General features: G+C 41.6%; 7 protein-coding genes and 5 long non-coding RNA genes across 54 annotated transcripts; 6 read left to right on the top strand and 6 right to left on the bottom strand.

Moving 5' to 3' along the window:
• The first annotated feature begins 9,066 nt into the window (after positions 1-9,066).
• On the top strand, positions 9,067-14,209 carry HRH3 (histamine receptor H3). Its single transcript, XM_039499083.1, has 3 exons — positions 9,067-9,313; positions 11,827-11,993; positions 13,313-14,209. Exons 1-3 carry the CDS (start codon positions 9,067-9,069, stop codon positions 14,207-14,209), a joined length of 1,311 nt encoding a protein of 436 aa, XP_039355017.1.
• Positions 14,210-47,904: 33,695 nt separating this feature from the next.
• MTG2 (mitochondrial ribosome associated GTPase 2) lies at positions 47,905-60,742 on the bottom strand. Of its 2 annotated transcripts, none has more exons than XM_039497882.1 (7): positions 60,610-60,742; positions 59,397-59,609; positions 56,559-56,706; positions 52,419-52,534; positions 50,867-51,085; positions 48,902-49,040; positions 47,905-48,484 (listed from the first exon to the last, which is right to left on the bottom strand). In XM_039497882.1, the coding sequence occupies exons 2-7, from the start codon at positions 59,601-59,603 to the stop codon at positions 48,090-48,092; spliced, it is 1,224 nt and encodes a 407-aa protein (XP_039353816.1). In that variant the 5' UTR covers positions 59,604-59,609; positions 60,610-60,742; the 3' UTR covers positions 47,905-48,089. The 2 variants fall into 2 exon arrangements, with proteins under 2 accessions (XP_039353816.1, XP_039353815.1); XM_039497881.1 differs by lacking the exon at positions 60,610-60,742 and adding an exon at positions 59,792-60,026.
• A 32-nt stretch (positions 60,743-60,774) lies between these two features.
• LOC120380302 lies at positions 60,775-75,201 on the top strand. Of its 4 annotated transcripts, XR_005587699.1 has the most exons (7): positions 60,775-60,935; positions 61,494-61,730; positions 65,979-66,075; positions 69,165-69,239; positions 73,672-73,707; positions 74,344-74,394; positions 75,095-75,201. It is a non-coding gene; the product is annotated as an uncharacterized LOC120380302 (long non-coding RNA). The 4 variants fall into 4 exon arrangements; XR_005587700.1 differs by lacking the exon at positions 74,344-74,394 and having other exon boundaries at positions 75,095-75,200; XR_005587698.1 differs by lacking the exons at positions 74,344-74,394; positions 75,095-75,201 and having other exon boundaries at positions 73,672-74,326.
• SS18L1 (SS18L1 subunit of BAF chromatin remodeling complex) lies at positions 64,175-94,769 on the bottom strand. 5 transcript variants are annotated; one of them, XM_039497884.1, is made up of 11 exons: positions 94,387-94,762; positions 87,772-87,848; positions 85,306-85,390; positions 83,272-83,416; positions 78,504-78,701; positions 77,284-77,448; positions 75,756-75,857; positions 75,084-75,176; positions 69,231-69,350; positions 66,829-66,956; positions 64,176-66,545 (listed from the first exon to the last, which is right to left on the bottom strand). In XM_039497884.1, exons 1-11 carry the CDS (start codon positions 94,453-94,455, stop codon positions 66,519-66,521), a joined length of 1,209 nt encoding a protein of 402 aa, XP_039353818.1. In that variant the 5' UTR covers positions 94,456-94,762; the 3' UTR covers positions 64,176-66,518. The 5 variants fall into 5 exon arrangements, with proteins under 5 accessions (XP_039353820.1, XP_039353822.1, XP_039353818.1 ...); XM_039497885.1 differs by lacking the exon at positions 94,387-94,762 and adding an exon at positions 88,670-88,685; XM_039497886.1 differs by lacking the exon at positions 75,756-75,857 and having other exon boundaries at positions 64,175-66,545; positions 94,387-94,765.
• A 318-nt stretch (positions 94,770-95,087) lies between these two features.
• Positions 95,088-104,010, top strand: PSMA7 (proteasome 20S subunit alpha 7). The gene is made up of 7 exons (XM_039497889.1): positions 95,088-95,282; positions 98,090-98,216; positions 99,712-99,836; positions 101,257-101,379; positions 102,592-102,711; positions 103,395-103,457; positions 103,785-104,010. Exons 1-7 carry the CDS (start codon positions 95,187-95,189, stop codon positions 103,875-103,877), a joined length of 747 nt encoding a protein of 248 aa, XP_039353823.1. The 5' UTR covers positions 95,088-95,186; the 3' UTR covers positions 103,878-104,010.
• An 8,793-nt stretch (positions 104,011-112,803) lies between these two features.
• LSM14B (LSM family member 14B) lies at positions 112,804-127,678 on the bottom strand. 3 transcript variants are annotated; one of them, XM_039499040.1, is made up of 10 exons: positions 127,385-127,678; positions 121,940-122,103; positions 121,370-121,505; positions 120,758-120,874; positions 118,277-118,432; positions 118,003-118,080; positions 116,981-117,142; positions 116,637-116,787; positions 114,702-114,878; positions 112,804-114,306 (listed from the first exon to the last, which is right to left on the bottom strand). In XM_039499040.1, exons 1-9 carry the CDS (start codon positions 127,503-127,505, stop codon positions 114,707-114,709), a joined length of 1,257 nt encoding a protein of 418 aa, XP_039354974.1. In that variant the 5' UTR covers positions 127,506-127,678; the 3' UTR covers positions 112,804-114,306; positions 114,702-114,706. The 3 variants fall into 3 exon arrangements, with proteins under 3 accessions (XP_039354974.1, XP_039354973.1, XP_039354975.1); XM_039499039.1 differs by having other exon boundaries at positions 118,265-118,432; positions 127,385-127,677; XM_039499041.1 differs by lacking the exon at positions 120,758-120,874 and having other exon boundaries at positions 118,265-118,432; positions 127,385-127,677.
• A 1,928-nt stretch (positions 127,679-129,606) lies between these two features.
• On the bottom strand, positions 129,607-142,149 carry LOC120380973. The gene is made up of 4 exons (XR_005587897.1): positions 142,062-142,149; positions 141,378-141,554; positions 133,687-133,779; positions 129,607-130,142 (listed from the first exon to the last, which is right to left on the bottom strand). It is a non-coding gene; the product is annotated as an uncharacterized LOC120380973 (long non-coding RNA).
• Positions 131,032-217,633, top strand: TAF4 (TATA-box binding protein associated factor 4). 13 transcript variants are annotated; one of them, XM_039498929.1, is made up of 18 exons: positions 131,062-131,399; positions 134,597-134,657; positions 149,037-149,172; positions 153,234-154,328; positions 182,258-182,430; positions 182,991-183,110; positions 185,078-185,194; positions 186,246-186,368; positions 187,470-187,559; positions 190,237-190,479; positions 194,336-194,483; positions 196,166-196,280; positions 197,747-197,916; positions 199,309-199,439; positions 201,793-201,918; positions 203,250-203,306; positions 203,407-203,526; positions 216,093-217,633. In XM_039498929.1, the coding sequence occupies exons 4-18, from the start codon at positions 153,413-153,415 to the stop codon at positions 216,258-216,260; spliced, it is 2,817 nt and encodes a 938-aa protein (XP_039354863.1). In that variant the 5' UTR covers positions 131,062-131,399; positions 134,597-134,657; positions 149,037-149,172; positions 153,234-153,412; the 3' UTR covers positions 216,261-217,633. The 13 variants fall into 13 exon arrangements, 12 of the variants coding, with proteins under 12 accessions (XP_039354862.1, XP_039354863.1, XP_039354861.1 ...); XM_039498928.1 differs by lacking the exon at positions 134,597-134,657 and having other exon boundaries at positions 131,032-131,168; XM_039498927.1 differs by lacking the exon at positions 134,597-134,657.
• LOC120380974 lies at positions 148,171-157,948 on the bottom strand. Of its 2 annotated transcripts, XR_005587899.1 has the most exons (3): positions 157,853-157,948; positions 153,503-153,596; positions 148,171-148,329 (listed from the first exon to the last, which is right to left on the bottom strand). It is a non-coding gene; the product is annotated as an uncharacterized LOC120380974 (long non-coding RNA). The 2 variants fall into 2 exon arrangements; XR_005587898.1 differs by lacking the exons at positions 153,503-153,596; positions 157,853-157,948 and adding an exon at positions 149,379-149,553.
• Positions 217,634-298,520: 80,887 nt separating the features above from the next.
• Positions 298,521-1,122,427, bottom strand: CDH4 (cadherin 4). Of its 20 annotated transcripts, none has more exons than XM_039498099.1 (18): positions 1,122,330-1,122,425; positions 1,009,665-1,009,745; positions 1,000,383-1,000,479; positions 912,093-912,204; positions 530,588-530,811; positions 514,800-514,979; positions 433,809-433,964; positions 424,423-424,567; positions 405,924-406,096; positions 364,655-364,792; positions 340,153-340,338; positions 328,159-328,412; positions 323,589-323,731; positions 316,051-316,284; positions 314,286-314,519; positions 306,418-306,557; positions 301,186-301,350; positions 298,521-299,565 (listed from the first exon to the last, which is right to left on the bottom strand). In XM_039498099.1, exons 4-18 carry the CDS (start codon positions 912,115-912,117, stop codon positions 299,359-299,361), a joined length of 2,604 nt encoding a protein of 867 aa, XP_039354033.1. In that variant the 5' UTR covers positions 912,118-912,204; positions 1,000,383-1,000,479; positions 1,009,665-1,009,745; positions 1,122,330-1,122,425; the 3' UTR covers positions 298,521-299,358. The 20 variants fall into 20 exon arrangements, with proteins under 20 accessions (XP_039354033.1, XP_039354034.1, XP_039354032.1 ...); XM_039498100.1 differs by lacking the exon at positions 1,122,330-1,122,425 and adding an exon at positions 1,011,912-1,012,015; XM_039498098.1 differs by lacking the exon at positions 1,009,665-1,009,745 and having other exon boundaries at positions 1,122,330-1,122,427.
• Positions 335,948-344,397, top strand: LOC120380389. Its single transcript, XR_005587753.1, has 4 exons — positions 335,948-336,081; positions 337,908-338,015; positions 338,500-338,576; positions 344,289-344,397. It is a non-coding gene; the product is annotated as an uncharacterized LOC120380389 (long non-coding RNA).
• Positions 913,277-920,196, top strand: LOC120380388. The gene is made up of 3 exons (XR_005587751.1): positions 913,277-914,836; positions 919,071-919,156; positions 919,874-920,196. It is a non-coding gene; the product is annotated as an uncharacterized LOC120380388 (long non-coding RNA).
• Positions 1,122,428-1,153,433: the final 31,006 nt, after the last annotated feature.

Raw genomic sequence — 1,153,433 nt, 5'->3', positions numbered from 1 at the left:
ACTAGAATCTTATTTTTTTTGGGTCTCTCTGGCTTTCACCATTGTTTTCTACAGCAACATCCTACACCTCAACTTCTTCCAGTGTGGCTGCTCAGTGTATCTACTGCTGCAGGAATTCTCCCATTCGAATTCAACTCATACACACTAGTCTGTTGGGGACGGAGAAGTTTAAGTGTCCTGAACTCTTTGGTTCTTCATAGCTAGGATCTCCCCAGTTACCTCTTCTTCAAAACATAGTCACCGTCACCTGATCCTTTTCCCCATGAAACTAACTGGCTGCTATGATTCTAAAATTGCATGTCCTGAAGTGTGCATGCTGGATTTCCAGGTACAATTTCTGTGAGGATTCATACAGCCGTGGTAATGGCTTGTGAACAGTTTACATGTACAGGCAGTTACGAAAATCTGGGCCAGGCTTTGGGCCACTCCTTGGTCAGCCTTGGGCCACAGAAAAAAGACTGTGAAAAGGAAGATAACATCATGGACTTGATCCCCCTGCATCTGAGGGTATGTAGAGGCCTTGCAAGTACTGGAAGACTCAAGCCTTGTGACATTTAATTCTAGACTTGGCAAAACACTAGGAAATAGCAGATAGTGCTAAACTTGCAGTAAGAGAGGGATGGATGAATAATAATACCATATGCACTTACATAAGAATTTCCATCTGTAGCTCTCAAAGTGCTTTACAAAGAAAGCTAAGAAGCATTAGCTCCACAAAGGAAACTGAGGCACAGAGCAGTGAAGTGACTTGCTTGCATTCAGTTCAGTGGCAGACCTGAGAATGGAACCCAGAGCTTCTGGGCCAGTGCTGTATCCACTGGGTCATACTGCCTGGCTTGCCTCCACTACACCTCTACGACTAAATCAGCAGGCCTCATTAGACAATCAGTCCTGTGTGAAGATGTTAAAAATACCACTGATGGGCTTGGATAGGAGACCATACCTCGGCCTGGGTATCTATATTCCTGATTAGGCATATGTGGGTCATACCACTGTGCATTGCTGCCTGTTACATCTGCGGCTCTGGGGAAGGTGCTGATTCGATGCATACTGGTAAATGCTGTTCTTAGACTCACAACGTGGGACATCATAATTTTGAAAACCCACCGAGAAGTTTGTTGTATTTCATGAAGGGCTGCTCTTGTCATTGCCATATTTGTCAAGTGTTAACCTTACTGTATCGAGTACCTTGGAACTTGGCAAGGAAGAAACGCATTCTGACGCTAATAGAAGTTGTTCTGACACCTGGTTGAAGCAGCGAATGAAGCATGTCCAATGGCTGATTTCATTGCGTTCCATCGGTGTTTGAATTGTCATACTATTTCCCTTACAATTTTTCAATCCTAATAAATCTTCAAAGCTCCGTGCTCAGCAGCCATCTTTTTAAAAGGGAAACACATTCAGGAATAGGCATTTCTCTGGCAAAGGCTGTAACATAAAGGAAAGGTCCTATTCTCCGATGCTATATTTAAAAGACTCTTTTTCACATTTTGATTCTCTGTTTGTGCAGGAGCAGAAGCACAATGGCCTGGCAAAGCCACAACTATAGGGGTCCTCTTGGCTTCTCCTTCTGCTGTAGCTCTAGGGGTGCTCCTTAGCATGTGGCTGATAGCTTGTTCAGATGGCTGCCGAGATGTCCGAATTTCTTAGAACCAAATAAGTTCAGACAACGATGAAGGGCAAAATAGCTCTTTGTTTGAAATAGGAAGAAAGAGAAACAAAAAAACAGGTTGGGATTTGTAAGTCCTTGTGCAGGTGCCATTGTAGTTTGAACTCCCACCACTAGCGAAAGAAGAACAGGTGGTTTCTTTTAACCATCTCTTGCTCTAAAGTTTGCTTCACGCACACCCCAACTTCTCAGGAGACAGATAAGGAACAGTAAAACTACAGCTCACTCATCGCAAGGGGAACCCCTCTCTTTTGTTTTGAGCAGAGATGGCTCTGCGCTAAACAAAATGTGCTTTGTGGCTTACCGTCCATGTGGTTTGCACTCAGGACCCAATCCTGCACACCATTAATCACCTGAGTAGTGCCACAGCAGCAAGGGACTCTTCAAATGAGCAAGGATTTGCAGGATCAGACTCGTAGCTAGCGGAAGGGAAGACACTCATCAAAGGGAGTGACTCCAAGAACATCTTTATAGGCCTTTGAAAGTACTAGTAATGCGAACACCCCTTGATGATTCTCGTGTACATTACATTGGTTTCAGGATGCTGTACAGGGCTCCAAGCACATCAGCAGGTGCTCACTGTATAAATGCAATTATTATTATTGGACCAAATCCCACTTCCTGTGAACAGCCCAAATAACAAGGCTATACACACAGGGGAGCTCTGCTGGGCAGGTCGGAATCTTGCCTTCCCCAAGCTACAGAGCTGCAGCAGAGTTGTACAGACACTGCTACTGCAGCCTCAGGGCTGCAATAGCCTCTAAAGCTACTGAGCCAGCAGGACCATCCCTTCCCCTGCCCTATTGCACAGAAGGGGAAAGGTTGGCTGGTGGATCCACTTAGACACAGATCCACTGTCCACACCCTATTCCTTTCCCATCACCCGATGACTCTGTTGCTAGGGTGCATGGCTCCTCCCATGGAGCCCAGCTCTGTAGCAGACAAGAGAGTTGCCCTTCCAGCAAAGACTTCTGAGATCCTCCTCCCACACAGCCAAACGACTGCATTTTCCCTACCTCTTTGGCCGTCTGTGTCTATGGCAGAGAGAGGGTTTCCACTGGTTATTATAATGGTCCCTGCCTTCACCGTGCATTTTCTAGAGGGCTGCTCAACTTTAAATAATGGCAACAAGTTTCTCCCACTCTGAACTGGGGCACACTTTCACTCATTAAAATGTGTCCCATAGTTTTGGTATTGGTTACTCACAACTGCCAAATATTGAGTTTGATTGGCTGTGATCCCATGCTTGTTTGTAACAAGCCAAACACCAGAAACTGGAAACCGTTTTTAAACCGGCAACAAAGCTTAGTTCTATGAACATTTAACAACAGATGAATTTAGAGTGGCAAGCAGTGCTCAAATGAAGTCAACATCATGCTCCTTATTTGCTTCAAGCCCACTTCCGCCTGCTTAATAAATCAACAAGCCAACGTGTGAACTCACTAACGAAAGGAACGCTGAAAGCTGTTCAGAGAGAACTGCTTTACTTTTACCTGTGCTAATTTGGAGCAGCTGCCTTTTTTAGAGCCTTGTTCAGTTTATTTACTGCTCTGGGTTCTGTTACTTCAGGAGTAGGAGGAGTTTCAATCTCTGTTTGAAGGTCTCTCCTATTTATTTATTCATGAAGGGGGAAAAGACACCATCACTAGAGGCTGGACTACATTACACTCGTCTACAGTTTTACTGATATAACTATGTTGGCTAGGGGTGTGATTTTTCCTGACACCGTTATGCCAGTGAAAGTCTTAATGTGGATGCAGTTATATTGGTATAAAGGTGCCTTATACCCACAGAGCTTATTTTGATTCCCTAATTGGAATAAGCTATACCAGAATAAGCACTTTTAAGTGTGGACAAGCCCTCCAAAAATGGAATAAAATACAGGGATGAAGTTAAGCTGCGAAGTTCTGATCCAGTTCCATTACTTCCCCACACTGCAAAGTTTGGATCTAGAATTTTGGTTTAGACCCATTTCTAATTGTTTGGGTTGTGATGGGTATGTGAGTGAGAGGTTTCAGCTTACACATTCTTTAACAAAAGCTGCCTGGAGAATATGCATACTAAGATGAAATCAGAAGTGGTTTTAGTGATCAAAGCAGGGCTATCATATTGTAGGAGAAGCTGTCCATTTAAACAACAATACTTGAGCTGTCAAGATAACAAGAGATGCCTTTCAGCTCTATGATTATTGTGCATAATAGATATCTCAGGGCAAACATGATGCTGTCTGGACTTTAGGAATAGTCTCTTATCTATTCCTCAGAAGGAAAACGGGTCTCCCAATGAATAAAGTCTAAGTAGATTGTATAAATATGATATGATATAAGTTCCACTTGAAGCCAATGAACACCACAAGAATATTTTATTGGATCCTAAAGATGATCACAGCCCAAAACCCTGGATCTAAATTTCTTAGATGGTCCCTATCTTTTTAATGAACCTAACAAAATCTCAGGTGTTTGTCCCTTAATTTGGGATATTGAGATTCTGCAGACAGGTTTCACAGCATGAACCCATCTCTGCATCTGACACCTTGGCACTGGTAAACATCTGCCAGAAGTCTTCATGAATTGCAAATAAATGAAGGCGATAACAAACAGCACTGAGATGCAATAGAGGCATGTATGGTGGGCTCAGAAACCTGGTATGCATGAATGCATAGAGCGTGTAACCTGAATGGCTTCCTCAAGTGATACTATGACAACAATATTATCTAGGTTTCAGAGTGGTAGCCGTGTTAGTCTGTATTAGCAAAAACAACGAGGAGTCCTTGTGGCACCTTAGAGACTAACAAATTTATTTGGGCATAAGCTTTCGTGGGTTTTAGCCCAAATAAAAATATTATCTAGAAGACTCAGCAGAAAACTGGGGATTAAATGGGACTCCAAGATGCTAAACACTGGAAACAGGAAGAATAAGAAGCACTATCAAAGAATCAACCCTGGAGGGGAGAAAAGAGATTTCCACCAGGAAGGCTGGATAAGCAGGATGGATAATCAACACTGCCTCAGAGGATAAAAAAGTGACTGACTGATTATCTGAATGAGAATTGTGTTAAGCACAAGAGCAACTGCAGTGCTTGCCATGCCCAGCACATAAGTCTGTGTGCAAGTCACAGCAGAGACCATGAACATGATTGATGCTGAGCAGAGGAAGCATGTCAAAGGCAACTAAAAATGAGTCCCTGCAGGATGTAGGAATGAATACAGAAAACAATGGAAACAGAGAGGCTGATGGCAATAAGCTACATGCAAAACTATGAGAGTGCCATGTGTGAGGGCATGACTACAGGTTCCCAACCACCAACCCCAAAGGTTAGGGCCAGTTGCTACATTCAATGTTTAACTTCCCTAAAAATCAGTGAAGTTGGGAAGCCGTTTCTCATTTATACTAAGGGCTTGTCTACATGGGTAAATTAACTGCAGTAGCTATTCCTTAATAGCTCCCTAGATGGACCTTCTTATTTCAGAATTCCAGCACTTTAAGTTCATACCCTACCTTAATCCAAAATAACTTTCAAGTGTAACAGGGCTTAGGGGCTTGTCTACATTGCACTTTTAGTGTAAAGCGGTCTTAAAGGGCACACACATTACATTTGCACCCTCTTTAAAAATAGGTGCCAGCTGCAAAGCTCATATCCAGAATGAGAACTGAGCTCAGGAGAGTTGCTATCTGAGTTAGGGCTCATGTCCATCTGACAGGGTAGCAAATTCAAAATGGATAGAAGTATAAAATAATTCTTCAACCTGTGGAACTCACCACCTAGGGAAAATTTATTTAAAGAGGGTTAAATATTTATTGGTGAAATGTACCACTGTGCAGAAGGCCCACACAAGGAAGGCCCTATGCATCCCTTAAATCTCTCTTTGGACCCTTGAGCATACGTGGGACTTAAGTGGTATATAAGCCCCAAAGGCCTAAGTGGCACTTAAATCATGCATAGGACTAGCATGGACCTTCTGAACAGTGTTAAATTTCACCTTATATGTACATGTCTATGATATGCACTAGATGGGCAGGTAGGTCAGAAAGCTAGAAGTTCTATTAGCCCTCATGCATCAGGGTTTAATCTGATCACCTGTGGGGGGCAGGAGGGAATTTTTTTCCTACTGCCAAGGTATTGCACAGTTGTCCCAAGCACATTTTTAGGCATTTCTTGCCTTTCTCTGAAGTAGGAGATAGAGGTCATTGCTAGGGAAAGATACTCAACTACACTGATAGTCTGCTTTACTATGGCAACTGTCATGTCATTAATACTGCAGGGAGAATTAGTCAGGGTTAGCCATAGTCATTAAGAATTTAGGCCATATTTCAATCTGCAGATTGTTTGCAACCATCTTAAAATACCTTAATCACCCGGTACTGTTTCTGCTTCCTGATTGGATGATGGAAACTTTGTGAGCAGGAGAACAACAAGTGATGAATGGTCAATAGTGAATAACTAATAACAGATCATTAATAATGCATTCACAGACCCAGAATCATTAGGAGATCATAAACATTTTCATGACTACCCAGTGGCTGCCTGAATATTTACAAATGACAAATAATATGACCCCCTCAAATGGCAGCAAAGTGAAGCTGGCCTGTTTGTTCATTAAACAGTTTATGATCAAACACTCCCAGGAATCTGAAGATCCACTCACATTAGTGCCAATATAACACCCAGTATTGAAAAGGGGATCACCTGTTCTAAATATAGCAGCAGATCTATTGGAACATACTGATATTCAATCAAACTTATCTTTAAATCTGGTCTCCTCATAGCTTCCCTGTAGTCATGCATGAAGTTATCTGGAGTCTAACTAATGCACAAATAGCCACCTTCATCTGCGGTCCTGGACTATTTCAGGTAGCAATATATTTATCTCACATATGGTGCATTTTCTCTGTATTTTTCCCTCTTTGCTTTTAAACTTATTTAGTTTCTTGTGCTGGTGGTGACAAGCACACAGTGACATCCTCTGACAGGTCTGTGAAATGACTGAGCAGAACCCTTCTGTTCTCAGGCTTTGTGGTACTGAGTTGAATCATTACTTCCTATACATATGGGGAAGCTTCTCTCACTACTGCAGACCCCATGAAGAAACAGAAGCAGAACATTTTGTTCACTCATGAACATTGAAGATGTTTTATCTAATATCCTTGAGCTGCCTTTCCCAATCTGTTCTTCAAATACAATCCACATAGTATGCAGAGTCCAAAGTTTATCCTTCAGTTTGTTTTTTAAATGCAGAAAATAATCCTGTAACATAAACTGTGACCCACCAAAGAATTGAAGCATACACATAGTCCCAGGAATGTTAAAGTGAAACACATAATTAAGTTCTGTTCTGGACTGGGGCCATTACGATCAGCTTGAGCCTTCTTCCTAGGTTGGACTGCTCCAAAGGGTTCCTTCCTCAAGACTGCTCAGCCCACACCCTTGATCTGCTTTCTTCAGAGAGCTACTTCCACCTTCATTATATCCAGGCAAAGCAATGAGTCACCGTGTCAGCAGAATCCTCTTAGTCCTTTCCCAGCAAGATCAACCACTGCTAATAAGGTGGTGGTGTGGGTTCCCAGGTGAACTCTGCCAGACAGTTACACGTCACTATGTGAAAATATGTTTTTGAGTTATGAGAATTCCACAAGTCTCCTACAGCATTAGAATCATGCATGTTTTAGGGTTCATAATGTTTTCTAGTCTTAGTCCTTCATTGCTATTCTCTAACAATTTACATAATATTTCATAGTTAAGAATTCTTCTAGAGAATAAGCGTTTGTCCAGGGCCCTCAGCCAATCATTTCCTGCCTCTGCTGCAGCATATTAGTTGCCTCTCTGGCTGGCATCCTCTCCCCGAGAGGTGGCTGCATTTTAGTGGGCCCAATCCAATTCCCCACTGAAGTAAATGTCAATGGAAAGACTCCTAATGGGAACTGGATCAGGTCCTCTGCAAATAGGTTTTACTGTACTTGGTGATTCTTGTACGATGAAGATACCATATAGTAGACATTAGCAGAGTAAAGATTATTCTTATTATGAAGTGAAAAGTGTAACCTGGAGGAATGATGAAGCATTAAGCTTGTATCTTTCTAATGAAAACTAACCTTCTAAGAATGTTCCAAACTTGTTTTTAGTAAGATTGAGAATAGCCAGCAACAGAGCATCCAGTATCACAGGAATCTCACATGTCTTTCTCTCCTGCTGTGTGGGTAGTGCTTTAGTGCCCAATTCTACTAATTCCAGAGGAGTTACTCCTAATTTACACCTATAAGAGAAGAATCAGGATGGGTGGTTCTCATTGACACTACATGTCATTGTGGCCAAGAGCATGGTGGGATTCAAAACGACATGGGATCTTTCTGTGGCTATTGTGGACATCCACATTCGATTGGATTAAAACATTGGAAGGGTTATAAACCCTTCTGCTTCGGGGCATTAGCGAGCCACTAACTGAGAGGGGCAAGTTATTCCATAATTGTCCAGCCTTCTTGCACCTTCCTTTGAAACAGCTGATAGCCACTGTCAGAAAAAGGATACTGTACTGGAGGGACCATAGGTCTGATCTGGTACAGCAATTCCTATGCATATTGTATACAGAGGATCCCATTAAGGACCTGGGGTTTACTACACCCTGGCAGGTACCTGTCTCCTACTGTTTGCTGGATTCCCCATATTTACAGTGTGGGATCCTGTGGATCCCGCCGCAACTTCACCCACGGTGAGTGGGAAGGGTCAGGTAGGATGTCCAGTGTCACTGATCCTCCAACTTCTTAGTGAATTATTTCTAAGCCTGGATCTGTTCCTTCCTCATGGCAATGGGGCCAGTTGTCTCCTCCGCGCACAGAAGCCAAGCTCCCCCCGTTGTCTCCTGGCGCGGAGCGCTCAGGGCCAGGGACACGGAGTGGGAAAGGGGGGGAACCAGGTGGCCGGAGAGGCTGAACCCTCCAGCCAATGACCGCGCGGCCTCCCGCTGGCTCCTGGGCTCTGCAGAAGCAGCGGAGCGTTTACACTGGGAGCCGCGCGTGGCTAACCCAGAGTGGCGGCGGTGCGATTCCTGCCTCCCACCGCCTGGTCCTCCGCGCTTCGGGACCCGGCAGCCCGCGGGAGCGCACGGGTTTAGGCTGGTCACAGCACCACGAAGCCACTCCGGCGCGGAGAGAGATCGGGGGTGAGCCCCCTTCGCTCCTTCCCCGCCCCTGCCCGCGGACAGAAGCGCTTTGGTTCCTTCTGGCTGGTGCCTCTCAGGGGCTCCGGAGACAGCGGGGACCGAGGCAGCCGCCGCTGCCGCTGGGGCCGCGTGTGACTCTGCCCAAGAATCGGGCCCCGCTGGCAAGCTGGCTCAGCCCCCGCCGCCGCCGGCATGGTGCGGCGCGGCGCTGCCGCCTGAGTGGCGGAGCGGCGTGGTGCTGAAATGGACAGCAGCCTGCAGGACTGGCCTCTCAACGCCTCGGCGGCCGGAGGCACCGGAGCCGGGGACCAGCTGCTGGGCAGGTTCGGGGCCACGTGGACCGTCTCGCTGGCCGTGCTCATGGCGCTGCTGATCGTGGCCACCGTGGCCGGGAACGCGCTGGTCCTGCTGGCTTTCGTGGTGGACTCCAGCCTGCGGACCCAGAACAATTACTTCCTCCTCAACCTGGCCATCTCCGATTTCCTAGTAGGTAAAGTACCACGTCGGTTTCACTTTTCCCACCCAGCTTGGGGCTCCCGGGGCCAGCAGACCCGGGGACAGCAAGTCGGACACAGGTGTCCCCGCCGGGCTGAAAGTTGTGGGTGTTTAAAAGGTAGCGGCAAAGATCCCAGTGGCTGGGCTTTATTTTAGGGGCTGCGTTATCCGCCACTCCAGGGAGAAATAGGGGACTCGGTCAAGCCATTTCCCTGTGGCTCAGGTAAAAATGGTCTTCCAGGCAAGCTTTGCAAATGCCTGAGCTCCTGCTGGTCCCTTGCAAAGGGTTGTCACCCACAGCTAACCGGCTTCAAACAGCAGAACAAATGTCCCTGTAATAACGTGGGCAATATACAACATGGGTTTTTCCCCTTTCTAAGTACTGGACTTCAACTGGAAATTATCTATCACCGCAGCTTCTTTCCACCACGTACTCTGGATACGGCTGTGCACCCCGATAGCTAAGCAGACACCTTTGACACGGCACACGCACTTCCCTCTGCAGCCTATTCTGGAAAGAAGATGCCGTTTGAAGTCCAGTTATTTACACGTTTGGTGATGCCCAGTTAACATGGCAACACTGATCTGAGGCCGGCCACAAGGGCCTGCTATTCGGTGAGACGCGCATTGTTAAAAGAAAAACCAGAGCCCAAGGAGGAGATTTGGTCTGTTAGTTACGTCCGTGGGGGTGGACAGTAAAATGAGCACTACAGGAACTGAGCACTTTTTTTTGGGTCTTGCAAGGGGTTATTTAGTGGTGATGCATGTGCAGTGGGAGTAACCGCGCAGACTTGTAGCTAGCCAGATGTTTGGAGAGCAAGCTGCAGGCCTCACTAAAGGAGAAGGGCGCACCGGCCCATTTCTCATGCTAGGTCAGAGAGCCCGGCTTTGTGAAGCTGGAAGCAAAGGGCTGAGTTCAGATGGGCTCTGAATGCAGCCTTGACCGATCCCCCGAGCCAAAGATTAGTAGCTGCGACAAGCATCTTCGTGGAAGGGGGATTAAGCAGGAGGAACGGTGTGGATTTCTTTATTGATGTTTAGCTCCGAATGGATAATGGTCCCAACTTCCCAGAAGGATTATAGGCCATCAAACTGGTGAGAGATTGCTTTAGCTTCTAGACACACACAGCCAGCCAGCCACCACCCTTCAGACTTACACTTCAGAGACACAAAAACAGTTTTTTTCTGTCATAGTCACACTGATAGGCAAGGACATTATTAATGTATCATATGCAAAAATAGGAAGCCAGAGTTACTGAACTGTACTTCTATGTGGTTCAGAACGTTAGACAAATTAGGTAGTGCCTCTGAACATCCCCTGGTTTAGAGCTAAGCTGCAAAGCCCAGAAAAACCTTGATTCAGTCTTTCCCTGCTGCTTTGATACACAGATGAATCAGAGAAGTATAGGACTGGAAGGGACCTCAAGAGGTCATCTAGTCCAGTCCCCTGTACTCAAGGCAGGACGAAGTATTATCTAGACCGAGTTCAGTGATTGTTTTCAAAATCGATTTGTATTTTGACAGAACTATCAAGCCCTCACTTCTGGCATGTTGCTGGAGAATTTGGGCAAAATCATTGCAGGGTTTGGAGCTGTTAACTGTGATAAGGCAGTAAGTTGAGATTCAGCTTTCCCTGTGTGCCAGTTGCAGGGAGAGGGTACTCATCTTCTCCTCCCCTTCATTTAGGGAGCAGAGAAAACAGCAGCTCAGGTTGTAACCTGAGTACCTCGTTCTGCAAACGCACATGCACTGGAGTCAACTAGCCACGCACGGAAATTCACCTGTGTCAGCTTTTGTAGGATCAGGCCTTCGGATGAGAGCGCTGTTGAGCCCCTCCGAAAGAACGGACCTGGGTCCTCCAGCAAAGAGAAGCTCAGGTGAAAATACAAGCCAAGGAAGCTTTGATTTTGAAAGGAAGAGCTGGGAGTCTCTCCTTAGGCATCGCCATGAGGCAGTAACGGGTAAAAGAAAACAAATTACCTTTCTTTACAGCTTTCCTTTAAAACTCAGATTTCAAGCTTTTCCTGAGGCATTTGGGCACCCAACTCCCATTAATTTTCATAGGAGTCATGCAGCGAAAGCCCAGATCCTCAAAGGTATTTAGGTGCCTATCTCCCACTGAAATCAATGGGAGCTAGGCACCAACGTCTTTGAGAATCTAGGCCCCAAATCCCTTAGGCCTCTTTGAAAATCACAGCCTAGATGTTCATGGGCCAGAATTCTCACCTAGTGGGCTCCTTTCTATCTTTCCAGCCTATGCTGCTGCTGCTGTGTCACAAGATTAGCTTTTGAAGAGACTCTCACTGGGAAATCACTAACTGTGACCCAACCAACACCAGCCACAAGCTGGCCATACACAACATGGCCATCCAAGGCCACTGAGCAGACTTGCAAATGACATCACATACACCAACAGTTATTCTCAGCATTCATTTGAGTGAGTTACTTTTTTCAAGCACCTGCGCATGGTGCAGAAGCCCTTTCAAATATAAACACTTCTCATTGCAGGTGCCTTTTGCATTCCCTTGTATGTGCCCTATGTGCTGACAGGAAGATGGGCCTTTGGGAAAAGCTTCTGCAAGCTCTGGCTGGTAATTGATTATCTGCTCTGCACCTCTTCAGTCTTCAACATTGTACTGATTAGCTATGACAGATTCCTCTCTGTGACAAGAGCGGTAAGTACTGACATGTCAGAGATGAGAAAAGCCTTCCCCCTCACTTTATTGTCTAGAATCATCTGTGCTAAATAAAAGCTGTTTGATTCCTTGGGAAATTATGAATCTTTTAGTCTGGTGATGGGAAAGAAAAATTCCTGGGAAACATACAGTTCACTTGCAAACCTTGACTTCAGGTGTGTGGTTTTTTAAACAATCAAATCCTTTGAGGTTCAGAACCCATGAAGCAGATTGTCCCTCAAATGCCAGTCAATCCAATTGGGGTAAACAGTTTATTACCAACTTGCAATGGTTATTTCCAGATTAAACAAACTGACTTCAGTGGGAGTTACAGTCAGTCTCACTCAGGAACTGGCTCACAGGTTGCAGTGGAATCTTGCAAGGTGCCAAGTGTCCTAGATGCACAATTAGTACAATGGGAATTGAGGGTGCTCAGCACCTTTACAGGAGGTGAACAGCAACTCACAGGCTAGAAGGATTCCAAGTACAGTACAAAGTGACAAAGAGTCCTGTGGCACCTTATAGATTAACAGACGTATTGGAGCATGAGGTTTCGTGGGTGAGTACCCACTTCGTCAGATGCATTTGACGAAGTGGGTATTCACCCACGAAACCTCATGCTCCAATACATCTGTTAGTCTATAAGGTGCCACAGGACTCTTTGTCGCTTTTTACATATCCAGACTAACATGGCTACCCCCTTGACAAGTACAGTACAAAATATCTACAGAGGGGCCCAATGCATAAAGTTCAGCAATCCGGGGCCAAATTGCAACAAAGCTCACATTTGTTGGACACAGGAGTTTGGCGTGGGCCCCTCTAACAATTTCAAAGAGCATTCAGGGAGACCATAGGCATGTGGCTGGGGCAGCGGACTAGACATTGAGGTCCCTGGATTCTATTCCCAGCTCTACCACTGACTCAGGGTGCGGTCTTGGACAAATATCTCTATCTGCCTCATTTTACCCATCTATGAAATGGGGTTAAAAAGCAGATATCAAATTTGGGCTGAGATAGGTATCAAGAATGATCCATTGACATAAAAGGTGAATATCTCTTTGAAATGCACTGACTCAGTTCAGGACTGTTCTAAGCCAATCATGAGCCAAGTATGATTTGGAGTTAAAGGACCAGGTCCTAGCTTTTCTCTGTGGGAGTTGTGATTTATCTAGTGATTGGGTCTGCTGTCTCCAGCACATGGATTTGTTACACTGCAGAAATATTGTATAGCAACTTTGCCAGAAATTTTACAGTTTGTAAAACAGTCTAAGCCAGTTAATGTATTTGGTCATATCTAAGAAAAGATTTTTCCCCTCCAGGTCACATACCGAGCTCAGCAAGGTAATACCAAGCAAGCAGTGCTGAAGATGGTAATGGTGTGGGTCTTAGCTTTCCTGCTCTATGGACCTGCAATTATCAGCTGGGAATACGTAACAGGCCAGAGCATCATACCTGATGGGGAATGCTATGCTGAATTTTTTTACAACTGGTATTTTCTCATGACGGCCTCCACACTAGAGTTTTTCACCCCCTTCATCAGTGTATTGTTTTTCAACTTAAGCATTTACCTGAACATTCAGAAACGCACCAAAATCCGCCTAGATATCTTCCACGAAGTACAGAGCCAGTCGTTCATGGAGGAGATGGAAATGAGCCAGGAAGGAAAGCTTTCCCTGAAATGCTGTAAGTGGGACCAGAAAGAGGCAGCCGAAACCCTAGACCTTCCCAAATGTGAAACACAACAAGCAGCTGCCAATGCCAGTCAGAGTGTGAAAGACTCACAGACATCAGACTCAAAGAGCTCTGGGCCCTATAGTGGGAAATCAAAGTCTTTCAACAAGAGGAGCTATAAACACTCAGCGTCTACAATGTCTTTAGAGAAACGGATGAAGATGGTCTCCCAAAGCATCACACAGCGTTTCAGGCTCTCCAGAGACAAGAAGGTGGCAAAATCACTGGCAGTTATAGTGAGCATTTTTGGGCTTTGCTGGGCACCATACACCCTCCTCATGATCATCCGAGCTGCTTGCCATGGCCACTGCATCCCTGATTACTGGTATGAGACTTCCTTCTGGCTCCTGTGGATCAACTCTGCTGTTAACCCTGTCCTGTATCCCCTCTGCCACTACAGTTTTAGAAGAGCTTTCATTAAACTCCTGTGCCCCAAGAAGCTAAAGATCCAACCTCACAATTCCCTCCAACACTGCTGGAAGTGAGTCAATCCATCCGTGTATTTGAGGAGCTGTCTTATCGCTTTGTCATATTTTGCAAAACCACAGTAGTTCATTTCCCTTGAAGAATGTGATGATAGCACTTTCGGGGGGGTAAGGGTGCTCAGTATTAACTTCTCACGCTCTCTCTGCAGGGACAAAAATGGGCTGAATGGACAGATGTGTGTTAATCCCATGGCACTTATGTCTGTGTTCACTCCCCTACACATGCACAGAAGAGCTCTACTGCCACCTAGCCAGCCAACATGGGATTGGTACTTATTACAAAAAAGAAGCCCAAAATGTAAATCTAATCTTGCTCACTGTAAGTAATATATAGTTTAACCCAGAGGTTCTCAAACTGTGGTCCATGGACCACCAGTGATCCGCAAGCTCCGTTCAGGTGGTCCGCCGATAGTTCCCTCTAAGGTGCATGCCTGGGCAGCCGCACATGAGAGAATAAAGGGCCACCCACCTAATTAGTGGAACCGTGGAGGAGAAGATGCACATATAAGGTGAGGTGGTGGCCTTGCGGGGAATAGGAGGTAGGTGGGAGGGGACAGGGGGGTGAGAAGAGGGGGTGGGGGAATTTGGGATGTGCACGGCTGTGGGGGCCAGAGAAAGAGGTGACTTTCCCCAGCACCAGGGCTGCAGCTGCCAGGGAGCTCTGTAGCTGCTGTGGTGGGGGAGAGAGGGAGAGACACCCCCCTCCATCCCAGCCCCAGCTTAGGGGCTGCAGCGATGGGGGAGAGAGGGAGAGACCCCTCTTCTTCCCAGCCTCAGCTGTCTGCTGTGGCAGAGGAGAAAGGGCACATCCATCCCATTAGAAAGGTAAAACTACTGATATGAAAATATGAGTTGTGTGCTTTTATTTGTAGAACAAAAAAAGTTAATTATTATTAAGTTTTTATATAGCGCTTTTATCCAAAGCGCTTTATGATAGTTAGCTAATGATACAAACAACATTAGGAAAGCTCATTAAGTGGTCTGCTGAGACCCTCAGCAATTTTCAAGTGGCCCGCAGGGAAAAAAAAGTTGAGAACCACTGGCTTAACCATTTACAAACCAGATATTTGCCATGAGGGTGAGGTTCTCTTCTCCTAGCCAGTGTACTCCATGTACTACATGTGCATGAGAAGGAGCAAACATTTCAAACATCTCCCATGTATAATTATGTGTATTGTGATAGCGCCTTGGGAACTGTATCACCGACCAGGACCCCACCGTGCTGGGCATTGTATACACACACACACAAAACAAAAAGACCTTCTCTGTCCCAAAGAGCTTACAATCTAAGTCTCAGACAAGCCAAGACAAAACAGATGTGGGAGCACAAGGAAGCAATGAGACAATATTAGCATGAAAAGCAGTGACCACCGCACTCCAGCTGCCTATTGTAAATAAAAAGTCTCTCTCACACTTAGAATGGTTAACGGACAAAATTAGCCCCACTAAAGTTCACACGAACAGAACAAACTACAGTCACACATCAGTTCACTATTGCCCTGTTAGTCTTGCATGATTCTTGCTGAAAAACTGATAGAATTTCCCCACCTACAGCTATGATTGACTCCATGGACCTAGAGCCTCTCTGCTCTGAGCCCTCCAGCATCCACTGCTCCTTCAAATCCCTCCATAAATCTCACCTCTACAGGAAATCCTTCCTCTCTTTTTCTCCCCCTATACCCACCACTCCTGAAGTGCTGTCCTGTGTCTGTCTTTTCTTATGTAGACTGTAGGCTATTTGGCTATATCACATCTCTGTTTGCAAAGCACCATGTTGATTTACAGGTGCGCTCTATAATAACCGTCATAATAGACTTGCATAACAGTAATGAGAAATACAGCAAGACCCCGGATTTTTATGGGATTGGGGGACTCAGGTCAGACTGGTGGGAACTGGCCAGTACCTCTATACTTTTTCATTGAACTATAGCACGAGTCAGCTACTAACTTCTTCAGACTCACAGCCCCTCCTGTGAGCAGACACTGTTGGGTGAGGCCCAGTGAATGGCCTAAGCCTCTTCTCCAAGTTTTTAGGAACACTTTTTGAAATTGATTTATAGAGTGGTAACCCCTGGAATAAGAGAGTTCCATGGCTGTCCATTTCAGTAAGTCCCAGCTTGTGGTCTTGTGCTTCAGAGCACTAGTTTCAAGAAAGCTGGAGAAATCTATCCCCAGCCTGGTGCATGACCTTCGCCAAGTCACTTTACCTCTGCTTTCCCACCGTATCTGTTGTCATTCTTCCCTGTTTAGATGGTAATATTTTTAGGGATAGGGATTGTCTCTTACTATATGTTTGTTCAATACCTCCTGATCCCAGGCGGGGCCTCATGGTACTATCATAATAGAAATACATAATAATTAATTACCACAGCAAGAGCTCAGATTGAACAGGGCTGTAGAAAGGAACTAGAGTTCAGGACCCTGAAAACTACATTTGCAAATAGGAACCCAAAATGTTGAAAAGTAGCCCTAAAAAACCCTGACATTGTGATTCCCAATTACATTTAGCTGCTGTAAAGATAACTGTGTTTCTTGGCCTTTGCTAGGGATAAAAGAAATGATATAATCCAATCATTCCAGTGACATTTGTTGATTAGATAAATAGTGCCATTTCAAGTCAATTTTTATTGATGATGTTCTGTTTTGTGTCTACGGTATTTGGATCTGTAATAGTCTCGGTTAAGTGACTATTACATACTTGTTAAAAATGTATCTTTCAATCAACATAACAAGTGTACTAAGACCTGTGGGCTTGTGTATTGTGAAGTCTACTTGTAGCTTTCCTTGTGCTGCAGAGAAACTCATTAAAAGTTATTTTTATATAAAGTGTGCTGAATGCGCTATAGAAAACAAGGTGTTAGTAAAAAGTATAGAACATGTTTGAAAAGCAATGAGTGCGCAGTGATCTGCATGAGGAGACAATTAAGCCCAGCTGTATCATAGGAGAGACAGCTCCTGAAACAGCCAGATTTCTTTTGCCATATATTAACAGAAATTGGAGAGCACATAAGGTCCACAGAGTGAGCACACTGTACAATTCTTTTTGAAGTCCAGCTATTTTACAGCACTAGTTTCATGAAATCATGGTCTGAAAAGACTGCATTAACATTATCTCCCCGGGTCAAATCAAAAACTGCATTGGTCTCCTTAGAGTGGAGAGAAAGTACCCGTGCGAACAAAGTTACTAGCCTGCAGCTGTGATTACATTATCCATGATATTTTAGAAGCTCTGTTACAACTTAAGGGAGAAAAGGGGGGTTGTTTTGTTTATACTTCATGGTATCTAAAGATTGCCTCGATTTTCCCCCACTTCCTTCTCCTGCCTCCCAAAAAAGAGTTTTTGTTTTCTTCTTTTTTAATCTTAGAAATATTGGGAGTGTCATGTCTGATCTACCCTGGCTTTGCTGGAGGACTCATTGGGGTTCTCTGCTGCAGAACACAAGATCTCACCTCAGAAAGGATGTCCTTCTCCCCCTGCCCTCACTGTAGCAATTTAGTACATTTGCATTTTCATGTGACTAGGTGGTAGAGTGAAATTCACAAGCATCTTGTTCTCCGTGGGAATTCCAGAGGACGAATCATGAATATATGGTGCCTGCTCACAAGAATCAGACATAACAAGGGCATGTCACACAGCTTCCAGACAAGTATCATCCAAGTGACTGGAAGCCTTCTGCTCAGAAGGCAGCAATGGGACCCAATGCGGGACAGAAAAGCTCAGAAGGGGGCGCTGCTGTTGATCCATTTGAAAAATCATGCGCATTTGGTGGCAAAAGCAGCAAAGGGTCATGACCTGATGTATAGCCTTGTCTCCAGTGTGACACAGATGATGTAGCTAAGGTTGTTCAGAAAGAATGGGCTATAGGCAGCCCCGAATGGCACCAGAAGGCAAAGTATCCTCACCCATGGTGTGGTGATTTTCAGCATAGGAATTCAGCCAGGACAACTGCTTCCTTTCCTTGGGCTGTCTCCTACCTGACTGCTATCATTTCTAGAAGATGACGACGATGCTGACAACGAGGCTGAGCTAGTTCCTTGCTATGATAGGCAGGGTCAAATCAAGGGGAGAATCTAAAACACTGTGATAAAGAATCTCTGATTATGGATCCTTCAGCCCCAGTCCGGAGTTTAGAAACCTGGACTTTTTGGACTAATATGTCAGACCAAGCGACAATTAAAATATTGCTAAACTGGTTATAAAACAGAACTCACAGGCCCTCACTTCGTCTGGCCTTCTCTCAAACAAAAGATGACATTTCCAAGAAGCTTCAGCCAGGATCCTAAAATAGTGCCCACAGCTTTTGGGCCTACATCCCTCATGTTCACAAACACAAAAGGGCATTTTCTTGCACAAGTGGAACAAATAGCCATCTGATGGCCTGATTTCTACACACAAACCCCCATTCCCAAGTGCAAATGTATGTTTCCTGCATGCAAACTATTGTGCACCAAAATGGACAAGTTAGAGGCTATTTATGAAAGCTTGGGCCATGCATTTACTAATAAATAGCTTTTTGCCAATGACATCTAACTCAAAACAGCCATCAGTTACGTAGTTTAACAAAACCTAACACAACTGTAGTGCAAGACATCCCAGGCAGCACTCCTCACTGTCACACCAGCAGGCCTTTCACGATTTCTACATTCAGGAGTGGGTTTGTGAAGAAAGCGTAAGCTGAGCAACATTTTTATTGGCATAGATGTTCCATCTCCCAGATCTTTAAACAGAGAGGAAAACTAGGACAAAGGATATACAAACAAGCTGTCTCATCTGCTTGTGGTCAATAGATAAATCTCCTGCAAATTAATTAGATGCATGAGATTGCTTCCCCCACTGTATTTCTGTTATTGCTAAGTGAGTAACTATAGAACAGAACAGAATCAGGGAACACTGAATAGAGTGCTCCCTGGTCTTTTCATCCTACAAAGCCTCTGAGTCTGAATAAGAGCTGTGGGATCAATGGGACTTTGCCTGAACCAGTGCGGCAGGATTGGGCTCTCTATCTATTAAAAAATCTAAAGAGCCTAGAGAGATTTTTCCTGCACCATATTCCCAGACACATTAAAAGGTTATTAAGCAAGATCCAGGGCATAGCAACAGGGAACATAAATAGGTCACTTAAGGATTCTTCTTCTGTAAAGTGCCCCTTCCTGGGGGGGTTGAATTTATTGAGCTTGTATTGAATCAGATAAAAAGCATTAACGTTCTGAATCCCAGAGCCATTCAGTTACCTACTGTACCTGACAAACTAAGCAACAAGTCAGTTCAATAGAAGCTAAGTCTGTACTTAGGGTAGGAATAAATGGTCAGTTTTCAATGTGCAGAGAGGTAAATAGTGGCGTCCCTCAAGGGTCTGTACTGGGATCTGTGCTGTTCAACATATTCATAAATGATCTGGAAAAGGGGGTGAACAATGAAGTGGCAAAATTTGCAGATCATACAAAATTACTCAGAATAGTGAAATCCAAACCTGACTGCAAAGAGTTACAAAGAGAGCTCACTAAACTGGGCAACAGATGAAATTCAGTGCTGATAAGTGCAAAGTAATGCACTTGGAAAAATAATCCCAACTACACACACAAAATGATGGGGTCTAAATTAGCTGTTACCACTCAAGAAAAAAATCTTGGCATCACCATGGCTAGTTCTCTAAAAACATTTGCTCAATGTACAGCGGCAGTCAAAAAAGTGAACAGTGTTAGGAATCATTAGGAAAAAGATAGATACTATAACAGAAAATATCATAATGCCACTATATAAATCCATGGTACGGCTACACCTTGAATACTGCATGCAGTTCTGGTCACGCCAACTCAAAAAACATCTATTATAATTGGTGTAGAGAAAGGCAACAAAAATAAATAAGGGTATGGAACAGCTTCCACATAAAGAGAGATTAAAAAGACTGAGACTATTCTGCAAAGAGATGACTAAGGGGGATATGACGGAGGTCTGTAAAATCAAGAATGATGTGGTTTGGGGTGGCTAGCCTCTGGCCCCACCTCTTCAGCCTGAGGCCCTGCCCCCACCATGGCCACTGCCTGGGTCGCCTAAATGGTTGCACCGGCCCTGGCCCCATCCACCCCCCACACAATGTCATTTCTGTGAGTGAGGGATGAAGGAAACCCACACAGAAAACCCTGGGATTGACCCGAGAGAGGAAAGGACTCCCCTGTAGAGCCCACTCCGGGAGAGGACGTGGAGGGGTGAACCTGGTGGTTTGAGAACCGGGGGAGATGTGTGACAGAGGGCTGGGCAAAGGGTTGCAGATTCAGCCCTCTGTCATGCCTGCTCCTCATTAGGGGAACCAATTAAAGTGGGTTGGAAATAACCTGGCCCTAATTGGGGAGGCGGAGACAGCTGCTACCTAATTAGCCTGGGGCTGCATAAAAGCCTGAGGGGCAGTAAGCCAGGGAAGAGCAGGAGGAAAGGAAAAAGACAGGGAATGGAAGCAGGGAGCGGTATCTCTCCTCTCGTGCCTGCAGACTGTGAAGGGTTACTTGTACGTGATGAAATGGTGGTGGGAACAAGCCTGAGAATAAAGTGCATCAGTGGTTACAAAACCCAGGGTCTCTGAGTGACCTTGTGAACCTAGCAAGGGGGCCCTGCTACACCGTCCCATCAGAATAGGCAGTGTTTACACTGAAGCACTGCATTGGCTCAGCTGTGCTGCTGTAGTGTTCTGTGTGTAGAGAAGTGCTGAGGCACTGAACTCCAGGGTTAGGGCTTAAGACACATGCTTTCGGTCAGCATCTCTCATTGGCTAGTTTAGGCAGCTCCCTGCCTAGCATGCTGGTATTTGTGGATGGCATTCCCAGGTGCCTATCCTCCCCATTCACTGGAGAGGGAGTCTAAGTGCTTAATTTGATCTTTGTTGATCACAGTTTTGTTCCTGTGATTTTCTAGCCACCTAAAAGTTAGAAACCACGGCACACAGCACTGCAACACCGAAGTTCCTTGTGAGCTCATTTGGTCCTTGGACATACCATCGAGGGTGTGAGAGGCTCTGAATGGAAGCCTCTGGGGAGGTGGAGAATGGCCTGGAGCACATGTTCCCCTGTTCTCCATTTTTACAGCTGCCAGGATGAGTCACCTCTACGAAATTATCCTGTCTGCGTTAGCTGAGTGTTAAATAAAGTTCTGGCCAGAAATTCCAGATATCTGTGTGCATGCTCCTGTTCCATGCCATTCACAAGGACAAATGAAGTAAACATAAGGAAATGCTGCTTCACATAATCTGTTGTCAGCCTTGGGAATTCACTGTCACAAGATGTAATAGACTGTAAATGGAGTTTGAAATGGCTATGATCAGTAATAATTGTAGTTATGCTGGCTAATAGGTCCAGTAAAATATGCTTCAGAGTGTGAGCTGATCACTAGGAAACCATGTCCCCATTACACATACAGAATTGCACAATTAGGCAGGTATATTATAATGTATGGGAAGAGGTTTTTGCATCAGGTTTTGATCATTGCCAGCGGCAAGGTCTCAAACTATATGGTCTGAGCCAGTAAAGTTACCTTGTCCTAGCGAACCTAAGCCTGATCCATCTGCTTCACTTATCCAAACTTTTCAGGAAGCTTCACACTGCATGTAGCCTAGGAAAGTGCGTATGCGCAGGGGAGAATCTCTCCGTAGCATATCTGTTGGAAGGACAAAATGTACAAATGGATTCAAATTGTAATGCACTAACCCTCTGCTTCCTGGTCCCCCTTGTGTGAGCACCAACCAAAAATATGATTCATTAGCGCAACTTGTCTGTGTAACTAGTTCCTGCTGGTTCACTGTGGAACCAGGATGGAGGGTGTTTAAAGAAAACCAAAGCCCTGAAAAGCCCTCCCAAGTAGTCATTCAATCCTGTACGCTAGTGCATAACGGAACATTTTGAAACAATTTTGCTTGCAATCTCCTATAAACCACAGGTATCATTCCTCCTTCCTCCACACTGGTGGAAAGTGGGTTAGGGTCATTTCCAAATAAGCATTGTTGGGGAAATGACCTTTATTTTTATTCATCCATAATAAAACGAAGAGTGAAGACCAGGGACATAAGGTAAAGGAATCCTATAGCTACATTTAAAGAAAAGAATGCAGAGATGCTGCCTTCCTCGTATAGATGGAGGCAACATTTTAATTTTTCATAAGCATTGCTGTACTGTGAATCTTCAGAAAACTTAGTCCCAAATCTAATAGAAATTCTCAAATCCAATATGAGAAAAGTATCATTTCTTTCTAAAGTAGTTTCCAGGGAAACATGATTTTCAGGACTTTTGGCATGCTGCAGCATACCTGCACCCCACTGGGGTATGAGCAAAAAGATTGACGCGTGCGTGCGTGTGTGAATAAACCTGACTTGTATCATTTAATACAATCATGCCACGTTATAAGAAATTAGAAGTTTCAACATATTAAATGCAAAAAGCAGACAAGCGAGTCCATTGGGCTGAGCCTACCATCCCTGATCTCTACGGGGGATGGTATCAAGGCCCAACTTTTGAATCTTATTCCAAACATCCCAAAGCCTGGCGTGTTCTAATCCAGGGGGTTAGTTCACTTGTCAGACAGAAAGGGCCTTGGTCATCTGGAGCTGGGTTTGGATTTTGAGTACCCTAAGGTTCAGGGCAACAAACCGGTAGATAGTAAAGGAAGAATTCCTGAAGAGATCAGATATCAGCTTCTGCATAATGATGCAACACACGGAACGTTCTAAGGTCAAGCACATCAGGAGAGGAACGAGCTTGAAAAAACACACTGTTTAATATTCTGTGGTGTTTGTTTACTAAAAAAATTATCGCTCCGCAATTAAGCTTTTAAACACATGCTTAAGTATATCCCTATTCAACAAGGCATGTGAACAGGTGCTTAAAGCCAAGCACTTGCTTAAGCACGTTATGCATTGGTACCCCCAATTCAGCAAAGAAAATCCTCACCTATTTTGAATGACGGGATTAAAAAAATTATTTCTTGTTCTTAGGTCTAGGCCAGAATTTATAATCATACTATTTAGAACATGAAAACTAACCTCCCCTCTCTCCCCCCACCCCGCCAAATAGAGCATACATAAAATACAAAAGCAGGTACTGCAATCTAAAAGATCAACAGAATCATGTTTTGAATTGGTCTGACTCTTGCATGCCTAATTGGCAGTTGGATGCCTAATTTATACATGCAGTGAGCTGGCAGCCATGTGCGATCACAGAAAATGAACACACAATTCATATAATAGTTGTGGAGGATGGAGTGTACACAGTCAGTGTTAATTCCCCCTCTGACCCATCCCCCCCACATACACACACACACACACAACGCCTATAGACTTCTTCCCAAGAAATTCCGAAATGAGTGTTCCTCATTCTGAAATGTTGTGTTAAAACCAAGGCCGGAGCTAGGCCTCCACGAGCACCCTTTACAACAATGTGAGAGAAAGGAAATTTTAGTTAGCACCTGGGGAAAATTCTCTCTTGCAGAAAATGCCATGAGCTCTTTAATAATAAATATTTGTTTTTAAGGATTTGTCAGAAAGATCCACACACAGTAAACAAGGAATTTAATTCATCTACCTAGCAAGCTGGAAGGAGTGAGTCAACTGTGCTGAGATTTTACCCTGTAATTCCTGGTCATTTCGGTGTTTTATAGCTACTTCTCAGATCAAAGCTACCTCCTCTGGCATCTGAGCTGACTGATAGGAGGAGGACAGGTCAGGTTGGATAATCTAATATTAATGTTCTTGCTTCAGGCTGGAAAGAAAAATACTTTGGGGGAAAAAATACAGCCCTAAACTTTGCCGTTCAGGAAAAACTCCTTTTTTAACAGCATTTCTCACAGTTCTGAGGTCACTTCTGATTGAATTACAGTGGCGAAGGTTGAAAAGCGTTTTCAGTCATTGATGGACTGTGTGGGGAATGTGCTTACACTGCTTCCTGCCTGCAACGCAAGCTGATGAACTGCAGAAATAAAGGAAAAACAGCTCTTCGTGCCTGTATCTGAGGTCAAACTCGAGCCCTGGTTTTCATACCAAACAAGTGTCATGAGACACAGCTGTGCTTGAAGCTTCCTTCAAAGTGGCTGATGACTAATGCAAAAATGCCCTCAAGGGTTACTTACTATTATGCTGGATTTTAGTGTTTAGAAGATACACGTCTGTCTGAGACTGACTGGCAGAAAACACTGAGTGGTAGGAACTTATAGGCAGCAAAGCATATTCATCAATTAGTCTAATAGAATTTTAGGGGCTGATCCTCAATCTTCATTCAGGCAAGTAGCTCTTGCAAACACGATTCATCCTACTGTCTTCTGCAGATTTACTCATATGAACAGGGACAAAAATGGTCTCAGAATTACACCCTGGCACTTTATACACACCAGCTAATCTTTGTCACCCACTCGTGAAAAGGGTATTCCCATTTCTATTTTATAGAGGGGGAAACTGAGGCCCAGAGGGCCTGGTTTTCAAACACCTGTAAAAGGAGTTGCCATGATGGCATGCATAAACCAGATATTTGTGCAAGCACACAGCCTGCTCGCTAAACAACTCTTTTCATGCAGAAGTATCCAGCTTGTGCAGCCAATGTTGGCAAACACACAGACATTTCTGCGACCATGAAATGTGCACATGCATTTTTTCAAAGAATCAGGCCCTAAATGAATTACTCTCAAGGGAAGTAGTAGCAATCCCTTTCTCTAACTACAAACACTATAGGATGTAAAAGCCACAGTAATGAGGTCTCAGTCTGATCCTTTCGCAGAGCAGCGTCTGCATATTAACAAGCTATCAAACAACATTTTTAAAACACAGCTACTCCCCGCCCCCCCGCATAGTGCTGGAATACTTCCTCCCTAATCACAGATAATGAGAGGTCTCTGCTCACAGAGAGAGGAGCTTTGCCCCTGCAGCCCCTCTTTAATGCCCTTCTCTAGTCATGATTCCTTACTTGTGCTTTCCTAACCTGGGGTTATATAAATTGCTCCATTATTCCAAATATATCACTGAGGCTTCATTAGCTCAAGCAGGAGGCAGCAGAAAGGGCAACAAATGAGAAAGCTTTTGTTGAAAAACACCTGTCTGGGATAATTAATGAGACTTGCCAAGCAGGATGTTCTTTGAAATCAGGAAGATGTGATTATATTTTGATTTGTCAGGATGCCGAATGGTTCCCTTCCTTGTTTGCAAATGAACATTGGTTTTACATCACAGAACTAGGGTGGAAGGATGCTAGATTAGAGTCAACGTGTCATTTCTCAGTTATTCTGAGGCTGAAGCTTACAAACCCAAATGTTTTTTTTTAAATCTAGGCTGGATCCTGCACAGGGCCGCCCAGAGGATTCAGGGGGCCTGGGGCAAAGCTGGGGAGCTGCAGTGCTTGTACTCACCTGGTGGCAGTCCGGGTCTTCGGTGGCATGTCAGTGGTGGGGGACCCTTCAGTCGCTCGGCGTCTTCTGCAGCACTGAAGGGCCCCCTGCTGCCGAAATGCCGCCGAAGACCCAGACCGCTGCTGGGCCAGGGCTCGCGGGGGCCAGGGCCTGGGGCAAATTGCCCCACTTGCCCCCACCTCTGGGCAGCCCTGATCCTGCAGCCTTTACTCTGCTCACTTCAATGGGTTTTTCCCCAAGTAAGAACTGAGTGTGGATTGCAGGACTTGTCCTTTAAATGTTAACACACAGCTTATCCCAAGGATACTAAGATCCACTCAGTTTGCTGCATGCAGCTCCTTTTTTACGTTAGTATTTGCATTAGGATAATGCCTAGAGGTCCCACCGGAGCTTGGGACCCCATTATGCTAAGGACTGTACATACACTATACATAGTAAGAGACTGTCCCTGCTGCAAAGATCCTCCCATCTCAATAGACAAGACAGACAAAGGGTAGACAAAAAATAGTAGTATCCCCACTTAAAGATGGGGAGTGGAGGCATGGAACAATTCAATGATTTGCCCAAGGTCACAAAGGAAGACTACAGCAGAGCTGGGGGAAAGGCCCCACCTAGTCCTGAGTCCCAATCCATCATAAACCCATCCATTCTCTCAAAATTTGAGAGGCGGCTTTATGGGCAGTAAGGAGCCCAAGTTTGCCATTGGATTAAATCTCCCTTTTTCCTCTATGCTGTTATACAGCAAATTTATCCACCATCCTCATTCTCAGAAGTGGGTGCATTTCAGTACTGGATTAAGTGATTCCTGCATGTGAAGAAGCTTTTAGGGATCCTCCAAGATGAAAATCTAAAATATATCATAATTAATCCTTTGTATTGTAATACCATATTGAAACTATCATTCCACAGTTGGCTTCAAACAAAGTCTTCTGATGTTAATAGGGGGGACATGTACATACTTGTCCCTTAAATGTGGTTTAATTGAAAGCTCCTTGGGGCAGGGACTGTCTCTTTGTTCTATATTTGTACTGTGTCTAGCACAATGCAGTTCTGGTCCATCACTGGTGCTCCTAGGAACTATGGTAATACAAATATATTCAATAATAATAATACAGGGATTGAAGGCAGAGGTCCTAAATCCAACTGGACTATACTTGGGAGTTTCTCTTCGTGCTGCAAAGTAAGGAATTCATATTGTCCATTAGATCAGCACTTTTATTGCCATAGTTCAGTGTACATCAGTAGTTCCATTGTGGCCTTTTGTTCTCAGGAATTTATGGGCAGACTATATGGTTTTTGCTCTGTAATTTACAAGCCACTTCCAAGGTCTCAGTCCAACAGGGAATTAATATTTTAATCCAATTTATGAATAAATATTATAGGTTTGGCTATGTATGTCCACATTTGTGCAGGTGGGAGGAAAATAGGATAGCATTTTTGTTGCTGGTTGGTTTGCATTTGTAAAATTTTGGAACCTGCTTCAGTTTAAAAATGTGCCTAGTAGTAGTCAAGGCTGTAGTATTAAGAGAGAAAAAAAATCACATCTGGAAAAACTCATCTGAAGTTAATCATACTCTGTAAGTATATAGCACTATTCAGCCACACGTCTTGAAGTGCTCTTCTGAGGTTGGTAAGAATTACTACTCCATTTTGTAGATGGGGTAATTGAGGCATAAAGAGCTGAAGAGATCTGCCTAAGATCACACAGTAAATCAGCAGCAATCAGGAATAGAAGCCAGAGTCACTCATACCAGAGCTGCCCCTCATTAAGGGTTTAAATTACCTGCTGTGCAAATGTGGTTAGGAGAAAATTTTCATCTGTAGACGGAATAGGTGCAACCACACAAATGCATGGACAGCCTTTGCATTCACTAAGCTGCAATTAAATTTTTTTTATTTGTGAAATAGACACTCAACAATCCCTGAGCATATTGCAATAATGTACAATCGTACACCAAAGATAACAGGAAGCGAGATCTGGATGGTAAATGTGGTCCACGTATGTACAAACAATGCACAGGCACTCATTATATGCATGAACATACCCATTTCATGAGCCAATGTGGGAACCTCTTTTGCAAGTACATGTCTGGCTCCCTCACCTGGATATTTGACCTTATTTTAACACATCTCATTTGGATTTTTAACAGACTTTCGACTAATTTTTTAGTGTGATGCCGGAGGATTTAGCTATGTGAATCCCACTGAACAAAATGAAAGGTTTTTATTCAGTGATATTTATACTCAATATATCCCACAGCCTTTCACAAAACAAGCAGCTCTCTGCTAGAAGAGAAGTGGCTGTTCTGGTAAACACTTTAGCCATTAAGAGTAAAGTAAAAGCTCATACCGAGCATTGGGTATTAGAGCTTGTTTACTTAACAATAAATAATAACAGGAATTGCATGCGTAATTCCCTGATCATCAGGTTGCATATGCACCCTGCAGCTTTCATGAATTGACTGAGGATTGACAAAGTGGAGTCATTACTGTCTATTGAGAAAATAATTTACACACCAACAAGCACAAATTTAATAGACCATTACAACTAAAGTGCTATTTTATATGTTTGGTGTAACAGTAGTTTTAAATAGACTGTGATAAAATAATAGTATGTATACTACTGGGTCCTGAAATCTAAATTGTACCTTCTGGAAACATGAACTTTAGCTATTACTCAAGAGATGTTATACAAGTCAAGTCCAGGACACTCCTTCAGTTTTTTTTTGTTTTGGTGATTAATTTTGTATTGATTTTCATAAAGCAACAGAGAATGAAAAGTGCAAACTGGTAAATGACTTGTAGCTTGTATGTGTGTTTCCTAATACAGTACACTTCTTGGGATCATCAAGAAAATTATTCAATTACACAATTTTACAACTTGTCAAAGCTGCAAGACCAGACAATAGCACAGACATGACACGTGAGGTTGGGATTAGCAGTAATAAAATAAAAGACACGACACACATAAAAAGGAAGAGGTGGGAAGGAGGAGACCAGAAAGGGAAAAAAGGAGGTGGGGAGGTGGAATGGAGGTCAGGTATTCTTTGAGCCATTTGAATATTTTTGTAATCAAAACAAAATGTATCTAGAAATGGGGTCCAAATGTCTTAAAATTCATATAATGGCTCTATTCATCGAGAAGCTATTCCTTCTTCGGCTGCGGACTCAGACAGGTCCAAATAGCACAGCTCTCTCTTTGCATAAACCTACTCTTCCATTTTGGAAAATCATGCACTGGATGATCATTGCAGTCCTTAGGAACCGAAGTCTTGATGGTGGAGTTAAAACCCTCCTGGTAGGTACATAACCTAGGATATCATTTTGAGCTGAGGCGCCGTTGCTGAAGCCAATTACTAGTTTCAGTCCTGTGTCCACCTCTTTCCACAGCTGCCTGACTGTTGGACAGTCCCACAACATATGCATCAGGGTTCCTTGTTCTTTGTTACAGCACCAACGAAATGATCATTATGGTCATTAGCCTGAACTCTGTTTCCATCCAAGTCATTTCAGTTCTCTGCCTTATTTTTCCCATCTGTAAATTGGGGATAATATTAATAATAAGCACTCAGAAAGGTGCTCTAATAAGAGATGAGATCATGCATCCTACTGAAAAACTAACTACAACAATCCTCAAAAAACCAAAATGTGAACTTGAATAAGTTACAATTATCCTAATGAAATACATACAACATAACGTGCGAATAGCTGGTGGTGTGCTGATAGATACTACTGAGTTGGCAAGCAAAATGAGTATATTGATGATTTACTAGATTTGAGAGAATTGTGGAAAATATTTTCTGAAAATCTCTTATGTGAAAATGAACGTTACTTCAATTGTGTTTGTAACCCTTTTACATCTACTTTTCACGAGCACATAAACGCTCAAGCTTTACTAGTACAAATACAGGGTAAAGGGTTTTTTTAAGTCTGAATGCTCAATTATTCACTAAAAGCACATTTCAAACCATGCATTCAATTGTAAATTTTGCAATTCAGTTAACTAACAGTTCAGCTCGTAAGTCAGTCATGTGGAATTGTTTCTTCTGCCTGACTGGATAATCAATAGAACTGACACAGTATGAACTGCAAATATTACAATTGAACACAGTTTAAAATTCATGCCATATTGGTCTATTTCATAGATCACTTGAACAGTTTTTTTTATTAAAGTAAGTGCCAATGGCCCCTAGAGATACAGTGAAAAATCTTTTAAAAAACTAAAAATTGAGGTAGTTACATAATTTACATGGGTTAGTGTGACTTGGGTATTAGATTGCAATACTTACAGTTTGATCCACAGGCCAAGAATTATTTATTGAAAAGACTCCTGAACATATCCAAAAAAAAGGGAATGCATTTGCACTGTGTTCTATTCACAGACAGCTCCTGAGCATTTAAAAAAAGAAGTGAAATTCCATGAATAAATTATTCACTCCTCTCTAAAACCTTCACTAGGGTGAAAAGTTCAGGTTTTAGGGAGGCAGCTTTGGTCTGGTGTCCAAGGTACAGAACTGGGAGCCACTTGGACAAGTCACTTCACTTTGCTTGTTTCCTTACCTCTTTGTAAAGCACTTGGACATTGACAGATGTATGGGTTAGTTATTACAATGAATGTCTGTAAAGTGCTTGGAGAGAGGAAGGGTGATTGAAGGGTTACTGCACTAGCCTAGGTCTTGATAGAACTGGGTTCAAGTTCCTGCTCTGCTACAGACTTTCTGTGGGACCTTGGGCATGTAATTTAGTTTCACTGTGCCTCTGTTTCCCCATCTGTAAAATGGGGCTAATAACACTACCCTGTCTCCCAGAGGGTTGTGAGGACAGAGATGTGGCAAAGTAAGGATGAGGTGTTCATTTTGCAGTGGATGTAACAATGCCATTGTCATTATGGCAATGAAGAATAAATGTCTAGTATTTCTATATCACACTTAGATAGATTACGATTATATATTATAAACAGATTACAAATTGTGAGGCACTTAGATACTACAGTAACAGAAGCTAAAGTACCACCTTAGACAGATATGAAAGGTACCACTGGCCCAATATTACAGATTAGCCCTCTTGTGAAAAGGGGCTGCAGGATTAGACCTTCTAGGCAGACAAATTATTGTTAATAAAAGAATGTTTGTGGGCAGAGCTCTCTGTAACAATTATTGTTTTATTTGAACTGATGCCTTAAAACCTGAATGGCATTTTTCTGCTAGGATGTGGGGTTGGTTGGGGTAAAGCAAATCAGGTTGTTATTTAAAAAAATTAGCCAGTAGAATGTCAATTTAATAAAGTGACATTTTACTAGGTTATTTTTTTAAAATGATAAATGTCCTCTATCTGGACAAAGCAAAGTAGCTGGCCAGATTCATCTTTCTGGTTTATAATACAGGAAAACAACAGGAAATGAATAGTCACAAAACAATTATGATTTCATGAATAAGATAATCAAAACATGGATATTTCATCTGTAATATCACAGATGTCTTCTTGACAACTACCGTTTTAGCAATTACATTGCCTCCTGCAAATATTTTTTTTCCTCCACAAGCATTTTCCACATTTAGTGGAAGATTGAATCATCTAGATGTAGACAGTAAATAGCTACAATTCCATGAATAGTTGATTACTATGTATCTATGTGGTGGTGCAGTTTCACATGTCCAGGCAAAGCAGTAATGTTAATCTCAAGGGTAATTAACAATGGCAGGAAGCAAGCATCAAGAGTGAAATAACAATGTTAGTTTTAACGAAATTTTTGAAAATTGTGACTGTCTCAGTTCACAGGCTAGAACTCCACAAAAGCCTACATTTTAAATTTCTAATATTTGTCGTCTATAAAAACCTTCCATTTGTTAGCCAGGAACTTTTATAGTAACAGTTACAATTAAAAAACCCTTAAATTCCAGAGTAACACTGAAAGGTTTCATTAGTTTTGCAAATAGCTTCTACTCCATCTTTTTATCATCATCATCGTCTGTATTACCCTAGCTGGAGCCCAAGTCATGGGCTAGGACCCTGTGGTGCTAGGGCCTGGTGAATATTTACAAACATCTTGCATTTCAAAATGGTGTAAGAGGTAATTTAGTCCTCATAAAATGTTTCCAGCATGCATAAGACCCACATATGTGGAATGTTTTACTTTATGCAATGGCCAAGCTATAAAATGTGATATTGGAGCATATTACAACCCTTTATCAAGGTGGGGGAAAAAAATGGGTCTGATTCACCACTGCATAATTAATACCTGTGTAACGCCACTAAAATTATGGAGTATGGCAATATTGCTCCAGTTCCCAGTGGGCAGCTGTCCACAATAAAACCCCCCAAGATTAGCCCTGCCATAAGAAAACATGCCAAGAAATGAATGAACCATGGAGAGTGAACCTGAGCCCCAAGGTAGTACATACTGAATTAACTGGTTAAACAATTAAAACAAGACCTATTTTTCCCAAATAGATATAAAGACAGGATTCTCATTTCACACATGCGAATGATTTCAGAAGTTTGTACTACTTCCCATTTGTTACTTTGTCCAAAAAGCACCCTACATTTTTACAATATGGAGTTCTGCATTAGTGGCAAAATTAGTGGCGTTATACCAGTATTACACTGGTGTAACACAGTAGCAAATATTACCCATTATTAGGGCCCTACCTAACTCATGGACATGAAAAACGCATCATGGACCATGAAATCTGGTCTCCCCCCATGAAATCTGGTCTTTTGTGTGCTTTTACCCTATACTGGGGAGACCAGCGTTTCTCAAACTGGAGGTCCTGATGCAAAAGGGAGTTGCAGGGAGGTTACACATTTATTTTATGGGGGTCATGATATTGCCTCCCTTACTTCTGCACTGCTTTCACAGCTGGGCGGCCGGTGAGTGGCGGCTGTTAGCTGGCTGCCTACCTCTGAAGGCAGCACCCCGCCAGCAGCAGCGCAGAAGTAAGGGCAGCAATACCATACCATGCCACACCTACTTCAGTGCTGCTGCCTTTAGACTTGGGCAGCCAGAGTAGCGGCTGCTGACTGAGGGCCCAGCTCTGCAGGCATCAGCGCAGAAGTAAGGGTGGCAATACCATACCATACCATCCTTACTCCTGCACTGGTGCTGGTGGCAGCTCTGCCTTCAGAGCTGGGCTCCCAGCCAGCAGTTGCCACTCTCCAGCTGCCCAGCTCTGAAGGCAGTGCCACCAGCAGCGCAGAAGTAAGGGTAGCAGTACCACAACCCGCTCACAACTCCTTTATGGGTCAGGACCCCTACAATTACAACACTGTGAAATTTCAGTTTTAAATAGCTGAAATCATGACATTTATGATGTTTTAAATCTTATGACTGTGAAATTGACCAAAATGGACTGGTGGTAGGGCCCTACCCATTATCTTTTACTTAAACTGAGCAAGTGGGCATGCCTGTGACACCTATGAACCCTAATTACACAGCTTAGCTGCATTGCTAGTCTTGCATCTTCACCTGTACAAGAAAGATCATAAAAGCACTTAGAGCAGTGAAATGAAAACTGAGCCTAACCAGTAATGAATATAGAATCAGGAGGAGTATTCAGAAAAATCAAAATGATGTTTAATTCAAACAAAGCCAAAGAACAGGACTCAGTGGATAAGAAACAATTAGATGCTATTAAGGATGACTTTGACAATTTTCTTTCAAACCAGGAAAATTAGATAAATACAATAATTGCATCTGCATGGGAGAGTGAAGAGAAAGCACCCACTCAACTTGAAGAAAAGAAGGTTGATAGACTACCTGTCCTATGTCATGCCAGCAACGATGCATGGCTCAGAAACATGGGCACTTACGTAACGATACTTGGAATATGTATAAAGTAACTCAGAAATGAAGTGCATCGGGAGAGCCGCTCAGATGGCCAAATCATCCACCATCATCTACATACACAGCCTGCCATTGGAGAATCTTAAGTCTTTATTGCTTCTAAAGCACATTAAGCTATACAATACTCCATAGAGCAGGCATTAGTATCCCTCTATTGAACATAGTGGGGAAAACTAGCCAGGGGTAGACATAACTGTAGTTGCCAGTGATGAAGATAAAGAGAAGACTATGGAGCCTTTCTTTGAGGGACAAGAATATGTGGTAAAACAAGATGTGCCTATTGCATAATGAAAATGTCAACAAAGCCATTTTCATGATGATGAATGTAATTCTTAATGAAAACTCAGAATGTCTCTTTGGTTTCTATATCAGCATATGACAATTACAGACTGAGACTCAGCGTCCTCCCATGTTACAGGCTACAGTCTGCCTATGCCAAAGTCCAGGAGATTCTGATAACCAGTACAAAGCTCATGGAGCATGCAATGACATTCCATTTATTACAGAAAAACAAAGCTGGCGTTATAAAGATTACACCAGTAAGTTAATTCATTTGCTTTGCGTTTCAGAGCTCAGCATTCATCTTAAATAACCCTGGCTTATTCACACCCTATGCTCCCTATTTATTTTTACCTTCTATCTAATTAACAACCCAGTAAGTTGCACACCTGCATTAAATGCATCCTCTGACCCTAGCACTGTAGGCATTAACCCTATTTTAGAGCCATTGGCATCCTATTGAGCTCACTTTACAAAATCGACTGAAGGGCTGATGAAAATAGGACAGCAAAGACAATGATTGAGGCATCACATCCTAGTAGACATAAAGCTATTCCCCACTCCCCACCTACCCCTCAAAGATACCTATCAGAAAGTTCCCCTCTACTGGATTGTCAACTATTAATACCTAGCTCATAAAATTCTTTAAAATACATGTCAAACAAAATGACATCAATTAAACTTAACATCTTCATTTTTTTTTAAACTTCTATTTTTTTTTAAATATAGAATGGTAGGGGAAAAGGAAGTTCTTGGAAACATGTTATCTTTAATGCAGAGATTAATATGGAAATAAGTGTGATTTTAGCATCTCTGGTAGTTTAATTTTTCTTTAAAAACTCTGATGACTCATTTGTGAAAATACACAGGAAAAGTGCTAGGTTCATCAAACTTAGCAGCAGCAGAACTATACAGTACAAAAAAATGCTAACAAGATTTTTCCATTCATATGCCTCATGCTTGATTATCACCACTCTTCCTGGTTTTTGCTCTTTCCATAACCTAACCTTCCCTCTCTCCCACCCTTTTCCCCCACCACTCTCGCTGCTTTTCATCACCAATCACTTTCCTTCTAGCACCCCCGCTGTCCCAAACTGCAACCCTTCACTTTTCCATCTGCCCAATCCCCAACTTGTCCCACACCCACCTGTCCCCACTACACACTCCTACGTTTTGTCTCTAACCTAGCATGAAAATAATGCCACCCCATACCTCCAACCTCGTCCTGCCACCGTGAAAGACAAACCATCACAATGCGTGACCAATGCTCTCAGTGTGGAATACTTGGGTTTTGTTGCAGGTCATGGAAGAACTGAAATGTTATAACAGTTTTTAAGTATAAAAGCTGATTTTAAAAATACTTTCTTACTCTAAATAAGCCAGCTTTGCAATCTGTTATACATGGGGGGGGGGGGGCTGGGGATGTGAGGAAAGGAGAGTGCTCTTGTCTGGGACTTTCACGGGGCACAAGGAGAAGGTGGATTTGTGGATGGAAAGGTGGGTCCCTCCCATACACAATTAATGCTGGGGCTGGCAACTCTCTTCCCTCCCACCACAACTAGTTCAAGCAGATCTCAGAGCCTCTCCTGTCCGGGCTCCTCTGCTTCTGCACCTCTCTCTTTGTGTTCCAAGAAGCAGGACAGGCCTGCGAGAGAGGGAGCCTAGTTTTCCAGGAGGGCAGAAGGAATTTAGAAAATAGAGGCTGAATTTTTCACAGAAGGAGGGCAACATCCCAGCCTGTTAAAAGCTGAAAAACCCGGGGAATGTTCAAACCCCACTCCCATCATATATATATATGAGAGAGGGAACAGGCTGAACCGCTATATATATATATATATATATATATATATATATATATATATATATATATATATATATATATAGCGGTTCAGCCTGTTCCCTCTCTCATGCCTCACCTTCCCCCAAACCAGTCAGCTCTTGGGCTTCCTCCCTCAGAACCACTTTCTGTTGTTTGAGGGGCATGTGCCCCAGACCTGCCTCCGGCTCCTTCCTCTTTAGCTGTTGCTCCCTGTCCGGGGACTGCTACCTGGGTATGTGGTTCATTGAGACAGGGTGCTTGAGACTGAGGAAAGATGGAGCAGACCAGTACCCTTGAAAACCCAGCGCCCAAAAACAAATCACAAAGATAGTGGGATTGCTTGGCATTATAAAACTAACTTGTATTGCTTATTTCTGTTCCTATGTTCTCCCCACTTCTCTCTGTTGTCTGCCCTGGTCACACCTTGTCCTTATTCACAGCCAGTTTGATTTCCTTATCCATGTTAAGCAGCATAGCAGAGTAGCCTTATTGACTCAGTGGGGTCACTCATGGGCAGGGTATCAGACTCTGGCCTTTCGACTGTAAGGCCCAGATGTTCAAAGCTGTTTAGGCATCTAAATCCCATTGAGATCAATAGAGTTAGGTAAACAAATACTCCTCAGGATGTGGGCCTAAGCTCCTTGGGACAGGGATCATCTCTCCCTATCATCTGACAAGTACTTAGTACACAGTTGGAGCATTGTATCAATAAAGATGTAATAATTCTGAAGCGGCTTCTAAAGGATTAACAGTACATGCAGCAAGTGAAGAGACCAGAATATCTGTAAGCTGAACCTGTGCTTTATGATCTGTTTCAGCTCCTAAGAGGAATCTTAGCAATGGATTGTAAAAGATGACGCAGCTGACAACAGCCAGATCTCTTTCAGCGTTGATAATTATGATTGAGCCAACTGTTCTTAAACAGGGAGCATCAGAACAGCTGAAGAGCTTTTCAACTCGGGAGCCAGACAAATAGTTTCCTGTTTAAATTCCTGCTTACACTGAAGAAGGGTCTGTTTGGTCTCTTTCTAGTAGCCACCTGAGGACTAGATTGCAGCTTTTCACTCTGTGGCCCTCGTACCCCGTTAAGTGTAATACAGTGCACAACAGCAGTGTTCCACATGTGGTGTAAGCTACCCGTTGCTTAATAAGGTGCGCCAAATCCGGGCCAGGGGCACACAGGGTCGAATCCTGCTCACATTCAAGTCAATGGCAAAATGTCATGTCATTTCATTGATGTAGGATCAGGCCCATAACTGCTTGTAAAATTAAGCAACCGGGGGATAGTAACCCAATTAATGTCCCCCTCCTTTCTAGATTTTGGCCACCCAAGATGCCCTCTCTTGGGTTTAACAGGCAATTAAGGCTACACTCCAGCAAAATGCTTAAGCACATACTTAAATTTAAACTTTTCTTCAATGGAATTACTCACATGTTTAAAATGCTTTGCTGGATCAGGACCTTAAACTCCACCTTTGGTATTGGTGAGTAAAGTATTTCACCATAAAAATGGAGCCATCCTGATCAAGAAACATCTTTTTCTTTTTTGGAGAGTAACTACTGTATCTACAATACTTGGGCATTTCAGCTTCAGCCTTGAGAACTGGTCTCTGCATTTCCTACACATGCTTAAACATTAGGTTCAGGTAGCACACATTTTGTTTGCGTTCATTCTAAATGGACAAAAAATACTGAGTGATTTTCCATCACAGCTGAGATGTGCTATATAGTATAGGTCAATACAATGTGGACACAGCTCTGAAAAGACCCTGATTGGTGAACACATTAGGAACACTGAAGATTGTTATTATCCTCACTAGCTGAGTCACAGTGGTCTCGCATAAGAGTAACCATCAAGCTTTTTGTTTTCAATTATTCTCATCCCCCAATCATTCATTTTAGCAGTCTGTAGAACAAGTGGAAATAGTCTCTCAGAGGTGAGGCCAATTATGCCTTAGCTACATTCATTCATTCAAAATGAAAAGCTCGATAAAGCTATTATTTTAAAGCTTAGGGTGATCACAGGGAACAATGTACTTGAGAGCAACTTGAGCTGAGATTTGCAGAAACCTCTCAGTATGACCTGTTAGAGAGACTAGACCTCTTTTCCATTATAAATATCACAAAGGGGACCTCATAAAGAGCAATTATATTAATACGTCAACAATCTCTTGAAATGCTCACACATCATGGGCCAACATTTTCAAAGTTGTGCACATGGATTTGCACTTAATTTGTGTGCACAATCAATAACTGCATGCAATAATTACATTTTCACTTTACACGAATGCCTATCAGTTGACTTGCATAAGCAATTACAGCAACTGCATGTACAAATTAGCACACAAATAAGTATGCTTTTTCATAAAGAGGTCTCAAAATCTGGACCCTGTTGTCCAAACTTGGGGAGGCTTCCATTAAGCTTACAGAAATATTTATGTGAAATGAGTTGGTGGCCCCAGCCTGGCTCCTATTCATCAGCTGCCCACATCATCAAAACCATCACCTTTACAACAAAAATTGGCATTAATTCACAGTCTTACCAGCAGGCAGTTAAGAGGAGCCAGGGATGGAACAAACAAACATACTAACTATGGTTGGGTAGTGAAGGGAAACTTTCATGACTTTTGTCTGTTCTATGGATAAAGGAACGCATTTTTCATGGCTGTCAATTCAACAGATGGCAAATGCTTTAAAATATTATGTGAAATGAAGTAAGTTTAGATAGGTATTTTGTTAGTAACACAAGATAAGAAATATGTAGCACTTAAGTACATTAAATACATATATTTTAACAAAGGCACTGCCAGAAATCTGACTTTTCCCTATCTTTATACTTGTAAAGTATCATAATTTTCTGTATTTGTTTTTGAAGTAGTATTTCATGGCTGTTTTCTTTTTCAAACTTTACACCAACCCAACACTCATGAGCAATCTAGAACAACTCAGCGGGTTTGAACAAGGACTAAAGCAAGGAAACCGTCTGTTTCAGGTGCCTAGGGAATTACTGTAAATAGGGCAGGATGTAAAACCATTTTTAAAAATGACAAAAATAGTTTAAATAGTGTACCAGAGGCAAATATCTAACCTAGAGAAGGAATCAAATTAGATGAAAGCTAATGTTCAAGCAGCAGCACTTATTCTCACTGTGGAAAGTCAATTGATAGTAAAAGATTTCAGCTTGGTCTCAAGCCTTATTATAATGAGCTCTGTATTGAATGCCTTTCACAGTCATAAGTTTTACTTTTTTGAAAGGTATCTTATAAAGTTGCATTATTTTACCCACCTATAGTCCCATTAACTTCCACAGAACTATGTACATGAGTAAGGGCTGCAACATCATGATCTACATGCATGCTGGTACTATAACCCTTGCCTTTTACCCTGAAAATGATTTACAAACATCAAGTGATAGTTCCTCCCAGCAATGAGTGACTGCCCCGTTTTTTCAAGCTGGGGAAATGGAAGCAAAGATAAACCTCTCTTCCAAAACCACAGGAATCCATATTAGAACCAGGATTACAACTCAAAAAATCCTGACTCCCTGTTCTCATCATAGTCCAGGCCTCTCTTTACAGCGTGTCTTCACAAAAGGCCAATTGTCCAAGTTTAGAACAGCTTTTGAGACCATGTCGTTCGGCTGCTGAAGACATTCCCCCTTGGGTACATGTGCTACGCATACAGGGATAATTGTGTCCATTCAGAACAGCATTTCATTCGGCAACAGTACAAACAAGTTACTCACAATGCCCATGGAGAAACTAAACAAACCAGAAATTTAAAGCCGGCAAAACAGTAACAAAAATTAAAGAAGTAAATCTGTCTACAGCATTTTTTTTTATTAAAAAGCAGAAATCATTGCCAATCTACTGGATACTGTAAAATCATAGAATATCAGGGTTGGAAGGGAGTTCAGGAGGTCATCTAGTCCAACCCCCTGCTCAAAGCAGGATCAATCCCCAACTAAATCATCCCAGCCCCTATTTTCTTGAAATTATCTCATTTGTAGGAATTCAGCAAACTGCAGCAGTGTTAAATTGCACAGCACTTTAGGAAGCACATTCCTTCAAACAGTACTAAGTATGGCAGAGATTCTGCTAGCTCTCATTAGTTTCATACAAAGAACTAAAAACTCATGCTAAACAGGGCTGGCAGATCATCTAGCTGGAAACTACTATTCTGTGACCTAGTTAAATTAGACAGGAGTAGCGAAATGTAGTTCCCTTGATTAAACGAGGAACCTAACCACTGAGCAAACACAGCAGCAAGGGGGAAGACAGGACTGCAAAAACTGAACAAAAATATGCTTGTAATTAACTGCTCTTGCATTAATTTCTGTAGCCCTTCTGAAAAATTAAAAGGGAGACTAGCCATTAATATAAGTAAAATTGCAGAATGTTGAAACAAAATATATTTAAAGCTTTTCTAATATCTAATACTGCTTTAGTTACGACTTCAATTCACATTAAAATGAGGTTCATTCTCAGAAGATGAAATAAGATCTCCATCTCTTCCATCCAGGTTCCTGTGAACTTGCAACATGGAGATAAAAAGGTAGACTTCAAGGACTTCAGTGGGGAAAACAGTGAGATACAGGAGATCAGATACAGTAACTCCTTGCTTAAGGTTGTAGTTATGTTCCTGAAAAATGCGCCTTTAAGCAAAACGATGTTAAGCAAAGCCAATTTCCCCATAAGAATTAATGTAACTAGGGGGATTAAGTTCCAGGGAATTTTTTTTTCACCAGACCAAAAAAACCTATATATTATATAGATATACACACAGTATATGCTTTAAACAATTTAATACTGTTCACTAAGCTATGATGATTGTGAAGCTTGGTTGAGGTGGTGAAGTTAGAAGGTGGAAGAGGGAGGGATATTTCCCAAGGAATGCCTTGCTGCTAAATGATGAACTAGCACTCGACTGAGCTCTCAAGGGTTAACACATTGTTGTTAATTTTAGCCTCTCACACAAGGCAGCATGAACACGAGGGCAGGGAGACAGCATAGCAGACAGAGAGACACACACCTTGTGTGTAGGGGGGAGGGAGAGAGAGACACTGCCCCTTTAAGTAAGCTGACCCACTCTTAAGTGCATTGTCTTTTTAAGTGGATCAGGAAGTTGAGACAGCAGCTGCTGCCCCAGGCTCTCTCTGTCTCTCTCCATCCCTGTCCCCTCCCTGCTCTATATGGAGAAGGGGTAAGCGGGGTGCAGGAGCAGGGGGGAGGGGAACACCCTGACATTAGCCCCCGCCCTTCCTCCCTGCACAGCAAGCAGGAGTCTCTGGGAGCAGCTCCAAGGCAGAGGGCAGTGGGAGGGAGGGACAGCTGAACTGCCTGGCAATTGATAGCCTGCTGGGTGGCTGCAGCACAGGGAATTTAGGGGGGTGGGGAGCTGATGGGGGGCTGTTGGTCCACCCTGGTTACAAGCCCCCACCAGCTAGTTGCAACGGGCTGCTCTTCCTGCAAGTAGTGGACAAAACAGGCAGCTGCCAAATGACGTTAGAAGGGAGCATTGCACAACTTTAAACGAGCATGTTTCCTAATTGATCAGCAACGTAACAACGTTAACCGGGACGACTTTAAGTGAGAAGTTACTGTAGTAGGAAAAGGGAGCAATGCAAGGACACCATGAAGTGGGACTGGGAGCAGATCTTGCAGTATGTGCCAACTTTGCAGATAGCATATTTTATTTGCAACAGTTCATTTTATTTTTCTTTCACCCGATCAGTTTTCTCCTACATTTCCACTGGTGAGACTAATTTCCTTTGTGAACCTAGTATTTTCAGCTAAAACATATAGATTACAGCACAGGTACCTTGGACATTGACTCTGCTGGAAGTTACTTTCCATCACCAGTTCTTATCCAATATTTACCCTATTAACTCCATCATACTTTGTACACCTTGGGAATACTTTCTGATTTTCATTAGAGATGGGGCAAAGACTTGAAAGTTTTCTAGCCTCCTGCTCACTGTTATACACTGCAAAGCATCACTTGTTCTACAAAGAGTCTAAATAAGTAAAATTTTCCTGACTGAATAAACTATTAGGGGCACCAGTATTTTGAATGCTCAGCTAATTTAGGGACCTATTCTGTCACCCTTAATAATACTTCACTCTACAAGGAGTCCCACTGAAATCAACAAAGCTGTTTGTGAAAAAAGATACTAAAGAAGCAAAGATGAGAGAAAATGGCCCTTAAAAAGTGTAATGTTTCTAGCCCAATGTTTTCAAATACCAACAGATTTAGGGCTATTGAGCACTTTTTTCTACTGGATGAAGGGAAACATGCCCTTATGAAACCGCTCTGAAGTTAATCATATGAATACACAATGAAGAACATCACATTGGCATCTCAGAGCACAATCAGCTACTTGTTATAGACAAAAACTAATTTAGTCAGTATAATACCTTGTTAAACTACTTAGCAACCTTCTAGCACAGAAATAGGTTTCAGAGAAAGAATTTCTCAAAGGTGGGATTGCTCGTTATGCTCTGATTGCATATTACTATGCCGAATATTCATAAGAACTGGTGTTATGGAAAAAGCTCTGATGTACACAGGCCTTAAAGGGTATGTCTCCACTGCAATGTAAGCCCAAGGTTTGAACTCAAGCTCAAGCCTAATCCTCCCAGTCTACACACAAATTGTGCTAACACAGAGCTCAGATATAGGGGCCCAGGACCCCACGGTGGTGGAGGGTCCGATTCTGAGTCAAGCCAGAACCCAGGGTTCAAGCCCTACTACTTTGCACTATAGGCACAGCCTCACTGGACTTGCGCTCTGGGAATCCAACAAAAGTTAACCACAATCCCACAGACTGAACTTCTGTGTCCTCTGGACATTCAAGTTTGCTAGACAGTTTTCCCACACTGCAGCACAAAGTGCTTGAGTGGCCACATTCTGGGAGGGCACTAGGACTTGGGCTGGCATAATGCAGTGCAGATGCTGAAGCCCCAGGTTGGGACCCAGTGTTCGACAATTCCTAACTTGGGGTTACAAATGAGTGTAGATGCTCAAGCACTAGGTTAACAAACCCAGGATTTGCTAACTCCAGTTCTACTACTAACCCTGAGCTTACATTGCAGCACAGAACATACCTTAACAGGGACCCCATCAATTTAAAAGCTAGTCCATTAAAAACCCATCCAGAGCTAAAGTAGTTCCACTGTGCACCCCTGCCAACTTTGGTGGTCTAACAATATTTCCCTGTTTTTCTCGTGTTGCCGTGTGGAAAAACCCACACAAACAAAAGAGACAGTGAAACTATACACAAAGTACTATCAAGTACACAGAGCAAAAAAAACAGAAAATAAAAAAGGGAAAATAGTGTGTCTAATTTTTTTCAGTTACAGAAATATTAGGTGTTACTGAGAATAAATATATTTCAGAGAAATTAGATTCTAAGGTGAACCATATCCCTTCAAAGTGAGTATTACATTTAAACTTGATTCCACTTAAACTAGTTTCTGACACAGCTTACCTGGCCAACATGGACTGGACCAAGCTGTAAGATTAGTATTTTGAAGCCATGTTTCAAGCAGGATCATGATGAAACCAAGTTCAGAAGCGTTCCCAAATTCTGTTTAAAAGCTAGGGCAGAGTAGAACTTCAGGACCCATCTATTCTACAAGTGCAATCGTAGCAGGAGATTCATAGTACAACATGGCTGCCCTTCAATAGGCCATTCAAAGCCTGAGTGTGGTTTGGGAAACAGCTAAAGTGTTTCCTGTAGACCAAAATCCTGATCCGATTGAAGTCAATGGGAGTTTTGCCATTGAGCTGAATGGGACCTGTAAAGTTGTCCCTGTTTGCTTTGCCAGAAACAACTGGGGAGGTACATATACATGTAGCGTCTATACTTAAATTTTAATATCTCTAACTGGAGCACGATGAGAAGGATTGAATGGTACCTTTCTTACCAAGAGACCAAGACAGCACACTAATACATGGGATGAAGTTGGCAGGGACAATTAAACAGTTCTTCCCTAAACAATTACACAAACCACAACCGCCACTACCCCACACTACTCGCTGCTAATGGAAGAATCCATTGAGTGTTCCATCACACGAGATGGACTCTCCTTTTAAGAAAAGAGATGAAAAAGCTAATAGAGCAGGGATACAATTAACCCACCTTTCCCCCCCACCCCCAGATTTCTTAGGCCTTAAATTACAACTGTAGTTCACAAGATATACTGCGCTTTAAAGCACCTAAAAAGAGTTTGCAGAGCACATGTAGCACTGCTAAGTGGCATGGATTTGTACAATACAATGGCAACAGAAAGGGAGGCTTGGAAGTCCCTGTTTTGATATGACCAGAATACTGGTCAGCCAAAATCTGAATACTTAGTTTGCACAGCAGCAGTGACAAGTGGCTTTAAAATGACAGATTTATACTTGATAGTGTCTAAAGCAACGTTTCTCAAATGTGGCCACAAGTGACTTTTCTTGCAGCCACAGCCTCCTGGGCAGTGATTGGGGGCGGGGGGCAGTCAGCAAAGCAGCAGATCCCTGCCCTAGGGCTGCCAGCAATGGTTGGGCCCTGCCCACCTCTGGTGACAGAACGGCTGGAGGAACAGATAGCCAGTGAGTTCCCCACCTTCCCAAGGCTGGCGAGGTCAGGCTCCAGCTCTGGGATGGCGGGTGGCAGGCTCCAGCCATGGGGCTTCAGGCTCCATATCCCAGCCATACAATGGTGGGCTCTGGCCCCAAGGTCATCGCTGCAGTCTGAGGCCACCAAAAAAAAAAAAACTGTTGTGAGAACCCCTGGTCTAAAGTAATGTTAGCATACTGGTTCTTGACAACGTTAATCCCCATCCATTCCCTTCTCCTGAAGATCCCTACTAGCAAAGCCTGAAGTGGCTCCGCATCCAGCTGGGTGAAGTAGTGCCATACAGCTGCGCCCCACATTTAGATTGATGCTAATGTCGTAGTTGGACATGAAGGATGCAGGAAGTGAGAAAAAGTGTAAGGGGCACTTGGAGACATGGTCCACCTCTCTCTCATACGAGGATACATTTTTCACTTACCTTTCTTTGGCCTGTTTTCTTAATTTCACAAAAACATCTGGGTCTGTAATCATATTTAGAATACATATAGGTTCCATGCTTGGATCACTATATAGCCATTAATAATCCTCACAACGTGCATGTGAGGTAGGTAATTAAATGTTCTCCCTATTTTATAAGATAGGAAAACAGGCAGTGAGCTAAACAGACTTCACTGTGTCTCAGAATGAAAGAAAACATGATTGGAGGGAAGATTGAAAAAATTGGGTTTGTTCAGTCTGAAGAAGAGAAGACTGAGAGGGGACATGATATCCTTTTACCTACTTGAAAACTGTTATTACAAGGAGGGAGAAAAATTGTTCTCCTTAACTTCTGAAAATAGGACAAGAAGCAATGGGCTTAAATTGCAGCAAGGGCAGTTTAGGTTGGACAATAGGAAAAACTTCTTAACTATTAGGATGGTTAAGCACTGGAATAAATTGCCCAAGGAGGTTGTGGTATCTCCATCACTGGAGATGTTTAAAAGCAGGTTAGACAAACACCTGTCAGGGACGGCCTAGGTCAGGGTGGGCAAACTTTTGGGTCTGAGGGTCACATTGGGGAATAGAAATTGTATGATGGGCCATGAATGCTCACAAAATTGGGGTGCAGGAGGGGGTGAGGGGTCTGGGGTGAGACTGAGGATGAGGAGTTTGGGGTGTAGGAGGGTGCTCTGGGCTGGGACAGAGGGGTTTGGAGGGGGAAATCAGGGCAGGGGCAAAGGTGCGGGAAGTGGTGCAGGTGCCGGTTGGGGGTGTGGGCTCTGGTGTGGGGCTGGGGATGAGAGGTTTGGGGTGCAGGAGGATGCTCTGTGCTGGGATCGAGGGGTTTGGAGAGCAGGACAGGGATCAGCACTGGGGCAGGGGTTTGGGGAGTGGGGAGAGGCTCAGGGGTGCGGGCTCCAAGCAGCGCTTACCTCTAGTGGCTCCCAGAAGCAGGGGCACGTCCCTTCTCTGGCTCCTAGGCGTGGGGCAGCGCCGGAGTGGGGCCGAGCCGCATGGTGCTGCCCCTGACATGGCGCTTCAGCAGGAGCTCATGGAGTGACTTAAAATGGCTCACAGGCCAGATCCGGCTTGCGGGCTGTAGTTTGCCCACCCCTGGTCTAGGTAATACTTAGTCCTGCCATGAGTGCAGGAGACTGGACTAAATGACCTCTCAAGGTCCCTTCCAGTCCTATGATTCTATAATTGTTTTGGATGAATAATAAGGGGCATAGCTCTTCTTTCACATTACATACATAGATCTTTGCACCGGAGTAACTAGGGACCTGATTCAAATCTGCTCCATACTAAATAGCAAAACAAGACCAGCAATGAAAGTATGTGTAACTGAACCCAGCAACTGCCTCCATCATCAGCACCAATTTGGTTTTGAGAGCTCTCTTTGGTTCAGATTTATTAGGATGGAAGACCAACGAATTACAAAGTGTGTTTACCAAGGAATACCAGTACATGGTTTGCAATCACATGGCTGCTAAGAGCTTCAGTGGCACAAAAAGACCACCAGGGATGGACACCAGTGAACACCCAGCAAGACTGTCTTAAGGGCATAGCTAGAGATTGATCCAGGTGGTACTCAATCTACAAGGAGGCTACATCTCAGATTTGCCTTGATTATTCTTCAAAGCTGATAGCCCCAAACCTTCCTGGTGTTTCCTAAAAAACCATTTGTAAAAACAAAACACAGCTGTTGATTCTGTATTTTGATATTACATTTTCCCCCAAGTGACAGGTGACTGGTTGGGCAGTGTAGAAATGGTAATGGGAGGAAGTGAGTCCATACACAAGATGATGACTGGGCTGAATGAGCCACTCTTGTAAGGATGTGCTCCTCATAAATGTTAGCCATGCTTGGGAATATACATATTATGCAAAATTTGTGTGCATATCAGTTGAGGTTCAGAGAATTGTTACCTTCCCTATAGTGGGGGGAAGTTATTAAAAAAAGAGCACTGCAGCTGATTTTTATCCTCCTCAGTAACTCGCACTATTGCAGTTAGAGGAGAGGTGATGGCTGATGTTAAATTTAAACCTTAAAAATATCCACAGCATGAAATCTTCACTGTCAGCTAAATAAGCTTAGTTAAAAACTAATACTATTTTAGGGAATAAATGTTTCCATTTGGTCTAATAAAATATATTATAATAAACATCCTCTAACTGTCCTTAAGACCTGTCCTTTTAATTCCTTGAAAAGTGAAGCTGTATATTATAAGATGGAATGTTTGCAAGCTCTGATGGTTGTCACTGTATTTTCTTGATATAATAAAAAAATATATAGGGTGTTCACAACTTCAGATTATTGGCCTGGAAGTAAAAATTAATCTGATTCTTTTTATAGTCCATCATCCTTAGAAATAAATGCTGAACCAAGAACGATGGTCTCGCCTAACTTCTCATGTGTGTCTTATTCTCAGTATGCCAATAGCATATTAGAATTCTCTATGGAAAGATCAACACGTGGTCTCCCAGTGTTGGCTTTATAGAGGAACAGCAGCGTCTGCTCATAAAAGGCAACTTATACAAACAATCCATTTGGGGGAAACTGCTTCACCGTTGAGATTAAAGGTCATCATTTTACCTATGATGAACATGAAAGGATAGTACCATTACAGCAACTTCTGTTTCTCCTCTTGAGGCTCAACCATCAGGACAGCAATATTAATAGTCTCACAGACATGCAAAAATATACCTGGGCAAAGAACATGCACAAGAGACTACTTCTGAGGAAGAAATGACTTAATGAGAGGCAAATGAACAGGAACACTGTCCACAAAAGAAAACAGGTGAAAAGAGAACATTTCCTGTCTGTGAGAATATAGCCCTAGCCGACTTTATTACAACCATCAGGCAGATATAGCTCCCAGCACAATTTGTGCAACCCATGATCACTTTAAAAAAGACTAGTTATTACTCCGGGACCAAAAAAATTGTCTAATATAACCTACTGTATACCAGAATTTGTAAGCTAGTTTCCCTAGGTGACAGGCCAATTTGTTACGCACATCACCACTACAAGTCTCAAGCTTTTTCCAACAAAATTTAAAGGCCTCAAAAATAAGAGATGTTTATAGTTCAATTTGTTTGGTGCAGTAATCAAGAACAAATCTACAGCGTGTTGTGTCCTGTGCCCCATGCTTCTCGCACACATACATCATAAGAACAGCCATACTGGGTCAGACCAAAGGTCCATCCAGCCCAGTATCCTGTCTTCCACCAGTGGCCAATGCCAGGTGCCCCAGAGGGAATGAACAGAACAGGTAATCAAGTGATCCATTCCCTGTCTCCCATTCCCAGTTTCTGGCAAACAGAGGCTGAGGATACCATCCCTGCCCATTCTGGCTAAAAGCCATTGATGGACCTATCCTCCATTATCTAGTTATTTTTGAACTCTGTTATAGTCTTGGCCTTCACAACATCCTCTGGCAGAGAGTTCCACAGGTTGAACATCCTGCGATAAACGATGTTGTTTTCCTCCTCCATTCAGCCTAGGGCTCACGGGAGCACCGGTTCCTACCATTTGACTGGGTTTTGTCTACGTGATTGTTCAGTATTTACATAAGCATCATACAAATCTCTTAGGTGCAACAATAATGCCTCCAGATTGTCTCCTGTCAATGCAGATAGTGGGATGACTCTCTGCTCCACTCGCTCCTTAAGAAGTAATAAGTTAGCCTTCGACTGAGGAAGATCAATCTTATTCCCAATTACAGCATGAGGTCTCTTCGACAACCCCTCTTCATACTGCTCCAGTTCATATTTTAAGTCTTGGAGCTGAATCCATGGCTCAGACACAGACAGATCCACCACAAATAAGAGAAAGCGGCAGTGTTCTATGTGCCTCAGAAAGGCCAATCCAAGGCCCCTGTTTAGATGAGCTCCTCTTATTATACCAGGAACATCAGCAACTATAAATGAGAGAGAACCGAATGTGAACACAACATGTTTAACTTAAAAAGAGGTTCTATTTGTCTGTCTGTCAGTCTAGCTATTTATATAGCTCCCTTTCAATGTAGTCTCTAAGAAGGCATTGCATGAGTTTGTCTGTCTCCTGCAGCCCTGAAAAAAAATCAAGTAATTTTACCAGAGACGCTGAATTCAGCTCAGAAGTCTGAGGTCAAAAGTATATACATGAAATATAATACAAGGTTTAAAATCTATTTCACATTTACATCAGGTTTGTAGTTCCCTAGAACTAGTAAGCTCCTAGAGAGTCATTTTTACAGTTTTATTTTACTGTCTCAAGCAGGGACATAAAGGGAGACAATCAGATGTCTCAACTAAAAGTAGTAATTATTATATAAACAAAATCTTGTAACACATACCTGCCACTTGTTCATAGTCCTGGTAGTGAACAATGCCTACATGTGGATTTAAGGTTGTGAACGGGTAGGGAGCCACTGCAGGCTTTGCATTGGAGATTGCTCGCAAAAGTGATGACTTCCCAGCATTGGGGAATCCCACCTGGAACACAAATATTCAACAAGGCCACAATTCCAGATTAACCAAAATAAAGAGAAAGAGAAAGGGGGGGGGGGATTACTTGCAAATATATATCAATGATTCTTTAGTAGTTCTCATAACTCAGAGACCTGTACAGCCATTTATGCACAAATGCATCAGTTTTGCATGCTCACATCTAAAGATATCTGGGTGCCCCATTTTTCTCTATTTTTAAGTTTTCCATTATATCATTAAAATATGAGCTTTCCATACAAGCATGAACAAGTCTTACTCATAACCTGCATTTATTACTTTAAAAGACCCATCTCCGGTGGGTCAACCACTTGTCAGGTATGTATTTATTTTCAAATTCCAAAAAATAGTGACCATACATTATAAAATCTACTTGATTCTGACATAAGGCTTGTCATTTTTAACATGGACAGGATTTTCCACGCCATGGATATTGGTGGACCTATCATACATCTGACTACTAGGAGTAATTATCACCCATGGGCCTTCCCCAGAATCAATCATCTCATTTGGACTGTAAGGTAACAGAACTACAATATGCTCTGTGGGTAAACTAACATTATTCTCTTTATTCTTCTATTGCAGAATCTCTCTGAGGCTAGTTTCCCCCTCACTCCTAAAGCCTACATCTTGAAATACTTTCCTAGGCAGTCTATGCTTGCTGGGAGGAATGGCCTTAGAACAGCTTTAGGATATCCTGTCTGATACAGACAAGTGTGCGCAGAGTCAAAAGCACTTACATGAAACTGAATCACATTTTCCAGCCTGCTGGGGATAATCATTCTGAACAACTGCCATAATAAGTATAGTAGAGATCTGGACACTCATGGATTCACCTTGTCAATTTAAGCCCCGATAATGCTCCTATTAAAAGTCAGTGGCAAAATTCCCATTGGCTTCTATGGGCACAAGCTAGGACTCAAAATGCTGGATTAAGTGCTGCCAATTTAAGACCCAGAGTAGATTGCCCAGGCTAAGATACAGCTAAGTTTATTGAACCAGCCATGCTGGTTCATTTCTTTTTCTTTACAAAGCTCTTCTGGGCCAGACAAATGTTGCAAGATACATGCACTGTATGTACTGTTGTAAAATAAGGGTTTGTTCAACAGCTCCAACTATAAATTGACTTAGCATTAGCATACCATTCAAACATAAATACTAAGGCAAAATTTACATATCTGAACCCTATACAAAGTTTAAAACCAATAACAATGCAAAGTAAAGACAGACTGAAAGGTGATTATGTTTTTGTTAAAAAGGGATGTTATTTAAGAGCCATAAGTGTTCCTTGATGGTTTCTAGTTGTAACATGCTGTCTCAGTGCATGTCATCATGTCTCCCAGAAACTGCTTGTCCAATTACTTTAAAAGCAGCATACAAAAGTTCTCCTTCAGTGGCAGAAGCCCTTAAGTGCCAAAGATTGGGGGTTTGATCCCTGATGATAACTTGGCTGCCTGTATACATTCAAGCCCTCTGTTATGTCGAGACATATTCTAAAGAGACATTTATGGGAGACTGTTTTATTATTGCAATTATTATTGAAGCCTGTACCTTGTTTCCTGTTGATTTGGCATGAAGCCTTTTACCAAATAGATATGGCATCAAGTTATATATAAAGCAGTAGCAAAAAAGTGACAGAAGGGCAAATCACTCAGGATACTCCTCTCCTAAGTAATCATTGACATTCATCTCCCACACAAACTTGCCGAGAGAACAACAAAATATAACAAAGCAACATTCTCTCGTCAGCTAGTCAAGTGACATCCTGGAAGTGTATACCAAAGGTTAATAAAACAAAAAAAGGCAATACCCACCAGCCCTGCATGTGCCATAGTCTTGAGCTCCAGATGGAGGACTCTTTCCTGACCTGATTCTCCTAGAGTAGCTGTCATTGGTGCTCGATTCTCATTGGACAGAAAGAACCGGTTACCCTTCCCTCCAGTTCCTCCATAAGCGGCAACATATTCTTCGCCATGCTGCGCAAGATCAGCCACAATTTTCCCATCCGCCTTAACTAGAGTGCCTAAAGGAACCTTGAAAAGAGAGATAGTCCTAAGCAAAAACAAACTATGGAAGTTCAAATACTTAACAGTACTATTCAGCTGTTCCCAGCGGCTGTGGATGTTTTCAGGGTCTAGCTAACACCACAACCCTCCATCTCCCAAGCTGGATGAAAGTGTGAAAAGAGTCATTAGGACCCAGATCTAGCAGGAGAGGCCAAATAAGCACTCTCACTCTAGACCCAAACAGCACTGACAAACTGTTTAAATGTTGGACATTTAGAACTTTAATGGTACCATATTTTTTTTTTTTGGCCTTTTTGTGTTCCCAGTCCCAGGTATCACAAAGTGGTGGTGAACCAATTCAAGATACTAACATAAGCAGATTAGGGATCATACTGGGTAGCTAAAAAGCAAGGTAAGAATGATTTATATTTTAAAACAAATTAAAAAAAATAAGGAAGCTGCAACAGACATATAAGCAGACAGGGAATTTGTTTAATAAAAAAACCTGAACCAACGTGATGCATTACTATTACCACCTTGCTGGGGTGTGCATGCGCGTGTGTGGTTTGTCTGGGTTTTGTCTTCCTCTCTACTTGAAAAGTGCTTACCTGATTTTGGGCATGACCACAAATAAATTATCATCAATACATAAAGTCACACCCCAACCACTGATAGCTCCAAAACAGACTCTGCTGGTTGACTTTATGGATAACACTAAATACAGGTATAAAGCTTAGGGCCATATCTACCGTAGGCAAAAAAGGTGCTTTTTAATGTGTTAGCTAGTGTATTAAAGTCTTAGTGGAGACAAGGCAAGTTATAGTTTTAAATATAGTAGCTGGTCAACGTAAACCCTAGCTTATTAAAAAGATATATCTTTCTTTCTAGAAAAGACAAGGCTTAGAAGCAAGGAAAGCCTCCCTTAATTTGTGCTAATAAACCATACGATAAAGGGCGAAATCTGTTCTCACATGGGATCTGCAGACAAACTGTCAGAACAAACAACATTGCTAGAATATATAGTCATGAGCTTGGAAAGCATAGTAGGGATTGGCATCAAAATGGACATGTCCCAAGTTGTGTGTGTGATTGCACTGCCTAAATGAATTCTAGAAGCGAGTATTTGTTTTAGCGAGATGCAGCATGCTCTTTCAGAGAGGTTCTGGTGTGTGAACAAGGAGAACAAAGCGGTTTGGTCATGCCTGTGTGTGAACTAGCCCAGATGCTATGAACACTCACTTTGACTAGTCCCACTAGGACTACTCACATGCATAAAGTTACTCACACAGGTAAGCTTTTGCAGGACTGAGGCCTGAATTCTCACATAAAACTTTCTAAGTAGTCAGCAACAGTATCTTACTTTAATATATGTGTATCCACCATTGGCTCCGTAACAGTTTTTGCTTCTCCCTCTTTCTCCATCAAAACCTCGATATAATGGGAGGACTGAAGCCAGTGATTTGATTTGCTGGTCAGCTATAAAGCAAAACACACACTTTAAAAACATTCTTATGTTAAAAGAAAAACAGTAGAATTATCTTTTGACCACTTTATCCTTTTCAGTGTAGCACAGACAGAAGTATTCCATCAGCTAGTGTGAGAGTCCAAGGGAGGTATATTATGTCAATTCTATTAAAGTAAAACTCCACCGTTTTATTTATATGCTTGTTTATAAAGTATAGCAACAATGGAAGTTGCCCATCCAAAGCTCTGTAAACCCACTACAAAACAAATTTCTTAACCAATAAAGAACATTTCACAGTAATCAATCCATTGCTAGTCACTGAGTTCACAATGTGAGGACTAATAAAATCAATTTAAATTTCTCCCTTTGACAAGTTACTGTGTTTTTAAAGGTTTCAGAGTAGTTTTTAAAATGTTTCACAAAGAGTCTGGACTTTTTTTTTTTTTAAATCATGCCACACAAGCTGTGATCTTATCAAGCTGTCTCTTATTCTGTTTATACAGGACCCATCACAATGGAGTCTACTCTAATACAACTAATAATAATCTCACAAGCTATCCTGGATCAGAATTGTTCTGTAGAAGACAAGGAAACTTCCAAGAAACATCCAAACCACTCTCCAAAGTAGTGCTGGCACTATATAGGTGCTATGTATTATTATCCAGTTGAAGGGAATCCCTTCTTAATCAGTAGTGATGAAACAGTAACTCAATAGGATACTAATGTAGAATGTGTAATTGGAATTGTTGCCTTTTGGAGGAGTACTAAAATCAGATCTTGATCACTTGCGGTCATTAGAAAGCACAGTATTAATGTTGGCCAAATTCCAATTTGCAAAATTACATTCTCTCTCATTGTAGTCTTCCTACAGCCCAGCCTCAATGGGATTTGGAATTCCTCACTGCCTGTTTTATGTTGTGTAGTGTTGATGAGTTCTTTAAAAAAAAAAAAAGTTTTATTTCACAACAGAAGTGGAGACGTCTGTGATGGATGAAGTTACTGTTGTCAATGTAGTTTGTAAAACTCTTGAGATGCTTCAGAATGCAACATGCCATAGAAGTGTAAGGATGAAAGGAAGTATTGTAATGTGACTAAACACTAAAAAAAAAGTTTTGTTTTAAAATTGCTAAAAAAGTATTTTTAAGCTTAAATATCAAACTTTAAAAAAACCGATTCTTTACAAGCACCAGAAGGGAACGTCAAAGACTTAATATTTGATTTATTCTACAGCCTTCCAGTGCCAATACTGGTGCACACGGTGGAAACTAGTTTCTTCCATTTCCCTCTGCCATTTGTTGCTGCTTCCATCTGCTTTATGGTGTTAACATTGAGTGTTCTGCCCTCCCTGCCAAGGATTCTTCTTAAGGTTTCTCTTGGGCACTCTCATTTCCTCAAATCAGTTGGTATCCACTTGACAGCTTCGCTTCATAGGGGAATCTGTGTTGGTATCTGGAGTACATGCCCCAAATATATCCAAACACTTCCTTCTGATTCTGGTGGGAACGAGCAGCTGATTAGTGATTTCTCAGATCTCTTTGCTGTGGACGAAGTCTTTTCAACCAACCCCCAGAATCTTTCATAGGCACTTATTTTTAAAGGTGTCCAGTTTTCTATTTAATGTTTGATAGAAAATGTAAGCTCTTCAGCTCCTGGAGCCAAGTTAGTGCTGAGACTGAGAATTTTCAATTCAAATCTAGTTTTCTTCTGATGTTCTAGATCTTTGATTTCTACACATTGTCGAGGTTAGTAAATGCTGTCGAGGCCTTTCCTGGAGGTCACTTCCTTCCTGTGGACTCTATTGGACAATATGCTGCTGCCTAGGTAGGTGAACTATTTTCTACTTTCTTGATGGCTTTTGCCTTCTAATGTGATGTTACTATTTGACTTCTGGTTTCATGGAAGTTTTAGCATAACTAATTTTGAACCCTGGTAGTCTGCTATTTTTCCCAGGTTGTCTATCTTTGTAACTTCTCATGCGTTTCATTCAGTAGCGAAATATTATCAGCAAAGTCTAAGTCTTCTAGACACTTGCCATCTACCCATGCTATATCAGTGTGTGTTGCTAATACACTTCTTCTTTATCCAGTCTCTGGCTATGCCAAACAAGAGAGGTGATAAAATGCAGCCCTGTTTCATGCCATGATGAACGACTCTGTTATCTGGCTATTCAACCTTACAGAGCATTTTGCACAGCTACACATGGCCTTGATGTTGACAGCTTTAGCTGGGACTCCATAGGACTGAGGAATATTCTACAATGTATGCCCCCCCACTCCCCCTCAAGGCTATCAAATGCCTTTTGAAAAAAAATCAAAAACTGATAAGGGGAGAACTTGCCATTCTATTCATTCTTCTAAGAGGATTAGTAGTGAGTATCTGATCAACACAGGATCTCTTGGGCCTTAGTTCTGCCTGTTCTTCTAAACTTTGCATCCACTGCTGCTTCATCCTGGGTAGTGTCACAGCCGCCTTCCCCTACAATAGAGAGTAGCATAACTCCTCTCTAGTTGTTAAAGTCAGTATGATGACACTTTTGGGGGTATTATGACAATGATTCCATGTTTCTGCTGGTCCCAAGGGATCTCTTTTCCCCAAACTTCATTAAATTATTCTGAACTTAACTTTGAATGAAATGCAAATTATTAAGATACAGATTGGAAATTAAGCAGGAAGGTTTGTTTTCCTCTTTCAATCTATGAATAAAAACGAGGTGAGAGAGGATGAGCTCTACTACTTCTAAAATCTTGAAAGACACGGTGACCAAAAACAACCACTTCAACTCACTAACTCCAGATACTTCCTTTTTTAAATAAATCAATTAGTTTTAAATGCAAAACCTGTTTTGATTAACTTCCTTTTTTCCTTATGTATCTAGCAAATTTCAGGTAGTTTTATTTAACTAATCAAAAACAAATGTTCAAATACTGTTTTTGTGCATTTTTAAATGAATTCTAATTTCCATCCAAATGCAATTTGACACAAATCATAAATAAAAAAGGAATCTAGTAAATAAATGTCATTTTCAATTTTTATCATAAAAAGAGTTAAAAATGAATCTTAATAAATGTATGTTAAGCTATATAATTGCTTAAATAAATGTGTATAGATATAGTATATCCTGCTGGTTAGCAAAAAGAAGTACCCAATTTAGTGTCAAGGCTATATTTAGTTACAAATCAATATGTTTAATGTTTAGCAGACAATCAGAATAAACCTTTCTTTAGGAAAATAACTACAAAGTACAAACGCAAAACAAGTTTAAAATCACCGATTTAAATCAACCTAGGGAAATTCTGTTTTGAGTGTTCCACAATGTTATGCCAATTAGTAGTTTCAAGTCTGTTTTAAAGGTCATACACTATATCCATTTTTAAGTGTGTATTTTATTCTTCTCAGATTCTTACACCACTCTTATTCATATTGTAGTACCTGAGAGTCTTCCAGAAGTATATTAAGAAACATGACTAGCATCTGTCATATTTGTTCTTTTTCTCCTCCAAGAGGTTATGTTAGATTTTTTTAGTATTTATCTAGCTTACACTTTTGTAGCATTTTATCTTTGCTGTGCCACACATTTTTATTACTAAAGGCAAGGTCAAAGAAGCGCACCTGGAATGTGTGTGTTTAGTTCTATAAAGAATAAATGTTGGCTTTACTCCCTGCGTCAGGAGCAATCTGTGTCAGTGTGGGAAGATGACAGAGTACTTTAGCATTTTCCGAGGAATATGCTATGAGATATTAAAAAGGCATTAGATTTTCAAATCAGTTTGACCTAAAGTATTTTCTAGCTAGATCATGTAAGAATATCAGTGTCATTCACATCCCCTTTGCAGTGGCTATCCTTGGAAGTATTGCAAAGAACAGATGGAGTGAAGAAAAAGAAAAACGTTTTCCTATCATATATATTTATTAGTTCTATCACTCAAACTCAGTTTGTGGAAAGACATCAAAAATACCTTAAAACAAAAGGACAATATTTAACAAGCCATCCCGTAATCTGTGGTATACAGGACAAAAAGAATATGCAACTTTTACCTTTCAAAATAACATGGCCCCCATCTCCTCCGTTTCCACCATCAGGACCTCCAAACTCTTTTCTAGGCTCACTGTGAAAAGAGTTAATACCCTCTCCTCCGCGGCCTCCAATCACATACACTCTTCGATGATCTACAAAATATCGGGTCTGCAATGGAGAGATGGTTTCATAATATTTCACTAAACTGTAGAGAAATCATATCAGACCTCTGTTTCAACAACCTGAAGGTTTCTACAAAACATAGCTATCTTTAAACGCCAGGAATTCCAATTTCCATTTGAAAATCAAAACCTATAGCATAGCTACAGTTCAGACATCAACCAAAGAAAGCCTATTAACCTAGCAATTATCTTGAAGGATGTACACAGAATCACACATGTTAAGAAACCCTTAAAACACAAACATCTAACATACATCTTTGAGTTTCCACTGGCAAAGAATTCCAGAGAGAAGATGCTCAAAGATCATCCTCCCTAACTACGTATATTAGGAAACTATTAAAATGATAATGAACATCTACTGAAAAAAGAAAAAACGGATGAGGTAATATCTGGACCAACTTCTGAAGGTGAAAGAGACAAGATCTGAAGCTTACACAGACCTCTTCTTCCACTGAAAGAAGGAGAAAACTCAGTAACCTAGGTAGTTGGCAGTACATGGGAAATTTTTAAAAGGCCAGTCTAAGCATATTTAAAAGTCTGTATGCTCCATACTGACTACATTTACAGAATTTCCAGCCTCTGCTCTGACCTGGAATTTGTAAGAACTTTTCCAACAGAGTAGGAAAAACTGAAGGCATTTTGTGCATAGAGTCCAAAAAGAGTGCAGTGAACTATGGATGATACAAGGAAAATATGTGGGTCTCAGCAGCACTAGGATATAAAAATAGCAAGCTGTAATAATATTGTAAAGATGAAACTGTTCTCTGGCACAAGCTAGTGGAGACTGAACCTCAATATTTGGCATTAGACTTCTGCAATAATAAGCAGCTAAACTCCTTACTGCTTATCTGAAATATTTGAACCTCAAGCCTACAAACCTGGGCTGGAAAGTTACATGAGACTCTCTGAAGAGAGCCTCTGGACAGAGACTGAATCTTTCTTATATGATTGTACAGAAGCTAGCACAATCCTGATTTGGAAGTTCTGTGTACTTTTGCAATACAAATAGTATCACCTAGCACTTTAGTTCTACTCATCAGCACAAAATGGAAGGAATGAGGCATTCAAACATTTGAGAAATGAGTAGATTTGGTTCTTATACAGTACATGAGCTAAAGTTTGCATAATGGATGAAGGGGAGGGCTATTTTCTGGTATCAGTTCACTACTCCCTACTCCAATGATGCTATTCTTCATGTAAACTTCAATCTTCATTTAATAAGACAGAACAGTCCGATGTTCCAACACATCAAGAATTTAAGAAAAGGTCTTTCTTGGGAACGAAGCAGGGTGGGGATCACTAAATACTTCCCATAGGCAGTGGTACAATGGTTAAAGCAGGAGACAGTGTGAAGAGTCTTAGATTCTTAGAGTCCAAGTCTGCCACTGATTTATTGCATTACCTTGGGCAAGTCATTTTAACTTCTCTATGTACAATAGGGTTAATTATACTTATCCACCAACCTTTGGAAAATTTTCTGGAGATCCTCAGATGAAAAGTGCTATAAAAGTATTGGCATGTATATAGGTATTTTCTTGTGTGTCAAGACGTAGAGAAAAGTTTACTTACAAATAGTAATACAAGAATCTAGTAACATGTCAAGGGACTTTACAACCAGGTGGAGAATGGCAGATATTTTTTAAAATATTTAAATAGCTTGAGTGGTGAAAAATTGTTACTAGTAAAGTGACACACAAGCACCTGAGAAAAATCCAATTCTTCAATAACCAAAATTCCTTTTGCACAGTCACCAGTACAGCAGAACCTCAGCATTACGAACACCAGAGTTATGAACTGATCGATTAACCACATAGCATACTTCCCGTTCCAAATGAGGTATCAGGCAGCAGCAGACACAAAATAAATAAAATAAAAAGCAAACATAATAAACTAATAACAAAAATACAGGGAAAGTTTAAAAAAAGATTTGTCCAGGAAACTATTTCTCTGCTTGTGTCATTTAAATTAAGATGGTTAAAAGCAGAATTTTTCTTCTGCATAGTAAAGTTTCAAAGCTCTATTAAGTCTATTGTAAACTTTTGAAAGAACAACCAAAATGTTTTGTTCAGAGTTATGAACAACCTCCATTCTTGAGGGGTTTGTAACGCTGAGGTTCTATCATAAAAATGTGACCATTGCTAAAAAGCCTCCTTTTTCAAATGTAGTTAGCACCACCAAATGGCAAAATTGCAAACTGCTGTTTTAAAATTAACCAGATGCAATTATTGCTTATTATAAAAAAAGAATTCATTTCCCTGCAGCTGAAATATAGAACCAAAAGGAAGCACCTGTTGTAAAACTAGGCAAATATCTAGATGAGTTAATGTACCCCCTGGAAGACCTCTGAGCACCCCCAGGGGTACATGTACCCCTGGTTGAGAACCACTGCTCTACAGTGAAGCAACTCCTATAGCTAATACTACCACTGAAGTCATCATGAATAAAGTTCACTGTGAACTGAGATTTTTATTACATGAAATACTTATTTACAACTATTTTTTCCACTATTCAAAAAGTTAATTATATTTAATAAAAATATTTCCTTATAATGTCAATGGTAAGTGGGGGAATATACACAAAACACTCATCTCTGGGAGTGGTGTATTCATTTAGCATACAGCAAGTTCTTTGAACATATAGTAGGTTAGCCATTCTGAATTTTAGTTTAGACTTTACCAGCTTCTTTTCTGATATTGCTCTTTTTTGTTTCAGCCGTTGATTTTTTGCACACTTTGCACAGCTTGTGGAAAGACTCCTCTGCCAGCTCTTAAACTGCTGCTGCAATAAGCAAATCTGTATATGTGGTGAATATGCAGGTCTCCATTGCCGTAAGCGGTCCAACAAAGCCCATGTTCTTGATGACAAGATTTTAGATCCCAGCATATCCACCTAGAAAGTGAAAATTATAGACAAAGGAACACCACTAACTAAAATTTACCTTTGTGGCTCTAGAAACAACTGTTTCACATGCAAATCAAGAGAGCAAAAAATCAGTTTACATAACGAAACACATAATGTGTTAGAAACACAAGGTCCAAGGATTGATAAATATTTAACAAATATTTTCTTACTCAAATCGCTGTAATATCCTTCTGAGAGTCAGACACCAAACACATATACCACCCCTAAACTGATTTCCCATCACTAATGCCTGTGCACATGCATTCATTACTGCACGGCTGTTCAAAAGCATGGACTATATATAATATGCAGACCCTCTAGTGCAGTGGGTCTCAAACTTTTGTACTGGTGACCCCTTTCACAAAAAAGCAGCTGAGTGTGACCCCCCCCACACACACACACATTAAAAACACCTTTAAATATATTTAACACCATTATAAATGCTGGAAGAAAAGCGGGGTTTGGGGTGGAGGCTGACAGCTTGTGACCCCCCCACCATGTAATTACCTCACAACCCCCTGAGGGGTCCCAACCCCAACCCCCAGTTTGAGAACCCCACTCTATTTACTCAGCAGCAGAGAGCCAGCCCCTGCACCCCCTCTGCCGCCCCAGAGCCCCCCCACTGCCCCAGAGCCCCCTCCACCCGAGCCAGCCCCTGCACCCCCACTGCCCCAGAGCCCCTCTGCCCCGAGCCAGCCCCTGCACCCCCGCTACCCCAGAGCCCCTCTGCCCCAGAGCCAGCCCTTACGCCTCCCACCGCCTCCGAGCCAGCCCCTGCTGCCCCCGAGCCAGCCCCTGCACCTCCCACCGCCCCAGAGCCCGCCCCTGCGGCCCCCGAGCCCCCACCCCCCCAGCCCCCCCCAGCGCCCCCTCTGCCGCCCCAGAGCCCCCGCCACCTGAGCCAGCCCCCGCTACCCCAGCGCCCCCGCCGCCCCAGAGCCAGCTCCATCCTCTCTTCCCCAAACCCAAACCCCCCCACAGTACCCACCAACCGCGAGGAACTTTCCTGTGATGGACCCGCCCACTAATATCACGTTTTCTTGGACGCAGAGGTCACGAGCTCACGCAAATTACGCCATCGCCCCTCAGTTTGGCGCACGCGCAGTTCTCTCCCCTTCCTTCCCCTCCCCTAGGTAAGAAAAGCGCGGGGAAAAGGAGTGCGGTCAAATGCGAGCCCCGCCTAACGGCGCCGTGCGGGCTCGAGCCGCGCTGTCCCTTCCCCGCTTGGGTTTCAGCCGGCGGAATGCTCTCCCGCCGACATCGCGCCCGTGAGCACGCAGGAGCCTGGGGCTGGGCGAAGAACCAGCTCATTAGGTGGCCTCCAGTTGCCCAATCCTGGCCCTGCCCACGGAGCTCGGGGTCTGGCCCCAGCCCTGAGGATGAGTAGGGGGGGACTGGCGGCCAAGAAGAGGGAGTCCTGGGGAGAGAGCGGCGGGCATGTTCTCTGCCCGGAGATGCCCTTGTGCGTGTTCAAAAGCAGCTGTACAAAGTCCTTGCTGGGCAGACGCTGATTCTGCGTTAGAAACGACCTAGGGCAGTGGGTCCCAAACGGGGGTTTGCAAAATGTTACAGGGGGTTCTTGGGGCGGGGGGGAATCCCTAATGGCAGACAGAGCTGTCCCTAGGGCCCCCAGGCAGCACGGGGCCAGCAGCCCAGAGCCCCTAGACGTCCAAGAGCCAAGCCGATCAAAGCAAGCGTATCTAGCACGCTGAGGAGATTTAAACTTCAAGACTCCTTATAAGAAATGGAAAGGGAGGTGGATATTTTTTGCTGTTTTTAAATAGGCAGCTAGTATTGTTTTTTAAATTATTATGAAGAACAAGTTTAAGCTTTGTTGTAATGTGTGTGGTTTGCCTGGACTGTTCAATGCAGGGCTGGTGTAACCACTAGGCGGCTGCTAAGGATGCCAAGATTTGGGGGCACCAAAAAGCGGTATCTGGCATCATGGGAGTCAACTGAGTGGGGCAGGGCGGGGAGCGAGGGGCACCACGCAGGATGGTCAGTGGGAGCCTGTGGCGAAGCAAGGAGGAGACAGCTGATTGGGCATGACGACCAGCACGGCCAAGGGACAGAGCTGTTGGGGGAGGCAGGACGCAGTCCTGAGCTCAGGTGAGCTTTGCCCTCCAACGCGCCGTGCCTGGGGCCGGGCGCAGCCACCTCCTGGCACGAGGGAAAGTAAAACTAAACCCTGGAGGGGAAAGGGCTGGTGCAGGTGCCACTTCCAAACACACACCCCCCCTGGTGGCACTGTACCAACGTGGGGAGCCAGCCCTGATCCCCAGGGAGATCCTCACTTGCTCCCTGGGAGAGCCGGGCTCTGCCCTCCTTGCCCCTGGGTCCCCCCCGCCGGAGGGTGAAGTACTCAGAGCCTGGGAACGTTTAGAGACCCTGCAAGCTGGGGGCAGTCTCAGCCTCTCTTGCTCATAGGTTCCCCCAGGCCAGAAGGGACCGTTGTGATCATCTCCTCTGACCCCCTTGTATGAATTCTAATGAACAATGCCACATTATGCAGTATTCATTTTTGAAAGTTTATAATAAGCGATGCTCTGGGAGTAGGGAGGGGGGGCGCAAGGTGGAAGTTTTGCGTAGGGCACAAAATATCCTTGCACCGGCCCTGCCTGAATGCTTCTGTAGGAGGAACTCTGAGGTGGCTTCTTAAATACCTTCATGCTGTTTCACATCTGATACTCCTTGATGAAACATAGGAGTCTTGTCTTATAACAGACTTATTTAAAGTGATACAAGCTATGAAAGTGAGATCTTGGAAGAGTGTTGTCATTTTCATAATATAATAAAAATACTGTAATGATAAATAATAGTGTGTAATAAGCATGTCACAAAAACAAATTTTCTATTTCCAAGATCACTGCTTTTATAATTTAGGCTCAGGTAAAGTAGAAAATCCCTGGAAATACATCTCTACCCTGATATAACGGTGTCCTCGGGAGCCAAAAAATCTTACCACGTTATAGGTGGAATCGTGTTATATTGAACTTGCTTTGATCTGCTGGAGTGTGCAGCCCTGCCCCTCCTCCCCCCTGAGCACTGCTTTACCGCGTTATATCCAAATTTGTGTTATATCGGGTTGCGTTATATTGGGGTAGAGGTGTATTCATTTTTAGAAGGGGGTTCGTGAGACTTGACATTTTAGTGAAAGGGGTTCATAGGTTGTTAAAGTTTGGGAACCACTGATCTAGAGCTTTGTCTGAGGGCCCTGAAATCGTCAGTGCTTTCTCTTGTGTTATCTTATCAGGCTCTTGAAATAGAGCCCTGGCCTGGCAAAGACGGGCTTAACTTCACTCCTGGGATATGATGACACAGCAGCTGGGAGGATGCTTCCCACCACATTAGATGCATGCTGGCTCCCCATAAGGTAGTGCACTTAAAAATAGCAGTGATACCAGGGTGGTTGGAACTAGCCACCTGAATCCAATCTTGCCTGCCCCGCAGGTATGTATTTGGACACAAGCCTGAGCAACTGCCTGTGCTGCCATGGCCACCCTGCTATTTTTAGTGTGCTAGCTAGAGTAGAGCTAGCACGTTTGTCTACCCAGGGTCAGAATTAACCTTTTGGTGCTGTGCAGACCTACCCATTGGAAGGACTGCCATTGACGTCACTAGATGGACTTGCAATGCATAAAGTTAAGCATGTGCATAAATCTTTGCAATATCAGAGCTTTCATCTTTTGGGCCTGAGCCTGCTCCCATTAATATCATTAGGAGTTTTACCTTTGACATCAGTGAAAGCAGGGGACTTATCTGCAACATTAAGTTACAGTCTATCCTCCAGAGACAGCCTGCTTCTTGCTTGCATATATATACCTGCCCCTGGAAATTTCCACTACATGCATCCGACGAAGTGGGTATTCACCCACGAAAGCTCATGCTCCAATACGTCTGTTAGTCTATAAGGTGCCACAGGACTCTTTGCTGCTTTTACAGATCCAGACTAGCACGGCTACCCCTCTGATAGTGGAGGATATAACGCTGTCCTCGGGAGCCAAAAAATCTTACCACGTTATTGGTGAAACCGCGTTATATTGAACTTGCTTTGATCCACCAGAGCATGCAGCCCCATCCCCCTCCTCCCCCCAGGAGCGCTGCTTTACCGCGTTATATCCAAATTTGTGTTATATCTGGTTGCGTTATATCGGGGTAGAGGTGTATAATGCTTGATCTTTGCAGATTGAACAAAATTTAGAAGGGATTCTCAAACGGGGTTGGGAACCCTCAGGGGGTGGTGAAGTTATTACATGGGGGGTTGCGAGCTGTCAGCCTCCACCCCAAACCCTGCTTTGCCTCTAACATTTATAATGGTGTTAAATAAATTAAAAAGTGTTTTTAATTTATAAGGGGGGTCACACTCAGAGGCTTGCTATGTGAAAGGGGGCACCAGTACAAAAGTTTGAGAAACACTGACTTAGAACATCTGAAAACTGTAGTAAGTGTTTTTACATGCATTGAGCTTTACCTGAAGACTATCGGGGGAGGGAGTGTGATGAGGCATTGCTTCCAAAAAGTCTGCAATAAAAACTGAATCTCCCATTGTTATTACACTGGTCCTTTTTTAAAAAGTCTTTGCATCATAGGAAAAGTACCATCAATAGGCTTCATAATCAGTTCATTTTAACCTAAACCAGTTTCAAGCATTCTGTATTACAAAACAGAAAATGATACAATTAATGAAAAAAGTCAAAATGCTGGCATCACTTTTTGTTTCCACATTAATACATAAAAATGGACAACACATTAAATAAACATTTTGTTATTAACAATTAGAAATATTAACACCAAAAATCATGTATAAATTAGGAAATAAATGTACAAACTATTTCCAAAGTGCTCTTTCAAATACAGTATATACACAACATTCAAGAAATTCTTAATGTAAGACATTTCAGATAGAAGTAATGTTGCTGTTTAATTTTTTTTAAATGTTGTTCATATTCTCTCAAAAGGATTATATTAGCACTTTCAAAAACCACATAAAAGGCATATTTCCAAGCTGGCAAGGAACAATATTGCATTCTCCTGGCTATCTGTAACATTAACATAGATAAAAAAAAACAAACCCTCATACTTCTTTTCTGTGCCTTATCTGATATTTAAAAGTACTCAGTTGTATGAAAACACCAGCAGGAAGGAAAAGAGAAATAAAGAATGAATAAAAATGCTAACTCCATTTCACTGATCAGCAATTAGAAGTGTTAATGCTGCAAGGGCAGAGCTTGAACAACATTTAATAATAAACCATTTAGCTATCAAGTATTAAGATTTTCCTTTTCAGGAAAAACAAATCCAAACCTGAAGCGTGATATCTAAATTTTCTGGGTGGTGTTAGTTTTCAGAATATAAAAATTCCACAACTCAAAATATAATCCAATAAACACTTCAAAAGGAGAAAACTCACAGAAGATATATTTAACTCTATACTCTGAAAGTTCCAGTTAACCTTAAGGTAATATTTCACTTTTTAAAAAAATGTATATTAAATAAATTTTAGCCATTTTAACCCTTTAGTCACAGACAATTTAGACATATTTTACTCAGCAGTAAAAATCCCATTTTTTAAAAAAATGTAAAACTGAATATAAACTACTTTTTACTTTTATTGTTCATGTTGGCTTTTAAGTACCACTGTCCCTATATTTCTCATTCTCCCTCTATAGGTTTTCCTTTAATGGTTGAATCCCATTAACAATCACCTTTCCATATGCATAATGAATGTTCATTGTTAAAGCTGAATTACTGATTTTTCCTTTGAAACAAAGATGGATTTTTTACACCAATTCTAAATTACTTCTATCAAGCTACTAGAGAAAAGCAAAAGCGATGAATAACTGCAGAAAAAGTCAATTTGATAACCTGATTTTATTTACAGTTATAATGCTTGCTAGAAAATCTGAACTAGTAGGGCAATGGAAGAACCAGAAATTAAAGAGCAAACAACTGGCTACCTGGGAAATTTGGCATGAATATTTATAAGTTGTGATAAAATTTGGAGTAGCATATTTAAGAATGGAATGTGGTCACATATTTGTCAGCTAAACATGATATGAAGCAATACTGATTTCTAGTAGACTTACAGATTCATTCCCAGAGTTTTCTTTTATTTCTTTTACCCATGACATATACCATACTTAAACCATACTTTCATGGATCTATAAAAGGTGCTTCTGGATATTCATATTTCCTTGAAAACAGGTTTTGATCATCTCTTCACCTTTTACTACAAAAATGTGGAATTGTGCAGATATTACATTAGAAGACATGGGTAATTAGCTATATAAATTTGCTGAGCATAATGTCCTCAGCAAATGAAATATTACTTCAATTGTTTTTATTTTTGTCTTATAGTGTGGAAATTGATTCAACATAAAGAATGCCCCCGTCTCCATACCGTAAAGTAGTACATTTGAGAGCCATGGATTTCAGAGGCTCTCATATACAACAGGTAAACTGCAATGTATCCAGTTAAACATAGGTTCATAACCTACATTAGAATAACTGCCTGGGCAGAGCTGTGACTGAGTGATCTTTGTATTTAGCTGGATTGCAGAATACCCTAGCTGTTTCCCAGATCTGGGCACATCATAACTCTGATCAAATGACCCCTAAGCTATTTAGAAACATCAAGAATGGGAAAAAAAACAAACCTCTGCATTGTATCAACATACATACTATACACAGCACCAAATATATCAAACCATTAAAGCATTGTCTTGTTACCAGTAGTGCACTGCTTCATATCCAGCATGAAATGAACACTGTTCACATACAGACGCTGCTTTGTGCTAAGGGGTAACCAACATATTACAATTAATCAAAACTGCCAGTACATCCAGTTCAAAAGATGGATATACTATTGAAATGAATCAGATACAGGAGCTTCTCCCTTTATTGCTGGTAGTTTCCATATTGACCCTGTTAAAAATTACAAAATACGACACATTAGAAGATAATATCATTTCTGTGTCATGCACTCAGGGGGACTGGATGAAACTATTATCTTTTGGCTTACAAAACTGGATGGGCCCAATAATGCATTGCCAATACTAGGGAATCCAATGTGAGTATATGACAATGGATCTGGGTCTTCAACCTCATAGCTTCTCTTGTGTGCAAGAAAAAGCTGATTTCTTCCAAGGCAGAGCTTCCTGAAAAAGGCTAATCCAGACCCTTTACGGCAGAAATTAAGATAATTTACCTGCTCATAGCCATAAGGCCTCTGTTGTTGGGCAGATGGTCCTGTCTGAGAAGCTCTGTAACTTCCATATTGCTGCCCCTGTCCCTGTTGGTAGCTGGAATACTGTGAAGAGGCTCCTTGTGCGGGACCTGCAAAGGAAAGATAGCAAGAACTGTAAGAGGCCAGTATGGCTCTATCAGAAGCTTTTTAATTACCTAAAAATCAAAAAGGAATCCTACAAAAAGTGGAAACATAGATGAATAGATCAGTACAAAAGAGTAGTACAAGCAGGTATGGACAAAATCAGAAAAGCGAAAGCACAAAATGAGTCACACCTTAAAAGGGACATAAAAGGCAATAAGAAGAGGTTCTTTAAATATATTAGAATCAAAAGAAAAAGGAAAGAAGGAAAGTTCAGGCCCTCTGCTTAACAGGGAAAGAGAGATAATAACTGACCACATCAAGAAGGCTGAGGTGTTTAATACCTATTTTGCTTGCTCCACTAAAAAGATTGATTAATGGTGATCAGATACTCAACCCAATTAATGCTAACAAGATGGAAGGAATGCAAGTCAAAATAGAGAAAGAACAGGTTAAAGAATATTTAGATAAGTTAAATGTATTAAAATAAGAAGGGCCTGATGAAATTCATCCTAGTGTATTTAAGAAACTAGTTGAAGCAATCTCAGAACTGTCACAATTATTTTCGAGATCTCATGGAAGATGGGTGACCTCCCAGAGGGCTGGCGAAGAGCAAACATACTACTTCTCTTTAAGAATTGGAGCAAAGAAGACACAGGGAATTATAGACCAGTCAGCCTAACTTTGATGCCTGGAAAGATACTGGAACAAATTAAACAATCAGTTTGTACTAGCCTAGTGGATGGAAACAATAGATGTGATATATCTTGATTTAAAGAAGACTGTTAACTCAGTCCCACATGCCATTCTAATAAGCAAACTAGAGAAATGTTGTCTAGATGAAATTTCTCTAAGGTGAGTACACAACTGTTGAAAGAATACTTAGGAGAATAGTTATCAATGGTTTGCTATCAAATTGAGAGGACGTATCTAGTGGGATACCATGGGGTCAGTCCTGAGTCCAGTTTTATTTAATAATTTTCATTAATGACTTGGATAATGGAGTGGAGTATATGCTGATAAAATTTGCAGTGGGGCTCGGGCGGCGCTTTCATGTGTCCAGGGCTCCGGCTGCTGTGGGGAGCCCAGAGCCCTTTAGATCCTGATGGAGCCCTGCTGCTGCTACCCTGGGGCTGCGGAAGTGGGGCTCCACCGGCGATTTAAAGGGTCTGGGGCTCCAGCTGCTGTGGGGAGCCCAGGGCCCTTTAGATCCTGCTGGAGCCCTGGGGCTGCGGAAGTGGGGCTCCACCGGCAATTTAAAGGGTCTGGGGCTCCCTGCAGCAGCTGGAGCCTGGAGCTCTTTAAATCACTGCCGGAGCCCTGCCGCCCCTCCCCCGATATAATGGGGTTTCAGCTATAACGTGGTAGGGATTTTTGGCTCCCAAGGACCGTGTTATATTGGGGTAGAGGTGTACCTATAATGCTGCCAAGGTCAGCAAGACCCTGAAGTAATGTACCTTGTAAGTGCCAGTCAGGCAAATCAAAGCTGCTTTTCCCCACAAATGGTCCTTCACGTCCTTTCTCAAACCCTAGGGATATTTCTATTACTTATTGCTTTTTATGCCAATCTCAAAGCCCTGTGACGTGGTCACCATCCTGTGGCTGAGCATGTTCAGACCATTGCTCTTAGAGACCATGAACACCACTACTTGCTGATCAGCAATATGAAATGCTCTCTTCATTTGAGGGACTCAAAGTACTGCTTCTAAAGTACCCTAATCTGAGTAGAGAGACCATGACCAGCTATCAAGCCTGGATTCTTTATATGGTAGTGGAGAGCATCATCATTTTGTGAGCAGAATGGCCCAAAAATTTCTCGTTTAGTGCGCTAGTGCAAGAATATTCAGATCACATTCAATCCTTTTTCCTCAGCAATTGACAGTAAAGCATATATGCTATTACAAGAAATCTATGTGAGGTGGCAGTGATTTTGTGGGATTCCTTCCATTTTACATTATATAAAAATTTCACATTTATGAAGCCTGAGCACTAGTATAATAACCCACCACCCAAACCTGTAAAAAAGGCAATAATGTGGGGAATAAACATGCTGTCTGTCTACCCAGCTTTCCCAGCCCTTGGTGTCAAGGAGTCAGAGATCCTGTATGATGTGTGATAACATCCACTGGGCTGAACCAGATACTACATTTGTTATAAGTTAAAGCTGGTGCCTTGAGCTACAAAGGGAGATAGACAATTTATCTGTTTGTTCCTAGGTACAGAATGGACAAATTTATACCAAGGATTGCAAACACAAGACATGCCAAAGAAGACTTCCTCACCATATCCAGGTTGTTGTCCTGGATAGTTTTGCTGATTTGGGTACTGTTGCTGTGAATATGTTTGCTGTTGCGCAGCTCCCTGTTGGTATCCTGCCTGTGGCTGGCTATACTGGGAATTTCCTAGAAAGGGGAAGATTGATATAGTTTATGTACAGACTCAGCAGTTGTCCCAATATAGTTGCTGTTCACGCTGAAAATAACTGAATGAGGTTTGTTGATATGAAAAGGGTAGTCCTTTAAAAAAGAGCCTGCCTTCCACTATATTTTACTAATCAGTAAAGAGGAGGTTATTCCTCTAGTTATTTTTAGCTCATTTGAAGAGGCTGTGTTTTTGTTTCACGTATGAAAAAAGTTTTCTTTAAGAAGTCTACATGCACATTCTCCCCTCTCCCTCCCACCAGCTGCTCCCTTTTCCTCTTACATTTTAAACATCAGCTCTCTTTTAATCAAAAATTTAAAAATAAAATATACGTTTTAAAAGAGCAGAATAACTTTGTTTCCAACACATTACAAATTAGGAAAAATATACACTCCTAATTATATATTTTTCTTTTGATAACACATAAAGACCAAGTAAAGTCTATTCCAGGGGAGGCCAAACTGTGGCTTGTGAGCCTCATGCGGTTCTTTTACAGTTAAAATGCAGCTCTTGGAGCCTCCCATGTCTCCCCATTCTCTGCCTACCAGACTGATTCGGGGAGCTAGGGGCTTCAGCCCTTTGGCGAGGTGGTGGAGCTAGGGGCTTCTGCCCAGCAGAGAGTGGAGTCTAGGGGTCTCAGCCCCATGGGAGGCACCTGCCAGGGCTTGGGGCTTCAGCAGAAATGGGGCTGAAGTCCCGAGCTTTGGCAGGCAAGCCCTGCGGGGATGAAGCCCTGAGACCCCCCCCAGGCCCCACATGACAGAAGCCTCTAGCCCCACCACCCCGCTGAAAGGCTGCAGCCCCAGGCCCCGGCAGGCACACCCCAGCTCTCAAACTTCTGAAGATTGTAGTATGCAGCTCTGGTCAGTAAGTTTGGCCATCCCTGGTCTATTCAAGTGCACATCCTACAGTTTGTACACAGTCATATTCATGTATTTATTTGGATACTCATAGTATCTAGCATTCTTTAAGAAAACTGACTTTTAAATTTGTGGGTGATCAAAATTTCCCCAATATACCCCAGCCTATTTGAACTGCAAAGGCTTATCCTTAATTCACTAAATTTTATTTTCCATTAAGTTGATATTTTGGCTTTCCTCTAGTTTGTGGTAATCTACAAAAAGCAAGTGGGTTGAAAAGGAAACATTACCACACAAAGCTTCTGTGTGACCAAAACATTGGGCCTGAATCTTCACTCCTTTACAGCTGGTAGTCATTACACTGATGTAAAGTGGGTATCAAATGTTACCCAATCAGAACAGTAGCATTTAATAGCCATTTTATCCAGGTATAAAGAACTACACAAGGTTTGAGGCAAACAAGTATCAGGCATGTTGACTTTTAAGGAAAATAAAACATAATAGAAGTTAAGGCTAAACCATTGTGGTATGAATTAATTACTGCACAATGGAGAAACTCTGATCGCTTAAAATAATAAAGAAATTTACTTCATGTTCTATCTTCCTACGTGTTTTTGTAAGACAGATTTTCAGAAATGACATGTATTTTAGATTGCAGGGATCACTTACCTTCAGTACTGTGTTGAATTCTGACACTGGTTACCAGGTTTATTTTATTTTTATATATATATTAAAATTGTTGTAGCTTGGAAAGTTACAAGATTAATTGACTACTTCAGTTTAAGGTATATTTTATGGCCGTTTTTTGCCACTCTGTTTTTCTCACTGTTTTCTTTTGGAGATTAATATGTCTAATTCACTTAGTAATAACATGATGAATTTACTTTCTGTTTTGCAGCTTTTTCTATCCTTTCCTGAGTGCTGTCAATAGGGGGCAGCTGATAATGAATCACGCACAGGGGAATTCCAACTCTCATAATATAATTAACTCAAAATATGCTGGACATTGGAGAGTTGCCAGAGGCAGTTCCTTGTTCCTCAAAAGGAAGTCCTATACAGAATTGTTCATTACACACAAGCTAATTTTAGAATGTATAATTAATTTAAAAGGGACACTGTAAAATTTGGGTGGCCCAAAATTTGACCTGCCTTTTTATTTTTAAGTTAGAGGGGCTTCACCAACCAATTCTTCACAGGGAAAATCCTGACTCAAAGGTCTACACTGCAGTGTAAGCCCAGGGTTAGTAGAATTCGAATTAGCAGATCCTGGGTTTAATGTAGGGTTTGAGCATCTACACTCATTTGTAACTCATTGTTGAACCCTGGGCCCCAACATGGGGTCTGTCTACATTGTATTATGCAGGCCCGAATGCAACCACCCATATCTGAGACTTCCTAGTGCCCTCACAAAATGTGGCTGATCTAGCCGTTTGTTCATAGTGAAGTGTGGGAAAACATGACCGTGCAGCAAACTTGACTGTCCAGAGGACAAAGGAAGTACGTCAGTGGGATGCTTTTGGTGGACTTCCTGAGATTGCGTATACACTGCAAAGCAATAGGCTCGAACCGTGAGTCCCAGCTTGACTCAGGGTCAGACCCTCCATCCCCGTGGAGTCCTGGGTCCATGCTCTGGATTAGTGTGGTTTGTGTGTAGATGGAAGGAAGGTAGGCTTGAGCCTGAATTCAAACCCTGGTCTTACATTGCAGGATAGACATACCCTAAGTCTCCACAACATAGAGCCCACCAAAACTGTGTGACCTGCCTGCTATGCAGGCAGATGTTAACAATTATATAGATTCTGAAAAGAAAGATCCCACCCTTCCCTGGGGTGGGTCTGTTAGCTAAGGAGCAGAACTAAGAGTGCACTGAAGAATTCCCAAAAACCCCTCACACATGAAAATTTTGGGGATATGGTCCCTCTGTTCTTCCCACTTTTCACCACTGGAGCAGCCCTATTCTAAATAAACACAGTTAACAGTCTTAGGATGGACAGAGAAGGCTGAGAGAACTACAAAGCTCAGCTGTTTTATGTGGCCAACAGGGTTTACATGATGTATATACCAGGAGTCAGGATTTGGCCCTGTATGATTTTGTTTTAAAGCAAATGTGCTTTCTCTTTAAAACAAGAAATTCAGTCACCCAGCATTCATAGGATTAAATACTACCTTATAATGCACACTGTAATTCCTATATGCTTCAATAGGAGTTATACATTAGAATTTTATGGATGAAATTGATCCATAATGAACAACCCTATACTATGCAAATAGTCTAATAATAAAGAAAAATCAGTAAGGAAACACTTCATTTTCAAACTTCCACAGGGTTACTGTAAAACACAGTAGTGGGTTAAAAACTAAAATGATATTTTAGAAAACTCATTTCAGATACCTTGACAGAGTCCTCCTGAAATGACTTTAGAGTAGTTACTATTTTCATTCAGATATTTAATTATATTCATAACTTTCAACCCAGCTCTATAAATAGATTATATTTAAAATCTGTTTTACTCTTTAGAATCAGATTTTGTTTTTCAAAAACATGCAAAGTGCATTGGCTTTAATTTGCAATTTGTTGAATCCTAGATCTGCATAAATCCCATTTCTTGTGGAGCTCACAGTAGGGGCAGATGGGATGTAAGGGGTTGTTTATTCATCTACATCACTGAACATGCAAATAACCAGCCTACCCCGAAATGGATAGTTTTTCTAATCAAAAACTGTCCCAAAGGTAAAAGAAGAGAGTCTCGATGACAAGAGTGCCAGGACACAACAGCTGGCGTCCCAAGAAGCCCTCCCACTGTATTTGCTTTCAGTTCATAAATAATAATATTCTTTATTCATATTTCCAAGGAAAATAAGGCATTTCATTGTTATGGGACCCTGCAATTTTTTATTGGAACTATTAAAACATTTAAAGGGAAATCCAGTTTGCAAATTTGCAAACAACAAAATGAACGAAGTCTCTACATAAAAGTTGGTTTCCTCAGATGAGATGTCGTAGTAATTTAATTTAAGTGATTCTAGTGATTGAGCTTCCAAAAATGTTCAGGCAATGGGGTCATTAAATTGGCTGAAAATTCTACCATTCCTTTCTGGAATAAATATGCTGAATCTTGCTGAAATGACATAGTGATATAGTGTCACTATTATCAAGGAGGAAAATAAACCTCATTATACTGAAATTAAATTATCTCAGCCAATCAGTAGTGCAGGAGGCTGTGGCAGTACTGATGTGTGATATTCAGGTTTTTCTCATGCTTGATTTGCAAAATCACAGTGGTACAGATTTTCAAAGGCATTTAGGTGCCTGACTCCCATTAACTTTCAAGGGAAGTTAGATACCTACTTTAAAATCTTTCCCTATATGATAATTTCTCAATAACTGTACTGTGAATATACAAATCTTTCTACTCTAACTGCTATAATCCCTTTGCTCCAGGTGGTTCCTGTGGTAAAAAATTTGCCTGCAACAAAGGTACCTGCTACCATCTCTTCATCTTAAACAGACTAACTCCAACATTTATATGAAAGAAAAAGCATATTAAAAAGCAAAGGAAATGTGGCTGTCATAGTGGTGACGGTGAAATTGTAAGGTTTCTTTTTAATGTTAAAATCCTTTGATTAATTTCACTCACAACCATTTTTCTCCTCTCTTATCCTCCCTCTTTGTTCCCTGTTGGCCAGCAAGGTGTTTATCCCCAGAATAACTGATATATATTTGTTTATTTGCCGTTTTGAAACATAATGAAACAAAAAATATTAGTTATTCAAAGGAGAAGAGCTTCCTTGACCTGTAAAAAGGGAGTGAGTCAGGGTGGGGAAATGAAATAAGAGAACAGGAGGAGGAAATGAGGAGAGAGAATAATACTTTGGAGCAGTTTGATAGCCTATACCAGTTTTTGTATTTTTTCCCTCTTTCTAATTTTAAGTTTGAATATTTAATTATACATTAAATAGTAATAACTCAAGTGCTTCCTGTTAACTTGATAGGAACAACAGGCCTGATTCCACAGCCTTTACTCATCTCAGTAGTCCCAATTATTTAAGCTGTTGGGTCTTCTTTATATTTACTTCTACTGCGCCTCACTATTTGCTCTGCTTCCAATTTTAGTGCTGTCTGAAAATTAAGAAATACGAGGCCATCATTTCATCTCAGTTACAGGTGTGAAACCCCATTCATTTGTGCTTTTGGCCAGTTGGCTTTTCACAATACCTAAAGACCAATATGCCTTCCCTCAATTTGAAAAAAAGTTTCCATCTATAGCGACTATTTGTTCCCTAATCTTAAGCCATTTTTCTAACTCTCGCACCTTAGTTTACTTCCCCCACAATGATCTCTGACCTTAACAATTAATATATTAAGAGCCACTTATATCTCAATTTAAAGTTAAATGAAAACACCATACAGCATGTTTTTTAAGAAAAGAAATAATTGTGGTATTATAGCTAATATTTCCTCACACATAAAAAACTTGCTAATATCTAACACTATAACTGCAGCTAGTTCAGCTACACATGTTCTGTTGTCAGCAATGTGTTGTTTAGTAGTGCACACAAGGCTTATATGTGAGCTAGTAATCATTAACCTACATAGTCACTAACATTACCTAATGTTGTGCATAGTGTTTTGAGATATATATAATATAAAAGTTGCTATACATAACTAAATTCTATTTTATAGACACTTCTGAGTAACGTTCAATTTAGGAAAATATTTTAGTCTAGCAGCTGAGCAGTGTTTGAATTCTGCAGAAATGCTATAAAACAGTTTTCATATTTTTCCTAAGTAGACTTAGTACTTTATGTAGCTTAGAGCTTTTGTTTGCATAGATTGCAAATATATCTTCTCACCTCCTTCATAGTAATGCTGTGTGGAGTCCTCAAATGACCTGTCATAGCTCTGCTCGGTATAGGATGACTGCTGATATGCATAATCACCATGACCTGCAATCAGACAGTAAGAAAGAGACAAAATGGACAAGGTTAATCAAAAAGGTTCATCTGAGCCATAGTTTGTTTTGGCACATGTATTATATAATTGTTTGTGTTTGTATTACAATGTAGAGAGTACCTATTATGTTTTATACATAATTAAATAATTACACACACACACACAAACACACACAATTTAAAGTCAGATAGCTTCACAGATTAGGCCAAAAGAAAGAAAGAGCTCAAGTGGGCAAATCTGAGGTAGATAGCTTGCTGGTGAAAATGACAATGCATTTGCCAAGTCTGAAGTAGCACTCCTTGCTAAACTGAGTGTGTACCCTAGCCCAGGAATTCTCCTGTAGGCTTTCTGCTCTTTTCAGGATGCAGTTGATAATGGTGCTACGATGAACATGTGTACACAAAATCATATGTATTGGGAACAGGAGTTGCTGGCATTTCAGGTTGGAAACAAATCTTATAGGTTATTTGGTTTCCAATTTTTTAACTCTTGGATGTGGCTGTCGTACAACTCAGTACCACATCAAGCTCTGCTGCATCAATTTTAGAGTTACTATTACTCAGCAAAATTACCATCTGGATAATATTGCTGGTTCATGGGCTCTGATGAGCCTTGTCCATGGCTGTACTGTTCACTGTAATACTCCTCCTGCCCCATGTACTGTTGAGAGGAACCTGTAAACCAAAAGGAAAGAGAGAGAGAGAGAGTTTTAAGTAGCCCATGAACCCAAAGGGAGATTTTTCATTATTTAGATATTCTTGAAGTGAACTGTGTTTTCTTCTGGGAGAAATCACTTGAGTTTTATATGTTCAGAACTGTTTCAAAGATGTTTTTTCTCATTGGAAAGGAAAACTGCTTTTGCTAAATCTGAGAATGAAAGTTTAATTTAATATTAGAATTGTATAGCTGTCATAATAGAGCAAGAAAAACCCTACCAGTTGACATAATTAATCTACTCGCCTGAGTTGCCCAATAGCATAAAACCTAAAGGAATCCTGTGCATAACAATATAGTTAGCATTAAATGTCTATGAGTATCCAATCAGAAAATAAACCAAAATTTCATAATTTAAATTCATTTTACATCAGAATTGGTCTAGCAGTTTCTTCACTTTATATAATGGTTTCCAAGATGTTTTCAGTCACGATTGATAGTGGTGAAATTATCCTTTGGTGCCTATTGGAAATAATTTTCCTAATAATTTTATTAAGGCTTATCACCACTCAGTTTCCATACAAACATTCCTTTATTAATCCAAAGGCCACTTGATGTTGGTTATATCCAAAATATCAATATAAGCATACACACTAATATTCTATACCCTACTAACACTACAGTTATAAGCACTGGCCAAAACACTTACAACAGGTGCAAGCCCAGGAGGTACCTTCCTATCATAGCGTGACACGAGGGGTTAAAGAAAGTTCTGACAAAAACTACTAAAGATCCTTGCTTTTTATACACTATAACAAACAAGTGATGTCATTGCTGGTTATTGGACCTTACCCAAAGACAGAAAAGGGAGTCATAGGACTACACCTTGCACTTGGTTTCCAATTAACCATGCTTCCCTATTTCCAAGCCTTAAATAAGGTAATGCTGGTATTTAGGGTCACTACAAATTTAACCCAAACAATTCTTCTCTTTCTCATGTTTGTATTCTTTGAGATTTTTGCTCATGTTAACATTCAAACTCAAAATCATAATTTACTTAGTTCCAATGTAGGCCCATATACAAAATATAAATCTATATTTATAACTGAAATCTCATTTGCAGAGACCTCTTCCTTATTAAGAACACTTCCACATTGGGACTAATGGCCTGATCCAAAGCCCACTGCAGTAAACTGAAAGAATTTCATTGACTTTGTCGACTCAGTCATTTCTGAACTTTAGAAATGGAAAGCTATGAAAATAAAACTAGAACAAAACCTTATTGACATTCTACTTGCACCTTTCACCCTGTCTGGCATTTCCTGTCTTATCAACTTTCACTAAGGTCCCTCATTTCCAGATCATTATGGCTTCTGTGGCATATTTGTCTGTGACAGCAGGAATGGTGGGGTAGCCATCTTTCTGGAACTGAATAATACACCATACCTTGCTGAGAAGGTCTGTAAGGGCCCATGGGTCGCTGACCCATCATGCTGTTGCCTTGATTGCTCTGACTCATCATGGCAATGGAGGACTGTCCTTGGTAATGTTGGCTCCCTCCTTGTGCCGAGTTGTAGTGGGATGTTGCCGCTTGCTGGTGCATCATGGAGACTACATAGAACATAGGTAAAATTGTTTTCTAAAGGGATATCACAATTCTTTTCCTACTCTTTTTTGAAAATAACTAAAATCAGCCAGTTTAGTTTTAAAGTTGCATTCAAATCATCATTCAGTGAATCCTCCATGAGGGGGACAGGGGGAAAAAAAAAAGACAGAAATTGTTTACTTTTTCCCAGTGTGCATATTTAACTTTTCTACATTCTAATCTGAACCCATATGCTGATAACATAATCAATTCATACCATTATTTTTCTGTCAGGTATTTTAAAATACATCTGATCTCAATAAATAGCAGAAATAATTTCTGCAACATGACTACAGAAAAGGGCCCTGTATGAGGAAACTGAAATATTTATTCTTCTTCACCTGCACCCTTAACTTCAGCTGCATTTTTTCTTTAACCAACTTTCCCTTTCCTCTTCTACCTTATTTATAGGCCTGATGACTACAGAATTTAAGTAAATTGAAGTTATAGTATTTTTTTTTCTGATTTTCACATTACTTCCTTGAAAGAATTCTTTAATATCTGATATGCTATTCATTACTTCGTGGTGAACATTTTTAAGAGACAGGGACAGATTCTCCATTGCCCTCTGGCCCCTTTGTGCCACTCCAGCAATGTGAAAGGCCTGTAAAGGGAGTGGAAATATCCACTGAGGAATATCACCAGCATGGACAACTTCTTTAGCTGGCATAACTATTCTTTAACAGCCCCTCTCACAGCTCAGAACATATGGGCGATATGTGTTGGGTCCGTCACGGTATGACCAGAGTGCTGCTGCACTCTGGATATTCACTCCTTCCACCACACGCTGAGGGCCATGGGAAACAGAATGGAAGTTAGAGTGACACTGAGGCTATTTTGACTTATTGTGAGTCCAGAAAATACTGAACACAAAGGTAGCTTAAAACCACGTCTTCTCCTGCATCTCTGCTCCCGTGCAGGAATAGGGTTACAGAGAGTATTTACAGCACATTTTCACATGTTGTGCATCTTTGAAGCCACTGAAAAGTCCTTTCAATCCCAAAAGGAAAGGGAACCTTACCTGGGTTAGACTGCATGCTGATATTTGTTCGAGAGACGTAATTGCCTATTGACCCCTGGCCTTGCATTGGCACGTTCTGAGATGCAGGCACTGTATGGCTATAACCAGGCCCAGTTCCATGGCTGCTCACCGTCATACTCAGAGAGGTTGTGGGCATTGTATTCTGGCCTGACTGCTGCATAGACACATGATTAGGACCTAATAGATCACAACAAGAAGAGTGATGGTGTTATTGACAACCTACGCTGAGTATAAAAAAAATTAGTGCTTACCTGGATTCTTGTTATGGTACCTAGGAAGGGATATATATATATAAATATTTTATATACCAAAGGCCATAAAATAAAAAAATAATACTACCCCCCCAATCCCCAACATTAAAACCCCTGTTAGTTACAAACAGCCAAACCTACCACCTACTGTCTGTTATAAAGCTATGTTGAACCTTGTCCTAAAGACTACCAAACTTGGCTTTGCTGAATGGCAAGCAGGAACAAATTTCAGAAGTGAAGGCTCTCCAACTAGAAGGCTCTGCCAGCTTTTCCTAAGACAGAGGCAGCTCTAATAGTTGGCCTGGCTGGCAAATGCCAGCTGTGGCTTCAGCCACTAAACTGAAACAAGAACTCTGGGAGTGTCCGAGCCCTTCAATAGCTCAGGTGTTCCCTGACTAGGTTCAACCCCTGCTTCCTGCTTCCCCTGAAGGTTATCAGCTAACCCTCTCTTGTAACGGGTGTTGTTGGGAGGACCCAACAGTGGCTGGCAGCTCCTCTATGCTGCTATTGCATCAAACACAACTGCTCTGTGCCCAGCAGCAGTACCAAACAGACTTTCTCTTCTGCGAGTGTTTAAAAAGATAGAAGAACATACCCAGGGACCCTGATGCCAGATGGGCAGTGGGAGAGAGGAGCTAGCTGGATCGGGAGGGAGGGTGGTGAGGTATCACAAGGCCCCATAAAGGTGGGAGTGGGAAGAGAGGAAATGGAGGAAGAGGTCCCTCAGCAAGCCCACCATATAAGGAGAAAGGGGGCCCCACCAAACCTAATTAGAGTAGAAAGGAAAGAGGGGATGATGGCACTCACCCTGCCTCTGTACTGCCTCTACAGCTATCACATCCTCTTCCTTCTCTCTTCCCCTAGCTTGATTGAAGATACCCAGCAGTTTCAGAGGGAAAATTCTCCAAAACACCATGCTAGCCCCTACTACCATGACCATTCTCTTCCCAGTTCATTTGCTGACTTGACCCCTGCGCTAGGAGTTCAACCTTTGGGATTCATACTAGCAGTATCTTGCTAATTGTGACTGGGACACTGTATGTGGTTGCTTGGTTGATTTTGCTTTTATAGAGGTCTGTAAAAGCCCAATCCAAAGCTCACTGAATTTAACACAGAGACTCCTACTGACTTCAGTGGGTTTTGGATTGGGCCCTAAAGAAAGACAACAAGGTTTCATAGGGGCCTCTGAGCCAACCCATATACTAAATACAAGTTTTCTTCAGTGAACAACCAAAAATGTAGAGCTCTGTATTACCAGGCCTGTCCTTAAGCATAAACAACACAAAGTGATTTCCTGGCACCCACACTTTTTGGGGGTGATCCCACAGTTCTTTCCTGACTTGACAATTTATGAATTCCTGATCTCCTCTCATGATGGTGAGAGGGGTAGAAACTCCCAGTTTTCCTTTGCAGTTGTATGATACAAGAAAGAAACTCATAACTTCATTCAACTCTCCAGCAGCATGGAGCCTCGCTCTTGCTCAGGGTCACCCAGTTGATAAAGCTGACCTTGTTCTTTCATACACATAGCTGTAAGTTGTGGTCAATTATCTGTAGTCTAATAAAAGCCAACAGTCAATAAGAATAGCTATCAATATGCTGTGGTTGTACCCAGGGGCTGTAAGCACTGTCCTACTTACCTTATCATATGTTTAATTATCTTAGCTCTTACTGTTATTGGATAACTAACTTCAATTATGCAGAACCCCGTCCTTATTTCATATCCAGTATTGCTCTTAATTCTTTTAACAACTTTTTGCAAACTTAGTCATATTTATTGTGCACTGTTTCACGTTGTTGCAAGACCATTTAGATGGAGACACATGCAGGATCTCCAGATAAGAAAATGTTTTCATGTTATTTTGATTTAATTGATATTAATTTTATTTACAGTCTGAACGGCATCTTAAAGTTTTTTGAATACCAGTTTTCCTTAGGTATTCTTAAAGTATTTACAAATATTGAAATGAGAAAACTTGCTGGAGAATGTTTTATTTCATCCCTTATAGAGCGACTATGGGCCAGATTCTCAGCAAGAGTAAACTGGTATAGTTCTGTTGAAGTCAGTGGAGCTATTCCAATTTACGGCTGCTGAAGTCTGACCCTGCAGTTATGTATGTCTTATAAAGCTGATACTTGTTCTTCAGCGGAACAGAAGACAACATGGAATCTGAATGAAGCATGGAGTTTGTAATCTCTCTGAATGAAAGTGCTTCTGCTGATGGATCTTACAAATACTGCAGGTTGAATTAACTACAGTATTGATAACTCTTGCAATATTTGTTGGTTTTCTTAAAGCCCAAGATCCCAGAGTTACGTTATTACATGAGAATCTCAGCTTTCATTTAAAAAACAGTGTTTCTGGCACTCATAGTTGCAGATAAAAACTTGAAAACATGACCCAAATGTACATGAAGCTTGAAAAATAGAAGGCAATAAAAAAAAAAGCACCTAACATTTTTTTTTAAATCTTGCGATTTTTGTAAACCAACCTTGTGATTTCTGGGGTCTGAGTCAGGATTTTTGAAGGCATGGGATTAACAATACTGCGATTGACCACGAGTGGTAAGGCTGACAGACTTTACAAACTGCACCATTAGAGCTTGTAGACTGGCTGTTTAAGTTTGGTGGTTTTAGCTGTACATCCAAGGCCTGAGAAATAACTAACTTCCAATTGGTGTATCAGGTGGCCTATCTGAAATGCTAATGGTAGTTTCTGTCCATTTCCTAGTAGACTGTTGTCCCGTCACCAAAATCAGCATCACACTTGGCACGCTTGCTAGCAGTCTTATGAGAGATGTTAAGGACTGAAGAGATGTTGGGAACTGAACTACCTTCTCACTTCTAGAGGGGATCCTTCTAAGACCTGACTGAGGATAATGGAGGGTCAGTGTGCAGAAGCTTGTATTGCTGCCCCCTGGGTTGTACCTGTGATGCTAAGTAAACAGAGAACTTTAGTTCTATATTGCTGCCACTCAAACACTTTCACAAATACTAGAGCTTCCATTTTCAGAATTGCATGTACATTTGTGTACCCAGTTCGCAAACGTTACTATCAGTCAATGGTTGTTCAATGCCCTATATGAAATTAATTTGTCAGTCTCAGTCTAGTTCCCAATGGACTGCTGTTCTCATCACAATATCAACTGGCACTAATCAACTGCTTTGCTGACATTCTCAGCAGAGGCAAAGGATTGACTGGGCATTGAGACTAAACTACCTTCTCACCCCCGGAAGTGAGTCCCCTTAGGTCAGGGTTGACGCACTTTGGTGGGGCAACTCAGGGTAAGCTTACGCTGCTGCTGCCCTTGCTGATACCTGTTCTGTGGATAAATAGAGGACTTCAGTCTCCAGGGCTGTCAGACACACACACAAATGTAAGGAAAAAAACAACAATAATGAAAATGTAGATTCTTAGTGCACAGAACAATCCTCACTGACTGAGGATTTCTGTTGTTACTGAGTACCATGCAGGAAGAACACTGCAATAGGAAGGCCCAGAATAAATTTTAAAAGTCCAGTTCTTTAAACTGCAAAACTATTCTAAGTAGGACTCTCATCCATTAATTTACAGATACACTAGTAAGTTTAACAAAAAAAAAGTTGAGTAGGTTCATGACATACATCTGCCTAATAGTCCTCCTGCCAATGTTTGTGGAACAATCACGTTTTCCTATTTTTAAAAACTGTTCTTTTTCCTTTCTAACACTTTGTGAAAGACCAAAGCAAAGGGAGAAAACTAACTAAATGATTATGAAGTGGAATAGTGAAACTTACCATACATCAAATGTTAAATATATGAAGTAAACAAAATGCAAAATAGAAAAAAAAATCTCTTTTCTTTCAGTTACATTCATTCATGGTGCTTTTGCAACAACATGGGTATAAAAAAATTCATACAAAAGTGCATTTTTTAAGTTTACAGTTTTCCATTAAAAGCTCTATGTAAGCTATTTGGTTATACTATACAACATTTTAAAGGCTACTCTAAAAAAAAAGAGAAGACTAATGTAACTGCATTTTATTTTTGAAAGGGTACTTATCTTAGAAAAACTCTGAAGTCTGAGGACTTTGATCTTGCAGTTTTTACTCATGCAAACAATCCCTGCTCACCCTATCCATCCCTTTGACCTGTATGGGGCTGCTTGCATGAGTGCAAAAGGGTTGCAACATACAACTCAATGTATGTTTATTATTAAAACTATATTTAATTTTGAGATATCTTTTTATTGGTGATTTTCATTGCACGTTTTAAAATATTTTGTTTCATATTTATTTCCCCTACATAAATCAATTAAGTGGGCTGGAGCCCTTGCAGAATCCAAGCAGCAGTATAAACTGTAGCCATTTTGTGAATATTTCAGCATGTGCCTGAAATTCCCATGTGGCTGAAAGGTGAGTTACAGAGCTGTAAAAGACCTCTTCTAAGTATATTCTGCATTAATGATTTTGTTGCTGGGCAACCAAAAAGCAGCACAAAGGGGAACAGAGCTCACCATTGCTAATCTGACTCTGCATGAGGGAGGAAGGAGGAAGGCCTGTCCCAATTGCATCACTGAGATTGCTCTGTGAATGGAGAGATTGGTTGGATGCACTCTGAGTCATTCCTCCTGGGCCCAAATTCATGTTTTGCGTTGGTGGCTGCAAACAACAAGAAGGGGAAGCAGATTTTTGGTTAGGTTTTAATTAGAAAAATAATAACCCTGAAACTAACCTTATTATGAATACAAAGTGACTCATCTGAACGTGTGCTTCCAGATTTTAATCTTACAGATTTGGGGCCTGATCCTTCAAACCTTTATCACATAAGTATTCCTTATAGATTAAATGCAGCCGGGTGCAGAGCTAGGGTGACCAGATGTCCTGATTTTATAGGGACAGTCCGGATTTTGGGGGCTTTTTTCTTATATAGGCACCTATTATCCCTGACCCCCGTCCCGGTTTTTTACACTTGCTATCTGGTCACCCTATGCAGAGCAGACTGCGTAAGGCACATGCCCCCTAGTGCCTAAATGAAGCACGGTCCTTGTGATAGACCCTCTGCACAGAGGTGAATTTCATCCTATGCCAGTAGCATCACTGAAGTCAGTGAAACTACATACATGGGCAAGGACTACTCACATAAGTAAGGGTTTGCAGGAATTAACCTTTATAAAGCACATTTTTAGTTATGGCGCTGTGTATATGATACTTTCTAAATCAATTAGGTTAGCAAGAAATTCACTGCAGAATTAAAACACAAACATAGAGCCTGATCCTGTCAATTTACTCAAACAAAACTCTCATTTAAATCAATGAGAATTTTGCCCGAGTAAGGGCATTAAATCTGACCACGAGTCTACAAAACATCTTCAGAACAATTCTAGTTTTGATCTTTGATTTATGTAAGAAATGTAAGTTATATTAAGGAAAACAGGCTTGATCAGTCTTAAGTATTTACTTACATGGAGAACAAAAATTTTATAAAAGAGAGCTCTTCAGCAGATAAAGGTATAACATGGTCCAGTGTCTGGAAGCTGAATCTAGACAAATTCAGACTCGAAATAAGGAGCAATTTTTAACAGTAAGGGTAATTAGCCACTGGAACAATTTACCAAGGGTTATGGTGGATTTTCCATCATTGGAAATTTTTAAATCAAGATTAGATGCTTTTTCTAAAAGATGTTCTCTAGTTCAAACAGGAATTAACTCAAGGAAATCCTATGGCCTGTGTTATGCAGAAGGTCTACATGATCACAGTGGTCCCTTCTGGCCGCAAAATCTAAGAAAATATGGTCTCAATCCTCCAGTTCCTATGGAGGCAAAAATGCCTTTGAAGTCAGTGGGAGTTTTTCCTGCAAGAGTACTACAGAAACAAACCCCATATCTTTAGATCACAGCTGTCACTCTGGAATAGGCATTTTGCATGATTCTGTCACTGAAGTCAATGACAAAGCTGCTATGGATTTTGGTGGTGCAGGACCAGACCTTTACAGTAGGCTTATCACCATGCATGTGCCTTGCAAAAAACCAGGCTGATAGTACATGAAGAAACATTATGCAACATATAATCATGAACTGGTGGCAGATTTAAGGACCAATGTATTGGTACCTTTCAGGACTAGAAATGGCAGCCTTGTACCACGAGAAAGGGAAGTTTCCAGTGACACACAGCACTTAGTTCAACCCTAAGAAGGTCCTGAGCACATACAATAGTGATATTTAAATACAGAAAACCCATTTTTGCTTATTTAGAGATTTTTACTAGATCCTGTTGAACCCTGTACAATTTGATTCACGGTAATGTAGGCACCTGGCTCTGCAGGTGGCAGGATTAAAAAAATAGTCCCGATAAACTATAAAACATGCATAGAGTAGTTTTTCTATTACTGTCCATTGAAATCCAGAACTTTTTTTTTCCAGTATTTTTTCCTAAAAAGGTTTATTAAAAATGGCTAACTAGTAACAGCTTTTTGTCACGAATCAATACTCAAAATAATTGTCTCCTTGTTATAGTTAACATTGTATTTTATGTTAGTATTGGTACTTACTGCAGGAAGCAGGGACTGCATATTCTGGTTAGAATCTGCTATTGTTGCCAAGTAAACCAGGTTTCTGTGCAAGATTTGTTGGTATCTAAAAGATAAGGAATAGAGCTTACTTTGGGAAGAGTTAGCAATACCAACATATCCCATTTCATGAATTCATTTCAGCCTTGGCTTCTCTGCGCTATCTATAAATCACCAGTAAATGTAAATTAGCCCACTCTCTTCCCATCTTAATAAATAATAATAATGACCATTTCTGTATTGTCCTGCCTCTTTTCAGAAAGTCTCAAAATACTCAACAACCATTTGACAAATAGGTAAATTCTGCAAGTAAAGTTGGTGAGAGAGACAAGCTTTCAAGCTTACACAGAGATCTTCTTCGGGGCTCAAAAAAAGATATTACCTCACCCACCTTGTCTCGCTAATACCTTGGGACCAGCATGTCTACTACAACCCTGCCTACTTTCTTGTTTGAAAACCCCACTGAATGAGTGGCAGAGACAGGAATTGAGCCCAGAGTCTTGATTTCTTGTCCCCTGCTCTAACAACTAGTCAATTTCTTTATGTCAACACAGTCCTCAAGAGTATAAATTCTGGAGCTCCAGAAAACAAAACCTTTTTGCCCTGCAAGCAAGCTCAGGAGAACAACACTCTTTCAAGAGTGCTTTAACTCGCATGCTTACTGCCATCCAATAAAACCATCTGAAACATTCACCCTTCCTCCCAGTCATCAGTGAACTTGAAAAGATCATGATGAGAAAGAAGCAGGAAGGAACCTAGAAACAAAACATTAAAAATTGTGCCACTGACCCAGAAGGAAATTCAAACTTTTGGAAGCTGGAGAGGCACCAAAACAGCTAACTTCTTTTACTGTATGACTTTTCTTTTGGTGGAGGGTAGGGGCAAATGAGGGAGCAAAATGAATCCAGAATGGTGACAAGAATCAAAGTGATGGAAAGGAGGAGAAAAGCATGGTGCAGAGAAGGTACCTGAACTCCTAAGGCTTTGAGTTAATTTTTAGTGTTCAGGGTCTTTTGTGAGTAAATATCAGTGCAGGACGTAAATACACATCTCCCTACAGAAATGAATTCAGATCTCCTGTGATGAAGTCTTGAATCATTAGCACATAACAAGACAAATGCCTCCCTCTCCGTATACACACTTTCCCTTCTGAAAGAATAACCGCTTTCTCATGCCTGTCCTCCCTCAACTTGACCCCTCATTGGGCAGGTTTGGCCTGTTCCTACTGAAATCTAATCCATGTTTACAGTAAAAGTACATTGCTTTCATGATTAAGAACAATAAGCAGTGATGGAAACTAACAAGCCTTTATTCAGTTTATTTTGGCATAGATCACCAAGATCCTAGATCTCTAAAAATTAAATCCCCTTCTGATAAAACTATATTATCAACTTTGTGTATAATAGAAAATAATTACCTACCTGCTGATATTTATCTCCTGAACAAATAGTGCCATAATACTAAATTTACACTTCCTTATAATTACTTTTGTAAGTGTGGAGAATATTCTAAAGACTAATCATTTTCTTTATGAACGTCAGAGCTTACAGATTTATATACAGACTTACAGTCTTATGTTATGTTGTGTCTCCCCTGACTGTACATGCATAACAGGAGTTACCTGTATATGCCTCATAAGAGGAATATACCCTTTAAAGGCAAACCAGATCCTAACTTTCATTTTCATATAGTAAAGACTCTTCTCACACATTAATTGGGCATGTTTTTAAAAACAGCATAAATTTGGTATCATTCAATAATAGTCCAATCCTATAAGTTTTGCCTGCATCATGAGTGCATGATTGGGTCCTAAAAGAAAATACTGTCTTTTCTGGGCAGAACTCCAAATTTCCCACAATTCACTTCTCCTACTCCAGATATAGTCTATGGGGCCAGTCCTGCAGTTGATCCACACTCGATTTCAATGGGAGTTCTGCATGCGAAATAATTCAGGATCAGGTCGACATATAAATTTCAAGTTACTCATCATGTTTTTTAAAAATCAAAACTGCCATGATCCTCATTCCCAGTGTTGCTCTTCCACTGAGGGTAGTGATGTGCAAGTAACAAACTATGGTCAGTTTTAAATTTTTCCTTTGAAAACTGATGAAATATTCAACTTCCTTGCTTATTTTCAGAAGGTGTTCTTCCCTCTTTATCACCAACACCAATACTGTCTTGATTTCTGCACAGTTTTTCCTTTGCTTCGATATATTATTGATCCTGATATTTTGTACAACTACATTGCTCAAAATATCCAAGGTGAAAAAAAAATACTGTGTCCCAAGAATAATTTATACTTATTGACTAATGGTAAATCTTAGAAAATTAGCACTCCAAGTACTCTTGCCAGTGGCAGTTGTGCAACACTATTCGGAGTATTCTTCTTGCACTTTGTGGTAAGAACAGGAATAATATCCAAAATATTCCAAAGTAAATAATACTCACTGAGTACATTCTGCTGTTTTGCCTTTGCTCTGATAGTCCATAATACACTGTATTAAGTGGTGATTTTCATCTAGCATCTGGATAAAAAAAAAGATCAAAATACTTGTTACTATGCGATAAGACTAGAACACACCAAGTTCTGCTATCTGTTTCTTCCTTCTGTGATATTCCACTTTCACTCATTCTTAGCTTGACGGTTCTTTGTGCATGTCTGTTGCCTCCAGGTCATTATGAAGTTCCTAGACTGGCACAGGAATATTATTATGGAATCAAAACTTCCAACTACTCCCAAAAGTCAAATTTATTTATTGAACATTACTAGAAAATAAACTCCGGGGGGGAGGGAGGGGAGGTCCACTTTGTGTTAATCTTAATCTGTAACTATTGTATTATGCCTGAATAGGAATAACAGAACAGAAAAATATGACAAAAAAAACGATACAAAACTTCCTTATTAAAATATTTAGTGCATTGCTCTGGTTTCTGAGGACAATTTTTATGAAAGGTTCACTAAACACAACCCACAAAATTTGAGTTAATTTTAAATGGAGGAAAAGTCAGAAATGAAAGATGATACAACTTATACTACTTAAAACATGCTTCTATAAAATTACAGCTCATAAAAGTTATACTGTAGGCTTACACATCTCATTGGTAGTTAATACTGTAAAGAATAAATATGTCAATAGTATTTCTGTATTTTAGGTAGTGATTATTATTACTTAACATTAATATTGTAGTGGAACTTAGAGGGCTCAAACAGGTGAGGTCCCCATCATGCTAGGTACTGTACAAAGATACAGTAAACAGTCCCTTCCCCAAAAGCTTACAGTATAAAATGTGTTGGATGTTTGATTTAAAAATACACATATGAATGTAAACAAATTTCAACATTAACCTTTTTATGCCATGTCCCTTTTGCATTCCAGGACCATGGCCTCATGACTGCATTTCCGTTATCTCCTAAAGATGAGCAGAACATAGGTTGTACATCCATGTGAGCCCACTAAGACATATTGCTACAGTTTGCCAGAAAGATTCTTGAACAGTAGCAATCCCTGAGGCTAGTCTGGATCCTTCTATAAGATATGGAAAAAGGCAGATATGTAGATACCATGGGAGGAGTCTGGACTCTACGGGTAAAGGGAGCATTGAACCCCCACCCCCGCACATACTGGATTTAGCACCAATCACCAGCTCCAGATCTGAGCTCCAGAGTCCTATATGGGCATATCACAAGAACATATTTAAATTTTACATTTTTTGTTGAATTTGTGAAGTTTCATTTCTTGCATTTAGTAACCATTACAAAATGCAAGAAATGAAACCTGACAGATATGACAGCTATAAAACCTAAACCGCATGGTATTTGCATATAAATCTATGTTTCATAGATGATGGGGACAGGCTAACAAGTTTGCAGGCACCGAAAACCCCCAAGGTGTTTGCCCTGTGCCTCACTGTTCTTTAAATCACAAAGGATCACCAAACAGATACTTCACAAAGGGCTGTGTAATTGGGCCATGGGGCACCCTGTAGCTTTTAAACCAAGCAGACCCACTGACTGATCCCCATCTGATCCCGAGAGCCTGCAGCTGCATACTGTGCAATCCTTCACAATTAGCACAGGAGGCCCCAGTTTAATAAATTAGGGGAGGTCCTTTTATCTGAATATGCAATTCCCCTGATCTGGGATATGAATTTCTCTGTCTCTGTCTCTCTCTCTCTCTCTCACACACACACACACACACGTTTTCAGAGCCCTTTCAAAAGTAACCATCTAAGAGCAGCTACTCCTGGTCTAGAGGAGACATAACTGCTAGATTCCCAAAAGATTGCACATCAGCCAGGGTACAAGTCTAGGCAGCTTGCAGAGTTATCTCTGTATGGTCTCACCTCATTCCGCCCCATCTCCAAAACGCCTTTGCATGCTCCATAGGCCATAGAACAGGCCTGGTGCAATGCAGTGCAGTATGTGAAGTAACTTCTGCTACAATGATAGAAATGGTCTGCAAGATACAATACTTACAGAGCAGCCATAAGAACCTCTGTTTAATATCTGGATCAAGAGTCATCTGAGCTCCCTTTGCCATGCATCACAAATCCATTAGTTCATATGCATGCTTTTTTAATAGACTTACAACATATGTATGAATTGAGCTATGTATTTTCTCCAAGTATTTCTCCTTCAGGAACATATTTCACGCAATGATTCCCAAATTGATCCTTCTACACAAGAACATCAGGAAAACTGTGTAATTCCCCTGCCAGTTATGTACAATTGTTAAAGGTTCTATTCTGAAATATGGATCTTTCCTTTTCCATTTATTGGAAATATGAGCCCTGTCCATCATCACAGCAAAGAGTGGGTTAATAACCATTTTAATGAAATAAATTGATCTCCTTTATCTCAAACCTCTGAACCTGAGTAAAAAGCTCTGATTGGACCAATAATACAGTCTTTATACCGCCTCACTGTGGAGGCTGTTAAAAAATCTTATATGCTAGTAGTTAAAAGTCTGATGGTAGTTGTTTTAAATGGGCATCAAGCCACAGAGGGTTCTGTTCTAATTAAAAGTTATGTGCTGGATTTTAGAGAAGTTTAGCCAAAATACAGCTTTATCCACATGTCTTTGTTGAGCCATTTGCTGTGCATTTTTATAGTACATTTATAGGCAGATGTATTTTGACAGGATTTAGCTAAAGTATACAACACTACAGAATCAATGGGTTTACTTTGTTAGTCCTTAACGCCAGATAGATTGTTGCTGGGCAGAGGCACTTTCTCCACTAAATATCTGCATCTGATTCTAAAATACCTTTAAAAAATATCCATGTAACCTTATCATTGCCAGACAGTAAACATACTTTTACAGAGATTAAGTTCACATAAAATAATTTCAGACTATCCAGCCCTGCAATACAGCAAATTAAGAAGCTAGCATGTGAAGCATATTGCACTTGAAGAAGCACAGTTTGAAATCTGCATCACTGACTAGATTGAAACTGCATTCACAGGAGAATTACATCCCTCAACGTATTTTTGCTCTTTGAAGTAGTTCTGCGATAGAGAAAAATTTTGAGTAACCATGCATCAGTGAGATGATGCATGCCAGTAGAATAGATCAAAAACGTCAATTGACTAGTCTATGCCTTAAGCAAGTTCTAGAGTGGTTAACTTGTTTCCAAAAAATGAGTGTTCCTGGGCAAAATGCAAGAGAGCATTTCATCATACAACTTACATTGCCTAAAATTCACATTTTGCTTATTTTAAAATGGTTTCAAAGACAGAAATATTTTTGTCTCCACCAATTTCTTAGTGAGTTTAAGGTCTGCTATAGCATTTTTTATTATTTCCTTGATAATTTGTGGTGAACTTTCTACAAGTGAAAGAATGGAGAGATAAAAGAGTAAAGAAAGCAATATTTACAAAATTAGGGCCTGATCCAGCAAACAACTTAGGCCAAGATCCTCAAAGTATTTAGTTGCCTAACTCCCATTGAAATCAATGGCAGTTAGGCACCTAAATACCTTTGAGGATCTGCACCTTACTTATCATAGTCTATACTACTGTGAGCAGTCCCATTAAAGTCAATCATGAAGATGTGCATGGTTGTACGTACTACTCCTGATATTAAGTGCTTGCATGATTGTGCCTGTGTTTTTAAATTTACGTTATCATCAGGAAATGTTAAACATTCATTAAATATTTTCCACAAAAAGTTAGTATTAATTCAGCCATATATCTGCTTGTTCTATTTAAGGAATGATTCTTGACAAATTTACATACAGACAAAGGACCAAACATGGAAAAATTGGCAAAAGCTGCATTATCATATTCCTGTATTCTAGCCAACAGCAACCCCACACACAGCTCAAGATTTCTCTTGCTTCTGTATTTGTGCAGACAGAAAGGGTGTGTCATAGGGGTGTGTCATTACCAGGCATGGGGGTGTACTTGCAGACCATATACCCTGCCTGCTAGGGTTCGCAACATCCCTCTGTGACTCCTGTCATGAAGGGTCTGAGGAAAGGAGGTTCTGTTGTATCCTGATGTGGCAGACCTTCAGGGTATACCTACCTCCCGGAAGGTAATGGGAGGAGTCAGAGTCATGGCAGGAGTCAGAATCATGATGATCCACATTTCTCCTTTATGTTTTTTAGTACGTACTTATGCACACATGGGAACCCAGATTTGGCACAGAATCTTTATGAGCAAAATACTCCTGTCCGATTCACAGTGAAGCTCTTTGTTTCATATTCTGCATTCATGATGTCAATGGAAATTCCCAGTGCAGAACTGGTGGAAAATAAAAAACAGAGCTCTGCAGAGCAGAATGCAGAGGGTAACTTTGTTGAAAAATATTATTTATCTTATAGGATACTAGAAAACCTTTTAAAGTATCACTAATAAATGTCTCAGGCGATAGCAAACTCACATCTAGGAAAGCAGGCTTAGAGATCAAGTCTCACCTATGGACATGTGTTCAAATCCAGTACTGGCACTCTGGTGGTACTACAAAAGGTTGCTGCACAAATAAAAGGGCTCTTTGGATGGGATAATGAGAGTGGCAGGTTAGTGAGGGCAAGTATGTATCTCCCATTTTGCTCATTGCAAAAAGAATAGAGAATAGTTCTGGTGTCCTGACAGTTACTATGTTAAAAAAGGACAAAGTTCTAAACTCAGATGCAGGGGAGCACATATAGGGTTAACGTCAATGCCCAGGCCTGCTCATGAGCTAATGTTAAGTACACAATCCCAATTCTGCAATCCTGGTGGTTCAAAAACTCTCACTTTCTTCAAGGAATGTTTTGTGTAAGAAATGCAGTGTTGGCTTAGTAAAGGTTTTGAAGGAGCCATTGAAATTGAGTTAGTAACATGTCTGATGAAAATTAGTTGATTATGTATTTTAAACACAAGTAAAAATTAAGCATTTTTGTGATTTTTTTTTTATTTAACTGGTATACAATTTTGGCTCCTAAAGAGAACACTGGTGTGGATTCCCAAAATTAGTGTCGCACAATTAGTTTTGACCCCAACTTCTGATCAGTGATTATAAAACCCACTGAGTTATTTATGTGCTTGTTTCCAGACAAAAACTTCAGTGATTTTGAAAAAGAAAATTGCTCCATGAACAATTCAACAGCTCAACATACATGAGCAATCCTAAAGTAACAAGTCATTGAGTGTACCTGATAGAGGAAGTATTTTTTATATTTGCAACAAAACAGATTTCAGTTCCAAGATATTAATGCTTTGAAAATTGAGAGAATCGTGAAAATTATTTGATTGTCCTTTTTCATGGAAATTAATCAAAAGTCATTTTATGAATTGTGAAAGTCTATCTTAAATACACAAACATCCAGAGTTAAGGATAAAACTCCATCCTTAACCACTGGTGCCTAAATATTTCAGCATTTAAAAGTAAGTGGGTGTGATCACAATATCACATGTGCGGCAAGACCAAGACACAAGTGGATGAATTTCAGATAGAATCTCCTGGTATTTACAGATGTACACCAGGCTCTTAACTCTCTTTAAGGTAGTTTGTCCTGCTTTCATTCTCCTGTACTTTGATCATATCCTCCACTGAGATGAATTCCCCTATAATACATAAAACTGGCAATAGATGATGGCTTGGATCTGGAAGATATGCTGATGAGCAACTGATTATTCTCTTAGCACTGACACCTTTTGTGCGTGTGTGTGTTCGCCATTATAATTTACAAATGGGCCACAGACCTTTATTCCTTAGTTCCACTTCACTGACTAAACAAACTCCTGCACAGCCAGAATTTCTAAAGCAGAGCAAAGCATGACATAAAATACACAGTGGAGCTAGAAATTACAGGTACTGTTTAAGTAAACCAGATCGAGGACACAGACGTGTTCCTTATTGACATTGCCACACCTCTTCCATTGTTTACAGTTATCTCACAGGTATCTCACCCCAGGAGGGTGGAGGGTTAGTGAGGGCAAGTATGTATCTCCCCACCCTTCTATTATTTTCTTACAAATACCCATCATAACTTCCAGACTCGGTACCCTCAGCTTTTGGCCGCCAGACGAAACCCAGGCTGAGTCTGCAGAGAAAATCCTTTAAAACCTTTGCCTGCTTAACATTATACATGAACAACTGCAATTCCTAATAAAAAAAATTTGGAGGATGGCAATAAGCATCCTTATTGCCACACTTCAGTACCTCCCTCCATATTTAAATTCCAACCATTTAAAAAAAAAACTTGTCAATTCACTGAGACAATTTTTTTTAAGAGCTGATATGCCATCCAAAATGTGCAGATCCCTGCTTGCAATTTATCCCTGGCATTTTTTTTCTTTGCAAGCACGAAAGAGAATATGCAATGAATCTTCTATTCTGCAGATCCTCCTCTGGCTGCTTTCCTTCTCTCTCTCTTTTTGCAGTGATCTGAACACCTTTGCTTTGTTCCACCTCCTCCTCCTACTCCCCCCCTCCAGCTGTCCATCTTACCAACCCTTGCAAATTCACTAGTTTTCGTGATCACTTTAGAATTATGCCTCCTTCCCCAGCCACGGCACCATAGCGGGAATATATAAATAACATTTCTTGTCTGTACAAAAGCATGCTTTTTTACCTTCTGGATAGTTTGCTGGGTGACCTCCCCTTTGCCTCTCGGGCGAGCAGAAGCAAAGGCAACCGACATGGTGGGGTTTTTTAATGTGTCTATAATATATTGCTTCTAGGCTCTAATAATATTGTTATTATCTGGCTGCTATTGCTGTGCAAAGATTCTCCGCAGTGCATGGGGAGGGGAGCCAGCGCAGATGGTACAATCTGTGCCCTGCAATGAGCCAGGGGCACTGCACCACGAGCCTGCATGCACCACCCTCGCCCTGATGCCTCTGATCCCAATGCAAGGTGGGGAGCCAGCTGCTGAGATTTGGGGAGGAGGAGTAAAGTCAACCGCGCCGTCCCCCCCTCTTCCCCTCCTCCCCTTTGATCTGCACATGGTGCATCCCTGCTGCTGGGTTTCCTGTCGCAGGCGAACAGCATCTTTCTGCCTTTGCCAACAGCGGCCAAGTGCGTCAAGTGCGTAGGAAAAGAAGCAGGGTTACGCCAAGCGCGTGGGGGAAACAGACACTATGTGCCTACGTCAAATGCGTACGGGAGGCAGACAGCAACTTGGTACGCCAAAGGCGTAGAGATGCTGCCTGGCCCTTCGGCTTGCGCCTGCGCTCCTCCTGCCGAGTACGTACGCCAGGATGAAGATCCGCCTACGCATTTGGCGCAAGGGCCGCCTTCGGCGTGGCGTGTGCGTGGCGCGGCTCCGGAAGCGGCGCGCGCAGGGCGAGCGAGCGGGCGGGGGGATGAGTGTGCGGTTCTGAGGGAGGCAGGTTGCTGGGCCCGGGCGGTGCAGCTCGGCGGGCCGGAGTCATGAGCTACGATCGGGCCATCACCGTCTTCTCGCCGGACGGCCACCTCTTCCAGGTGGAGTACGCGCAGGAGGCGGTGAAGAAGGGCTCCACCGCGGTGAGTGAGGGAGTGAGGGCCGGGCCGGGCCGCGCCGCGCCGCCGCGGGGAATGGCCGCCGCTCCCAGCGCCGAGGGCAGCGGGGCGAGCGTGGAGGGGGCGCCCGCGGGCAGGGCTCGAGCGGGGCTGTGTGTGTGCAGAGAGGGGGGAACCTGAGGGAGAAGAGGCCGGGGGCAGTAGTGGGGGCCTGAGGAGGGGGCTGGGAGAGGTGGGGGGGGCTGGGGGCAGTAGTGGGGGCTGGGAGGTGGGGGCTGGGGCAGTAGTGGGGGCTGGGAGGTGGGGGCTGGGAGAGGTGGGGAAGGGGCTGGGGGCAGTAGTGGGGGGCCTGAGGGAGGGGGCTGGGAGAGGTGGGGAAGGGGCTGGGGACAATAGTGGGGGCCTGAGGGAGGGGGGGTTGGGGGTGTCTGAGGGAGCTCAGGAGTGTGGGGAGTGGATGCCTGGGAGGTGTGGGGGGAATTGGGGCAGTAGTGGGGAGTAGATGCCCAGCGGTGGTTGCATGGGGTGGGAGCATCTGCGGCAGGGTATGACAGGACAGGAAGCTCCCTTGAGCCAGAGCAGAGCTCGTTGTCTTGGGAAGACCCCGCACCATGACACTTTCCCTGGGACACTGGCCCTTCTGCCATTTGGCCTTTAAGACTCTGCGCCTCCCCATCTCCCCAACCCTAAGTTGGACTGAGCTGGCATCACTGGGGGTGTCTGACCCTGCCATAGCGTGTGTAGTGTGGGCTGGTCTGTGTAGTAAAGCCCACTAGGCAGAGCCGCTGTGGCTGTCTGAAGGAGAGAGCTTTAAAAAAAAATGCTGGAGTTCGAAATATAATAGAAACAAAATTCCTCATCCTGGGAAGATAATTGAATATAACTGAAATGATATACTATCCAATCAGTTAAATATCTCCACTCCAGAGCATAGGGTCCAACCTTGCTCCAATAATAATAAAACTCCTGACATCTAATGAGAGTTTCCCACCATAAAGTCTGCAGGAGCCCATTGTTTATGGCAAGTTACTAGAAGATTGCTCTTGGGAGCTAAGATCTTCTAGAACATAAGAACGGCTGTACTGGGTCAGTCTAAAGGTCCATCTAGCCCAGTATCCTGTCTTCGGACAGTGGCCAATGCCAGGTGCTTCAGAGGGAATGAACAGAGCAGGTAATCCTTGAGTGATCCATCCCTCGGCACCCATTCCCAGCTTCTGGCAAATGGAGGCTAGGGACGCTTCAGAGCATGGTCTGATGAATTCTTCTTTCCGTGCTTCTCACTTGCCATGGGGCCTCGGGCACACAACTTAACATCCCTGACTCTGTTTCCTCACTTGCAAGATGGGGATAATGCCTACTTCACAATGATTAAGTGTCTGTGCTGCTTGAAAACATGAAGTGCTGTGTAAATGCAAATTGATGGTGGTGTCTGTTTGCAAACTGGAAATTATGAAACAGACATTTTTCTAAAACTGTTTTAAAAAATGAATCCCAAATGAGTTTGATTTTGCCAGAGTGTATAATAAAATACTAACCTATACAGTGACATAGGTGTGTTTGGCACTTTACAGGTGCATTATATATAAAGGCTTTTTTGGTAAAGTACATAACCTGTATCTAAAAAATTATTTGATGACAAACGTATTTTAAACACACTAGGGAGCTTATATTTTATTGAATAGTTGTATCTGGCGGTGATACTACTACAAACGTAAGCCCTAAACCAGCAGGTCATTACAAGTCATTGAGGCAAATGGTGCGTGGAGAAATGAGTTCTGACAGTTGCTGCGTGCCTTTTTGGCAACACACTATTTTCTACAAGCATTACCCTGGGCGGGGGAGGGGAGAAAGGGTGTAAAATTGTTCTGGGTGACAGCAATACAAAAAAATTGAAGGCCTGATTCACCAGAGCACTGAACCTTGTATAGCTGTTTACACCAGTGCACAGTGGTTGCAAAACATTATCACTTTATAAAGTTCACAGTTATTGTTTAGAAAAAAGACAATGCTGAAAAACTGTGCATCTCTTTTTAACTCCTCAGTAACAAAATATTTGCATTGGGGCTGAGAATAACAAACTTCAAGCCCAAAGGAGAATTTCAGAAAGCAATGAGAATGTGGAAGTGTCCAATGTAATCTTGGCTATAGCTCTCATTATGTGATAATCTGTAATATGGTAAAGTTGGAAAATCTATTGGATCATCATAAATCAGATTGCCAAGAAAGAACCAAATTTTCCAGTCCCCTGTATGAAAAGCGGTGAGAATATGGCTTTAAAAAACAAACAAACCCCATTTTCCTAATGTTGGGAAAGGGGAGGTGGGGGAAGGAGTGCATAGGATGATCTGAGAGTTTGGTATATAGAGGAAGCAATGTATGGATGGACTGCATTTATGGGAAGGACCATAGACTATGCAACAATCTTAGTATATTTTGGACCTGAGGAGCAATAGCTTGTATTTGGCTCTGACTTACTACCATAACAAGTATTCAATTACAGCAGCAACAGTGTTCTTAATTCAGCTTGGAATTAAGTATAAAGATGCAACTACATTAGTGTTTATAATGTAATTGTACTTTATACCTAATGTATGCTCAGAGAATTATTCTGTGGCATATTCATGATAAAGCCTCATATTTGCTGGTACATGGACCACTTTCTGCTATCTTACATCAGTTAATTTCCAACTTGTTGCAGACTACAACATGAAGGAAAGCATTTGAAGCTTCAAATGGAATTAATACTTTTGTACTCGTTTCAAGAAAAGTCTATACCTATTATAGGTCTGTTGGGTGTATCTTAACTGTCATTGGTTTTGAATGCATTGAAGGTTGGAGTACGAGGAAAAGAGATTGTTGTTCTTGGTGTGGAAAAGAAATCTATGGCAAAACTTCAGGATGAAAGAACTGTGAGGAAGATCTGCGCCCTTGATGACAATGTCTGCATGGCTTTTGCAGGTATGCAGTGTCTGACAATTGGACTATTAAATACTCATCTATTAAGCTGGGAACAGGCACTGGAATTAAAAGCTATTTATTGGGACATTGCGATATTGCAAGGGTTCTCAAACTGGGGGTCGTGACCCCTCAGGAGGTCTCAAGGTTATTGCATGGGGGGGTCGCGAGCTGTCAGCCTCCACCTCAAACCCTGCTTTGCCGCCAGCATTTATAATGGTGTTAAATATATAAACACGTGTTTTTAATTGATAAGGGGGGTCGCACTCAGAGGCTTGCTATGTGAAAGGGGATCACCAGTAGAAAAGTTTGAGAACCATGGTGAAAATAAAATTCCTTTGGACAATTGGTGGAAGGGAGAAGAGGAGGGATTGTATTTAGGTGTTTACTTATTTCCTTTGAATAAGAATGCCTAAAGAGTAATTCTATAGAACCAGCAATTTAATGAGGAAAATGTCCTTATGTTCAGAGCTTGTGTGATGCAATGGATTAAACATGAGGCTGAAAACTGGGAATTCCTGTATTTTAATTCCAGCTTTGGCAGAGGTGTGCATTGTGGCTGAGGGGAGGTGAACAAACAGATACAGATAAAATTATTTGATCGTCCATAAACTGGACAATGTATATGAAAAGGCTAAATTAAAGGAACTCTCCCCGTTTGAATCTGACTTCAAGGTTAAATTTTACAAGCTATTATAAAACCACGGATCAGAAGAAAAAGACTAGTTTTAAATGAATTACTGCCTACAATGATTGAAGCTCTAAGAACTTGAAAGTGACTTCATTGACTTTCATTGTCCGAGCTGAGAGTAATGAAAAATAAGCAGCATGAGTAAATGACAAGTCAAAATTCTTTCACTGTCAATGTAAGTTGTTAGTAACACAACTGTTCTAAAATACTAAACAGTTGTAAGTTATTACTCTTTGTACAGATATCCAAATCAGTAGGTCAAGGTATTCCTCTTTAGATTTAGACACATCTGTCACTCTTGCAAACTAACTTTTACGGTTCTTAATCCTATATACCTATTATCGCAACAGCAGCATCAAGCTTTACCTCTAACCAGGAGGACTGGACAAGATTAATATGGATCCGTCACCTGTGCTCATTATGAGGCAGTACAGTATATAAGCAATATAGCAGAAATCTTTTTGAGGATAGACATTTTGCTAAACTGTTTCTAGTTGGCCTACTGACACTCCGATAACAAATATTCTGGACACTTGTTTGAGCATTTGTCTCTAATTCACAAGCATGAAAGATAAAAACTAAAATTAAAATTTGGTTTAGCTACTTATAAAAAATTACTGTACCTTCATGACAAGCCGAACTAACTACATGATCTTGTCATTGTGACCCATGTCCCCTTTTTGTTACTCATCCCTCTTGTCTGAATTTAGATTCTGAGCCCCCTTTGGGCAGGGACTGTCTATCTTATTTATCTGTCTGGTGCCAAGTACACATTTGAGCACATAGTGAATCATATTATCATTGCAGGGCTCACAGCTGATGCCAGAATAGTGATAAATAGGGCTCGTGTGGAGTGTCAAAGCCATAGACTTACTGTGGAGGATCCTGTCACCGTGGAATACATCACACGTTACATCGCAAGCCTGAAACAGGTATATTAGACAACTCTGTACTGTGTTTCTCCATTCATTGTAAAAATATGGTGCCAGAGAATCAGTGGGTAAATAAAACCTAACTTTGGTCCAAATTCTGCTGTTACACTAGTGAAAAGCCAGGATAACAGAGTAGAATCTCTTGGTTGGATATTATTGCTGTAGCTTCAGACAAAGGGGAGAAACAGGGTATGTCATTGGTTTCTCCCAAAGATGGGCAAATCCAGAAAGTTAATTAATGCTTATTGGGACAGCATTATTGCACTTATTATGTATTAATAGTAGAAACATGCTGATCTGCCATCTTTAATTCACATAGATTGGTTTCTCCAGCTTACCAAGATTTACTAGCAGAACACTGTAGTGCGACCTATTTAGACATGTTTATAAAATGAATTTAATACACTAGAACTTTTATTAATTTAAAATTAAATACGGTATCAAAACGGACAAATAGTACATTCCATGATGCATTTTTATTTAATCTCTTACTAATGCATTAATCTCAGTGATCTCCACTATTTAGTAAGAGTCCAGTTTATGCATAGTCCATCTTTAGTGTGAGCTCTGTTATGTATTGGAAAGGCAAAACATGTTTACATTCTTTCCATGAAAGTTTATTTCAGATTTTTGTTTTATTGCAAGGGAATAATCTCACATGTAATTATTTTTCATTCTGACAGACACACAAATATTTAAAAAACTCGTTTTACAAGCAGCAAATCTGATTCTGTATTTCCTGTGGCCCAAATTCTTGCAAAAATAATTGGACAAGAAATGCAGGATTGGGCCTCTATACTGACAGAGCTGGAATGTGGGTGCTCTTTAACATTGTGAAGCAACACCAGCTGTGGAGTAGCCTACTTCTCATCAGAGTATTTAAATTCTGAGAGACTTGGGATCTTGGCAGCTATTGGACTTATCACAAAAGTTACTGTTCTGTAAGAATTATCATGTTTCACCTTCACTTCCATGTCTTTTTGGGTTTTTTAAATGGTTTTTCTAAGCCTTCATGTCAGTACAGCTTGGTAAAGCTGCTTTTTTGCATTCTTTCTGTGCCCATCACATCTGCTAATCAATTTACACAAGGTTACATTCCTAGATACCTCTGAATGTCTTAACGTGAAACAAGAACAACAATATTTCACTTTTTTTTTAATGTGGTGGTAGTAGTAAATTCAGAAGTATCTAAGAAAGGCTGTTATTTTGGAACCATCCTCTTACATACTTTAGTTTATGGTTAACCTGCAGTACAAGAAATATTATCTTGAAACCACAATAAGGGGAGAAAAGGTCCCAGTAAAAAATTATAAGAAATACGATAAACTTTCTATGTAACTTTTGTACAACTACTACTTTTAGAAATCCATATGTGTTGTAGAGAAGTTTCTGAAATAAGCTCTGTCTTGATTCTCATCAGCGATATACTCAAAGTAATGGCCGCAGACCTTTTGGGATCTCTGCCCTTATTGTGGGATTTGACTTCGATGGAACTCCCAGACTCTATCAGACTGATCCTTCTGGCACTTACCATGCTTGGAAGGTGAGTCGACTCTTTCTACTGGCTGAGATTAAATGAAATGACATTCAGCAGCTAATTTATCCTCTGGGGAGATCATATCTTGCTGGGAGATGGACTTGGTAGTTCTTATACCGGGGTAGGCAACCTATGGCACATGTGCCAAAGGCAGCACACAAACTGATTTTCAGTGGCACTCAGACTGCCCGGTTCCTGGCCATTGAGGGGGAGGGCTCTGCATTTTAATTTAATTTTAAATGAAGCTTTTTAAACATTTTAAAAATCGTATTTACTTTACATACAACAATAGTTCAGTTATATATTATAGACTTATAGAAAGAGACCTTCTAAAAACGTTAAAATGTATTACTGGCACACAAAACCTTAAATTAGAGTGAATACATGAAGACTCGGCACACCACTTCTGAAGGGTTGCTGTCCCCTGTTTTATACTATGTGGTCTGAGAGCCAGTGAAAAGCTGTCTGTTGACATGGTGCTAGCTTGCCAGCTGCAAAAACGTTCTAAGACAGCAACAAATATATTTCTGTGGATGTTAGGTGACTACAAATATGACGGAGGTGGTCTGCCCAACTGTGAATGGGAGCGAAAATGTCCATTAGACAGAAACAATGTCTGTTCAAATGTGGTCAAGGGGCAGAAAAGTTTGAATACCCCATATCTAATAGGTGTCTTTCATCTCTATGATACTATGTGAATTGTATGATTTTATCTTCTGCCTAATAATGTCAGCAAAAATCATCACACTTTGGTAAAATAACAAAATTTAGTACCAACTACATACTGTGCATGTTTATGCCCACTTTTTTAATATGTAAAAAACACTTGATTTTCATATCCTCCCCCCCCCCCCGGTATTAGAGTTGAGACTTAAAAGTAGTGACCAAAGTTTAGTAGGGCTAGCAGCACATAGGATAAAACTTTACTTTGGAAATCTTACCCCATCCTCCTGAAAACACACACGTGCTTGTGTCATTGAAGTATCTTTCAACACTTTTTTAATAGTGATTTGGCTTCACTTGTTTTTTATTGTGGGTGAGTGGCAATGATCTTCTGAATGGTTATTAATCCAGTCTTGGGATCATTATATGCACAACAGGGTATGCAGTCTGTTGGGTATTTGCATCATTTTCTGTTAGTATTTTCTCAGTGAAGTGTACTTTAAAAAGTATTAAATCCCCCCAAACTTGTTCTACCCTTTTCTGCAATTATTCTAGGCTAATGCCATTGGGAGAGGAGCCAAGTCTGTGCGTGAATTCCTGGAGAAAAACTATACTGATGAAGCCATTGAAACAGATGATCTGACCATTAAACTTGTCATCAAGGCTCTTCTTGAAGTAAGTCTGATTCAACAACCCACTGACAGTTTCCTCTGTCTGTGTGCTTGTGTGTGTGTGTGTATATATATATATATATATATATAAATGCTGCTGTTTCTCAAGTATACCCAGTTCATTCACCATAAGTCACCCATGACTTCTAGAATTTATCAGAAATGGTATTTTCCATTATAGTCTGAGGACACTAGATACTGGCTGTAGGATTGAGCTACAAAACACTTCTTAAACAACCGATTTTTACCAGGACTATATGTAACAATCTACCAGTTTCCTTGTGAAGAATAATTTTTAAAAAATCAGACTTAAGCTTTGGATATTGGTGCACACATTCATTCTGAACATACTTAAACAATGTGCACTAGCTTATTCCTTGTGTTCTGTTGTATGCACTTAGAACTTGAGCTAAGTGAATAACCCTACAATTCACAGTGCCTTGGACTTTTAATTGGTGGAAGCGTACATAATCTATGCACTGAGTTGGAGTAGAGTTCATTAGACTGAAGAGGCTTATTATTTTGCAGTGCTAATATTTGTAATGAAATACACAGCTCTCTGAGCGAACGGAAAGAGAAATTTAAAGTTCCCATCAGTGACTCTCTTAGGGAGACTTAATCAGAATTGATATATGGAATAGAATAGAATGTCTCATTCTAAGCCTTTCAACTTTTTGACTACTTCAGGTTGTGCAATCAGGTGGGAAAAACATTGAGCTGGCGGTTATGAGAAGAGATCAGCCACTCAAGGTAACTGTTGTCGTTTTAATAATATTGTTCACCTTCACTACTCCTCTGATGCTTGTTTCTGTACTGCTCTCCATGTAGAATTCCCATTGACTTCTACAGCAGCTCTCCATTCAGGGCAGATGCAGAATTGTATTTCTAACTAATACGAAGGCAAAAGCTTCCAAAACAGCTCGGCCTGTTCAGAGTATGTGTTTGCTTACAGACAGACACTCGCTCCTGCACGATATTACAGTATTGACTTAATTTTCTCATCAGAAGTAGATCTTTCACATTCCAGTAAAGTCTGTTGGTATCTTAAGGGTCACCTATGTTGTTTTTTTTTTAAAGATTTTAAGTCCTGAAGAAATTGAGAAGTATGTTGCTGAAATTGAAAAAGAAAAGGAAGAGAATGAAAAGAAAAAACAGAAGAAAACATCATGATGAATGAAATCCAGTTGCATAGCTGCTTGTTTTTAATTCAAATCATGGGTTATTCTGTATAGAGATGTAGGCATTCCATTTATTCATACTGTGCCCCTCTGAGACCTACAATAAACCTACTGATTTTTTTTAAGCTTTTTATTTTAAATAAATCTACCTGTTCCTTGGATTTTAAACTAGGCTCATGCAGCTGGTTACAAGAGAGTGATAGTAATCTATTAAAGGACACAAAGGTATCTTCACACCTTTCTTATTTATAATCTCTTGAACCTTGCCACTGATGTTCTTGTTCAATAATTATTTCCCACCATCACTCCTGCAAACTGGCTTGCTCATAATCCTAGATTGCTATGTCATGGCATAATTATAAAGCCATAACAGACAGGTCCCAACTTAGTGGTTCTTTTTCTCATTTGACAGTGCTCTTAATTTTATAAAAGTTCCTCATATGTGGTAATATAAACTAGAAGTCGTATTTGACAGTCATTTCTATAATAAAAACAGTCAGCTAGGCTGAATAGATTTAGCTGCTGTATCAGCAGAGCAGGCACTGTCACACTTGAGTGTTGTGAAAGCATGTAACATGCCAGAGCGATCTTCTGTGCTGGATTTGACCCTCATTTTGAGATAATGCAAGTTCTATTTATCTGAATGTGACTTGGAGTAAACAAGCGACTAGCCTGAACTGCCTGTTAGTGGATTTATAGACCACTAATAGCGTTTCTGTATTTAAATAGCTGCAAAAGTTTTTTGCACATGATGCAATAAAAAGCATCAATCATTTTCCAGAGATTGATTCTCAGTTACTTAAGGCCAGTCAGTCTCTACTTCTGAAAGGGAGCTGAGATTTTCCTCTAGTTTCTTACTACTCTTCCCTCCTGTCTATTCCCACTGTAGTTCCAGCAGCGTTCATATAGTCTGCTCAACTTTTCAGGCCAAGTGTCCACTTTTTCCATTCTTGTACAAGCTCAGCTCAGTTGTATCTTCTGCCCTTCTGAAAGCGGTGTCCTTAGAAATGATATAACGTGATATTGAATGTCCATGTGTGCAGCCACTACCCATCAAAACCATGCCATCATTTATGAAAGTAGCTTATTACACAGACTAATGAGCAATCATTGCTGTGTCCCTCAATCCACTAAGTACCTAATGCAGCCCTGGAATGAAACTTGTGTTTAAACAAAGTCTAGGAAAATAGGCACAGGTGACAAGGTGGACTGAATGAAATATATTTAGACACAAAGAAATCTGTGTCTGCTTAACTAATAAAGGGTATTTTATTTCAGAGAGGAGAACAGCTATATTGATATACTTCTATTTATAAAAATCACCTCTAGAAAGAACAGGAAGATGGAACATCACACTAAATAAGATGAACTATCAAGCTACTTTCAGTTCTGTCTCAATAGAGCATGTTTTCATGTTTTTCATAACAATGCACTACACAATTGGGTATAGAAGTAATCTTATTGTTTTAATGGCACATGAACAAATGAGTTCTGAATTAGGAACAATAGCATTTGTATTGTTTGCCCAGTAAATGGAAAATAAAACTCCTCTCCCTCCACAATGCAATAGGGAGTAGCAGTTTAGATGAAGAAAGAGGAAAACAAGTGAGTGCCTCAAAAATGGAGGTGCAGGGACTAGAGAACTGTCTTTTTACATTGATCATAAAATGCAGCTTATCTTAAAACTATTACCTGATCCTGCAAACCATTGTGGAGTCAACTTGTAGAAGTACAGAATGAGAACTTAAGTTCTCTGCAGAACACCTTTAACAGCAATATTTGCTAAGGGAGGGGGGAAGTTAGGCTTGTTTCTTTGACACAAAGGCCTAAAATGCACTTAAAAAAAAAAACTCATTTGTTTTTATTTTCAAGTCAGCCTTCAAGAAGTTATGCACCAGCTGGAAATTCCTGGTGCAAGATAATGCAACCACATCTTGGTGTCACCAACCATCTCTGTGCTTGCTGGGGCAATCCCCACCACAGGGGCTACAGAGCCAGTCTCCACTCCCTGTGCAGTCTAGTAACACAAAGGCAATGGAACAGGTTGAAAATCCTACCCCCGTGACTAACACCAGATAAAGGAAACTTGCATTAAAGATTCAATACCCAACTCATTCAATGGTCTACAAAGTTCCACCAAAATAATGTGACGTGAAACCCATTACATTGTTTTTGTGCAAGACTGTGTGTGAACATTCATCTTGAAGTAAAAAAAGTGATTAAATTTATGTTAGCTAAGGCTGGTTTGTTACTGACCTTAGCTAAATTGACTAGCTCCTTAACACTGAAGGGTCCAAAACTGGATTTACAGCAAAATCTGTTTCAGGACGCTAACTGAGTTAAAGTCTGCAAGTTCGTATGTAAACTACCCCTTACAGCTCACAACAACCATGGTTTAAGAGCTTCTCTGGGGTGGTTCAGAAAACCAGGACAGACCAAACTTGAAATTCTTGATCTGTCTAAGGTAGAAACATGAGCAAAAAATGTTTGGTTCTTAACCCACTTCCCCACACCACTGGCTCCTTCAAAAGAAAAATAAAGAAAAATCCTTTGCAGGGCACCTGTGATTGCTGTTGCCTGCACAAGTGAAAGGGCTACATACTTAAATACAAACCATTTTATGAAAAAAATACCTCTCTCTGTTGCTGAAAGACAATCAGCAGTGAGAGGCTCCAGCTAACCTCTCTTCACTCCCTCAGTTTAGAGGGTGAAGGATGATTAGCTGGTGCCTAGCTTCAACTTCTAGCCATTGGATTGTGTTAGACCGTTCTCTGCTAGACTGAAGAGCCCATTATTAAATAGTTACTCTGCATATAAGCGCTTAGATTGTAATCAAGTCACTCCTTAACCTTCCCTTTGTTAAGCTAGCTGAATAGATCGTGCTCCTTGAGTCTATCCTGGGGGTCCCAAACTTTTTGCCAGCACAACCCCATTTTAATGAAATATTTCCTCCTGGGACCCCAGACAGAATGGAGGATGCCATTTTATAGAGCTAAATGGCATCCTCTGCACAGCATGATCTCACATGCACTGCATGTGTGAGCACGTCCGACTCCAGGCACCAGCCCAGCATGCAACTGCTTGGGGCGGCACGTCCGGCTCTTCAGCGGCGGGTCCCTCTCGGAGCAAAGGACCAGCCGCTGAATTGCTGCTGAAGACTGAAGCGGCAGCGATAGAGCTGCAGGTCGTGATCGTGGCTTTTTTTTTTTTTTTTGCTGCTTGGGGTGGCAAAAACTCTGGAGCCGGCCCTGTGTGTGAGGTCATGCCACATGGAGGATGCCATTTTAGAGAGCAAAATGGAGATCTTCATGCATTGTGATTTTGTACTCTCAGTACATTTGAGGTCACACTGTGCAGAGCAAAAATGGTGTCCTCCACACACTAAGGATCGCTGCAACCCCATCCACTGATGGCATAACCCCAAATGCCACAGTTTGAGAACTGCTAATCAGGGCCGGCTTTAGGCACTGCAGGGCCCGATTTGAAAGAGCTGCTACCAAAGACAGCAGCAGGACTTCGGCAGCAGCCCTACTAGCTGTCGGTGCCTTTGGTGGCACATCGGTGGAGAATCCTTAGGGAGTGCAGGGCCTGATTCAGGGGAATCACCCTAAAGCCGGCCCTGCTGCTAATTATCCCCATAAAGCAGGTTTTCTAATCTTTTGATCACTCTCATAGCTCTTCCCTGGCCCTTCTCCAATTTATCAACATCCTTCTTGAATTATGGACACCAGAACTAGACACAGTACTCCAGCAGTGATCAGACCTGTGCCAAATACAGAGGCAAACTAACCTCTCTGCTCTTAACTCGAGATTCCCCTTTTTAGCATCCTAGGATCGTGGTAGCTCTTTTGGCTGCAGCATCACACCGGCAACTTACTTTCAGCTTATTATCCACCAAATCTCCTTCAGAGTCACTGCTTCCCAGGATAGTCTCCCATCATGCAAGTATGACCTGCATTCTTTGTTCCTAGATTTATACATATCCATTTACCCATATTAAAACACTGTTTGCTGGCACCTTTTTACCAAGCAATCCAGATCGCTCTGAATCAGCGACCTGTCCTCTTCCTTATTTACCACTCCCCCAATTTGGGAGTCATCTGCAAACTATCAGTGATGATTTTTGTTTTCTTCCAAAGTCATTGATAAAAATGTTAAATAACATAGCGCCCAGAACCAATCCCTGCAGGACCTACTGGAAACAGACCTGCTCAGTGACAAATTTCCCATTTACAGTTACATTTTGAGACCTAGCAGTTAGCATTAGGCATCTATACTTCCCCATAGAAGAAGCAGCAATCTCAATATCATCCTCAACTGAAACAGCCTGTCTCTACTCCTTTTTATCATCCTGAAGCAAGAAGGCTGGACTTCTCTAAGAAACAACATACACATGAGAGGAGACCTTCATCAACATCTGCTTTGAATGTTGTTAAGGCTGGCTTTAAGAAGTTGTTTTGATGTATATATCAAGAGCTACCAACCAATGCTGGAGGACACCCCTTCCCTACCCCTTTCGGGGACTGTCTGCATTATTTCCAGGAAACATAGAGCAGTATCACCAGCAAGAGATAGAAACTGGAACTAATCCAAAAATACCATTTTATTCAATTCCAAAATAGTCCCACACCAACCCAACTTCCTCCCATCCCTTTTCAGGAACCTCTCTCATGAGAGTCTCCTTCAACAAGAAGTTCAGTTTCTATTGGCTCCTGGTGCTATAGAGGAGGTTCCACCCCAATATTAGGGAAAGGGTTCTACTGAGATTTTCTAGTCACCAAAAATTGGGAGGCTACAGTCCAATATTGGACCTGAGAGATCTGAATGTCTGTTAGCTAACTGAAATTACAAATGATAACCCTGTCCTCCCTACTTCCTTCCCTAGATCGCTTTGCAGCTCTCAGTCTACAACTACATGTTTCCATCCATCCAACACACAAGAAAAATTTTTGTTCTATAGCGGGCAATACACATTACCAATACAGGGTGCTACCTTTCCGGGGGTCAATGGCCCTGAGAACTTTAACTAAAATGTCTGGCTATGGTCGCGGTACATGTTAGAAAGAGAAATGTATTGTTTTACCCATCTCCTGACAATCGGTTGGTGACAGGATAGTCTCCCAAACAGGTGATAAACTGTGTTCAGTACATAGGCATCTGTTCTCCAGACCGAGACTGAACTTGAAAATGTCATTTAATTCCAAAACAAAATATAGAGCCCCAGTAAATTCTAACAGATCACATAATGGCTCGAGCATACCTGCCACAGACCAGATTTCAGAACATACAAGAGTTGATAAATCAACAGCTAAACAGTCCATGTACTACAGCAAGAACATGTCTCTGTCTTTTAGTGTCATGGCTTCATGTACTCTGGTGATGCCATTTACCAGACTGCATCTTCACGGTCTTCAGGGATGGTTACAGATGGTCTATCACCCTGCTATTCACAAAATAGATACGGGAATACACATCACTCAAGAAGTTTTGAATTCCCACATCAGATCCGCAAGGAGTTCCGTTCTCCTCAGCACTTCCCACCAAGTCAGTAGTAACCGATACTTCATTACTGGATTGGGGAGCCCATCTCGACAAACTTTACAATATAGGATTGGCAGTCTCAAAAAGAGGCTCGGCTCATATAAATATTCTGGAGCTCAGAGTGACGTGGTTTGTCTGCATGACCTTTTACCTCATCTCAAAGATCAGAGTGTATAGATAAGAACTGACAATACCACTGCAATGTTTTATGTAAACAAAGATCAATGCTCTAATGTAAAGAAGCAATCCTGTGAAATTGGTACAACAAAAAAAAACACAACACTAACTGAAGTTCTCCTTCAAAACCTACACAATACACTGGCAGACCATCTAATTATGCATTTTTCTCAGAATCACAAATGGTCCATAAAAAAGATTCAATCCTCAAGTCCATTTTCAATTAGTGGGGTGCTCCCCACATAGATCTCTTTGTGAATGAATAGAAGATGAAATGCAAAATATTTTGTTCCAAGGTAGGACAGAGTCTAGGTACTCAAGCAGATGACTTCCTAATACTCTGAATTCAGGGCCTGTTGTATGCATATCCACCTATTTCCTCTGACCCCATGTATGTTAAAGGAGGTCAAACAGAACAAGGTCTCAATCATCCAAGTAGCCCCAGATAGGCCCAGGCACCACTAGTCCAGAGACATCAGAAATCTTAGTGATACCATCAATATCTCTCTCTCTCTTCTACCAGACTTAATTACTCAGAACAGGACACCATCCAAATTTGTTTCTACCCCTACAGTTTTGGGAGAGAATTTTTTATTAAGGTTCCATGGCAGAATCTCTTACTTGCACCATGCAAGAGCTAGAAGACTGCTTGACTTTCAGAGCATGACAAGTTGCTGCACCATGTGTTAGGAAAATTGAACAAGTCAGGCACTGCAATCAGAAAGTGTGGAATTCCCCATTTATACAGATTCATTTCTCACCATGCAGCTGCACCTTACAGTCACTGAAATATGGGTCAGGACTATTGGCTGACCTAGTTAATTCACTCAACAGAAGGCATCCCCTCTGGAAGCACTGGACACCCTTTTCTTTCAATAGATGTGAGCAAAGGTCATTATGGTATATATATGACTTAGGACCACCCTGACAGGGTTTTGAAAGACGTCTAACAGCGTAAGTTTTATTTTCTCAGGTGGATACTTCAACACCTCAAGCTTTTATACTAGGTAATATGTGTCAAATTACGCTTTAAATCCAGGGGGGGGGGGGGTTTCAAGCTACAGTTAGAGCTAAATGACATCAAATGCCTAGGTAGACATCCTGGTCATCTCAGAGACTGAAGTTGGTGTAAGTTATCAGAAACCCTCCTGATCAGCAAGAACTTAGACTTTCAGAACATATGGTCCTTACTTCTCCCACTTACTCATTACCTTTCTTTAATGCTGAAAACTTGTACTTCACACAGGTTTGACAATCAGGGTCCAGAAAACCCAAGGGAGAACAGCAGGTCTGAACCCCCAGGTGTAAGCAATTGAAGCAACTGGTTGTTTAGAATGGTAGCATGTATATAAATATGCCAGGTTATGTTTTTTTCTGAAAACTTTTAATGAGATATGTATGATTATAGCTATGAATTTATGTATTTAGAATACTATCTTCATAACTTGTATTACAATTTCAAATAGATCTTGCAGCAGGGAGGTGTTTATGCAAACCTAGGCACAAGTAACCATGCATGGCCATACACAGGAGAGGACAAGTGATGGGCCATTACAGTTTAGTTTTGGTGCAAGTTGCATGTGTTTGCTTTTCCTTACTATTTCATCTTTGAAGCTGTGATTTTTCTATTAGATAAACTTAGTTTATTTTTACCCCAAGCAGAGCTCTACTGGGCAAACTCCATGGAGTATGTCCCCCAAAGTGAACTGGTAACAGGGGGTTGTTTTCACACCTTTGAGGGTGATGAGCCAGAGAGGAAAAGTCTGAGTGCCTGGTAGTGAAGGATTAGGAAGACTTGGGACCAGAAGAGCTGCTCTGCAAGGAATAACTAGGCTGGTGGAAGCCAGGGAGGGGACCTTAATGCTTGTGGACTAACTCCTACTGTCAGGACTCAGAGCCATGGGAACATAGCATTAAGGAACCTACAGTTACTCAGCACATGGTACTGGTCTAGATAAGCCTGAGCATGTGTCACTATGTACAATTAATAAGGAACAGAGCTGCTAGCTCATGCTTTTAACCTGTCGAATCCTCCTGAAGCTTGGAAAGGATTCCCAACACTCTTCAGCTTTTTTTTTTTTTTTTTTTTAAGTTTGGTTTTAACATACATACTGCTTTGGGACTATTATGAGTTTAGCTACTCCCAGTGAAGGGGCTAAAGATAGCTAGTGAAGCAATGCTCCTGAAATACATACACTGTAAGTTCTGTATGTTAGCTGTGGAAGAGAGGACAGCCTGTGGGGGTTGGGGAAGCTGTACTAGCACTGTGCCTTAAGTGATATGAAGGATGGTAGGAGCTATTGGCATTATTAGTATGGTGTTGCTTATTGACAACTGGCTTGAGTGGAGAAGGGTAGGGGATGAAATCTAGTCAAATGTGTACATTCAGATCCTTAAGTGAGACAGCTGCAGTTAGTAGAATTCAGTAATTTTAGAAAGGTACAACCCCCCCCACCTCAAAAATGGTTTTAATTCTAGAGGTGGAATGGTGAAGTCATCTAGCCCACTTTTTAATACAAAATGCAAGAAAGCTAGGGCCAGCTGCCTGACATGTAAAAGTTATGCATTTAGATATGCCCCAGAAGAGGGTTTTGCTTTAAGTGCATAGAGTGCAATGAGCAAGTAAGTAAAATAATCCATATGCAATAGTACACAACACTAGCCGATGTTATTTAACATATAACACTAGTCCAACCACAAGGTGAAAGATTTAAATTAGAATAGGACTGACATGTAGATTCCCTCTTTTGAGCTGATGGAGTTTAATGCTAAGAAATAAGTTTAGCAGAAGCCAGTCCAAGACATTCATAGCTAAGCTTAACTGCTACTTTTTTAATCAAAGGAATTCGATCTGGCCTGAGGTTCCCACTCCACAGTATTTGCATAAAGATAAATAAACGTGATAGCTGAACACTTCAGGCTAAGCTCACAGGAAAATGTAAAGGAGAGATCGTAGCTTTGTATGTTAACAGTAATATTTGATCAGTACAGAAAATAAGAGTTCAGCTGCTGCTTCTAATTGTTTCTCCTAAGAGAAGACAAGTGCTGAAATCTTCATTCCCACTGAAGCAAGAGAAGCAGCCATCCAAAATGAAGGAACTGAAGTATGAAGCTGTGGAGGAAGTACAGATTGGTCGAGTTTTTTCTTACAAATGAAAGTTAGACATTTCTGGCTGTGATTAACACCAAGCCCATCCTTCATTAGATACTAGGGCTCTGGCTTATTTGAAATGAGAGGTTTCAGCTATTAAGCCACTGAGTAACACTCCTGCAAACAAGCATTAGCCATTTACAGGAACAAAAATGGGAGACGTGTTAAACATGTACATGTTTATTTATTACAATTTACATTTCTCCATAGCAATGGGGCAGCTGTGTTCTAATTCTTAATGAAGTCCTAACAAAAAGAAAGCCAAGCTTTTACAGTAATTTAGTCAACGCATAAATTAAAATTCTGGCTATGTAATGGGTTCAGTTATCAAAGTGCTTTTTCAACAAAATTTCCCATCAACCATGAAAGGAACACATGCCTAATAACTAAGCTTAACCCACTTATTCATGCAAACAAGTTTATAACCCCTCCTCCCAATTTGCCCCACACCTCTAACAAAAGAACTATGTACAGTTGGGGGGTTAGAGAAAAATTAAGAACACCCATCTGATAAGCTTCATTACATGGGCTGCCCTTTTAGTTTAGGGAAAGCAACATTCTATAGTGTTCCATCACAGAGCCTCTGCGTGTACATAAAGCTGTTTGCAGTGTCTACGGTTCACACAATCTGGTACTGGTAGGGGCAATAAGTCATAAGCCATCTCTCAAATTGCTCCTTTTGAGAGGTTTCTCCATCTTTATTCTTGCTTAGTTTACAGGTAAGCTACTGCAAGAACATTTCATGGAGTATTTCACACCGCATGTAGGAGCTCACTTGCGGTTCTAGCACTGTTTTATGAGTGAGGAAATACAGCATAGCACTCTTCCCTACATAGAACCGGGCTAGTTAGAGGCTTTGGGCTTTTTCCTCCAAACAGGACTTCAGAGACAGCCCCAAGTGACTGATTTTGTGCCATTGCATGGAATCCTGCAGTACCCCTGAAAGAGTAGTGGACCTGCAAATAACTGTACACTTTTACACTATCACATGATCAGCAGCCACCCAGTATTCCCAAGTCACACTATACACAACCCCTTCAGCAGCAGAAATCTGTATTTTCAGACACCACATGCTACTGAAGTTATGCTGCCTTAATGAGAGATCAGCAGCAGCAGCAAAGGGTACATTTGGTTGCTCAGAACAAAGTTAGCTGGTTTACTTCCAGTGAGCTTTGGTTCTGTTTTAAAGAAAGTTAAAATAGCATGATGATCTTCAGGGTACAGAAAGGGAGTTTCACTTTGTTTCAATGACAGTAACTTTATAGAGTCCCAGAAAGAAGAACCATATTTTAAGTTGGCCTGCACTTTGGGGGGGGGAAGAAAAAAAAAGACTCCAAGAAAATAACCCTGAACACATTCCCGCTTCCAAAAATATTCCAGCTCTCAGATGCTGGTTCAAATTAAGCTGAAGCCCAAAATACAAGCCGTAGTACATGAACTTCTGTCATTGACTTTCAGACAGTAAACAAGGACTTCTTAGCCCACATTGGTACAGCAGTTTGTTTCATCCTATATACATAATTTTCATCTTCATGGCAGAAGAATTTAGAGCCTGCAGAGAAAGAGTATTAGGCATCAAATAAAGGAGACCAATCCCACCTCTTTCCCATCCATGCCCACAGAAACACCAATCTGAGATTCGTTCCCCTGGTCAAGCTACTCTTGCTCAACTAAATCACAAATGCAACCTCAAAGTTTTGCATTCTATTATCTTGAGAGGAAGGCAAAGGCCACTTTTATTCAGACTTGGTCAGAATGTCAAGCCCAGCAAAGAATAACCATGAGTGGCACAACAATGACGTTAAGGCTGCTCTATCCTCATACCACCCAATATGAGGAGGATGAAAGGTGAATCCATAAGGAATCACCTTTGGTCTGCTTGCAAAGGTAGCAGCCAAGGTAAAAACTGAACAGCTATTTAGACACAGCATTTGCTACAAAACTTGCCTCCATTACACTCTTCCAGTACCAGCTCTGTGAGTTGTTTGGTTTCGCCGTGCTGCTCCACTACCCCTTCCACCTCGAAATCCACCACGAAAGCTACGTCCACGAAGAAACCTGCCAGACACGCCAAATGTCTCTGTATTAAGCTTCCTTTCTTCAGCCCATGTTGTACGCCTGGAACTGAACAAGACTGCAGTCAGGCTTGAGTCAAGCATGACCATTATTCAGAAGATAGTTTTTGGGAAAGTCTGTCCCACTTGTGCAGGAGTGAAGAAATCATTTGTTTTACAGAGATCTAGAAAGACTGATATGCTGCACCCTGCTTTCTCTGCACCCTTACTGCCTTGGACTTGTCACATATTAAGGGACAGCTCAACAGTCATATCTTGTTAGTTACCATTTCACCCTAACTGGAAGCAGGAACCACAAGTGCCTTAAAGGGACTGAACAGCAGTTTCAATAGTGCTGCAGTACCTGCCACCTGTTTTCCTGAAATGCTATTGGTACCTTTAGAGCAATTAAGTTCTACCAAGTTTCAATCATGACAACCAGGAAAGGAGTTCCTGTTTTAGACTAGCTTTAGTAACTAGAAAGCACTAGATTCCTCCTTCCCCACACAAAGGGCAACTGTATATCACTATACTACTTATAATAACTGTATGGAAGAATTATATTTCCTAGTTCCACTGTCAACAAATGAGACTATCGAAGTTGGGCTTGAGTGCAAAGTCTCATTGTTTAAAGATTCAGAATTACAGCAGCCCCTAGAATCAACCAAGATTAGGGCTTTTGTGCAAGCTGCTGTACAAAAACAGTTCCTGGACTCAAGAGCTTACAGTCTAAATAGGGGAAACGAGTGTGCAAGGAAACCGATGAAGTGAGTTGCCTAAGACCCACACAAATTCAACAGCAGAGCCCGGATTAAAGCATAAGAGGTCTGACTTCTACAACAGAGCTCTACTGTACACCTTTCCCTCTCCCCTCCCCCCGACAGGTAAAGGTGTACATTATGCAAAGTAATCAATTTATATAGGAAGAAAAAGAGTGCAATTAGTGACTTAGAAGGATAAAAATGCAACTGTTAGCCAAGGAAGTGCAGCATACAGTAATGGGAGAGGAGCGGGGTTTAGAACTTCAGAAACAAGTTAAGGGCAATCTAGCCACCATCTGTCTGGTAAGGAGACAGGAATGGATAGGTGATCAGGGGATTAAAAAAGTTCTCTTGGGTTTTAAAATATTAAACAGACATTTAAAGGACACAGTTTAGAGCCAATGTTTTAACTGAAATCCTTAAATTAAGCAATTATCTTTACGAAATTCTAAATCCAAGTTGTTCCATGCTTCCATTAGACTTTCCCCTACAAACACTGCAGCACTTGTGCATGGAAGAACAGCAAGCAACTCTCCATAATCTTAATGGAACGGATTCAGGCTTGGAGGACAAATGGTAAAGACTAAGTGGAAAAAATTGGGTAAAGAAGTTTAAGGATATTTTAAAACAGTTTCTAGAATGTCTAAAAGATATTGTAGTTTATGATATTCCAATAGTTCACCCTTTGGATGTCTTGTGTTCAATCTGATATGCCAAAAGCATAACCTTAAGCACTTGTTCACATCTGAGTTTATGTCAAGTGAATCCCCCCCTCCCCCCCCAAAAAAAGAAACACCCCCCAAGACTGCAATTTGTTGTAAGATCAGATATCACTATTTGTAAGTTTAGTAGTATCGAGTGAGCTGTCAAATTCTAGGGCCACATGCCTTCCAAAAACCTAGTTATTGATCATTCAAAACTTCAGAATAGAAGAAGCCTTTCAAGAGGCAGTATTTCATTTATCTGTGTTCGTATAAATGGCTAGGCATTGCCTAGCATAGAACCTCTCTAATATACTGCCAGCACTAAAGGGTGTAAGACAGACTGAGCTTCAGAAAGATAATTACCTGGATTTTAGTTCTGAAGAGATGTTGTCAAAGAAAGACTTTGATTTATCATAATAGCAATTGGGTCCAAGGAGGTCTTCATCTGCATTGCCATCATTCTGAGTTGCTACTCCAGGATCACTCTTTTCTTCACCTGCCTCAGCTTTGTCATCTGAAGATAGAAGATTAATTACACACTTCCTTGCTGCGTATACTGAAGAGCCATCAATTTCTTGCTCCCTCAAACTAGATCTGAGATTCTTCCCTATTTTAATCAATCACTAATTTCTCAGAGCAAGAGGTGGTCTGGTCTATATACCATCCTTAAAATTAGTAAAGCCACTTATATTTAATAAAAGACAAACCTTTAAAGTTCAGTTTCTTCTTGAATTCTTTATCAAGTTCCTCTCGGTTGAACTGTGCATTTGCACTTTCAAAATCAAAGTCACCTTCAAACTTTATTGTGTTTTCCTTCACAGTGGCTGGTCTATTTTGTCCTCTAGAACGGTTTCTGGTTCTCCTGTTTCCTGAAAGCAGGAGAGTTTAAACACTTGGTAACGCGTAGGAAGGTTAAATGACTTGGTCAAGGCCAGAGAAAACCAGGATTAGAACTCAGGAGTTTCTGGCTTCCAGTCCTGTGATTATGCCACACCTCTTTGAAAGAGACGTCTGAACTTCACTGTAGAAACACATTAGAGCAATACTTTAACTTTTTGGAAAACATTCTTGGCAGTTAAGTCTAACTGTTAAGTTAGATTACTACAGCCAACTTTCCCTGACAGTGTTGCATTCAACTACTATAAAGATAATGCCAAGCAGTTGAGGGGGGGGAATGAAACTTAAATTTTCCAAGGAATTTGAAGGAATTTCCCCCCATAAACCCACACACATTGGGATATGTACAGATTTCAGGAAACTCACACAAGGCTAGAACCAGTTAACATGGTTCTCTACAATACATGAGGAAGACAACTTAGACGAGTTGTAATAACATGGTCTGGCTGGTTATTGCTACCTCAAATCCCTTTTGAAGATCCTTACACAGTATGAGGGGTAGCCCATGTAAAGACAACAATTGATATCAAGTTTACATGAGTATACCGGAGTTTCAGGGGAGACGCAACAAAGCAATTCTCCCCTGGTATGTTCTCTATGGCTCTGCAAGGTTCTTGCAGAGGAACCTCTGGAGCTAAGGAAACATTACTTCTGCATGCCTGAATGCTCTTTTGGCTGTTTTGTTCCATGTACCCTCTTTATTTTATTATTTTTTACTATTAACATGGTGCTGCTTATAAGCATCTTATGTTAGCCAGTAGTCTCAATTATATGGAGCAGAGAATTGGAGTTCCATAAGGCAGTTTGCATATTTAAGGTCAAGTTAGCCTACCCGATCTTCTCCTTTGAGGTCTTCTGTTTTCATCATTCACCTGGCCTTGAGTTTGCACAGGTGGTGGCTGAACTATATCTACAGCAAAGAAACAGGGAAAGGAAGACTGTTTATTCTTATATGCTTGGATTATAAAGTTAACTTTCAACTTCTAAGGTACACTAACTTAGAACAGTCCTTAAGCCTGCTGGATAAGTTACTTCAACATTTTTCTGAAGGAAGCTCTACCAAATACCATTTGAAAACAAGACTTTGGTAATACCATTTGTCTTACTACTTTGTGGAATCTGCCTTCCATTGCGTTGGATCCCGGAAACTACTTTTGCTGGGGGTGGCTTTTTTTGATTCATGTTATCAACTGGACCAGTCTGAACAGCCTGCTCCACCATGGGACTTTTGCGTACCGGGTGAACCAATGGGAAGCCAGTACCTGGAAAAACAAAGGGGGTGATTACAACAACTAGTTTTTTAGTTGCATTCCAGGAAGTACTGCGTGAAAGAATTACACCAACAGTGCTCATGAACCCCAACTACCTCCATGATCAAAACAGATTTCAATACCTGCGCAGAACCTCCTAGGCACGTCCATTATTCTGCTATGGGGGTTTGGTATGCGTCTCACTACACATTTGAGTAAGTGTTGGCATACAAGTTTTTGGCCTATGAGCTCAGGTCCATAAATCAAGTAAACAATTTTACCCTTGAAGAATGCAAGTTAATTACTATAAAGGAGCAAATTGGTAAGGACGAAGTTAGGCATATCAAATTAAGACATCACTATATATGCAATAAGCTTCCAAAATATACAAATTCCCATTTCTCTTCATTAGGTATTCTTGTTTGTGTATGATTTTACAGAATAAATATTTTTTTTAGCTAAAAGATGCTTGCTTCAGACTTTTCTTGAAAGTACTTCATTTTCAAAGCAGTTGTGAGTGTCTCAGTGTGCATAATCTTTACTGCATCAATAGCTTAGTCTTACTGTACACAGCTTTTTGATATGCAGAACCAGATTTATGTGGCATCAGTGTCAGATCTATTGGACCATAACTACTAGAGCCATTAAACATTTATTTTAACGGCTCTAGTAGTTAGGGTCCATCAAGTACAAGTCATGTTTATATGCATTTGGAAGTCCTTCCATAAGGACACTACATCAAGTAGTTTGGTACTGTTAAAAAACCATCAAGAAAACCCAGAAACAAGTTGAAACTAGTCCAGTCTCAATGTTTCCTAGATATTAAAGCACACAGTACAGGAGTTAGAGGGTAACATTTCAACCTTAAAAGTCCAGGAGGTTGGTTGTTTCAAGACTTTTTTTACACTATGACACAGTTGGGCACTTATCTCAATGGTGTGAAGTATAACAAGCCATATTAGAAAGTTAAAATAAACGTTCAGACAAATATTCATTCCCTATGGTTGCAAAGAAGTTAATGTTTGGTACTTTGAGACATCCCACACTTAATTCTTTATACGAACATAAAAATTGATGAACAGAATGTTAGGTAGTTTTGCATAAGTGAGGACAGATATTTGCTTCCATGCAACTGGTTCAGTTTAAGATCAAGAAATGCATTACACCATTACACAAGCCAAGCCATTGCTTATTTTAGTGCATCCTGAATCTGCATTCTATTTCTAGAATTCTCTATTGTGCCACATACTAATCTAGTACACACTTAGGACTTTCACACGAATAAACCAGAAATGCCACCCTTAGAGTATGTCTAGATATTAAGCCTTCCCAGTAGTTACTATCAGCAAGCATCATTTTGAAGCATACTTTAGTTGATCTTTGATATGGTACAGAGAGATAGATATAGGCCAAAAGGGGGGGAAGCTACACACGTTTGCTTTCCAACTTGACCCAAGCATTTTTAAGTGTGGATTATAAGCAGATTCATGACAGCTACCTGCACACGTGGATTGTACCCACACTATTTGCCTTGAACACACTGCAAAGCTCTTCAATCTAGTTTTCCCTTGAACCTACTTTTGAACTGGATTCACTGTAGTGCATAAAATTTAAGATCAACCAACTGTCATGTCTTTGTTCAGATATGATAGTTTCCATGAATGCAGATTGTCAAACAAAAGGGTCAATCAGTAAAGCATGAATACTGCAGTCATGTAACACCTACTGAAGCAGAGAGCTATTTACAGTGGCCCATGTCAAGTGTGGAATGCATTCAAAAATTCCTCTCCAATAACAAATGGGAGAAGGCTCAAGTATTTCTTTAAGGACCTAGCTAAAGCAGTTACTAAGTTCTGGGGTATCATTATAGCCCTACCCAGAAGCAAAATTTGTATTTGCATCTGATCCACAAAAATGATCTGTGGATATCCACAGATATAAAGCAGACATCCATGGATTTGCAGGGCTCTAAGCATCATTCCTTCCTCTACAGAAAGGAAAGGTCCATTTCATGCTATTCTGTAAGCTGGCAATAAATATCTATTGTTATGTCCCAACAAGCAAACATCTTCTGCAGCCAGCCTTCCCTATGAAGACTAACCACTATCCTGTACTTGTTCTCCTTCCCCAGCCCCCCAATCAATTCTTCTAGAGTAGCAGTAAGCCAGAGCTCTAACAAATGGTCAGAAACAAAGCAAGAACTAAGAACGATGTATCAGTTTTGCTATAGTTACACATAAGTACTGTCATTTTGAGAGGGTTAACAAGCAGAATAGAATGTTCTGCAAACACCATGCAGGTTCTTCCAAATATTTGGAGTCCTCAAACTGCTGTTACCCTTGGAAGAGAGCTGATGTGGCTCAGAAGACATGTCAGGCTCTGAAACAGGTTGTGGAGACGGAGAAGAGCTAGGGCTGGAAGCAGCTGCTGATGTTGGAGGGCTTACCAGTTTCTCTAAAGAGACAGAGGGGAGAAGAGAAAGCAAAAAAGGTACACAAATAAGGCAAGGTAGTTGAGACACTGAGGGCTTGGAAAGAGATACAAGAAGTTACCTAGAATAGTATTGAGATGCTACATATTTGGAGTCCTTTCCTAAGGTACTGAGAATTTTATCAGCGTGCAGAATATGCAGGGCATCTTAAACTAGAAACAGACTATGTCCTCATTGAGCCAATAACCAAATGGGTAAGCTTATATGTATAGTACTTTCAAACAGATGCTATTAGACTCATTTACTGTTCTTACTGTCTCTACAGACAAATTTCTTACTTTAACACTTTTTACAATTAAGCCTCATTTCATAAGGCTGGTTGTTTTAACTGCTGACAGAAGATACAGTCAATTAATTCAGAAAATGTAGTTATTAACACTAGGGCACAAACCATTGTGAAACCATGCCTTAAAGATGGGGTACAATTTCAAAGAGCACATCTTCAAGTTTTTACTCACCTAAACCTAATGAAGCTGCATATTGCTGGCTAAGTAAAGAGCTGGCAGCAAGCTGGCTGTAGTGTTGCATGCCTCTAAATGGACTATAAGGCACATGTGGCTGGAAGGATGATGTAGAGGCAGAGCCCAGTGAAGACTGCACAACAAGAGAATAGTGTAAGTACATTTTCACTGACAGTTTCTGAACTCTTGTATTTCCTGTTTCTCCACTATCCTCATAGTTGGGGATTTAGTGTTTAAGGTATTAAAAGTAACAAGACCGTTTAAAATGTCAATTTATGAAAATATTTAAAGATAACCTACACAGCGATTTCACCTGGGTCAATTAAAATCTGGACTGCTTACCAGGTTTTCAATGCTGCAATACTTTGGCCACAAAGACTGAAGGAAGTATTGGGTTGAAAACCAGTGTTTCCACTTGAATGATTAAAGTTCTTGGAACCATTTACACTGACCTTTAGTTTTTTAACACCGCCTTTTAACACAAAGACTTGTGGTTTAGGTCAAGCTTTGAATTGCTAGTATTTTGCCTCAAAACATTCTACCACCATTTCAAATTGAAATTCTTACTTGGACAATGGCAGGATCCTGAGGCAGAGTATGTTGAGCTTTAGGAGGTTCACATACAGTAATGTCTTTGATGTCACTTCCCCGGAAAATTATGTATTCATAAATCTCTTCTCTTGGAGGAGCAGGTCTGTCTGTGGGACGGTCTTCAGTACCAAATGACCGCACTTCAGCATTTAAGAGAGAAAGTAGTAGATATTAGCCTCTATTAGTACTGCAACTTGTTTCTCCAGCACTATATAGTTTCAGGTGAAGTTTAGCTTTATGCCACAGCAAAAGGGCATGTACTCAAGGCTCTAAGGATCCCTGCTATATTTAACATACATATACACACAACCCCCACCCCCAGAAGTCAGGTCACAGTTAGAACGAACAACTCCTGACCCCCCCACACACACCTGATTTTTCCAAAGCCCACCTCAGCAGTAGTCCATGTAAACAGGTGATTCTTAAAAAGTCAATGACTTGCACTATTTTGCATTGATGAAGCCTGTTTCTAACATGCACCGCCACCACCGCTCCCTTACCCGAGACTGCTCTACTGTCAGCCTCTTAAACTGGGGAATCCAGCTTGAGTTCCTCCAACCACAACTGTGGCAGAATAGCACAAGAAGAGGGGCTGTCTCAGGCAGCAAGGTCCCAACTACAGCCGAGTAAATAATGGACTTTTTTGTTTGCTGGCAATGCCAAAAAAATTAAAAAATAGTTTGGGGCCAAACATTCTCATTTGCTGAATCTTTCCAAAGAGAAAAAAACATCTGCTTGATCCCCAGCCACAATTTGGGCAATCTGTCAAAAGCAAAGGAGAACTAGGTTCACAGAACACCTAGGAGCAGCAGCTCCTTTATAACCTTTAGTCCAGTGGTTTGGGTACTCACCTGGGCTGCTCTTACAACTGTCACTGGAATAGGGGAAAAAGCGAGGATGACTCGTCTGGTGATTAATGCCCTCCCCTAGAATGTGAGATATTCAAATTCTAGTTCCTGCTCCAATGACTAGTTTGTTTAGTAAAAAAGTGAAGAGCTGCTACACAAGAGACTGAGAAAGCCTCATATCAGAATCTGTCATGGTCCAGTGGCAAGGCCACTGGCCTGTAATGTGGAAGGCAAGTTAAAATCTCTCCTCCTACCCCTACAAGTATTTTGTTAAGCTAATTTTCCTTTGCTTTTGGCAAAAAATGCCCCTCCCCCCCAAAAAGGCATGTATAGTTGAAACAAAACATTTTGTTTTGACATTATCAAGATGGAGGTTTTTAAAAAAAAATTACTTGGTCAAAACTATTTGATGAACTCAGCACAAATTCACAAATACTTCTGGTCAATCCAAAATTGTTTTTCACAGAATAAGTTAATCACCAAAAAAATTTCACCCAGCTCTAGTCCCACTCCATTTAAAGCTTTAGAGTTCAAACCATGACATTATATTTAAATTTTTCATGGAAGTGCGGCAGGTACAGGTAAAGCACAAGTTAATACACATTATTCACCTCTCTCCACTCCCAGAGTGGAATGCCACTGGTTTCATGATTAATACATATACTGCCTGCCTTACATCTTAAGCAAAGAACTCAAACACAGTTCAACTACATTTTGCAAACACTGAGCTATCAGTTGCATCCGAAGAAGTGAGCTGTAGCTCACGAAAGCTCATGCTTAAATAATTTGTTAGTCTTTAAGGTGCCACAAGTACTCCTGGTTTTTTTTTGCGGATACAGACTAACACGGCTGCTACTCTGAAACCTGAGCTATCACTAAACTGCAAAGTTGCACTGAATGGACTTCTGGATTTCCAGTTTCTTGAAGCTCAGACTAAGATGTTGCTCATATTTGAGCAGGACTAGTGTCATTCTCCTTACAGGTCAATGCAGAGCACTACATGATGTGCCACATCCTTGGACCAGGACTAGGACACTAGTCACTAGTAACTGATTAATGCTCCTCTGTTCCAGCACTGCTAAGTCTGCAAAAGCCTTTTAAGCTACCTCAACACCACAAGCTAGGGGTGCTCTGCGATCTGCAAAGGTTGATCATCATTCTCCAGGTGGAGTTTAACACGTTTTGATGTGTAAAAGCCTAAATGGCCTAGACCAGGATATTTGAGGGACTGCCTCTCCCCATGCCATACTGCCATATCGGCAGTCAGCAAGGGCTACCCAAGCTGGATCCCCTCAGAGAGGTAGCAGCTGGCAGGGTGTTCTATGATAGCCGCAGAACTCTATAGCTTGGTTCTCCCTTGGTCTGAAATAGCCTAAATGTGGTGACCATCCAGGCACGCTACAAAAGAAATGTCAATTTTAGAGAAAATTGAGAGTATACCTCTACCTCAATATAACGCTGTCCTCGGGAGCCAAAAATATCTTACCGCGTTATAGGTGAAACCTCATATCGAGCTTGCTTTGGTCCGGAGTGCTCAGCCTCCCGCCCCAAGCGCTGCTTTACCACATTATATCTGAATTTGTGTTATATCAGGTCATGTTATATTGGGGTAGAGGTGTATATGTACCAAAACGATAAGGGGATGGGAAAGGAGTTTCTATAGATGTTTGGGTTAGTTCCTGCTGACATGATTATTACTGTACTGCTGAGATCTTCCTGTTCTAAAATGTTAGGCCACCTAGGACATTGGACAGAAGTCTGTTATTGCAAGTCTTTTAAATGGACATTGCTAGCTATCTGCAATTTGAGAGATTCTGTCTAGAGTTCAAAATGCTTCTCTACTTCTGCAAACAAATCAAGGTCTTATTTATGAGCGACACTTCTGTTACAATGGCATGGGTCTAAATATGACTGCAGCACTATTATTGAGGTCAGGCATCAGAAAGCACTTGACATAAATCCTGTAATTTAAGAAATCTTAGTCTTAGCAAAAAAAGCAAAATTTGATTTGAAAAACCTATAAAGTAGCATTTTAATAATGGAATATGAATCTGCCAGTAAAGAAATTAAGTTACAACACAGATGGCAATATGCTGCAGGCAGTGCACCAAATTAAAAAAGTGACCAACATCCAAAATATCGTAAGACTTATAGCTTTATTTCTAAGGCAAACAGCATGTATTTTTCCCTACTAATTTAATACATATGAAGACATTCTTCTAGTACAGAGGTCCTGTGAAAGGCACTCCAATTAAGCTCTGAAGTAGTGAGTGCTAGGTGGAAAACGAAGGCTACAGAGGAGACTGCTGTATCCCACTCATTACAAAGGAGGCTCCGAATCAGCAGTGTAGATAAGACATGGGTAAAAAAATTGCATTTGTGTATATATGGATGCAAGGACTTCTGCTTAAAGGAGCAAGCAGCCATAGCCCTGCTGTTTCAGCTGACAGACAGCCATGCTGGGATCCAACTGAATTCCATTCTCTTCTCCTAGCTTCCTTACATACAATCTGTTACTCAGGCTTTGTAAAGGATGTGATGAAGTACATAGCTTTAGACACATGTATGCCTATGTGGAGGTCAATCCCGATCAGCTACATCTCAATATTTGAAATTAGTCAGATATCTGAAATTCAAAATAACTAATTTTAAGTAGGTTTCAAACATCCTAGTTAGATTTTCTTTATCCACAGTTTGGCACATAGGGACTGTGGACCAAGAATGACTGTCTGGATCCCCTGAATACTTCCCAGTATTTAAAGATGAGGTCCTCGAATCTGATGCAGTAAGAGATTGCTAGTGGAAGCATTAAAGTTTGAGAAACAGGCGGAGTTCAATGATTTTAGAAGTAACATTTTCAACAGACTGGAGAGGAAGAAGTGATGAGGAGGAAAGTTAGACATTACGAAGGCACAAAGTCTTCCCCCCTCCCATTAGGAAAGTGAGGAGAGGGTGAAATGTATCTTTAATTTTGTTGCTTTCTCTATCTTCACAAGGAAGAGACGAAGAAAACCCAAGCTTACACTGAGACAAGAGGCTGGAAATACAAGAATAGTGGCAAGATGATTAGAAAAGCAGCATGGAAGAAATCTGGTTTGAGAGACTGTATGAGATGGCAAACAGAACTAAGATTCTAGACAGAAGCAAGTTTGGGAGTCACTTGTGTAGGTGGCAGATGAAAATAAGAGACAGCCAAAGACTAGGAGAGAATCAAGATCAGTATGCACAAGGACAGATAGCAAAAAAGTGAAGAAGCAGTCTGCAAGATAGGAGAACCAGAAAAGCCCAAGTGTCAAACACTCAGGTAAACAGACTGAGGATTAATTATACGTATGATTTAAGGGCACTGCACAAGAGATTACTATTTCAGAGCATTATTCAGTTTGAACTTAGTCCAATTCTTGATCACAAGTATTAAAATGAGGAACCAAGATTTAGGGTTTGTATATTATTTTACACAAAAATGTAACAAATTTAGATTCTTCCATTTCACTCTGATCTGTTATTCACCCAATCCAAACACTGCAGAATTATTTTATCATCCAAGTAATAGAAAGTATATGAAGTAGGACAGTAAAAATCAAGTCAATTGTTAGAACAGAATTATGACTAAATTATTGTGAGAAAAAGAAGTGGGGCAGTTTAAGACTAACAGGTGAACTTAAGATACTAGCAGTGCTTTCACATATTTTCTTCACAAAAAAAAGCTGAATTACTGCACTATGTTTGAGAAATTAAACAGGTGTCCCAAAAAGGCCTTGTAATAGTCCCACCAGCCTCCAAGTAAGGTGCAGTATATCCAGCAGTTAGTTCTCTTGTGAATATTTGACTTGCTTGCATTTGACCATTTGCTCTACAAGCCAGGCTCGCTATACTGTAGGAGGTAGCTCTGGCACTGTAAAGTAATTAATCAAACGCTGAATCATGAAAGAGGCCACAGCTAAATGAACCAACCCCGGCTGTAATTAAAGCTTTGCTCCTCCGTCTGCCTCCGCACTTGAGCTTGGGCAGGTTGGTATTTCAGAGCTGGAGTCAGCCAGCCCCAGACTGAAACAAGATGCGAGGTCCCTGGGGCTTTCGCCAGACCACCCCTGCAGAGCAGCTTAGCTCCAGCTGCTGCCTGTTTACACCTCCCTCGCCAGGCGGCTCGGCTCATTGTTCAGGCGTGTGGGGGGCGAAGGAGCATCCCAGACACGGGGAGAGATTGAACGTGGACTGAAGCCGAGTTCCAGGCAACAGCCTCGGAGCCACGGCAGGGAGGCGCTGTCGGGGCCCACAGTCCCCGAGTCCGGGGGGTGACCAGCCACGGCAGGTTTCCCGGCCCCAGCTCAGCCTTCTCCGCGCCAGTGGGCCCGGGCACGTCGGTCCGCAGAGCCGAGGCGAGCCGACGCCGAGTGTCTCCGCTGTCCCGCCCCCCCCCAACCCAATTCTCCACCGAGCAGCGGGCCGGATGCCTAGGCCCGACTCCCCCGTGCCCCACAGGGCCAGCCCCGCGGTCTGCGCTGTGGGGAGAAGCCGCCGCCTCAGTGCGGAGGATGCCCGGCCCGGCCCGGCCCGGCCGCCCCCCCCTCACCTTTGGCCAGCGCCACGGTGGAGTTCTCGGTGTCGATGGTGTAGAGGATGCCCTCGTAGCGGATCTGCGCCTTGGAGATGAGGCTGATTTTGCTCCCGATGTAGGGGGTGCCCGAGCTCATGGCTCCGCCGGGGCCGGCCGCGCGGCCTGGCGCGGGGCTGAGGAGAAAGCGGCGGGTGGCTCCGCTCGGCGGCGTAGGCCCTGGCTAGACGCGGGGGAGAGGCCGCTCAGGTAGCTGCACCGCCAGCCCAGCCTCGCCCCCTCACACACTGCGGAGTCGGGAGCCCCGCCGCCTCCGGCTGCGCCTTATATAGGGCAGAGAGTGACGGGCGCTGGGGCGAGATTGCGCATGCGCCTCGCTCCATCACTGACCAGACAGGAGAGGCAGGGTCAGACGGCAGTCACGTGATCCTGCTGGCCGTGGGTGGCACGTGCGCCTGCCCCCTGCGTCGCGGGGCAGAGAGCGCGTGCCGGGACCCCCCCGCCTGACCCCGCTCCGGTGCCGGCGCAGGGCAAAGCGTAGGGCTGTGCAGGAGCCCGCTGGCAGCATGCACTCCTGCAGCGGCCACCCGCCGCGCTCCTCCTGTGCTCCAGGGCCGCAGGGTCAGAAGCCCACCCAGCCACCACAAGCATTGAACAATTACTAGTCACCCCCCCCAGATCATGAGATTCTTAAGATGATACGTTTTGGGCTCTCTTTGTTTGCCTTCTGGTGGTTAAGCTTTGAGGTGACACCCTCCAGCTTGTCTGTGCAACCGCAAAGGCTAGACCAGAGGTAGGCAAACTATGGCACGGGTGCCGAAGGCGGCACGCGAGCTGATTTTTGGTGGCACTCACACTGCCCGGGTCCTGGCCACCTGCATTTTAATTTAATTTTAAATTAAGCTTCTTAAACATTTCAAAAGCCTTATTTACTTTACATACAACAATAGTTTAGTTATATATTATAGACTTATAGAAAGAGACCTTCTAAAAATGTTAAAATGTATGACTGGCACGCAAAAGCTTAAGTTAGAGTGAATAAATGAAGATTCGGCACAGCACTTCTGAAAGGTTGCCAATCCCTGGGCTAGACACTTCCTTCTGAACATTTAAATTCTCAGCTTTTGCCATCGCTCTAGAAGCTGCCTCTTTAAGGATGCCACAAGACACGCTATGAGATTACCAGTGATAGCAACATGGACTGTAGGTACCTGGGCCCTGTGGACCCCATGCCAGCAGTGCACTCTGCTGCTGGGAATGCAGAGCACGCCACTTCCCACCCAGGGCCCCACAGTGTCCCCTTCCAGTTCTACAGCACAGCAAGGCCCTGAGAGCTCTGCAGTAGAGACAAAACAGAAGCCTCCCCCAGAGAGCTGCAGGGCCACAATCGGAAGACCCTCCTCGCTTAGTCCTTCAGGATTCCAGTAGGCAAAGATTCCAGGGCTCTATAACAGGGGTTCCCAAAACCTGCTTTGCCTCCAGCATTTGTAATAGTGTTAAATACAAAAAAAGTGTTTTTAATTTATAAGGGGGAGAAGGGGTTACACTCATAGGTTTGCTGTGTGAAAGGGGTCACCAATACAAAAGTTTGAGGAACACTGTTCTATAACAAAGAGAGCATGGACCTCACCTCCCTAGCCAAGGTCTGTAGTGACCCTCATGCTCCCTTCAATGCCACAGTAAGCAGAGACCCACCCAGGGCCCTACAGCAGGAAGAGCTGTCCCCTCACAGACTGTGGTGCCCCCTCCAGTGCCCTGTAATATGGAGTGACCTACAATATAGAGTGCACAGATCCCTCAAAGGTCTATGTGATCCCCTGCCCTCCACAAGCTCTACAACAGGGAAAGGTCCTATTGGACCATATTAAATGGCATGTACAGATTTCTTCCCCTTCCCCAAGGCACTGCAGTGCTGTGCTCCATGGCTTGGAGAACAGTTCTCCCCCTTTACCACAGTGCTTTATGGTTGATGTAGCATGGAGAGCAGAGATCTTTCAGCATGACGAGCACAGACATCTCTTTTCTGAGCCTGGAATACACATGTATGTGTGTGTGTGTACATGTACACACACACACACACACAAACACATTACATTTTCACTGATGAAGCCCTGTAATTAAATGTAAAAATGGACAAAATAAAAAACCTGAATATGATATGTGAATTAAAAAACAACATATTTGAAAATAAAAGTTGCTTTTAATTTTGATCAATGTTTTCTGGTATTAAAAACCTTTCCATTGATGTTTGGATTAGATTCCAATAACCTGGTTCTAAATAGAAGATATAACTGTACTGAAGCACAACAAGGCTGATTTTAAATACCTATATCCTTGAAAGCTACCAATTAGAAACTTTCCTAAATGAGAAAATTCATTTAACTCTCCTATTTAAGGTGCATCTAACTGAGGTCTCTGGAAAAGTTAAAACTGCAAAAATAGGGCAAGCAGAAATAATGAAAATTTAATTATGAAGTCAGTTCAGAGGTATCGGGGGCGGGGCTCATTATTCTGTATGAGATAGTGGAGAAAATGTAGCCAGGTCTGGAGAACCAAGTATTTCCTCTTTCAGTCTGTGTCCCCAGTCTTCACAATACTGTTGATCTAATAGTCCTCATTTCCAATCTTACATATTTGTAGAAATGTGATGATGGTTTATGGGCCTCCAGTTTCTTCAATCCACCTCCTTTTGTTTCTCACGAACATGCAGACACGAGAAGACTCTTGCCATTGTGATTCCAGCCTTCATGGAAACTTGTGATTCCAGTTTTCCATCCTGTACCAGAAAAAGCGATCACAGTAGTTTTAAACTCCCTGTTTTAAAACAATAGAGAGGAAAAGACCATCACTCTCTGTCAGAGCAGGGATTGTCATGTGTGGGCAATAATTAAGGTAAAAAGGAATGGAACAAAGTGGCATAAGCTTCACACTGGAAGGGAAACACACAATAATAAACTCATGCACAATGTGGCCATAAATTTGTGCTATGTAATTACCTCAACAGCTTTTGGATGACAAAAGACAGAGATCATAGGAGATCAGTGAAAAGAAATATGACAGCTTGCACTTGTAATGCCCTTAGGCTTAGTTAAGGCTATGGCTACCTTAGAGAGCTTATGGCGGTGCAGCTGCGCCGCTGTAAGCTCTCTAGTGTAGCGGCTCTAAGCCGACAGGAGAGAGCTCTTCCCCAGCTCTTAAATTGGCATAAGTTATGTCACTCGGGGATCTATAGTGTAGCCATTGGCCCCTTAAGTGTCAGAAGATTGGATGAAGCTCCCTCTCAGTGTGTGTGTTCACTGAATATATCTGTGTGGAAGTTTGTGTCAGTTAACAGGAGTTGCAGGGAAACCCATGATAGTGGCATTAGATGACAGTGGAGGGACAGTTATGGCAGATGTGAGTTTGACAGTATGGCATTTGGGACAGTAGGAGGACAACCAGTGGCAGCTGATGACAGAAGCAGTTGGAGACAGTGGAAGTTGGATATAAGTGGCAGTTGGTGACAGTGTGGCAACTGGTGGCAAAGTTGAAAGGACTCATGGCATTTGGTGACAGGAAGTGGTAGTTGGTGACTGTGTGGGTCACTAACAGTAGTTGGTGACAGCATCAGTTGAAGGAACACTTGTGGTAGCTGATGACAGTTAATGGCAGTTGGAGGGTAATCTGTGGCAGTTGGTGATAGTGGAAGTATGTAGGACATCTATGGCCACTGGTGTTAGTGGCAGTTGGAAGCAACCAGTGGCAGTTGGAGGGACACATGGTAGTTGATGACAATGGCATTTAGGAGGAAGTCTGTGGCAGTGTGAGTTGTTGGGACTTGGGAATTGCTGACAGAATGTCAATTGGAAAGAAATCTGTAACAGTGCCAGCTGGAGGAACACAAGTGGCAGCTGTTGGCTGTCTGCTGGAGAGACACTTGTGGTAGCTGAAGACAGTTGGAGGAAAACATATGGCAACTGGTGACCGTGGAAGCTGGTGATAGCAGAAGCTGAAGGGAAACCTGTGGCAACTGGAGGGAAATCTGTGGCAACTGGTAACAGTTATAGGCAGCTTGGCAGGACAACTGCAATAGAAGGACAATTGTAGCAGTTGGAAGAGAGAGGAAGGCTCTATATCATAGAGCCAGTCTCTTTCCAGTGCTGCAGTATGGGGGTGAGAGAGAGGAGGCCCTAATTTCCTCAGTGCTGCTACATAGTGACTGGGAGGTGGCTGGGAGAAATTGTAGAGGTGGCCCAGGAAAGGCTGGTGGCTCGAGAAGGGATGGGAAAGAAGAGTTGAAAGTGAGAGGAAGAACTTTCTCTAGGGTGGGCGAGGGAAAAAGGGGACAGATAGCATATAAAGGGGTATAAAGGAGTAAAGAGATGGGTGAGCCCAAGAAGTAGAACAGTGGGGGAATTGAGTAATGAGTTGAAAGAAATGAAGGTGCCTGAAGAGAAGGAGAGCAAGGATGGAGAAACAATGTTCAATAATTAGCTATGGATTAGGGAATGGATAACAAAGTATAGGAGTGAGGGAGAGAAGAGAAGGGTGGAGGGTAATGAAGAGAGAAAGGAAAGATGAGAAGAAAAAAAGATGCTGTCAGTCTGTATAAAACTGAGGATTTTTTTTTCAAAAAAGAAATGCAGGGGGTAAAGATAGAATAAATAAAATGTAGATATACAGAGAGAATAGTAGTAACTTGGAAGAAAAAGTGGAGGGAGAAGAAGACAATAGAAGAAGGAGATGAAAGGAAAGAAATAGAAAAGTTAATAAAGAAATGGAAAAAAGGGAAAGAAAAGCCTCAAACCACAGAGGCTATTAATGTCAGAGCCAGGGTCATAACTGAGTGCTCAAACCACTTGGAATAATAATGCATTTAGGAAGGTGAAAACTTTTATTTAATATAGGCTGATAACACAGTAATTGAAGTCATATAGGTACAGTCACCAGGCAGTAGGTTTTCAACACAGGGGATTAGATTTTGCCTCTAGAACAATAATATAGGATTCCAAAATTCTATTGTATTCTATTAGGTTCTTGTCCTGTGCTCATCATTGTAGTATCTGAGCACCTCTAAAGAAAAACAAATCTACAGCAGTTACAATTTGTAATTGTACAAACCCTACCCCTGCTCAAAAATATAATAAAAAAACAGGAGCATTAAACCAGATTACATGACATACTAAGAAAACATGGTAAACAAAAACTGCCTAACTGGGTACATGAAAATATAGCTAACCTTAAATAGCCCCAACACCTTCATCATTTTATTTATACAGCCACGGTTTATATAACATGCTAGCAGTTTTTTCAGTGCAACATTGGGCCCAGAAGAGGCTGGTTTTGCTAAGTTTTACTGAGGTCTTACTGTGTGCATTCTCATTGTCCAGCTTGATTTTATGCAGAAATTCAGGGTGAGTCAAATTTCAGGTTCCTGACAATAGGAGCAAATAAGAGATTCGAGCTAATAAGAGCCCAGTTTCTCACCATAGCTTTCCCTCAACTGTTTTTAAAAAACCTCAAAGGAGTATGAAAACATCCCTCTCTTTCATAGGGGATTGAGAGAACCAATCAGCAAAGAACTACTGGTTCTAGACTAGTTACACCAATAGAAATAATTGGAGATACACCAATCTCCTAGAACTGGAAGGGACCTTGAAAGATCATTGAGTCCAGCCCCCTGCCTTCACTAACAGGACCAATTTTTGCCCCAGATCCCTAAGTGGCCCCCTCAAGGATTGAGCTCACAACCCTGGGTTTAACAGGCCAATGCTCAAACCACTGAGCTATCCCTCCCCATTTGCTTGTAAAGCAGTGAGATAACAGTGATGAGTTTAATACCTAGATTAAAGAAGACAAGATAAATTTAGATAGATAAGAAGATGGTGGAATCTTGTCTGAGAGTATCTATAAATAGGACATCAGTTGCCCCACAAGATAATTTATGTTGAGAGGAGATGGAAATAATGAAAACATGGGCAGGGAATTTTGGGACACGGTCAATTAAAAAAATTATTCCAAATATTATTACAAATAAACCCAGAGATTAGAGAGAAAATATTTTTTATTTTCTAGTTTGTTTAATTTGTGGCTTTGGTGCCAGTGTATATGTGTCTTTCACACACCAAGAGGTGAGAGAAAAAGTTTTATTAAAATAGAAAATGTGATTGTACAACTACGAACATTGGCAGAGGGACGTGATTTTTGATACAGTGATTTTTTTGACTTTGTATTTGTACAGTGCCTAGCACAATGGAGTCTCAATTCCAAACGGGGCCTCTACACGCTATGGTGCTATATATATTAAATAAGAATAGTGTCTGAAAATGGAGGTTACTCACCTGTAATTGGAGGTTTTTGTGATGGACTTTTCACATTCACAGGGTATGCCAATGGTGCATCCTAGACTGGTTCAGGCTGCACTTTTGGTGCATCTTATGAAAAGGAATATACAGAGACCATTCAACTAACGACTTTTAACTTCTTCTTTGAAACTGTTTAGATTTCAAATTAACTATGGACCCCTAATGCAATGGGGAAAGGAGGGACCCTATATTTACTTCATTTAATAAAAATAATACTTTTTAGACATACGTAACTACCTTTTGTCAGATGATCTCACAGTGCTTTACAATAATTAATTAATTCATCCTAACACCACCTCTCTAACGTGTTTATATTTATATTACATACAGGGAGATGAGGTACAGAGTGACATACCCAACTTTAACTCAGTAGCAAAGCCAAGAACAGAACCCAGGAGTTCTGAGTCTCAAGTGTCTAAATAATGAACCATAACTGTTGTTAAAAGTATGCAAGAATATAACAGCCTGAGCATCTTTTATGCTGAAGTTGTTCTGAATCAGGTGAGGCAGGATTGACTAAACTATTTTGGATATTTAGATGATGATTGTTCACAGGACGGAAGGCTGTTAATTTAAAGAGATCCTTTCAAAAGGTGGGTTAATTGGTAAAATGAATGGGATATAAAAGACTGACTCAGCTCAACCTTGCTGTTATAGTGATACAAACTGAAGACAAAGAACCTGAGGCTGGAAATAATTAGGGTACAGTGATAGCTTGTCAAGAACAGTGGGGAGTGCTAAGTCTAGGTCTAAAGCACCTGAGTTCAAGGTGGGAAAACTTGCAATTGTGTGTTTTGCTACATAATTTGCTTTGCTCTGCTCTTATGATCTTGGGCTGCAAAGCACTTGTGGGGTGAGTCTCAGTACACCTATGCTCCTCTCACAGCTTTGCTGACTTAAAAGAAGATAGAATGAAGGCAGGATTTCATGAAGTTTTCAGGCAGAAAGTGAGTAAAGAAACAAGAATGAAAGAGAGATGTGGTACCTAAGGTTGAATGCTGAGAAGTTATAAGATGATAAAATAGAGATGGGATGGCCATAAACTCATCTGTGGGAAATGCAATACTACAGAAGAGGAGTCTGTAAATAAAGTTTCTGAGCTTAAGATCCCCATTAACTGGGATGGAGAGAGTCCATGAATTTTTGCCCTACAGCCAGTTTCCAATAGCTCCACTCTTTAGTTAAGATATCTACAGTTCGTAACAGTGATAACTAATGCTCTAAATCCAATTCCTTGTGTACAAGTGTCCAGATTACAAACCCACTATCACACTGGACCAGCATTTAAATTGTGTGGGGGAGGTAGTGGGGTGTTATAAAGGGTCTCAGGGCTGGCAAAAATGAAAAAGCAAAGTGGGTTGCTGAAGGGCTATCTTACCAAAGCTGCTACATCCTGATTATGAGAGGATGCCCCCCACCACTTTTTTCAGACACCTTTAAACACTGCATTTGATGCTAACTAGTGACCTTATCAAGTAGCCTCAGTATAGAGAATAGGGAATAGAGGGGAGTGGAGAATGAAAACTCACTCCTTATAGATGATTCTACAGAACAAGTCAAAGACATGTTAGTGAGCACATATATATTAATCTCTGTGGAACATCAACAGAATAGAAAGCTTCAGTATTCCATATAAAGAAGCCTACATACCAAATTCTGAAAAACCTATTTATCATTTTATCTGAAAACTCAAAAACCTTTCAAAGAGCTCTAAAAATAATATTGCTACTTCTCTTTCTACATTAGACCAATTTTTTGAGCAGGATCAGTCACAGTTGCATTGAACACTAGTTCACTGGCACCAAGTTTTAAACAGGATGAAGTAGGATCCTGCCACCCATTCCTCTTGTTAGAAGAAAGCACTTCATACAATAAGTGTGAGTAAGGAGGACATAAGGGAAAGAGAGTTCTTTTGTTAAATATTTCAGTGTAGAGACCTGAATAGCATTAATTCTCTACAATAGACTCAGTGCTGGAGCCAGAGCTATTAATCTCTCTCACTTCACCTGCAAGTCACTAGTAGATTCTCTTCCTTTCTATTCAATGGGGGAGCAGACCATCTTATGTGGAACTAGGCATCATGCTCATGCTTTCCACGCATAACACCTGCTGCAAGATCCATAGCTTGATTTTTCTCTACAATAATTCGTGGATGTGTTGTAAAAGGTATGTTTCAAAAACGCCTTTGAGGATGTCAGTAAGTTCTCATTGTTTTTCTGCCACAGTGTTTTGGTTTTTTTTGTATTTTATACTTCCTATAAAAATGCAGCTTATCTCTAAATGGGATGTGGGTTCAAATTGTTTCTCTGTTTCAAGGTGCTGGGAATAGCAATAACTCCCCAGCACAATAACTGTAATAACAGGAGGGTTTTAATGAAGCTTCAGGAGGCAGATTGTTTATTTTATTTAATTGTTATCTTGTAGAAGCCAAACTCTAGATCAGTCTCTGATTAGAATTCAATCCCTGCACTGTCTTTCTGAATTGTCAACTGTGGCTGTTGTTTCTCCCTAATGTAGTGGCACCTTAGAGTTTGCATGTGCATTTGTAAGTTGTGACCTTTACTTCTTCAAAGTGTTTTGTATTATTGCCCTTATTAATACCTCACATTACTCTTACAGCTGGACAAGGGTTTTGTGGTTAATGACCATTAAAGTGCAGTTCTGCCCTGAAAAGTGGCTCTAATAACATATGAGATTTAGTATTCATATTTTCTCACTGCTTTCCACATCAAATTTCCTTAGTTTACAAGTAAAAGGATTTTTTCCCCCTAATTGCCACCCAAACAGACACATCCTGGGTTCTTTCCATCTCACTCATAATCATTAGCAGTAATTTACTATGCCCATAATGCTTCCTGTGCCAACCTACTGAAAGCTCATTTGGATTCACAGTTGTCACTGAGGCATCGGATAAAGACACCTTTGCACAGGTGTAATCAAGGGCATTAATTGGCCTGAATAATCTTAATTACTGATGATGCATGAGCTAGAAAGAACCCAATTTGGCTTTGGCGGTGCACGGTGCTAATGTGAGTTAGACTGAAAAGAAATCAGTGAGAACCAGTGACTTGGAACCCCATAATGATGTATAGAATCACTGGTCAGGCTAGAACTGTCCTGTCACAGAATGGCAGTGTTCCTTACTGATGTCTACAGGTAAAAGGTTATATTGATTCTACTGTCTCATTGAATAGATGGCTCATTACTCCACCCAGGTATAATAGAGGAGGGGGTGTGGCACTACAAAAAAGAGAAGATATGATGCAGGTTGAGTAATCTTGAGATAGAAACCTCAGAAGAAATAGAGCATGGGAAAAAGCCTTGAGATGAACTTTATTTTATTAATTTCTTTAATAGAGCCAAACCTCAGGAAGAGGGTGAGTTTTTGATTCTATACAACTTATGTTTACCTGCCCAGGAACACTGAAAATCTCTGTATTATCAGAAGAAAAGTAATGATGAAGGGAGTTTGATGTAGTCTGTCAAGGTTTTTGTAGAACTAGCGTTCCAGAGTTGATGATGGTATATAGTGACTTCAGTTTCTAGCGGACTTGCGGTCCTCATCATAATTTAGCATAATTGTTGGGAATCTCAGAGGGGGACCAAAGAATGGAGAGAAACTTATTCCCTCACCCTTTAAAGTGGTCCTTCCAGAGCTGTTGTGTTAGGCTGAATAGATAGGGGATAAGTAACAAGAGTAGATTAATTTAAGAAGTTTGTTTTTGTGCCAATCTTCCCAGTGATAAGCAAAATGGCTTACGAGAAAGTGTTTTTTTGTTTGTTTGTTTTTTTAAGTTACCCAGGAGGGGTGTGAAGCTGTTAAAGGTAATTCAGACACTATCTAATACAATAAGTAATTCAAACTAAGTTTAAAATCCCCTTTGTTTACTTGTGTTCTACGTGTTTTGAAAACTTAAGATACTTGTCTTGGAAGCCTCTCTCTGCTTAATATTAAGTTCAAGGAATACTAATGGAACAATAAACTTCTTAGTTCACTGAACTGATTATTGCAGGAGAACTGGATGTTTGTTTTGCTCTGTGGACAATAATTAAGGGAAACAAAAACAATTTGACTTTCTGACAAAAGACTGAGGGTTATACTTACACATTCTTTATTGCTACCTCCATTACTATTCTTTTTAAAACAGTGTTCTATGCAAATTACCGCCTATCTAGTAACACATACATAGACTGTTTACACAAACACATGGGTTGGCTGTCCTCTCTGAAAAATTAACTAACAGTTACTACAGGTATTGTTGTGACTCTGCAGTCATGAAAGGGGTATCGTGAGCAACCTCATGAAGAAAAGCACTACTATAAAGAGACAATTTAGAACATAAGAATCTAAATGGCCACCTGAGTGTATCATCTCCTTTGAATTGGCGTTTGTACCCCATTATGTATTTTGAGGGGTAAAATATTTGTTTGACTCCTTTTTAAACTTACGCTAGTTTCTTCTTTTGCTGCCTATTGTATTTTATTCTATATTTCGATCAGTCAGTCCTTCCTTCTGGAGTTTTGAAAGTGTAGGGTGTGCTAAAGCATGAAAAAAGGGGGAGGGAAACATGGGAAGATCCTCAGACTCCATCAGAAAAGGCGATTTCCTCTTAAAAAGATGGGGTGAAGGAGAGTTGTATGCTTAAATCTGCAAACTAACACATGCCTGTTTCTTCAGTAGGGACCGGCCTAGTGTTCTAAGTCTGACCTGCTTTGTTATAATTTACTTAGGGCCAGATTCAGCCACTGTTATTCTCAGTGAACAGCACCTTACTCTGCAAGTTGGCCCACTGATTATTCTCCAACAGTCAAATTCTACCAGCCTGAAAGCACGAGTTGTTCTGGTTTTTATTTTTTAAGAAAGTTATTCCAACTATTATAAGTTAAGTAAGTCCACAAACATTTTAGACTGTTGCAACATTCATAAAAACACCTGTTTAATAGCCCTCTTATACTATGATGTTTTCATTGTCTGAGCCAGCTCTGTGAAGGAGCTATGGTGCTATTATTTTAATCAATTTCATGTCATCATAACATTTACAAAGAGAAGGAAGGAAAAAAAGGCAGAGTCTCAAGAAAATTGGTATGACTTTGCCATTTACTTTTGGGGTTCCAAATTTAGAAAATTATTAGCTACAATTTAATACATTTCTCTCCCCCTCGCTTGCATCTTCTAGAATTGAGTAAATTGATACACACTACACTCTTTACCTTAGCTATGTGGTTCAACACCTCTTGCATCCACTTCTCTTCATAATGTCACTGAAATCAGTCTGGTGCTGCCATGAAAGATTCTGTAGTGGCCCATAATGTTTGATAAAACCATTTGGTAGGCTTGTAGTTTGGGTCTTGAACATAGTAGATTGATGATTTAACCATCTCCGTCACCATCTAATAAAGGGTGAAAGGCCTGCTCACCCAATTGGCCAGTTCTTCCAGCTCAAAAACTAATGGAGTCTGGATTTTGATCTAAGCATTGTAGACATGCTGAAAGCTTTGACAAAAGCTCTTTGAGCCATTAGATACTATTGAAAGGTTCTGATGAGTAAGCCATAATGTGTATTTTCAGGTACAAGACTGTCCTGCATATACTGCCACCTATTGATCAATTTAATTATAAGATCATAAGGGCAGAGAATCTCTTATTTTATGTTTGTGCAATGTCTCTGTAAGTGTCCTAATCTTGATTAAGGTTCCTAGACACTGCTGTAATACAAAAAATAAAATATCAGGTTCTGCTGAATGAATTTATTCATCTACAGCAACTGTTGGTTGATGCTGTGTCAGTTATGAAGCTATACCTGTTCTTAGACACTCACCTAGGAAAAGCAAGTCAACTCTTTACCTTCAATCTTTCCTAATTTTCCTCTTTTTTTTGGTTGGGAGATATGTGGGTGGGAATGGAGGATGGTAGAAAGCAAATGGAATAAAAGGATGACCATGATCTAGAACTGGCAAAATCAGTCGCTGTAGGAGGGAGGCAGGCAGGCAGGCATGTTGAGTAGAAGCTTTTCTAGAGTGGGAGATTGGTCCAGTGGTTTAGGTACTAGCCTAGGACTTGGGAAACCTACTTTGAATTCGTGCTCTACCACATACTTCCTGTGTGACCTTGTGCCGCTTAGCTTTTCTGGGAATGTCTACATGGCTACTGGGACCTGCAGCCTGGGGTGACAGACTTACTGTAGCAGGCTTAAAAATAGCAATGTGGATGTTCTGGCTCAGGCTGGAGCTTGGGCACTGAAGCCTAGGGGAGGGAGCATGGACTTCCGAGCCTGAGCCCAAACATCAAAGCAAATGCCTCCACAGCTATTTTTGTACACTACCCTGAGCCCCACCAACACCAGTCTGTCCACCTGGGCTGTGAGACTTGCTCCCAGCAGCTATGTGAACATACTCTCTGTATCTCCATTCCCCATCTGTAAAATGGGGATACTTCCCTAATACATTATTCCCTCTCTGTTGTACCTTTGCATCCAAAGTTCAAGCATTTTGTCAATTATTGAAATAGTTTAAAGTTTAAGGACATATTCTGCCCTTTTTAGGGAAGAAATGCAGAAAGGTTAAGATTGAGCTGGGTAAGGTATTGTATTGTTCTGTCCTGAGAACTTTTTTTCTGTGGCATGAGTAGAATCACAGAAGAGACTGTGGGAGGGGACATGCAGAAGCAGTACATAACTGTATGCTTAAGGTTGCTTAAGATGGTGCCTGATGACATCTAGGCAGCCACTTAAACCTTTTTATTTGGGTGCATCAAAGTTTGGATCTCTACCAATAGCAAGATGATGGTATCATTAAAGTTATCAGTTTTAGGTAGTAACTTTGTTTTTTCCAGAGTAACATATGTAGTATTTTATCCTGACAAATCCCACATTTCTGTATTACGCTTTTTGGGAGGGGCAGGGCATAGGAGGGGGAAATTACTGAATTTCTGCACCAAACCACTTTGATCATTTTAATTGGTATGGCATCATGTAGGAAGTTCCAGTTTTTGTGAGAACTTGGAGGCACATTTTCTAATATACTGACACTCTTTAGCACAAAAGTAATAGGAGTGTAGCTATCCTAAGGTTTCATACTGGTGCTCATAACTGAGCTCCTTCCATGTAAAATCGATAGCAATAGTGAAATCCTTAGTGCACTTCATGGAATCTCTAGCAGTCTTCCTTTTTGGTGTAAATACTCTGCTTGGGGGTGGGGTGGAGTGGGAGTGGGATTTCTGTTGTGGACTGATCACTTTGTAATAAAAAGTGACCATGTTCTATCTAGAGTTCACTTTTTTTTGCTGGCAGTCACTTTCTTGACAGTCAGACTTCCAGCAAGGTAGCCATAATGATTAAATGTTGTTCTAACAGAAAATAGGGATCTCTTTTTGGCCCTTATAGTACAGAGTGCAAATTGGATGATACCCTCCAATAATAAAGTGAGACCCAGTTGCGTGGGTGAGTGAATTCACTTCTTGTAAGATGTTATCAGTCAAGACAATATGGTTAAAGGATCACGGTTTGGCAAGACTGATTACTTAAAGTTACCAGAAATTATATGAATTAGCTCAGAGGCAAATATTTTCAGTTTGTCTAATACTGTAACTTGTTATCCACCACCAATATCTGAAATTGTTGAAATCAGTGTTGGTGAGCTTGAGGACTATAAAATGTTGGCATAATTACCTGGATAATATTTTAATCACTTCCATGAAACATCTTGACTTCAGCAAGAATTTTTAGTTGTGGATAGAGGACTTTAAAGTACAATATAAAACTCAAATCTTCAATGACACCACCTGCCTTCCATGGATAGAATGTAGGCTACTAGAAACGCACAACATTCCAGAATTGTTGAGACTTCTGAAACAAACAAAAATCCTAATGGCAGTTTGAATGTGTAGTTGGAATCCTTGGAATCTTCTCAGGCTGGCACTCTGCTTCTTTCATTAATATTCCCAGCTCTTCTCCTCCCGCCCCCTGCAGATGACTCCAGATCTTGATACTTCCTCCCTTGGCAAGCAATAAGAGAGCAGTGTGAGGAGTTAAAGTAAGAGCAGGGCCACCCAGAGGGGGGGCAAGTGAGGTAATTTGCCCTGGGCCCCACAGGAGCCCCCACGAGAATATAGTATTCTATAGTATTGCAACTTTTTTTTTTAATGGAAGGGCCCCCCAAAATTGCTTTGCCCCAGGCCCCCTGAATCCTCTGGGCGGCCCTGATTAAGAGCTGTTAGAAAGGAGAAGACCCTCAGACATTTGTGAGAACTATAAATCCCTGAAAGCATTTAGGAACAGGTTAAAGGTCCGCTCTCTAAATGAATTGCCTTTGTTAGAGAATTTGAGTTTTCTGAAGGAAAAAGGTTCTTATACTTTTAAGAAAAATGATTAGGTTGTTTTGTTAAACCACATCCCATCTTATATCCCTGCAACTAAATAGCCTTAATGTATAAGGAGGATGGTTCTTGTAATGTCATTGCTGGAGTTCCACTGAATCTTCTGTCACTTGTATGTAAGCTCAACTGGCATGAATGAATGATTATGATGTACTTGCTACATCATGGCATTATGCTATATCTGTTGTACCTGATGCATTCAGTTGCAATCTAAGGTGTGGTTCTATAGCTAGTAAAGTAGGCAAGTGTCAAGATAAATGCTCTCTCTAAAGGGCAAATTGGGATTGAGTGGGTGGGGTAAGAGTACAATAGAAAGGGATTGCACAGTTCACTTCCAGGAATCTTCTGTATGTTCATATGCTGTTTATTTCACAAATAAAAATTCAGCACCTCGATGGTTAGGAATGATTTATCATATCCTAAAATATGGCAAAACTGGAAATCTGTCAGACCTAGGACAGTGCATAGAGAAGCATTCACCACACTTGCCTGGATCATATGTAGCTCTAAATATTGCTATTTCTTAATCCATTATTAAGAGTGATAATTTATTTGAATTATTTTCAAAGGGGGTTAAAAAAAACCAGACTAGCCTAAAGACATTGTAAAACAAAAATTCCATACCCAGTTGAATCTACATAAGTTGATACAGAGAAACAAATCTTTAATGGTGGTTGTTTCTTGATTTTGCTATCTAATCAAGCTCTGCTCCCCATGGTTGGAGGTCACCAGAGAGTCTCCAGAGCCATTATATCTTTATAATTAAACAGTTGCTTGTTTGATCGTCATGGGCATATCTGTAGTATGTGCATTTATTCAAAAATTGGAAGTAAAATAACTCTCTTCCTGTAATTTTTTCCTCCTGTGTATCAGTATAGAGTTGTATTTCTAATATATGTATAATAATAATCTTGGTGTTTGCATGGAACTGATCTACATGCACCATACACTTATTTGTACAGAGACTGTCACTTGACTCATGCAGAAAAAATCAGCACGTGGACTTTCAGGTTGGCCAACATGTGGGCATATTGGTGTGCAGCTGCATCATCTTCAACAGGAGCTATATTCTTTTTGTCCCTCTTGTTGGCACAGCACACCTAAATTTGTCACTAGATCCTCTATCATACTTGAAGATGTGAACAAAGTGTTAAGAATAAAGGTGGGAAAAAAGTATTTCTGCAAAAGTAGATCCCTAGTTCTGTAACAGCGGAACAGCATAAAAAAACTGGGACACTGAAATCAATAGGACAGAATATTCTCATACAGTCATGGTCTATTGTTGTTAGGTAAAATACAGAGGCTTTTATAGCACAAACATGCTGAAGTAAAGCAAACATTTATTTTGAAAACAGGAGACCTTAATTTTTTAAATGACTAAAACCCACTTCTGTGCTGCCTGCAACTAGTGAGTTGTCCTCTTTTGTACTTATTTGCTGTAAATTGTGAAATAGTTATACTAGCCCAGTTTAAGAGAATGTTGTTACCTGGACTGATGGGCTGAACTTCTTCACACTAATATATAGCAGTAAATTCCAGCTAGGTTATCAGGAATCCTCTTAGTTGGCACCCATTCCATTTAGTATAATACAGCTTCTAAAGAATTCCATAAACCAATACACACATCAGAGGTGCAACATGTCTCAATCAGTGAGAAGCTGTATAATCTAATAGTCAAACTAGAGGACTGAGGCAGGAGACCCCCGCATTCTGTCTTCAGTTCTGTTGCTATCTCTGTGTGCAACCCTGGCCAAATCACTTGAGTGTGTTTTATGGTACTTATTTATACAGAGCACTTTAAGATAATCAGATTGTAAGTGCAAAGTCTGATTGACTCCATGATGTCAATATTAGTATACAGAGCTCATAATTTTTAAATAGAATATCTTACTAGAATAATTACACGATATATAAAGTGCCTTGGAGTGGCTCAGATCCTTTCCGGTAGATGTCAGTTGGTATTTAATGAGTAACTAGTCATCAGAACCAACAAAGTTTTCCAAGCATTTGGCATATCACCCTTAGTGCTCAGTGTGTGTTTTGTAGCATGGTTTGAGTTGATACACTGATCCAGGTGGGTTACTATGATCTAATTAGGTTGAAATTCTGTCAACTTCAACTGCATTTATGGACTGACTGTGTCAATGGTTAAAACCCAACTTGTATATGTTGGAAGCACCAATGGGTGGGTTTGTACACAACCCATCAGTAGGAGGTTGGCTGTTCCACAACTCACCCATTTATTGATGGGGACTTTTGCTACAGCTATGATTAATCATGTGGGTCATTTTTCACTAGGCATTAACAGATATTCAATATGTTTATGATCAGAAATTACTCCCTCTCCATTGAAACACTTGAAAATTGCATCTTTTGCTCAGAGATGTTCTCTCTCCACTAATTGATCACTGTTATAAGATAGATTGTTGTAGTGAGCTTTAGGCCCTGGTTAAGGATTCTTAAACAACTCCAACACCTTCAGCCTCATATGGTAACACTTATGTGCTATGATCTTTGCAGGCTGTCTGAAGGGAACTTGCTTTTAATATTTAAAGCTTTAAATAATATAGGATCAGTCACTCTGTGCTATAACTGCAATAAAGAGAGGGGAGTACATTATAAAGGTACACTTTTGTGAGCACAAAGCAAGGCTTTCGCTCAAAGATGCAGGACTGATATTCCAGTCCTTCCCATCAACAATTTCCATGGTTCACCTGTATGATTGATCCTTGCAGACTGAGGTGAAGATCTTTCCTTTTTAATTGTGAGGTGGATTGTGTAGTTCTTACTGTATGTAGAATTTTGGACTTTAGGCAGTGGCACCAAAAATTAGTAATGTATTACAAGGAAATTTCCACTATGATACTGATTTTAAAGTCTGTTTATTGTTTTACAGCATCCAAAAGAGCAGTAGGCACATCACAGAACATTAGAGAAGGCATGGTTCCCTACACTGAAGGATGTAATAAATGGCTTCCACTGAAAAATAAACCATGTGGGGAGAGTGAAAGGATAGGAGCTTGTAGGATTGCTTATAGCGTAATATACAAGTTAAATGGGTTTCTATCTAAATTTTGTATTGCTGTTACTTACCCAATAGGGTAGTTATTACCATGTGAGAGGAGCCTTGTCAAGTGTTTAAAACAAGGCTCTGAGAATGAAGACTTCTGGATTTTATTTCTAATTCACTATGGGTGGGATCCACAAAGGGATTTATGGGTTGCAGTACTGAGCATAATGGTGCCTGTTAGGCACTTAGAAAAATCACATGAATACTGCAATCCACAGAGCCTGAGTTTAGGTGCATAGGCACCTAGGAATGTGATCCACAAAAGCCATTCCACTTGGTGGAGAACTGCCTAAGCTAGCCAGCGGGAGACGCTGACCACAGTGGGTATGTGCTAAGCCCGGCTCCTCTCTGAGATAGGCATCTAAGTCTAGACTGCAGGGGAAGCATCTGGCCCTGCCTAGCAATCCACAAATTGGAACCTGCTGGCTGGAATAAAGTGGCTTAGGTTCCTAAGCTGTTTCTTGTGAGGAGTTAGGTGCCAGCCTTACTTTGCATAAAACAGCTGGTGTGTGTGTCCCACCTTAACTTTTAGTTAGAACACTTGCACAGTATGTTGGAGACCCAGGTTCAATTTCTTCCCTTTCTTCCAGAGGGGGTCCAATGCGCTCAATACTGAGCTAAAAGTTAAGGTGAGCAGCACCACCTCCTCTGGTCAGATTTTGAATGGGATCCACTCTGGTAAGCAGTCTCTGAGCATGCCTATTGGATTGGGCCCTGCCTGCAATTTAGGCAGTCATGAATCCTCGTGGGGTTTAGGGAAGAGACAGGCAGCCAGATGCCTAGAGGAAGGTACCTGTGTGTATGTCCAGAGACAAACACAGATGCCTAGGAAACTTTTACTTTGAAAACTTAAGTGCCTACATGATTTGACAGTAGTTTTGTGGAGTCAAAACAGGAACTTAGGCACCTATGTACCTTTTGTGGATCTGGGCCCATGTGACCATAAGCTAGGGGGTCTAATTGCCCTAAAAACACTGGCAGTAGAAGACTGTAGAGTCCTGCTAGCTTGCCATGTCCTTAAATCAGATGTCATCTGCTCCTTCCTATTGCTATTTTAATTCTGCCTCTACTTAAGCTCTTCCCTCTTACCCCAATTCTCCCCTCCATTGCTCACTTTTGCCTTTTTCCATTATGGCTACAACCTGGGGCTCTACTCAGCCCAGGTAGGCAAAGAGGAAGAAAAGATGGCTTTTGGCTACCTTTGTCATCCTGATGTGATCAGGGCTGCTATAGTTTACATCTATCCTCTTATGTCCTTGGAGTCATTCTGGCAGCTGCTGTAAGCTAATAATCACTATCCCATTTCTGGGTTGTACCTGGACCTCTACTCCAGATTTCCCACCCCTTTTTGATTAACGGAATTGGAAAGCGCTTTAATGTGGGTAATGCCTAGATGGAGGTATGCCTACCTAAAGCAGCAGCATGGGAAGGTACCATTCACTTGTAAAAGAGGCGTTTAAAAGGAGAGCAGCCCTGCCACTGCATTGCTGTTGATAAATCCAAAGTAATGCACATTGAAAAACATAATCCCATCTATACATATAAAATGATGGGGTCTAAATTAGCTGTTACCACTTGTAGTAGGGTGAAACCCAATAGATCCTGCCTTGAGGGGTTTAAAAGCAGCCTGGCAGGGCTTGAGAGCTGCTGCTCTAGGCTGGGCTGATTGGGGAAGTGGCTACAGCTGGGGCCATGCCCCAAACTGAGCCAAGGGCCTTATAAGGCGGCCAGGGAAGCTAGAAGGACAGGCAGTCTCTCTCTGCATTCAGAGGGAGAAGGGCCTGGCTGCAGGGAACTGAGATAAGGTACGTAGGGTGAAGCAGGGCTGGGGAAAGGCTGAGGAGCTGGGGAAGCTCCAGCCTAGAAAGCCCCAGGCTGCGGCCTAGCATAGGGCAACAGGTACTGGGGGTTGCAGAGGGCAGCCCAGGAGTAGGCCAAGGCAGCAGGTCCAAACCCAACCTTGCCAGTGATGAGTAGGCTGATACTGCAGTCTGCCTCAGGGCGTAGGGCTAGACAATGACTGGCAGTAGCCATATACTGAGGCAAGGTAGGGATAGAGGGTGGGGGTTCCTTGAGAAGGGGAAGCCCTGAGAGAAAAGGGGTTACTGCCAGGGGGCAGCACCTCCATATAAAAGGGCACCGGGTCCAGGGAGGGACACGGGGGCCTGAAGACAGGCGGATCACCAGCCTGCAGAGGGCGCTCCAGGGCTGGAACAAGCTAATTCCCGGAGTCACCAGCAGGAGACGCTGCAGGGGTGAGTCCGACCTGTCTACACCACTCAAGAAAGATCTTGGAGTCACTGTGGATCGTTCTCTTGAAAACATCCACTCAATGTGCAGCGGTGGTCAAAACAGCAAACAGAATGTTGGGAATCATTAAAAAAGGGATAGATAAGACAGAAAATATCATATTGCCTTTATATAAATCTATGCTGCGTGCAGATGTGGTTGCCCCATCTAAAAAAAGATACATTGGAATTGGAAAAGGTTCAGAAAAAGGCAACAAATTATTAGGGGTCTGGAACGGCTGCCATGTGAGGAGAGATTAATAAAACTGGGACTTTTCAGCTTGTAAAGGGAGAGGATTTGATAGACTATGAAATCATGATTGTTGTGGAGAAAGTAAATAAGGAAGTGTTATTTACTCCTTATAACACAAGAACTAGGGGTCACCAAATGAAATTAGGCAGCAGGTTTAAAACAAAAGGAAGTATTTTTTCACACAATGCAGTGTCAACCTGTGGAACTCCTTGCCAGAGGATGTTGTGAAGGCCAAGACTATAACAGGGTTCAAAAAAAGAACTAGATAAGTTCCTGGGTGGACAGGGATGGTGTCCCTAGCCTCTGTTTGCCAGAAGCTGGTGATGGGGATGGATCACTCAATTACCTGTTCTGTTCATTTCCTCTAGGGCACCTAGCATGGACCATTGTTGGAAGACGAAATACTGGGCTAGATGGACCTTTGGTCTGACCCAGTATGGCTATTATGTTATTGCTGGAATTGAGCAACAAGCCCTAAGATGACACTTATCTTTAGAATACTACAGCTGTTCTTTTCAACCAATATTGATTAGAAATAAAGCTTGGAAGATGTATGAAGAAGAAACAGGTCCTTTCTTTGCTCCTCCTTTCAGGCTGGTGTTGAAATGGTGGATGGCAAGTTTATATCAAATCACTGAAAATAAGGATAGAAAGATACATTATTCATTTTAAAGGCTAGTTAACTGACCTGTTCGGCTAGGGGAATTTAGACATGAATTAATACATTCAAATGTCTGAAGGAGTGAGAAAATCACTTTTAATACTTTTTAAAATTCTCTGTGAAGAGATTAGAATTCTAATAAGGGCTGTTTGGGAGGGAAGAATAAGAACGACAGCATAGAAAGTTCTGCATTATGAATATCTCCAACTATTAACGGGAAAAAATGGTGTCACTAATTCTGGAAGCAGAAGCAGCAAGACTTTACAATCATAAGCCGTGTATTCCTAAGAGATCCAGTACTACTTCAGGCAAATATTAGTTGCAAACATGCTTACTTGGGAGTGACAGTTAATTGTCTGTCTTCCCTTCACATGAATTTGGATAGCTGACTTTACTGTTTTAGACTGGCCAGCTGATTTTAGGGAGGGGCATTTGTGACTAAGATACACAGGAGTTTTCTGTTTTTCCCTTCTTGCCTCCTAACAGCTAAACATTGCTCAAGTGACTCACTTCATGCAAAAGAAGTGCTGGCTACATAGATCACAGGAGATGTATAATGCAGAAAGTAATGATATCCTAACACTGAGGAATTTGTGTTCAATACTGTCTCTATCCTATTTGAAGTAGAGAAGCCTTGGAGAATATTTGAGTATCACTCTGACATGTCTCCATCTTTGCAGCCCATCGTGACTCATTAGGACATGAAGATCCATGCACTGTTAAACAATAATGAACTACACAGGATCTGAGTCCTATTCTACTGCAACAAATTTCAACATTAAGATCTAGCCACTCCAAGTGAACAACAAAACAGAGGTAAGGCAAACCTTGATCTGTAATATTTAAACAAGTTGTTACTACCTTAACTTGCCTACCATATACCTTTTAATGAGCAGTAGCATAAAAGTGACTGGACACTATAGCAGGAATCTTATCTTGCAATTAATATTTGTTACTCTGGACAGTGAAGGTAGTGTTAAGTAAATAACTTATCACAGTTAAAGGACAGTCTGCGTTTTTACCTTAGCTGAGCTTCCTTGCTTATGATGACACACAATAATGTTCAAATGCAACTTCTAGTATCTCTGTAAGATTAGGGATCACTAAGAAGCATAGCTACTACGATTCAGTATTGCTAAAGACTACTGTCCCCTCCAAGCACTTGTGGGAAGGGTTTATAAACTAAATGGGTACTATCCTCTGTAGTACTGTTCAAAATAGAACTTAAGTTCAATGCATTTCTCTGGCTGTAATTTGGAACAGCATTTACAGTGTGTCACAATGGTGCATTCTTTGTTAAACTGTAGCTGCTCTGGATTCAAAGCTTTAGTTTCCTCTGAAAGGCTGAAGTTGTGGAGATGTTTAACAGTTGAGACGTTTGACTAAGCCCGCCCCCACTTCGCTGTGGAGCTTTCAACACAGCCACCTCCCAGTTTCTTTTTCCAGGCTTTAAACCCAGTTACCCCAATCCCTTCCCCCCTGTATACGCATTCGCAGCGCTGATTTAGTCCAGCCTGTCTGGTTGAAGGGACTGCCCACCCCGAGGCCCCCAGGCTGCTGAGTCAGTTTCCTAAATTCACTTTCAGGGAAGCGCGACAGCACCTTGCCTTGCACATAGATTAGTGGCGCCCTCCTTCGCTCCGTCCCACTCCCAGCTCCAGTAGCCGGCAGCGCAGCTGGCCCAGCCAGCGGGGCAGGTAGCTGGGGCCGGGAGCGGAGCGCTCCAGTAGCCCCGAGAGGCGTTTGAAATCCCCGCGGAGCAGCGACACTTACTGAGCGAGGGGAAAAGGCCAGGGGCTGTCGCTTTCCTGTGGCGCCCCGGTGGGAAGCCGCAGCACAGCCCCGCGCCTGCAGCCAGGCTCGCCTTCTCCCCAGGGCCGCTCCGCAGCGCGGGGAGGCAGGCGGCACAGGCGCTGGGAAAGAGCCGGCCCCATCCCCGAGGAGAGGGGCGCAGGGTCGCGGCTACCCGCCCTGCCCCCCAGAGCCCGCCTGGGCGACGCTGCCTCTGCGGGGGCTCTTTGCCCCTGGCCCCCCACCGGCTGGTGCTCGCTGCCCCCTGCCGAGGCTGGGCGTGGGGCCCGAGGCCGCGGCTCCTCCCCCGCCCTCCCGGCGGATCAGTTACACGCAGCTGGCACAGGTGTGGGGCGCCCTTCAGACTCGCTCCAGCGACAAGGGCCAGACGCAGGGAGCAGCAGGGAAACATGCAGCCATCTTGGGCTCAGGCGGACAAAGAGCTGCCGTCTCTACCCTCCGTCCCCTCCCCGCGTGCGGCCCCCGTCCCCCCCCGCCGCTCGAACTAGCCTCGCCCCGCTCCCTGTCCAGCCACCCCCCACCTTCTGTCCCCGCTGCTCCTGCAGCGTCGCGTCCGGGCCGCCGCAGCCCGACTCCCAACTAAGCCTTCGCAGCCATTTGCCCGGGCTTTTATAGGCGGCTGGCGGCCAATCATCAGCGAGCGGAATCCCTCTCCGGCCGCTGATGTGAGCCGAGGCCTGCGCGCTTGCGCAGTGAGAGGGCAGCGTGTGTGGGGCGGTGGGAGGGAGGAGTGAAAGGGGAGGAGGGAGCAGCTCACAGGAACCCTCCAAAAAAAAGATGGCGGCGGGCTCGGATCTGCTGGATGAGGTTTTCCTGAACACGGAGGTGGATGAGAAGGTGGTGAGCGACCTGGTGGGCTCCCTGGAGTCCCAGCTGGCGGCCTCCGGTCATCACCACCAGCACCACAAGGCGCAGGAGCCCCTCAGGGCCGCTGGGGGGCTGCTGGGGAACCATGTTGTGAGCAGCAGTAGCAGCAGCAGCAGCCCTAGCCCTAGCCCTGGAGGAGTAGTAGTAGGAGGCAATGCTAATGTCCAAACAGAGAGCAGCAGCAGCAGCAGCAAGATGGGACTCAGTGCCCCAGAGATCACAAAAGCAGGTAACCTGGGCAGGGGTGGGGGGCTCTCTGGGAAAGGGGCCTCCCCTCCCCCCACTCCCAAGCTCTGACTGCCTCCCTCCCTTAGTGCTTTCCCCCCTTTTCCCTCTCTCCTCCTCCTTGTTGTTGTGACAAGAACTGGAGTGCAAGGGGTGGTATAAATCATATTGGGGAGAGCCCCCCCCACACCAGGCCCTTTAGTATATGTCTGACTGTGCTTCTCCTCCCCCTTCTTGTTCCTGGGGTGTAGGTGAGGTGTTTCTTGTCATGTGGGGGTACTGCCCCCCATGATAGAGCCATAAACAGACACTGATGGGTTATCAGTCTCTCTCTTTTTCTTACCTTGTTGCTGGAGTGTAAAAGGGTGCTATTAATCATAGGGGTCAAGGGGGGGGGGAACTATCCCTTTGATAATGCCTTTCCCCCAGTTTGTTTGAATGTTCCTCTGCCTTCCCTGTTGCTGGTGTACATTGGATGGTGGGGTTTATTGGGGAGATTCCCACTTGATAGTGCCTTCCAATCTCTGTCTGAGTGCTCCTTCCCCTCCCCCTTCTCTGTTGCTGAAGTGCAAAGGGGTGTTATTAATCATGACACCCGTTTCCTGTAGAGGAGGAAGTGAGGAGGGATTTCAAGGGAAAGAAGCCCCTAAAAATGCCTCCCTCCATATCTATCTGGATATTCCCCCTTGCCCCTCTTGTAGCAGGAGCTTGGAGGGGGCATTCAACACCTTTCATTCCTCTTTCTCCCTCAAGGGGGTGTTGTGGCAACACAAGGTCCTGGCATTTGGGAGGGGGGGAATTCAGGGCACAACCCCTATCCTCCTCCTTAGAATGTCTTCTCTATCTGTCTGTGAACGTTTGCCCCCTTGATGGAGGAGCTGGGTTATAAGGGAATGATGTTAATTGTAATATTAGGTCTCACTTTGAGAATAGGTGGGAGGTTTTGTTTTTAGGGAAGGGAAAAATATCCTTATCTGCCCACTATCTATCTATGATTCTGCCCCCCCCCCACCTCCCCACACACATTTCAGCAACAAGAAGCAGAGAAAAGTGTAAGAGGATGCTGACATTAATAATAGCAGGTCTGTAATGAGGATCTTACAGGAGGGTCCTCTTAGCTACTGAGACACACATTATAAGGGTTATCTGTGACAGCTCCCTTCTCATTTCTCGCTCCTTAATTTGGGACCTGGACTGCCAAGGCTGGTGTTAATCATGATACCAGGCCTCATTAAAGTGGGATGAGGAGGTCTCAGGCAGGAGGCCACATTATAGTGTCCTCAGTGTCCAAGTCTGTTTTCTCCCCATATTTTTCTTTATGGTTGTGGGAGCTTGAGGAGCAGAATCACAACAGCAGGCCCTGGTATAGACGAAGTCCTCTTATGGAAACTTTTTCTGTCAGATTGACAGCTCTCACCCCTTACTTTTTACACTGTTGTACTAGTTGAACTCCATGATACTACTAGGTTCTACTATAGGAGATGAAAGGATTGGGGGTAGAGTGTGCAAGGTATAGAGGGCACAGGGAGAACTCTTTATTGATGTCTTTCCCACTCTTTTTCTCCATTTCCCTCTAGTTGCAAGAACTGAAGTGCAAAGGATGTTGTTAAACATAATGTCAGGCCTGGAATGGTGGAGAGAAGAAAGTGTAGGGGAAAAAAAGCCCCCTCAACCCCCTTTATTGTCCAGATCCTATCTTGTTGTGTGTCTGTCTTTCCCTTTTTCTCTTGTTCATGGGGGTGCTATAATTAATATCACTGCTGCCAGGTGTCTGTATGGGGAATAAATGGGCCTCAGGATAACCTCTTTACACAGAGGAAGAGGACTTGTATTTTCAACCCCTTTTTTCTTGTCTCAATGCACACAGCATGGGGGGTGAAGAAGGCTTGGGAGGGTGGAGGAGCACACTTCCTCTCTATTTTTCTCCTCCTGCACATTCTATCCTTTGAACCTTGTTGTTGTTGTTGTTTCAGGAGCTGGAGGAGTGCAAGGGGGCGTTATTAATCATAACACCAGATCCCAGAGTTCAGCTCTGGATGGAGTCACTACAACCAGCACCACCACCGCAGCAGCAGCAGCAGCAGGAGGAGGATCTGAAGCTGCTGCTGCTCCAGGGACCCTCAGTCAGGGCAAATCAGTGGTTATCAGTACCATGGCAACTGCCTTATCCACCAGGAATGGCAAAATTGGGACCACAACGGTGCAAACTTTGAATGGGAGTAATGTGGTGATGAACTCTCACCATTCGGGAAGTGCTGCTTTCTCTGGGACTCCTGCAACTGCTAATCCTGCTGCTGCACCTGCTGTTGCCCCTCTAGTTAACAATGGACCTGGATCTGTGGGGAAAGGAAATACAGTTAATGCTGTTTTGCCATCAGCTTCTAACACTGTCATCCAGACTTCTTTCCTCAGCACTGCTGTGTCCTCCGCCCCATCCTCATCCCCCACAGTAATCTCTTCGCAACCGCCACCAAGCATTGTAGGTGGGGGGCCTACTGTAGCACTGGTGAGGCCACCAATTCACACAGCAGGACCCACGGTTGCTGCAACTGCTGCAGCCACCCAGAATGGGAGCAATACTGTGATCAATTCAGCCATCGGTGTGGGGAGTTTTCCTGCTGTTGCTGCAGTCACTGTGGGTTCTGGAGTTTCCCTCCAAACATCACTTGTGAACAGCCAACCTGGTTCCAGTGTGCCGGCAGCACCCACCACACAGGTCATCAAATCAGAGTCTCCTAAAACTATAGTGCATGCAGTATCCCAGCAACAGACACTAGTTGCTAGTGGCCAGCCCAGTACTACAGGGGGTAACATGATAATTGGGCAAACTATGCAAGCTGGGCTCTCCAATGTGGCCCCCAATCCCGGAGGGATACCTCCTGCAGCTCCTGGTACCCCTACAGGAATGGCTAAGGGCACTGCCAGTACAGTGGCACAAAGTCTGCCAAGGACTCCAACAGCAACTACAAGTGGTATCAGAGCAACTTTGACTCCTACAGTTTTAGCACCTCGTCTGCCTCAGGCACCTCAGAATCCAACTAATATTCAGAACTTTCAGTTACCACCAGGTAAGTAAAGACTAGAGATTTTTATTTTGTGGCTGTATATGTTGTTGAGAGGAAGATGAATATATCTAGATTTAGTTGTAAATCATGGGGAAGCTTTTACTCTCAGATATCACTTGCTTTTGGACAGTGGCATGGGATGTGGCATGATTTTTATGCTGTTTCAGGTGACAAAGGCATGTTGACACAATTATTTTAGAAATCTTACTATTGTTTAGATTTTCCTTTTTACTAAAATGCAAGTGTGAACAAAGCCGCAAGCCAACACGAATGTGATTAAAGTGCTATTTTAATGCACCTTGCTGTTTCGTTTTCACATGATGCATTTTGATTTTAAAGCAGTTTTGTCAGTAATTCATCTAACCTAGCATGCTGCTCTTTTCCCTGTCCCTGTATGCCCCCCTGTACCATACAAGGAGCATTGCTTGGTAGAGCAGCAGCAGGTACAGCATAAGGAGAGAAGCTACCTTCTTTTACCATAAATACATTAAAATAACATTAGAAATCTGAGTTATGCTCTCAAATTTGGAGCTCATGATGATGATCTTTTATCACTGGACCTTCAGTACAAAGGCAATCTTACGCTGTCCTTACCTTACCCTGTTGTGTGTAGGGTTGCAGCGCCTGTAGTAACTAACATCGCGCTTAGTCAGGGAACCAAGCCCGAGACCAGTAGGGAGTGAGTTAAAGGCAGAATAAAAAAAACCTTCTGTTCTGAGAACTGGTCTATGCTCTGTCAAATATCCTTGGTTGGTTTTTTTGTCGTTTTGCTAGGTGATATTACTATACAAAGAACAGCCAATTAAATTTTATTATTACTACCTAATGAAATCAATGGGGTGCATATGCAATTCATTTCAATAGGTCTTAGAGTAGTAAAAATGATATCTGTTGAAACTACTACCCAACCTTAGATTGATGCACTTATTACTAATATACCAGCAACCATATCTTACTGTACACTGTGTTTCGGTATAATACACCTCTACCTCGATATAATGCTGTCCTTGGGAGCCAAAAAATCTTACCGCGTTATAGGTGAAACCGTGTTATATTGAACTTGCTTTGATCCACCGGAGTGCGCAGCCCCGCTCCCCCCGGAGCACTGCTTTACCACGTTGTACCCAAATTCGTGTTATATCGGGTGGTGTTATATCAAGGTAGCAGTGTACTCCATTTATAGTATGTGACACTGCATGGTTCAGTTAAGTCTGTCAAACATTCTGTATATTTAAATCACAATTGGGATATTAAAAATCTACATTTTTCTTGCATAGAAAGATATTGCCTGGCAAGAATATTTCATATGCCGAAGTTTCAAAATTGTTTTTAAATTTGTCAAAAAGTCTTAAACCTTTGGAATCCCTGTTTTTAAGTTGGAGCCTGTTTTAATAATAATAATAAATAATAATAATTAAAAAAAAACCCTAAACTAAAAATGCATCATACTTTTCAGGATTTGAAGATGTTATCCCTTTCTGCAATATTAATAAAATTGCCCTTATGATTTACAGTTGATGTTAGTAACATTTAGGTATATAGCTCCATAGTGGCAATATGGCAGTACTACATAGTATAACTAATTATGGAAAACATCTACTGGACATGATCAGCAGTTTCTAATAAAGTGGTTTTTAAACCACTAACATTTTTATCAACTTACTAAAATGTGCCCCATTTACCAACAAGGGCCCAATCTTTATGGTTGAGCATGCATAAGTTACTCCTGTGCATGGTCCCAGTGAAATCAAAGTAAGACTTTGCAGGATCTAGCCTTTAATTTTTAGGATTAAGTCCTTTTAAATTTAAATTTGACAAAAATCCAAAATCTCAAAAGAACTATATATTTTTGGTCAGCAGCTTCTGTTGAGCACACTGGGAGCTGCTGGATGCTGAGCTGTTTTGAAAATCTGGTCCCAGTTATGGGTGCTGAAAATCTAACCCTAGATGTTTAGGGTTCTCCCTCTCTTCCTCAGTATCCACTTAAGTGCCATTAACTTTAATGGAGTTTACATATATGTATGAGGGGAGAATAGACTAATACAAAAACATAATGAATTAATTGAATTTTGAAGTACAGCACAGTGACCAAATTTTCAAAGGAAGTTTTACCCATCTGTCAAGTTGCACCAGCAAAGTTTGTACATCCAAGTTTTTGCACGTACAAAACCTCAAATTAGTCTCTGCAAGCAACATTTGCATGTAAAAATTGGAGAGCTGTATGCTAATACAGTTTGCTCATGCAAATCTGAGGAGTTTATGCATGATATAACTAGAGAACAAAAGCTGCATGTGCAAACAGTAGTGTGCATAGAGTAACTACAATTTAGCATCCACTTTTGAAAAATTTGCCTGTTGTGTAGCACAGTGGCTCTCAACCTTTCCAGATTACTCTACCCCTTTTAGGAGTCTGATTTATCTTGCATACCTCTTAGTTTCACCTCACTTAAAAAGTATTTGCTTACAGAATCAGACAAAAAAATACAAGTGCGTCACAGCACATTATTACTGAAAAATTGTTACTTTTCTTATTTTTACTGTGTAATTATAAAATCAATTAGAATATAAATATTGTACTTACATTTCAGTGTATACTATATACGGCAATATAAACAAGTCGTATGAAATTTTAGTTTTTACTGACTTCGCTAGTGCTTTTTATGTAGGCTGTTGTAAAACTAGGCAAAAATCAGATGAGTTGATGTACCCCCGGAAGACCTCTGGGGCACATGTACCTCAGTTGAGAACCACTGGTGTAGCGCATATTCTGTATTTATTTTCCAAACAAAAATAAACTAGTTGTTTAATTTCCAGTCCCCACCCCCAAATGTCCAATTACTGTTCCACATAAATGACACTGAATATAAAAATGTCAATATTTTTATTAACCTGGGGCTTTAAAAAAGATTCTTTAAAGAAGTGTTTTTGAGGTGGTCTACCTTTACAAACAGTTTAGTTGATTTACACTTCTTAAAATATATTGCTGCTAGTGTGTCACCTGTATGGTGTATCAGTTTTTAGCTAGATGGAATTTAAAATGGCCAAATTAGAAATGTGTGAAAGCAGGGATATTAATTGTTGTGGTGCTGTTGGGTTCTGCCACATTTATTGTTTTTCCCCTCCCCAAGGAAACAGGCTTATCAACATTAGTTTTGGTTAATAATGGGTTCATTTTTGTTTTACCAAGATCTTAAGAGAGTGGGAGAAGTGTGTGTATAATATATACAATGTGTGTGTGTATATGTGTGTGTGTGTATATATATATATATATGAAAAGCAGTATATCTGCACTTTCTCTTCTCCAGCAGCCCAGATTTGTAACTTGTAGCCTGAACATTTGGAGCACTGCTATACAATTCCAAAAATTGCCTAAAAAACCATCTTTTTGGCTTTAGCAGAGATGCTGAAAATACTCTTGAATTGACTTTAGAAAGGATGATTCTGTCAAGTATGCAACAAGTTTATTTAAAGATAATTTCATAAAATGCACTATGAATCAAAATAAGTCATCTTATGTTTTTAACTACTTGCGTTCTGAAGTAAATAGTGTGAGGAGATCTTTTATGCACTCATCTGGTAATAGCTGGGACAATTGATATTAAAACATCATGGCAGTTGTTTCACATACACAGAAAAGTGTCTTAGTTGCTCATAGATGGAACAGAAGTCTGCAAGTAGAACAGAACTATGCAGCATATATGAGATCATAATTGGCAGGTGCTGCAAATGTTTTTTAATGATTTTCACACTTCTATAAATTCTCCCCCCCCCCTCGAAAAAGTTAGTTTTAGGATTAGCAAAGCAGTATTTTCACTTGCACTGGTATATAACAGGTTCTCAAAACTGGCCACAACTGAAATCTACAATCTTCTTACCATAACTGTATTGTCAGCCCTGGGAATTTAACAAAAAAATTAAACAGGTTTCTCTGATCACAGGTATATTATACTGTTACTCTGTTCTGCTATCTTCTTATGGCATTATAGTCGACACTATGAGCTAGGGGTGTGGTTCCCAGCTCGCAGGTACCTACTCGTAGTAGCTCAGTGACAGCTAGCACCGGTGTAATAAATGAAAGTGTAGCTGTGGTAGCATGGGCAGTAGCAGCGATGGCCCAGCTTAGCCATGCTGAGTGTGTATTCAGAGGGTTCAGACAGGTTTGTACGTAGCACAGCTAAGCCATGCTCCTGCTGCCCATGCTACCATGGCTACACTACTATTTATACTTGAGCTAGCATGAGTATGTCTGTGAGCTGGGGATCACACCCTAGCTTGTAGTGTAGACCGAGCCTAAGAAGCCTGCTAAAAGGTATGCAGCATAGTGGAGAGGGGGAGGGGGGAAGTACTATATGCATGTATTGAATTAAAACAGTACAGAGCTGGTAGATCAGGAGAGTTTTTTTTCCCCCGCCATGTCCTCCTCCCCCCCGCCCCCCAGCCTAGGCAAAAGTGAAATATAGAAACCCCACTTTTTTTCCTTTGAGTGATTTTTAGTACTTATGAAAACTGCTGAAGACTAAAGGTCCTTCTTGTCCACAGAATAGTATAGCAAAATGTAGTAACCATTAAAGCTTCCCTACACACCAATCTGCAGGGATCACCCCTGGGTGATGGGAGTGTGGTAGATCGTTCTCTGTGCCCACTTAATCCTCTGTTCTTTTGGCTGAGACTACCAACAAGGATATCACAGTTGTCCACTAGTCACTGAACTGATGCCACAAATTGATTTTTATATAGGTCATAAAACAACCGTCAGATGGTAATGGTAGAGGGTCTCTACAGCTTTACTCCCCCCCAGTATTTCCTAGCATCTGCTAGTAGTTGGGTGTGGGAAATGGGGACACGCATGTGTATTGTATTCTATCACCTAGCTTCTGGGCTGTTTTTTTTTTTTTTTTTGGGTCCTCGTGCACTATGAATAACTCCAGTGGGCTGCCACCACTGGTAGCTTTCCCAAGCAATATCAGTGTGAAACTGACCTGATTTGAGGAGTTTCATTGTTGTAGGGTTCTGAATAGCACCAATGTTAATTTCACGCTGCTGCTGCTTGGTAGAGCTATAGCTCCAATGCTTCCACTGGCACCTATGTAATCTGTATACTGAAGAGGACATTATCCATTTATATTTGTCTCACATTTGGATGGTTTTCTTCACAACCATAGAGGTTGGATACTTAATTTGTTTTAAATGGAGGTTTAAATTCTACAGCAATATATGGGTTTTGGCTCTGTCACTTGCTGGAGGAAGATTCTTACTTCTCTTGGTTTTGGTTTTTGGTGTTTCTTCCAACCTCTGCTTATTGTGGTCCCATTTAGAAAAGTATTTTATGCCTAACTTTAAGTATATACTCAAGTCTCATTGACTTGAATAGTGATGCTTTCCTGAACTGGAGCCATTAAAAGCAGCTTGCACACCTGTAGTGTGTGTGTATATATATATTTTGGCAAACAGTCTTCTTTGTATTTAAAAATCCAAATGTTTGTCACCAAAAATCAGCTGGGTGCACCACAGTAATTGTCATAAAATTGGCATGAAGGCACAGAGAGAGACTTTGGTCCCAATCCTGTAAACCGTTTTATGTACATGTGATCATACTCGGATGAATGGTCCCACTGACTTCAGTAAAGAGATGTATCTACTAATGTTTTTCCAGGGTTGGTATCCTAGACTAGTAAGCATAAGAGGTTGGAAAGAAAAAAGGCGAAGCTAACAGATTTTGAATAAAATGATCTAAATAGGTTTTTTTTTTTTATTGTAAAACTCTGATACTTGTTATAGCTGAGCACATTGCTTTTTGGGTCCATTCTCCGTCTTCTTTTTTTTTTTTTTTTAAGTAGGCATCTCTGAAATGCTTAATTGTCTCTCAATTTCTGTGAATGTGAATACACATGTGAAAACTTGCTGACTTTCAGATGAAATACACACAAAGTATCTGAAGGAAGAATGCTAAATATTGGAATGTATCTCCAGTTCTAATTCCCACCAACTTGTGAGCAAGTCCAAATGTTCCCACCTGTTTACAGCTTTTGTGTACTATACTATAGCCTACCAGTGTTATGCTGCTAACTGTTAGCATGGCCATATTTTGTGTGGTTTAAAAAAAAAAAAAGGTATCTAACAAGCAAGGATAATAGCAGCTTATTGTAGTACTTTCACTTTCAAAGCATATTACAAATGTTAATCCTCTCATAACCCCTGTGTGGCTGGTAAGTGAATGTATTCTCTCAACTTGAAAGCTGGGGAAACTCAGGGTGAAAAGTTGTGACTTTCCCATGGCCATTAGAGGTGTCAATGTCAAATCCAAAATTAAAACTTGGACGTTCTTTGCTCAGATCACTGGATGATATCTGTTTCCAAGAGAGAAAATTATGGATTTCCTCTGTTCTACATTTAAAAGGGTTGGGGGAAAACTGCTCAAATTATATATCAGCAAAAGGAACATTTTTGCTTGATTTGAAGTGTCTTTTTATACGTAGATCCATCAGGTTTACCATATATTTCAAGACTAAGGGGGGAAAAAGTTTTAGACTTGTTAAAAATTGAAAGCTCTTACCTTATTATGACAACCTTAAATTTTGCCCCAGAAGAATTTAAGGTTGAGAGGGTGATTTTTTCTTTTTATTTTTTTTTAAAACAGCATATCATGAGGCAGAGCAATACATTGTTTTACATTGACCAGTAAAATACAAATTGACACTTTCAGTGATCAGGCTTTAGAGGATGTATAATTGTGATTCTTCAAAACCAATTTGTGGAAGCATTTAGTTATCTTGAGCTGTATATAATACGGTTCCATTTTAGAGTTAGAGTAGTTATGCAAAATTTTGTATTCACACCAGTCTTCATAACAAACTAGGATTCTCTTTTTAAAACATGCTTAATTTCAGTTGAAGTTTGGTGTTTTGGGGATTACTTACCCCTTCAGTTTAAGGGCCATGCAGATGCCAGTGATCAAGGCAGTTGCTGCTTCTGAGGCATTCTGCACACCACTGCTAGCACAGGAACTGTCCAACAGTGTGTGTGCTCAGTGAGTCACCATAATTTTCTATTTCCACAAATCTAAGTGGGCCACTTTTGAAAGGCACTCAAACTCTTCTGGCCTGGGGACCAAAAATTTGGATGCTGCTCTCAACTTGAGTTCACAACTCAACTGCCGTACTCTATTTTAGCTAAGCTGGCAATGGAAAATGTAAATGTGAGCACTTCATATTAATCAGAAAAAATGTGCATTGGTCAATCAACATGGTGATAAGACATATCAATTATTACAAAGTACCCTTGAGATTGTTTTGATCTATTGAATATTTTGATCACTTTCAGTTCTAATTATTGAAAAGTGCTTCTTTCGATGCTTGTAAATAAAAATTTAAAGTTTTTTTTTAATTGCATGAGCTATATATAGAATTCATTTCAGATAAAGACCCAGAATGCCTTATTACACTACTTGAAGTTCTTCTATTAAAAATATTTTAATGTGAAAGGGCTTAGTTTAAAACTCTTGACAGTTTTAGTCACCTGGGGTCAAACTCCGCATTGGTGGGCTGGGCATATCTCTATTTGCCCATTTCTGAACATCCATGTTTGATTTTGAGATACTCGGTTACAAAGTTACTCGTCAGTCATGCTAATTAGTTTATATTTTGTTCTTGAAAAAGTAACTGAAGCGGTAGCATTATAGAAACAGTTGGTCACTTGAGAAATATAGTAAAAACAAAATGTTTACTAGTGATCTTAGGAGTGGAGAAAATATCTTGACAGTCTTAAAGTCAGCTAAAACACCTGATATTATCAACTGTTAAGATTCTGTGTATGGCTAGGTGTACCCCTGCGCCTGGTGGAGCCTCTGTGATGTCCAATGGAGTCTACCTGTGGCCACATGGGTACACTTGTGCCAAGTCAGTTGTGCAGTCAGGACCTCAATGAGCATTAGTGAAATGAGGATCCTGTTAAAATCTCCTCCCTCCTTCTGAATACTTTCCTTCCCTGATGCATGTCTTAAATTTAAAACTAGGAATCCGTTCTGATATTTCACCTAAGTTCCCTCTAAGCTGCATGGCTGTGCAGCTGCCTATTGAGCCCTGCTCAGGGCTGTGGTAGGGAGAGGCACTTCTCCCTCAGCACAGACCAGTCCCGGACTTGCTGTGGCCAGGGGAGAGGAGCTCTTCCCTCGGCTCGGCCAAGAGCAGCCTGGGAGAGGAGCCCCTCCTCTGGCCTAGCTCTGCTGGGACTGCCACAGCAGGAGAGAGGCCTCTACCCCGGCCCTGAGTTACTGCGGTTAGAGAGGGCTGGGAGGAGTCGTCTCTCCCCACTGCAGCAGCAGGGCAGCCTGCACTCCAAACCCTTCATCCCTGGTCCCACCCCAGAGCCTGCACCTCCCACACCCCAACTCTGTGCCCCAGGCAGAGCCCTCATCTCCCCACACCTCAACGCTTTTCCCTAGCCCTGAATCCCCTCCCGAACTCTTCATCCCCAGCCCCACCCTAGAGCCCTCACCCCCCCTGCACTCCAACCCTCTGCCCCAGCCTTGAGCCCCCTTCCACATTCCAAACCCCTGGGCCCCACCACCACTGCATGAATTTTATGTGCACCAACATGGAGGTGATGTGTGACAAATCACCTCCATATTGGTGCACATAACAAAATTCATTCCAAACCTGGATATAAACAATTAGAGGGAACACTGTATCTGACCCCTGTTATGGAACTTCTTGAGTAAAAATAATGCTCTACATGATATGTACACTAGTTTAATTTAAATTATTTTTTTAAACTGCCTTAGATCTTTTCTAAATCCCAAAAGTTGTGCTTTATGCCAGTACAGTTAAAGTAGTACAGCCTCCCTAGTGTGGGGCACTGTAAACCTAATTCCCGTAAGGAACGGGACAGGACTAAGCTGTACTATTTGTAAGGTACTTTTTATGGTATAACTACATCCACAGTAGGGATTGTACCAGTATAACCAGTTGTTTTTTTTTGTTTTTTTTTTTTTTTTTAAATCACACACTTAAATAGTTTGGTTATACCAGTATGAAAACTGTGCAAACCAGGCTTCAGCAAAATCAGTGCAAAATGCTATGTGGACATGCTTATTTTGGTTAAGGCTTAAACTACACTTAAATAAGTTTGATTTAAATTAAAATAACTGTTCAGTCTTTTACACTGGTTTATCTAAATATGTTTAAAATGACACACTGAGCTAAACTGGTAAAACTTTCTCATGTATACAAACCCTTACTTTGACTAGCTCGATATGCTAAATGTCTTTTAAACTAAAGATACTAATTGATTTGAACTCAGATGGGATTGAAACCTATCGGTCCCAATCCTGCAATGAGATTTGCACAGAATGATCCCTGCAGTCTCCCAGATCCCCTCTGAAGGTAGTGTACAAATATAGAGTAAAAGACTGTTCCTGCCTCCTTATCAGTGTTAGATGACTACTAGATTATTAACATTCAAATGTAAAGGGTGACTTTCCTTTTTGTTATTAATTTATTGCATTTTGATCATCTTGGGCAAACAAGTCAGTGTCACTTTTTGTTTCTGGTCTTTCACTTTCTGGTAAGCTGGCACAAGCATAGCGCTGCAATAGGTTAACACTGTAGGGAGGTGTTCAAATAAATTAAAGTTCTTCTGGGCAGAGACTGTCTTTACTCTTTGTGCAGCCTCTAGCACAGTGAGGGTTGGATCCTGATTTGGGTCTTTATGTAGTTCTGAACTACAAATAAATCCAAGCAAATAACCAAAGGTGGGAAATTGTATCAGTGACACTGGGTAATTTTTTCAAATAAAGAACCAAAAATGTAAATTTTGAACCTCCTCTACCTGGCAATCTCCCTTTTAACTTTACAGCATTGCTCCTTGACGAAGTATTGCTGAGAAACATTTTTCAGTGATACATTGTACCTAATATAAACAAAGCTCTCTCTTGAATTTGTATCATTTTAAAACACTGTCATGTGTTGTGTGGAAGAGTTCATATGGATCCATATATAGTACTTGATTCTTCTAGTAAGAGCAATCTATATAACTTTTAAACATTACTATCCTAATATATGCCCTTGTGAGTTGCTGAATTATTAAACTCATAGCATCAGTTTATCATAGAGAATTAAAAGTATGCTAGGTACTGTACAGACAGCTAAAATAATAATATCCTTGTCTCACAGGGCAACGTTTCCTAAATGGTGCGACCTGACCTACCGGTGGGTTGCCATATGCAGGGCTGGATTAACCTATCACTAGGCTCTAGGCAAACATCCACTTCTCCTCACTCAGTGTAGAAGTGAGGCCCGGAAAGGTAACTGGGGGTGGGGGTGGAGAGGTTGGAGAGCAAGCTTACCCCACAGCAGCACCTCCCATGCCATGGGGCACTCTGGGTGTTGAGACCTGTGGCACAGAGTTGCAGAACCAATCAGGTTTGTCCTGGCTGCCCCTCCATCACACACAGACGGATGGCTGGGCCAAGCCTGAGTGGTGCTGTGACCTCATGCCCAGTCATCACACCAGGAGTTGGCAGGAGCCATCGCTGCAAGTTAAGTGCAGGGTGGGCTTCCTCTCTGCCTCCACCCCTCCCTGGGACCTTTCCTTTACACTGGGCTGGGGTTAGGGTTTTGGTTCCTGGGATGAAAGGTGCACATGTGTAATGGTGGGTTGCAAAAAGAGAGAGAATGCAGTTGGTGGGTCGCCTTAGTAAAATGTTTGGGAATCTCAGCCATAGGGCATACCATCTAAATATCAGTGTAGAAAGAGAGGCTAGGTGATGGGACACAAACAAAAAGCAGATGACTGCCCAACAATGTTTAACTTTTGAAAAGTAACTATTAATAATCAAGTGTATATATTTCCATGAAGAAAAGCTAGGTCTAGTAAACCTCTTGAAAGAACTTGAAAGAAACGAGGGTGGGCCATGGTGGACCTGGTCAGGGAGTGGGTTCCAGCCATAAGGAGCAGCATAGAACAAATTGCAATGACAGGGGAGAGGAAAATCTAAAGAGGGTGATTAGTAGACTGTTTTGGAAAAAAGAATGAAGTGATAGAAATAAAGCCCCAGAGGAAGGAGATAAGTTGTGCAGCACATTGTAGAAGTAAAAGGAGCTCAAATTTGGTGTGGTGGTGGTTACTTTCTAATAAAGATATACACTGACACATGCAAAGGTCCTACCACAGGAAACCAAAAAGGGCTCCTATCCATACAATGTGTCATTCACAAATATATCGTCTTGTTCCTCTCTTCCCAGTATGCCAGCTACTTCTCTTTTTCCATGGTCCCTTTTAAAAAAAAGAGAAAAAAATAAGTCTTTTTACTCATTACCCCACATTGTTCCCTTGCTAAATCTAGGTTAAAAAATTTTTTTTACGGTTTCTTAATTGATGAGTTGTTAGAATGAGAAACATATTTACAGATGTGGAGAGAAGATTTTACTTTTTAGTGAGGTTTTTTTTGCTATATTAAAATTAGTTCTATTTGAAAAAGAGATGCAACTGAATAATATTGCTATTATGATAGACATTTATGTATCATGTCCATGTAACAGTTTAATTTTACTTCTAATTGACAGAGGTCTTATTGGTCTCTCTTGTATCTGAACTTCCAGGAGCAGTATAGTGCTGTAAATCCCTAAAATATGAAATTCTGCGCCTGCCTAGGGAACTTGAGGCAGGGAGGGAGACAGTGATGCCACCATTGGTTCAGCTATACATTTATTTGGCACGGTGGTAAAAGTGCTACAAGTCAGAGGAATCTTGTCTACATTATGGCTCCTGCCACTGCAACAGAACAAGTAGCACTAGTGGAAATTTTTCCTAAAATTCTCTAATGTAGACAGGGCTTTAGCATGGAATGAAAACTAGCTGGCTTGCAAAACCACAGGTGCAATTTAACATATTAAAAGACCCACTTGTGAATTAAATTCACCCTTCCTCAGAAGAAATTAGATTCATATACCACTGGGTCATATTCCCTCATGTAACTCTTTTGGAGTTACACCAGGGATAAATTTAATCCACTTTGTTTATTGAGATCAAAATTATTGAAGTAAAAATTGGTTTACCTCTTGATAGTAATTTGCCTTTTAAGTTCTTGCCTTCTTGGACTTTGCTAATAATGTACAACTAGGGCATGTTAAGCATGAACTTGTTACAGAAAAACCTGTTCTGTGAATTTCAGAATAAAACCAAACATGCATCAGTTTGTTTATAGCTTGACAGAAAGATGTGTGGTGTTTTGAAAGAAGACTTGAAAGCATGTTAACACCTTTCCAGGTAACATAGCTTTCTAGAGAGGTGTTAACATAGTTTCAAAGCTGACTGTAGTTGGGGCATTTGTTGAGTAACTGAGACCGCTGACCAAGGAAATAACCCACTTCCTTCCCTGACGCACCAAGGGACGCACCCCATCCATGTACTTATCCGTTACACCAATACTGACTTGGACTCCTTATTCATTCCATGGGTGGCGTACCTGAGCCCACTTATCCACTGACCGTTTAAAAACCTTTGCACCCCAATCTGGGTCTATTCCGGTTATGCGATATGTATGTATCTCTTCATCCTTACAACTGATACCTGTAACCCGCTCCCCCCATAACCCAAGCCTGACCCCAGATGTACAGTACCTTCCCTTTTAACTTGTGTATTTCATTTTAAACATTCCCTTTAATTGCAGTGGCTGGCTACCAACACTGCTCCCTCATCTTGGAAAGCAAAACTTTTCAAATGAGTCCACCATCAAGAGTGGTCATCATTTGGTGCTTTAACATTGACATTTGCTTCAACTGTTAATTCTTAAAATATTTTCATTAGCAGCCCATACTTGATTCATCTATTGAATCGGTAAGCGATATAGTAAATTGAGCTGTATGGATGCAATGAAGTTCTTGTGTAGGATTAGTGGGGAAAAAAAGCCTTTGGCATGAAATTAGTCTACTTTTATACATCGAGCAATTAGGAGAAACAAACTTATGAAAATGACTTTTGCATTATACAAACTTGTCTGTAATTAATTTACAAAAATTAGACTGAGAGTGAACTATAGTTGGGGCCCTATGTAATCTGTGATTCTGTGGCCATGGAACTTGCCGCAGAAGTCATCCTAATGCCACAGAATTGTGCTCCAGAATCTCAGCTTTCATTTTTAAAGAGCTGTGTTTCCAGCCTTCACAGTTGTGAAATCTAAATTAGGGGCTTGTCTACACTGGCACTTTACAGCACTGCAACTTTCTCGCTCAGGGGTGTGAAAAAACACCCCCTTGCGCGCAGCAAGTTTCAGCGCTGTAAAGCGCCAGTTAAGACAGTGCACCATGGCAGCGCTTTAGCATTGTTAGTGAAGACCTGCCCTGAGTGTAAACTGATGTGGTCGTATCTTCCTGGGTTTGCATAGCACCTGAAACAATAGTTCTTAGGGGTGTGAATTGCCCCATTCATTTGTCAGTCACTCCAGTTTGCCTTGGATTTTTTCTTTTTGCTGTAGCCGGACACCTGATATCCTGTTTTTCTATATATTTTTTGGTGTCGCTATCTTTCTGGGACTAGCTTGCAGCTTCCTTTTGCTCTCCAGGTTTCCCCATGAGGGAGAGTTAGATTCTAGTACATGCACCCTGCACTGTTCTATGTAACCAGGAAGAAGGAGGTTAAGGGGGAGCTGGGCTGCCTGGAAAATAGCTGAATAGTCAAGGCTCAGGGAGCTGGGGAGATAAGCTGCAGAAGTCAGCTATGAGTTTCCCCATTCCTTGGGGGATAGGGAGTGAAGCTTGGCTGTTTGGGGAGCATAATGGAAAAACATATCCTCAGAAATCACTGTGGAAAATATTTTTTTATAACAATAAATATTTATTTCAATTATGAGCCACACTTGTGTATGTTTGCATGGATTGGGGGTATTTTGAGCAATACAAAAGATTGATACTGCAGAATAATTTAGGAGGAGTTGCAAAATTTGGTCCTTTGTGCCATACATGGAGTGCCTCGACCTACATAGCGTTTTCAGGTTCTTCCCAAGCTACTTCAACATGCCCAGTGTAGTTCAGTTGCCATTTTATGCCAATGTGATGGCAAACTAGGTCTTGAAGGGTCCTTGAAAGCCTCTCATTGATCTGCTAAGTTAGAAAATTCACATTCTTAGAGAGCAAGACCTTATTTATCCAAGCAATTCAAGAGGAAGTTCAACCACAGAACTGACTGGCTAAGTACAAGACACTCCCAACTGGAGTTTGAGAACTTGACCGGAAAATGTCCTTTCATGTGTCAAAGATGTATGTTTCCTTCCACAATGCTTCCCAGGGTAAAAAAATCCAAATCTTTGGCTTGAGGCTATTGTAGAGCCAGATATACCATGGGTGGTTTTTTTGTTTTTGAAAATGTCTATGTACTTTGCCTTCTAGCAAGAGTAGCTTGGAAAATCAAATTTGCTGATTGTGTCAATCTATGGTCCATGGCACTTGTTCCATGCCTCCAGAATCTCAACTTCTTCCATCCTTCCTGGATTTCAGAAATAGTAGTTCTAGAGTAGTTCTGATGACTTTCAATTCATCTACCTTTATCTAAATATTCTATGTGGTGCAGTAGGGACGAACAAATAATTTTATAGACCTACCTGTCAAATATAGAGCATGCTCTTTTTCATGTTTAGAAAACCATCATGTCTGAGCTGTTTTCAAGTTCCTGTGCACAGTCTTGGACACATCAAATAATTAAGTGACATCTTTGCTGTTTATCCTTGTATTTTCATGAATTCTTTACAAAAGTAGCCAGGCTTTGCTCCTTTCAGTACTCATCAGATGGCTAAGAAAACAAACCAATGGAATCTTAACTTGGTCCTCTGAGACCTGATGAAATCTCCTTTTAAGCCATTTTGCACGGGTGTCAGACCATTTCTGAACTCTGAAAGTAACTTCTGATTTTGACTGGAGCTGGATGAAGTGGGGAAAAGACCCTCCCCATAAAACTTCATGAAAACTTTGTCACTGTTCTTGCACCCCATAGATTTTGGAACACTCCAGTCTTTTTTTGCAGCAAAGCACACAGGACTTTGAAGTCCTTTGCCCAAAATTTCAACCAGGGGAATAGTGTAAGTTCTACAAAAGTCTTAATTTTTTTAAAAGGAGTATTCTCTGTAGAAGACCTATAGCCCTAAAAGAATGATAGGACTGGCACATTAAGTGTATTGTGTATAAATAGTTATTTTAATGTTAAACTGCCCCATTCCATATGACTCCTTAGTAGGACCCTGATCTAATTCCAGGTACTTGTTAGTTTTACTCCGATGTGTGTAGCTGGATAGGTTTGACATCAGGAGAATATGATTTGTGGACTACATGTTTAACTAATTCAGTGATGTGTGTGTGGTGGTGTGTGTTTTTTTGTGTGTGTGTGTGCAGTAACAGTCTAGTGGTCAGATGTTTGTTTTGGGAGGCTTTGGTAATATGGATATAGTTTTGTCATCATTAGTGCTTGAGAGCAAGACTCACTTTTTAATATGAAATTTGTGTGGGTTCTCTACACTATCTTGTCCTTTTGACTTTTTTAATATTGGCTGGAGATGTAGCTTTAAAAACTCCCCCCCCATCTGTTCCTCTGTGAATAGAAATCAAAGGCAGTTATTCATTTAAGCTGTTTAAAAGTCATGATACTCTTCCATTTTAAAATAGAAATGTAGGTCTGGAAGGGATCTCAAAAGGTCAACAAGTCCAGCTCCCTGCACTGAGGCAGGATCAAGTAGACATAAGCTATCCCTGACAGGTGTTTGTCAAACCTGTTCTTAAAGTCCTCCAGTGATGGGGATCTTACAGCCTTGCTTGGAAGCTTATTCCGGAGTTTAACTGCCTTTATAGTTAGAAAGATTTGCTAATATCTAACCTTACTCTCCTTTACAGCAGATTAAGCCCATCACCTCCTTTCCTACCTTCAGTGGACATGGAGAACAATTGATTCCCTGTCCTCTTTAGAACAGCCCTTTACATATTTGAAGACTATTATCAGGTCCCCCACCTCAGTCTTCTTTTCTCAAGACTAAACATGCACAGTTTTTTAACCTTTTTTCATAGGTCAAGTTTTCTAAACCTTTTATCATTTTTGTAGCTCTCCTCTGGACTCACCAATTTCCCCACATCTTTCCTAAAAAGTAGTGCCCACAATTGGACACACTGGTCCAGCTGAGGCCTCACCAGTGCTGAGTTATCTCCTGTGTCTTACAACTCTGCTGTTAATACACCACAGAATTCCATTAGCCTTTTTCACAGCTGCATAACATTATCGGCTCATTCAATTTGTGATCCATTTATAACTCCTAGATCCTCTTCAGCAATACTTTCACATAGGCAGTTATTCCTCTTCTGATAGCTATGCATTTGATTTTTTTTCTTTTACTTCCTAAGTGTAGTACTTTCACTTGTCCCGGTTGAATTTCGTTTTGTTGAATTCAGTCCAATTCTCCTTATTTGTCAAGGTCATTTTGAATTCTAATCTTGCCCTCCAAAGTGCTTGTAACCCCTCCCAGCTTGGTGTTCTCTGCAAATTTTATAAGCATATTCTCCACTCAATTCTCAGTCATTTAATCAAAATATTGAATAGTACCAGACTCAGGACTGACCCATGTGGGATCCCAGCAGATATGCCCTCTCAATTTGACAGCAAGCCATTGATTAACTATTCTTTGCGTGTGGTCTTTCAACCAGTAATGCACCAACCTTATAGTGATTTCATTTAGATTGTTTGAGAATGTCATGTGGGATTGTGTCAAATCTTACTAAAATTCAAGATATGATGTCTGCTGCTTCCCCCACTTTCCATTAGGTCAATAACCATGTCAAGAAGGAAATTAGGTTTACGTGGAATGATTTGTTCTTGGCAAATCTGTGCTGGCTGCCCCTTATAATCCTATGATCCTCAAGGTGCTTACAAATTGATTGTGTAGTAATTTGTTCCAGTATCTTTCCAGGTGTTGAAATTAGGCTGACTGGTCTATAATTCCCTGGGCCCTCTCTATTTCCCTTTTTAAAGATAGGTGCTATATTTTCCCTTCTCCATTCCTCTGGGACCTCACCCATTCGCCAAGAATTCTCACAGGTGACTGCTAACCATTCCAAGATTGTTTCAACTGGCTCTTTAAGTATTCTAGGATGAATTTCATTCGACTGTGATGACTTGAATTCCTCTACCTTAGTTTAACATTCTTTAATTTGTTCTTTCCCTATTGTGGCTTGAGTTCCTTGCCTCTTGTTAATGTTAATTGTATTGAGTATGTGGTCACCATTAACTGGGGGTCGGGACCCCTCGGGGTCATGAGGTTATTACATGGGGGGGTCATGAGCTGTCAGCCTCCACCCCAAACCACACTTTGTCTCCAGCATTTATAATGGTGTTAAATATGTAAAGAAGTGTTTGTAATTTAAAAGGGGAGTCGTACACACAAGCGTGCTATGTGAAAGGGTCACCAGTACAAAAGTTTGAGAACCACTGCCATTAACCTTTTTAGTGAAGACTGAAGCAAAACAGTCAAACTTCTGAGCTTTCTTGATGTCATCAGTTATTAGCTCTTCCCCCCCACTAAATATAGGGACCTACACTTTCCTTTATCTTTCTCTTGTACCTATTTATTTAACGTGTGTTAGTCGTCTAGCCAAGTGATGACAGTTCTTGGCCACCGTTGAACCTAGTCTTGTACCTAATGTATCTAAAGAACCTCTTATTGTCTCTTAGGCTAAGGCACAAAATGAGGTACAGCTAGCAAGGGACCTTTCTGATTTTTGTCAATAATGCTAATAAAAGGTTGTGATTATAATATCAGGATACTAAAAAGTTGACGACATTGCTCCTTAATGTTATGGATTTCAGACTTGGATTGAGTCCGATTAGTATAAATACTATTATAAATGGTTTAGTGCCTCTTGTTGAAAAGAATCTCAAGCACCTTACAAACCGTGGGCTCAATCCTTCTTGGAGAGCCCAAAATACCTATTGACCTTAGTGTGTGTGTGTGTGGGTTCTCTTTTATGGAAATCCACTGCTTTATCAGGAAAACTGTTGGGTTCCAAGTGTTTTGGGCAGAGCAGAAGGCTAGCCTTGTACCTTGTTTGACAGTGCTCTCTGGTAGTGTACCTACTGAACTGCTGTCATATTTCCAATCTTCTGCCTCCATGATCAGAAGCAGAGGTTCCTCTGAACTTACCTCAGGCTTCTTCCTTATGAGGCAGACTTTCATTTTTTTTTTTCTTCCTCCTACTAGCTTGGCTTACCTCTGATAGGAGGACAGTCTTTACACATGCACCTATGACAGGGTTTGGGATTAGGCCCTGATCAATACTGGCAGTGGGTAAATTGTTCCAACAGCAACTTCAAAGGGCACACCTACTGTATACAACTTAGCTTGTTGTACAATATAGGTGCCTGGCTTTTTTGCCAATGTTGAGCCAAGGTCTTGAAGGAAAAAAGTTCAGAGGGGAAAAAGATGTAAACAAACATCATGGACACCAGCACAGGCTGGTCAGTTACAGGACGAAGAAATGAGGGTTCCGTGGGACAACCTGGATTGCCACAGTGGCAGGTCCCTACTGCCCCTGCCGCTGTTTCTCTGGGAAGCACTCTAGTAACTCTGTCCTTTCTCTGATTCACTACATTGAATGTTCATCCATTGTGCAGCTCTGTATCGTGCTGTCAGGTCATGCTGTAGAAGAGACCATAGTGAAACACCTTGGCTTTGCGAGTAAAAATTGGACACTGCTCCATTATTGGCTCAAGTTTATTCAGTCATTCTTCAATCCGTCATTTCTTAACTCACTCTCTGCCCCCTCCCACTCCAAGGTGTGGTGTTTTTTTTTTTTACTTATCTCTAGCCTTCTCCATTCATTTAGGGATGTGTTCATCTCCGTTCCTGAACATTATGGTTTGATGATGACTTTGTTTGTATTCCTTGTGTAATTCAAATGCTGTTATTCCCCACCTCTGCTTTGTTCTCACATGCATGTTGCTGTTAGCCCTTTGTGGTGATTTCTTATAAAGTAGTTTTTTCTTAAACCTGGTCTATACTTAAATTAGACTGAACAGCTATGTCACCCAGGGTGTGAAAAATGTTGTGCCCTAGACGCTGTAGTTAGATCGGCCTCACCTCAAATGTAGATGGCATTCTTTTGTTAACTCTATAACTCTATTCGGTAAAACATATTTTTTTTTAAATTAATTTTTGTAAAATAATTAACATAAACAAGCACAATAAAACACACACGGTCCACAATCCACACGCAACACCGAGAATCGGTGGCTAGCTAGAGCGGCTGTGAGCTAGCACGGATTTCTCCTCATCTCCCCCTCTCCCATTCCCCCCGCCCCCTCCCCGCCTTGAATGCCCTCCTGTTCCAGCCTTTGATTCTCCAGTATCGGGTTTTCATTGTCGATGTCGCTGGTCCTTCTTCTTTCATGAAGCTTTCCTTTGCACCTTTTTTGCCCTTTTTCTTTTTTTTGCCTGGCATGCATGGAGCCTTGCCAGCATGGCAATTTGTGAGCCCTGTGTGCCTTTGTGACTGTCACCGTGACTGGCTTAGCACAGGCGCTAGAGCAGATTCAGCAGCGCAGCACAGCAGCATGCTTTTGCATTGCACATGCACCATGATGGTTATCATTGCAATTGCACCCATACCACCAATTGGTATTAAGACCATTTTTCCATTTGTTCCATTTGCACTGTTCCATTTTGGCTGCTGCTGCTGTCATAAGGGCTCCCTTTAGGGGCTTAGCCAACCTTAAATGACTCTCCTTTTGAGATCTAAAAATAGAATCCTCCCCCTAGAAGAATATGGGCAAGTCCCTAGAATATGGGCAAGTCTGTAGGCAAGAATAGAATATGGGCAGAAGATGGTAAGAACCACTGAGAGAGAGAGAGACTGAGAGAGAGAACCAGACTGTGTCAAGATCCTGCAGAAATTCTCAGCTGTATTCTGTATTCCTTCCTGCATTAATCTACAGCTGTGGATTCACTCCAACCCCCCCTTCCCTTTTCACCTTCTTCCTCTGCCCCCCCCCCCCACTCCTGGGCTACCATTGTGATGTGAATGGAATAATAAGATGATAATAAAAGACACACATATGAGACACAGGATGGCAGCTGCAGCCAGCCAGCAGTCCAGGGAGGACAGAGGTGTCCAAGGAGGGAGAGGAGAGCATCTCTCTCTGCTTACAGGGCACTTGAATCTTTCTTTACATGATGGGGTGGGGGTTTCTGAGCTCAGCCCCCCTGTTCTGTGATGATATGGTTATCAGCCATTGCACCACCTAACACCAAAAAGTGACACCCAGGCACCCTGATCATGTCATCAGATGCAGATCATGGTCATCTTTTACTCCTTTTGCTTGATGATTGCCAATAGGCTGATGAGATGAGTACCAGTTGTATGCCACCATCAGCCACCCCCCATGTGGTGTTGAGTGTTGCATTTTTGGTGTCTGCAGCATATCTCTATCTGCTCAGCATTCAGAGAGTGACATGTGAAAGAAGAGTCAAGAAGGATTGTTTTCCTTTCCTTTCACTTCTGGGGTGGGTAGGGGGTGTGCCCTATGCCCTGACTGACCGACGCCCTGACTGTTTGACCTTAGCATTTGGAAGCATTAGAAGCATTTGCAAGAATGCAAACTGCAGGGAGGACTGGGGGAACTGTGTCCAGTCCTCCTCCAGTCATCCTTTGATTCTTTGGCTTTTTGTTTTTTTTGTCGCAGCAGTGCGCGCAGCAGTGCGCTGAGCTGCGCCTGTCTGTTTTTTTTTTTTTTTTTTAAATTTTTTTAAATTGATTTGGGAGGAGCGATAGAACAGATTTGACTTGCCTCCTTACAGCGTCATCATCCGCATCTGGTCCATTTTTCTTTTTTTTTGATTTTTAACTGCATCTGCCCCAGCGTGGCGATCGGAGCTCTGGGGCTGGGCAAAAAGGAAATAAAAAAAAGTTTCTGGCTTCCTCCTGTCTACCTGGCCACTGCATCTCCTGTGCTGAGTGCGGTCAGGTGCACTGTGTGACTGAGCTCCGGAGGCCAATAATAATATCATCGATCCCTCCACACACCTACCTAATCCGATATGTTAAATACGATATAGCGCGTTACTCCTCTTTAATTAGAGAGTAGAGAAACCGTTTTAAAAGAGCAAATAAATATATAATAGTGTGCCTAGTGGTTGTGTGTGTGTAATCGTTTTTTTTTCGCGTAAAACCGATTTAAACGCCTAGTGTAGACCAGGCCATAGTTACCTCCTGTCGGAGACATGGATTAACTACGTTGATGGGAAAAACCCCTTCCTTTGATGTTGATAAGAAGCACATATGCTGTGGTACTACAGCTGCAGCGATGTAGCATAGACGTGTCCTTAGTTTAGACTAACGGGCTCTGTCTAAACTAGAAAAGGTTGGGTTTTTTTCCAATTAAGTTTGCTCTCTTGAGCCAATTTAACTTGATTGAAAACCACACTCTACACTTATGCAGACACAGTTTTACACCTTCAGCTTGATTTTTAGCAAGTTATAACAACTAGGGTCCTGTTTTGATTAGTTAAGCTGGTTCAATTGAAAATCCCCCCCACACTTTTCTCCTAGTCTAGACTCCATATGAACACCAGGTATGCTAGCGTTGTATTACTACTGATTGACTTTATTTGGTGGCTAAGATTTCCACACTAAATTTTTTCTTTGAAACTACTTTGAATAATTTTGTCCATTTTCATAAATTATCAAAATACTAACAAGCAATTAGTAATTTCAGACACTTAGATTTTAGTATAGGATTGTAGCAAGGTTACAACGTGATTCATCTTACAATATTTTTCTAGTCTTATGTTGATACAGACTGTTTCAGTAATTTGTTAATATTAACATTATTAATTTTTATAGCACCGTAGACGAACAGGACAATTTATAAATAATCCTGTAATAACCCAGATCCAAGGAAGCCTAGCTTGTATCAATAGCACAGTATGTCTTTCTCTGGAGTAACCATCAACCAACTAGATCAACACACTAACTTTAGACCAGTAAGGTTATTTGAATTACTTTAAAAAGATAAACTATATTAAACTAATATAAATTATTTTAATATAGTTTTTGTATTGTTACATAAACAAGCCCTTTGAATGTGCAGTTAAGGATCAAGCTTTCAACAGCCAGGAAGGGTGGACTGTAATAGAAGAGGTAGTGCTTCTCCATTGTTCAGGTTCAAGGTTTTAATTGCCAAATGTGAATTTCTAGCCTTTTATACAAATTGTGCCTAAAATTATTTTTTCCTCCATGATGCCAGAAGTCAAACTTTCTTGGTATGCATTCTATTGCTTGTTTGCGGTATGCTTCACAACTGTTGGTTTCAGGCAGTTAATATAGTTATTCTATATAATGCATATGCATGTTCCAATTCTGCTGCTTGTTAGCTCTCAGAACAAGGAATTATACTTAATGGGCTTGATCTTCAGGTGAACCAGAGCTCCATTTGGTGTCTTTGTCTCTACCTCCCTTCTTTCACCACTTCTAGTCTTGGGAGTGTGAAACAGAGGAGTCTTAAGGCTGTTCTGACATAGGTTGACAGTAGGGCTGTCGATTAATCTCGTTAACTCATGCGATTAACTAAAACAAAATTAATCGTGATAAAAAAATTAATTGCAGTTTTAATCACACTGTTAAACAATAGAATACCAATTGAAATGTATTAAATATTTGAGGATGTTTTTCTACATTTTCAAATGTATGGATTTAAATTACAGCACAGAATACAAAATGTATACTGCTCACTTTATTACTTTTGATTACAAATATTTGCACTGTAAAATGATAATTGAAATAGTGTTTTTCAATTCACCTCATACAAGTACTGTAGTGCAGTGATTCTCAAACTATTGTACTGGTGTGACCCCTCCCCCCATAAATTAAAAACACTTGTTTATATATTTAACACCATTATAAATGCTGGAGGAAAAGTGAGGTTTGGGATTGGAGGCTGACAGCTCGCAATCCCGTATGTAATAACCTCGCGACCCCCTGAGGGGTCCTGACCCCCAGTTTGAGAACTCCTGCTAGTGCAATCTCTTTATCATGAAAGTGCAGTTTACAAATTTATGCATTTTTTGTTACATAATTGTTTTGTTTTTGAGTGCAGTGTAGAACTTTAAAGCCTTCAAGTCCACTCAGTCCTACTTCTTGTTCAGCCAATCACTAAGACAAACAAGTTTGTTTACGTTTGTGGGAGATAACATTGCCCATTTCTTATTTACAATGTCACCAGAAAGTGAGAACAGGTGTTCGCATGACACTTTGGCAAGTAAATACACCTCTACCCTGATATAACACAGATTCGGATATAAAGTGGTAAAGCAGCACTCCGGTGGATCAAAGCAAGTTTGGTATAACGCGGTTTTACCTATAATGCGGTAAGATTTTTTTGGCTCCCGAGGACAGCGTTATATCGAGGTAGAGGTATACCTTGCAATGCTTGCTACAAGATAGTCTAAACATTCATATGCCCCTTCAGCCACCATTCCAGAGGACATGTTGATGACACTTGTTAAAATTATGTGTTAATTAAATTTGTGACTGAACTCCTTGGGGGAGAATTGTGTGTTTTCAGCTCTGTTTTACCCGCATTCTGCCATATATGTCATGTTCTGGTAGTCTTGGAAGATGACTCAGTACATGTTCGTTTTAAGAACACTTTTACTTCAGATTTGACAAAATGCAAAGAAGGTACCAATGTGAGATTTCTAAAGATAGCTACAGCACTCGACCCAAGGTTTAAGAATCTGAAGTGCCTTCCAAAATCTGAGAGGGATGAGGTGTGGAGCATGCTTTTAGAAGTCTTAAAAGAGCAACACTCCAGTGCGGAAACTACAGAACCTGACCCACCAAAAAAGAAAATCAACCTTTTGTTGGTGGCATCTGACTCAGATGATGAGCATGAGCATGCGTCAGTCTGCACTGCTTTGGATTGTTATTGAGCAGAACCCGTCCTCATCATGGATTCATGTCCTCTGTAATGGTGGTTGAAGCATGAAGGGACACATGAACCTTTAGTGCATCTGGCATGTAAATATCTTGCGACGCTGGTTACACCAATTCCTTGCGAATGCCTGTTCTCGCCTTCAGGTGACATTGTGAACCAGAAGCAGGCAGCATTGTCTCCTGCAAATGTAAACAAACTTGTTTATCTGAGCGATGGCTGAACAAGAAGTAGGACTGAGTGGACTTCTAGGCTCTAAAACTTTACATTGTTTTATTTTTGAATGCAGTTATTTTTTTGTATGTAATTCTACATTTGTAAGTTTAACTTTTGTGACAGAGATTGCACTACAGTACTGAGGTAAATTGAAAAATACTATTTTGTTTTTTACAGTGTAAATATTTGTAATAAAAATAAAGTGAGCACTGTACACGTATTCTATGTTGTAATTGAAATCAATATATTTGAAAATGTAGAAAACCAAAAATATTTAATGTTCTAATATTAACAGTGTGATTAATCACACGATTAATTTTTTTAATTGCATGATTAATAGCAATTAATTTTTTTTTAGTCGCTTGACAGCCCTAGTTGACAATAAGGGATAGCTCAGTGGTTTGAGCATTGGCTTGCTAACCCCAGGGTTGTGAGTTCAATCCTTGAGGGGGCCATTTAGGGAACTGGGGTAAAAATCCATCTGGGGATTGGTCCTGCTTTGAGCAGCAGGTTGGACTAGATGACCTTCTGAGGTCCCTTCCAACCCTAATATTCTATGATAATGGTGTCCTAAGTGCAGTTCTGCCAGCCTAGGACCATAAAAGTACAGCACACTCCAGCCATCTAATGAGCATGGCACCTATACTGAGGTGGGGCCTGGAACAAGTTGGATAGAGCTGTCTATGTTGACTTTGTACTGTCTAGGGTAGGGTGACCAGATAGCAAGTGTGAAAAATCGAGACGGGGTGGGGGTCAATAGGCGCCTATATAAGAAAAAACCCCAAATATCAGGACTGTCCCTATAAAACCGGGACATCTGGTCACCCTAGTCTAGAGAGCCCCCCATGCAAGGTGACAATCACCAGCTACCCCTTTAGGACTGTTTTAAACCCTCTTTGTACTAGTAGGGCAATGCCAAGAGGGCCTATTATAGGATGGAATCACTCACGGTTTCTCTTTCTGGGGGAAGGGGAACAGAAGTTAAACTTAATTTTATATTTTTTGGATGAGACAAAAAACCTAGGGAGTTCAAAAGTTGTGAATTTTAAGAACTAAGTCCATCACATGCACTTGCAAGGTAATGGCCTTTGTTACTGGAGGATTTATAGTTTCATCTGGCCTTATCAGTTGATTTAAAAAAAAAATTAAATTTCATAATTTGTCACAAGCCACTGCATTTGTCTTGAACGTGGCACTTGGTTTGTTTATAAAGTACAGCAGGAGTTTGATTATTTTCAGTTTTAATCTTATTCAGCTATACTGATTCAGTGCTTCTTTCCAGATCTGGTTAGTGTAAGATGTGACAAAGCAATGGGTGAAATGGATTTGTTGCCCATTATTTCACATTTACACACTGGAATAAAATTTCAAGTTCAGTTTGTGCAGTGACACTTTAATATATACATAATAATACTCATTGAGGATGTGAACAAGTTTGTATTGTATAATTTTTTACTCATTCAAAAACATTCTGAAGTTGTCCATTTTTGCAGTGATCAGTATTGTACATAAAGGGTGATAGAGAGAAAAAATTAAAGTGTACAGAGAATTTGACTTGGTTGAGAGTTCAAAATTTCCTGTACCGAAGTAGCGTTGCCTTTTTAAGATATTACTTGCATGAAAGTTTAGCAGTTATTTTACCATCTCTCGAAGCTCCACAAACATAAACACGGCAGGATAAAACATGAGTTATGACACAAGTGAAAGGTTTTATGCTGCTTTTAATTAATTAGCTAGAAAATGTTTTTCCTTTGAAATCTCATGTAGAAACTAAATCCAATTAACTCCATGATTTGCAAGATTATAGCCGTGGAAAAAACTAGTAATTTTCCCTCTTCAGAAAAATACACTTAAAATATTCATATTTTGTGGTATAACTTGTGTGCAGTGGTCATAACTGGACACTAGTTGAGGGACGTCATTTAAATTGGCTCCTTGTTGATGTAAACTATCTTCAATTCTTTTTGTGCTGATTTGCTTCTATAAAGAGAGGTAACTACATAACTCTTGGAGATCAGTGTGGTTTTTTTTTGTTTTGTTTTTGTTTTTAAATTTCAGTGTGAGGATATATAGAGGAAAACCAGTCTGAATTCAATGTCATCTTTATCTTTGAAGTCATCTGGTGGAGAAATTAAACAAGTGTGTATAGTTTGAGAGCACTAGATTGGAAACATGCCAAGAAAATGACATGTTTGTCCATATACACGTGTTCAGTTGTTTAGAAAAGCAACCTAGAACATGACCGTTTCAGAGTCTCATCTTCTAAAATTGCCTTAGAACAGATCTTCAGCTATAGATGGAGATCTAGAATGCTCTAACTTATTTGCTGAGTGACACGTAAGGCTGAGTCTACACTACAAAATAAAGTCGACTTAAATTATGTCAATGTACAGCCACCACAGTAATTAAATTGTTTTTGGCATGTCCACACTACACTCCTATTGGCGGTGCGTATCCTCACCGTGAGCGCTTGCACTGATCTCACTGTCAGTGTGAGGTGCTGACAGTCTGAGCCCTGCCATTGTGGGGTGCTGACAGCTAGAACAGTCTGAAAGGGAGCAACATGATGTAAACAATGCGGTGTCTATATGGACACTGCATTGACCTAACTAAATCAACCTAAGCACTTACACCTTTCACAGAGTAGAGTTATTATGTTGGTGTAGTGAGCGATTTATTGGTAGGGAGCTACATTTTAGTTAGGTTGATGTAAGGCAGCTTATGTCAGCCCAACTTTTGTAGTGTAGATGAGGCCTAAGACTTAGTTTTCTGGTCTTAATAACACCTCTGTTTTTTTTGTGTGTGCAAATAAATTGTAGGTGCAGTTTTTCACTTAAGCCAAAACTTTTAGAAATGTTAACTGTTTTGTTGTGTGTGGTTTTTTGCCACTATTTTTGGGTCCCTAACTTGACTCCTTGGGTTTCTTCAGAGGTGCTGAGGACTTACAGCTCCCATTGGCCTGACTGTGGCACACAAAATTAATAAGCACTTGGGAAAAGTTTTGGTTAGATATTCCAGGCCCTGGTTACAAAAACAAACACAACAGCTACCATCTGAAAATCTAACACTTACAATCTGGTTCTCCACAACTATCCAGTTGGGTTAAGTGTTTGGTTATGTGACTGAATAGGGAATGACTGCCTCATTGCCCTCTCTATTTTATTTATCTTTTGGGGTGTAATGCAGCACAGTACCATCTGCTACAGATGCACTTGAGAGAGATTATGATTTTATAACCATTTTCATTGCTAAATTTGTTATGGAAAATTAATTTAGAAGTTAGAGAAATGTGTTACTATTTCTGATAACTTTTTTTAAGCCAGGCTAATGGGAATCTGGTTTAATGGCAGGATTTTCTTTCAATTGAAGCCCTTCATAAAAAGTGAACACCTTAAAGTCAGAAAAGAATAAGTAAGATGTTTTCAGGATTATTAGTTTTAACCCTTAGCCATGTGGAATGTTTATGGTATTGTATATTATGTGCATGTAATATTGTACCATAACTTGATAGACTTACTACAGAAATGTTCTTTACTTTTAATCAAGATTTTATGTTGAGTGTTGGGATATTTAATCTTTCTCTCTCTCAAATTTTATAGACCAATTTTGTGAAAATCAGACTATTCACAGTTGGATATACATTTCAGTGTACATGCTAATTTCAAATTTGTTGGTCTTTTTAATGCTACTTAGAGCTGCTCCCTTTTTGTTCTGTAGCCACTTGCATGTGCAGAATATTTCTTGACCCCTTTCTTTTTTCACAGGCATGGTCCTTGTGCGTAGCGAAAATGGACAGTTACTGATGATCCCTCAACAAGCCTTGGCACAGATGCAGGCACAGGCACAGGCACATGCCCAATCCCAGCCCCAAAATACCATGACGCCTCGTCCTGCAACACCTACCAGTGCACCACCAGTACAGATATCAACAGTGCCGGTGAGTTTATTAATTTACCTAAGTAAGAATCATTTTCCTTAAATATTTGGCTGTGAATTTAGTCATTAGGAAAGTCAGGGACTAATAATGCTGGTTTTAGGCAGTGATAGGTCAAGGCAGTGCTGGGCAAGCTTCACCACACAGCGCCACCACAGCACCCCAACCCTAATGTGTTACACTTTGACTGGTCTTCACTGGAACTGATATTCACTTCAGTTGACTGGCAGTACATTTAAAACTAATTAAAAAAAATACTTAGACCATGCATAGTTAACCCATGGAGCTCATTGCCATAATAAATCATTGAGGCCAAGAGCTTAGTATGAATTTTTTTTTTGTTTCAAGGGTTAGGTATTTCTATATATGAGACCACCATGGTTACATTAAATAGGGTAAAAAAATCCTATTGGCAGGTAGTTCCATAATAGTCCGCTATGGGGTTTTGTGCACCTTCCTCTGAAATATCTTCTTCTGGCTGCTATCAGAGGCAGGGTACCCGACTAGATGAACAATTGCAATTCCTATGTTCAAACTCTAACATAGTTTGGATTCTTTTGTAGGCTCCTGGAACGCCTATAATTGCACGGCAGGTGACACCAACTACTATAATCAAGCAGGTGTCTCAGGCTCAGACAACTGTACAGCCCACAACAACGTTACAGCGTGCTCCTGTAGTGCAGGTGAGTTTGTAGAAACATACATATGAACAATGAAACTGAATTGCTAAAATAACTTGGAGTAAAATACTCTTTGGGAATATCTCTGGGTGAGCACTTAGAGTACACAGGACATTTTCCTCCACTCCCTAAAATGTCTGATAATCGTAAACTATGTCAGATTTTGGACTTCAGCTACTCAGCAACATTCCTTTCAAAGTCAGCTTTCTTTTTGAAAGTTCTGTGTTTGTTTAAAGTACCTCCTATGCTTTTCTCCAGAGGAATAGACACACATTTCTCTTTGGATTTGAAACACTTTGATGCTACAGGACTATAGATCCATTATTGTCTCTGCTTAAGCTTTTTAAAGGGTTCTTATTATAAACTTCCTCCTCCCCTGTAATTCCTCTCTAACATTTTCATACCATTGCTTTATCTTCTCCTGCCTCCAGCTCTTCTGCTTTTGGTTTATATATCCACAGGGATTCAATATGTCTCATGGTGCCTCCTCAACTTGGGTTCGGGGACTCTGTCCTAAGTACAGTTCTGATAAATAGGGTGACCCACACTTTCAAACCACACCACCAAGAAAATCTGGAAGTAGGGATGGAGTGTTTTATATGCAGGACTGATACCATATGATTCCTACATCCTAAACTTCATTTTTTATGCTTTCTTTCCCCTTTAAGCTGACAACAGATGAATCATTGAAGGGTTTTCTTAACTGTTCCCCTTCTTTACACTGAGCACCAAGTGAACAGTTCTTGTTCTCCTTTAACCTAGTTTTAGCCTATACTGAGGGGGAAGACTCTGTAGTGACCTTTCCAGATTTGAGCCTTCTTTTATGCAATAGTGCCTCCCTCATTTTCACTACTCTTGTGCTGGATGTGCAAATTCACTCTGTCTTCATTGCCTTTTGGAGTGAACACACAATGGTTTTCACTTCATTTTTCTAGTCTCCCAACAGCAGTGTAAACTGGGTAATCCTCTCCTTCCCCTCCTCCCAAAAAACACTGAAACATTGCTTTAAAAAGTCTAGAGTGCCTTCTCTTGTGTACCTTGTATAGTACAGAAGAGTAACTTTTTAATAAATGGGCTATTAATGCAAGTGCTGAAAACTAGTCCTAATGTGTAATTATTTTCTTGATGCAAAGGGATTGTCATCAGTAGTTTAGGAATACACCTTGAAAGCCAACAGGCAAGTACTGTACATGAAAGAAGGGTCTAGTTATAACTTTAATTAAAGACATTATTTCTGCATTGTTTGGTGTTTTGTCTGTTTTTTAAAAAAATGCTTGGAACTATTAATTGTTTGAAAGCGCTCTTCTCCCTCTTCTGCATGTTCTCCCCAAACTTCAGAATCCAGCTGAAGGGTTCTACCACAGCAGCCATTTTTTAAAGGAATGTTCAAATTAAAAATATTATACAAAAAAACCTTGCATTTTTCTGTTAGATTAATTTTAGAAGCCTATTCAATGAGTTTTGTTTAACTTTATGAAGAAAATTTATTCTCTCCAGCTATTCAACCAAAAAGTAATAGAAACAACTGAGAGCGAAGTCATTACCCATTATGCCTTGTTTAAAAATAAATAAATAAAAAAATCCTCCTTTTGGGAGGAATAGCAGTTGAGGGAAACAGGTAAACAACTTTGGATGTCTAGGTAGCAGAAATACAGCGCTAGCTTAATAATGCTTTGGGATTTGAGCATGTTTTCTTGCTCAGTGTTATACTTTTATCCTGTAACCAAAAATCATGCATTCTTTAATCAACTTTCAGTATTTTCAATTTTAAATATGTAGTGTGTTCTGCCATCTGGTGGTTCTTTCTCTGAACTGCGACAGATAGTACCAGTTTGGGTTTTTTGTAGCAGCTTTGAAGGATGTTCCATAGTTCAGTGATTCGGTTATTCCTTCTCCTTTGGTTATGTGGTACAAAAAGACAGATTTTTGCACACTCCAAAAGGGATAACCCATGTGTGTGTTCTCTACAGCCTCAGATTGTTCTGGGTGGTACCGCACAAACAACTGCGTTAGGTACAGCAACAGCTGTACAGACTGGAACTCAGAGAACTGTTCAAGGAGCAACAGCAACCTCTACAGCTGCCACAGTAAGATCATGGTTACATATGTTTAAAATCCTGTGCTACTGTTCTCATTGTACACCTGTTGTACATACATGTAAGTAAATTAACATCAAGGCTGAGTTTCCCATGAGTTAGTGGTCTCATAGAAAATAATGAAATTTAGGAGAAAAAATATAATTTAGGGTACATTTAAGCAAGCATGAGCTGAATTTTGATTTGTAACAACCTTTTTTTATGGTTGGTAGTGTAGCATTTATATAGAACTCTTCCTTTTTCAAAGCACTTTGACTGCCCTCTGGGACGTGGGCAAATCACTTGCTGTGACAATTTATTCAATGTCCGAATAGGATTAGAACTCAAGAATTACTGGTTCAAGATATGTAGCCTATATCTTCAAGACAGGCAGTGAGTGATGGCATAAGAGACAGAATCAAGCTGGAGTGCCCTTTGTTCTATAGGGAGATAATCACCAATACCTACTTGTAATACACTATTTAAGCATGAGGTTACATGATATGGTCTTGACTTCCATTCCCCAAATATCTTATGTGCACTCCAATTTCAAACATCATTGTAAATTACTATGTTTTAAGAATAGAAATATAAAATGTTTCATTGCGCCACACCTGCAAACATTCTGTCAATTTTATTCTACACTTCACGCTATCTAGTATGTGAAGTCTTCGCTAATATTCTGTGTGTTGTGGGGTTATAGCAGAAAGATCAGAGGACCTTGCGCCTCAGACCACAACCAGGTCATAAGCCAAAGGAGTTCTTTCTTTGTAAGCAACCATTAGAGCATGCCACCACTTTGGAAGCACCCTGCCTTTGAGAGTATCACCTGCATGGTGCTTTCATATTTCAGGGCAGCAGGAACTGGAAGTCCCCAGGTCGCTTTGAAACCAGTGCTTCCCATATGACAGAACTTTTTAGTAGGAATAAAATATTTTCTGCTTGCTTTTTTTTATTTTGTTTAAACCGTCATGTAAAAGAGCATGTCTGGTAAACTTCCAACTGAAGAGGCACATCTTGCCTTCCTCTTATCTTCCCTAACTTTCTTTTCCCTCCCCAATAGGAAACTATGGAGAATGTGAAGAAATGCAAGAATTTTCTATCCACATTAATAAAACTGGCTTCATCTGGAAAACAGTCTTCAGAGACTACAGCTAACGTGAAAGAGCTAGTACAAAACTTGTTGGTAAGAAAAGCTCATTAAAACTACTGATAAATCAAGAGATGCTGGCTAAATTTAATGAATAAAGTTGTTTTATGAAACAGGGTTTTATAAAACCTAAGATGAATAGATATTCTGCATATGGTTTTTCTTATGAATTAAAATGGACTTTTTTAAACCCAACAGTTTCCTGTAGCATTTGCAATGCAGATGATATACCGTTGTACTAGAACAGGGTTCTCAAACTGGGGGTCGGGACCCCTCGGGGTTGCGAGGTTATTACATGGGGGAGGGGGGTTGCAAGCTGTCAGCCTTCATCCCAAACCCCGCTTTGCATCCAGCATTTATAATGGTGTTAAATAATATATAAAAAAGGGTTTTTAATTATAAGGGGGTGGGGTCACACTCAGAGGCTTGCTATTTGAAAGGGGTCACCAGTACAAAAGTTTGAGAACCACTGTACTAGAATGTGCAACTGATTAGCCTAATGTCATGAGATGAGTGGAATGCAAAAAGAATGCAGTATGAATGGTGAATATTTAAATTAGAGTTTTAAATTCTAAACGCTTTACTGGTCTAAGGTGGTATTAAGTATAAGGATTTTTTAAATTAAAGGCCCATTAGTATGCTGTATTTGAGTATGGAAAATTAACAATTTCTTAATTATAGATGTATTTTTGGACAATAACATTGCATACCAATATTAAAAAAAGATGAAATTTTTAGTATTTATATAGTACCTGGCAAAATTGTATAGCCTATGAATTTTAAAACTGGATGTGCTTTTTGTGGACCAAAAGGAAAGTTTTGTGTTAGTATCTATTTATTATAATAAAACTTTCAAGTAATGTTGCAGTTCTGTTTCAACTCTCTAAATCAGGGCTGTGGCATTTTTGATCTTGCCTAGGTTAATTTAATTGTCTGAGACTGGTGTAACTTGTACTTCACAATTGGATTCTACAAAATGTATATGACCATAATACTTTTTGATAAATAAAAATAGCCAGGCATGATGGAAATGACAACTTCTCTTTAATAAATTAGTGGACCTTTAGAAATAGGTGTGGGCCTTAACGTCCAAAGTTCATTTATTTGGTGAATTTGAATATCTATTTTGTTTCATAGGATGGAAAAATTGAAGCAGAAGATTTTACCAGTAGGCTGTACCGAGAACTTAATTCTTCACCTCAACCTTACCTTGTGCCTTTCCTGAAGGTAATTCATATGCCCCATATTCTTTTACTATCTTTCAGTGCTTACTCATCTGAGCAAGAGCACATCAATTTAATGAGAAAGATGCTCTTCTAGAACAATATGTGGGCATGTTTTAACTGTTACCTGATCAGATTTTTAAAAAGATCCTTTAAAACACACAAATACATATTTTGCTTCCCAGTCTCCTGAGATTTTTTTCTCCCCACAATGTTTTATTAACTGTACTAAATGAGCACAGGTTCCACTGTAATGGCTAAGTTAGTTTTGTGAGAAATCTGGATCATAAATATTCTTTACAATGATCAAAGCCTTTTATCTCTCCACGGTGCAAAACCCTTCAAGCAATTCACCCCTTCGTGTGCAGCCTTGGCAGGTAGACCCAAGGATTGAATAGCATGGAGGCTGATGTATTCTCTCATTCCTAGAAGTGATCTCAGAGGAACAAGCTTGAAGCACTCTGATGGAGCATTATGGGGAAACTTGCACTGTTGGTGCCTCTGCTGTTGTGTTTTATGGACAAACAAGAACATTTACTTTCCAGGGCTGTCTAGCTGGTACTTTTCATAAATACTTACGTAATCATGATTGTCTCCGGAACCGAAAAGCGTGGTAGGCACCTCGCAAAACAAGTTGAACGTCACTATACTTGTCCCCAAGGAACTTGCAATCTAAAATTACACGAAGTGCACCAAGGAAAACTACAAAAAGAGGAGGCTTGGGAAGATCAGGAGCACACAATAACAATGTCTGACTGTGTATAAATGGTTAAGGGGGGACAGAGTTAAGGTTGCATGTGCAACCTTCACTTTGGCATTTCCTGTCTCTTAAGGCTGCATAGCTAAGCACTTAACCTTGTTATTACAGCCTTTTCCTGCCTTTGATATATAAGGAAATCTCTGATCTATGTAGCAAATGGAAAATTGTGGTTTGGGATTCTAAAATCTTCAAGGAGCATCCAGCGACTCAGCCCTCTGGCTGGGTCACCATCTTAAGTTTACCCCTTTTGGGGGTCAGAACTGTCCAAACTAAAAATATCTCAAAAGTCTTAACACAAAACAGATCCTTCTGCCCTCTCTAGGGCGGTTTCTCAGCCTGTCTGAGGTTCAGTCTGCACTCCTTTCACTGGGGTTGGTAGGGGGAACCCGGTTCCAGCCCAGGGCCCTGTACTGAACAGTGACGTCTGCTCCTTTACCTGTGTTGCAGTTTTTCCCGGGCCACTTCCTACCTCGAGGCTTCTTGCTTTCCGTCTGGGTCTCCCAGTCTCTTTCCTGTCTAGTCAGGCTCCCTCCCGGCTAGAGAGCTTTCCTCCCTGTCTGAGCTTCCTATGCTGCTCTGACTTTCTGTCCATCTCTTTCCCTAGCTGTGCTTTATTACTACTTTAAGCCTGGCTCCTTTTTACACAGGAATCACTTCATTCCTCTTGGGTGGGGCCATTCTTCAATCAGATTGGTTTAGCTCCAGGCTCACCAGCTCCTGGGGCAAGTCACCCTGTTAATCCGGGGTTGGCAATACCTTGCTACCACCTGCCCTTAGCACAGACAAGGCTTCATATTGACTCCCCCACCCTCTGGCAACACATGCTCCACCTTCCAGGCCTCGCTATCTTTGTATCAGAAAGTGATTAGGCACACATGGACTCCTAAGTCCTCAGAGCATCCTTTTGGCATGCTCAGCCCCTGTTCCTCTGAATACTCTCAGATCCTCTCCTCCCAAAGGAATAGTACAGACTAGCTTGCAGGATTCAACTCTGGATCTATATAGTGAAAACAAGAATAAACTTTATTATCAAAGAACAGAGATTTAAATGATGAAAAGAATATTGGAAACAAATGGTTACATATAAAACAAAATCATAACAAGCTTTCTGGAACCTAAACTTAACTCATAAGACAATCTCCTGTCTTCTACAAGATACCTAAAGTCCTTTCCCAAGCATTTTCGACCAGGATGGCTGAGATTGCCCCTTTTGTCAGATCAAGCCTGCTTGCACCTTGTCTTCACCAGTGGAAGTGTCTTCTTGCGCCCCCAGATATACTATATTAGCACTTTGATCTTCATCTGAAAAACTAGATTTCCCACACTCCCTATTTTACTCTTCCTGTTAATTTCCTTTTGAAGTTTTTGAAAGCTCTTCGTTAGCATTTGACTCAGTATGCTAATAGGCTTCCATTGTGCGACATACTGTGGTCCACCAAGGACATGTGTCCCACTTCCTATCTGGAGAATTTTGTCACAAGGTAGGCTACTGTTGAATGGTCTGCATTTAACTTCAAGGTCTAGAGTACATAATTTTCAGCATATATACGTAACTTCTCACATTTTCCATATATACATCTTGCAATAATTATGATGACCAGTATGACACAGGCTTTTATTAGACTTTACATTACATTTTCTTGATGAACCCAGAGGATCCTTGTACCTGTGTCTTCTGCTAGATGGTATCCAGAGGTCCTTGGGTCACACATACGATGTTTTAACTGTAAAACCAGACTCACATTTTTGACTGTTTGAGATTAAATGCACTGATTTCTTTTTTTTTCTTTTTAATAATATCTGCATAATTCCCGTTAGAGCTCTATGGTGATCTAGGATTTCTGTACTCAGAAAAAGGTTAACTTAACCAGAATTCACCTTAGTTATGTGAAAGTAAATTCTTTCCTTCTCTTTTCTTCAGAGGAGTTTACCTGCCTTGAGACAGTTAACCCCAGACTCGGCAGCTTTCATTCAGCAAAGTCAACAGCAGCAGCCCACAACGCAAGCAACAACTGCGCTGACGGCAGTGATGCTGAGCAGCTCAGTTCAGCGCACAGCGGGGAAGGCCACCGCCACTGTAACAAGTACTCTCCAACAGCCTGTAATTAGTCTAACTCAGCCTACGCAAGTTGGGGTTGGCAAACAAGGGCAACCTACACCACTGGTACGTAAACTGAAGTGCATCATCTATTGGCTTATGAAGTATAATGACTATTCTTCTTAAATTAACAGTTTAGCTCAGCCAGAGACCTTTCTGTGAACACTTAAAGAAGGTAACTGCTAAGAGGAAAATAATGTATTATTTTAAATACAACAGTGATTAAAGTCCTCTATCATTTCCTAATTATTAAAAAGGAAAGAATTTGCTGATTTTAAATCAATGCATAGCCAGGTTGTAAATTCTTAGAACTGTTTTAAACAAACTGACCCAGATTTTAGGCATGTGTAATAATAAAGTATTGTAGGGTTTTTTGTTTTTGTTTTTTTAAAATCTAGGTTACACAATTTGTGGCTTTTTTAAGAATGTAGATCATTTGGTAACTTGTATTAACCAGCAATAGGAAAGAATATTAATATTCCATTTAACAAAAGCCCATTATAACACAGTAATGATACCATTCTAAGGGACTTGATCAACATATTGCAATAGACCAGTTTGCCACATGTCCATGTTCAACTTTGAATTGTCCATAGAAAATACAAAAGCATTCACATCTATTTTGGGTACTAAAATGGCACTTATCACCATAGTATGTTTACAGTGATTAAAATATTATCCTTACAATACTTCTGTGATGTAGCGAGGTGGTATTATCTCCATTTTGCAGCTGGAGAACTGAGGCACAGAGGGTACATCTACAGAGCCCGTGGGAGCACGCCTCCTCTGGTTTGACAAACTCTGCGCTTGTGGCCCTTGTGTTAGTGCTTTAAAAATAGCTCTGTAGACAGCACTTCGAAGTTGTGGGTTAGGTTGGTTCTCGGGCTCTAAGCTGCAACTTCAAAGTGCTGTCTACATAACTGTTTTTATGGTGCTACCGCGAGCCCCACTAGCCCAAGTCTGTCAAACTGGGCTGGGACGCTTGCTCTCGCAGGCTGTATAAACTTACCCAGAGAGAGGGATTTTGCCTAAGGTCACACAAGAAGTTTTGTGGCAGAGCACACAGACCCAGTCCACATTAACACTAATGACAAGGCCGTGCTTCCTCTTTTTGCTTTGTGCAGTTTATTGGAATGCACACAAAGATAATACTAGTGAAAGCAGGATAGGAAGAAACAAAATCTGATGATGTAGAATCTCTTCTCCTTAAGGCAGCAAAGCATTTTTCTGTATTTATGGTTGCTTTTCCAGTTGCCTTCGCAGATTATTTATATAGATCATTATTGGCCAGTATTGATATTTATTGTGATGTCTGCTTAGAATCTACGTCTGTCTAGAATTTGAGGGATGGGGGGGGGCAGGGCGCAGCATCTTTGTGTAAAGGCATTATTTGTTTATTTCCTTAGACAAATGAATTCATCCTGTCTCAGTGCAGGACACTGGACTTGATGACTTCTCAAGGTCCCTTCCAAGCCTACATTTCTATGATTCGCTATGACCTGTCTGCACAGTCTGAGAAAGCAAAATGGAAATTAAGCATAAGCTGTGAATTATTTTCTTATTTTGTTTAATGGGATACTGACCATATTTGCTAGGATGAAACAATTACTAGTTTACTAGACTATATTTGCATATCTGTTGTGTGGTCTTCACGCCAATATGTAGCAGTGTGGGATAACCTGTGGAGGACTTGAGCACATCTAGCAAAAGAAATGTGAAACTAATTATCTACAGGGGGTGCCTTTGCAGTGTTTCTTAAGATATGATTGAGTTTTTAGAAGCTATTCTGTAGATCAGTGGCAGTAGATTTGATACTTAACCAAAGTCTCTGGAGAGGGCCGTGATAGACCATCATTCTCAAAAATTTTCATTTGATGATGGTGATGCCTTCTGATTTAAAATCCACTTTGCTTTTTGTGCCCTGCGTGGAAGCTATAGCAACTTCATCTTAACCAATAGGAAACTACCTCTTTCAGATGTTAGTTTGAATACCAAAAGCATCTCTTGCTGTGAGCTAGCTACACTCAAAAAAGGGAAAGATTATGAGTGGTTCTGGGAATAGGAAATATCTCCATATGGATGTTTTAGACTCTTACTAATATTTTCATAGACGGGTGGAAAATTAAAGAATAGGCTGGACCTACCATCCTAACCAGGTCATAGACATTCTGTCTTTATCTACTAAGTTGTTGGTGTATTGTCAAAATTAGCAATCCTATATAGTATAACTAAATGTATATCATGAAATAATTTTAGAACCCGTATGTGAATCAAATCCAAAAGGTTTACTCAACACTTCTCACTCCAGAGGAGGTTTTGGACTTTCAAGTTTGATGCAAGAACTGTAATTGTAAAGATTCCTGGTGTAAGTTTAACAGCTAGTATTCATGACAAGAATTTTGGAATGTATAGATAGCTTTCTTGCTGCTTAACTTCGAAGATTACTAAGAGGCAGATTGCAAAATTAGGGTATTGCACTCTCATCAGACCAGTATTTTCAGCAAATATGTCCCTCAAGTAATGATCTGCCTCCAACTCTGTTGGCCTGTAGTTCAAACTTCCTTGCAGGATTAAATGGTAAACTCCTAGAGTTCATCCAGAGGACTATAGATTTATTGTGCGAGAGAAGAATCTTTGATCCTGCTATACTCTCTCCATTTAAATAACTGGTTTTCTTTTGTTCAAAAAAGGTCTGACTTAAAAGTCTGGCACTTCACATTTTCAAAGAGATTTTTTTAAATTAAGTAATCCTCAGAACTGACAAGGAAGTAAATTAGATTATAACTAGTTTTACACACCAGAAAACTGAGGCATAGTGATGTTAAATGACTTGTTGAAGGTAATAGCAAATTTATGGTAGGACTAGGTAAGACTTAGAAGTTCCCAGGTATTAGACCTTCACTTGATACATTATAAGTCTTTGCTATTCAGAATTTTCAATAACAAATCTAAAGGGGAGTTGCTTGTAACCATCCAGTAAAAAATAGTGTTAAGATACCATCTCGAAAGAGATATTTGGTGGCAGATAGGTTCAGTCTGACTAACGTATAACCTGGTGTGTTGACTTTTTATTAAGGCATTTGGAGCCTACAAAAGAGAGTGCTAAATTGATCACTTAGTCCTTAATACTTGTTGCTTGACTTACAAGAAGTCAGACTATATGTCCAGTAACTGTTTAGAAAGGAACATATAGGGGCAAAGCTAAAGCCAGAGTCACAGAATTATGGAAGTTACAATCTTGGGTCTGGAAGGAGTTCGTAAACTATCTTTTTGTGGCAGTTTGGTAGTAAAGGATTGCTGAAAACTGAAGAATTCTAGTTGCGACAAGAAAGCTCGTTCATGCTAAATCACTTTCTTTAGTATAGCATTCTACGGTAGCATTGAATGACAATTTGACAGGTTGCAGTTAGCAGGTGGGCTAAAAAGAGAAGCTTCCTGTTAAATTTGTCTTCAGTTCATGAATCCACCACTTGAAAAATTTTCCCATCTATTTTTGAGGAGGAGACAGTGATTCTGAAAGGTAGACATGAATAACTATCTTAAAGTCAGGTTTTTATCTAAGGGTCAAATTTTCAGCTACTTTAACTCAAATCTGAACATGTACATGGAAATTTAGAGACTTTAGCTGACTATTTGACCCTAAATATCTCTAGAAATTGGCTATTTTTGACTTTTGCCTGTAGAGAAGAAATTTAACCTGCAGCAACCACGCTGTTCATTTTCCATGAAATAGGGTATGTCTAAAGATGGTTTAAAAATAAATACTTTAAGATTGTATCACTTCTAATTTTGCTCTTGCTCAAACACGTCTATTCACCAGTCTAAAGGTTGGCATAAGGATTTGTATATCCATTTGATTAACATCTTCTGTATCGTTGTTCCTCAAATAGTTTAACATTATTTTCTCTCAACTTATTGGCAGGTTATCCAACAGTCTCAAAAAGGAGGGGCATTGATAAGGCCTCCACAGGTAACGTTGACACAAACCCCTATGGTAGCATTGCGGCAACCACATAATCGTATTATGCTTACAGCTCCTCAACAAATTCAACTGAACCAACTTCAGACAGGTAAGAAAAGATTTTTGATACTCTTATGCTCTTTAATAGTATTTTTTTTAAATGACCTTTAATACACTTCTAAAACAGGATTGATACTTTACTTGGGAATGAATATAGCTGAAAAATTGTACTTTTCTTTTAATACTTAGCTATAATGTAGCACTTTGCATCATTAGATCTCAAAGGGTTTGACAAAGGAGGGTTTTAAAGCTGGGGATACTGAGAGAGAGAGAGAGAGAGAGGTGAAAGGACCTTCTGAAGATTACCCGGTAGGCCAGTGTCAGAGTTGGAAGTAGAACCCACGTTTTCTGAGTCCCAGTGCAGAGCCCTATCCACTAGACCAGTGTTTCTCAATGATTGGTCTGTTGATTTGGCACCAGTCCCTGAGATCTCCCTGACATGGTTTAGGAACGCAGCAAGCTGGTTTCTGATCTCAAAAAGGTTGAGAAACACTGCACTAGGCAACACTGCAGGTATTGCTGTGTCTCATTAAATCATTCAGAACCAAATTCTTTCCTTAGATATGTGTGAATCTTTTATCAAGTTCAGAGGAAGCCACTAGATAAATGCATTCAAAGTCAGAATTTGTTTGTTGCTTGTTAAAGCCTTTGTCTAGGTAGAGAATAAAACTAGAAGTCAGCAAAGATCCTGGTTCCTAATATTGCACAAGGCACTGTAGTAAATTCATGTTGCCATAGCTAGTGGTTTGCTTTCGTTTCCAATACATCTCAATCTTTCTTTAAAAAAAAAAAAAAGTGTATTTTTTTTGTAAGAACTTTTCTAGCAGTGTTGCCTGATCTTATTACCCAGGAGGGCCACATAAATCTAAGCACAACCTTGTGTGAGCCAAGCAGATTTTACATAGTTTAATAAGATTTAAAGTCACTGGTATTGATTTTTATGTTTTAAGTTCAGCTTGTTTTGTATGTATTAGACAATACTGTGTGTATAAACAGCCTGTTTACAAACTTGTGTAAACTAAGGCTATGGCTACACTGCGCAGCTTTTAGTGCACGGCTGTGCCACTACAGCCATGTTGCTAAAAGACACGCAGTGTAGCCGCTGTTTGTCGGCAAGAGAGACTCCTGCCGACAAAGCGCTGTTCACACTGGTGCTCGTCTTCGACAAAACTTTTGGGGATGTGTCCGGTTTTTTTAAACACTTCTGAACGACAAAAGTTTTGTCTTTCACTTGCCAGTGTAGACAAACCTGATGACAAAATGCTGATGAATTGGCTGTAGGTATATTGTGTTAAAGCAGGCTTCAGGCCTTTATAAAATGCTCTTTTGGGCCGTGTATGGCTCGCAGGCCATAGGATAGATACCTCTGATGATTTGTAGTATAAATATGGCTTGTGGCAATTAAGTTTTTTGTGTGAACATCAGTTTAAATTCTTTGTGACTGAACTGAAATATCTGTTACTTCTAGACTGTTTCATGCATGATGCTTTAATGCTCGGGGTGGACACGCTTCAGAGGAGGGTTTTTAAATTCAGCAAAAATGGTTGGGAAAGAAGAATAACTAAAAATATCATCATTTTTTTACTTTTGTACTGCTGCCATTTTAAAAAACACCTTTGTGCCAAAGTTGACAATGAACCTACCCAAAAATAATTAAAATGTTGAGCTAAAATGTTTTATCTACAGCACTTGAGATGGAGCTTCACAAATATTGACTTTATTTTCTTGCAGTACCTGTGGTAAAACCAACAGTATTATCTGGAAACAAAGCTCTGTCCACTATTTCACCACAAGCAGCTGCCGCTCAAAAGAATAAACTGAAAGAACCTGGGGGAGGTTCTTTTAGGTAAGAAACCAAAATCCTTGTTTCTGTACACCAGGCCTGAACACTGAAACCACAGGCTTTGCAGTAACTTCAGTGGTGCATTGGGTCAGGGCTATATAAATTTGGAGGTGGCGGTGGGGGGGGGGGGGGAGTATTTTGAGGAGGCCTCTTCTATGTGCTCGTTTGTTTCTTAAAGATTTTTTTTCCCCTCCGAGCTGTTGTTGGCCTCTTAGCTTACTGGTACCTAAAACACCGCTCTCAAATGTTTTGTCTGGGCAGCAAATAGAAAGTATTCCTCCTTCTGTCTGCTATGCTCAGGCTTCCTCCACTCCACTTTATGCTGAACACATCTGCCACCCAGCCTTTTCCATAGTAGTGGCTGCATTCTGTTGCTGTCTTGTGGAAGCAATGTAATCTGAGTTTCTACAAGATGTGAAAACCTCCAGGATGGTGGAAGAGAGGACCTGTGAGAGCAGCAGGGCAAGGCTGTGAAAGCACACTCGGGGTTCTAGTTCTAAGCTGAATGACTATTTAAGGAACAAAAAAAAACATTTTGCAGCCTCTGTTTTTGTATGATCAAGCCAAATTTACTTTATTGACTGCAGATTTGCAATGTTCTTACTTCGGTAAATGTGAAGTGCATATCATTGTATGTACTCGTGGGGAAAAGACGGCTATAACTTTTGACCTATTTGTACATGCATTGAAAGTTATTGCTACAGTGTCGCAATTCAGGCCAACTGCACCTGTATTTCTCCAGTCTATGGTCCTGAGGACACCCACTCCAGGCTCCCCAGCCATATCTGTTTTGGGCAGAGATGTATGCCTCTCTCCCTCTTGACTGGGGGTTTTCCCTGGGGTTCCCTGCCTACATTGTCAGACTGCCAAAACCTGCTGTGCTTTTTCCCCCCCTCAGAGGCTATAAACAGCATAATTGCCCATAGGTATAAGTTACCACACTTGCTTTTCATAAGCAAGCACATTTATTCTTAAAGCGAATGCATTACGGGGAAAACATCTTAAAAACAATAAGAGACTACACACATGCTAATCTTACCAGCGGTCACTCCTCAGCTCCAGAATGGGTTCTGCCAGGTGATCAGTCCTTCAAATCCCACCAAGGGGTTTTTCTGTGATTACAAGTTCATAACCTCCTGGGCCCAGAACAAGCATGCCAATGGATTTGAGAGTTACTCCTTTATGCAGTTTGGGTTTTTGATCTGGGAATAGGTAGAGAGTAATTCTGAAGGATATGTTAATTCTAAGTTTGATTTCATTAAGCAGCAAGAAAATGAAGTCGTCTTCTAAAATTCTAACGTTATTTTGTGGGGTAGTAGAATTGATTGGGCATAGGTATTGACAACTGAAGAGCTTTTAAGTCCGTCTCTTATGCAGCAGCATTGTAGAACTTGTGTTATATACAGTTGCATTGAGCAGCATGTCTATACATGTCCTAAATATGTTGTAACAATTTTTCTCTTTCCAAGGGATGATGATGATATTAATGATGTTGCATCAATGGCTGGAGTCAACCTATCAGAAGAGAGTGCACGGATATTGGCAACAAATTCTGAGTTAGTGGGCACGTTAACAAGGTCCTGTAAAGACGAAACCTTCCTACTTCCAGCATCTTTGCAAAGAAGGATACTAGAAATAGGTATGTTGACACCTGCTAGTTTAATTGTTATAAACACTAGTCTCACTAAATCTGTTTTCTTAAAAATGGATTTAAAAATAATTAAATATGCCTGAATAGTTTTATGCATTAGTTTCTTCTGTTATCTTCTGAATAGTTTTATGCATTGGTAACAAATATTGGGGAAAAACTAGAAAAACATTTTCACCAGCTATATAATAATTCACACTAATTATAAATTGTAAATTACTTTTGTAATTAGTGAGTAAATAGAGCAATGATACTACATCATAAAACTTTATTTATTTTATTTATCTCTAATACTTCATAGCATACTGGTAAATCTTCTATGGCATAGTTTGCAGTGCTTATGAAAATTTAGTAGAGTGAAACCTTCTCTACAGAATCACATGTTAAATCTTGGCTGAGAAATACATAAAGGCCTCTATTTTTTGTTCATGAATTACTTTCAAATTTTTGAAGTTGGGTTAGCTGTACAGTAACGCCTCACTTTAACGTTGTAGTTAATGTTCCTGAAAAATGCAACTTTAAGCGAAACGATGTCCAGTTTTCCCATAAAAATTAATGTAAATGAGGGGGTTAGGTTCCAGGGACATTTTTTTCACCAGACAAGGCTATATTTTACACACACACACACACACACAATAAGTTTTAAACAAACAATTTAATACTGATACACAGTGATGATGATTGTGAAGCTTGGTTTAGGTGGAGGAGTCAGAGGGTGGGATAGTTCCCTTACTGCTAAATGATGAACTAGCAATTGGCTGAGCCCTCAAGGGTTAACTCTCTCGCCCTGCAAGGCAGAGGAATGGAGGGAGATATGTGCATTTCACTTAAGTACACTGCATTGTTAATTAGATCAGCTTGCTGAGACCACAGCTGTTGCAAGCTCCCTCTGTCCTGAGCCCTGCTCTATGGAAAATGGGGTAAGCGTGGTGCAGGAGCAAGGGGGAGGGAGATACCCTGACATTAGCCCTCTTCTTCCCCGCACATCAAGCAGGAGGCTTGGGGAGCAGCTCCAAGGCAGAGGGCAGGAGCAGAACATGGCAGTAGGGGGAGGGACACAGCTGAACTGCAGGCAGCTGCTGCACAGGGAACTTAGCGGAGCAGGGAGCTGATGGGGGGGGGGGGCCTGCTGGTCCACCCTGGTTACAAGCCCCCACCAGCTAGCTGCAAGGGGCTGCTCTTCCTGCAAGCAGTAGACAAAGCAGGCGGCTGCCAAACGACGTTAGAAAGGAGTATTACACAACTTTAAACGAGCATGTTCCCTAATTGATCAGTAACGTAACAATGTTAACCAGGACGACTTTAAGTGAGGAGCTACTGTATTGTAAAATGTGTCTTTGCAATAGAGTGGTACTAAAAGCATCATTTCAATTTTAACCACAGGTAAAAAACATGGGATAACGGAAATCCATCCTGATGTAGTTAGCTATGTATCGCATGCAACACAACAAAGGTTACAGAATCTTGTAGAAAAAGTATCGGAGACTGCCCAACAGAAGAATGTTTCTTATAAGGTAATTAAATTTTAATTGCGCAAATTGGTAGTGTTCTGCAAATTATGCTCTCACCTCTGGGCAAATGCACTCAGATCTGATCATGGACTGCACTGAAACTTGGGGCTGCTTATAAGGAGCTTTTGCAGCCCCCAGAACAAGGGTGGGTCTAGACAAAATCTCTAAGTACACCTCTACCTCGATATAACGCTGTCCTCGGGAGCCAAAAAAATCTTACCGTGTTATAGGTGAAACCGCGTTATATCGAATTTGCTTTGATCTGCTAGAGCGTGCAGCCCTACCCCGGAGCACTGCTTTATCGCGTTATATCGGGTCACGTTACCTCGAGGTACAGGTGTAGTATTATTTTTGAGTGCCCAACCTTGTCTACTACTATTACAGCTTTTGTGGGAACTGACATCACAGGCAGTAAAATGGCAGCTCCCAATACACAAAGGGGACAGAATGGAGGACAGACAGGAGGAAGGTTGCAGTGTGGTGATATTGCAAACTAGCTTGTCTAGGCTTTCATGTTTTTTGAGGACATTGCCTTGAGAATTAGAGGTTTTCTCTTGGCCATATGCCATGGATCATTTGAGTGGACAAGATAGAAAGCTCTGTTGGTTGACTGAAATTTATTACAGAAAAGTTATCTATTGCAGTTCCTTTTGAAAGAATCATATATATATTTTAGTGTACAAAAAGTTTAATTAGACCTGGCTTAATTATGAAAAAATTAGTTTGTGTTCACTGTGTAGACCCTGGTTAATGTACCTGTCCAAAACAATCAAACATACTTATTCCATGCAATAGTCTTTCTATAGAATTTAAAAAGAATGTTCTGCAGTAACTAACTTTTTTTAAAGTAGGAGGTTTAATATGAAGCCTGTCAGAGTTGAGATTTCCTCTTGAGAATCTAAATAAGATAGACTAGATTATGCACATAGTGATATTTTCTATATTTTATAAAAAGATGTTATAAATTTAAGATAATCAACAAAGGAGAATGAAGACCCAAACAAGATATGTGGGTGGATTTAAAGTAGCAGACTGCGACTTTATAAACTTTTTAAATGGATGGGAAACTGTCCCCTTTCCCACCTGTCACACATTAATAGAGTCCAGTGTGGGATTAACTGGCCATAAACCATGCGGCCACAAGGAAAGGAGGGAAGCCTTCCCTCAGCCTAACCCTCCATACCTGGACATGAGATTCAGTCTAGGTGCTGACTCCCAACAACCTCCCAACACAAGGGGGACTTATGGTACGGATGAGGAGCTCTAAACTGTACAAGATTTAAGACCTCACTTCCACCCCACAGGCTAACAAGGTCTATACAGTCATTTCCTAGGTCCCATGCTCAAGTAACGCTAGGAGTTAGCTTCCAGAAGCCTCTTCTCCACATTGGATGTTAGTTGCATGTTGCAAAAATAGCTGAGTTTATCAACTTCTGCCCCTTCTTTTCAAATGCTGATCCTTTATCCTTGCTATTCTAATCAGCCAGGCCCCCAAGATGCTGTGAGGAGTGTTGGGGGGGACACAGTGGACACCTTTCTAATTTTGCCCAGGAGGGAAAACTTCATCTCCTCCCATTGCAGTCTTCCCCCCCCCCCCAAATAAAAAAAAGTAGCAGTCTGGACATACACCCAGCAAACCTGGAAGCCTCGCACTTGCATCTACAACTTCCTCTAGGGCAAGGCAGATGGGGCAGCATCTTGGGGCACTAAAAATGATGGGCCTACTCTGGAAGGACTGTGATGGAGCCATTCTGTTCCTTTGCTTTACCTCAGTTGGCCTCTGAGCAGCCAAGGGAAGTGAATATTCCTGTTTGTTCCCTCCCACCTCTACCCCTACCCACTCATGCTCTAGGAAGGTGCTTGGAGGCTGAATGATCATCATGTTCCTTCCAAGCAAGTGATCATCCCCTGCTGGTCTGATCAACATCCTTCATCTGTCACTGCTGCAGTGGGGTTGGGAGTGGAGATAGCAGTCAGTCTCTTATGGAGAATTACAGACACAGATAAATGTGAATTCCGTATATGATTCATGTAAGAACTGATGGAACACTGTGCCTCACGGAGCACAATTTTTAAAAAAACCACCTCTATGAAACATGTTTAAAAGGCCAAAGTTATGTGATATTACTTAAGTCAAACACTGATGAGATCACAGAACAGTACAGAGTGCTTGGTTTTTTTTTTTTTTTTAATGGATTTTAGCCAGTTTGACTGGTTTAAAGATAAACTTGGTGTTTGAAAAAGACTAAGTGAGCATTTGAGCTTAAAAGCATGGGATCTTCTTAAACTGTACAGGACAAGCTACTAGCTTTGTTTTTAAGATTTGTAATGAAACGCATTTTTACTGCATTTTCAGGACGATGAAAGATATGAGCAAGCAAGTGATGTTCGGGCACAGCTCAAGTTCTTTGAACAACTCGATCAAATAGAAAAACAGAGAAAAGATGAACAAGAAAGGGAAATTTTAATGCGTGCAGCAAAGGCAAGTGCTTCAACTTTACTTAGATTTGCAAAGTCACGTTTGACGTCAAAAGAATAGGGTGCCTTTTATTCTGTAAGACATGCAGTGAAAGAGAGGACTCTGTTTCTAATCTCATCTTAGAGAGCACATACTTTAGCTAGAGCTCTGCTATGCTTTCCACTGTAAATCATGTAATGTAGCCCACTCCCTGCCCCATTTCATTCCCATAAATCAAAAAAAAAATTATATCTAAAATTTAAATCGTGTTCTGAGCAAGAGAGAGACTTCTACAATATTTTTAGTCATTGGTCCTCCATTGTGGACTAATCTCCTTGCTTGCTTTGAGAAAAGAAGAAACCAAGAGAATAAATCTGCGTGAGGCAATATTTGAATTTGAAAATGAATATTTATAGTTAGTGGATAGAGGAAGGGATTTGCTGACTCTTAGACCCTGGTTTTTCTGTTTCTTTAAGCGAGCAGTTATCCAATTTGTGTAAGCAACTATAGTCACTGCTAGTGCAAATGGCCAGTTAGCCATTTTAACTGGTCATTGTTCAAGCAGTTACCTGATTTGCATGGGCAGTTAGGTGGGTAGGTAATTGTATGCCAGAGGGGTAACTTTTCACAAAGGTCAAGGTCCAGTTCCCTTTTTGCAGGTATAGATTTAATCTGTGTTTGTGAATGAAATAAATCACAAGCTCCAGTCTGTGTAGTTTGGGCCCCTACACAGGTAGCTAGAGACATGAATATTCAGATACTTGGGTGCCATTTATGTCCACTAGAAGAGGGATGCTCTTTTTCCTTGCTGCATATTGTTGATGCATGGTTACAGTGAAGTAGAATTTTTATGGAAGCAACTTGTCTACTTAAGTCAAATGCAAAATAGGAACTCTTCTGTATTAATTGGATGCTGATTCTGAATAAAGAAGTGAAAGAACAGTGATTTTTTTCAGGTATCAAAGTGAAATATTGAAACAGTGACTGTAGCAATGACTTTTGGATTACTAAGTGAAATACTGAAATAATGTATATCATCAGTAACTGTACCTTCTGTGATGGGTGCCATAGAAATCCATAGAATCTGGGTGCCATATGTGTAATGATTCATAAAGTCTTAGAGAGACTTGCATTAAGAGAAGAAATTCCAAACTTGGGTACCCTAAGTTACCTAAAAATAACTTTACATATCTATCTACAAAGTGGTCTGATTTTTCAGAAGTGCTGAGCACCCTCTACTCCCATTGAAGCCAATGAAATAATTTAAAGAAACTACATATAGTTTAGTGTCCACTTCTTTTGCAATTTTATTAATTTATGTACTTCTTCCTCCTATACCCTTTACCAATATACAGTCTCGGTCTAGACAAGAAGACCCAGAACAGCTAAGGTTGAAGCAGAAGGCCAAGGAGGTATGTGCTCAGATGAGCATGTCATTTAACAATCTAAATATTCTCAGAAAATCAGAAGGGGGAAAAAAATTGAATTGTAACTTTGTTCTGAAAATCACAGATGCAGCAACAAGAGCTAGCACAAATGAGACAGAGGGATGCCAACTTAACTGCATTAGCTGCGATTGGTCCTAGAAAGAAAAGAAAAGTGGATTCTCCAGGATCTGGATCAGGGACGGAGGTACAGTATAATTATAACTCTTGTATGCAAATATGCTATGGTTTTGTTACCCTGGCCTCCTCAACAGTATTTCCCTTTATTATTTTTTTCCCTTGTTGCTGAAAGTTTCCTGAGCAGCAGAAATGATATTTTAAAGTGCAGAAAGAATCATTTGATCCGAAGACTGGGGCTAATGTTAGCACTGCTTCCATGAGCAGAACATAGAACACAATAGATCAGGCCCAAGAGAGGAAACTTTGGAACTGTTGACCTTGCAGCATGCGTCCCTCCCAATCCCTGCCATGTTCAGCCTCCACAATGTTGGAGGAGTCAAACTGGCAAGAGGAGGTGGTAGTGGTAGCTTTCCGCATGGTAATTTCTCTCTCTACCAAGAGGCGTATGCGTGTTAAATAAATAAAATCCTGTAACTTTATGGCTCTCCCATAGTAGGTTGGAATCCCCTGAAAGGGATTAGGGAAGGGGAATCTTCCAGAACTGAAGTCAGAGGTTAGGTCTCTAGGAGGATACATGTTCCAATGATGCAGAGAAGAGACATGGGGAGACAGTGCAGTCAGTTACCTTGTTAACAGTAGCCAAACTGTAGACTTGCTTTACTGCTCACCTCTTTGAGTATGTCTACACAATAGCTGGAAGTGTGCTTCCCGATGCAGGTAGGTAGGCATGTTAGCTCTGCTTGAATTATGCTAAAATACCAGTGCAGTCCAGGATGTGTATTTGGATGGCTAGCCCAAGGTACCATCCATTCCAGTCCTGTCTACATTGCTACTCTCAGGGTGCTAGCTGGAGCAGAGCTAGTGTGTCTGCCTACCCACATGGGAAAGTGTGCTGTCAGCTACAGCTGATGCACCCCTCTTCTTTGAGTCCCTATGTGTATTCCATTGTGGGTATGCATATGTTCCATGTGCCTGGAGCGGGAGAATTTTGAAAGCAGTGTTCGTTGGTCCACACATGCACCTTGGCTCACCTCATACGTCTGACCGAGGAGATAAAGGAACCAGGCAGGCAGACCAGCCGCCTCTCCATTTCCTTCTCACCACCATAGGGTCCGGGTCAGAACCCCCAGTGTCCAAAGCTTCAGCTTTCTCTTTTATCTGTGACTATTTAGATATCTGTAAATAGTCTTTATAGTTCTAAAGTTTTAAAGATTTTTTTTATCTGATAGTTTGAGTTTTACGGTTAGTCAGTCTCCCCGACCTGGTACCTCTTGGGTACCAGACTATGCCCATAACTCCAGGCTTCAAAATTTGTGCTTCCTGTCCATGATCCTTTTCAGTCAGTGACAACTATTAATGCTGCTCGTACTGCCTCGGGGAAGCCCATGTTGCAGCAAGGTGCAATATCTGCCATTTGTTCCCCACCTGGAAAGGATGGAAACTTTGCCTTAGGAAGCACCTAATGGAAAAGGCCATGAAGCTGCACTCAGACCCAGGCTGGGGTACCCTTCAAAACTCCCCTCCCCCGCATCAGCTTGACTCAGTAAGGAGTGGGCATTTCCTGCCACAAGGTCCAACTCAGGAGAGAGGGAGTCTACCCCCACAGATCCCTCTGTGAGGTTTTACCAGGAGAGCAAGGAGCAGTCTCACAAGCACAAGGCTAAGTCTCCAGATCCACTTTGAAGACATTGGATTAAACCCTGCCTAAACCAATCAAGTCTTTTAAACTCAGCTCAAGAGAACTTAAGATGTACCAAGTCTCGGAGACATGACAAGAAAGCTCACATATCTAGTGCGCCATCAACACCGGATCACAATCCAGTGGCACTGGTGCCTCCAGTACATTGCAAACCCTGGTATCTGTGGGCACCAGTGAAGACCGATTACCAAGAGCCTTGGTTATTTGCAGTACTGGTTTTGTCTTCAGTGGCTGTGGCAGAGACTGTCTCTACTGCATCTCCAGTGGTTCAGGCGAACAGGACCCCTCTCACTCCAGAAAGAGCAGAGACCTATGCTCTTCCTGAGGATGTTTTTGCTTTCCCAGACCTGGAGTTTCCTGCTCCACTGGGTCCCTCCCTGTTGAGAGAGGCTATAACTCCACCAGGGGAGCTGGCCTTTGGGAGGAGTTTGTCTCCAATTCCATCTTTGAGCTGTGATTTTTTTCCCTCCAGTGACACAGTCAGTACTACTGTTGGAACCAGAATTGGTTGTCACCTCACTGGGAGATTGTCTTGCCTGATGAACCATTATTCCCTCCTCCAAGACACACCTTCCCAGTCAGAAGACCTGGCCCAGTTTGGGACCTTCCTCCACCTCATCACTTGCCTCGTAGCCATTGATACCCCATAGTATGAGGAGCTCCTCGATCCCCATTTGATCCATCTTTTTGGCCATACTCAACACAAGCTCCTGGAAGTCCTTCAGTCCTCCGGCTCCAGTCTAATAGCACTCTCTGTTAACAAATCCATCATGGAGCTAGCTAGAGTAGCCTGGCATACCCCAGCTACTGCGCTCCTATTCTAAGATGGCAGGGAAACAGTATTGTGTCCCAGCCAAAGGGATGCAATTTCTGTTCTCTCACTGCTCCTAACTCTTTTTAGTCATCCAGGCTGCTGTGGAGAAATCTAGGCAAGACTGCCCCGATCTACAGTGACTGACAAGGAGGGCAAGAGCCTTGACTTGTTGGGAAGAAAGGTCTTTTCTTGTTCTAGCCTCCAGTTCATGATAGCTATAAGTGCCTCATAGTTGGCTAAGTACGAGTTCCTTAACTATTCCAAATTCATGTATTTTACTGACATTCTCCCACAGCAGGACAGAGCTCATTTCCAGGCTCTCAAAGAGGAAGTCAAAATGGTTGCCAGGACCACTGTACAATCACAATAGATATGGCTGATGCATCGTTCAGGACAATGACTCCTGCAATTGTAATGCTCAGGGAGTCATGGTTCCATATCTTGGGGTTTCCCAAGGAGGTCCAGAACAAGGCTGATGACCTACCCTTCGATGAGACTCATCTATTTAATCACTAATTACACACTTTTAAGGACTCCAGGACTACCCCTCTGCTCCCTAGGAATATTACACTTGCCCCAAAGAGAATTCCACCAGCAATCATACAATCCTAGACTAATGGTTTAACAGTTCTTCCATCAGAGACCTTAAGAGAGCCCATAAGAGACAAAGGGTTCAAAAGACTCACTTCCGCACACCATCTGCAACAGGTTCCTTATCCCAATCCCAGCTCTCAGCTAAATGTTTTTGATGGCAGCTCAAGAGATGCAAACCATTAAGTCCAACACTTCCTGATTCCTATGTACCCTTTGCGGGTAATCTAATACTCTTTCAACATCGGGAGTGCAATAACAATGGATGGGTGCTGAATGTCAGCCATTCTTGCCATATGATAGAGTATACGTTCCTACCCCCTCTAAAGTCCTCATCTCCACCTCCTCTCGGGGCTGTTCTCACAAGGACATTATCAGACAAGAAGTGGAATTGCTCTTATAGCAAGGAGTGATAGAGTGGGTTCCTCTTCAGTACTAAGGGAGTAGTTTTTACTCAACATACTTCCTATTACCCAGAAAGAAGGGTGGTAGCTGGAGACCCATTTCAACCTTTGCCATCTCAGCTACTTTATTTGCAAACTCAAGTTTTGCATGGTCACATTGGCATCTGTAATTTCATCCCTAAAAAAGGACCTGTGGTTTACTGCTCTCAACATGAGGAATACCTAATTTCATATGGTGGAAAGGCCTAATCAGAACCTTTCTGCCTATAAAAAGCCTGTTCCTCAATGGGACTTGAATCTTGTTCTCTCAGTACTCACTTAGCTTCCTTTTGAGCCATTAGTTTTTTGCTCCATGTCTCTCCTGTTGATGAAGGTCTCTTTCCTGGTAGCTGTCACCTCAGCCATGGGGTTGGTGAGCTTGGAGTGTTAATGGCAGATCCTCCTTATGCTATATGCCGTAAGGATAAAGTCTCATAATGTTTTTACACTCTAAATTCACTCACAAAGAAGTCTGAACCCGTTAGTTCACACTTGTGTTCTTTCAAAGACCTCTCTCATCCTCAGAAGAATGGAGGCTCCATTCCCTCAATGTTCAGTGAGTCTTAGCCTTTTACCTGCAGAGAACAAAACTGATCAGGAAGTCTCCTAAACTATTTGTCGCTGTAGCTGAAAGGGTCAGGCTAGATGCTCTCAAGGAATCTCAAAATGCATCTCAAGCTGTATTTTGCTCTATCGACTGTCCTTTGTTGTACTCTGCTATTTACAATCTCACACCCTCCTTCTATTTGAGTACTGCTTGTCAATCACCCACAGTGGAATACATGCAGAGACTAGAACTTGAAGAGAAAGTTATTTACCTTTATAGTAACTGGAGGTTCTTTTGAGATGTGCGATCCCTATTTGTATTCCACTACCTGCTGCCTTTCCTATCTGTTTTGGATCTTCTCTGATTCGTGGTAGAGAAGGAACTGGAGAGGTGGCTGGCCCACCGCATACCTTCATCTACTGAGTCAGAGGCATGAGGTGAGCCAGGGCATATGTGCAGACCGACGGACACTGCTTTCAAAATTCTCCAGCTGTGTGTGCATGTGGTGTGTGCATACAGATAGAGAACTACACATCTTGAAGAACCTCCAGTTACTGCAAGGTGAGTAACTTCCTCTTGGAGCAGTTAATGCCATTGGGAACCACTGCCATGCTAAAATGACTAAGCAAGGTACTTTGAAATCATCACTGAATTAGGCAGCAGGAACATCTATAAAATCGATATGGTTTCTAAATATTTACTAGCCAATTTTTAAAAACAATTTTGGACTAACCCTAGATTTTGCCGACCTTAAGGACAATCAATTCAATCATTTTTTTGTAGTTAAAACTTTAACTGTTCAGTTCCATTTTCTGCCAGGCACAGTTGCACTAGGTTTTGGGGGTGGGGGGAGGGCGGGGAGAAGATGCTGGGGAGAATTGTTTGCCTTTGTCAGCAGTGTACTCCATTTTTGGTAACTTTGTGTGCTCTATGCTCTGATGCATTTGCAGACTTGTTAATAAACAGGAAATAGTCAGTGTTTCCTGTTGAAAGTACAATTTCTGTAATTCTTTTAAGCATTACAACTTCTTGGAGTTGGCACAGTTTTAAGGGTTTGTGCTGTAATTTTTGACTTGTGGATGACAGAGGTTGCTCTCTAACTGATGATTCATGCAAAACTGAGAGCAGCATATAAACAGTTAAATAGATCTTCCTATATATCACTTTCTGTATTAAGCATCCTGTATTCTTTTTTTGGTAAGATAATTTGCATGAAAATAAGACCTTTGTTTAAGAATAGTTCATCTTCTTATATATTTTATTCAGCTCTTGACATAATAATTCTATGACATACTATGTTATAACATGGAATTGGTTATGCAACAAATATGATAGTAGTAAATGACATTTTGACCCATGAAAGCATACAAATAAAAGTTGCCTATCATGTTAAGCACCTTTTGACAGAAGTATATTAGTGTACAGGATTATTAACATACATAAATTAGGGAGAAATGAATTATGTATATAAAAATCTAAACCAATAAAGATATGAGTCAATTATAACAGTATAAACACAACAGTAAAAATTGCAAGATGCTACATTCTTATCTAAAACTATAAAAATTAATGTGCTCTGAGAAAAATGTAATTAAAGCATATGATTGTCATGATGTGCAGGAATAGTCACTGGCACATGCAGTTACAATGTTGGCACTATCCATTTCTGCATGCTTGACTGTGCAACCTTATCTCTTTGTACCATCTAGGTTATGGAATATATTTTACATTCACTGGGAACGCCTGATGTATTCTGACTAAATCTGGCTAATTTAGTTGTCTCAGATTAATCAGCTACTGGTTAACCAATTAGAAACAGGTTCCCTTAGAAATCTAATCTTTTGTCTGATTAATTAAGAACCAGCTGCTTTTGATGTGATAGAGTCACAGCTGTGCCGTTGCTGTGTTTCACGTGACATTTTTAAATTGAGCTCCACTTGTCACCATTTGTATACAGTTTGTAGTTAGGGCATATTACAAGAAATGTGGAAAATAAGGTTTGTCACTACTTAGACACAGATTTGTAAATGTGAGCTTTTGATGCCAAAGGAATTCTGAATCTTAATTACATATAAAGTCAACTCTGCATAGTAATTGTGGTGTTACAGAATTCAGTAATACAGTTTGCATTCGGTTGAGGTATTTCATACCTGACTAGTTCATTTAATTAAAAGTTAGCAAAAAGTTCCATTTAATGCCTTGTATGTCACAACTCAAACATTTGTGGCCACACCTTTTACAGTGTTAACCTCTGTATATTATGTAATACAGGTGTCACTTTCCTTACCTTTTAAAATGTGGTCCTAAGTATTTAAGAGCCTAAAGATGTAGGTAGGCACCTACTAGAACATCAGAAGTGTCTAATCTGCACTAGGTGCCTATCAGCATTTTAAGGCTCCTAAACACCACTGAAAATCTGGCCCTTTAGTCCTGTAATTAGGATAATTACTTATCTGGTGAGCCAATGAACATTGTTAACCTGCTTGAAAAACAAGTCTGATTTCATGATTAGAATTGTATGGAACTGGGAAGAGCTGCACTGAACAGTATAAAGTACCTGCTAGGGAACACTAATCTCAAACACATTAGTTTCTTAATCAATAATGTAGTCTGAGCATGAATATATTGCTTTACAGTCTAGAGGATTGTATTAAAGTCCATTTCTCAGTATCTCATTCACAAGGCTTTAAATTAGTGTAATTTTTCTTGAATCTTTATTGTACTACATTTTCTTCAGAACATACCCTATAGTTTCATTTAAAAAAAAAAAGGTATAGCTGATACTTGAACGCACCAGTGGAACATACTTGAGACCTTTGTGATGTGTCATTTGGTACTATAGTGATCTAGGAAAATATGACTATTTACCTATAAGCATGTTATAAACAGAATATGCTGTTTGCAGTATTACAATAAAACATTGCTGCCTTTCAAATAAAGTAAAATGAAATGGTAACAAAACATATAAAATGAAAATCCACTCTCTGCATTTTTAAAAATAATTCTTCTAAAAGTGTAGTGCATTTCCATCCCACCTGCAAGGTTATTTTGACGTATTTTAGAAGCGTTTATTATAAAGCAGCAGTAGCAGTCAAGACAATAAAGCCTTTTTAAAATTAAGGCACAAGCAGACTACTTGGCCTATGAATGCCATCTGCTGGTCATAGCACTTCCCCACATATATCTGAATGTTTTTAGCCTGTAACAAGGAAACACTTGACATCCATCCATGTGCACCAGCTTGTTTTTCTAGTCCAGTTATTCACACAAGCTCTAGTATTTTATTTCCATAAAACTGGTAATATTCATTTGATAATTTTTTTATTAGTAAGGCATTTTATGGAAAATTGTTTGCTTTTGCTGTTCATATTTGACAGCATAATGTAAATCGAGCTTTAAAATGATGTATTGCATTTTACTGTGGCTTGCTGTAACATTTTAAACACATGACTATTCTGGTCTCAGTATTATATTTAATTATAGCATAACATTTCCCCTAATTTTTTTTCTCTGCTGCTATATTTAATACAATTTTGCCTTTAAAGCCTCTTTACATCATAGCATTGGCACATTCTTTGCCATTTCCAGGCTTTCTCCAATGTGGTCCTTAATTTTTACCTGGCGTCGTCTTGCCCTTTTTTCTATTCTTATTGCTGTATATGTGTCTTCATGTTGTCTTGGGTCGAAGAAACATGCTCTTCCCACTGCAGCCAAACCAGTATTTAATCACACAGAAACTCTCTATTGCGGAGAGTTAGCGCAACAGCCTCTCTTTCCTCTCTGGAGACTTGTCCGTAAAATAAACTGGTGTTTTTCTTTGAATGTGTGTCAGCATGGATCCCAGGGTAGGTGTGCGTGCGCGTCATGCAGGTGAGATTGGATTGTTTTGAATAGCAGTGTCCGGTGGAGCCTGACGTGCATCCGGTGCAGCCTCGTGTTTCCATTCAAGGGCCTAAGGGAAAGGGCGTTTCCCTTTTTCCATTGCACTGCCACAGGTGGTATCTGGTGAGTGTCCAATCGGCTACCTTTCCTTGCTTCAAACGGAATCTAGAAGATGAGGTTGAAGAAATACTACTTGACCCTCCTCTTTGATTTATTCACTAATCTGAATGTTTTCCACACACACAAAAAGTATATCCTCTGATTACTTCCCTCGATTGGAGCGGGGCGGGGGGAAGGCATCTCATGCCAACTGCCAAGGTAGTCTCTGAACCATCAGTATTTAAGCCTGATCTGACGTAGAGTGGACTCATTCCTCTCATTAAAGCATTAGCCAATGCCTTTTCTGTCTGGGAGAGAAACATCTCCATGAGAAGTGCTTGGTGTGTAAATCTTTCTCATTGAGGACTTGCAAGTCAAGGGACATGTGGCTGAAACTACACCTTCTTGATCAATTGATGGATGTCACCTTAGACCCAGTTTCAAGGAACCCAAAGGGTTATCCTCAGCGAGTGCTCCTCCAAGCAGACAGACACCATGGCATGATCTAGCAATGAAAGGAAGGTAGGCAGGACAATTCTGGCAAAACTGATACCAGCCACATCCATGACGATCACACGGGTACCAGGGCTGTCAGCATCAGGCACTGCTGTCTCAAGACTGAAGCAGGCTATCACTTCCACACTCGTACCATCAGAGTTGGCATTGGCCCCTCAGGGACCGATGATGACATCGGATCTGATGCTGGTGCTCAGTATAAGGGTGACACACTGTGCCAAACATTTAAGGAGTGATGCATTGTTTGTTCTCGAAGGTTAGAGCACCTAAGTAATCTGCCAAAGGAGTGGCAGTGAGTAAGCTGGCACTGTAGGCATCAGCACCAATGAAAGCACCAGCAGCTGCAAGGAGTATGAGATTGAAGTTCATCCTTCAAGATCCCCATCCAGAGACATCAATGATATCAATGCAGCGGTGGGCTCACAACTGAAGCTGGACATTACTCCTCAGCACAACTATTTGAGGAATACTATTTCTCATCACCAGACGACTTTCTCCCCAGCGTTGAGCAGGGATGTCTCCCCATTACAGTTTGAGAGCAACCCTAGACCAGGTACCAGAGAGCCTCTCCTAGCACAGCCACAAATGAGACAAATGACTGCGCCAGTGAACAGTGTGAAGTTGCATATGAACATCCTGGAGCTCAGAGCTATTGGACTGGCCTGTGTAGGGCATGCCTGCCAGTCTGCTGAAATTCGTTCATGCCAATCTTCAGACAACACAATAACTATGCTCTACATAAGCAAACAAGGGGACACCTGCGTTTTGTGTCTGGAGGCTATCAGGTTCATCAGAGTGGCTTGATCCATGATTTTTCATATCCCAGGAGTCGGCAACAATCTGGAGGACTTCCTGAGCAGACAATCTTTGACCAACCACAAATGGTTCCTGCACAGATCCCTCATGGAGCCATGTGATGGGATGTACCAGACCCTTGGAGGCCCTCTGGAAGGCCCTGTGGTCCTGCCATACCATGTCCCAGAGAGGAGTAGAAGAGAAGTCCAAATGGCCTAGAGTGGTTGTGGGAAAGCAGTCAATTAGGGAGGACACAGGGAGCAGCAGATCAGGGCCCAGTAGTCTCATCTAAAAGGAGCTGTAGGGCCAGAGTCAGTTGGTTCCTGGCTGGAGCTGGAGGAGTATGGATTGTGTGGCTGGCTGAGGGAGCTACAGGACCTTGGACAGCACAGTGCTGGCAGAGACCGGGGGAAGCGAGAAGGACCTCCAGGCTGGCTGCTGGGACTCATCCAGAACAAGGCTCTGAGCTAAGGGTGAAGAATGTGCTAGGGCTGTGGGGAAATGGCCCAGGGAAGTGTAGCTGCCATGCAGCTTAGTTAAAGGAATGTGGTGGATGGCTGCTGTGTAGAGGGCCCCTGGGCTGGGACCTGGAGTAGATGGTGAGCCTGTGTCCTCTTTTCTTCCCCCGCCCCCCGCTTTGCCACACTAGCCACTGGGAAAGTGGCCTGGACCTTGATGCACCCCAGAAGGGGAACTGAAATCTTCTAGTGGTCCAGTGGGAGAGTTGGAACCCAAGACGCCAATGACATTGCCTCCAGGGGGGAAAGCCCTGGAGTACAGCTCGATACCAGGGCCGAGATAATTTATAGCTGCCAGGATGTAGCCAGACATTCTAAAGGACAAGCCATCTCTTCACAGAATGGCTAACACAATGTATCTTATTGTTACCAGCTGGCTGGTGCACCTTTCCTACTAAAATCAAGACCACTCCACCAGAGCACCAGCAGCATTGTCTGCTTGCTTCTGGAATGTGCCAGTATTGGAGATCTGTAAGGCAATAGCATGGAGTAACCCACTGATTGTTTGTCAAATACTATGCCTTGAATTTAGCCTGTAGGTCAGATGCCAACCTTGAGAGAACAGTACTACAGTCATTGTTCAACTGATGAAGCTGGAGCTCCTCACTTGTACCATCCGTAGGGCACATGTAATGCTCACTCACCACCCACTTCCAGTGGAATCCACCCTGACACCTACTCAAACTGTTACCCTACAGTAACTATGGTTCTTTGAGATGTTGTAGTCAGTGTGGATCCCACAACCTGCCCTCCATCGCCACTTCTTGGAGTCTTTGGCTACCATGGGCTTCTAATTGAAAGGGAACTGGGGGAGGGTCATGGTCACTTTGCTCTTTATGCCCTCAAGTGGGAGCAGGGGTAGTATCAGATGAAGGGGTGCCCTGCTGGATAGTGTTTAAAAAAAAAAAAAAACACAACCCCAATCTCATGCACCTGTGTTGCATGCACTCCAGCAGGGGGAGCCATACTGATTACAGCATCTTGAAGAACTGCAGGTACTGTAGGGTAAGTAACTGTTCTTTAGTTAAATCTGTCTTCTCTTCCCCACTTTTGTGTGTTAAATAAATTCCACCTGACTAATCTGTTCACAGGATACCAAGCAGGTTGTGATACCTGGTGGGAAGAGTTGAAGCTAACCTGACAGTGAACTTTCAAGGAAAGTTAATCTAAAAACCAAAAGCACCTGGGTGACTTGAGCCTAAATCCCATTGAAAGTCCATAGGAATTAATCTCCTAAGGGTGAGATTTTTGTGCTGCCCCTCAGGGGAGGAGGGTGGCAGCAGGAGCAGTGGGCTACGGTGCTTTGCCTTCCTGATCATGGCCTGTTCTGGTGCCCCTGGCATAACATACACAGCCCTGGGGGCCTTTCTAAATTATGCCGCGACGCACCCTGCCTTCAGCACACCCAGGCTTGTGAAAGGGTCCTCAGAAGGCAGCTTTTATGGCAGACTTCTGTAGTCCCTGCATTGGGGGAGTTCTCTCTGCCAGACACAAGTCTTTAGGGACCCTTTACCACAAAGGTCCTTTTACCCTGTGCAAAGGGGTTGGAGTGGGGGTCAGGATCTCATCCTAAGTCAATTTTTAAAATGGGACTGAGGAGCCTAAGTCACTCAGGCACTTCTGAAAACTTTATTTTATAGCTACATCTGTGCAGTACCAGTATCTACTAAAGAGGTGTTTAGGGACATGATTTGAATAGCTTTTCCCAACAGATGATGTGGACAATAAAAGAACTAGATTTTTTTGCAGGTTGTATACTAGAACAATGGGTGCTTCAGTCTGCTAACTGAGCTATGCTGCTGTTTGAGAACAAAATATCTCCCCTGTCTAATTGTTACCCCAAATTTGACGTTCCTGCATGTACCCCAGAATTTGAAAGTACAGCAGTCAGCAACTTTGTATGTTGAGCGACTACCAGCTGAAAACCAAACATCACATAGCTAGGAAAATCTTAGGCCCTGAGAGGCAAGGCCAACTAGCAAAACTGCGAACATGCAGCTATCCGAATGGGAGCATGGGATAAAAAGTGAACGTATTGTGAGAATAGAAGGAATGTTTGGATGGCCAACCTTGGTCTTGAGCGCCTCTGATACGTAAGTTTGTTTTTTTTATTGTTTTGATAAGCGAAGAATAGTTTTGCTGAAATTAGGAGAATTGGTGACTCCATAGGAGTCACTATAGGTTATATGCTTTGTTTGAAGTTAGTTATAAAAGATTAGATGAAAGAATTTGCTTTGGAGCAGTCTGAAGAAGCTTTCTTTGGGCAAGGATCTCACAGCTAAGTTCCCCAGCAGCTAGATGGAAGGAGGGTCCCCCTGAAGCCTGGCTGCTGATCCCTCAAAATCATCTAACTTTAGATAAATACAGATGTTTTGAAATGCTCTATACCTACTGCAAGTGTGTGTGCGCGCGCGTGCTTAAGATCTAATAAAGCAATTTTAGGTAAAAACACTCTGGCTTGTATCAATTGTATATCAGATGGATGAGCTGTGCCCCTGTTGATTTATTCCTGACGACGCCTGGAGAGGAACAGTTACGTTACCACTGTTCTAGATTCTGAAAACCTTGGGTAACATAATGGCACACAGTACTGGATAAATTCCTGTGAGAAGTCCCTTGCTTTATATCACACACGTCTGTTGTTTGTAGAACTGTCACAAGTTCTGGTCACAAAACATTCTCTGTAGATGTTTAAATGTTCTGACTCTAGCTTCTCTTCTCACTTCCAGGGGTCCAGTACAAGTACACCAGTCCCAGGCAGCTCTGGAGTTGGAACAACCAGACCGTTTACGCGACAAAGGATAACGCGGGTGAACCTCAGGGACCTCATATTTTGTTTAGAAAATGAGCGAGAGACAAGCCATTCACTATTGCTATACAAAGCATTCCTTAAGTAAAATGGAAAAGATCAAGGTATTTTTGACAGAGAGACGCCTGAGGACATTTTTTATATATTTGCAGATTACGCCTTTTTGTAACAAGCAAATGGGATATTGTTTCAAAAACAACCACCTCTTTACATGGAACAGTTTTTTATTCTTGTTTATAAAAAAAAAAAAAAACTCTTCAGTACAAGAGAAATACATTTCTTTAACAGTGAGGATACTTACAAGGCCTGTGGATACTATAAATGGACAATTAAACTTAACTCATCTCTTGATTGAGTGGCCTTCTTGCCAAACAAGCCATATATAAAGACTGATGGAATCGTTTAGCAAATAACTAGCTACCCTTTGTCATACCTGTAGCAGTTTCAACATTAATTGTGCATTTTAGTTCAGTTTTACTTAACTAAATTGATTATATAGGTATATGTCTACAGCAGATGACCTCATTTCATTTAGCTTTTTTTAAACAGTCAGTTAGCAAAGCAAACTGATTTTTAAGAATATTTATCTTTCCCCAAAAGGTTCAAATTCTAGAGGGATATACAATTAATTGAAACATAACCTCAATTTTTAATCACATTGCTTATTAGAGGCCCTGAAATCCCATAAAGGAGGGTTACTTCTGAATGTTTTTATCAGCATCTGTAAAAATGCATTTTATTTGCTATAGTTTGTAAAGCTGTAAAGTTTGAAAAAAGAAAAAAGGAAAAAAAAAGAAAAAGAGAAAAACCTTTTCAGCATAAATATATTTTACTTGCACTGTGTTTTTAGCTAAAGTGAAAGCTTAGATTAAATAAAATCAAAGTTGAGAGGAATCATCAAAAAGACTCTTTCTCAGTGTGAATCAAGTGTTGAAAAATGGTTGGTGTATTTTGTCAGTAATTGTACATAATTTTTGGCACATAACATAAAAAATGGCTATGTAAACTATAATTATTTTGCTAAAAGACTGTATGCAAGCTGTGGGCCTACTTTAAAGATGTCCAGAGCAAAGTCCCTTCTTTGTACCTATTTTTTTATTACAAATATACTAATTGGTTCTTTATATTTTCAGAGGTTATTGTATTAAATTGTCTATTGATAGTACTTTTATGACTGTAAATACTTTGGCTTTCTTCGTGTGAACTCTCATGTTAGAATTTAACTCTCTTGCGTGTAAACTGAATGCTGATCAGTATTTTTATCAACACCTGACAACTGTTACACCTTTTTATTTTGTCTTTTAGGAAATCCTGTCTTTCCATTTTTTTTCATGTAAATTTTGCACAGTTACTTGTTCATATGTAAATATTTTACTTTCAAAAATGAAGTTTTTAATTGCTATTGTTTTATATAGGATTGAAAGAAAATTAACTCCTTTATTAAAAACAAATTTATCTGTATTTGCTAATGCATTTTCACTCTCTACATCTTTCCTCCTCTTGGATTTATTTTTCTTAACACAGAAATAAGATCCCTCTATGTGAGGGGGATGCTACCTTCCAATGATGCACTTTATTTCTTTTAAGCTTGCTTGCTTTAACCAATATTTTGAAGGCCTATAACTACCCTTGCTACGAATCCAGAAATTTCACTGTCCGCCTAAGGCGTTCTGTGTAAAGATCGAGGGTAGAATATCTGTAGCAGGGAAGTCTTGTATAGAGACCGTGACATTTTATTTTGACTTAGTATTTTATGAAGAACTTCATTATGTTCACATTGAGGGCCAGACTGCCCTCAGATGCACATGTGCTACGGTCATTGACATCAATGAGAGGCATGTGAAGTATCTCAAAAGAGAACGTGGTGCTAAATTTTAAAGGAACAGTGTCAGGGAATTTATTTTCAAATAGGTAGGTTTCTTTAAGTGTGTTTTCTATGCTGTAGGTTATTAAAATCTATTGTATTTTTCACTATTAATGCTGTCCATTCACTTTTTGAATTTTATTCAGATTGGACAGTGCAAAAAGATTGCTCACATTCCCTTTCGTTTCCATTAGTGAGGCCCATGTTCTGCCATCAAACCGATGCAGAGTCCTGTTCATTTCAGCAGGTATCCTTGCAGGTTGATGGAACTGTCAGTGCAGATATTGCAGGCTACTGTCCCAAACTCTCTATTGGCTAATATCGACTTAGGACACCACACTGCAGTAACTTAAGCTGTGAGAAACTATATGCACGTGAGTGTAGTGCCATTGAACTCGATGGGATGACTCTCAGGGGTAAATTTACTCCCATGAGCAAGTGTCTGGGGCTAAAGCAGTTCCTCTTGGTTCTTGTGCTCTGTTTCAATGCTGAGTTCACAAATACTGGTGGGAAATCAAACAAATCCAGACATCTGCTTTCATTGCAATTTTTTTAAAATTAGATTTTAAAAACTTTGAAACTGTTTTAGAGCCAAAGCAGTATCGTAACATTCCTTTAAACATAAAAACACCTATTTTAAATGTTAGATGCCATTTAGAGTTGCAAGGAAAAACATAGAAGCTGGAATTTAGGTCTTGGCAGGTGAGTGGAGAAGAAACTAATTTAAATATCACCTCCGTTTTCATGTTTAATTCTTAAAGCACAATATGGGATGGTAAGGCTTGGCCCAGAGGTTTTACTGGCAGGGGTTTTACGTACCTAACCCAATGCTGTACCATATTTGTATGTACCATATTTAGCAGCGAAAGTGTTGTAGAAATATTCTGGAAAGACTTAAGTTGTATTGGGGAGGGAAAAGAAATTACTTTATTTCTCTCCATCCATTGGGCTCCCTTAGTAGCGTGAGTCCACTTATACAGACTACTGAAGAGAAATTTTAAAACCCTCTTTAGAAAGGCCCCCAAATCCTTTCTCTATGCATACAAAGTAAATATTTTAGGACTTCTCAGGGCTTGTAAATGTGCTGTTTATCCCGCTGGCAATCTCCCCTTTCCAATAGTGCAAAGTGACCAGTGGGAGCTGTGAACTCTTGAGGTACTGGACCTTAAGGCTATCACGAGTGCAGAACTGAACACTACCTAATCAGGATGTTGGCTTCTTAGTCTTTTTTGGAGGGTGGGAGGGGCGGAAGGAGAAGAGGTTGTGGGCGTTTCCAGAATTGGGAGGAAATGTGTTTTTAGTATGTTGATTATTTAAATAACGGGCAACTATGACGTTGCTTAGAAGTCTGGGATATTAGGGGAAAAGTTCTGGTTGAGAGGGATTAATGGAGAAGCAAGCAGACAAAGTTGTCCGACTTGCCGAATGAATGTGACTTTAGCCCAGGGACCCTCAATTTAGCATATGGCTATCAGCCCATGTATGTGGCACATGTGTGAGTGCATATGTGTATTTTGGGAATCATAAGTGGTTGTTTTTTTAGAAGATTTTCTGCTTCTGTGTGGGGATTCCAGACACAATCTAAATAATGTCGTCTTCGCCCTTATGGATGGCATCTACAATCTCAACAAAGGAATGATGCAAATAATTATATTGCAATTCATCCTTAGGTCTCTAGGTGTCATGTGACTGAGATGTAGGAAAAAATAAACCAGGGAAATCTGTGTTCAAGTGACTGCTATAGAGCAGTGGTTCCCAAATGTGTTCTGCTGCTTGTGCAGGGAAAGCCCCTGGTGGGCTGGGCCTGTTTGTTTACCTGCCATGTCCACAGGTTTGGCCGATCGCAGCTCCCAGTGGCCGTGGTTTGCTGCTCCAGGCCAATGGGAGCTGCTGGAAGTGGCTGCGGTTCGCTGCTCTAGGCCAGTGGGAGCTGCTGGAAGCAGCCGCCACTTCCAGCAGCTCCCATTGGCCTGGAGCAGCAAACCGTGGCCACTGGCAGCCTCAGTCGGCCGAACCTGCAGATGCGGCAGGTAAACAAACCGGCCTGGCCCACCAGGGGCTTTCCCTGCACAAGTGGGGGAACAAGTTTGGGAACCACTGCTATAGAGAGATCTGCAATGCAATAAAGAAATGGGAGAATGACTTTGACTTTATTTTCTTAGCCCAAGCAGCACGGAAGGCAGTATGTAGTTGTAATGGACCTGAACTATTGCTACTATTCATCTGGCATGAAAATTCAGCAAAACAATTAGAATTTAATAAAAGGAGTACTTGTGGCACCTTAGAGACTAACAAATTTATTTCAGCATGAGCTTTCGTGAGCTACAGCTCACTTCATAGATGTCTATGCATCCGAAGAAGTGAGCTGTAGCTCACGAAAGCTCATGCTGAAATAAATTTGTTAGTCTCTAAGGTGCCGCAAGTACTCCTGTTCTTTTTGCGGATACAGACTAAGACGGCTGCTACTCTGAAACCTGTCAGAATTTAATAAGGCGCTCTGAATTCAACCTGTTCTCCTATAATAAAATAGGCATTCAAGCCAGAACAAATTGTAAACAGAAGTGAGTTCAACCTGATCCTGTGGTTTTTGAAAACATAGCACAGCCCTCCATTTTTATAGTTTCTTGTTTTTTAGTGAAGGGAGTCAGTGTGGTTGCATTGATGGAACACTGGAGTGGAACCTAGAAGAGAGGGTAGGCCTGGGCACTCCTCTGGTTGACTGGAAAAGGCAGTGCAGAAACCCTCTCATGCAAGAGGGAGAAAGACTACTGAGTTTGGAGCTAGGCCTCTAGGGAGAAAGCCCTAAGGGGCATAGCTCTGCCCAAAAGGATGACCCTGCAGAGTCTGGGATGGGGTGGAGTGTCTGTGGAGCAGTGAGCCCAGGTAAGGGGTGAAGTTAGGTTTGTTTGTGTTTAGTTTATTGGACTCCTTGTTTACCCCAGAATGGGTGGCAATAAATGTGACCTGGCTGGAGGGCTGCACCATGAGTCTAGGCAGACCAATGCAGGGCCGGAACAGCTGTTGGCACTTGTTGCTAGAGGAGATGTGCCTGCAACACCATGTCTAGCGACAAGGGGATGATCCAGCAGTGAGTCCACTTGACACCCCTCTATGCACTGTACTTTGTAGGAGGAAGTGAGCAATGAGACAGTAAGACCAAATGCTGTGAAAATAAGTTTGTGCTGTTCCATCCAATAGCAAAATAAGCTACTGAGAGCAATCTTAGTTGTAAGTAAATTTTCTCTTACTTATTTCAGCATGCACAGAGCACTATGATTTCTAGGACAAACCAAAACATTGCAGTTGGCTTGTAGGCTAAGCTGCTGAGAACAAATACCGTCAATATTTCAAGATCAACAGTTAGAAGTTTGGCCCCTATCTCTATGGGAGAACACTGTTTTCAAAACAACATATCATCCACGCGCACAACCTGATTCTTTTACTTTAAGGACATTTTACACCACCCTGGCATGGCAAAGGGGACTTAATGTGCATATAATACTCTCAGGCCATTCTGCACCCCAAAAATGGATTCACCAAAGGCAAGTCATGACTGACTAACCTGGTTGCCTCCTATGATATAACTGGCGCTGTGGATATGGGGAGAGCAGTGGACCTTGAGTTTAGCGAAGCATTTGATATGGTCTCCCACAATATTCCTGCCAGCAAGTTAAAGTAGTATGGATTGGCTGAATGGACTATAAAGTGGATAGAAAGTTGGCTAGAACATCAGGCTCAATGGGTAGTGATCAACAGCTTAATGTCTAGTTGGCAGCTGGTATCAAGCAGATTGCCCTAGGGGTCGGTCCTGGGGCCGGTTTTGTTCCAGATCTTCATTAATGATCTGGCTGCTGGGATTGATTGCACCCTCAGGAAGTTTGCAGATGACTCTAAGCTGGGGGGAGAGGTAGATAGGCTGGAGAGTAGGAATAGGGTCCAGAGTGACCTAGACAAATTGGAGGATTGGGCCAAAAGAAATCTGAGGTTCAACAAGGACAAATGCAGTTAGGATGGAAGAATCCCATGTACTGCTACAGATGGGACTGGCTGGCTAAGTGGCAGTGCTGCAGAAACTTCTCAGAATGAGACACGTGTAAAACTTTGATCATGTCTATAAAACTTGACAAAGCCCAGGATGGGATGATTTAGTTGGGGATTGGTCCTGCTTTGAGCAGGGGGTTGGATTAGATGACCTCCCGAGGTCCCTTCCAACCCTGATATTCTATGACCCTGTGGCCAGCAGCTAATGTCTGCTGTCTGACTCCTCATTTCCTCCCTCCACTTCTTCCTATCTTGGCCTTCCTCTCAGCTGTTTGCTGGACTTTTACTGGACAGCTGCCTCTCTCTAGGGGGTATCGTTTCAGAAAAATCCAAGGGAGAGGGATCAGCAGTTTATTATGTGATTATATTATATCCGGCATTGGTGGGAGGGGAGGAGTGGAAGACAGAGTGGATCATACAGACCTATGACATGGCAGGGGGCAACAGCTCCCCTTGCTCCATAGCAACCAATACTGCTGCTCTAGGCTTTTCCTCTACTCTGTCAACCAGCAAGGTACTGCTGAATCCTTCCCTTCTCCCTGTAGCCGCCTTCTCATCTAGGCTTCCTCCCTTTATCCCCAGCTCCACCCCACAACTGGGCTTCATCTTCAGTTGAGTCTAGCCCACCCGCCAGGTGCAACCAGCTGCACTGACTGTTCTCTCTCCCATTAACTCCTTTCCTTACCCACATGGAGTACGTACCGCGTCCCAAAGGAACCAAATGCCGCTCATTAATTCATACACATTGTCCTACTGATGTGTAACCAGGAACGCTCCCAGGGACAAGCCAAACAAGATTTGACCCCAGCTGCTTTGTGGAAAACAGGAAGCAGTAGCAACTCTGCCACTGCAGAAAAAGGAAAGGGAAAATACCCTTTCATGAAGGGAGCTGTTTCTGAAATAGCAGATCATTACGGGTTCAATCCTTGAGGGGGCCATTTGGGGATTGGTCCTGGTTTGAGCAGGGGGTTGGACTAGATGATCTCTTGAGGTCCCTTCCAACCCTAATAATCTATGATTTTATGATTATGTAGAGTCTAGTACCAGCTTAAAAAAAAAAAGTCCCTCCCCTCTCTCTTCCCCATGCCCCCCACCCAAATATTTGCTGTAACATAAGCAACAGCCCACATCTCTCACTAACCAAGAAAGCATACGGCTCAAGACTGGTAATTCCTTAAACAAATTTCACAAATTCCGGAAGTTCTATTAAAGGGATAGGAGTGAAATTTGATAAAGGAATATTGGCTTTCACCTCTAGCTCTCTGGTTCAAATCTAGCCCAAAGCTGGTGGTGAGTGATAAGAGTGATGTGCCGGCTGTTTGGTGGCCTATGTGAAATGAGCTGGTTGTGACCTCTGTTCATTTACGATAGGGCATGAGTTCATAGCGTAGAAAGCCCCAGGGGGACGCTGTCCTGATTTGCACACCTAGGAATGGTCTCAGTAGAACCAGCAAGGAGTGATTGACAGTCACACCCACAGGTAATACCACCAGGGCAAGGATGAGGCAGAGGGACGGGGTAGTACAAGCTGTAATGCTACTGCCCCTGCTTTCCCCACTCTTTGAATAAATAAAATGCTGCCTGCTCCAGGTGTGGCAATTGATTGTCTTTCACAGTCACCAAAGTCACTTACCAGTAATAAGACCTAGCTCTGATATATTGCTTTTCCTCCGTGGTTCTCAAAGCACTTTAAAATGGGAATAGTGACACTGACCGCCTTTTATACAGATGGGGCATCTGAGAGTGTCTACACAGCACCAAAAACCAAAACCAAAACCTGGCAGCGAGTCTCAGAGCCCAGATCAGCACACTCAGACTCACTCAGGAGCAATGGGACAATAATACTTGCCATTCCTGTCTCCCAGGTGCGAGCTTACTTAATGCTGAGGAACCTGCGATGGAAAGTGCTATACAACTTTTTATTATTTTTTTATCCTTTTACCTCCCAGGTAGAAAAACAGAGGTACACAGAACCTATACACAGCTCTGCTTGTTTCACCCACATCTGGTATCCAAATGGCTTAGGAATCCAATATTGGCTGACATGCTGATATGTGATCAGAGGAGAGAACAGAGGCCTGTGAATTTAAACACCAGCATTTCCTGTCAATCCGACAGCTCAGACTATAGTGATGAGCGCATTGTAAGAACCTATATAGACAAGAATGGGACATTTCCTCCTTTGGACAGCAGATGGTGCTGTCAGCCTATGTAAAATAATCATATTCAGTATCAGGGAATGAAGAAATAAACTGTGATTTCACAATCCCTCTAGATCCGTCTTTGGCGAAAAAAAGTCCTTTTGAATTTGCATGCAAGGAAAAAGCTTTTCTACTTTATGCAAGATATAATGTAAATTATTCATCTACCTCACTCTAAATAATAGAAAATGGGAAGGGGAAAAAGGTGTGTGTGTGTGTGTGTGTGGGCAGGGGGAGATTAGTTTAGTTGGCAAAAATCTTCAAATAAATAAAAAGTAGAATGTCCCAAAGTATTTCAGCATGCTGGGATCAAAAGACTATTTATTTATGCATTTAAGTCTTTATGCAGGTTAGACTAGCTGAGTTTAGCAGATGTCTGCGAGTTTACAAGTGAAACCCAATTTCAAAGCGAGGCAGGGAATTGATAAGGGTGCAGAATAAAAGGAGTGCTACAAGAATACAAGCATCCAGCAAACAGGATGCAAACACTGAAAGGGGACACTTGGTGATGTAGAGATGTAAGGAAATCAATGTCATAATGCACAGTACTTACAAGATCAACATTTTAACCTCCACCTTTTAACACCTTGATTCCATTTTCTTTAAACGAATCTAATTTCTTCAAGTTTTGAATCTATCCGGTTGGAGAGAAGAAAATGCAAATTTCCCTTACAACGGTTTTTCAGAGGTTGGGTTTGAGCCAAATGGAGCATTTGTGGCCGTCAGAGATGGAATGTAATTTCTCTTCCAAATACCTCTGGACTATCTTTAATAAAGGCTTTTAAATGTAGAAGCAGACAAAGCCTAGACACCCAGGAAAGACAAACATGCTCCAGACTCAGTGCTACTGAGTGCAGCTTGGGGACTTTGGGGGAGTTTGGTCTTCTTGGAGCAAAGTTGCATTTTTCTTTCTGGTGACTGTTTTCAAGGTTCTTTGCAGGTTTAGATTAGCTGGGAAATACCAGCCACCCTCTGCTTATTTTGAGTTAGTTTAAATGCTTCTGTTTGCACTTACTGTGTAATTTTTGTGTGTGTGTGTGTGTGTGTGTGTGTGAAAGAGAGAGAGAGTCACACAGTGATCTATAGGCTCTTTGCTGTACGTCTTGTTCAGATGAAAACAAAGATCTCTGTTCTCCCCTCTGTGGGAATAAACCCATGTAGGAAAGAAGCAACTCATTGGACTCTCCTCCACAGTTGTGCTGATTTATGTTCTGCAAAACTGACCAGTCTCCATTTTAAATGCCTTTTATGTCTTGGTTTAAATGCCTTTTATGTCTTGGTTTTATGTCTTGGTTTTAATTTTCTTGTGTGTAGCCTAATCAGTAAATTTCCAAACTTTGGCCTGAGTTGTCCAGGGTCTTTGCCATGGGGCTAAGCAGGCTGAGGCGTCTTTACTTGAAAGCTGTGTTGTTAATGTGACCCTGTAGCTGTATGCCCTTGACGCTCTCGGCCCACTTAGTCCATCAGAACTCAGAGGTTCTCTCTGCCCCTTACCCAAGGATTCCCGAGTCCTGCAGAAAACAAGCGGTATCCATAAGTACTCCTGTTGCCTCTGCTCTGCTGCCCATTCCTCCCAGATCCTCCCAGTCCTACAGTTCCTGTAGGAGTCGTGCTTTCAGGGGCTCCCTCTAGCACGGCTATCTCCAAAACCACCTCCCAAAGCTTCCTCAGCACAGGGATGAAACAGCAAGTTACCACAGCATTGTTGCTACCCAGCTGGCTGGTAAGGGGGAGAATTGGGAGGAGCCCAACTGGCTTAATATACCCTGGCATCCCTCTTCCAACAGCTGAGCTGGGACCCTGCAGAAGGGCTTCTGCCGAGAGAGAGCAAGGGGGAGCGGAGCATGCAGCAGAGATGACCCCGCTCCTCCTTCCATGGCTGCAGGATCCCATCCACACACACAGCTGGAGAGGAGCTGAGGCACAAGTGCTCCATCTTCCATCTGCTCATGGGATTCCTGCCCTTCCAACACTGCTGACAACCTTCTGAGCATGCACAGCTCCTGCTGCGCAAGTGTGAATGCAGGTCAAAAAGATGAGAAAATACTGTGATATTACACAACTGCTTTAGGACTCTGGTCCACCTGGAGCTTTCTGACTGGCCGCAAATGCTGTCATGCCTACAGCCCTAATGCTCTGCAGATGCATCAATTCCAGTTCATAATAGCCCCAGGGTCAGTACATCGTCAGGGAATTATTTCATTCCCCAGGTTAAAGTCCATCACCCTTTAGTTCTTTACCATATACATTCCCCCAAGGTGTGTTATAATTACCCCAAAATGCAAGGTCTATTGTGTCCTGTTCCTTTGCAGGTGGGGAAGAACAGAATCAGCGTAAATCACAGTAATCAAGATGTTCTCTAACAAATAAACTCCAGCATCTCTGGCGGTGAGGAGGCAAAGGCACTGTCTGGCTCTCTGTGAAGGGCCGTGTTCAGCAGTAATCTTATTTGTAACGTAATCAATATGTTTACTGAAGGGGAGAATATCATCAAGTATTACTTTAAGATACTTAGGAGATGTGACACAATCCAAAGTGGAACCCACAACTCGAAATGTAAAGGTATTAGCCTGACTGAATTTGCTAATAGAAAAAACCAGCTACAGTTTTATCAAGAGTGACAGAGGAAGAGAGGTTTATTAAGCCCACTGATCACATAGGCTGTTTTAGAGAGGAAGGTAGTCGAGGGAGAAGGAACATCATTGACAGTAAGTGAAAGAGCATTGTCATCTGCATCCATAAATCATTTTCAGCAGGCCCGGAGCCTGCCGTTCCCCGGCCACAGCTTGAATCCTGTATGAGCAGAGCAACATGTGGCTGAGGGGTGTAGAGGCAGATCTTGAGCTGTAAATTTCCATTCTTCCGTGGACTTCAATGGAGCAACACTGATTTACATCAGCTGAGGATACAGTCATTACACCAGGAGCGGGGAACTAATTTCTGAAACTTGTTATCTTTTAACCAAGGAGATCTTGACTTCAGGTTTGGATCACGATTGGACAATTGGCTTCAATGCGATCCTGGAAACACTTATGCGTGTGCTTAGCTTTGATTATGTGTCTTGTCTCATTGAAGTCAATGGGACTGCTCATCTGAGTGAAGGAAACTCATGTGCTTAGGTCGTCATAGGATTTAGGTACATCTTCATAGTCCCCTGGCTCAGATCCCCAGCCAGTGCACAAAGAGACCAGTGTAACGCTTGTCTACAAGGCATTTTCTGCTTTCTCTAGTGCTTTGTCTACAGCTTGCGTGGGAAGAATCCTTTGACTCATGTAAGAGCAAAAGATTTTGAACTGGGAAATTCACCCTAGCCAGCCATTTTCATTGAGCTCTGTTGAGCAAAGAGGACTGCGATTTCTGGGGCACTTGGAAGAGCAAGCTCGTTAGGCGGGAGACCAGAGGCAAAGTGAAGAGGAGGTAGATATCCTATGATGTGGTGGGGACAAATGAGTGGGCATCTGGCGTGATGGACAAAATCTTCACTGGAAGCCAAAGAAAGTGCATGACCAGGGTTGTATGGAAGAGGTGGGTCACCTACATGAGAGGAACTAAGTTTAAATAACTTTCTCTTTTGAAGAAGTAGAATTGTTCCTACCGCTGAGAGGAAGAAGCACTTTTGAATGCGGAAAAAATCCTTAGAAAGTCCCTATGGAGATTTTCCGTAAGTGATTAGAGAGGAGAAATTCCAGTGGTATTTTAAAGTGAACTTTCCTAGTATGTCTGTGTGTAACAGCCACTGCTGTTTAATCTGCTGGACAGCAGGACCAGAATTTTCAGAAAGGCTCAGTGTCCGCAATAAGTGTCACGATGGGAGCTGCTGGGTGCTGAGCTCTTCTGGAAATCTGGCCCTTATTTGGGTGCCTAAATGGGAACTCAGTTTGGAAAATTAGAGGTTTTCTGGAAAATCTGACTTCCACCGGCTTAGCACAGGCAAGGATAGTTGTCTGGGAAAGGCTAAGGTGTCTCTTTATAAAAAGACCGTATTTGTACAGTATGTCACAAATATACCTGAAACTACAAGGAACCTTGGTCAAGTAACTTCTACCAGGCTAAAACTGTTAATCTTAGAAAAGAGACAACTAAGCGGGGCTATGATAGAGGTCTAGACAATGGTGAATGGTGTGGAGAAAGTTATTTACCCCTTCACATAACACAAGAACAAATGAAATTAGTGTTAGTTTTAAACCGGCTGCCTAGGGAAGTATTTCTCAGACAATGCACCATCAAGCTGTGGAACTCATTGCCAGGGGGTGGCTGTGGAGGCCCAAAGTGTAACTGAGCTCACAAAAGACTTAGATCATTCATGGAGGATAAGTCCATCAAAGGCTATTGGACAAGATGGTCAGGGATACCCACCCTGGGCTCTGGCTGTCTCTAAACCTCTGCCAGCTAGAAGCTGGGACTGGATATCACGGGTTGGATCGTTCAGTAATTGCTCAGTTCTGTTAATCTCTCTGAAGCCTCTGGCACTGGCCACTGTCAAAAGACTGATTATTGGGCTAGATGGACTATTGGTCTGACCCAGTATGACCATTCTTATGTTCTTATGCTACGTAAGAGCCATGTAATAATAATAATTAATAAACAATGATGTAAGCCCAAAAGAAACGATGCAAGTTCACTCCACCATTTTCCATCAGACTGACAGCAGGATTCATTTGTTCTGAACATTGAAGTGTACAGTCTGGCAGGTCTGACATATTGACACTGGCATAATTGATAATGGCAGCTGTGTCAAAATGTCAGTCTGGATACGATGGTTTTCAAATATAGATTCTTGCCTACAGGTTGGGCGGGTGCAACAGGGCTGAGGAAAAGGAGGAGGCTGTCTTGAACCTAACTTGCCAGTGCTAGCTCCTTTGAATCACCTGGTGGGGCTATTTGGTTTATAGACATGTGATATGTCCTAACTCTGCTGGAGTATGTTTGGGTTCCAGACTGTGTTTCCATTTGAGCTGTGAAGGTCTGGCCCCAGCTTCTTGTCCTTTCTCGAGTTTCAACTGCCATTCTTCTGCCTGAGTAACAGTGATGACGCTTGCAGCTGTAAGGCTTCTGGATCAGACTAATGATCTTACTGTTAGAGACACGATACTAATAGAAGCAGCTGCTTCAAAGGAAGGTGTAAAACTTCCATAATGGACGAGCGTGCCCATGGAGGAAGTTTCTTCCTGACCCCAGTGAATTAGTAGTTGGCTTGTATCCTGAAGCATGAGAGTTTATATCCCTTATAATTTTTTATCTTATCTAATGCAGTGGTTCTCAAAGCCGGTCCGCCGCTTGTTCAGGGAAAGCCCCTGGTGGGCCGGGCCGGTTTGTTTGCCTGCCGCGTCCGCAGGTTCGGCCGATCGCAGCTCCCACTGGCCGCAGTTCGCTGCTCCAGGCCAATGGGGGCTGCGGGAAGCGGCGTGGGCTGAGGGACGTGCTGGCCGCTCTTCCCACAACCTGATTGGCCTGGAGCAGTGAACCGCGGCCAGCGGGAGCCACGATCAACCAAACCTGTGGACGCAGCAGATAAACAAACCGGCCCGGCCCCCTGGGGCTTTCCCTGAACAAGCGGTGGACCGGCTTTGAGAACCACTGATCTAATGGATCCCAAAGCTCTTTAAAAACTGAAATACAAACTTTGTAAGATTCATTCCAGTGGGTTACCTCCATGGTGAACCAGGCCAACTGTTTAAACACAATAGCTCAGGACAAGAAGTGAGATCCTGTATCCAGCTGAACATGCAGTGACTGAGAGGGCCTGGAAGTAATTGGGCAAGTGGAATTTAACCAGGAAACTGCGGTTAACACTCCGGCTCATGCAGAAAGTGCTCTAGGATTTTTCCTGGTCCAGAGGCCCTTGTGTTCACATCTCAGCTGGAGCACAGCACTTCCAGGAGCACAGAACTCCCAACCGCCATGCTGGGGTACTGAGCACCTTCTGCTTACCCATGCAGTTGGCCTCTGGGGTCACCCCAGAAGGCCGCGGCAGCAGTAGCCAGTACGATCCATGAGCCGAGGCAGGGCTGTGCTCCTGCTCTATGATCCCAGTGCACTGGCTACTTTGGCGTGAAGGGTATGTCTGTGCTACCATAAAGCACCCACAGCTGGCCTGGGTCAGCTGACCGAGGGTGCGGCGTTCAGGCTGTGGGGCTATAAAACTGCAGTGTGGATGCTCAGGCTTGGGACCCTGTGAGAGGAGAGGGTCCTGAGCCTGAACATTTACACTGCAATGTTCTAGCCCTGCGAGCCTGCGTCAGCTGCCCTGAGCCCACCAGGGGCGTTTTATTGCAGCGCAGACAGACCTAAAGTGTCTATAGGGAAACACTGACTCTGGGCCTAAGAGCTCAGGCTGAGCAATCAAAATCTGGTTTTGTCTGTGTCTGGGCAGAGCCTCCTACTACCACCCCCTGCATGCAGCCTGCACCAAGCAACTTAAACCTGGGCTAAACTGACAAGAATGCTGGTAGGAAAATAAAAACAACACACCAAATAAATGGCACTCGTTTAATTATTTAAATTAAGACTTATTTGAAAGACGTGTTTCCAGCAAACACTCCCTCTTTACTTTTTAATGAGCTGCAGTGCATCGAAAGGAAAAAGCCAATACACTTCCCACTGCAGTTTCTTAACATGTTTAATTAAACAGGTGCTGCGGGGGGAACCAGACACTGCTCCCAGAAATAATGGTACCACCATTCCTTCCTGCACAACCCGCTATGCACAACCAGGGGCAACAGTGCCGTAGGGTGTCCCTTGCTCTGTCGAGCAGGGCAGAGCTCCCTCTCTTTATAGCTCCAGCTACCTCCTGTCTCATTGGCATGTTGTACAGTGGTAATTTAATCTGAGACATTTGCAAGCGCAGGGAGATTTGGGTTTTTTATGTATATTTATTTCTATGATTCACTGGCAGCTGAGCCTGGTAGGGGATGCTGGTTGGACTGCAATGGAAGCACTATTTGTACGCATGAGAATACTGCACTTCTATAGCGCCCTTTGAGGTAGGGATGTCTCCGTAAATAGATATAGGCCTCCCGGAGGAAGGAGGGAAAGGGAGCACAGATAAGGGCTTGTTTTCTACACTGAGAAATTAATTCGGATTAAGGTTGTGGTGTGAATTTAAAGTGGAAGAGCCTGTGTGGATGCTCTTATTCTGGAATAAGAATGCCTAATTCCAAATTATCTTAATCCATTTCAGTCAAAGCTGTCTTAATTTCCCTGGGTAGGAAGACAGTGAGCTCTCCTCCTGGGCCACTGAGTCTGGACATGGTGGGTTTTGCACCCCAGTCCTCTGGGGCTAACCCTGTTATATCATATCCCAGAATAACACATCAAAAGTACTGTCTTCCTAGATTCCCACAATCAGAATCCCAGAGCCCAGGTGTCCATATTGACTTAGGCTATTGGCAGAGAGATGGGGTTCATCAGAGGAACTCTTACCTTTTACTCTTATTCTGGCGTAAAAGCGTCCACACAGGATGATAATCAGGAGTAGTTATTCTGGTATAACTCCCTATGTGGACAAGCCCTAAAATCCCTTCACCACTCCTGACATTAAAATCAATGGGACTACTCTCACGTTTAAAGTCAAGCATATTAAGTGCATTACTGGATTGGGCCCTTGGTGGGCAGCTGGTGCTGGGAAGGATTCTTGGAAGAAATGAGCATAAGGAGGGATCAGGAAGAGGAAGGAAGAGAGGGACAACTGGAGGTGGATGGGCCAGTAGAAAGGAGGCACTGGAAGTAGAGGGCTGAAATGCTGTGAGAGGTCTGGCAGCAATGTGTGGTTTAGGGGCAATGGAAAGATTGTGGTGTGGGGCTTAAGGAAGGAGGTGACATGATGGAAAAACTGGGCTTTCCTGAGAGCTCAGAGAAACCCCCCAGGAAAAAAGGCAGATTCAAGCTCAGCTGGTGGGAGTGAATCAGTGACATCTCCTCAGGGAGACTCCAGGTGCAGCCGGTCACGTCGCTCGAGCCATCTTTGAGGCCTTTGAAAGGAGTGTCACTGATAGGGCTCTGAAGGGTTGTGGCTGTGACATGCTGGGGCTGTAAAGCAGAGGAGAGGGCTCTCCAGGCTCCACCAGAGAGACAAAGTCTCTCCCAGGGAAATAAAATACACCAATGGCCTGATTTGGGGCAGCCAGAGGTTTCCCGTCATCCCTGACACCAACACTAGTGAGATGGGCTCATCCTCTGCCTTGACTAGAAAAAAACCCACTGCGGGAAACATATGTCAGCTCAATCCTCCTTTTGTCATTTTAATTGAATTGTGTCACATTGCTTTACTTTGCTAAAAATCATAATGGAGAGTTAATTAGCAGTTCACGTAGTCTGTGGGACGAGAGCAGCTTTCCAGCCGAAACAGGGGGATCTCATGGAGATGACATTAATGCAGTAACTGCAGGCTTCTCTAGCTGTCTAAAATGGGGGAGGAAAACACAATCACAAATAATCCAGGATAATAAAATCCTCCAACGCTGTCATGCACAAGGGAGAGGGAGGTGACACACACGATGGGGAGCCATAACCCTGCATGCTAAAGGTTACCACCAGTGTAACTGTGCAGAAATACCAGGGAGACACTTTTGGGTGCAGATTTGCAAAGGCAGTCAGGGTTGGCCTAGTGTTTGTTCCACTGAAGTCAGCGGTAATGGGAGTTTTACTGGGAGCAGAATATAGCCAATTCCGAGAGCTTTTGAACAATGTCATCCTATGATTTGTGGTTTTCATCCCTTTTTTAAAGCCTTCTGTGGATGGAGAAGAATGGATTGCTGAAGGGACTGTCTCTAACTATGTGTGGCCTGGTCTACAATGGGGTGTGTGGGGGGGTGGGGATTGATCTAAGTTACGCAACTTCAGCTACGTGAATACGTACTTAGATTGACTTACCATGGTGTCTTCACCGTGGTGAGCCGACTGCTGCTGCTCCCCTGTCGACTCCGCCTGCGCCTCTCGCCGAGCTGGAGTATAGGAGTCGACGGGAGCGTGCTTGGGGATTGATTTATCGCATCTAGACTAGAAGTGAGAAATCGATCCCTGCTGGATTGAAGGCTGCCCGCTGATCCGGCCGGTAGTGAAGACATATGAGTGTACAGTGCCTAGCACAAGGAAGCCTTGATTTTGGTTGAGGCTCTAGGCATTAGTGTAATACAAACAATTAAACAGAAAAACTCCCTTGTGGTCTTGCCTTCCACTTTATCAAATGAAGAGGAGCGGTGAGTGGGTGCGGTTCTTTATTGGCCTGTGGACATGAAAAGCAAAGGAACATTCTTTATACCCTACCTGCAAAGAAGCTCTTTATGTGGCACACGGTGGTTTAAAAGCCAGTTGAGAAAGAGTGGTTAAAACCCTGCAATCCACCAGCTTTTCAGCTCTGCTACAGCCCGTCTGCATGAATCTTTCTCTTATCCCAGTTAATCACTGAGCCTTAGGCCTGGGTACTCCGTGTTGTGTGTTTAATTGAACTTGAGAGAAGGGGTATAAAATGTGGCAAAGGGCCAAATTATAAATGAAGTGCAACTCCATGGAGTTAAAGGGAGGTCACTCACTGCTTACACTTTAGGCTGAACGTGGAGCAGAGAGCTCAGCTGATTGGCTTGGAATGCAAACATCAAACGTAGGAGCTGTAAAATGGAAAATGGGCTGAGGGAAGGTCATTTCCTCATGTCAGTCTGAATAGCGAAGACCTAAGGACAGTGCAGCACGGTTGTTGGTGCTGTATGGACAAAGGGACACAGCTGGCCCTAGTAGGATTCCATTAATCCCAGTGGAATTCCACTGGGGTGGATCTGGCCCAATAAGCCAATACAAAGCCTGCCCCTGTCCTTTCTGCACAGCTTCAGTATTGTGGGTTCTGGCTGCAGGTGTTCTGACCTGAGTGCAAGAAAAACCATCAGGTATAAGCGTGTGGCTGGGAGAGCCTTTACCTTAACGTTTCTCTAGCTAACCATGCACAGCAGCACAGTGTGAACTGTGGTGTCCAGCTGTGTTAGACACTCTCATTACTCTCCCAAGTTGCATTGCAGCCATGTGGTTGTGATGGGAGTCAATGTGTGGCCTTGTCTTCACTATGGAGAAAGGAAGGGCTTTTCATCCCATGCTGGTTAAGGTGGGGTGGAATCCGACTGAGAAAGACAGTTTTAGTTTTAACATATGTTAGCAGGTTGAAGTAAACACTAGAATGCTTCATCTAGTTCATTTCCATATTGAAGGTAACAATGTCAACTATCTACTAGCGGGGGCTACACCTTTTCCAAAGGGCTCTCTGCTGCATAACTTTAGCTTCTGTGAGTAAAACTGGGCTCATTGGGACAGGGAGAAGAGTGACCAGCAGTAACTCTGTTGCCATGTGTCCTTGTAATGGAAACTGGAGAGGGTGTAATGTCTCCTCAATAAAAGGAAATGAGAAATAAAAATGAACACACAGGTTTGACCATGTAGGCCAATTCTGCAAACACATAGACAGATGTTTGACTTTACCCAGGTGATTGGTCCCATTAAAGTCCGTGGGATTAGTCATGTAAGTAAAGTTAAGCACATGCTTAAGTATTTGCAGGATAAAGATCTTTCCTGTAGCATCCTGCTCTCTCACTATAATGAACAGAAACTGAAAATAAATCCCTCCCATCTCATCTTTTTTTCCCCATTCAATTTCCAACATTGCTGCAGAAATGGAGACGGGGCCAAATGCCTCATGTTTTCTAGGGCAGAATCTGTGATGTTGCGAAGCCAAACCCAGCAGTTTCCTCGGGAGCATGGGGAGTGGTTTCTAGGAAAGGCTGCTGTATCATGACACATGCTGAGGTCTTTCCCCCTGCTCTGCAGCTCCATCTTGCTAATTGTGGACGAGGGAGCAAAGTGAGCATGATCTGAAGGGGGATTAAGGAAGGATGTGCCTAGGTGCTCTAAGTGTGGAGGTGTGTAGGAGTCATTTCACAGAGAGGACGGAGGCCCAGTGTTTAGGGACTCCATTTCCTATTTTGCCACAGGCTGCTTGTGTGACTTTGGGTAAGTCTCTTAGTCTCTCTGCCTTAGTTCCTCATCTGTAAAGTAGCCCTTACCTACCACCTGGGGATATTGTGAAGAGAAATACAGTACAGATTGTGAATGGCTCCGATGCCAGGGTACTGGGAGCCGTTATAAATACCCAAGATAGATAGCTGTATATCCATTTGCATGCTCTTGAAATGTGTGTGTGTTTAGAAAAACACAGAGGAATAAAAATAAAACCCACTTATTGTGGGTTGCAAAGCAATTTTAAGCTCCATTGTTTCAGCAAAACCGATCTTCCCAGGCAATAGAGAAAGCTGCTCAAAATAGAGTGGGCAGATCAAGTGGGCTGGGTGCCCAGCATGCAAACTGGGCCGCAAAGCCACTCTCTCATGCCAATTTATGGAGAAAGCAAAAAAAAAGAAACCAGGCAGAATTTCTAGCCCCTGGTGTTGGAGATGAAACCCTAGCTGTGTGTGAGGGCTAATGCAGGGATGTCTTCATGTGAAACTCTGCTCATTAGGATGCTGTGTAATGCAGCCAGGGTGGTTCCCAACTCTCCTGCTAAGTCTAGTATCACAGGGTGATTTATGGACAGTTACTCGGGGCGGGCAGTGGTGATATGTGAGAAATGAGAGCTTGCTCGTTCAGTACACAGCGTGTCAAATTAAAGCCGTGTTTGGTGCAGGATTGCATGGCAACCATCTCCTTCAGGCAATGTCCGTGCCACTTCAGGATTACTTGTCCCTGTTCATCACCACTGATCTATTCTGCAGTGTCGTCCCTAGCTGGATTTGCCTGTTGAGTGCGGTGAACAGGTAGAGGGAGCCTGGAAGCCCCCCTAGTGTCTGGATATGGTCATTACGTTGTCAATGGCAAGGCCCTGCTCTGCTTTATTGCTCCTCTGGAGAAGCAGCCAACCAACATCACCAGACAGGCACTGCAGTGACCTTCAGGTTGATAGCAAAAAAATGGGCTATACCTGGAACCAGCTAGAGTGAGTGGCCCAGGATAGAAGACTATGGAGATCTGTGGTTGGCGGCCCATACCCCGGTTGGGGTGACGGGCATGAATGATGAATGAATGATGGAGAATGAACATGAGAGAGCGACCCAGCAGATTTCCCAAGACTAGCCAATCACAGAAGAAAGCTGATGACAGGAATGATCACAGCTGCAGGCCCTCTGTCTGCAAAGGGAGGCAGGCGGAGGCCAGCTGTAGTGAATTATGCCAGCTTTCTAGGCACTGTAAAAGGGTCGGGATGTGTTCTGAGCAACCATTGCATTTGGAATCAGACATCCATAGAGATGTGGGTGAAGTCCCTTTCGAACCCTCAGCTTAAATGCCTGGTCCTGGGATGCTGCTTTCTGTGGGGTCTGGGAAAACCTGACTGTGCCTCATTCAACCCTGCACGTACAGGAATTGACCATGCCCTTTTTAGTAGGGGAGCTAAGTCTCCTGATTGCCCTGCTTTGGGAACATTCCACTGCCTTCTAAGAGGAGAAACCAGGGCAAAGGACAGAGGCACACAGAGCAAAGGAATATCAAGAATGTTCTCCCTACCCTACAGCCAAGCTATAAAGGGATCAAGGAAGCAGCAACCTCTCTGATAAGCCAGTTATTTAAAATAGATATACTAGCACTGGCAGATAGACCGGCAGCACTCTACAGTCTCAGGTGGGAGTCGTGCTATAATTTATTTTATACAGCATGACTTTTCAAGGACGCGGATCTTGAATACTGTGCGTTTCTCTAGATCCTTTCCTCTCAGCCCCTCCAAGGGCTGCACATGCCATAATGACTTATGCCTCCACATACAGAAGTGACTCGTGTGCTGTGGGAGGTAATCGGTTTTGTTATCCCCATTTTATAGAGCGGAAAATCAAGGAAAGGAAGCAACCAGGTTCCAGAGAGAATCTGTGGCAGATCCAGGAGGAGAACCCAGGCAGCCTAGTCCTGTGGTTCCCTCTCTCAGAAACACACTATTGCCAATAATGTCAGTGGGCCCAATAACAGAGAAACTTGGGTTCTAATAAAATGTCAGAATGGAGAAGAGATGCCATGAAGGGAGAACAAAACACTTGAACTTCAGGTGGTTGACAAGTTTCAAGTATGAATTTGGCTTGGAACCAACTAAGACAGCCAAATCTAAACACACAAGAGTGCCGTCAATCATCCAGGGCTCTTTAAAACTAACAATAACAAAAACTCAGCTGTAATTTACACAGTTGCTGTATTTCCTGTCTGCTGTCATGTTCCCTAACCCACAGGGATCCTGTAGGATCAAGCAGATAGAGCTGATTGTGTGGGTGACCCAGGCCCTGATTCACAAAGGTACCTAGGCACCTAAACTCTGATCCACCAAAATTCCATCATCGCCTGTAGGCATCTAAACTCACTCAGTGCCTACATTTGATGAGTGAAAGTTCCCTTGCTGCCTATGTGTCTGCCTTTGGGCATGAACGTTGCTGCCTCATCCTGGGCATCCGGTTTCCTGCCTAAGCCCCAGGGTTATTCACGGATCAGGGGAAAGCAGGCGTTCAGCTGCATAAATCGTATTCAGAACACCTACCTGATCAGGTCCCATTTAAAATCTGGCTGCTGGAGGCGATGGTGCCATCGACCTGATAACTTTTAGCCCAGTGGTTAGAGCCTTTGCCTGAAGTGTGGGAGACCCACCCCCACCACTTTCTCCAGCCATTTCTCTGTGGAGCAAGGCAGGCACCTAACTCAATCCCACAAGGAACGACTCGGGTGCCTAAGCCATCTGGCTCCGGGACAGAGATATGCATTCATGGATTGCTAAGCAGAGAGAGGTGCCTCTCTCTGGCCTGGACGTAGGTGTCTGTCTCTGAAGAGGCAGGGCTTAGGACACACCCCTCTTGCTGGCCACTCCGTTGGTTAGCTTAGGAGGCTCCCTGCCTAGCACGCTTGCGTTTGTGGATCACGTTGTACGGCATCTCTGTCTCTCTCCCCCATCCATTATACAGGGAGTCTAGGCACCTAACTCGGGCTTTGTGAATCACAGTGTTCCTGTGATTTTCTAGGTGCCTAAAGGTAAGGAACCATGCCCCTGAGCGTTGCAACACTGCAGTCCGTTTACGGATCCAGGCCTCAGTGCTTATCCTAGATAAAGGAAGCTGTAAGTCTGGAGGCTTCTGGCCAGTGAGAATGGTATTGTTCTGAGGTCCAATATACAGTTATATTTACTCCCCAAATCCAAACAACGGGCACAGGCTTGTATCTAACCAGAGAGTACTAATTACAGGAAAGGTACAATAAGCTTAGCAGAGCTGGTCAGCTGCAGCTCCAGTTGTAGGCATTGTCAGGCAACCTAGCCAGCACTCAAGCTCTGGGGGAATAACACCTGCTTGGATGAAAGCCCAAACCAAACCATCCCTTTCGGCCTCAAGCACACAGAGGCCTGTCTTTATACCTGGATAATTGACACAGATGTTATCGCTCATTAAATTGAGCATAGCTGGGATCTGAGTTATCAACCAGCTGACACCCATTCTTTCTGTTGCTTCCCTGTGCTATGCTAACCCAGGCAGCAAGCTGAGAACAAACCCACTGCCTTCCCTGGCACAAAAGGACTTAAGAGACATAACTAAGGTCCAGGGCTCCCTATCCCATGTTATCTCCTCAGATGAGGAGGGGTTTGAACCCCACAGCTGCAACAGGTGGCCTAGCCCTGGACTCAGTAAATCCCCCAGGGATCTATGGTCTCTCCTGCAGATGCAGCAAGTGGCCTGTATATTGCCCAGGATTTGTGCAGACCTGTGCGATCTGCTAGAAGCACTGGGCCAATTCCTCTGCATTGGCTTTGCGATGCTTTGCCTCTCCCTGCACCAGCTCCCTGGCAGTACAATGGCAATTGAGCCTCTTGGTGCCTGTAGAACTGTCATAACAATAGTAGAGGGAACAATTGACAATGAGTGACAAATCCGATTGGCTTAGCCTCTTTTCCTGCTCTCGGAATGTTGACTATCAGCAAGTGGCTGCCTCACATTTATTTGTGGTTTTAAATAATTCAAATAGTTCTTTGTGCCAATTTTTTTCAACTCTGTGGGTTGATTGCAAACAGTTCTTCGTGAGTGTTCTCTGTTCCAGCTGTGCTGCTTGTTTGTGATAGGTCACGTCGACTTGTTTCTGCTCCCTGATTAGATGAGTGCACAAACACTTCCAGCGATAGTGCCCAACATGCAGTAATTTAAAATTTTGGCTTCTGCAAAACCTCACACTTGGATGTTCGCTGCGGGTGGAATTCACCCAGGTGCCTTGGGCCTGCTGCTGAATTTCTGCACAGAGATGAGTTCTACCCATGCTGCAAACATCTGGGCTAGTAAACCTCAGTGGCAGAAATGCTAAAGCATATTAATCTGCCTCATAGGGGTGTTTGCAAAGGTCTTTGATATCCCTGGGTAAATGGGGCTATGTAAGTGCCAGCTAAGGCCTCCCGTCCTAGCAGCTGTTCGGAGTGGGCAGATCCCCCTGCAGTTCCCCACCAAAGCCATGGGGTTCTGTGCTGGCACAGGAGAAAAGAGGTCTAAAGTAGAGATATTAAGGGAATGACTTACTTAAATGAGATATATGGTAAAAACCCTGTCTGCTTGTTGAGTGGATTTCAAGTTTATTTCTGATGCTGTAGGTAGAATGTGCAACTCTCGGATAGTCTTGAAAAAGTTTTTAACCCCCATCCCCCAAATTTAAAACAATGCAAATTAAATCTAAAAATTCTAAATAGTATTTAGACTTGGACATATTTAGAACTGGAGATATTGCAATGTCAAGGTTATGAGAATGGAAGTTACTCCTTGCTCACTGAGAACTCTGCTCTTGGACTCTGGTTTTAGAGCGTGTCAGCAAGCCCCCGGGGTGAAATCCTGGCACCAGTGAAGTTGATATCAGAATTCCCATTTCTGAGAATGGAGGTCAGGATTTCATCCATGGCATGTTCTGCGTACTCTGCTTTTGTCTCTGCAGGCTGTTCAGGTTATGCAAAGTATTTTGAAGACTATGGGCTCAGCACCCACATTTGGCACTAAGTTCTCAGAAGGGCTCAGCTCCCGTTTAGGCACCAAAATAAAGGCTGGGGTGAAATCTTGGCCCCACTGAAGTCAGAATTTCACTCCTGATTTTTCAGAAGAGCTCAGCTCTGCAAATCTTGCCCCTTAGGCCTATATAGGAAAGGGGCCCCTTGGTTCTCTCAGTTGTGCATGTACTTCACACTATCTTCTCCCAAGAACTTATATCTGCTTCCACAGTAACTTCAGTGAGAGCAACATTGGCTCCAATAGGAGCTGTGCACCTGCCTATCAGGGTGGAATTTAACTCTGTCGCTTTACTCGTGCATCCTTAACTGGAAAGGATTTGCATGTGCAAAACAGTTTTAATTAGCACCCTTGGACCTGATTCTCATTTAAACAAAGGCCTCTTTACTCCACTCTGGCAGTGTAACGGGACCTTTAAGAAGGTGGCAATAATATGCACCTACTTTAAGGCAGACTTTACACTGCTACAGTGATGGAAAGAGCACTTTAAGCCTGGTCTACACTTGAAAGTTATACCAGTGTAACCATATTGGTCAAGGAAGAGATTATTTTTTATTTAAAATGATATAGTTATACTAGTACAAGCCCTAGTGTGGACACAGTTATAATGGTGCCAGTAGCTATATGGACAAACCCTCAGCGTAGGTCAGAGGTGGGCAAACTACAGCCCGCGGGACCCTCCTGCCCGGCCCCCCAGCCCCTTCCCTGCAGCCTCAGCTCACTCGCTCCGCTGCCGGCACGATGTTCTGGGCGGCGGGGCTGTGAGCTCCTGGGGCAGCGCAGCTGCAGAGCCCAGCCTGACCTGATGCTCTGTGCTGTGCTGTGCGGTGGCGTGGCTGGTTCCAGCCGGGCGGCCTGGCTGCCTGTCCTGCCGCTTTCGGCGGCACGGCTGTAGTGCTGCCAGCCACCAGTGCTCCAGGCAGCGCGGTAAGGGGGCAGGGAACAGGGTGGGTTGGATAGAGGGCAGGGGAGTTCGGGGTGGTGGTGGTCAGGGGGCGGGAGTGTGGATAGGGGTTGGGGTGGGGACCAGGGGGGTTGCATGGGGGTAGGGGTCCCAGGGGGGCAGTCAGGAATAAGAGGAGGGGTTGGATAGGGCAGGGGGTTCTGGGGGGCAGTCAGGGGACAGGGAATGGGGTGTGTGTGGATGGAGCAGGAGTCCCAGGGGGGGCGCTGTCAGGGAACAGGGTGGGGTTGGATGGGGCAGGAGTCCCGGGGAGGCTGTCAGGGGGCAAGAAGCAGGGGGGGTCAGATAGGGGGCAGGGGCTGGGCCACACCTGGCTATTTGGGGAGGCACAGCCTCCCCTAACCGGCCGTCCATAAAATTTCGGAAACCCGATGTAGCCCTCAGGCCAAAAAGTTTGCCCGTCCCTAGTGTAGATGCATGTTATATTGATATAAAAGCTTCTGCTGGAAAGCTTACACCTTGAGACACACAAGTAGTCTTGGCAGAATTCAATTTTTACTTTGTATAATTGACAGATAATATTGATTCTAAAGCTTTTTTAATTTAAATTTTCATAGTTGTACAAAATTATGGATTTTAAGTTGTTTCATCAATTTAAATTTTCACAGCTGCAGGAAATTATGGGGGAATCAGACCATGGGGATGGGAGGGGGAGTGTTCAGACAATTATTTAATGACGGGAGACATCGAGATTCAAAAAATTAAAGCTTTATAAAACAGTAATACACAAATTGTCAACATCATATGTCAAACTATACAAAGTAAATAGCAGTAAATCAGACTAATTAGTTCTCAAGCAACATTTTTCTTACTTTTCCTCTGTGTACATTTAAATTATTAGTGATGGAACTATTTTTTCATCAGTTTGTGCATGTATGGTGAAATCAACACTCTTCGGCTAGGGGACCCTCTATGGCAGGGGTCAGCAACCTTTCAGAAGTGCTGTGCCGAGTCTTCATTTATTCACTCTAATTTAAGGTTTCGCGTGCCAGGCATACATTTTAACGTTTTTAGAAGGTCTCTTTCTATAAGTCTATTAAACTAAACTATTGTTGTATGTAAAGTAAATAAGGCTTTTGAAATGTTTAAGAAGCTTCATTTAAAATTAAATTAAAATGCAGAAGTCCCCCCCGACCGGTGGCCAGGACCCGGGCAGTGTGAGTGCCACTGAAAATCAGTTCGTGTGCTGCCTTTGGCACACGTGCCATAGGTTACCTACCCCAGTCTAGGGAAAGCTTAGGTGCTGCAGAATATGGAGTTGGCAGCTGACATGAGTAAGGGGCCTTCCTCCCTCTGATAGCAGTGACCAGCTCACTACCAGGGACAGCTAGGCTGCTAGGTGTCATCTTTTGAGATCCCTGATCTCTCATGGTCGTTACAAATCCCTCCTTTTAGCAGGGCCGGTGCAAGGATGTTTCACGCCCTAGGCGAAACTTTCACCTTGCACCTCCGCCCTGAGGCGCCCCCCCGCGGCAGCTCCCCCTCCTCCTGAGGCACCCCCGCCCCAGCTCACCCCTGCTCGCACGAGCACCCCGCTGTGCTGCTTCACTTCTCCCACCTCCCAGGCTTGCGGCGCCTAAGCTGATTGGCGCCGCAAGCCTGGGGCTCACCCCTGCCCCCGGCGTGCTCAGGGAGGAGGCAGGGCAGGGGTGAGCTGGGACAGTGAGTTCCCCTGCATGCCGCCCCCTCCTTACTTGCTGCAGGTGGCCCTCCCCGCGCTCCCCTGCCCCAGCTCCCTCTGCCTAAATGCTGGTGGCGACTGGGGCGGCCTAAGATCTGGCCACCGCGGTCGCTGCCGAAGAAAATGGCGCCCCCCAAATCCCAGCGCCCTTGGTCGCCTAAATGGTTGCACCGGCCCTGCCTCTTAGGGAAGTGTCAGAGGATCAGCCCTGGTGTCTTTGCCCAGTGGAATTCTGCAAGGGGGTAATTGGCCTCCCTACATTTCCAAATGGATACAGCAGAGGTCGGCAACCTTTCAGAAGTGGTGTGCTAAGTCTTCATTTATTCACTCTGATTTAAGGTTTCGCGTGCCAGTCATACATGTTAACATTTTTAGAAGGTCTCTTTCTATAAGTCTATAATATATAACTAAACTATTGTTGTATGTAAAGTAAATAAGGTTTTTAAAATGTTTAAGAAGCTTCATTTAAAATTAAATCCAAATGCAGAGCCCCCCGGAGCAGTGGCCAGGACCCGGGCAGTGTGAGTGCCACTGCAAATGAGCTTGCGTGCCACAGGTTGCCTATCCCTGCTCTATGGCTTATACAAAACAAAACAGTCTACACCAGTGATTCTCAAACTTTAGCAGCCCAAGGACCCCCATTTTGATTTAAATTTTTTCGCGGACTCCCAAGCCTCCCACTTAGCCCCAGGCTCTGGCCATACTCCACCCCTTCCCCCAAGGCCCCACCTCTTCCCACCCCGGCTCCACCCTGCCCCTCCGCTTCCCTGCCTCTTTCTGCGCCCTCACCCAAGTGGGCCCTGTCTCCTGCTCCTCCCCCTCCCTCCCAGAGCCTCCCCCATACTGCGGAACAGCTATTCCATGGCGTGCAGGAGGCACTGGGAGGGAGGGGAAGGAGTTGATCAGCGGGGCCAGCTCCAGACATGACTCATGGACCCCCTGGAGTACCCTTGACCCCAATTTGAGAAACGCTGGTCTATACCAAAAAGGCTTTGCTGATATAGCTATGCCAACAGTGCCTGCTAGTGGAGATGCAGCCTATGCTATCGAAGGCATTCTTTTGGCAGTATAGTTAAACTACCTCTGAATAACAAACTGTGTTGGCCAAAAGATTCTTTTGTCGATACGTTGCAGCTACACTGTGGAGTTTGCACACCCTTTGCTGACAGAGGTCTGCAAACAGAATTTTCTAGTGTAGACTTGGCCTCACCCCCACTCGACATAACTATACCAGTATAAGTTTTAAGTTCAGGACAGGCTTATATTGGTGTGATGATTCCTCTTCCTATACCGGTATAGTTAAAGCAATACAACTTCCTACTGTAGACAAGGCCTTAGTGTAAGTGGAGGTTTTCATGAGGGTCTGGTCTATGTTTAACATTTAGCACAACATAGCTATCGTGCTCAGGGGTGTGAAAAAGCCATAACCCTGAGCACCGTAGCTATGGCGACATAACCCCCAGGGTTGACCTAGCTACTGTCACTCAGGGAGGTGGTGTTCCTGTTGTGATGAAAACCTTGCTGTAGGTTGTGTCTACACTACCGGGCTATGCCAGCAGAGCTACAGCCCCATAGATATACCACTAGTGTCCTCATAGTGTGGGCGTCGTCTAGGAGTGCTTTCTTGCTACAGCTATCCTGCTATAGGCAAGCAGCACTTTTACCGGTATAGATTATTCCAGCCCCCTCTTGAGCAAAACTAGTTATACCAGTGTAAAAAGCCACGAGGCAGATTTACCCCATCTTGAATAGCCTCCTGTCGGTACAGTGAACAGCTGGGGGTTACATCAGTCTTCCCAGTATAATTGTGTCTGTGGTAGGGGCTCTTGCTAGCACAGCTCTCAGTCAGGGATCACACCAATTCACACCACTGACTGACACGGCTATGCTGGCAAAAATCTGTAGCGTAGATGTGACCTAAATGAGACTCCGCTCCCTCATCTGAAGTTTGTTTATTCAGAATATAAACAACCATGAGAATTAATGAAGTCTATTAAGACATATTATTTATAGATTTCAAGGTACATAGTATCTGGGGGCACCTTACAAAGATTAAAGCAAAAAAAAAATCCCAAGTATGTGAAGTAACTATAAACAACATGCCCTCCCTCTGTGTAATTATGTTATAGTCTGTAATACACTGGCACCTAATTAAAGAAAATATTAAAATGCAAACATGTAATAAATATGCTGCAGCTATTTATGTATTTAAACCACTGGGAAATAAAATGATTACATTATGATGAATGTAATCAAGACATTGAGTAAGTGATATTAATTCACAACTACAGTAAGTAACATGAGGCTGTATTTGTTTTAAAAAGATTCATTTTAATGCTAACATTGCTAGCTGTCAAGATGCCGGGAAGAAACGTGTAGAATAGGAAGCAGACAATAACATACCGGGGGTTAAACATTTAAAAATATTTGCAGTTTTAATTTAAAGTTTTCATTGTGCATTACATATTTTCACTTAATTAAAAAAATCTTTTCAGCATCTTAATTATTACATATATTTATCATACGTAGATTATATGTATTCTAAAATGCATGCAGTTTTTTTGGCTATATTTACTCCATATTGTAGTAGGATTTTGACACTGAAATCTCATTAAACCAGAGAATATATTAAAAACAATTCTGACAGACATGTTTGTTGAGAATATTGTTTGTAGAGTGTCTGAACATCTTTAAACACTCAGAAATTAGCCACTGCCTAGTGTCGAAATAAAAGAAATAAAACTTAAAGTGTTTTGTGTAATAAACAAGAGCATTACAGGTACTAAAATATAAAGCAAGTAAAATGTTGGTCAAGATTCTCAGCTGATAGGACCAGGCATTTAGGCCTCAATCCTGCGAAGATTTAAGCATGCCTGGTACCTTTAGTCATGGGAGTCGTCTTGTCAATGGGACTGTGGTTTAGGCTCATGTACTCGGGACAGCCAGTCGTTCCTGCTGGTTGTGCTGCTGTGGCTACCCCATATTTTTAGCTTGCTAGGTCAATGAGAGCTAGCACACTTATGTCTCCTTGAGCTGGGAATCTCACCCTCAGCTCTGAGTGTGAATGTGCCCTTATTCTCTGTTTCTTGGCTGTTTGCACGAATGCAGTAATGTCTGACACGTCCCCTCAAGCTCCATCCCCTTCCCACTCTTTACTTCCAGTTGATTTTAATAAATACAAATACTTAAGGAACAGTTTCCGCAGCTCCCCCGCACTACTTTGGTCAGGGCTGGCGTGTCGCCGTGACTGGGGAGGGCAATGCGCTAGACCTGTAATATGCCGTCCTTCCTCTAGACAGGTGTGTAATGGCTACGAAGCTGAATGAGTACAGGGCTCTGATCAGACTGCAGCTGGGGGATCGGTGGGGACGTCTGGGAGCCCCTGCCTTGAAAACGAAGGGAAGGGAAGTGTGACCCACGCTTACCAGGAGTCTCTGCCCTCCTCTAGTGGCTACTCCACATGTAGGGGTTTGACTCTATGGAAACAGGGATCTTTAGCTTCCGCAGCAGAGGCTGCTGGTTTTATATCCAGAGGTCCTGGATTCAACTGCTGACCTGTGCAGGTGTGTCGTGTTGCAAGCGGGGACCTAGTCTACATTTTGAGCTGTGGTGGATCTCTGAAGCTTGGGAGGCATTTGCTAGAGGTACGTGTAAGCATGAGACTCCCCACCCGCTGCGCCCCCCAGTGGATTGGTCTGGTGTGACGGCTTGGGTCACAGAGACCCCCTTGGGACTGTCACCTGTCATGCTGAAATTACTTCTGAGCCTGTTTTCCCTGTCAGCTTGGGTGCCAGCAGTCCTGCTACATGGTTAGAACCGAGCTGAGTGGGCTGGAAACCAAAGCCAAGGGTGGGAGCGAGAGTCGGAAACCAGGAAGAAGGCTGGAGCCGAGGCAGGACAAGCACAAGAGAAGCCTGCTGCTGCAGTTCTGAGCTTAAAAGCAGGTTGGCTGAGGGGATCCAACAGATCAGGTGGGCTGGCCAATCAGGTGCTCCTGCTGCAACCCAGCTGAGCTCATTAATCGGCCTGCAGGATGGGTTGGCTAATCCTCAGGCTCATTTGGAGAGAGGTGCTCAGTCCTGACCCCGGGTTATAGAATGAGTCTTGCATTCCTGGGATTGACAGCGCGAGTGAGGAATAAAGTTGTATTTCTGGAGGCTGATGAGGGCCTGGGTAACAATATATTCAGCCCTTATGTGCGGGACAGTAACTGCCTCTGTCTTTTGCGGTATCTAAATTTTTATGAGATTACCTGTGGCATCTCTTTGAGACAACATGGGATCTTCCATCAGCCTGATGGTAGCTTAGTGAGGTCATAGACTTTTAGGGCAGAAGAGGGACCATTAATCAACTACTCTGACCTCCTATGTAACACATGCCTGTAGAATATCTCCAGTTGCTCCTGCATTGAGCGCATCACATGCGTTTAACTAAAGTAGATCTAAATGAATGAATTGTGAGCTATGCTATGTTTACTACCAAGCTACTTTTTAATCATAGATTTTTCTCTTAGTGAATGGTTGCCAGCTTGCTACTTAGAGATCGATATATTTTATTCACCCTGACAGGCATGTCATTCTTTCCTATTAGCCGTTTCCATTTTAAAGTCTAATTAAGGTCACCCAATCAGCAGAAGGCTACTTAGAGACAGATTTTTTTTTACTTGCCTAACTAATAACTTTGCAAGAGACACACCAAATATCCTGTGTTAGATCTTCCCACTACAGCAGTGTACTGTGACCCAGAAAAGAGTCCAAACATATGCTTCCTCCTACTGCAAGGGGAGATTGTACATATGCCAGCAAATACAGCTCCAAATAAAGGAAATTACAGATGTGCCCTAGTAATGTGCTCCTGCCAGCTTGAGAAATGTGAGCTCAAGAAAACCCACTGAAAGATGCTCAGCTTTGATTCGCTCCTGTAGCCTGAATTGCTTCCCTCAGATCCAGAGAGGATAAAACAAGATGCATCACGCACAGTCTTCCTCCGTTGTCTTTTTCCCCCAATGCAGTTTAGCTCAGGTTGGTGTCATATCTGATTTAGTTGTGAATAACTTTTAAATCCTTGGCAGGGCAAGACGCCTGCTGAACAGATTGTAGGACCTCCACCTACCTCTCGCCTAGATTTAAATCAAACTTCTTTGAATATATTACACCGCAGAGATATTTGTTCAGTGCCACTTCCTTCTGTATAGCTTGTGTTTCATCATACAATAAGCTCTCTGAGATATATGGCTGTTGCCCAGGAAAGGAACAATGGACTCTCTGGATCTTGTCAGGCTGCAGTGAGAAATTGATTTTCAGATGGTTTGATTGAGTCAAAGGTGTAAATGTCACTGTTGTGGGGTTGGGGAGATGATTTCTATCAAATATCATTCATTAAGGAATAGAGGTGTTCCCTCCACCCCAAGGGCTTGGCCAATTCACCCCTTTTTATAAACCTTGCCAGGATTACAGCTGGGTTATACAACCCAGGGAATGACACCTACACTGACATTAACCACCGCTAGATCGTGTGTGTGTGTGTGTGTGTGTGCGGTTTCCATAGTAACAACTTAAGAATGAAACAGATAAGAAATAAAGTTAGTCTTGGGATTTTTCTTTTCAAGGGAAAGGGAAGAGAAAGGGTTAAATCAAGAGTGAGTGATGCACATCCTCCCTTCGCCGCATCAAAAACTGCAAAGATAATGGATATTCTGCAAAGAGATACACTTAAAAAAAAAAAAAGCTTTTAATGTCCCATGTCCTTCATTCCTTAGGGACTTTCTAACAGCATGGGCTGAAGTTCGTGTATGTAAAAGGGGCTTGCTCTGCCACTGCACAAAATCAAACGGCAGAGGCCTCCAAAAAGATGGCGAGATTCAGATGCAACCACGTCGTGTGCTGATGTACATACTTCTGCTTTCACGTTTCTCTTTGGCTTGGGACACGTCCCCTGGCTTGCTTTGTCCCCTTGGTTATGCTATATGCTTCACTTGTATATGCACACACTGGAGGCGCCTGTGTAATGCAAACACTGTTCTTTTCAAGTGCATTAGCTTCCCTCCCCTCCCCCCCCCCCCCCAATTTCCTTCTGTGAAAGGCCAGGATGATTTCAGGAGGATTCTGGAGAGTGTGAGAAAACAATAACCATGTTTGTCTCTACGGTCTCCCAACCGGAATATCTGCCCGCAGGAATCTTTTTTTACAGCACGTCCACACTTTGGTCTCCAATTTACACATTATTACTGGGTTTAATTTAGTACGGTGAGATTTACCCAGGCCCCAGAGCAGTGGGAACCTGCACTGAAATGTCTATAAAGCATGAACCACCTTGTAAAGTAAGGGTGAGAGTCAGGCTGTCACTGGATGGATGCTAAGAGGAGAGTTGGGGCAGCCCTGCAGTACTCGGTTCACTAAAAGCTTCTCATGGGAACAGATCCCTGCAGGTTTGCTTGGTGTTCAATAACTCAGGCCTCCATAAGATCCCTTCTCACTCCACAACAAGAAGCCCCACTGTGCCCTTCTGACTTTAGCTATCTTCGCAGCAGGAGTCCTAGGGTTTATTGGAAGAATCGGCTGTCTGGGAGGGGGAGGGAAACTATTGCATTCCAAGAACTGACAAACCAGGCTTGAATTATTAGTACCAGGATTTCATGCTCAATTGAGAAAAATTCTCCTGGTCTTTCATTATAGATGTAAAGGTAAGTTTTCAGGTGCTGTGAGGTGCAACCTTCCTGTTGGCATGCATAGTCTGCACTAAAAAAAAACCCCATGCAGACAATTTTTGGATGCCTGCAAATGAATTGCGGGCACAGATATTCGCTTTTGGATAGCCGCAGATCAGGCTGTTCGCTGTCCAGATACTATTATTAATTCACAGCTACAGAAGAGAAGCCAGCTTTCTGAACATGTAGGGTCAGATTTTTGAAAGATTGGCACAACCAGCTGTGCCCATTTAGCCTAAATAACTGGCTGGACTTTCAAAAGAGCTCCAGCCCCCTTTTAGATACCTTGATGAAGCAGACAGACTTTCAAAAATGCTCAACATCTAGCCCTTCCATTGAGAACTTCTGAAAGTCTCTCCACTTTGCTTAGGAGCCTAAGTGGATTTTGGAAACTCGGGCTTCACTTGTGGGTGCTGGGCACTCTTTCAAAATCTGGCTATAAGCGAGTGACCCAAAGCCCATTGAAGTCAGTGGAAGTCTTTCCATTGACTTCAATGGGTATTGGATCAGACACTTGGTAATCAGAATATTAATCAAAGTTTTTCAAGTTAAGACCATAATTATTAGGCAAGGCTGCTCTTTGTCTCTGTCTTGATAACTTCCATAGCTTTCCACTTTTGTCCTGATTTCAAAATCATGGGGGCAGTTAGAATCCTACAGGTAGCTTCTGCATCTTTGCCACCTCTTCTCAACAAGTGGGCGACTTTCCACCTCTTGTCCTGTAACATCCAGAAAAGACACCACAGCTGGGTTCTCCATGAAGCTGAGAGAATTTTTTCTGCTGATTTTTATTTTTTGGCCTAAACATGTGGAGTCAGGTTGACCAAAATGTTTTGTGAATTGTTTGGGTTGGGGAAAAAACATTTTTTTAAATGGTTTTCAATTTACATTTCCGTGTAACACTTGGTTGCATAAAGAAACTGTGATGTGTAAGGCTAAATTCAGAAAGGGCATAAATATGTTACTGCCTGTCATGGGGGATAAATATGTTTCCTTCCTCTCTGAGTGCTAATGGAATCTGCTAAAGACTCACTACATCACACCTTCATTAATATTCGTGAGCCTCTCCTGCAGATCTGGGGATGGCGCTTAACCTATACTTGTGTCTGGCAGTTCAAATGCAGCCATGTTGGGTGCGTCTCCTCTCTCCTTTTACCTTGGCACTCCCATTGTTCCATGGGCTCTTCCACACAAAGTTCTGCTGACAGACAGAGGAGCCGATTGAGAAAGGCGAGCCTGTGGCTGCACGAACCCTTTCAAAGCTGGGATGACATTTTAAAAGTTCAGGGCATCATAGTGCTAGGCGCTGTACAAATATACAATAAGAGGTGGTCCCTGCACCAAAGAGCTTACAATCCAAATAGAGAGGGTGGGAGGAAATGAATTGAACAAGGTCAGAGGCAAAACCAGTAATAGAACTCAGGTCTCCAGAGCCCTGGTCTACTGCTCAATCTACTGGACCAGGCTGTTTCTCCTGAAGTGCCTGTGCCTTAGTCGTTGTACTGTTATATTAACAATGGCAGGCTGGTGGTCATTTTGGGTACTGCCTATGCACCACCTGGATTCTTGAGGACAGTGACTTCTGCAAGCTCCCTCAATAGCTGCAAAGGTCTTACTCCTGCAATGGAAATTCTCTGTGTCCCCTGAGGATGAAGAGTTGGGTTGTAACCAGAGTAGACTGGCAGCCATAGTGTGGATGGCCTGCAAACAATGCTAACCTGAGCTCAGTGACTAGGGTGCGTGGATAATTCATTTGATGAGTTTTGCCCTTTTCTCTGCTCATGAATTGTCAGCGAGCAGACTGTGATGTTCTCAAATATATTGGTTGTTGGAAGTAATTTGCTGAAGGGGTTCAGAGAGCAATTCTGGGCCTGTAGATTGTCGGCAAATAGTTTTGGCAAGTATTTTGCATTCTAGCTGTTTTGTTTGGACACATGTAGGTCCCATGCCATGCTTGTGCTCCCCGATTGGCTCATTTGTTACTCTTACAATCAGTTATCATGGGTGAATACTTCAGCTCTGCCCTCAAGACCCACCTCTGCTGTGTTGCCTCTAGGGACAGTTTGGTTGCGCATCAATGGGAAACAAAGGATTTTATTTACTAACAAAAAATGTCCTTAAAGAATCATCAAGCTGTGCAATAGCTACCCCTGGAATCATTCAATCTTATTTTCATGGTCTCCTCTCCATTCCCTCTTGTGTTTGTCAAACATACTTGTTGCATCTTGCCTCCAATTAGATTGCCTTTGGGTCAAGGAGTGTCCATTAGTAAGTGCTTAGCTCAGTGGAGCTGCTGGGCTACAAGATTCTTAAGTGTTTTCCTAACTTTAAGCGTGTGAGTAATCCCAGACAAGTCATGATGGTTAAATACTGTTGCTGAATCAGAGCGATTATTTGCAGTTATGAATCTAAAATTTACTTTTTGTGCCTATTAATATTGGCTTAAAATGCACTGTTTTTGGTAACATTGCTGCCAGCAAATTCCCTGCTAGAATATTCACAAATAGTGAATGTGAAAAGGGGTACAAGCATAGATGAAATGAGTTCATTTAAAAATTCAAAGACTGTGACTGCAGTATTCATTTAAGCACTGGGTAATTTCTCTCTGCTCCTCCGTAATTGAATCTGTGAAGTTTGCAAGTGCATTAGTTTTGTGCACAAAAAAACCCACCCCTCCACATTTGAACTTGCAATCAAAGGTTTGTTCTCTCTGACTATTATTTAAATTGTTCTGTCCTCACTTCTGTGTCTTTGCTTCAGCAAATGCCTTGGTACTGATCTGGGACTGAAATTGCTCTCGTTTAGGCACACTCGTACATGAACTTGTCAGAGGAATAAAGTGTGCTTGTAATTAAATGCCTATCACACCTACCTTAACCTCAGTCTTGTTAAGTCAAAGCACTAGAAAAGCCTTGAAGAGACAGGAAAGACTCGTAAATTTGCAACAAGCTTCATTTTGCACCTTGAAATGCCCTTGATTTGAGAGATCAGTGCTGCTCATGTGGAACAAAACTATATGGAATGTCAAATGCTTTTAATGTAGCATCTGTTTTACATACTGAATTTATGTATGATCATATATTGATGCACATACAAACTAATGTGAAAGTGGCCTCTTTGATATATTAGTCCCTTTACACGTGTAGCATATCTAACGTAATTATGACATGCTGTCTCTCTGTGTATATATTACATGGAAAAAGAAAAAACTATGAAAAAAGAATGACGAAGTCCATCACCTGAAAGGAAGGAAATGCCAGGATTAAAGTTGTCTATGCAACCTTAATTCAGGCCCCTTGTGCATACACATTGTGGTAAAGTCTTCAGTTACACTATCAAATTAGTGATCACATAAACACTTGCTCCCACAAATCTAGAGCTGGGAATAAGACGCAGAACTCCTGATTTCCAGTCAATGAGAAAAGCTGGTTTTTGAATAATATTTCCAGATCAGTTGGAACTGGGCTCTATGGGAAATCTCACGAAAGCCTGTTCTTGCATGATATCTAACTCACTCTTGAACTACAATGTCTGGTTCGTGCGGAAAAAATTGAAGTAAGCACCTGGCTACCAAATTAAACCAAACTTCTGAACACTGACATTCACTCATCACTACAGTTACACGCACTAAGCGTATTTCCCCGTTCATATTGTTTGATTCTCATATGTTTGTGTGTATTGCACAAGTGAAAATTTGTTAGAGTGGAAGGAAAGGGCTACCATCTTGATTTGATTTAAAGAAAGCATTTGTTGCTGGAAGAATTGAATGCATACATTTTGCTAGGGTTTCAAAAACATTCCCATGATAGTCTGTCAACTCTTAAGCACTGTTTTATATCTGAAGCACCAGGTAAAACAGGAAGTTTAATCCAAGTTATGGCTTTCCCTGCACAAGCGGCGGAACAAGTTTGGGAAACGCTGCCCTACGGGACAGATTTTCAATATTGCTCCACACCCAGCAGCCCACATTGCTGGTAGGTGGTGAGCAATTTTGCAAATCTGCTCCGGACAAAAGCTGAGGCAGTTCATGGCTTGCTCTGTTTGTTGACGGGTTGGATCAGCTCAGTTGGGGGGTTTACTGTTTATTCTAAAGAAACTATTGGATTAATACGACAGGAGCACTGAGCCTTGCCTAGATACGTATTAACATAGGAATTGCCACACTGGACCAGACTGGGCTTCAGCAAGTCCAGTATCATGCCTCTGACAGACGCCAGGACCAGATGCTGCAGAGCAAAGTGTAAGAATCCCCCAGCAGCAAATGTGGAATAATTGAAACCCCCTACATAGGGTTTATCCCAATTTCTAATATAAATTGGCTTATATCATGAAGCATGAGGTTTAATTCCCATCCAAAATTTGATTCATCACTAATTAGGATTTTTCTGGGTATTTTTGCTCTCCATATACATGTCCAGTCCCTCTTTGGATCTTGCTTGTCTCTGCTCCCACTGAAGTCAATAGGAGATTTTTCTTTAGCTTGTGTGTTTTTTTTTTTAAACCGAGGAAAAATTTAGCATTTATTTATTAGTTGTGGGGTCTGTTACATCTGCTTAGATTTAGAAAAGCATGAAGTAGCAGGTCATACTGATATGCATCAATGCACTTACCAGTAACTAACCAGGCAGAACTGGTAACTTTAACACTTTTGTTATGTTGTTTCTTTGCCCATATCCTCATTCTGACTCACAAAACAGAGTACATCTACACTACCTGCTAGATTGGCAGGTAGTGATCGATCTATTGGGGATCGATTTATCGTGTCTGACGTGATAAATCGATCTCCACTAGCTCTGCTGTCAATCCTGTGCCGCGAAGACGCAAAGTGATTCTAAGTCGATCTAAGATACACAACTACGAGAATAGCGTAGCTGAAGTTGACGTATCTTAGATCGACACCCCCCCCCCCTCCAGTGTAGATCAGGCCTAAGTTTAGCTGATTTAGTCTTTGCAGGCCTTTAGTGATCAAACAAAACTTCTTTTGTCAGTGGTAGGTTCTGAAAGCAGGGCTCTTACCTCTGATTGAAAGTTGTAAACCTCTCTGTTCTGTGGCTTTTCCAACCTACTGACAAGTTGGAATACAAAGCCCAGCAATCAGATTGCAAGATGGCCTATTATTAAGTCACTAGCAAGCTACAGAAATGAAATTCTAGCCAGTTTGTTTATAAAATGAAGACTTTTAGGTAAGCTAGTCTTGCACTGGGTGGGAGTGGGGGAGGGGGGCAACACCTAAATGATGTCCAGAGCCTCATGTAGACACTCTGCAATAAAGTCAATTTCATCTTGGCTAAGGCACTATCTTAAGTGCTCCCATTATCTAGTTTCTAGGTGCCAGTGCATCTATTCTAATCAGAATTCTGGAAAATAATGAGCTACTCACCAGGGAGGTATGAGCAAGTACCATTCTTCTGTGATCAAAATTCAACTACTGAAATGACCGTGTCTATAGCAATAATTTGCTGTATCACAAATAATGTCTTTGGAATGGCGCAATGTCAGAAGATCAGTGTCTCCTGCTCTTAAAATAGAGGCTTGGCTTTGCTTCAGCATTTATGTAACAGCAGAAAAAAATCATGACCCTGTGATAATGCTCTATTTCTTGCATGGACATTATCTCAAATTAAATGTAGCTTGTGCAAGGTAGAAGTACAGCTCAAGGCTGTGAAAGTATGTATGCATACTTTGGAATTTTCTTAGGAAAGCAGTAACTAACTAGACTAAGATAGCAAAGGCAAAATCCTTAACAGACCAAGCTGGTAAAATTCAGAGAAGGATCAGTCGTGTAGAACAGGCAAAGAAATTTCTACTTAGACCCAGCTTGAATTATTGACTCATCCACAGCATTGGGGTGGGTGGGTTATTGACAAAATGGAAAATGTAGTCTTCAGGGATAATGAGATCTCAGCACTCATAACAATGAGTCAAAAGGAGGAACTATTGAATGGGTGAAGTCAGCCGGGTGTTTTCTGATACAGAAACCTTTTGAAGACTGGAGATGATTCCTGGGAGTTCGAATCTAAGTAGCACTCTTGCAGGGAGCTCTGCAGATGAGATATTGAAGATGACTTTGAGTCTTTAAGGAGATTCATTAACTTCTATGATGTACAGTTTTGAAAACCTAAGCGATTTCTACTCCGGGTCTTGACATTTCATTTAGAAATCTCTGAAGCTGAGAACTTTGGAGCCAGGTCTTGATTCCCAGAAATTTTGCCCTCTCAGAGAATTGATGAAATTCCATGGGGATAAACTAGATGTAAGTAACTCAGTAGTGGCTAGGTATCTTCCAGCCATTCCTTTAGAACTGGATAGTTCAAGATGAGCTCACTGAAGTGGATTATACTTTTGTGCAACAATAAGCATGTAACTATGGTGTGTGTAGCTTGCACTGTGACAGGTTGTAACTTTGTGTTCGCTGACTTGCACTTCTAAATTTCTAAGTTGTCTGCAGAGGCAGCTGCCACTGGGTGATGAGGCAAAAAGCTGATGCAACATGCTGCAGGGACCCCGCTCTGTGCTTTCTCATGGAGACTTCACATATGCTATTTCCCTGACTCTGAAATGGAAGCCATTTTGGACTCAAAGTATGGGATTGTTCTTGTGATAACAAGACAAGCGTGATAGGAACTGTTCTGAGAAGGACATTCAGACCATTTAGTTCAAAATACAGGCTTTTAAATGTCTGTATTGATGCCTTTGCCTCCAAGGAAGCAATTGAACAATGAAGACTGTTTAAATTATGCAATCTGCCTTATAAAATTTCTGCATAGTCATCTTTACTTACAAGTCTGTTTGTGGACCTTGCTTGCCTGCTCGTCAAGAGTTCTCTTTTATGACCTAGAACTTCTCTGGGAACAAACAGAGTGGTATGCTCTGTGCTATGCTTGTGGCACAAATCCTGCCCTCCCTAGCAGGATTGGTTCCCATGTTCCAGTGTGAGGGGGAGAAGGGAACCAGGTCTAGAAAGCTGATACATGGGGCTGCATACCCTGGGCACCGTGTAGAAGATGTGCTCCACTGGGGTTCCATCTAAAGTAGCGTGTAGCTGAGTTCTTAGGAGAAGGTTTTTGGCATAGTCAATGGATACAAAGTAACCCCATGTAAGGGGGTGCCTGCTCCCAAGGGAACTTCTCTGTGCACCATTTTCTCAGTCGGGAAGCTGGTTGAAGCCCCATTTCTTTTCACTATGATTTATACCAGGGGTAGGCAACCTATGGCATGCGTGTCAAAGGCGGCACGTGAGCTGATTTTCAGTGGCACTCACACTGCTTGGGTCCTGGCCACCGGTCCGGGGGATTCTGCATTTTAATTTCATTTTAAATGAAGCTTCTTAAACATTTAAAAAACCTTATTTACTTTACATACAATAATAGTTTAGTTATATATTATAGACTCATAGAAAGAGACCTTCTAAAAACGTTAAAATGTATTACTGGCACGCGAAACCTTAAATTATATGAATAAATGAAGACTCGCCACACCACTTCTGAAAGGTTGCCGACCCCTGATTTATAGGCTGGAATTGTTCTGTCAGAGCAAGAGTTGGGTTTAGAACTCAGGACATTAAGGCTCCCTCCTCTGAGCTCAACTCTCTGGATCTTCCTGCCTATAACCCCTTATTCAAACTTCTGAATCATTAATATCAGACATGCTAACACGGGCTCCATTATCAAGGATGTGTCCATCCATGCGGGCTTTGATGGCAGATTAAGATAAACAAGCAAGAAAGAGAAAACAAAACCCCAGAATGATAAAACGATTCATCTGCAGACGAGGAATGCCTGTGACAACTGGCTTCAGCCTGGATTGTTTTATCTGCACACTGAATGGGCTTGATTTTGTTGTTTCAAGCCAAACTCCTGAAGTTATTCTCACGTCGTTCTTTCTTTGGTAGGTTGAATATGTAGCCAAGCCTGTGATGATAATTACAGGGGAAAAGACATCTCCGGGTATGGCTAACTTTCAATGCCAGACTCACAGGGGACCACTCAAGGCACCAAGAGCCTGGGACAGCACTATCAGCACAAGCATGCGCTTGTCACTTCTGGAGTGGAGATTGCTAATGACAGGCAGCTCTCTCTCTAATGGAGAACTGCTGTTCTCTTTCCTGCACTGCCTGATTTGCTTGTATAATTCCATAAAATCAAAATGATTGTGTATTATTAACTAGATGGAGTTTGATGGATAGCTTTGATCCAGGCAGAGCTAAAAAGGGGGGGGGGGGGGGAGAAAAAAATAATGAGACAGAAGGAGGAAAATAGAGAGAGGAAAAAAGATAAATGTCTAGACCCTAACTGACACATTAGAAGGAACTAATAAGTGTGGCAAAAAAGAATGAAAACTGTTCCCTGCACTTGCTCAAATAAGGGAGGATTTTAGACTGCTACTGAGTGAGGACTTGCTCTTAGACATATGCTGTGATTTCATTTGATATCATCAGCTCAGTTGCAGAAAGGGAATTTTGACATCAATTACTGTAGTTCTGTTTTTTCCTTGCATTCACAGCAGCCCACATTTTAGAGAAATATATATTGGACTTGCCAGATGTTATATAAAGTAGAAAATTAAATGCAAGGTGCGTTGAATGACTCTCTTACTACTTGAGAGAAAAAGTTACCTAATCTACCTGTAGGCCTACTTTAACAAAACCCTGACGTTTCAAAGAAAACAGATTTTTTTAAAATAAAAAATTCCATTTTGGTGGAAAACCATTTTTGCCAGAAAAAACATTGCCAGAAAACTTTTGACCAGCAATAATCCTGAGGGCTGATTATTTGGGCTATTCTCTGGAATTAACCACTAGCACTTTCTGTCTTCATTGCTCAGCTACATCAGTTTTCATGTACAATTGTAAGTAAATGAACAAATGAGGCATGCAACTGTCCCCTGATTGCATTAAAATAAGCTCACAATGTATATAGTATGTGGGAGACAGTTATTATACCATTCCCTGTAATTAGCATAGGAAATAAAGGCCTGACATCAAAGGGAGTTTTTCTGTTTGAATTCCATGGGCTTTGGAATAGGCTGAAAGTGCAGGGTCTGATGTGTGGTCACCATTGGTAAATGCTGTCTTTAATGGCTGGCTGTGTGAGTGCATATCCACAATCCTCTGATTCTTCTTTCTCAAATAGCACCCTCATTACTTCTGGGGGAATCCTGCGCCACTGCGCAATGCAGAATTTTGCAGAAATTAACGTGCACACAGAATTTCCTTTCCTCCACAGAAATGGGCTGCAGTGTTGCAGGCCACCACTAGGGGCTTCTGGACCCGTCAGAACCCAGCTCGCATATAGAAGATGCTGCCGGAGAGAGGAGTGGGAGCTAGAGGGCTCCTTGCTCCTGGCAGCTGCAGTTCCCAGCATGCCCTGAGGGAAGGAGAGGGTGGCATGCAGGAAACTCCGTGCAAGCCTAGGACCAAGCATCAAACTGTTCCTTCTTCTGGATCCCTGGGCTCGGTGTGGGAGGGGGAAGAGGATGTTTGGGGTGGTGGGGTGCAGACACAGCTGGGCTCTGGGGGGGAGGGGGTGTGGCTATCTGGGCAAGGGGGGGCCCTATAGCTGGATCTGGGGGAGGGAGTGCTGGTATCTGGCCCAGGAGGGCCACGCGTCTGGGATCTGGGGGCAGAGGGTTTGGGTGTACTAGCTGGGGGGTGCACCATGGCTGGGCTATGCAGGGGAGGGATTGTCACTGTCAGGTGTCTGGCCCCACGGCTGGGCTCTGGGGGTGGCAGAAGAGGGCAGAGGAACAGGAACTGGATTGTCATAGAGGTTTTTTTAACTCTCTACTCCTGGGGGAATTTTTCTGTGTGGCTGTATTGTTACAGACATTCTTGCTGACAGGTATTTTGAAATAAGTTACCAAAATAATTGACATTGGTGTGATTATGTAGTGTTGTTTTGACAATAAATGGAGAATTTTGCAGAATTTTTAGTTTTTTGGTGCAAAATGCCCCCAGGAGTACCTCAGTGTGGGCCCCCATCACTGTGTGTGAGCGTCCCATAATCTTTAATGCATTTATCCTCAACACCCCTGTGTAGGGGATGGTGCTATTATCCCCATTTTACAGATTGCCTATCTGTGACTCAGGCCCCTGATTCGCCCAGGGTCACAAGGGAAGTTGGTGGCAGGACCCACTTCTGTTAAGTCCCAGGCTAGTGCAGTAACCACTGGCCCATCCTGCCTTACGCCAAGAAAGGTTGTTTTCTATGTAATCAAATACTAAACCTGATTCAAAACAAGCTGGGAGGGATGGACCCAGTGAGAAACAGAGCTGCTGAATTCTATGTTAGCGAAGGAGCGAGTGTAGCATGCCCTCGGGGGGCCCTGGAAATAATGAGCAACAATATTCAAGCCTTGCAGTAACAAAGGAGAAGTGTTGGTAGCCTGCCTGCTGCCTCCTCCTTCCCTCCCCAAAACAAATTCACCAGCATGTCTCCTGGACGATGCAACCACACGGTGTTATTACACAATTTTTAAGCTCAACTTCGCACATTTGGAGGTCTGCTGCTGCATAAGGGTTTTACAAGAGTACCTCCTGGTAGCCTGATGGGAGCTGTGTGTGTGTAAATTCCCTGTGTACTGAATGGAGAATAAAGCTGATATAATATAATTAATATGTGATATCCTCTTTGACCTCCCTGGAAAGCAATCTCATCCCTCTCAGGGGAGATCTGATTAGAGGTTTACATGAGAGGATAGCAATTTCATCTGCACCTCCCTCCAGTGTGAAGCCAGAGCACTATCCATTACTCAGCAGGTACCTCAGTCTAGCCAGCTGCCTCTGTTTTTGGCTTGGCTTCAGTTTCATGAAATGAAATACAATGCAGGAGAGAATGTCTCTGAGGCAGATATTAAGTCAGATTTGCAGGCTGAAGCAAAGCGTCATCTGAATCAGATTTTTTAGTAAATGTAACCTTCACACACATTTGCGTTACTACTGAGGTTCTGATTCTTCCCCTGGATGTTTAGTAGTGGAGGTGTCTAAAAAGGGGAGTTTCTGGCATTATTGACAGTTAAAAGGGCAGGTATTGACACATTTACAGCTTAGATAGTAAATGTAATTTATGGCAAACCAATTTACTGCATTTGTCTGAGACTCTCAGTTGCCAGGGATTTGACTGAAAATTGATGGTATTATTTGTTCTAGATACACCAGGGATCAGCAACCTTTGGCACGCGGCTTGCCAGGTTAAGCCCCCTGGCGGGCTGGGCCAGTTTGTTTTCCTGCCGCGTTCGCAGGTTCAGCTGATCGCAGCTCCCACTGGCCACGGTTCGCCGCTCCAGGCCAATGGGGGTGGTGGCAGGGGCGGCTCCAGGCACCAGCACGCCAAGCGCGTGCCTGGGGCGGCAAGCCACGGGGGCGCTCTGCCGGTCGCTGCGAGGGCAGCAGGCAGGTTGCCTTCGGCGGCATGCCTGCGGAGGGTCCACTGGTCCCGCGGCTTCAGCGGACCTCCTGCAGGCAAGCCGCTGAATCCGTGGGATCAGGGACCTCCCGCAGGCAAGCCACTGAATCCGCGGGATCAGGGACCTCCCGCAGGCAAGCCGCCAAAGGCAACCTGCCTGCCGTGCTTTGGGCGGCAAAATACCTAGAGCCGCCCCTGGGTGGTGGGAAGGGCAGCCAGCACGTGGGCAACCTCGTCCCACGCCGCTTCCTGCCACCCCCATTGGCCTGGAGCGGCGAACCGCAGCCACTGGGAGCCACGATCGGCTGAACCTGCAGACGCAGCAAGTAAACAAACCAGCCCGGCCCACCAGGGGCTTTCCCTGGCGAGCCGCCTGCCAGAGGTTGCCGATCCCTGAGATACACTGAGGTCTGCATTCCACTGAGGTGACTAGATGGATGCTGACTCTGGGGTGGGGATGGGGGTGCAGGCAGTGGAATGACTGCCAGAGGCAAGTATCTGATTTCTGTGCACCACATTTCCAAAGGGTGGTGGTGGTGGTGCAGATGCCCAATGGATAGAGCTAAAAAACTCATACTTGCCTCTTACACTCCTCTTGTTTGGGCACCTAGGCATTTGCATATGCAAAATGGGTAACTGCGCATGCAGATTGGTAGGGGCATAACTGATGGTGGTATGTGTGTAGGCATATATAGATTTTGTCCGCATTTCTGTGAGTGCGTCCATTGCACCCACATCTGATATTAGCCCCTGGTGTCTTGCCAGGCTAACACGCTAAGTTTACTGACAAAACTACATGTTTTAAATGCTGTCATTGCCCCTGAACTAGTGTGGATTTGTTGAATGCATCTAAGGTGACCAGATAGTATGAAATATCAGGAAAATGGGTGGGGGCAATAGGCACCCATATAAGACGAAGCCCTGAATATCGGGACTGTCCCTATAAAATTGGGACATCTGGTCACCCTAAACACATCCAGCTCTGGTGCTGAACATATCTCCATTACTGAATCCTGGAGAGCTGTTGCCAAAGAAATAAAGAGTAGAAACAGCTGCATAAACACATGGGTGACTATTTAATTGGCTTGGGTAGTAAGCAGGGCTAGGTCTGAGTGACCAAGCTCAGATCTAGGCTTTGCTCACAACTCTGCAATCAACTCTATGCAGGCAGCTACTAGATTCTCCACTGAAGTCAGTTGGGGCTCAATATGAGTACAAGGCACTGGCTACATGGAACTCAGTGTAGGGTCAGTGTTTTCCAGACGTTTGATTGGAGATTGAGGTCCAGTTTGACCATCAAGGGAAGACTTTCAGAAGTGACTAATGATTCTCAGCAAGTGCTGAACAACCAATCTCTGAGAATCAGGCCCCCTCAAGGTGTTTCAAGCTGGGCACCCCAGAATGGAGGAACCCAGAATCACTAGTCACCTGTAAAAACCTTGGCCAGATGTAGGTTAGCCAGGCTATTTGGGCCTGGATGTGAGTTTCATTTAACTAAGGGGGCGTTGAGATGCAGGATTTCGAATAGGACTCCTCTTTACTAAGTAGGACATTTCCAGATATCCTCAAACTTTTTGGATTTATTTTGATTACTTTCTATCCTTCCCTTAGAGCCAAGTTTGATTTCTGTAAACATGGAGTCCTAACCTGAATTTGTCCTGCAAACACAAGAAGTATAGATCAGAAAAAAGAAAAGTTAGAAAAGGCAGCTTTGTTTTTATTTATTTATTTTAGCTGATGGCAAGTGGTAAGCATGTTTTATTTATGCAGTCAGAGATCTGCCAATGTTATGGGTTTTTTCCGACTGATGCATAAGCTACAATGACAGCTTACACCGAACCGGCTGTGTGCTAGACTTATTTACCCTAGACAGAAGGCTTTTAAAGATTGACAGGGAAATATTCTGCACACTGAACTGCTGCTGTCTTAATGGAATGCAACTTTTTTCTTTTATTAATAGTTATTATTAAAAATGTGATTTTTTAAAAAATCCCAGTGATGGAGGTTGTTTTTCTAGATGAAAAACAAATAATCCTTAAGAATATTATTAAATACTACCCCAGGGATGTCCTGCATTCCATTAACTAGCTGTGCATGGATGTGTACACATTATCAGATAATTTTAATAATGGATGGTGCATTCCTTCTCCCCGCCCAGTCCTTAATGGAAACAAGTCAGATTTTGCAGGGTCGAGCGTGCTGCATAGTGAGAGTAGGCCCATAAATTTCCAGTGTTCTGCTTGCTCATTCTCCACTTGTAATTGCTAAAAGTGTTTGTTCTGTGAAGCTTGGATATCATGTGCATCCCACAGAAAACTCTTTTGAGATTCTATCTTTGATGTATGCTTCAAAGGGAGCTCATGATACAGCCCAAACACTTATCAGGCACTGGTGCTCACATTACAACACTTTCCATTAATCCTCTATGGCACTGTTAAGATGTAGAAATTGACTAGCCATCCTATTTCTAAATTTGATAGGAAACTGCTTTGGCAAAATTATTGCTAATGAGGGTTTTTAGCAGCATGCAATATGGAAAGTAGCCAGGATTCATGTTTTTCAAGGTAACAGCTGAAAAAAAAAATAGAGTAAAGATGTGACTGAGCCTTTGTTAAGTAATTAAGGAATTCAGTTTTGCTTAAAAGCCCTAAGGCTGTGCTTCTGTGTCTGATCTGGAGTTTTTGTATATAGGTAAATAATTTGCAATTCTTGGCATCAGAATTATAGTGTATAAAAAGGGACCCATGAATGTTTGTTTGTTTTCTGCCACTGAACCAGAGGATCGGTATCATAACGTTCACGTTTTGTCACAGATTTGCTCTTACGACACTTTATTTAAGGAAATAATTGAAGTTCAGCTATTGCAGAGAATTCCAAATTAATCAGAGCTTGTGTTCCTTCCTTCAGAGGAGGTCTAGCCAGTGTGTTTAAACAGTGGGGCTTGATACACAAAACATTAATATGCTCCTTATGTATCCTGACTGTATGCTTAAAACCTAGAGATTTGCATACTAAATTTATACTCCTGGAGCCTGCACACCTCCGTCTGTAATTAAGCAATGCCCTGGGTTTCTGTTCTATAGGATATGTGGATATGTGCACATTGTAATGTGCAGGAGATAATTTATACTGAATTTTCCTGTTTGTTTAACTGAGTATGAAATTAACTTTGTGGGTAAGTGTACTGCCATGATAAAATCCACATACTCTATTGTATTATAGCTATTTGTGTATGTTAACAAAAAGCTGCAATTGCTTAACTAGCAGCAATGGCCAAGACTACTTTCCCCCTGAACTCTGCAAGCAAGGTGCAGCCATCTGGGTTACAATTATGTACCTCTTTCTCCTCTTGTGACTAGCCCACCAGAATGGGGCTGTGCCTTGAACTCATTTGAACACCTGAGCTGGTGCAGAATGTGCCTGCCCTCTGATTGCTTCAGGCAGACAGTGTATTATACTGGTGCTTTGAGATCAGCATTAGTTTCTGGGTGCTGGCTTTAGACTTTTGGCCAGCAAAGTCCTAGATGCATTGAGAGACTTTCCTCTCTTTGCATGTGATACCCCCACAATCAGGGGAGGTGCTTGAGCAAACAACCCCTTAGTTTTAAAAGTGGGGAGGGGAATAGCAGCAGGGCATTCTCTTTGAGGGGGTGCAAGGGTCCAGAACTTACATCTCCCTTTTGCCTGATAGAGTCTGAATTTGTGGCTCTTTGTGGTATGCTACAATGCTTGTCTGTTCCCTTGGATAGGAGCGTGACTCACTCAAGCCAATAAACTTCATGCCACAGCCTCGGGCAATACGGACATGTTGAAATATATACTTCGGTGTGTTCAGCATACATATGGTGTGTGCTTTGTCCAGCCTTTAGCTGGTCACCTTGGAGTGGCTGAGAGGATAGAATGATGCTGCCATATACTGGGGTACGGGAGGGTGTGTGTATTTGGAGTTGCAAGGTCTCCTGTCCCTTGATTTCTAGGGTAGTGGCCAGGAGGAGAGAAGGTAGGAAAGGATTCAGCTCAACACCTGAAACTGCTGCCATGCAGGCAGGGGGATAATTTCAAATTTTTTTGGGGTGGGGCAGGGAGAGTAAGATGGGTCAGCAAATAGAACATTATATGTCATATTATAGCCTGTGCAGTCGGGAGCAGGCAGCTGCTCTCCTTGTCCAATAAGAAATTATGGCCCTGCATGGCTCCTCATTGACTTCCATTAGAAGGTGGTGATAATAGGCGGGTAGGTATACATTATCCCAGACATCCTGCCTAGACTGGGAAAATTACATGTGTTTAGGAAATGTGGTAGTGGTGCACATGCTAATTAACCACACAACGAACGAACACATTTTTACACATCAGGGTCTGTCTAGGCGCCCAGTGGTGTTTCAAAATGTGTTAAGTAACACCTGTTTACCAACATTTGCTAAACACATCTCATTTTCTTAGTCCAGACTGGGACACAGTAGCTTAAGAGAGGCTGTAGAAGTGCACCAACTTCACGGGCCTGCCAAAAATCTAATCTGAATTAGCAAGAGTTTCGTGGTTATTAAATGGAAACTTTGAATGGGAAGTAAATTCTGCAGTGGCTGCTAAATTGTATCTCAGCAAAAAAAGGGAAAAAGCAACGTGTGCCATTCCTATTATCTTGAAATCCATCTCCCTTCTATGTGATGGCATGGTGCATAATCCTTGGTATGATTCCTGAATTGCTAATATTTGTAGTGACAGGATTCCTAGTTGGGAATTTTCTCTCTCCCTCTCCTGCCTTTTGAAAATATTGTTTCAGACAAGCTTAAACATTCACAGGTGGTGTCTGGGATACAATTTGCCATTCATTGCAGCAAACCAGCTTCTAAGTCAAAGTTTTCAAGAATGTATTTGAATGCTGAGTCACTTTTTGTGCATGCGGGAAATAGTGCTTTCTTTGTTGATCGAATAAGTTGTCTTCGTTTGCGTGCTGTACGTACAGCTGCAGGGGATTAGGGTTGCTGACCAAGGAGGTTGGACATCTCACTGTAGAATACCGAAACTCAAGATGATACTTACAAATGACGGGGAAGTGGCAAATGCACATACTCAGATTCCCAGTTAGCAGAAGTGCATACTATAAATAACCATGCCAGTTGTTTCTAATGAATCTGGTCTGTAGCGAGACATGGAAATAAAATGTAAATGCAAGAAAACAGAGGGCACCAAACTTTGTAACACTCAGCATTGTATTGGTGCCTTGCCAGAAGCCCAAAGATGGCACTCAATATGTGTTTAATATCAAAGCTAGGTTCATACAACACAATGAGTTTAGACCGATCCTGGTCCGTTCATGATGGGCCTGGTTCTCATCTACATTGAAGCCCTTTACATTGCTCTGGCCGCGTAATGGGGCCTTAAAGTGGGTGTAATTTATTCCCACTTGAAGGCTGCTTTATGCTGCCAGAGTGCAGTAAAGGACCTTAACGTATCTGTCCAATGGGTCCATTGCACCTGATCGATCTCTTACTGACATTGGTGTAACTTGAGAGTAACTCCATGGGAACGAGAGTCCAATTGGGCCCAATATTGGTTTGTACTTTGATCTTCCTAGCTCAGCTTGTCGTAGGACTTCTCCAGCAAGAAACACCTGAAGTGAATTGGCTTAGGGCCCACAGCGATTCCCAGGGGAGGGTGGCTACAGCTCTCATCACACTGGGCCTATCTGCTGCTGCGCTGTGGGCACCCGCACTGCACTCCACACAGATTACAATGGGAGCGATCAGCATTGTGCTGCTCGACTGAAGATATTCTAACCTTTCTGAATAGGCTACTTCAGTCCCCGGTACACACAGTGCTCTCAGTAGATGGGCACCCAGCACTTTAGAGCCTTTACGCAGGATTGTGGCATTAAGCTGGTGCCTGAGTTGCAGATGATTTGTGTCCCTGGAAACTCCAGTAGGCATTGGGCCAGAGGATAGGCATTAAGTGTCTGCTGGGACTCCAGGGAGAGCAGCCATAGAACCATCCTTGAAGAGGGTGCAGAATCTGTTTAGCATCATGGTCCTGTCCCTTTGCCAGGGACAAGCTGGGCCAGCTGCATTAGCCCACAGAGGCCTTGGGCTCGCTGGGTGTAAGGATCACCATTGTGCCTGTTCCCGGGGGTAGGGGGGGTAACAGAAGGAGGCTCCCCTGTGCCCTGTATAGCAGCTGGGCAGAATTAGGCCCTTAAGGATACCGCAGATGGCAAGACTAATGTGAGAAAGTTTCATCCACAGAGCCTGGGTTTCTAACATTCCTGTTGACTTAAAGTCCATTCAGTGGGGCACTGAAAGCCCATGTTCAGGTTATACTCCTCATTTCAGCTAAGCAGGGGATCCCCCCTCCAGTCTGTTGGGGCAGTGACTTCACTGGCTAACATTCCCACAAGCTCAAATCCCAGCCTGATGCACTGACATCTTCATAAAGTATAATTACAGCCATAAGCCAAGTGGTGTTGGAAACAAAGTCCCAAGTCATGGGAATTAAATCGGGGACCTCATAATTAAACTTCAGTGTAACACAGTAGTCAGCTGAAGCAGCAGATTTGCTAATTCCAGGATTGGATACAGGCTCTTTCAGAACTCTGCTGGGGTATGGGACCTTTCGTTCTCTCTCTACTTGATAGAAGCTTTTCAAGTGCAAATGAAACTGTCCCTTTTATACTGACACTTGATCAGTATCATTTTGGTGCTAGTTTGGGGATTGATAATCCACTCCGTCTGCTGCTGAGCCGTTTCTCTTTGGAGTTCAGTTCTGCTCTTTATCGTACAGCAGAGTTGGTTGGACTTGCAGTGCTTCAGCTGATATCTCAGTTGCTTCCTGTGAGCTTGTTTTCTCTTGTACTTGCAGCGTTAGGGAACAAAGTGAAGCAGTGAGGACCTTTATGAGCTTTGTAAGATTAGTAAGAAGGTAAACATCACAACCATGCCATTTCCCTTTAGCTAAGTGTTATTTAGAAGTTAGGACAAAGGCCTTCCTTTAGAAAGAAGTGGCGCTGCCTTTAGATGAGCAGATGCAAAAATAAATTCAGTGGAGGAGGTTGGAGAGCAGCATGCAGTGCTCTCTTCTAGACTGAGAATAAAACCAAGATATCTCCACCCTCAGTGGTCAAACTAGGAGGAACAAGTATGGTTGAGCTTTAGTGAGTCTAAACTTATTGGGTCAGGGAATTTCTCTTTGTATTTGTCATTTTCTTCTAGGGATGACAAGAAGAAATCCTGATCAGCTAAGCATTAAGATTTTTAAAGTTGCTCAGCATTGCAAGGCCTAAGGTCTGGATCCTTAAAGGTATTTAGGCACCAAACACTTATTGATTTCAATGGACGTTAGGAAGCTAAATAGCTTTGAGGATCTGGGCCTAAGTGACAAACTACTAACTCCCATTTTCAAAAGGAGCCTAAGTCACTTTTGAAAATGGGACGTGGTGTTCTAAGTCACGTAGGCCTTGCAACACTGACGGGAGTGATACCTAAGTACCTCTTATAAATCTGAGCCTTATAGACTAGTACATCTCACCGCTGCCATTACCACCATTAGCCAGTCTCTGTGTAACAGAAACCTTCACTGGGGCAGACGTTCATCCTCAATACAGGCAACTACCCTAGTCCTCACCATGTTCTTATCATACCTAACAAGTACTAATCCCTTACCTGGATATAGTCCCTTTCTTTGAGGCACTCAGATGGCTTCACAAAAATGGGTAAGTACCATTATCCTTATTTAGTGATGAGGATACTCAGCTACATAGAGATTAGGGCTCAGATTTTCAGAATTACAAGTGCTGGGTGGGAAGAAATGCATACCTAATCTTGCATGCATGGTTATTGTGACTGCATGTATAAATAGCAGTGAAGAGCCAGATTTTCAGAAATAGGGGTGTGCACATGCATTTGTGCACCTAATTTGTGCTTGCCTTGACTGGAGTTGCACTGCAGCAAAGAGCGTCTAGATAACTGATGAGCTAAAGGTCTAACAGGACATTTTTGTTTGCAGTTCCAGTGGTAACAGATGTGGAAATTCGGTGCATTCTGAAAATACAGTCATTGACCTTAACTGTTCATTTGTGTGTGCAGTGCCCATGTTTTTGTGCATGCAATTACGTGAACGTGGTTCTGAAAAGCTGGGCCAAACAACTGGTACAAGGTCACCGTGTGAGTCAGCATCTGTGTTAATAGATTCCCATCTCCGATGACCCTTTCTCCCCTGCTGTACCAACTAGACCAGGGGTCCCCAACACGGCGCCCGCGGGGGCATCTAAATATGCCCGTGTCCTGGCCGGCGGTCGAGCATCCGCCGAAATGCCGCCTAAATTCAACGGCATTTCAGCGGTGATGCCTCTCGATGATGCCACTTGCCGCCGACAAGCGACGTCATCGAGAGGTGTTGCCGCCGAAATGCCGCTGAAATTCGGCAGCATTTCGGCGGATGCTCGACCACCGCCATGGTTGAGGACCACTGAACTAGACCATGATTGCCTCCTCAAGAAAGGGCTAAGAAATCAGGGGAGGTGAAAGATGACCAAAGAGAGAAATATTGGGCCGGGGCGGGGTGGTGGTGGTCAGGGGAGAATGAGGAGAAGGCAATAAGTCATGTGACAAGAAAAATCTGGTGGTAGGGGCTATAGAACTTTGTGCACAGATATTAAAAATGAAAATCCATAAGCAACACTGCAACCCCCCCCTACACAGATACACACAGCTGTGCCAGGCAGAAAATAAATAAATAAGAAGAAAGTGACAGAGTAATTACTTGTACCTCAGTGTAGTATGTACAGATTCAACCTCTCAACAGCAGCCGTGTGAATAATACGTCCCCCTGGTACACTAGCAGCCCGAGAAACACAGAGCTGCTGCTATGATTCCTTGCCTAGGACAAAAAACAAAAGAGAGAGAGAGACTTTGTATTGTTTCTTAATAATATGGAATCAGCTTGGACTGTCTGGGCTGGGAGGGGCGAGCGTGAGTATCTGCGTAGGAGGAGGCGAGCGTAGCTTGGCATGTAGTTCTGACGGCTGCAGAATTGTGGTTCAATTCCCCTTACTAACCTCTCCAGTCAAGAGTCAGAAGTGCGGCGCTCATGAAGTTTTCAACATGGCAGGCTGGTTTTATGCTCTGAAAAAGCAATAGTTCCCTAGTGCCCTTGTATAGTGGAAATTAAAGCGTGTGTGGTGTGGAATACTTACATTCCGCCTTTTCGGACAGGTCTCAAAGTGACTGGTGTGATGATACGTTACCCTTAGAGGAAGGCGAATGTGGTCAGAAGTGGTGGGTGGTAGTCCTGGGAAGGAAGGCTGTCTGGTGAAAGGTGAGGGGCCAGGGGATGACTCTGAGTGTGTGCTGGGCAAGGGAAAGACAGGGAGAAATTAGCCCCCTTGGTTTTCTTAAAATAACTGAATAGAGAGAAGAGGGAATATTGGTGGCAATAATTTCGGAGCAATGTTTTTGTTTAAAGCCATAACTGAAGGGTCCCCCCTCTAGATCTCCATATCTTTAAGCCAATTGCTTACCAGTCTGTGACTGACTTATTGTGATACACAACAGAACTGAAGTGCATTTACCTTAAAGCCTTCTTGGCAGGCTCTGCATCAGAGCAATTGGAGAATTGTGTTCAGTGCACCCCCACTGCTAGCTAGCTCTTAGCGTTTTAGTCTGAGTACAGTTAAAAAGGCGCAGTGCTTTCTGGCCTGGGAGGGTGCCCAAAAGACCAGCACGACCCAGTCGAGTGCATGTCACCATGAACTTGAGAAGCTGGAGTTTGGTGCCAGGTGGCCTCACTGGCTTGGCTGGAAATGGAAATCTTAGAACTTGGGGATTTGGGATCTTCTTTATTTCATTTTAAAAGACACGAATAAATTCTTCCTCCTAGCTCCCCCCAGGGTCTCAGCAAAGTAAAGGAAGTCAGTGAAGTTCTGGGGAGCTGGCACATGTGCCTGGACCTGTCTGTATTTTAAAGAATGGTAGAGCAGCAGCATTTGCTTCTCACTACCTGGCAACACACAACCTGGAGGGGAAAGAGAGCTTTGTGTGGGATAAGATGCTGCACTCAAAGTGCAGGGGATTTCTACTGAACTTCACCAGACAGGGCATATTAGGCATTCTTAATAGGGTTCAAGGAACTGCTGAAAGGAGGAACACAAAGAGAATTTGGAGGCTCAGTCTAGTTCCCAGCAAATCATCCAACACTACAGCACCTCTGCAGAGAGAAGCAGGACCACGTGTGTGTTTGGGGCGGGATGGAGGCGACCTGAAGATGCAGCGTTGGGGAAGCTTGCCCAGCTGCTATCCATGTCGCACCTGTTCTGTGCACAAACAACAGGCTTCAGTTTGCTAGACTGCCAATCTGCCACATTTTACCAGCACAAAATTCACATTTTTAATAAGTAACCCTTTGCTAGTTGGCGTGTGGAGCCGAGAGGGCATCCTGGGATTTGTTAACCTTGAGGATGCATTCTGCAGCATTACCAGGTTTATCTGCACTAGAGCTCTGTGGTTTCCCGCCGGGTGTTGGGTGTTTCCTCCCAGGGAATACATCTCCTCTCACCCACACAGCCCTGGGCTGTGGCCATCATCCTTCCAGTTATCCTTGAGCTCATCAATACACAGGAGTCACTGTCGAGTGACATAATGCCCTTTCTCCTCTTCAGGAGCTGAGTGTGCCATCTATAAAACTCCTAGTCCTTGCTGGGTCAGGTAGGGACTGGGACTGGGTCTAAGACCAGGACAGAAAATCAAACCTGGGTCTCCTACATGATGGTGCAGCGCTCAAATTGTTAGGCCATTGGGTTGGGTCTTAGATCTGGTTTAGAGCTTGCCAATATTGTAAACTATTCAAGGGCATAGACTTGACACCTACTGAAGCGTCACACAAGCACAGCAGCTCCTCCTCCCCCTTCAGGAAAGTGATGAAATCTGAAGCACCTTCCCCTTGCAATTGATTGGCGTTTATCAGCTCTCTTGCATCCTAAGCAGTTCTGTAAGCTCATGGCCAATTTTGCATCTCTGATATTGATGAAAACTCCAACTCAATCAGCTTTAAGCAAAAAGGAAGAGAGCCTTATACACTTGGGAAGGAGATTAAGGTTAAATGAGAGGCTGCACTTGAATAAAGGAGACTTGGCAAGTTTACAGTTTGCTGCAGGGGCTATCGTAATAACCTAATTTGATTAAAGGCCCTTTTAAAAAGTTAGCTTTATGGCTTGACTGCCTTTACATGTTGCAAACAAGTTAGGAATATTCATTGTGTTACCTCCATTGCTGAAAGTGTGGCTAACAACTATAAAGTGCTGTCAGTTTTTGGCCATGTGTATGTTCTCTCTGTGTGCTGCACCGACTCTGGCCAGATAGCCAATACAGCAGACTCCGCTCGAGCTGCCTAAGCAGACCACAGAGACAGTTCAGCGGCTAAAGTGCTCAGCGAGGTTTAGTGCAGATAAAGCATGGCACTGACTCGCTGGATCAAGGTCTACAGTTACTCTAGCACATGTATGCCAGTGACAGTGGAGCAGCTCAGTAAGTGGCAGGACTTTCCACTCCCCCTTGGCCAAAGACACCACTTCTGTGACCCCTCTTTTGTGCACTAAGTCCCATTGCCATTCAATGAGACTTTAGGAGCCCAAGTCTTATTTTCAAAAATGACATTAGATACTTGAGACCCTAAGTCAGTTAGGTGCATTTGAAAATTTACCCCACGCTGACCAGGCGTTACACTTGGTTTTTGGGAAGATCACCTTCCATGTGTGTCTGTGCAGAGTCACGAGAGTGCGCTGTGAAGGTGTTACCACCTGTTGTGTGCTTTTTAAAAATTGTGCAAGGGTCAACACTGGCACCTGTAAAAAACCATGTGTGTAGATTTCAGGTTGGATCTTTGCTTCAGGCGCTTCCCCTTCAGCGCTGTGTCCCACTGACTCAATGCCAGACCTGCAATATGCAGGCTGCCTGAAGGATACGAGGGAAAAATAGAATGTGCAATAAAGACCAATGCCATGACTACCCATGGGAATAAAGCTACGTGTGGTAATAACCATGTGACTAATCTAGCTTCAGTGGCCAATGGACAGCTCAGTTTTTGGGTACATGGGGATCACATTCCCATGTCATCACACCAAACCTTCACTGCACAATTTGTGTGGATAAATGATTTGATTGATTCTTCTGATAGGAAAATCCTTTCTCCTTGAGAAGGGTGAGGGATGTGATATCAGTGAGAGTGCCTGGTTAGAGGGCTGGTGTTTCCTGGTATAATGCACTCTTCCTAAAACTCATAGCCTTACACCTTCATTTCCGAACAAGACTGAAAAATTGCAGGGCCAGCTGCTCTTGTCCTTTACACCATTGCATCAGATTCAAAGCTAGGAAAATTGAGCAATCTGTGTAAAATTTGTGCTGCTAGTGCCTCATGACTTGCACGTTGCTTAGCTATGGAAGCAATGAGCGCATGAGGCATCTTATGTGCTAATTAGAATGCTCTTTTTGGAGCAACAGGTACATTGTGGGAGCCGAGGGAACCCTCCAGCAAAATCAAGGACATGCCAAAACAACTGGTCCGTTATCTGAAGTGAACTCCTCTGCTTGCTGCTGATTTAATTTGGGAAATAACGATGCCAACAAAAGCACTTAAGCCAAAAAATGGTCACACACAGATTCCCAGGAAAGTGGAGAATACAGAACAATGCTGTAGATGTAGACAGTGTCTGATGGAAATGCTGGTGGTAAATACAATAACCTTTGAGGCTGCGTGTGGAGCTCCTGATGGCTGGATACCGCTGAAAAGAAGTGGCATCTCTCCTTGCCTCATTGACTCCCCAGCTCTTTTCAAATCTCATCTGAAAATATATCTTTTTTCTCTCTGGCCCCATTCGTTTCTCTTCCCCACTTTCCTATTTAATTGTATTATTTAACTTTGTGTGAGTGTTGTTTGAAAGAGCACAAGAAAACTCTATTGCATGGTGTGTAACTTTCAGAATATTGAATGTGTCGTTTGTCAAAGGGGGATGCATGGACGTGACAGCCTGTTCAAACGAGTTAATGTGCAAACAAGTGCCTTGTTTGTGCCCATAGTTTCTGTGCATAATTAGGGGTGAAATTTCACCTTCCATGCAGGGCCCAGGCACTACTTAAGTCCTCAATAGTGTTTAATGGAAGTTAAGTGGTGTTTAGGTCTGTGCTGATCCTCTGCTTGGGAGTGAATTTCAGCCTTAAAGTATAGTTTATCTAAACCAGTGGTTCCCAAACTTGTTCTGCCGCTTGTTCAGGGAAAGCCCCTGGTGGGCCGGGCCAGTTTGTTTACCTGCCGTGTCCGCAGGTTCGGCCGATCGCGGCTCCCAGTGGCTGCGGTTTGCTGCTCCAGGCCAGTGGGAGCTGATGGAAGTGGCGCAGGCTGAGGGACGTACTGGCCGCTGCTTCCGACAGGGCCCCCCGCCGCTGAATTACCGCCGAAGACTTTTGGCGGCAGGTCCCGCTTCAGCGGTAATTCGGCGGCGGGGGGGGAGGGGGGCGCCGCGGGTCTTCGGGGCCCTTCGGCGGCGGTCCCGGAACGGAAGGGCCCCCCGCTGCCAAAGACCCCAGGCCCCCGGAATCCTCTGGGCGGCCCTGGCTTCCCATAGCCCCCATTGGCCTGGGGTGGTGAACCGCGGCCAGTGGGAGCCGTGATCGGCTGAACCTGCGGATGCGGCAGGTAAACAAGTCGGCCTGGCCCGCCAGGGGCTTTCCCTGCACAAGCGGCAGAACAAGTTTGGGAACCACTGATCTAAACTTATATTTGGAACAAAGCAATCATTTTCTGAACCGCCTGGAGGGACTATCTAATGTCTCAGACAGGGCTTCAACTTGGAACATCACAGGAGGTGTTGTGGAACTGACTAGTTAGCTCTTCTGAGTTTCTATGAAATATTTGGTTATATCATAAGTATGATTGTCTATTATTCCGATAACTGACCTTGTCATGATAGTACCAAGAGAATAGTGGCCCTCAGCAAATCAGAGAAAGGAGAGGCTGAAAAGACCCAATTTTCAGCTGCTCTCTCTCAAATGCCACTGCAAAATTTGAAGGCACACCCTGAATGCTCATCAACTCCTGTGTGTATAAACCCATATTGAGTTGTAGGGCATGTAAGTTAGCTGATCTATGTGTACAAATGACTATTTGCATATGCAAATGGCAATTGGTTTTAGGCATAAACAGGGGCAGTGCATAATGTGAGCATGCACAGGTCAAATGCCTTGGTAATCACTGGCCTTGGTAATCATCCCTTAACAATGCAGGATTATTTCCTACATTGTCTTTAAGGTTCAGATTTAGCCTGAAAAATGACTATGTAAAAATGGCAACAGCTTAGCCTTGCACCTTGTGTACTCAGAATCTCATCTTGCTGTAGTGACCAAAAAATAAGTTTTTGGTACTGTTACCATTCAGTGCTAGTCACAGAGTGTTTACACAAACACATCCCGATATCAAGTGGTACTAGAACATCCCGATATCAAGAATGATACAAAAAAACATTCCCCAAGGATAACAGGAACATGCTGACTCCTCCTGAAAGATAAAGTCAGGATGACAGTACGCAACAGAGATGTTTTCATCGAACCAACATGTACAAGATGAAGGGTGATAACTAGCAACGTCAGGGAGCAGTAACTAACTACATCAAAAGGGAAGTACTAACTTGTTTGTATTGGGATATAAAGATGTATCTGAGAAGGAATATCTTTGGCCAGCCTAGGACCAGTGGAAAGTCCCACCACTGACTGAGCTGTGTCCATTGTCATGAGCATACATGTCTTAATAGCCATGTAGAGTTCTGCCAGGTGTTATTAAAAAAAATAATTGGAGATATACCTATCTCTTAGGCCTGGAAGGGTCATTGAGTCCAGCCCCCTGCCTTCACTAGCAGGACCAAGTACTGATTTTTGCCCCAAATCCCTAAGTTGCCCCCTCAAGGACTGAATTTACAACCCCGGGTTTAGCAGGCCAATGCTCAAACCACTGAGCTATCCCTCCCCCCAGCTTTACTTTGTTGACAATAAACCTGGCCGGGTGCCTTCACTGAAAACGGAGTCTGTGGATTTATTAGGCAGTTTAATTGAGGTCTGCTATCTCTGCTATCTGCACAGAGCTGGGACAGCACCTCAATGAACCCACACGCAACCAACAGCTGACCACATAGCCAATGCTGCAGAGAGAGAGGAAAGTGTGTTCCATTCTTTCTTGTGCATCATCAGCAAGATTGTTTACCAAGTTCTAACCAGACAATGAGTTTGCACTGGCATTACTAAGAGTCTAATTCATTAGAATTTATTGTTTATATTGTGGGACAGCCCCCAAAGCCCCAGGACTCCAGTTTGCTAGGTGCGCTACAAACACAGAACAAAACGATGGTTCCTGACCCAAATAACTTACAGTCTAAGTTAGAAATGTAGCCTGTGGAATCATTCTGACGGGTGGTGCTATATTGTAAGCAAAGAACCCAGCTAGACTCTGAGCCCCAGCTGAGTTTGCAGGGCTGGCAATGAGAAAAACGATATTTTTATTTGCACAAGGATCGGTTTTGATACAGAAACCATCTAGAGGCAAAGTGGCAGGGAACTCCCCAATGTCATTTGTACAGAGTCACTTTCCAGCGTTGAAACACACTTTAATGCCTCCTCTTCTCAGGTCTAACCTCATTTCCCACCCTTTTCACTCAGCAATGCTTCAGTGGACACTGAAGGAAATGGTGAGGACACTAGTAATTTTGTTATGAGCCAGCAGCTCAGAACTCCCTTCAACAACCTTGACAACATGGAGACACTAAGTGAAGAGGGCTCTGACAATCAAAATGTTAATGCAGACACAAATGATAATATAACTGGATACCCTCGGAGTCTTTCAAGAAATGCCCCATTGACAAGTGCTGTCCCACGTCTGAAAAGAAATGGTCCTACATAAAAAAGCATGACAGACTGAATCAACATCTTCAGCAGTGACAAAATACAAACGGGGGAGAGGGCAGTGGGAGGGCGCGTGTACATGTGTGTGTGGTTTGAAAACAAGTAATTCAAGCAGCAAATAAGAGAACTACTGTCTTATGGACAAGGGAGTCATTCGACTGCACATCAGATCAGCTCCCACGCTGCTCTGAAGGAGCTGAGGTGCTGCTCTCAATACCTGAATGGTTGTTTTTAATGTTACATAGGAAGGAATTATTACAAGATTTTGAGAAGTGCACCAAAGAGATGGAAGGCCTTGTAATGCTGCACAGGTATTCCACGGGGGCACAAATCCTTCACTGTAGGTCACAGGGCAAAGGCCAAGAGCAGCCTTCGAGAAGCCACTACTTCCACTCTGTGTGGGCTGATGGATGAATGGGCAAATAGAGTCATAGCTTTGGCTCCACCCTGCCTTCCCCCACAAGGTGCTCAGTAGCACCGCTGAGCTGATACAGAGGGAGAAGTAATCTGCTCCTGGTATAGACTAGCAACATGTTACTTTCCCCACCTCCCGGAGCAACACAGGGGACAATGGAAAAAATAGGGATTGAGCCACAGCTTTGCTCCTGGGGTACAGATGTGATAGTCACTTCCCAAAGTGGCATTAAAAAAGCAAGTCACCAGTGACAAAAGTTTGCAAGTGGTATCTATGGAAAGCAAATCTTCTATTTGTTTTGCATCTGCAATGTTCTGCTGGTCTTTTTCCTGCCTGTGGCTCTCTCACTCTGGGATCGGGGGAGGAGGAGGGAAAGGGGAAACTAACAAGTGCTTGAATATTGGAAATTGTCTGCAGGGCATGCAAAGGCTTCAGCAAGTGGGATACTTGCACCATACTGAGCAGAGCGAGCGAGATGCATGATCAGGGACAAGCCCCACAAGTCAAAAATCTGATACCGCACATGATCATGGAATAAGGCCATAAAAGAATTATTTTCAATCCTGCCAGTACAGCAATTTTCTGGAGGGTAGACATGACTTCGGTATCTTTCAAATGGCAATAAGTAGCTTGGTGTTATGGGACTGTTTTAATTTGTTTTTCTGGGGGAGGATTTGAGCTTTAACCTGTCCCATGACTTCCTGAATTCTGTATTACTAAACTTTCCGCTCTCCCTCCTGATCATTTTTCTTTTCTTTTCTTCAGCAGATGCTTTCTTTCTTTCTTTCTTATCTGGCAGCATTTTGTCGCTGAGAAATGGTACCAGAAAACTTTAACTACCATCATCAGGGATAAGAATCATTAAACACCCTTAAGTCCTTTATATATATATATATATATATTATGGTGCGGGCACCAAAGAGTCTTCAGATCTTTCACTCACTGCTGACTTTGGCCAGAGTTGAACCTATAACCCACAGGTCAAAGGCTCTGTTTGCATCCTATTACCAATGTCCAGTAATCCTACACTTTGCTCTGATACTCTAGTCTTATTTTGTACTGATGAAATCGTCCATAAAGAGGCTAGTATACAAAAAAAGGTTTGAAGACAGAACAAAAATAATTGGAAAATAGTCACTCCGTGTCATATTTCCTGAAGTTTTCATCCCATTCTCTGGCAAATTATCTGGGCAGAATTCAAGATGGTTTCCTTAACTGCCTTTCTGTTTACAACTGCAGTGCCAAGAGATCATTAATTCATTAGCAGTTTTCCTAAAATGGAGATCGGTTGCTATTACTGAAGTAACGAGATCAAATCCATTGCTTTGTGTTGTCAGGTTGGATTATCTGCTAGAACACATCCATGGTAAATTCTCAGTTTGTAGACTCCCTCTCTATGTAGGATTTTTGATAAATTGAAGGCACACTGAGGAGGAAAAGAGTAGCAAAAGCAACAAGCTACTTATTAATATTACTGCAACACATTTGCAGGCAGAATAAAGCTTTTGTGGAGTAGAAGTACGTCTAATCCAAGGTGACCTTCAGTTTAAAGCAAGGGGATGACTTCTACTAGAGTCCAGTGCATAAGCCTTGTTTTTTCTCTCCCTTTTTGCAGTTAAGACAGACCCTCCTAACATAAAAGCAATTGGTGTTTGTACCAGTTCAATCACTTTGCTGTTAAATGATCTACATGTGCTTTTCCAGCACATACATGAAAACTGGAGGCGGTAAAATTAAAATGAGTTCATAGCCTTGTGTAGCTCTCACTTTATGTATCATGTTGTGGTTGCGAGATAATGAAGAGTCATTTTCAAACTCACTCAGTGGAATGATCTCAGCTGACATCTCCCTTCTGAAGCCCTTGTTTATAAAAGCATGTGTAAAAGAAATCTAAGCATAATGTGTCTTTCTGGGAAGTTTTTCTGCAGCTAGCGCAGACACACACAGTCTGCTTATCTTAAGGCTTGGGCAAAGAACTAATTATTCAGACCTAAACTTAAATGTGTTTCCTCAAAGATGGATTTGTGACTCTTGCCAGCTTTCCTGAGAGGATTGCAACCTCATTTTGTTCACGGTGAACTTCTGCTGAGGTGTAAAATAACAGCAATCTTGAGAGCTAGAACCGCTGAGGGCTAGATTAAATTATAATGCAACGGCTTCTGTCTGAGACTAGCCAGGACTGCTACACACTGAAGATGGGCATCCACTTCTAGATAGCATGGTAATACCAAGCCTGTGTCAGTGTTACTGTCTGAGCCAGGAGACAGTATTTCAAGGGAAGAGAGATTACATTGGCTACAAATAAATATTTATGGGTCTGTGGCCATTTTCCTAAAGAAGGAATGACATTAAAAAAAAAATCAAATTGCCGCCTTTGTGGCAGTGGGGTGATTGAAGGGAAGAGGAATTTAAATCACAAACTGGGAAACGAAGATTGTCAACTTTTTGGGGCAGGGATTCTCTTGCTGTGCTGTGGCTGTACATTGGGGTCCTGGCCCATGGCGCTACCGCAATACAAATAAATAATAATAAACAATGAACCTGACTTTCAAAGGCACAAAGGGTAGTACGGTGCCCTTTGAAAGCCAGTGGGAGTTGGTGGCCTGACTCCTATTTGTGCCTTTGAAAATCTCCCCCTCTGTCCCCAGTGCCATATTGCCAACTTGTGATTTTCTTGCAGATTTGGGGATTTTTTAAATCTGTCTCATGATGAAAACATGACCACTGCCTCCTCTTACTGTCAATGAGGCTGAAGCCACCAAGATGGCTGCCATTTCCCTGCAGTCTATCTGCACGTGGAAGTGAGGCTGCCCTTCATAAAGCTGGAGGCCACCTCTCACTGTTTTCAATGAGATTCAAGCCAAGAGGCAAAATGGCTGCCACTCTGTGGTTCAGGGGGCTGGACAGAACACAAGGACTGTGAGGAGCAGCCAGAGACACTGTGAAAGGGGAATGGAGGAAGTGAGGGGATCAGGAGGCAGATTTAGAGGCTTCAGGGGAATGAGGTGTAAGGCATGAGGAGGGGAGTCAGCAGGGGACCCCAGAGCAGCAGGAGGCAGAGGAGCTCTGCGTGTGTGTGTGTGTATGTATATCTGTATATAATCTATATATATCTCTATATAGCTATATCTATATATAGTGCTGCCCACTTTCAGGCAGAGAAATTGGGGGGGAGGGAGGAGTCAGGGTAGTGTTGGTTCTTGCAAATGGCTAAATCAATCCTATGTTGTATTTACTGTGATAATGTGCTTTATATGAATGATTGATATAAGTTTAAAGTTCTTTAATATATTTATCTGTAATATAAGTTCTAGATACAAGGATGAATCATGATGAGTTAATTAGGTCAGTGGTTCTCAACCTATTTACCATCCAGCCCTTCTTTTATCAAAGGGAATAAACTAGGAGGGGAGAGAATCAAGACAGTAATAGGAACTGGATGGCAGTTTTCCTATTTAGGGGTGTTGGGAGGGAAAGTGGAGTCACCATCTGAGCAACCAGGGAGAGGCATTTTTGTGCACGTTGAAGGTTGATTTATCAGTCTGAAATTATCACACACATATTGGCAGAGGAACAGAGGGGAGTCAAAAGACAGATTAAAAATCATGATTCAATGGTTTTTTAAATCTCATGACTTTTGAGGATCTAACTCATGAGTTTTGATCTCTTGAGTTTGGCAATACTGCCAGTGAGACCTAAACTGAAGTCCTCTTATTCCACAAAGTAGCAGCCCTGTTACGTACTTTATAGGATAATTCCTGGAGGGGAATAATGGCCAGTTCTGATGTAGGTCTCCTCTCCTGGGTCCCTGTACTGAGCTTTTGCTTGATCCATCCATCAATCCATCCATCCAACTGAACAGTCCAGCTCTCAAGAAGCTGGTAGTCAAAGCTAGGGAAGATTACGAGAGACTATAAGGAAATGTTTCCCCCAGGAATGGCTGCTAAGTGCTACATACACCTATGGTGATGTAGAAATGAATAAAATTAATATAGTATAATTAGATGCACTCTGGATGATTTATGCCTTTTTCTAAAACAACTGATATTGGCCACCAGCAGACAAAGAATTCCAGGGTTTGACGGGCTTTGATCTAGGATGGAGTGTCAACATCCCCATTTATAATTTCATTTTGTTCATGTTTTTTAAAATCCCATCTTATCGGTTGCTCAATTTTTAAAAATTGTTTCACAACCTTCTGTTTCTTTGTAAATGATGGAAAACAACAAATGTAGCAATTTTTTGTCTTTTCAGTTTTTGGTTGTTTATTATTTATGTCCTTTCCCCCCGACCCCTGTTTTCAGAGGAAAAAGGAAGAAGGGATGGAGAGAAGGGGAGGAAAAAAAGAAACAAAATAACTAAAATGCGCAATTAACTCATGCAATTATCTAAAAAAAATTAATCACCATGAAAACAATTAATTGCAGTTTTAATCACACTCTTAAACAGTAGAATATCAATTGAAATGTATTAAATATTATGGCAGTTTCTCTACATTTTCAAATATTTGATTTCAATTACAACACAGAATACAGAGTGTATAGTGCTCACTTTATATTATTTTTTATTACAGATATTTGCACTGTAAAAATGATAAACAAAAGAAATAGTATTTTTCAATTGACCTCAGACAAGTACTGCAGTGCAATCTCTAAGGTGAAAGTGCAACTTACAAATGTAGGGGTTTTTTTTGTTACATAACTGCACTCAAAAATAAAATAATGTAAAACTTTAGAGTCTACGAGTCCACTGAGTCCTACTTCTTGTTCAGCCAGTGACTAAGACAAAAAAATTTGTTTACATTTACAGGAGATAATACTGCCTGCTTCTTATTTACAATGTCATCTGAAAGTGAGAACAGGCGTTAGCATGGCACTTTTGTAGATGGCATTGCTAAGTATTTACGTGCCAGATATGCTAAATATTTGTATGTGCCTTCATGCTTCGGCCACCATTCTGGAAGACATGCTTCCATGCTGATGATGCTTGTTAAATGTGTGACTGAACTCCTTGGGGGACACTTGTATGTCTCTTGCTCTGATTTACCTGCATTCTGCCATATATTCGTGTTATGGCAATTTCGGATGACGACCCACACATATGCGATTTAAGAACACTTTCACTGCAGATTTGACAAAATGCAAAGAAGGTACCAATGTGAGGTTTCTAAAGATAGCTACAGCACTCGACCCAAGATTTAAGAATCTGAAGTGCCTTCCAAAATCTGAGAGGGATGAGGTGTGGAGCATGTTTTCAGAAGTCTTAAAAGAGCAACACTCAGATGCGGAAACTACAGAACCTGACCCACCAAAAAAGAAAATCAACCTTTTGTTGGTGGCATCTGAATCAGATGATGAAAATGAACGTGCATCAGCCCGCTTTGGATTGTTATTGAGCAGAACCCTTCTTCAGCATGGAAGCATGTATTCTGGAATGGTGGGCGAAACATGAAGGGACATATGAATCTTTAGCGCATCTGGCACGTAAATATCTTGTGTCGCCAGCTACAACAATACCAGGCGAATGCCTGTTCTCACTTTCAGGTAACACTGTAAATAAGAAGCAGGCAGCATTATCTCTTGCAAATGTAAACAAACGTGTTTGGCTGAGCAATTGGCTGAACAAGAAGTAGGACTGAGTTGACCTGAAGGCTCTAAAGTTTTACATTGTTTTATTTTTGAGTGCAGTTATTTTATGTACATAATTCTACATTTGTAAGTTCAACTTTCATGATAAAGCAATTGTACTACAGCATGTGTATTAGGTGAATTGAAAAATACTATTTATTTTTTCTCTTTTACAGTGCAAATATTTGTAATTAAAATATATAAAGTGAGCACTATATGTTTTATCTTCTGTGCTGTAATTGAAATTAATATATTTGAAAGTGTAGAAAACATCCAAAAAATATTAAAATAAATGATATTCTAATATTGTTTAACAGAGTGATTAATTGTGTGATTTATCATGATTAATTTTAAAAATTTTTGACAGCCCTAATATTTAGCAAAAATGATTTGAGTAAATGAAAAAGAGTGTCTGTTTTGACAGCTGCCGCATGCAAATTACTTTGAAATTCTGGAAACTTTTGGTGAAAATTACTTTTGAATTTTTGATCTGCAGTAGTGATGTTCTCCCTCCCCCTTCCAAGTTTCTCACCTCACCTTTGTCTCCGCTGCCTAATTAATTCCATCTTTTATCCCTACCAAACTCCTTTTTAATAGAGCTGGTTGAAAAAAATGTCAAAATTAGACATTTTTTGAACTGGGGTGGAAAAGGTAAAATTCTCATGAAAACCGTGTCTCTTTCCCCAACCAGCCCTGCTTTTTAATTTGGACTTACTGTTTCCATCTTCCTCTCAGTTCATGACTAACCTTGCTGTCATTAATTAGGCTGCCATTGAGTATTTACTAACAATCAAGACAAGTCTTTCTTCATTTATTGCATGATATCAAGTGAGTTCAGGAAGAGACGAAAAGAAAACAAAGAAAAAACCCCAACCAAACATCTCCCCTCCTCCAAACAAACCCCCTATTATCGCAGAACCAGGTGACATGATACTGAATTGGGGTAGGAGATCTCCTCCATTAGGCACAGTGTGGAAAACACTCCTGTCTGCAGTTTATTATAGGGTTCAGAAGCGAGGAGTTGTCCTCCTGCAAAGACCTAAATATAGGTAGTAAAGCCTTGCACTCAGTTTGCACCAATTTTCATTAGGAAAAGGGAATGTTGCAGTGTTATCAAATGAATGGAACAGACCAGAATGAGAATGTTCTACAATTTCAATCAAATTCTTTTGTTCATGAGTATTTTAAGACCTCTCCTAGCCAGCATTTGGCAACAGTACATGCATTATTCACCCACTGGCCACAACTCTAGCACCAATTTCCGCTCTAGGATTATGGGACCTTCTGGTCTTCAGGCGCAGGAGGTCAGGCAGACCTCATGTGAGACTTGTCCTGGGTCTCCTGAGTCAAAGCTGCCACTGTGCTGAAATGATGTGGGGTTGTTCTGTGATGGATATTTCTTCCTGATTGCTTGTCTTTTACAAGGACACAGTTATAATCTCAAAAGAAACCACTTTGCTAATGTTCTCCAAGGTTAAATATTTTATATTGTGCTATATTTATTCAATGCATTTCCATCCTGTTGTACTTTTATATTTGGTAAGATCTGCTGATTATGGCAAGGGCCTGTAAGTCTGGGGTCTGTTTCCAACTCTGCTACTGATCTTGGGCAAATCCCTTAATTTCTCTCTATCTCAATGAAATGGGGACAATAATACTTTACTATTCTCACTGGGCTGTTGTGAATCTTGGTTACTTAATGGTTATCAGGTGCCTTAAGACCTTGCATCAAGAGTGCCCTATTAGTGCAAGGTATTTATGGTAGTGTACCTTCCTGAGACGAAACATTGAGGTATATGGTTATATCTTGGATATTAAAAGCTAAGGAGCTTAGACAGGTCAGGTCCTACCTACAAGACACACAGTCACATTTTTAAAAAATGATGGCTACTGAAATGCATACGTATTTGTGTCCAATTTGCACTTACAATTAGCACAGTTGTAGTAATTAGGTGGTAAATGACCTGTTAAGCGGCTGAGTGAGCAGACTCACAAATGATCGTGTGTAATACTGAAAATCTGGGCTGTACAGCAAAGTGTCTCAGAGAGAGAAAATATATCAAGCACCTTTAAGGTATCAGTACCTGCCTTAAAAAAGTAAGTAGCAATGATATAATCCTGTTACAGGCATCTGGTAAAGTTATATCTTACCACACAAATATATGTGTGACATGTCATTAAGGACATTGCGTGTCGCTCCATACTGCATTGGTTAAACCACAACCACCTGTACTGTAGTAATGAGGATATAAAATATCCCAAATAAAATGAAAAGATACAACACAGCCATTTATTGCTGGTGGACTGTCTTGTGAGGAAATTACATGGAATGGTTTATGTGTACGTTCTTGGTTAAATAAAGAATGATACAACATGCCCTGGTCAGACCTTGCCTATATCGATTCAGCATGTTTTTTTCTGACAGTAACATGGGATGTTTGGAGAGCAGGAAGTTCAGTAGCACTGTAAATTGATCTCAGTAATTACACACTTGGTTTACATTTAATAGGCTGGGTATTGTGAATTAAAAATAAATCACATGATTGATAAAAGCGTTCACTGAGGTAAATGCTCTCTCCTTTACCTAGTGGTTGAATGCTAGCACACAAGGTTTTCACAGTATGGAATTTGTTACGGCACCTTTCATACTCAAGGTAACTCAAAGTACTTTAGCAAGTAATGAGTTATAGACAGTGTAGCATTTTAGAGATTAATGGCGTAGCCATTATGAACTCAGTATAAAGCATTCATGCAGCCTTGGATATTAACCCATTTTAATGAGAATGGAAATATTGGCAGGGACACGACAATTCTCTAGTCTTTCTGAAGAATCACGCGAGACCTTGATTTTCTACAACGGTAGCTTCCAGGGATGGACAGAAAGGGATTTTAACCTTTCCGTGGAAGATTGGCACCTTGAACAACACAGCCTCTCACTGCTTCCACATTGGGCATTAATCCCTGGATTTTTTACTTGCAACAATCTGTCTGAGGTTAAAGTGCCATCAACTGAGCCAGTGATACACAATCATAAACCAGAGGGGATGCCTTCATAGTCTGAACATTGGGTTTGAAATAATTGTGCTCCTTGAGATGACATGAATGTAATCCAGACATGGTCAACTCAGCTCATCATCCTCACAAGGTGGATAAATGGAGTTGCATACTTTTATTGAAAAAAATCTTGAAGATGGAAGTCCTGTCCTGTCTGCATGGACAGTAGAGATCTTATGATGCTTTTTAGAGAGTAGAAGGTTTGCAATTGTGTTCTTAACCAGCACTTTCCCTTTCCCCACTGTTGGGTATCATGCTGCCTATCCATTTATTTCCACCTCCCATCCCAGAGGGGCATGAGTTTCACTGACTCCATATGTATATAATGCCTATGAGATTCTTTGCTCAGGTGGCAAGGTAAGGCAGTATAACCAATCACTAATCAATTTAACAGAATGCACTTGATAGGACAATTATTGCAACTCTGGTAGATGTATCTAAGTTTAATATTCATTTAGTGTTAGATTATGATTCTTAAAAGAATTTAGAAAGAACTAAGGGGAGATTTTCAGTGGAACAAAGAACAATCAGGAGCCCAACACCCATTGGAAGTCAAAAGCACTGACTTCAAAAAGTGTACTCGTGAGATAGTCTATCATATAAAGTCATTTAATTAATAAAAAACTTTTAAAACTGATAATATCAATTTTAAATTAAATTCTTGCATGAGATCCAAGTACTACATTGTAAGCAGAAATTTTCATTTCTGAAATCCTGCCTATATGATATGTTTGAAATACGATGAGAAACAATCCTTAGTTAAAGTGCAGTTAGCAGCTTTCTTGGAGCATGTCTCACTATATATGAATGTTTCCTTGGAAGTTGGACACTATGATGAACAAGTTAGGCAGCCCTCATCCATCCCTTCAAAGTCAGACAGTTTTGTAACCTTTCTTGTGCTGATGCTTCCTAGAGTGATTTGACTTATTGCCTTCAGAGAAAAATAACTCTCTGGTCTTGGATCTGACACCAAGTTCCCAGAGTGGCAGTCTGAACCGTACTGTATCAATCATACTGGTGTCCATGGTTGTGAAGCAGAGCAGCATCTAACCCGAGGAGACTGCCATGTTCCCTAGAGCAGCTATCACAACAGCTCACCAATATCATTAAAAAATGTTCTTACTGATCTCCTTTTCCTTTTTGTTCTGGATAAGCACAGCATTTTAAAATGTGCTCCATCACATTTTGTGTAGAAGGTACCTGTGAAAGTGACTCTAAAAAAGACATTGAGGATTTCCATATTTATTCTCCTAGTGACATGTGCACCTGTTAAATTGGCTCAGATGACAAGTCAAAGGTGATATTTTTTCTCACTGTAGTCTTATAAACACCACCAGGTCTCTGAACAATCAAGCTATTATTCTGTTTGCTCCTACTTCCTCACCAGGAATAAACAGTTTGCCATCTTTACTTAGGATTACATACTAACTCCTGGCTCAGGCCTATACACCTCTTTGAGCTTCTCAAGAGACGAAGCAGTTAGCAGTAGCCTGGGAGTCAGGAGATCCAGGTTCAACAACCTGCCCTGCCACAGACTTCCTGTGTGATCTTTGGCAAGTCATTCAAGGTTAGAGCTACAAAGGGGATTTAAGCTCAGCATTGCGAGGACACCTGTCACTCACTGGAATCCCCAGAGCTGAGTTAGGCACGTAGGCTCCCTGTTAAATGCTAGAAAATGCTAATTGCCTAAGCATGGCATTCATAGAAGCCAGCAAGTTGAGAGGAGCGCTCACCCAGGATGTGCTACACCTGGGTCCAAGCTATACTCCACCTGACTCAAAGTAGGGACTTGAGCCCAGGTCTCCCAGATTGCAGGGAAGGAGGGTGCATTTGCTTGTCAGCAAACACCAGCCATGCTCTGGCTCCCACCAGCGCTCTGCCATTGATTTATCGCATCTTCACAACGCCTCCTGGGTCTTAGCGAGGAGCCGATTCCACTGTGCTGCAGCCACCCTGCCCCTCAGGAGCGCCACGTCCTCTGGATACAGGCAGCTTCTCCCCACCTTAAGGGGGCATGGTATACAGAGGCCAATGAACCCCTGGGAGGACAGAAAGGTGTACAAGGGTGATTTCATAACTTTACATGAAAATGTTGCTATATACAGTTCACCATGATATTACTGACCAATGAGTTAGTTTTCAAATGATACCGTACCAGGAATATCTTGTACAAAGATTATTACAATAGTGTGTAGGGTGTGAATACAAGTGTGCATTCCATCACACAGGTATGCGCATTGGCTAACTTGAAGTTAGCCTCATGGTCATGATGTGAATTAATATGAATATATGAAACCCAGGTCTCATATTGGACAAAGACAGCCATGGTACCATGCTCACTGAAATGATAAGCATGGCCCCCGCAGCAGATTACAACGTCAGGTGGGTGCTTAGCAGCAGGAGTAAATGAATTCTTCAGTAATAAAGAGCTACTTTTCATGCAAATATGCCTAGCAATAAAATCTGAGGCCAGACAAATCCCCAAGCATGGAACCACTATAAGCAAAATTGTTTTAAAATGGAATGTTTTATCAAACTTTTTCCCATCAAGGGCTGCTTGCTGCTTTTTAAGGAGTTGGGGAGTGCATAACGACAACAATTACAGTGGCAGAATGTGAAAGCAGCTTATAAGAGCTGGGTGAGGTTGGCCCTTGATTCATTAACCCAGAATTAAACAGAATTAAAAGGTTTGTGATTTCATGCAGGAAAGACCCTTTGCAAAATGAATGGTCTGCTAGTTAATTCAGAATCATGGAGCTTCTTGTGGTAAGGGTCCCCTTCGAGCCTTGTTGGCTGACCACTGAAATTCCTTTAGTCTTTGGTGAGCAAAGACTGTCAGGTTAGGAGCCCATTTGGGTCGGGCTAGATTAAACCCACCTTTCTGAGTTGAACAGACAGCTGAAAAATGGCAATTTCAGGCTCCACTCCTCCCAGCACCCTCATCTTAGTCATTCAGGGATGGATGATGCACAAAGTTATTCCATTTCCCAAATGTCAGGGAAAGATGCCTTGGCAAAAGAAGCAACCGCCTTGTGATGTGGCATTAAAAAACACAGCTGCTGGGTTAAAAAGGTCCTCATCCCTCATTACTACATAAAGAGATCTCCAACCAGATCCTGCGTCACTGACGGCCTGGTCAGGTGTGGGAGAGGTTTGATTTCTTATGCCCGAATGCTTTCCCTACCCTTTGCTTTCCTTTCACTGCAGTCACCTGACTGGAGATTCAGCAGAAGTAACCGCCGCTTTGGAGACTTTCCCTTCATCCGAAAGAGTCGTTTGGGTGAGCTGGGGGGCTTCTCGCAAGGATGCAATGCAGGGCCCTCACAGACCGCTTGCGGGCTGGCTGCTTCCTCCATAGGTAGGCCAGCATGAGGCCTGCTGCTAACGTGCTGAAAGCTGTGTGCCGCAGACGATGGACCGAAGCCGGAAGCGGCTTTCTGTCATTACTCACCGCCACCAACGTGCGGCTGCTTCCAAAAAAAGCATTACAGCAAAAAATAAAAATATTTTTCTCATTAAAGGGCCAGGGGGAGGAAGGAGAGGGAGAGGGGAAAAGGCCTACAAGCAGGCTAGATAGATTGGGCTGTGGAGCTGAGATGAACACTGTGAAGCTGTGCATTAATCACGGGGGGGGCAGGAGGGGGAGATAATACAGCTCTATCAGGAGGAAACCGTGTGTTATAAAACAACGCAGCCATCTAAGCAACCAAACAGCCATGTGTGATAGGGAAGTGGGCGTTTTTGTTCAGACCAGGTACGTGCCCCACTCTGTGGATGTTTTAATCCCCAATATGAGAGGCTGGGGAGAATCCAAAAAAAGGACTCATGGCTCAGGCTCTGACCCTGTGAGGATGCTATTTCTGTGAGCTTCCTGTAAACCACCCCCACGCGCACACTTTGAGTCAAAATACAAATCTTTAATGTCTCATTAACTCTATCCCCCTGTGCAAGCTCTACAGCAATCAGGAGATGAGACAGTAATAAATAATAATCGTGGCTGAGGCATCGCCGCTGTAAGCTGGAGAGAGGCAAAAGCTTGCAAAAGAAGCTTGCAAATTCAGTCCCCTCTGAATACGCTCACTTGTCTTTGTTTCCTTTCAATCTCCATTGGTATTAAGAGAGATGCTGCATCACTCACTAATAAGTTGCATGAAACGTGTCACTTCCATTCCCGCAGCAAATGCACTGAATTAAAAACTAAGCAACTGAAAGCCTTTCTGTTAACGACGCAGAGGAGAGAGCACTTAAGAATTACCTCCGACACGACTTGCAGTTTGAGCTACCACTTATAGACAAGTTGGAATATGCCGATGAACAAGCCTATTTTCAGGTGGGTTCATTCAGCCTGAACTTCAGCTTTGGTTTTCCTGACTCCCCGTTTCGCTAACCGATCATTTCACTAGCAGCTGTTCTAAAGGATGGGCCCTGGCTCTCTGTTGCCAGCGGCTGATCTCAAGGATAGCACTGTAAATCTCAAGGCCAGTGACTGCAGTCAATGAATTTACAGTCAGGAGCCAGCCTCTAGAAACTGATGTGAATAGTAGGCAACTTGGTTTAACCCCTCCCCTGCACGCCATGTGCTGAAGACTGAGAATGTCAAAAGTGGGCCAAAGGGCTCCACTTCCCACTAACTTTAAATGGAAGTTGGGCATCTCTCCCTCTCGCTCGCTCCTTGGAAAATCCCAGCTACAGCCTTTAATTTGTCAGCTCTCCAACTGAAAAATGGGTGTTTTGGCTGCATAATCAAACTGTGGCTTTCTCACAATTACCTACCTTGCACTTGAAGGGACCTTTCCATGGGTCTCATTAGCTTCTTTCTTCACCCACTTTGGGCCTTCAGAAATCTGATTTCTTTTTTCAGTGTTAGGATTTTCTTGCGAGGGAGGGAAGGGGGGGGGGGGAGGGAGGAAACCAAACATCCTGATTTCTTTCTTTAATCAACAGAATAATCAATAATCGTCTCACTGCTCCTGCTAATAATGTCAGTGCTAATGACGGCTGAACGCGCCACATACAGACCACTGAGGCAGAAAAAAAAATCTTCCTTTGGACTGAGCTAAAGTTTTAGGGCCCACTCCAGAATTTTATGCACATGCTTAACTTTAAGCTTCAGTCAGCGCTTAAAGTTAAGCACATGTCCACATCATTGCAGGGCCAGGGTTTTGGGGGGGGCAGATAAGAAGCTCTTACTATGGTGACGAAGCCGACACAAGTACCTAGAGACGGTGAAGAACTAGATTTTTGTGATACAACTGTTGCATAAATTCCTTAGGTAAAAATAATTCTAAGAAACTGAGCAGTGCAGTTTGAAAACCAGCGAACCAAGTATACACAGTTGACTCAGGGAAAGCAGATTGGTATATGTAGCATTTTTCAGTTCGCTTGTTTGCTTAAAAAAATGAGCCAACTGGGTTCCACGCACTTGCATGAAATAGCTCCTGAGAATGGTGGAAGCGCTGTCTTATCAAGGAGCTGAGTCAGCAAGGTTCTTAAGCACTTATTCAACTGCAGGCATGTGCCTCATCCGCCTGAAGGCAACAGAGTAAACTGGTGTACTGATCAATGGTGTAAAACTGGTGTGACAGCAGGGCTGGTCCAAGACTAGGCAAAGGGGCCCTATAACATCAGCTCATGCTTTGGTGGGTGAATAAAAGGTATCCCACCTTGAGCGTTTGTTGGGAAAATATTGGAGATAGTCCTGGATAAACTCTGGATTTAGCCATGTTGGCGTCGCTAAAAACGCAAATGGTTGGATTCAAACTTTGGCACTGGAGACCAGCTGCAAATGGGCCTGAGAACATTGGAGGAGCTCAGGGCCTGATTTGGATCAGAATTTTGTAAATGTGTGTGTGTGATTTTAGTGCTAGTTTGAAGCAGGCATTGGCCATGCCTGAGAAGGACATTCAGGAACCTGGAGCAATGGTCTAAGCAGGTCTGACAAAGCCTATGGCCTGTAGTGCTGTTGCAGCTGTGTCGGTCCTAGGATATTAGCGACACAAGGTGGGTGAGGTCAATAGCTTTTACTGGCCCAACAGCTGGTGCGTCTGTGTGAGAGAAAGACAAGCTTTTGAGCTTACACAGAACGCTACTTCAGGTCCTATGGTCACATTAGTAGCACAATTACAACAGTGTGTGTGTGTGTGTGCCCCTGGAAGAACAAAAGATACTTTGCCTTGCTGAATGCGGCTGCAGATTTGGGTAACATATTTACTATTTCAACTGAGCTCGTCTACGAGCCTGGGTCCTTCATTCTGTACTTTATAGTTGGGCTAGTTTACCACCGGCACAGCCACTGGCGTCAACATATTGTCAACTGGGGCAACAGCACTTCACTTGTGCACATTCCTGCAGCTAGGCAGCATCACAATGGTTTTTACACCTTATGACAACGCCACCAGTGTCTTTTGTGTGGGTTAGGTGAGCTCTGAGAACGTGAACTGGGTCAGGTCCTGCAGGCAAGATAGTCAGGGAACCACCTAACTTGAGACCCCCACAGGGGCTTATGTGTGAGCTAGGTACTGACCAGCTCAATGCCATCAGGACGCAGGCAACTGTGTGCGCACACACAGGCAGCGGTATAGGCACCTACGGACTTTACGTGGCGAGGCGGCTGCTGAACAGGGGTTTTGAGGATCTCAGTAGTACCTAAATACTGGACTTTGCCACCTAAAGTGGCAGTTAGGTGCCTAAAGGCGTGTCTACACAGTGGGGCAATGCGCCCCACAGGGGGGTGATTTCTAAAGCCCACTAACATGTTGCACATTAATTGGTCTGCATAGACCCTGCTAGCATGCACTAAAGGGTCCCTAGTGCACGTCAGTGTCGTGCTATGTGGATCTAGCCCCAAATGCCTTAATATCATAGTAGCTGTGCTTGTGAGAGTTCGTGCACAGGAGTTCCTGAATGTCTCCTAGCACTGTCTCTCTCTGTTACTGACACACCAGACAAAAGGAACAGCTGTGTGTGTGTGCGCGCGCGTGCGGATGCAGAATAAGGGGTTGGTTGAATGTCTGTTGGAGGTTCTGCATTGACTGAGAGTGTGAAGGCACCAGACGCTATGCGACCCGCTGACCTCCATCCATTCCAAGTGACAATGTGTTTGCTGGCAGTGCAAAAACGTCTGCCCAATTAATGCTCAGTGAGAAGCCCAGGAGTGGGCTGGCAGGTTTGAAGGTCACAGACTGTTGCCAGAACATGGTGGGAAAGGTTACACAGCCCCTGCCTGCGTTACGCCTTGTGCTAGCCCACTGTAAAGCCATCACTTTAATGAGCACTCAGTGAGCACAACAACAAAACAAGGTTGGAATATCCTGAAAACCGGGGGTTTGCAAAAGAAGCGTTGACACCACCTTTACTATTAGCCCAGGGCAGCTGCCCAAGCACGGCAAGACATGGCCACAGTTAAGATCATTATTGCTTACCCTTATCTTCTTGCTTCAAGAGACGATTTGAACTCTAGTAGCTGCTGTATTTTTTTGCTAAATGAACAGGGGCTGTGTATATGAAAAAAAAACAAGTGAGACTATTAAAAGGGGGATTTTATTTATTACACCGGAGCTAGGCGCTAATGCACCAGTTCAGCTTTGATACACAATAAATCAGCAAAGCTGTTACTCAGTTTTGAACCAAGATTGCAGTGGCACTAAAAACACATTGAAAACATTTACTCTCGTCCCTTTTTTTTCCCTCTTTTGTTTTTGGTACAAAAATGGTACAAACAACAATACAAAATAGTTGTGCTGTTGACGGTTACAAAAAAAGGTTTTTGAACTTGTTTAACTGATGCACTTGCTTTTGCATTTCGGCGTGAATACATCAGAACACTAGAAGTCTTCTTGAAAACAACCACAATCATGCGGGCTGCTACACAGTTTGTCCATTTTAAAAGGAAACATGCAAAAAGAAAAGAAAAAAAAAAAGCGCTTCAATGATACATGTTTTTTGTTTCTTCCCCTACGTCATTTGTAGCTTTGAGCAAATAACTACATTATGTACACATTGCAGTGAGCAATTGTAGGTGGGTTTTGTGTGTACTTGAGATACCTGTTTCTTTCCCTGTGAAACGGAGAGGATTTTTGCTTGGGAGAAAACTACATTGGCTCGTAGCTGTTTTTAAACATATGCTTTTAACACATACATTGTTTCCCCCAACACTTTTACATTTACACTGAAGAGTTCCAAAAGACGTTCCAAATAAAGGTCCCATAGCTTCAAGATAAGTTGTCTTCAATATTTTTTTTTAGGCCAATCAAAGTTGCCACTGCTGCATGTGTGTTCTACAGACCTTTCACAGACTATAGCAATTATGCATGGCTGAGATTCACCCCTGCGTGAGGGAACTATGGATTAATTAATTCCCACTGAAACCCTACGGGGTGAATTCAGATCTGCGCACCACTGAATCAGGCCTTAAGGGGCACATTGACCTTGTGCTGGCCTCTGCACGAGTGAATTTCACCCCATTGCCTTAAAACAATCAAAGGTAGCTCTCCTGGTCCAAAAAACAGAAACAGAACTATGAGTAGTACATAAGGACAGTTAATAGCACCAAAGGTTACCCATTTACTGTCAGTTTCCCGTAATCTCCCATTGAGGGCGTCTCTTGTTTTGCTTTGTTGCAAATTATTTCCTTGACTGATGCTTAATATTTACAAGCTACATAGTAAATACATTGGATACTGACAGTTATGCTTACTAATGCTATGTCACTGGCCATGAGGCAGTCCCAGATCGGGGAGTGACCTCAGATATTGATGATCTCTGGCTCAGAGACTATATGTAACCTTGGTCTCTGGGAGGTAGGGCAGCTTCTACATTGCATTCAGCATGCCCCTTGCTGGCCTCTTCCCCTAGACAGAGGTGAGAGGTCCTACAGTTTATTGGCAGTTGTAAGAGTGGGGAAAATGGAAATCACAGAATGAGGATATCAGGAGGGGGTAATGCTCCATTCTTCCTGAAGCCAGTGCTCTGTCAATCATCTCCCATGTCACATGGGAAGTGGAGGATGAAGGAGCCCATGCTCGTATGTCTGGACTCCACGTCTTTCATTAATTAGCTTGGTATGTCTACTACTATTATACAGATTATTCAGAGAATAAACTTTCTTGTCCCCAGTACATTAGCTGTTAAAAAAACCAACAACTTACAAGTGCGTCTTGATAGCTGGTAACCTGTGCTTCTAACATCCTGCCTCTAAACAAAAATAGTATGTCCCATCATTGACCATCATCATAAAGTTTAGAGGAATGGTTTGGTACTAGGCTGGGTGGGAAATGGTTTTTCCCATCCCTGGGAAATGTTCACATATCCACATTTTTTTCTTGTCCTGAATCAGAATGAAAAGTCAAAACTCACAGTTGCACAAACCAAAACTCTGACATTTTTTGGAGGGTGGGGGAGGGGGGTGTTTGAAGTCAATAGGAATATTTTATTTGGACATTTTCCTCTTTTTTAAAAAAATAGTTTAACAAAGATTTTGAAACAAAAAGTTGTTTTTGACTCAAAAAATTGAAATTTTCCAGTTCAAAAATTTGGACTTTTTGCCCCCAAAACTTTTCACATCAGAAGATCTGTTGAACCCAAACCTGTATCGTGAACAGTTTTGGTTTTGACAAATCAGAATTTTTTGGCAAAAGACAAAGTTTGTCAAAAAATTCCCAGTCAGGCCTCTTTGAGACAAACTTCTTTTTAAAGGGACACTGTGAGCTTAAATATAAGCAAATTTCCTTGCCTATCTTACAAACCTCAACTAACATAATAAAAGGTGAAGAACTGTAAAAAGTGAATTTATTTTTGCTATTTATGCTGCTTGCTTACCTTTTGCATGTCCCGCAGCTTGGACAACGGATCAGATTCTTTCCACAGTTACCCTCATGGACGTCATTGGGGTCTTATGGGGAAAGTGTGAGTAGAATTTGGTCAGAAGACAACAGATTAATTTGTTTCATGAATGGGCTTATATGCACTAACATGGGCTGTAATATTTGGTGGGGCAAATGCTGCAGGGAAATGTTTGTTTATTTTTAAAATTTCCGATGGAAACAGGTTCCTTTATTTTAAACCACTGAAAGATTTCTGTTAGTCTTTGGATTGGTAAACACTAAAAGGTGTTACATGCTTAACTCTAGCAATGTCCTTTTAACTGTTGGTGGATAAATATCTTGATCGTCTCTATTGTAAGTCCACTCATTGGGATAATCAAATTAACTTGTACATAGTTACATTGTACATTCTTCCTAACCTCAGCTTCTTGTTATCATAGTTCAGCATTTTTACATATACCACTACCGTACTGTTTTTATTTTGGAAAATCCTCCAACATCACCAAAGACACAAGAGGCAACACCAACCCTTCCAGAACAGATGTTTAGACTATTTGCATTAGCCAACTGGTATCAAGTGGTTTGCATAGCATAACTTAGAACTGGGGACCCTCAGGTTTGACTCCTGGTTGGCTATTCACTTAGACTTAAGCTTTCCAGGGACTGACTGTCTGCATAGAGGGAAAGAAACATGCTAGCTAGAGAGAACTGGGCACTGCTTGCATCTCATGTCTATAAACTGGATAACTCCCTCCACCCCTTTTTTTATTTCCTCCTCTGATGAAAAGGAGGTTACAATAATGGTTTCAAACAACTGACATGTACTAATCATTGAGAAACACTAAGTGCATGTTTTTTATTCATTAATTTTGTTGCGATTGGGCAGTTTCCATGCAGATGCATCCTCCATCCTGGTTATAATCTATTCAAGTCTAACACTTTTCTGGAAAGAAAGAGGATCAAGACAGTACATGGATAAAGACCATAGGCCCAATCTCTGCAAGGAGACTGCAATTCAAAATGGGCTGCTGTACAAGTGCTGTTATTTCCCCATGTATCAGAGCAGGTACAAACTACTTGATTTGCCAGATGCTGTATAGAAAAGTTTGCTAGTGTGTTACATTGGGCTGGAGGGGTGAGGTATTTGGTGCTAGTGAACTATGGTTTTCATACTCTGCAAGTGGCAAGATGAAGAAGGCTGAGTTCCCAATTATGGAGTAAATATTTTGGAAAGGCATCACATACTGAATTTGTCATGCACTGCACTTCATCCCAGATGAGGTATCTGCTGACAACCAGTACCTTTTGAACAACAGTGATGTGTTACCACTGGACTCCTCATTGTTTCCTGAGGTATTACCTGCCACAATTTTCTCTCCTCAAGAAACTTGTATGTACGCTTTTTGTTTTGTTTTCTTCCTGGATAGTGAAAGGATAAGCCAACCAAACCACCTTCCCCCGCCCCCCCGGCATACATGGTAATTAATAATATAAAAGATAGAGATTGAGTCCTCTCAAGCATACTTTTACCACATTCCATTTCAGACAAGACACATTTCAAATGCTCATTAATTTACAGAAATTGCATTTTATAGAAAATATGATACAATGAAATATAAAATGCACTAGGAGCATTTTAAAAATCTATAGACACAATCCTGCAGCCCAGTATTCCCTCTTAAACAATGTCTATTCATTATCACACACACTTTCTCTCCCGCTTCCCCCCCCCCCGTTTAACTCTCAGCATTCAATCTACATATCAAAAAAGCAGATCATCCCCTGGATAATCACCTTCTGATACTGTGCACATTCTTGGATTTAAATGAAAATATATCTAAGCACTTCTACAATTTTTTAGTGAACCCACTGCAAAATTGTCTGCAGAATATAAAACATAGGTAATCCAAGATTTCATAGCACATGAATTAAGTGGCTCATAATCCATTAAATGTGGTTTATATTACACATCCATGCAGTCTAAATCATTTTACAAACATTAGACATAAAGCCACTAGTCCAAATCAGTAAAGGAAAAATGTTATAATAATAATAATAATAATAATAAAAAAAGCTAATAACTATTTGTTATTGGTTAAACTGACCCTACATATAAACTAGGTAGTATGCTACCATTTATAATACTGACGTTGTGTCTGGATGCTGCAAAACCTCTTGCTTAATTGGCAACGTTTGAGCATGTTTACCACAAAATACTTACTAGGTCCTTGTTGCTTTTCTTCTCCAAAAGACATTTAATATAGATAGAAGTGCCGACCCATCAAATATAAAGGACACACATTAGTTGGGTTACATGATGCTGTTGAGCTTTGGCTACTGATGCTCAAAGGCATTAATATTGTACTAGACCTACTTTATTCTAATGTCATGGTAATGTACTGATAAACTGTCCCTGTTATTAACACTGCCCTAGTCTTGAGTTACTGATTATGCTACGTCCCTGTGTATGGTTAAGCTAAAAATACTGCATTGATTTTCATATTAACAAGCATCATGATGGATGCATGACAGCAACATGTAACCCAGCTTTTATTTACACTACTCAAAAGGTTGGGGGAGCCAAGAACACATCGATAGCAAAAAACAAACAAATGGCCTTTGGTCATCTCATGATTTACTGTAGGGTTTATGCAAGGTCTGTTTAAGATTTTTTGTTGCAATAACCAAAGGCTTATCAATGCTATAGTTCTATGCAGCTACATCAAGTGTGACCAGGTTACAGGAGAAACCCCAGTCAATATTTTGCATCTGATAAAACTGAATTATATACAACAATATGACTAATTCACCACCTGCTTAGGCTTAACGATGGCTGTTAAGATTTTTTCCCCCCACCCCAAAACAAGTCACCCACTTAAAAAAAAAAAAGGCAAAAAAGAAACAATCTCCACAGTTCCTTTTGTTAACTCCTTCCCAGCTAGAACTGGCTTAGGGTCATAGAGAGTGCTGCTCAAGATGGTGGAAACATTTGTTTTTGTATGCTTGTTTTGATCACTCCTGAGATTGAAGGGAATCTGATACATGTACCAAAAGGCACTTTCAAATATATATATATATATATTTTAAAAACAGTGCTTCTGTTCTAAGAAATTCAAGTTAAGACAGAGTGCCTTTCACTCTCTTTAGTCATAAAGCGGATAAATGAGTGATATCCCAGCTGACATTAAAAAAAAAATGCAGCAGAGACAAGTGTTCATGCTAGACAGCTCAATGTTCTAAAAAAACCCAACCAAACCCATTAAAAAAAAAGAAAAAAAAAAAGAAAAACCTCCTAAATCACCACTAAAAATAATACAGTCAGCAGGGGATATTAATTAAAAAAGCTGCCACTTCTGTACAGTTCTTGCTTTTTCATTGTCTCTTTTTTTTCCTGTTTTCGTCTTTTTTTAAAATGTTTTTCTTCCTTTTTTTTTTAAATAAGAACATGAGGTCAGTTTAATCTTCCTCGCCTCCCCCATACATGTCCGCCAGTTTCTTGAACCTAGGCCCCCAGTCGTTAAGGTAGTCGTAATCCTGATCGCCGGAGCTTGAGGAGTTGAGGGAGCTGACGGAGCCTGCAGTAGATCCACTCCCCTCATAGTCGAAGACCAGCAGGGAATCGTATGGCGGGGCTGTAGGGTCATTATCTGCTGCTCTCAAGCCCTGGGATTACAAAGAAACTGTAGTAATAGATGCTGTTTGTTACGTTCAGGGTGTACACAGAGAGAAGTTAAATAAAAATATAAATATGCTTCCTGGAAGATTGTAATGGAACCCTGCTTAATTTCTTAGAATTCAGAATGATAACACACAAGAACCCAAAACCAGAGAGAGACAAAGCAGGCTGCTCCCTAAAAACTGAGAGACACGAGTCACCCCACTTAACTCTAGGCTTTCTGTCTGCAGAACTGAGTGCTTCTCTCAGATCACACACTCCACTACAGAGCCCCTTTAGTCTGCAAGCAGGACCAGGAACACCACTTTCCCACAATTCATAAAGTGATACCTTGCAATTCTAACACTGTTCAATATACCACACTGTTAAACTTAACAGAACTCTTCAGGGACTGTGATAATGGGGACTGTAAGTACCTAGACAGACAGATTTCAACAGGGGTGGTGGCCTTGATCCAACAAAACACTTAGGATGAGATTTTGTGCTTCACCTGTACTAGGTGAGTCTCTGGCACATTTTAGAAAGGTCTCTTCTCTGGCTCACTCTGCACAGACCCTTTTTATATGGCTGCAGTTGGGGACAGGCTGGGCTAGGCTAGAAGTCCTGGGATATGGATACTGATTTAATTCCGGTCCAGTATAAGGGAAAACGAACATAATGGAAAGTACCTAATCTACAGCAAAAGTTCCTCTTTATTAATTATTTCCAGAAACTGCAGTCAAGGTACGAGTGGGTGGAATTCGATTTACTGGACTGAATAATAGTGGAAATGTGTCTGCACAAAGAGGTACGTAAACATCAGTGAAAAGAAGGGGAGAAAGAATTTAATTAGAAGAATAAGAAAAAAACCCAGCAGAAATTGGTATATGATAGAATTAAATTGCTGCCACATTTATATTTCTGACATAAAATGAATTGTGTTTTGTCTCAGAGGAAATAACACATTGATTGGTTCACAAACACACAATCATTCATTAAAAGAATTATCGGATAAACATTTAAAAAGAATTAAAAGTGCAGTAAAGTTGCACTAATCTAATGTGCTCTGCTCAGTTATGAGAAGCATTTCTCTTTTATGAAAAGGTTTTGGTGCTAAACAGTGCTTGATGGCAATGGAGGTATGCAAACTGATAGGGGTCTGGGAGGCAGGAGCTCCTGATAGCTTTTGTGGCTGTGAATAAATCATGTAACCCCTCTGCCACAGCTTCTCCATCTGTAAAAAACCCTCTCTTGGTCAGAACCAGATGCTGCTTTCATTTCAGGCAATTGCCAAAGTCCTAGGCACTGAAATGGGAGCAGGATTGGGGCACAGTTATTTGAAGATGAAAAGCTACATGCATTCTGGGTGAAAGTAGAAAATAAACCTTGGGCTTCATTGTTGCATTTTGGCTCATTTTGGCTTTAAAGTCTTTGCAGGACCAAGCCCTGTTTCCCTCATATCCATTGACTTCTGTTTGATTACTTGCCTGAGTAATGGGAGCAGAATTTTGGCCCATGGCGAGAACTGAAAATGTGTTGGTAAATTTTACTCCAAGCATTTTGTATCAGCGGCATTAGATGACTGAACAAGCCTTGAGAAGTGATAGAGAAAGCCTAAAAGAACATACCTCATTAATAAAGTCACCAATGTCCCCAGGATGGGGGATTACTGGTCTTATAGGATACTGGGGTTCAGCACCAATGGGTCTCTCATCCACTCGTCTGACTCCAGGTGCCTTGTTCAGTACATGATCCATAGTCTCCGGCTGTTGAAGTTGGCTTAAATCATAATCCTGTAACAAATGGAGATGCACAGAGTGAAACCTAGAGCTTTGTGTTGAGATTTTCAAGAAGGGCTACACTACACTGGCAAATAAATAACTTGATGGCCCCAATACTGTTTCAACTGAAGTCAATAGCAAAATTTCACCACCATCTATATGGCATCTCCAGTTGTGTTAATCTAATCTAAAAATAGCTCATGAAACTGACCCATGTGTGCTCCATGAGACTAACCCCATTTACAACAAATTTTACACCTAAGTTAAAGCAAATACATTTGAAACACTGTGCGTATTTAACTTCAATACCCTATATCTTTGTGATAACAACTTGGATTTATTGCACATGTGTGGCTGTGGCTATATGTGCAACATTTTGATCAAATATGTAATTTACTGTAAGAAAATCAATATTGGTAGGTATATTATTGCAATAATGTTTCTGTATTTTAAAAGATTAAAAACAAGCTAGAATAGCATGTATGGATATAGATCTTTTGTAATGAATAGGTTCTTTTCCTATAGATCTATTACTGTAAAAATGAGTCTAAGATTTTACCATGTACCAAGAACTAGGTAATATTTCAAATTCATAACTGTAATGGTGTTTTGCTGCACTTCCTTTGCTGCTATTTTTAAAGAATTCTTCCTAAAACCACATTACAGTTGCTTGAAACCAGATTTTTCAGCTGGTTTGAATATTTATTACTTTGTTCTGTTGGTTAACCTGTTCCCACCACAGAGGACTGCCTTTGGATGTGGGATGCTTAAATCAACAGGAGCAGTATTTATAAATAATTTCTTCATGATATTAAAAACAAGAAAGAAGAAAGCGAGAAATGCTAAATATGAGGATTTTTGTGCTGAATAAGAGCTTGATTGTGAGAAGCTTCTTTCCCATGGATGTCAGAGGGGCTTCTGTAAATGTAGGGAGAGCAGACTATTGGAGTTGACTCTGGATTCTGTTAAATGGCTCTGATTGAGTTCATAAGTCCAGGGTTTTGACGTTAGTGCAGCACTGATGCCAACACTGTTTTATTGTTTCCTTGTATTCCCCTGTCTATCTGTACCTATGTATTGTCTCTTATACTTAGATTGGAAATTCTTTGGGGCAAGGATTGTCTTTTTATTCTGTGTTTTTACAGTACCTACCACAATGTGGTCCTGGTCCGTGACTGGGGATCTTAAGCACTACCATAATAGAAACCATAAAAATTCCTTTTACGATAAAAGTGATGCCAGAATAGTGATATACCTAAAGGAAAATGAGATTCTAGGGCAGTTCTGTTTGCCCTTTGTATTACAGTTCCTGGTCATACTCACTTCTGGAATAAATGAGCTCAGTTCCATTGACTCTGTTAGAGTTGAATCCATTCACACCAACAGTTAATTTGACATTGCGCATCTGTATGTATGAAGTTATGCAGCCCACAACAAACAAATGCTGATAAATCATTTATACCACCTCACAGCTTTATGTATTCTCTATGAACAACAGATTTTAGAGAAGATCTATTTTAGAAATGGTTTAGAGAGTTTTTAATGGGACTATTTCTTGTATATCTCCACAAGAAAAGCCAGGGACCTTAGTTGTGAGTGCAACTGTCCAGGGGTCAGAGAGAAGAAAATTAATACATTTCTAAAAGTCCCTAAAATAATCTGAGATAGGCAGGAACAAATGCATAAGCAATTTACAGCTGTACATTAGATCCATGATCTATGTACCATGATCATATTATACACACACAAATTGAAAATTCCACATACAGTATATATCAATATTTTCTTTTTATCTGTAACTCTCCCCCTTCTACACAATACAACATGACAGAAAAGGTGGAGGAGTTGCACTGTATGTAAGGGAGCAGTATGATTGCTCAGAGCTCCAGTATGAAACTGGAGAAAAGCCTGTTGAGTGTCTTTGGGTTAAGTTTAGAGGCGAGAGCAACAAGTGTGATGTCGTGGTGGGCGTCTGCTATAGACCACCAGACCAGGAGGATGAGGTAGATGTGGCTTTCTTAGGACAACTAACAGAAGTTTCCAGATCACAGGCCCTGGTTCTCATGGGAGACTTCAGTCACCCGGACATCTGCTGGGATAGCAAGACAGCAGTGCACAGACAACCTAGGAAGTTTTTGGAGAGTGTTGGGGACAACTTCCTGGTGCAAGTGCTGAAGGAACCAACTAGGGGCCATGCTCCTCTTGACCTGCTGCTCACAAACAGGGAAGAATTGGTAGGGGAAGTAGAAGTGGCTGGCAACCTGGGCAGCAGTGACCCTGAGATGGTTGAGTTCAGGATCCTGACAAAAGGAAGAAAGGAGATCAGCAGAAATACGTACTCTGCTGGACTTCAGAAAAGCAGACTTTGACTCCCTCAGGGAACTGATGGCCAGGATCTCCTGGGAGGCTAATATGAGGGGGAAAGGAGTCTAGGAAAGCTGGCTGTATTTTAAAGAAGCCTTATTGAGGGTGCAGGAACAAACCATCCCAATGTGCAGAAAGAATAGCAAATATGGCAGGTGACCAGCTTGGCTTAACAGAAAAATCTTCAGTGAGCTTAAACATAAAAAGGAAGCTTACAAGAAGTGGAAACTTGGACAGATGACTAGGGAGGAGTATAAGAATATTGCTCGAGCATGCAGGGGTGTAATCGGGAAGGCCAAAGCACAATTGGAGTTGCAGCTAGCAAGGGATGTGAAGAGTAAGAAGAAGGGTTTCTACAGGTATGTTAGCAACAAAAAGAAGGTCGGGGGAAGAGTGGGAACTTACAGATTGGGGGAGGCAATCTAGTGACAGATGATGTGGAAAAAGCTGAAGTACTCAATTATTTTTTTTGCCTCAGACTTCACAGACAAGGTCAGCTCTCAGACTACTGCACTGGGCAGCACAGTATGGGGAGGAGGTGAGCAGCCCTCAGTGAGGGACCTCAGAAAGGAACAGGTTATGGACTATTTAGAAAAGCTGGACATACACAAGTCCATGGAGCCGGATGCAAGGCATCCGAGGGTGCTCAGAAAGTTGGCTGATGTGATTGCAGAGCCATTGGCCGTTATCTTTGAAAACTCCTGGTGATCGGGGGAGGTCACAGATGATTGGAAAAAGGCAAATATCTTTAAAAAAGGGAAGAAGGAGAATATGGGGAACTACAGGCCAGACAGTCTCACCTCAGTCCCTGGAAAAATCATGAAGCACGTCCTCAAGGAATCCATTTTGAAGCACTTGGAGAGGAAGGTGATCAGGAACAGTCAACATGGATTCACCAAGGGCAAGTCATACCTGACCAACCTGATTGCTTTCTATGATGAGGTAACTGGCTCTGTGGATATGGGGAAAGCAGTGGATGTGATATATCTTGACTTTAGCAAAGCTTTTGATACAGTCTCCCACAGTATTCTGCCAGTAAGTTAAAGATGTATGGATTGGATGAATGGAGTATAAGGTGGATAGAAAGCTGGCTAGATCGTTGGGCTCAACAGGTACTGATCAATGGCTCGATGTCTAGTTGGCAGCTGGTATCAAGCAGAGTGCCCCAGGGGTCGGTCCTGAGGTTCAACAAAGACAAGTGCACTTAGGACGGAAGAATCCCAGGCACTGCTATAGGCTGGGGACTGTCTGGCCAAGCGGCAGTTCTGCAGAAAAGGACCTGGGGATTACAGTGGACGAGAAGCTGGATATGAGTCAGCAGTGTGCCCTTGTAGCTAAGAAGGCTAATGGCATATTGGGCTGCATTAGCAGGTGCTCTGCCAGCAGATCAAGAGAAGTGATTATTCCCCTTTATTCAGCACTGGTGAAGCCACATCTGGAGTATTGCGTCCAGTTTTGGGCCCCTCACTACAGAAAGGATGTGGACAAATTGGAGAGAGTCCAGCAGAGAGCAACGAAAATTATTAGGGGGCTGGAGCACATGACTTATGAGTAGAGGCTGAGGGAACTGGGCTTCTTTAGTTTGCAGAAGAGAAGAGTGAAGGGGGATTTGATAGCAGCCTTCAACTTCCTGAAGGGGGGTCCCAAAGAGGATGGAGCTCAGCTGTTCTCAGTGGTTGCAGATGACTGAACAAGGAGTAATGGTCTCAAGTTGCATTGGGGGAGGTCTAGGTTGGATATTAGGAAAAAACTATTTCACTAAGAGAGTGGTGAAGCACTGGAATGGGTTACCTAGGGAGGTGGTGGAATCTCCATCCGTAGAGGTTTTTAAGGCCCAGCTTGACAAAGCCCTGGCTGGGATGATTTAGTTGGGGTTGGTCCTGCTTTGAGCAGGGGGTTGGACTAGATGACTTCCTGAGGTCTCCTCCAACCCTAATCTTCTATGATTCTATGAACACAGCACACCACACCCCACCCCACTCACCCATAAGGCTTACCTATGAAGCAAAGCTTTGCCATTATCAGCTTCACAGTGGAAAAGAAAACCCCCAAACATATTTAGGCATTTCTTACAAATTAAGGCCAGAAATTAAGAGAAATGAAAGGCACATTAGAGACTATTAAGGAAATACAGAAAAAGCCCAAGGCTCAAGCAAACCCTGGGGCCATGGAACCCAGGGGAGGGTGGTAGCTGCTATCTGATTTTATGCAGCCATCTAAATGTGAAATACACAGTTTTAATTATTGAAATAATAGAAATTTTGTTTATATGTTAGTGTCAATATGTTGGTTTGTCAAATTTACCCCAGCAGATAGGCTTATGTAGATAAATGCTGCATCTGACCCATATCACTGTCCAGCATGCCTGGAAATGTCCCATCCATGCTGCATTGTCCCAACTACATACAATGGAACACGTTGCTTCTTATATATGCTCATGCAACACCGCTGAAGAGTTGCACAGGCATAAATGAGGAAAGAACTTGAAGCTGTGCATATAAATCAATGACCCCACCCCCAATATAAACTGTAACTTCTAATACACCTCTGTAACAGCTAATATATATGTCGTGGCTACTCCCTGGCCAGGATGAGCCTGGCAGCCACTTCTTATCTAAAATATCACACTTGGGAGCAGAATGAAGATTTTGAGGTTTGTAAGATGCAGAGAAATGACTCTGGGCGATCCCAGGCTGAGTGTTCAGCTCTCCTCACCTGGTCTTCCTCTCCACCTCCCTCTTCATCATATTTCAGAATGTTGTCCCGCACATCATCTTCGGGGTCGATCAGAAGTTGCTTCGTATGCCTCTCCTTTTCCCTGCGTTTCATCCACACCACAAACAGCAAGACCATGGCTGCAACAATGAATGACAGGAGCCAGAGTAGTGAGATTCCACATCGTACACGGACGAGCTGTGTCGGTTGAAGGTCGCATGTTAAAACACCCTAACCTTTCCCCTGCCCCGCTTCCATAACAGATGGGATGTGGCTGCCAACGAAGAGCCACATCCCGATTTATACACCCAGAAGCAGCAGAGGTATGTACCATCTCTGTGTGATTAGTTCCATTTTGCTAAGGCGACATTTATTTAGCAGCGTTAGCGGTTAATGCTGTTGTAAATAGAGCTGGGGGAACAAACGACTTTTTGGTTTGCTGGCCGTTCCAAAAAACTGCAAAAAAAATAATTATGGGTGGAACTGAAACCCAAACTTTTCAGCATATTTTGTTAATCAAAAATATCAGAAAAATTATATTCCTGGTTGAATGAAACTTTTCATTTCAGGTATTTTAAATAAAACCAAAGCAATTGAAGGGCTAGATTCAATACTCAATAGCCCAGTGGCTAGGGCTTTCTCCTGAGATGTGGGACAGTCAGCTTTAGATGCCCACTCTAGAACAAGGGCTGGAACTCAGGTTTCTCCATTCCCAGGTGAGTGCCCCAAACAGGCTATAGGATGGACATCTTCCATGCTGTCCTGTTGAAACTGTTCCACTTTGTATAAGTAATTAAATATCCAGAGGAGCAGGGACTGGACCCCCTGGTCTCCCCACACCATAAGTGCCCTCACTGCTGTGTGATAGTGTCATTCCTATTCTTTTTCTCTGGCACTATGACCACTGAAGTATTTTATACAAAATGGAACCGCTTCAGGAAGCCACCAAAATCCACACACCAAATGTCACCCAGCTCTTGCTGTGAATACCTACAATGATAGAATCCTCTGAATGTTTCCAGGTGTACATTTTAACCAAACAAGCCTGGAATAAATTGCAAATACTGTAACTTTTAGCATGGATTACAAACCCCAATATGATTGGGGAAGAAGACTTACATTCTACTAGTAAGCTTCGTGCAATTCTAACCTGTTATTGCATGTTCAGAATATAAAAGGGATAGATCAATGGAGTGTGTGGGGGGTAGAGTCCTCCGAAAGCTCCTTGCTACCCATATTCCTTTCAGCATGTTGATGGAGGCCAAGGTTGAAAGGAACCACATGCACAATCCAAAAGGAAATGAACAGAAAATGGGAGAACAGTAGCTTTCTCCAAGTGTTTATTCTAAAACACAAGTGACTGTAAGAGCTGGAGGAAGAAGGAACGGGGAAGAGGCATCAAGATGTTAAGAAGCAACCAAGCCACAGTTTAATGCTGAGCACTTTCCCATGAGTGGGTGATGTTCAGTGGCAGAACAATAATGCCCTTTGAGTTTATAAGACGACACTGCTGTGATCTTTTGTCCCCCTTAATGATCTGCAATTTACTCAGAAGGGATGTAATGGGGTGGATAACATTAGCCCATATAATTCAATTTGGACTCATTCTCATTCTTTTTTTGGGGGTGGGTGGGTGGGAGGGGATTTCTATATTTCCAAAATCACATTAACTAAAGCATTCAGATATGCTTTCTGGTGCCTGCTTGGAGAACGGATCTAAGGATCTTTCCAATCCTTTCAGAGAGTGGTGCTGGGTTTTGCAGCACAAGAAAGTGCAAGACCAATTCTGGTAACACAGAACTAAGTTCTTAAGGCATCAGTTTTTATACGCCAGGCTGTAGTTAATCTCCCTGGTTCAGATGCTACAGTGACATAGGTAGGTAAATCATTCTTAAATCACTGGAAGATGTTTGCCACTTAAACAGCGTTACACAAATACGATGCCAGCTTCCTAGCTCCATAACCTTGTTATTCAAAGCCCCATCTCCCAGGGGCTGTACTTTCCAAAAAGGCTATCAGAGTGAGACACATTAGCAGCACTAAGGACTCTCACAGGTGTCCACTAACACTAGGTAATGCAACCTCTCTTGTTGTTAGCTTTAAAAAAACTTCACCATTATTCTAGTTTTTACTCAAATAATTGATATACAGCTGAGAAAAGAACAATCAGATTACGGCTCTGTCACATTATCTTCACTAGGAGAAAAAGTGTTCTTAACTGGTGATAGCTAACGTGCTAACTACTATGTGGTACAATTCTAGTGATGTTAAGGCAGCTTGTAGTTTTAACACGAGTTAGCAGACTCAGATACACCCTAGGGTCCCTATAGTCCAGATGTGGGCAAACTGTGGCCCGCAGGACCCTCCTGCCTGGCCCCTGAGCTCCTGCCCCTGGAGGCTGGACCCCGGCCCCTCCCCTGCTGTTCCCCCTCCCATGCAGCCTCAGCTCGCCCCGCCACCAGTGCAGTGCTCTGTGCGGCAGGGCTGTGAGCTCCTGGGGAAGTGCAGCTGCAGAGCCTGGCCTGACCCGGTGCTCTGTGCTGCGCAGTGGCATGGCTGGATCCAGCCGGGCGGCCTGGCTGCCTGTCCTGGTGCGCTGGGCGACGCGGCTGTAGTGCTGCCAGCCACTGGTGCTCCCGGCAGCGCAGTAAGGGGGCAGGGAGTGGGCCAGTTGGATAGAGGGCAGGGGAGTTTGGGGTGGTGGTCAGAGGGCAGGGGTGTGGGTAGGGGTCGGGGCAGTCAGAGGGCAGGGAATGGGGGTTGAATGGGGCAGGGTCCCAGCTGGGGCAGTCAGGAAGGAGAGTGGGGGTTGGATGGGGCGGTGGGGGTGGTCAGGGGACAGGGAGAAGGGCAGGGGCCCTGGGGGCAGTCAGGAAGGGGCAGGGTTGGATGGGGCAGTGGGAGGTTCCGGGGTGGTCAGGGGACAGGGAGAAGGGCAGGGGCTCGGGGGCAGTCAGGAATGGGGTTGGATGGGGCAGTGGGGGTCTGGGGCAGTCAGGGAACAGGGGGTTGGATGCAGCAGGAGTCCCAGGGAGCCATCAGGGGACAGGGAGCGGGGTGGATGGGGCAGGAGTCCCGGGGGCATCAGGGGCAAGAAGTGTGGGGGGTGTCAGATAGGGGGCAGGGTCTGGGCCACGCCTGGCTGTTTGGGGAGGCACAGCCTCCCCTAACCGGCCCTCCATACAATTTTGGAAACCAGATGCGGCCCTCAGGCCAAAAAGTTTGCCCGCCCCGCTATAGTCTTTGCCTCACCCTGCTAACTCATATTAAAACCACAGATCACCTTGTCGTCACTAAAATTTTACCTCATGTTAGTTCCTACATATTAGCTAACTCGCCTTAAGAACACATCTTTTTCTCAAGTGAAGAGACATCTGAGGGAGAATGCAGGGTTTTCAAATTCTATTTGGAGGCTCTAGCTCTCCCCGGGTATTTAGCTGAGCAATGGGAATGAACATTTCATATTTTGCTCTGTCTCGCTGTGGTTTTTAAAACATTTTTTCTCCTTGTCTCCTCATGGTGCCTCAGCATCACTTCACTGAGCACAAGAGGGAAAATGAGACACACTTGGGCTGTGTGGAGTCCAAGGGACTTGCAATCAAGGCGAGCTATCCGACGTCCTTTCATCCAAAGTGGTTAGGAAGCTCTGAGTTCTTCCTCTTTCTTTTCTTCTGAGCGCTACAGTATTTATACCCAACAAGAATTCACTGAAGTGAAGAGAAGAGGACTGGACAACTAATTACTGCCATTGTGTGCCAACTGCCTGCCATCCCTGTCTGCTAGTTAACAGAACTATTTTCAGGTAGTTCTGTGTTTCTTTACAGCGTATCCCAGATCTGTTCTGGAGTAAAATAAAAATTGGAAAAAAATGTAACTCTTATCTCTCATGTAAAACCTCTTGACTATTTAGCAGATGACTGAAGTCCTTTTCTTGTCCTTTTTTTTTCAAGTCTCTCACAACAAGCTTCCTGCCTGGCACACAAAGACAATATTATAATGGTTAGCAGGGTCTTTTTTTTTTAATGCTACTTTTCCATCGTGTTTTGGAAAAACGGTGCCATTAATGCCTTTACAGCTACCTTGAAAAAAAGACCTTCAAAGTGTCAATAGCAGATGTCGTGCGTTCTCTCTCTCCGTCCTTTTATTCACCTGACAGAATGGGAAGCTGTATTACTGCTGTTAGATCCATTTTAACTCTGCATGTAGTTTTTCTTGAAATCTATTGTCTTCACCCTTCACAATTTTTTACTGCATAGTTCTTTCCTCAAGTGTGTTATCCTGGCAGCCAATAAGTCAGGTATGAAGGGAAAAAAACATTGCACCAAGGTAAAAGAAAGAAACTTTCTACTGCTTGCAACCACAGCTAGTGTATCCTGTTCAGCTAGTCAGTGGCAGATTTAGGGTTAGTCGTGTCCTGTGCGCAGATTCACTGTCACCCTCGCCCCCCACTCGGGACCCACCCAAGAAAAAGAACATTCTCTCTTATTTCCCCCTGACCCTGTTTTTCATTCTTTTTTTTAATTCATCCTCCTCCTATATTATAAGTAGTGGGAAGTAAATGAAAATAAAGTGAGGTACCTTGACTGGGGCAGGGCGTTGGGATGCAGGAGGAGGTGTGGAGGGCAGGCTCCGGGAGGGAGTTTGGGTGCTGGGTACAGGCTCTGGGCTGGGGCAGGGGGTTGGGGTGTGGGAGGAGGTGAGGGGTGCGAGCTCTGGGAGGAAGTTTGGGTGCAGGATCTGGGCTGGGGCAGGGGGTTTGAGGTATGGGAAGGGGGCAGGGGGTGGCGTTTACCTCGGGCGGCCTGACTCCCAAAGCAACAGGCACACACACTCCTCTGGCAGTGGCTCCTAGGCGGGGTGGGCCAGGGCAGTCTCCACATGCTGCTGCCTGCAGGCGCCGCCCCCTGCAGCCAATAGGAGCTGCAGAGTCGGCGCTCAGGGAGAGGGCAGCGAGTGGAGACACCCTCCCCCAAGGGCCGCAGGGACATGCTGGCCACTTCTGGGAGTGACATGGCATGGATGGAGGGAGGCAGAGTGAGCAGGGAGCCACCTTAGCCCTGCTGCTGGCACGTCTCTGCGTGCCCCTCGCGGGGAGGGGAGCAGCGGGTCTCCATGCACTGCCTGAGCTCTAGCTGCTGCCGGGAGCGATGTGGGGCCACCAGCCACGGCATGCAGGCAGCCTCCCTGAGCTCTGCTGCGCCGCTGGCCAGGACTCACAGGCAGGTTGTCAGATATCTGGCCTGCATTTTGGGGGCCCTCCTGTCATTGGGTGCCCCATGCCACCGCACGGTTTGTTTCATGGTAAATCCGCTCCTGCAGCTAGTGTATCCTATTCCTTGGTCTGACTTATAAAGCATGACCTGCCTGATTCCAGAAAGGAATTACGGAGCAAAAAACCCACATGTGCCTTTTTCCACACCATCGTTCAGAGGTCACAGCATAAAATATATCTTTCAAAATAAAGAGGTGAGACAGTAGGACAATGTAACTGAAAAGCTCTTCTCATCGCAAATTACATTTTTCATCACTGATAGAGGCCTTTGCAGCTCTTGAACATTAAAAAAGTCAATTAGAATGACAATGAATGTAAAAATAAGCTTTTGTAATAAAAACCATAATTTAAAATGGGCTAATGTATCTGACAATGAAAAAGGAATATCTTAAATCAAGTGTCTGTCAGCTGAAGTTAATTTTAGTCAATAGAATTTTCAAGTGTTTAAATCACACTTTCGAGTTTGATTTATACGGGAGGCAGCAAAAGGAAAGTCCTGTGGTCTATTGCGTCTGTTACTTCTGGTTAAAAGTTTTACTATGCCCTCAGTCTTTTCTATGAAATCAACATTAAAGGCCAACATTTCAGCTGATGGGGCTTAAATCGGGCCTGCATACACACACACACATCACGCACCTACAAAAAGCACACCTGCTTATTACAAAGGACAACCATGCTGCACACAGTGGCACTGTGCATGGACACACCACTGCCTGTCACTATGTGCAAGTGCAGGGGTAGCTCCCAGTACTTGCAGCTTATGTTTATGTTGGAAGAGGTGGCCATAAAAAAGCATTAATAATTTAGACGTAGGGACCAGACAAACCTTTGTACCCTGTGTAAATAATAAGGGACAGGTTTTCAGAGACGAGTGTGACAAAGCTGCATCACATTTTATTCTACAAATACCGCATTTTCATGAGACTTTTTTCCATGCACACGTGGACCGTTAGGTGCATAGCTGGGTATGTGCAGATGCAAATACCCTGCTTTAATGTTCCACCTTTGCATTTGCATGTATAAATTATATATACAACTGTATGCTCCCATCATTGAAACTCAAGCCCTAGAGGGTTGAGTGTATGGCCAATGGAATCCTACTCTCCTAATGTACCATAGCATATATATATTAGGCAACATTCATGGCATAAGTTGCTCTGTCTGCTCTCCATTTAAACACATTGGGGGTAAATATTAAGTGTGATTTAGCACCAGAACTCCCATTAACTTTAATGGGAGTCCCACAGTTTCATCCTGTGTTTCCTGATGAATATTTACCTCATTGTACATTTCAGTGCTTCTTTTTATCTGTCCCTACTGTGCCAACTCCTGCTTGAAGTTATAATGATATTTTTATTTTTAAATGTGTATACATTTAGTTAATGTTAGTGCTCATGAAAGCCCAGGAATGATGGCACTGCTAGAAACAGGGCATCTTCCCCTTAAACCACTGTGATACAGCCTCTCTCAACTCTTTCAGCAGGCTTGTGAATAGCAAATGTTTCTTGCTGACAATATGACAATGGTGCTCAGATACTAGAGTGATAAGGGCTGTACGAGACCCTGAATTAGAATAGACCACAATGACAGAACTCCATTTTTACCATTCCTAGACCCAGCCACAAAACCTGTAACTCTGCAAATGAATGAAGGTGGTTAGCTTGCATGAGGAGTAAATGATAGTAGATAAAAATCAAGATTTTTGAAGGCATTTAGGTGTTGCTTCACTCAGCCTGAGTTAGGTGCCTAAGTCTCATTTTCAAAAGTGACTTAGGCACTTAGGAGCCTCTCACTGAAAGACAGTGGGATTTAAGCGTTTGAAAATGAGATTTAGCCTCCTAAATTAGTTAGGTGTTGCAATACTGAATGGCACAACACCTAAATACCTGTAAAATTCTGGGCCAAGTAGTTCAATCTTTTGCCAGATATATCAAGCTTAATTCTGTTATGAAATGATTAAGTTGTTTCCCTCCTAAAAAAAAGGTGTGTACAAAGGAGTGATGTAAAGACTGGATCTACTTGTACACTCGTGTCTTAAAAATGTGAGCTGGACCATTTTTATTTCGCTTGGTTCAGCCAGCTTGAGGGGGTGTATATTTATGTCTTTGTCTTAAAGAACCCAATGTATGTTTCAACTCTCTTTCCTGAGTGTTCCTCAGACTTGAATTTTTACAAGTGATGGAAATATCTGTCATTCTTTTGAAATCCAACACCTGAAATAGGTACACCAATTCTTTATAATACATAAATAAATAATAAAGGCATCTGAAGTTCAGCATCACGTGGACCACGATCCACTGTAAATATTTTGCACAAGAGTTTGCTTCCAACCTGTTGCTTCTCATATTGTTTGATGACGCAGCTGTTAACTTAAAAGGAGACTATGTCACCTCAAATGACAGTCCTGGCTTTACAACCCATTTTCTTGGCCACAGCTGAATTGTTAAAGTGCAGTTAATTAGTCAAATCTCTAGGAAAGAATGGAATTTGGTTGCTCTGTGATCTACCGGAGGGATCTGCTCATAAACCTTCCATTTCAATCAGAATGATTCTGACTTCAGATCTCTGCACACGTGTTATCTGGTGCAACACTTACTTAGTAAAATAATGATGCATATCAAGATCGCTATGATGGCACCTGTTCCCAGGCCAGCTGCAGCGACAGCCCCGATGGTAGTGCAGTCTCCATTCTCATCACATGGACACACCTTCACTTTAATGATGGAAGTGTTGTACAAGGGAGGGTTCCCTGAATCCGTCACGACAATTGGGACATCATACATGCCAGCTTCCAGATACATTATTCGCAAACTGAGCTGGGCATAGTCACCTGGGGGCAACAGAAACAGACAGAGAGGTGACGGCAGCTCTGACAGGGGTGCTAAAAACAATACTGATACACTGGAAACGTCACTATCAGATTAGCTCAGTGAAAGAGGCTAACCAGGCTACAATACCCTATTCCACATCTGAACCACTTGAGCTTCAGACTGGTTCCCTGAAGTCTTGTTGAACGGGCAGCCTGCCACGACTAACCGGATGAACAAGAGGCGTCACGCATGCTTCATTTCAAAGTAATGCCAGTTCCCCTGTACTATTAACCCTGCTTGATGTCGTTAGTAAACCAGTGGTCAGTGGCTTGAATTTAAAAACTGATGGCAAGGAACTAGTGAAGCACGGATGATAATGTTGAAAACTGGCTGGAGAGATTTGGGAAATCAGTGATAAAATGCCTTTGCCCCTCCCCAATCCTGGGCTGTAGCAGGGCCACTAGGCTGGGGCTCTGCTCATATACTCTCCTGCCCCAATATTTTTGCACAGCCCTATCCCAGACAGCCTACCATCTTATTTCTTCCTGCCTTTCCCTTCTATTGCTACACATGTAATGACTGCAAGAGGTGCTGGATTGGCAGTTTAGGAGACCGAGTTTATGTCTACACTATGGAGACTACACCAGCCTAGGTACGGTACCATAGCTATGCCGGCATAACCCCTTAGTGGAGATGCAATCTACACACATGGAAGGGGTCTTTCTGTCATTGTAAAACACCACATCCCTGAGCAACAGCAGTTGCATCGACGGAAGCATTCTTCTGTTGACACAGCTGTGTCTACGCTGGGGGTTAGGCCAGCAGAGCTATGGCACTTGGGAGTGTGTTTTTTCACACCCCTGACCAACGATGTTGCCCTAACTTTTAAGTGTAGGCCAAGCCTGAATCCCTCTTTTCAGCCACTGAACAAGGACAGGGCAAGCAGCTGTCTTATGCCACCCTGGCAGAGTGTCTCAAACCTGGCCTGAGGGATCAGCTTTTAAGACAAGAGGACAGTTTGGTCTCCATGACACATCCATTCCTTTCCTTCTACACGGAAACTGCCAACAAGTGGGCCAATTAGAGCCAACTGAGGTTGCACACTGCAATTTAAAAATCCTTCACATACTGGAAATCTTCACACTTCCCTAGCCCGCCTGGTTCCATGGCAAATTAAAAGGCTGCCTTTAAGCAATTATGGTCAGAGAAATGAACATTGATCGTGATTGTGGCTCATGACAATTACACTGGAGCATAAGGAAGACTGATAATAGCTTTTTTCCCCTTGGCCATCATGGATGATTTATACCCAGTTCAGTCCTGATAACTGTTCATAATTATGAACTGCATTAAAAAAGCCAAGTGCCAAAGCTCTTAGAATTATGCTACAGGTCTGATACAAATCATTTCTGATTAGCTATCTTGTCTATAATGTTGGGCATAATGTGTTTAAAAAAATCAGATGAAGAAGCAGGGAAGTTTGAAACTGTACGCGGTCCTCATTAGTGCACAGGATTTCCAAATGTCCTCCGGATTGCCTGCCCCATTTACCATTTAGCCTTGTTATGGTCCAGTTCTTCCTGACTGCAGATGGCACACTTGGCAGCTCGAAGACAAAGGGCCCAACATTTGGATCGATGTCAGCATCTGCGGCTGTTATGTTGATGACATTCAGGTTTGGCTTTTCACAGATCTGTGCCTCCTTTGGCAGAAGCTCAGGAGCATTATCATTGATGTCAATTAGATAGATCTGCAGCGTGCCAGTGCCACTTGCTGGGGGGATACCTGAATGGGAGAGGCAGATTCAAACGAGTAATGACAAATACAGCACAAGAAGTGGCATGCACAACTATGCTAGCTTCCACGCCCTTGGAAAACCTTACAGCCCCATGTACTAAAGCACGGATGAGATCTGAGGGATTTTTTTTTTGTTTCCCCCTTAGATTCCTAGCGATTTCCTTGTCCCTGTGTGACATCTTGCAAGATGTATCATTAAAACCTGCCAAGTTCTCATGAAAAATGCTGTTTTGTTCCACTGAGTAAAACGGAGCTGTTCCATGATTTTACACTAGACCCCCTGTTACACAATTCCCAGGTTAATTGTGTAGTTACAGTGTGTCCCCGTCATACTGGGCAGGCAAGTCATTCAGTAAGAGGGAGGAAGAGTTAATGAGAAGGGAGGAGTCCCTAAGGCAAGACATTTGGTATTAACATGATAGCTATTCATAGTAATTAGTTGGTAGGGGAACAGAGACGTTCCGAATCAGGCAAGCCAAAGTTCAGGGTCCAGGTCTCATTTTCTCCAAAGCCCCGAAGTTTGGAGACAGTCAAATCACTGGTTCCAGGTTGGGCTCAGTTCTATAGAGAAGGGCTGAAACGGCAGTGGTTTCATTCTGCATAACCTGGTTAGTTAGGCTTTAGTTTTGCTAAACCACACCCAGGATCTGGGTCTCATTTTATTCAACCCCAAACCAGTAGGAGGGTGGGATTGAATAAGTTTTCCTAATTTCTGGTTGGGAGGAAAGAGGGGGAGGGCTGAAGGAAGACGGCGGGTGCAGGGAGGGGAATAAGAAAGAAGAAACAGATGTGGGGTCAAGGATGAAAAGAAGTGTCACCCACTGGTCAGGATGGATTGGGACTGGACAACAGGGGATGGATCACTTGATAATTGCCCTGTTCTGCTCATTCCCTTTGAAGCATCTGGCACTGGCCCCTGGTGGGAGACAGGATACTGGACTAGATGGGCTACTGGTCTGACCCAATACGGCCATTCTTATGTTTTTAGTTCAAGCTGGAGAGACATCAGTGTTTAGGTATGAAGTCCTTGGTTCAATCCCCTGTGTGTTGGTCCAGATGGTCACTGTCACAAAAACACATTATGATTCTACCTGAACCATGCAAAAATAGATAGTCCCGCTAAATATATCCTCCTCCTTTTCAATTCTAAACGTTGTTCCAAGTAGCAGGGATGCTGTGCATCTTCCTGACACAGAGGTCCTAGTCCTGCAATCCTTACTCAGAGGAGCAGTCCCAGTGACTTCACTTGAACTATTTGCCTGAGTAAGGCTCCGTCATGTCAAGTTATTTGGATCAGACTCTTAGTTTTTGTTTTACTTTTTAAGATTAAAAGCTGTCACTGTCCTGTGAAATCCTCTGCAAAGGTCTGGTTCTTCTGCTTTCCTAGCCTTGCATGCATCAATAACCGCCCCTCTAGCAAGAAAAACAGCTAGTTTTCTTTTAAATGGTTCGGTGTTTTTCATTTCCCTCCACCCCTGAACTGCAGGCGGTTTTGTTCCAGGCCTCTACACCACTTATTTTCTCAACCAGCTCTGCCTCAGGAATTTTTTTTAAGCTTATACTTTCAATTCATAGTCCCTTCTTCCTAGAGCTGGCATAAAAACATCATTCCATGATGCTTTCTGTTTGTTTAGGACTTCTCTATCAAACAAGTTTAGCCGCTCAAAAAATCAGCTCAAATAAGCCGCTCAAAATGCAAAATGAGCTGACTTCTCTATCAAACAAGTTTAGGACTCTATCAACCAAGGGTTTGCTCCCTGTTTGCTTTTGCTGACTGTGGGGTCTCAAAGTCCCTGGTGGAGCCCTGAAAATCCCTCTTCCATGATTCCTTCATTCTCCCTCCCTCTCAACCTTTTCTCACAGACACCATCCTTTCACCCATGGAGCTCTGCATTGGTCTCCCTTTAGAACAAACATCCTTAATCAGCCCTGGAGTTTGCTGCAGAGAGATGCAAAGCCCATGGGGCTATTAAGGCTGTACATGCAACAGAGTCATGGTTAGTATCGTCTGTGGAAAAGCGTAGGTGATTTTTCCTGTTTACATGATGCCCAGAATATCTTTAGGACTGACTACAGACTCTGCATGTGCTTCTGCACCTTTAGGGACACGTTTTTAAAGGGTCTTTAAAATAAGCTTCCGATACTAGGAGGCAGTAATGCAGACGTGACTGACATAATCTTCATTTGCACATGCAAAACAGATACTTGCAAGTGCCTGCACAAATGCTGATTTATGCATGCAAGTGGGTGGCTCTGTGCCCATTTACTCATTCAGCTGGATCTTGATGTCCCTGAAGTGCATTCAGGAGCAACCCCAGGAGAGATTAAAACAGTCATAATAACGATTTAAAACAATTTATAGAAATTCCCTTTACCAAACAACAGATAGTTTCAAATTGTTTCAGCTACTCTAGGGGAAAGGGCAGGGAGGTATTGATGCCCTAAAAGGATCATTGGGCTGAATCCTCAGCTGGTGTAAATCAAAACAGCTCATTTTACTTCAGTGGAGAATCTGGCTCCCTGGTTTGATCTGAGAGGTAAAATAGAAATGAGCTGGTATGGAAAAGATTTGGTACCTCTAAACATAAGAGTAGGGGTGACAACTCTACATCTAGCCACAGTGCGAGTGACCACTGTCTTTTCCTTTTCCTTGTAAGGGGTGCTCTGAAAGGCCTCCTCTAGCTAACAGCATCAAGGGATTGGAAAAGCCTGCTCGACACAGGCAGCAGCTTCTGGAGTGAACAAAAAATGTGATGCTTCCCCATTATCATTTCATTGTACCTTTGGAGGTATTTTCTAGAGTATCCATAGATCTGCTGCCTGGTGGGTCTTCTCCATTCAGGAGAGGGCAAATGCCTTTAAAGTGCCCTCCTATGTACAAGGACGTTTCCCTGGGGCCTTGTAACACTGAGCTGACAAGTACTGGTGGAAACAAATTAAACTGACGTGCTGCTGGGGAACCATTCACCCCCTCTTTATCACTGTGTAATGGCAGACAACCCCAGAGGACCCCCAACAGAAGCACCTGAAACTAGATGGAGCAGAGGGGAGGCTGAAAAGGGAAACAACTTGCAATAAAAACATTAAACTGATTATGATTTTTTTAAATAGAAGCTGCACTTTTTGCTCCTGTGTGAACAGCTCCTTATTGTAGTTCAGGGAGAAATCATGTCCAATGAGTGGAACAGCTTATTAATCACATACAGAAAATATCCAAAAGGATTTAACAGAATGCTGTTTCTTCCTTCAGGGAAGGAAAAAAACCCAAACCTGCTTTGATAAGTATGTGATGACACAGCACATGGAACTTAGGAAGAAATCTGAAAGGAGTCAATTAACCTAGACAAAACTTTAGCCATTACCCGAAGCACTCAAAACAGCATTTTAAATCAGGGGGTGTTGTATGTGCATTTTGATGGCTGCACCAGAACAGGAACAGATTATTTTTTCAAAATAAAGGAATTAATTCAGATTTCAGCTCTTGGAGCTGCTGAATAATGGCTCGAGAGAAGAGAGAAGGTGAGGCGTTGAAGCCTGAAGAAGCCTGAAGAACTCCCTGCCAGTCAACTTTTAAAGGGGGGTGTCTGTGGCGGGGCAGGAAAGGCAAAATCTTTTGGTTCAGCAGCCCCAGAGAACCTGCTGATGGGGGTCGGAGAGATATCAGAGCCACAAATTCTAACCTGGTATTGGGTATTTTAAAGCATGGGATGGGTGCCCAGGCATACATTCACAAAAGTACTTAGCCACCCAGGAGCGCCGGCAGCCTTTTTGGCGCCCTAGGCGGCGGAAGGTCCTGCCCCCAAAATGGCGCCCCCAACGGAAGCGGCGGAAGGTCCCGCCCCTGAAATACCCCCGACGACCACGGCGGCCGAACATCCAGCTGCCACGGTCGCTGCCCCACAAATGTTGGCGCCCTAGGAGACTGCCTAGGTCGCCTAATGGGTTACGCCGGCCCTGTAGCCACCTAAACTCCAGATTAGGGGGCCTATGTCCCAGTTTTAGGTTCCACCTAAGTTTTTGCAGTAAAAAGTTCCCTAGGCAGCTATGTTTGGACTCTGCTGCCTCCCACTAGGCACCCCGGCACCTATCTCCCCACCAAAGCCCCAAAGCAATTCACAAACCAAAGGAAGACAGGCATACATCACCTAACTCATGTGTTGGGCCCAGTCTGATAGGCATGATCAGAGGCCAAATGCTACATCTGCCCAGGCAAGTTCACAGAAAACTGCCAGAGGTAGGGGGTTCCCCCATAACTTTTAGCCCAGGGTATGCACCTGGAAGGTTGGTGACCCCTAGTTCAAGTCCCTGCTCCAGCTGATGAAGAGAAAGGATTTGAACAGGGATCTGCTATCTCTCAGGGGAGCACCATAGCCATAGGGCTATGGGATATTCTGAGGTGAGACCCCATCTGTTTTCCCTGTTGAAGCTGTTACACTGGACACTTAACTCACTGGAGCAGGGGGACTGGATCGGAGGTCTCCCACATCCTGGGTGAGTGCTCTAACCACCAGGCTACAGAGTCCTGCTCATGCGTGTGCTCTCTCTCTTTCCCTCACCCCAGTAACTAAGTGGTTATCCACAGTGGAGCAGGTTACAGAACCATTTGTGGCAGAGAGAGAGAAATGCCTGTAGCTTGGTGATTAGGGCACTCAACCAGGATGCTGGAGACCCAGGAGAGTACCCTAACAACCGGGCTAAAAGTTATGAGGGAGCTCCTCTTTCCCGTTCCCCACCCCCAACCCTCTGGCTTCTTGAAAAAAGAAGCCTAACCCCAAAGAGGGTTCACAGCCGAGCATGGCTAGCAGAACATCAGAATGGCCATATTAGATCAGACCAAAGGTCCATCTAGCCCAGTATCCTGTCTTCCAGCAGTGGACAATGCCAGGTGTCCCAGAGGGAATGAACAGAACAAGTAATCATTAAGTAATTCATCTCGTCACCCATTCCCAGCTTCTGGCAGACAGAGGATAGGGACACCATCCCTGCCCATCTTGGCTAATAGCTATTGATGGACCTATCCTCCATGAACTTGCCTAGTTCTTTTTTGAACCCTGTTATAGTCTTGGCCTTCACAACATCCTCTGGCAAGGAATTCCAGAAGTTGACTGTGCATTGTGTGAAAAAATACTTCCTTTTTTTTGTTTTAAATTTGCTGCCTATTAATTTCATTTGGTGACCCCTAGTTCTTGTGTTATGAGGAGTAAATACTTCCTTATTTACTTTCTCCACACCATTCATGATTTTATAGCTCTAATATATTCCCCCCTTAGTCATCTCTTTTCTAAGGTGAAAAGTCCCAGTTTTATTAATCTCTCCTCATATGGCAGCTGTTCCATACCCCTAATAATTTTTGTTGTCCTTTTCTGAACCTTTTCCAATTCCAATATATCTTTTTTTGAGATGGGACGACCACATCTGCACGCCGTATTCAAGATGTGGGCGTACCATGGATTTATATAGAGGTAATATGATATTTTCTGTCTTATTATATCTCCCTTTCTTAGTGATGCCCAACATTCTGTTCGCTATTTTGACTGCCGCTGAACATTGAGTGGATGATTTCAGATAAATATCCACAATGACTCCAAGATCTCTTTCTTGAGTGGTAACAGCTAATTTAGATTCCATCATTTTTTATGTGTAGTTGGGATTATGTTTTCCAAAGTGCATTACTTTGCATTTATCAACATTGAATTTCATCTGCCATTTTGTTGTCCAGTCACCCAGTTTTGTGAGATCCTTTTGTAGCTCTTCACAGTCTGCTTGGGACTTAACTATTGTGAGTAATTTTGTATCGTCTGCAAATTTTGCCACTTCACTGTTTACCCCTTTTTACTGACCATTTATGAATACGTTGAATAGGAATGGTCCTAGTGTAGACAACTGGGGGACACCACTATTGACCTCTCTCCATTCTGAAAACTGACCATTTATTCCTACCTTTTGTTTCATATATTTTAACCAGTCCGCAATCCATGAGAGGACCTTCCCTCTTATCCCATGACAAGCCTCTGGTGAGGGACCTTCTTACAAGCCTCTGGTGAGGGACCTTGTCAAAGGCTTTCTGAAAATCTAAGTACACTATATTCACTGGATCCCTCTTGTCCACATGCTTGTTGACCCCCTTAAAGAATTCTAGTAGATTGGTGAGGCATGATTTGCCTTTACGAAAACCATGTCGACTCTTCCCCAACAAATTATGTTCATCTATATGTCTGACTATAGTTTCATCCAGTTTGCACAGTACTGAAATCAGGCTTACCAGCCTGTAATTGCCTGGATCACCCTTGGAGCCCTTTTTAAAAATTGGTGTCACATTAGCCATCCTCCAATCATTTGGTACAGAAGCCGATTTAAATGATGGGTTACAAACTACAGTTAGTAGTGCTGCAATTTCACATTTGAGTTCCTTCAGAACTCTTGGGTGAAAAGCATCTGGTCCTGGTGACTTATTATTGTTTAGTTTATCAATTTGCTCCAAAACCTCCTCTAATGACACCTCAATCTGGGACAGTTCCTTAGATTTGTTACCTAAAAAGACTGGCTCAGGTTTGGGAATCTCCCTCACAGCCTCAGCCATGAAGATCGTTGCAAAGAATTCATTTAGTGTCTCCACAATGGCCTTATCCTTGAATGCTCCTTTAGCATCTCGATCGTCCAGTGGCCCCACTGGTTGTTTAGCAGGCGTCCTGATTCTGATGTACATAAAATTTTTTTTGCTATTACTTTTTGAGTCTTTGGCTAGTTGGTCTTCAAATTCTTTTTTGGCCTTCCTAATTATATTTTTATACGTCATTTGCCAGAGTTAATGCTCCTTTCTATTTTCCTCACTAGGATTTAACAGTTTTAAGAAAGTTATAGCATCTTAACATTAAAACAGGTCAGTTTCTTTTTAATACCATCCCCTCTGTTCCCTCCAATTGTTTCTGATTTCCTGATGGAACGTTTCCTACACGTTCTCAGCTGCGGGTTTTGGATGATAATGAAGATCAGTGTGTTCTGAAGCACATGGAGTTCAGACCCCTTTGGTATTTCCTTAGATATAGGTTACACTGCTACACAGAACTTCCCAAATCAATTTTCCATTTGCCCTCACTTTCCCTTAATAACACTCTCTGAATGCTGTGCACATTTAATTTACTCCAGCAATTTCCTGTCCCACTTTCACATTTTTAACCATAAAACCTGGGAAAAAGATAACTTATACTGACAACTCTGTCAGGGCATCATTCCTGTTAATGCATCACATTAGAGTATTATTGAAGCATGAACAATGGGAAGCTTGGGCCCACCGTTGTCAGCCGCCAAGAACGTGGCCTCATAGACATTATTCTTAATGTAGACTGACTCTCGATCAAGGACAGCAGCAGTAGTGATCTGACCGTTTGTGGCATTAATGTTCAGCCAGTTTGCAGGATCTGACAGCTTGGAGTATCTACAGAGAAAGGAAATAAATACATGGCAGTCTTTTCAGTGACATGTCCTTAATACGGCTTGAAATAAGGGTTTTTTGGACTCCTGACCCCTGTTTTGAAGGAGCTTTGGATAACTGGTTTTGTTGACAAACAAAACACTAATTGGGTGTCTATTGCTGGCCATTTTTTTTGACCTCTGCAATTATTCAATTTTCCCATTTCCTTCCCATTAAAGGTTCTGCCTTCTGCTAAGTGCCACTTATGCTCCAGCTTCCTGCTACAGGCAACAAGCCTATTCTATAGCAAGTTGCTAATAAAGATAAAAGGGCCCTCGTTAGAGTACGAAATGGTCACTACATTCATGTGTTTGTTCCTCAAGAGCTCAGACTAAAGGAGAGATTATTTCCCCATTTCCTACTTCTGCCCTCCTACAATATAGATTGCTCCGAAACACTGGATATAACTCCCTGTCCACCCCGCACCCCATAAGGAATTAGCGCTGGAAGGACCATATCTACCAGGTGGTACTCCTAAGACTGACATCATTCTGGCCAATCAACATATTTTACATTAGAACCAGATACAATTACCTCAGTGGTGTATGATGGGAACTCACAGCTGTATTAGCCAATAGGCCCATGAGGCCAGGCTGAAGCAATTTTAGGTGTGCCATTTTGGAGTGGCTGCTGGGAGGTGTGTGTGTATATGTGTGTGCATGTATAGGGAATAGGGTGACCCGATAGCAAATGTGAAAAATTGGGACAGGGGGTGGAGGGTATTTGGAGCCTATATAGGAAAAAGCCCCAAATATTAGAACTGTCCCTATTAAATCAGGACATCTGATCACTCTAGTAGGGAAATTGGAGAAGAATCTCAGACAGGGAGATGGATGGTCAGGTGCAGAGTGTCTAGCCAGTATGTGAGGACATGGTTAGCCGGTGCAGCTGTTCACTGGATGTGGAGAGTAGAGCATCAGTGTAATGGCAGGCAGGGGATTTGGGATGAGAGCTACTGAGGAGCCGGCTCTGTGAGAAGAAAGAGTTGCAATGGAAGTGCTGAAATTCTGTGACCTTAGTAGCATGCAGGACCAACTTTTAGAGCCTATGGAAGCTGATAGGGTCAATATAGTCCTGAGAACAAAGAGTAATACTTTGTGGCAATCACAGAAGGTAGTGTATTTTGGTAGTTAGTGCGCATGACTGGAAATTGGAAAATCTATTCCTGGCTCTGGCTCTGAGACACTGCATCTCCTTCGGCAAGTCACATAATTTCTCTGTGCCTTAGTTTGCCCACATATAAGATGGGTATAACAACACTTACCTATATATCTCAGGGGTATTATGAGGCTTACTTAATTGCCTGCCAGTATACGGGCAAATGATCGGTCCTAAAATATCTAGCTAAACAACGTGGTCGTACTAGATCCGAGAAGAGCATTAAAACAAATTCATTCTTTTTCACTAGATCAGTGCGGAAAGATTCACAGCAAAGCCAGGAACCATGCAGGGGTCCCCTGAGTTCCTCATAGCATTGCAGTCTTGAAATTCGGACCAGGTGGTTCAGCACAGCTTCATCTGAGGCACATTTTCTGGCAATCCCCAGGCCTGCTCTGGTAGGACCAGAGGCAGGGCAGTCTCAGCTGGAGGGCCCCCAACTGTGGAATTTATTCCCCCACGGGTGCTGGAACAATTTCTACAGTTAGGGGTGCTGAGAGCCATTGAACCGAATGGTAAATCCTGTATATGATGGGAGCCACTTCAAGCCAGGGGGTGCTGCAGCACTCCCCCCGCACCCAAAGTCCCAGCACCGATGTACTCCCCTTGCCAATCTATCATAGCTCAAGTTTGTTAGCATTCTACAGGGCTGGCTTTATAGTGCTTGGCACATTCCAGTCAAACCTTTTCCAAATGGTTCTAAACAGAGGCACTTTCTTTTAAAATCTCTCTTTATTGCTCATGATTGCTACTTGGCTTACTTTTCTAGCGTTTGTGTTAAAATGAATCGTTGTTGCTATCTCTCATGTGTTCGGGAGCGGTAGAAAGGACCATGTTATATGTTATTGACAAAAGCAAACACACCTGGGCTTATTTTAGAGACAACTTGGGCTTACTGATGGTTTTTGCATCAACATCCTGCAAAATTCAAGGTCCCCTGAAACGTAAGCAGGTGAAACTCCATGGCTTTGGCTGAATTTCACTTTCAGGTTCTGGTTTGTTTGAAGTTGGAACTCAAAGTGAAAATTCAGCAGCCTGAGTCCAGTCTGGACTCAAACAACAACACATTGTCTGCACAAGCCCCTGCCAAGTGAAACTGTTACGTTGCATGGAGCTATGTGCTTTAAGGCGAGTGTTTTTTAATATCATTGTTGTCACTGTGCCCTTTCATTGCTGAAAATGATCAGTGATCCGGCCTGCAAAGCTGCCTTTATGGATTCGTTTGTGGCTAAAGAAGATAATTTGAGATGTGACATAGGCTATGAGCACTAACAAAAGCTGAGGCTTGTTGGGGGATGTTCTTAAGCCTGGATCTTTCCTTTGGGAAAATTATATTTAATAAAAGACTATAAAGGCTGCTTGCAAAGATATAGTGGCTGGATCCTGTTCTCAGTTAACTGAAAACTGTTTAGGAGATTAGTGAATACATATGTATCTCCCATTCATTTCACTGCTTTGAATATTTACCCTCTAGCAGGTTTTTTTGGGTCTAACTCAGCAGTGCCAGCTGGGAAGACAAGACAAAAACAAACCAAAACATCATTTTGCATTGTTCACAAAAACTGCTGGGGAAAGTCTCAGCTGAGCCTAACAATATTTTGTAGCTTCTGGCAAAGCCATGGAGTCACTCCGCCCTGATGAAACCCAGGTAAGAGGGAGCTACACTTACATTTAAAAATGTTGCTGGATCCGAATTTTCAATGAAATGTGTGTCCTGGGAACGCTATGAAGAACTGCTCAAGTAACTTGCTGTTGATATTTAGAGAAGATCATGCAAGGTCCTGTGTATGCGCCAGGCAGTCAGAAGCATGGCTCAGACCAGCCTGTCATTCTCCCCAAAACAGGAGAATGTTACACCTAGCAATTTTCATTCTGGATTACAGTCCAAACATCCACAGATCAGAGAGTATTTGATCGGAATGGGAACTGTTCTCCTCTACGGGCTTTAGTGGGGAAGGGAGAGAAACGAAGACCCTTCAAAGCAGTGGTGGGCAACCTGTGGCCCGCGAGCCGCATGCGGCCCAGCAGGGTAAGCTAATTGTGGGCCAGGAGACATTTTGCAGACGTTGACTGTCCGCAGGCAATCCCCCCGGCAGCTCCCAGTGGCCGCGGTTCTCTGTTCCTGGCCAATGGGAGCTGCGGGAAGCGGCAGCCAGCACGTCCCTGAGGCCTGCCACTTCCTGCAGCTCCCTTTGGCCGGGAACAGAGAACCGTGGCCACTGGGAGCTGTGGGGGGCAGTGCCTGTGGCCGGTCAATGTCTGCAAAATGTTTCGTGGCCCGCAATCAGATTACCCTGATGGGCCGCAGGCTGCCCACCATTGGCCTACTTTGTTTATGCAGAGCAGCAGGTGTCTGATGCAAGCCTAACTCTTTTAAAAGTCAGGCCCATACAGTTCAGTGGAATTTGAACATGCACCTGGAAGGTGCCCAGGTGCTCCTGAAAGGGGGATGAAGAATGGTCTTGTGATTCATTCACTAGAATGGGACTCTGGAAAAGTAGATTCAGTTCCCAGCTTTGCTACATGTTTTCTTTGTGACATTGGACAAGTCACTTGGGGCTGGATTTTCAAAGGTATTTAGGCACCTGAAGATGCAGATAAGCCCTTTTCAAAATCCTGCCGATCTGCATCTTTAAGTGTCTAAATACCTTTGAAAATCTAGCCCTTAATCCTTCTGTGACACCTGTAAATTGGAATAATATTACTTCTTTCCACCTACCCTTTGTCCGTCTTGTCTATTTAGACTGTAAGCTCTTTGGGGCAGGGACTGTCTATGATCATGCATATGTACCTAGTACGGTGGGGCCTTGATCTAAGGAATAATAAATACGTTTTATACTGATAAGGGGACGTAGCTCCCCAAATGATGATTGATTTCAGTGGGGGTGGGTGAAGGCTCTCAGCATTGCTCAGAATTAGACCCTTTCTGAGATTCACTTATGTGACGCGGAGTCTGACAGTGTCTTACTCCACAAATAGCCCCATTCAGAATCTCACCCATTGGTATGGTCCTGAATATTAAAGGCTGCTAGGTGTGTTGAGAGCTTTGGATGGAGGGTGTTAGAGAAGTGCCAGGTATTATAATTACATTATATAGGATAGTTTATGCAGTAGATTCTGATTGGTGCACACTGTTGCTTTGATTGCTCTGACTGATGAATACCCCCAGTCTTCTATATCCTAACTCTTGCTCTTGATTTTATACTACCTGCTTTGTCCATCTGGTTTCCCACCTTACTGCTTGCTGCATGAAGCGATCAGGATCCACAGCTGAAAATGTTGTCAATGCCGTCCCCGTGGGCACCCCTTCCTCCAGCCTGATCAACTTGTGGTTCGTTGGGAAATAGGGTGCCTCATTGATATCCGTGACTGAAATGGTGACTCCTGCTGTAGACTGGAAGGACATCTGGATTCCGCTTGCTAGTGGAGCTTGGTTTGACACCATCACTGTCAGCATGAAAGCCCTGTTCATTTCGTAATCGACAGCCTACAACAAACAAGCACACAAGATAACCCCGTGTGAAGAATAAATCCCACCTGCTGGTGGAAAGCTGGAAGATTTAGAATGGGGACAATACCAGAGGTCACTGTGTAATCTAATTTCTGGGTGTAGGGCCAGGTTCTGCTGTGAGTTGCAAAGGTGTAAATCCAAAGTAATAACCACTTCAGCAAACAAAGTTACTCCAGATTCACACTTGGGTAAATAAGGTCAGAATTTGGCCCTTAGATTTCTGGGAAATAAGAATACAGGATAAAAAAAATTAGAAAGACTAGGAAGGATTTTCTCTAAGTTTTGTTCAGGTGCTCAGTATTTTCCAGAAGGGAAGGAGACTGACTTTGCCAATGTTTAACTATCCCAGTATCAGGGGCGCCGGAACAGAGGGGGCCATGGGGCCCTGCCCCTCCCTTTTTACCAGCGATAAGGGCAAGCGACGTGGTGGTGGGGAGAGGGTGGAAAGGAGAGAGTGGGGGGCAGAGTCTTAGGGGGAAGAAGTAGGGTGACCAGACAGCAAATGTGAAAAATCGGGATGGGGGTGGGGGGTAATAGGAGCCTATGTAAGAAAAAGACTCAAAAACTGGGACTGTCCCTATAAAATTGGGACATCTGGTCACCCTAGGAAGAAGCAGCATGGGAGTAGGGCCTCGGGGAGGAGTGGTGTGGGGGCGGGGCCTCGGGGGAATGGGCGGCGTGAGGGCAGGGAGAGGAAGAAGGGGCGGGGCCTTGAGGTGGTGCGGGGCCACTGTTCGGGCGCCTCTGACCCCCCCGCCCCATTTTTAAGATGCTTCCGCCGCTCCTGCCCAGTATACTACACTGGCAAGGTGCTCCTAGTGTGGATGCAGCTTTTGTCAGCATAGCCGACTCCAGTCCCCCCGAGCAAAATAATCTATACCGGCAAAAGCGCAGTTTTGCTGGTATAACTGTGTCTACACTAAGGGCTTCTGCGGGCACAGCTCTGTTGGTCAGGGCTCACACCTCCTCCCACCCTGTCCGACAGAACTATGCTACTAGACGTTTGTAGCATAGACCTGGCCTACCGTAGTATTCAGATTTCAGCAACCGCTCCCACCAAGGGCAGCTATAAAAGCAACAAGTGTAGCCATGTTCAAAGGAATCAGACAGGTACTTAACAGAGTTATTAGCATTTACAGCTGCTGGCTAAGTAACTGGGTCAGACTCAGTGGACGCCTGAGCCTGTAGCGTTCCTAGTTTCCTCTCAAGTAAGATAATATGTGAAGGTTGGGTCGCAAGGTACTAAAGCTGGTTTGGTAAATCATTCTGGCTCCCACTTGTGCCTTTGAAAGCTGGTCACGCATGATGCTTTACGGTTACTCACACATTTCCAAAGGTATGTTTTGCCAGTGGGTGGCTGTAGCTCTCATTTCAACATACACAAAAGGAGTGCGTCTCTTAGAAGTGAGAGGAAATAAAAAAGCTTTACCTGGCATAACTGATTGAACTGCAGGGTAATAATAATCTCTACACCGTCCCTGTGATTATTATGAGGGTAGCTTCTAATTATATGCCAGGGAGGCTTGAGTTATGCAGGATCACACCTCTGCCCATTAAAACATACTTTGCCATAATTTATTAATTTAGAAGTATATTAATTCCCTCTAATATGTCTTCTAATGTGATGACTATTGACTGGCTCTAGAGGCTGAGTGCCAGTGTCTCAGCTGGTGTAAACTGGCGAAACTCGAATGACTTCAGTAGAGCGATGCTGATTTGCACCAGCTGAGGCTCTGTCCCCTAAATTCCATGTAAAACACAGGAATGCCAGGGCTGAATTCAAACCCTGGAAAGGCTGGGCTGAGGCTAATGCCCACGAGGGAAAAACAAATTCCATGGAAGAAAAATGGCAAAAGGTAAAATATTGGAATCCGTGTTTGACTGAGGTGCTTGTGCAGGGTTCCCATTACTAAATGATTTTGTGACAGGCAGGTCCAACACTTCCTTAGTAAATAAAAGGAACTCACATAGACTGATACCCAGAACACCCACCAGCACTGGCGCAGGGACTCACGCTGCTTTCAAGAAAGGAGGCACATTAAAACTTCTTACTTCAACACTATTTGAGGCCTTGGAACTGTTCAGCTAATGTGTTTCCAGCTCCGAACTCTCCTTCTAGTCCCCTTAATTCATATTCATTAATACTTCATTTTCCTCTGCACTTGCCTGCTGCTAAATATATCAAACTAAAAAAAATTATTTATACACATTCAACCCACCGTTCTGTGGGCTGTAGCTCATCAGATGAAGGTATGTTGAGGGACGGGACCCATAAAGCAGAAGACACTGCACTGATATGCTATGAGAAGCAGAGATTTGTTAATGAATTCAGTTTTGGCCTGGCTCTTGGGTCCAGGGGAACTACTTCAAATCTGTCTGTTCTCACTCATCCTCATCCTTGCCAAGGATTCCTGAGCATCCCTTTTAGAACCTTCTTCCCTACAAGGCCTAGTATTGTAGCCAAAACTTCCTTAGCCTGGGCTGGAGAGGATACCTTCAGAATGTGACAGTGATCAGACTTGATCCTCTATCAGTGCTGACACTAAAGGCCACTATCAGTTCTCTCTAATATTTCTTCCACTGTGCTGAGAATTTACTGATTCTGTGCTGTATTCCACACCCTTTGCACAAAGGGAGTGGAGACCGACTGCCAAATCCTAACCCTCCCCTGGAACGAGGGAGTCCTCAGCAGGTGCAGACGGGTGTAGCTGGTTCTTATGCCTCTCTCCCTGTGGCCCCCATGCCCAGCAGAGGGGTGCACTGGGGCTGGAGGGAGTTGTTCATGGGCAGAGAGAGGTGGGCAGGGAGGAGTGGCTGGACTGCGATACACTCTGGTAATCCCCAGCTGGTAGATGGTCCCTGGAGGATCAGGTTAGAACAGCCTCCAATCTGCACCTGAGGTTGGTCAGAGACTCAGAGAGCTGCAACTGGCTCCCTGACAGCCCTCTCAGTCTCCTGGCTTAGCAGAGAATCTGCCTTTGCTTGTTTTAGGTATGCAAAGGGAATGCTAGGCCCGAATTCAAACCACAGAAACACTGAGGCCAATGGAGAAAATTCCATAGGGGGGAGAAAAAGGTGAAATATGGGCTCTGTATCTGACTGAAGTGCTTGTGCTAATCTTCCCATTGCTAAAGAATTCCATAGCAGTCAGGGCCATTTCAGCCCTACACAGACTTAATACAGAACATTCCCTGGACAGCATCCATCAGGGAGACTCTTACAGAGCCCTGACTTCAACTTAGAGCTGACCTCTGTGAAGCAACCCAATGGTGCAACCGCTGCCTGCCCTTCCTCAGGGCTGCATACCCACCAGGATGGCAAGCTATGCAAACTGCACTTCCCTGCCTGCACGGAGGTCAATCCAGTTCTCAGTATAATAGCTGCGTGTAAACGGAATAATCCGCTACTATTGATATTAACCTCAAACTTTATTTCATTTATGTGTGTCTCTGGGGTACCATATGGTTTATCTGAGCATATGGATGGCAAATGGGTATGCAATGGGTGAGCATTAATCAGATGTGACGGGACAAACCTCGTAGTGGTTTGTTCCTCCAGTTTTCAATTCTTCACACTGGGCTAACACTTTTCATCTTCATGTCACTGAAAATGCTAGATACTGATTAGCCAAACAGCAGGAGCAATAGCCCAGAAATATGTAACATCTTGGATGAGAATATGTCTCAGGCAGAATCTGATTCCTCATGTATTTCTTTTATTATATATGTGTGTGCATGAGAAAGAGATGTATGTGTATTCATATGATATATTACACACACACACAAACACAATAAAGGAACATTATTTAAGACTGCAAAATCAAACACTCAAAAGACAGGAAATTCCAGAATTAAGGTTGCCTGTGCAACCTTAATTTAGCCCCCTTGTGTGTCTGCATTGTCACAGTCTTTAATTACATGATCACATAGTATTTCTACCACAGGACCTCTGTCTCAGTCAGAGAACAAGACAGATAGTGCTCAATTAATGAGCAGCTATTGAATATTTTTTTCCTCCTTATTCAGACCTTGCTCTGAAGACAGAATTATTAATTTCATCAGAATTATTAATTTCACTATAGCTTGAGTGCTTCACAAATATTAATGAATTTATTTTCACAACACCCTTGTGAAAGGAGGGGTATTATTATCCACATTTTGCACATGGGGAACTAAATCACAAAGGAGTAAAGTCAAAAGTATTCACCAATTTTGGGTGCCCAATTTGAGCTGCCTAAGACCTGTTTTTTCAGAGGACTTAGCACTTCACACGTTTAAAGCACACCTCCCATTGACTTCAGCTGCTGCTGCAAGTGCTCAATACTTCTGCAAAAAAAATCAGGGTCTCAAGCTGGGTGCCCAGAAAGTGAGTAATGCCCAATTATCGTCCACCTGTGAAACGTTTTGTTTAGGTGACTTGCCCAGCATTACATAGGAACTCTGTGGCTGAGACAGGGATAAAATCCAGTTCTCCAGGCTAGAATTCAACTGTCTTAACCATGAGACAATTTTCTTCTCTACAGGACCCCAATGCATCCACAGAGCAAGCAGGTCCATCTTGTGCAGTGAATGAGGCAGGGGTCCGGTGGGAAAATAGTAGGTGATCATGTAATTAACAAACAACCACAACACATACACACAAGGGAGGGTGTGACGGAAGGTTGCACAGGCAACTTTAATTCAGGCATTTCCCAACTTCTGAGTGCTTGTCTTTGCAGCATTAATGCTTTTTAATGTAGGTTTTTGTGTGTAACTTCCTAGGTTTTTTAAAAAGCAAACTGAAAAAATCTCAAAATTCCATCACTTTGCCCGTGAGTTTAGTGGATATTTGCTGACAGTAAAGTGAGAGTCTGGGATCTACAGTTCCTTTCCAAGTTCTGGAAGGGACTGTGCTGTAGCAGGCATAGTCTCTTCTGCCAAATCCTCCCCTGAGCATAACCCCTTCTGCCTCATCCTCTCCAACTTGTCCTTGTCCCATCTCTTTTCCACCCCTGGTTTCTCATCCTAGTCCCATTCTCCTCACCTAGTCAGGCTCAGTCTCCACTCCTCAAGTTTCTCATCCCAATCTCCTCGCCCAGTAGATCCTCGTTTCATCCCACTGTCCCCAGCCAGTGCCAGTTCCTTCCCTCCCAGCTTCTCATCTGATCTGTCTCTTCCCCACACCCTGGCCTTCAGGTGCCTCCCTTCTGCTCACATTCCCCATCCTCGCAGCCCCAATCCCCCTTCCTAGGCACCTAGCCACTCTCATTGTCGTCCCTTCACTCCCTGCATTTTTGTCCAAGTCTCTTTGCCCTGCCCGTTCCAGTTCTCTCTCTTCTCCCTAGCTCCTCACAGGGCCGCCAAGAGGGGGGGGGGCAAGTGGGGCAATTTGCCCTGGGCCCCGCAGGGGCCCCCACAACAGTTTTTCAGGGCCCCTGGAGCAGGGTCCTTCACTCACTCCAGGGGCCCCGGAAAACTCTTGCGGGGCCCAGGCCCCCGGAGCTTCTTCCGCTCCAGGTCTTCGGCGGTAATTCGGCGGTGGGGGCCCCCTGCCGCGGGTCTTCGGGGCACTTCGGCGGCGGGTCCCAGAGCGGAAGGACCCCTCGCCACCAAATTACCACCGAAGCATTTCAAGCAGGTAGCTTCCTCCTCCACATTGCCTGGGCTCAGCCGCAGGTTACTGACAGCACAGGGGAGACAGGCTTCCTGCTCCCAGTTCGGGTATCTGGACCTGGACAGGGCACAGACCGTAGCAGCCCAGAGCTGACACTGCAGGGAAAGTCCTGCTCAGTCCCAGGCTGGAGTATGCCCAGTGCAGATGGAATCTGATAGGAATTTAGCTTCTAATAGCCAAGAAGTCTATATGCATGGTTTATAATGTGGCCAAATTTGGACAGACTTTCATGGGGATGACAAAAGGCACATCCCTGTCGGAAAGGCCAGTCCTCTGCTAAATTTCAAGTCCGTTCTCCAAAGCATGGGGGTGCTACAACTATTCAAAAAAAAACACAAAAAAGAAAACAAATCCCAGCCCACCCACCGCACATTTTTAACATTGGCAAAACAATGTATTTTTCCCAAGCCTTATTCTCAGAAATGGCCAAACTGTTTTGGCTGAAATTTTCCAAAAAAATTTAGCCTGAGGCAGACATCCAGCATGGAAAATTTCAGCCTCTCAGACTTGGCAAAGTTATAAGCAACTAAAAACAGGGTCTTCTAATGGGAGCTATTGGGCAACCTTAGTAATAGATACTGCTACCAGTCCTGCCTATAACATATTTACATTTCTCTTTGTGAGCTAGAATTAACAGCATATGAATATAATAAATGATATTCACATTAGAACCAACTTTATCCCTGAAGTTCTCTTATCCAAAACTGGGTTATGTCCCCAGACATTCATTAGTTAGATTATGAACTTCCACACTTACCTCAAATTTGTGAGAGTGACTCACCCTCACCCATTTGGTTAAACAGCATTCAGTTTTTCTCTAGTCCAGTGGAACATACAACAGCCCCGGTTTGGGGCTGCACCCATGTAACCACAGGCAGAATTAAGCCAAGCATATATTCTTTAACTCTCTATGACACTTATGATACCCAGGCCCAAATGTCCCAAAGCACAAGCAATTTATTTGCACCTGATTTGCACATGCACAACGATCAATGCTTCACATCAAATGTATGTGCACAGACAAACCTGACTTGCATGTGATTTGGGTGTTGAGCCTGAGCACTTCTGCAGGCATACTTACATTTTGATCCCACAGAAAAACACAAATGAAGCTCAGCATACAGGCCAATGAGAGCTCACACACACACTACTATTACATGTGCCAGACTGGGGTACTTATGGGGCTACCCTGTTACCTGTCACCTGGGAGGCTTCTCCTTCACTTTGCCATACCACCTTGGTTGTATTAAATCATTTTCAGTCTTGGCCTCTAACTTGCATGACAACTGCTTGCCACCACAAAAGTGGGTCTGCTCCCGCTGTGTGCACACCAGTATTTAAATGTGCCACGCAGGCAGTTGGGATCTATATATTCGGGGTGCGCCCACTTTTGCAGGCACTATCCGCTGTGTGCACAAAATTTGAGGCTGTCCAAAAATATGGCTCTGACATCTTGTCTTGGGACGCACAGCTCAGCCTCCTACGAGCACAGCGGCTCAAATTACCTAAGCACAGCTGGTTAAAACAGGGGGCTTACAATGTGTCCTTCTCTTCTCAACATACTTGTAACTGCTCTTAGAGATCACGTTCTGAGGCCTGGTCTACACTACGGGGGGGGGGGGGTGAGGGGGGAGGTTCGATCTAAGTTACGCAACTTCAGCTACGTGAATAGCGTAGCTGAAGTCGAAGTACCTTAGCTCAAATTACTTACCCGTCCTCACGGTGCGGGATTGACGTCCGTGGCTCCCCCGTCGACTCCGCTACCTCCACTCGCTCTGGTGGAATTCCGGAGTCGACGGGAGCGCGTTCGGGGTCCGATATATCGCGTCTAGATGAGACGTGATATATTGAACTCCGAGAAATCGATTGCTACCCACCGATCCAGCAGGTAGTGAAGACGTACCCTGACTCTGCTGTGTCACTACTGAGTGGGAAGTACCTCTCTCTCCATTTACAAGGCTTGCCGTGGAGAAAAGGGCCTTGCACCGTCACAGTAAGGATATGAAAAGCAAAAATGAAACTGTCTCCTTTGGTGATCAGACTGGAAGGGCACAGCTGGTTTGCTGGAGCTGGTTAAATGCTGCAGAAATAGCCTTCCCGGACATTCATTTGCGTTCTGACTGGCTGTTTGGTTTCAACAGCTTTATGCCCCTTTTGGTTTGTGAACATGCACAAAGACGTGTGCAGGGGGGAGGAGTGTTCTTCACAAGAATACACCTACTGCATTATATTTGCTACTTCCTGTAGGCCAGGATGTGAACTCTTTTACTCACACAATTAGTCCCATAGGTGCCGACTCCATGGGTGCTCCGGGGCTGGAGCAGCCACACACAAAAAAGTGGGTGCTCAGCACCCATTGGTGGGCCCCACTGATCAGCTCCTCCCCCCCAGCACCTCCCACCCGCTGCTGATCAGCAGCTCCTCCCCCCCAGCACCTCCCACCCGCTTCTGATCAGCAGCTCCTCCCCCCAGCACCTCCCACCCGCTGCTGATCAGCAGCTCCTCCCCCCCCCACCTCCCACCCCCTGCAGATCAGCAGCTCCTCCCCAGCACCTCCCACCCGCTGCTGATCAGCAGCTCCTCCCCCCCAGCACCTCCCACCCGCTTCTGATCAGCAGCTCCTCCCCCCAGCACCTCCCACCCGCTGCTGATCAGCAGCTCCTCCCCCCAGCACCTCCCACCCGCTGCAGATCAGCAGCTCCTCCCCCCAGCACCTCCTGCCCACTGCTGATCAGCAGCTCCTCCCCCCCAGCACCTCCCACCCACTGCTGGTCAGCAGCTCCCCCCCAGCACCTCCCACCCGCTGCTGATCAGCAGCTCCTCCCCCCAGCACCTCCCACCCGCTGCTGATCAGCAGCTCCTCCCCCTCCAGCACCTCCCGCCTGCTACTGAGCAGCTGTTTAGCTGGAGGTGCTGGGGGGAAGGGAGAAGAGCAGGGTTAGGAAGAGGTGGAGCGAGGGCGGGGTGTACTCAGGGGAGGGGGGCGGAATGGGGCAGAGAGAGGCAGGACAGGGGCAGAGTGGGGGCAGGAAGAGGCAGAGTGGGGTTGGTCAGTGGGGGGGGAGGGGTGGATTGGGGGCAGGGACTGGGGCCGAGTCAGGCTCGAGCACCCCCAGGGAAATCAGAAAGTCGGTGCCTGTAATTAGTCCTGTTGAGTTCAAGGGGACATACGTGTTCTAAACTAGTCACCATTGTGAGTATAAGGTTCACTGTCGGGCTCTATTTGTTATTCTCTTGTTTAAAAAGTTTCACTGGTCCAACCAGGGAGTAGAAACAATGTAATGTGACCTAGGCGACCACTCAGATGCTGTAGGATGTAATATGTAGAATGTATATTTTGGGTGTTGGGACATGCGAAAAGATGCCCGCTTGTCTATCAAAGAAAGAGAGCAGCTAGATAAAAAGATGAGCCAGCAATCAGGTAAACAACTGCGTTAACGAACTAATCTTAGTTCTAGGCAGAAAAAAGTGTTTATACAATATATAACAAACAGCTTTGTAACAGTGTATGTAAGGCAAGCACCTGAATGTGGGGGCACACTTACATTTAACCCCATGCTGTGCCCTGTTTTGGTGGACTGATCACTCAATGAAGCAGCGAATCAATGACATACTTCTTCAGCCTAAGCGTCTGTCTGTGAGCCTGTGCCTTCGGGTGGTGGGAAAGAACTGGCCAATAGATGCCACAAGCAGTGATCACTGAGGGGTCTGAGGTCAATTTGCACTCAGTCCCCCAACAGTAAAACATTTTGTCTTAACTGAAAATGCTCAACAGTTTTCAAAGAAGGTGAAATCCAGAGTCTTTCCTTCCCCCCCCAGGAACAGTTAGTCGGAGGCAGTTTTCTCGCACACTCTCCTGTTGAAGAGCACTGAGAAAGTCTTCCAGTTTGATAAGAGTGAGAAACTTAGGATGTACAGAAGAAGCAGGTGAGGGTATCTACTAAAGACATTCTATATAATTTCAGGCTTTGAGCTCAGTGTGACATGATAGGATTTTTGGTGTGATTCGTTGCATTGTGATCACCATTGGTTATATAGCAATGGAAAATCAGCATTGGCATCAATGGCATCTTGACAAATCTGTCCTGCTTTTTGCCTGCGGTTTCTGAATAAGGGATGGTTCATTATGCAAAAGTCCTGGTGTAGCAAGGATGATCATGTAAATCCCCTGGTTTTCACTTTGATGTAGCTCTAAAACTACAGTCATGACACTTTATGCTTTATCAGGAATAAAGGGCTTTTTTCTTTTAGTGAAAATTTTATGGGTGTTGACATTTCTACTTCAGATCAGCTGCCGAGGTGGAAAAAAGTGAAATTGTTTCATTTGGCCATGTTGAGTTTTTGTTTTTCAAGCAGAATAACCCCCTCCCGCCATCCCAACCAAATCTGAAAAGGTATTTTGATGTTGCAGGAGATAAGGCTGTCAGTCATCGTTAGAGAGCAATAAGAGTGATAAATAAAAAGACCTGCTGAAATACCATCTAGCAGGTAAGATCATGCTTCCTTTAAAGTTTCAGCAAAGTGGCGTTTGCAGACACAAACACACAGCCTAAGGGGCAAAGAACAGGACAAGCTCACACATTCCTACCACAGTAATCTGAATGGCATTTCACTGATGTCATTTTTCCTAATAGTCGAAGTGTATGTATTAAGAATGACTGCAATTTGTTAGCTACGAGGGAGTGTTTTTTCACCCACAGAGTCATTCTTTAATTGTGCAGCTCTTTACACTTTAGTGCTGCTGCTACACTGTATTTATTAAAACTTTTTTGTTAAGAGAAGGTCACACTTTTCAAAAGGTAGAGGCTTTGTTCTTGACAGCATAAATAAATCTTTTCAGGTGCAGCGCATGGTACATGTAGGGCAAGTTCCTTCAGATCACAGCAGCCTATTCATACTTCTTTCGCTTTCTTGAGAGTCAGTGGGAACATCCGTAGGAATCTTATCTACTAACTGATTCACTGAATGTTGAATGAATGTAGCTGTGTTCTGACTGCATTTAATATCTGCAGAGGCATTCACTGCCTGGGGTTGCTGGTCTTATGCAAGTGAATGTGAAGCAAGCCCTCAAATGAAGACTGAACTCGTGTTCTTTGGAGGGGTAGGGGACGAAGGGAAATGGAATTTGATACCTATTCCAAAAACTCTTCGGGTTCCAGGTTCCAAGCTGTAGCATTTAGGAGATTGTAGAAACTGGATGAAAGTGGATGAGGCAGAGCTCCAACTTCACATTGCTCACTTCCTACTTCTGCAGCAATATTGAAAGCAATAAGCTGTAGGTTAAGAATATCCAGGGACCTGTTTCTCAAGGAGTCTTTGGGCCAGATCCTCAGCTGGCATAAATGTGTATAAAGCCATTGATGTCAATGCAGCTGCTCTGAGTTACACCAGCTGCATATCTGGCCCACAAAGTGTGCTGATGGTTTGGTATCGGTAAAGCAATAGCTCCCAAACTTTTCAGGCAACTCTATTAGACTAAAACCTTCCCTGCACCAGCTACAGACGACTTTGTCCCCTTTCCTCTTTGCCACCAGCAACCTCATCCCTCCTTGTGACAACAATCCTCCTTCTCTCCCTGCTTTCATAAGATATCAAGTGTTCAGGTTTTGTGCTGCTGCCCATCTCACATGCAGATGGGTATGCTCCAACCTTCAATGGAGCGTGGTGCGCTCCAAATCCTAGAATACGTCAGACTGGGCAAGGCTACAGAGTACAATCTCCTCTATAGTTTGGAGCCAGAAAATGGTAAGACAAACAGGAGTAGTACCTTGAAGTGCAGCTCAGAGACTGGGTCCTATGTTCATCATGTGAGTGTTTGTGAGGGCTTGTGGTGGCGCAGTCAAAGAATGAGAGGGTGGTGAACCAAGAATTAGTGGCTTGTAGTACAGTATGCATGTCACGTGCTACAGAGAGAGATGGGAAACAGCAGGTGGAGGTTCAGGCACTGACATTCCCAGCCAAAGAAGACATGAAATAATGGCAGACTTCTGGGAATCCTCCTGGGAATAACAGCTTAGAGGGTCGCAAAGCCTGACTCAATTTGGCTCCCATTGAAGTCACCTACCTTCACCACAGTTACCATGCCTTCATTGGTAACTGGATCCGTCCGAATGGTGAAATGACCTGAAGGATCTCCACTGATAATGCGGTACACGGCGTTCCAGTTGGGGGAGTGAGGCTGGTCCCGGTCCATCACAGTCAAATTTGCAACCACAACTTCCACTCTGTTCTCAGGAACCTCCCCGGAATACTGCAGTCAAGAGACAGGAACTGTTATGAAGAGTTCTTAAGGATTGCAGGGCTAAATCCCCAGCTGGCTTAAATTAGCATAGCATCCTATGTTGATTTACATCAGCTAAGGAACTGGACCTCAGTGTTCAGAGACGGTACTTGTAGTAAAATAAAAGTTCAAAGTATTCTCAGTTACTACACCTGCCCCTGAGTCCCGTTGGCACTTGTGGGTTTACAATTCCATGTTCTTTTCTTTAAATGTTTTTCCCCATCCTGTTGCTGTCTGAAAGACCTACACAAACAAATGCGTGAAACTGACTAACTAGCCAAGAGAACAGCCAAACCGTTGTCAGATGTGCAAAGTAAGCAAATTGGGGGAAAAAAAGAGATTTCCCCCCCTTAGCAATCGTGTTCAGTTATAGTAATCGGAGCTGTTAATTGTGACAATAGGAGATGAAAATTGTCAGATCAAAGTGATTTTTTTTTAAAATTTGACTGTGTACCTTTAATGTAAAACAGGGGTAGGCAACCTATGACACGTGTGCCGAAGGCGGCACGCAAGCTGATTTTCAGCGGCACTCACACTGCCTGGGTCGTGACCACCGGTCCGGGCGGCTCTGCATTTTAATTTAATTTTAAATGAAGCTTATTAAACATTTTAAAAACCTTATTTACTTTACATAAAACAATAGTTTAGTTATATATTATAGACTTATAGAAAGAGACCTTCTAAAAATGTTAAATGTATGACTGGCACCTGAAACCTTAAATTAGAGTGAATAAATGAAGACTCGGCACAGCACTTCTGAAAGGTTGCCGATCCCTGATGTAAAACATTTTCAGATACTCAACTTTCAAATGATGCAATCTTATAGCTTGATTTTATCTAATTTTTCTTCTTTCTGCTTTTGATTTGATTTTGCCTACTATTTTTCTAGTGATTTTTTGCATCAGCCTTTCCTATAGGTTAATTCTATTGTTTGTTTTCATGAACCACATCCAGTTTATGCATATTATGATGCATTATCTGCCTTCCTCTCAATATTCTGCTTTCAGAACCTTGATTTATCATATATCTGGTCAAGGACCCTTGATAGTTTGTATTTCCTGCCTTTAGGGCCCAAAAGCTCCCACTAAGACACCTAAACAATGCCCAAATCTTCAAATGTGCTCAGCAGACTCAAGCTTCTATTGACAACAATTGCGAATCAACACTTAGATGGGCATACAGCAAATTAAACACTGGGCAAACAATGGAGCTGCTGGCCCCAGTTCTGAAATTGAAACTCAGGCCCCAACTGTGGGCTCAGAACACTTTTGAAAATCTGGCCCTTAATATGTATTTATGCAGAAGTATGCTAATTACAACAACTAATTATTTTGTTATTTAGCTGAAGATTCCCTTTAAAGTACTATTGTTCTAGTCTGACACCATTCAACATTTTTGTTTAGATATACTTGCCACCAATATATAACATTTCACATCTGACAGCAAAAAGTTTTAATTTGCCATATGCCAATCTAAATGTAGTTTTGCCCTTTAGTGATATCTTTAATGGCATTTTGCGTTCTTTTCACTTATGCCCGTCCTAAATACGTTTTCATTAGCACATACAGATGGTATTTTTGCCTACGTCCATTAGGTAGTGGAGCAAAACAGTGGGATGCCACTTATTAATTCTAGTTCCAAACTATATCATAGCTCCTCTACTTCTCTTTGTTTCCCACTATGTAGCCAGGTCTTTATGTATTCTCATGCCCGTTTTGGAATCTCTGCAGCATTCAGTTTAAGCAGGGGAATATATGGAAATTTATCAAAAGCCTTTTGAAAAATCCATTAGATCATGTCATCTACACACTTCTATTATCAGTCTCGTCTGAAACCTGCTCAAAAGAACTCAAGGAGATTAGTTAGGCAGGAGCGTCTCTTGCTAAATCCATGATGGTTATATCCCACTGGATTAGATTAATGTTGTACTGCATGCCAGTGATGACAAGTTGATCGCTCTTTGGTTTGCTTGGGCAGTTGACTGCACTGTGTTAAAATCAAGGTATCATATTTGCTGTAATTCCAAGGGAACTAAGCATGTTAAATTGAGTAATATACATATCCCAGGTCACTGCCAATTCCTGTCTTGAGCCCATGTGAATCACATGAATTAAGAGAAATTTAAAGATTTAATCTATCCTATCGTTCAAATCTTAAAGCCCTCAGCCAACTTTTCTTTACTCAGGCTAAACTCCCATTGCCTTTAGAAAGAGTTTTGCAAGCAAAACTGTGATTGTACAGTCTTATTTCAAGACTATACAAGAAATAAGTGTGGACTTCAGAATTTGGTCCGCTATTCATTTAACTCTTTGCGGGAGCAAGTAGGATGAACTCATTCAGAACAAATCATTGATAGAACTTTTTGCTATAACAGTGGACCAAATCCTGCAAGATACTGCACATCCTTTACTCCCAGTGGGCTACATCCTGTAAGGGGCTGAGCCTTTGTCCCATCCACTGAAGTCAGGCCTTTTGGGAAAAATCCTATGGAATTTAATAGGGATGAAATCGATAGAATTTTATAGAAATAACTCTAAAAGCCTTTAGACTTTGAGAGAGAACAATATTCTCTCTCAGAGTTATTTCAACCCATCAGATATAATTCTCTAACATGTGTTTTAAAAGAAGCCTCCAGGAAGGTTATTATTTTCTGTAAGACTTTTCCATAAGGGTGGGAGTCACAATGCTCAGCAAGTATTAAGCGTCTTTCAGGATTTGGTCCATTCAGGTCATTGGGAGTTGATGGCATCTGAGGAAGCAATCAACCCTTTACAAGATCCAGGGGTTTCCGTGGAAATTGATCATTATGCATACAGGGCCAGATCAGCATTATGCATACAGGGCCAGATCAGAGTAGCTGCACTGAAGTCAACGGAGCTATACCAACTTACACCAGCTGAGGAATGAATCCTGAAAGATACTTAACACTTTGAAGTCGACATCAATTTTTTATCAGCCGTGGCTCAGTACTCATTGTAACCCACTGCCTCAGCCCTCCGATCTATCTGACACTCTTCCATTGTTTATGTAAGCATGTGCTGTAACGTGCCCACAATTCTGTTTGCCTTTAATAAAATTAAGTAATGAAATTAAATGACATCTGGTACTGAACGGATGGGGGTTTGGAGATGCTCAAACATATTTAACATCATTTCCTCCCTATCCTGAAGTAATTGAGAATGATGAGCAGTGCGATATTTTACTGTGCTTTCCCCAGGCCTAGTAAGTTTTCTTTAACGAAGAGTGCAAGGGATTTTCAAATAGCGAGAGGAGTATCTCTGCTCAAACATTGTAAAATAATGAGGGGTCCAGAGAGAAGTGCTGGAATAAACAACAACAACAACAACTCAGTAGTGCCTGCCCTATACTTGCTGCTTTATCGTGAGTGTGATTTTTATAATGTCAGGTAAAAGGAGTACAATAATTAGCAGACAAATGTTTTCGGAAAACAGACACCCTATTCCAGCTTGTCCCATGATCTCCATAATCCAGTGTGCTCTGCATGGACTCCACCTGACACACATGGGAGGCAACAGAGCTCATCCCTCTTGAAAGCACTTGCAAGATCAGGCCCTAAATGCACTCATCAGTGCCATTTTATGACTCTAGGCAAACTGAGGCAACTCAGACTTATCCACAATGAGAAAGTTACAGAGAACCTGTTATTTAACCTATGAAGGGAATTGGTTTTTCTTAGCAACAAAACTTTGGTCTCCTCTTCCGGGCTAGTTTCTACAAGCAGTTGCCTCCTTCTAAGGACTGCAGCCCAAATGAGAATAGAGACAGGACATTCTAATGTAATGTGAATCAACAGTGTGCATGAGAACAGTCTCTGCAACACCAATGTGTTCACACTGGATCCATGTAATTGAAGACCGCCTCCACCTCTTTCCTAGTGTTCTAATTGATACATTTTTCAGAAGAACACCACCAGAAAGAACTATACTACAAACAAAACAGAAAAGGAGATTTCTCAATGAGGAAGCAAAATTTCAGTCAGAAGGATGCTTGTGGGAATCAAAACAGGTCCTCATTCCCAGTGGCCACTGCTGAAATCCAAAAGTGCCTGCTCCTTCTTGTTCTGGGGTTTGCATCATCTCTGTTTGCAGGTATGAGGATGAGGTAAGACTATTTTTGAGATGAGTTGATTGTTATGAAACAGCTGTTCAAAACTTTCATTATAGAACCTGAAACCACATGAAACACACCTACATTTTAGATGTAAGGACAAACTTGATGCCCAGCTTAGGTGTGTTGAAAGCTAAGGTTTGGGAGCCTTTCAAATGAACCCAGGTACAGTTTTAATTGACCCCGGACTCATTTATGATTTTAACATGGAACCCGGTTGAAACGTATCTGTTTTGACTGAGGTTGACTTTGAGATTGTTTATGCCTGAAATTCAAGAGGTGCAAACCCATATGCACTGAAATCGAAGAAAAGGATGCATGTGGCCTCTTACAAAGCAAAACTGTAGAGTTTCACCCAGCTCTGCAACAAGCATCACGTCGGAGAGAAATCTCGTGTCAGTTTTGAGCAGGCATCACACAGGAATCATCTAAAATATTCACTGCTTAAGATATTTTATCATCATCTACATCTTCACTTTATCCTAATATTGTAACATTTACTTGTATTCATCTGTAATTTATTTTGCTTCATTTTCTGTTGCTGCATTATGAAGCTTTTCATCTTCTTAGTCCTTTTTTTAATCTCTCCCTCGCTAGTTATTTTGGAACTGATTGTTATTCAGTCTGAACGTACATTATGAGATAAATAATCACTCTGCCAATTTACCATGATTTCTTAAACCTGCCCTATTCATCTGAAGTTATGTAGGTTCCATTTTTTTTCCATATTGGTATGATTGTGAAAGATCCTCGCACTGGTCTCTAGAGTAGGCCTGGCTGAAGTCATATGGTGCTGGAAAGGTACTAATTCATTTTGATTTCCAGGCTGCATAAAATTATACTGAAGTCGTTTAACCCTAGAGTTTATTTTTGTCTTGCTCAGTACTTGACAGCACATATGTACAAGCATCACTCAAAGGAGAAAAGGGAATGAAGCAGGGGAATGATAAGTTCACACGACTTTGCAGTATCTCCTAAGTCTAGTCTGAACTGCAGAGCCAAGCACAGTGGAATAAAACCAAGCAGCTCCTTCCAGCCACTCCCAGTGTGTGCTGATGTGAGATAGCTGAATAGGGAGAAAAATTATTCAGGTTCATTTTGGTGACTGCTACAGGGAATTTCATTTCTTCCATGGTAGCCCCTCTTTCTCTTTGCCTTTCATGAAGATTTGCTATCACAAAGACTTGTTTATACGAATATTAGTAAAAATCTCGAACCATAATTACAACACAGAATTAGTTGTGGGTAGAAGCAGTTTAGACGGGTTAGGCTATCCACACAGAAACAATGCCCTGTCATGTAAGTGACCAACCATACACCCTGAATATCAAATCACACATACCTAATACCCATAGGAACGCTCGTAGGGAACAGTTTATGATCAGTCCAGAAGTTGAAATTTGTTTCCATAAAATATTTAGCAAAGAATTTTGAATATTAAATAAATTGATAAAAACTGTAGTTTGTTGGCAATTTGTGTAAAGGAAAAAGGGTTAGATTATCCTATACATCATTAACTGAGAGTTTTTTGCCCAGCTTCAGCACTGAAACAAGCAAATGCCATGCTAATTGACTGCTCCTATGCCATGTTTATATGCCTGCATTTTTACTGTTAGGATTAAATACGTCTTCTACATCTCAGAAAAGCCCAGAAAAGTAAAACAACTCCAGATTGTACTCTTTATCTGACAACTGGATATTTAGATCAATAATCCTCTATTTTTTTCTCTCTATTTCTACTACCAGTAATTTTGCTTCTCTTCCTAGCAGCTTAATTGCTATTTTCTTAAGCCTTGACATCAGTTCTCTGACCTTTAATTTTCAATATAATTTGCTGTATGGATGACTGCACTAGGTTCACAAGTTATCCTATCTAATCTGGTCTCTATGCAGATTGGGATCTCAATTTCTGTGCCAGTGTAAATCTGGAGCAACTCTCAAAATGGCTTCAAAATTGTTACTCTAAATTTACACTGGTGTAGCCATAATCAGAATCTGGCCCTTAAATCTCCAAATTTTGAACAAGATGAGCAAGTCTTGTAAATAATGTAAATCATATTTTTTTGTGTAAACTGGGCAGACCTTGCAATTTTAAAATGTTAATCAGATTTTATTAAAGGCCTTCTCAGTGGCATGTGTTCTCTTTCTAACACTGATCGTGTTCTCTATCTCCACAGCCCTTCTCCTGCAGAGTAGCCCACTGAATACCTCCTGCCTACCCTATCATCAAGTGACCAATAAGCAAACGTCTTTTCCTTTCGGTGTTCATTCTTAGAGTCTCTCTCGCGCAAACACACACTGCACTACACTTCTGTGCGTATTCACTTGGATCAATTCAGTATTCATTTCATGGGTACATATGACACATCAGACTAGTTATATGCCATGTGGCAAATACCTTCCAATGCATAATCTGCAAAAGTCCAATACCATTCTTGCCAACTTGTAGTTTTGCTCCATTGGCCCAGCTGTCACATATCCCATTATGAAATGAATTACTTGGGCTGGATACATTTGCTCTCCACATGTTCTTTAATGATCTGCAGGAGACAGCCTTGTTTTAATGATGTTCAGGAACATGGATTTGGTAGCTCACCAACTATTAAAGGCTGATCTGGAAGTGCTAGCTTTATCTTCACCATTTGGTGCTATTAAAATGCCCATCTGACTGAAAAGCTCTGAAACCTGTGAGTGAGGTTCTAAGGTCTATTAAAAGCATTATATATGCATGCTACCATCTTGTTTATTTACAAATGTGTCTTGATTTAGGGCTTATAAAGAGAACAGTGAGTGACAGAATTTAAAGAGGAAAAAAAAAAGCCTAGGGAAGAAGCAAACTAGTCAGATATTGGTTCATTTGTTTACTTACAGATGTTTAGGGTATCTTTTCTATTTCTCTTTCACTCAGACAGTGGCCTTGCTGGCAGGATCCCACTAGTATGTCAATATGCCTAGCACCAATAGGCTAAGCATGTCTTCCAATTGTTCAGGTCCATTCCCTGATCCTGTTTGATGCTGCCTGGTGTTTGCAGTTAGGACTGTGGGATGACTTTGTTTTCTGAGTACAGCACCTTTCAGTTTCTAAGACCCACCCCCTGACCGTGTGCAGAGGCAGCAACCATTTTGATCTCAGACTTGCTGAGAGCTGTTAACTTCACCGTTGTTCTTTGCCGGTGTTGCTTTCCTTAATCTCAAGTAACAACTACATTTAACTGAAACAACATGGTTTGCTCTTTGGATAAGGAATCATAAGTTCAAACTAAGAACTTGGAAAGAAGAAAATGTGCACTTGGGAATGGCACCTCCTCTCCTCCTTGCTCTGAACACTAGAAATGGAACTTGGTTAATCTCAGACTCTTACATTCAAGAGGGCCAAGCTTGGATCCAGCTTTAACCTTGCATCAATGACTCCCAGAGTAGTCGTCAAGGATTCACAGATAAGAGGACAGAATGGTGGAAGGCTTTTTTTTTTTTTTTAAAAAAAAAGCTTTGCATTTCTCATAACAAAAGTTTTTTTTATCTTTAAGATGTTATATTCTTTTTACAGTATGAAAAGTTGTTATGAAAATGATGACACTGAGACACTGCTTTGCTTCAAGATAACCATTTCTGGATAAATATATCATATGAAATGAAGCCCACATATACATTTATACATGTAATAAAAATGCTTTACAACACAAAGGAGCTTTTAACAATGTTTGTATGAAAGGTTTAAAAAGAGATTAAAATTATGTCCTTGGAAAGGTGCACAGTCTTGTAGAAAGAAAATTCTACATTAACCCCATGCAGGAAAGTTGTATGTTATCTGTATTTAAAAAGCTACAAAGTACTACTTTAATCAATCTACTTGACTTTGGGGACTTTCATGTCTCACTGAAACTCACGAAGTCTGGCAGAGCGTGGCTTCTAGAACACAAAAGCCTTTAATCTGTAACCTGGCACTCCTGTACATTCAAATCCTGATACTATCACCTTGTTAGGAAGAAAAATTGTGAATTTATCCAAAATGGGATCTCATCCAGTCTAAATGATGTAGCCTTTGCAGCAATGACCTTTAACAACGGTTGTACTCAACAATAGAAGATCTTATCTCAAGATCCAATGGAAACAGTGTATGCTAAAATTCTGATCTGATAGCAGAGACTTCTATTTTCAAGTTTAGATGAGAAGCTCTTGAACAGTCCATTTGCTTTCTTGTCTAACCCACCTTTGTTTCTTGCCTGGGGAACAAATGGCATGAAAAAGAAACGGGTGCATTTCCGATAACCATTTGTCAGGTTTCATTAATAATGCTACCTTTTAAATAAGGGCATAGATGCTAAAACTGCGGGAACTGGCTACAGAAACCCACATAACTTAATTCTGCTAATAAAGCAAAATAGCAGCAACTCTTTGCACTGATATAGCACTTCTTTACAATGGTAGGCAAACACTAGAGCCTGCACTGAACTGAAGCACAGAGAGGCTGTGACTTGCCCGAGGTCACACAGGAAGGTAGTGGTTGCGCCAAGATTGGAACTCAGGTCCTGTGCTCAGCTGCCTAGACCAGAGCTGCCTCCTGAGAATATCATGAATTAAAGCACCTATTTTACAAACACATTCAGGTCAGTCCAGGTTAGTTTCTCCATCACCACAATGCATTGCCTTATAGCTCTCAGATAGCCATCAAGCTGTTGAGAAGCAAAAGACAAGATATGAAGCCTGGAAATGAATTGCATTAAACACTGTAAACCAATGCTGCAGATCAGCTGGCTCAGCAACACTTCAGTCAGCAATTTCCTCCTCAGAGTTTCACAATGCATTGATTTCAAAGAAGAGAAACCAAAATGGTTTTACATCCCTAGAAAAAAAATCAACAGAATTAAAACCAGCCCTGGGTTATAACCCAGCCCTGTAACAACTGGTTGTAAAGTTCTGTCTGTAGTGGCTGCAGGATCTTATCCTCCTGGACTCAGGAGCAGTGCTAATGTAACTTTCACCTTGCAACAGATAGTATAAGCGAAGCTCTTCAAAATACAGCATTAGGTCCAGATCCTGCCATTATTATTTATATAAAGCACTTACTTACCTTCCTGAGACTTGGGCTTCCCATGTGCTCAGGACCATGGTGAAAGAAATGATCAAAGAGGAATGTTTTGGGGGCAGATTCCCATTCTAGTTACGCAGCTGAATAACTTTTGCTTTGGTGTAACTGAGATCAGAACCTGGCCCCCAAATTCAGGAAGGCACTTAAGCACATGCTTAACTTTAGGCATGTAAGCTGTCCCATTGAAGTCAATAGGACTATTCTTGTGCTTAAAGTTGAGCACATGGTAAAATACTTTCCTGAATTGGGGCTTTGGTCATTTGTATGCAAACTTTCTTTTTACACAAGTCTAACATGAAAATCCTCCTTTAACTACCTTAAATCAATTTTAAACCTGATGAAATCTACTAATTTGTTGGAATGCATAATTAACAGGTCCCACACCTTATTCTTCTTCCCTATACCTTAAAGTGGCAAATCAATATGCTTCATTTGCTCAGATTTTACAAAACCTCCCCCCCACCCCAATTTAGAATATAAACCCACTATGACAGAAAAAGATTCAGTGATACAGTTCAAACCACAAGCCACTGAAATGCACCCCATAGATCTGACACAGTACTTCTTGGTGAAATTTGTATAGAACAAGCTGTTTTAATTCATGCAAGTTTAATAAAGTTTCACAAAGAAGGGCCTTAAGCTGATAAATCTAGTTTAGGATTTTCTTATTAACTGCCCACCTCTCATAATGAGTTTTTAATTTATTTTTTTTCAGATTTTAAGGCATATAAAAACTGTTCATGTACGTTTGGGATCTGAAGGCAGCTATTTGGGAAAGGAAGACATTTAAGAGCACTGGAACAGAATTTTTCATCTACACCATAATCCTAGTATTGAGATTTATAACAAGTTTCCTCTGTAGCAAGGCTCAATCAGTCTGCATGGTGATTTCTTCTCAACCGTATTCCATACTGCAATGGAAAACTCTGTTGTTTCCAGATTAGTTTCAGAATTCACATATGGGATTGTTTTTTATGCCTGAAACTATACAGCAATACTAGACTGGAAAATCCATAAAATCTGCTATTTAGTGATAGAGCTCCCAATTCAGTGAAGTATCACTGTTCAAGACAGACACTTAAACACAAGCTAAAAGTAAAGCACATCCTTAGGTCCCATTGCCGTTAAAGGGACTTAAACACTATTTGCTTGTTGCTACAAAAAATTTAGTGTACCAACATGCAGCAGAAAAAAAAATCTAGGCCCAGCTGCAAAATGCAAACATAAAGTGAACGTAAGGAAATGAAGTCAATGTTTTGATGGAGTGGCTAATATAAGGGGTAAAACAATAGTAAATATGAAGGCCTGGCCGCTTAGAGTAATGTGGAATAGTAAAGAATAAATATATAGATCAAATAAATGGCAAATAATGAATGGACCTTGGAATGAGAACGAGAGAGAGAGAGGACGAGAAAGAAAAGGAGGACGAGGACTGGATCTTTTCTGAGAAAGAGAGAGAGACACACAGTTACATTGGAAGAGATGGGGAAGAAAGAGAAGAGAGGAAGGCTGTGTGGTGTTCTGTCAGGGGTGTGAGTGTGTGTATGTGTATCTGATGCTTGGTGCCAGGAGAATGGTACTTTCTCTTTTGCAGTTAGATTACTTTATTATTGCGTAAAGCTGAACAGTTTGAAAAGTTCTAGTGTACTTAAAAAAGTCACGTGAAACCTTTTGAAAGGCCTCTCCATTTCTAATTCTTCCTGTACTGTGTGTTCTGACCCTTTTCACTGCAATTGGGAAATGTTAAGGCATCCTGGACAGTTAGAAATATTTGATAAAAGAAAAGTCACAGCACTACTAAATCCTTTGCCAAGTTATTTTATTTAAGTATGTCACTGAAGATTTTATAACTGAGATGTGCTTAACAGAATTCTGACTATATATCCTCTTATAATGGCATCCCTGGGAAGCAACTGTTTTTAGGCCAGTTAGGTTTTAATACTAGGTCAACAGGATGTCGAAGAATTTTTTTTTTTGTAAAAAAAAAAAAAAAAAAAAAAAAGCCCAGCCAAAGAAGTGAGCATGTTTCAGAAAGAGAAGATTAATTTTTAGCCCTTTAAGACTATGGGTTTACTATATGCATCCAGATTTCTCAGACTCAAATCAGAATTACTAAAATAATCTATTACAAATGGGTATTTGCCTTGAATCTGTTCTGTCAGTTGTGTCAAATCTAGGCCTATAATGCTACAGCATATTTTGGTGTGGTGCCCTGGTTTACAAAGCAAAGGAGCCAGGCATGGTGGAATATAAAGGATATAAAGCAACGCATCATAAAACCACAAGAGATACAGTCGTTTTCAAAATTCCTAATTATGGATTGATGCTGAAGGTAGATTTAAAAAAAGTTCCAGGTGAGGGCTACATGGCATTTTTGACTAGGAAAATTAGGCTGATACTGTCCTCCTGCAACTGATCAAATGAGACAGTTTGGAAAGAAAACATCTGAAATCTCAGCTGCTCTGTGGTTAAACTGCAAAGCAATATTTAAACACCTATGACAGTTGGAAGCACAAGGGGGTATTGAATTAAGATCTTAGCTGTTGACCCCATTTGAAAATCATTCTCTGACGAAGCCTGCTAACATTCAAAGGCATTTGTATTCAGGTCAATAGCGAACTCACCCTTTCAGGGAAGGTCTACTGAACTATCAATGTTGTAGCATATATTGAGCAAGTTTCACACCTGTCTTTTGATCTGGTGAGCCTAACTTAACACATACAGTTGGACATATGCACAAAACCTGTGCATCTCTTTGGTGTGCAAACAAAGGTTTTGCACAAGCAACCTGAGCATTTAAGGACCCAACTATTTTGTGTTCTCAAAATGTGTCCAGTTTTGCCATCCTCATTTGCACACAAAACACTAGGTGCACAAAATCAGAGACCAGCTGAAAATGTTGTCCAAAATTTACTGAAGAATAATATAATATGGCATTCGAGAAATTAAGATTTTAGGAATCCTAATTTGTGACCCAAATTTCCAGGCCATGCCAACACTTTGGGTCAAGGTTCTAAAAAACAGGTGTCTAAGTTACACATACACAAAATATAAGTGTGCATTTGCAAAATGGATAATTGAATGTACAGCTGAATGTAGCTATGTATTTTGCATGTCCAGATCCTCAGCTGGTGTAAACTGACTTCTCTCTAATGCTTTAGAGGAGCCATGCCAATTTAGACCCAAAACATGTAAGCACATGCTTAACTGTAAGCGTATAAGTAACTCCATCACATTCAGCAAAGTATTGTAAAACATGCTTAAATTCCAATGAAGTTAATGTGATTTAAACACATACCTGAAGGTAAGCATGTGAATAAATGCTTTGCTGAATTGGGGTCTAAATATCTATTTTTGCAAATCCCCATGATTTGGAGTTCTGAGACCCAGCAGGAAATATTGGCTTTATTCCTCCAATGAAACTTTCTCAAAGGCTATTTTTTGATAGAAAGAATGCACCACCCAGGGCCGGCTCTACTGTTTTCGCCGCCCCAAGCAGCGCACCGAATTGCCGCTGTGGAAGGCAGTCGGTGTGCCGTTAGGGCGGCTCACGCGTTCCGTGGCTGCTGAAGACAGAAGCTGCGCCGTCGCAGACAGCTGAACATAGAAGCTGCCACCGAATCTCCGCCGCCGCAGAAACGCGCGTGCCACCCTAAAGGCACACGGACTGCTCCCGCCATCCGCGGCGGCAATTTGCGCGCTGCTTGGGGGCAAAAACACAGGGACTGCCGCCCCTTGCAGATTGCCGCCCAAGCACCTGCTTGGGATGCTGGTGCCTGGAGCCAGCTGTGCACCACGGGCTGTGGTAGTGGTGTCTAGTTGATACACATCAGTTGGATGGAGAACACTGTTTTTTTGCCTCAAGACTTACCACTCAATGTAGGTAGGGTGGCGATCATTTAATTTAATTGTGGACATTTTGTCGGCAACAACTGGTAATGTTACATCTCATTGCACTTTGGCACTGGCATCTTTTTTACACTCTGGACATTTCATCCACATTATTACATAATGCATATTACAAGGGTATGGTTTTATGGTTTCTTACTCCAGACCCCATATATATATTAAATGGAGAAGGAAAATTGTGATGAGACACTATTAAATGAGCTATCACAGTAGGAGATGTAACACAGCCAGATGTTGCAAATGAAATAGCTCATGACAAATGGTCTATGACAAGATAATGTGAGTGCTGATGTGGTGATACTATACTATATAGAATGTGTACGATCACTTCAATATACAGCTTTAGTGAGCAGGTTGATAATATTGAATATGTTGCATGAGCCAACAAAAAACATCATGCTAGAATATCAAACATCCCCAACAGATTATTGTGTGTTACTAGGGTACGTGCATGCAGTTCATTCCCATTAATGGGAATTAGATACAGGCACTGAGAGGACAGAAAAGCTCTTAGTATTGTAAACTACGGCTGAGCACATACTTATGATGTATCCATTCACTGAGGTTATGTTGTAATTTTTGGATTTTGACCACTTATGTGTTGTGAAGCAGGGAATGAATAGTGCCATGGGCTCTACCTCCTGTCTGGCATTGTAACGCTAATTGGCCGAAACTGTGCTTTCTAGTGTAGAAAGAGATGGTTGCATTATTCTTGATTTTAAACCAAGAAATACATGGGTCCAATTTAAGAGTGATCACTCAAGCATTTTTACTGCCTTTTTTGGGGAGTGGGGGAGAAGGGGTGCAACAGAGAATTGAAATCTGTAATGAAATTTGTTATTTCCATATTTTAAATGGTCTTTGGCAATTTACAACTCCAAGGTCTGAAAAATTCATTAACAACAACTTCCATCAAGGGTGTTCCTGAAACCAAAATTACTTAATCAACTCAATTTAGCTTCTTGCATAGACCTAATTCAGAAAAACTTTATCTTCCTGAATTGTTATTGCAATTAATTTCTTTCCCCTTTTCTTTTCTGCAGCAGACTACGTTACAGTAATTAGATATTTTATAAAAATGAGTTATATTCATTGAGGGTAGCTTCACTTTTACATTTGATTAATCATATTACCACCGAGGTCTGGGGTTTGTCTCCAAGGAAAGTTTAATGACCTCATTTTAATTCTTCTTTTAACCACAGAGCAGGTATAAATGAAAAGAAATAAAATTATCTCGCCCCCTGCCCAATCTCAAGATTACATTTGATGGTTTTGCTGTGTGGCTGACCCATTTACAGGGAACAGTCTATCTGATTCTAATTTGATACAGGGCGGAATCAGGCTAAAGAGAGCCTTGAACTGTCTCTTAGTAACCTAAGCTCAGTATAGCGGTGAGGAATCAGTGCTCCTGGAGCAAAATGGCAGCCAGTTTTTAATACCTTGGATATCTAATTTAGGAATAATTGGGCAATAAATATACTAAAAACAAATAACCAAGCCAAAAGGCACTGAATTTAGATTTCAATTAAAAGCTTTTATTTGTAAGGAAAATATATCAGGGAGACCAGATGTTTGCGTGCGTGTATAATGGGATCATTACACTTATATCACTTTAATTAGTTTGGAGGCACTCACAGCTGTGGCACCACCTTGTGGCTACATCTGGGGATTAGTGCTGCCCCAGGCTGACACCCCCTCCTTCAGTTGCTCACCCCTTGGTCTCTCTCTCTCTTAACTTGGGGTGATTCCTCTTTGTGACTCAGCTCTCTGGCCAGGTCACTATATTCCTTCCTTTCTGGGCTATCGAAATCTCACTGGACAAACTGTCTATCTGCAGTCTCTAGCAGTCTGCTGCTCCATTTCCAAATCTGTGCCACTTTCCCAGTGGCCATTAGGGGAACCCAGGCCCCTGCATTACTCTGGGTTCCTGCCCATGAACCCTATGCTCAGCAACCACAGTCTGAGGGGCATTGCCCGGACAAACTAAATGCTTTCCTAAGGGTGTCAGAGGAAGTGGACCCAAGTTCCAAAATGTGTGTTGATTTATGGAGTGTTGTTCGTTCTATTAAAAGGTGGGAACATCAGTGCAGGTCAGATCAGTGTATGCTTCAGATTTCCAAAGCTTTGGTGGTCAGACCTGGGGTTTTGGTTTGGGTCTGTCATAAATATAAAGGGAAGGGTAACAACCTTTATGAATGCAGTAACATAAGTCGCTCCTGGCCAGAGGTACAGAATCACTTGTCTGTAAGGGGTTAATCCATTCAGTTAACCTAGTTGGCACCTGACCAGAAGGACCAATGGGGAAAGAAGATACTTTCAAATTTGGGGGAGGGGGAGGAAGGTTTTGTTTGTGCTTTTTTTGTTGGTTCCCTCTTGAGACAAAGAGAGAGACCAAACCGGTAACCCAGCTCCTAAAAAGATCCTGAACTGATACATCTAAAAATTACAGAAATTGTAAGTAATAGAAAGGAAATGGGTTAGATTATCTTTTGTTTTAGCTTGTGAATTTTCCCTATGCTAAGAGGGAGGGTTATTCCTATTTTTGTAACTTTGAAGTTGAGCCTAGAGGGGAATCCTCTGTGTTTTAAATCTTTTTATTGACCCTGTAAAGTTATCTTCCATCCTGATTTTGCAGGTGTGATTCTTTTACTTTTATATATATATAAAATTATTCTTTTAAGAACCTGATTGATTTTCAGTGTCCTAAAAAACAGGCATTTGGTATGTGTTCACCTTGTTAACCTATCGGTTGGTATATTATTCTCAAGCCCCCCCCCCCCCGGAAAGGGAGTGAAGGGGCTTGGGGGGATATTTTGGGGGAGATAGGGCTCCAAGTGGTGCCACCCTGAATGTCTGTTTAAATCACTTGGTGGTGGCAGAAATACCATCCAAGGACAAGGAAAGGAATTTGTGCCTTGGGAAGTTTTTAACCTAACCTGGTAGAAATAAACTTAGGGGGTCTTTCATGTGGGTCCCCACATCTGTACCCCAGAGTTCAGAGTGGGGAGGGAACCCGGATAGGGTCCATCTCTAACTGTCCCCCCAAAAGCCAGTGTGCCAATATGAAAGCTATTGTGCAGACCTGGATTTAAAGAACAATAAAGATATCCTATTGGCATTAGTCCAACGTTGCCCGGGCGAAGCTGTATGTCAGATAAGAGTCCACTCTCGCCTTTTGCTGCAGTTACTTCTGGACCAACAGCCTTGCTCTAATTAATTATTTATGACAAAGGTTTTCAGGGGCACCTGGAATATAATTAAGGGCAGAAAGACCATTTCCCTTGAAAAGCACTGAATTCTTATTCAGAAGACCTAACCTGATTTGCGGTTTCTAGACTTCATTGTTTGTATATTTAATTGAAATGCGCAGGAGATTAAGAATATATTCTGGTAGTAGCCTAACCACCTGGGCATACTGGGTTCACTTGAATACAGTCATTTACTTAGGTTATAAGAGGACAGCTCCGTGACTGCATATACTTTACAGTGTACTTTGGTCCAACTTCATTTTGAGTGAAAAATGAGCTGAAGACTATAATCAGCTGGGACTTTCCATGAAAACGCAATTGATTTTTAATAACAAATCTCATTGGCAGAACCTTATAGAACTCCCTTGTTAGCTTTTATCTATAAATCAGTGCAATAATGTAGATTTCTTCATGAGGACAGAAGGTCTTTTTCCTTGTCAGTTTTGATCTGTGCTGTTCACCTCTATCTTCATTTTTGTCTCTTGCGATAACTGTTTCCAAGTTGCGCTGGTGCCACTTTGGTGATATAAATTATTATTATTTATTATTATTTTAAAATCGATCCCCAAATTTAGTCCTACATTTTCTGAACAGTTGACCTGCAATCATGGTGAATGCATATGCAAATGGCCACATAGAGGGCTGCACCACAATTGCACATGCAGTCATGGTATAAGCACTAGCAAATAAGGCACGTTGTTCTGAATATCTAGGCTCTAAATCTTTTCCAAGTATGGACACAACTGTTTTCTACCATCCCAGTTGGGGCAGACTGCTCTTTAGGATGAGACGCACCGGTCAGTGTCCTGAACCATCACTTCAGAGTTAGGTAAGTGTCGTTATCCCTGTTTTACAAATGGGGAACTCAGGGACACATATTAACTGACAAGACCAAGGTCACACAGTGAGTCAGTAGCGGAGCCAAAAACAAAAGGTGGGTCTGCTGATTCACCGTTCTCTGCCCTAACAGACCACATGGCTGCCTTTTTGATTCAGATGTCTCTTTTTGCCATCAGTCATACTTGACATTTGATTGATCTGATTGCTTCAGCCAAGTGTGAAAAACAGGTTACTAACATAATATTACTTAGCAGCCTGATAGGATTCCAATCTGAAGCCATTAATTAAATATCCATGTGAAAAATCATCCAGTCAATTTGGCAGAACTGCCAGAGACTGCTTTTTTCCAATGAGATGTTTCAGTGCACTGGTAATGAATATAGTATCAGAGGGGTAGCCGTGTTAGTCTGGATCTGTAAAAGCAGCAAAGAGTCCTGTGGCACCTTATAGACTAACAGACGTATTGGACCATGAGCTTTCGTGGGTGAATACCCACTTCGTCGGATGCATGATGACGTCACATGCATCTGACGAAGTGGGTATTCACCGACGAAAGCTCATGCTCCAATACGTCTGTTAGTCTATAAGGTGCCACAGGACTCTTTGCTGCTGGTAATGAATATGTATGCATTCCCTTCTCCAGCTAGCCGACTCTTCTGCTCAAAGCAGAGTGGGATTGGGCCATGCCCTGCTCTCTGTCCTGCCCCTTTTGCAGAGGATAGAAGTGTTCAGCGTACTTACCTGAGGGCTTGTTGGTGTTATTCCAGAACAGCTCTTTCTGCTTTGAATTCACATCCCACCTTATTCCAGAATAACTTGCTTGTGTAGCTAAGCCCTTATAACAGTCCTTGTGTTCCCCGAGTACAAGGATTCCCACTGTGAACGGTGCCTACGCTGGGCATGCAAAGTGGGAGAAGTTCTTTGTGCCCATTCCTTTTTCTTTTTTGCACCCTGTGCAGGAGACAGGCCGGTTTGGTGTATGGGCAGCCCCCCTCCCCAAACTGTAATCAGGGCTATGATTAGAGAGCGAACACTGAAAGGAAAATGGTTCCAGAGGCATCCCCTGCAAATATGCTCCTTTCTGCTTTGGATTCAGCACTGGAATAGCAGCTTCTTAAAGCAGTGCCAAAGGGTAAATTTTAAAGTAGCTTTAAATAAGACTCAGAGCTTAGAGAACTCGAATAGCCCAGTTTCTCTCTTCCTCTATTTTTTTCCTCCTAAAGGACATCTTGATTGCAAGGCAAGTTTTCCCAAGAATCCACAGCTCTGCTAATCACGAGCACTTCAGCCTTGCTAAATAATATTTCCCTTCCATGGGCTACTATAAAAACAAGTTCTGCACAGTAGGCAAATTTAAAATAACTTTTAATTAACATTTAAGTCACAGAAGTCTGATCATGCAAATTCATCTGCATCTCCACTTTGTGCCTGATTGTTCCTGATTGAATATGATAAAAATAGACTTCATGTGAGTGGAGTGTGGGCATGGAACTCCCTTTACTTCTCCTCCTCTCTGATTAAGCATTTACTTACTTAAAGTGGAAACCCTTGGATGGCTATTAACTGTGTCATGGGTAGAACGGCAGAAAGGCATACTGTCCAGTATGTAGTTATAGATTGCATTGTAATTAAATCAAGTTTTTCAGTGAGCAAATAGTGTTGTCTTCGAAAATCCAACCATTTCAGTGACTTACATACATAAGGATCACCTGGGACTAGCCAGCATTGTGCTCCCAAATCCCAATTCAGAAACACAGCACTCATCAATTTATCATTCCCAGAATCAATGCTAATTTCTGTGACATGATTCAATGCACCTCCCATATCTGAGAGGAGAGTCTGGCCAGAGGCATAGTTAAGGTTCTGTGGAAATGTGCTACAATTGTAACGTTTCTGATCATGAAGGATACTGGATAAGTGGAGATAATAAAGGTCTGGGATAATATAGGGAGTTTTCCATATAATTAAAATATCTCAGGGAATATGACCTTGTTATGAGAACAGGAAGTTTGGATAAATTAGCTTATATTGTATATTGATTGCAATATCTCAGTTTACTGCAACTGTCTTTGGGCTAGTCTACACTTACGAGCCGGGTCGACGTGGTGAGTTCGACTTCTCGGAGTTTGAACTATCGCGTCTAATCTGGATGCGATAGTTCGAACTCCAGAAGCGATAGTTCGAACTCCGGTACTCCACCACTGCAAAAGGCGGTGGCGGAGTCGACCTTGGAGCCGCGGACTTCGATTCCGCGGTGTCTGGACGGGTGAGTAGTTCGAACTAGGGTACTTCGAATTCAGCTATGCTATTCACATAGCTGAATTTGCGTACCCTAGTTTGACCCCACTTCTTGGGGGGAGGGATAGCTCAGTGGGTTGAGCATTGGCCTGCTAAACCCAGGGTTGTGAGTTCAATCCTTGAGGGGGCCACTTAGGGATCTGGGGCAAAAATTGGTCCTGCTAGTGAAGGCAGGGGGCTGGACTCAATGACTTTTCAAGGTCCCTTCCAGTTCTAGGAGATTGGATTGGTAGTGTGGACCAGCCCTTTGTGTCAATTGTCCTGGTAAAACTCCCTACTGGATCTTTTCAGTCTTGTTCAGTTGATTTCAGTGAAGCTAAGACAATTTATTCTAGCTGAGGCTCTGACCAATGACTCCCAATACACAGCTATCCATATCACAAAAACCACTACAAGAATTGGGTCTAATTGCTACCTTTGCTGGCACTCCAAGCAGAAGGGGCAAAGACTGACTGAGCAAGAAGATTAAAAACCCCTCTGATCCCTAGCAGAGAACCATCCAGGACTGGGTGATGCACATTGTTCAGGCAACATGGAGAATGTTACAACAGCCAGTGCTGTTCCCTTACATCTTTTGCAGACAGAAAACTTTAATCCCTAGGGCTAATTCTGTTAACCTTCCGCAAGCACTAAATTCACACGAAAAACACTGTAGAAAAAAGAATGGGTTGCAAATATCCATCCCTTGGTCAGAAGAGTTTTCAGCAGCTCATGGTATTGCACAGCTCCAGAGCACTAAAAACTCAGTTGCCCAGTAATGCCTTGGGTCAATTCTATCTAAGAAGATCAATAGTTGCACGAGGTGCCATATTGTTTCAACGTAGATCTGGCTGTTCCAAACGCAGAAGCATCCAACATGATGCACACCCACTGCCAGCTGCTTTCTGCTGCCACAATGCGAGATAAGATAGAAGAGACGCAGGTAGGGTAGGCTGTCCCCAACAATTACGAATATGCTAGTTAAAGAGTTCGTTCCTCCTGGAGATGGCAAATCCCTCTCCCATATGGCTTCAGAGCCCTTTTCAAGAGAAGGCAAGGTTCTTTTTTTCTCATCACTCTACAGACCCTCGCCTTTGTCTTCCAGGTGATATATTAAGGGATATGATAAATACTTTGGTCTGGTATTAACTTAGAAACCAATCGTTTCTGGGTTTTATCAAACCATTTCCACTTTATAGTTTTAAACCGCTCTTGCCTGACTTTACTACTACTCTTTCATTCCACATCTAGCACAACGCTTTTATGAAAGTGCAGCTGTGACTTTTTTTTGGTGCTCTTTAACCAAAACCTTTTTTGATCATAATATAATACAACCTTTTTGGGCCTTGGTGTGTAATTCTGACATGCATAAATCTGTCACTTGGGTCTAAAACATCATCTGATATATATTTATAGTAAAATCTGTCTTACAAGCAGACAATTTGCCTGATTTTTGACCACCACTGTGGTTGGTTTTCTCCTCCTTTCCAGTTGTTAAATTTTACATAGTAACATTAATTCCTGCTGCTGAACACATGAGCTGTAACACCAGCATGTTGCAGCATCCTCCTGGGCTACATTTATAGCCAGAAACTATTAAGTCTAAAACCACCCAGTTTGAATGACAGGTAATTTAGGAACACTATAGGGTGTGCTTTTGTATGTTTCTGCGCTGAATATCATCCTTGATTTCCTCTCATCTGGCAACTTTCCAAGAGCAAACCACCATTTCAATTGTTCAGCCTATTTTGTTTTTGATTATATTTTAGTGCAGAACTATCTTTTAAAAGGCATGGTATGCTTTCTTACCCGTAAAGAAGCTGTGGATTTAGTGGAACTTTTTTTTTGTTTGTTTAAAGCACAAGGGAGGCATAAGAATACATTTCAGAGTTGGCGGGGGGAGCAAAGCAGTTCACTTCAGGTTTAATGAGAATTATCGAACTGATGATTTTACCTGTGGCAGCCAAAGGTAAAGATCAGATGGCATTTTTGTACCCACCAGTAATGGGATCTTTACTATACCCAGGAGGATACAGTATTAAAGATCAAATTTACTAGAGAATCATGAGGTAATATCACTATAAAATATCCTCAGGTTTGAATTATGCACAGTCCCACTTGGTACTGTGTAAAGGGCCCTTTTAGACCCTTGCAAAACTCTTTCTCCAGTGATTGAAATTAGAGAAATGATGGTACAAATCATTCCTGCTTAGGGGAAGAGTAGAATTTTCTGATCCATTTAACCTGATTCTATGGATAATTGTCTTAGTAACTTTTATCCCTTCTGGATCTGATACATGCTGAGACTTTAAATACCCAGAATTTACCTGAATGCAATTTTCTATGAGCTCCCCTCTGTCAAATTCAGTTCTGGATAAATAAAGTCTTGGTAAGATTTTTAACATATGCTCCTTTATCTCACAAGTCTCACAATATAAATACACGGTTTCCTCCAGAAAACTGTAACAGAGCCATATGGTTACTCATAACACGGTTAATGTTAGCACCAAGGAGTTACCAGTCACTTTAAATTTCCTCTATTAACTTTATCTGGAGACAAGTACCAGTTTTTCTGGTTTCAGAGTTGCAGCCGTGTTAGTCTGTATCCACAAAAAGAAAGGGAGGACTTGTGGCACCTTAGAGACTAACAAATTTATTTGAGCATAAGCTTTTGTGGGCTACAGCCCCACTTCATTGGATGCCTGCAGTGGAAAATACAGTAGGAAGATTTATATATATATATATATACACAGAGAATATGAAACAATGGGTGTTACCATACACACTCTAACGAGAGTGATCAGTTAAAGTGAGCTATCACCAGCAGGAGAGAAAAAAACTTTTTGTAGTGGTGATCAAAATGGTCCATTTGCAGCAGTTGACAAGAACTTGTGAGGAACAGCATGGAGGGGAAATAAACATGGGGAAACAGTTTTACTTTGTGTAATGACCCATCCACTCCCAGTCTTTATTCAAGCCTAATTTAATGGTGTCCATTTTGCAAATTAATTCCATTTTAGCCGTCACTATCTTTAAGACATTCACATCTGTGCTTAAACAACTTGGCCACTAGATGTCAGCACTTTTTCACTCAAATTAAGGTGGAAGAAGTATTTACCTGGCAGCATAAGGTTCCCCCAAAGCATTAGTATGCTGGGGCACATATATTTTTGTAGTGGAAAGACTCATTGCTTGGGATATTGAAAACCAGACTGGATAAGACTCTACAAATTGCATAGGAGGAAGCAATCCTACATTGGCAGGAGAATGGACTAGATACCCCAAGATCCAGCTCTGCTTTCTATGGTTCTACTAGAACTGCATGTGTCATATGCTGAAATACATTATTTAATACACTACATGGAAAATACCCCAATAAATGTATTCCCGTGACAAACATCATCACACACGCCCTATGGTGAGCCATACTCTGTATGCTCTGGGCTAACAACCTCAGATACTGAAAGCTGAGTTACTTCCATGGCAAATGCTGAGTTTCACCAGGTGTCTGTGAAACACTCTCTTCCCTAACATCAGCGGAAGATGAAGGGACTCATCACTTTCTCTGAAACACTCAGCACCTTGCAGGTCTAGAATCATGAGCCAAATTGTGCTTTCAGTTACACCTGTAGAAGCCCAGTGAGTTCAGCAGAGTTTCATGGGTGTAACTGAGGCCAGAGTTCGGCTCTGTGCTAACAAATATTGATGTACCTTAAAGAATAGTATCATTCAGTATCATACAGAAGTAGTACGAACCCACTCCATATACCTACAAGAGCACTCAGTGACATGATACACAGTACAATTCTGGCTTTCAGTGGTGCTGAAGAAAAGGCACTGTTCCATCTCTCTGGACTCTATATTCCCATATCTACAGTGATGTTCAAGTAGGATGCTCAAGATGATTTTTTAGAGCTTTGGATGCATTTTGAGACTTATTTTTCCTTTGCGACTGAAATTTTGCTTTTCTTAATAGCTGACCTTATTATTAATGTAAACAACTGAAAGCTAATAATTCATTATTTATCATTATTTCAGCATGACATCATTATGCACATTCAGAATACTTCACTTTTCTGAGTTCCTGATATATCATTAACTCCTGCATTTATTTTTGGTACAGAGATCAATTAAATTATTTTATTACCTTTTTATCTCCCACCCTCCCGCCCCCCGTTCCTTACACTACCTTGTCCACTGCAATCTCTTTATTTTTCCCACTCAAAGAAGTTAGACCAACGGTCTTGGAGCAGAATCGGATAAACACATATTGTACTAGTATATGAAGGATTTTGAGCTAATTAAAAACAGATGCACTATGGTTTAATGCATTTACTGCCTGCACAACAAAGACATCTGTTACAGTTATCAGTGAAATACGTATGGATGACTAAGTGTTACCATTCAGACTATTTATTTCTTCTTTTGAAATTTAATCCAAGCTACAAAATATAGTTCAGGGTTTAGCTCATAAGTAATAAGTCTGATGTGTCTACAATCACTTGCTGTGACACCACTGCAACCTCCTTAGTGACAGTAGAAACTATCCTTGCCACATTCTTTTAGTTTCTTCAGTATCTCAGTGAAACTAGTAGCCAAACCAACATTGCTAGTTCAGGAATCTCTCACTCTCGCTCTCTCTCTCTTCCCTCTGAAAGTCTTTGTTACACAGTTATTTATCAAGTTTTTATTCTGTCTGCCAAACCAGCAAACAGAGACGAGGGATATGAAATGTCCATGAGTTACAAACACATTGTGTGTGTATGCATCATTGTGCTGATGCATTGATACTCACAGTGCTGGCAGTGAATTCTGGTGGGTTGTCATTCACATCTGTCACTGTAATGATTGCAGTTGCTGTGTTTGAGAGACCATAGTTAAGATTTCCTTCCATATCTGTAGCCTGAACGATGACTGTGTACTGCTGAACTTTCTGGAAGAGAGAGAGAAAAAAAAGAGACAAAAAATACCATTTAATATGTCTTGAGTTATTCCACCCCACACATTTGTAGCTTAAAGGAATACCAAGAGATATTTAGACTCAAAATGTCAGTCACAGGGTTGGGCAAAATTTACCTTCAAAACTTTTTATTTTTGTGAAAAATATGGTAGTTGACTAAGCAAAAATATTTTGCAAGTGTCTGCTTTTTTAATATTTTCACTTTGTCAGAAAGTGCCTTTTTTGGGCTGAAAACAGAATATTTTCTTCAGTTTTTTGGCAGTTTTTTGGCTACTGAAAACTGACATTTTTTCAGTTTTGAAAGAAAGGTGAAGTTTTTCCACTGGAAGTTTTGCTGAAAACAAAACATTTAATGTTTGTTGAAATTTTCCACAGGGAACCTCTTCTCCCTCAATTTTCCAACCAGCTCTGATAAATTGGTTTTATAAAACCTAGGATTAGAAGAAATATTTTCATTACACACTTGAACGAAGTTAAACTCAATCACAATTGGTTTTTGGGAGTCAATCATTCTTCTGCAGGGTTTGAAACCTAAATGTTGCCACCACATGTTATTTCATGAGAAGCAGAAAGTGAAATGGCTATAAATAAAAGTGCAAACAACCAGTCTGTTTTCGTTGTCCAACACAAATGAAAAATAAAAAGGAAACACATAGCATAAACATGGAAGAATAAATAAGATTTTTATAATCCCTTCACTTTTGATAACCTGGAAGGGGGAAACTGACCTCTCTTATGGAAAACCATGGGATGAGCTGTGGCCCAGACCTCCATCTTCCTACCCGTTTCGCATATGCAGTCTTCTGACCCACATGCAAAGGGGAAGATACAGTCACAGAGGGTCACCTCTATGTGCGGATCATGGGTGAATGATTTTCCTCCTATAGTCAAACCTTGGCATTCTTCCTAAGTTCTCATTTATCCCCTACTCAAGCCAAACTAAGTAAGGATTTCAGAACCGGACCCCTACTGAAGTGACAGTGACACGAGGAAAGAACTTAAAATGTGTTATTCTTAATCCAACATTTTCCCTACAATAAAACTAAAGCATTTCACAATGTATGTGAGTAGCAGAGAGTGTTCCACACAGAACTGTTCTGTGTATACCTGTTTTCTCCAGTTCACCCTCTGTAAGGGCCCCATTAACACTGAAATGCAGCATAAGGAAGTTTGACTTGGTTTTCATTTCAAAAGACTGGAGCATGGGAACCCAGAGCGTATTTAAAAATGTCTAGTGACATTTGTATAAAGCAGCCTAGAAAAAGGAGCTTTTTTATTTACTCTTTTCATGGTAGAATTAATGTCAGCCTAAGATGCCCATTTCTTCTTAATCAAGGGAAGGGCAGTATTAAAGCAGTATAAAAAAAACGGTATAGGACACAAAAATTTAGCCAGACAAATGATAAATGTGTGCTTAGCCAACTCAGCAAGGTCAGTGTGGAAAGCATGCTACATATGAAAAAGCAATTCAAGAAAAAGCTAACATTCCTGGTAAGGGGGATTTTAACAAGGACAGAAAGTGTAATGTAACAAATCACGTATTGGTTATTGTTTTACCTGTGCTATTTTTCATTAGCAATGTGCTTTCAGTCCCATCCATACTGGGAATCATTTAGAACTGAATTTCCACCAAGCACTGATCTGTTTCCTTTACTAATACTCACAACAGTCATGGGTGGTCAGGGAGGAGTAGATTAACATTAATGAATAAAAATGAACCGATTCAATGCTTGCTGCAAACTTGAGTTAAACCAAACCTAAACTTTTTGGGTGCACCAAACAGTTTGGTTAATTTAAAGAACCACCTTTAAAGAACAAACTGTGAATATCAGATGTTTGTCACTTAACAAACTCCTGGAAATCACTCAGATTCTATGGTGGTGAGGTTGGTATAAGCAGGGCCGGCTCCAGACCCCAGCGTGCCAAGCGTGCGCTTGGGGCGGCGTGCCGCGGGAGGGCGGCAGGCGGCGCCAGTGGACCTCCCGCAGGCGTGCCTGCGGAGGGTCCGTTGGTCCCACTTCATCATCTAGCCCACGAAAGCTTATGCCCAAATAAATTTGTTAGTCTCTAAGGTGCCACAAGGACTCCTCGTTTTTTTTGTGTTAGTTCAGCTTCTCCCCTGATGCCACGCTCTCTTCCTAGCCCTGGTGCCTCCAGACACAGGGCTTCACCTGCCGAGCTGAGCACACGCGTGGGGCGGCTCAGAAAATGGCAGGGCAGAGCTGCTGGAGCGTAGCTTTCTGAAGGGTGGGTGCATAGCTCCGTCCTGGATTTCAGGTGTCCGAGTGATGCTCTGGGCTGCACTACACCCCTGCTCAGATTTGGGTGGGCTTGGATGCTGAGTGGGCCGCAGGCCACCCAGACCCACCCGTGGCTACGCCTCTGTGCTGAATTATCTTTTTAATGAGGTTTAAGCAATGGAGAGAGTGGGAGGAGGAGGAGGAGGATTGGGGGGGAGGGAGATTTAAAAGTAATCAGATTTCACAAAAATTAGAAAAATCAGATGGAAGTCCATATTAAAGACCACAGTTCAACAATGTCTGCATTTAAAATGGTGACACCACTTCCAATGTTCATCACTGCAGTGAGATGTGAAGAAAGCAATTTAAAGCATTTCTTATTTGATGGCATAGCTGTTGCACACTATTATAAAGGCTTCAGTGCCTCAGTAACGTAGCAGAAGAAAAATGTTCCTCACTTTCCATGAAAGAACAGGGAGATAAAACATTCCTCATTCGTGGGTTCTCTCTCTCTTTCTTTTTTTTAAGTTGCAGTTTTCTATTTTACCTTGTTTGCAACCCGACCCTTTCAATAGCTGGTGGGATTAGAGGCTACCACTTACAGGTTTATCCATTGGAACAACCTGGGACTGTCAGAGCCACTCACTGCTCTTGTCTTTCTGTCTTGCCTCCAGGTAGGGCACTACAAAGGCAGTTTGGTTTCTGTGTCAAAAGCAATTCAGAAACTCATGACACTGTTAATGCAAACTTTACTCTGAACTCCAAGAATGAACCAGACCTTGGATAAGGTCACACTAGGCTCCATGCTAGGCTGAAAATCTAGATGGTATAAATTCATATTAGGCCTAAACCTGCAAAACTCCTATTACCTTTAATTCTTGGTTTGTTTGTTTGTTAAACCAAAAGTTGCTTTGAAGAACATTTCTTGAGAAAAATCATCTGACAGAATACTAGATAAGGGACCAGAAAGTCTCATTTTAAAAAGTTTTGTTACTTCATTATCTTGCTTTTCTTTTTGTAATATAGAGCTCAGAACCTGCCATTCATTTGAGATACCAAAAGACCCTCTCTTGATAACACCAGACTGATAGCACAGTTTATTTATTTAATAAGGTGCCTCTTGTGAAACATCTACCCATAGTATAAAACACACAAACAAAACCCAAACACAGAATATTAAAGGAAGGAAAAATAAAAACAGGGAATAAACCAACTAAATACAATACAAAGCTGGACAATGAAAAAAATGCAGCACAAGCACAACAAATTCGACAGTGCGCAGTCAAACGACCCCACCCACAGAGAGATTATTCTCTAGCTAAGAAGAGGAAGAGAGAAAACAAAAGTGTAATGGATACAAAAACAAGGGTAGGGGATGCAAACCCAGTCAAAAACACTATACAGCAGCTAAAGTCAATGAGGCTTGAAGCAGGTCCTAACGGCAGATAGTGAGAGACCCAGGGAATAAAAAAAAAAAGACCTGTTTTGGATGTAGCTGTCAGTCAGGGACATAGGGTGAGAAGCAAACTGCTGGTATAAAGCTCTGCTGAAAATCAATAGGGGACACTGATTTCCACCAGCTGAGGATCTAGCCCACTGGGTCTAGGGTAGATAAGGAAATGTGTTGTCTGAACTACTAAAGCAAGTTTCTAACGAATGGAAAATGCTACAGCACTATGGTGGGAACGTCGAGTTGTATTAAACCTACAGACAGACAAAATAGAGGAGTATGTGGTTTGTAAAACCTGAGGCCTTAGGTTTGGATCCACTTCCACTGGCTTCAATGGGACTACTAACATGCTTAAAGTTAAGCATATGCCTAAGTGATTTGCCTATATCTGAATTTCTCTACTGTGCAAAGGGCCAGCACAAGGCCGATTAGATCATTGAAGTCCCATTGTAAACCCTATTTTGAGGGTTTGGGAGGATTTAAGTGGTGCATAGCTTGGTCGTCTGCAAAGGGGTGAGACCATTTGCATCAGTAATAGGATAAACTATCACTTCCCATCAGCTTCATTCTGAAAATGTGAAATGTTTCATACTGCATATTATACCAATTCTGGATGCTTTCTTAGGCTTAATATGGCTCACTTTATATTCTGTTGGTAAAAGGTACAAGCTTTCAAGCTACACAGAGCTCTTTTTCAGGTCTGGGGAAGGAAATCCATGGTCCAGGGGTTTGGTGTCTAGCAGAGTTATGAATTTAATAAGTTCACAGGCTCGCATTTTGAGGGTGTTGAGCATGAGTACTGAAAGTTCAGATATGGAGTGATCACTTTGTGAAAAGCTTTCATCCATGGGTGACAGAGTGTTTTTGTCAATTATCATTTTTCTATGCAAGCTAATTTGAAAGAGTATTGATTGCCTGGCTTAATTCACACAGTTGTTATGGGGGCATTTGGTGCACTGGATGACGTACTCCACATGTTGTGAGAGGCATGTGTAGGAACCCATGAATCTTGAAAGGTATGTTGTGGGGGGTATTGATCATCATAGCAGTGGATCATGTCTGCAGGTTTTGCATCTGAAGTTCTGGCAGGGTCTAGCTTTGAGTTGGTGTGTCTTGGTCTATGAGGAGCTGACTTCTGATCATGAGCTTGGCAAGGCTGAGGTGTTGTGTAAAGGCTAGAATAGGGGGTATGGGAAAGATTTCTTTCAGTATGTGGTCCCCATCAAATATGGGATCTGTTTGATTATACCCCATAGGGGTTCCAATGACACAACAGGGACACTGGCTTTATGGATCATTACAATAATTTGTAACACAACATAATGCCTGGTACCTTTAATTGCCTACTTCAAACCCTCAGTAACAATCTAGCCCTCAATTTCCCACTTCACTTCAAGTGGCCACCTATAACCTGCATTACTCCTTAAGCTTAACAATCTGTCCCAACTTGTGTTTAACTCAGACACTCTGATTGCCTTCCCCAGACCTGAAGAAGAGCTCTGTGGAGCTCAAAAGCGTGCATCTTCCACCAAAAGAAGTTGGTCCAGTAAAAGATATTACCTCATCTACCTTGTCTCTCTCATATCTTGGAACCAACATGGCTACAACAACACTGCAAACAAACTTTGTATTTCCATCCCGGTAAAAATATCATAGATCTTATGTATTATTTTAATACGTGATTAAAAATATTAAAAATATAACAAAACAGAGTCTTTTTGGATCATGTTGAAGTTACTTGTAAAGTAAGGGGATAGCAGAAAATCAGATCTCCTGGCATGCTCTATGTACAAATATCAGAGAGGTAGCCGTGTTAGTCTGGTTCTGTAAAAGCAGCAAAGAATCCTGTGGCACCTTATAGACTAACAGACGTTTTGCAGCATGCCGTGGGCATTCACCCACGAAAGCTCATGCTGCAAAACGTCTGTTAGTCTATAAGGTGCCACAGGATTCTTTGCTGCTTCTATGTACAAACTATTTTGAAAAGAAAACAGAACAATTTTCTGTCCAAAAATCACGACATGTTTTTGCAACAAGGATTTAAGTGGAGAGTTTTTCTATTTTATGACCCCTTTTCTTAACACAAATCAATATCACTGAGCTGGCAAGTTACATGGCCAAAAACAAAGGAATCTGTGACCTGAACGAAATTACAGTTATTACATGTGGCGATCTCCATCAAGACGCAGACTGGCATGACAGAGACCTTTTCCAAGAACCTGGCAGCACAAGTTATTGTTGTGAGAGTATATAAACAAGAGTAGAATATATTTACAAAGAGGCTCTAAAGGAATTGGGCATTTTTGAGGCAAACAGCAACAATAAATAAAACCTATATGTGATTTATGGTCCAAATTTTCAAAAGCGCGTGCAAAGTTGTTTTATGCACACAACTGTGTTCCCAATATACACCTATAATGCATGCAAATTGGGAACTGTATGTCAAGGTCCAGAAATACAATAATTATGTGATTAAATTAGTCCACATTAGTGGACAGAGTTTGCAAAATTCAGACCTACATTTTCAAAGCACAGTTCAAATATTTTCCAATTAATTACCACTTTCCTAGGAGTGGGTGTCTGGCTAAATTTACCACCTTGTTTGTTAAAGCAATATAAGGTTACAGGGGTATTGCTTCTGAGTGGGGAATTATTGGAGAAAGAAAGAGAAAATCTATAGGTGTTGAAATTTCCTATTTCTTCTCACATCTATCCTTACATCTTCTCTTCTGATATTTGCTTCATGCTACTGCAGTAATGCTGAGTGCCAATGAAAGTAAACCTAGTGTAATCCTCCTTGGCTAATTTATTTTTGCGCCAATAACAACTTGGTATTTGCTTTTCAGGTATAAGGTATCTTGCGTTATCCAATCACCTTGTGAATGTAATAAATATTGTAGCCCAATCAGGAAAGTCAGATTTTTTAAAAATTGTCTGTCTGTACTGAAAATAGTTTCTGCAGAGAGATCTAATTATCAACCACTTAAAGCTCAGGAGGACAGATTTTTAAAAGAGTTTAGCACACAACAGCTCCCACTTAGACACACCTCAATATATGGCCCGGTTTCCAAATTGCTTAACTCCCATTCAGGAAGCTAAACGAAGCAGGCAGATTTCAAAATATGCTCAGAGCATCCAGCACTCTCACTGTTCTGTCAATGAACGGGTAGGTTTGTGTGTTTCAAAATCTGATCCCTTCATTTAGAGGCATAAATGGGAACTGAGCTCCTTTTGAAATCTGCCCCAGGTTGTGGGCGCTAAGCGCTTTTGAAAATCTGCCCTTTTTCTTTTTCACTATGGTGACAGGTCATGTCTTTGGGTAGGTTGTTGGCAGGGGGGAAATCAAACCTGGGACCGCTTGCTCTTAAAGCATAAGTCTCTAGTGCTTGAGCTAAAAGATACAGCCAGGTTTGCCAAGTCACGAGCAGGATCATCAACCTCTGTATGTGGCCCAGCCCCTCCAGAGCTGTGTTTCATTTACCATGTGCTGGGTAATAACATGAGAGACTCCATGTTTCTAAAACTAAATTGGGTCTTTATTAAGGGAACTATTTACAGAGATGCTACCACTGCAGCTAGCCTTAAAGCCATATGCAAACAGACTGACTTCCTGGTGCCTCCTTCAAACTCTTCCCGCCTGCAACCTGTGCTCCTCCCTCCAAGTTCCATGCTACAAGAGGGCTACAGAGTGTCACACTAGGTACCAGTGGTTTACGGTAATAATGTTATTTTTTATTCCCTAAAATTTCTACTCCCACAGGATAAAATTCACCCCTATGAAGGGGGCCAGTACAATACCTATGGACCACCTAAATCCAACTTCAACGAACACTCTCACATATTCTCTCTCCTCCTATTTGCCGCTTTTGTAAGTGAAGACCAAATCAGACTGATTTACATTGCATTGTTACTCAATGCAATTCAATTACAATGTTGTTCAAACAGGTAATATTTCACCTACAGGAAGTACATGCGAAAAGCTGGCATAAACAGATCAGCTTTAATGGGAAACTTTCTCTGCTATTCACGCACAGGCTGAAATTCACTCCTGCACACAGGACCAGCCCAGAGCCTAATCACCACTGAATACCCACCTAAACTTTACTTTGAGGACTTAAATGGGACTAAGAGGGGCCAATGCCTCCCTGTGCTAGCCTGCTGCACAGTGATGAATTTCCACATTCAAGTGCTGATTTTTACTGTGACTCAAAAGAGACTAGAGACACAAAATGTTTACTTAGAAATAATTCACACGAGCAATCCGAATGTTCACTCTGATTCACGGGCCAAAGCACAGGAGAGTTCTGCCCACAATACCACGTCAGTCAGAAAAAATGCTCCATAAATCTTGGTAAAGCATTTTGTATGTCAGGGTTTCTTGAGACAGGTAGAATTCCAGAGGCCACAACCTAGCCCAGAATTTTCATTTTAACATTGCAAAGTTTTTGAGAGCTGACCTTCAATAAATAGGTTTCATCTATCAGTGTGACTAATAATCACAAGTTCTGCTTAAAAAAAACCAAACTCTCCCTTGATGCTTTAAACATGTAAAACACTCTCACACCTTATATTATACATCTCTGTTTGTTTCCTAAGCGATTACTGTTTGCCTTTTAAAATGCTGTGATATGCAAATACTTCCTTGTTTTAAAAAACACCTTCTGAATTGACAGATACTTGATCATTTCTTTTCCTGCTTCAGCTTTTCTGGGAATAGGTGTCAAAAGCTTAAATATAAATGTGAATCCAGCTTAATACATGTGATTTAACATTAAGGATTTCTTGTGTGGTTACTTCTGAAAGCACAGTTCTTCATTCTGCTGGTGTTTATATCATCTCGATAATGTTATGTTAACTCCAGTGCTTTTGCATGAGGAAGTGCTTTAAGAGTTATCTGAAGGAAAGTGGAAATAATAATCTTTTTCACTATAGAGATTATAAAGTTAATAACACAGCAAAACCCTTGTTGGGTTCTGTTCACTGGCTCCTGAGCAGGTTTGGACACAATGGAGCAGATTCTCTGCCCCTGCTTGTTCCCTTTGTGCTGTTCAGCTGATGTGGGAATGGCAACCTCCTTTTAGTACACAGATAGTAGAGGAGAGTCCCTGGCAGGCCTGGAGACAGCTTTGAGGGCTGCTATACCTCCCCTCATGAAGTCCCCAGTACACAAGGCATGTCAGAGGCACAACGCTGCAAAATCTCCCGATTTTATCCTGAGGTTTATTGGAGTTGGTATTTTTCTTGAAGACCTGGTTCCAGGAATCATGTGAGCATGTGAAAAATCTCACCTCAAAAAAGTATCAGTAAGTTTCTAGCCCTTGTGGGTGTGGTAAAAGCTCAGAAACACGCTCACTAAAGGCTGGAAGACAAGAAGGGAAATAAAAAGAACTCCACATTTATTTAATGTATTTATGTATTTATTCATCATAAAATTGCATGGTTTTTAAGCCCATCAATGATTTTGGGGGGGTCTCACTCGATTTTTACTGCTTGGGGTTGACAATCCTGAGGGTCTGTCCCCTGGGGAAGGGAAGTGGCTGGAGGGGGATGGACTCCAGCTATTCCCAGTTGGTACACTTCTTACAAGTGGGTTGAATTTTTCCCCTGGAATTCCAGACAATAGATTAGTTCAGTGTTTCTCAAACTGGGGCCGCTGCTTGTGTAGGGAAAGCCCCTGGTGTGCCGGGTCAGTTTGCTTACCTGCCCTGTCCACAGGTCAGCCAATCGCGGCTTCCACTCCCTCGGTCCGTGCCACTTCCTGCAGCCCCCATTGGCCTGGAGCGGCGAACCGTGGCCAGTGGGAGCCGCGATTGGCTGAACCTGCGGATGGGGCAGGTAAACAAACTGGCCTGGCCTGCCGGGGGCTTTCCCTACATAAGCGGAGGCCCCAGTCTGAGAAACACTGGATTAGTGTGATCAAAGTTTTGGAAAGCAAACCAAAAAGTCAGCAGACACATCCTGTTCCTGTGAAACATACAAGCAATATATATAAAAAAGGCACTTCTCTGCTAGGAAGGGAGCCTGTTGAAAAATACCACAATCACAGTAGTCAGTCAATCCCCACACACCCTCCAAGATATCTATCATGCTCTGACCTTGGGCAGGCACCATAGATGGTGAAAACACGTTTCAAAAATGCTCTGTATCTAAGGTTAATAGCAAAGCATGTTCTGTTTTTACATGATCCTAGCTCTAGATTATGAGTTGCAAAGGGTGGGTTTAGAGGCCACATCATTTTTTATTCTATTTGTTTGGTTTAGGAGAATGCCATTACTTGCACATGGCTACCTGAAAAACAGTAGACTGTGTTGAAAAACAGAAGCTGTTAAACCCAAAGAATTTTTTCATCGCTAAATAGCACCTTTAAATTCATCTCATTCTTCAAAGTTGACACAAGCACCTACTTTCTAAATTGTGCCTCTATAGTTAAGTTTGTGTCAGCGTTTTCTATTTTCAGGGGTTTTATAACAAGGCCATACAATTTGTTTATTGACTGAAACTTGGCAAAAGGCACAGCAAGCATGGAGCAAATTGAAAATAAAAGTTTGGGCTGTTTTCAAATTATAGGTGTGTGTATGTGTGTGTTCAGGGAGGAGAGGAAGAGAGAGAAAAGAAACTAGTGTTTTCAGATGCTTTTGTGTATCCTTTTAAAAATTAAGGCCCCAATCCTGCAGATGGGTTGCTACACCTGCACAGAGCCCTGCCAAAGTCATAGAATCATAGATTATTAGGGTTGGAAGGGACCTCAGGAGATCATCTAGTCCAACCCCCTGCTCAAAGCAGGAACAATCCCCAAATGGCCCCCTCCAGGACTGAACTCACAACCCTGGGTTTAGCAGGCCAATGCTCAAACCACTGAGGGTCTCTGTACAGTCAAATCTATTTGTCCAGGCACAATAGATTGCAAGATCTGAACCTAAACTAGTCCGGGCCCCAGACTAGTTTAGAAAACATCAACGTTTTCAGACTTTGCAAATGCTGGAATTCCTTCCGTGGCACTGTTTCCAATAGGAGAGCCCAGCCATCTGTTTCATGACTTTCCAAAATAATTCCAAAATTAGCATATTAGAAAATATTCTGCTTTAGAAATCTGCACTGTGCATGTGGGCCTGAGACTCAAAATAAGGCACCTGCAAAGTAATAGTGCAAGAAGCTTAAATGATGGTCAACTATATTTTGTGACCTTCTTACCTCAGCAGAAAGCAAAGAGCAACTTAAATCTACGAGCTGCCACTTTCGACTGATGTCAATATTTTGTATGCTTTATGCTCAGAAGATTCCATTTTCATTTGAGAAACCACTTGAAAATAGGATTGAGGAACAAGATTCTGGCTGTGGCAATTTTTGCAAAATTATAGTATTATTTCCAGCTTTTCCAGGGCAGAAAAATACTCAACAAAAGTTTAATATCTAGGTGGCCATACAGCAACTGTTGTTGTCAGCCGATGCCCTTCAGTAAATATGTCAGAGTTGCATTCATGCTGCCGACAGTTGGCGTTTGCCTTGTTATGACAATGGCAGTGAGTGTTAGAGAAAACCTAATCAGGTGCCATGAAGAAGGTAAAGGGAATGACGATATTTAAAAAAAAAATTGCCCTCCTCTGGAGTTCTGCAAAGCAAATCCTTCTTGCAGTATGTAACTTCTCGGAGATTACCCCAAGGCCATGCTTTAGTTTGAAAAAATCCTAGTTATGTCCCTTGCACTTTCATAATCTGCAAAACCTTTGCTGTCAAATGCTGCCAGAGCAATTTAATAAACAGGGAGAATGCCTTAATGTATTCTGAAACCCGAAAACCACCCATCATTAGTCCCACATGCTGTTTCCCTATTTTCTCTGCTTTAAGCCATTTAGCTGCTACAGCTGTTTTCTTCGCAAATCTGACTTCAGTTTTTATCAGCCTGATTTGTTTTCGGGTGTATCTGGTTTGATTAAAAAGGAAAAAAAACCCGACACAATTCAGTTTTAGGGAAAATTGCCTCCTTTCTCCAACTCTGTTGGCTGGACTGCTTAAAAGAGATAATAAAGAAGAATAAGATAAATCTAGGTCAATTAATGTTGATAATATTGTCTCTCTCATTTCTGTAGGGAGATGAGAGAGGCCATGATCAAGGTGCCACTTTTCATGGGTAGCTGAAAAAATGCAGCAGAGTCGGAAATTTTAAATCCCTACAGTCTTGTGTTAATGCACCTATCTTAAAAAAACACACTAAAATATTTCCAATCCATTTCATTAAAAGTATTTGATATATATATATATAGTGATAGACTCAGGCCAGTTGGGTACAGCAGAATAGCTGAAGGCAGATATACTGGCCACTGGATTAACAGTTTTCTGTTCCCTGACTGACCAGAGCAGGGGCTGCTCCAGGCTAATGAGAACACCTGACTCTAATTAACCTGTAAAGAGTCAGGTGAGGCCATTCAGTTAATGTGACCACCTGACTCTAATTAAGGCCCTGCTGTTACTATAAAAAGGGCTCACTCCAGTCAGGCAGGGGAGCCAGGGAGCCAGAGGAGAGGAAGTGCGGCTGAAGGGCTGGTTACTGAAGACACCCTAAAACATCGTTAAAGGAGCCCTAAGGTAAGGGTGAAGAAGGGAGAAGCAGGAGAGCTGTGGGGAAGTGGCCCAGGGAAATGTAGCAACTCTGGCAGTGAAAGGTTGGCTGCCAACAACTGCTACCATTAGGGTCCCTGGGCTGGAACCCGGAGTAGAGGGTGGGCCCGGGTTCCCCCCAATCCACCACTACAGGAACAGCTCCTGGAAGGGGAAGTCAGGTCCCTGTCAGGACAGGAGGCTGAACAGAGACTGTGGGAGTTCTCTCACCAACCTCCTTGCAGCCTATGATGAAAAGGGCTCAGTAGACTGTAACCCTGGCCCTAGAGAGAGAAGGGCTACGTGGAGGGTCACAGTGAGCCACTGAGGCTAAGCATAAACCGCCTAGAAGCACAGGACCCACAGGAGCAAGGTCAGAGCTCTGCCACTATATATATTCTATCTATCTTGTTTCTAACAAAGCACCAAAGGGTCTAAGATTTTGGATCCTAAAGATTATGGCACTTTGGAGCGCACCACAAGCCTTGAGAAGCTAAGGAGCATTGACTCTGTATGGAATGAACAAACTATACTGCTGCAAATCTGGTGTCATCCAATATTTAATAAATTAGTTCACTTTGATTAAATAGCTTTGCTTGCTTCTTGCTAACGGCATATCACATATGCTTATATCTTATAACGAATGCAGGAGGATGTCCAAAGAAAGAAGGAACAAGTTACATTGGAGAAAGCAACTGACTAATTTAAATTCAGCAAAATGAAAGGTTAGTGGGAAGTAGTAAAATAACTGAACAGACAATGTGAGGTTCTCCCTACTCTATTTCCCCTACAATTTGTTTTATACAGTATTGGCAGGCCCATGTTGGCTCCCTTGGTCGATTTGCTGAGAGAGACGGTGATTGACATTATTATTGGAAAAGAGACTAAAAGTCAGAAAAGACTAAGAGGAGCTTCTGTCAAAGGAGAACTATAAAGGCAAGGGACTGTTTCTCTGCCCATTGCGGGGAGCATAGCCTTCATGAGCCAAATTCTCTTCCAAATTCTTCTAGGGAAACACCATTGACATCAGTAAGGAGAAACCGGAGTAAGGTCCAGATCTAATTTGGTTCCTGGCCAATGGGAGCTGTGGGAAGTGGTGGCCTGTCCCGTGCCGCTTCCCGCAACTCCCATTGGCTGGGAACAGCGAACCGCAGCCACTGGGGAGCTGCAAGCGGCCATACCTGCGGACGCTTAGGTAAACAGAGCATCTCATGGCCCGCCAGGGCTTACCCTGAAGAAGCTGCAAACTAAGTTTGGGAACCACTGCTCTAGAGGAAGACGTAGAAACAATGACCAACAATTTTAACACTGTAATGAATGAGGCAGCAAAGTAATGTTGAAAGTCATATTGAACAGATTGAAGCTACAAGCGGAGAATATCATCGCTGAAGAACAGACTGGCCTTCATGCTGGAAGTACCACCACAGGGATGCTTCCCTTGAGTCCTGCCCTTTGGCAGGGCCAACTGCAGGAGCTAGTCCTGGTTCTGTAGCCATACCCCTTTTCTTTCCCCATTGATCAGGTCCACATCCAGTCTCTCCTCCCTGGAGAACACTTCCTCTCTCACTGACTGCATTGCACTCTTACTTTTAAGTTCCTCCTTCAACCTAACCATGCCTTCCCCAGGTGTAACAGGTAAGGTCAATAGAAGTTTCAGGCTCATTTTAACTCTTTCTGGGGTGATGTGGGGTTTATACTCCCCATCAGAGTCATGTTGCAACTGAGAGATTTCTTCATGATGAACGGGACTTTCCCCCCCGCCCCCCCAATATCGGCCCATCAACTTTAATGATGTCCTCTTCTCTAGAATCACCCCAATGGACAGGTAAGATCGTTATTCAATGAGAGCAATTATTACTATACATGAAACAAACTGACCACGTCAACTACAGTAAAAGAACTTAGTGTGAACAATTTTTTAAAAAATACTCACTCCGTGTTGTGAGGTATAAAGTATTGGAGGCAAGGGTACATTTATTAATTTAAAAGGAAGAAGTAGATTTAGATGGGTTTCCTTTAATTCTAAAATGTTCCAAGCGTAAAGGGAGACTTTTGGCAGCATAAATTGGGCCCTTTTCATAAGTATAAAGAATCAAGCAGTAGCCACAAGCCATTTCAATAATTGAAGGCAGGATTTAATTTTCTCAGATCAGACCCTTAATCAAGCAGTATTTAATTTCCATACTTTTTGTAATCCAAGGGATGCATAGGATCTTTGCAAGTGTCAAAGGCTTTTAAGTGACCAGTAAGCAGGTTCCATCTTAGCAGGGCAAATTTCATAAAAGAATCAGCACCACGGCCATCCATTGACATGATCCCAGAGTCTCGTAATATGGAATTAATTTCACATTGCCACAAGGTACCAGAGAGGAACTTGCCAATCATATTTACATGATGAAATGTAATTCATGTGGATATAAGACTGGAGAAATACTGAAGTTTCCTGTTCAGTAGTTGCAAGGGGGAGTTTCTGTAGCTAAGCGTTCTGCAATTTTAGCTACCTTCCTTTATAAAAAATCTGACTTTCATATGGGAAGCAAAGTGTCCCTGAATTTTAAAGTTGAATTTAGCAGTATATATTCTAAGATAGTCAAACGTAGCAAGCCTAAACTGAAAAAAAAAATGTGCAAAATATAATTCTGACAAAATAATTAATTGAGGTTAACTCGAGACCTGATCATATTCAATGCTTCACTGAATGCTTATTAAAATGACATACATAATGGTGGTGTATTTTATTTTATTTATTTATAGATACAAGCATTAACAGTGTCATCATCATGATACTTCTGTGAGGTAGGGAAGTATTATCATGCTCATTTTTCAGATGGAGACCTGAGACACAGAGAGATTCAGGACCATATTTTTGAAAGTATCCACTAATTTGGGGAGCCCAGTTTGAGACACCCTGGCCTGAATTTCAGAGGTGCTGGAAATAGTCTTATTCGATGGTGGAATTTTCCTGGAAAGTTTGAGGCAAATTGTAAATGGTGATATGGAGACCAGATGTCTTAAAGAATGTTTAATTGCAGTGTTGATGTTCTGGCTCAGGCTGCAGCCTGAGCTCTGGGATCCTCCCACCTCTCAGGGTCCCAGAGCCCAGGTTCCATATGAGCTAAAAGGTAATAATTGGAGATATACCAATCTCCTAGAACTGGAAAGGACCTTGAAAGGTCATTGAGTCCAGCCCCCTGCCTTCACTAGCAAGACCAATTTTTGCCCCAGATCCCTAATTGGTCTCCTCAAGGATTGAACTCACAACCCTGTGTTTAGCATGCCAATACTCAAACCACTGAGCTATCCCTCCTGCCTTGTAAAGCTTGGATGTCTACACTGCAACTAAACAGTAGCCTCAACCCTGCGAGTCCAAATTAGCTGGCATGGGCGAGCCGTGGGTGTCTAATTGCAGTGTAGACATATCATTTAAGTCTTGAATATTTTCCCATTGGTCAGGAGGTGAAACTGTGAATGAAATAATCTTCACCCTGAAAAAGGCCAGTGTGGCATCCTCTCCCTCCAAATATATCTCATGTTCTGAAATCTCAACTCCCAGCATGCTAAGGGGTTAAATAAGCATAACCTTGACATCAGAAGTCTCAAAAACACATTGTTATTTTCTTTAGGATCTCTTTTTGTTTCCTAGCCCAACAGCAATTTTGGAAGGAGTTACCTGAACTCATTAGGATTAATTCTCTTCTCACACTCAGTTTACAATAACGTAACTCCATTCACTTTAATGAGGTTACTCCTGAGATGCACAGGTGTAAGAGGAGTATTAGGCCACCTTTATAACCATACAAAAGCCTGCAAGCAATTTATACTGATGTGCCATTGACACTTTCTGAGAGGAAAATAAATAAATAAATAGTAATAATACTTTAATCTTCTATCGTGTTTTTCACATGTGGTTCTCGAAGAGTTTTACAAACAATATAGTGATTATACTTTATAACACCCATGTGAATTAGGTGCATGCTATATTTCCTCCATTTCTTGGACAAAATTATTTTATGAAAGTACAGCGAATGAAAGCTTTACAGCAGTGCTATATGATTAGGTGCTATTCTGACCTGGTAGGACTACCCTCTTTAGGTAGGATGTGAGGGGATTTAGACCCTGGGCATGAGTCTCTCCTAAGTAGAAGCTGCAGGCTGTGATAAACTACGGGTCAAGGTTTTTGCGAAGCAGATTAGCCCCCTGCAAGGAATAAGGTGGGACCATGAAATGTATTTAGTTTTATCATGAGTTGCAGTCCGTTTTGTATCTCAAAGGTGAAAAGGTTTTATCTTTGCAGCAACTCAGCCCCACCAATCGCACTGCTTGCTTTAGTTCCGAGTTTATGGAAGCTATATAGATTTTTTTATTTCTCCTTTCTGGTAGCAAATGTCAGTACAGTCCAGGTTTTGAAATTTATTATGTGACAGAAGAAACAAAGCGCTAACTTAAATCAGCCATAACAGGTCCTTAGTCTGAGTCCTCGGGGTCTCTAACTAAACTGTTAGCCTATGGAGTCATTGATTTAGATGATACCACATAAAGTTCTGTCACTTTCAGGAAGCACAAGTGGAAAATACAATACATGTAACTACAATCCTATTTTCAACATTCAACAGGGGAGGCTATAATACAACTAAAAGTTTTACCGATGCCTATGAATGGTGGAAAACACAAAACAAAGATTAGATGGCAGTACCACAACTCAAGTTTTATTTTAATTTGCTTTGGAAATTACAAAACTCAGCCTGCGCCTGTGAGGTGCTATGACCCTCCCATGAGGTTGGAGTCTTTGGGAGTTGAGGGTGTTGCTGTAATAATGGGGCCTACAAATTTACTCTAATTGCGAGCTCAACTGTAAAAAGTAAGTGAAAGTTCATAAAATATCACAATAACCTATAATAACAAATGCTGACGGCAAAAAGTATGAAAGAGAGACAGAGACGGAATTAGTCCAAACAAAAAGGCCCCCTGATCTAAGCATTAAGATCATGCCTGGTAAACAAGAGGAACTGAGGTCTGAAAATTAATACACCAAAATTGGTATGTTGGATGTTAGGACTAATTAGTGGACAGAATAATCAGGGGATGGACCATTCACCCATCGCTCCCTTTGGGGTCCTTAAGAAAGAGACTTTGGGGAGAAAAATTGGCTACTGAAGCAAGCTTCACAATCACTGCTGCCACCCCTACCATCCCAGACCTTCTGCTTCCTAATCCTCAAAGATGTCCTGACCAGATCGGGCCAGAGAGAAGGACCCAGATGATACCATCAGGTCCACTAACTCCAGCTGAATCCTGAACACCACCTGGGATGTGAGACTTTGTCTTCCTTTACCCACCCTGTGTCCTTTTCCTTTCCTACCTTATTTCTTCCCTTTCCTATCCCTCTCCTTTTCCTTTCTGCCTAATAAAAATCTGGCTTAGCCGGCAAAGACTCTGTATTTTGCAACACTGCTGTAAGCCTGTGACTGGAAAGAGACAACTAAAAGCAATGCCCTAAACATCCTGATGCTGGTACAAGTTTACCAAATACCAGAGTGGCAGATAAGACTATGAACTGTGCTTGTTTTCCTCCATCAGTGAGGTTGCAAGTGAAAGTCAACACCAGAGACAGAAACTGCATTTTCTATCTTTGCTTTTATTTTCTCTTCTCTAGTGTGTGTGTTTGTCTTGTTTTGTCTTCTAGGAAACAGGATCAGACTAACAATAATAGAACAACATCAGCTCTAGCCCATCATAACTAACTTCTTCTCTTTCCCCCCCAAAAGAACAGTTATTACCATCTGTGATACCATCTAAAAGACCATCAAACAAGGTTTTAATTGTCTTCTAAAAACTCTCTCAGGCTATAGGGAAAGGGAACAAGGGATGTTGTTAAAATGAACGCCTTATTTAATACTTTACATTTCAAATGCTTTGATGGTTCTTTCTTTCTTTCTGTATTTTAATAGACATCTAAAAGGATTTTTAATTGTGTGTTTGCCACTGTGCTAAGCAGGCTGATGTCTCCATACCCAACCCAACCCAACCTTGCTGATGTCTCCATACTCCAACCCAACCTTGCTGAATGTTGGACAGTGGTTGGGTTCTGTTAACATCTTTGGGCCCCTCCATTCCATCTAAATTAATTGAGATAGTGGTTTGTTTTTTTTAAATGTTTTATTGAAATATTTCTAAATGCTGGGCATGCTCCTCCGCTGTGTTAGGTTCACGTTTAGCACAGCTGATAGATATGGACAAAAGTGGTTCTAAGCAGTGGTGCAGAACCTAGGATGTTGGGGGTGCTGCTGCACCCCCTAGCTTGAAGTAGTAATAACAAATACATGGTTTCCATCATCAGCAACCCCACTATAGAACTGTTCCAGCACACCTGCTTCTAAGCAATTTTTATGCCTCTCCCTATCTTGGTTCAAGTGACAGCAGCCACATGGCAGCTCTAATATGTGCAGGTTTGGCAGAGTTCCAGAGAGCCCTATCCTCTCTTAGCTGCATCACGACCCCTTGTCTTGGGTCCCCGCATTGGTGGTCAGCCCCCAAAACAAGAGGAATTCTACTCACCCCTTTTAGGGCAGATTTAAGGTCCCTCTGCATTGCTCGGAGGAATATGCAGAGGCTGAGGATCTGGCCTGCTGTCATTCATCAGCTCCCTTTTCAAGTGCAGTGGAGAACTAAAAACTAAACCCTGTCCCAAGAGCACACCTAGCATCCTGCAGAATTGGGCCCTGATTTTTTCATAAAAAGAAACAATCAAACAAAATTGACAAACGGAAGCTTTCAGCTGGATTGTGATATATTCGGTATTTCTTTAAAAGCTGCTGCTGTCTAATGGAAAATGTCCATTTAGAAGCAGTGAAGGTTTCTTTAGCCCATATTTTTTGCATTTCCTTTCCATTATTTTTCATAGCTAAGGACATTTGCTACTCTGCTCACTCCTGGCACCTTGAATTGTATCCTCTGTGGCCTCAAAGCTGGTTGCTGTGGAGATGACTGATGCCACAAACAACAGTTTACATCTTCGAGTGGAGAAGGAGTACTTCAGGAGACGATATGTTCTTCAGCAACAAAGGTCCACTTGCATTTTTCAAACCTTATATAGGAGAATGGAGGAGAAGATATAAGCATGGCATCTATTATGCAGGACCCTCTTTCTAAACAGAATGTTTTCCGCCAAGTTTTCTGAGCGGCGTCAGCTGCTTTTCATATCACACAGAAGCAAGGTACCGTACCTTTTTAGTTTTGACACCAAAGAACATTTTCTACCTGTATTTGAATAATGCGAATATATTAATTAAAGTTGATAATGGCTGATAATGATTTCCATCAGCAGTGGAATGAGGCTATATTTATCTTTAGCTATGAGATCCTTATGCCTAATTATAATTTATACAGAGAAGACTTGAAGTAATGTGAACTTGCCATTTTAACAAATTTCCTGAAAACACCCTTAAAGCAACAGAACATTGTTTTCACGAGCATCCTTTGCTGAAGATCTAGAGGGAAGAGGTTCCATGCAGGAGAGGAGCTCCAGGCAATGAGATTTTGCTGCAAGCAGGTACACTTGAAAAGGAGCTGATTTTGAGGCCTGTCAAAGCTGGGGCAAAAAATATTTGCCCACAGTTTAGTAAAAAATGATAGACATGGCTTTGCAGGCAGAACCGTACAGTGGTTTGCAGATGCAATCAGAGGTGAAAGTAAGAGGAGATGAGGGAGCGAGGACCATTAGCTCAGCTAACTTTCTTCTGAAAAAATCGGAGGGGCATTCCCTCTTTTCCTCTGGACTTTGGTGAACAGCATTCCTCCACAGCTCCCACTCTTGCCCTGGCTTGAGTGGCAGCGGTCACCACCGCCTGCGACTCACTTTAGGATTAGCATCCCTCTACAGCTCCTCCAACTTGTTTAAGCAGCACTCTGCCATAAACCCCCCGCTTCTCAAGCTCCATAGTGCCTCCTAATGTGGTGAAAACTCCCTCTCCTCTTTCAATCTGTTTTAACCTCTGGAACGCTCAGTGCCCAACAGAGTTCACACCTTGGCCAAAGTCTCCTGTTTTCCCCAAGTGCCATAAGGGGAAGCCGGATGTTGAAAATCTGTCCCGAAAATCCAAATCCTGTTCCTAGCGGAAGTTGATGGCAAAAGTCCTCTTGATTTGAGTGGAACCAGAATTCACTCAAAAGACAGAGAGTAAGCACAGAAACTTTCTTAAATATTTGTTAAGGTAAATCTAAAAAGACTGTCTAGGACAACATTAATTACATTGTACAGCAATCAAAACAGAGATATCGAGTCTAATGAATCCCTTCTCTTACCTTTGGAACAGAACTGGAGTGTCTTGTTCACCTCCTTATTAGTCCATAAATATTCTAATTAGGAAGCAACTCCAGATGAATAGGATTAGCAATAAGGATATTTTAGACTAGGTACACAAGAGATACTCAAAACTCTCATGTCTTATCTAACACTCTCCTGACATTTATAATCATGTAGAAATGCTACATTTACATAGCTCTGCCTAATTAGACATGGTTGCAATTATGTTTGTGGGCTTTTTTTCTGCCCAAGTATGACTTAGACAGTCAAGGGGAATCGGGAATTGAAAAGAAGTTGCAGCAGAAAAAATGACGTATCATTTTTAATTTTTTTTTCAATTTTAAATGTACATTTTAAAATCTAAGTTGTTTAAATCCTACACAAGACCTGGATGTCACCGATCCAATTTCAGAATCAGTTCCACGTTGCCAAATTTTCAGAATCAAGCACTAGGATGAACTAAATTTAAAGTGAGCTACAATAGACCAACTAGACAAGTCTGGTGGTTATCAGCACTTCAAGAGTAGGCATTAAGTTAGGCATTGATCCTGCCAAGACTTATATGTGTGAATAGTCCCACTGACTTCAATGGCACTCCTCCCATGCCTGAAGTTAATCATTTACAGAAGTGCTTGAGGGATTGGGGCCTGGTAGTGCTATGAAGATCTATAACCATGAAAAGGAACACTAACACAATAGGGAAGCTTCAGTTTCCTAATAAACTTTTTGTGGCACCGAGTGCTGATTTTACAGATCATTTGAAGCAGATAAGTTACTGTCAGAAAGCCATTTTTTCACCCATTCTGTGCAACTGAGTATTTGAGTCCAGTGAAGACCTGAATGGCCAATTAATACTGTCCTACTCTCTTTTGATTGCACCCCATTGGTTCCGGATAAAGGAATCATGAAGAACTGTTGATGTAACTCTTGGAAAAGATCCCACAATATGCTGCATGCTCTAAGCTCCCATTGAAGTCAGTAGGAATGGAAGCACCCTGCAGGATTCCACAGCATCCCACAGGATCAAACCCATTGGGCCCCATCCTGTGATATGCCAAGCACCCTGAAAGCTCACCATGAGCACACCAGCAGGTCACTCTCTATGAGGGCCCTTTGACTTTACTACTTCCACTCCTCTCTCTGTCCTGAAATAGCCTGAATGTGTTGATGCACGAGGGATGCTGCAAAGTCCGTTTACTCTCCCTGGCTTTTGGAGAGGTGGTGAGCAGTGGAGAAATTTATCACTGTGCATTTTCTGTATGACAATTGTTGGCTGTATTGGGAGAGGAGTTAGATAAATTAAGGGAGTGTGTATTACAACAGGGGTATTTCTATATATCATCAAAGGTTCCTAGAACCATGCATAGGTAGGCACTCTTACCTTATCTTGTAAGAACGTCAAAATATATAATCTACACTAAAAAGAAAACATATTCCAAATGTCAATTTTCAGGATTAGATCTTGATCCTGCAAACTCATACCTCTAGGCAGATTGCTTACAATGGTATGGAGCTCCACTAGAGTCAATGGGACATCTACACAGACAGGCATCTGTGAATATGTCCATCCACATATATGAACTTACGCGATCCGGGCCGTAAACAATTCCTCTGCCAAACCACCAAAAATCCATTTTATTGTCTGTTCAAGATCTAACCCTTGCCTCTTCAAAATGCTTTGTTTATAAGAAAAACATCCTAGCTGACAACTTGCATGCCACAGTTTGGCCTCATGCGACTGACACCAGCTGAATTATAACGCTATGAAAAGCAGGTGCCAAAGGCAAGTGACTCTAAAGCACAAACACCACTTTAATAAGCCATGCGAGGAATAAGAGCACGACTCAAGAATGTTATCAGAAACCTATTGCTCACAAACAGCTGCGGAATAGAGGAGGGAGAATGAACCAAAATGAAGTTCAGGCTGAGGTTTGTGCTGGTAAAAAATGAGTCAATTAAAAAATCCCTGATAATTAATGGAACATAACAAAATAATTTCTTCTTACCAAACTGCAGAAAAACACATTGTTCCAGTGTCACGTCATTTAAATGAAAGCTTGGACCCGTAGCACATATCTGACAAACTAAAGGCCTGATCCAAAAGCCACTGCATCTCAATGGAAGCCTTTCAGTGAGCTTCAGATCAGACTTTAAATGCAGAATTAATATCAAAATCCAATATATTTTTTTAATATTAGAGTTCAAAAAAATGCAACAATCAACTTCTAACAATGAATGTAGATTGCTTTCTCTTTGACTGGCACATTTACCTATCGTTTACTTTGTTATCAGAGTTTTTAATCTAGAGCCTTGTAAATCAAGACAGCTGGATCCAAAAGCTCAGGATGGCATACCAAACAGCTGAAGATGAAATCAATAACTATTCACCCCCCAACCTCCTTCATATGCTCTATTATATTTAAGATCAATCAATATGTACAAATGACTAGCACCAGGCACATTGGCACTAGCCTAGCGCATAATCAACTTTGTCTTGTCTCAGCTTAATATAATTTTCCACCATATTAGCAGTCTTTATGATATCCTGTCTTTTCAAATAGATATAATTCAGAATAACTACATAGTTCAATTGGATTATTTTAGTTGTGTGCATACACGCGCACACACACAATCCTCTCTTCAGACACAGCTTCTCTTCATTTCATTACCCAATGGTATTATAACCATGATTAGAGTGCCTGTGATGGGGTGACACTCAAGGCAATAGCGAACCTTTACCAGTACCACTTCAGAAAAATTCTATGGGTTTAAAAGGATGGAAAAAAGAAATGAACATAATATCAAACACTGTGCTGTAGCAGCCATTAAAAATGTCATACAGATTTAATGATTTGGGAGAGGGTTGCTGTTGCATAAATTAGCTTACCATTCATATGCTTTATTTGCTATAAATTTTACACTGTAAAATTATCAGGGCAACCCTGATGGAGTTGGAACATGCATTTAGGAAATAATTATGATCTCCACTGGGAAACCACAGAAGGTCTATTGGTTTCCAAACCACCTCCAGATTAGCTAATCAGTGATAAACTAATCAGAACTTTTCTTCATACCTGTGGGTGTCCATTTCAGATAGCATAAAATTAGCAGGACGCTTATGCTAACAAGATCTCCACCATCATAACTTTTATCTTGATTCAGGGTAGGAACCTCTGCAGCATCTGTTGCTTAGTCAAGTCAGCATGAAAATCATTTTGTCTCTTGAATTAGTATGAAACTTTGCTTAAGCCAACTTCTAACTCCTATGGGTAAGAAATGTCCACCCCAAGATATATCTCTGCACAGTTGTCCGTTATGGAGGTTTCACACCTTCCTCTGAAGTTCTTGTACTTGGCAAAGTCAGAGACTATATGGACCATTAATCTGATCTAGAATAGCGATTTCTATATTCCTTTAAACATAGAGGTCACATCCTTTGATAGAATTCACGAGGAATGTGAGAAGGGGCAAAAGCTTTAACTCGGTAGTATCTAGGACAAAGCGTGGGCCAAATTCTGTCCTCAGCTACTGTATAGTGCTACTTGACTAGTCTTTACTCAACTTCCTTTCTTCCAATCGTAGGGCACCCTTCACATTTCAGATGGGGCCTCGAGGACACTGTAAACCATCAATGCTTTAACTCTTCCTTCTACCCAGGACATCCCATACTGTAGCCACCATTCTGAGTCAGCACCATTCATGTATCAGCTGGAGGTCTTGCTCCCGTTGCTTTCAAAGCATTCCAAGCACCATCACAGAGAGCAAGGAAAGGGATGTTATGCCTACTTCTTTAATCCCTCACCCCCAGAAATCTCTCATTCTCTCCTTCCACCCCTCCAAACTCCCCCATTTCCTTCTACCTTTATCCTACCCCCTGTCATTTCCACAGTGTTTCTATTTCCCTCTATGGTCAGGAAGGTGAGTGGCAGATCTGGTCTCTTCCCTCATTTCTCTACATAGACAATAGGCTGCCTGGCAGCTAGGACTATCCCCATAGGCCAGTGGAGATCACACTGCAAAGTTTTTTTAAGTACATCAGAAGCAGGAAGCCTGCCAAATAATCAGTGGGGCCCCTGGATGATGAAGGTATTAACAGAGCAGTCAAAGAAGACAAGGCTGTTGCAGAAAAGCTAAATGAATTCTTTGCAGAGGATGTGAGGGAGATTCCCACATAGGAGCCATTCTCTTTGGGGGATAAATGTGAGGACCTGTCCCAAACTGGCCTCTGTCAATAGAGGAGATTTTGGAACAAACTGATAAATTAAATAGTAATAAGGCACCAGGACCAGATGGTATTCACCAAGAGTTCTGAAGGAACTCAAATATGAAATTGCAAAACTACTAATTGCAGTATGTAATTTATCATTTAAATCAGTTTGTGTTCCAAATGACTGGAGGATAGCTAATGTGACGCCAATTTTTAAAAAGGGCTCCAGAGGTGACCCTGGCAACTACAGGCCAGTAAGCCTCATTTCAGTACCGGGCAAATTGATTGAAACTATCGTAAAGAACAAAATTGTCAGACACAGATGAACATAATTTGTTGGGAAATAGTCCACATGGTTTTTGTAAAGAGAAATCATGCCTCATCAATCTACTAGAATTCTTTTAGGGGGTCAACAGGCAGGCGGACAAAGGAGAGCCAGCTGATATAGTGTCTTTAGATTTTCAGAAAGCCTTTGACAAGGCCCCTCACCAAAGGCTCCTAAGCAAAATAAGCAGTCATGGGATAAGAGGGAAAGTTCTCGCATGGATTGGCAACTGGTTAAAAGATAGGAAACAAGGGGTAAGAATAAATGGTCAGTCTCTCTAGTATTTATCCATTGTGGGTAAGAAGAGGAAAAATATGAGAAGGCCTTTCTGCAGCTAAACAAAAATCAGTTAATGGCAGAGACATGCAGTATTTATTCATTAATCCATTATGCTTCACTCACAACATGTTGCAAAGTGTGCTTAAAACCCAATTTCCACCCCAGAACAAATTTCATTCTTATTTATAAAGAAACAAAGTACAGAACAGGGTATCTGATTTTGATAACTGCCTCTGTGATTATTCCTTCCATAAATGCCACAAGGTCCTTCAGATTGTTCTTTCATGTTTTATTTTGGTTTGGAACAGAGAAGAGAGAAGTCACAGACACAAGCACCTGCACCTTGAATCACTTGCTTTATTTTTTTATTTATAAAACCCAGGGAACCACTAGAGCATATTTCAGTGGTACTTAAGGAACTTTTGAACAGTGGGTTATACTTTGTGAACTGGACTCCCAGTGGAATATAACCAGTGCCCAGCTATAGAGAGTGTCACAATTTATCAGGTAATTGCATCCTGTTAGATGATAATGCACTAACAGTAGGCTTTCAATATTATCACCGCTGATCATGACACAGCACTCCCCTTGAATAGAAATAATCTTGCTTTCAAAATAAGCAGCAAGCCAGTCTGCTGCTGGAAAGTCATTGAGCAAAATGCATGTACAGTAAAGCCAGCATACTCTAGACATTAGTTCACTGCACTGGAAGGGGGTGAAGAATGTTAAATGAAATGTAATCACCTCCTCTGACTTTTTTCTGCTTACATTCGCATGTCTCAAGCTAAAATGTACCATTTGTTTTGTTTACTGGATGTGCTTTTAAGGTACCCATCAACATAATATCTGGAAGCACAAAATATTAAGGATGGGATTTTCAAAGATGCACAAGGATGTCCAACTCCAACTGAAATTCACTGCATGTTGGGTACCTGATTCCCTTAATCTCCTCTGAGAACCCTAGCCTATATTCAGAGTGAACATACACTGTACATATTTGGTGGGGAAAAATCTGTGTTTATGCAATGATTCAAGACATTCCACACACAAATGGCTGCTTAGACATGAAATGGCCTGATGTGACCATGCAGACAATAAATTATATATTAATGTCCAGACTATGCCTTGCTCAGAAATGGGAGAAAGAGTGCAAGGAACCTCAATCCCTCTCAGGCTGGGACAGTTCCCTGTTTAGCACACCTTTATGGGACAATGAAAGATGGCGAGGCTGTAGGATCAAGATTTCAGTCTTCCTGTCAAACTATCAGGATACAAAGGTGTATAATAATAATATCTGGCTCACATGTAGCCCAGTACATTTTCAATGGGCTAACAGGATGGCATATTCTAGAGAAATGTAGGACTTTTTGATGTCAGATGGTTGAAACCTTCATAGAGCTGCAATCACGTTTGCTGATTCTTTCTGAGGTCAGATCAAGATGGCCCTACTGGTTCCAGCCAGATATGAAAGAATTTGAGCAGCTCTTTAAGACAGAGGGGCATTCTAGAGAAAAACCCAGAAATAGTCAAGGTTCAGGCCAGAGTGGGAAACCCAGCTGGTTACAGGCTGTACACACATTAACTGATTAATCTGTAAATGTAAGGGCGGGGGGGATGGATATACATTCTTTCTTATGTCCTTGGGTGAATAGGTTGAAGCTGCTTCAAGCTCATTTATTATCAAAAATTACAAGTAACACTTTTGTCATAACTATAAAGGGAAGGGTAACAACCCTCCTGTGTACAACACGATAAAATCCCTTCTGGCCAGAGGCATCAAAATCCTTTTACCTGTAAAGGGTTAAGAAGCTCAAGGAACCTGGCTGACACCTTACCCAAAGGACCAATAAGGGGACAAGATACTTTCAAATCTTGGGTGGGTGGGGGTGGGGGAAGGCTTTTGTTTGTGCTCTTTGTTTAGGGTTTGTTCGCTCTTGGGACTAAGAGGGACCAGACATCAATCCATGCTCTCCAAATCTTTTTGAACAAGTCTCTCATATTTCAAACTTGTAAGTAACAGCCAGGCAAGGCGTGTTAGTTTTATCTTTGTTTTTCTCAACTTGTGAATGTTCCTTTGCTAGAGGGAGATATCCCTGTTTTGTTGTAACTTTGAAACTAAGGCTAGAGGGGGTTCCTCTGGGCTGTTTGAATCTGATTACCCTGTAAAGTTATTTTCCATCCTGATTTTACAGAGACCATTTTTGCCTTTTCTTTTTAATAAAACCATTCTTTTAAAAATCTGACTCATTTTTCCATTGTCCAAAGATCCAGGGGTTTGGGTCTTTGATCACTTTGTAACCAATTGGTTAGGATATTACTCTCAAGCCTCTCCAGGAAAGGGGGTGTAAGGGCTTGGGGGGATATTTTGGGGGAAGAGGAACTCCAAGTGGTCCTTTCCCTTTTTCTTGTTAAATCACTTGGTGGTGGCTGAGTACCAGGCCTTAACCTAAGCTGGTAGAAATAAACTTAGGGGGCTTTCATGTGGGTCCCCACATCTGTACCCTAGAGTTCAGAGTGGGGAAGGAACCCTGACAACTTTCATCCTGGGTTCCTCTATAAATATGTCCCAATCCGAGGTCAGCAGCATTATACAGGAAATCATCTCCAAATCCATGAGAGTTCCTTCTAGATGCTAATACTAAAGGCAGTGGTCATTTAAGTGATATCAGTAGTTTCTTACTATGGACAATGGAATAGCTGTCTTCAGTTTGGCATGTGAATAATTTAGTGCTCATCTAAATATCATATGTGAAGTGGATCCACTGATAGGAGCAGCAGAAACCATGTATAAAGCAGCCAAGAGGCCATCGGGACAATCAATAAAAGCGGCCAATGTTAAGTTATTGTCTTTCCCTGGGCTATGAAATCATTAATTCCAGTGCAGTATGTGCTGATGGAGGCTGCCTCTTTAGTTACCATGTAAAATATACAGTCAGTCTGGAGACATGGATTGTGATGACCACTGGAAATCCCTCTCCTATTTTCTCTTCAGTCTCTAATATGTGGTCAATCAAACCACATCCACTTGCTGGTTTACAAGGCAAATATCATGCTTTATCTTTTTGCTAAACATCACGTCTTCTGATGTCAAAGATCAATGGGGGAAAGAGGCATGAATTACAAATCTAATAATACATTTCCAAATCCCAGCATGCTCCTCAGCAATGCAGTGGCCAAAAAACAGATGGAGTGAGCCAAGATCAAAGCATTTCTAAGGCTAGGAGCTAGTGGCTAAAAGAATTAGAAAAATACATATCTCCAAAACAAACCACTCAGAGAATGAGTATTGTGTAGAGGGCTCTTCTAGCTACTATTTCACCTTGGCATTAAGCTCCCATGGCAGTTAAACAAATAAATACAGATACTTCAAACATAACAGAGCACTACAGCTACACCAATACCACTGCAATGCAAAGTAATCATTCTCCTGGTGGTGTGGACGGCACACAATGCATCATGAGAAGCATGTCCCAATGTTCGCTTCATCCTTATAAAGATCACTTATGGTAGAAAGGAAGATGATGCTTTTCAAATAAGAGTTTGTCTTTGGTACATGTTTTCTTATGCAATACTAGATCTTCTCTTTCGAAAGGCAGAAATTTACCAGCCATTAGCTATGACACAAGACTTACAAACTATTAATTTACAGACTCTGTGCCGGATCATCAGTTGGTGTAAATCAGATCTGCTGAATTACAACAGCTGAGGAATTGGCTCCTCTCCTCTTATTTAAACATTTAAAATTGTTTACTGTTCCTTCTAATGGACAGGCTTTCCATATTCGTATACATGCGAAATTGCAATCCAGAAACAGATTAGCCTGCTTGATTTTTTCCCATAGATTCACAGAATTTAAGGCCAGAAGTGACCACTTGTCACAGAATTTCAACCATCTATTCTGCCACTGGAATTTGGCTGTTAGATTTAGGGTCAGCACCTGCGTCATATGGTTATTTGAACTGAAAACTACAGATGTGGCACTGGAAATATAAAATGTTATCAAGTGTGAATAAATGACCAATTTGAAACACCAACTCTGTGTGCCAAGTGCTATATATGCACATGGCATACATACCCATGATTTTTTGCATTACCTTCACACTGAACACTGGTTTTAAAAACAGGAGTAATAGGATGATAATGGAAAAGAACAGATTTAGCTTAGATATTAGGGGAAAAATTGACTGTAAGGTCAAATGGACAACAGAACGGACTGCCTAATTGCCACTATAATTACTCCAATTCCTAGATCTCTAAGGAAAGATTACATGTGTTTATGGAAAAAGAGGTATAAGCACCTTCATGCTTACAGCAAAAGACTAGACTAGATTATCCATTTAAAACCTATTATCTATGGACAAAATTTTCAATCCCTGGTGCCTAATGTTAAATATTAGTGTTAATTACTTATACGCTAATAGTGCCTACAATTGTCCAGTGTGAACAGTTCTTTCCCTTCTTCAAAGGGCCAGATTCTGCCACTCTTTCCCATGTTGTACAGTAATGTTATTCTTCAAAATCAGTGGCACTACTTGAGGAGTAAGGTACTACCCAGTGTGAGTAAAGAGTGGCAGAATCCGGCCCTATTATGGTTGTCAATTCACAACCATCATGTCCTCCACAACTGTATTTTTCATTTTTGTAAATAGGATAAAAAAATTCCATTTGGAAGGTCAAACTCCCCAGACATTGTGGAGTTGCAATTGCTCTTCTCTGTGCTTAAGCTGCCTTTTCCCTGCATTAGGCTGAGAAAAATGTCTGCTAAATGCTGACGTGGACTGTAAATTTATTCCTGTGCCACAGACAGAGTTGCAATGATAAGACCTCTATAAACCAGGTAGCCAAAGGGTACGTTTTAAATATTGTAACTCTGTATCCTTAAATATAGCTGTGGGCTACATTTTAAAGAGATTTACTATTAAAAATGAATGTACATAGCTCTAGAAAGTAAAGAGTTAACTTAGCTCCTCTTTAAAATGCTAATAAAATACAATGGTTTGTGGATAAGTTAATTAGCAGAGCCAGCTTGTGTTTAATTATTTCACTTGACCTGGTGCAGATTTATACAATAATCCCTTCTGAGAGGGGAAGGGGCTGTCGGAAACTATGTGATGTACCAGAGGAAAAACTTTAAATCTGTCTGAGCTGAGTAGGGACTCTTCTGACTAAAACTCGAATGCTACACTATTCTCCACTGTAAGACAAGTTCAAATGGAAAAAGAAATGCAGGTCTGAACCACAGAGATTATGCTAAGGACCTGGCATGCTTCCCACTCTGATACTTAACTCTCCCCGCCCCATAGTCTGCTGGGATCTTACTACTGAATAAGGCATGAAACAACCCACTTCAGCTGATGGTGGGATTTCATGAGCAACCTGAAACAAGTGCAACCGGACTTGCACCAGAACTTAGAGCTATCCGAGATCTTCTAGCAGAGAAGAAATGGAATGAGAACTGAATAGGCTATCTATTCAGTTCTCATTCAGAACTTGCTAATTGGAATCCAATTAGACTCAAAGGTGTATTTTGACTCAGTAGGTCACAGTACTTTTTGTCTGGCAAAAGAAATAGTAAGGTGCTTGAATATGAGTTTTCATGAAAAATTAATTACTCTAAAGACGTCATTACAGTTTAACATGGAAGAGCATACACAGAGCCAAAGGATGCAATATCTTAATGCCAGCAAGACCTAAATGAGACCAGGTGCAGTGGAAGAGAGTCAAACTCAAAGAGAAAGGAGTGAAAAAACTGGGAAAACAACTCTGTTAGCCAGCAACTAGATTTAGACTCACTATGTGATTGGGAAGAAAATTCCCTCCATTTGAGCCAAGTACTAAGAAATCATCCTTGGTGGAGATTACTCAGGGTGGATGTACACTGGTTCTCAAGATACCTTTACATGCCATCTGTTTCTGTCCATTTTCAGATGTCACCATACTCCTCTGCTCATCATCAGAAATGACTTACAATGACCCAAACACCTGAGCTGAAAACTTTTCTATAGAACAATCAAATTCACCATCACCATGTGAGCAACAGCATTACCTCTGCTTTTTACTCTTAATTAAGACATCATTGATGTAGAGAGAGGTGGGGGAAAAGCAGGACCAAGGGTAAGGCAGATGATGGCATGGGACAATCTCTGTTTTAGGGAAAGCAGTATGACCAGGAGGCAGATTACCCATTCGCTCCCATGGCAGCTGCATGTCACTGGAACACCCTTAAGAGTGAAACGCCTGATTGGAGGAGACAGAGCTTTCTTGGCAACTGGTCCACAACTAACTTCTCAAAGGGATCGGCATGCACTTCTTTGACCTAGCTATCCTTCAAGAGAATTGCCAATTCTACCCTGCCTCCACACCTAAATAACAAGGAGAATTCCCACTGACTGCAGAATGGAAAGAGACCCTGAGAACACTGTGTGTTCACCTTGACACATGTAAAGTGCTCAGGTAGCACATCGATTGTATAAATACCTAGCTAGATAGACTGAATACCTAGCTAGATAGACTGAATGTGGCAAGGAATTATTGAAGAAAAGTTCAAGATTAAAAAAAAAAGTTACAGCAGAACACAAAATGCACTGTGGGCTGGAGATTTTGCATAGACACTTCTTATTTGCTGTCTGGCTGGTGAGTGTTGTACCAATGTTGTGCCACTTCAGCAAGTTGCAGGCAGAGCGTATGATTGAAATAGCAAGAATGCATGTGATAATCCTATGGAAACCACCAGATTATGGATCACCCAGCATGGGTCCCATAAACCTAACAGCAGCTCTTCTAGCTAAACAGAATGGTTGATGTACTGTTGATTCAGCATGTCCAAAGTGTGCAGCCCCGCATCTCCTTTTCATCAGCATGACCACAGGAAGTCAAGGATTAAAATGTCACATGGACCTATTGATCTAGAACTGTTCCCAAAGATACAGGCTGGCATCTAAGTGATTTCCTCTTTCAGTGTGTCCAGAGTAGGTGATTGAATGTGTGTGCTTTGCTCTGTTTTACTTAGTCTTTATTAGTGTTTATCTGTGTTTGTCAGTATTATTTACTTCCTAAAACCTCTAGTGATATTAGCAGCATATGCATTTAAACACAGGTAGTATACTTAGTGAATGGAAGTAGCTCACCACAGCCCTATCTGCCTGAAATTCACACTTCCACCACGGCTTTGTAGAATATATGACTAACTGTTCTTTAGCCCATTAGGTTTGTGTCCAGCTCACCTTCTTCCTTCACTTGATTGCATGAGACTTGTGAAATGATAACTATTGATATTAGAATTGAATGCGCCAGTGTGGCCTCCCTTATCGGCAGAAAGCGAAGTCAGGAGAAGTCCTGGGAACATTTCTGTTTTGAAGAAGGAGCCTAACTAATTTCTGTGGGTCCTTTCTCTCTCTGTTCATAGGGCTGACACAGCTTTTAAATCTCCTTTTCTCTATCCTTTCATTCTGCTTCAGTTGAATGATCTGCTTCTCCTATGATCTTCAAATCTCTTTTTTAGGGACACTTGTGCTCATGCTCCAGTTCTCTCTCTCTTTCTGACTACTTCCACAGCTGAAAGCTCCTCCAGTCTCTCTTTAAGTCACTGATAGGACAGCTATCATTGCAGTACCTGTGAAACTTCACCATGGGGGGTTTTCTAGGGCCATGGCCAGCACTCCTACCCCTACCACTTATTCTAATATTTCCAGATCAGACACACATCTTGTCAGATACTTTAGAATGATGTTTCTGTTACCTTACTTTCCTCCTCTTTACTTGATTCATCCAGGGGCTGGCTTGGTGAGTGGACAGTCACTTATCGTCCATCTTGCTCCCCCACCTGGTCTTTAAGGGGCCATTTTAAATTTGTCTTATTTAATAATGTATAAAATGTGTCCATCAGAAATATAACAAAGAAGATAATATATTGACCAATGTCAACTAAACTGTCTCCTCCAACACCATCTCAGCACATCATCTCCCTCATCAGGCAAAAGTCTAAATAAATAGATAATAAATGTGACTTCTTTAATTTCAACCAACACAGGGTTTTCTGGACCAACAGGGAGAGCTAAATCCAGATCTGAGGATTGGTATGCCCCAAATCCAGCCCTCTAGATTTAAAATATAGGGAAGACTTACAGAAGTGTCTCAGCATCTTCCATGATGGTTCATAGGAAAGATGCAGTCTCTCCATAAGGTAGTCAGAACCCAAACCACTCTGCAATCAAAATCCTCACCTTGAACTTCACCAGAGGCAAACAGGAAGCCGGGATAGGCTTTGAAGGAAAGGTAAAACATAATCTTTATAACTAATATTGCTAAGTAAGATGGCAGGAGTCTGCCACCCTTGCTGAAGCTTCTAAATCATCTTCAAGGATGATCTCACATAGAGTGCCTTGCCGTGATCTAGTTCAGGGAGCACTAGGATGACTGGAAAGGGCTACATCAGAAAAAAAGAGTTGCACAGCTTGGACAAACACAGATGGTGGAAAATAACACTTCTGGGCATTGTGAACCCAGGAGTGCAAACTTCAGTGACATACCCCCTGGTTAATAGGGGCAAACCGTATTCTGACGGAGCCTCCTTATACATCTTCCAAATATTGGAACTTCAGAGGGTTTGGTTCTGTGGAACAATGCTGAATGGAGAGTATTTGGAGTGGGTTCCTAACACTTGACATCTACAGATTACTATGAGTGGCTCTACACTGAGCGTACACTGTGTTTCCAAAGACACTAAATGGGGTTAATAAACTGACCCCTCTTCACTGAGGAGCAGCAGCACTCCTCGCAGTAATTTGCTGACTGAAGGTCATTCTGATCCCTAATGAGAAAATGAAATGCATGTTGGACTTGCGGAACACGTTCAAATCAGCCCTGCATACAATGTAGAAATATAAGCTCGAATCAACTATACATTTACTGGCTAAATTCAGTTTACAGCTAATCAGCTCTTCCTTTGACAGATAATGCTGCTATGGAAGTGGGATAATTTCATAAATGAATAATTTAACCCGTTTTATCTTTTAAGTAATGATATTCAGACATATTAACATATAAAGCCTCAGTATTTACATTTTTGTTACATGGACCTGCAGAATTAAAATGTATCCAGAGTATTTGGTGATAAATGACATTTATAGAGTGGCTTTCATCACACAGGGCTTCTCCGTGCTTCACAAAAATCTCTCGGATGGAGCATGGCAGACAATTGGCACACCACATGACTGCATTAGGGGAGAACTTCTATTTTAACTTTTCTTCTTTCATAGGTTCACAGATTTTAAGGCCAGATGGGATCATTAGGTCATTCAGTCTAATCTCCTAACACTGGCCATAGAATTTCACCTCTTTACCCCTGTTTTGAGTGCAATAACTTGTGAGCTCATCTTCCAGAGAGGCATCCAGGCTTGATCTGAGATGGATCATCCATTTCTTCCCTTGATAGTTTGTTCCAGTGGTTAGTCACAGCACTCGGAGATTAAGTGTCCTGGAAACCTTAAGGCCACATGTTCAAATACAGAGACTCAAGATCTAAACACACAGAAATACATGTGCATGTGCAAGAGTATACCAAGCAACATATTTGCAAATTTCCACCCTTGTGCATGCAACTGCAGGAGTATTTTTCTGCATGTGTTTTTAATGTCCTGACCTCAGGGCTCCATTTTTGAATACAGGTCTGTCACATCTTACGCTGGGGTTACATTCCGCAGTCAGCGCGTAAAGCGAAAATCGCGTATAGTCAAAATTACATTGAGTGTAATGGCGGGCGGAATCGCCCGCACCTCAGGTACAGTATTAAAATTGTTATTTTTCTCTTTTTTTTGTTTTTGTTTTTGCCAACCGCGTAAAGCTGAAATCGCGCATGTTAAAGGCGCGTAAGATGCGACAGACCTGTAATGTCCTTTAGGCCCATGAAAATCAGACAGAGCCTAGTTGTTTTAGGTCTTGTTGAAAAGAAAACAACAGAGAGAAATAAAAAAGAAACTATTTGACAGCACTATCTCTTTATTTAAGGCAAAGGACTTAGATAGTACATGGAAAATACAGCTCATCTTTAATGGTGCTTGTCATAGAATGACAAGCCCTTACCAACTTTAGGTCAGCCATTGCTGCTCCTTTGAGAGGGCTAATTTTGGTGAGGAAAATATGAAACAAATTCATATAACACAGACAAGCTAGTTAGATGTTATTTTCCTCTCTTTCATTGTCCACCTCTCTCTGTACACCCTTACCCATCTGATCTGCATAGATTTGCCGAGGTATACATTGTATCATGTCAAGATCCTTCAGTATCATGTTGCAGCAGATGTTATTATAGTCTTATTCAGAGAGGGAGGCGTAGGCTTGGATAGCAGCACACTGATAAGCAGGGCGAGAAATAAAAAACACAGATCCTAACCGCAGGCTAAATCCCTTTTGTGCTGTTCCAGTAGCATAAAGGGGGATTAAAGCTGCCAATAAGGCTCTGCTCTGGATTGTCCTGTCACAGTGGATTCCCTGGTGTCGTAAAGCCAGTGAAGCCAGTCTAGGTTATCTACATCCTGTGTCTAGCGTAAAGGGCTGGCCAGGAGAGAAAAGGGGCATGGCTGGAATGCACTGCATTTCGGCAAGCTTATGCCAATGGAATAGTGCCCAGGGCACCATTCCAGAGGGGGTAAATTAGAGCAGCTCTGTGGCTGCTCTAACTTGCCACAGAGGCTGAACTAGCCCCTAGCTGTCCCCAGGACTGGAGATATAATGTCCTTTCTCCCTCCTCCTTCTCCTTACAGGCACTGAGCAAAACTCTAGTGCACATGAGCATCCAGCCCAATAATTCTCCAAGAAAGTTACCAATGGGTTTCTAACAAAACGGCTCCTGCAGTTACCAGAAGACAATTGTTCTCATTCACCTACATACTCAGAATAGTTACCATGCAGGGCACAAATGAACCCTGGCACTGGCCTAGCTGAATTACACAAAGAAAGCAAGGACATTGTTTTTTAAATGCACCCTTCCAAAATTCTGTTCTCCCCAAAAATTCTAGTTTGAACAAAGACATACTGGGGAAGAGGTCAGCCACATTTTCCAACCAGGAAGAAGAACCTTTCCTCTCACACCCCCAAAAATCCTGCTGTTTCATTCATAAATAAAATAAGCCACAAACTCAGTTGCTGGCAGGCACTCCCTTTTATCTTTCACTTGGTTGAGAAAGAGACTAACAACATCACATTTTCAGAAAGCCAACGGTGGTAATCACAGAACTGGTTTTCATGTATTTTTAAAAGCATTTGCAGCAGCACTGCTCCAATCATTTTAAAAAGAATTAGAAGCATGCAGAAAATTCTCAAGAAGCAGCTTAACGCTCTTCTTTACTTATTTTAAGATGAGAAGAATGCACTGGAAAAAGACCACTTCCAAAAGGAGATTTCAAAAAGTTAGCACCGTTTCACTACAATCAAGGCAGAGCTGAAATACTTATTATCTCAAATAAGTCCGGGTGACATTTGAGATGTCTCGACAATTATTGGCCTGCCAGCCGTGTGTGGAATCAGCCAGTTCCTTTTCTCTTTTTGGTATCTTTTTTTTTACATGCTCAAAGACCTCATTCATAAAATATGTAGCGGGAGCTCTTCAGAGGATGCTATTGCCTATGCTGTAGACCTGATGAAGGTTACTGTGCTGCTGAGACAGATATTCTGCCAGAAGATAAATCAATGTAGCTGGTGGAGTTGAATTACTGCATCAAGAGCTCAGTGGTTGGCACACCGGCCTTCAGAGCGACAGTCTGGGTTTGATTCCTGGCTGGTGGGACAATTTTGAGCTTCAGTGAAAGTGTGGAATAAACACGCGGTATGGTCCTGGTCAGTAGCCCATGGGTGCAGGGAGAAATGCTACTTGTTAGAATAGGAAAGAGATGCGAGTTTGTGGCACACTCCCATGGGATGCACTTGGCCCATTTATCTCCTGGGTGGGGCAGACAAAGAGAGAACAATGAGGACTGGAAGCTGGACAAACTGCTAAATTAAGCAGATAAAATTATTAGCAATTGGCTAGCAGCTTTTGCAGCAGCTTGATATAAACCAAATAAAAGAGCATGGCTTTTCCCCTACAGTCCAGTTATATCCTGTCCATCCCATGTCCATCTTTATGGCCTTTCTTGCAAATCCAAATATTCCATGCTCTAGTCACTGCCTGATTTTCTCTTGTCTTAACATGTTCTCCAACAGCCATTTACATCTGCTTCACTTTTGCCTATTTTAGAGCAAGTGTTTGATTTTAATCTGCTGATGTTAGCCTCAGTGTACCTTTGAATCTTTGGTTCTTCACTTTCTAAAATCCCATCATTCTCTCCTATTAGTTCAATAGGATAGATGCTCTTTTGTTCCACCTTTGGCATTTCTTACCCTTTTGCAGGCAGGAGTTTAAATCAGACTGTTGCTAAACTGTCCTCTAATAATTTTTATGAAGTGCAGTCCAATTTTCTTTATCTTCCTTGGGGATCCATTCAATTAAGCACAGTCATAATGAATGAATGGACACAGAGCTTTGTAACCATATTTACATCCAGATTAATGGGAACCAGGTAAGATAACTTTAAAGCCATCAATATTTTAATACCTTTGCTTTTCATTTTGCTATCTTCAATGTCAGACACATTTAGAGGCTGAGTTTTTAATTTCCTCCTCAGTTTGTGAGAAATCCGAGTTTATACGTGGCTTTAAATTACCAGAATTTGCCTCAAAATGGATTTCTTGCAGGTCTTCCATCTTGATAGTCAGCTGAAAGACTGCACATGACACAAGCTGAGTTGCAAAGCTGATCATTTATTGGCGACTGTAACAAATGTAATCTATTTATCTACATATTGCCAAGAAGCCAGTATTTATCAATATTAATATTTAAATGAAGGCTCTGAGAGAGCACTAAAAATATAATGTAGGGAACATTCAGGCAACAGAAATGCTGAACTAGATGAGCTAAAATGTCTTCTCCATCTCACCTTTACCACTCATGTTTAACTATTTTATCCAATGCAAGGTGTTGTTAGACCTCGAATATGAGCCTGATTCTCATTTACACTAAGGCTCAGACAGTTACATTTATAGAGCGGGGGGCTGGATTGGTTGGAGGTTCTGAGGGGGGCAGGAAGTGGGAGGGAGAGGATAGGGGATGGGCACCAGGCTGATTGGGGAGGCACAGCCTTCCCTACCTGGCCCTCCATACAGTTTTGCAACCCCAATGTGGCCCTTGGGCCAAAAAGTTTTCCCATCCCTGCGCTAGCTGATAAAGGTGGGGGGTGGGAAGCAAAGATTCTGCATTTGTTTTTTTGATTGTTTTGGCCAGTGAGTTTTTAAGTTGATTTGCTCTTCCTTTGCCTTGCACCCCTGGCCCTAAGCCAATGAAATTACTAAAAAAACTAGGACCTCTAAGACCTAAAAGTCAGGAGGACAACTGGAGTTTTGCCATTGATTTCCACAGGATTTCATCCTTAGGATTTAGGATCCAGCGTTGGGTACCTGGTTGCTGTCCTGTTATTTCTAGGAGGGGTACTAGTGATTCCTATGCTGCCTATAACTTCTCTTCTACCACAAGTCTGCAACAGGCTCCTGCATTGCCTGGGATAAGCTATCTGCTCATGATTCAGTTAAGTTTCTGATTGTGTAAATAGAGAGAGCGTGGAAATGCCTGCTGTCATGTTTGCAAAGTCGCCTAGATCAGACTGTGGAAGAGGCAAACCGCAGTGCTATATTTTTAACTCAGCTCTGTTTCCTGTCTTCACATCCAATCTCTTGAAAGTTCTTCTTTCATGTGACCAGCTTCAAAGACAGCAGTTTCATTGAGCCTTCTCCCGCAGGGTCAGCACTAGCTGACGCTGCGCCTTGGGGGAGCCCCAGTTCTGTGCCAGCTCCATCCAGCACCCCTTGTTTCTATTCCAAATCTTTCTGACTGCCACAGGGGCCCTCTTGTGCCTGCTGCTGCTGACTTGCTGTCAATGTTTCTATCCAGTTCTGTGTATTCACCAGTGGCCACCTTCCCTTGCTCTGAGGCTCTGTTTAGGATTTCTGCTCCCAGGCTGAATTGAGATGCACGGAAGCGGCATGGAACCCTGAAGCCTCAGTGTAGCCTTGAAGCAAAAGGCAGCCTGGGGTATTTGAGTGAAACACTGGCAGTAAAGCGTTCAGCAGCCAACTCTCAACAGAGTACGTTGGAACCTCGATGCCTTGACACACAGTGAAGGCAGCTTGTAGTGACTGAATGAAATGGAGAAACAGTGATGGAAAATTTCAGCATCCTCCCATGCCTACAATTTTGGCATCTCAGACACCAATCAGTTCACCAGTCCTTTGAATGGATCTCTTACCTGCTTAGTCTCTATCCAGAGAGACAAATGGGTTGCATAGTTAAGGGAGGAAAAAGATGATAATTTAACTCATTTTTGGAAGGCATCCATTAAAAACATGGTACACTGGACTTGCACTGTAATATTTACCGCAGTGGTTCTGCCACCTAGATTTAAAATGGAGAAAACCACGAACACCTTGGTAAATTTAACTATAGCAGGGTGTGGATCCTGTTGTGTTTTTTTTAAAGAGTGTTCATCATATTATCAGTGGGATATCACAGTACAGTAAACAACTAGCACTACCAATCACTTTTATATAGTTCAGAAAATAAGATTGCCGTGTTTGACATTTGAAAGGTGGTAACCCAACCAATCATAGGACGATGGAGAAAAAGACATGGCATAAATTCTTCCTCCACCATCAGCTAATCAGAATGGATTTTGAGGACAGGAATCTCCACTGCCCAGGCTAACCCAATTGGTTTTAATTTAGGGGCAAGAAATTCCACTTCCTTTTCTGTTCCACTTAGTGTCTGATTCTGGGGACAGGAAATCCTAGCGTTTATGCTAATCTGATCATTTTTTCTGTGAGCGGTTGGAAAGCCTACCATTAGATTCACCCTGACTTTATCTAATAAGAAGCGCGTTTCCAAAGAAGGTGTGGGGAGGGGGCTTGTGAGACTCACTTTAGCTAATCTGTGCTGGTGGAGTGTAGTTTTTATGATTTAACATAGTTTTTTTTTTCCCATTTGGAACATTTGCATATTCTATAATGACAGCAAGAAGATCTATTTGGAGAAGAGTGCTTCTCAGAACAAAAGCACACGTCCCTTAATATACAGCAGTAGACATTCTCCTACTGTTGTCAACATAATCACTATTGAGCGGGGACCACGCTGGTTCTCTAACACTAGTGGGTGAATTTTTTAATGCCCGATAATGAAGTAGTGTTTGGGATCTAGCATTATATTTAAGAAAATGTTCACAATGGTGCTCTAATTGTTTCCAAAGATAAAATGTAAAGACCCATAGAAGGTAGAGATGGGAAAGGCCTTTGTCCATACCCCTGCTGGCGAAGGACTGTTCTCTACAGTTTATTTTCCATGGCTTTGTTTAAGTTATCCAGGGATGAGGCTTTTTAAACTTTTAAGACTATCCCACAGTTTCATAGACTGCTGAGGATTAGGACAAAAGGCCCAAACCAGAACCCGAAGATCCCCAGCTCTGGACTTTGTGCAAGTCACATCCAGATCTGAACCTCATGGCTTCACTCTGAATACAAATGGCTCCAAACTTTAGAACATTTTTGGGTGTAAATCCGAATCTGGATTTTACAGTTCAGTAAATCAGTGACAACCAGAAACATCTATATTTTTTTCCTTTAAACTCACCTCTCTGTCAAGTCCAGCAGCCACTGTGACAATGTCTCCTGTTTCACTATTAATGGTAAACATATTTTGTGATGGACTCTGTGGGGTCTGAGTCACAATCCGGTATCTCACCATCCCATTGGCTGTAGTACTATCATCAGCATCATTTGCAGTCACCGTCATCACATAGGTCCCTTGAAATAAGAGAAAACAAAACATCAATATCGTTTCAATCAGCAGTAAGGCGTTGTTGGTGAGTTGGAAACCTGCACTTCATTCAGAAATGTTATAGGCAAGAACATCACATTTGAAATCTACCTAATTACCCAAGAAACATATTGTGAAAATACTATCCCTGTTTGGACTGGATACGCTGGAAGGACAATGATCATAAAGAATCAAGCTTCCCCTGTTTCATTATCAACTCCAGCCTTACAGTTTTTTCAAAGGATTGTATGTTTTAAGACAACATTTGCCCTCTGCAGCTTCCTGTGCTTTCTCCCAGAGGTATAGATTTCTCCTTCCAAAAATCAGCCCAGTTACCTTGCTATGAGACTATTTCTAGAATTTAGCAGCACAAGGTTTTCTAGGGTTCTCAGCAACTTCAGAAGGATCCACCAACATGCACCACTGCAGCATGGCTTGCCCCAGGCCTCCAAATCTTACAATAAAAGAGTCCATCCCTCCAGTGCCAGCACCATTTCAGTGCAGAAACAAGGCTTATCTGCAGAGCAAACCAAACAGCTGCTGCCCAGCAGGGAGGGAAATCAGTGGTTTGGTATGTGTGGCCAGCAATGTATTGAATCGTTGGTTTGTTTCTTGCTAATCATCAGCTTCTTCATTTGCCTTGCAAAAAGCCTATTTTCCAGATATTGCTAGGAGCACAATGACAGGCTTATTATCACTGGAGTTTGGCAGCAGGGTGTTCTGTTAAAGAGGGAAATTATCATTATGATGGTAGAGGATGTTGCTTGATTGGATGGACTCCTGCAGCTGCATGGTCTTATGACCCCCCACCCCAATAGCTGATGCACCACAGCCTAACATTTGTTATTATTGGGTGGAAAGAATTACTTAAAAGATGGGCACACACTGCTTACAAATAACGATCTGCAATAATATATGTAACTGATGATAAGGTACCCAAACAAGAGAAAGGGGAAAGCAGGGCTGGACCAATTTTACTGGCCACAGCAACAAAGAAGAATCAGTAGAAAAATGGAGGGCATCGCTATTACACTGCTCATTTGAGAGTCATGCGTAGTGAGGGACAGACTATGACTGGCAATCCATGGCCCACACAGGAGGAGGCGCTCAGGGGTCTCAACAGGGATTCCAGCTCACTCTAAATGGGCACTCTTTCAATGGCGGCAGCACGCATGCCCTTCTGAACTCAGCCAGCTATACTAGCCACAGGAGCGTGTACCACAGTTAATCACACTGCTTTGCCCCACTTTTGGATAGCTACCACCTTTGGGGGTGCTAGCAGGAAGCTCCCCAACAGTATCACATCCTTGTGCAGGTGCACATAGTCCTACGGGACTCTTTCCAGCTTGCACAACCAAGCTGCCTTTGTTCTCTATGGTACTACAGATCCTTGTGAATTTTGCTATTTTAGCTTTTAAAAAAATGTATAAGGCAAATGCCTATGATACATGCAAGTCCTATTTTTCTACAATAAGCCTGGCTCTCATCTGTGAAATGAGAACGAAGTATTCAACAACCTTAACATTTTTCTGATCAATAAACTTGGGCTGAGGAAAGGAACATTGACTTGGAATAAGATTGCATGAGTTATGATTTGTTCTCCTTTCTCTTGTAGCATTCCCTTTTTTTCTCCTGTAAAAACAGTAATGATGAGAAAACTGATACAAGCAAAGAATCCATCCTTAGATAAATACCTAATAGGAGAAATTTCAATAGAAAACATGTTGCACAAGATGTTTGATTTGAAATTTATGTTATCTTAATGCATTCCACAGAGATAATAATCTCTGAGCAGAATGTCAAAACTTATGGTTAATGAAAATGGAAGAGAAAATAAAATCTATTTTAGGAGATATAATACACACTGTAATACACTCATGAATCCAAAACACCAGGCTCTAGAGAAACAAATTTTATGATTTAGTTTTTGGTGTAAGAAAACATAACAGTTCAGAAATAAAAGTTGTTTGGTACACTACGTTGCCGATAGGAAGCAAAGGAGATTCTTTTATATTCGTGAGAGATGCCTAGGTGCAGGAATTTACAAAGTCCCAGACTCTGCAAATTCTTACTCATGTGAGTAATTCCATTGTTCTCCTTGAGACAGCTCCTGTGAAGAACGACAACTCAGGTGAGGCTTTGTAGGATTGGGCCTCCTGGCTTTTCTTTCCCTTCACCCTTGTTTCCCTTGATGCAGCACTTTGACCAATAAAATAACATTTTATACATGGCAGTTCTAGAAAACCAATTATATCAATTGTCCTTGACCTGCAACCCCATAAGGACACACAAGACACATTAAATGCCTCTTATGATGTGAACCGAGAACCAGGCAGCTGTGGCTCTTGCTGCAATCTGCTCTGATTCTCATGTGTGAATATGATAATTTTCCATTGTGAGATCCAATTAGCAGGAAGCAAAAAGGGTTTGAGGAAGTTGACATTAATGCCTAGCTTGTAGCATAACAAGTTGCCACATGTAAGGGTGGCAAGTAGCTGGGGTGGGTTCTGTAGATTTTGAGAAAGTCACAGTTCCTTCTCTGGTTCCCTCTTTGCTCCAAGAAGGAAGTAAGCTGATAGCATTCCACCATCCAATACCTAGTATACATTAGTAGTGGATTACTTCCCCCTCCATGCCATCTCTGCTCTGCTACTTGGTATGTGGATGGGTGCAACCAATGTGCCCATTCCCTTCAGCTGCCCACTTAATTCCTGCCTGGCTCTGTTGGAGGAGAGTAACAGCTTTACGGAATCTGCTCTGCTCTCCATGCTGTGACCTGTGTGCAAAGGTGCACTGTCTTAAGGGCAGGTGACAATTCTACCATTATTGTGTGCATTCTGTATTCAGTATTATACATATTTACTCCATCTTAACCAAGACACAGCTCTTGCTAGACACCTTCTCAGGGTACTGTAGTGTTCAGTTAAAAAAAGATACATTGTTAAAATATGGCCTGCTGAAGTGAATAGCACACACACACACACACACACACACACACACACACACACACACACACACACACACTCTGTATAAATCTAGGTGGAGTGGAATGGGCATAAACTGCTGTGGTACTGGGCATCTTTGTGATTGCAAATCTAACTACTGTCAGCTCATCTATATAGTTTGCATAGAGATACTTGTTTGTATATTTTTAATTGAAATAAAATATCTCTCTTTCTACAGTACTCATCACTGTAGTATCTAGGCACATACATAGGGCTAGACTGCACAGCCCCTACTCAGGTGAGGATTCCTACTGATGTTAATGGGGCTACTCGTGTGAGTAAGGATTCACCAACGTAAGCACAGCCCAATCTAGCCCATATAATGTATATGTTTGAATTGAGCAGAAATGAAAATAACAGACTAACAGCGCTGGCTGTGTGCCACTGTGCATGCAAAGAAATGGCCATTATCATCCCACAGGTCTTTTCCACCTGATGTCATGGACGGACACTGTGAAAGCTGTTCCAAACAGCCTTGCTAAAGTGTTGCACGCCTGACTGTTCCACTTCTGGGTCAGCCACTGCCAACCATGATGAATTACAAGGTGGTTTTTAAGATGCAGGGCTAGAATGAGACGACCAAACCATTTTCCCTCGTAACTCGAGACAGGATTTGAAGCTGTCATGGGTTTCTGATAATTAATACGACTACTCAGCACTTTACTTCTGCAAAGCACGGTATAGGCATGAACTTAGTGCATTTCTGATCTGAAGAGCTAGTGCAAGAACACAATGAACAAGCCAGACCTCATTAAAAGAGAACTGATGAAGCACAGAACATTGACCAAACCCAGGAAGTGTATCACATGCTGAAACATATCATCTGAAAGATGTATTTGATATAATTGCACTAAAATATACACATGATCTATGAATACCAGTAGATTACCTGTTGAAATAGAAACATTTCTTATAACTTCAGGTACAATATATATTAAATAAAATATACCACCTAGTAAATCATGTCAATATTAAATCAAGTTTGTTACACCTGTTGAACAACCCTCCCAAGCAACTGATTGAATTATCATGCACAGATAGTGCTGACAAGAGTACTGTACATTAGCTCTTCATTAACTAATGTGCCAAGTTCATATCTCAACTGCGTCAAAGTTAACATATGACATGGCATAGCTGATCTACCATTAAAAAGAAGATACCAAGAATCTGAACTTGAGAGTGCATGCCTTCCATTTTACAACGAATGCAGCCTTCTGGACGTTACTTTGTCAAGTAATGCAAATTTATTTCAACCAGATGACAGTTGAATATATGAAATAGCAAGGCATCCATTGCCCTTATCTCCTGCCTACCTGAGACAGAGGGTATGCGTACGCTAGCTCTGATGGGGTAATTCCAGCTCAGGTAGACATACCCACACTAGCTCTGATTGAGCTAGCATGCTAAAAATAGTAATGCAGCCATGGCAACGCAAGCAGCAGGTGCAAGCTAGCTGCCTACGTATGATCCCATCTGAAATCCTGGGCACGTACTCGGGGCAGCTATCCCGTCCCACTGCTAGTGCTGTGGCAACTACAGATTGATCAGAGCAAGCATGGGTATGTTTTCCTGAGCGTTACATCTCCAGCCCCTGCCTAGACATACCCTATGAGTGTCACTATGTGAAAACGTCCCCTTCAGATTGATTGGGCTTTCTGTGGGATGTGCACACGATTAGAGGAAGTGATAAAGAAACCATTAAGTGTAAGATAGAGCCTTACAGAATATACTATGTCCAGAGGAGCGGGGGCTGGTAAAGATGATTAATCCACTTAGTGCAGAATGAGAGTTTCTACACAGGGAGTTAGTGCAGAATAGCTTTTGTGTTTCATATTCACATCCTAGAGACTTGGCACTAACTTCCCCAAGCCCTAAGATTGTTCGGTTTGGAAATGATTACTAAAGTGCAGTTCTGCATTGAAAAGTTACTATATAAAACTGGCTTTGTGGGGTTCCTTGTATCTCAGTGACTCAAGATCATACTGTATATACCCATTTGATAAGGAAAAATTAAATTAAAAAAAAGATTATATTTGTATCCCTAAATACATGCATGCACTCAAATGTTTAGCTCTGCAAAGTCATCCTAAGATCTGACTGGCAAGGTGGATTCTTTCTGGCTCAAATGTTAACAATAAAGAACTGCAGACTAATTGCTGCTCTCGCTTTCCCTTTGTCTCCAACCTCTGATCTCTCTCACATCTGTGCAACCTCATTTCTGTGTAGTAAAGATTGGGTTTTCACAGTGTTAAGATTTACAATTGTGCAACCAAAATCTGAGAACAGTCGCACTCACACCTCTTTGAAAAGATGGCCTCTAATGCTTTCGTGTTACAATTGCATCATAATTACCTCTATTCTAAGCTGGATAAAGACAAGACTGATGTTTATTAGTTAGACTTAATGCAGAGTTAATGGGGCATTTATCAAAAAACAAAAAGCCTTCCACTCTGTCCTTTATGCCTCATACTAATGCAATAAATAAGTACATAAAATAACCCCCACCCTGTCTGTTCTTGTGTAGAAACAGACATGCTAAAACTTCATGCAGTTTTCAGTGATAACGTTAATTCTTTATTGAGCTGTGTCTTACAATTTATGTTTTTAAATGGCTGGTAAATGTTGCAGAATCATTAAAGGTTGGTTAACCTTCTCAGCCTAATTTTGTCTTACAAGATACTTAATTTAATCATCTCCCCATAGAAAAGGAATGAATCATTATGTGCAGACATGTAGTGATGACCATATTACATTAGATCTTCATTAACCCAAGTTAATAATGGCTTTGAACTGATGGAATCCTCCCCTTCCTCCTTATTTCCCCACCTCCCTCATTGCAAAGCTCATGTAGTGAATGCTCTACATACCAATGTTTGGTAGAAGAATAAAGTGATCACTGATGGAAAGTTCATGCTTTAAAAGTGGCACAAAATTTGTAATACTCTCCTAAAACTGACAGTTTCTCATTTAAAAGCATTCTGATAATTGCTGTCTTATACTCCCTGGGTGAGATTCTCAAACCCTTACACATGTTGAATAGTAATATACTCTTCAAACAATACCATTCATTCCAAGGAAACCTCTTGCAGAATAAGATATGGCTCGGAGAATAAGGACGGCAAAATCTGGTCCTATATTTGTACACACCGGGATCCCAAACCTGAATATGTTCTCTGGGTGCTACAGTTATATGAATACTTCTCCTCCGTTTACAATAATAACTTTTAAATATTGCTTCAGTGTTGAAGGCAGCAACCATCTGAAAATCTCAGGTTCCAGGCTGAATCAGTCCATTGTCCATCTTGAACTTGTGTATGAAAATTGCACTTTGCCCGTGTTCTCCTCTTCTTGATGATTTCATTGTGATTCCAGCAAAAAGTGAAATGGACAAGACTCTTGTTCTGAGAAGCAACTTGTCAAATTCTGCCAGTTTGCAGGACAAGAGCATGATTTTCATCCAGCCTCCATGCTGAGGGACAGATTCTTAATGTAAACAAAAGGCACCAATGGAGCCACAACAACTCACAGAGAATCTGGCATTGGCATTTTAGGTCCACTGAAGCTCTTGTTTTGGAGGGCTGATATTCTTTTAAACCATCAAGGGAATAGTTGAAAGCAGAAAACATGCTTATACAGTGGTAGGACATTTTGGGCCTTGCCACTTTTAACCATGATCCTTTACAACTGAAATAAGTGCAAGAGTTACACTGGTCTGTAAATGGTGCACATTACGGCTGTGACCAGCTGTGTTTGATACACCAAAATTCAGGTCCCTCATGAAGCATTGTAGAACCTGAGAACAACCTGTAGTGGGGTGGACCACCTGCTCCAGCCTGGAAGGGGTTGGAAAAGCCCTGCAGAGGGCTGGGGCTGGGCAAGGTAAAACTCTGGCTGATTGGGGGAAGTGGCTGCAGCTGGGGCCATGCCCCAAACTGAGCAACAGGGCCTTATAAGAAGGCCAGGGAAGCCAGAAGGAGGAGGCTCCCTCTGCCTGTAGAGGGAGAAGGGCCTGGTTGCAGGGAGCTGGACATAGGGTACCTGAGTGGAGCAGGGGAGCTCCTGCCTGGAAAACCCCAGGCTGCGGCCTAGCATATGGCCAAGAGGTCCTGGGGGTTGCAGAGGGCAGCCCAGGAGTAGGCCAAGGCAGCAGGTCCAAACCCAACCTTGCCAGTGATGAGTAGGCTGATACTGCAGTCTGCTCCAGGACGCAGGGGCTACACAATGACTGGCAATAGCCATATACTGAGGCGAGGTGGGAATACTGGGTGGGGGTTCCCCTGGGAGGGGGAAACCCAAAGAGAAAGGGGTTACTGCTTGGGGGGAGCACCCCAGCTAACAGGGCACCGGGGTCCTGGGAGGGACACAGGGGCCAGAGGACAGGCGGATCACCGGCTTGCAGAGGGCGCTCCGGAGCTGGAAGAGCTAATTCCCGGAAGTCACCAGCAGGAGGTGCCGCAGGGGTGAGTCAGCCCATCTACACAACCCCAAACATATGACTATGAAACAATAATACCTCTTATACAGCACTTTTTAATCAGAAGATATTTTTAGAAGATGTTTTACAAGGGAGATCACTGATCATATCCCCATTTTACAGATGGGGAAACTGAGACACAGAATGGAGAAGCAACTAAAGTCATCTAGAAAAAGAGCTGGGAATAGGACCCAGATCTCCTTTTCTCCACTTGGAGTTAACAACATATAAAATCAAATCAGAATCAGAATAGCCCTGGCTAAACTAAGCATTATATTTTGACCTCGAGACCCTCATGAGTTTGAAACTTTCTCGGGTGAAGGAACAGGAGTCTTGTCATTGATGTCAGTGGGGCCAGGATTTCACTCCTTGTATTTTGTCAGCTAAGGACGAGGGGGGCAAAAACTAAAATCATGATAACTCAGAGCTTTAAACATAGGAAAGGACGACAGACACGAGTGCAGAGCTGTAGCCTGCGAGAAGGAGAAGGAAACAAAATAAACCTACTATTTTAGTCAAATAAGGAGAGGCAAGACTTGGAAGCCGCTGAAATGCCAGAATAACTATTTTCAAATCAACGAAGTATTGTCTGGATAATCAATGTAATGAATGAAGAATAGGGAGAGCTGTCATTACTAAATGGAGAAGTAGTGAAGATGATAGAAGAGGCAATTTAGAAGATATGAACTTGAGGCCAGCCTAGAGACAACCGCTGTAGTATCTAAGACTAAAGCTCAACCGCGCACAAAAAATGGATTAAATAGATGATAAAAAGCCATTTTTACATTCTCATTACCCCAAATGCAAAATGAGAATCAGACCCACCAAATTTATGCAGTAGTGTCATTAAAATAAATAAATAGTGTCAACTAAATGAACAAGTGCAAGGCATGGAGATGAGACAGATGCTTGAAATTCTGTTGCAGATGTAATAAATTGCAAATATGTCTAATCTAAACTGTATCCTGCATCACATAGACAGAAAAGTAAAGTAGAAGCAGCACTTCTCTTTCAGATGCCGCTCCCTGGGGAGTAGCTGCTAGCTCCTGGCATGCGCTTTTACCATTATTTTTTTGTAATCAATGGCATATTTTGACCTTTCAAGCAATTAACCTAATTCACAGAGGATGTCATTCCCTAATTACTGGAGACATCAGATTGTCAACCTCAAACAAGGCACAAAGAGACAACCTAATGTGAATAAAGAGAACAAGTGGGTCTAGAGAGATGATAGAAAAAATCAGAAAGGGGGCTGTCATCTGGAACTGAAGAACAAAATAAACATCTTGGGAAAGAAAACTAATGAATGCACTGAGTACAAATCACATGGAGGTATAGCCAGATTTGAGGTTAACTCTTGTATGATTTGGGAATGTAGTCTGCAGCCTGGTGAGACTGAAAGCACCACAGAGAAGTTATATGAAGTAAAACCCGAAGACAGGCAAAACAGACTTCAGTACAAATGGATGAGCCTCAGCTTATGAGGCAGTTTAGTAAATGGAACCTCTTGCTTCTCACAGTAAACTCAAAAAGTGGAATAAGAGAGATTTAGGACAAAATATTCAAAACTGTAGGCACCAACACAATTTGCATAAAAGCATGAATGTATTTACATGCCTAATTTGCACACACATATATTGCACAGCTATAACTGTGCATGCAAACAGAAAGAAAGATGTCCGATGGCAAATGCATATGCAAATAGTGAAATTATGCAAACATTTCTCTACAAAATCTGGGCCTCCACACACACTGCACAATACCATTGCGTATCTTGAATTTTCACTGAGAAAGTGGTCTATACAATTATAACATATAGTTTCATAATTTCCAAAACAGAATTAAAAAGTGTTAGGCTTTTTTCATGACAGAGTGGAAATTAAAGTGCACAGCAGAAAATCTATCCACATTTCTCTGCAGAATTGAGCTATGAGAGAGGCCATTAATGCAACTAAAAAGCCAAAATATACAATGATGGTATTTAATATTCAACAGATTGAGAACTGGAAGAATGTATCAGGGCAACTGCACCAATGTTTTCCCTCCATGGTCCATCAAGAGCTCCCACTCCAGGGGCCCAGATCCTCAGCTGTCAACTCTCTTGAGCAGAGACCCATGTCTCTCTTGCTCCTGACTGGAGTTTTCCCCAACTGCACTGTTCAATACCTGCACTGTCAAGTATCAGAGGGGTAGCCGTGTTAGTCTGGTTCTGTAGAAGCAGCAAAGAATCCTGTGGCACCTTATAGACTAACAGATGTTTTGCAGCATGAGCTTTCGTGGGTGAATACCCACTTCTTCGGATGCAAGCAGTGGAAATACCTGCACTGTGATATTCTCAGCACGCCAGACTGCCTAAGCAGGCCAGTGTGTGTGCTTTACTTTCTCTCCAAAGGTTATGAACAGCTGTAATTGCCAGCAATCACAGCTTACCACGCATCTCTTTATAAGCAAGCACATTTATTCTTAAAGTGAAAGCATTACAGAGAAAACATATTAAACATATTAAAAAAAACCCTACAAACATCCTAATAAGCTTACCAGAGATCACCTCCCAGTTCCAACAAGGGCTCAGTCCTTCAACCCACACAAAGGAGTTTTCTGCGGTTACAAGCTTTCACAGCTTTAGCTCAGAAATGGCACACCAATGAATAGATAGTCTTTCCTTTATACAGCTTAGGCCTATGAGATTGGTCTCATGTAACAGGTGATCAGCAGACAAAAACAGTCTCCTTAGGGCATAGTTTCAAAAGACTGGATTTTTGCATAACCAGAGATGAGGGATTTGCATTAACCTCTCCTTAGGTATTTTCCAGGAACACATATATTGTCTGAAAAGACCATTCTTGTCTGGCACATTGTTCGATATAGTCCTTTGTTCATTCAGGCTTCTCATCACATCTCTCCCCTAGAGAAGTTGCATACAATCCTGGCCCAGAATAATATATAAACTTTGCATTTAGTACAGTAGACCCAAAGAGACAAACTTAAGACAATAAGGTTTTTCAAGGATATTGAAGGAAACTGCTGGATCTGTCACAGCAGCTGCACAGGATGTCTCCAGAAAAGATGCAAGATTTGTTTGACACCTGGTTCCATCTTTTCAAGCATATTTAGGTATTTTCATTTGCTGTAGTCCGATAAGACTTGATGATGCTAGGTGACCAGGTAGGGCCAAAGTTCACTGACTTCAATGCAGTTAGGTCAGCAGAAAATTTGTCCTTTAGTCTACAAGGGGAAACTGTGTAGACTGTGCATAGTTTTCTTGCACAATATATTACAGACAGACACACACACAACCAATGGCAGTTTCAACAAAGGACCAGATTCTTGATTGTTTTTGACTATTAACTACTTGCTGGAGGACCCCTGGAAGAATAGTTATAGCCTGGTTAGCATGATGCTTCACAACTCTCCACTGCTATCAACTTATTTGTTTCTATTCTTTTAAATAATGTGTCTTGATTATGTTTTCCCATAGGTATATGGTACATTATTTGTGGTTGTTTGATAAAAACATTGCAGTGGATGGGCTTCTGCATTGCTATAATTTATTTCCAGACTGGTCGCAGAAGACTATTTCAACCAATTTTTCTTTATATCAACTTGGCCATTTTCTTTGAAGGGAAAAGTATCAGTTTTTGGATGTGGATTTTTTTCTTCTTGAGCCCTATAATTCACTGCATTGCTACTGGGACTGGCTGTTTCTATACTAAAAAATAAGTAAGCAAACTATTTCATAACTACCCAGTTTTGACACAAAATGGAAAGCAGTAAAATGTGGTTGCATATGAGCACTTTCTTATCTCAGACTGGTGCTTGGCTGACCAAAAGACTTGAAAGAAGATATTGTCTGTCCTAAATTTATGTGCAATGTATCAAAGAGAGAAGAGGGTGGGTCGGATGAAGCCATTTTTAATAGTTTACAAAATGCAAGGATGAGATTAGCCTCTATCCAAACTGAACAGACTGAAGCAGCATTAAGATATTTAAATCGGCTGTATGATGAACATAGTGATAATGCCTATGACTGAGAAAACTGCTGAATCATATTCTGTTAATAAGGCAATTAGATGAGTTTTTAAGTGTTATCCCTTTAAGGATGATGATACTTTTGCTATTTCTATGCTTTCCTAACTCTAGTGCTGATTAGGAGGAAAATGCAATTAGAAAAACACACTCTCACGCAGGGTAGGATCCCCCACAAGATTTCACTGTATACATAGTAATGTGGAATTTGATCGTGAATGGTAATAATGACTGAAGTGAGTAAATCTGGGTCATGTTGAGAGAGGCAGATTCTTCTCTTGCTGCGTGACACTTAAATTGGATCCATTTTAGGTCTTTTTTTCATTTGGTAGAGAACAGGCTTAGATTTTTAAGGGTACAGGTATCATTAATTTTGTCCAAAACTAATGAGAATAATAATCCACAATTTCAAGAGTCAAAGAAGCAGCTTATATGTTTGAGACACTTTCATCATATTTCTGGGTCTACACCCACTCACCCCACACATGTGCTTTGACATACAGTTTCAAGTATAAGTCTCTCTTTCACTGTGGATCAGATCCTCAGTTGTGTCATTCACTGTAGTTCCACTGAAATCAATATATCAATTTACATATGATGAAGACCTGGCCCTATATAGTCACATATACACACTGATGTTGGGATGTGGTAAGTGGTAACCCACTGTTTCCAGTTCATGAGTATGTTATGATGTCTTTGACTTGTATTTTTCTGAATACTCCTCATTTACTAAGGCTCTGATAGGACAAAGCACTTGTAGACGTGCTTAACTTTAAGCACATATTTAAGTTCATCCTCATTCAGCAAATTACTTAAGCAAGTCTGATTGGCTTAAGCAAGATTTAAGCACACGTTTAAGTGCCTTGCTGAATCAAGGCCTTAAATAAAGAATAACGAAAATGATTTGCCTCCAAGCTTGTAAAATAACACTGACTGTATTAAAGTTGCGATTATTAGCTTCAACACAGTGGTTTTTGGATTAATTCAAATTCAAAAGGGAAGGAAGTGTTTTACCCTTACTGGCTCCTGCCAGCATTTAAAAATGATGGTTCTTATTGCCACTGACTCTGGAACTTTACCTTTGCCATTTTCATTTCCTCTCTCACAACAATTTTACCACCTACGGCACTCCCCCCACTTGTAATTTAAGTGGAAATACAACCTTCAGGATGATGAGCATCTCTTTGCTAACTGTGCTATCAGGTGAATGAGAGGAAAGAGCCAGGAATTCAGAACCTCAGTGCTTCATACAAGTCTATGTATAAATGCAACTCTGTGCCTTAAAGGATTAATTTCACAAGCCTTAAATTGCAGTTTAATTTGAAAACTAATTCAGCCCCATAATTGGCTTTTCTGTTCAAATCATTGAGGCTAAAGATTTAAATTCTTAATATTCAGATGACTTTCAAGTATCTCGCCCCATCTGTGCATTAGTCCATGGTGTTAATCTCTCAAGGGAATCTCTGCTAGCATAGAAATAAAATAAATAAACAAACAACTGGGGCACTAATAGCATAAGCTGCTTTAAAAAAATCCCTGCTATTATACAGAATATTTATTTTTATGAGATTTCTTTAACTCAATTTGCTACATGTAGATTTTGCTCCCAGCTATTTAATTTTTTAGGTGACATCAATATAAAGAATCACACTATCAGAATTGCATGGAGTTAGGGGGAGGCAGCGAATTTTAATTACAACATTTTTCACTTAAGGAGTATCAATTATAATGTTCCGTTCCTTTGGAGGTTTACCCATGACGCTTAGAGCTTCTTCCAGTTCATTCAGGAGTAAGAAACTGGTGTCAACTCTGCCCTCCAGCTTAACAATGTGCTAAAAAATCAAATGAAGAATAGGGAGAGGTGAAATTCTGGCATCATAGAAGTCAATAGGAGTTTTGCTATGGACTTCAGAGGGTCCACTATTTCACCTAGGCCCTAGGTGGGGGAGATAAAGGATGGGTTAATATTAAAATGCCTCCCACATAGAGCTGGTAGGAAATCTTCCAATTGAAGGTTCTTCCAGAGGCAAATGCCAATTTGTCAAAAGTGAAACTTTTTTTTTTTTTTTTTTTTTACAAAATTTTGACAAAATTTCATTATGAAAAAACAAAAAGCGGCTGGAGTGAAGCATTTGGATAAGGTTGGTACTTGTTAGATCTTTTTGGAGCAGAATGTTTTGATTTCCCATTTCAAAACATCTTTTCATTTCAATTTTTTAAAATATTATATTATATAATATGTAAAGTCAAAATTGGAACGAAACATTTAGATTTGATCAAAACACAACATTGCGATCACACTGAAATTAAACTTTTGCCACAATTCCATTTCATGGGAAATTTCAATTTTTTTGTTTTGTTTTCATTCTATTTTGGAAGGGAAAAAAATTCAAAATCACAGAATTTCCCACGAAATGGAAAATCCAATTCCCAGCCAACGTTACTCTCACAAGATATCCTTAGGATCCCGCAATCCTGTACAAGAACTGCTGTAAAATTCTAGTAGCTAAAGTTTGTGTCAGGCAGTAACTGGTAAAAATATTTGCAAGAGGATTCTGTGAAGCATGGGAAGAAGAAGAAGGATTTTTTCCCCTGGCTATTACCCAGTAAGCTAGTTTGCCCTGGTTCACAGAAATAAGCTTTAAAGGTACAAGAGAATTCATGCAGCACGTACTACATTCAGAAAAGAAGCTGTGCAATCCATACAGCTTTATCAGCTCTTGAAAGGAAAGTTCTACAGTTATGAGGGAACTAGAACTTCGCTGATTAAGGCTGCCGGAGGGACCAGGGGAATTTCAGCACTAGCTTGCAGCAGCATTTTTTAAACTTAGCTGTGTTCTTCACATAGAGGCAAAGTTCAAAGAAGCAGAACATTATTCAATGTGAGTAAAACATGGCCTTTTAAGATATACTTTCAAACAGTGGTGCATTAAATCAAAAACAACTTGAGTGTCTGTGTGTGTGGGGGGGGGGAGATGATTCTGTGGGGAAAAATATCACACATAACTATTCATGTTCTGTGTTTGTTTGGAAGGCCCTGCATTTTAAAAACTAAAGGGTTCATCTGCATACTCTTAGACTAAATAAACTAGAAACAGCAAGGAAGAATTTATTGCAAAGTATCAAAGAAGGGAAAAGAGATACATTTCAATACAGCATCTAGCACACATTTGGGGACTGTATAAGGACCAGAGAGTGACACCCCTATTCATACAGAGTAGTACGTTACTCTGCAAGGGGTAATTCCATTAATTTCAAGGGGACTACTCATGGCATATGGTACTATTCAATTTAAGGAGAGCAGAATCTTACTCAATGATAATAATAGATTATAATTAATAATACATGAGCTCCGGTCAGCATTCCTGTCCAGGTCTGATTACAGTGGTGACTGGCACCCCTCAGACAGTACATTCTCTGGAAACTTAGGCAGTCTGTTGGACTCAGAGTGCCATGAATTCCATTAAGATCTGTTCAACAAAAATCAGTTTGGACCGTCTTTGAATAAGTCTCTCCATCCTTCTGCACGAGCCTTCTCCTGGCTCTTGGTCAGTCTAGATGGCCAAGGAAGGCTATTTCTATGTTTTAAGGATGTGTAAGTTTTAAACCTGGGGTGACACACAGGGTGAACTAGCCACATGGCATATTTGCAATTCACCCATCCATCTGCATTCCCATCACCATGAAACTCAGCACCTTCTTTTGGATCCTTGGCACAGAACTCTTCAGGCCATCTTTTGACTGGACCTCCACCACTCACAGCAAAGGCCAGGCACAGTTTGCAGTGCCTGGGCTCTCCTGACCATAGGGAATGTTCCCTCCTGCTTGTCTCCCCAGGGGCAATAGCCACCCCACATGTGACAGGGAGTAAGCAAACGCTAGCTCCTCCTCACTCTGCTCACTGGAGCTTGCTGGCTGTTGAGAAGGCAGCATGCTGCACTTGGCAACTCTGTGTATGCTGCAGCATCCTCTTGAGGCACAATCCCTTCTGCAGCTCCCCCTGAGCTGGGGCAGCTCCACTCTGCCCCTTACTCAGGGATGTGCTGTAACGGCACAACAGAGTCCTTTGTTGTCACTTCAGAGGTGATCCGCTCTAGTGATCCCGTTAATCAGCCTCACAGGGGCTTTCCCTTGTATTTCAAGGTCACTGTGCTCTGCTCATCTGCATATATTTTATTCTCACTGGGAAATTTCCATTGGTCAGATCTTGAGTTCTTTACTGTTTTCACTTGAGCAAAATTTCCACTAAGTTCAACAGGACTTTGGCCCACGGTAGTGGTTGCTATTAAAGTCAACGTTTATCCAGGATACTACAGTTACTTTCCTAAGTAGCAAGTGTCAGAAAGAGTAATCAAGGGGCTAGTCAGAGATGAGCAGTCAAAGTCCCAAGAAGGAGTTCAACAGAAGTGAAATGTGCCTTTTATGGCAATGAATGCTGATCTGCTATATCACATAAGACTTTTTTTTTCAGCTTGCTTGAAGCAGAACTGTGTGAGTCTAAACATATAATGTAATAAAGTGCTGAATCAATAGTGAACATATTTTGCCTTTTGTTTTCTGTAGGAATATTTGTTATACCTTTCATTTGTCGATCGTTGTGATGAATAATTAGCAATCCTGGCTGCAGGTTTTTTTGCATTTATGAAGATCTAGTGTCGTACTCTCTTATTACTGTAATGTCCTGATATAACTTGAGTGAAAAAGTATGTTTTCAAGTCTCTGGGAGCTTCATGCTTAGCTAAATATGCGGTGTACTTCATTTTAGCTATATATATGTCTTCAAACAAAACAGTGATGCCCTGGTTTGAAGTGGGTGAGGAGTGTACAGGTTCCACAACCTAACTCTATGACCTCTCCATCATTATCTCAAAGACATAATCTCACAATTATTGACGTGTTTCGCAGACACCCAAGTCCCCAGATGGGTTTACAGAGGCAAGGAACAGGAATTCAATAACTATTACAAACCTTGAAAAGAATACTGATTAAACAACAAAGGAGGGAAAACAAATACATCAAAGGCAAATGTAATTGCTTTTGAATAAAACAGACTGCTTCCCATTTACCTGCCTTAAAGGCAGGCATACTGGACTGGGATTCAGAATACCAAAAATCACTGGTATAACCAGAGGCACAAGTATTTTGTAGTCCTATTCCAATTTAATGGCTTATAGGCTTATCTGGATTTCAAACAAGAAAGGGCTGCAATTTATTCCTTCCCTCATCCTGATGAGCAGAGCTAGTTAAACATTTGGGAACACTTTCAATATTGATTTGTTTTAGAATAAGATGTGGGAAGTCTGATTTGTTATGGAAATGTCATGAGCATCATGGCTTATTTCAATCAGCACTTTAGATCTTGATAACTTGTATGTGGAAGCCCCAGTGTGGCCTTAGTGTAACTGAGGGGAAAAAAACCTTCTCTGTGAAAGAGTCATTAGAATGATCAGTTCAGTTTCTTTACAGCCCAACTCTGAGGATCAGAATCTGGATGAGAACTTTGAAGCTTTGGTGCATCTCTACCGCAAACATACCAAGAGGGAAGCTATGTAATGTTCTTTCCTCAAGAAATAATGTCACACTTTGTCCCCATGACATGTCACCACAAGAGCCATTCTTCACACTGCTGAAAGACAATCAATCAGGATTGCAATTCACCTTGTTAAAAACAGTGGTCTCCGGAGACTTCTCTATGACAACTACCTCAGGCAGCAGAGAAGTAATGATAAATGTTTGCTGACACAAACCAAAAGTCATGTGATGTTTAACCCTTCTACATGTAAACAACTGAAGATAAATTTATTTGGGGGGGGGGATCTCATTAAGGCTTTAGGAGCGTTGTATTTTATAGCAGTTTACCTAAAAATAGCGGCAATAGTTTTCACAACACAATCTCCACTTCTTCATTAAATAATGAATACATTCATATTAGTTATATTCAGCAATAAGCTAAAGCAAACCATTTACCATCTTGTAAACTGCCTATTTATTCTCTACCCCCAATAATGAATCAACAGTATATTTGGAAGGGAAATGTTAAAAAAGGTTACATTTTTCCAAAGACTTCTTAAATGTGCTAATGTTTGCACCATTACCTCAACTGTATACACAAATTAGGTACTCACCAATTTTGCATGAGAACTTGCACACTTAATTTTTTTGAAAATCTGGTCTCAGATCCCTGCATAATTCACGATCAGCAGAAAAACCATGGTACAAGAGCAGACACCATGAAGTCAGTGGGAACCTTGTAATTTACTACAACGATTTTTGGATCAAGTCCCATCTGAGTAGTTTTTCCACAACTCGGGACACAGATCTTATTGGACTCTGAGTGGATGGTAAATACAGAGCTTACAAATGACTGGATTACGTTTCAGTCAGCCAGATCTACAGTATTTCAAGCATACAGTCAGGTAAAAGTCAAGATCACTGCAGGGTTTGTTTTTCTTTTTAGGATTCTATCATTATTACTGTACTGATTACATATTACTGTAGAACACTGTAAATGTAACAAACATTCGAGACAGGCAACACCAGGTTTGATTTTACAAAGCGTCAGCAGTTGCTTTTGCAAATAAAACTTCCAAGTAGCGTGATTTGGATGCAGCTCCCATTTTATCCAACTCTACACCTCCTCCCCTTCAATGTTTATGGTAGTTCAGCTAAATTGTTCAAGTTTTCACCAATATTTTACAAAAAACAACAATCCCTGAGCATCAAGAGGAGTCATGGAACATGTGATCAAACCAACTTGTGCTTTATATTTGAAGACTTAGACTTATCATAAGAGCTCTTCCAACTCTACCTGGTTTAGATCCTTCATCAACAGATCCATTATAGACTTGGTTTATAAACTCAGGCCTGTTGTCATTCATATCAATCACATAGATGTAGAGGTCAATGGGGTTCTCCACCTTGTTTCCATTCATATCCACTGCATGAGCCCTCAGCTGGAAATAAACACAGTGGAAGCATAATGTCAGTGACAGAATTCGTTGGATGAAAGATAGAGTTTGGTCAGCGTTGACTTCAGCATTTAAATTCTTTCCAAAAATTAAACTATAGGAATGTCATTTTTCCAGTAGAAACCAGATATCTGGTTTTCATCTGGGTGCTGCAGGATACATAATGTTTCACACAGGGCCCAATATTAAAAATCATTTTCAAATAATAATAGTAAATAGAAACGCAAATAATTTTATCAGCTAAAATAAACATTTCCTCCACGGCTAACAAATCACTACTTTTAAGTAGTTTAAGAAAAGTAGTAATTATTGCTTGGCAATCTCCAAAGACTAAGTTTTGCTTACTGTTACTAATACCATGATGACATGGGTTTATTTTGCACTGGTCACAAGAACTTCAGCAATGTACCATGGAATCTCACATTGCTTTGTGGCCACAATGACATGTGGTAATTAATAAGTGAAGAGATCTCATAATTGTTGATACTATTGTTATTATCATTATTTGTATTCTGTAGCACCCAAAGAGCACTAGTTATGGACAGCAACCATGGTCCTAGGTGCGATACAAACACTGAACAAAAAGATGGTCCCTGCCCAATGCTTATTCAATTTCTCCAAAGGGGAGACCCATGTATAGTTAAGAATGCGAAGCCTGTCTCAACATTAACTACAGCATCAGTGATGCAACATTATACTAGCCAGCACTGTCCTGCTGAGTTCTCAGTTAAAATGGCACTGGGACCCCATCTTATTAGAACTAACTATTGATAATAATGCTGGAAACTGAGACCATCTGTTTTCAGAATTAAAGGGACAGGTACAGCATGTCAAAATGAGTGATTAATAAAACAAAGCAATCAACAATACTCTGGAACAATCAGTAATCAGGTGAGAAAAAATGGATAGCTCCTTCATTATATGCAACAGATGGCTGCTCTAAATGGGTCGTGAGCTGAAGGTATTTATCGACGCTGGCTTGGAAGAAGGACTGGCTATGAAAGTCTTGTGTTGTGCCTGATTTAAGTTGACCAATGGAGAGACACCTGGCTCTGGGAGAGCGTTGCAGCTTTAATTTTGGCACTTTCTCTCATTTCAGTACTAGTGAGCACTGTTGAATCCCTGCACTGACATAAAAATTAGAGACAGTGTTCAAAACCTCAGGGGCAGATTCTGAAATACTGATGAATGAAGAATGAAAACGCCACATAAAAGGCGATTGGTGAAACTGCTGTCTAGAAAAACAGGACTGTCACTTTAACACCGGATACACAAGTAGGCTTGCCCAATCGGCCCTTAGTGAATTCCTCATAGTATACCACCTGCTATCATGCTTTTCCCTACAAGATTCCTAATGTATAATGGCCTAGATGTTGAGATGTGCTGGTATCTCCAGTTCCCATTCATTTCAATTGAAGCTGCAGATGCTCAGCACTTCTAAAATTCAGGCCCAATGTGTCAAAGAACATATGTAGTTCTGATGCATAGCACGTAAGGGGGCTAATTGTATTAATATTGATTTCAGTCTTTTGCTTTTGCCGAGACTATGATTGATGGGATTTTACCGCTTTGTGTATGTTTTCCAAGAAGGTTTAACAAATATAATCCCGCTATATTTGATAGGCTGGACTGAGATTTAATCCAGGGAAGAGAGCAAACTGCCACACAGACTGAGGGTGGACATTTTTTATTTTCAAAAAAAGGTTAAAAATCAATTTTTTTTAAATATTAAAAAGACTGACTTCATTTTTAATACAGACTATCTCATTTGTGTTTCCTGATTCTTAGTGCTCTTAATATTTGCATTTCATGCCTACGTATAAACTGCTCTGACTTGTGTCAGCAGAGCTATCCTTCATTATGTCAGATGTAGCAATTCAATAACTTTTACAAGTCAAAGGTCAGATTGACTTTGAAAAAAAGTAATTCTGAGCTAAAATTAAAGTTATTATCTTCAAACTGAAGCCTCACTGGACTCCTTCTTGCTGCATTTTCAGGAGCGGAAACGGCTCTATTCAGAGATAAAGCAGAGTGCAAAGCCGGTATCTTTCTCTTTCAGATCTGGCTCCCCATCCCCCCAAATTTTAATTACATTTGATAGCTCTTGTTTGAAATCTCCAGGAGTAAGTAATTTCTCAGCACTGCACGTCTATCTTCTTGTCACACACATTTGCCCATGTACATATGCATATGTTACTGATTCACTCAAGAAAAAAATTCAATAAGCAAGACCGTAGTTATCTCACTAAACCTGCAGTGATACACATGCATGAGGCTCCCCTGTTCGATGGTAACATCAGCATTAGAGCCTCCAACCTGAATTCTGAAGGTGAGGACAGTACTTGAGAGTATGGACAGCTGAGCTCAGGCTTGCATGATGGATTGAATTTGGATTGATACGCACCCTTTGATTTAACATGCAATCCAAACACAGAGCACCGCAGTCCCATTGCTGATCCCCCTGCACCCCTCCGGTTTGCATTGGTGACTGGGTGCTCTCACAGCTCCTCTTGTGTCATCCCCATTGTGTGGTTGTTACTTCCTCCTTTCTGACCATTTTTTTTCTCTCTCTCTCCCCCTCCTTTCTGCCTGTTTTCCTTGCCCTTTTTTGTGTATTTTTTAATTCTTTCTGTGCTCTTTTGGTTGTTCTCACCTGGCAATGACCTTCCTCCATATCCTTTTGTAGGCTATATGCGCCTTACCTGGGGGTCAGGACCATCTGCTAGCGTCAGCTACAGTTGACATGAACTCCCTGGGAAAGAGATGCTCAGTCTAGCAGGCTGCTGTCTGAGTCTATAACAATGCACAACAAGAGTCACTCCTGGGGCTGGCTACATTAGAGTTCTTTGCAGGAGCAGGGAGGGAAGGCAGGTGGCTTTCAAGGGGTCACCTGCGGCTTTGAGGCATGTTTAAAGGAGGGACAGGGTGGAGCAGATATTAGGGAGCTTTCCTTGCCCTCCTCCATCTTCTCTTCTGTCCTGCAATTCCTCCCACCCTCCACCTTTAAACTAGTGTGGAGCTCTCAAAATGGGAAACACAGACATACAACATCATCATGAAGCCCAGCATATTTTACATTTTCTTGCTCCACAAGTATATATGACTATGACTTATTTATTCAGTATGCATGATTTAGTCTCACACAGTGCTCAGCAGGCAGGGCAGCAATCAAGTTCCATCTGCTATATGATGGATGTTATGATAAGACAACGGATGGGATTAGAAGTTGATACACTTAAGTGCTTTTTCATAGTATGCGAGCTGTTCGGGCGGGCAGGGCGAAGAAGGTGACTAAACAACCGTCATGTTTACTTCTGATAACTGGAACGGAGCACACTCAGATTCAGGAAGGGACTAAAGTCTTTTGGAACTGGAGAAACCATTGTTTGAAAGGCCAGTTACCACAGCCTTGGGTAGAAGAGAAGGTAGGAGCACACCAAAGCATTCAAATGAGAGACCATCAGGTGGAATTTCCATTGGGTTCTTGGAGGGGTATTTAGTAACCATTTATTAAGGTTAAAATTAAACATTGAAGTTGTCGCAAAGTGAAGAGCATGGTCTTGGCTGAAGGTTAGAGAAATAATAAATAGGAACAATGGAAAATGTTGGAATCCAACAGCCATTGTATCGGATTCATAAATATAAATAAAGTCTAGCTAGTGGTCCAGATCCTCTGCTGGTGGAAGTAGTTATAGTTCCATTTTGTATCAGCCAAAGAGCTGGCCAGTCCCCTTGAATAAATATTTTTAAAAGTATGACAGTCTTCATTGATGTATTTAGGCAGCAGCTACCACTGGTCTCTGTGTGTTTTTCCACAGACAATTTCTAGCACAAATGTAGCTGTTCGCATACAAACGCTTCAGCATCATGATTATTGATGACACTGGAGGCTGATGCTATCTGAAGGTAGTTAGTCAAAGTCAACACAGTGAAATGTGTTAAATATAAATACTACTTCTGCACTAATACAATTAATATAAATATGTATGATCAAATAAGTGACAGATCTTTTTAAAAAATTAGGAATACAATTCTGTGCCTAATTTGCACACACTTTATCGTGATTAAACATGTAAATCAAGTTCTTATGGCACAAATGACCAGAATTACAAATACGCTTTTGTAAACGTGGTTCAAAATGTTATTGCAATTAGTACCGGTTTCTCTGGGTCAAATTTCTTGTTTCTAATTGTCTTTTTGTCTCCCAGAGGCAGGTGGGTGAGGTAATATCTTTTATTATACCAGCGTCTGTTGGTGCAAAAGGCAAGCTTTCGAGCTACACACACCCAAAGAAGAGCTCCATGTAAGCTTGCAAGTTTGTCTTTTTCACCAACAGAAGTTGGTCCAATAAAAGATATTCCCTCATCCCCCTTGTCTTTCTAATAACCTGGGACCCACATGGCTATAACACTGCAAATATTTTTTGTCTCCCACACAGTCTAAATGATTCCTGTCTCAGCCTGTAACCAATCTCCCCTTGTCCAGACATCTCTGACTGAATGATATTTCATAAAAGTGTTAATGGAAGCAAAGTGCTGGTTGGGACTATTCCAACCTATAACTGTATTTAAAAACAGGCATATAAATGAAGCATGTTAATTGAATATCGTTGCCTGACTGCTAAATATTACGTTTTATGGTGGTGATGTTTTCTTAACAAAGCTTGAAAATACGTGAGAGACCAACCAGTCTGTTTGCCCATCACTACTGACTGCAGTTTGATAGGAAGTTCTGGCACCTGAAATAATCAGAAAAGCACCAGGAGGCACTGATTTGTCCCTGAGTGCAAGCACAGAGTCATCACCTACAACACAGAGAGCTGATGAGAACTCAGGTTGACCAGGGTCAAGAGAAGTGATCCAAATTAAACACTGATATGTCCTGAAAGTTATTTGGCACTGTTTAAAAACTGAGACACACAGACATCCATGTAACTGAGAACGTACTGCTGCAATGAATCAGAGCCTTGGAAAATCCATCCCTGTGAAGCTCAAGAGAAATATTAAAAGCTGACAGGCGAGTTCTGCTTCAGAACTACCAAAATAATTAAAAATTGATACGGGCATCTCAGAAAAAAGGTGGGTTTCATCAGGCAAATGCTTCCTAATGTGGAGAATTAAAAGATGAGTGCTTTAGAAAGAGCAATCTTGATGCAATCAGGATAATTATACAAAAAAGTATACATGGAAAACATGGGAGTTAATGAAACAGAACTCTGGCATGTGTCCTCCCTAATTCTCAGGAAGATTTTTTTATTGGCTTTTAGGTTATTTAGAAATAAAATAAACATGGACAGCATGTGATGCCAACAGAGGTGCTGAAAAGATTTAGCTCCAGGTGGGGCTGTAAAGAAATGGAGCTGCATATATCATACATAGCCATCACAGCTGAACTGCTAGCCTGTGGCACACAGAAGATAACCCAATATGTTACATGCTAAAAACCCAAAGGCCAGATCTTTACTTGGTGTAGATCAGTATAGTTCCACTGATCTCAAGTGGATTTATACCAGCTGAAAATCTGGCCCCAGGACTCTACTATGTGAGCTAAGAAGAATCTTCATTAGGTATTAATAATACCTAGAGAAGAACTGAGCTGTAAAATTCAGACCCAAACCTGAATCTGGATCCAAATTTTCCCAAAGTTCAGATGTGTCTGGATCCGAGGTCAGGCCTGTCTCTAGTAATATTGGTGCTTATTGGCAGGACCCTCAGATATGAGAAATTGGCATAAGCCCACTTCACTGGAGCCAAAGAGAAGCCAGCCATAGATACCAGCAGGGGCAGAAGGAACCAAAGTAGGGACTGCTGTATTGCAGGGGAGGAGGAAACATGGGGTCCAGCCAGGGCCACTCCTCCCTCAGCATCTCTCTGGTCCCAGAACTGTGCACAGTAGCAGGGGTGCCAGAATAGAGAGGGCCAAGGGGCCATGACCCTCCCACTTTTCGCCACGGGTCCGGCTCCCTGCCCCTCATCTTCCTCCTGAGGCCCCACTCTCCAGCCAGGCTGGAAACTGGAGCCCGACCCGGGTAAGAGCCCTGGCAGCTGTGTGGAGCTGCGGACCCTCCACGTGCCCGGGGTGGGCTGGCCGGAGGGCAGCCCTTGGCCCGTGTGCCCACCCCCTGGGCTCCCCACCCAAGGCAGATGGAGGGTCCACTCTTACCATGGCCCGGCTGTGGATCTTTGGCCCTTGAGGCCCCACCCCCAGGCCAGCCCAGAAGCCAGAGCCGGGTTGGGGTAAGAGCCATGTGGGCAGTTGTGGACCCTCCACCTGCACTGGGCGGGGGACCTAGGGCTGCACTCAGCCCCCGCCCGCATTCTGATGTGCTTACCCCCATTTAAAACATAGAATCACAGAACCATGGGATTAGAAGGGACTGCAAGTTTCATCTAGTCTAACCCCATGCTAAAATGCAGGATTTATTGTGTCATATACTACTACTGCCTGTAATAGGCTTATTATATCTACTAATCATTTATTAAGCCTTAATTTGGCTGTGGTTGTTTGGTTATATCTAGGTCTCTTGCCTTCCAGAAAAGAGACTCCCATGAACGAGATTAAAAGAAGTCCTCATTGATTCCAGGTGTTAGAAATTAAAGTTGTTTTTTGGGGAAGTGATACCAGTCACTTCATGGCAGCCTCTTCCAAGCTTTCCTGAAATTTCTGGTCTAAATATACTTATAGGATACATTTGTTATGTATTATGGATCACATAAGTCATTATTATGGGTGACTAAGTCATTTTTTTTGGCTCAGAGTGTCTTGTACTAGACATCATAATGGCTCCATCAAAGGGGTTAGGTGGTGAATTATATCAACTGAGCTATTATAATGACCCAGCAGCATTGAAAAAATATCGAAAACACTGAAGCGACATAGGCTCTATCTCAAATATTCCTTTTTCAAAATAATCCTCTTCACTATTTTCACGGGCACAGCAGACAAAATAATTGTTCTTCTTCACAGAGGATAAAATAATTTGCTTCAGATTCTTTTTTTCCCAGGGGAAATTTCTCTTTCCATCCAATTTAAGAGGTAATCTATTTTCTTTATCTCTCTACTCATGGCCAGAAGCATTGTCACCCTGGTTAACTGGACACCTGATAAAGCTAACAAAGTGTGCATCTCTGACCGAGCAGTTAGGAATATGATAGTGGTGGAAGTAATCCAGACCACTGCACTGATAGTATAGCATCTCCAGCAATAACTATACCAAAGGATGTGTCCAATGCTGATACAAAGCAATCCATGAAACAACTTTTTGTAGCTGCTGTAGAAAAGAGCTAATGGATGGACGCAGGAAGTACTGAAGTTTTGTGCAACTGGCATGCAAGGAGTACTATCATTTTTTAATCAGTTTGTGTGACTGTATTTACTATTTGGTTATACTTTGTAATACTTGTGACTGTAATTATGTTGTAGATTATAATACAAAAACCAATTAAACTGTAATTACACTGCACATAGAACATTTTGTGTGACAGTAGAATCTATGGAAGCATCTCTGGTGTTACTAATATTTATTAATTCCCTGGTATTTAATATTAGTCTATCTACCTACTTATGATCTCCTCACTGTACTGTCTGTGTCTGAACACCTCCAGAGGATTTAAAATGAAAAATGACTATAATTGTTACTGCATGTCCAACTGCAGTAATGAATCAGTAACTTCCTAGGACACCCTAATGTTGATATTGGTTTCTCACATTCTTTTAGGCCTGGTCTATACACAAACTTGACCAGCTCTCAGTTAAACCACTGCTACGCTATCAAGTTACATTGGCTAAACTACATCACTCAGGACTGTGAAAAATTTCACACCCTGTGTGATGCAGTTAAACTGACCTAAGCCCCAGTGTGGATATCGCTAGGTCAATGGAAGAATTCTTCTGTTGACTTAGCTAGTGCCTCTGGGAGAGATGGATTTACTGCAGCGACAGAAAACCTCCTGTTGCTGTAGTGTCTATCCTACAGCTGTGTCACAGCAGTTTTCTAGTGTAGATATGCCCTAAATCAGTGTAACATTGTGTGCGGACACTACATCAGTTTAAAGCAGGCTCAAGCTATGTGTTCACTAGAAATGCTATAGTGACACGGCTGCAGTGCTGTACGCTACAGCGATAGAAGGGGTTCTTCCACTGGAGTAGCAAATCCACCTCTCAGAGAGGCGGAACTAGATTGAGAGAAGATGTTTACAATGGGGCTTAGGTTGGTTTAACCACATCACAAACAGCGTGACATTTTTCACAGCCCTACCCCCGGTGTAGACACAGCTAGATTGACGGAAGAATGCTTTGACCCATTACTCGGGGAGGTGGGGTTCCTACAGTGATGGAAAACCTCCTTCTGTTGCTCTACACTACCAGGCTTCAGTGGCAATAGCTATGCTGCCTATTTAACAAGAGCCAACTGATATAAAGCACATTTAAAACAACACAGAGAGTCTACACATAAAGGGTATGTCTACACTAGAGCTGGAAGGTGTAAATTCCAGCTCAAGGAGACATATCCATGTCAATAGAACCAATGTGCTAAAAATAGAAGTGTAGCAGTAGCGAGTGGTGTGAGGAGATAGCTGCTTCAAGAGTGATGCTATCCAAGGTGCTAGGCATGTACTTGGGGAGGTTAGCCCCTCGCCCGCTAGCACCACTATGGCAACATTTCTAATTTTAGGATGCTAGTTTGATCACAGCTAGTGCAGGTCTGGCTCCTTGAACTGGAAATTACACCTTCCAGCTCCCATGTAGACATATACAAAATGCACCAATTTAACCAAATCAACGCGGAATTGCACCTTTAGTGAAAACCATGCAAATCTGTTATGAAAACCATGCCTTAGTCCTTTTCTCAGTCCTATGGAAAGGAGTTGATCTGTGCAAAATATGTGATCAATAAATCCTGAACTGGGCAACACTCGCATGCCTTCTCATTTCCTCAAACTGGAAATGCAAATCTGGGCCCTAATTCTGGGCAGACAAATTGGAGCAACAGTTCTACATCTAAATTGTACAAAACATTCAGTGATGAGGTGAAACCTGCTGAAATCTGGTAATTTTGATTGTTTTACTTTGACTTTGTGAGTTCAGACCCCAAACTCAGGGAAGGACCCAAATCTCTGTGTGTAGTCTAGCTACAAAGTCCTTTTGCACTATTCTAGTGCAGAGGAGCTGTGGATTGGGGGATACATGTACAATGCATAAAAAATATATATTTTCATATTCTTACATGGTAGGAAGCTCTTTCTTCTCTGTCCATTGGACGTGTCACATACATTCTGCCAGACACGGGATCAATGCTGAAGACTTCCATAGGTGGCTGGTCAGCTCCTACTCCAGTGATGCTGTACCTAATATGGATCTCACTGTCCTTATCAGAACGAATCTGTATAAATAATTAAAGATAATCTGTAAGCTATGGACAATGGGTTAGTGACACTGATATTCATGCTATATAGTTAGGAGGACATTAAGGCCCAGTCTTGCAAGCCTTCTACATGCAATGCTGTTAACACTGATAGGAGATCTGAATACCAAGGGCCTGAAACTAGACTGCAGATAAAAGATCCTTCATAAACTTTGAAATCATTTTTTTCCCCTCTTTTGTTTACAATGATCCTTTGGAACCTAGAAAGCAGAACCGTACAGAACCGACATTCTGGCCCTGATTCTCAGAAGTGCATCCGTTTGCATGCACAATTTATGCAATTGCACATGCATCCACGGTGATTAAATTATGCATGCAAATAATTAGGGCTGGGATTTTTTAGAGGAGTCTAATGGAGTTGGGCACCTAATTCCCTCAGGTTCTTTTGAAAATCTTAGCCTAGAATTCTAACAGACCCTACATTTTCTAGAATTCTAAGCATACAGACCCTACATTTTCAAAAGCAACTAGTGATTATAGGGGGCCTGACTTTCACAAAGTGCCAAATTCTTGCCCTCTAAAAATCCAGCCCCTTTTGGTGTCTGGAGCTGGGCATCTGTAAATCACTAGACACCCACTAATCAATTTTGATGATTCTCTGTAATCACCAGGATTGCATTTCCAACCATTCTAACTGTGTATGGAAACACACGCATGCTATTCTGAAAACAGAAGCCTTTATTTCATTCCTAATACAAGCTTGTTGGCTTGTTAATGCAGGGTTACTAATGCCTGATGGACTGCTAGCATTACATATGAACGTCTTCTTATGGAAAAGAGCATTACAGCATTGCTTTCAAAACCCATTCCTCCCAGCCTCCTTCCCACCTTGAGAAACACACAAAAAAATCAGATATGACATGAAGAATTACATGAGCTTTGGAAACAGATAAAAGAAAATAAAAAGGCAGGCTAAGATGTTACCCTAGCAACCTTGATTGTATTGCTTTAAATCTGAAGGTAATTTCTAGACCAGCCATTTAAAGAAGTTCTTGTAATGTCAGGCTATTTCTGAAGGAAAATGCAAGGTACAAGGTACAAATAAACAAAGTACCAGCCCCCACACTGTCACAAACTGTCTTACAAGTGTCAACGTGAAAAACAGGCATTTATTTCTAGCCAGGTTTATGAATGCAATAAATTAGTGGGAACATCATATACATCCATTTTATAGATGAGTGTACGTTAGTATCTCTTTGATATGGCAGTGCATTTTCTGAAAAGTCTGCACACTCTGGAATACTATGGTGTAGGCACAAATAACTGAATTAAAAGAAGTTCCATTCTAGGTGAGGAAAGGTAGTTTCTGAAGGGGAGATGAGGGTTTGTTTATCAGATGCAGGAAATTGGGAGGGAGTGGCTACTATTCTGAAACCCTCCTTATGTGACCAATATATATGCATGCACTTCTTTCCATGGATTTCTTTCATTAGCATTAATGAGAGTTAAACTTTCTGAAAGTAAATCACTGCAGATCCAGGAAATGAAATATACTATGGGATACATATGAGTTATCAAGCTGTACTAAGAAAATCTATGAGATAATTATACTACACTGAGCAAAACAAATACACTGTGTTAAATCTTGCAAACATTTGGCAGTTACAGAGGTCCCCAGGATCCTCAACGTTCTACCGTGCTAGGCACTGTATCAGTATGTATGAAGACCCGGTTAAAGTAATGTATACATTAAATTACCATTAACTTATGGTGTTTGGTGATCATTGTAATGCATTCATTTTTTATAAAAGGGTTTTCACTCTCCACAAACACATGGGAAGGAATTTAGCCTTTGGGATTGTTAACCACATCAAGAAATACACTATCAATGGGGAGTTCATCAGACTCAGAATCAGGACAAATGTTATAATTCTGTATATCTAGGTTCTGATATGGCTCTCCTCACCTTATCCTGAGCGCCTCACAAATACTAGTGGAGTTTTCCTCACATCACCCCAGTGACGTAGAGAAACGTTATCTACATTTTACAGATGGGGAACTGAGGATGAGAGAGATTGAGTGACATAACCAAGGCCATAAAGGAAGCCTGTGGCGAATCAGGAACTGAACCCAGGTCTCCCGAGTCCCAATCAGACCTCCCTGTTGGCTTAATGAGATGCGTCATTCAGTAAGCTGCAGCATGTTGTAGGTTCAACCCCTGCTGAGCCAGCCAAAATAAAGTCCAATAATTTAATTCCCAAATCATAACGGGAAAGAGTTTGAGTCTGATTCTGCTCTCTCATTTACACTATAATAAATCCAGAATAACTGGAGATCAATGGAATGACAGAGATGTAAAATCAGTGTAAGTAAAAACAGAAACAGCCCTTTCCCCTTTAAAGATTTTCGAACATAATGGCCAAAATACACAGAAACGTATGATGTAAACCTTGATATAAAATTCATGTAATTCTGTCATCGGATATGATCTTGAGGTTTCTAGCATTGCTGAACTTTTATGGACTTTCCCTTTCACATGCTAACTATCCTTTACTGATATAGGACTTCTTGTCACATTTTTAGGTAAAATCTTAAGGGACATAAACCTCCATCAAGATTTAACATCCAGCTGTATTGTTCCTATAAGTTTTACTATTGGGTGAAATTTCAATGTAAGAGCTTGTTCAAGGTAACAGACTTTATACATCTGTTTTGTTTCTACTGATCATATCTTTGTAGTTTTAGTATTCCTAATTCCTGCCCTGGGTCTTGCAGTTACTAACCTGCTGCTCTTTGACTGGGGATAAAAGGAACAGTAGGCTGTTGAGAATTGTATAGTTGGCAATTCAGGGGACACCAAATAGCTGGTGAATTACCCGATCATGTATAATCCAAGATACCATGTAATGACACACAACTGTATTTCGCTCAGAAGAGTTTCTGTGAAATATACTATATCATGATACAATATGAAGTTAACTTGGACTTATTTCGTCATTGTGTAATATTTGCTATTTGATACAAAATGAGTCATTTACGGGTCACGGGCAAGGCGTACCCAGCTGGGGATGTATCTAGGCAAAGTAAAATGATCAATTTATCCCATTTCAGTTTCTACTAACAAACTGAAAAATAAGATGATAGATCATCCCACAAAACTCAATGTAAAAGATGAAACTGTAACATTAATATTTGCATGACTTCCGGATACTTGAATCTGATTTTCTGTTTTACACAACACGGCATAATTATTAATGGCCATGTAGAACAATGTCAATGCTAAACAATAAATATCTTTTATTATTAAGCTCTGAGCTGTTTTTCCCATTACAAGGACCAAATGGAAAATAATTGAAGGCTATATCTCTCATGTATTCAAAGTGTTGCATGGATGCCAAGAAATGCCAACATATTCAAATCCTTTAAATTAGCACACTTAAGAGTCAATTTAAGCATTCTAAGTTAGGCTCATTAATTTTAGTGGAAATATTTTAATTCAGCTACATCTTATTGCTCATTGAGACTCCTACTAAGGGTTTTTTTTTATTAAACTGAATTTGCAGTATGTTTAAGAATCATTCATGTAAACATTTTCAGCTATAATGTCACAATCTCTTTACAAATCAGTAAAAAGGCAGATTTCTAACACTGCATCTCCAATCATATTACTGCCTGCTGACTTTTAAACATATTTTATTTCAGTAAACATGGCCGAAATAAAATGGACAGAGAATAATTAAGTGAGAGAAATGTGGAGAGCCATTGGGTTAAGATAATATTTATTAACTTCTGCCCTCTATTAGTACACCTTCCAGTGACCTCAAGCTGCTACCCAGGCAGCAAGGGAGACACTGGAAAGAAAGAAAGAAAAAATTGCAACTGTCTTCTAAGGAATTTGTCTTTGCTGGGACTTGAAAAAAGGACCCTCAGATCTGAAAGAAAAAGTGCTACCATACCTGAGCTAAAGGAGAATTCCCATTAACTACAGCAGAAGTAGTTTTAGAGGTAGCACTCAGGCTTTCAATCTCTAGAACATAAAGCTATTATCATATGTAGTGTGTTCCCAGTTTCCCATAATGACAGTCTACAAACAAGCTGACTGGGAGGGGACCTTTACCCCTTTTAATCGGGCTGACAAACAGAGAACGGTTGGAAATACCAAATGGAGTTGAGTTATTGATTTCTTCTGTCTCTATGTAGCTACTATCAACATTCCTAAGGAAGAGCTCAAAACACTTTAAAAAAAACCACCCACAAAAACCTAACTGTGGAGGTCTTGTCCATTAGCCCGGTGTTCCCTTAGCCCTAGGGGCCTGATGCCTCTCATGTGAGGCTGAATCCTCTGGAAACTCTTGCCTGTAAGATTTTTTAATTGATTTAGCTTAATGCAAAGGAGAGTAAAAATATTATACTGGAGGCCTTTGGGGCTCAAGAACCTCTTTTGTCTGCATTAAAACCTCTGCTTTTACATCTGACTTATATGATCTGTGTACGTGAAAGGAGATGCTTCAAAACACTAAAATACAAAGAAATAAATCTCATGGCCACTACCATACTTCTCTGCAGCTTTCAAGCTACTACAGGTACTCTCTGTAAGCACCGGTAGTCTAACCACAAATCTGCTTGGCCTCCAAGCTGACACTTACCAGTAGAATTCTGTTTCTTTCTCACTGACTCTCTGAATGGGGTGGCAACGAAAATTTACTAAATTATGGAATTGCACCTGAGCTTCCAATGTTTTTCAGATTCTTTGGCTTCTGCCAATCTCTCCCCAACTCAGCCTCCCAGCAGGCCAGTTTCTGTTCGTGAGCAAGAGCCTGTGTGGATGTGCGTCCCTTGATTTCCACCCCTCCTAGTTATTCTTTTTATTCATGTCTTTCCCTCCAGGTTTTTCTGGTTTGTTTATTTAGGTTTTGTCTTTCTTCCCTGTGTATGATATAGGAGAAGATGCGGAAGATGTAACACCAAGCAGAAGGGAAAAGGGAGCGTCTAAACCAGACTTAATAAAGAGACCTTAATGTGTTATTGAAAATCACCTTTTCCAATACAATCATGAGAGATATTACAAGGCCACAAGACTTTGTAAAGTGGCAATACTAATTGCACTGGCTATCAGCTGCATTTTAGCTTTTGCTGAAATACCGTTTGCAACTGCAGAGCACTTGTGTTTTAGCATGAGTTAGCAGTCTGGATGCTGCAGGACTAAGTGACTGTTGGACTCATATGGCATCTAAGCTTGCTGTACTCTTATCTACTGGTGCCAGAGTTTAGAGTGGAGATAGGGACCTGCAATGGCTGACAGTTGATGCCATTGCTATCAGGTCTCTTTTTCTTTCCTGGTGAAGATTCAATATACTGTAATTTGCTGCGGGGTCTTCATGATTAGCTAATTAAGCAACCTTCATTACTTGTTATTATGAAGGTCAAAAAGCTAATGCATCTGTAACAGGAAGTGGCCAAAGCTAATGGGTCTTCCACATGTAATCTTAATTGATGCAGAAGAGTAGTTTCTAAAGCAATATGTGCTGTTCTCCAGTTCTTTTGCAACAGATTTAGTTTTCAAATTGAAAAACTGTACCACATTGAGGAAACAGTGAAAAATACGGGGGAGGGGGGGCGATGGATAGAAAAACAACATTATTGAAAGATCTAGAACATAGTAGCATGTTACCAATATTTTTTACCACAGCAAGAATTTAGATACCCAAAACTGCCAATCCCACCTTTACTAGTCTGAGCTCTATCAAGGGAGTTACTAGGGCACAAAGTCCCTGGTGATGTAATTAGAGGCGCCTCCAATGGTGCAACAGCCATTTCCAGGTGCAGAGAACTTGACCCTTTTTTAAGCTACTGGGGCTATTTCATTTAGTTTGATCTCCCATCATGCAAGATACCAGGGCTCCTTATTAAATGATGGGGGCCTGGAGACTCCATCCATTTAATTAGTGCCATCTTGCATGATGGAAGTTGAAACCAAATGAAATTACTCTGGTGGCTCAGGAAAGAGCACTAGTACTGTCATGATGGGAAAGTCACTGGCCTGCGTGCTACTAGAGGACATTTTCCTTTATCTATTAATAATAGACTAAAACCTGACATCTTTGTTCACAATTCAGTCCTGCAACCCTTCCTCAAGCAGCTAGTCAGTGACAGCTATGCATGAGTGAGGACTAAGTAAAAACCAAGTAAGAATATTGGGACTTTTGCCTGAAGTCTTTTCAGAGTGTGTCCTTATTGTGGGTACATCCACGAGCCTTCCATTAGCTTCCATCACAAAGCCAATGTAGGACAGAGAGATACCAGCACTCTCCTGGGAGTGGTACTGTGCGAAGAATAAAAGCACTTGTTACATGAGGTTAGAAGAATTAGCAAATATCAACCTTAACGGGGTTAACTATATCACTGTAACTAATGAGGCCAGTCCTCAGCTGGTGTAAATCAGTGTAGCTCCATTGGCTTCCACAGAATAACATCGATTCACCCCAGCTGAGGATCTGGTCCAAGCGGTTTAAAAAAATCAAATGGCACATCATATCAGTGAGGAAAGAACAGTCTTTGCACAACCAACATACAGGCATCTCAGCACAAGTAGCATTCCTCTTGGTATCACAGTGTGGGGGCAGCACAAAGGTAAACATTAAGAAACCGACACTGCTGTATCTTCATGAAGGGAAGTTTTTTCCACTCTCATGGGATATAATTTGTCTCGGTGTGACCTTTACTTTCATAATAAGCTATATCTTTTCCCCTGTTGTCTAGCTCTCCTGACCTTAAATAGCAGTGCATTTCAATTCACACTCTGTACCATGCCTACAGATATCACTGATCCCACACAGTGGGATTAGAGACACTATCCTCAGCTTTAAATGAAACTTTTAGACCTGTTTACAAGCAGATAATGTATAACACTGGAAACACAATAAAACTCTAAATTTCTAAGTTTTGGGCTAGAAAATCTGCCTAGATTAATTTTTGGGATATTACTTCGTGGATGCTGGAAGGGCAGGGATTAAGAATCTTGTCATTGTATCAGAGTAGCAGCCGTGTTAGTCTGTATCAGCAAAAAGAACAGGAGTACTTGTGGCCTCTTAGAGACTAACACATTTATTTGAGCATAAGCTTTCATGGGCTGCAGCCCACTTCTTCGGATGCATAGAATGGAACATACAGTAAGAAGATATTTATACATACAGAGAACATGAAAAGGTGGAAGTACCCATAGCAACTGCAGGATTGTCTGGCTATGTGGACTCTCTCCTCAGGCCCTATGCTACCAGCACTCCCAGCTATCTTCAAGACATCACTGACTTCCTGAGGAAACTACAATCCATCGGTGATCTTCCATGGCCACTATGGATGTAGAAGCCCTCTACACCAACATTCCACACAAAGATGGACTACAAGCCATCAGGAACAGTATCCCTGATAATGTCATGGCAAACGTGGTGGCTGAACTTTGTGATTTTGTCCTCACCTACAACTATTTCACATTTGGGGACAATATATACCTTCAAGTCAGTTAGGGTGACCAGACAGCAAGTGTGAAAAATCGGGATGGGGATGGGGGGTAATAGGCACCTATATAAGAAAAAGACCCAAAAATCAGGACTGTCCCTATAAAATCGGGACATCTGGTCACCCTAAAGTCAGTGGCACTGCTATGGGTACCCACATGGTCCCACAGTATGCCAACATTTTTATGGCTGACTTAGAACAACGCTTCCTTAGCTCTCGTCCCCTAATACCCCTACTCTACCTGCGCTACATTGATGACATCTTCATCATCTGGACCCATGGAAAAGAAGCCCTTGAGGAATTCCACCATGATTTCAACAGTTTCCACCCCACCGGCAACCTCAGCGTAGACCAGTCCACACAAGCGGTCCATTGCCTAGACACTACTGTGCTAATAAGCGATGGTCACATAAACACCACCCTATACCGGAAACCTACTGACCGCTATACTTACCTACATGCCTCCAGCTTCCATCCAGGACACACCACATGATCCACTGTCTACAGCCAAGCTCTAAGATACAACCGCATTTGTTCTAATCTCTCAGACAGAGACAAACACCTACAAGATCTCTATCAAGCATTCTTAAAACTACAATACCCACCTGCTGAAGTGAAAAAAACAGATTGACAGAGCCAGAAGAGTACCCAGAAGTCACCTACTACAGGACAGGCCCAACAAAGAAAATAACAGAACGCCACTAGCCGTCACTTTCAGCCCCCAACTAAAACCTCTCCAGCGCATCATCAAAGATTTACAACCTATCCTGAAAGATGATCCCTCACACTCACAGATATTGGGAGACAGACCTGTCCTCGCTTACAGACAGCCCCCCAACCTGAAGCAAATACTTACCAGCAACCACACACCATACAACAAAAACACTAACCCAGGAACCTATCCTTGCAACAAAGCCCGATGCCAACTCTGTCCACATATCTATTCAAGTGACACCATCATAGGACCTAATCACATCAGTCACACCATCAGGGGCTCATTCACCTGCACATCTACCAATGTGATATATGCCATCATGTGCCAGCAATGCCCCTCTGCCATGTACATTGGCCAAACTGGACAGTCTCTATGCAAAAGAATAAATGGACACAAATCTGACATCAGGAATCATAACATTCAAAAACCATAGGAGAGCACTTCAACCTCTCTGGCCATTCAGTAACAGACGTTAAGGTGGCAATTTTGCAACAGAAAAGCTTCAAAAACAGACTCCAACGAGAAGATGCTGAACTTGAATTAATATGCAAACTAGATACTATTAACTTAGGTTTAAACAGAGACTGGGAATGGCTTGGTCATTACACTAATTGAATCTATTTCCCCATGTTAAAGTATCCTCACACCTTCGTGTCAACTGTCCAAAATGGGCCATCTTGATTATCACTTCAAAAGTTTTTCTCCCCTGCTGATAAAAGCTTCTCTTAATTAATTAGCCTCTTACAGTTGATACGGGTACTTCCACCTTTTCATGTTCTCTGTATGTATAAATATCTTCTTACTGTATGTTCCATTCTATGCATCTGATGAAGTGGGCTGTAGCCCACAAAAGCTTATGCTCAAATAAATTTGTTAGTCTCTAAGGTGCCACAAGTACTCCTGTTCTTTTTGTCATTGTATCGATACCCTCATCCCTAAGTGGTCTTTTACACTGAACATTGTATTAAGTCTCTAATGATCCCAGCTATATAACAAGACACTTTCCTCCTATAGCGTATATTACATTGTGTAGAGTATATGTAAAAGTGATTTCATTCATTAGCAAAGGGACGAGCTAAACTTGGAATGGTTGAAAGTGTAATTCTCCTTAAAAGAAAATATCTATCATAGGGACAATATTAGAGGGCATTAATGCATGTTTAAATCCTCCCTGTTTTATTCTTCATTGGTGCAGTTTCTGAGACATGGCTGTGATCTCAGTGTCCTTTCATTGAGATACTATACAACTTCTCAGATGAAATATTGTTTTTCATACCGTATCTCTTGGGGCCAAATTCTGCTCTTGGATGAACATTGTGCTTCTTTGTACCAAGGACAAAGGCTGCTGATCATGGACATCCAAGAGCAGCATTTCTTCCTTAAATTATACTGCCAAAAGAGTGTTGGGACTCCAGTAACTCTGAGAACAAAGTATAAAAAGTACTGACAAATAAGCAAACATCAGACACAAGTCTACAAACACACATCCGTACATGTCATATGTACCATACACGCACACTGTATGTATGGTGCATAAACACATGCACACATATACCTCATGCACTGTGCAAAAACATACATACACACTGTCCGCATCTCACACATACCACACTTGTAAACATTATATGCACAGCGTACACTAATATACACACATGCCATTTGCACCACACACACATACGAGCATGCACATGTATGCACACCATATACATCACAAGAACATATACATTGCAAATAAAACTGATCTCAGGTACACCATAAAGTATACTGTGAGGTACATAATAAAACCAATTTTCAGTATGACCTCTTATATAGTGGTAGAGTGCCTCTTAGTCTGGAACAGGCAAACCATTTTGGGAATATCACTCTCCACACATCTCCAAACACTGGGCCAGACTCTCTCTTGCACCAGAGCTCTAACCATGGAAAGGGGCGGAGAGCATCAAAAAGCTGGTTACAGCTGATTCTGAATCACAGAACTGTAGGACTGGAAGGGACCTTGAGAGGTCATCTAGTCCAGTCCCCTGCACTCAGGGGAGGATTGCATAATAATTAGACCATTCCTGATAGGTGTTTGTCTAACCTGTTCTTAAATCCTCCACTGACAGAGGTTCCACGACCTCCCTAGGCAATTTGTTCCCGTGCTTAACTACCCTGACAGTGAGGAAGTTTTTTCTAATGTCCAACCTAAACCTCCCTTGCTGCAACTAAAGCCCATTGCTTCTTGTCCTATCCTCAGAGGTTAACGAGAACAATTTTTCATCCTCCTCCTTGTAAAAACCTTTTATGTATTTGAAAAGTGTTATGTCCTCCCCCGCCCCAGTCTTTGCTTCTCCAGACTAAACAAACCCATTTTTTTCAATCTTTCCTCACAGGTTATGTTTTCTAGACCTTTAATCATTTTTGTTGCTCTACTCTGGACTTTTCCAATTTGTCCCTATCTTTCCTGTAATGTGGCGCCCAGAACTGGACACAATACTCCAGCTGAGTCTTTATCAGCATGGATTAGAGCAGAAGAATTGTCTTGCTAACAACATTCCTGCTAATAAATCCTAGAATGATGTTTGGTTTTTGGTGTTTTTTTTTTTGCAACAGTGCAGTGGTAAGCTGTTGACTCATATTTGGCTTGTGATACACTATAACCCCCAGATCCCTTTCCTCGATATTCCTTCCTAGGGAATCATTTCCCATTTTGCATGTGTGCAATTGACGGTTCCTTCCTAAGTGGAGTACTTTGCATTTGTCCTTATTGAATTTCATCCTATTTATTTCAGATCGTTTCTCCAGTTTGTCCAGATCATTTTGAATTTTAATCCTACCCTCCAAAGCACTTACAACCCCTCCTAACTTGGTATCATGTCTGCAAACTTTATAAGTGTTTGCATCCAGATTACAGCTCCTTTGTAACAACTGAGTGGTGCAAAGGAACTGATTACAGAAATATTTACAGGTGTGGGTAAGCAATGGGAATTTGTACGGCCTCTCTCCATCCCACTCACTTCCAGCTATCAACTCCTGCTCTCCTCTGAAGGCAACTGTTGCTGGATCTAGCCCAATCCCTTCTACTCATCTGCAAATTACATTTTCCTAAAATAATTTCCCCTTACTGATCTCTACCTCTTATTCCTCTCTCCTCTATGACCCTTTCTAGTACTATCCCACTTCAACAATCTAAGGTCAACAATTCTCTGCAAAACCCTCTTCCTTCCTCATCTTCACAGACCCTTTTGGCTCCTATTGCAGTTATCCCTCTTTGTCACAGACAATTGCCCCAGCTACCTTCCACTCACCGTGATGCTTCCTGGGGGTACCCAGGGCTGTGAGACACTTTGTCACCTGGGCCCTTAGCGTGGTGAACGTTGTCTGTGCCTGGCATCGGTCAGCTACCCAACTCCACTGCCCACTGAAAACACAAGCACTCCCCTTTAGGCCTTGTAGGTCCTGCTGCCACCCTACAGTTTAGCAATTGGCACACTGCAACCCTCAAGCCCTCTGAGCACCTCCCTCGAGTGTCTAGCCCCTTGTCCACTGGACACTCAGAGTATTTATAGATCTGATGCTTCCAAAGAAACAAGACATCCCAGCTTACATGTTCCACCTCGGATCACTGCTCTGTTTAATGCCACAGCATTTAGAAATATTTATAGCGAAATCAGTTCTGTGCTTAACAAAGCCCAGAGATTTCAGCTGTAGCAAATAGAAGTACTGGCAACAAAGGGTTACATGTAAAATAAAACCATAACACACATTCTAGAGCCTAGTCTTAATTAATAGAATATTCTCGTGTCTGATAGAGTATTGCTCACCCAAAATCCTTGGCTGTGACCCTCCTTTCATGAGACAAGCACACTGTCACTTGCCTCCTAGGTGGAGGATCCTGTGTGTTTTCTTGCACCCCACGATATTCCTTGCACCCCTGCTGTTTGTTTCACCCTGAAAATTTCCTCTCTGGGACATTTCACAATCTTTCGTTCTGCCCCTTTTCAGTATGCGGATAGGCACGTATTGCGAGGCCCAGAATACACCTATGACCAGACAGGCAGACAGGCATCGTTTCCTGTCTGAAAGGAACATTTCCAAGGTATGTAACCTCCTGGTGACCTGCCTTAACTCCAAGACCTTACGAACATAATTTTTAGCATAGATACATAACTCCTTAAATACTAGCCACACATACATTTCACAGTAATTATGACGATCAATGGGCTCTTGGCAGAGACCTCATATTCTACACTTCGGTGAACTATTGTGCATATATCTGACCCAGGGCATCCCTGAAGCCCCTGTGTATCCCCTGTGCCCTCTGCCAGTTGTCGTCCCCAAGGGGTCCCTGGGTCACACTCACCCAGCTGCAATTCTTACATTCATGGTCTACTTTTCAAAGGTATCTTTACCCAACCAATCCCCCTTATACAGATGTCCTCAGACTCCATCAGCCTCTGCTCCCTGTCTGCAGAACTGCTTCATTAATTAGGGGTGGGAGATTGCCTAGAAGTAAATTTCAAACTTAGCCAAACTTCAGTGATTTGAAATGTATTCATATGATTGAATCTCTGGCAAATTCTTCTGTTTCATTAACTAAGTTTCTGTTTTTTTATTCCCCCTCAGCTGGTGGTCCAGTTTGCTCTAACCTGAATTATCAGTCTGTTAGATTTGTTCATCTCTAGCAAGACTTACATTTTACTGTTATGGCCCCCATCTATTTGACTTTAATATGGGACACAAGACTGCTGTTCCATACTGCAGCATACAGCCCTCTCCTTTTAAAAACACGGTGAGCCTACAGCTTTTAGAGTGTCTATACAACCCCCCATATCACTTCCTTTTATGAGAGAATCTCAACATTTCCTTTTCAAATTTAGAGAGACAGATTTGCAAAAGATCAGAAGCCAAGGACCATGTGCAAAAAAGTCTAACTGTGTGCCCAAATAGTACATGCATTTCCCACTACTGTAGGAGCAAACCAGGTATCTGGACAAACAGATGGCCATTTAGACAAGTATTTGTTCATGAACAAGTATTTGTTCATGCAAGTACCCAAATTGCACATGCAGTTACAAGAAATGCACTTGCAAATGAGGCATGTGTTGGCACGTGCAGCTGTGTTTCACTAACAGGCACAGTAACATCCCTTACCTACAGCATGGTGTTTTGAAGCGTAGGGCTTCTCTACACCATAGGGCAATATGCTCTACAGGGGTGTGATTTCTAATGTGCACTAACATACTGTGCATTATTTGGTCTGTGTAGACTCTACTGGTGTGCTTTAATGGAGTGCTGTTTGAAACCGTACTATGTTAAAATTCACTAGGGAAACTTTAGTGCATGCCAGAAGGGTCTACATGGACCAATTAATGTGCAACATGATAGTACGATTTAGAAATCACACCCTTATAGAACACATTATCTCACCATGTAGACAAGCCTTTAGTTAATGTTTCAAAGATGCCTTGAGATCATTGAAAGAAAGATGCTTTAAAGTGGGAAGTGTTACTATTAATAAGATATTGAAAAAGGATATACAGTAATCTACTCACACCACCTACTTCTCAGAACTCTTCCAGGGAAAGGGCATTCCAAAAATGATGACTGCTAGAAGCAAAAAGTTTGCTTTGTGATTTTCCTTGCAAATCAGATATTTGATTGTTTTGTATATGTAGATATCATACTGTTCAGTAAGATTCAAGATCCTAATGCATTGTCTTTATAATTCCAGATAATTGTACTCTGTCTGACAGACATGTTGACTCTCCTTGTTAATATTTTTGAAGTATTTTTGATATATTAACCGATCGTTTAATTTCAGAACTGGTAAATTACAGACAGTTCCTTCACCATCACTTAAATGCCATGTTTAGAGCAGAATAGTTTAGGTAAGCAGATTGCAAGTGCTTAAGGCTGTAAAACATAATTACGTACAGCCAACTGTATAACATGCTTGAAAAAATTATAAGCCTAGTCACTGAAATGAAAATGATTTCAAGATGAAGTTGTACAAATACAACTGCAAAAAGCTGCAAAATCCTATTAATTTATTCCAACTGCAGTGGGCAATGCAATGAAATTTCAACCCCCTTCTTCCCTGCCAAAGGGAGTTTAAGTGTAACAAAAATAATCAAAGCATGAATTTTAAAATGTGGCACCAGAAAATATTCAGATATCATTTTTGTACTTATTTAAACTCTTGGGCATCAGCTGGTAACTTGGCATGGTGCTGCTTTAGTGTGTCAGGGCAAACATGAAATGCTAAATTTCCATACGTCAGCTTAGAATAGTTAATGATTCTACCACATCTTGGACAGCATGAAGGTTTTTCTGAAACTGCTGTCAAACTGAATCTTTCCCCTGATCAATAAAGAAGCACAATGAAATGTGCTATTTGTGGTGTCTGTAAGAATGGATTAGCAAAATACAGGAAATGCAGCTGGCAGGGACTAATTCTAGTTCTTAGGCAGCAATCCTACAAAGATTTAAATATGGGACTAGTGCTATTGAGTTCAATGGGACTACTCTTGGATAAAAGTTACTCACATAACTATGCATAAGCAGCATCAGGCCTTCTGCATTACAGATCTCTCTATTACACAAACTTTACCTCAAAGTTCTCCTGCTAAACTTCCCTTCCAACTCATAGTCACATGTTAACTAGTATTCTAATCTAAGGTTAGATGTTAGGACAAAATGTTGAGAACAAAGGTGCATCACTGAGAACAACCTTGGAAGGTATGACAATAGAATGTCTACATGTCATAGTTAATGTAAAGGGACTCTAACTTGGAAATCATATTTCCAGCAGAATTGTTTTCTATTACTGTTACAACTGAATGTAATATTACTGTAAGTGAAAGAAATCATAGGAATAAAATATGTGCATTTGATAGCATGTGGGCCCAGATTTTCAAAACAACTGAGGGGTTCATATTTTCAAAAAAGCTCAGTTCCCCCTGAGGTGTCTGAACACAGGTCAGATTTTCAGAAGTGCTCATTTCTCAGCAGTTTCCACTGAGAGATTTATGGCCAGATTTTCAAGAGATCCCCACCCCCAAACATACTGAGCTCTTTTTATAATCTGGCTACTTATTTTGGTGCTTAAATGGAAGCTGAGCTCTTATTGTCTGATTGCTTCCTTGTGTTCCCCCCGTCTGTCTGTCTGCCATATCCACCTGCTGGCTATCATCTTATACTCACATTGTAAGCTTTTTGCACATTAGCCATATGTACCAAAACACAAATGAATAAATAAATAAATAAATGGTGCTCCATTCCCTTGCAAATCTGGCCCTTAGCGCAAAGCCTGTTTCATGATTTGTTGATGATCACTGGCACTTCCCAGTCTCAGGCACTAGCAAGATGAAATCACTCATGTATAGCTCTGGGTTTTTTCCAGGCACTGTAAGAGACTGCTTACTAGTAACAGCAGTGGTGAAATTGAAATTGAAGAGGAAGGGGAGGGGAAATGAGGCTTGACCAAATGTTTTGTTGTTGTTCTTGGGCGCACCTACTCTCTCCTGCTAAAAACAAAAACAAAACAAAACCCTTAAAAACATCCGTGAGGGACAGAAAACCTCTTAGAGATTCTTTCTTTACAGGAATGCAGTAATGTGTGTGTGTGTTTGTTTAAATTCAGGTCATGCTATAAAAAGGGGGCTCCAGCACTGATTCATTTCTTTTGCAGATGTCTCCAGAATCATCTCTAGTTAGATGTTTAGTTATATCATTTGAACTGGAAGATCATGTGGGACTAAAGTCACGCAGGTGCATCAATCACTTGTTCTCACATCCACTCCCCAGAGCACACTAACAAGAAACAGATTTTTTTTTAATCACACTTCTCCTGAGATACAAGTTCAGAGATGATGGTCTGACACATGCTAGAATCCTCATGGGGACATTTAATAAGCTCCACAATGGGACTGATCCTCGGCTGTGGCAAATCAGCGTGGCTTCACTGACTTCAGCAGAGCTACATCAACTTACAATAGATGAGGATCCAGGCCGGTAATTTCGTGGTGCTTAGTGTTGGCTGTCCCTTCATGTTTATTTCTAGGAAAAAAACACAAAGACAGCCCTCGTGTCTTTGATCTGCTGTATGTGACATGCTGCTATTTGGGGATGATGTTTTCAAGCGCTCTTGTTTTTTCTTAAATAAGGGGTAGGGGGAGGGGGGCACTTTTCTGACCCTCACACCTATCCGTGGTTTTGAATAAGCTACACGGTATGCCTGTAAACAGAAGAAAAAAGCTCTTACATGAAACTCTTTAAAATGCAGAGGAAGATGGACAGCAAATGGGCTGGAAGCCAAGGAACACAACAATTAGCACAGAGAAAGTTTTCAGGTTTTATTTTGTCAGTCAGCACTTAAAGAGGCTTTAGAGAGGGGGGAAAAACAATCCATTTATATATTAATCCACTACTGCTGTACTCTTCCTCTGTTTCATGGATTTAGTGCTTAGTTGCTAAACAGCCATATGCAGAGCTTTAATAAAAGGAGGTTTGTTTATTTTAGAAATAGACTCCATGTCCATTAGTTGACACAAAGAAATTAAAATAAAAAAAAGCTGCCATCATGTTGGCTGATGCAACATTCTGAGTTTCAGTGGCGTATGGCAGCTTTTCCCCATTGGAAACTGGGAATTTTACTTAAAAAGCAGGGTAACAAAAAGCTGACACCTCTGAATCTGCGACTGGTGGTCAGCAGTTTGCTAAAGCGTCAGGTTGTTTGCGTTGCCAACAGTAAGGAAACTCAGTGTAACCAATGGGGGAAAAAACTTGACATCCTGCTCCCCCCACCTTTTCTGCCTTAATAGACTTGTCAAACTTCTGAAGAACAGCTTTACTGTTTCAACATGAAATATTGCTTTTTTATTATTATTATTATGAAACAGTTCTTGAGCAAGAAGCTGGCCAGCAGCGGGAGGCTAAGCAATGCCAATATTAATTAACAACATCCCAAATGAATCACAGTTTATGCATAGTGGGATGTTTGTAAGCATGTGAACTTTTAAAATGCTGTGTTGAGCATAATGGTTGCAGTTTTTTTTTTAATCAGACAAAAATAAGTGTTGCTTTGGAAGGGCATCCTATTAATTCTTTTTTATGGCCCCATTCCCAGGCTTTTGAGCTTTTGGTCACCTCTTTATTCTGAGGATACCATCACCCTTTGATCATCCCTCTTGCTTAGAGACTATGGCTGTGGGATACTATTTTTCCTCTAATTAAGAGAATGGCATACACAGCTGCCCACACTGAACCTTATATCTTCCAGCAGGGAGTGTATTGCAGTAGATTAAACTTGTCATCTGTGTGACCTATTTGTTTTTCTGCTGGCCAAGAAATTAGGAGTCCACGGGCACTCCCAGATCTGCCTTCCCCTCAGTGGTGCAATGTACTGGGTCCCTGTTATCTGGCTGCTTTTCTATTTCACAGTTTTCATAACCATGCATTCTGGTCTTTTCTGCACATTGTGCCACAGCATGTGACTCCAGAAGCAGATAGCAGCTACAGTAATAGACTCTGTCTTGGCTTCAGGAGTATATAGGGATTTAATGGAGAGGAGTTGTAATACAAAATAAGAATATGGTTTAAAAAGTGCTCCCTTTGCAGAGAGTTTGCTGCTGCTTCTTTTCAGTGCTCTGGGCACTCGGAAGGAGTGGAGAAAGAGGAAGAAAAGAGAGAGAGAGAGACTGTCTGTATAAAACCCACACTACAATGCCCAGACTTCTCCCCCAGTTTCTGAAAATCAGATAGGCCTGGACTACAACCCCAGATCCAAACGCCCCTGAGCATGGGGAAGTTCAGATCCAAACCTCACACACTCATCTCAGCTAAAACATTCCTTTTAATGTGTTAATTTAGTAAAACATGATTCATAAGGCATGAGAGTCCGTAACTGTAAACATCAAATAACATACAGTAAAATGGAAGCAAAGAAACTAGCAGACCAAATATGCAACCAACCAGAACCCAAGGATTTAGCACAACAGCAAACCAAACAACTCATGGGCAAACCATCCACCTAATGAGAAGGATCAATCCCCATCTGATGCAAACATAAAATCAAAGAAGCTGGCTACATCTCTTTAACCTGTGTCCAGTTGGTCAAGTTTACTGGCAGGTGGTTTTAACTGGTCTCCCGATGGCTAAATTTTGCTTTGTACTTCATGGGTGAGCTAGTGAAGAAAGGTCTTAGGAAGCCGCTGTGCTCCTGCAATGCAATTGGGCAGAATTACTACCAAGTGGTCCAAAGAGCACCAAGGAGGAGGCTGGGTACTGGGCTGGATGGCACAACAGGACTTAAAGGAATGTATTAAGCCAGACACAGGTTGGGCATGCCATCTATAGCAAGCATTAGCCAACGCTGAAGGCAGCTCCTTTTCCAAATGTGCATCCTCTCAGCCACTTATTTGCAATCCTCCATGGTAATCAGGACTGGAACAACAGAGACGGCAAGGGGCAGTGCCCCTGGATCCCCCTAGAGCACTAGCAGGGAGGATTTAGCTATAAGTAGTGACATCCTGAGTAACTCCTGGATTTTTGTATTATAGGATATAGAGGAGATAAGAGCTCAACCTTATGTATATTGCAGAAAAAACTCCTCTGACGGCATATTATTCAGCCTCACTGCAAAGTGCAATACCCTGAAAAGTCACAGGTCCAGGTTTAAAAATTGCTCAATGGAATGAGTCCAGGAGAAAATGTAGGTGTTGTTCTACGTGTTTAGTTATTACATAGCAAAGTTTGGGAGCCACCACAACCTAACCAACACCGATTTCAGTTTCAGTGCTGTAAATTCAGAGTAACTTCATTAAATACAATGGAATTACGCCCAATTAAGAGCCTGTTGAAAATCCATTGAATCACTGAAAGATTTTCATTGATTTCAACAGGCTTTGGAACAGGCCTTTACAGCTGAGTAACCAAAATCAAAATCAGGTCTTTCGAGAGGATCTCATATTGCATGAAAGATCACCAGGTGGGTTTTGATAGGGTTTTATTCTTGTTTAGGAAATTCAATAATTTTATAGAAATTATTATACATATTATACAAATCACCATGTATCAACATGGACAAAACAATGTAGGTTTCAGAATCTCTTTCTCAGAAACCACTGAACTGTTCTTGCTTGAAGTAGACACCAGGCACGGAGAAGTTCATGAATGGTAAAAGTTTAGCAAAGTTATAAGCAACTGAAAATAGAGTCTTATAATAGGAAGTGCTGGGAGAACTTAACTAAAGGTGCTGCTAACAGCTCTGCCTACAATACACGTATTAGGTAAAATCCTAGTTCCACTGAGGGTTAATGGCAAAGCTCCCTTTGTTTTCAGTGAAGCCAGTATGTCACCAATTACATTCATGTGGATAGACAGACATGAATGTACACATACTTATTTGTTTTCCATTTCCCACCCATACTTCCCATTTCTACAAGAAACAATAGAAATGTAAGCAAAATGTAAACAGAATTATAAATTTATCTAGCAAAATATTCATGTTTAATACTAAAATATAATAACATTTATCATATATCCCAACAGAACCTAATAACCTTTGAGATATATGAATGTAAATTCATGAATCAAAGCATCTCTTTAAAACATGCTTCACATGTCTTATAATGATTAGTTTTATTTAAAGGTATGTATTTATATGGAAGCCAGACATTCCATTAAAAAAACCCTACAGACTGGTGAGGTAGTAAAAAAAAAGATTTCTTCTTTTAAATTTTATGTGGGAAAACTCAAACCTGAAGAGTGTCGAGGTGTGACTTTACTGCCCTTCATATTAGTGGATGCTTCACAGAGTTGGTGTAATTAAGTACTGAGTCTGTGAAAGGAAAGTTTATTTCCCATTAAAGAGGCTGAACTGAGTGAGCTCTTTAAATACCTGGTGGGGGACTAGCTGGGCCTTATTGTTCTCAGCTCCAGAATCTCAGCCCCTGAGCCTTCATTGATTCAAGAGATTTAGCAGGTAAACAGATAAATCCCACTTGAAGTCTCTTGTGTTATCCTCCAATGATGGTGGAGGCTGCACTGGCATTCTTGGTCATGCTAGTGTGGAAGAAAATAAAGGCACTATTTGAAAACAACAAATATTTTGGGTTTAGATTCTGTTATCTTTACCCATGTTGAATATACCCAGTGATTTCAATGAGACTTTTCACACAGGAAGGTGTGATCCAATCAGAGGGAGGCTATAAAAATCTGACCTTTAGTATTTTTTAAGCTAACTGATCAAAAATTCTAGCAATATCATCTCATTCAAAGGACATTAGCAGATATAGCTATATATTACATATCTAGTTATCAGAGAATCTACCACAAGATCTCTTACAGCGCAACGGGACAGAATGGTGCTCATTCAAGATTTCAAGCTAAAACTTTTAAGTTGTCATCTAATAGCCCTGAAAGGCCCCTATGCCACAGGCTGACAAATGAGACCAGACACATAGGGCCCAAGTATTAAAATAGTCAGGTCCAAAATTGCACTAATGTAATGCACTGCGGTTGCACGCACAGACACAAAGCCTGTTTGCAAGTAGGAACTGAACCACGAGCTTCAGAACCCAAAGCACAAGCCTCTGCCACATGCACTAAAGGGAACCTAACAGCTCCACCACTGTAGTAGGTTATTTAGTTGCTGGGATAAGCCACTAAAAGAAAGAGGATCACACACACCAGGCCAAGCATATCATATAACAGTACTAGATCAGGATATTACACAAGCATGATGAAAAGGTGACTGCATAGCTGATTTGCACAAGCAAACACAATTCTGCTAGTTGAATGTGCACGTGTGTGTGTGTGTGCATGCGCACATGTATACATATACACCTCTACCCCGATATAACGCTGTCCTCGGGAGTCCCAAAAAATCTTATCGCTTTATAGGTGAAACCACTTTATATTGAACTTGCTTTGATCCGCCAGAGTGCGCAGCCCCGCCCCACCCCGAGCAACGCTTTACCGCGTTATATCCGAATTCGTGTTATATCGGGTCACGTTATATCGGGGTAGAGGTGTATTTAAAAATGATAACTATCAGTATTAGACCCGTCTTGGTGTCTCTTATTTGGAAATGTTTGTTTATATGTTAATTTGATTTGGTAGACAGAAGCCGTGACCCACCCCTTCCTCCCATGTGGCGGTTGCTGCTTAGGTTATCAGCAGGGGTCAAACTTTGTGGTTGTGGAAGAGAAAGAAAAGTTGCCGATTTTTGAAATAGGCAAGATAAGCACCAAAGGGCTGGCAGCATGGTTTAAGGTCCATATCTCACCGGCCATAAGGGTTAGAAGGAAATGTTGCATAGTATTGTAAAACCAGGGTCCCTGTTGTCTATGATTAACAGGATATGTTGCTGGTCAAGGTATTTGAACTTCCCCAGGGGGTCTCTCCCTGTTGAGGACAAAGAAACAACCTCTAGGGGAGGCTGAAGTTTCTACCTTGAATTAAAATGTGAGTGGGTGGGACCCAGGAATTAGAGCAGGGGGAACAGAGACAAATTACATTTTAAATAGCATTCTAAAAATGGATCAAGCCTGAGCTATAACTCACCACGCCCCTCAACTGTTAGGTAGCATAGTCTAGTGGATAGGGCACAAGAAAGGGAGTGAGGCTTCTACTCTTGGCTCCGCCACTGACTTGCTGCATGACCTTTGAGCAAATCACTTATCCTCCAATCCACTTTATACTCTCTGCCCTCCCCTCTCCCCCGCCTCTTTCTAATGCAACCTTCAGGGCTCGTGCCCCTCCCTTTCTGCTCTTATTTACCCACCTATTCTCCAGCTCCTGCTCCTCTCCCACCCTGTGCCTATACACTCCTCAGCAGCCCTCCCTTCCCCGTCTGCACCTATATACCCCACAACCCCCTTCCCCTCTGTATCTATATACTCCTCAGCTATATACCCACCCCCCAGCTATTTACCTCTCAGCCTTCTCTCCACTTTGCTCCTGTCCACACCCGTCCACTGACTCCTCCCCCCCGCAGCGTCTGCATCTGTCAAATGGTGACCAGGATGGCCATCCTCTTTTGTAACGCACTCTGAGATGCACAGATGAAAAGAGCTACATAACCACGACGTGCTATTATCGGGGACATCAGTGATGCCAGCCATCCTGCCCTTTAAAACTTGGATGTCTTACAAATGTATTTGCTGTCTGTTGGTTTTCTTTGTGCCTCTCTCTCCTGAGAGATTCCATCTCAGTGAAAGTGATGGGGGTCTCTGTACAAAGTGTGCACTGTTCCTCCCCACCCTCCATGGGCTCCTCACTGCCCCGTCACCCACCCCCGGGTCCTTACCACCCTACCCACCCTCGGGATCCTTACTGCCCCCTCTCCAAGGGTCATTGCTGCCCCACCCCCCTGGCTCCAACTGAGCTAAGGTAGCGCCACCTCCCCACCGAGGGACGCTGGGAATGGGCCCCTAGACTGCACTCACAGCCGTGCTGACACCGTCCCACCAGCATCCGGCCCTGGGCTCCCCCGGCCCTGGGCTCCCCGAAGACGCCCGCGGGCAGGCAAAGCCGGAGCACCATGCTGAGAGCAGGCAGGGGGAAGAGGAGGAGTGGGGGCAGGGCCTCAAGGGAAGAGACTAAGCAGGGATAGGCCTCCGGACAGAACGTGGCCAGGGCCATGGTCTGGGTGTCAGTGGCTCCCCCACTTCTAGGGAGCTTCTCACTCTTCTGGCCAGCGTAAAAGCAGCGGGCCAGCAGGCCTCCAAAGGGACGTGACCCATGTCGCATCTGGCATTTGGCCCCTGCATGGCCAGCCTTTTTTATTTCCCCAGGCCTATTATACGCACCACCCATGCCAAGCATCTCAACTTACACGGACGTTTGGCACTTTGCAGGATCAGGCCCATATGAAAAAAATTACATAGTAATTTTGTGGAAAAAAAACCATATGTCCACTGCATAGTAGAGACCAAATCCTAGGCATCTTGCTCTTATGAACATCACATTGTTTTTGCTGCTTTCATCCAGACAGGATGAATCAAACGGACAAGACCTACAGGATTAGAACCTAAACTAAAAGTGCTATTGGCATGTTCATTTTTTACTTAAGGTAAAGAAGTACAGAAGCTGCATTGGTGTAATTCAGAGCAGATTGTGGTCCCTACATCTGCAGAGATCAAAGGCTGGCTCATGACTCCCCCAGAAGGTGCTAGCATTTAGTCAACAAGGAAATAACTTGTATGTTAAACGAAGACTTGACAGTATGTTGCAAAGCATTATTTAAATAGACTTCCATTCACGTTATTAATGTCTTTAATATGGATTCTCTTCCCCTTCTCTCTTTTTATTACTTTGTGTGTCTTTCTGATTATTTAGAGAGTTGTGAAAAGAGCTGGTCAGCACTTTGGAGTTCCCACTGATCATCAGCGACAGATGCAGACTATAATATTAAGCCAACCAAAAGAATCCCAGCATTGTCCTTTCTTACCTCTCTAGGGAGAGAAGGCAAACACATCAGTAACCTCTTCCAACTTCCTACTATGCAGCAATAACAAGTCTGCAATGACTTCACTGTGTTCTTTTGACTTGGAATATGGAAGCACCAATGGCCTTCTAATTATTGAACAATATATTAAGCTGACCAAATCTGAAGTCCTGGGCGATTTTAGGGACAGAAGTCCCTGAGAACATCTTGCATCATCATCAGAAGGATCTGTGAACACTTCAAGAGTTTGTTTTTGTTTTTTTCCTTACGCTGGGCTGCCCTTTCCTTAGGCCAACAGCTGGTTTTGACAGCTGGGATGTTTGATGATGTAGATGTCACACATGGGAAAAGGGTCAGGGTTTCAAAATCATTTGGCAGGGTAATGGAAGGAGACAGCTCAGCAGCAGCAAAAGCCAGGACATTTCAGTGTTCAGACATAATGTCAGGACACCAGGACAGTTAAAGGAAATCCAGATTGTCTCAGACTCACTAGAACATCTGGACATCTCCTAATATATTGGCAGAGTTTTCAGATGACTCCAAATTTATATGGATTTTTTCCCCCTGGATGCAATTTGCTCTTCTTTATTTTGAATTCATTTAAATTATGGATCAATTTGGTGACTTTTTAGTGATTATGAAACCCAGGATCATTATAGCTTTCACTAACATAGGCAGAAGGGTGGGCAGACACTGTCCAAGCTTCCATGTTAATGACCTATGGTCCTGGCTTTTAATGCCCATACTATTTTAGTCCCAGGGCTCTCTTAATAATTGTTTCTAAGTAATGTTACTTAGCATTTAGGAAGCTCTGTATATCTTCATACTACTTCATGAACATTAAGGAACACCCTACCTCCTGTTGGTGAGCATTTACTTATGTGAGTAGTCCCAAGGACTTCAATGGGTCTACTCACAAGTGAATAATAAGAATCCCTAGCTCACATTTTTATCAGTGGGTCTCAAAGTCCTTTACAAAGGAGATCAGTATCATCATCCCTATCATGCAGATGAGGAAACTGAGGCACAAAGAGGTGAAGTAACATGCCAAGGTCACTCAGCAGGCAGAACCAGGAATAAGACACAGATCTTTTAAGTCCTGGCACAGTGCTCTATCCGCTAGGAAACACTGATAAATTCTTACCTGGGTGAGTAAGTGCTTCCCAGCCTGCCCCTAATTAATCCAGTTAGGATCTGAACCCAGACCTCAGGCAATGCTTTAACCTATTGCTCTATCAGCTTCCTATGTGTTTACCTAAGTCAGAACTTTTCCTACTACTAAAAGCAGGAAAATAGTAGGAAGGGATGTTACTAATGAACATTATGGTTGAATGAAAGAACATGCTTTGCACATCCACCTGCTACTGGATTACATCCCGATCTCTTTCTTTGACATCATCTTGTCACTTCATACCAAGTGACTTCCTTCCAAGTTCTCATGCTGGGTAATTCCAAATAAATTAATGACTACCATCTAAAATAAATATGTGTGACTTCTAGATCAGTGGGAGCTGAATGACAGGAATTTTATATTATTAGGATAAAACCACTAGCTACTTTATAACACTCATCATGCTGCTCCCAGATTTAATACCTGCCTTTTCAAACAGTATCAATTCACTGAACAAATGTCAGTAGGGAATGACATTATTTTATTTTATTTTCCTTTACAAGGATCATGAACCGTTTTCTCTTTTCAAAATGTACCAATTACCCACACGCCAGCTGCCATGGAGATGCTCTGATTCTATAGTACGGCCATTCCGTTCAGACCCGTACAAAGCCTTTCCCATCACAAGTGCATCTGATGTCACAATGGAAACACAGTGGACTAAATTCAGGGCTGGCATAAGCAGGCGCATTTCTGCTCACCTCAGTGGAACTGCGCTCCCTTACACAGGCTCTGAACAGGGGTGGCTCTAGGTATTTTGCCGCCCCAAGCATGGCTCGCTTGCTGCTGTGGAGGTCCCTGGTCCCGTGGATTCGGCGGCACGCCTGCGGGAGGTCCGCTGAAGCCGCGGGACCAGCAGACCCTCCGCAGGCAAGCCGCCGAAGGCAACCTGCTGCCCTCGCGGCGACTGGCAGAGCATCCCCCGTGGCTTGCCGCCCCAGGCACGCGCTTGGCGTGCTGGTGTCTGGAGCCGCCCCGGCTCTGAATTTTGCCCTCTGCCCTAAAGAAGCTGATAAAGTTGGATGGACGTTAGAAAGAGATCTTTCATGTGAAAAATATGTCATTTAAAGAATTAACAGAGGAAAGCTCCCAGAGGCCAATAACATCAATTTGCATCCGCACTACCCCAAATTCGACCCAGCAAGGTCGGTTTTAGCGCTACTCCCCTCGCCAGGGAGGAGTACAGAAGTCAATTTTAAGAGCCCTTTAGGTCGATGGAATGGGGTTGCTTGTGTAAACACATTCATTATAAAATCGACCTAACGCGGCTAAATTCGACCTAACCCTGTAGTGTAGACCAGGGCTAAGGAGTCATCCTTGGGGCAGGGCAGGCAAAGGCTGATTCACCATCTTCCCCCAGGGAACAAGTAGTGTGATGAGGGAAAATGGATAAAGCAGGTCAGGTTTCAGGAGGGACCTAGTTTGGCGAGACACCAAAGGTACAGGTGTGAACTGGGCCAGGCTGCTACCAGACAAGCCCAGGACTCTCAGCATGTAACACGGGTCTCAATGTGTGCTCAATAATAATCTCTTTCTTATAACTCTGCCCCACCCTCTGCACCACTTATGGTTAAAAGAACAAGTTATACTAGGCAATGGTAGCTTAAATATTCTTAGGTTTCATTGCCTGATTAACTTGGCTATGTCCCCTCTTGTGCCAATCCTACCAATTTGCATGCTGGCCTCCCGTGGGTTCCTCAGCAGAGGGCAGGTCATACCATAGCTCTCTGTAACATGGCAATGCTGGGCACCCTCCAGCAGCATCCACATTATCTAGCTTCTGCCACTGTAGACCCTGAAGTGAATTGGACTAATTTCTGTTTCATTGGCAGGCTTACCGTGTGTGTGTGTGTGTGTGTGTGTGTGTGTGTGTGTGTGTGTGTGTGTGTGTGTAGTTCTCTCCCATGCTTGCGAAGAGCTTAGTCTGCATTGATTGAGTCACGCTGTGCAAAGTGCCACATTTACTTATCACAGAACATCATATTCCACTTCAGGAAGAGTTTACCCTGAATTTGCTAATGCTCTTCAGTAAAATATATTCACCTATTCTGCTGTTTGGAGCGGGGTGGGGGAAACGACCCTTAATAAATCCCAATTTAGGAGTAGGTTTATTATTCCAACAACACAGCCCTGGTTATGCTAATGGGAATGATGAACGCAAATGCTCAACATGCCAAGGGGAGATGCGAGCTGAGGAGGCTCCTCTAAACACTAAGGGAATCATCCCCGTCCTAAGGAAACAACAGAATTTTTATATTTCCAAGACATATTTCTGGCATATCAAATGGGACCCACATACTGAGCCCACAAGCAATGCCTCACTAAAAGGGCTTTGCCTGTGGGAATCAGGTAAGGGCTTGGTGATTTTAGCCAGGGATAACAAACAGATGCACTGTACTCACAGTTAGGGCCAAAACTACCAGCACACCTTATGGGGCTGAGTAGCAGGTATGACCCTCCAAGCCCTTCCCGGCCCTTAGTGGTCTACTGGCTCTGGGCTGAGCACAGACCACTGGCTCCCATGACCCATGTTCTAGATCCCATTGTGATTTGCTGACACCTGCTTTAGAGATGTGCTTGGTGGTGATGTGCAGGGGGGCTGCGAGATCCCACTGTGTGGCTGGAGACTTGGCTCCCATATGCAACAGACCCAGAGGACGTAAGGTGCTCTTGTCCTGAATGACCCCGCTTACTTGGGGTCAGGAACGGAGTATGAGCGAGTCCTACTTAAAAAAAAAAAGAAAATTATTCCATTGATTTTCAAATGTTCAGAGATTCCCCAGCAGGCTGAATGGGAACAATATGGGGCTCATTGTGCCACCCTTACTCAAGTTAGTGGGGACTTACTCAGGGGACTATTCCTCCTTAGTGGGACTATTCCCCCTGAGTTAGTGCTCCACAGGCTGAGTAAGAGTCATACAATCTGACCCCTTGTATATAATTTCTGTATAAAAACAGGGTAAGTCCACTGAGGAAAGTGTAATATAACCCTTATGGGTTAGTGTAATGTAATATGTATACATAATAATAAGAAATGTCGAGTGTAGTGTAACCCTTATTAAATCATCATAAAACTTCCTACCATATGGTGGCAGGGAAAAATAAGAGATAAGGAAAGAAAAAATAGAGGAAGAGAGGGAAAAGGAATGATTTGAAGCAGATCCCACTATTTCTGAAGGATGCAATACAAATGAAAGTCTGCTAACCAGTCGGAAAGTCATTAGTGAACATCAGATCAATTTAATAGGAAGTATCAAAGGCAGACCGAAAGGGTTGCATGTTATCAAAGACAGGGAAATGCAGTATTTTCATAGTAAATGCAGTAGGAGAATAAGGTAATAAGAGGTGTTTTATTTCTCTTGGACTGCAAGTAATACTTTAATATGGTATGACCCTCAAGGAGCCAGGGGCGGCTCTAGGAATTTGGCCGCCCCAAGCAGGGCGGCATGCCGCAGGGGGCGCGCTGCCAGTCCCGCGGCTCCGGGGGACCTCTTGCAGATGCGCTTGCGGAGGGTGCACTGGGAGGGCAGCAGGTGGCTCCGGCGGACCTTCCACAGTCATGACTGCGGAAGGTCCGCCGGAGCCGCCTGCTGCCCTGCTGGCAATATGCCGCCTCAAGCGCGCGCTTGGCGCGCTGGGGTCTGGAGCCGGCCCTGCAAGGAGCATTCATGAGTTTGAGTTCAACCAAACAGAGTACAGCTTTTCCTGTTATTCACGTGGCAGAGCTCCCACTTGTCGTTTCTTAGTTTTGGCTGAGAATGAGGGAGCTGGGCGACAACCTCACGAAACCTGTCAGCCAGGCCTGGCAGAACCCAGGTCAGGCAATGAAACCCACAACTTTGGAAGAGTCACCGCAGCTTCCACACTGTGCTGACAGTGCAGCTTATAGGCTATCCTGCAACCTGAGTGATTCCTGGCACATTATAGTCAGAGGCTTTCTAACAGGATGATGCAATGTCCACTGAAATCAGTAAGGATTGGATTGGATCCTAAATGCATTTGAATTAAATAAAAAGAACAGTTAAGAAGAAAGCTCGGGCCCTTTTCTCCCCCCACCAGAAGAGCCAATAGGATGGGGTATAAGGCTTTCCCTGTACTCCTCTGCTTCCATCACTATGCTTTAAAAAATAAACAGAGAACTCTACCTCAAAGAGTCCTGAGCCCATCAGCTTCCCCATCCATGGTGGCACAAAGAAAACATTGCCTAGAGATGGATTTCTGTCTAGCCGCAGATAGGGAGTTTGAAGGGCTGAGAACTAGGGCCGGGAAGGGCTTGGAGGGTCATACCTGCTACTCTCAATTTAGCTTCCCATTGACGGCTTCCTTCTGAACAGCCTGGCTTGTCCTGGCACTAGCAGCCAACTTTCCAGGGCATGTGGTTGGATTCGGCTCTTATCTGGTTTATCAGTCTTCATTTTGTTTTCATTATAATGGAAAAGTAAAATTTGTTATCTGAAAATCCAAACATGGTAATAATTTGAGCCATAAAAGTGCCTATCTTCTCACATTACTGCCACTGTCATATACTAGAGAGTAATATCCTCAACATTATACAAAACTGTTATTCTATTAAAATGATAAACCGGCAATGGTTTTATTACACGAGTGGTTTTCCAGGCACTGAGATGCCCTGTACTGCAGACAAGAATAATAAACACATGATTCACTATCACATTAGGGAAGAATCCTGTGATTTTGGAAAATTTAGTTGTTGCAAACAAGTAAGTTATTACAGTGACATCCTCAAGAATTCAAGTCCCAAATCTTACCTATTGTAACTAAATATTGCTAATGTCCAGAGAAAATACTTAACAACAACAAAGTGATGAAATGCAAAGTTAATAAACACTCCGTAAGAAAGGTACTAGGTACTGTTAATATATTCTTTGCAATGCCTTGTAATCTAGGCTCTGATAGCTTCTTACTGAAATACATGGGAGTTGCTGGTGCTCAGCATCCTCCTGGATTGTGTCACTGTCGCAAAACCAGCAGGGGGGGAAATCAAACCGACTAACAAACCCTATGCCCAAAATGGTGCTGACATTATTAGAGATGTTTGCACACTCGAAAGGAAGGAATCAAAGCAGTCATATTGGCTTCCTCCTCGGCAGAAAGAAAACAGAGAAAAATAATGCCATTGCTTGCCAAATCCTCCAGTTTCTGCCAACCAGACACAGTTCTTGCTGATTTATCACTGGGAGGGCTATGGAGGGGGCTTTCACTTTTCTGCACTGCCTTGCTATCCATGGGCATTGCTCAACCAATTGCTTAACCTTGATCCGTGAAGATAGGTTTATGTGGGAGTATGGCTTGCAAATAATATCTAGCACATATATAGTGTTTTACATCTTCAAAGCACTTTACAAGCATGTAATACAAACGAATATGCTTTGACTGGCAAACACTGAGTTCATATTTTATTCCCCTTCTTCCCCTAAACCAGCTGAATTCATACCTATTTTCATCCTAAGGTACCTCATACAAAGACCTGGGGCACAGTTACTCCGTGTATGTGGCTAATGAATAATAGGGTCAAAAAAGTGTATTCAAATATGTGTGTCTAAGAAGTCCCAGGTCACTGCATAGAAGACTGAAGGCTAATGTTATAAAAGACTACACACAAAACCAATATAAGAAGTCTACATTATTCAAAGAAAAGCAAGGATCACATCAGAAAGGAAAAACATGCCATTCAGCTCTTAAACATTTTGTCCTTGTCATAAAATCAAGCACTGAACAAGGACCAAACCTTTGCTCGTACACAGTGCCTAGCTGAGAACAATTCAATAACACACAATATGCCTCATACCCCTGAATGCGGCAATGTATGATTTATATTTGTCATTACGATCAACAATAGTTCACACACCACTGAAGCCACCTGACTCCTTGCTATGTGGTGAAGGTATTTCTCACCTGTGGCCAGTGGTGCCCAGATGTGCCTTTGAAGGTGTGAGGACATGGACTTTTCCCTGTGTTGGGAAGGGAGACCTATGGAAGCTAGACTACATATTTCACAAGCTGCCAAACTCATTTTATAGGGTCTTAGAGGGCATATACCCCGGGGAGAGTCCCCAAGCAACATGATGGGCTTGATGGCTAATGTTTGCTTTGTAACTTGAACACTGGTACAGCTATAGAACAGACATGTGACCATTCATTTGCCTTGTGCCTCCATGAAGGCGGATGCTTTTGAACAGCAGTTTATCTATGCTACAAGTGACAAAGGTTTTCTGCATGCACAGGCGGTGGTTTAAAAAAAAGGAACAGCAGGATGTGCATTTGTGGGCCATTTGGTTAAAAACACCGCTTTTGGACCAGATCACTCCCTCTTCTGGAGATTCTTTAGGGCCAATGAAGATGTGCAGGTGGCAGAACATATTCTTTAAAACAGGGGCGCTTCTTGGAAACTCCCGAATCAGCGCTGCAAATGAAATGAGCGGTTTTATTAGCCTCAGGTGTGCCCTACAGAACCCACAGGAGGACAGAGCCTTATGCCTGGTCTTGGTTTTCAATTTTTGTGATTGCCACTTTTCAAGTAAATACTAGTTGGCAGTTGACTGTGGTATTTACATGTTGCTTGAAATTATTAGAACTGGGAGCACTGGCTGTTGGGAGTCTGAAAGGACAGGAAACAGGAAGGAAGGGGGAGGAGTTGAGGAGGCAGAGTGAGAGTTACAGAGGGTGCAGCAGCAGCTTGGTAAAGAGGTTTCCACTGTAAAAATAAAGTCCTGTTAAAGTTTGTTAGTACCTTGCCTGGTTGATACAACATTTTGGCGACGAGGATGGGATCTTCTGCCTCTGAACCCACCTGCACCCTTTCTGCAAAGCCCAGGTGAGCCTTCAATTGCTTTTACTGTCTGGATCCATATGTTTGAGACTTATCTGCTTGCAATCAGTGCTACAGAGATTTCTGAAGTAAGAAAGCGTGTTCTACTAATCCATTGCCTTGGAGCAGAAGGGCAGCGTATATTTTACACTTTTCCCCTTGCCGATGATAAATATGAGACTGCACTCACGGCATTAAAGAACTTTTTTGTGCCAAAAGTGAATGTAGTAGTTAATTGCTACAGATTTCGCCAGTGTGAGCAGAAACCGGGGGAGACTATAATGCAGTATATTGCTTCTCTGAGGAGTCTGATTGTAACTCGTGACTTTGGGAATATGGCAGATGAGAGGATTAGAGACCAGCTCATTGAGAAAACAACCATGCTTCGTGTAAGAGAACGCTTACTTCTAGAACCACAACTTACACTAAAAAAAGCGATAACTATTGCTACTCAGATTGAGTCAGCTACAGCTGAAGCCAAAATAATGAGCAGGGATACAGGAGGCACAGTCCAGGCTGTGACTCCTTTGCAGAAAAGTTCACTATCGCTGCAGACAAACAATTGCGGGAGGAAAACTAATGAAAAGCCACTGAATCAGCAAATGCAAAATACAGTAAAAGCATGCTTTCGCTGTGGATCCCCACAACATCCTGCAAGCTACACAGGATGTCCAGCAAAAGTAGCTCAGTGCAATCATTGCAAAAAGATTGGGCATTTTGCTAAAGTATGTCGCAGTAGCCAGTTCAATCAACAGGTGCATGCAGTTACAATACTAGATGTTACTGTGCTGAGCATGGACAAAACCACTACTGCACATATTCCAGAACAGATAAAGTGCACTGTAAACGTTTCCGCCATACCCTCAGGCAAATCACACTCTATTCAGCTAATGTTGGACACTGGCTCAGCAGTATCTATACAACCTGATTCCATCTATTTGCATTACTTTAAAGATGTGCCTCTTACTGAACCCAAACTTCAGTTGGTGTGCTATTTGAAAAACCGTATCCCAGTACATGGCTGCCTGCCAGCAATAGTTACTTTTGGTGATTGCTGTGTAACTGCAGAGTTCTACATTGTCCACAAAGGCACTCCTATCCTTGGCAGAGATTTACTGGCTGCTTTAAATCTCAGGGTAGTTAATGGACGAATTGATCTTCCTCAGCAAAGCAGTCTTGCGGTACACACACCAGTTTCAGTTGGGACCCAACACCAGGTTGAGGAGAAACTGTGCTGTGCTTATGGATTTCTGCATAAAGTTAAAACGCGGAATAATGTGATGCCTGTACGACAATTACGGTGCTTGCCATTTCCAGTCAGGGAAGCTGTTTCAGAGGAACGTAGAAAACTTGTTCAAAAGGACATTATTGAAGAGATTAACTCCTCAGAATGGGTTTCACCTACAGTAGTGATGCAGAAGAAGGGTGGAGGCATTCACCTTTGTGTGGACTTACGGGAGCCAAATAAAGCTATTGTGATTGACAGCCATCTTCTTCCTCACATAGAAGTATTTGCAGAACTCCGTAGAGCAAAGATGCTTTCTACTCTTGATTTGCAGAGCGCATACCACCAGGTTATGTTGCATGAAGATAGCAGAGACCTCACAGCATATATTACACATGAGGGACTATTTCGTTTTAAACGTGTTCCATATGGTTTTGCATCAGCCCCAAGTGCCTTCCAAAAAATGATGTAATTGATTCTGAAGGTCTTATGGACCTGATCCAAAGCCAACTGACATCAATGGGAGCCTTTCCATTGACTTTGATAAGCTTTTGGATCTGGCCCTAAGGCTCTATATATAGTGAGGTCTTAAGCACACGGCTAGCTTTAAGCACAGCTAACCTTGCTGAAGTCAATGGGAGAACTCACAAATGAAAAGTTAAACACATGCATAACCTGGTAGGATTGGGAAAGGTACTTGAACATCTACATGAATGTTATAAAATGAACCCACAGGAGAGAAATCAAAGGCTGAGCTCAGGCCTTGCTGAAAATTAAGGCCTTAATATTTTATTTGTTTTCTTGATCCTCGTTTTTGAACATTGTGGACAGTGGAATTGTTTCCTTAATATGCCAATGTGCTGCGCTTTTACCGACTGCTGCAGCCATGCTCCCCTCAAGAACTAACATGCTGCAAAGCTGTGTGGCCCAGAGCTAATGTTAACTAAACAACATTTTTTTCTTCTCTCCTAGGCACAGCAACCTGCTCATCACCATGGATATCGATCTCTTCCAGCATTATTAAACCATGGGAACCTGGCCTGGGAAACCAAGTTCCAACTCCAGCAACATAAGCCACGTGAGTCATGCCGCTAGCATAGCAATAAACTCTTCCCCTTTTATACATTATGCTTTACACTACTGTAATCTTGATGCTATTTATTCACTTTGTATTACTTTGGCTTTCCCGGCCCCTCGAGAATGCTTATCAGGAGAGAGACACTATGTAATAATGACTAAATAGCCGAGCACCCAAAAATGCATATGTATTTCATCAATATAACTAAAACAGCTTTTTAAAAAGTTTTTCCACACAAAGCTGGGAAAAAGGGTTTGTAATTATATGTGCATTCCAAGTAGTCTACACACAGTGGGGGGTTTAAGGCATTCATATAAATTATACCAATCAGCAATGAAAGGAGAAAAAATGAGGACATCAAATGTGACACTTTCTTAAAACTGATGTACACAAGTACTAAATCATGGCAAAACAGTACCATAGAAAACAGGGACTAAAATATCATAAAATGAGTTTCTAGCTCCAGCTTTGCTGCCTCTGTAAATGCATATGATCAACTTAATGATGTATTTTGAGAAGACATGATAAATCACCGAGTTAAAGGAGTTTGTAGAATATGAATACATTTGGAAATTTTCCTTTGAAGAAATGAATAGTGTATTGTAATGAATAGTGCACAGACTTTTTTGTGTTAAATCATGTGGTTAAACACCACGGTTCAGTGGCTTCTGGTTTGAAGGGGTTCCACCAGATGAACCTTTTGGTCCCTTCTAACCCTATGATTCTATGAGATAAGAGCACTATTTTGTCAAATCCAGTCTAACCAGTCCCGGGGACACGTTGGAAGGGATTCTTCTTTTGACTCTGATGGTTGTGGAGCTCCTGCCATACTTGCCAGGGGAATCAGCATAACAAATGTTTTGTTAGGAAACCACAAGTCCTGGTGCCTTAGGATAAGGGACTTTAAGAGAAAATGTAGGATAATCTTTCCAGGCACAAGTGCCATAGCCACTCTTGATCGAACCCCAAAAGATTGCCAGGATGGGTGCATCTTATAACTGCTGCTCATCAGGAGATTTTCAGATACCATTATAAAATACCTTCTGTTGGGCTAGTGAGAGGAACCTTCTACATCAGTGGAGTACAGAAAAGACAACCATAAAATGTTATTTGTGGCTTCTATTATATTACCATCAAGCTTTATTATCACCAGCAAAGTTGCATATACATCATAAAACCATTTAGTGAAATGTCTGAACTTTTATATATATATATATATATAAAAGTTCAGACCATTAAAATCTCACTTCTGGCAGCAGTATGTCTGTTGCTATTTATTATTGCACGATTAAATGAATACTGTGGTAATATTAACTAGCCCAAAGACATCAATAACTGTACATATTTTAATGGTGATCACCTGGAAATTATTGTGGATAGACACAACTAACATTGAGATGGTAACTTGTTGTTGTCTTTTTGTTCTGTGTTTGTGCCTAGCACAATGGGATCCAGATCCATGACTGGAGCTCCTAGGCACTACTCAATGCAAATAAAATAATAATTAGAGATAGTAGCCCTAATGTGGACAGATGAAGTGCGTATTTTGTATATACCGTTGTCATTTTGCACCCATGCATGCAACCTGCATTTTGCATTAGCAATTCAGGAGTCTGTTTTTGTAAACTGGATCCATGTTATATAGTAAGGAATTTAGATCTGCATTATAAGCAACGATACATAACACTGGGACAGCTTAAAAGAATGTACCGTGGCAAAGCAAATGCATTGCACTGGAGAATTCAGTATCGTTTTCTGCTGCTGCTACAGAGTAAAACAACTCTTAAATAGCCTTCATGGTAATACTACATTGGCTGTGTTATGGTTGTTTAAAAAAACACATTTGATTTGCTATATTTTGTGCCTGTAAAATCCCTCACGATGTTGCACACTAGCATAGTTTTTGTTTTCTGGCTTGTAAAGATGGCTATTCCTCACTGATCAAGTTAAGGCATGTTATATAAAGTCCATTTGATTTTCTTGTCAGTTTACGGCATGCCATCTGAATGATACTTCTCTATTTATCAGTGAGGAGATGATGAAAGTCAAGCCAGACCAATTATTGCAATGCCAGTTTGAGAAAGAAAAAAAAAAATCTAGCTCTTTAATCCCTGCTGCTATTTCTGCCTCTTCCTTCCTCTTCTTATTTGTACTTGCTTCTTTACTATTATAATTGTCTGGAGTTCAGTAACTAACCACAAACTCCTAGCTTTCAACTCCTGCATCTAAACTCTAGTTTTGTGGGATGGCTCCAGTGCTTGGCATGCATGCTACATTAAACACCGGTTACAACAACCAGATGTGAGGAAGCATTCAAAAATGTTATAGCTCGCCCCAAGAATTGATATGTGTGGTGTTCTTACACAGTTTATTCTATTTTAAGATTGCTTTGTGCAATGGCCAAAGAAAACAGCTTCTTTAAAACTTCTTTTGTAAATGAAGAGAAATTACAGGTTTGGGTAAACAAATTGAATTATAATAGAGTATAATGTAATTTTGAGGCTCCATTTATAGCAAGTGAAGGGGGCACAGATATCAGGTTTGACTTGACTTTCTGTTTGAAAGCTCGGATAGCCTGATCCCTTTATATCTATTTTTTGCATGTTTTCTGGTGATAATTTGGGACTAGGAGCTTTGAGAATCAAAACCTAGAAGAACCAAGTTGCTTCAGCTTACATTTAATTCTGCAATGAATCTGGTTCAATGCCTTTGAACATTTGCCAGCTGTGGCAGAAATCATCACTGAGTGGAGTATCATTGAGTGATCTTTAAGGCCCTGCATTTTTTTTCCTTGCTGAAAAATAAAAAATAAAGGGTTAGAATTATTTGTGGCCTCACCATGTTTCAAAATATTTTACTCAGAGATACTTAAGCTATTGTACAACAAGGAGGGGTTTAATATTACAGGAGTTCATCCCTCTTCAGATCCACTAACACGATTATGTTTTAATACCGCATCATTGCAGTCTCCTGGGATATGAGAGAGATTGGGTCAACTCTTGGTCAGGAATTAGCAATATGATTGACAAGCATTCATGTAATGCACCAGTCAGTGACTTACAGGTATGCAATCTTTGATTCCGAAACTAACAGAATATAGAAACAAAATCTCTAAGAATCAATATAAAATAACATGTAACTAAGATATTGGTAAATACACATTTAATATACTAGTTTGCTATTGTAATCAATATAAAGCAAAAATTAAGCTAATTAATCATGCTAATCTTTGGCTGGGAAATTTTAGGTTAGTTGCTGATTTTTCTTACTAGTGTGCCACAGATGTGCATGATTATTTGAAGGCAAATGCGCTAAGAAAAGGTCCCTATCCTCAGAAGCGTACAAATCAATGGACCAGATTCTGTGAACGCTTGCACTAAAAAGTAGCGTGCTCACCATCAGGGAGTGAGTACTCGGGGTAAGTACTATGCTTGGTAGTGAGTGTTTGCTGGTTAGAGCCCTATGTCAGTCAAAAGATTAGAGGAAGTGAAGTGACAAAAGGGGGGTGAATTTGCATTTGGTTGGCAGTGGCATACATCTTGTACTTCCTTACGCTCTTCCCATCTAAGCTATGGAGTGATTTACTGAACAGCTACTGTCTAGTCCTAAATCCTGGGACAAATCTCTTTTGCATTTTCCTCTGGAAATCTTTGCATGACTTACCACCCTCCCATCTGTACTAGGAACAGGCCTTTGCATGAAAAATAGATTATTTTCATGAGAAGAGCTGTAGAGAGAGCTGCAAACACAATCCTGCAATGCGCAGAACCTTGTGGAGTGGAGAGGCACACCTGCTGGGTTGTGCATACATGCACAGCAGATATGCTGGCAACAGCTGCACAGTGCAGTTAAAGTTGCACTGTGCTTGGAAGGATGCGCCAGCATCTGCACCCACTACCTGTTCATAAGGGTCTGCAACACTCAAAAGGGGGCATGTAAGTAGACACACATATACACTGGATGCTTCTGTTGCAGTGGTTCTAAGCCTTACGCACAGTATGCAAATAGGTACTCGGCTGCCATTACCTTGGAGAATGTGTCTGCTAGGAGACATAGATAACGCAGTGCTGTGTTGTTCCCTCAACAACCTCCCTGGATGCTAAATTGTATTAAATGAGCCCCACCCACCCCCTAATGCATCATTTTCTGCCCCCAAGCAGAACTGAGCCCTGAGGTAGTAAGTGTTAAGTGAGTCTGGTCTATGACAAACACAAGACTATTTGATCCTGGAGCAGATGAAGATATAAGGGAGATTTAAATGTGAGCTGGGATACTACAGGAAGAAACCTTTTTCAAGTAGAATCAAGGCTAACCTTATTCCCAATGGTCATGTACTGCAGTTCCTACGGTAGAACAGAGGAAGGAATTGTACAAAGTGATGAGGTAAAGCAGTGCCAGCTAGTTGTGCTAGCAAAAGCCAGTGCTATGTATTAGAGGGAGGGGGAAAAAGCATTAAAACTGTAAAATGAAGAGTGAACATTAGCCTTTTATTAAAACCATCAATGCATGGAAAATATAGGATTAATATAGCCCAACTGACCTAAGCACTGTATAATCCCATAAATGGTGAAAATAAGGCAATATTTGAAGGTTTCTTCTCTATTCAATATAACATTTCTCACCATGGACTATTTAAATACTATTTTATCAAATCCACATCACTCAAATGTAGGAGCTATTCCATTTCCAGAATAATACAGAATCATAAATTCATAAAGATAGTAATTACAAATAGCTTCAATCCTGTAAACATTTTAGGAAAAATATTCTTTATGTCATTTCTAAACATGATTTACGTGCTTATAGCAAATGTTCTAGAAATATGGGAGCTTTGTCTTTGCTCTGCCTTGCAAACACAGGACTCATTTTTTATTCTGAGACTGCCCAACAGGGACAGAAACAGATCCCTGCCCAGCTCCTTCCTCTGCACCTCAAAACAAAGGAAAAACAAATGAAACAAAAATCTAATTTCATCTGAGAAGAATTCTTATTTAATTTAGCCCTTTCCCATTTGGATGAGCAGTCAGGCAGGAGATCACTTCTGGGGATACACGGGTTAATTTAGCTTTAAACGTTACTATGACTCAAACCTGCCAAAACCAAGTTTTTAATGCATGTGCCAGCCACTTTGACTTTGTGGCCAACATACATCCACAAACAAACAAAAAAACACCTGGCTCTAATTTCTTCCTTCCTTCCCAGGAGATAACACCTCTCTTTTTGATAGAAAAAGTGTTTCACTAAGACCAGATCCAAAAGTGATACCACTTCTCAGAGTCACTGTTCAGCTACCAGTGTTCAGAGGCAGTACTGGGATTTCAGCCAGTGTGGTGACCTCAATCTATAGTGTTGTTGACACTCCAAAGCAGTTGACACTGGCTATTGAGAAGATCTGCAGACATAAAAGCTAATGCACATAAAGGCTAAGCCACCAGGTCCCAGATTTTTAAATGTATTTAGGTCTTGCTGCACTCAGCATTGCAAGGCCTAACTGATGTAAGAGTCTAAGGTTATGGCTACACTACAGAGTTTACAGCGGTGGGGCGCTGCTATCATCATGGGTGATTCCTTGATTCAAGGATGATCTCTACCGCAGATTTACATATGGGTCCTCAGATGACTCAGGAGTCTGATCCTGGAACCACAGATCCACCCGCAGTAGGTACAGACATTTCCTGGTGGGTCAGCTGCCTGCTGGGAGAAAGTTCTCTCTTTTTTCCATCTTCCTCTCTCTCTTTTCAGCTTTGAGGGCAAGGTGCTTCTCCTCAAAGTGGGCCACTGCCTGATGGAGGATGTGGCACCATTGAGGTCGGTTAATGGCTTGCTCCTCCCAGCTTGCGATGTCCACATCAGTTTTCTTAAGATAGGCTTTGTAGCATTTCCTCTGACCGCCACGGGATCTCTGACCATAGGAGAGCTGAGAGTAAAGGACTTGTTTTGGAAGGCAAGAGTCTGGCATCTGCACACAATGTCCAGCCCAGTGGAGTTGGTGCATGAGGATCTTTGCTTCTATGCTGGTGACATTGGCTTCAGTGAAGATGCTGGCGTTAGTGCTAGTGCAGACACTCTAAGCCAATGGGAGAGAGCTCTTCCGTTGACTTCATCACTCCAGCCCCCACAAGCGGCGGTAGCTATGTCAGTAGCAGAAGCTCTCCCACTGAACTAGCACTGTCCACACCGCCACTTAGGTCATTTTAACTTATATCGCCCAAGGGGTGGCTTATTCACATCCCTGAACGATACAACTTATACCAACATAAGCTGTAGTGTGCACATAGCCTCAATTTCATTTCCAAAAGAAATGTAGGAACTTTGGGAGTCAAAATCCATTTAGGCTCAAAGTGCCTAAACTCCTTTTGAAAATGAGACTTAGGTTCCTCACTTGGGGTAGGTCTATACTTACCGCGCGGGTCGACGCGGAGAGTTTGACTTCTCAGAGTTCGAACTATCGCGTCTAATCAAGACGCGATAGTTCAAACTCCCCACGCGCTCCGGTCGACTCCAGAACTCCACCACCGCAAACGGCGGTGGCGGAGTCGACCTTGGAGCCGCGGACTTCAATCCCGCGGCGTCAGGACGGGTAAGTCAGTCAAACTAAGGTAGTTCGACTTCAGCTACGCTATTCGCGTCGCTGAAGTCGCATACCTTAGTTCGACCCCTCCCCGTAGTGTAGACCAGGCCTTGGTTAGGTACCGCATCGCTGCGCACAGCAGTGCCTAAATACCTTTAAATATGTGGGCCTAGGTTTATGTTTAGTGGCCATCAGCTTCAGGTTGCTTTTCAGCAGGATATAGGCTTAAAAGCCTTTTATTCATGTTCTTCATTCTCCTCCTCTTTGCGAACATTTGAAGTGAATCAAAAGCCAAGCAGCCAAACAACGAACATTGTTCCGATGCAAGTACTGTGATGTTGTGTGAGTTTGGTTGTTTTTAACATAATCAAAGAAAGCTTCTAACAGTTCTAAAGACTGTGATCACAGTTCTGGGGGAAAATCCAGAGCCTTTGGTATCTAGTTATAAAAATCTGCCAAAGCGGACTTAGGCTGACTGGTAAATATTGATTTATATTGAACCCTCATTAACTTTTATATATGTGATCCTAACATCTCTATTTTCATTGGCCAGATTCACATTGCTACAATGAGGTTTTGATGTTCATTTTAACAGTTTGTTTAGTTAAATATATTCTTTTAACGCTTTATATTTGCACAGGCTACAGCTCTCATTTAAAGGGTTTCTTCAGCATTAAAACTGTATTCATTAGCAGGGACTAGATTACAACTGCCCCTTAGGCCAAGATACAGTTCAGGAGGGGAAATAAGCCAGCTAGAAGTACAAATTCCATTGCAGGGTTGTGCCTGAATGGTATAACCTGGCCCTAAATAATTATATGGGAGAATGCCCAGCTACTGCTGCTGTGATAGTAAAATAAGGAAGGATTCTCTGTATCTGTACACATGGCCTCTGCTCTCATTACATCAGTGTAGCAGGGATCAACATCTGGCTCAAGGGATGAAATGATTGCAACAACATGATAAGCTTTGCAGTTATACTGAATATACCCCCTGCCTGAAATGTGCTGCGATGCATGAATTCAAGTATTTAAACTGCTAACTGCACTTGGGAAAAATGAGTTACCGACTTAACAGGTATGTTATGTTCTACTTTTGACTGCTGTAACTATTTGTTTACATATGTCCCAACTAGAGCAAGTCAGAACATTGCAGACTAAATGTATTTTTGTCAAAATCTGCTGTTTTGTTGAAGCTGAAATGTTTGCAGAGGCATATCCATTTCAATGACATTTTTGATGGGAGGGTTTCTGAGATCTAGGGCTCTCTGGTCACTTCTGACCAGAGAGAGAAGGGGAAAAAAAATCAAATACTTGATCTTTGATCCAAAAATGTACGTTTGGACACAAATCCAGTTCACAAAAGTGTTTGATAAGTTTTGTTTTCATTCCAACTTGTAACAAAGACAAATTTTGAAACCTCAAAAGTTGCTGCTGTGACAAACGCGGCGCTGCTATGTAATAAGCTGAGAATACTGACATGTAACCATTTGATGACCATGGTATGGATCTGCTCAGTGAGAAGTTATTGAATATGGGGTTATAAGACTTTCTTGCATGAATCTATTGATCTAGCTTAACAGGGAGCAATGGGGAAAAAAACAAGCAGGAAAGCATCAGTCTAGCTAGAGATAAACAAGCCTCCCACAAACACTGAGGGACAGTTACAGGGCAATGATTTACTTCTACACTCCGGCCCAAGTGGCACAGCTGTGTTACCATGCAGGGAGCCTACACATCCAGTTAAAAAGCCTTGTCAGGAGAGGAGTGGGGGGGGGAGTTCAGATTTCAAGGGCTGTCCAGGGTGACAGGCTGACAGAGAATGTTCTATGAAGGGAGGGAGAAGAAGCTGGACATTCCCCCAGATCCAGGGAATGGGTAGCCTCAGGGCAAGGCAAACGTGTTGAGATTGGTTTCTTGTTTTACGATGTTTTCTCTTAAACGCTTTGGTTCTAAATAAATAACACGTTGCTTTAAAGAGGCTGTGGGGTCACCGGTTTCCACTGTCATTGCTCCTGAAGAGAACACAACTGTGGAATCGGAGCTGAAGTCAGACCTGCTGAGATAATCATGATCGGTACCAGGAGACTGCAGCCCAAGGGCCGCTCTGTGAGTGGGAGAATTGCATGATTCCATCCCAAGAGAGGTGGTGGCTAGGGGCCCAACACCTGAGGGGAGTGCACTCAAAGAGGTCAGAAGTGCTGCTAGCCTTGTAGCTGAGACAGTCACAAAACGGAATTGTTATCCTCCAGCTGCCTCTAGTCCCAACCATTATATCAGGCGCTGATATAATGCAAAGTGCTGTAGGGAGATCATTCCCTCATATCTATAAATCTGTAAATAAAAATCCATACTTAGCGGTGCAAGTGGTTATATTAAAAAGGAGGACAAAATCCAACATAACCAACTGCTTCTTTTATGGCCTGAAATCAGTGGGAGGTTTTCCACTGACCTCAATGAAGGTTGGATTAGGCCTTAAAGAGAGGTCACAATTCTGAAGTTCATCTCTGTTGCTGTGCAGTTCTTCTTTTGTTTCATGTCACATTAAAGATTCAGCACCTCTTCTCCTAATGCTCTGAAATATAGTACAATCTATAGGAGGGCAGAAAACAGAACTAAGCAGGAGGGGGGAACACACACCTACACCTCATTAAGATCTAAAGTTTGTCCTTAATGTGCCTGTGAACTCAAAACGAGTGTCTAAATGGAGATTTTTTTTCTGCTACAGGGTAAAATGATTACAAATGTCTCTTTGTGCAAGAGCTTAGTGGTATTTTATGCAGCTGGCATTGCAAAGCTTGAAACAAATCCAAGAAAACAGATTGTATCTTTAAGGTTAGAAATCAAACTTTCTACTGCTAAAGTGCAGATTTCCTGGTAACGGGCTAAGCCGTGATACTAGAAGCTATAGCAAACAGAATCTCTACTGCTATATTAAGTGAAGTGTATTGCTCTCTTTATTTCCTATTGCCTTTTTATCCATTCATTCCATTCCCAATCTATCATTAAATGGATACTATCATGTAATTTTTTTTGTTATAGTTTTTCATATTGTATATTTCTCAACATTATTTCTAATACCTACTCAGAAGGCTTATAGGGAAAACCATAAGTTAAAAATGACTAACTTTTCAAACAGATCTGAAAGCCACCTGGTAGTTTTTATCAAGCAGTAACAATAGCTTCAGTTTATATATAGGAATATCAGATCTGCCATAGTGGATCAAATCATTGGCCCACCAAGCTTGGGGACCCCCATCTAGGGTGACCAGATGTCCCGATTTTATAGGGACAGTCCCGATTTTTGGGTCTTTTTCTTATATAGGCTCCTCTTATTCCCCGTCCCACTCCGTCCCGATTTTTCACACTTGATGTCTGGTGACTCTGCCCCACATCCAGTACAGCTAGACAATGTATTTATTTTATAAACTTCTCTGGCACCTCCCAAGAACTGGAGAGAAACATAATACTTTGTATGCATTTCTATTATTGCAGTTAACGGACTCCCACAAAAGCTCAAGAAACTCTGCCTAACCATATCCTGAGATCCCTTTGTACTCTCCAGCCCCTCCACTTCTGAACCCCTAACCTTACCAATAGCCTATAAGAAAGGATGGGTTTTCAGCATGCCCGGAAGGTTAACACATTTGGCTTTGTCACACTAAGGAAGGAAACATTCCAAAGAGGAGGACATATGCTCGCAGAATGTCCAGCCAGCAGCACACACTCATTTAAATACATTGGGCTCCAGGCTTTGTTGATCTCAGCCTTGGCAGCATGGTACAGGAAGGGGGACTGTCCTTCAGGTGATTGGGGTCCCAAACCATTTAGTGCTTTCTAGGTTAAAATCAGCCCCTTCAACGCCACCGGAATCCAGCACAGCCGTGGGAGCCATGGTGTTATCTACTCTCCACGCAATGCACTGCTGCATTCTTGTTTGAGCGCTTGAGTAGTCCTAATGCACAGCCTGTATCAGAGAGAAAAGGCTGCCTGCTCTTAGCCAGAGACAGATGAAAAATGCCCAGTTTTGGCTACACCTGCTGCTGTTTGATCTTTCATGAACAGCCCTGGATCTAATACAACTCCAAACTCAATCCTACGCAGTGGGAACCCTGCAGTGGGAAGCAGAAGGCATGGAAGATGCAGGCCAGAAGAATGGCAAATGAGTCCATGAACTGAGTCTCTTCATGACCCACAGTCCCATGTACAGGGTTCGTGGCCAGTATTTCCTGCCCATATGCTATTGGACCAGCTGGCTGCCTTCTGCAGGTTGAAGATGCTTTTTCAGCTCCATGAATATATGACTGAGAAGCTTCTTTGCTGGTGCTGTGAGCTCATTTGCGGAATAGTAACCCACGTGAACAGCACCTCTTGCATATTTCAGTGTGAGGGGGTAGTCTGCCATCTAGGACAGTACTGCCTAGTGTCAACCCACCCCACCACCTGGCTTGTTTCTTTGAGAGACCTAATGGAGATAGGGATAGGGAGGAAGCAAGCCCAAGAATGAGTAATGCTTGGAGAAAGAAAACTGGTATTGTACTTTAAGGGCCCAGAGCCTTTCAGAATGGGCAGGGCAAGGCTCTCCTCTCACCCAGCCAATTAGAGAGGAGTTGGGGGATGTGGAACAGCATAAAAGCTGCCTCCTTCTTCCAAACAGGGGAGACACTACCTGGAGAAGGCTGGCCCGCTGAGCCCTCCAGACTGGAAAGCTAATTGGGAAGGGTGCTCAGCTGGAAAGTTCTGGCAAAAGCTTTGCAGCTGGCTAACCTAAGGCAAGACGCCTGAGACACGAACCCCACAAAAATGGCAGAGAGGGAACTCCTGTTTCAAGGAGAGAGATACTGACTGTCTTAAAGCAAGGGGCAGAGAAAGTCGCCAGCAGGACAATACAGCTGCTGCAGTGAAGAGCTGAGACTGGTTTTTAGGAAACGCCTCCAGAGCTGGCCCCAGGAGAAGCTGCAAGGAACCACAAAGTCAAAGTGGGGGCAGCAGAGTCTGCACATCTTGTGAAGATGCTGGTGAGCAAGGTAAAGGTAGAAGCAGCCGAGGGAAAATGGTGGAAAGATTGAATAAAAGAATAAAAGTAGGCGAGAATTGCAAGTACCACATAAAGGCCAGGAGATGGGCTTGAAGGCCATTAGATTTTGAGTTTCCTATTTTCTGTGACCCAGCCAGAGGGCTAGGCTACATACAACAAAGGACTGTTGTGGCACCAGAACACCTAAAGGGAGCATTAGATGGAGCAAACTTTGGCAACACTCCACTTGAACACTAGGAGGCACTCCGGAGGTGAGAGGCATGATTACAGTCCAGTATACTGTATCCAGCACAAGTACATACTATATCCACTACACAGTCATATTGCATATAATTTATACTGTACTCACAATATTAGAAACGATCTATTACATAGTCATGTAGGACCAGATTCTGATATAGAATCATATAGAATAGTATATAACTCCATGTCTAGTCTAACTGAAGTCAATGGAACTAACCTGATGAAGAAGATATGACAGTGTAAGCCCTGGTCTACACTGGGGGAGTGTGTGGGGGGAAATCGATCTAAGTTACACAACTTCAGCTACGTGAATAATGTAGCTAAGGTCGACGTACTTAGTTCGACTTCACTGTGGTGAGTTGACCGCTGCCGCTCCCCGGTCAACTCTGCTTGTGCCTCTTGCGGCGTTGGAGTACAGGAGTCAATGGGAGAGGGCTTGGGGATCGATTTATCGCGTCTAGACTAGACGCAGTAAATCAGTTCCCGCTGGATCGATTGCTGCCTGCCGATCCAGCAGGTAGTGTAGACATGCCCTAAGTCAGGGTTTCAGAATCTGGCTCATACTGTATATGGAGGTTGAGTATATACCCAGCATATGCACAAACTGTGTCCATTATATATTTAATAAATGATATATATTTTAGTATTAATCCTACTGTCCTGCAACCTCTGTCCTAAGAACTCAATTGATCCCCATTAGCCCAAACTTCCATATTAGGAGTTGAACCTGAAGAAAACAGATTATTTTTAAAGTTTCCCCATTTGGCTGGTGACCAACCATGCTAGAAAGCTTGGGGCAAAAATATTGTTACAAAATTCTAGGTCACGAATACCAGCTCAAATATGACCTTGACTTGATCTTTGGCAGGCATGTGCTGTTAATAACGAAAAGACAAACAGTTACGCGTATTTACATTGTTTACCCTTCTCTTTACCTCTGTTCCTGGGGCTCATGCTGCTGGAACTAGGCCCCGATTAGTTTTGCTGAATGCAAAACCTTGTGGCATTCATTAAAGAGACACATGGGGGTGGGGGGAAGAGAAGAAACAAAAAGGTCCATTCTATTTTTTGTCATCGGGCATGATATACCATCACAAAAGAGGGACTGAAGACACTTTGGTGGTAAGCTTACCTCTCCCAGAGGTGAAACACAAAGAGAGGGAATGATTCTTACTCACAGACAGAGCAAATGATTAAAGGACAGAGAGGGGAAGATGAAATGTTGTCTTTAAAGAGATGCTCCTGGATAAACGTTGGAATTTTTCACATTCCGAGAGACGCTTTGTTTTGTTTTCTGCTTCAAGAAAAACAGAACCTATGGTCTCAAAAGCTACAGCATGAATTAACCTGTTAGCATTTGGCAATCAGAGAGAATACCCTGAAGATTCGAAGATGCTACTGGTGGTGGGAATTTTGTTTGTCCTACTAATGCATATCATGCATAAGGACTTTGCTGTCATATTTTCCATTTGCATAAATTGACGTTCTGTTAAAAAAAAGTATGGAGGGAATGTAGATTAAAGATAGATTGTCAGTCTGGCTCAGCCTAGTTCGTATTTTCACTCAAATGAGTGGAGTGTGTATAAATAACACTTTTGATTGCTTTCAGAGATGGGACTGGTTTCAGCATGGCATTCCAATCACTGTACTTTCTTTTTTGTATTCCCTCTGCCAGTCAAGAACAATATGGAACCTTTTTGTTAAAGAAGTCTTTAATTTCACATAGTAATTACCTATTTGATCAGACAAAAGGTACCACGAATGAAAGCCATTTACTTGTTTGATGCGAGTGAGATGAGAAGTGTCACTACAGCTGTGAGCCTGTCAAAGAGAAAACACTAGTGGTTGATTAGATAAGCAATGTTGTACAAAGAAAGAGGAGTGGTGGGAGGGAACAAAAGGAGAAAAATTCCAAGTTTTACTCCATTTAAATACATGGAAGGGAGTTAATGAGAAATCCTTCCAAACATAATTAGCATAATTATCCTGAGATACAGCTCCTACAACTTCACTGGGGTCAACCTTCCACCGAGTGAGCGAAACACGTGCACATGCGCAAACACACACACAAAACTGGCTTATAAAACAACTAACAATCTGGAGGCAACTTGCCCTAACACCTGCTGCAGTTTCTCAGACTCATTCATGTAGCAACAGAAATTGTGCTACAAGGATGTGAAAAGTATCATTTGCTTAAGCTGATCCACTACTATTCAGACAACGATTTGCACGGCTTGAAATCAGAGCTACAGTTTGCTTTGCAGAGGGATTTTTTATTTTTTAAAAATTACTGTATCCAGGAACCTGATAATAGAACGTTGAAAACAGTTGCAGAAAGATGCTTTTGAGGGGGGAAATTGTAGTATTTATTAGAAATGGGATGAGGAGATGGTATTTGTATCTAGATACGTTGTTTGATTGTAGAAATAATTTAAGAATGAACTGAGGATGAGGGGTGGATTTCAATTTGTTGACACTGAAATCTCACTAGCAGTCCCCATAAGAATTCCTCCCAAAATGTGGAAATCTATCATGCTTAGCAAGTCTTCAGTCCCATCCAGACCAATACCAGAAGCTGCTCCAGGGACCAACCATTGGACCAAAACGGGGGAGGAGAGGGAGAACGGGTGTTCAGATCTATGGATTCTGATCTCACTCCCCCTGCACCAACACTCAGAGTTGCTCAGACCTGAGATTCCCAGTCTGGCCCATCTCTATTCTTTTATGCTATTATCTGAATTTTAGAAGGACAGAACAATGTCCTAGATGGAATATCATGCCAACAAGGCAGCACTGTATTCTCTGTTTTACACACACAGTATGAGGACTGGTGATTTGAGCTTTCTTTTCCACCCAACTTCCCTCTCCTCCTTTGCTGCAGCTAGCATAGGAGGTGGAAAGTGAAAGGCACTGCAATTTCCAGGAGTCTCTTCACAAAGTACATTTAAAATTGAACCAGTTTTGGATGCAGTCTGTCTCATCTGTGCTGGCCTCTTGGTACCGGCTGGTTAGAGCAAGACATGTTTTTAACATTAACTGGAAATATTTTATTCTGTTGGATGACATATCAAACAACACAGCCCTGACACTTTCATTGCTTAGAAACTGTGCCTGGAGGTACTTGAGGGTTCTTGTGGTCTCTTTCACCAGCATGATATCTGAGTGCTACATCAGAACACCAGAAACCTCAGGATACTTTTTTCATGTCTTTATTTGACTCATAACAGTGACTCATGTAGCGTGAAAGTTGAATACTGGTATTGCTTTCCTTGACACTCCTCACCAAGATAACACATATGAAAAAAGGAAAGCACCCAGATAGCTGACCACAATTGAATGCCATCACTGGTTCACCCCAAATGCTGAGATACTATCAATACTACACTTACAGCAAAAATGTTTAGTGCCAGAGCAGGGCTGTGGCTTAAAGGCTTTGTGAGAGCCGAAAAAGAATTCCTCCTCCTCCATGTGCCACTAAACCTCATAGCTCCTGTACGCACACATCCTCCACACACACCCCTGCGCCTGGCCTGGAGGGAGGAATGGAACCCTCTGCTTGTGCTCTGCCCCCTAACCACCACCTCCAGGCACAAGAGCTCCTGCACAGCTGGGCTTCACGGTGAAATAAGAGTTTGCATCCTTGTATGTTGTGTCCTCTCCCACTCCCACCCATGTTCATGGGTGGAGGAAGGCTTTGCCCTACAATGCACGTTCTTTCTTTGCTGGTATAGATGTGCATGGGGGGGAAGGGGCGGTACTTCTGCTGTTGCTGCACTTGTCACTACTGCTGTACCATCAAGCAGGAGGGTTTCCCTAGATCTGCAAGCAGCCACTGCAGATGCAATGCTAATAAATATGCCTCAGGAGCAGCCGTTCTCTAACAAAGCGAATAGGTCCATTACGGTATCCCATAGTCCTCTTTAAACTTTGCCATCAAAACCTAATTTCACAGCCTGATCAGTTCCTGTGGCCGAATAATTCTCTATATTATTTAAATCATGCTAAAATGAATACATTAACAAATAACACTAATAAAATTCATGGGATCACACAGTGGAAAAAAATTACACTGCATGGAGAATTGGGTTACAGCAGTTACATCACCTGTTGAATCAGATACACTATACATCAAATCAGATAGATGATTACTTTAATTCTATATACAGGCTATTTAATTCGATGCATCCCCTAGTGCGTGTAACTGCTAAATGAAATGCACTGGATGATCTGCAAACACATAATCACCTTGTAAATGAAATACCTATGATATTAAAATGGATATAACATTTATTAAAGCCATTATGCAAAGAATCAGTTTTGAGATTTGAATGGCTGGATATGATGACTGCCTATGGTTTTTTCAAATGCTCTGAGTGTTCCCAGACGAAGCAGCTATGCTTTTCTAAAACAGCAAACTCAGAGGTCCCGTATAAAGGTGGGAGAATGTTGTCTTGTGCATTCCAACTAGGGAGACGTCCCCGCTCAGCAAGGCACTTACAAAACATGCTGAAATTTAAGCAAGTTCAGAGCTTTAGATGGTTAGGATGAATATTATTATTCTCCTGGGGGCGCACCAATGTGTCTGACTTGTTCTATGGGAAGTTGATTTAACAGTATGTTAAATCCCTCACAAGCTGAAGTGTTTGGGTTGATATTGTTTGTCCCTTGCCCATCTATTCCCCCAGGAAAAATAAGAAAGTTCAATTTCTACCAGGACACATGTTTTTAGGACCAGACTGTGAATGGCCTATGTGGGGAGGTGGGAGAATCAGTCCCGCCTTCTTGTAGACCTTGCGTGATGGCTAGGGAGAAATGTGGACACTAGATTCAGGGACTGCTTCATCCGTGAGCCCTAAGGTGGGCCGCAAGGGGCAAGGAGACCAGATGCAGTGGGGAGACAGGACAGCTCTGCACACATCTGGGATGGTGCAGCCTTCTCAATAGGCTGGCGTGGAGAAAAGGAGAGAGAGAGAGAGAGTGTGTGGCTAGCGGCTATCATGACACTCCCATGCACAGCTGGCTACCCAGGGTGGGTTTTCCATCCTCATATTTACAATGCATTTTCAAGTTGTTTACTCTGTCAATTTCACACCACCTTTTAATTTTTTTAATCAAGAGTTCAACTAGTCATGAACCTGCAGGGGCTGGACCTGAATATTCTAAACCCAGGAAGTTTTATATAGAAACCACTTGTATTTTTAAGGGAAAGTCTCAGCATTTTACTGTACATTTGTCTCTTGTTTCTAGCCTCTGACATTTTTAGCTTTGCACAAAGGATGCCTCTCTGCAGAATGTTAGCAGTTGAGCTAATTTACACACCACACACAAGCTTCTATTTGTCATCACATTTAAGTCTTTACAAAATTAATTTTGGTTAGATGTGAACGCAAAATTCTCCTTTTTCCCCCTAATGAGCCACTTTGAAATGCACTTTAAGAGGAGTTTGACTTTATCCTCACTTAGGGCTTTGTCTACACTACCCGCTGGATCAGCAGGCAGTGATCGATCCAGCAGGGGTCAATTTATCGCATCTAGTATAGACGCGACTAATCAACTGCTGAACGCTCTCCCGTTGACTCTGGTACTCCACCAGAACGAGGAGCGCAAGCGAAGTTGACGGGAGAGCGTCAGCTGTCGACTTACCACAGTGAAGACATCGCGGTAAGTAGATCTAAGTACATCGACTTCAGCTATGCTATTCACATAGCTGAAGGTGCATATCTTAGATCAACCCTGCGTGGTAGTGTAGACAAGCCCTTCGAGACCAAGTGGAGTGCCTACATTTAAACCATCCTGAGGGATGGACTTTGGACAAACCACTTAAAACCAAAGGATACCAATTCAATCCATTGGGGAACTGCAAACTCCCTTTCCTATGCCTTTCAAAAGTCAATCTAGAATAGTGTAAATAAAATGAGTTTCCAGTAGAAAGGAATTGAATGTACTAAATTCCCCCTCTTTCCCCCCACCCCGCTCTTTCAGAACAGTTCTTCCAGAAAAGAATAAATATTAAGCACCATCATCCACTGGCTTTTAGTCCCCAAAAGAAGCATGGAGCCTGAAACAGAGGAAAAATTAAACCTAAATATTGTTTGATGGCACATCCCTAGTATGTTCCAGAAAATGGAATTATAAGCATGGAAGCAATTCCTAATACTTACATACTTATGGAATTTATCACCGCAATCAATAACCGAACACCCCACAATAAGGTATTGCAGCTGATTTCTGTTTCCTGTCTGAAAAGTGTGTCAAAAACATATTCTGTTCATAGGCAAAAACACCACCAAATCTTTCGGTCTAGTATAATCTCAGAATGTTGGGTGACCTGCTCGAAGAGGATGCATTTTTGCTGCTCAGGTACATTTGGTACCTGCAAGTATCTCACTGCTAAGTATTAGAGACCAACCTGAACAGCAAAATTTGCTTCCAGGTTATTGATTTGGGAATAATAAATGATATAGTAACACCTAGATGCTGCAATCAAGAACCAGGGCTTTATTGTGCTATATACTGTGTGTATATAGATTAAAAAGACCTCAAATGTTACAATCTATGTCCTTGTTTATATTCAAAATTGCATGGGATTAACTAAAGATGTGCTTTAAAATCCATTTAATTAAACTGGCGCAAAACCCAGCATGGAGACACTTACTACAGATTTAACCTGGCATATATTCATTTAGCATAATTTGGTTAGGAACTGAATTAGGTTAAATTGATTTAAGAGCATCCACACTGGATTTTGCAACAGTGCAACTTTGAATATAGATAGACCAGGGCTTAGGACAATGACAAGATGCAATAGTTGGATGAAATAAACTCACAGATGAAGCCAGGGAGAAGGAAGCTGAGATAAGAGTTATATAAGCATGTTATTGCATAGACTTGCAGAGAGTATAAGGTAGCCTGCAAAGGTACTAAACTCACCCTTCTTTTCTTCAATCTTTCTTGACTATGTTGCTTGGGAGAGAATTCTGAAGACCTCACTTGCCCTCTCTTCTTTTTGTTTCTCTCTCTTTCACTGGCTACCCAATCTTTATTCTTTTGCTCTTTGGTGCTCTAAGGGTTTTTGGGTGATGGGAGATGTTCATGCCAGCACGTACCATTTCCTGCATCCTTTGTCCACCATCTTGGAAGTGCTGAAAGTACATCTCAGTTGGTATCAGCTTTATACAAATTGACACCAAACCAGACTCACCAGGTTTGCACACTAGTACCTCCAGCCAGGACAGAGTCTTCTATACATTACTTATAATTCCAAGCTAATTTTACTTGTAATCAAATTAGAGTTTCATATTTCCAAGTAAAGCTGAGCAACAGAACTAAAATGTCTCATTTGGGGTTTCAAACTAAATTTCAGTATTGCACGTATAAAAGGTTTTTTAAAATTTCAAATATCTAAGCATCTGGAAATGATATCATAGAGAACTCACACTGCCTGTATCCTCCTATAGAGCCACTATTAATTGCTAGCTTTAATGAATCACACAGTGCACCCTGAAATTCTGGACACTTTATGGTCAGACAGCATTTCTAAAAAAGGCTTCAAATCTGTTCTGGAGAATGACAAGAAAACTCTGTGTCATTCCATACACAAAGTGTTAATAAAGACTCTCTCACACTTCATTAAATAGATATTAAATACCTGCCAATTAATGAATTAAAATAAAGAAACAAGGTGTTGCAGCAATCAGATTTTTTCCTTCTGTTACCCAATAAAAAAAAATCTTCTAAAAATAACTTTTTTTTACGTGGTATATAACCGATAGCTTTAGATGCACCATAGGATTCTACATTAAGTATGAAATCAAAGAGCTGAAGGTCAAACAATGCCTCACTGCAGAGAGTATAGGTACGTCTACACTACGGGACTATTCCGAATTTGCATAAACCGGTTTTGTAAAACAGATTTTATAAGACCGAAAAACAGTTGGGGATGGTTGAAATGCCCTGTCGTTATCCTGGGGACCCAGCCACAGGCCTGGGACAGTGGTCAGGATCTGTCAATTACAGGCTGAGCAAGTGCAGAATGGTGGTGGAATGGTTTACAGTGTGACTGCTGTGTTTGTTGAATTTAAAAGCATTAATTCTTTATTTTTCATTATAAAGCCCCAGATCCCGCCACCGCTGATCTTCTCCTCTTCCTGCCGCCACCGCTTTTTTTTTCCTTCTCTGCCGCCACCTCTCATCTCTCGTCTGTCCCTCCCCTCCCCTCACTCACTGGCCTTTCCTGTAATTTTGAAACCACGTCCTTCCACTCATTCAGATGAGCTCTTTCATTCATTGGTACTTTCCATAATATCTGACATCTCATCATCCGCCTTCTTTTTTAAAGAAAGATACATTTACATTTTACAGATAAACTCTTTTACAGTTTGAAAAGCATTCACACACTACATAGCACATGTGACATGATTTTACACAAGGTTTTTTTTTCATCTGTGTGACTGCTCTGCATCTGGGGTTTACAGATCCACAGACACAGGTCCAGGCATCAGGATTCAGCTGATTTTTTTATCCTGAACGATATCACTTTGCTGAGGATAACAGAACAAGATAAGAAGCGGATGCTTCTTGAATGCCAGCAGTCCAATGATACCTGATTACTTGCTACATGCATGGCATGGTAAAGTGTCCTCATCGAGAGATCCTGGAGGATTCTCTCAATCCCCGGACATGTTAACAAACTTTTCTAAGTAACTATACTGTTGCATCCCAAGTCCTCAGGCATCAAATCATTAAAAAATTAAAAAAAAAAAAACACTGTTTGCTATTTGCAAAGGTACACTCCAGAGCTCCTTCCAGGCGTCATTCTTCTGCATAGTTTGCTTGTGAGGGGGGGGAGCAGGTAATCTGGTCAGGGTGATAAAAGCTCCTGGCTGCTGGGGGTCTTCTCTTCTTCTTTCTTTTCTCTCCCATCCCTCAGACCCTCAGACAGAGACAACCCCACCCCCACCTCCATCCACACAGGTGGGGTGGGGTTGTTGCAGCCCAGCCCCTAAAATTGCTGCAGCTCAGCATAGCAGCGGCATTTTTTTGACCTGGACCGGACCTTCCATTTTGCTTTGGTTTTCTGGTAGGCTTGTCTGCTGCTCCTACTTTCACTCTGCACTGCACGGAGTCCCTGCTGTGGCCTTTAGCAGTCATAGCCTTAGAAATTCTTTCAGAGACTGCATTGTTAACTGCTGATGATGAGCTGGTGGTCACCTGTGTGTGATGAGAGTGCGTGGTCACCTGTGATGATGAGCGTATCTGAGTTGTGCTATCCCTTCATAACCTTCTGCCATTCAAACATGGCAAACATATATTCAAAACGTAGTGAAGCCGTGAATGCAGCAACCTGTTCAAATACAGGTCTGCCAGTAGATAAATCTGAAGGAAATTAGCTGTGCATGCAGAAGCAGGACAAAGACATAAGAGCACACTGAAATCCTCATACAGTCACGGAAAATAAAAACGTGCACCCAAATGAGCAAACTGATAGTGGCTGAGAATTTTAAAAATCCTTACATCCAGTGACAGTTACTGTCCCTTAAAGAAGGCTCCAGGCTGCCTAGCCTTTTGCGTGACACATTCCTATGCAGCTCTAAAGCAGTCTTCTCCAATTTGAGGGCAGGATTTTTAAAAGTGCTCAGCATGGGCCTAACTCTGCTCCTACTGAAGTCAATGAAAGTTTTACCATCAACTTCAGCTGGAGCAGAATTAGCCCAACACCAAGAATTTTTTTGAAAACCCCATTCACAATTGCTGTACCATTTCACTCCATGATCTGCTGTGATCAGAGAAAGAGAAAATTAATTTTTAATTCAGAATGTATCAAATAAAGGGACTCTCAACCAGTTTCAACAGAAAACGTTCAAGTAGCCCTACTCAAGAGACCTATTATTTACCCACGCCTCAATGCCCAAAATCAAATACTGGATCTGGGGGTTCGGGCACCAGCCTAGAACTTGGGAAACCTGTGTCTGCCACAGACTTCCTGTGTGACTTTGGGCAAGTCACGCAGAGCTTGTCTACACGAACAATTAGACCACAGCAAGCTGGGGATGTGAATCTATCCTGCACTTAGGTACCAGATGAGAGGAAGAAAGTGGGGGAATGCTGTCCAACATTTTCAAGGATGGCTAGTGATTTTGTGTGCCTCCATTTTGGTGTGCCCAATGTGAGGCATCTTAAAGGAGTCTGATTTTCAGAGAATGTGTGCTTGGCATTTTCTGAAAATCAGATCCCTTTAAGGCAGGGGTGGCAAACTATGGCCCACAAGCTCCTGCTGGGGAGCGGGATCTGGGGCTTGCCCTGCTCTGGCACTCCAGCCAGGGCACTGGGTTGGGGGCCGCACCAGGCAGCTCCTGGAAGCCATGGCATGGCCCCGCTCTGGCTCTTAAGGACTCCAATGGGAGCTGCAGGGGCGGTGCCTGCGGATGGGGCAACATGCAGAACCGCCTGGCTGTGCCTCTGCATAGGAGCCAGAGAAGGGACATGCCACTGTTTCCATGAGCCGCTTGAGGTAAGCGCCGCTTGGAGCCTGCACCCCTGAGCCTCTCCCCACACCCCAAACCCCTGCCCCAGCCCTTATCCCGCTCTCCAAATTCCTTGATCCCAGCCCGGAGCACCCTCCTGCACCCCAAACCTCTCATCTCCAGCCCCACCCCAGAGCCTGCACCTCCAGCCAGAACCTGTTCTCCTTCCTGCACCCCTGCCTCAGCCCTGATACCCCTCCTGCCCTCTGAACCCCTTGGTCTCAGCCCAGAGCACCCTCCCACACCCCAAACTCCTCATCCCCAGCCCAACCCCAGAGCCCGCACCCCCAACCAGAGCCCTCACCCCCTCCCACACTCCAACCCCAATTTTGTGAGCATTCATGGCCCGCCATACAATTTCGGTTTCCCGATCTGACCCTCAGACAAAAAAAATGTGCCCACCCCTGCTTTAAGGGGTCTCAAGTTGGGCATCCAAAAAGCAGGCATCCAGAATCACTAGTTGCTTTTGGAAATCTTGGACAATGTAGGTTAAGTCTGGCTCATGAAAAATTTTGTGCCTGAAGTGCCTAACACCTTAGCTAGCCAAGGCCAAAAGTCAGGTTGCGAGAGCCCCAAGTAGTCATTCTTAGCTCCACAGCTCAAGCAGCAAGTGAAATTTGCAGTTACAAAGGGAGGCTGGACCTCAAGCACGTTGGAAAATTTACAGCTGAATTTCTATTAATTCCTCATTTTATATTTTCCCAGGTGTCAGCCATAATTCAGTTGCAATAGGTTTTGTGTACTTGTATTATGAATGTGCTAGGCACCGTTTACAACTCAAGAACAGTAACAGCTACTTGGATTTATATAACATTTTAGCACATCTAGTGCTTCAAAGAGCTTAACAAAAGGAGATAACTCCCTAGGATGGCAAGCTAACCTATCTATTACAGAATAAATAAATCAGTTTTAAGTTCAGACTTGAAAAGGGAAGCAGTAGATGTCCTACTAAAATCTCTGTGGGCAGGGAATTCCACAGAGCAGGAACATAATGGCTAAAAGAGCAGCCTCCCAACGTGACACATCATGGTCCTTTCCCAGTATAGATTAATGAACAGCGGGAATGGAAATGTTAATCATTAAGAAAAGGTTAAAATGTTCTTACTGTGCGTGAACGATGCATAAAAGGATACGACTGTTAAGAAAACACCAAATCAGCACAGAGATCTTTCGCAAACTAAATTCCAACTGGGAATATATTAAGAATGAGAAACAGCAACAGAAAAGGAAACCTCAGAGTAAAAAGTCAATGCAAAAACAGCAAGTGAAAATCAGTTGGAACTGTGGCATCAGGGCACCTTGCACTTTGTAACTTAAAGCACCGTTCTGGCCCAAAAGGCAGTCATTTAGGGATTGGAAATCTAATACAGTGAAACATCTGGACATGCCAAACCCAACAAATACTGTCTGAAAAATCTGATATTTTCTATATAAAATGACTATGTCAAAGAAATGATATTGCATTAAAGTTCACCAGATATGCATTTTAATGTATGGTAAGTAACATAGGTCCAGATATTCAATTCATGCCATTATACGTGCATTTATTATCACTGCACACCCAATCATGCCAAATGCTCACACAAGTAACCCGCTGCACATCTGACACGTCCCTCTCGTTCCATTGGGTTTGGTGCTCCATAAAGACCTGGCCCTCAATAAATATGTGACAGTCATCTGTTACAGTCCCCTTGACATTCCTCCCTGCCTCAAACTTATCTCCTGTCTGAGGTCATTAGACCTTTCCTACGTTTCTGGCCAAGTACAATGAGAACAGCATCAAGAACTCCGGGCTCATCTTTTTTAGTCAGCACCTGAGTGTGGCTGACCGGCTGTCTCTCCTCAGAGGTGTCTGCTTCGGATAGGCCAGAGAGATCTAAGTTCCTTCAATAAAATATATTCAAAAGCAAAGAGAAGATCAAATCAAGCAGTACAAATAACTCCACAAAACCCTAGGCCTCAGCCTGCACCTAGACCCACCTCAGAAGGCCACCACCCTTTTAGCCACAGGAGAGAAAACAAACATGTCATATCTTTAAAAAGCTTGTGTTTCAGTTGCCCACCTCTCAAGGATTCTGCATGTCAACATTTCAGCCTATCCAAGCTCCAGTCCCCTGATGCCAGCAAATCACTTGGTCTCTCCTCTTGGCTCTGCAGGGCTGTCAGTTATACTCGCTGGATGCTCAGCTGTTGCCAGTATCCATGTACTCATTACCATACTCGCCAGGAAGGAACCCTTGGTTTGTGCATCTTGACAAAAAGCTTGTAGTGGGACAAATGCATTAAGCTTTGTCCCCTTTCTTGATAAAATAGCCAATTATAGACCATATTTATTGGGGGACTCCCTAGGACTGCAATTATCTTCTCAGTTTTCCTCTGATGACCGCTAAAAATTTTTAGAGCCTTTTCCATCAACAATTCCTAGGCGCATAAAGCCTAATCAGAATAAAGTTTGTTGGTATTAAAGGGGCCTCTTGGTGTGTGTGGGGGCAGGCAAAGCAGAGAATATGTATAGCTTTGAAGTGTTAGTGGAAGGGGCATCCCCTCCTCAGTTCCAGTCTTCATTGTACAGTAATGATATTTCCCCATTGCTCAGTAATACCCTCCTGTGTCAAATATGATTCATATAAATGAAAGCATCTAATGAATAACAGACAGTTTTTAGCCTCAACATCTGCGCATAGCAAACATTTAGACACTAATTTTTTACTTGTGTACATAATTTACTATAAATTAATCCTCAATGAAAATATTTTGAATAGCTAGCTAGTATTTAACATACACAAAGGGAGTGTTCTCTATAAATTACCATTCTATTCCTGGTTCTGCCACTGACTTGTGTGACCCTAAATAAGCCATGTAACACATCTGAACCTCAGTTTACCCAGAGACTGAATGGGAATAATAGTTCTTTGGACAGTGCTTTGAGAAATATGAATGAAAATATTTATTATATAAATGCAAGTAAACAAGAATAAATACTAATATAAAATATAAAGATTAACCTAATAATCTCACTCCTCTTTAGCATTCCGCAGGTGGGTTTGTAAGGATTATTTAATCATAGAATCATAGACTTTAAGGTCAGAAGGGACCATTATGATCATCTAGTCTGACCTCCCGCACAACACAGGCTACAGAATCTCACCCACCCACTCCTGTATCAAACCTGTGTCTGAGCCATTGAAGTCCTCAAATCGTGGTTTAAAGACCTCAAGGTGCAGAGAATCCTCCAGCAAGTGACCCGTGCCCCACACTACAGAGGAAGGCGAAAAACCCCCAGGACCTCTGCCAATCTGCCCTGGAGGAAAATTCCTTCCTGACCTCAAATATGCTGATCAGTTAAACCCTGAGCATGTGGGCAAGATTCACCAGCCAGACACCCAGGAAAGAATTCTCTGTAGTAACTCAGATCCCACCCCACCCCATCTAACATCCCATCACAAGCCATTGGGCATATTTACCGCTAATAGTCAAAGACCAGTCTCATTATACCATCCCCTCCATAAGCTTATCAAGCTTAGTCTTGAAGCCAGATATGTCTTTTGCCCCTATTACTTCCCTTGGAAGGCTGTTCCAGAACTTCACTCCTCTGATGGTTAGAAACCTTCGTCTAATTTCAAGTCTAAACTTCCTGATGGACAGTTTATATCCATTTGTTCTTGTGTCCACATTGGTACTGAGCTTAAATAATTCCTCTCCCTCCCTGGTATTTATTCCTCTGATATATTTGTAGAGAGAAAGCATATCTCCCCTCAGCCTTCTTTTGATTAGGCTAAATAAGCAAAGCTCTTTGAGTCTCCTTTCATAAGACAGGTTTTCCATTCCTCGGATCATCCTAGTAGCCCTTCTCTGTACCTGTTCCAGTTTGAATTCATCCTTCTTAAACATGGGAGACCAGAACTGCACACAGTATTCCAGATGAGGTCTCACCAGTGCCTTGTATAATGGTACTAACATCTCTTTATCTCTCCTGGAAATACCTTGCCTGATGCATCCCAAGACCGCATTAGCTTTCTTCACGCCCATATCACATTGGCGGCTCATAGTCATCCTGTGATCAACCAATACTCCAAAGTCTTTCTCCTCCTCTGTTACTGTTAATGTTTGAGAAGTTTATAGCATTACCAAAAACACATGGGGAATCAATGCATAAACTGCATCACACCCATATTTCACATTTTTAACTGTGGAATAAGTGCAGTATGGCTAATAAATCAAGTGATCCTAGAGATATTTTTGTCCATGGTACATTATCCTGTAAAATACTGCAAACATTCTCACTGCTGCACATTAGCAGTTTTGGGAAAATTACATCGGTTTACGAGAAAGCTTACCACTTCTACTAGAAAGGTATACATTAAAAAGAGTGATGTTACCTATCTGGATTTGCACATTGTGCATTTACAGCTATGCACCTACTCACTGTGGTATTTTCATATACCTGTTTGCTTAGCTGAGATTACACAATGAACCAAATATCTTCTTTTTCAGTCTTGACTGTTAATATCCACCCTTATGGACATTATCAGTTGCAAGCCTCTATTTAGGAAGGACATAAAGAGAAGTCTGTGAATAGTTCCCTTTCGAGCTGACACTAGCGTCACATTAATGAACGTCCAAAAAGAGGACATGACCTCTAGGATATGAACAGGTCATAAGGACTCTGCTATCAAATGGGTTCCCAATCACCAGACTGGCAATTCAGAATTCCACCCTCCCCTCAATGTGCTGCAAGGATGCTGTTGAAACCTGCTGATCTATTCCCCCCCTTATTAAAAATGAATTCCATTTAGAATATCTACTGCAGAAAGTAGTACTGCAATACGGTTCAAAGAAACAAAACAATTTCACTACTCATGCACTCTTATTCATAATATCACATCAAACTGCTGAAGTAGTACCATATGGCACTTGAGCACCAAGCCAGAACAAGTTGTTCAGCTTGTCATAATCTGGAAAGCTGCATGAAACTTAAATAATCTCTCTATGAAGTGGAAGATCTTTGGCTTTAGTATAACTCACTGAAAATGGTTTCTGCATTTGCCTCCTATTATTCCCCATGTTTTCTCTGATTCACATTCCATTTTCTAGCTCTTGCCATCAGTACAAGTGGATGCTAGTAGCAACGGGGCTGAAAGGCTGCTAAAAGCATCTTGCCCATAGGAGCTGCTTGATCCTTCATCAGCAAACTGAATGGAATAAGTATCTTCCCCAATCACATTCATATATATCTGAATAAAAGAATTAAAGGGGCATTGTCAAGTCGCACATTTCAACACCCCTTAGAAGCAATTTGTTCACTTGTAAAGCATGTGCCCCAAAGTCATGGACTGCTGAGACATTTTAATGTGATATGCTCGGCCATTAAGACTGAGAAAGGAAGTCTTTAAGGCCCATACTGAGGTGTTGCCAGCTTTCATATTTTGCCCCAAGTCAAGTGAATATGTGAGAATCTCAGCCTTTTCTTTTTAAAATAAGTAAGTTTCTAGCCTTTGTGGCAGAGGAGAAAAGAGGAGAAATTATTTTTAAGCAAATCTCATGATTTTGGTGAGGGGCCTGAGTCATGTTTTTGAATGATTGGGATTGGCAGGATTGATACCTTCCCATTCCAGGGAGGAGATTGAGAGAATTTGACATACATTAGTGGGGAGGTTGTCCTATACATATAGGTAACAAGAATGGAAGTTTGGAGATGGAAATGGGTAAGAATACTAAATGTGGGAAGAGACAGGAGCCAAGCCTAGAATGACCATAGGGAATAGGAGGAGGATGGATAGGGGTAAGAACAGAGGAGGGCAAAGATGTAGACAGAAGCAGAGTTATGGGAGAGATTAATGTGGAAGAACACTGCAGAAGTGAGTGGGTCAGAATGACTGGAGAGAATTATTATTTTAGCAACTGCATGTTTAATCAATTGAAGAGAGATTAGTGCTGAGCCAGATATCCCAGCAAGGTTTTCTAATCTTTGCTGGCACATACATTCAAGCCTTGTTTATGCATCCAAATAGGATCCTGAATTCATTTTCAAAGGCCCATCTTGAACGCCCGGATAAACCGGAGAACAGTATTGTACAACCATTTCCTTGGGGAAAAAAATGTTGTGACTTAACTTGAGCCAACCCTGTTCAGCAAAACCACACTACCGGAAACCATCTTCAAGAATGGTTCTTCAAACCTGATTCAGATCATAGCTCATTTTGTAGTGTAACTAGAGCCAAAGGGACATATTCTGTCCTCAGTAAGGGGATAACCTTCCATCAACTTCAACGGGCATCAGATCAGGCCCCGAATAGTTTTGTACAAAGACTGACTTCTACAAACTCTCCCTGCAACCCTCCAAATATATATGATTTCTCCTGCATTTTAAAAATAACGTGAATAAAAAGGAACTAATCCAGGAAATGTATCTCAGGAATGAGTAGAAAAGAGCCCTCATGCATGGGAGAAAGAGAGAAATTGTTATGCCTGTAGTTTTGATGGAGGCAAGGGAGAGCTCTTGAAACAACTGGGACATATGGAGACAGCCTAAAATAAATAAATAAATAAATAAAATCAGTCCCACTCCCTGGATGAAACAATTGAAGTGAAAATAGATATTTTCCCAGTGATGCATGCACATTAACAGTGAACAAAAGGAAAGCAGCAGCTAGACACATCACTGTCATGTAGATACAAAGTTACAGAGGGGACGAGGAGTGGTGGAAAATCAATGTAAAATCCCTTGCTGGCGAAAAGATGGAATCTAGTGTCAGTGGAACAAGAGAGCCACAAGCCTTTTGTTTAAAGTAGCAAGCAATGGTTTTGCAAGTGCATGAAGTTGCTTAGCTTGGGAGCACTGACAGCACTGTCTTGCTTTCAACTGTGGCTGTATGAACTCATCATAACTGTACTGACATCCTTGCATTCCCCCTACTCCTCCCATGCTCTATGAACTTGCCACTTGGCAGGTTTTACATACTGATTTTGCTCTCTGTGTCAGGGCCGAAGGGATGGGGGCAGCAAAGGAAACCAATGTGCGGACGCCGCATGGCGTTTTCTTGTTTGCGGCCATTATTATTTTTGAGAGGTTTGTGTTTGAATCCTTCTCCTTTCCTATTCAATGTTCCAGGATGGATTGGGAAAACAGACACTAGCTCCATGACAAACGGTGGGGAAGTATCCTCAGGAAATATGATCCAGGGTGCGGGGGAGAGAGCCTTTACACTGGGATTCACTCCTGCTTTGTGGCTGGATGTGGTATATTTTCATTCACAAAAAAAAAAAAAAAAGACCTTTTGAAATTTTAAAATCTGACAACAAAAATATCAAGAAAAGCTGGTCCTGGATTTCATTTTAAACGCTAAGGGCCAATTCCCTCTCCTCTCACATAAGGAGAGCAGGTGGGAAAGATGACCCGAAGCCACACAGGCCTGGACCTTTCAAAGTATTTAAGTGCCTAATGGGATTTTGAACAGCACCCACTAGTCATCTACCTGCACCATTAGATGGGTAAATGCCTTTAAAACTCTAGCCCAGAGATGATAAGGAAATCTGTGCTGGCTAAAGATCAGCACTGAGCAATGTCCCTTTCCCCACGCTGTTCTGTCTAGCTAAGGTACGGATGTGGTCTCCATTACCATAGTATCTAGGCTCCTCACAATCTTTTATGTATTTATCCTCCCAACACCCCTGTGAGGGAGGACAGTGTTACTAGCCTCATTAAAAAAAACGAGGAGAACTTGTGGCACCTTAGAGACGAACAGATTTATTTGGGCATAAGCTTTCGTGGGATAAAACCCACTTCATTGGATGCATGCAGTGGAAAATACAGTAGGAAGATATATATACATGGAGAACATGAAAAAACAGGTGTTGCCATACCAACTCTAACAAGGCTAATCAATTCAGGTGGGCTATTATCAGCAGTAGAAAAAAAAACTTTTGTAGTGATAATCAGGATGGCCCATTTCAAATAGTTGACAAGAAGGTGTGAGTAATGGTAGGGGGAAAAAATTAGCATGGGGACTTAGTTTTTACTTTGTGTAATGACCCATCTGCTCCCAGGCTTTATTCAAGCCTAATTTAATGTGTCCAATTTGCAAATTAATTCCAGTTCTGCAGTTTCTCGTTGGAATCTGTTTTTGAAGTTTTTTTTGTTGGAGAATTGCAACTTTTAGGTCTGTAACTGAGTGACCAGGGAGGTTGAAGTGTTCTCCAACTGGTTTTTGAATATTATAATTCTTGACATCTGATTTGTGTCCATTTATTCTTTTGCATAGAGACTGTCCGGTCTGGCCAATGTACATGGCAGAGGGGCACTGCTGGCACATATCACATTGGTAGATGTGCAGGTGAATGAGCCTCTGATGGTGTGGCTGATGTGATTAGGTCCTATGATGATGTCCCTTGAATAGATATGTGGACAGAGTTGGCAACGGGTTTTGTTGCAAGGATAGGTTCCTGGGTTAGTGTTTTTGTTGTGCGGTTGCTGGTGAGTATTTGCTTAAGGCTGGGGGGCTGTCTGTAAGCGAGGACTGGCCAGTCTCCCAAGATCTGTGAGAGTGAGGGATCGTCCTTCAGGATAGGTTGCAGATCCTTGATGATGTGCTGGAGAGGTTTTAGTTGGGGGCTGAAGGTGACGGCTAGTGGTGTTCTGTTACTTTCTTTGTTGGGCCTGTCCTGGAGTGTTACAGATGGGAAACTGAGACACAAAGAAGCTAAGTGTCTTGCCCAAGGTCGCACACAGGAAATCTGTGGCACAGCAGGGACATAAATCCATGTCTCTCATGCCTCAGGCTAGTGCCCTAACCATGGGTCCATCCTTCTTCCCACATGGCCCATCTTGTCCCCAACTCCTCCATTCATGGTTTCTTCAAGATAATGAACAGCTTCAAGAAGATGAAATGATTTTTATTTAGACAGAGAGGAGAAACGGGACAGCAGAAGTAAGTGTTTTACAGTGGCTGTTCGGAGGTGTCTGGGTATAGGTTTTCCCAGGACATAACCTCAAGCTAGTATTATGAGCAATCCGAATAACTAAATGGTTGACCTGAATAGCCTCCATACCTGGGAGTCTTCATTAGGCCAGTTTACCAGGATCAGAAATTCAGTCATTATAGCATTTGTGGATATTTTAAATAATCTGTCAAGTCTCTTATCTCAGGGAAAAAAAATTGAAATGAAAAATCTGTTGTGTGCAATTAGCAGCTCCCTTTGATGAATCCATTCCAGCATTACCACCTTTATGAGAACAGTTTGCTGCCTGAGAAATGATTTGAAGTTGCCAGCACAGGCAGAACTTCAGTGAAGGATCACAGTGGAGAAGAAGAGGAATTGTAAGTGAGAACACTCATTAACCTGGCCCAGAAAACACACTCAGATCTTGATTAACTCCTTGGGATCCTAGAGTGTATTTGTGCCAGGAAAATAAAGTTTCCCTGACTTTAGTTTCAATATTATACCATTCAGCATTTGTTCTTTTCCCTCATCAACATACTCTGTGCTCTGTACTTATGAATACCCACTATCCAATTAATACCCCCATTAAGCTGCACACCTGCAGTGACTTTTTCCTCATACCACTGCACAGTAACTCCATAATTACCTGACATTATTATAATGCTAGAATACAAGGGTCTGATCCAAATAGGGTGACCAGATGTCCCAATTTTATAGGGACAGTCCCAATATTTAGGGCTTTGTCTTATACAGGCTCCTATTACCCCCCTACCCCCATCCCGATTTTTCAAACTTGCTATCTGGTCACCCTAGACCCAAAGCTGAAACTGATGGGAGCTCATCAGCTTTGGATCAGGTCCTAAAGGCTCAGCATACACACAGTGAAGTGAAACAAGATCAGGAAACAAGATTCAGGAAAAAGATCTTGGAGTCATCGTGGATAGTTCTCTGAAGATGTCCACTCAGTGTGCAGAGGCAGTCAAAAAAGCAAACAGGATGTTAGGAATCATTAAAAAGGGGATAGAGAATAAGACTGAGAATATATTATTGCCCTTATATAAATCGACGGTACGCCCACGAATACTGCGTACAGATGTGGTCTCCTCATCTCAAAAAAGATATACTGGCACTAGAAAAGGTTCAGAAAAGAGCAACTAAAATGATTAGGGGTTTGGAATGGGTCCCATATGAGGACAGATTAAAGAGGCTAGGACTCTTCAGCTTGGAAAAGAGGAGACTAAGGGAGGATATGATAAAGGTATATATGATCATGAGTGATCTGGAGAAAGTGGATAAGGAAAAGTTTTTTACTTATTCCCATAATGCAAGAACTAGGGGTCACCAAATGAAATTAATAGGCAGCAGGTTTAAAACAAATACAAAGAAGTTCTTCACACAGCGCACAGTCAACTTGTGGAACTCCTCACCTGAGGAGGTTGTGAAGGCTAGGACTATAACAGCGTTTAAAAGAGAACTGGATAAATTCATGGAGGTTAAGTCCATTAATGGCTATTAGCCAGGATGGGTAAGGAATGGTGTCCCTAGCCTCTGTTTGTAGGAGGATGGAGATGGATGGCAGGAGAGAGATCACTTGATCATTGCCTGTTAGGTCCACTCCCTCTGGGGCACCTGGCATTGGCCACTGTCGGTAGACAGGATACTGGGCTAGATGGACCTTTGGTCTGACCCGGTACGGCCGTTCTTATGTTAAACAGTACTTATTCTTTTAATCAGCTAGGATAAGGATGGACTAAGACACCAGCAGAAATATTGAATGCTTATTTGGAGAGAACAAGGCAGCAGTGAAAACAAGAGAGATGGTGGGAGAATTACGAGTGTTATATGATATAATACCACATGAGATGAGTTAAATTTGAGCCTATATATTGCCTGATCTGACTCGGCTCTGAAGGCAGAATCATATGCTTAGAAATGGTATAATATTGATAACCTGGCTTGCCTTTACATTTTAGTCTTGAATTTCACTTGAAAAGTAGGATACTAGAGGCTCAAAATCAGTGTGACTCCTTCTCTAATTACTGATTAATCAAGAGCTAAGTTTGCTTAAATAAAGAATCATGGGGAGAAGGAGGAAGTCTCATTAGGAACAAGAGGTAAAAAAGGGGGTGCCTTTTAACAACTGTATGGCTAGAGAAGGAGAAGGAAGTGGCTGATTTCCTAATAGCATACTATCTCCTAATGTTAAATTTTGAATTCACGTCTAATCAAAAAGTGATAAGAAAATATTCTCTCTAATGCTTGCGGATTCTGTATGAGATGCAATTCAAAGGGAATAATGGAGAAATTATTTCCCTTTAATAACTTCAGAAATATATATATAGTGTCATTCTGTCCCCTGCATGCTCCAAAGGCCCAGCAGCTGTTTCATAAATTCCAAATTGCCTTTTTCTTTAATGTACAGAAAACTGCACCATAAACATAATGCTGGGTGCAAAATATTTGGTAAACCTAGACAGTTGTTGTAACGTTTGCTCTGATGTTTAAGTTCCTCTCTAATGGGAGCTTTTCTGCAAAAACAGATGCTACCCAATAGCGCTTTTTGCCATCAAGCTGAATCTGAATGTTTTCTTGCAATATTTTTTCACAGACACATTAGAATATATTTTCCATCATTGAAAGAAAACTGGCACCTTACTTCTCAATTCTTTGCTGTCAAATGCGTAAATAACTATTATAGCCTGCAGTAAATGATTTATGTTCTGATGATGTCTGATTTTTCTACCCTGGAAATGATTTTTTTTGTTAGACACTGGGGAATGCTATTACCAATAAGTAAATTGTATCATCATTTCCCTGTAAATCACCAGGCTTCAAATGTAAGATAACTGAACAGATATTTTCCCCAACTACAGGAACTTCCAAATAGGATTGTATGGGGACATGTGGCTGAAGCAAATATTTTGTCCATCTACTTTATCACAGCTTCTCTTAAATTCTTGTACTCACTCACCTACGAGCTCTTCCACCAATAAAGTTCAGAGAACGATGGTCAATTCTGGATAGCCAATGATGTAACCAGAAGTATTGGCTTTTACCTGCTAAACTTTCAGGAGTGACTTGCAAATATAGCAACCAGACCATATTCTTGCAGGTACGACCCTAAGTATTCCCAGATAAATTCCATTCCGAGGATGGACATCCAGGCGAGCTGCATTTTTAGCTCTCAGATTACTGTGACTGTAAATGCCAAATGAAGATCCATTTGGTTTTGTATGAGCCAGAAGATTGTACCACCTTACTCAAGTCGAATAGTACCTTATTTTGTGAGTGGCTCATTGGAACTACTAGGAGAATAAGAAACTATTCCCTGTGGGTAAGAGGCATAATCTTGTCTTGCAGTCAAATCTTTTCAGAAATGCAATGCCTGGCTGTGTTTCTCAGGGACAAACAATGAGACCATTTCTTGCATTTCTTCCTGCTTTATTATTTTTAATCACCCCACACATTCTGAAAATAAAATTAGCTTCTTTGTTTAAATAAATGTTATAACTCATGAAGCCTTGAAGCCCAAATCATACAAACAAGTCAATTGCAAAAAAGCCTGAAAGGATTATAGAACTGAATGCAGACGCAAATGCATCTTAAGGCCATTTAATGTTTTGATTTAAAAAAAACAATGGATATCAAGACTAAAAAACAGATTCCCTTTTATAGACAGCTAAAGAAGCATGGGACTGGAGGAGGTGGGCTTAACCTGACATAGCTGAGTCTGAACTCCAACAGTCTTCAAGGGCCAGCTCACCCTGTGACAGCATTACAAGGATCTCCAGACATGGGGATTCCATCGACATGTTGCTAAACATACACAAACCTTCTACAGGTTAATGGCAACATTCTACACTTAGCTTTTCATAACTTTATGGGCATAAATCACAGCCTTAGGGCCAAATTTTCATTGCCGGCTTCTGATTTTGTGTGTCCATTTTTGGAAATGAAACTAAAGTCACTTGCTAAAGTGGGTGCATGTTTACACTGTGTATGCAAACATCCCCTTGCATGTGCAAATTTGGCAACGTGGTCCCTAAATCCTTGAAATCCATGGGCAAGTTATTTTGTGCACAACATAGAATGTGCTTGTAAAGAGCTCAATCCTGCCATAGTGCTGACCACATTGGCTCCATCGAGGAAAGCATTTAACACATGGTTAACTTTCAGCCCTGGAGTTGTCCTGAAGGAGTCAATGGGACTTCGTAAGGGATGAAAGTTAAGAAGGTGTTTAAAAGCTTTACTGACTCATGACCAGCATGTTTAGCACTGTGCAGGATCAGGGCCCAGTTGCCTTGAGGTTGGCCACAAATGTGTCCCTTAATATAATGCAGTTGCCTGATTATTCAGCGTGTGCATATAAAGTGTCTCAAGTGGACAACATGACCAAATACCAAATTTAATCAAAAATGTGATCAGCTGTCCCACTGGGACTTTCATCAAGAACAACTGCAAAAAGAGGGAGGGCTTGTCTACACTTAAAATGCTGCCATGGCACAGGACAGTTGCGACACTGTAACACTTGTGAAGACAATATCTACCGAGAGGTGGAGCTACATCATCGGGAGAAGCCCTCCCATTGAGATAGCACTGTCTACACCAGGGGTTAGGATTTTCCACACCCCCGAGTGACATAGTTATACCTACCTAAGTTCCTAGTGTAGACCAGGCCAGAGTTTTTAATCAAACCATGGCAAATGCTAGACAGCCACACTTCAGTGGCCCGTCATCTAACCACCTGGCTTACAAACCTCAACCAGCCTGCATTAGGAAAGGCTGTAAAAGGATTTACACCTTCACAACTGAAAATCTCAACTGCTAAAAATAAAACAATTAACTCCAGTAGCGAAGGCTTAAAATTAACCCAAGAGTAAGTTCTTTGAATCCTAAAAGCTGACATCTGAAATTCCAAGGTGCTGGATTTAATTCGTCAGCAATACAGATTAGAAAGAAGAAACAGATATAATAGAAAAAAGGTGGGTGGTCTCTTCTGCTCTCCCTAAGCTATACAGACACAAACGAGCACATTTCAGAAACAGTCTTGCCGGCGAGATTATAACTGCACCATCTTTCAGGTTCCACCGTTTCTTTAAGAATCCATTTCAAGTCAGCAAAGAAATCTAATACCACAGCAACCTGCCACCAAAGTGAGTGAGGGGTGTTAAGAAATGAATTATTCCAACAAAGGGACAGATTGAGAGTTCTTTGCCTCATCTTGTGTCTCAGCCTTTTTATTTATTTATTATTTGGCAACGCATCAGCAAAACAAAATCCTTTGTCTTATCGAATTAACCTACCCTCCGTCTATACACTTTGACTTTATACATTTTGAATAGCTTTTATGAGCAGTGCACATTATCACGGACTATGCCTTCCTGTCTTTGCCTATACACATAATGACAGCTGTACTGAATGATTATTAGACTTCTCTCGCTTTCTTTAAAGGATGGGGAATATAATGATATGTTGCAATATATGCTATGGACTACTACATCCAACTGCTTCTCAGAGTGATTGATAAACTCTTTACAATATGCCTGATATGATTTTCTTGAGGGAGGGGTATTTATCTTTCAGCTCTCCCCACTTTTCCTTTTTTTCAGTGTGAACTCATCTGGAACTGGATCTACCAGGCAGGGTGTGACTGTATGAATCAGTTCGGAATAATCAAGGAACGGGCACTGGGCACTTAGTCATTGATCATGCTGGATGGACAGCTTTGACCTCTCAGTGAAAGCCACCCTTCTGCATTAGAGGAGCAGATAGACAGATCTAGCAGTCAGCTTCAAAACAGAATGAGATAAATAACTGGATATACCAACTGTAAACCCAGAATTGCTCTTATCCAAAGTTCTCAGAGTGCTTAACAATAAACAAACCCATCCTGAGATGGATGTGATCTAGGAAGCTGAGCATAGAACCAATACTCAGAGAGTTGTCACCACAGGCTTGACAATAAATGTGCCTGTGGCCTTGAGCAAATCATTCAGTCTTTCTGCCTCAGTTTCCTCATCTACAAAACAAGGATAATAATTGTTATTTATGGAGGCAGGTTGGGAAGATAAGCCCCTGGAGTGGAACCCTGCCCCCCCATCCAATGAAACAGACAAAAAAGTGATAGAAGGGTGATAATTTTCAGCCAGCAAGAGTGCGCAGGGTGGGGATGGCATACCAGTCTATACCCGCCAATCCCAGTTTTGCTGAGGATCATTAGGGGGTGTAAAGCACTTTGTAAATGAAGCCCAAATTTTCAGTGCCCTGCCCCTTTCCCGCATGGCATTATTTGTACTTGCAACATTTAGGCCCATAGTTTGCCTTGGCAATGACTTTCAGGCACATATATTAGCCCTTGCATGGCATATTACTGGATTTATACCAACAAGTTGGTTGTTAGTCATGCAAATGGATATATATGTGCCCACAAGTCATTTGCAGACACGAAAATTATGTAGGTTAAATTTTGTAGGGACACCAATGTAAGCTCTCTTGGGCAATGACTGTCCTCTTTCCCAATTTGTCTGTACAGTGCCTAGCACATTGGAGCCCTGAGCTGAGAGCAGGGTTCCTAAATGCTACCTTAATAATAACAGGAAAAATGAAATTCTGCAATAATACATAGCCAAATTTGGAATCTCACCTCATTTATCTTTTCCCCAGACTGAACTTTGATCCACAAATAAATATGATATTGCAAGTATTTCTCCTTGAAGATATTATTCCATTCTGCAATTATGGAAAATTCAATGTCCCAGAAAGATTTAATGTCTAGGTTTCTGCCGGAAGACTTGTGTCAGTGGAAAAGCATTTGTGCTCTTGGGAATCAAACTGAGAGTCACCCATTTGTGGCAGGTGTTTTAAGCACTCAGCCTAACAACTCACCCCCGCATGGCACTACAGCAATTCAATGACTAAATTAAATCTCTGAATATTAAATTAATGATGGAAATCTGAAATATTAATATATTCTAATTGAATATTCTCCAATAAATTATCTAGGCATTCTCAGCAATTTGATTTTACTTTCATTTCTTAAGGAACTTTCAGCTGCATAAATACAGCTATTAAAGCAATTCAAAAAAGGAACATTCTCTGCTCAGACAAGAGAACTCTAAACACAAAGGGTCTAAAAATTTCTTTCATATGATTGATTAAATCATAGAGCCCGAGACAGCTGAATCATTAAATGACTGCTTTTTCCCAGTCCCTCTGGCGTTAGCAAGGACAATATAAATTCCCCAAAGGTCTGAATACAAGGAAATACAATATGTATAATTACAGTATAGGCTTGAATGCTGTTGTAAGAAAATTTCAAATGGAGCATTTATGCTGTAGTTGCACTTTTCAATTGCTACCGCTGCGTGTGTGTACATGTAATGCCCGCCCGAACACTGGGCTTCTGCTTTCTTCAGCCCAGATTCTAATTCCCAAAGTGGTGTAAATTGGTGTAGCTCCATCAATTTAAACGGAGCTATGCTGCTTTGCATCAGCTGAGGATCCGGCCTCATACTTCTGTGAAATGACGGGAAATGTAAAATGACATCTAGTCTTTGTACTCTGGGGAGAATGCAAATGGAGGAACATATTGTAGTTTTATGAATATATATTATGGTGCATATTTAGGAACCTACTTTCTTCTGTCTTTCTTGTTTTTTTTACGAGGAGTTTTGAATGGACATGTCAAAAGAAGAGCAGTATGTTGAATCATTTTTCTCTCTTCATTCAGTCAGGGTATGGTGGGTCCTATTCTGGTAACAAAACATGCACGGTACAATCCCACACCATAGCTTGGGGCTATGGCTGCCTGTGCTTAACAAAACTGAAATCCTGCTGCTATTAATCTTTTTCTGTATAGACTTTGGGCTGGATGGTGCCAGGAAGGCAGAGCCCCGAGCAGCAGACGGTTAGGCTCTGCATTGCCGCTACAACAGCAGCAGGAGAGACATCGCAGCACAGGAAGATGCCTGCTGGAGCGTCTCCTATAGGGAGGTGCAGCACATGCTTCCCTCCATGTCCAGCCAGACTGTGCGTAGGCTTGGTGTGAAAATGGCCCTGCCTCCTCCTCACCCAGTCAGTCTGTCATAACTCAGTGATGAGGTCAAGTTCCTCTCACTCTAAGGAATTTTCATGAGAAGATCTATCGGGTCTGGACTGAGCTGGCTGCCTCTAGACTCCACAACGGAGACTGGAGTGGCCAAATGCATGAGTTTCAGCTGGTGACACTCACTGAGCTTACAGAAGTGCTGGGGTAGTTCCTGGCTGCAACCGGAGAGCTGGATCCATGTTTTTTCATGGCTGGCAAATAGTAGCGAGAAAGTACTGGGTCTACTTTCTTGACTGAGACCATCAATACCCTCCCTCATGGGAAGCACGGTCTGATGTCTCTTTGGGAAGCCCTTCCTCAGCCTCTGTTCAAAAAACCTTCTCTTGACTGCAGACAAATGCCATGTGTTGTGTACCCCTCTTACAGCTAGAAGTTAATGGATTCTGAATAGTCAATTTCACAGTGATAAGAAACCTAGCTAATACAGGGTCTATTAGGAATCTGTACAACAAAAAAACTACTTCACAAGAAGGTGCAGGGTATAAGTGAAGTGTAGGCTGGGGAAAAGACAATGTTAATGTTGTCTGCCCAAATTAGGGCAGATTCTTGGGTTTGATACAACCACTTTGCACCACAGATACTGGTGGAATCGGGAGTTAGAGTTAAATTAAAGCTTAAAATCAGGATCTTACACCCTGGAGGAACACCCCAGTACTGGCAGTTACTGAGGTGGCATGGACATGACGCACAAGCTCTAACACCACCCGCTCTGCTGCTGGTGTAGCAGATAAATGAGAGTGAGGTCAGGAGACCTCTCTGCCACACCAGTCCCCAGATGCATTTGTGGCCTGTTGGGGCTCTCTGCAGCAGATGTTTCCCCTGAAACAAGGGGACTGGGCTGTCAAACAGGATCAAGGGAGATCAAAGATGAGCTTTAATACATTGACAGTGTATGTAGTTCAGTTGAACCCCAGAAATGGGCAGCTTAATTCGACTCCCTTGTGCACATACATGCTATTTTTTTCCATAGGCCTCATTCAGAGCACAAGAGAGAGAGCACTCAGGGAACGAGGCAACTGTTTAATACTTTCTCCTCCTTGTTCAGCGTGTGGCCCCATGCCTCATTTACCACACATCATCCACATATTGTTCGGAATGGAGAGTTCTTTTCTTTACAGGTTTTACTACGCCTCCCAGTGCCATAGCATCCAAGCCCCTCACAAACACTAAAGAATTTATCCTCACAGCATCCCTGTGAGAGAGGGAAGAATTATCCCTATTACAGAGGGGGAAGCAAGGCACAGAGATTAAAGCCAAGATTTTCATCAACAGGCATCTACAGAATAAATGCACCGATGATTAGAGGCTGCCCAGACACAAATTGGTCTGTAAAAGTAACCGTACGGGTTATGAATAAGAGTTAATAATACATCTATGGAAAGCTGACAAATGTTAATAATGTTAATACCAATACAAGTTTATTTTTTAATTGTGCTCCTAAATCCACATTCAGGCCCCTAAACAAGCTTTGGTCACTTGTGGCAGGTCACACAGAAGCCTGTGTCAGAGGCAGGAATACAACCCAAATCTCATGGGTCTCCGTTCAGTACATTAAGCACAAGACCAACCATCTTCTAGAAACCCCCAGCCTTGCTCACTATACACGAGACACTTTCTACAGAAAATGAGGTTTGGTGCTACAAAGACTAACCTGCTTCATGACACACAATGCAAAAACTGAAGCATATGAGGAAAGGGTGCCCTGGTCTTCAGGCCATTTCACTATGCAGCACTGCCTCAGTCTTTATCCAACATACACAGTGAATACGGCCTGGATCCAGTGGAGAAAAAAGCACATGATCAAGCAATAAAAGGTTGCAGTACAGTGCATATACACAAGGGGGCAGAGTTAACAGTGTCCAATGTTCTAATAAGGGAAAGAGGCAGGGCTCTATATAAAAATGATTATGGATTTGGAGGAGTCAGGGATCTGGAGTTCTGCTTTCTGTATGATGCACTCTTATGTGTGCCTCGTTTCTAATTTGAACTAGTCTGGCTTCAGCTTCCAGTCACTGGTTCTTGTTATGCCTTTCTTCGCTGCATTAAAGAGCCCTCTAATACCCAGGATTTTCTCCCCATGAAGGTATACACACATATCTAGCCACCTCTCAATCTTCTTTTTGAGAAATGAAACAGAACGAGCTCTTTACATCTCTCCTTGCAAGGCATTTCTCTAGCCCTCAAATAATGTTTCTGGCTTTTTTCTGCACACACTACAATTTTTCAACATTTTTAAAAAAAAATGTGTACACCAGAACTGTACGCAGTATTCCAGTATCTGTTTCACTCATGCCATATATGGAGGAAAAACCATCTCCCTACTCTTACTCCCTTCTCTCCTGTTTATACATCCAAGGATCACATTAGCTCTTTTTGCCATAGCATCACATTGTGCACGTAGAGATGCTTGTCCACAATGACCCTTAGAGCCTTTTCAGAGTCACTACTTTCCAGGATACAGCCCCCCCCACACCCCATTCTGTACATATTATCTGCATTCCTTGTTCCGAGATGTATAACTTTGCATTTGGCTGTCTTGCAATGCATTTGATTTGAGTGGACTCAGCTTACCAATTGATCCAGATTGCTCTGTATAACTACCCTTTCCTCATAATTATTTACCATTTCACCAATCTTTGTGTCACCAGCAAATTTCATCGGCAGTGATTTTATATTTACTTTCAGATCATTGATGAAAATGTTAAATATTGTCAGGCCCTGCAGAGCCCCACCAGAAACACCCTCATTCTATGATGTTTCCCTGTTGACAACTTCTTTATTGAGTTCTGTCAGCTAGCCAGTTCTTAATCCATTTAACGGGTTCCTTTATTGATACTGTATAGTGCTAATTTTTTAATCAGAATGTTGTGCAATACTAAGTTAAATGTTCATATTACATCTATGCAGTTACCTTTAGTTGTCCAAACTTGTCATCTAATCAAAGAATCAAATCCTGTTTGCCAAGACCTATTTTTCATAAAACCATATTGACCATATATTAAAGGATAAGAATATAATTAATTCTCTATTAATTGAATCTCATATCAGCTTTTCCATTATTTTGTCCAATACTGATGTCAGGCTAACCAGTCTATAGCTACCGGGTCATCCCACTTGCCCATTTTGAATTTTGGCACAATGTTAGCACTCTTCCATTCTTCTGCAATTTCCTTGATATTCCAAGGTATATTAAAAATCACTGGGCCACAAATCTCCCTTATCCAGCTCTTTTAGAACTCTTGGGTGCAAGTTATCTGGGTTTGCTGATTTAAAAATCGTTATCTCTAGTAAAAGTTATTTAATATCCTCTTTGGTTAGTAATGGGCTAGAAAGTACTTCATCAATCTCATGGGATCCCATTAGGTTTGAGTTCTGTCAAATGACAGTCCCTTCCCATACAACTGGAGGAATATTCATATTCCACGACTGTACTTTCCTAGTACCAGGGTTTACTCACTCCTTGTTGGCCAATACGCAAAAGACGGTAGCTAGGAACTGTATTCAGTTCTTTTGTATGGTATTGCAGAGCGCAAACAGGGAATGACATGGGCTGGAATTTTGAATTCATTGTGATCTGCAAGTACCTACACAAAAAGAATGTAGTTAATATTATGAGGGTTCTTCAAGGTGACAAACTAAATAGTAAGATGCAATGGTTAGAAGCTGAAATTAGAAACTATCAAATTGGAAATAAGATCCAGCTTAAACAGTGATCGTATTTAACAACTGGAACAGATTACCAAGAGATGTGGTAAATTCATCATCATCTGGAGTTTTTAAATTGAGACTGGATGCTTTCAAACAGATATGCTCTACTTCCAGCCCCAGTTATTGGGTTCAATAGTGTTTGCTTACATAAAATGAAAGGATGATTCCCTTCATTGCATGAAGTACCAGTTGAAATTCTATGGGCTATGACACAATAGTCCTGATGGTCTATTCTGGCCTTAACATCTGCAAATTATATTCACACAGGATCAGATTTACACCAGCTCAGGATCTGGCCTACAATTTGCTTCTATATTCCTAATGTTTTCTTAACAGCCAGACCCAAACTAGGGTGACCAGATGTCCCGATTTTATAGGGACAGTCCTGATATTTGGGGCTTTGTGTTATATAGGTGCCTATTACCCCCCACACTCTGTCCCGATTTTCCATACTTGCTGTCTGGTCACTCTAACCCAAACAGATATTTGTTCTCTTTTTTATTGTATTCCCCTCGACCGAAACACAATCAAACTTCTAGTGGTTGACACATATGAACAGACATGATGTTGTTTGAAAGAAACAAAACAAAACCCCGTAGTTACCAGAAAGATTTCTATTCCCTCCTCCAGCCCTCCCCAGGAATAACTTTGTAGAAGTTTTTTGGGGGGGGGGTGCAGTTCTTTTTTGTTTTACTTTTTCATTTTGCCAGAATGAAACGCTTTAACGAGCAGAGAATTACAGCTGATCCCAACTGAACCAGATAGCTCGAAATGCAGCCCTACATGGCTCCCATCAAGCTGCATTCACTTTTGCTATGATTTAAACTTCATTCAGGCACAGCCTTGCTAAATATACTGACAAGTAACTAATCAACTTCCATAAAATGGAATTTTCCCCTTCACAATAGCAAGCAGGAGTAGGAGAGCACACGAAAGATTTGCCTATGCATTTCAAATTAGTCTGACCTATAAAAATGCAAACAGAATCCAGCAAGCAGTGGGATAAAAATGTACATCTAGTAGGTTGGGTCTTTTTTAATGTTCAGGTTTTTCATATAATTCGACACCTCATCTTGGATGTACAAGACTACTCATAGATATCATAATGGATGGACAACTTTTCATTAGCTATACTTGCATCTAAAATGTAAGCTCAGACAGCGCTCTCTAGACCAAAGGGAAGTGCAGGGTCTAGGAACTACTGCTAGTTTTGAAAGCTTTACAAAACCGATCGCATTCTCTTTTTTCACACGTTGGACTCAATGCTGTATTTCTTCATGTGCTCTTTCTGCTCTAGTATGTGAACAGATGGGAACAGAAAAACCCAACACCCAATCAGCAGGAGTGTTTGAAATCAGACCAGAACTGTTCACCTAGCTCCATTAGACAGCAGAATGCCTTAGGGCAATCTGAAGATCATGCGGATTGAAATAAGCACCCAGTTCTGGTCTTTGAAAACATGGGGTTGTCCTATTCTCGCCAATTAAAGGGCAGAGTCTAACCTTCACCACATGCTAGCACTCACTTCACTCAACCCCCACTTATAGGGGCTATCAAATGGGTCGAGGGACTGGATGCCACAGATGAGACCGAACACCATCAAATATCAAACACACAAACCAGAAACATCAGGCATTCTCATGTTCAATCAAGCTGTGCCATTTGTGCTAGGCTGTGACTTTCCCTTCCATTATAATTCCTTCTTCACTGCATGAGGCAGAACAAAAAAATCACAGTATTTTAAATCATTTCCTCCCCTCCCTGTCCAAATTTTGATTTCATTTATTTTATTTTATTTTTATTTTTGTACTAATGTCTGCACAGCAGATCTCGAAGCCATGAGGGGGTTTGCTGTGTCTAGCGGGTTCTCCCCAAGGCTGGTGTTTCTTTAAGGTGTGAATATTTACTCCTCTGTACCTATATAAAAGATAACAATTGCCTTCCCCATTCTGGAGTTCTACAATCTTATCTCCAGACCATGACAACAAGTATGTGGGAGATATTAGCCACGATGAACCTATACATTTGCAGTAGGTAAGCTGATAACATTAACATATGCCAAGGTTTAATAAGCTGGAGCCAACACCTCCTGTCACTCTTCAGCCAAAACTCATAAAGAAGGCAATGTGGGGGGACCTCTTTTTGCAATTAGCCTGCCTGCTGAGTAGCACTCAAATACTGACAGGAATTCAGAAGTAACCCAAACTATCCATTTTGCTTAGTGAGGTTTTTGAGTTATTGAGTTTTTCTCCCTTTAATTCATTTGGGGAACTCAAATTACAATCAATAGGACATCACATTAAAAGGCCAGAGTGTGCTCGGATGCTGAATGCCAGGGAAGGCTTCTTGCACCCTTCCCCCACTCATGCACCTCAGCAGTTGACAGGCACAGTTTGGTCCTTAATACTGTGTTGTACATCATGGACCTGATTTTCACAAAGAGAGGCCTGTGCTCTAAATGTCCTCTGCACCTACATTCATATATACAACAAATACCATTGCACACATGTATGGCTACATAAATCCTTGAGTACTATTTTTACCTCACATCACAGTAACTGCAGCGTGACAGTATCTGCAAAAGTGTGCAGCAAAGTGAATGAAATTAAAGCCTCTTTTTAAAAAAGAAAATCAGGTATTAAAATATCTGACTGCCAATAATATTCTGTCCCAAATCATCTCTGTGCTCCTTGCAGAGATATTGTACCAACAACACAATTGCACCTGATATTTGGTGGGTTGTGAATGCGCTTCTTTCAGAATTATGTGATTTATCAAGTTTCCTGATACTTCTGTGGGATTGAGCAAACTACTCTCTCTTTCCAAGTATCATGCAAAGTATCAGCTAATCAGCGTGGAACAGGTAATGACAGCAATTCATTTTAATCCAGGAAAGGGCTCGGCAAGCATTGTTTCAAGAAGAGAGGGGTGAATTTCCTGACAAGGGATGTAAATTACACACCACTGCTTTTTCAAAATTAGTTCTTAAATTCTGCAATCATGTCACAATTTTTTTCTAAAGGAAGAATTATAAAATATCAGTCAGTGAGGCTTCATTTTATTTACATTTTTTTTGACAGCTAGTATTTTTCCTTTCCGGAAACCAAAATCAGAGCTCATAAAACAAACAGTCACATGCATTTGTAATTTTGCTACATTTATCAACAGCAATCAAATGCATCCTGTAGTCCATATTTTTGTCATCCAAATGTCAACATAATGTCCCCTGGGGCTATGAGATGATCTCTATGAACACCATAGTAAGGGAAGAAACAAGCAACATGTAGTGTAGGAGCTAGTTAATGAAGGATTTCATATAGCTTTGTACATCAATACCCTTCTCAGACAGGCAAACGTACATCTGGATCCTGACTCTGACTGATAGCTGAGAAAGGATGTTCAGGATCTAACACCCTTTCATACTTAGGAGTCACCATTCCTGGCTTCACACCTGCAGTCATTATCCAGTTGAGAGGGTTGGCAACCTGCCATTTTGGAGAGTGGAGCCAACTTCTCCCCCCAGGATTACCTAGAAGGAGGTGATTAAACTCCATCTGAGTTGGATTTGAGGGGAGGGAAGACATGAATTTGCTTCAGATCGTAAGTGCTTTACCTCCAGGACAGACGTTGGCTCAGGAAGAGAGAGAAATGAGGCTGTGTTTGATGCCAGATCTCCTGTGTTACAGACTTGGAGTGCACCTGTTATTGTACCAGACCAACCACATTATTATTATTATTATTTCAATAGTTGCACTTACCCTAACCAGCTGCTGAGGGAAGGGCCCTCTTGAGTTTTCTGGCACATTGATTGGTGGGATGACCCAGTCTCTCTTTTGCCTTCTCAGCCCGTTAGAGTTCTGGGGCTGGCGCCACGGTATTAATGTGTCACTCGGTTGCGGTGCAAAATCTGTAGATGCATTTTTCTTCCCTTTTTGCTGCTTTTGAGGAAAAAGAAAGCAAGATACAGTTAGTTTTTTTCCAAGTGGGGAAAAAAAAATCACCTCTTGGGACTATTGCCACGGTGACGCTTGCTTGCATGGAATGTTCATGCGTCGCTGTAAAAAGTATTGTTATTAAAATGAAATAAACATTTCTGCATCACAGAGGCATAATAGACTTTATTGGCATCTTTGCTGCCACTTCATTTTCAATAATGTATAGAATGGTCATTACCAAATCAAACTGCTTTCCAGAATGTATTGTCTTCATTATACCAATTGCAGAAAGCTTTATGAGCGTCTTGGATAAAGAAGTGTGCAATTTTTGAGTAAATATAATCTACTGGGAAAACAAAACACAAAAATAACAAAACTCCTCAGAGGTGTTTTAACTCCACTGTACCACGTTAACCTGCTCATTGGCTTTAAGAGAGTACCAATACCTTTCAGTATATGGTTTTGTGGAAGTAAGCTGTCTGTCCTAACTAATCAGGGCTCGACAATTCTGCTCTGGTGTTGAAAAGGTTAATTATCACAGATCCTTCTTTCTGTACATAAAATAACATTTTTTAAACAGAACTTGATTTGGAATATATACATATGTCTTCAGTGAAGGTGTATGCGAAATGTTGTAATATTTCACAGCCTGTAAATCATTTTCTTTTTCACTGCGTGTGGCATTTCTCAAGGTTTTGTGAGGGGTGTTTTGTTTTATTGCAGGTTTTTGTAAAGACAAAAGGTAGCTGAGATAAAGATTGAAGGATTTTGCATTTGGCCAATTTAGGAAAATTACTGATTTTCCTTCTGGCAAACACTGGCCTTTTATTTTATTTATTTATCTATTTATTTATTTATTTTACAGAAAATGCCATTGCCATTGGGAACTAGGTGGAATCACACCTGAGCTTTAAAAATTCTCATTAACATCTCAGAGGGGCCACATGTGGATGTTTGGAAGACAAAAATGATAGTTTCCCCAGACTCTCAATCTTTTTGCCATCCTCACTGCAAAAAATCAAATTGTAGAAAAATTATCAGAACCAGGAAAGTGTGCGAGTTCTGAGAACAAAGCAAAGAACTTTGTTATCTTGTGCATCTAGCTATTTTCTATAACAGGGATCGGCAACCTTTGGCACGCAGGCCTGTTCACCTGCCGCGTCCGCAGGTTCGGCCAATCGCGGCTCCCACTGGCCGCGGTTCGCCGCTCCAGGCCAATGTGGGCGGTAGGAAGTGGCAGACAGCACATCCCTTGGCCCGTGCTGCTTCCCGCAGCCCCCATTGGCAGCAGTGGCGAACCGCGGCCAGTGGGAGCTGCGATTGGCCGAACCTGTGGATGCGGCTGGTAAACAAACCAGCCCAGCCCACCCCACCAGGGGACTTACCCTGGCGGGCTGCGTGCCAAAGATTGCCGATCCCTGTTCTATAATGTGTATCAGGTTTTCTTAAGAAGTGACTCAGGCCCAATCCTACAAACATGCACATGCTTAACTTTAAGCACATAAGCAGCCTCACTGACTTCAGTGGGACTAATTACATGCAAAAAGTTAAGCAAATGCTTAAGTGCCTTTTTGGACTGGGGCCACAGAATATATTTACACATTAGTGATGAGTAGCACAATAATTTTACTTCTGCCACAAAAGTTACATTGATCGGTTTACTTAATTTTCCTCACTGTGGGATGCTGCATGGAATAAGAAATATAAGGAAAGATTATAATTAATTATGTGGGCAAATTAAATTATTTAGACATCACACTACTAGATTACAGGTGCACAGTGAGTTGGATTTGCACCTGCAAGTCACTGCTGGCTCAAAAAATATGAGTGCAAATTTGAATGATGCAAATAGTGCCTAAAAATAGGTTACCATTTTAAAATCTGGGCCTTAATGCTGGGTGGATACTGACTTTGACTGTGATGCTGTATTCTTTATGCACCCAAAATGCCCTCTGACCTCAATGACGTTTGACATATTTGAGAGAAATTTGGAAAAAATGTTTAGCACAAACCTTAACAATGAGCTAATTTTTCAAAATATTTAGCCCATTTTCCTTCAAAAAATTTCAGAGTGAGAAAATTTTCAACCAACTCTAACCCTAATCCTGGTAACTATAGTGATCAGCCTTAGGACTTGACATGGTCATGAGACATGGTGCCTTTACTCAAAAGCACCACCACTATTGTAGCATCAGTACTTTGCCGATCACTACTGGGATACATTTGCAAGAGCACTAACTTTTGCAAGTGATGAATAAGGGAACAGCATCATAGTATGGCTCTTGGAGGCACTTCCAGTATGTTTTAGTATAAAGTAGGTGCCGTTGACATTACCACTAGTAAACCATTCATAAAGTACAATATTTCCAAGAGGGTCCCTTCTACTTTAACACCACAGAATCTTTCCCTCAACCACTGATAAGAGGCAGCATTAAATAAAGAAAATATTCAGAAATGTGTGTCTTTAGAATAGGCCTATCAGATGCTAGCTATGGGGAAGTCTATAGTTCTTTTTTTTTCTTTAATTTTTAATTGGTTTGCAGTTCCCAAGTGGGGTTCCTCTGAGGAGCAGGTATTTGGATCCGTTTACATAATTGGCATGTGAGTGTGGGGACAGATTATGAAGGAACGGTCAAATAATTTGTGCTCTGCTGAGTTCACACAGTGGAACGCGTCTGAACTAAAGACAGACTTGAGAATTAACACGAATCCCAAAGCTCTGTGTATACTGAAATAATTAGTGTCAGCTCGGCAAGGCAGTACCAGCCTTTTTAGTCTTTGCTGGCAGGTGACTAGACAGTGACTGGCTTCCTTGTTGCCCTGATGATGTTTTCCTACACTAGAATACATTGTCAACATGTCTCTGAATTTGGTATGCAGAATTTCAAAAAGGGCCTCACAACAACAATCTTATTTATAAAAACCCAACAACTCTTTTTCATCTTCATTTGTTGATGTGTTCTAACGGCCTTAATTTCTCTTGTGTTGTTTAAATAAGTTGAACATGTTTTTCTGCTGTTTCAAAAACTGTGAGACAAATGTTGTAACAAAGTCTGGTGAGAATGAATGCCAGACCTGTTCATTCTTCTGACTGAAATATCCAAGAATTTCTCAGGAATAGCAACAACGATCAATTATAAACACCAGCAATATATCGTGTTCTTTTGAACGTGCAAGGATCTAATGCCCAACTCAAATGTGGAATGTAAATATGGAAGCTTAATTATACTAATTGCTAATCCAGCTCACAATTTAATTTTTTCGCTGTGAAACAGTTTTCGTTTAGCTAACCCCTTGGGCTCAGAGATATATGATCTATCTATCTAGATACTTACACGGGCCTCATTGCTATGGCATCTGAGCACCTCACGATCAGTAGTGTATTTATCCTCACAACATCCATGTGAGACACTGTTACTCCCATTTTACACATGGAGAACGAAGGGACAGAGACTCTTGCCTGATGTCATGTGGGGAGTCTGTACCAGAGGAGGAGCTTGAACACAGCTAATGACCTAACCACTGGACCATCCTTCCTTTCTACTCTCTTAATACTGAGAGTTCCATTTGAATCTCCCCATCACCTCATTTTCTTTCAGGGCATATTCTGAGCCTGGCTCTCTGTTCTACCTGAGATGTGTTTGTCGCAGGAAGGGGGGAAGGTGTGATGGTGGTTGCAATGTGGCTATTTGTACTATCAGCCAACCCCCAGCAAAATTTATGCTACTCTACTCCAGGACCTGCTGGAAGGCAACAGCATTCCACCCATATTCCCTCCCCTTGCTACATTCCCTGGAGCAGGATAAAGGGCCAGAATGGAATGCAGATTTGGGCCCTCCTGTCTTTTATTTATGTAGGGCCAAATTATGCTGAGGGCAGAGGAAGCTGCACAGCTATAAACACAGGGAGAGACACTGCCTCAGGAGCTGCCTCTTCAGCGTGCTGTCCTCTCCTACAACCAACCAGCTCTGTGGTTCAGCATGGCTGGGATGTGTGAGGGGCATCACTCCACTTTATCGTCCTTTATGGAGTGATGTATGCCTTGTGCAATCCCTGTGTTCCCCCAAAAGCAGGGACTATGCATGTCCCTAACCTTTGTGCTTGGGGTGAATATAGGCAGATGGTCACCTTGTGCTCTCCCTACCCCCATGCAATTGAATAAGGGACAGGCACAATGTGCCACTTACTTTGGGGCCTACATTTGCAATAGTATCATTTTTTCTCCTGCTGATTCTCTACACACTTAGTGGATACAAACTCAGCGTGACATTTGCCCTTTGCAGATCATTACTCTGTAATCGCTGGATCTATTTTAGCTGTTTCTAGGGTCCCTAGCGGGTTGGCATGAGTGGGATACCCCATGGTGTATTTCAGACAGATGTAGGGGAATTCCTTGTATCATGACCACGTGAGGAATGAAAACAAAGTCCGCTGGACTATATTTACACTGCACCTCATTCTGCAACAGGAGGGAAAACACATGCCAAACCAGGAATCTAATTCTACTTTCTGCCAGTGGTTTCTACGTGTAGTTAGTACAAAGGTAACCGGGGAGATTTATTAAGAACTGCTCCTGAAAGGACATTAAAGTTAGCAATGTTATCTGTATTATTTAGCTAGTATGTTCTTTTGGGCAGAGACCATCTTTTTGTTCTGTGTTTGGACGAAGGGGTCCTGGCCCACGACTGGGGCTCCTAGGAGCTACTGCACTACAAATAATCATACAGGTAATTTTTTGTTAATAAAGTAACATTTCTTCCCATGAAAAGCCAAATACCAAAAAAATCACGTGTTCAGTATTCACTGTGCGCTCCCATTATTTTAAAATGGAGCCATGGTTCCCCTTCTCTTCTAGGCCTTGATCAGGGAGGGCCAGAATCCCACATCCTTACGCTGAGTAGCCCCCTAACTTTTCAAGCAGTCCTAGTAAAGTCAGTGTGTTTGTGTAGCAAAGTTGCCAACCCAGCCCACCCCCTTGTGTTCCCATGTAGCGCTGCAGCAACTTTTGCCTCAGTTTCCCCCACGGTGCTTTGTCCGACCTCAGTTGTAGGAGCGGCCTGGCCCTCCAACCAGACCACTTTACAGTGTCCAGCCCCTTGTGGGGCATCGGAGCCGGTTACTAAAGTCCATTCAAAACTATGGAAACAACCAAACCCTCAGCCCAGCCACCTCTTCCTCACAGACACACCTCAAACGCTGTAGTCTTTCCATGCCTCATCACAGGTTCCTGTGCCTGAAACATCCCCACTACCCAGGGGCTGGCATACTCCTCCCCTTTCTAAGCAGGTCAGGCAGGTGCCGCTCATCAGGGTTCCTGCCTCCACTCAGACCCAGTTCATTCTGGGAGTAGCCTCTCTGCTCTTCTCCCCTTTCTGAAGTTCAGCCTTCTTCCAGGCCGCTCCTAGAAAATAAGAACTCCTCACTTCCAACTGGGCTCACCCAGCTCTTTATGGAAAGCCCCCAGCACTGCCTCACCTGAGTCTGATAACTAAGTTGAGCCACTTGATCTCCAGCAGATGTGTGTACATGTGTGGGTGAGGGAGATCGATGATCCATTACAGGCTAAACCCTTAAAGGGCCAGCCAGCCTGTGACAGTGCATAAAGGTGGCAGAACCTGGCCCTACATTTGTAACAAGGAGAAATGTCCTCTACATTCTGTGTTTTCCTTGCAGCATATTTACTGTTAATAGGTTTATAAATTATCCCACAATATTTTCACTTTTAAAATATACTGTTACTTGTTACTTGATCCAATGCCCATTGAAGTCAACCTGTGTCCTTCGATTGACGTCAATGGATACTGGGTGAAATCCTATGTGCTAACAGGGTGCTCAGAACTGAATGAGATACAGAAGGCAATGTCCCTGCTTTCAATCTTTAATATTAGACAAACTCCCTTTGTTCCCAGGACAATCCATGTGTCAGTGCCTGGTCTCACTGAAGTCCATAACTGGAGCTTTGTTATTGACTTCAATGGGAGTAAGCCTGGGACCCATGTTTCCTGGTTCATTCTTACCATGAACTTAAATGAGTGTGGGCTGTATAGCCTTGTCTACACTAGATGTTCTTCTGAATACTGGTATTTAATGCTCGTGTAGACGAGACTCTAGGTGACTTCCAGAGTTTAAAACTAATTTGTCTACTCTACGGACCTTACAGTGGCACAGCTGTACAGCTGCAGCTGCGCCTCTGTAAGGTCTCCTGTGTGGCCACTCTATGCCGGTGGGAGAGAGCTCTCCTGCTGGCATAATTAAACCACCCCTAACGAGTGGCGGTAGCTATGTCAGCAGCAGAGCGTCTCCTACTGACATAGCGCTGTCCTCACCGGCGCTTTTGTCAGTGAAAGTTTTGTTGGTCAGAGCAGGTGTGTTTTTTCACACCCCTGCCTGGCAAAACTTTTACTGACAAATGTGCTAATGTAGACAAAGTCTAAGCAAGTTTAAATGATGATGCTTAAAACACCAGAGGTTCCTTGGAGCTCTGGCTTTACTTGGCTTCTGCCTGTTTATCTCCTACTTCAAGAACTCAGAGATACTTCATTTCCATTTTGCATTGGCTGCAAAGGCCAGGAGAACCCTGTGTTTAAATGCTTGCTATTGTTAGTTTGTGGCTTGTCAAACTTTAATGGGTGGCCTGTTGTGCTAAGCTCAACTCCCATTTACAAAATAGACCTAAGAAGGAAATAACTCACATAAGATGAATGTCTCTAAGGATTCCAATAACCACAATTACCATCTCAGATACCAAAGAGAAAGCTGCGCCACAATCTTTTCACTAGTCCACAAATAAAATCAGTGTGTGTGAAGTAACACCAGCTTTCGCCTTCCGCTACACTTAGCAGTAACCAGTCCAGCCAGCTGGCACCTCTCCCCTTCCAGCCAACCTGTCTTTGATATCTGTCAGCCTCTGGCTACAGAGACATCTGGAAGTTATTATCCAGCAGAGCGTATCACAATCCCATTTACATAATATAATATAATATATTTTGTGTTCCTGCTTAGCTGAACATTTTGGATCGCACTAACATTTGGGTAAATAAGCCGCCATTCTCTGCATATAAATAATATTGTGTCTTTAGGTGTATTCTTTAAAGATTATTAATTTTATAGCGATCAGCCCTGGAAATGAAACATTTCCCATTCAATGCTGAAATATATTACTCTTGCTTCGTGAATAAACAATAACCACAGTGGGAGGAAAGGGAAAAGTGTTTTCATTTCCAAAATATCAATATTATTTATGACTTGCTTGTGTTTTTCTGATTTGTTAGTCTTATTATTTTCATTGCCTCTTTATAGCTTTGGGTCAGACACATTTCAGAAGATAAATAATCTGTTTTTTTGTTTTGTTTTTATTGTCAGACCCAATATTTTACTGAGGTTAGATTTTTTTTAAATAAATGACAAGTCTCTAGAGAACAATCTTCAATCCCCTCCTCCAACATATCTCTCTTCTTCCTGCACACCAATACACATTTTGAAAGGTGGCACCATTTCCTGCCTCCCAGCATATTTATTTAAAAGTATTTATTCTGAAGCATTTTAGCTGGTTTCCATGGTAGCTATGGGAATGACAGCAGAAAATGCTATTTACCAAACCACAAAATAAAACAATGAAAATATATCTAAGTTCTTTAACAAAGAGAACACGAGAATGGTGCTGAATAAACATTTGCATGAATTCTGTTCTGAGGAGACAACAGTTTGCTGACATCAGTGATGGTAACAGAGGGAGAATAAGGCCCTTTTCTCCAAAATACACCTTTTTTCTACTTTTGATCTCTTAGCAGTGAGAGTGATTTCATTTTGTGTTTTCACGCAGCATAATGAAAGGTTTTCAGAACAAAAGGAGAATTTATTTTAGGGTAATTGATTCTTTTGTATTTAGGTCATTGCTGAATTCGCCAAAGTTGAAGGCAGGGAGGAAAATGTGGTAGACGGATGACCCTTTTTATGTTAGATCTCCTTTTACTGCAGTCAGTTTAGTTTAAGCTGTTGTGTTGGAACTGTGCAGGTGACAGGGCCGGCTCAAGGCACCAGCAAAGGAAGCAGGTGCTTGGACGGCCAATGGAAAGGGGCGGCACATCCGGGTCTTCGGTGGCAATTCAGCGGCAAGTCCTTCGGTCCCTCTCAGAGCGAAGGACCCACCGCCAAATTGCCGCCGAAGAATGAAGCGACGCAGTAGAGCTGCCGCCAAACTGCCACCGATCACGGCTTTATCTCCCCCACACACACACACTTCGTCGCTTGGGGCAGCAAAAAAGCTGGAGCCGGCCCTGGCAGGTGAGGAATCCATAACCTGTTTTTCTCTGTTGTTTTCCTATTGGAAGTCTATTATGGCTACTTATCAGCCATATTTACAAATAGTTGTAAGCTCTGTGGTGAATTTAATCAAAGATAGCTTCACGTCACGTCCCATTAGCATCAAAGCATAAATTGCTATTCATGAATGATTTGTGTCAAAGTGCTCTGAAAACTGGCATTTTAGCAGCAAGATGTTCCAATGTGCACAGTACTTCAGCAGGGGCATTAAATTAATGTGTTTGCAGAGAAGCCACTAATTGACAATAAGACGTGATTTTGGCAGTGTATTTCCACTTTAAAGATAATGAACAGTGTTCGGATACAGAGAAGATCCCCCTCTGCTCCTAAAACTATATTAATAATTTCTGGTGCAAACAGGAATAGGGGGAACCAATCCAGCCCGGATATTTCTAATGCCAAATCAAGCTGTTTGATCACGGCTATTTACAAAGGCAAACAGTGGAATCTGAGTATTTGTGACCTTTATCAAATCTGGCTACACACAGTCAAGAATGTTATGTTTGGTTAGGAACTCATTAAACAAAATTACCTCTCAGTTTATGGAAACCGTACAATTACAGTATAAAACATTTTAAATTAAATCAGCTAGTTAGGCAAAAATTCATTACTTTCTTTTTTTATCAGTTAACAGTGTGGCTGTATAGAACAGATCACATTAGAGTCAATTAGTAAGAAAAACTGTCAGATTTGGCAAGCCACACAGACTTCCAGAATACATCAGCTGACAGACAAGAAAAAGTTTGAGCGAGATTCTAATGGAGCCATCTTCCCTTAAAGGAGGAGATTGTGCCCTGCAAAATGCGCACACATGTATTATGCATGCCAAATCCATCACTGGCATGAGGAAACTGGTGATCTTATGTGACCAAACTGTGCAACCGGCTGTATGCACGTGCTGTTTGTGCTGTGCATGAAAAATGCCGTGTGCATGCAAATGTAGAATTCTGCAGTCCCAACAAGTGTGTGAGCATATTATGCATCTGGTGGGTTGGGCAGGCTCTTGAAAATTTGGTTCCCTCTAACTAATAATTCAAATACAATCATTTTTGTGGAGAACTACAAAAGCTTCTTAACACTGTAAACCAGTTCAGGAAAGAAAAGAAAGCAGGATATCAGATACATCTGAAAGCACAAGAGAATTTTTAGGGAGGCAGAATGCCCCTCAGCCAGTCCATGATTCAAACCGGCCCCCATCCAATGGCAGGAGTGGGCAGGACAAGTTTCACTACCTTGCTGCCATGTGAGTTAGCCCGTCCCCTGTGCATGGGGGAAGAGACTGGTCTGGGAAGGAGGGAAAGAGAATGAAGCAGCATTTCCCCCATGTTCCATATACACAATCTGCGGCCCAGCAGGAGGGGGAGGGGAAAATATGCAGCACGTATAGCGCTACCCCTGCTTCTCCTGCTTGGGATCTTCCCCCTGTACTCTCCCCCGCTCCACACAGAGAAGAGAGAAAGGTGTATTTCGTTGCCCCCAGACTCATCAAAGGCACACCCTGGCTGGCGATGGCGTAAACAAGCCTTATTCTGAACAAGTCTCTTTTTTCTTGTTGAGGTATTTCAATCTTTTATATATGTGATCCCAGGGGTGGAAAACATGTTCGACAGTTAGCAAGGGTAAAACTCCACAGGTGATAACGGAAGGGCTGTAACTTGGGAAAACAGCCTTAACAGTCAATTGGCACTGATTCCACAAGATTTTCATGTTCATGGTGTGTAGCAGCTGATTCTACATCTGGTTCCTGAAAGAACGCCAAAATGAGATGGGATGTAGCACAACGTAGGCAGGGCTTACGTGAGTATTGATTTTTTAGACACAGATATCTCTACTTTTTTGCTTGTGCTGGTGGATATGTATGTATTTGCGAGGTTTTACTTGCACAATTTCCATTGACTTCACAAAATCCCTCTTCAGTTATGAGAATTGGGGAGGACAGGGCAGGAAGACAGTAGGATTTACAAAGAGAATAACTGAAGTAAAAACAGATCTCTCCTTGGATAAGTTACTGACAGCAACAAGGGTTGCCATAACACCTCTTGTATCCCCAACCCCTTCTGCTGTGAACTCTCTTCTCTGTTTCTGTGATATCAATATTAATGTATAGAGTGATAATTACAGAAAAAATAAATACAGTAATGAAGAGAAAACAGTCTACTGATTTAATGTGTTTCAGCACATATGTATAAGGGGGAAAAAAGTTCAGTTTGCCCTTTATAGGCCAAATCCTCAGCTAGTGAAAATCAACACAGGTCCACTGACTTCAAGGGATTCAAAGAAGTGGGTGGAGAGGATTGGTGTGATAGACTGTGATTAGGATCTCAGTAACTGCACTTTGTATAGACTGGAAGGGGAGGTGTGGAAGGCTAGGAAGTAGATGGATACAGAATCATCCATAGTCTTTAGGAAGATTTCATGGTGTGCACATGAAACATGGGGTATTCTGAAGACTGACATCTTCAGCTCTATCACTGTTTACAAGCATATAGTTTTCGTCCTTTGCATTTGGTTAATTGATTATGCATTTGATAGAAAAACACAGTACATGTTCTTAGCAAAGCCAACAATGCATAGCTAATTCCAGATAAGTAAAGCCAGCAAGCTGACTTTGTTTTCTTCTAGAATATTATCCCACTCAAGTTTATCTTTTCATAAATGCTGACGTGAGCTATAAGGGCCTAATATTAGTTCCATAAACAACAATTTCTTGTTTGCAAACTATACCCACAGGTCCCATTGACACTTTCAATTGCAACAACAGCCAGTCAGATGAGAACAGTGTGAAAAACTTTATCTTAAGTATTTACTGTTATGCTAGAATATCGCTCTGTTTTCTCTGGGGTAATTCAGCACTCCAGTGGGAAATATGTGACCTCATTTGCATTTTCTAATTGAATTGCTATCAGGTTTCCTGCAAGACTGAACAAAAAAAAGTTCCTACAGTTACTAACACCACTTGTACTCACCAGAAAAAAGTTTACCTTCAAGTAGTTGCTAGGAGAAAAAAAAATCTCTCTGACTCATAACATGGGTTTTATACTTACCCTGACTTTTATCATAATCTAATGAAACTTAGATTCTGTAGTTAAAATCCTTGTATTACAGTGGTGAACACTGAAAATTTGTCAGGCCAGCTATGCCTAGGATAAATAGCTGTTACCTCATGTTTATGCAGCATTCCTTATTGATCCTTCAAGAATGAGGTTACGTTATCTCTAAGGTAATTAGCAAATTTTATGGGTGTAAAACAAAAGAGAGGAAACAGAGCCATAGTGTACGCGTTGCTCAGCTTTAAAAATGTCAGTTTTCAGCAAGAGTAACCATGCTGCTGTTACTGAGATACCTGGGTAATAACAAAATCTCTAATTCTCCAGGGAACAGCTTGCAGGTAGACTGCTGCAGCAGCACAGCGCCCTTGTGAATTCAATGGCAGAGCAGCAGTCTACCAGCACGCTACCCATTGTGAAGGCTTCTCAAATACCATGCTGTTTCTGTCTAAGCTCCATCTATTGCCTCTGTTTCACAATATCTGAGAGCCTCCCAATCTTGAATGAATGCATCCTGACAACACTACAGAGAGGTAGGGCCATGCAATTATCTCTATTTTAAGTGACTTGCCCAAGACCCCACACCCCGAGAGTGCATGGCAGAGCAGGGATCTAATCCTATGTCTCCTCAGTTCCAGACTAGTGCCCTAACCACTGGATCAGCCTTCTTCTCTGTAAGGGTTGCACTGTAGTAAGCATTAGGACAAGCTAACTTTTGACTGGTGCCCACTCCAGGTAGGCCAATAATTTCCTTAGGGAATTTTAATTCATTGATAATTCTGAACCAAATTTTGTTTCCCCCTTCAATGAATAGGCAGGTGGGTGGGGTGGGGGTAGGGGTGAGGGTGGGAAGGGGCGGAGAAGCAGAGGAATATGACACTTCTCTTTTGCCCAGTATACCTCTGCAAGAGTCAGCAATAGTTGGTCTGCAATCCCCAAGGAGCAGGAGGAATTACTGGTGAGTGCTAACCAGCCCCAAAGGGGATGTCTGTGGTAGGGATAAATGGCAGCAAACTCTGACAGCAGAGGGCTGGGTGAGAGACTTAATGCCAGCAATTTTTAATGATCCAGGAGCTACAGATCACCTACACAAAATCGCTCACAGATTTACAAAGTAAAATGGATGATTCTGATTGTCTGCACCAGTGTTTCTCAACAATTGGTCCGTTGATCCGCGTCGGTCCCTAAAATCTCCCTGACACAATTTAGGATGGCAGCGAGCTGGTCCCTAGTTTCAAAGAGGTTGAGAAACACTCGTCTATACTGCAACACAGATCACACGTAATGGTTTGTTGCTCTCAGGAAACATTATTGATATTTATTTGAAGTCTTGCAGGTGAATCAGAAAAGTCCCTAAAACAGTTTTTGTAAAAGCATTTTTGCTTGAGTCGTATTATATCTTATAAAAATACATTTCAAATCTTTTACCGTAAAAGCCATGAAATGCTCTATATTAGGGTCGTGGCCTGAAACTGGATAGTGTTGGTTTTAAGCGCCACATTGTTATCTTTGAAAATAATCTCATGATGTTGTTCCTTTCTTTGGTAAACAAAGTCTTATTTTGCTTGCAAAAAGCATAAGGGTTTAAATAAAACACAAGTCAGATGCCTGCGATGTGGCACAATAAAACTGTCTATGACCTTGTCATTAGTCTTGTTTTCCACAATTTTTCAGCCTCAAACTATACACTAATAAGGCTTTTAGAAAGGAACGATATGAATTTTAAAAAGCTGTGGCTCATTCTATCTTGAACCACAGTTCAGTTTATATTAACATTAGAGGAATTTCCAGTCAAATATTTTACTAAAGCAGAAATGTGCATTCTCTGGGTTTTTCCAGAGTGAGAAGAAACTGTAGTACAGAGGTTGCATTACTTTGTTCCCCAATATTTAAATCTACTGTTAAAGAGAAATGGGCTTTCTTTTGCAGAGCTTTGTGATTAATAGATTTTTTTTCAATTCATTGGCAACTCTGAATTTTTTTAAATCGCTTTTAAGCTCAAACACAAAATGAAATTTTTTCAGAATTTTTAGCGAATCAAAAAGTAAAACAAAATTTGTGCATCTCCAAAATGAAACATTTTGATTTGATTTCAAGAGTTTTATATATTTTTGTTTGGATTTTCTAAAATAAAATTAAAAGACATTTTTGAAAGAAAAAGTCATTTTGAACCAAAACATTTAAAATGTATTATTAGGAAAAATGTCAAAATGAAAGAGTTTGATTTCTTAGGATTATTTTTTTTTCCAACTGAAACAATTCAGTGAAACCAACAAAAATTCATGGAACATTGAGGTGTATTGCATTTTTCTCTGAAAAATGTTGCCTAGCTGGATTCTTTTGATATAATGTACAGGGCTTAATTATGTCTTGTACAAGACAGAGCAATGCTGCAGAAGATGGAGGAGGCGGTATATGTACATGGCTCAAAGCCTTGTAAAAGTTTCTGAGGTGAAAACATTGGGTGGCTACAGAAAACAGCTCCATCTAAGTGCTTTCTACCATGTCTCCCAGCAGGTGAAAACTGTCCCAAAAAGGATGGGAAGGAAGCAGGATTATGACCACCCAGCAGGGCCAACTCCAGGCACCAGGGCAGCAAGCAGGTGCTTGGGGTGGCCAACGGAGAGGGGCGGCAAGTCCGGCTCTTCAGCGGCAATTCGGTGGCGGGTCCCTCAGTCCCTCTCGGAGCGAAGGACTGGCCGCCGAATTGCCACCGAAGAATGAAGCGGCAGCGGTAGAGCTGCCGCTGAAGTGCCGCTAATTGCAGCTTTTTTTTTTTCCGCCGCTTGGGTGTGGCCTCCCTGAGCTGCCCCTTTGGTGGGCTGGCGCTGTACCACTGTTGTCTACACTATGAGGTAGGGTTGTGAGTCCCTTGCTCATGTACACTTACTCGTGCTAGCTCTCATCGAGTTAGCGCACGTGTAAATAGCAGTGTCGCCGCGGTAGCATTGTTAATGGCAGTGTAGACTCAGCTGAGCCATGCTTGAAACCGGTAGGTAGGTACTCAAAACGGCTCAGCCATGCCTCTGCTCCTGTGGCTACATTGCTAGTTATACTCACAGTAGTCACAGAGTCTGCGTACACAAGCAGGAGAAATCACCCCCCTCTCTCATAGTGTAGACATAGCCTAAATTCCATGACGTAGCCCTCAGACTGCAGGGCAGGGAGTGTTCCTTCTTTTTTAGTCACCATGCACATCTATGATGTTAAATATATAATAATTAATACACTTGAGATGCGATGTCTCATGAAATTTCCCCTATGTAATGGTGGTTTTTCTAAGGCTTTGGAACTGGCTTGGGTTGTTTAACTCCAGGGAGAAAGGACATTGATGCTCAGCAGACTGAATGCCTGCCACAAAGGTGCCATGTTGTGCCTGGTTGCCCTTTTGGCCACTGAGGGCACTAGAGAGTGTTGCTTATGAGCCAGAAACAATGCTCCAGCCCTTGCTGTCTTCGAAGAAAACAAGCTAAAATCTCCTCTTTTGATCCTCACTGTGGGAGCACGCTGCATTTCCATGGGGCTTTAGAGACAGACAGACATTGTTCGTTGCAAGAAATTTATTATTATAAAATCACTGTAGAAAACTTCATGGGTCAAATTCCCCTCTCAGCTGCACCAGCGGAAACAGAGTCAGTGGTGTTATTCCAGATTTACATCACTGCAACAGAGCAAAATGTGACCCTGGGTGTTTTGAGAAAAGGTTGCAGTTAAGTTCTGGAAGGCAGTCGGTCACAGGGTCTTATTGCTATTCATTCATTCGAGGGCTTTATTTCCAGTGGAGGGACAATATTAACTGTAAACAGCAAAGAAATTCTAATAGGAAAAATTCTATAGACTAAAAAGCTTCACTATATACCAGTATATCAGAACCAGGTGATCACTCAAGACTATAAAAGTATGAACTGAGAAGTTTATTCTCCTCTCTAGTAACATTAAGTGAAAGCACATATGTCAGCAGGAGAATATACTGCTAAAGAATTGTTCACAAGATGTTGGCCATGGCTTGTGGCACTTCCTATTTGAAAACCTGCCCTTTAAATACAGTTGTACAATACATGTAGTTCACATCCATATTATGTGCAACTTCTTTGAGAAATAGGCATATTTAATCCTGCCTTAGTGCATGGAGATGGCCTAGATGACCTCTTGAGGTCCGTTCCAGCTCTACATTTCTATGATTCTATGAAACACCACAAGAGGCAATTTTAATCAAGGAAAGACAGCCTTAAAGGCCTTTACCTTGTGTCCATTGTGCTGTGTTTTCTCCCCAACCAGTAATCTGACCATTGTCTCCCATCTCTCTAGGGTCTGGCGGTCCCATGCAGTTACCATAAACACTGTCTGCTTCAAGGGGATTTGCACCTGGCGGGCAGCATATATGGTCCCATCTGTCCTCACTTTGAAGTCCAAGTTGTTGGTTTCGAACCAAATTCCGTTCTTCCCAGGACAGTCACTAAATTTCACTAGAATAGGAGGCAAGAGACAGAGAACATGCATATCAGATAAAAAAAAGCAATCAAACACAAGTTTCAGACATTTAATTTTCAGCCGCATGCTCTATATCTTTAATAACCATCAAGGAAATGATTTAACTGTTTCTTTGACCTTTCAGGAATGCTCTTGTGCTTTATCTCCATCCCCAGGGAAGAAGCTGTGGGCCATTTTTAAAGTATTTGATACAGTTTCATTCGATCTAAAACACAGCTGTTCCCCATTTCTACAAGTGGATTTCTCCCTTGTCACCATTATCTTTTACATTCAACTAGAGTCTATTACCTCACTGTGGGTATTCTTTAGACAAAATGTAGTTTTTTTGCCCAACCCTTGAACAATTTACCTATGAGACAGATATGTATAGATGCTCAACTAAAATTTAGACACCTGTAACAATTCCATGATCAGAATAATAAAAATATTTTTTACACAAAGAAAAATTTTATATGTATCCCTCTGCTGGAGTCGGATACACAGATAGAACTGTAATCTCTCACTGATCTGACTGTTCGGCATATTACAGTCAAGTGAAAGAGTTGGAACTCTGAAACAAGCTACAAACTGCAATGTACAGTCTCTCTCTATCTATATATATATATAGATAAAATCAGATCAAAGTTCTCTTACTGATAAATCTTTGTGTATTTTTAAGTAGAATTAATTTAAAGATGAGATTGAGAAGCACTTTTTATGCATGCCATGCTGAATATCACAAACGTTAGGTTAAAAACAAAACAAATCATCCCATATTAATTAAGCAACACAATTGACAGATTAGATAAGTTTTGAACCAGCAAAGCACAGTATTTTTGACTGCTCCAAGAAGCCACCAGAAAAAAACATACACGCTATCAAAAGAAACACATTACAGCAGTGAAAACATTTCATGTGTTTGCAAATGGATATACAGCTATCTGTCTTAGGTACTTATATGGCTGCCATCACTGTCCTATGTGAGCACCTTGCAATCTTTTATGTATCTATCCTCCTAATACCATCCAAGAGGTCGGACAGTGCTATTATAACCCCTTTTTACACAGTGAATAGAGACAGAGAGACACTTAAGATATGTCTTCATAGCAAAGAAAAACCCATGCCCCTGGGATGTCGGCTGTGGGGCTGTTTCATTGCTGCATAGACTTCTGGGCTCAGGCTGGAGCCTGAGCTCCAGGTCCCTGGTGGGAGGGTCTTGGTGAGTCAGCTGGCATGTGTAGACATACCCTTAGGATTTTGTCTAGACAGGGACACTCAGGAAAATTAATCCAAATTAACTAAAGGTATGAATTTAAAGTGGATTAGCTCAGCGGCATTAAACCCCTGTGTGGATACTCCCATTCAGAATTAAATTGGCTTTAATTCACTATAGCTTAATTCATTTTGGAAGTGAATTAAACTAAACCAGATTGAGGACACTAATTCTGAACTAGAGCATTCAAACAGGGGCTTTAACTAATCCACTTTAAATTCAGACCTTTAGTTAATTCAAATTAATTATCCTGAGCATCCCTGCGTAGACAAGCCCTAAGTGACTTGCCCAAGGTCACAAATAAAGCCTGTGATGGAGCAATGAACTGAATCTAGGTCTCCTGAGTCCTAGACTAACACTCCAACCACTGGACCATCCTCCTGCTGCATTATGCAAAGTGTATCTCTAAATGGGTTTAGTATCGAAATCATTTCATAACTGTGCTGCTTACAAAGGCTTTCCAGATTATATATTTATTTAAACCATTTTAGTACATTTTTAAATCTATATGCTGTTGGAACAGTCAGCCAATGCTGCCATAAATTATGAGGCACCAACAGCAAGTGTCACATTTTGCTGATAGAAACACTGGATAAAGTTACCTAGTATTTAAAAAAAAATGTGGGTATCAAAGCAATTATAGTGGGAGGATTTTTTTTAAGCAATTTCACTGTCACATTTTACATGATTTAATTACTGTTTATTCCAAAACCCAGGGGAAAAAAGCTCTTCACTGTTTTGTTTTATAAAGTGTGGTATTCTATGACTTCACCTTTCATTGTTGCTTGGTTTGCAGTAAATGACTTCTACGCCTGTCTCATCTGGAATATTTCAATTTAAATCTCTCCCCAGTTATCTGTGCCTCCCACCTCCAACACACTGAATATTTTTTATATGATAGGAATGGTCATCTTCTGCATTGCTAGAAGTTCAAACAAAAATAATGACTTGGTTTGTCTACACAGTATTACATTATTGTTATCTTTATTTTGGTTATGATGAGTACGTAACTTTGAACAGCTCTCTACAGAGGTTTGGAAAGGGAGACACAATCCCTGCCTTTAAGAGTTCACAGTCTGCATCAAACATAGACACTGAGGGACACTGACACAGGAACCAAATACAGGAATTTTCTGTGGCCGTGGCTCTGAAGTTCTTGGTAGTCTCAGGTCCAGTCACTGATGCCATAGAAAATGGAAGATGTGCAGTAGCTTGAAGCTTAGTTCTTACTAAGGCAAAACTTCTGTTGAGATGAACAGGAGTTTTGCTGGGGTAAGGGATGAGGAACGACTACAGAATTAGGCCTTACATGATGTCAATAAAAATTGGAGGTTGCCTCCAGCTGCAAAGTTCTGATGTGGAACTGAATCACAACGTTCTCAAAGGCTGTGGCTCTTTGGAGTGAGAGTTCTAATTCAGGCCCATTACATCTTGTTAAAATCCTGGGATCACTTTGAATTACTGCATATACATATAGAGACTGAGCCAAACCCCACTGAAATCAAAAAGAGTCTGTCCACTGGTTTTAGACTAGGCCCATAATGAGGAATCTCTAAAGTCTGAATAAGTATAAACATGTAAGGTTTGCATGGCATCATTCACAAGCCAAGCTACGTTATCACCAGAAAACTATGAAGTATTTAGCATTTTAGCGAGAGATTTCAATGCCACTATGGGATTTAGAGACTGACTTTCAATGGAACTCCTGGTCCTAAATCCTTAGGCGCTTTTGACAATCTTCCCCCAACTCTCAGCCATGGTAAATATGTAAGAATATATTTAAATATATATAGACACTCCAGGCGTGTCTATATATTTAGTTTGCAGCATGCTGGAGTGTGAATCTACCCCTCACTAAGTGTCCGTGTAGACCCTGTGGACTAGGGTGACCAGACAGCAAATGTGAAAAGTTGGGATGGGGGTAGGGGGGTAGTAGGTGCCTATATAAGAAAAAGACCCAAAAATCCGGACTGTCCCTATAAAATCGGGACATCTGGTCACCCTACTGTGGACGTGCACTAACAGTTCCTTAGTGCACTTTCAAAGCACTATTAGTGCTCAGCTGGGCCCACATAGGCAGTTAGTGAGTGGCAGGCTAGTATAGGGTAGACTTGCACTCCATCTTGCTGCAAACTCAGGCTATGTCTACACTAGAGAGCTTACAGCAGCACAGCTGTACCGATGCAGCTCCACCACTGTAAGAGCTCTCGTGTAGCCGCTCTACACCGATGGGAGAGAGCTCTCCTATCAACATTATTAAACCATCCCAATGAGTGGTGGTAGCTATGCGGGTAGAAGAAGCTCTCCCACCGACGTAGCACTGTGCACACTACCATTTATGCTGGCAGAACTTATGTCCTCCTGGGGGTGTTTTTTTCACACCCCTGGGCGACATAAGTTTTGCTGACATAAGCGGTAGTGTAGATATGGCTTAAATGTTTGTGTAGGCAAGCCCTGAGTGTCCTATAGCTGTATTATTGCCATTTATTTTTATACTGCTCCCACCCAGCACTCTATGTACTGTACAAACGAAATCTGGGAGCATTATTAGCCCCTGATTTACGTATCACAGAATCATAGAATATCAGGGTTGGAAGGGACCTCAGGAGGTCACAGTAATGGAACTGTAAACTCTAAAATCCAAACAGGCACAGTGATAAAATTGATATATAAGAAAGACAAACAGACAGACAGACAGAAAGAAGCTGTAGTGGTTGCCTTTTATAAACAATTCAACACTTAGTTTGATTTCATTTAAATTTAAAAAACGCAATGTACAATGTGAACAATCCCTTCCTATATGTACATATTGATTCAATATTCAAAATACTTAAACATCTGTTTAAGACACAGTGCACTGCTCCAATATGCTGCTCTAGTGTCATATGTCACTGTGCTGACTTTTATGCTCCATTATCTGAAAATGGCTACCTCTTAGACAAAGTCCCTCTGTGATTCACTAATTGCTTCCATTAGTTTAAAACAAACTCGACTAGACAGAGAGAATCCTGAGAGAAATTAAGACTAATTTTTTAAACAAGCAACCTCTCTGCTCCACTTTGTTCCTCTCAGATACAACAGGTAGACTAATACACAGAGATTTATTGAATACAAGGAAGTCCTCCCCAACTGAGATCTTAGAAGGGCAAAAAGACAGAAGACTTCAAGGAGAGTATGTGGACCTCAGCCCAGCAAAACAGCCTGAGTAATAAGTAAGTATATTAGGCCAAGTTCATCCTTACTATCAGTTTATTAGCTTCAGAGGAGAGACACTAGGGCTGCAGTTACCTTATTGTGAGGACTATACTGTGAATCCTTCACTCAGACTCGTGAACAGTTACTGACTCCATTGGGGCTATAGAGATACCTGTTTACCAATGTCGGGGGGGTCACCATCTGGCCCATTTGTGTCTCTCTTATGACTACTTACGTATGCCCTAAAGTGCTGATCTAGGGTAGATCTGAGAGATGCCAAGGACACTGACTTATGAGAGGTGTAGCCAGCTCCTCTCAGGATCAGGCCCTGAGTGACTCAGTACACTAATGCTTTTGGTAGCACTTTCATGGCTCACTATGCATCATGCCCTCCAATACATACCAATGTATTGATGCCTTACACCTGATGACACATGATGATTGTGACAATCTACACTATTATGGTCACCATTTTTACAAAATTATGATAAATCTTGTCAGAATTTAAATTCTCAATGATTATTTCCTAGAGGACCCCCCCTCAAATTCAGAGCTCCAGGTTTTAGCCCCTGTGTGGGGAAGGGGAGGTGCCGGGGCTCAGGACTTCAGCTCCTGCGTTGTGCACCACAGGGGCTTAAGCTCCAAAACCCAGCGCCTCCCACAGGTTTGAAAATATTTACTGGAGGTCTGCTCTGGTGGACTTCAGCTAAATTTAAGCCCTGAATCTTGTGCAAAGTGTGCCCTGTGAGGTATCATTGGAAAAGTTATAATCTGTTGAGCATCATCATCCAGCTAAAATGTGTGTATCATCATCGCATTTGAAGTTATGAAATTTTGTTCTATATTTGTTACTGAAACATGTTGTGGGTCTGAAGAATGCATGTAGACCAGCCCCTCAGAGGTAATAAATGATAGTGAACAAAAACCTTACACGTCAAGCCTCACATACACAAAAGGTGTTAGCAAAAGATTTGCAATTCACCTGAGAGATGCTACAAATCTCACATATACCACAGACTGAGTGTCTGCACCCAAGTGAGGGGATATTCCGAAATGCCAGGTGGAGAGTATGAATAAGCAACAATGACATCACCACTTCACATCTCCTTCCCACCTATACTGAAGGCAACAAGATCGTTTGGAAGACAAAAATATTTGAATTTAGGGAGTGGTCCGAATTGGAAAAGCTTTCCAGTTGGCACAGACTGCTGTAGGCTTTTAGGTAAGAGAAGCCTTGTTGCTTCAAATTTGACTTAACCTGATAAAGTTTAGGAAATAGCTTGCGTTTTTTAAATCTTTTATTTCCTTTTGTAACCAATTCTGAATGTCTATGCTTATATCACTTATAATTGCTTAAAATCTATCTTTTTGTAGTTGTTAAACTTATTTTAATGTTTTATCTAAGCCAGTGTGGTTTTGATTGAAGGTTGGCCACGGGTTTGGTACTCAGGTTACAAAGGCTGTTGCATATTTGTACCCTTTGATGGTATGATGAACTAATTAACGAGCTTACTCTAGTCAAGGGGGTCTTGAGCAGTGTAAGATGCATATTTCTGGGGTGCAAGGCTGGGGTTGGGGGAATTTGCAGGTGTCTCCCTGTATACAGGTTTCGGAGTGGTAGCCATGTTAGTCTGTATCAGCAAAAACAACGAGGCGACCTCGTGGCACCTTAGAGACTAACAAATTTATTTGGGCATAAGCTTCATGGGCTAGAACCCATTTCATCAGATGCAGCCTGATGCATCTGATGAAGTGGTTTCTAGCCCACGAAAGCTTATGCCCAAATAAATTTGTTAGTCTCTAAGGCTGACACAAGGACTCCCCGTTGTTTTCCCGTGTACAGTTTGTGAGTGGCTGAGAGAGCCTGCATGTAACTTTGGGTGTGCCTTCACATACTAATGGCTGTGTGAGAACAAAACCTGAAGGAGCTGCTTGCCACTAGCAGAGCAGTGAGAGAAGTACTCTGAGCAAGATAGTTAAGGGGCACAGCAATTCCATAGTCCAGATTGTACCTTGGGGCATGTCACAATTGTACATTACAAAAACTGCTTCAATAAATTATGGAAAGCACAAACAATGTTGCTGGGAAAAAAATCCTCTCTTGGATTGTTTTATCCACTATTTAGATCACAATTGCTGTATAATCTCTGCTGTGGACTCTCAGGTACCTTTTCAAACGGGAGTAGAGGGATTCAGCCAGACAAGTCAAACTTTAATGAGAGTTGTACAGCTAAATACTTTGAAAATTTATCTCACAACAATTAAATCCAAATGTCTTTAATGGAAAAGCCCATCACACAGACTCATTAAGATTGAAAGGAAGGTATTAATGTTTTATGGTCGCTAAGGAGACAAACTTGCGTGGGGGATGGATAAGATTGTCTCCGAGTTTTTGCATTCACCTTAGGTGGAGGTTGTCATATTGGGCCAGAGTTTTGTGTATTTTGTGCCACAAGGACTCCTCGTTTTTTATTAGATATATATTACAAATTACAGTCAATTAAAGTTAAGCACTGGTTTGATTGCTTTCCTGAATCAGGATGTCTGTATATACTGTATGAAATAATATTACATTTCAAATAAAAAATACAGCATGCACCTTATAAAATGCACTTTACATGATGCTCCTATGGAACACTGCCTCATTCAGGGTGCACTTTAGGAGACAAGCAGTGAATGCTACAATGCACTGCTCCATTCAAAGTGCACGTTACTCACAAATGAATGCAGCAGGGTGCCACAGAATCCACACAGTCCCTAGGATCTGCAGAGTTTGTGGGTGGATATCATTTTTTTGCAGGACAGCAACCTTTGGCTACCAATAAAATACTGTGGGGGAATCTCCGGGAGTAGATCCTTTTGGATATTTCCTCCCCATGCCCAATTTTCACAGAATTTACAGCAGAAGGAAGGAACTGCCTCATTTGTAGGAAGTTTCAGGGAGCCAGGAGGAAATGTTTCACAGGTCATTGGTGACTGAAAGCTGGAGACTACAATGGAAACGCTTAAGCGACCTTCACCATAGCTGATGCTACTGCTCCAGTCACACTATACATACTAGCACACAAAAATGCAAATATGCTTCCACGTGGTATAGCAGAATTGCTAGCACTCCCCTCAAACCCTATTATCATTACACATACACACACTCCTCACCGCACAAAGAGCATGCTTTTACAGGATTTTACAGAATTTCTACAGCATTTATCTTGGGGGAAAAAGCACATTACTCTATTGTAATAAATACGACACCAATCCATCTTTTTAAATTCCTGCCTCCCCATTTTGCTTTAATTTATACAGAATTAAATTTTAAAATGTACATAGTGCCCAATAACATTGATTTTTTTTTCTATAGATAGCTCTACATTTATGTCATTTGCAGTTGATGCAAATCTTGAATTAAAAAAGCAATCAAAAGACCAGTGGCTATGTTTACCAAGCTCAGATCTCTGTGGACTTGGATCTATCTTTCTTTGACCAATTTGAAGTTTAAGGAACACTGCATGAATTTAACATTCAAATGCAGCGGCATCAGTAATTAGGATTTCAGATAAACAGCAGAGCCCCACATCTATCATTTTTACAGGATGGAATTTTTTTTTTAATATACTGTGGATAAATGTTCAGTGATGCTTATCGAAAGCTTATGCTGAAAACACCATCAAATGCTGGATGAAAAGAAAACCAGTAAGGCATCCTCATTAGCAGGCTTTTAGGTTTAACCCTTTACCCTCATCATTTTTAATTGCTTGCTCTACGAAAGGAGGCAATATGACAAATCTGGTATGGCAAAATAGGTACTGAATGTCAGGCAGAGAAGTTGCAGCAGACTGCCTGGCATCTAAGGAAGAAAAAAGTTGTATCTTTCTTCAAACAGGAAATGGTGTAAAAATTCAACAAGTTCATGAATTGTCCTTTTTTAAAATTATTATTTAGCTTGTTAGGCTAACTGGACAGGCTCAGATGATCACACAATGAACACGCAAGATTTTCTGTCTACACATTCAACTCATTGGGCACCAAAATGCCTCAGACTTAGTGTTATGGGGGAAGGTCTGCTTGCATTTAATTTGGCCATGGACATTATTCACCAAAAAATCAGAGTTAAGCCTTATCCTTCCGAGTTCAAAACAGGACACATTTTTTCTCATTTAATCCTATTTAACCAACAACAGCCACTTTTTGATAAGCCAGACAATGCCACATGTCCAGGAATGACTCTGTTCCTTTGCCAGGAGTTGGACCATGGTATAACAGCAACCTGCAGTTCAGGGCACTGTCCCCCAGGGAGTGGTATTGTCCACCATTCTGCCCAGTAAAGGCAACCATATTATCAATGTAAACAGGTCCCTTGGTTTTAGCCAAAAGGCTGAACAGTGCTAAGGTAAAGCAGTCTCCTTTCTCCTGGACTTGAAAGAGTCATCTTACAAATTTTCCTACCTAAACTAATATGCAAAAGTACACCCTATATTAGGACTCAAACTCTGATCCGTTAACTGCCGCGCAAACACCCCACTTTCCCTACCAGTGACAATGGAACAGTCCATGAGCCATTTCATTGTATTTGCTGCCTTTTCTTTTCAGAAGATGGGGCTTAGAAGCCAGAAGATACAACTGACAAGTTCATCTCTGTACAAACGGTGCCTTTATTTAGCACTACATATATAGCAATCTGCATGGAACTTGTAGGAAGGAGCACCGTTTCAAGGACGGAAAAAATTGGAGATCAGCAAGCCCGTCTGTTTGCACAAGGCTTGAATGCTAGATGAAGTTGCAGCACCTGTGTAACGAAGTTCTTTTAATGTAAGCCAGTTTAGTTTTACAGGCATGGAGTGCTCTGGCGTTACTACCCAGCACAAGGTGCATAAGACACTTAATAGTGTAAAGGTGTCTCTTTTCATAGTCATTCTTTGTGAGATCTTTAGCAAATCACTTGCTCTCTTGCTTTGATACTTGTGGCCCAATGCTACAATGCATCTGCATTCAAACCTCCTATTGATTTCAATGAATCTTTGTACAAGGAATGATGGCAGAACTGAGTATTTAGGATATACATTAACAGCCTTTGTTTTTCATATTCCCATAAGCCATTTTCTTATTTTCATAAGCCATTTGGAGGAGGCTAAGCTAAGAACACTAAGACTCCGTAATCAGAAAAGAGGTCACCAGACACAACAATTTAATCTCCCCTTATAAGTAGTAGTGGGCAATGTATTGCCCCAGCCAGCATCTATCTTCTGAAAAAAGGTGAGAGACCATTCAGTCAGACAGGCAATCTAGCTAGCAAATATTCTTGAGTATTTTGTAAATAAATACATTGTATTTATGGGTGGTGTTCTTACAATCTAGCAATGTTCATTAATCAGTAATGTTAAAAAAATGGAGTATGTCTCATTGTAAAGTATTATTTGTTTGAAAACAATGAGTGTGTAATACATTTTTGGGCCAAATTTTCACAGGTTGCTTGATCAGACCTTTACTGGTGTTCATGCACTGACATGGTACCTGTATGACTAAGTAGTATTACACCCATCTTAAATATGAGCAAACTGAGGTCAAGTGAATTCCCCAAGGCTCAGATGTGAGCCTATGGCAAAGCTAGGAACAGAACCCTGAAATTCTGACTCCCAGTTTCCCGTTCAAATTGGTAGATCACACGGCCTCATTAACCCCTTTATGATTATACCAAACCTAGGAAATGAACATGTTAAGTGACTTCCCCCCGCATGCCACAAAGCAAGGGGAGCAGATTTTTGCATACCGATCCCTCTCCCTGAAAAACACATTTCTTACTTAGCCTAGGAAAAAAGGGACGTGGACAAACACTAAATATATGTTGTTTTACCCACCCTATTGTTAAGAAATCTTGTGGATAAATATGAGAAGTTTAGTTTTCTGGAGCCCTTCTGGGATTGTTTGGTGTGAATTACAAAAGCTAATGGTGCCAGGTTGAACAGAAGATGAGAACTTTGGAATGAGATTCTGTTTCCCTTTAGCCTGAGAGAATGCATTTAGCTCTATGCAATTTTTATTATCTCTAAAAAGTACTTTGTACAGGTGGGACAGTCTTCTTTATAGCATTCAGGGATCTGACTAGTAATACTAGGTTTTTAAAACAAAATACAAATACTCAGCAATGCCATTCCATTTACAGCAGCTGCAACGTAAAAGCAAAATAAAAACCCCTCTTTTTCCCTGGATTGTTTGTAATGAGTCTAATGCTATAATCTAATACCATAACTGGATTTGTTTCTCACACAGACAATGAAATACCCAAAGCCCTCCTTGCTTTGTAGCAGACAAATCATGCATAAATAGAAAAAAATGATAGCACTAAAACCCGATAAAAACAATGGTTTGTTGGGGTTTTTTTTGCAAGATATCAATCTGATGTTACTAATTTTATGCATTACATTTTCAAGAATGTCCCCATTAAAATATTGCACTAATAAACTCTGAGTGTCTTTATTTAATATTTATAGCACTGTGGGCAAAACAAAGTCTACTGGTAAAAGGAAAAGCAGCAATTCAAACAATGTCGTTGGTAAGTGTGTGTAATGATCATATCCCTGGTGATCAGGTTTGACGGCATGCAGTTTAAGAACAGTTTTTTATATGGCATATACAGTGTGTGTGTGTGTGTAAGAGAGAGTTTGGATTATTAACTAACTGTCCTGAGTTTACAAAACACAAATGAAACATCAGTGGGTAGGGAAAAGAGCAGTTTATGGAAGGTTATATCTATAATCAGTCTCCTTCTGAAATTGTATTTCTATTTGAAATGTATAACTCTTATTAGGAAATCTCACTATTTCCCCATCCTAATGAACCCTCCATCGCTCCCAAAATCAAAAAGCTGTGCATCTTAATTTAGGTGAGTGTTTATGGAGCCCCAGTCACCACTCTATCTACTAATGTGACAGGCGAGAATTCCAGATGCTGATCACAGAGGCCAATCTGAAACGGCTCCATCATTTACAGGGAGAACATGGTTAATTCCTAATAACTTGCTCTTGATGGGGGCCCAATCCAATGCCCAGTACAGTCACTGAAATTGATCAACTGCAACAAATGTTGGATCTGTTTTTTTTTCTTTCTAATTTTTCTTCCTGCGTGGTGGTTTAAGTCAAAGATTTTTGTTACCTGTTAGAAGAAAATATGGGCTCATGCTTTTCACTTGTAGGTCCAGCAGTATCCGAAAGCTGTCCCTATCTGATGGGAGGTCTGTATGAAAAAAGTCAATTTCCAAAAGGACAAGTGCTTCCACTCACACAATCCTGTGCTGGGAACCACAGCTGGGAAGTGAAGGACTGCTCAGTCTATCCTCTGACCCTACGGATGGTCGCTCTAAGAGCTAGCCTATGCCAGAAGCGCTACAGTGTGAAGACGCTCCCCACAGCTGGGAGAAAGCGCTCCTGTCCGCACAATAAAACCACCTCCCTGAGAGGTGGTAGCTATGTCGGTGGGAGAAGCTCTCCTGCCGACGTAGCGCTGTCCACACCGGCACGTAGGTTGGTGTAAATAACGTCTCTCAGGGGGTGGCTTAGTCACACCCCCGAATGACATAAATTAGACTGATATAATCTGTAATCTAGAGAAGCCCAAAGTCATTGCTGAGACACATTCACTGGCAGGGTGGGGACCCTTCCGCTGCTGCAGTCTATGCTGCTCCTGTTCTGTGAATCATCCTCTCCAGCTGTCAATCTAGAACTTTCCACAGATAGTCAACTGATTTAAACAAATAAATGTGATGAAAAAAAACATATCCCAGTGTCTGATTTGAAGAAAACATTTGTGTGATAAGCAAGGAAGTTCCTACTCTTTGCTCTGTGGGAGTCAATAATATTGTAACCTGGGGCAATTTTAACTAATCTCCTTGATCAATCTTTCTTTCTCTGTCTCTTGACAATCTCTTCCACATATGTCAATATAGGCTTGAAATATTGCATGCTAGCAGCTGTCACAATGAATAATGCTTACCTTGCATACAAATGGCTAGACAGCAAATTGCAAAAGGTGGCAATATACACCTTGTCGTGTCTTCATTTTGGCAGTTAATTGTGGACATTACGCATACTGTCCCAGTAGATTATATAAAATCTTTGTGCTTATGGTCACTAATATTTGCCGGTCTGGAGTCAGATTAAACCTCCTTTACACTTTAGTGTACGACCTTGTACTAAACACACTCTTATTTATGTTCTTGTAGTCTTCAGCTATAATGAATCCACATATACAGTATGTACAATAGCACAAATTGCATCACATTTGTAACATATAGTATACTTGGTTAAAGTGATTTCACCCACTTCTCAACTGGCTCCACCAGTGTTTCTCAACCAGAGAAACGTGTATCCCTGAGGGCACCCAAGGCTCTTCCAAGGGTTACTCAACTTATCTAGATCAGTGTCTCTCAACCTGTAGGTGGCAACCCCCAGGGGGGTTGTGGGATGGGTTTAGGGGGATCGCAAGTTCAGGGCCGGCATTAGGGAGTGGCAAGAGGGGCAAACTGCCTGAGGCCCCACAGCACAGGGGGCCCGGCAAAGCTAAGTTACATGCTTCAGCCCCAGGCGTCGGGCTTCAGACAAGGCTCACAAATGAAAAATACGCTCAACTATCACAGTGAAATCTAAGTACAATATTTATATTCCAGTCGATTTATTTTATAATTATATTGGAAAAGTGACAAAGTAAGCAGCAGTCATGTGCTGTGACACTCTTGTATTTTTATGTCTGATTTTGTAAGCAAGTAGTTTTAAAATGAGGTGAAACTTGGGGTATGCAAGATAAATCAGACTCCTGAAAGGGGTACACTAGTCTTGAAAGGTTGAGAACCACTGGCCTACGCTACTGAAACAGTAAACAAGCAACAAGTAAAGGCAAAACTTATTCCATTTTACATGGCTGGTAAAAAAAAAAACAAAAAACACTTTTTTCTGATTATAGAGAATTAAAAAAAATTAGATTTAAAATTTCAAAGATCATCCTCTGTTTTGAGCACACACATTTGTGTACTCACTTTGCAGGTGCAAATATGGATGCACACCCTATACAATTTCTAAGAACCCTGTGTGCATTTTACTAAGATAAAGTATGTTTTGCACCCACAAAAACCAATGCCTTTCATAGGTTTTATGGATGCAAGTTGTAACCCCTGCTTGTGCACAGGTGTTAAACTATAAATAAAGGAATTGTGAGAGCTGGATAGAGGCCCCACTGCCTAATCCCTACAACACCTTCTCTAGCTTTATAACGACTTTGGACAGCTCTTGCCTATACAGGATTTCAGTTCCCACTGGAATACTGTGACCAGATGCAAAGAACAGGCACAACACACTTTATCACATTGAAATTTGGATTTGGAAAGGAAACTGAACCATCCTGTTGCTCTTGTAGTTAGCCAACGGCTATGAAGAGCTGGGAGTGCATTTAAAAAACAGTGGATATAGTATCAGATCTAGTTCCCACTTAAACGAAACCAAGCCAGCCTTATAGTAAACAAAAATTAATTCCCAGAAGGTGCCCACCTGTCTCTCAGTCTCACCTGTGCTATTTTCCATTTATTCTAAGACAGTTCAACTAAAATAGGTGCTTTTAATGAAGGAAATGTATATTTCACTTTGGGTTTTGGAATTGGAGGGGAATAAAGGCACCCTGGAGAGAGTGACTATAGTACATAATAGAAAAGATGAATCACAGTAGCAGCAGCCAGACATCCTCTAACTAATTTTCAGTAAGCCAGGAGTTGGTCCAGTTAAGCCAGGCTCCTTGCTGTACATTAACATGCTTTATTCAGGTTTTGTTCCAGAGCTAACGTATCAGCTGTAGACCCCAAAGGCTTTTCTATTTAGGATCAATCAATCTACCTCACTGCAGTGCAAAACATACGCTGTCAGCTCTGGGGCTAGCTCAGAAAAGAACAACAGTAGAAGAATTTCTGTATAAAAATTGACATGTTCTAGTAGTCGATATGGGGATGCTTTCAACAGTATCATTTATTTTTATGGGATTAGAACTGAGCACTGGCAAAGACAATATTTCCCAAGGCCCACACTCACGGACTGGTATTTAGGATTCCTCTAGATCTGTGCTTCAATTCCAACCTGTGGAGCATTGAAACCAAGGGGGATAAAAAGCTTTACTCAGAGGACATCAGTGTAGTATTAATTTAAATCAAAGAGTCACTAACAAATTGTGCTGGGAAACTGTTCAAGGACAATAGGTAACATTGTGCTGGTGACAGATCCGTAAGGGATTCAGTTACCACCTGCCTTGTAACTTTGGGGTGCCTTAAGCCTGTGTTGCGAGGCTCAGATCCTTGATGCCAGCAGTCAGCCTACAAGCACGAAGGTCCCACCCTGGCTTCCATCAACCTAGTTATTCCTTGCAGCATGACCCCCAACAGTCCTTCCAGTCCTGAGTCTCCCCAAATCCTTCTACCCCGAGTTCTTAAATACCAGCACTCAGACTTTCCCCCTCTGGTTCATCACCCACGCAGGAGAGAGACCTACCCCATTATCAGTTCACTTTGGGATACACACTCCACACAGTTTGGACTCCAGAGTACTGCTAGAGGTTTAAAAAAAAGTTTACTTAATAGAAAAATCACAGATTCAAAGATGAACTAGTAAGGAAAAGCAAACATATACAACTTACACCAAAAATAAACAAATACGCAACCTCAGGCTTCACACTTCTATATTAGACAAATTCCCTTTTCTAACAGTCATTACCTATTGCCCCTGAACAATTTCCCAGTGTACCTCTGTCAAATAGGGTGGGAAAAATTAGAGGGAACACTGCTGGCCACCAGATGCTCCGGAACGGGGGGGGGGGGGGTCAGGGGACCATGTGTCATCACTTTTTACTGGCCATAAGGGCAAGTGACGGGGGGGGGGCTTGGGGGAATAGGTGGCATGGGGGTGGAGCCTACAGAGCTTGATCAGATGAGCTCCTGCAGATGAAGTGTTTGGGAAAAATACTTCAGTTTCTCTGAAGAAAGATACATCAAGTCACAGTTCATGTCATGGTACAATGAGCATAAATGACACACAAGGGCCTGATTTGCCACTGCATGGATCTCATTTCATGCAGGTGTAAGTCCACCATAGTCCATGGGAGTTCCATTGCCATAAAGCTGGAGTAACCAGTGGTGAATCAGGCTCAGCAAATATGGTGGGCGCCATCAAAGAATCAACACATGCCTAACAGTTACCACATAATGGTACCATAATACACATTTTCCCCTCTAGCCTGGTTTGATTTCATCCTTAGAATAGGAAAGATCTCGGTAATTCTGTGCTAGTTGTTGGCAAACGCTGAAATTTTATGGCCAATCACTGTATGAACCTGGCTCTTCTTAAAATTCCACACCTTCATGCCATAGTATTGAAATTTACTACAGCACTAATGAGGTCATTTTGTTAAGTAGAAACAAATCTCTGTCCGCTGTACAGGACAGTTTGGGTTCTTCGATTAAGCAGCAGTAAATGAACCCACATTCCTTTTGGCCTTGTTGCAGGAACTCTCTATGATTAACTCTCCAGATAAGATGGACTGATTAACCTCATGGATTAATCAATGAGTTTTCTCTGCTTCAGAGCAAAGGGCAAAATGTGAGAGCTACCTGCAGTGGCATGTGTTTTAATTAATATTACTACAGCACAGAGTAAATAAATCCCTGTACAGTTAATTTGCAGGAAAAGACTTGAAGTTCTATTTCTTAACACTAATTTTCATAACACTTGGTTTGTCAAGCTATCTATGCAGGGGAATGTTATAAACGTCAATAGATGTTGCAGGGTGAGAAACTCAGACAGTATGGAGATGCATACTTGGGAAATAACAATTTTAATACTCTGTGGGTAAACGAAAGTAATTTAACCACAAACATCCCATGCAAAGCGTGACACCCTGTACCCCATGTTCATCACTTTTGTATGGTTATGATATATTTTGTGCAAAGCATGCCTTGTGAGGTATCATTTGAAAACTCATGAGCTACTGAACATCAGAGTCCTGTTAAAATGTGTGCAAAAACGTTGTATATGGAGTTATGAGACTCTGCTATATGTTTGTTACTGAAACGTATTGTGAGTCTGGGGGATGCCCACAAACTAGCCCCTGAGAGACACAAAGGACTGTCCACAGGTGTTAGAAAACTATTGCCTGCTAACTGCAAACAAAGGATTTACACATCACTTCCGAGACAGCACAAACTGCACGTACACAGAAAGTGTAAACAAGAATTTGCAAGTCATCGAAGGATGGTTTGCAGAGTATTTAGGCAATGACCCCAGGACCCAGCAAGGATTTTTCCAGCACAAGGAGTAGGGGTATAAAAAGGAGGAATAAGGGCTTCGGTTCCCTGTGCTCCCCCCATCTCAACATATAAAAGAAAGATTGTTTGGAAGACGAAGAGAAGCATCATTGAACCGTGGGAGAAGCGGTTCCAGGCTGAAAAGAGACAGCCTGTGAAATGTATTGCAGCTTGTGATGAGAGAAATTGTTTTGCTTTTCGAATTATTAGCCTTGGTAAAGTTTAGGAACTGGATTGTGATTTTATCCTTTTATTTTTGTTTGTAACCAAGTCTGACTTGTAATCACTTAAAACCAATCTTTCTCTAGTTAATAAACTTCTTTTAGTATTTTATCTAAACCAGTGTGTTTTGACTGAAATGTGTTTAGGGAATCTCTACTCAGGTTAACAAAGGCTGGTGTATACCCATTACCCTTTGATGGCCTGGTGGACTGATTATTGAGCTTACACTGATCATGGTGGTCTTGAGCATTGTAAGACTCACATTTCTGGGGTGCAAGACTGGGACTCAGGGATATGCGGGTTTTGCCCTGTATCTGTTCATGAATGGCTGGCAGAGCATTCATGTAACTTTGCTGGGGTACCTTTACATGCTTATGGCCGTGTGAGCGGAGCCTGGAGAGGCTGCTTTTCACTAGCACAGCAGTGTAAGAGGCACCCTGGTCTGGACAATTAAGGGGACACTGATGTTCAAAAGTCCAGCTTGTACCATGGGGATGTCACACAAAGTTATCTGCAGCAGTAACATCACAGTGTCTAGACCCTGACTTGTCTGAGACCTCATTTGCTAACCTGATGGAGATTTATCTTGGATGCCACAGATGTACACCTTTTCCATCTGGTTAGTACATAAAATAAAGCAATAGAGTGCTGTAGGAACTTTTAAGAAAGGGAGGTTTGATAGAGACCCATTTCCAGCACAGGAGTTCGGAGAAAGGGAGAGTGAAAATATGGTCCTGAGAAGTCAGGTAGCTTCATGCTTTCCTCTCTGCATCCTTTTCAACACACACACACACACACACACACACACACACACACACACACACACACACACACACACACACACACACACACACACACACACACACACACACACACACACACACACCCCTGGAAATAGAGGATGCACAAGTCACTGAAGAAAAAATAGAGATCCAAGTAAAGAAATGGAATTCCTAGTAGATTTGTTCTACAAATAAGCTCTGAGAACAATGGGCCTGATGCTCTTCTCACTTACACTAGTCTGAATCAGGATTAACTTCATTCAAATCAATGGAGTTACACTTGTTTAAATCATAATAAGCTAGAAGAAAATCAGGCCTTGTGTTCCCACCTGAAAAGGGAATACCGACTAATTTGGTTTAAGCACGAATACCAGCATTTGCAAACCGCCTTATCAAATGAATTAGGATAGAGTGCCTACATTTGCCATGCTGTTCAACTTGACTATGTGCACAGCGAGTAATAGTATTCTTTGACTTCACTATAAAGCATGTACAAAATCTTCAGGTTTCAGTGGAAATTAATAGTGCTCAGCATCCACTGGATTTAGCTATTTTGACATTTAAGACAACCATGCCCATAGAGCTTGCAGATTTCTTTCTGACCCAGTTGGGTTCAATTTCAGGCACGCAGTCAGCAAGCCAGAGCATAACAAAGGCCAGCTTTGCTTTACCACTCTGTCAGAGACTAGTTCATGGATTTCAGATTGCACAGAAGAGGCTGCCTCTATCTACAAAAGGTCTATCATATTGACAGCAGTCCAAACCTTACTATTTCAGGACCAAACCATGAGTAAGGATTCAGCCTATTGGCCTTAATCTCACTTGTTGGATGTTGCAGAACCTAATATAACATCATCAGCTACACCAAGGGGGTGCCAAAGCAGTGAATTAGAGGATGTGATAAATGTGGCACAAAGCAGTGAGATCACAGAAGGTATCAAGTAAAGAAACAATAGGAAAATCCAAGACATTTCTGAGTGTAGTGAATCAAATTAAACTGCCTGAAATTCCACATGGAATTTATTTGACAAATTTCTTTCTCCCTCTTCAGTTTTCTGTTTGAGATGAACTGTCGTCTGGCAGCTTCAAACGTCTGGCACAGTTTCAGCTTCAGTTTGCTGGGGTTGAATCCAAACAGGAACTTGAACTTTACCAGTTCTGCTCTTTTTGTAAACATATTTGCTGTGGCTGCCAAGTGCTTTCCAAAAGTACACAAACCCAGAATCCAAAAGGAAAACATTGTTTTCTCTCAATAAAGATGCATGTAAATACCTACTGGTAGCGTCTACCACATATTGCATTGTGCAGCCTGGTTATATCCTGCCTCATCCTGCATTCTTTGCATGCTCCAAACAGGAATTCAGCAGGAGTTCTGGGTGCAAAAAACTGCTGGATTGGGTTCATTACTGAGCCGTGGCTGTAGTCAGATACCACTTCCAATCCTGGCTTTCCAGGCTACATTGTTTGCAAATTTTCTCCATAAGGCTGTGTGTTCAGCCAATAATATAACAATTAGCACCAGGCATACTGGAGGAGACAAGCTGCAGCATATCATTCACAGGTTTGATGGCAAAGACCACTATGGATAACCTTAGTTTCCTGTTCAACTCTTATTTTTAGGTAGATGACTTCAGGTTGAGTAAAGCCAGACATATAAATAGTGAGACGTGGTCAGGAAACTCCCAAGAGAGTAATAAGTCACCATAAACCAGGCAGATTCTCTCTTTTCCTTTAAAAATGAATGACTGATTCTTTTTAACAACAAACATAACACACATTCATAAATTTCTACTTGCAGGGCTGGCTCCAGCTTTTTTGCTGCCTCAAGTAGCGAAGCTAAACAAACAAAACAAAAAAAAAGATAAAGCTGCGATGAGCGGCACTTTGGCGGCAGCTCTACCGCGCCGCTTCATTCTTTGGTGGCGGATCCTTTGCTCCAAGAGGGACTGAGGGACCCGCCGCCGAAGACCTGGACATGCCGCCCCTTTCCATTGGCCCCCCCAAGCACCTGCTTCCTTCACTGGTGCCTGGAGCCAGCCCTGTCTACTTGGTAGGATGAATGCAGTTCTTCACGACTGTAGAGGAGCTCTGTATGGCAAAAGCTTCTCTCTCTCTCGAACAGAAGTTGGTCCAATAAAAAAAATTACCTCCCCCACCTTATCTGTTCTTCATAACAGCCAGCCATTATTCAGCAACATCCCGCCTTGCAGTGCATGGCCTCTTACAAAAAACGTGCATTCTTTCTCCACCATTTTAACCTGATGAAACCAAAACATCGTATACCACTTGAGTTCCATAAACTGCATAAAATACAGCAGCACTGAAATGCTGTCAGTGGAGAGCAGCAGACAATGTCTTATACTGCTGTGGGAGTACACATTTTGGCACTGGACAAAGGGTCAAATAACTGTTGTTGGGAAAACGTCCATAAAAACTTTATTACACATAAAGGGCAGGCCTTATCTGTAAGACTCACATACAATGCACAAAATACACAATGTGTAGACCATATTTATTTTATTACACATTTATTTTTTCCTCCTTAGATTCTAATTATCTCTAGATTTTGTAATTACCATCTTACTAAAGTTTCTATCCATCCAGTCATATTTTAAAGCTATTTCCTAAAAACTGAAAGATTTGCAGGGAAAAACATAGAATCTATCTTAGGGTTTTGGGATGTCACCCATCACCATAGTATCTGAGCATCTTTCATGTAAAATCGGTTGCAATAGAGAAGTCTCTAGTAGACTTCATGGAGTCTGTCTCTTCTCACTTTTGGGGGTAAACACTTGGCTTGGGATATGTTTTTTCCCTTTGTGTTGGTTGGTTGATATGATTTGTTGATTTATTTTGAAGGTTAAATACATGCAACACACAATGCTGGGGAGAGTGTTATCAAGTCTTACTACTTTGCACAAAAAATGGCAACAGGCAAAGGTCACTGCCTCCCTGAAACTATGGAGAGCAGCTGATGATCCGAAAAACTACCAGCCAAAGTCATTACAATGTGTAATGCACAAGCTCTTGGTAAGGATGCTACTGCAGAGAATTATCCTCATCTTTGAAGACTATAGTTCTAAAAAGCAATGTAGGTTTTGACTGAGATGAAGCACCTGCAATTGGGTAATTGCACGAACAACCTATATCAAACCCGGCTATCAATGCAGTGGCCTTTGTGCACTGTCTTTGGCATATGACATGGGTTGTCAGGACTGCCTGCTTCTACCAGTGTCAAAAATAGCACAAAGCAGAACAACACTGCGCCTACTGACAGTCATGCTCGCCAACCACAAATGGAACAGATTAGCAAACCTCGTTCACTGAGCTGTGGGCTTCCACAGGGATCTGTCTTGGCACCATTGCTCTTGACTATTTATATCAGTGGCATGGACATTTGGATGTGTGGATTATCGCAGGCTTGCCATCAAGGGAGCACTTTTACCCCCACAGAATGCATCCTCAGAGAAGATATGAAAAAAATGGCGGAGCACTGTTATGGTGGATCCTCACCTCAGGATCACCCTTGTACCTAGTTGTTCCGGTGCAGGGGGACCTTGTCTCTAATGCCTCTGCTGGCCATTTCCTTGGCCCTTCCATGGCCTTTTCTCACCTGTCTTTTCTCCTGAGTCTCTATCTGATTGCTCTGTGGCCTGCTCCCCTGGCTAAGTCACATAAAAGTTTAAACCCCTTTCCGAGTAATGAAAAGTCCATTTATATCTTTCAACTAATAACATCTTCTGCCTTGCCTCTATTCCTGGGCCCTGCAGAGCTCCTTCTAGGTGGCTTCACAAGCAGCATTTCCAACTTTGCTCCTTTCTTCCCCAGGGACTCTGGCAATTTACTCAGGGATCTCCGTGTCACTTACAAACCCAACTCCCTATCTCAGGACTTCTCCAACAGGAGTCTAATATGCTCCCTGTGGCTCTCTTCCAGTCTGACATCCCCAGGCCTTTTCCAGAAAGGACACCATCCTTCTTCCTATTACCTGGGTCTCCTCCCTCTGACTCAGTTCAGTTCCATTTAAGTAGTCCTCCACATCTGGGGTCAGTCATTCTAATTATGCTCCATCACACCCACTCAGGATTACAAATTTCTGCTAAATTGCTACATCACGGGCCAGGCTGAGAGACTGCTGCTAAGTCACAACCAAGGCTGAGCTCAGCTTGTCTTCATGGGACAGCCAGCTTATTGGTTATGGTAACTATAACCAAAACCTCAAAAAACAGCTGTCTCCATGTTCCACCTGAGCAACAAACATGCAAAGAAGTGCCTTAGTATTACCTTCTGCAATATCAAGCTCAGGCATGAGGATTTCCTGAAATATCTCAAAGTGGTTCTGGATTGCAGCCTCACATACCGCCAACATCTGATGAAGACTGCTGCCAAAATATCAGCTACAAGCAATGTAATTCACCAACTAACCGGGACCAGTTGGTGAGCAGATGCTCACACCTTACAGTCAGCCATCTTGGCCTTTGTCTTCTAAGAAGCTCCATGTATAGGAGCAATACATACAAAGGCAATACATACAAAGTTTATCAACATGCATTTGAACACTGCTATGAGGATTGTCACAGGAAAGCTGAAGTTAACACCAACAGTCTGGCTTCCTGTCCTAGCACATACCTTATCACCATCCCTCAAAAACTGAAGCAGCAATAATACATGAATACATAACAAACCCAGTCTCATCCACCTATGAAGATCACCAACCTCTCCGCTCCAAGATACCACCTGAACTCCAGGAACCCCTTCTGGTTAGCAGCCAAAGCTCTTAAAACCTTGGGTCTGTCAACAAAAGAGAAGTAGCAAAGGCTGTGGGAAAATGGCGGGGGCAACAATCAAGACCTGATCACGGATCCTACAGACCAATCACTGGGCTTCACCATGCCTTGTAAGATATGGATTAGAGCAAACTGCATCAGAACATCACACAGGCACTGGAACTGCCTACTACACAAAAGGAAAATTAAGGTTCACCTGATATGTGAATGTGGAGAAGACATTCACACCATGGAATATGTACTGAACCACTGCCCTTGAAGATCTTCCTCCGGAGGGGCATCCCTGCTTCAATCTATGTCATCAGAAGCCACAGAGTGGATGACAAATTTGGATGGCAACCTTTAATGGTGTTTTGCATGTTGCCATATGAAAGAAGATTATTTTGCAGTGATGTCTTTATGTACTTCCCTCTTGGTTCCATGTCTGATGTGAGATATGAAGTCATCTCTAATATGGGCCCTGAATCCTACTCTTATTTCCTGTTCCAAATACAGAGAATTAAGGCCCCAATCCTGCAAACACTTCAGCATTAATTTAGGTGCTTAACTTTACGCTTTGATGGCAATGAGAGCTTTACGCTTTGATGGACTCACCTGCTTAGAGTTCAACATATTAGTGTTTGCTGGATCAGAGGTGTATCAGATATTAGCGCTGTGTATATATCCTGGTATATCTCGACTGTTCAGTGGAACCACTGTGTTTCTAACAACATGGATATAAGCTGTACGGCATACTCTCACTACTAAACATTTTTTTTATACAGGACATGTACACATTAATTTAAGCTGCAGTTTTATTTACTTTATTCTGATTTTTGATATTTAATTATTCATTCTGGACCAGTTCTCAGTTTGCACTACTACGCAAAGATAAGGAAAAATGGAGAGTTTCTTTCCACTGGGGTTTACATCACCAATTAATTCAAGTTTTTCATTAATCACACTGTTTTTCTAGAGTGAAATGGTGGTAAAAAACCCACCTGGGTTTCCTTTGTAGACAAATCAGGAACTTGATTCTGCAACCCTTACTTGCATGAGTAGACTGTGCTCGTGTGTGTAAAAACTACATGGGTGAGTAAGGATTGCAAGACTGAGCCAATCTGGGATTTATTTTTTTAATTACAGGATTATGAGTGAATTAATCAGTTGGCAGAGTTAATGCTGATGTAATCAATATATGTCTCGTGAAGAACCTTGACCAAAAATTTGAAACCTTCCAAGTATTTGTCTCATGTTCCATACTTCCAGCCGCAGGAAATGGTAGCATAGCTAACAATGTCTTTTCTACTGGAAGATGCTATGCATGATCTATTTATTTTTCTAAACACAAATGAAATGTTTATTTCAAGGTAATTATCGTCTGGAAATTTTTGACATAAAACTCTTATTAAAGATTTCACAAAGAAGCAGGGACAGTATCACCCAGTCCATAAAATGTTGTAGAATTTTATTGACATTTTACTTCTGCATGTAAATTAAAATTTCAAAAAGTCAAAAGAACTAAAATAGATTATTGAATAAATAAAAGAGTTAAAAAAGAAAAGCAGGAGGATTTGGATGCTTGCCAGCAAAGGACACAACTGAAAAGCCATCAGTATCTTCTCAAGCTTTTACTGGTTTCTGACATGACAAAATTCCCACTTTGAAAAAAATGCAGCACAAACCATTGATTCAATCTTCATTTAAGTAAAACACTCTCTTGTCTGAATCATGATTCTGTCCCCCAGTGTGAATTACTCACCCAGTTGTCCTTTGATTACTCAGATGTCCCAGAAACATTTCAGTTAAGTAGGCTTGCAGGGCATGTGTGTTATTTCTCTAAATGGGGGTAGGGAAACGACCTTTTTCTTTTGGGCATGTGTAAATGATTGTAATAGCCCACAGCCTGTAGCTTGAAGTAATGAGTTACTGATCAATAGTCAAAAGCAGCCACAATCTTCATCCAACTATTCAGATTAGTCCTCACTGACATCACAATTGTATCCTGACTTATGCCATGCCTTGGTACTGCGCATTTATGGATATATCCTATCACATTTTAAAGATTCAGAGCTTGATATTTATGTGCCTAATATCACGCACTATCATCAGGATTATATGCACAAATCAGATAATTACACTACAAATGAATCTATTAGCCATTCATTATCATCACCTGATTTTCACACACAGCTGGTATGCCTAACTTGTCTGAATATCAGGCCTTTAAATAAGGAATGGGCAAATCAACTCTGATTAGCCATAACTAGCTCTGATGTTGGCCCAAACCTCAAGGAATTTTGAAGGTGCAGATCTGTGTGGCTAATTTTAAGGTTTTGCTAACCTTTATAAAAGCAAATCACTTAAAAACAATAGCTGTTCAATTGGCATCTTGAATCCCTGCACTGTGCCATATATACATCCTCCCAACTATCACCTCCATCCTTCCCTTTCACGCATCTCCTCTGGCAAGCAGATGCTGGTCAGAAAGTGGTGGGCTAATCTGATAAGTAAAGCTGTTCAGAGCTGGTTTACAGAAGTGGGTAAAGAGTAATACTGTTCTACCCTGAGGAGCTCCCATGCACTGAACCTTCCTTCCCTCAGAGAATAAACTCTTGATTTGGATCCATTTTTTATTGCCTGCCATTGTTCCCTCTGTTGCCTCATTTCCTCATCTAGCCCTTTTCTTCACCCATCCTGCCTTCCCTCTGTCTCACACCTGGCACATGCTGTTTTTGTTAACATTCATCACAGAGTCTCAGTGGTGAGTCTAGCAGATAGTTGCAAATCCTGGTACCTACCAAGGCCTTCCCAGAACAGATGTACCCCCAAAATAGAGGGGATTGTATCCTCTGCTTTGCCCATTTACACCAGCTGAGAACATCACACTTTGCAGGTAGAAGGGATGCTCTGGACATTTGAGAAGAGCGGACGGACCCACAATGTTGAGATGCCGCCTTTGTAAGAGACTCATTCAGGATGAATGCACCTATTGGGTTGGAGTGTGCCTGGGTTGGTGCATTTATTTCCTCATTTTCATGAGCAACAAAAGTTACTTGAAATAATACAAAATAAAAAATAAATAAATAAAAAGGGAAGAACACAAGTAACATGGGAAGATTCCCCCCACCTACTGATTTCTGAAAAGAAAAACATAGGCTGTCTTGCTTATTACTGCTGTCAAGTGTTTAAGCTGTCCTCCTTCCAGTGTATTTGTGCTGCACAATGCACCTGTGGAGTGGTGATATTAGATGTTATCACTATTCCCTGTTGTGTCTGATTGCTTAAGCAGCAAGTGACCGAACATCCTCTTTCATCTGTGCTCCGTTATTAGCGGAGCGGCCACTAGGCTTTCTCCCTACTACCCAACATGACTCCTGTTGCCCAAATGGAGTTCTCACATGAGGTGATTATTTGCTCTTGACATGATTAACTGAGGATTTGCATTTGGGTCTCCTGGATTCTGTATTGCTGTAAATCTGAAAGGATATTTTCAGCGAGCTAACCCTCAAGTTCACAAAATCTAGTGTAGACTTCGTGGAAAGAAAGCTTATTCTCCAGGTGAATTTTCTCAAGTTTACTCACCTCCACATAAAACACCTTCTCCATTTTTCAATTATTTCCTGGTTGCTTATCTTTGGTGGATGGCTGATATTTCAGAGTTATTTATGCACTAAAGTAATTTCAGATCCTTTATAACAGAGGTCCCCAACGTGGTGCCCGCAGGTGCCATGGCGCCCGCAGGGGCATCTAAATGCGCCCGTGTCCTGGCCGGCGGTGGAGCATCTGCCAAAATGCCGCCGAATTTCTGTGGCGTTTTGGCAGCGATGCCTCTCGATGATGTCACTTGTCGGCAGCAAGTGATGTCATTGAGAGATGTCGCCACCGAAACGCCGCAGAAATTCGGCGGCATTTCGGTGGATGCTCCACCACCACCACGATCCTTCGTCTGGCGCCCGCCAGATGAAAAGGTTGGGGACCACTGCTTTATAATAAAGCTGAGGAAACACTAACAATGAAAAGCCAATGCTCCCACTTGCCCATTAGCAATTCTTAGCTCACAGATGAAGGGCTGTATCATCCAAAACTGTTCACTAAAACTTCATTTAAAATTAATATTATTTAAATCAGAGAGGAATGAGTAATGCTTCTGGCTTCTATCACCTCTTCTTCAATGAGAACCATTAATTAACAGCTGTCCCTCACCACATAATCCTATTTGTGAGATCCAGACAGATTCAGATGTATAGCTCCCATTGATGCTAACATGAGCTGTGCATACAGATCTCGGAGGATGTCTGGCCCAGAAAATGAGTCACACCTCCACCACAAATTGCACAATGGAGACCTGTTCAAATATGAAAAATGATCATTTGTGCTTGTTTTCTTAATGCTGAATACGGTATCAATCAGGCCATTATGAATCTGTTCTTTATTTATGAACATAGGACTCGGAAGATAAGCAATTTGATCTTTTTAACTTAAAAGTAAACTTTTTTTTTCAAATCCAGATTACACAGCAACAAAAATATACATAACATAGAGGGCCAAATATCCAAGGGATGGCAAGGGATTGATTGCATGATTATTAACATATATTCAAAATAGTGGGACCAAATTTTTAATATCCCATGCAATAGATGAACCACAGTGTCCAGGTGCCTATTGCATAGGCAAAACCCTGAACTCTGGAGACACTCGGTATTCCTGGGACTCTTAGAGATGAGTCTGGGTTCAAATATCTCTCTGTTACATTTTGCATTCGTAATTGTCCACAGCTCTCTCGATTTCAAACTGAAATTATATTAGTGGGAGGGGGTATGGAAGAGGGAAGAAAAAATGCCTCATCCTCTGGTTAAGCTCTGCTCAGTGTGGAACATGAAGAGAGGGAAACAAGTTCTGTCCCATCACCTTTCCAAACTCTGCCCACTTCATCCTGGGTGCAGACTGGAGCCAATCCAGTGACCAGTACAATTTAGACCCACCTCAGGGCTAGTCTACACAAGCTAATAATGAACCCCAAGGGGGTGTTATGCAGCTAGAGATCAATCCTTACTGCCAGCAACACTGGTTCTGCTGCACCTGGGTATATTCCCATGCCAGGGGAATCCTCAGCCTTCTAATTAAGGCAGCTTTCCGACACTGGCATAGGTGGGGGTCAGGAGCTGGCCCAAAGGATGCAAGAAGATTTCAGGATGGCCAGAAAAGGAAGCAGAAATCCTTCTAAAATTGTTGCATGTTTCCACTTCCAATTCCCCTCACATTTCAGTACGTTCTATTCCCTGTCTCAGGGTGAAGGCTGGGGTGAGGTCAAATTGTGTCTGCTTACACAAAGCCTGAATATGGCTTATTAAGACCACTAGCATCAATAGAATTATACCTGGGATGAATTTGTCCTATCGATTTTTTTTAGAAACAAGAAGTTAAACAATTCCAAAAAGCTTTAAGGCTTTCTAATATATTTGAGAACGTTGCTGTGTTTTTGACCAGGGGAAAAAAACCAACATCTTCATACCTGAAGCAACAAAACTGTGTTTCTTCTATTAATGAACAGTAAAAGCTTGTCTGGGGGGGAAATCTAGTGATTAGATTTCAACCGCGTATTGCTTCCAAACTTAAAGCCATTTTGCCTGAGACAATATTAAGATGCTAGGATGCAAAGTTTGATCATTAATTTTGGCTAACACTACACATTAATGCTGCTGCTGCCGCCTTAGATGTTTTCTTCTCTCCCTCCCGTTTTAGACAGCCTTAATGATGCTTAAAGCCAATTCTAATTGCTGAATCATATCACACTCCACCTTCTCTAAAATGTTTGGGGCAAAAGAAATAGTGAAGATTAATGACACACGTATAATTAGAAGAAAATGTACAAATCTTTTGTTAATCATTCAGAAATAATTTGATAAATATGAATTTCTGAAAAGCTCACAGAATAAAAGATGATAAAATGAGTGCTGCAGCACACAGCTGAGCTCAGCTACAGTGCGGAGGGGAGGGGAGAATGGGGATGTATTAACATAACAGAATTCAGCATGGAAGACCATCTGTTTTAATTGAGCTAACTTATTCATACAATGCTTTGCACCACTAATCTTGTTTAGATTAATGTTAATGTTCTATTAAAAGGTAGTTTATCATCTCACAATACTGAGTTAAAGTAATCAAACCCATAGCAATATCCTGCAGCTTATATAAAGGCAGAAAGCTAGATCATTACTGGGCTATTGATCTTCCTACAACACAACTATTAGGCTGGGAGCCTTTGTTGAAAAGTAACCAGGGTTCCTCTTTTTGTTTTATGGGGGAGTACACAGATGAAAACTTTTGTTTTCTTAGTTTAGAGAGGTTACTCTGTAAAAGATATATAATTATGTGTTTGGAAAAATACAGGAATGATCTTTGGGCTGTTGATGTCTTTCAAGTCATAAAAGGATAGAATACGCATTGTGTGTGCATTTTCCTATGATAGCTTATGGCAAGAAAGCATGCAATCTTTCCCTAGCCTGTGCATTTAATGAGAAAGCAAAAAGTTGAGCGTTACTTGGAAGCATGCCTATCATTAAAAACACAGCCATAAGGGGGAGGGATAGCTCAGTGGTTTGAGCATTAGTCTGCTAAACCCAGGGTTCTGAGTTCAATCCTTGAGGGGGCCACTCAAGGAGCTGGGGTACAATCTAGTACTTGGTTCTGCTAGTGAAAGCAGGGGGCTGGACTCAATGACCTTTCAAGGCCCCTTTCAGCTCAATGAGATAGGTATATCGCCATATATTATTATTATTAAGAGTAAGCCAAAGGAATCATAGCAAGTGCGGTGTCTGCGCTGCAAAGCACATCTGAGCTTGAACCAAAACAATAAAAATGTAGGAGGCACCAGTATTTCTTGCTGAACCCAATTTTTGCAAATGTGGCAGATCCTGAAAATGTGCTCCCTCATAGTCCCTCACAGGAGAAAACTGGTACCTAAAGATTTATGGGTATTATTATGTGGTTGCCTTTATGTAACAGGACTATCCTTGCACCAGCCAATAAATAGAGTGATTTGATAGGTGGGGGCTAGCATCAACCAAGAGGGAAGTAGCTCATTGGCAAAGCAGCCATCAGGAAGCAATATGTTTCCAAAAAAAAAAGGGGTATTGATGGAAAAAACATACTCTATACCAGTGTTTCTCAAACTGGGGTCGCTGCTTGTGTTTGGAAAGCCCCTGGCAGGCCAGGCTAGTTTGTTTACCTGCCCTGTCCACAGGTCTGGCCGATCGCAGCTCCCACTGGCCACGGTTCACTGTGCAGGCCAGTTGGGCTGCTCGAAGTTGCGGCCAGTATGTCCCTCGGCCCGTGCCGCTTCCAGCAGCTCCCATTGGCCGGGAGCAGCAAACCGCAGCCACTGTGTCGACCTAACTATATCTACTTAAGCACTATGCCTCTCGTGGAGGTAGAGTTATTAAGTCAGTGTAGTGGGTGAGTTACACGGGAGGGAGCTACATTTTAGTGCTGATGCTTACAGAGTTACGTCGATGTAAGCTGTCTTACACCAATCTAACTGTAGGGTAGACCAGGGATAAGAGTCTTATGAGAGTAAAACTCTGAAGCCTTGTCTTCACTGCTAAAAAACGTTCATTTTTTACCTCAGAGTAACTAGTGCACATGAAGGATCCCATAGTAAAACAGTGAAAACTAGGCATGGTTAACACTATACCCCCACCTAGGGTTGACCTCACCTAATTTACCGCAGGATAAAACGAAAATGCCTGTCCTCACTGTATTTTTACCTGGAAATAGTTTACAGATGTTAGTTACCCTGAGGTTAAAAACAAAACAAAACAAGAAACCATTTTTTTTCTCAAAGCAGTGAAAGACAGGATCCGAGGAAGTGAGGGAGGTGGCTGGGTAGTGTGAAAATGAAAGGGCAGTTCAGGGGCAACAATCTTGAAGAATCACACTTACTAAGCACTTAGCCACTTTGCTTCCTTCAAGTGGTCTCTATGGTAGGAAAGAGAAAGAACCAATTATTGATTTCATTGTCAGGTGTATTCAAAGTTAAGATATTATAATTGTTTTACTAAACTAAATTAAGCCATGATGGTCCCAATTCAGCAAGGTACTTAAGCCTATGGCTAACTTTAAGCACATGTAGATTCCTTGGGATCACACACACACACCTAAAAAGTTAGGCACATGCCTAAATACCTTGCTGAATTGGGGCTTATACGAGGAAGATAATTTACATCCGATGAAGTGGGCTGTAGCTCACGAAAGCTCATGCTGAAATAAATTTGTTAGTCTCTAAGGTGCCACAAGTACTCCTGTTCAATTTACAGTGTGACTCATTTTCCTTTCAAGACAGAAATGTCTTTGGAAATATGTGAGTTAGCTACATAGACAATGAACCAATGCATTGTATTTACACATGACAAATTATGCATTCATCCATTGTTTGAAAGTTTGGAATTCACTGTTGGTGGTAAACTTTTTACTAGAACACACAGATGGTCCTGCCTGATCTTGTTAATGAAAAAACTCTCACACAGCTACAAAAACAGACGTGATCATCTGTTTTTCAATATTCTGGAAAAAAAATCTACAGAGGTGTAAGGTGCTATACAAATGAGAATAATTAGCTTGTGCCATCTGTGGACATTAAAAAAAGGAGAGTATATGTATTCCTATGTTTTATAATGATAAGCTTTATATCTCCAGCAAAGTATGAAGTTAATAACTTTTCAATTTATGGTGACCTTCTGCTCTAATTTACTTAAGGAACTATAATACTAGCTGCCTCTCACGCCTTTTCACCTTATAATTAGCAAGTAATAAAAAATGCCATTAAAAAGTAATAAGTCTGTAGTTGTCTGACAATCCACTGATTAATTTTGCAGATTGTAAAGCACTTTGGAACTTACTTGGCTGAACTATCAGTTTTATCCAATTGTCAATTTGCTGGTGAACATTGTTCATGAGTGACCAAGTCCTCTAGCACATCTATCGGTAACTGACAGTGATGGGATGTATCAGCAGCCATTGGATCCCGGTCATTGATAATACTATCTGAGGACACAATAATACTTTCGTGCATGGGATTTTGCACTAATTTATATTTTGTCCCTGCACATGGGGATATTTTCCTCCTCTGCTCTTTGATATGGGAGGATGGGTACATACAATACAAGCAGTGTGATAAGCTGATGATAAATGCAGAATCTGCCCAATGCACCAGCATCAGGGTGTGGTTGGTATGCGAGAGTATAAATGTTTATATATTCAGTGAAGGGGCATTAGAAATAAATTGTCAATGTCTAGGAATAGATTTCACCTGGTTCTATTAAAACTCCTCAAGGGACACCTAGAAACAGGGATGTGCATGGGTCAAATTCAGATGTGTGTTCCATTACATTTGGAGTAATTGGGCTGCCAAGGCACTGAAATCTTCAAAACACAGGTCTGGTTGTCTCTCTCTTTACCTCCTGCCTCACCTCTGGTTGTCAGGGTGCCATGAGTCATTCCTACATTCACTCTCAGGGTGAAATAAAACTCTCTGAATAAAAAGCCTATATCTGTAGCCACATGAAGAGTTTGAGAACTTGTAAGCCAAGCCAGAGGACACGCCCCCAATCTTTATTGAAAGGAGGGGAACCTAAAGCCGCAGTACTGCAAGTGGACTCCTGCACCCATGCAGAGCTCCTTGGAGTTCAAGTGTGTCTGTGAGGATTCTTTGCTCCCACTCTGTCTAGAGAGGTTTAAAGGATGGAAAGGGTTTACCAGGTCAAATGCAGTCAGGTCTTTTGGAGGAAAAAGTAGGGAGCATGATAACTAGCACTCTGCTGGTTCAACCTGGTCTCTCATCTGGCCTGGGACCAGGCTGAGCAAATGGAACACCAGTAGGAATGCAGAGCTTGGATCACACACACCTCATCTGAATATCAGAATTGGGAAACTCAGAAAGAGTGTTCATTTTCATTCCCACCCATTATAACAACAGACTGTCATGTGGAAAAAATTCTTCCTTGTGCCATTCAGCTTCTCTCTCTGAGGTGTCATCGTATTAATGGTTTTCACCTCATATTAAATGAAAACAAATAGTATGCAATGAAAAAATGCCAGTACTATGAAATGTGGAGAACAAGAATGCCATTGCTTTTGTGACGCAGCGGTAACATGATTCACAATTCTGTATTCAGGCACTGGATCATACATTGTTCGCCTGAGGACAATTGCACATACCTTTCAAATCCAAAAAAACACTCCCAAACCCAGATTTTTTTCTTTACAGCACACGTTTTCTACACAAATCTTCACGGTGGACCATAAACACTGGTATAGGAGTCACTCGATACTGCATTTCATTTATGAATTAACATTACCATTATTTTGTTAAGAGCTGATAGTGTGCTCCATGTTGTACAACGCAATATAAAAGGCAAACTCCTTGCCCCCCAAAATTTACAACGTATGGATTACAATATAACGTGTTTACTGTTTACCTTACAATCCTAACATGCATTTTTATAAACACATGTGCAATAACCAAACCCAACCAACCAACCCAGTCTGGATTCACACACATCCCCCGTTACACAAGTTTTACCACAGTATAACTCTATTGTTATCCATGATGTTAAGTAAAGCCAGGATAATGAAACAGATAATTAGGCACAAAACAAATTGGGGACTTTTTTATGATACCAAGGTTTCAATCTTGCAGTCCTGACATAGGTAAAAACCCCACTGACTTCAGTGGGAGTTTTGCCAGGATAAGGTGTGCACAATTTAGCATTAATATGACTGCTTCTATATCCTGATTTAGATTTAATAATAATGTAATAATAGTACATCCACCCAATGTGTTTAGAAAACACTGGTTGGCCATGATGGGCCAGACTAACTTGATAATGGAATGTTTGCCTGTAAAAGTTCCAAAAGGGGCAGGCCTTGTTTATGTTATAGATCTCTTGAGCCTCCTCTTGACGTGCATCACTCAACTTCTAGGCATCCCATAATCACATGGAAGATCACTCATCCTTTGCTGTGCTGGCCCTAGGATATAGAACTCTTTGACCCTGGCATCCATCTCTTCCCTCCGTTGGCCCATCTTTCCGTCTAAATTATTGTCATTGTTGATCCCTTCCATTGATTTTATTTGGTTGAAATTTAAGGTTTTATTTCTTCTTAACATAATATAGTCACAGAATCATAGATTATTAGGGTTGGAAGGGACCTCAGGAGGTCATCTAGTCCAACCCCCTGCTCAAAGCAGGACCAATCCCCAAATGGCTCCCTCAAGGATTGAGCTCACAACCCTGGGTTTAGCAGGCCAATGCTCAAACAACTGAGCTATCCATCCCCCCCCAAATACAGTATTGTATTTTATTTTATTTTACTGCACAGCATCTTGAGTACCCGGGTGAGCTGATCTTTAATTTATTATTATTTCACCTTTTTAAAAAATATGCTTGTGTTAGGTGTTAAGTGGCTTAGCATTAGTCTGAGATGACCGGGTACAGCTCGTACATCCTGCAATCTTGTAAGTGCACTCAAGAAGGCAAATTGACTCACAACGTCATCATCTTAAAATAGGAAGTCATGAGAAAGGAAAGAGTTCTGTTATACAAATGACAAGATATTCAATATGGTGCTCTAATGTAACTCTTTTCAGTTCAACCATGTCACTGAATGTACCATGCAATTAAATGCCTATATGAAATTAAAATACTAGAAGTCAGATACTTACTGCTATATTGTTAAAGAACCTCATAAACGTCAGTGGTTTTTATTGCGTGCACACTTTAGCTTCTAGAGATACCAAGAAACATTTGATTCTAATGGGAAAATGATGTTCACTTCAGAATTGGACTGGCCATTAGTATCCCACCTGAGTGATGTTTTCATGGAAGTCTGAATTGCTGTACACACTGAACTACAAGGACTGGGCATAAAAGAGATTTTAGTTTCTATGTTGTTTTAAATGTCAGCGAGACGGAGCAATTCATGCGTTATTCAAAAACATAGCACGTAAAGGCTTCGTGCCTCTTAATACTGGCAGGCGTAGGCAATTTTCAGTTTAGTTCAGTTTTTTGGCAGTAGAAACTGAAAAGTCCATTTGCCAGCATAGTTTTACCCTCCTCTTCTAGCTTTTGATACTTTAGTGGAGTTTAACCATTAGGGTCTCCTTCTACCAATTAATGGTCAGAGAGTTGGACTCATCTAAGCTGTGGAGCAGAGAAGAGCGGCAGAAGGGGTTGGAAGAGCTGTGGAAGCCTGGATCCTCTCCAACATCTCTCTGGAAATGGGCTTCCATGGCTAGAGCATTTGGCAGACTCTTGTAACCTACCTCCCTGCATTGCTTCTGCGGTGGGGCCTCCTAACACCACTGGTCACAGGAGCAGTTGATCCAGACATGCTACAGGCTCAGCAAACACCTCACTAGCCTACTTTCTGTGCTCTCTCTGTACACAGATCAGATATGTGAGCATAGCTCCCCCAATAAACCCACCAATGCCACCACCGCTCCCCCAGCCCAGATAGTGTACAGGTAGTCCTCGACTTTATGACGTTCGACTTAAGACAAACAGCACTTACGATGTTTCTGAACTGACACCCTGATTTGACTTATGACCATTGGTTTCGACTTATGACACTCTGTCCCGCAATGGAGTGGATTGCGGTTCTGAGTTACAACGTTTCCACTTACGATGCAATTTTCAGGAACCAATTGTGTCATAAGTCTGAGAACTGCCTGTAGAGCCTTTTACTGAATGAATGAACAGGTGGAAAGACCAACCAAGGGAGTGGGGAGAGGCATAGGTGCCTTTTTACTTTTACTTTTACCCTGGAGTGCTCCAGCCCTGCTCTACTCTGAGGCCCCACCCCCAATCTGCCTCTTCCCTCAAAGCCCCCCCTTCCCTGATGCTCCTGCCCAACCACCACTCACTGCTCTCTGCCCTTCCCCAAACCCCTTCCTGAGCCGCCAAACAGCTGTTTGGTGGCGCCTCCAAACTGCTGATCAGCAGTGCCACTGAACAGCCGTGCCTGGTGGGTGCTGAGCCTATGAGGGGATACATGCCAAAAAGAGAAAGAAAAGTTTAGGGGGTGTTTAGTAGTTGTGGTATGGTAAAGTGGGAAGAGGAGTAAATGGTGTTGATTGCTGGTGACACAACTTTTCATTCCTTTTGTGGCTTAGTGTCAGGCGTGTTGTATCTGTGACATCCTCCACTCATTCACAAGGTATTTTTGGTGTGTATGAATTAAAACTTCAGTGCTTCCCAATGTCTTCTAAGCTGAATACCCTTATTAAAACAACAGGGTTTATCTCACATGATTTCCAAATCTGCTGGTCTTTGCCAGTACAATATAGGCCTACTGTAGACACTTGGGGCCAGATTGTCAAGAGATCAGAGCTCCAGCAGCTCCTACTGTGTCACTTCCGTCATCTAAGTGAGGGTCAGATTTTCAAAAGCGCTCCGTGTTCCATTGTGACGTACATGGCCAGTTGGTCAAAAGAGCTCAGTCCCCTGTGTCCTGAGTTCTTGCGAAAAACCTGGCCACTAAATTAGGTGCCTAAATGGGAGCTCAGTGCTTTGAAAATCTGGCCCCCAACTGTGGGCACTGAGCCCTTCTGTAAATGTAGCCCTGGTTGTGAATGCTGAGCCCCTTCTGAAAATCCTGACCCTAAACCAGAGAAGGAAAAAAAAGAGCTTTCAAGCTAGTGTCTGGTATGTTTGAAGATGGGAGTTTGTCTTTCCAAGACAGTTTCTGCCAGGCAAAGCCGACATAGGCTTAATGGTGTGTTTTTCAGCCTTGGAAATGTTAACAAGATTTTAGTGTTTGATTTGGGGCTTCAAATGAATGAAAACAAAATTATGGGATTTTCATGTGTGGTATTGAACACACACACTTTTGCATAAGAGATTTGTGTTTTGTAAATTATACCCTTTAGCCATATCACTAGTCATTAGCCTAATTTAAATTTCAATACGATTCTAAACTTCTATCATTAAAACTAACTAGCTCTTCACTAGGAAGTTGCAATCCAGAGGGTGAGGTGAGAGTGATATTATGAAGTCAGACTATGATTAAATCCAACTTTTATTTAGCGCACCTCCTTGTTCTCCCCTGCAGTGATACAAAAGCAGCCCTTTTCTGATGGATAGCATGTCAGAGTGTCCCTTTTTTTAAGTGTCCCACAGGCCACTTGCTGCCTGCTGTTTCAGCTAACTGCTGTCTGTCATGTATTGCTAAGATTTATAAAGACACCGCAGGGATCATCTTACAAGCACCTTACTTACAATGTGCTCCAATGCAGAAGGTCAGTCCAGGAATTACCTGTGCAAGCGGCAAATGTAATCCTTAGAACCAAATTCAGAAAGAAGCTTTCCTATGTATTATTCTTTGATTTGTCTTTGTATTCTTGATGTTATGGGAACAGAAAGTTGCAACCACAGGAGCTGGGTGCAATCATAGGAGCTGGGTGCTCATCTAATGTGAGGCAGAGAAGGAGGACTAAGGACAATATGCTTTCCATTGAAGCCAACAGGCCAGACTCTGCTCCATGGCAGCTTTTCTACCACTGGAATGGCACTGGCTGGATCTCCCCCAGGAATAAGGAGTATTCCAGTGGTACAGAGGGTGCTGGAGGTGGGGATGGGAAGGAAAGGGCTGAGTTGGCAGCAAAGGATGTGGCTGGAGCAGACTGCACTCCAACTATTCCTGGCAGCACAGCAGCCCATTGGGGGCTGTCGTTAGCTGCTCTAACCTAGAGCAAGCAGCTCTCAGCAGGGCCCAGTGTTTCGGAGATGAAATAGTGGCTTTGCTCCATCCCCTTTTCCAAGACAGGAAAGGAGTGTCACAGAATTTGGACAATTGTCTTTAGTGGGAGCAGGATAAAGCTCCCAGTGTTATCAGAGGAAACAATAAAAATCCCAACATCAAATGAGAAGATAAAAACATGAAAGTTAAAGAGAAAAGTAAGCATCAGGATTTCAGGTGTGCATAAAACTTGAAGTTATTGGGATCTGTTCTTATCTAGCTTAATCATGGAAAATGAAGCCCCATAACTATAATAAGTTAATGACTGATGCTAGGCAGATCGCAAAAAGGAAAACAACTCTCCTACACAGATCTTGACTGTAAAGGCCCAATTCTGCAGAGTGGGCCCTCAGCTTCATGCCCTCAATTCCCCCTCCCACATAGGACACATACAACACCTTGCAGGACAGGTAGCATAGAAGACACAGGACACTAAAAGCTCATTTGTTTAGGAAAGGATGTCCTTATTGCAAGCTTCTGTCTTCTACCAAGTAGTGCTGGAACCACCGTTGCCAATGTTGGCAGCAACAGCTTGTGGAAAGATTGTCTGTCCTCTTTGTCTGACTGGGCATATGTATAGGTAAGACTTTACTAGAGCTTTAGATGAAAAATGTCGTCTCTACAAAATTGTCTGAAGTGACACAGGATTCCACGGGTTCTAGTTATATATTACAACATTAACAGGATTGCTTATGTCATAGAGAACAGTGGGAATTTTTTTTTAATGTTCATTTAATTGGATAGTCTTGTTCCCTTGATATCTTAAGCACATCAACAATGCCCGTACCATTAAAGATCTACCCAGAATTAACAGTGCTGCATTTCTTCGATTCTATTCTTGATTGAAACTTATACTAGAAATACCTTTATTCTTAAGAATAGCATATATACCAGAGTACATAAAGGACATGTTATGCTAAATGCTGTCCTGTATATTTGCTTTATGCAACAAGTGAGAGATGTAGATCAAGAATTCTAAATTCCCATCAAATGAAACTGAAGATTAATTGCAAAATCCTTCAACGTACTTTTTTTGGGGGGAAAAAATGGTAAACTGTAAATAAGCATTATGAGATTTTTCCAAATTTCCATAGCCTATAATTAGAGTTACTGAACACTATCAAATCTGCAGCACCAGTCCAAACAAAGAGTTTTTCTTGATTTAAGATACATACACAGATATATGAAATTTGTGTAATTATCAATAGTGGTTTTGCCTCCCTGTTTAATTTCAACAGCACTAAATCAAGGCTGTGCAAGACTTTCATATACAGTGGAATAATTAATTGCAAAATCAGAATGCCTACAAGGTTAAGCAATAAAATACAAAATGGGAAAATATTCATAAACACAGGATTAAGTAGTTCTGCCTGAAGTCTCAGGATAGGGATGGGCATGTCTTCTCATTTAAAAGGAGTGATGCAACTGGATTTAACTGGATTCTAATTTGAATTTTTGCATACAGCTTTGACAAATTCTCAAGTTCTGTTTTCCAATTACGAACAGGTGTAAACAAAGGCCCCAATCAGGCAATCAAATCTATGGGAGAAGACCCCTTGTGTTTACACAGAGCTTGGTTGACTTTAGTGGAGGTCTACATAGGTGCACAAGTCCACCTGCATGGATCTGATTGCAGGGTCAGAGCTAAAATAGATAATTCCTAGGATCATGGGAACTTCTGGGAAATGTCAAATTCTGCAGAACTTTTTTTGTGGGGGAATTTTTTGAAGCTATTTTTTTTTCAAGGAAATTCACTCAACCCTGCTCACCTTCCTTGTGTGAGTTGTCCCGCTCACCTGGAGTCAATGGGAGTGCTGGCATTTACTTCAATGGGTGTAATATCAGATCCAAGACTCAATCACTACTGTACTTCTCTATTATAGAGATAAAAGACATTTTACCCCATCAGAACACTTAGATGGGAATCAGGTACTGTAAAATACCCAGATTCTCTGTTCCAGACCTAAGTAGGAGACTTATGGTTTAATATATATATCCCATGTCTGCATCCATATGAGTTAGTACTTTTGTATTTTTCTGTAAATGCATAATTATATATGATCATGAAACTAGAACTCTCAGCATTAAAAAAAACCCTCACACACATACAACTGGCAGCGACAATGTTCAGTTTCTATTGTTCTATGGAAAATATTTGCCGCTCTTGCAAAAATAACACTAATCTGTTCAATAGCTGGATTATTTTAGAATTAGCCAGAACACTTACTTTTTGTATTATTATTGGTACTTGAATGTTTAATTTTAGAAGTGTGAATCATAGAATTAAAGCTCTGTTTTGAGAAATTATGTTTCAAACATAGCTCTCCATGCCATAAGAAAATACAAAGGGCAAGATGAACAAGTGGCCTCCTGCCAGGTAGCCCCTCATAGCCTCCGGCCACCCTACAAGTATCCCCTGGCCTCAGTTTTCCTCTTGGGTCCCCAAGCCAGCTTATCCTCTAGCCCATTAACTTACTTTATTATCAAAACATAGTGCAGAGAGTCCCTAAAAAAAGTCCCAAAACATAGTCCATATTACCCCCAGTGCATGGAATCCACAAAATCTGACCTTGTTCTTACCATACCCTGGTGTCTTCTACCACACCTCCATCCCCCTGCCAAGACAACCATCCCAGCCCTTCCTTCTGGGGTGCAAACCTACTATTCACAGCTGGAACTCCCACAGTCTCTGTGCTGGGAGCATCCCACACTACTCCAGGTTCTCTCACTGCCTCACGGTCCTGGTCTCTGCTGCTGTCCCTTCCTTAAGCCCTCTCTAGCCCTTGACTTTGGCTCTCCAGCTTAGGTCTATCAGGCATCTCCTTCTGCTGTTCCTCCTGCCTTCAGCCGTCCGCCCCTGGCTCTCTGGCCTGGGGACGCCAGCCAGCAGATACTGGGCAACATTGTGGTCCACATGATAGCTTGGGTGGGCTTCTGTAACTTAGACAGGACCCCAGGACTATTTCATAGATTTTAAGGCCAGAAGGGACCATCATGATCATCTAGTCTGACCTCCTGAACATTGCAGACCACCTCCCCATCCACTTCTGGCTGAGTTACTGAAGTCCTCAAATCATGATTTAAAGACTTCAAGTTACAGAGAATCGACCATTTACTCTACTTTAAACCAGCAAGTAACCTGTGCCCCAGGCTCTAAAGGTCTCTGTCAATCTGACCGGGGGAAAAAATTCCTTCCCAACCCCACATATTCCTTCCCGACCCTGAGCATGTCAGCAAGACCCATCAGCCAGACACATGGTAAAGACTTCACTGTACTAAGTCAGAGCCCTCCCCATCTAGTGTTTCATCTCTGGTGGTTGGAGATATTTTCTACTAGCAGACACAGATGGGCCACATGCCACTGTAGGCAATCTCATCATAGCATCTCTTCCATAAATGTATCAAGCTCAGTCTTGAAACCAATTGGAGTTTTTCCCCCACTGGTCCCCCCGGAAGGTTGTTCCAGAACTTTACTCCTCTGAGGGTTGAAACCTTTGTCTAAATTCAAGCCTCATCTAAGTTATGCTGAGGGCCTCTCCAGACCCCAGAGCTTCCCAGGATCAATAAGGATCAAGGGTGGCTTAAAAGCACAATGCCTACCCTTTCCCCTATCATCAGGCTGCAGGTTCTGTGCTGCACCTCTTAGGGCAGGTCTACACTGGGGTGGGGGATCGATCTAAGATACGCAACTTCAGCTACGTGAATAGCGTAGCTGAAGTCGAAGTACCTTAGATCGAATTACTTACCGTCCTCACGGCGCAGGATCGACGTCCGCGGCTCCTCATGTCTACTCCGCTACCGCCGTTCGCGTTGGTGGAGTTCTGGAGTCGACAGGAGTGTGTTCGGGGATCGATATATCGCGTCTAGATGAGACGCGATATATCGATCCCCGAGAAATCGATTGCTACCCGCCGATCCGGCCGGTAGTGAAGACGTACCCTTAGAGAACAGAATTGCACCCAGAATTTTTTTAAAGAGTAAACCTATCTCTACCATTTTCTTCAGGCCCTGCCCCCAACTAGAGATTTTCAGAAGCATCTTTAAGAAAAAATAAATTAACAATTTGAGTCACAATATTTTGTAAAAGCAGCAAAGAGTCCTGTGGCACCTTATAGACTAACAGATGTATTGGTGCATGAGCTTTCATGGATGAATACCCACTTCGTCGGATGCAGACTAACATGGCTACCCCTCTGATACAATATTTTGTGTGTGCTACAAAAATTATGATTATTTATTATTATTATAGTGCCTAGGAGATCTAGTCAAGGCCAGGACCCCATTGTGTAAGGTGCTGTAAAAAGGCAGAACAGACAGACAGCCCCATCCCAAAGAGCTTAACATTTAAATATAAAACACAAGACAATACATAGATACAGTCAGACATAGGCACACATGAAAACACTGAAGCAGTTGTCTCAACACACACCAACAGCCTAACCATTAAAATTAATCATGGGCCCAAATCAGAGTTCTTGCCCTGATATCTACCTGCGTTGTGCCCATCCTTCAGACTCACATATGTTTTGCAGGTTAAATTCCCATTTTTAGAGAGAAACATTTATGGCCCATAAAAGCACTTTAAAGGAGCAAAGTAGAAATAATCTATTTTATATCTGATCAACAGATGTACAGCACCTAGAATGAGGTTAACATATAACTTACACAGTAGAAGATGCTGGCACAAACGTGTCCTAATGAGAGTGAGAGCTACACTGGTCAATAGTCAGGGCTTATTTTTGATACCATAACATGGTGAAGGCTATTGCAGGAAACCTCACTGTGATTCAGCAGATTACAAATACCACTACTCCTGTCCTATGAAATGGACATTATAAAATATAGATGTGAAATTATAATTTGTGGTGTATTGATTACTTTTTCACTGTAAAATTTCAGCTGTACTGTTGCTTTTCCTGTGTTTATTTTGCTTTCTGCATTTGCTCCTCATGTTCTTTCTCCATCATGTACTGAAACATCATCCCATGCTTGCATGGCTATTGTGTCTGCAAAAGCTTGGTATCTAGCTCACTTCAAAATAAACCTCAGCCAGCCAAATGCACACTTGACCTATAATGTTTCTAGTAATATTGGCATTACAGAGCATCAGTTAATCTTGAGCCAATCAAGGTAACTCCTTCATCGGCTACCTGGACTGCAGTTCTACCTGTGTGTGGTCCTTAAACAAAACAATCGTAAACACATATTAAAACATAAAATGGGTTCTATGACTTTGGTTTCATTCTGAAGCAAGCAGGCCAACGTTAATATCCTGAAATAGCTAGTGTACAAGGCTGCTAACAAGAAAAGATTATATTGGTACCATGGACAGTTCCAAACTCCGGAAAGGACGTTTGCATCATATCTGGAATTTTTCTCCTATATAATGACAAAATCATGGTGGTACAAGAAAAGGGGGTGGGAATGTCTAATGGCTGATTTGACTCTCTTCCCCCATGTGGCCATGGCTAGGCTGGCAGAGTAAGCTGCTAATGACTCTAAGCAGGTATCAACTGTGTCATCATTAACATTACCAATGTGGATGTATGACTTCAAAGCATTAAATTTCTGGTCTCAGAAAACATGGCTGGTTTGATCTTGCTATGCAGCCAAGCAGTAAAAATGTCGCACACATTTTCTGCGCCTATCCAAAGAAATTTATCTTTCACACCCTACTTCATGCCATATGTTGGAAGCTGAAAGAATGAAGGATTTAGCTGTCAGTCTCTGAAGGCAGTACAGGCCTTATTCCAACTCTAGAGCGCATCGGATCTGAAAGTATGACATTTCGCTTTCGCTTCTGTCAGCACTATCTGCAGTGTATCACTGGTGCACTGCTGAAAATATTCTTGATAGGCAGATCATATGCACTGAATAAAGTGCTTGTTAATCTCTCTTTTTAAAAAAAAAAAAAAGAATTGAGAAGAGGGGTGGCTAAACTCTTTAAGCGAATCTGGAATGCTTCCAGAATATGAAAAATATACAAGATGTATCCACACTATATTTCTTAGCCAGTGATGAAGTGAAACGTAATGTTGTAGCTTCAAAAAGCAGCCAACAAAGTCATTTACAAGTTTTTTTTTATTTTAGCTACACTTTTTTCCTCCCCTCCTATTGATCTAGACTTAGCCATGCAAATAACACCTGCTAATGACTGCCATAGTGAACTGCATAAGATAAAATGGGCTAATATTGAGGACTGAAATTCCATGTCACAGATCACTTTGGAAAGACAGAAGTATTTTACTGCTCTTGTAAACTACTATTCAATGAGGCTGGTTCATATGGGTTATGAGTCTACTACAGCTAGCAGACAATGGAATTAATCCTTTGGCTCAAGCTGTAGAAGTTGATGCTTCTAAGTGCTAGAGGTCCTGGAGTCTAGGTGCTAGCGTCTAAGTGCAAGAGCTAATAAAAAAACATTTTCCCCCTGGAAAGTTTGAACAGAATTAATAATTAAAAATGCGTTTCCTCTAAATTTTCCACAGAAAATTTTCAGTTGAAATTCAAATACTGAAATATTTCAGTTTTGGGGCATTTGGTCTTCTGACAAAACACCGCATTTCCCACAAAAAGCAGACACTTTCCATTAAACATTTTTTTGGTCAAAGAACCAATGTTCCAAAAAAAGAATTCTGATGGCAAATTTTCAGCCAGCCCTAGTCTTGAGTTCAATCCCAGTGATGACCCATGATCGTGGTTCTTATCCCTGCCCTCATCTTCACTACAGATAACATAACTTTATTTTTCTTCCCCCACAGCTAGTACAACAGATTCCTGCACCAAGTCAGTCATGTTTAAGGAGTCACACGAAACCAAGAAAATGAAATGGAATAATGTATTTAATTAGACCGCCCACTGCCCTAAGAATAAAATCTTTGAACATGAAACCCTTGAGATATGAAATTACTCATGAAAAGAGGCCACTGACCCCTTCCGGTGGCGATCCCCTTGTCTATATCTTACCATTTTCTCTTTGTAAGCGCATTCCTTTTGTAGGACCTGGCACATCAACAGAAGGCTACACTAACGATTTCAGAAACACTTGAAATGCTGCCTTCTGCAGTGAAACAAAATCTGTGTTTTGGATATAACATTCCATTAGGATCAAAAAGCTAAAGTAATTTTAAAAATCAGGCACCCTCACCTAGGAGGAATTTACACTCTAAACAGCATCCATGTCAAAATCATTTAGACGCCACATATTTTGTGTCTACTAATCTTTGCAATCAGTGCTCATCATTTATCCCACCTCACACAGCAGCGGGATGTGCAGGGCAGAACCAGACATAACTACCTGCAAAGGAAACCAGAGTAAAGGAGATAAAAGCCTCTCTTACTCCAGCAGACAGGCAGAATCTACTTGTATAAGAACAACACATTTGCGCACAAAATCACAGCAAGTGCAAGCACAATTTTGCATGGATTTTTACATGCAAAATTACACACATGACCTATTGAAAATCAGGGCCTAAATGTTCACAGCAGATAATAGTCTGCCTATAGCACACAGCTAGCTCCAGTCCCACCCAGAGATGGGTCCGATAGATGAGATTACAAAATAAGTTTTCTCCTTAACTTGCCTTCTCAGGGAGGGTATAGAGGAAAGTCATTGTGGGGCATTCGGAAAACGCACCTGTGTGAAAGATGCATACTGGGTGGGCCTAACTTGCCTGGGACAATTTAATTGTAAGACACAAAATGAATAGCACTCTCTGCCATGTCAAAGTGTGTAGCTTCATTTATCGGCGCCTAAGCCATTTTCAGTGAAGCAGAACTGAAGTGTTTACGTGAAAGCCGCTTATGTGGCCAGCTACTCCAGACTTCTCACTTTAAAGCACCGTGAAATATACACCCTATAATGTTATTTTCAACCTGTGTTCCAGTCACTCTAACCAGGGCTGGGAATTAAGGACATTTCTCAACAGCTCCGGCTGGCAATCACAGGGAGACCTTGTTTCATTTGGGATTTGATTGACTTTGTGTGCCTAGCCCTGGCATGCTACATGGGTCTTTGGAAATGCAGAGAATGTTCATCACCAGTAGCACATTATGACTGTAGCCAGTGATGTTGTAGTTATAGGGTGAGGAGAGACTTTCATTGCTAAGCCTCTGTTAAAAGGCATGCATCCGACAAAGTGGGTATTCACCCACGAAAGCTCATGCTCCAATACGTCTGTTAGTCTATAAGGTGCCACAGGACTCTCTGCTGCTTTTACAGATCCAGACTAACATGGCTACCCCTCTGATACTTGTTAAAAGGCAGTTATAGTTTTATGAAAACATTACCCTTTGGGTTTAATCTCAGCCCAAAGGTGAGTGCTATTGGCATGTTTGGAAATATGTTATATGGTTATGTCTAAATCTACCTGATTCTATTTATCTGACATTAATTTGCTTGGTTAACTCACAATTAGATATTTTTTTTAAACTTCTCACACTTTTCCCTGATTTGGTTCTTAATGAAGGCAGGTGCCTTTGACATATTCAAAAATGTTTAATTTTTCAATCATGAACTTACAAGTGTTGGAATATTCACTGCAAGACCTGTGCACAATTCTCTGCCAACTTTCCAATATACAGCTGCACTCCAGCTAAATGCTTTAATATACAGAAGATTCTGTTACATTTACTTCAGTGATGAGGTGTTCATATTAATATATTAAGTAGAGGTGGTAAAAAATTTCTGACAGAACAGTTCAATATCATATCAGGTCACATAATGGATAAAGTTGAAAGAAAGTGCTTTGATCTTATTGAAATGAACCATTTTATTAAGGTTTTGATGATTCCAATATGAAATTTTTCGGAAATTTAGTTTTGTGGGAAATTTTGACTTTTCATTGAAATTTGGGATGAAAGAAAATTTTAAAATATCAGAATTTTCTGTGGAACAGAAATTCTGAGTTTCCAACTCTAATACAAGGTCCAGTTCTGCCCTGATTTATCTGTATCACTGCTATTTGTATCAAGCCAATACATATTAATGAAAGATGAACATACATGTTGGAGAGCAGTCAGACTTCTGAAGGCAATTTCATCTCTGGTGTAAGTCTACTGGGCACAATAAATTCCCATGGAGCCCCGTGCCTGCACAGCCCGGTACTAAGACATAAGATTGGTGGACACATGTTGAAATAGATCATAATGTATATGGGCATGGGAAAAAAAGGTCTATTTTCAGCCCTTTGTATTCCCACGTTTTTCTTCAGCATTCAGAGGCACGTTAATCCAGTGGCTGGGGCACTGAGCCAACTATGCCAAAAGCCTGCTCTGTGACATTGGGCAAATTCTCTTACCTTTCTTTGTCTGTTTCCTTATCTGTAAAATGGGAATATTGCAACTCTCCTTTACAATGTGTTTTGATAGCTATGGATGAAAACTGCAATGTGAGAGCTCAGTATTATTAATTTCCCTCCATTTTCAGGTGTGTTTCTTCCCCGTTTATCTGGATTTAAGGGAGTAATATGTTTAATGAAGGGAAAATAGCAGATTTAACAGTACTTTAAAAATATTAATACTACTCTGGTCTCAGAGTATTTTTGTCTAGTGATTTTTGTGTAAATTCAATCAATTAAGTATTACAGAATCTGTGGGAAGCAGGTAATCATTTTTTCCATTTTACAAACTGGGGAGCTGGCACAGGGTGGGGACTGACCCAAGGGACACAGTAAGTAGGAACACAGAAATCACCACACGGGGTCAGACTTGTGGTCAGTCTAGTCCCAGTATCCTGTCTCCTACAGTGGCGAATACCAAATGCTACAGAAGAAGGTACAAGAAAAATCCTTGTAGTAGAAACCAGGAGGGGTCAGAGATACAGTTAACTTCGGAGTTTTATAGATTGTGTCAAGAAATAAAAGAAGGTCAGTAACAAAGTTGAGAATAGAAGGCAGGAGTCTTGGCCCTTTTATCTAACCGTTAAGTACAATATAGACAACTTTATAAGTCATTGCTATTACTGTCGTATTAAACACAGAAGAATTTTTGAGAACGCAGGATCTTGCAAATTTGCCCTCCCCTCCACTCCTTGAATGAACTGGGCCTCTGAAGTCTGTAAGCACGGCCTCAGAAGTTTCCTAGTTCAATATGTGAAGATTTACAAAGTTGGCCGAAAATACATCTAAGCAAATAATTTGGGATTGGAGGGACTCAAATAATTTTCTTATCCTTATTTCTCATTCTTCCTTTTGTAGGCTAAAAAGGGATTAGGGCATGTCCAGTTATCTAAAGCAAATCCTTTCAGCAAAACACTGACAAAGGGGAGTTGATACTTTTTTAAGCCCTGAAATGCATGTAGAAAATAAGTGTTCCCTGCAATATCGTAACTTCCAATAGTATTTGATGAGGCAAAAATCAATTTACCTTTGCTGCATTTCATTTCATTCTGTTCTAGACTTTTCTCTTTTAGGCTGTGTCTACACTGGTTTTGTGTTGTTGCTGTATTCGGTTTAAAAATCTCTAAGGACTGACCCCAAGCCCATTGCAGTCAATGACAGGCTTTCCATGTATTCAGTGGGCTTTTGAATCAGGCCATTAGAGAGCCCTAAAGAGAATCGTCCTGTGCAATGATGAATTCAATACCTGAACAAGTGCAAGTGCATAGTCTACTTAAGTTCCCTGTTTTATACAGTTCATAATAGGTTGAAGATGAAATGCTATATAGTATAAATATAAATCTGGAAGTCTCACACTCAGGGCCACCCGGGGGGGGGGCAAGAGGGGCAATTTGCCCCAGGTCCCGAGCCCCACAGGGGCCCCCACCAGAGTTTTTCGGGGCCCCTGGAGCGGGGTTCTTCACTCGCTCCGGGGGGTCCAGAAAACTCTTGCAGGGCTGGGTGCAGGAGCTTCTTCTGCTCCCAGTCTTCGCCGGCGGGGGGGTCCTTCCACTCCGGGGCAGAAGGACCCCCCGCTGGCGAATTACCACCGAAGATGGAGCGGGACCCGCCGCCGAAGTTCAGCTCGGTCTTCGGCGGTAATTCGGCGGCGGGGGGCTGTGTGGAGCAGTAGTTTGCTGATTGTAACAGAGAATACCTAAAAATAGAGGACAACAAATTGAGAATTGCACAGATGAAGAATGATTTTGAACAGATAAATGTCTTGTCTTAGTTTCAAGATATGTAAAGTTATGAGACTATAGGGATAAAGCCAAGAAAAGGATTTTAATGGGCATATCCTAAAAAGCACTGGGAAGGGGAAGTATCCAGGTTTAATAAGAAACTTGAAACCTTCTGGCACAGACCTGGAGAACATCAACACGAAGAAAATTACAGGATATATAAATATAGGTATCAAATCCAGTTCAACTGAAGTGATTATCACATTGGAGAAAGCGCAAGTGAAGTCACATTGTGAATATTTGTGCTGGCAAGTTGATAATAAAATATTTTCTTTAGAAATGGGGAGGAGTAGAAGAGGCCAGCTGCAGTACAAGCCTATTCTTTTCCAAAGAGTTTTAAAAGGAATCTCTTCACACACATCCCTATTTTACTTCTATTGAAAGCAGTGGTAAAACCTCCAGAGACTTAAATGGGAGCAGAATTCCACTTGCAGAGAAGAGCAGACAACATGTGGAGTAAAATGCCGAAGACAGCAGCTGAAGGAAAGAATATGAAGTTATATTAAAAGGAGAAACCAGTGCAGTGCCCTCACTTGAAGACTGCATCATTTCATGAAATACTCTGCCAAGATCTCATGCATCACTCAGCTCACAGGTCGATGGCAAATTTATTGGATTGGCTCATCAGAAAAGCAAATCAATTCAACTGAATATTAAGGCAAAAATGACCAAACTCCATTTCCTAAAGTTTGGCACCTAAATACAAGCGGCCCAATTTCTAAAGATGCTGAATCCCTGCAGCTCTCATAGTGATTAATGGGAGCTGTGGATGCTCAGCACCTTGGATGATCAGGTGACTTTTATTTAGGTGCCTACATCTGCAAAAGAAAAAGCTGACCCAAAAGCTTCATTTTTCATTGCAAATGCATTCTGGAGTATTTGAGTGCAGCTACTAGTCTAGACTCACTCCTCTGAAGAGTGAAGTCTTGCAACCTATAGCAAAAATGTTAAAAGCATAGCAAGGATAATGCTCATATATGCAACTTCCAACAACACCTCCCTAACCATTTTAAATCTTTAACATCAGTTATGGGCATAGGTGCCCAGAGTAATGTACGCAGGACATTGTGGTTTCCACACTGCAGATTCCCATGGGAATCAAACAGCAGACAGCTCTTTACTGTATTTGAGAGGATTTGTGGAGGGTGGGGAGAGAAAGAGAGAACTGCTGTTTGGAGACTATCAGTTCTGAACGGTGGAGCAGAAAGGGAAATTTTCCTGCTCTAAATAGAATTTTCACAAGTCAGATACACTAACGTGGTGCCCACCAAGAATGCGCATTATAACTGCATTCGAGGTGGGTTTGTAGTGTCAGATATGGTCAATAAACCTTTTGTTCAACTTATCCTATTTATTTTAAGACTAGGCTGTTCAGTGAAATGTGGAGAAAAATCACTTCTCAGCAGGAAAAATATAATCAGCATACTTTGTTCTGAGACCCAGTCCTTCATCCGTGGAGAGGAATGCCCATTAGTCAAGATTGGTGGATCTGATAAGTTGAAATAGGGATTTTTGGACACCTTCCATACACTGCACCTATATTTTATAACAATTCACAATACCCACAAAATGTTAACAGTGCTTTTCTTAAACTCGCATACTTTTGATCCAGAGGGTCATGATTAGCTGCACACCATTAATCTGCTATAAAAGGCTAAAGTCAAGGGGTGAAATTCTGATACCAGTTATGCTGCTATGAATCCACAGTAATTGCACTGAATTCAACACAGACTTACTCCAGATTTACTGCACTGTAAATTAAATCAGAATATGCCTCTACACCAACTTATTTTTTAGGAAAATAAGGTGAGAGTTCTAAGCAAACTATCAATTCAGAAATGTTTTAAAAAACAACAGAGGCCCTTCTAATTCCACATCAACTTACTTTAGTTTATATGATCCAGCTATCAAAGAGTCGGGTTACATCTAGCATCAATTTTTAGGGCTTCCCTACACAGGGACGCTCAAGAAAATTAATCTGAATTAACTTTAACAGTGGATTCATTAAACTGCATTAAATCCCATGTGTGTGGTGCTCTTATTCAGAAATAAGGTGGCCTTAATTCTTTAATTCTGAATAAGGGCAGCCAAATGGGGTTTAATGTAGTTTAACTTATCCACTGCAAAGGTTAATTCAGATTAGTGTGTTCTCATGTAGACTAGCCCTTATACTTAAAAAAAAATGTGAAAAAATATTGATCTGAGGGCAGGGGATACCCCGGTGCTAATATTGAGCATTGAGTCAACACCTGAGACTATTGAGGAATTAAAAAAAAAAAAGAGAACAAATTGAATATATGGGCGGCACCCATATATGGGCAGCATACCTAATAGTCATGGGATGAAATAAATTAAGGGAAATGTAGGAAAAAGTGTCCTAGCAAGTTAGCCCCTAATCAACAAGGCACTAAAGCAAGTGGTTAACTTTAGTGGGAGATTTACAAAGGCACAAATGGGAGTTTGGAGTCCAACTTTCAAAGAGAGTTGGATGCCTCTCTATCCTTTAGGCCTTTGAAAATTTTCTCCTAAACCTTTAAGTAATCCCCACTGACTTCAACAGGACTGTTCACAGGCTTAAAGTTAAGCACTTGCTTAAATGCTTTGCTGGATGAGGGCATTAGACTGTGGAATGGTCTCCCAAAAGCAATGATGGAAGCCCAATCACATGGGACATTAAAAACTAGATTGGTCAAGGCACTAGCAAATAAACTGTAGTGACCAATCAGTCCTGCACTGGAAGACAGGATGGACAACATGACCTCATGGTGCTTTTCCATTTCTAATTTTTACAATTCTGGGTACCTGAAATTCAGTTGTGTAACAACAACTTGAGCATTTCAAAACATTGCAAGTTGCAGCTTCAATACAAATTGAGTTCTCTCTCTAAAGTCTCCTTTTTATGCTCTAAATACAATAGCTAGTCATGTAACTATGAACCACTGTTTTAATTTTTTTTCTTTTGCTTCATCGAGTACCTACTGAGCAGAAGGTACTACCTGTGATAAACGCTACCTGTCAAGATTTTACTTTGATCATGCTTCAAGAGGGAAGTCTTTCCAAATCATTTGCTTGGAAATTTTTAATTCTTAAGTGGGTTGTTTGTTTGCCTCAAAGGTAGCACTAACCTATTTTACACAGTCAAAATCTATTTTTAAACCAAGCTCTCCTTTGTACTTTAAACCTTCTCTACAAATATTTGTTAGGCTCATTTTGCAAAATTAAAATAAAATGGATGATTAAACTATCCCCTGAATCAGCAACTTGGTAGCTCACTATTTATCCACTGGCTAAGGAAATAGGAACAAATCTTGCCAATGGCTCTGTTCACCTGAGTTAGAGTGTTGCGCTAATACTGTAATTTTTCATGGGCAATGAAGCCCCTCTAAGTGTGTCAAATCACAGACAGGAAAGATTCCTAGTTGGGCTTAAAATTCTATTTAAAGAGTTGAGTACGGAGCGAAAATCACCTTTCACCAATGCTTCCACTGGCTTCTATCAGGTGTCAGAAATAAAAGCAGGAAGTTTGGTGTGGGAGATGGTTTCAGAGGTCACCTCTACAGCTTACAGAAAGGATTTGCCTTGCTTCACTAAATCCCAGACACTGTATTTCAATTTTACCAGTTAAATGTCACTTCCCTGGACTAAAAGGAAGGGGTGCAAATTATCTACTGTGGTCAGCAGAATCTATGGCACAATGCATCACAGCATAGCAAATGCAGGAACCTCATTGAGCTTGTTGGCTGATAGGACAAATTTTACAAGACGGAAAGTAAAGCTGACCATTTTCTGTTAAAGGGAAACACTTGGAGATATGCCGATTGTCTGGCTTGTGTTCTTCCATTGCAAATGATTGATAGACTTTCTATTCAGAATCAAAACTAATTTTTCCAAGACTCTACTTATGCACAAATAATAGCAGTTGGTGTGATGGACTCATTCCTTAAAAGAAATTCTACTTCTAGTATGTCTGGTTTAATCAGAATTCAGTGGAGTAGGAGAATGCTACTCCTGGTACTGTAGCATTTGGCGTATGCTCCCCCATCTCTATGCATGTCGTCCATGTTAATGTCAATGGGAATTACATTAAGAGAGAAGGAACAGGCCCCCTACTTTGCACTGCTGTGCATGGACTTAAAGATTTGATTAAAATTCTTTTATGTGAAAAGAAAAATCTCTATAAAGGGGGAAAATAAGGCTGTTTTTTCATTTTATTTACAGACGTTTGTAAGTCTCCTTGAAACCTTAAGCTACTTTCACTTGATGTCTCATACCTCAGCGAAGCAGATGTGAAGAAGGCAGATATATAGCACTACAGCATGCACAGCAGGGTTGCCAACTGTCAATAAATTTATGAACAGTTTGCATATCTACGGGAGTTTTGTGAAAATTCTTATTCTTTTAATAAAATCTGGCAAGCCCTCCCGCATCTTGGCAGAAAATGCATAAAATTACAATCTGAGACCACACTTGTCTATTTCCACTTGGAAAACCTCCCTCGTCTTCTCCCCCCGCAAAACAAAACAAAACAAAAACCCACTCCTGATGCTGTTGGATTAGATCATTTTCACTTGCTGTTCTTAAATCTCCTATTTAAATTTCTCTACTGTTGTGAAGGATAACTGATGTTAGAAACTGGCAAATGAATTCTGCAATACATTGAATACTCTGGACAATGTGAAATATGATGCAAACAGATTTTAACTAGCCATGAAAAATAGCAAAGCTTTTTATTATTAAAAACAATTACCCTAAATTACTATTTTTTTTAAATCTATGGGCACCAGGAATTTAAAAATTATCATCTAAGATTGTCTTTATGATTAAATGCATTGGGGAAAAAACCCCTAATTTTAGCCCAAATACTGAATAGGCAGACTTTAAATGCTCAGTTTTTCACATGCAGTTATGCATTTTGTTTACACAAATCAGATGAACACAGGAAACATGTACTTACAAAATTTAAAGGCTGGGTTGAAACCATTCTGAACACGTATAAAATTATAAAAGGGCAAATTTGCACATATAGCCTACCAATTTATCTGGCATTGTTTTGTAAATGTGCCTGTTAACCAGTGTCCAACTGGGCATTTCCTTGTATTAATCAGTCAAGCTAAACTGCACAGTTGTATACCCAATGTACAGGCACAATCAGCAGACACACACAGAGACAGGTGCAATTGCTGAGGCTGGTTTGAAAATCCAAATCCAAGTACATTTAAAATATAGGATACTCAGCTCCTTCCTTTTCCAGTTAAATCCTAAATGCAGAATTCTTTGCTTCTCCTGTACATTCCAGACATTGCAAAGGCTTAAATTAGTGTAGACAATAAAGCAGGGAGACAATTGGAAGGCAGCCTTGAGCATAACCATCCTCATAGCCAGGCCTATAAATTACTATTGTAGTAGGGTGGAATTAACTCCCACTGTCTTCGCAAATGAAAGTAGGAAGACTGAAGATCCTTACAATTAGGAGCAGCGGTACACAAAGGCAGGGAGCTCATTTACATGTGCCATCCTCCCAGGAGGCTCAACTACTTGCTCACACGGTTGAAGGGGTTGTGGAGTAGCTGTAAGTTGACGTCCTGAACAGGTCGACCCACCACAGATCTAGGATCTGAGGCCCCCCAGGATTAGAACAGGTTATTTTTGTATGATTTATTAACTATTTGTTGTCATCATTAGATTACTACAACTACTATTACCATCACCACCGGGGGACCTAATATGACAAACGTAAGGAAGTTCAGCGTTAAGATTGCCACTGCACCCTCATTCAGGCATTCCAGGGTTTCCCATTAGCATGTGATGTTACAGTTCCTATATACTACATAAGCTATATGGAAAAAGTTAAGGATGGAGTCATAGCCTGTACCTTGCTTTGTTTGCCTGTGTCATGTAAAATGAGATTTTCATAATACATTTTATTATTTTCTAACTTCCTAAGCCTGAACATTAATATGAATTTAATCAACTGTAGAACTCTTTATATTTAGTATACAATATAGTTATATACACCTTCCTCCTCCTTACACAGCATATATACCCAGACTATATTTTTTGTGGGAAGAAAAATGTATATAACATGAAACTGAGATTAAATGAATTTCTGCCACTGCTGAATGAATCAGGAACTGTACTCGCTTTAATGCACTTTCCCATCTTTACAAAAAGACACTGAGTTTCTCAAAAGCTGCATGAAAAGTATTCCACATTTTTTGTACTTTCCCATATTTAGCTGTATATTTTTTTTCCAGGGAAAAGATACTGCTGAACATTAGCAGGAGCAACAGAGCACTCTCGCTCTACTCCTCCCCCTCTCTCTTTATATATATTATTTATAAGGAGAGCTGGTACCAACCCCAACATTTAGGTTGCCTGACCATTTCCATTATAAAAGATTCTTGTGACCTTTTTTATGAGCTCTGCCACCTCCATTGTTTGCAGCAGGCCTTTGAAATTCAGCAGGCAAAAAACCCTGAAGGCACAGAAGTGCATTTACTTGGCCCATGAAATTCTGTTTAGATTTGGCTGAGCTACAAGCATTTAAAAATCGCCATTCCCTTTCTATTACGTTATCAGCAAAAGGTTGGTAAATGCCAAAATAACAACTGTACAGGAACTTTCTAAAGCGCTGGGCCACTCCCAAAGCAGAAGCGCACTGCAGTGGGGATCTTGAACCAGAGAGTTTGTCTAGGAGGTGGTGAGAAAGAGTGCTAAACATCGTAACCTAACTAACTTTCTTTTAACATTGTTTTTTGTAGATAATGGTTACAAATAAAAGAACATACGACTATGATGACACAGTTCTGCAATGAATACAGTTGTTTGTAGAGGCTAATGAGAGAGGAAATTATTGAGAGACAACACTCATCACTGAAGTAGGATATTACAAACCTGCAGTAACAAATGCCTTAAATACCAGTAGCCAAGTGTGTACCAGTGGTTCTCCCTGTGTTGGTATGCATACAGTGATATTACAAAGTACAGCCGTTTCATTCACAGAGGGTTCAATTTAATTTGCCAGAAGAGGAAATTGTTTCATATAGTTTTGCACCTTCTGAGTTTGGGACAAGCCCCAAAGCAAAACTCAGCCAACACTGCCAAGTTTCATATGTTTTGAAACAAAAATAACAAATCCCTTCTGGCAACCTATGGAGAGACAAGTAATCACCCGAAACTCAGCGTGGGCTCATGAACCTTTCAGCAATCCTGGGCTAGGCTTTATATTTGTAATGAAAACTGAGAAAACTTGAGTTTCAATGGGTATTGAGCCTTGAAATGGAAAGTTCTCACAACTCTATTTATTATGGAAGTGCACTAAGTGAACTTGCAATGTGATTCCTAGGAACTGGTCTTCTAATATTGCCCTCTCCAGTGTTTCAGAGGGGAGTTTTTTTTACTGGTCATGTGACTACACCAAGACTTTTTACTCATGCCAATTCTGTCCTCAGTTGTACCCCTTCCAACTCCTGGCTTCACATTATAAAGTGTGCGTGCTATGCAATGCCTCATACCTGTGAGATAAGTATTACCACTGCACAAATGGAGAGAACACAAATGACTTGTTTGATTACATGGGATTCAGGTCAGTGTGCAACATATCAGGGTACAATCTAGACCAATAAGTAGCTGTGTCACCCCTGTCCTATAAATTAGGGTGCTGTAGCCTCCAACCTGGACTGCTCAAAAACAGCCTCCAGCATGTAAATCATTCCAAGCTATGTCTGTGTGGGTTACAGCCAGCCGTGAGTCCTACCAGCCTTAAAGATTAACGCAGGCTGACCCCAGCACATTCCCAGTCCCAGATTTCCCCCCATGTCCTGGCCAGCACAAACACATTAAGTCTATTGTTCCTCTAAGGGGATAATATTCACACAACTTGTTACCCCAAATGGAGTTACCTAGACACTTCAATTTAAACACACTGGATTAGCTAAAACCATAAAACATGTCTACTAACTACAAAGAGATAGATAATGAGTGAGCACAATTAATGAGGCATAAAAGTCAGAAATGGTTACAAGAAAAATAAAGATAAGATGCTTACTGGCGCCTAACAAACTATATTAGCTTGCTGCCATCATGTCAAAATTAATTCCCCACTCTGGTACTCCGAGTGCAGGGGCCTGCAAGGATTCTAAAAATTAATACTGGCCACTCCAGGCTTGTATTAAACTCCCAAGGTTACAGCTTTTCTCTGACCTTGGACTGGTAAATGCTGCCACCACTCAAGTGCAGAACCCCTTTGAGAGCCCAGGAAGGTGCAGTTGGGAATTCCTTCCTGTGGGGTACCCTCAAGCCCTTTCGCCCCCCTCTACCCTTTTTCCAGGGAAGAGCTGAGAAAGAAAAAAAAAGAAATCAGCTGTTGCCACCAGCTAATCAAACAACGTGCACAAACCTCTTAAGACACAAAAGTCCAATTCTGTTCTTAGAAAAGGTAAATCTGATTAATAATTAAAAAAAGAAAATACATCTGGGAACTCAGGCTATTGCTAGATTTTAAAAGAGCAACTACAAGGATTAAGCACCAAGAATAGCTTTCTTGAGGTTCAGCTTAAAGCTTACAAGCAAAACAAAAGCACCTGGGGTTCGCACAGAGGAATCCACAAGCCATAACGAAACAAAAGGGATAAACCTAATCACGTCTTCCTAGACATTTCCTGATCTACTTACATATCTGGGGTTTTAAATGAGTAGTTTCTAGGTATGATACTGATGATTTTTTCACACTTGGCCCAAGCTTCTTACAGCATAGCTGCTGCCCTGTCCGCCTCTCCCCAGGAGAACAACAGACAGAGTCTTTTTTTTTCAATTTAAAAAAGTTCTAGCCTTCCCATTGGCTCTTTTGGCCAGGTGCCCACTCCCTTCCTTTTACCTATGCAGAGCAGTGAGACTTTTTAACCCTTTGCAGGTAGAGCAATTAGAGAACAGCTACTAAGAGGGACTTTATAGCTACTGGCTGTCTGGGTGTCCATAAAAGGGAACTACCCCCTCTTTCATTTATCACTGTTTCAAAGCAAAGTTTTCTCACCACATGTTTCAGCAGGTTACTGACCAAACTCTCAGGTCAGGAGCCCTTCCCCAGAGTCTCATGGCTGCTTCCTTTGTCTTTTCAGGGCAGAGAATGTGATGGGCAGGGAGAAAGAGAGAGAGAGACCTTGTGGTGTTTGTCCCTCTTTTTTTATAATTTCAGTCCCCCTCTTCAAAACATTTCCACCTGGGAACCAGGAGCCAAAGAGTCTCTGTGGAAAGACATTCCAAGCTGTTTCTTTGCTAAAATGTAGATTTTTTGCTCCTAGCCCCATTGCTGCCAAAGAATAGCCACTTAGCAGGTAATGGTCCCTCAGTCTTATTTACACCAGGCTCAGGCATCAGCTTGTCCTTTGGCTCTGAGGAACTGGTTTGGCCACTCCCCAGACTTATATGGAAACACACTTTTAGTCACGATATCAACTTGTGTTCATCACTTTACATATAATGTTGCTACATGCCTTTTGCCGTGACATTATCGATCAGGAAGTTATGAGTTTTTAAATTAAACCTTGCAAGGCACACCTTGTACAAACATTACAGTAGTATGTAAGGTGTGAAAACGGGAGCATATTCTGTTACACAGTGGAAATGAGATTACAGCTCAGGAGTGAATCCTTGTCCTGTGATCAGACCACTAGACCTCATCACACTCTTAATAAGATCTGAGTCTGAATCAAGGGTTAGCTGTAGTTCTGAGTACATCAGTCATTTACAGAATACATTCAGGAAAGAACAAGCAGCACTAAAGCTGGATCACAGCTGCTGTACACCTATGACAAGAACACTTTCAACTCCAATAATTCTTTCATATAGCAATAGGGACAAAATGACAAATCTGATTATGTTAAAATGCATCTCTTTCCTAGCTTCCCAATGTTTACAAATTTACCAGGTGATTTAATAAAAGAACAACTACAACTACTACTAACTATTGTCTCCATTGTAATGGAGTCAGTTCTGCCTGCAAACATGTATCACTTTGTATCTTGTGAAGTCAGCTACTGCATATTCATGTGCAAGCATAACTGCTTTCCCAAGGTCGAGTATTGTATCCACGTGTATCAAAAGGTAAGACTTTAGGTAAAATTTTCCAAAGCACCAAAGTGACTTAGGAGCATAAATCCTAACTTCCATTTTCAAAAGTGACTTAGGCTCCTAGGGGGAGAAATTTTTAAAGGTATTCATGTGCTTAGGTGCTTTTGAAAATACCACTAAGTGCCTAAATACTTTTAAAAATTTGGCCCTTTGTCTTTAAAAATAATAATATTGCACTAACATAGCATTACGGACCTGAGAGTGATATATAACTTTTCCATGTGCTAGAGACATTTTTGATTTTGGTAGACAACATTGATATTATTCTCCCTTCCCCGTCCCCCCGAAGGACAAGGGTTTTCCAAGTAAATGATTCATTTATTTTATATAATGTGCGCATATACATACACACACCCCATTTATGAAAATTCAGGAACTGTCTAACACATTTTGTCATCCTCATAGTAACTTAACCTTATTCTTATATGTCAGAGTAAATCTTAAAAATTCAGAGAGAGCATGCTGTATGGTTTGTCAAAAGGAGAAAATTCAAACTGAGCACTGAAAAGAGCTACTTAGTTGCGCTGTATACAATTTGTAGGTAATTCACATCACATTAAATCACATCAAATTGTACACAGAACAAAAAGTATGCCTGGAAGCATGACAATATTACTTTTTCATGGAGAATAATAATGCACGCTCTTTCCACATATGACTTCTGGTGAAATGAACATACTAATAAAGGGTCAAATCTTGGTCACACTTAAGGGAGTTTTGCCACTGACTACAATAAAATTGAGACTTGGCTTCAGATGATAATGTTATGTCCATAGTTGGCCTGAGATTTTGGAAAAAAAGTTCTCTTTCTGCAGCGGAAAATTAGTGCACTATTCTGATCCTTTTTTTACTTGTATGTGGGTGTAAGGACGTCAGTATCAGAGGACCTTCTTCACCTCACATCTATTGTTATTGTTGGACAAAACCCTTGTTGAGTTAAAACCTCATTGAGACTGATGCATGTGATCACACCCTTCAGTTAATATAACTGTAAGGGTAAAATAATCACAATCCCCCACCTAAAACAAAAGAGTTACGTTAGCCTTCCCAGGAGCTTTGGACGTAGTTGTGCTGATTACTCTTTTGAGTGAGTGTGTGTGTGTAGGGTGGTGATTGAAGGGGCGAGGGTGGAGAGAGAACACAGAACAAGAGAGACTCAAAAAGGCAGCAAGAAAGCCAAGCGGAAGCCTATAATTATGGTAGCAAAGAGTCCTGTGGCACCTTATAGACTAACAGAAGTATTGGAGCATGAGCTTTCGTGGGTGAGCCTGAGAGAAACCTAAAGAGAGGTTTCTAGGTTGGAGGTGTTGGCTGAAAAGAAGCTTTGGCCAATAAACTAAGAAACTACTCTTTTTGCCTTTCATTCCTCCTGCATTCTGAGAAGCAGGGCTTTGTACTTCCCTTGTAAATAACCAAGATTGCTTCAGCGAAAATACCAGACTCCTTCATCAATTTCTACTCCCAAATAGAACATCCTCAGGGCCCTGAATTTTGACTAGCCACTCAGGTCAAAAAGGGATAATATTATGTATATTGTTTGGTATACTTCCCTCCCAATAATAAGGCGGCAAGGTGAGTGATTACATACTGGCTTGTAGGAAGGGTTTGAAGTCCTACTCATTTTAATAACAAATTCAAGTGCGGTCTTGAGGAAGAATCTGGTTTATCCTTAAAGAGGGATGGCTCTTCAATCTCAGTCTGCACATACCTTCATCTGCACTTTGCATGTGCACTAACATTTGTGAGAGCCCTTTAAAGAGTGCAGGTGTCAGCATTACCACTTGCAAAATTAATGTGTTTTGCTAACCCACATGAAGACTTTCCCACATGTAGGTGTTAAACTATTTAAAAGGATGCACACAAGTGTTAGATATTAGCAAGTATTTGCATCTGCAAAGTGCTGGCACAGATTTGTGCATGTGTAATTTTCAGCACACACATGGAGGCTGGGTAAGGGCACATTTCGCCTGTAGGTCAATGTTCAGTTCCAGGTTAAGATTCTTTTTGTCCTTCTATGCAGAAAAAAACATTGCCTCATGAACAACCTGAACTAACTTAACTCTCTCCAAGCAGGATTTCATAAGCAGAAATGTAAAGTGATGTTGCTCATATTTGCACCTGGCTTGAATTTGGTCCTAAATGTCCCATACATTGCCTTCATCAAACATAAATCAAATCAAATATGTAATTATAGTACGTGTGTACATGTATATCCCTACATTAATGAGTGTTTTGTTTCAACATCCTAATCTGAAAGAACCAATTCTCCGAAGAGCTCTCTCAACTGGCAGATGTCTTCTGGTGTCTGATTTTCCTCCATCATGATTTTTGTACACAATAAGTTATTAATTTCTATTATGAGACCCCAATCCTGCAGTAAGCTCTATGGGCCAGATTTTTAAAGGTATTTCAATGGGCTTTAGGTGTCTAGCTGCTTTTGAAAATCCCTTTAGGTGCCTAAATACTTTCTAAAATCTCACTGTATCTGCTTGCATCTGCACAGACCTCATAGCAGGATTGAGGCCACAGAGATCATGTATGAAATTTTTGCCCAAAACATCATCCTTTTACATGTAGTTAAGCATTTCCCACTGTCTCAGTGTTAAACTTCTACATGGTACAATGATGTCTAGTCTTAATTGAATGTTAAAAGAAATATTTCTACTATATGGCTGCTTAATGTACATAATGGGAAAAGACAACCCTGATATAGATAATTATGTCCTACTTTGGTCTGGAGTCTATTTCAATCACAATGTGCACTCTCAGCATAGGAATGGACATATTTTTCAGCCAGAATTGTATGTATACTCATATATAATTAATAAGGGCCCTAACAAATTTGGATTCCAGACTCCTTGAATGTTTGAGCTGAGGCAGAAGATAATGTGTCTAATTGGTTTAAATGGACAAGCTGCATTCTATCAAGGCAACCCTCACTGTCTTTGTTGGATGCTCCTTCTGTATCCTGGCATATCATATATTTATTTTGGCCCAAGACAAGCATTTTTTTGGATGGCAGAAAACAAATGAGATGTAATATATAAACAAGTGAGAGCAACAAAATGCCCAACACTTGAATGCAAATCAGAGATATGTAGCATCTAGTACAAGGATCGGCAACTTTTGGCATGCAGCCCGTCAGGGTAAGCCCCCTTGCGGGACGACCTAGTTTGTTTACTTGCCACATCTGCAGGTTCGGCTTTGCCATCACAGGCCAATGGGGGCTGCGGGAAATGGTGCAGGATGTGCTGGCCGCGGCTTCCCACAGCCCCCATTGGCCTGCAGCAGCAAACCGCGGCCAGTGGGAGCCGCGATTGGCCAAACCTGTGGATGCGGCAGGTAAACAAACCGGCCCAGCCCGCCAGGGTGCTTACCCTGGAAGGCTGCGCGCCAAAGGTTGCCGATCCCTGATCTAGTAAGACGTATGCCTTGCGGTGTAAATGTACATGTACATTTGTCAATGAGATAGCCCTAGAGATCACTTTCAGATAAGCCTCTATGGGCCCAATCATGCTACCAGGTGAAGGTGTCCAATCAGGTCATATTTGACTGACCACATATTTCTTCACTCTATTCTCTACAATAGACAGTGCTTAACCCATCACAAAACGTTATACATCCTGGCCATTACAGAACTTATAGCCTCCAGACTTCAAGCTTACTGTACATTTCTCTAACCAGGGGGCTCCCAAACTGTGATCCATGTATCTCTGGTGGTACGTAAGCTTGATGTTCTATCCATTCACTTCACAACAATTATTTCAATAAGATGATACATGAACCAATAGGGTATGGGAACCTCTGCATCTAAATCAAAACCTATCTACATAACTAGTAACCACACTGGGTAAAACTTCAAAGACAAACTATGGTGCATAGGGATGATTTTCAAATTAATTAGACATAGCAACACTCACAGAGGTACATTCGTACTTAAAACCCTACAGCTGTCAAATGGATAACACTTAGGAACATAAATAGTACAATATATTAACAAGTTCACCAATATGGAGTTTGCTGGAGTTCAGAAGAGAATTATAAATGAGCAAGCAAAATACATGACAAGTTCACTGTCTTAGGTAGCATTCGTTTTTAAAGGCTTCATCGTGTTTCCGCAGTGTTTAGCTCTTTAGGGTTTTTTTTCCCCTTTGAAAATTGTACACTTTAAAAAAGTATACTGGTAATGGGTTCTGCTGCTTTAATTCAAAATCTGAATTGTGCATTAGTGTGCAATATTTACAGGAGATTCCCCCCTACATACTACCCTATTTTGTCATATTGTCTGCAGTAGACATGTAATTTTTATTTCCCCCTTAGCAGTGAGATAATTTGCCCATGTTATTTGCTCTGTGGGCATCCTCCTAACACATTCTGAATTTATATCATGATGTCTCTTGAAAGCACTATGAATCCAAGACATGCTGAATCAAACTAATGAAGTAACCTTCATACTAACAAACCCTCCCTGCCTCAACCCCAGAAGAAGCAGAGAGGATGTAAAACTGATAGACAAATATTTAAAATATAATTCTTTTGGACTCGGTCCACATGCTCTCTAGATAACGAGACCTTAACAAAGATGTAGATGCTCATGTGGAATATTAGAGCTGACATTTCATTTGAGGTGCAAATTGCTAAGCCTTCTTAATGACATCTTTTCTTGCCAGGTACAAGAAGCAAAACTATAAAATAACTTACTGTTTTCACACCAGTGAGCATGATCTCAACATGTTGCATTTCACTGAAGAGGTTTTAAATGAATACAATGGAAAGTTAGCTAAAAAAGAAAGATGCTAGTTACAATATTCACCCACATTTCTGGTTATTTTAAAAAGTGTCACCAAGATAAAGGTGACATTGATGGGGTTCTATCTGTCAATTTGGGGGTGGCCCAGGGCCACATCATTAAAAGCAGTCCCTTTACAGACAGAATGCACTGACAGTGACAAAGTGCTTTCTCCAAGTCAATGCTACTTGTCCTGAGGTACTCAGGGGGTTAAAAACAGTTTACATAAACCTAAATATTTTCATACTTCAAGTTCTATCTTCAGCTCAGTTTGTGACCTTACAATGCAATGTGTCAAAATGAAGAGGCATCTGGATATTTTATTTCAGTTGTAGTACTGGGTCGTGCACATATTTATACATTTTGTTTATGTGGCGATGTCACATCCTGTTCCATATTGGTCACACAGCTGCCAAAAAGTATTTTCATTAAAAACTTTCTGTAATTGGAGTTGGGGAGGGGACTGACAGTCCCGATTGTTAAAAAAAAAGAAAAAAAGAAAAAAAATAACACTGAGAATGCATATGAAAAAACAACTTTCTAGACGACATAGCATAACTAAATGCTATGGTACATACAAACTCTGTGAAAATAAAGAGATGGCTACATGGAAAGTGCTAGTTCCTTTAGTTATTGTTCAAGAGGTTATCAAAGTTCTAAAGAAATAATTGTGACTTTCCAGAACCCTGTAGTTTTAGCTCAGTAAAAAGATGGGTTCCCTGCTGAAAACGTCATCGGAGAAAGACATGAGATATCCCACAATTGGCAGCTTTTCTAATATATATCCAGACTGTAGCATTTAGCCACTGGGGTCTGGGTGGAGCTGCTGAGCACCATAGCCTGATCCAGCAAAGCATATTCGCATGTGTTGACTTTAATCATATGAGATTTTAAATCAATGGGGTTATTCATGGAAAACACTTAAGTATATGTTTAAAGTTAAGCACATGCTTAACTCATCAATTTCAATAGGCTTTAAAACATGCTTAAAGTCAAGCATGTACTTAAGTGCTTTCCTGAATGGGCTGAAAGTTATGCATGTGCTCAAACACTTTGCTGGATAAGACTAGTGCTCAATGCCTTGCAGGCACCCATAGTTTCCAGAGTGGTGCAATCAGCGACAGAGAGTGATGCAACATTAGTTAAAATTCTCTTATTTGAAAGATCTCAAGAGAGCAATTTCCAAAGTTACAGCTCCATCACTCTCATTTTTGGGTTAAAATTAGGGCTGTCGATTAATCGCAGTTAACTCAAAGGATTAACTCAGAAAAATGAATCGCAATTAAAAAAATTAATCACGATTAATCACAGTTTTAATCACTGCCTCAAATAATAGAATAGCAATTGAAATGTATTAAATGTTTTTGGATGTTTTTCTACATATTGTGTTCTGTGTTGTAATTGAAATCAAAGTGTATATTATTTTGATTACAAATATTTGCACTGTAAAAATGATAAACAAAAGAAATAGTATTTTTCAATTCACCTCATACAAGTACTGCAGTGCAATCTCTTTGTCATGCAAGTGCAACTTACAAATGTCAATTCTTTTTTGTTAAATAACTGCACTCAAAACCAAAACAATATAAAACTTCAGAGCCTATAAGTCCACTTAGTCCTACTTCTTGTTCAGCCAATCGCTAAGACAAACAAGTTTGTTTACATGTACAGGAGATAATGCTGCCTGCTTCTTGTTTGCAATGTCACCTGAAAGTGAGAACAGGCATTCGCATGGCACTTTTGTAGCTGGTATTGCAAGGTATTTACATGCCAGATATGCTAAACATTTGTATGCCCCTTCATGCTTCGGCCACCATTCCAGAGGACATGCTTCCATGCTGATGATGCTTGTTTAAAAAAAAAAAGTGGTAATTACATTTGTTACTGAATTACTTGGGGGAGAATTGTATTTCCCCTGCTCTGTTTTACCTACATTCTGCCATATATTTCATGGTATAGCAGTCTCGGATGATGACCCGGCACATGTTGTTCATTTTAAGAACACTTTCACTGCAGATTTCACAAATCGCAAAGAAGGTACCAATGTGAGATTTCTAAAGATAGCTACAGCACTCGATCCAAGGTTTAAGAATCTGAAGTGCCTTCCAAAATCTGAGAGGGACAAGGAGTGGAGCATGCTTTCAGAAGTCTTAAAAGAGCAACTACAGAACCTGAACCACCAAAAAAGGAAATCAACCTTCTGCTGGTGGCATCTGACTCGGATCGTGAAAATGAACATGCGTCGGTCTGCACTGCTTTGGACTGTTAGCGAGCAGAACCCATCATCAGCATGGACGCATGTCCCCTGGAATGGTGGTTGAAGCAGGAAGGGACAGCTGAATCTTTAGCACATCTGGCACGTAAATATCTTGTGACACCGGCTACAACAGTGCCAGGAGAATGCCTGTTCTTACTTTCAGGTGACACTGCAAACAAGAAGCGGACAGCATTATCTCCAGGGTCGGCTCTAGGCACCAGCGTCCCAAGCATGTGCTTGGGGCGGCACTTTTCAAGGGGCGGCACTCCGGCTTTTTTTTTTTTTTTTTTTTTTTTTTTTGCTTGGGGCAGCAAAACACCTGGAGACGGCCCTGATTATCTCCTACAAATGTAAACAAACTTGTCTGTCTGAGTGATTGGCTGAACAAGGGGTAGGACTGGATGGACCTGCAGGCTCTAAAATTTGTCATTGTTTTATTTTTGAATGCAGTTTTTTTTGTACATAATTCTACATTTGTAAGTTTCAACTTTCATGATGAAGAGATTGCAGTACCTGTATTAGGTGAATTGAAAAATACTATTTCTTTTGTTTATTTACAGTGCAAATACTTGTAATAAAAATAAATATAAAGTGAGCACTGTACACTTTGTATTTTGTGTTTTAATTGAAATCAATATATTTGAAAATATAGAAAACATCCAAAAATATTTAAATAAATGGTATTCTATAATTTACAGTGTGGTTAATCACGATTAATATTTTTAATCACACGATTAATCACAATTAATTTTTTTAATCGCTTGACAGCCCTAGTTAAAATAACTTTTCTGTCATGCCCACTACCCTAATATGATTGCCTGGATCAATCTCGTCCCTCTGTAGGTGCCCCACATCATTATTCCTTTTGTTCAAAAGTAATGCTTATTGTCGGCCAATGTGATCTTAGAGGATTAAAAAAAAAAGGGGGAGAGGAGGAAAAATGATTGCAGCCAATGTCTGTTCACAGTATAGTCTTTGAACATAGTAATAGTGCAGCCTTCACATTATACACTCAAAGGTCATGGACACATTTGATATTATATGACCCCAGTGGATCATAAGACAACCTTGCTCTCCTTGGCTACACACATGCCTCATAAAAGATGAATAAACATAGGCTTGTCTGCTAGCTCTTACATACCCTCAATGTAATCTTGAGGTATTATTGTGAATCTCTCCAGACTGCCTAAGCCCCTGGAAAGGACATTTTATAAAAGGCATTCATCATTTGATAAGAGGATACATCTGGGATATTCCCTCTCTGAGGTAGCTACTGGTACTGTTTAACAGAGGGAAGTGAGAATCAGCAAAACAATCAACAGTACCACCCAGGAGAGAAATAGCCCAATTCTACATCTGAGCATTCATGTCTTTTTACAAAGATTAAAATCAGAGTTGATTTTTAACTAACGCCACACACACATCACAGTGATAAAAATATATTCTCAATCTGTTCCTGAAAATATGTAGACAATATGATCTGGCAAAAAGCAACATCAATGAGAAACAAAAGCAGTTTTATCGGTGATGAAATGCTGGACTTTAATTTACTAAATTGGAGAAGTTCAGAAAAGTGATAACTTTTCATGAAAAGTAATAGCATCACCCCCCAAGATAACCATAAATATTACCATTGTCACTGGCCCTGATATAAGTCAGTATCCCTCTTCAGGACAACATTAAGCATGTGCTTGCTTCTTAAGTGCTGTTGCAAATCAGGATGGACTTAAGTTTGTACTTAATGTTCTCTTGAATTAGGGCCCTTAAAAACAACATCCCCACCATGACTAATATCTTGAAAGACTTTTGACCAACATTTATTTGATAATAATAGATTTACCTTCCTAAATAGATCCATGGTATCAAAAAATACGAATGCTTATTTATTTATTTTTTACAACCTAGCAATATTCCATTGCATTTCAACGTTTATTATGGGAAAATTGTTTATCCAAAATTATAAATGGTTGTTGTGAACAGCAATTTTGATCTATAGGCAAATAGCAACTTTATTTATTCATTCAGTACCAAAATGAACAGGCTTACAAAAGTAATTTTAATTACCAAGCCTTTGTTCAGCAATTACTTTTTTTGTTCAAATTTGATTTCTTTTGTTAATTTGAATAAGAAGTCCATTCTGTGCTTGCTGTGTCCCTCTTTCACATGCACATTTAAAAGATTAGTCTTAATTATGGATTTCAATATACAGTGCTAAAAACAGCAATAGATGCAATTCATGGCTTTCTGCTAATTTCTCAGCAGGAACTAACATTCTGGCATAGGAAAATAAAGGATGAAAATTACTTCTAAAGTTACAGAGAAGAAAACTTCAGCTAAAAGCAAATAGTGCTATATTTATCTTACAGAGTGTGCGTTCATTTTTCAAAACTACCTTAAGATTTTTAAAAGTATTTAGGCATTGCTCTGCTCAATGTTACAAGGGCTAAGTGACTTAGGAATGCAAGTCTTATTTTCAAAAGTGACTGTGGCACTTGGGAGCCTAAGTCTAACAGAAAATCAATGGGAGTTAGTTGCCTAGTGGGATTTTCAGAAGCACGTAGGCACCTATCTGCATCGTGCCTAAATACCTCTAAAAATCTGGCCCCTAGACACTTCTGAAAATTTTATCCTTTACGTTTGTGTGTCTGATCTCTTTTCAGGATAAGAACTCTATTAGTTAAGTGTTTGCAAAAGCACTTTGAAGATGTATTATTTATAACAATTCATCAATATGTGTGAATTAGAATTGGTCAAATGATGGGAATTTTTTCCATGAAAAAGTGCCCCTTTTTTACTACAAAATTTAAATTTTGAAAAATTTCAACCAGTTCTAGTATGTATTTAACACCCACACATTATACATATATACACATTTACATATTATACATACATAGATATACATTTCTCCTGGTGACAATTTCTAGAAAGTGGTGGCTGTCCTTAAAGACCTACACTGTCCTCCTCTTCCCGCCACCTCCAAGTCATTTAATTTATGGAGCCTGCATGTACATTTTACACTGAGAGATGTCACATTCTTCCCTCTCTCTCACACCAAATCCCTGTGAGTTCAGTAGCCATGCTGCCTGCTTGAATTAAACGATTCATCAGCCCCTCTCTATTTGTCCAGGATCTGAATGTGTTCATTCTTTTTTTTCCTCTCTGCCCTTTTCTCCAATTCAGTTCAGTTTGAATTTCATTACAGCCTTTCTTCCCAGGAGTCTTTGTACATCCACATTCATCCACATTCATTCTGAATGGCAAAGTCTCACTATCTGCTGGGAATGCTGACAACAGATTGTTTCATAATTAATTGAAAAGCAAAACCTGGACATTCTCAGTCACCTGCTGATGGGAATTACTTTGTACAACTTCAGTAAATCAACAGTGCGCTGCAAAGAAAAACTACAGGTCAAGTTAACTACCAGCCATTTGACTGTGAGCTAACTGTACAGTTTAAATTAGTGCTTATTTTAAGGAATGCTTTTAAAAGAACAGCTCCTACAAAAATGAGAAATATAGAAATTTGGAGGTAGATTACATCTAGTTAGTTTAGCTAATACTTGCCTTCAGGACAAGCTTGCATAAGAGTATGGATTCCACTTCGAACCACTAAGAGCAGGTCACTGCAGATGTGCAAAATGTGTCACATGTATTTTGCCCACTGCTGTCCCCAACAAAAAACAAGTCTCAAAAATTGTACTATATTTATAGTACTGAATTAATTAAAAGAATTGCTGGATCACTTCAGTGTGTAATGGAGGAAAAAAAATACATATCCCACAAAGTAACACCTGTATGGTATTTTGTATGCAGGATTTTTAATCTCATGTTCTTCTGATTTTGGACCAGTCTTTGGTCTCAGATACACTGGTGTAAATCTGGAATAAATTGATAGAGAGTTAATACAGATTTACATGAGTTTATCTCAGATCAGGATCTGCCAAATAAGAATTGCTACACCAGATTAGACCAGTGGTCCATCTAGTTCAGACTCTTATTTCCAACAGTAGCCCACACCAGCTGCTTCAGAGGAAGGGTAAGAAAGCGGCTTTCAGTAGTCAATTATGAAATAATCTGCCTACTAGGGAATGTTGTTCCTAGCCCCCCTCTTTAATTAAAGGTTGATCTGAACATGAGGATTTATTTAAAAACTCTTATTTATTTTTTTAATCTTTACTGCTGTAACTTTGCCTGTTCTCGTTATCCATATAAATATCTGGTTCCTTTTTGAACCAGACTAATCTTTTCATTATATAGGAATTTCCAGACTGGACCAGACCAGATGTCGCTATAGTCCAGTGTCCAGTCCCTGACAGTGGCCAGGACCACATACTTCAGAGGCAGGTGTATGAACAAAGGTGTTCCACAAAGGGTAATTTCAAGTGCCAAAGTAATTCACCACACGTTCAGAAAAGGAGCAACTAGATATCCCTTTGAACAGGGCTGGCTCCAGGCACCAGCCAAGCAAGCTCATGCTTGGGGTGGCAGATTCTAAGGGGGGGCATTCCGTCCAATCCTAGGGCAGCACGGCTGGCCTTTTTTCCCGTTTTTTTTGTTCGCCACTCTGGCTGCCCTGTAGGGGGCGGCAGCACAGAGGAGGGGAGCACCCTGCTGAGAGCCGGCTGCGTGCTCTATCTGCCCCAGCCCGTGCCAGGTCTGCAGCAAGCCTGGCAGCCCGCGTCCTTCCCTCCCCGCCGACCGGAGCGGCGCGGAGCCCTCCCAACAGGTGGCGCTGTGGGAGGGGCCAAATGGTGAGCGCCCTGGCTGAAGGAAGCCCTGGCCGTCCCCCTTCTCTCTCTCCCCCCGCTCCCTTCCCTTCCCCGCTGCTAGCCGGGGCGCGCACTCCACTGCCCGGGGCATGTCTGCAGCGCAGGGAGTCCTGCTAGCTGAAAGTTTGCACCCTGGCTCCGGCCGCCCCGCAGGTGTATTTGTTTTGTTTTACTTGGGGCAGCAAAAGAGCCAGAGCCAGCCCTGCCTTTGAATATATACTGCACTCCACCGAAGTTTCAAACCAGGTGTAAAGACCTATATTTGCAGATTTTTGATTCGCAACAACTGACTCTTTTGACTCATTATTACCTTCTAAAGAAGTGGTACTAAAGACCGCTTTCTCTGCCTGCAACTCTGGATTCCAATTAGTGCTCTGCTCACTCCTCCTAAACTTGCCACGAGGAGGCACCAATACAATATACTGCATCATCATGACATTGTCATATGTTGTGGTTGTATCATGGCTCTTTATGACTCCATTCAAAGAAGGAATGATTCTCCACCTGTAAAAGGTGATGGTCTATACAAAATTCCATTTGCTTGGACGTTCTGTAACTGCACATTCATTCCACATGGAAACAAACCATACTTTAGTTTGGTGACTTTAGAAATTATTGTATTAGCTTCACTAGCCATTAAACAGTTCCTTTTAAAGTCAAACTCCATTCTCCCAGTGTCCTCTGAAATCTCATGTAAGTAGGATATAAAATAGAGTTCCTTTTTGCCTGCAATGCCTTCGGAACGACATATAGATGAAACTGTATGAATCCTAGAAGGTTGTAGAAGTACTACAGCTTCCACAAGAAGTAAGTTTTTGTAGAAGGCCCAGTTCTGAAATATTTAATGCTTTGAAAGACAAAGGCATCACTCTTTTGTTGAGCATGAGCTCAAAAAAATTACTGCAAAGTTGGCTTCAACACCAAAAACAAACAAACAAACAAACAAAAGATGAATATTCTTAACTTTTGGGATCACCAAACTGACAAAGCTAATGGCTAATAGTTTAAAAATGCTTCCTTTGTTCTGTTCAAGATGCTTTATTAAAATAAGAGTTAATCTCGTACTATGTATTAAAGCATTGTGCCTAGTGACAGTGTAGTAAAGGATCTGTCAGGCATTCCATTACAAAACCCCATTTTCAGCCATAAAAAGTCCCTCTGGGCTGAAACTTGGCATACAAGAAAACTTGAAAGAAATCCATTTTGTGGGTTTTGAATTATAAGAGTAAAAAGAAAATTGATTTAAAATGTTTAAGGGACATTTTATGCTTTTATAACTAAAAAATAAGATTCATGTTTTTAAACAAAATTTTTCTGGTCCCTAGTGGGAAGCACTCATATTTGCTACTTAAAACAAGTAAAAAGAAAGAGTTTTGATTGTAAAAAATCATCAACAACAACAACAAAATTGTGTGTCTGTGTGACAACTTAAGATTGCACAAACACTATCTCTCCAGTCTCAGTTGGACATCTGCTGTTTCTAAGTCACATTAAGGACACTCTCAAATAGGTAGGCATATATGTATGACAAAAGAAAATAAATGGAGTGGAGGTAGAAGAAAGAAAAAATATAATTACTCTGGGAGCCATATGAAAGCAGACTTGATTTCTGCCTCTAAGTGAAGAGCACATGCTTATATAACTTGGGTAGCCAAAGATACAGCCCATGAAGTTATGGCCTATTGCGGACCTTTGGTCTCAACAAACCTATCAAAGAAAAGCATGTTGCAAAATCGATCCATTATATGCAAAGTAGGTGTTTGTTACTGTTCTTTCTCTTGGACTCATAGGAAGTTTCTCTGTGTGCTCTGGCCCAATTCAATATACATACTGAGTGCACACATAATGTCCACACTTTAGGGGAAGGAAATGCATTTGTGCCTAGCAGAACTCAAAGGCAAATAAAAGCTTCTATAAAAACTGTCAACACGAATAACAATTATGCCTCCTCTCTGAAGTTTCAAAACATTTGGAGTGACCAGATTAAAAGATAAAGACACTGGTTATACTCAGTGGACCAAGAGTGGAGGTCCTGACTCAGCCCTTACACAGGAAAATTCTTGCTGAAGTCAATGGAATTTTTTCTGAAAAAGGATCAAGTAAAAATGGAATCAGGACTTCCGGAGCTGGCTCTTTATAGTCGCAAACCCAAAGTCTTTACTGAATTCTCTCTCAATCAAAACACTAATTAAAATCACTGGTCCAAACATTGAGTTGCTTATTCCGTTTTTACTGTGTCCTTACTGAAGCAAATGCTCATGGACTTAAAGAGCTTATCTGAGAAAGCAGCTGGAAGAAACTGAGTCAAAACTGAGCGAGGACGTTCAGGATTTGACCCAGTGGGAGCTTTGCCTGAGTAAGGACTTGAGGAGCTGGCCCAGTATCGTCTTCCCCCAGTAAGTTAAAAAAAAATGGGATGCGCCATGCCTGATTGCAAAATTATTTCCCTCAAGGAGTTGCTAACCCTTGCCTAGCTCTGGGTCTTTCTTCAGCTCACTGTGTCTAAGCCAGTCCTGTTGTTGGTTCATGTAAGGCTCTCTTTTCATTCATTCCTACAGTATGAATTTAGCTACATTCCTCTGTCATTTTTTTCTTCAGGCCTAGAAGCTCTCTCAGTGGGGAAGATCTGTAGCTGCTACTGAGACTCTGGTTCTTCTTTCAGCGTTTGATTACCGCAGTGTGCTCTCTTCTCCTCTCGTTCTGCTCTCGCAGCTTCACTGTGCAGCGAGAAGTCTTGAGGTTTTTGTGGTCCTTTATTGTATTTTCCTGTTATTGCTGCCTTCCACTCCCTTCAGGCTTTTTTCACCCAGGCCAGGATAGGTTATTCTTTGAGAGCGTGGAAGGCCAGCAGTAGGCTTTGACCATCTTCCTCAGTCCTGTCACATTTTACCTGCCTGTGTCTTGGGGACTGGGAGTTTGTCCCCTCTGAAATCCACTGTCCTCCTTCATGCTCGTCTGTCTTTATTTCCCACTAGCAAGGACATTAGTCTCCTGATACATCAGGTATATGATGGGGCTTACAACGCCTACTGTGTCATATCCTTTCCACCACTTCTTCTATGGGCCCTGGCAGCTATTGAGAACGTCCTGCTGCTTCACACCACTGACTGTACCATATTAGATATCAGCCTCATGGGGATGCTAGCAGAAATCTGCACTACAGGCTCTCTCTCACTTAGTTTATCCCCCCTCCCAAACCCCCAAAACAACTCAAAGGACATTTTAAACTCACATTGTTACTAAGTGATGGAAAAAGTGAAAGAATGTAGTAACATAAAATAGTGCCAAGGGAATATCAACATATTTTTAGGAGAGAGTCCATTCTGAAATAAAACAACTAGTCTGTGTCAGGCAATAGCACTCTTCACATTATCCACTTTAATTTTCCACTGGTTAAGAGGATCATAAAACAAAATGATTGAAATAACCTTCTGCCATGTTTACACCTCTCCCCTCCCCCAGAAATCAATAAGGAGTTTTGATTTACCTTGAATTCTTTCTCTGTAATGTATAATGAACATATAAATCAAATACTCACAGACACACACATTTCAGACGGCATGCAACACCAGTGTTTTGGTTTGCATGATTTTTTTTTTAAAGTAACTGACTGGATATTCTTTCCCATATTGGCTAGACAGCAGGAATTCTACGTTACCTGTGTTATTTTGAATGTCGATATTATGAGACAAGTAGACCATCTTTATGTTCTTTGTTTGCTTTCTAATTTATTTTATCACTGAAGGACTCTTTCCATAAAATTCTCTCTTCAGTGAGAATACAAACAATTTCTCACAGGTTAAGAAATAGGAAATATTAATTCGTGGATTGGTTAGCTTTTATATTTTTTGAGCTCTTGCAGATAATTGTTTTTTTTTTATTTTAAAGTGAAGAGGAGAATGAGCTGTATTGGAGTACTGTCCATTTTATGAAGGAGCCAGGACTAGACAAAACAGTAAATGTCTGTGAGGATACCAGGTTATACGACCTTGCATGACAATAGAGACTATTCTCCTGACTCACCTTATCAGTAAGACCAGATGTGTCTGATTAGTTCCCAAACCAAGATTATAAGTGGTTGACAGTCTGTCTAAGGCAACATACTAGGAGCAGGGAATGGAGGCTTCTGCAAGGTGAAACATTAGACATAGCCAATCACACATCAATGTTTGTGGTTATTTATGTTACAATAAAAGAAACCCCAGGAAATGGGTACATTTGGCCCCTACTCAGTGTGGTGTGTTAGGGGCATAGGAGAATCTAGTAACTGAATGATTTCTTTTCCCTATTTATTGGTGACTTAGGCATGGTCTATGCTTATTATTCAGTATTTATATTTTAAGTGCATTGAGAGGCTCCAATCAAGAATCTACGCCCAATTATGCTCATCACTGTAGACAGAACTGGTCCAGAAAGTATCTTATGGTGTAAAACAAGAGTGTTTCTTTTAACCGTCATGGTGGATGAACTAAGCCTCGCAGAGCCTTCCACTTAGAGTTAAATATGTATTAAATAAACAATAAGTTAAACACAGAAAAACTGCACCCCATAAGCTGCTGCTTCTTGGTTAGGGTCTCCAAAAGCCCCTATTATGGGCTTAATTAAGGAAAATAAATGATAATTCACAATTCAGGAATAATTTTTTTATTCAAAAACTCAAAATAACTAACAACTTCAAAGTGTGTATGAGTGAGAGAGCGAGTCAGAGACTGAATGGCCGTCTGGAAATAGTGTCAAGTGGATATCACTGGAGAGAAAGGTCCAGTGGTTAGTTACTAGCAAGAGACTATGAACACCTGAATTCAATGTCCTGCTCCCCCAAAGACTTCCTGCATGAGCAAGTCAATTCTTCTCTCTGGGTCCCACTTTCCCAGCTATAAAATGGGGATGACAGTACTTCCCTACCTCATGATACTGCAGTAATGCAGGCCATATAATCATCTCTAGCTTGAAACAAAAGCTGCTCATAGGAGTGCCAAGATTCTAACTGACTGGAAACGTTTTTTGTGACTCTGAATAGCCTCATGAATATCAATACTACAATTGGACAAATTAGTTCAAATCTATGTAGATACAATGTGATAACTCCATGACTGGAAGTCTCTCCCATTGATGTTTTATTTTATAAAGTGTTCCAGTGCATCACAGATAAGATACCATTGTTCTCGGATTTTCTTTTGCAGCCACTTACACACAATGCTATACAAATCTGTCAATTCCACTTTCTCTAATTGTTGTTCCACTTACTATTCTTTTCAGCTGCCTTCAGTCCTGAATGACAGAGAGATTACAGAGTATGCAGACACACTGCATGAAAGAGGTATATTTGGAAAAAGGTACGTAGGAATTTAGCTGCATGACTCTCACTAACCTCCTGGAGGAACATGTGGCTATATCCTTAAGACCAGTTTTGAAAGCTAACCCCTTAAAAATACTCAGACTTATGATCTCACACCAATTTTATATATATTTACTTGAGTGGAGTTACTTCAGATTTACAACTGTGTAAATGACAGAAAAATCAGGCTTTTTTGTGTCTAATAACCACAACTACTTAGGGAGCTTTACTGTCATCATCTTCCCTAAATCATATTATCACAAATGTGTGTGCGTATGACCAAATCTACTCCAGGTTGTCAGAGAATTTTGTAAGGGGTATGAACTCAGGTAAATTGTAACAACTCCCCGCATATCAGGTAATGATTAATTATCAATAATACTTTGTACTTACAAACAAACCTTTCAACCAAGATTCTCAAAGCAATTTACAAAGATGAATGTTATCATGTCCAGTTTAGATAGATTTGCCCAAGTAGTACAATGCAAAACAGTAACAGTGAGAACAGAATCCAGGTGACCTCTGGATCAAACACTACACATATTGCCTTCCCTTAGGCACACAATACCCGACCATGTATATATTACACATTTTCAATGCTACTGGGATTTTAATTCCAGTGTAATCCATAATCTATATGGTAAAGATATACTGGCTGCAGCAGTGTAAAGAATCAATGGCAGTTTTATTGCAACCACTGCCACCCATGAGCATATTTATATAGGGGAGGAGGTCAGTAGGAAGGATGCAAACTCCTGGAGTGAAAAAAATTTACAACATAGTAATGGGTAGGCTGATATTCATTTCTTTTTTTTCCCCTTCACAGAACTTGTATAATCTTCAATAATTATAAAGTTATATAAATAATTTGTCCAGTATTAACACAATTTTTATATTTATCTCTGACAAGCCATCAAATCTGATGTTTTTACCATGACCAACCGTGACATTTGTCAACTGTGCCCATGATTTACATAGGGATCTATTTATAAAACGGTATTAAATAAAAAGGACCACATCATCAGTGCTATCTGTAAACCAATTTAGAGGAGCCTGTGTCAATATCTGATATTTACTAGATTTTATGTTTATTTTTTAAAAGGCACTGGCTTCTAGTTATTTTACTTTGCCTGCCTTTTTAGCATACATATAATACCCTTAATAAGGTCTTCTCAAAGAGCTGGAATCTGAGAGGAAACCAGCAATTGACTGTTACTGTTTATCTTTTAATTTATTTAAAGATTTGGACTTATTTTGGTCTTCCAAATAATAATGATAATGTAAAGAATTCAACATGAAAACAATAGCGCTTGATGTGTTACCAGCTCTTACAGTTTATCATTTGTTTTTTGAGTTTTCTGTTTATGTAGAGCGATATACACACATCATACATTTTTTAAACATGTGGCCAAAGCATCAAAATATTGAAATGATACATAAATAGGCATCATTCAGGTCATGACCCTGCACCTATTAAAGACACTGGCAAATATCCCTCTGATTTCAGAGATACAGGACCAGGGTTTCAATGTATTTGATTTAGAGGCTGAATTGACTGTGTGCACAGGACTGGGATCCAGGCTTTCCTGAATGCTAATCTCAGCTCTGCCATTGCTAAATCAGAGCCTGATCCAGAGCCCACTGAGGTTAACAATCTTTCCACCAGCTTCAATATGTGCAAGATGAAGCCTCTTTTCACGAGATTTATGATATTTGGTGTTCTTCTCTGGGCCCCAGCTCCAGGAGTCAAGGAATTATATGAGACCTACAGCTGTCATAAAAAAAAAAGGGGGAGATTTCTAGCACTCTTGGCAAGGGCGTTGGAGCCTTCCAAAAAGTGAGGGGGTTGGGGGTCCCCACTCCTCCAAGGTCCCGCCCCCAGCCAAGCCAGAAGCCAGAGCAGGGCTGGAGAGTCCGGCCTTTGCCACCCGACCGGGGTGTATGAGGGGCCTGAAAGCAGCCCCCTGCCCATGTCCCCGCTCCCCAGGGCAGATGGAGGGACCCAGGCTCCTCACAACTGCCCACACAGCTCTCCTGAACCTGGCTCGGGTGCGGGGGGGAGCCCTTGGAACCAGAGCCCAGACATGATAAAAGCCGCACAGGCAGCTGTGGGGAGCCGCCGTGGACTCTGCACCTGTCCACGGTGCAGGGAACCCTCCAAGAGCAGCCCCTGGCCTGTGTCCCTGCCCTCCAGGCCCCCCACCCAGGGCAAATGGAGGGTCCGCGGCGCCCCACAGCTGCCCATGGCGTGGCTCTTACTGTGGATGGGCCATGGCTCCAAGCCCCCTCCCCCAGCTGGAGCCAGGTCGGGGAGAGCTACACAGGCAACTGTAGGGAGCCAGCATGGAGTCATGGATCCTCCACCTGTTCTGGGTCGGGTGGGGACACAGGTTGGGGGCTGCTCTCAGCCTTTGTGCACCATGGGCAGGTGGAGGGTCCATGAGGCTCCCACAACTGCCTGGCCTCCCTGGCTGGGCTCTGTGCTGGCCTAGGCAGGGGATGGGTCCTCATGGGGTCTGCCCCAGCAAAAAGCAGATGGACTAGGCCTGTCCACTTTCGAAAAGTGGGAGGGCTATGGCCCCCCTGGCCTCCCCGGTTCTGGCACCCCAGACTCTTGGTTGTGTAGAAAAGCTTGAAAATGTGACTCATAAAGGCGCAAAAGCCAGAAGACAAATAAAAATAATCTCAAATTTATTATTTTTAAAATCTCAATACTTCTAAGCCAACCTCATGATTTTGGGGGGACTTGACTCGTGACTTCTGAATGCTTGGAAGTTGGCAATACTGTAGCTCATTTTCTCCATCTGCAAAATGAGGTTAAATAATAATTACAGTATTTACCTACTCCCCAAGGATGTTGCAAGGATTAATGTAAATGTTTCCACAGTGTTTTGAATATGTAAAGCATTATATATGTTAAGTATTATTCCCATTTGCATGTTGCAGAGCAAACAAACTAGATCCTGGATCTCTATTAAAAAAGAAATCTAACAAACCTGAACTTCAGTTAAAGCAGCCTCATCAATAACAAATGAACCATCCGTTATTAGTACTGCATAATGTTATGGATAGCTGGACAAAAGTCACTTAAAAGAACGTATCAGAGTGTCTGAACAATCTTCATCATCATTTTTAATGATCTCAGAAGTATTTTCTTCAACATTAGGGAATTTATCACAACAACAGTGCCATACGCCACTACTAAACACTGGTGAATCCGTGGAAATAAGGCAGAGCTCTGCCGTGTGCCACTGCATGGAGGAGAACAAGTTAAAGACTGAAGACTTGCCTCTAGCGCATCAGAGGAAAATGTTGTAGAAAATCTTTCTGTGTGACATTCTTCCCTCTTTAATACGTTAAAAATGGTTTTAAATAGGGTGCAATTTATCAGCTGGCCCTTGTTTTCTTTTTCCATGGCAGGAGATCAACAATTGTCTAGCACCACTGTCTTGTCTATGGCAAGAATGAAAAGAAAGAGCTCCGGGGACTGTATATATCCCAAAAGGCCTCATTCTGACTTTGGATGTGCATGTACTTCAGTAGAAAACACCTGTGGGTAGCTAAAGCAAGAATATGTTTCCCACCCTGGATATATATAAACTTCAAAGTCAGAATTCTTGGCAGAGTTCTTCTCTGCTTACATATATTTTACCACAATGTAGACGAAGGCTAAAGTGGAGCTAGAGCTGCAACATTTGGATCTGGACTTCCCTGAATTTCAGGGGTGGCTGTATCTTGGGGTTTGGCTTAGGCTCTCCTCAAATGATTAAATATTTCTCTCTCTCAGCAACTGTGCCTTCGGGGTGTGAGTGTAGAGGAAAACGAGGCGTCCCGGTACACCACCACCATTACACACAGTTCAAAGGGAGGTGGTGAGCCGGAGTGAGGGTGGGAACAATGTGTGGATTTTGGTTACAACAGGACACAACGCAACTCTCTAAAGTGTCAGTGGGGGAAGGGTCACAAAGGGGAAAAGGCCCTGGGGAAGCATCTGCAAGCAGTGCTAGTGATTCCATGAAACCAAACGTGGCGCTACAACAAGCAGGCCCTTGAATACAGAACCCCAGGGCTAATTCTGTACACTGAAGCTTAGCGGGATCTGGCCCTCAAGCCGACCCAATCTAACAGCTTGGATGAGGAAAAACAGAGCATGTGTGATACAGAGCATTGTGTGATGATGGTCTTCCTGGTAAGAAAACTCAACTCCCTATGTCTGTTTCAGCTTTACCTCTTTCTGTGAATATATTTTCATTTATTTATTTTTAATTACTCTTCTTTCCCTAATTGGGACAGAGACATTATGGACCTGATCCCTAGTTCTGGTTGAACGCTGCTTGGTGTAGGACCCAAGGAGGAGGCAAAAATGACTGTATATCACCTTTGGACTTCCACAAACCTCAGGTCTACCAGGTGGAAAGGCAGTTTGGCACCCAGCTTAATTACAGCAGCCTCAATGCTGCTCTAACTTACTGTATGTAATAATAGCCCCCTAAAAGGGCCATTATGCCAGCTGGGAATCTCTGGGATTCATTGTGCTCTGGCCACACCTCTTCCCTCTGGCATGCCCCCAGTACATCCTTTCTGGTGGCATGTGTACCATAAAGCCACTTATGTTGGGTCTAGGCCAGACAGAGATCCTCCCACCCCAGGTGAATCCTCAAGCTGCTTAGTTAGGGCAGCTTTCCAACCCCTTTGCTCCAGCACGGACAGAAAACTCATCCTCATACTTGTGGGGTGGTCTTTCCATATGAAAACGGCAGCAACATGTGAGTGTTCTTCTTGTGTAGATTACGCAAACAGGAGGCAGGCTGGGGAGCACCTGCTCTGAGAAGCTACATGTAAAATAATTATAAAATGTACGTAAAATAATTAAAACTGAAAAAAAAATCTGCCATCTGTACCCACTCCCCAGCAGTGTTATACTGTAGGCAAGAGAGGGAAAGAGAAAGGGAGAGGCAGAGAGAGAGACACACACACAAAGGGTTGTTTAGAGACAGACACTCTCGGGAATGGCACAACCACTGTGCACACACACGGGGATTCTCTCTCCCCTCAGACAGGAAAATTTCATGCCCACTAAGCTGCGTCCATCAGCAAGCAGCATTCTGCAAGTCTAGAATGGAAAATCCCACACTGCAGTGAATGTGCCAGAGAAGCTCACTGGTAAGATTGACAGGTAGCCTACAATATCATTTCTCCCCCATGTTTTCATTTCTGATAATGGGGTGAATGTGGTGAGTGCTATTAAGGCTGAGGACTTGCTCTACCAGCCATGTTTTACAAAAGGCTTAATCAGGGCATCCATGATTTTTCAGGCAAACACAATCATGCAGGAACCTCTGCCACATTTAAATTAGTAGGGTGTGTGTATCTTGCTTACTAGCTGCACAAAACTGAGCTACTGACAATTCTGTATGAAAAATCCCACATTTTGGAGAAATACAGTTCCATAACAGCACCTCAAGGCTTGTACGATGTATATATAATAGGTTGAGCCTTACTCCTGGATACAAACATATGATCTCTGGATTCCGATTCAAATCAAAATTTTGCGGCTAGGACCATCTCTAGATCAACTGAATATCCCACAAACCAGGAATTCTGTGGTAGTTCTTGAACTCAGGTCACTCTCCCAAGAATTAATTCTTATAATATGCAAACCTATTACTGTATTTTACATTCACGTCTCTCAAAGGCTAGAAGTGGGGTGATTACATTTGATTCAGAGACCCAAAATGAAGAACAGAGACTAAGACCTAACAGGATCTGGGATTAATCTCTTAGCATAAATAAGAGTTTCTGTAATCTCAATTTGATGAATCAACAGTTCTAATGTAAATAATTCACACAGTAAAAGAGAGGGAACATCAGTCCCCAGTTAAAAAAAGAATAGATAAGGGGTGCAGAAGGATAAGGAATTGGCAGCAGATAGACTTTAGATGTTCACATTGTGCAGCCATAAATCAACATGGAGAAAACTGCCCTTGTGTTTGATCACTTGCAATGGTACTTCATTGTTTCTTATTTAGCCAACCATTCGGTTTCATTTGCAAAGGGCAGTGGCAGAAGGGTAGAACAAAAAAGAACCCCTGTATCAGATACATTGTGGCTCCTCTTTATTTCCACCAGCCCCCAATTTCTTATTTATGATTTCTATAACAGTAGCACATGAAGGCTCCAAATTGAGATCAGAGCCCCATTGTGCTAAATATTATACTCCAACATAGTAAGAAACAGTCCCTGACCTGAAAAGTTTACAATCTAAATAGATAAAAGGTGGGAGAAAGGAATTTTATTTTACAAATGGGAAAAGGAGTCATAGATTCATTTGATTTGCGAAAGGTCACATGGGAAGCTTGTGGAAGAGATTGGAATTTAACCCTGATTTCCTGAGGTCCAGTCCTATACATTGACCACAGGTCCAGCTGTCTCTATTTTCCAAAGTTTATCTAACTTTTTACTATATTCTGCACATCGGCATAGCGATCAATACTAAGTTTTTTAGTATTGTATATTACATTTAAATAGCCTTTCAAACGGAAGGATCCAAAAGCCCTTTGTATTCCAAAACATTTGATGTATACACAAAGTAAAAAAAAAAAAAAGGATCACTGCTCACACAACTGAAATGCAGCCACCTCTGTGATAAAATGTAGCAGCTGTATAACCATGCAATGCAAACTAAAATAAAATTTTAAAAATTAAAAGTTTAAGCCAGGAATTAAAGGAGAAGATTGCACTGAGCTGAAACTATGGTAAGAATTTAGATAACAGAGTGCAGAATATAATTACACGAGTTGGAATCTGGCCAGCAGGCATGAACATTTTTTTCAGTGTTTTCCGTTTAACTGTTATTAATTTATTTTCTTATAAATGTTATTACAAAAATCATTAAAAAAGGAAGAGACTTTTGTTAAACTATGAGATCTAAACAACTGAAAAACATGTGAATATGTTATACCAAGAGAATTCTGTAGAATGTGCAAAAGGTCACATATTATTGAGTGTTGTGTTTTTTTTTTTAAGTAAACACAAAGTCCAATAACCAATCACTGACTGTCACATGTTGCTCAGACTGATTTGTTCAGACTCGTTTTTTCCTCTGTATGTTTAGTAAAATCTGTAACTACCTTTGACTTCAAGGGATTTTGGATCAGACCCTATGTGCTTAGTTCATTTGGGAGCTTAATTTATGAATCCTCCTGTCTGCACTTTCTTGCAATGCTATTTTATTTTTTCCAGTAACTCAACATACTGCTTCAGTTCAAGAACTATACTTCTGTACTCAAAGGCTCATCTTTCATTGGGACATAAAAGTACCCCATACAACCTGATGTAACCTCTTGTCCCCCTCTGTGCAGGTGTAATTAATTATATTTTCCTGTGGATCTCCTGATTCTAGAAGTATCATTATAGAACAACACAAAGCTATATCTCCCTCTTCAAGCTAATTGCACCACCTCTCTAATGTTCTTGGCTCATATCATTTTAGGTACAGAGAGACTGCACCTGGAGTTTGAACAGAGATCTCCTTGGTAGTAGTTTCTGGCTTTCACTTTAGGCCACTGCACTAATACTGTAATGCAAAATTTTTTTGCTCTAAATGTAATGTTAAGTTTTGACCACCCTGTTGGTAACTGGTCATGCAGCAGACTGAATTTGATACAGGCTTCATGGCATTGCTTCCTACATTTGTCTAGCTTTAACTCATGAGCCAATGGATGTGTGGATCATTTCAGTGAAAAAAAGTAAAAGATGGCTGCATTATTTTTCCTGGGATCTGTTTTGAACTGATTTAGATATTCTTTTACTATTATTTTTAAGTGCACAATTTCTTTCTGTCACATAGAAAATGAGAGTCCTTCTCATTCTTTACACTGGACCAAATTCTGAAGTCCTTTCTTCGTGATCCTCGTATCAGTGATTTTACTCATTTTTAGAAATTGCTTTTTCTAAATACAGTGCAACAGGTCCACCCTTCTAAAAGCCTGCATTTGCATGCAAAACCCCAATGCTTGTGCCCTTAAGTGGCCACACAAGCTCACAATAATCCATTTTACCCTTGCAACATACATGCTTGAACCACCTTTAGCGGTTTTGTAATGCTGTTTGCTGCTGCAATTGTACAGTACTTTGATATATATGAATGGCACTTTATAAATCAGCAAATAAGAACATATCTGTATGATGAGCAACATGAAATATGTTATTGATGTTGCTCAGGTTCTCCTAGTAGCTTTCACATTTTCCATTCATGTGGTGGCCTTGCTAATATATGCCCCCTCTGTCCCAAGGTTACCTGTCCATTTAAAGAATTCCATTGCTTAAAAGATAAGCAGGAAGGATTGCTCTCCATGATCCCAGTTTTTAGGGTCTGTCAGCAGAATGTCCTCATGGCCCACTTCTCACCTTTCCTCCTGGATATATATATGAAAGACCTCGAATGCCACCAGCATGCTCAGGCAATTCAATCAACTTGCTTTCAGGGTTATACTTTCACACAGACGTGAAATCAGGGGAACAAGCCTGGAATTTGTGTGATGTCAGCACCTGATAAAAAAAGAGGCTGTTTTGGTGGTGGGTCTCTTCCCCTTCCTCATCATCTTCATGAGTTCTCATTCTTCCTGCATTCTCACCGAAGAACATAACAGAAGGCAGAATGGGCCCGACCCAGTTCCCAATGACATCCAAATGACTGAATTCAGTGGGAGTGGGATCTGGCTGTGAGTGGCTTTTCTTACTTTTTGCCAGTAGCCCCATGGGAATTCCAACCTGGTCAGGTAATGCCAACTGTCTGGGACCAAATGCACCCCTGTATTCACACTCTACACACTATTATAATAACCTTTGTACAATATATGTCTTGTGAGGTATCATTTGAAAACTAACAACTCACTGGTCAATAATATCATGGCAAAACGTATGCAACAATATTACATGTGAAGTTATGAACATAAGCTGAAATCATGACAGAAGTGTATTTACAGGTCTGTTTCTCAAAGACAAAGGACAAGCTGACGCCTGACCAGGTGTCATCAAAGCTGATGGGCCATCACCTATCAAGTAGACATTTTCTGGCAAGGAAAAGGGGCAGGAACAAACAGGTCTGCATCTTGGCAAACAACTTAACAAACCTCCCCGCACCAGACTCCCTGGCTCCTTGCTCTCAGCTGGAAAGAACTCTATCTAGAGGCCACTCTCAGGAAGATGCATTTCAAAGGGTGACTGAATTATAAGAATGAGGGGCAAACACACCCCAAGTTGTCTCTCCTCCATCCATCTCCCTCTTTGTACCTAAGACGACAAAAGAAAGAGTCATGGGATTTTGGGCGAGGGGTCCTGACCTGAAAAGTTTGGTCAGTATTGCTGTCAGAAGGACGTGGTAAGGACTTTTACTTTGTATCGAGTATAGGTGGTTAAGTTAGGCACTAGGAAGCATTTTAGCTTTATTTTTCTGGTAACCATTTCTAACTTTTATGCCTCATTACTTGTACTCACTTAAAATCTCTCTCTTTGTAGTTAAATAAACTTGTTGTATCCTTTAATTGAAACTAATCCAGTGTTTTTAAGTTAAATTGTCTGAGTAGCAAGTTGTTGTGTATTGTCCCCTTAAAGGGACAACAGACCTAATATCTCCGGATTGCCCAGGAGAGGGCTGGACAGTACAGAACATACATTTTGGGGGGGGCAAATCAGGGACTGGGAGTATGTTGGAATCACCCTGCAGAAGTAACCCAGGCTGGTAAAAGCCAGAGTGTAAGCCAAGTGAGCGATCCAGGTTTGGAGCTACTGCAGCAAGGCATTACAGGGCAGGTGATGACACAGTCCCCAGAATGTCACACTGACCCATACTAATTTAGCTAATACTGTTCACTGTGCTCCAAAAGTAATTAATTGTACTTGGAACCAAAGTCATAAGCTAAGTTATTATTTCACTGGGCTATCTTGCCTTCCCTTCACTTTATTTCTGGTTTCTATCTTTACAGCCATATAGCCATAATCATGCACAAGTGCCCAGTTACTGCAGCTCGCTGAGGCTGCTTTTCATCCCCCTTAAAATGGTTGTTGATTTCTGCTAATTCAGAGCTGAACTATAAAATATTAAGAAGTTATTAGTTAAAATATAGAACTGAGAGTCTCTGAAAATAGACCAATCCTTTAGCCACAGCTTTCACTGCTCTTCATACATTAATCAATGGTTCATATTTAATTAATTAGCGCCACGTTCACTTGGTGATGAAAGAATTTCTATGAATAGGAAAATATCTGAATATGAAAACCCAGCTACCAGACTGTTCTAAAGAGTCTCTCCCACTGACTTACATGTGATAATGGATGTCTCTTCTTTATATTATTTGGCATTTTGAGCTGCTTTTTTTCCAAGGGGAAACGAAAAGCATCTTTTTTCCAGCTAGCTAAGAAATAACAAACTCTTCCTGTAGAAAAGCCACCTGCCTGTGCTGGTAATAGTTGATTTATTTGGATACACTTGTGGATGCGCTCTAAACGTATCAGCACTGATTAAAAAAAAATTAGAATTTTTACTCAACCAAATCTTACCTTCTCAAAAGAGTACTCAGTTCTAAAATTATTGAATATTTGCCAATTAAAGTGCCAAGCCATGGAGTTTATTTAAAAAAAAAAACATGTCTATATGCCATGAAATAAACATTTCTCTGGCTGAGCAAAGTAAGTTTAATCTCAAGAGTCTGTCAGCTATTTTAAGGTCTTCTCCCTCTCCCTGCAACACGAGGGCTAAGTTCAGCTCTGTTGAGTACCACTTACTCACGTGAGTCATCGCATTGACTTTAACAGGTCTGTTTGCATGAGTTAAGTGCTACTCCGTGTAACCGCCACTGGGTTCCCAGCCGCTAGCTGCTCTTCTCAAAGCTGAGTTCTTCGTGTAACACAAAAATAAAAACCACCACAGAGCTATTTGTCAGACAGAGAAAGGGAAGAACACCATGTGCTAAGGGTGATATATGTAAGGAAGAGAAGCAAAGGTGCCTCCATGATAAGGCAGCCTGCTCCCCAACTCCTCTAACATCCCTCAGTACAGGGATGTATTTTCCAAAACACTAAAAAAATAGTAGTAGCTAGGACAACTAGGGCACATGCTGGGAGAGAAAGGACAGTTATAACATCCCCTCCTTCAGGTATCAGTGCTAATGCTTCCCAAGGGACCCAGAAGCATCTTCTGTTAAGACTTAGGAAGTTAATAGATCATCATAAACTGATTTGTTGAGGACTGAGCTTTCAGTATCGACCTCATTTGTTTTCTAGGGATTTGCCCTCAAGCTCTCTCTTATGTCAGCTTTATACTTATAGTTGTAACTCTGTGTAGTAATAGCCTTTATTTTCTTAACTAGAAGATATAGGAAGGTTTATAGAAACTGTTAAGGAATTTCATTCAGACTAAATGTGCCATAATATTGGAATATTTTTAAAGACTATAAGGGCAACAGTTTAAAAGATTATTTTTAAAAACAATTATTATAGAGGGAAAGATAGTAAAGTTTTTACTTTAAATCCCACCATCACTTCTAATGTAAATTAGATTAAAGTAGATGTGTGAGGTGGGGTACTTTGTAAATGTTTGTGGGCTACGGAAGAGGGCAAGGCTACTAAAAATTCTCAGATTAAGTTGTATGTTACTGCAGTGAGAAAGCAGTTGTCTATAACCCACCTTAAGTCTACATTTTTGGTTTGGAAATTCAGAGTTTGAAGACACAGAGTTAGAGTTCCAATAAATCTCTAGCTTTATAAAGAAAAAATATATAAGTCCTTTAAGTAAGTCAGAAAGGAATAATATGTTTTGGCAAGCAAACCAGTTTAGCAAGCTAATTGCTGTATGTTATTTTTTTCAGGGACTATTTTTGAAAAGGTGGCTTTCATCACCAAGTACCCCTGAGAAATGTCTAATGTGACTGATTAGTACTGCAAATGCTGGCCTTTGAGATCCATTGATTCCCTGTGATTACTTAGGGATCTTGCCATTCCCTAATTTTTGTGTACAAGGTACAAGAGTTTAAAAAATGTTCAGAAACCAGTAAACATCTGAGTAGGCTAAAATGGTTTTAGGTGAAATTGAGATACATAGCTCTCTCTTCCCACCAGCTCTCCCAAAGTTTTCCATCCAACATGATAACACATCCCATATTCCTTTAGGAAGATACTGACTTCAGAAAAGATTTAAGTTTGCTTGGCTAAAGTAACTGACCTAACAGCTGAACAGTACAAAGATGATGCTGGATAAGTGTGGACCTTTCCAACCACAGTAGGGCTGCCATCTTTCTAATGGCTGGTAACCGGATCCCTGAGGCCCCGCCCCTGCTCCACCTCTCCTTCAAAGCCTTGTCCCCTGGCTCTCCCTCCCAAGGCCCCGCACCTGCTTTGCCTCTTCCCCTAAGATTAAAAAAAAAAACCAGACATCAGGGCTTGTCAAATGGCACCGAGACACACAAGCTGAAACCCAGAGTGCTCAGGTAAAAACCGAAAGTGTGGCAACCCTAAACCAAAACCTGATTCTGACATTTTAAAAACAACCCCAAGTTACTGAGAGAGAAAAAAAGAACTTATACCTCTCTGAAGATTCACTACAAGATCCTTTCCTTTAGCTTGGCAAAATAAATAGGAAAGAGCAGACCAGGCCAGGAACATAGTTCCTTTCATGTGATGCAGATGAACTGCCCACCAGCTTTGTTTCACTTTGATATATTAACTGTAACATATTATTTATTGGTTAATGTTTGTAAAGTGCTTTGAAGATTAAAAGCATTATATTATAGGTTTGGGATTTTTCAAAAACACAATTTTTCTAAGAAGTTAGTTAACAAACCCTGGTTTCTTCACACAAAGGACTCATCTACGCCATGTGCTAATCCACATCAGAGGAGTGTAAATTCTAGTATGTGCTAGGATGTCACGCTCTAACTGACCCATGTGGACCCTGCTGGAGCACACCAGAAGTTCACTGGCATGTGTTAATGCAGCACTGTTTGAAGACTGTTGAAAAAACTTGGCACTAAGGTATTACATGGGCATGGCCTGTGTGGGTGTGAAGGGTGGAAAATTTTCACCCAGCAAATGGAGAGCAGGAACAGGCACATTCATGTGCAGCCGGGCAATGGTCACTATTACCATGTGTCAGAGATGTAGTAGAAATTCACCTGCCATTTCGTTAGCTGGCAATTCCCCTTTCATCATCCCATGGAGAAAGCTGCAGTGGAAAAGCGCCTCTGCAGGATACAACAGCGGCAGAGACCCTTTGCTAAGCAGCATCTCTGCTGAATCGTGAACACTGTACATCCTCAGACACGTGGCTGACGTCTGACCCGTATTTTTCGGTACATATTAAAGACAGAGTTGTCCACTTGATAGAGCAGGGGGCTGGGAGTCAGGACACCCAGATATGAGCTCTGAGATCTCAGATGAGAGTTGCTTCAGCAGTGAATCACATTATTAATGTAGTAAAGGCTATTATAGTATAAAATACCATTCATTCCTTTTTTCAAGCGTTTACACTTCAATTAACAGTGATTTTTCTTTTACTACAGTATAGTGGAAACTGCAAGGCTCAAAGTATCTCACCAGGACACAAAGAAAATAATAAAACACAAAAAATTATATACAGCCATAGTGAGAAATCCATTAATTCAGGGAGACATAAGATGTTAAATTACCACACCAGTAGATAATGCCACTGGTTATTATCAATAGCCTCTTGAGAAACTGCCTATGCTACTGTTAGATTAGGATGGCACAAAATGCACATTATATATTTTAGACACTTTACAGTCTGGATCATAATTGTACTGATTACCCCAAGTGTGGTAGGGGTCAGCTAGCTGTATTATAAATTAATGTTGATCTAGCATATTCAATTCATTGCTTTTGATGAACTCCATGAACACTTGCCAAATTTTATAGAAGGTAGCAAATCTACTTAGAAATGTGCTGTGTGTCTATAATTTTTTCTGATAGTAACAACATTCTATATCCACAATCCATTCTTAAGCAATGGCCAGCTTAACTTCAAACACATTACAAGAAGCAGACCTTTTTTTCCGTTTCTATCAGTGGAGCCAGACACGATGGTGTCAATGACATTAGAGGGGAAAGCAGACGCTGCAATCAACTTTATGCTGATGTTGATTTCTTTATCAGAAAATCTAAGGAATTGCTTCAGTATCTAGCAAAGTGGGTCATCAAACCCAGTGTGATATTTGGATTACATTAGAGTATACAGAAGAAAGTGGCATCTGTGGAAGGGAAAGTAGTCAGCTGAAGAACTGGAAATTAAGAGGCAAAAAAGAGGGACAGGTTTTTTCCTAGCTGTACTTACGAGACTGAAGACTATTTGGAGACAGTAGCCACTACACGTGATTGATGAGTATAGCTATGATCACAGGTCCCATAAATCAGAATATAAAAATTAAAATCTGTATAGAAGTCCTACTGAAAATATCATGGACACATGCCATTCCCTTTCCCATTCCTTCTGAGTTAATCAACAATGTGGTTGAAAGCCTCCTCCAGTGTGGCTTGAAGTGGGATACATGGCAATAGCTTGGAACTGGAAGGGAAGTACTTCCTGGATGTTTCACTCCCTTTAAGACATGGGAGGGGCAGGAATAGCTCACTGGTTTGAGCACTGGCCTACTAAACCCAGGGTTGTGAGTTCAATCCTTGAGGGGGCCACTTAGGGATCTGGAGCAAAATCAGTACTTGGTCCTGCTAGTGAAGGCAGGGGGCTGGACTGGATGACCTCTCAGGGTCCCTTCCAGCTCTATGAGACAGGTGTATCTCCATTTACTGTCCTGTTCCTCTGAACTCTCCTGTTCTGCCAAGTTCATGGGATGCTATGGCTGTCCAAAGAACAGCCTCATAGTCCTCTGAATCCATCCTGTGCTTGTTCTCTCAGTATGTGGTCTCAGACCCTGACAGCTGGCTCTCCTTCCAGGAGTATGCAAATTTCCTTCAGCTGTGTTGCCCTGCTTTAGCTTTGCCTCTTCTCAGCAGACTGTGTTGTTCATAGTTGCATATATTCCCAGGCCAGAAGGGACCATTGCAATCACCTAGTTTGACCTCCCGTATAACACAGACCATAGAACTTCCCCAAAATAACTCCTAGAGCAGAGCTTTTAGAAAAACATCTTGATATAAAATTGGTCAGCAATGGAAAATCCATCACAACTCTTGGTAAATTGTTGCAATGGTTAATTAATGACTGTAAAAAATGTACACCTTATTTCCAGTCTGAATTTTTCTAGTTTCAGCTTCCAGCCATTGGATTGTGTTATACCTATCTCTATAGATTGAAGAAGTTATCAAATATTTGTTCCCAATGTAGGTACTTATAAACCCCTTAACCTTCTGTTAAGCCAAATAGATCAAGCTCTTTGAGTCTATCACTAGAAGGCATGTTTTCTAATTCTTTAATTTTTCTAGTGGCTCTTCTCTGAACCCGCTCCAATTTACCAACATCCTTTTTGAATTGTAGGATGGACACAGTATTTCAGCAGTGGACACACCAGTGGCAAACATAGAGGTAAAATAACCTCTGTACTACTACTCAAGATTCCCCTTTTTATGCATCCCAGGATCATGTTAGCTCTTTTGGTCACAGCATCATCCTGGAAGTGCATGTTCAGCTGATCATGCACCACAGCCCCCAAATCTTTTTCAGGGTTACTACTTCTCAGGATAGAGTCCCCCCACCCTGTAAGTATGGCCTACATTCTTTATTCCAAGATGTATATATTTAACCATATTAAAAACACATATTGTTTGCTTGCACCAAGTTTACCAAGCAATCCAGATTGTTCTGAATTAGTGACCTGTCCTACCACTCCCCCAATTTTTCGGTTGCCTACAAACTTTATCAGTGATGATTTTATGTTTTCTTCAAGGACACTGATAAAAATATGAAATAGTGTTTGGCCACAAAATGATCCCTGTGGGACCACATTGGAAACAGATCCACTGAATGACCATTTCCCATTTACAATTCTATTTTGAGACCTATCAGTTAGCCAGTTTTTAATTCATTTAATATGTGCCACGTGAATTTTGTATAATTCTAGTTTTTAATCAAGAAGTCATGCAGTACCAACAAAATGCCTTACAGAAGTCTAAATATGTTATGTCAACACTCTTACCTTTATCAACCAAATTTGTAATCTCAATCTAGTTAGTTTGGCAGGATTTATTTGCTATAAACCCAAGTTAATTTGCATTAATTACATTACCTTCCTTTAATTCTTTATTAATTGAGTTCTGTATCAGCCATTCCCTGCCCAGGACCAATGTCATTACCCGAGTTATCCAAAATACTCTTCTTAAATACCGGCACAAGATTACCTTTCTTCCAGTCTTCTGGAATTTCCCCAATGCACCAACGTTTATTGAATATCAACATTAGCAGTTCAGGAAGCTCCTCAGCCAGCTCTTTTAAAACTCTGGGCAAGTTATCTGGGCCTGATGATTTAAAAATGTCTACCACTATAGCTTCTTTTTAACATCCTCCAGAGATGTTAGTGGAAAGAAAAGAGTGTGATTACCATGATATGAAATGACTGCATCATCTGCCTTTTCCCTAATACAGAACAGATAGTGATTGAACACTTCTGCCTTTTCTGCATTGTTATTGATAATTTTAATATTTCCATCAGATAATTGTCAGGATTCCATTTGTTCCTAATATATTTTAAAAACTGCTTCTTGTCCTTAACTCTGCTGGCCACACATTTCTCCCTGTGTCCCTTTGCTTCCCTTATCAGTTGTGACCTGCTGTGCTTAGTTGGGGCCTCCAAGGATGATGAATCAAAGGAGGAATTCCTGAAATCATCTGTGTGTATGTGTGTTTCTGTGACTAAAGCCTTACTTAGTCACTAAGGTTCCTGGATGGACTCAGAGGGACAGAAAATGGCAAATGCACCTTCCTTCTTCATTTCTTAGGAAATATAAAGGAAGATTTCCCCCTTTCCCCCCTTTTTTTCCCTTTCAGCTGGAGCATTTGTCCTTAGAGATGTGGAAAATGGGACTCAGGGATCCTTCTAAGGCTTTTTCTGCGAAAACGAGATCTCTTTGTGCCCTGTGACTCAGTGGTTCAGCAGACTGGATTATTCAGTGGTAACTAAGACTGACTTTAGTTCAGCTTGGTCCATGATGAATACTATACTTCACTTAACCAGGCACAGTCAGGATGTCCTGTTCCTCAGTGTGTTGAGCACTTACCCCTTTCCTACAGCTTTATCAGTGTGGCCTGGCTGATGAAAGAAAATATTTTCGGCCTTTTTGGCAGAATGTGAGTCCCCTCACATTCCATTTTACCTCTCCAGGAGCCCTTTTATTAGCTAGAAAACTCATCGTTTGAAGTACAGGATAATCAGTTTAAAACAAAGAGAAGGCAGCAGAGGCCAAACTATGCGTAGAGAATTTGTAATATCCATTAGACCAGCTTACCACAAAATGAAGGGCTGGAAGACCCTATTTATATTGGAGACAAGCTACCACAGAGAGCTGGGGGGAGGGAAGTTTTAAGAATGGCAATAAATGCAACACATACTGTATTCATTATCTCTACATTTCTTTTTCATCATTTGCTATCCTTTCTTTTCATTATAAAAATACATTTGCATAGAAACCAGCCCTTAGGTTGCCTCCAGGTACTCTAGGTAGTAAGGTTTTATCACACAATTCTAACTAGAGCTAGTTGACTAATATTAGTTGAATTGCGTATTTCTTGAATAATATTTTATGGATTAAATATGTTTTTGAATTCAAAATTTCATCCATTATTTAGTAATCTGGAAGGCTCTAGCTCAAACACAGGTCACAAACAGATATATCCCTATCCAAGCTGGTCAGAAAAGACAAACTAAAAACCTACTAGCAAGAAATATATTTACACATGATTGCAGCTAGCACGGTTCTGATCCTAGTAGCAGCAAGGATCAAAGGGTTTATATGATCTTTCAGCATATTCCGCACAGAATGTTCTCATACCTCTGTTTGAGACATCATAATACCCGTTGTCACAGCAGCCAATGAATATGTCACAAAAAAGGAGAATGATGATTTAGTGAGGCAAGTCTAGCAGGAACAGTTGAACTCTTAGGAAATACAAATATTGCTCTTTTGCAGACATCCATTGAAATCAGAGATGAGATTAAGCTTTATGGTTTAAAATATATACGTGTGTGTGTGTGTGAGAATGATAGCGAGAAAGTAACTGAGCACATGGCACAAATTTGGCTTGTCTCTACTAGTAATAAAATATTAATAGAGGAAAAAAAATTTCAGAAATATACCTAGCTAAGAATCCCAGGGGAATTGTTAATCTTCTGGTTCATGTAAGGCTCATGCAACCAATAGTGATGGGTTTAGAAGGGCCTGGGATACAGACATGAAGGGAAAATTCACAAATAATTACAAAAAGTTGGCCCTAATGATTTATTTTTAATAGTACGGCTGCTATTCCTAGCATATTAATAAATAACAGAGTATGAATAATTAACCCTTCAAACTTCTCTCCTGAGCACTAGACAGGAGACCGGGGTTCCACTCTTGTCACAAGGCTGGTGGGTGACCTTGGGCAGGACATTTGCATCTCTGTGACTCTGTTTTCCCTTCTGTGAAACAGTGATCATGATACTGACCTCTTTGAGAAAGTGTTTTGAGATCTACTGATGAAAACAGCCGCGTATTATTACTGGTCTCGGAGCCATCCACTGTAAACCGGCGAAATGAACCAATTGGCTCAGCAATAGGAAGTAGAAGTCAGTTTTTCTCCTCAAAGTTTTATTCTTGAGAGTGTGTTGCTTGAAGAATGTAGGGCCAAAATTTCAAAAGAGCTCAACACCCAACAGCTGCCAATTTAGGCAACTAATAAGTGCTGGATTTTCAAACAAACTTGCAGCAGTTCCCATCATTCTCAGTGAGAACACTTTTGAAAACCTGGTAATTTCTTTTAGGAGCCTAAACAGGAGTTGAGCTTCTTCTGAAAATCCATTGCCAATTGTGGCTGTTGAACATTTTTGAAAACATGGAGCAACATGTCCTTATATTTAAAAAAAAGAAAAACACCCCCTAGTTTGGAGAGAAAACCAGCTGTGCGACAAATGAGCATGGACCTCTACCTTCTCAAAAGCCATCCTCTGCCTCCTTTAACAATTTTATACCATTTCCTGTTCACACTCAGAAAGCCTAATTAGAACTTCCGTTCTCTTTCTGCCACTCCACTCTGCCCTGTAACACCTATGTGAAATCTAAGCAAGGAGTTAACACCTTGCTTGCTTGAAAACAATAACCTCCGGATCATGTTACAAGAACAGAGGTCCAAAGTAAAATGTCTGTCCCTTCCAGAAAGCACAGTAGTAGAAGGCCATGGAGTGAAATGCTTTGCTTTGTAAGGACTGTAAACATTTCATTAGCTGCCTTCTCAAAAGCAGTGCTACTGGGAATGCGTAATTCTGAGAGGGAAAAGGAGTGAAGACAATATTAAGACAAACATTAATTAGAAAAAAATTAAACAAAGACACAAGAGCAAGGTAGGACTTTTACCTGTACAGTCTACAGAAGCGAGCAGCACATTTTATGCCAGGGGGAGGCAACCTATGGCATGCGTGCCAAAGGTGGCATGCGAGCTGATTTTCAGTGGCACTCACACTGCCCAGGTGCTGGCCACTGTTCCGGGGGGCTCTGCATTTTAATTTAATTTTAAATGAAGGTTCTTAAACATTTTAAAAACCTTATTTACTTTTCGTACTACTATAGTTTAGTTATATATTATAGACTTAGAGAAAGAGACCTTCTAAAAACGTTAAAATGTATTACTGGCACGCAAAACCTTAAATTAGAGTGAATCAATGAAGACTCGGCACAGCACTTCTGAAAGGTTGCCGACCCCTGCCTTATGCCCTTGAGTATCTGTACCACATAGCTCCCCCTTATTTCTGCTCTGACTAGAAAGGGTTTTATCATGGAATGGAATCTAGTCTGATGAAGAAGTCTAACATTCAGTCTTCTCCTTGGCGGACAGAATGTATGAGAGTCCAGGCATGTGTGAATATTTGAGGCTGTCAGCAAAACTTGCTATTACTCTGACAGACACCCTGTGCAGCCTTCAAAATTCCTTCAGTCGATTCTCGTCTGTCAGACTGAAAAATAACCTACGCTGGTTCAAAGCTACTCGCTCCCGTCCTTTTTAAACATAAAAATAATAAAAAACAAAGGTAAGACTGCACATTTCCAAATGGTGCAGTCTCTCTCCACGGTGCTCTGTGATGCTGAGGACTTATTTTAAGCCTGTTTATCTTACAGATCGCTATCTGAAAAATGCTACACATAAATCCGAATGAAGGGAATAACTTTTTCTACAAGTATTTGTATTATTGCAGTCCACTGCTGCTGTTTGTGCTACAGCTGCAGGCGTACTTCAGCATGGCAATAGCAGTAGATTTTAGGTGCCTTTATAGGATACCACTGCTAACAGTAATCTGTTGATTTTCCTCCCTGTGTTGACCATCTTTCTGGGGGGACAGGAGGCGTTCTTTTTTGTTGTGGATGCATGTATATATAATTATCAAAGAAGCACTTAATGTTCACTAAGACAGATTACATCACTGAACAATTCATTTTCTACCAATGTAACCTGGTATGACTGGGCCTTTCGGTAGTAATTGAATCCAGTCTACTGCTGTCAAAACAGAGAATTTATGAATAATAAATTGATTGTAGCCAACAAAGCTAAGTTTGAGATGGCAGGATACGTCAAGGAATCAGAGGAAATTTAAGAACACAATAAAGATTAATTTAGAATCAAACCTGTAATGCTTCCACAATGGACAGTAAAAGCAAGTAAAGCTCTCACTCTTCTCTAACATAATCTATAGTGTCTCAAGGTAAATAAGCTTTTGGCTAAAATAGGGCAGCAAAAACTTATCTATAAAGTGTGTATGCTAATGTAATACAAAATGTATAAGTACGCTAGGAACATTTTGGTCTAGAATGAGACGCAATTCAAGCTTTCATAACCAATTTCACTTTAATGTACATGTATCTTCACGGGGAAAAAATACCAGGTACTAACAGGCTCTTTAAGCCAGCAGACAAAGGCATAGCAAGAACCACTAGCTGGAAGTGAAAGCCAGACACATTCAAATGAAACAAGGCACACATTTTTAACAGTGAAGGTGACTGTAGAATCATAGAAATGAAAGGCTGGAAGGGACCATCCCCCTGTGCTGAGGCAGGACGAAGTAAACCTAGATCATCCCTGACAGGTGTTTGTTTAACCTGTTCTTAAAAATCTCCAATGACTGGGATTCCACACCCTCACTTGGTAGCCTGTGGAGCCTTTGATTAACCATGAGAACAAACTACCAAGAGAAGTGGTGGATCCTCCATCTCTTCATGTCTCAAATCCAGACAGGATGCCTTGCTGAAAGATGTACTTTGGTCACACACAACTTATGGGGTTCCATACAGGAGTACCTGGGTGAAATTCTACGGCTTGTGTTATACAGGAGGTCAGACTACATGATTGAATAGTCCCTTCCAGCCTTAAAATCTATAAATATATTAGCCAAACTGGGCTCCTTTGAGCAGAGGTCCCCAAACTGTGGGACATCCCCCCACTAGGGGGAGTAGAGGAAAGTTCAGGGAGGTGTGGGTGGGGCCCGGGCCAGCCCCCACGGGGATTTGGGAGGGAGTGCCACCCAGCTCTGCTCCTGGCTTCGACCCTGGCTGCCGGCCTCCCACTCCCTGCTGGCCATGCGCCCAGGGGTCTGGCTGCTGGCCTCAGCCTCGGCACTGCTCCCACCCCTGCCTCCAGCTGTGGCCCTAGCCTTGGCCTCCTTACCCCGTCTGTGTCCCCGCCACTCCTGGAGCTGCAGCTCTGATCCCAGCTGTGGGGGAGGGGGACACTGACAAGGGTGGGGGGGAGGAGGGGGGAGGTAAAAAGTTTGAGGACCACTGCCTTTAAAAAACCCAGCCCAGATTCTGCAGTACAGCTGCTGGCACAAGATCTTAACAACGACATAGCTTAGCGATTGTATGATTGCCCTAATGTAAATGAATCCTCCACTAGTGTAGGACCATTATATCTTCCAGCTCCTATGCCATCCCCTCTCTCCTGCTCCCAATGAATTGGGCATGGCTGAAGCTCTCTTCTGTCTGACTGCCGCAATAAGCACTAAATGATCACATCTGAGCCAGTTAATGCATCGGTACTGAACAGAGATCTATGGGTTTGCTACCTGGACTGTGTTAGCTCAGTGAGTTGCTGAGAAGTATCTATTTCTGGAGCCCTTGTGAGTTCAGTACTGGGTGAACTGGTGTTTTTTCAGTGTCTCTTTGACAGCTGTAGTATTTATTTTAGTACGGTCAGTTCTATAAGGCTATACTTATTCAAACCTCTAACTCTTGACACTGCTTTTGTCACACACTAGCCAAAATCCCTGCATGCAGCCCCTAAGGTTAAACAAGAGGAATGGCATACATGGACTGAGGGCAGTGCATGGCCTTATATCTTAATGGTACCCAGGAGGCCAATGGGAGGGTTAGACAAAATATGCATTAGCAACATATTACCTAGGTTTCACAAGAAGCTGTCCTCCCCTGGACTGAGAAGCAGAAAAAGGGATCAAGCCCTGTCTTTTCTAGTTAGTCATTAACAACTGGTCAATTATTCTACTTTTAAATTAAAGGGGATAAATGAAACTCAATTTAAAGCAGTAGATAAACCTTAAAAATTGATAGCTGTCTCCAATTCATCTTTCACTTAAAAAAGAAAGATCAAGTCAACTCTATGCTCAGGATACTGAATCTACTCCTACACCAGAAAATCAGAAAACAGTGCACTGAAGTCAATGGACTTACACAGATTTAAAGTAGGTGTAAGTGAAGGGGGGAAAATTGCACCCCAGCATAGAGATAACACCACACATTGGCTTTGAATACTATTCATTTTTTAATTTGGGGAAATTTTGTCTAATTTCTCCAAGCATGGTGCAACAGGCACACCTGCAAAAATGCGCAGTCATTCACTATGTCTGCAAAACTCTGTCTTTGCGCATACAAACTTGGTAACTGCACATGTTAATGAATGCAATCATAAATTTTGTTGGCAACACTGTCAGAAGCTTTGTAAAGCTTTGGCCCTATGTTATGAAGCAGCAGATGCTTGTAATACAGACATGAAATGGCTGCTGCAAGACAGCAAAGTCACCACTTCCCCATGTTTGTTTTCTGGATTATCCTGAGAACACAGATGAAAAGATACGGCTCTCTTCTGGTAGGCCCAGTCCTGTGAGTTATGGGAACCTTGTCTCTCTCACTGAGTGCACTCAGCACTTTGGGGGCCATATGAAAGCTGGGACTGAGAAGGCGGGTGGGCCTATGTCTCTCTTCTCTAATTTGAGAAGTTCAAGGTTCATTCTGAGGGTGAAATTCACATTTCCTGGGAAGTCACAACTACAAAGAAGCCTTCTACCATCCACCATGGACTTTGCTAAGAACAAACACTTCTGTCATAGGAAATAATGAGACCTAAACTCACTGCATTTGTAGGGAAGTATGCCTAACAGTCAGACCGTTTTTCTCCCGTCCCGATCTCTTATTTTCCCTGATCTTATTATATTCATTGTAACCTTTTTGTAATGCTAGTGAGTGGTTCTGTCATTATTAAAAAAACACATTAAGTGAATCCTCCAGCATTCCACCTTACAGAATACTGAGTAGCTGTTGGGGTGTTATTCCTCCCGAATGGTGCCCTTTTCTTATGGCGCGGGTGGTGAAATCTTCCCCTGCCAAATGTTTTCTCTCCACTCTCCTATGAAGTACGGAGATAAGCAGGACGACGCATGGTGTATTGATTCTACAGCGCTATGAATCTGCCTTCAATTGTTTTCTCCTCTCAATATTAGGATGCAGCAGTGACAAGGCATATAGAACCATGGGGAGGGAGGTTATAGAGCAGCACACCTCTCTCACACACACAAACACGTTTGTCTTCACTGCAGAGAATGCCAGGGAACCCAGCCATAATGGAAAAGTGGCTGGGCGCAGCTGGAGGGAAGATGTGTGTCCGGAGGGACTATAACAGTAACAACACTTGGTACATTTACAACATCATTTGGCCGAGGATCTCAAAATGCTTTGACAAACAAATGAAGCCTCACAAGACCGATCTCGGTTAGCTAAGTAGTATTGTGCCTATTTTTTATGGTTCCAGTCTAGTGCTCTACCCACTAGGCCATACACACTCATGCCTCCTGGAGACTGTGGACTATATGCCTTTAAAACATACATGTAACCTTTACTCAGCAAGATTCTGAGAGGTCTCTTGTGTCCTCTCAGTCAAACAGCTCTCCTTTGCTACTTGCCACCTGGTTACCTCGCTGCCTAGTGCTTAAAGTAGATGGAAACAGATAGGGAGCTCTCACTGCTTCATACAAGGAGGAGGAGAGCTGTGGAGAAATGCTGCTACTCCAAGCCAAGGAGTGGAGAGTGAACTTTCCTCCGCTTTTAGCAAAAGAGGGGGTTCCCTTCCCCCCTTACTTTTAGCTCTGCTTCTTCCAGGAGCTAATGCCTCATCCCAGATCATGGGTCTTTCTTATTAATTATTACTTGTATGACAGAGCTGGAAGGTCCCATTGTCCTAGGTACTGTACAGTCATATAGCTAGTGAATCTTAACTAGCTGTGCACAAGTTCTCCCAAACACACAGATTGATTTCTAGTGGAGGCCCCAGGTTTAACCAACTTGTCATGTTCTCGCTAAGCTGCCCATGGTATTTGTTCATATTACTAAAAGCTGCCCAAGTAGCTGTATTAAGTCTGTGTAAATCAGTACTCCGCCTTACCACAGGATATCTAAAATGTACCTTCTGTAAATGTTCTTAATGCACTGCACCAACCGAAAACAATCCCACATAATATCGCTTTCCATTAGATTAGCATTCATCTCTTTTTGTATGCTTTAACTATGTAATCACATTGTTAGTAGTTCAGTTTGTACCCATTAAGATTTGTTTTAGTGTAATGATATTTTGAGGTCCTTGAGAAAAGGTGAACAATGAAGATAGTCTGGTAATATATCAGCCACCTTATTACCTGCCCAGAATTGCAATATAAAAGCATTAAGTGCAAAAAAACAATTATACATTCTTTCTGTATGAGAATGATCACAGGGGCTCATCCTTGTATGAACAATGGAAAATAGAAATGTAGAATTTCTTTACAAGAAAATAAAACTATTCCATAATAACAAAAAAAAATAAAAGTCAGTGGAACTCAGCTTTACCTTACCTCATCATATATCTGTCCATGAACTACAATGTTGCTTGCAATGTTACTGTAGTCTGGAAACTCAAATTCATAATTCTGCTAGACACTAAAAACCATGCACTCATTACAGAGACTGGTTTGATGGCTCATTATGACAATCTAACACACTGCACTGTCTGCTAACCCTTAATTGCCCACTTCATTTTAAGTGGTCTCCTACAGCATGTGTAAACTCTTATGCTTAACAATCTAGCCCTCAATCGCCCACTTCAAGTGGCCTCCCACAACAGGTGTTAACCCCTTATGCTTTGAACAATCTGTCTCAACTTGTATTTAGTTCAGACAGCCTAGCTGTCTTCTCCAGACCTGAAGAAGAGTTCTTGGAAGCTTGAAACCTTATACCTTCCACCAACAGATGTCGGCCTAATAGAAGATATTACCTCACCTACCTTGTCTCTCTCGTGAACTACAACGTTCAATTAACTTATTAACCTATTTCATCATGGACTCATTATCTTTACTTTGACATCTGATCTAAGTAGTAGTACACACTCCTGGGGGCATTCTGTGCCAGAAAATTAAAAATTCTGCAATATTCTCCAAATGTTATTTGTCAAAACAACACTACATAATCATGCCAGTTTCAATTATTTTGGTAATTTGTTTCAAAATATCTGTTGGCAAGTATGTCTGTAACAATACAGACACACACACAAATTCCCCAGGGAGTAGAGAGTTAAAGAAACCCCTATGACAACCCAGTTCCTGTTTCTCTGCCCTCTTTCCCCCTTCCAGAGCCCAGACATGGGACCAGACAACTGACAACCACTCCCCCACGTAGCCCAGCCATGATGTGCCCCCCGCAGCCAGTACACCCAAACCCTCTCTCCACAGAGCCTAGCCGTGGGCCCCCCCGGGCCAGATACCTATAACCCCTCCCCCCCCAGAGCCCAGACATCCACCCTCCTTTTCCCAAAGCCCAGGGATCCAGAGGGAGGAACAGCCTGATGCTTGATCCCAGGCATGGTGTTTCCTGTGTGCTGCCCTCTCCTTCCCTCAGGGCATTCTGAGAACTGCAGCTGCCAGGAACCCTCTAACTCCCCTCTTCCCCCCAGCAGTATCTTCTATGTGTGAGCTGGGCTCTGCCAAGTCCTGTGGCCATAGGGATGGTCAGCATCACTGCAGCCCATTTCTGTGGGAGAAAGGAAATTCTGCACACATGTTAATTTCTGCAAAATTCTGCACTGCGCAGTGGCGCATAATTCCTCCAGGAGTAGCATACTGTATGCTAAATGGTGACACATATATATATATATTAAGCAGCAGCATTAGCATTTATTCTGGCAGTGTAATCACTTGAAAATCATAGGCCAGTTTTTCAAAGGAGCATTCTAGATTGCATCCACAAATTTGCACACGCAAAAATACTAGTAAATATGCACATAAAAGAGCACTTCTGTGCACAACTGCATATTGTGCATGTGCAGATGTGCATTTGCATGTGTATCTGTGTTTTCACATGCATAAACAACACAAACATAAAATTTCACTGGAAACATTTCAAAGTCTTTGTTAAAAATCTGGCTCAGTAATTCTCAACACAGGTGAAAAATACACAAACAGTTTCTTAATTAAGGATTCTACCAGCCGAAGCACTCTCCTTCAACCTTAAGTTCTACACTTGTGACTATGATAGGTCAAATTCTGCTCTGACTCACCCCAATGTACAGTGAATCTAAGGTAAGTGCACTGACCTAGCAGATTCACTTCAGTTTTACACCAGTGACATGAGCATAACATAGCCCTATGTGTATCAAAATAAAGTTATTCTACTCCTGCCTCCATTATCACTTGATGCATTTCTGACATATAACAAATATTGGCTTTAGTCACCATACACAGTGCTGATGAGAGAAATGCAGCAAACAATTGGAACCTAATTGTTAAATGATGTTTTTGATTGTCAGAAAATTAATGGCACACTACAGGCGGTGTAGTTCACATCTTTGAAATATGGATGAAAGTTCCAAGCTTTTACACAAAGCTTGTTTTAATAAATTTGGTCTATACATTTAATTTTTTTTGAAAGAAAGAAAGAAAGAAAGAAAGAAAGAAAGAAAGAAAGAAAGAAAACTTTATATGCACATGCACACACAAATTTCAAAGAGGGTGCTGTTTTCCAGCAAATTATATGAAACGTAAAATTAACAAAATGTAAATAATATAAACAACCTAAATTAAATATTAAAACAATACCATAGCTGAATGAGTGAATTTTATTTTCATAAGAGGCTGAACCATAAAACCATTCTTACCAATGCAACACCCAGCTGTTTGGTGTTTAGCATCAGAATAACATTATTCTAGTGCAGCTGCTGTTATTGTTTGCTGTATTTCTGCCAACTTGTGGAAGCCAGAGATGTTAGTCTAGCAGAGAGGGACAGCTCTGATGAAAGCTACAGTTTGACAGATGCTCCCATCAACAACTTTGTTACTCTGATTGACTACATGGTATTTTAGGCAAATTAACCTGTCCAAAAAATTCTTTATTGCTATGCTTGTGCACAGATGGAAATATGAACTTCACAATTCTGGGTATGAGCTTAGCAATTAACTGAAATGTTTCAATAGACTAATGAACTTTCATTCAAAGCATGCTCTCTGTCAGGAGGAGAGACAGGCTGTGTTTGAGGAAGTGTTATAGAATGTCAAATAGATCTTGACAGCAATGCTACTATGAAATTTGAAATATGAGAAAAATCACAGAAAGAAAATCATTTAACACCTTAGTAATCCAGAGGGATCCAAGCTAAGCCTTTATTATCTAAATCTGAAATTGTAATACATTATACATTCACTCACTGTAATTCATAACGTATATAATCACAGTGCTGCAATCACTAACATTGCTCAGTTTTTAATGGTCACCCTTTATTACCACGGGAAAAAATATCAAGTGGTGACATTTCTAAGAAAGTTATTGGAGATGATGTTAACAATCCAACCTTAAAATTGCAGTAATCACTGTCTGAGTCCTAAGAAACTATTAAATAGAAAACCCAATTAAAGCATAACAATCCTGTGCACTGAAATGGAGGAAGAGAGAACTAGCGTTATCACCGCTCCACATGGATACATTTTTTAAAATGTGCTATCTGGGAAATAAATGTAACCTTTTAGGGTGCGCTGGAGAAGAAAGTGTACAAAAAAAATGGGGGTGGGATCGAAACTTGGTTTGGAAAACCCAGAATGACATTTCTGGGAACATGTTTAAATTACCGTATGCATCAAGCACTCTTTATAGAGTAGCACAGCACCAGTCCAGTGTCCTATATAGGCATTCCACCCTCCCCCAAAATAAAAGCCACTGGGCCAGATTCTGAAGCCTAGTTACAACCCTTTCGCACCAATCTACTGGCACAAGGGGGCCATAATCTGTTTGCAAATCACCATCAGAGAAATCCCATGCTGGTGCAAATCTAAATCCAGATGTAGGGAGTATGTCGGGGTGTGGTAGTGTAGAAAGGGGCAAACACAGAGTTCTGCTCCATTCTCACTATATGGACCCTTCCCTGTGGCAGTAAAGGACCCCTCAGGACTACCCAGGGCCATTCATAAAGCCTTGGCTGAATCTGGCCATGATTCTGCAAAGCTCTTAAATTTGTGTTTAACTTTAAGCACATGCTTAAATCCTGTTAACATCAATTTAAGTGCATGTTTAAATACATTGCAGGATCAGGTTTGTAAAAGTTTTTCTTTTTCTCTCAACGCTGTCAATATACAATCAGGATGTATAACATATACGTGTGTATATGTATTAAATATGGCATATATTACACAGGCTGTATTAATACTCTCAACCTTTGGATCAATAAAAATCGGCGCATGCTATAACTTTAAAATAGGATGTGTCCAATGGAAATATTTCCAGTGCACTTTGATTCAAATTACAGAACATGCAATTTTTCCTCAATTGTGTTATTTTGTCTTTGTTAGAGAGGAGCTAAATTCTCCATTCCATTATGTACAGCCTTGTACTTAATCTTGGGGGAAACACTGCACTGTGACAAAATACACTTTTGCTACACAGCTTGTAAACAGCTTGACTCTTTCATAATAAAATATTAAAACCTAATGTTGTAGTTTGTTCCCTCTAAGGATCAGGACTCAGAATAGCCCCAAGCATGTCAAACATGGATTGGAAATGCTACATTTTAAAACCAAAACAAGGTGTTAACTCATGTACTTTGTAATAACATGATCTAAAACCCTTGCAGAAATCTTTATAATATTAACTATCTGGTGAGTTAATAGCTCTAAAATAATCGCTGACGTTTAAAGGAGGCATTTGGAAGACTAATGAATCTTAGAATGTAAAACTACTGTAAAGCTTCTGATATTTAACCTTATAATGAACATACTGCTGTTCTTACACATGATGTGCAATACTCCTATTGACTTCAAAGGAAATAGGTTGGGGACCACCATTTATTAACTTATAACATGGACAACTCCATAGCACAGTGGTCTTTGTTAACATCAGAGAAATTGAGTCAAATTTTGCCCCAATACGCAGGGCCGGTGCAAGGATGTTTCGCGCCCTAGGCGAAACTTCCACCTTGCGCCCCCCCACACCTCTGCCCTGAGGCACCCCCCCCCCCCGCGGCAGCTCCTCACCCTCCGCCCTGAGGCACCCCCCGCCCCAGCTCACCCCTGCTCTGCACACGAGCACGAGCACCCCGAGCACACCGTGGCTGCTTCACTTCTCCCGCCTCCCAGGCTTGCGGCGCCTAACCTGATTGGCGCCGCAAGCCTGGGAGGCGGGAGAAGTGAAACGGGCACAACGTGCTCAGGGAGGAGGCAGGGCAGGGGTGAGCTGGGGAGTTCCCCTGCGTGCCGCCCCCCCCTTACTTGCTGCAGGCGGCCCTCCCCGCGCTCCCCTGCCCCAGCTCCCTCCGCCTAAATGCCGTCGGTGACCGGGGCGGCTGAAGTTCCGGCCGCCGTGGTCACTGCCGAAGAAAATGGTGCCCCCCAAATGCCAGTGCCATAGGCGATCGCCTAGGTCGCCTAAATGGGTGCACCGGCCCTGCCAATACGTAACTCCACTCTACTTGCACTGGTTTAACTGAGGGCAGAATTTGAACTTTACTTCAGTGTACTCCCTCAGCTGCAATCTTTCAGTGCTTGGGATATAATTCAAGGCAGCTTTTGGCTTGGATATAAATCATTTGATGAAGTTTTTATGTCAATGTTCTTACTGAATTGACATATGCATCTTATTTCTGTTCTTCCTGACGTTATGCCCATACCAATAGTTTCTGTATTAGCATCATAATTAGGTAGACCATTATTGTGAGCAAGACAAGCAGCATACTTACTTATCAAATTTTATGTAAAGAGCAAGTTGGTTATAAGTGACAAACTTATACATGTTCCCAATTTGTGCCATCAAACTCTGGATAGAATTATGCAAATTTTGCAATTTCTGTTTCAAAGAAGTTTGTATGAACTTGTTTGCACCAATTAATTCCAGGTAGTTTCATACAATGCTCCTGTCCACCCAGTGGAATTAGCAGTAACTTTGCCTGAGCAAGGAGCAGAGTTCAGGCACCTTACACCTAACAAATTCTGTACTATTCCTACTAAACTACTAAGATTTAACAAACTGCTAAAACCTTATTTCAGCCAAATCCAAATTCTGACTATTTCTTAGACTCCTGGGACATGATCCAGTGCCCAGTGAAGTCAATGGAAAGACTTCCATATACTTAATGGGTCACTGGATCAGGCCCATGGACAGTGTTCACATGAATCTTCCCGACACCCATTTTGGAAAGCTGGTTTAAAATATTTGCTCACCTTAGTAAAGTCTGGATTAAATATAATTAAATGAACCTTCACCTTATTTTGCCAAAACCTTGAATTATAGATTTCACATAGGGTTCTTCATTTCTTAACAACTTGGCCAAATTTATAAACTTAATTTTTAACTCCCGCCAATGACTTTTTGCTCCCTGTGCCTGTCTCATGATCTGTAGCATGAACTCCTATGTCTACGCAGAGTCCCAGTAACTCCACACTGGCTTCTCCTCATGCAGGATTGGGGTCTAAATAGTCACTCAAAGTAAGATCAAGGGCACTTGCAAAATATATTTGTGCATGCCTTTGCATTTTTCACTCTCTGAAAATTTAGTACAGACGAATCTTGGACAATGTAATGACATTGCTCCGGATCCTTCACTATCATCATTGCAAAGCAGCCTGAAAGCTGGCTAAACCATCTCTCTGGTGGTTCTGCCCAGTTGGATGGAATCCCACAGGTGGCGCCGAGTTGACATTGTGGCTCCACACTGCCTCTCTCCTAGCATACTGGGCATGGCTGGAGAAAGAGGGAGTAGAGAACACAACTTTATAGCAGAAATAGTACAGAGCTTCACTAGCAGAAAGTATAAGGTCATCTTATGCTAAGATCAGGATGATATTCCAATTGCAAACACATGTGGCTGACAGAAAAAAGATCCTGCATTCTGGAATTCAGCTAGGCCTGTGAACATGGTATTAATACTACAGTTAGCTAGAATCTCTGCCTGTCAAGGCCGGGTCATAAAACAGGGGGAAATGGACAGATAGCTTCTTGACTGAGCAGGTCAATTACTTTTGTTACCTAGGCTCCTACACCCAGCAGTATATCAGTATTTGTGGTCAGATATCCCCTCTTAATTCCAGAATGAATAGCTTGTTTTCTGAAACAATATATTATAGTAGAAGTTAATGGAAATAGTTATTGGAGCAACTCTCAGGCTGCTAAGATGGACGCTGTTAAGGGGCTGGGAAAAAGCCCTGCTTGCAGTGAAGTGGAGGTAAGAGGGTTGCTGAGGTAACTGCAATCAGATAGCTCGATCAGAGGCATGACTGGGTTCCCTAAAGTCCACAGAAATTCTCAAGAAGGCCTCTGCGAAGGCAATGAGTCAGCTGCTGCTTTTATTCTGACTGTTCCAGGAGTTTTCCTATTTCTTCCTCTATTTTACTCACATTCCACAGATGGAAGGCTTGGTGAAAGTCCAGAGTCTGGTATTTCCTGCACTACTGGGTACACAAGAGTGTACAAAATATTTTACTCTCCCATAATATAGAAGGTAAATAAAGACTAGAGATTTGCTGCCAGCAGAAGACTTGAGCGGAACTAATCGGAACATTTTCAGTGAAATGAAATTTCACCAATTTATGCTCTTTCATGAAGATGTATCAGTTTTGACAAAGTTTCTGTTGGAGATGGGAGGTGGGGGAAAGAGGGAGGAGAAAGACCCCCCACACACCGCACTCAGCACATCCCAGGCCAATGTCCTAATCATCATGCTACCTACCCACACATCTTCCCAAACTGGAAAATTCAGGATTCAGTCAGAAAAGATACAACTCTGTTTTTGCAAATATGTTCAAAAGGTTTTGGAACAAAAACAAATTCTGAAACCTTAAAAGTTGACATGACACTGAATTGTCATCATCTAGTCAACTGTAGACTTAAGTCCTCATTTCAAATAGATGGAACAAAAGTACCAATAGGGGAAGTCCTGCATGTATTTTATCATGTTTTGGGTTGTTGGATGGGGGGAGTATATGGAACAAATTACTTAAATGAACTAGGTATAGCCCAAAAGGTTTTAAAATAGTGGCTAGACGTTTTCTTAAATCAATCTGGATTTACTCTTCAGGAGTCTGAGAGCAGTGTACTCTAAACCTGTAGAACATTTTTCCTAGTTTCAACTATTACTTAATTGATACTTCTGCCTCATTCTCAAACTTCTCTATTCTCTTTAAAAATGACAGATGTAACTTCCATAAAACCTTGATTTGATTCAAGCCACTTGCTAAATTTATTGCTAGCATTTCCAAAACAAGATTAAGGAACACCCTGCCAACCTGTTCATAGCTTAAACATAAATTGTACTTCCCGACACAGAAATTAAATGTGCTTGTTGGATAAGGTGGCCAATTGTAACAAGATTTATATTAAGTGCAAATCTGTGACAGACCAGCATAATGAGCAGTCTTAAGTATTTATTGCTTTTTTTAGGACACCTCGCCAATTTCACCTTTGCATTTGATAATAATTCATAAAATCTACCAGATTCCATTTTCCTGTATGAACAATATAATGTGAAGAAAAATAGCTTTGAGCTTCTATTTGAAAATAAATCTGATCTGTATCTCTTTATTCGAACTATTAACTAGCTAAACAAAACTCAGCTAGTATTTAAAATTGCCTCACTAAAAATACTTTCATTTGATTCCTTTCTCACAACAGAGTTTTTAATTTGCTTTATACATTATTTCAATTATTGCATCCACATTTACACCGCAATGGTTATCACGACTATTTGTAAAGAAAGTTTCCTGCTGACGGTAAGAGTGAAATTGTAAATCTGGCAACTCTTTCTTGGCTATTATCAGTGCCCAGAGAGGCTGTTTTAACTAAAGATCTGACAATGTAAACTTTTTTTTTTAATGTTGAATTTGTTTAAATCAAATATTTTTAGTAAACTTTTAGCAGCCAGATCCTGAAGTCTGAACCCACACCAAGTTCAAATACAGAGAAATGTTACTCCCTTCAGAGCAACATGGTCACTGTTAGACCCACGGGACTTTGCTCAGACCCTGCTCCTCCTCTGACATGCCTCTGCATCAACTCTACATCTTATGATATCAGGATGAGCAGCTTGCAGAGCTACAAAAAAATCCTGCCCCTCTGGGGCAGAACTGCAGCTCTGCCCCTACATTTAGGGTCCTCCACAGCTGCAGAGGAGAGAACGTGGTTGTAGCCCAGGAAATCCACCCGCTGTATCTCCATCATCTTATCTGGAGACTTGCCATTTGCTCCTTTCCCAGTATTGCGCAGAAAGTACCTATTATAGATGCGGTACAAATTACAGAGGGCTTTTCTTTTACTATTTACCACTATTTATGGTATTTGCAGTATTCCTTACCCTTGGAATGGAGAATTATTACAAACAAACAATCAGTTAGGGCAGTAAACGACACATTTTTAAGGACACCTGCTGCATTACATTTATTGAAATGTATGTTTTGTTTGGAGAGTCTGTTTTTGTCCACTGTAAATGACTGTCTCTAATAAGCCAATCCCTGTCCATAGACTACAACACAAATTTTCCTCATTAGTGTAAAGTGAGTGGCATTTTTAACTTTCGTGGGGAGAGGCATTGCAAGAAATAAGAGATCAGTGTCTGAGAACTAACAGCCTGCTCATTACTGCTGCCCTCACTGTGCTGCTCTGTGGTAGCTCATCAGCAGCTCTGAGAACGGACCTGTGATAGGATGCACAGGAACCAAACCTTCCTGTTGGCTAAACGAGAGCTTGAAATATATACCAGACGCCTGCACTGGAGGACAGAACCTGCTAGCCAGATGTACCACTGGGAGAAGAGAAGAGAAGAGAGTTATGGACCCCATCACTGAGGCCTAGGAGCAATGCCCCATCACTGCCACGCCAGGCTGGGATTTGTACCAGGATACTTTCTCTGAACCGCATTTGAGGGCTTTGCATAGAATAGCCACTTCTGGCTAGCTGATTTCTGATACTTCTGAAGCCCCATCCCTCTGTCAGCTGGAAAGGAGAAAGAACTTTCTGTTGGTACTCCCTCCTCCGTGGATACTGAAAGGCAAAATGTAATTATTCAAACTGCACTTTTGCCAAAATGCCCAGGGCTAACATCTCTCCATTTGCAAAATGTTGCCCTTAACAATTCCGAGGGCATTCATCTCTTGACAGAGAGAAATGTCTTTGGAGAGTCATGCAGCTTGTCCAACTCAAAAGCAAATTGAAAATTATTATAAAACCTGTTCCACATTTTTCATTCATTAAAACCGTGTGCGCCACGTTATTTCTAGGCATGATCAACTCTGCCTGGAAGAGCGAATTCTGTGACCATTAGCTCCATCTCCTTATCTTTCCACACTGGACACAGTAGTTGTCTGGCTTTCCTCCACTTTGCCAGATGTCCTGGGGACAAGACAGGATTCCATTTTGGCAAGGATCATGACTGAGGGAGGAAAGCTTGGGTGAGCTGCTCTTTCACTGCTGAGAACGTGTGGGGGATGGGAGGGAGTTTAGGAGGAAGAGTTGCCATTGCTACCTCCTGCCCTTCCCGGAAAAAACAGAAGCAATGGCTGGACAGGCACCAACCTAGGGGACCACATTTCAGAGCTGTGGCTCTTGGAAGTAGCCAACAACACAGGAGACATCATGCTGTGTGAGCCTGCCTTTTAATCACAAGTACCCAAAGCCTTCCCTTATATCCAGACATCTAGATCCCAGGACAATATCACCGGGAGTGTGGAAAGAGGTTAGTAACCACAGAACAAGCTCTGTAATCTACAGCAGGAGAAGAACAGAAGTATGGGAGAAGGGAGCTGAGGAACGAAAGAGAGAGTCAGCTTTGACTTGGGTTGCACCAAAAACCAGTTAATTTCTTAGGATCCCAACACCTACAGCTAAGCACCACAAAAACTACAGGATGACTCATTTTCCTTGCATTTTACCAGATTAAATCACATTTCTCTCTACCAACAGATCAAAAAAGAGCCGAATGACTCACTCAAAGGAGCATAGCGGGAACAATGAAAACAACAGGCCAACACCAACTAGCATCTTGAACAACGGTCTGGAGAACTAAGAAGCTCGGTTACATTTTTTCCTTTTTAAGAGGAGAGCTACAAGCGTACCTTAAAGAAGGCTTTTCATAGCAGAGGAAACTGCAAACGTCCCATGCTGCAGCTTGGCTGGCCTCTGTGATTAAAGTAAGCTCCCCTTTGGGATAGTTAAGTGGGCAGGACTGCACCTGGGCTATAAGGGATCAGAGGGAGTTTCAGTGAGGACAGAACTGGAAGGGAACAGACCTGGCTGAGACAGAGCCAGGAAACTGGAGGGAGTGAGAAAGGCTCCTGCAAGAAAGACCCCTTACATCGGGGGAGTTTGGAGACAGGAGCCCAGTGAGCAAGAGGCGCCTGTGGCAGGGCTGCCAACTTTCTAACTGCACAAAACTGAATACCCTAGCCCCGCCCCTTCCCCAAGGCCCTGCCCCCACTCACTACATTCCCCCCCTTGGTGCTCACTCTCCCACACCCTCACTCACTTTCACTGGTCTGGGGAAGGGAGTTCGGGTGGGGGAGAGGGTGAGGGCTCTGGCTGGGGTGTGGGCTCTGGGATGGGGCTGCAGGCTCTGGGGTACAGGATGGGGGTCCAGGCTGCAGAGCGGGGCTGAGGAATTTGTGGTGCAGGAGGGGACTGCAGGTTAAGGTAGGGGGTTGGGGTACAGGAGGGCGTATGGAATCTGAGCTGGGGGTGCAGAATCTGGGGTGGGGAAGGGGAAGAGGGGTTCAGGGTGTGGGAGGGGGTTCTGGGCTGGGAGTTGGGGTGTGGGGGGGGGTGAGGGCTCTGGCTAGAGGTGTAGGCTCTGGGGTGGGTCTAGGGATGAGTGGTTTGTGGTGCAGGAGAGTTCTCTGGGCTGGGATTGAGGGGTTCCAAGGGCAGGAGGGGGATCAGGGCTGGGGTAGGGGTTTGGGGTGTAGGAGGGTGCTCTGGGCTGGGATCGAGGGGTTCCCAGGGCACGGGAGATCAGGGCTGGGGCAGGGGGTTGAGGTGCGGGAGGGGGTGTGGGCTTTGGCTGGGGGTGAGGAGTTTGGGGTGCAGGACTGGGCTCTGGGTTGGGGGGGGCTCAGGGCTGGGGCAGGGAGTTGGGGTGCAGGTTTGGGGCGCGGGCTTACCTCAGGCGGCTCCCGGTCACTGGCACAGGCTTCCTACCTCTCCTGGCTCTGTGCTGCGCCCTGGAAGCAACCAGCAGCAGGTCCAGCTCCTAGGTGGGGGGGCCAGGAGGCTCTACGCGCTGCTCTTGCCCGCAAGCACTGCTCCGCCCAGCCTACATTGTCCACGATTCCCAGCCAACGGGAGTGTGGAGCCGGGGCTCGGGGTGGGGACGGTGTGCAGAGCTCCGTCACCCCCTCGCCTAGGAGCCAGACCTGCTGGCCGCTTCTGGTAGGGACTAGCCTGCCTTAGACCCTCTGCGCTGCTGACCAGACTTTTAACGGCCCAGTCGGTGGTGCTGACCAGAGCCACCAGGGTCCCTTTTCGACCAGGCATTCCGGTTGAAAACCAGACACCTGGCAACCCTATCCTGTGGGAAGCCCTGACTGGGTTTGGGCCTAGGGGCCAGAGCCTAAAGGCTGAGCTCCAGCTAGGAAGAGCTGGTAGGACTGGCTATGGGAACAGAGTTAGTCACAGGAAGAGCTCTGGTAGTGATAAATGCCAGAGCCAAGTACAAACTTTGTGTTGTGGTGATGGACTTTATTTTGGGACCCTGAGGATTATTTTGAACTGTTTCTGTTATTAAACTAGCCCCAGGCCAGAGAGAAGGCTGCATGCAGTTCTTAAGGGGGGAAACAGAGGCAGGGTACCGCAGAGCGACCTCTGGCCACAAGAGGGCACTCAGGAGATGACCTGCTCTCTTACGAACCAATATTTCAGCTTCCTGTGGCTTTCATTGTTTTTCTTGCCACTGTTCCCAGTGACCGAAAATATTTTTTTAAAAGCAAGCAGTAGGAATTGCCAGACTGGATCAAACCCAGGGTCCATCTAGTCCACTAACCTTTCTCCCACAATGGCCAGAACTAGATATTCCAGAAGACGCCATAAACTCTGTTGTAGGCAGTTACGGAACAATCTGCCAACAGGGAAAGTTTCTTCCTAACCCCCATTAATTAAAGTTTGTCTTATGCACTGAAGTATGAGGATTTATTTCCCTTCCAAAACTCCAGTGGCGGGGGAGGGGAAGGATATTTTATTTTTTAGTACTTTCTGTTCTACCTCTGGATGTTCTTATTGTCCATTTAAAATGGCCAATAGCTTTTGGAATCTTGCCGGTGACATATTGTGTCAGTGAGTTCCACAGGCTAATTATGAACTGTAGAAAATCATTTCCTTTGGGCTACCTGAATATCCCCTTATTCACAACCCAGGGAAAATAATCCATTGTAAGTGTCAGGCATTCATTATCCGCCTCCTAAATGAGCTGGCTGTAGTTAGAAACATGGAATTAAAATAATTAGCTAATATAGAGGCAACGTGTTCTTAAATTCCATCTAAAAGATTTACTGAAGGTATTTTTTGGAGGGCTACATACATCTTGGTTGCATAGACTCCCCTCCCCTTTCCACGGCATTGTTGCACCTAGGGTGACCAGACAGCAAATGTGAAAAATCGGGACAGGTGGTGGTGGTGGGGGGTAATAGGAGCCTATTTAAGAAAAAAGACCCAAAAATCGGGACTGTCCCTATAAAATCAGGACATCTGGTCACCCTAGTTGCACCACACTGAATCACCAAGCTGTTCTAACAGCCAAGTTTTAGAGTGCATTTTTGGACTTGACATTCTGCCTTCCTAGCTAGTACATGTAGCTCAATCATAGCTTCCTCGGGCTACTTGCAAATAGATACTAACCAGAATATGAACTCTGGTGAACAGGCTCTTTTCAGGCTCACTTGGAAAAAATCTCACAAGCTCACTGCTGTTTTCCCCCAAGATTCAGGAGCAAAAGGAAGTCTTAACACTGCCAATACTTATACATTAACTCCAGTTGTTTTATGTGAAACAGAGAAACACACACACACACAAGTGGGAACAGAGACTAGCATCCCAGAACAAAAATAGCATATTTAAGGGATTAATTTCATTTTTGATCCTAGTGATTTCTGTGTTGCATTCATTAATGTTCCATCTCAGCTACCGTGCATGGACAGACTCCTTCTTTATTTTTAAATAAAAAGATGCAGCTTGAACACCATGTGGAGTTTCCCAGCCACTCACTCCTCCATGAGCTAAGTGTAGCGACATCACTTAAAGCAAATTGTGCCCTCTCTGTGCCCTCAGCCAACAGACACTGAATTTTTATGTGAAAACATTTTCAGGGCTGTTCTGCATTTATTGCCCTCCTGTCAAAGAACAGGGGAAATCCAGACCCCAACAAAGTTCAGTCTTTTCCACAATTCACTCTCTGAATTCAGTCAACAAAATTAATCCATGCCCAGCAATTCTGCAGAGTACAATAACAACAAGCTGGTTACACAGATGGGGATGCATTTGGAATTTAAATGAGTTCCCGTTACTCTTGCTCTCTCGAAAACTACACAGTGCTGAAGGACCCTATCTAATGCTTTTTAAACACTGGAAAAAATATCAATTTTTAAAAAGTATTTTAACCCCTCTTCTGTTCCTATGATTTGTCCTCCCAAAGGAAAGAATATTTCTTGGAATTTCTTTTGCCACAAATAAAGGCATTCATCAAAGATACATTTTACTCTGGTTGTCTTGACAATCCCTTGTGATTAAATGGCTCAGAAATAAATACCTGCAGTTTATCATACATTTAGAAAAATAATGAAAACATGAAATTTTTGCAATAGGCTCAATTATTCCATCTTAGACTCATAGACTTTAAGGTCAGAAGAGACCATTATGATCATCTAGTCTGACCTCCTGCACAATGCAGGCCACAGAATCTCACGCACCCACTCCTGTAACAAACCCCTAACCTATGTCTGAGTTAATGAAGTCCTCAAATCGTGGTTTAAAGACCTCAAGGTGCAGAGAATCCTCCAGCAAGTGACCCATGCCCCACGCTGCAGAGGAAGGTGAAAAACCTCCAGGGCCTCTGCCAATCTGCCCTGGAGGAAAATTCCTTCCCGACCCCAAATATGGTGATCAGTTAAACCCTGAGCATGTGGGCAAGATTCACTAGCCAGCACCCAGGAAAGAATTCTCTGTAGTAACTCAGATCCCACCCCATCTAACATCCCATCACAGACCACTGGGCATATTTACCTGCTAATAATCAAAGATGAATTAATTGCCAAAATTAGGCTATCCCATCATACCATCTCCTACATAAATTTATCAAGCTTAGTCTTAATTCGGTCTGTTCTGCATTTTTTGGTAGTAGTATTTATAGTGTGGTAGTAGCAAGCAGCCCCACTCATGGAGCAGCAACCCCACTGTTCTACCCACCGTACAAACACAGAACAGAATTATTGTGTACGTTTTCTTCTTTAAGTTGCTTTCGTATCACGTATTTCTCCCACTTTGAACCCATGATATTTAATATTAGCAGGAATGGCTGGCAGTCAATCAGACTGTAGTAGCTTTTTTACTGCGGAATAAGCTTGAGCCAGTTAGTAAAGAGCTCTTTTTTATTTACAATGTTCACTAAAGTACAATATATTATTCCCTTGTTTTCCCCTGCCTCCAACCAGTGAAAAGATTATTCAGAATCTCACCTTAAAAAAGGCAACCATGGTCCATTCACATGGAAACTTCTGTTCAGTTACATTTTGAACCCAAGTCCACTCATCCACCTCTATGACCTCCTGAACTGCAACATCAGGTTGTATATAATTAACATGCCTTAGACTCCCTTACTTCCTGTTTCGCCAGGGAACTACTAAAACAGTGTTCATAAGGAAGGTTCTCACTCTGTTCCCAGTCATTCTTACTCCTTACATTCTTCATTGAGCACTGCCCTGCTACACCCTTGGTTGTGAGTTCAATCCTTGAGGTACCCACTTAGAGATCTGGGGCAAAAATCTGTCTGGGGATTGGTCCTGCTTTGAGCAGTGGGTTGGACTAGATGACCTCCTGAGATCCCTTCTAATCCTGATATTCTGTTCTATTCTAAGGCATGGTATAAGTTTTACAGATAGATGAAGGAGTCTTCCCATTGAGTTCAATAGGAATTGGGTCAGCTCTTTAAATAGATAATTCAGATATATCTGTACACAGACAGACCCACAACAAATACACAGCCTGATCTCAAGAGGGGCCAGCTACTTACAAATCCCATTGACCTTGGTGTATTTTGAGAGAGAAGTAAAATACGGGATTGAAATGAAAAATTAAATAGGAGAGATCTGAAATAATGCCATTAGCTCTCCTGGTGAAGCTAAATCTTGCAGCTTTTATTCCTGTTGCTCAAGCAAAACTCCCATTAGTATCTGCAGAATTTGGCCCTAAAATTATGCCCCCCCTCCAAAGAAAGAAAAAGCATCCCACAATTTACAGCCAGCATTTATATAGTAAAAGCTGAGCACCACTCATGGTGGCAGCAGAATGCTTTCCAAAACCAAAATATTAAATCACATTTTCTCTGAAATCTTGGCTTTGGCAATGAAAGGGATCCTCATTCTCATTTGCTTGGTTCTTCCTCATGGGATCCTACAGCTCCTTTCCACATTTCCTTGTAAAATGTAAAAAAGGAAGAATTGTGGTAATTTAATACTTCTTCTTTATGAACCAATCTCAGCTTTTCTGTATAAATAACTAAATGCTCTTATTAGGCCTAACACAGAGAGAAATACATGACAATACTGTGTCAGTGTGAAATCTTTGGAAAAATCAACTTCTGTCTCTCACTCTTAGTTTTCCAACAAGACTCTGGTATTTTCCCCTGCACTGTTGTTTTGACAGCAGGGCCACCAAAGAATCAAAAACAGAAGAGGACTGCCCTCCCCTTGGGTGTCGGCACCCATCTTTCCTTCCATAACCAACATATCCAACTATTGCATTCATTTCAGTACAGCACATACCTATCAGACAAATTCTGCTGCTCCACTGGGGCTGTTAATTCAATTCCAGCAATCAATCAGCAGGAGCAGAGCTGCTATCACTACTACCTCTAGGAAGCCTGGAGGTATATACCTTCCTAGAGCTGAGAGTCTTGACAAACCCAATACATCATGCCACCATTTTTGTGTCACCAGGCTAGTCCTTTCCTTATATTTCTAATGCACCTCCATTGCTTTTAACTGAAGATTGGTCCAGGAGTTATCTGAAGAAAACTGCATTTCTCCAAAGCACCTATGACAATGGGTCAATTGTGTCCTAGACCTGCAACTTCCACTGAAATCACTAGGAAATTGCATGAAGACAGGGACAGAACTTGACCTAATGCATATTGTTTTCCTGCAGTTTTATAAATTAAGTACAATAAAGGGTCATGCACTAGTGGTCTGAGCACAGGACTGAGAATCTTGAATACCTGAGTTTGAATCACAGCTCGCGCAATGCCCGCTTGTCTTGGGCAAATCACAATCCTGCCTCTGTTTTGCCAACTGTGAAACAATGATGATAATATCCATTATCTATCTGAAATTAATATGTTGGGGGTTATGTATTAGTTTCATAAATAAAACAACACATTTGAGTAGGACCTACAGAAATGTTTGAGCTATTGTTATCCTTTTCCATGATGTTATCCTTTCCTATAAGCACCCGAAGCCCAGTCCTGCAAGCACTCTGTCTTGATTCTCCCATTGATTTCAATGGAATTTCTATTCACAGAGTGCTTTCGGGAAGTCTCCGCGCCTAGATCTACAATTAGCATCATTAATGGTGTTGATCATCAGAGCAGCACATCATCAATGGGCAAACACATAAGTATACAGTGGAAAATAAAACTTGCAAAGTGTGTTGGAAAAATCCTATAATGGGGGAACAAATCAACATTTGCTAGCAATGCTAAAGGATAAAACCAATGAAGAAAAAACGTTATTTAAGTTTCCCATCCTATATTACAAACAGGAATTAAACAGGAAAACACACAGGTCTATATTCATATATAAATGTGACTCCCTCCTTTTAAACCCACATTTTCAATGAGGAAGAAAGACCACAAGTGAGTGACTTGCTGATTGCAGTGTGAATTTAAGACTTGTCTAATCATTGCTGATAGGTACACTTGTAATTTCAACAGCTTCAATTAAAAACAAAAAACAACCCCAAAACTTGACAATGATCATTGGGTCTTCCAGAGTCTCTTGTAATGTGCACTATTAACTGGCAGAATTTTTGCTTGGTTTGTTTTTGTTCTTGTTTATTTAACTGGCTTCATACAATAATATCAATGGTGATGATAATACATAATAAGGATAAAGAGTATTCTGCATCAGGACAAGACATGAGTGTACAGTATACAAGAGATATGGTGTTAAGCTCAAGCAGAACCCTATCAGCTCGAGACATTTTAAATGGCTTTCTGGAGAACCTAAACCCCATGAAGGAGCCTATGCTGGCTACACAAAAGACCCAACATGCATATAGGGGACACTTCCCTGACTGCACAGGATGGAGTTGCAGAATGGCTTATGCATATGTACACTTTGCTCCCGGTCTCTCCCTATCCCTTCTGCTTGAGTGACACAGGGAGCAGGAGTGATCATGGCTCTAAAGCTGCTTAGCAACTTCAAGAAAAAAGCAGGCGACACCCCCAGTCTAGGCTATAATCGACCCTGTTGACTAACTTATTTCCTCAGGAATCCAGCCTTCAAGTACTGCAAATGTGGATAACAGTTTGGACTAAACTGAACTTTTAGGAGTAGACTGGAGCCCTTGGATTCTACGCCAGGTACATTCCGCATGTAGAAGCAGCAGCCCCTGTGACACTGACTCCACTTTTCTTGGCCCAGAACACAGAGAGTCTTTTGCAGAGTGAGTGATCCACACAGAGATAGGAAGTGACAGGGGTGTTACAGGACTGCTCTCTTTGTATATATGTAAATAGTTAGTTAAAAGATAAGGTACCAATAGATAGTGCTCAAGAACATGTTGTGGTTTTGTAGGACCAAGCCCCCCCCCAAAACCTTATTGTGCACCCTAAATAGAGAATGGGAGAGGGGGACAATCTTGCCCCACCAGTGTTGAAAGGAATTGCTTAGACACTCCTTTAAGAGGGCACATTGCAGTATAGCTTAACAGGTATAATTAAAATAAAAACAGGAGTACTTGTGGCACCTTAAAGACTAACAAATTTATTTTAGCATGAGCTTTCGTGAGCTACAGCTCACTTCTTCGGATGCTCACAAAAGCTCATGCTAAAATAAATTTGTTAGTCTTTAAGGTGCCACAAGTACTCCTGTTTTTTTTGCGGATACAGACTAACACGGCTGCTACTCTGAAACCTGTTAAAATAAAATGTTACTAAACATGGTGCAAAAATACATTTTTACTGGAAGTTTCTATTTAAAAAAAATCTTCCCCCTCCCCAGTTTCTTTTTCTTCTTTTTAAAGCAAGGCATGAGTCTCTGGAGCATTTTAACTGGACTGGATTGGGGATGGAAACGGTGAAGAACTGTGAGCTGACAGTCTTGTTCTGGGCATGATGCAACTTGTACAGAACGGACTGGATGAACCTCAAGTGCGCAGCTGTTTACTTTACAATTTTATTTTTTAGATTCTGAAAGTTTGTGATCTAATTAGCCATTTTATTTTATAAAAATACTTTTTGGCACCAGCAGACTGTAAATGACTCAAATGTGGGAGGATGGGTGAGTGTGCTAGTATGAGTGGGGAGTAATGTGTGTTCAACATGAGCATTCCATTTCATTTTCACAGAAATTTCAACCTGAAGGCAGAGGCAGATTATGGGTTTGTGGGGCCCTGGGCCAGAGAAGGTGGGGGCCCCTCCCCAACCCTTCAACCTGCAGTCCCCGCTGACCCTCCCAGCGCTCCTGCCAGGGAGCTGGGTCGGGGCACGGGGGCTTGCCCCACTCTGCCCATATGGCGCTTCTGCCGGGAAGCAGGGTCGGGGTATGGGGGAGCACCGGGTAGGTGGAGCAGGGCAAACCCCTGTGACCTGACCCCGCTCCCCAGGAGTGCTGGGTGGGTGCGGTGAATGGGGCCAGCCCCCACACCCTGACCCCACTCCCTATGTGAAATGAGTAGATGGTCTCAGATCCCATTCCTGGCACAGAAGAGTCTTCAAAACAAAAGGCCCGTGTGCTTTTTGATGGTGTTAGTTACCAATCTTGGCAAAGAGGCCAGGGATAAAATAGGCATAAAGACTAACATATCTTCTTGCACCTAGAGCTGTTCTCTGATAAATATCCAGAAGAGGTGAAATCCTTCAAGTCAATGTCAAAACTCTCACTGACTTCACTGGGTCCTGGATTTCACCCAAGATGTCTGGATAAACAGAAACTTTTTGTCTCCAGTGCAGTCCAGACAACTGCTTTTACATATCACCAAGATAAAACTTTCTCCTGTGTGCAAAGAACTTGCACATGGCGTGGACAATGCTTAAGTCCCACTTAAGCTCAAAATAAAGTTTAAGTGGGACTTAAGAGACACACAAGCCCTGGACAGGGTCTCTGCAGAGTAACAGCATGCCCAATGGATTAAAACCTGCTCATCGCGCCCTCTAAGCACAACACATACGTCAACAAGGAAAACCATCTCAATTAAAACAAATGATCTGACTTTGGTGCATATTTTATTCATTATTTTCACATGATAAAAGCAATGCATTAAAGTGTAAATTAGCTATAGATCTTCTGCATAGTTAAAATAATATATCTGATCTTAATTCACAGGGTCATTCCCATTGGCTGAAATCCTAGATTTATCTAGAAGGGAAAAAAGTTAATTTTGGGGTGAGATTTTATAGGTTTATTTATATCCCAATGGTCTCTAGAAAATATAATGATATCATATAATGATCAGAAACACTAATTATGCTGGGATACATGTCCCAGGGCTGCAGAATTCCATTGGGAATGCAGTATTATTATCACTCAGTGACATAATATGATTGCATTAAAAGCCTAATTCATGTAACCTGAGGCAAAATCATTACATTGGAGAGCACCTTGAAAATGAGTAAGAAGCACTTTTTAAAAGGCTATTTAATGCAAAAAGTGCTGAACCTTGTCTGTTTGCTCTTGTGAGCGACAGACAGAAAATGTGGCTTAGCTTCAACTGACAGTGGTTGATAATGGGGATAGAGAACTTTTTCACTTCAAATAACCATCTCTCTATATAATATATATACTTTGATGACACACAAGCATAATTCTTCATATTTTTAAAAAAAATCTTAGTATGTTACTTAGTACTATTATTATTTGTATTACAGGAGCACTCCAACTGAGATCAGGTCCTCGCTGAACGGGGCACCGTACAGCCGTATAGCCCTTGCAAACTAAATAGGCAAGCCAAGGAAAGAAATAGTTCTGTTTTGCAGGTAGGCAACTGAAGCACAGGCGGTAATCGGTAGAGCTGGTAGAAAAAAAGCTGAATTTTCAAAATTTCCCAATGAGAAAAGTGAGAGAAATTTTTGTGAAAATCTTTCCCATCTTTTGATGAGCTCTGGTAACTGATTTGCTGTACGTCACACGTGGAATCCGTGCCTGAGCCAGGAACTGATCCCCAGGCAGCACCTTAACTACAAGCTTCTTCTCAAGCTTCTGATTAAGGCCAGTGACCCTTCGTTACTGTTAAGAAATAAAATATATTTCATAATATGCTTTAATGTCTTGATCGTGATTGGCAACAGCTATGCTGTGTGGGTGCACGTGTATTCTCTCCAGGGTTCTGATGAGACAGATGAACAGGGTAAGGAAGCTTGCATGATCGCTTTCCAAGGGGTACAAGCTTTCTGGATAAACTGAGGCTCTCAATCTCCAGCACCCTCAAGCCAGCCACAGGGTTCTCATTGCTTAATGAGGCTAAGCATCAATTCACACTTACTTCCTCCACTTTCAAAAAGCCTGGTGGGCAAAGCTCTCAAAACTGCAATGAAAACAAAGCACTTTATTGTTAGATGCCAAGGGCATCTGAGATAGGATGTTCCGTAAACTGATACACGTTTTTTCTTTCAGAGCGTAGGGGTGTGTGATGTGTGGGCAAATAAACCTTTTATTGAAATTCTTATGTTCTTAAAACAGACAAGTAATTCTCTGTACTGTGAATCCACAGGAACTGGAATACATTTCTCTGAGGTGCATTAATGATGCCATATCTGCTCTCATATATGCTGTGTAAGAGTGACTTCCAGCTGAGAAAAGCAGAGCATGCTGCAGCTCCTGCTGGTAAAGTCAGATGGAGGATTTCCTTTAGCTCATTTGGCAGAGCTGAAGGCCCTGATTTTCAATTTCAGTTGAGGTTGGCGCGCAGATCATACGTAAAGGGTCAAATGATCAAAACCAGGGCCTGAACGGCCTGCTCAAATGTGCATTGAACACTGTGCCCATGCCCACTGCAAACTTGCCATGTTCTGAAACAGTTTTCCAGAACCGGTCTTGAAAATGGCTTCAAGTAGCATGGCCAGGGTGCCGGGTCAGCTTGTCTTGAGGTGAGTTTTCAACAGTGGTTCTCAAACTTTTGTACTGGTGACCCCTTTCACATCGCAAGCCTCTGAGCGCAACCACCCTTATAAATTAAAAACACCTTTTTATATATTTAACACCATTATAAATGCTGGAGGCAAAGCGGGGTTTGCGGTGGAGGTTGACAGCTCATGACCCCCCATGTAATAACCTCGCAACCCCCGAGGGGTCCCGACCCCCAGTTTGAGAACCCCTGGTTTTCAACAACCTTCTGTCAAATACAAAGCACTGTACATCCTGGCTGGCACCTGCTAGCAGTGCTGTGTTACCTGATACCATTCTCAAGATCAGTTGTTGGAAACTGACTGCAGAACCACGTCCAGTTTCCCAGCGGGGATGCAGCCTTAGGCACACAATTAATTGCATTGCATGGGTTTACATGCACAAGTTCAGCAGCCAGTTTTGGCCCATACCAGCTCCTGCCAACAGCTGGATTTCTGCCCACCATTTGGCAAATGCACTTTCTGTCATGGGTGAATCCAGTACATGCTTCTTATGTAGCACTGGGCCTTTTAATTTAAGAAACCAACAACACATTTCTCTCCCACAAAAACATCATGAGCTGTATTCAGTATTCAGATACTAATTCCGGACTGAATTTAATCAACTGTCTTGATTTACTAAGCTTTAATGCCTTCTAAAGGAGAGTAATACATTCTATTCTATAAAAGGGTTTTAAACCACACTCATCACCGTAGTATCCGAGCGCCTTTCAGTAGTGCATTAAGTGACTAAACATCTGTCACATGTTGTTTGTTCTCTCCGTCTCTTCCCAAAGGGAGAAACATGTGCGGTGGGGTGTCTTGTTTGGTAGGTTCTGGTTTTATTTTTAAATATATAAATATACCTGTTGTGTGTTTATGTTAGAGAAGGCAGGGGCAAAGAAATGTGCTATGCATTTGGAGTGAAAAGTGGTGAGATTTGCGATGGCCCTTGGGGGAGTTCATTCCACAGTCTCAGATCACCTCCAGAGAAAGCTTTGTCTCCCACTGCGGTTTGGGAATTAGCTTTTCCCTCATCTGGTGCCCCCTTCCATCGATTGCTCATGCTATGGCTCCTCTCTCCATGACTTGGAATGCTCCCTCTTTGTGACCTGGCCAAAACTAGATAGCCCCTCCCTTCTGGGGTAACAGTGTCCCACTGGATGAGCTGTCTGTATGCCGGCTCAGGCAGTCTTCTGTTCCAGCTCCAGATATATGCCACTTTGCCAGTGGAGGGTAGCGGAAGCTGGGCTCACCCACAACTCTCGGTTCCAGCTCAGGGACCCTATGACTCGCAACTTAGGTCTTCTCAGTCTCAGTCCTGGTTGCTGTTTCTCTGGACTCCTTCCTACCCCGCCTCTCCATCCCTGGGTCTACCACTGGAGCATCTTCTGCTTCATGTGGCTACTTCAGCTTCTTGTAAATGTTCCTCGTCCAGGGCAGGACCCCGGGGCTTATGCTTTCCCTGCATCTCCTGCTTCTCCCCTTAGGGAATGACTGCAGACCTCCTCCCGGCAGCGTCTTCCTGCTCTCACTTCCTCGCTTTATACTCTTATCCCAGCTGCTCCTCCAGCCGGCCTTCATCTGCCATTAGTGCTCATCAATCCCTGGCTTCCCTCCAGGTGCAGCATTAAGGTTAGTTGGCTCCTTCTGGCCTACGTTAAGCTGCTCAGAGCTTGTGTGCTAGGGATACCCCATCACATCTGCATTATTCTGATTGTTGAGAGTTCCATTGTGCCAGACGAGCATAGTTGTTGAACAGGGTCTTCATCCGGAAGCTTTAGATGGTCTTTTAGATATATTACAAAACTTTCAATCCATCTTTAGAAAACTTGATCATTTACCTTGTTAAATCAGGAAAATATATAGGACTGCTAGTTGGAGCATTGGCTGATTCTTACATGCAAGCGCATGACAGTGAAACATGCCATAAAAATGCATTTACTGTTTCAGGTGAAACACTTAACACAATATTCTGAATGAAAATATTAGCTACAACCAATGAAAGGTGCTCTCAAATTTAGTACATGCAATAAGCTAAGAAGAAAAATATTCCAAATATACCAGAAGATTTTATACGTCAGTGATCTGCTTATGAGAAACGGAGGCCTATTCATGCAAGCTGCAGTCTTACTGATAAAAAACAGATATCCCATAGCATTGCCAATAGCAGTGGGAACTAATTGGCCTGAGTTTACTCCTGCTGACTATCCTCTGTTCAGTTTGGCTCTCTCTGGAGGACCCAATCAATCTCAAGCCCAAGCTACATATGACCCATAGGCAGCTGCAATTAAAAAACAACTCCTGCTTGCTTAAAGGTAGGAAGTGAATGAATTTAAGATGATCTGCGCGAGGAGAGGGGACTTCAGGCTTCTCATAGTGCATAAGAGGTTATATCACTACAGACAACCCTGTTCCTTCTATCTAGTATTTCATTTTACCTAAGACATTTTGGTAAGTAAATATAGCCGTTTAGATGGCAATTGTCCATTGAAACGACTCCATTCATACAGATATAAGCAGATATAGTTCCATCGTGGTTTACAGCAGCTGAGCACCTGACCCATCATTTTAAAAGAATTCACTGATACCCAGTTTAATGGAACAATACTTCCTTGACCTAAAACTGAAAGCAATGTTTGTGCCCATAGGACATTGACCAATAAATCGCCAAATGGATATCAAAGTGCTACAGGAAGGCAATCCAAAAGGAAAGATCTCGGAATAAACAGCATATTATGATATATTTAGGCGATGACATTGCAAAGCACAGAAAAGACACAGGGGATATATACATTTTCTGGTGGGAAATCAATGTCTAGTTAGTCTTCTCATGGTAGGCCAGATTTTGTTTGGCTGTGCAAAAGAGAGAGGGCGGATAAGGGGCTACTTCCCTCCCCTGTGGGTGACCTGCAGAGAATTGCAGAGACACAGGCAACTTCAACTATGTCTGTGAAACACAGTGGCTGCTCCTTCCCTGCTCCCCGCACCATGGCAAGTGGAAGGGGGTTGGTCAGGGAGGAAGAGAAGCCATCCTCCCCTCCTCCTCCATGGACTAGCCAGCAGACTCATGCAGGAAGAGGCAGAGAGCAAACTTCACCTCATCTAGGTAATGGGCCACCATGTATTTGGAGCTTTGAAAGGCTCTCTGCTCTGCTGGCGCTGATGTGACTCTGCACCACCTCTTGGTACAAGCTGAGCCCATTCAAGCCCTGTGCCTTGTGATCCTTCTTGCAAGAACTCACTTTGCTTATTGTACCTCACTAAATGACAAACAATGGGCCAAAATCAGTCCTGGTGTATGTGGGGTGACACTCCACTGGAGTTTACAACAGAACGGAATTGGGCACAATAGTTGCTAAATGCACTGTAGATACAAAACGCAAATGGGACTGATTCGATGATGTCAGGATGTTATTGCCTCCAGACAAAAGCTGCCCTTTTAACAGTTCAGAGGCAAATTTAAAGTAGTTAAATAGTCAGGAAAGAAAAGTATTAGCAGAGAAAGAGAAACTCAGACTATCCGGTGCATTTTTCAGAGGTCTAGTTAAAAAGTAAAATAAACTACTTAAAATGGATATCAAACTTCAAAACGATAACCAATAACTCAGTTATGCGCCAATATAATCTCTCAATTTCAGATACTCTCTTAAAACTATGTGATTTAATCCCTCGTAGGATAGCAGCGTGTCTTCCGTGGGCAATGAGATCAGCAACCAGTAAATCATATTTCAAGCTGGTCATTCCTTTGGCCAACTATAACTCTTCCTGATTGTACATTTTTATGTTTTCTCTGTTACACATAAAGCAAAGAGACACCTCTGTGCAAATGTGTTAAGAGTTAATCCACAAAAAACATAACCAAACAATCAAATAATAAATTTAGGAAGTGAAAGAACAGGAATGGCTTTGGACAGCCAAGGCATTACATATCTATGTTATTTATATAACCAAGCAATAAAACATTAAAAAAGAAATCTAGGGATAAGCAATTGATATTCTGTGCTTAAAATGCAAATGTTGTATAAATACATGGATTTGGCTGGGTTTATTTGCCTCCTCTGAAGCTAACACAATATATTTTCCAACAATTAAATGCTGTTTTCCATCTGCATTTTAACTAGAGAATAAGATGTTTTCCTGGAAAGTTACGCCAAACCTCTTAACAACCTGTACATGTCCAGTTTTGGAGCACTTTAAAAAGGATACACAAGTTCCCCTTACACTACCACAAGAAGTACGGTAATTAGCATTTAGTACAGTAGCAATAAAACAGAACAAGATGGAAGCAATTCAACTCTTGCCCAAACTAGTAAGTTTTCCAATTCAATTAGGCATTCACTCGCTGTTTTGGTGGCAGCTCCCACTGAGTAGAACGCTCGGGTTTAATGGTGTAATGACTATGAAACCAAACAGTCTTATTAAAAGAATTCTCTTTCAGAGTCCGATTTCTGGGCTCTGTTATTCCCTTGAAGTTCCTTCACAGAGTTAACAACTGTATAGAACAAACTCTGGAAAAAGTACAAAACCAAACTTCAAGGCTAATGAAAACGCACATTCTGATTTTTGAGTTTTACATTTCAACCACCAGTTGAAAGACAGGGAGTGACTTCCCTTGGGTTCCAGGCTCTGGGGAAACAAGATCAAATACTGAAAAGTCCACTAATACGTAAAATAATTGAACAACATCTTGTGTAGCTAAACTTGAAATTTACAAACCATGTGCACCCTGCCATACAGCCACATTTCAACAAAATTCAGCATGACAGTATGTAGCTCCCTGTTGTTGTTCCCCTCCCACTGCCTTACTCTCTCTTTGTAGAGGGACTTTACTTTTTGATTCTTACTACATCTAGATATTAGATGGTTCTGCAGGGTATTAAAAAGTTTCATTTAGTGGCTAAGTAGAGATATTTAAGAGCAGGACAATTTGGGACCATGCTGGTGAGAAAGGCATTGTTACCACAATACACATTGTACATTGTTTCTGGATGCCTATGATTTGTAAACAAGAGAGTCACACTTTTACATCTTGAGCAGCTCAATGCAATACGTAGACAGTTTACTGATCATTCTATTGGCACAGCAGCATCTTGGCTCACCTCATCAATTCTGCTAAGAAAATATGTGCAAAGTTCACTTTTATCATTTTTTTAAGAGCTGAGAGAAGTGAATTTTAAGATCTGGAGGCTTCAGAAGACTTCCAGTTTTTATGTTTATGTCAGTCACCCGTTATTAGCAGTTAAAACTTTGTTTAAAATGTGGAAGTTCAAGTAGTGAAGGTTATTACTTAAGGCAGAACTCTCTCATGGTTAGAGCAGGAATTGAGGCTTTAGCACACTTGTGTTTTATTCCCAACTCTGCCACCGACTCACTGTGGACCTTAGTCATTTCATATATCTTCTTTATGCCTCTGTTTTCTTATTTATAAAAGAGGGCTAATAATCCCCACTTTTGTAAATTGCTTGAAATCACTGGATAAGAGACACTGTATAATTGCAAAGCATTATCATCACCACATAAGGTTGGGGGAGGGGGTGTTTGATTGGTTTTTTATTTCTTTTTTCATGTTGGCATCCACAAAACAAATGATCAGGACTGAGGATCAGCAGACATTTACAAACCAATTCTGCTTTTAATGGAATATAGCTGCCTCTATGCCATTTGGAGGTACCCCTTACAGAACGGGACGGGGTTGAGGTGGATTAAAGCATTCACAGTGGGCCCTAGGATCTGGCATAACCTGTCTGCCCTGCACTGGTGCTGACACAGACCACCTGCTTTTCATTAAGGGCCTGATCCAAAGCCCACTGAAATATCTTGCAAAGACTCCTATTAATTTCACTAAGGTTTGGATCAGATCTTTAATGGTTTCCATAAAAGATCCTTTTGCTATTATCACTCACTGATTTGCTTTTGCAGCCCCGCTTCATTTCACTCTCACTTTGGCAACTTCAAGTGGCAAAGATTGTCACTTTCCAGTTGCCCGTTACACACAAACAGATAATCCTCTGCCCCTTTTTTCTTTAGGTCTTTAAAAATGCTTAGTGAGGAAAGGTGTTTTGTTCAATTAGCTTCCGTTACAATTTACTTCTGCAAGGCCTATAGAACCTTGTAGGGGAAAAACAAGCCTGTGCTTTATTTGGCTTTCACCTGTTAAGAGGCCTTCGGGACCTCAAATTATTATTAATACTAGTAACATTTATAGTGTGACAGCTCCCAAAAATTCCAAAGTTAGATCCCAGTCTTGAAAACGCTTAATTTTATGCACTGTGTGTAGCCTCCCTGCCTTCAACATAATGGGTGCAGATAAAAGATAATCCCTGCCCTGAATGGCCTAGATCGTGCACTGCTGTGCTCACATGAAGCCCTACTGAAGTCAATGGATGGATCTAGCTACAGGATCTAGCCCTAAAATACAAATAAGTTTAAGTCGGGGGAGGAAGGTGTTTGGTTGGTTGCTTGGTTGGCTATGTGATATGTTGTTTTGTTGTTGTTTTATTAGCACAGTATCAATCTGTGGGCAAAATCCCGCAGTCTTCAGTTCTTACTCACACTTTGGCCATGTAGTGATACACCATGAAGATGCATTCATTAATAAGCATTTCACCAATACAGTCTGACTGCAAATATCCAATCCTCTCTTAAACTTCTTCCTGGTTGGTACAAATAGTCCTGAGTTTATTAGCGCTGGGCACCGTGGGTCAGAGTGATCAGCTTGCCATCAAAGAGATGTGCGTGAGACGACCACAAACCTAAAAACTCACAGAACCCTCCCCCCCAACATTCTATTCTCCAGCCCTAGTGCTCTTTCCATTAATAGAAATCTGCCTTACAGGTCTGTCGCATCTTGCGCTAGAGTTACGTTCCGTGGTCAGCACGTAAAGCGAAAATCGCATATAGTCAAAATTACACGGAGTGTAATGGCGGGTGGAATTGCCCGCACTACAGGTACAGTATTAAAATTGTTATTTTTCTCTTTTTTGTTTTGTTTTTGCCGACCGCATAAAGCTGAAATCATGCATGTTAAATGCGCGTAAGAGGCGACAGACCTGTATTTAGCTGTTCTTTGTGCTTAAATCCCTTGGGCTTCTCAGCAGTGACTGCTAAATTATAAAATGATTTAGAGATGTTTTGTTATAGGAACCATTCATACACTTATATGGGTATCATATGGGAAACATCAGGGCCTAAGAATAACAAAATGTTACCCTCGCTCTCAGTGCTTCCAGAATGCTCCGATACAGAAGACGTAGAAGAAGTATTCACCGTGAAAAAATCTTGGGCTCTTTCTTTTATTTAAATTGATGAGTAGTGTCACATTAGATCTCAAAGCAGAGTGATGTGAAACGTCATACACTAAAAATAATGTGTTGGAAATGGGTCAGTGCTGAAATGTTCATGCTGTCTGCAAACCACAGATTATCAGCTTCTCCACTTCACCACCCTTTTAAAACCTAATTTTTGGGCACAAGCATGAAAAGCAAAATGTGGACTAAAATCTGTCCTCTGCCATGGGGCAGTAATGCAGGGGGCGTTGCACCCACGTGACTGAACAGGATTAGGGCCACTTGTGGGGAAATGATTTTGGATAGACCTGGCTGAAAACTTTTCCAACATAACAGTTTTCCATTGGAAAATGCTGATTTGAGTAAATCAAAATGGTTCATAGGAAGTCTCTACTTCTTGCACACACTCATTTTGAAATGCTTAGTTTCAATAAGGTCAAAATTTTCATTTTGACTTTATCATTTCTATTATTATATTATATAAACTATATATTATAGTAGGAATGCCTGTGATGTAGGGGTGTTCTTTTGTCCCACATAAGCACCCTTCGCTGGGAAAGAGAGCTGGAATATAGCTGCCTCTGTGTCACCCAGGGAGTCCCCTTACAGAAGAGGATTGGTTAAAATGGATTAAATAAAGCATGTGTAGAGGGGTCAAGGATCTAGCTCAATGTGTTTAACATGCATAGGTGCTGATACAGACAATCATTGTGTTACAGCGAGTCCATTGGAAAACTCATCTCCAAAATCACCGATCCCAGCACAGGCGTGGGGGAGAGTGTATCGAAGAAACAAGAACAAATGAATGAGGTCAAGGTTGGTTGTGAAGACATGTCTTCTGTGAGAGCAGAAATCAGGGTAGCAGGGTGGGGCGTGAGAGGGAAGGGAGCTGTTTCAAGCTGAGGAGAAGGGGAAGAGTGGGCTTCACAAGGTACAGAGAAGGAGAGAGTCAGATAAAGAAAGACCGAAGAGGGAGATGATTACGACGATCTCAGGGAAGGAACAAAAAACTGCTTTAGTACTTTATTTACCAAATGAGCTACTAATATGACAAATGGCCCATTCAAATAAAAGTAGTGCAGGTGGCTGCCTAATGCTGGCTGTATATACATGACACGATGTACACTGAAAATATGATTCACATGGACAAAATTAAAAATACATATTGGCAAATTTGCCTAGGTAATACAAACATGCATCTATGTGACGGACTAAGAGGCAGTAATGGAAAAGCACCAGTTATACAATGTAAGGAATGTGTGCAATTTACCAGAATAAACACAGATTATCATATTCAACAATCAACAGTATCCAAATAGCTATCATCTTTCCATAAATAATTAGCACCATCCTCTAGTAACACTCCAGGAAGTAGCTGGCATATGGATGGTGTTCAGTAACCAAACAATGACATATCCAATCCTCAGCAATAAGGACTTGTGCCCATTCTAAATTATTTATTCTCTTCCCCTGCACATGCACATCCTTCAAGGAAAGGCTTTCATCCACCTGGCACCCAGAAGCATAGGAAACAATGTCATAACACTTTAGAGTTTAAAGTCCAGGCACAAAGTGCCAAATGGAGGTAGCAGATGGGGATCCAGACATTGCCAACCACCACCTAGCAATACAACATATGCAGCTCCTGGAAATCATGACATCATCTAATGAATACCGAAAATTTGTACCAATGATGGAATTGCACAATTTACCAAGAGAAAAACTGAGAATAAGCAAAATGCCACAGTGCCCAGTTCAGGAAAATGAAGGAGAAAAGTGACCCAAAACTGCCACTGGTATCTCAGTGGCAAGGAGAGAGTGGGTAGTTGAGGATCAGCAATTTTTCGTGCTGTTCCAACATTCTTTGGCAGGCAAGCAGAGACAACCTGAGAGATAGTTTGTAGATACCTTTAACAGGATAAGCCTTCATTCATTGCATCACCTAAATATAAGTAGATTTGCAAAATGTATTTTTCTTTTAGAAGACAAATGGCTATTGTGCATCTAGATCTTACAGAGTCTGGTATCAGACAACAACTTATGCTGCAAAAATAGTAAACCAAAACCCCCCAAAGAAACCTCTGTTCATTGTCACTGTTACCTGTTAGTTATTATTTTATTTTCCTTGGAAAATAAGGAGAAGATAAAAAAGAGGGTACAGAACATTGGGTCCCTAACCTTCAAAATTCTGGTCTTTAGTCTTGGCATAAAAATACATTATTCTTACTCAACTTTCACTTTAGAATCATGGAGTTTAATCAGATATGTTCACAGTTAATGGAACTGAAAATCCTTCCTGGCAGTGTAGCAGCTAAAACTTCAGCACTACCCAGATAATTTTTTTATTACATTATATGGGACAGTTAGAATATGCTCTTGTATAGTACAAATACAGAGTATGGCCAGATTTTTTAAAAGTGTGAATATGCAACTGCATGTGTAAAAATATATAATGCATGCCTACTTTGCCCAAGTAAGAAATGGTATAAAACATGCAAATCAGATAACTGCAATGACTGACCAAGCAAATGACACGTGCAAATGTGTGCACAATGTTGTGCACCTAAATTTTTGAAAGTCTACCCATACTATGGGAATTTAGAAGAGATTTGTGATATTCTGTTGTTACGACCTCAGACCAGAAAATAGGCATTCAATTGTATGTTGTGTTACAGAATTGAATTAACTACCAATGCTACTTTTTTAGTTACGAAGACAGTAACATTTAACTTTTTAATTAAACCTTAAAAACCTTTAATTAAAATCCATAAATCAGAGCCAACCATTGCAGACTAAAGTGTGTTTAGTACACAGAGGGAATTTTATTTTAAAATTCTTTATTGGCCTGTAAGAGAACAAAGCAATATAAATGCCATTCACACTTTGTAATTGACACTTTTAAGAGGGTTTTTTTGTTTTTGTTTTTTGTATTCTGCAGAACAAGCAAGGGCACTGATTAGAAAGTACCAGATTCAAGATGTGTTTGGATCCTGTAAACTTCAGTCCAAGTATTATTCCATTATGCCAAATGATGGACAACAGTTTCCCTAGAGTTCACCTAGTAAAGGAGTTCTAGGCTCTGGAAGTGCCTAACACATACCTAAGGTTTGAATTTCATTCTACTCCATATTGTATTTCCTTCTACCTATAGAATTGTATTTATTTATTTATTTAAGAAAGGAAGTTTGATTGGCTCCCCTGACATGGCTGTGTTATTACAAACTGAGATTACATGGCAAGAGAGCCCTTTTGGATAGAAAGCAGGAAACAGAACTGTGCTTCCCTGTGTGCTGAAGGGCAGCATAACCCTTATCTCCTATCTCTCTGCTCTGAACCGTTGTCACACGCTATAGCTCAATAGGGCTTAACATAGCCATATATGGCTAAAAAACATGCCTTTAAAAGAATTTCACTGAAGAAAACTACAGAATGGTAAATGCAACTAAATTTACAGATATAGCTAAAACTAATGTATTCTGATTCCATATATACACTTAAGACACAATAAAAATGATAGCTGGAGAAAGAGAAAAAAATGGTATTTAAATTTGAAAACAAATTTCCAATTCAGCCACATTCATGACAGTTATTTTCTTTCCACAAACATTTAAATGCTCATGCTTTATAGCTAATGCGCACCAAAAAAAGCAAATTTTGAGCCTGAATAAAATTCAGGTTATATATTTGATTTTAAATTCCACAGTTTGCTTTGTACCGGTTAATTATATAAACATCTAATCCAGTAAAAGAAACAACAGTACGTGATTTGCACAGTGACCCAACAATACACAAATTGGCAATATTCACAATCCACAAATAATTTGAAAACCCAGACTTATGCTCTAACAAAATTTGCAAATAATTTTGAACACTGACCAACTGTTGGAATTTTACTATTTGCTCGAGGTCAATTCTTCCATGAGGAAATAAAACAGAAATGGATCAAACAAAAATATTTGTTATGAATTATTCACTCAGCTCTGATAAAAATGAATTTAAGGTAGGATATTTGAAGATAAATATTATGTTTTACTCTTTACTGAAAATACCATTATTTAGTTTGCTTTCAAATCATAGATTATTTTCTAGGTGATTGGAATTAATATGCTGCTAACTGTTAAGTAGGTAGATACAAGCATGCCAAACCTCCTGCTATCTAAGCAAGCACAATATGGGTTTACATCTGGTCTCGCGCAGTGATGGGCAGACTTTAAACAGTTTGGCTGTTCAGTTCAGATAAGTGCCCAGAAGCCTGGATATTTATCCAAAGCTTATTCAACCTACCTGAACAACTTGGTTCTACAAAATTAGACTGGCAGTCTGGTGAGAACAGGCTCTCTCCTAACATTTCTGGCACTTCCTGCTTCCAGTTGGGGCTGGAAATCCTGCAAGAACAGTCTCTCGCTTTTGACATTTCATGTTGTGGTAAGCTGGAAGCGCAGAGATGCACAACATTGAAAATGAAGGAGAAAACCATTTTAATTAAACTGCACTGAAAGGCTAGTTGCAGTTTGAGGGGAAGATTTAGCCTCAGATAAAAGATAAATCCTGGCTATGTCTACACTAGCGCTTTTGTTGATAAAACTTTTGTTGGTCAGGGGTGTGAATAAAACACACTCCTGACCAACAAAGTTTCACCGACAGAAGCGCCGGTGTGGAATGTGCTATGTCTGCAGGAGATGCTCTACCGCCGACATAACCACTCATTGCGGGTGGTTTAATTATGCCAGCAGGAGAGCTCTCTCCCGTCGGCGTAGAGCGGCTACACAGTAGATCTTACAGCCGTGCAGCTGCACCATTACAGCTGTGCCACTGTAAGGTCCGTAGTGTAGACACAACCTCAATCGCTTCACGTGTCGCTAATCAGGATCTACATTCCACAGCTCATAACCTGTGGATGGAATGAGAACTGACTAACAACATATTTTCGGAAAGGAGATATCTAGCTACATGCCGCGTTGTTGTAGCCATGTTGGTCCCAGGATATTAGAGAGACTAGATGGGTGCGGTAATATCTTTTATTGGACCAACTTCTGTTCGAGAGAGAGACAAGCTTTAGAGCAGAGGTAGGCAAACTACGGCCCACGGGACCCTCCTGACCGGCCTCTGAGCTTCTGGTCCGAGAGGCTGCCCCCCGGCCCCTCCCCTACTGTTCCCCCTCCTCCGCAGCCTCAGCTCGCTCCGCCGCTGGCACAATGCTCTGGGCTGTGAGCTCCTGGGGCAGCGCAGCTGCAGAGCCTGGCCTGACCCGGTGCTCTGTGCTGCGCGGTGGCGACGGCGCGGCTATAGCGCCACCAGTGCTCCAGGCAGCGGGGTAAGGGGGCAGGGAGTGGGGGTCTGATAGAGGGCAGGGAGTTCGGGGGTAGGCAGGGGGCAGGGGTGTGACTAGGGGTCGGGACAATCAGAGGGCAGGGAATAGGGGTTGAATGGGAGCCGGGGTCCCGGGGGGGGCAGTCAGGAATGAGAGGAGCGGTTGGATGGGGCAGTGGGGGGCAGTCAGGGGCAGGGGTTACTGGGGCGATCAGGGGACAGAGAGACAGAGTGGTTGGATGGGGCAGAGGTTCTGGGGGGGCAGTCAGGATTGAGAGGAGGGGTTGGATGGGGTGGCAGGGGACAGTCGGGGCGGAGGTTCCAGGGATGGTCAGGGGACAGGGATCCGGGGCGTGTGTGGATGGGGCAGGGGTCCTGGGGGGGGAATAGGGGGTTGGGGCCAGGCCACGACCCCCTCCCCTAACCAGCCCTCCATACAATTTCCAAAACCCGATGCGCCCTCAGGCCAAAAAGTTTGCCTGTCCCTGCTTTAGAGCTACACAGAGCTCTTCCTCAGGTCTGGGAAAGGTACCCAGAGTGTCACAGCTAAATACAAGGTCAAACAGATAGTTCAGTATAAGTAGTTAGCACATATACTAAGGGACCATTTAAGGTGAAGTGGCCTTGAATGGCCCTTTACAATGTGTGCTAACCACTTAATGCACACTCTACTGACTTGGTTTGCGCTACATAACTAAAAATAACTGTGTAGACTTTCGGGTTAACATGGGAGCTTGGGCTGTGAAGCCTGGCGGCATGGGAGGGTGGGCTTCAGAGCCCAGGCCCAAACATCTACACAGCTATTTTTTAGCACTGTAGCACGAGCCCGAGTCTGTGGGCCTGGGCTTTAAGACTTGCTGCCATGGGTCTCTGCTTGGCGTGTAGGTTGTAGCCAGATTGCGCAGAAGAGCGCACTGGGTAGTGCTGCTAACATCTGCATCAAAAAGGTGCAGCATACATTTCTCCTGATCCTGTGTCTGTTTCTAGGCACTAGCTTGGCCGGTCATGCCTTTTCGGGATCTCAGAGCCCTAACTGTGCTAAACTGTGTGGTCAGGAGGGATGCTAGAGAAATTCTGCCCAAGTCCACTGTGTGTGTGGTGAAGTTGGGAAAGGCTCCCCACACTGTCCCTGGGGCAACCCGGCAGGACCAGTTGGCATACAGGTCTGAATGAGTCGAAATTTAACGGGCAAAGCACTACATGACCTTTTAACGGTGGGAAGTTGCCTCTTTAGCAGGAAACATCTATGAAAAATATCCATTTCTTTAGGCAAGGCTGATATTTGTGTCAGCATCACTGAGCGTACAGACATACCCAACCTCCCCTCACAAACCCCTGGGGAATGTGCACGTAATGAACTGCCCCATGGCTGGCCTGAAATGACACTAATGGAATGCTGCAGAGAAGGATCTGAAATAGCATACAAACACCGCAGTCCATTCCGCACCACTAGGCTTTACAAGTAGCGCATTAACAACCAACTACCCTGTGTGACCAACTAGCTGATCCTGAAAATATACGAGAGTACAAGGTGTCTGGCTAACATTTTATGCCTGCTGTCTCTGGCAGCTCCTGCTGCTGGAGCTTTCCCCTGCCACAGGTTGCTGCTAAGCCTTTTCCTGCCATGGGGAAAGATTCTAGCAGTGGGGAGGCAGCCCTTCCCTGATGCGTGTAGCTGCACACGCAGTGTGGAGACAGCTTGCTTTTCACTGTGGCCTGTAGCTACATATATCCTACACACCAGCATGTACAGTGTAGATGGAACTTAATACGCTAACGGTTATGGAATCTTCAACAAAAATATAATCCTTCTTTAGCTTTTCACCAGTTATGGTCCTGTTGAAATAGATGTTCATGGCCTTAAATTTTTATACAGCTACTTAGAATAAAAGATACCCAGATATATAAATAGATATACAAGTGCATCTTGGAATAAATGTACAAGTGATTGCATACGTTGCAAGGACAACTTTGTTTACCAGAAAGAAAAGGCTATTCTACATGCTATTTATCATCTCTACATTACCAAAGAAGGTAGTGAAGACACAGCAGTTATAAATTACCCCCTAAAACCATGAGTAAACTTTGTTTAAAACATCTGGATCTTGAACTAGAGATTAAACAAGATATGAGGTTCCAACATAGAGCTGTATAAGTGACTTATCTTTAATTTTTTTTTTACTACAGTCCCATTGGTCTTTCTGATCTTTTGCTATGACAAATCCATTTATGTTTTCCAAAAATCAAACATGCCCAGAAATACATCCATATCCATGACTGATCTACAAAAATGAGATTGCTTTGGTTCAGAAAGCTCCTGTGTCAGAAAGACCCTGCAATACATGTCTATTGCTATTGCTGCACTTCAGTCACATGGGATGAAATATTGAAGTCTTTACTCAGAACTTACTCAAGTAAAACTTTAGTGGGAGACAGTGGGAGTTTGACCCTAATAAACACTGAGCAGGATTTGGCTCACAATTTGCACAATTACTTCCCTCGTGTTTGTATCCTATGATGTGGGTAATGAAGTAATGTTTAAACTCAATTAGAGTATTTAAAATGTATATATCTATTTTAATATGCAGACATTTGTGGTAACTTAGATTTAATATGGTAATGGCTGAACAGATGTTTAGGAAATTGTGTTCATAAATTGATGGTGACTGACAAAGGATCCATATTTTAAAAGGTTAGCTTCCATGGTTTACGATGTGCTGCTGCTGAGAGTCTGTGTTTTGTCTGTATTTTATCTGGAAATGAGTAAACTGGCTTTACACTAAAGAGGGCAGTGCTTTGCCTTTATATAAATGAAAGAAGAAGTGGACAAATCAAATACAGAACCAGTCCATTACACATAATTAGTTTCAATGGCCCAGATTTTCTCAACTCATTTCCACCACTGCAAATCCAGAGAAACCATTGACTTCAAGGAAGTTACTCCAGATTTGCACTAGTGTAATGAATGTCAGAGAATATATCAGCTATTTTTAAATACCTCATCATTTACAGATTTGACTACCTTTTCCTATACTCAGTGATATGTACCACTGAACTCCATGAGACTACTCCGAATAGTAAGTACTGCTCCCTATAACAAACGGTGGCAGAATTGACTCCATATCGATCAAGAAGCTTTAACATCAGATTGACAGTATCCCTAAGGAGCGAGCCAGGGAATGCAGGCATACTCTGGTTTCCTGCTACACCGCACTAAATGATGACCATCAGTATTCCAATCAGTGGCTGATGGTTTTATTTCCCTGCTGAGTTTCTCCAGGTCATCCCTGACAGTTAGAAAAGTGCCGAGTCATTAAAGTTGCATTGAACAGATGGTTACTGATCAGATATTAGTACCAGAGTCCGGGGTCATCTGGCTGCCAAAAAACACTCATCTGAAGCCTGTCTATTTCAGTCACCTCTGGGAGAGCAGTTTGCTGACTTCTAGAGACAGGTGACTCGCTGGGCAATGTTATTGTTCATGTTCAGATCGCTCTATGTACAACCAAAGCACACTTGATACATAATTTATAGCCCTGTGATTTCAGTGACTGGTGCTACAATATCACTTTTGGCTCCAGGTCACTCAATATAGACTTTTGAAGGGAGGGAGGGCAAAGGTAGGAGAGAAAGAAAACGGTTTGATTTTTTTTAGTCATTCTTCACGGAATCATAAACATAAGGCTGGAAGGGGCCTTGAGAGGTTGTCAAGCCCAGCCCCCTGTGCTGAGGCAGGACAAGCTAACCTAGACCAGGGGTGGGCATACTTTTTGGCCCAAGGGCCACATCTGGGTTGTAAAACTGTATGGCAGGCCGGGTAGGGAAGGCTGTGCCTCCCCAAACAGCCTGGCCCCTGCTCCCTCCACCCCCTGACTGCCCCCCTCAGAACCCCCGACCCATCCAACACCCCTGCTCCCTGTCCCCTGACCGCCCCATCCCGGGACCCCACCTCCTATCCAACTTCCCCGGTTCCGTGTCCCAACTGCCCCGACCCCTATCTACACCCCCACCCCTGCCTCCTCCGCCCCCCCCGGAATCCCATACCTATCCAACCACCCCCTGCTCCCTGACCACCACCCCATCTAACCGCCCCCTGCTCCCTGTCCCCTGACTGCCCCCCGGAACCCACTGCCCCTTATCCAACCCCCCCTCTCTCCTGCTCCCCACCCATTTACCAGCCATTCAGAGCAGCAGGAGCTCGCAGCCGCGCGGCCCGGCCAGAGCCAGCCACGCTGCCCAGAGGCTGCAGGGGAGAGGGGACAGCAGGGGAGGGGCCGGAGACTAGCCTCCCCGGCCAGGAGCTCAGGGACCAGGCAGGACGGTCCCGCGGGCCACTGCCCACCTCTGATCTAGACCATTCCTGACAGATGTTTGTCCAACCTGTTCTTAAAAAACCTCCAGTGATGGGGATTCCACACCTTCCCTTGAAAGCCTATTCCAGAACTCAACTACCCTTATAATTAGTAATTTTTTCCTAATATTCTTATCTAAATCTCCCCTGGTGCAAATTAAGCCCATTATTTTGTCCTACTTTCAGTGGACATTGAGAACAATTGATCACCATCCACTTTATATCAGCCCTTAATATAGTTGAAGACTATTTTCAGGTCCTCCCTCAATCTTCTTTTCTGAATACTAAACGTGCCCAATTTTTGAAAACCTTTCTCCAGGGTCAGGTTTCTACACCTTTGATCATTTTTGTTGCTCTCCTCTATATTCTCTCCCATTTGTCAACATATTTCCTAAAGTGTGGAGCCAAGAATAGGACACAGCTCTCCAGCTGAAGCCTCACCAGTGTCGAGAACAGTGGGACAATTACTTCCTGTGTCCTATATGCAACACTCCTGTTAATGCACCCCAAAATAATGTTAGCCTTTTTCACAATGGGATCACACTCCTGACTCATCTTCCATTTGTGAGCCACTATAACTCGCCAGATCCTTTCAAGTAGTACTACCATCTACCCAGTTATTCTCCATTTTGCAGTTGTTGTGCATTTTTTTCCTTCGTATCTATAGTACTTTTCGTTTGTCTTTATTGAATTTCATCTTGTTTATTTTGGACCAATTCTCTAATTTTCAAAATCATTTTGAATTCTACTCCTGTCCTCCAACAAAGTGATTGCAACCCCTTCAAGCCTGTTGATACCCCCCAAATGTTATGAACACACTATATTGCATTATCCAAGTCATTAAGGAAAATATTGATTAGTACCAAATCCAGGATAGACCCCTTCATGATGCCTCTAGATATACCCTGACCCAGTGTGGCGGCAAACCATTGATAACTATTCTTTGAATATGGTCTTTCAACCAGTTGTGCAACCACCCTCTAGCTATGAAGGACTATAATTCCTCACAATCTCATTAAAGTATCAGAGGGGTAGCCGTGTTAGTCTGGATCTGTAAAAAGTGACAAAGAGTCCTGTGGCACCTTATAGACTAACAGACGTATTCGAGCATAAGCTTTCGTGGGTGAATACCCATTTCGTCAGATGCGCATGTGGGTATTCACCCACAAAAGCTTATGCTCGAATACGTCTGTCAATCTCATTAAAGCCTCCTCACACTTTTCAAAACTTCTGATCAGCATGTCTCTTTTCATAGGTTTTATTTATTATGCTTTCAGCCAGAAAAGGGGGGGGGGGCGGAAATCAACCTCTCCCCACCACAACAAATAGACATTAGTTTTCTATTTTAATTACCCTTCCAGTTTGGACCTTACTTTCTGAATGCTGTTTATTTCCAGTAAAACACTGGGGGGGAAGGGCTCAGATTTCCAGCATTGTACCCTGATCACTGTGCTGTGATAAAATTCATGCCTAAAAACACTTTTTGTTGCTAAAGATGCCGAGGGATTGGGGGGGGTGGGGAGTGGAATGGAGCTTCTTTACTTAGCTAGTGGAAGAGGTAGGTTGGGAGTCACTGCCAGTGCAACACTGCTGCAATTCTTCTTATTATTTATATTACCCAAGGGCCTACAGACTCAAACTGAGATTGGGGTCTCAGTGTTCTAGAGACTGTACAAATGGATAGTGAGAGGAAGTATCTGTCTCTACCTAAACAAGAGAGACAAAAGGTAAAAGGGGCAACAGAGAGAGGAAGTGACTTGCCTAAGGTCACACAACAAGTCAGTGTCAGAGCCAGAAATACAACCCAGGTCAGGTCTCCTGAATCCCAGTCCAATATCCTACCAGTCAGATCATGCCGCATTAGCAATAACTTCTTATGTAATGGGTTTGCCATCACTCAGTTGCAGGTAACTGAAATAGGAAGGTGTGTATATATATATATATATATATATATATATATATATATATATATATATATATTAAATTCTTTTGAGACTTTCAAATGAGATACCTTGTTTACTTCCATTAAATCCTCTAGAGCAGTGCTTCTCAAAGCCGGTCCGCCGCTTGTTCAGGGAAAGCCTCTGGTGGTCCAGGCCGGTTTGTTTACCTGCCGTGTCCGCAGGTTCGGACGATTGCGGCTCCCAGTGGCTGCGGTTCGCTGCTCCAGGCCAACGGGGGCTGCAGAAAGGGTGACCAACACATCCCTCGGCCTGCGCCGCTTCCTGCAGTCCCCATTGGCCTGGAGTGGCGAACCGTGGCCAGTGGGAGACGCGATCGGCTGAACCTGCGGACGCAGCAGGTAAACAAACTGGCCCGGACCACCAGGGGCTTTCCCTGAACAAGCAGCGGCCCAACTTTGAGAAGCACTGCTCTAGAACATGGACACTGTCTACCGTATTGAAGAACTAGATCTGCTATTTCAAATTCAGGATTAAACAACAGAGTATATTGGGATATTTAACGATATAGTTTTCTCATTACCATGTTCATTCTACTTTCTTGTGTTTTAATTTCTATGTGTGTTGAATTGCATATTTCTGTGATATGTGAATTTTTTTTAGGCCCTGAACCTGCAAACACTTACATGTCTGCTTAGCTTTATACACGCGTAGTCTCGCTGAATTTCGCGTGACCACTCATATATTGAAACTTAAGTGATCAGCATCTAATTCATTTTTCTATTTTATTCTGAGGTTTTCCTCCTGAATCATTTCTATTTTTCTTCAATATTCTGTCATTGCAGAATTTTGATGTTCATGCATTTATTTCAAAACAAATATATTATTTTATGTTAAAAGGTAACTTGTTCAGGAGTTTAATGAAATGAAATATTAATACACCAGCCTTCTCAAACAGAAATGTCTAGTCGTTGTCCTCATTTCAAACCAGCCAATTTAAAAAATCATGTCTAACCTACTAGAAGAACAATTTTATGGTCACAGCTTGAAATTTGTTTTGAATTACCTTGGTGCTAATATAGCCATTCATTTAGCAACAGTTGTTTTACATGGCTAATACATCTCTAAGGCCTGATTTCTAAATCTCATTCCAACTTTATCACATTATTAAAAACAGTAATATTCCCTATCAGGAAACTGTAGCTGCAGTTAATCTCTCCATCACATATGTTTGTACAGAGCCTAGCACAAGGAGATAAAACTTAGCTGGAGCCTTTAGGTGCTACTGCAATACAAATGTTAAACAACAATAATTAAAATGTAGGTACGTGCACAGTAAAACCTTGATCCTGAAAACATACACATCAGGAACTACTCATGTGCATGAAGTTGAGTTCAATGGGATAACTCACATGCATAACATATTCTTGGGTAAGTGTTGAGATTCGAGTGTTCTTACCCAACCGCCTTGGCTGTGGGGAGGCTTCCGCGTGTGTTTTTGCTTGTGTGTGGGCGCTTGTATTTCAAGTATATAACAAAGGTGTTTAGATGTCAAGATAGGCACTTTTTCACATTTTACATAAATTGGAGGGAACAAACAAAAATGACCACTGAGGACTAATTTCACATTACAGGAATCTGCTAAAAATGTCTCAGCATTTACGAGACAGACAAGGTGTGTGGGTAATATCTTTTACTGGACCTACTTTTGTTGGCGAAAGAGACTAGCTTTTGAGCTATAGAGAGCTTGGTCCAATAAAAGATATTACCTTACCCACCTTGTCTAATATCCTGGGACCAACACGGCTACAACGACACTGCAACCAGCATTTAATGTAATTTTAACCCCTTCATGACAATTTTCAGTGCAAATAAATATATACACATTTTGCACCTTACTCTATTACTATACTTCTGCTTGGTCTGGATTCTTAAAAACTCTTAGTAAAACTTACTGCATCTGTTTCTAAACACTGGACCAGAAAAACAGAATGTCGCATGTGACCGATTGGATGGTTTCCACACTGTCCAGTAAACATTGTGTTAAAACCCTGTCCTCTAAAGATAGCTCTGCAAACACTGCTAAGAATCCAGGGGCATTCAGCTAGCTAACGCTGTGGCTTCAAACAACTGTATAGCAAAGCCTATGGTCACTGATCAGCGGGAGTTTTTTGGGAAAATGTTGATGAACTTTAATAGGCAACATGCAGCAGCAGTACAGAAAACACGTAGGTAGTTGGAAAACTGACAGAACTCCCTAGTATATTCCCACACTGGGTTTTGGCTGCACAATCTCTTTTTTTCCTTCAACCTTTGAACTACATGAATCCTTCCCCATTTACTTTTGGGGCTTTGACTTCAAGAAGATTTTTCCTTTTGCAGTCAGTTCTTAAATAAACCACACATCCTTCAACTTCTGAACTATGAGGAGTCCCCAGTAAATTCTTTTTCTACCTGCCAGCTGACCCACACCAGCTGCTGCGTTACTTTGCAGCAGCTAACAACATGTTATAATACTATAATTACACAGTAACTGGCACTAATTCTAATGCATAATCTCCCAATAAATTAACTATTTGCTTCTGTTGTCATGACATGCTCACTGGACCAGACAGGGGCTACTTCAGTTACAAGTTCATAGAGCACTTAAGAAATTAATTGCCATTCTCCAGATAATATGGGGCAGATTTTCAAAACTCTAGCTCTAAACAGTGCCCATATGTATGCCCATATGCACTAAACCAGCACCTCGGTGTGCACACTAAGTGACAGAATCTATAAGAGTGACTTGTGTGCACAAAAGTGGCTTTTGTACATACAAAAGTTACTCAAAGCATATTCCGCAGATCTTCATAATATTATTGTGCCACCTGTTTCTTGTGCGATTAGAACAGCAGTGAAATAGTAAACAATGCTGACACTTCAATTCCCATCATTATTCTTCAGAATTAAAACCCAAATGAAATGAAAAGAAGAAACACTTTTCTGTAATTTGGCTGTAATGTATTGAATACACCACTGGTAACATTTGGTTCACATTTTGCAATCAAAATAACTAGTAACTTTTAAAAAAAATTGTACATGAAAACTTAGATTTAAAATGACAAGTTATCAAAAAAATCAAAGTCCACCCCAAGCTGCATTTGGCTTATCGGGCTCACGTGATTCAGGCAAGTCAGTTTCTATAGCCAACTGTACACAAGGATGCAATGTGGCCAGTGCCAACATCTGGCCTCCTTTGATTCTCCTAATCTGATGTATCAAGTACTCATTTGCCGCTGGTTTGCCTGGAGGTAGCCTTGCTGTGTGAGATGAAATAAGACTCAACTTCCAGAATTGCTGCTGAACACTTGAACCATGTGGCCACCAGAGCACAAGCCTTAGTATATGGAGAAAAAAAGTACCAGCTCATTGAATCACTGTGAATGGCCCAATGTGACCAACATAGCAAATTATTTGCTAGAACTATTACTTTTGAGTATGTCCTGTTTATATTTGGGGCTATGTAGCCGGCCACTTAATGGCATATGGTATTGTTTCTGCTGCCTCATTGGATGATCCCCTAGCCCCAGAAAGAGATATCAAAGTGACTAAACACTTCTGATGCAAATACTCAGGCAAATGTATATTTGCAACACTTTCTTGTGCAGGAATTATCTTATAAGCGACTTGCTTGAACAAATGTTCCTGCAAGTGAATAAACGGGGGTTACAAATATGATCGTTGATGAATATTTTTTGTTAGGTGCAATATTTACACAACTCTGCTCTCAAAGCTGTTCTGAGAGTTGATTCATTCATGTTTGTACAGCACTCCAAAGATGTAAAGCTATATATAAGTGCTAAGTATTATTATTACTGGTATCTGCTGCATGTGACCCCTATGAAATATGCATGATGAATGTTTGTATTTTTGAAAGGGAGAAAGCAAAAGTGTAGCTACAAGGAGCAGAAAAAGACACACAAACAGCTACGTGCTATCTTCTTTTAATAGCGCTCCAAATGTATAATCAATCTTTACGGCCTGTGGCTGCAGGGAAGGCATAATAGCATCAAGTTGTGTCATACAATTGCAAATCATGTGAATCCCCTTAAAAAACAAGATTATGCCACTCTTCATTCCAAATCAATACTGACTATTCCTTAAGGTTTATATAAACTGTTTTTAAAAGTATACATTTCATGTGATAAAAATACATTTAATGTGGGACAAAATGATTTCTACCATACTAAAAATGCCATAACTCATTTATCAGTCTTCATTCATGAAAAACACCATTATATTTACTACTTATGTGCAATTTTTTAAATAATGGTTATATTTTAGTCAGCTGTTGCCTCTGTTTTACTCTGTGCCACAATGACCCAGTGTACAACGTAAGAAAATCAGTGCCCAACTCCAGGCGGACACTGGGCCTGATACGCAGCTCACAGTATTCAATGGAAAGGCTCCCTTGGCTTTCAAAGGGACCAAGCTGTCTGTTAAGAAGCATGAGTGAAAAGTGAAGGTTCTCACGATGACCATCTGGAGCCCCATCAGCAGTGAGCTGGATTTATATTTAATATTTTTAAAAAATTCATCCAGGAATGATTTTTGCTGTCATGAATCAAACAGGAAGTTTAAAAATTAGTCACTTGATGTGCCTCTAATTGTTCTAAGCGGTAGGTGCGGGGATCTAGCCATTGCTTCCATTAAAATCCATGGAAATTTTATTATTTAAAATCCCTTGCACTGCTTAGCAAGTTTGGGGGTACATAAAACCTGTGCGCCATTTAAACTCTCTGCAGTTCTCTCTCAACTTTTGAAACTTACAAACAAGAAGAAAAAAATCCACAACACAGCTATATTTGTGCTCTCAACAGGCTGGAGAAAAGTTACAGTAGAGTCTAGCACAGCAAGCAAAAAGTCTCTTTTATAAAGAAAGAAACTATAGAAATTATTAATTCACCAGTTTCCTCCTTGGTATGCTAATCAGCTAGAATTGTGCAGTTTGCTGAATTTAATCTAGTATTCTGCACTTGTAGCTTTATATGTGACCAATCACAGAGTCTGTTTGATCATCAGTTATTAGACAGAATGTACTTCTGCAAAAGGAAATATGGTTTCCATTGCAATAAACCTTTCAACTGTTTTATATCATTTTTTCTCTCAGCATTTAATGTACCATAAGTTTACATTTGACTTTTGATGATTAATTTTAGGACACAAAGGAATTTGTATGGGCTTTTTACCCAGTCAGGACACTTACTGTCTCAAACATAACTGCACATATGGTGGGGGGCTGTTTCATTGTAAAAGAAAGACCACTAGGTGCATTAAACCTCATTTTCCAATCTTGTCATATATTGTAAATATACTTTAAGAAGCAGTGTTAAGATGACAGTCCAATATTCAAACAGACACAAAGACACACTCCTTAAGATAATGTTTGCAATCAGATTCAAACAAAATTAAAAATAAACAAATGAAATAATCACTGTTTGGAGTCCAAAACAAATTGGTACAAGTACTATCAAGAATTAGTTTCGAGATTTCTTTTTAAACGGGATATCATCTACTTAGTCAGGAACAAAGAACTTAGTTTTTCTTATTACAAGAACTATTCTTAAAGCTAGGGCTTAATATCTGTAGTACAGTCACCTCCTGCAACTCAAAGCACAATGATTTAGAGCTCTATTCATCTGAAACAATTCTCAGCCTTCCATGCAACATAAATCCATGGACCCTGGCTTTGCACCAGAACAACCTATTCATAAGGAATTTGGCCAGGCCACAGAGCCTTTTCATGCTTTGTTATGTGGGTTGGACAGTACAGAGGTAATCAGGAGGTGAACTTTCAATGTCAACAAGTCTCTCTAATTCACCCATGATTGAGGAAAGTCAGAAATTGGCTGGAGACGGCTAGGTTTTGGGTGGGTTAGTTAGTTTGTTTATTTTTAACCTTGAACATTAATCCACCTCCGGCATGGATTAACTGCAATGGCAGCCTCTGTCACCAGTCGGGGGGGATGTGGAGACCTGCCAATATGCTCAGCTATGTAAGCTGCAGTACTTTTTTTTGTTTTTTAAAATAATGGCAAAGCATACTTGACCAGCATTTTCTTCCTTCCTTTCTTTTTACATTTTTATCAGAGAGACAGTTAAGGGTTTATGTGAATGATCTTCTTTATGGTCCTTGCTGCTCATACTTAGAGATCCTGTTCATGCTCTAATTATGAGTGAGAATGTCGAACAATACTGTGATATTTCATACCGTTATGACCATAAAAGGGGACACTAGTTGGAAGAAGTGAAGTGGGGAGCATATGGTCACATCCAGCATTTGGTGGAGCCAGTGCTAAAGACACAATTAGGACCCAAAGTCCTCCATGACCAACACCCACGGAGTCAGGGAGCCTGATGGTCTTCTGATGTAACCACTGATTTTACCTCTGAGGTAACAAAGTGGTCAGGGGCGGCTCTAGACATTTTGCTGCCCCAAGCATGGCAGGCAGGCTGCCTTCGGCGGTCCCGCCCTCGCGGCGACCGGCAGAGCGCCCCCAGTGGCTTGCCGCCCCAAGCACGCGCTTGGCGTGCTGGTGCCTGGAGCCGCCCCTGAAAGTGGTAAATCAGGTACAGGAGCTTTAGATATGGCCCTTTGGTAGAAAAAGGAAGAGAACTATCTCACCATCAGATATAAATATTTATGCACTGGAAATGGTCAGGGCCAATTTTTTTGTGCATCCAGCCTATACCTTTTCAGTGTCACATGAGAATTTTTTCCATTTTTTTTTTGCTTTCAATAAAATTTGTAAACAGAATAATTACAGAAAGACGGATTTTATATTTTCAGGTATGGAAGGACAGAATCATTTACCCTGTGTTATGCAATCATACAGTACCATAAAAGGGCCAGAAAGATCATGGGTTCTCACAGATAAAAAATATTTTGAAGAACAGTATCATCATGGCTTCCGAATGGGGATGGATTCTCCCATGTCTCCTTGTAGTTTATTCTTATTTTTCTCCTCCTCCTCTTAAAAAAATTGTGACCTCTAATTTAAAATATGGTCTTGCAATGATACAGAAACTATATTTGACATTTTACTGACTGCTTTCAAATAATTTTCCTTAAGAATTTCTAGTACAGAATTTTGCAACCATACAGTTTTAAATGTTCTTTCTTTTCTGAACAGACATAAGATGGCTTAAATAGTTTCTAATCAACATTTTCTCCAGCAACAAGGAACAAAAATGTAAAACACTTTACCGTGTCATAAAATGGGAGGACAACATATAAAGTGATCCCATTTGTTGCCTCACACAGTACATGTTTGGTTCCCTTAGTCTACTCTTTAACCATATGAACCTTTTTTTCACAATTACTCAAAATTGCTTCTGATATGTACTTGCATTTGAAACTTTTGCAGGTCTAAGTCTAACCAGCCATTTTACTGATCCAGTCTGATGCCATCTCTGCCCATAGAAAATTGGATCCATTTGTAAATTTGAACAAGATTAATCTCTTCTATTTTCTGAAATACCTCAACTCTATAACCATTCTCATTCATTATTACAAATAAGCCATACTGTTCAACTTGTTAAATGATAATGTCCCACATAGTTATTATTTATCTGGCATCACATGACTCGGTGACATTTGGTCTTTAAAAAGTTTCCCAAGTTGAGGTATTTAGTTGGCAGATTATGTACTTCTCACTTCCAAGGGTCTTAAAATATGGGTAATTTTAAAAGAATACACTCTATTTGCTGAGCCTCCATTACCCATCTTTAAACTTTAAATAAAAATGTGGAGAGGGAATGGGGAGGTGACAGAGGGATTGCATATTGCAATAAGTAAATTGCTGGGTCCTGAAAAGCAAGATATGGGGAAAGAACAATTGGAACGATAAAAACATCTCACGAGGGGGAGGGAGAGATAAAGTTCTCTTATCCTATTTGTCACCTTCCATATTTTATATTGATCTAAATTTTATATTTAATCCAGTAAACAACAAACAAGAGTGCTCCTGATGCTTTGAATAATCATTTCCCTCTCCTATTCTGCTGGATCAGATCTGTTACTTAAACACAAATTACGGGCTCTATCTTAGCTGGTGTAAATCAGTATAGACCATTGGTGCCACTAACTGAAGACCCAGCCCATCAGGGGAAACCACTTCTAGCTTGTTTAGTGTTTTCCTGCTGTCTCGTTTTCCCTTTTCCCATCATTCCTTTTGGATATACAGGCAGCGGGTAGTCTGGTTTTATAGACATTGGCACTGCATGGTTCATGGAATTGAAAATGGGATACAAGGCCCTTTTCAACTTTAGGTCAGTAGCTCAGATGCTAGCTAGGCCAGTCACGACCACAAGAGGTTACTTGCTGACAGTGAGTTCGGTACATTAAGAAATTCATCACCATAACTGGCTCTAATTGACACTCGTATTGGTGCACTCATCACAGCTAAATGGACCACAGATGGGATAAAATAAGCTTTTATTTTTAAAAAGGATCAGGATAGATTTCATTTGAGCTCTGATCCCAAGCTAATAGTTGCTATAATCTCAATGAAAATACATCCTTAAGCATTGTGGACTATTGTGCCAGTTTCATGCCAGAGGTGCAAATGAGTTGGGGTGAGACATTAAAATAAGCTGCAAGATGGCATTAATTCATTTGAAATTCACTGCACTAATACTAATTATGGTGTGCTAATGGGGTTTTACTGAGAACATAATATACACTTCTACAAGAAATCCACTGTAATGCACCAATTAACGTACTACTATTGTGAAATGTGCTTTATCATTAGTAGTAGTATTTGAAACCCTCATTTAAAACTTCAGATTAGTGGTGTGTTTTCTGGGGGGAAAAAAGTGAGGTTTTTTTGTTTTTTTTTGAAAACAGAGTTGAAGTCAAACATTTCGGCATAAGATACAGAACAGAGATACTGGTCTACAAAACCTGTGGGCATTGGAACCTGCGTTTTTTCTCAATATTTCAATGACTATAAATATTTTTTCCATAAGGTTTATTCTGCACCTTATACCTACTCACAAGGATCTTACAACAACAACAAAAACCCTACTTTAAATAAAATACTTCGCCTACTCCCCCATTGTTACTGCCCATTTTAGAGCCACAATCCCTCTCAATAGGGAAAGGTACAGATGGCTTCTTTTAGTACTTGTCAATACACCTTAAGCAGCCACCAGGCTCCTTCCCAATCCCTGTGCAGTGTATGGTGACTGAGGCTATGAAGAATGCATGTTCTTAGGCACAAAACGTTATCTAGAGGCAACAAAGTTAATTTTAACACAACTACCACCCCACAAAGCAAATCTCTTACTTTGCCTTTGCCCATCTGATTGCAAGATAAATTCTTAGAAACAGCGAAGAAAGGGAAACTAGCATTCTGATGAATGGTGAATTGCACGAGTCCAGAAACCATTAGTCAAAATTACTAACTTGTACAGTTAAGGAATCGAGTTACATTTTTACCTATCAGAACTAACTCTTTTTTTCTGCCTCTAATAGTTACAATAATGAGAGTGTGTAATCCTGTCTCTGAAATTCCTTTACTAGGTTTAAAGGCTAAACTGTGGAAAACAAAGAAACGAAGAGATTACTTTATTTCATTATTTCTTTAGACCCACTGCTAGATTTGCTAGCATAAAATTACAACATTTGATCTCAGATTGCAAGAGTGAAGAGTTCTGCTCAACTCTTCTCTCTCTTTCATGTAGTTTATGAAAAGGGCAATGCCGATCATCTACATCTCCCTTGCCAAAAAGCTCTGTGTAGCTCCAGCTGACATTTCTGCCTTTTCAGGCAAATGGACCATTTTCCTAACCTTACCTCACAGGAATAAATGCCAATATGCCTGAAGTCTGGAACCTCACTGAACAATGTACTGAAATGACAAGTAGTGCCAAGGTTTGTTTTAAAAAAAAAAACTCCACCCCCCTCCGCAAACAAATAGATCTTCAGGAGCAGAGGATAACAGTCTCATTTATTTTTGTTCTCGGCAACACTACCAGTTCCCTACACACTAACTTCATATCTGCAGCACTCCTAGAAATGTACGCTCTTTTCTAAAACACGACCTTAAAAATAGCAGATATCTAAGGCTCAAGGAACAGAGTCTCCTCTTCTCTCAAAAGAGAAATACCTCTTCTCTGAGTGGCTTAGTATTGCCAACACCAAGAGTTAATAACCCGTGAGTCAGGCTCTAAAACTCATGAGACTGGCTTAAAAATAACGAATAAAAAATAATAAATATGTGCCTCTTTTTATTTGCCTTCTAGTTTTTGAGCACTTGAGCCACATTTTCAACCTTTCACCACAATCACGAGGGCAAGAGCCTTGCCCTTCTTAAGGAAAGCTGAGATTATCACATAATCAAAGGACTCCAGGAGCTGGAGCTTTGAGGTCAAACATCATATACTGTGAGACTCTCAATAAATTCATGAGAGTTGGCAACACTGCAAGATGACCCTACAGTCTGTGAAAAGAGCAGTAAATGATCCAGTAGTTAGGTTGCTGTCCTGGGACTTGGAAGATCTGGGTTCAATTCCCTGCTCTGCCACATACTTCCTGTGTGGCTTTGGTCTAGTCACTTGGTCCAGATTTTCCACTCAACATTGCAATGCCTAAGTGACAAAGAACCTAAGTGGCTTTTGAAAATCCTAGGCCAGTTAGGTATTGCAATACTGAGTGAAGCAATGCTTAAATACCACTAAAAATCTGGGGCTTACTCTTTTCAGAGACACCGTGGAAGCCAAACTCAACATACATTTTTTACTACCAGATTTTCTCAGCATCCTGCTAACAGAAAAGTTGCCCCATAGCCTTTTGGAGAATTTTCCTCTTTTGCTCAATATTTTAGATAGGCAAATTTATCATATTCAAGGCTGGGCCTGGAAGCAGGATGAAATCATTTTTACCAGCTCAGCTGTGATGTATTTAATAACTTACTCGCAGTTGTAGGAGGGGGTAAAAAGTTAGCTTATATGGAGTGGAGGGTGTGTGTGGAGAAGGGGATTCACCATTATTTCCTAGAGTTATACAGGATTTTCCATAAATACTCTGATTCATAGGTGCTGGCTTCCTCTGGGCCTGGGGAGTGCTCAAACCCCCTCTCTGCCCCCACCCACCACCTTTCCCCAAGCCTCCACCCCCATCCTGCCTCTTCCTGCCCCCACTCCACCCCTTCTCTCAAGTCTCCACTCCACCCTGCCTTTTCCCACCCAGTTCTGCCCCCTACTCTGAGTGTGCCCTGTCCCTGCTCCTCCCCCTTCCTCCCAGAGGCTCCTGCACACCACAAAACAGCCGATTGCAGTGGGCGGCAGGTTCTGGGAGGGAGGGAGGGAGAGGATTTGATCAGCGGGCTGGAGATGCTGGGGGGTAGGGTGGGGCTGGCTGCCAGTGGGTGCTAAGCACCCACTAATTCTTTTCAAGGGGTGTTCCAACCCTGGAGCACCCACGGAGCTCTATGCTCTGATCAACTGAGTGAGGTCTTTATACAGTAGGACCTCAGAGTTACGAACACCAGAGTTACAAACTTACCAGTCAACCACACACTTCATTTGGAACCGGAAGTACGCAATCAGGAAGCAGCAGAGACAGAAGAAAAAAAAAAAGAAAATGCAAATACAGTACGGTACTGTGTTAAAGATAAACTACTAAAAAAAGGAAAGTTTAAAAACAGATTAGACATGGTAAGAAAACTGTTTCCGTGCTTGTTTAATTTAAATTTAAATTTAAATTAAGATGGTTAAAAGCAGCATTTTTCTTCTTGACAGTAAAGTTTCAAAGCTGTATTAAGTCAATGTTCAACTGTAAACTTTTAAAGAACCACCATAATGTTTTGTTCAGAATTACGAACAACCTCCATGCCCGACATGTTCATAACTCTGAGGTTCTACTGTAACATTTTCTATAGGCTAAATTCAGAGGCTGAGTTTAAATTATGCTGGTGATGGCTAATGTGTCTTGCAAGTGAACAGTGTCTGTTATTAAAAAATGAAAGAATGAAAAACAGAAGTCAGTTTGCTGAGAAAAGCTTTTGTTTGTAGGCCAGAACTGTACTCTTGACTGCAAATGCCAACTGCAGATTTGTCAAATGACATGTCAAGCACCTGATGCAGTTGTCAATTGTTCCAGTGGCCAAAAATATATAGGATGACATGTGAAATGAATTTGTACAGGACTTGTGTGATGGAAATGCTTCTAGTCCTTTTTGGCGAGAAACTGTGAACGGAATGAGGGGGCGAGGAGGGAAGCCCTACTGTAGTAATAGAATGATTGACCTAATATTGGATAACCCAGTACCCAAGTGCTGATATGAAATAAAAAGCCTGGCTCCTAAGTAATTATTAAACACAATGAATTACTAAATCCTTGCATTGTACATATTCTACAATAAATTAATCATTATGAACTCTGGAGAATACAGTTTTATAATACGAGCAGAAATAGAAGAGTGCACAATAGGGTATTTAAACGCTAATACAGTCAGGACAGTATAAAGCATAGCATACATTTTAACACTGGTTTAGTGAATACTAATTATGCTCCACTAAGTAGCAATAAGTGCCATTTCTATGGTTTGCTGCAAGTATTGATCCAGCCTGTAACAAGCATAATTTGCCATAGTGTACATATCTTTAAAAATATATATCTATTATCAGATTACCAGCCCCTTTTCAAATTTGCTTTCCCTTGGATTTCCTATTGAAACAAGCAGTGGCAGTGTAATACATGGCAGTTTAGAATCATTTCAGCTCAGCAGTATGAAATAGAGACTGAACATTACTGTTTCCCCTTTTTGACCTGAGTGGCTAGTCAAATTTCAGGGCCCTGGGGATGTTCCAGTTGGAAGTAGAAATTGACGGAGTCTGGTATTTTCTTTGATGCAATCTTGGTTATCTACAAGGAATGTATAAAGTCCTGCTTCTCCGAATGCAGGAGAAACCAAAAACGAAAGGAGCAGTCTCTTGGTTTACAGCCCCAAGCCTCTTTAGCCAGCCGACCCAAAAGCTCGCTCTCCGGCTTTTCCCAGGCTCAAACTGTACTCACAAGCTACTGCTTGGCTTGCTTGCTTGTTTGTCTCTGCCTCCCTCCATTCTTAGATAGAAAAGGAGGGTGAGATAATATCTTTTATTGGCCCATTTCTATATAAAATATATTGCCGCACCCTCCTTGTGACGGACATCCTGCAACTGACATGGCTACAACAATAATCTCTCTTTTCTTGTCTGTTCCCATTTCTGTGTGTTCTCTCATACCCACACACTAGGGTTGCCAACTTTCTACTAGCACAAAACTGAACTGCCTTGCCCCGCCCCTCCTCCTAGGCCCTGCCCCTAACCTGCCCCTTTTCCTATGTCCCGCCCCTCACTCACTCCATCCCTCCTCCCTCTGTCGATGTCCCCACCCTCACTCACTTGCTCTTTTTCACTGGGCTTGCTCAGGGGGTGGGAGTACGGGAGGGGGTGAAGGCTCCAGTTGGGGGTGCAAGCTCTGGGGTGAGGCCAGAAATGAGGGGTTCAGAGTGTGGGAAGGGGCTCTGGGCTGCCCCTATGCCTAGGAGCTGAAGGGGGGACATGCTGCTGCTTCCAGGAGCCGCGCGGAGCCATAGCAGGCAGGGAGCCTGCCTTAGCCCCACGGCGCCGCTGATCGGACTTTTAACGGCCTGGTCAGTGGTGCTGACTGGAGCCGCCAGGGTCCCTTTTCGACCAGGCGTTCCGATCGAAAACCGGACCCCTGGCAACCCTACCCCCCCCCCCCACACACACACAATATGGACAGACTCTTTTAGGCCTTGTTTTAAGTGTTACCTCTTAACTGTTTCTATGAAGGGTGCCTTCACACATCAGTTTGAATGACGTTTTAACTCAACCCCTAACAAGGTTTTACCCAGCTCATAATATTATTTCAATCGCAAACCCATTCTGCTTTACCAGACATAGCCCCCTACTTTCCATAATTTCACAACTGGCCACAGAGTATACTACATGGACTACAGCCAAAACCAAATGGCTCTACCCCAATATGTACATGGATCACCCCACATCCATCAACATTTTGCTGGTGTGTTGCTCTATAGGGCCAAATTCAAGCACGGAGTCGCATGCATTTCAGCAAGTCCATATATGTAAGTGGTGGAGGCATTGTGTTACCTTACCCTCACCCAGGTCGAGCAGTCCTTTGGGGGTCATTGGGATTATTCCTGGATATGGTATTAATCAGCATGAAAATAGGGGGGCAGAATCAGGCCCATAGCCACTAAATTTAGCTTAGCTGGGGTGGAAGTCAGCACAGAATTTGGCTCCGTGTCACAAATAAGATCACATCAAAATCTGTCAGGTCACCCCTGACAAACATGAAGATGGTAAGCCTCAGTAAATATATTTTAATGATAATCTCCCATTTAATTAACATACAATAACTACTGCATTAAATGCAAATTAAATATGCATACAGGAGATTTAATTTAAAACTTTGCCATTTTCTTTTATCTGCTACATCAAAGAATATCAAAAGAGTAGTGGCTTATTTTATTTTTTTTGTCTTTAAAATATAATGTTAATAGAACTGACTTAACAGGAACATGAATGCAAATGCAGATTCAACTACATTAACTTTTGCAATTTTGCTCCAGAAATTGTTTTGCTTGATATTTTAATTTTAACTTGGCTGATCAGGGAAAGGAAGTGAGGTCAAAACCCCTTGCTGAAGTTTCTCCAACTGCATAGGAATACTGAGTATAATTCAAGTAGTTGTGAAAAATTAGCACAGCAAGCCATGACAAATGGGTTTGTTTGTCTTTTTAATGTAACAGCATTAGGTAAAAGAAAGTGCCATTTCTGTAGTTCAACTGAAATAAACATTACAAAAGGCCAATTTACACTTCCAAGATTACTTGTAATCACACAATGTTAAGGAAAGCAGCATTTTAAGGAAATTATGTGTGAGGTTAGTGTTATTTTGCTGTACAGCTGTAAAGATGCCATTTTACTTAGTTATTTAAAATGTATTTCTTAGCTGTTTTTCTTCGCACCAACAAATACAGATGTGCTGTGATCTACTTTTTTAGATTTATTTTTATCTCTAAAGTTAAACAGAGGATAGTGCTAGACATGCAGTGTCATAAAGATAACATATTAGGGCTTTGAAATTAACAGAAGGAAGTGACACTGAGTAAAATTAGCATTTTTCCCCACCCACTAGAAGTAGCTTATTGCTAAAAACTTTACCACTGGAAGGAAGTTCCACATTTCTTTTGCTTCTCCTGGTCATATTGAACTATACTGATAGTCACATAACACCATTTGCTATTTGAAAACAGAATATAATTACTTTTTTAATCATTGCAAATGTCATTTAATTTGAATATCTTCAGCTCAACATGTAGTCACTAAAATATGAAAATTGGCTCTTAGTTAATGTGGTAATTTTAAAAAACTCAAACTTTAAAATATTCTCCAATTATTTACTGTTGTAGCTCACTGGAATACCTATGGAACTACTCAGCAATTCTGTATTAACCCAGATGAATGTGTCCAGATTAGTGTAATTACAGTAAATAGCAAAGATATCTAGATGAGCAGGTCACTTAAATTTTTTCCAGTTTTTCGTGATACTTTTTCAATTTGACAACAGCCTTTTTAAACTTTCAAAGTACCTGAATATACTGCAATTAACTTGGTACAACAGAAAATGGCCAAATTCCCCTCCTCTCCTCCCACACTCACTTGCTTTTTGACAGGCCCCTTGATGTAACTCATTGCATAAGAAATTCAGAGATGTAATGGGTTTCAAGAGCCTGGAAAAAAGCTTTTAATGGAATGGCCTGTTTGTTTGATTATTACTATAATACTGCAACAAAGTCAATGTAATCATCTGGAAGCCACTTAATTCTGGTACTAATGGGGAACTGCCAAACCAATTAAGGTTACTGATTTAGCTGCTGGCACTGAAGACATATAAAATAATCCTGTACCCAGTCGCACTGTTCTTATGGGTACACACTAGTGTGGGAATAATATCCAAAAAACATGTTTTAAATTAGCAGCTAGAACATCTGCTGAGAGTAGATAGCTTTTGTTTGGGAGACAAAAGCTGCAATCACAAACCCATTTGTGAAAATGGTGTGAAGTCTTAGGTCCTGCTGGACTCATCGCTAACTGGGCACCTAGGTGGTATCAGTGGCAAGAGATGTCTTCTTCCACATTCACCTAGGATATGTCTACACTAGAAATGCTACAGAGGCACAGCTGCACAGCTATAGTGTAGACACTTACTGCTGGGAGGGGTTCTTCCATTGCTGTAGTGAATCCACTTCTCCAAGACGTGGTCGCTAGGTCGACAGAAAAATTCTCCCATTGCCCTAGTGGTGTGCACACTGTGACTTAGGTCAGCTTAATTACATTACACATGAAATTTTTTACAGCCCTCAAGTGATGTAGTTAAGCTGATCTAATTGCTGTGTAGACCAGCCTCTAGTGAGGAGACTTTGCCTCTTCCTCTCTGAGGAGCCTCTGACTACAGTGGCTTAAAAGTTCACCATCTCCAGACTCGAGACAGTAATTCACTATATCTAGGACTGTGGATGGAATTGCTACAGAAGCTTCAGCTTGTGCAGAAAATAGCAGATCACACATTCCACTGGCTCTCAATAGCTTCCATTGCTCATCCCAACCCTGAGTCCTAATCTTCAAAAACTGTTAGTAGGCCAGGAGCTGGTTATAACAGCAATGACATCTCCAACAAGACAGCTGCACTCCTCTGGGACAGAGGCTGTGAAGCACCATTTAAAATAGGGGGACCTGCCTAACCCTCCTCTTCCCTCCTCAGGCACCTCACCACCACCAGCAGACTGACACCCTCCCCCCCTCCCCGTCCCATGAGCCCCTGCACTCAACTCCTCCAACTCTGAGCATGTGGCATTATGACCGGGCACACAGGATCGCAGCACCACTCTGCTACCCCACATGTGAGGTCACAACGGGTCTCACTCAAATTTGGTTCAGCCACCCGTTCGTCAAATCTGAGTGAGTGGCAGCCGGGCTAAATTTGAATGAGTGGTGTTGCAGCCTGGTGCCCAGGGTCATAGCACCACTTAGGTCTAACCCAGCCAAAAAGTGGCCCTCTGGCTCCGCTGCCTATGTTCTGAGACAATGCAGCTAACAAAGCCAAGGAAAAGTCCTGGAGAGCTGGAGATAAAAAGTTCTAAGTCAAGGAGACTTAAGCACTAGCTACAGTGAAGGTTCAGATGCTGAAGCAGCTTTTAGAACATGCTTCAAGACCCTTTCAACTTAGCTGGATGATTAAAAAAACAAACAAACAGAATACACAAACACAAACAAAAAAACTTTAAAAAATGCCCCACACATATGCCCCATACAGTTTCCTAGAAGATGGGATGGGTGGAGAACAGAATCCTCTATGAAATCCACTACAAGTCCCCAGTGCTAGTCCAATTTACTTGTGCAGTGCTTGCATACTACAGCGATGGCTGGATGATGTAGAAAGCACTAAGACAGACAAGATCCTAGCTCAGCTGCATAAAAAACAAGTATTTAATTTAAATGTGGGCAAAATGGGTTAGGTTAAAAAGCCAAATTCTGACAATTCCAAACCAATTTTCATTCCCTTCAATAGCATTGGTTTAAAATTGCTTACGGGTTTATTCATCCTTACCCTCTCAATCTGTTCTGTTCTGTTGGGGATATGGAAAGTTATACCCTGCCATCAAATTCCCAGCCTGAATCCTTTCTCCTAATGTTGCTAAAATTCTTGTGATCTCTGCTTTGGCTCCTCTTTGAACGTATCAAGGTTCTTTACTTAGCACTCACTCTTTTTGGATCTGCTTCTCATTTACACAAAGGTCACTTTACCCCATACCGGCAGCAACAGGAGGCCTTAAAAGGAGAGCAAACATAATTTATGCATCATGAGAATCAGGCCCTTTTAGTTTATATATGGACAGAAACACACAGAATCTGAAACTATCTCTACCAGATTAGTAGATCATCCCAGAACAACAACATCAAGTGGGGTACAATCACACACAGAAGATCCCCAAAATACTGTGATACTTTCAGAGGGTCTCCTTCAATGAGCCCACAGTATTTGTGAGTACATCTATTTGTGCATGCATGCAAAAACCTGCATTTGCCTACACAAATGGGCATGCAAGCACATAACACAGTTAAATCATATTCAAATAGGGGAGCGCACTGCATTACACATTCTGGCTTCAATATTTGGAATTATTCTGCCTATACACCCAGGCCAGTGCAAGTTTTGGCAAGCATTTAAATGAATGCCCTTGCAGATATAATTCAGGAAGCCCTACAAATCTTAAATAATAATGAAGGATGCCTTGGATTCAGCAGGACAGCATGCATGGGACAAATGAGCAGGTGTATGAGGGAACATGAGGAATTACTTAGGATTTAAAAATAATGTCTTTCTATTTTTAGACTGAGCATAAAACAGTAACAGGTCAGGGCTGGAGAACAGTGGTGGGGAATGGCCACATGACCAAAAAAAAAAAAAAACAATTGTAAACACACACATTCATTTTGTAGTTGAATATTGCACAGGGCTCCATGACTAGCAGGTCCCTTCAAAGAAAGAAGCGGTGCGACCGGGCAGCATAAGAAGCCAGTCTGCTGCCAAAAATAATGGATTATATTTTAAAAACTGTGGGTGCAGAGTGTGCTGCAGCTCCAGGGCAGCAATACAAATATGCACCAACAAGCAGGCTTTACACTGTGCTTAATATAATTATCAAAAAGGAAAAAAAAGTAAATGAGGTGTTGCCATAGCAACCGTTACCTCCTCAGGACTATGAAAGATAGGGGACAACCCTCACCCAGGGAATGCTTTTATTTACTGCTTCATATTTTGAAGGTTCAGCAAAAGCTATGCTGCAAGACATTGCTGTGCACTTGGTCTGCAGACCTTCATTTGCTAGCACTTGGATTGTCCCTGGCTAGGGGTGAGAGAGGGCCCTTGTTGCCATTACCATGAAGCAGGAACAGAGGGATACCTATTGACCCTTCCAGTCTGATATCCTGCCTCTATCAGCATTCCATCCCTGGCTTCACAGGAAGGCCAAAAACAAAACAAACAACCCCCCACCTAAGGACCTAAATAACTGAAAAGATGAGGGGGTAGGCGGAAACCGAGGCCCTTTTTGATAATCAATTTTTTCTCTGGACTCATCAGGTTTTAGTTCCCTTATCTTGGCCTAAAATCATCCAGCTTTTTACAAATCTAACTATGGTATTTGGGGTCCAGCAAAACTGTGCTCTGTGTAGAACCTGTGGGGAGGTGCAATCAAGGGGGCAACCGCCTGTGCAAATCAAAGGGCCATTCCAGCACATGGAGAAAGCTGGAGAAGTGGCTCTCTGGCCACACCCTGGTGTTCCAGCCACAACCCTCACCCCAGCTTCACCACCAACATCCCCCCTACACCAGAGGCTGCCACCAAGGGAAACCTCAAGAAGCTGGTTAAGCAAGCTTTATGGCCCATTTTTGCCATCAGAGCACCACACTGGGGCCAATAATCTGGCCCTTTCATTCACTGAAGACCTGTGGTCATGAATTCCACCATCTGGCTTCCCACATTTTCTTTCAGTTGTTACAATTTCACTTGCCAATAATTTCATTTTTCATGCTCTGGTGCTATATAAATAACACACACTGCAACAGAATGAGAGCAACCAACACATGTCTAATGGGATCCAGGTAAAGCAGAAAAAGTGAGGGATAAAGGAAATAGACAAAATCATCAGAAAACTGGGAGAGCAATGGTCAAGCATAGACCCCAGCCTATACTCCCCTTCACAGGAGCAGAAATACCCACTCTACAGCAATGAAGCTGCTCCATAGCAACAACAAATTGTTCCAGTGTTTCCTTTATTCTGTGCCCTATGAATGTGGCATGTATTAAAGAGAGAACTACTTCTTACTACCACTGGTGTGGACATTCTGTAGCCCTACTGCTGTTCACTAAAGGATTTGAGCATGTTTTACTTATAGGAATGTGTCTACGTTCCACTGACATCAACTGGACGTAAGCTTGTGCCAGTATGTTTTGCTGAACAAGAACTGATTTAAGGTTGGGCTTAAAATTAAGCATGTGCATAAGTGCTTTGCAGAATTGTGGCCTTGAACAGTCAGATCTGGGTGTCAAATGTAGACATGAAGAAGGGCAATGAAAGGCCACTATCAATTACTGTGAGGACAAAAATATAAGGCATAAAAGGATGCTGTACTTCAAGACCATAATCAGTTTCTAGGCATGTTTCTCTTACTATTGAAGGAGATGTGGATGCTTGTAACATACCAACTTCACTGGTATGATAAAATACAGGAGGTCATCTGAAGATGGCACCACATTTTCTGAATGCTTTATATTTAAGTGATGGACTTCCAGGGCAGAAAAGGAATGTAAAGGGAAAGTTTCACATTTTACAAGAAAATAAAAATCATCCCAATAGCATCTAGCCTCTCTCTCAAGTCACAATCTGCTCTTCACAAAATTTGAAAATTTCTTTCACTTCAGACTTATTTGTGCTATCAAAACAGGCTGATACATGTCGTTACTTGTAGTAATTGAATTCCACCCAGACTCACAGTGAGCAGTGCCTTATTCTAGGAGCATTCTCCTCCATCTTTGCCTGTACAGTATCTCATACTCAACATCTGTATTGTCACTTTTCATTCCTGCTGCAGTACTCTTCTTAGATCCACTGCGAATTCAGCCAACATAGACAGTTTCACATTTCTTCTTATTATCCACCATTTGCTTGAATACCAACCTAAACAGTCTTTCTAATCCACACACTAATACCGCACTGGCACAGTGCAAATACATTTACATCTAATGTGTAATACTCATGTCTTCAAAAAATCCAGTATGTCCAGCTGGAAGTACAAACAGGGTGATTATGTTCAAACACTAGATAAAGCAATTTTATTTTATTTTTTAGAAAAAAACAATAACTTGCATTATTTCATGCCTTCCTAAAGTTGAACATGCTAATAGACTTAATTTAAATCAACCTAAACTTCTAGCAAATTACAAAACAAACAAAAATCCCTCTGTCTTTTGCAATAGAAACTGCATTCATGCTTCCAAAAATTCCAATTTTAAGCACAGTATACATTGAATATAAAGAACAGGAAAAACCCCTCTTGACATTAGCCACATAATATTCACATCATTAGGTTATGCCATATAAAAGAAAGAAATTCACCCTATTTTCCACCTTGAAAAACAGATTTTTTTTCTAGCTCTATGTGATGCCTACTCAATAATGTAATAGAAGGAGACGGAAATTATGCATGTATAGAATGTAGCAAACATCAGAGAAGAGATGGTAACAGTTTCGCCACCAAGTAAAGTCATCTTAAAGAAAGGAAGAGACAGACAAGAAGCAGAGGTGGGGGAAGGTGGGAAGAGAGAAGGGTTTTATGCAAGAAGGATGAGTTACAGGATTGTAATACAACATGCTCTTCCCTCTAGGCAGGAGACCGTCTGGGTGTTGCAACAACAAATGTCTTGTATTGCTACAGCAGCTGTAGAAGTAAAAGCCGCAGCTTTAATATCACCCCAATCCTGTTCTCCCTCTTCCCAGCAGGTTCCTTTCTAACTTTTTAGCCGGCTTTGCTGCCATGGCTAAAATAGTATCACTCTCTACATCCCATTATCTTTTTACAGAGCACTATTAACACCTACCGTGTCATGCAAGATGGGAGACATGGATCTGAATATGTTGGAAGCAATGGGGGAATCTCAGCTGAATTTTCTGAGGGGGAATCTTAACTCTCCTATGGCACACTATGCTCACAAGTTAAGGACTCTTTAGACGGTGTCCCTCTTGCAGCTTGAATGTTCAATTAATTCAGTTGCAGGTGCCCATCTGGAAGTGTTCTAGGTGCGTGGAAGCCTCTTAGCAAAGAGTTTACAGTCTATACAGTGTGGAGAGACTAGAAAAACTGCCTTGCCTGGACACTTCCTTTGCAAGTGTTATCCCAATAAACTAACAGCTGTGAAGTGCACGTAGATTTAGGGAGGCCCATTGACTTCAATCCAAGTTTATTTGTCATATTGCTAAATGGGGGAGTGTTCCTGATGCCTGGATGGAAAACACCACCACCACCACTACTCTTTAGCACTCGTATAGCCACATGGTGTATGTCTACACTGTAGGAGTTGTGGGGTTTTGTTTTATTTTGAAAACTTGAATCTTCTGCTGTAGTTGTAAAAGCCCTCAGCTGAAAGCAGGTTTCACTCCAGTGAAGCCATCTGCAGCTTTTTACAGGTGAAGGACTGAAACATCCTCAAGTTTCCACGCTTGAGCAACACTACGGATTAGAATAAACTTTAAAATCCCAGATAATCCTTAGTTTACTAATAAGCAATTTTATCTAAATCCTTTCTTAAAAGTTGTGCTTCCCTGACGCATGCGAGTGGAAGAAAGTTACTATGTCCAATTTACAGACTCTATTTGGCAAGTAGGCTGCCAAGTCATGAGGCTCAATGGACCTCTCTACCTCAGCAGCTCTGAAGCCTTCTCTTGATCCCTCTTAGAATTCCAGCTTCCATTCACTCCAGGGCCCATCCTGAGAAGGGCTGGGTAACCTGAACTCCCACTGGCAATGAGGGCGCTATCTTTTCCAGGAACTTCTATGGCCCTATGCCACAGTGTCTGAATGCATCACAATGTTTAACGCATTTATCCTCACAACATCCTTAGGACGTAGGGAAGTGCTGTTATCCCCATTATACAGATGGGTAACCGAGAAAAAGAGAGCAAGTAACTTGCCCAAGGTTACACTGGAAGTCTGAAGCAAAGTAGGGACGTGAACCTCCATCTCCTGAGTCCTAGGGGAGCATCCTTAGCATTGGACCATCTCTTTCCTCTGCGAGCAACGGGATCTAAGTGTGCTTTTCAAGAGGGACCCTATATCAAATTTAACCAAGTCACTGCATGCACAAGAAAGGTAGTAGCATATGCTAATATGACTAATTAGGTATATTTGTGTACAGAATTACCTGAATTTGCACATGCAGCCATAATGATGGTGCATGCTAATCTAGAGCACACTTGGAGCATGTCTATGTTGCAGCAAAACAAAACCAACCAACTTGCGGCATCAAGTCTCAGAGCCTGGGTCTGCGGACTCACACTCATGATAAGGCACTAAAAATAGCAGTGTAGATGTTCCCACTCAAGTTCTGAGACCTACCCACCCTTGCTGGGTTTCAGAGCCCAAGCAGGAATGTCTACACTGCTATTATTGGCACATTAGAGCAAGTCCAAGTCTGTAGGCCTGGTTTTAAGACTCACTGTCACAAGTGTTTATTTGCAGTGACGTGACATATCCTTCCACACCTAACTTTTCTATTAAACCTTTATAGCAATACATGGAATCACTCTTAGGCAGCATACTATGAAGAAAGAGGGTCTTCAAGGAGGAGAGTCAGGCACCTCCATGCAAGTATCTCTGGAGAGCTGTAAATGTGATTATATTGACCCTACTTACACTGCAGAGACATGTATTGACCTGCAGCAGCCTTCACTGTGTAGCTGCTAAATACATTTGCTCAAAGTATGGTAGTTGGCCTACCGTCAAAGCTTGAAAATGTTTTCATTGTGGTAACACTGCCTGGTTTCAATTTTTATTGTCTGTCCTGTTTGGGAGATTAACTGTGAGCCACAAGGTCGTATACCAACTGGCTCTGCTCTGAAGGAGCCAATCCAAGAGCGATAGAGGACTTCCGATCTAATCCAGCTCGGAACTATAATACTTCCTACACCACATGTAGAGCCGTATTTTAAAACTGTGTACCTAATTTGTGAAATCAAAGTAATCGCAGGCAACAGACAAGGTAACTGCATATATAAACATGGCTAATTGGGTGTATTTGTGCACAGAACGACCCTAATTTGCACTTGGAGCCACAATGACTGTGCATATAAATCTGGGGCATACTTTCTCACCTAACTTTGCCATTAAATCTGGCCCATAAAGAAATTGTTGCAGCATGTAGTTGTAATGCAGGGTTTGAAATACACTTTCTGCTAGGGAGTATAGCATACAATTATTTTGTATACTGTAATACTCAATTAGAAAATAAAAAGCAGAGGAATGGTTCATTCCTTTCCTCCTTTGGGAACAATGGAACCTGGATCTACAGAAGAGTAAATTACTGGAGTTATAGGTGATGTGGCAAGTTATATTGCTGAGCAGAACTATTGGTAGGATGGGAAAATCAATTCATAAAGAAAGTTCTTTCCCTATCAAAATATGCCTGTTTCCCAGTGTACAGGGAAATTTGGAATTCTACATTAAAACTTTATGCAAACATTTCCCTGAAATCAGGGTGACTGAAGTCTTTGTGCCAAATCTTTGCCTTGCTCCTCTGTATCTAAAGCTGGGCACAGTGTTGCCAGCCGCAAGTAATCAAATATCATGAGTCAGCTTCCTCCCCATTCCCTCCCATAGACCATTAGATAAGCCAAAAAATAAGAAAAAGAACCCCAATTTTTTTTAATTTGCCTTCTGGATTTCAAGTTTTTCTCCACAATCGCAGAGGTAAGAAACTTACATTTTAAAAAAATGAAAACTGAGTTAATCACCTGACTCCAAAACCTGGGTCTTTAAGAAAAAACACCAAATACCATGAGACTCATGATAAAATCATAAGAGTTGGCAACCTGATGGTTCTTTGATTGTCAGAGTAAGGAGAAGATTTATTATTTGTGAGGGCTCAGAAATAAAATGGCAGCAGGGAGTGGCTTGGTACTATTTCATGTCGATATCAGTGGAGGTGGCAGAAGGGAGATGAGGGGGGCACTTTTCACCTTAACCTTCCATGTTTTCAGAGCAATAATGGTTCTAATTGGTCGCTACTTGGTGTGTAGGCCAGTTTATCAACCAAAGATGACAGAGGAGGGAGCAGACCACCAGTTGTTCCTAGCAAACACAAAACAAAGGAAGGGCAAGGTGGGATTGTCTGAGGACAGACTGCAGTGCAGCTTAGTGGGGTCTTCTACACATGGCTTAGATAAGCCTCCGCACAGCCCTTTTGAAATTCTTTTGTCACGGGCTTTACAGTTTGCCTACACTTCTATTTACAGTGACCTTGTTTGGCCATGAGATTGCTGTGCTTTGCATGGCTTTTATTTTATTCTAAGGTCACCGGAATGAGTTAGTATTTGCCATGCTGTGAGACCCCAGTGGAAAACAGATTGGCCTACCAACGAATTGCCATAAGAGCAATGCCAGCAATAATAGACAAACAACACGCAGCCTCAGACTTGCTTCCCTCACTTCAGTTGCTAAAATTATTGTTTAAGGTCACATGACTCCTCAACGGCCACCTTTTGGGTGACTGCTGGATTCCGAGGTACTGTAGGGCAGATGGAGCAGACAGGACCAGAGGAGAAACTACTTATGATGATGCAGGAGAGGAAATACCCACATCCTGTGCCTCAGTCCCCATGGATATTCAGTCAACTGCATCATTAGCTGTGCAGTGCTTGGATAGGTCTGTGCCTTTGATGAGCAGCCAAACTCCCTGGTCATTCAAGACCCATTCACGGTACTCAGTGCTCCACTCACGTTGAGTGACAGCAGCCTCAAAACAAAGGAGACTTCACTCATCTGGGCCTAGGCCTAATCCCACTTTGTGGGAAAACTCCTCCTTGTGGCTGCATCCCAGCATGGCCCACAGAGCTGGCTGAAAAGTGATGGGGATTCCTAAGGCACACCAGCGTGCAAATGCACTTGGTAGCTTCCATCCCCACTTGACTGGGTGTGTGTTTGTGGGTGTGAGTGCGGGTTTGTCTCTTTAGATATTTTAATTAATTAATTTTATTCATAGACATCTCCACAGTACCCGTCAGTGCAATATCCGTTAGCCATTGCGTCCTGATCTGCCACGCTGCTTCACAGTGTGAATTTTTGAATGCACGAATCTGTGAGAGGTAGATTTCATAAGCTGGTCTGCAAAATAATGACAGACCCTCAAAATTACACAAATAAGAGTGCTGAGGGCTCACAAAGCATATGGAAAACTGGTGGAAAGATCTGTAGGACTTTTTTTTTATTTTTAAATGTCAATTATTTCCAATCTTCTCAGTGGGCAAAAACCCACAGCTCTCTCCTTGCAAGAATAAGCTTAAATGATGCAAAAGGTTACACAGATATCTGCGCAGAGCCTTAAGATATCGCCATATTATTTTGTTTATTTCAAAAATAGATAAGCTGGGGTTGAAAAAAATTCTATCTAACTATTTACTCTATAGTCTGTTGGACAGCAACATAAAAAAGCCCTCCAGATTTCTTATAGATACAATGCATAGCATTGACACAATAAGTTAATATGACAGCATAAAATCCAATAGTCACCCTGGGATCATACAATAAATAGAATCTGTTAAAGTACTCTGTAAACTCTCCTGTGAGATATTTCTCTTTGATCCAGACTTTAACAGGAATTATTTAATCATAATGAGATGGTAATAAAACAGCAGCACCTGAATAATCTCTTTTATTACCTATTTCTTAATTAGCTCCTGTTCATTATAATTCTTTCAGATATTTAAAACATGATGTAAGTGACACAGTGTAAAAATATTAGAAACCATATATATCTGTGCTAAAACAGCCTTTGTATATTATCCAAAGTGTCTGAATATCTCAAAAGTGTATCGTTTTGGATCTACCAAAGTATTACACAAAAAATAGAGAAGTCAAAAAGAAGTATACATTTATATTACATCCAACAAAATGATATTAAAAGAATGTTAAGATTGCAAAATTGAGCAAGCAAAAATTAGGAAATGCCAGAATTAAGGTTGCCACAGTGGCCCCTGTCGGACAGGAGGAGAAACTGCAGTGAAAGCCTGCTCACCTGACACAGCTCCAGGATGGAGCATGCTCAGTTCAGGGGTGAAAGTAGAAATAGGGACTTACTAGGTTGGGGCCACTCTCGCCCCTGGAAGGGGTAGTGCCTCAGGTGGAAGGGGCAGGGATGGGGGGGTCAGAGCCATCCCTGGCCCACCATGTACCGGTAAGTTCCCTCCCTCCTCTGCCAGGGTAGCAGCAGCACCTGGGGACTCCAGGGGCTATTTAAAGAGCCCAGAGCAGTAGAGGCAGAGGGAGCCCCGGCCCTTTAAATAACCCCTGGAGCCCCGCTGCCGCTACTCCAAGGCTCCGGCAGCAGGGCTCTGGTGGCAATTTAAAGAGCCAGGGGCTCCAGCCACTGCTGGGAGCTCCAGGCCCTTTAAATTGCTACCTGGGGAAGCTGGGCCGTCCTGGTACGGCACACCGGCTCTTGCCGGTATGCCGTACCAGGGCGTACCGGCTTACTTTCACTTTTGGCTCAGTTGCTCTGTGTGGATGACACATGCACAATCTGGTCACACACTGGAGCTCTGAGGGAATGCAGCATGCTTAGTACAGATGGAATCGTTGGAGAATTTAGCAGCCAAACTCTAACAAATCTTTATAGAGCATGTGTGAACTCAGATTTTTTCAGAGGCTCACAGTTGCCCCTGTTTGGCCAGTTTCCCTAAAGATGGGAAAAGGCACATTCTGTTATCAGGGCAACCTCCCTGCCAAACTTACAATCCATGCAAAAGTTTCTCAACAAAATGGTTGTAACTTCATGTAAGGAAATTAGTTGGTTCCACTATTAATTTTCTTTCTTTTTGGCTTTATAAAACTCCCAAGTATTTCTGTACATATGCTACAAAATTAAGGTGATTAGCACAATTATATAAAATACATTTTGATATTTCTTAATTTCCTATAGCTAAACACGTTGTAAAGTCCACCCAGTTCTGTTCTGAAGACTCTCTTTGAGACTACAAAAAAGTAATAACTGATAACTTGACAGGCCTTTGAACACTGTTGAGTTTTTAATAAAAAATTCATGCCAGGGACCAAAGCTTTAGCTGTATACATGCTAAGTCTAAGGCAAGTTTCACTCTACTGAGAGTGTAATTGGATTAAAACACATCATTTGATAATTTTTTGAACTCAGTCACTGAAATGTACATGTAAGTAATTTCAATTTCACAGAAAACTAGTCGTCTTGGTACAGTTGTGCAGTTTGGTGAAACGTTATTTTTAGAAAGTTTGGAAATAATACACTATTTTAAAATGTCAAATATGCAACAAAAGTGGATTCTACTCTGTTTTTCCCTCATATGTGTTCCGGTATTTCCTATATTAGGTGTAACATTTTTTTTTTTTCAAATCACCACGTGAGCTTAGCAATTTTTATAATTTAATTCTGCAAAATGTGTAGATAATTACAGTATTAATGAAAACGAAAGCTCCACAGATTTCTCTACAAATCTCTACTACAGTATCTCAATCTGGAACTAACACACCCTTATTATTTCAGTCTTGTGTAGAATGGCACTTGTGACCTATTATATGATGACTATGGGCTGGGACCAAATAGGGACTAGGGTGAGATGCAGAAAGTCATTCTCTTTGGTGCTAATAGAAAATATGAATGAAATGTTAAAACTGAATGTAGACAAATAATCAGTGACAACAAACTATTATAGGCCATTTAACACCCTTTACACAAATTCTGAAAGGACACTGCCAATGACTTTATGCCTTAAATGTAGTTCTTTCGGTTACCAAATACTAACGTGTCAAATTTTCAAAACAGCGTCCAACTTTGACCTCACAGTTTTACCTTTGCCAGTCCAAATTTAAAGGTTAAGGCCCCTTTGAAAATCTGTCTAAGCAGGGGAAAAAAAATGAAAACAAATTTTCTTTTTCATTTAAATATTCCCTGCAGAGCTCTAAATACAACCACAATATGTAGTTATTTATTTTGATCCATATCACTGCCACTACAAAAAGAACTCATCCCAGATTCTGGGTCAGTTTGGCAATCTTTTACAATATACTATTACACCAATTGTCTATTTCAATTTGTATGCGCTTTAGGGTTCTAAATCTGTTCCTATGTGTTTTCACAATGCTTCGCACAATGGAACCCTGATCTCCGTTGGTGTCTCTAGATGCTACCATAATAAAAATACAACTATTACTACTAATTATAACAACAAACAGTACCATTGTTTTAACAGAAATAGGACAATATTTTGCGTTAAAATATTATATTCATTTTTGACACTGTTTCTGCAAGTATAATCAATGGCTTATAATTAAAAGATATGTAATCCTTTTTTCTATGCTACCGCTAAGTTTTCCTACATCTATGACTGTGTCAATTCCCAGTAGAAGTGCCTATTCTGTACTGCTTCTGCAATTGTCCTCATAGCAGAGTCTTGCTAATGCAAGGCATTGATCCAGCAGCAATTACTAGCATGGTAGTGAAAAGTTACTCTAATTCCCTGTCTTTATTCTCCCCACCCCCACCCCCCAAGCTGCAGGGTATCAGTTTCCAAGTCTGAGAGACTGTGTGCAATACTAGTTGCTAACATTACCTTGTTCATCAGGAATCAGGGCAAACATCACAGCCTGGGTAGTAGACTCTAGGGAGGAGAAGAATTAAGGAGCGGAAGAAGGATCTTGTAGCTATAACACAGGCTTGGGAGTCAGAGGAACTCTGTTTAATTCCCAGCTCTGGCACAGGCTCTCTCCCCGTGGGCCAAATTCAGAGGTGAGTCTAAATGAGTTGAGAGGTAGTCTAACACAGGGGTCATGCTTCAAACATTTCAATTGCTTTGACTAGATATGTTGCCTCAGTATTTGGATCATTATAAGCATTCCCTATACCAAACTCACTTCAGAGGTAACCTTATCTAAGGCAAACTTGGTAAATACTAAAGGATGACCACTGTCCACCTCCTTCTTGTGCCACAAATCTGTACATTGCAGAAACTTAGACTCATGCCCACTTACAGTGTGTAATTTCCCCTCCCCTTGCCCTTCCCCTAGAATTTGGCCCACTGAGTGAGAGTGTGAGGGAGTCTAACTTGGGCCACGACCCAGTCACACATTGGTAAGAAGGTGTAAGTAGATACAAGAGAGTCTAGTTGCATCACCTTACAGTACATCACTTATGAACTGGATTGCCTCGGTTGCTCCTTCTGCAAACTGGAGAGTATAATACTTGGCCTGCTTCTGCTACCTATTATTTGTGCTCATACATGTCCACAGTGAGAATAAATCAGAACGAGGTAAAGCCTTCTGTATCAGTATTGACGCATTTTCTCTGCCAACAAGAAAGTAACCAATTAGAATTCAAATCTCCTCATTCCCTTGCAGAAGCCTTGACTACCCTAAGAGCTCATCAGTTGTACCAGTCACTCCTGAACAGTTTACAGTAGCCTAGCTCAGGCACCGGGCAATCTTAAAGGTTGTCATTCAACAGCTCGTTAACAATGGGTGCAGTCCAGGACTAGAAAGTATTCTGAAATTTACCACAGGTTATTTGGTAGGCTTGTTCAATATGCGTACCATATATCAGGACATCATTCAGATATAACCAGCTGAATAAAGCATGCAATACTCTGCCTTGAAGCTTACAGGACATGTAATGGCAGGTGAATTCTTGCAGCCGTGGATCCCCAGAGCCCACACCAACAAGAGCTGGCCTCAATATTGGCTTGAAACGATGTCGGTGTTTAGAAAGGATCAGCACACAGAAGGTTAGGTGTTACCTATTTATCTCCTGTATCTTCTGTGTTACAGAGAATCTCAGACGGGGCGCAGTGAAGCAGGTTATAAGGGCACAGAGGCACCAAGACAGTCAATTAAAACAACTACTGCAGACAGTAGCGAGGAAAAAGGTGAAAAGTGCAGAAAGCTCATGGCTTTCAGCAGAACATTTTTATACACGTGCAATATTCAAGCAAGGCTCTGTTACAGACTGAGGGATGGGGGGAAATGATTCCATTAATACAAATAAATTACCTTTTACCATGTTAAATAAAAGCTAATAAAAATGAAGCAGCGATGTACATGGCAGATTTATGCTAACTATAATCGCGTCATTCCAAGATGGAAACACTTTAACATGATATTAAAAAAGATCAAATTAAACTTTAATGAATACTATACTAGGTGTCAGAAACTGTGCTTTCCCTTTTACACATTTTATATTGTAAAGCATATACTTTAATTCTGCCTGAACTCCAGCTTGTTAAAAAGTTGATCGGCCCCTTTGGAGAAAACGAACTACCATTACTGCCACTTTTTTTTTTAAACACTGAAAACGGTGCACACAAGCTAACAATCACTCTGGAGCATTTTAGGTGGCATTCCAAAATCAGAGCACAGGTTGCTAAATAAGGGAAATACTGTATTTCCGCAGAATAATATGCTGCAACACCTGAAGTTGGGCCTTAATAACATATATGTGATGAAAACAGAAAACCATCAAAGAAGCCTGTTGTTTAAACACTACAAAGCCAGCTTGACATCTTTCCTTTAGCAGAACAACAAGAGCATTTTTAGCGGTAGAAAAGTCATAGAGATGTCGAAAACAGTAAGATTCCTTATTGCATGACCACTACCTGGGAAAAACAGTTTAACGTTAACAACAGCAGGTGCTGCAAATTTAGCTGCGTGGGGTAGAAAGCTTTTGGTTATTATTTGATGGCAAACTATTGTTACTTTCAGCTTATTTACATGTATGTATTTATATATATGTGTGCACTGTACTCTTATTTTGAGCAAAAACAAATCAGCAAGCAAATTCTAGGGACCAGGAATGTGGTTGCCAGGAATCCATGCAGACCGCCTTTTGAAAAACAATGAAATCTTCACTCCCTAAAATTACAATGGTCTGAGTTTCTGAGGAGCACACTGGGCAGTGTCAGTCTAGGATCAATTCAAGGCAGTGAACAATTTGAGATCTCATAGGGCTGGAAACAGACAGAGGGAGGTTTTTCAAAAGCACAAAGGAGAGATAGGCTTTCAGCACCCAATGACTTTCAATGACAACTGGGAGCCTAGCTCCCCTTTGCAGATCTCCCTCTCATCCCCTGCAGCTTTATACCAAACTGGAGATTCCAAACTTGCTAACGGGATATGTGACATTTTGCTCGTTTCTGCTGAAGGGCTGGAGGTAGCAGGTCTTAAAATTACAGTATTAGGCTTCAATTCTGCAATGTGCTTAGTGGGGAACTGCACAGAGCCCCATTGACTTCATGCAGAGCTCATTGCAGGATCAGAGCACTGATTTCTGTGGAAGTGCTATTTCTGATCATTAGTAGAAGTTTCTAAAATTCTCTCTCTCTTCCTCTAAGGCTTGTACAGTTGGATTTGCACTGTACCAAAGGCATCTTGGCTTTGCTCTGCATCAGTAAAACCTGATTGCTCCAACACTTGTAGAAAGCAAACACCAAAGGGATGCAATCATGGCCAAAGTGAATTCTTTTAAAAATTCAAATGAATACTTGAATTTTTTTTTCCCTATTCACCCAAGTCTACTGCCAACCCTGTCTCCAGCAAGAAGTGCAATGGGACTTTTGTCTACTGAAGGGGGTGAGAAATCCACCAATTTAATTTTTATTAGCATTTATAGCATGAGAGGAAAAAATGGAAAAAAGCAAGAGTTTTTGACCAACGCCAGATCCGGCACAACATTTAGGTATGGGTTTATCTTTTAACATGGGGTAGTCAATATACTAAGACTCAAGATGATAAGCAGAGGATGCTCACTTTGCACACTTTAAGGCCACTTTACTAAGTGCTTTCCAAATTTGGCCAGAATATGCATGATCTCTTCATTTCAATAGGTAATTACAGATACAAATGCGAATTTACTAATGCAAAAAAGCAATCGTTATGCCTACATCAGGCACTGAGCACTTACATATCACCCAATATGTGCAAATGTTATGTGCTACATTGGCACATAAAATGCCTATTATATGGGTGATCAAATTCTACCACCCCCAATAGTATGGGATGGTGCAAACTTCACAACCTCAAGGTAGTGAATTTTTCTACACTGTGTATGACTCTCACATGTTCTCCTCCCTCACCCCCCCTCACCCCCGCCATGACCTCAATCCAGATTGGGACCAGTCTTCAGTTGCCCATCTGCCTCCGTCCCAATGGATACAGGTGTGAAAGGAATATCCAAATTTTGGAAGGGTATATACTGAGGGCAAAACGGCTGGCAAAAAATAGGCCACTATTCACCTTCTTTTCCAGGATACAAAAAGTCAAATGCAATTTTGTTTCATTTATTTATAATTGCAAGTAGAGCTTTTATTTTTCCCACTGGTGACAGAAAAGGGGGATTCTGTGACCTGTATCAGGCAGGCACTGTAACTTGCTTCTGAATCAGGTGCATTGATATAGAAGTGTCCATGAAATTTCAGTGCCAGTGACATCTCCGCCTAAAACATACAGCTCAATTATATCTGCACAAAGAATACCTAATACTGAGGAAAATGTTACTTATAATTGGCGGGCATTTGAAGACAAATGGGGGAAGGGGGAAACGTGGAAATTATAGCAAATCACCATTCCTCAATATATTGTGAGGTTGTTTACATTTTTGTTCATTTGTTTTGCTGATAGGAAAAAAACCACCTGAATCAACAGACTATGATTTCAATGTCACATTCTATATTTCAAGAAACACTTTGTAGTCCAGAATGGTCTGGAATACACAGGCATCATTTACTGCATCTTGAGAAAATGATGTAAGGATCATCCTGAATTACAGAGTTACCATTGCTGCCAATGGTTTGTTCAGTCACTGCAATGTAAAGTCTGCTGGCAAAATTTTAACTGAAGATTTATGAGCAAATTCACAGTGACTTAAACAGGAAGCGCGGGTGCATTATTATTCTATGGCAAAATTTAATCCAAACTGCGGGGGGAAGAAGATCAGTAGCACAAAAAATAGCCCAGAGGCATTTTGTTCCACTGCCATTTTGCACCATCATCAGAGGTATGTCTACACTGCGACCAGGAGACACAATGGTAGCATGTGTAGACATGCCTAAGCTACCTTTGACTGAATTAGCTCACTAAAAATAGCAGCAAAGCCATGGTGGGACAGGCTAGCTTCCCAAATACATAACTAGGTCCTGGGTGGAATTGAACTTGGGGGGCTAATCTGTGCCCCCTGTGGCTATGCTGCTATTTTTAGCAAGCTTGCTCAGTCAAGCTAGCTAGGGTTTGCCTATATGTTCTGCAATTGCACTTCCCAACTGCAGAGCAGACATATCCACTGTGTCAAATCCTGCCTTGCAATATGCATGCACAGCTGCTGTTGTAATCAACAGGCTTTTGCATATACATATTTGAGGGCAGAATTTGGCCCTCGGACTTCACAAACGGAATCATTAGTGATCCCACAGAAAGCAATGGGAATTGTGCAATCTCTGGGGATCTGATTTGCTTGTTTCATCATTGATATGACTAATGGCTTAAAGCAATTAATTAGAAACTGTGCCGCTATGACATTTGACCAGATTTACTGCATTCAGATTCATAGAGTTGGATTTGTATTATAGGTATCTGCCTCTGACTTAAACTGCTTCAAGTCCTAGTTGGCCCACACAGTTATGATGACTGCATGCCCCCAGTCAGGATCTGTGCACACAAAACCAATTGTTTGTACACACACTTACTATGACACGCAAGTATGGTATGTGCAGTAATTAAGCATGTACAGGGGAATGAAATAGCATGCATTTTGTGTGTGGAATTATACATGTGGAGTTACAAAATTTTTTACCACATGGGCCTTGCAGGACATGAACAATCCCATGGGCTTTGTGTTATTTTAAAATGAAAATGAAAAATGTATTTTGTGTAATTTAAAAAAGCCTAAATATGCACATATTCTTTAGAAGTGAAATTCCCACATCCCACACAAACCGTCTAGCCCACTCCTTCTGTGGAACGAGTGGTGAGTGGGTGAGCAAAGCTCTCAGATCTAGCGGCCAAAACAATACAACTCCTTCAACCTAAGCAAACAGTCTTTCCTATGATATATGCTCCTGCTCACTGGGTCACTGTGGAGTCTGGCAGCAGGGCATGCAGGGGTTACAGAGAGCCCCTACACAGCCCCTCTGCTTCCTGGCTCTTCTATGCAATGAGGATGAGCAGGGTTTCTTCTTAGCAGAGTCAGACTAGAGACTTAATCAACATTTTCTATTAAAGATAGTAAGGGCCAGATTCTGCCACCCTTGTAGAGTAAAGTGCTATTCAACAGGGCTAAGAGCATCAGAGACAGGGGCGGCTCTAGGAATTTTGCCGCCCCAAGCACGGCGGCATGCCGCGGGGGGCGCTCTGGCGGTCACCAGTCCCGCGGCTCCGGTGGACCTCCTGCAGACGTGCCTGCGGAGGGTCCGCTGGTCCTGCGGCTCCGGTGGACCATCTGCAGGCACGCCTGCGGGAGGTCCACTGGAGCTGCATGCCGCCCTCCCAGCGACAGGCAGAGCGCCCCCCGCGGCATGCCGCCCCAAGCACGCGCTTGGCGCGCTGGGGTCTGGAGCCAGTCCTGATCAGAGATCATGCCTGAATGATTTTAGGAGAATTGTGCACAATACATTTTAAATAATAGCCAGTTTGTAGAAGATGAGTAACAAAGAACAAATTCTTCATCTCTGTTCTACAGTATTTCTCTTCCACATGGTAATAATATTTTGCACTTATAAAGAGCTTTGCATGTTCAAAGCACTGTCCAAACATTAACCAGTTAATCCTCAGATCATCCCAAAGAGTCACTGTTATCATCACAATTGCATAGTTGGGGAAACTGAGGCACATAACAGTGAAGTAACTTGCTTGGGGCCAAAGAATGAGTCATTGACAGAGCCAATAGTAGAATGCAGGGCCCAGCTCAACCCTCTAGACTATCATATTGTTCAAAGAAGCAAATACAAGTAATTTCTTTCAAGACATACTTCTATAATAAGCTGCATGATGTATTTCTTCATTTATCTTTTTAACTGAGATTTACTATTAAAAAACTGCTTAAGTCCATTTAATTAATCTTCCGCCAACATAAGAAATCTTAAAATGATTATGAACACATTCATTATTACGTTATCCAACCTGTCTCCAGCTGAACACCTACTTTTGTCTTTCATAAGGCTCGCAAGAGCAGAACTGGATCATAACACAAGTAACACTGTCGTAATGTGCATTTTAGTCGACCCTGTTATTTAACCTCTCATTCTTGTGTGCCCTAGACAAAATGAAGCCTATTACATGAATTGGACATGTACTGCTTGGATGAACATATGGTCAATTGAATTGATTGAATCTCATTTTTACAAAGTCTTAGTCTTTTGTATTCATTGTATCAAAGCCATCTATGGAATCATCAGACTGTTCTTTTCCTTAAAGTCTCTCTCTCTCTCACACACACACACTCTCTCTCTCTCACATCAGGTCCTTAATTTTTGCCTTTTTATAATCTGAGGACTGATTAATCTTCATAACAGTCATCACCACCGACAGTTTCCCCGGTAAAGATATGTCAGTGCAGAGAACGCAGCTTTGTCAAACTTTGGTATGACTATGAAGTAAAGGAAATTCAGTGCATGTGAAGGGTGTTGTTTGGTTTACTGTTATGTTTTGAAGTTCCAGAAGACAAGTCTTGCAGCTCTGAAATCAAGATAAAATGAACTATATCTACTTTGCTACAGGCAGCTTATCAGCAGTGTGGAAACATTCCAGATACTCATTATATATGATATACATAAGAAAAGTGAAAATAGTTCTTTCCAATGTATTGTAATATCAATGTCCTGAGGTTATAGATTTGGTCTTTGTGAGTACTATTAAGAGCAACAGCATATGATTCTGCTGTAGATTTTTTTCCAGGTGAAATCTCCCCCAATTAACTCAGTCAGGGTAGGTAGAAAGATACTGGCGGTTATTCAGAAGCTGCTTAAATTTACTCTCTGATGGAAATTCATCATTATGGGTGAAATTCACCCAAGTATGGAGGGTCATCACAAGGCATATGTACAGTTAGAACCCTCTCTCCATTTAAGGTTCTGGTGAAGGCTATAAGTGGGCTGAAGTTTTGCATAAATCCTTATTCTGCACTGGAGTGAAATTCACTTGACGGGGTCTTTACATTATTTTTCATGCATGAAAGCATTCTGTGATGTGTCATTCCATATTATTTATGAAAATATGCTTATGATATGAATATGCCATTACGGAGATCTACTTAATGCCAGATGGATCATGTGAGATATCATTGAAAAGGTTATGGTTTACTGAATGCAATTATCCAATTTGTATGCCTATATCCTTCCTGTATCTGAAGTTACGAATATTGACTATGTATCTGTATTTCAACTATGCTACTTTGGGTGATGCTCACCGCTAACACTTCAGGTACAACAATGGAAAAGCCAGACAGAGCGGATGCATAGGCGCTGACTCTGTGGGTGCTCCGGGGCTGGAGCACCCATGGGGAAAAAAATCAGCGGGTGCTCTGCACCCACTGGCAGCCAAACTCTCCGCCCCACCTCACCTCCTCCTCCGCCTCCTCCCCTGAGCATGCCGAGTCCCCGCTCCTCCCCCTCCCTCTCAGCACTTGCTGGCGCCAAACAGCTGTAGCAAGCTCTGGGAGGGAGGGGGAGGAGTGGGAACATGGCGCGCTCAGGGGAGGGGGCAGAGTGGGGGTGGGGACTTTGGGGAAGGGGGTGGGAGGGGGTATGGCAGGGCTGGAGTTGGGGCAGGACTGGGGGTAAAGGGGGGGTCAAGCACCCTCGGCACCAGAAGAAGTCGGCGCCTATGGGTGGATGGCCAATCAGCGAGGGCAATAGATGTGAAAATCTTGGCCTTCTTCTGGACACTCCATACTGCCACTGACTCATGGACGCTGTGATTCTACAGAGTCAGGTGGGCTTGTCACCTGATACTAAAACATTGTCACCTGATACTGGGACTTCTTGTAACTTTCCACTGTAAGGGAAGGGGGGCTCAAGTTTGGAAAACAAAGGATTCCTGCCTTGTGTAAATCCTATTTAAGGATGGGGAGGAAGGCAAACAGGACACCACCTCTCCATGGCCTGTCTGCCCAAGAAGAAAAACTGAAGGCAAGGGGGGAGTCCGGACTGAGACAGGGGTCCAGTTTGAAAAGGAATATAACTGGTCCTCTAAATCACAGAAACTTTGCAACATGACTGCAATATCATCTATGGTGAGAAAAACTATTTGTAACCAATTTATTTCGTGAAACTAGCTTATTTTGCGTGTTTGATTTCATTTGCTTAGTAATCTGCTTTGTTTTGTTTGTTACCCCTTTTTACTACTTAAAATCTGCCTTTTATAGCTAATAAAATTTGTTTTGTTTATTATTAAACCCAGCTTCTGTAATTTCTAATGGGGCAGGGGCAAGAAGTGTGCACACCTCTCTCCAAATTGAGCAAAGGGGCAAATTTCATACTCTGCAGTCCAAGGGAGGTGGACATCTGAGTGCTGGATTAAGTCCCAGAAGCTGAGTCTACCCAGAGCTGAGCTGCCGCTGGATGTGGCCCTGCCTGTGTGTGTGTTAGAGGAGGTTTTAAGAGCCTGGCTCAGCAAGACAGGTTAAAGGGGGCTCATGCTGGCAGAACAGGTAGACTCAGTGGTATCTCAGCACGTCAGGTGGCATCCCAAGGAGTCCAACCTGCCACACATTCATAAATTAATGAGTTGGTAGATGATATTTAAATGTAAGGAACATGCTTAAAAATTATTAGTTCTAAAACTTAATATATTCTCCAAATGTTCATGCATTACATGTTTGGCTTTCATTGTTCCAATAGTGCATTCATAATTTTATTATTTAACAACAACCACAACGCAGATGATCTGTGATGCCTTTCATCTTTAAACACTAGCTAACAAAGCCTCACATCATGCTATGGAGACACAATATTTTAACTATAATTATCCTCTTTAAAAAACAGAGAAGGAACCTGAGGCAGAGATGTTAAAGTCCGGGCCTTAAGAAGTGTACGTTTCACAGCACATAGGCATGGAAATGTGCAATCCCACCTTGAAGCACTTGCATGCATCTGCCCTGTTTGCACAAAATAGACACATACATGGGTGTGCTTTTGAATATTTGAGCCTATGAGATTTTTCCGAGGCCGCAGGAGGGGTTAGTGTCAAAGCTGGGATTAACACGCAGTTATTTCTGGTTTCTAGACTTAGTCTCAGACCACCAGATCCCCTTCCTTAGCCATCCTACAAATCCCTGTCCACGGACGCTCTAGTAGAGATATCAAAGCACACAGGTCTATGGACTCTCCACACACTATATTTCCCTCACACAAAAGAGCCACACCACTTCCACTGGTTATCAGGTGTTCCAATTGCATAAAGAGGAGGAGGGAGCAGTTACTTATCCCCGGTTGATCAAATTCAATTTTACATCAAGTACATCCAAACTCATGCATAGCTACTTTGCCCCACAGATTTCTCAATGGGGCCAGCAAATGCAATCAACTTAACTTGTCATTATCCCTTAAGTACATTCTCCAAGATCATATCATAGCACAGTACTTCTGGGTACAATGTTAAAAACAGAACTGCCCCCTATTTTATGTTATCTCTGATTTATAACACAGTTTTAGGGACTGATGCAAAACCCACTGAATTTAATGAGAATCTTTTTAATTCACTTCATTGGGCTTTGGGTCAGGGCCTTTTAAACACCAAACAAGCTAATATAACTTCTTTCACGTGCCCTCGATTCACAAAAAAACAATTTTTTAAAAAAAGAATTAAAAACTCACAGAATCTGTGATTGTCTCTTAATCTATTTAACTGCTTAAAAATGTATCTTTTTCCCATGGAAAAACATCCACACTGCAGTCTTCCCCCCTTATCATTGGTTAACCAAATATGTTTACATGAAGATGCACTTTTTAAATCTACCTTTTTGGTCAATTTTAGCCATGCAAATTCTAAAAAGCCTCATATTGCCAGTCATGTAGGAAAAACTAATGCTACAGGTGTTCACAAAACCCAGTGATAATGCATGACAGATAATGTAGAGAAATTCATGAAATAATGCCGCCACAGGAGGGCCCAGCAAAATATGAATCACACACAATCAATTCTAATCTACTACAGGTGTGACTGTCTCATTATTATTAAATAAAACCAAGCTGGGTGTGGAAAAGAAAACATGTTTTGCATTGGAAAGGGAAATAGAAGCTGGCACTTTATGCTGGACTGTATTTCAGGATAGAGTCATAACTCTTAATCAGCTACAGCCTACATCCAATCCAACCAATTGTGTAATTAGAATAATAAATATACCAATCAATTCTTTTCATAGAGGTAAGAAAGCAAAGACCTTGCCAAATTTAACTTTCATTGCACACTAATGTGCACTGAACATCTGCTCTCACAGTTAAGTCAGGGTTTCTATCAGTTTGGTTTTTTATGCAACATAACTCATTTAAACAAAAAAATTTTATGTTGCAAACAGTCTAGTCCATATTTCATGCATATTGTACCTTTCCCAATGAATCTTGTACACTTTAGGCCTGGGTGTAAGTGCCGTAAATGGGGCTTGTAGCACTCCCTATCAAGATGGCCCAACACCATTATAAAATGCTATTCAGTTGCAAATAACTTTGCCAACACTTAACTGCTTGGGTTGAAATTTTCCATGCTGATTGCCTGCTTCAGATGAATATTTTTGTTAGCTGCAAAATTTCAGCCAAAATGGTTCAGCTGTTTCCTAAAATGAGGTTAGCGAGATATAGGTTTTGCCCATGTTAAAAAAATTCTGGCCAATATTTCTTTGAAACCGTCTAGTGCCTGAATGGTTTGGAACAGGTACTTGAAATTGGGGGAGGGTAGGGGGTGCTTTTTGCTGTTCCTGTGAATATCTGCTCACATTTGGTCAAGTTATGAACCTTTGAAAAATCTCAGCCTGCTCTCAGTAGAGACTTCCTAGAGTTTAAACTACAAACCCTGAAGATTCTAGCTGCACTGAGCATGCTCCAGCCTGGAGCTAAGTGGGACTTTCCCTGAAATTGCTGGTTTGGGCTGCTGTGGGCCATGCCAGGGCCAAGCCCTGGAACTGTAAAAAGGGAGACTCTCTTTCCTGTGCTCTAAATACCCTCAGGCTGGCACCCAGACAGTGCTCAGGAGCTTGATTCAAATGCAGAGGGGACACGAGAATGACCTGGGGGGAAATGGACAAAGTAGATTGGGACAAGAAGCGTAAGGCCAGGACTGGAGGCAGGTGATGGGACAAGAGGGAAACAGACTGGGAGTTGATGTGTGTGTGTGTGTCGGGTGACTAGGAATGGCTGGCAAAGACACAGGGACAAAGGGCTTGGGGGGCGGGTCATTAAGACTGGACAAAGTGCCTGGGGAGCAATGCTAGGCCTGGGAGTCAATGGGAATGGGGAACATGGCGGGTGCAACTGGAGGCAGGGAAGGAGAGAGACAGATTGGATGATGTATCCCTAAAGGGCTAGAATCTTCTGACAGTTACATAGTGGTAAATCCTGGGTAACCCAGTCTACAGGGCTGACTTAGTTTGGCTCATGATTTATTCTGATGCAAGGCTCCAAAGACCCCTGTACAATAGTAGATTTTCTGATCAGCTGATCAAACTCCTCTAGACACGTAAAACTCCCCTGAATGCACACAAATACATCTAGAGTACTTCTGATAAGACGTAGGTACCACAGACAGGGTCAATTTGATGCAAATAGTATTTTACACTAAAATGCTTTATGCCTGAATTAGATTTTGCAAAAACTTGCCTGTGCAAAGTTATATGTAAAAGACATGCCAGTGAAGATATTCCTGACTTCTGAACTTGATAATTCACCCCTTAGTATGGTCATGGCATTATATTTTTTAAAATGGAAATCTATTTCAAAGAGATTGCCTGAAGGCTATGGAATATGTCACTAGGCTAATCATAGTAAAGTAATACAGCAGACACTATTAAACATTCAGCGATGACTGACTCTCCCGGGGTTTTTGAGGTAACTGCGGCATTTTGCTGTACTGCAATCAATATAGAAAGGCCGTGTTACGTCTTAAATGGAAACCATCCCGTACCTTTTTCTCCCAGTATTTAAGAGCATTGTGACAGTCCACGCCCCTAGGGTCAGGGCAGCATGGCCTATCAGTCACAGTCTATAAAGCAGCCTAGCGGCCAGAGACTATAGAGCCACCCTTTGGCGTGGGGCAGCATGGCCTAGTGGCCAGAGCCTATAGCATTAGGGCGCCCCTTATGGGGTATGGCAGCCCTGGTAGGGGGGGCCAGGCCCACCCGACTCCACCAGGCCCCGACCCAGGCCCTAACAGTGGCGTAACAGCTTGCCACTGACTCAGCAGGGGGGTCCTACCAAAACACACTGAGTTTCCCCGGGTGGGAGGTACCACTCCGTCACCCTCCCTGGGTCACTTCCTACCAGAGTCTGTGTTGGGGTTTCCCATGAGATGTTGGGTCCTCTGTGCTCGGCAGGGCCAGTCGTCTCCAGGGTTTCCTCCAGCCGCCGGGGTGCAGGCAGGCCATGGATGGCTTCGATTCCCGGCGCAGTCAGGGGTTGTGGCTGGCCCTCCGCAGGAGCTTCCCAGACAGGTCCTTCCCTGGCAGCTTCCAGCCCAGAATGAGCTGGTCTCCCTCCCTTTATACTACTAGAGCATTTGGAGCATGCCCAGTCTTGCCAGGAAGGCGGGACTTCTGCTGTCAATACCATGGGCTTAACCCTGTCTGGGCTAGTGCGGGGTAAACAGACCCCGTCACAAGCATATTTTGTAAGGTGCTCAGCACTCTGGACCCAGTCCAGCAAAGTACTTAACCATGTGCTTATCTTTTATGGGACTTCCCAGTGCTTAAGTTTAAGCATGTGCTTTAGCAGATCATGACCTAGAACACTCAGTGTCTGGGCAGGATCAAGGCCTAAATGAACTAATGCTTGCAGAATTGATTGCACAGTGAACCCTGGAGAATGAAATCCTCTGTTTATCCACAGGAAAAACCTCAGCATGGATGGTGGGCATGTCAAATTTCAGCCTCGCACACCCCAAACCACCATCTAGAGAGGATCTTCCTGCTTGCTGAAGTGAACAGCCCATTCAATTCCTGGTCTCTGCTGAGACTGCCACTTATGTTACCACCAAAGAACCAGTAGTGGGCAAATTTTACTCATTAACCCACACTGCATTTAAACCAGTGATGTAGTGGTGAACGGCTCTGTGCTCCACTATCAGATGTAAAAAAGCAATAGTTAACTAATACTGAACTGTCTCCCAGTAATACTTCAGAAATTATATATATTAGTATCAGGAGAGCCCAAACCAAAAACAAGCAGAGAAAATGTGCACAAATTTGAAGGTCTCCCAGAGTTCCAAGAATGGACCATGGCTTAGAACTCCTCTGAAACTGGCCACATAAAGCCTTATGAAACCGAATAACTTTCATAGAATCAAAGGACTGGAAGGGACCTCGAGAGGTCATCTAGTGCCGTCCCCTGCACTCATGGCAGGACGAAGTATTATCTAGACCATCCCTGACAGGTGTTTGTCTAACCTGCTCTTAAAAATCTCCAATGATGGAGATTCTACAACCTCCCTAGGCAATTTATTCCAGTGTTTAATCATGCTGACAGTTAGGAAGTTTTTCCTAATGTCCAACCTAAACCTCCTTTGCTGCAATTTAAGCCCATTGCTTCTTGTCCTATCCTCAGAGGTTAAGAACAATAATTTTTCTCCCTCCTCCTTGTAACAATCTTTTATGTACTTGAAAACTGTTATGTCCCCCCAGTCTTCTTTTTTCAAGACTAAACAAACCTAATTGTTTCAATCCTCCCTGGTAGTCATGTTTTCTAGACCTTTAATGATTTTTGTTCCTCTTCTCTAGACTTTCTCCAATTTTTCCACATCTTTCCTGAAATGTGGCACCCAGAACCGGACACAATACTCCAGTTGAGGCCTAATCAGCACAGAGTATAGCGGAAGAATTCCTTCTCGTGTCTTGCTTACAACACTCCTGCTAATAAATCCCAGAATTAGTTTTGCTTTTTTTGCAACCATATTACACTGTTGACTCATATTTAGATTGTGGTCCACTATGACCCCCAGATCTCTTTCCTCAGTACTTCTTCCTAGGCAGTCATTTCCCATTTTGTATGTGTCCAACTCACTGTTCCTTCCTAAGTGGAATACTTTGCATTTGTCCTTATTGAATTTCATCCTATTTACTTCAGATCATTTCTCCAGTTTATCCAGATCATTTTGAATTATAATCCTATCCTCCAAAGCACTTGCAATCCCTCCCAGCTTGGTATCATCTGCAAACTTTACAAGTGTACTCTCTATGCCATTATCTAAATGACTGATGAAGATATTTAACAGAACCGGACCCAGAACCGATCCCTGTGGGATCCCACTCGTTATGCCCTTCCAGCATGACTGGGAACCACTGATAACTACTCTCTGGGAACGGTTTTCCAACCAGTTATGCACCCACCTTATAGTAGCTCCATCTAGGTTGCATTTCCCTAGTTTGTTTATGAGAAGGTCATGCGAAACAGTATCAAAAGCTTTACTAAAGTCAAGATATACCACATCTACCATTTATTCCCTATCCACAAGGCTTGTTGCCCTGTCAAAGAAAGCTATCAGGTTGGTTTGACACGATTTGTTTAACAAATCCCTGCTGTTACTTATCACCTTATTATCTTCTAGATGTTCGCAAACTGATTGCTTAATTATTTGCTCCATTATCTTTCTGGGTACAGAAATTAAGCTGACTGGTCTGTAATTCCCCGGGTTGTCCTTATTTCCCTTTTTATAGATTGACACTGTATTTGCCCTTTTCTAACCTTCTGGAATCTCTCCCGTCTTCCATGACTTTTCAAAGATAATCGCTAATGGCTCAGATATCTCCTTAGTCAGCTCCTTGAGTATTCTAGGATGCATTTCATCAGGCCCTGGTGACTTGAAAACATCTAACTTCTCTAAGTATTTTTTAACTTGTTCTTTCCCTATTTTGGCCTCTGATCCTACCTCATTTTCATTGGCATTCACTATGTTAGATGTCCAATCGCCACCAACCTTCTTGGTGAAAACCGAAACAAAGAAGTCGTTAAGCACCTCTGCCATTTCCACATTTTTCTGTTATTGTTTTTCTCCCTTCACTAAGTAATGGGCCTACCCTGTCCTTGGTCTTCCTCTTACTTCTAATTTATTTGTAGAATGTTTTCTTGTTACCCTTTTATATCTCTAGCTAGTTTGATCTCGTTTTGTGCTTTGGCCTTTCTAAGTTTATCCCTATATACTTGTTTATAGTCATCCTTTGTAATTTGACCTAGTTTCCCCTTTTTGTAGGGCTCTTTTTTGAGTTTTAGATCATTGAAGATCTCCTGGGTAAGCCATACTTCCTATCTTTCCTACGCAGAGGGATAGTTTGTTCTTGTGCCCTTAATAAATGTCTCCAAAAACCAGCCAACTGTCTTCAATTATTTTCCCCCTTAGACTTGCTTCCCATGGAATCTTACCTACTAACTCCGAGTTTGCTAAAGTCTGCCTTCTTGAAATCCATTGTCTTTATTTTTCTGTTCTCCCTCCTACCATTCCTTAGGATCATGAACTCTGTCATTTCGTGATCACTTTCACCCAAGCTGCCTTCCACTTTCTAATTCTCACCCAGTTCCTCCATAGTTGTCAAGATAAAATCTAGAACAGCCTCTCACCCCTAGTGGCTTTCTCCACCTTCTAAAATTAAAAATGGTCTCCAATACATTCCAAGAACTTGTTGGATAATCTGTGCCCTGCTGTGTTATTTTCCAACAGATGTCTGAGTAGTTGAAGTCCCCCATCACCACCAAGTCCTGTGCTTTGGATGATTTTGTTAGTTGTTTAAAAAAAGCCTCATCCACTTCTTCCTGGTTAGGTGGTGTGTAGTAGACCTCTACCATGACATCACCCTTGTTTTTTATCCCTTTTATCCTTACCCAGAGACTTTCAACAAGTCTGTCTCCTATTTCCATCTCAACCTCAGTTCAAGTGTATATATTTTTAATATATAATATACGGCAACACCTCCTCCCTTTTTTCCCTCCCTGTCCTTCCTGAGCAAGCTGTACCCTTCTATACCAATATTCCAGTCATGCGTATTATCCCACCAAGTCTCTGTGATGCCAACTATGTCATAGTTGTGTTTATTTATTAGCATTTCACGTTCTTCCTGCTTATTTCTCATACTTCTTGCATTAGTATGCAGACATCTAAGACACTGATTTGACACCCGCCCCCCCAGTTCTGTCTTGTCTTTCCTTTATCCCTGCTATGACAGCCCATGCTCCCCCTCAATTTCTGACCCTTCTCCCAGGTCTCCATGTTTTGATCATTTACAACTGCTCAGATATCAGACACACACCATCTAAGCCCCAGCTAAATGACAATGAAGGAAATTACTGCCAAAAGTATCTGTAGATGCTGAATACTCAACAGCACTAATAAGTATTTACAGAAAGGTCAGGAAATGTTCTATCCCCATCTGCCATTATATTTGCTATAGAAAGAGCTGTCCATCTTTCTGGAGATAAAAGGTCTACCTGGCTACATTTTCCATGTCAGTGTCTACTGTGTCAGTTACTGATGGCTTCCCCCCAACAGCATCACAAACTTCGTACTTGAGGCAGCCATTCGAACAGAGAAAAACAGCAGCATTTCTTTGTCATAGTCAAAAGCGCAGACCATTTTCGTTTAGATTTCAGACTTCAGTGAAGAACTAAAAATAAAATAAAAATAATAAAAAAAATCTACTTACAAAACAGAATTGTAAAGTGCTAATGTAATGCTGCATTATCTGAAAGATAGTTATTATAATCAAGACAGCTCTGCTTTGCTCTACAATCTTTCTAATGAGATGCACTGGCAAATACTATTCCAATTTTTATATAAAAATTACCTTTACTTGTTTTCACATCTGCTAATTTTTTAAAAATATATAACCAGACAGCACAAGAGCTCACACAACCACCAGCTTTATTAGTTGTGCTTCTAAAAGTATAAGCAGGCAGGCTCCTGAAATGGGTGATATTTACAAATCCTTTAATGTATTGTCAGCGACTGTTGTTATTGTGATTAAAGGCTGACTGATTTACAGTACAGCTGTGTTTAGGCAGTTAGAGGCATTTGTCTCATCACAAAAGACACTATCAGTGTTTGGTAAACTTCTAACCTAGTTTGACAAAGACTCCTTTTGCAGCTTGCTAAAATAAGATTAAAAAACAAACATTTAAAAACATCTTTAAATAAGGCTAAACAACATGGTGGCTTGATTATAGCATTCTGCTAGAATGATCACTCTTATAATCTTAGAACTGACAGTATATTTAGCATGCTGAGTTACAAATTATTTTGGTCTTGTTGCACATATACTCAAGGATGATTCTGACAATGTTATAAAGAAGTCAGAGAAATTGTTGCTGGAAATACCCTGTGATGAGCTCCCAAAATCCTAATAACTGGTTCCCTACCAGGTCCTTGGCAGCACTTCGGTGGTGGTGGTGTGGGGTGTCTTCACTTGCTCCAGGTTTTCGGCGGCATTTCGGCAGCAGGTCCTTCACCCACAGCGAGTGAAGACACACACACACCCCCGCCCCGCCCCCGAAGTGCCGCCGAAGACCCAGTAGGGAACTGTACGGTGAGTACAAGCCCCACGTGCCTGTCTCCCCCCTCCCATCCGACCCCAACCCACATCCTGCCCCCTTCAGAACCTGCAACCCATCAAACCCCCTGCTCCTTGTCCCCTGACCACCTCCTCCTGAGACCCCCCCACCCTAACTGCCCCCCAGGACCCCACCCCCTACCCAACTTGCCCCACTCCCTGTCCCCTGACTGCCCCGACCCCATGCACCACCACCCCGAAAGAGCCCCGGAACTCCGCCTACCCAATCCCCCCCATTCCCCGTCCCCTGACCACCCCCCCAGAACCACCACCCCCTCCAACTGCTCCCTGCCCCTTATCCAACCCCTCAAAGTGGCAGGAGCTGCAGAACTGTGCTGGTGCCGGCAGCACGGCACACTGGGGCTCTGTGGAGGGTGGTGGGGGGATTGGGGGAGGGGCTGGGGAAGCCTCCCCAGCTGGGAGCTCAGGCGCGCCGGACAGGAAGGCCCCGCAGGCCAGATGTGGCCCGCGGACCGGAGTTTGCCCACCCACCAGCCCCTTTAATAACCGGTTCTACACCAGCTTCTAATTTAACAACCGGTTCTTGTGAACCGGCGTGAACTGGCTCCAACTCACCACTGGAAATACCTGCAAATTAGCAGCACAGACTGGAAAAAGGAGAAAAGGAACAAAATGTTCAACAACTCTACAGTTTTTAATCTAATACTTTCAAAGATTTCTGTTGTTGATATCTACCAAGAAGAATGTCATTTAACTATAGCAGGAACGTGTTCTGCAGAAGTTCCTAGCAGGGACAATCTATTTTGAAGTTCAAGTTCCATTTATCAAGCTCTATCTTCTAGATTGGTTGATCAGAGAGAGTTTTAGTGATAGTTAACTCTCCTCCCCAATCCTCTCTACTAGTAAACTGGACCACAACAGGTGTAGGAATATCTCTACAGTTTTGTAATGAGGATTTTTACTTCCGGGGTGAGAGGAGAGCATGCAAAGCTGATATCTCCAAAGTGGACAGTCGTCTTTTGTATTTTCCAAGTAATTATTGCATGGGGGTGAAAATAAACTGCAACAATCACATTTTATATCCTAGGGTATAGAAATTAGAAGTATCCTGTATTTAGTCATTTGTCCAATATTAATATCTACATGTGGCAATAATATGCAGCAGGCCAATATTGATCTAATGTGGCTTTATTAAACTGTAATACTTCTGTGATTATATTTTTGGTGTTTTCTAGACTTTCAAGTAATTACTAGTCAGGCAGTCATTGTTTTTAATACAACGGAGAATGGTCTTGTGGTTCAGGTTCTGGAATGGCCCTCAAGAGATCTGGATTCAATTTGTGTGATGGGTCTTTCTGGGTGATCTCAGTCCACACTGAAATTTAACAGGAGTTAATCTTTTGATTATCCCAGCCTTAAGTCTCAGTGCCCCAGTTTCCCACTGTAAAATAAGCTGATGGAAATTTTGAAAAATTTCAGCAACAACAAAAGTTTTTGTTTCACTGGAGATTTTTCATTAGGTATTTTGTTTTTCAATAAAAAAATGTGAAAACAACTTTCATTTCATTCTGGTGGGAAAAAATCCCACTCTCTCTTATTTTAATTCCTCCCAGAAAAAGGTGAAGGAGATGAAAATGAAAGTAACTGAAGGGAGAAAAGCATTTTCTCTCCCGCCCCTTCCTATCTTTTACTTGTGCAGGATAAAAGGGGGGAAGAAAAAAAAATCAAGTGTGATAAAGTGGGATTGTCTCACAATTCTGAAATGGAAAACTCAACAAAAATGGTTTGTGGCTCTTGTGAAAGTTGTCATCATCAGTGGAATCCCATTGTTCAATATAAAAAAAATGAAAAATGTTGACTAGTTCTAGAGAAGAATTATACTTCCTTTCTCACATAGTATGTGTCTTGTCTGTTTAGATTATAAAATCTCTGTGCATGTACAACAACACACACAACAGGGCCCCGATTTTAGCTTGAGATAATAGGTTCTACAATGCAGTACAACAACAATTTCCCACCTTTAAGAAAACACATGCAGAGGCAAACAAAGAGGCAAACTTTCTCTTTCAGGTGGCCGAGTCTACTAGCAGAGGTATGTTCAACGGTCCATTATTGCTTTTTCATAATGGTTTTGTGACTATCACATAAAACAGTATTTGTCCCATTACAGCAGATATAATTCAGTCCGGTCTGCTGAAATGTATCAGTATTTTTGCACTGTTAGAAAGTAGATTCTCAGACCCCCTCAGCTATTATGTTAACTAGACCTTATGTGTCACTAAAAACAAAAGCAACTGAGAATGTGAAATTTGCATGCACTTGAGAATGTGAAATTTGCATGCACTTGAGAATGTGAAATTTGCATGCACTTTGAGTTACCTGCAACTTTTACATTCTCTTTGGTCTGCCCACAGAATTTACCATGAAAGGCCAAGCTACTAGGGGAGGTTGAGAGCAGTAATTCTGAAAACATCTATGTTGTACCCATGATTAGTTCTGATTTTTATGACTCAAATTTGCCAGTAGTAAAATTGCTATTTCCAAGGTTCCCATGTCCAATTTCTACCCTTCCTTAGAAAAGCTCTTTTCAGTTTGCTCACCTGATGGGAACTTAAGAGTGTGATAGGTTAAATCAAATCAGTTCAATATGCCTTAACGTCAGTAATAGTCCCTCCAAGAATGAAAGCAGATATACATTTAAAAATAATTTCAACAATGAAAATAGCCCAAGGTCATATTTATTAAGCAAAATATTAAAATATAAAACAATGAATTCTGAGCAGCATAATCAAAAAGAAACACCTTCTTTTACATTAGGAATGCTCTGAACTGCTGTCTTTGTTGTTTCATCTTTTTTTTCCCCCCCCATTAAATCAGACACTTCTAAATCAAGCCCTCAGGGAGTAAGAGACAAAAGTGATGAGAATGCAATGCGTGAATATAAAAGTGGAGCATGTGTTTTATAACTAACTCTGTTCAGAGATCAAGGGAAATGTCACTGTTTATAGCCATCAGTAAAGAATCAATGTAATTATATTTGTAGTGTCAATTCAGGTCAATATTCTAATACATACACTGTAAAGCCACAATTACAATTTACATCTGAGCTGAACTAGGGTATTTATCTCTCAGCTCTTTCTTTGTGTAAAATAATATCCCAAAGCCCATTTTAAATTACAGCCGCCTGATTTTAACTGTAAAATACAACGGGTCAGTACTGCACCTGGATCTGTTATACAGCTTGAGTGCAAACTGTACTGACCCATCTCTGAAATCTGGGTTCAAAGCAAATGGAGAGCTTCTGCTCTTTAATCTTCTAAAGTACTAGAGCAACCATGAACTCAGTCTCAGGGTGAAGGAAGGAAATGCTCCATCCTTGGAGCAACCCCTGTCAGATCATTCATGCTGCAGTGAATTTAAGAGCACTGGCACCAGGATCCTCCCCCAACCCCCATTATTGGTTAGTAATATTTTGTGGAGAGGCTGAATTTTGGGAGCAGGGGCATGTGAGAGAAGTGGTATTGTTGCCCGGCTCTGCTCAGAAACCAACCTCTGCCACTTGTGACACCAGAATGAGCAGATTGTGCAGATATCAATAATATGTTCATCCTCTGGTTTTACCGTATGCTTCAGTCAGCAGTAAAACAATTGAAAGTGTTGACACTTAAATTGTAATAATTAGGCTGCATTGTTAATGACCCACACAGAGGATTCAGAACCATGCACACCTCTCAGAGATATTGTTTCAGGCTGACTGAAGACTAAGGTAGACGTCATTATATCACTTATACTCAGTTTACATTTGGTGTTATCTTTGCAACCACAAGGGCTAAAGACTCACACTCTTACATGAAAGCTCAGGTGTTGTAGCACCAGGTGGCAACCTCCACAGAAAAGTAGCATCTCAGTGAGCCACTGTTTACTGGACCAGTTCAGCCCCTGCTTTTTCACCACCAATACAATAAATATCATCAGTGTTTCAGTATGGCAGTTGGGCTGCTGGTATTTGAGTGAACACGTTGTCTTTGGCCCAAGCACAATGGAAGATGGAGGGACTAATTCAATCTCATAAACAACATTCTTCACTGCAGTGACAGATGGAGTTATCTACACTCACATTAGCCTTGAGTGAGGGTGTTGGTATCAGCAGAAACCAGTAGCTGAGTCCCCACTGCAATCCTAACTCCAGCATCTGCAGCACTTGACCTTCAACCCCCACCACCTGATGGGACAGCCAGCTCGAATTTAAAGCAGCACTTAATTTAAGATAGAGCCTTTTGTGGGTGCACATAAATTTGGTCAGAGGCAATAGCTATGTTATACTTTGGGCTAACAGTGCACTGAAGGCAAGCCCTCACAGTGCGAATGAAAGAGGACAAATTGGCTGTGAACGCACTGTTTCTCTGGGAAAAAAACAACAACAATCCGAGATGGCAACTACCACATGGCACCCTACAAAATCCTGACATTAATTTTTTGGGGATGAACTTCTCCAGTTAATCTACCCTGGAACAAACAGTACATCTCAGCACTGAAAAAAAATACTCACAGGCAGCATGCAAAAACTTTGTATGCCTCTATCATAATTAATTGCCACCAGTGAAAATGATAGTAGTTAATATTTCAGTGGTTGTCTAACAGAAAACCCTAATGCTAGCAGCACAGCTCAGGTGAGTCACCCTGCAATAACAAACATATGATAAACTGTGGAAAAAATAAACACTAGATAGACATTCCCCCAGAGGTTATTATAGATATTGATAACATAGTGCTAATAGCTTGCTTTGACTGTTTCTAAGATAGGACAGTCAACATCAATTGTTTTTTCTTGTTCACTGATCATTTTTCTACTCCAGTTTGCTTTAACCAAGGAGACTACAGAAGCATTATCTTTCACTCACAATGGCTTGATTCTTGCTGCGTGGATCTCAGAGCACCACTGAGTGTGCAGAGCCCTGCAGGGCTGTGGTGAGGACCTCGTAGAGCAGCACATGAACCAAAGCCCACCCATGCAACAGAGGACAGGTGATGCATGCAACACAGAGGAGCGCATGGCTCTGCAACAGTGCAGGGTGCGGGATTCTGTCTGGGGTCACTTCTCCAGCTTGCTGAGGTGGGGACAACATGGGCCTCTACTACATGGCAGCAGAATGCGTAGCTTTCCAAATGGTGCAACTGGGGATCTGCACCAGTGAGTCCAGTGTGTGTTCAGAACAGCTGTGGATTCCATCTATGTAGTAGCATCATCACTTGCCCACTGGTAGGATTAAGCCCCGAAACACGTGTACACCCGTCCCTCCCACCTCCTCCCTCTAACATTGGAGGTAGAGCTGGTCGGGAATTTTCTGATGGAAAATGCAGTTTCCACAAAAGCAAACATTCCCATAGGAAAATTTTGATTTTGCTGAACATCTTCAATTTTCTGTCAGGAAAATCAAAACGAAATATGCCTATTCAACCCAAACTGGAATTTTGTTTTATTAATTGGACTGGAAATGTTTCAAATCCGTTCCAAAAAAAAAAATTAAAGCTGTATTTTCCTAATGTATTGCCTTATGGGAGTTGTAGTTCAAGCCCACATTGTCTCCTAGAGACCAGGCTTCCTGAAGAACAACACCTCCCACAATGCAATGTGGACCCAGTACACCAATCTGTGTGGTGCATCATTGGAGACCCAGTCAGAGAGCCTGATGTCCCCATTCTCTCTTATACTCCAGGCTCCTGTTTAATGTTGACTTGACTCAAAAGGAAGCCTTTCAAGTCAATTCAACAAAGTGAAAAATATCAATATCCAGAATAGCAAAATGTTTTGATTCAGAAACATCAAAACATTTCAAATCAAAACAAAATTTTTCAGAATTTCTGTTCCAAATTTTTTTACATTTCAACTTTTCATCCTGTTTTGGGATGAAAACAAATTCCAAAGTTTGTTCTGCTCTAATTAAAGGCTCCATTTTCAGCCAGCATCAAGCTGGGCTCTGAATTTACATGTCCACTTTGCACAAGCTATTCCCTCAAAAAGCGTTTGTGTGGAGAATACAAAACCTACAAGCTTTTGCCTGGGCACAAAATTGGAGATGAACATATGGTCACAAACTCAGAAAATACTGAAAAACCATAATAAAAGAATATCAAAACTGAGGATAATACAGGCCTTACTTCTCCACAGGGTATCCAACCTTCCAGTGCTCAGAGAACTGGAACAGCAAAGTATGTTCTTATATCTTTTGATTTGCCGTACATAAGGAAACTTCCATACTCTAAGACCTGAGACACTTACCTAGAAATAAAGAAGAGCGCACATTAAGCAGAGCTACATTTTTTGTTCACTTTTGCTTTTTAAAATGACAAAGAAACTTTGGTCAAACTTTATATTATACTTTATAATTCTATGTTATAAATACTTTATATGCATTATATTAATATTGCATTTATAAATTATTTATATAGTGTTAATAAATTATTAGTGGTTGTTCTAATGAATGCTTAATCAATTGTTATATTGTTCTGAAGCCCAACAAATCAGTAGGTTTCTTATAATTCTGGCGTATAACCATCATTACTTGCGTGTTACATACTTATAATATTTATAAGTTTTATTAAATCTTTACTCATCATTTGTAAATGGAACCTTAATGTCAGTGCGACCAAGACTTTCTTAACTGGTACGAAGCCATATACACTAAAACAATATACAAAAAGATGGAGCTTCATTAATAGATAAGGCTGAAATTCAGGAGGCAACCCTATTCACGACAACACTTTAAAGGTGCTTAGAGTTAAGCATTTACTTAAACTTCCACCTTTATGCCAAGACTTGACAATAGCAGATCTAATCATGTTATGATGTTCTTTCCCGAGCTGAGGCCTGCATTTGGAGATCATATAAAAAGTTAAGAGAGACTAATGTGGGAGGATAAACTAAGGACCAAAACAATATTTGGATTATACTTCTGATTATTTATTTTAATGAAAACAGGATTCAGGGCCCAATTCTGCAGTCTTTGCTCATGTGAGTAGACCTTACTTTCAAGAATATTTCCATCAATTTCAGTAGCACATGGGCGGATATGGGCTGCATGACCAGGCCCAAGTTTTGTATTCTGGGATTATGGCTTGTAGAACACTAAAAATGAATACACATTTTTGGCTTCCGTTCACAAAGCCCCCTATTCAGGCGAGCACTTAAGTACCTGCTTAAGTGCTGTCCAAAATAGCAGCGCTTCCTAAAATTGGGGGCAAAGTGTCTCTATTAGGGCTCTCTAGCGATTTAAAAAACATGATTAATCGTGCTGTTAAACAATAATAGAATACCATTTATTTATATATTTTTGAATGTTTTCCACATTTTCAAATATATTTATTTCAATTTCAACACAGAATACAAAGTGTACAGTGCTCATCTTACATTTTTTATCGTAAATATTTGCACTGTAAAAATAAAATAAATAGTATTTTTCAATTCACTTAATACAAGTACTGTAGTGTAATCTCTTTATCATGAAAGTTAAACTTACAAATGTAGAATTATGCACAAAAAATAACTGTATTCAAAAATAAAACGTCAAATTTTAGAGCCTACAAGTGCACTCAGTCCTACTTCTTGTTCAGCCAATTGCTCAGACAAACAAGTCTGTTTACATGCACAGGAGATAATGCTGCCCACTTCTTGTTTACAATGTCACCTGAAAGTGAATGTAAATGTAAACAAACTTGTTTGTCTTAGCGATTGGTTGAACAAGAAGTAGGACTCGGTGAACTTGTGGGCTCTGAAGTTTTACGTTGTTTTGTTTTTGAATACAGCTATATAACAAAAAAATCTACATTTGTAAGCTGCACTTTCACGATAAAGAGATTGCACTACAGTACTTGTATGAGGTGAATTGAAAAATATAATTTCTTTTATCATTTTACAGTGCAAATATTTGTAATACAAATAATATACGGTGAGCACTGTTCACTTTGTATTCTGTGTTGTAATTGAAATCAATATATTTGAAAATGTAGAAAAACATCCAAAATATTTAATAAATTTCAATTGGTATTCTTTTGTTTAACAGTACAATTAAAACTGGGATTAATCACGATTAATTTTTTTAATTGCGATTAATGTTTTTTGAGTTAATCGCGTGAGTTAACTGTGATTAATTAACAGCCCTAGTTTTTCTATATATTTCCCATGACATATTTATATATATATATTTCTTAAACAAGTTTATAATATTTCCCCATAAAGTACTCTGTGGTACCAACTCTACTATATTTTTATCCTTCTAAGATTGCAGGACAAGTCTTTTACAGACCAGTTACTCCTACAAAATGCAATCTATAAAGATTAAAGATTAACATTTGTTGAAAAATGCCTCTTCCTAATACTATAGAGATGCCATAAAAAGTAATACTTTTCATTATTATATCATTTTATGGTACAAGAGCTTTAGTATCCCACAGTACCAGTATCTCCTTCTCAATATCTAAATGAAAAAGAACACATATTACAAAAAGTGGTCACTTCTTTTCTCTGCCTTCTCAGCTCAGCAAATATATATTAAGTCTCTTCAAAGTGAGCTGTGTTGTGGAATGAGATAAGACCCACAGTAAAGACAAGGTTTAAACAAAATTAGTCATTGTAGATGCATTTTTACCCATTTTGACAATGTGGAATTTTAATGAGAGAACGCTGTAAGGACTTTGCACTGAAACAAGCAGTTTAATTCACTCAGCAATTCAGAAAGCAAGCCTGAGTAATGACTTTGTAATTTTTAATTATCACGGAAGAACCCTTGTTTGTGCGCTCTTTTTCTTTATTACTACTGTATATCCTATTAAAATTTAATTTCCATTCTCAAACTAGGCCAATAATATTTTCGTTGTTTGGCAAATAAAAACAATAATGTAAACAAATTACTGAGGGGCACACACAGAGTGTTCACAGAATGGCATTGTCGGCTTTGTGTTTATTATTTTGGTTTAGCATTCAAACCATCTTATAATCGTTCCAAAATTTCTAATGGATACATGTAGAGTGAAATTCATTAATTGATATAAGGAACATGGAAGACCTCCAATGAAAACCACAGTGGTGTGAAGTTGAGAATGGGAACAAATGGGGAGCCTACGTCTCCTGTGAATGACACAGATGGCTTAGGGCTTCATAGACAAGTACTGGGGTGGCGATGGCTTCAAGGTAGGGCCAGTGGGCTTCTAATTATGCAGGTAAAGTGTTCACAATGCACACCCATCTGCAGGGTTACTTCTCCAATTATTGTCAAAGCACCGGAGAGTAGCAGACTTGTCACCCCAAGCACCTGAGAAGTTTCCTACACAAAGGCTGCTATTTTGGGGTTTTCTACGAGGAGGTGGAGTTTAAACTATAGCCTCGATTTTCAAAGAAAGGTGCATCTAGATAAGCCATTTAAGGCCCAAATTTCAAAAGCAGCCTCTGATTTTGAGTGCATCAATTATTGGGTGCCCATCCTGAGTCACCTGAGCACCCTCGGCTCCCATTGATGTCAGCTGGAGTTGTGGGTGTTCAACCTATTCTCACAACCAGGCCCAAGATGTCTCAGTTTGGGTTCCAGAACTGAGACACTCAAAATCAGTGAGTGATTTGGGAAATTTTGGCCTTAACGTCCATTGGTTCTCCACTTACCTTTTGTGAAATGGGTAAAATAATTCAATAAAATGAATTAGAGTAAGTAATAGCAATAATATTTACTTATCTCACAGGGGTGATGTGAGGTTTAATAGCTTGGGGACTCCTGAACAAAAGGTGGCACATAAGTGGGAATTATTATACAACACCGTTAGCAATTTTCCCTCCACAACTTTTTAATAAGACCTTTTTTCACTCGCATGAGTGGATTATATACATCTGAGTTAAACAGCTGTAGATAACAGACAATCCGTGGTTTATTTTCTCCCGGCTTCTGTCCAAATGGAAGGTGGACAGAATTTAGCACAAAAGCAGTGGATAACTGAGAACATATAAAGGACAGTAGTATTAATATTTATTAACTATTTGACTTGCACCAGGATAAAGCTTTCTGGCATTCATTTCATAGCACAATGGGCCTGATCCAAAGCTCACTGAATAAAGGTGAGTCTTTTGATTCATTTTACTAGGCTCTGAATCAGATCCAGCGTTAGCTTGTATCATACTGAAATCAATAACAGAAAATGTTAAAATCTATCCTAAATATAAAATTTTAAAAATTGTTTAAATATTTTACTGAACTGTTTTTTGGGTTTTTTTTGCAAAATGTTTGCTTATTTTTTATATAATTTTGGAATTTACTGCTAAAATACTACATTCATAAATAAATAGATTTGCTTCCTGTATACACATCTGTTACCACAGCAACTCATTATTTCCTCAGCAGACAATGAAAACCTCCATTTGGAACTCATTTAGAAGCTGTTTTTTCTGAATTTCATACAGAAAGGGACACGCTTAAAAGTGAAGATGAACAATGATGCATTTGTCAGAAACCCATAAAGATTTGGGTGCAAGATTTATCTAGGGCTTTGATACTCCAAATGTGGCACAGATTTTATAGACTCCGATGCTATATGCACAGTGAGGGAAATTCACCACTGCTCCCACCCTGCATGAAAACAAAGTAAGTGAGACTAAACCGTGACTCAAATTCAGCTGAGCAGTTCATTAGGTCACCTGAAGCTACTCCTCTGATATCATATACAGGAGTTTTGAGACATACAGTCAGTTTATGTGAAGGTCAGAGCTGGTCAGAACATTCAAATTCCATTCTTATTTTATTTGACAATAAAGGACTTTTTTTTTTTTTTGCAAAAACTCTCACACACAAAAAAGTTGCTATTTTTTTTATCAGCTCTTGTAGTGATCCAGTGATTGGTGCCTGGGCTTGCACCCAGCAATGCCCTCTATTTTGTACTATTCTCCTTATTAAGGTACAGAAAGTTTGCAAGTCTGTACCCTGCACTTGGAGTTTGCCAGCTCCTGGAACTCTGGACTGAGGGCTTGTCTACACACAGAGTGCTGCAGCTGCCCCGCTATAGGCTTAGTGAAGACATTACCTATACTGACAGGAGAGTGTCTTCTGTTGGCGTAGGTACTCCACCTCTCTGAAAGGTGGTAGGTATGTTGACGGGAAAAGCCCTCCCAGCAACAAAGCACTGTCTGCACAGGGGGTTAGGTCAGTATAACTGCATCTGCGTCTGTTAGTCTATAAGGTGCCACAGGATTCTTTGCTGCTTTTACAGAACCAGACTAACACGGCTACCCCTCTGATACTATAACTGCATCATTCAGGGATGTGGATTTTCCATACCCCTGAGCAACATAGTTATACTGACATAAATCTGTAGTGTAGACAAAGGCTGAGCCTCTAGGGGTTCGTATTTGATGGACTGTAACAATAATGGCTACCAGAGCCCTCTGACGCCATTTCCCAGCAAATTTGGAGTCAGAGGTGAGGGCAGAATGGACTAGAAACTCCTGCTGAGGACAACTGGGAGGCTTAAGCATGGGGTGCTCTGGCCAAGCAGTTTGATGGGCCAGTGATGAGCTAGGCAGTCTCACTTGGGAACAAAGAGACTAGTTATACTAAGTTTTCTGAGTTCGGGAGCTGTGAGAAGCAGAGAAGCTCAGGGAGTCTTTGGTTGACTCCCCCTAGCCCCTTGCACAAAGAGGGTCTTTCTGGGATCCAGTACATGGTCCAGGCAGCTCCCAGCCCAGGAGAGACCAGCATCAGAGTGGCAGAGAACCAACCCAGGATGCCAGGCCAGGAAACCAGCAGAGAACCCTGCCCCACCAGGGTCAGACACACTGTAAGAGGGACCCTTTTTGCTTAAGCCGTTCACTGTGCTACAGCAGCACTCATCTGCAGCCTCCCACCTGCCTGGGAAGGTGCTGGGAAGGGGTTGGGGGGAAAAAGCTGGGGCCTGGAAAGAGTTGTGGATGCTGGGAAGTGGGGAATTTGTTGATGCTCAGTACATACTAGTTATCCATAACCCTAACCCTGACCTACTAGTTATCCCTAACCCTTTCCTTCCCCAGATTCTATGTTTCTGCTCCAAATAAAGGCCCTTTTGTTTAAACTGTTAATTTGGGTGTGTCATTCTTTTGCGAGGGTTTGTGTTGATGTACTTTGTTGTTTCTTGTGGACTGGATTTTATACTCCTTGCCCATTAGCAGCATTGTTCAGTATCCCCAGGGACAGCACCCCTTGTGTCCTGGCTCAGAGGTCACCGTGGGTGGAGGTGCCGGGCGTCAGAAAAAGAGCCCAGGACCCAGGCCAGGCAAGGAGCGGGGAGAACCCACTGCAATAGCACATGCCAGGGAAGGAGCTTGAGCTGTGTTCCGCAGAACACTCACAGAACTCTCAGATCCTCCATAGGCATAGCTAGATTCAGCTCAGGGTCCCCACTCTACTTAACACAGGGCACTTGGATATATTCATAGCAAAAACAAGAATTAGTTTATTAGCAAAGAACAAAGATTCGAGTAATAGTAAGAGAAAATATTGGAAACAAATGGTTACATGTCAAACAAAATCATAACATGCTTTCCAGAGCCCAAACTTAACTCACGAGACATTCCCCTGTCTTCTACAGGATAGCTTGCCCCAAGTTCTTTTCCCATTTATGTTCAACCAGAGAGCTGAGATCCTCCTGAGATCAAGTCCAGCGGCAGCTTTTCTTCCCAGACTGAAACATGCCTGGTACACTACTATTCATTGTCTTTACTCACAGGCAGGATAACCTCTGCTGTGTTTGTTTTTTTCCTGCAGCACTTGCAATCTATTAATTAGCATTTGACTCAATATGCAGGCAGTCTTCCACTGCAAGATACGCAATGGTCAACCAGGGAGAGAAGTGTCTCCTATATCCTCTCTGGAGATGTCTGTCTCTAGGCACGCTACCTCTGAGTGACCTGCCTTTATCTGCCAGGCCTTAAGAACATAATTTTCAGTATACATACATAACTCCTGACACATTATCTGCACATCTGCACATGATTATGATGACCAGTGTGACTCATGCTTTCAGCAGAGATCTTACATGGCCCCTTTTGGTGAACTCAGGAGATCCCTGTACCCCTAAGACCTCTGCCAGTGGACATCAAGAGATCCTTGAATCACACCTTCCAATGTGGAGGGACCTTTGGTTTCTCCAGTCACCTCCAGTCCTTTGGAGTCTCCAGGAATTAAAATATTAATCTTTAATTAAAGACTATTCATGCGATGAAACCTCCAGGAATACGTCCAACCAAAATTGGCAACCCGTGTCACACCTCATATTTACATAACACTAGCAGCTACTCCATGCATTCTCCAGCCTACTTGGGTCCACTATAGACTCCCTTTCTCAGCAATGCAGTGTCTACATTTAGGTAGGTAATAGCAGTCATATAAATACCATCATATGCAAGCCCCTCGCAATTTTTTCATGTATGTATCCTCACAACACCCCTGTGGTACTATTATCCCCATTTTACAGATGGGTAACAGACACATGGGCTATGTCTATACTTTGATCTGGGGGTGTGATCCCTACCTCAAGAAGACATATTGCAGTAGCTCCCATCAAGTTAGGAGGCTAAAAATAGAGTGGGAGCAAGACCTGTGTACCCATCCAAGACCCTTGACAGGTACTCGGGGTAACCAGTCCCTCCCCCCTCTGCCACAGCTTCACTCAATTTTAGCACACAAGCTCGATGAGAGCTATGAGTATATCTCCTTGAGCGGAGAATCACACTCATAGAATCACGCTTCTGCCTCTCATTGTACCCATTCTAACCGACCAACCCAAGGTCACGCAGGAAATCTGAGGTGGAGCAGGGAACTGAACTCTGGTCTTCCTAACGCCCTATCCATGGAACAACCCCTCCCCCCAACATGGCCACTACACTTAGCTTTGCCCCCACGAGCATATTGCTCACATGTAATGCAGGGCACCTCAAATGTGGGTCCTCTTCACCCAGTCTGTAGAAATGGAGGATCATGTTAACATGCAAGAATGATGGAAAACGACAGAGATGTTTACACAACCTGCCCAATGCCATAAATGGAGTTTGCATCACTTCCTGGAGAATTACTAACTCAGAGGGATATTCCACCATTATGTCTGCACTGATCTGCTGTCCACCAAAGATAAGGCACCTACCTTCATCAAACACCTTGAAAGGTTGGAAAAGTACACAGAGTTGTATTTTGTTGCAAGTTTTCACTGCTCTATCCTGAACAAACCTTTTTGTTTTTCTTTCCTCTGTATAAAGTGGAGTCAGATGCAGTATTCGAGTTTTTTCTCTTCATAAGAGCTTGACCACAGGCTCAGAAGTGAAAACACAGACACACATCCTGTCCAGAGATGCTGCTATGCATGAAATTTTATTGAGACAAACCCCACAGGGAAAAGAAGCTACGTGGAACACAGCTAACTCGGCCTAAAAATGTAAGTGATAAATATCAGAGCTGTTTACAGTCCAATGGCAATCCAAATGGTGCTGAACATCTCCTGTCTGGGCTATACCCAGCCTCACTCAAGCTTGTCAAACTGAAAACTTGCATAAGGATCTGTGTGCAGCATCCAAGATTATGCTCAAGATTGTAGAAATGCTCATGGCTTTGGATGGATAGTTACAGCACCATGGCAAAGTTTTACAGGCAATGACTGGAAACCTTTTAGAGTCAAAGCACGTATAGCAAATCTAAGGTACATAAAACACCCTTTTAAAGAATCAAGTTAAAGCGCTATGCAGCCTGCAGCATAAAAAAATACTAATTAAAAACTTAAAATGTCTAAATAATCCCACATTTATAGAATTTCCTGTTCCAGCTAAAACACAGTTTCTGCTGTAAAGCCAGCCTCCCTCGGCCTTCAACCACATAATCTCCTTTTTAATAGAACTGTAATGAACTGAGCTTTGGTGCTACTGTGTGTTAGAGCTGTTTTGTCCTGGAGCCTACAAACAGTCAGAAGAGCAGAGCGTAAGGAGACTAACTCCCATTGAAATCAAAGATAGCATTGGCTGAGGACTGCAGGTTTGGGCTCTATATTTGTAAGGCAGTTCTCAAGTTAAAGTACACAGATCAGAGATGAATCAGAGAACACTGTCTTGCAGCTTTGAAGGTGTTCTAGCATCTGAGATAGCAACTAAAGCATCAGGGGAAAGCAAAGCCTTCAGTAGTCCTACCATCAGCCAAAAGGGAATCATCATCAAACACAACTGATAGGAACCCAAGTCTGGCCAGGATGAACAGGAATGATCTATGTTAACCTCCGCTGGTTCTGAAACATTGCTGAGCAAAGTTTAAAAGGTGGAGACACACAGAGGTGCGTGTGTTATATGGAAAAAAGCTCCAGCCAGGAAACAAAGCAGAAACTAACCCATTCTCTGAAGCTGCAAAGTCTGAAGAAACAAATCAATGAGAATTAAAGCAATCCTTTATTCTAATTCTTCAAATTTGTTTTTCCTAACAGTGGGAGATTTTGCTAGCAAGAAAAAAAAATCTTATTCGGATGTGTCTCTGCCCTGGAAGATCTTAATTCCCATTGTGACATATTTATTTTTATCTAGAAAGGGCAAGGTCTCTAAAAAGACTTTATTTCAACAGTAATGTAGTTTCTTCCTCTAAGGAACATTATACATGAGTCCTGCTCCATTACTCTGCTTTCCTTGTGCTGACGTTTTAAGTTTAAAAGACGGTGCCCACTGTACATGCATTAGATATAGATTTAAGATCAAATACAGGCAAAGGTTGAGCACGATTAGCAGTTGGGAAGAAGCAGAGAAGAGTAACTGAAGTGGTAGAAACCTGGATGAATAACAAACTTAGTAGCATCAGGTGGTATCAGTAAAATGTATCCATATGTTCTTTTAGGATTGAGTATTAAACGATATTGAAGGATATTGGAACAAAATATTATACCACAAATACAATGTATTTTGTTACCTAGAAACATTAACTTTACAACATGCCATTAAGAAAAACAACAACAAAAAAACACCTTACACTTACCATCTGTTAAAATTACCACAATTACAAAACCATAGCAGCTTTTAGTACTGTACTTAAGAAGAGATCCTTAAAATGAACTCATATTCCTTAAAATGGAAAGCCATCAAAACAGAACCCTTTGTAATGAAACATTTAATACATTTACATTCTACCATAGCTACTCGGATTCCCTATGAGATGCACGTAACAAAAATGAGCCAAATTATAATGGAGCTTTGTGTAGCTGGGTAACATAACATACAATTATTGTAACCTTGCCCTGAGGCATTTCACAGGGAGATGAAAAGAGAATAATAGCCTGTATTTAAGTATTTAATTTTTTTAAGGGAAAAGATAACACAGTTTCCTTAGCCCTTCCTAAAAGGACAGTGGACAGTATTAATTAGGACACATCTCCATTCCTACAAAGACAGATAAAATTATGGACTTTCTTTGGTAAGTTATTAGACATTTGCACAAGACATCCCCATGCCTGCCATTTAGGATGTTTGTTCCAGTTATAAAAAGTGTGAGCATCAAGAAGGTGACTCATAGCAAAGAATAAAGAAAGGACACAAGCCATGCCACTCAGGTCAGTCACTGCACACTGGCTTCTGCTTCAGAATCAGCTTTGTAAAGCACATGACTGGAGAGAAGTGCAGCGTCACGATTAGTAAGTGAAAGACGCGGAAAGCAGCTACCATTCTACTGCACTGGACCAACAAGAAACTGAACTGGCTCATCAAGTAACTTAAAACTGATGGCTGTTTTAAGATATTCTGGATAGATTTGCTCCCTAGAGACTATCCTATGGATCTGGCACTGTCCTTGCCACTCCCCATGGCGCATACATTCAATCACTGTCATGTCTTCAGCCAAGTTCAGAATTGCCCCATATAGCTGAGGGGTGGGAGAATGGATGGCACAGAGTCAACAGTGCAGCTTTATGCAGGGGATTTGTGTACAAGAGGGAATTCTCAGCTGCCCAGAATGGGCCAAAGAAACTGGAAGACTTAGGCCTTGTCTACTGCTTAAGTTGACGTACGTTACATCACTCAAGTGTAAAAAAAACACTCCCCGAGCCACGTAACTTACATATACTTAATGTGGTGTCTACACTGTGCTGTGTCGATGGGAGACACTCTCCCGTCAACATAGCTTCTGCCTCTCCTTGAGGTGTATTAATTAAGTCAATGGGAGAGCACTCTGCTGCATCGATTGTAATGGCGCCGATTTAGCACTGCAGTGAAGACAAGCCCTTAGATATTTGTAATTAAGTTATCTTTACTAAGATTCAACATCCTGTAGGATGCATCTACCAACAAAGACCAATCTCTGCATAAAAACAAGTTTAACTTTTTCCTTGCAGAAGAAATGTGGATATATGTTCCGACAAAAACTAACTATTATCCGTCACTCTCCTATCATCTTCCTCTTTCTTTACCTGTTTGCGCAGGTTAGGTCTATAAAGGCTAAACATTGAAAACCCAGTGGGACCTTTAGGAAATATGAGCAGCACGGTGTATAGAGAATTTCTTCTCTCAAACTTTGTAGGGTCGAACACACAGTAGAACCACTCAATTACGTTAAAACCATAACTACAAGAATTCCTACACAAATATACAAATTATATTTTGGAGACTATAAAATGTTGCCACTTAAAATAGCAATCTAATTACAAAGCAAACTGGCATACTGGTGGGTTCTAAAAGGGATACTTTGGCAGCTGCAGGATCCATATATTAGAGCTTCAATGCATATTATTCCTGCAGTCAGTGTCTTACTCTGTGGCAGAATTCTTGGCTGACAGTTGTGGGGACAGTACAAATTAACCAACCAAAGGGCTATTTTGGCATTTTTCATATCATTTTCCTTTAACTCTTTGTATGCTACAATCTCTACAGTAGACAGCTAAAGGGAGTTTAGTGATTGATGGGGAATTTACTTCTTTTTTAAAAATCCGGCATCACAAATGCCCCTTTTCAGAGCCAGATAATCAAGGGTTTTTAATGATTTTTTTCATAGTATCAATGAATTCAGGTGCTATAGAGCTGATAGGTCAACTAGTCCATCTCCCTGCCAAAGCATGATTTTTCCCTAGTATACATTAGCTTGTGCTTCTGTCCAATCTAATCTTAAATGTACCAAACAAATAGAGTTTCCACCACTCCACTTGAAAGACTATTTCAAAAGACCTGACTCTCTGAAAGGGTTTCATATCTTAAATGTTTCATTTTTTAATTTAATCCCATTAATCCTGTTTATTCCCCCTTTACTGTTCCATTCATCTTTCTCAGTGTTTGGATCACTCAAACATATCTAAATGTTAACACTCCTCCCCTTAGCTGCTCCTTAGCCAAGATAGACATATGTACTATTTTTCCCCAACAGTCAATCTCTTTTATTATGGGAAAAGGGGAACATTTTGCTAGGGGCTGAATTCACACGTCTGTGCACCACTTAGTCCAAGCTGGTGCATGGTCCTTGTCAGGTGTGGGCAATGAATTTTTAGGTTTGGTCTCAGACTTATGCTTTGGGGAGTATTATGTGGATCAGGTATTTCAATAGTGGTCCACTTTTATTAGGGACTAACCTTCAACATGCCTCTGGCAATGCATGATCAAAAGCACACAACTTTGCACCCAAATCAGTAAATGCATATTCAACTGGCTGCTTAAGATCACAATTACTTGACCTACATTTCCAGATGCTTCCAGGGACCTTTGAAAATCTGGTCCTTAATGTGTACATACGCTAATATATATTTTTTATTTATGTAAGAAGTTTTACCAAGATTACAAATCCTTGCCATGTAAATATCAGAAACAAAACAATCATTACAACAGTTAGCTTTTGTTTAAAGACACATTATACATGAATAGATCTTTCTATTTAACAGAGTGTTGCCATATTAGACAGAGAGCATCATAACAACACCTGGGTTGTTTACAGGGATTTCATTAAATTGAGTGAAATATCTGTAACCACATATTTAACAGACCAGGTATGTCTATCAAATGGTAATATTTAAAAAAATTGGACAGGTATGCTGGTGTTTTTGTAGGTGAATGTACTTTGAGTACTGAGTAAAAAGAAATCAAGTATCTAATTATCTATCTGTTCTCCGTCCATTTTGCTGGGTACGTAACTGGTGTTAATTTTTCCATAACCACAGCCTCCCATATTTTTTGAAGCATGGTTGGGCTATTTTTCTTCTTCCCCTGAGAGGCTACCAATAACAGAGCAGCTACTAGCAGATGAAAGATTAATTTTCCGTTTCCTTTTGTGTGACCACTTCCACGAGGAAGCCCCAGAAGGATTATTAAAGGATCATTTGGTAATAAACATCCAACCATTGGATTGCATACCAATACCCTCTAATGACTGGGCGTCATCACCATATATGCATAAAATCTCCTCTTTCACCAAAAATTCTCCAGTATTTATCCCCATTCAGTCTATATCTATTTTTTAACCTGACCGCTGTGAGGTACCATTGAAACAGTATCTTAAAGAAATTTTCTTTTATTGTGCTACACACAGGTTGCTAGTCCTCTTTTTCAGATCAAACCCCATTTTTTGTTTCCTAATTGACCAGATGCTATCACTTCTATTAAAGTTAACATTTTGTATAAAACTGGTTTTCTAGAAAGCTGAGAAACATAGTGCCCGACTTGAAAGTACTGGTATCAGGGCAGGGAGAGTGGGCCAGCTAAAATTAGTTTTGGTCTCTAAATAAGTTAGAAAAGCTTCTTTACTGAATTGCTGACTCGCCGTGTCTCCCCCATGGCTCTCCCAATCTTTGAAACTCTCTGGTTTGTGATTTGGGTTAAGATCTTGATTATTTGCAATGGGCCGCACTGGTGAGGGAAAAGAACTGATCTTATCTCACACTAATAATTTTGAGTGAGTATTTGTGGAGACCCTTATGCAAGACTCCTCCTAATTCAGCATGTATCGTATAAGAACACAACATCTAGGAGAGCGAGCAATTAAGTGTTTGCTACAACAATCAGTTGTGGGGCATAAAAAAGGGCTGGAAGTAGACAGGAAGCTGGCATTTGTCCCATTTGCTGAGACAAGAAAAAAAATGCAGAGCACAACTTGGTATCTCAGGCATCACAGCATCAGCAGCTGCCACACACATCAATGACAAAGTCCTATAAAGGACATGCCAATTCATTTTGAAAATTGCACTGCTATTTAGACAAGTAAGATCTATATTGGATAACCATCACCTAAAAACATATCTGTGGACATCTGAGATTGCAATAATGTTGCAGTACAAAATCTCTTTAGCTAAAAAGCACATACCCGTGGAGGCAGTCAACACCAAACCATAAGTGGAGATAAGAAAACAGAGGATGACCACAGCCTGGATGATTTTCCCAATCAGGCCTAATTATTAAAATTAAATTGAAAATAATTGTTTTTAAGAGAACAAATCTTTTTGACTCAAGTAACTTCCACATATAGCCTATGTGTCCACAGGTGATCACTTCATTGCTGAAGAACAAACCTTTGCCAGAGTCATCAAATTAAAATTAAATGTTGCCAGTTTATTCTGTATAATTGAGCTGCTCTCTGGAATAAAAGAGCTATAACTAGAGAGATCTAGTGTGGCCATTCTCAGATACAGCAGCTTTAGTGTAGAGCCCTGCCATGATGTGTTTAAAATAAGGCCTGGTCTACACTAGGACTTTAATTCGAATTTATCAGCGTTAAATGCAGAGCTCTCCAGCAGAGGAGTCCGGCAATCCCAGACTAGAAAGAGGTCCCCAGCATGGAGACCGGGAAGTCCAGGATCTGATCGCTGTGTGGGGCGAGTCTGTGCTCTCGAGCTGCGCTCCAACAAGCGGAACGCCAAGACCTTCGAGAAGGTCTCTAAAGCAATGAAAGACATTGGATACAGCCGGGATGCGATGCAGTTCCGCGTGAAAGTGAAGGACCTAAGACAAGGGTATCAAAAGTCAGAGCGGCAAACGGCCCAGACATGCCGCTTCACGAGGCACTGCATGCCATTCTAGGTGGGTCTGCCACCAGTGCCCCACCAGTGACGGTGGACTAAGATGAGGAAGGGTCTTGACAGCCAGGATCTCTTCATCACCCTCACAGAGATCTTAACCAGGACTCGGAATCAGGGGAAGGATCAGGCGGTAAGTGCTACAAACAGGGAAACATTTATTTTTTAAGAAACAGGGATTTATATAAAAATAGAAATACTATATAAACATTTTTAAATATGAAACTAAACAAACAGCAGGTCTACACAAACAGCAATGGAGCAATAGTCCTCTGGGGATATTTCAAAAGCTCTCAGAGAGCAGCTGGAAAAGCCTCAGCAAGAGGTTTCTTGGGAGAGGTGCTTATTGGAGCATGGCAGCGTAGGGTCCTGGTCTGTGCAGGGCTTCTATTAACATCCGCTCTGTTGCGCCTGACACGCCTCAGGGTGATGTCGTTGTGGAAGTGCTGCATCTAATTAGTGGAATTAGTGTACTGTTACTATTGTGCATGGTAGACTTTTACTTTGCATAAGAATGACCCTCGCTTAACAGAGTTTTACTTTGCATAAGAATGACCCTCGCTTAACAGAGTTTTACTTTGCATAAGAATGACCTCGCTTAACAGCCACTTGTGGCAGGCCTCAGAGGAAAAGCATACAGGGTCTTTCCCGTTCACTGGCGGGAGATGCCGCATAACGCTCATCTTTTCTGCTTTGCACATTGCCTCCAGCAGGAGAGCACAGCTAAGCACTAACTGATAAGCACTCTGTACTGTAAGGCTTACCAGGACTTTGTGCAAGAGGGATGCAGCTGTCTCTCCTCGCTCCAGTGCAATGGCGCGCCAATGAGAGCGTATTCAAATCTCGGACTAGTTCTGAGATCTCCTGAGACTTGGTTCCTCTTTGGTCTTGTTCACTGAAACTGACTAGACTGTGTTTACTGTTGGCAAACATGTATGTGTTCAAGGAAATCACCTACTTTACATGTTCCAGGAACTGATGGCCAGCTCCAGAGCGGAGGCGGCAGAGCAGAGACAGTCGAGGAGAGCCTGTGTCAGCAGCATCGCACACACCTGGGGGGAGGGGAGGGCAGCAGGAAGAAGAGCAGCAGGCGACTCAGCTGCTTGGTGGTCTAATGGAGCAAACGGACACGCCCCGGCGCCTTGTAGATGTTCTGCAAGACCGCAGTCAGGAGGAGAGAGCCCCTGCAGTGCATCTGCAGTGAGAACTGTCCCTGCACCGCAGCACACCGATAATGTTAGAGACAACTGTCGGCTGTAAATTTGTACAAGCTCTTTCTTTACAGCATCAACCAGTCCCAAACTCCAAGTTCCCAACTGTGTATTTATTTTTTAAATTAAAAGTTGTGTTACTGACTCTTTTTTTCACGTTTCTGGTGTCAGAAGACTTTCTGTTGTTCTGTGGGGTAATTGTAATCACTGCATAGCCCACAGTGCCATGCTACAGACTTGGCTGCAGGGTCAACTGCAGGGCACACACAGACTGCAGTCACTAGGCACCAGGGACAGTCTCTCATCCAGGGGCAGATAGCACAGAATGCTTCCATGTTTCAACGAATAAACAGAAATGAAAAGTCACGAAAGATTTATTATTAATTACTAAAACATGTCCTTAGTTTTAAACAGAGATTGTGGAGCACACAGCAAGCAGCAATAACTACGGGATATTCTTTTCGCTGATGTCCGAGCGAGTCAGTAAGGTCCGCCATCTCCCTTGAGACGTCCAGCACACTCCACCACCATTCTGCACTTGCTCAGCCGGTAGTTGAAGAGTTCCTTTTCAGTGTCCAAGGCGCCTGTATAGAAACAGACCAGAGTTCCTGAACAATGGTCCACCACAGCTTGCAGCACCATTGAAAGGTTAATGTACTCGCTGGCCTGGTGGGCTGGTGCCAGGATAGGGATGTGAGTCCCATCTATAGCCCCACCGCAGTTTGGGAATCCAAGCCATCTATGATGGCCTGGACATTTCCGACAGTCACTACCTTTGAGAGCAGTTGCTCAACGATTGCGTGGGCTACTTGAATGACAGCAATCCCCATGGTAGGCGCCGCCCCAAGTGTGTTTTCGCTGACCGGTAGGCTGTCTGGGGTGCAAGTTTTCCAGAGGCTATGGCACCTCGCTTCTGCACAGTCAGGGCTGCTCGCATCCTTGTGTCCTGGCGCTTCAGGGCAGGGGACAGCAAGTCACACAGTTCAAGGAAAGTGTCACGCATCCTGAAGTTTCGCAGCCACTCTGTGTCATCCCAGACCTGCAGCACTATGCGGTCCCACCAGTCTGTGCTTGTTTCCCAGGCCCAGAATGACCCATTGCCACCATGATCTCCACTGCGGTTTCTCTGCATCTTACTGTGGATGAGGTGGACGATATCTTGCGTGGAGTTGACAACGTCCATAAGTGAAGCGAGGATCGCAGCGGGCTCCATGCTCGCAGTGCTGTGGCGTCAGCGCTGTAACCGACCAGAGAAGGGCGCGAACAGATTTCCGGCGCTTTCAAGGAAGAGAGGAGGCGGGATTGACGGTTCAATGAGCATGCATTGGGGTGAAATCCCACAATTCCAATGGGCAGGGAGCGGGAAACTGTGGATAGCTTCCCACAGTGCAAATAGTCCTGTAGTGTAGACAAGCCCTTAAATGCCTAAACAGAGTTTAGATGCCTAACTCCCTTTATGTATCCAGTCCATTCTGCCCAGAGTACATAAAGTTATCCCTGCAGTTTTAACTGGATAAAGTTTACATTTTCTTTCCTGAACTGTCATGTAATGTTCCTGTGGCCTTATCGGTGACTTCAACCCTTTATCCCTGAGGTGACTGCATTTTAGTCTAAGTGAAGTTATTCCTGTAAAGCCCTACTCCTGTATTTGTTAACCGTGAATGGAAATTCCACTGACATTAATAGGAGAGTCACAAATGAAAAGAAAGAAGAATTTGATCCTATTTGGAAAACACATCATCAGACACTTAAAGATTTTTGAAAATAGCTATTTTTTCCAGATGTCAGTTATTATATTAACTCTGAATTCCAAGCTGCTGTTACTTTTAAATGTGACACCAAATTTGTTTAGCGTCATATCTGCAAATTTCCGGTGGAAGCCCCATTTTAATACAGTCTTGAGTTTTACAAAGCATCATGTAATATATCTAATGATCAATATTTTTGCTGAGTTAATTAAGAACCACACAGAGGTAATTTTTATTATACATGTCAGGAACAAACAGCTAAAGTAGTATTATACTGAACTTACATTTTGAAATTTATACATTATGTTGAGATTTGCAAAGAAGCCTGGGGGATTTAGAAACATATTTCTATTATTGGATTTAATGGAAGGTGTATCAAAGCCCCCCAATTGCTTTGAAAATCTTATTCTATACTGTTAAATTCTGCAGATTCACTATTTCAGGTATAATCTGAGGAAGAAACATCAGTTTCTATAAAAATATTTTTCATAGCATTAATCATTATTTAAAAGTGTATTAAAAGGAATTAAAAATGTTAATCATTTGCCTATTTTCTTAGAGATCAGACATTTTCTCACTTACTATTGTAGGAAATCAAAATCTGATCCTCTGTGCCTGTATATGTCGTTTTTACAATATGAGCTTATCAGACAGACAATCAATTGTATGGAAAGTGAAGAGTACTCTGTTTTAAATGTCTGTGCTAGGAAAATTGCAGATACCAGCCCTACTGAGCATTCCTAAACCTGTTAGTAACAGAGCAGGATATTTCTCCGTTTTTTTTCCAGCTCTACTGCTGTGAATATATTGAGCCTGCTGTGGATAAATAACAGAAATGTTGAATCATCACTACACTCTGGATGATCTCCTTTTAACCTAATCAGCCTAAACTGGGTACAGGATTGTCAAAAAGTGGATATTAATATAACTGAAGCATCCTCATGCATATCAGGTCCTGCAGATAAAATGGCTCTGAGGCACATGGTTCTACAGGAAATGAAACATCATTGATGAACATCAGTTTTTCATTTTAAATATTAAAACAGGCCACAGGACTTTGCCCTTTTAGAGTGGGACTGAAGAGACATTTGAAAGGTTAATTAAATGACTGACATGCATGAGGGACAATAAGCAATTCCTGTAGAGAAAGGTCTACTCATAGAAGGCTCCTGTTTGAAGGGAATGTAAACATTAGGAACAAAGTTTTAGTTGTGTGGGTTTCCCCGGTGCCATCTTTGCTTTATCTTTTCATATATGTCTCAGCTTTAGGTTTCTTTATTATTAAGTTTAGCTTCATTTGTTTAGATTTAGGTTTTCTTTATTTCTTGAATTTTATTTTGGATTTGAAATAATGCTGAATAATGAAATAATGAACTGGGGGTGAGAAAAAGTGGGTTCAGGCCCAACAAAATGGCTCCTCCCTCACCCTCATAACGGGGCCTCTCATTTTCCCTCCTGTGCTGCTACCTGCTATGTTGCCTCAGGTTCAGGTATCCCTTTGTCTACAGGGCTCCCATCTCCACAGATCATAAAAGCCATTGCCACAAATGGCAGCCTTGGGGGCAACGTGAAAAGACAGAGCAAGGACTAAATGAATCACAGAGATGGAACTCCTGCTCCCATCCTCTGGTCAGGGTTGAGGCCCATTTGCAGGACAGTGATGAGGAAGCTTCCATTGCAAATATCCAGACTGCACATGTTTAGGGCCAGACTGTGAATCCCTTACTCCCACTGGTAAGCACTTACTCAGAGGAGCAGCCCTCACTGAAGTCAATTACAACTACTCAATGGGAGCATGCACAGAGTAAGATGCAATTTGTGATGAGTAAGGGTATAAGAATCTAGTCCTCAGTGGAAAGTCAGTTTCTGCAACAAGAGCTATTCGCTCCCCATCCTTCACAAGCCCTTAATTTACTCCATAGCAGTGGTTCCCAAACTTTAACAACCTGTGAATCCCTTTCACTAAAATGTCACGTCTCATGAAACCCCTGCTAAAAATGAATATTTCCAGGGATTTCTCCTTTACCTGAGTATAAATTATAAAAGCAGTGATCTTGCAAATATAAAATGTGTTTTTATGACATGCTTATTGCACACTATTTATTAATTATTTATCATTACAGTATTTTTATTACATTATGAAAACGGCAACACTCTTCCAAGATCTCACTTTCGTAGCTTGTATCACTTTGAATATGTCTGATACAAGACAAGGCTCCTATGTTTCATCAAGGAGTGTCAGATGTGAAACAGCATGAAGGTATTTAAGAAGCCACCTCAAAGAGTTCCTCCTACACAAGCATTCCAGTCTTGAACAGTCCAGGCAAACAACACACGTTACAACAAAGCTTAAACTTGTTCTTCATAATAATTTAAAAACAATGCTAGTTGCCTATTTAATTTTAAAAACAGCAAAAAATATCTACCTCCCTTTCCATTTCTTTTAAGGAGTCTTGAAGTTTAAATCTCCTCACTGTGATCAATATGCTTGCTTTGATCTGCTTAGCTCTTGGAAGTCCAGGAGCTCCGGGCTGCTGGCCCCGTGCTGCCCGAGGTCTCTAGGGACAGCTCTGTCTGCCATTTGGGAATTTTTCCCTGAGAACCCCCTGTAACATTTTGTGAACCCCCATTTGCGAACCACTGCTCCATAGGTATGTAATAATGGGACATGAACCATTCACCTGACTTTACCATCTTTTGGGACAATGGCGGAGTAAGGAAAAATGCTTGGAGCCATGAGCTTAGAGGAGGCCTCTTTGTGTCTAAAAAGGGGGTGAAACCCTGGTTCCATTGACTTCAAAGGGAATTTTGCAATTGACTTCAGTAGGATCAGGATTTCATCCACAGACTAAGTGCGTTGAAGGATCCCCCTCCAGCAATAGGGGAGGATCAGGTTTGTGGGGCAAACACCTGTGCCCACCACTATTTGTGAGTACATAGTCAGAAGCCAAAATTGGGTACTCTTGAAATGCAGGATCTTAATATTTTAAATTATATTGAAACCCCAACAAATGTATAGATATAAATATATATACACACACACATATAAGTTCCCCATCAGATTTGTGCCTGTAGTTCTTTTACACCATTTATTAAAACATCTATCAAATTTTAGAGTAGGCAGCCTACAGCATTTAAACAGCTGCAAATATGCTTTAATTTTTTTGCCTGCTGGTCATGAACATTTTTAACATATGTTCTAGGTACCAGAAACGAATACTGAAAAGATTCGTGTTCTTTGCCCTACACATTTACTGGGAGAGAAAAAATCTATACATTTCCTGCTGGCTTGAATTCCTGCTGTGACATCTTGAAGTGCTTAATAATTTCATTAAAGCTTTGCAGAGAAAAAATATAATAAAAATCTGCCATACAGCTACCAAGACTTTGCACTCTTGCAGCATTGGTCATAGAAGTTTTGTTAACAGCAGATATAAAAAATGCTCAAGGCATTCAAAAGAATATTTTCAGGGAGGAAAAAAGTGAATGAAATGTTGGAGGCAATCATAATTATGTTTTAAAGAGAGATTTTGATTGCTTAACCTGAGTCACCTAGGGCATAATGATTACAAAATTCATAACTCTTCCCATCTTACAGTAAATGGAAACGTCTTAATAATCTAAAAAATATTGCAGTATCTTTCTCTAGTCTGTGTGAATCAATGATATTTATAACCCTGGAGGTATTGAATTTCTTTTGTATCAAGGAACACCAATAATAATGTACTATTCCATTATAAAAGAACATCTCAGAAAAGTGAACATTTTCCAAGACCAAGAGAGTGGAGAAAGTTAAAGCCTAGTATCTATGATCCCAAGAAACATGATGGTCTTTTTCAACCAGTTAGAAAGATCTAACGTTCTCAGTAGTTTATAGTACAGAATGTAAAAATAAGATAAAAAATGTGGACTGGAAGCGAATTAGCAAGACCTGTAACTGAGTTTATTTGACAAATTAGTGGAGAGCTTTACAGTCTAAAACTAAAGCAGCATTTTGACCCAAGCTAAATAAACAGAATCGATTAAAAAAATGAGTGAACAAAAGCCAACATAGGTTTGCAGTGTGATGTGATGGATAAAAGTAATCCTTTGAGAAACTGAATGGGATTAGGTGGCACACAGAAAAGGGAAGCAGTGGGCGTCTGGCCTCATAACCTCATAGACTTCCCAGGGTGTGATTCCTCTGCTCATGTAAACATACTCATGGTAGCTCAACGAGAGCTAGAGCAAGTTTAAATAGTAGTGTAGTCACAGTAGGATGGGCCGTGGCAGTGGAAATAAGGCTGGAGTGCGCTGAGTACAAACCCACCTGGAAACAATGGGCGGTAGCTCAGCCAGGCCTCAGCTGCTGCTGCCCATGCTACTGAGAGCCTGGGTTTCAGCCTAAATCCAAATGCCTACCCTGCAATCTTAAAGCCCTGCAGCCCAAGCCTGCCGACACGGGCCAATTGCGGGTGTTTTATAGAAGTATAGACCTACCCACTGAGATTACCTGCACACATGCTTTGTGTAGTCTCTACCTTGGACCTGCCAGGTGTTCATCCCCACCAACCACTCCATAAAGGGGGCACATTAACAAACATTCTTACAATAATTAATTAGGCAAAAGGGCAGAGGGACCATTCCCACAGCATGTATAATTTTTTTTTTTATAATTTATTGTTAATATTGTGTATTAATTATACAAAGCATAGCAGAGGAGACAGCACACATGCCCCTCGAAGACAAAATATCACAATACGCATGGTGACCATGATAATGGCATATATGAATGGCATTTTAAATGATCCAGTTTCATTGTTGAATATCTTGTATCTTTACGTACCAAGGGTGGGATTTTCAAAAGCATTCAGGATTGGCCTAACTCTGTTCCTATTCAAGTGAATGGGAGTTTTTCCACGGACTTTAACAGAAGAGACGTTAGACCAATGGCTCAGTACTTTTGAGAATCCCACTTTATGTGTATTGTTACAATTACATATGTACCTTGCTTCCTGGCCATTAGTGTGAAATTCATCCCCAAGACCATCAAAAGCACAACTTGCGTCCTGAAAATAAAGACTTAAATTATTATTATTTGTATTACTGGTGCACCTAGGAACCCTAGTTATGGGCCAGGAGGCTCTTTTGTGCTCAGTCCTGTACAAACACAGAAAAAAACAGATGGCCCCTTCCCCAGAGAGCTTACAATCTACGTATAAGGCAAGAGACTACAGATGACTACAAAGTGACAGTTGGGGGAGTACAAAGAAATATTTACACAATACGGATCAATTAACATAGTGCACAGGCATTATACTGATCCCTTGCAGAGAGCAAGTTTCAATCTAATTTTTTGGAAGGAGAGTGAAACCTTTTATTTGTTACAGAGAGGTGTGTTGCAAAGAGGGACTTTATGATGGGTTTCAGTGGAGTTTTGAGATGGATTACAGGAGTCTGCTGCAAAGGGTAGCTTATTACTTTGGGAGCCTTATAAAGAAGCAATTCCGTCAGCATATACTTTGGCCCAGCTAAATAGAGGACGATGCTTATAATCACTGCTATATAAATAAGTCTAAAAGGTGTATCTGGTGCTTTACAGCTATAAGGAGACAGGGTCCTTGCCCCAAAGTGTTTACAGTCTAACTATTAAAGAAGCACATGAAGCGTAGGGGAAGGGATGCAAGAAAACAAGCAAATGAGTGGTGGAGTAAAGAAGTAATCTTGCTAGTTCCTCTGCAGCACCAGGGAATGAGAACTAAAATAAAATTGTGTGTAAAGCCATTATATTATAGGGGAAGATAAAGCATGGCTTTTCCGAAGACAAACACTTCAATCTATATGCACTAGGTATTCATATTGTCTCTTGTTATACTTTTCTACCCTTGGAAATGACACCTGATTTCTCATCCCTATGCATCAAACTAGGAATGTGCTCTTATGTTTTGAGGCATTAAATAAGATTTACTCCACAGTAACTTCATTCTGACTTACCGAAGGAGGATTTGCCATGCCCAGCGCTTCTGTCATAATGGAAAATCTTCTCCAAGAAATGCAGAGCTTAGTGAAAAAGTTACTATTACAAATGTCTTGATACTTCGTTTTGACAGTCCAGACCATCAAACACAACTACTCTAGAACTACTTGTAGAAAATAAGGGATTAAAGAGTTAGCACCAGCTAGACATGTGAAGAAAGATGCAGGTGCTCCTCTCAGGCTTGTTACATGTTTAATATGTCACTTGTAGGTATGCTTAGTAGACAAAAAGAATACTCTACATTCAGGGTTTTGTTCTGGATCATTGCCAACACTGTGGGGTACATATTCACCACAAAGTACTTGTGAATAAAATGTGCCAATCATCTTACATTTAACACTGGCTCTAATCCTCCATACAGTGCACTGCAAATTCAACCCTATCTGGGTGTATCAATTTCAAAATTAGCCTTTTTGATATATAGAGTCAATGTTGGTCCATCATTTCTTGCATCTTGGAGTGGTAAAGGTCAATCCTGCAGAAATGCTCTCCCCTATGCACACAGCATTGTTTAATTGGCTGGGTTCATTATAGTTTTGTTTTGTTTTTCCTTCTCCTCCCAAGCATTAAATATTGACCAATATCAGAGGCAAGATACTAGAAAAGATGGACAAACTGCTTGATCCTATGTCCCTCGGATACAGAGCTTCCTTTCCACAGAACTAATTTTGACAGCCTCGTGCTTTGCATGTCATAACAGGATACAATAATGTTTGATTTTATCCAGTTACTTTCATACGAGTGTTACTTTAAAGGGCTTTATATAGCAATGAATGGAGTAGCTAATATGTTCTTAACAATAGCTGGCACAGCCTCAGACACTGGGGTTATCACCTACATTTGACAATTTTCATGGGAATCTTTGACTTTCACCTGAACTGTCACCAAAGAATGGCTCATAGGAGAATGAAGTCCTACTGAGGACTGTATTAAAAAGGGAGACTTTATGATACACATTAATGGAGGTCAGAGACAAGGCTACCCTTCTCATTTATGAAGGGAGAGCACTAGATTGTAACGATGGCATCGGGATGGGAAAACTAATAAAGTCATTCCCATGGTTCAGGCAGAATTAGCACATCTGGCCCCATTAAGTACAATCTTTTTTTCCTTAAATATACAGCCTGCGGCTGCCTGTACATGTGATTCTGCAGACAGAGTAAGACTACTAACAGGCATAGCACCATTTGGAGCAGGTAGCTTTTGTGTGAGAATCACAGGCAACAGACATTCCACCCAGGGAAGAAAGATTGATTCATGATTCCTAGCAGTCCTTGATTAAAAGGACACCGTTCTTCATAGTAAAAAGAAAACTAAAGGTTACGTGGCAGTGATCGTAGGTTGTAATTCTGGGATTATATTGAGGAATTCACTAAATATACTCTAAGAGGTCATCTTTCCTGTTTAATTCAAACAGGACTAAGGTTGGACCAAGGATGGTCATACTTGAATATCTTATTTTCAATGGCAGCACTGATGCCTGGCCAGAATAGGAAATCCTGGGCTCTGTTCTTATGAGTCTCGCAACCCAACTGAACACTGTAGATTATGCTCAGCATTTCGGACCTCATGCGTGTGCTCATTCATGAATGAATACCTTTGCTGGCACAGGAGTAAAAATATCTTTCCAAACAACAGTCACTCCCCACATACTCACACAATCAAAAACCTGTTTGCACTAATATTTGGGAAGAGTGAATCCCAGGGAGGATGAACGTGGTAATCTAAACACATTTGCAAAACTCCTTTTTGGAAAGTTCAACCAGCTATCCTGGATACAGACCTGTTTATCCTGGACAGCCTACGAGATATAAAAGATACCTGAAACCTTTTCCAAAATTGTATATGTATTGATGCTTGTGGTTCCACACTCAAGAATCCATTACCCCAATTCCTTTCCATGTTCAGAAATCTAATCTGAAACTATCCAGGTTAGCAATTAGAAGCCTTATATTTAGGAAGAATCAACCAGCTATCAAAATAGCTTAAAAACCTGCCTTTCACTGTAAGTGTTAAGCATTATAGTAAAAAACAAAACAAAAACAAAACCCCTTCAGTCCAGAATAACACAACTGGCCATGAACAGCTGAAGACATTTCAGAATTTAAAAAAAAGGGGGGGGGAGGGAGTAGTAACTAAAGGGGGCTCAGGGTTATGTTTACACTATGATAAAAGACTCCGTGCAGGAGGAGAGTCCCTGAGCCCAAACATCTACCCTGCAATTTTTAGTGCCCCCGTCCCTGCTGACTGAGCTCCATGAGCCTGAGTTAGCAGACCTGGGCTCTGAGACTCAGTCCCGTGGGATTTTTAATCTCAGTGTAGACATACCCAAGGAGTCCCCTCCTTAATTACTACTCTACCTTCCCCTCCCCACCCCTGCTGGGTTTTTTGGATTTTGAAGTGTCTTCAGTTGTTTGTGGCCAGCTGTGTCATTCTGGATTGAAGTGCTGGTTTAGTTATTTATTTAAACTATAATGCCAAATGCTTACCATGAAAAGCAAGTTTTTCAGCTATTTTGATAGCGTAGGGTATGTCTACACTACAACGAGAGTTCAGGGCTCAAATTAAGACTCAAGCCTAACTCCCTTCCATCTAAACACAAACTGTGCCAGCCCAGGGCTCTGTTCCTGGATCCCAGGAAGCCACAGGGGTGGAAGGTCCCACCTGGACAGTCAGGTTTGGTGTTACTACTTTTGAAGGGGAACTTTAAACAATGGCCCCTCCACCCCCATACCAGGTCCCCACTGCCTCCCCGGGCTCCCCTCCTTTCTCCTTGGGCCCCGCTGCCTCCCCTCCCATTGTCCCAAACTCCCTCCTGCGCACCCCAGGCAGGAGTGGTGGAAGCTCCCTAAAGTGAAGGTGCTACCAGCACCCAAACTGTGGCCTCGCACCACCCATTTCCCCCAAGGCCCTGCCCCCACACTGTCCCTTCCCCCAAGGATCTGCCCACGCCGCCTCTTTCCCCCAGACCTCGCCCCCCACTTGCTCCTGTATGCCCCTTCCCCCTCATCTCTCACTCTTAAGGTCAGTAAAAAGTGGGAGCACATAGCCTTCCCACTTTTAAAAGTGATGGGGCCACAGCCCCCTGTCCTCTCTGGTTCCGGGCTTCAAACACTCACTGGAGGCTGCGGGCGAGGAAGGGACAGGACTGGCTTCCCCATGCCCCTGCTGGCAGAGCTGTGCTGCTAGCCTGGCTTCCCTGCTCCAGGGGGCATCTAGTGGGGCTCAGGGGGATCACCAGCTGCAGTGCCTTTCCCAGGCATGTCTCTTCAGCCACACTCAGCCCAGCTCCCACCCTGGCAGAAATGGGGGGGAGGATGAGCTCAGGGAGGGAATCCCAGGGTGGGGAACCAGGGCAGAAGCTGGGTGGTGGTGGTGGTGATGGAGATGATTATTGGGCAGGGGCATGCCCCGTTTGTCCCCCCTTGTGCACACCCCTGCTGTGGACCCAGAGTTCAACAATTCTTAACCTGGGGTTACAAATGAGTGTAGACACCTAAGCCCTAGGTTAACAAACATAGGGTCTGCTAACTCCTGTTCTACTAACTCTGGGCTTACACTGCAGTGTAGATATATCCTTACTGTTTTGACAGAGCGTAGTATCTCTGCCAGTACTTTGAGCTCAGTCATGCCTTGCAAGAGTGTACATGAGATTTCCCTGATGTAGTCTCTCATAAATATACATTTTTTTCTCTAAAGGGATTTAAATTCAGGATGCCAGCATGCAGCTTCCACCCCACTTAAAAACAAAGCAAAAAAATACCTGCTTCCACAGCCTTCTTGCTGGGCATTCAACTTCATGCTCCAGAAGAAAAGCCCTAATGTTGTCTCTAAACAAACATTCTTGTTAACGTTCAATGCCTAAAATCAAAGTTCCTCTTGGGGCTCAATGGGGATTCAGAAGTACATTTTTTTTAGATTTGAAGGCATAAAAATACATTTTTGAAGACTTACATGAACTCTGAGAATTTGCCTAATAGGGGAACCGAATTCTACATCTCCAAGCTTTAGCTTATTAAATAGGGGAAAACGTAAAATGCACGACTGGGCTAAAAGAACCACTCTTTTTTGCTGATTAATTCCTACGTTTCTGAAGTCAGTATCTTTGTTCTAAGTAAAATATGTCTGGTAGCAGCTCAGCCTCAGTGGATGCCAAGCTACATCAAAAACCGATCAAACACAAGTTGGCAAGACTGTCCAGTTCCGCTCAAGAGGTTTCTGACTAAGCTTGCATTGAGGCGGAATCATAGAAATGGAGAGCTGGAAGGAACCTGAGCAGGTCATCTATTCCACCCCTCCAATCTGAGGTAGGACCAAATACACTCCTGACTCCTTAGGATGGTAAATGGCCTAAATCGGGTATTAGATCTTTAACAAGGCTGGATACAAACATCTCACAGTACAGCTCTCTATCCTAACTCACACTAGTAGATACATCAAGGACTTTAGTTTCTAGCTTTACCCAAACCAATTAGCTCTTGGCAGCATTATTCACTTCAGAGAACAAAATATAACATAACATTTTAAGGTACAGTTTAACTCATAATAAGAGTAGTTCCTCTAAGGTAATTACAAACCGATATATTCTGAGTCCCAGCATGTTACTATGCTTCTCTTTACTGCTTTCTACGGTTTACATTTGATTTCCCACAAGAAAAAAAAAAGCGGTACCAAACCCTAGAGCCAACAGCTTATATGACAGCTGTGTCCTCGGCAGATAAGACCCATATATATTTTAAGTGGAAGGGGCAGCTTGTGAGACTCATCTAGGTGAGCGTCAATAAGGGACTCTTATAAAACCCTAACGGTAGCTATACTCCATGGAATATTTTTTCTTTTAAAAAATGAACAACAAATTTTCTGGCCAAGGCTTTGCATATTCTTTGGTCTTGCACAATATGCTGTAGAGGATGGTCTGCAGTGCTCATGAATGGATGACATTCATATTTGTTTATATATTCTTTCCAGTTTTTGGCCTCCAGTATCAGAAGTAACAATTATTACATACAAAGCTTGAATATGTTTATCTATGTAGGGAGAATACATGATGTCTGGTAGAAAAGTTTTATTGGCATGAGTATGAGGTGACCATGCTGCTCAAAAGTGGCAAAGCCCATTTATGCCTAATATCTGGATGAGTTAGGGTAAAACCTTTATACCACACTATCAATATTCTCTGTTTTCCAGTTTTGCAGGAAAAGAGTACATATTTTGGGCTGTTTTTTAAAAATCTGATTTGTTTAACGATACTCAAGGGCATCAAACATTAGAATAAGTCCTTGCAAGTGCAAGAGATGAGGTAAAAGGTGCACGATAAATGGAATTTACCACACAGCTATCACAACTGTAGATGTAATATGTGTGGGCCATCTCAAGGAAGCTTGCTGACCAAGTGCACTTTTCATTGCAGCCAATGAAGTAAAGTCTGCACACATCATGAAAGAAAACCACAGGCAGAAGTCAGATTTGCATTTGCAAAAATAAATAAATAAATAAATAAATAAATAAATGAGGGAGGCAGGGGGAAAAGATTTGGTCTCAGCCCTTTCAAAAATCTACCTCCTTAAAGAATACTGGGTATTTTTAATTATTTTATTTTATTTTTGTAAGGGGCTGAGACTAAGATTAGGATCCTGTCAGCCTTGTTGTATTCCTTTAAAGCTATTTTGTTAATTTTTTCTATGATATTTCAGTTGTTCTTTCAACCCTACCACTGAGTGGCAAAGACATATATGCATGTATAAGTTAAATATGGAAAACATTAAATCAAATTGATTTTAAGTGCAGTGGTAGTAATATACATATACAGACATGGGCGGCACATGAACCGCCCATTCGGGGAGGCTAGGCCCCATCCCCGCCTCTTCTGCTCCCCACCAGAGCCCTGCATCGTGGCCACCCCATGCGTGGCCCCAGCCAGCGGCCCCAGCCTTGGAGCACCAAGCAGGCAGGCAGTGTGTCCCCAGTCCCAGAGCACCAGGTGGGTGGGTGGGTGGCGTGAGCTGTGCCAGCCCCAGCCCGGGCCACACCCACGGCAAGGGGGAGGAAGAGCTGCAGAGCAGGACGCAGGCGGGTGCCTGGGGGTGGAGTGTGGGCGGGGCAATGCCTGGCTGTTTGGGGAGGCTCAGTCTTCACTGGCCTTTGATACCCACCTCCCATGTATATAGAGGATATATAGAAATCTACCAGATACTCTATATCAGTGATACTCAGACCTCAGTACTTCAGGAGCCAAATTAGCTATCAACATTACCCGAAAGAGCCATAGTAGTGTGAATTCATTGTTTCATCTGCTATTTTTTAATATCTCATAGCAAAATGACTGATCAAGTATTCTACAATTGGTTAACAACATAGTAAAAGCATCGTGATTGGTTAATAATTAAAATCACACAGTGTTTTAATATCATGTGCTGCAAAGCGTCACCGGAGACACATTAAAGAGGCACTTGCAGCTACCGAGCCTCAGTCTGAGTATCACTGCTCTTTATGCATCTAGATACGTCATATACAATGGCTATAACTAGGCAAAGATATATAGTTCTAGGGTGTGTGTGTGCGCGCAAAAAATATGCACTAAATAGGTGACAGACAGTGATCCTTCCTTGCTTTATGTTTTTTCAGGTCAATGCTCATATTTGAAATCTGATACCTTCTAATGATACATGTGGCTGGGATAATCCATTTAGGACATTCTGGGTTTTTTGTTTGTTTTAAGTCAGCTTTAAAGTTGAATTTCCAACATGCAACAACCCATTCAGTTTTCTACAGAAAATAAAATCAAGTTTCCAGCTGACCACACAGGCACAGCTAATATTAAGGGAAAAGGTGAATCCTACATGACATGTACTTTTTTCTTAGGGTTGCTGTGAAGCCTGAGGGAGTCAGAAGGACAGAACAAAATCCTTAATAAACCTGTAAACTGAAAAAAGCAATATCTGCCCCTGGAGAGAGAGGGCCTAATCAGACTGACACATCCTAACCAGTGTTTATGTATATTTCCAAAACCACTGTTCTCTGAATTTCTAAGTAAATTTCAAATTTCTTCACTTTATCAGTTTAGTATTCTGTTCTTGTCCAACTGTCTTGTCAAAAAACATTACCATAGTCTAAAAACTTTAAGTTCACAGGAGCATGGGGGGAAGCTGAAAGAGCATCTATTGGAAAGGACATTTATTATCTTCATTTTAAAACAGATTCTACTTTTATGACTGAGGGTAAAGAGCTCTGCGCCCTCAAAATTCACCCCACCTCTCAAGGCTTGGGATAGGAAAGCATGCTGAATAATTCCTCCCTTATCAATTACTAGTGAAGTGTAAAGTAAATCTGCTGCCGTTCAATAAAATCCTTCAACGAAATCACAAGTCTCTCAGTTACTGTTTCTGTCTCAGTGGCGTTGAGTATTCCAGGTCATTGCACAGGTTAAGTGAACAACCTCACAAATGCAGAAATAACACGAACCGTGATTGTTCCAATTTCCTCACAGCAGCACGTTAAAGAAGAGCGTAATCAAACCTGCCCTCTCCCTATGCTGACCTGCCCCTCCTTTTTATTTACTTTTCAACATTGTATTGCCTCTTTTATACAACCAACTTCCCCACAACCATACATCCCCTAGTCAAACTGTTTTCTTATATAGCATTTCCATACTTCTCTAGCATTCATTTTGGAAGACCCCTTATCTCAGAGCTTGTCGAGGTTTACTCTTTTCAGGGGAATGAAAGTCACTTTTCATTTTTGGTAGAAGATATTCTAAAGAAGCTTTCTCCAACGACTGATTTGTCAAGTTCTGACACTCGGTATGTTATTTTTTTACACTAATGTAGTTCATTAACCCTGCATAACTGCCAATTAAGAGATTCTCTCTTTGAGAAGCAACATCCTCTCTCTGAAACCCATTTAATTACCGAAAAATGAATAGTTTAAATATAACACCCTCCTCTCCTGTTAGTTCAGCTGTGGTGAATTTTACATACTCTTACTATTTTTGGCTTCTGGTTGCAATGAAAAGTAAGGTTGGAAAAAATACCCGACTTTTTCAAAAAAATATTTTTTTCTGTAATGTTACTCTGAATGAGCTAAATCCTGAAGGACTTACTCACATGGAGCCTGTGCCCTTCCAGACCTACAAGCAGAGGGGGACTCTCTGTGCCTTTCTATCTGAGGTACTTCCTTGGCCCCCATTATCACGGTATCTGAGCACCTCACAATCTAATGCATTTATCCTCACAACACCCTTCTAAGGTAGTGAAGTGTTATCCCCATTTTACAAACAGAGAACTGAGGCACCGAGAGATTAAGGATATGTCTACACCGCAGCTGAGACTAACTCCCAGCTCAGATAGACACATATTGGGTCACATTCTCATCTGATATAAACAGGCAGTGTTCCATTGCTCCTCTGTATCTTTGTTTCTCTTTCTGTTGAAAACCCTACCAGCAGTAAGCCATGGCATTCATATATCTCTACAGAAAGGGAAAGGACAAGCATTTAATTGTTATCAAGAGCTGAGTGGAGAAATTAAAACTCATATTTGGTGTCCTGAACTCTGGGATGAGCTGTACAAAGTTCAGTCATTATCAAAATGCGTTCTCTAAAGGAAGAAAAGAGAATTTAATTTAAATGTATTTATTCATAGGCATTGCCACTCATTATCGTACTCTCTCATTGTATGAGAAGGTACAAGGGAGGCATGGTATAAACTGTTCAGCAATTTAATAAACAATATACAATGGATTTTTCCCCTTTGCTTAAGGAACAAAAATTACACTCCCTGTCATTCCTCTGGCTGCTTATTTCCATTACATACTTTCCAATATTTTGCATCTCACCACTATGCTCACCTTCCTCTGAGACTCTCCTTCCTTGCTGTTCCATCAGTCAGGGGCTAGGGGACACTCAAAGTGATGTCTGGTCAGCATAGTCTCACTTAGAGATAAAGTAAATGAGTTGCTCAACCATGTTTAGTATGCATCCTATCAGAGAGTCCTAAGACAGTCCCTGAACTCAGGTTTCCTACAGAGCAATGCAACACAGAAATCACCAGGTGGCTCTATTATGTAGCAGTCATTAGTGAAGAACCCCAGCCACACAAGGCCTGGCTTTCATGTTTTGTAACGTTGCTTGATTACTTGAATAAAAAATGCCCTACTCTCCCTGGAGACTACTCACTGTGACTTACACCTTGGTGGGGACAATAGAAATTAATTGAAGACATTGTTAACCTCTGAAGGATGTGAGAAAGCCCATCTGAGGACATATAGAGAAGCAGATGACAGTGAAGACTACTTGTTTAGAGAAAGATTCCCTGAGGTTATTTGAAAACGGACTCTCATTTCAGGAAATTCATATACATCTTTATTGTCTTCAGGTTCAGATGAGGGCCAGATGAGGGCCAGATTCTGACTTGAACAGAGTTCACACTGTAGTAACTGAGATCAGAACAGACCCTAAACACATATTTAAGACGAGCCCCATCTCCAAAAGACTGCACCTGTACAAAGACTATCTTGCCAATTAGTAATCTACTGATGAACTGAGGTAGTGTGTCCTAGTGGCTAGAGCAGTGGAGTGGGACTCAAGAGACCTGGGTTTTAGACCTTTAGAGCATTAGACTTTAATGATCTGTGCCTCAGTTTCCCCATCAATAAAATGAAGATGCAACAACAGTGACCTTCTTTGTAACGTGCTTTCAGCTTTACAGATGAAAAATGCTATATAAAAATCTAAGTGTCACTACTATTATTAAAGCGGTTTTATTTTTAATTTTACTCTGTTAATTAGATTTTAAACTTTTCGCTCATTGCTACTGCAGAAGACAGGAGTTCTCATTCTGAAATGTCAGTCACGTAACTGTCCAAAGCTGCCCAGGAGATTCTCGCCTGCATTTTAAAAATTATTTCTCTCAACCCTCACCACCAGCCACAGAAAGAGCCTAATTTTCAAACAAATAGACTATTTTGTGGATCCAACCTGTGTCTGCAATATCGGCAGTCACAACTGAATTGCAGGCACATATCTGAATATATGTGGGTCTAACTACCTAACTGTGAATGCAAATCAGGTAGCTAGAATCAAAAGTAATCAGATTTGCATTCAAAGATTGTTTTGGGGTTGCAGAAACACAGGCATAAATTTTGCAGGTACAAAATTACCTCAGCCTTAGGACATGAGCATAAACAGAGTTACACACATGCTTAACTTTATGCACTGCAAGTACTTCCACTGAGATCATGGCACTAGTGCAGTGAGTAAAGTTAAGCATGTGCATAAATCGGTGACATTGATATTATTGTTCTAGGGCAGAGGTGGGCAAACTACAGCCCGTGGGCCACATCCAGCCCATGAGACCGTCCTGCCTGGTCCCTGAGCTCCGGGCCTGGGCTAGCTCCCGGCCCCTCTCCCGCTGTTTCCCCTCACCCGCAGCCTCAGCTCGTTCGCTCCACCGCCAGCGCAATGCTCTAGGTGGCAGGGCTGTGAGCTCCTGGGGCAGTGCAGCTGCAGAGCCTGGCCTGACCCGGTCTCTGTGCTGCACGGTGGCGGCGGCGTGGCCTGGCTCCAGCTGGGCGGCGCGGCTGTAGTGCTGCCAGCCACTGGTGCTCCAGGCAGCACGGTAAGGGGGCAGGGGGCACGGAGCAGGGGGGGTTGCATAGAGGGCAGGGAGTTCCGGGTGGTGGTGAAGGGGCAGGGGTGTGGATAGGGGTCGGGGCGGCCATGGGGGGGCAGAGGGTTGAATGGGGCAGGGGTCCCCGTGGGGCAGTCAGGAAGGAGAGGAGGGGTTGGATGGGGAGGCAGGGGCAGTCAGGGGCAGGGGTGCTGAGGGCAGTCAGGGGACTGGGAGAAGGGGTGGTTGGATGGGGCAGGAGTCCTGGGGGGGCCATCAGGAATGAGAGGAGGGGTTGGATGGGGCAGTGGAGGTCCGGGGGCAGTCAGGGGACAGGGAGTGGGGGTGTGTGGATGGGGCAGGGGTCCTGGGGTGGGGCCATCAGGGAACAGGGGAGTTGGATGGGGCAGGAGTCCCGGGGGGGGGAAACGGGGGGGCAGATAGGAGATGGGGGCCAGGCCACGACCCCCTCCCCTAACCGGCCCTCCATACAATTTACGAAACCCGATGTGGCCCTCAAGCCAAAAAGTTTGCCCACCCCTGTTCTAGGGGGAAAGTACCTTACAGTTACTGCCTTCTGACAGAGTGAAGAACGCACAATTGCATAGCATCTTATACTAGGAAGGGGACACGCTTGTAACTCAAGGAGTTCTCCCAGGGAGAGAGTGTATGTATACTTACATATAAAAACTTTTTAAAGACCACCATAATACTCAAGGATAATAAACTATTGTTGGATGTTTTTAAAATATATTGCACCCCAATGAATTGGCATGTACTAACAAGTTAAGCCAATTTTCCACCAATCAGTAGGCATGGTTATTTAAGGCAAAAGCCACTATATTTATTCTAAATATAAAAGAATCCTCTAAGGACCAGAGGCTAAATTATTTTGCCTTCAGTCAAAGATCTGCCTTAGTTCCTAGTGAGTTTGTGCACATCACAAAGCCACCATACAGTTCAGGATGATGACAGTCTAAGAAGAAGTTTCCAGCAATGCAATACCAGGAAGACTGTAATTCTAAAGAGAAAAATATCATGTAGTTACGATTCCCACCTTTATGTTAAGAGATGATTACCAGAGCTAAAAATGAAAAAAAAATTGTTCCACTGAAAGATAGCAAACCAATTGAGTTACTTTGCATTTACACTGATATAACTGAGATCAGAATCTGGCCCTAGATTTATAAATATAAATAACTAATTTTCTCTGATATTAAAGTGACATATAAATTGCTTAGTGTATTATAATATCCTCAATTTGATTTTTAGCTGAGCAGACTATATTTTTCAATTTCCTTTTGGCATTAAGTGGTTTATTATAAATTGACATGGTTAGTTCTCAGAAAATTTCATTTTCGCATTTTGATTTGCTTTCTTAATAAAATCTTTTTTACAGAGATGTCTTCATTTGACATATTAGAAAAGTTGCATTTTAAAAGAATTTTTAAATGAAAGATCAAGAGCTTTATTTTCAGAGTCCAGGCTCCACTTGGGCATATGCAATTTTATAAATGTACACATGCATGTGTATTCACTTCCACGTGGAGATAACAGAACTAGCACACAATAAATGCAAGTGTTAATGCAACAAAGTGCAGGCACAAGTGTGCATGTGAGCAAAACAAAAACAACCGATAGTAAACTTTAAATAAATAGTTTAACATCTATGCAACGCTGAATTTGTTTGCACCATGACATTTGTGCAGGGATTAAACAATTAAAAATTCACATTAGCAATTTTTACTATGTGTATGCACGTGTTTTGCTCCTGAAATTTTCGTGTGAAAGAATGCTTGTCCAATGGATAGATGTCTGTCAATGGAGAGAGGACATTCTCATCCTCCTGTACCTCTCTGCAGTGTTTGACACTGTTGATCATGAGATACTGCTGTCTTGGCTGAGAGAGATGGCAGAAGTCCAGAGTAATATACTAAAATGGTCTGAGTCCTTCCAAGAGTGATGCACCCGAAGAGTAGTGATAAGAAACTGCCTCTCCAGCACTAAACCCCTCATCTGTTGAGTTTAGGGTGGCTAGATACCCGGTTTTCAATCAGAAAGTCCGGTCAAAGACGGGACCTGACAGTGTCTGGTCAGATCTGCTGACTGGACACCAAAAGTCTGGTTACTGTGGACGGGGCAAGGGGGGGTGAGCACTGGATCATAACCTGCACCAGCCCCTACTCAGCTGGGACTGCCTCTTACCTGCATCAGGCAGCTGCAGCTTCCAGCCCTGGCACCACAGGTGAGTCTAGAGTGACCAGATCAAAAGAATAAAATATTGGGACTCATTGGGGGAGGCGGAGGCATGGGTGACAGGTGGACCCCCCCTTTGGAGAGGCTAGTCACGCAGCCCTGTGAGGCCCCACTGCCAGAGGAACCCTGGGCCAGCCCAAGCCAGCTGGTCGGTCGGAGTAGCCCCAGCTGTGGGTCGGGGGCGCATGGCCCCAGCTCCAGTTCCCGCTCCAAGGAGGGGGCTACGGGCAGGGGCAGGGGCGTGAGTTCAGGGTGCTGGCTCCAGGAGGGAGTTTGGTGTGGGAGGGGTTCAGGGATGGGGGTTGGGGTATAGGAGGGGGTGCGGGCTCCGGGAGGGACTTTGGGTGCAGGAGGGGGCTCAGGGCTGGGGCGGGGCATGGGAGGGGCTGTGGGCTCCATGCAGGGCCTACCTTGGGTGGCTCCCCGGAAGCAGTAACATCTTCCTCTGGGTCTTAGGCAGAGGCATCGGAGGCATGGCCAGGCGGCTCCGTGTGCTGCCTCCACCCACAGGCGCTGCCCCCGCAGTTCGTGGCAAGGGCAGCGCATCAGGACGCAGGACAAAGAGTTAAATATCGCGACAGTCTTAATTTTATCGGAATGTCTGGTCACCCATGGTGGGAGAGAAGAGCAGCAAGTGATGAGAGGAGGATGGAAGAGGAACAACCAGGGGGCAGGCCTTGGGGGAAAGAGGCAGGGCCGGGGCGAGGAAGCAGAGGTTTCGGCACTTCTGCTAGAGTGTCCGGTTTTTAAATATATTACAAAGCTGTCAACCCTAGGGAGTTCCACAACCAAGGCCTGGGCCCAGGATACCTAAAAGAACATTTAAAGCCCCGGGATGAAGACTGTGGTCAACAACTTCGCACCTCTGGAATACTGGAACGCTCAACAATAGAGTAAAGCTCATCTGTGCAGGAGACAGCACCTTCTCTGGGGTTCGTCCAAGACTGTGGCATTAACTCCCCAAGGAACAAAGAACTATGACCAGGCCGGCTCCAGCGTTTTTGCCGCCCCAAACGGCATACAAAAAATGTAAAAAAAAAAATCCGTAATCGGCAGCACTTCGGTGGCAGCTCTACCGTTTTGTTTTTCGGCGGCAATTCAGCAGTGGGTCCTTCCCTCCGAGTGGGACTGAGGGACCTGCCGCCGAATTGCCACCGAAGAGCCGGATGTGCTGCCCCTTTCCATTGGCTGCCCCAAGCACCTGCTTGGTGTGCTGGTGCCTGGAGCCGGCCCTGACTATGACAAACCTCACAGCTTTCTGCTCCAAGTGCAAAGGACATTTCTTTGACCTTGCCTTATGTAATATCATCACATAGCATCAGGTATATTTAACAACCCTCCCCACCTCAAACGACTAAAACAAGGCACTTCAAATGTTTTTCCCCCTGAGGAGAGGAGAGAACAAACAAGACAGATGTGCAGTCACCTTGCTTACTGAACTGAAGGAAAGTGGTCCGATACTACAGTGATTAGCGCAGTATGAAAACCTATAGAATAGAATAGTATAGAAAATATTCTAACTCTGCCCTTAGAGAGTTATTCATTTTAGCCCCCTAAGTGGCTGTCAAAATCAAGTCCTAAACAAAAAGCTTACACCTTTCAAATGCTCAGGAAGAGAAGCGGTGTTTTCTTAATTTTACTGTGCAATTCCTCAGGTTTCCTTCTTACATTGTGCAACAGGAATAAGGCTCCTACCACTGGAGTGTATACGTAATAAATTACTTTTGCAGCTTAGAAAATACCTGTGTTTCATACTTTCATTTTGTCATTTAATCATCATCAAAAGCTGTTTGTAGCCTCATATACTCCTCCACGATGAACAATAGCCCTTAAATATTCATAATTTCATGCGAAGATACAAAAAGAGCCCAGAAGCTCTTTAAAAAGTGGCAATAAGGATCAACATTAGTAGACACAGTGCAAGAATTTATAGTAACCACTAGCTCATTTATCAATCATAACTCCATCATCTCAGGCATCGCTCCAACTAATGTGCCTTGATTATCTGTGCCAAATAAGGGCTAGAACTAATCGCATGGCTCCAATTGTTGGTTTTTGGTTAACCACCTCTGCTGCTCCTTTATTTCAGACACTGAGCTAAATATTCTTAGATGTTAGCTACATTCCAGACTAGTTTTGAGGTTCATACTCATTCTAATCTGTGCTCATCCACCACCCACTGTTAGAGATCTTATCATCATGCCCTACATTTGCACACAATTCATGCTTTATTGTGGTTGGTCCCAACGTGTGGAAATGGCTTCTCTTTGAAATACATCTCAGTCTCTCTCCCTTTTACAGAAGTGCCTTTAGAATGACCACCGTTGGTTCAATACTTATTAATTTCCTCTGTTATGCTTTTGGGTATTTTGCATGTTCAGGGTGTGTAAATGTATGTAAATATCTGATTCGCAAACACACTGAGATACTTGCACATGCAAAGTAAATGTGCTCCATTGCATGGAAGCCTGTGGGAGGGCAGCCATCTGGACCAACACAATGGGGACTGAACTGGGGATCCGCAAAGCTAAAACATACAAACTGTTACACAGCACTTAGAGAGATTTAGCTCAAGATGTAACAGATTAATATTCTCTATGGACTGGGCACAGCGGGGTACCTGTGATGTACACTGACCAGTGGGTTGCACCTATGCTTCAGCCATTTTGAATATATGACTTTAAGGAGGGTCATTTCCAATTGTTGTTGAAAGTAGGATTTTCAAAACTGCTTGGTGATAGTGTAACTTTGCACCACTGAAATCAATGGGATTTCACCACTAGCTTCAATGGGAACAGAATTAGGCCAGCGCCAAACAATTTTGAAAATCCCACCATTTATTCATTTTGATTATGTTGTACAGTGTCCTGAACACCATGGCAGGAAGCGTGCAGTAGGGAACAACCTCACAGAAGGTTTTCAAAAGGGGCTGGATAGCCATCTGTCTTAGATGGTTTAGACGCAACAAATACTGCATCTTGGCAGGGAGTTACACTAGATGACCCTTGCGTTCCCTTCTAACCCTATATTCTAAATAAATTACATACCCTACGCTTACAACGGGGCTTGGCTTTGCTCCCAGGACAGAACATCACAGTGTAATAAGCACAATAAATTGCTTCAAAAATTGTTCTTTAGAGAAGAAAGTGGCTTACTGTATTATAGAGAAAGCTAGAAATTAGGGTACACCAAATATGATTAACATTTGTCAGAAACATTAAAAACAAAACCTAGGCCGAGCAATTTAAAATCAAACAACTAATAGGAGGGACAGTGCAATCTTTATTTAAAGAGTTGTTCATGCTGTGTATGTTCTGTTAACGTAACGGGGAAAAATAAGGGAAGCAGAAAATGGTCCTTGTCAAAGAACTTGGAAAACGGGAGAGTTCTATAACATGATTATTAAGAGTTTTAATTATTTCATCTCCTCTCAGTCTGATGGCAACCACCTATAGCAATCTAAAGTGACCTTCTGTTAAATCCGTCCTTTCCCCTGCATCGTCCTCGTGTCTGCTCCTGAGTGTGAAACCTCCTGAGGAGCTTACTAATTTTGCAGCAGACGCTAGCCAGGCTAGCATTAGGCTGAACTCATTGCTACACTGTATTAAGCTTGGCATATTATTCTGTGGAACCAGTAGAAATTGACTCAACGCTGCAGCATAGCAGTCGAGCAGGCTGCGTAGACCCCTAACTTTGTACGGTTTTCCTAATAGTAGGCTAGCTGGAAATCAACAGTTTTGTTTTACAAATCAGGGACTTGAAACTCTGTCTCCTGTGACCCAATCCAAAGCATCGGGTTTTTGGCTATTCTGGGGTGGTAAATTGCTCTCTTCTCCCCACACTCCATTTTCAGACAATTTTTATCACTCATACCACTGAAATAGTCTTACACAAGCTACCCCCATACTGCAATTTTCTTATTAAGGCTTTTTGATCCTAGAGTTCACGCTCTTACGGGGACATTCTCCCAGAATAAATGTAATAATGTAGAAATGAAAATATTTTGTTGGCACTGAAAATTATGGTGCATTCTATTAACAAAGGGGTGAGGTGGGGGGAAGCTTTAAAACATTATCTTTGATTAAATCAAATCAATTGCTTTGTCCCTTTTAAAATACTAACAGAATTTCCAGAGAACATAATAGATGTTTGTAGCCAGACAAACTATGCAAGTATAAATGTAAATACAATAACTTTATACACACTATAGGAGATTAGAAAGGAAAAAAGGCATGTATGATGAATCAGATCTGGACAGTAACCACAAGAAACTCCACGATGCCTTTGTGTTTAGTTCTTTTGAATTGTTATTTTGTGTGTTCTGCTCATAAAACATAGTCACGGGAAATATATACCACATTTCTGCTGTGGAAGAGAACATCATTGCTTACTGAAACCTCTTAGGGAAACAATAAAAAAAAACCTATTTAAATTATGCAGCAGAAAGATAAGATGTGTTGGATTGGAGTCAGCCACAGCAATTTATGGGTTTGCAAGACTTAAAAGTAAACTTTTGTTTAGTCCGTGGCTTAACAGCAATGAGTTAAATGCGCACACAGCCAAAAATAATCCTAACAAAAATTTCCCCAAAGCAATCAATTTTAAGAACCGTTACTTTAACTTATGCCACAAAACTCATTCATTTACCCAGGGGACTCAGCGATGTTGGCATCGACAAAGGATGCCAATGCCACTTAAATAACTTGGACAGCAAAATCATGGTTCCCTGGAAAGCGTTCAAGAATACACAGAAAAAAGTAAAAGGAAAGATAAAATCAAGTTAATTCAGAGTTATCATTTTTCAGAGGAAGAGAGGCAGAAATTTAAAGAAGTGGGTGAAGGAGGGAGTAGGATTGGCCTGGAGTCTCCCGGAACTGGCTTCAATCTCCCAGTGACTATTAAAAGCAATCTGGGAGACTTTAATAGGACATTTAAAGAAAATGACATCAAGTCATGTTGGAAAAAAAGATCTCCTGAAATAGCTTCAGAGCTGGCAACCCTAGGAAGGAGGCAAAGGCCAATATTAGGAAAGCACTTGTGTGTATCATGGAATAAGATATATTTCTCGTTCTTTTTCAATTGTAGAAATGATATAATCTCCCCCATAGATAACCGGTCTTTAGACACTAAACAGCACTAGGCCTCAGTTCATCAAAGTACTTAAGCATGTGCTTAAATCTATCCCCAGTGAGCAAAGCATTTAAGTATTTGGGTAAGTGCCATTAAAGTCAATGGGACTTAAGAACATGCTTCAGCACTTTGCTGAACAGGAATGGTTTGCCACATTAGGGCTTTGAGAAGCAGGATAATGAAGTCTGCTTGTCATCTTTCATTTCTGTCATTCTCCCTCGGTATGCGCCTGGGCTGGAAGGTGCTGATCACTTCCTGAGATGTGCCAATAGTTCTTGGTTCCCATGAAAATCAATGGGAGATGAAAGTGCCCAGTGCCCTGCAAGGGTCATGTGTTGTCTGGTTGTCTGCACCAAAGTGCATCAGAATAGGATTTTCAGGATTCCTTTATTGTTTCAGCCATAACGCTGGGCCTTATAAGTTGTAACCTATTATCTCTCTTGTCCCAGGATGCCAATTAAAATGAGATGCTCAGTCTCAGAGGGAAGAAATAAAGGAGAAGCAAATGTGTTTACAACTAAAGCCCCTTGTATCAGGCACAATAGGCACAAAAGGCCATTTCAGGGCACCCATACAGTCTTGGTGCCACTGTGAATGAGAGTAATTGATGGGGAAATGCTAAAGCCCAGCAAAAAGGGAAGGATGTTGATTTTATACCCAATGCAGTTAGCACAAATTCAAGACTAGGGGTGGGGGCGAGTTTGTTATTTCATTACCACTTAACACTACGATATATCTCTCTCAATGGGAAAAATACCTTTTTAAAAAAAGAAAGAGCAATTCAATACATCATGGAATATTTTGAAAGCTGTAAAAGAACCTCATTCTCCTGAGTTGATGCAGTGGAATTAGATAGGCAGGACTTGAGGTGTGTCAGAAAGGTTTTCAGGAGATGATAAAATAAATAAATAAAATCAGACACCTGAACTGTCAAGAGATACCACAGCCGCTCTTTGCTATAAATCAAATGAATTTGAGTCTTCAGATATTTTTATTTTAATAACTTTGCCAGCAGGGTCTTCTTTTGAAATTAATATATCTGCTCTAGTCGTTTCAGTTTTCCTTGTAAAATAATGACAGCTAATAGGAAAGCACTGTCATGTATTCTGACTAAAGGTAATGTATATGACAGCTGTGTGATCATTAGAAGAAAGGTATTTCCAAAAGACAAAAAGAATAATTAAAATGAGCCTGCAGACCTAGTCTTGGATTTAAATGTTTAAATGTTTTAATTTGAAAGAACAATGGCTGCTTGATGCAACTTCACAACCAGTACTGACAGCCTGCCATTTATTAATCACTGTTAAATAACAGTCGTGCAGGTTTCAACACTAAAGAGTAGATTATGTCTGAGGATCTTTAAAATAGCAGTGAAGTTTCAAAGCTGGTGTATCAAATGAATGGAGTTTTCAAGGGAACCTTTTGAAATATTGACTCTAGAGACGAAGCATCTTTGGAAATGCAACTGATATGACAAGTGTGGCAAGTGCGTATCATATTTTTTTCTGTTTAATTCTCTTGTCTGAAGTGTGGCCTTTCATGTGTCTCAGAGTAATTAGCTGACCTAGGTGTGTCTCTGAAAATAACCAGTGGACCACAATGATGAATGCCTCTTTATCAGTTGACCTGATTAATCAGTCAAAGTAAATTTTCAGCTATTTAATAAATTTCCCAGTCAGCAATCACAGTGTAATTCCTCTTTCTCCCAAAAGCAGTATGTATAGCTATTTAAGGGAACACCGATGAATCAGTTGGTACATTATAACTATACATTTCTGGCAGAATGAAGACAGCAAGGCATACAGTTAGATTATCGCTGTGTACTCAGTACTCAGGGTTTAAGCCAATGTCTGACTTTTAGGGGTTAGAATGACACCTGCATGGGGAACAGATTGTGTGAGGGTTCTGGGCCCTTCCTCTGAAGCATTCAGGCTGGAGATTGGACTAGAGGGATCATGGGTCTGGCAATTCCGACATACCTTGTCTCAGTGTATTTCGAAAATGTTGCTTATTGGCTATTCTCTTCGGAATAAAATCACGTCTAAGTGTGTTCAGGTTGTTTTGAATAAAAATTGGAGGGTTGAGGGGCAAAATGCAGAAAGAGTCCTTCCACTTTAGGGCCCAAATCCGGAATCCTTCCTCTTCTGAATAGTTTCATAGGAGTCAATAGGCCCAATGAGAAAAAATTGTCTCTAATTCTAAAAACTGAGGCATCAGTTTGAAGTCCACTTTTGAAAATCAGAGCCAGCCTGATAATTCAGGTGATTATGACCTATAATGGATGTCAAAGGACCAAATTTTTAGCTGTGGGTGCCTAACTGAGGAATCATACCTATAACTACCCAACTCATGTGTAAGGGCAGGTCTTCAGTGTGGACAAGACGTAAAACGACACATCCAGGAGCTTTCTTTACATCTGGTGGAATGTTGGATCTAAATATCTACATATGATTTCAACCATAATTCTAGATCATAGGAAAGGTCTGAGCTTGGAAAGTATTAAATTGTCTTTCTTCTTAATTGTGTAGCATTTATCAATAGAAAACACATATCTGTTTTGCTGCCAATATCTTCAATGTGATGTTTTCACAGGAAAGCTTGTGCCAGAATATATATATATATTCTCAGGCAGAAGTGAAGGGATTAAATGAGTCAATTCCACTTACTTTATGGCATGTCAACTATTATTCATCATCTGGCGAGCAGTGGCAGAGAACTTGGCTCTAGAGCTGGGCAAAAAAATTTTTGACAAAGTTTCTTCATTGAAAAATTTGGCTTAATTTAACAAATATTTTTGATGAAATTATTAAAAACCAAAGTAACTTCTGTTCATTATGCAAATCTGAGACTTTTCTCTAAGAATAACATTTGTGTTGTTTTAATCTCAGTTTTGTAGAGGGTGGGGGCAGAAATAACTTATCAAACAGCTCCGCCGGACAAGACAGAGGAAACGAGATCCGGGTCCCAAGACAACAGAGCAGATAAGGATGACACTACATACAGTAGCCATTCCTCTAAAGGCCTCTTCCCTTACTCCAGTATAAATCACCATCCTTATATTTAAGCTACTAGCTCCAAAGCTACAAAGAGATGTTCACCTATTTCAGAGGAGAGGAAGATGTTATTTCTATCCGACTGGCCTGTCACAGGCTGGCTAACCCCTTAAGGCAAGCTGGGCCCAGCGTTGTCTGTGACCTAGCACCTCAGCGATAATCAAGGTATGTCTACACAGTGAACGGCAGCGAGTCTCAAACTGAGTCTCTCCTGGGCCGAGAGACTCACGCTTGTGAGGCTAGGGCTACTGCGCTAAAAAGAGCTCTGTAGACATTGCAGCTCAAGCTCTCAAGCCCACACCCCCTCCCTAAGCTTCTGAGCCTGAGCCACAAAGTCTACACACTATTCTTTGCACGCTAGCCTGAGCACCACAAGCATGAGTCTGTCGACCTAGGCTCTGAGACTCGGTGCCACAGGCTGCTGCTCCCCATGTAGACGTACCCTTAGTGACCCCAGCTGAAGGTTAGGGAGGTTTAAGTACAATAACTAACCCCAGCTCCGGGGAGGGAATCAGGAAGGGCTATATAAACAAAGTTAAGAACTCGGAAGAATGGTGAGGATCCGGAGCAGCAGGGGAAACTGCTGGGGACAGGCAGAACCAGCTGGAGAGTTGACTGAGCTCCTGAGACAAGTACAGACGCTCCCTGGGTTACACAAGACCCAACTTACACAAATTCGACCTTACGCAAAAAGTTCCATAAGGCATAAATAAAAGTTTTGAGTTGCGGAAAATATTGTGTAGCGTACGGGAATGCAAAGTACTGTAGTGCGGTGTGCAGAGGAATACAGCAGTAGCATCTCCTACAAGGGAAGGCTTTGAGCTCTCACAGCCTCTCAGTCTCGTGTTATTTCAGTGATACTGTAGTTCTGTTATTTCACCCTATTATTTCATTCAAATTATGCCTGTCTCCTCCTTTCCTTTCTCATCTACAAATTAAGCCCATTGTCATCCACCACCAAAATGCAGCCTTGAGTTACCAGGGTAACACTAGGATTAAGGTAAATGCAATATTTTTGTTGTAATTTTTTTTTATGCTTGTACAATATGAGTTTCCGACTTATGTAAAATTCGGGTTATGCAAGGATTTCCGGAACGGAACGACTGCTTAAGTTGAGGAGCATCTGTAGTGTGGTAAACCTTCAAGGAGCAGCCTGACATGTAGAGACTATAGTCCCAGGAAGAGAGTCTTGGGAAACTCCAGCAAAAAGAGCTGAGGGAGTAGTGCGGAGACTGAGGTTTTATGTTTGGCTGTGGACAACTGACCTCAGGAAGAAGGAATGGTAGCTGCCTGGTGGGAGCCATGGAAAGACCGTTTGTCCAGTGGGAGGCTGGGAAGAGAAAGATGGGTTGAAAGGGTAAAGCGTCCAGGTCACAGAAGACCAAGAGACACAGGCCATAAGAGGGCTGAGGAAGTGGTCAAAAGGTGGCACAAGAGGTGAAGTTCCTTTTAACACCACAACTTGAAACCAGGGGCACTATGGCAATAAGAGCAATCGCTTCACACCTCCTCTTGTATGTGTAGACAGCTCTTGGCAAGGATTTACCCTGTGCAGGACTTTCCTATGGGATGTCTGGTCCTTCCACATATTACCACCACTAAAAAGTGAGGAAAAAGGGAATCAATAAGGCTGAAGATAGAAATGTTAATTTCATTTCAACAGCCATGTGTGTCATTATAAGAGTTGTGGCTCCAGCTCCAAGCATTTTGGGGTTTTCCTCCCTTGCATCACTTCACAACAGAAGAGCACGACAGAGATTTTTAATATAGCTGACGCCTATGAATGCACATTCACAAGGTCAAGTATTCAAAGAATGAGATTGATCTTCATGTCAGAAAGGCAATGCATCACTTCTGTCAAACAGAATGAAGTGTTCCAACATTATTTAATTGGCTTTAACCGCTAGTTCAAAACAATTTTTGAGGTATTTTCCCTCCATTTTAGATTTTATGATTTTACAAACGTTGTGTTAACATTCCTGTAATTTTTTTACACAAACATATTCTGATTTAGAAGATTTACGGGTGACTGAAATAAATCCATCATACCAAAGTAAGGAGGAAAAAAATTAATTGTAAATTTGTTAATTAATTTTTCATGAGCTTTGATTTTGACTTCAATAGATGTTTTAATTTTTGAAGCGTCTCTCAATCATTTATTTCTTTTCCCCTCAACGCATACAGATCATTTTTCAAAGAACAAAAAGACAAGAAACTTTTTTTTCTTACTAAACTGAGAGTCTTCTACGCTGGAACACACAATAGTCAATTAAAAAAAGCAGCAAATTCACTTTTAATTAACTAGTAAGTGCACTAGTATTTCTACAGCCCTGTTGGAAAACCACTAGACAGTAATAGCTTATTATTCATTTTTTAATTTGAGCTTTGTAAATTGTAAATAGTCTATAGTTCCCATGAAATAATTTCTTCATGTAACCAACGTGTGTAATGCAACTAAAATAAGCGCAGCTGAATAGCTAATTTATCTGACTTGTAACGAACCTGCAGTTTTCTGTCATATATGTTCAAAAGTAGATAACTATTCTTTGTGAGGTCATCTGTCTTTCTACAAAAAATAGGGAGAACGCAGACCTCAAGGTCTATCCTATCTAGGTTCAAATGTTGGGTCCTTCATTTTATAGATGCGGAAGATAAAACTAAAATGCTGGCCCCATTGACTTCAATGGGTCCCGAATAGTCACTCTAAGTGCCAAATTCATTCCTGGTATAACAATTATTAAGTCAATGGTTTTACATCAGGCATGAGCATGGCCATGAATGCTTTGCCCAAAGGTTTGTTGCAAAAGCCAGATTATAGCTCAGGAACTCCTGCCCCCCCACACCCCCCATGAAAAATTCTTTAAACCACGCTGCTTTTAGACTCATCTCATGTGATTCTTAGAAGTTAATAATTGATAAAGTCATTGAAATCACATACAGAAGCAGCCGGTATGTCTGGCTCCTAGCCACAGGGGTGGCTACTGGGGCTCTGTGCACTGCCCCCATCCTGAGCACCGGCTCTGTAGCTCCCATTGGCTGGAAACTGCAGCCAATGGGAGCTGCAGGGGTGGCGCTTGCAGGCGCGGGCAGCACGCTGAGCCCACTGGCCCCTCTGCCTTGGAGCCAGTTATGCCAGCCGCTTCCAAGAGCTGCCTGAGGTAAGCGCCGTCCAGAGCCTGCACCCCAACCCCCTCCCATACCCAAACTCGCTCCCACACCTAACCCCTTGCCCCCTTCTTCACCCCAACCCCCTCATCCCCAGCCCCACCCCAGAGCCCTCACCCCCCAGCCAGAGCCGACACCCACTTCTACACCCCAACCACCTGCCCCAGCCCTGATCCCCCCCTGCACTCCAAACCCCTTGGCCCAGCCCCCCAAACCCTTCATCCCAGAGCCCGCACTCCCAGATGGAGCCCTCACCCCCTCCTGCACCCCAACACCCTGCCTCAGCCTGGTGAAAGCGAGTTAGGGTAGGAGAGAGCGAGCAGCGGGGGGGGCATGGAGTGAGCAGGGGGCGGGGCCTCAGAGAAGGGGCAGGGAAAGGGTGTTCAGTTTTGTGGGATTAGAAAGTTGGCATTCCTAGGTGTGTCTCCAGGAATGGGAAACTCCACTAAATTCCACCTAGAGCTGAGTTTGGCCTAGACTGTAATATCTGTGTGTACGTGTGCACACACGCATGTGACTAGAGAAAGATATACCTATAAAGGATTAGTTAATCAGTTAATGCCTGTAAAGTACTTTGATATGTGAAGCACTGTGGGCAACACTCACAGAATGCTAAATTCTGCACTCAGAGCGCCCACTCAGGTCAATGGGAACCTGTTCATAACAACTAAGGTCTCTTTAGCCCACAGGGCGAACACACACAGAGAATGTATAAAAGCAAAGCTACAGTGCCAAAAATATATGTAAATAGGTCTTTAAACACATTGAGATACATTAAGTAATGAAAGGTTTCAGAGTGGTAGCTATGTTAGTCTGTATCAGCAAAAACAACGAGGAATCCTTGTGGCACCTTAGAGACTAACAAATTTATTTGGGCATAAGCTTTCGTGGGCTAGAACCCACTTCATCAGATGCATGAAGTGAAAAATACAGCAGCAGGTACAAATACATGAAAGGATGGGGGTTGCTTTACCAAGTGTGAGGTCAGTCTAACAAGATAAATCAATAACAGCAGGATACCAAGGGAGGAAAAATAACTTTTGAAGTGGTAAGAGTGTGGCCCATTACAGACAAGGATTCCTTGTTGTTTTTATTAAGTAATGAAAGACATATACAACCCCTCCCCACAATTCTGTTTTTTATTCTCCTCTTACAAATGCAAATAAAATCAAAAGATCGGTAATGATATAATTCCAGTTTACTCTAACATTCCTACCACGCGGCTTGCAATAGCACTCACTGCATACTGAGGCTTCCTTCACAAAATCTTCTTTACTCTCTCACAAGATCTGGGGACAGGCATTTGAGTTAAATATTGATATTACTTTAGCAGCCTGACTGTCCCACAACGCTGACATAAAATACAGGGTAAAATCCTAGGCCCAATACAAGTCAATATCAAAACTTCCATTGACTACAACACGGCCACAATTTAAAAGACATGTTTCCAATATCTTATTTTATTCCTCTGACTTTCCAAATTTATCTGACCTACTCCCAGTCAAGTATGTGACTTAATTCACAGCATAGGACAATTCCCTCCATAAAGCATATTTTCAGGATGTGTAATTTTAAATATAAATACCAGGTTCTACAATGAAGTTTCCACAGGAAATGATATACAGTAATACAAGGCAGCATTGATAGCAAGCTATTACCATAAGCATGCCATTTTGCAACTTTGCAAGTGCCCAATAAAAGTCTTCCAGAGAGCACTTCACAAATAAAATATTTTCTTTTACAATAAAATGTGTCCTATTGGTTTATTATGTACTTTCAAGAAGAACAAAACCTAACCTATAAAACTAAAGTATCACAGAAAGTCTGACTAGCATCTTTAAAGAAAACACTACACAAATATCATGAGATTTCCATAATTTCTAATGGGAATTCTTTGCAGAAGATATATTTTTTCCACTTGTGTTCACACCACCATAAAAAGAAATAAAAGACAAAATGGAACCACCATCTTCAAAGGAATCAATACTTCTAACGCGAGGCATAATCTAAGGTAAGTTTTATTCATTAAAGAAATGCAACCTGCTAAAATGCATTTCATAAAGTATTAGAGATTAGGATCTAAAACCTAAAAATAGATGTCTGGGGAAACTAGCTTCTATATTCAATATCATGAATTTGATTTTCCACTAAAAATAGACGTTGTTCAATATTATAGTTAGCCAGGAATATAAATGAAGTTTGAATATCCAGGGAACAATGTCCATGCTGTTCTTCTGGACAGTAATTTCTTTTTAAGTATATTATCATCCGCTGGTACTGTTAGGTCGAGATAGGAATGCAAAGAAATTGCCAACATTTGGGAAGAGAAAAAAATCTTTTCATGTTCTTGTTATTTGATCAAAGCCAAGTTTATAACGGTAGAAAACTCTAAAAAAAATACCCCTTATAGAATGGAAAGACGTGATCCGTATTGCTGTTTTTGAGATTTATAATGTGATTACAATTGCTCTTATGATAAGAGAAGTAGAACCTGTTAATCTTGTTTAGCAAATCAGTGTGAAATTGCAAAGGATTTGTGTACCAAAAAAAGTAAAACACCCCAGAGCTTTTCTATATATTCTCACTTTGCTGCAGACAGACTGAGTAGATAATATGCTACTATTGTATCTTCAAGTGAAAACTGGGATGAAAAAGGGACATGCCTTTGGACCAAAGTTTTTATGTAGATAAGTTATAAAGGCCAGCTGCAGCACCGCTTTACATATAAAATGCCCAATTATGACTTTGGTGGGAGGAATTTAGCTGTCACCACAGAGATTCAAGATGGCTAATGCATGACTTTTGGCTCTGTTGATAATGTAGAACTCAGTGTGCATTCCCGCATTTGCTGCTTGGGTACTAATTTTAACAAGCCATTTAGATCTATATACTTCTTGATTACCTGCCCTCTGATTTCCGATGTCTTTTTGGACACAATAATTTATGGCCAATGCAGGATGGGAGAGAAGTCTTCAAAACCCTAAACTACCTACACCCAGTGGGGAATTGATAGTGTCAAGACATACTGTTAGCCAAAAGGGCTCGTTCTCCCCGGAGCTTACCTAATTACACCAAGGAGGCACGGAGACACTTATATGATCGGTCAGGCTGGTGCTCCTCCTTCTCGGCCAGTGCCAGAGAGAAGACACAACACATGGCCAGAGGCCAGATGGGCCTACCTTTATAAACACAAACAAACAACAGCCTTGTTTACGCCATTCATTTGGTTGACCTGAACCTGTACATGCATCTATTAGGGGATATAATTGGATCAGGGGATATATATATCATTTTGGGGGGCTACAAGATACATCTGTTTCATCTCTGAAGGACACAAGATACAGCCGTTGACCGTTTTTGTACTAGATTTTGGAGATGCACATGTGAACGCAGCTGCATATACTTGGGGAGCCAACATATATGGGGGGGGAAACAAAAAAAACTATAAAAAATAGCTGACTTAGGTAGATACACGGCTTTCAGTCTAATGAGTTCTGTAAGCTTTCCAACACAGTTTGGACAAGCATAACATAACTTTGGTTTACTCAGGCCTAATACGGAAAGGCTTCATTAGCACTATAATTTTCCAACAATACTATTAGCAGATTGTGACAATTTGCTGCCAGTTGTGCCTTTCCTCAGACAGTAAGTACCCTGCTATGTAACGGTGGATGTTTGGGGTAGGCCCGACACTGTTGAGATTTCTGCTGATGTCCTTTGGAAACTGTGCTGCCTCCACTCCAGGCTGTAGAGCTAACGATTGACTTCTTTGCTTCCCAGCTGGTAAAAGTGAATGCTTCTTATCAAGCCTAATAATTAAAAACTGCAAGTAAAGAGTAAATCAGTCAGCAGCACTGCTCCAGAGCTAAGCTTAAGAATGCAAAAGCACATTATCTTGTATTGGCTGAAGCAATAGTTTTGCTCCTTTACCTAAATAAATAAATAAATATTTGGAAAATGGTGCCAAGAGCAGAAACCTTTGAGTCTTTGAGATAAAGTAGAAGCTGCCTCTTTTGGAACCTCCAGCAGCACAGAGGAATTAATGTAAAAACAACACTAGAAGCCTGATTGCGCTATAAAGACTTACAAAGTTTACAGGATGCCTTCTTTGCAAATAAAATTCTGAGTGCATATCCCACACCAGCAGGGTGAAGCACTATTGAGAGAGGGGGGTTTTGTGCAGTTCTTTGATAGGGATGGAGATAGACATAAACAAGGAAAAAAAGATAGGTCTGTAACTGGGGTTCATGTGATCTCCAGCCTGGGAAGGACACACACAAGAAGGCAAGAGAGAGGACTTGGGTGTAAATTTTCAAAAGTGCTTGAGTGACGTGAATTCCCAAGTCCCATTTTCAAAAGTGACTTCGGCTTTTGATGAGATTCAGACTCTTAAGTGCCCTACTCACTTTTGAAAATGGGACTTATACACTTTTGAAAATTTTTCCTTTGGTCAAGAAAGAATGTTGATGTATTGGATTCAATGTTTCTGTAATTCTCATGGGTAAAAGATACAACTGATAACTTAAGTTCCTAACAATGGTATTAATTGCTTAGTTAATGGTAACATTCTCAATTCAAAGATGAAATTCACAGGGCTGTTGGGTGAGTTATGCAATGAAAAAATTGTTTATGGTGAATATTCAAGATTCACCTTTGGTTTTTGCATGTATTCATAACTATAAAACTTATTCACTAGAATAAAGTATTCTTAGATGAAGAACAAAACTGAATCAAGTTTATTTGAAAGATACAAATGAATACTCATGGCATTTATTATTATTTTCAGTATTCACCTATGTCTCTTATGAGATGGTAAAAATTATTTTGGATTGCAAAGTGACCCTCCCAGTCCACCCATTTTCACGATACATACAACTGAATTGCAGGTGTAAAAATGTAGATAAATTTTGTGGGTTCAACTTGGGCTTCTTTGAAAATTTGGCTCTAAATAGCCCAGGAAAAATACAAACTAACACTTAGAGCCGATGGGCCAAATTCTGATCACAGATACTCTAGTGCAAAACAGGTAACTCCACTGCCAATTCCAGATCTACACCAAAATAACTTCAGTGAAGCCATATTTACACTGCAGTAATTCAGTTCAGAAGTTGTTCTAATTAGCTCTCCTAAGCCCTGATTGGCCAATGACCTTCATGTAGTTGCCCCTTGCAGTCTACTTAATTTTAAGTGTATTTGTAGATTCCCAATGTAAGTTGGAAATTTGTTATGTCTCTCAGTATGCCACATGTGTTCCATCCCAAGGGTGTGGCAACGTGGGTCTTCTGGGGCCACTGCTGACACATTCCCATCACTTTCTCTCTTTACTCTTCCTCTCTAGCAGCCGGGTGCTTCCTAGTACTGCCTGATATATTTTTCCATGCTTCTGATAACTTCTTGGGTGCCTTGGCTCTCCTATGATACCTGGTATGTACCTACATTAACACTTTGCTTTCTGCATAAGGTCTTATCCCATGGGATTGCACAGGTGTAACAGAGAAAAAAAAATGACCCTAAATATTTTTGATACATATACTTTAAATTCTAAAAAAACACTTGCACTTCCAATTATGGAAGTTTCAATTACAAAATATTTGCAACAACTCTCCGTTGCTTGAGTATCCTTATTGTAACCAGACGGTTCTGTGGTTAATTATGCATATTAATTATGTATTTTTGGACATATTGGTGCATTTAAGGGAGAAATATAATTCAGATAACAATCCTGGTTGATCAGAAGCAAAACAATGTTGGACAGTGAACAGCAGATTAGGATATACGGGAATGTGCACAGCTCAGATATTTTCTCAGTACCTTCTTTTTTCCAAACATATGGTTCATGATTCCAACAATTAGATTTGTAGATACAGAAGATCATAAACAGCAAGTTATTTACAGTGGTCTTTTTTTAATAAAAATGAAATGCTCAGTGGAAGGAGGATTCTATCTTAACTGTTTTCTCATCTGTTACCAACTGTTACCTCATCCGTTACCAAAATTCCTTAGTTTACTCTCTCTCTGCTTTACATGAAATACTCGACAGCCATTCATTCTCTTTGTGTATGAAAAGTAGCCTGTATCTTTAAGCCTCAGTATTCAGATTCAGTGCATTAATTACTATAGAGAGATGATACTCAAATACATCATGTGCTTACTCTAGAATGGACAGTTCTTGGCAATAACGTATTCAAGCAGCTTAAAACTTCAATAGCCTGGTTCTTATATACTGTAAGTGGTGCCGAATGTTCAGTTTTATTTCTCTGTTTCCCTGCCAGAAGCAAATAAAGAACACACTTTTAGCTAAATGAGAACTGAAGTGCATTGGAAGAGTGCTATAAATTATATGCAGGCCACCAAATAAAATTCAATTTTCAGGTAATGTGAAGGTGTAATGCGTCTGGAGAAGCTGTTTTGCATATCACACAAGACAGCAGGCAATAAGGAATGGGGAATGACTAAAAACTGATCTGTCACATGCAACTCTTTGATTGTTTCCCCTCCTTTACCTACTCTAATCGCACTGTTGCAGTGTTGATTCAGAACACGGCGGCCCATGAAAAATGTCACCGTTCTGTCGATGTTGCGGATCGGCTGGCAATTTCAGCAAGCATTGGATGCACATAAAGGGTGATAAGGCACTACATCCTGCCATGCTCAGCAGGTTTTCCATTTCCTCCTGCAATTACACATCAAACTGTTTTAGCTTCACAAGCTTCCGCACTATGAATGGCCTCAAGGCAGAAGTCTGCTTCGCACACTGATGAGCCTATCTTCAAAGCAGAGTGCAAACTCAGGTTTTGGGGAGGGATTTAAAAAAAAAAGCAACCCATACAAACACCCTTTTTCCAGAGCTTTTAAGAATTTATTTAGAGATTAATCCTATCATTTCCCCCAGGTACTCCAATTAACAGGCAGTTTTATATCAACCTTAACTGGAGTTGCCGCTAAGAGGAGACGAAAGTCATGCATGAGCTAAGAGTGAGCCGCGATTTGCTTCGGAATTCTGTTTATAGTATTACATCTTTACATACCCCCTTTTTTAAAAATGAGTTTACTTGAAATTCTAGACTGACCAGGAAAATTGGCTGAAGAGACTGTTTTTCAGATATACCAAAGCCTCACAGTCACAATGCTACCAATGTTGGATCTCTCTCAGGCTGCTCCATTGCAAGCAGAATTTTTTCAATACATCTGAGGCCGTTCCCTTCCTCCTGCACTGCTGCATTTCATTTACAAGTGTTCTAGTAGGATGCTGCCCTTAATCTAGGCACAAGAAGAGAGTAAAACCGATGTATCATGAGGGAGTGGCTCTGGCAAATCTCCTATCAGTTGTGGAAGGAGAAGAGAATTTGCAGCCACCTCTTTCCTTTCCCCGCCAAATGAGAGAGAAAATGTCTCCAACATAGAGGCCTCAGGAGGTATGCAGATGGCACCAAAGAGATTACACTAGGTGATACATGCACAACACTGTGCTTCGATTTCAGAGCCTGCTCACACAGAATGCCAACGTTTTGCTATTATAAAAGCAGTTCTCTCCTGCATTGTAGGCTAAGGTCTTTGCAACTTTCAAAATGTATGGAGCATCTGAATTCCCATCATGCAGGCTGAAGGCTGGGTTTGATGTGGACATGGAAACAAGACACAGATTCCATAATATGCACAAACGCAGAGGCCCATAACTTTATGTAATAACTAATACTGAACCCTCTGGTAAGCTACCCAAAACTACCATATATACCTGATCATAAGCTGGTTCGTTTATAAGCCGAACCCCCAAGATGGATAAGTAAAAATAGAAATTTGTTATGACCCGTTCATAAGCTGACCCTATAATTCAGGGGTCAGCAAACTTTGGCTCCCAGGCCATCTGGATAAGCCGCTGGCGGGCCGAGATGGTTTGTTTATCTCGAGCATTCGCAGGCATGGAGGTAAACCTAAGTAAACAAAGTGTCCCGGTGCCCTAGCTGCTTACTCTGACAGGCCAGGACAGCAACTGGTGGGGAAATTTTTTTTGGGGTGGGGGAGAAGTTGGAGGTCAAGGGAGTAACCCCTGTGACCACCCCCCACATGACCCCACCCCTAGCCCAGGACCCCCACACTCTCCCCATCCCATCCCATCCCACCTTATCTGGGGAGGGCCAGGATGTCTCTGCCTGGCTGGAGCTGCTCCGGCGCACTGGGTGGCGCGGCCACAGCCTACTCTGGGGGGCGGGGCCGAGTGGCACAGCTGCAGCCTGCCAGCCCCGGAGCTGCAGCTGCTTCAGAGGCTTCGGAGGTTGGGGGGAGAGCAGCGTGGCCAGAAGCTCCCTCTGTTGGGGGCAGGGGCTGTGTCCCACCTCTCCCTCTCTATACCCGTTCATAAGCTAACCCCCTTCTCTGGTGCTTCCCTTTGTTACTAAAAAAAAAGTCAGCTTATGAATGAGTTGTTCCCGGGGGGATCTCTATGGGCACCAATGGCTCCAGTGCACTATAAACCAAGGCTTAGTGGGAAGTCTATGCCCTCTCTTCACCATCAGACCCGGCAAGAGACCCTAACTGGTGGCCAGAATGCTGAGCCACTCCCCTCCTCAGTGCTGGAGGTAAGAGAGATGAGAGAAGAGGAGCCCCAAGCAGTGCCAGAGATGGGGGTATGCCTTGCCCCCCCTCACACCATGTCATGTGACTGCTCAGGACCAGTGTCCTATCTCTGTTTTAGGGCCCAACTGGACCCTCCCTAGCCCAAACGTACTGGAAACCACCAAAGCTGTGACAATTGTAACTTCATACACACAAGCACACACACCAGACCTCCTAGATACCCAACGGAAGGTGAAACCCCCACACAGCAGTTCGCCAAATGTGCCATATGGGAAAATCCCTTCCAGAGCCCCAAAGAGCTGTTCAGCCAAATCATGGGCATCACAGGAGATCCAGCTATTAGCTCAAGTGTAGGAAAGGCAGGGCTGAGAGAAGGTGCCTGAAATGACTACCTGGCCTGCATGCTGTGCGATACACACGCCCCGCCCCACTTCCTCTGCTTCCACTAGAGGGGAGCCAATCACCCTCCTCCAGCACCTCATCTCTCAAGGGCGGCAGCAGCTGACAATACAAGCCCCAGAGCCTGAGCCCACATGCAGCACGTGACTCCCTCTTCTCTTTCCCCTCCCCAGCCATGCAGCACAAAGGAATGCGGGAGAATGAAGCAGCCGAATCCACTTGCTGGAAGTGAAAGGAGCGGGGAAAATGGGGCCTCACACAACACGGCTCCAGCCGCTCCATGCACAGATCTCCCCTCCCGCACTAGACTGTGACTTTTCTGCTCCCAGTCAATCCTGGCTGGTGGGGTGAGAATTTTCAAATATGCCTAAGGGAATTAGGCACCCAATGAAATCAGGTGCCTTTGAAAATCAGCAAGATGGGTCCCCCCCTCTTCGCGATCTGTGAATATTCAATGGGGGGAGGTAAATATTAGCTTTCTTGAACATACTTGTGTGTTCTTCTCACATTTGCTGCCACCACGGCTAACTTGGACATCTTGGGCCCTACAGCTTTCATCCCACGACAGGAAGTTTTTGAAAAAAATCCTCTTGAATCTACTCCTAACTCTGAGGCAGATTTTTTGTTTTTAAATCTGGCATTGCTCCTTGCTCTAATTTGAACAGAATTTACCACACACTGTTCATAATGAAACGATTATTTCCTTCTTTCTTGGCACCTTCTCTAGGTGGCACTGTTACATTTGCTGTAACTCTCAAGTGTCACTCCAGAGTTCAATCCCATCTTTGATAAAGAGTTCTTCAACTTCCAGAAAAATAACTGAATGTCAAAGCATGTTCTTTCCAATGCAATGGCTCCGGTCCTCCCAACGTGAGCCGAAAAGTACATAATGGGGGAAAATGAGCACCAGGCTAGGACAGAAAGCAGGTGCACATCACGAATGCCATGACATGGTGTGCAACCATCAAAGGGAAGAATCCCATGGAATGCAACGTGCCCAAATCTGCTGGACCTCTGAATTAATATATTTTCTTTAAATAGCACCAAAGTGTGCTCAGTGCTGTACATATGTAACGGCCACCAGCTTGATTAACCAAGTTTCCTCCGGAGCTAAAAGCCTACGTCTCTGCAGCTGGAACTAAAGAGCCAGGCTCTCTCTAGCTAAGAGCAGTAACAGGCTTGCATTCTCTGTGGACTCGTTACGGAAGGGGACAGGTAGCACATGCTGACTAGTAGGTTACACATATACAGAGGAAGACGTGGTCCCTGCCCCAAAGAGATATGCAGCCCAACAAGGAGAAAAGAGAAGAAGGCTGGGGGAAAACATAAAAGCAAGGATATGCAGAGTAAGCCAAGATGTACTGGCTTTTTGCAGCAGGACAATACAGACACATTAAGTAAGAGAGCATTATTCTGTGGTTCTCACATGTGCAGTAAGTGAAATTAAAAAGCGATGCAGTACACCTGGGACATATAGCAGAGCAGGAGCCGGAGCTTGTCACCGGGCTGCTGAACACTAAGAGTTCACATTTCTCAAGCATTGCATAAGAAGTGACCCTAAGCCACAAGCCTATTGACAGAGCTTCTTGGGCTAGGTTGTAATTTTAAATCTAGCCTGAATGGAGGACAGCACATCGATTCCTCACCCTAGGAGCAGACGGGAGAACAATCTCAGACACAGAGGATTTGTCTGCATTGCAATAAAACACCCACGGTTGGCTCGTGTCAACTGACTTTGGTTTGGGGGGCTTGGGCTATAAAATTGCAGTGTAGACATCTGGGCACAGGCTGGAGCCCGGGGCTCTGCCATCCTTGGGCACACTGCAGCTTTATGGCCCCTCAGCCCGAGCCCTGCAAGCCCAAGTGAGGTGACATGAGCCAACCATGGGCGTTTTATTGCAATGTAGACATACCCTGAGAGTCCCCATTCCTTCCCCGCTCCCGGCTTGGGAGAATAAATTACTTCAATGCTTTTGGTGGAGCAGTTTATTCCTTCCTGTACAACCAACCTGCTACTCTGGCTGGTGAGTAGGAGGGACAAAGCCAGGGTTCCTCCTATTTTTTTGCCTCCTTCCACCCACTTGCTTGCAGGGGGAAATAATAGGAAAGCAACCTCATCTCTCCCCACAACACATACAGAAAGAGCAAGAGTTGAATGCAATCTGAGCAGGGCGGGAGCAGAAAACCTTAGAAGCCAAGGAACGTCTGTGACAATCCAGCCCCAAGTGAATAAGCAGTCTGCAATTAGCCAATTTAAGAAGAGCATTAAGAGATATAAAATAAACCTAAGGATAAGACTAAAATGAGACTAATGCTGGGAATAAAACCACACGAGGAAATAATATTACAGGCAGTAAGATACATACCATGAGAGAGAGAGAGAGATCTCCTATGACAAACACAGCTGACAAACAAATACAGATACTGTGACAAATATTTCCATCAAGTTAAATACCGTAAGAAAACTGTCAAATACAGAGAGCATCAAACACAAATGTATTACCAACCTGCAGACATAAAGGGCACGTACCATAGAGAAAGAAAATAAAAAATAGGGGAGGAAGAGGAAACAGATATCCCTAATGGAAACCCAAATCTTGGTCAGATTTAGATTAGCAGTAGCAGAAACAAGTTCAGCAGTGACAAAGAGACTTTAGCAGCGGCAGTAAAAAAGTAACAAGAAGAACATAGGTAGGCAAAAAGCAGATTGTCTAACAAGGGAGAGGAAAATAACTGCTCAGCCACTGATCCAGCATGAAGCCCACTTGCACGTGGCTGAAAGAGACAGAAATCATCTTGTGAAATGTTTGTTATAAAATCCCCTTGCAAAAGTTTGCATGGTATTGTGGAGTCTGCTAATCAGTGGTTACATGCTATAAATGATTGAAACCAATTCAGAATCTTGCCTTCCTGGGTTTGATCCTGCATAGTGGCACAGCACTGCAGCGGAAACTTAAATCATAATCCACAGGTATCAGCTCTCACAGGTGTTGACGGGAAGCCTCTGGATAGCTGCCTAAAGAGGAAAAGTGCTGAGCTCTGAAATTGTCCTAACAAACAGTATCATCAAACACTGCTGCAATGTGGTTGGAACTTAAGTGGGCATGACTCAATTCATAATATATCACCTCTAAACAATCCCTCTTCTGCTGCAGGATAATGAGTTGCGTTGAGATATTGCAACAGTAAAAGTTCTACTATACGAATTTCCATTGTAAGTGGTTTTAATTGTGGATACTGGTTGAGTTAATATCAATCAGCTGGAAAACCAGAACTGTTCTTTCGCCTTTAGAACCTAAGAAAAGCCAAAAACTCAGAAAAGCCTTTTTGAAGACTATGAAATTGCCGCCAGCAGATTGAGGGACGTGATCATTCCTCTCTATTTGACATTGGTGAGGCCTCATCTGGAGTACTGTGTCCAGTTTTGGGCCCCACACTACAAGAAGGATGTGGAAAAATTGGAAAGAGTCCAGCAGAGGGCAACAAAAATGATTAGGGGGCTGGAGCACATGACTTATGAGGAGAGGCGGAGGGAACTGGGATTGTTTAGTCTGCAGAAGAGAAGAATGAGGGGGGATTTGATAGCTGCCTTCAACTACCTGAAAAGGGGTTCCAAAGAGGATGGATCTAGACTGTTCTCAGTGGTACCAGATGACAGAACAAGGAGAAATGGTCTCAAGCTGCAGTGGGGGAGGTTTAGGTTGGATATTAGGAAAAACTTTTTCATTTGCAGGGTGGCGAAGCACTGGAATGGGTTACCTAGGGAGGTGGTGGAATCTCCTCCCTTAGAGGTTTTTAAGGTCAGGCTTGAGAAAGCCCTGGCTGGGATGATTTAGTTGGGGTTTGGTCCTGCTTTGAGCAGGGGGTTGGACTAGATGACCTCCTGAGGTCCCTTCCACCCCTGATATTCTATGAAATACTGGGTGCAATGTAACCGTGGTCATTTGTTTCTCCAAGAAACTATCAATATTGTCAGTTAAATTATTAATTGTGGTTACTTATCACATTCATGTCAATAAATGTTTTCAGCGAGTAGCACCACGGCAGTTGAATGTGAGATTTCAAAAATCTACCTGCAGCATATTTTGTCGGGCATATTCCACCGTTCTGGACAGCAACATCAAACATACCAACATCAAATCTGAGACAGAGAAACAGTCCAAATTAGCCAGACTTGGTGCGATGATGTGTTAATGGCTCCTCTATGAATATAACATGTTAGGGACAAACCAGCACAGGTTCTGTAAAGGAAAATGGGGCCGTCTCTAATCTATTAAAATTCTTTGAGAGCTTAAATATGGTGCATCACATGCAACAAAGCTGTGGTATAGTTATTGCTCCTCAAAACCACAACTTGTGGTTACTTCTACGTCCTATTACCCTGACCCAGCTGACACCATGCACCACTGAAAGCTTTTATCATCATACAACCCTATCTGAGCCACCAGAATACCACTGATATCACAAAGAGCACTTTATGTAATAGTAGGGCATGGGAAATTCAAAGTCTGGCATGCTTTCTCTCTCACTACTGTCCTGTATATAAATTAACCTTGTAGAGCATATTCATAACAATGTACATCTCCAGCTTTTTTGGACACCATATGATGTCACTAACTAAGCATGTGTAATTAGTACAATTCCGGAAGAGCTAACAGTGCAAGAGGTGAACATAAAATATTAATAAATAACAATAATGATAATAATACCATCACTTAACTCTCTCATTCCATCTCCCAAGGCCACCGTGTGCTCCTTTGCTGCTGTGTTAGATATTGATGTGAATTCTGACAGGCAGTGAAGATTGGTATGTGTTGACAGCTGAAAATGAAAATTAATGCGGAAGGATTTCCTGTTTAAACATATGTTTTGTAACAAAGTTAAACAGCATTTCATTCCACTCAGCTGTGGCTTACAGTAATGCTTATAAAAATATTGGTTCATACACATTTTCAGTATTTTGCATACTGGGCAATTTATATTTTCCTTACTAAGAGCTAACTGCAAATGATCAATGTGTAAATTATGTACCGTACTTGTGTAAACTTCAGTTTTAAGAAGAACTCTCAGATTCCCAAATTTGCTAAGGGTGCGTCTGTGTTCTAGGAAGAAAAACAGGGGCCAAAAAAAAAGAGGAGGAAAATGGTGGGTCCAAATTTCAGGGGGGGGTGCAGCAAGCAGAGCCAGTGTTAGACTTAGTGAGGCCCAGAGCAGGAAGCCGAAGCCTCATCGCATGGGGCTGAAGCCTGGGGCCCTGAGTCCTGCCACTCGGGGCTGAAGCCAAAGCCTGAGCAACTTAGCTTCGCAGGGGCCCTTGTGGCATGCAGCCTCAGGCAACTGCATTGCTTGCTAACACCGGACCTGGCTTTTATATGCAGAAAAACAGTTGCTGTGGCACAGGTGGGCCATGGGGTTTTTATAGAATGTTGGGGGGGAGGCGGGGCTCAGAAAGAAAAAGGTTGAGAACCCCCAATCTAACACACCCTTCTGGTCTTAAAAATGTATAAATCCTTAATATATTTCTCAAAAGCTGGTGAACTATTACTATTCCTTTTAAAATTTCTAGGCATACATATCATTTGGAATTAGAGAGTTATGATGTTTCATTTACTTAAAACTATAGATCCCCAATCATTTGAAATCACATTTGAGGGTGGAGGGAGGAGTTGGGAGCAGGTTCCATCTCATATGCCCGGTCAATTAAATTCTAAGCACAATATATTAACTTCATTAAAACTAAACACTTTAAATTAGAGTATTTAAAAAGTTAAACAGTCTTTCTGAAATTGATCCAAGGGAAACTGCACTATGCCCTCTCCCTGTCTGTCTCAACCATGAGAATCTGCTGTGATTGACTGAATGCACCCAGGAGTCAATCAGTCATTTGACCTAGTGCTCAGGGATAGGTTACAGAGAAGAGAAGGCTGCAGCATATTGTGTTTCACACAGAGGTGTTTCACTTTCACACACAGATATCTTATTGATGTGATGATGGGTCGTGATAGGCTCCTAAGCTAAACATTGATCTTCAGAAAAAGATAAGCGTGTTTCAAAGACGGACTGAAGTGCACATTTTATTGAAGAAAACAACAGTATATAAATGAGATCTGCATCCCTTTATCTTTCATTTGGTAAGAATACCTGTATTTGACCTGGAATTGACTTTGGAATTTGCAAGTTAAAAGTAAGTCTCTGTTACAGTGAAAAACAAGCAGCAAGGCCACATTTACTAAACCAGTCATCTCCTTTGCTACTAGCGCTGTACAGTAACATACTGATGTACTTATAACACTTTAGGGTTATTAATATTTCAGCTGCACAAAGAGAAATTACTCTACCTGGTGTCTGAATTGAAGTTACCTATTAGAGGGTCATTTTTATTAACAAACCATCAATGAAGGGAATTGATAACAAGGTGAATTAGAGATGTGCTGAATGGTTTTCTAGTGAGTCTTTGCAGCATTAGCTACTGACTTCTTTCCAAGATTGTCCAGGGCAAACTGCACATTTAAATTTAATCTGTAATAAACTGCAGCTATCCACAAGCACAAAAATCCCATGAATATGACATGGCAGGTAATGGGAATCTTTCACCTACAATCAAAATTACACTCAGCTTTTCTTTTCTCATAGCTAAAGTTGCTTTCTGTGATCAGCAGTTGCCATGCGCGACTAAACATGAATTTTTATATCGCACAAAAGCAAAATACATTGCCTCTAAATACCTTATTTTAATGGCAATGTGCTATAAAGCTCAAACACTGAAAATATTTAAAATTCAACCTTGAGATTCATTTCAAACATACCCAATGGCCAACTGGACGCTTGTAAGACATTTCCACTTTACCTTTAGGATTTACATTTTTAAATCCATTGTTATCGGCACTCCCACATTTGTAGAGCACTCATCTCCCATGAAGAGTGGCAGTCAATGGAAGAAACAGGACACCACAGCAGTAAGCTACCTCACAGGAGCCTTGTTAATGCAAACTGTGTTTCCAGGAGAATAAAACAGCTTAAAGGATTTTCTCCCTTTGCCTATGTGACCATAATTCCGTAAAAAGGCTATTTCTCACATATTTATATCAGAGTCTCTCTTCCACTTGGGGCTTGTCACTTGAGGAACTGATTCAGTTTAATTAAACTCCTCTCTTTTTTTGCGGGGGGAGGGTAATGGAGTAGCTCCAAATCAGATTCCTCCTTTTCTCTATTTTATGTTAGGAGATGCTCTCAAAACACAGAGATAGCAGTTAGATGATGTCACAGAGGAGCTCAGTAAATCCTCATCCAAAGCATAGAAGGAGATGGGGAAGAAGGAAGTTGTTCTTAGTGGGGAGAGACAAAAACCAATTTGCCCTTAGGTTTGAGAGACAACTGGGGGGGCAAATAGAGATCAGAATTAGGCTCTCTCTTATGAATCCACAGCCAGCGTTTGGATTTTAATGTATAGCCCCAGACCAAGTGTCATCAATTCAACTCTTACAGTACTGTCCTTCCCCATAAGGGTATTTTTCCTAAATGGGTTTTCCAGATTTTGAAAATGACTATATAATATTTTCAACAGAGTATCCTGTACCCAGAACAGAAACTAGCTCCAGAAGCTCTCTCATGGAGCTCATTGTGAAATGATTTTTTTCCAACTGGGCACCTGAGTCTGATGAGCAATGTACAAAGCTTTCTGAAAGACCCAGGAGAATTCTATTGTTTTGAGGCTTAATTTTCAATTTGCATCTTTAAAAAGGTATGATTTCATGCAAATTCACTGGCCTACTCATTTATATTTATCAGTAAGAGACCACATTTTAGTTCCTTTGAAAAGAAACTCAGTAACAAATCTGATGTTCAAAATTATTCTAAGAGCACTACTCCGGTTTTACTGCCATCTATTTGGATAAAGATGTGACTAATTTATTCTACCCATAACTAAGGGCTTGATTTTGTAGCCACTCTATGTGTGATAATCTCACTGAGTTCCACATGTGAAGCTACTAAATACAGGATGAGATGATGTAACCTGGCACAACTCTATTGAAATCAATGGAGCTCAGCTGATTTACATCAATGGAAAATCTGACTCCTCATTCTGTAATGGAAAATATTTGCACCCTAAAATATTTTGTCCCATGCCAGACAAGTCTCTCTTTAACAGTGACAAGCTGAAAACTAACTGCAATTGGAATAAGTTTAAATTAATCGCAACTAAAAGTTGTGCCTTGCAGCTTACAAGATCTTGAAAATGTTCAAGCCTGATCCCTTCAGATGAAGGCTCTCCACTAATTTTCTATAATGAACTACTTTAGAACTCTAAATGCAATGTTAACTAGTGATGAAGCCTTCCGGATTCACAATGGTTTTGAAAGAGAGCAATCAAATAGCTAGTTATTTTGAATCCATATCCCTTTTTAAACTGTTTTCCATGTAGTCCATCTGGCAGAGAGCCTTTAAGGCAACCAAGAAGATGTAATGCCAATCATAAAGAGCTTTCATTACACTAACACTTTCAAAAGACCTGCACTGTTGACTATCATGAGTCCCATTAAGAAAATGCAAGTTGCTCCACTATCTTAAAACGTATTAGTTCCATGGGCATTGTGCACATAAATGAAACTGAACAGATACAGCAAGTGCAATGAAGGGAGAACTTTAGAGCTATCCACCCCTGCTGTTCTCATCACACATCTTTAGATAAATTCAGGGTCCTGCTAATGGGAGCCCAGTCCCATCTTGGCTATTTGTTGCTTTTCTCACTAAAACTGCTGGATTGAAACAAAACAGGAGAGGGAGTGGGGGAAAGAACCCTCATAGTTCACTCAGCAGGAATGAGAAGTTTGTCTTCGTTTCACCCATGATTACCAGATGGCAAAACTAATTCTTCAAGGAAGATAAATTTTAAGGCTGAAGTATTTTCAATATACACATATGACAAAAGAGTATATAGAACGGTAAAGTAATAGTTTAACTCCAGGGTGATTTTCCCAGCACAAAATAATTTGGGAATTTATTTGATCCACTGTATATAAAGACAGAGGAAGGCTTAAATAGCAAAAAATGTTACTCTATAAAAAGTATAGATATTAATTTCATTCACAGTTGATTATGCGTGCCACAGTTCAGGGCAACTGCACCTGTATTCCCCCTCTATGATCCAGCAAGGGCGCTCGCTCTTAGCATATGGCTCCCAGCCATTCTGTCTCTTGAGTGGAGACACACGTCTCTCTCTTTCTTTTCTGACCAAGGTATTCCCAGGCCACACGGTCCCCTCTCTATACTGTGATAACCCCAACAACAGACAGTCTGCCTAAGCAGACTTCTCTTGCCTTCTCATCAGAGACTGTGTAAAGACCATAGTTAATCTATCTCACAGCTCTTTCTGAGCAAGCACATATTATTCTTAAGGTAACAGCGATAGAGAGAAAACATACTACAACAATAAATAAATCTACATGCATGCTAATAAATTTGCCAGGGATCACCCCAACTCCAACATGGGCTCTGGCAGGCGAGCGCGCCTTCACACCCCAATATGGTTTTCCTGTTTCAATTTCATAACATCCTTTGCTCAGAACAAGAACACTCATGACTCTGAGTCACTCACTTATTCAGTTTGGGTCCTTGATGAGACCATTAATAGGCAATGAGTCAGACAATGGGTGTCTGCTCTAAGCACAGCTTCCGAAGGACCCCTCTGCCAGAATAAGTAATTTGCATTCCCCTCACCTGAAGTATTTCCCAGGAAATCCATTTCAGACGTCTTGTCCCCAGAAGTCCACTGCAGTGCCTAATACTTCCCAGAGATTGCATTAATCCTGTCCTTTCTCCTAAAGAAGTTCTATGCAATCCCACAACAGTAAATAAACAACTGCATTTTTAAAACAATGGATTCCTAAAATACTTCAACTTAATTCAGTGAGGTTTACCTTAATTCCATAAGGTTTGTCCCAGGATATTGTCATATCCATCATAATGACAGAAACACAATTTCCCAGAGTTTACGGCCAAAAGAGACCATTTTATCATCTGGGTCTGACTTCCTGTATATCACAGGTAATTACGTTTCACCCAGATACCCCTATATTGAACCCAATAATTTGAGTTAAGGATTTCGTTACTCAGGAGATAAAACTGTTGTGTTGCCATAGGCAGCACAGACAAGACCGAGGTGGCACTAATGCCCAAGGCCCTTGCCTTGGTGAGGAATTGATTAAGTGAGAGATGCCCAGATGATCCTAGCAGGAGATGCATACTCCATGCTGAAGAGGAAGGTGACACCCCTGCCCTCCCCGCCCAAGGTCCCTGAATCAATGTTACCCCATACAAGATATTTGCATCAAAGCTCAAATCCATTCTAATGGAGCATTAGGGTAAAATCCTGGCCCTACTGAAGTCAATGGGGGTTTGGCCACCGATGTCCCTCTGGCCAGGATTTGAGGTTCAATATATCTGTGCTCGTGAAACATTAGATCTGGGGTTGTTCCTAAAATTGGGAAACCAGTGACTCTCTCTCCTTGCAGCTAGCCTTTTTCCATCCACAGACCACTGTCCACTCTTTTCCAACACATCTGAGGACAATCCCTCTCCAAAGACATCTCAAAAAAAAAAAAAAAGAGGCCCTGGGGCTTGTTACAAACTCAGCTATCCAATGAAAGCTAAAAGGACTAGTTTGTCTCCAGGCTCTGAAAATACAACTGTAGGGTTTGGTTCAGAAAACCATTTAAAGAACTGAATTCCAGAGAATTCCGTTAGCCGTATTGAATATCAGTATTGTCATCTCTCTTGTAGTGAGTGTCACGACAGCTCGTGAACGTGACAGATTGCATGAGAATCTTATCTTTCTTTCTTTCATTCTTTTTTTTTTTAAAGTATATTTCTAGGCCTTCTTAATTATGAAGGAAGGCTTTAGAACAGTGTTTCCCAAACCTGGGACGATGCTTGTGTAGGGAAAGCCCCTGTCAGGCCAGGCTGGTTTGTTTACCTGCTGCGTCTGCAAGTCCGGCCGATCGCGGCTCTCACTGGCCACGGATCGCTGCTCCAGGCCAATGGGAGCTGCTGGAAGTGGCACAGGCTGAGGGAGGAACTGTCCGCCATTTCCTGCAGCAGCTTTCCCTACACAAGTGGCATTCCAAGTTTGGGAAACACTGCTTTAGAACATGAAGTGACCACACCCTGAAGACTTGGAAACCAGGAAACAAATAAGAATCACTCCAAATGTATTATTAAAATAATCTTTAAATGAATCTCATGATTTTTGAAATCTTGAGGTTGGCCATACTGGAATATATATTACAGGTGTGTGTTATATGTCATGTCAGAATTAAGGTTCTGGTCAAAAACAAAATAAAGCAAAATAGAACAAAGATCGGTAAGATGAAATAAAACTTATACTACTTCTCAAAATTTATTTTAAAAACTATTTTATCAACTCTCCCAGTCTATGCTGCAGCTGTGAGGCCTGCCAAATTGAGACTTTCAAGCAGATCTCAAACATAATGACATTAAAGTAGGTGAGAACTGAATTAACAGAATTGAAGCGATCAGCAAAACCTAGCACTTAAGTCTGCCCCATCTGCTTTTACTTATTTAGGAAACAGCAGGTTTCACATATTTTAGATGAAACGAATGAGAAAACATTACAGCAACATAAGTATATATTTTCTGTTGAAGGAAGTTAACAGATTTTAAAACAGATTTCTAATACATGTAGGAAGGGTTCCCTGCTTTTTCTTTTTCTTTGTTTTTTTTAATTGGCTCGGTGAAGTACAAAGAAAATGGTTTTATTTTTCACAGGTTTACTTCTATAACAGACATTTGCTTAACAGTTTTGCAGTGGGAATGGTGCAAAATCCTGATACTTCTTTCTACATAATATTGCTGAAATGTATCCCGTCTTCTAAAAGTTTGGTCCTGATCTTGCAAAGAGCTACACGTGTGCTTAACAGTTTTGCAGTGGGAATGGTGCAAAATCCTGATACTTCTTTCTACATAATATTGCTGAAATGTATCCCGTCTTCTAAAAGTTTGGTCCTGATCTTGCAAAGAGCTACACGTGTGTTTAACTTTACACACAAGTTACTACACTGAGTAATTCCATAAGAGCCTCACCACATCCCCTGACCTGCTCCCACCTTAACTACTGCAGCCACTCTTGCAGCTCTGATACTCAATTTGTACCAATTCACCTAACATGCTGCTCCTAGAGTCAACTCTGCCCATTCCTCTGATCACATCAGATCTGCTGCAACAAATTCTACCCCCAACTTCACCCTCCAGATTCCCCACAGCTCTGCCCTGCCTACATCTTTTCTCTGGTTTTCTGTCATTTTCCTGCTTGTCTCCTCCACCCTGTGAACTTGAGACTCTTTGTTTCCTAGATTTTCCCCAGAAGTGATTTGGTGCCTCTTTTTCCATGCTATCTGCTACAGCTGGGTGCCAGGAAAATGTACTCCCCTCCTTCAAACCCCTTTTCTTTTGATTAGCCTTCCAATGATAACCTCTCCACCAATATGCCCTTTCGGCTGATTTTGCTCTGTCTATTATATTGCTGCCCTTTTGGCCTGGGCAGTCAGCCAATATTCAGAGCCTTGTTTCCATTAGGATGAGATATCGATGATGATGTGAGTCAGGAATATTTTTGGTGTAATCTTGTTGGTTTCCAGAAAATGTACACGAAGTCCTGTTTCCCGAACACATAAGAAACAAACAAAAAGGCAATTTCCTTACTCAGAAATCCCAAAGGTTGCCACTCCATCGAGTTACGTGCCCAAGAAGTTTTGTCTCTCTGTTTCCTCTCAGGGTCATGTTCACAACTACTTCTGCTGGCTTTCAGCTTCTAACACACAAGCATGCAAACCAACATCCAAGCCCCTGCATTTCCAACCAGGGAAACTCCTCCATCTTGACCTGCCATGCAAACCAGTGCCCGAGGCAAGGGTTGCCATTGTTCGCAGCCCTTTCACTACATAAAAAGGACTTAATTGCTTCTTCCACAGAACCCGAAAGAGAATGTTTGGCACCCATTGTATTAAATGAGATCTGTGAGTATCTTCCAATCAAAGATCCTCTTGACAGTGGTATAGTTAGAATTGGAAATTTGGGTGGGCCCCAACTTTCGGGTGGACGGGCAATGACAGACTGTGCTCGCTCAGCTTCTCCCCTGACGCCACCCTCTCTTCCTAGCCCTAGTGCCTCCAGACACAGGGCTTCACCTGCCAAGCTGAGCACACGCATGGGGCGGCTCAGAAAATGGCAGGGCAGAGCTGCTGGAGCGTAGCTTTCTGAAGGGGAGGCGCATAGCTCCGTCCTGGATTTCAGGTGCCCGGGTGACACTCTGGGCTGCTGGGGCAGCACTACACCCCTGCTCGGATTTGGGCCTGGCTGCTAAGTGGGTGGGCCGCCCACCCATGGCTATGCCCCTGCCTCTTGATGGCAGCCATTAGCCCCTTTCAGCATAACATATTGACAGAAGACAGGGGACACAAGAACAAGAAGATCCAAGAAGAAAACCTCACAGTCCTTCACTACCATAATCCACTGCCTCTCTCCTTTGCTCCGCTCTAACATGGGTCCAAACTCTACTGGCTTTACTCACCAATGTAGTTCCACTGAAGTTCCAGTGAGCAAGATGAAGGGATTTGCTACTTCTTATTTTTACTGTGGTGGGGCCTAGGAGCCCCAGTCAGGGACCAGGGCTAAGTGCTGTACAAACAGAACAAGAGAGACGATTCCCACCCATCGGAGCTTTCTAAGATGACTGCCATGCAGGGTTTTGTTGACTTTAATGGGTGTTTCCGTGGATGCAGGGATCCATGTAATTGGAGCTCATTGCAAGACTGGGGCCTTAAAGCCCAGTCCTGTGAAAATTGTCTGTGTGCATTCCTTTGGCAGGACTGTCCATACGTGTAATGTTAAACACTATACAGTTTTTGCAGGACAGGGAAGTTTGATTATAAACTCTACTGAGTAATGCCTCTTTGTTGACCTGTGAAAGAGCACTCACACCTAGTGATTCCAAGAAACCAGGTGAAGACAAAGCAACATTTTCCCCCAATCCATCCCACACCTGACAGCATTGCCATTTCTTTCTGTCAAGAATAATCTTTTTTTTTTTTTTGTAACCCTCATAATTACAATCAAGTCTCAAAGAATGAACTCAAAACCAGGTGGTATGCACTGTTTTAATGTCACTGGTCATTTCCAAATGTTAAAAAGTGTGAAATGTATCTGATGCTTTGATGCAAAAGCAAACCACCACTGTAGCAGAGAGTGATGGGTGTGAAAATTAAACAAATTAACCCAACCTTCAAAAGAGACGGTGTTGTTAAGGAATTTCAACAGCTGTCAGCATTGTTTTTTTAGATATTAAAATAAAAAGTGACTCAAAGGGGAAAAAAAATGTCTTATTGTTAGTACCATGTAGAAAATGGAAGAATGAACAAGACGACAAATCAGAGGACAAAAATAAAGCTAGTGAGCTTATAAATAATGTGCTTCTGATTTTTGAACCTGTAGATTTCTGAGGTCCTGGTATACATCACAACTCTGCAGGCATTCTGGTCAATAATAATGAAATCACCATGTCCCTATTACTTCAGTTTAACCGTGGTTATAAGTCACTTAATTGCATCAATAAAATTTAATTAATTAAAAATAACATGGAGATATTTACATTAACTGAAGACTACACACAATAATTTCCAGATTTCACTGATTTTTATTAAGAATCCTTCCTAACATATTTAATTATTGCTAAAACTATCAAGAGGTATTGTACAATAAACATTATTTTCTGGATAAACAAAATGTATAACTCCCTAATAGTAAATTTTTTCATTATGTTTTAGATCTACAAAAGTTTGTTTTAATTTACAATTTACCTGTACAAATACACTGTGTGCAAAACATCTAATATGAAAATTAATTTTGAGGTAGGAAAATTTATAAATGCATTTAAATTAGATCTGAATAAGCTGCATTTCTGTATGGTACTATACCTGAAGCACAAATATGTGACCCTGGAAAATTGAAATGATGCAATCTGACTCTACAGTTTTGTGCTCTGAATTTTAAACTAGATCTTTCACTATATATATGTAGAGGATTCTACAACTGCTATTTCTAGATCTTTGACAAAATACTCTGAATCCTGAGTTGGAAGGTTTGCAACTGGGTGCCACTGGCTAAAGAAATCTGATGTAAATAGCTTGGCCAATTTATTAGAGCTGGTCAAAACATACAATTTCCATCCCATGGAAATTTACAATATTTTGATATTTGGATTCCTCTTAAATTGGGATGGAAAGCTGAAATGTTGGAATTTTACATGAAATGAAATATTCCAAAAATATTTTGTTTCAACCTAATTTTAATATTTTGTTTTGATAGGGTCAAAACATATAGCTTCCACTTTACCATTTTGGCTTTGTTGTATTACGTTTCATAATATAATGTAACAGAAAACTTAAAAAGATAAAGTCAAAGCAAAAAATTTAGACCTTACCGAACTAAAACATTTTGGCCTCATTTACAGTCAACTTTATCAAAAGGTCAAAGTAAATGTTTCAATAATTTGCTGTGAAAATTTTGACAAAATACATATGCTTCCGCATAACATTGTTATTTAATCAAATTAGCATTTTCCATCAGAAAAAACTGTTCTGATGGAACATTTTCAACCAGCTTTACAATACAGCTATATCTCTCCAACCATCCTGCATGTGGATGGATCGATGCCCTTTTTTGAAAATGTCTCTTTAATTCACTCCCACAATCTTCTAGCAAAATCAAATGGCTAATTCAAGAAAACCCCAAATTTATTGGCAAAACCTCAATGTCAATGTAATGTGAAGCTTCCTGGTGAGTCCTATTTTTATTTCAAAGAACCGGGAATAAAAAAAATATTTGAATTGTAGAAAACACAGTAACATTAAAGACTCCCTTTGAACAATAAATCAAACAACTTCTTGGGGAGAACAACACTGTATTGTCTAAAGCCCCAAAACTTCACAGGGAATCATTCTGGTGAACACACAAACCATGTGGGTCATCACTGAAGTACTTCCAGTGTGGTTTAGGTGTAGGACTGAGGCCTGGCTGATTGGAAACATGTCTAGTGTCTACCCTATGCTACAGTTACCATTCTTGCAAAATGTCACAACCCCCTCTGTCTAAAACAGCCCCCACCCCAAGCATCTGCTCTGCACTTCCATTGGCCAGTTCCCGACCAATGGCTGCTGGGAGCGGGGGGGCGGTGCCTGCAGGCGAGAGCCACGCAGAGCTGCTTGCACACCTCCACCTAGGAGCTGGACCTGCTGCTGGCCACTTCCGGGGTGCAGCATGGTCCACGGTGCCAGGACAGGCAGGAAGCCTGCCTTAGGCCCTTCCCCTCTCCCCACTCTGCACTGCTGACCAGGAGCCGCCCGAGGTAAGCCGGCGTCCCAATCCCCTGCCTGAGCCCCTCCCAAACCCGGAGCCCCTTTCTGCAACCCAAACCCCTCATCCCTGGCCCCACCCAGAGCCTGTACCCCAAGCCCAGAGCCCCCTCTCATACCACAAACCCCTCATCCTCAGCTTCGTTGGGTCACGGGCATCAACAATTTTCTTCAACTCGGTCACCAGAAAAAAAGTTTGAAAACCGCTGCCCTAGACTACAGGGCATCACCATTCATTCACACACACAGCTAGTACATTACACACTCCTCCATAGTTAACCAGCATCCATCCTAAGCAGCAGCTAAAGAGCTATGTCTCTCAAACACATACAAAGCCAGTAGTGCACTGTTGTCCAGTTTTGTTCTGCCATGATCTGCATAATCAGTAAGTTTCAACATATATTCATCCTCCCCTTGAAATACCTTGCTAAAGGCTAAAACTCATATTTATTTGTACAGACAGATACATTTCCCCACAACTGATAAACATATTAGAGGTTCAGAAATGCATTAGTACCAAGGAAAGGGCAATTGGTTGATAAAAGAATTATGTACAGCATCAAATTTAATTGCTAAATACATTTTACTCTTTGCAAAAGGCATTAAATGGATATAATGGCAATTGATGAACTAGACAATTATTTTTTTCTCTCCTGTACAATGGGCAAAGTTCAAATTTCTAAAGCAAACTTTAATCATTTTTCTGGGGGGAGGAAATGGCTGTAAATCAAGTTCCATGTGACTTCCTAGATGAAATGGATCATTATGTCGAGTGAAACGAGACTAAGTTCATATACCAATCCTCTCTATTAGATACACTAAATTCTCATCAAACAGAATTTAAAATTATAATGTTTCTAAGCCAGCACTCTGGCAAACCTCACAGCCTCATGTACAGTTCATCTGAAGCAAATCTATTAGCTTAAAGGAATGCTGAAAAATTACATGTAAAGTAATATAAACTCCCTCATCCCCCACCACCTTCATTTTTTTTTAAGCTGAAGGCAGGTCTAATGGATAAATGTATTAATTTATTTGGAATGTCAGAAAGCAGAAGCAATTACGGTGAATTAAACAGTCATAGTACTTAAGAAAGGAGAAAGTGCTTTTTTTTTTTTTTCACATCAACCATTCCTGGGTTTCTGTAACCTTCACTCATGCCTCTCAGACCCCATCCACATCTGATGTGGGAAGTTCCAAGCAGTTTCTCTGAATGGTAGAGCACTGAGTGGGATTTTCAGGAGCATTCATTTTTGGCTTAAGTGCTCAGACTGAATAATGGCCAAACGTCCATTGATTGCAACAGGAACAGCCTTCAGAATCCCCTTGAGCAACAAATCAAACAGCTTCTTGGGTGGAAATTACATAGTATTGTCTAAGGCTCCAAACCTGTACGCAGAATTGCAACAGTGGACTGCACACAAACACGTGGGTCACCGCTGAAGTAGTTTCCATGTAATTCTGCATTTAAAACATGAAAATGTGTGCGCTTTGTCATCGTTCCAAAGTAAAAACGATCACTTACTAAAATGGCAAATAAAGCGAGATTTGACGGGATGTGTGGAATTGCACAAACATAAGAAGTGCAACCTGTCATCTTACATTCCACACACAGTAGCTACAGGAGTGACAAAGAAAGATGGGGAAATTGCTCCCATGCTACCAAAATGCATAACATTATGTATCATGGATATGACAGAAAGGAAAAATACGTGTGTACCCATTCTGCCCAACATCTCAGTCAATCGCGAGCATTGGTAAAAATGAAAAATGACATCATAAAAAGCTTCAGCCACATTCACAAGCATATGACAATAAATAATATGATGGACAACTAGAAATAGCCTTGAAAATACAGGTCAATGAACCCTATACGCAGAAAGTTCATAGGAACATGCAACTGGATGTCACAGAGTGAGAAGCACTTCTATCCAATGCGGCCAGCTACAAGATTGACCAATGTGAGCCACTCACCAGGGGCATGTAGCGCTGGCCAATGGCATCTCACTCTTCTACAAGGCTAAACACTGTTGGCTGATGCCAAATTGAAGGGGCAAACCACTCTTGTAAGCCCCCTCAACTGTCAGCCAACTGAATTCCACCGAACCCTTATAAAACCCTTATAAGATCAGGAAGAGCAATTAAGACACATTAATGGCCCAATCCTGGTAGGTGCTGAGAGCCTGATCCCACACTTACTGACATCAAAGAACCCACTGACAGCTGGATCAAGCCCCAAAGAGTTCAGCACCTTCCAGGATTGGGCCACTGCAGCAATGGTATTCTGAAGTGGCAGCACTTGAATGTTTAAGAAATAAGAATAGCAACTAAACGTCACACAACAAAACCTTCAGAATCACTTTGGTGTCTTACATAGGGCCCAACATCTTACCCAATGAACTAAGGAGGAGATACAAATCTTACAATCACAATATTGAAACAATTTAGACTGCCACGCAGTGCTTTTGTCACAAAAAATGTAACATCTGATTAATATATCAAATTTCCAAGGGAGATGTATATTCAAACGTTCAAAATAATTTATATTTACAAACGAGAACCCTCAGTTCAGTGAAGTGGAAGTAAATAAAGCATATAAGAAACATAACTGCTAACAATACACAGTAGAATCTCAAATGGGAACATGTCATGATATTTGCAATTCATTTTGTTCTAGTTTTCATAACGAGTAGATTATTCCTGGGTTCCCAATTAAATATTTTTATAGTAGTTATCAGCCTGGGGCAGCTATTCATTTAAAGGAGAAATCCTCTTTCACTGAAGCAGTAAGTTTGGAGAATGGATGCATACAATCTGACCCAAAGGCAAGGCTACACAACTTTGACAACATACAGTTTTCATCTTTATTTTAATTGCTTTGATTAACCACTATTTTTCTATCCAAAGCAAACTCCATCTTTTGCATCCGGCTATCACAAACCTACCTAATAGGATCTCTTCCCACTGCACAACTGGGTATGAGTCTGGACTTGTCAGTTATAATCAGGCAGTTGCAAAGGCAGAAAACACAGCAACAGTTTAAATTTTCTAGCCAAGCCAGAGTAGGCCGCGTAGTAAATTTGAGAGCCTGCAAACTCAGCAGCAGCTGCTACTGCAAAACACTGTTTGATAACAAAAGAGGGAAAACAAGGCCAACTAAAAAGCCTCAGTCAAATAGTTCAAAGGCAGTTATTTTTGCAAGACAAATGATAGTTTAATTTGCCAGCCAAGCCAGAGTAAATTTTGTAGTGAAATAAACTACAATTTGATTACTTGCTGCAAAACACAATTTCATTTGATTTTAGAGGAAGGGCCTTTCTCTAATTCTTTGTTATAGTCTTGGAATTGAACACTTTGCTGCTTCTGCCAGGGGCTCACAATTTAATTTTCAAATCAACCCTTGATTTACACACTAGTAATTTTACATACATCGGTATAAAAGCTATATACACCAAACTTGGTTGATATACAAATATATATTTGAAAAGTGTCTGGAACGCACTTCAAACCACTCAATTGGATCTTAGGGCAAACAAACAAACAAAAAAACCTCCATCAACTTGAATAAATAGAGGGTAATATTGAAAGCTCTGGGCTAACTAAAAGTAAAGAACATGGCATAGAAAATTTACACTAATGAATATTAAAAACTTAGAAGTAAACATACTTTCCAGAACTTGTGGAAAGCTAAATATCCATGGGTTTCATGTCAGAAAGATTAAATGTTTTATATAATTTGCAGAAACCATGAGCAGCTAATGGCAGTCTTTTGTAACTGGAACTGATTCCTTACATGCACATGACTGTTCTGATGCTCATGTGAAATGCATAGAAGCAGAAAATGTGTAATTTTGTCCATAAGAAGAGTGCTTACAAGAGTGCTCTATAAAACGCATGATGAAGAGATCCCAAGATTTGCCACTTCATTTAAAATTACTTACACGGTCATGGAACGCAATTTTAGTTTTAAAAATTTTGAAATAGCCTTTATATTGGATCAAACTATAGAGACAATTGCAGAGTCTTGGGGGAGTGTCTCAGGTTTTTTATTGTGCTTGCAGAGAGATCTACTGAGAGATCTAGGGATAAGCAAGAGTCTGCGTACATCAGTTTTGTGCAAAATGGGAAATGTACCCTCTTTGTTCACACAATAGACTCAAAATATGGCACAGCTGGTGGCACCACACAAGGAATAAAGGCCACTTAAGGAATGGGATAAAGGCTGAAGAATTCATTGGAGCTTCTTGTATTTGGCTGATGCAGCAACCAACAATGGGTATTTAATTGGCCAAGGTATTACTGTGAATACAGTCTTGAGGTTGGTATTCAGGCTTCCAAAACACAAGATCATCCCTACTTTTAAAAGTTGAATCTAATTTGAAACACATTTTCAAAGTCTAATTATCCAAGTCCCAAAAGATTATGTCAACTTTCTGATGCCACAACGTCAGCTTTGAATTAGGTGTCCATCATGTATGGCGGGTTGTTTCTCAGGCCAGAGGTAATGCTCAGAATTGTGAGTGCCACCCATTTGTAACAGACTGAGAACACTGAGGCGGGGGTGAAGTACCTTGAGCTAGGGGAATTCTTAAGAAGCTCAAGATATAGAAGTTTAATTAAATACACTGTATACACAAATAATTAAGCTTCACTGTGACTGAAGTTTCCCTTACTTTGTAAGAAGATGATCTCTTGTTTGACGCTTTGCAAAAGCTAGAAAATGCTATGCCAAAAGACACACCAAAAAAAGACAAACCTGGTCTCTGTGTCTGAAAACTTACCTCTGGGGATGGCAAATTGCAAGTTGGAAACATTTCCATGTCTACAGGCAAAGCTGCAGAAAAATCAGATCTATACGTGCAGATCTATAGACCCCCAGTGCCAGATTCACCAGTTTTCAGTAATGCATTCGTATGGGTCCAGAGCTTCAGCTTTAAACAATGATTAAGTGATAAAAAAAAAAGAATTGGCCCTTCATCACAATGAACTACTGATTATCTGGTAGACCACTTTACACAGGTGTTTACTGAATGGGGATAAAAATAAGAGAACCATATTCCAGTGGCTGTCTATAAAATTGCCTCATATAAAAATAAAATCCACAATAAGTGACAGCATGCATGCATATCCAACAAAGCCTTTAACCACCAGGCCACCTATATTTCAGGATAGATACCTCTGGGTGGAAATATTCTTCTCAATGACCCTGTAGCATTGCTGTGATAGAAAGTGGATCTACCATGAACTTCATTAAAAGAAGCCTATGAACAAAGAACATTCTAGGATTTACTGAAGATAAGAGTGTTCCTCAACCCCATCAGACTATTCTCTATTAGCCTGTAGAGGAACCAGGAATGTCTATGGACACATCCTCAGGGAATGCTCAACAGCAACAGCACACAACACTAGTAGAGGATCAGATTAGAATTACTCTCTGTGACCAGACAGATTACAAACCACGTGGGCATTACCCAAACTATTCTTTGGGGATTAGAATTTTTACTTGAATTTGAAATAATATCACAGACTCAGTTCTGATTCCCAGTCTCACTCTTATAATAAAGTGAGAACAACTTTAAATATGCAAAACTAAGAGAGATCAGACACACTGACAACAAGAGAATAAAAAGGAGAAACCCTGGCATACAACAGTCTGCAAGAAAAGAAATGCAGAGAAATGCCTTTAAGACAATCACAGTAGAATAATATTTCGTATCACTCAATTTGAGAGAATGAGAGCACAACTGGAAGATTTGGACAGCTCAGATTTTGTGCTGAACAGCCAAATCTGAAGTTTAAGCAGCTTGTGGACAAGTGATCAAAAAGTTGTTTTCCCCCTAGACTGAAATACAGGCAATCCCTTTCTGTAATATACAAGGGTTGTAGCATTTCCAAAACCAGCTTGCAGGTAAACAAAATTCTAACATTGTGGTTGTCACAAAGAATGAGCAATGTGAATGAAATGAACATCCCCCACCTTATTAAATGAGCTGATAAAGAGGACTTTCCAAGGGAGATTCAAATGTGCTCTGTGAGAAACTATAAGTAAAATAAATGGCAAATATAGCCTAATCATGCTGGAAAGCATAATCTGGGTTTTTTTTTTAATCGTCTATTGTATTTTGTTAATGCTTCAACAGAATGAAAAATGTTCTTGGTTCAAGAAGGCTCAATTTTTGGTAGCAGATATATATTAACTTCTCAGAATTCTCCCTACACCGACAATAGGGAAAGCTTTTCTGGTGGACAACTAGTTTTCAGTAAATAAAGTGACATGGTAAAATGGTAGCTGGATAAATGGAGGAGATTAATGCACTTGACATTTCAGAAGAGCCATTGGCTGAAGTGGAATTTTCCCCCCATCTGAAATGAATGTGCCATATTGAATTTCTGGTGAATGCTTTGAGAAACAGTCTGAGATTCTTTGAAAATGTCAAATTTAACAGCATGAGGAAATGTCTTTTGAATCAGAAGATGAGAACTCAGGGGAGTTAAATTAACAACATAGCACAACATTTTACCAAGTAATAGCCCTATATTTTTTCTTTTATGGAGCGCTGCTCAGAGCAATATTTAATCTCTTGAGTTTAATGAACTTTTAAAACTACTCAATAAATACTCAAGGCCATGACAAGTACAATCATAAGATAAATTCAGCTCTACTTCAATGGACTATATCACTTTTTGTTATGAAAAATGATAATTTTAATATTCATGGGGTCTTCATTTCCTAAAAATAAGGTGTCAGATTTTCTAAATTCACATCATGATGATTGGCTTTCATTAAGTACAATGTAATTTTTAATAAAAATACACGGTGATCCCTTCTTTCTAGGCCATTAATGGGGATTTGTATAAATAGCCCTATCTATAAAATGGTTCTAGCTCTCTGGAAGGCTTTCTTTAATCACACAGGAGGTGAAGATTTTGGGAAGCAGCTTAATGAATAAAATTCACACAAGAGAAGAATTTGTGATGATCCTTCAGATGAGTAACACCATACTAATTGTATATTCGGGCTCCTCAGTGGGGGAAAAAAGTGTATATAGATGATCTGAGTACTAGCATTACATTAAAAGACTAAGTGACCAGATAACTAGAGACATGTACAATATAAGATCCTACATCAATTAAATGTATAGAATCAGAGCCAAAACTGTGACTAGGAAAACTTAATTCATCTGACAGGATTGCCATGACTGCAGTAGTTCTGGCATGTGGATACTGAATACTGGTTTAAAAGCTGGTATTTTTTTCCTGCCAAATTTTTACTGGAAAAACTGTTTCTCAGAATTTTCCAGTCAGCAATCACGGGGAAAAAATCTTTTTCTGTATAAAGTGTCACTGGAAAAATTTCACAGTTTTTCCGACATAGTTTATTTTTGTATTATATAGTATGTTAAAAGAACATTATTAATGTTGCAAAGTCAAGCACACAAAAGTTAGGAAAGGTCAGAATTTCGATTGTCTCTGCTCCCTTATGAGTATGCATTATGATACAGTCTGCAATTACATGTTCACATATTTTTTTTCCCCAGAAACCCACTTCATTCAGTGCACAAGATCGAATCCGGGTTTTGTAGTACAAGAAGCTGTTGGCCACAGAACCTCTACCTCATTTCTTGCAGAAGTTACAAGGCATGTAGTGAATGATGCAAGGGACTGTGGGAAGAGAAAGGACTGTCTCGTGGTCAGAACAGAATATTCTGGAACATGCTTAGTGGCGATGGAATCTTAAGGGAATTTAGCTTCCACAATCTAAGAAGTCTCTAATAAGCATGTGCAAACCACAATTTTTCAAAGGCTTATAACTTGGACAAATGAGGATGGATTTTCATGAGGACAGCAAAAGGCAAATAGGGCTGCCTGAATAACTCAATATTTCGTTCAGGTGCAGGTCCAAAAACAAAAAATTGGGGAGGGATCAACAAACCTTTTTTAATCTGAAATGAAACATTTTGTTTGAGAGCTTTTAAAAAAAAAACAACAAAAAAAACTTTCCCTCAATTTTATTTAAAAAAGAATTAAAATTCCAGAACAAAACCTATTTCAAAAAAAGTAAAAATGTTTCATTTCAGAAATACTTAAGCAAATCGTTTAGATTTTCCTACCCCCAAACATGGAAATTTTCAGCCCAAAAAGTTAAAGTTTGACAAAGTCATAACTGAAAACAGGGTCTTATTAATGAGATGTCAAGCAACCTTAATAATAGGCAGAACTTCCTGCCCCACCTATAATGCATGTTTTTAACTAACATTTTCTGATTTGCTCTAACAGTAATCATTTGCTCTAACATGATTTTATGAGTATTAATTGCAAGTTATTTGCATGCTATTAATCAACTAAACTCTTCAGAGTTTAAATTCTGTGAAATCCTACCCACACTGAAGTCAGTTTTGCCATTGACGTTAGAAGAGCCAGGACTTTGCCCTATATCCCTCTTCATCTTGCCACTGATTAGAATAGGCCCCCACTTGACCATCCGCTGTGTGCTGATAAAATAATGCTTAACTGTGCCATAGGATTATCACTCAACGATACTGCTTCAAAGGACTGTGCAAGAAAAGAATAATAAGATTGCAAAGTCAAGCACTTGGAAGTTAGGACATACCACCAAAATTAAGGTTGTGAATGTCTATGTTGGCAATTACCAATATTAAATACATACTCTTTTGAAATTAGAAAGTTAAATCTGTATCAGGGTCACAATGGGGAATCTTTTACCAGTCTGCCAATAACAAGTTACAGTTGTCTGTGCATCTCTCCTCTTGGTATAGGGAGGAGACATTGGACAGGGAGACAAAACAACATGGACTTGTGTCTTACGACAGTGACAGAAGAGTGCCATGAGAAATGGAATTCTCAGTGGTTACTACATTAACCCCCAAAATGTTACTGCAATGCACATAAGGAGGCCTTAGATCTTAGCAAATATTAGGAACATCCCTGAATGTACTGGTATATAAATTTACATAGTGCCCCTTACATTCCCCGCGATTTTGGATATGCTTATCCCTAAATGCTTTCAGAACCTACCCTAGACGTGTGCATATGTCCTCTGAGTTATCATAACTGAAGTGTTAAGTAGTTTTTCCATTTATTTTCCATTACCTTTCTAGAAAATGAAAAAAAAACTGCTGCAATTCTTCCTGAAATAGATTTCTGAAAAACCTGTATATTGATTTAACCTCTTCCATGCCACATTTCTTTGCACCCAGGAGCACATCTCAGTAAAATGTACCTATTCGTTTAAAATAGCAAGCCAGATGTGTGATGTGTGTTGGACAAGCACCATACTCCGTGTTATAGTCTGACATGCCAAGGCACTGAATAATTCCTTATACAGTATTAGCAGCAAAGAGTCCTGTGGCACCTTATAGACTAACAGATGTATTGGAGCATGAGCTTTCGTGGGTGAATAGCCACTTCGTCGGATGCATGTCATGCAGTATTGTGTAATACTTTTTACATTTTACATAGAGAAGACACTTCTATTTTCCCTTTGGAGCACACACTGAGCTGCACTGACCACTCAGACCCACCAGACACAAACACATAAACCATTTAAAAAACTCCATCATCTATATATTTCTTTTGTCTTCAAGAAGGAAAAGGAGCTCTGCCACAGACTGCTATTGAGTCTCCAGTGCCATACAGGTCATTTGTCCTGAAAGGTTATATGAACAGCATCCAGGTTTTCAGAGAACTCATTTCATTGCTTCCTAAATGTTTCTCAGTCTGATAAAAACGTTTAACTGTTTTTTATGGGACACAGGAGGCTGTCATTCTGCTCCATTACAGGACGTGACAGAAGTGCCGTGCCTAATCAGTCACCAATGAAAACTGTTGTTATTCCCAGCAGGGTTCATTCAACAATCCAGTGGGGCCACATACTTGCACCTGGGCCTTCTTTATCAGATGCAGTTGTCAGATTTAATGAGTTTTGCAGGTACCCAAGCAAAGCACTGATAGTTTCCATTTTCCTTTAATAAATGTGCTCTGCACCTTCCCCCACTCTAAATGATGTGGGTTCTATTTGGATTAACTGTTTTACCAGACACACTTAGGCTGCAAATTGCCAAGATAATAGAGTAACTACGTCAACCTATGCCTCTTTTGGGGTGCTCTGGTTTGTGTTGGATCACATGGGGTTTTAGCTGATCTTTAGATATAAAGCTATGAAATAGTCAAGTTAGCTTTAAAACAACAATGTGCTGACATCAACCCGGCAAAATAACTGGGACTTTTCTGTGACCATAAAAAGTATATACTTTCCCTAGTGCCAGACTGAAAGTAGAATTTAAGGCTGGCTCAAAAGACCTCATTCCAATAGAAAATATCGGTAGCCCCTCTCCCTCCGACCCAAGTGGTCAGAGGCTGATTCTATGCTATTGGAAGTCAAGAGAAGTCAAGAGTAACTCCATTTACTTCAGTGGAGCTATACTTAATTTACACCATCTTAAGTAAGAACAAAATGAATCGAGCTCAAGGTCACAGATCCTGATTCTGCAGCAGGTAGATTTAGGCAGGGAGAATCCTACTCCCACTGAAATTAGTGGGAGTTTGGTCATTGATTTAAGTTTTAAATAACCTGGATCGTTGCTCAGTGACTGGGATCAGCCTGTAGTTGGTCTCTGAAAGGAGGGGAAAGCTACAAGGACCCTTCCTTCCTTCCTTCCATACTCTCCCCTACATGCAAGGTCCAGGCACGACTGCAGTCTTTGTCCTTTCCTAAGTGCAAGGACTGTCCCCTGCTAGGGTTGCCAAGCATCCGGTTTTTGACCGGACTGCCCGGTCGAAAAGGGACCCTGGTGGCTCTGGTTAGCACCACTGACCAGGCCGTTAAAAGTCTGATCGGCGGTACAGTGGGGCTAAGGCACGCTCCCTACCTGCCTTGGCTCTGTGCAGCTCCCAGAAGCAGCCAGCATGTCCCTAGCTCCGTACCTCAACTCCCTGCCCCAGCCCTGAGATCCTTCCTGCACCCAAACTCCCTCCCAGAGCTTGCACCCCAACCAGGGCCAGCTCCAGGCACCAGCTAAAGAAGCAGGTGTTTGGGGCAGCCAATTGCAAGGGGCGGCACTCTGGCCGCTATTGGGGTGGCACGTTGGGGTCTTGGGCAGCAATTCTGCGGAGGATCCCTCTCTGTACAATCACGCTGCCACAGCTTTTTTTTTTTTTTTTGGCGCCGCTTGGGGTGGCAGAAAACCTGGAGCCAGCCCTGACCCCAACCTCCTGCCCCTGCTCCATCCCTGAGCCTCTTCCCGCACCCAAAACCCCTCATCCCTGGCCTCACCCCAGAGCCCACACCTCCAGCTGGAGTCCACACTCCCTCCTTCACCCCAACCTCCTGTCCCAGCCCAGAGCCCTCACCCCCGCCTGGAGCCCCCTCTAGCACCCCAAACACCTCATCCCCAGCCCCACCCCAGAGCCTGCACCCCCAGCCAGAGCCCTCACCCCCTCCTTCACCCCAACCTCCTGTCCCAGCCCAGAGCCCTCACCCCCAGCTGGAGCCCTCACTCCCTCCCATACCCAAACTCTCTGAAAGTGATGGGGTGGGGGAGAGCAAGCGACAGATGGGGGGGCTGGGGTGAGTGGGGGCAGGGCCTCGGGGAAGGGGAGGGGCAAGGGTGGGGCCTCAGAGAAGGGGTGGGGCAGAGATATTCGATTTTGTGCAAATAGAAAGTTATCAACCCTACCCCCTGCTAGCGACACAGGACAGCGAACCACTCCAAAAGCAGGGGCAGGGAGGAAGTGGGCTATGGCCTTGAAGCCCTATCTCACCAGGCAGCAAAGTTGGGGTAGCCACAAAAGGGAGTGCCCATTTTAGGAGGTTTAGCAATGGGTATGGGCCCCACTGAAGCACACCTACTGTTTGACTCTGAACAGTCTTCAGTAGACCTGTGCCCAATAGTTATGAACGCATCCTTGGAAAGGGAGGAGGGTTCATGGCCCTAATGGCCATTTAAAACTAGGGCTGCTTGAAAGCTATTGCCTGGATGATTGATGTTAAAAACAACCTTTGAAAGAACCCAGCACCCACCAATTCACTGCATGATCATCTGTCACACATTCTCCAAGTGCCAGCATTATCCTCAAGAGACACTGATTTGAATGAGCATTCTACATTCTGCTTTCACTTATCCTGCTCTAAATCAGGAGGGATTCCATTGACTTCAGGGGCCTTGCACTAGTGCAACTGAGATGAATTTGGTCCAGACTTTTTGCTGTGGAGATGACGATTGCTTAAAGTCCCCATGACGCTGTCCCTGTGTGAGCAGAAGAGAGAACATTTCCCACTTGAGCATCAGGAGTAACATTCACATCTGTGGGGCACAGAAGCAGCATGGAGTAGCCATGAAAGCTATTTGCAAAAATGCAAGACTCCCCATTTGAAAGTGAGGAAAGAATAAAAGTGAGATGGCAGATTTTTTACCTCTATGTTCCTGGTTTAGGTTGCAGAAATATACTAATTTTCATAAAATAAATGAATAAACAAAAGAAAAAAAACAGGATGTTTAATTAGAAAAAAGGTTTCCAAACATGACAAACCTGCCTTCCACATTAGGGACTGACCTGTGGGTCTGCCACAAGCCCTGAGCAAGGGGCAGCACATGTTGCACTGCTCCAAGAGCAGACCAGGGACCAATCTGTGATTCGGAGTCACAATCCAATTCCCGGTTCCCCGCTTGTTCTAAAATGGCGTAATCTGTGCCAGCCTTTGCCTGGTGCAGATTAGTTCCCCAAACACCAGCTGAGCTACATGGGCCAGTGGACGGGGGAAGGGAAAAGGACTCCCCACTCATCTACACAAGATGGGGAGTATCACAAAGGCTATTTTTGATCTAGGCAGCCAACACAAGGCAGCAAACGGGAGCTAAATGTTCTCTTGCTCCCCTACATGGGAGCCTGGTTACTGGTAACAATCTGGCATGAAATTTTCAAATTAAAAAAAAAAGTGTCAGAATACATACACCATTTAACATAGACTCATGGATTGTAAATCCAGAAGGGACCATCTTGATCATATAGTCTGATCTAGACTTGATCATCTAGTCTGGCACATCACAAGCCATAGAACCTCATCCACTCGCTCTTGTAATAGGTCCATAACCTCTGGCTGAGTTCCTGAAGTCCTCAAAACATGATTAAAAGACTTCAAGTTACAGAGAATCCACCTTTTACTCTAGTTTAAAACAGGAAGTGACACGCCCCATGCTGCAGAGGAAAGTGACCCAGACCTGCATATCGCGTGCACTCAAATTTCCTATTGAAATCACTGATGTCAAGGAGTTCAGGATCAGGTCCAGGGACACAACAGGTAGAACTTTAAGGAAATCAGCTAACTAGTTCTAGGCTATGTCACTAGTACTGTGCCACTACAGCCATGCCACTAAACGGTGCGCAGCGTAGCCGCTGTTTGTCAACTCTCCTGACAACAAAAAACTTCCAACCCCAACAAGTGGCATTAGCGTTGTGAGCAGGAGAGCACTCCCGCCGACAAAGAGTTGTTTGCACCGGCGCTTGTCCTGGGCAAAACTTTTGTCTTTCATGGGTGGTGGTGGGTTTGTTTGTTTGTTTTTTTAACACCTCTGAAAGATAAAAGCTTTGTTCAGTTGCCAGTGTAGACATAGCCCTATAGAAAGAAATTACCACCCATCCAAGGTTGGTTTTAATTACTCAATTGAAACAGGTTCTCAGACCTGCTCTTATTTATCTGTTTAGCACTACACATCCCAACCCCCCAAGATTTTAAAGAACTATGGTTTTGATTTTTTTTCCAATTCATAATTTTTTATTCTTACCATTTACATGTAATATCCACTTTGCTAACAGAACTCTCCTCCCTATTCATTGCTGTTTTAATGGATAGCCAGCTCAAATGTTGATAATGGGTCTTTCAAGAGATTCAACATACTGTGCATCTATGTAGTATTAATTCTGGCAGCTTGTTCTAATATAGGCAATAAAGAATTAGTCTGCCGTTACCTCAGCCAATCCAGAGCAAATCATAACAACTGCTAATAAACATACATAGAACGTTCATGTTCAAAACAATTACGGTCAGATCCTGCTACCTTTGCATTGAGTAGTCCCTTACTTCATGCACAGCCCTTTGCAATGGGACTATCTGTGGAGCAAGGTACTACTTAGCATGAGTAAGGGTGGTAGGATTTGGCCCTTAGATAATATCTTCTTATCCCTCACACTGCCCCAGTTAGCTTTGAAAGTATCACCCCAATTTGACAGAAGGGAGCAGATTGAGGAAGAGGGATTATATCTGGCCCAAGGCCACAGTAGAAATTAGTATCAGAGCCATCATTTGAACTCAGGTGTTCCCATCAGTGTTCCCATCTCTCAGATCCCATTACTCAAACCACTAAATACCACCTCAGATAGCAAAATGTAGATACTGTTTTAAATACAGACCTAAAGAGAGAGAATTCTCACATAGCTGACAAGATGTGTTTTTGAAAAAAGCCAATTATTTCTGTTTAACGCGATGCACACCAACAATAATCGTGTATAGTCGGTGCAGTTTTCTAAAGAACTTTCTTCTCTTAATTACACAGGTAGGGGTTTCTGATTGTAACTGGTGATACGAGATAGTCAAATTGTCGGTGCACCATCAACTGTAGGTCACAAAGAAGCAAGTTAACCTTTTTGCTCCAGATGTAGCAAAGAGCCTAAATGAAACAAATCACACAGAAAACATGAGACCTAAAAATCCATTCCATAATAATTACAATCATGCAACCCTTTTGAAAATGCATGCATGAAGCCTGTATTTCTGATTTTCTTTCAAACGCAGGACCCAATCTCAGCAGAAAATACATCCCACATTTTGTTGGCAAACTGCCGCAGCAGAAATCTCTGTACCTCCCACTGAGCTAAACAAACTCCTTTGTTTGTGGACTGCAGCATTGGTTGCTGAATAAATTCATCTCTGGGGAAAACTAATGACTTGTATTCTCAGCACTTGAATTCATGTAGGTTCTACGCAGTGTGGTGAGCTTTTTTTTTCTTAAATCACTTAGGGCCAAATTGTGCACTGACTTACACTCAGTGCAACCCAAATGAAGTTAATGGAGCTGCACAGGGTGAATGTGAACACAAATTTTGGCCCTTTCCCCTTAAAACTTTACTTCCCATTTCAAATGCAGGTTTCCAATCTCATAAGATTAATGGGACACAAAAATTGACATTATAATTCAATAAAGCAAAAAGAAATTTTATCCGTCACTCCATCTTCAGGCCACATAACCTCTTTTTTGCTCTTCTTAGCTGACCTCTGAACAAAGCTGTCAGCTTGGAAGAGGACCATATTTTGAGATGCTACCCCCTTCACATTTCTTCCCTGGCTCACTGACATTCTGTCATCTAGGGAAGAACTTTCCCCAGTGATAGGATTTCTGGGAAATCCCTGACCATGCTCAGTGGAATGCCAATGCTACATGCAATTGTCCTATACAAATTCCCCCTCTGAAGGCCTGGTCCTGCAAGGTGCTGAGAGTCCTAAAACCCCATTAATGGAACTTTACAGAACTGCTTTTATATCAGGAGTAGCCTAGCAAGAGTGCAGAGGCGAATTTTTGCAGTATCTGGCCTTTAATAAATAAGTAACAATGGTTCTAACTTACCTCACCCTCTCTCTAGATTTTTACACTGGGTCCATCATCAGTGTATCCAAACACCTTACAAATACACTAAGGAGAACACAACATCATCTTCCTTTCCTGATGGGAGGGATTTTCTTGGACTCTTTGGTGGCATTACTGAAAGAAGACTAGGACAAAGGGGGAAGAGAGGCTCACACTTCATTTGGAAAGTGCTGAGGGTTCATGGTTGTTTTTATCTAAACTCTGATAGGCCATCATACTGACATCCCTAGTTGACAAGCTAGAGTTGGAGGTAAATCAGAGCTTTTATCAAGCTATTTTGGAAGGGTTAGGGTTTCAGGGTTCAATAGATAGCTGGAGTTAGAGAAATTTTTGTTAGCCTGTAATTTAAACCCATGTTTGTTACATTTCCCCATCCCTGAAAAAAAAATGATTTGATTTTAAGAGCTTTTCTAGATACAGGAGGACCTATTAGGCATTAGGGAGAGAAAAAGCCTCCAAAAAGTTGAGTTGGTACAGACTGGAGTCCTACATAGAACAAACATAGTCTAGTGCAGGGGCGGGCAAACTTTTGGCCTGAGGGCTGCATCAGGTTTCGTAAATTGTATGGAGGGCCGGTTAGGGGAGGGGGTCGTGGCTCACCTCCTATCTACCCTCCCCCATTCCCTGATGGCCCCCCCGGAACCCCTACCCCATCCAACCACCCCCCTTCTCCCTGTCCCCTGACTGCCCCCTGCTGCCCCATCCAACCCCCCTCTCCTTCCTTCCTGACTGCCCCACCGGGACCCATGCACCCATTCAACCTCCTGCTCCCCCCAACTCCCATCCACACCCCCGCCCCATGAGCACCACCCCAAACTCCCTTGCCCTCTATCCAACTCCCCCTGCTCCGTGCCCTGTTACCGCACTGCCTGGAACACCGGTGCCTGGATGAAAGAAGCATCCTGTTTCTCAGATTGCTGTTAAATATAAGGAATTTCCTGCCTACATTTCTACATTGTTACTTTTACTGAGTTAAATTACATTTTTAAAGGAAAAAATGCCTTTATTTTTATAAGTATGTGCTATATAGAAAAATTATTCACAGTCATTAAATGAACAATTATGAAATGCAAAAATGTAGCAATAATAAGGCTGAGAACATTATAGGAGAGACTTTACTTTTTCTGAGAACATCTGAGTGCACAATTTTACTACTATCAATGCTAGTTTTTTTGCATTTAATTTCCTTGAGTTTTCAATGACAAAACCAGGAGATAATCAGATTATTCAGCATACAGAACCTTTCCCCTGAAGACCTTGTACCGTCTTGGAACTGCAGCTATAGTCAACCCTCGATTATCTGAAGCCTAGTCAACAAAAACTCTGATTTTTTCAATCAAATAGTGCTTTACCTCGCTCTCTGGCTCTCTCTTATTTTTAATCTTCATCTGAACTATTTCATATAATCTCTTATATAGTCCCAGTATTTCCAGTGCCGTTCTGAGTGGATGAAAGAGAACCAGTCTTAAACGCCAAGGAAGGAAGTGACAATCAAAAACACATTAGTTACACCTCTACCCCAATATAATGCTGTCCTGGGGAGCCAAAAAAATCTTACCGTGTTATAGGTGGAACCACGTTTTATCGAACTTGCTTTGATCCACTGGAGCGCTCAGCCCCCGCCTTCCACCCCCTGGAGCGCTGCTTTATCACGTTATATCCGAATTCGTGTTATATCGGATCGCGTTATATCAGGGTAGAGGTATATTAAAATTATATTAACGTAACACTTTTTTTGCACCAATACAGTCACACCAGCTGACATCTGCCCCCTTTTTGGAATGTTAACAATTAATATGGTACACTACACCCATGCCAGCCACCCAGATTTTGGCATTTAACAGTTTATATGTTTTTAAAAATGCATATAATTTGCTGATCAGATTGGATTTATGAATGACAGAATTTTATTTGAACAGCCTAATATCCTGCAATAAGATATTATCACCTGTCTGCTGTGTGCAGACAACATTTGAAAGGGTTTGGGCAGAGGACTGCAGATTTCACTTGAAGAATCAGTTGCACTTTTTTTGTAAGGTGAAGTGAAATGCCATATCTTTTGTGGATCTGGTGATGCCTGAATGACACACGATTACTGGCTTCAGAAAGTTGGCTGTACACGCAAAAGCCAAGACAGCTAGATTATTATATCTGTATCACAAAATGCAGCAGTACAAACTTTAGCACAGAAGGAGTGGGTGAAGCTGAGACAACTATGATTAATGTACAAACAGTGTCCACTCAACCATTGAGGCAGTAATAAAGGTATTAATTTGGCTGCAAACATTAAAATATGTACAGTAAGATGGATTTTTGAACAGTGCAGCATGGCATAACCCTAATGCAGTACATTAAAATCATTCATTACAATGAATAAATAGCTTAATGAGATTTGAAACATCTAGCAGTCTCTGTACACGCGGGTGATGAAATGAAGCATGCTATCAGCATCAATGAACACAAATTATACAAAAGTAACACTTTTAATGTAATCTATTCACTTGTATTGTTGCTATTGTTAAATATTCAAATGTACATCTTTCTAAATTATCAAATTAGTCTGTACAATAAAAAGTCTAATCTTATATGTATTTTAGATATAGTGTGATTTTTTCAACTGATTTATTCTTGCAGAGAAATGCTTCTAACCAAGCTTCTTCTTTTTTTTTTAAATTAAAATCTTTGTTGGCATTTTACTTCCAAAAGTTCAACTGTCAAATTAAACATGGTATGTGTATGTTCAACAGCAAGTATTTGTAATATACTATGTTAAACTGAAAGGGTATTAAAAGAACCACTGGAGCATTTTTTTCCTATTAATTGAAATAATTTATTAACAAATCAAGCAATTTTATTTAAATTAGGCATCTAACTATGTAATTACTTAAGTAAAAACACTTAAGGCACATTTATCTTCCCATTTTAGACCGTGATGTTAAAGCAGATATATGCTAAAGCAGGGGGGAAAAAGCCAATTACTCTACCAATTATTTTAAAAAAGGCGAGCACAGAAGTTCCCTGCCGCATAGATGGAGCCTTGAATTTTGTTTAACAATCATCTATTTCTTCCCTGTGCACAGACACAGTTTTGAATTTTGGATTAATTTCAATAAATATAAAAATCTTTACTAACTGTTCCGAAGCACTTGTGATTTACATTTGGAAGTGCTGGATCACTCATGCATGGCTGGCTGTCAATTAATCCAATATCACCCTGCGGATTCTCCCATTTGTAATTGGAAAATAGAGAGTTTCTAGTGCTCTGCAGAGAACAGCAACCATTTAACTCCAGGTGGCATTTGCAGTGGCAATATGCACATTCATCCAATGCAACACACACACAATTAAAAAAAATCAAGAATTTTTTCAGAGATGGAAAATGGCTTTGTTGTTATTTTTCTAGTCTTTATTCTCAAACTTTTATAAGTGCTTGAAAAGCAGAAATTAGAAGAACAGCAAGGGGTGTGAAGTGAAAAGATTAAAAATCTTAATTGATCTTAACTTTTTGAAATGGAGCAACTGAATATACGTTGCAGGCATTAAAAGGAGGATTTTACAATTATTTAAACATATATCAAGTATATATCATACATTGTTTTGGACATGATTTTATTAATAATAATTTATGTTTCTCTTTCACATTTATCCACAATACTCCTCTGTAGGAGGGAAGCACTAGCCCCATTTTACAGATGGAAAACCAAGGCATAGCAAGATTAAGGGCTAGGTTGTGAACCCCTTATCTTGGGCTGATCAGTTACATAGGCTGGACAGTTATGTGGATGCGGTGTCTGACTATTTGTGGAATAAGACATTTTTCCCGCATGAGTAAGGATATCATGACTTGGCCCTAAGTGACTTGCCTAAGGTCACACATGAAGTCGGTTGTGCAGCTGGGAATTAAACCCAGGTCTCGAGGCACCATCCAGCGCCATAACCACAAGACATCCTCCCTCACCAAACAGACGTAACTGCAGGATCAAAACACAGGACAAGCGGAATTGTGAGGAGCAAAACTCATTCAAACAGATAAGAGCAATAGTTTCCAAAGCAGTTTGGAAAGATATTGTCCAAGTGCAGGGCATTTCTCTTAAATATAAGATTAATTTCATACCAATGTGCTTCAAGGTGAAAGTTCCACTTAAGGAGAGGCTGTGCATTTGGTGAGATCCAGAGATTCATTGGCCATGCCTTCCTAAGGTTGCCAACTTTCTAATTGCACAAAACTGAATACTCTAGCCCCACCCCCTTCCTGAGGCCCTGCCCCTTCCCCAAGGCCCTGCCCCCACTCACCATATTCCCCCTCCCTTGGTGGCTCACTCTCCCTCACCCTCACTCACTTTCCCTGGGCTGGGGTAGGGAGTTTGGGTTCTGGAGGGTCTGAGGGCTCCAACTGGGTGTGCGGGCTCTGGGGTTGTACTGGGGATGAGGGATTTGGATGCAGGAGGGGGCTCCAGTCTGGGGAGCGGGGCTGAGGGATTCAGAGCGTGGAAAGGGGCTGTGGGTTGAGGCAGGGGGCTGAGGTGCAGGAGTGGGCTCTGGGTTGGGGCGCAGACTTACCTCAGGCAGCTCCCGGTCAGTGGCACAGCAGGTCTAAGGCAGGCTCCCTCCCTGTCCTGGCTCCACGCTGTGCCCCAGAAGTGGTCAGCAGGTCCGACTCCTAGGCAAGAGGGCCAGGAGGCTCCGTGCACTGCTCTTGCCTGCAAGCACTGCCCCCCCAGCTCCCATTGACCGCGGCACCCAGCCAATATGAGTGCGAAGCTGGTGTTCAGGGCAGGGGCAGCGCGCAGAGCCCCATGCCCCCCACCACCACCACCTAGCAGCCGGACCTGCTGAACACTTCTGGGTTGCAGAGTGGAGACAGGACAGGTAGGGACTAGCCTGCCTCAGTCCCGCAGCACCACCAACAGGACTTTTAACAGTCTGGTCAGCGGTGCTGACCCGAGACATCAGGGTCCCTTTTTGATCAGGCTTCCAGTCAAAAAACGGACAGTTGGTAACCCTATGCCTTCCCTACACCCAATAGCCTCCCTGCAGTGGGATTCCCCACATAGAGCTATCTTCCAAGGTGCATGGGGGATACATACCCCTTTCAGGGGCTCCCCATGAATTTTGGGGGTGATGGGAAAACTGACCCAGAGGAGCCAAGAGAGAGAGAAGTTCTGAAAATGAAAGTGCAGAGGTCAGAAACCGCAGACAGCCACAGAGCCAGGCTGTTGTATCAAATCGAATGGAGTACGCTGATTGCTTTGAACACTGGCTCCCAGAAGCACTACATAGTCAATGCAAAAAGGGAATGAAATAATGATAAAACAAGCATATATTCCCCCCAATGTCCCACAGAACCTGGTATTTTTACAAGTTTAGAATGCAATGTGTAAAGTTTTATTGTATGGTGCCCATTCAGCAGCTATAAAATGGCTTGCAAAATGCATAAGTAACCCTTTCCAGCTGCCTCTGTTTGCTCTTCTGAATCTTGTGGATTTCATAGAATTTTTTTTATATATACACACACTAATCCATTACAACTAGGACTGTCAAACGATTAAAAACATTAATCAAGATGAATTGCACGATTAAAAAAATTAATCACGATTAATTGCACCGCTAAGCAATAATACAATACCATTTATATACATATTTTTGGATGTTTTCTACGTTTTAAAAATATTGATCTCAATTACAGCACAGAATATAAAGTGTACAGTGCTCACTTTATATTTATTTTTATTACAAGTATTTGCACTGTAAAAACCAAAAGAAAGAAATAGTATTTTTCAATTCTTCTAATACAAGTACTGTAGTGCAATCTCTTTATCATGAAAGTTGAATTTACAAATGCAGATTTTTTTTTTAAACTGCATTAAAAAATAAAGTAAAATTTTAGATCCTTCAAGGGCACTCAGTCCCACTTCTCATTCAGCCAGTTGCTCAGAGAAACAAGTTTGTTAACATTTGCTTGAGATAATGCTGCCCCCTTCTTGTTTACAATGTCACCTGAAAGTCAAAACAGGTGTTCACATGGCACTGTTGTAGCTGGTGTCGCAAGATATTTACATGCCAGATGCACTAAAGATTCCTACGTCCCTTCCTGCTTCAACCACCATTCCAGGGGTCATGCATCCAGGCTGATGATGGGTTCTGCCTGATAAGAATCCAAAGCAGTACGGACCAACGCATGTTCATTTTCCTTATCTAAGCCAGATGACACCAGCAGAAGATTGTTTTTTTCTTTCTTGGTGGTTCAGGTTCTGTAGTGTTGCTCTTTTAAGACTTCTGAAAGCGTGCTCCACACCTTGTCTCACTCAGATTTTGGAAGGCACTTCAGATTCTTAAACCTTGGGTCAAGTGCTGTAGCTATTTTTAGAAATCTCACATTGGTACCTTCTTTGCATTTTGTCAAATCTGCACTGAAAGTGTTCTTAAAATGAACAACATGTGCTGTGTCATCATCTGAGACTGCTATAACATGAAATATATGGCAGAATGTGGGTAAAACAGAGCAGGGGACATACAATTCTCCCCCAAGGAGTTCAGTCACAAATTTAATTAACACATTTTTTAAATGAGCGTCATCAGCATGGAAACATGTCCTCTTGAATGGTGGCCAAAACATGAAGGGGCATACAAATGTTTAGCATATCTGGCATGTAAATACCTTGCAATGTCAGCTACAAAAGTGCCATGCGAATGCCTGTTCTCACTTTCAGATGACACTGTAAACAAGAAGAGGTCAGCATTATTTCCTGTAAATGTAAACAAACTTGTTTGTCTTAGTGATTGTCTGAACAAGAAGTAGGACTGAGTGGACTTGTAGGCGCTGAAGTTTTACATTGTTTTGTTTTTGAGTGCAGTTATGTAACCAAAATAAACCCCCCTACATTTGTATATTGCACTTTCATGACAAAAAGATTGCACTACAGTACTTGTACAAGGTGAATTGAAAAATGCTATTTCTTTTATCATTTTTAGAGTGCAGACAGTTGTAATAAAAAATAATATACACTTTGATTTCAATTACAACACAGAATATGATATATATGAAAAAGTAGAGAAACATCCAAAATATTTAATAAATGTCAATTGGTATTCTACTGTTCAATAGCGATTAAAACTGCTATTAATTGTGATTAATTTTTTAAATCATGATTACTTTTTTTGAGTAAATCGCGTGAGTTAACTGCAATTAATCGACAGCCCTAGTTACAACTCATTCTTGTTGGAAAGGCTTGTAGCAGCAGCATGATGATCACTGGATATTCTGCAAATGAAATTCAGTTACAGTAAGCACCATTAACAATGGACATTTACCACGTGCAGTCATTCAGTTAACCACAATTTTTGCTGTACTTCCCATTCTAAGTATAGGAAATACTGCTGAGAATGCCAACAAGGTTACCAATTAGTTTTAATTGTGACGTGAGTACATGTTTACTGAGAACAGACAGAGGCCACTAAACTCATTTAACATAGACTATTAGCTATCAAATGGCACTAACATTCAGTCACTCCTAGCCTGACTGGATTTAAAGCAGTTACCTAGAGCAGGGGTTCTCAGCCTTTTTCTTTCTAAGGTGCCGCCCCTCCACCAACATGTGATAAAATTGCAGAGCCCATCTGTTCCACAACAACTGGTTTTCTGAATATAAAAGCCAGGGCCAGGATTAGGAGGTAGTAAGCAGGGCAATTCCCCATGAAGTTACGTTGCTCAGGTTACGGCTTCAGCGCAGAGCACTAGGCTTCAGCCCCATACGGTGAGTCTTCGGCTTTCTGCCTTAGGCTCCAGTGAGTCTAATGCCAGCCCTGCTTGGTGGACCTACTGAAACCTGCTCGCAGCCCCCATGGGGGCCTCCGGACGTTTGGTTGAGAAACCCTGACCTAGAAGAGGACATTTCTCTATCCCTTGAGCCATCCAGTTCTCCTTCCAAGCAATTTCTGAATATAAACAAGCATCTGAACAATTTAACGAAAGCGTGGAAGAAAGTATTTTCCACGTTCAACCTACGTCAAATGCAGCTTTAATGGGTTTTCTTCAAACTAAAAAAAAATATATATGTCACTTCTGGAAGGAGGCTTAGCATTAGAATTTTCAGCCCAAAAGGTAAGTTTGGGAAAAATTTATTGAGCCATTGGAGATCAGAACATGGAGTTTGATTATTACTTTATTTATGCCCCTTTCCAGTCTGAATGGTACACACATGCAGGGGTGGCTCCAGGCACCAGCACGCCAAGCACGTGCTTGGGGCGGCAAGCCGCGGGGGGCTCTCTGCTGTCGCCGTGAGGGCGGCAGGCAGGTTGCCTTCGGCGGCTTGCCTGCGGAGGGTCCGCTGGTCCCGCGGCTGCGGCGGACCTCCCGCAGGCGTGTCGCCGAATCCGTGGGACCAGGGACCTCCCGCAGGCAAGCCATCAAGGGCAGCCTGCCTGACGTGCTTGGGGCGGCAAAATACCTAGAGCCACCCCTGCACATATGCATCCAAAGGCAGAGCTCACAACGAAAGAGCCTTCTCAACACTAATGATACAGTAATAGCAACACCACCCTGACGTTAGTGCAATGCAACAAGTGAAGCAAGTTGACAAACACCTTTGCTTTTTTCTACCTTTATATTACCTTTAAAGAACAGTGAGAAACACAGGGCCACTCCAATAACCGTTGGACTACACAGCATTACACTCTTGTTCCAAGAATACACCGAAAACAGATTATATGCTTCAGCAGCCATCCTGTTTTTTGTTTTTTTAATGAAATACAAACTAATTCCTTAACAACTAGAGCAGTTAAAAGGTGTGTATATTGTAAAGTAAGAATGCCCGTTGACTTTTTTTCTCCACAGTGGCACATGTTGGGTTAAAGCCGACAGGGCCATAAACTGACTAAGCTGAGATCCAGGGATACATATAAAACGAAGAAAATTGCAATAACCTCCTTCCACAGCTCTGATGAGGAGGCAGTTAATCTGTTTAATGAAAAACTTACTAGTTTAATGTAGTATTAATTCCAACACAGCTTGTTTTACACTAGGTTTTATGTAGTAATTACATTTTGTCCTCTCATTAAAGGCTTTAATGTCTAGTTAAAAAAAATACTCTCATTATATTCCTGGTAAAACAATATTGTTAAAACGCATGACTGAATTATGCTCTAAATAACTGATGCAATCGGTATTTTGGACCTTACTTGTAATCATGACCACACCATTCAACATCAGTGATTTCAAACTAAAATCATTTTAAACACTGAAACAAAAAATAAGTCCTTTTGGAAAAACTATGTTGGTGAGTCAATCCCTTAACTCCACAATGTTTACAGAGAGCAGTAGTTAGGAGGAGCAGTAGTTAGGAGTCATTATAAAGGATCCCACAGCATGAACAATTTCACTGACTCCCTTTTTGGGGGTGGAAATGTCATTTGTATTTTACTTAATTATTGCACAGACAATAAATGACTGATGAATCAATGACATTCATCAACAAAATCCCCCCATTTTCTTCTATCAAAGTGGAGGAGAGGCAATTTAAGGAGTGGAATACTGGTTTGTTGAGTCAACCAGCTTGGGCCTTTAGAGCCATTCAGACAGGAAGTCACATAAAAGATCTGCTCTAGGAATTATTTTGGGGAAGTTCTATGGCTTGGGTTATACAGGAGGTCAGACTAGATGATCACAATGGTCCCTTCTGGTCTTGGAATGTACAAATGGATGAAAGTATTCCAACAAGCACAGATGCATAAAATGGGCATCTGTGCACTAAAAGTGGAATTAATGTCCAAGTGAGACGCACAAGACTCATTAACGTCAATAGGACTTGTGCACTTCAGTCTAGTGCTTTTGAAAGTCCTCTTAAATGCGGATGTAAGCATTCAAGAATAGGATCCTATTAATGCACCCCTATTTAAATATTGCCCCCACCCAGTGTTCTCCATCAAGTCAAATCATTTCCACTTGGGAAATACCTGATAATGCCTCAAATTTCCTGTAAGGATGTAACTTGCAGACCTTTGGCTTTTGGACTCTCTCATAACCTCTCGCCCAAGAACCCTAGAGGGAAAGATCCCAGTGTAATAAGGCCAAAAACTGGCTTTAACTAATCTGCAGTTACTGAACAAGCTAGAACAGGTGTGGAATGTGTGAGGGAAACTTGGTAGCATGCAGATAAATGAAAATACCAGCTTCCTGCAGCTAACAATCACGCAGAACAGTGTATGCACTGGCTTGCATAATACAGTCAAAACAAAAACTGCAGGATATAATCAGAATTCTTGTACAGTTGACATGGTGGTTTTCCTCCCACAACAGCTTTACTAAGCAGCTTTCAGACCATATCTGCCGTTGCTAGAGCCACACACACACGCACACTGTATATGGCAGATCCTTGGACACATGTTAAGCCATTAAATCAAAATAAATCTTTTCTGTTGCAAGTTCTCATTTTGGGGGAATTAACCAAGATGTAGCCTTTTTCTCAAGAACAGGAGTAAACAAATCATGTTTTTATTGTTCTTCTTTGGAGGTTCAACGGTTTTTGGCATTTGATCGGCAATCTTGATGCCATGGTTGTATCTCAGTTTCTTGTGTATCTTTTATATGTAGTCAATCTGTAATGTTACGAAAACATTAAGATAGGGAGGAAAGAACACTCTAGGGTGGTCAGAAATGATTCCCAAGGCTAAAGACTACAAGAGGCATCTGACAATGTGTGCGTTTACTGTGGATGGAGTGAGGGTTGAGTGCTCACAAGCGTCTATGGTCTGCAATCCTTGTAGTTTCTGTGACCTAGGGCTGTGCCTGTGACTCATCGTATTACCTTCTGCCTCCCACACAAGGGTGTTAGCTCCCTAACACAACCAGCCTGTCAGCGGCTCAAGCACTCTCTGTGCTACACCAGCCTTGTCTTTACCTTACAGATCAACAATAGATGCATCCTAGTCCCCTCACCACCAAAGGGTCCCCCCTCTGGTATCCAGTCCCTGATCACTGAATACACATAGCAATCCCAGGTCCTCTGTTTCAAAGGAAGAGTGAACCTGTTTTACCTTAGACCTTTGCTCTGGTACTACGCACAGCACTTGAGTTCAATTATAAAACAGAAAATTCGTTTAAGAAATAATAGAGATTCAAATAAAACCCAGTGTGAGAGATGGGAACAAATGGTTATATATAAAACAAAATTATAACACGGATTTTTTAGCCTAAATTTAACTAACAAGTTTATGCTCCTGTCTAAAGAAATTTCTCTCTCCCAAAGTGCTTTCCAGCATTTTCAACCAAGTCTGGCTGAGATCCCTTTTTCTGGAAGCAAACCTGCCGTCAACTTCTTAGTTAAAGGATGCTAGGGAGTCTCTCTGCACCCCCAAATATACCAGAACAGACCTTTGATGTTCACTTCAAAACAGGGTCCCCCATTGTTTACCCATTGATTACTAGGAATTCTTAAGTAATCAATATAAATAATACATAATCTAAAGACTGGGCAACAAGAGTTATGAGATAGTTTTATATAAATGAGAAAAAGAGCACTGCCATTATGGGATTACAGTGTAGCCCTATGGGAATTCAAGTGGTGAGGAATATATAACATTGCGCTGACAATACCCAGCATAGACACTTTATTGTTCTCATATTTTTCTTTGCAGCATCTACACATCGAATACCAAAATATTATTTTTAATATGTGTGCAAAATATATACCCTGAAGTGAGGAAAATTCTTTCATTTTTGTTGAAGGAATAGAAGACCAAGTGCTAGACTGAGGCAGTGCATGTGTGCAAAGAACAGGGAGAGCTGAAGAAGCCTCTCTTTCTGAAGTACCTCTCTACTCCAACTGCAATCCATCATAGCTGCCTCTGGGACACTAGCCACTGGGAAGGGTGTGGGGAATGGCTCCACCCTTCAGCCAGGGAGTGCACGTTACACACTTGGAAGTAGTATAATAGTGGGTATACTCCGCTCCCTCTACCCCCTTAACTCTCTCTGCACCACCACCTACTCAGAGCTCCAGCTAAAAGCTATGATGCAGCCCAAAGAAAATTAAGCCTGAACTTTGGTACGCTGCACAGTGAATGTTTCTGAACTAGGGAATATAGTTTGAACATTAGTTTTTAAGCAACTTATTTTTGATATTTCCGTTGCATTCACAGGGCTTCTCCTTCTGTCTGTTAATTTACTATGAATTCCCCACCCCTTTGTTTAAGATTATTTAGCCTACATGATATGGCACCTTGTTTTAGTACAGAAGGTGGTGCTGGGGTTTGAATCCAGTCTAACTCTTATGGTATTAAACATCTGTTTATATACTTCTACCTCGATATAACGCTGTCCTCGGGAGCCAATAAATCTTACCACGTTATAGGTGAAACCACGTTATCTCGAACTTGCTTTGACCCGCCGGAGTGCGGAGCCCCGCCCCCTGGAGCACGGCTTTACCGCATTATATCCGAATTCACGTTATGTTAGGGTAGAGGTGTACCAGTATTTCCTCTGAGTGGGATATGGAAAAACATGATTCCGTCACTTACTTATGTTCTAAATCAAAACAAGAGAGTGTAACATCAATAAAAAACATCAAGCATCTGATTTTTTTCCAAATGGACAGAAGCCCAAGTACACACCTAATTAGCAAGTACGGTTACTGAAATTGCACACCCAGATTAGGTGTGCCTAAGTGTAACCGGGCATTTCTCATAAACTCAGTTAAATGCTCCAGTGCTTCTTCAGTATTTTTAATTCTGGTCACTGTAAACAGAACTGTACAAACAGAAGCTTTTGCTTTTAAATCAGACTTTTTCTCCTGTCCTATTACTTTAATTATATTGCCGTTGTTTGTTTATGAATTTATTTTGACACAACAGCACACTGCTATGTAAATGACTGTGATGAACCAAACTGTGGATTTCAGAATTCTGAGGCATAAAGACCATGCAGCATGGGACATTACAGTCTTCCCTCCTACTCACCCACCTACACATAATGCTTCAGGGTCCTTTCATTACCTTATTTTTTTCAATTTTCATATTCAATTTTTTTCCCTCTCTCCAAGAATCAGATAAATGCATAAATGTAATAGATAAATGTAAAGAAAAAATTGACTTCAGAAGTTTAGCTTAAGCTAAGCAACATGCCAATATTTTCATTTTATAATAGTGCTAGTTCATTAATTCCAAGTGAAACCAGACTTCAGGTCAGTGACTTTCTACTCTCAATCTTTTCATCTCATTAAAAAAAAAATACCCTGAATCGCCCACTGTGATGGACAGGAAATTTTTTTAAAGATACTGAGTAATTAAATGTGTCTTTTGTAAGCATCCATCCGGGAAAACTACAGTTCACCCAACTGTTGTGTTTTGGAGGTTTTGGTTTTTGTTTTCCGTTTTCCAAGCTAACTCAAGGAGATTCTTTTACTCACATTCTATTCAGAGTCCCATTTGCAAGAAATAGGATACCTGAAACCGAACAAACTTGGGCTCATATTGCACGATTCCTCTACAAGCATTTGTCTTTAAACCACCTTAATTCCCAGTTCACTGCTCTATTGTAAACACTGGGCTCGTTGCTTTCACTCTGCCTACAGTGCAATGGGTTGTGAGGACACCAAGGGGGGGCTAAACTAAGTTCTTTGTTGCATCTACACAAAGTAGTAAATGAAGCATGCGGCTCAAATTTCTCCTGCATTGGCCAGGCCCTTAGTGCTTTTCCTCATGCAGGTGAGGGGTTTAAAGCTATCGTTTTCTTTCCCAAATGCTTCATCTTTCAACTTTATCAAGCAAGGCAAAAAACTTAAGGCTCCGTTTTGCACTAACTGTTCCCATCAGATTCTGACGCATATCTTGATGAAAGCTAGGCTGTGATGGAGCAAAATCAAAAGAGGAAGAAATTTCACCCCTGTGAAATGATGCTTAAAAGGAAAACAGCCTTGGGAAAAAAAGTTCCTCATTGAGTAATTAGCCATAATAAGCTTAGACAGACAACAGATCTAATGAGTGCTCTTAAAAGAGTTGTTGGGGGAACAAAAGAGAGATTTTCTGCAAGGGACTACAAACAACTCTAAAAAGTGGAAGGTGGAAAAGTTGGCAAATTTCTCCGTTTAAATTATAACAAACTACACATGGCTGTCTGTCTCGCAGATCGGTTTCATGATTCCAACTTGAGCTAGAAGGGGAGAACAGCCTTTTGTGCAAGTACACCTCTTTCTTTTTTTCTTTCTTTCTCAAAGCTAGATATATCTCTAAAGCAGAAACCAATCCACCTATTGTACATCCAGGGCCCATTCCTGTAAGTTCACCCTGCTGTGAGATGTCAATGGGAGTTGAGAATGCTCAACCCTTTGTACTAATCTTCTTCAGGGTTGAAAGTCAGCACCTCTTTCTCTCTCCTTCTCTGCTGAAAGGTCTTGCTCTCACAATGAACAATCAGATTTCCAAATATAAATATTAACAGCTTAGAAATTCCTTCATCAATGCAGCAAGGTCTCAAAAGCTTTCAAGAGATACTTAGGTACTTAAGGTCTCCATTTTCCTAGTGCCTGAGATCCCATTACCCTAGTGCCTGAGCCCATCACACTCTTTAAGGTATTTATCCTCACAACACTCTGTGATGTAGGGAAGCACTATTATCCCCATTTTACAGATGGGGAACTGAGGCACAGAGAGATGCACTCAGCATTTGACACCTTCAAAAATTTGGGCCTACATGACTTGTCCAAGGCTACGCAGGAAGTCTGTGCCAGAGCAGATGACTGAACCAGGGTCTCCAAGATCTATGCCAGCATCCTAACCGCTGAACAATTCTTCCTCTCCAATTCTAATTAACACTCAGAGATGTTTTTGGTAGCACGACGGGACACTCAACAAAACACTGCACTTCAGTACTCATGCTGTACTTTAAAAAAGAAAAGCAAAGTGGCAGTTGCAGAAAATTTTTCCTTTCGGGGGAGTTTCAATTATTGGATCGTTGGCTCTTTGCCAACTGCCAGGCTGTAAATGAAGGCACATGTAACGCGAGGTCGAACTGACTGCCGTTTTATTAAAAACAACTATTTGAACCAAATCAACCAAACTTAAGCCAATCAACAAATCCAGGCCAAACTGGAGCCAGACTAATTTCAGTTAGTAATTTGGGAAGAGTCCTGGGGACAGCCTCTCCCTGTCTCAGCTGATGCATTGGCCCAACTGCAGACAATGGCAAAATTCTCATTGACTTACTGCCACCAGGATTTCACTCATGTAGTTTTCAACGCTATGACTATAGAAACTTACTATTGCACTCAACTGATAAACGTTAACGGAGTTTCTTTTTTGCATGTATTCACAATAGAATTATGTTCTGGAGGCTGGTAGCGTCCAGTTTTGGATCACCAACCCATGCCTATAATGAAGTATTGGGAAAACACAGGGATGAAACAAAGTCACTGGTTCTAGTCACACTGTAGACTGCTGGCCTGTCTCTCCAGCCCAGGAAGGATTGGGATCATAGCTAAAAAGTCTGCTGCAAGCTCTTTTTTCTCCAGGCTTCAGCTTTATTTCCTCTATACACCACAATTTCAGCACATCGATTGTCCCTTCACCCCTAACTCAGGGTCTATCTATTCCCTACACGTGTACCCACCCTATCAGTCATTTGATGAGGGTATGTCTACACAGCAGCTGGGAGATGCGATTCCCAGCTCAAATAAGCAAACATGCTAGATCTGCTTGAGCTAGCGCCTAACAGTAGCCGTGTGGCCACGGCAGCACAGCAGCGGCTAGCCCCCGAGTATGTATCTAGACATCAGGCAGGACTGTACTAGCCATCATCCATGGTACCATGGCTACTCGGCTACTTTAGGCACTAGCTTGTGCAGAGCTAGCGCATGTACGTCTACTTGAGCTGATACACCTCCCAGTTGCCGTGGAGACAGTCCAAGTCACCATACTCCAGGGCCTGCCACAAGTGCCAGTCTGCTTCCTGTAGCTCTTTCCTCTTGACCCAAGAGCTTTTTAACACGGCCTCCCTGCTCTTGATGGCGCTCTGCCCCAGCTGAGACACTTGCTGCTTTTATAATCCTTTGCTCCCTAGCTGATCAGTCTCAGCTGGCAGGTAGCTGATCCCTCATAGGTGATGCTGGGCCCAGCTCTCCTTAAAGGGCCAGCCAGCCCGTGACACACACACTTTGATTTTAAATGGTACACCCCATAATTCACAGGTAATAACCTCAGCAGGCTTTATGCCAATGTTTGCACAATAATTTTCTTCGAAGATCATTTGATCACACTTTTTTGGAATTCAAGATACTGCATTTCTCTCTAGAGAAAGCAGTAGTCCAGATGTTAAGAGATGTAAATAAACCATAATGCAAATTCTAAATTTACTTTTCATCTCTAAAACACTGAAATTTGTAGTCAGGACTAAGTCTGAGTTCTCTCTCACTCTCAAGATAGCTGACTATACAAGATTTGGTTCATGAACTCTTTTTTTTTTTTTCACATTTACTAAATTGAACCTGGAAGCTTTACCTAAAATGACTAATTCTGTTTTGCATTTGTGATGAAGAAAGATTCAAACAGGAAACAACCATAAATATGTTAGTGCTAGACTCATCATTTAAATATAAAAGCCTAATTAAAAGGTGAGTAAGCATTGTCTAAAGCTGGTGTCTTTTTGCCCTGTGCTTGTTATAAACCCAAGCCAAAGAATCAACCTCGGCTTCCAACATACACGTTGCTTGCTTTACTCTTATAAAGGTTAGGCTAAAAGTGTGTCTAATGGATCTGTAATGGTGATCATCTGACAATGAGTTTATTTAGACTGCTGGGCTTTGGGCAGATATGCTGAAACAAAGTCATTTTAGTCAAGGTGCGGGTAAGGTAGCTGCACCCACTAGATACAAAGAAGATACAGGAGAATTGAAACTATAGTTGCTGGCAAACTAAATGCAGGCCTCATGCATGGCAGAAGTGCTGACAATACCATGGTATTGACAGTACAATGGAATCAAGCAAAAAAAATTTAAAACCCTGCGTTGCCTCCTTGCCCCTGATCAAGTTATCTATGCTTTTTGTGAGCCTGATTCACTGCAAATTGTTCTAATTCTTTTCAGTCTTTTGCACTGTTAGTTTATTTGTAAGTATTTATTTCAGACATCTAGAAGGAACATGCATGCAGACACAGATACGGTCACCCAAGAATTTGGGGTGAAATTCTGGTGCTATCAAACTCAATGGTATCTCTCCCATTAACTCCAGTAGGGCCCAGAATTCAGCCCTGGAAACAAAAATGGATTTGTTTAAGCAGCAAAATATTTTTCTTTATAACCATGGCATTTCATTTCAAAGGAGATCAAATTAAATATAGAATTGAAACAAATGGCAAATAATTACATTTCACTTTAGTAAATATTAAAATTCTTACTTCAAAACCAGCATGTGCAAAATCAGATGTGTTTTAATTAAATTCAAAACTTTATCATATAAACATTTTATCCATTCCACCAAAAAACTTTCATGAAATGAACTATTGTGCTTCCAGACCCACACAGACAAGCTTTCTATTAAAATGGTTTTTGTTCTTCAAGGCAAGTTAATTACCCTGAATTAAAATATACAACACAGTGCAAATTATATTTTAAACAAGTATAAATAGTAAATCCATGTAATAGAATAGAATTACAATTTTTAGGACATCTTTTTTTATTTCAGGTACGGTCCTACCCCTTACATACGAGTAATGAGTTAGATAATAGGGTGGAAGTACCTACGCAACCATTATGCATTCAGCAACACATGCAGAGCACCATACCTGTTGTGCACCCACAGGCCAGGATTGAACTAGGACTAGATCTGCAAAGAGATATAGGCACATCACAGCCACTTCAGGCACCTACATCCAAAATTGAGAACCTCATTACCCTGGCTCAGCTGCCATCTAACTCTGCAGTGCCCATGCTTCTACCGATAAAATTCCCTAGATGCCTAGAAATCATTGGATCAAGGACTTAACTTGAGTCTCCCACACCTCAGATGACTGTCCTAACCACTGGGCTATAGGGTCATTCTCTCTCTTGCTCTCTTTCCCTGGCCCTGTGTGTATATAAATAGTTATACAAAGCAGAATGGCTTCAACAGAAGAGACGGAGGAGACCCATCCACCCAAGAATATCCCATATCTCAGTGGTTAGAGCACTCACCTAAGGGGTCTAAATCCCTGCTCCAAATGAAGCAGAATGGAGATCTGGGTTCAGGTCTCCCACATGTTGGGCAAGTGCTCTTATCATTGGGCTAATGGTTATAAGACTGCCGCCTCCTCCTCCTCCACTGTAGGTTCCTCCCCACCAAAGAAAGGGTGTTACTCACCGTCCCAGAGCACCCTCTTGCAGCAAGATTCATGGCACTTCCGCCTCAATTTCCTCACAACCATCTTCAGCCCACTCCTGCTGTAGAGATGACCTGACCCTCCAGCCAAGGCACTTTAAAGCATTCAACCCCTTTTGGGGTAATAGATTCCCTTAGTCCAAGTCCAGCACAACAACAAAACAAAGAGTCGTTGGCCCCTCACTGGGCTCAGCCTTCAGCCCCCTTCCTTACAGGTGAGCTCCCCATAGCAACAACTTGTCTCACTGCCAGCTCCTCCTGGGCTCTAATCCTCCCACCCATCCAGGTCAGGTCTACTCTCCTACCAAGGACCTCTGGCAGGCCACAGCCTCAGCGAGTTCCTAGCTCAGTCCCAGCTTCTTGCCTCACATCAGTGCAGCCTGTCCACTCTCCTCCACAGCCAGCACTCAACGGCAGCACTTTCCTCCTTTTAAGTCCTAACTCCTGCACACATGTACTGGAGGATGGGGGTCTACTGAACAGAGCTGACTGACCCAAGGTCACTTGGCCCTTAAAGGCATGCTGCCTTGTTACAGGCACTTCACTCCAACAGAGGTTCACAACTGTGAATTCCAAATGGAGACAGATGTCCAAATCCCTCGAGAGATCGGGCCACACCCCTCTTGTTGGCATTTCCCATTGGCAGCTCCCCACTCAACTTGCTGGCTGGCTTTTGCAGATTACATTCTTCAGTGCCTAAACTACAACCCCAGGGAATTATGCAAGGGAAAAAAAATCAAAATTTTGCAAAATTAAATCCTTTTACTATTACTAATAAATTATAGCACTACTTGAACCTTCTTTAGAAATATCTGCAGGTATTTTGTATTTATATAGCACATCGAGCCCATTTTATCACAAAATCTGTAGTGTTTTATCATTCCTTGAACAAAAAGAAGTGACCCAGCAGGTGTGATTTTGAAAACTAAATAAAGTTGTTAAATAAAGGACTTGTTAAATTGAGATTAGTTTTTATAATTTTCAGCAAAATGACCATTTTCCTGCAGTAAATTAGATGCTCACATCTTTTCAAAGTCCATGTGGAAAACAACAAACCAATGCTTTAAGTCCTGGTACTAGCTCAAGTGCTGCGTAATGTAACAAAATTATTGTGTAGCTATATTGGGTCCTTCTCTCATAGTGCTTATCAAAATACTAGCACCATCAGCAAAAATAAAATAAAATAAAGCCTCAATAAGACTAAACCAATGGATTTTTTTGTTAACGAAGTCTTTTTAAATTCCAAGATCGATATAAAGGAACACCAGCTCTTTCAGTTTGTCTTCTGAAAGAAAACGACTGACTGGAGAGGCCAAGATTATGCAGCGAGTTGGCGTGTTCAGTATCAGCTATGTTTGTTACAGCATTTATGTATCTGAAAGCTAATGTTTTCAAATTCAGAAGACAGTCGGCCATTGATGACCAAAACATGGCAATGTCAACATCCCAGATTTCTGTGTGAGCAACAGGTACTGCACATGTGCAAAAAGGCATTCACACTTCTGGAAATCTGTTTCTGCAGTTGGTTTTACTGGAAGATAAAATGCTGACCTGGGATCTGGGGGTTATCGTCTAAACTTCCATGTGGTCTTTAACACAGAAGAGAACTCCAAAGCTGGGCTGGGATTTTCAAATTGACCATTCAAGGATTTACACACATGGGCATTCAAATCCCATAGCTGACTTTGATAATCTTAGTCATAAACTATATTGAGACAGAACATATTTATGGTGCCAGTCTAGTCTGTTCACTATTACACACTGCATTATTTAAATCAATATAACTCCATTTAAAGGTGAAATTCTAAAATTGGTTTGTCTGCCATCTCTTCTTGTACAGTTCACAAATACTCAAAGTCAAGGACTCTTTTAGGTTTCTGATAATGTGTCCATCTATCTACCAATGCCTGAAAAAAAAAATCAGCAGTTCGATGAAATGCATCTGGATAAGTTCAGCCCAGAAGAGTCAGCAATGACGTGGGCCGGAAGGGACAAACATTCTGAGAAACATGGCAATGTGTGTCCACAAGTCAACAAGGGAATCAGACCACACAGAGTCAAGATGGGGTGGAGCTTCTTGGTTTTGTTGACTCATCAATAACCCTCAGCTAGAGCTGGTCAAAATTTCTGGATTTTGTTGTTCTTGAAATAAAAATATTTTGCAAACATTGTTCAGTTTTGGTACATTTTTATAGTTTGATGAAAGAGCTCTAAAAAAAAGAGGAAAATGTCATTGTGTGTTGAATTTAAATTTTATTTCCTTTTGAAGTAAATTTTTTTTCAATGTTTTTCCATCAAAAAGTCAACATTTGCTGACAAAAATGTTGAATGAAATTGTTGTGTTCAAAATTTTGTGGAAATAGAACTGGATTTTTCAAACAGCTCTACCATGGACACAAAGATTGCCACAATACTGTATTTTTTTTCTTTAGTCAAACACAAGTTATTAGTCTCAACACAGGAGTAACTGGTGAAATTCCATGGCTTGTGTTATGCAGGAGGTCAGACTAGATAACCCAATAGTCCCTTCAGGCCTTAGAATCTATTAACCTTATTTCTCCTTCACTCAGCTTGCAGGCTGCACCCACCCTTCTGGGTTGAGGACTTAGCCACAGGGATCCAGTCCATCATTGTTCCAGGTTAAAGGATTGTTAGTCACTCAACACATCAGGCCACAACTCAGTTAGAAAAGCTGAAGCTGCCATACCACATAATAGCAAACCTCAATAGTGACAAAAGATGATGTAGACACATAACATGTGTGTTTTGCAAACTCTACTGACTCTTCATTTGCTTCAGAGCAGGTTTCAAAGGCCTGATACTAAACCACAAAAGTCTAGAACGTAACACACCTCAGAGCCCCTCCACGATCCCTGAAGCTACGATGCAGCCAAGGTCTGGCTGTTAGGCACTGATAACAGAGTATTCCTGGTGGTACAACCCAGAATATGGAGCTTCTTGCAGAGGATTGGACTGAGCATGGCACGCTCTCTCTCTCTCTCACTCACTCTCTCTCTAACACACACACACACACAGGCTCCTATGCTTAGAGAAGCAGAAATAGGAAAAGTACCTCGAAGGCCTGGTCTACACTGGGGGGGGGGTGTCGAACTAAGGTACGCAACTTCAGCTACGCGAATAGCGTAGCTGAAGTCGAACTACCTTAGTTTGAACTACTTACCCGTCCTCATGGCGCGGGATCGACGTCTGTGGCTCCCCCGTCGACTCCGCCACCGCTGTTCGCAGTGGTGGAGTTCCAGAGTCAACAGGAGCGCGTTCGGAGTTCGATATATCGCGTCTAGATGAGACGTGATATATCGAACTCCGAGAAATCGATTGCTACCCGCCGATATGGGCTTTTGTACTCTTCGGTTTTATGCAACATTTAGATACCAAGTGCTACATGTAAACCTTATGTAATTACATTACTTTATGTTAAGAGCCAGCAGAGGGAGCACAAGCGCACCAAACAATTTTGTGTAAGTCCTACAATAACTGTTAGCTCGGTGAGTACATTGCATTTTCACTTTCCCAGTGACAGAGTTGTGAATTTCCAAATAATTCTTTAATCAGAATTGTTGTTTATTATATTTTTGATTCTGTGAAAATGCCTAGAAACCTGGTAGAGATATATGTAAAGTGTACATGCAATGCTATTTGCCTTGTGTGGGCAAGCATCATGGCTGTATTCACAAATGGAGTAACTCCAACCACAGACAGCTGGTTGTGGTCATTTGCTCATTCTGCAATTCCCAAACGGGGCACATCAACATAATAACATTGGGCACAAGTTACCACTCTTTGGAAGTCTGGCCCATACTGTCGCTTATTTGGGATATTAAACATTAAGAAGAACAGGATGACTATTTTTTTTGCTCGTCTTTTTGTCAAACATTTTTGATGCACATTTTCCAACCGCCACTAACATATATTTAAATAAAGTTTCTCTTCACAAGAAAATGTTTTCTTAGAAATTTATTAATATAGTATAATATACTTTATAGTACAATTAATGCATCAAAACAGGATTTATTTAAAATCAAATCAGACTTTTCCCACTATATCATTTAAAGCCAAAACTTGCAGTTTTCCAGGGCTCAAGCCATGGAATTAGCCACTGTTCTATTTAGTTTTATTTGAATACCAACTTGTCTTCACTGAAAGATGTAGAAAATCTCTGTTCAAGGCCATCTGAAGGTAGGAAATCTTTAGGAAAAACACCAGCAATTAATTAGCGCTCAGCAAGGTTCTCTCCAGTCTATGATGTGAAGTAAAAGTGCGTCACATATTCAGTCCCTCACATCTGTTACAGGTCACAGATCTTTACGTGAGCACAATCTCTTATTTGCCATTTCAGCACCTCAAGGTTTCTTTCTAGCAGCACTGCTATGTTGACTTCATTTCTTGAACATGACTCTATTAAAGTAGGCAGTGGAACATTTCTTTTGGGAAGTTACAAAACTGCAAAATTATTAAAATTAAAAAGTTTTGTGGCTTTGTTTTAATTTTGGAATTATGAGCCAGATCCTCAACTGATATGTCTGCAGAGCTTCCTCCAGCCGGCTAAATGGGTAGGATCTTTTGGCAAAGTCAGCATGTTACTGTTTTTACTCTTTTTCCGACAATGATGTCTTTTTAACATGCACATTTTCTTAATTCCAGGTTTTGTCCTCCAAAAGCATATTTAGTTTATACATGAAACATCGTGACTTGCTATTTCTTTTGTGTGGGCTGTTTTTAAACTTAATTGTGTAGTACTTGCATAATAACAATAGCTTACTATTACAGAGGAGTAACAAAACCCAATACCTTGAATGAAGGGGTAACATGTTCAAGGAAAAGCAGCATTAACTCTTTCATTCTCAAAAAGCCTTCTGGACAAAAATAAACCTATTTGGATCTAGAGCAGCCACTCAGCCAGCCCTGCAGTCACACAACACTCATCGTCTTCAGTGGGAGCTGCAGGCAGGTTGACAAGTAGGACTTGGAGAAGAGAGGCTTTGGGGGAGTTTCTCTCTTTTTACTTTACTGCTGGCCGAAGTAAACTATTGATCCTTTTGATTATTTAAGGCTGCTAGCTGGTGGAGTTAATATATTGTGCATTAGTATTGCTGTTGCTGGATGGCTATTGTAAGTGTAATGATCAGTGCAGGCTGAGCTATGGGATGGGAGTTCTTTTATTAATGTCAAATCTAAAGTAAAAATAATAAATAAGTGTTTAAGTGGGACTGTGACATAATATTGCCTCTCCATCACTCTTCTGCTCTGCGCCTCTGCTCTCAGTTTCTCCTACTTCCTAGTGCCAGCTCGACAAGGAGAGCATTTTCAGATCTGACAGGCAAGCGGGAGGTCTCTTCCATCCCCTTTCCCCCCCCTTTATGATGTTGGTATGGCCCTGACAAGACTATTAGGATGTGTTTCATTGAAGGATCAGCATAAAGGCCTAGTCCTGCATTTGTTTTCTGGGTTCCCATCTCCACTACTCTAACCAGTGACTGCGACTGCCATATCTGGAGTTGAGAAGGAATTTCTCCTACCTGGTAGATTTGCCCAGCTTTCTGCCTTTCCCCAAACAGCCTAATTAGCAGGTGTCTCAGTTGTCAGACTGAAAGGCTGGGGATTATCCAGTATGTATGAGGGACACACCGAAATTGGTGAGTAGGCAGCAGGAAAGCTGAAGAGTCATGACCATGTTCCTCTTGTGAGACTGGGTGGTTTAATAGCCATAGACTGTGCTCAGTCAAAGAAAGGAAAGTTGGTCAATGGTTAAGGCATTAGCCTAGGACTTGGGAAACCAGAGCTCAATTTCCTGCTCTGCCACAGACTCCCCATGCGACCTTGGAGAAGTCACTTAGCCTCTTTGTGCCTCAGTTCCCCATTTGCAAAATGGGGATAATAATAATACCTAGTTCTTATACCGCGCTTCTCATCAGTAGGTCTCAAAGTGCTTTGTAAAGGAAGTCAGTATCATTATCCCCATTTCCCAGATGGGGAAAACTGAGGCATAGAGAGGTGAGGTGAGTGGTGCAAAGTCACCCAGCAGGCCTCTGGCCAAGCCATCAAGAGAACCCAGGTCTCCTTAGTCCCAGTCCAGCGCTCTATCTCTTTGGCAACACTTTCCTACCTCCCAGGAATATTGTGAGGATATTAGACACCCACAGCTGGCCTGTGCCAGTTGATTCGGGCTCACGGGGCTCAGGCTCAGAGGTGTGGTAAGATGTTCGGCTGCGTGTGTGTGTTTTTGTTTTAGGCTCTCTTCCTCGTACAAGAGGCTGTTTAATTGAGGTGCTGAAGTTCTGGTGTGGGCTGCAGCCCAAGCTCCGGGACCCTCCCATCTCCCAAGGTCCTACAGCCCAAGCTCCAGCCTGAGCACAAACATCTCCATTGCAACTGAACAAACGCATAGCCTGAGTCCCGTGAGCCCAAACCAGCTGGCACAGGCCAGCTGCGGGGTTTTAACTGCAGTGTCGATATACACCAAAGGTACAATATGGGTCAGCTGGATTTGAGCAGAAATCCTTTTGTCATTTTGCCAGATGTGCCAAAAGTATGTATGTTGGTGGTGGTAGGGAAACTACTTATTCAGGGGAGCAACGGCAAGATACAGAGAGAAGACGATTTCCAGCAGAGAGTTAAAAAAAAATTATCCTGAAGAGCAAGATTTAATAGAGCTACTGCCATTTTTTTACTGCTCTGCTATTACTTACGATTTTTGAATATATAAATGAGAATTACTTGACTGACAGCCTCTTTATCAATAGTATAATCAGCCTTCTTTTGTTGGAATAAGTCATTTATTTCCACAGGAGCAACATTTATTTTAACTGTAGAAATATAACCTATTTATTTCCAGTGTGTGCAAGTAACTCTCAGTGGTATAAAGGAACTGAGAAAGATAATTTTTCTTATCTGCACAAAGAATAATAATAATATTAATAATAATAATAAAAAGACTATGGAATACACTGTTAGTGATCTAAAGACTAAGTTTATATTTCCACACTAATATTGGTTTGTGAGCAGAAATTTGAAAGTCTACAATGGAATTAAATTTGTGATAATTCAGTTTTACTAAATGTAACTTTAATAGACAAATGTCTTGGCCTTTATCTGTTATTTTATCTCCATGCTGTGAATATTCTCAGTATGGCTATGCCATTTAAGGGTAATGCTGCTCTACTACTGTTGGTGTTATTAAAATAAATTCTTCTATTTTATTTCCAAAGAAAATACAAAATAATAAAAGTATGTCACAAGAGCTGGATACAGAACGTGTTTCTGCATACAGATGTGTGCTGATTCCTCCTTGACTGAACATGATCATATTTTTAGGTACTATAATTAATAGCTAACAGCTTTAAAATTCTCTCTAAATATTCATTATTAGAGGGAAAACTGAAAAGGTCTAATCCATTTTAAACATCTCTGACAGCTGCCATTAAAGCATCCTTGCGCACGTTGTGGTAGATATTTATATTTAGTCAGCACAGAGATGGATCGTGGGAGTCCACATCCTATGTTACATTTTTCCCTCTCTATTAGACATGTGAATTGGAAGAGATGTCAGGTACATTTTAAAGAAACAACATATTCTTAAACCTTCCCTCAAACATATAGGTTAGCTGTAGTCTTCCATTTCAAAAAGATTATGGGCTATATTGTGCCTGTCAGGCACAGCCAAGAGTAAAGCACAATGCCTCTTAGCACTCCTAACATGTATGGGAGGAAATAATTTGTGATACCCTTTTAAAGGATCATCCTATTCCTTCTCCCTCCCAGTGGCTGGCATGCAGAGCTGAGCAGCAATACAGGGGGAAGCAGAGCCATTGCTCCACCTATTTTCATTCCTCCCTTCCCTCTTATCCATTGAGATCCTGACACCGTAACTCAGGCAAAGCTTTCTTTACTGACTTACATGGGAGTGTAAAACTGCTATTCTTTCCTACAAGGGCTACAAGGCTGATTATTTTAAAGGTCTAAGATGCTATTGCAAATGTCACTTCTGCCCCCTAATCTGCCTGCATTTTCATATCAACTAATACCTTTTATTTTCCTTGCTAAATATAGGTTTCAAAGTCAAGGGTTAAGGAATGCATTTTATGACTTAAGATTCTTTCTGCCTTCAGTGATAATCTTCGCTTGGCCTCGTAAAATGCCGACTTGCGAGTCTCAGGAAACAATAAACAGGAAAACCATTGGATGTAAGCAACTGTGTACATGCTCGTTTGCATATACATTCATTTGGGGACTACAATTTTATTTTTATTCCTTCTTTTATGAAATCATTTGAGAGTTATGCTGAAAACGGTAACTGCAGAGTGTGGTTAATCAGAATCAGGGAGCCTTTTTTCACAACACTGATATAAGTCGTATAAGTGATATGGCCTGACCTTACAATCGATGTGCTCCCAGAAAGTTACAATTAACAATTTTTCAGACTGAAATGCACGACTGGCAGCAATCCATAATCCTGACACAATGTCGCTGGTGCCAAAGGGCATCCACTGAGTGCTGCCTTTGCATTTTTTAAATGTTTTATGAGCTCAAGACTCCAGGATTAAATATCTTCACTTTGGCAAGCACCCTGCCATCTACTGATGCTGTGGGCACAAAAAACAAACCAAAACCTGCTTAGCCCTTATGTCAAGTCTCCTTATCCTGAAATTCTCCAATTCAAGGGCTCTGAATGTTATAATCTAAGCTCTCAGCTTCAGATCCATTACTGTTGACTATTCTTTACCCTTGCACTAACTTTTTTTGGGGGGAGGGAAGGGGGGCGTTTGCTGCAAACAGTCAAAAAAAAAAAAGAGAGAGAGAGAGAGAGAGAGAAAGCCGATGAGTCTAGCACACATATTGTGGATTTTTTCTATTTATGAGTCTCCTATTAACAGTATTGTAGAATTAAGCAGCATGAAGATATTTACAGTCATGGAAAAAGACAGTGTGTGTCAATTCCATAGTTGTCAGTCTGCAGTATTTACCAAACCTATTCCACAGTTTCTTAATTCCCTGCTCCCGGTAAAAATATAAAACAGCTCATCTTTTATTTGTCTGAAAACACAAAGAAAATGCCATACTCCAGCACTTCCACTTAGAGAGACTGTACAATTCCCACAATCTCAGAGTCAGGAAACCGAGAACCTATGAGAAAGGGTAAGCATGCAGCAGCCTAATCAGGATTTCCCCTCCACACAACTCTATAAAAAAACCCAAACCCATACACTGCTTTTAAAGAGAGTCATTGCTATAATCCCGAATGAGGGAAGTACAGAGTTAGCCACAATCTCTGTTTTGTAAACATCTCACAAGGAACTGTATTCTGGAAGGATTTCTCCATTTAAACTGTGTACTAAGTTTCTTCATATAAGAGTTTACTGAAAACCAGAACACCACCATAGCATCAGGTGTTTTCCCAGCTATAGAATTTTTGCTTAAAATGGTACCTAGAGGCTTGAATTCTTTTTGTCTGTCTTGCTATTAAAAGACCATATTAAAAAACCACAGCTTGCAGCCATATGGATGAACACACAAAACTAAGCTAGGCTGAGTTAGAGCCGTAACTGGATTGGAAACCTTTAGGGAGCATCTAGTCTGTATCTACACTAGCAAAATATCCATATGACTGAGTCAGTGCAATTAGCAATGGGATAGAGAGCTTACGCTATTCATCCAATTTTGGGTGCACCACATCCACACATAGCATTCCCTGAGAGTACTACGTGGGCTGTGCACTGTTGTGTGGGTGTCTCTGTCTCTGCCTGGCATAGCATCCTAGAGAAGGTGCAGAATACCTGTAAGTTTACACTACACTGAGGTAAAAATGTTAGGAGTCAGTCTACCCTAATACTCCTGCAGTTACTAGGCCTGGCTGAGCTGTTCCACAGGAATGGTGGGAGACACTCCGAAACACCTGAGTAGACAAGGCCATATCTGTTTAGTTGGCACAATAATGGTTGCAACAGGCAGAACTGTAGGGAAGATCTTTATTGAACATGCTGGGAAGCCAGTGTTACATGCTAAGAGGCCTGTGTTTGTTCAGTAGCAGCCTGGCTATCAGCTATTATTCTTGAGCTCCTGGTATCACATCAAAGTAGGTACCTCCTGAAACCTGACCCTCCTTCTCCAGTCCCATTTATCACGCAAAAAAATGAGACATAAAACATCCAACGTGTTGCACTCATTTAAGATTCTATTTAAGATTTCACAACAGCAAAACCATTCATTCCTATTAGGGTAATTACTTTAAGGAACCAATAAAATTTAATGACACTCAGAAACACTAACTAATGCAGGCATATGTATATAGCTGATATTTGAAAGAGATTGATTGTTTCTTACACAAACCAACAGACACAGAAAATCTTTCAGCTTCAACAGCTGATCAAAATTGGGTTAAGTACTTACAGGGAAAGCTGTATATCCCCAAATATTCCCCCTGATTGTTAAAGAACGCAGACATTGTCAACGGATTTCACTCACACAGGCAATCTAGAAAAAGTGCACGAACGGTATATAGATTTTGGAGGCAAGGTGTGGAATCTGTAAGTGAGATCCATGAAAGCCTCCCCCCACAATCCAGCTGAGGGTGATTTATTACATTATAGTGCCATGTCTTGAAAAAAGCAATTTTAGGTAACTATTGATTAAGTCTTCCAGTGTATCAGTGGATTACAAGTCACTATAATCAATTTCTATTGCTTTCCTGCAACTCTAGACTAAAGCCCTCTCTCTCCAGCTCCACAATCTTTTTCCAACGCTTCCAGAGGTGGCCCAATGTGAATGAAGGAAAACACAAATGTATTAGGAAAGCTGAAATTCCAAATCATCATTGGGCTTCTTAAAGTGCCTTCCCATCCCCCTAAGAATAAGCCTCTTAGAGAAGCCTCCTACTGAAGGGTCTGAGGCTTTGAGCAGTTTCCCAGATGATAAAAATTATCCCCCTATCACTTGAACAATAAAATCCAACAGCACAGAAACTCATATATTCCAATATTGTCTCATTTTCTCCTCTTGTGTACCATCATCTGTCTGTTGTCTCATGTCTTATACTTAGATTGAAAGCTCTTTGGGGCAGGGACTATCTTTTTGTTTGGTGTTTGTACAGAACCATGGGGTCCGTGACTGTGGCTCCTAGGTGCTACTGCAATACAAATTAATAATAAATAATAATAATTTAAAAACTAGGAGGTGACAAATTATGTATTTATTATTAAAACACTGAAGGTGAACTTCTGTATTCCTCTCATCTGGGTGGCCCAATAAGGACTCCAAGTGACACATTATTCAGCACGTTAATTTGGAAAGCAAGAAATGGGAAACATTAAAAAAATAAAGAACATGATAGAATAAAAATGGTATATGAATAAAATGTAAGATGAGAGAGAACTATTGGTCCCAGAACAGAATTTAAGAGTAGTCTAGCAGCTGGCATGTAAAGTTCCAGCCCATTAACATTTTAAATACCCAAGTTATCATAAAACCAGAGAAATTAAAAAATAGAAAGAGCTATTAGATAAAATAGCCCATTCTTCAGCCAAGGCTGGATTGTTATCTCAAAGAAAAAGTCAAAATATGTAGTGATAAATGGCCATGACCTCTAAATTCGATAATATAACATCCCCCAAAACATGCCATAAAGCAGTTACCAACTAGTTTTCCCTAATAATAGTGTGTAAACTTGGTAAGAGGAGGAAATACAATTGAACATTCCTGTGTTCTCTGTATTCTGACACATCTACCTGTCGAAAGAAATTTTTCCTCAGAAGTTCTCAAACGACGACTATAATTTTTATTCTTTATTAATAGCAGCCATACTTCCTTACAAAAATGAAAGCAATAAATGTCAGTTTAAATATACTAAACTTGCAGTACTGAATGCAAGAAAAGTTATTCAGTGACTATATACAGCATTCCAGTATAGGAAATGTAAAATATACCAGAAATTATTTTATCTAAAAATATACCAGAAATTATTTTATCTAAAAAACATTCAAAGATGTTTTTTAGAAATAACTAGTATAGTAGGGATTTATATTGTTGTATTTCCGCATTAGGAAACTAAAACAATGAAATAAAAATGACAACAAATCCATATAGTAGTTAGACCCTCAATAAAAAAATTGCTGAGGCAGCTTCTAAGATATCTTCTCAGTAAGAAGTTTTAAGATGACATAAAAGCATTTGACATGGTGCCACATGGAAAATTATTTGTTATATTCAGGAAGATGGGGATCAGCACAAGCATTGGAAGGTTGATACGGTATTGGTTAAAGGAGAGAAGGCAACAAGTTGTGTTGAAAAGTGAATTATCAGACTGAAGGGTGGTTACTAGCAGAGTTCCTCAAGGATCAGTTTGGGGACCAACCTTATTATTTTTATTAAATACCTTGGCACAAAAATTAGGAGTGTGCTAATGAAATCTATTGATGATACAAAATTGGGAGGCATCACGAATACAGAGGAGGATTGGAATATTATAGAGAAACATCTGGATGAAAAGTATTAATCCCAGTGTTTCTCAAACAGGGGTCACCGCTTGTGTAGGGAAAGCCCCTGGCAGGCCAGGCTGGTGTGTTTACCTGCCCCGTCCACAGGTCCAGCCAATCGCGGCTCCCACTGGCCGTGGATCGCTGCTCCGGGCCAATGGGGGCTGCGGGAAGCAATGTGGCCGAGGGACGTACTGGCATCCGCTTCCAGCAGCTCCCATTGGCGCAGAGCAGCGATCCGCGGCCAATGGGAGCCACGATCGGCCGGACCTGCAGATGGGGCAGGTAAACACACCAGCCCGGCCCACCAGGGATTTTCCCTACACAAGCGGTGGCCCCTGTTTGAAAAACCCTGATTAATCCCATTGTACAGATCAGTGGTAAGACCGCATTTGGAATATTGTGTACAATTCTGGTCACCCAAGTTCAGTAAAGATGAATTTAGAACAGGTGCAGAGAAGAGCTACTAAAATGATCAATGAAATGGCAGGCCTATTTTATGAGAGAAGACTGGAAGAGCTTGAGTTGTTCAGTTTATCAAAAAGAAGGATGAGAGGTGATAAGATTGCTCTCTATAAATACACTAGGGGTAAATACCAGAACTATTCTAGTTAAAGGACAAAGTTGGTACAAGAATAAATGGCTATAAAGTATCATGGACAAATTCAGGTCGGAAATTAGAAAGGGGTGGGGAACAGCCTCCCAATAGGAATTCTGAGGGCAAACAACTTAATTAGTTTTAAGAGACAGTTGGACAAATTTATGAGTGCAATTGTATGAGGGCGTTTCTTGTGATGGTCGGGGGCAGACTCAACAGCCCTGGGGCTCACTGCTGGTTTATGTCTTATGTTCCTAAAGCTCATGCGTCAGAGTTTCAGCTGGCGACTGGCAAGGGTCAGGAAGGGATCTCCCCAATGTATTCTAAGAGAGTTTTTTATTACTCTCCTTCCTCTGAAGCATCGCGGATGGCCACAGAGATGGGACATTGGGTGGGGTGGGACAGGGCTGTATGGTGGTACCATGCATTCTCTCTCTAGATGCTTGGCTGGCTGGTTCTTGAACTGCTCCCCTCTTGCAAAAAGTGCTACAGGATCCGTAATGCTCATAACTGGTCAAGAGTTTGGTTTCAGGGCTCAGTAATAAAGGCATTAATTTAATTGAGAATTGTGTGGCTAAGTCCCATAATCCACTTTAAACATCTCAATTAGTGCCTCTAGCTGCATGAATATAACACCACATTGGAGCACAGACAGCAGGAAGAGGTCTATCTAGTGTCTCAATAATTTCTTTTGGTGTGTTCCCTGGAAATGTCCCATCAAAATACAGACCTGGACCAACACCACTTACACTGTGAAATCCATTAGGATTACAGTATAAAGCGGCACAAGCTACAGTTGAAAATATGCTAACATATTGAAACAGCTGACAGATAAGAACACAAAATAAGGAAAAACTCCAGCAAGTATCTGAATAGACAAAAATATCCCTCTGCAACATTTCTGGAGTCTGCAGTATGCAATGTGACATTAGGGTTTTCCAGTCAACAGGGAGCAGAATGCTTGATTGAAAATAGTAATTTTTGCTCCATTGTACTGTGTGTCAACGCAATAAAAGCTTGATATTCTATAATTGGCACCCAGAGAAATGCTTTCTTCAACATAAACAATGTAATGCAGTGTAATTACAAATGAACATAGGATACAGTTTTGGGCACTGAGGTCTGCACAAGCATTCTTAATAGACTCAAATCAGAAAGATCTATTTCAAATCACTGTGTTGGAAGTGTTCTGGACATCTGACTTTACCAACAAGAAACTAATACAAAGGAAGAAGCCACAACGAAGAGGAACAATTGACAAGATGTCTTAAGAAAGAGAAATTTGATCGTTACCGAGTATGGACCAGGTTTATAGTTTAGAAAAATGTGGATTTATACTTCTGCATAATGCCCATATAGGCCATACTCCTATCAAGATGTGAGGTCAGTGATGAGATGGACTTGGCTAAGATCTGCACACCTCTGTTGGCTAACTACTAAATAGAACGGAACATTTGTAAAGAGGCTTTTGCTCGCACTACACTAAGAATGGAAGTTTGGCCTTCTCTGCATAGGAAAGTTGTAGCAGTTAATTTACCTGTTTTAAAACCAATGTAGTTAAACCAATGCAAACCCCATGTGGGTACTCCTCATTCAGTTTAGGAGTGGCTTATTTTGGTTTAGTTTAAACCTGTTCCCAAATGATTTAAGCAAACCTAAAAAAGCCACTACTAAACCAAAATAAAAGTGTCCATATAGGGGTTTGCATCAATTTAAGTAAACTGGTTTAATTTCACACTTTAGGTGAAAATGATGCAACATTCTCATGTAGACAAGTCCTTAATTAACCCTAAGCCTTTGTCAGTGTGAGGAAAATACTACAGAGCACCCCACACTCATTAATAAAAACAACTTCTATAGATGCCTAAACAAAGGAAATTTGAGTTTTCTGTCCCAGGTATTCCTTTGTACATGGTTAACTTTTGGTACATTTCTTGAGGACAATTTTTTTAAACTGCTGTTTTTTGAATGATCACAGTGTTTTATTTAATTCCTTTGTATAATAAAGAAACAATAACTGTATTGTTACACACTGGACTGGGTATTGTTATTCACAGACAACCACACCTGTGGAAGATCAGAAGTGTTCCAGCTGTTTCCCATGCCTGGTAATCTCCCAGAGGTGTGATTTTTCCAGGATACCAATAATCACATTTTGTGTGTTCATATAAAAGGTGCTATTTATCATCAAATCAAAAATTCGCCAACCTTGCCATGCTGAGTTTGTGACTTAATCTTAAAACCACACCTAAATAAAAAAAATGTAAGTCTGATTTGCTGTAACTAAGTAAACTGTAACCTTTTATTCAATATATTAATTATATAATAAAACCCAATCTTGTAGTTATTGTACTGGCCATTTTCTTGATAGTTATCCATTAATAAATTGTCTAAAACATTACATAGTACATACCGTATATAAATAAATATCAAATCACATAAATACAATGACATTTTTCAACAGTCATATCTGTCTAGTGTTGCTGACTTTCCAAGATATATTTATTATGGTGACTAATACATCATCATAACATTAAGCAACAAAATCTCTTTATCTCATTAGCTTTTAGTATCAGCCATCAGGTTTATTAGCACAGGGACTATTTGTGTGTCCCCTTGAAGTCCATAAGAGATTTGCCTTGGTAAAATCTGCAGCATTTGGACTTTTCACCCCAGATGCTAAGCCTCTCGAGGTTAACGTTATGTGAAAACTCAGGCACTTCCCAGATCTTTTCTGCATCTGGCAGTAACAAGCTTTGCATAAGTCTTCATATTCAAAGGCATCAAAATAGTATGCAGTGAAGATCTGCTATTTTAATAGAGTGAACCTCAATTTTATGAATACCAATCTTATGAATGACCAGTTTTTCCAGAGCAGGGCAAAAAACCCCACGTAACACAAGTGATGTCGCCAAAGAACAAAATGACATCCCTTTACATTCCGATGCCTTCAATGCATTGGAAATTGCTTTGCAGTGGCCCGAAGGACAAGAAGAAAGCAATGCCGTACACCATGCCTACTTTAATTTTGAGATGTACACTTTTATTATTTTTTTGATTTTATGAACACCTCAATTAGTTTGTAAAACAGGGGTTCTACTGTAGCTTCATAAAAACAACAACAATAGATTAGATAAGATGAATCACTGCATTGTTCTGGTATTAGCAATTCCTATGCTCCTCACTTGTTGGTTGAGTCCTTGCCTGTTCACAAGAACTCAGCAGAGCTTGCAGGAATTTGGACCTGATGATTCTCAGAATCAAGATATTCCAAAACCAACCATTAAACTAGTTCCCTCTGGTTTCATCAGGAAAATATGAATTTCAGTGGAGCTAGGTTGATTTACACCAGCTGAGGATATGGCCCACAATGTAACAGAGAATAGGTAACAGAAAGCCTTTACTTTTGGGTTGTTCCACAGCACCATGCTATGGGACTGTCTTGTAAATTTGTTTTTCCACTTTTCAGAACTCGGCCTTTGTCCTGAATAGGTCAGTTTCCTACAGAGGCAGAATCTACAGCTTATGCAGCTAGGAAAGTTGCATATAGACCATGCTGGACAAAAGACTACTGCATTTTTTTTAAATCTCAAGACAAATACAGTTCTGTATTGTAAGAACAACAATATCTAATACCAGGCATCCAAGGAAGATAGTCCTTAAAACAACTGATTAGATTTCCTAATATTCTGAAGTGCTGTGTGTGTGCACTGAGGAACTGGCAATCACGCACTGGGTTCATTCAGCTAATTTAATGCCCTCTGCTACCATGTCATTCTTATATTAATTAATTTCACCTAATACACATGAATACCACATGCAATGTTGTGATGGCCTCTATCTTGACTGACACACTGAGAATTGAACTGAAGACCTACAGCGCTCATCTTCATAACTTATCACTCCAAAACCACAGTCAAGACTTGGTGGTGTCTCTTATCTTGAACAGTTCCTCAGGGGTGCAGGAAGCTGAAAGAGCGTTCTACATCAGGCAACGTTCAAGCATTTGCTTACGCTTTCCACATTCACATCAGGGGTCATTCCTCAGCTTCAGCTTAAGCATATTGCCTCCCAGTCTTTGCCACCCAACCTCTTGTTCAGTTTAGAGTATCCCAGTGTTTTCATTTGAGGTTTGTGTCTGAGGGGGTTGTTCTGAAGAAAACAAGTTCTCCAGACAGGATTTCCTGCCATTCTCCAGGCAGGGATTTCCTGTCATTTTGTTACTTTGTAGCCTTCTACAGTGGTATTTTGGGGTTAAGAGATTTTCAGAGGCAAAGCTGGTTCTGGACTTCAGCCTCTTAGGTAGCAGAATGTGTCCATGTAGTGGATGTCCTGGATTATGCACCTGTTTCTATCTCTCCATCTTATTAAAGGCCTCCCACCTCACTGATGATGGTGCAGTCCCCATCAGGCAGTAGAATGGCAGCGTGGGAGTCAGTTTCAAAGTCCCTCTGATGATCCTACAAGATTGATTGAGTTCAGTATTAATTTTGTGTACGGTGCACATCTGCAAAGCTAAATGCATGAGCTAAAGAGCCATGGTTCTCTAGCTAGGGTTGTAACAGAGTCATATGTTCTGTAGAACAAGCACACTCCTAATGGGTAGACTTTTAGTCATATGCAGTAATGCTTTCACACCAGGCTTCCCCAACAGCCCAGAGTTTAATTTTTAGTCACTTTGATACAGGGACTATAAAACTTTATAATATTATACATTTCCACTGAAATATCAACCTGGGACCTGGGCAGAATCATGGGTGGCACTTTGTTTCCGCTGCACTTTGATATGCTATCCAAGCACAGCACATAACAGCTGCTTCCATTTTTCTAGTTTAACAGTTCAGCCCCTTTAACTCCTAATTCTGCATCAGCTAGCATACATTGCCAGAGCAATCTAGCCACAAGGGCAGGTCTGTGCATAAAATTATTTTTCAATGGTTGTGCTGCAACAGGAGCATTTATCACCTCATTTTAACCAACCTAAACTGCATTTTGACATTGCACTAAGCATTTCCTAATTACTCAATGACCTTTTTTGTAGAATAGTTTACTATTAGTGTTCCATTAATCTATGGCTCATAGGTACCAATTTATTGCTTAAACTCTTGGAATTTTAAATAACAGCATCCAGGAATTGTCACAACTGTAGCTTCATTTATTCCAATGTTTCCTTTGAAAAAAAATCAGTATTAAAAATACTTACAAATGGAAAAGCTATAAAGCCGTGAAGAGAATTTCTTCAGTTTGAGGGGGTTTGTTTGGTTTTAGGAGCAATAAACTTCTATATTCCAAATAGAGTATTTTATTCAAGTGATTGACATCTCAATTTATTGCTAGACATCATGAAGAATGCTTGGTTTTAGGAAGGTAAAAACAAATAGGAATTTCATGGTAATGCCTTACTGTTTAATAACAAGGCCAATTAATGTCTAAACATTATAATTCAGAACGGCAGTGCCACTAAAGTTCCAATAAATACATCTTTAAAGAAATATCTGGGTCTCTTCAAATATTTCCTGGTAGCATGTTCATGTCTTTTTTTGGTGCTATCTAAACTTTGAACTCCTCTGATCAGTCTGATGATTATAAAAATATCAGTGCTACTTATCTCTCTAAAGATCATTAGTATTTTTCTATATTTGGTGGCAGGAAGGATTTACTGCACCACAGCTCAGAGTCAAATCCAAAATCTGTATCTACAACATCTTCTGTACTCATGGAGGAGTTTATGAGGACAACGTACAGGATACATTTTCCATGCTGAAAATGTGGAGAAAGCTGGTTGCAGTAGTAAAGCATGAACTAATACAAGAAATGGAATTTATCAGCTGCAGAAGTGAACAAAGAGCATGGGAAGAATTCCATTTAGTGTATGCAATTTGGCAAAAATAGTACATGTGATTCTAAATAAGAGACCTGGTTAAGAAACATGGACCTTCTGTTTACACACGCTTTCTGCATTTCTTGGTAAATTTCTTTTTAAATTTCCTGGTCCCACTGAAGGGAATGGGAGTTTTGCCATTGATTTCAATGGAATTAGGATTTCACTCTTACGTCTGTATTGGTACTGAAGAGTCATACAAAGGTCTGCAAGTTTTTCCCACTGAAAGGGAATGGGTCAAATCATAATTACTTGATGTACACTCCCTTTCCTCCAGTCATACTGCATAGCATCCCAAGGAAAACTTGTAATTACTTCTGTTTTATATTGCCATTTTTGACCCACCAATAAGAGAGAAATGTAAGATATTTTGTTGTTACAGTCAAAAATAAAATATAATGAAGCCATGTCCAATGCTGGCTATCAAAATTACACTTATCTTATGTGAAATAGTGGGGACCATCAGTTAATGATGGGATCAGGCACTTGAAGGATAACAACAGACAACATCAAGAATGATAGCCCTAAATATTAGACACTTCGACCTCCTAAAATCTGATAACGCCTCTCTTCGCTCTTTTGCTAAATTAATCGCAATAAATGTTGTGACCAGCAGGCATGTAACAGTGTCTTCTTTTTATAAAGCACTTGAAAACAGCAGGAAAAAATATCACTGTACATAGTATCAGTTATTACAGTTAGCTCTACAAAAACTCAGTGTAACTAACTCTCTAGGAATTTTACTGACTAAAATCTCACCCTTTCTAATAGATATTTTCAGTTTGAGATTGTCTTTTAATTACTTGTGCTACTCAGATCAGATGTTTTCAAGAAGTACTGAATAAGACATTAGACTAACAAGGATCCCTGGATGTAGTCCAATAGGAAATTGAGCTCAGACAAGCTAAACTAGCCATCTGTCCTGAGCACCACAAATCAAGACTAATATTTTACATTATTTCAACCTGATCTTAATTGCAAGAAGAAACTTACAAAGAAAGGTGACTGTGATAAGGCAGAACCCTGAGAAGTTTACATGTGTTACAATCTATTTCAATTTTAACTTCATAAACACAAGAAAAGTCCTAGATACTGCATCAAATGGGCACGCAATAACAACCAAAATTGCAGTCTTTAAAATTGTCATAAGAATGAATTAATGAATTACATTTGTACCAGTTACTGTTCTAGTTACAATTATCACCAGGAGAATGGATTTATAATGTGGTGGTTCCTGTTCTCATTACAATCATTCTCATGAGAACTTATAATCAGAATTTTAATGACTCATCCATTCTGTGAGAGATGGCTGTAAAAATGTATTAATTGGACCTTTTCAACGTTTTGTTATTTGATTTGTTGGTTATTCTTATTCTCTCCTGTCTCTAACATGTATAAATTGTCAGAAAATATAGGCATGGTCAGTGAGTCAAAGCATGTCAGTTTATTTTTTTCTTCCAGTGTGGAGATTGTGCTCTTATGGCCCTCTCTAGACACCACACACAGACTGAGTACAGCAGTTCATTGCTTTAAGCTATCGTTACAATTGTTGAATTTCTTCTTCAGTATTAAAGGAATAGTCAGACCCTAAAAGTAAATATTCAGAGTAGGAATGATAAAAACATATTTACAATGGACAGAATACATTACAAATGATCAATTTTAATAAGCAGAAACTTACCATTATCTTCAGTGTGTTTTCCAAAATATACAAAGTAACTGAAGCATATAGAACTACCAAGAGTACAACATTACCCTAATATAGTTTAATGCACAAATCCTTCAGACTAGCTGAACTGTGACTGGGCATATCTGGAGTGGGGAGAGGGCAAAAGTGGCATTAAGTTACCTACAGGCCGCTCTAATTTATGCCAGCTGCCAGCAGTCTTCAGGGACTGTTCCTGAGCACAGACCTTGGGGGTGACATATGAGCTGCTACACCAATTCTATGCCACCAGAATAGTCCCTTCTGCATTCCTTTAAACCAATTTTAAGTTTGCTTTGTACCACCAGCATAATGCAAAGCACACTTAAAAGGCTGCAGAATCTAATCCTCGGTCTGCAAGCCTTGTTAGAAAAGTTACTTCACGGTCCTATTTACACATAATACCATGAGATGCTACAAAGCTATTGTTCAATATTGTGGATTATCCAGAACTCCAGTCTAGACACGTGAAATTTAGTTACCAGCTCCCGGCCAAGCTTCTGACCTGCACTTTAAAATGCTGGTTGCACCCAGTGACTTGTGCATCTGACCAGAAACTTAAAATGGAATTTGGTCTCCTGCCTCCATTTCTTTGCAAACATCATTGAGGGAATGGGTAAGTCACCTTCCTGGCCTACTTTGCTGAACACCTCAATGGTTCCACTCAGCCAGTGCACATAGCTAATTATATACATCCTCTACAGGAAACTCAGTACTACAATTACTGTTGTGATATGTACCACAAACTCATGTGAGAGGCCACATGTTACTTTCGGTATCCGATCAGACATGGCAATCAATGCACCCAGGAAATATCAGACCAAAAGACTGTCCCTCCAGGGAAATAAGTGACAAACAAATTAGACAAGCAACTTTCTTCTGCCCAAGCATCAGGTGGAGTTTCTAGATTTAGCTCATCCTAACATGGACCTCCATTCTCTCGCCTTCACAATAGTTTCAGTCTTAACTTCCCCCTCCCCTCCTCCTCTTCGTACTGCTCATTCTCTGGGTGAAGCCTTCCCACACAGCCCTGGAGCATGAATGGGCGTAGGGCATTAGTACTGACACATACACCCTTTCACACTTCGGATACTAGTTGAATTCCAGACCAAGTTGGAAGGAACCCAAAATTGTTGTTGTGTCAAATTTTCAAAAGCCATTAAGTGATTTAGGAGCCTAAATCCCACTGACCCAGGTCCCACTTGACACTGCATCCATCAAGTGGACATCAGAAAAGACACTGCCACATCTGGTACTACATGCCACTTTTGTTAGAAGTCTTGTTAGAGAAATCAAGGACTGACTGGGCAATGGAAACTGAACAAGCCCACTCACCCTGAGAGGTCCCTCCAAGACAAGGTTGTGACATATTTGAGGGGAAGCCCACACCGCCTTGGTCTGTGCTTCACCTGCTCTGCGGATAAATAGACAACTTCAATCCAGTCTGAAAAGGAATAGAACTGGAACTTGAACCACAGAAACTTTGCAATCTACCTAAAATAACATTAAGGGTAAGAAATTACATTTTGCAACCTGTTTCTTAAGTATATTGAGCTTAGCTTGCATATTTTGCTTTATTTGGTCAGTAATCTGCTTTGTTCTGTCTGTTTTCTCTTATATTCACTTAAAATTCACTTTTTGTATTTAACAAACATATTGCTTGTTCAGAATAGAACCCAGTTTATATAATTTCTAACTGGGGGGAGGGGACACAAGAAGTTGTGCATATCTCCCTCCACATTGAGGGAGGGGGCAAATTGCATAAAACCTGTGGGTTTGTACCCCTTCAAGGGAGCGGGCACATGAGTGCTGGGGGAGCCCTCTCACACAGAGTTGCCTTCAGTGTGTTGACTTCTGTGTCTGCAGCGGGGTGTGGCCCTACCTGTGTGCTTGGCTGTAAGAGGCTGGAAAGCCTAACCCAGCAAGGCCGGGTAAAAGGGACCCAGGCTGGAAGAATAGGCTGATTGAGCAGGGGAGGCTCAGTTAAACCCCAGCACATCAGGTGACACCCCAAAGGGCCCAAACCTGTCACAGCACCCGTTGACCTTGGGGATAAAAAAAAAATGGTGGAGGAAAAATTTCTCCACAAAGCCTATTTGAAAGAAGTCACCAAAGACACAGATAGCACTGTTGTAGTGAAATGAACCCTTTCTGATAGCGAGCAGACCATTCGTTATGAAATACATGTTCACGAATCTAAGATTTACGGTGTTAAGTATTAGGAAATGAAGTATAGTGTTCAGCTAAACAACAATAAAAACATAGGTCTTTACAGAGCAAGGTGACATAGATGCAATGCAGCGTAAAATACAGCTACTTTGGCTACAACAAGTTGAAGCAACCATATTTACCTGTTGGACAATGGATTTTAGGATCCTTCTTGTCTGTGACAGTGTCACCTTAATTATTTTTTCTTTCCCCCTAGTCTGGATGCTTTGAACAAAGCTTTGACCCATATTTAGCCTTTTAATTTTTTTTTAAACAATGCCAGTGTCTCATTTGTAATGGTAGCGACACACAGGTATTGTCTGACCTCATTTATGTAGCTAATGAGCCATCCTTGAAGAGAGTTGTGTTGTGCTATAATTTTCAAAATCCTGGGTCATTATATTGCTGACCTGACACACGTAGGAGCATGTTATGCTGGTGAAGTTGTTGTATACAAGTGACCTTGGAACAGTAATTCCCAGGAACATTAGGGACGTGGCATATCCAAGCAGCAATGTTTTCGGCTTCCACAGAGGATGCAATATGCTCACTGCTCTGCTCTTACAGCAACCCCTACAGTCTAATACATGGAGTGGAACCAACAGCAGCCTCTCAGGAGGCTGTGTCCTGCTTCTGGAAACTGGAGGAAAATGCGACAACAAACCAATTTAGGGGATTAGAAGTAAACAGGCGAGCAGTCAGCCCACGTTACCGAATGAGACTGAACCCATTTTGGATGGTCTGCACCTATATCTGATGACAGTGACAGATTTGCAGCATGCAGTAGTCATAATATTTATCCAAACTACAGCACTGCCGTCAAAGCTGACGCTTATTGTGGTAAAAGCACAGGATTATGAATCATGAGATCTGGGCTGGGTCTACGCTGCTTTGCTGCAGATTCACAGATAGACCAAAGGAAGTCATTTCACCCCAGTCTGTGACTTGGCTTCCCCACTTATCCAATCGCAATACCCACCTCACAGTATTACCACCAGCCTATGCCGTCATCTTCCTGCTCTTAAGACAAGGCTGCAACACATGAAAAATTTTAAAGCAATAAACGTGGGTGTCAGAAACTCTTCACAGCACATCTTTCATCAAAGCTGATTTTCTGTGGGAGAACAGGGGCCGCGCAAACCAATTGGTATGGACAGGAATCTTAATTTGCAGTGAGGAAGCAGCCCCGATGTTCTTCAGGATGCAGGTAGGGGATGGCTACAGAAATGCAGAGCCAGCAGATTGAATCCTACCTTTGGATATACTGAGGTGGAAATCCCACCTGCCATAGATTTAGATAAAGGCAAGTTGATTGAGACGATTTACTCTGGGGGATAGGATCTTGTTCATAGCAGAACTCACCCAGGATACAGGGGTCTTCGGGAACATGGTCTATGGCTTGCTGAATGGCATGTCAGTGTCAGATACAGTTTTCTAAGGGACAGGATAAGCTGGTTTTATATGCACATTTTTAGTTTGTGTGAATCATGCCTCTATAAAGCTGTGCCCTTTTCCTACCAAAGAAAACACCTATGGTGCCATTATTCAGGTGTCTCTCTTTCGGCAATGCAGCAACCTAAAATAAGTCCTAACAGACACAGAAAGGCAAGTGTTCTCTGACACAGAGTTTTCTATTTCTCAGCACTACCTCTCCATAAATATCAGTACTTGATATTTGCTCTTTTGATGTTTAGCCATTTCACCAATGCCACCAAATACATTTCATTAGTGTTTACTAGCTTTTCAGTCACACACAGCTTTTCAGTCACATGCACCCGCATGTGCGCACGCACACATCACAGTCTGTGGTTGAGTGGATCATCCATCGTTAAATCTCTTAGTCTTCCCAGTTTTACACACACAGGGAAAAAAACAGTTTGATAGTTCTGAAGCATTGTATTGTCCAGAACCAGAATGTGCACAGAAACATTTTGTGCTCATTAGGTTATCAGCAATTAAGACTCTTGTTCCCATTTTCTTGGACACATTCTTTCAGAAGTTTGCAATAGAATCTCTTTGACTGCACTGACAGATTCTGGCACACAGAAATATACTCTCCATGGTGAAATCCTTGAGACAGCAATGGAGAGAGACTACAGCTAATGAGGTCAACCCGGCAATACGCTTCATTGTTCTGGTATGCCGTCCCCAACATAGTTTTGTCCAGTCAGACCCCACGATCTCAGCTTGCTAATAGACATTGCAGTCCAAGTATTGTTTGAAAGAATTTAGGGCAAGGGAGCCTAGAGACTTGCCAGAACACATACCATATTTTATTCAGCTTTCATAAAATAACAAAGGGGAGGAAGAATGGATTAGGTGGTGTGACAAGGTGTAAAGATACTATATAGCCCCAGGGAGCAAGAGGTTAATTTAAACGAATCTTCTCTCCTCCCTAGCCCGAGTATTCAAGGGAAGGGCTGCAGGAGAGGCTATTTGGGAGAATGCCTTTAGGAAGGCAGGACTGCACTCCCAGGGTCATGTGACTGGGTTGAACCCCAACATGGGGAATTGCCAGGGTTTGTTTACTATAACAATAAAAGCAGCAGCAACTAGGTTCTTCTATGGTAGTATCCGAGCACCTTGCAGGCATGCATGAATTGTATCCTCTCCATTTTACAGACAGAACTGATGCATAGAAAGAACTTGCCTGAGGTCTGTTTGTTGCACAGCTGGGAACGCAGACCCAGATCTTCCGAATCCAGACCCTTGCCTTAGCCACAAAGCCATTCTCACGCCTTACGTTAACATACTCTGATTTCTCATTAAAAGCATTCCTAGGAGAGAGAGTCCTTGCCGACTGCGACCATGTTTGTTGTTTTTCTGCAGAGTCATTCCGGCAGCTCACAAGGCTACATTCCCTTTTAGTTAAGATGCATGCTACGTGCTCTTCCCTGCCCTCAAAATCACAGCCTCAGAAGTGGCCCCTCTACAGTTTGGTTCAGTCACCGCAGGAATAATTTGAGTATACTTCCCAATAACTCTAAAATGATCTATGTCTTCAAGTGTTCAATGCTCTGCTCCCCTTATGTCAGCAGAGGGCAAAGCACTGGGCTGGAGAGACCCATCTGGAGCGGAGAAGCAGCAGCTTAGTAAGTAACTGTCCCAAACCTGCCCACTGTTCCAATACTGTGCACTGGATGCTCCATAGGCAATGGACAGCAGAGTGGTCAACTGCTCTACACAATATGAACCTTTGGGAAAGGGCTGAAAGTCTGTGAACATTCATGCTTCTAGGACACATAACTTTCCTTCCACATTAGCAACCTAGGGGTGACCATGTGCAGCCATGGTGGAGAACAGAGCATGGGAGTCAGCAATGATGTCAGAACCAAGAGGTATGCCCAGAGAGCACATCAAGAAACCTACAAGATTTGAGCTAGATTCCTAACCACATCTCTCTGCCGCGGGAGCTACATTTCCATTCATCTGATGGGATGATGAGAAAGAAAAACTACGGCAAGAAGCTTTTGGTATCTGAGAGTACTTTTTTCTGCTTGGCTCAGGTAGGGGGCTTGAGCTCATGCCTTTAACCCTCTCCCTCCCCCAGTCTTTGACAAATGCTTATAGAATGTTTCTAGACATTTTTCTCTCTCGGTTAACCCAACCGTATAATCAGCCACATAATTTCCATGATCTAATGAAAAACTCAAGCAAAATCCTGTATACAGTTTTGGCCTTGATCCAAAGTCCACTGGAGTGAACAGAAAAACTTCTGTTGACTTCAATAGGCTTTGGATTAAGGCCCGTCTCATTGTTTTCGCTAATTTCTTCAACAAGGAAAAAAGCACATGCTGCTGCATTGCCTCACTCTAATGCTGTAGTTTAGCACTGAACTGTACTTATGAACCAGTCTGTTTCAACCAAATCCCAGTACCATCACTCAGCAACATTCCTGGCCTACTAAATTACCATAGCCAGAGACAACGTGCTCTACCTCTAACAGGCAAAGCGATTCATTTCCTCACAAGAGGCAGCATATATTAGATGAAAAAGGGTAATCTTTTAAAAACCCAATAGCTCAGAGGCTGATGAGTTCGTCGTCGTCCTCCTTTCCCCCCCCCACCAAAGATGTATTCAGTCTCACTTGAAAAAATAAATTTTTGTCACCCTAGACTTGATTTAGGAGGACAAACTTCCTTTCTTTGTAACACTCGACAATTGTGTTGAGTCGTAAACTTTGTTCATTACAGGTTTTTTTAACCATAAAGGTCAGCTTTTGATTACACACACTCTCGTCCTCTCCTCTGGTATACAAGACTTTTCTCTCCCTTCAGAGGATGATTTTGGGGGAGCAACCTAGATAATAGCAGCCGTAATCTGTAAAAATATCCTTTCATAAAGTAAAGAGGGAAATATGAATTTAATATTTCACTTGTGGGTTTATGCTTGAGTGTCACCGAGACTCTCCCAAGGATCTTGGCCTGTATTATCTAATCCACAGAAATCACAGAGGAAGAATGACCTGCATGATGCCTTTTTAAGAATGACCTTGTGACATGTTAGCTCATGCAGATATCAATGGGACTTACTCATGGAGTAATATACTACTCACCTTGCATAAGAATGGAAGAATTTTCCTCTATCCAAGGTACCTGAACGGCCCTTATCACCACAGTATCTGAGCACCTCACAATCCTTAAAGTATTTATCCTCATAACATCCCTGTGAGGAAAGGAAATGCTATTATCCCCATTTTTCAGAGAGGGAACAGGTGTACAGAAAGACCAAGTCCAAGACTAAGTGACTTGCCTAAGGACACCCAGGAAATCTGTGGCAGAGCAGGGACCTGAAACCGCATCTCCCAAGTCTCAGGCTGTTATGATTACTAGTAACTGAAAGCCCATGCTGCCACACAGGTGTAATCAGTAAAGTCATGGCTGTAAAAAAAGCCAGAAATGGCTGAGAACTTAAAACCTGGATAGTAAAAGACTGCAAAACCCAGTGGTGATTAAACCTTACGATAATGTGAATGAAAAGAACTCTCAGCCATGGTTGTAGCTAGGGTGACCAGATGTCCCAATTTTATAGGGACAGTCCTGATTTTCGGGTCTCTCTCTTATATAGGCACCTGGTACCCCCCACCCCTGTCCCGATTTTTCACACTTGCTGTCTGGTCACCCTAGCTGTAGCTGTTTCCATCACTCAACACTTACCGTATAGACATTTTAGGCTTCAGCATGACATTCCTGGAATCGTATTACACACACTATTTATTTGTATGATTGTAGCACCTAGGAGCCCCAGTTATGAACCAAGACTGCACTGTGCTAGGCACTCTAACACCACAGCACAAAAAGACAGTCCCTGGCAGGCCTGCACCTTAGCCACCAGACAATCCTTCCTTTCTATATGATTACGAGCCTATTTCACTCAGGTCAATGGGAGCGTTGGGTAATTAAAAAATGGAAGATCAAGTTCTACATCTGGTCACCAAACTGTTTAGAGATACCAGACAGTCCAGTTTAAGTGACGGACCAGGGCCATCACTCGGGGACAGAACAGGAAGTAGTACCTCACTATCATACTCCTGCAGGCCTTCCTGTGTCTATGAGTATAGGGGAAAGTGGGTTTGTGCACCCCCTACTCTCCCGTGTGAGAGGAGTAGCAGCAAAGAACAGAGCTCCTGATGTCCTTGGTAGCATGGCTGAGCCACCATAGTGAAGGGGGAAAAGAGAGAATTGGTAACAAACTGCTGTTGGTCAGTTTATCCCTTGGAACAAGAGCGGGAAGCAGAGAAGGACTCATGCCTGCATAAAACATGATTTATTCCCTGCATTGCTGCTGAGGCATCACTTCTATGCACTGACCCTTCAAATGCACAACTGGGCCCTAAATAATTCCCCAAGGGTATTTTGACAGTATTTCTGGGCAACCTTGCAGGTTAGATACTTTAGACATAACCCTCTGCTAATTCATGTAAATTAGGCAATTTTCACTCTACAGTAAATAAGACCAATGATGCTGAAAGGTATTATGGGCCATCGTGGGCACCTTGCACGTCTTAAGAGCAATGAGACATCTACGGTCTATGGAGGAAACTGGAATAGTATAATTTCTACACTAAAAATAGCTCATTCCCTAAGAACAAGGACTTGTCTTCCATGATTTATGCCAACTGATTTGCGATTAACCACCACCATAATAGTGAGATTGGCTGCAGTTTGTACTCTACTCTAATTGGAAGTGGACTGACCGCTCACAATAACAAAAAAATATTGAAAATACTAAAATTACCCATAATAAAATCGGGCTAACATGGCATTTACTCAGAGCTTTCATGAACAATATGCGTTTGTCTTGCCAATCAGATGACTGCATTTTATTGTCAATTCACACATCATATTAACAGCTTTCTCCATTTTGCTCAGTAAACACGCATTTATTTAGAGAAGAGTTTATGGAGGGAAGGGAATGAGTGCTCGACTCCCAAGAGGATCTCTGTGCACTGAAAAATTGAGAAAGCCAATATTTATCTAACGATGGGTGAAAATCTGAGACAAATGCTTTCTTTAATGAGGGAAAAGAAATAATAGCAAGCTGGTTTAATGGATTGGCTTAGACTGCTGATGCACCTAAGCAGGGATGGCTCTATGTATTTTGCCGCCCCAGGCACGGCTTTCAGCGGCATGCCTACGGGAGGACTGCCGTTCCCGCGCCTTTGGCATACCCGGCACCAAATTGCCGCTGAAACCGCGGGACCGGTGGACCTCCCGCAGGCATGCTGCAGAAGGCGGCCTGACTGCCGCCCTCACGGCCACCGGCAGGCTGCCCCCCGCGGCTTGCCGCCTCAGGCACGCGCTTGGTTTGCTGGTGTCTGGAGCCGCCCCTGCACCTAACACACAATAGACTTTACTTGAAGAGTAACATTAACATGAATCTAAGGCTTGCAGAGATTATTGTATGTCTTAGCTCTCAATCTGCTGGAGAGAGACAATTGCATATTCTCCGTCCTACTTTTCTCCCTTTGCCCTCACCTTTGCATCGGTTTATAGATTCATAGTGCATCATTAACACTGGCCTCATGCCATAGTTGATCTTCCATTCTCCTACTTATAGACAGAAGCACATGCATCCACATGGACACTGCAGGGGTAAGGAAATAAGAGGCATGTGTGAATGAATGGTAGAAAGCCAACTGTCTTGATATGCCAAGAACACACCCCGGACAAAAAAAACCAAACAAACAATAATAATACAATGGGCCAAATTGTCAGTGGGTGCAAATCAGCTTAGCTCCATTGACAAAACTGGAGCAATGCCAATGTCTGTCAGCTAAGGAGCTATATACATATGTTTAACTTAATTCATGCAGTTGACCTACAAAGGATGCAGAATTCACATTGTGATTTAAATGCACAATATGCTTTTTGTCTGTTTGCAAATCAACCTCTCTTATGCGCACAAGCAAAATAGCTAAATCTGAGACTGAGGGTGAAAGTAGGTAAGATGTGCATGAATATAAAATGCAGCAAATCCCCAAATACAGTACAAATAGTAGAAGGGGAATCAATAAGGATAGCATATGTATGTTAATGAAGCCCAAGGGCAGCTTTAGTTAATGCATCAGCAAGTTGCACAGGTCTGACGTGACTATTTACTTTACAATTCTATAATGATGGAGTAATTATAGTACAGTAACAACTCCCAGACCACACGCTACTTATGCTTTTACCCTGACATACAGACCACTTTTCTCAAACTAAATATTTTCTGGTATGACTCATAAGGGAAAAAAATACAGGTAGAATGGTGCTATTTACAACGCCTATTGGCACTAGCGCTGTCAAGCGATGAAAAAAGTTATCGTGATTAATCGCACTGTTAAACAATAATAGAATACCATTTATTTAAATATTTTTGGTTCTTTTCTACATTTTCAAATACAGTGATTTCAATTACAACACAGAATATAAAAGTGTACAGTGCTCACTTTATATTTATTTTTATTACCAATATTTGTGCTGTAAAAATAGTATTTTTCAATTCACCTCATACAAGTACTGTAGTGCAATCTCTTTATCATGAAAGTTGAACTTACAAAGGTAGAATTATGTACAAAAAATAACTGGATTCAAAAATAAAACAATGCAAAACTTTAGAGCCTATAAGTCCACTCAGTCCTACTTCTTGTTCAGACAGTCACTCAGACAAACAAGTTTGTTTACATTTGCAGGAGATAATGCTGCCTGCTTCTTGTTTACAGGGTCATCTGAAAGTGAAAACAGGCATTCATATGGCACTGTTTAAGAGGCGTTGCAAGATATTTATGTGCCAGATGCGCTAAAGATTCATTTGTCCCTTCATGCTTCAACCATCATTCCAGAGGACATGCGTCCATGCTGATGGGTTCGCCTCAATAATGATCCAAAGCAGTGCAGACTGAAGCATGTTCATTTTCATCATCTGAGTCAGATGCCACCAGCAGAAGGTTGATTTTCTTTTTTGACAGCTCGGGTTCTGTAGTTTCCGCATCAGAGTATTGCTCTTTTAAGACTTCTGAAAGCATGCTCCACACTTCGTCCATCTCAGATTTTGGAAGGCACTTCAGATTCTTAAAGTTTGGGCTGAGTGCTGTAGGTATCTTTAGAACTCTCACATTGGTACCTTCTTTGCGTTTTGTCAAATCTGCAGTAAAAGTGTTCTTAAAATAAACAACATGTGCTGGGTCATCATCCGAGACTGCTATAATATGAAATACATGGCAGACTGCTCTGTTTTACCTGCATGAGACATACTATTCTCCTCCAAGGAGTTCAGTCAAAATATAATTAATGCATTATTTTTTTTAAACGAGAGTCATCAGCATGGAAGCATGTCCTCTGGAATGGTGGCCGAAGCATGAAGCGGTAAACGAATGTTTAGCATATCTGGCACATAAATACCTCGCAATGCCAGCTACAAAAGTGCCATGCTAACGCCTGTTCTCACTTTCAGGTGACACTGTAAATAAGAAGCAGGCAGCATTATCTCCTGTAAATGTAAACAAACTTGTTTGTCTTAGCGATTGGCTGAACAAGAAGTAGAACTGAGTAGACTTATAGGCTCTAAAGTTTTACATTTGTTTGTTTTTGAGTGCAGTTATGTAACAAAAAAAATCTACATTTGTAAGTTGCACTTTCATGATAAAGAGATTGTATTATGGTACTTGTCTGAGGTGAACTGAAAAATACTATTTATTTTGTTTATCATTTTTACAATGCAATTATTTGTAATCAAAATAATAATATAAAGACAGCACTATGCACTTTGTATTCTGTGTTGTAATTTAAATCAATACATTTGAAAAACATCCAAAAATAGTTAATACATTTCAACTGGTATTCTATTGTTTAGCAATGCGATCAAAACTGCAATTAATCACAATTAATTTTTTTGAGTTTATCACGTGAGTTAACAGCCCTAATTGGCACAATTTTCTATTGGCGATATTGTCAACTCTCATTCTTCCTATGAGTTGGCTTTTAAAAATTGACTAAGAACTTTTTTTTTTTTGGTTAAAGTTAACCCTATTTAATTAAATTAACTATAAATATTAATAATCTGGGGATAAATTAATAGACCAAGGAAATTTAAAAGTAATGTTATAAATAGAGGCAGAGGAAATTCTGCCCTCATTTACCTTCAGTGAAGTTGACTGGGACTGCACAAGGTATTCCAGAACACAATTTGGCCTACAATCCTTAATCTACCCCACTATGCACATACTGTATTTTAATAGAGAACAATCAGGATGTAAAGATACCTACTACTTAAAGACCTCTGGACATGTGGCAAGTTGTCCTTACTTTATACTGACATTATGGGCTTGTCATAGTCCCTAATGAAAGTTTTAGCTGCGTAAGGGCTGCCGGATTTGTCCCTAAACCAAAATTGTTTTTGCTTTTCTCTGTTTATGGTTGGTTTTAGCCCTATTTAAGAATAGGGACTTAATTCTCTGGTCATGTAAACTGGCCCAGCTCCACTGAAGTCAGATAAACCGCCACATTACACTCACATGGAATCTGGCTGTAAGGTTTGTGGAGTATTAAAATCTGCAGGGCTTTACCTAAATTACAATATTTGCCTTCATATTAGTGCCCCTTTTCCAGGTGTTGTGATTTAATGGACCATATGTTGGGGTTCTCCTGTCCCTGCACCTGAGTTGCTGTTCCCCTATTCCTGCCCCTTCATCACTGCTTGTTTTGTAAGGGAAGAACAGGTGATGGATTATACTTACGGGACGGAGAGACATATGAAGAGTGGACAAATGCAACAGCTTATGTTGCAATTCTCTTTCACACAAGTATTTTGTTGCTGTTGAGAACGTACAGAAAATGTGGTCTAATATTTACTGAACCAAGATCCGAGTACCTTCCTAGAGCAAACCATGGGGTCAATACATGAATGGGCACAAGAGATGTGTCTTAGGGTCTGCATTTGAGTACCATGCTTCAGAAGACTGTCATCCCTGCTAATATCGATTCTTGTCTGCCTAAGACCTTGGGACATCATAATATGTGAGCTCACTTCAGCAAAGAAAAAAAACCAGTAACAATTTCAATGACACCTGCTCATTCTGTAGTCATGGAAATGCTGAAAGCTGATGCACCTGCTTTATTGTCCCACAACAACAAGGGATGCTTACTGTCCAGCACATCCAAATGTGATGGTTACTTTATTTCACAACAGATTTTTGATGATCACAGGTTTATATTTAAAAAAAAAACAACCTAGCATAAAGACTACATTAAAATACATTTTGTAAGATATATGGGTAAACAAACATTTTAAATTTAGTTTTCTTACTGTGTAACATATTAAAACAGCTTCCCCGCAACTCACATGAACAAAAGTACATCCCATTCTCATCTCCTTAAACCGTTTTTCCACAGGTGTAACTCCACTGACATTACACGGTGTAAGTGAGATCAGAATGGAGCCCAATAGGATGCTAATTTTAGGCCAGTGAGTCCCTCTAAAATTCTGTTACAGAAATAAGGAACGTTGCACTCAAAAGTCATAATATTTATGCTAGTGTAAATGTAGCTCTCCTTTTGGTATGAAGTGATTGCTTACCCAAAAATGGATGGAGCGCTAGGGCTACCATAATCGTACTTTTAAAAAAAAGAGGCTGAACATTCTTAGCTTGCAATCTTCCAAAATAATTCATTCAACTGTGGCTCAGAAATAAAAATCCTTCCAAACTGCCTCCAAAACACTCCAAAGTCAATGTAAGAAAATGATGGACTTAACCTAGGGAGAATAGGAGTGGGATAGCTTGCCATGCATTCCTGACAGAAACAGCAGCTAAAACAAAATTCACAGCAGCTGGAATTAAAATGCCTGACAGTGTAATGAAAATAAAATATCTAAGAAAAAACTTTGTGCAATGAATGTTATTAAGGCAAGGTTTACGAAGTTTGTGTATAATTACAGATAATGTGTATTTATTACTCCTACAGGATCAACCTGTGGCACAGATTTTTATATTTGAAACCAAATGTACAGATACTTACCCTATCTGTAGTTATCTCCAGCGCTGAACTCCCACACGTCTCCCTAGCGACACATTTACTGTATCCATTTGTGATATATCAGCATCCTTCATTTTATTTATTTCTGTCTTCTCTTTGCAAAAAAGGAAAATACACAATGGCTTATTTAAATCTTTGATATGGCTCCTAGATTTCTGAAAGGGGCAAACCTGAATAGTCAAAGGGGATATCCAGATTGTCACAGTAGCTGCTTAAAAGCCTTTTATAAAATCAGAGAATAAAAGCTTAGATTTAAAGATGTGCTCAGAAATGTTACATGATCTATTCACTGGTCACCTGCCAATTAAAAGGAAACTGTGGCCTACCTTCTCCCTTCACAGAGTACATTCAATAGACAACTGAGCTGCATGGGAATACGATATCATTTCCCTCTGTGCTTTGAGTGCGGAGCAATCTAAGCAAGAATGTAAAGGAGTAAGGGGTATAAAGCAGTGATGAAAGCTAAATAAAAATGCTTCATGAGGCTGAAGCATCTGTATATGACAAACAGAGTGAGCCGGAAGCATTATCACAACTTCCTCAAACCACGCTGTCAAATCCAGATAGAAATGACTGCTCGCTGCATCACTGCAATGCAGATACATTCCACTCCATGCAGTCCATTGTACAAGAGTCTTTACGGCAAGATATTCTATTCCAATATTGCATCTGTTCTGTGTGGACATTGAAGATGCCATGGTGCTTTTTTTTAGGGTTTGCACTGGGGCTCTCAGCCAATATGGTCCCCCATTTGGATGCGTTAGAGTGCTGGGGAAGAAGGGGTATATAGGCAAGTCTTTCTCCCACTGGTGCATCCATGCAGGAAACACCCATTATATGGCTAAATGAACTCCCTCTGTGCAGCGTGTGTGGGCAATAGCACTGCTGACAGCTCACAGTGCCCCACAAGTGGTCACGTTTTGATTGGGGTGTATCCAAAGCTTTCCCCACACCAGTCTGTCTCTGGAAGCTGGCACAGGGGAAGCACATTATACCTTTTACAAAGGGAGTAGCCAGCAGCAAGCGTTTCCTCCTTGCAACTACAAACATTATGTTTCAATCTCCCATATACAGGGGTACTGCCTCCAGCCACGGCTGCTTGCACAGTGTGTTTTTCCCCTACCCTTACTGTGGCTCTAGGTCTAACAGCTGTAACTGAGCTTGTCATTTTTAAAGCATCCTTCATAAGAAATCCCTATATAACTGTAAAATACTAGTTAACTGCAGTCATCAGACAAGGACAGGATAGTGGGGAACTATACAAACAGAAGGAGGGAGAGTATGCCTTGGCCTAGGGATGCTAGATAATAATAGGGATGGTCTAGGTAACATTTAGCCCTGCCATGAGTGCAGAGGACTGGATGACCTCTCGAGGTCCCTTCCAGTCCTACAATTCTATGCTGTGAGAACTCGGCAGTTCTGAAAATCAAGCCACTCTTACCCTGGTGCCCAACGATGGATGTAGGTGGCTAACTTTAATTTTGAAAACGTTGACCCTGATCCATAGCAAAAACTAGCTGGTGCCCTAATAAGATTGTAGGTGTCACTATTCACACAGCAAAACCCCAATATATATGAAAAAAATAAAATACATTTACAAACTTTTGTCCTCATCATTTCACATACGAGAACACATTACTTAATGGTATCTGCTTGTTTAGAAAAGGACTATCTCAGAGAAAGTCCATCTTTCATGGAATGGAGGACTCCAGTGCTACCTACAAATGTTCACTGAATAGCAAAGTATCACGCATTTGTGCCCAGTGTCCCCCGTCAATAGCTAAAATTCTAGTCTAGGTGCCCCAGTGACAGAACTCTGCTCACACTTTGTGTTGAATAGAAAGACTGTGTTTCCTTCTTGAAAGCAGAGCTTGTCTCTTTTGAGTGATCCTGTCACCTCTTGTTTCCACTAAGACAAATGATGGAGGAAGGGACAGAGAATGACTTTCATTCACTTGAACAGAATTGTGTTCTGCAGTCAAACTGCACAATCGCCTTGGTGCTTGAATGTTCCCCCTATGCACTCACAAATGTGGGCCGAAAACCCAGGCAAAGGGAGAGGAAACAAAATCTTAATTATCCAGTGCCAGGAATGTCATCTTTTAAACATCCTATGTCAAGAACTGGTATAACAACAACTAATGCATTAAGAAAAAGTTACATTATTTTTCAGTCATTTTGACATACTGTCCTAAAACTCATCAAGGGCAGAACATATCATGTATGTCCAGTGCACCCCTGAGCCTTACACCAAATCTCTCCTAGAGTTGATCTTGTTAAATATTTCAGAGAGGAACATCATCTACCTAAACATCATTCTTATTTCTGAAAATATTTTCTCTCCACTTGTTGCAAGTCACACCATGGAACAGTGGAACTAGGGAGTCAAGAGAGAAAATATTGCTCTCTATTTTCAGTTTGTATATTTTATGCATTTGACAGCACTTATGTATAGTCATTTTCATGTCACCCTGCAGTTTGTTTGGGGCTTTCAACCAGTAATAGAGGAGGAGAAAGTGTTTTAAAAAACCTAGGGCTTGTCCATATTTAAAATCCTGTAGTGCTTCAGGGTAGATACCTGTGCTGACAGGAGGGATTCTCTCATCAGTGTAGGTCGACAGAAGAAATCTTCTATTGACCTAGCACGGGCTACACCAGGGGGTTAGATTGGTATAGCTTCATCTCTCCGAGGGGTGGATTTTTCACACTCTTAGAAGATGGCTACACTGATGTAAATTCCTAATGTAGGCCAGGCATAAGAAAATGTATCTCTGAAGCCACAACAGTTGGCAGGAGGACTCGGGGCAAGTGACTTTTTTTTTTTTTAAGTCAGATTTCAAGTTGACTGCCTCCTTTTAAATATTCAGTACGCAACTTTGATAAGTCTCAAAAAATATCTATGCAAAAAGGAATAGCTGATGTGTAACTCTCTCTCTCTCTCTCTCACACACACACAGTGAAGAGAAACTTGGTGTGCTGATGGTGGTATTAAGGAAGGGAAGTGTGATGGAAACCTCTGTATAATGTCACAAAATGGACTAGTATAAGATCTCATGCCTGTTTGAATACATAGCATCGTATTTCCAAACGAACCAAACACAAAAAATTCCTGCCACTGATGAATGCAAGCTAAAAGAAACAAAAAAACAAAAAAAAAAACACTTGTTTTCAGAGCTTTCAAAATAGTAAAGCACCCGCACTGGAAATAAAGTCATGTTTAATAGGATACTGTTTCATATTCAACAGTCTCACCTACACCCCACTTCTCCTCCCTAAAAATATTTTAAAATAAAACCCAAACTTGTAACAAACAAAATCAACCAAGCCAAAGAAAAATACCCCAGAAAGGGTAAAGAGCTTCCCACAAGGGACTTTGCTTCATCTTTTTTCATGGAAGGCGATCAGAAGCTATGGTGATGGGCAGAAGTATAAACTCCCAAGATAGATGGATAGATTTTACAGAAGTAGGATAATATTATACAGCTCTTCTAGAAGAATATTTCTTCAGACTGACTGCATCATTAAGGCTAGTTCCTGCCCTCCACAGATTGGGTGCAAGCAGGGCCGGCTCCAGGCACCAGCAAAAGAAGCAGCTGCTTGGGGCGGCCAATGGAAAGGGGCGGCACGTCTGGGTCTTCGGCAGCGGGTCCCTCACTCCCTCTTGGAGCGAAGGACCCGCCGCCGAATTGCCGCCAAAGAATTAAGCGGCCCGGTAGAGCTGCCGCCAAAGTGCTGCCAATCGCGGCGTTATCTTTTTTTTTTGTTGGCTTCACTGCTTGGGGCGGAAAAAAAGCTGAAGCCGGCCCCGGGTGCAAGGGGAGGGGATGAAGAAGAAAGCATAGAACTCATAGTGGTGCATGGAAAGAACTTCCATTCCTGCCCACACTGGGCTTTAGATCAGGCTCCTGTTGCAGTCTGGGACAGTTTAGGGCATCAGCCAAAATCAGTGTGCAATTAGAGCACATTCCAAGGTGTCTTTCACTTCACTTATTTGAAATTGTTGGTGCCAAAGCATGTGAAACCTCTCACTGAAAACAGAAAGACAACTGGGGTGGGGAAGAGAATAAAAACTGAGGTTCTTTTTAACCCTGAATTTTTTTAAAGACTTACTCTTGAGGAATTAATGGAAATTAACTTTTTTTTTTTATACACAGCATTAAGTGATTAAAAGCTTGTTCATCACTTTGCTTAATTTTAGAAAGGCCTACTTGCAGATCCTTTGAAATGCATAATTAATTAATAGCAACGTGGTTACATGTCTACTGAAGCAAACAGTAGGTGCAAAATTCTGTCGCCAAAGGGAAAAAAAAATGCACAGAGCATAGGCAGCAACTAGGATATTCCAAAAAACTTTCCTTAGCTTTCCAGTGGAATCCTATCTCCTTCTGCACAGCTATTGCACATCATTGACAAATCTCACTTACATTGTGATATTTATTGGTCCACATCTCATTTCTACATACACAAGATTTTTTTGTCAATTGGATCTGACAGAGAAAATTAAAATAAGCCTCTTTTACTTCTGCATTATCCTTTAAGTACTTAAGTTTTAATTATATCTCAGTCTACCTGAAGACATTTTGGGAAACTTCCAATAATGTGCATAAGCAGTTGAATACAGTGTAAAAGTGCATGTAATTTCCAAGTCCCCAGTTGTTAATGAAATCCCAAACATTCAGATTTTAATTGAACTAGATAAAGATTAAGAAGCTTAGCAGCAGCTGGCATTGCGAATTAGTTCTCAGCAGATTTTTATGTTGTACTCTAAATCATTGCTTTTGTAATCTTCCTAAATTGTCCTTTATCTTGCTAATGCAGATATGATTCTCAGAAAGCATTAGACTTCCACTGTTCCCATTGCCTGTAAAATCTTGAACTGTAAAATCTTAATAGTCTTTTTTTAATAAGTATTATGATCTATATGTATAATGTGCATTCAATAAAATCTTACTGTAATTAGAAGAAAAGTTTTTAGTTTTTACGTGACCTGTTTTGCAGATTAGATTTATTAAACAGCATAAACCGTTGGAGCTGCATTGAGATCTATTGAGAGCCGTCTGGCACCAAGTGGAAAAACAGTACTGAATTTAATATTTGGAGGTTTATCTGCTCCTATTCTCTAACAGGGCATTAGAAGACTTCCTCATTCTTGAGGTTCAAGGAGTTATGTATAAAATGTGGTTACCGTACTTAAACGTTATGATATTGTACACCAGGGTGAGCAAATAATATTTTCCTTGAAAACGTTTTCTAGCAAGCAGAGGGAATCCTCTGCTTACTGCCTGTCCCTTTACCTGATCTTTGTGCACTGCTTCCCCGGGTGTTGGTCTCTCTTTTCTAACTTAGATCCTGATCCTGCAACAGATCCTCCCCACAAAGGCCCATTTTTCAGGATGCAGGCCTTAGACCATAAACTCTGTGGGGCAAGGATCTATGTTTGCAAAAGCTTCAACACTACTCTCACAGTACTTTAGAGACACAAGGTGGGTGAGGTAATATATTTTATTGGACCAACTTCTGTTGGTGAAAGAGACAAGCTTTTGAGCTGCACAGAGCTCTTCTTCAGATCTGTGTAGCTCGAAAGCTTGTCTCTTACAAACAGAAGTTGGTCTAATAAAAGATATTGCCTCACTCACCTTGTCTTTCTTATATGGTGGGACCATCATGGCTACAACACTGCAAGCTCACAGTACTTTGTCATCCACAGCAGTAGCTCATAGTACCATTATAGATGTAATTATTTATATCACCGTAAGTTCATATAAAGCTTACTTAGTTGCATGTGTTGTGCATTTTTTCCTCATGCTGATGTAAATGTGTAGTTCCTCCATGTAACACACAGGTGTAAAAAATGGATGAGAAAAGAACAAGGCCCGCTGATTCCATCATCCAGAACCGTGAAGCACTTTCATTCATTTTGTCTTTATTGTAAAATACACTAGTGATTTTCCAGACTGGTTTAGGAATCTCTAACACTTTAAGGCAGTTGTATGTGGTTTACAGGAGAAAATTACAAGTGGCTAACACAGCCACCTGGCTTTAGGGTTTTGGGTATCTGAGATACTCTTTGGGGCAATTAATCAAACTCAGACTTCAACAAAGATGCCTAAGTACTATTAACCATGGCTGTCCAGAGTAAGGGAATCCAGCCTATAGAATTTTCCATAGGAGTGGCAGTATCCAGATCTAATTAATTGCATTTCAGGACATTCTGCCTCCAAAGCTTTCTCCTACAGTTTCAGCTGAATAGATTATTCTCCTGCACTTCATGTCTTGAGCTGTTGTGCTGTAATGATGTCTGCTGCCGAACGGTTATACCCCACCACAGAGCTGGCTGCACTTCGGGTGAATGAAGTGATTATTAACCTTTACCTACCTTCAAGGATGATGACTGGCTCATCTAGCTGTGTGATTCTTGAAAGAAAGATGCCATAAGTGGTGCTAAGCAATTTTTTCCTATCTCAAAGTAAAATGAAACCGCTAACTTTTCATGTCTCTTTAGGTCCCTTATTACTTGCCAATTCCCCCTTAGTAATCTTCTCATTTCAAATACTGACATTCTGGCAGACCTGTTATTTTCAGAAATTATCTCAAAGTTTCAGATGGTGACATTCTGCTGAATCTTTTCAAGCATTTTCACTATCTGAACTTAAGCAAACTTACCTATTGATTCAGATGCTCACAACTCTACTTTCTTTTGTTACGATAAAACAAAGAGCAATCACTGTTCTCATTCAATTTCCTAAAGCATTACAGTTTCTCCCCCCTCCCCTTGCATTTTAGTGCTTTCATGGACATCAGCCAAGATTTTTTTAAAAAAGTGTCCCCTCACTTTGGGTACCTCATTTTTTGGGTGCCCAACAAGAGACACCATCGAAGGGCTTGATTCTCAGGGGACAGGTGCTCTGATCTATCTAAAAATCAGACTTCTTTAAGGTGTCTCAAATTAGGCAACCAGACGCAAAAGCCACTTTTGAAAATTTTGACCATCATGTATGTGGAAGATACTCCTGGGTGAATAGCAGTAGCCACCATGTTGGTTCTAGTGCTGAGACTACCATGAACCACTCTTGCAAAATGCATCATACAAAACAAATCCTGACTCTGTTGAAGTTAATAGGAGCTTTGCTATTGACTTTAGTGTGCCAGGATTTCATCCACATCTGTCTTTACGGGAGGTATTTTCTCTGGTACACATAAAACCATATCACTGTCCCCAAAAAACTACCAACATAGTGTTTGACCCAAAGTTAAAAAAAAGGAAACCTTTAGAGTACAATGAAATACAGTTCACTCACTCACACACACACACACACACGGGCAATCAATCATTCAACAAAATATTTATATTATTGCAGGAAAATACACAGAGGGGAAAAGAACTACAAAGAGATTCTAATTATTTGGAGTACTGTTAAATGGACTAGTGAGCCTTATAATTAGAAGCATAATAATCACTTTAAGACAAATAAAAATAATGGTTATTTTGTACTACACGGCATGATAATTGTAACAGTACTTTTCAACGGTTTATTAGTTATTGATATTAGCTTGTTGTCCTATCAACTTTTAGAATTCTGAAACACAGTAAATTATAATCACTGCTGGCCAGACTCAAGATATGCATGAAATAACCAGTCGGAAAAAAAATAACTTCTGGGGGTGGTCGTAGGGAATGTTAATTGTACAAGACAACTGATCATTCAAGTTCATGTACTTTAATCTGACCCTGGCAACCCACACACACGGATTAATTGTCTCTCTGCCAGCTAATAACCAAACCAGACACTAGTAGGCTTAAGAAAGGTTGCCCAGCGCTAAAAGCGATTGTGCTCATGTCCACAGAAATACAGTGACTGAATACAGTAGGAAAATATCATTTCCTAGTACATAACCACAGATATTAAATTATATTTCATCTATTACTTGAATCATAGGCAAAGGATGCTTCATTGAATACGTGAGCTATTGGAATCACTGGTACAGGTACCACTTTCTGATGTAAAAATTCTTACTAGAATTTCATATATGTGCAACATTATATGCCAACACTGAAGCAACAAAGCAGAATAATATTGTATTGCCTCTTGTATTTAACCTGTAACTCAGAGTAGAGCTAAATAAATGAACTAGGAATTTACTGACAGTAGAGGAATCTCAGGAGCCCCAGATTAATACTCCTTAATTATTATTCATATCACATCTGCTGTAATATATTCACTCTGTTTTCCCTACAGATAAATGCAAAGTTCAGCCACGTGCACATATTAGTTGGCTTTCGAAACCCACCAAAACATTGGGAAACGCCCAATAAAATTATACCATAAACTACTGTTGTAGTTATCACACAAAAAATGCACACCAGAATAAAGTAATAATTAGTAGTGCATTAAAATGCTTTACTTAATATAGTTGTGATTCTGCAGGATGTAATGTAACGTATCAGCATTTTCAAACCTTTATTATTATTTTTTATTCCAATGGCGACAAAAAGTGTGTTAGGTTTACCTCGAGGTAAAAAGATAAGGGGCCCAATTCTCAGCTGTAGACAAGGAGTGCTAGACACAGCTGAGGAAGAACAGCATCAAAGGGTCCTTCTTGATCCCCCCCGATCTTGGGGCCAATCTACATAAGCCTGGTCATTCCCAAATGGCTCATACAGCATCTGGGGATTGCTACGGTACAGGGACAGCGGTGCAGTAGAGGATCACTGTGTTAGCTGCCTAAGGCAGGAAAGATCCTCCAGGGGAAAAGAATACAAAGTTTAGGGCCACTTTGTGGAACAGAATAAAGTGGCCAGAGTCCAGGCCAGGATAAAGGGCAAACTCTCCATCAGAGGAGCTCATAAACTAAAGCTCTTCTCCTGCAATGAGCTCTGCATGGGTGGGTCCCTGGAGCCTGTGCAGCGCTCCCATGACTTCAGTGAAGCTCCACACAGAAGCAGGGAGACAAGTGTCAAAGCCGTCACAAACTTGAAAGGATGTTCAATCCTTCAAACTGCAGAGGGTATCGGGCCCTTTGTACAGGTTCCCATATGCAGCAGGGACTGAACCATGTGCCCTCATGGGCCTACAGATATGGGTGAAGGAGAGTGCCCAGTGTGATCAAGAACTTTACATGTCTGATGTTTTATCATAGCCATTAATTTACATGAGGAAAAAATACCTGATAGCTATAAAACACCTTTGCATGTATTGATCACTAAATGATTCTGACTGTAACTTGGAAAAAAAGAGAGACATCACTTTTTAATGCAATTAAAAATATTAGCTCTGCCTTATGGCAAGATTTAGATTTTTGCTGAGAGGGCAATTTCAGGCATTGATATTTTAAGCATGACTTTGATTTTCTTAATGCTAGCGGTTAACACACAATTGGCTATAGACCTCACTATTTTCATTAGACTTTTTTTTTTTTAAACCATCTTCAGACAGGGAAAGGTAAGCAACTCATTCACAGCAATACTACTGCCTCACTCATTCTGCCATACACAATGACGACACCTGGATACAATCCATAATCTGACCGCTCTCTCTCTCTTTTTTTTTTTTAAGCTGAGTGGGGAAATCTTAAAATCCACAGGAGCTTTCCTTTTACTTTTCTGACTCAAATGCATTATTTTGCTTTCCCTTGCTTACATAAGAAAACAGTGTACCTGCCTTCCGTCACTGGCTGAGATGGCTTTGTTTTCCCTTCATCTGAATACAATGAATAACTTTGGACATTGCAATACAGATAAAGCTGAGCTAGCTTATATTTTCAATTGCTGTGTAGTGCAGCTGTATATTATTTCAGCTACCTGTAATGTCAGCAATGGAAACACAAGCCGAAGATACAACCTGCTTCATTTGTGGAGCTTTAACATACCAGTCTTTCAAATCCACTTCACTAATTTTTCAAACAATAATATTACTTTTATGGACAGCAAGTACATAACCTGGTAAGAACAGATCTATTCTGACAAGCCAGGCAAATTGTATAATGCTGCCTAAGTGGCAATGAGATTCATTAATTAGGTGGCTGCTTTAGAGTGTTGTTCCCCTGCAGCTATATTCTGCTCCAGGGTGTTTTCAATAGTATTGAATAGATGAAGCAATTACTAAATAAAATCCACTAACTGATGGCTACTGTCAGCTTCCTCTGGCTGCAGTTTCACTGAACTTAGAAAAATCAGCGTGATAGCATTAAAGTTATTCACATTTAGGGTGTGATTTTTAAGAATAGCCTCTACTTTTGTCAGCACAAAATTGAGGTAGAATTAATTTGCTGTTGCAAATGCTAGCTGGAGGTTATCTAACTGCCTGACTGCACATGCAAACCAGGCTGTCTGATACCTAAAGGCTAGTATTTGTGCTCACTATTAACTGCAGGCACAAAACTACACAAGTAGCAACTGGTCCTTCTTTGATTGCAATTGCCTAGTTTGTATCTGTATTTGCGATAACAGCATATGTACACCCGACTTTTAAAAAGAATAACCTTGTGGCCAGCCAAAATGTTCTTGTTCTGTTTCATGTGCTACTCATCAGTGCACTGTAATGCTGCCACTGTTTTATGGTTCCCATAAGGAGACAAAATCCTGAGCATGTAAGCAAAAGAAATATAGTACAAATGAGTCTTCATTAATAACAAACATTGTTTCATATTAAAGATGTGTTAACGTGCTTTTGTGTCTGTGTTGTTTCAGTTATTATGATGTTTATATTGTGCCTCATTAAAGTTGGGAGCAAAAGTAAAACAGTCTTCAGTCAGGAACATTTCACTGAAAGTTTAGGGTATCTGTAATTGTAACCAATCTTCTGCTCCACATTAAATCTTCAAAGAATGTCAAAGAGTGTCTTAAAAACTAGAGATGCTTGACTCTATATAGATGAGGAACAGATGCACCTCTGTAATTTGCCCATAAACAAGTAAAAAATGAACCCATCAGCTATCCAGGGATACTTGCATGCAATCTGGCAGACACATCCTTTTTTTCATTGTTTTTTTGTTACAGTTTTTAATGTCTCCCGAACCAAGCCAATGCGCAGTGCTGTTAAAAAGCTTTTACACCATCATGTGTTTGTTTTCATAAACTTACTAAACAGAAGTGCCATCTCAGAACTCTTGCCCTTAAATAAAAACGTTACCCTCAGAACTCAACAGAACCCACCTCTCAGTGTAAAATGGGCACACACAACGTACGTTTATTTTCTGAGAAATGAAGATCACCTACCCCAAAAGTTTTCTTTAAGGTCACATCAATGGGTTTGCAGAAAAGAAGTCTGCATCAGCAATTAAACCAGCTCTCAAATGCAAGAAACACATTTAACTGAGCTCTTCTAGCTATTTTTTTAAAAGTGTCTCTAGAGTCAGGTCTGGCTTTGCAGGGAACTGCACACACGTACTGCTAAGTATTGATCTAATAGTGCAAAAAAAAAAAAGTGGGGGGAGGGGGCAGGAAACAACCCACAAATCTGAATTACTTTCAGCGAAAGCTTTCAATAAAAAGCACGTTTCAAATAAAGGTTCCAAAAATCAGGTTTTGGTCAATCCACTACACTTTAGAGTGCCCAATTTTCGATCTGATTTTCAACCTACACTTTAAGATTAGTAGGCACTTACTAAATGACACATTTACCACGATGAATCCATATCCCATTGTTCTGACTGATTGCAAACACCTTGCTATGAGGCACCTACACAACCTGTCACTGACATGTTAACGGAAATGGTCAGCAAGATGTAAACTAACACCTAATGCAAAGTAATCAGCACAGAAATGACGGCTAATGTCTGGACTGTATTCAAAACAAAATCAGTCACAGGCCTCAGATCCAGGTAAGGCTTTCAAACCTCTGGAAATCCTATTTCCCTTCAGACTAAGGACGCTTCCGTGCTTGATAAAGGCCCGGCTGAGCAGGTGATCAGAATGGTATCACTCTGATAGTCTACTGAAAAGTACAAACCGTGCGCTGGTTTCTCTAATAAGCCAGAACTTTGACACTTGGATTGCATGTCTATGAAGTAATCCTTTCATTTCCTCATCTAGAAAGAGCAGAGAGAAAAGGAATAGAAAAACCAGCTCATTTTTAACTAAAGATTTTCAGTTACAAATCATTAAACGGGACTGAGTAAGATGTACATCAGAGACTGATAACATGTGAGCTCTTACTTTGCTGAACTTTGCTAATGATCTCCTGCCTTGACTACTGCAACTTTCTCTGGTCTGCCTTCCCTGCCCTTGGCCATGCCCTACTCATGTCTCCAAAATGTGACTGCTATAGTCATCTCTAACTGCTACTGCTTCACCTGTGTCAGGCTTCCTTATTCCTCATCCTCACTCACAAAGCCCTGAATACCTCTCTATGCCCCCTGTGCCCACCCACCTAACATTGCCAGGTGTCCAGTTTTTAACCGGAACTCCTTGTCGAAAAGGGACCCTGGTGGCTCCCTGCTGACCAGGCCGTTAAAAGTCCACTTGGTGTGGGGCTAAAAGGCTCCCTACCCGGCTCCACATGGCTCCTGGGAAGTGGCCAAAAGGGCCAGCCCAAAACATTTTGGCACATGAGGCGGGGAGCTCAAATGATGCCTCCATGTCCCCTCACTTGAGCCAAAAACTTTGAAAGATCTCAATACTGTCTTCTTCCTATTCTACTCCTCTCGTGGTACTGCTCTGCTACCTACCCCAATAAAGGAGAGCTAACAACTTAAAATATCTTGTTCAAAAATTTTAAGTAACACAACTTCCAAATGCCTGAACAGAAAACGTAACTTTTCTTGTCTGCATTGTAAACACTGGCATTTTTTGAATAATCAAAGTGGTGCTTTCTGTGCCTTCTTGGTTGTAAAGATTTGAACTGCTTCCTGAAGGTCCACAGTCTGGGCCAGCTCATGGTCTATTGAGATGGTTGCAAGGCCGACCAGCCTCTTCTGTGTCATTGTGGAGCGTAGATGTGTTTTTATTAACGTCAGTTTGGAGAAGCTGCACTCTCCACTGGCAACTGTTACAGGAAGTGTTAGAAGTATGCACAGAGCAACAAAAGCATTTGGGAAGAGGCTGGTCATCTTATTTGTGCACATATATTCCGGAACAGCCTTTGGAGTTGATCCTGCTGACATGTATCTTGAAACGGCTTTCAGTTCATCACCTAGATCACTTGCATCAATATTGCGCATGTCATCATGTGTCAACACTGTCTCTAGTGCCCTGCATTGCTGGTGTAGGTCTTCTTTAGGTATAGGGAGGAATTTTGGAATATCATACAACATCCCAAATATACTGCTGTGTTCCTTGAGCTGCATGAAATGTTCTTCAACTGACTGTATAGCACAATCTAGCACCTGGTTAAAGAATTCAACTTTGTATTGTTGCTTGGGGTCTCTTATGGGATTATTCCACGCCTAGTAATCAAAATGTTTTCTTCTTCTTCAGTGACTCTTGTATTCTTGAATGGGTCGGAAAATAGCTTCAGTGTGAAGTTCCTCTGCCAACTTCTGTGCATTCTTCAGAATGTTTTGAAATCCCTCATCTGACCGGTAAGACTGTAGGTATGACTTTGCTTTGTCCAGTTGTTCCATTGCTCCAGATATATCAAGGTCAACACCTTGGAGTTTCTTGCTTACATTATTTCAAACAGTATGTCATGCCACAACACCTCCCACACCCCAACTCCCTGCCTCAGCCCCGAGTCCCCGCCACAGTCTGAACCCCATGGCCCTAGCCTGGAGCCACCTCCTGCATCCCAAACCCATCATCCCCAGCCCCACCCCAGAGCCTACACCCCCAACCGGAGCCCTCACCCCGCTTGCACCCCTGCTCTAGCCTGATGAAAATGAGAGAGTGAGTAAGGGGGGGAGTGAGCGGGGGCGGGGCAAGTGTGTTCAGTTTTCCATGATTAGAAAGTTGGCAACCCTACCCCTACCCATTTCTACGCTCTTGACAATCTTTGAGCCTTATCCTCTCTTCATCTTTTCCCATTCTCAGTGCCTTCTACCATGCCAGCTGAGAGAGTCTTCCTGTCCTCACGCATCAAGCCAAACGGCCTCTCTCTCCTGCTACAAATCCCTTCGTAAAACTGACCCCTTTCAGATCTTCCTCTGGAGAAGTGCCTTTCCCAAAGGCAGCTAAAAAAGTCTAAACCCTGCACCGTCCACAGTCGAACATAAAAAAAACAAGAACAGCCAGACTGGGTCAGAACAATGGTCCATCTAGCCCAGTAACCTGTTTTCTGACAGTGGCCAGTGCTAGATGTGTCAGAGGGAATGAACAGAATAGGGCAATTATCGAGTGAACCATCCCCTGTTGTCCAGTCCCAGCTCCTGGCAATCAGAGGGTTAGGGACACCCAGAGCATTGGGTTGTGTCCCTGATTATCTTTGCTAATAGCCATTGATGGACCGATCCTTCATGAATGTATCAAATTCTTTTTTGAACCCAGTTATACTTTGGATCTTCACAACACCCCCCAGCATGGAGTTCCACAGGCTGTGTGGTGTGAAGAAGTACTTCCTTCTGGTTGTTTTAAACCTGTTGCCTATTAATTTCACTGGGTGACGCCTAGTTTGTGTGTCATGTGAAGGCATAAAGAACACTTCCTTATTCATTTTCTCCACAACATTCATGATTTTATAGACCACTATCATATCCCCCCTTAACCATCACTTTTCTAAGCTGAATAGTCTTTTTAATTTCTCCTCACATGGAAGCTGTTCCATGCCCCTAATCATTTGTTTGCCCTTTGTACTAATTCCAATTCTAATATATATTTTTTTAGATGGGGCGACCAGAACTGCATGCAGTATTCAAGTTGTGGGTGTACCCTGGATTTATATAATGGCATAATGATATTTTGTGTCTTGTCAATCACACACATACCCTTCATAATGAAGAAATTAACAATAAGACCAAATTCAGATCAAGCCTTCTCCCCAGGTCCTGGTATTCCTAGGTTTCCTCCTTCAAACCTACTTAGTTCACACCTTAAATCCTCTCAAGAGAGCCATTCCTGACTCTCTTTGAGGTTACAAGGCACTGGGCTTGTGGGCAACAGCAGAACTTTTGTAACTCTTTCCCAGAAGATGCAACACCTGCTCCCAAGGTGTGGTGTTTCAAGGAATTTCCAGGTCCTGCCTCTTCTGATGTCTTCTGTCTTGTGTGTGTCTTTTTGTGTGTTGTGTTTTTCCTTCTCTTATTTAGGCCACACACTTTTCATGAGAGGGAACATCTCTTATCCACATTCTGTAAAGCACAATGTAAATTTACAGCACATCACAATTTTATTCAAATACTAAGAAATATACAAAGTGACAGAGTCCTGTGGCACCTTATAGACTAACAGACGTATTGGAGCATGTGGGTGAATACCCACTTCATCAGACGCAACATTATACAGACAGTTAAACATCATGACATAGAACTGCTCAGATTCCAGGATCACACTTCATTTTTAAAGAAAAGTCAGAACATGTAAAGCCAGCCCCCACAGATTAACTCTTTGTCTCACATATTCAATGTTAATATTAATAATTACACACAACACTAACTGAATTTCATTGAAATTTAGGTTCTGATCAGATGCTGCATTCAAAAGTTATCATGTAATGTACAGACAGAAGAATGCCATCAAATTAAGTGTAAGAAGGTTCAAACTTGGCAGATTACTTTTTGTGGTAATTTTTTAAAATGTTTCATGAAAATATTTTGTTTTTTCACTGAAAAGGAAAATAAAACCCTCCAGTTTTCAAAACCCCCTTTTTTAAAATTAAAACCTATTTTTTAAACCAAGAACTTAGATTGTACATCTCTTTTGGATACAGACCATCTTTCAAAAAGATGGTCCCTGCCCCAAAAGAACTTACAACCTAAACGTAAGACAAGAGACAAAAGATGGATACAGACAAATGGAAGACCATACAGAAACAATGAGACAATATTAGTCACATGATAGGCGCTGGTCTCAGTCTACCAACTGCCTAACTACTGTCAAGTGACATTTTTCTTAAAGTGCTCCTCAAGATCTAATTGGAATCTTTTTTATTATGATAAAAAAGACCAAAGTCATCACTATGTCACATTATCCACCCCTTTATCCTAAAGCTAAAGGAAATATCTGAGTCGTGAAGGACATCCTTTCACTGACTCCTTTCCAACCACACTGGTTACACAGAAGCGCCTCATACTAAAACAGAGAAGCTGTCCCAAATCCATACTTGATGGCTTATTCAAAAGGAAAATGTTTGTAGCAAGCAGTATTTTCCCCTCACTCACTTCTGTGACCATGCAGATGAAAAAGTAAGTTTCACAAGTCTTTGATTTGGTTTGTAGTTTGTTAAAAGGGGTCATTAAGGAGGACAGGCCAAAAGCAAACTTATGATATAGAAATGCACCATTTTCTTCAAGTTTCTGGTCAATTCAAAAACTCTACTGTGTTTCCTAACACAGTTATGGTACTCTGCATTAACCAGTGCCCCAACATTAGCAGGCAAAGCACCCATCCTTCCCAAGCCACACTGTCTACTTTCTCTTCCATTCCTATGTGGAAGCAAGGTACTGACATTTGCAGGACTCTGAACTCTCAGGTGACAGGAGGCAGGCAGGCAAATTCAGAATTTAAAGCCACAAGAGACCATTAGATCATCGAGTCTGACCTGCTGAATAGGTGACAGGCCATTAAATTTCACCCAGACTCCTGTATTGAGCTCAATAACTTACGCCTGGCAAAAGCATAACTTCCAGAAATATACGCAGGCTTGATTTGAAGACTTGGTAGTTTATTCCAGTAGTTAAACTGAAATTAGGCACTTTTTTTTTTTTAACAGTAAGGGTGATTATCTGACTTCAGCTTTCAGCCATTGGTTCTTGTTATAACTTTCTCCGTTAGACTGAAGAGTGGAGAAACACAGCAAGCAGCAACATGGTCTGTGAACCTGAACTCAGAGGCTAGATACAATTTTATGATAATGAGCTTCTTACACCTTACTTCATCACGATGGCTTCTTTGCAAACTTTACTTACTGATTGCACGAAATGTAAAACAAATCGCGTCACCCACAGTTGCAATGCAGCCACCTCTGGAGTGAAATGTGGCAGCAGCTTATCAGCACAATGATAGGTTAGGTCTGGAAATGAGGAATACCATACGCAGTTGAAACACCAGAGGGCATTTAGGTCTGCAGAATATACTGAAACATTACTAGTAAATCAAATAAGAGTATGACAGTGCAACCCCTTTATACTTGTAAACATAGCCATAGGATTCCTTTTTAAATGAATGCTCATTAAAGACCCATGTTTTTTTTCAATAAACACTGGTGGCAAGAACATTGGTTTTATGCCTCATTTGGAAAATGGCACCTCCAACACTGGTGCAGTGGTTTAATTAGATGTATTAGTCCTGCGTCCCTTTCACAATAGATTTAGTATTTACATAGGTCTAAACCCTCTGGCCCTTACACAGCAAATCTCCCAATGGAATTAATGGGACGAATGATCTGAAAGTTTTGCCTGGCTCAGGAATAGTCGTTTACCGTTTTCCTTTGCCATTCCCTATGGTCACTCATGGCATAAGTACTCTGTGTGCTACTGGAGATGGGTAATTGTATCAAACAAGCTGGATATGAACCCTGTTCCTTCTGCTCCACAAATGCAGGTCTGTAGTATTTCAGCTGCAGTCCTATAGCTATCAGTAGTAATAGGTCCTATAGTTTGTCTGGGTGTCCATTAGTGGAGGGCAACATCATGTTCAAAAGCAGCTTATATCTGTTTGCATTATTATTTATCATTTCTATTGTAGTAGTGCCAAAGGATCAGAGCCCTGTTGCACTAGGCACTGTACACACACAGTCCCTTTCTCAATGAGTTTACAATAGAAAAAAAAACAACAAAAACAGACAAAGGGGGTTTCACCGTAGAGCTGCATAAGACACAGGCTTGCCAGCAGGTTGATAAAACACCTGAGATAAAGTAGTATAATCAATAAGAATAGTGTAGATTGAAAAACGATTGAGTACGACATGATCAATTCATACCACAGTAAACTAGTAGAACAGAACATCTGCAGTTACAATAAGCTAATTTAATGATACTTCATCAAGTGCTCACACTTTCAACTACTGTTGTTCATGGTACAATGAAGCCTGTGTAAAAATATGTCATGAGTCAATATGGCATTGTGGAGAAAAGAAAAGACCCACACATCATTAAAATTTTAAGTAAGCCTTCATTAAATAAAATACACCAAATTAGCTCCTTCAGAAGAATTTAATTAGTCAATACATGCAGGTTGAACTCACAATATGCCATTGTTATTTTGTGAAGCCATTCATTTTCTTAAAGATGTGCCATAAAAAGGATTTAAAAAAAAAAGAAGAAAGAAAAACCCTAGTAAAACACCACAATTCTTTTATGAAAAAGACAAAGTATCCCTTGTAGACCATGCAAACATCTCAAAACATTTCCATGTGAAAACATTTTTCATTGGTACTGTGTATAGAATGCTGCCTTATTAAGTTGATTTCAACCATGTGAGCCATCTTCATTAAAAAGGTCAGGGATAAGATTCCACTTTTTACAGCAAAAAAACCTCAACAGCTGCAGAGTAAAGGAGGGACAACAGATTCTTAAACAGAAAAGAGGAATTACCAGCTACCTAGCTTGAACTGAAACCTTGGGAAGCCCCATCTGCAGTTTCAGTCATTACAAATCATAATAATTATGTGAGTTTGCAAGCCCATATATAAAATTTCAATACCTATGAGGAACTGCAATGCTGCAATGTCCACAATACAAAAACATTGCCAGCTCATTTTGAGCGGCTTCAGGCTACTTGTAACAGAGAGAGGAGATGAATCAATAAAATGTTATCAGTAAAACAGTTTGATTCCTGCACAGTTAAGCGCATGGCCACTTCTATATCTCAGTCCCCTCCGGTCAATATAATTTCACACAGTTACCCAGTTCTCAGCAGTGAAATGATACTGGTGGATATTTCAGAAATTCTAAAGCACTTATTTCTACATGGGAGAAGGGAAAAAAACAGAATACACTTTTTTTTAATTTTGGTTCAGAACCACAGATCTTTAGCACAATCTTAAATGCTAATAGTTCTCTGCCCCAGCTCTGGTAAATTAAGTTATTCTGAAAAGGTTCGCTAGGACTAATCCTGCATGATTTATTCTCCCCGCCCCCAACTTCAACAGGAGATTTGGGTGAGTAAAGCAAGCAAGGTTTGGATTTGATCTTTCACTGCATGTAAAGATGAGTCTTATAATAAGGGTTAGTTTCTGCCCACTTTACTCAAGCACTTCTTAAGAAAAGGGGAAAATGCTGTTGAGTAAAGCAAACAGAACTTGGCCCTCTCACAAGGATTTAAGAAACACAAAATAATACTGACATAGACAAACTCTAAAGTTAATCTAATATTCCATCATATATGCATGTAATTCCTCATGCATACCCTTAATTTCCAGCTTCCCATCTGAGCATGTAATATAATAATGCCTACGGTTAATCACACATCTCCAAAGAGTTGCATTTCCTGGATAAATAAAACAGCAAATATACCTCCAAACACAGGAAGAAATCATTGTCATTGCTAACCAACTACAGTACTCCAGAGGCAGGTAATGTTCACAAGGAAGCTCATTTTAGACACAAATCCACTTTCCTTGATTTAATTTGATAATGGCTTAATAAATGAGTATAATCCTATTAAGGGCCCAATCCTGCTCCGACTGAAGTGAAAGGCAAATCTCCAATAGACTTTAATGGGAGAAGGACTGAGCCCCAACACCTGTGCAAGGTTAAAAATATTTCTGCTTTTTCATTTTGTCCCCATTTTCATCCAATTATCTCTCATCTATTTTCTTCTGCTAGTCAGCACCCTGCACAGCACCCAAGAGGCTAAGATAACAGCTGATCCCACAGCCATTAAAAGACAAAAGGCATTTGCTATGAGTATTTGCTGTAGTGCAATAACTCCTACTCTTACACTCAATTCCAATTAATGCAGGATTATGTCGCTAACAAAATTTCACTAAAACCAAGATCAAGCTACTTATTCTCCCTCTACCTCATAGTAAATCTGTTCTGAAAGGTTTCGTTTACAAATATTTTAAGATCATTTTAAAAATGCGCAAAGCCTACAGAATTTATGCATGGTATTTTTTTCTCCCTTTGCTATATCTTTACACTAGGAAACACGTATAGCTACATTGTTGGCACAAAATTCTAACATAATGGTTAAAACATAAGCATGATGATTTTTTTCTGTTGAAAAAACAAAAAATAAACCAGATTTCTATGAGACAATCCAAGCTGTTCTAGCATGTTTGGGTTTTTGTGCGACAGAGATTGGTTTTACAACTTTCCCCTAAACAGGCTAGCATTTTAGCATTGTAAAACATTAAACTTACATTTAAATAGCAAACTTGTAGTGCTCATCACATGTCCTATATCACCGTTCTGCACTGTTCATCCACAACAAACCAGGATGAAGAAAGCAGTTTACCATACTAGAAGATTAAACTTGCCAAAATACAAACAAATCAGTCCCTTTAAAAAAAAAAACATTTCAGAAATCAAATAACTTGCTGGGGGAAGGTTAGAGCTTCCCGAATAGAGATTCCATTGGGAGAAGGAGTTTTAGATTACCACTACAATACATTCAGAAATAAATAGATAAGCCTTTTGCTCTGCAACACTAGCTGATATTGCAAGACTGGAACTAAGTCTTAGAAAACAGAGGGAACTGTTAAAAAGCATTTTTTTCCCCCGATCTGTTCGCTTTTGTTTTGTAATCGAAACCATCAAATGAACCACATTTCTATATCGCATGAGGGATTATCACAATGAAAAATATTCTGACTTGATAACACTTTTTAATTGTAAAATTTTGGTCAGCTTTGTACTTAAGCTAGGAGAAAAAATGATTTTTTTCACTACACCGATAGAGCTGAAATACAATAAGGGAACACCAAGATAACCACAAGTCTGGGCTGTCTTTCTGATATAATACAAGTCGATTAAAGTGAAAAAACAATGTGATTAGATACTTGTGCTGGGGAAGAAAGATACAGTTAGTTTTACTCCATCTGTGAAAATTCCTGAAGCCTGGTCTTCATTTGCATATGTGGATTAAGCAGCACCTACTTAGATTCACCTTCAGGCTGGAAGGAGCCCAGTTTTCACTATCATTACTAATGCCTCTAGCCACGGTTTGTGTGTTTTCACTAACAGTGTTTCTCTCCTCGTTCACCAGGGTTGGGTTTTCTTTCAGACTAGTGGGGAACCCAGGTAACAGGCGAGTAGGTCACAGCAGCAACCATGCCCAGCTAATGAGAATGTGCAAAATTTTGCTACGAGCCCATAGATTCCAAGACTAAAAGGCACCATTGTGATCATCTAGTCTGACCTCCTGTAAAACAGACCATAGAACAGCCCCAAAACAATTTCCAGAGAGCAGATATTTTAGAAAAACATCCATTCTTGATTTAGAAATTGCTCGTGATGGAGAAACCACCACAACCCTTGGTAAACTGTTCCAGTGGTTAATTACCCTCACTGTTAAAAAAGGTATGCCTTATTTCTAGCCTGAATTTGTCTAGCTTCACCTTCCATCCACTGAATCATGTTATACCTTTCTCTGCAATACTGAAGAACCCATTATAAAATAGTTGTTCCCCATGTAGGTATTTACAAAGCGTGATCAAGTCACCCCTTGACCTTCTCTTTGTTAAACTAAATAGATTGAGCTCCTTGAGTATCACCATAAGGCATGTTTTCTGATCCTTTCAACTTTCTGTTGGCTCTTCTCTGAACCCTCTCCAACATACCAACATTCTTCTCGATATCAGAACTGGATGCAATATTCCAGCAGCGATTGCGCTACTGCCAAAGAACAGAGGTAAAATAACCTCTCTACTTCTACTTGAGAGTCTCCTGTTTACTCATCCAAGGATACATTCACCCAGCATTGCACTGGGAGCTCATGTTCAGAGGATTATCCATCATTATCCTCAAATCTTTTTCAGTCACTGCTTCCCAGATTTGAGTCCCCCATCCTGTAAGTATGGCTTACATTCTTTGTTCCTAGATGTATAATTTATATTTACCCATATTAAAACACATACTGTTGCTCAGTTTACAAAGCAATCCAGATCACTCTACATCAGTGACAAGAACTCTTTATAATAAACCACTCACTCAATTTCTGCAAACTTTATCAGTAATTATTTTATGTTTTCTTCCAAGTCAGTGATAAAAATATTAAATAGCATGGGCCAAGAACAACCCCTGCAGCACTCCACTAGAAAGACAGAGGCTCAATGATAATTCCCTGTTTACAGTTACATTTGGAGATCGATCAGTTAGCCAGTTTTTAATCCATTTCATATGTGCCAAGTTAATTTTATATTGATCTAGCTTTTTATTCAAAATGTAATGTATTACCAAGTCAAATGTCTTACAGAAGTCTGAGTATATTACATCAACGCTATTACTTTTAATCAACCAAACTTGTAATCTCAACCCAAAAAAAATCAAATTTATGCTCATAAATGAGCAATTCCAATTCCTCTTTTGTTACACAAGCTCCTAGCATCGGTGTATAGGCAATTAAAGCATTTCTTCTCTTCATGTCCGTTGGTTCCTTGACTAACTTTGTTCTCAACATCTTGATTCTGTGCTAAATGAATGCTCATATCTACCCTCTTTTTACCCTCCCCTTTTGTTATGGGGTTAACATCCTTCTGACTACCCAAGCCGGCCTGTTCCTGAGGAGACTGGCTCTTCTTCTACTGAGGTGGAAGCCACCTAGATTATACAGCCCCCTCTACCTATGGCAGGTGGACCAATGTTCCACAAAACCCAAACTCTACAGCACTTACCTAGCCAGCGGGTCTCCTCCAGAATCTTCTGTCTTCTAGCTTCCTGTGTTTGCAGTACAGGAAGGATCTCAGACAAGATCACTTGGACATTCTTCTTCTTCGGCATGCTTCTGAGGTCATCTGTTATTTGTGAGCTATCCCACGATGCCATATCATTAGGGCTGATTATGAACCATCACCAATGGAGACTTGCCCGCTGACTTCAGAAGCCTATCCAATCTTAGAATGACATCTCATTTCTTGGCAGTGGAGCTTGGTACACCCTAAAATAAATTAGCCCGCACTCCTGCCAGTGCACAAAAGAATGTGGCCTTACCCAAATCCATACAGTTATTTCTGGGGCCATTAGCCAACCCCACTAACCCTTACTCCCTAGATACTGTACTGTACAGCTGTAATTTATAGCAAAAATTGCCCAAGTGTTTTATTAATGTTGCTTTGATGATAAATCTAGCCTGAGTGGACAACAAATTACCACTGAGATTTTCAAAGCCACGTACGAGATTTGGAAGCCCATTTCCCATTAATTTTAGACAATGGATCCAATATCAAACATACAATAGCTTTCATATATGCCAGAGGAGTAGCTCATCAGTAGTGATGTTGCACTTCACATATGAAATATCATAACACCAAGTAGCTTCCATTAACTCTCTGCATTCTTTATTATCTTATAATTTCCAAAAAGGAAATCTAAAGATAAGACTATCACGAGAACCAAATCCCAATGGCGTTCTCACGTTAACCACAACCCTTTTATGGTCCCTTGTTCAATTAATAGATCATTTTATCGAGTATTCACTGGACTATCAAACTATTTTTAATAATTCTAAGCTTTATGTTTATAATGAGACTGATACACAAATTCTAAAGATTATGTGCAATAAAATTAAGCTTTTTAAACAAGTAGGGAGATGCGCTTAGATGTCCTGGGCTAGAATACTATATTGTAAAACTGTAGCCCATGGCTCCAATCCAGCCTGCAGAGTAATTTAATCCAGCACACAGAGAAATCAGGAAAATGGCCTTTGCTGTATCGAATCAGCAATGCTGGTAACCATGCTGCCTTCTATCAGATACTAAGAGGAAGAACTGTTAGTCATACCAACTTAGCATAGAGTAACTATTAGGACAAAATACCAGCAGGAATATTATAGTCCAAATTTTCCGTGTATGTAAAGTGACTTAATTCCACTGATAGCAGGAACTACACTGATTTACATCACCTGAGAATCTGGCCTTATAATTTCATATTTTTATTTTTGTTTTAAATTAACAGAGTGATCTAGCTTTGGGATGTTTCAGGAAACCAAGGTTTGGGAGGGATGGTGGATGAGTTTTGGAGTGCAAAGGGAAGGGCAATGAGCCATTTGTAATTTTGACAGTCTGTTGGATGAGATAATTCTGAAGATTATGAGAAAAGAAAGCATAAAAGGAAGCCCTTTAAAATACATTTGAACCACATTTACAGCAGGTTCCAATGCATACATGATCATACCAAAGACGCAAGAGAAACAACCGTTGTTCTTGGGCAAATTAAGCCTGTGAACTTTCAGTTTTGCAATAAATCCCTCCCTCCTTCAACATAGAGAGGAAAAAAATCTCTCTTGAAAAACATTCTTAATGAATTTCTTCATCCAATCTGGTTGTATAGAATGAAAAATCATCAGCATACATGCTATCAATAGTAATGAGTCATACTTGGGGCCAACACAAAGGTCACAGGTTGCTTGATTTTTTTTTTCCTAATTGCAATGGCTAGTGCTTCCACAAAATTGCCATAAGATGGGATTGCCATTGGGCAAAAAAGGGGAATTTGAAATACAACTATTTGTCATGTGTCAAGCCAACCAGGGCAAAGTCTTGTCACCAACTGATGATTCTTCAGTGAGCTCTGTGACATGTGTGGCTGGTTACAGCCCAGTTACTAATTGCCCATATCTCAGACTGCCACTAATACTGGCATTCCTTTTTGAAGTTCGCAGCGGAGCAGTCAAGAAACAAGTGCCCAATTCAGCCCCCAGAAACATGCATGCATCTCCTACCGACCGCAGTGAGAACCATGCATGTATATGTGAGAGAAAAAAAACAAGTAAAAAAAAAGTTTAGATGCACAAAACTTTTAAATGATCAACACAACTACAGCTGAGGGTAACAGGGCTCATTGGCAGGGCACGGCAAGAAATATTGCACAACCATTGTTCATGCTGCTCCTGTTGTGTAATGGCTTAGTCCAAAACCCACTGAAGTCAATGGGAGTCTTTCCGTCGGCTTCAACATGTTTTGGATCACACCCCTGATAGATAGGGCAATTCATTTCCTAGTCCTGTATGTCTGACACATTTCATAAGCGCTTAAAATAAGTGATTAAAAATTATACCCAAAGAAGAATTTAAGCCAAATTGCCTTGTCACTCAAATGTGTAGACTCATTCCATCCATTGTTAGAATCCAACAACGAACAGGTAACATGAGCATTTAAGTCCCCTCCTTCCAATGTATTAATTTAAATTGTCTTCAAAGGCTTCTCTAATTTTAAGAGCATTAAATTTTATGCCTCCGGAGGTATTTTTATTAGCTGGGGTTGCATTAAATTGACATTTACAAGGTATTCACTTTTTTTGAGCATGTGACTTAGGTTTTTTGGATGCACGCTTGAGCTGGCCAATTTTTTAAAAAAACAAGTGTTTGTATCGTTTCATAAAGCTTCTCTATGCTTAGACTGTAAACTCTTTGGAGCAAGAACATTTGTCCTACAACTAGCCTATCACGGAGGCTACTAGAAATCAGTAGCCGAGCACAGATTCAGTAGTTTCAAGCTGCGCACAGTTTCATGGCATTCATCGCCGCGTGTCTTTTTTCAACAAAACAAAAACACGCTAAGTGCTAAATTCTTGCTCTTAGAAGACAGAGCTGGGCTTGGAAGGGGCACTACTCAAGCTACAGTGAATAGGGTGACCAGGTATCCGGTTTCAGACTGGAACACCCGGTCGAAAAGGGATCCTGGCGGCTCCAGTCAGCACTGCTGACCGGGCCGTGGACTGTCCGGTTGGCGGTGGCACCACGCAGCTCCCTGCTAGCCTCCCACGTGGCTCCCAGGAAACAGCCAGCATGTCCCCCCTCTGGCTCCTACACATAGGGCAGGAGTGGGGAACCAAGGGCCCATGGGCCAGATCAGGCCCCGTGGTTAATTTCATCCAGCCCATGGCACGCACCCGCCGCCCCACATCCCACCCCCACACACCCCACCGCAGGGCAGGAGCCACACGCCCCAGCTCGCCCTGTTGCGGTGGGGAAACCCTGACTCTTGGCACTCTCTTTGCCCTCATGGGGCTGGAGCCACAAGCAAGGGGAAGCCCCGAGCCTCTGCCCACCCCCACAAGCGGGTGAGTGGCCTGTGATTGATTATTTTCTGTGGGTCAATAGCCCATGACAGAAAAAAGGTTCTTGACCCCAGAGCCCGCACCCCCAACCAGAGCCATCACTCCCCCCCACACCCCCCCCAATCCCCTGCCCCAGCCCTGATTCCACTCCCACCCTCCGAACCCCTCAGTCCCAGCCCAGAGAACCCTCCTGCATCCCAAACCCCTCATCTCTGGCCTCACATCAGAGCACACAACCCCAGCCGGAGCCCTCACCACCACCCCGCCACACCTCAACCCTCTGCCCCAGCTCAGAGTCCCCTCCTGCACCCTGAACTCATTTCTGGCCCCACCCCAGAACTTGCACCCCCAGCCCAGAGCCTGTACCTCCTCCCACAGCCCAACCCCCAATGCCTCAGCCCGGAGCACCCTCCCATACTTCAAACCCCTGGCCTGGAGCCCCCTCCTCCACCCCAAATGCCTCATCCCTGGCCCCACCCCAGAGCCTGCACCACCAGGCGGAGCCCTCACCCCCTCCCGCACCCCAGCTCCCTGAACCAGCCCGGTGAAAATAACAGAGGGAGTGAGGGTGGGGAGAGCAAGCGAGGGGGAGAGGGGGATAAAGTGAGCAGGTGTGGGGCCTCAGAGAAGGGGCGGAGTATGGGCAGGGCCTCCGAGGAGGGGAGGGGCCGGGGATGGGGCAAGAGTGTTTGGTTTTGTGTGAGTAGAAAGCTGGCAACCCTAATAGTGAATGGGGGAATGACTACTCGAAGTCATAAACATTCATTCATAGGTACCGGGAGGAGAACTTAGAATAGTAGAACTTGCTACCCTGTCACAAAGATGAAGCGAGCACCTCTACCAGTGCTCTGCTCTGGGGTGGAACATGGCAGCTATTTAACAGCACACAGCAGCATTGTGTAGGAGTTTAGGGCAGGAAGTGAAAAGAATACCACACCCTATTGAAAATGGAGGGAGAATTCAGAGAGAGAAAATGCCATTATCTGCCATGGGGTTCTGCCAGGGCGTTGGAGTTAATATCCATACTGCCGTAATAATTGTAGCGGGCTCATAAATGACCATATGTGGTCAGGACCCCACTCTATGTCTCACCACAAAGGCAGCACTTCTGACAGAACACTGACCCCTACCACTCTATTCGAATGCTGGAGCCATGAGCCCCACTTACTGAATCACTTTCACAGGGTTTTCCTCGATGTGTCAAGTGCATAGCTTCCAAAATGGGACAAGATTCGAGTCTGAGCTAGCCTCATTCAGAGGCTGACGTTTGTATTTTGCAAGCTGATAGCCTGGCAGGGACCCTCTGTGCCAGACCACACCTAAACCAGTCGGGAAGATTCTGCTTGGGATGGGTCAGAGGAAAGCGCTCTGCATCTATCTATATGGAAATTCCCATCCTCCTTGTGGATTCACAAAGACAGTGACCTCTATTCCAGTGTAGAATAATGGAGATGCAGCCACAAGAGAGTTAGGATGCAGTCAAGTCTCTGAACCCCCCCAAGCTCCCTACCCAAAACACTCAACTACTTAGGCGTTTATGCAGGAGGGGTCAAATTCTCCCTTGAGGAATGGAATGCGCTATCTTTCATGGTATATAGCATCTGTCCATTATGTAGCTTTTTTACAACTCATTTGAATGAGTCATTTGGAAAGTCCCACAATTCACTTTACTGAGCTAAACACTAAAAGCTCTCTGGTTTAGTCTCTTGCTGTAGTCCGGCTGTTCCATCAAGAAACGTTTTGGTGCATTCTGGCAATTTTCAATGGCAACCTTCTTTCAGGGAAGAAGGATTTCACCACTACATTCAACCCAACCCTGATCTTTACGCTCATCATTATATTAGTAACTCTTCACTACATCTTCCTTCAGCCTCAAACAAAAAACAAAACAAAACCCAAACTCAAACAAAAATGAGATTTTTTTTTTGTCATTTACCCACATTCCTCTATCCTTCTGGGAGGGTCACAAGCCAAAAGGGACGTGGAGTCAACCAAAAAAGAAAACGGTTTAGAGTCCCATGGTAGGAGAAACAAATAAAAGAATAATTCACCCCTGTAATGTAGGAACAAAAAATTAAGCCTTCTGGAGACAAGCGTAACAGTTGCCTTTTACATGTAATTGTGTAAACCTTCTGTTTTCAGGGGAGCGAAGCAACCAGCCAGCAAAAATTAGGCTCTTGAAAGACAAGTAGTAATACTTTCAGGACCTGAAACGCTGCCTTCTCCCATTCCCCTAGGAGAGTACTTTTAGTGGGAGCGGGAAAATGCTATAATTTTCCATCTGGAAAACCACTTTCCCTACTTTTTTCTCCTCAAATGATCGGCTCTAGATCTCAACGACAGGGGGAGTTTTTCCCCTTTAACAAACAGAGCAATGAGCTTCTGCTAAAAAACAAAAAAACAGTCTCTAGAACACACTTACAACAGGTGAATGAGACACAGGCACAAATCAGTGTAATGGTGAAACACAGGCAGGAACATTATAAAGCTTACAGAATATAAAGCTCTGATGAGAACAAGCAACACAACAGATAATTGGTCCAATGCAGAGAAAACACCTTGCCATCAAGACACTACATTGCATATATGTTTCTCTGATGCTCAATATTCTATATTATTGGCATACATCAAAGTCCCCAGTGACCCATTTCTCATTGCTGGGCCCTTCATTCCTCCAGTGGGTACCTCCGACTGTTTGTATATAGAGACATACATGCTCCCTGCCCGCACACTATCATGGGACCTGGCTTTGATTTAATCCCATGGCTATCAGTGGATGTTGAGATAAATAATGGCTCCTTCAATCCAAATATCCTCCCCTGGTTAGGCTTTGATTCTGATTTGGGGAAAGTGAAAAACCCAGACTTGGAAAAGGCCTGCACAATGTCAAACCGGCAATCCACTAAACCAGAGTGCTTTAAGAAATTAGGCAGCGAGGTAGGACAGCCTGGACAACCATCCAGAACCCACACCCATCAGAGGTGAAGGCAATTGGAACTGGTCAGAATGGTGCCCGATGCCAGAACAGCTGTTCTTATGCTCTCAGAGAAGCAATCAGTGGAGCCCCTGCAGCATCCAAACTGGCCAATCAAGACAGAGTGGGACTGCTCTTCCCTTCCCACCAGCAAGAGAGGAAGCTCCACATGTAGCCTCAGGCAGAGGGGGACGAGAACGGGGAGCAAGGGGCAGCCCCTCCCTAGGCCCCATAAGGACACAGAGAGAGAGACGTCTTCCCCTGCTGGCTCAGCCAAAGGCCAATCCTAGGGAACAGGCTGGGCCCTGTGATAGCTAATTATCTCCACCTATTTGTACAGGATTATTTGAGCTCTAATCCTCAGTATGGCCCAGTATGGTGAGCAAAGGCTCAAAAGCAGCCTTCCTTATGCACACTCCCTCCCCCACGCACACAATCCCAGTCGTTGCCTGTGCTCCCATCTCCCCTGAGTGCACAGACTGCTCCTTGCTCATGGAAAAATAAGGTGTGGAGCAGGCACGACCACTGCTACCGTAGCCCTCTGAACCAGCTAAGAGTTGCACCTCTTTTAGAAATATCACTACTATATAACAGATATTGCGGTAGCGCCTAGAGGCTAATCAGGCTGGGGCCCCCTGGTGGTAGGTGCTGTGCAAACATATAGTGCACATAGCGGTGGGAATGCTTTCTCTGCACACCTGGCAGCTAGGGTGAGGGGGTACAACGGCTCCCAGAATTCCAGCCGCGGCTTTGCACCCCACTGAGGGGCCATGTAGAGAAGGCACAACTTAATTCTGTTGTTCCCCTTTGACAGAAGGGGATCGCAGGGTGAGAACAAATGTTGCCTGCACACCTTCCTGGCAGTGGAATTGTTTTATGCCATTCTTTGTAATACAAAATGCCACATACACTGCCACCCGAATGTCTCATTTGCCGTTTGGTTAGAAGGGAAATGCTTTGCTTTGTTCCACTCTTCTCACCTGAGCTCCACTTAAGACACCAATTGTATCATAAAACAGATCCTCCCAAGGATCGTATACATTTGTACCAGCAGTACAACACCATCCTAGTGTGTCTTTGCTATTCATTTACAATCTCAGAATGATGAAACTGCAAGTACATTGATTCTTTATTAATAGAAAAATGCTCACAATATCACCCTCACAGTAAAGTGTTTTGTGTATGTCTTCATGAATAAAGTAATGTGCATATTAGGAGGGTGTACTCACATTGCAAATATTTGCATCTGTTTTTAGGTTTTCTGCAGGCATTTTAAAAGCTGAGTGTGCAATTCATGAGGCTGAAATGACAATCTGGGCCCTCTCATGGATGTGTGTTTCTAGATGGTGAAATTTCAATGCGAAGATCACATTTTGTGTCACTCTGGCCCTACAAAAGCCGTGAAAAGCAAAGACAAATGCAACTTGACGTTTGGATTTATTTCAGTTCAAGTGGAGCTCATATACAAGGCCTAACACATGTTCTAGTTAAGGATCTGCACTGTTCTTATCTAAGTGAGGTTGCATTTCCCACTTTCTACGATTTGTATCTCTCTCTAAAAGCTTACCTTAAGTCTACCTAAATCCAGGCATAAGTTGGTGCACCAAGGTACTATGAGTTGGTACAGAGAAATACTAATGCACATTAAAAGCAACATGGTCTAGTTGAAATTGACCAAACATAAAATTCAGCAGACGGAGGATTAAACCCCATTCTTTACCAACCCAGCAACACTGAGCTATTGATGGGTCTCAGGAATGCAGGCTTAAGAAAAGAAAGAAAAAGAAAAGCCATACAGCAATTACTGTGGTTTCTCAGAGGTGGTAAAACAGGGCATACTTTGGATGGAGTTTTTTCTTGAACTCTGAATTTCCTGATTTCCCAGTTTAGATCAAACACCTAATGTTTGGCCTGATGGTGGGCTCTCTGACTTGGAGTCAGCTGGTGTTTTCCCTATACAAATAGCTCAGATTTGGGTTCATTATTTTAAGATCCGTTTCTTCAATATACACTTGCTTGCATTCTTTAAGTCAGCTCAGAATTGTTTGGTGGCTCCTATAATGGAAGTGCAGAGAATGATCTGTTCACCCACCATTGTGCAGGGGATTTGTAGCTGTATGGTAACACACGTTCTCATTAATTTCCTACTTAGGCCAATTTACTAGAAATGGGATAACTACTCAGAGATGGGGGAGCAGAATGAACCTGATAAACAGCTATCCCCAAATCAAATTATTCCCACACACCATAGTCAGATAAACATTTGTATACCTTTCCCAGACTAGGCATATGGCTCCAACTTCCCACTGAAGAATCTGGGGCAGAGCCCAGAAATCCTGAAAGCCAGTCTCTGCTGAATTCAAATCTGGCATACTCTGGGACAAGCAGTGGTCATTAGGGAGTGCAGCCTTAGAGACCACTAAATCCAAATGTGTGTGGTCTAGGGGAAGATAGGGAGAATCTGTTCAATTGCCCACTATGATCAGACACCTCCCCTCCCACCAGGGCATATACGGCCCAGTATTCATTGTGAAAAGTTCCCCATTCCCTCTTTACCAAACTTCTCTGTCATGCCAAATAAGCAGGTGGGGAATTAGTCCCACCTGTGTGTTTGGGGACAGCGGTGTGATGCAATAAGGAAGGCGTCTGGGACTGGCAAATGTGTTTAAGGAGGAAGCTGGAGAACTAGTTGATAGAGGTTTCCTGTGAAAGAGGGAGGTGGATAGGAATATGCAAGGGCAACAATAAAGAGAAAAGTGGTCTTGATCCAAGCTGTTGAACAAGCCAGAGCTCAGTTAACGAGGTGCAGCTCCCACCGCATACCCCATGGCACCGGAGCACAAGACAAACACCACATGAACATTTCAGCCTGTCCGCAGTGGGATGGGCCACCAGGTGGCGGCACGTTTAGCAGCATTATCCAAATCACCCCAGCATTTTACAAGGCAATGAAGAGCCACCAGATGGTAACAACTTGCTGTCATACTAAGAGCCTGATCCTGCACATGAATAGTCTCTCTGAAGTCAACAGGACTTCTCACAGTAGGACTGGCCACAGCAGCGAGTGTATGTGGGAGCAAGCACTTAGGGTTGATTTATATCACAGCTATTTTATTTATTTACTTCCTGAATAAGTTGATCCTGGATAAATAGCTTGTTACATTTTATGCCGTAAATCAGTACTGATTTGGACTTATTCAAGTGCAACCGCTTAGTCAAGTGTTTGGGTTTTCACATTTATACAAACACAGAATTGCTAAACCATGATTCTGTATTTAATTAAAGCACTTGCTACTATATTTCTTGGTGGTTTTGCTTTGCATGCCAAGAATCCCAAATTACATTACTCTCTAAGACAAGAAACAGTTTTATTTGCTTCTTTGACATGCCTTTGTGGTGTCTTTCTGTCGACTTTCCATAGCAGGGATTGACTGATTGGTTTAGCCGATTAATAGCTTTGTAAGTGACAATTTTTGCAATCCTGGCTTTTTATCTTTGACTAATTGCTATGTTTATAATTATTTCAAAGGAAAAATAAAAGGGCTGATCGCTACTAGACAAACTCAGGACAACAAAGTTTTAGGCTGGAACTCATTTTTATGCCTAATCTATAAACAGCTACAAAATTGTGGTTTATAAAGGAAATGGCAAAAGCCTTAGTGACAGCAATGCTTCTGAATACCAATGTAACACACAGATTGGCTCTTGATTTAAATGGAAAGGATTTATACTTTTATTTTTCTGCTGCATGGGTGACACAAATGGATTCCCAGGCCCTACATGAGTACTTCCAGCCCTTCAACTGGGCCTTCCAGAAAATGACTGCTACACCAGTAGAAATTTTAACAGGCTGTAGCATACCTGACCCTCGGCATAGCACCTAGCTCCAACATAGTAAATGGAGCATTGAACTAGTCCCTGTTATTGGCTCTTGGTGTTACCAAAGGGTGACAAATAGGAGCAGAGGCAGGAGACAGGCGATGGTAAAGCAGAAATAATTGAGCATTTGCACCAGATGGGAACAGAGGATAAGCAAGAGACAGGGCTGGCATGCAAAGAGTCAGTGTCCTGGAGTTATGTGATGTGTTGGGAACGGAGAGCAGCAGTAGTAGCTGAAAATCTCAGCTTCTAATGACTGTATGGTCCAGATGCCAAAACATTTGTTTCTCCTCTCTCCCTCCATGCACTTGCAATTTAAAATAAATAAATAAGCAACATTAAGAGGCCATGAATGCAGTTCTATTGCAGACAAATATCAGCAAGAACAACATTAAAGACTGCAGCAGAAAGGAATTTTGCTCAACTAACAACTTTATGCATTTCACAGAAATTCACTTGGGAATAATTCTGCTGAAGGAAATAAAGCAGCCAGTATTACTGACAAATATTTGGAGAAAAACAGATGTTTTCCTTTTAATTCAGTTCAAAACAAAATCTTTATGCTGCATGCTCTTGATTAAGTCTGATGTTTCTTTTACTCTGGGAGACAAATCATGCCCACAGTTACGCCTGGACTTAGTGGTGATGCACGGCAGAATTTTAGTCCCTTGTGTTTAAATTATTACCTCGTTAGAAGTTACCCTTGCTAGAAGCTAGACAAGTACCATTCGCCTGCTAGCATCCATCTTTGCAGGCTGTTCCAATATTTCTATTTAAAACTATTTGATCTACACAAAGCCCTTCTGCCAATTTAAAAAAAAAAAAACACAAAAAAAACCCTTTAACTGTCTCATAGTATCAGGAAAAACAAACAAACTGACATTACATGATACAAGGGTGATGTGGGCCATGGAAGTACCTAGATACAATCAAAAAGTTAACCACAGGGTTTTTACAATTACAAAATACAGTTCCATATAGAGAAAATACACCGAGATAGATCCTTCTGCCTCTGAGTCAGTGTGAAGACTCCCATTGACTTCAATTGCTCAGGATCAGGCCCATAGGGAATTTCATTTCTAGTCATTGGCCCTTATAAAGGATAACTCATTGAGCCATTGCAAAATTGGAGTTTTACAAATTCTATCCAAAGCATGTTCTGGACACAGTCCTGTAAACACTTAGGACTAGGCATAGCGCTTCAACGTGTTACCAGTATCCATGGACTGAACTAAATATAGGTACCCCTCTTCCTCTGTATTATTAAATTCTGGGTCTATGGAAAAAATAAAATGATTGAGGCTCCTCTAGAAAATCCCATCATCAATACTCCTTCTGAATCAGACTTTTAAGCCTAGTAACACTAGTAAATTGACTCACTGGTGACTATCTATCTAAGGTACTCATATGGCCCCCATTGTGACGGCATTCAAGTGCCTCACAATCTTTAATGCATTTATCTTCACAACACTTCTCTGAGGCAGAGTTGTGCTATTAACCCCAGAGAGCAGATGGGGTACCAAAAGACTACACGACTTGCCCAACATCCCACAGGATGTCTGTGGAGGAGACAATAGGAATCAGCAATGGGTCCATGTGAACTGGTGGGGAAGGAAAGTGTTTAACTATTAGTGTGGATAGATTAAACAATAACATTTTAAACACTATTTGAGAAAGCATTCTAGAGATTCCGCACTGTTAGCAGCAGTTCAATGGGACCACTGCTTAGTAGCATGGCCAGCAACAGGTCACTTGGCTAATATAGATGTAGCTTTATGGTAACCATGTCTTCTTGAGACTAGAAGATGTTGATGTCAGTGACTTGGACATCCAAAAAACCATGTATTATAAAGGTTAACATCAAATCCCAAATTTGTCCCGATATTGTCCCAGACATAACTAAACCCCATCTCAGCGTACCAGGAAAAAAAAATGCTGCAAACAGAACTTTCTTCACTAGAATTTGCTGTTTCATTTCATTCTTCTCCTAAATATCACCTAGTCGGGCATGACTACTTTGAAGCAGTGCAATTCTTGAAATAGTCAAATTACAGAAAAAGAGGAAAAGCTGAGTCTGTGGTTAAAAAAGCAAAGTCATTCAGACAAGGATCAGTTGCTTCTTCAGAATTTGAGCAAAATTGATTTTACTTAGATTTGAAACTCTGATCTGGAAAGTAACATTCATTTAACAATAAAAGAGGCTTAATCTGCAGGCTCTTAATAAATAATCTGGTCTCATTAAATTGATATACAATTTTCATATTAGGTCTATGATCTGAAGCATAATGTGCAATATGGATAAAATGCAATGGCAGCCTCCATCCTGAAATAGTCAGTGAATCAATGTATTGGCCCCGGCCTTGGGTCTTCCCTTGAATTCCCTATTTGTGTGGTGCATTCTGACTTGCAACAAATCCCAGGTGAAGATAAATACCTTTAAAGAGGCAGCTATGGGGCTGGAGAAGCATTTCCTGGGTAGGATGGGTGGGGAGCACCTTTTTCTGGAGAACCCTGGGCTTGAAGGAGGAGAGGATCTGCCTATTGGAACGTGCCTTGAAGACTGCAGGAGAAGAAGTGGCCATCCAACTGCCCACCAGTTAGACCAAGAAAGAGGGGGATGAACAAACAGTCCCCTTCCCAAAATGTAAAGGTAGAAGACTAGTCAACATGTAGGAAAGAGTCCTGAAGCCCACCGAGCATTCACCTGGTTTCAGGTTTTAATATAAAACCTTGTAAAATGTATTAGGACGGGGTATGATCTTCTTCAATAATTCCCACTTATGTTTGGATTCTTTTCTGTTCAAATACACTCCAAGTGGGGAGCATGCAGCCTAGTCCACTAGGAAGGTAAGGTCACAGTAAACCAGATGGGGTATCGGAAACAGAGCAGGCAGTAGTGGAATTCACCACTGAACACACTAAGGCAGACTGTGGCTAGTACTGAATAGGGGACCAAGTAGCCGTCCCCTTGCTTCCTGGAAATTCTAGCACCAGACACATCAAGGGGACATAATATGACACGGCAGAAGATGGGGCGATGGCTGTGTACCCGTCTGTACGAATTGATGGCATGGAGGGGGGAAGAGGCTGCACTTCCAGAAGGTGATGTGGAAGTTGCCTCTAAGGACCCACCCTCAATGGCACTAAAGGCATTCTACCTGCCTTCAGCTTCATGGGCAGAACATCTCCAGAGACTGACAGTGGGCCAGGACTCCCTCTTCCCCACTAAGCTTTAGAAGCCAAAAGCCACAATGCACATGAACAACTTCAAATCCCAGGAGTCATTTTGGAGATGCTACATTCACAGGGTTTTGTTTTTTTTAGTACAAAGCATTCACGACAAGTCTAAAAGCCTCAGCTAAACAATTGTTTCCATTTTTTAAAAACATTGGTCAAATTCATCTCTCTCTTTACCCCAAAGAGGCATGGAAGAAACCACTGCTTTAAGTGCCTCCAGCATACCATGTTCATAGAATATCAGGGTTGGAAGGGACCTTGGGTGGTCATCTAGTCCAACCCCCTGCTCACAGCAGGACCAATCCCCAGATAGATTTTTGCCCTAAGTGGCCCCCTAAAGGATTGAACTCACAACCCTGGGTTTAGCAGGCTAATGCTCAAACTACTGAGCTATGTTGGTAATTTCCTTTCAGCAATGAGCAGATTCATAAAATTGCCTGCGATAAAAAGTAATTAATCTGAGCCCCTCAGAACAGGAGGTTATGGCCCGGGGACTCCGATGAAGCCAAGTCCTTTAAATGTTAAACATTTCAGGGGCTATGGAATATTACAGCTGCAATCCTTATCGCTCTTATTATCTCTCCAGCAGCAGCTAGATGTGACTGATAGTGAACAAGAGAGTTGGGGGGGTGGGAGGCTGTTTTTGAAAGAAAGAACTAATCCAAAGGATTTAGGCAAAAATACAGCAACCCCAGTCAAGCCAGAAAATCCTAAAGCAGAGTCAGCTCACAAGTTCGGGAGTGTTGTGATCCAGGGACAACTGTCCTTTGAGAACTGAAAAGCCAGCACTGTTAAGTAAACGGTAGGAGCGTGTCCCTTGCAATACCTTATCCAGTTGAACTGGAAATTGAGGGGCAGGGACCCATGCAAGACCCAAGCATTAGTTTTCAGCCAGACTGACTGGCTCACTCATGTCTAAACCAGGCAATTGGGCACTGGGAATGAATATAAATTAAATTCAGACTGGACTAAAGTGACTGACAGTAGAATGGACTTCAGTGAACTAAATTAAATTCGGAGTAGTAGGAAAGATATGTAGGTCACCTATTCACGTTCAGAGCATAAAATTATAAAAGCCTTGTAAACTCTAAGAGTACGTCTACAGTACACTGGAGCTGGAGGGTAGTTTCCAGCTCAAGCAGACATGCTAAAAGTAGAAGCGTAGCCACAGCAGTGCAAGCGGCAGAAGGGGCTAGCTGCCTGAGTACTCACTAGGGGTCAGACAGGATAGTATTTGGGGCAGCTAGCCCCTCCTGCTGCCATCAAGAAGAGCAAATGTGTGTATGTCTATCCGAGCTCCAAATTCGGAGCAGAAATGATTGAGTTTTGACAAGAATGTCTTCATCAACGTTTGTCGTGTAACGAGGCCACCAGACATTTAAACACACACTCCCTCTCACTATGCCCAGTAAATCCTTAGGCATATACTCGTTGCTATATATTTCACCCCAAGAATACTGTTCTGTTCCATCCAGGTTCTTATACCATCAGTATCTTAGCTCCTTCCAGTGGCGCATTTAGCACCATGACTAACATTTGCTGTGTGAGGCTGTTCCCCGTTCCCCCCCATACCCTTTCCCCCAGAGGAGAAATGCGTCTGCTCTGCCTTATGCAGCTGGGTGAGAAGCGGTGCTCTCACTCACAGAAAATTTAAGAGTTCAGAATTATTCCTTATTCCACACCGGGAAAAAACTGAGGTTACCTTTCAACATTTTTTATGAAAAACAAGAGAGAGCCAGAAAGACAGACAAACCCTCGAACAGCTAATGATGGTTAATGCTCACCTGGGAAGTGGGAGTCTCAGCTTCAAATCCCGGCATCTCTCACACACCAGGTGAGTGATCTAACCAATGGATTATGAGACCCCTCACCCCATGCCAGAATAGACAAAAGCCTGATAATTAGGGGAAACCCCTGGGATGTGGAAGATGCAAGTTCCATGCCTTGAATCAAGCAGAGCTGGGTCTTGAACCTGGATCTCTCACTTCATACATGAGTGCCCTGACTAGCCACATGTTTTGCCCTGGTGAAATGCTAACTGAAACTTGATTCATTGTCATAGAAATGTTTTCATTTTGACAAACTGGCATTGTGTGTCAAAAAATTCTCAACCAATGCTAGTAGCGTTTTGTTTTGGTAGGGTTTTGTTTTGTGTATAAGCACTAGAGTACCCACCTTCTCTTCCCCATATCTATTATATACACAGGAGTTTGGAGCAAGCACATTACAGGCTGGTCTGAAATGTGACCTGGAAATTTTTTAACTGGGAATTTGCTCATTTTTGCTTTTTACTATTACTTAAAGGAGGCCTGATGGGTTTGTTACGTTTTTTCTCTCTTGCTTGTTTTACACCTTGAAAATATCAGGAATGTGAATTCTGATCTTCCCTGGTTTAGCAGAAGACATCTGGGGGGAGGGGGGTGTCTTAGAGATGTTTATTAGGAGCTTTTAAACCTTAAATGAGTGTGTGAAGAGTAAGAGTCTTTAAGAAAAACATACTTTATCCAAAATTTTAATTAGGCCAGGCCTGCACACAGATTTTGTATTGGTTTAATTATTTCAGTTAGCGGTGTGGTTTTAAAAACAAATCAAAATAATTATACCAGTCAAAGCCCTGGTATGGATCCAGTTATACTGGTCTTGTAGTGGTACAGCTTATTCCTCTTCCCGCATGGATATAAGCAAGACCTGTATAAGGCGACGTCTACATGTACAGCGCTACTGCAGCACAGCCGCACCAATCCAGCTGCATCGCTGCAGCGTGTCCGGTGAAGACGTGCTACACCAACGGGAGAGAGCTCTCACCCACGGGCATACAAAGAACACCTCCGTGAGTGGCAGAAGTTGTGTCAGGGGAGAGAAGCTCTCCCGCCGACATAGCACTGTGTACACGAGCATTTGTGTCGATGTACCTTATGCAGCTCACAAGAGTGGTCTATTCATGCCGCTGATCAACATAAATTATGCTGACATAGGCTGTAATGTAGACAGTCTAAGCACTCTTTTTTTTTTAAACCTATGTAAGTATGTCCACACTAAGGGATTTATACTATTTTAACTGTACCAAAATAGGTAAAGCACTGCCACTGTGGTGTGTGGACAGGACATAAGTCATTGAAGTTAACTAGATGTGAACAACAACAAACAGAAAGGAGTTTTAAACAGTCTCACTAAAAATCCTGTTCTTTCTCAATTGCTCCGCTTTCAGCCTCCTGACTCCTGTGAGAACCACACATGGCAGACACTAGTCGTGAAACTTATCGCGCTTCTGGGAGGCGTTCAGATGCTACAGGGGTGCAGGCTGTGTAAGAACCTAAATAGACTAGAATTGTGATGTCATCATTCCACTAGTTCCTGAGGCATCAGAGTCTTCACAGTGCAGACAATGCCTGAATTTTTAATGTAAAAACCCAGATGTTTAAAAAAAAAAAAAAAGGCAGCAGCAGCACAATTCAACCTTTCAGACTTTATAAAGAAGCATAAAAAAGGGCACCAGACCAATTTGTTAATTTAGTTTTGCAAGTCATCTTTCAATGACACAGCCCACTATTACCAGCACCCTACTCGCTACCCAGGCCTCCTGCTCTATCAGGCTAAAAGGTTACCACCCCAATACACCTGACCCCCACTAACCCAGGGATCAAACCCCTATGGTTGATCCTGAACTCAGCCTCCAGGGTAGCAGTGCATCTCAGTGCCGCCAACCCCTCCGGATAGATGTTCTCACCAGTTTAAGTTAACATTAATTATTAACAAAGCAGAGAAAAAGATACCAGCACAGTAATTGTCCTCTGCTACACTGCAGCTTTGAGATGGTTCAGTTTTAGCCTAAGGAAAAATACTTTAACCATCCTATTTTAGACATTACCATGCATCAGTGATCATGACTGTAAGTTTATTATCCTGAAAACAAAAACAACAGACAAAAATATATATGATTACATCTAAACAACTCATAAAAAAAAAGAGGAAGGAGCAGCATTTCTAAGGGAACCACTGGCTTTACAGATCACATCAGCTAATACCCCATATTAAGCTACGGCATTTGCAATGGGGTGCCATATAGAGTATTTGCAGCCCTACTGGGGAAAACTATTTAAAGCCTAATTAGCATGAAATTTTTAGAATGCAAATGCTTTTCATTTAGACATAAAACAAAATGCCATGGCATTTCTTCCATCCATTTATCATAAACATGTTAATTACTGTGTAACAAATAATTCCTGCTGGAATCCATGTGTTTTGAGGAAGTCAGAGAGCTGACTCAGGCAAATAAGATGAGCCACAAAGTAGTAGTTAATATCTTATGACATACTGATAATAAAACAAGGACTCTGTTAAAGCTTTTGTTGTCAAATTAAGGCTAAGCTATTTCCATTGGAATAACTCAATTATAAGTAGTCATTATCTAATTAACTTTATTCAAACCAGGAATGCTAGGAGCACTTTTATTTTGATACATGTATTCATAACATATATATTTGTGGGCCATGCACTACAAAGCTTACCATGTAAATGCTGTATTTATCATCTCACTGTTTTTAAGTAGCCTGGAATAGGCTTCATTTATTAACACTGAATCTTATTAACGTTGGCTGAAATTCATTCCCGTCCTGAGGTCCAGCACAAGGCCTATTGGACCACATAAATCCTTTGGGGTAAATCCTCAGCTGGTGTAAATTGTCAGAGCTCCAGGGAAGTCAAGTGCAAACTACATCAGTTGATAATCTGCCCCCCTGGGGCTAAGTAGAATTTGTGTTGGTCGTCACAGAAGTACATTTCATCTTTTGAAAGTCACTTGAAAAGAAAAAAAAACCTCTCTTTTCCTCCCCTGAATCCCCAAAAATCTTGGCAGGCCAAAATCTACATGCCTTTCTCACACAAACAGTCCCACTGAGCCTGAAGAGAAATTGCTGAATACTGTTGACAAGATGGTGGTAACTGGCAGAAAAGCTTTGCTTGGCTAGATAGTGTGAAATAGTACATATGCCAATCCATCAAACACATTAATATAAGCAACATGAACCCATTTTTGGGCTGAACTATTGTGGAATACTTCACCCAGATGGAAAGAAAGAGGTAAACATTTTATGTTGCAGACACAGAGTGTTAGGAAGTAAAATTAAATGAAAACTGGAAAACTACCAATTTTGCATGCTTGAGTATATATAAGAACAACATAAGCACAAAGTGGAATTTTATGTAGCAGATTTTTCCCCCCAATTATACAAATTAATTAGATATATTTGTTTCTCTATGATAAACAGCAGCATGTATTTGAGTGTACAATTCCAAAGGTGTAAAGAAGACACTTTAACTATTGGCAAACACAATATTTGCACTTTTTTCTCTCTCCTACAGTTGACAAAATGTTCTACAATTGACATAACACCTGGCAATGTTACATGGCACACATTTTACATATGATGTGTATATATGTTTACATATATACTTAAATAACATATTGAGGGCCAATTCTCCTCCAAGTCAATGGAAGTTTTACCGTGACTGCAGTGGGAGCTCAACTGGACTCTAAAGGACAAAACCAGGGTTCATTCTATACATGTTTTTATTCAACTCAACTAGACTGACTGTGTAAATATAATTTCATATTTATTTAGAGATGACATCTGTTATTGAAATGAAATGACAGCTACTCCATTGGCTTAGCTGGCAATAACTTTGCACTCTTCTAAACAGACCTTCTGCACCATCTCTGTTGTCCACCTACACGATACGCAGCACAATCCATCAACAGCAAATTGTCATAAATACTCCTCCAAAGTAGCAGACTAATGACATTATTATTTAGTAAGATGAAAAGTAGAGAGAGAAATATTTGGAAAACACTGTAATGTTCCCATAGCCAAAGGGTCAAAATCTAAATGCTCAGCTCACAGACTGATCAGCAAAATCCTACAGTTTTGGTAGCAGGGGGAAAAAAGAAAAAAAAGGATTTTAACTATGTAAACACCTGGTGGCATTTCTGTATTACTTTGTGCCTTATGGTATTCCTGGATTTGCCTATGTGACGTTTCTGTATAGTTATCCTTCAAATTAAAAATAATAAAGTTTTTTTAAAATCTGCTAATTGATGCCAGGGTCAGCCAGGTAAATTCCTGCACAGCGGAACTAAGACAACTAGGCTGAAAAACCAAACTGATTGCCAGACCATGGAGAGAGAAAAGGGTTATATCACTGAAGCAAAATGCTCAGTTCCAGATGATGAAGCCAGAAAGAGAACTACAGCTATCCCGTATCTGTAATGAATCCAAGTGGTAGAGCTATTTGCGGGGGTGGGGGGAGGGAACAGAAGAGGACATAATTCCCACCATACTGGGAAAAGACCACAAAAGTGAGATCATAAACTTGTAAGAAAGTTTACAAATCTATTCAGTATAAATCTATTCAGTATAAAATCCCCGTGTGCTGTTTAGCCCTTTTCAATGTATCGTGATTACAAAACTCCTATATAGCATCTGTTAGAGATTACCAGTGTACAGAGGTGTCATATTTTGTCTTAAAAAAAATTGCCACAGCAGTAAAACAAGGATACATTTCCTATATCATGCAAATATAAAGTTTAATTATTTTTAACTTGAAAGGGAAACAGATCAATACACAGGATAATCTATTGTCATTTGGATTATGAAGATGTTTTAGAGTTTACAATCACAAAAGTGGTTATAATCCTGCAATTACTATCAAGCTAATCGGTAGTTTCTTCCTGCTTGTGTTTTCATGTTGTCAGTGGGGCAGTAATGAAAATGAATGCCACATTTGTGAACAGAATGTCTGTAGGCTTGTTTACCACATTTCCAACAACAACGTCTGCTTTATCATGCATTTCAAAGTAGGGATAATTTAAGGATCTTTGAATTTCATACATAAAAATACTCTCTAAAAAACAAATCTAAAGCTTCTGCAAAATGATGGGGGAGTGGGAGATAAAGATGTGAAATGGATGACATCCAATAATTCACCTGAGTCAGACAATATGTGGACATGGAATGATTCATCTAATTCACAAACTACTACTCTCAGGTAAATCACTTCATGCTTCATCCTCCTACAAACATTATTCTATGGATATTCTAATTTCACCAGCAAAACCAGAAAATTCTGGCCTTTTGCCTCTCAGATCTCTAAGCGCCTCTCCCCCGCAAAGGAAAGAAAAAAAAAAAAGAATGAGCATAAAAGATTTTCACTACAGCATCTAGGAATCATTTCATTCCACTTACCTTTGAGTAACTTCTGCCCTTCCATGATATTTTGCGAAATCAAAGCTGTGTAATCTTCTTCTGAAAAGCCAGGCTTGCAAGTGGGTCTGACTGTAAGATCCCCATTGTGCGCCTGCAGAGAACAACCAAAGGGAAACAAACAACATGACTTGTGTTTGTTATGATATTGTTGTTCAGGTGTTGAGGAGCAGGGGAACCTGAACAACAAGGCAATGTGCAATAAAAGATGGATCCGGTGAACCTGACAAGGAGTCTATAGGAGTGGATCCAGACCGTATTAGAAAAATTAAGCTGAACAGAAAATAGTGGCATGAAATACAGTAAGGAATCGTTATTCATAGGAAGCCTGGTTTGCTGGGTATGATTAAAAGGGGTGGAGAGGGCGATCAGCAATTCATCAATGACAACAGTGCTCCTATATTGCAGGCATCCTTTGCCCTGATCTTACAACCTTAAAAATCAGTGGGAGTTTTGCTGTCCTTAAGGAGGATCGGGGCCCCACACTATCGGGCTGGAATGTGATTAAAAATAATTCAGCGAGAACTGGGAAGAGCAGCACCCGTCTGAATTTGACAGTTACCCGGCCCACCAACTCCACCCCATCCCCCGAAAGGCTCTTGAAGTTCCAGCGAAGCTACACTGCGCGGCTGCTCTGCATTCGAGACGTTAAGCACCGGGCACCTCGCCTAGCAAATCAGGGCCGAACTGCTGAGCAATAACCAGCTGGCAGGGAGCGAGGGTGCACGCAAGCCTGAAACACAAGCACATGCACAGGCAGGTTAATCGAGAACAGACCCCCTAAGGATGACCCCACACCTGCTGCCCCGAGCCAAGGCAGCCTATTAGCATTGCGCAGCCCCCCACCTGCCTGCCTTAAAGGGAAAGCTTGGCTGCTGCAAGCAACTTTCTCGTCCCTTCACTCCTCTTTGCAGAGCGAAGGACTGGGCTCCAGACGCGGTGCTCCCCGCATTACCCCGAACCTAGGGCAGGGAAGGGGGCGATGTGATGCTCTCGGACTGCTGGATAACTGCCCCTGCTCAGCTTCGGCCACAGCATCAAGCATCGGCCGGGACAACTCCCCCTAAAGCTCCTTGTCTGCAAATAAATGCTGGTGGCAAGAGACGGTCTGAAGCTCTGGGGTAAAGAAAAGCTCTCTCCCGAGCATTAGCTAATGGAGACGGATTTCACGTGGTAAGAACCCAGTGGGCTCTCACTGATCAGGGCTAAAGACCAACTAATCAGATACCCAGGGAACGTGTAACTTTTAACCCAGGGAGGGTTTCCATCCAAACACAGACACACCATCCCACGCAGACAGAGCCCCTCAAGCCAGGAAATGAGATCAGCTCCACTCAGGTGGATTTTAAAATAATTATGAACTGAGAGAAAGCTGCATTGAAAAAGAAGGGGGGGGGACACACCCGGCTTGTCCTTTCAGATGAGCTTACTAAGCAGAAAGAAAAGCCAATGTAATCTCTGCTAGAAATCACGCTTGGGAGACAGATGCCAGCTCCTGTATGGGAAGTGCAAGAAAGCAGCAGCTCTGTGGACTCTGACGGTCCCCGGCAAGATGTTGCAATTAGGAAACAGTTCAAAGGGGCTGACTGAAGTGAAGAGAATAGCTATTGAATTTAAAATCGCCCAGTTGTTAGAAGTGTGCCCGCTAGTGCCGCTGCAGTGGGGAGTACGCTAGTGTCCTCCCTTCCTCTCCCCCACCCCCGGGGCTGATAACTGGGACATGATGGACATTTCCCACAGATTGAACTTGGCACACAGGCGCTCAGCCTGAAATATAAGCAATGCCACTGGCTTCTAGAACCAGCCCTACCCCACACCAACAACATTTTCCAGGCAACACTGTAAGAATGCATCCATGGGATCGATAGATGGTTTATATATTATATAGTCTGGGGGGGTTCGTTTATTTTGTCTGTTTGATAGGACTGCATTAAGAAATTGAAAACAAACTTTTCAAGCCATTAGCCCGTAGGACACCCCAGGCCCAGTTAAAATATACCGTAAATGACACAGCCGGCATAGGGAGGTTATAAAAACATATCCCGTGCAGGCAAAGGAACGACTCGTGAGGATTTGTACTCCGGAGCCACAACATTCAATTCGGAAGACTCCATTACAGAGTCTACTGCAAATCATGTGCATTAAAAATGCTATGGAGTACGAGTACCCCGAGAAGTGAGCTCTGTGCTGCAGATCCGGAGTCAAGCCTGTTTCACAACACAGCGCCCATCATGACAGTAACGCGCACACAAGCCACGAAAGTTTATCGTAGGAAATGCACGTTAAATCATGTACAAGTTTTGTCAACCCCCACCCCCAACAGCTCTACTGACAGGAGCCCTTTAATGACATCAAATGGGAGATGTGGAATTAAGCGAAGTACGCCATAAAAATGGCACACAGCAAATGCGGTAAGGCAGCGGACATCGCTCCAGCGAAGCTGCGGAACTCCGAAGTTAAAGGCTGCTGCTCCACGCCGCGGTTAGCCCACCCTGCTGTGCCTGGTCCTCTCACTGCCGCTGAGCACTGCCTGCCTTTTACTCTCTCCGGAGTCGCTGCAACACCCAGGCACACACCGTGAGGGGGAGATGCCGGGGTTCAAGCGCCCCTTTGAGCCTCAATTCTGAAGTTCCCGCATTTGGTCGCCTTAGAACAGAGCCTTCCCCTTATTGCAAAATTAAAGCCATACTCCCCCTCCCCCGAAGAAGAACTGGCCGCACTGAGCTGTAAGTGATGGGGATCTGCGTCTCGGCTGGCCCGGGGGGTGCCGCGTTACCCCTCTGCCAGACACGTTAGTTTCCATGTAGTCTCTCCGTACAGGTTTTGTCTGCCAGTGCCTATGAATGGCTCGGGAGAGAGCCGTGTGTGTGTGTGTGTGTGTGTTCGCTCCGGCATGAGACACACAGACCTGACATTGTTGCACACACTCTCTGCAACAAGCGAGGAAATAACGCAGGTGCTGCCACTGGCTCCGAACATGAGCGGAACAACACACACAATCACACACACACACAGAGACGTGTGGGATTCTCTAGCTGCAGGCAGCTCTGTGGCTGGATAGCCAGACGCGCATCTCCCCAGCTGTATGCAGATAGATATATGTGTGTGTGTGTGTTTCCAACAGGCTCCCCCCGCCCCCCATGGCACAAGGAGCCGAGCCCACCCCGGGGCGAGCCCCGCTCCCCAGCTGCACCCTCTGGGCCACTCGGCGGCGTGGGAGCCGGGCACCCAACTTACCCTCGCCGAGCCGCAGAAGGGAAGCAGCAGCAGAAGTAGCATTCCGGAGCCAATGGTCATTTCCCCGGCTGCGCTCGGACTCCGGGCTGGCGCGCCCTGCTCGCCGCTCGCCCAGCGCCCGGGCTGCCTCCCTCCAGCCTGCCCGGGCCAGTCCCAGCGCCCCTGCCTCGCTTCCCCCGTCCCCCCCTGCCGCTCGCCCGCTCTGAACGGCAGGTGAAGCGCGCTCGGTGCAGCTCTGCCGAGTCCCCGCCTCCCGGGCTCCGAGTGACGGGCAGCCTTAAAGGAGCCGCCTCGCTCTGACGTGCAGCAGGAGCGAAGAGCCGGGACCACGCGCCGCAGCCCCCTTCTGCTCCCGGCACAGGCGGGGGGTAGCACGGGGCAGCTTCCGACGTGCACCCAGGCCCAGGCTGCCCCCTGCAGGAGGCACCCCTGTCCCACGTGTGCATTGCACTAGATACAGGGCGTGCTGTGTCTCACCAGGATCAGATGGGTAAGCGAAGGTAGGAAGAATAAAGAGAGGAAGTGATCACCATGGGAGCGCCAGCCGCCAAGCAGGAGCCCCAAAGGACTTCATTATCCGAATGGCTATCACACAGTCACTGAGCATTATGAAACCACTGGTATTTAAAGGATGGATCTGCAGTGTCCCTAAGTTCGACTCAGTGTACTTGGGCACAAAGTGCCTTTGGTCTGGTAGAGGTGATACCTTCAACACAAGTCGACTAGTACTTCGAAGTTAGGCAGTATCCTAAACGGAAGTACAATGTACTTCTGTCTTGGCTGTTACAAAAGTCTAGGACCACTTTAAAAGCATCTGCACTGTGTAAAGAAAAAAAAAAGAACCACACAATTGCGTTCACAGAAGTCCAGCTTGCATCTGAGAAAGGATTAGGTTAACCTGCCCTCCTTAATGGTTATGCACCACACTGTAATGTTCTCTACAAGAAAACAGAAGAAAAACCAACAGACCCAGAAATCGCAGTACAAATACCGGTTGGGAATAGCTTCCCTTCCTGCAAAGCTGGGAGAGTGGTTGCTTATACTGAAATACTTTGAGAGTGGAAAAAATGTTATATAGGTACAGTTAGATAATGTGGTAATGGCCATATTAGAAATTCCAAAAGAAAAGAGACTTAATGAAAAAAGAAAGGCTGAGTTTACAAATGAGTAAAGTTTGTCTGTGTTCAGTTTTAGCAAAGGGATAAACACATTACTATTAACTCAGGTATTCTGAGGTTTCATCCATTGTGTTTGGCTGGAGACTCAGGTCTAGAGGAAGCATAGCTCCTATGTTTGTTCTAATTATATTTATGGTAGAGAGGGGAGGATTGAATAAAACAGGCATGTGCATTCCTGTGATCAAAGTAATTTGTGTGAAAGCCAGTTCTAAAACTAAGACTTAAAGTAATAAGTCTTGAGCCAGATTCTCAGCTGGTCTGATTGGGCCCAACTCCAACAAGCTCCTTATTTATTTACTTAATTTTAAGGGAAACTGATACATTTGGTCTAATTCAGATATCACAGCAGTGTAGATTAGCATTTACTCCACTGATTCAGTGGAGTTACCTTGCTGTAAAACTAGAATTTAATCAGGCCCTGGGAGCCTCCCTCAGAGGAGGGAAACTTTGTAGGGCATTTTGAAAATGTAAAGCAATGATAAGCACTATCATTTATTATTTTCAGCCAGCTTGAACCAGGCATCCAATTGTGGTCATTCTTTTTTGTGCATGCAGTTCAACTGCACATAAAATGAAAGTTATCAGACACACATTTTGAGCAGATCTGACCAGTGTTTGCAAGATCAAATTGGATAGCTGGGCACTCGACCTCCTGATTTGCACACATAGTTGCATACCAATAGCTGTTTGTGCAAAATGCAGGCTTCAAAGTCTAGTCCTTAAACAGTTCCGCTAGATACACGTATAAGAATGAGACACACATGTCCACTTAGTGCATCCTTTGCTATTGGGTATGTTTATTAGTATCATGGTAATCAAAGACCAGGGCCTTGTTAGGTTAACATGTGTGTGTGTGTGTGTATATATATATATATATATATATATATATATATATATATAAATAAATGAAAATTAGTCCCTTCCTCCCATTTTAGTAGATTATAACCTTTACCGTGCTTGAAGGAGATAATCTGAATATATTTTGTAACATCAAGTAAATATCCACTGCTACTTTAAATTTGCACTTGCTATTACTACCTTTTGGCAGAATATTCCATAATCACATGACCCCGTGGTAGGGGAAAAAAATAAAATCTCACCTAACATACGCAGTCTAAATTTGCCCTTCCATAATTTCACCCTGAGCTCCAAAGTTTGTCATGGGCTGTTGTCATGGATTTAAGGGCAGCTGTTGCTGCTGCTGCTACATAAAGTTTAAAGAGCCCTGCAGACAAGCTTGTTTTTACTTCTAAGATTTTAAGAAAGTGGATTTGTATCATGGCTAAAATGTGAATATTCTCTTGTGAACATCTACATACTGTTGTCTCTAACTGGACTACAGCTGTTGCTGTGTCCATATTCCTTCCTCCCTCCCCCCAGCATATTATTAACATTTGAAGATCCACAGTATTATCAAAATAAGTCTAACACCACAACTCATCATGAAGAAAAGCAGAGCAGATTTTTTTCCCCAATATGGTTAGAGAAGATTTCTAATCTGATGGCATGTTGCATTTTTTTTAATCTACTGCTGCTTCTTTAATTTATACCTTGAAGTAACAGGTAGTTTTTCTTCTTTGCTTTTAACAAAGTGTCTTCTGCTCTTTCCAATGACTTGAGAAAATATTTCTCTAACCTCCTTGCATTTTGGATCTGGAAGAATGCAGTGCCCCACTGTTTCAATTTGTGCACTATTACACTGCTTGCAAAGCCTGGCCTCTTTTCATATCCCATTTAATTCATGTTTGCCAAGCTTCATTTCTAAGCAGTGGCCACTGTCTCTATACTTGGGGAATAGAGACAGTGACTGGAATTCCTGTGACTGGAATTTTTCATTAACTCACCCAACAATCTGTTTGGAATAGTATCAGAGGGAAAGCCGTGTTAGTCTGGATCTGTAAAAGCAGCAAAGAGTCTTGTGGCACCTTATAGACTAACAGACGTTTGGGAGCATGAGCTTTTGTGGGTGAATACCCACTTCGTCGGATGAGACATATATCCGACGAAGTGGGTATTCACCCACGAAAGCTCATGCTCCCAAACGTCTGTTAGTCTATAAGGTGCCACAAGACTCTTTGCTGTTTGGAATAGTTTCCATTTAGGGGTCTATAACTCTGACTTGTGTGATCTATTCTTTATCGTGGCTTTAAGGACCATATTTAGTGTTTTCAGAGGGATCATGGAAGGAGAATACATATATAGTATAGTATAGACAATGCAAGTGTAGATAGTGTCTGGGTCCTCTCCCCCCCTCCCATTTCCCTACCTCAAATTTCTTTAATAAGTTTTAGAACCAGATTAGCTGTTTTTACCTCCATTCCTCTCTGTTAATTTTAAAGTGTCCATAAAAAGGTGACCCTTCAGATCTTTACAAAAATGGAATCATCCGGTTAAGTTGTTTATATCTATTGAACTGCCATCAATTATTTGAATCTAAGGGTTAGAGACGAGAGTGATAGTGTGCAATTTCAGGGGGCTGTTCTCAGCTTTACTAACTATATTTTTGTATTATCCTCCTTTTTCTCCCTTCCCCCCTCACTTTCAGTCTGTTGCAGGGAGCTAGTTAAGAAGACTCCTGTGTAAAAAGGAAATAGGAAAAATCTATCATCTGATGTGTGAACACTACAAGAGGTGGGTTTGGCTGGATGAAGGTATTCAAGAATGTACACGTGCACATTAAATTAACTTGCTAAACACCTCAGGAGCAAGACTGCTGATCCTGAGAGTCAGCTTGCTACACTACACAACACTCAAGAGAATAAAAGACTCGGAGATGAGACATTTACAGAACTGACTGTGCCAAGATAATGAGGAGAATGGAGTACACAGGGGATCTGTCTCCCCTTGATGCCCACGTGTAATTCCTATTGACAGCAATGGGAGTCACACGTGCATCTCAAGGGGACAATGGAACCTTGAGTAAAGAAGATGAGTATCAGCTGTAAGCTGCATTACTGAGGGCAGAAAATGAGATACAGGAAGGTGTGATCGCCAAGGAGGGACACCACTGTGCACAATTACATTGTCAAGCAGGCATCGAATATGTGAAAGCAAGAGAACAACAAATTAAATGGACAGGAGGAGGGAAAACAAAGCCAAGAGGCATACGCTGTCCCAACCCAGGTGCCCAGCTCTGAATTCCTTACTCAGAAAAGACTTCCACCCAGTTAATTCGTTTAATTCCATGGGAGGTTGAGTTCAATGAGAGGTTTCCTTGAGTAAGAAGTTCAGGCTAGGTGCTAGCGGGAAAATAGCCTATACTAAAAAGAAAGTGACATATGGAGAGAAATGAAATTAATACAATGTGCAATCATGACCTTGGGTCTCATATAAATTTGATGTTTTCAGGTTCTGAAAGTAGGAGACAGGTGGCTGAGTCCTGATGTGATCTGGAGAGGCATCGCTACCAACCTTGGTCCATGTCAAAAGCAATAACAAAGGAAGGAGGAGTTTGGAGATCCAGAGAAACAACCATGCCAAGGACTGATGGTGGCCTTCCATTAGGAGTAGCACTGTGGTCTCCTTATTGAACAGTACAGGCAGGGCCAGATTAACTCTCCTGTGGGCCTGGGGCTATTAGATTTTGTGGAGCCCCCGTATACAAGTCTTGTTCCTAATTTAAAACAAAATGATCATAATTATGGCATTGAGGATATTAATGCTATACTAAACTTGCCTTTTAATTAACATAAAGCTATTCTGTAGTTACGTTTCAGTCTGAAAACATATAGAATATAGTGAAGTTAAATCAAAATAGCCGACTTCTTACCTTAGAAAAAGCTGTTATATTAGTTTCTTTCTGGGAGAGAGTTTGGGTGCAAGAGGGGATTCTGACCTGGGACAGGGGTTTGGGGGGTGTGAGGTGCAGGCTCTGGCTTATTACAGGCGGCTCCCGGCCAGCAGCACAGCAGGGGTTAGGCAGGCTGCCTGCCTGCATGCCATGGCCTCACGCCACTCCCGGAAGCGGCCGGCTGCTGGCACGTCTCTGCGTGCCCCTGGCAGGAGAGGGACAGCATGTCTCTGTGCTCTGCCCACGCCCGCAAACGCCATCCCGATAGCTCCTATTAGCCAGGCTGCAGGGACGGTGCTGGGGGCAGGGCCAGCACACGGAGACAGGCTGTCCCCCTCCCACCAGGGGCTGCAGAGATGTGCCAGCAGCTGGCCTCTTCTGGGAGCGGCATTGGGCCACGGCATGCAGGCAGCCTGCCTGAGCCCTGCTGTGCTGCTGGACTTTTAGCAGCCGGAGATCGCGATCGACTGGCAGAGGCTTCAGGATCGACCAGTCGATCGCGATCAACAGGTTGGTGACTCCCTTCCTCCTCCTCTGACACCCCCCCCCAAAAAAAAGTAATAAGCCAAAGGCAGACAAAACAGTACTTGTTTCAGGTCTGTAACCTTATGACAGATTATAGTTTAAAGCAGTGATATTTTTACAAGCCAGCTATTCTATTTGTTTTGCTCTCCGAAGGTAAGTTGTTAGGCTATTTTTATCACCATGTCCCCTCTAGCACTGGGGATGAAATAAAAGTTTTGGAAAAGATTCCTCTGCAAGCCACCCAGGCAAACGTGAATATGCTCACTACAGCCAGGCATTGATACAACATGACTGAAAAGAAAATGGCCACGTAGGTAATTTTCATTCGTGTTAGTGCACCTGGACATGTTGCTAAGAGCTAGATTATGGCTGGGCTTGTGCCACTGTGCAAGGGAATAAAGGAGAGTAAGGCACCCTTCCACACCAGCTCCCTGGAGCCACTCCACTATGTTGGCTATGATCCCCATTCCCTGTGTGAATGGGCAGGATGGGGAAGGGAATGGCTGGAGCTTTGACTCCGCTCCCGATGCCCCAAATGCTGTCTAAGGTAGCTATACCAGCACACTGGGAGAAATATATTGCTACAGGCAGGGGCGGCTCTAGTAATTTCGCCGCCCCAAGCAAGGCGGCACGCCGCGGGGGCGCTCTGGCGTTCACTGGTCCCGCGGCTCCGGTGGATCTCCTGCAGACGTGCCTGCGGGGGGTCTGCTGGTCCTGCGGCTCCATATGGGTATAATTTATTCCAGTTTGGGAACTGAAATAAGCTCTGCTGGTATAAGGCACTTTTATACCAGTATAACTGTGCCTAGACTAGGGCTTTTAACAAGATAGCTGTATTGGCAAAGAATCACACCACAAACCAATATCAAATTGTAAGTGTAGACCAGACCTAGAATATCCATGACAAATATTTTTTTTTCCTCTCTGAAAATTATATGTTGTTTCTCAGGGAGATTTTCAAAGCCACACATGGGAGTTAGGTGTCCAGCAACTCACTGGCTTTTAAGCCTTAACATCTTTCCCTCTGTGAACATCAATCAATTTAGCACCAGAGCAGGGTTTCTAAATGTATTTATTGTGAAGAGCTGATGTTAAGAGCTGCACAGAGGAAGCTACCATTATCTGGTTTGACATGAAGTAATTTTCTGAAGCTGTCAACATCATTAGCTCAAAACAATATGGAAGACAAGGTACTTCACAGGAAGGAACTTACCTAAGGGTTTGAAGGGCACAACTGAAAATAAAATGTGGGTAATATGCCTTTGTAAGAGATCCACGGACAGCCACTAGAAAGTTGGGACTCCCAAGAGATGAGAAGGCCCCCTGTCTCAGGAAGTATCTCTGAGAGGAAGTTCAAAATGTGTGTTTGCAAGCTCAAGAGGAAACTGTTTGTACCAGCAACATAAGGGGAGCTGCCTCTGTACCCTCTTACTGTAATAAATACAGGTGATTCTGTTACGTGGAGCTCAGGCCACTCTCAGTATTCTTGGGACTCTGCTTGGCTGTGCTAACCAATAAGGAGACCATAGGGACACAAAAATACTTTACAGCACTTTAGCCTTTGAGAATGCATATTATTTTAGATGAGAAAATTATATTCTTTGCTTTTAACTATGATCCGAAATTTTGTTTGGTTCAAGCCAAAGGCTGGATCCTGGAATCCATCTATTAGTCATTTGGGGATTTTGATATTATTTCATTTTAGCAGTTTATTCTGAATTCTCTTGCAACAGTTAGAGCCTAAATCTTGTTCTGAAAACAATTGCAGGTTGTGGTCATTGGGATGATCCATATGCAAGCCACTGTATATTCTTAGACAACTAAATTGTTGTATTCCAAATGTGTTGCAGCCTTTGTTAAATGAGAGAGGGTTTTTAATATATATTAGCTACATAATTTGCATGCAGAATTGTCATGAATATGCATGCAAATAGGAAGGTAAATGTACAAATGACTAATTAGTTGCATTTGTGTGAGAATTTACCCAGTGCATGCATGGAATCTGAGTAATTGTACACACAAATCTGTGTACAATTGCATTTGTATTTTGTTCATCTAACTAATTTTAAAAATTGGCTCTGCAAGTTTATTACTGCGTAGGAACAATTGATGCATAGCACAGGATTGGAAATGCAGTATGTTGATAGGAATTATTAGAAGACTATGAGCTGTACAACAAGACTGGGATTTACAGTACAGTATCTTCTACTACTTTTTTCCCAATTTATTTACAATCATAATGTGATCTATTGAAGTGATGAACCGATAGTGCCATCACTAAAGGGAAAAAAAGTCTGGAATGTAATGAGACCTTTTTGTTCAAGGGGTGCAGAAGCAAATATTTTACTTGCTACTCAGCACAGCAAACTGAAAGCTCACATGGCAAGAAGCATTTTTCACTAAGCAGAAACGGAGGGAAAAACAGGGCTTTTCAGCTGCAAAGTTTAAATGAGTGAGAATATAAATGTCAGAGAGACACTTTATCAGAGAAGGCTATTTTAAAACTGGCTTAAAATGACTCCAAAACTGTTTTTCTCAGAAAACCTGAACAAAAAATGGCAGAGAAAGGCATAAAAAGATCCAATGGATGAAAGTTGAAATTGGAAAATAAGCACTTTGGAAATAATGTACATTTTAAAATTTTAACCGTGTGGGTAATTTACAAGTGAAACATCTTACCAAGGAATGTGATATCTTTTCCATCAAGTCTTTAAATCAAGATCACATATCTTTCTAAAGATGTGTGCTAGAACAACTAGAACTTACTGGGCTTGATGGAGGCATTACTGGGTGAAGTCCTATGGCCTATATTATACACGAGGTCAGATGAAATTATCATAATGATTCCTCCTGGCCTTAAAAGCTATACATCTCTGAACCTGACAATGATTTTAATTTAAATCAATGTTTCTTATCCTTTAGCTGGTGACATTGATGTGCCTGATTGCAAAACAATTTTGATATTGCTTTGGCTCTGTTTTTAAAAAGAGATTTGTTTTGTGCTATCTAAAAATAAAGTGTACATATATTTATATTTTCAGGCATTAAAGTTCTCTCCTGATTGTACAACTAGTTGTAAAGAATGCTGGAATATGTTTGCAATGTTTCCCAAAGGGTTCCCCCCGGTGGCTCCCTTGTTGCTAAAGCTATAAATGATGCAGTTTGTCAAGAAGTTGGCTGCTGTCAGCAGGAAGTTCAAAAGGGCCAATTCTAATTTCAAATGTAGTTCACGGGGACCGGCTAGCCAAGGGCATTGAGAATGGGCTATACAGCATTTCACTTCTAGAATGGTTCACAGTCTGCCCAGGGGACTCACTATTCACTTGCATAAAGGATGAAATTCACCTTTCTGCACCTGTGCACCACCTAACTTCAAAATAGGGTGCAAATGGGACTGAAGTGGTGCATAGGACTTTTGCGTAAAAGGTAAAATTCAGACCTATGCAGAAGGTCAGCACAAGTAGTTCCAGTCAACTCAGTAGGATTTTAAGGGCTAGATCCACAAAGGGAGTTAGGTATTGTAATACCGAAATTTTAGGCGCCTTGCCACCCACTGGAATCCACAGCCCTGAGTTCTCTGCCTAGGCTCTGTACGCAATACATGGGGAGAGTTAGGACACCCCCCCATACACACTTTGTAACTTTTATCTCGCTGGTTAGAGCATTCACCTGAATGTGGGGGACACCCCCTATGCCTGATGTAGAGAAGAGATTTGAACTTGGGTGTCGCATCCCTCCACAGGAATAGCAAATAGCTCAGTGGTTAGAGCACTCTCCTAGGAGGGAAAAGGAAGGGGACGCCAAGTTTAAATACCTTCTCCACATCAGGTGGGGGACATGTCCCACACTCAGGTGAGTGATCTAACCACTAGGCTAAAAGGCATAATAATGGGAACAGCGGCACTACCTCCTCCTCTGACCATTGTGTGTGGAGATAGGCATGGCCTGAGAACACCAACCTGCACAGAGCTCTCGGCGAGACCGGATCCCATGAGGGCTTTGGGGTGAGATAGGCACCCAAACACCTAGACTGAGGCAGCTGTGCACATGCTCCATGACAGAAACCTTGGTGCCTAGGGGACTGTAACAGTGGAAGTTTAGGTTCTTAGAGACTTTAGGTGCCTACAGAGTTAGGCAGCAGCTGAGCAGGGGTTTTGAGGATCTCAGTGGTACCTGGAGTAGCAGTGAGGTGCCAAAGTCCTTTTGTGGATCTAGCCCCACATGCCTAAGTGTTTGCAGGATCTGGGTCCAATTTGGTAGTTGCTGAAATAAAGGACCACTTGCCCTTTGTTCACTTCCTAGTGGACAAAAAGTCCACACCACCACACCACCACACCAGGAATCTTTCTGGTAGCTCCAGCAGAGACGACATGAAGATTGTAAGGAAGCGGGGTGCTTGTACACATGCAGTTGGACGTGACTAAAGCTACGTCTACACGGCCCACTCCTTTTGGCAGTGTGTAGAGCATGCCCCCCTCCCCAGCCTGGGTATAAATAGCAGTGGAGATGGCGAGGCATTCCTTAGGCAAGTAGAGCAAGGACAGCCTGAACCCTGTGGGTACATACCCAGATATGTACCCTACTCATCCAAGCAGCGCCTCCCCCATCTACACTGCTATTTTTAGCAGGATCATATTCTATGCCCCTCCCCCACACACCCACACTGCTGGAACTTTTCTCTGCCTCAGGAAAAGGCTGCAGCAGTGGGGAAAGACTCAGGTGGTTGGGGAAGGCACTGGGGAAAGGTTCTGGCAGCTTCTCACTGCAGGAGCATTTCCCCGCCTCAAGGAAAGAGTCGAATAGTAAGGAAAGTCTCAACAGAGGAGGTGTGGGGAGGAGGGAAGCAGTGGGGAAAAGGTCCAGTGAGGTCCCTGCTGCTGAGCTCTTTCTCACTGCCAGAGCCTTTCACTGACACGTGTAGCTACATATGGCGGTGCGGATGCACACATCCCTCTGCATGCCACCGCCAGTTGTATGCAGTGTAGACCTAGCCTAAACAGGGCAGTGATGCCATGCTAGCCCACCTCAAGGATGTGAATAGATAGGGATTAAATTACTCTTTCTCCCCAGAGATGTTCCCTCCAGCTCAGGCTGAAGGTACATTAGGCAGGGCATTGTGGGGAAGCATGCACTGCTATTGCCTGTGCTGCAGATAACTAGACAATTTACCTCACTTAATTTACCTCAAATTACCTCAATTAATCCAGCATCTTTCCCACATTCAAAAAAAAAAAGTACAATTTTTTCTTTACTTCCCAGTCTTTGTATAGCAACAAGAACATCTCCCCTTTGGAAGGCTAAGATGGATCTGAGGAGAATACGGGTGTGTGTCTACTTTAACATTTCAACTATTGAAATGCATGCCTCTTCCCTGGCCCATAACTGTGGTTAGTTCACTCTGTTCCCAACAGATAGCAAGCTTATTATTTAAAATATTTAAAAATGCAACAGTGTAATACAAGGAAATTCTCTCAAGGTTGGACCTTAAACCATTTGAGTTCTGTCCCTGAACAGCGTCAATATCCTGCAATGAAAATGTATCTTTTCTCATCATGTTTGTTTATTTTAGGTCTTTTCTACTCTATTTTGTGGCTATAGGACAGAATGTTGAGCCTGCATTAAGTCAGCTTCCAATTTCCTACTCTTTGTGCAATTGACCATACTGGCAACGAACGAGGCTAGTGTCCCTGTAGCGTGTGCAAGACACAGAATGGCACAACCAAGTGTTTGGGTCACAAACGTGTGCAGGCAAAAATGGTGCTTTGGGAGAACAACATTGTGTTCACAAAAGCGGACATGCAACATTAGAGCTTGGGGCTGAAAATATGCTATATGTTGCTCAAATACCCATATTGCTTCTGCTACTGTGAGTTTCCCTTTCACACATTTTGCAGCATTAATCTCAGTGTGAAAAACCAGTTGTTTTTTTAAACTTAAACTTTTTTAGACTAGATTCCAGAAAGGAGGATTTGAAATAGGCTTTCTGCCACTAAGTGGTGCTGTATACAGTACAGCATCTTTATGATACCACAACTGAGAAGAAAAACAGAGCATTGTCAGGCTGATTAGGCTGATGCAGGCACTTAACAAGTGTCCATTATACTGATTTAATCTCTCCGTGGTACTGGATAAATCAGGAGGAAAACCAGACAATCCAGATGAATAAAGAAATGCAAAGATTGGGGCATAGCATTTAACATAAGAGGCAGAGAACTACAGAAAATTGCTTTAAAGCATTTTTTTTTAAAGAAAAACCTGTCTTGGATAATCCTATTCTGCTTTTTCCATTGTTTCAAGTCTAATGTTTGTAAGGCCTTGTCCACATACAAAATCACACTGACAATTACATTTTAATCCTTGTTAGTTATTTCTAAATCAGTCAAAAAAAATCTCATTTTTAAATATGCAAAAATTGAAATAGGAGATTTAAGTAGGCAAAAAAAAAAATCCAGTTATAGAAAATCAGAAAGGACACTTACTTGGAGTGTATACACAGACTTATACCGACACAACTAAATGTGTCAGTTAAAAGCAATTTAATTATTTTAGTCTACATATAATGTTGCCCCAGTCCAAAGCTATTTTAGTTACATTAGTTTTTTGCAGGCTGTTTATAATTACAAATTTATGCAGATACTACTGACTCTAATTAGAAAATTTTGCTCTGATGAACTTGGTATTTGTTTGAGTGGATACATCCCTTTAGGAGTTTGGACTAGAACTTTGGTAACTTCTAGTTACGTTAAACATTGCTTGGATTACCCTACAAGCATTTGATCCCAGAATTAAGTTCTTAGCACCGTGATGAGGAGGGTGACAATTTCTTTGCATGAGTGCATTCTCATGTAAATCTGGCCTTCTTTCTCCTCTCTGTTGAGGATGTCAAGTCCACAAGGAAAAGGCAGCTGGATATAGAATTCTTATGCCATTTGCTAATGTGCTGTAACATCTTCCTCTGGAAGTTTAAATTCCTGTTACCTGACAATCTGGAGTTGGTTGCTATTGGAGAACAATGTTTATTTTCCATGTGTATTGTATAGCACAGATAGCCCCTGTGAAGGCAAAGAGCTTAGCTGTAATAAACAAGGAAAGGTAGTCAAAATACTTTCCTTAGCAAAATGGCTTTTAAAAGTAATAGCTAAGGAACTGTCAGGAAGATTTTAGATTAACCCAGGGTTTGTTTTCAGGGCCATTAGGGATACTAAAGGAGATGTCGATCCTTTGTGTGATGACCAGCAGGTTTTAGTCAAGAGATTCTCCGCAACCTTGCACAGTGTTGTCACTAACCCCAGTGAGTGTCAGCACTTTGCAGTATGCCCTGAGTAAGGGCAGCATGTAAGTGTGCTGCCCCAGAAGCAGAATAGTGAATGGATTACGTCACAAGTCCTCCCCGTACCCGTCTTACTCTAGGGAAGAAGTTATTTCACTCCTTCTTTTGAGAAGCAGCTTACTCCCCATTGTGTGGCCTACCAGCATTCTGTCCACTAGTGAGCTGGGTTAACAGGGACAGAACACATCTCTCAAATGCTAGTCAAATGCTTTCATAAATCTGTGAAGTTTGGAGTGGCTCTTGCCATTCAGTGCTCTCTCTGATAATTATTCTGAGGATGAAAATCTAGTAAACACATGATCTTCCAAGTTGCCCTCCTTTTAGCCTTGCCTCATATCACTTCCTTTATTCTGTTTGAGATGACACTGCAGAAGACATTGACTATAACTGAAAGGGAAGGTACACTTTTGACTCTAATGCCATTTCTCTCTGGAGGCTTCCTTGGTCCCATACTTGGCTGAAAAATGTGATGATTTTAAATTGCTGGTCTCATCATCACAAGCTTTCAAAATTTCTGTGGTGACTCGGTCTTCATCTGTAGTCTTCTCAGATTTTAAACTTTGTTTATTGTACCTTTCACATCTTTGTGATGTGGGATGTTATGATGTTTAGTTCTGGGTTCTTTATTTCTTTGTCAACATCAATCCAGTACACAGTAATTTGGATAACGAGTGTTTGGATGCACAGCACTGCTGTTCACTAACATAGGGCTTCACAGGGGACTCAGTGTGGATTTGGATAACTATCTGAATTCCCTTTGTCTGAAAATACGAATGGGAATTATACTGTAATCTCTTGTGGTGTTGGTCTGCTTAGCACCTTATGAAAATGCTCTTCCCATCACTCTGTTTTTTGTGTTGCTAAGGGCAAACAAGGAAAGACCCTAACAGGTTCTCTGGCTGATGTAAGCTTCCCAGTTACAACTTTGGTGAGCTAATAGCATTTTTACTATCACCGCTTTGAGCAGTAGTGTCAGTTTCTTTGGCCATGTTATCCATCTATTTTCTCTTCTCATGCTGCTTTGTACTACTTTGTCCTTTATTCTATAAAGATCTTTTTAATTCTTTTTCTAAAAGGTGTCTGAGTGGTTGAGGTTTCCTTTGGCTTGTTTCCTTTCTTTCACACAGTTCCATATTTCCTCACTTATCCAGTCTTTAGGTTTGCTTGTCTGGAAACCAGGTACAGTTATTGAAGCATCTATGATACTGTCAGCAGAAAGGGCCATGACATGTCAACATGGATGTCTTGTTGTGAAACTAAAGTATTGTAGCACCTGATATCTGTTCAGTTCACTTCGAAATTGCTGGTGTAACGTCTTGTCTGTTAGCCTTTGCTGTTAATTTTTCCCAGTGCTTTTGGAATTTTTGTTTTTTAAGTTTGATTCTTCTGTCTTGCCACACGTATTGTGGTCACTTCCAACTTTGCTCTGATATTCTGGTGAGTTGATCTAAGCTTCCTTACAATCCATGGATGGTCAGTCTGGATATATTTATGGGGGGAATAGTATTCCACCAAATATGAGCAATGATGCTAGGTCTGATTCTATCAGTCTTTCCATCATTTTGATTTTGGGAACCAGAACCCTGCCTGCCAGTTGTTCTCCCCACTCGGTTGTTATCCCCAAACCAGGCACTGAATTCCGCCTTTGTAAAGCAAATGTCACACTTACACATTGTCAGAATTTGCCGGCAACAGTAGAACTGACCTTTTTGTTCATCATTATAGTTATCTTTTGGTGCAAAACACTGTATAATTCTTATCATTGTGTATTGTGTTTGAAACTTAGCTCGGAGCAACCAGCTGTTAATTGGCTCCTAGTCTATAAGCAATTTTTCTGCTTTGGAAATAATTAATTCTATTCCCTCTGAGTGGTAACCATTTTGCTTCTGTGAATATATTATGACTTTATTTTCAATGTTTAATTGCTTTTCATCAGCTTGTCACCATTGACATTCGTTTACTCCACAAATTTCGACATTATATTCTTCCATTGCTTTCATCACCTGTGTGGCTTTTGTTGTGGCAGCCATTGTTCTAATGTTCCAGAAACCAACTTTCATAGTTTGTTTAACCTTTAGTAATGAATCAGAGAAAGGCAAATGCAACTACTTATGTTTAAGGAGGAATCTAGAGAAGATCCCAGGAAGCTAAAGACCTTCATGGTTTTACACTACTAAGAGACTCGGATATTACTTATCAAACAGTGCTAGTCTCACTTACTAAAACTTATTTAAACAGTCAACATAATTCCTGCTACAGTGACTGAAATGGATAAAAAACTTGAAAGCTTTAGTTTAAAATTGCAAGAAGCTTAAAGTAAGAAAAACAGAGATAATGAGTTTGAATTATGAATAGGACATGAAGTGGATATTTTTCCTTTGTAGAATTTATATATTTTATATGCATATTCATCTCTGTACCATACTACAAGATACTGCACGAAAAATTGATTACAATTTGGAAGATACAATATAAAAAATGCCATTCTGTCAAATATCAAATATCTATCCAATACCCCTTTCATGTATCTGGCTTTATGAATAATGGAGATATTGTTACTGTAACACCAAAGACTAAGGTAGTTAGAAAGTGTCCAAGAGAAACTTCCAGCCCCAAACCACATAAGGCTCCTAGTAACATAAATGGGAAAGTTTTCTCTGTTGGCTAGAGCTGAAAAGGTGCTTCACACCACCTTGCAATAGGATCTCTACTAATAGGCTAACTCAGCTGTGTGTCTGGTCATCAGACAACTGAGGAGTTTGTACAAATTTTGAAGGATGAATTCAGTTTCACACTTCTCCATACTGGGAATGTGGATATTAATGGGATTTGCAGCCAGCGAGCTTAATGACCTCAGTAGCTCTACTGCACTGAAAGTACATTTGAGCATTATTTTTTAAATGGGCCAGGTTTTCAAAGACTGATGCCTAAATTGTGGGCACAAATCCTGCCCAACGACCTGTGCCCTGAAACCCCACATTTAAATATGTAAATCCAGTATCTAATTGCACAAAATTGTATTTACATGTGTGTTCCTAGCTAACATTTGCAGGTGCCTTTACTTGTTCATACATGTATTCCATACTTTGTACAAATCATTTATTTGATGAGGAGAAAGGATGGACCACGGGTTAGGGTGCCAGCTTGTAATTCACAGACTTGGGTTCAACTATCTGTTCTGCCACACAGACTTGCTATGTGATCTTGATCAAGGTACCTAGTCTCTGACTCAGTTCCCCATCTATAAAATGGGGATAATAGCACTTCTCTACCTCACAGGGATGTTGCATGGATAAATACATTCGAGTAAAGCACTCAGACTCTATGGTAATGAGGGCTATATAAATACTTAAGAGATATTTAGGCTCTGTGCCTTCAAAATTTGGTGAGGGAGCATGGAAGAATACAACACATGCATAAAGAAGACAGGAGTACCTAGTATTGCTTTATAAATCATGTCTTGTATTTTATAGTGTGATGGCATGAACATAAAAAAATATCTGGCCACAAGATACCAGAACTGGCCACATATAATCTCCTTCTCAGGGCCAACAGTTCTTGAGCCAAAACACCATGCACGGTGACTTCCGCTCCACAAACTTTATGCAGAATAATTTTGCACTTTACCTTTTCAGAACACTGTACATACATCAAAGGACACTGGGAGTGCCACATGTAGAGCACTTGGTCTATGTAATAAAGGTTTGCTTCCCAGTGCCCACAAATTCCATACTGAATTCACAAACAGCATGACACATTTCTGGGTGGGAAGGGTACCACATTCTAAGGAATGCTAAACTAATAAAAAGTATACATTTTGACCTTGTTTATTATTAATCAAATAGCTCTTAAATGTCTGAAACAATTACATCACAGCTGATAAACAGCACTTGTCAAATATACTAGTTATCTAGCTCTATAGTTAAGGATATTATTTATTGAAGATGCAGCCTGCTAATGTTAACATTACTTACTTAACAGTGCAGTATTATTTAATAAACCAAAATAAAAAAATGATACTGGAAAATAGGAGGAGACTTCCATTATTGTTAATGGTGGTGCACACCTAATTCCCTGTTTGATGTGCAAAAAAAAGGTTAATGCTTCCACTCCTCCTAGTTAGAGCAATGAGTTATCATCACCGTAGGTTATATAACTAAATCCTTAATGTAGATAATTGCAGTGCTTCATCTTCACATTATCATCATAGCAACAGGAACTAGCCACAGTGCTAACAATACCAGAGATACACCACAGCTAAGGTAGGAAGGTCATTGAAGTCATGGGCTCAGTGATTTCCTGAAGTAGTTTGTGACCTTTACGACTTCTAGTTTCAAGCCATCCATCTTATGTAATCAATTCCATCTATTTATATGGTCTGTCTTACTTTGTTATCCAAGTGAGAGTATGTTGTGCTCCTTCTACTCTCCTCCTCCAGCAGGGGGTAATTTGCTTTCATTTTGCAGGAACAAATATTGTGGGTGGAAACTGTTCTGCAAAAGTTAAAGTTTACGGCACCCTTAAAAAAAAGATACTCACTTTTTAACACCATATTTTTTCTTAACGTTAAGTGCTATTAGCATGCTCTGCTCGGAAGAAAAAAAACCATGAAAGAAGTCACAAATTAATTGGAATAAGAACTGGTTAATGGACTGATCTCAAAAAATAATTATCAATGGGGAATCATCATCAAATGGAGTTGTTTCTAGTGGGTTCCACACTAGGCCTGACGTTAGTCAACATTTTCATCATTGCCTGGAAGTAAATAGAAAAATCACTGCAGATGGGACAAAGTTTGGCAGAATGGTAAATGATGGAAGGCTGGAGGCATATAGAGTGCTTTGTAAGCAGGCCCTATTAAAAGAAAATGCAAGTTATACCTGTAGCAATAAGAAAGGCAGGCCATATCTACCAAATGGAAGACTGTGTCCTGGAAAGAAGTGATCCTGAAAAAGATTTAGGGGTTACGGTAGAATAGAAGCTCAACATGAACTCCTGGTGCAAGGCTGTGGCAAAAAGGGCTAACATGCATCCTTGGATATATAAACAGGGGACTAGCGAGTAGGAGTAAGGAGGCAATTTTACCTCTGTGTAGAGCATTGGTGAGACTGATACTGGAATACTGTGTACGGTTCTGGTGTCCACATTTTTAAAAGGATGTGGAAAAATAGAATGGGTCCAGAAGAGCCACACAATGATTTGTGGACTGGAGAAAAGGCCTTACTGTGAGAGAGTTAGGTTTTGTCTACATTGCATTTATACACTGTGGCTGACCCATGCTGATTGACTCAGACTTAGGCTAAGGGACTGTTTAATTGTGGTGTAGACATTCAGACTCAGTCCAAGCTCTGGGACGCTCCCACTCTGCAAAGTTCTAGAGCCCAGGCTCCAGCCCGAGCATCAACACAGCAATTAAACAGCCCCTTAAGCCTGAGAACCTGAATCAGCTGACAGACACCCACAGCTGGCCTAATTGCAGTGTAGACGAAAACAGGAGTAAGGGACTAATTAAACAGAGAAAGGCATAAGAATCACTGGATTGATGCCGAAGCCAATCAAATTCAAAGTTAAAAATGTGTGCCTAACTTCTACAATAAGTGAGATTAACCAGTGGAACCAGCTACCAAAAGAGTGGTGGATTCTCCATCTCTTGGAGTCTTCACTTCAAGACTGGATGCCTTTCTGGAAGAAAAGCTATAGCCAAACAGACATTATTGGGCTCAATACAAGAGTACCTGGGTGAAATTCAATGATCTGACATTCTGACTAGATTACCTAATCAGGGGCGGCTCTACAAATCACGCTGCCCCAAGCAGCGCGGAGCGCTGCGCCGCCCTTCCCCGGTCCCGCGGCGGGTCCCCTCTTCCCGCGGCTCCGGTTGAGCTCCTGCCGGCATGCTTGCGGCAGGTCCACCGGAGCCCGGGACCAGCGGACCTGCCGCAGTCATGCCTGCGGGAGCTCAACCGGAGCCGCGGGAAGACGGGACCCGCCGCAGGCATGACTGCGGCAGGTCCGCTCGTCCCGGGCTCCGGTGGACCTGCCGCAGGCATGCCGGCGGGAGCTCCACCGGAGCCAAATGACGCCCTCCCCAGGACGCCGCCCCAAGCGGGTGCTTGGCCCGCTGGTGCCTAGAGCCGCCCCTGTACCTAATGGTCTCTTCTGGCCTTAAACTATGAATCAAAAAGCAGGCTTGCTGTTGTGAATGACAGAGTTGCATTGACAAATTCTGAGGGGAATCATAGAAGATTAGGGTTGGAAGAGACCTCAGGCAGTCATATAATCCATCAACCTTCCTTGACTCAAGATAGTGGTGGTATTAGTCCTTCACCTTTTTGTGCACACAGGGTTTTATCCTGCACCCCTTGAAATCAATGGCACAGAATCAGGCACTGAATTCACTGACAAGTAGGTGATAAAGGGAAAATATATGGCCTTAATGATTTTTTTCCATGATGCTAATATCATGATAAATATGATGGAGGCATGTAGGTTATTTTCATGCACTTCCCCTTTTCCTTTAGTTGATACTAGATAGCATGGACAGACATCTTTAGTCACATAAAACAGAGTTTATCTTGCTTATCCCTCCTCACCTCTTTTTCCTACTTCCTAATGCCCTTCTGGTGTAGTTTAGGTTTTTATTGCATTCAGCTTCTCTACTACTATTGAGAAGGCTAACTGCTGTTGACTACGAGTCATTTCTAATTTTTTCCTATAGCTAACATTATCGTCTACATGTTCATTGCTGTGCAAAATAAGCAGAATTGCATGGTGACATTCAGACTTTGCACTATGGATTACGTATTCCTCAAGTTACACTCAAAGTGTTGTGAGTTTCATTTGCCATAGTTTGAACACCAAGAGTTGTGAAGGTTGGTTTTCAAAAAGGTTAGGAATTCTGTTTGGCAAATAGAGTGATTCCAAGATGTCTGGCTATTTTATTCCTCAAAAGGCATTAGTGTTGCTTTACTGTCTAATTCTTTAACATGTATTTTTCAAGGTATTTGAAGTACAGTGTTACACAAATTGTTAGTGGTTTGGACAGTGGTACATTACAGGGAAGAATAACAGCAGAACTCAGCTCCTACATATTTCAATTCTGCATGGGTTTTGGTCAGTCTAAATTTATTCAGAAAATTGACTATTTTACAATAGGGCAACATTTGCACCCAATCCTCTAGATATTAATTAAGAAAAACCTCCCATGCATGACTTTATAATTTCTGCATAGAGTGCTCAGTGTATACACACTGACAGAGATAGGCACTGGAAAAAACATGCCCCAAAAATGCTCACATGGGTTTGATTAATGAAGCACCACGAAATAAAATAACTATGCTGAAAATCTGGAGAGCAATGCAAACTTTTTATAGCATTATCAAAGTATTTAATCATAAAATTGCTCTTGAATTTGTTTGATGTGAAACTTCATTACAGCCTAGAATGTTAATGTGGAGTTGCAACTGCATCGTAAATTACTAACTTCTTCAGTGATGCATGGCTCTGTCCTGCTATGGCCAACTGCAATTTTAATAACTCTCTCAAAAAGTAAGAAATTTACAAATAATTGCATGAACTTTAAATTAAGTTACTGTTCTAGAGATCATAAAATATAAATTGGTTAAAAGGAATAAAAACATTGCTAGTTCCACATAGGCAAATGATGCAGTTCTTTACTGTTGAAGCAAATTCTAGATTCTAAATGTTTATTTTTGAATGGCTCCATTAATAATCAATTCAACTGACCTAGCTTTCTGCTACATGACATGCCTGACAGACAGTGAATGAATTACTACACGTAACTGGCAATTTTACCATTGGAAACATTATTGTGTGTACAACTAGTAGCTTGCAGTATCTTAAAAAAATAGTATTCAATTTTTGACAAGTCTAAAGTACCAAATTGCAGCAATGTTTATTGACAGACATCCTTGTTTAGAGCTTAATATTTAACAATACAGCTGGATAGACGAATCAGTTGAGTATTTTTATGGTTTGTAAAAGGCAGGTGAACAGAATTGCCATGCCGTTGTGCTTTTCACTTTCACAGCAAATTTCGCAACAAGTTTCTAGTAGCATTTTTTAAAAATAAACTGCCATAGCCACAACATTTTGGAATGCAAAAAACCCACAAACAAATAAAACCCCGCAACTTGCTTAAGGTGGAAGATTATTATGATAAACGTAATCCAGAGTCCACTGTAGATGATGCAAAGATTCCCACTGATTTCAGTGGGCTTTGGCCCAGGCCCTACTATCATTTCAGCTCAAAGCTAAATCAGCACCGAAAGGGGGCAAGGAGCAACAGTTAGTCTGGATGTGGTGGTCAGAGGGCCAAAGACCTCAGTGAAAACAGGCAGTGTTGAAGTTGGTGGTATGAAATGAAAGGATTTATAGGCCAGTTCTGTTTGGTCCTGGACAAGGATACTGAGCATCTTTTTTGTGATGCCTTTGCCTAAATATTCAAATGAAGTGGTCAAAATGATTGAACTTATCTTGAAAGTGACTTTTATTATATATTCAACCTGGTCAAAATTTTCCAGGTTTCAAGTTTGATTCAGTTTGTCAACATTTTGGATTTTTTCAAGAGATATTTTCCTCTCCCCACCCCCCCAAAAATTGTTATCAGTAATACAGCTGTTCAAAATTCTTCAATTATGGAAGGAAGGGTCAAATTTTTGAAAAAAAGTAAGTTACAAACATTTTTATTAGATCAATTGGATACAAGACTATCCCCAGTGACTCCTCAGCCCTGCCATTTATTAGACAGCTGAATTCTTGTAGTCATCATTAGAAATGGGTCTTCATTATACAGCACTTTTGTTAATAACATAAACCACATGAAACATGTAACATAAATGTTAGGGAGAGCTATAGCTTTCCGAATTCCATAGGAAGACTGACCCAGAGAATCCAAGGGTCCACAAGATCTAAGAACAGTGATCAGCATGTGCCCAAGAAGAAATGCCAGCTCCATTGTGAATATTCTTGTGAATATCCTTTCCTCATAGCCTTTGGGTGACTTATGGTTGTAAGCTCTTTGGGACCAGAACCATGCCTCCTTATATGTACAATGCCTAGTATGCAGTGGCTGTGATAGTTTAAAAAACACAAAAGGGAGGGACTAGGTTCCCCTTCAGCATCTCTGTGAAGGCGAGTGGGAAGATGCCGGACACAAGGGGCCAGGACTATTGGGCCTGATGTGAGGCCCTGCAACTACTGAGTGAAAAGTCTGCTTTACTCCAAAAGGGGAGAGACCAAAGGTGCAGTAGCGTAGCTAGCGGGATTCAGGGGAAGCAGCCGCTTCCCCTCAGCATGTTTTCAAAAAGCGGCGCCTGCCGGGCTGGCGCTGGCGGCAGCACGGCCGGAGGAGCCATGGGGGGGCGGCAGGCGCAGCCGGAGAAGCGAGGGGGCCGGCTCCTCGGCCATCGTGCCCCACACTCAGCACGGCCCCAACATCGCCGCAGCCCCCTTCTGCGGCGGAGGCTCAGGGCTCGGCGGCCAAGCGCTCCCCGCCCCTTGCTAATGCGGCCGGCAGGGGGAGGCGAAAGAGCCCTGCGCCTTTAAGGCTGCCTAGCTGGCGAGCCCTGCGTGGAGCGCACCGAGCGTCGGGAGCAGGCCGGGGACAGGTGGTGGCACAGGACGGAAGGTGAGCGGCGGGGGGGGGGTCCAGTGCCTTGCACTGGGGGGGTCCGGGTGAGGGGCTCCCCGGGGCTGGGCCTGCAGGGCAGGGGTGCAGGCCATGCTGTCTGGACGGGGGGCCCTGGCATGGTGCAGGAGCTCGGCGCTGGGGTGGGGGGGATGGGACCTCGCGGGTGGGGCCAGGCGGCACAGCCCGGTGGGGGATACCTGCAGAGCGCGCTGGGCAGGAGAGACTCTCCCGGGACTGTGGGAGGACGGGGGGTTATCCACACCCCCGGGAAGCCCGCAGGAGTCCTGAGCCAGCCCCGGGGTTAATCTGGGGGGGAAATGGGAGGAGCCAAGGGGGCGTAGCCAGGGGAGGAGCCAGGGGGCATGGCCAGGGGAGGAGCCAGGGGGCGCCTTTTTTATGTTTGCTCCCCCTACACTTAAAACCTGGCTACGGCACTGCAAAGGTGAACTGGCTAGAGAGCTAAGTCCACAAGGCAAAAGGATACCACCAGCACACCTGGTTGGCATGACGACAAAGGAACAACCCCGCAACTCCACTAGCCAAAGCGGCGCAGTGTCTGCTGAGTCACTTTGTCACAAGTGGATGACAAACCCCACCCCCCCAAAAAACCCAAAAACCTCACTTCTCACAGCTAGCTGGATTTTCCCTGAAGATCTTTCATTCAAGTATTATCCAAATCAAATTTTGCTTAGCTAATGAGATCACAGCCCAAAATAATGTCTGCTCAACATCCAGCCACCCGTTAGTCTATCATGCAACCACTTCCACACCATATTGAAGAACGAAAATACTGAATATATTGCACATCAGAAACAACTACAATCCAGTCTCTTATATTTCGATATTTTTGTCATGTATGCATCTCCAAGTTGTGATTTTTAAAAAGAAAGGAATTTGTAAAGAAACAAAGTTGAATTATGAATTATGAATAATTTCTGAATAGGAAGAGACTGTATTCACTGAATAACTACATTCAGCACTACTTAAGTTACCGGCCAAACACCACAAGTAGTGCAATGTGTTGATTGCAAAGGTCAGAATTAAAGCGGCAGATAGAGATAGTTAGGTGGGTTAATGGGAAACCCATCTCTTGACGGTTACAGTTGAGGTGAAAATTCAATGCCTCCTGCTTAGGAACTGTTTTTATGATTATTCATCATGATGAAAATTATATCTTAGATCTCAAACTTCAGCTCCAAAGAAGTGCAAGTTGTAGAATGTTAACAAAAAATTTAACTGCACTATAATTATTCAGGTTCTTTATTTAAAACAAGGACCAGGATGAGAACAGTGGTGTCAGATTTCATAACAAATCATTTGAATTTAATTGAATCCTTAGCATTTAATGTGAAGTATAAAGAATTAACTTTTACTTTTGTTTCCCTTTGGTATAATGTATAATGACCTGCCCTGTGATATGAACAGCCACTCACAGCTCACTTGTGGCTTTGCCCATTAATCTTCACCTGTCATCTAACATGTAGTTTACTTTATGGATGCTCATTATGTATGTTACTCACACCCAGCAGAGAGCTAGAAGTCCATACTTACTCAATCACAATCTACCAAAAATATACTGAAAAACTGAATTCTATTCACTAAAAATCCTCATGCTCCTGAACAGCTTGTCAGTCTATCTGGCTGTGCAAGGATCTGTTTCCCCATTAGTGCACGTTTCCCCAGTTGAAGCGTTAAGATTTTCACCCACTCTCTCTCTCTCACACACACAGCAGGAGGTGTCATTTCTAAAGACCAAGCGTTTAAGGATTGTTTAGTTGAGTATTTTATTAAGTGAAGAAACTACATTTCTGATTGAAGTCAGAAAATGGTGAGCCATTTGCAGATCAGCCTCTGAACTTTTGCAATGAATACATATTTTTTCTTATATAAGGCGTACACCAGATTTCAATATTAATTATACACAGGTCTTTTTAGGTCACAGGCTAATTTGTCACCAAGGCACTGTCATTGTGTCCTATTAAATATTTTATTTTTATTTCCCTGAGGCATAAAAAAGCAAAACAATGAATCTGAAAATGTTGGCAAGAGGCATCCATTTTAACATGGGGGCGGAGGGGCTGTGCTAGTCCAATGCTCATTGAAATCAGTGGGAGATCTTACATTAACTTTAATGGGAGGTGCATTGGGCCTGCAGGTGTCTCTCTGCAGAACATCATCATGGACCATCCGCAGCTTTCAGAATTTTGCCACGATGAGTGAATTACACCCATTTGTAAACAATCATGGAAACATTAAGAATTATCACTGCAACTGAGCAGGAGTGCCTGCAAAGGTGACTCAAAGCTTCCCTGATTCTGGGTTGGTTGGAATGGCACTAAGTGGCTGTAATGAGGAGAAGAATCAGAGCCTCTGTCCCCTAACAACTCAAATATAATTATTCTACATGCTACTGCGCAGCATTTCATTTACACCACAAATGTATCACGTGACAAATATATTAGAGAAGTTATCTTTTAAAAAGCCTACTATTAATTGAGACACAAGGAAGGTGCGGGCTAACTTTCATTGGTGAGACACAAGCTTTATGAGCTCTGTGTAAGTTCGAAAGCTTGTCTCTCACCAACAGAAGTTGGTCGAATAAAAGATATTGCCTCACCCATCTTGTGTCTCCAATATCCTGGGACTGACACAATTACAACACCGTATGCTATTGGTTGAATCAATTGTAATTTAAAAAGCTAGAATAAGGATTTATCACTAATTTGATGGTACGTTTATGCCACTAAAGGTTTTCAGTACGTTTGCCAGATATATATGCTGTGTTTAAAGTTTCTTTTTACAATAGTCAGTATTAGAAGCTCCATATTCCATGCCACGGAAATCGACCGTGTGAGTATTGCTTCAAGTCTTTTAATGTGAGTTACAATGAAATAATTAGTGATGCTCCTTGTATGCTACCCCGATGAACACAGAGGTTCAGATTTTCAGCACAGATCCTTACTGCATCTGCAAAATTGAGAGTGTGTTCATTATCTATGCCCAAAGCCTGTTTTTCCACTCAAGAAATAGGGGATGACAAGACCAAATGTGCACATAAAGCACACACTTGAAAAAAATCTTACAGGCACAGTTAAGAATATCAGACAAAAAATTGGCTACCCAAGTTCTTATCCACTTCCAGAAATAATCTTATAAAACACAAACATCAAATAGTATTTACAATTTTCTCTTTAGAGCAATGTGATTTTTTATTTATAAGAAGATGTTTTGGAGGGAGAAGAAAATCTGACACTTAGCCACAACCCCCCCCCAGGTTTTTATGAGTCTCATTGGGAAACAGACTGATTTTCAAGTACATAAAGTGAATTACCCAAAGCCAAATGTGATTCGAGTTTGATGGGGCAAGACTCAGCAGACTTTGTGTGAAATAGTTTTAACAGTAACCCCAACTTCACTTCAAATATTTGTTGCCATTGTTGAAATATGCTTTAAAATAATCATTTATGATGAGGTAACATCTTACATTTTCTTTATTTTCTTTCTTGACTATCATGCACAAGGTGTTTCTTGAGACAAGTGCTCTGTGATCGCCAATGGCATGTTGTGGAATCAAGAGGAACTTCAGGTTACCTTCAACACTACAGACTATCAAGCAGCACAGGACCTGGAAGCAGCATGTTGTTCTTACAGACACTGGCCCAGATGTTCAGAAGTGCCTGTGCAAATGAAGTGCACAGGTGTGTGCACTTTTCTGAACAGGCCATAAGCCTATGTAAAAACTTGGGAGAGGGGAGCAGAGAGGCAGATGACTGAGTTTCATTTCAGAGTGTTCCAACATGCATCCTCTCAACAGGGTCCAGGGCCCATTAAGTTGGCAAGTAGCCAGGCTGAAGAACCCAGAAATTTCACCCCCAGATCCATGGACATAGGAGCCATCCAGCTTGGCCCCACTCCCTCCAGACAATAAAAGCTCCTGTGGGAGCCCTGCAACTATTAGCTGTCTCCTGAAGCTGAGCAGGGGATGGTGCCCCAGAAAGGCTGTCAGCTTCTTTGGTGTATCCTTCTGGCCTCTTCCTCAAACTTATGGAGCCTCTTCTGCACAGAATCCAGCAGAGAGTGTGTGTGCCGGGAGTGTGTGTGGGAGGGATGTAGCATTCCTATCTGCATGTTTGGTAGGAGGCAATCCTACCTAGTCGTCATAAGCAATGATCTAAATTCAACTTTCCAAATATCCAAGTCAATAACTAGTCCTAGAAACATTCCAGAATCTCAGCTTTCATCCTTTCTCTACCCTACCAGGGTGATCAAGTGTATTGCATGTGGATCTTCATATTCACAAGAGATTGAGGCAGATTTCAAATTAAGTCTCAAGGTAGGAAAAGCCTAGTGTGAACAGATTTTCTGTTAACACCTCTAAGGACTGAAAGTTACATCTTTGCAATTTGGTTTCTGACTCGGCAAAAACATGCCTATTTTAATATTAAATTGTTATGAGTTTTAATGAGGGCTCAGAGAAGCAGAAAGATTTACAGGTCAAAGTAGTATGCCAAGCTGATCCATATCTGTGCACGGACTTGAGCAAATGAACTAGTGAAACAGCCTTGAGAAGAATCTTCTAACAAGCTGAGATGTTAATTAGGTTCAAAATGAGCTCAGCGGCAAAACCTTTGGTTCTCTTAGTGGGAGACTTCTGAGAAACTAAACACACCTGAGGGCTAAAGGAACACAATTGTCTCTCTGCTCTTGGACTCTTTTGAAAGGATGAATATTCTCCTCTTTTGGGGGACTCTTGGCACTTGGAAGATGCCTTGTGACACTCATGGAGTGTTATACACTCAATGATAGGCAAAAAATATGAAACACTCCTCTCCGTATTTGTCTATTATAAAAACAGCCTTTTGAGAAAATGGGTAGTACAATGAAAGGATCAATGAAATGGGGGAAGGAGATGAGATAAAGGGCATATTTTTTCCAAAGCACCTAAGTGACTTAGGAACTCAAATCCCATTGATTTTCAATGGGAGTTAGGGTCCTATGTCTCAGATGCTTTTGATTTACCCAAAGCCCATTCTGCTCAGAGTTCTCCCCATGAAGATCACAAAAAGTGATCAATTTTCCGTAATTCATTCTTCTGAAAGAAACAATATTTTTCAAGTATCTGGGAGAACTTCCAAAAACTACCAGAGAAACCTTAGATGCCATTCTTCTTTCAAAGAAATGCTATTCTTTTATAGTAAGGCAAAAAATCTTTTGAAGAATGTTCAAACAAAATAAACTCTTAGCCTTGTGGGTTGTTGGGAGAATAGCAATTCCTTTTGCTACAAACCTCTCCTAAAGGTAATCCTACATTAAGTATTCAGTATAAATGGCACAAATCTACTGAACATAGAGAAGACTAAGGTCGATCCTGCAGTACAACTAGCAAAGATTGCAAAAAATAAGTAGAGGAAAAGATTCTGAATATTCTTCACACAATTTAAAATAAAAAGAAGAATTCACTTCTGGCTGAGGGCAAGGCTTTTTAAAAATTAATTAATTAAGGAAAAATCCTGTCAGACCTATCCATCCAGAAGCATTGCATTACACCTGGGGACTTTATAGGAGTAACATCCCATCAAAAGATTTAAAATTCTAGAAAGGTGCAAGCTTGTTTAATTTAAGATGACAGTCTTCAGACAGTGAATAGCCAAGAGAAAGAGTTTGAAATGGAAAATAAATCCATGCAAGTGTTTCAGCCATTATGGGCAATAATATTGGAGACAGGAAGTTGGATGTTCATGAACAAAGTCTAGAAGCACAGACAAGTTATTTGGGCATTAAACACATGCATCTTCTGTTAGAGAGTATTGGCAGGGCCTGATTTTCAGATGATATCTGTGAGCAAACACACTAAGTTCTTGATTCTCTTCTCATTTATCACGGTGCAAATCTGGAGCAATCCCACTACAATTTGTGGTGATTCCCTTGATGTGAACACATGAGGGAAGGATCTGGCCCTCTTCACAGAAAGATTTCTCTGTTCTTTCTTGTGAAAGTTGCTCTTTGTATCAAATTCAAAACAAACAATATAGTTGGAGAACTAGTTACATGTTGCCACAATAAGTTAGAAAAATCAAATAATGACTGGTCAAGCACTTTTTGCTAGTGTAGATTGTATGCTCTTCCAATTTCTGTTGATGTGTACCTTCCCATGCTGGTGAATTTGAACCACTTCACCACAATCTTGTTGATAGCAAAGGGTGAGTAAACATTTTCAGAACACATCTCTAGCCCTCAGGATTCACAGTTGATTTTGATATAAAATGTTATTAACTTTGGCTCCTAGTACAAAAGGTCTTGATCAATAATTGCTTCTATCTTCTAAGACACTTCTGGGCTGCTGCCAAGGCATTTCAGTTCATAAACACATAACGTATCCCATGCTACAAGTCTAGGAGGGTTTCTCTCACAGTTTCATTAGCTTGAAGATTTTTTTTTTATCTACATAGATTAGAATTCTCCATAACTGTTTAAGATCACCCTGGAAAAAAAAAGAATACTCCCCCATCCCTCTCAGTAAACTCCAGCTACCTTTCAACAGAAGCAATAACCTACCATTGCATGTAAAGACCTCTTTGTATCAGTGGTTTTTAAACTCTGGGAGTGAGACACACAATCCAAACTATATAAACTAATAGATTGCTGTTCACAAAGCCTTCCTTAAAAAAACAAAACATGCTGCCACCATTTTGTTACGGGATTTAAGGGACAGATGGGAGACAGGTGGTCCTAAATACTGCAGCACTTAGAGAAGAATCTTCTGTAACTATGACTTACAGCACTCCAACTCCAGGCCACACTGGAAACACTTGTGGGCAATGAGACATATGAGACATGATTTTTCCTTCAATGCTTAGAGCTAGATCGACACTGTCCCGCAGTTTGGAGGATGTTTGAAGGAGATTATATTAATGTGAAATAGGAACCTTTTAGTTCACACATGCAGCGTCCATGAATGGGAGTTACAGCACAAATCTTTGGTGTGCACTGCTGTCCGTTTCCCTGTGGTCAGAACTCCAGGGCAGTGAAGACAAGCCCTTAGATCAGGGCAGGCAAAGTTTTTGGCCTGAGGGCCGCATCGGGTTTCAGAAATTGTATGGAGGGCTGGTTAGGGGAGGCTGTGCCTCCCCAAACAGCCAGGCATGGCCCAGCTCCTGGCCCCTATCCCACCCCCCTGCTTCTTGCCCCCTGACGTCCCCCTGGACACCTGCCCCATCCACCCCCCTGCTCCCTGTCCCCTGACCCCTTCCGGAACCCCCACCCCGACTGCCCCCCACTGCCCCATCCAAGGCCCCCCTTCCTAACTGCCCCCAAGACCTCTGCCCCCATTCAACCCCCCTGTTCCCTGCCCTCTGACTGCCCTGACCCCTATCCACACCCCAACCCCCCCTGCTCCCTGCCCCCTGACCGCTCCCAGAACCCCTGCCCCTGAAAGCCTCCCGCCGCCCCTACCCCTTCCGGACTGCCCCCCGGACCCCGGCCCCCATTCAACCCCCCTGTTCCCTCGCCTCTGACTGCCCCGACCCCTATCCACACCCTGAACTCCCCTGCTCTCTATCCAACCCCTCCTGCTCCCTTACCGCAGTGCCTGGAGCACCAGAGGCTGGCGACACTACAGCTGCGCCGCCTGGCTGGAACCAGCCACACCACAGCCCAGCCCAGAGCACCGAGTCAGGCCGGGCTCTGCAGCTGCGCCGCCCGGCAGCCCAGAGCATTGTGCTGGCGGCGCAGCGCGCTGAGGCTGTGGGGGAGGGGGAACCGCAGAGGAGGGGCTGGGGGCGAGCCTCCTGGGCCAGGAGCTCAGGGGCCGGGCAGGAGGGTCCCGCAGGCCGGATGTGGCCCGCGGGCCATAGTTTGCCCATCTCTGCCTTAGATTCTATCCACAGAAGGGATGCAGCACAGGCACTGGCAGGACAAGCAGCACTGTGCAAGTCTGGCCGGGTTTGCTTTGCTATGGTGTTCATGGATGGAGCCCTACTGTTCAGTTCACACTTGGAGTCATGAACCAAGCTCTGAATTTTCAACTGGAGGTTTGAGTTCCTCACCTCTCCCTCCCTTCTTGCCATTCACCAGGCTCTGTGACCAACTCACGCCTCATTGTCATCTTCAGCAGGAGCTGGTAGTTTCCTACCACCTTCTATAGCCTCCTAAATCTGGAGGGGGCATTGCAGCTCATGGCTTCCCCTCTTTGAGGGGGTTTATTAGGCAGATCTCCTAATATGGTTAATGAGGAGGCCACAGCAGCAGGAGAAAACCCTCCCTCTCCCACTGACACCAGAGGCAGGCACTAAGGTCTAGTATGGTAGCTAGGGAACCCTTAGGAGTTCCTCGCAACTATGTGCTCCAATTATGAGGCTTCACCTAGTAGCATATGGTTGCTAGGGAACCCGGAGGGATGGGTAAGTCAGGCACTTTTCTGGCTTCTGATTCAGAAGACTCTCCCAGGCCGAGCCCTGAAGACAGGAGATGTGGAAGCAATGACCAAATGCGCCCTGAAGGCCCAGGTATTAGTAGGAGGAGTGGGGAAAACTGGCTTATTTTCAACATACCAGATCTGAATCTGGTGTCACCGGAGTCAGTGAAAAGTACCAATAGGCTTCAATGGGAGTAGGGTCAGGATCCTGTATATCAGCAGTATCCTCAGCTCAAAACGTAAAAACATTTATAAAAACCACTTGCTGGAATCCTTCACTTTTTAAGATTGAAATGACAAATTAAGCTAATCAACAACACATGCCTGATTACCTCAGTATGTCCGCACGTGTACCACTGGCAATGGAGCAGAACCACCAGCATGGTTCAAACTTGTAGCTTCAAAATATGACAGTTTGCTGGCATAAAAATATGCCAGGCTACATTAAAAATAAATGTATTTTTAAAATAATTATCCCCGCCCTTTGGCTAGTGAAGATGTATATGGGCAGAGAAAGCATGAGCTGTTTTGCCACCTAGACACATTTAAACCTTTATCTCCAAAGGACTGAGCAGGGACTCCAAAATGGAATGAATCACAATCAGTCAAAAGCCGTTTTTGTTCATAAGAAGTATTCTCTGGTACACAATATTTTTTTTTACAGTTATACTGTAGCTAATTCCGAGAGAGATTATTTCTTCCTTGTGATCTGCTTTTAGAACGTAAGTAAAAGATTAAAACCCTTGGAGGCAAAAAAAAAAAATTCAAAGGAATTGTTAATGTTCAGAAAGTAGTAAACAAAAGGCGGTGAGGGAGAAGGAAAAAGAAACATATCTGGAGGTGTTGTGAAAGTAGTCTGGATGTAGCTTCACTGTCTTTGTTTTGGTTGATAAGTGTCATACACAGTTTTACAGTTCACTCTGTATACAGTTAGCCTTTGAAGCAGCATTTTGAGAACAAATCTGCCATCATTCTTTGATTCTCCATTACCGAGAGCTGTTTTTTATTACAGCAGAATGAGCAAAGAGACTCATTATGAAGAACATTACAAAGCAAAATTCAAAGACTAATTTGGCTAATTTGGGTGAGGAAGTGTTGTGAAAACAGTAGATGAGTTCCTATAGCCCTCATCACTGGACTGAGTGCCTCACAGACAGTGAATTTCTCCTCACAATCCCTTTTGGAGGTAGAAAAATAGCATTGGTCTCATTTTACAGTTGGAAACTGAGGCAAGAAGAGACTTATGTTATTTGTCCAAAGTCACACAGCCAGGAACTACATTCCTTTCTCTCCTCAAACAAAGATTTAAGTGGGATTTAATTGATGCATAGGCCTCATACCGGCCCAGAAATGAATTTCACCCAAGGTGAAGAAACATATGGCATCAATACATCTTGAGACCATGTTGGGTATAAGGCAGCAAAAAAAAAAAAAAAAAAAAAAAAAAAACAACAACAACCCACAAACAAAAAAATATAATGAAGTATTAATGTAGGGTTCCGAAGGGTACAGCTATTCAGCAAAAAAAAACCCAAACCAAAACAAAAAAACCTGCAGGAGCAAGTCTCAGAGCCCAGGTCAACTGACTTGGACTCCTGCTGAGGGGTTACAAATAGCAATGGAGACATTCAGCTTCTGGCTGGAGCCCAGGCTCTGAGACCTTCCCTCCAGGCTTCAGAACCCAGGGTCCAGCCCAAACTGGAATGTTTACACTGCTATTTTTAGCCCCGCAGCAGGAGCCCAAGTCAGTTGACCTGGGCTCTGAGACTTGCTCCTGCAGGTTTTTTTTTTTGCTGAATAGCTGTACCCTTCGGAACCCTACATTAATACTTCATTATATTTATTTTATTTACAGTTTATTTAAAATCAGCGATGAAAATATGCAAATCTGGTCTTTGCAATCTACCCAGGCTCGCAGCTGATTGGGACCACATTGTAAAAGTGTGGTCTGCAGTGCCTCTCTGTGCTCCCTGCTCATGCCTGCACCACCATCTGACAGCAACCCCCTCCTCTAAATAGGGCTATGTTTCACTGCAAAAGGTTGCAATCTACTTTTATCCCATGCTTTTCTTACAAGTTCACAGATATTTGTGAGATGCCTGTAATTGCTATTCCCTTATGCTGATGGCATGGATTAACACCCACACACGGTCTGTAATCCCTTAATAACACTTTGCACTTAGCATCTTTCACCCAGACACTTGGAAATGTTAATTAATGAAGGCTGGAGCTGATCAAAATTCAAAATTTCCGTTCCATGAAAAATCCCAACATTTTAAAAATTTCCTTCTGTACTAAATTATCCAAATTGCCCATGAAAAGAAATTTCTAAAATAAATAATAAAAGTGTTTCAGAAATATCAAAACAACCTTATCAAACCATTTCATCTTTATCATTTTGACATCTATTATGACTAATATAAATTATAATGTGATATCAAAGTTGAAACAAAAAGCACCTCAATAATTTCACATTGAAAATGTTGATGAAATTGATAAATTCCCATGAAATGTTTTGATTTCATCAAATCAAGGATTTTCCAATGGAAAAAACTGTTCTGTTGGGAATTTTTTTCAACTAGCTCTCATGAGGATCTACACCACCACTGGGAGGCAGGTGGCATTATAACCATTTTACAGATGGTGAAAACAAGACAGTTGGCTCCATTCTACCATCCTTACTTGTACTGAGCAGTCCCTTATTTCATAGAATCATATAGACTTTAAAGGTCAGAAGGGATCATTATGATCATGAAAAATCTATTAAATTCAGTGGGATTACTTGCAAAATAAAAGGTCTTTGTGAGAAGCGGGGCAGGGCAGAAACTGGTCAGAAACCAGGACAAGGGCAGATGTGCCTAGTGGTAGAAGCAGGAGTCAAGCCTAGTGGTTGGAACAGGAGTTGGTAGCCAGAAATAGGAGCCCAAGGTCAGATGCCAAAGCCAAGGGTCAGAGTCAAAGCCAGAAGTTAGGAATTGGAGCCAAGGGTCAGAGACGGGTTACCTTGGAGTGAGGCACGGAAGACAGGAGCAGGGCTGGAACAAGGATGGGGACAAGCAGGTGCAGGAGCTAACAGCCATGGGCAAAAGCTTTGAACAGCCAGTGAACTGCTGCTGCTGAGTTTAAGAACTGGTCAGCTAACTCTGGTTACACTACCTGAGTGGGGGGAAATCAGGCAGCTGGTGTACTACAGGCCAGCTGTGCACATAAGGTTGCCCAGAGATGGGCTCTACTGCAGGCCCTGATTCCTGGACTCTTAGAGATTAAAAGTGAGTGGACACAAGTCAGAGTCAATGGCACAGCCAGAAACAGATAATAGGAAACATACTTTGCCTGGGGATCTAACCACAGTGAAAATGAATCCGCTTCCACGTTCACCAGTGAGAGTCCACTGAGTATAGTGAAATGACTCCTGATTTACACTTGTGTGATGCCACACAAGTGTTTGGGCATATGGCTATCAAAGGGAAAAGAAATCCCCAATATCAGTGCAACTGGTTATTCTGGCCCTCTTTTTGATTTCATAAATGCAAATTAAAAATACTTATCTGCTGTAAAAAGACTTGGCATGTTTAAATAACTATTATCCTTTAAATATATTCCAGTGATGTAGGAATCATTATTCTAACAGATAGAATAGGCATTAAATCCACAGGGGAGTCATTAAAAGATGGCTATTTCTCTCTGTTTGACCAAAGCAGCAGTTATAATGTATTTATTCAGGATTTACCAAATGGAATTCAATTAGAAATGAAACGGCATTAAACTGAGTAATTCCTATTGTATTTATCTGACAGACAGGAATGGCATGACCTGAAAAGTTAAAAGGAACAGTATTCATCTGAGCCATCCGGATTCTGTAGCACTTGTTGACAGAATGTCACTAAACTGGTGTATATCCTGCTTAACTTCTTAATCACCTGCTTAACACCTGTAGTAAAAATAGGGACCACACAGGTTTATTGATATTATGTGGTGAAGTCATACCTTAATATGAATAATCCCCTAACATTCACTGTATTATACTCATCGTTGAGTCAGGTGCTCAGATATAATTGTATTTTAAACAACAAGGAAGAATTATGTACTGTACAGTAACTTGTTTTTCTGGTACTTCCCTCCAGCCCCCGCCAAATGATAGTGAGATTTCATGGGACTTAAAGCAATTTGCTCTGTTTTGGTTTGGTGCTGGAATGAGTGTGTGTGTTTATACAATATTTATATTTATACACACACTCAAAATATACACATACGTAAGCAGGTCACATGTCTAAAACATTGTATATTGACCATGTAGGAGTGTATGAGTGAGAGTCACAAAATTATTATTCACAAAATAAATAGCTTCACTATTTTTCATACCACCTCTTTGAAGAGAGCAGATTGTGGGAATTTCCCCTTGACGATCCGAGAGGAATATGTATTCACCTCACTGAGCACAAGATGTCACTATTAATCAACAAAATTCCACCCATAAGGGCATTTACCTGGCTGTAACTAGGCTGTGTCTTTTAAAAAAGGACAACAATTTAGTGATGTTATCTGGCAGATGTTAAATATGCAGGAAAACAAAGTGGCAGTATTGGGCCATCAGATGAAGCGAGTGTTCTGGTAGATTTATGACCTCTATTAAAGAACTGGCCAGCACTCAGTTACCTTACCCATTACTGCAATACTTCCGCAATAAAATATTGTATTAAAGTAGTAATTATAGTAGCAGACCTCATACAAAGCAAATATACCGAGGCGGATTAAGATTTACTGGGGCCCTGAGCACAAAGAACATTTGGGGCCCCCGCACCTCATTACAAACCCATGCCCACCCACTTTTTAACCTGGGCATAGTTTTGGGGGCAGGAGGCCGCATTGCTCCCCCAAACTGCAAGCCCCGGGTAGGTGCAGAGTAGTGCTGGCAGCCGGGGGGGAGGGGGAGGAGGGATGCTCGTTCCCTCTCTGTGGACCCACCTTCCTCTTCCCCCTGAGGCACTGCCCCCTGGGGCCAGGTAGTGGTAAGGGCTGCCCAGGGAGCCCAGGCCCCTGTGGGGAGCCCCAGACCCTCCACATGTCCTGGGTGGTGTGTCCTGGGAGCCAGGACATGGACTGGGGGCCCCTCTTGGGCCCCCGGCCCCCCACTCAGGATAGGTGGAGGATCTGGGGCTCCTTACAGGAGCCCGGGTGGGTCTCACCACTCACAGCTTTGAGCATGGCCGGGGACAGGGCCTCGGGGGGGGGGGGGGGAAGAGGAGGGTGGGGCCACAGAGAGGGGTGGGGCAAGATTCCAGTGCTCCTGCCCCAGGGACCCCCAAATTGGCTGGGGCCCTTGGGCGCAGGCCCCAAGGGCCAGTGCATTAATCTGCCACTGCAAATATGAGTTTCATTTTCTAAAAGCAGCAAGTCATATTTCTTATTTATGTATCTGGAGCACAGAATTACATCAAGGCTCCCTTAGTTTTAATTTTTACTCTTTCCTGTAAGCAGTGCTGATTATCTCCAGAGACCTGATACTGGCAGACCTTAAGCACATATATAACTTTACTCAGTCCAATTAGTCTCCAAAGCTCCAGTTCAGCAAGACATTAAGCACATGCTTAAATTCACTGTTGAATATGAATGAGATGCTGAAATGAAGCCTGATTATAGTGGGATTACTTATGTGAGGAATGTTATGCCCAGGCCTAAGTGTTTGCAGGATTGGGACCCAACTAACAACAAGATGACAATATAAGAACTTGATCCTTCAAATTCTTCCTCACTCTACAGCTTCAAGAATAATTAGGTTTGGTTCCTGGCAATTCTGAAAAATGGAACGAAAAATTAGCTTCAGATCGACCCATAACAAAACATTTGATTTTCAAGCTTTTTAAAAACTATTGAAATGAAGAGTCATTTTGAATTGAAATATTAAAATATTTCCAAAATGCATAAATGAAATCTTAGATCTTTTCAACTTTTTACTTAGGTCCCCCCCAAAAATATTTTGCATATTTTTGGATCAACCAAATCTGCATTTATTGATGGGAAAAAAATTCAGCTGAATAATATTGCCCAGCTCTCCCCTGCATAAATATTCTTTACATAAGAAGTCCCATTGAAATCAGTGAGAGTAAGGGATATTCATGTGAATAAAGGTTGTAGAATCAGTCCCAAAATGCGCAATTGAATACAATTGCATTTTGAAAAAAATCTGGATGAAATTGGTGGTACCAAAAGATACATTAAATAGTATGGGAACACTTTTAAAAAGTCAAGAGACATTCAGTTTTGATAAGGAACAAACTGTAGTAGATTCAAAAGGAAAATAATGCTTTAGACCAATACTTTCATAATAAGAGGAGATATACTTATCTCCTAGAACTGGAAGGGACCTTGAAAGGTCATTGAGTCCAGCCCCCTGCCAGGACCAAGTACTGATTTTTGCCCCTGATCCCTAAGTGGCCCCCTCAAGGATTGAACTCACAACCACCCTGGGTTTAGCAGGCCAATGCTCAAACCACTGAACTATCCCTCCCCCCACAAACATAGCTAATATTTTTGAGTACTCACTTGATTTCCCTCACTTAAAGGAACTGATTTTCACAGAGTGCTGAGTACTCACATGCTGAAAACTGGGTTTGCTTGAAGTATCTCAGATTAGGCACCTAAAATCACTAGTCACCTCTGAAAATCTTAACTTCAGATTAGAATACAATAAATGCCCGGCCTTATATATGAAAGGATAAAATTGTCAGAAAACTTCATAACCACCACCTAGCAACCCCAAGATTTTTTTAAAAACATGTATAAATGAAAGCATTAGTTTAAGGACAAAAATAGATGCACTTGGCTATTATCCAACTATTTAGATGTTCATAAAAAAGGCAAACATATGATAAAAATCCCACTGGACAGTGATGTCCCCTTTGGAGTGTTGAGAAGCAGATGGTGGGTTTTTTTGTTTGTTAGTTTTAAACCAAAAAGAGGGCAAGGAGGCAGATGCTGTACAGTTTCCACAAAAGAACAGTGGTAACCAATAAGTTCAGACAAACTTTTGCTGACTAGTGGAATATATTATTTTTTGTGTAAATATAATTACTTTAAAAATGTGTCTAGGAAATAGCCAGCAGTTTGATTAAATTATTTTTATAACCATCATCCTCTTCACATCAATCCAAAAGCACCTCCAAGACAAAACATGAAACAAAAGCTCATGGGGGTGAAACCATCATGTGGAAACACAGGATAGAAAAACAAATTCTGTACTGAAATGTTTAAGTCAAAACAAATGTGGTTGTGAAACACATAATTTCAAAGCATTAAGAGATGCAATTTTAGATACCTAAAATTATGCATGTTAATTAGTATTTATTCTTTGTCTATAGGGTTAACTGCTGCAGAAATACCAAGATAATTGCTGAACGTTATGTATTATCACCACAAATCTTGCCCATAGACCTTTTTATGCACAATTCATGCTTAGAAGCTGTCTGACATACAGAGAGACCAGAATGACATTTCCTATGTATAATTTAAGAATGAAAAAAACCACACACTTTTTTGCTTTTATAGATCAGCTTGAAGAATTCACTATGGCAAAAGTTTATGGAGTCATACATGGCAAGATAGGGGTAATCACGTTATGCTTTGAGGTGTATCTGATCACAACAGGAATTCTTCACCTCTCATCTTATGGACAGCAACTCATAATTGGCCCGGTGAATTATTGTAAGGGAGGAATTTTCCTCTGGAGCATGAGGCATTGACATGGTATTTGTCACACAATTCCATGAGCAGATATGCTTGGTATAAACTGGTGCAGTTCTATTCATGTCAATGGAACTCTGCCAACTGACACCAAGAATTTGGCCCTATAGTCCTAACATCAAAATTTGATAATGTCACAAACAAGTCATCCTTTTGGTTTCCGTCACAATTGAAATTTAGTTACTACCATTCCAAAACATTCAGGGCAGGAAATGAAGAGTAGCAAATACCACTGAAAGTACAGTGGGGAATTTAATGAGACAAATCTACTACTGACCAAATACAGTTAAAACCTCTTTCCTAGAAAAATGTGGCAGGGGTTTTGCATGTTCAGAAGCCATCAAGGCCTCATTTTGAGGCCTGATCTGAATGCTGGCACTTCTACCAGCACAGGGCCTATATGATGATACCATCTGGGTCAACACCAGGAATTCAAGCAGGGGCCTTCAGAGATGAACACAGAACATCCCTAAAAGAAGGCTGGTTAATCGAACCATTGACTCATCCTTCTGAATTAGTCATGGGACTTGTGTGGACCTGAGGCACTTAAACAGTCAGATTAAGACCACAGCCTGAAGATGAGGTGCTACTGCTGAGCTAAGCCTTTCCAGGCTAACAAGTTACAAAAAACGTACAGAAGAGGGATGGGCCTGGGATTTAGGCCCTGGATAGGGACTCAAGAGAGCTAGATTCAATTCCCCCTTCAGCCACAGACTCCCTGCGTGACCCTGGGGCAAGTCGCAATCTCTGGGTACATCGACATAGTCTGCAGCAGCCGGCCTTCCAGCCCAGGTCAAGGGGCTCAAGCTATCCTGTTAACAATAGCTGCGCAGACAGCGCTTTGAAATTGCAGCTCAGGCTGGAGCCTGGACTCTGAAGTCCACCAGCCTTGCTAGGCCACAGAGCTCGAGGCACAGCCGCAACACAGCTTTCTTAGCATGGTAGCATGAGCCCGAGTCTGTCAACCCAGCCTGGGAGGCTCGCTGCCATGGACTTTGTAGACATACCCTCTGTGTTCCGGTTCCCCATCTGTAAAATGGGGAGGACAATAATTCCTGGTCTCACAGGGAGGTTGTGAAGATAAACTCATTAATATGCGAGGGGCTTAGAGACTGAAGTGATGGGTATATAGGGAGAGTACATTAGAAAAGGTGCATTTATTAGCCTGGACCACGGAAAGAATGTACAGATGAGGAGCACAATTTTCATGACAGCCGCCCAGCTGCTGCATTTCAACACGACACTGGTTATTTAAATCGAAAAACATTCCCATTTTAAATTTTAAACTAGGTCTTTTACAGGGCACGTTTTACCTTTCCTCCAACAATGCTCTAGTTGGTTGGAATTCTTTTTTTTCCTTTCTTTCTTTTAAATCCCAGTCAAACTTAGATAATAAGAAAGTTGAAAATAGAAAGATAAAGACTTTCTGCTACATTTTTCTTATTCAGGTTGGAAGATAATTTTGTTTACTCGGTTCAGGTAATATTCCAGGTGTATTGCGAGCTGTTCCGGTGGAATGAAAAATTGATTTTCTCCTTTTAAAGTATAGTGTGCACAAACACCTATAATCTTTATACATTTACAATAATATAAAAAAAGGTCATAGTACATAAACATGTCAAAACCATAAAAATTCTATGGGCCAAATTTTCCACATTCTCTCTAAAATATAGCTGTCGCTTTTGCATGTGCAGCAGCAAAACACACTCATTTGCATGTGCAAATGAGGCACTGGTCTATGCATAAAGTACATTTTGTATACCTGTAAGTGCCTGCTCACACAGAGAAATGCAGGGCAACCAATAGGCAAAAAAACTATTTTTGTATTCTCATTGAAAATTTAGCACCCTCTTCTAAGGGTGCCCCTTCCACTGCCCAGTGTGGTAACTCTACCCTGCCTGTTTCCACCACCACCCACTCATAAACACACCCAGGCTGTTTTCTCTTCACCACATGTACCTTTTACGCCACAGTTCTTTTTCAAACAGAACATGATACAGCCATATTCCAGCAAGAATTTTCCATACCATGTCTCTTCTTCACACTGTTCACTCCCTGAGCTCCTTTCTCATACTTCCTGTTCTTCCCACTTCTGTCCTCCCAATTACTGCGGGTTGTATCAATAGCCTAGTAATTACCACCCAGGTGCTTGTAATCCCCCAACAGAAAGTGGTTAACTGCTTCCAGCTCAGCCTGCAGCCTTCTCAGTGGGGAAACATCATCAGTAATCAGGGTGCTGCTGCTAGCACTGTGTCTCACATCCAATGTTTGTCAAGATTTTCAAAAGCGACTAATGATGTTGGGTGCCCAACGTGAGATTCCTTAAAGGAAACTGATTTTCAGAAAGTGCTGAGATCTCACCCTCTGAAAATCCAGCCCCTGTAAACTGTCTCAGGTTAGGCACCCAAAACCGAGACACAAAATCACAGTCGTTTCTGAAAATGGTGGTTACGGGCTATATTGTTTCTTAAGTGTTTTATCCAAAAGCAACCAAATATTGTTTATCAGCTTAACCACGCAGAAACAATATAACAGATTTTTTCCCCCTGACCTGCCAGATTAATTGCTTTGGAAAAAATATGGTGAGGGTAGCACTAGATTTTGCATATTACATATTTGAGCTTTTTATTAATATTTAGTGTGCTTCTGGTTGTCAAGTCGGCTGCTTTTGACGAAGCACCTGAAGTAACAATCTACTTCATGATTTGGCACTGAATCTTTACATAATGCTGCTTAAATTATTTATTTTTTAGGTTTGCTCTAGATGTATTTTACAAGTAAACAGACTTGGAAGCAGTGCAGATGGAAAACTGGTTCAGGTAAAACAAGAACCTCGTTTGGAACCTAGCATTTTTAAAGTTCTGAATCATCTGCTAAGGCTTTGTCTACATACAAAAATGGTACTGGTTTAATTACACTGGTGTAATTAAAGCAGGACAACTGCATGGGGTGGAAGACACTATACCGATATAGCTTATTTCTGTAAGAGAAGAGGAAATAAGCTATACTGGTATATAAGAGTATACATGCACCCACACTAACGTTGTAGCAATAAAACTATTTCAGTAAAAAAAAACCACCCATACACCTAACTGAAGTACAGTAGTTAGAGCAGATATGGATCAGGTTTTAGTGTTTGTTCACTGTCTGCAGTGGGAAATGAAAATGCTTTTTTTATGGCATTCCACAACAGGTCCAAGAAATGCACATTCCTTAAAGAAATCCAAACACTAAGAATGCCTACGAGCATAGGTGCTGGAACTAGGGGTGCTGCTGCACCCCCTGGCTTTAAGTGGTTTCCATTATATACAGGGTTTACAGTTTGGTTCAATGGGTCTCAGAACCCCCACTATACAAATTGTTCCAACACCCTTGCCTAGGAGCAACTGAATTCTCCAATACAGTGACTTTGCCTCTGGTACCATGGCAAGGCAAATGTACGTAAGCTATCATATTACATATGCAGATTCTGTGGCTTTGGATGGTTCAGATCAACATTCAAGCTTTCCAATCCTTACCCAAACTGATAATTTTTTAAGGTTCGCTCATTCCTAGGACTTAAATCCTGCATCAATAAAGTCCATAGCAATTTTGCCACTGATCACAATCACACAGGAAAAGATTTTGGATGGTCCTCATGCAGGTGCATAGCGATGGGGGAAGAAGTAAGGAGCCTACCTTCACCTTCTGCAGGGCATGTGAGATCCAGACAGAACTTCAATATGTGTGTGTGTGTGTGTGTGTGTGTGTGTGAGAGAGAGAGAGAGAGAGAGAGAGAGACGGGAGGTGGGGTGGCACAGATCTATTACCAAGATGCTCCCAAAGGAAAGGGACAGGAGTAGACAGAGCCACGTTCCTGTCTCCTCACATGCCAGCTCGCTGAAGTACATTGCACCTCTTTAAAGGGTGTAAGAGTATGTATGTTTGGCCACACACCAGGAAACTCCTGGAGTGTCCAGTGGCAGAACGCTGCCAGTCCTTCCTTTGAGTGATGCAGCTCTGCCTTATCCCCAGCACAGATATGTTCCTAAATGATACAACCTACCCAATGGGAACAGGAGCAGGCCTAAGTAGTAGACAGAGAACCCGATACTTTGTCTAGAGGGGAAAATTAGCTGGCATAATTATACCACTAAAGTTATACGGGCCTAACTCCCCACGATTCACTTGTATTCCAGAAAAGGAATACCTTTTTCCAGTGTCACTTATGTCACTTTGAAAGGTACAATCATCCTAGAATAGTTATGCCCGTAAATTTGCCCCATGTAGACAAGCCCTTACTTTACATAGGCTTGTTTATTTCAGGACCAAACATTACGACTCTAGGGGTATGTCTTCCCAGCCCACGTCAGCGAGTCTCCCAGCTCGGGTCAACAGACTTGGGTTAGCGGGGCTCGCACTGGCGCTCTAAAGGGAGCTGTGTAGGCAGCACCTGGAAGTCGTGGCCTGGGCTGGAGCTCAAGCGCTGAAGCCTCGGGAGGTGGGTGGGCTTCAGAGCCTGAGTTGCTACTTTAGAGTGCTGTCTGCGCAGCTATTTTTAGAGTGCTCCCGTGAATCCCACATGCCCCAGTCTGTTGACTCGGGCTGCGAGGCTCGCTACTGCAGACTGCAGAGACATACCCTAAAAAGTACAATTCTTTCATGTCCTTGTTTGGCAAGTACTGCGGGTTTGATGTGAATATTGCTTGACATATTATTCAATCAATCAGTCTAAAATGCAATTGTTTTCCTTGAACTCCACTCTTAGTGCCATGTATTTTCTTTGTTAAATTCTTTGAGTCACAAATATTAACTACCCAATCAACTAATATTACAGCTACTTTGCATTTCACTGCCAGATGATATACGCTTGCACCAACCACAAGACAAACACCTATCCTGTTTCCCAGAAAACTGGTCACTTTTCCTGCTGACTAATATTCTTTGCCTTTCGTTTCTATTCTAATCCCACAAGTGAATTCATCACCAAAAGGTAAGTATTATACAGTTTGGGGGTCTGTTATTTTTCAAATAGCATCAAGTTATATAAAGTACATACCCAAATGTAGGCACTACATAGACAATTTTAAAGAATTTCCTTATAAATTATCCATGGAGATATGGAATGAAACCGGTGACATAAATTGCCTGTGGCAGCAGCTTCTTTTTGTGCCTATTTGTTTCAGCAAATAGAGGCTGAAATATAAAATCAGATGCTTAAAATTTGTGCATTGCAAGCAATTTTATATCCAGGCTCCTTCAGTATTTTGGATGCTGGAGAGAGCTGATTGAAGGGAGAAAAAATTGATCGTTCTGTTAAAGATCTGTAAATTCTAAACACAAAGTGAATACCCTGCAACCTTAAGCAAAAAGGAAACTAAGAGTGTATATGTCTGAAAGAAGTCAAAGGAAATTAATGCAATCTGACCAAGATAGAACATGCTTGAGGTCTTTTTCCCCCTTAACCAAGGTATTCATAAAATTCATGTGCTACCAGTCATAGTGCATGGATGCCGCATCGATTTTGTTAATCTGAAATATTTTACTTTCACCGAAACCACACAACTATATTAAGATAATGTTAAAGGTCTGACATCCCACAAAAGCAATGATTGCTAAACTGCTTCCTGAACTCACCTCATCATCAGGTCAGCAAATGAAATAGTAATGCTGACACTTTGCACTTATGCCTTTCATCAGAGGAGCTCAAAGAGTTTTATAATGTTGGGCAGCTCTTGCTATCCCCATTTTGCAGGTGGGAAAAATGAGGCACAAAGTGAGAAGATCTTAATCTCAGTAGCAGAGCTGGGAAGAGGGTCCTGGCTCCCAGAACCCTGCTCTAAGCAGTGGGCGACATTGTTTCTCTGACAACCCCTCCCTTCTCCCCACCGTGTATGTAAATGAGGAGGGTGGGACAACTCTTTACCTGATAGCTAGCTAAGGAACAGCCTTTCTCCCACACAAGTTCGTATCTCAAGTTCCCCCGACCTTGCATTTCAGTAAGTCAGGTATAGCACATTCCCTCACTTGAGAGGGGAGAGAGCTCAGCAGCAAACCTTTGTTCTCCCTTGCTGCTGCACCTCCTCCTCACTGCAAGGAGGAAAAGAATATAGGGGAGCTGTAGTGTATAGTAATAGGGTAGCATGCCTTTAAATAGTTTGAACACACCACAAATGATTTAAAGGGATATCACACAATTCCTATACACTACAGGAGAGGATGCAGGCTGGATGTATTCTGGGGAGAGTTCCAAGAGAGGGCAGTAAGAGGAAAAGACAAATGAGGGTGAGAAAGAGATGAGAGAGGGAAAGGAGGTGGGGAATGAATATAGGACAGAGAGGGAGGGGTCTTAAAGAAGAAAAGAAAGAAGTTGCATGAGGAAGAAAGAGTAGAAGGAGAGAAAGGGAGAACAGAGAAATAATCATGTTTATTAAAAAAACCCTTTGTTTAGTATGTTTCAACTGGCCTGTCCCACGATTTACAGTGAGGGAGTGATAAACGACAAAATATCCTGGCCTTTGGCTGGGGTGGTAGTGACTCCCTGTCCCTTGACCCACCTCCCATTGAATACCATGTATCACTCTCATTTTCAGCCCTACTCACCTGCCTTTCCAGCAGCTACTTTCCAGGACTTTGAGGAGACTTAATTCCCTGTTGTTTGTAAAGTGGTTTGGATGAGAGGCAAATGTCGGAGAAACACAAACAATGTAGGCTGCTTGCATACATCCTTCAAGCAGACTGAGGTAATGAGTGGGAGATGGAAAAGACCACTGGGTCCTCCAAGAATAATCGCACTCGTGATTCTTTGGAACCCTAAAGCCAGCCCTTACACTGTGGGCCTGACCTGCAATAGGAGCAATGTGACGTGATGCATTAGCAGCAACTTCAGTGCAAATGCTCATTTTTTAATCTGGCATCCAGGGGAACACACATTGTGACAACACAAAGAGAGGATGACGGAGAGACTCAACATTTTATTAATTTCTTTGCAAATATTATTTGTTCTCCAAGTCTCAAGTGCTACATTTTCTTCCTCTGGAGAAGCTATTCTAGCTTTTGGGAAGCCTAGCTTTGTATAGCATGCCCTTCCACATCCCTAATTGGATCTTTCAATGGAAAGAAATGTTACAGCCATTTTACAATTTCAGCAAGGTGAGAAGTAACATTTTATGATTTAGCATCTTCCTTAGCAGTGTAGCGTAACCACAAGTAAGTGCCATCCATCTCTGGCATATAGACTATAATAGTCGCACCTGCTTGGATATGAATTCATGACCTTCTCTATACATTAGATATTAGGAGTTCTTGAGTGTTACTGTACTTTGTCAAAATAAAACCATCTCCCCATGGAAAAGGGACATTGTAAATTAATATGAAAATAAGAGAGCTCAGCAGCTTTCCAAAGCCAGGACATTGTGACCACAATACACAGTTTCTTGCAACAATAACACTACAAAATAATAGCCCTTTTATATTCAAGGAATTAATAGCATTCAACATGTAGTAACCTCTGTCAATGTGGCTTGTCAGGTATTCTTCCAAAGGCTTACCAGGCAATCTGTGATAGGTTTCAGAGTGACTTTATTTAACACCACAATCACTCAAGCATGGTCTGTCATGAGTTGCTTCTTACTTTTTACTGCGGATGGTTCAACCTCATGGAGTTTGATGTTTTGCAAACTTCTGAAATGCTATATCTAAACAATCTTGATGACAACAATCTTTTTTTTCTTTCTCCAAAGATGAATCACTTAACTCCCCATTTCCATTAAAAAGAAGACGAAGAACAACAACAAAACCCACTGCATTAGAAAAGAAACCTGTGCAATTTACCTATCTTAAGTAATTATATGGTCCCCATTACCACACTTTCTGAGCACCTCACAATCTTTCATGTATTTATTAGGAATACTGGTGTTATGTTCAAAGCATACACACAGAGAAGTTGGATAAAAACATAATATAATCTTTCTGGAAGGTTGCAATGTAACCATACTTCTTAGAATCCAGAACCCTAACATACAAGAACCAAAAACAGAGAGAGGCAAAGCAGGCTGCTCCCTAAGGCAAAAAGGCACTCTCAACCCACCTCACTCTTGACTGGCTCTTTGCAGACTGACTGCTGAAGACCCAGAGTTCCAGAACCTGTAAGGAATCCCCTTAACTTAAAGTGATGCACAGTTTTCAATATACAGGAACTGTTTCAAAGCTAGGATATCACAGATTAGTTCTGTCTCCCTTTCTCTGTATATAAGGTCAGATTTTTAAATACTCAGCACCCAAAACTGAGGCCAGAGTTTCAAAAGTGCTCAGCACCCAGCAGCAACCATTGGCACCAAATTTTCAAGATCACAGCACCCACAATGGATAGCTTTCTAGGAACCTAATCCAAAGACCATTTAATCAATGGAAAAACTCAATTGACTTCAATGGGCTTTGGATTCAGTCCTGGGTCTTCTTCCTTAAAGAATGCTATAGTTATTGTAGCAGTGAAATTCACAGCTATTCCAGTTAGTAAATTTGTGAGTTTATCCTGCTTTAAACTGAACTTGCCCTTTGGAATCCACATTGAGTGCTAGATTTCAGAACAAACCTCTCTCAGAACTGGTGGACTGGCAGCATTGATTTATGGGGGTTTGTATGGTGATATACAGTGGTGATATTTATGGGCATGGATGGCCGACAGAGATACAAGCACATAGCTGAAGGTGAGCAGCACTGATTAATGGCATGGATTATTAAAGCAGGTCAGGCAGCAATATTCATAATCAGTAACAACATAAACTATCTTCTGGAAAAGCATGAGGCTAGGAATCAGTGCAAAGATGGGTTTCTTCATTTCTAGCTGCATAAGAAGTAAAATTGTCCTAGCTTCTCATGCATCAGTTTGCCAACAAGAGATAGCTGGATAGTCTGGTCTGAGGTCAAATACAGCTATGGTAAGCTGCTTCTCCTCTCTTGCTACAGTAATAAAAAAGGGTCTGGAGTAAGAGCTGAATTTTCCAGATTTTCAAAAGAGCTCAGTTCCTATTTACACTCAGCTCTTTTGAAAATTTGACTACCTAGTTTGTTGCCTAAATGGGAGCTGACCCTATTTATCTGATCTGAGATATCTCTCTCTATATATATATCTTGTGTACCTTCCAGTCAAATGTGTTTTAAAACACATTTTTTTTAAAAAATGGTTTGCCCTAAAACCTCAAAAATGCGGTGTACATTTCTTGGATATAATCATGTATAATTTGACAGGAAAAAACTTATGTTTAAATTGTCTAGAGCTCCATCTGGATTTTCTTTAAACACAGGCACAACAGAGGCAGATGCCTCTAGAGAATGTTAGTGTCACTTTTGCCTTGCCTCTCTGAATTATTCTGAGTGCATCATGGATATATCTGAGGCTCTGATGCATATTAAAGGAAGGAAGGCCTCCTTTCGGGAAACGGTGGATAAAAGAGCTCTCAAGTGGCCAAGTCTCTGGTTCTGAATGAAAAAGAAAGAAAAAGCTCATTAATCATCTATCTGCAACTTTGTCAATAACAATCATTCTTGGGCCATGGATCAATAGGCAGGGTCACAGCACTTACGTCACTCATCACCGTCTTCCTTTCCAAATACTGGTCTACAAATGTTACTTCCAGAAAACTTGGTTAAAAAGAGTAATTAATTGTGATTTGAGAATGCATCCATCCTGGCATTTATTGTGTTATGGGACACACACCTCTACTATTGTATCTTATGTAGCAAAATTACAAAGTGCCCAGGACTGGCCCAGGGGGAGGAGTGGCACTATATGTTAAAGAAAGTGTAGATTCAAATGAAGTAAAAATCTTAAGCGAATCCACAGGTTCCATAGAGTCTCTATGGATAGAAATTTCATGCTCTAGTAAAAATATAACAGTAGGGATCTATTATCGACCACCTGACCAGGACAGTAATAGTGATGATGAAATGCTAAGGGAAATTAGAGAGGCTATCAAAATTAAGAACCCAATAATAGTGGGGGATTTCAATTATCCCCATATTGACTGGGAACATTTCACTTCAGGACGAAATGCAGAGATAAAATTTCTCGATACTTTAAATGACTGCTTCATGGAGCAGCTGGTACGGGAACCCACAAGGGGAGAGGCGACTCTAGATTTAATCCTGAGTGGAGCGCAGGAGCTGGTCCAAGAGGTAACTATAGCAGGACCGCTTGGAAATAGTGACCATAATACAATAGCATTCAACATCCCTGTGGTGGGAAGAACATCTCAACTGCCCAACACTGTGGCCTTTAATTTCAAAAGGGGGAACTATACAAAAATGAGGGAGTTAGTTAGACAAAAGTTAAAAGGTACAGTGTCTAAAGTGAAATCCCTGCAAGTTGCGTGGGCCCTTTTTAAAGACACCATAATAGAGGCCCAACTTCAATGTATACCCCAAATTAAGAAAAAAAGTAAAAGAACTAAAAAAGAGCCACTTTGGCTTAACAACCATGTAAAAGAAGCAGTGAGAGATAAAAAGACTTCCTTTAAAAAGTGGAAGTCAAATCCCAGTGAGGCAAATAGAAAGGAGCACAAACACTGCCAACTTAAGTGCAAGAGTGTAATAAGAAAAGCCAAAGAGGAGTTTGAAGAACGGCTAGCCAAAAACTCCAAAGGTAATAACAAAATGTTTTTTAAGTACATCAGAAGCAGGAAGCCTGCTAAACAACCAGTGGGGCCCCTTGACGATGAAAATACAAAAGGAGCGCTTAAAGATGATAAAGTCATTGCGGAGAAACTAAATGGATTCTTTGCTTCAGTCTTCACGGCTGAGGATGTTAGGGAGATTCCCAAACCTGAGCTGGCTTTTGTAGGTGACAAATCTGAGGAACTGTCACAGATTGAAGTGTCACTAGAGGAGGTTTTGGAATTAATTGATAAACTCAACATTAACAAGTCACCGGGACCAGATGGCATTCACCCAAGAGTTCTGAAAGAACTCAAATGTGAAGTGCGGAACTATTAACCAAGGTTTGTAACCTGTCCTTTAAATTGGCTTCGTACCCAATGACTGGAAGTTAGCTAATGTAACGCCAATATTTAAAAAGGGCTCTAGGGGTGATCCTGGCAATTACAGACCGGTAAGTCTAACGTCGGTACCGGGCAAATTAGTTGAAACAATAGTAAAGAATAAAATTGTCAGACACATAGAAAAACATAAACTCTTGAGCAATAGTCAACATGGTTTCTGTAAAGGGAAATCGTGTCTTACTAATCTATTAGAGTTCTTTGAAGGGTCAACAAACATGTGGACAAGGGGATCCGTGGACATAGTGTACTTAGATTTCCAGAAAGCCTTTGACAAGGTCCTCACCAAAGGCTCTTACGTAAATTAAGCTGTCATGGGATAAAAGGAAAGGTCCTTTCATGGATTGAGAACTGGTTAAAGGACAGGGACCAAAGGGTAGGACTTAATGGTAAATTCTCAGAATGGAGAGGGGTAACTAGTGGTGTTCCCAAGGGTCAGTCCTAGGACCAATCCTATTCAATTTATTCATAAATGATCTGGAGAAAGGGGTAAACAGCGAGGTGGCAAAGTTTGCAGATGACACTAAACTACTCAAAATAGTTAAGACCAAAGCAGATTGTGAAGAACTTCAAAAAGATCTCACAAAACTAAGTGATTGGGCAACAAAATGGCAAATGAAATTTAATGTGGATAAATGTAAAGTAATGCACATTGGAAAAAATAACCCCAACTATACCTACAACATGATGGGGGCTAATTTAGCTACAACGAGTCAGGAAAAGATCTTGGAGTTATCGTGGATAGTTCTCTGAAGATGTCCACGCAGTGTGCAGAGGCGGTCAAAAAGCAAACAGGATGTTAGGAATCATTAAAAGGGGATAGAGAATAAGACTGAGAATATATTATTGCCCTTATATAAATCCATGGTACGCCCACATCTCGAATACTGTGTACAGATGTGGTCTCCTCACCTCAAAAAAGATATTCTAGCACTAGAAAAGGTTCAGAAAAGAGCAACTAAAATGATTAGGGGTTTAGAGAGGGTCCCATATGAGGAAAGATTAAAGAGGCTAGGACTCTTCAGTTTGGAAAAGAGGAGACTAAGGGGGGACATGATAGAGGTATATAAAATCATGAGTGATGTTGAGAAAGTGGATAAGGAAAAGTTATTTACTTATTCCCATAATACAAGAACTAGGGGTCACCAAATGAAATTAATAGGCAGCAGGTTTAAAACAAATAAAAGGAAGTTCTTCTTCACGCAGCGCACAGTCAACTTGTGGAACTCCTTACCTGAGGAGGTTGTGAAGGCTAGGACTATAACAATGTTTAAAAGGGGACTGGATAAATTCATGGTGGCTAAGTCCATAAATGGCTATTAGCCAGGATGGGTAAGAATGGTGTCCCTAGCCTCTGTTCGTCAGAGGATGGAGATGGATGGCAGGAGAGAGATCACTTGATCATTGCCTGTTAGGTTCACTCCCTCAGGGGCACCTGGCATTGGCCACTGTCGGTAGACAGATACTGGGCTAGATGGACCTTTGGTCTGACCCGGTACGGCCTTTCTTATGTTCTTATGTTCTTACCCTCTCTAGACTAAAACCTGTACTCTGAGGAGCCCTCCCTTCCTACTTCCTTTCTTTTGTTCTTGTCTGAGGGCAAATCTTGGGTACTAGATCCAGAAGAGTGGGTCCCGAATGCTCTCATTTCTTTTCCACAAGTGACATATGGGTGCGGGCCTTGCACTCCCCATTGATGTGGGATGATATAATTGCTATGTGCCAGTTCCCAAATGATACTGCACATTCTTTACTTTTTTTTCTTTTTTTCTTTTTGGTGCTTCAACAATGAAATGTTGCCACATCGCTCACAATACATGGCCCACAGCAATTTACCAGTGTCACTTATATAGCAGTATGAATTTGCATGATGATTTACAAGACAAAAGCCGAGTGCATCCCCCCAGTAAATGGAGAGAACATGCAGTAGGGGAGAATGACAGTGAGAGTGAAGGCAATATAAGAATGCAGTAACTTTGAAGGCTGAATCATGTCTTGATGGTTACATGGTAGGGTTATTTTACACACACACACACACACAAAACTATGGCCTCAGTTGCACTCCGCCATGATATAAATGGCTATAATTATATATGTACTAACAAGCACGAAGGGACAAAAATCAGAAAAAGCTAAGGCACAAACTGAGTTACAGCTAGCAAGGGACATAAATGGCCAAAAGAAGCGGATTTATAAATACATTAAAAGCAAGAGAAAGATGAAGGGAAGTGTAGGTCCACTACTTAGTGGGACAGGAGAGTTAATAACATGACACGAAGAAGGCTGAGGCGTTTAATGTCTATTTTGCTTCAATCTTCACTAGGAAAGTTAATTGTGGTCAGATGCTTAACACAATATGAAGAAGGGGGGAGTAACACAAGCCAGAATAGGAAAAGAACAGGTTAAAGGTTATTTAGGTAAGTTAGATGTATTCAGATAGGCAAATCCTGATGAAATTCACTCTAGGGTTCTTAAAGAATAACCTGAAGCAATCTTAGAGCTGTCAGTGATTGTCTTCAACAACTGATAGATATGGGTGGTGGGTGGCTTCGGGGAGGCTAGCCCCCAGCTCCACCCCTTCTGCTCACCCCCCTCAGTGGCTGGAGCCACGAGTCCCACTTACCCCCCTCAGAGGAGCCGCGAGCACCCCTCCCCTCAGCCGGAGGAGCCCAGGGCCAGCTGCAGCCACGCTGCACCTCCCCTCTCCAGACCCCAAGCCGCCTCAGGGAAAAGCGTCTCACTCTCGTCCCAACAAAGCACATGCAGGTTCTGGGGCAGCTGTGGAGGCGTATTTGCTACTCAGCTTCCTGGGTTCATCAGTAATCTCTCTGGAGTCCAGGAAGATTACTGATGAACCCAGGAAGCTGAATAGCACATACTGCCACCTCAACTGCCCGGGAACTTGAATGGGGCATAATAAAGCAAAAACTTCCCCCAACAAACCCGCAAACAGGGGTCCGGCTGAGCCTCCCCTGGCTTAATATACCCACCGCCCAGACTCATGGAGAACTAGTGTAGTCCCAGAGGATTGGAGAAGGACAAACATAGTACTTGTCTTTAAAAAGGGGAACAAAAAGGATCTGGGGAATTATAGCTCATGCAGCCTAATGTCAATACCTGGAAAGATATTTGAACCAAAGAATAAAAAATTTGCAAGCACTCTGAGGATTATAGGTTGATAAATAAATAGTTTTTTACTTAATCTGTAGCAAGGGAGGTTTGGGTTAGATGTTAGGAACCCCTTTATTACTGTAAAGATAGTTAAATACTAGAATAGGCTACCAAAGAAGGCTGGGGAATCCCCATCACTGGAGGTTTTTAAGAACAGTAAGAAAAACACCTGCCAGGGATGGTCAATGTTTATTCAGTCCTACCTCAGGACTGGGGGATGGACTAGACAGTCTCTCGAGGTCCCTTCCAGCCCATATTTCTAAGATTCTATGTACATATAAACATATATATCTATATATCTATATATACATACATATATGTGTGTGTGTGTGTGACTAGAATGTATTCATTATTTTACACTCCTTGATTCTGTTCTATTCTATATATATTGCTCTCATTACTATAGTATCTGAGCACATATAAGTGAGTTGGAGTCAATCATGGAAGGAGATGCATTTGCACTGCCACAGACAGTGACATGCATTGTTTATGGAATCTTTCCTGTCAAAGTATGCTGTTTTTGAATAGCCTGTTTTAATGAATGCAACCATTACCTGTCAGATAAGACACAGACCTACATGCTACTTCCTTGAGGGAATACAGCTTAATTATTATCATGGTGAAAAACCAACTCTACATTGTAAAAAACAGAGTTGGCATGTGCTAGGCTAGGGTCTGATAAAAATGAAGCTTTGATTTTAAAAGAAAATTGGAGGTGTGACTGTGCATCTAGTGTATGCAAGAATTTATACAATTTCCATCCTGGGGAATCATTAAATTAGTCACACAGAAGTCTGAATTTTTAAAAAAATGCAGGTTGTGTGGTTTTGACTGGTGGTGGGGATGAAGAAAGTAGAGAGCTCACTGTCAAAGCTGGAAAGCAGTAATGCCAAAATGAAGTCATTCTCTTGTTATTTGTTGAAAAATATAAGGTTTAGCTGCATCTTACCATGGAGACAGTGCCTTATTTTGAGTCCTAGTCTTTTTCTAGCAGTTAAAGACTGTTACACTAATTAAGGAAAGTTGGAAATCAGTAGACATGGGCAGGAACTGGATTTTCCATTTTATGAGTTTTTCCATAATTCTGAAGTTTTTTCTGTTCCGAAAAAGAACAAAAAAATCATTTTTTTCAAGAAACAAAGAAAAAAGTCCTTTTTGTATTGATGGAAATGTCTTCTTTTGATAAAACAAAGATTTCATCCTGATTTTGATTTTTTAATATTTTAATAATGCTCCATTCTGATTTTTTTGTCATTACAAAATTTTGTCTAAATTGACGTTTTGTTTTTGATTAATCCACTTTTTTGTTCTTTTTTAACAGAAGAATGTTTTTCCATTGGAAAATTTCTGACCAGCGCTACAATTTAGTTAAAATGATAAATGAAAAACTAGATTCAAATCTCAGTTACAGAAGTGCATAACTGAATTAAGCTCAGTGACTTCAGTAGGCTTACTCTGGATTTTCACCAGTATAGCTGGGAGCAATATTTTGCCCTAGATTTATAATAAAAAATACCAATTAGATCAAGTTCAAACAATCCTCTGAGTTCCAGGTAAGAAAGATAAATAATTGGCATAAAGCGCTGAAAAATATTGCAAAAAGAGAGAGAACTAAATATGAACCTTTGTGGAAAATTTCTCATGGAGTTTAATGAAGTTAACAGTAGTGATTTTAAAAGATGGCACAATCATTTATTATTCTTTATTTGTACTACTTTAGTGCCTAGAGATCCCAACTGAGATCAGAGACACAGTGCTAAGAACTGTGAACACACTAGAGCTGGTAAGGGACTGATTTTTTTTCCCTTCAAAAAGTTTGGGTTTTTGTAAAAAAATCAAATGCTCAAATTTTTCAATGTTTGGCAATGAAAATGTATCCAGTTTTGGCATTACAAAATATATTATTTTTTTGGTTTTCAGTTTTTTTTAATGGAAGTGCAAACATTGTCAATGGAATGGAGATTTTGGGGGGAGAAAATTCCTGTTTAATCAAATAGCCATTTTCTCATTGAAAGAAAATATTTTTGACCAGCTCTAAGAAACACATAGTAAAAGACAGTCCTACCCCGAATTACACACAGTCTAAATAGGCTAGGTAGACAAAGTGTGGGAGGAGAAACAGAAGCACAGAGAGGTGACTTTACCAAGGTTGCAAAGCGGGTCAATGGGAGACCCAGGAGTAGAACCCAGGTGTACTTCCTTCAAGTCTGGTGCCCTGACCACTGAAGCTTGCTTCTGATTAAAATGAGGAAAAATATCTTTCTAGAAAAAGTGGCAGTGAAGTGGATTTTTTTCTCAAGCTTTCAAGAAATGTAATGCAAAAACTGTCTTCAATCTTCTGTAACTATAGGGAATTTCACAGTAATTCTAATGAGGCTGAATGGAGTTTTATCAGAAATATTTCTAAATGTTCAGTAAAGTGCTTCTCTGAGAATTTTTAGCCATGTAGTTTGAAAGCAAGTCACTAGGCTAAATTCTGCCCTTAAACTACAGTGGCATGACACCAGAACGACTCACATCAATCTAGGTGAGAGCAGAACTTGTCCCAGAAACTTCACAACCATAGTTTAGATCCAGGATTTGGGCTTCAGTCTTTTCAAAACCACATCTTGGGCCTGAATCTCCTCCCACTTAAACTAGTTTTACACTCAACTCCAAAGGAGTTACTCCTGGCTTACATACACCTATGTAAGAGGAGACTCAGGACTGTCATAGTCAGGTAAATTTCATTCTGGTGTCTCAGTCTCAGTCTGATACAACATCCTGTTATTCCAGTTTTACACTGTTATAATTTCAAAGTTGCTATGCTGAGATACAATTGGAATAACATAGTCGTTAATCAGGCCCTTGATATTTGAGTGGACTCAGCAACTCCAGCTCCCCCCACCATTCTGTTCATTTATCCTTAGATCACAGAAGTCAGTGATGGAAAACACTTTTTTTAGCTCATGTACTCCCTGTGCAAGGTGCATCTTCAAAAATCCTCATATCACAGTTTGACAATGATATGGTAGTGTTTTCATAGGGAACTGAGAGTGGGGCCAGTTTTGAAAGCCATTGCTTTACAGGTGTCAGAAGGAACATAAGAACAGCCATACTGGGTCAGACCAAAGGTCCATCTAGCCCAGTATCCTGTCTTCCAACAGTGGCCAATGCCAGGTGCCCAAGAGCGGATGAACAGAACAGGTAATTATCAAGTGATCCATCCCCTGTCACCCAGTCCCAATTTGTGCAAACAGAGGCTAGGGACACCATCCCTGCCCATCCTGGCTAATAGCCATTGATGGATCTATCCTCCATGAATTTATCTAGTTCTTTTTTGAACAGTGTTATTGTCTTGGTCTTCACAACATCCTCTGGCAAGGAGTTCCACAGGCTGACTGTGTGTTGACAAGGAACATGCTAAAACATCCTCCCATGATGATGGTTCATTGGAATTAAAATGAAAGCACATAAAAATGTCTCTTTGGTTTATAATATCCTGTTCTAAGTCCATTCAGCAACAAAAACATTCAATTTTTTGATTCATAATTGATGTGTTTTGTAAATGAGGCCAGTTCTTATGACCACAATTGTCTTATCTCCCTCCTTCTGGACTTTGAGATTAACCAATAATCAATCATTTTTGGGTTAATTTGTTAGGTATAATGTGTATATTAGATTGCAAGAAAAGGAAGATTCATGCTAAAATCATGATTTGAATGTGAAGATTAGTGGATGTGGGAGTATTCGGTGTTGCTTTATGTTTCATGGAAGTGATTGCCCAGAAATATTAAAAATACAAAAGGTAACAATCTGTTCTAATATTGCAGTCACAAACTTGCTATTATCTAATAACATACAGATGCTCTTAATGGTGTGATGCACTGACTGCTTGAGATAATTAATTTCCATGTTCCCGCTCAGCTAGAATCCTGAAATTTGGTTCAGTCATTCATTATGGACTGCTGAGTACAGGATTTTTTTTTCCAAATTTGAAAACACATCTTGCCATTAGAAGTCAGTCAGTTTTATCAATGGCTTTCAATTTTTAAGTGCTTTTATTTGCACATTGGGATGGGGAGGAAATCAAGTGTCCATTTTGAAGAAATAAAAGTAATAGGAGGCGATCTAAGGATCAGATAAGAAAATTGTAGAAGATGAGAAAGTATCTCAGTTGTCCACATGCCTAAATAACATACAGACTTATGAACTAATGCAAAATGAGATGAAAACAAAGCAAAAATTGGCAGTGTATTTAACGAACAGATACTGGAGAAAGCCAAGAGCTACTGTAGCTCTGTTTAATTTTGCATTTGCTTGCCAAAAATGATGACAGCAAAAGTGGGAGCCATTAAAAGTTGCCATTTACCTAGAAAATCCTTTAATCCTTCTTTGCAATACTTCTTCATTCTAAATAAAAGGAATATATCAAATACCATAAACAAGGTAAAAAAAAATCAGGGTGCTCACTTTATTCAGATTAATTTCCACAGCATGTATAAGCTCAGCCAGCAAAATTTATAAAATTTTCACCATGGGGAGAAGAAAATGTCATGGGACAAATCCATAGCATACAAGTGATGAAAATATTTCTATTTCTGCAGTGTACTGAGAGATGATACTTTGTTAAGGTGATGCTAAGGCCAAGAATACATACCACTAACTTAAAGGAAAAATCATTCTGAGAACATTATATTTTAATAATAATGATACCTAGGAAAATTTAGAGATAAGGTTAAACCCATTTGAAAATTGGGCTTTTGTGCTGTTAGCTTAAATAGAATAGTGAAAGCATACTCCAAAGCATGTCAGATTGCAAGCAAATGTCTTGCAGCTGCTAGGATGGGATAAGCAAGTTATTGCTAGGTACCATAGGTTATGATAGTACATTGTACATCTCAAACAAGGTCAGTAATGATCATTCCTTTTTTTTTTATGTCGGATGCTATCGCCACAAAATGTTGGCTTCATACATTATCCAAACTGGTATTAAAACTTCAGCCAGCCTCCTTTGATGAGCTGACCCATGCTCAAATGCTGACTCTTGGCAGTGGGCCCGCATCAGTGTTCTAGGAATCTAATTTTAAAAACACACTTTGAAACAGTGCAGTGGGAAATGGCTTCCATCAGCTGAAGAACACGAATGTGCATGATAAACATTACTAGTAGGCTGGGCTCTAAGCACCCAATTTCCCCGGAAGCTTCAAAAACCAGGTGGAGACACTGAACTATTTCCCATGGGATAATCATGATGTGGATTAGTCCCTCCTGAAGGCAGCAGAGGCATGGCTTTGACATGATCTTAGAGCCTTAAAAATGCAGCAGTGTAAAAAATTGTAGATGTTTGTTAGCTTCTTTTTCCAGCCCTCTCTTCAAAGCTTGCAATAGTAGCTTAGTGGGTGTCAATTGCTGGTAAATAGCAGCCCCTGGCTGGCATGGCTCAGGAGCAACAGGACATGGAGAAATGGGTAATTGTCTCACCCCTGCATATCCAGAGATCAAGATTTGTTACCAGGGCAGTTTGAGGAAACTGTGCCACAGGTAGGCAAGAGACACTGAAGTATGTAGATAACATTGCGCAAAATCAGCAGCTTCTGTCCAAGAAAATATAGCAAGCCAGGATTCAGCTGTATTTTAAGAAATGCTTAGAGAGCACTAAGAATTGCACTACGCTTCACTCTAGCCTTCTATTTCAGGCCCTGCTTTTAAAAGCTTTATCCATGAGTAGTGTCACAGTTATAGGGTTAGCTGCACCTACCTCTCCTTCCTCTCAGGATGCATCCCCTTTGGTGTCTGGGCTTATACCTTGAGCTATCCTGGGGTGGAATTTTGCAATTCCCCCAGTCTTAGATTGAGCCCTGGGCTTCAGATCCCCGTGTATTGATTGTTCTTACCCAGCAGGTCCAACTGATTTCAGGTGCCTGCAGTTCTTTCCTTCAGGAATCTGTGAGCACTGGTATACAGTGGTCTGGCAACCTTCTTAAGGCAAAGTACTGGTTATTTCAACAGTAAGAACAAAGCATTTAGAGAAGAAAGGATTTAAAAACAACAACAGTCTACATGCATGTCTATCTTCCCCAGCGCTTAATTTGTGCCAGGCCTTGCCGGGGCTAGATTTGACAGTTCATAGTCCTGGCATCTCTGGGTTTGCTGTGGCAGTTATGAAAGTAAAAAAAAAAAAAAATTGCTTGAGCCCCAGCACCTCTTTCATTCCAAATTAAGCACGGATCTTCCGTAATGGCTTAACACCAAGAAGGTAACTTTGGCAGGCCTAGCTTCTTCAGACACCCCCCTTTGGGCGCTGTGTCTCAGTTCGGTACTCCCCAACAACTACTACCCTTCTCTTGAGAGACTGTCCCTTTTAAAACTGATATAGTCTTTGTTTCTTCTGTGTTCCTGGGCCTTGGCCTTTCTGGAGAAAACCAGACCTATAGGCTCAGCAGGAGATTGAGTCAGAGAGTCCCCAGAGCCAATGGCTTTGCCATTGTCACTTAACAGCCCTGAAGTGTTTGCTGATTAGTGGCTTATCTTGAAACATTCTTTCCCCTTCCTCACAACCCCTTCTTAAACTAAACCAATATGTTCATACAGTAAACTTCCCAATTAATAGGTCAACAAAGAGCAATGACAAATTTTTACAGAGCAGCTCCACTTCCATCACAAGTAATACCTTAATCTGTGAGCAGTTAATTAAGATTAGATGGGGCTATTAGAGATTACAGAAAGCCTGCCAATGTTAAATCAAAAGAAAAAGAAGCCTAACTATAAATAAAAAATGTGCCATATCCTGATCTGTTCTATTTATCCACATTTCAAGGAATTCCACTGAAGTCAATGGAGTTACTCCACATTTATAATGGTATAACTAAGATCAGGGCTTGCTCTATGGTTTAACATTTAATTAAGTCAATACTAGATGTAATATTTTACTTCTCCTTTCTCCTTTCTGGCTTTAGATCATAGGTTCTGTAAAAGAAATTCATATACCAACATTACAGGCTCTATACTATATACTATATCATAATAAATGCTATTACTGTGTGGCAGTAGTGGAAATGCTGTTACAATGAATAGCTGAGCAAATAAAAACAACCAATAGGTGGGAAATTAAAATGGGACTTCTGTGTCATTTCTGGAATTCTCCCAATGGTGCAGCAGACAAGGCAGGCTACCTTTTATTGAAAGGGGGATGGAACAAGTCTCGGTTGTTTGAGTTAGCCATGGCACATGTAACAACCGCTTCACATGCTTACAGGGTACAGTTGTACTTTAATTTTAGGAGGATGTAGGTGAGAAGTCTCTTTGGTGAATGGATTGTTACTTAGGAAGAACCAATTAAACCACCCTTATGTTGAATAGTACCTTTTCCACTGGGGTCCTTCTCCTGGAATCAATGAAACAATTCATGGAATAAGGTACTGCTCAGAGGAACTGGGTCAGAATCTGGCATATAATAAATAACCTTTGATCAAAGGTTCCCCCCACCACACCCACTGCTAGTCTCTTCGGAGTACTATAGAACTTCAGTGAAACCAACCTAAAAAGCAACATTATTGTTATAGTCCTTGCGTGAGCACACACGCACACGTATTCATGAGAGGAACACTGTCAGTTTAGACATTTACCTATGTATATCTTGCCAAAATCCTGTCTGAGTCAAAACTTGCATTGAAGCCTCTGGGCAAAATTTTACCCTTACTTGTGCATATAGACGTAAACCTGAAGTAACTCTGTTGGATTCAGTGGCAACCCTTCACGTATGCGTCAACTATCTGAGAGGAGAGTCTAGCCCTTGTGGAGTATTTGGGATTTGGCCCACGATTTGTAACATCCTCTCAGTGGCCTGAAGAACCACATTTCCCCCCTTAGCTTGGGCCTGTTCTATGTGGAGACTATTCATTTTTTCTTCTCTGTGTTTCTCACGGTGCACAGCGAATACTACTCCTTGTTCCTGCATTTCTCTTTATCTTCCAGACTATTCAATAAAGGGCTTTGTGGTCATTTTGTGCTCCATATCCCAAGCTGTAATCCTCTGGTTGGCCTAGTTCCAAACCATTCTGGACTATCCCTGTCCTTGACAGTGACAGCTTCAATACTGTATTCTCTAACCAGACAGAGAAGACTATTGTTGCCTCGCTCAGGAATATGGGTCTTGAGCTAAAGCCCATTGAAGTCAATGGGAAAATTGATTTTCCTGTCCATTTGGGCATATGCTTTGGAGTATATATATGATGGTTTGCAGAGGGAAGTGAAGATTTTTATTTGATTACATTCAGGACTGTTTATGCCACAGCAACACAAGGGCGTACACGCTCAGTTGTGCAGCTTTTCCACATTCCGAAGGCGAAAATGCTGCAGGAATGGTTGAAAGATAGGACCCATAATGGCACCAGATTGGGTTCATAATGGCGGAGCATTCTCCACAATTACAAATAAAGCCATTATGTGATCTCAGGTGTGCTATGCAAACAGCAGCTTTGATTGACAACCACAAAACAGGGTTAAGCCTTGAAAATTACTTTTAAAAAGAAAAAGTCTTGGCAGAAATGAGGACTATGGGTCAAACCTCTGGAATCACAATTTATGCCAAAGCCAACCAAATAAAAGAACAGGCATGTATATGCAATAATAGCAGCATTAATGTGTGCCCATATTCTGGATGTAGGCAGCCCATGACCAGAGTAGAAATATTCTGTCTACGGGGCTGTGGGAAGCCAACCATTTTCACATCAAGGAGAATATGAGTATTACGAAGATGTGGACCATGACTCCTTGGCAGACCCACAACAATGCCTTTCAGCCCTAAGTGCCTACAGAGAGATCTCTTCACAGGCCTGAACCGCTAACAGCCTTGAATCTCATATAGTCATTTACACCTGTGCAAAGTGAGTCTAAAATCATAGAACCCTAGAACTGGAAGGGACCTCGAGAGGTCATCTAGTCCAGTCCCCTGCACTCGAGGCAGGACTAAGTACTATCTAGACCATCCCTGACAGGTGTCTGTCTAACCTATTCTTTAAAATCTCCAATGATGGAGATTCCACAACCTCCCTAGCAGGGCCAGCTCCAGGCATCAGCGAAGGAAGCAGGTGCTTGGGGCGGCCAATGGAAAGGGGCTGCACGTCTGGATCTTTGGCGGCAATTCAGCAGCAACCTCAGTCCCTCTCGGAAGGAAGGACCTGCTGCTGAATTGCCATCGAAGAATGAAGTGGCATGGTAGAGCTGCTGTCGAAGTGCCGCTGATTACGTCTTTATCTTTTTTTTTTTTTTTTTTTTTTTTTTTTTTTTACTGCTTCACCACTTGGGGCAGCAAAAAAGCTGGAGCCAGCCCTGCTCCCTAGGAAATTTATTCCAGTGCTTAACCACCCTGACAGTTAGGAAGCTTTTCCTAATGTCCAACCTAAACTGCCCTTGCTGCAATTTAAGACCATTGCTTCTTGTCCTATCCTCAGAGGTTAAGTAGAACAATTAAAAAATGCTACCTCTGTATGATTGGAAGCACTGTATACCAATTTCACACTCAGCAGTAAATGAAAACACCAGGTGCAAGGCAGTGGAGGACTTTAGGCCCAATGGGTTTTCACAACTGCCAGGGCTGAGGCAGTCATCCTTTTCCAAGCATTGTAGCAACACCATTGGTATTCATGCCATTTAGGAGACACACACAGAGGAGGGCATGTGAAACAGAATTTGACCCCAAGGCTGCACATTTTCAGCCTGTGTAATATTTTACAAATTCCTCTTTTTTTACGACTGTGTTATTTTTTCCCTGGTGCCAATGACTACATTTGGCTTTTTATTTTTATCCTGGCATGATAATTTTGCAGTAATCGTTCATAAATCTCAGTGTGCTCCCTGAAAGTAAATGATGGCATAATTTATCACAATTGAAAATGCATTTTGTAGCATGACAGTATAATTAGGCATTCTTTTCAGGAGACATATTAAGTATATACCAATGTATTAAAGCTACTGTGCTGCAGATCTGTTTTGTTGATTTACTCCTTGTCTTTGGCTAGCTTGCTTTATCATGATAGCCACACAATTGTGCCTTTTCACGGAGGAAAGGGGAAAAAAGCATGAACAAAATTAAAAAGGGTTTCTATGTGTTAACTAATTCATGCTGGAATTGAATGCAATTCAACTGCATTTTTGTACCAATTCATTGCACATTAATTATGCAGTGATCAAAATAATTTCACATGCATAATGCTGACCTCATTCACTAGAGGGCAACAAAACCCTAGCTTAAAAAGCCTCCACCTTCTACTTTCAATGACAGAGCACATTTAATAAGATGCTGCATGGATTTTATAATGAATACCCTATTAATTTTACATAAGTGCAAAGTTACTTTTGAAAAGCTAGTTAGGCTGTTTAATATACATGTTCTAGCCAGGTGCCAGGAAGACATTCTTGCAGTAACTCCCCCCTTCCCTCCCCCCCGACTCCACAGCAGCATGTCAGTGGGTGTGTTCATTTGTTTGAGTATTATTGTTTGACTGAAGTTACCCCACTGAGCTCCATTTAATAAAGCCCTCTCGGAATGTTTTTGTAGATCAAAACATGTGGGTTTAAATGCAGATCACAATGTTGAAACTACTTAAAATTGTAGCAAACGAAAAGTTCCTGTTTACTTGACTGGGTTTTCTATTTGAACTGGGGGGTTCTTTCCTCTTTTTCAGCTGCCTCTTATTGTGTCACCTTAGCATTGTTGCCTTAGGAGAATGCAGATTTTCATAAAGCAGGTGTTTGCTTAACTAACATACAACATCCGACGAAGTGGGTATTTGCTTGCATCCGACGAAGTGGGTATTCACCCACGAAAGCTCATGCTGCAAAGCGTCTGTTAGTCTATAAGGTGCCACAGGACTCTTTGCTGCTTTTACAGATCCAGACTAACACGGCTACCCCTCTGATACTTAACATACAACAGTAAACTTTTGCCTGAAATTTTTTGAAGAGAGATGTTATGAAATCTAAAACAGTTGATATCATCCCTTCCAAGAATCTGAGAACTAATTAATTTACTATGAGCCACCACATTAGTCCTGCTAATTTAATTTTTAAAAGTTCACTCTGCATAATAAAATCTGGTTGCTGGACCTTCTTCCTGAGTTGTAAATAAGAAGTAACTATTACTGCTACGGTCTATTGAGAAAGGGTTTTATATACTATGAAAAAATCATTACACACACACAGACCCATCCAGTTGGAAAATAATTATGTGAATTTGTCTTTTGTCCTTAGATGCAAATAATAGCTAATGCAAACAAAGCCCCCAGTGAACTATTTTCACATTGTTTTTAATAGGACATCTAATACTATAGTTAGTCCATTTGTAATAAATATGTTAAGTGTCGTTTTTTCCCCTGTTACTTGTTATCAGAGGAAATCATTAAGACCAGCTGAAAACATCCATATTATAAAGGGATTGCTTCCATAAACATGTCCCTGGCCTTTCCTTTAAAGTGATTTCTTCCCAAGGGGTGACTGGATACGTAGAAATGCATTGTTCTGTTTCAGAGCAGCGTGAGGTGCGGGGGGGAAGAGATGTACAAATACATTTTTCTATTACACAGTTGACAGCGCCTTGGGAAAACAAGTCTAAGAAATGTGTAACCTTGAAATGTGTGCATGCTGCGAGGGATATTTTCAATGTGAACCCTGTGTTCTTATTTTCAAAGTCCTTAATCATTTGGCTGTGCTGTGCAGGAAGAGCCTACTGAAGATCCTAAAACACACACAGAGTCTGGATTTAGTGTCTTTGGTGTGTGAGAGTCATTTTATCCTTGTGGAAAGGCAGAATGAAGCATCTATGCTGCACCATCTTGCCGATGCAGCGAAGCCTACACGTTGCATGCCTAGTTAGCAGTATTCTCTTCCCCAAACATGCGTGACATGTTCCCCTTCCTGCCGACGTGTTTAACAATTTCCTTTGAAATGGAACTCATTATACAAAAGCAGAACTAAATAAAAAATACTCCAGAGAGGGAACAGATTGCTAGATATAGATTAGATGTGTAGCTTAATCCTTCACAAGAATTAAATATTTAACATAATCACACCGCAGGTGACAGGAAGAAGTATACATTGTTTCATTAGACTTAATTAAGCATAAGGAAAAAACCTACTACTCATTCAGATCTAGGTTTTAAATTGATTACAAAAAGCCCCTCCCTTTTTGAAGTACCTTTGTATTGAGAGAAATGCATTCTTGCTTTCATTAACTGGGTGGGTCTTAGCCTTAGAGTGTTCAAAAGCTATGAAGAGACAGTCTGTTATGTTCAAAAGCCCACAGCTGACTGTGGCTTTACGTCACCAGGTTAAGGACAAGGCAAAAGACCTGACATTTCTAGCATTGCTGACTTATAATGCTGTGATCCTTTTGCTAGAGCTGTATAAACAATTATGCTCAGACATTTTTTCCCTATGATCTTTGTATGTCCTTATTGTTTACAAGAAAATAGATAGAGCATTTAATTATGCTATGGAGCTAATATTCTATAAAAACCATTGCATGCATGGCACTGACTCTGGAATTCTGCTTACAATTCATGTTAATGCTACTAATAGGAAAAAACAGTTTAGAAGAGATGCTGCTTTGTAATACTGGGCTAGCATTTAATATTATGACTCATTTGCTGATAGCATTCTGCACCTCTCCCAGTTAATATTACATTTCAGAACTATACTAAAGTGCAGAGGAGTACATCTGCAATGTACAAGAACTAGAGAAACGTCATGGTGTATTACTTAATTTTACAATCATCTCATTTAATGACACTAGTTGGAACAGCTGGGCGAGGGCCCAAATCCAGCCAGTTTTTACATTCATTGGCTCAAGGCCTAAGCTATTATTTATTCACACACTAGACATGAAATATGTAAAGGAAATACACTAGACGGGATATATGAAAAGAAAAGCAACTACACAAACCCTCATGTTCATACAGGTAAACTATCCAATTCAGTGATCTTCAGCTTTGCAGAACGAAAGCCATTCAATTTTGAAGGGGAGCTGCAAATTCCTACAAAGTCACTACTATGGAAGGTCCTTCTGACATTACAATGCCACCTTCACACTTTTATTGTTCAATGTCATCTTGCTGATGCACTGTTACAGCACAAGCACTGCAACTCCATGAGACATTGCTCCACCCTATTTCAAGGCTCTCTGGGACTCCTTTTGTCCCTCCCTCCCTCTTATGTCGTCCTCCTTGGGCTTCTGGGCTGCAACTCTTTGCATTTATTTATTTATTTATTGAAGAGCAGGAGAACTTGTGTATCTGCTTTTGGGTTCCAGCTTTGACTTATCCAGACAACCTAACCCAGACAACAGGGTTAAAAAACATACACAGTAGACTCTTATTTTATTAAGTTGAAGCTAGTGGTCCATGCACATTTCTGAGCATCTGTTTGCATATGGAAAACCCACGACTGGATGCACAAGTGAGGCATATGTGTGCACACAAATGAATATTAAGAACCATTTGCACGTGCAAATATCTAATTTGCATGCATAATTATTGCTGTATTTTCACATGTGAGACAGAACCTGGAGCCTCAGTTTATGAAAATAGGTCACAAATGCACTAGAGATGTGCCCAAGATGCACATTTGAGATCCAGATTTCAAACACTTGAAAATTCAGGGCATTTCAACTCAGAGTTTTGGTTCAGCCGTTTCTCAGACTCTGCAAAAACTTGACAATGGGCCTCCATGATAACTGGCTTGTGTATCTGGGGACGGGGCAGGGTGTGGGGGAGTGAGTTTCTGTGAGGGGGGTCGTTCTGGACTGTGAGGGGTGGAGGGCACTGGGTAGTGCGGGAGGTTTGTGTGGTTTGGGGTGCTAGGCAGCGGGGGGGCTTTGGAAGGGGCACTGGGCAGTGGGTGAGATCTCTGTGTGTTGGGGCACTGGGGGTCTGTGTGGGGCACTGTGTAGTAATGTGGTGGGGCTATGGGAAAGGGCACTGGGTAGTGGGAGGGGGAGATCTGTATGTGTGGTGCGGAACTAGGGAATGGGGGGTTCTGTGTGGGGTGATGGACAGTTGTGGTGGGACTGTGGGTGGGGGGGGAACTGTGCAGGGTGGTGGTGTGCAGACCACTGTGCATTTGTGATGGTGGGGTTATGGAGGGGCGATGGACATAGCGGGTCTGGGGGGTGTTAGGCGAGGGAGCTGTGTGGTGTAGCATGGGCCCACCCCCAACAGGAAGAGGCACGCTGGCAGCACACGGCCAGGCGGACCAATATGCATCTGGCCATGCCATGCATGCCCATTGACCCTGGATGCCTCCCCCCCCCCAATTCGCTTCCTCACCTGAGGGCTGGGGCAGGGGAAGGAGGTGCAGGGTAGTGGTCCAGGTGGTGTTTACCTGAGGCAGCTCCCGAGAAGCAGCCGGAGGTCCCTCTGGCTCCAAGGGTCAGGGGTGGCCAGGAGGGTCTCTGCATGTTGTACCCACAATGAGCACCGCCCCTGCAGTTCCTATTGGCCGTGATTCCCAGCCAATGGGAGCTGTGGAGCCAGTGCTCGTGGCGGGACCCCCCTGGCCACTCCTCCGCCTAGGGGCCGCAGGGTCCTGCCGGCTGCTTCCCGGGAGCTGCATGGAGCCAGGTAGGTAGCCTGCCAGCTAGGGTGCGCAGTCCAGCCCTGTGCCAAATATCGGGACAAATAGCATCCTGACCGTACATCAGTCGGTACTCAGGACAAACAGCTAAATATCAGGCCATTCCCAATTGTATTGGGACATCTGGTCACCCAAATAAGTAAATGATAATCTCAATCCCTACCCCTCATTGGAGGAGAAGGTGAAAGAGATCAAGACTGTTTGGATCCTGATCTCTAGGTTAAATTGACAGGAGGGAGCTTAGAGTTTCTCTTCCTCTTCAGCACTAGGGTTGGCCTTTGTGGTCCTGTATTGGTGAACCACACTGGACTTAACCTGCTGAGGTGTTAGTGGGCCAGAGCTGTCTGGGATTTCTCCCTCACTTCTGTCCATTAAACACCTGATCAAATTTACAGACATATTTCTCTGTGTGACGTCTCATTCACTGTGGTGTCCTGGCCAAATCAGTATTTATCTGCAGTGAATAATTTGACCTGCTGTAAATATAATACAAACTAGAAGCCTCTGTAAACACTGTAGAGAATAGAGTGGAAGTGTACACGGGCGACAAGAATTTAAAACAATGAACAGTGGAATGAAAACTTAGGCCTAATTTTTCTAATATGGAGAATACACATGAAGGGAAAATCCCTCCAAACAGAAAGTTCAAATGAGAGAGTGGGGATATCAGCAGGAAATTAAACATCAACGCAGAGTGTGAACCTGTAGCATAATGCTAATCTGAGGGTTACATTAAGACCAACCTTGTGAGGTGCTGAGCACCCTCAACTCCCAGTAAACTCAGTGGGAGGTGAGAGCATTCAGCCCCTGACAGGAGGTTGTGGTCAGCACCGTGAAGCCTTGGGACTAGTGTTTGTAAGACCCTGGAGGTCATAATTCTTACTTACGTGAACTTAGCCCAGAGCTGACATGGTATCTTTGTGTTAGGGCGCTTCATTGTAGAAGGAGCATCGATAAACTAGAGACCGTTCGAAAAAGGGCAATGAAAATGATAAAGTGGATACCTCGCATGTCCTAGCAAGACAGGCTGAAGGAAATGATATGCACATATCTATGTAAGTGCAGAAAAGCAGTGACAAAGAGGGGATAAGAGAACTATCAATAACTGAAGTTGAGTAACTGACACCCAAGGGAGAGCGTAGGGCATTTAAAGGGGGCAGGATACAGATTCCTTAGAGCTAGACTGTAGCCCTATGCAAAGCCCTGAGTAAGGGATGCTACCTAAGCTAGTTGCAGGACGTACAGTGACTCAGGGCAGGTCTACACTAAGGGCAGGGGTCGAACTAGGGTACGCAAGTTCAGCTACGTGAATAGCGTAGCTGAATTCGAAGTACCCTAGTTCGAAGTACTCACCCGTCCAGACGCCGCGGAATCGAAGTCCGCGGCTCCAAGGTCGACTCCGCCACCACCTTTTGCAGTGGTGGAGTACCGGAGTCGACCGCGGCGCTTCCGGAGTTCGAACTATCGCGTCCAGATTAGACGCGATAGTTCGAACTCCGAGAAGTCGAACTCACCGCGTCGACCCGGCTGGTAAGTGTAGACTAGCCCTCAGAGACCCTCTTACCTCCAAATCACAATTCCTCCCCTCCTCATTACTTTGGAGGGAGGGGAACAGCAATTTGCTCCTGGCCTTTACCAGGAGGAAATTATAATACCCCCTCTGCCCTGTCACATTGGCTCAGCTGCACTAGCTAGTGAATATGGGGGCAGGAGAGAGGCAGAGCTAAGTTTCCATCCATTTTTGCCCCGCTTTCTACCTGCTCCACACAGAGATTGAGTGGGTGTGCAGCACCTACTTACTCTTACACGCCTAGATGCAAGACACAGGACTGTAATGGGAGTAATTATTTTCCCATACTCTCCTGGGTGGACAGGAAAGACACAATCTGGCCCTTAATTTTAAATCAGAAAAGGGAAAATTCAGATACACTATCAGAAAAACAATCCTATATATATTTCCCTGTGGTCAATCAAGCAACAGAACAATTCACTCAGGGAAGTCATTGCATCTAAGGGTACAACTACACTACCCAACGGATTGGCGGGTAATGATTGATCTATCAGGGATCAATTTATTGTGTGTAGTGTAGATGCAATAAATCGATCCCTGATCATTCTCCCATTTTCTGCTGAACTCCAGCTCGGTGAGAGGTGGAAGCAAAGTCGACGGGGGAGTGGCGGCCGTTGATCCCGCGCCGCAAGGACGCAAAGTAAGTGATTCTAAGTCGATCTAAGATACGTCGACTTCAGCTACGCTATTCTCGTAGCTGAAGTTGTGTACCTTAGATCGATTACCCCCCAGTGTAGACCAGGCCTTAGTGTGTTCAAGGGAACATTAGATGTAACACATGCCTGGCTAACAAGCCAGATGTAACCCTTGCATTCATGGCTGGGAGTGAGTGTCCCTTGGAGAGTATCCCGTTAGATATAAACTTTTGTAAAAAAAGACTGACACATCAATAAAATGATTCATCTTTTCACATCAGTATGTACCTTGGTATTTTTTGCTTTCTACTCTAAACAAATCATTCCCTGCATGGAGACATCAGAGGAGCACATACTGCAGATAAACATTAACTGACCTAGCACATTCTTTTAGAAAATGGTGTCTGTTGACATTTTTTCTTTTCTTTTAAAGACAAGAAGCAAGATTGGATTATCTACTAATCTATAAAGCCAGAAATGTTTAATTAGAATATATTAAAATAAATATTTCTGCTCACAATTATATAACTACATTAGTGTAACTGAATGTTTAACCCAATCTCACTAAACATTCTGGTTGTCTTAACAGCAGCCTCTAGATTCAGGTAATAATTTTAATAATTAGGTGATTTTTTGATATTTTAAAATGTTTAGAAAGTGGTCCCTATCCTGCAGTCCTTACAGGAGGCTAAAATCCCATCCAATGGAAATTAAAATGGCAGAATAATTTGATTACTACTAAGGGCTCAGCTGTGCCAATTACAGATCTTTTTAAACCTTTCATTCCTTATCAGTGTTAGACTGTGAGGCATGAACTATTTCAAGTCTGCATATAACTAAAAAATAAGATTGTCATCAAACCCTAGTCTTTTAGGTCTCACAGGTAAAGCTCCCATTGACTTCAAAGAAGTCAGGATTTCCCCCTTTATGACACTTTATGGCATCACTTTATGGCATCAGCTGAAATGGAACCCACAACCACCAGTGACACTCAGTTGTACAGTTCTGATTTCTTCCAGTCAATAGCGGTGAGGCACAAAGAGACTGGACAATTTCTTATAGTGTAATTCCATTTCACTGTTAAGAGATGTGCTTTAATAGCTATATTTTAAATATGTCCAACATGTTTGCATAGGAGAGAGGGAACTTAGTAATGGTAATGCTTTTCAAATGTGAATGCAAATACTCATCAGTTATTTAATTTCCAGATAAGTCAGAGTGAGAATGTCAAGGATTAGCTGTCATATTTATACCTGGTCTCTTGCTATAATAATAAACAGCACACTTACATGCCTCTCAGACTACTTCCTCTTATTCCAAAGACTCCATTTGTTTAGCATTTCAGAACAATTTAGTTGAATCAGAAAAATAAAAATATAAAAAAAGCTTCTATTTCAGACTTAGTCACACAGAAAGGAATTTGTACATATTATACAACATACTAACGGATTCTGACATCTTTAGCAACTGAAATGCTGGGGAAAAAAACAGTCAGTGGAATAGGAATACAAAATAAAATATATAAATTCTGATGTCTCCACTACGATAAAGGATTCTCATCTATTATACATGATGTACTAGAAAAAGTCTGCAATAATAATGACATCCAAACTACAGAACTTGTTTTGATTACTTGAAAATAGCAAATAGCTCAGAACTTCTTGCTCACCATATCTATGTGAGTTTTCGCTTCTCCCTAAATTTTAACTTCAATCATAATTCTCTTCCTGGTTTGTTCAAGAGCTTGAATTCCATCTCCAGTTGCTTTGGATTTCCTGGAAATAGAAATGCCAGCTAAAATTGAATATAATAGCCTAACCATGGGCTCAGCCAATGGTCTCTGATAGCACAGTGACTTGTTTTAAAGCTTTAAACCTGCAGGGCAAAGGAATAAAGCTCACAAAAGTGAGACATCTTTAAAGCCTCCCATTTAAGCATTTTAGTCACTTAGTTTTCAACCATATTTCAACTGTTGAGTTTTGCACGTGCTAGGACAGATTTTCAAGAGGGCTTAGTAGACACAAATGGGGGCAGAAATTCAAAAGAACTTAGCTCTCATTTAGACACCTAGATTTTCAAATTTGCTCACCATACATCATCTGTATGCAATTCAAAAATGTATTGAGGTTTGGAAAGAACGTAATAAACTCACAGAACATTGCGATGAGGCGATGCATAACGAACCTGATCCAATGCCCACTGAAGTCACTGGGAGTCTTTCCATTGACTTCACTTGTTATACCATCAGACACTGTATCATTTTGATTTAACATGGCACTTTGCAATCCAGAATCTCTTTTAATCCCCATTCTTTCCCCCAAGTGATACAATTCTAACAACGCTGTCGAATGAAAATTCTGTTCAAAACATGATGTGGGTTTGAAAGAGAAAAATAAATCATTGTTAAACAAGCTAGCATGTTAGCATTTCTAAAGCTGTTGAAAAAATGCATGAAGTGTGTGTGTTTGGGGGGGGGGGGTTCCCCTCCAAGAAAAAGTAGCACAACATTATTTTGATGCAGCCACTGAAAGTAGACTGACCTTTCATATTTAGTTTTCTTCTTGGAACTAAGGGCAAAGTGAACTTGAAATAATGTGCCAGAAGGCGCACAGTGTTGTGAACATATGTAACTTGATAGCAAAGACGCTTCCTTTATAGACAATGGGTGCATTGAATAGACAAGCAGATAGCACATTTACATGAAGACCAAACTGAAGATATAACACAAAGCTCAGCACAGTAAAATGATGAGACAGAACATCATTACCTCAGGAATTTTTGGTTTGTTTGCATCTCTAGATTCCTCCCCACCCAACAACAACAAACAATGGTTCTTACCTCCGAGACCAAAACACAGCCCCTCTCTAAAAAGACAGGGGAACCCACCAAAGAAGTGATTTTGACAGGAGCCTCAAAGCTCCAGTGCAGAAGGGAATTTCTAGCACTTGGTGATGAATCAGCAAACTGAGGGCTGGTCTACACTAAGGGGAAAAATCGATATAAGATACGCAACTTCAGCTACGTGAATAACGTAGCTGAAGTCGAAGTATCTTATATCGATAACTTACCCGTCCTCATGGCGCGGGATCGATGTCTGGGGCTCTCCATGTCGACGACGCCACCGCCGTTTGCGGCGGTGGAGTTCCGGAATCGATAGAAGCGCGTTCGGGGATCGATATATCGCGTCTAGATGAGACGCGATATATCGATCCCTGAAAAATCGATCGCTACCCGCCGATACGGCGGGTAGTGTAGACGTAGCCTGAAACTACAAATAAGCCCATTGACTCTTACAGAGAGACAGGAGTGAGGAGCATGGCCTGTACAATAGGTAGATTAATATTACCCAATAACCACTGCAGAGAAACTTGGCTAACAAAACTCATTCCACCAGACAAATGAGCTGACAGAAGTTTCAAAGGGTGAAGCGATGTTGCCTATTGTAAAATAACTCTTGCATAGATGAGGTATCAAAGCAGCCAAAACACATGGTAATACACAGATAGCACGGTGGAGATATGTAATGCACACCAATGCCTTACACAGCCAATATCTGCACAAATGTCAAATATGGAGGAGGAATTAGTGTATTTAGTCATATTATTTTGTTTTGTTTGTTAAGGATGTAACTAAAGTTAGTTTAAAGCAGCTGAAAAGAGCAGCCCAAGGCTTTTTGCTTGCCAGGGCAGAAAATGTTTTAGGCAGAATGGCTGAGCAAAAAACCCAAAAACAAAATGGGGAGGTGGGAGGGGTGGCAGGCTGGCCAATCCAGATAAAAAAATAAAACTAATCAGTGACTGAGACAAAAAAAGATACGAAGTTGGTGACCAGGACAACTGCCCTTGCCCAGCCCTAGAACGGGCCCTGGCATCTGAGGAGAGAATGAAATACGCTTGGGGAGTAGAAATAATTAGAAGTTATACATAATACAATGATCATGGTAGAACCAAATAATTTCCCGGCTGACAAAAAATATCAGAAAATATAAAGTGCGAGACTTCTAGACCTCAGCATACCCACCAATCCCCATGTTCAGGCCAATGATGCAGTTTGCTCTAGAAGAGCACAGATGAGCCATGCATCTCTAGAAGGATATGCATTAGTCACAAAGGATATCTTAATACTGTGGTTTCTATAAGGGCCTGGTCCAATGCCCATTGTGATCAGTGGGAGTTTTTCCATTTACATCAGTGGATTTTGGTTCAAGCCTTGTATAAATAAATGAGTCAAAGCAAGCATTTAAGGGGTATATTTTCAGCCAGGCCGTCCTTTGCAGGTACAAGTTTTAGGGTGTAAATTGTGCCAGCAACAGAGAACGACCCATCTGAAAATATCATTTAAAGAACTGGAGTCCTGTAACAATCTGCACATCATGGATTTACTGCAAAGATCAGTGGTATTCTATGCTGTCACTGATAACTAATTATGAAACTGAATATAAAACACAGTTATATTATCTCACTGTAAAGCTTTGTGAACCATTTCCAAAATGCCCAAATTCTCCCTCCTGCCCAAAAAACCTGAAGTAAATCTAGGGCTAATCTTATTCTTGACCTGGAGCTCCTTCTATTTGATTGCCTTTGACATCAGAATCCAAAAAAATTCTTGAAAAGCAAAGGAGTGATATTGCTTTATTGTGTTTATTGCCTGGAGCAGCATTTTACTGTTATCAATACACTAAGTGTATTATTTGTCATAAATCTGACACACAAATCTCACCTAAATGAAGATGATTTCCTCTGAATGGAACACAGAACTATTCACATTTTTAATACAAATAGTAAACTGATTACATACATTCAATAACGTTAGACGTTAAAATCAACCATCTTAGCTGCAGATGGTCTATTCCTCACCATGGGCACGATTACAGGCATAACAGGTATAATGGTTCCCATTTCAACAGAAAAGGTAAGTTGCTGATGCACAGAAAGTTAAGTGATTTGTCCAAGGTCATACAGTGAGTTGCTCTTACTGTCTACTGACGATCATTTTCAGCCACAGATTTAGTTCTTGAGAAAGACACACTGGCATGGATTTTCCCATGCAGGACAGTCCCGTAGCCAGCTGACAGAGAATTTCCCCAGCACACACCGCACAGGATGGATATAGGGCGCACACATGCAAGCCCCCCTCACAAGCCTCAGCACAGGGAGCAGGCCAAGGGTGGGGCGAGGAGTTTGTTGGCAGCATAAAGAGCTGTGGTCATTCTGGGCAGCTCTTGGTTCTGGAGCTGCCCACATGTAGCCCAGGTCTCAGGCTGTTTCAGCACCGACTGCAGCCCAGAATCAGAAAGACACAAAGACAGTTTGAAACTGCCCTTGCTCCAGGTCCCCTGGGGCTGTGAGTTCTGCACTGCACCACCTGAAATTACAGCACAGAATCCCATTCACTATTTTTATTTCTTCAACATCAAATCACTACTGGACTCCTTAACTGTCTCCCTAACTGAGGATTACAGGGATTTGGAGATGTCCTGATTGCTCTCTCTGCACCTTCGTTATGATTTCCATATATATCCCAACTGTTTGATTTTTGCGTGGTATGATAGATGGTGGTTTGCCCACTAAGCCATAAGGGGAAATTAGAAAACATAACATCCATTTTCAGAAACTGAAGCTTCTCTGAGAATGTCCATGGTAGAAATAAATACAAAATCGCCCTTATAGACTTAATGATTTGCCCTGTTCTATTCTTCCTCTCCATTCCGTTCCGCTATGCTCCTTCATATTCCTCTCTGCCACCCCATTCAGGACTTGGGTCCTTCTTCTACTCCTAAAACAGTCTCCCTACATCACAGGGCATTCAGTGGGTTTATAGATCTACACACACAGATTTTGCACAAGGACTGATTTGTGCATGCAGAATTCACATATATGCACTCACATTGGGTAGTAAAGTGTGCAATTACTCAATCTCTAACTATAAATACTGGCTTGTATGCTCAGCTGAGGGTTTATGCACATACAAATGGATATATATGCAAATGTAGAGGAAGCAATTAACAATATTGGCTAGATAGGGCAAATGTAAACTTGGCATAAGCAGCTGAAACTCTGACAAATCAATGAATATGGACCAGGGCATTTAATTTATTTATAGATATTAGCTCACCAATATTTGCATGTAGAGACTGCAATTAATATAAATAATTCCACAATAGTTTTATTGGAATATCAGAATAAATTAAAATGTATATGGCACAAGAGTATTGAATACCAGACTTGACTGTTCAAGTAATTAATGAGCCAAGTTATCTGAGGAAGAAAAAACAGAATGATGATTATTAGAAATATTTCATGACTTTGCTACCTGCTGTTTAGATGTACTTACAGGTAGCATTTATAATTAAAACCTTCTCTGTGCTTAGGCATCCATCTCTCTCTCTCTCTCTATTATTTCTTGCATATGTGGAATCCCTTAACCATAGAAAAAAATAAGAAAAAGTTACTTGTAATTAAATTCTTTATGGGGTTTCTGATCAGCAATTCATATAAGGAAATCAGCTGCAGGTGTGAAGATGTAATCTAATGTTCATTATCAGCTGGGTCAGTTTAATCATTGATTTGACTTGTTGAGAGAACACCGGGGAAGACTTATGAGGTTAGGAAAGAATTTTCAAAGGAGCCTAATGGAGTTAAGTGAATTTCAGAGGGAGCTCCCTTAGGCACCTTTGAAAATTCATCTTAATGTGACTGGTGTAGGGGAAAATCAGACTGAATGATTCTACTTAGATTTATATGAAGCCACCATGTGAGACTGGCCTATGTCTCAAGCATAGGATTTCTCAAAACTAAGCCGAGTATCAGTAACCTTTGACTAAGTCCTACCCTAAGTTACAAGCTTGCAATGAGTAGACTGTTCAAGAATCTTCCTTTCAAACTATTTTCCAGATGTTTGCTTTCCATGGGAAGTATTGATTTTTCATCAGAAAACAAAGGTCCAAAACCCAAAATATTTCAGCCAAAAGTGTATATTTGAAAATGCTGCTGCAGAGCCTCATGGGACTTATAGTTCATGTGCCTTACGTTCCCATTCTCCCCAGACAAGGCCTACCATCGTACATGGTGCACCATGCCCAGGGACTCCCATGATGCACTGCCTTCACTCTCCAAGAGGGGAGAATGTGATGCATCAGGGGAGGTGTAGTCCAATTAGGGAACATGGCCTGGAGAAGAGAAAGGGAGCATAGCACTGGAACTACAAGTCCTATGAGGCACTGTAGCAACATTTCCAAATCTAACTATTTTGATTTTCAGCCTAAATATTTCAATATTTGTATTTCCAGTGAAAACTCAAATTTGTTGTTTTTGTGGGGAAATAGACAGTTTTTAACCACTTCTAGCAATGAGTTTTGCCTACTTTCAGGACTTGTGGTGAAAGTTTCGTAAGTAGGGCCCTACCAAATTCACAGTCATAGATTTTAAAAATCGTAAATTTCATGATTTCAGCTATTTAAATTTGAAATTTCACCGTGTTGTAATTGTAGGAGTCCTGACCCAAAAAGGAGTTGGGGGGGAGGGGAGTCACAAGGCTATTGTAGGGGGGTGGGGTTGTGGTACTGCTACCCTTAGTTCTGCACAGCTGAGGGCAGTGGCGCTGCCTTCAGCGCTGGGCAGCTGGAGAGTGGCAGCTGCTGGCTGGGAGTCCAGCTCTGAAGGCAGAGCCACTGCCAGCAGCAGTGCAAAAGTAAGGATGGCCTGGTATGGTATTGCCACCCTTACTTCTGTGCTGCTGCTGGCGGGGCGCTGCCTTCAGAGCTGGGCGCCTGGCCAATAGCCGCCACTCTCCAGCTGCCCAGCTCTGAAGGGAGCATAGAAGTAGTGGTGGCAATACTGTGACTCCCCTAAACTAACTTTGTGACGCCCTGCAACTCCCTTTTTGGTCAGGACCCACAATTTGAGAAACTCTGGTCTCACCCATGAATTCAGTATAGTACAGGGTAAAAGCACAGAAAAGAACAGATTTCACGGAGGGAGATCAGATTTCATGCTCCATGATGCGTTTTTCATGACCATGAATTTGGTAGGGCCCTATTCATAAGCTCTGGTAAGGAGAGATTTCTCTTTGGCGAATGCCCTAACATGAACTGACATTTCTTGTGTCAAGGTCTGGGTCTTTTAAATTTGGATGGTTGTCCCTGAAACTAATATTATTGCTATAGACATAATTGTATTCCTGAAACTGCCTAAGCAGAAACACACTGTGGGCCAGATCCTTATCTCGTGTAAATCAACATAGTTCTATTGACTTTATTGGAAATATGGTGGTTTACACCAGCTGAGGATCTGACCCTGCAATTAACAGATTGGTCTCCTTTGTGAATATAAACACTAACATTCCTCCTCATTTACCGCAAGAAATGGTAAATTCTGCTCTCCCTTTCACTGGTGCTCAAAGCCCAATTGGACACAGCAGAGCTGGTTGGAAATGTCATTAAACTTGTAATTTCCTGCAAAAATGATTTGGGTTCCACGAACTTTCAGCAAATCACAGGCAGAGTTCCACTGGAATCCTGCTTGGTTCCCTGCCAGCTCATCTGGCCTGAGCCCAGCCATGCGGACAGCCACGAGCCAGGCACCCTGGGCTTCCATGGCCTGCAGTTCCAGAATAGCCCTGGCCACACTAGGGCTTCCAGGATCCCTACCTTGGGCCTGGGAGCTTGGCAGATCTAGGAGACACTGCTTGAGCCAAGGCTCTCAGGATTTCCCAGCTCCCAGTTCTACAGCTGTGAGCCTCAACTCTAACTGGTGTCCCTGGTTTGCCAGAAGCTGGGAATGAGCGACAGGTTATGGATCACTTGATGGTTACCTATTATGTTCATTCCCTCTGGGGCACCTGGCACTGGATACTGTCAGAAGACAGGATACTGGGTTAGATGGACCTTTGGTCTGACCTTATGGACGTTCTTATTTTCTTATGGGAGCCTGGAAGCCCCGGGGTTCTCTGGGCTTCCCAGCTCCCTGCTGTGGTGCTGGGAACCTGGAGGGATGGGACAGGCTTCAGAGTCTGTTGATTCAGGGCAGACTTTCCATACAGCCTGCCCTGGGGTTGGGGACCCCAGGGCTTCGAGATTCACAGGCCAGCTGAATCTCATGGCTGCCTGCTTGACAGAATGGATCAAAAAATATCAACTTGACACAGCAGCTGCTGGCCCTGGGGAGCAAAGTTCATTTCAGAAACACCATGGATCGGGATAAGGCCCTAAATTTGGAGGAAACAAACCCAACTCCCCTTTCCATGTGCAAGAGGATTTTCACCCAGTCATTACAATCAGTCAACTGGGGACATTATTTATGAAGAATCATATTTGCTATTTTGAGAGAAATTCTTAAAAAGGCACTGGGAACAACTGATGTGACTTTGAACATGCAGTCCAGAGCCCAAGACTGTGTGCTGGTATCTTCCAAATCACCTGGCATGGCAAACAGAAGGATCACAGTGTGCAGTGAGAGAACCTATTCACTTTGATACCGGACACCTGGTTGTTTAGTGTTTGTGCATCCCCACAGTGGTGGACTGGATTCACAAAGAACAGTAACGGGTTGCAAGAAAAGTCAGAAAGTTTGAGGGGAAAGCAAAAGGAAAACTAAATGAAACAACGTTACTAGAACTTTGCAGGGACAGTCTTATGGAAAAGAACAATGATCGAATAAAGGCGCCCTACTAAGTTTAAAGAGTTCTGCTTGCTTTTCATGTCAAACATGCCACTTCCTCACGTGTCAAGAATGAGCAAAGCCAAAGCTCTGAAGATCTTAATTCTGATGTTAAGGGTTGGGTTTTGCAGCCTAACGATAAAACTTTATAATTATTTTTGTTCCTCCTGGCAAATTACAGAGTGGCAGAATGGTTCTGATTCAGGGCCAGAAATTCTGGGGGTAGGCTGGGTTGACTTGACTCAAACAAGTCAGTGTAGCACAGTGTGGGAAATATATAGACTGGATTTAAAAAAAAATTCCTTTAAGAATATTAGGACCAAAAGACTGATTTTAAAAATGGCTTGATTAATTTAGGGGTCTCTATTTTAGAGGCTCAATAGGAAGAGTCTGGCAGATCTGAATTCCATGGAAGACACTTGTTTGGTACCAAAATCTAACCCCTTTTGGGCCAGAATCTTGGTATTTTGTTTTATGAGCCACTACAGAGGTAAAGTCCCTTTTTTAAAGCCCTCAGTTCCTTGGGCTGCCTTGTCCTCTTCCTTTGAGCTCCTGAAAGGAATCCTTTGGGTCCAAGCTTCTCCATCTCTGCCAGATGTTATCTCATTTTGTTAGGGAGTACCAAGACCAAGAGGGCCCACATCTAGGTCCTGAGGATTCTGCAGTACCCATCACAGAGCCAGTTCAGTCTAAATAGACAAGTCTTAACAGATCATTATTCCTCTTGCCTACAAACAATACAAGCTCAGAAAGGGATGATTTGGGGATAACTTTTCACTGCCTGACCTCCCTTTTGTAGGCATAATTGGTGCCTGTAAAAAACATGCTCCTACATCTTTTGTGCCTGCAGTACAAATCTAACCAGTCACACACCTAATTCTCTGGTGGTGGATGCAAATGAAGGTTACTGGAGTAAGGCCAGAGCCACAAACTTCAGATCAAGTTCTTGTGGGATATTTTGATCCAGGATCTTGATTCACCTCATTGTACACAAAGAAGCAAAACACAAGTTTGGATACAAATCTGGAGCTGAACTTCCTCAAAATTTGGTGATGTTTAGAGCTGGAGTTCTGGTCCAATTACGTCTCATGCATGCTCAAGGGATTCTCTGTGAAACTATTGGGAACTGAAGGTACATATGCAAGATCAGAATGTGGTCTAATTAAACACATAACTTAGAGCACCATGAAAATTCAAGAATCGAAACTGCTTTACAAAGAGATATTATCAAACGTGTCAAGAGTGTGTATGTTACACGAAAGAGATTTACAGTCGTAATCACTATAAAGTTAAATTTCTCTAAAATGTACTAACCTGATGTTTGTTTATCACGATTTGACCCACGATTCTAACAAATGGATAGCAAATACAATAGGCCACCTTACAAGACAGCCAGGGTCTCAAAGATTATTGCTTGTGTAAGCCACTACATATCATGCCAACCACTTTAATAAAGATGCAGCCTATTTGCATAACACTCATTTGCATGATGTTGCTAGTTTGCATACTAGCTCCACCTCTTAACCTCATTCTCTTTTCATTGCAAAAACTTACATCTGCTACGGCAACAGATATCCAACACTGTAGTTAGGAGCTTAGAATTATGTTCTTGCTGAACATTTTATGACCTTGGCTTTTGCTACTGCAACTGCTATATTTAAAGTGTGAAGTTTTCAGCCAAATGTCTATTTTTTCTTGCATCATATGAAATATGTTCCCTTATAATCTATATCATTTTGGTTTCATCCAATTTGCATGTGCAAACCAGACAGTGGTCCCTAGCTTCCCAGAATATGAATAGCTGCCACATGCAAAACAGGATTCTTGCCTACTTTTATGCACATTGCCAGTTGTGAATGAAACTCACTGTGCAAAATAATCAAAACTGAACCCAATAAATGCACTTGTATAGTATTCACTGTATATTTAAATTTAAATCCAAGTTAAGCAACACTGGCGTGAAAATGTTTTAACTTAGGACTAATTGAAAAGAAAACTAACAAATAAAAATGTAGTGTAAAATGCAGTATTCTATGTCTGCTTTGCATAACTTTTTTCTGTTTATTTACAAAAGAGTATATACCACTTGGAGTGATTACTTCATTTGTGTGGCACTGGGTTACAGCACCGAGTACAGGATGTGGGTGTTGGAAAGTTTTACAAAAGAAAAACAAACACACCATGAATGACGTAGCTAGAAGATGTCACCTAAAAGTGCAGCAATTAGAAAGCTACTGAGATTTGTTACCTACCAACCACTTTGATATCTGATATCCATTGGTCACCTACCTATTTGCTACCCACTATGATCTGAATTCCTAGGCTCTTACATGTGTAAAGATGGAACACACCCATTAATCTTCATATGCTCCTTCAAGTCCTCCTGTACTTCTAGAGGACCCTATCAGGTTGATAGCCTAGAAATCAGGAGAGAGACAGAAAAAGTAAATACGATTTGCCCCCTTTTCAACTTCCTCAGCCTCTAATTATTAAATCTTTTCCAACTCCTAAAGTTATATTATACTATCCATCAGGCACTGACTGGGGATTCAGCATCAGTGGAAAAACCTAATAAATCTGAAGACCCTGGTCGCTTGTTCTGGATCAGGGCCCAGGTAAGTGGATAGAATGCTTTCCCTACCTTGATTTGTATGCTTGTGAGAACCTCATGAAAAGCTGTGCAGTGACAGAGATCAGCACTGGTTTAAACAGCTGGTACAGCTTTTCCAGGGGTCACATTCTTGCCCCCTTCCTGCTTTACTGCTTCAGCCACAAAAATCAAACTCAGGGCTTGGCTACACTTGCAAGTTGCAGCGCTGGTAGAGGCTTTCCAGCGCTGCAATCTGCAGGGCACAACCAGCGCTGCAACTCCTGGCTGCAGCGCTGGCTGTACACCTGGCCAGGTTGGGAGCGCTGGTGATCCAGCGCTGCTCATCAAGTGTGGACACACACCAGCGCTTTTTGGCCTCCGGGAATAAGGAGATATCCCAGAATGCTTTTAACTAAAATTACTCCCTTTGTTTTGTTATGCAGCCTGTCTTTGTTTTGTTGTGAACCTGCTGCTTATCAGCTCCTGTTTGCTGTGATCAATCTGTGAACAATCAAATGAGCTCCTCCTCCTGTTGTGAACAGCTCTGTGGAGCTCCTCCGTTGCCGCTGCTGCTATCTAAAAACAAACATAGCTCCTGTTTACTGTGATCATCTGTACCTGGCTGTAAACAATCAAATGAGAGGCAGGCAGGGAAACAGCGGGGAGTCGTGCAGGCTGTTTGCAATTAAGAGTTAAGACTAAGGGGTCAGAAAAATGTTCTGATTTTTCAAGTCAGGAAGCTAAACACACAGTGTTGGCGCCAAAGAAAAGCACGTTGTGGCCACTTGAATGCTGGGATAGCTGCCCATAATGCATCACTCCCAACAGCGCTGGAAATGCTGCAAATGTGGCCACACACCAGCGCTGGTAGCTGTGAGTGTGGCCACACACCAGCGCTGCTCCTACACAGCTGGATGACCAGCGCTGCAAACTACCAGCGCTGCAAACCGTAAGTGTAGCCAACACTTACGAACTGAACTTTCCTATAAGGCACAAGGGTTCGGACCAACTCATTAAAGAGACTGAGGAGAACCATGACATTGCATGGGCATACAGATTTTGTGAAAGTTTGGTTTCAGGTCTTTCTTTGGAAGGAAGTCTCCAAGGCAAGTGGGGAGGCAATCTGAATGACGGTGAGGCTGGACAAGCGGGCAGAGAAAAAATGACTATTGTATTATGCACAATTCAAATGATAACCCCCCTCTCTGGCCAATATGACCTTTCTCTTTAAAGCATGTTAATTTCCCAGGGGGCGTGCGAGTGATTGCCAAATGCACACTTGACTTAACTACCAGTATCTCATTCCTTACTTCCCAGAATACCTAGAGCTACTCAAGCATAGAGCTTCCTCAATCTTCCACAGCACACAGGTGCATGCACCTTGAGTGTGAATTGAAGTGAAAGCATAATGCTTTATTCAGACCAACTGGCAGCAACCTATGGCTACATCACCAGTAGGAATATCCACTCAAAATATCCCATACATTAGCGTCTCAGGAACACATCCTTTCTGGGATAAGGATTTAGCTATAATCAACAAAACTCTTTTCAAACACCACCAAATATAATACATGCTCTGGTTAGTAAGGAGGCTGAGTTGCAGTGTATATGCACCCTGTGCAGTTGGATATTAAATTTGGGGTCTTTGATTTCAGGGGGAAAAAAAGAACAGGAGAAACAAAGGTGATTTCGATCTAAGTTTATATGAAAAATGCAACACAGAACATAATTAATCAAGGATATAGCATCCAATATAACAATAAAGGATTTAATTCCCTAAGAAACCGAGTCAAGACAAACTAAAACCAGTTCATCATGCTGATCTGTCTGGTAATCTGAGTTCAGGGCCAAGTCTTTAGGTAAAAGGCTAGTTCATTAATCTGCTGTTTTTCAGAACAGGCTTAAATTCAGAGTTCAGATTTTTACAAGCTGATTCAAAGAAGTCAGCAAGAGAAACTCCCCTTTGAAATTATTTTTCATCTGAGGCAGCACTGAATTATACCTTTCATGACATTGCACAGCTGTGTTAATAACAGAATTCAGTGTGAGTTCCCTACACTGTTCATTTCCTGGAGAGCTTCTTTTTGTTTGTATGAATGTCCAACTAGTAACGAAGAAAAGGAACAGACTTCTTTTGTAGTGTGGCTAATGAAACCTAGAAACTATACACCATAGTTTCAAGTGGATTTCGGAAGCATACTGAAAAGTTCCTGGAGAGTAATGAGGCATGTGACAGTCAACCATAATGACAACACCGCTCCCAATTGGCAAGAACAGTAATCATAGCAATCCATCAAAATTCGTCCCTTGATAGAGATGGAACTTGAAAGACAAAGCGTTCATAACATTTCTGTGGGGCAGGTAGAGCTGGGCTTAACATAGTTAAAAATACAGTAATTAACGAAAGGAAAGATTTGGTGTGGTGTTGAGTGACCACATCCGTCCATGACATCAGTGGGAATTGTGGGCTCTCAAAACCTCACAGGATCAGCTAGAAAGGGCTAATGTGCACATCACTGATCTCATTATGGGGAAACATTTTCCAATGAGAAAAGACTTGGCTGGCTTTTTAATGGGGTCAGTTGGAATCCACAAAATGAATTGTGGGTGCAATTTTGAGAACTTGTGCTTGCGCCTACATGATTTGCATATGCAGCCAAATGGTTAGAGGTGTCATCACTTGGATGGGGGCCTGCAACTCAGTTACATGAGCAGACAACACCTGCAAGAGGGAGGCAGCTTTGTGGAAGTGATGCCCTTTATGCGTGGAAGTAAATGCTAAAAGCATTCAGATGGCAACAATACACTTTCCCACCTTGGAGCTTGGTATCGGCAGAGCTGGTAGTGCTGCCTAGAGTTAAGGTTGCCCAACACTTTCCATTATAACTAAGACCCAGTTTTCAGTTGCTTATGACTTTGACAACATTTAACATGTGGGCTCAAATTTTCCACGACTGGTGTCTTTCTCAGGCTAGTTCATTTGCATATTTTTAAATTTCAGCTTACATGGCTCAACTGTTTCCAAGGCTAAAATTAGGGGGAAAAAATACATGAAAATCTTCCCAAATTTTGCCTCCAAAAAAAAAAAACCCAACAAAATCCAAACACCATAGTTCACACGTGCTCAGAATTTGGTACCTACATTCTCTGAAGTTTCTGTTCATGCTCCAGTCCAGGACTTGAGGGGTTGAACAGGACTTTCCTAGTGACTGCCAGGGACAACAGTGGCTCCAGGAAGACTATGGAAGAGAAAGTAAGGAGATTGTCTGTCGTGTCCTCTCAAGGCTCCCTTTTCTGGAGCCTGGTTCACCGAGTGTAACAACCTACTACTGTTACTCTGTTAGCCCATGTGGTAGAGGACTGTGCTGTGGAACTAAAGGTCCAAACCCTTCTAATGACTCAAGTTGGGGGTCAATATGATTCCATGACGGAATTGTTTCTTCATTTTTTTTAAATTAGCAATCACTTAATTAAAGACTTTATCATAATGCATATGCACAAGGGGGCCAAATTAAAGTTACACATATGCCCGAATATTTCATTCCGGAATGTCCTAACTTTCGAGTGCTTGACTTTGCAACTTTAATGTTGTTTTAATGTAGAGCTTTTTTACTGTAATATAGCATTTATTTTGATGAATGGAAATCAATGAGCATTAGTTACAGTATGTTTTTCGGGCATATAACAGCACAGCATGTATGACTGAATATTATTATCACAGCAACACAATGCTGCTTTTCAGATATAGATGGTACATGCAATCAGCCCTGAGAGTTTTGCCAATGTTTGATAATATGTTGTGATGATTTTATGGAAGAACAGCAGGACATCAACACAAGTTGTCAACTAATATTTGATATTTTCAACAGTAGAAAAGGAAGAAGTAATTTTTAGTGGAAGAGAGGGAGAATAGTATTCATAAGATTGTACCTTCTTTTTTTGTAAACAATGTAGCTTTGGAATGGATTAATTGTAAAAAAAAATAATTTTTTTTCAGGTACTTAGAACTAACCTGAGTTTCAGAGGTGGAACTGGGGCTATGTAGCACTTCTAAAAAATCAAGGCGGTTGAATTTCACTGCCTAAATAATGGTTTTTGGAAATTAATTTTAAGTACTACATTTGAAAATTTGGGGCAGAGATCTTAGAGTAGTTTTCAACATTTAAAAGAGTTGGTCATACTTTAAATTGAGGTTCTGTTTATAAAAGGACATGATTAATGGATGTTATAAACATATTGCAGACATGAGTGGTGTGTGTTATAAATGGTTGTAAAAACAAGAAAGTGTTATAGATGGTTTTAAGCAACCTATTGACCAGTTGGACTCCAACTCAATTAAACAACCATCTATTAAAACATTAGTCATTTATTAAACCTTTGTAAGCCTTTTGTAAATAGACCCTTAATATCAAGTATGACCAAACAGTTTTTGAAAGTGTAGTGAATCCTTTTAATCCACTATGGATTCAGTGCTATACAGGTGCTAACGTTGTGCACTGAGTCATTAACACTGACTGATTTATGAAGTTTCCAAAGACACTAGTAAGATTTTCATGAATTCCAGCGTATTATTATTTATTGTTTGTATTGCGGTAGCTCCTAGGAGACCCAGTCATGGACCAGGGCTCCGTTGTGCTAGACACTACATACTCAGAAACAAAAGAAACTAACCCTGACTCAAAGAACTTATAAACTAAGAAAGTTTCTGATATATGCTATTATTTTCCTAACTCTATTAACATGGATAGGGTTTTACAGACACTTCCACTGTACTATGACAAGAATGATGTGAACATTTTGTGGTAGCATTTGGAATTAAACAAAGGCATTCTAGTGACATCATAAAAGGGCTCAGATTATGACCTGATTGTGCAATATAGCATAGGCACCAGCAGTGGAAGCCATAGCATGTGTAGGCAACACCTTCATATGAACAGGATAAGCAGCAGCATATCCATCAGCAGCAGAAGTGAGAACAAGCAGATTACCAACATCAGCTGGATACATTGTAACATTTCACATTTTTTGTCACTAAGCCATATGAAGCATTTGCTGTGGAATTATTCTTACATCTCTGCGGTTCATAAGCTACTTAGCAAGGTAGAGTTTAAGCTAATCCGAGTCCTACATGAGAACTGAGATGGGGTTTTTTTTTTGCACCACTATTTGATATTTGGTTACAGCTTTCTGTGCACTCACTGTAAGTTACAGATGTTCCATTAAGGCCCAAATAATGGCCAAGCCAGGCTCACACAAAGGCCCCGTGAATGGGGTATAATTCTCCTGCACGGAAGCAGGAGAGGTGAGGCGATATATGCCTATAATGTGCATCAGGGAGTTGAGGAAGGATTTGCCTCCTTCAAACAGATCCCTCCTTAAGTCCCCCTGGGACAATGAGACACTGTGCTGTGCCCAATGTGGGTCTATGCCTTAATGGCACAATTGGGTGTTATCATAAATCTTGTTTTGAGAGAGAGTTTATCATTTCTGCAAATACCATTGTTGTGGCCACATGATAGAAATTCCATGGGGCAGCCAGCATGTTTCTGTTGTAAGTAATTTTACAAAGTTTAAAATAAACTGGATAGTTTTAAAACTCTGATTGAGTTATAATTTCAAGGGGCTTTCATTTCTAATCAACAGTTTTATAACCTAGTGATCTCTCTTCAACAAGAGACGTGTTTATTCCAAACCATTTAAGAAAGCAGCTGTTTATTAAAGTGCCAACACCAGTGATTGATTTCTGATGCTCGAGTGCATCTGTTTTCTAGCTAATGACATCACTGCAAGCAAGCAGATACAGTATTGCAGGCTGGGACTCTAATGAAGAAATAAAGCAGGCATGCCTTTTCTGTAAAAAAATTGATTTCATTGAGAAAAAGATCTATTAATAAGTCAAATGTTCAAGTAACATTCATGCCAACTGGCATTCTTATACACAACTGGCATTTCTTGAGAAAGAATTTGTGGGTTAACAGTGTTTATACTAAAATCTCTAAAGACGACATCTGTTAACTTACATTCCAAAAGTGGTGATTGATTAAATCACATCTGTACAAGAAAAAATGGCCTGTAGGATGACATCTGTCAGTCAAATACACAACATAGGTTTCTATGATAGTGTATGAAACACTTGAGTTTATTTATCTATTTGTTCATTCACTTTAACATTTTTGGGGGGTGGGATAGGGGCGGGGAATAAAAATGAACTTATTCTAAACCCCATTCAACAGTTGGAGAAGTTACAGAATTTCTAATTTCGCTTTCCTGGACCAGGTCCTGTGCTGTAAAGGAGCAGAGCTCTACTGGCTCTGATGGAGCTACACAGCTGAAGATCTGACCCCTCCAATCTCTAGAGAATGCCTATGCACACAGCCTCTTTACTGTGGCAGTGCCCGGGAGCCCAGAATACGCTCCTTCCTGAGAAACTGTTTATGGTCTCTGTGGATGTTCTCTTTTTAATCCTATGTGCTCTTCGTTAATTAAAATGTAATCAATTTCCTAAGTAAATCCTAGTGCACACAAATAAATAAGCACTGATTTGCTCCAGATGGGGCCTATTATTAATTTATTATTTGTGTTACATGTGGATTGAGTGGGGACAGAGCAGGGCCATGAACTAGCCTTCCTCAGGCTTGGGCACTCCTGGCCTGGATAGAACGTTAGCTATACCAGGGGCTCTCAAACTGGGGGTCAGGAGGTTATTACATGGGGGGGGGTCGCAAGCTGTCAGCCTCCACCCCAAACCCCACTTTGAATCTAGCATTTATAATGGTGTTAAATATATTAAAAAATGTTTTTAATGTATAAGGGGGGGTCGTACTCAGAGGCTTGCTATGTGAAAGGGGTCACCAGTACGAAAGTTTGAGAACCACTGGGCTATACCTTTACAAAGGTGTCTCAAGAGCCGCGTAGCAGTGCACTCCCCCCACTGCTAGCAGAGATAAAATACCTCCCCAGGCTGTTCAGGGCTGCCCCTACTGCTTCCAAGGAGACATAATTGTCCCCTAAGACAGTTTTTCCCTTTGGATGCATGTGTGTTGAGTGAGTGTGCAGTACTGCACATCAGTACAGTGAGGAGGGATTTGAAGAAAAGAAGCACCAGACCTAATAAACCAGCAGTTTAAAATTCTGTACCTTTAAAAACCAATATAAATACCAGGGAAAGTGAGATCACAGCTTGAGCCCCGAAATAAATCTTCCACGTTTCTTGGCTTTTGAGTTCTTTCCTTGGCTCCTGACCTTAGTAACAGAAGTTTCCCAAATTTGGAAACACTGCTTGGTAGCTAGGCCCTGCTTTCTTACTATCATCTCATGGTCTACTCTTCTCTTTCCAGCTCCTGTCTTCCACTGGAGCACCAGGCAGGGAGCATCACTGTTCTCATTTCAAAAAGCAAGAGATGACCTATTCAGAACCTAATGAGCTTCCTCATCCAGGCTTACATGTTTAGCTTGAACACTAACCCTAACCCTACCCACACACTTTTCACCCTTGTTATTTCCAAAGTTTTCTTACATATCATAGAGTTATATATTTTTTTCCTTCTCAGCTTCTTTGACAGGGTTACTGGCTTAGTGGATGTGGGGAAGCAGAGATGTGAGATCTCATGGTTTTAGTAAGGCTTTTGACACAGTCCTACACTACATTCTCATAAGCAAACTAGGGAAATGTGGTTGAGACATATCTAGTGGGGTCATACAGAGATCAGTCCTGGTCTGGTACTATTCAATAATTTCATTAATGACGGATAATGGAGTGAAGAATATGATTATAAAATCTGTGGATGACACCAAGCAGGGAGGGGTTACAAGCACTTTGGAGGACAGAATTAGAATCAAAACAACCTTGGCAAATTGTATAATGGGTCTCAAATCAACAAGATGAAATTCAATAAAGACAAGGGTGAAGTTTTCAATGTGAAAGGAAAAATCAAAAGCAGAGATACAAAATAGGGACTAGCTGGCCAGGTGATAGTACCACTGACAAGGACTTGAGAGTTATAGTCCATCATAATATGCAATAACAATGTGATGCACTTGCGGAAAAGGCTGATGTTCCGGGGTGCATTAAGAGGATTGTCTTATGTAAGACACAGGAATTAATTGTCTGTCTTTTCTTGGCACTGAGGCCTCAGCTGGAGTACTGTGTCCTATTCCAGACACCACACTTTTGGAAACATGTGGACAAATAGAAGCAAGGCCAGAGAACAGCAACACAAATGATAAAAGGTTTAGAAAACCTGACCTCTAAGGAAATTAAAAAAACAAACAAACTGAGAAAAGACGATTGAGGGGGGACCTGACCACAGTCTTCAACTATGTTAAAGGCTGTTACAAAGAGGATGGTGATCAGCTGTTCTCCATGTCACCAAAGGAAGGACAAGTAGTAACAGGCTTAATTTGCAGTAAGGACAAGTTAGGTTAGATATTAGGAAAAACTTTCTAACTATAAGGATGGTTAAACTCTGGAATGGACTTCCAAGTGAGGTTGCAGAATCTCCATCATTGGAGCTTTTTAAGAACGGGTTGGACAAACACCTCTCAGGCAGGGTCTGTGTTTACTGGTCCTGCCTCTGTGCAGAGGGCTGGATTGGATCACTTATCGAAGTCCCTTCCAGCCCTACATTTCCATGGTTCTAGCCCAGCATAATTACAACACACTAGTGTCAGTCCCAATTCCCACTAACTTTATGGACCCAATTCTCCACAGCCTTGCACCTTGTACAGTCATTTACACCTTTGTAAAGTGGATATAAAATGCTACCATATCAGAATGGTAGTATTTTCCATTCACACCTTCTATAGATGCAACTGATACCACAAGGTGAAAGGCTTTGGAAAATCAGGCCCTATGACTCCAACCATCTATCCTCTCCCCTGTTAAGGGGCCATCACATTAGGTTTTTTGGCTTGGATTTTACGCAATACCTTAACGATGCCTTCCTAGGTCAGGAATTTTTTAATTAAACTTTTTTAAAATTGAAAAATGCTAATTCTTCAAAACCAAAATGATTGTAAATCAGGGTTTGTTTTGATGAATCTCCCGTTTAAAAAAATGGTTTTTGTTTCAAATTTGTGAGAACATTATATTTCAAAATGAAAAAAAATATTTTTTCCAATTCAAAATTACTTTTTATTTCAAAATTTAAACTAATAAGACTGAAGAAGGTTAAATAAGAAAACAGGTAAAAATCAAAATGAAACACTTTGATTTACCTGAACCAAAAATGGTTTGTTTTTTCAGTTAATAAAAATTTGAGATTTTGACTTTTTGTCCCAATTCAAGACAGGAGAAAATTTCAAACTCTCAAAAACATTAAATGGATGAGAAAACTATATTTTACACAGAGTTAATCTATATCCCACTGAAGAAAGTAGAAAGATTCCTATTGACTTCAATGGGCTTTGGATCAGCCCTTTATTGCTCCATGAGAGAGATCATAGAACTTAAGTCTACTTTCACTCACAGACTGGAACTTTATTAATGCATTTATTTATCCATTAAAATCAATAACAGAATAATACAAAGTCTGTTATTTTCAGAGGTCTCACAGAGTATGTGAAAACATCTAAGAATGTACAAAAAATGTTGTGTGCACTGGAACAAAAATATTTTACTAAATCTGGATCGCGGGTCATGGATTTGACCTTTTGTCATTTTTTCCCTTGTAAACTAAAATACAATGCACCTTCTTCAGGAGAGATGTTGCTCACAATATCACAGTTACTCTAGAGCCTAGAGGCATTTGTTTACTCATGTGGATATTGTTGACTGACCCTTCATTTTTTCACTCCGGATATTTGGATGGGGAGTATTACCTAGTTGTTTAGAGCTAATAGATATAAACAGGATAGGGATTTTTAGTCCAAAAAGGAAGTTACTCTGTTTGGGAAATTACTTCATTTTTAATCCTGTTGGTCTATGTCTGAAACAGGCAAAATTTGAGTTATACAGAGAGTTTGGATGGAGAGGTGGGGAGATGATAATTTTCCTAGATATTAAATGGTATACAAATGAAGGTAAAAGAAGGACCAATTTTCAAGTGTGGGTTTCTTAAGATGCCCACATCCCATTTTAAGTAGGGTGTTGCAATCAATACTCTACCATACCATAACATGTATCAGCCACAATGTTCAAATGTGGGGCCAAAGGATAGTTGTTTCAAAAGTGCGTAGCGATGGCTTAACTCTGCATCCATTGATTTTGAGGCCAAAGCCACGGTTGAGCATTTATGAAAACTGTTCAACCTTGGGTACCTAAATTTAAGCACCAAAAACCTTATTTAGGCACTTAAATAAATGGCCTGATTTTTTTTTTGGAGGTGCCACATCTGCAGCTCCCATTGATTTGTGAGATATCTTAAAATTTTGGTGCCTAAATGGGAGCTGAGCTCTTGAAAATCTGGCCCTACATATTCAGGAAAGTTTAAGTCCACTAAAGCTCCCCTCTGATCACAGTATAAATATTTAAATAAAAATATCCAAGAAAACTGAAGAAATACATTTACTTTATAAACAATTTTGATCACTCGTGCTGCTGTCAAAAATCAATGCAGCAACTTGGCAATCTTTGGATACTATTCCATCTTGTTTATTAGACCAGCTATTCAATAACGAAAGACAAACTTCTAAAAGCTTTTGAATCAGCAATAATCAGTGTAATTTCCCCATGCTTGTGTTCTGCTTTTTCATAAGTATTTGCACTTCATGATACTCTTTGTGAAAATACTTCTAAATGTGGACTTTTTCTATGGCAACATACTCCATGGGTAAAATGTTTTTGTAAGGATCCTTGACGTTGAATTTGATATCCTAAACATTTTCATTAAGCTCATTCTTTTGGGCATGCATTATCACTTCAGGCAGCAAGTAGCAGTGAATTTCCTGCGGTGGTTATACAAAGTAAGCCATCCAAGGAGTCCATGTTATATATGGTACTGATGCCCGTTGCACAACACTGAGGCAAATCCTTTTTCAAGTTGATTTGGAGAGACTTATTGAACAGCTTGTGAATGTGGACATAACTAGTAATAGAAATAGGAAGGCCACTAAAACCAAGTAGATAACCATTTCAAAAAGTTATCAATATCTGTAGCCCTTTGCAGTGTAGCATAGGATACGTTACGTGGGACTGCAGAAGTATGTCCAAAGGACAGCCACACTTAAAAACAACAGCTGCAGACAGAGCTATAATTCTGGGCAAGTATGTCTTTTGTTAAACTTCTTCTGGGTTTCCAGAATGGACTCCAAAATGAGTGACATCGATGTACATAACCACAGACATAAACTGACTCACTGTGAACATAAGAAGTTTCTGACAGCCTTTATTTATATTTTTATGTGAAGCCACAGTGATGGGTACCAACATTTTCCACAAGATAAAAGATGTAATATTTCTCTAGGGAATCACACTGCATTTTTTATACATACATGGATGGCATTTGGCTAGCTACTCTAAATATAGCCTGCATTTCAACACTGCCTATAGAGAGAAGAACTAATTCCATCATTTCAAAGCTTTAGGGAGGATAATTTTGATGCCCAGTTTCATCTGATGTTGAGGTGGGGAACTGCCAATTGCTCGTAAAGCAGCTGACCAGCATATGCAAACAGATGCATTCAGCATTAGCGCTGTATGCAAGCTTTTGATGTAGCATGTTAAATCTTGAAATAGAAAATGTGAAGGGATATATTGTTGTAATTACTAATTAGTATGTTTTTTGTTAAATGTCAAATAAGAAGAATGTGTAACTTCAAAATGAGAAGAATGTACAACAAGGTAAACATTGGTTTGATCCCTAAAGCACCTAGCACCATATGTACATGTTTCTGAGAGATTCCGCTTCAGTTGAACAACACATAATTTCTTTGATCCTGTTTTGGTCCCTGGAGTAACACTGGCAGGTCACAGTTTAAATGAGGAGAAAATTGGTTATAGATCAACTTAATTTTCAAATGTATTAATCCAAAGAGAACCCAATTTTGTGCATAACCGTGCACTTCGAAAAGAGTACAGGAGAGTAGTAGGAAGAAAGCCCCTTGACTTAAGCTTGAGTCACAGCCCCATTGAAGTAATTTCACCTCTCTTTTCTTTTCCAGGTTTCTGTATATGTGAAATGCCACAGAATGTTAGAATTACCTTTAAACACAGGGCTTTAGAAAAAGTAAAGCTGTTCAGACATTGTTTCTTTATATTTTCTGTGAAAATTAATGTGATGAAGGGTTGAGCCTCTTTGCCATATAGCTTCAGGTTAAAGTACACTTTAAGGAGACCTGAAATCAGACTTACTGTTGCTTGTAATTTCTGAGATCTTGCTTTTCTTCTGACAAGAGATTATTTTGAACAGGAGGAAGGTGACATGGTAGGTTTCAACTACCATGAACCTGGGTTTGATTTTAGTTAAAAGAAGAGCAACCTTCTCACCTCTGATCTGTCACATGAGCCTCTCTTGCATGTCCCTCAGTTGGAAACACCTCTTCCCCTATCATCACCACCAAGAGAGTTCTGCCAATGGAACAAAGGCAGAATATGTCAGTTCTGCACTGTGGAACAGCAAGGAGAACGTTGCCACATAGTAAACTTGGTAGCATCATCTATATTCCTAGGAGGCCACTGCCCACATCACAAAACCACCACACGTAATTCCTCACAATTGACAGTCTGCGCTCAAGAGAAATGACTTGCTTTGACATGATTTCAGAATTTCTCATTGTATTTTCCCTCCATGGACTCAGCAGGGAAGAATTAGTTAATTCCTTGAGGACTGCCTACAATTAATCCAGAACAACAGCTTTTTCAGCTATCTTTTAGGCCCTTACACTTGTGCTTTCAGTTACAGAGAGGGATTTTCACAGGTAAATTCATGCAAGGTACTGACTCCAATGGGAGTGGAGGGAACTGTGCTCAGCATTCCACATATAAGGATGCTCTACCTAGGAGCACTGAACCAGACTAGGTCAATCCAGGCTTCAAGCCTCCTTTTTACATGCCATTTGCCTGTAGTGCTGAGAATCTGGCCCAACACTTTCATAGTCATTTTTTAGAAATGCAGAAAAAAGCCATTATCAGCAGAGCTACCAAATAAATAAAATATAAAGTCCAAGGAAATAAAACTGAGAATTTAAGTCAACACATATATTCAGTTATAAGTAATTTAGATTATGTTGTTAGAGGTCAAATTCTGCTGTCTCTTACACTCATGCAACAGCATCAAAAAATCAGTGGGTTTGTAGTCATATAAGCGGCAGTAGAATTGGTTCAATAAATCCTTCATTATTTTGTACTAATTACAATTTGTTTTTACCTCCAAACACAGTTCCATCCCACGAATATCTAAAAATGACCTCCATCTATGCTTGTGTAACCCATGCCTGCTTGGCATGGCACTCTGTCCCCTCTAGTGGTAGCTAGACCAGCTAGAGATTGACGAGTGCTACAGGCTTGGCTAAGAGACGTATCTTTTAGCCAGGGCTGCCCAGAGGATTCAGGGGGCCTGGGGCAGGGCTGGGTCTTCGGCAGCAATTCAGCAGCAAGTCCCTCTCTGAGGGAAGGACCCGCCGCCGAATTGCAGCCGAAGAATGAAGCGGCGGCGGTAGAGCTGCCGCCGACCGCAGCTTTTTTTTTTTCCCCACCGCTTGTGGCGCTTGTACTCACCCGGCGGCACTCCGAGGCTTCGGCAGCACTTCAGTGGCGGGTCCTTCACTTGCTCCGAGTCTTCTGCTGCACTGAAGGACCCGCCTCCGAAGACCCGGAGCGAGTGAAGGGCCTGTGGCTGAAGTGCTGCTGAACACCCAGAGTGGCTCACGGGGCCCCTGTGGGGCCTGGGGCAAATTCCCTCACTTGCCCCCCCCCCGCTCTGGGTGGCCCTGTTCTTAGCTCATGTGCTAAGCTCCAGAGGTCCCAGGATTGATCCTGGCTGCCAATGACCGGGGTCTGTCGGTATTACCTTGGACGAAAAAAGAAAACCTACTCATGAAAATCCAAAAGACCCAGGAGGAAAAGGAAAACCAAGGGCCTGATTTTTAGAAGTCCTGGACAACCATAAATCCAAGTTTAGTGAATGGGAGCCGTGGGTGTTCAGCCCCTCTGAAATCTGGCTCCCAATGTCTGAGGGGAGATACAGAAAAGGACACAAAGGAAATATAGATGGAGAGAACACTGGTTTCTCTGAATGAGCCCCAATGGAAATGCCCACAGCAAAATTGCCCAATAGATTTTCTGCTGAGTGAATTGGCAAACTGTGTATTCTTCAGCAGCCTTTGTATATTGCATATTGTATTGAGAGCTCTCTGTACAGGGACTTTGTTTTATTTGTACAGTGCCTGGTACAATGGGATTCTAAACCCTGTTTCACTTCCTTCAGTTCCCACATGTTAGAAATAAGAAATAATACCATCAGGAAAAAATGGTGCTATACTCTGCTAATGAATAGTGTCTTCCTTGGCTTTTATATTTTATCATTGTGTTAAGATCATATGGTATCTTGGTACCTTAACATTCAAACCCTTTAGAAAAAGCTGTTTTCTTGAACGATCATCCTGTAGTCTTTATCCTACCATTGATCCACAGGCAAATCTCCCTACTTAAATCAATGGCGCATTCTGCATACAAATCCATGGTAGAATGTTGCAATTGAGTTCTTGCCAGAGACAAGTACATGCAGGGATTTACCTCATAATGGGTCTCATTCTGGAGGTTGTGACAGCAAGGCGAGTGATACAACTGTTTTCTGGGAGTGTCCTATTTTACTGTTTTCGTTTCTTGCCTCCTGTTCCAATAGGCAGCACAGGCTAGTTGTTAAAGCACAGGACTATGAGTTAGATGACGATTTCTAGTTCTAGTTCTACCACTGCCTTGCTATGTCATTCTGGGCAAGTCATTTCATCTCTCTGATTTAGTTTCCCTATTGAAAAGGGGGATAGTACTACCGCATGGGGTTGTAAGGACGAATTAGGGATTATAAAGGTCTTTGAACATGTACTAAATGAGTGCTCCTAGTAAGAGTAAACATTATGGTTCCTACTTTTCATAACTCAGCACTGCTCAGCCAAGTGTGTGTCCATTGAAGACAATCAAGTCCCTTTGAACACATGTTGTCATCCCTCCATCACATCTCTAATGCAAACAAAATAGTGATAGGTATTTAGAAAAATTTTAGCGAAATCATAAGAGGGTTCTCCCGCCAGCAAGCTAGAATCTTTAGCCAGGTTCTTTGAATATTAACCTGATCCTATACGTAATGCACGATATAGTATGTTAGCGTTTTATTGTAGCTTTTTCTTAATAAAAAAAGTTTTAAATAAGTGTGCTTCTTCCACAGATTTGTAAAACACAATGTACCAGACAAGTTTAAAATTCTTTGGTAAAAACATCTCCTGTTCGGATTAGATGAATTATGAATTACGAAGTTATTTTCTTGAGCATTTGCATTTACAACACTTTCATCTGATTCAGAGCATTCAAATAAAGATTGTCTAGCATACCTGGGGTAATTATGTCTATCAAAGTACATTAGCAGCTATACAAAATGCTTGGAATAGCATGCAGTCTGTGTGTATGAAGTGTGATAGAGAAGTCAGGTATCTATGGTAACAACATGCAGATACTTTAATGTCACTGTACTTTCTGATAATGGGTCCATTAATGAAATAGTTGTTTGATGTTCAATTACATATAATGATAGCTTTTTGCACAATAACTATTCAGCTATACAGATGTGTGCAGATAACTTGTTACAGAAAAGAACACCCCAACCCCCTCCCAAAAAAACCCCAAAACCCAAAACACCACAGGCATAATCATTAGGAAACGTATCATTCTATCCTTGCTTTCTTTGATTTATAGTTCAAATATTTGCAATGCATGTTCAATAACAAAAACAAACAACCCACCCTGTAATTTTAAGGACATTGTGGTTTTCCATATGCTACAGTGTAAAAAAAGTTGATTAAACTGCTGGCAAGGATTTATTTGAGCTATGAAAAGAGATTTTTTGTGATGGAAATAGCTGCTTGATTTTACAAATTAATGCTCCAGTCAAAAATTTCCAGTGGAAATAATGGTTTATGGTCCCCGGTTATGAAATGAAAACGCTTGCAGCTTTCACCTTGTAAACCTGAGTACTAAACCTGTTAAGACAGTTCAAAGTTTAGTCATTTGATGAGTATGATTTCATGAACACACACTGCAGCACATATAGAAGCAGATTTATAACATTCACTTAAATACTCTTGATCACCTTGGATGAATCTTTCAACTTTAGAACTAGTTTGGCCCTGAAATTCTCTGTTTCCCTTAACACATTGGCGCTCACTGCATTAAATTACTCACAGCATGGCTAAATGAGCACAAGTTAGCAAATTATTTTTATAAATGGGTTTTAAGTGATTCTGGAAGGGCTTTCCAAACGAGTGTTCTATGCATTTGGATTTTCCTTTTCCTAAACCATTATAAATCCAATCACAATTTTACCTGCTGCAAAGGAAAATTTATCTTCAAAGACATAGGCCAAGTCTTCAGCTAATGTAAACTGATGGCACTCCATTTACTATAATAAAGATAGGCCAATTTACATAATCTGATAATCTGGGTGATACTTTGGGGCGGGATTTTATTTACCACAATATTTTATCTTGTTTTACAATGATTCTTATTATTTTCTCCCATTCCATCAGACCATAATTTACCTGTTGGTAAATTCAACTAAGAGATACTCACATTCTGATCAGAATGCTTGGCTGTTTGGGGTTGTTTAGTCAGCTCCTAGACATGATGGGGCCAGGACATGAGGTAAACAAAGATCCTCCTTTCTTTCTTTTTATTTTTTTTAATATTGAAGGAGGAAGAAGCCTAGCTTCTTAAAGTTTTGCTCAGCACTGTCCCTGGTCTACAGGGGAAGCAGCATTGAAATTCTCAATGGTCGCTTACTTTTGAATCAATATACATTAACCAAAATGTTAGAGGATGAGTTCATTTTCACTTTTCTCCGCCCCCAGAGCTAATGCCCTCATTTTTCAAAGAGAAGGCGTTTCCTAACTCCTCAAGCTCTACTATTGAGGAACAGAGAGGCTCATTATGTATTAAGACAGCGATCCTGATGTGTAAAGCATAGCAGCTTTTTATCCTCTTCTTCAAATGGACTTAGAACCTCTGTGACAGGCTTTCAAGTGTTTGGAAGTGTTATCACAATGATTTGAGAATCTGGTTTGTTGCAAGAGAAAGGAAAGTTTTGAATGACACAATGCAGATGGTGAAGTCTGAGGGTTATGAAAACACTTTATAAGCTGCCTTTTACAAACATCTGATTTGTGACCTATTTTCCACAAGACACGTTGATAAGGAAGAATTTCCAAGAAATATGTGCAAGTTTTGAAATTTTAGTATGATTTTAAAATTTCAACTTCCACATTTTGTTTCCCATTTTATCCACGTCCCTTCACATCCAGTATGTTATTATCATCCAAAGTGAAACTAGTCACTACTGGCTGACACCATACCCTCATTGTTACTGAGGTCCCATAGCTCTGAACAGGAAGCTGAAGCTTGCAAACAACAGACTTCGAGAGAGAAAACAAAAAGCCGAGGATTGAATGAAATCCGACGTCAACAGCTATTTGTAGAAATGTGTTACGGGGAAGTGCTAAACAATCCGTTCCACCTTGTATTTAGCTGTGACACACTGGGTACAGGTCCCAGACCTGAAGAAGAGCTCTGTGTAAGCTCAAAAGCTTACAAAAGTTGGCCCAATAAAAGATATTGCCTCATCCACCTTGTCTCTACTATTCTGGGACCAACATAGTTGCCACAACACGTGCTATCCTTTTAACTGCATAAGGACACAATAAAACTTTGCATGCCATTCCATAGTAACCACAAGCCAGTATTCCCTGTAAGAACACGCACTGAAATTGCTAAGTCATACTGGTCTATGTCACACCAGGGCTACTAATGGTTTCTAAAATGCATGCAGGCCTTTATAATTGCAACCACAGACTTCATTAATGCAGCACTTTAGTACTGGGTCAAATGAAAAACTTCTCAAAGAAAATACTCACATTCACACAGATAAATTATTTGCAATAAATAATTTGACCAGCTCTAGTGGCAATGCACATAATTCTAAAGCGCTTTTGGACAACATGTTCAATGATCCAACAATGAATAATTTAGACATTCTCAAGCCAACCCCTAACTAAAGCAGTGATGGGAAGTAAACATGCAGCCTATGCATGATACAAGCAGGCAGACTAGAGTTCCACACATTTGGTGCACTTAGCAGCAGCAATATGCATCCCCAGATAGTGCTACCAGCTAACAGTAAAACATGCATTAACTGACAATTAAGCAGGGTGCAACCTTTGAAATATAGGTAACATCCCCAGGCGGATAGAGTGCACAGACAGATTTCTCATCTGCAGTTCTTTTGGCAACTTCGGAGACGTCACATTCTGTTGCTTGTATAAAAGAAAAAGCTCTGTATATTTTACTTCCCACTTCCCACACCAGAGCTAGAAAGAGGCCACATATATTTGCATTTGAACTATGGCACTGTATAATGTTTGTGTGATACAACGTTCATTAAGAAAGGACATGGAAATAAAACAATGCTCTTTGTGTTTGAAGGAGAAAATGCTTTTAAAAAAAAATAAGCATCAGATACGTGTCAATGGTCCACAGGCAAGAAGGGTATGGCTCTCCTGCTAACATCAAAATATCTGCAGTGTTTGTAAATGAACAAAAGGTGGATGCCTTACAATGAATCCATTTTCACCATCAAGTCCATCAACCTTGACTTTGAGCCTAATACTATAATTGATGGTGCACACTCAAACACCAAAAAACGCTTCATACTTCTACAATTTTATAACTATCAGTCCTTGACCTATGTCTACAGGAAGCAACAGAACTAGTAAACACACACACACACACACACACACACACACACACACACAGAGCATTTCTTTTGTTGTCTGAATTTAAGTTGAAATGAGTCAATCTCATTTGAGTAATTACAAAAGACTCTTTTGCAAACCTTTTATGACATACCCCAGAATGTGATTTATCGCACAGAAATAATAAAAAATGCCTCAAAAAATTTATAGCTTCCTGCATGCTGTAAAAACGCTTTTCACTTTTATTATATCTCCCACTAGAAAATGGTTTCCGAGGCATGATTTACTGGAGATGGTTACAACACCTAGACTACTGAGAAGCCTGACTATCATTTGCCCAATTGACAAATTCAGATGTTTCTTGCTACTTGTAAATATTCAGCCATATCACATTTGGAACATTCTCACATTTGAGCCTGAACAACACATTTGCCACACAGGGCAAAGCTAAAGAATAACAGTTCAAAGATATAGTTACATTTGTTGCAAAATCTTGAATTTTAAATTTATTTTTTCCAAATGTTGCATTGAGCTACTCAAAACAGGACTTTCCAGAGAACGGTCGTTGGGCTACTCACTTGACTCCAAATACAGATTTTTTTTTAAAGAATGTGTCATAGAAACAGGAAAGAAACTGAGGCCAGACTGGCAATCTCTTTAAAAACACTGGAGTAGACAAGAGATTGAACCACTACTTTGTTTTTAAGTATGAAAATCATCACACTAACCTGCTATCCTTAAGGACAGAGTAGTTAGTCTACAAGCAGCTCCACAATGGGGCTACTCGAGGAGTAAGTGTACATGGGGTAAAGAGCTACTTAGCATGATCAGGAGTGGCAGAATTAGGCCATATCTGAGTTGGGTAGATCTCAATACAGTATCTAGCAAAAAGTGTTCACACAGCTCACTAAATGCCAGCATGAGCAGCCCCTCTGTTGAAAGAGAAGCCAAGAAACGAATGAGCCTTGGAGACTGAGTTACCGTCTCACTCTACAGGAGGTCTCATTCAGGTCAGAGCTGATGCCTTCTGCAGAAGCCCTTTCAGCTGCAGGCCATGCTATGGGTTGTGCCTTAGACACTTTGCACTGTTGTCTTTTTGGCTAGACAAAGTTGCAGCAGTGTTTATCCTGTTCCATGAATTAAGCAGTATTTTTGTTACTCTCATTACTTCATCTAAGGACATTCTGTGACTACAGAACTTACATTAACAGACCTGGTTAAAAACGGCAAAAAAAAGTTCACAATATTTTGCCAATTTTTTAGCCCAATTTAAAAAAAAAATCAACTAGTTCCAAGCATTATCATTAAAAGTTGTGATGAAAGGTGTGAGAGTGACAAACCATTAATTTTCATCAGAACTAAGTTACCTCTTGGGGAACAAAAAGCTTATTTTTCTAAGCCCAGAAACAGCTACTTTAAGTATTTCTTTGGAGATTAATTGTAATTAAAGCTTTATTCAGAGACTTTATCTGAGCTAAAACAAAACTAAACACCACTCAAATGCCTTTCTTTATAGCAACTTACATCACTTTCTTTACAATACTCTACCCTAAACTCTAATAGTCAGTACTTTACCCTAAACTCTAATCAGGGGCTGTTCTAGCTTTTTTGCCGCTCCAAGCATGGCAGTCAGGCAGCCTTTGGCAGCATGCCTGAGGGAGGTCCGCCCCAGTCCCACGGATTCGGCGGCTTGCCTGAGGGAGGTTCGCCCCGGTCCCGCGGATTCGGCAGCATGCCTGCGGGAGGTCCGCCCCAGTCCCACGGATTCAGCAGCATGCCTGCGGGAGGTCCGCCCCAGTCCCGCAGATTCGGCAGCTTGCCTGTGGGAGGTCCGTGGGTCCTGTGGCTTTGGCGTACCCGCTGCCGAATCCGTGGGACCGGGGACCTCCCGCAGGCAAGCTGCCAAAGACTGCCGCCCTCGCAGGGACCAGCAGGCCGCCCCCCACGGCTTGCCGCCCCAGGCATGCGCTTGGAATGCTGGTGCCTGGAGCCGCTGCTGACTCTAATAGGGAGGATGCTGTTGGTTTTAAGTCCGGTACATAGCTTAGATCCAGACTATTAAATCAAAGCTTTATTAAAGTTTCAGTGCAGCCACACTTATGGGCCTCATTCAGCTAGGCTCAGCATGGTCTGGCTGTAGTAGCGAAGACTACTCAGTGATGACCTTCCAAGTCTTGCCCTTACTGGGTGGCTCAAACCTGCAAAATGGAGACCCTGACCCAGATGCACTGCCCTCTCTTCCGATGTATGTGCATACATTGGGTTGTATGCACACATCATGGGTTTTATGCGTCTCAGGCAGGTGCATGTTGAAATGTGCTCAAAAATAGGCCTGGCATCTCTTTGAATATTTGGGATTCAGAGTGAGCAACAAGGAAATGCTAGCCTAATGGCAAGGGAACGGATAGCTACCAAATATATCCTTTTCACTCCATCGCTGCTGCTAAAACCCTTGTTTATCACGTCTTTGCTCTCTGTTGCCTTGTGACCTCTAAATCGCTGTTCTTCCCCACACCTCGCATCGCCTTTCCTGATCTGTCCAAATTCCCTGCTGCTAATTGTCTCTTTCACCAGAACTTGATCATATCAACCTCCGATGCATCACTGCCTTCCTGTCTTTTCCGGCACTATAGAAATAATTAATATTAGTATTATTAATAATATATATATGTACATCTTGATGAATTATTCATAACAAGTGGAACCGCTTAAATTGTTAGACATTATATTCATAATCATATATATCCAAGAAAGATTACCATATATCTTTCAAAGTCAGCTTATTTTTTCTGTTAGCCAGAAAGATTTTAATTTTCACACAGTTTAGGCATACAATTTGATGTGCAGAATGCACACAAAACTGTACCTGTACTTTGCATGTGTTTATCACAATTTTTCCCAATTGGGCAGCTGAGCATACAAAGAGGGAGTTAGATTTACTTGTGCATATAACCAGAGTAATTGTGCATGCAAATTACTCAATTGCATGTACACTTGTGAGGCTATAAAGATATCGTACCCAGTTTAATTTTTTCTTCCATGAATGCCATTTTACCTCATCTAAGTCATCAATCTTTTAACATCTGAAACATTCACCTCACTCATTTTTGTACAACCGTAAATTCGGAAACTTCTTCAGTACTTGAAATGTTTTTCCCCCATCTGCTTCAATTATATTGGGATCCTTTAAATGAACAAAAAAAAAGTGACACTTCCTGCTTCCCTTCTTCTCTGTCTTGTGTTTCAAATCACAGTTGGACTCACTGAGTCTAAAAATGGACTCGGGGGCCAGAATCTCAGCTGTTGAAATTGGCATAGCTCCACTGATTTCAGTGGAACTATAGTTTACATTAACTGACAATCTAGCACATAGAGTTTGTGTTTATGTCAATGCTTTCACATAAAAATACTTAGTTTCCAAGTCCAAAGATCTTATCTACCGGCCCTGAAAACAAAACATGTGAACTTAAAGTCAAGTAGAGGTCTTGCTGGTTCTAACAGCAACTATCAATGATTTTGTAATCAGAACTGAGTTAACACTTCTATTAATTATGTCTGACCCAAAATCGAAGCAAGCTCCCTTCCCACAGTGGTCTCTGAAGCGCTAACAGGAGTAAGACAAAGTACAAACTTGTTTCGCACAGAAAACCATGCAAATATGACTGAATACACACAGGAAGCAGGACTGCTGAGCAATGAAAGTGTCATTGTGCCAGAAGCAACCCAAGATGCGAGGGATGTGGTTTAATGGGGCTGCAACTTTATTAATTTAACTCATCCGGGAACTATCCAGCAGTTACACACTGTGCGGGTCAGCATTCCTTTGTCACTCATTTTCATTTATTTGGGAGGGCTTCCATGAGCCCCAACCCTTCCAACCCTGCTGGGACGCTAATGCCCTCCCCTCCTATGAACGTTTAGGGGCTGGTAAAGGGGGTTATTCTCCACTTTATTAGGATCCCCAACCCTTTCCCCCACTTTTTCAGGGGATACCTTCCCCTAAGTCAACTTCCAACTCTGGTTTATCAGGGAACTCCCACAATGGAACAGGTACCTGCACTGGAAACCTGCCCCCTGCTAAGTTTCAACAGCTTGCATTGTATCTCCTAACCTACCCAACCAGGTCCTGGAGCTGCTACGGAGAAGTCAACCCTTCCCCACCCATCCCAGCCAATCTGGGGGGAGGTGAAAATTGCTTCCCAGAAAAAGGCAACTAGTGCAATGCCTACAGCAGACCACAAATATTCAGTCTTACTCTAATCCCATGGGTGAGAGGATGGGGGCTGCTGATCCAAGCATGAGAGGGCTCCATCCTGCAGAACAGGGCATATATACCCTCCTTTAGGTGTGCAGAGGAGCCAATGGCTTACCTGAACCACTCCAGCCAGCCCCCAGTTCACGTGATGCATTGGAGAGGAAACCCCTAAAGGAATCTTGACACCTTTCTTCCTGCTTGCCCAGACACCTTTGAGATTGTGAGGATTTGCAAATTTTCTATTGGGTTTGGGGCTGCCCTGCCTTGTAGACAGCAAGTGCCACAGAATTGCCATTCGAAGGGCACTTAAACAACAATCCACCTGTTGCTATAGAGAACAGCGATGGGGACACAATCTATAGGTTCAATTTTCCTGTTGGGTTAATTAACTCTCAGTTGGGGACATTTTTTCCAACAGCCTAGCACAGTGGATAATACAGCCTGGCTCATCATAATTGGGTCAACCAATGTAAAATAAGTCAGCCTGAAACCTTTGCGGAGCCAACATTTGTCCAATCACATTGGCAAATCTAATAGATTCCTGTAGTTCTAGTGTTTCTGACAGGTGTCAATTTACTTGTGTGTGTGAGCTCACTCTTGCACACTTTGATTTACTATTACTGAGTTTCTGGCTTTCAGATGTGTATAGCATTCAAGCCTCAAGCTTGGATTTAGCTTTTGGAGGATATTTTACTATTAATTCAAACAAACTTAGAACAAACTCAGATGAGCATCAGCAATTTCACATACTTCTCATTTCTGCTTTGAAAAGGAATCACACAGACCTACAGTATCTAGCTGTCAGTGGATAATAAGAAAAGGGAGAAGTCACTGGGCCAAATTAATCTCTAGTGTACTGGTGATATACCAGTGATGAATATTAGGGTCAAATGTTCACATCGTACAACTGATGTAGGTCCACTGAAGGCAATGGAGCTATGTTGACTTACATCAGTTGAGAATTGGGGCCTTGTAAGTCTTTGTCTGTTGGTGGATTTAATCAAGTGAAGAGTATTTGTTGACATATAGAAAACTTTACTGGGTTACTTTTAGAGGGTGACTCCATTCTTTTATCAGTGTTCATTTCAGGGACTGTATTAACATGACTTATCAGAACAAAGAGCTCTGTTTTTTAATAATTTCTCTTATTACTATAGAAACAGAAGCAAAACAAACAGAAATTATCTATAATTTCCCATTGCTGAAGTTCACACACATGATTATACTGCTGAAGTAAATCCCTAGGAATACTTGAAAAATTATATAATTATCTCCAAAGTGTGCTAATGGCACTAAAGCAAATGGCTTTTCATCGCATTTGCTACTCATGACCTCTTAGCTGAATAATTCAGGAGAAGGTGATTGTAGCCACTTTCAGACTAATGGCTAGGGGTAACTGCTGTGTGATTTGTAGTTATTTCTGGCAATCCCCGACAATTAATTCTCTCAAACAGAGAAAGTGATACCAAATGGAAAGATAGATGGTTAAAGTACTGCTTGGCGCTGGGAAAGCATTACGAGATTAGACTGTGCTTTAATTCAAAGCAGAAAAGAATGACAGCTTTGTGCGGTGGAGTTTAAATATTGCATCTACCTCCAGCACCATGAGAAAGTGAAGTTGACAGAAGAAGCACTTTTTTCTGGGTCTGACAAATTCAGCGACCTTCAGGGTGCCTCCTGAAGAAATCTTCAGAGAGGCTGCATAGTCCAGTACATGGTCGATAGCATCAAGAAAGTTGGATTCTATTCCAATCACCTGCCGCGGGAAGTCACTTGACCTGGCAAGTCACTTCACTTCTCTATGCCTCTGTTTTCCTGTCCATGATTTTTCTTTCTTGTCTATTGAGATTTTAAGCGGGGACAATCTCTCACTATGTGCCTGTACAATGCCTCGCACAATGGGCCCCCGATATCAGTTGGGGCTTTTAGAGGCTACCACAATACAGATAATAAATGATGGAGCATAGTAAATTTTTGACACTGTTAGGCCAGAGCAGGGAGAAATGTGACAAATCATCCTACTGACTTCTATTTTCTTTTTTTACTACAGTGATCCAAATGCTCTGCATACACAACCCTACAGCAAGTTAAGCTGCAGCCAATGAAACTATAGCTGCAAGTGTGTCTGATCTAGAGGCAAACACACACCTGGTTAGAGCCATGCTAGTCACCTTACATTCTGGCTAAATGGAAAAGCCAGTTAAACTGCTTTATGGAGTAACATAGTTGGAAACATTAAGAAGCCACCAGCCAAGACTCTGTACTGAATGACAAGGACTGAGGAAGAACTAATTCATCAGGGAGAATGAGGGGTTTCCCTGAGTGAAAACAAGGGCACCGGGGCATTGACTGGTGGAGCTGCGTGTGCCAGAAGCAAAAACCAGTGAGTAATCCAGAAGAAAGCTGGAGTAGCACTAGCAGTGTAATCCTGGGAGGGTGTAGAAACAGAGCCCCTTGGGGCACAGGAAAGCAAGTTTGCGTTTCTGAACTAGGAAACTGCCTCCTGCTTTTTGTTCTTACTGTTTTCAGAGAAACAGGCCTTCGTGAGCATACTTTGTAAATAAACATGGTTGAACCAAAGAAACACCCGATTCCTATCATCAATTTCTCCTCCTAACAGAAACAACCCAGCAAGGCCCCCAAATATTGGTTAAACCGCTTGAGCCAAGGGGCAATACTTCAGAGTGCTGTATTCATTGACTGAATGTGTAGAACGGACGGTACATTCATTCCTTCTTGCTTAGGTTGTCAGTTGGTCTCCAGCCCCCAACCCATCCTGCACCCTAAAAACAGCAGTGTCAACATGAAACTATGGCACAACAATTGGATTTCATTCTTCTTCTTAATTATTATTGCCTCACGATCAATTCTAAAACTCAAGCTTTACCCAGCGCTCTGAAGTCCTCTTATCTGGTGATATTTTAAGGTGCCAATATAAAGGAAAGCATCCCATTTTGTAGGGCTCTCAGATTAGCACAGGATCTTTGCTGGTTAGTTCTCAATGGAACATTTCATTATAGGAGAGAGATACTCCACAAATTGGAAATGCAAAAAATGCTAACTATTGCCATAAATGTGGGACTAATTACAGTAAATTAGTGTGCATGTGTATATATCTATCACTGTAAAGGTGAGATAGCTATAACAGTATAAATTGGTCCTTTCCTTTGGGATATAGAGGACACACCATTCATCTTTGGGTCACAGGTAGTAGCAGTGTAAACTGATCTACGTCAGAGTGTGGTTGTCCCTGCTCACATGAGCCTTGGATCTGTCTGGCCTCAGTTGGTAGTATTTGATAAGAGCCCCTGCTCAGGATACTAGCAAAGGGCAACAACGGACCCAGCAGATGAGGGCCAAGTTCTCCTAGCAGTGGTGAAGGTGGATAAGCCATGACTGTGGATGCAGTGACTATGTGATGGACAGTGTTTTCTGGTGGCACCACCTGGTGGCTAGGGGGTTAGGCCTCTGTTCACCACACCTCTACTCTTTAACCTGGGCCACCTTCATGCCTGCTAGAGGTCTGTCTTTTAAAATGGTTTGATTCGACCCTACAGTCAGGTTACCTCTCAGTCTTTTCTGTACCCGGTATGGCAGGTTCTTAGGAAGATATGGGGTTTAACTATTCACCCCCGAGGAGTGTCCAATGGCTGACAGGGGGTTCAAAAGATATTTACCCTCTCCTTCCTTCATCCTTCAACCAATGGTATGTGGCAGGAGAGTTTCTGGGAAGGGGGATACTGTCCCCCTTTTTTGCCTCTCCAGTCCCAAGGAAGCAGAATGAATTGAAGGGGCAACCAACCATGACATACCGGAACAACAGCACCAGGGTTAAAGCCCCCACTATTACTGACTCCAGGAGGACAGGCATGTTCGACATGCATAGGATGGGCATGACCCAAACCCGACTTAGGAAAGACACAACCCCAAGGACTGCAACTTCCTGGAAGTCCAAACCAGATCATAGAGGTGTGTTCCATGTCATCACATAGACTACGATAACACTCAGGGACACTGGGTACAAGACAGCTCTTATCTAAGAATTCACCTGTCTCAAGTTTGTAATCGCTTATATCACAGAGGCCCATCTATGGAAGGAGCAGCCTCTCTCCATCCCGGTTGTCCACACTGAACTCAAAGCGTGGCATTTATTACTGGATAACCTTTAGCACAGATTTTCACCACAGAGAACTCCATCTCTCCATGCTTACTCTATGTTCAGTGCCAAAATTATCATGGACACTTATCTGTCATGGTGGCCTATGCACCAACAGAAGATGCAACAGAAGATGCGGAAAAGGATACATCCTAGCATCAACTAACAGCAAAGATTTTGTCAACTCCACTATATGACACACTGCGCGTGCTCAGAGATTTCAATGCCATGACTATCTGAAATCAAACTGGATATAAAACTGTGATAGGTCCCTTTAGTTGAGGTACTCCAAATGACACGACCACTTGTCGTTTGACATTATATGATTGAAAATACATTATGAAAGTGTGCTGAACCATGCAGCTGCTGACGACTGTCCAGAGCTACACACAAACTGCATGGCTGCAGACTCAGAGACAAACACTGATCCTCCATCACTCAAGGAAGTATGAAAGGCCATCCAAAAGTTATGGAATCGATACACTGCTGAACCTGCTGGTATTCCACCCAAGCTACTCAGAGGTGCCTTGTAACCAGTGAGCACTGGCCTGTATCAACTGTTCTTAAGAGTGTGGGCATCAAGCAAAGTACCATCGGAATGGAAAGACAGCATCATATTGTACAAGCACAAAGGATTTTGCACCTAGCGTAGGAATTACAGATTGATCTCATCATCATCAATCCTTGGAAAGGTCTTTGCTCATGTTCTGCTTGGCAGGATATAGCCTCTCCTTAACAGACATCATCATCCATTGCAATCAGGTTTCACTGGTGAGCAGATGACTATGGATGCTGTCCTCACCTCCCAGCTTCTGGCTAAGTTGCACTGAGAATTTAACCGACAGCTTCATGTGGCATATATCAACATCAAAGCGGCGTTTGATTCAGTCAACAAGTCAGCACTTTGAGTGGCTGAAAGGAGTTGGCATTCCAGATGTTATGATTTCTCATATGGAGCTCATGTGGGTACTTTGTGATTCCTCTATGCACAAAAGCAGCCAAAACTTACACCACGGAACAAGCTTTTTAGTTAAATGGCCTCAGAGCACATGAGTTTGGATTCACTTAAGCTTGCTGGCAGGGCACTCGCTTTGCTGCAACTCTGCTGTAGACCAGTAAAAGCCATTATAGCTTTATGACAAAATGATACGAAACGTGTGAAGTCTGACCCTGCTAATTATGTTGCATTGAATATGCTGACAAAAGACACGATCAGCACAGTTAATGTCTCTTGCAATCTCTTCTAACCTGTTTTTAAATGCAAAGAACACAGATAAACATTAAGGGCAACCAAGTTATAGTTAAGCCTTGACATCCACATTTAACCTTAGTGTATTGGTAAACAAGTCCAGAGAGTGCCATGTAAAGATAATGAGACAGCTGTCAATGGCACAAAATCACTATAATCACTTAAGATGACATGGAAGGATGGAGCAATCAGCAGAACCTCTGAGCTAATCTTAATAAAAGATCCCAGTGTCTTTAATTATGTGCAAAATAAAAAGGCCACTGAAAGCGGATTTTTCCTCCCTTCAATTGCTTAATGAAGTGTGAATAAACAACTTATTAGGTCTGTTCCACTGAAGAGATTATTTTCTGTGTTTGTGGTTTTAGATAAGAAATTGAAACCCAATATTAGCAAGCTGCAGTTAACACACATATAGGAAGCTAAGGTTTATTTTCTGGACAGAATATTTATCTGAAGTAAAAACACATACACACAATTCAGGAAGCAGTTCTCCTATATTGCTTGATCCTATAAAGCCTGGAGCATCCTCAGCTCCCACTGAAGTTAATGTAAATAGAGGGAACTTACCACCAAGCAGAACTAGCTCTCAATTGCTGAGTGGCAATTTCATAACAACACCAGGAAAGCTCCTTCTATGCAGATACTGAAGGAGTAGTACAATTTCAGTGGTGCCCAAACTGATCATTATTGCTGCAGAGAGTATGTAGCAATTAGAGGGAGCTAGTCAAAGTATTCATGGCAAATTACATGTATTGTGAATTTAGGGTCCCCTCCCTCCCCCCGCATTTGAAAGTCATTTGCAACTAATCCTGATTTCCAATAATGTATTTTGAAGTATTGGCCAGATAATGTTTAGGACCAGTTTTCAGTCTATGGCTTGTCTGAACAGTTTGCTTCAGCTCTTTCATTGATTATCCTACTCCTGCCCCTCTCCCCCTTGTATCAGGGGTTGTGACTGCAGGTCTCTGTTACCAGCTCCCTGGCTTTATAGAAGCCCTGCTTGTTTCTGCCCAGGTGAGCTTCATCCTCAATTAAGCCTCATTGCATCCTAGCTCCCCTCCAGGTGCAGTCTATGGCTAATTAGCCTCTCGTGCTTCTAGTAACCCTGTCAGGGCTAGTGTGGGGTGAATGCCCCATCACACTGCTGCAAAGAGTTTACAATCTGAAAAGACAAACAAGTATTGTCAAAGCGAAGCGGACTGGGGTAGAGGTTACAGGCAAAGAGATCAAAGTGATGGTTAGAAGGGCTTGATAATTCTATGTATTAATTATTATTATTTACAAGGGACTGTCCCTCTATTTACCCAACTGTCCCTCTATTAAGCCGTTGTTACCTGGCTAAATTCTTACAGGTGTTACACTAAGGCAATGTCTACACTATGAGTGAGGGGTGTAATTCCCAGCTCATGTGCATAAACTCATGCTAGCTCTCATCTGAGCACAGGCTTGCCATCCCGAGTGCAAACCCTCGTGAATCTCAGGGTGCATACTCGGCATGGCTAAGCCATGCTGCTGCTGCTGCTGCCCATGCTACCATGGCTACAGGCTGTAAGGAAAAACAAGAAGGAAGAAAACAAACTGAATGAAGGTAAGCTGCTTCTCCACAAACACTTGGGGGTTGTTGAGAGACAATGCCAAGACAAGAAGAGGCAGAATAAACAATACTTTTCTTTTCAGAAGACTGTTTGGTCATTATATACACTACTGATCATAGAGTCCCAAAGATGCTAAACCCAGTTGGGCCTGCAGGTGAGCACAGATACACAGAGAAAATCATATGATTCCACCCTGAGATAGGGATAGGGCTGAGATGGTGCACTCAGAGATACCAGAAAGGGGACAGAAGGGCAGTTAACCATGCAACTGTGACATATAAACTTTCACATTAGTTGCCTTTTACGATTAATCATGACTAACTAGCACACTTTCAATCACCACTGTCTTGACACTGGGTACTAAGTGGTCTTTAACAGATGTCTAACAGCATTTTAACTGAACAGGTTTTCTAACACAACTCATTTTCCCACTGTAGAAAAACTTGAGGTGAGTGGACTTGTGAACCCATTCAGGAAGGAATAATCAACAACTGTTGAAAATGGATAGGAGATGGTTGTAGGAGAAGTGGACAAACTTGAGGTGGGTATCACTGGTGGAGTGGGAGAGTTAGGGGTAAAACTCCTATGATCTCCTTAATGGGCCAGGATGTTAGTGGATATATTGTGTTGTTGCGATTCCCCCTGAGACCTCTTTCCACTTTGTGTCCCAAGAACTTAGTTTGACTTCAGATTTTGTCATTCCGGCATTTTTATTTGGCAAAAGCTATGCTGAATTGATCAGAATGAAATGCAAGGGGTAGATAGCCAGTATATCACAAATCCAAAATTACACAAAAAAACCCTCTTCCTTTATACACATTTACCCACACACATTGGATTACTATACATTACATCACCTACTTTGGGATTGGCTTGGTTATTTTGTAGGAACAAATCCCTGTCCAGCATGTTCTGTCCCTGTCCACGCACAACCTCCTCTTAACCTCATTTTATCCTATGTTGTTCATTGTTATCTAGACCCTTGTAAATGCTTCCCTGAGATGCGCAATGGGTGGAAGAGATAGGTAAACAGGGACTTTCATGAGTCATCCCTATTGAATGGGAACAAGAAGTTAAAGCCACGTGAGAGGATGTCACTGAAAGACCAGGTGCAGAGAGAAAAAAGAAGGGAAGTCAGAGCACTCTGGGGGCTCCAGGAAAGGCAAGCGAAGGAAAGCTATTGTGTAATATTGTCAAACAGTATATTCCAGGAGGGTAGGGAATTTTATCTCATAAAATAAAAAGTCATTCAGTAATTAAAAAGATTGGAATGAAGAAATGTGATTTTCCGCTAAAATATGCACAACATTTCTCTCTCTGTCTCTGCTTATAATTTTCTACCACATCAGATTCAGTTTCAATGTCTCCTTTTTCTAATAAATAGAGATCTGTGGAAGTTAGAAATTTGGGGACTTCTGTCAAGAACTAACATGCACAGTAATCAGGGATAATTTGGGAAAAAGTGTTTTGATTTTAACTTCTCTTTCATAAGCACTTTGTCTATATTACTAAATTCACTCTATTATACTAAAGAAAACTCTCTTGAAGTTCATCCTTTGTGTTATTTAACCCAACTTTTGGACACTGCAAATATGTGCTTTGGAAAATTGTCTCTCACATCATTATAACATTCAGTTTTCACACATCATATATTTTTCAGGTGCAGTTCTTCTTAATGACAAGATTTGTATCATAGACAATAGCCTTTCCTAATGTCATACATGTCACAATCATTATTCTTTAAATTCACAAATATAAATCAAGTTATTATTGTAGCTTGGATATTACATATATTTTCATTAAAAAAGGGGACTTCACTAAAGCAAGATTCAGATAGGTTGCTAAAGCCTCCACTTCAATCGAGTGCCTAAGAGTCATGGTAACTAGAGCTGGTCATAAAACAGAAAAGCATTCCATGAACATTTTAACAAAAATGGTGTCCCTGTTCTCCAGTGAAAACTTTTGAAAATTTTCAGCCAGCTATACAAAATATAGAAATTTGTTCTTCAGAAAATATGTTTAACAGGCAGATGTTTTAGGCCATTTCACACACAAATGCTGGTATAATCCCTGTGCACTCTTGAATATCTTGCCCTAAATAATTAATCATTTGATGCCACAAATAAACACAATGTGAAATTTAGGGGTCCAAATTTGAGGTTCTCACTCAGGCAAAGTGGAAGATAGCCTGAGTGAAGACCTCGGGATTTGGCCCTAGAAGAATAAGAGTGACCAGTCAAATCCAAACATATTGTATTCTTTCACCAATTTACAGAATCTCTTCTTTTCTGAACTGGCTCGTAGCTAAGAGAAGTATGGGACTGCTGTTGACATAAAAACTCAGCATCAAAGGTCTATTACCTTAACACTCGGCTTCTTGTACAGTGGGAAGCCTATTTAAATCATAATGTAATGCTAACAGAATAGAAAGGCCTATTTGTATATTTGGTTTCTAAAATGAAAGCAGCGGTCTGCCTCTCCTATAATTGCTGTCAGGTTTTAAGCTATCCTCCTTTCAGAACACACAGTTTAGTGCAGCTGTGAAAAATTGTTACCAGGCAACGAGCAAGTTCTGAGTCCTGAGAATTCAACAATGATTGACATGAAGACTTCTCAACTAGAGCATGTGAGGCTCTTGCTACTACAATGGGAACCACAACAAGGCCTAATATGATGGTGAGGAGTGGTGTGTAATATCAGTGGGGGATCAGAGGCTAAAAAGCCTCAAAGAATCCTCTGAACATAAATACTGGCACTTAACATTTCTAACTCGTCTGACTGTGAGCTGACCACATAAAAGGCCAGGCATTCATTTATTGTCAAACAGGTTATTTTGTCAGTACTGGGAATGAGGACTGTGGCTGAGCTAAGATGAAGGGAGTTAGAGGACAGTACGTTACACACAATACTTTTTCCACTCATATCAGTGAATCTCAAGTGATCTAGTACAAACAAGCCCTTGGTATATCTGGTTTGTCAGGGAAGCTATCTCACTGTAGTTCCAACAGGATATTCCCCATCAGGAGCATGTCCTATGTCTTACCACATTGCTTACGATCGGTACTAGACTCAATTGTCCCCGCCTGCTTTCAACTGCTATGTCCTAGAGTGGCCTCAAGAGGAATATGTGTCTTCTTTCACTTCTGCCTTGCAGCCGGTGCACTGATGCTCTAGAGCATGGAAACTTACCTAATAAACCTACTTCTGAGAGGCGACTTATGAACACTCTCTACACTGCACAGACTTTTCATTATAAATGGGTAGAAAACGGTGAAAAGACATGGAAGACTAGTCATGATGATATATTTTACGCTAAAAGGAGTGTTTTTAAAATAGGAGCTACAAGGAGTTTAAATCATGTCGATAACAACAGGAGTCACAACCATGGCTCTATAATAGTTCTCTTGTACGAGTGAAAATATATACAGCCTGATTTTCAGAGGTGCTGAGCACTAACAACTCCAGCTAAAATCAATTGGAACCATAGATACTCAGCAGCACCTCTGAAAATCAGACCCATAAAGTTATAGATGGATATATATCAATAGTTTGTTCCTTAGAAAATATATACTACATAAGGGCCAGTCCCATAGTTCAGTAGAATTATTTCTCAGCATCTCTGGTATGATGTTGGATAACTTTTTGAAGCCTATGTTTTAGCCTTCAAAAGAGTTTTGACATCCGTGTTTCTGTGTAGATTGCCTTAACTGAGATCAAAGTTCATGCATTGTATTATGTTAGTAAGAGATTGTTTTGCCCTGACCATTTTCAAAGTATTGTACAGGACTTTGCTGGACAACTTGAGATGCTGCCTAATTCTCACTCTAACCACCATTGGTGGAAATCAGCAGTAACACAGTTGAAATCAATAAAGTTAAAATGGTGTAAGGGATAGGCGAATCCATCCCTCAGTTTTTATTTCTTTCTCTGCTTGCTGTTTACAGAATGCCTAAAGAAGAAGGGGCTGAAAAGATGTGACTGTTTTGAACTGTTTCCATTACTGCATCATCTTCTACTGGCCTTGCTTTTCAGACTAATGACTTTCAGGGTAATTCTGACTTCAATGCCCTTTACACTTATCGTACATGCAGCAGTCTCCACAAGGGAATTATTCTATGCAGGGGATAATTAAGCATCTTTGCTGATGCTAGTCTTTGACTATGGTAGGAATTCCTATACCAGAAGCCTTATTTTCTGACCACTTTGCGTCATTCTTGAATTAGAATTGGGCCCTAAGGTCTTTCAAAAACTCTCTTAAACCCATTTATTGTCAAGAACTTTTTCTATATTTCTTTGCCCATCAGACCTCAGCTATTTAGCAAACTATGTGCCTGTCAACCACAGCTCTCTCTTGAATGACCAGTCTCCTGCTATTGTTTGATTAGCAGTGGGAAGCTGAGACCTGTTGCATAGGGGAGACCAGAGCACTGACTTACTGTAGAAGAAAAGGGAATATTGCTGCCATTTTGGAAGTCACGGGCTTGACTCTGGAGATGCTATGTGTTTCCTAAAGCCTTACATTCACTGAGGTCTATGGAAATCGAGGGCTCTCAGCTTCTTGGAGAGGTTAATTATACCTCAGAGGATCAGATCCAAGGAGAAGTCATGACCCAATCTGTCTCTGAAAAATGGCTGGGGCATAAATCAGGGTACAGAATTGGTTTTAGAGTTCGATCCTGCAAAGTGTGTGCTTTGCTTTATGCACATAAGCAGTCCCAGTGAAGACAAGACCACTACTAACACGCATAAACTTAAGCACATTGTTAAGTGTTTTCCTGGATTGGGCCAGAATGGTCAGCAATTCATAGGATTACGTCTCTAAAGTGGTTTTTTTATGGTTTATACACCAGTTTGTCTATCCCTGACAAATCATTTCTTGATTCTGTTCTGAACTTACTTTCATCAATTTCACATAATATTTTTGTAGGCTAAAATGACCATTCTGACACCTTTTAACCACTTTTAACATCCAAAGCTGCAGCCCAGGGTAGAGTTTAATGCAACTTCACTGCAGAATCAAGCTCCATATATGTCTGTGTCAATATCGCAACGTGTTGAAGAGGGTCTGGGAAATAAGTGCATGGCAGCACAATCTCAACCAAACATTTGCAGAGGAGGGAAAAAATATAAAATTACAACTGGGGGAAAAATGAGTCAACCACCTTTCGACTTTATCACAACAGAACCTTTCTATCCTGCTCATAAAAAACAAACACAGGAGGATATGAAGGAAAATCACCCACTAACAGGCTTATATGCTTCATAAACAGATACCTGAGAGAACTGCAGCTCTTCAACCAATCTGCCTATGACTGACAATGAGTTTATTAAATCAAACAAGATGCTCTTGGCACTTCCAAAACAATTTAAGTGAGAGGGAAAAATGGAGCTGAAAGAAACAGAAATACACAAGTCAAAAAGCCCTGTAAAAACTGTTGTTTTTTCCTATCATCTAGCAATTCATTTTGCTTTAAGATAGGAGAATTTTTTTTTGACAGCCTGGCCATTCTTACCCACTAATGACGTCTCATGATAAAATACAATTCTCCATTAGCCCCTGCCTGCCCCCACCATCCTCAAAAACTAAAATCATTCTGACAGATACAAGAGACATCACCATATTCCTGAGAGAAAACATTGTCTAGACAAACAACAAAATCTTTACTACTAGTGGCTACCCATAAACTTAACATACCAAGGCCCTGATGACACTTTTTAACACACAAAAAAATGTGCACACGAAAAAGAGATGTGTGCAACAAATTTACCACAATCAAGATGCAATAATTACATCCCCTTATTCCACCCCACTAACCACCGCCTTCACTGCAGAGACTGCATTTGGAAGAGTTAGCAACAGTGTTTCATGCATGATAAGATGAAGTCAGGGAGCAGAACTATCGTAAAGCCATTTATGGAAGCTATTGGAAGAAAAAAGAGCAGAAGCATGGTGCCGGAAAATGTCTTATTGTTAAGGTTAAGATTCTATCTCAGGTATTTTTAGTGAAAGTCAGGGACAGGTCATGGGAAATAAACAAAAGTTCACAGAAGCCCATGACCTGTCCCTGACTCATACTAAAAATAGCCTGGGGACTGGGGGGGGGAGACAAATAGAGTGCTGCTGGGGGCTTGCAGCTGCTCCAGCCCTGTTGCTCCTGTGGCAGGGGCTGACCACTGCTGCTCCAGCCTCAGGAGTACTGGCCCAACCCTGGTCACTGCTCCGTTGGGCCCAGGAGCTGCTACTCTGGCAGCCCCAGGGCAGGCCATTGGCTGCTGTTCCGGTGGCCTTGGGGCACTGCTCTGTCAGCCCCAGGGCTGACCACTGGTTAGCTGTTCTGGCAGGCCCGGGGCTGGCTACCTGACCACTGGTTAGCTGTTCTGGCAGGCCCGGGGCTGGCTACCGGCCGTTGCACCGGTGGCCTGGGGATTGCTGCTCTGGCAGCCCCAGGGCAGGCCATTGGCTGCTGTTCCGGTGGCCTTGGGGCCACTGCTCTGTCAGCCCCAGGGCTGACCACTGGTTAGCTGTTCTGGCAGGCCCGGGGCTGGCTACCAGCCATTGCACCGATGGCCTGGGGTTTACTGCTTTTGCTCTGGAAGTACTGGGGCTGACTCCCTGCAGCTGATCCAACCCCAACCACGGCTCCAGCCCCCGGGGTACTCACCCAAACCCAGCCACTGCTTCAGCCCATGGAATCTAGGATCTCCGTGACAGATTCGTATCCTTACTGATTGTCTAACATGGAGCCCTTCAGTGACAGGGATATCACTGAAACGACAGGGCATAGGACCACATATATCAGTGTGAAGGCAGCTCAACAAAATCATACTCCTGCTGTAACAAGGAGTCGGTTTCAGTAATACACATGGGCATTGGCACTCCCTAAGTGTCTACCGCAGCATGTGATAGACATTGCACACTTGCTGCCAGAACACCGTTTACAAAACTTCGATTCATAGATTCCAAGGTCAGAAGGGACCACTGCGGTCATCTAGTTTGACCTCCTGTATGACACAGGCCAGAGAACTTCCCCAAATAACTCCTAGAGTAGAGCTTTTAGGAAAACACCTAATGTTGATTTAAAAATTGCCACTGATGAACTGTGTCACATCCCAAGATGGCTTAGGCACTGTGCCACATTTCTCAATCATGTGTCATGGAGGGTCTTATTGTGGTCCAGTCACACACATACAAATTAGTGCCCAATGGCAATGGTCAGTTTTGGACATCACCTTGTAATCCACCCTAGCTGGTGTGGCAAGATCCCATGTGCCAGTGCCAACCAGTGTATGATATACTTTAATGCGGTGTTAGCCTGCTTTAAATTGAAACATGAGGTTTCAGGAAAGATAGAAGCTTAAGAATATCCTCTCTCCCCTCAAAGGACAATCATCAACACCATCTGCCCCACCCCTTGGAAGTAGTAGCAAATTCCTTTCTGGTAGCGGCTGACTGCAGAAGAATCTAAACACTTTAAAATATTCATTTTCTTCACTTTCAATGAGGATTATAATAGTTAAATTGGTTTGGCTTTTAAATTGGTTTGTTTTTACACCTCTAGCTCCCTTAACTGGTCCTTATCCAACTGATAAAAGTTGGCAATGTCTTTGATAAATAGATTGAAAAAGACTATATTTAAATCATCATAGTGTAAATGGGAGATGTGTCATCATAGCCTGAGTTTTGCCCAGATGCTAGTACAAATACATAAAATAAAGTTGTAGCAACGTGAACATATAGTCCAACATATGGCAGCTTGTTCAAAATTGCCTGTCATCAGCTTCCAATGAAATAATCCCACCACATGATATATTTTTCAGGAGAAGTATGTTAAATGCATGGTCACGACACACATTTGTCAAAACAAGGAAACATTTTGTCTGGATTACAGCAAGGAAATAACTTGCTGAAGCACCATCTGAAGCAGAAGGTTCCAGCTCACTGAAACTACTGTACATTCATTAGATGCATGAACAACTCCCGGAACAACAAAAATTAGCGCATGACTATACAGGCAAATATAAAACAGATTTTGTACTTCCATTCACTGGAACCTGAGAGTGTCTTTTCAAAATCGTCTCTTGGGAATTTGGCACCAATGATGCATCCTTAAGTCAGTACTTCAAGATACCAGGTATCTTACAGGAGCAAACATCAACTTCATGTTGGAAAACAAAGAAGAAGCTGTTGTCAGGGCAATATCAGAATGCATATCATGCATAAACTCCATAACAAGTGAAAAGTAGGACAGAGATAAAGATTAATTCCCATATTAAAAGAGATGGACCAATCTCCTATATCTTCTGTCCACATTGAGAGTAATAATAGTTGGATGAATTTGGTCCATTGCAAGCATTCAGTTTGTGGCATTCTTTTGAATTATTTCTGCTATAGAAAGTGAAAGGAGCTTCCTGGAGAAAGAGATATTGTAATACTGAATGACACTTTATATTTTTGGCGCACAACTGGCACTTAGTTATTTTAAGTTATCGCATTACAGCATGTAATGGCAGAATGAGCCAAGATGATAAAACACCAGCTTCCAGTTACAAATTTGCAGACCTATTCTGTACATCTATTTTTAGGTATTAGAATTGTTATCAGCTCTTATACCATTACTAGGAGAAATAACATGACAGACCAACAATTCAGTGAAAAGACTTATACTAGCGTGTCATGCTCTGACTGTCAAAATCAGCCAGTTTGTTGGTATTCAAATGATTGGCAAACTGAATGGCCTGAATGTAACTCAAAAAGGAAAAAATGAAACCACATATCCTTAATAACCAGAAGAAAGTCACTGGAAAGAAGATTTTGTAAGGAAACTAAGGTAGACCATGTCATCTACTGCTCATTCAATTCTTCCACTCTGAAGTGGACACTTTACATACATAATCTTAGTTCATTTCACAGCAGAATATATTGATATCATGTACACTTATGCTGAATGTAGAATAACTATAAGTTATTAACAATGAGTCAGCATCAGGAAAGAAATAATCATTGTATGTTAAATCATGACCATGAGGCAAAACCGCTTTACTCTTCTAAAAAGCAAGTAGTGGTTAGCTATGCCAATGACGCTCATACAACTGAGTTTAATTTTCAGGCCCCAGATGCAAATTTGCTCCTGTGCATGTACACATCCAGATACCTCTGTGCAAATTCCTATTTCTTTACACACAGTTAGTTAGGTGAGCATTAGTCATGTGTGGGCACAGACTGGGGACTTGCATGCACACATCTGGACATGCATGCACAAAATAGGTGGATATTTGCAGATGATGGGGAGGGGTTGAAAAATCAGGTCCTATATGTCACTTTCTTAAAAAACTATAATCTGGTAATTGATTCTTGCTAAGAGACAACTTTTCCTATATGTTACTCTGCAGTGAGTACAGTGGCGATTGAATGGGAAAGAAGTATGTTGACATCAGTGGGAGATGTATAAATTTATCTGCAAGTATGAGGAAGCCTATGACTCAGCTGGACCACAAACGTTAAAAGCAGAGGAACCCTTGAGAAACAAAGGTCTCTTCCTATTCAAATATCCATCACACCCAAACAATGGAAGCAAACAACCCCGTCTCCATAGAAAATACCAGATTTTCAAATAGATCCTTATATGCACCTTCCCTTACTACAGTATTTGAGCACCTCATAACCTTTACTGTATTCATCCTCACAACACCCATGTGAGGTAGGGCAGTGCTATTATTCCCATTTTACAGATGGTGAACTAAGGCACCATGGCTATGTCTACACTGCAATTAAACATCCATTGGTGGCTGGGGTCAGCTGGTGTGGGCTGATGGGGCTCGGTCTACAGGGCTGTTTAATTGAGGTGTAGACGTTTGGACTTGGGGTGGAGCATGGGATTCAGGAGAGCCTGGGCTCCCTCCCAAGCCCAAATATCTTCACTTCAATAAAACAGCCCTGTAGACTAGGCTAGATGACACAGGCCAGCCACAGGTGTTTACTTGCAGTGTCAACATGCCCAGAGAGACCGAGTGACTTGTCCAAAGTGACACAAAAAACTTGTTGCAGAGCAGGGAATTGAATCGTCTTCTCCTAAGTCCCAAGCTAATGCCTTAACCACTAGACCACCCTTCTTTTCAAAATGTCAACATTTCTTCTCTTCTTCAAGGAAGGGAATCATTAAGAAAGGAAAAAAGGAAGGAGGCATCAGAGTATCACAATATACAGAAAAAGCAGAAGTGCAAGCATGTACAAAGATCAGTGCAATACAATACACTGAAAATAATATAAATGGCTTTTAATAAAGGCAACGCTCAATTACTCAACAGGTAGAGGGAGAAAAAATATTTTAAATATTATATTAAAAGGGGAAAGCAGATTAGCCTTCTTTTATAAAAATAAATCAAACATCATTACTCATTCCCAAGGAGGAGGTTTGGAAGAAGTAAAGGAATGTGGTGTGGTAAGCTCCTTTGTTAATTAACAAGAATCCAAGTGGTGATTATAGACTAACAAATGCAGCATGAGAGAGAGTGGTGAACCACTTTTTTCTTCAGAAGCAAGTATTCACCCAGCTCATGCTGCTGCAGAACGTTTGTTAGTCTATAAAGGTGCCACAGATTCTTTTGTTGCTTTACAGATCCAGTAAGCTCCTTTGTTGTATGTAAGCCTAGGAACAGGAAAGAACTAAAGACATCACATTGTCATTTGAAAAGGCTATTCTATTTTCTTCAGGATCTAACACAGCACCCCACTACTGTCGTATCTCAGCATATTCAACTTTCCACTCCCAACCATGAGAAGCCTATGAAATATATATAGTTAGTTTTTATCCTTGTGCAAATGCTAACAGGTTAAGAAATTACTTTGTGGGAAAGTAAGGTTGCAGATGGGAATTCTGAACATGGACCTGGAACTGGTGAGGTTTGTGGTCAATCTTATTTCCCTCCAGGAATGAATTCCACAGTCCTGATCCATGCACTATTTGAAGGCCCAGATTCACCCAGGTAGTTAAGCATATGCCAGACTTTAAGCATATGATTAGTCTCACTGAAACTTGAGCCTCGTTCCCCGCCCATGTCAGCTTTACTTTTGATGTTCAAAGTTCCATTATTGCCAAAGTGCGGTGCTCTCGGGTGTGGTCCAGGCACCACAGACTCAGGCAGTCATGTAGACATCCACGGTCCAGAGGACGGCTTTGGAAAGAAGGATTGAAATGTGCCCCATGGGAGCTAGTGGAGTGAGCAGCACTCTGAGGCGACATGCACATGGCAGTTTGTATTGCTGAGGAGATGAGCTTCCCACATTCAGCACCACTTCTTTTCCAAGATGGGCTCTACGTATGTGATCATTTCCAATCAGAATACTTGCACGCAACACACACTACTTGTAGACTATGTGTGCGCACCCGCTGTGTGTGCGGGGGTCTATTTTCTTGGTAAGTTATCCTGATGCGGATGCCACCTTGTCCCTCCAGGGGATACTTCCTGCAATGGTGTTGAAGCATGAGGAGCATAGAGAGCTGATGCTTAAAGTTTCCCCGCTTTGTACCATCTCTGGAGTTGTTAATCCCAGCTGTTGCGTGTATCTGTGGGATGGCTGGTACATGCCTTGAGGAAAATGTGAGCACTACAGAAATTAGCAACTTGGCCAGTCTCCAAGTTTCCCCTCCAGCAAATATTTTCAGTTTGCTTCATTATTCTTCTGCAGCTATCTCCTCTGCTATAACTTAATTCATGTGGAAGGGTTTAGGTTTGTCATTGTGTTAGATGACTAAAATTAAAACCTTTTGCAGCTAATGATGTTTTCACCATTGTGTGTTAACCAAACACACTCTGTGGCTGAATGTCAAGGGTGGGGGCGGAGAAACACATGTACCTGTTTTCTCTTGCTTCAGAAAAGAAAAAAACTGGAAGCACTTTTCTTCCCTCTGAATTTATGAAAATAACATAAAATCCCACAGGAACTAAGGGAATCATTACTACTTAGCTAGGAGCTTACATTGGTAAACTGGGTGAAATCTTTTTTCTTATCGGGTTTTAATTTAGATGTTAAACCAGCTTGCAATGCATTTTGGATTCTCCAAATGTACATTTAAAATGGTTATGACATAGGGAAAAAATCTGCATGTAAGGCTTCATTGTTTGAAGAAGATTTTTTTTCCAAGCGGTATTCAGAATAGGTGTACCCATGAGAGAAACTGTGTTCATCATCTAAATGACTGTAATTAATTGGGGGGGGCGGGGAATAACTGAAGGCGATTACTAGGAAACACATGGGAAGTGAGATAGACTATTACCTTTTGTTCCAAGTGGAGAAAGTATTAAATTTCCCTGTCCAAATAACCTTAGTTCACATACATTGATCAATCATTGCTTCACATATATGCACTATTTATCAGTTTATCAACACCCCGGACTTTAGTCCCAACAATTCTGACATGTTCTCGATAAATATTATAATAGAGAAAGGACAAAAAGAAAATGGGGAGATCCATCTTTCAATGACTACTACCATCTTAGCAGATCAATTCATGTCATAATGTCCTTATCATTCTGGAAACAGAAATCCTATTATGGCAATCAAGCTCTAGTATTTTAGTTGTTAATTTAGATCAGTCATGAAAGACCCAGGATATTTCAGGTTGCTGCAGGAAATCAGAATACAAAATTTGGCTGGAGTAATTGTTAAATTCATTTTCTTTCAGGAAAGCACCGTTACTGTGTTTTGTATTTGGCTGCATTACTGCCACAATGTCTTTGGCATGGGGCAGAACTGTCATGTCAGATAAACTCCAGCGGTGCTTTGCACCTGTCATGTGCTTCATCTTCAAGTGTGTGTGTGTTTGTGAAGGTGGTGGGGAGGGGTGGGGCACAGAGGGAGACAAAGGAAGGAGGAACTGGGTAGAATAGCAGGGCTGGCCTTACCATGAGGTGAACTGAGGCGGCTGCCTCAGGTGCCAGACTAGGACCCAGAGTGTAGAAAATTGTGTCTGCTGCTGGTGCATATGTATTCTCTCTGCTCTAGATGCATAGAGATGGTGGAGTGCTGTGCTGGGGGCAGAGAGGCTTCCCCATACCAGCACTGTGCGGGGCTTGGGCACATGCCCGGCTCTGCTCCTCCTGGCCAGCGCCCCGGGCCAGAGAGTCTTGGGCTTTCCTAGGGCGCCGGCCCAACCAGAGGCAGCGGGGGAAGGAAGCAGCCTGCCAGCCAGGCTGTTGGCAAGCTGAGTGCTCTGACCAGGGGCTAGTTCTCTGCACAGCACTGAGAGTGGGATGTGCCCTGCCAGGGGAGATATGGAGGAGCAGCGGAGCTGGGGGGATGAAGGGGCAAAGCAGGGAGAGGACAGCGAGAGGAGGAACACATAAAGGGCACATGGGTGGGCAGCAGAGGCAACATGTAACTGGTCACCGCCTCCTCAACCACCGCAGCTTGCAGCGTGCAGCCAGAACCAGGACCCTGCTGGTCGGGAGCTGGCAGGCAGCCGGGGCTCTGCTGATGGACCAGCAGGAAGAAGAGCTGTCCCACGTGCTGCATCTTCACCCCGCCACTAGCCTTGCACACCCACCTCTGCATCGGCCACTGGACACCCCCCACACACACACACACTCACGCTGGATGGCTGGCAAGCAGAGATCCAGCCAGTAGCAAGACCCGCCTTACTGATGGGGTGGGAGACAGAAAATACAGGGTAATTTGCCTGTTCCTAAGAAAAAGTTGGGACAGCTGCAGGAGGAGTTTAATACGGCACTGTCCTTTTAAAAATGGGTCCCCCTAAACTAAGGGAAAGAGAAAAAGGAAATAGGGCATCAATAGGAGGCTTGACTGAGACTTGCCATTTGCTCTTTGATGGGCATATGCACTCTGATGAGAATGTGCATTTGATTTACATATACTTATAAATGTCCTCAATGTACAGGCTCTTTTAAGGTGAGCCTGTATGACAGCTGGCTTGCTGTCATTTAGCACTGGAAAGAGTCCCCCCTTGAGTAATGACATCAAGGCATGCATGATAGAATCCACCTGATGTCGTCAAGCATGACCTTCCGCCATGGGGCTAAAAATGGTGGGAGTCTATTCAGAGAGAAGGGCAGAGTACATTTCAGGAGCAGACCTAGTTGTCTCCTGAATCAGGACAGGTCCCCCTTGGGCACATGCACTTTGTGGAAAACAAAATCCTCAACTTTTTACCTCCATAAGTACGGTGGGTTAATTAACGTAAAATAAATGCAGTATCTTCCACTGTTGTTTGCAGTGTTGTAGCTGTGTTGGTCCCAGGATATTAGGGAGACAAGGTGGGTGAAGTAACATATTTTATTGAACCAACTTTTTTTGGTGAGAGAGACAAGCTTTCATGCTTACAGAGGGCTCTTCTTCAGGTCTGGGAAAGGTAATCAGAGTGTCACAGCTAAATACAAGATGGAACAGATAAGGAGTTAACACATCCTGCAAGAGACCATTCAAGGCAAAGGCGGCAGTTAACACCTCTGTGGTTGTAGGATAAAGGAGGGTGTGTAAATTACAGATTGCTGTTCTGAGCCATATTGCCAAAGCTTTTATTAAATCCATTGTTTTTGGTGTCTAGCGGAGTTATGAATTTAAATTCCAACACTCTTCTTTTGAAGGTGTGGTGCAGGTTTCCTTTGAAAATGAGCAGGGAGAAGTCGGATGTGGAGTAATTGTTCTGTGAAAAGTGCTCACCCATGGGAAAAATGGTGTTTTTGTCTTTTATCATTTATTCTGTGTGTGTTCATCCGAGAGCTTAGTGATTGTCTCATTTCACCCACATAAATTGTTATTGGGGCATTTAGTGCACTGGATGAGGTGCACCACATGCTGTGTTAGGCATGTGTAGGACCCACAGATCTTGAAAGGTTTGTTGTAGAGGGTGTTGATCCTGTCTGCAGGTTTTGCCTCTGTTGTTATGGCAGGGCGGGTGCCACTTTGAGTTGGTGTGTCCTGGTCTGTGAGCTTGCTTCTAATGATGAGTTTGGTGAGGTTGTGGGGTTGTTTGAAGGGCAGAAGAGAAGGGTCAGGAAAGATTTCTTTCAGGATGAAAAAATGGGTTGTAATAGTTTAATGACACCCTATATGGGTTCTATGGAAGTCAGTGGAAAAGCTCCCAGTGACTTCAGGGCCATGCGTCATGCTCTGGCATCAAAGGTACATTTGGTTTACCTTGAAAATTTCTAATGTCCCCTTAGAAGTTTGAAAATACAAATGTCTCACCCACTTTAAATGGGCAAATACTGATTTTATAACCCTTGGAGCTTGTTAAACATGGGCTTTTTCTTTCTTTCTTTCTTTCTTTTTTTTTGCTTATTCACTTGTTTGATGGTGTCCTTGATGGTTCCAGAAGGAAGAGCTCAGCATGCTCTCTCTGTGTGCATGCGCATATGCTCCTGTATGAACCCCGGAAAGAGTGATTTATTTGAAACAGTTTATGATCTAAGTATATATGTTTGCTATGGCTTTCCAGTGACGGTTGGTGCAATTTCTTTGCAACTGATTTTAAATCCATTCTCCAGCCAGATTTTAATCATTGTAAATCAGGAGGTAGGGAGAGATGGGTTTGTGCCTATTAGTAGGTTGCCATGACCACTGGAACTTCGTAGAAAAATTAAATATAAAGAACGAGAATGATACATTGAAAACATGCTAAGAATTGGACCTGTACTAACTGAAAATGTGGGATTAGAATGCGATTTGAGACGGTCTCAGCAAGGTATGCTGCATAAATTACACCACCCATTGTACCTCAGACACTGAGCCCTGAGTGACAATTCCTCCCCCACTTTCTCCTTGTTTTCGGAAGGGGCAATTTGCTCCTGGCCTATACCAGCAGGGAATTATGATACACACTGCTGCTGGTTTCGCTGCACTTGCCAGTGAATGGGAGGGGCAGAGGAAAGGCTTTACCCTTCCCAGACCAACTATCCTTGGGGGAGGAGTTAGCAAGCTTGCAGCACCTGCTTACTCCTGTGCACAGGGTTTAGGTAGCCTGAACAGGAGTTTATGGAGAGTTTCTTACTCATATAATCCAAGTGATAATCTAGCCCTGAAAGGGCACCTAATCTAATGGATTTTTTCTAAAACCAGGATATTAACCCACTGTTAGTCCAGAAAAAAGTGTTTTACAAATGAGCTCTCACTCTCTAGTGAGTATGAAGAATTATTTTTCATTACTGTCTTTTCTTTACTTTTGGATAGCAGTGGGTATAATGTCCACACACAATCCAGTGCATCTCTATCACAGATAATGGAACAAGTAGCCCAAATGCTGTCATTTCTATGCACTTCTTATCACTGGTTCTGCAGCTGGTGTTTCTTTGAAAGTTTGCTCGCCTTTGTTCGAGTTTTTAAACCAGTGAACATTCTCTGCAGTCATATTTGGGTACTTTATAGTCTTCTTAATCTTGACAAATCCTTGGTCCATGATTTAATGCCCACAGATTCACCCCAGTTTTCAGAGGTTTAGAATATACTGCCATGTGGCATTTGGCCTCTTGGGAAATTTTAAATTCTCTCCTAGTCTTTAGATATGAGAAATATGTCCTGTACTCTCTAGTATATTCTTGTTGTTTAAACTGCATAGTCCTATAATGGAGATTTTCTTTTCAAAAGCCCAATATGAAAGATTATTTCTTGGAGAATAATCTGAACAATTAGGTCCGATATTTTTCTTTCAAAAAGGGGGTTCCTTTGCTTTTGGTTGATTTCTGAAAACTGAGGCCCAAGATTTTCAAACATTCAAATATACAATATTTAAAGCATGAGCCTGAATCTTTTCTGATTATGCCATCAGTTGATCTTCCCCTCATACTTAATGAGATTGATATTGTAGGCTAACAGCCAGATTATCTGTGAAATTATGAACATGAGAATCATCATGTGTGTCTATGACACAGACATTTTATGTTGCGGCAAAAATGGATGTCCTTTTTATTGCAAAGGAAAGCAGTGTGTTGTGTTCCTTTGAGATTTCTATTCCTTTTGACAGTAGAGAGCTGGCTAATCTGTAGAAGAGGCAGTGACTACCTGCTATGGGCCATTCTGTGCAGTGTTGGGTCATGGCTTCCTATAGTTGCAAGAGCAGTCTCAATGAGCCGAATACTTTGTGGGCCCCCTGGGAATGAAGAGATGAATCTGGGATACCGACCATTCCTAGTCTGGGAGAGTTTAAGCAAGGCAGAGGATTGTACCACAACCACCCACATCTCACAACAATGACAATAAAACATTCCACTGCAGTATTTTTTTCATCTCTCCAAGTATGTCCGTGTTTATTTTTCAGTAGCTTCATAAAATCCAACACTGTCTGAATCCTTTCATTTTGCGTTTCACTAAAATATCCAGGACAATTACTGAATGTTTAAGATAATTGTAGGACAGGTGCTGTGTTTCTATGGAATTCCATTAAAGCTCACTCCAGGTATGCTAAAACTTTGCAACTTTGGGTATGTCCAGACTATCTGCTGGATTGGTGGGTAGTGATCGATCTATCGGGGATCAATATATCGCGTCTCATCTAGACGCGATATATCGATCCCCCAACGCGCTCCCGTCGACTCCGGAACTCTACCAGGGCAAGCGGTGGAAGCGGAGCTGACGGGGGACCTGCGGCCGTTGACCCGTGTCGTGAGGACGGGAGGTAAGTCGATCTACGATACGTCGACTTCAGCTATGGTAGTCTTGTAGCTGAAGTTGCGTATCTTACATCGCCCCCCAGTGTAGACCAGGCCTTTGTATAGTAAGATTATTTTTTAACTGATGTGTCAGTCTCAGAAACGGACACAGTAAGCCGTGGAAAGGTTCCTTCGGCAAAAAATAAGTTTTGCCAGCTCTGAGGATTTAAAGCACAACAGGTTTCCATAGCTCAGCACGGAGTCTGACCCTGACTGAGACACCCTTTACCACCCTTACAGAACATTGTGATTAGCTCTGTATTCTTGATGCCATCCCTGAGATTCTGATTAGAAGGGTTTGCACCTCTCTGCCAGCAGAAAGATAGTCTTCTGGTTAAAACACCAAGGTCGGCTTCAGCAGATTAGGTGCGAACTCTGCAGTAAACCCAGGTGTGGGCCGCAACAGGCTATTGTCCCCTTTTGACAGATGGGCACCTGAGGAACAGAGAGAACTCTTCAAAGTCACAGAGGAAGTATGTGGCAGACCTTGGACCTGAACCCTAATCTGCTGAGGCCCCAGGAGGGTATTTTTTTCCCGGATAAAGAGGTAATCTGAAAGGAAATTAATTCTAACCAAGTAAGAGGCACAATAAAATAAAGTGAAGTCTCGGTGGGAAAGCGCAGCACACGTGTGTCTCTTCTGACAGGTTGCACTAAACTGAACACAAGAGATATGGAGACAGCAAAGTTCTTAGAGATCTGCAGGCGCCGCACGCAGAATAAAAAGTTTTACCTGTTACATAGCTAAATAGCTACCTAGGGAACTCAGGACCCTGCAGAATTGGACTGGAGCTCTTTACATTAAAGGAGCATTGAAGAAACTGAACTGTTATGTGCTGTCATGGGCAATTGAATCCTGCCTACTGATATGTTAACTTTATCCTTATTATCAAGCACCTTTGCCATCTGACTAGTGCTGCTTCCCAAGCTGCTTCCGTGCTGCCATCTCTAAGATGAATCTTTGGGCTCAGTAAACGTCATTACATAAACTTAATATAGAAAAAGCCAATAAGTTTTCTTTCACAACTTTTCAAATATCCCCAGTTTAAGTTAAACTTCAAACTTCACAGGCTGCAAAGTGCCCCGGGCTTGCACAGCTACATCTGTGTCTATGGGAGGAAGCAATTGTTTCTTGAGAAAGGATAATGGAATTTGTAGTGACACAAAGGCAGCGACTAGGAGTGGATTAGAGTGCCCAACATGGAGCAGGAGCACTTTTACATTTTTACAGCTTGCTCCTCAGGATGTTTCTCTTTCTGCACTGGTCTGAACAGCGTATGAACCACAGAAGTTGAAAAGAAAATATCCAGACACTCTATAAATGGGGGGAAAAAAATCCCTTGATGCAGCCTTTTACTTTCAGGTCTCCACCAAATTCAAACAATGAGCCAGCAAAGCATGTCAAAAGACAATTCTTGGGACTTGTTCATGTACCATCCTTTCCACTAACAGAATTACAGTGATGGCAAGACTGGATTGTGCACAGTTCTCCAAGGGAAATCCAGTCTCCTCTCTTTAAGATGTCAATAGAGTCACAGAAGGAACAGTCTAGTCTGACCTCCTGTACCCCACAGGCCACCAACAAAACCCAGCATCCACACACTAAACCCAACAATGGAAATGAGACCAAAGTGTATGTCACGTCTTATTCTGCCTCTGTCTTACTAAATCACCAGATGATAGATGCGGGAGGGGGTGGGATCTGCAGACAGCCCATCTTCTGATCTGTGTAGACCAGTGTTTCCCAAACTTGGGACGCTGTTTGTTTAGGGAAAGCCCCTGGGGGGCCGGGATGGTTTGTTTACCTGTGGTTCGCTGCTCCAGGCCAGTGGGAGCTGCTGGAAGTGGTGGCCAGTACATCCCAGCTCCCATTGGCCTGGAGCAGCGAACCGTGGCCAGTGGGAGCTGCGATTGGCCAAACCTGCGGACACGGCAGGTAAACAAACCGGCCCACCAGGGACTTTCCCTAAACAAGCAGCGACCCAAGTTTGGGAAACACTGGTGTAGACCACAGTTAAAATGTTTTGGGCAAAAACTTTCTTCTAATTTCCAGACTGAATTTGTTGATAGCCAGTTTATATCCATTTGCTCTTATGCCAACACTGTCCTTTATCTTAAACAGCTCTTCACTGTCCCTTGTATTTCCCCCCCCCAATGTATTTATAGAGAGCAATAATATCCCCTCTCAGCCTTCTTTTTGCAAGACTAAACAACCCAAGCTCTTCCAGTCTCCTCTCATAAGAGAGGCCCTCTGGTGCCCGATAATTCTAGTAGCTAGTCTCTGGACTTGTTCCAGTTTAATTTAATCTTTGTTGTACATGACCAGAATGTACACAGTATTCCAAATGATGCCTTATATAATGGCATTAATACTTTTCTCTCTCTACTGGAAATGCCTTACCTAATACAGCCTAGGAGTGCATTTGTGAATACGAGTGAGTATTAAACTATTCAACATGAACCAAACAGAAGAATCTTGCATAGGTAAAGGCATAGGCATTGGAGCATATATTCTTCTTGTAGTCCTTTGTCTCAGCCATAAATGCATATATTGCTGCCCCTTTAATTATTTAATCTGCAAAGAATAGATCCTGCACTCCCTTACTGATGAATAGAGTGCCACTAAAATGAGCTTGCAAAGATTAACTTGCATAAGGAAATGTTTGCAGGATCAAGACCTTAGATAGCACTGTTAGGATCACTGGACTACCAAAGACTGTGCTATGATGAGGTTAAGCGTTACCAAAATGGCTGGAGTTACGTTAGCCTGGAAATGACTGCTGACCTTCCTGTTTCCTTCAATCAATGTTTGCAACCTAGAATTGTGTGAGAAAGCAGCTTGCAAGCTCTCAGTGGGTTGCTTGAATTTCATCAACATGTTCTTCAATATAGTTGGATATTGTCTTTGCTGATTATTGTTTACATCTTGTTTGGAGGGTCTGGCCAGAATATAACATAGTGCTCAATTCCAGCTTCAAAGATATCCTTTATAATCCTTTCGAGTACTTCAGTTAGCACACACAGACACACAGCCCTACTTCAGCTTCCACATACCTTCCTGATATAGGAATCAAATTCATAAAATACTTCTATGTCTAGCCTACTAATATCACTCATTCCCCACATGGGAAATTCACTAGCAAGAGAGCCTTATCATTTCATTTGACTTAGTGTTACACAGCCTTATTTGGTAGAAATAGGACACGTGTAGTGTTTTCAGATATGCCTTGAAATATCTGAGCAAGATATTAGAGAGATCATTTCTTGTCATACCTATTTCAACATTCCAAGTGTCTAATTATCAGCTGAGCTCCTGCAACTTTCACTGAAATCAACAAGAAACTCAGATTCTTAGCCCTTCTGAAAATGAGGTCTTAAGAGCACCATTATTTATTGAGTTCTTACTTCCCTGACACACTGAAACTCATTCCCTACCTGGCACAAAAAAAGGATTGCTTCTATCACCCTCTTTAGTATGATGCAGGAGATTACGTTAGCCCCTTCTGCAAGTTGGTTGTGGAGTATATGGATATACAACAATATACGTACAACATCTTTAGGTCAAATTCTCCCCGCACCAGAGCTATGCAGGGCCAGCACACTGTTTAAAGCCCATTTCAGCAAAGCATTTAAGCACATGCTTAACTTCAAGGAGATGAATAATCTCATTGACTTCAATGCAGCCATGAAGAAATATTGACTTCATAGGGGCTACTCGTGTTTAAAGTTAAGCACATGCTTATTGGCTTTGCTGAACTGGGGCCTACAAGAACAAATGGAAACTGGCTTATTTTATGCTGCTGTTTTATTTACAGTGCAGGGGTGACATGTATTACTGGTTGTTTGAATTTGTCCCCCTTACCGTAGCTTTCTATTTCTTTTCTACTCCCCCCTCCTCCATTTATATCTTGTTCCCTCTACATCGCCTGAGTTGTTCTTAGCTATTGAGCCCCTTCTTCCCAAAGTCATCTAATCACAAAACTGCCTCAGGAATTCCTACTGATATTATAGCTCCTGAACTCAGCTTCTAACACCCTCCAAATCCTCACCTCTCCCTCCCCCTCTTACCCCACACCCTCACATGCAACCTAATTTCTGCTCACACAGACTCTAATCTTCACTACACTGTAACACCCTCAAGCTGTACGCTGATCGGCTCTACACTTGCACCCTAGGTGATGGCCGGGGAAGCTTTGTATCATAAGCTCCCCTCCTTTTTGGCTCTCCATAGAAGGTGTGCTCTGATCTGAAGGAAAAATAATTTGGTCCAGAGCAGAACAGCAACCTTCTGCAGTCTTCTGTACTATGGGAGGTTGGAGATGGCTGACCAGTGCCTCAAAGCTGTATGCACTTGATGAAAGAGGTTCCACAAGTTAGAATATATGAACACCAGCATGTGGATGGGAGAACAAGAGCATGAGAGAAGAAAGAAGCATTTCTAACCTGCAGCATTCCTGCAGACCAATGAAACCTTGCTAACGTAATGGTGATAAACACCTGCTGTAGAAAAAGCTGGGTAAACAAAATGTAATCTGAAAATCTGTTTTGCTTGAATCTGATCCAACTGAGTAGGGAAGATGGTGCCCAGACAATAAAGGAATATATGGATTAGTCGCACACTTTGTTCATGCTATGCCTCTGTTCAGTTAAACTTGCCCTTCCTGACCTGCCTTCAAGATGGTGTTATCATATTTTCTCTATTATTCTGGGGAAAAAACAAGACAAGCAATTCCTTTTTTATTGATTTCTTCTGTCAGCTTTCTTGATGCAGAAGTGTATTTTATGATCAAACCTCATTCTTTTCTTTTAGTAGTAAACAATAAATGGTGCATCTTTAGTTTTTCCTTCTAAAAAAATGTGTTACGTGAAATAAAGGTGCTGGGAGGGCGGTTGGGGGAGAAGGGATTGTTTCAAATTATTCAAAAGTTCATCCTCCATATATTTCCTATTCCATTACTTTCAATCTACCATGAAATCACTTGCACTAGTGGTTACAGTTTATTCCTGCTCAGTAGCTGGAAGAGATGGATACCAATTCCTATATACAATTGCTACCTCCTAATTACCAATTAAATTCAATATAGTCTTATGTTATTATACACTCGTAAGACAACTGAAATTCTGCCAGAGTACAAATTAAGGCATTGTATTCTTTTGATCATTTACTACTAGTAATCTACACATGAACTACATCTACTTTATGTAAATCACCAGGGATGTTTCCCTCATGAGAAGCACATCATATTTATTTATATTGACTGACAAAAAATACTTAAAATTCCCATCCTGTACTTGGAGACATATGCACACATTGCAATATATCTTACTCAAACTCAGGAATTGTGCACCCGTGCCAAGGCACTGCAGGGAGGAGGAGAAAGACATGGGGCTTCTGGCTCCACTTGGAAAGAAAAAGCTTAACTACAAAAAAAGGTGTAGCACATATGTGCAGCCATCTTTGTCTGAAGAAAGGATTTCTATTCCTCCTGGGAGAATTTCTTAGGAAAGTTATTTAAAAGGGGAAAAGAAAAAGAAAATCTGCGCTTCCTTTTACAGCTGACCATCTGTATTGTATTAAGTGCAAGAGCCATTGACAATAAGCTGCTATTGATCTGTAGGTTACATTTATAAAGTAAAGAGATTATTTGAAAAAATACACTACTGTGTGTTGAGGGCTCAAATCTGAATTCCCTGTGCCCCCGAGGGAAGAATCAGGTCCAGTTTTTGAATTGGTTGAGTTTTAAATCTGAATTCTGCGGAATATGGAGCCAAACTTTCATTCAGTAAGGCCTGAGGGTCAAAGGCAGAAACGTAAGTGCTACTGTATACAGGCATTCTCTGAACAATGATTGTGACTGTGTATGCATATCAGGTGACTGCATGAACAAATGACTGGCTGGGTGCTTAAAGATACCTTGATAAATATGAGGTGCAAATATAGTAGCAGTGTTACATATGGAACTTGGGCCTCTCTGAATGAAAATTTATCCCACAGTATATATATTCTCATGCCTTTTTTACATGGTGGGCAGCCTGGAAAATATCAGCTATGGGTTAAGTGCCCTTAAAATATTATTGTAGGGTTGTATAGAAACCTAGGAACTACCGTTTGCATCAGCCCAGGTCCTTGTAGTTTAGTATCTTACCTGCAGCTTGAGCTGCTTCAGAGGAAGATGTAAGAACCCCTCAATAAGCAGATCTGAGATAATCTGCCCCCCCCACCATGTCTCATTCTGATCTGTAATAGAGACTGGCTTAAACCATAAATCACAAGGTTTAATAATTCCTCCAAAACTATTATTGTCACTAATTATAACGACTCTTGATATTCTTGGGTATAGGTAAACAGCAGTCTTTTGAGATGATTTCAAATCCATGGAGTTCTTATACAAAGAGATGACTCTGCCTTATGAAGGAAGAAACTCAAAGAAATAGCTTAGGTTCGAAAGCGGAGTAGCTTTAAGGGCAAGAAATAAAAAGGGCATTATTCAGTTTTATATTTGAAGCTGAGTTGGCAATTTGGAGCAAAGAAAGGATATATTCTGCTGCCTTTAGTGCAATTAAAAATGGCTTCAATATTATATGCTGTCATCTCTGAAGTACGAGCGAAAGACTGGAAGGGAATTTGCCACGTACATTACCCAGCTTATGTGGCTGTTTCATGTACAGATTTGCCGGTCAGCTAGTGGCTGAGTTTTATAATGAGGAATTAGCCCACAAGGACTCAAGCAATATTCTCAACAATGTTACTGATTTTTATAGTGTGCTTTTTAATAGGACAAATATTGATGTTACCCAGAATAAGTCTTTCTTGGACTGCATCCAGTTCCCTGGAGTTTTAGCAATGGAGTCTATAGCTCTATTTCTTTAATTTCACAGGACAAGCTCAAGAAGCAATTGCCTCTTTAAATTACCAAAGATCTCTAGGGATGGACAGCCACATAGCAGAATTTAAAGGGAAAAAAAGAGAGGTCTTCTACTAAAAACTTTAATGTAAAATGCATTAAATCATTATTTGATTTCATTTTAAATTGCCCTTTAAGAAGAATCCTGGGGAGCAGTTTCAGAGGAACATGGGTGAAACAATCAGTAACTCGAAAGCTGGATTTTTTACTTAACAGCAGTTGTTGAATGGTGTAAAAAGCCTTGCTCAGCAGCTTGACATTGGTTGTGCCTTTCCTATAATTAAGAAGAAATGTGAGCCATGAAGTGTGGGCTAAAAGCTTCTCATTCTAAACAGAAAGACATGGATTCTCTGCAACAAATATCTGGGGAAAAGAAGCTCTGGTGTCAAAAACTGAGCAGCTAATCAATATGCAATGCAAAGTGGATAGAAGTACTCTAAAACTCTGCACGTAAGCACCTATGAAAATTGGTGCTCAGTTTTCCCATCTGTAAAAGGAATGTAAAATTCCTGACCTCAACGGCAGCTGTTGGGTGCTCAACAGTTGCAAAAATCAGGCCTCACTTAGGCATTTTAAACCTTGCACCCCTCATCTAAACAGCTCCCAAGCCTCAGTACTAGCAGCTTTCTATCCGTGCTATGGTAAGGAACGCTCACTGTATAATTACTCTCTAAACAACTCATGAAGTTGGGCTGGTTTGGATATTTTTCTAGCTTTAAATTTTTTATTTTATGCCTCATTGACTACACAGAAGGAAATAAAAAGAGAAGACGACAGTTTTCATAGCTTTTTCTTTTTATAAACATATACAGCAGAAAAGACATGAAATGTGTTCCCTGGATTCTCCATCACAAATTTAATACAATCCAATTTTTCACCCTAGACTAAGATGTGTTAGTACCGTTATATAAGGCACTGGTGAGACCTTATCTGGAATACTGTGTGCAGTTCTGGTCTCCCATGTTTAAGAAGGATGAATTCAAACTGGAACAGGTTCAGAGACGGGCTACTAGGATGATCCAAGGAATGGAAAACTTGTCTTATGAAAGGAGACTCGAAGAACTTGGCTTGTTTAGCCTAACCAAAAGAAGGTTGAGGGGGGATATGATTGCTCTTTATAAATATATCAGAGGGATTAATATTAGGGAGGGAGAGGAATTATTTAAGCTTAGTACCAATGTGGACACAAGAACAAATGGGTATAAACTGGACACTAGGAAGTTTAGACTTGAAATTAGACGAAGGTTTCTAACCATTAGAGGAGTGAAGTTCTGGAACAGCCTTCCAACAAGGGGAGTAGTGGGGGCAAAAGACATATCTGGCTTTAAGACTAAGCTTGATAAGTTTATGGAAGGGATGGTATGATGGGATAGCCTAATTTTGGCAATTAATTTTGCCAATTGATCTTTGATTATCAGCAGGTAAGTATGCCCAGTGGTCTGTGATGGGATGGGATCTGAGTTACTGCAGAGAATTCTTTCCTGGGTGCTGGCGGGTGAGTCTTGCCCACATGCTCAGGGCTTAACTGATCGCCATATTTGGGGTTGGGAAGGAATTTTCCTCCAGGGCAGATTGGCAGAGGCCCTGGAGGTTTTTCGCCTTCCTCTGCAGCATGGGGCATGAGTAACTTGCTGGAGGATTCTCTGCAGCTTGAGGTCTTCAAACCACAATGTGAAGACTTCAATAACTCAGACATAGGTTAGGGGTTTGTTATAGAAGTGGATGGGTAGGATTCTGTGGCCTGCGTTGTGCAGGTCAGACTAGATGATCATAATGGTCCCTTCTGACCTTAGAGTCTATGAGACTCAGTTTGCTAAAGAATTCCCACCATAGGTACTTTGTTGGCTCCTCTGTTTAATTCTAGGATTTTAGAATGCTTTTAGCTTTTAACAAAACATTATGCCTTTTTCAAGAGCCAGGGCATTTATTCCTATATCTCAACCTGGGTCCAACTAGAAAGCAGCAGTTCTGCAAATAATTGGCTCAGGCCTGCTCACTTCTGTGACCTCAGGAATTAAGCCTGATGTTCTTATCCTCTGGATGAAATGGCGGGTATGAGATGAAGTAGGGAAAGCTGATGGAATTAGTTTGGATAAAAGGGTAGGTGAAATCATCATATGCCCCCTCCAGTTCATACATGCCAAATGATCCCCTCTTCTGGATGTGTCTCATTGGGATGTAATGGCCTCTGTATTGAATTCATGTGGGGTAGGTAAAAAAAAATCATCATATAAACCTCTCACACATATAATGTTGGGACTAGAACTCTGGTCCTTCAACCCCAAAACCAGATGCCTCTGCCACCTGAGCTCAAGGATGATTCCTCCATTTGCTGGTAGTTCCATGAGTGGTCTGTGGCCAATGCACATTACTCTTGGGATCATGCAATTGACTATAATCCAATCATGTATTACTCTCGGGGCTCAAAATGCAAGAGCAATTTGCTGGGGTGTGGCATTATGCCTATAAGGAGACCGACTGACTTCAATGGAGCATCACAGGGACATAAGCATCACAGGAACACAAAGGACACCCAAGCAGTCAAACCTCATGAGTCAAGCCCCCCAAAATCATGAGATTGGCTTAAAAATCATGGTTCCTGAAAAAAAATATTTTTTGAGTTCTTGTTTTAATTGTCTTCTAGTTTGTAAGCTGTTAGGGTGCACTCAAGCATTCCTCTGCAACTATGAGCTGTAGGAAACTTACTTTTTTTTTTTAATGAAAGCTGAGATTCTCCCATGTTCACATGACTGCGGGACTTTTAAGAAAAAAAAACCACACCAAATATCATGAGACTTGCAACAGAATTATGAGCATGGACAACACTGGGGTTAGCTTGCACAAATCCCCTTGCCAGTACACTACTCCTGCAGCATATCTGCACTGTTATCCTTTGGTCATTGGGTTTAAGTCACCATTCTTCCTGCTTCTTCTAGCAGCCTGCAATAGTGTTGGTGGAGAACATGCTAAAGATTAATTTCCAGTCTCCAGATTGCTCCAGACTGTAGCACCTAGAAGTCCCAGGAACCCATTGTGCTAGGCACTGTACAGACTCAGAACAAAAAGCTGGTCTGTGCCCTGATGAGCTTACAGACCAGTCCAAACTATGCCATTGATTGGTGTTCTGAGCTGGCTTTTGTTCTGGCTAATAATCAAAGCAGGATACATGTCTGGGTTTGGATTTTGGTTTGGGCCCATCTCTAATATTTTTGTGCTTCGCAGATCTTTTTGTACTTATTGGCATGGAAGGACGAATTATGGCCCTTGGTGCTACTGGCTTTGCATTCTCTTGTCTGATCACTATTCCTTGCTGTATGAACATGCTCCTTGCCAGTATTCAAAAGATAAGTCTTCCTTAGGAAGGTGTGTTTCCTCCTCTTGTGTTGTATAACATCAAGTAGTCTGACAGCCTTCAATAGGTACTAAATTCTAGATCAGTCAGTCATATACTTTAACTTTTTCTCTAAAGTAAATGATGCAAAATTACTGAAGAATGATGGCATTCAGTATCAGCATTAACCACAGAGACAAGATGAAAGGAAAAATAAGTGATGCCTCCAGAATTAACAGCACACTCATCAACTTCCTGAACAGCTGCTCTCCTGCATCCTCCTTCAGCTAGCACCCAAGCCACAAAGGACAGACCCAGATCTGTGCATTCTCAAAGCTCCAGGGTATTCAGATCAGGGACTGTGTGTTGGGGGGCTTCCCAGGAAGACTCAATGCTGCGATGACATTCCCTACTTTTGTGCTGCACAGTCACCCAGCGTGACATACCAGAGATATCACAAAGATAACCTGGAAGTGAATTCATATCAACTGCTGCAGGTATGTCGCCACAGCATCTGGAGGAGATCTATCGTCTTACTCTCTTCCACCTAGCTGCGGATTGCTATCAAGATGTGCTGTCAGAGTACAGATGCCAGTGGTACGCTTTCAAAACAATTTCAAGTTAACCTGGAAGCTACTTGACCTACCTTCCAACCAAATTATTCTTTGGAGACAATTAAGATCCAGATCACTAATCGACTGGCAAATGGAGGGTTCAACCCCTTGAACATTTTTTTTTAAATTAAAAACAAGCCAAATGCAAACTGAGGTTAATACAATATGTACAAGAAGAAATAGAAATAGATTAGAAGTGATGTGTGTGCCAAGAGGCCTTCTACAGGCAGTGGAAACAAGCGAACAAGGTTAACATGTTTGATTTTTCCCCCCTGAAGAGCCGGGAGAAGTCCTCATAGCAGCAAGGTCAATTCTAATCTTATTTCCTTATTTCCCACAGAAATTTCATTACCTTCCTCCCCATTTTTAAATTTCACAGAAGAAACGGTTTTGTTGAAGCAGAAACCAATTTTGTTTCCAGAAACTTCTGCATTTCAGGATCAGTTAAATATCATTTTAAATAATTAATATGAGACAGATACAGGAGCAATGACTCCTTTTAAACAATAGCCACCTGCGGCAAACTGTTTAAGGAACCACAATCTTTTCTTGTCCTGAATAGCTGCTGCCTCGCTCATGCAGACATTAACATGTTGCACACAAAAAATCGTGTAATTATCAAGCACTTTCTCTATTTCTGTTTTCATTATTGCTGATTACCAGAAATTACTGGGCAAATAGGAGCTTTCTCCTTTATAATCAACCTATTTCTCCTCCAGCTGATTCCTTTGATGATACACCAGAATCTGGATTATTGTTTCTATGGAGCTTATTTTGGCAGGGGATGGGGTGAGGGAGACAATAGGGAATATGTGAGAGGTATTAGACTGTGTTTGAGTTACCAGTGTTACCAGCTTTCAGGATTTTATCACATGCTTTGTGACATTTTTGGTGTTTTTCTTCAAGCCCCAGTGCCTGGAAAGTTATGATCAGGTTAGTATCTCAGCTTTCATTTAAAAATTAAAAAAAGCAAGTTTCTCACCCTCATGGTTGCAGAGAAAACTTGAAAATGTGACCGGAGTGCAGGCTAAAGGCTCAGACACAAGAAATCAAATATAAAAACCACAAAATGTATTTTTTAAAAATCTCATGAGCTGTAAACCAATCGCATCATTTTGGGGGCCTGACTGATGATTTTTGAATGCTTGAAATTGGCAATATTCCGTTACAATGGTAGCTGACTGCAGTTTGGGAGGCCCTCTGCTGACTTACTCTTAGTTCCCATGAGAGGCAAGAAAATGCTTCTCTTGCCTTCTCTGAACCAGCACCAGGATTCCAGGAGGAGGAGCAGCAACCCAGAAAATAGTCCTCTGTTTCAGGGCTCCAGCCAATGATTAGGATGAGGTATAATATGCACCCCCTCCAACTATCTAAAAATAACATCTGCCACCACAGGTCTGCCCCTCCTGGCACAACTGCAGGTTCTTGCTCAACTGTGCTAAAACCAATTGCGTATGCACTTTCACTGCTAGTTGATGGGTTTCCAGCTCACTACATGCGTGGATGAGGTCTAACATGGAAAAGTGGCACTTTCTTACCCAACACATCTACCTCCTGTGCGAGTCACAGCTGCTCATTCCACTGACCAAAGCCAGCATTCAGTCTTGTTCCTAGTATTCTTCCCAAGAACAAGTTGCAGACAACTTTGGTTTGTGTACAATGAACAATGTTGGCCAGCAAAATTCTGAGTTGCGATGATAAAAGATTCAGGAAAAATGCTCAAGCCCTCTATAGAAATTCCCAGTGAAAATGGCCCTCTGTCCTCCAGGAAGGAAAACCTGAGGAGCAGCAGCTGCAAGCAGTGCTGTGGGCTGAGGGCCAGCCAATCCCTCTGCCTTCTCACCTCTTCCATGGTGCAAAGAGGCGCCGATCCAGTGCAAGCTCTCCACGCCCAGAAACAGCAGGGGTTTTATAGTCTCGGGTGCCTTGATGATGTCAGGAGCTCTGGACTCGATAAGCTGTTCTGGTGGGGTTGGGAAATTGTTTCTTAAGTGTAGGCAAGGGGGGTAATCAACTGTGGGTGAGGTAGGCAGGGCCTGGCAGCCAGGGCCGGCTCCAGGCACCAGGTTAGCAAAGAGGTGCTCGGGGCGGCCACTCCGGAAAGGGGCGGTATGTCCAGGTATTTGGCAGCAATTCGGTGGAGGGTCCCTCGCTCCTGCTGAATTGCCGCAGATCGTGATGGCCGCTTTTTTTTTTTTTTTGGCTGTTTGGGGCGGCAAAACCCCTGGAGCCGGCCCTGCTGGCTGCACCTTCACAGCCCTGGACTATAGTGACATCTGAACATAAACACCCCAGCTGATCAATGGACTTTCTACCCTTCTTGCACTTGACACCTGTCCAGGGCTTCTCCTACTCCTGACACAGCAGGAAAAAGAGCGGGAGAAATCCTGGACTCCTGATGGCTTCCCAGGCACCATTTAACTGCAGTTGTTTGTGAACTAAATGAATGCAAAAGAGGAGGAAGTGATCATTTTTTGGTCTTGCTCATATATCTCACCCTTCAGAGTGGGCAAAATGATTTGCTTTTCAAAACGGAGAAAAAAGAAATACTATCTCAGGCTGAGACTTTGCATTTTAAGTTTTAGCCTGGAGCAAATTATTAAGGCTGAGTTACTGTCTAAATCCCTGGAAATAGGGGTTTATAGTGAAAACACTGACAGATCCACAACTATAGCCATGCAAATACAGCAGATAAAAATATGTATAAATGATAATGTGATTTAATAGCTTAAAGAGTTTTTAAGGGAGGAAAAATATCTGCTTTATTTTGACAGTGCAAAATGTCAGAGCAGAATCCTGTGGATGTAGCAGAGTCTGGCTCTATACTTCTTGGAGATTATTTGACAAGAACAATTTCAATGTTCTATTTAATGCACTTACGACAAATTTAAGTGATGAATTGATGCCTGAGACACCATGTGACTAGAATTAGGAGAACAAATTCCCTTGTTATGGGAGCAACTAGAGGCCACTTCAGTGCTGATAGGCATACTAAAAGTTAGATAAAGGAAACCTAAAAAGAATATTATGTCAGTGGAAGAGAAAATGGAAACTATATATTTATTAAGCTTTAATATCACCCAGGTTATACTTTGAAGTACCTCACAGACAATAACTCCTTAAAGTCTCTAGTTACAAGAAAAGGATCAGAGCCGTTTTGGAAAAGTTGCTCTGCTGAAAAAAGCAAACATTACTATACAATTTCAGATGTCGCTCGTAGTCAAATGTGCTATTATTCTGTAAGCTCCTCTAATGGGGAGTGGAACCGAGCAAGCCATTCAGTAAAAATGAGCCTTCTCTTATCTTAATAAAGGGGAATGCAGCCAGACATCACTCAGACAGATCTAGGAAACCTAAGATTATCTCCCTTTTCATACTCAATAAATAGCTAGTCACTCAGCACAATCTATACTCAGGGAGCTTGGATCTTGCCAACCTTTCATACATGTAATTTAGGCACGTGTAAGGGATGCAAGACTGGGCCACATTTGAGAACCCTGACGAACGTTCTTTAAAGTACAATAATAATTAAAGGGGAAAAGTCATGTGGAATGAATGTAGCCTGAAATAAGTCAGCTTCCAAGGATTTTCTCTGCTGACACCTTTTAACTGAGGCTTCTAGTTTATCAGTTGCACTGAACGTGTCATGACCTCGTTGGTGGGTTGAGAGGGGAGACTGAAATTGGAGACCTCTTGATCCCACAGGATAAGCTTGAGCTAAAGGACTGCATCTATTTGGTGGGAACAGTAGATTGCTCAGGCAGGCCAGCCACTAGACAGGGACAAAAACCTATACCTGTGTTCAACTGCATTACAAAAGGATGAGGATCTGAACAAACACAGGCATATTTTCCCTGAAAAGTGTTTCAAAATGCAGTTTGAAAGAAAGAAGATGCCAATTATCTGAACTGGGTCCTCCCTAGACTGACGCAGGTACTTTGCTGAAGGTTACACAGCACATCTGCTCTAACATGTTTTCCTTACTATCCCCATTATGACCCACAACACTGAAACAAGCATGTGAAACAAGATATGATTCAGGATAATGTGCGGTATCGCTGGGATTTAGAAGTTCTTACATCATAGGGCCAGATTCAGCATAGACTGAGCCTAACTTCTGGCTAGCATATATCCTGCAGGGGGAAGAAATTGGTGTAAATGTGTTGCATCTCCCCCTCACCTTACTCCACAATAAGGGGAGAACAGAAGTATCCCATACTCCCTAAAAAGTGGGCGATGTTGGCCTGAAAGGGAATTGAGAAGGCAGCTACCGTTTGCACTACTTCAGCACATCCCATCAGCAGTCTCAAATGGTGTGGCTCCGGAGTCACTCCAGGTGTAAACTTGAGCTACTTCACCCAGCACAAAATTCCACAGAATGGCATCAGAAGCAAAACTGCCTGTTCTCTGGGGCAGTGAATCCCTCTGGGGGGAAATCAGACTGACCAATCAGTGTAATTCAAACTCCCACTTTGGTCAGTTTGGCCCTTGAAATCTAGAGATGGGATGGATCTATTGAGGAACTGCACCTCCATTGTATATTTAATAATCTAAGTCTTCCCTTTAGTGTCCAAAATGACTGGGCTTTCACTGATTCCTATGGATTCCACCAGTCCCCAGGGCAATACATCTGACTGACAGAAAGCTTTCCTCTTGAACTTTTTCATTCTTCATACAAACCCAGGACTCCTAGTTATAACCCCCTTTATTATGCTAAATACAGAGGTGGCAAGAATCCCTTACAATGTTTTGTTGAAACTGGCTCTTTAAGCTCTCCACACTTTTCATTTTTAAACCAGCTGCTCTTTGTAGATATTCTGTGTTTGTATCCTTGACCTTTCCCTTTCTCCTAACTCATCTCTAAGTTTGCTGTACACCAGCGGTTTGCAAATGTGCACCATGATCTCCCTTCTGACAATAAAAATTACTACATGACCCCAGAAGGGGGGACCGAAGCCTGAGCCCACCCCAGCCACTGGGGTGGGTAGGTGGGTGGGGGAGGCAAAGCTGGGGCTGGAGGCATGTAACCTTAGCGCCTCAGCCCTAGGCCCCAGCAAGTCTAAAACCAGCCTTGGTGACCCCATTAAAATGGGGTCCCGACCCACAGTTTGAGAACCCCTGCTGTACACATTAAATGCTTTTGATCACCTCAGGATATATATTTAAGACTGAAAGAGAGAGACCTGCAGATCTCTTATTGTTTCCAATCATCTCAAGAACAAGTAAAGAAAACACCCTTATTTAGGCCATATCCTTTGTGACAGGATGGGGGAGGTAACTAATAAAAAATCGTGATTCACATTACTACTCTATTCTGTCTGAAGAACACCCTTCACTCTGCAGACAAAAGCAACAGAACTTGGTTACATAGTGATTAGAGGTACCCTCCCGTTACGCTGATATCACACTGTATCATCAGGTCTGAAATTACTGCCTCCAGTGGAGGTCATAAACTTTTGCCTAGCATGGATGCTCAAAATGACCCACAGTTTCAAGCTGAAGTGGGGAAAGAAGGATGGTGGTTTGGTTAAAGCGTTGGAGTGGGACTCTCAAAGAGAGCTGAGTGGGCAATGATTGAATGACATTTCTGAGATATCAAAAAGGTTTTCTTATTCCACATTAGGATGAAACTGAAACCTTTCAAAATTTTGCATGAAAATCAAGCCCAACACCCACCCCTGATCAGGCCAGTGGTTAAGGAAGTCTCTTAGGGTGTATAGACCTAGGTTCAAGTCCCTGTATCATCCATCTTCCAGGGGACTGCCCTAAACCTTGGGCTACAGTGTTAGTCTTGTTCTAGTCCAGTGAACCTTTAATTATTTATACAAAATGGAACAGCCCCAGCAGGAGAGATTGTCTGGTCATGGGGGCCCTCACTGGGATAGGGGAGACCCAGGTTCAAGTCTGTACTCAAAGGCAGCCCCTCTCTCATATCCTGGACCTGAGAAATCTTTCCCAATGGAAGCTTAATTGAAACAGATATAGTCCTACAAAAACTTATCTGCATTTACCAACAACAACAAACATTTGGTCAAAAAATTCCTGACCAGCTCTGCTTAGGACATCTGGGCTCAATCCGTAGCTCTTTCAGGGTGGTCTTGGATAAATTACTTAATCACCCTATACCTCAGTTTGCCCATTTGTAAAATGGAAATGATACTTCCTTTGTGTGTGCAGTTGCAAGAGCACACATATAGTTAGAGAGGGGACATCTCCAAAATGCATATGCAATATTGCATGGGCAAATTAGCAGTGGACCCATCAGTACAGCTTCTTTCTTAAAATCAGATCCTGTGAGTTAAAAAATGAGTGTGATAACAAAATACTGTTTTGTTAGTGTTTATGGTCTCAAGTGCCTTCCCAGTCCTGGAACATCTCTAATCTTTGTATATTCATAAATGAAAGGTTGTTAGATGGCATGAAGCAGATTCTATATGCTTCACTAAGGACAGATATTATTCTTTTTAGAATATGAAAAGTCCTCATTCCCATATGAAACTCTATGATATGCTTCATAGGAAATGCCTGAATTCAGAGATATCAAGGGTTGGCTTGTTATGCTAACACTTATATAATTCAGGGATTAAACCAAATAGATGCAGATGATGTACATTTTTTTCCACATTTTCCATATTCAGGGTTCATTTTAGTGGAAAAGTTAAGCCAGACAATAAAGAGAAAATAAATGCTAATGCAGTGATTTCTCTCTCTCCTTCTCTCTCTCTTTTGGTCAAGGAATCAACAAAATTTTCTTTTTTGAAAATTTAGCCAGGAGCCCTGTGAAATCAGAACAAATAAACTGTTGTTGGAGCCCTGAAATCATATATGCTCGAGGACTTCTTGCAGATCTATATTGCTCTGAGAGTTGGTGGCTTGGCCTATTTTCCTTCGTAAAGAACTCTGTCTGGCTCAGGGCACTTGGATCAGAGAGTCTAACCACATTCTATGGGGAAATGCACCAGGTTTAGAAGTTTGCTTATGCTGTTTGTTTTCAGCTACGGGCAACCCCTGATTGCACTGTTAGGTGATGACTCCAGATCCCAAATTTAAGCCACAATTAAACTCCTGTGTGCCAGCTGTGTTCCCATGTAAGTATCTCACTGCTGATCCATTAGCAGAAAATATCAGATGGACAAGGAGGAGGGGATCCGTTGGAGAGAAAGTCTACAACATAATGAACCAAATACAGACCAAATCCAGCTTTTTTCTCTGAAGTCAATGGGGCAGGAGGGATGTTATTGAAAGGAGAATTTGGATGGTTTTTTCCAGCTCTTGTTTTCTTTTGTTTCACCCTTTGTTGTCTGTTGAGTTCCTCTAGCTCTCATAAATATTTAGGACCAAATTTTACTTGCCTTGAAGTCAATAGTTTTCTCCCCATAAATAAGGCATGTGGGATTTGACCTTTATTATATTCTAAAAGTCTTTTTTCCCTGTGTTTGTTAAATCACACAGTGGAATTCTCCCTTCCTGGAATGAGCCAATTAATGTAGGGCATATTATAAGAAGGGGCCATGTGGTTGCCTGAAAAATATTGGTTGTTTGCAATAATTTGGACATGGGCAAGTAGCCAAAGGACTGCTCACAAACATATGGTTATTTAGTTCCTCTACTCAAGCACTAATACAGCCTCTTTGCTACATTACTTTGCAACTGTAACAAGCTTTAAAAAGAAAAAGGACCACAAATGCACAAAACAATTAATGGGAATGGCCAAAAGCAGTGCTCAGGCACACAAAATCACTGACTGATTGAAAAACTCTCCTTCACTTTCACTCAACAAATCCCCAAAGATCGACTCAAGCTTAATCTGCTGTAGCACGTCTGACTCCTTTGTTTAGCCAAATCTGAAATGGCATCTTTTCAGTATGACATGTCAGCTGAAATACTGTAACTATTGCTTGGAGAAAGCTACGATGTGGGTTTAATTTTGAAGGCGGAGAGAAGCATTTGTGTGTGTGTGCGCATGTGTGGGTGAAAGCAATAGGAGACACGGTGAACTCAATGTAAGGTGACTGACTATTTGTCACCATCCTCATGCTGGTTCGGGTGTGACGGCCTCACTTCACAGACCCAGAAGGTCCCCCCTTTGTGATTTTTAAGGAAGTGGAGGTGGGCCCTACTGAAATATCCAGTTATTGAGAGGGCCAGACTTTAATGACTCAAGGAGTCTGGGAGTGGGACACAGTTCAGGGGTTTCACTGATTTACAGAGGGTTCCCCACTGGGTAACTTCATCTAAAGAGCTATCTGAGATGCAAGTAAGGAAGACACAGCTGAAAACCATGGAAAAGTGTTCTTTTAAAAAAGGTGGGGAGACGGAAAAAACGGGTGAAAAGATTTTTTTTTAGATGAGATAATCTCAGATACGTCTCTGAACTCTTGTACACTTATGTGAACCGAATCACTAGACTTATTAAAATTCTTCCATCACCAGTTACAGCTCGTATTTTCTTTCAGAAGTGTGTGATCACCCAAGAATTCCATTCTCTGTGGTATACCATTGCCTTTCTCAGCTTCCCGGGCATACTCTAGACAATGGTCATAAAACAGCTTTAGAGCAACCAGGATCCCCTTCCTTTGCCCCCACTCTCTGTGGCTGACCTGCCCTTGCAAAGCATATACTCTCCTTTCATCTGGAAGAAGCCAGTATTCCCCAAGGATATTTTAGTCTTAGTGGGACAACTAGGTTCTGCCTATATCAAAGTAGCACTAACCTGTGGCCTAAATAACAAAGTCTTTATCTGGTGTTTACTGCACAAAACTCCCATTGATATCAGTAGTTCTTTTGAATAAGGACGTCAACCCTTTATGTGGTGCAATATTTAGCTGCAACGGTGTGATTTAAGATTGTAGAGTAGGCGCCTCACCCTGGAATGTCCATGCTTGTATATGTTTGGAGATGGCTGGAAACCTGGGACAATATACATTGTGGCAAATTCTACTTTTGTGTGTGTGCACAAATCTTGATACAAGTGGGTGAGGACGGGGAGGAATGCTTAAATTATACTCAAAAGAAGACTAAATCCCATTGATGGGACATAGTAAATTGCATTAATATACCTATTATTGTCATTAAATAAGAAAGGTTTCTACAGGCATGCTAGCAAAAGGTGGTGGTCAGGGAAAGTGTGGGGCTCTTACTGAATGACGGAGGCAACCTAGTGACAGATGTGGATAAAGCTGAAGTAGTCAATGCTTTTTTGCTTTGGTCTTCACAGACAAGGTCAGCTCCCAGACTACTGCACTGGGCGGCACAGTATGGGGAAGAGGTGAGGAGCCCTCAGCGGTGAATAACTGGTTAAGGACTATTTATAAAAGCTGGACATGCACAAGTCCATGGGGCTGGATGCAATACATCCGAGGGTGCTGAGGGAGTTGGCTGATCTGACTGCAGAGCCATTGGCCATTATCTTTGGAAACTTGTGGCGATCAGGGGAGGTCCTGGATGATTGGAAAAAGGCAGTTATAGCACCCATCTTTTAAAAAGGGAAGAAGGAAAATCTGGGGAACTACAGCCTCACCTGTGTCCCTGGAAAAATCATGGAGCAGGTCCTCAAGGAAGCACTTGGAAGAGTGATCAGGAACAGTCAACGTGGATTCACCAAGGCCAAGTCATGCCTGACCAACCTGACTGCCTTCTATGATGAGATAACTGGCTCTGTGGATATGGGGAAAGCAGTGGACATGATATACCTTGACTTTAGCAAAGCTTTTGATTTGGTCTCCCACAGAATTCTTGCCAGCAAGTTAAAAAAGTATGAATTGGATGAATGGACTATAAGGTGGATAGAAAGCTGGCTAGATCATCAGGCTCAATGAGTAGTGATCAATGGCTCAATGTTCAGTTGGCAGTCAGTATCAAGCAGAGTGCCCCAGGGCCTCTGGCGCTGGTTTTGTTCAATATCTTCATTAATGATCTGGAGGATGGGAGGGATTGCATCCTCAGCAAGTTCGCAAATGGCACAAAGCTGGGGGGAAAGATAGATATGCTGGAGGGTAGGGATAGGGTCCCAAGTGACCTATCCCAGTTTGGAGGATTGGGCCAAAAGAAATTTGATGAGGTTCAACAAGGACAGTGCAGAGTCCTGCACTTAGGATGGAAGAATCCCAGGCACTGCTACAGGCTGGGGACCGACTGGCTAAGGGGCAGTTCTGCAGAAAAGGACCTGCGGATTACAGTGGACAAGAAGCTGGATATGAGTCAACAGTGTGCCCTTGTTGCCAAGAAGGCTAATGGCATATTGGGCTGCATTAGTAGGAGCATTGCCAGCAGATCGAGGGAAATGATTATTCCTCTCTATTCGGCACTGGTGAGGCCACATCTGGAATACTGCATCCAATTTTGGGCCCCCCATTATGGAAAGGATGTGGACAAATTGGAAAGGATCCAGCGGAGGGTAATGGAAATGGTTAGGGGGCTGGGGCACATGACTTATGAGGAAAGGCTGAGGGAACTGGGCTTATTTAGTCTGCAGAAGAGAAGAGTGAGGGGGGGATTTGATAGCAACCTTCAATTACCTGAAGTGGAGTTTCAAAGGGGAAGGAGTGTGGCTGTGCTCAGTGGTGGCAGATGATTTTATGATGAGATTCTATGACATATACTAACAAACAGTGTGGGTTTAATAATTCATTGATTAATGTCTAAATAATATTACTCGTAACCAGTAGATCAATGATATGATCACTGTTGAAGCCATGTTGATGTATTATATCAGCATAGTATATGGATCTGGTACAATACAGATAAATATTTAAGCAGCAATGAATAGGAGAAAGCTACTGTGCATATGCAGAATATTCCATGACCTAACAGTCAAAATCTAATTCCTCAATATAATTATTTAGTCTTTTGTAATATACTAATAGTTATTATCAAATAATGGCCAAATAATTCATTTTTTTTAAATGGATTTTTTTTAAGAGGAACTAAAACAGCATGCAAAATTGGCAGGCATAACATTCTTTTGCCTTCTTCTAATGAAAAATAGCTGAACTGGTTTTGAACCAAATATTATAACGTATTCAGTCCTTAGCTATGAATATACACATAGAGCTTTGGCATGAATCGATTTTTTTCTGAGTTACAAGCGTCTCGGAAAAAGTTTACTGTATGTAAGAATCACTGACACCAGCTTATCTATAGTAGCACAAATGGTGTTAGTAATTGTACTGGAGGATATGCTGTAATTTTTGAATTTGCATATACAGTAGGCTCATTAATACTGATTGCTAATTTTCATTTATCAGGCATCCCCTGAACAAATTCCATGTCTTTCTGAAATAGGAAAATGAAGGCAAAACAAGAAAGGATAGGGAGGATATCAAGCTTTCAACCCTGAGCTAGGACTGATACTGCTGTAGTAGTAGCTAAGTCATTAGAAATATGCAGGTAAATTGTACTGAGGGGGTATATTGCACAGAACTGGCATTATGTAGGCAGCTTCTGTAATTGTGTAACAGATGTGTGCCAAACCCCTTGCACATCCTCAGGAAAGCATGAATTACTATCACAAGAAAACAGACAATGTCTGTCACTGGATACACCAGTAATATTGGTGAGATCAGGTCCTGTTCCTAGATAGTAGGACTTCAGAGGAAATATCTATAAGGTACTGCAGGGAGGCACAGTACATAAGCTACACATACTGGAGAGGATTAATTTAATTGGACATAAACCCAGAAAATGACTACAGTTCTTTGAATGCAGAGTAAGATACTAGAGTGAAAACAGACAGGGTCTATGACCTTTCTAATTATTCTAAAAGTATCTGTTTGTTTGCACTCTGTCAACCCAGTTGAAACTTAGAGAGATTTGAAGTCCAAATTCTCCTTTGATAAAAAACTCATTTTTTACAACTGGATACGCCTAATTTGGATCCTACTGTTGAGCTCTCAGCTAATCAATCCACTGGGTATTTTCTTCCACCTGTTTTAAAACATTATTAGTAATGGGCTTATTTAGTCTGGAGAAGACAAGACTGAGAGGGGACATTATAACAGTTTGCAAGTACATAAAAGGTTGTTGCAAGGAGGGAGAAATTTTTTTCTCCTTAACCACTGAGGATAGGACAAGAAGTAATGGTCTTAAATTGCAGCAAAGGCAGTTTAGGTTGGACATTAGGAAAAACTTCCTCTCAGGGTGGTTTCGCACTGGAATAAATTGCCTAGGGAGGTTGTGGAACCTCCATCCTTGCAGATTTTTAAGAGCAGATTAAACAAACACCTGCCAAGAACAGTGATAATACTTAGTCCTGCTATGAGTACATGGGACTGGACTAGATGACTTCTCAAGGTCCCTTCCAGTCCCACGATTCTATGATTGTCTAAGTTCTGCCACACCTATAAGCACAAATCACGCCCTTAACTGCCTATATTATTTGTCAGATAAATAAAGCAACAGGAAAACAATCAGTGTGGTTTTAATAATATATCCTTGTATATCCAAATATGTATAATAATATATCCTTTGTGATGGAGCAAGGCCGGATGGCTACAGGGAAGTACTCAGGAACAGGTATGTTAGCCCCAGGCTAAGCAAATCCCTAGTACCATGGGAACCAAAAAGGCAGTTGCTCCAGGGTAATTAAGGCACCTGGAGCCAATTAAGAACTTTCTAGAAGGCACCGGAGAGAGCTACATTGATTGGAGCACCTGCAGCTAATCAGGGCAGGCTAATCAGGGCACCTGGGGCCAATTAAGAACTTTCTAGAAGGCACCGGAGAGAGCTACATTGATTGGAGCACCTGCAGCCAATCAGGGCACCTGGTATAAAAAGGGGAGCTCACTCCAGTCAAGCAGGAGGAGCCAGAGGAGAGAAGTGTGTGAGAGGAGCTGGGAGCAAGAGGCACAAGGAGCTGAGACTGAGAGGGTGTGCTGCTGGAGGATTGAGGAATTATTATACAATCAAGCATTATCAGACACCAGGAGGAAGGACCTGTGGTGAGGATAAAGAAGGTGTTTGGAGGAGGCCATGGGGAAGTAGCCCAGGGAATTGTAGCTGTCATGCAGCTGTTATAAGAGGCACTATAGACAGCTGCATTCCACAGGGCCCTGGGCTGGAACCTGGAGTAGAGGGTGGGCCTGGGTTCCCCCCAAACCTCCCAACTCCTGATCAGACACAGGAGGAGTTGATCCAGACTGTAGGTTCCACCAGAGGGGAAGATCACTGAGGTGAGCAAATCCGCCAAGAAGCGCAGGACCCACCAAGGTAGAAGAGGGACTTTGTCACAACTTGTATATCCAAATATGCATATCCAAAGTTGCATTGCTAGAAGACATAACAAATACACTATTAAATGGAAAAAAAAAATGCTAATATGATTATATGGTTGCAAATTTTAATAACCACCAGAAGTCAGGAGAGGCAAAAGTTAAAGTTCCACCATTAACGGTAACCATAGCTATAGTTTAGTTAAGACACGAAGAGCTACACGTTTAATAAGAAAAACAAGAATAGAATGTATGATATTTTCTATAACGCAGCAACACGGCTTCACTGAACAGCACAACAAAACTCTGAAGGATTCATTCAGAAGTGCCAAAATCAACAGTGTCATGGACACAGTATTGTCAGTACCAAGCATTCAAAAATCATGAATCAGGCCTAAAAAAAAATAGTGAGATCGGTAAAAACATTTTGGGTTTCTTTCCTTTTGTGGCCTGGTTTTTGAGCTTGGGGGTGTACATTCCAGTTACATTTCCGAGCTTTTCTCTGGAAACTGCAAACTTTTTTTCAAATGAAAGCTCATCTTCTCATATAATCAAATAACTCCAGATTCATGGGAAAAAATACCAAATATCAGAAGACTTTTAATAAAAATTGTGAGAGCTGGCAAGGCTGGGTACAGCAATGGCAAGTTGCAGTGGCCTGTTTTATATTTTGACCTAAAGCTGCAAATGTTAATAGGTGCTATTAACATCTCTGGGGGGCAAATCCTGAAGTTCTTACTCAGGCAAAATTCCCATTTTAGACAATGGGCCTTTTGCCAAATTAGACCTGAGTGTTTGACTCTGTTTGAAGCTATAACAACTTGTCAATGCACTTCGGTTCTGCTTGTGATATCCAGCTCTCCCCCCTTCCTCACAGATCTGTGCCTGAGCCAATGCCCGTCATCAGAACATCTTGATTCTTTTTTGGACCATAAGTGTACCTTCTCTTCATTGTCATGCACTGTTACTGGAAGAAACCATATGTAAGTTTGCTTTTTTGGTGGCAGAGGTTTGCCAATATATGTTTCTTTACTAATTAGCAATTACTAGTGTCTTTACAAACACATTTCTGTTGAGCTCAACATTTAACATTCATAACACGGATGCAGTGCCAAATATATACAGCACTTTATTGCGTGCCAAGCTATAAAACATAATTTACTAACATTTCATTCCTTTTATGCTAACTTGAAAATTCAATCCAAGGTTGGGTTTTTTTGCACCTTAAAAGGCATGATTAGTTTAAATTTTTGGAAGTGTTTTTTCATTATTGATATTTAAATTAAGTTCTCTTGAGATGGAGGAAAAGCAAGGAATTTATATCAAGAGACTAATAATATAACCAGTGAAAAATCTGAGCTTTTTTATATTGAATTTATAAATCATGTTAGCAGTAACCAAACTGTTTAAATAATATATAGAGTTTAACTATAATATACTTATTGGTATAAGTAATTTTGGAGCTCTTTAATATAACAAATCACTCATAGAAAATATTCTCATTTAATCACTAGTCTACTCAAGTCTAGAGGGAGGTATATGTATCATTCATTTTATAATTTGGTAGGAATAACACTACTATAAAACTTTATATTGTATGCCAGTTGATGCAGCATTTATTAAAGACATTCATGGTCATTAATAACGTATCAATTTCTTTCTGCATTGTAAAGACACTATCTACAGATATCAGAGGGGTAGCTGTGTTAGTCTGTATCTACAAAAACAACAAGAAGTCTGGTGGCACCCTAAAGACTAACATATGCCCAAACAAACCTGTTAGTCTTTAAGGTGCCACCGGACTCCTTGTTGTTTTTATCTACAAATAGGCCAGTGGATAATTAAAACCCAAAGCAAGAGTAATTAAAATGAACATGCAGTAGAGTGCAGAAACATCTATTGTGTATTTAGTCAAGACACATCAGAAAATACCTGCTGGCCTCTTTAAAGGTGAACTTCACTTTTCCTGCACTCTCACCCCAACCATCACAAAGCTGGAGTATGAAAGCTTTGTGGGGGGAGCTACACAAGGATACTGGTTTATAAATTTCAGGTTGGTAGAAAGGCTGGCTGCAACCCTTGCATATTCCTCCTTGCACATAATGGTACATACCTATTGCCATGCCACTGCTCATTCTAGCCCTCTCCAAACTGCCAGGTCTATGGTTGCCTACAAGGGTGCAGGTCTGCAATGTGTATGGAATTTGGCTCTGCAGCTCCCCTCACTCCTTCATACAGTGGAGCTGGAGGGAGGGATAGCTCACTATTTTGAGCATTGGCCTGCTAAACCCAGGGTTGTGAGTTCAATCCTTGAGGGGGCCACTTAGGGATCTGGGCAAAAATCAGTACTTGGTCCTGCTAGTGAAGGCAGTAGGCTGGACTTGATGACCTTTCAAGGTCCCTTCCAGTTCTAGGAGATAGGTATATCTCCAATTATATTCTATTCTTATATTGGAGCTGCTACAAAGGTGCACAATTTGTAACTCAGAGGGTGTTTGATGAACAACTAAGTGGAATCCATTTGGAGTGTTCAAGGTGAGAAGGAACCACTGGCTCTGAGAAGTCAAACCAGACTAACTCTGTCAGCCTCAGTTATGGGAGATAAAATTTTAATTAGAGGGGACCTGAACGGCGAAATATGGATCAACACCCAGATCTGAACTTTCCCATCCCCGTCACTTGAGAAAGGTTGGCCTGATGTTCTGGTTCTGGCCCATCTCTAATTTTAATATCCAAAATATACTCTGTGTATAGTATCCCTGATGCTCAAACCTACCACTCTTAGGACACTGAATGTGGCTCTCATTAAATGCTCAGCTCCAATCTGTGTTCTTCTTGCTGCTCCAAAGACAAAGATCCACTCCAGTGCCTCCGTTATTTTATTGGGAAAGCACACATGTATGTGCAAAGATTGTTGTTAGGAGTATAATATATTGTCGTACTATTGTAAAAATGAAAATAGTACCATATTATTATTACATCCTTCCTGCACCAATGCTGGTGATTAGAGAGGAAACCAGTCTCTTCCATTTTTCTCTGTCATCTGTTGCTGCTTTCATGTCATCTGTTGCTGTTTTCATTTCCTCTATAGCGTTGAGATTGACTATTCTCCTCTACCTGTTAATGGTTCTTCTCTTGGGTGTCCTCGTTTCCTGACACTAGTTGTTTTCCACTTGACAGCTTCCTGGGTGAATTCATCCAGAATACATGCCCTGATTCTAGTGGAAATGAACTGCTGGTTAGTGTTTTCTCAGATCTCTTCACTAGTGGTGAAGTCTTTCCAACCAACATCCAGAATCTTTCACAGGCATCTATTTGCAAAGGCGTCTAGTTTTCTGGCTAATGTTTTAGTAGATCTCCAGCACTCGCAGTTGTATGTTAGCACTGACATGATATTAAAACTGAAAATTCCTAGTTTTGTTCTGGTGCTGTATTACTTTGATTTCCATATGTTGCTGAAATTAGTAAAATGCTGTGGATGCCTTTCTTATCCATGATGTCACTTCCCCTTGAGGTCTCTGTTGACTCAAGAAAGAGCTCTGGCTACACCTTGGTAGGTGGACTGTTCTACTTTCTTGAAATTTTCACCTTCTAATCATAGAATCATAAAAGATTAGGGTTGGAAGAGACCTCAGGAGGTCATCTAGTCCAACCCCCTGCTCAAAGCAGAACCAACCCCAACTAAATCATCCCAGCAAGGGGTTGTCAAGCAGGGCCTCAAAAACCTCTAAGGATGGGGATTCCACCACCTCCCTAGGTAACCCATTCCAGTGCTTCACCACTCTCCTAGTGAAATAGTTTTTCCTAATATGAAACCTAGACCTCCGCCACTGCAATTTGAGACCATTTCTCCTTGTTCTGTCATCTGCCACCACTAAGAACAGCCATGCTCCTTCCCCTTTGGAACCCCGCTTCAGATAGTTGAAGGCTGCTATCAAATCCCCCCTCACTCTTCTCTTCTGCAGACTAAATAAGCCCAGTTCCCTCAGCCTCTCCTCATAATTCATGTGCCCCAGCCCCCTAACCATTTCCGTTGCCCTCCAATAGACTCTCCAATTTGTCCACATCCTTTCTGTAGTGGGAGCCCCAAAACTGGATGCAATACTCCAGATGTGGCCTCACCAGTGCCGAATAGAGGGGAATAATCACCTCCCTCGATCTGCTGGCAATGCTCCTACTAATGCAGCCCAATATGCCATTAGCCTTCTTGGCAGTAAGGGCACACTGTCGACTCATATCCAGCTTCTTGTCCACTGTAATCCGCAGGTCCTTTTCTGCAGAACTGCCGCACAGCCAGTCGGTCCCCAGCCTGTAGCAGTGCATGGGATTCTTCCATCCTAAGTGCAGGACTCTGCACTGTCCTTGTTGAACCTCATCAAATTTCTTTTGGCCCAATCCTCCAAACTGGGATAGGTCACTCGGGACCTTATCCCTACCCTCCAGTGTATCTACCTCTCCCCCCCCAGCTTTGTGTCATCTGCGAACTTGCTGAGGATGCAATCCATGCCATCATTCAGATCATCAATGAAGATGTTGAACAAAACCAGTGCCAGTGCCCTGAGGCACTCTGCTTGATACTGGCTGCCAACTAAACATTGAGCCATTGATCACTACTCATCGAGCCCGATCTAGCCAGCTTTCCATCCATCTTTTAGTCCATTCATCCAATCCATACTTCTTGAGGACCTGCTCCATGATTTTTCCAGGGACAGAGGTGAAGCTCACCAGTCTGCAGTTCTCCTGATTCTCCTTCTTCCCTTTTTAAAGACGGGCACTATAATTGCCTTTTTCCAATCACATGGGACCTCCCCTGATTGCCACGAGTTTCCAAAGATTATGGCTAATGGCTCTGCAGTCACATCAGCCAACTCCCTCAGCACCCTCGGATGCATTGCATCCGGCCCCATGGACTTGTGCATGTCCAGCTTTTCTAAATATAATGTGATGCTACTGCTTGACTTCTGGGTTTCAAGGATCTTTGTTTTAGCACCACTAATTCTGAGCCTGTTTGGCTAGGTTGTCTCTCTTTGGTTATAATTTTGGCATCCATAGGCTCTTTCATTCTGTGTAGTATCTTAAATAAGGATTAGTTTGCATGAAAAGACACATTTTTGGAAATGTTTGAGATGATCTGACCTTTGCAAAACAGCCCCCAAACTACATAAATAGTCTTCTAGCTATTATCCTCAAAGTAATGTTTCAGAAGAAAAACAGTTGCCATCAGCAAGGTCTTTTCTTTAGGGTTACTGTCAATAACAGGGGAGCGAATCCATTCACTTAATAGGAAAGGAAGCAGAAATCTTCTTTAGGTTGAGCTCCATCCCTGTCCCATGACTTTGCAGTGTGTAGCCTGTGTAGGCCTGAGACCTAATCAATCCCCCAACCCCCAATATTAAACCAGCCTTTGGTGGAACTCAGGGAGTTCACCAATAAAACTGGAAAAAAAAACTGATAAAGCACCCCTGCCTCAGTAATGTCCCTAACGAGAGTTATAGCCCCCAAGATTGTAAAGTAGAGACACCCAGGCACTGGGAAATTAGGGCGGGATATAGAAAGAGCCTCAATTAATGGTAAAATAAGATCTGACCAGCCTTTTTATGCCGACCATCTGCATAAACAGAGAAGGTCACAACTAATTGGGCATGAAAGATAAAATGTAAAACACTTGTGCTGGAAGGAGAAGACGTAGGGGCCAGTGTGTAATTGATTAAAATGTCTGTTATTTAGGAATGTGGATAATGAGATAGATTTAGTACATTTGAAGGAGGGAGCTAGTTTACCTATATAATGTAAATGAAAAACAACGCTCTTTGGGAGCTATTTCTGGACTGCAGTTCAACATCAAGCTGCTGGAACTCTTATCCCTCTGGCACAACTGTGATGTGCAGAGGCATCGCCGGGAACCCCCAGAAGAGTGGATCCCGACTGGCCATCGGGTGAAATTTGTCTGTATATTAGGAGTGGTGAGCATAAGAGGTTTGCTTGGTATATGTATTCTGTGTTTGTGGCTAATAAATAGATGTTTAGAGCATGGCAGTGTAAGGTCGTGCAGACCCATATAGCCCAGAGCCCCATAGGAAAGGGCGGGTACTTACATGGATCAGGTTTCTCCCTGAGCCCCATGGGAAAGGGTAGGTGCCTTACACAGGGCTGCCCAGAGGGGGGGCAAGTGGGGCAATTTGCCCCGGGCCCCACAGGGGCCCCCACAAGAATATCGTATTCTATAGGATTGCAACTTTTTTTATGGAAGGGGCCCCAAAAATTGCTTTGCCCCAGGCCCCCTGAATCCTCTGGGCAGCCCTGCCCTTACACCCTGAGCCCTCAGTAGGGAACGGGTGGGGGATGCCCACATTGACCTGATCACACCCTCGGTAGGGTATAGTTGGGGTGCCCTAGATTGTGTGAGTAACACCTGACTTTCCCTAAAAAACTCTATCTACCATCTGTGTCCCAAGAAACTATTCTTCCAGTCTCTCCCCTTAGGTAAGTACAGAGGCAGAAGGAAGCAGAGATGGAGTAAACCAGTGGTGGGCAACCCACGGCTCCTGCAGCTCCCATTGGCCGAGAACAGCGAACCACGGCCACTGGGAGCTACGGGCGGCCATGCCTGTGGACGGTCAATGTAAACAAACTGTCTTGCGGCCTGCCAGCAGATTCCCCTGATGGGCCGCACGCTGCCCACCACTGGGGTAAACCGTTATTCGCCAGAGACTAGGATAGCATCCTTCCACTTCGCCACAAGTCAAAATGAAGCAAACCAAGGCCCTGATCCTGAATAAACTCCACTAGTATTCACTGGAGTTTTTGCTTGCTTTTTCATGGCTTGTGGGAATGTGGGAAGGGAGACAGGGCTCTTTAGGGATCAGCACATAAGGGCCTCACTGTAGGATTGGGGCCTCAGTAAGGAAAATCATTATCAACACATTTTTCTGTGTTGTAATTATGTTTTTCAGTGTACGGTTAGTGATCTATGGAATGTTTACACACAAAAAAACAGTGCACATCCATACAATGAAAATTACCAAATCCAAGCAAGATAAGTCATTGTCACAAGGATAATATTTTAGAAGTTGCTAGGGTCTACAACAAATTAAGTAACATCTGGAGGTACAAAGAAAACTGAAAAAAATTAAATGTAGCACAGTGTGAGCTTTCTATGAAAGCGAAATCTCAGCTGTTCTGTTCCTGAATTTTTTCTCCCCCATCTGGAGCAGAAGCAAATAAATAACCCTTATAAGGCAACAGATCAAAGGCACTTAAGTGCAGATGAAGAGATGAAATATTGATGCAGTTCTTTGTTATGGGATTTGGTCAGGAGGCAATAGCAGAATGAAGAGGGGAAGGTTAAACAAAGAAAAAATGAAACAGATAGAAAGTGTTGAAAATTCACCTGTAAATAAAGACATCTAAAGATAAGCAGAGCAGAATTGCTGGGAACTTTTAAAATCCTTGCAGGAGAAAGTTGAATGTCTGAATCTAATTCCAGAGTATGCTGGGTTAAACTCAGATGTACTGGTACACAGGATGTAGCATGAATCCATAAAGGAGTTTTTCCCCGTGATTTCAATATTTCAGCTGAAGTGTGCATCTTTTTCAAAGTGATGACCTCTTTAAAAATATGTTCCATTGTAATTGGCAGCTTAAAGGAAACCCTGCTGTTCTTCAGGGTCCACAGTAAGGAGTAATTCACTGTGGATGATGCCGATGTTGCATTGGAAATTTATTAATCATGAGTAGTTAACAGTCAAGCTGAAACTGTGCCCTCTCACCCTTATGCTATTATGTGACTATTGTGGACCTGGTGTGAAATATGCACACTCCCAAAACAGCCACTTCTCCCTACCACTTTAACCTTCTTCCCCTTGCCCTGTCTCCTCACCATTCCCCCTTATGATTTGTGGTCTTCTCCCTTCTTGCTATTATAAGGTTTGATTAACTGATGTTGTAAGTTCCATTGGGCAGGGAGCTTATCTTACTTTCATGCTTTAAAGCATCATGCATACAAGTGATGCTCTACAAATAAACGTCTTAAATCGATGGGGCCAATAGAAATATGACAAGGCAGAGGGTTAGCAGAATGATGCGCTCCCTTTTATCTCTTATCTAGCTAGGAGGCGAACACATTGAAAATGTGCATCATTCCTACAAAGACACATCTTTCAACTGTTCTTGACTGGACAATCTTATTCATATCAACCGTGAACTTCCCCATCCTTCAATTTACATCGATAGCTCCAACAAGTGTGGTCAGCCACTTGAGGTTAGATTGTACAAGGTGCTCAGCGCTCTCCCCTCTATTGTCCTCAGTGCAACTGTAATCTCTTTGTGGCAGGGACTACTTCTTGGTATGCATCTGTACAGCTCCAGCACAATGGGGCCTTAATGTCATTACGTAATATAATTGAATATTTAGGATTATGCTATGTTTGAAATAAGTAATACATAATCTATTTGCTATGCAGATGATTTTAGTTTACTATGCATTGCTGTTTAAATAATAATTGAAACAGATTACCCGTATCTGATTGTTTTTACCTGAAAATTCATGTTGATATTTTATTTAGGTCTGCATACAAAGGAGAAACCATTTCACTTCTAGCCCGGAATAATCCTGGATGTGTAAAATACAACTTTACTCATACATTTAATCTTAGGTTAGCGTCCTTTTGCATAGCACTTCTGGCTATAACACCATATATACAGTGGGAATCTAGACATAAAATCTATGCTTTCAGTCACCCACCTGACCTATAAGAAGAACACATGCCTTAAAACAAGCACAATCTATTCCTAAATGCCCTCTAAACTTTTATGTCATTCAGTAATGTAAATCCCAAGCAAAGATCCGACTGGTTCCAGAACCTAGCTGAACCATTATCATACATGGTGGGTGAGGTTCCCATCTCTCCTCTCTAATGTCCTGGAACCCACACAGCTATAATAACACGGCAAACTACGGTCATGCATGTCCCACTAACACAAGGCTAATGCATTTCTGTGCCTTAAAACTTACAAATTTTTTCATGGAAAGTTTTCAAAATTAGTGACCAGCAGGAGACAGCTCCGGTTGCCAAACTAAAGGGAAATGTGGGGTGATTTTACTGCTTTTGATGGAGTTTACCTACGCTGTAGCTTCTGCTTATTAATCCTTTGCACAAATGGCAAGGCTGAGCTGGTTTATATACTTAAGAGTATGGGGTTGTTTTTTTTTACCTTTGGAATGCAATTGATAGCACTAAATGGCAGATATTTTAAAATAATATCCTGAGGGAGATTAACTCCAGATTCTATGAGGTCTTCAGAACTGCCAGCAAATGATGCTACATTATCCATCTGCTATCGGTGGGATTTTCAAAAGGGATTGATTTAACTCTCATTGAAGTCACTGATAAAACTCCAATTGATTTAGTGGAAGTCAGGCCAGCACTGAGCAATTTTGAAATCCCTCCCTCTGTGTATTTAGGCAGAATTCGATTTTTATTTTTTCATAATTTTGACAAATATTGATGTTTATTTTTAAGCATTTGTCCTATTTGTATCATTTAATTTTTTACGGTTGTGTGAAATTATGGGTTTTAAGCTAATTTTTAGAGGTGTGGAAAATTCTGGAGGGGGTCAGACAATTTAATGACAATAGTCATTGAGATTCAGAAAATTAAACCCTTCTAACCATTAAAACACAAATTGTCAACACAAGTTAAGATATACACAGTAAATATCCTTAAATCAAACTGTAATAATTTCTCACACAGCATTTTTCTTACTTTGACTATCTGTAGATTTTGCCTATTGATGGAAATCGTTTTGGTGAAACTGACATTTACTGATAAAACGTTACCCTTCCAAGCATAAGTATATTTTTCAGAAAAAGTACAAATGTGTCAGCCAAGTCCTTTTTTTTTTCTTTTGAACTCCCGGTTTGGTTTTGATCTTGGGAAAACATTTTAACGTTTTTAATTGTGTGTGTGTGTGTGTGTGTGTGTGTGTGTGTGTGTGTGTGTGGAGGGTGGTGGGCAGAGTGAAAATATTCCCCAGACCCTCTCTCACTTTCCCTGCAAGTCCCTGCACCCTGGGGACACAGGATTTATTACAGGCTAAAGGGGAACACTTTTGTGGGGGGGCCATGGCAAGGTGTTCTCAGCACAACAGTGCATAGAGACAAATTGACAGTTTACCCTCTTGCTAACCTGCAAGAAAAGAGGTTAAAGTGGAGATTATTGAGTTTTTATTCCTAGAGCTCAACTCAAAAGCAGGATTAACTCGGAGAGGTTGTTGGTATCCATTGAATAAGATCTACAGCTGCCTTTTGTATTGTATTAGTTTTCAGCAACAGAACAGTAGCCAGGAGGATTAAAAGAGCAGCTGGAATGTTTCTATAAGAGATGACCCCAACAGTTGACATCCTTATGAAACTGAGGTGACTGCCTACCAGAGATCGCAAATGTGCATTAAAAATGTTGCAACGTGAAATACAATGCTTCCTAGGTCTGACTGCTGGAGTGCCATTCTGCCCTGCCTAGCAACCATTAAACAACCCCAGATGGCTAAACATATATCTTAGGATAAAAACTCTTAAAGAACTTCTCCTGACTGAGAGCTGTGGTCTGACAGCCTTGCAAACCTCTCTGGAGAGACACGCTGGGGCTTCTGTCAGTGCTGTAAAATATTTAAAGGCAGATGTGCTTCAAGGTCATCTCTCAAATGAGGTCCCTGTACCTAGAAGAAGACACAACTCACTAAGTACTCATAAAAGATACAGCTGGTGAGGGACTCTTTGGTTTACTTGCTCTGATAACTCAGAGGTGAAGTTAGAGTGCCTGAATTTGGAAGTGATATAACAAAGTGGCAGAAGAGAGCCAACAAGTAATTATTAAAACAACAGGGCAATAACAGCAGCGAGAATAGGATGGGGGAAACTCATTGTCTAGTAACTAAGTCTAAGAGAACATACCCGCTTTGAATACGAACTTTGACCATCAGATAGGACATCAGACAGGACAGATGCATCATGAAAAGCGTTGCTTTACAGCTCTCCCCCGCCCCCATTTTAAAATATATTTCAACATATTAAAACACACTGTCATACAGAAATGACAATATTTCTTATTTTTATTAAGCAGTTACTTCCTTTCCCTCCCTGTTTTCTCGGGCCAAGAGTTTCCAAATACAGTAGTGATTTTGGGTGCCCAATTTTGGACACGTTAAAAGGGCTTCATTTTGAGAGGGTCCCAATCTTGTCTGGAAATTAGACACCTTTAACAATTTGCATATGAGGCACACAAAAAATGGAGACACCCAAAATTACTAGTCACTTCCAAAATCATGGCCCAAGAAAACAGGAAGGGAAAGGAGGTAATTGCTTTTTAAGAGCAAGAAACACATTTACTTATGTATTTATCTGATTCTAGAAAGTTGGTGAAGTGAAGAATTTTAAACCATATAGTATTTTGCAAAGTACATATTCTGTTTCAGCAAGTTCTTTGAGTCCCAAACTCAAATCACTAACTTTAGGATACACGATGATTTATATCTCATTGAAACTTCTTTGTCATGAAGGAAGCTCAGAAAGCTATTTTTTGTCATCTTTGGAGCTATCACCTACATTTGATAGGTTTCCTTGGTAAAATATGCAAGTCTCATGCTATTTTTACAGCCATCTTTAATTAGATCCCAATGATGGGTCCCAAATAGTTTTTGCTGCAAGTGATAATTCCAAAAAAACCCAAACACATTCATTTATAGCCTTCCAATATTATGTATTATGGCACTTGCTAATCATTCAGTAGCTAGGCGAGTTGCATGATTCAGATCACTACTGTTTGTAAACATACATAGTAGAAGTCTTCATATTGGAAGTCCTTGTGCTGATTTTTTAGCCCATTTTCAGAACTAGAATGACTCAAGGCAGAAAAAAATGCCGATCAGCTTCTCTCATGAGCCTTTTGCTGTAGTTACTAGACCACATCGCCTCCCGTGGCTATTATTTCTCATCCATACAATCAAGAAAACAAACCTGTGTTTTAGACTACCCGTGTTGGGAGCAACTTCAAGGAGCGTATGCCTGTTAGGTCATATTAGCCTAGATTCTCTATTTAAGTGAAAAGACAAAGACCCGAGCCAAATGCATTTGCCGAGTGCAATAACAATTTTCACAAAGTGCTGTGTGGATGATTTTCTCATGAGTTCCTTGCAATGTTATATTAACAGAATGGGGTCTGTGAACAAAACGAGCGATGTTATATTTTTCCTGTCAGCACGTTGGCTTTCTTACTCTTGGATTCTTAGAAAGCTTGTACACAGATCTGGTTTTCTTTTATCTTCTTCTAGAGACAGGCTGATATCATGGCAGTTACTCAGTCTATATACACCTTCTCATTGAAAGGTTTTATATAGTAAGCAGCTCTGCCTTATGGACTTCCATTATGTTGCAGCTTTTGTGAAGATTGCACTGAGATTGCCATTTATCTCATACCTGAAAGGATGTGGTTCCTGTAAAACAGGTGAATTTTAAGCATCCTCTTTTGGTCTCTAATGCTTTCAACTCAGCAGCTGAACACTTGTGCCAGATACTAGAAATTATTAAGAGTAGTCTTCAAAAAAAAGGGATGTGCAGGGGACTAGGAAAACTCTAAAAAAATCCAGAGCCTGATATAGCAAGGAACTGAACGCTCCTGAAGGGTGCAGAAAGCCCTCAACTCCCACTAGTGTAAACGGGATTTGAGGGCACTCAGTACATTGCAGAATCAAGGTCTTAATGCGTCCCAGGATGAGAATACATTCTTGTTGATATTGGAACAGGTGGAAACAAATTCCCCTTCCTGACCCTCCAATTGTTGTTGGTATATATTTTTAGAATAGAAACATCCACTAACCATGTGGCTTACAATTCTTAAACCATAAAAAAAAATTTAAGCAATTATTTGTGTATGTATGTTAACCATTTGCCATATGCAAATAGCTACCATGTATTTTTAAAATTACAGTATCAGCCCACTATGTACAGTGAGTGCATCAGTTTGATAGAGATTACTGGCTCTATCTTCCCCATTTAAATTATAGGGAAGATTCAAGAAACTGTCAGAATCTTTTAAAAAAAAAAACAGAAGAAACTTTAGTTGCAACCACAGTAGCATGAAGCTAAATATACTCAATCAACCATCCTCTTTGTATTCAGGTCCCTTTTGCAAAACATATTTCCTCCATGAAGCTTTTCAAAGAATAAACAAAGCAAGGCATATATTTTCTGTACATTTATATATGTATGAATGCCACACATTTTGGACTGGTACTTATCTGATTCTTTAGTACTTTGTGCATGTTATCTGTCTTATAGAGACAAAGCTCTTTGGAGCAAGGCCAGTGTTTCCTATGTATTGAACTGTGCTGGGCTTGCTGTCAGTACTCAGTGAATAATAGCAGCATAATTATAGAAAATATCAATAAAAGCACTTTCCATTATAAGTATAATTACAGTACATATGATTATATTTTGTACTTTGATAGCACCGTTCACCTACGGAAGAGATTTACACATACTAATTAAGCTCACAATACTTTGTGAGGCAGGCAGAATTATTACCAGAATTTGGTAAACGGAGACACAGAGTGAATAAGTGACTTGCCCAAGGTTACCGAATAAGCATCTGGTCCTGCAATCAAATCAGCATGGCTGGACCCCTAAGCCCCATCCAAGTCAATGGGGCTTCACATTGGCCCAAAAGTCTGTCCACACAGATTCAGTTGTGGAAGCAGGGTCCAAATTGGCTGCCAAGTTTGGAAGAGAATCCAAGGGTTCTGACATCCCATTCCCAGTTTTAATGGCTAGCCTGTGTTCCCGCATGTTAATACGAAGCCTTTGAAAAATAGTCATAGATTTGCTTTTATAATATGAACACATTGGCCTGAAAGAGTGAGTGTCAAAGTTTAACATGTGTGCTGTAAACCTGTGAGCAACATCTCTGATTTGAATGGAAAATAACCTGACTTACGCCCACAAATCCAGTGGCTAACGAGGCAAGTACTAAGATCTGCTCCCACAAGTCATTTTAGGGCAGCAAAAATCCAGTGAGGCTGGGTCTCAGCCAGGATGAACTTTGCTCTTTAATAACTTCTGACAGAAACGACTAATATCTGTAATCTTTGACTCTAGGAGGTTAGTTCAATGGCAGGGAACAGTTTATTTTCAAGTACAAATCATCAAGCTTTGGCACATGTAAATGTCATCAGCAATACTTTGGCACTGATTTCCAATAGAGGAGAAATTAGATTCAGAGGATACAGATTCAGAAACATCAGCACTTTCCATTCCAACTGCCCTGGACTGTAATGTCGTTCTATTATGAATGATTTGTAGTGTTGATTTTTTAAAGTCTGTTGACTGCTCCATCTTTTGCAGCTTATGATAATAGTGCTTTGCACTTCCATAGCATCCTTCATCCCAAGATCTCATAGCACTTTATCAATAATGAAATAGGCCCTTTGTGAGATTTGGTCAAATGATGTGTATTTACTTGTTAGATAAACTGGGCAGAGAATGGCTAAGTGAATTGTCCAAAGAGAGGCAGTGAAGCAGATAACAGAACCCAGATATTCCAATTCTCAGTCTCCTCCAGTATTAGGGATCACAAAATGTTAGTTTCGCAGAATGCTTGATAATTGTTAGGGGAAAGTTGCCATTACTGCACAACTGGAATTCAAGCTCTCACCCTCCTTTGAAGACCAAATACTTTTAAGCAATAAAATCCAGGCCCAGAATTGCATGAGCCTATGAGACTAACAACTATGCTTGACAGAAAGACAACTTTCAGCCTCTCACAGAAGAGAGAGTTGAACACGGGGCCATCAGTGTGGCAACGGAGAGGATGCAACATACAGTTAAGCATATGCAAAAGTCAAGCTGGTTGGATAGAAACAACAGGAAGTGAGGGAAGAAGTGCACGGTATCTCAGTACCTGTGCCATTGAGGAGAGGAATACACGGCAGTTCACTCTAGTAGCAGAAGGTCAACAAGTGGCTGAGAGTTGTGTGCACACACAAAAGGTAGAGAGAAGAGTGCAAATTTGCAGAGATTTGGGGGACTGATTTTTTTTTAAAATAGAAAATGTTCTTGCAGCAGGTTTTGCACGTTTTCACAGCATTTTACTTATACTGTTACCAAAGTCATGCTCTTCAAATCTTCCACATGTGGTTATCCAGGAACAGCACGAGGACAAGGCATGTCTTAATATCCCAAAGAACTGGAGATGGTCAGCAAGACTCCTTACTGCTAACCTGAAGCACAGAATGCATTCATCACAGCCTATCACAGCACTAGCCTTTCCTGTGAAACGACAGCATTGGACATTGGGACAATAAAAACATAAGAAAATACATCAGAACGGACATACTGGGTCAGGCCAAAGGTCCACCTAGCCAAGTATCCTGTCTAAAGATGGTGACCAATGCCAGGTGTTTCAGAGGGAATGAACAGAACAGGTAATCATCAAGTGATCCATCCCATCACCCATTCCCAGCTTCTGGAAATCCTTTTCCAATTATACTCCTGAACGATAGAATTACTAAACCCATTTATGCCAACAACATATGTAGGTTTTTTTTTAATTATTAGATTAACAATCTGGTGACAGTTTTTCAATTAAGAAATTAGAAGCCTGCCAATAAAACAAACAACTAAAACCAAAAAGACATGGCTACGATAAATAGCTTTCACAGATGTTTAACACTCTAATGATGCAATAAAGCCAATTACTGAACTGGCAACCTCTTCAGCTGGACTTAGGGCTTGTCTACATTACCCGACAGATTGGCGGACAGTGATCGATCCATCAGTGGTCGATTTATCGTGTCTAGTATGGACGCGATAAATCGACTGGTGAGCACTCTCCCGTCGACTCTGGTACTCCACCAGAATGAGAAGCGCAAGCGGAGTTGACGGGAGAGTGTCAGCTGTCGACTTACCGCAGTGAAGACAGGACGGTAAATAGATCTAAGCACGTTGACTTCAGCTATGCTATTCACATAGCTGAAGTTGCGTATCTTAGATGGACCCCGCGCGGTAGTGTAGACAAGCCCTTAGAAAGCAATGACAATGGGATGCAGCTATCCCTTGTACTGTTTAGGGTTTCACATATGATTTGTGGCTTCCTTTTTGGTTTTAACAAGTTAATTAAGAAGGGCAGGATTGCAAGAGTAAGTGATGCATAAATATTAGTATAGGAACAGAAAGAACCTCATAGGAACTTCCTAAGGAATCCTGACTCTTCCCTTTGTGTGATTGTTTCATTTTTGTTTGAGCATCCAGAGGCATGGGCAACCAGACCTTCATAGTAATTGAGATCATTGAGTCCTGCATGGTATCATTTGCGTTGCTCACTTACCATAATGATGGAAAGAAAGGGGAGTATGTTGAAATCTGAGGATCTCAGGAATTTTGTCTCTTTTGCTGTGTTACCCAACAAATTTCATAAGCCTGTATCACCCTTCAGTTGTTGTCAGCTGCAGAATTGCATTTAACCCCCCAAAACTCACTCCCACTGATCCTGATGTCTCATAAATGCACGATGAAAGATCTACATAAGAGATCATGTTGCTTCACTGGCAAATGAGCAACTCAAAGGTGATCTTTTTAGAAAACTCTTTATATTATAGTAGCATCTAGGGCCTCTAACTGAGTTTAGAGTCCCACTGTGCTGTGAACTTTAATATACATAATAAAAGGCAGTCCCTGCCTCTGGGAGATTACAATCTAACTATAAAAAGAGGAAGGAGGGATAATAATATAATCCTTCCTTATTTTATAGATGGGTCATTGAGGCACAGAGAGATTAAATCATTTGACAAAGGTCAAACAGGCAGTCTGTGGCAGAGCCACAAAATAAGCCTAGATCTCAAGACCCAGTCGAGCACTTTAACAACAAGACTGATCTATCTCTCTGTAACGACAAGAACAATTTTTCCAGGAATTAAGGCAGCATGGGATTTTCTACTTGGTATGATCCAAAATTCAAATGAATGATCTCAAATGCCTCTTTTTGCCATTCATAGAGTGCTTGGGCACCTAGTAAGGCTTTCTTGGCAGGGCTCTATGAGTCTGAAGCTAGCAGTCATGTCCTAGGATTATGCCTCAGTGCTTTCTGTTCTCAGAAATGTTTAATTTCATAAATAACTGTCATGACCTGAATTTAAGGGTCACACCAGATACAGCAGCTTCAAAGGAAATTGTCTCCACGGTGTTCCTGCAAATGTTGAGAATGGCAGATATTTTGTAACCAGAGCCTTAAAAATAGATTAACTAAATGGAAAGACACTTTCCTTCCTTCACAAAATGGTTTAAATCAAGGCCACTTAATTAATACCATTGAAATGTCATTGGCTATGAGAAATAGAATATGATGACCTGCCCCAAAATTTGGAGAATGAATTTCACTGAAGATATTCCATAATTGGTATTAATGCTGGGGACTGTTCATCTCAGTTTTCATCTTTTATCCTGCTATCCTTGATACACACACACACACACACACTAGGTATACAGAATCCCAACTCAGTTATTTTGTTCAGCTTTGAATTTTAATAATACTTTAGATTTCTTGAGAATTGTTAGAGATGTATAGTTATACTATCTATTGAAGCATTCATATAAAAATAATATCAACTGAATGACCAGCCAAAAAGGTTTTTAGGACTGAGAACAAATTCTTGATCCAGTAACATCTGAGACACACATGTTTGTAATTTACAAATGGAGATTTATTATCTATTGATGGAAAAATCCTTTGTGTTGAACTTTCCTCTTCTGATGTTCTCCTAGGTATCTGAAGATATGGCCAATTATTATAATCAGAATTTATAGCACTTTTAATCTTCAAAGCATTTTCAAACATTAATCAATTATTCCTCACAACACTCCCAAGTACTAGATGTTATTCTATAAATGGAAAGATAAGGCAAAGGGGCTGAGTCTCCCAAAGCCAAAGGGAATCAAGTGTCAGACCAGAGATGAGAACACAGAAGTTCCTGGCTCCCAGTCTTGTGTTAACCCTCACTTATTGTGCTTGTTTCACTTTGTTCAACTCAGGTATACAGCTATGATCAATATACTTCAAGTAAGGATGATATTTATGTGGATAAACACTATACAGTTATACAATCAGCTTTGGCCTAAATTAATACATTCTTCTAGATAAAAGATTTTGCCATAATAAAAGTCTTCAAAATGACTTGGTTATTTTCTTAGAAATATTAGTTAATAAAATTAATGATTAAGAATCATTGAATGTATTTTGAGATATTTTCTAATTTGAAGTTCATTTTATAGCTACTTGCTGCACATCCTAATAATCAAAGAATCATATTTCTTATCTCTAGATATTTTTCAGTTACAGAAATGCATAGCCCTCTTTGAAGCAACTATTGGTGTGGTCTCTTTTTAAAGGCACCAGTTCAAATTGAGCCTTACTATAGTTATCAACAAATCCTATGGACATCAATGGGAAATCACACCCAATTACTCCTAAACTGAATTTTATGTGCAGCATTGCCAACTGTTTAAAAAAAAATCTGATTCAATTCTCCAAGTATTAAATAGCTCTGTGTTCTGTATGTCTAATATATGTACCAGCGCTGTCGGAGGCAGATTTCAGAAGTTATCTCCTATCGCCCTACTCAGAATCAAGAACAATTTACCTTTCTTTCTGCTCTGCAACAATTTGGCAATTAACTAGTGAAATGTGACTGTACATTCTGATTCACTCCTTCTACAGATAAGACCCAGTGAACGTTTTTCATCACTTCCCAAACTCTGTGCATTAAGTCTGACATGCACAGGTAATTCCCCGCCCCCGCACCCCCGTTTTAAAACAAAGGAAGGAAGTTATAAATAAAGGACAGTGAAATTCATCCATTTTCATTGGGAGAAGGAGGCAGAATGCATTTTCAACTATCATATGGTGATTTTAAGTAAATACCAATGATTTGTGTTTGCTGTAACCTGTAGGAGGAAAAAACATCCCTAATGGGCTATATTGTGCATCCCTTACTCATCCTGGTAAACTTTCAGATGAGTCAGGGTGTTTATCAAGGTAAGAATGACACAATCAGATCCAAAAATGAATTGTTCTCATTATATTGTAGCAACTAGAAATGAGCTGAATGAGTCACAAAGACTAGAACTGGATCGGAATTTCCCCAGTGTTTGGAACTGTTGGCACTGGCTTTTCATTTCAGCCAGTTCGTGAGATTGGAGCTGCCCATGAAGTTTGGGTTCAGATTCCAGGTCTTTCGATCTGTTTGGGTTTGGGAAAATCTCTAGTAACACAAAGCAAACTAGGAACTAAATCATCTGCATGTTTCTACCGAAGAATCTTTATTTGGCTAATATAGTCTGAATTCTCCAGTGCTGTAAAAATTGGACTAGTTCCTTTGGCTTCATTTGGTCTATGCCAAAATATACTATCTGATGACCTGGCCCTACAAACTGGAAACTGCCTAGTGAAAGGTACCAAAGAGAATCTTTTGAGACTTCAGTCTTCCATTTGTACAGAATAGGAACATATCTGGCATGGACAGTATAAACTTCTCTCCGCCTCCCTGCCAACACGCTTCCATGCTGACCTAAGAGACCCTCTATATGAGTGAAAGTGTAGTTCATTATTTCTCTCTATTCAGTCCTTGGCCTCTCTGCTGAGAATGGCATCATTCATGTTGTTGGATTTTGTGATACAGACACGTGTCTACTATGAACTGGATTGAGACCAGCAACCCAATCCACTATTGGCCACTGAGCATTTTTGTGGTGGACCAATAGGAAGAAAAAGGATTTTATTTAATCTGATCCAGTTCACCCACGCCCACTCAGTAAACAATTTTTACTACAGGTAACTCAAGAGGAATACATATCTCCATATAGTGTTCCATATTCTTGGCCTGCATTACATTAAGTATGATTAGCTGTATCCATGCAGTAAGCAGAATAAAAGATGCCATTGCATCTTGAGGAACTATCCATTTGAATTAGCACTTGGGCTATCAGACGGCACAGGTGAATTTATCAAATCAGCTTGAAATCCCGCCATGACTAGCTTTCCCCGGACTCCCTGATAATCAACAACCTACTCTTGGAGATTTTGGCAGTCTCACCTGGTTACACCAGTAAATCTGAGTGAATAGCGGCTTGATTTGTTATTGATTTCCCTGAGGATATATCTGAAGCAGCAATTTTAGTGATAGGTCTTCAGAGTGGAAATGCAGGGTAAAGAAAAAGCTTTGCCCATGAAAGGGGATTCAAGTGGGCACAATCTAATAGCAACGGAAGATTCACTGTCAGTAATAAGCTGAACTTTGGTTTCTTTTTCAACTGACTGAGGCAAAGGGGTGGGAAGGAAAATCAACCCTAGCATAAAATCTGCAGTTTAGGGAAAAAATTGGAAATATGTTCAGTTACATTTTCTGCTTTACTGACTATCTGGACTTGTTCAAACCTCTGACACATGACGGTTATCAGATATGATAACTGGTATTTGAGCCTCTACTCAGTGTATTTGTGACAACCATCATCTTGCCTGACACCCTGCGGATTGCACTGGGGACCGCCAAAGCTAAAAGTGTGAGCTTTTACAGTTGGAGCTAAAGCTTTGTAGGAGGGGCTGTAACAGACTCATATCCTGTGTGGATTGAGCACACTGGGGGACCTGTAACACATACTCACCAGTGGGTTACATGTTCACTTAGTAGTTTCAGATATTTCCATATTAAGTTGGGTAAAACATCTGGATTCTGAGGAACATGAAAATTTGGCAGCATGTACGGAATGGCAGAAAATTATAAATCAGTGGGATAGGCATGTCCGTGAGGATTTCAGGGCCAAGCTCTTGGTCTTATGATCTGCTTGTGAACATTAATGGAATGTAAATAAATTCCCTGAAACCTCATTTTCAGGGCAAGCAAATGGATGTGGCTGGGCAAGGGAAAGAGAATACTGTAAGAGAATACTGTAAGGTATCAGATCAATGTTTGGGATTCATACAGCAATGAAGTTTGCTTTTTTTTTACATACACCTCACTGGCAGAATTTTCATTATTTCTGCTTTTTGTAAGTCAGAAATTCTGTCCTCTTAGCTCTGTAGTAAGGGTTCTATTCTTTTTATGTGAATGAACAATTGTGCAATCCTTAAAATGTGTTGCTCCTCTTGGCTGATAATTAGGCTTGGTATACTTTTTATTCTTTATACAATTTTAATGGTGATCTATTTTTAAGCAATTTTCTATTTTTAATCAATTTAAATTTTCACAGTTGTGCAAAAGAAGGTACTTGACACTTCTTTTCAATTGTTATCAATTTACATTTTCACAGTTGAAGTATATTGGGGGGCCAGAGAGTAATTATTTAATGACAGCAGATGTGAAGATTCAAAAAGTTAAAGTTTTATAGCCATTAAAACACAAATTATGAACATTAAATGTCAAAACATATGAAGTAAATAGCCTCAAATCAAACTCCAATAAATTCTCAAGCAGCATTTTTCTTTTTTTGCCTTTCTATAAATTTCTATCATCATCATCATCAATGGAAATATTATTTTGTTGGTTTGTGTGTACACAGTGAACTCAACATTTACTAATAAAAGGCCAATCCTTCCCAAGTGTACGGACAATCCAGGCTTAACACTAAAACAGTCTGCTCCAAAGCTCATTAAAATCAAGGGGTGTTATCCTACAGTGCCAACTCTCCATGCACTTATGAACATGTGTAGCTTTAAATGGGGGTGGTTCACATATACTACTATACTTTGAAAGCTCAAGGTTGCAAGTTTAGAATGCTGGATCTGTGGTACACCTGAAAGAGTATCAAATTTGATGACACCAGAAATATGGGAGACCTGCATCTAGAAAATACCTTAAAAAGGTGATGTTTACACTCTGAATCTCCAGTTCCCACATCTCAATGGAGCCTGAGAAATGTACTTTAAACTTTCAATCCTGACACATTCATTAAGGACACAACCAAACAATTTTAACAGATGGTGGCTAATCCATTAGAATCATTTGCAATACAAGGATAACAAGAGCTGGTGAAATGGATACACTAAACAAGTCCTTCCTGTTCTACCATGCTTCCCATATTATACCACACAACCAGCAACTCCCTTTTCTTTTTTCTACCAAGTTCAAGCATCCTGACTTTTTCTTTTATATTTTGCATCATGAAAGATCCATGGGATTTGAAGAATGTACTTTTCCTTAAATTAATTTATTCAGACATCTGATTTGTCGTGGTTTCAGATGTCATTGTGTCCAAGTTGAATCAATATGAAAGAAATAGGATTCAAAACCCAGTGGCATTCTCCCCATTCAAAGAATATAACCGAGAATATAACTTAAATCAAGCTAATGCAGAGCTTTCATCAACATTGTTTGTTGCGACTTTAGCGGAAGCAATGTTTTTCTACAAAAATCCACCGTTTGGGCAGGCTGTTAAAAACAAATGAACTCTCTCCCCAACAGCTGTGTCTACTATGTTTTCCCAAATGGTGAAATATTTCCTCTTCATTTTGCACTGACTAATAAGCCAGTACATCTACCCACTTTGCAATAGCATATACATGTTCTCACCTGCAAAAGAAAGAAATGTGTGTTGTGGTTCACTTGTCTCCAATTACCAAACTCTTACATGACAACATTTGCAGAGTGCGCTCTCTCCTCTGACATAAGACTTGTCTTTCTTCAGAGAAAGACAAAATGTATCTGAATACACAACTCCCACTATGCTCAATTTCACGACAATCACCACTTTTGGTGGATGCCTGGGTCACGTTGTTCAGTGGTTGATGAAAAAGTATAAAATATACATCTCTACTAGAAATGCACAAGAATGTTGTCACTTCCAGAGCTAAGATGTTCAGTAATATTCATGATGAAGTTTGTGATGCAGGGTAATTTGATTTGATGTGAAATTCTGTTTTGCTCCATCATAACCACTTTATTGGTGTCATACTGCCTAGACATTTTATCAAGCTGTCTACTTTCTCTGATGTTCATGTTAAAACCTATTTTGAAGTACAAAGAATATCACAGCGCGCCTATTATACCACTACTCAGTGAACAATTTCAGCTTCATATACTTTAAGGAAATGCTTTAAGATTTCTGCAAAATTGAGTTAAGGTTGCTCTGAAATTAAAAGACATGGATTTTACTCTTTTCTACCAAGAGACTGTTTAACTGGTGTAAATCCACTCATTTCAATGGAGTTACTCTTGGTTTGCAACTATGAGATCAGAATCAGTTCCCCCAAAAGACCAAGGACATGCAGTGGATAATGGCTTATTTTCTTTCTCAGCAATGTGAGCTTTTCATACAACTCACTGAAAGCAGCTTTCCTCTTCGAGTAGTAGATTCTTACAACTTGGGTTTTCTTTGGAGAACAACAAATTAGCTCAAAACTTAAGATGAAGACTCACATTTTGGTATGTGATGTCAGGTTGCATCAGTCATGTTTCAATATATAACAATTCACCAGGAGTGACACTACTGGAAGTACCTTTGCACAACACATGTCTGATAAAACCATTAAAACAAATTGCTTTGTCACCACTGTGGTTTAGACAGATATACTTTAAAGAACAATAATTTACTACCTGTAAACAAAAAAAAAGGGTATAGGTAAAGCATTTGCAAACCATACACTTTGAAGATACAGCAGCGACTGCTGGGAATTTCATTCTGCACTGTGCAGGGTAACAAAATGCATTGTATTGTGGTACAAAACGTAGGCAGCGTAAACATGTCTGTACTCTACCAACCTACCACCTGCCCTTGCACATACTGAAGTCAATGACAGTTTACTTCACAGAAATGTTGGGCCGGAAGTGACTTCAAGAAGTCATCAAATCCACCCCCCTGTGCTGAGGCAGGACTGAGTAAACCAAGACCATGCCTGACAGGTGTTTGTCCAACCTGTTCTTAAACCCCTCCAATGATGGGGATTTCACAACCTCCCCCGGAAACCTATTCCAGAGCTTCTCTACCCTATAGGTAGAAAGTTTTTTTCCCAGATATCTAACCTAAATCTCTCACTGCAGATTAAGCACTTTCAGGAGAACAATTGATCACTGTCCTCTTTTTAACTGCCCTTAACATACTTGATGACTATTATCAGATCCCCCTTAGTTTTCTTTTCTCAAGATTAAACATGCCCAGTTTTTTTAAATCTTTCCTCATAGGTCAGGTTTTCTAAACCTTTTTATCATTTTTGTTGCTCTCCTCTGGACTGTCTTCTATTTGTCCTCATCTTTCCTAAAGTTCGGCACCCAGAACCGGGCACAGCACTCTAGCTGAAGCTTCACCAGTGCCAAGTAGAGCAGGCCAATTATCTCCTGTGTCTTAGGCCTGTTAATACATCCCAGAATATTTGCCTTTTTCACAACTGCTTTACACTGTTAACTCATTCAATTTGTGATCCACTGCAACCCCTGGATTCTTTTCAGCAGTACTATAACCTACTTCCCTATTTTGTAGCTGTTCATTTGATTTTTTTCCTTCCTACGTGAAGTACTTAACACTTATCTTTACTGAATTTAATTTTGTGGATGTCAGACGAATTCTCCAATTTGTCAAGGTTGTTTTGAATTCTAATCCTGTCCTATAAAGGGTTTGCAACCGTCCCAGCTTTAGTGTCATCTGCAAATTTTATAGGCATACTCTCCACTTCATTATCCAAGTCATTTCAATGGGAAAAGGATCAAACCTAGCAGTTACTTCACATCTAACTCCATCTTGTAATCCACCCCCCACCACCACCCCTGCAAACACACAAGAAAATTAGATCCTGTTGGATTTGAATTTGATTAAAGATCATTTCTCTCAGTGGGCAGATTCAGATCAAGGGTCACCTCAGATACCTCCTATCAATGGAGGTTCAACATGCACCAATCTCTACTGAGGGCTACTTGGGAATCCCAAGCATACCACATCCCAAACACAGATGTAGCTTTTTCTAGGCCCTGTTGACTCCAATTTTTAAAACAGGAAGTTTGCATTCATATTTTTATCACTTTCTGCTACTGAGTCATACTGCTACAAATTCAGTGATCATCATGCAGATACAGTAGCGTGTTTCACAAGAGGGCTGCTGAAACTGAATATCATTTCATGCACTGACAACTAGTTTAAGAATTTCATTATAGCTTAAAAATGTCTGTTCTTTACTCTCTCACTAAAAAAAGAGTCAGTGTCAAACTTCCCTTCATGCCCCGCCCCCCACCCACTCACATAAGTTCTCCAATGAGAAGTATCAACTGATGCAAAATTCAAAGTTAGTTCATCAGCATGGGTTGTCATTCTGTTGCAAGTAGATGTAATGGGCATTAGGTCAAATGTTGAGTTGAATTGTGTTTGACACTTCCCAGAGACTATCTTGCACATCTGAATTGCAGAATGTGCTCTTGGCAGAGCTAATTCAATTGGAAATGGATGCTTAATGTGAACCACTACACATTCCACATGTACAATTATTTAAGCTGTAGTGGGTTTTTTTTTCAGATAGCTTTATGCCACTCTAATACTAGCTTTTTGGAAACACATAACTATTCATATAATATATCAAGAAAATGGTTTAAGCATAATATTTGAAGAACTTGTACTACCTGAAACCAGAGGTTCACGTCCTGTTATTTATACTGTTCACCATTCTCCCGAGTCAAATTAAATTCAGAGTATTTTAGCATGTAGGTCTTTCAGCAAAGTTCTTAGAACAACAATGTCCTCTCTAAAAGCAGCAAAGAGTCCTGTGGCACCTTATAGACTAACAGACGTTTTGGAGCATGAGCTTTTGTGGATGAATACCCACTTCGTCGGATGCATGTTTTTCCACTACATGCATCCGACGAAGTGGGTATTCACCCACGAAAGCTCATGCTCCAAAACATCTGTTAGTCTATAAGGTGCCACAGGACTCTTTGCTGCTTTTACAGATCCAGACTAACACGGCTACCCCTCTGATAATGTCCTCTCTGTACTGTGTGAACACTGAAGACCCTATAAGACTTCCTGTGAAAGTTGGAATTTGCCTAGGGTGACCAGATGTCCCAATTTTATAGGGACAGTCCTGATATTCAGGGCTTTTTCTTATATTAGCACCTATTACCTCCCACTCCCGTCCTGATTTTTCACACTTTCTATCTGGTCACCCTAAATTTGCCCCGATGTACTTAGCCATTTATGGTAGTTGGACACATAGGAAGCTGTGGTATTTTCTGTAAACTAATTGGATTCAGGAGTAGTAAATGCCCTAACAGAGTATAGTATTTCTGGATACTAATGATCAACATGCGAGAAGCCGTAGTCAGAATCTACACATCTACACCCAACCTATGCTTTTTATTTAAAAAAAAAGGGCTAGAAACTACTAGTTACATACCCTCCAGCAAAGAAAGCATTGTACAGACTGTTAATTCTTATAAAGAATTGTATATCTTTTAAATTACTATCCCCAACTTCTCTCCCACCTATAAATCACGAAACTGGAAAATGTAGCAATATTTTATGCTGCACACAGTAAAAATTTAAAATCAGATTAGAAAACATGGTTGCCATGGCACCTGAGAACTATACTTTCATGCAAAGCAATTTAACAGACGTGAAAGAATTGAACCTTATAGCCGGCACAGTACAATTCTTAGATGAAATTAAAAAACACTGCAGTAGAGGCTGGTGTGGAATGGCCCTTGTTCCATGTTTCAAGGGGCTACTCCTCTCTTACCTAATGTTTGTAACTGGACCAGTCTGGCCCTGAGGGATGACATACTCCTGGGATGAGCCCCCTCTCCTGGGCTGCAATATTAGCCACCTTTAAGTCAATGGGAGCTTTGCCACTGACTTCAGTGAAGCCAGGTTTTCACCCCTGGTTTTATGAGAGTAGATTGCAAAAAGTAGCATTTAGGGAGAAGAGCACTCTCCTAGAAAAGAAGGCAGCTGGAACTGCAGTCTGATATGCCATCTTGGCTCCAAGGGACAGTTCAGATAGCCTCTCCTGTTACAAATGCAGTTACTGTGGGTCTCCTGCATTAAATTTAAAAGGGAAAAACCATATCGGTACATGCATGAGGCTAGGCGTGCTTTCCATTTCCAATGTGTGTGTGTGTTGCGTGCATTCCCTTCCTTTCCATTAAGTGGTAATATTGAACATCATTTGGAAGAGAAAAAAAGTAACAGTGGAAATACTAAGAATGCAACACGGCCAAATGGGAAACTGGGATAATAGTGAACAGCAAATGAGATACTAGCTTTTCATGCTATTTGTTGCACAATTCCTAACTCTACTTTGGGCTGCATATACAGAGACCTCATATTAGGGAACAGTGAGTTGATGATCTCTCGCTATATGACACTGATGAACTTTCATGTACAGATATATCGAGGTTGTCTAGAAGAAATCCTATTGTCTACCAACTGAGGAGAACCCAGATTCTGAGCTAAACATACTATTGACCTGCACTGAAAGACTGTGGGCCAGATTTTAAAAATTGCTCTATACCCAACAGCTCCTATTAAGCAAGCTGAGTAAGCAGCCAGTAGAGCTGGTTGAAAAATGCTCCTGTTAGAAGAAACAGGTTAAGGACTATTTAGAAAAGCTGGACATACACAAGTGCATGGGGCTGGATGCAATGCATCGAAGGGTGCTGAGGGAGTTGGCTGATGAGTTAGAGATTTTCAGAAGGAGTTGAAAACCCACTAGTTCCCATTTAAATCTGGCCATTTCATGTCTGTAACTAAACTGTAGGAAGTTCTTTTCGAAATCTGCCCTAACTGTGGGTGCTAGGGAATTTTGAAAACTTGTTCCTCTGTGTATACATTAACAGACTAGTAAGACCAGAGGCTAACTGAAATATGGCCTCCTACCTTGAAACACCACAAATGGCAGAATAAACAATCAATTTTTCCAATTAGCCCATGTCATTAAAGTCTTTCTGTGTCCCAGACACCACTCCTGAAAGACAGCACATGGTTAATGTGCAGCTAGGGAAAAGAAAAATTGGGACAACTATAGTTAGTGGTTGGGCAACCAGATTTGATCCCCCCTTGGAGACTGCACCTTGATGGGGGAAGGCTTCTATATTCCAATGAATCTGAAAGCTAGGCTAGAAGGAGTTTTCACTCCTGCTAGGAAGGGCCGCCTCCAGGTTTTCTGCCACCCCAAGTGGGGAAAAAAAGGGGGCAGCGCGATTGCGCTGCTCCACTTTTCAGCGGCAATTCAGTGGCAGGTCCTTCGCTCCAAGAGGGACCCGCCACCGAATTGCCGCCGAAGACCCGGACGTACCACCCCTTGATATTGGCTGCCCCAAGCACCTGCTTCTTTAGCTCGTGCCTGGAGCCAGCCCTGCTGGTAGGGCCACCCAAGCCGGACAGGCCAAAGGATTGGGACCAGCTGAATGTCCATGTCCTCCAGATTGGGGGTTGAGTGATAGGTTGTTGGCCTATCCCCTGAAAAAAAAATATAGAAACTACTAGGTATCCATTCCGACAAACACATGATAGACAGAGCCTTGTTTGTTCCCTAAGCAATGTCTGACATCTTGGGAAGGATTCACATTCAGAATCAGATTTGATAGCCAGCCTATCCATGAGGACGTTTATCCTTGCTCAGGTGGACTCCTACTTATACCACTGTGGATTCACAAATGGAAGGAATTCAGAGAAAATGAACAAAACATATGATTGTCCCATGTAGGTGAGATGGGCAAGATGATTGGATTTCCACGATTCTCTGACCCTAAGGGATTCCAGGGAAATCCTGGAAAGGGAAAACAGGGAAAGTTAATGGAGCAGTGAGAAGATGCTTGCAGTTGCAGGACATATATGTGTGGGAGGCCCGCATGACAGCTGACTCTGGGGTATTCTCTCCCTTTAAGTTACTTGGCGATCATTTTGGTTTAGAGGTAAAGCTCTCATGTAGCTTTAATTGCCATTTAAAAAAATAGCTTTGTAACACACATTGGAGACGAAACAGATTTATCAGGGAGTCCCTCTCCCTCCATAAATTAAATGTTTAATTTTGCAGTGAAAAAATTAGATACTGTATTGGGACAGCAGGATAATATGTTGCACCAAGTCTGTCAATACATGAACTACTGGAACAATAACTTGATATAAAACTTGATGAACTGCGTTGTCCTCTGCTGCTTACAAAAGTGAACACCTTGTCGCACGTTATACTGCCAGCGAGAGCGTAACTCCCACAGAAACACTTTCTGCTCAAAGTTTCACTTTCCCTTAAAGAGGGAGTATCTCAAGGAAAACAGAAAACAATTAGTAATAGACAGCAAACAGAATGTGTTCCAGGACAGGAGAACATATGGGAAATCACCATGCAAATACTTAAACAAAACACTATTTTGTATGCCTAAATCATTTATTCTTCAAGGAAATTGAAAATGTAAAAGAAAACACAGATAAATTACTTTAATGCCACATCTGCAATGGCAGTCACAGCTCAGGTATTCTCCTAACTAAATCAGGAGATAATCTTTTCCCTCATTTTAAATGTTTTACACTGTTCTTTGGAGTATACAATAGAAAGTATAGTACTAGCTCTCAGACAAATGTTGCTCTCTGATCTGATATGCTGTTCTCATAATATGGCCCTGATCCAGCAAAGCCCGTGAGCACATGCTTAGTTTTAGTTACATAAGTGGTCGCATTGAAGTCATATGGCTGCATATCTCCCACATGCGCTCTTTCCCAATGGCCCTAATCCATTAAAGATCTTAGGCACATGCTTAACTTTAAGCATGTGAGCAATCCCATTGAACTCAAGGGAAAGGCCCCATGGTTTCATATGAAATACAAATTTAAGTGCTTTGATAGATCAGGGCAAATGATATCAGACTCATCTTCACTACAGCCTTTATCTGCATAGTGGGACAGTTAAGAGCTCGCCTTTGAGATGCTACGAACCCTTCTGAAAATATCTGGCAAAAATACTGAATAGTGAAAAAAAATGACGTCAACAAGGTTTGCACACAGGAAAGAGAACAGTGTCCTTTAAAACTACTGTGCTATACACAGTATAAATATTAATAATACTTTGCAATATGGAAAACAGCCACCATGGAACTCATTTTGTCTAATTTTGAACCTAATGGAAAATCCCGTATATTTCAGTTCAGCTATAACTCAGACGTCATTAGGTTATTGCTCAGCTCAGGAGAGACTGAGAAAAGGAGTATGAGAAGGAGGGAGAAAAACAGTACAGACTACGGGCCGGATTTGCAGCTGGTGTAAATCAATGTAACTCCATTAAAGTCAATGGAGATGCACCAGCGTACCCCAGCTGAGGATCTGGCCCTATATATTGTAAACAAGCTACTCTTTCATGCCAACTTAATTCGGGGAGTGGGTGGAGGGGTTCTTCTATCCTGCCAGCAATGTATTGTCACAGATTTCTTTTTAGCATGATAAACATTCACTTAAGAGAGAAACCAGTGTGATATTAAAAAATGAATCCAAACTACAGGAAACTAGAGGTTTATGACCTTGAACTTTTTTTTTAATTTATGTAGAGAAGAGTCCAGGTTTCTCTCAAAGCCCACTCCTGGTTTGCATTCTCTGTACAGACAGTTTAAAATGAAAGACAAAGGGCCAAAATTTGCAATGTATTTAGGCACCTAAAGACATAAATAGACTCCTGGTGGGATTTTCAAAAGTCCAAGGGGAGTTAGGTGCCTAGGTGGTTTGAAAATCCCATGAGGTGCATACCTGCAACTTTAAGGACCCAAATACTTTAAAAACTTGGCCCAAAGTACTTTATAAATAGGCTTGGCAGAATTCAATTTGATTTTTTTTATTATTTTGACAGATATTGATGTTTATTTTTAAGAACTTTCTTTGATTATTATCAATTTCACTTTCACAGTTGTACAAAATTATGGGTTTTAATCATTTCTTTGGATTTTTTCCATTTACAATTTCACAATTTCTGGAAATTGTGTAGGGCATCAGACAATAGAGGGAGTCAAACAATAATTACTCAGTGATAGCAGACACAGATGCAAAAAGTTAAAACGTTATAATCATCAAGAACACAAATTGTCAACATCACATGTCAATATATACTAAGTAAATATCCTTAAATCAATTTCTAATAAGATCTCAAGCAGCATTTCTTACTTTGCTTAACTGTATATTTCAATTATCGATAGAGATTTTTTCATCAGTTTGTCTATGTAAAGTGAAATCAACATTAACTGACATTTACCAATAAAAATCAAATCCTTCTAAGCCTATTTATAAATGTTGAGTCAAAAATCCAATTGACCTCAATGGAACTGGGATTTGGCCCACGAATTATGCCGTACGGCTCCTCTGTGAGATAGATATTCATGTTGGAATGTATAAAATAACCCGTTACAAGTAATAAAATAAATTATTTTTACACCAATTTTTGGGAAAAAAATTGTTTGGGAGAAGAGCAGGTTACAATATAGGAGAGAGAGAATTTTGTATAATAGCCTGTGATATTAGCTGATATTAGCATTAGCTGAGTTGTGATAGGATGTATTTTCCATTTGGAGTAAGAAGGAACAGGAAAAGTTTGAGTAATGAATAGACTTCATTAAGTTAGACTGAAATCCATAAATGCTTTGTCCTAAAGCCTCTGTATTTCATCCAGATCTCTCTTGTTTTTACTGATGAAGGTATGGCTGCACCCTGTGATACTGACCTTGATCAATAAGGTTCCATGTCAAGAAATGCTCAGTATTAGGGGAATGCAAGAAACAGTATCCTTTATTTTGCTTATAACCACTTGGCCCTCTCATGAAGACAAAAGTTTGGTGCAAACGTAACTCATGCCTGCTTGGGGTGGCATTCTGTCCCCATCTCGTGGCACTTAGACCAGCTAGAGAGTGATGAGTTTGCTACAATCTTGGCTAAAGGACACATGCATTTTAGCTCATGCCTTAAGCTCCAGAGGTCCCAGGTTTGATCCCGACAGATGACGACCAGGGTCTGTTGGCATTACACAAGGTTCTGATGATTTAATTCCATTTCTAAGACTGCATTCAACATCACTTAAAGAGTGATACCATTAGCTGTTCATATTATCCAATATACTTCTTATTAACAATAATCTATCACACTGTATGACGATTATTACAATCTGAGCAATAAGAGCTTTAGAATAAATGAACTGGCATACTTGACTAACCTTGAAACCTGCTTTATACATTAAAAATGCTTTTTTCCCCATGAACACTTCAGTCACTTCACTTTCCTTATGTTCTTCAAACCTGAATTGTATTTCTTTCTTTCTTAACTCTTGCCATTGATTCACGTGAATCTATTCAAGCATGTGGAACATTTTTTTAAAGATAAACCATCATATGAAACTAAAAACACTTACTTTCTCCCTTCTTTTTAGCTATCAAAAGTGGGTCCTTACTTGCCTCAATGCTCAGGTCAAGACGACAGTAAAGACAAATTTACTTTGTCCCTAAAGCATGAAGATGAACATTGCTCACAGCAGAGATCATGGGATTTTCCCCTACCTCACTCCCATGCAGTCATATTTCATACAGATATTTAAACTGAAGACATCACATGATTAAAAAACATCAACAAAAGCTTGGAAGGGATATCAGTCATTATTCTAGGATGATGGATTTCTTAATGAATACTCAACCAGGAGGAGGTGGTCTGCAACACTAGGACTTAGTTAAAAGGAAGGGAAAGGTAGCACAATTTGTAAGAGAGGATCATTATGTGGTTAAGATACCAGACTGAGATTCAGGAGTCCCATCTTCAGTTCTCAATGCTGCCATATATTTCCTGTGTGACCCTGGGCAAGACTCTCCATGCCTCCGCTCTAAGTTTGCTGCTTGAATGTTGCATACTATTATCTAGCTTGTTCAGAGCATAAACTATTCTACACAGACTGTCTCTTAGGGTACGTCTTCACTACCCACCGGATCGGCGGGTAGCAATCGAATTCTCGGAGTTCGATATATCACGTCTCATCTAGACGCGATATATCGAACTCCGAACGCGCTCCCGTTGACTCCAGAACTCCACCACCGCGAACGGCGGTGGCGGAGTCGACGGGGGAGCCGCGGACGTCGATCCCGCGCCGTGAGGACAGGTAAGTAACTCGAACTAAGGTAGTTCGACTTCAGCTACGCTATTCGCGTAGCTGAAGTTGCGTACCTTAGTTCAACCCCCCCCCCCAGTGTAGACCAGGCCTTACTCTATGTCCATAAAACACCTAGCCCTGCCTCCCAGAAATCCTCCCAGCACAGGTTGACCGACTTTGGCTAGTGGGACTTGCATGAATGCTTTAAAAATAGCGGTCGGACAGCGCTTTAAAGCTACGGCTCAAAATGGAGCCTGAACTCTGAAGAGTGAGATGGGCTTTAGCGCCCAAGCTCCAGCTCTCGTTGCAACTTCAAAGTGCTACCTGTACAGCTATTTTTAGGGCCCTAGAGTGAACCCTACTACCCTGAATCTGGTGCCCCGGTCTAGGAAGCTGGCTACCATGAGCTGCATAGACATATCTACAGAGTCTTAACGTAGGTTGCAGCCTCCAGGTGCTACTTCAATGTGAACAGGGCTTCTGTTTCTCAGGGAATATTAATTTCATTTTACAAGGTTTATTTTCAGCAGTTTGAGTTTTATGTTGATGCCCTAACTGGGGGGTTCCAAGACTCTCTTTGTATACACCAGGGATCAGCAACCTTCAGCATGCAGCCCACCAGGGTAATCCACTGGCGGGCCATGAGACATTTTGTTTACATTGACTATCCACAGGCACCCACCTCCCCTGCAGCTCCCAGTGGCCACGGTTCGCCATTCCCGGCCAATGGAGCTGCGGGAAGCAGTGCGAGCCACAGGGACGTGCTGGCTGCCACTTCCCACAGATCCCATCGGCCACTGGGAGCTGTGAGGGGCCGGGCCTGTGGATGGTCAATGTAAACAAAATGTCTCATGGCCCGCCAGAGGATTACCCTGATGGGTAACATGCTGGTATAGACTGTAATGAGTAATGTATGTTATAGATGTTATTTATTACAGTAGTACGCACTGCAATGAGTCATCTCTTTGTAATTTTCCCTACTATGCTTTAACTCGGTACTGTTTCAGACTACACTATGTTAAAGTGCACTAGAGATTCTCTCTAAGGAAAGTTTACAATTCACACCAGCTAACCCCTAATTCTAATGCAGACCAACTCCACTTTAATACTAAAATTAATTTCCTATATATAAATTGTATCTTCTAAATAACCGCAACGTAGACTGACTGGCAATAAGAGTGTGTCTGTTCAATACACTAATTCTTCTCTCTACTAAATTTTGCTAAGATGACTAGGGAAGAGTTAATAGTAAAATATATTCCAAAGTGAACGATTTGATGCTAATAAAGTTAACACTTTCCACCGGGCATAGGACAAATTGGAATATCAGGATTTAATCTTGCACTATTGAAATCAATGTCAGTGTGTGCAATTGCTACAATTGCATGCATCACTCTGAAAACTGCTACTCCAAGTGGCTAATTAGGCACAACTGTGCATGCAGCTCACCAATTAGGCTGTTAATGCTTAGCATTTTTGAAAGTCTCGTCCTTAATTGCATGTATATATCTGAATTTCTAATTCTGAGAAGGAGAAAGGAATTGAACTGACAAATATTCTAAAAATGAAATTAATTAAAGGAAAATAACAAGCACAAGATCATCAGGAAAAGAACCAGCAACTAGGAGTCAAAAGGCAGAGAACAAGATGTTGCAAAAGGTCCATAATGTAGAACAGGACATAGATGAGAGATAGGAATTCGAAAGTAACATGAATAGGATATGATAATAAACAGAGTGATAGCAACAGAAATAAAACTGGGAGACGAAAGGGAAAAGAAGTGAAAATAAACCCAAGCTGTGCACTTCATACTCACAAAAACGTGGAGCGTAACGAACCAAAATGACATGAAAATCAAAATAAACACAGAGGCAATTGAAACCGGACGACAAGCAAAATCAAAGTTAAGTCACTTAAAACCACAAATCTAAATGGTGAAGAATGGAACAAAACCAATGAGTACGCCAAAAAACTCAAAACAAGAAAGACATGCAAATAATGAGACCAACGGGGTCTTGGTTTATTTAATTTAACGTCTAGAGCTGAGGAAGGTGGGTCCCAATGCTGCAGATGTCTGCATGGTCACATTTCTGAGCAATTTCTCTGCAGATCTGTTAGTTTTTCTCATTACAAAAGCAAACAATTTTATTGGGGCTGGATGCAGAAAGCGCTGGCATTGTGAGTGAGGAGCAAAGCTATGGGATTTAGTGTCCAATATATAGATTTAAGGAGCCAGAAGAGACTGTGCTTTAGTGACATAGTTAATATGCCTTCTTCTGAAGGAGGTAAAGACAGGCCCAAATCCAACCAGCCAAACTTGGAAGCCTTTAGGCCATAAAATTCCATGGTGTCAGTAGCTGCATTGTGGGGACTGCTGTAGAACTTTCTGTCCAAGGAGGGGAAAGGCCAATGGATCCAGATAATAGTAGATCCATTGCCCTTTTCTCTGTTTTTGCTCCAACCCAGTCTTGCCACCCACTCCAAGCACCAATACGTGCATGTAAGCAGGGAGTCTCCATGAAACATCCATGCAGGGCATACCCCGTGTTCCTGTTTTACAAATTCTGCCACTCTCTTCCCCCAGGCAGCAGAAGTGCACTAGTTCCATTAGGCAGATATAGAGCGAGGAGGAAGTGTAAAAGGAAGAGCCAAAGCTAGTTTTCTTAATTCATAAATGAAATGCTGTAGGTTCTCTCTGACCAGAAATATTCTCCCATATTTGGAGACCCATGTTCTGTGCTAGAACAAAATTTCCCTTGTCTTACACAAAGCCTCAGCTTATTTGCAAGTCTGCATCGACACTTGATTTCTGGCACTGTCTGGCTAAACAATTGTCTAATTGTTACTGACTTCCCAGATGGTCATTCTAAATATCAGGAGAAGGGCAACCAAGCTAGCAATCAGGTCTCATTTAGTTTAAGTCAGTACCTAACAGCTGTCTTTTTCTTTCTTATACACTCATGCAGAGCTTTGTGTTTTTCCAAGACTCTCCTGAGCATGCAGCAAATAGAGTTTCAATGAGGGGGAAAGGCCTGCTTCAGATGATGTTATAGTAAATTGTCCCTATTCTTCTCCTCCTTCTCCTCATTTTGCTATGTGTATGTGTGTCTGCTACAGTTGCGCACACAACTTTAAACTAGGGAGGAAGCAACTTGATTTCTGTGCTCCCTTCAGCCTATTTAAGGGGTTTAGGTTCACATGCAGGAGACTCATCATGAAATACGTAGCTGCTCAAATCACACAGAAAGCGAGAAATAGTCAAAGTGCACACAAACAATTAACTCTGTTTATGATACGTATCACACTGACACTGCTGGATAGCGTCATAAAACCAGGAAGGAATGTCAGAAACCACCTCTAGCTTACAGAGAGCTACGCTGTTAGTGGATGCTCTCAGTAAGAATCATCACATAACAGATTAAGTAGTTGTTGCAAAACCAAAAACCATGTGTATCAGGTGCATGAGGCATGAAGCCAGAGGTCAAACACCACCAGCATCAGAGAAGGGGTGCTCTTGTTCTCACTGTAATCATGAATCCAAGGAAATGTGTGTCAGATGTATGGCAGCAACAGCTGTGCCAAAATGGATACCCATCTCATTGCTCCTGTACAAACCACTCATTCAGGGTCTCTTGTGGTGACTTCTTCCTCATCACTCCATCCCCCTACCAGGCAAATATCCTTTAGAATATCCCCATACCTTCCCTTACAAAGGTTTTGTGATTTGTTATAATTCCATAATTGGCTAATGTTACCTTTGTAGGCCATGTAATGCAAGGTTTTTTCTCTCATCAACGTTTCACTTATATGGATGCGTCATTTTTTGAGATCCACTAGGTGTAACCTTTTCTGCACTGGTCAATTTTTACATCCTTGATAGGCAGAAACACAAACATCTGGTAGGTGTTCGGTTAGTTGTTTACTTCAGCCTGGAAACCATGTACAGATACAGAAAAACGCTTTTGACTGTGTAAGTGTGAATCTGAGCTTACGCCTCTAAACCATAGCCATTGGGCCAGAAAAATCTCAACAACAAAACTAATTAGCTGGCCTCTATCACAACATGTTTACAGCAACCAGAAGGGCATTAAGTCTGTCTGTAGCTACAGTTCCTCTAGCTATCCTCTGTCACTACATCATAACTAGGCTCAGATGATGTGTGAGAGCAGCCTGAGCGCATTCTAATTTTCATGCCATTGCACATTTAGGCCTTATCTGGCTTACATTTTTTTTTCTTTTTGGTGCCTTAAGAACCTTTTGGAAAAAGGATTCATGTTAAATTTCGGTCTGCAGCATGAGTTGGGTGTCACATTATTAAAACTTTAAAAATGTCTTTGTTTAATTACTTTATAAGCAAAAATCATACCCTAACCACACCATTGGCCCAACCTGGTTAGCAAAGTAATGGCAGAACATACAACATAGATAGATTTACAGTGTCTCTTGCTCTTCAGAGCATTTACACTCCCTCAAGGAAACACTCAAGGGGCATCATTCATATGCCAAGAAGAGGAAATGCAATCTCCCAAACGGATCTATTGCAAAACAGAAAGGTGCAGCTGTGGAATAATGGACTGGGCATGGGGCTAGGCGGCAGATACCTGGGTACTGTTCATGATTCTGTGTCTGCCTCGGCAAGTGATCTTGGGCAAATCACTCTGTCTTCCTGAGTTTCTCCATCTCTGGGGATACCAGCATTCACTAACCCTTGTAAAGAGCTTTGCTAAGTTTGGATGAAAAGCTCTGTAACTACAAAAATGTCATGATGATGGTCACTAATGACAATATATAATTAAATACAGTTGTAAGCAAAAAAGCGTTTTGAACAGGTTTTATATGAAGGGGGAGCTGATTCACTGACAGGAGTCCCACAGAATCATGGGGGTAAACTGATGCTTGTACTTTCATTGTGACAATGAGGAGTCCTCGTGGCACCTTAGAGACTAACAAATGTATTTGGGCATAAGCTTTTGTGGGCTAAAACCCACTTCATCAGATGCATGGAGTGGAAAATACAGTAACAGATATATTTATACATAGCACATGAAAAGATGGGAGGTGTCTTACCAGGTGGGGGGTCAGTCTAACGAGACAATTTAATTATCAGTAGAATACCAAGGGAGGAAAAATTACTTTTGTAGTGGTAATGAGGATGACCCATTTCAAACAGTTGACAAGAAGGTGTGAGTAACAGTAGTGGGAAATTAGTATTGGAAGATTAGGTTTTGTAATGACTCATCCACTCCAAGTCTTTATTCAGGCCTAATTTGATGGGGTCCAGTTTGCAAATTAATTCCAGTTCTGCAGTTTCATGTTGGAGTCTGTTTTTGAAGTTTTTTTTATTGAAAATTTGCCACTTTCAAGTCTGTTATTGAGTGACCAGGAAGATTGAAGTGTTTTCCTACTGTTTTTTTTTTAATGTTGTAATTCCTGATGTCAGATTTGTGTCCATTTATTCTTTTGCATAGAGACTGTCCGGTATGGCCAAAGTATATGGCAGAGGGGCATTGCTGGCACATGATAGCACATATCACATTGGTAGATGTGTAGGTGAATGAGCCTCTGATGGTGTGGCTGATGTGGTTAGGTCCTATGATGGTGTCCCTTCAATAGATATGCAGACAGAGTTGGCACCAGGGTTTGCTGAAGGGTTTGGTTCCTGGGTTAGTGTTTTTGTTGTGTGGTCTGTAGTTGCTGGTGAGTATTTGCTTCTGTCTGTAAGCGAGGACTGGCCTGTCTCCCAAGGTCTGAGAGAGTAAAGGATCATCCTTCAGGATAGGTTGATCTACAGTCTCCCAACTCCATGCATCTGATGAAGTGGGTGTTAGCCCACGAAAGCTTATGCCCAAATAAATTTGTTAGTCTCTAAGGTGCCACAACGATTCCTCGTTGTTTTTGCTAATACAGACTAACATGGCTACCACTCTGAAACTAAAGGCAATGTAAAACAAAAGATGCCAAATCCTCACCTCTGTGGAAGTCAATAAAGCTATGCCAATTTATACTGGGGGAGGATCTGGCCCGAGGAGTAAGGAACACAGCTGAGCCTTTGAAGCAGAGACCTTCTGCACCTCTCTCTGGTGTAAACACTGAAAACAGTTTATATTTCAGTATTAGCCCCTTCAGTCTAACTCTGAGCCTTGTCACCATGGCAGAATCAGAGCTCTTTGTGATGGCCACAGAAACTCTGTTTTAATTTAAAAAAAAAACAGTTGAAAATAGAAAAATGTGTTTCATGGTTATAAAACAACGTTGTGCTACATACAATGGCTACCATAATGAATAGTTCTGTTTTAGCAAAGTGCTAACACCACAAGGTTGCTAGTTACTGAAACTCTGCCGTTACCATGCATGGCAGATCTGATTTCCAAACTACTTTCTTTTTTGGTCACATTTCATTTCCTTCCTTCTTAGATTATTTTAGACTTGTGCACATTTCCCCCTCCACTCAGACTAGCCATTTGTAGAAATAGTGATACACGAGACCAATGTGTAATCCCAGCCACACAGCCCTCCCCTCTTTACCCATTCCGCCTCAAAACGACACAGACCAGCGAGGTCAATGCTTTTAATAAAACAAAATACCACAGCACTTCTTTCCTCATAGTGCGTTGACTGTAGCCACACTGTAAATATAAGACAATGGCAATACAAATTGTGACTGACAATTCACCATTGAAACAAGACTAATTAAGAGTCCGGAGAGAAATTAGACAAGGGTTGTTTTTGAAGAATACACATTACATATGCAGGGAAATTGAACAGTTATGTCCGATTCAGCCTTTGTTAATTTTTTTTAAGACGCGTAGGAAACTCTGGCAGCCAACCAAGTTACAAATATATCAAATGAGCCAACTCTCACAGGTGAATTATACCACAAGGGCAGGATACTGAAAGATGACCGAGCCTTTTTTGTGTGTCATATACCACACTACAGCCATCCAAACTCAGTGATGCCAACTCCCACAATTTGATCACTTATCTTACAATACTTGGTGTCTTGCTTAAAGTCCCAATCCTGGAGTCAGGTAACCGTGAGAATCTCAGCTTTCATTTTAAAAAAAATGTTTTTAGCTCTCATTGTGGAGAATAGCTCAAAAAAGTAACATAACTCTACTTGAAAGGCTCAAAACAAGAAAGCAAATAAATGGAAACTAAAATATATTGATTTTTAAGATCTCAGTTTTTAAACCCATCTTAATTTTTGGTGTTGGCAATACTGCAAACTATTTATTATGAATCATGCTCATTACAAATTGTAGCCACTTTATTTTTGCTAGCTAGTCATTTGCCAGCTAGCTCTAAAAGTCTGTTGTCCGGCTGCCAGCTGGTTTTGATTAGTAAATTTTCAGCCTATGGGTTCTTTAGAGGCTATTTGTTTCAAATATTTGTTCACTATGAGTTAGTCGTGGTGTGTGATTGGTGAAACCAAGACACATGGGTGAATAATGCACTTATAGCTACACACTTTTGGAAAAATAAACTGATCAAAAATTGTGAAACTTCTGGGATTCACAAATGTTTCCACACCTACCCAGTGATTATCCAAATACTGGTGAATAGTAACCAGTAGGCACCCAACTCAGCATAAAAATATTTATGGATCAGTGTTTTTACTATTTGGCTAGCTGTATACACTACAACATTTGGCTTGTATCTGTTTTCAGGACTGAATACAAAGCTCCTTGGGCTGGATTTGTACTATCCTGCATGCTTGCATGACAACTGCATTTTGGTCATGACCAGGGATTGAAGCAGGGACCTCCAGAATTAAAGCACAAGACTCTATAGTTTGAGGTAAAGGATAAAAAGAAACAATGGAGCTGTAACAGACTCATAAGCTCTATAAATTGGGCACAGAAAGTGGACACAAAACTGACCAATGGGTTATATTTGCATAGCACTAGGCAGGCTATCAATGCACAATAAATATTTATTCCCACAAAATGTTTCAAAGTAGGAGCCTAACTGAGGTCGAACATAGCTGGATTTGAATATGAGCATAACCTAATGATGTGTTTTTATTTTTAAATTATACATTGCATTCAGGATTTTAGACTACATTAAAAATTCCCTTTGTTAACTTGGATTAATATTTTAAAGCAAGAAATATGACAAGGAGACAAAGAGAGCATTGTAGCAGATTAAACTAAAAACACCCCTGCCACATTAAAATAGCTTTAGAAATAAAAGGACAGCTGTTCACAGGATGAAAAGGAGTCAGAATAAATGAAACAACTACATGATGTGTTTATAGTCTTACACATCCTCTCCTAATGCAACACATCTCTTTGTACAGTATTTATATTTGTTTCTCAGTAAGATTAACTAAGTCTCTATTATTCAGTTGCATTTATGAGTCAGTTACAAAACCAGCTAAAAAAAATCCTTAACAAAAATCATCTTTCTGAGTTTAGCCTCCAAGCACAATACGTGAAGAAAAACACCACCTGTGCCCTGCAAAAGAACACAATGTTCTTTTAGAAAACACACTAATGAGAGGTCAGGCCATATTCTTTAGTGTATACTCTCTGATTGCTGGGCATGTTTTCTAATTCTTTTGCTACAGCAAAAGAGAATTGTGGGTAGTGTTGGCTGAAAAATAATAATTTAGTTTTACGAAAAACTGAGATTTCAAAATATGTTCATGCCACATCAGAACAAAAATGAACCCTTTCCAAATGTGTGTGAAAAACAATGGAAACACCCACCATCCTAGTAGTTACAGCACTCAGATGGGATGTGGAAGACCTGAATCAGGAAGAGCAAGGACTTGAGCATGAGTCTTCTATATCCCAGGTGAGTGCCGTAACATCTGGGCTACTGTGGAGTCTCTCTGTGTCTCATCTGTACATCATACACTTGATAAACCTTCCTGGTGAAAGATTAGTTGAAACCAAATCATTTCTGTGAAAAAGTTATGGTTTGACAAATTGACATTTTCCAATGAAAATCGTTGTCAAACATTCCCAACACAGCTCTAGTTGTGGTGATTTTCCAGAAGCTAAATCAGATAAGTGAAAAAAAAAAGGCAATACTGTAACTAGTAATTGGGCTTGATTGACTAGGGGATCCCCACAAAGACCCATCACAAGCTAGTGACAGTTTACGTCACCAAGACCGCAACTTTATTAAAACACACAACCAACAAGAATGTAAACAAATGCAACAGAGAAAAGAAGGTAGTCTCTGCAGCAAGGCACTTATATCAAGCATGAGCCATCATTTGTCCTGACTGGTTGAATAGCCATTTGACTTAAGGGTCTGCCAGAGATATCATTCAGCTCATGCAGACCTACATGTGAACCAACCAGTGCTTCACCCGCCAAAAGGGGCTTAGACCAATCACTGGGATAGATGCCAGACACTTTCCGCTGGTGAGTTTTTCAGTCTCACCCACCTTGTCATAGAATATCAGGATTGGAAAGGACCTCAGGAGGTCATCTAGTCCAACCCTCTGCTAAAAGCAGGACAAATCCCTAAACAGGTTTTTTTTTCCCCTTTCTTTTACTCCAGCTCCCTAAATGGCCCCCTCAAGGATTGAACTCACAACCCTAGCTTTAGCAAGCCAATGCTCAAACCACTGAGCTATTGACAGCCATGCAGGCAAATTACCAAAAAACCTGACCCAGCCAGCCACTGCCCTGCGAGTCTGCTTGGTTTATTAGTTTTCAAATGATCTCTCACAAGGCATATTTTGTACAAAGATATTACAATGGTGTGTAAGGTGTGAATACAACGTACATTCAGTCACACACATACACACACAACTATGCACCCACACAAGGGCAGACCATACACTGATTGTTCTCCAAGCCCCGTTCCAGGGAAGTACATCTCCACACTGCCTCCTATGCAATATAGTTCAGACAAATGTTTTAGGGAGGAAAAGTGTTGAAACTGCAAGAATAATTTTAACTTTTGAGTACAGTTCTGGGCCTCAGTTCTATGTCTTTATCTGTACAATAAAGAATGGCTGTACGTCAAATGCTTCAGGCCTTTATCTATTCGTACCGATCTATATTTCATTAAAGCAGTACAGTATATTTGGCTATATCCTTTAGTTCACAGCAAATGGAATTTCATTCTGTGCATCTCTTCTAACTAGCATTTCATCAGTTCATCCTTCAGAAACATGCCATTTTGTTTGCTTACAAAATTGCTACTTAGAATATTGATCTTCCCAGGCAGTGTTTTACGCTGCACTCACTCATTAGAAAGGGATAAGAGTAGCACATAGGGGTGTATAGTAGCATGCGAGTAAACACTACCAAAGTGAGTCAGAGGATAGAATGGATCGATGGTAAAATTCAGATGAAAGCACTTGCAGCTAACAGTGATCTAGGGATGTGGATTCTGACTGCAGGGCAAGTGATGTGTTTTAAGGAAAATAAAACAAAAATGAATTTATCATACAATTCTTCACTCGAGGCAAAGTGTGAATACTTGATAAGAAAAATGCGTAAGGTTGATTAATATAAAGCAATTCTGCCTCTCTTTTTGTCCTCCTGTTCACAGTGAAGCAGTGCTCTAGAAATTATTAGCTCTATATCAAAGAAGAAAAGTTTCAGGTCTCTAGAGTGGACTTGGAGGCAGTAAGTTGAAAAAATATTCAACCGATTTTCTGCCTTTTGCTGGGCCCCCGTCTGCTTATATCTAGTATCAGACACTGGTTGGCAGGGGATGTGGCCCACTATTGCCTCCATGGGTGGGAATCGTGGTAGGTGTTAAGAGACTGTTATGTCCATTGTTACATGGAGCTCCTTAAATCGTGTGGTTGAGACTGTATAGTGAGATATCTAAATTACGAGCTTTATGAATTCACTACATATGCATTCACACACACTCCAAGTATGCTCCCAGAAATCTAATCCCAACATGTGCTGGGCTCAATGGAAATCCTACAGGATCCACTTCTTGGGTTGTTCCAAATCCTGGTCAGGAATCTGGAGGGACATCTCCAGGACACTGCAAGCATTGCAACAGGAGCAGAACTTTCTTTGGAGTGGGGTGATATTTATTTTAATAATTATGCTCAAATGCATTCAGCCATGCCAGTGGATTTAGAATGTGTCTGGGAGTCAAAAAATCCCAAACTCTGTTCCCCCTTCTCCACGTGACAGGCCTTAATATTATTTCACACTGATTCCACTTCCACAAATATTGGGCTCAATCCTGGGCCCTGCTATCACCTCTTTGCACCACCAGGCTGAGGATTCTCTCATCATGGAGGATGTTTCTGGGTGGTGGTGAACCAGCTACGTTGGTTCTGTGCCAATTCCTCTCACGGCCTCTAGGGCAAGGGGCGTTTTCAGGGATGTGGCTGGTGTGTTGGTGCATTCTGACTAACCCTAACTACTAGAACAGCCAAGGCCGGCTTTAGGCCGATTCTTCCGAATTGGGCCCCACGCCTAAGATGACCCCATGCCCTAAAGAAGAGCACCTAACTTTTTAATTTTTACTCACCTGGTGGCAGTCCAGGTCTTCGGCAGCACTTCAGTGGCGGGTCCTTCACTCGCTCCGGGTCTTCGGCGGCATTTCAGCAGCAGGTCCTTCAATGCGGCGGAAGACCCGGAGCGAGTGAAGGACCCGCTGCTGAAGAGCCACCGAAGACCTAGACCGCCGCCGGGTATTCAAATCCGGCCCTGAGAACAGCCCTTTGGTTGTGGCTGCTGGTACCATTTAAAGCATCCCTAAAGTTGTTCTAAATTGCACCAGGGGCTGAAGTTGCATTGGCAAGTCACAGAGGCAGTCTAGAGTTGCCTTTTCCCACCTTACCTTTGCAACAGCCCATTATTTATTTACAGGTAAGCAAATGTCATTATCCCCATTTATAGATAGTGAAACTGAAGCTCAGAACAGTTAAGTGTCTTGCCCAAGGACTCACTGAGACAGTGCCAAAACCAGACTATTAAACAACTGACCAATTATGGCAATTTGCATGCAGAATTACTTCATTTGCACTAACTGCTTTTGCCTTTTTCTGAAAATGTAGGCAGTCGTTTTAAAGGACCGTGTGATTTTTGGGGCAGAACCTGTGTGATTTTACCTGTGTTTTTCCCAGAGGTGTTTAACATTCCACACTTGTCACAACAATCATATACACTTACAAGCCAGTCAGTGTTATTGTTTGTCATCACCATGCTCACCTTGCTAAATGGGAAATGTAACTGGGGACTCCAAAAGCAGTGGGGATACATGTGCCACCACTTCTCTCCCTGGATTTGGGTGTGAGAATAGAAGAGGAGGGGAACTTAGCTCCCTCTGGTCCCCTCTTCCCCTTTTCTCCTGATGGCCTGCAATCTGGGGGAGGGAGAGAAGAGGAGGAGGCACTGCTTTCATCTCATCTCATTCCCATCTCTCCTCTCACTTTTCCCCTGTTAAGAGGGGAGGGTGACTATTTCTCACAACCCACTGGGTCTGTCCTGCCCACTCCAGCTGCCATTGGATAGCTGGGGCCATGACAGGCAAGCTACCTGACTCTTGCCTGCTGAGGGGAGCTAGGAAGGATTGGGTCCGCTTGCTGCTGGCTTGCAGCCATTTTGGCTTCGTTTGCTAAATTTTATTTGAGGTCTTGAAAGATGGCAAAATTGGCAAATGTCTATGTGGGTTATTTCACCCTCCATCCAGCATGCTGGAGCTTTGGATAGGGGGTTTATATTACATTTACCACAACTTTGGTGGGGTGTAGTGCGGTCGATAGGTTAAAAAGAGTCCAATGTGAGGTTCTGGTAACCCAATGGGCTCAGAACATGACATTGCACTGTGAAGGGGTCATTCCTCCATGTTGCAGGCTGCATGGGGCTCCCCCGCAGCTCCTCTCTCCTACTTCTGGTGTGGAGGAGGGGAATGGGTTGGGACAGCTTTCAGCCAAGGTCCACAGACAGGCCTGGTGTGCACAAGGGGCACCGTCCTTGTATCCATGCTCAGGTTTGTAGAACCCAGAGCCATTGGTGCCCAGGTGAATTCTTCAGCCCTGCCGAGTAGTTCGGGGAGGGGTTCCCTAGTGGTTCCTTAGTCTAATAAAGTGGCAGTCTTTGCATTTACCCGTACTCTGGTTTGTGTTTCTCATTGTGTTCATGTCTGCATCAATAAGGAACATGATAAACACCTCACTTTTTCAGATCTGTTTTCTAAGTAGGATTGACAGCGGTTTTTTTCCTGTTTTCAGATTAAGTTCTTTTGCTTCCGATATGCTAGGAATGAGTAGCAGACATCAAAATGAATCCCAGACTGTTCTGACTGTCTAAGCTTTTTCTTCCATCTAATAACAACAGTGCATTGTTTTTTTTAGCCAATCATCCTAGCTTGATGGTTTCCAGTAATTTCCCTCATATCGCTTTTGGCATGTTTCAGAAAATTATATGATCAGTCGAGCTCAACAGAACTTTCATAACAAAATTTAAAACTAGGCGAACTATCACTAAACTAATTTGACACAAACCTGGCCAAAGCAGAAATTGTGTGAAACACTGTAGTTTGAAGACATTATGTGCAATTGTTCAATGAGTGCACAAAACAGGTGCAACTGAATAGCTAAACACAACTGTACATCTAAACTATCTGCAAACCTAATGTCAGATCAAGTTAAACAAAATCTACAAATGTAAAATGCCAACTTAAATCTATTAATCTAAGACCAAAAGGAACCATTTTAATAATCTAATCTTATCTTCTGGATAACACAAGCAATATAATTTCATCAAGTGATTCCTGCATCAAGCCCATATTTTCTGGTTGACCTACCGCTATATCTTTTAGAAAGACACCCAGTCTTGGTTTAAGGATTCCATGTGATAGAGAATCCACAACGTCTCTAGGTAAATTGTTCCAAATGTTAGTTACCCTCATTGTTAAAAATGTGTACCTTATTTCCAGTCAGAGTTTGTCAATTTTAAGCTTACAATCACTGGACAGTGACATGTTTTTGTCTATTATCAGAAATTATCCCCCTATTGAGTTTGCCAGTTTTTAGTCCTGGATTTCTTAAATGGGCAAATCACAGATATTTTATTTATTTAATTTGCACTGTTGAGTGCAGAAAACAAACATTTCACAGTCATCACATCAAACAAAATGCTACTTTCTGTTGATCTGAGTTTGAAACCAAACCCTGCATACAAATATCCCCAAACTCTGGGGGTGGATGGAAACCATGAGAAAAATTTTGATCCAAGGAGTCAATAGAAGACCCGCAAGAACCACATCATAAATTCATTGTTTATTATTGCTTGACTCTGTTTATACCCTTACAGTGTGATACCTTAATCATTATTGTTGAGCAAGAGATATTTATGAAAGACTCAGGATAAGAAACTAAAAGTGGATGTGGTCAATGCATACACTGTGTACCATATATATTACAGAAACAATTTGAATAAAACAGAAGGGAAGCCATAATGAAGACATTACACAGTATTTGAGCGCTGGTAATTAGCTGCATGGCTGGACTTGTCCAGGAATGTTGTCCCCTGATTATGTTTCATTTTTAATTATCAGTTTATCCATGGAGTGGCATGAACAAAATGTCCACAGGAGCCCAAGAATTTTCAGCAACGCGGGGGTTTGTCCACATTACAATCCTTAAACCTGCGTGTATTTTTTAAAGCCAAAAATAATTCACTAAATACATTTTAAAATGATCTAATTTTCATCAGGCATCGAGTTGCAAACACAGTTGTTCTAGGTTATAAATATTACATTCAATCAATATTTGGTCTCTGCAAAATCTTGGAGAAAGTTTCTTTCAGAATCATGAGAAGTAATCACATGGTGGGTTGCAGCTTGAAAGCTTTCACAAGTGTGTTCATGCTAAGTTTTTCATGGCTTGATTTTTTTTTTAAATTTCCCTTTCAGCAAAGAGTTTCTTTTAAAAATTAGTCCAATTGTGTGACTATGAAACAAAGACAAATGGTCAACGTGTGTATATATAATACATGCACATGTGCATATATATATAAATATATATTATTCTTCATGACTATAAATCGCAGTTAACTCACTCAACTAACTCAAAAAAATTAACTAATTAAAAAAATTATTGTGATTAATCACACTGTTAAACAATAGAATATCAATTGAAATTTATTAAATATTTTTGGATGTTTTTCTATATTTTCAAATATAATGATTTTTATTACAACATAAAATACATGTACAGTGCTCACTTTATATTATTTTTATTACAAATATTTGCACTGTAAAAATGACAAACAAAAGAAGTATTTTTCAATTCACCTCAGAAGTACTGTAGTGCAATCTCTTTATTGTGAAAGTGTAACTTATAACTGTAGACATTTTTTGTTACATAACTGCACTCAAAAACAAAATAATGTAAAACTTTAGAGCCTACAAGTCCACTCAGTCCTACTTTTTGTTCAGCCAATTGCTAAGACAAACAAATTTGTTTACATTTATGGGAAATACTGCTGGCTACTTCTTTACGTCACCTGAAAGTGAGAACAGGCATTCACATGGCACTTCTGTAGCTGACGTTGCAAGGTATTTACATGCCAGATATGCTAAACATTTGTATGCCCCTTCATGCTTTGGCCACCATTCCGGAGAACATGCTTCCATGCTGATAATGCTTGTTAAAAAATAATGGGTTAATTAAATTTGTGACTGAACTCCTTCGGGAAGAATTGTATGACTCCGGTTCTGTTTTACCCACCTTCTGCCACATATTTCATGTTATAGCAGTCTCAGATGATGACCCAGCACATGCTCGTTTTCAGAACACTTTCACAGCAGATTTGACAAAACACAAAGAGGTACCAATGTGAGATTTCTAAGGATAGATACAGCACTCACCCAAAGTTTAAGACTCTGAAGTGCCTTCCAAAATCTGAGAGGACTGAGATGTGGAGCATGCTTTCAGATGTCTTAAAAGAACAACACTCCAATTCAGAAATTACAGAACCACCAAAAAAGAAAATCAACCTTCTGCTGGTGGCATATGACTCAGATGATGAAAATGAACATGCATTGATCCACTCTGCTTTGGATCCTTATCGAGCAGAACCAGTCATCAGCATGTACGCATATCTTCTGGAATGGTGGTTGAAGCATGTAGGGACATATGAATCTTTAGCGCATCTGGCACGTAAATATCTTGTGACGCCAGCTACAACCATGCCACGTGATCACCTGTTCTCACTTTCAGGTGACACTGTAAACAAGATGTGGGCAGCATTATCTCTTGCAAATTGTAACCAAACTTGTTTCTCTGAGCGACTGGCTGAAATAGGACTGAGTGGACTTGTAGGTTCTAAAGTTTTACTTTGTTTTATTTTTGAATGCAGTTATTTTTTGTACATACTTCTACATTTGTAAGTTCAACTTTCATTATAAAGAGATTGCACTACAGTACTTGTATTAGGTGAATTGAAATATATGATTTCTTTAGTTTTTTACAGTGCAAATATTTGTAATAAAAATAAATATAAAGTGAGCACTGTACACTTTGTATTCTGTGCTGTAGTTGAAATCAATACATTTGAAAATGTAGAAAACATCCATAAATATATATATTCTATTGCTGTTTAACAGTGCAATTAATCGTGATACATTTTTTAAATTGTGTGACAGCCCTAATTTTGACAAATACCAATAAGAAAACATATACTGAATTTTCAGACAGGTTTGCTTGTGTTATTATGACAGATAACTAGGCCTCATTTTCCACTGCATCACACCTTGATTAGTCATTTGCACATGTAGAAAGTAGGTATAAATGCTATCAGATCAGTAGAGGTTGGCTTATAGAACTCCGTAAGACGTATGGTGCCGTAATTGATATGAACACTATGAAGCAGACAAAAGCAGACTTACTCATTTCTCTTATAACTGAATAATTTATCCACTTTAAATGTATGGCTTTTTTCCACCCAAAGACCCTTCTTTGTGCTGGCTACTGCTTCTGCAGATCTGGGCCTTGATGTAACCCTCTCTGGAGACTGCCTGTGCATTTTGTGGTTTGGCTGGATGGACTCCTTTGGGAGTGAAATGAGGCACCCCTTCCAAGGACTGAGTAAACTGCCTGCACTTGCATTCGCTCGCAAACCTCGTTAGCCATGCAGCAGTATGTTCCTCTGCCACCGCTCCAAAGATACTACAAGCAGTCACATTTTGACTTAAGTGCTCATAAGTGTACTCATCTCTTATTGACTTCAGTGGGAATTGCACATTCTTATTTGAGGGCAGAATTTAGTTCCGTGAGATTGCTGCAATTTCCCATTTCACTCCCATTATACTGCCTTTAAAAATCATTGACCAATTTTGAGCGTTCTTTCCCAGACACACAGGAAGGTTCAGGGGGAGATACGGATTGGAAATAAAAATAATCCCACGGGCACATTAGAAATGCATAGAAAGACAGGCAACATTTAACACTTATATACCATCTTCCATTTGGTGAGCTCAAAGTGTTTCACGCAGATTAATTCTGAATGGAAATGTCATTATTCAAACTTCAAGGGCCTTGTATGAAAATGTATTCAAATATTTAAAATATTTGTTCAGCTCACAGACTGTAGAATACATCTCTATTCCATTCAGAAGCTATGGAAAGACCACGTCTACACAGTAAGTGTCAATACATATTTTATTTGGGCTCTATATGTGTTTAAATATTGTTATGTTTAACGTTATGTTGCCATAGATACTGTTTTACCAAGTGGGAAAGCTTTTCACAAAGAAAAATAGTGATTAGTTGTAGCACTGATTGATTATTTAAAGAAATAATTCCATTTCTGTGAGAAGGAACAAATCTTTAAAATATCATATTTGTGTATGCGTTGATTTAAGCTGTTCATGGTGGTGGGGAGGGTAATACCCCAAATTGACATCGGTTTAAGCAACCAAATCCCTTTCCACCATGAGAATGGCTCACTAACACTGAAACCCCCTTCTGATCCCTAAACCCCAACAACAAACATCAAGGAAATTAATACCTTGAAAGCAAAAAACTCCCAAACAAACAAAAATCCCCAAACCCTGCCCCAAGCCAAGTTTTGACTTCAAATAGGTAGATATGCCACAGACCCCATGAAGTCCACTGTAGTCCTTGCTTTTGCTATCAATTTTACATTGAAGGTGCTCAGATACTATGGTGATGGGGGGCATACGGAACCCTATGACAGATGGATAGATCCAAAGAATGGCAAGGAGCACACTTTATGTTTATTTAGTTCCATTTTTCCTAAGGACTCACTCACCCATCACAGAAATAGCAGTCACTTCTGCAGTAGAGCAAAGGCAACCACTTCTGTCGCAAAAAAAGTTCCATGGGGATGTTAATGGACACAGGTGGTCAAGACTTTGGTTTTATCATTCACATCCTAAAGCTATCATTCACACTTCCAGCCTCATCGTGCCCCCATAAGAAAGTTGGGTCACAGAGAAGTCCAGAGAAGAGATTGAACTTTATCACCTGATCCTAGTGACATAGCAGGGGTCATGGCTACAAAAGCGTATGCCCTTGTTACATAGATCCACAAACCCTGGGACTACTTTTACACCCCCTGACACCATATGGTGGTATTTGTTTCAGAAATGACTCCTACGACAGCACTCCTTCCTGACGTGTCTGAACTATCCTTAGCTACCTCATATCAAAATACTAACCATAATCATAGTAGCTATTTCTGAATGTGTAGATTACCTGGTATATTTATGTACCAGACTGCCTCAATTACCCATGAATCAAGGTTTCCAATAAGGCTGAGCCAGTTCATTCCAATAAATCACATGAATAAAATAAACACTCACTTTGGTGTAGATCCAGATTAGCAACAAAATAACTATGCTGACAAATGGAAATACTAATGTGCATTCCACACTGTAAACCTCGATATAGGTCACAATTATATTCCAATTGTGCAGTAATAACCACCAAATAATCAATACTTAGTTAAATCATCTTGTTTTAGATATTGCACCACAGGGATCCCAAACACTTATATGTATCTAATTTAAAGACCTATTTATTGGTTGATCAATAAGTTAGGATTAGAAACAGAAATTCTTGCTTCCAGTCAAGGTTATATATGTCTGCCTTTTCCATCTCTCCTCTGTTTGCCTTTGTAATCAAGATCTCCCTTTCTCTTACATACCCCGCTCTCTGCAGAAGAGGCATGGTCAGCTTTTGATTATTGTGAAGATTTTTGCACTTGCTGAAGCATGGCCTTTATGAAATGGGGAATGGACTTCTTAGTCTCCCAAATGATCTTAGACAACACCCCAATCACTCTAATCATTTTATCATTAGTCCCATGCTGGTATGCTTTGAAAATTAATCTGGAAACTAGAGATGACCAACCTCACCTGTTTTGGATAATCACCCAAAACTCTGGAAATGTATTTGAATTATCTGAATAATTACATTCCCTATCCTACACCCATACTATTATCCTATTGTTTCATTGGGTAGAATCCCAGAAGCTTTCTTCCAATGTCCTGTCTCATTCATTAGGGTATGGCTAGACAAGCCAGTTCCTCCAGCCTAGCTTACTTCCAGTTCTGGTGTAGTATTATCCAGTAATCACTACAAACATGCAAATTTAGCAGCACTTCAGACAGTGGCATAAATGCTGCTGAACTGAGTCCAGTACTATCTAATTATGGATACAAATCAGTTTACATTGAATAAAAGTACTCAGATTTATGCCCACAAAAAGGAGGCTGTCTCTCAGTCTGGCTGAAAATATGCCCTTAAATGTAATTACCACGATGCATGTGAGTAACAAAATCCCTGTAAAGGGAAAGCATATGAGAATCCCTTAGAAATTATATACATTTCAAAGATCAAAAGGCCAACTTTCTATTCAGTTCTTACAGGGCAGTCCATGGAGTCCTGTGATGAGTCTCTGAAATATCTAATATTATATTACTGTTGACAAAAGTCTTTACAGATATTCTAAGACATACTGCCATATCACAGAAATGCACATGAATAAGATTATGACAGAGGCTCCTGCAATACTTAATTCACCAGAGAGCTCTAAGGTATAGAACTTTTGTTTGTTTTCCCTTTTATTTCTTTCCAATTTGAGAATGGCTGGATAAAGAATGCACACTCTCTATTACCTCTCGCCATGTCTTACCTTGCCCTCTCTTTGTTCTTTCTTCCTCTGTTCCCTTTGTCTTTTCTCTGGCTACACTAACCTCCTGCTGGCTTTTTCTAGAGCATGAACTGTGTTTGTTTGTAGGAGAGAATTCAAAATGGAGGCCAGTGTATTTACAGATTAGTCTCCACCCACAGTAGGGGTTATGCTAATTAGGGGGCAAAAACCAAAGTCCTTTGGCCCTTTGGCAAAACTTGGTTTCTGCAAAAAGGAGGATTTGGGTTTACCCCGGCTATCTGTACTTCTCTCCGAGTGGTTAAAGCAATTGGATATAGAACCCATAGGAGCACATGTGTAAATATTAAATGTAATGATCATGTGCTCAATAGCAATAATTTCCAGTAAAATTCTACACACATGTAAGGTTAAAGAAATCTGGATGAAGCATTGTTATGTACCAACCTCTGCTTGCCTGTGTAACAAACATGGTGCATTTAAAAAATGTTGCTGTATGGTTCAGAATCCTGGGCTTCTTACACCTTCCTCTGACACAGCAGGTCCTGGCTGCTATGTGACTAGATGGGCTGCTGCTCTGATCCAGTATAGTAATTCCTTTGGGACCCTTGCATTAAACATAAGAGTTCTCTAGAAATCAGATTTTATGATTTAGCCACAGCTAAACTGCAGTATGTTTACCCACGTATCTAAAAGTGTACACTGTCAGCAAAGAGGATTGAACCTAGGACCTCTCAGTTTAAAAGCATGCATTACTATGACTTAAGCTGAGAGACCCAGCTCTGGAAACTATGAGTTTAACAATCTCATCAACCTCTATATGTAGTACAGTCACTACTGAGCGCCACAAAGAAGGGGTTACAACTAGTGCACCAGCTTATAGCACCACTAACACACTCTCTCTATGGCACCTCGGCTTCCCAGTATGGGGTGACAGGCCCCTGACTTCTCCCCACCCCCGTGTTCTCTTGCACCTAAAGGGATACCAGAAAGATGAGGAGACTCTGCATTCATGAACAGCCCAGAATCTGCAATTCTGCATGCCCCTTGTGCAGAGGGGCAGAATGGTCAAGATGGGTGAAAGACTTCCTCTCTCTCCCTGCACTTGAGGTAGCACAAAATAACAGGAAACATTCACAATTTCCATTCTAATGTAATGTAACATGGGCAGGAAATAAAATAACAATTCAAAAGCAACGTTTGCAACAGAAACCATAGCTCATCAATAATCCCTGCGCTTTGTGGTTGCATTCAGTGTTTCCATGACACATTGTTAAGGCTACGATTTAATCATGGGTATTTTTAGTAAAAGTCATGGGCAATAAACAAAAATTCATGGCCTGTGACCTGTACTATAAATATCCCTAACTAAATCTTAGCTGGGGGGCTGCTGCTCTGGGGGGCCCCAGGGGTATGCTGCTGGGGTGGGGCAGGGCTGACCACCTGCCACTGCTCCAGCCTTCCCTGGGACTGCTGCCAGGGGCCACTGTGGCCAGTGGCACCGGCTGCTGGGGGCCGCCAAACAGCAGCTGCTCCAGCTACCCCGGGGGCCATCCACCCACCACTGCTCCGGCCGCACTCAGGACTGTTGCTCAGCCAGTCCTCAGTCCAGCCTCACTGGCTGCTAGTTGGTGGCCCCAGGGGTGGTTGTCTGTGGGGGCTGGTTGCAGAACTGCTCAAACAGCAGCTTGTGTGGCTGTCCCCAGATCCCTGGGGTCAACCACACTGGCAGCTGCAGAAGTCATGGAGGTCACAGAAAGTCATAGAATCTGTGACAGACCTGGAGCCCTACACATGGCCTACTGGAAGTGATAATTGAAGTGAAACTGACATCCAGTAGGAGCCAACTACCATGGCACTGTAAGAAAGTGTTTGTAGTGTTACTACAACCAAGTTGGTCCCAATATTAGAGAGACAAAGTGGATGAGTTAATATCTTTTTTCAACCAATTTCTATTGGTGAAAGAGCTGAATTCTTGATCTTACACAGAGCTCTTCTTCAGGTCCGGGAAAGGTAGGAGGGATAGCTCAGTGGTTTGAGCATTAACCTACTAAACCCAGCATTGTGGGTTTAATCCTTGAGGGGGCCACTTAGGGATCTGGGGCAAAAATCAGTACTTGGTCCTACTAATGAAGGCAGGGGGCTGGACTCTATGACCTTTGAAGGTCCCTTCCAGCTTTAGGAGATTGTATATCTCCTATTACTTTACTCAGCGTGTCACAGCTAAATACTAAGTATTTATCATAAGTAGTTAGTGACCATTCAAGGTGAAGTGGCCAGTTAACACCTGTGCAGCCCTAACACAAAATAGGGGGGAGGTTTGTGGGTTATAGATTGTGATAAGAAGTCATAAATCCAGTGATGTTATTAAGTCCATAATTTTTAGTGTCCAGCAAAGTTAAGAATTTAAGCTCCCAGGCTTATCTTTTGGAGGTGTTGTGCAGGTTTCCTTTGAGGATGAAGACTCAGAGATGGAGTGACCACTTGTGAAAAGTATTCCCCCACTTGTGATAAGGTGTCCTTATCTTTTTTCATTTTTCTGTGTGAATTCATTAATGAGCACAGGGATTGTCTTGTTTCACCCACAAAATTGTTATTGGGGCATTTAGTGCACTGGATGAGGTACACCACATGTTGTGATTGGCATGTGTAGGACCCAGGGATCTTGAAAGCTGTGTTTTGGAGGATATTGATCATCATAGCTGTGGAAATATGTCTGTAGGTTTTGCCTCTGTTGAGTTAAAGTGCCCCTTTGAGCTTGTGGGTCCTGGTCTGTGGGGAGCTTGCTTCTGATGATGAGCTTGAAGAGGTTGGGGGGTTGTTGGAAGGCCAGAAGAGCAGATTCAGGAAAGATTTCAGGATGAGGGTCCCCATGAAGTATGGGTTGTAATTATTTAATGACACCTCATATGGATTCCAGTACGGAGTGGTTGGTAACAACTAGGTGTATGGACTGGGAAGATATTTTCTCCCATATTGAAGCAGGTTCTCTTGGGTTATTTGGGTGACCCGCTCCATGATCAACTTCTCTGGTGGACTGTCCTTGTTCAGTGAAGGTGATTTTAAGTGTGTCAAGTTGTGTATCCCAGGCACAATCAATGTGTCTCGGGAATATCATTGGTTTTGTGGTGCACTGTAGGAAATTGCTGTTTGTTTAAGTTTAATTTTCTTCCATTCACCACCCTGGACTGCTGCTGTGCTTCATCACTGATGGAGGATTATTTTTCTTCTTTTCTTGGGCCTTTGAGAGGTAAGCAATTTTGCTACAAACCAAATATCAAGAGAGAATGTAATTCCCTTTCAATTGTAACACTTTTTCTTTTAGTGTTTTCATCCAACAATATTTCGCAACATGTAATTCCTTTGAAAGAGGTAGATGGTTCATTGGGTTACTAACTCATAGCGGTGGTGTTGCTGTTGCTTAGATCTTGGTTAAATTCCAACTGATAGATAAGAGAATTAATTGTCAATGGATGTAATATAGCATCCTAGGTGTAATGAATTTGGGGAACTCAGCACATTCTTTTAAGGCTATAAACTACTCACATTTTATAGAATATAAAAGCAGAGCTGTAGATGAGTCATACTTTGTAATGCCAGATGGGACCATTATTATCATCTGCTCTGTCCTCCCATATAGGAGGAGAGCTCTGGGTAAGCTCAAAAGCTTGTCTCTCTCATCAACAGAAGCTGGTCCAATAAAATATATTACCTCTGTAGTAGGAAGAGAGCCTGAGACATAAGCCCTTGTATCAGAGGCCTAGTATGAGGTCTGAGACCTGGGCTAAAGTAGTGGTCAAAGCTTTGCTAATATAAAGCAAATACAGGCTGTGACTTAGAGGCCGGGCTGCTCACAGAATCTGGCAAGAACAGAGATGATATTGCAGAAAGATGCATTCCAAAGTAGTTCTAGTCACACAAATACACACACACAAACACATTCCAGAAGGGTAGTACCAGAACAACTCGATAACAACACATTCCTCAAACAAGACAGAAACCCCCTGATCCATCCTAAAGATAAGACCAGGATGACAGCATGATGGATAGAGATGTTTTGGTCAAAGGGTGGACCGGCAGCCCCCCTATCAGCTTCCTGTTCCCCTAAGTTCCCTGTGTGGCAGTCGCCCAGCAGGCTACCATTTGCCGGCAGTTCAGCTGTCCCTTCCCAAACTGCCATGTGCTGCTCCTGCCCTATGCCTTGGAGCTGCTCCCCGGACCCTCCTGTTTGCTGTGCAGAAGAGAGCTAATGTCAGGGTGTCCCCTTCCCTCCTGTTTCTGCACACCGCTTAGAAATTGAGCGGGGGGAGTGGAACACGACAGGGCTTAGGATGGAGGGAGCTTCGAGGCAGCAGCTACCATCTCAATTTGCTCAGTCTGCTGTGCCAACTGTCTGCACAGAGCTGGGACAGCACACAGAGCAAACACCTTGTCTCTCTAACATCCTGGGACCAACACCACTGCCTACTCCTATATAACACTGGCCAAAGAACCTCATCAAGTACATTAACTCCTCGTTTAATGTTGTAGTTATGTTCCTGAAAAATGTGACTTTACGTGAAACGATGTTAAGCGAATCTAATTTCCCCATCAGAATTAATGTAAATGGGGGGGTTAGGTTCCAGGGAAATTTTCTTCACCAGACAAAAGACTATATATATATATATACACACACACACACACATATATATATACACACACACACACAGTATAAGTTTTAAACAAACAATTTAATACTGGTACACAGCAATGATGATTGTGAAGCTTGGTTGAGGTGGTGAAGTCAGAAGGTGGGTTATTTCCCAGGGAATGCCTTATTGCAAAATGATGAACCAGCAATTGGCTGAGTCCTCAAGGGTTAACTCATTGTTGTTAATGTAGCCTCACACTCTACAAGGAAGCACAAATGAAAGGAAGGGAGACAGCATAGTAGACAGAGAGACATACCCTGTGTACTTGGGTTGTGACAAATTAAGCAGGATTTGAACCTGCCACTACATATACACACACAGCCATGCTCCACCGAGTCCCTACATGAGACAGACAAGGATGTTGGTTCTGCAAGGAACCCGTGAGGTGTGCTTAAGGGGCAAATATTCAAAAAGTTCAGCTCCTATATAGGCATCTTAAATAAGGGCTGGCTTTTCAGATGAGTTAAGCACCCCACCAGCCCATTCTATGTGAATCTACAGCTGTGACTGCACAGAGCTCAGTAAAAAGGTCAGAACCTAAGGTGCTAATCCTGTAGAAAGATCAGGATTTTGGCCAGGGCGCCAGCTTGCAGGATCACAGCACAAGTACTATCCATTTTACAAAGGTTTATGGAAGCTCAGTTTCTTAGAACAAGGGAAATTTACCAGGACAGCTAGTATTTCATATTTAGCATCGCCCCCAAATTTATATTTATGTTGCACCAGTACTTCAAATAAAATAGTAATGTGCATAGTGTCAGAGGAATCTGCTCAGTGGAGAATAGTAGAAAATAAAAATATCGAGATGTTGAGCCTTAAACACATCATTATCCTTTGCTGGCTTCTTTTATGTCTTAAGTTTATGTTCTATAGGACACCCATAGGCTGTAGCCTTTTTGTTAATTATCTTGCTTTTTTTCTACTTGCTTTCAGGTTCTTCAGTTGATTTGGGAGAAAAGCAAGTTTTTAAAGATTTTTTTCCTGCCCTAAAGACAGTCATTTTTCTTTATATATTCAATTAACTGTTTTCAAGTTCCAACCTCTCTCTTGTATGTGTCTGTTCTCCTCATTTCTTTTCCCTTGTCCATTTCAAGCTGGGACTGAGATTAGTTGAATCTTCCCTGGTCTCTTCCTCATCCATTAATCCATGAGACTCAGAAAAATGAAGAATTAAATGGTAAAATTTGGATTCTTGTCCTCTATAAAATGAGCTTCAGAGGTGAGTTTATTTTCATCATTGGAAAAACTGTTTGAAGGTAGCACCTGACTGTAGCAGAAAGAGAGCCTGAGACATAAGGTCTCGTATCAGAGGCCTGGTATGAGGCCTGAGGCCTGAGCTAAAGTAGTGGTCAAAGCTTTGCTGATATAAAGCAAAGTCAAGTTGTGAGCAAGAAGCGGGCCCTGCTCAGAGAATCTGGCAAGAACAGGGCTGATATTGCAGAAACACACCTTTCCAAGTAGTTCTAGGCACAAGAATACACACCAAACACATTCCAGAAAGGTGGTATCAGAACACCTCAATACCAATACATTCCCTAAAGATAACAGGAATACCCTGACTCATCCTAAAGATAAGGTCAGGATGACAGCATGATGGATAGAGATTTTTGATCTAACCAACAGGTACAAGGTAATGTACAAGGCACCCAGAAATGTTAGAGGCTGGCACCTAGATACGTCAGAGGGGTAATATGCAACTTCTTGTATCGGTGTATAAAGAGGTATCTCAGAGGGAGTATCTTTGGCCAGCTGAGGGGATAGTGAAAAGTCCTGCAACTAATTCAGCTGTGTCCATTGTCATGGGCATACATGCATTAAGTATACTTGTGGCAAGCATAAGGCACCAGTACCATGCTTCATCGACAATAAATCTAATCAAGTGCCTTTGTACTTTAACGGATCTTGTAGTCATTGGGCGGTTTGCTCAAGATCTGCTGTGCCAGCTATCTGTGCAGAGCTGGGATGGCACACAGAGATAACACACACAGAGCCAACATCTGACAACAATGAACAAAGAAAACTTAATGCTGATTGTCAAATGATTGTCAGAAAAAATCTTTCCTTCACATCTAGTATTTTCACATATGCACAATAAGGGATGAATGTCTGCATTTTACATTGAAGTAGGGGCCAGTCAGAGGACTCAGTCTTAGCCATCATGCATTTCTCACAGCTGACTTGATTCATTCCGGTGAACAGGAAAAAGTAAAGTGAGGCTGGTGAGGCGTGCGAAAGTCCAACAAATAAAAGCATTTTGATTTAGGCCCCACTCCTGTAATTGCATCTGCGTAAGTGGATCCCTGAGCTACTCCAGATTTTTACCATCATAACTGAGATCAGAATCTGGTGCTTAAGTCTATGAGATCTGGGGGAGGGGAATGATAATATGCAACCTTTGTAGTATTCTCTACTCTAGTGTGTCCAGAAAAACATGATAATGAGGTTATGTTTTCTAAACCAAGATGAAAGATTTTTAAAAATTGGAAATATTTAGTCTTGAGAAAAGAAGAGTGAAGGGGAGAAGATAATCTTCAACTGTGTTAAGGACTGTTATAAAGAGGATGGTGATCAATTGTTCTCCATGTCCACTGAAGGTAGGACAAGAAATAATGGGCTTAATATGCAACAAGGGAGATTTAGGTTAGAGGTCAGGAAAAACGTTCTAATTATGGGGGTAGTTAAAATCTGGAATAGGCTTCCGAGGGAGGTTGTGGAATCTCCATCACTGGAGGTTTTTCAGAACACTGTTGGACAAACACTTGTCAGGGTTTACTTGGTCCTGACTCAGCAATGGGGAATGGACCGTATGACCTTCTGAGGGCCCTTCCAGTCCTATATTTCTATGATATTTGCTAAGGTTTTTAATGCGTGTTCCCCTCATCTTTTTCTGACTTCTCTTCTAACCAGCCGTCCCCTTTTGCTACTGTTCCATGCTATCACTACAACACTGTACTGATCCCGTCTCTCTATTGCACAGCAGAAGTCCCTAGACAAATCAGAACCACAGCAGTTTCACCAGATGGGGGAAAACAGGTCAGACAGGGTCGTGAGCTTTAAAATGGTGACAGATTTCAAGCTGCTCGTAGTGCCCCCCAAGGCATAGAGGTACATTACCAGACAGAGTAAAATTTTCAGAAAACCCTGAGTGATTTAGGACCCCAAGTCCCATCATCTTTCAATGGGATTTAGGTGCTTTTGAAAACCCTACCCATAATCTCTGGAGCACTGAAAGTAAGGCCTCACTTTGCAAATGCTTTCACAAGGATTTACAGTGAAACACCTGCGTATTTGTTTGCAGGACTGGATTCTAAAAGTCTAAATCTTCACTAAACTATGTAAAGAGAATTCAGGGCCTAGGAAATGTTTTCACTCATTAGGAATGAACTTCCATCACTTACTGTACCTGTGTTTATGCTTTCTCATTCCTGAAAGTATAAGGTCATCCCCGTCTTGCTAAAAAAAACAACAAAAAAACCTTTAGTTTTTTCTGATTCCTACAGTTTGCCATACAGAACCCTATAACATTAAGAGAATTAAATATGCAAGCTGACGAAGAGAAAAAAATTGGTGTAGCAATATTTAAATGATCACAAATGTAAGTTTAATATAAAACCATAGCAGAACAACTGAGAATCATGAGAGCTGATTTATTATTTATATAGCACACTAAAAATTATCTGTAAAGGAAATTGTGTAATATGCAGTAAATTAGACAAAGCTGCACTATAAATTGGGATTAAATCTTAAACTGATTTTAATATTTAATATGCCAGCATGACTCACATTTTCATTTATGGTTGTTCAGACCTCAAAAAAAGACAAGTCGAATCAACAGGAGGTCTGGTTCCTCAACTTTGCCTATGGACAATTCTAGCTCAACTTTGTTCTTCATTGAAGAAAACAAACAAAATCACCAGGGATCTTTAGACTGGGCTTGATCCAAAGTGCACTGAAGTCAATGGAAAGACTCCCATTTTCTTTAACAGGTTTAGGCTTAAGCCCAGGAAGAATTATATTGTTACTTGAAATAAACAAGCTATTGGCCAGGAGAACAAAATATTTACATTTTGAACTGATTTATTTGTGATTTAGGGGCTGATCTTGTTCCCAGTGGACTCAATGGCAGACCTCTCACTTACTTCAGTGGAAGCAGAACTGGGCCATTGTGTGTGTGTGTTTATATATATGTGCATTCACACCAGAAGTGGGTCAGAGCTACAAAGATTCTGGTTTGGCCAGGTTCAGAATTAAGGGCCAGCTGCAAATTTTGATCTGGACTCAAACTGCCCCCAAGTGTAGGGGTGTTTCAATATGGAGCATTGGCCCATCTCCTTTTCTAAATTTAGAGGGCGCTATATGCGTAACTCCATGCATATTGCACGGAATTTTACTAAGTGGAGACCAATTTATGGCCTTTTACATTAAGACTCCCATAAGGAATCTGCATTTCAGAGTTTCTGATTTGACTATCTTAGTGTAGCCCTAGACATAGCTCCAGGTACATCGTCATATTTATATGTTTCCATTGTAATATAAGGGCCTGTTGAAAACACTGTCAGATGCTTAACCACATCTACATGTGGAATAATTCTATCAAAGCTACTAGCAATATAGTTAGATGGATCCAAATTAAGCCTTTTTTTTAGCCTTAGTTGCTTAAGGCAGATGCTTATGTGCTTTTTTGAACTGTGGGCAAAGTTCATAGCCACGGCGCTCCACTTATTGTCTACTTTTCTATTTGGATACAACACTAAAATGCATATAATAGCCAAGTATGGAATAGGCACTACCATGTTGTGCTGAGACCAATGCCTATCATGCTGCTCAACTTCGTCTCATTGCTTCCTTGTACTCCACCTGTCAGTCTGTCTTTATCCACCTGCTGTGTCTTGTCTTACATTTAGATTGTAAGCTCCTTGGGGGCAGGGACTGTTTTTTGTTTTGTGTTTGTACAGTACCTAGAACAATGGGGTCCACGTCCCTGATTAGGGTTGCTAGGTGCTACAATAATGCACATAATAAAACCTAGTTCTTTTTATCCATATATTTCAAAACACTCTACATAGGAGGGTCAGTTGCATTATCCCCATTTTACAGATGGAGAAACCGAGGCACAGAGCAGTGACTTGACTTGCCCAAGGTCACCCAGCAGAGCTGGGAATAGAATGCAGGTCTCTTTCATGGGAGTCCAGGGCGCAAGTCATCTGGTCTCATTTTGACTCACCTTTAATGCTGCCCATACATTTTATTTTTAGCTGTTCTCCAGTGGCAATCATATGCAAATGTCTAGCAGGTCATGAAGTGGCTTAAAATGCTTATTTGTCATTTTGATTGAGCTAAAACAGGCGCACGGATGATAAATTTGGCCCACAGTGAATTGACATTACAAATAATGGTTCTTTCCAGGGCTGCTGCTGCTAGCAAAAGGCTCAGAAATGTCAATTTTAATTAAAAACTTTATTTTAAAATATATTGTTTTGCACATTGTGAATTGTGAAAAGGCCTCTTGCTCGGTGAGAGCTTTCAGCCTGATGTGCTAAGCAGCATGGTTCGAGTTCTCTTTCAAGTCCATATACACATTGTCCTTTTGTCTACAGGCACTTGTTTCAAATATGGAGACATTCCAATGAAAGGTGTTTCTATCATACAAGACATCTGCCTTCTTGAATCCCCTTAGCTGCTGACGTTTATTCCTTGACTGTAGAGATAAATCCAAGGTCTGTCCAGAGCTAGTTATGACCCTAATCCAAGTCTGAAATAAATTCCAAGGTTTAATGTATGAATTGAATATATTATTATTATTCTGACATTTGTCAGGACTGAGAAATTCATACAAAAATAGTACATCATAAAAGCCAAACATATAGCGCAGGAGATGGGCCCAATCCTTCTCCCATAGAAGCCAGCAGGAGTTTTGCCAGTGACTTTAGCGAGAGCAGGAATAGTCTTTAACCGAGTATAGTGTTGTCATTACGTATAAGGGAGATTCTCCAAGGTAAAAAGCGCAGTTAGCCAGCCTACTCCCATTACAAGTCTATGGGAGTTTGGCATCTAACTCACATTTGCACCTTTAAACATCTCCCCTTAAAACTTTTATTTATTATGCCAGGCCTGAAGTGCTGCAGAGGTTAGGCGCTTCACTCCCGGTAATGAGGGGTTTGGCTGGTTCACTTTTCATTCAGTAGGGAAGCTAGTAATAGATACGAGGATAGCGTTAATTTCTGAAACTGCCCCAAATCCTCGGTTCTCAAGGGAAAGACAGATTAGCAAGAGAAGGATTCTGTGAAATGTGGGCTATTCAGTTTCTGTCCCTATTGCAGTGGTTCCCAAACTTGTTCCACCGCTTGGTCAGGGAAAGCCCCTGGTGGGCCGGGATGGTTTGTTTACCTGCCGCATCCACAGGTTTGGCCGATTGTGGCTCCCAGTGCAAATCAAAACAGCTTCACTGACTTCAAAATTGGCTAGGTTGACTTAGGGCTAGTCTACACTTACCTGCTGGGTCGACGCGGTGAGTTCGACTTCTCGGAGTTCGAACTATCGCGTCTAATCTGGATGTGATAGTTTGAACTCCCCGCGCGCTCTGGTCGACTCCGGTACTCCAAACGGCGGTCACGGAGTCGACCTTGCAAACGGCGGTTGCGGAGTCGACCTTGGAGCTGCGGACTTCGATTCCACGGCGTCTGGACGGGTGAGTAGTTCGAACTAGGGTACTTCGAATTCAGCTACGCTATTCACGTAGCTGAATTTGCGTACCCTAGTTCGACCCCCCTTCTTAGTGTGGAGCAGCCCTCTCACTAGCTATGGATCTGGCTGTGACTCGACCCCTATGAAGGGACAAACTTTGGGAGTCAAATAATTGTATAGCTTTCATCTGAGGGGGAAGCCGCTCCATGAAATTGGAAGAGGATAGAGTTGGTTGGGAATTTTTGACAAAATGGATGGCAGGTGGGGGGGGCAGGGCATGCCCAGAATAGCCTGATTTAGTGCACACAGTTGTTGAACCTGCATCTCCCACATCCCAGGTGAGCACCCTAACTACCTGGCCATTGGCTGGTCTGTGGAGGGTTCCTCTCAATGGCTCCTGTTGGAGCTGTCCCACTTTGTAATATTCATTGGGCCAGAGAGCAAAAGACTAATTCTACAGGCTGGTAGTCATGGCACTCATCTGGGAGATGCAGGTTCCTACTCTGAGTCAGACTTGAACACTGTTATCCCACTTCCCACATGAGTGCCCTAAACACTGGGGAAACTGTTTTCTGACCAGCTGTAGAAGAGAAATCTGGGTTGGCTTGTTCCCCAGGCCAGTTTCTGTAAACCCCACTGGATACAACCTGTAGATTACAGACATATCCTATACTTCACCAAAATATTTCCAAGTCTACACCAATGTCTATATTATTTTTACTTTATTATTGAGAAAAGTATCTCACAGGCAAATGTGGCCCAGCTTCCTTACTGAAGAGCACGTTATGAAAATTATTTCCGGTGCTGAATATAAATGCCTCTAAAAATAATTCCCTTCAAGAATTTTTTTTGTTACTTAAAGCAAATACTAAAATTGTCATGGTGTAAAAAAGCATTATGGTCCTAGCCTAGTGTTATTTTTGTGATCATGTTCCATTTAAAAAAAAATAGAAACTTGAATACAAACTGGACTTGTCTGGCCAAACCTCTCTATTTTATTTCTTTTTATTGTAACCATTAAGTCAGTTTTCATTTCATTACTCTAATGTGCCTCGGAGCAGCAACTGGTACCTTAAAGCAAATAACCTCATTTAAAACGTTCACACCTCATTCCACCTTAAAATATATTGCACCACTTAGAATCAACACAGCAGGTCAAACCATACAACAGCAGTGTTCTGATCAGAGGGCATTCTGGCAGCTAAATCAACTAAAAGAAAGACTGAGGCAATGTAAAAAGTAACATTTCTCTTGCTTAAAAGATACACAGAAGTTGACATAACCATTTTTTCATTTCTATCTTTGTGTCTCCAGAGCATTTTTATTTAGGTAGAGATTTCTTACATGACATACAGTTCTCGGCACAGCACACAAACAATTCACTAGGGTGATTTTACCATGGTGATTACGTAAAGGAAGAGCTAGCTACTTTACCTGTGAGGGAAAAATATCATTATGAGGCATATGTTTATCTGTGGTGTTTATATGGCCCTCCCACTCCCATAGTATCTGAGCACCTTACACTTTAATTTATTTCTCCTTACAACATCTCTATGGGCTCTGGTTTACCCCCATTTTACACCTGGAGTCCTGGGGTAAAGGAACTAAATGATTTGCTCAAGGTCACATCACCACTGGACCATCCATCCGCTTCTGTATGGCTGAGAGAACTGTTTAAAAATGGATTCAGCCATTCAGCTAAAAGGGATATTGGAGCCATTTCATAAACAGTCTGCTCAGACAAAAGAAGGGAAGATTTGCACTTGCCTACAGGGCACTTACAGGTCCAAGTTCCACTGAAAGGCAAAGTCAAAGGCACACATATAAGTTCGGCTCCCCAGCTCCCATTGAAAGGTAATGGAATTGTGGGCATCTAACTTATATGTGTGCCTCTGAGTCTCTCTCCCTCAACTGTTATACAGTCAGACAAATTGAGTAGATTGGTAACCCTAAATAATACCCATTAAATAATTAGACATAATCCATAGCATTTCTATAAGGTTTTTCAACTGCAAGATTCAAAGCATTATACAGTGGTGAGTAATCCACCATTTAAAAGGCTGGGAAACCGAGGCACAGAGCTTTTGTAGAAACAATGTCTTACTTTGCAGCTCCATGCAAATAATCCTTATCGGTCTTCTTGTAAACAGTAATATTAGCCACAGTATGAATCTGGAAAAAACAGAGTCAGATTCAGCCCAGTTCAATGGCACAGCACGTCATCTAAGACTGGACAACATGACTCACTACCCAGATAGTGTACAGACAACGAAATGCTGATATATGTCAGAAACATGCAAAAAACAAAATTCATAGTGTTTTTAGCAGTTTGATGTAAAGAGGAAAGGGGATTTTTATATAGCCTTTTTTGCCTTTAAAAAAAATCAGTATTTTTAAAAAAAAAATCTCCATTTTTTAGCATCATTGCTGTAATACTCCAGGCTTGGTAACTTCTCTATGTTACAAAAATGATTTAGCTGAGCGCTTAGACAAAATGACAGTTAAAAAAAACCACCTCGATGCCACTTTTATAATACAATGAAATGATTGAGTGACATGTGGCTATCCTATTGTTATGTCATATTGTATCATTTTTCCAAGTCAATAAAATAAGAATTTGAAAAAGGCAGTCGTTTAAACACGTCAACTTTATATATAAGCATGATATCAATTATATCTGACACCTCTTTAAACTGCTTAGTGTGTAAAGAGGTGAATATTCATTAATGACACAGGGTGTTCCTATCAGTGAAATTGCTGAATGCCTCCTGCATGGTGCAGGGGCTGTAAGGCCTTCTGAGGAATTGAAATAGCCATTCAGACTGTTCCAAACAGTTCAGTGAATTCATGGAAATTAGGAACCTGATTCTCCATTGCTCTGCACCTTGCAAAGTAATTTACATTAGTTCAAAGCAAGTGTAAAATGTGATCGAAAGCACTTTTCTATTGCAGGATTGTTAAGCATGTGTTTGCTTGCCCTGTGCAATCTGCTGGGAGTGACATCTTTTTCATTGTGTAAAAATGAAGTGAATGTGAAATATCATGAGGTTTCATGATAAGTGTCATTACTTCTGTGATAACCATGTACCTACTGCAGGGTAGCTCTGTTGAGGCAGGAGCATGCGGAGGAGGCTGATACTATCTTCCAATGACCCATCAGCAGGCATTTGTACATTTCCACAGACAGTGACTTGGCACAACTCTATTCTACCTGTTTTACCTATTATGGAGGCTCATATTTTCATTCACATTCCCTTTGCTTTGTTGTAATAGTTTCGTCACTGGCACTCCCAAATTTTAGTTTCACTAGCTCCCAAATCTGAACCAGAATTTCACTATGATTTGCAAGGACAGGGCACTGCTGGTTTTTTGTAATACATGTTGGAGACCTAAAAAGACCAGATTTGCAAATTAGCCTCTAAGTTTGTGCCCACTGTTTTGTATGTAGAACTGATAGAAATTCAGATCTTCAACTAGTCTATAATTGATGTAGCTCCTCGGCTGACTTCAGTGGAGCTATGCTGATTTATACTAGCTAAGCATCTGGCCTGATAATTTTACTTGCTGCGTGGATCCAAGCTTATGCCCTGATCCTTCAAACACTATTGAACACTACGGATGGTAGTTCCATTTGTTATGCAATTTGCTCATTCACTATGGAGCTGATGATGCACTATGAGTAGCAAGCACGATGCCGCATCGCGTTTGCAGCATCAGCGACTTGGTCCATACTCAGGTTAAATTCCCAGTCACCTTATGCTTCTATGATCTAATAACCTTTTGGTGCATATTGGTTGTTCGCTTCTCAATTACTCACTTTGAAACACCAGAACTCTGGCGTGTTCAGAACTGTAGATGTATCTTTTGAGAACTTGCAGTATTTGCCAGGAAGAGAATATGATATTAATATGGTCAATTCTGAATTTTAAACCTGAGATGGACATACAAGGACTCCGAGGGCTTGTACACACTACCACTTATGTCGTTGTATAACTTATGTCACTCACTCCCCCCTGAGCGACGTAAGTTACACCAACCTAAGTGCTGATGTGGACAGTGCTACGTCCGTGGGAAAGCTTCTCCTGCCAATACCACCACTTGCAGAGGTGGTTTTATTACGCTGCTGGGAGAGCTTGATGCTCTAGAGTGGTGCAGCTGCACCAGTGTAGCTCTTCTAGTGTAGACTAGCCCTCAACCTGAAGAAAGAGTTGGCTGACTAACTCATATAGGGAGATGCATTCCCTTGAATATCTACAGTAGATACACTGAATAATAATCATATCCTAGTAGAAGTGAGAACGTTATCTGCATATTGTAAGCTTCTATTCTCCTTAGTTTGTAAGTTCCTCGGGGCAAGGGATCACTTTTTGCAATATGGCATGTAAAGTGCCAAGCACAATGAAGGCCTAGCCCCTGATTGGAGCCTGCATGATGCTACTGCAATACAAATAATAGATAAACATTGTTCATTATAGCAATTGCTGTAAAAGCTCTAACATTTCATAGGATGTTACTGTTGATAAATCTCCATAGTGACATTATTTTCATGATGGCAAGATTTCATAATGTAGCAGGGACTGTGCTCAGTGTTCCTATCATTGCCATTGTTGTGAAGTGACATGCTAGAGAATGGCAAAAACGTTATGCTGTCTCCTAAATAATTATAATATAGGGGTGAGCAACAGCTTGTGGCATAGTGAGCTTTGTGGTACTGTGCTACTCAATCTGCTCCAAGCACCACCACTATAATTCTTCCTGAGACCCAATAAAAGTTCCTATAAATTCATTATCAATTATAAACATTTTAATGCCTTACAACAGGGGGATGTTTCTCATGGGGAGGAAGAGCCTCTTAATTCCTGACCCTCGTCACTTTTGTAGCTTTATTAGATACCTGGTCTAGCACCAGAAACATGATGATTGGTAACGCACTCTGGAGCCACCCCATCTGCAATTGCCTTAGAAGAGGACATTGGAGTAATTCCATCAGTTTTGCTAGTCTGATTAGCACTGATCATTGCTCATCACTGGACAAACATTTCAATATAGAGTTTGCTTCTGTTCAATAGTATTATTTTTTGCAGTGAACAAAAATATAAAATACAAAAATCCCATAACCTTCAATCGTTTTGAAGTCTTGTAACAGAAGTTAACACATAATGTATGTTCAGATAGAGATGTTATTCTTTACTATTTGTAGTGAGGTAGAGGCCCCAAAAGAACCTGAGTCCCCATTGTGTCAGGTGCTGTACAAATATCTAGTGAGACAATCTCTGCCTTGAAGAGTTTATGAGTAAATAGCCAAGATATTTTCAATCTTTGTTTCATAGCCAGTTAGAGAGATTGTGACATGCTAGTGAAATGCCTAGATTTTTCCTTCTTCTTTTATTTCTCTTCCTCCCTTACATTTTTTCTTCATTGTGTTATCAGACTCACTCAGAGCCACAGCCTATGATTCACCCTTTGTGGAAAATAAGGATAACACTGAAATATGGGTTCATTTTCCATCCATTTTCTCATCAAAGGTAGTGTAAGAAGAGGAACAGCTGCAGAAGAAACAGGGACATTTTACCAATTATCAGGTACTTCTCCTGACATTGTTTTCTTCCAGCCCCAGTTAAGCTGCCTCCATCTCCCCGCTACCCCAGGTTGAATCTAAGTGATAATACCTGCAGATTTAGCTTGTGAAAATGTCACAGTAAATAGAATTTATGCTTTGAACATCAGTCCCCCTCCCCTCCCTGCTGTGCTGCATGTTTCATTTCCAGGAGGTGCAAAAAACATACTGATTATAATGTCCTTCTGCTGCTTCTGAAAAGAATCAATGTCTTAAAACCACTTCAACAAAATATCTCCCAGCTTAACATCCAACAGAATAAATGTAAATTCTTAGGGCTGTGCTTTAAGGGGCAGACAAGTATTTCTGCTTAGCGTAGCTGGAAAAATCAAGGATCCTAGCCTTGAAATCTTCCTTCTGGTGGCATCCAGCCTATGAACAGAGTCACTTATAGAGTGGATAGAGTAAGTATGGGATAAAGAGTTGTCTGAAAAAAAATGCAGATTTAAAAAAACTTCCTATTTTTATTATTTCATTCTGAAGTGGGATTTTTTTTATTTTTTTGCAATACATTTTCCACTCTTTTTTGGGACCAAATGCCATAAAACATATTCTGTTCAGATTTCTTTTCTAGCTTCTTTGTTTTTCATTCTCCTCCCCACCCCAAAACTTCCTCAGCTTTGGAAAAGTTCCAGCATGGCAAAAGGAATAATGAAGAAAAAGAAAGAAAAGTGAAAAGGTTGAAAGGGGAACTTCCAAAACCTCGATATCATGTACTCTCTCGCATTCAGTAGCAAATAGGGGTTGGGGGTAGGGAGGACAGGGTGGGAAAGAAGGAAAAAACCCTAAATTTCAAAATATTGGAAATTTGAACAGTCCCGTTTTATTTTTAAAAATATCAAAACTTTGGAAGCACAAGTTTCTTGTTAAAAAAAAATCATTCAGAGTGAAAAAGATTTGACCACGTCTAACTTGCCAACAGAGCAGACACGCTGAGGGACCTGTGTACCTCCTGCGAAGTTCTGAGGGTCTCTGTGCCAGTCCCATATAGGCCAGTGCAGAGGGTAACATTGGTTGGAGGGCCTGGTGCAGCCAGAGGATGGGCCATGGTGAGGTCTGTGATTATGTGGACCTAGTAGCCCTAACATTATATGCAACTACTGTGGGAGGCCCATGCTAGCCCATAGGCTAGGAGCAGCAGTTGTGTGCATACGTACAGAGGGATGGGGAGAAAGGGTTTTTTTCCCCCTCAGACCTGGTCCCTATTTTGTGGGCAATATTTCACTGATTATTTGAGCTGTATGAAGTGACTTTCATCTTATGAGAGTAAAATGTCTTTCATTTGATTAAAATACATACCAAATGTCAACATTCAAAACTCAGCATTCACCAGATTTTATCACACTATTATATCTATTATGCCATAGTTATTTCCTTTTTTTAAACTCATACAGGACAGCTATTACAGGGTTGACTCTTCAGGTATGTCCACACTGCAATTAAACACCCACGGCTGGCCCAGGTCAGCTGACCAGGGTTTGCGAGGCTCGGGCTATGGGCTGTTTATTGTGGTTTAGTCATTCGGGCTGGAGCCCAGGCTCTGGGACCCTGCAAGCCCCAACGTCTACACTGCAATTAAACAGCCCCATAGTCCAAGCTTCACAAACCCAAGTCAGCTGACCCAGGCCAGCCATGGGTGTTTAGCTGCAGTGCAGACATACTCTTCAAGTCCTTCTTCTCCATTCCAGTCTGTCTTGAAGCAGTTCCTCAGAAACACCACAGCTAATCAAATCCTTTAGGATGACTTCCATCCACTTAGTTTTGGATCTTCCCTTCCTACTCTTCCCTTCCATTTCTAAGTTTAACACCCTGTTTCCTATATAGTTTTTCATTCTTATATAGTCTTCTATTCTTTTCACATGCCCAAACCATCTCAACCTGGAATCCCTCAGCTTTTCAACAATTCATACCACCTCCATACTTCCTCTAATTCATTTGTTTAGAACACGGTCCATTATAGTGCCAAACATCCATTTAAACATTTTAATTCTATTAAAGATCTGCTCCTACCTCTCCCTCAGTGCCCAGCATTCAGAGCCATCTTGGAACATATCCTGCTGGATAATATTCTGAGGCTCCTGTAGGATGCTGCGGCATCCAGAGAATATCTAACATGTGGCACTCTAATAGAGATCTCATAGAGCTCTCTAGAGAGGTGTGGCTCTTGAGCAAGGGGAAAACATTAACTTAAATGCTTTTAGAAAAAAAGAATTAATGGTGACAAAGTGGTAAAGGGACTAAGTTGGATAGAACCAATTATTCATGTTAGGGGATGTGAGCAAGGACTTACTTCAGCAATAAATGCAGTTACTGAAAGCAAGGAAAAGTAATAAGCCCAAATATGTGCTTGCTTAGGGGAAAGATTTTCAAAATTCAATGTATGGAAGTAATTGGACTGAGGGAGAATTTGAGCCAGAAGAAAATTTATGGCAATAAGTTGTTCGAGAAACAATATAAAAAAATGTATCTAGAGTCTATTTAACCCGTGACACACACAGTGGATTAATCCTCTTCCTTTCTAATAAATGTTGCAGGGATTATAGTGATGCTGTTAATGTTTATGGATAAATGATTGAGTTCAATTAAAATAAACCAGACCACAGACCTTAACAAACTGATATAACTCAAATGTAAGTTGTTTTGACCTTCAGGTGTGTTTTTGATAAGGACCCCTCCCCATTTTCCACCCCAGGCCCCAACACCTCAAGCCTGTTCAGTATTGCTCAGCATATGTAATTTTAAGTATATTAAATGAGACCACTTTAATGCTCAGCTGGCCTCAGTATGTTAGCATATATATTTTATTACTGGGATTAATACAAAATTTGCTATGACTATTGCCCTATTGGGGGTTAATTTAGAGAAAGAGAAAAATGATAGTCCTTTCAGACCTCTTAGGATTTTTGCTTCTAGTAGCACATATTACAATAGCAGCACAATGGAGAGTCTCAGGAGTATCATCAATTATGGGGTGACTTAATAAGGCAATGGGACATTCCATCCCCGAAAAAAAATGTACAAGTAATAAGTGAGATTCTTTGCTTCAGATCCTCTTTCATTCGATGCATTGGTATAGCTTCAGCCACCCGTTCAAATGGGCATAGTAACTTAATCTAACTCATTTAAATAATTTTTTGTTAAATTTTAAATGATTTCTAGTCTTTAGTTTGGTGCACATCTCCTTGTGTAAGGCATATTATAATAAGTAAGCTTAGAATTAATACCCACCAATATAGATACTATACTCACAATACATTGTTTCCTTATGTGTTTGAATTTAAATACATATCAAAGCATTCTTAAATCTCTCTTTCTGGGAGTGGATGACAGAATTTTCTCTCTCAGTTCCACAGGAAATACAATTTTACAGGTAACTAGAGACTCAGCCCGTTCCTACATTTCCCTCATCTATGGCATATTTCTGCTTCTAAGGGCTTGTAAGGTGTGGCATGGTTTCTGAAGAGGCCAGTTTACACACAACTCCGACTGCTGGGAGTGCCTGCTCCCACCAACATCAATGGGAGATTTGCTTTTAACTTCAATAGGGTCAAGGTAGGGCACATCAGTAGGAGTTGAAGGAATTCAGTACCCCTCAAGAGGTGCTCAGTCCCTTGCAGGATTTAGTCCATTTCAATAGCAATGCCACAAGGACTAATCAATGTGAGCTTATTGGTCCCGATCCTCAAAAGGTATTTAGGAGCTTAAATACTGATGAAGATCTGGGCCGTTGACACTTTTATGGTGGCCTTTCCAGCCATCAGGAAGCAGGGCTATGATTCCACGGCTAACATTAATTGTGAACAGGTCAACGGTTTTGGAAAATTGTCTGATGTTGACCTTTTTTTTTTTTAAAACACAAAACCAAACCAAGCCCATAATGTCACTTCAGTTTGCCCTGTTTTTTCCTTTTCTTGTGTATTTGACGGGATTATTCTTTATTACATTCATTCTTCTATTGATTTGGGAAAAAAAAAAGAAAAACCAGAGGAAAACTGACAAGTAGGCTGCATTTGTCCCAGCTCCTCTGTCATTTGTTTCATGGGTAAGTGAGTAGAAATGAAGACAGCATGTTCCATGTCGAATACTGAGAGCACAGAACATGGCCTCCAGCTAGAGCGCAAATAATTTCTATGCATGATGAATCCTTTCAATAACAAGAGCCCTGCAAATGTAGGATCAAATCACAGTCATTAGCTCTTGGCACTGTTCTTAAATAGATGATATAGAAATCCTAACAGCATCCAGCCTTAGTCAAGTGTCACACAAACTAGGCCATATTTAAGTTAGTAATTTACTTCTCTCATGAATGTACTGGTGTAATTAGAAAAAAAATCAATCTGATGAGATACAATCCTCCAAAAGCCACAGTCATTTTAAGAAAATGGTGGAACGTATTAAAATAAGAGACTATGATGGCACTCCATTGATGGCTAAATTGGCCCACTGAATATGATAAGGAAATCTCAGTTTTTTTATGTGAATGCTTTTTCTATTGCAGGTAGCATGAGTTTGAAAAAATATGTCTGTTTTTCGCTCTCCTTTTTATTTGGCAGGGAGCAGGGGGAGTTTATAACACCAAACCTAGGAATTAATCATGTATATGGAGTGTGCAAAATGTTTAAGGGGTATGAAGGGTTGACTCACAACTAGAGCCTCCTTGTGGCTGAGCATAGTGTGGCATCTCTCTCCCTGTCAGGTATCTCCTGCTGATGGTTGCTCTGACATTTTGGTGGCCTGCCTCTTCCTGTGACTTAGACCTCTGACTTTAAAGTCTCTCCCTTTCCAGGGTAGCCAATGAACAGAAACAAGGGGAATTAACGCAAATGAATCACAAAGCTGGATTAAGACTTTCTTCCTCCAGAGGGTGCTAATCAGGCTCTGGGCCCAATCTGAGTTTACAAATTATAGAGGGGAATGGTTCCTGCTCAAAGTTAGTCGGCAGCTGGTCCTCCTTGGTCGTCAGACAGCAGCCATCTTGAGAGCTTTTGCCTTCACTCAGCCCTCCCTCCAGAGGCTGAGGATTAAAGATCTGCTCTCCTCCCTGGTCTGCCATCAACTGAGCTGGGTTTCTCCCTGTTAAACTCCTCCCCCCCAAATCTAATATTTCTCAAAGGTCTGATGGGGTGGAGCCATCTGAGCCTACATTAGCTCATCAACCTTAACCCTGTGTTTCCCAGTGTAGGGTTTGTACACTCCAAAACAGGGACCGTTTCTCCTTTGAATGGGGGGTTATATTTGTAACTTCATTGGGATGCTGAGCAGGTTGCTTTCTTTGAATTGTGACAGCAGACAGGGATACAGTTAGTAAAGGGCAGGATGGATAGAAGAAGACTGGAGGTGGAAGAGACCTCAGGAGGTCATCTAGTCCAACCCCCTGCTCAAAGCAGGGCCAACCCCAACTAAATCGTCCCAGCCAAGGTTTTGTCAAGCCAGGCCTTAAAAACCTTTAAGGATGGAGATTCCACCACCTCCCTAGGTAACCCACTCAAGTGCTTCACCACCCTCCTTGTGAAATAGTTTTTCCTAATATCCAACCTAGACCTCCCGCACTGCAACTTCAAACCATTGCTCCTTGTTCTGTCATCTGCCACCACTGAGAATAGCCTAACTCCATTCTCTTTGGAACCCCCCAGGTAATGTGCTACCCAGTGCAGCAGTCTGAGAGCTGACCTGGTCTATGAAGACTGAGGCAAAAAAAGCATCGAGTATTTTAGGTTTTTCCACATCCTCTGTCACTAGGTTGCCTCCCCCATTCAGTAAGGGTGCCACACTTTCCCTGACCTTCTTCTTGTTGCTAACATAGCTATAGAAACTCTTCTTGTTACCTTCACATCCCTTGCTAGCTGCAACTCCAATGTGCTTTGGCCTTCCTGACTGCTCGAGCAATATTTTTATATTCCTCCCTAGTCATCTGTCCAAGTTTCCACTTCTTGTAAGCTTCCTTTTTGTGTCTAAGCTCACCGAAGATTTCTCTGTTAAGCAAAGATGGTCGCCTGCCATATTTTCTATATGATGTCTGGATTTTATGTGGCAAGAAATTGAAACGTATCTGTGGATAGGGATAAGTGAGGGATGATTGAGGTTATGGTTTAGGGTTATGACTCTGCAAAGTCTTACTTCCTGGGGTGGGAGGAGTATTTGAATCCTCAGACCCTGCACTGAGGGGAAAGCAGTTTCAGTCATGCTAGTATTCTTCCCACCTCCTGCAGTTGGAAAACAAAGGCAAAGCCCCACCCAATTCAAGCTCAACTGGTATGGGAGGGAACCTAAGCTACTCCAAGACAATTGGTGGCACAGCTGACTTTCCCAATGGAACAGAGAAGCAGGGACATAGCTATTACTCTCAGAATCACAACCACAATTGGCTCCTTCCCTGCTACCTTACTCAAGGTCAACTGTATAGAACCACATGTTATTCCAGTTGCATACCTTTTGCTATAATTGCCATATACAATGGAAACAAAATAAACCTTACTTTGTGACTGAAGGAAAAACAAAACCACAAATCCGCTTTATTGTCCTGTACTGTGCTTTAGAAGTTACAGCTAATTCCAGTGCAGCACATTATTTAGGAGCCCAACAGTAGTAGAACTAGTAGCCTATCCACAAGAGCAAGAGTCCCTGTTGTGAACGAAGCTCCAAACCTACAAAATTGTCTTATCACCATAGCTTCCTTTGAAGTCACTGCAGATCTGAAACTCCATGTGCCAGCTATTCTAGTTCTTCTTATTTTCAATCAACAGTATCTTTTGAAAGCATGGTCACACTTCTTGAAACAAAATGCCTTAGAGCTGAGTTCAGCCTCTTTGACCAAGATCCAGAATTTTATCCTAGTCCTTAAGTAATCGTTTGGAAAAAGCTTCTCTGTGCTTAAAACTATGGTTTTGTCTTTTGACACTATGATTTTTGACAGGAGTTATTTTCCAATTTTTATTCTCTGTTCTGTAATTCACTCTTCTATCCACTGGTAATTATAGTTCCTAACAGCAGATTTATATATACACTTAAAATAAACAAAAACAAAAAAACCTAGCTTTTCCCCAATACCCTAAGCAAGCCATGTCCTTTATAAAAATGCTTTCTTTCTATTTCCTTTGTCTTAAATCATTCACACTCTATCTCATAACTGCATGTGTATGCAGAGATACTTGGAAATTTATTATTAACAAATATTTCTATGGAACAGAAAACTGGTGAAAGATTACATTTGGCAGGTTGCTTCCATGTCCTCCTGTTATTGCTCCTGTGGGAACACTGTATAGCAAAGTAGCTATTACTATTTTAGTAAACGAGGGTCCATGTAAAATTAAATTGCAATCTGTATCCCCATTCCTTCAGCTCAGATAAGGGATGCTTCCCCATGTCTGTATTTTCCACCAGTAAATGCACTGCGCTGGCACTGCATTCATAGAAATTGTCAAATAAAATTGGAATATGGCCACTAATTAATAATTTGACACAGAGATTTCTGGCCACTAAGCATACTTAGCTGACTCAAGCGTGTCAAGTACCCCTCTGACAAAATACCAAATTTCTGGCTCTTCTAAGTACTTTATTCTGCACTGCATACCTCAGTCCATTGGACTCAAAGTCAGCTTGACAACACAACTGACACCCTAGATTAGTGACAGCAAACCACATGATAAATAGCTCCGTAAATTTTGATGCTTTTCCAGCTCCCAAATTGGCAATATCAACAAAAATCAACTATTTGATCAAAGAAGGGAAAACGTCTGTTGAACCAATATATTTTCTTGTTTACGGAAATGAAAGCAATGCACATACCCCATTGCCTCCTATGGGAGTTGTACCCAGTAGACCATCTAGGAATGCTTAGACTAGAGCCATTCCTCTGGCACAAAGTAGGACACAAGTCTTGCCTTACTGAAATCAATCTTCAGTTACATAATGGAAAAGATAAAGGATGGAGATGCCATTATTAAGCCTGGAGTTCTACTAGCTAGGAATAAACCAGTCTAATTGACATTAACATACTCCTCATGCTGTTTGACAAATAGGGTCAAATGGAATCATATATTTTAAAGTTGAATGAATACTTTTTTTTATCATGACCAGCAGACCTTTATGACGCAGCATGATCTGATGAATTGGAGGATGAAGAAACCTGCGGTTTATTCCCAGTTCTGCCACTGACTTTCTGCATGACCTTAGGTAGTAGCATAGATGGAAAGTCAACATCCACTGACTTTGACATTTTTTAAATGTTTCGCCTTACGCTTTCCATGCCTCAACTTCTTCCTCATCTATAAAATAGCATAACTCAGTTTGCAACTCATTATGAGATCTTTCACTGAAAGGTTCTAGGTAAGTACTCAATAGAAAAAACAAATATATTATGACTCCACATGATATATAAGTCAGTGTCATTTCTTGCTCAAATCTTCTCACGCTAATCACATACCATGTTAGGGGCCAAGTTCTGGTCTCATTTACACTGAATTAACTCAATTCGAGCCATTTTTCTTCTGTGAAGTTAATTATCATCTGTGAAGCTAAGAACAGATTTTAGCCCTAAGTGCAATATTAAAATAATCAAAACAAAACAGTTTTGATCCTTCTCTTTGCTACAATTGAAAGAAATCCTGAAGATCAACAATAAAGATTATGTTAAGGCTTTGTACTTTTTGTTATGCAGTTTTGTTACATAAAATACATGAATCAAATGGGATTCTAAACAAGAGATTAGAAAAACATTGTCTCTAGACAGTTGATCCATGGTTGATTTATAACATTAGCATTTAGGGAAATATAACTGATGCCATATTTATTTGTTATAATGTAATTTGGAGATCAAAGTCAGAGCACTAGTTAGCTAATGCCAGATTGTCTTGTGTAAAAGAAAAAACACAGCTTGACCTATGATGTCTCAGGGAATGGTGCATAAACCTGAAAATGACCAGGTTTATTATGTATTGAGACTTGCTGGCAACTTGCTTGGCTGAATTAAACTCAGACACTCATCTCTCCCTTTTTTGTGACAATTCATGTCATGACATTAAAGGGCATGTCCTTTCTGTTACTTTAGATTATGCTATCAATACCCTGAAATGATGCAAAGGAGAATTTAGTAAGTGCTGCAGAATTGCTGAAAGCAATCCTAGGTGGTTGTTTTTCAGACATCCATGCAGTTCCATTTATGATTTCAATGACTTCAGCTAATATTTTGCATCCTTAAAAGGAAGAACAGGTGGCTTGAATATAATAGGGAGTAAGTTGAGGATGCAGGTCTTGGGAGTAGTAGTAATTTAAATTCCAGTCACGCCATTCCTACAATCATAGCAATAACACCATACATGCATTCATTAAGGAAACATTCAGTTACTTTCTTTGCAATCAGGTTTAAAATGATTTAGCTCAACACTCTATCCCCAAAAGCATACATCTGTGCTAAAATCAGAAATAAATAATTTAAAAGAATAAATGTTTATTGAAAACATTTGGATCTAACTCAATCAAGTGCTTACTTGTATACTTTTCAATGACTATTTTCCTTCTGCTTTTTTATTTTTAAAATGAGAAGTAAAGTTTCATTTTTCAAACAAAGCACCTCTCTCTTTTCCCCACCTTCTGGCAGGTAGTTCGAAAGTAGTTGTTAGAAAATGACTTGGAGTCCCCCACTGGAAACATGAATTGAAGGTATAATGTAACTTGTAAACACACCATTTATCTTAATAGTTACAACGAACCAACCTGGAGAATGAACTGCCAAGCAGTAACATATCATGTGTGCTTCCCATTTCTGATAAAGCCATGAGTGCTCCAGGAGAAGGAAATAAAATCATCTTTTTTTTTTTTTTTTTTGCTATGTGGTTGATGCTTATGGTATGGTTTTCTCCTGCAGGTTTAATTATTACAATGCCTGAAATTCTCATTTAGTAATTTCTCTTCCTTAATTTTAGTCAGATTTCTAAATTTAGATAAAAACCTTCCCACCACCTCCCACAAACTGCATCCAGCATTAGTGACCCAGGCAGCAAAACCAATGTGGTTCGAAGGAGTAGTGGGGCATAATGGAAATCCATATCTCCTGTGCAGCACACTGTGCCCCCTACTGGAGGGGATGGGGCATAGGTGGACTAGCTGTAGGATGAATCCTCCCACCCAGCTCCCCACTGTATAAACATCCAAAGTAAGACACTTGGACCATTGGCTTGGAGTAACCTCTGCAGAGAATTGTGGAGGCAATTTCTAAACTAGGGCATATGATTATCTGCCTCCTGCATAACTGCCCAGTACAGGGCCCAGCCCTCAGATTTTAGTCTCAGGGGTGATTGGAAGAAATGATTTTTTGGATTAAAATTAGTAAGTGATAGGGTGGAGACAAGAAAAGAGACACCACATTTCTAAATGGTCTCTGGGTTTGTCTACATGACGAGTTTGTGTCTGGCAGGTCAGGGTGTGAATCTGTAGCACACCAGCCTACCACACACTAACTGGCCACAGTTTCTATTATCCAATAAGAGGACAAGAAACTCCAACAGTCAAACTAACCCAGGGCTGTTAGCTTACAAAAGGACCGTAACAGGCCTAAGCACAATCAGGGCCCAAGTTGGCCCCAGCCAATGAGATATGGCTCAAGACCAAAATTATGCAGCCAGTCCTTTCCTCATATGAAGAACTGGGCACAACCAAAGGGCACCTCTAATCTGTGCTCAGGGTGAAAGGTCCCCCCCCCATCCTAACATTCCCTGCATCCTGTGACTTACCGACGGCCAGCTCTGTACACAGATTTGAGATAAATTATTGGCACCATGCCCCATCACTGCAGAGGACTCCTCTCATTCTGACAAATACTTAAGTGCTGCCTCTAGACCCTGAACAATGCAACATCTACAGAACCATCCGCCGGACAACTCTGATCTACCCCCTAATTACATCTACCAAATGCTTAAGCGAAGGTGAAATACTTGTCTGACAGACCTGATCAGCAGTGAAGGGAAAATACCTTCCTGACCACAAAAGGCAGTGGCTAGGGGTAGCTCAGATCTTGCCAAAACCTTAATGCCAACAGAGCCGAACCAAAGCCATGGCCACGAGGGCAGGTGCTGTGCGGGAATGCCAGATTCTTTCTTTCGGTGACAAGTATCCTGCCCCTGCTCACACCAGCCTCTATATATCCTGTCAAAAGTGGACCGGGGGAGAGAGGGGACAGCCAATTGGCAGGCAACAAGCTTCCTACTCAGGAATCAGGCCCAGGGCCTACTAAAAACTGTCCCCAGTAAGTCAGGGGCTTGCATGTCTAAACATGATTTCTATTCTGACCTTTTCCTAACCATTTCAAGTGACAGATGGAATGTTCAGCTTGGATTTCCTTAGTGGATTCAATATTTAGGCTGTCAACTCAATCTTCTGTTTTTCCTGCAGGGTAACAGGCAGCACCTCAGGTGAAACAGTTACAAGCACCAAACCACAGAAATAGATCATTCATGATACGACATCCTCAGCTTCTATTTTTAATGGGTTGCAAGTTTTTAAAAATTTACTTTTTTCTTTCCTGTGGCACTTCCTCCCCCCTCTAATCTATCATACACAACCACAGCCAGAATATTGTCACTCTGCAATGTGCCAGAGAAGCCCAGCTTCTCAATACAATGATCAGTTATTTATTACTGTTATGATAGTGCCCATGTTTATTTTGTCTGAGGTATTATGTCAAGAGCAGGCCCTGTTTTGCTAGGCTACGGGCAAACACATAGTAAGATGAAGATGGACTGAGGGAGAGAATGGTGGAGTGCAGCATGGACGGTAGAAAGACTGAGGCTGGCAGCAGAGGGACAATGAAGGAAGGGTATGCGGGGAGATGGGGGGTGGAACTTGGAGCAAGCAGGTAATTAGACACTAAAAAAATGCCAAGAACTCACTTTGTACACGGCAATCTGCTGACATCACTGAGGCAACGGGTTCTTCATCTGCTTCGGCTCTGCCCCACTACTGCTTCTGGCTGAACCTCACCTCCTGTCACTGCTACTTCCAGCTAGGCCTCTTCCTATGACCCACTGCTGGTGCTGACTTTGTTACTGGGGACAGAGTCCACTCTGGAATCTCTCTCTTCCTATCCAGGGGGCTCAGAGTGAGGAAATGGAAGGGGTAGAACAAGAAGAGAGGTGCTTAGGACCTGCTTATCCCTAAAGAAGGGGTTCATGTTCTCGTCTGGGTCCATGGTGGGGGGGATGCAGGGGGCCGGAGGAGATGAATGGCCCAGCTGGGCCTCTCCCTGCCTCCAAGCTGTTTGTTGCTAGGGAACTCCCTAACTCCTGGGGTTGGCACCAGTTTAAGTGCTTCTCCTTTACATATGTTGTTTGAATATTTGTCGTTTAGACTGTGGATTCTACGGCTCTTCATTTGCCTGGACAGGACAGATGACCATATACTGGGTCTGTTACCACAACCCTTACTCATATTGACCAGGCCTTACTCAGACAAGGAGTCTCATCATGGTCAATGGAGCTACTCATGTGTGTAGGTACTCAGCACAATGTAAGTAAAGGATGCTCAAACAGGCGCTGGTGCTTTAGAAATCTAAAGGGCCAGATGCAACACAATCCTCCTCCCCAAAAAACATTCCATGGTTGGACTCCAGTGCAAACCCAGGAAGCTGACTTTAAGTCAAGGCTTGAGTGGAACATGAGGCAGAGATTTTGTTTAACCGACTCCTGAAGTATATAAGCCACCTCCCTCCACAATCACTGTTGCCTAGAGTTTCATTTTTAGATTAATCTAGTAGCAGTTGAAAAATTGCCCAATATTATTAAAAATGGGGAACATAGTACTGTATGTAACAGTAATTGTCAAAATCTGTAACTGTCAGCTCTTCTATAGTTCAGATCTTACTTTTTACACCTGCTACAGAATGCATAATTGCCACCTCTCAGATCACACCTCGCAGCCTGGCATACTGATATTTGACTCAGTAGTCAAAAATTCCACACAGGTAATTTGTAGCTCTTATAGTAAACGTCATTGTTTTCATTCAAAGCTGCATTGCTGATTATCCAGCTTCAAATCTAATGGTCATAACTACAAACTGAAGTAGCTATAGGAGGCTGCATGTCTCATTAATCTTTTCTGCTTGCATTATTATTATTAAAGGGCTGCATTTAATTTTTCTCCTGATTTAAAAAAGGAGATTAGATAGTTTTAATAATAATTTGAAACTCAATTTCTTTGAATTCAAATTTTTTTAGCCACATCCATTATAGTATAGTGCAAGCTTTATATATATAATATTCATATATTCATGCTTGTAATCCTCTCAAAAGCATGTAGTTGGATAATTTTTAGTGCACTCAGTTGCCTTCTAAAGTGCATTAGGCAGAAAGGCAATCAGATTTTTCCTTATATTTATGTTTTCTCCTAGCTAGAAAACAATGTCTGTAATACTGACCCATGTCTGGCTGCCTCCTGATTGTAGGCCTTGTCATTCTGTTCTGGAAAGCCAGGAATTAGCATAAAGTACATTATCTTCACTGTTTTATTGTCAGACCTATTCTCCAAACCTAGACCCTGATCCTGCAAACCCTTACTCAAAGAAGCAGCTTTTTCTTACACAAGTAGCCCCAATAAAATCAATACGTCACCTATAAAGGCAATGAGACTACCTGCAAGAGTAAGAGCTAATCCCTTGTGTAAGGGTTTGCAGTACCGTGCTCATAAATCTCAGATTAAAAGAGCATTTCCCACCCAAATTAAACTTAGATAAAAAGTTTTATGATGATTTTATACACATGCCAAACTTCTCAGTGACTCAGGCCCATCCAGTTGTAGGTACTGCATTGCAAGCTTACATTCCAAACCATTGTCTTCTTAACACCAGCTCTGTTATTGTTGAGTTTGGGAATGCTTTTCTGATGATTGTTTGAGTAATGCAAGCTCAGAATTCATTGCATTTGTACCTGTACCTTTCATTCTTTTATTGAGAAGAGGCAGAGCCTAGGGCACATGATTCAGGTGTAGAAAAAGGATTGTGTCTGGGATGAAACCCCATGCTCTGGGTGTCCCAAAGCCTCTGACTGCCAGATGCTGGGACTGAATATCAGCAGATGGATCACTTGACATTGCCCTGTTCTGTTCATTCCCTTTGAATCATCTGGCACTGGCCACTGTCAGAAGACAGGA

This window comes from Mauremys reevesii, linkage group 13 (assembly GCF_016161935.1).
Source record: "Mauremys reevesii isolate NIE-2019 linkage group 13, ASM1616193v1, whole genome shotgun sequence".
Classification (NCBI taxonomy): domain Eukaryota; kingdom Metazoa; phylum Chordata; order Testudines; family Geoemydidae; genus Mauremys; species Mauremys reevesii.
Note: the sequence above shows the minus strand (reverse complement) of the source record. Positions and strands in the feature narration are given on the sequence as shown.

What these genes read in the sequence shown, in the direction of transcription:
- HRH3 (XM_039499083.1), top strand. Translation starts at nt 9,067, where the DNA reads ATGGACAGCAGCCTGCAGGACTGGCCTCTCAACGCCTCGGCGGCCGGA. An exon ending in CATCTCCGATTTCCTAGTAG is followed by an intron (nt 9,314 to 11,826) that starts GTAAAGTACCAC and finishes TTCTCATTGCAG; the next exon opens with GTGCCTTTTGCATTCCCTTG. An exon ending in TCCTCTCTGTGACAAGAGCG is followed by an intron (nt 11,994 to 13,312) that starts GTAAGTACTGAC and finishes TTTCCCCTCCAG; the next exon opens with GTCACATACCGAGCTCAGCA.
- MTG2 (XM_039497882.1), bottom strand. Translation starts at nt 59,603, where the DNA reads ATGCTGGGATCTAAAATCTTGTCATCAAGAACATGGGCTTTGTTGGAC. An exon ending in CTATGGCACATGCAGGGCTG is followed by an intron (nt 49,041 to 50,866) that starts GTGGGTATTGCC and finishes TTTGTGTTCCAG; the next exon opens with GTGGGATTCCCCAATGCTGG. An exon ending in GGACTATGAACAAGTGGCAG is followed by an intron (nt 48,485 to 48,901) that starts GTATGTGTTACA and finishes TCTCATTTATAG; the next exon opens with TTGCTGATGTTCCTGGTATA.
- SS18L1 (XM_039497884.1), bottom strand. Translation starts at nt 94,455, where the DNA reads ATGTCGGTTGCCTTTGCTTCTGCTCGCCCGAGAGGCAAAGGGGAGGTC. An exon ending in AAAACAGCAGAATGTACTCA is followed by an intron (nt 85,391 to 87,771) that starts GTGAGTATTATT and finishes CTTATCTTTTAG; the next exon opens with ATACCAACAAATCTTGCACA. An exon ending in GGCCTTATGGCTATGAGCAG is followed by an intron (nt 66,546 to 66,828) that starts GTAAATTATCTT and finishes AATTTTTAACAG; the next exon opens with GGTCAATATGGAAACTACCA.
- PSMA7 (XM_039497889.1), top strand. Translation starts at nt 95,187, where the DNA reads ATGAGCTACGATCGGGCCATCACCGTCTTCTCGCCGGACGGCCACCTC. An exon ending in ACATCGCAAGCCTGAAACAG is followed by an intron (nt 99,837 to 101,256) that starts GTATATTAGACA and finishes GATTCTCATCAG; the next exon opens with CGATATACTCAAAGTAATGG. An exon ending in GAAGAGATCAGCCACTCAAG is followed by an intron (nt 103,458 to 103,784) that starts GTAACTGTTGTC and finishes TTTTTTTTAAAG; the next exon opens with ATTTTAAGTCCTGAAGAAAT.
- LSM14B (XM_039499039.1), bottom strand. Translation starts at nt 127,505, where the DNA reads ATGAGCTCGGGCACCCCCTACATCGGGAGCAAAATCAGCCTCATCTCC. An exon ending in CACCGTGGCGCTGGCCAAAG is followed by an intron (nt 122,104 to 127,384) that starts GTGAGGGGGGGG and finishes TAAATGCTGAAG; the next exon opens with TGCGGTCATTTGGTACTGAA. An exon ending in ACAAAGTAGTAAGACAAATG is followed by an intron (nt 118,081 to 118,264) that starts GTATTACCAAAG and finishes TCTTTGCTGTAG; the next exon opens with ATATAGTTCAGCCACCACCT.
- TAF4 (XM_039498924.1), top strand. Translation starts at nt 150,946, where the DNA reads ATGGCGGCGGGCTCGGATCTGCTGGATGAGGTTTTCCTGAACACGGAG. An exon ending in AGCGTGCTCCTGTAGTGCAG is followed by an intron (nt 183,111 to 185,077) that starts GTGAGTTTGTAG and finishes TGTTCTCTACAG; the next exon opens with CCTCAGATTGTTCTGGGTGG. An exon ending in TGAAGCAGAAGGCCAAGGAG is followed by an intron (nt 203,307 to 203,406) that starts GTATGTGCTCAG and finishes TGAAAATCACAG; the next exon opens with ATGCAGCAACAAGAGCTAGC.
- CDH4 (XM_039498094.1), bottom strand. Translation starts at nt 915,407, where the DNA reads ATGACCATTGGCTCCGGAATGCTACTTCTGCTGCTGCTTCCCTTCTGC. An exon ending in CAGAATTCACTGCCAGCACT is followed by an intron (nt 340,339 to 364,654) that starts GTGAGTATCAAT and finishes TCTTGACTGCAG; the next exon opens with TATTCCGGGGAGGTTCCTGA. An exon ending in GACCATAACAAGGCTAAATG is followed by an intron (nt 314,520 to 316,050) that starts GTAAATGGGGCA and finishes TGTTGCCCCCAG; the next exon opens with GTGACTATGCCCAGCTCAGT.